At 47.8% G+C, this 961,533-nt stretch overlaps 295 protein-coding genes and 6 non-coding genes across 301 annotated transcripts, besides 2 other annotated features; 139 read left to right on the top strand and 162 right to left on the bottom strand.

Moving 5' to 3' along the window:
* Nucleotides 1-7,466: 7,466 nt before the first annotated feature.
* On the top strand, nt 7,467-10,117 carry CLUP02_08994 (exosome complex exonuclease RRP43; the record flags this gene model as incomplete). The annotated part of the gene is made up of 4 exons (XM_049287975.1): nt 7,467-7,714; nt 7,784-8,528; nt 8,573-8,725; nt 8,972-10,117. The coding sequence occupies 4 exons, from the start codon at nt 7,467-7,469 to the stop codon at nt 10,115-10,117; spliced, it is 2,292 nt and encodes a 763-aa protein (XP_049145118.1).
* Nucleotides 10,118-10,498: 381 nt separating this feature from the next.
* Nucleotides 10,499-11,096, top strand: CLUP02_08993 (uncharacterized protein; the record flags this gene model as incomplete). Its single annotated transcript, XM_049287974.1, has 2 exons — nt 10,499-10,808; nt 10,888-11,096. The coding sequence occupies 2 exons, from the start codon at nt 10,499-10,501 to the stop codon at nt 11,094-11,096; spliced, it is 519 nt and encodes a 172-aa protein (XP_049145117.1).
* A 690-nt stretch (nt 11,097-11,786) lies between these two features.
* CLUP02_08992 (rab protein geranylgeranyltransferase component A) lies at nt 11,787-13,694 on the top strand (the record flags this gene model as incomplete). Its single annotated transcript, XM_049287973.1, has 3 exons — nt 11,787-11,905; nt 12,026-13,149; nt 13,354-13,694. The coding sequence occupies 3 exons, from the start codon at nt 11,787-11,789 to the stop codon at nt 13,692-13,694; spliced, it is 1,584 nt and encodes a 527-aa protein (XP_049145116.1).
* A 439-nt stretch (nt 13,695-14,133) lies between these two features.
* Nucleotides 14,134-16,356, bottom strand: CLUP02_08991 (uncharacterized protein; the record flags this gene model as incomplete). The annotated part of the gene is made up of 4 exons (XM_049287972.1): nt 14,134-15,865; nt 15,912-16,193; nt 16,249-16,285; nt 16,338-16,356. 4 exons carry the CDS (start codon nt 16,354-16,356, stop codon nt 14,134-14,136), a joined length of 2,070 nt encoding a protein of 689 aa, XP_049145115.1.
* An 815-nt stretch (nt 16,357-17,171) lies between these two features.
* Nucleotides 17,172-17,492, bottom strand: CLUP02_08990 (uncharacterized protein; the record flags this gene model as incomplete). Its single annotated transcript, XM_049287971.1, has 1 exon — nt 17,172-17,492. One exon carries the CDS (start codon nt 17,490-17,492, stop codon nt 17,172-17,174), a length of 321 nt encoding a protein of 106 aa, XP_049145114.1.
* A 52-nt stretch (nt 17,493-17,544) lies between these two features.
* On the top strand, nt 17,545-19,515 carry CLUP02_08989 (uncharacterized protein; the record flags this gene model as incomplete). Its single annotated transcript, XM_049287970.1, has 3 exons — nt 17,545-17,553; nt 17,831-18,120; nt 18,207-19,515. 3 exons carry the CDS (start codon nt 17,545-17,547, stop codon nt 19,513-19,515), a joined length of 1,608 nt encoding a protein of 535 aa, XP_049145113.1.
* Nucleotides 19,516-20,055: 540 nt separating this feature from the next.
* On the bottom strand, nt 20,056-21,660 carry CLUP02_08988 (uncharacterized protein; the record flags this gene model as incomplete). The annotated part of the gene is made up of 1 exon (XM_049287969.1): nt 20,056-21,660. The coding sequence occupies one exon, from the start codon at nt 21,658-21,660 to the stop codon at nt 20,056-20,058; it is 1,605 nt and encodes a 534-aa protein (XP_049145112.1).
* Nucleotides 21,661-22,987: 1,327 nt separating this feature from the next.
* Nucleotides 22,988-24,213, bottom strand: CLUP02_08987 (phospholipase/Carboxylesterase; the record flags this gene model as incomplete). The annotated part of the gene is made up of 3 exons (XM_049287968.1): nt 22,988-23,072; nt 23,155-23,699; nt 23,785-24,213. The coding sequence occupies 3 exons, from the start codon at nt 24,211-24,213 to the stop codon at nt 22,988-22,990; spliced, it is 1,059 nt and encodes a 352-aa protein (XP_049145111.1).
* Nucleotides 24,214-24,890: 677 nt separating this feature from the next.
* CLUP02_08986 (uncharacterized protein) lies at nt 24,891-26,601 on the top strand (the record flags this gene model as incomplete). Its single annotated transcript, XM_049287967.1, has 3 exons — nt 24,891-24,946; nt 25,445-25,706; nt 25,801-26,601. Coding segments are annotated over 3 exons (1,119 nt in total), but the record flags the coding sequence as incomplete, so codon positions are not given.
* Nucleotides 26,602-26,779: 178 nt separating this feature from the next.
* Nucleotides 26,780-30,178, bottom strand: CLUP02_08985 (uncharacterized protein; the record flags this gene model as incomplete). Its single annotated transcript, XM_049287966.1, has 1 exon — nt 26,780-30,178. One exon carries the CDS (start codon nt 30,176-30,178, stop codon nt 26,780-26,782), a length of 3,399 nt encoding a protein of 1,132 aa, XP_049145109.1.
* A 1,025-nt stretch (nt 30,179-31,203) lies between these two features.
* Nucleotides 31,204-33,004, bottom strand: CLUP02_08984 (subtilase; the record flags this gene model as incomplete). Its single annotated transcript, XM_049287965.1, has 2 exons — nt 31,204-32,430; nt 32,627-33,004. 2 exons carry the CDS (start codon nt 33,002-33,004, stop codon nt 31,204-31,206), a joined length of 1,605 nt encoding a protein of 534 aa, XP_049145108.1.
* Nucleotides 33,005-34,041: 1,037 nt separating this feature from the next.
* Nucleotides 34,042-34,494, top strand: CLUP02_08983 (uncharacterized protein; the record flags this gene model as incomplete). The annotated part of the gene is made up of 1 exon (XM_049287964.1): nt 34,042-34,494. The coding sequence occupies one exon, from the start codon at nt 34,042-34,044 to the stop codon at nt 34,492-34,494; it is 453 nt and encodes a 150-aa protein (XP_049145107.1).
* A 3,039-nt stretch (nt 34,495-37,533) lies between these two features.
* CLUP02_08982 (beige/BEACH domain-containing protein) lies at nt 37,534-45,664 on the top strand (the record flags this gene model as incomplete). Its single annotated transcript, XM_049287963.1, has 2 exons — nt 37,534-45,573; nt 45,632-45,664. The coding sequence occupies 2 exons, from the start codon at nt 37,534-37,536 to the stop codon at nt 45,662-45,664; spliced, it is 8,073 nt and encodes a 2,690-aa protein (XP_049145106.1).
* A 417-nt stretch (nt 45,665-46,081) lies between these two features.
* Nucleotides 46,082-46,439, bottom strand: CLUP02_08981 (NADH-ubiquinone oxidoreductase 9.5 kDa subunit; the record flags this gene model as incomplete). The annotated part of the gene is made up of 2 exons (XM_049287962.1): nt 46,082-46,128; nt 46,247-46,439. 2 exons carry the CDS (start codon nt 46,437-46,439, stop codon nt 46,082-46,084), a joined length of 240 nt encoding a protein of 79 aa, XP_049145105.1.
* A 568-nt stretch (nt 46,440-47,007) lies between these two features.
* On the top strand, nt 47,008-48,606 carry CLUP02_08980 (dolichyl-diphosphooligosaccharide-protein glycosyltransferase 48kD subunit; the record flags this gene model as incomplete). The annotated part of the gene is made up of 4 exons (XM_049287961.1): nt 47,008-47,149; nt 47,246-47,356; nt 47,417-48,120; nt 48,181-48,606. 4 exons carry the CDS (start codon nt 47,008-47,010, stop codon nt 48,604-48,606), a joined length of 1,383 nt encoding a protein of 460 aa, XP_049145104.1.
* A 515-nt stretch (nt 48,607-49,121) lies between these two features.
* Nucleotides 49,122-49,328, bottom strand: CLUP02_08979 (uncharacterized protein; the record flags this gene model as incomplete). Its single annotated transcript, XM_049287960.1, has 1 exon — nt 49,122-49,328. One exon carries the CDS (start codon nt 49,326-49,328, stop codon nt 49,122-49,124), a length of 207 nt encoding a protein of 68 aa, XP_049145103.1.
* Nucleotides 49,329-51,556: 2,228 nt separating this feature from the next.
* Nucleotides 51,557-52,785, top strand: CLUP02_08978 (fungal specific transcription factor; the record flags this gene model as incomplete). Its single annotated transcript, XM_049287959.1, has 5 exons — nt 51,557-51,674; nt 51,827-51,875; nt 52,079-52,179; nt 52,312-52,445; nt 52,627-52,785. The coding sequence occupies 5 exons, from the start codon at nt 51,557-51,559 to the stop codon at nt 52,783-52,785; spliced, it is 561 nt and encodes a 186-aa protein (XP_049145102.1).
* Nucleotides 52,786-52,889: 104 nt separating this feature from the next.
* On the bottom strand, nt 52,890-53,663 carry CLUP02_08977 (short chain dehydrogenase; the record flags this gene model as incomplete). Its single annotated transcript, XM_049287958.1, has 1 exon — nt 52,890-53,663. One exon carries the CDS (start codon nt 53,661-53,663, stop codon nt 52,890-52,892), a length of 774 nt encoding a protein of 257 aa, XP_049145101.1.
* Nucleotides 53,664-54,227: 564 nt separating this feature from the next.
* CLUP02_08976 (uncharacterized protein) lies at nt 54,228-55,926 on the bottom strand (the record flags this gene model as incomplete). Its single annotated transcript, XM_049287957.1, has 6 exons — nt 54,228-54,855; nt 54,923-55,130; nt 55,196-55,364; nt 55,469-55,545; nt 55,648-55,684; nt 55,756-55,926. 6 exons carry the CDS (start codon nt 55,924-55,926, stop codon nt 54,228-54,230), a joined length of 1,290 nt encoding a protein of 429 aa, XP_049145100.1.
* A 924-nt stretch (nt 55,927-56,850) lies between these two features.
* Nucleotides 56,851-57,627, top strand: CLUP02_08975 (uncharacterized protein; the record flags this gene model as incomplete). Its single annotated transcript, XM_049287956.1, has 1 exon — nt 56,851-57,627. One exon carries the CDS (start codon nt 56,851-56,853, stop codon nt 57,625-57,627), a length of 777 nt encoding a protein of 258 aa, XP_049145099.1.
* Nucleotides 57,628-58,062: 435 nt separating this feature from the next.
* On the bottom strand, nt 58,063-58,629 carry CLUP02_08974 (uncharacterized protein; the record flags this gene model as incomplete). Its single annotated transcript, XM_049287955.1, has 2 exons — nt 58,063-58,425; nt 58,495-58,629. The coding sequence occupies 2 exons, from the start codon at nt 58,627-58,629 to the stop codon at nt 58,063-58,065; spliced, it is 498 nt and encodes a 165-aa protein (XP_049145098.1).
* Nucleotides 58,630-58,698: 69 nt separating this feature from the next.
* CLUP02_08973 (uncharacterized protein) lies at nt 58,699-61,095 on the top strand (the record flags this gene model as incomplete). The annotated part of the gene is made up of 6 exons (XM_049287954.1): nt 58,699-58,809; nt 58,896-59,008; nt 59,088-59,168; nt 59,227-60,010; nt 60,124-60,386; nt 60,477-61,095. 6 exons carry the CDS (start codon nt 58,699-58,701, stop codon nt 61,093-61,095), a joined length of 1,971 nt encoding a protein of 656 aa, XP_049145097.1.
* A 216-nt stretch (nt 61,096-61,311) lies between these two features.
* Nucleotides 61,312-62,253, bottom strand: CLUP02_08972 (zinc-binding dehydrogenase; the record flags this gene model as incomplete). Its single annotated transcript, XM_049287953.1, has 1 exon — nt 61,312-62,253. One exon carries the CDS (start codon nt 62,251-62,253, stop codon nt 61,312-61,314), a length of 942 nt encoding a protein of 313 aa, XP_049145096.1.
* Nucleotides 62,254-62,853: 600 nt separating this feature from the next.
* Nucleotides 62,854-63,219, top strand: CLUP02_08971 (uncharacterized protein; the record flags this gene model as incomplete). Its single annotated transcript, XM_049287952.1, has 1 exon — nt 62,854-63,219. One exon carries the CDS (start codon nt 62,854-62,856, stop codon nt 63,217-63,219), a length of 366 nt encoding a protein of 121 aa, XP_049145095.1.
* A 189-nt stretch (nt 63,220-63,408) lies between these two features.
* Nucleotides 63,409-64,595, bottom strand: CLUP02_08970 (uncharacterized protein; the record flags this gene model as incomplete). Its single annotated transcript, XM_049287951.1, has 2 exons — nt 63,409-63,842; nt 63,896-64,595. The coding sequence occupies 2 exons, from the start codon at nt 64,593-64,595 to the stop codon at nt 63,409-63,411; spliced, it is 1,134 nt and encodes a 377-aa protein (XP_049145094.1).
* Nucleotides 64,596-65,064: 469 nt separating this feature from the next.
* On the top strand, nt 65,065-66,624 carry CLUP02_08969 (homoserine O-acetyltransferase; the record flags this gene model as incomplete). Its single annotated transcript, XM_049287950.1, has 1 exon — nt 65,065-66,624. One exon carries the CDS (start codon nt 65,065-65,067, stop codon nt 66,622-66,624), a length of 1,560 nt encoding a protein of 519 aa, XP_049145093.1.
* A 25-nt stretch (nt 66,625-66,649) lies between these two features.
* On the bottom strand, nt 66,650-66,829 carry CLUP02_08968 (uncharacterized protein; the record flags this gene model as incomplete). The annotated part of the gene is made up of 2 exons (XM_049287949.1): nt 66,650-66,712; nt 66,779-66,829. 2 exons carry the CDS (start codon nt 66,827-66,829, stop codon nt 66,650-66,652), a joined length of 114 nt encoding a protein of 37 aa, XP_049145092.1.
* Nucleotides 66,830-67,670: 841 nt separating this feature from the next.
* Nucleotides 67,671-68,690, top strand: CLUP02_08967 (NUDIX domain-containing protein; the record flags this gene model as incomplete). Its single annotated transcript, XM_049287948.1, has 2 exons — nt 67,671-67,889; nt 67,953-68,690. 2 exons carry the CDS (start codon nt 67,671-67,673, stop codon nt 68,688-68,690), a joined length of 957 nt encoding a protein of 318 aa, XP_049145091.1.
* A 49-nt stretch (nt 68,691-68,739) lies between these two features.
* Nucleotides 68,740-70,167, bottom strand: CLUP02_08966 (NUDIX domain-containing protein; the record flags this gene model as incomplete). Its single annotated transcript, XM_049287947.1, has 4 exons — nt 68,740-68,978; nt 69,049-69,382; nt 69,452-69,622; nt 70,150-70,167. 4 exons carry the CDS (start codon nt 70,165-70,167, stop codon nt 68,740-68,742), a joined length of 762 nt encoding a protein of 253 aa, XP_049145090.1.
* A 645-nt stretch (nt 70,168-70,812) lies between these two features.
* Nucleotides 70,813-75,103, top strand: CLUP02_08965 (ATP synthase F0; the record flags this gene model as incomplete). Its single annotated transcript, XM_049287946.1, has 12 exons — nt 70,813-71,296; nt 71,353-71,466; nt 71,517-71,649; nt 71,702-72,128; nt 72,201-72,405; nt 72,490-72,747; nt 72,863-72,896; nt 72,957-72,986; nt 73,033-73,079; nt 73,134-73,192; nt 73,356-73,650; nt 73,716-75,103. 12 exons carry the CDS (start codon nt 70,813-70,815, stop codon nt 75,101-75,103), a joined length of 3,474 nt encoding a protein of 1,157 aa, XP_049145089.1.
* Nucleotides 75,104-75,880: 777 nt separating this feature from the next.
* On the bottom strand, nt 75,881-76,279 carry CLUP02_08964 (uncharacterized protein; the record flags this gene model as incomplete). Its single annotated transcript, XM_049287945.1, has 1 exon — nt 75,881-76,279. The coding sequence occupies one exon, from the start codon at nt 76,277-76,279 to the stop codon at nt 75,881-75,883; it is 399 nt and encodes a 132-aa protein (XP_049145088.1).
* Nucleotides 76,280-77,048: 769 nt separating this feature from the next.
* Nucleotides 77,049-78,563, bottom strand: CLUP02_08963 (uncharacterized protein; the record flags this gene model as incomplete). The annotated part of the gene is made up of 1 exon (XM_049287944.1): nt 77,049-78,563. The coding sequence occupies one exon, from the start codon at nt 78,561-78,563 to the stop codon at nt 77,049-77,051; it is 1,515 nt and encodes a 504-aa protein (XP_049145087.1).
* A 1,094-nt stretch (nt 78,564-79,657) lies between these two features.
* On the bottom strand, nt 79,658-81,493 carry CLUP02_08962 (AflN/verA/monooxygenase; the record flags this gene model as incomplete). The annotated part of the gene is made up of 4 exons (XM_049287943.1): nt 79,658-79,690; nt 79,768-80,782; nt 80,855-81,345; nt 81,398-81,493. 4 exons carry the CDS (start codon nt 81,491-81,493, stop codon nt 79,658-79,660), a joined length of 1,635 nt encoding a protein of 544 aa, XP_049145086.1.
* A 537-nt stretch (nt 81,494-82,030) lies between these two features.
* CLUP02_08961 (uncharacterized protein) lies at nt 82,031-84,171 on the bottom strand (the record flags this gene model as incomplete). The annotated part of the gene is made up of 3 exons (XM_049287942.1): nt 82,031-83,035; nt 83,313-83,339; nt 83,557-84,171. 3 exons carry the CDS (start codon nt 84,169-84,171, stop codon nt 82,031-82,033), a joined length of 1,647 nt encoding a protein of 548 aa, XP_049145085.1.
* Nucleotides 84,172-85,302: 1,131 nt separating this feature from the next.
* Nucleotides 85,303-86,665, top strand: CLUP02_08960 (uncharacterized protein; the record flags this gene model as incomplete). Its single annotated transcript, XM_049287941.1, has 2 exons — nt 85,303-85,614; nt 85,676-86,665. 2 exons carry the CDS (start codon nt 85,303-85,305, stop codon nt 86,663-86,665), a joined length of 1,302 nt encoding a protein of 433 aa, XP_049145084.1.
* A 7,269-nt stretch (nt 86,666-93,934) lies between these two features.
* Nucleotides 93,935-95,792, top strand: CLUP02_08959 (uncharacterized protein; the record flags this gene model as incomplete). Its single annotated transcript, XM_049287940.1, has 6 exons — nt 93,935-93,979; nt 94,348-94,468; nt 94,532-94,638; nt 94,710-95,148; nt 95,205-95,459; nt 95,533-95,792. The coding sequence occupies 6 exons, from the start codon at nt 93,935-93,937 to the stop codon at nt 95,790-95,792; spliced, it is 1,227 nt and encodes a 408-aa protein (XP_049145083.1).
* Nucleotides 95,793-99,167: 3,375 nt separating this feature from the next.
* Nucleotides 99,168-99,326, top strand: CLUP02_08958 (uncharacterized protein; the record flags this gene model as incomplete). The annotated part of the gene is made up of 1 exon (XM_049287939.1): nt 99,168-99,326. A coding segment is annotated over one exon (159 nt), but the record flags the coding sequence as incomplete, so codon positions are not given.
* Nucleotides 99,327-103,768: 4,442 nt separating this feature from the next.
* On the bottom strand, nt 103,769-103,888 carry CLUP02_08957 (uncharacterized protein; the record flags this gene model as incomplete). The annotated part of the gene is made up of 1 exon (XM_049287938.1): nt 103,769-103,888. A coding segment is annotated over one exon (120 nt), but the record flags the coding sequence as incomplete, so codon positions are not given.
* A 10,626-nt stretch (nt 103,889-114,514) lies between these two features.
* On the top strand, nt 114,515-115,426 carry CLUP02_08956 (parasitic phase-specific protein PSP-1; the record flags this gene model as incomplete). The annotated part of the gene is made up of 4 exons (XM_049287937.1): nt 114,515-114,524; nt 114,606-114,666; nt 114,727-115,140; nt 115,192-115,426. The coding sequence occupies 4 exons, from the start codon at nt 114,515-114,517 to the stop codon at nt 115,424-115,426; spliced, it is 720 nt and encodes a 239-aa protein (XP_049145080.1).
* A 265-nt stretch (nt 115,427-115,691) lies between these two features.
* On the bottom strand, nt 115,692-117,322 carry CLUP02_08955 (uncharacterized protein; the record flags this gene model as incomplete). Its single annotated transcript, XM_049287936.1, has 9 exons — nt 115,692-115,759; nt 115,833-115,932; nt 116,165-116,229; nt 116,272-116,375; nt 116,431-116,445; nt 116,497-116,753; nt 116,819-116,911; nt 117,016-117,210; nt 117,284-117,322. The coding sequence occupies 9 exons, from the start codon at nt 117,320-117,322 to the stop codon at nt 115,692-115,694; spliced, it is 936 nt and encodes a 311-aa protein (XP_049145079.1).
* A 93-nt stretch (nt 117,323-117,415) lies between these two features.
* On the top strand, nt 117,416-120,685 carry CLUP02_08954 (uncharacterized protein; the record flags this gene model as incomplete). The annotated part of the gene is made up of 9 exons (XM_049287935.1): nt 117,416-117,763; nt 117,828-117,966; nt 118,026-118,120; nt 118,275-118,436; nt 118,498-118,673; nt 118,711-118,769; nt 118,838-118,972; nt 119,050-119,241; nt 119,301-120,685. 9 exons carry the CDS (start codon nt 117,416-117,418, stop codon nt 120,683-120,685), a joined length of 2,691 nt encoding a protein of 896 aa, XP_049145078.1.
* Nucleotides 120,686-120,865: 180 nt separating this feature from the next.
* On the bottom strand, nt 120,866-122,038 carry CLUP02_08953 (PRP38 family protein; the record flags this gene model as incomplete). Its single annotated transcript, XM_049287934.1, has 2 exons — nt 120,866-120,931; nt 121,310-122,038. 2 exons carry the CDS (start codon nt 122,036-122,038, stop codon nt 120,866-120,868), a joined length of 795 nt encoding a protein of 264 aa, XP_049145077.1.
* A 618-nt stretch (nt 122,039-122,656) lies between these two features.
* On the top strand, nt 122,657-123,286 carry CLUP02_08952 (uncharacterized protein; the record flags this gene model as incomplete). The annotated part of the gene is made up of 1 exon (XM_049287933.1): nt 122,657-123,286. One exon carries the CDS (start codon nt 122,657-122,659, stop codon nt 123,284-123,286), a length of 630 nt encoding a protein of 209 aa, XP_049145076.1.
* A 437-nt stretch (nt 123,287-123,723) lies between these two features.
* On the bottom strand, nt 123,724-127,076 carry CLUP02_08951 (short-chain dehydrogenase; the record flags this gene model as incomplete). The annotated part of the gene is made up of 13 exons (XM_049287932.1): nt 123,724-123,831; nt 123,906-124,165; nt 124,258-124,284; nt 124,381-124,440; nt 124,470-124,569; nt 124,638-124,893; nt 124,986-125,129; nt 125,390-125,442; nt 125,533-125,643; nt 125,679-125,790; nt 125,923-126,332; nt 126,388-126,549; nt 126,603-127,076. The coding sequence occupies 13 exons, from the start codon at nt 127,074-127,076 to the stop codon at nt 123,724-123,726; spliced, it is 2,277 nt and encodes a 758-aa protein (XP_049145075.1).
* A 91-nt stretch (nt 127,077-127,167) lies between these two features.
* On the top strand, nt 127,168-128,736 carry CLUP02_08950 (FAD dependent oxidoreductase superfamily; the record flags this gene model as incomplete). Its single annotated transcript, XM_049287931.1, has 3 exons — nt 127,168-127,619; nt 127,750-128,541; nt 128,598-128,736. The coding sequence occupies 3 exons, from the start codon at nt 127,168-127,170 to the stop codon at nt 128,734-128,736; spliced, it is 1,383 nt and encodes a 460-aa protein (XP_049145074.1).
* A 6,222-nt stretch (nt 128,737-134,958) lies between these two features.
* Nucleotides 134,959-135,720, bottom strand: CLUP02_08949 (uncharacterized protein; the record flags this gene model as incomplete). Its single annotated transcript, XM_049287930.1, has 1 exon — nt 134,959-135,720. The coding sequence occupies one exon, from the start codon at nt 135,718-135,720 to the stop codon at nt 134,959-134,961; it is 762 nt and encodes a 253-aa protein (XP_049145073.1).
* A 1,205-nt stretch (nt 135,721-136,925) lies between these two features.
* On the top strand, nt 136,926-144,280 carry CLUP02_08948 (uncharacterized protein; the record flags this gene model as incomplete). Its single annotated transcript, XM_049287929.1, has 19 exons — nt 136,926-136,996; nt 137,056-137,085; nt 137,156-137,229; nt 137,562-137,656; nt 137,706-137,737; nt 137,804-137,912; nt 138,039-138,188; nt 138,416-138,561; nt 141,205-141,429; nt 141,572-141,698; nt 141,796-141,838; nt 141,909-141,936; nt 142,055-142,160; nt 142,220-142,257; nt 142,331-142,876; nt 142,941-142,974; nt 143,003-143,173; nt 143,503-143,649; nt 143,708-144,280. The coding sequence occupies 19 exons, from the start codon at nt 136,926-136,928 to the stop codon at nt 144,278-144,280; spliced, it is 2,745 nt and encodes a 914-aa protein (XP_049145072.1).
* A 159-nt stretch (nt 144,281-144,439) lies between these two features.
* Nucleotides 144,440-145,046, bottom strand: CLUP02_08947 (uncharacterized protein; the record flags this gene model as incomplete). Its single annotated transcript, XM_049287928.1, has 3 exons — nt 144,440-144,609; nt 144,719-144,892; nt 144,950-145,046. 3 exons carry the CDS (start codon nt 145,044-145,046, stop codon nt 144,440-144,442), a joined length of 441 nt encoding a protein of 146 aa, XP_049145071.1.
* A 534-nt stretch (nt 145,047-145,580) lies between these two features.
* CLUP02_08946 (cytochrome c oxidase assembly protein cox-16) lies at nt 145,581-146,391 on the bottom strand (the record flags this gene model as incomplete). The annotated part of the gene is made up of 3 exons (XM_049287927.1): nt 145,581-145,667; nt 145,740-146,018; nt 146,224-146,391. The coding sequence occupies 3 exons, from the start codon at nt 146,389-146,391 to the stop codon at nt 145,581-145,583; spliced, it is 534 nt and encodes a 177-aa protein (XP_049145070.1).
* A 617-nt stretch (nt 146,392-147,008) lies between these two features.
* On the top strand, nt 147,009-148,131 carry CLUP02_08945 (uncharacterized protein; the record flags this gene model as incomplete). Its single annotated transcript, XM_049287926.1, has 4 exons — nt 147,009-147,083; nt 147,133-147,600; nt 147,733-147,830; nt 148,026-148,131. 4 exons carry the CDS (start codon nt 147,009-147,011, stop codon nt 148,129-148,131), a joined length of 747 nt encoding a protein of 248 aa, XP_049145069.1.
* A 45-nt stretch (nt 148,132-148,176) lies between these two features.
* CLUP02_08944 (uncharacterized protein) lies at nt 148,177-148,527 on the top strand (the record flags this gene model as incomplete). Its single annotated transcript, XM_049287925.1, has 3 exons — nt 148,177-148,203; nt 148,264-148,323; nt 148,384-148,527. 3 exons carry the CDS (start codon nt 148,177-148,179, stop codon nt 148,525-148,527), a joined length of 231 nt encoding a protein of 76 aa, XP_049145068.1.
* An 822-nt stretch (nt 148,528-149,349) lies between these two features.
* Nucleotides 149,350-149,952, top strand: CLUP02_08943 (uncharacterized protein; the record flags this gene model as incomplete). The annotated part of the gene is made up of 1 exon (XM_049287924.1): nt 149,350-149,952. One exon carries the CDS (start codon nt 149,350-149,352, stop codon nt 149,950-149,952), a length of 603 nt encoding a protein of 200 aa, XP_049145067.1.
* Nucleotides 149,953-150,992: 1,040 nt separating this feature from the next.
* On the top strand, nt 150,993-151,322 carry CLUP02_08942 (uncharacterized protein; the record flags this gene model as incomplete). Its single annotated transcript, XM_049287923.1, has 1 exon — nt 150,993-151,322. The coding sequence occupies one exon, from the start codon at nt 150,993-150,995 to the stop codon at nt 151,320-151,322; it is 330 nt and encodes a 109-aa protein (XP_049145066.1).
* A 7,731-nt stretch (nt 151,323-159,053) lies between these two features.
* On the top strand, nt 159,054-171,434 carry CLUP02_08941 (uncharacterized protein; the record flags this gene model as incomplete). Its single annotated transcript, XM_049287922.1, has 43 exons — nt 159,054-159,301; nt 159,359-159,626; nt 159,663-159,688; nt 160,020-160,157; nt 160,218-160,249; nt 160,333-160,447; nt 160,510-160,652; nt 160,726-160,814; nt 160,888-160,937; nt 160,997-161,099; nt 161,428-161,538; nt 161,607-161,663; nt 161,738-161,933; nt 161,985-162,075; nt 162,132-163,302; nt 163,366-163,539; nt 163,598-163,782; nt 163,856-163,890; nt 163,966-164,071; nt 164,106-164,181; nt 164,469-164,551; nt 164,603-164,637; nt 164,704-164,730; nt 164,789-164,918; nt 165,019-165,069; nt 165,134-165,304; nt 165,373-165,558; nt 165,929-166,192; nt 166,247-166,337; nt 166,420-166,582; nt 166,650-167,203; nt 167,271-167,636; nt 167,689-167,848; nt 167,915-169,170; nt 169,232-169,740; nt 169,797-169,849; nt 169,911-170,070; nt 170,129-170,171; nt 170,639-170,716; nt 170,787-170,871; nt 170,984-171,026; nt 171,101-171,198; nt 171,262-171,434. The coding sequence occupies 43 exons, from the start codon at nt 159,054-159,056 to the stop codon at nt 171,432-171,434; spliced, it is 8,193 nt and encodes a 2,730-aa protein (XP_049145065.1).
* A 279-nt stretch (nt 171,435-171,713) lies between these two features.
* Nucleotides 171,714-172,896, top strand: CLUP02_08940 (uncharacterized protein; the record flags this gene model as incomplete). The annotated part of the gene is made up of 7 exons (XM_049287921.1): nt 171,714-171,754; nt 171,810-171,939; nt 172,011-172,061; nt 172,119-172,384; nt 172,413-172,687; nt 172,735-172,794; nt 172,847-172,896. The coding sequence occupies 7 exons, from the start codon at nt 171,714-171,716 to the stop codon at nt 172,894-172,896; spliced, it is 873 nt and encodes a 290-aa protein (XP_049145064.1).
* A 66-nt stretch (nt 172,897-172,962) lies between these two features.
* On the top strand, nt 172,963-177,788 carry CLUP02_08939 (polysaccharide deacetylase; the record flags this gene model as incomplete). Its single annotated transcript, XM_049287920.1, has 11 exons — nt 172,963-174,339; nt 174,404-174,947; nt 175,200-175,311; nt 175,355-175,740; nt 175,888-176,064; nt 176,107-176,444; nt 176,518-176,660; nt 176,719-177,227; nt 177,287-177,325; nt 177,397-177,661; nt 177,716-177,788. The coding sequence occupies 11 exons, from the start codon at nt 172,963-172,965 to the stop codon at nt 177,786-177,788; spliced, it is 3,963 nt and encodes a 1,320-aa protein (XP_049145063.1).
* A 277-nt stretch (nt 177,789-178,065) lies between these two features.
* CLUP02_08938 (uncharacterized protein) lies at nt 178,066-180,480 on the bottom strand (the record flags this gene model as incomplete). Its single annotated transcript, XM_049287919.1, has 3 exons — nt 178,066-178,432; nt 178,487-179,189; nt 179,244-180,480. Coding segments are annotated over 3 exons (2,307 nt in total), but the record flags the coding sequence as incomplete, so codon positions are not given.
* A 456-nt stretch (nt 180,481-180,936) lies between these two features.
* On the bottom strand, nt 180,937-181,242 carry CLUP02_08937 (uncharacterized protein; the record flags this gene model as incomplete). The annotated part of the gene is made up of 1 exon (XM_049287918.1): nt 180,937-181,242. A coding segment is annotated over one exon (306 nt), but the record flags the coding sequence as incomplete, so codon positions are not given.
* Nucleotides 181,243-190,287: 9,045 nt separating this feature from the next.
* Nucleotides 190,288-192,210, top strand: CLUP02_08936 (calcineurin-like phosphoesterase; the record flags this gene model as incomplete). The annotated part of the gene is made up of 1 exon (XM_049287917.1): nt 190,288-192,210. The coding sequence occupies one exon, from the start codon at nt 190,288-190,290 to the stop codon at nt 192,208-192,210; it is 1,923 nt and encodes a 640-aa protein (XP_049145060.1).
* A 3,900-nt stretch (nt 192,211-196,110) lies between these two features.
* On the top strand, nt 196,111-197,757 carry CLUP02_08935 (uncharacterized protein; the record flags this gene model as incomplete). Its single annotated transcript, XM_049287916.1, has 1 exon — nt 196,111-197,757. One exon carries the CDS (start codon nt 196,111-196,113, stop codon nt 197,755-197,757), a length of 1,647 nt encoding a protein of 548 aa, XP_049145059.1.
* Nucleotides 197,758-198,451: 694 nt separating this feature from the next.
* CLUP02_tRNA130 lies at nt 198,452-198,541 on the top strand. The gene has a single exon. It is a non-coding gene; the product is annotated as a tRNA-Phe (tRNA).
* Nucleotides 198,542-200,036: 1,495 nt separating this feature from the next.
* CLUP02_08934 (uncharacterized protein) lies at nt 200,037-200,797 on the top strand (the record flags this gene model as incomplete). The annotated part of the gene is made up of 2 exons (XM_049287915.1): nt 200,037-200,097; nt 200,175-200,797. 2 exons carry the CDS (start codon nt 200,037-200,039, stop codon nt 200,795-200,797), a joined length of 684 nt encoding a protein of 227 aa, XP_049145058.1.
* A 634-nt stretch (nt 200,798-201,431) lies between these two features.
* CLUP02_08933 (uncharacterized protein) lies at nt 201,432-202,450 on the bottom strand (the record flags this gene model as incomplete). The annotated part of the gene is made up of 2 exons (XM_049287914.1): nt 201,432-202,334; nt 202,415-202,450. 2 exons carry the CDS (start codon nt 202,448-202,450, stop codon nt 201,432-201,434), a joined length of 939 nt encoding a protein of 312 aa, XP_049145057.1.
* Nucleotides 202,451-203,449: 999 nt separating this feature from the next.
* CLUP02_08932 (uncharacterized protein) lies at nt 203,450-204,010 on the top strand (the record flags this gene model as incomplete). The annotated part of the gene is made up of 2 exons (XM_049287913.1): nt 203,450-203,638; nt 203,696-204,010. The coding sequence occupies 2 exons, from the start codon at nt 203,450-203,452 to the stop codon at nt 204,008-204,010; spliced, it is 504 nt and encodes a 167-aa protein (XP_049145056.1).
* A 2,121-nt stretch (nt 204,011-206,131) lies between these two features.
* CLUP02_08931 (short chain dehydrogenase) lies at nt 206,132-206,941 on the top strand (the record flags this gene model as incomplete). Its single annotated transcript, XM_049287912.1, has 1 exon — nt 206,132-206,941. The coding sequence occupies one exon, from the start codon at nt 206,132-206,134 to the stop codon at nt 206,939-206,941; it is 810 nt and encodes a 269-aa protein (XP_049145055.1).
* Nucleotides 206,942-207,326: 385 nt separating this feature from the next.
* On the bottom strand, nt 207,327-207,416 carry CLUP02_tRNA122. Its single transcript has one exon. It is a non-coding gene; the product is annotated as a tRNA-Phe (tRNA).
* Nucleotides 207,417-208,095: 679 nt separating this feature from the next.
* Nucleotides 208,096-211,243, bottom strand: CLUP02_08930 (uncharacterized protein; the record flags this gene model as incomplete). The annotated part of the gene is made up of 2 exons (XM_049287911.1): nt 208,096-210,918; nt 211,112-211,243. The coding sequence occupies 2 exons, from the start codon at nt 211,241-211,243 to the stop codon at nt 208,096-208,098; spliced, it is 2,955 nt and encodes a 984-aa protein (XP_049145054.1).
* Nucleotides 211,244-211,874: 631 nt separating this feature from the next.
* Nucleotides 211,875-212,760, bottom strand: CLUP02_08929 (uncharacterized protein; the record flags this gene model as incomplete). The annotated part of the gene is made up of 6 exons (XM_049287910.1): nt 211,875-211,911; nt 211,963-212,015; nt 212,075-212,139; nt 212,246-212,321; nt 212,444-212,649; nt 212,703-212,760. The coding sequence occupies 6 exons, from the start codon at nt 212,758-212,760 to the stop codon at nt 211,875-211,877; spliced, it is 495 nt and encodes a 164-aa protein (XP_049145053.1).
* A 183-nt stretch (nt 212,761-212,943) lies between these two features.
* On the bottom strand, nt 212,944-217,109 carry CLUP02_08928 (uncharacterized protein; the record flags this gene model as incomplete). The annotated part of the gene is made up of 4 exons (XM_049287909.1): nt 212,944-215,648; nt 215,701-215,919; nt 215,982-216,053; nt 216,116-217,109. 4 exons carry the CDS (start codon nt 217,107-217,109, stop codon nt 212,944-212,946), a joined length of 3,990 nt encoding a protein of 1,329 aa, XP_049145052.1.
* Nucleotides 217,110-222,639: 5,530 nt separating this feature from the next.
* CLUP02_08927 (uncharacterized protein) lies at nt 222,640-224,013 on the top strand (the record flags this gene model as incomplete). The annotated part of the gene is made up of 5 exons (XM_049287908.1): nt 222,640-222,652; nt 222,688-222,808; nt 223,188-223,547; nt 223,615-223,819; nt 223,882-224,013. The coding sequence occupies 5 exons, from the start codon at nt 222,640-222,642 to the stop codon at nt 224,011-224,013; spliced, it is 831 nt and encodes a 276-aa protein (XP_049145051.1).
* Nucleotides 224,014-224,401: 388 nt separating this feature from the next.
* CLUP02_08926 (uncharacterized protein) lies at nt 224,402-227,357 on the bottom strand (the record flags this gene model as incomplete). Its single annotated transcript, XM_049287907.1, has 16 exons — nt 224,402-224,588; nt 224,649-224,849; nt 224,979-225,093; nt 225,118-225,152; nt 225,209-225,240; nt 225,321-225,381; nt 225,530-225,626; nt 225,745-225,845; nt 225,903-226,139; nt 226,240-226,315; nt 226,364-226,443; nt 226,514-226,557; nt 226,688-226,930; nt 226,999-227,052; nt 227,157-227,240; nt 227,298-227,357. The coding sequence occupies 16 exons, from the start codon at nt 227,355-227,357 to the stop codon at nt 224,402-224,404; spliced, it is 1,707 nt and encodes a 568-aa protein (XP_049145050.1).
* A 307-nt stretch (nt 227,358-227,664) lies between these two features.
* CLUP02_08925 (uncharacterized protein) lies at nt 227,665-228,717 on the top strand (the record flags this gene model as incomplete). Its single annotated transcript, XM_049287906.1, has 2 exons — nt 227,665-228,022; nt 228,146-228,717. 2 exons carry the CDS (start codon nt 227,665-227,667, stop codon nt 228,715-228,717), a joined length of 930 nt encoding a protein of 309 aa, XP_049145049.1.
* A 2,674-nt stretch (nt 228,718-231,391) lies between these two features.
* Nucleotides 231,392-231,934, bottom strand: CLUP02_08924 (uncharacterized protein; the record flags this gene model as incomplete). Its single annotated transcript, XM_049287905.1, has 1 exon — nt 231,392-231,934. One exon carries the CDS (start codon nt 231,932-231,934, stop codon nt 231,392-231,394), a length of 543 nt encoding a protein of 180 aa, XP_049145048.1.
* A 299-nt stretch (nt 231,935-232,233) lies between these two features.
* Nucleotides 232,234-233,916, bottom strand: CLUP02_08923 (uncharacterized protein; the record flags this gene model as incomplete). Its single annotated transcript, XM_049287904.1, has 4 exons — nt 232,234-232,877; nt 233,103-233,336; nt 233,401-233,574; nt 233,703-233,916. 4 exons carry the CDS (start codon nt 233,914-233,916, stop codon nt 232,234-232,236), a joined length of 1,266 nt encoding a protein of 421 aa, XP_049145047.1.
* A 3,686-nt stretch (nt 233,917-237,602) lies between these two features.
* CLUP02_08922 (uncharacterized protein) lies at nt 237,603-242,408 on the top strand (the record flags this gene model as incomplete). The annotated part of the gene is made up of 22 exons (XM_049287903.1): nt 237,603-237,698; nt 237,794-237,939; nt 238,018-238,117; nt 238,170-238,336; nt 238,404-238,553; nt 238,653-238,927; nt 238,955-239,171; nt 239,261-239,309; nt 239,365-239,402; nt 239,486-239,562; nt 239,619-239,699; nt 239,753-239,839; nt 239,919-240,071; nt 240,134-240,267; nt 240,332-240,677; nt 240,754-240,949; nt 241,010-241,170; nt 241,229-241,472; nt 241,564-241,644; nt 241,701-241,881; nt 241,945-242,050; nt 242,116-242,408. The coding sequence occupies 22 exons, from the start codon at nt 237,603-237,605 to the stop codon at nt 242,406-242,408; spliced, it is 3,378 nt and encodes a 1,125-aa protein (XP_049145046.1).
* Nucleotides 242,409-242,446: 38 nt separating this feature from the next.
* Nucleotides 242,447-243,131, bottom strand: CLUP02_08921 (uncharacterized protein; the record flags this gene model as incomplete). Its single annotated transcript, XM_049287902.1, has 2 exons — nt 242,447-242,671; nt 242,736-243,131. The coding sequence occupies 2 exons, from the start codon at nt 243,129-243,131 to the stop codon at nt 242,447-242,449; spliced, it is 621 nt and encodes a 206-aa protein (XP_049145045.1).
* Nucleotides 243,132-244,767: 1,636 nt separating this feature from the next.
* CLUP02_tRNA121 lies at nt 244,768-244,858 on the bottom strand. Its single transcript has one exon. It is a non-coding gene; the product is annotated as a tRNA-Arg (tRNA).
* An 813-nt stretch (nt 244,859-245,671) lies between these two features.
* CLUP02_08920 (uncharacterized protein) lies at nt 245,672-246,619 on the bottom strand (the record flags this gene model as incomplete). Its single annotated transcript, XM_049287901.1, has 2 exons — nt 245,672-246,266; nt 246,330-246,619. 2 exons carry the CDS (start codon nt 246,617-246,619, stop codon nt 245,672-245,674), a joined length of 885 nt encoding a protein of 294 aa, XP_049145044.1.
* A 720-nt stretch (nt 246,620-247,339) lies between these two features.
* On the top strand, nt 247,340-248,344 carry CLUP02_08919 (oxidoreductase; the record flags this gene model as incomplete). The annotated part of the gene is made up of 1 exon (XM_049287900.1): nt 247,340-248,344. One exon carries the CDS (start codon nt 247,340-247,342, stop codon nt 248,342-248,344), a length of 1,005 nt encoding a protein of 334 aa, XP_049145043.1.
* Nucleotides 248,345-248,777: 433 nt separating this feature from the next.
* On the bottom strand, nt 248,778-250,255 carry CLUP02_08918 (major facilitator superfamily transporter; the record flags this gene model as incomplete). Its single annotated transcript, XM_049287899.1, has 2 exons — nt 248,778-250,070; nt 250,154-250,255. 2 exons carry the CDS (start codon nt 250,253-250,255, stop codon nt 248,778-248,780), a joined length of 1,395 nt encoding a protein of 464 aa, XP_049145042.1.
* An 86-nt stretch (nt 250,256-250,341) lies between these two features.
* Nucleotides 250,342-251,071, bottom strand: CLUP02_08917 (uncharacterized protein; the record flags this gene model as incomplete). The annotated part of the gene is made up of 2 exons (XM_049287898.1): nt 250,342-250,824; nt 250,892-251,071. The coding sequence occupies 2 exons, from the start codon at nt 251,069-251,071 to the stop codon at nt 250,342-250,344; spliced, it is 663 nt and encodes a 220-aa protein (XP_049145041.1).
* Nucleotides 251,072-251,550: 479 nt separating this feature from the next.
* CLUP02_08916 (uncharacterized protein) lies at nt 251,551-253,663 on the bottom strand (the record flags this gene model as incomplete). Its single annotated transcript, XM_049287897.1, has 7 exons — nt 251,551-251,592; nt 251,654-252,492; nt 252,570-252,710; nt 252,774-252,815; nt 252,895-253,128; nt 253,172-253,184; nt 253,283-253,663. 7 exons carry the CDS (start codon nt 253,661-253,663, stop codon nt 251,551-251,553), a joined length of 1,692 nt encoding a protein of 563 aa, XP_049145040.1.
* A 608-nt stretch (nt 253,664-254,271) lies between these two features.
* On the bottom strand, nt 254,272-254,652 carry CLUP02_08915 (uncharacterized protein; the record flags this gene model as incomplete). Its single annotated transcript, XM_049287896.1, has 2 exons — nt 254,272-254,465; nt 254,547-254,652. 2 exons carry the CDS (start codon nt 254,650-254,652, stop codon nt 254,272-254,274), a joined length of 300 nt encoding a protein of 99 aa, XP_049145039.1.
* A 2,471-nt stretch (nt 254,653-257,123) lies between these two features.
* Nucleotides 257,124-257,917, top strand: CLUP02_08914 (uncharacterized protein; the record flags this gene model as incomplete). Its single annotated transcript, XM_049287895.1, has 2 exons — nt 257,124-257,400; nt 257,460-257,917. 2 exons carry the CDS (start codon nt 257,124-257,126, stop codon nt 257,915-257,917), a joined length of 735 nt encoding a protein of 244 aa, XP_049145038.1.
* A 1,878-nt stretch (nt 257,918-259,795) lies between these two features.
* Nucleotides 259,796-260,575, top strand: CLUP02_08913 (uncharacterized protein; the record flags this gene model as incomplete). The annotated part of the gene is made up of 1 exon (XM_049287894.1): nt 259,796-260,575. One exon carries the CDS (start codon nt 259,796-259,798, stop codon nt 260,573-260,575), a length of 780 nt encoding a protein of 259 aa, XP_049145037.1.
* Nucleotides 260,576-261,224: 649 nt separating this feature from the next.
* On the bottom strand, nt 261,225-262,095 carry CLUP02_08912 (uncharacterized protein; the record flags this gene model as incomplete). Its single annotated transcript, XM_049287893.1, has 2 exons — nt 261,225-261,327; nt 261,398-262,095. 2 exons carry the CDS (start codon nt 262,093-262,095, stop codon nt 261,225-261,227), a joined length of 801 nt encoding a protein of 266 aa, XP_049145036.1.
* A 21-nt stretch (nt 262,096-262,116) lies between these two features.
* Nucleotides 262,117-262,416, bottom strand: CLUP02_08911 (uncharacterized protein; the record flags this gene model as incomplete). The annotated part of the gene is made up of 2 exons (XM_049287892.1): nt 262,117-262,219; nt 262,322-262,416. The coding sequence occupies 2 exons, from the start codon at nt 262,414-262,416 to the stop codon at nt 262,117-262,119; spliced, it is 198 nt and encodes a 65-aa protein (XP_049145035.1).
* Nucleotides 262,417-262,781: 365 nt separating this feature from the next.
* CLUP02_08910 (OPT family small oligopeptide transporter) lies at nt 262,782-265,500 on the bottom strand (the record flags this gene model as incomplete). The annotated part of the gene is made up of 4 exons (XM_049287891.1): nt 262,782-263,734; nt 263,788-264,685; nt 264,828-265,121; nt 265,249-265,500. 4 exons carry the CDS (start codon nt 265,498-265,500, stop codon nt 262,782-262,784), a joined length of 2,397 nt encoding a protein of 798 aa, XP_049145034.1.
* A 3,263-nt stretch (nt 265,501-268,763) lies between these two features.
* CLUP02_08909 (glutamate decarboxylase) lies at nt 268,764-270,656 on the top strand (the record flags this gene model as incomplete). Its single annotated transcript, XM_049287890.1, has 4 exons — nt 268,764-268,781; nt 268,861-269,099; nt 269,157-269,759; nt 269,810-270,656. The coding sequence occupies 4 exons, from the start codon at nt 268,764-268,766 to the stop codon at nt 270,654-270,656; spliced, it is 1,707 nt and encodes a 568-aa protein (XP_049145033.1).
* A 585-nt stretch (nt 270,657-271,241) lies between these two features.
* CLUP02_08908 (RNAse P Rpr2/Rpp21/SNM1 subunit domain-containing protein) lies at nt 271,242-271,778 on the bottom strand (the record flags this gene model as incomplete). The annotated part of the gene is made up of 1 exon (XM_049287889.1): nt 271,242-271,778. The coding sequence occupies one exon, from the start codon at nt 271,776-271,778 to the stop codon at nt 271,242-271,244; it is 537 nt and encodes a 178-aa protein (XP_049145032.1).
* A 234-nt stretch (nt 271,779-272,012) lies between these two features.
* On the top strand, nt 272,013-274,413 carry CLUP02_08907 (ATP-dependent RNA helicase SUB2; the record flags this gene model as incomplete). Its single annotated transcript, XM_049287888.1, has 8 exons — nt 272,013-272,183; nt 272,331-272,655; nt 272,715-272,857; nt 272,915-273,054; nt 273,106-273,178; nt 273,250-273,637; nt 273,689-274,307; nt 274,365-274,413. 8 exons carry the CDS (start codon nt 272,013-272,015, stop codon nt 274,411-274,413), a joined length of 1,908 nt encoding a protein of 635 aa, XP_049145031.1.
* Nucleotides 274,414-274,632: 219 nt separating this feature from the next.
* On the bottom strand, nt 274,633-277,347 carry CLUP02_08906 (uncharacterized protein; the record flags this gene model as incomplete). The annotated part of the gene is made up of 17 exons (XM_049287887.1): nt 274,633-274,728; nt 274,788-274,919; nt 275,029-275,080; nt 275,121-275,380; nt 275,506-275,542; nt 275,602-275,672; nt 275,826-275,884; nt 275,946-276,039; nt 276,098-276,194; nt 276,253-276,352; nt 276,417-276,453; nt 276,511-276,567; nt 276,706-276,771; nt 276,893-276,975; nt 277,068-277,124; nt 277,171-277,239; nt 277,308-277,347. The coding sequence occupies 17 exons, from the start codon at nt 277,345-277,347 to the stop codon at nt 274,633-274,635; spliced, it is 1,407 nt and encodes a 468-aa protein (XP_049145030.1).
* Nucleotides 277,348-277,488: 141 nt separating this feature from the next.
* Nucleotides 277,489-278,184, top strand: CLUP02_08905 (uncharacterized protein; the record flags this gene model as incomplete). Its single annotated transcript, XM_049287886.1, has 2 exons — nt 277,489-277,714; nt 277,787-278,184. 2 exons carry the CDS (start codon nt 277,489-277,491, stop codon nt 278,182-278,184), a joined length of 624 nt encoding a protein of 207 aa, XP_049145029.1.
* Nucleotides 278,185-278,522: 338 nt separating this feature from the next.
* On the bottom strand, nt 278,523-281,069 carry CLUP02_08904 (uncharacterized protein; the record flags this gene model as incomplete). Its single annotated transcript, XM_049287885.1, has 12 exons — nt 278,523-278,633; nt 278,690-278,842; nt 278,902-278,983; nt 279,047-279,361; nt 279,425-279,489; nt 279,553-279,840; nt 279,895-280,011; nt 280,101-280,186; nt 280,248-280,290; nt 280,395-280,512; nt 280,672-280,897; nt 280,973-281,069. The coding sequence occupies 12 exons, from the start codon at nt 281,067-281,069 to the stop codon at nt 278,523-278,525; spliced, it is 1,701 nt and encodes a 566-aa protein (XP_049145028.1).
* A 151-nt stretch (nt 281,070-281,220) lies between these two features.
* On the bottom strand, nt 281,221-286,019 carry CLUP02_08903 (uncharacterized protein; the record flags this gene model as incomplete). The annotated part of the gene is made up of 19 exons (XM_049287884.1): nt 281,221-281,457; nt 281,522-281,556; nt 281,615-281,647; nt 281,796-281,928; nt 281,999-282,469; nt 282,579-282,743; nt 282,816-282,975; nt 283,037-283,159; nt 283,268-283,308; nt 283,476-283,963; nt 284,019-284,236; nt 284,294-284,385; nt 284,475-284,607; nt 284,651-284,785; nt 284,894-285,196; nt 285,263-285,356; nt 285,446-285,662; nt 285,720-285,816; nt 285,865-286,019. 19 exons carry the CDS (start codon nt 286,017-286,019, stop codon nt 281,221-281,223), a joined length of 3,330 nt encoding a protein of 1,109 aa, XP_049145027.1.
* Nucleotides 286,020-286,232: 213 nt separating this feature from the next.
* Nucleotides 286,233-288,581, top strand: CLUP02_08902 (uncharacterized protein; the record flags this gene model as incomplete). Its single annotated transcript, XM_049287883.1, has 12 exons — nt 286,233-286,281; nt 286,334-286,376; nt 286,448-286,481; nt 286,548-286,729; nt 286,789-286,841; nt 286,927-287,094; nt 287,145-287,261; nt 287,424-287,533; nt 287,662-287,791; nt 287,840-287,899; nt 287,925-288,178; nt 288,255-288,581. 12 exons carry the CDS (start codon nt 286,233-286,235, stop codon nt 288,579-288,581), a joined length of 1,527 nt encoding a protein of 508 aa, XP_049145026.1.
* Nucleotides 288,582-289,025: 444 nt separating this feature from the next.
* Nucleotides 289,026-291,148, top strand: CLUP02_08901 (cyclin; the record flags this gene model as incomplete). The annotated part of the gene is made up of 2 exons (XM_049287882.1): nt 289,026-289,419; nt 289,479-291,148. 2 exons carry the CDS (start codon nt 289,026-289,028, stop codon nt 291,146-291,148), a joined length of 2,064 nt encoding a protein of 687 aa, XP_049145025.1.
* Nucleotides 291,149-292,055: 907 nt separating this feature from the next.
* Nucleotides 292,056-292,649, bottom strand: CLUP02_08900 (uncharacterized protein; the record flags this gene model as incomplete). The annotated part of the gene is made up of 4 exons (XM_049287881.1): nt 292,056-292,116; nt 292,231-292,352; nt 292,412-292,528; nt 292,587-292,649. 4 exons carry the CDS (start codon nt 292,647-292,649, stop codon nt 292,056-292,058), a joined length of 363 nt encoding a protein of 120 aa, XP_049145024.1.
* Nucleotides 292,650-295,048: 2,399 nt separating this feature from the next.
* Nucleotides 295,049-295,136, bottom strand: CLUP02_tRNA120. Its single transcript has one exon. It is a non-coding gene; the product is annotated as a tRNA-Tyr (tRNA).
* Nucleotides 295,137-295,831: 695 nt separating this feature from the next.
* Nucleotides 295,832-297,145, bottom strand: CLUP02_08899 (uncharacterized protein; the record flags this gene model as incomplete). Its single annotated transcript, XM_049287880.1, has 3 exons — nt 295,832-296,194; nt 296,268-296,663; nt 296,720-297,145. The coding sequence occupies 3 exons, from the start codon at nt 297,143-297,145 to the stop codon at nt 295,832-295,834; spliced, it is 1,185 nt and encodes a 394-aa protein (XP_049145023.1).
* Nucleotides 297,146-297,851: 706 nt separating this feature from the next.
* CLUP02_08898 (CorA-like Mg2+ transporter) lies at nt 297,852-301,147 on the top strand (the record flags this gene model as incomplete). The annotated part of the gene is made up of 8 exons (XM_049287879.1): nt 297,852-298,490; nt 298,582-299,225; nt 299,311-299,799; nt 299,964-300,040; nt 300,415-300,498; nt 300,545-300,762; nt 300,822-300,925; nt 300,982-301,147. 8 exons carry the CDS (start codon nt 297,852-297,854, stop codon nt 301,145-301,147), a joined length of 2,421 nt encoding a protein of 806 aa, XP_049145022.1.
* A 1,598-nt stretch (nt 301,148-302,745) lies between these two features.
* Nucleotides 302,746-303,227, bottom strand: CLUP02_08897 (uncharacterized protein; the record flags this gene model as incomplete). The annotated part of the gene is made up of 2 exons (XM_049287878.1): nt 302,746-302,954; nt 303,068-303,227. 2 exons carry the CDS (start codon nt 303,225-303,227, stop codon nt 302,746-302,748), a joined length of 369 nt encoding a protein of 122 aa, XP_049145021.1.
* A 1,701-nt stretch (nt 303,228-304,928) lies between these two features.
* CLUP02_08896 (IBR domain-containing protein) lies at nt 304,929-308,350 on the top strand (the record flags this gene model as incomplete). The annotated part of the gene is made up of 3 exons (XM_049287877.1): nt 304,929-306,038; nt 306,088-306,818; nt 306,871-308,350. 3 exons carry the CDS (start codon nt 304,929-304,931, stop codon nt 308,348-308,350), a joined length of 3,321 nt encoding a protein of 1,106 aa, XP_049145020.1.
* A 148-nt stretch (nt 308,351-308,498) lies between these two features.
* CLUP02_08895 (uncharacterized protein) lies at nt 308,499-309,704 on the top strand (the record flags this gene model as incomplete). Its single annotated transcript, XM_049287876.1, has 7 exons — nt 308,499-308,560; nt 308,646-308,753; nt 308,822-308,924; nt 309,006-309,069; nt 309,163-309,217; nt 309,313-309,490; nt 309,573-309,704. The coding sequence occupies 7 exons, from the start codon at nt 308,499-308,501 to the stop codon at nt 309,702-309,704; spliced, it is 702 nt and encodes a 233-aa protein (XP_049145019.1).
* Nucleotides 309,705-310,358: 654 nt separating this feature from the next.
* CLUP02_08894 (major facilitator superfamily transporter) lies at nt 310,359-312,435 on the top strand (the record flags this gene model as incomplete). Its single annotated transcript, XM_049287875.1, has 6 exons — nt 310,359-310,509; nt 310,596-310,652; nt 310,705-311,215; nt 311,282-311,412; nt 311,464-312,061; nt 312,117-312,435. 6 exons carry the CDS (start codon nt 310,359-310,361, stop codon nt 312,433-312,435), a joined length of 1,767 nt encoding a protein of 588 aa, XP_049145018.1.
* A 216-nt stretch (nt 312,436-312,651) lies between these two features.
* On the bottom strand, nt 312,652-315,200 carry CLUP02_08893 (uncharacterized protein; the record flags this gene model as incomplete). Its single annotated transcript, XM_049287874.1, has 14 exons — nt 312,652-312,832; nt 312,884-312,960; nt 313,028-313,162; nt 313,186-313,261; nt 313,384-313,491; nt 313,540-313,718; nt 313,872-314,009; nt 314,067-314,104; nt 314,173-314,256; nt 314,349-314,403; nt 314,514-314,566; nt 314,623-314,801; nt 314,867-314,926; nt 315,004-315,200. 14 exons carry the CDS (start codon nt 315,198-315,200, stop codon nt 312,652-312,654), a joined length of 1,560 nt encoding a protein of 519 aa, XP_049145017.1.
* A 686-nt stretch (nt 315,201-315,886) lies between these two features.
* Nucleotides 315,887-319,813, bottom strand: CLUP02_08892 (2-methylcitrate dehydratase; the record flags this gene model as incomplete). Its single annotated transcript, XM_049287873.1, has 8 exons — nt 315,887-316,798; nt 316,906-317,201; nt 317,267-317,464; nt 317,546-317,729; nt 317,785-317,845; nt 317,983-318,586; nt 318,643-319,420; nt 319,544-319,813. The coding sequence occupies 8 exons, from the start codon at nt 319,811-319,813 to the stop codon at nt 315,887-315,889; spliced, it is 3,303 nt and encodes a 1,100-aa protein (XP_049145016.1).
* A 112-nt stretch (nt 319,814-319,925) lies between these two features.
* CLUP02_08891 (uncharacterized protein) lies at nt 319,926-320,491 on the bottom strand (the record flags this gene model as incomplete). Its single annotated transcript, XM_049287872.1, has 3 exons — nt 319,926-320,109; nt 320,172-320,339; nt 320,397-320,491. The coding sequence occupies 3 exons, from the start codon at nt 320,489-320,491 to the stop codon at nt 319,926-319,928; spliced, it is 447 nt and encodes a 148-aa protein (XP_049145015.1).
* Nucleotides 320,492-322,102: 1,611 nt separating this feature from the next.
* CLUP02_08890 (ELL-associated factor) lies at nt 322,103-323,295 on the top strand (the record flags this gene model as incomplete). The annotated part of the gene is made up of 2 exons (XM_049287871.1): nt 322,103-322,253; nt 322,340-323,295. The coding sequence occupies 2 exons, from the start codon at nt 322,103-322,105 to the stop codon at nt 323,293-323,295; spliced, it is 1,107 nt and encodes a 368-aa protein (XP_049145014.1).
* Nucleotides 323,296-324,523: 1,228 nt separating this feature from the next.
* CLUP02_08889 (POPLD domain-containing protein) lies at nt 324,524-327,502 on the bottom strand (the record flags this gene model as incomplete). Its single annotated transcript, XM_049287870.1, has 1 exon — nt 324,524-327,502. One exon carries the CDS (start codon nt 327,500-327,502, stop codon nt 324,524-324,526), a length of 2,979 nt encoding a protein of 992 aa, XP_049145013.1.
* Nucleotides 327,503-327,558: 56 nt separating this feature from the next.
* On the bottom strand, nt 327,559-328,000 carry CLUP02_08888 (uncharacterized protein; the record flags this gene model as incomplete). The annotated part of the gene is made up of 3 exons (XM_049287869.1): nt 327,559-327,681; nt 327,767-327,896; nt 327,951-328,000. The coding sequence occupies 3 exons, from the start codon at nt 327,998-328,000 to the stop codon at nt 327,559-327,561; spliced, it is 303 nt and encodes a 100-aa protein (XP_049145012.1).
* A 313-nt stretch (nt 328,001-328,313) lies between these two features.
* Nucleotides 328,314-329,281, top strand: CLUP02_08887 (uncharacterized protein; the record flags this gene model as incomplete). Its single annotated transcript, XM_049287868.1, has 2 exons — nt 328,314-328,423; nt 328,573-329,281. 2 exons carry the CDS (start codon nt 328,314-328,316, stop codon nt 329,279-329,281), a joined length of 819 nt encoding a protein of 272 aa, XP_049145011.1.
* A 323-nt stretch (nt 329,282-329,604) lies between these two features.
* CLUP02_08886 (polygalacturonase) lies at nt 329,605-331,159 on the bottom strand (the record flags this gene model as incomplete). The annotated part of the gene is made up of 4 exons (XM_049287867.1): nt 329,605-329,736; nt 329,795-329,896; nt 329,968-330,477; nt 330,587-331,159. The coding sequence occupies 4 exons, from the start codon at nt 331,157-331,159 to the stop codon at nt 329,605-329,607; spliced, it is 1,317 nt and encodes a 438-aa protein (XP_049145010.1).
* Nucleotides 331,160-331,332: 173 nt separating this feature from the next.
* On the bottom strand, nt 331,333-331,732 carry CLUP02_08885 (uncharacterized protein; the record flags this gene model as incomplete). The annotated part of the gene is made up of 2 exons (XM_049287866.1): nt 331,333-331,494; nt 331,577-331,732. The coding sequence occupies 2 exons, from the start codon at nt 331,730-331,732 to the stop codon at nt 331,333-331,335; spliced, it is 318 nt and encodes a 105-aa protein (XP_049145009.1).
* Nucleotides 331,733-333,539: 1,807 nt separating this feature from the next.
* CLUP02_08884 (pectinesterase) lies at nt 333,540-334,832 on the top strand (the record flags this gene model as incomplete). The annotated part of the gene is made up of 2 exons (XM_049287865.1): nt 333,540-334,350; nt 334,420-334,832. The coding sequence occupies 2 exons, from the start codon at nt 333,540-333,542 to the stop codon at nt 334,830-334,832; spliced, it is 1,224 nt and encodes a 407-aa protein (XP_049145008.1).
* Nucleotides 334,833-335,179: 347 nt separating this feature from the next.
* Nucleotides 335,180-337,447, bottom strand: CLUP02_08883 (C-5 cytosine-specific DNA methylase; the record flags this gene model as incomplete). The annotated part of the gene is made up of 1 exon (XM_049287864.1): nt 335,180-337,447. One exon carries the CDS (start codon nt 337,445-337,447, stop codon nt 335,180-335,182), a length of 2,268 nt encoding a protein of 755 aa, XP_049145007.1.
* A 2,092-nt stretch (nt 337,448-339,539) lies between these two features.
* Nucleotides 339,540-341,024, top strand: CLUP02_08882 (HhH-GPD family base excision DNA repair protein; the record flags this gene model as incomplete). The annotated part of the gene is made up of 1 exon (XM_049287863.1): nt 339,540-341,024. The coding sequence occupies one exon, from the start codon at nt 339,540-339,542 to the stop codon at nt 341,022-341,024; it is 1,485 nt and encodes a 494-aa protein (XP_049145006.1).
* A 1,556-nt stretch (nt 341,025-342,580) lies between these two features.
* On the top strand, nt 342,581-349,073 carry CLUP02_08881 (helicase sen1; the record flags this gene model as incomplete). The annotated part of the gene is made up of 5 exons (XM_049287862.1): nt 342,581-342,939; nt 343,002-346,721; nt 346,775-348,626; nt 348,697-348,927; nt 348,981-349,073. The coding sequence occupies 5 exons, from the start codon at nt 342,581-342,583 to the stop codon at nt 349,071-349,073; spliced, it is 6,255 nt and encodes a 2,084-aa protein (XP_049145005.1).
* Nucleotides 349,074-351,644: 2,571 nt separating this feature from the next.
* CLUP02_08880 (uncharacterized protein) lies at nt 351,645-351,773 on the top strand (the record flags this gene model as incomplete). The annotated part of the gene is made up of 1 exon (XM_049287861.1): nt 351,645-351,773. One exon carries the CDS (start codon nt 351,645-351,647, stop codon nt 351,771-351,773), a length of 129 nt encoding a protein of 42 aa, XP_049145004.1.
* A 5,722-nt stretch (nt 351,774-357,495) lies between these two features.
* CLUP02_08879 (uncharacterized protein) lies at nt 357,496-360,948 on the top strand (the record flags this gene model as incomplete). Its single annotated transcript, XM_049287860.1, has 1 exon — nt 357,496-360,948. The coding sequence occupies one exon, from the start codon at nt 357,496-357,498 to the stop codon at nt 360,946-360,948; it is 3,453 nt and encodes a 1,150-aa protein (XP_049145003.1).
* Nucleotides 360,949-362,001: 1,053 nt separating this feature from the next.
* CLUP02_08878 (oxidoreductase) lies at nt 362,002-362,931 on the top strand (the record flags this gene model as incomplete). The annotated part of the gene is made up of 1 exon (XM_049287859.1): nt 362,002-362,931. One exon carries the CDS (start codon nt 362,002-362,004, stop codon nt 362,929-362,931), a length of 930 nt encoding a protein of 309 aa, XP_049145002.1.
* Nucleotides 362,932-363,240: 309 nt separating this feature from the next.
* CLUP02_08877 (BRCA1 C Terminus domain-containing protein) lies at nt 363,241-364,577 on the bottom strand (the record flags this gene model as incomplete). The annotated part of the gene is made up of 2 exons (XM_049287858.1): nt 363,241-364,332; nt 364,506-364,577. 2 exons carry the CDS (start codon nt 364,575-364,577, stop codon nt 363,241-363,243), a joined length of 1,164 nt encoding a protein of 387 aa, XP_049145001.1.
* An 849-nt stretch (nt 364,578-365,426) lies between these two features.
* CLUP02_08876 (uncharacterized protein) lies at nt 365,427-366,596 on the bottom strand (the record flags this gene model as incomplete). Its single annotated transcript, XM_049287857.1, has 1 exon — nt 365,427-366,596. One exon carries the CDS (start codon nt 366,594-366,596, stop codon nt 365,427-365,429), a length of 1,170 nt encoding a protein of 389 aa, XP_049145000.1.
* Nucleotides 366,597-367,556: 960 nt separating this feature from the next.
* On the top strand, nt 367,557-368,427 carry CLUP02_08875 (translation initiation factor eIF-1A; the record flags this gene model as incomplete). The annotated part of the gene is made up of 3 exons (XM_049287856.1): nt 367,557-367,760; nt 367,804-367,882; nt 368,042-368,427. 3 exons carry the CDS (start codon nt 367,557-367,559, stop codon nt 368,425-368,427), a joined length of 669 nt encoding a protein of 222 aa, XP_049144999.1.
* Nucleotides 368,428-368,626: 199 nt separating this feature from the next.
* On the bottom strand, nt 368,627-372,596 carry CLUP02_08874 (WH1 domain-containing protein; the record flags this gene model as incomplete). Its single annotated transcript, XM_049287855.1, has 12 exons — nt 368,627-368,672; nt 368,762-368,797; nt 368,870-369,145; nt 369,187-369,214; nt 369,268-370,966; nt 371,020-371,472; nt 371,507-371,615; nt 371,692-371,793; nt 371,851-372,036; nt 372,101-372,160; nt 372,241-372,485; nt 372,558-372,596. 12 exons carry the CDS (start codon nt 372,594-372,596, stop codon nt 368,627-368,629), a joined length of 3,279 nt encoding a protein of 1,092 aa, XP_049144998.1.
* A 195-nt stretch (nt 372,597-372,791) lies between these two features.
* Nucleotides 372,792-374,215, bottom strand: CLUP02_08873 (uncharacterized protein; the record flags this gene model as incomplete). The annotated part of the gene is made up of 9 exons (XM_049287854.1): nt 372,792-372,965; nt 373,024-373,121; nt 373,217-373,343; nt 373,404-373,437; nt 373,487-373,670; nt 373,730-373,742; nt 373,798-373,872; nt 373,922-373,968; nt 374,059-374,215. 9 exons carry the CDS (start codon nt 374,213-374,215, stop codon nt 372,792-372,794), a joined length of 909 nt encoding a protein of 302 aa, XP_049144997.1.
* Nucleotides 374,216-374,284: 69 nt separating this feature from the next.
* CLUP02_08872 (DNA repair protein) lies at nt 374,285-377,511 on the top strand (the record flags this gene model as incomplete). The annotated part of the gene is made up of 4 exons (XM_049287853.1): nt 374,285-374,326; nt 374,379-377,104; nt 377,176-377,236; nt 377,329-377,511. The coding sequence occupies 4 exons, from the start codon at nt 374,285-374,287 to the stop codon at nt 377,509-377,511; spliced, it is 3,012 nt and encodes a 1,003-aa protein (XP_049144996.1).
* A 57-nt stretch (nt 377,512-377,568) lies between these two features.
* Nucleotides 377,569-377,856, bottom strand: CLUP02_08871 (uncharacterized protein; the record flags this gene model as incomplete). The annotated part of the gene is made up of 2 exons (XM_049287852.1): nt 377,569-377,763; nt 377,836-377,856. 2 exons carry the CDS (start codon nt 377,854-377,856, stop codon nt 377,569-377,571), a joined length of 216 nt encoding a protein of 71 aa, XP_049144995.1.
* A 1,061-nt stretch (nt 377,857-378,917) lies between these two features.
* On the bottom strand, nt 378,918-380,984 carry CLUP02_08870 (uncharacterized protein; the record flags this gene model as incomplete). Its single annotated transcript, XM_049287851.1, has 9 exons — nt 378,918-379,082; nt 379,136-379,262; nt 379,325-379,381; nt 379,436-379,481; nt 379,531-379,687; nt 379,747-379,839; nt 380,110-380,379; nt 380,522-380,795; nt 380,950-380,984. 9 exons carry the CDS (start codon nt 380,982-380,984, stop codon nt 378,918-378,920), a joined length of 1,224 nt encoding a protein of 407 aa, XP_049144994.1.
* Nucleotides 380,985-382,287: 1,303 nt separating this feature from the next.
* On the top strand, nt 382,288-384,015 carry CLUP02_08869 (uncharacterized protein; the record flags this gene model as incomplete). Its single annotated transcript, XM_049287850.1, has 4 exons — nt 382,288-382,350; nt 382,474-382,497; nt 382,569-383,178; nt 383,249-384,015. The coding sequence occupies 4 exons, from the start codon at nt 382,288-382,290 to the stop codon at nt 384,013-384,015; spliced, it is 1,464 nt and encodes a 487-aa protein (XP_049144993.1).
* A 606-nt stretch (nt 384,016-384,621) lies between these two features.
* CLUP02_08868 (hsp70-like protein) lies at nt 384,622-386,462 on the bottom strand (the record flags this gene model as incomplete). Its single annotated transcript, XM_049287849.1, has 3 exons — nt 384,622-386,038; nt 386,123-386,249; nt 386,330-386,462. 3 exons carry the CDS (start codon nt 386,460-386,462, stop codon nt 384,622-384,624), a joined length of 1,677 nt encoding a protein of 558 aa, XP_049144992.1.
* Nucleotides 386,463-387,020: 558 nt separating this feature from the next.
* CLUP02_08867 (exosome complex exonuclease RRP40) lies at nt 387,021-387,821 on the top strand (the record flags this gene model as incomplete). Its single annotated transcript, XM_049287848.1, has 2 exons — nt 387,021-387,218; nt 387,291-387,821. The coding sequence occupies 2 exons, from the start codon at nt 387,021-387,023 to the stop codon at nt 387,819-387,821; spliced, it is 729 nt and encodes a 242-aa protein (XP_049144991.1).
* Nucleotides 387,822-388,301: 480 nt separating this feature from the next.
* On the bottom strand, nt 388,302-390,428 carry CLUP02_08866 (uncharacterized protein; the record flags this gene model as incomplete). Its single annotated transcript, XM_049287847.1, has 2 exons — nt 388,302-388,581; nt 388,633-390,428. 2 exons carry the CDS (start codon nt 390,426-390,428, stop codon nt 388,302-388,304), a joined length of 2,076 nt encoding a protein of 691 aa, XP_049144990.1.
* A 3,206-nt stretch (nt 390,429-393,634) lies between these two features.
* On the top strand, nt 393,635-396,049 carry CLUP02_08865 (nonsense-mediated mRNA decay protein 1; the record flags this gene model as incomplete). The annotated part of the gene is made up of 2 exons (XM_049287846.1): nt 393,635-395,312; nt 395,364-396,049. 2 exons carry the CDS (start codon nt 393,635-393,637, stop codon nt 396,047-396,049), a joined length of 2,364 nt encoding a protein of 787 aa, XP_049144989.1.
* Nucleotides 396,050-396,865: 816 nt separating this feature from the next.
* Nucleotides 396,866-399,466, top strand: CLUP02_08864 (uncharacterized protein; the record flags this gene model as incomplete). Its single annotated transcript, XM_049287845.1, has 9 exons — nt 396,866-396,902; nt 396,965-397,312; nt 397,370-397,643; nt 397,719-397,738; nt 397,815-397,984; nt 398,043-398,225; nt 398,392-398,554; nt 398,613-399,014; nt 399,075-399,466. The coding sequence occupies 9 exons, from the start codon at nt 396,866-396,868 to the stop codon at nt 399,464-399,466; spliced, it is 1,989 nt and encodes a 662-aa protein (XP_049144988.1).
* Nucleotides 399,467-399,662: 196 nt separating this feature from the next.
* CLUP02_08863 (uncharacterized protein) lies at nt 399,663-400,785 on the bottom strand (the record flags this gene model as incomplete). Its single annotated transcript, XM_049287844.1, has 2 exons — nt 399,663-400,491; nt 400,556-400,785. The coding sequence occupies 2 exons, from the start codon at nt 400,783-400,785 to the stop codon at nt 399,663-399,665; spliced, it is 1,059 nt and encodes a 352-aa protein (XP_049144987.1).
* A 292-nt stretch (nt 400,786-401,077) lies between these two features.
* CLUP02_08862 (uncharacterized protein) lies at nt 401,078-402,406 on the bottom strand (the record flags this gene model as incomplete). The annotated part of the gene is made up of 6 exons (XM_049287843.1): nt 401,078-401,214; nt 401,288-401,419; nt 401,484-401,531; nt 401,595-401,647; nt 401,716-401,878; nt 402,334-402,406. The coding sequence occupies 6 exons, from the start codon at nt 402,404-402,406 to the stop codon at nt 401,078-401,080; spliced, it is 606 nt and encodes a 201-aa protein (XP_049144986.1).
* Nucleotides 402,407-402,700: 294 nt separating this feature from the next.
* CLUP02_08861 (AMP-binding enzyme) lies at nt 402,701-405,196 on the bottom strand (the record flags this gene model as incomplete). Its single annotated transcript, XM_049287842.1, has 6 exons — nt 402,701-403,371; nt 403,426-403,588; nt 403,647-403,904; nt 403,973-404,338; nt 404,400-404,635; nt 404,710-405,196. 6 exons carry the CDS (start codon nt 405,194-405,196, stop codon nt 402,701-402,703), a joined length of 2,181 nt encoding a protein of 726 aa, XP_049144985.1.
* A 1,359-nt stretch (nt 405,197-406,555) lies between these two features.
* Nucleotides 406,556-407,034, top strand: CLUP02_08860 (uncharacterized protein; the record flags this gene model as incomplete). The annotated part of the gene is made up of 2 exons (XM_049287841.1): nt 406,556-406,871; nt 406,934-407,034. The coding sequence occupies 2 exons, from the start codon at nt 406,556-406,558 to the stop codon at nt 407,032-407,034; spliced, it is 417 nt and encodes a 138-aa protein (XP_049144984.1).
* A 2,641-nt stretch (nt 407,035-409,675) lies between these two features.
* On the top strand, nt 409,676-412,262 carry CLUP02_08859 (uncharacterized protein; the record flags this gene model as incomplete). The annotated part of the gene is made up of 5 exons (XM_049287840.1): nt 409,676-409,887; nt 409,947-411,127; nt 411,180-411,472; nt 411,521-411,745; nt 411,795-412,262. The coding sequence occupies 5 exons, from the start codon at nt 409,676-409,678 to the stop codon at nt 412,260-412,262; spliced, it is 2,379 nt and encodes a 792-aa protein (XP_049144983.1).
* Nucleotides 412,263-414,135: 1,873 nt separating this feature from the next.
* CLUP02_08858 (eukaryotic aspartyl protease) lies at nt 414,136-416,030 on the bottom strand (the record flags this gene model as incomplete). Its single annotated transcript, XM_049287839.1, has 3 exons — nt 414,136-415,126; nt 415,205-415,766; nt 415,826-416,030. The coding sequence occupies 3 exons, from the start codon at nt 416,028-416,030 to the stop codon at nt 414,136-414,138; spliced, it is 1,758 nt and encodes a 585-aa protein (XP_049144982.1).
* A 280-nt stretch (nt 416,031-416,310) lies between these two features.
* CLUP02_08857 (uncharacterized protein) lies at nt 416,311-416,529 on the bottom strand (the record flags this gene model as incomplete). Its single annotated transcript, XM_049287838.1, has 2 exons — nt 416,311-416,390; nt 416,430-416,529. The coding sequence occupies 2 exons, from the start codon at nt 416,527-416,529 to the stop codon at nt 416,311-416,313; spliced, it is 180 nt and encodes a 59-aa protein (XP_049144981.1).
* A 239-nt stretch (nt 416,530-416,768) lies between these two features.
* Nucleotides 416,769-417,107, bottom strand: CLUP02_08856 (uncharacterized protein; the record flags this gene model as incomplete). Its single annotated transcript, XM_049287837.1, has 1 exon — nt 416,769-417,107. The coding sequence occupies one exon, from the start codon at nt 417,105-417,107 to the stop codon at nt 416,769-416,771; it is 339 nt and encodes a 112-aa protein (XP_049144980.1).
* A 435-nt stretch (nt 417,108-417,542) lies between these two features.
* CLUP02_08855 (uncharacterized protein) lies at nt 417,543-419,403 on the bottom strand (the record flags this gene model as incomplete). Its single annotated transcript, XM_049287836.1, has 7 exons — nt 417,543-417,762; nt 417,854-417,960; nt 418,022-418,268; nt 418,349-418,551; nt 418,694-418,916; nt 418,987-419,090; nt 419,161-419,403. 7 exons carry the CDS (start codon nt 419,401-419,403, stop codon nt 417,543-417,545), a joined length of 1,347 nt encoding a protein of 448 aa, XP_049144979.1.
* A 42-nt stretch (nt 419,404-419,445) lies between these two features.
* CLUP02_08854 (uncharacterized protein) lies at nt 419,446-426,612 on the top strand (the record flags this gene model as incomplete). Its single annotated transcript, XM_049287835.1, has 16 exons — nt 419,446-419,594; nt 419,917-419,949; nt 420,030-420,135; nt 420,194-420,347; nt 420,409-420,430; nt 420,578-420,625; nt 420,685-421,003; nt 421,065-421,264; nt 421,322-424,331; nt 424,385-424,465; nt 424,574-424,876; nt 424,935-425,169; nt 425,259-426,048; nt 426,085-426,122; nt 426,198-426,291; nt 426,435-426,612. 16 exons carry the CDS (start codon nt 419,446-419,448, stop codon nt 426,610-426,612), a joined length of 5,760 nt encoding a protein of 1,919 aa, XP_049144978.1.
* A 984-nt stretch (nt 426,613-427,596) lies between these two features.
* Nucleotides 427,597-429,251, top strand: CLUP02_08853 (uncharacterized protein; the record flags this gene model as incomplete). Its single annotated transcript, XM_049287834.1, has 6 exons — nt 427,597-428,018; nt 428,082-428,432; nt 428,489-428,651; nt 428,725-429,032; nt 429,106-429,186; nt 429,239-429,251. The coding sequence occupies 6 exons, from the start codon at nt 427,597-427,599 to the stop codon at nt 429,249-429,251; spliced, it is 1,338 nt and encodes a 445-aa protein (XP_049144977.1).
* A 724-nt stretch (nt 429,252-429,975) lies between these two features.
* CLUP02_08852 (uncharacterized protein) lies at nt 429,976-430,860 on the bottom strand (the record flags this gene model as incomplete). The annotated part of the gene is made up of 2 exons (XM_049287833.1): nt 429,976-430,542; nt 430,678-430,860. The coding sequence occupies 2 exons, from the start codon at nt 430,858-430,860 to the stop codon at nt 429,976-429,978; spliced, it is 750 nt and encodes a 249-aa protein (XP_049144976.1).
* A 181-nt stretch (nt 430,861-431,041) lies between these two features.
* Nucleotides 431,042-432,611, top strand: CLUP02_08851 (uncharacterized protein; the record flags this gene model as incomplete). Its single annotated transcript, XM_049287832.1, has 8 exons — nt 431,042-431,175; nt 431,246-431,388; nt 431,485-431,778; nt 431,867-431,991; nt 432,061-432,146; nt 432,215-432,355; nt 432,425-432,455; nt 432,522-432,611. 8 exons carry the CDS (start codon nt 431,042-431,044, stop codon nt 432,609-432,611), a joined length of 1,044 nt encoding a protein of 347 aa, XP_049144975.1.
* Nucleotides 432,612-433,132: 521 nt separating this feature from the next.
* CLUP02_08850 (uncharacterized protein) lies at nt 433,133-435,210 on the bottom strand (the record flags this gene model as incomplete). The annotated part of the gene is made up of 3 exons (XM_049287831.1): nt 433,133-433,493; nt 433,553-434,591; nt 434,646-435,210. 3 exons carry the CDS (start codon nt 435,208-435,210, stop codon nt 433,133-433,135), a joined length of 1,965 nt encoding a protein of 654 aa, XP_049144974.1.
* A 204-nt stretch (nt 435,211-435,414) lies between these two features.
* On the bottom strand, nt 435,415-435,763 carry CLUP02_08849 (uncharacterized protein; the record flags this gene model as incomplete). The annotated part of the gene is made up of 3 exons (XM_049287830.1): nt 435,415-435,520; nt 435,580-435,656; nt 435,722-435,763. 3 exons carry the CDS (start codon nt 435,761-435,763, stop codon nt 435,415-435,417), a joined length of 225 nt encoding a protein of 74 aa, XP_049144973.1.
* Nucleotides 435,764-435,815: 52 nt separating this feature from the next.
* CLUP02_08848 (WW domain binding protein 11) lies at nt 435,816-436,689 on the top strand (the record flags this gene model as incomplete). Its single annotated transcript, XM_049287829.1, has 2 exons — nt 435,816-435,855; nt 435,953-436,689. The coding sequence occupies 2 exons, from the start codon at nt 435,816-435,818 to the stop codon at nt 436,687-436,689; spliced, it is 777 nt and encodes a 258-aa protein (XP_049144972.1).
* Nucleotides 436,690-439,340: 2,651 nt separating this feature from the next.
* On the bottom strand, nt 439,341-442,457 carry CLUP02_08847 (uncharacterized protein; the record flags this gene model as incomplete). Its single annotated transcript, XM_049287828.1, has 16 exons — nt 439,341-439,459; nt 439,522-439,638; nt 439,743-439,918; nt 439,988-440,056; nt 440,136-440,196; nt 440,292-440,501; nt 440,583-440,749; nt 440,839-441,048; nt 441,112-441,308; nt 441,355-441,625; nt 441,700-441,875; nt 441,917-441,992; nt 442,057-442,113; nt 442,181-442,242; nt 442,282-442,372; nt 442,420-442,457. The coding sequence occupies 16 exons, from the start codon at nt 442,455-442,457 to the stop codon at nt 439,341-439,343; spliced, it is 2,097 nt and encodes a 698-aa protein (XP_049144971.1).
* Nucleotides 442,458-443,937: 1,480 nt separating this feature from the next.
* On the top strand, nt 443,938-445,229 carry CLUP02_08846 (uncharacterized protein; the record flags this gene model as incomplete). The annotated part of the gene is made up of 2 exons (XM_049287827.1): nt 443,938-444,017; nt 444,212-445,229. The coding sequence occupies 2 exons, from the start codon at nt 443,938-443,940 to the stop codon at nt 445,227-445,229; spliced, it is 1,098 nt and encodes a 365-aa protein (XP_049144970.1).
* A 177-nt stretch (nt 445,230-445,406) lies between these two features.
* Nucleotides 445,407-446,298, top strand: CLUP02_08845 (uncharacterized protein; the record flags this gene model as incomplete). The annotated part of the gene is made up of 4 exons (XM_049287826.1): nt 445,407-445,508; nt 445,610-446,034; nt 446,092-446,116; nt 446,170-446,298. The coding sequence occupies 4 exons, from the start codon at nt 445,407-445,409 to the stop codon at nt 446,296-446,298; spliced, it is 681 nt and encodes a 226-aa protein (XP_049144969.1).
* Nucleotides 446,299-446,689: 391 nt separating this feature from the next.
* CLUP02_08844 (uncharacterized protein) lies at nt 446,690-447,827 on the top strand (the record flags this gene model as incomplete). The annotated part of the gene is made up of 3 exons (XM_049287825.1): nt 446,690-446,899; nt 446,971-447,500; nt 447,566-447,827. 3 exons carry the CDS (start codon nt 446,690-446,692, stop codon nt 447,825-447,827), a joined length of 1,002 nt encoding a protein of 333 aa, XP_049144968.1.
* A 1,288-nt stretch (nt 447,828-449,115) lies between these two features.
* CLUP02_08843 (uncharacterized protein) lies at nt 449,116-449,583 on the bottom strand (the record flags this gene model as incomplete). Its single annotated transcript, XM_049287824.1, has 1 exon — nt 449,116-449,583. One exon carries the CDS (start codon nt 449,581-449,583, stop codon nt 449,116-449,118), a length of 468 nt encoding a protein of 155 aa, XP_049144967.1.
* Nucleotides 449,584-449,611: 28 nt separating this feature from the next.
* On the bottom strand, nt 449,612-449,842 carry CLUP02_08842 (uncharacterized protein; the record flags this gene model as incomplete). The annotated part of the gene is made up of 1 exon (XM_049287823.1): nt 449,612-449,842. The coding sequence occupies one exon, from the start codon at nt 449,840-449,842 to the stop codon at nt 449,612-449,614; it is 231 nt and encodes a 76-aa protein (XP_049144966.1).
* Nucleotides 449,843-453,285: 3,443 nt separating this feature from the next.
* CLUP02_08841 (major facilitator superfamily transporter) lies at nt 453,286-455,016 on the top strand (the record flags this gene model as incomplete). Its single annotated transcript, XM_049287822.1, has 2 exons — nt 453,286-453,967; nt 454,109-455,016. The coding sequence occupies 2 exons, from the start codon at nt 453,286-453,288 to the stop codon at nt 455,014-455,016; spliced, it is 1,590 nt and encodes a 529-aa protein (XP_049144965.1).
* A 1,003-nt stretch (nt 455,017-456,019) lies between these two features.
* Nucleotides 456,020-457,216, top strand: CLUP02_08840 (DNA/pantothenate metabolism flavoprotein; the record flags this gene model as incomplete). The annotated part of the gene is made up of 1 exon (XM_049287821.1): nt 456,020-457,216. One exon carries the CDS (start codon nt 456,020-456,022, stop codon nt 457,214-457,216), a length of 1,197 nt encoding a protein of 398 aa, XP_049144964.1.
* Nucleotides 457,217-457,494: 278 nt separating this feature from the next.
* Nucleotides 457,495-460,234, bottom strand: CLUP02_08839 (acetyl-CoA transporter 1; the record flags this gene model as incomplete). Its single annotated transcript, XM_049287820.1, has 5 exons — nt 457,495-457,834; nt 457,894-459,537; nt 459,589-459,761; nt 459,833-460,136; nt 460,230-460,234. The coding sequence occupies 5 exons, from the start codon at nt 460,232-460,234 to the stop codon at nt 457,495-457,497; spliced, it is 2,466 nt and encodes an 821-aa protein (XP_049144963.1).
* An 81-nt stretch (nt 460,235-460,315) lies between these two features.
* CLUP02_08838 (cenp-O kinetochore centromere component) lies at nt 460,316-461,414 on the top strand (the record flags this gene model as incomplete). The annotated part of the gene is made up of 3 exons (XM_049287819.1): nt 460,316-460,385; nt 460,441-461,233; nt 461,393-461,414. 3 exons carry the CDS (start codon nt 460,316-460,318, stop codon nt 461,412-461,414), a joined length of 885 nt encoding a protein of 294 aa, XP_049144962.1.
* A 105-nt stretch (nt 461,415-461,519) lies between these two features.
* On the top strand, nt 461,520-462,107 carry CLUP02_08837 (uncharacterized protein; the record flags this gene model as incomplete). Its single annotated transcript, XM_049287818.1, has 4 exons — nt 461,520-461,618; nt 461,687-461,779; nt 461,859-461,876; nt 461,943-462,107. The coding sequence occupies 4 exons, from the start codon at nt 461,520-461,522 to the stop codon at nt 462,105-462,107; spliced, it is 375 nt and encodes a 124-aa protein (XP_049144961.1).
* Nucleotides 462,108-462,200: 93 nt separating this feature from the next.
* CLUP02_08836 (uncharacterized protein) lies at nt 462,201-463,145 on the bottom strand (the record flags this gene model as incomplete). The annotated part of the gene is made up of 1 exon (XM_049287817.1): nt 462,201-463,145. The coding sequence occupies one exon, from the start codon at nt 463,143-463,145 to the stop codon at nt 462,201-462,203; it is 945 nt and encodes a 314-aa protein (XP_049144960.1).
* Nucleotides 463,146-463,962: 817 nt separating this feature from the next.
* Nucleotides 463,963-464,599, top strand: CLUP02_08835 (uncharacterized protein; the record flags this gene model as incomplete). Its single annotated transcript, XM_049287816.1, has 4 exons — nt 463,963-464,057; nt 464,170-464,276; nt 464,308-464,446; nt 464,509-464,599. The coding sequence occupies 4 exons, from the start codon at nt 463,963-463,965 to the stop codon at nt 464,597-464,599; spliced, it is 432 nt and encodes a 143-aa protein (XP_049144959.1).
* A 1,010-nt stretch (nt 464,600-465,609) lies between these two features.
* CLUP02_08834 (Yae1 protein) lies at nt 465,610-466,290 on the bottom strand (the record flags this gene model as incomplete). Its single annotated transcript, XM_049287815.1, has 1 exon — nt 465,610-466,290. One exon carries the CDS (start codon nt 466,288-466,290, stop codon nt 465,610-465,612), a length of 681 nt encoding a protein of 226 aa, XP_049144958.1.
* Nucleotides 466,291-467,195: 905 nt separating this feature from the next.
* CLUP02_08833 (pirin) lies at nt 467,196-468,254 on the bottom strand (the record flags this gene model as incomplete). Its single annotated transcript, XM_049287814.1, has 1 exon — nt 467,196-468,254. The coding sequence occupies one exon, from the start codon at nt 468,252-468,254 to the stop codon at nt 467,196-467,198; it is 1,059 nt and encodes a 352-aa protein (XP_049144957.1).
* Nucleotides 468,255-471,644: 3,390 nt separating this feature from the next.
* CLUP02_08832 (uncharacterized protein) lies at nt 471,645-473,370 on the bottom strand (the record flags this gene model as incomplete). Its single annotated transcript, XM_049287813.1, has 12 exons — nt 471,645-471,746; nt 471,830-471,896; nt 472,037-472,086; nt 472,158-472,214; nt 472,360-472,439; nt 472,589-472,614; nt 472,654-472,710; nt 472,853-472,898; nt 472,983-473,037; nt 473,094-473,099; nt 473,156-473,248; nt 473,311-473,370. The coding sequence occupies 12 exons, from the start codon at nt 473,368-473,370 to the stop codon at nt 471,645-471,647; spliced, it is 699 nt and encodes a 232-aa protein (XP_049144956.1).
* Nucleotides 473,371-475,153: 1,783 nt separating this feature from the next.
* On the bottom strand, nt 475,154-477,893 carry CLUP02_08831 (uncharacterized protein; the record flags this gene model as incomplete). Its single annotated transcript, XM_049287812.1, has 15 exons — nt 475,154-475,259; nt 475,355-475,746; nt 475,832-475,898; nt 476,009-476,161; nt 476,224-476,289; nt 476,361-476,484; nt 476,516-476,657; nt 476,704-476,757; nt 476,805-476,937; nt 476,996-477,075; nt 477,156-477,246; nt 477,288-477,465; nt 477,519-477,545; nt 477,602-477,769; nt 477,839-477,893. The coding sequence occupies 15 exons, from the start codon at nt 477,891-477,893 to the stop codon at nt 475,154-475,156; spliced, it is 1,836 nt and encodes a 611-aa protein (XP_049144955.1).
* Nucleotides 477,894-477,931: 38 nt separating this feature from the next.
* On the top strand, nt 477,932-479,744 carry CLUP02_08830 (uncharacterized protein; the record flags this gene model as incomplete). Its single annotated transcript, XM_049287811.1, has 11 exons — nt 477,932-478,026; nt 478,179-478,266; nt 478,342-478,385; nt 478,439-478,580; nt 478,655-478,670; nt 478,734-478,795; nt 478,869-478,877; nt 478,920-479,071; nt 479,208-479,228; nt 479,288-479,563; nt 479,624-479,744. 11 exons carry the CDS (start codon nt 477,932-477,934, stop codon nt 479,742-479,744), a joined length of 1,026 nt encoding a protein of 341 aa, XP_049144954.1.
* A 766-nt stretch (nt 479,745-480,510) lies between these two features.
* Nucleotides 480,511-482,172, top strand: CLUP02_08829 (uncharacterized protein; the record flags this gene model as incomplete). The annotated part of the gene is made up of 7 exons (XM_049287810.1): nt 480,511-480,860; nt 480,905-481,015; nt 481,073-481,169; nt 481,208-481,496; nt 481,564-481,632; nt 481,677-481,762; nt 481,822-482,172. 7 exons carry the CDS (start codon nt 480,511-480,513, stop codon nt 482,170-482,172), a joined length of 1,353 nt encoding a protein of 450 aa, XP_049144953.1.
* A 51-nt stretch (nt 482,173-482,223) lies between these two features.
* On the top strand, nt 482,224-482,616 carry CLUP02_08828 (uncharacterized protein; the record flags this gene model as incomplete). Its single annotated transcript, XM_049287809.1, has 3 exons — nt 482,224-482,329; nt 482,393-482,513; nt 482,571-482,616. 3 exons carry the CDS (start codon nt 482,224-482,226, stop codon nt 482,614-482,616), a joined length of 273 nt encoding a protein of 90 aa, XP_049144952.1.
* Nucleotides 482,617-482,747: 131 nt separating this feature from the next.
* On the bottom strand, nt 482,748-483,167 carry CLUP02_08827 (uncharacterized protein; the record flags this gene model as incomplete). The annotated part of the gene is made up of 3 exons (XM_049287808.1): nt 482,748-482,820; nt 482,892-482,979; nt 483,044-483,167. 3 exons carry the CDS (start codon nt 483,165-483,167, stop codon nt 482,748-482,750), a joined length of 285 nt encoding a protein of 94 aa, XP_049144951.1.
* Nucleotides 483,168-484,249: 1,082 nt separating this feature from the next.
* CLUP02_08826 (uncharacterized protein) lies at nt 484,250-485,397 on the bottom strand (the record flags this gene model as incomplete). The annotated part of the gene is made up of 2 exons (XM_049287807.1): nt 484,250-485,116; nt 485,221-485,397. 2 exons carry the CDS (start codon nt 485,395-485,397, stop codon nt 484,250-484,252), a joined length of 1,044 nt encoding a protein of 347 aa, XP_049144950.1.
* A 4,745-nt stretch (nt 485,398-490,142) lies between these two features.
* Nucleotides 490,143-493,513, top strand: CLUP02_08825 (uncharacterized protein; the record flags this gene model as incomplete). The annotated part of the gene is made up of 12 exons (XM_049287806.1): nt 490,143-490,282; nt 490,402-490,707; nt 490,834-490,858; nt 490,955-491,128; nt 491,188-491,673; nt 491,736-491,964; nt 492,024-492,159; nt 492,236-492,426; nt 492,462-492,619; nt 492,732-493,179; nt 493,335-493,416; nt 493,477-493,513. The coding sequence occupies 12 exons, from the start codon at nt 490,143-490,145 to the stop codon at nt 493,511-493,513; spliced, it is 2,412 nt and encodes an 803-aa protein (XP_049144949.1).
* Nucleotides 493,514-496,584: 3,071 nt separating this feature from the next.
* On the bottom strand, nt 496,585-497,070 carry CLUP02_08824 (uncharacterized protein; the record flags this gene model as incomplete). Its single annotated transcript, XM_049287805.1, has 3 exons — nt 496,585-496,690; nt 496,767-496,882; nt 496,972-497,070. 3 exons carry the CDS (start codon nt 497,068-497,070, stop codon nt 496,585-496,587), a joined length of 321 nt encoding a protein of 106 aa, XP_049144948.1.
* A 1,587-nt stretch (nt 497,071-498,657) lies between these two features.
* CLUP02_08823 (uncharacterized protein) lies at nt 498,658-501,463 on the bottom strand (the record flags this gene model as incomplete). The annotated part of the gene is made up of 2 exons (XM_049287804.1): nt 498,658-500,787; nt 500,849-501,463. 2 exons carry the CDS (start codon nt 501,461-501,463, stop codon nt 498,658-498,660), a joined length of 2,745 nt encoding a protein of 914 aa, XP_049144947.1.
* A 1,788-nt stretch (nt 501,464-503,251) lies between these two features.
* On the bottom strand, nt 503,252-503,779 carry CLUP02_08822 (uncharacterized protein; the record flags this gene model as incomplete). Its single annotated transcript, XM_049287803.1, has 1 exon — nt 503,252-503,779. One exon carries the CDS (start codon nt 503,777-503,779, stop codon nt 503,252-503,254), a length of 528 nt encoding a protein of 175 aa, XP_049144946.1.
* Nucleotides 503,780-503,885: 106 nt separating this feature from the next.
* On the bottom strand, nt 503,886-504,107 carry CLUP02_08821 (uncharacterized protein; the record flags this gene model as incomplete). The annotated part of the gene is made up of 1 exon (XM_049287802.1): nt 503,886-504,107. The coding sequence occupies one exon, from the start codon at nt 504,105-504,107 to the stop codon at nt 503,886-503,888; it is 222 nt and encodes a 73-aa protein (XP_049144945.1).
* Nucleotides 504,108-504,168: 61 nt separating this feature from the next.
* On the top strand, nt 504,169-504,657 carry CLUP02_08820 (uncharacterized protein; the record flags this gene model as incomplete). Its single annotated transcript, XM_049287801.1, has 1 exon — nt 504,169-504,657. A coding segment is annotated over one exon (489 nt), but the record flags the coding sequence as incomplete, so codon positions are not given.
* A 194-nt stretch (nt 504,658-504,851) lies between these two features.
* CLUP02_08819 (uncharacterized protein) lies at nt 504,852-507,121 on the bottom strand (the record flags this gene model as incomplete). Its single annotated transcript, XM_049287800.1, has 13 exons — nt 504,852-505,012; nt 505,072-505,093; nt 505,156-505,431; nt 505,494-505,561; nt 505,631-505,876; nt 505,942-505,994; nt 506,049-506,092; nt 506,176-506,298; nt 506,393-506,570; nt 506,594-506,673; nt 506,776-506,830; nt 506,915-507,002; nt 507,064-507,121. 13 exons carry the CDS (start codon nt 507,119-507,121, stop codon nt 504,852-504,854), a joined length of 1,452 nt encoding a protein of 483 aa, XP_049144943.1.
* A 489-nt stretch (nt 507,122-507,610) lies between these two features.
* Nucleotides 507,611-508,009, top strand: CLUP02_08818 (uncharacterized protein; the record flags this gene model as incomplete). The annotated part of the gene is made up of 1 exon (XM_049287799.1): nt 507,611-508,009. One exon carries the CDS (start codon nt 507,611-507,613, stop codon nt 508,007-508,009), a length of 399 nt encoding a protein of 132 aa, XP_049144942.1.
* Nucleotides 508,010-508,169: 160 nt separating this feature from the next.
* Nucleotides 508,170-509,081, top strand: CLUP02_08817 (uncharacterized protein; the record flags this gene model as incomplete). The annotated part of the gene is made up of 2 exons (XM_049287798.1): nt 508,170-508,579; nt 508,853-509,081. The coding sequence occupies 2 exons, from the start codon at nt 508,170-508,172 to the stop codon at nt 509,079-509,081; spliced, it is 639 nt and encodes a 212-aa protein (XP_049144941.1).
* A 958-nt stretch (nt 509,082-510,039) lies between these two features.
* Nucleotides 510,040-510,267, top strand: CLUP02_08816 (uncharacterized protein; the record flags this gene model as incomplete). The annotated part of the gene is made up of 1 exon (XM_049287797.1): nt 510,040-510,267. A coding segment is annotated over one exon (228 nt), but the record flags the coding sequence as incomplete, so codon positions are not given.
* A 2,541-nt stretch (nt 510,268-512,808) lies between these two features.
* CLUP02_08815 (RNA dependent RNA polymerase) lies at nt 512,809-516,630 on the bottom strand (the record flags this gene model as incomplete). The annotated part of the gene is made up of 2 exons (XM_049287796.1): nt 512,809-513,749; nt 513,804-516,630. The coding sequence occupies 2 exons, from the start codon at nt 516,628-516,630 to the stop codon at nt 512,809-512,811; spliced, it is 3,768 nt and encodes a 1,255-aa protein (XP_049144939.1).
* Nucleotides 516,631-517,703: 1,073 nt separating this feature from the next.
* CLUP02_08814 (glycolate oxidase) lies at nt 517,704-519,736 on the bottom strand (the record flags this gene model as incomplete). Its single annotated transcript, XM_049287795.1, has 5 exons — nt 517,704-518,110; nt 518,170-518,568; nt 518,641-518,859; nt 518,923-519,322; nt 519,374-519,736. The coding sequence occupies 5 exons, from the start codon at nt 519,734-519,736 to the stop codon at nt 517,704-517,706; spliced, it is 1,788 nt and encodes a 595-aa protein (XP_049144938.1).
* A 963-nt stretch (nt 519,737-520,699) lies between these two features.
* On the top strand, nt 520,700-522,583 carry CLUP02_08813 (uncharacterized protein; the record flags this gene model as incomplete). The annotated part of the gene is made up of 11 exons (XM_049287794.1): nt 520,700-520,824; nt 520,896-520,936; nt 521,027-521,156; nt 521,204-521,240; nt 521,308-521,585; nt 521,643-521,718; nt 521,799-521,884; nt 521,987-522,042; nt 522,109-522,120; nt 522,174-522,408; nt 522,511-522,583. The coding sequence occupies 11 exons, from the start codon at nt 520,700-520,702 to the stop codon at nt 522,581-522,583; spliced, it is 1,149 nt and encodes a 382-aa protein (XP_049144937.1).
* Nucleotides 522,584-525,174: 2,591 nt separating this feature from the next.
* On the bottom strand, nt 525,175-526,445 carry CLUP02_08812 (ribosomal family S4e; the record flags this gene model as incomplete). Its single annotated transcript, XM_049287793.1, has 3 exons — nt 525,175-525,526; nt 525,816-526,238; nt 526,432-526,445. 3 exons carry the CDS (start codon nt 526,443-526,445, stop codon nt 525,175-525,177), a joined length of 789 nt encoding a protein of 262 aa, XP_049144936.1.
* Nucleotides 526,446-527,313: 868 nt separating this feature from the next.
* Nucleotides 527,314-529,065, bottom strand: CLUP02_08811 (MYB DNA-binding domain-containing protein; the record flags this gene model as incomplete). The annotated part of the gene is made up of 1 exon (XM_049287792.1): nt 527,314-529,065. One exon carries the CDS (start codon nt 529,063-529,065, stop codon nt 527,314-527,316), a length of 1,752 nt encoding a protein of 583 aa, XP_049144935.1.
* A 1,588-nt stretch (nt 529,066-530,653) lies between these two features.
* Nucleotides 530,654-536,571, top strand: CLUP02_08810 (uncharacterized protein; the record flags this gene model as incomplete). Its single annotated transcript, XM_049287791.1, has 19 exons — nt 530,654-530,721; nt 530,804-531,137; nt 531,187-531,272; nt 531,378-531,410; nt 531,488-531,575; nt 531,636-531,687; nt 531,778-531,932; nt 532,173-532,241; nt 532,317-532,719; nt 532,747-532,958; nt 533,025-533,986; nt 534,044-535,051; nt 535,152-535,331; nt 535,470-535,523; nt 535,594-535,675; nt 535,777-535,822; nt 535,923-536,028; nt 536,300-536,383; nt 536,427-536,571. 19 exons carry the CDS (start codon nt 530,654-530,656, stop codon nt 536,569-536,571), a joined length of 4,167 nt encoding a protein of 1,388 aa, XP_049144934.1.
* Nucleotides 536,572-536,661: 90 nt separating this feature from the next.
* CLUP02_08809 (uncharacterized protein) lies at nt 536,662-538,271 on the bottom strand (the record flags this gene model as incomplete). Its single annotated transcript, XM_049287790.1, has 2 exons — nt 536,662-537,733; nt 537,802-538,271. 2 exons carry the CDS (start codon nt 538,269-538,271, stop codon nt 536,662-536,664), a joined length of 1,542 nt encoding a protein of 513 aa, XP_049144933.1.
* A 391-nt stretch (nt 538,272-538,662) lies between these two features.
* CLUP02_08808 (uncharacterized protein) lies at nt 538,663-539,007 on the top strand (the record flags this gene model as incomplete). The annotated part of the gene is made up of 1 exon (XM_049287789.1): nt 538,663-539,007. One exon carries the CDS (start codon nt 538,663-538,665, stop codon nt 539,005-539,007), a length of 345 nt encoding a protein of 114 aa, XP_049144932.1.
* A 172-nt stretch (nt 539,008-539,179) lies between these two features.
* Nucleotides 539,180-540,286, bottom strand: CLUP02_08807 (uncharacterized protein; the record flags this gene model as incomplete). Its single annotated transcript, XM_049287788.1, has 1 exon — nt 539,180-540,286. The coding sequence occupies one exon, from the start codon at nt 540,284-540,286 to the stop codon at nt 539,180-539,182; it is 1,107 nt and encodes a 368-aa protein (XP_049144931.1).
* Nucleotides 540,287-542,235: 1,949 nt separating this feature from the next.
* Nucleotides 542,236-542,613, top strand: CLUP02_08806 (uncharacterized protein; the record flags this gene model as incomplete). Its single annotated transcript, XM_049287787.1, has 1 exon — nt 542,236-542,613. The coding sequence occupies one exon, from the start codon at nt 542,236-542,238 to the stop codon at nt 542,611-542,613; it is 378 nt and encodes a 125-aa protein (XP_049144930.1).
* Nucleotides 542,614-542,824: 211 nt separating this feature from the next.
* CLUP02_08805 (uncharacterized protein) lies at nt 542,825-543,690 on the top strand (the record flags this gene model as incomplete). Its single annotated transcript, XM_049287786.1, has 2 exons — nt 542,825-542,847; nt 543,138-543,690. 2 exons carry the CDS (start codon nt 542,825-542,827, stop codon nt 543,688-543,690), a joined length of 576 nt encoding a protein of 191 aa, XP_049144929.1.
* Nucleotides 543,691-546,237: 2,547 nt separating this feature from the next.
* On the bottom strand, nt 546,238-548,304 carry CLUP02_08804 (ABC1 family protein; the record flags this gene model as incomplete). The annotated part of the gene is made up of 1 exon (XM_049287785.1): nt 546,238-548,304. One exon carries the CDS (start codon nt 548,302-548,304, stop codon nt 546,238-546,240), a length of 2,067 nt encoding a protein of 688 aa, XP_049144928.1.
* A 3,055-nt stretch (nt 548,305-551,359) lies between these two features.
* Nucleotides 551,360-551,641, top strand: CLUP02_08803 (uncharacterized protein; the record flags this gene model as incomplete). Its single annotated transcript, XM_049287784.1, has 1 exon — nt 551,360-551,641. One exon carries the CDS (start codon nt 551,360-551,362, stop codon nt 551,639-551,641), a length of 282 nt encoding a protein of 93 aa, XP_049144927.1.
* A 3,211-nt stretch (nt 551,642-554,852) lies between these two features.
* CLUP02_08802 (uncharacterized protein) lies at nt 554,853-557,138 on the top strand (the record flags this gene model as incomplete). The annotated part of the gene is made up of 3 exons (XM_049287783.1): nt 554,853-555,042; nt 555,110-556,556; nt 556,613-557,138. The coding sequence occupies 3 exons, from the start codon at nt 554,853-554,855 to the stop codon at nt 557,136-557,138; spliced, it is 2,163 nt and encodes a 720-aa protein (XP_049144926.1).
* A 2,465-nt stretch (nt 557,139-559,603) lies between these two features.
* CLUP02_08801 (uncharacterized protein) lies at nt 559,604-559,945 on the top strand (the record flags this gene model as incomplete). Its single annotated transcript, XM_049287782.1, has 1 exon — nt 559,604-559,945. The coding sequence occupies one exon, from the start codon at nt 559,604-559,606 to the stop codon at nt 559,943-559,945; it is 342 nt and encodes a 113-aa protein (XP_049144925.1).
* Nucleotides 559,946-560,881: 936 nt separating this feature from the next.
* Nucleotides 560,882-566,327, top strand: CLUP02_08800 (uncharacterized protein; the record flags this gene model as incomplete). Its single annotated transcript, XM_049287781.1, has 5 exons — nt 560,882-562,668; nt 563,181-563,392; nt 563,487-563,797; nt 563,857-566,041; nt 566,095-566,327. 5 exons carry the CDS (start codon nt 560,882-560,884, stop codon nt 566,325-566,327), a joined length of 4,728 nt encoding a protein of 1,575 aa, XP_049144924.1.
* A 1,327-nt stretch (nt 566,328-567,654) lies between these two features.
* On the top strand, nt 567,655-569,079 carry CLUP02_08799 (CDP-alcohol phosphatidyltransferase; the record flags this gene model as incomplete). Its single annotated transcript, XM_049287780.1, has 3 exons — nt 567,655-567,962; nt 568,058-568,200; nt 568,277-569,079. 3 exons carry the CDS (start codon nt 567,655-567,657, stop codon nt 569,077-569,079), a joined length of 1,254 nt encoding a protein of 417 aa, XP_049144923.1.
* A 163-nt stretch (nt 569,080-569,242) lies between these two features.
* Nucleotides 569,243-571,132, bottom strand: CLUP02_08798 (uncharacterized protein; the record flags this gene model as incomplete). Its single annotated transcript, XM_049287779.1, has 9 exons — nt 569,243-569,345; nt 569,479-569,721; nt 569,805-569,915; nt 569,964-570,022; nt 570,089-570,106; nt 570,354-570,463; nt 570,513-570,592; nt 570,673-570,861; nt 570,957-571,132. 9 exons carry the CDS (start codon nt 571,130-571,132, stop codon nt 569,243-569,245), a joined length of 1,089 nt encoding a protein of 362 aa, XP_049144922.1.
* Nucleotides 571,133-571,474: 342 nt separating this feature from the next.
* On the bottom strand, nt 571,475-572,660 carry CLUP02_08797 (bZIP transcription factor; the record flags this gene model as incomplete). The annotated part of the gene is made up of 3 exons (XM_049287778.1): nt 571,475-571,988; nt 572,076-572,458; nt 572,538-572,660. The coding sequence occupies 3 exons, from the start codon at nt 572,658-572,660 to the stop codon at nt 571,475-571,477; spliced, it is 1,020 nt and encodes a 339-aa protein (XP_049144921.1).
* Nucleotides 572,661-577,910: 5,250 nt separating this feature from the next.
* Nucleotides 577,911-578,132, top strand: CLUP02_08796 (uncharacterized protein; the record flags this gene model as incomplete). Its single annotated transcript, XM_049287777.1, has 1 exon — nt 577,911-578,132. One exon carries the CDS (start codon nt 577,911-577,913, stop codon nt 578,130-578,132), a length of 222 nt encoding a protein of 73 aa, XP_049144920.1.
* Nucleotides 578,133-578,666: 534 nt separating this feature from the next.
* CLUP02_08795 (uncharacterized protein) lies at nt 578,667-583,573 on the top strand (the record flags this gene model as incomplete). The annotated part of the gene is made up of 19 exons (XM_049287776.1): nt 578,667-579,127; nt 579,161-579,253; nt 579,277-579,418; nt 579,465-579,619; nt 579,685-579,906; nt 579,969-580,346; nt 580,391-580,423; nt 580,508-580,746; nt 580,806-581,056; nt 581,196-581,355; nt 581,426-581,620; nt 581,783-581,844; nt 581,888-582,129; nt 582,183-582,342; nt 582,389-582,551; nt 582,671-582,944; nt 583,060-583,291; nt 583,335-583,441; nt 583,510-583,573. 19 exons carry the CDS (start codon nt 578,667-578,669, stop codon nt 583,571-583,573), a joined length of 3,633 nt encoding a protein of 1,210 aa, XP_049144919.1.
* A 1,975-nt stretch (nt 583,574-585,548) lies between these two features.
* Nucleotides 585,549-588,256, bottom strand: CLUP02_08793 (uncharacterized protein; the record flags this gene model as incomplete). Its single annotated transcript, XM_049287775.1, has 7 exons — nt 585,549-585,727; nt 586,076-586,193; nt 586,221-586,340; nt 586,412-586,529; nt 586,588-586,710; nt 586,776-587,629; nt 588,041-588,256. The coding sequence occupies 7 exons, from the start codon at nt 588,254-588,256 to the stop codon at nt 585,549-585,551; spliced, it is 1,728 nt and encodes a 575-aa protein (XP_049144918.1).
* A 2,681-nt stretch (nt 588,257-590,937) lies between these two features.
* Nucleotides 590,938-592,400, top strand: CLUP02_08792 (aromatic prenyltransferase; the record flags this gene model as incomplete). Its single annotated transcript, XM_049287774.1, has 2 exons — nt 590,938-592,214; nt 592,271-592,400. The coding sequence occupies 2 exons, from the start codon at nt 590,938-590,940 to the stop codon at nt 592,398-592,400; spliced, it is 1,407 nt and encodes a 468-aa protein (XP_049144917.1).
* A 150-nt stretch (nt 592,401-592,550) lies between these two features.
* CLUP02_08791 (uncharacterized protein) lies at nt 592,551-593,850 on the top strand (the record flags this gene model as incomplete). Its single annotated transcript, XM_049287773.1, has 7 exons — nt 592,551-592,562; nt 592,630-592,741; nt 592,826-592,864; nt 592,926-593,037; nt 593,128-593,276; nt 593,376-593,582; nt 593,729-593,850. 7 exons carry the CDS (start codon nt 592,551-592,553, stop codon nt 593,848-593,850), a joined length of 753 nt encoding a protein of 250 aa, XP_049144916.1.
* A 212-nt stretch (nt 593,851-594,062) lies between these two features.
* Nucleotides 594,063-595,683, bottom strand: CLUP02_08790 (uncharacterized protein; the record flags this gene model as incomplete). The annotated part of the gene is made up of 3 exons (XM_049287772.1): nt 594,063-594,224; nt 594,494-594,713; nt 594,791-595,683. 3 exons carry the CDS (start codon nt 595,681-595,683, stop codon nt 594,063-594,065), a joined length of 1,275 nt encoding a protein of 424 aa, XP_049144915.1.
* A 530-nt stretch (nt 595,684-596,213) lies between these two features.
* Nucleotides 596,214-600,526, top strand: CLUP02_08789 (uncharacterized protein; the record flags this gene model as incomplete). The annotated part of the gene is made up of 20 exons (XM_049287771.1): nt 596,214-596,255; nt 596,326-596,427; nt 596,461-596,687; nt 596,736-596,954; nt 597,032-597,074; nt 597,168-597,296; nt 597,404-597,454; nt 597,494-597,532; nt 597,605-597,781; nt 598,058-598,423; nt 598,538-598,638; nt 598,734-598,936; nt 598,997-599,031; nt 599,086-599,212; nt 599,289-599,337; nt 599,394-599,449; nt 599,627-599,758; nt 600,017-600,070; nt 600,132-600,350; nt 600,411-600,526. The coding sequence occupies 20 exons, from the start codon at nt 596,214-596,216 to the stop codon at nt 600,524-600,526; spliced, it is 2,487 nt and encodes an 828-aa protein (XP_049144914.1).
* A 70-nt stretch (nt 600,527-600,596) lies between these two features.
* On the bottom strand, nt 600,597-606,464 carry CLUP02_08788 (uncharacterized protein; the record flags this gene model as incomplete). The annotated part of the gene is made up of 26 exons (XM_049287770.1): nt 600,597-600,773; nt 600,839-600,965; nt 601,042-601,161; nt 601,238-601,693; nt 601,764-602,182; nt 602,233-602,345; nt 602,383-602,866; nt 602,939-603,088; nt 603,152-603,328; nt 603,411-603,584; nt 603,634-603,646; nt 603,753-603,846; nt 603,980-604,002; nt 604,064-604,144; nt 604,268-604,360; nt 604,454-604,530; nt 604,592-604,844; nt 604,900-605,052; nt 605,122-605,241; nt 605,314-605,335; nt 605,396-605,587; nt 605,707-605,881; nt 605,958-606,007; nt 606,072-606,129; nt 606,201-606,291; nt 606,352-606,464. 26 exons carry the CDS (start codon nt 606,462-606,464, stop codon nt 600,597-600,599), a joined length of 4,005 nt encoding a protein of 1,334 aa, XP_049144913.1.
* Nucleotides 606,465-606,545: 81 nt separating this feature from the next.
* Nucleotides 606,546-609,479, top strand: CLUP02_08787 (uncharacterized protein; the record flags this gene model as incomplete). The annotated part of the gene is made up of 2 exons (XM_049287769.1): nt 606,546-608,046; nt 608,101-609,479. The coding sequence occupies 2 exons, from the start codon at nt 606,546-606,548 to the stop codon at nt 609,477-609,479; spliced, it is 2,880 nt and encodes a 959-aa protein (XP_049144912.1).
* Nucleotides 609,480-613,198: 3,719 nt separating this feature from the next.
* CLUP02_08786 (uncharacterized protein) lies at nt 613,199-614,110 on the top strand (the record flags this gene model as incomplete). Its single annotated transcript, XM_049287768.1, has 1 exon — nt 613,199-614,110. One exon carries the CDS (start codon nt 613,199-613,201, stop codon nt 614,108-614,110), a length of 912 nt encoding a protein of 303 aa, XP_049144911.1.
* Nucleotides 614,111-616,140: 2,030 nt separating this feature from the next.
* CLUP02_08785 (uncharacterized protein) lies at nt 616,141-616,380 on the bottom strand (the record flags this gene model as incomplete). The annotated part of the gene is made up of 1 exon (XM_049287767.1): nt 616,141-616,380. The coding sequence occupies one exon, from the start codon at nt 616,378-616,380 to the stop codon at nt 616,141-616,143; it is 240 nt and encodes a 79-aa protein (XP_049144910.1).
* Nucleotides 616,381-618,137: 1,757 nt separating this feature from the next.
* Nucleotides 618,138-619,220, bottom strand: CLUP02_08784 (Ras family protein; the record flags this gene model as incomplete). The annotated part of the gene is made up of 8 exons (XM_049287766.1): nt 618,138-618,325; nt 618,378-618,635; nt 618,687-618,715; nt 618,774-618,796; nt 618,858-618,937; nt 618,999-619,025; nt 619,085-619,116; nt 619,189-619,220. The coding sequence occupies 8 exons, from the start codon at nt 619,218-619,220 to the stop codon at nt 618,138-618,140; spliced, it is 669 nt and encodes a 222-aa protein (XP_049144909.1).
* A 3,633-nt stretch (nt 619,221-622,853) lies between these two features.
* CLUP02_08783 (uncharacterized protein) lies at nt 622,854-623,186 on the bottom strand (the record flags this gene model as incomplete). The annotated part of the gene is made up of 1 exon (XM_049287765.1): nt 622,854-623,186. One exon carries the CDS (start codon nt 623,184-623,186, stop codon nt 622,854-622,856), a length of 333 nt encoding a protein of 110 aa, XP_049144908.1.
* A 1,437-nt stretch (nt 623,187-624,623) lies between these two features.
* On the top strand, nt 624,624-628,109 carry CLUP02_08782 (uncharacterized protein; the record flags this gene model as incomplete). Its single annotated transcript, XM_049287764.1, has 17 exons — nt 624,624-624,706; nt 624,745-624,965; nt 625,038-625,220; nt 625,270-625,342; nt 625,374-625,501; nt 625,578-625,685; nt 625,752-625,845; nt 625,904-626,042; nt 626,125-626,175; nt 626,228-626,339; nt 626,597-626,807; nt 626,845-626,917; nt 626,992-627,128; nt 627,182-627,271; nt 627,461-627,618; nt 627,705-627,968; nt 628,015-628,109. The coding sequence occupies 17 exons, from the start codon at nt 624,624-624,626 to the stop codon at nt 628,107-628,109; spliced, it is 2,220 nt and encodes a 739-aa protein (XP_049144907.1).
* CLUP02_tRNA131 lies at nt 627,968-628,069 on the top strand. Its single transcript has one exon. It is a non-coding gene; the product is annotated as a tRNA-Val (tRNA).
* CLUP02_tRNA132 lies at nt 628,076-628,147 on the top strand. Its single transcript has one exon. It is a non-coding gene; the product is annotated as a tRNA-Ala (tRNA).
* Nucleotides 628,148-630,920: 2,773 nt separating this feature from the next.
* On the bottom strand, nt 630,921-631,397 carry CLUP02_08781 (uncharacterized protein; the record flags this gene model as incomplete). The annotated part of the gene is made up of 3 exons (XM_049287763.1): nt 630,921-630,995; nt 631,083-631,152; nt 631,291-631,397. 3 exons carry the CDS (start codon nt 631,395-631,397, stop codon nt 630,921-630,923), a joined length of 252 nt encoding a protein of 83 aa, XP_049144906.1.
* A 300-nt stretch (nt 631,398-631,697) lies between these two features.
* On the top strand, nt 631,698-632,788 carry CLUP02_08780 (uncharacterized protein; the record flags this gene model as incomplete). Its single annotated transcript, XM_049287762.1, has 5 exons — nt 631,698-631,713; nt 631,798-632,179; nt 632,370-632,421; nt 632,481-632,531; nt 632,564-632,788. 5 exons carry the CDS (start codon nt 631,698-631,700, stop codon nt 632,786-632,788), a joined length of 726 nt encoding a protein of 241 aa, XP_049144905.1.
* Nucleotides 632,789-632,930: 142 nt separating this feature from the next.
* CLUP02_08779 (uncharacterized protein) lies at nt 632,931-634,602 on the top strand (the record flags this gene model as incomplete). The annotated part of the gene is made up of 7 exons (XM_049287761.1): nt 632,931-633,072; nt 633,127-633,228; nt 633,299-633,640; nt 633,728-633,793; nt 633,852-634,228; nt 634,332-634,352; nt 634,468-634,602. 7 exons carry the CDS (start codon nt 632,931-632,933, stop codon nt 634,600-634,602), a joined length of 1,185 nt encoding a protein of 394 aa, XP_049144904.1.
* Nucleotides 634,603-635,679: 1,077 nt separating this feature from the next.
* CLUP02_08778 (RNA recognition domain-containing protein) lies at nt 635,680-637,242 on the bottom strand (the record flags this gene model as incomplete). The annotated part of the gene is made up of 1 exon (XM_049287760.1): nt 635,680-637,242. The coding sequence occupies one exon, from the start codon at nt 637,240-637,242 to the stop codon at nt 635,680-635,682; it is 1,563 nt and encodes a 520-aa protein (XP_049144903.1).
* A 119-nt stretch (nt 637,243-637,361) lies between these two features.
* On the bottom strand, nt 637,362-640,159 carry CLUP02_08777 (uncharacterized protein; the record flags this gene model as incomplete). The annotated part of the gene is made up of 11 exons (XM_049287759.1): nt 637,362-637,432; nt 637,504-637,885; nt 637,918-638,202; nt 638,271-638,367; nt 638,439-638,498; nt 638,538-638,774; nt 638,838-638,981; nt 639,060-639,174; nt 639,257-639,613; nt 639,671-640,000; nt 640,072-640,159. The coding sequence occupies 11 exons, from the start codon at nt 640,157-640,159 to the stop codon at nt 637,362-637,364; spliced, it is 2,166 nt and encodes a 721-aa protein (XP_049144902.1).
* Nucleotides 640,160-641,875: 1,716 nt separating this feature from the next.
* On the top strand, nt 641,876-642,767 carry CLUP02_08776 (uncharacterized protein; the record flags this gene model as incomplete). Its single annotated transcript, XM_049287758.1, has 3 exons — nt 641,876-641,900; nt 641,972-642,218; nt 642,287-642,767. 3 exons carry the CDS (start codon nt 641,876-641,878, stop codon nt 642,765-642,767), a joined length of 753 nt encoding a protein of 250 aa, XP_049144901.1.
* A 1,435-nt stretch (nt 642,768-644,202) lies between these two features.
* CLUP02_08775 (uncharacterized protein) lies at nt 644,203-644,898 on the top strand (the record flags this gene model as incomplete). Its single annotated transcript, XM_049287757.1, has 4 exons — nt 644,203-644,363; nt 644,474-644,523; nt 644,623-644,658; nt 644,753-644,898. The coding sequence occupies 4 exons, from the start codon at nt 644,203-644,205 to the stop codon at nt 644,896-644,898; spliced, it is 393 nt and encodes a 130-aa protein (XP_049144900.1).
* Nucleotides 644,899-645,320: 422 nt separating this feature from the next.
* Nucleotides 645,321-645,611, top strand: CLUP02_08774 (uncharacterized protein; the record flags this gene model as incomplete). The annotated part of the gene is made up of 1 exon (XM_049287756.1): nt 645,321-645,611. A coding segment is annotated over one exon (291 nt), but the record flags the coding sequence as incomplete, so codon positions are not given.
* Nucleotides 645,612-647,349: 1,738 nt separating this feature from the next.
* Nucleotides 647,350-647,664, top strand: CLUP02_08773 (uncharacterized protein; the record flags this gene model as incomplete). The annotated part of the gene is made up of 1 exon (XM_049287755.1): nt 647,350-647,664. One exon carries the CDS (start codon nt 647,350-647,352, stop codon nt 647,662-647,664), a length of 315 nt encoding a protein of 104 aa, XP_049144898.1.
* A 1,847-nt stretch (nt 647,665-649,511) lies between these two features.
* On the top strand, nt 649,512-650,663 carry CLUP02_08772 (short chain dehydrogenase; the record flags this gene model as incomplete). The annotated part of the gene is made up of 1 exon (XM_049287754.1): nt 649,512-650,663. One exon carries the CDS (start codon nt 649,512-649,514, stop codon nt 650,661-650,663), a length of 1,152 nt encoding a protein of 383 aa, XP_049144897.1.
* Nucleotides 650,664-652,433: 1,770 nt separating this feature from the next.
* CLUP02_08771 (uncharacterized protein) lies at nt 652,434-654,870 on the bottom strand (the record flags this gene model as incomplete). The annotated part of the gene is made up of 4 exons (XM_049287753.1): nt 652,434-653,230; nt 653,300-653,847; nt 653,908-654,468; nt 654,746-654,870. The coding sequence occupies 4 exons, from the start codon at nt 654,868-654,870 to the stop codon at nt 652,434-652,436; spliced, it is 2,031 nt and encodes a 676-aa protein (XP_049144896.1).
* Nucleotides 654,871-655,727: 857 nt separating this feature from the next.
* On the bottom strand, nt 655,728-657,124 carry CLUP02_08770 (uncharacterized protein; the record flags this gene model as incomplete). Its single annotated transcript, XM_049287752.1, has 2 exons — nt 655,728-656,111; nt 656,168-657,124. 2 exons carry the CDS (start codon nt 657,122-657,124, stop codon nt 655,728-655,730), a joined length of 1,341 nt encoding a protein of 446 aa, XP_049144895.1.
* Nucleotides 657,125-657,507: 383 nt separating this feature from the next.
* On the top strand, nt 657,508-657,872 carry CLUP02_08769 (splicing factor 3B subunit 10; the record flags this gene model as incomplete). Its single annotated transcript, XM_049287751.1, has 3 exons — nt 657,508-657,510; nt 657,566-657,772; nt 657,828-657,872. 3 exons carry the CDS (start codon nt 657,508-657,510, stop codon nt 657,870-657,872), a joined length of 255 nt encoding a protein of 84 aa, XP_049144894.1.
* Nucleotides 657,873-658,120: 248 nt separating this feature from the next.
* On the bottom strand, nt 658,121-659,175 carry CLUP02_08768 (MAGE family protein; the record flags this gene model as incomplete). The annotated part of the gene is made up of 3 exons (XM_049287750.1): nt 658,121-658,666; nt 658,767-658,852; nt 658,917-659,175. 3 exons carry the CDS (start codon nt 659,173-659,175, stop codon nt 658,121-658,123), a joined length of 891 nt encoding a protein of 296 aa, XP_049144893.1.
* Nucleotides 659,176-659,550: 375 nt separating this feature from the next.
* On the top strand, nt 659,551-662,338 carry CLUP02_08767 (uncharacterized protein; the record flags this gene model as incomplete). The annotated part of the gene is made up of 3 exons (XM_049287749.1): nt 659,551-660,514; nt 660,563-660,825; nt 660,878-662,338. The coding sequence occupies 3 exons, from the start codon at nt 659,551-659,553 to the stop codon at nt 662,336-662,338; spliced, it is 2,688 nt and encodes an 895-aa protein (XP_049144892.1).
* An 813-nt stretch (nt 662,339-663,151) lies between these two features.
* Nucleotides 663,152-665,407, bottom strand: CLUP02_08766 (translation elongation factor EF-1; the record flags this gene model as incomplete). The annotated part of the gene is made up of 6 exons (XM_049287748.1): nt 663,152-663,187; nt 663,250-664,322; nt 664,432-664,555; nt 664,611-665,075; nt 665,172-665,298; nt 665,379-665,407. 6 exons carry the CDS (start codon nt 665,405-665,407, stop codon nt 663,152-663,154), a joined length of 1,854 nt encoding a protein of 617 aa, XP_049144891.1.
* Nucleotides 665,406-666,787, top strand: CLUP02_08765 (uncharacterized protein; the record flags this gene model as incomplete). The annotated part of the gene is made up of 3 exons (XM_049287747.1): nt 665,406-665,717; nt 666,304-666,484; nt 666,747-666,787. The coding sequence occupies 3 exons, from the start codon at nt 665,406-665,408 to the stop codon at nt 666,785-666,787; spliced, it is 534 nt and encodes a 177-aa protein (XP_049144890.1).
* A 30-nt stretch (nt 666,788-666,817) lies between these two features.
* Nucleotides 666,818-666,985, bottom strand: CLUP02_08764 (uncharacterized protein; the record flags this gene model as incomplete). The annotated part of the gene is made up of 1 exon (XM_049287746.1): nt 666,818-666,985. One exon carries the CDS (start codon nt 666,983-666,985, stop codon nt 666,818-666,820), a length of 168 nt encoding a protein of 55 aa, XP_049144889.1.
* Nucleotides 666,986-669,487: 2,502 nt separating this feature from the next.
* Nucleotides 669,488-672,044, top strand: CLUP02_08763 (uncharacterized protein; the record flags this gene model as incomplete). Its single annotated transcript, XM_049287745.1, has 3 exons — nt 669,488-670,041; nt 671,357-671,922; nt 672,010-672,044. 3 exons carry the CDS (start codon nt 669,488-669,490, stop codon nt 672,042-672,044), a joined length of 1,155 nt encoding a protein of 384 aa, XP_049144888.1.
* Nucleotides 672,045-672,557: 513 nt separating this feature from the next.
* On the top strand, nt 672,558-673,121 carry CLUP02_08762 (uncharacterized protein; the record flags this gene model as incomplete). Its single annotated transcript, XM_049287744.1, has 1 exon — nt 672,558-673,121. The coding sequence occupies one exon, from the start codon at nt 672,558-672,560 to the stop codon at nt 673,119-673,121; it is 564 nt and encodes a 187-aa protein (XP_049144887.1).
* A 367-nt stretch (nt 673,122-673,488) lies between these two features.
* CLUP02_08761 (type I phosphodiesterase/nucleotide pyrophosphatase) lies at nt 673,489-675,836 on the bottom strand (the record flags this gene model as incomplete). The annotated part of the gene is made up of 2 exons (XM_049287743.1): nt 673,489-673,937; nt 673,994-675,836. 2 exons carry the CDS (start codon nt 675,834-675,836, stop codon nt 673,489-673,491), a joined length of 2,292 nt encoding a protein of 763 aa, XP_049144886.1.
* A 1,739-nt stretch (nt 675,837-677,575) lies between these two features.
* CLUP02_08760 (uncharacterized protein) lies at nt 677,576-680,124 on the top strand (the record flags this gene model as incomplete). The annotated part of the gene is made up of 5 exons (XM_049287742.1): nt 677,576-677,760; nt 677,873-678,167; nt 678,218-678,422; nt 678,479-678,679; nt 678,731-680,124. 5 exons carry the CDS (start codon nt 677,576-677,578, stop codon nt 680,122-680,124), a joined length of 2,280 nt encoding a protein of 759 aa, XP_049144885.1.
* Nucleotides 680,125-680,217: 93 nt separating this feature from the next.
* On the bottom strand, nt 680,218-681,282 carry CLUP02_08759 (uncharacterized protein; the record flags this gene model as incomplete). The annotated part of the gene is made up of 1 exon (XM_049287741.1): nt 680,218-681,282. The coding sequence occupies one exon, from the start codon at nt 681,280-681,282 to the stop codon at nt 680,218-680,220; it is 1,065 nt and encodes a 354-aa protein (XP_049144884.1).
* Nucleotides 681,283-682,151: 869 nt separating this feature from the next.
* On the bottom strand, nt 682,152-685,079 carry CLUP02_08758 (metalloprotease 1; the record flags this gene model as incomplete). Its single annotated transcript, XM_049287740.1, has 13 exons — nt 682,152-682,384; nt 682,440-682,512; nt 682,571-682,676; nt 682,735-682,767; nt 682,824-683,371; nt 683,463-683,729; nt 683,780-683,846; nt 683,978-684,066; nt 684,119-684,217; nt 684,309-684,446; nt 684,502-684,640; nt 684,710-684,764; nt 684,788-685,079. The coding sequence occupies 13 exons, from the start codon at nt 685,077-685,079 to the stop codon at nt 682,152-682,154; spliced, it is 2,139 nt and encodes a 712-aa protein (XP_049144883.1).
* A 1,042-nt stretch (nt 685,080-686,121) lies between these two features.
* CLUP02_08757 (fungal specific transcription factor domain-containing protein) lies at nt 686,122-688,588 on the top strand (the record flags this gene model as incomplete). Its single annotated transcript, XM_049287739.1, has 6 exons — nt 686,122-686,139; nt 686,282-686,840; nt 687,084-687,179; nt 687,323-687,725; nt 687,806-688,094; nt 688,187-688,588. 6 exons carry the CDS (start codon nt 686,122-686,124, stop codon nt 688,586-688,588), a joined length of 1,767 nt encoding a protein of 588 aa, XP_049144882.1.
* A 361-nt stretch (nt 688,589-688,949) lies between these two features.
* CLUP02_08756 (uncharacterized protein) lies at nt 688,950-692,251 on the bottom strand (the record flags this gene model as incomplete). The annotated part of the gene is made up of 20 exons (XM_049287738.1): nt 688,950-689,007; nt 689,082-689,194; nt 689,248-689,321; nt 689,392-689,462; nt 689,552-689,626; nt 689,724-689,749; nt 689,803-689,964; nt 690,021-690,164; nt 690,219-690,382; nt 690,594-690,651; nt 690,720-690,741; nt 690,803-690,955; nt 691,024-691,080; nt 691,151-691,326; nt 691,406-691,429; nt 691,507-691,557; nt 691,635-691,672; nt 691,758-691,932; nt 692,012-692,065; nt 692,189-692,251. The coding sequence occupies 20 exons, from the start codon at nt 692,249-692,251 to the stop codon at nt 688,950-688,952; spliced, it is 1,758 nt and encodes a 585-aa protein (XP_049144881.1).
* A 50-nt stretch (nt 692,252-692,301) lies between these two features.
* CLUP02_08755 (uncharacterized protein) lies at nt 692,302-693,015 on the bottom strand (the record flags this gene model as incomplete). The annotated part of the gene is made up of 5 exons (XM_049287737.1): nt 692,302-692,380; nt 692,435-692,608; nt 692,656-692,776; nt 692,851-692,872; nt 692,941-693,015. The coding sequence occupies 5 exons, from the start codon at nt 693,013-693,015 to the stop codon at nt 692,302-692,304; spliced, it is 471 nt and encodes a 156-aa protein (XP_049144880.1).
* On the top strand, nt 692,926-693,243 carry CLUP02_08754 (uncharacterized protein; the record flags this gene model as incomplete). Its single annotated transcript, XM_049287736.1, has 1 exon — nt 692,926-693,243. One exon carries the CDS (start codon nt 692,926-692,928, stop codon nt 693,241-693,243), a length of 318 nt encoding a protein of 105 aa, XP_049144879.1.
* Nucleotides 693,244-694,953: 1,710 nt separating this feature from the next.
* On the top strand, nt 694,954-697,401 carry CLUP02_08753 (DASH family cryptochrome; the record flags this gene model as incomplete). Its single annotated transcript, XM_049287735.1, has 3 exons — nt 694,954-694,962; nt 695,171-695,706; nt 695,763-697,401. The coding sequence occupies 3 exons, from the start codon at nt 694,954-694,956 to the stop codon at nt 697,399-697,401; spliced, it is 2,184 nt and encodes a 727-aa protein (XP_049144878.1).
* Nucleotides 697,402-698,507: 1,106 nt separating this feature from the next.
* On the bottom strand, nt 698,508-699,653 carry CLUP02_08752 (thioesterase; the record flags this gene model as incomplete). Its single annotated transcript, XM_049287734.1, has 1 exon — nt 698,508-699,653. The coding sequence occupies one exon, from the start codon at nt 699,651-699,653 to the stop codon at nt 698,508-698,510; it is 1,146 nt and encodes a 381-aa protein (XP_049144877.1).
* A 25-nt stretch (nt 699,654-699,678) lies between these two features.
* CLUP02_08751 (squalene/phytoene synthase) lies at nt 699,679-704,188 on the bottom strand (the record flags this gene model as incomplete). The annotated part of the gene is made up of 12 exons (XM_049287733.1): nt 699,679-699,832; nt 699,897-699,927; nt 699,976-700,145; nt 700,314-700,347; nt 700,416-701,161; nt 701,232-702,155; nt 702,213-702,254; nt 702,319-702,441; nt 702,476-702,654; nt 702,722-703,156; nt 703,213-703,329; nt 704,183-704,188. The coding sequence occupies 12 exons, from the start codon at nt 704,186-704,188 to the stop codon at nt 699,679-699,681; spliced, it is 2,961 nt and encodes a 986-aa protein (XP_049144876.1).
* Nucleotides 704,189-715,086: 10,898 nt separating this feature from the next.
* Nucleotides 715,087-716,823, top strand: CLUP02_08750 (phytoene desaturase; the record flags this gene model as incomplete). Its single annotated transcript, XM_049287732.1, has 1 exon — nt 715,087-716,823. The coding sequence occupies one exon, from the start codon at nt 715,087-715,089 to the stop codon at nt 716,821-716,823; it is 1,737 nt and encodes a 578-aa protein (XP_049144875.1).
* Nucleotides 716,824-717,589: 766 nt separating this feature from the next.
* Nucleotides 717,590-717,856, top strand: CLUP02_08749 (uncharacterized protein; the record flags this gene model as incomplete). Its single annotated transcript, XM_049287731.1, has 1 exon — nt 717,590-717,856. One exon carries the CDS (start codon nt 717,590-717,592, stop codon nt 717,854-717,856), a length of 267 nt encoding a protein of 88 aa, XP_049144874.1.
* A 1,822-nt stretch (nt 717,857-719,678) lies between these two features.
* On the bottom strand, nt 719,679-720,314 carry CLUP02_08748 (uncharacterized protein; the record flags this gene model as incomplete). Its single annotated transcript, XM_049287730.1, has 3 exons — nt 719,679-719,760; nt 719,945-720,066; nt 720,228-720,314. 3 exons carry the CDS (start codon nt 720,312-720,314, stop codon nt 719,679-719,681), a joined length of 291 nt encoding a protein of 96 aa, XP_049144873.1.
* A 392-nt stretch (nt 720,315-720,706) lies between these two features.
* Nucleotides 720,707-721,230, bottom strand: CLUP02_08747 (uncharacterized protein; the record flags this gene model as incomplete). Its single annotated transcript, XM_049287729.1, has 3 exons — nt 720,707-720,768; nt 720,853-721,058; nt 721,136-721,230. The coding sequence occupies 3 exons, from the start codon at nt 721,228-721,230 to the stop codon at nt 720,707-720,709; spliced, it is 363 nt and encodes a 120-aa protein (XP_049144872.1).
* Nucleotides 721,231-722,958: 1,728 nt separating this feature from the next.
* Nucleotides 722,959-725,737, bottom strand: CLUP02_08746 (uncharacterized protein; the record flags this gene model as incomplete). The annotated part of the gene is made up of 5 exons (XM_049287728.1): nt 722,959-724,627; nt 724,682-725,111; nt 725,177-725,217; nt 725,276-725,486; nt 725,701-725,737. The coding sequence occupies 5 exons, from the start codon at nt 725,735-725,737 to the stop codon at nt 722,959-722,961; spliced, it is 2,388 nt and encodes a 795-aa protein (XP_049144871.1).
* A 3,485-nt stretch (nt 725,738-729,222) lies between these two features.
* Nucleotides 729,223-729,600, bottom strand: CLUP02_08745 (uncharacterized protein; the record flags this gene model as incomplete). Its single annotated transcript, XM_049287727.1, has 1 exon — nt 729,223-729,600. A coding segment is annotated over one exon (378 nt), but the record flags the coding sequence as incomplete, so codon positions are not given.
* Nucleotides 729,601-730,309: 709 nt separating this feature from the next.
* Nucleotides 730,310-730,390: a sequence feature (Short protein (CLUP02_08744, UQC83250.1) was converted to a misc_feature.).
* Nucleotides 730,391-731,680: 1,290 nt separating this feature from the next.
* Nucleotides 731,681-732,775, top strand: CLUP02_08743 (uncharacterized protein; the record flags this gene model as incomplete). Its single annotated transcript, XM_049287726.1, has 2 exons — nt 731,681-731,900; nt 732,666-732,775. The coding sequence occupies 2 exons, from the start codon at nt 731,681-731,683 to the stop codon at nt 732,773-732,775; spliced, it is 330 nt and encodes a 109-aa protein (XP_049144869.1).
* Nucleotides 732,776-732,976: 201 nt separating this feature from the next.
* On the bottom strand, nt 732,977-733,438 carry CLUP02_08742 (uncharacterized protein; the record flags this gene model as incomplete). The annotated part of the gene is made up of 3 exons (XM_049287725.1): nt 732,977-733,106; nt 733,129-733,262; nt 733,319-733,438. The coding sequence occupies 3 exons, from the start codon at nt 733,436-733,438 to the stop codon at nt 732,977-732,979; spliced, it is 384 nt and encodes a 127-aa protein (XP_049144868.1).
* Nucleotides 733,439-736,496: 3,058 nt separating this feature from the next.
* CLUP02_08741 (uncharacterized protein) lies at nt 736,497-738,955 on the bottom strand (the record flags this gene model as incomplete). The annotated part of the gene is made up of 5 exons (XM_049287724.1): nt 736,497-736,575; nt 737,066-737,102; nt 737,323-737,606; nt 737,714-737,819; nt 738,067-738,955. 5 exons carry the CDS (start codon nt 738,953-738,955, stop codon nt 736,497-736,499), a joined length of 1,395 nt encoding a protein of 464 aa, XP_049144867.1.
* A 27-nt stretch (nt 738,956-738,982) lies between these two features.
* Nucleotides 738,983-748,232, bottom strand: CLUP02_08740 (uncharacterized protein; the record flags this gene model as incomplete). The annotated part of the gene is made up of 4 exons (XM_049287723.1): nt 738,983-739,051; nt 739,133-739,321; nt 739,406-739,559; nt 748,222-748,232. 4 exons carry the CDS (start codon nt 748,230-748,232, stop codon nt 738,983-738,985), a joined length of 423 nt encoding a protein of 140 aa, XP_049144866.1.
* A 13,342-nt stretch (nt 748,233-761,574) lies between these two features.
* Nucleotides 761,575-761,831, top strand: CLUP02_08739 (uncharacterized protein; the record flags this gene model as incomplete). Its single annotated transcript, XM_049287722.1, has 2 exons — nt 761,575-761,667; nt 761,724-761,831. 2 exons carry the CDS (start codon nt 761,575-761,577, stop codon nt 761,829-761,831), a joined length of 201 nt encoding a protein of 66 aa, XP_049144865.1.
* Nucleotides 761,832-762,003: 172 nt separating this feature from the next.
* Nucleotides 762,004-762,696, bottom strand: CLUP02_08738 (uncharacterized protein; the record flags this gene model as incomplete). Its single annotated transcript, XM_049287721.1, has 2 exons — nt 762,004-762,126; nt 762,355-762,696. Coding segments are annotated over 2 exons (465 nt in total), but the record flags the coding sequence as incomplete, so codon positions are not given.
* Nucleotides 762,697-769,316: 6,620 nt separating this feature from the next.
* Nucleotides 769,317-772,606, bottom strand: CLUP02_08737 (uncharacterized protein; the record flags this gene model as incomplete). Its single annotated transcript, XM_049287720.1, has 3 exons — nt 769,317-769,330; nt 769,687-771,760; nt 771,818-772,606. The coding sequence occupies 3 exons, from the start codon at nt 772,604-772,606 to the stop codon at nt 769,317-769,319; spliced, it is 2,877 nt and encodes a 958-aa protein (XP_049144863.1).
* A 3,673-nt stretch (nt 772,607-776,279) lies between these two features.
* Nucleotides 776,280-777,825, bottom strand: CLUP02_08736 (myb family transcription factor; the record flags this gene model as incomplete). The annotated part of the gene is made up of 4 exons (XM_049287719.1): nt 776,280-777,093; nt 777,138-777,318; nt 777,392-777,435; nt 777,470-777,825. The coding sequence occupies 4 exons, from the start codon at nt 777,823-777,825 to the stop codon at nt 776,280-776,282; spliced, it is 1,395 nt and encodes a 464-aa protein (XP_049144862.1).
* An 891-nt stretch (nt 777,826-778,716) lies between these two features.
* On the top strand, nt 778,717-778,911 carry CLUP02_08735 (uncharacterized protein; the record flags this gene model as incomplete). The annotated part of the gene is made up of 1 exon (XM_049287718.1): nt 778,717-778,911. One exon carries the CDS (start codon nt 778,717-778,719, stop codon nt 778,909-778,911), a length of 195 nt encoding a protein of 64 aa, XP_049144861.1.
* Nucleotides 778,912-779,931: 1,020 nt separating this feature from the next.
* CLUP02_08734 (short-chain dehydrogenase) lies at nt 779,932-781,063 on the top strand (the record flags this gene model as incomplete). Its single annotated transcript, XM_049287717.1, has 3 exons — nt 779,932-780,174; nt 780,246-780,601; nt 780,667-781,063. The coding sequence occupies 3 exons, from the start codon at nt 779,932-779,934 to the stop codon at nt 781,061-781,063; spliced, it is 996 nt and encodes a 331-aa protein (XP_049144860.1).
* A 417-nt stretch (nt 781,064-781,480) lies between these two features.
* On the bottom strand, nt 781,481-782,511 carry CLUP02_08733 (uncharacterized protein; the record flags this gene model as incomplete). The annotated part of the gene is made up of 3 exons (XM_049287716.1): nt 781,481-781,537; nt 781,598-781,788; nt 781,860-782,511. 3 exons carry the CDS (start codon nt 782,509-782,511, stop codon nt 781,481-781,483), a joined length of 900 nt encoding a protein of 299 aa, XP_049144859.1.
* A 1,268-nt stretch (nt 782,512-783,779) lies between these two features.
* CLUP02_08732 (uncharacterized protein) lies at nt 783,780-785,501 on the top strand (the record flags this gene model as incomplete). Its single annotated transcript, XM_049287715.1, has 4 exons — nt 783,780-784,037; nt 784,125-784,338; nt 784,430-784,788; nt 784,848-785,501. 4 exons carry the CDS (start codon nt 783,780-783,782, stop codon nt 785,499-785,501), a joined length of 1,485 nt encoding a protein of 494 aa, XP_049144858.1.
* Nucleotides 785,502-786,246: 745 nt separating this feature from the next.
* On the top strand, nt 786,247-787,841 carry CLUP02_08731 (uncharacterized protein; the record flags this gene model as incomplete). The annotated part of the gene is made up of 4 exons (XM_049287714.1): nt 786,247-786,496; nt 786,572-786,673; nt 786,731-787,040; nt 787,109-787,841. 4 exons carry the CDS (start codon nt 786,247-786,249, stop codon nt 787,839-787,841), a joined length of 1,395 nt encoding a protein of 464 aa, XP_049144857.1.
* A 39-nt stretch (nt 787,842-787,880) lies between these two features.
* CLUP02_08730 (aromatic prenyltransferase) lies at nt 787,881-789,300 on the bottom strand (the record flags this gene model as incomplete). Its single annotated transcript, XM_049287713.1, has 2 exons — nt 787,881-789,008; nt 789,079-789,300. 2 exons carry the CDS (start codon nt 789,298-789,300, stop codon nt 787,881-787,883), a joined length of 1,350 nt encoding a protein of 449 aa, XP_049144856.1.
* An 8,993-nt stretch (nt 789,301-798,293) lies between these two features.
* On the bottom strand, nt 798,294-798,494 carry CLUP02_08729 (uncharacterized protein; the record flags this gene model as incomplete). The annotated part of the gene is made up of 1 exon (XM_049287712.1): nt 798,294-798,494. A coding segment is annotated over one exon (201 nt), but the record flags the coding sequence as incomplete, so codon positions are not given.
* Nucleotides 798,495-804,508: 6,014 nt separating this feature from the next.
* CLUP02_08728 (cytochrome P450 CYP4/CYP19/CYP26 subfamilies) lies at nt 804,509-806,450 on the bottom strand (the record flags this gene model as incomplete). Its single annotated transcript, XM_049287711.1, has 7 exons — nt 804,509-804,589; nt 804,650-804,739; nt 804,803-804,922; nt 805,007-805,331; nt 805,407-805,615; nt 805,686-806,048; nt 806,130-806,450. 7 exons carry the CDS (start codon nt 806,448-806,450, stop codon nt 804,509-804,511), a joined length of 1,509 nt encoding a protein of 502 aa, XP_049144854.1.
* Nucleotides 806,451-806,961: 511 nt separating this feature from the next.
* CLUP02_08727 (beta-ketoacyl synthase domain-containing protein) lies at nt 806,962-814,027 on the bottom strand (the record flags this gene model as incomplete). Its single annotated transcript, XM_049287710.1, has 2 exons — nt 806,962-807,902; nt 807,970-814,027. 2 exons carry the CDS (start codon nt 814,025-814,027, stop codon nt 806,962-806,964), a joined length of 6,999 nt encoding a protein of 2,332 aa, XP_049144853.1.
* Nucleotides 814,028-824,923: 10,896 nt separating this feature from the next.
* Nucleotides 824,924-825,458, bottom strand: CLUP02_08726 (histidine permease; the record flags this gene model as incomplete). The annotated part of the gene is made up of 2 exons (XM_049287709.1): nt 824,924-824,931; nt 824,987-825,458. The coding sequence occupies 2 exons, from the start codon at nt 825,456-825,458 to the stop codon at nt 824,924-824,926; spliced, it is 480 nt and encodes a 159-aa protein (XP_049144852.1).
* Nucleotides 825,459-826,246: 788 nt separating this feature from the next.
* CLUP02_08725 (uncharacterized protein) lies at nt 826,247-826,779 on the top strand (the record flags this gene model as incomplete). Its single annotated transcript, XM_049287708.1, has 4 exons — nt 826,247-826,284; nt 826,326-826,462; nt 826,515-826,582; nt 826,645-826,779. 4 exons carry the CDS (start codon nt 826,247-826,249, stop codon nt 826,777-826,779), a joined length of 378 nt encoding a protein of 125 aa, XP_049144851.1.
* Nucleotides 826,780-830,558: 3,779 nt separating this feature from the next.
* Nucleotides 830,559-830,630: a sequence feature (Short protein (CLUP02_08724, UQC83230.1) was converted to a misc_feature.).
* Nucleotides 830,631-844,059: 13,429 nt separating this feature from the next.
* Nucleotides 844,060-844,200, bottom strand: CLUP02_08723 (uncharacterized protein; the record flags this gene model as incomplete). Its single annotated transcript, XM_049287707.1, has 1 exon — nt 844,060-844,200. The coding sequence occupies one exon, from the start codon at nt 844,198-844,200 to the stop codon at nt 844,060-844,062; it is 141 nt and encodes a 46-aa protein (XP_049144850.1).
* Nucleotides 844,201-844,689: 489 nt separating this feature from the next.
* Nucleotides 844,690-844,839, bottom strand: CLUP02_08722 (uncharacterized protein; the record flags this gene model as incomplete). The annotated part of the gene is made up of 1 exon (XM_049287706.1): nt 844,690-844,839. A coding segment is annotated over one exon (150 nt), but the record flags the coding sequence as incomplete, so codon positions are not given.
* Nucleotides 844,840-852,391: 7,552 nt separating this feature from the next.
* On the bottom strand, nt 852,392-853,698 carry CLUP02_08721 (terpene synthase family protein; the record flags this gene model as incomplete). Its single annotated transcript, XM_049287705.1, has 3 exons — nt 852,392-852,485; nt 852,544-853,395; nt 853,445-853,698. The coding sequence occupies 3 exons, from the start codon at nt 853,696-853,698 to the stop codon at nt 852,392-852,394; spliced, it is 1,200 nt and encodes a 399-aa protein (XP_049144848.1).
* A 1,729-nt stretch (nt 853,699-855,427) lies between these two features.
* On the top strand, nt 855,428-857,588 carry CLUP02_08720 (FAD binding domain-containing protein; the record flags this gene model as incomplete). Its single annotated transcript, XM_049287704.1, has 6 exons — nt 855,428-855,874; nt 855,940-856,055; nt 856,125-856,476; nt 856,556-856,654; nt 856,710-857,214; nt 857,284-857,588. 6 exons carry the CDS (start codon nt 855,428-855,430, stop codon nt 857,586-857,588), a joined length of 1,824 nt encoding a protein of 607 aa, XP_049144847.1.
* A 3,836-nt stretch (nt 857,589-861,424) lies between these two features.
* Nucleotides 861,425-861,646, bottom strand: CLUP02_08719 (uncharacterized protein; the record flags this gene model as incomplete). The annotated part of the gene is made up of 1 exon (XM_049287703.1): nt 861,425-861,646. A coding segment is annotated over one exon (222 nt), but the record flags the coding sequence as incomplete, so codon positions are not given.
* A 4,168-nt stretch (nt 861,647-865,814) lies between these two features.
* Nucleotides 865,815-866,541, bottom strand: CLUP02_08718 (uncharacterized protein; the record flags this gene model as incomplete). Its single annotated transcript, XM_049287702.1, has 2 exons — nt 865,815-866,278; nt 866,361-866,541. The coding sequence occupies 2 exons, from the start codon at nt 866,539-866,541 to the stop codon at nt 865,815-865,817; spliced, it is 645 nt and encodes a 214-aa protein (XP_049144845.1).
* A 1,450-nt stretch (nt 866,542-867,991) lies between these two features.
* CLUP02_08717 (acyl-CoA thioesterase II) lies at nt 867,992-869,234 on the bottom strand (the record flags this gene model as incomplete). The annotated part of the gene is made up of 3 exons (XM_049287701.1): nt 867,992-868,054; nt 868,139-869,032; nt 869,130-869,234. The coding sequence occupies 3 exons, from the start codon at nt 869,232-869,234 to the stop codon at nt 867,992-867,994; spliced, it is 1,062 nt and encodes a 353-aa protein (XP_049144844.1).
* Nucleotides 869,235-869,442: 208 nt separating this feature from the next.
* CLUP02_08716 (uncharacterized protein) lies at nt 869,443-869,979 on the top strand (the record flags this gene model as incomplete). Its single annotated transcript, XM_049287700.1, has 2 exons — nt 869,443-869,457; nt 869,665-869,979. The coding sequence occupies 2 exons, from the start codon at nt 869,443-869,445 to the stop codon at nt 869,977-869,979; spliced, it is 330 nt and encodes a 109-aa protein (XP_049144843.1).
* Nucleotides 869,980-872,246: 2,267 nt separating this feature from the next.
* CLUP02_08715 (oxysterol-binding protein) lies at nt 872,247-876,378 on the bottom strand (the record flags this gene model as incomplete). Its single annotated transcript, XM_049287699.1, has 3 exons — nt 872,247-873,440; nt 873,496-876,019; nt 876,359-876,378. The coding sequence occupies 3 exons, from the start codon at nt 876,376-876,378 to the stop codon at nt 872,247-872,249; spliced, it is 3,738 nt and encodes a 1,245-aa protein (XP_049144842.1).
* A 13,110-nt stretch (nt 876,379-889,488) lies between these two features.
* On the bottom strand, nt 889,489-892,195 carry CLUP02_08714 (endochitinase; the record flags this gene model as incomplete). The annotated part of the gene is made up of 2 exons (XM_049287698.1): nt 889,489-891,560; nt 891,619-892,195. 2 exons carry the CDS (start codon nt 892,193-892,195, stop codon nt 889,489-889,491), a joined length of 2,649 nt encoding a protein of 882 aa, XP_049144841.1.
* Nucleotides 892,196-895,120: 2,925 nt separating this feature from the next.
* On the bottom strand, nt 895,121-896,805 carry CLUP02_08713 (uncharacterized protein; the record flags this gene model as incomplete). Its single annotated transcript, XM_049287697.1, has 2 exons — nt 895,121-895,479; nt 895,545-896,805. 2 exons carry the CDS (start codon nt 896,803-896,805, stop codon nt 895,121-895,123), a joined length of 1,620 nt encoding a protein of 539 aa, XP_049144840.1.
* A 904-nt stretch (nt 896,806-897,709) lies between these two features.
* On the bottom strand, nt 897,710-906,330 carry CLUP02_08712 (uncharacterized protein; the record flags this gene model as incomplete). The annotated part of the gene is made up of 6 exons (XM_049287696.1): nt 897,710-897,990; nt 898,108-898,246; nt 898,889-899,056; nt 899,517-899,584; nt 899,649-899,777; nt 906,324-906,330. The coding sequence occupies 6 exons, from the start codon at nt 906,328-906,330 to the stop codon at nt 897,710-897,712; spliced, it is 792 nt and encodes a 263-aa protein (XP_049144839.1).
* A 2,285-nt stretch (nt 906,331-908,615) lies between these two features.
* On the top strand, nt 908,616-908,768 carry CLUP02_08711 (uncharacterized protein; the record flags this gene model as incomplete). The annotated part of the gene is made up of 2 exons (XM_049287695.1): nt 908,616-908,695; nt 908,726-908,768. Coding segments are annotated over 2 exons (123 nt in total), but the record flags the coding sequence as incomplete, so codon positions are not given.
* A 5,120-nt stretch (nt 908,769-913,888) lies between these two features.
* Nucleotides 913,889-915,199, bottom strand: CLUP02_08710 (uncharacterized protein; the record flags this gene model as incomplete). Its single annotated transcript, XM_049287694.1, has 1 exon — nt 913,889-915,199. The coding sequence occupies one exon, from the start codon at nt 915,197-915,199 to the stop codon at nt 913,889-913,891; it is 1,311 nt and encodes a 436-aa protein (XP_049144837.1).
* Nucleotides 915,200-916,450: 1,251 nt separating this feature from the next.
* Nucleotides 916,451-919,089, bottom strand: CLUP02_08709 (uncharacterized protein; the record flags this gene model as incomplete). Its single annotated transcript, XM_049287693.1, has 6 exons — nt 916,451-916,562; nt 916,646-917,655; nt 917,702-918,355; nt 918,388-918,519; nt 918,589-918,933; nt 919,006-919,089. The coding sequence occupies 6 exons, from the start codon at nt 919,087-919,089 to the stop codon at nt 916,451-916,453; spliced, it is 2,337 nt and encodes a 778-aa protein (XP_049144836.1).
* A 2,826-nt stretch (nt 919,090-921,915) lies between these two features.
* On the bottom strand, nt 921,916-922,618 carry CLUP02_08708 (uncharacterized protein; the record flags this gene model as incomplete). Its single annotated transcript, XM_049287692.1, has 2 exons — nt 921,916-922,485; nt 922,544-922,618. 2 exons carry the CDS (start codon nt 922,616-922,618, stop codon nt 921,916-921,918), a joined length of 645 nt encoding a protein of 214 aa, XP_049144835.1.
* Nucleotides 922,619-922,742: 124 nt separating this feature from the next.
* CLUP02_08707 (uncharacterized protein) lies at nt 922,743-924,375 on the bottom strand (the record flags this gene model as incomplete). Its single annotated transcript, XM_049287691.1, has 5 exons — nt 922,743-923,117; nt 923,195-923,373; nt 923,567-923,617; nt 923,674-923,875; nt 923,977-924,375. The coding sequence occupies 5 exons, from the start codon at nt 924,373-924,375 to the stop codon at nt 922,743-922,745; spliced, it is 1,206 nt and encodes a 401-aa protein (XP_049144834.1).
* A 704-nt stretch (nt 924,376-925,079) lies between these two features.
* CLUP02_08706 (uncharacterized protein) lies at nt 925,080-925,283 on the bottom strand (the record flags this gene model as incomplete). Its single annotated transcript, XM_049287690.1, has 1 exon — nt 925,080-925,283. One exon carries the CDS (start codon nt 925,281-925,283, stop codon nt 925,080-925,082), a length of 204 nt encoding a protein of 67 aa, XP_049144833.1.
* A 139-nt stretch (nt 925,284-925,422) lies between these two features.
* Nucleotides 925,423-929,972, bottom strand: CLUP02_08705 (uncharacterized protein; the record flags this gene model as incomplete). Its single annotated transcript, XM_049287689.1, has 9 exons — nt 925,423-925,617; nt 925,690-925,977; nt 926,029-926,596; nt 926,646-926,876; nt 927,328-927,456; nt 927,835-928,419; nt 928,518-928,570; nt 928,830-928,928; nt 928,995-929,972. 9 exons carry the CDS (start codon nt 929,970-929,972, stop codon nt 925,423-925,425), a joined length of 3,126 nt encoding a protein of 1,041 aa, XP_049144832.1.
* Nucleotides 929,973-930,792: 820 nt separating this feature from the next.
* CLUP02_08704 (uncharacterized protein) lies at nt 930,793-932,304 on the bottom strand (the record flags this gene model as incomplete). The annotated part of the gene is made up of 1 exon (XM_049287688.1): nt 930,793-932,304. The coding sequence occupies one exon, from the start codon at nt 932,302-932,304 to the stop codon at nt 930,793-930,795; it is 1,512 nt and encodes a 503-aa protein (XP_049144831.1).
* A 603-nt stretch (nt 932,305-932,907) lies between these two features.
* Nucleotides 932,908-935,831, bottom strand: CLUP02_08703 (phosphatidylinositol 3; the record flags this gene model as incomplete). Its single annotated transcript, XM_049287687.1, has 4 exons — nt 932,908-935,404; nt 935,472-935,573; nt 935,620-935,706; nt 935,773-935,831. 4 exons carry the CDS (start codon nt 935,829-935,831, stop codon nt 932,908-932,910), a joined length of 2,745 nt encoding a protein of 914 aa, XP_049144830.1.
* Nucleotides 935,832-936,439: 608 nt separating this feature from the next.
* CLUP02_08702 (uncharacterized protein) lies at nt 936,440-937,834 on the top strand (the record flags this gene model as incomplete). Its single annotated transcript, XM_049287686.1, has 2 exons — nt 936,440-937,586; nt 937,641-937,834. The coding sequence occupies 2 exons, from the start codon at nt 936,440-936,442 to the stop codon at nt 937,832-937,834; spliced, it is 1,341 nt and encodes a 446-aa protein (XP_049144829.1).
* Nucleotides 937,835-938,698: 864 nt separating this feature from the next.
* CLUP02_08701 (uncharacterized protein) lies at nt 938,699-946,087 on the top strand (the record flags this gene model as incomplete). Its single annotated transcript, XM_049287685.1, has 2 exons — nt 938,699-940,621; nt 940,676-946,087. The coding sequence occupies 2 exons, from the start codon at nt 938,699-938,701 to the stop codon at nt 946,085-946,087; spliced, it is 7,335 nt and encodes a 2,444-aa protein (XP_049144828.1).
* Nucleotides 946,088-948,451: 2,364 nt separating this feature from the next.
* On the top strand, nt 948,452-949,291 carry CLUP02_08700 (uncharacterized protein; the record flags this gene model as incomplete). Its single annotated transcript, XM_049287684.1, has 1 exon — nt 948,452-949,291. One exon carries the CDS (start codon nt 948,452-948,454, stop codon nt 949,289-949,291), a length of 840 nt encoding a protein of 279 aa, XP_049144827.1.
* A 588-nt stretch (nt 949,292-949,879) lies between these two features.
* Nucleotides 949,880-950,383, bottom strand: CLUP02_08699 (uncharacterized protein; the record flags this gene model as incomplete). The annotated part of the gene is made up of 1 exon (XM_049287683.1): nt 949,880-950,383. The coding sequence occupies one exon, from the start codon at nt 950,381-950,383 to the stop codon at nt 949,880-949,882; it is 504 nt and encodes a 167-aa protein (XP_049144826.1).
* A 2,522-nt stretch (nt 950,384-952,905) lies between these two features.
* Nucleotides 952,906-957,540, bottom strand: CLUP02_08698 (CNH domain-containing protein; the record flags this gene model as incomplete). Its single annotated transcript, XM_049287682.1, has 6 exons — nt 952,906-952,995; nt 953,046-956,674; nt 956,810-956,834; nt 956,893-957,042; nt 957,131-957,353; nt 957,416-957,540. 6 exons carry the CDS (start codon nt 957,538-957,540, stop codon nt 952,906-952,908), a joined length of 4,242 nt encoding a protein of 1,413 aa, XP_049144825.1.
* Nucleotides 957,541-958,889: 1,349 nt separating this feature from the next.
* Nucleotides 958,890-960,159, top strand: CLUP02_08697 (V-type proton ATPase proteolipid subunit 2; the record flags this gene model as incomplete). Its single annotated transcript, XM_049287681.1, has 7 exons — nt 958,890-958,913; nt 958,976-959,353; nt 959,465-959,495; nt 959,580-959,618; nt 959,693-959,834; nt 959,893-960,063; nt 960,117-960,159. 7 exons carry the CDS (start codon nt 958,890-958,892, stop codon nt 960,157-960,159), a joined length of 828 nt encoding a protein of 275 aa, XP_049144824.1.
* Between the last annotated feature and the right edge of the window lie 1,374 nt (nt 960,160-961,533).

Genomic DNA, 961,533 nt, shown 5'->3' with positions numbered 1-961,533 from the left:
TTTATTATTAATAATAAGGGTCGAGCGGGCCTCTTTATTAGCCCACTTAAGTACCCTTTATATATTATTAATAATAATTTAATAAGTTTATTAGAGCTATAAAGTAATATTAATAACCTAAATAATAATAATAATAAAGTAATAATAAAATAATAAACTTTTAAATTATAAATATTATTGTTTAAAGCGAGAGTAGTACTTTATAGGGTTCGGATTATAGATTTTATAAACTTAAAGACCTAAGATATTATTAATATAATATATATAAAAAAATAACGAAATAATAATAATACTAAGCGCTTATTATATTTTTATAAAAATAGTTCTACGTAATATACTTAATATAACGCACGCTAGATCTTAAAAAAGTATTAAATAAAAGAGCGAACTAGGGGCTATAAATTACTAACTTAACTAATTATAATACTTAGTTTTTAAATTAAGTACTTTATATATAACGTAAGTAGGGTAGGGGAGTAAGCGTACTTAGCTAACCCCGATTTTCTTAATATTTACTTTTTTTTTTTTAATAAGAGTTTATAATAATTAGTATAAATAATATATAAATAATAATATATATACGAGGTTAGGGCGAGTAAAAAGGATATTAAGTTTTTTAAATAGACCGCTATTATTACTATTACTAAGCGTACTTATAGCACTAATAACTATTTTATTATTAATAATAATAACTCTATAATTAAGAACTATATTTATATTAAAATAAGTTAGTAATAAATACAGAACGACTCTATAAAAAACTTATTTAAATATAAGAAGTATATAAAAATAGGGATTTAAAAAATATTCGTTAGTTATAATGTTTATATAACGAGAGAGTAGCGTAAATATTAATAAAAATAAGAGATTATATATAAAAAAGATAATTATAAATTAAAAAAAAAAGGAATTTAAAATTATAATAGCTTAAAAAGGGGTTAATATTAATTAAAAAAAATAGGGTAATAATTACTTAAGTATTAGTAATCGTAAAAACGGCTTATAAATAGGAGTAACTTAAGTATAAAATTATAAAGTTATTATTTAAAATAAAAAGTCTATATTTAAACTAATAGGCACTACTTATACTTACCCTCGTATTATATATTTAAAAACCTTTTAAATAAGAAATTAATATAATATATATAAATTATAAATAAGCTTTAGGATAAAGCCTAAGGGAGAGAGTATTTTATTAAGCTTTATTAATTAAACAATAACTTAAAGAGTATAAAAAGGGGGACTAAGTAATAAAAGAGTAGCTTAGGTATATATAGAGCGTTAATAATATACCTCGAGGGAAGGGTAGATTTTAATAATTTATTTTTTAAACCCTAATAGTAGTTAGCCTCTGTAAGCTTCTTCTCTATGTTACACACCTATTGATACTAGGCCGATGCTAGCAGGAGGCAAATAGGGATCATTCACTGCCAGGCGTTATCTCCTTATCTATATACGCACGAAAGGGTATCTCAGGACGGACGGTTCCTGTGATAAAGTTAAATGACTACATATAATATAAGGGTCCAAATTGGTGTGGCTAGCCGCAACCCCGGCATATACTTTCTGACTCAAGATACTAGTTGTTCAGAGTAACGAGTCGACGAGTTAGCCCTTTAACATGGGCTCTCAAAAATAGACATCCAAGAGAGGGCTTTCATAAAGAAGGTCTGGCTCCAAGGTTTACGGCTGTAGGATGGGCAAGCAACCTGCATTGTCGCGAGCCACAGTGATCAGTGCAAAGGGCTGCGTACAAGCTGCAAGCAATCAATCCCCAGATTCGCCATCCCGCATGGCTGATATAGACTTTGGGGTCATATCACAGACCAACGTCAGTTATTAAGCTTCAACTTGGTTGCGGTGGCCTTGAAGTTTCCCAAAGTTCCACCGAGTCAAGACCCATTACGGCAGACTACAAGAGGCACTCCGCTAAAACCGTTCTTTTTAATAAACCTACGGCTACCGTAAATTTAAGGTATTAATAGCGCAACTTTCTTATATATATAAATAAATATTATAATAAATCCCGTATATTATTATAAAGAATTACTTATAACTATAAGTAATAGTAATTATATAAGGGTAATTACGCTACTTAGTAAAAATAAGGTAGCTAGGGGGTATATCCTCCTTATTAATTTCTATTACTAATTAATTTCCCTTTTTTTTTAATTAACTTAATATTTTTTAAATAAAGTAAGTAATCTACCTACGCCCCTATAATTACTTATTAATAATTATATTTTATTTATTATATTTTATACCCTTTTTTATTTTATTTTTATTACTATTACCTAATTATATACGTAATTATAAATATAATATTCGCGATTTATTAATTAGAAATATTAATTAGGTATAATTAAGCAATTTTATACGTAATTATTAATATAATTTTTACTAATTAGTAATTATACTTCTTCTTAGGCTAATATATACGTAATTATAAATATAATTACGTATATATACTTATTTATAATTTAATTCTTTTTACTTACTTTTTTCTTTAGTATTAACTATTTACGTATATATATTAATAATTTCGTATAAGATACTCTCTTTTTTAATAATTGCATATACTATATAATACTTATAATAAGCGCTTAATATAGCGTTCCGGCCTATATTAAGGGTATATAGCTCCTAATAGTCTTTATATACTAACTTACGTAGTACCTTAATAACCTTATATTTTATAAAATAACCTCTTACCTCCTTATTAATATATATACTTCTATATAATAACTTCCTTATTATATAAATTCTTATATTATTTATAAGCTTTTTATTTTCTTTTTTAAAAACTTTTTACTAAATCCATAACCTTAGTATTATATAGGTTAGTATATATTACCCTATACTATTTAATATTATTATACTAACCTATATAACCTAGTCCTAGCGTTAGATTAAACTTAATTTTAAAATTACTAAGAATAGCCGTTATATACCCCTAGATATTATTATAATTCGTACTTAGGTTATTAATACTATTTAAATAACCGTATATAGTAATACTAAGACTAGTACTAAGTCGTGCACTTATTATAAAGCTAGTAAAAGTATTTTTATTAATTATATTACTTTTATAAATAAGGGCTATTTTAATTATAATTATATATTTATTATATACGAGTATATGCTTACTACGCCTCTCGTTATTACTTATATATCACCCTATACTACTTTATATTTATTTATAGTTTATTAATAATTCGTATTAGTTCGTAATATACTTATTAAGGTCGTTAAGTATAGTTATAACTATAAGGGTTATAATAAAGTCCGTATTAGCGCTCTATTTAAGTTTTTAAGTACTATTTTTATTATATACTTCTATATAATAATAAAAGCCTTTAAATAAGTAGCTAAATAAGTTAAAAATAATAAAAAGAGTATATATAATAATATATAAAATTATAAAGAGCGTTACTAATTTATATAAACTTTAAATAAGAAGTAATTAATTCGATATTTTTATATAGTATAATATAGGAGTTTATATAAGTATATATTAAGATATAGTATAGTTAGGCTTAATACCTAAGTAATAAGGCCCTTATAAAGTTATAGGGTACTTACTAACTATAAACTAGAGTATATATACTTAGTTTAGCCTATAAAAGGTTATAATTAACTATATAAAAGCTCCTCCTAAAGTTTAACGTTTTTAATAAAATTATAGAACTTTTATTTATTATATATTATTATTATATACTTTTTTATCCTTTTTAATATTATAAATCCTTATAAACGCCTATATTTTAATATATATACTTATAAAACCTTATAAATAAAAGGATACCCCTATATATTGGTATAATTATATATAAACATTTACCCCTTATTTAAAATTTCTTTTTTAGTTTTTTATTTTATATATTACTACTTTCTTAGAATAGTACGATTACGTATTAATTTTTTACTATATTAAATAATAATTATTATAAAGTTAAAGAGTAATTAGATTTATAATATAATTATTATATATATCTTTATAGTTTTTAATACTAGAATTATAAAGCGAACTTTTAAACGTTAACTTACGAAATAGGACTTATAATAAGAAGAGCGTACGGTGTTTTCTAAGGATCTATTGATTCGTATTTAAGAATTATTCTTTTAATAATACTTAAATAATAAAAATATCCTTTTTTAACTCTAGTCTAAAGGATTTATAATTATAACTACAGGATTATTAATACTTCGTTAATAAAATTAGCTTTAATAATAATAAATATTAAAATAGCTCGTAATTATATAATAATAATTAAAAGAGTTCTTTTTTAATATACTAAAAGTTACTTATTATACTAAAGGGTATAATAAAGAGTATTTTTATATATAAGCTCGCTAATAAGCTTATATTATTAGTTAAAATAAACTTTATTTTATATATTATAAAACCTTTTTGTAATAAGTTTAAAATTAGTTACATAAAATAAAGTACCGTTATAAAAGGTTTACGACTCTTAGATTAAATTATATTTAGTCTTTAAATACGTATAATAAGCTTTTATTATTTAAATTTAAAATCTATACTAATATTAATACTTATTTATAGTTTATCATATAGTTTTATATAGGGGTTTCTATTTATATATCCTAAAATATATTTATATAATATCTTATTATTATTTAATAACGGGGATTTATACTATTACGAGTTCGTTTAGACTAAGGAAAAAAAGCCGTTCTTATATTTAGTATTTATTATTACTTTTTATAATACTATTTAATAATAAAAAGTCTAATTATATTCCGTAATTACTAAATCTTTAGTAAAAGTATTTATAATATTAAAATTAAGAGTTAGTAAAATCGTTTTTATTAAAATAGATTAGTATATTAATAAGTAAATAATATATATCTTAGTATATATAAGTATATTTACGTTTATAAAAATACTTTTAACTACTTAAGTTCTAAGGGCTATTTTATATAAATATACTCTCTAATTAAATTATATTTCTATTTACGTATATATTACTAATTCGTTCTAATTTTATTAACTTTATATAAATTTAGAACTCTTATTAAATTCGTTATTAAAAAGGTTACTTTTACGTTATTTCTAATTAGTTATAATAACTATATTATTAACCTACGTTACGAACTATATAAGACTTTATATAGCTAATTAATTAAAACTAAGTTTAATAATTATTAAATACTATTTAAAATAATAATAATTTAGACGTATATTTTTTTTAAATTACTTTATAAATTTATATTTTAATTATTAAGGGCTTTTTAACTATATTAGCTAAAAATACGAAGTTTAGTAAGGCTAATTATCCTTATTTTAAAGTATATTAATATTTCTATATTTATTTAAAGTAATATATACGTAATAAGCTCTAATTAAAAGTTATTTTATTTAATAAACTATAAAGCAGTATTATATAAGTTAAGTAGAGATTAAAAAACTTTAGAATTAATTTTAAAATATTAAATAGTTTCGTAATTATAAGTAATACTAAGGACGAAAAGGAATTATAAATATAATTATAATTTACTCTAAACTATTTATTAATAAAAATACTCGTTTTTATCTTTATAATATACTAAGTTATTTACTATCGTAAACTTTATTTTCTTATTAAACTATTATAATCTTGTTTTTTTTATTCTTTTTATCATTTTTAACCTTTTTCTTAGCCTTTACCTCTTTCTTAATAATTTCCTTTTTTTACTTAACTAATAATTCCTTTTTAATCTTTATTATTAGTTTAATATTAATACTTATTAAAAGCCGTATTTTTAAAATATTTTTATACGTCGTTTTACTTAAAGTTTTAGTTATAATTAGCTTTATACGACTTTTTCCCTTCTTTATTAGCTAAGGTTTAATAATTAGTAACTTAATTTTAGTTTAAAAAATAACAAAAAGTTAGTAATTATTTTTTTTATATAAAATTATAGTTTTAAAAAAGAATCTCTTTAAACTTATAGCTTTATATACTATTTTATAATATTTTAAAATATTATAAAAATTCTTTATATTAATTAAAAATACTATTTATGTTATTAAAAGAATTCATTAGTTTATTATAAAATATAAAATAACAAATCGTATTATATTTTAATATAAAATAAATATTAAAAAGCGATTAAACTAAAAAATTTTAATAAACTTCTTAATAACTTAAATATTAATATAAGTCGTTATTTAGAAACCATTAAGTTCGTTCTTAAAAAAGGATATATTATATAATATAATAGAAATATTAATTATTAGTAATTACTTTAGCTCCTTTTTTATTTATTAAATACTTCGTTCCCGTTTTTTTAAGCTTATAAAAAGAAATTTTATTAATATCGAGGCTTATATATTTATATATTCTTATTATATAAAAAGGGTAGAGCTTATATAAGTATTATTATTAATTAGCTATTTTAAAATAGCTTTATAAAGAAGTATTATAAAGTTAATTAATTTATTAATATCTTATATAAAAATTAGAAATTATTATAAATTTATATTATAATATTTATAAATAAGTTATTAGTTTAATAATTTAAATAAAAAGTAATTTTTATTTATAAAAAAGTAAAAAATAGTAATTAATTTTATAATAAAGTTATAGAGAGAAGAAATTTTTTTATATTAGGGTACGATATTGTGCGATTTTATATATTATTATATAGTTTAATATATTACGAAATTAAAGTATTTCTTAAGCTATAAATCTCTATAACCCCTATTTATAAGTTATTATACTAATCTAAACCCTATCTTAAATAATAAAGTAATTATAAAATACAATTTCTACTTTAATATATAAAAAAAGTGTTTTAGCAGAGTGCCTCTTGCAGTCTGCCGTACCCATGCTAATTTTGGCACCGATTTGGCACTAGATAATCGTATTCTATTAGTAGTTACTCATCACAGGGATCGCAAGGGATCCCAGCCCGCCTTAAATTGCTTAAAATGCATCCCCAAGCCAACTAAAACCTGTGAAAAATAACGCTTTACGCTATAAATCAGGCTTGGCTAAACATCCACGGTCGCTACGAACTCTGACGTCGCTGGTTCCGCACAACAACTTGATTTTTTCTCTGCCCTCCCCCATCCTCAGTATTCTGGCCCATTGGGTAAGAGTCAGTCATACCAACAAAAAATTATATCACACCGGGGTCACCGGATATCACGCCATATATAGCATTGTTTGCCTACGCCCTCTCCACTGCGAAAATCGCCAAGATGCCAAAAGAGGAGGAAAAAAGGGGGTTCGCCGTTCAAATTGGGTAGGACCCGGAGGAGACTTACATGGGGTCTCCACCGCGGATTGACCGTTACACTGCCGCAAGCCGAGGCTCGGGACGAGAGAATGAAGAACTACATAGTCGGCGGGGGCTCCTCGCTGGTTTTTTTGGTTTCCATTTCGTCTCTTCAGTGCCATCGCTGAGAGCATTCACATTCGTTTTCGACATTCGTTCTTTTTGCTGATTCTGGAGTCAAGATGAGCGCTGTCACCAAGTTTGGGTTCGAGTTCCAGACTGCCACTATCAATGGCGTCGAGTACAACTACATCCACGCCGAGCCTGCGGGCAAGGTGGTAGGGACAATCTTCCTCATCCACGGGTGGCCCGATATGTCCCTGGGATGGCGCAACCAGATTCCTTACCTCCTGTCCAAGGGCCTCCGGGTCATTGCTCCTGACATGATGGGTTACGGAGGCACTGATGCTCCCGCCGACGTCAACTACTAGTAAGTCTCTTACACCCAGTACCTCACCTCAACGAGGAAAGCTTGGCGAAGACTGACCGACCCAACCAGCACATTCAAGCGCGCCTCAGATGACATTGCTGCTCTCGCCAGCCACCTCGGCCTCTCGCGCATCATCCTGGGCGGCCACGACTGGGGCGGAGCGGTCGTCTACCGCGCAGCCCTCTGGCACCCGGAGCTGATCTCGGCCTTCTTCGTCATCAGCACCCCCTTTGCACCGCCCCGTCTCGCCTACGTCGACCAGGCCACCGCACTACCCACGCTACACTACCAGCTGCAGTTCCGCACCGACGCCGTCCAGGACTACATTGGCCTCGGCGACGTCCAAAACGCCACCCGCGTCCGCCAGATCCTCAACACAATCTACGGCGTCAAGCTGCCCAGCGGTGCATCAGCCTTCAACTCCAGCGGCGCCGGGTTCGACTTTGACCTTCTCGACGGCGTAACGACGGACACGCCGCTGTTGAGCGAGGAGGAGCTCGACTACTACGTGGAGAACTACGCCGGTGGTGATCCCTTTAACAGGACGCTCAACTGGTACCGTACCGGCGAGCTCAACTGGCAGGACGAGCTTGCGCTCATCCCTAGCAACGCTACGGCGTACACGGCCAAGTACTCGCAGCCTGCGCTGTACATCGGCGGTTCGCTCGACTCGGCGCTGCCTCCCATCTTGTCGACCGGTATGGAGACGTACTTCGACAGCTTGTCAAGAGGCGAGGTGAATGGTACGCATTGGGTCATGTGGGAGAAGCCCGAGGATGTGAACGGTTATGTTGGCAACTGGCTGAGCAGCTCAGTATTGGGCAACCTGAGTCTCGGTGTCAATGTCACTGCTGGAAGCGCTCTGGCTTTGCTGTGATCGGTGACATGTCGGCGGAGGAGGGTCTTGCCTGGGAGTCGCATGGCAAGGACAACGATGCGTATGACTATGAAAATCAGTATATAATAGAAGCATATTACCATTGTACAAACGAGTTTCCAGAACATGCCGCTGTGATGGTTGAACGCAATCAATCGATCGATTTCATGTCCTGAAGTCGTCAACACTGCAAGGAAAAGTATAGTGGGGTGAGGGATGTGGGATGATGCAGCTGCAGGAAGGGACCATCCGTTCACTGCAGCCCGGGCAGGGCCTGGAACTGGACGCTGGCAGCGCTACCTAGGTACATGCCTAGGTACCTTAGTTGAACCCCACCGGAGCCACTGACGCCGACCTCCGACTCCACTCAAAATTTCCAGCTCTCACTTCATCCCACCTCAGACAAGTCCGAGGCCATCCTCCAGATCGTTTGCGCTTCAATTGAGAGGATTCTCTGCTTTCCCGTTGTTCCGAAAGATATTACGACAATGGCTACCTCTAAGGGCCTTCCTCGCGATACATTCGCCAAGCTCTCCCCTCACCCCTTCCTCCTCGCAAACCTCCAGCCTCCCGCGCCCGCCAACGCTGCCAGAAGCAACGGCCGCGCACCCAACGAAGCCCGAATTCCCAATGTCAACACTTCCAGCTTGACCCATGCCAATGGAAGCGCCGTTGTGCGGACGGGTGATACAACTGTCATCTGCGGTGTTCGCGCCGAAACACTTCTCGCCTCCGACATCCCCAACTTCCGCACCGCTGCGAATCTCGACGATGAAAACGGCAAGCCCAGCTCGGAGCTGAAGGACTACGACTTGCTCGTGCCCAACATCGAGCTCGCCACCGGCTGCGCACCGCAGTTCCTCCCCGGCGTACCTCCCACAACACTGGCACAGACCCTGAGCACGAGAGTTTATTCACTGCTGCATTCCTCCAACCTCGTTGACCCGGAGGACCTGAGAATATGGTACACCCGCCCTGCCGAGAAGGCCGAGATGGAGGGCGATGATGGAGACGACAAGATGGATGAGGACGAGGACGAAGAGAAATCTGAGGGTGAAAGGGTTGTCATGGCATACTGGGTTTTGTACATCGACATCTTCTTCATCTCGTTCGATGGCAACCCCTTCGACATTGCCTGGGCTGCTATCCTGGCCGCCCTTCGCGACACAACGATACCCATCGCACGATGGGACGCAGACCGCGAGATGGTCGTCTGCTCCCGAGAGAGCCCCAAGCCCCTGACGTTGCACGGCTTCCCTATCGCCTGCACAGCTGGCGTCTTCACAGGCAAAGAGACGACGGATCGGCCTGCTGCCGGCAAGTTCTGGACTCTGGTCGACCCGGACAGGTTGGAGGAGAGTCTATGTGATGAAGAGGTAACTGCAGTGGTGGACCGAAGCGAGGGAGAGACGAAGGTATTGGCGATATCAAAGCATGGAGGAACCGTACTGCAGCCGCAGCTCATACGGGAGTTTGTAGGTGTTGCAGAGCGGAGATGGGAGCAGTTTTACAAGGCCATGGCATGAAGATAATGATACCCACCAAAAGGAAGACATGAAAATCCAAGACGTTTGGGCAAAGGAAGCCGTTTCCTCTTATGTATCCTCAGGTTGTGCTCTACCCGGCCAAAAACTGCAACCGATCCCCCCCCCCCCTATCGTGAGCTTTGATGACCCAGCCGCCTTTCACCCACCAGCCGCCTTTGGTGCGGTCCGGGTGAAGATGAAAGCGCATACCTACTTGAGCCCCTCAACTTCCATTATCTTTTCTCTGACACGATCTTCTGAAGCTGCTAAGCCTCTCTCTTCACATCACCTTAAAAAATCAGCATCACTTGAGGGGGGGAAATTATCATCACCACTTTCTGGAAATTTTGCTTCAGACACACCAAGCATCATCATCCAGCAATGGCCAATCTTCATTCTCGAATCCAGGAGGCCTCGAAGGAGGAACTCGTCCAGATCCTCAAGGCTGTCTGCAGCTTCACCGACACCCACTACCACGTCAAGAGCGTTCTCGACTACCTCGACGACAAGAAGCAGTCGGAGGCCGCCGCCGCCGCCAAGCGTCGCCTGTCTACCCGCGCCTCCTTGTCCAACAAGAGCTGGGCCCAGCCGCTCCCCAAGACTGTGAAGCGCAACATCAAGATGTGCGAGCTGTGCGAGCTGCCCTTCGTCGAGAAAGAGAACACCAACGAGTCTTGCCTGTCTCACTATGGTAAGTTGCGATCCATCCGAGACGTTCCCTGTTCAATGTGGAGTGAAAGTATGCTTACGAACTGCGTTCGACGCAACAGGCAAGTGGCTTCTCGAGTGCGAGAATGAACACGAGGTCTGGTTCGCGGATCTTGACAAGGCCGGCGAGGAGTTCACTTCCAACAAGGAGGCCATGTGCATCGTCGACTGCTGCAACAGCCAGCGTGGCGCCAGCAAGGGTTGCGTCAAGGCCAAGCATGTCGCCTTGGTCCCTGATGTCGACACCAGCGAGGACTCTTCCGACAACTAAAGGGTTCACCGACAACACGATAACGAGACATGATTATGATACCACAAGGGCATTACAATTTGGGGGTATAGGTCTGCTTGATTTTACAGAGTCGTCGGTACCTGAATAAGGTGTCGCAGAGTGCGCCAGGAATTGTTACGAGGCATCAGAATAGGTCAAAACGGGTTTTCACTAGCAGACAGAAAACAATCATTAGGGATTGACAGTAGTCTGGTTTACTTGTTTCGGTTCATAGAATCAACTTAGCAAAGAAAACAGAGCTTCGTCATCTCCCACAAGGATCGAGCCAAAGTCTGCGAAACACGGAACGCACAATGAGCGTGCCGCGGTGAAGATATGTATTCCACAATTCGAGCCACCTTTTCAGACTTTATTCCAAGGCAGTAGATACTAGGGAAATTCCTTCTACCGCCCGGCGCCGAGGAAGCCTAATGAAAGGCCCTCATGAGCCGCGAATCTACTGAATGTTGACTCGCGGCTTGGTTACCGAGCGGATGATGAAGGAAGGAAGAAACCAGAGAAAGTCGCGCTTTCCTCGCGATGAAAATTTAGGCGAGCCTGCTACAGTGCCGAGATACAGTGCTCACTGTGGCTTTCACACACTTCAGCCTCCGTTTTCCAGAGTTCCCCACCATGGAGCCCCGTCGTCAATCTTCCTGGTTCCAACCTCAGCTCTCGACTTCCACGCAAATGTTCCCTCCTTGCACTTCTTTCGACCTCACACTTTCCAACACCATGGAATCGCTGGCCGAGCAGACGTGGGATGTCATACTCCACGGCACTGGCCTGCAGCAGTCGCTGCTAGCCTTGTAAGCTCTCTTCCTGGCCTCTCTTTTTCTTTTCCCAGCCCAACTCGTCGTCGTCTTTCGGCATCGTTGTTTTTTGAAAAAGCCTCGATCTGACTGACGCAGTCTCGTCTGGTCGTGAAGAGCCCTCTCGCGGTCAGGAAAGCAAATTCTGCACCTCGATCCCAACGAGTACTATGGCGGCCCCGAAGCCGCCTTCAGTTTGCAAGAGATTGAAGAGTGGGCGACTGCGAACGCTGCTCCCGCCGACGATGTCGCCGGATCACCGCGCGTCTTCTCGTCAGTGACGGTGAGCAAGCCCGAGGTAGCAACGGGTTCCGGACCTTCACTCTCTTTCCCGAGAGCCTACTCTCTCGCTCTCGCGCCGCAGATCATACACACCCGCTCAGAGCTGGTGAAGCAACTCGTATCGTCGCGCGCGTTCCGACAGATCGAGTTTCTCGCCGTTGGGTCCTTCTTCATCTACACCCCACCAGCTACCGGTAGCGGGATCGAAGCCGGAAAACCGAGCCTTGTGCCGATCCCCTCAACCCGCGAAGCCGTCTTCTCCACAACTGCTATCCCCGGAAGGGCGAAGCGGTCGCTGATGAAGTTCCTCAAGTTCGTCTTCGACTACAACTCGGAAGACAACAAGGGCATATGGGCTCCACATGCCGACAAGCCTCTGTCGGAGTTCCTGTCGTCGGACTTCAAGCTGGACACTGCTCTGCAGACCTACGTCGTCACGCTTACCTTGAGTCTGGACGGCAAGGTCACAACCAAGGACGGCTTGGCCGCTATCCACAGGCACCTCTCCTCCATGGGCGCCTTCGGGCCAGGCTTCGCTGCTGTGTACCCCAAATGGGGCGGTCTCTCTGAGATCGCGCAAGTCGGTTGCCGCGCTTGCGCCGTCGGCGGCGCAGTCTACATGCTAGGCACGGGCACGAAAGCTACGCGCCAGCTCGACGAAGCCCAGGAAGATTGCGCTCGCTTCGAGGTCGACTTAACCAGCGACGTCACGGTGAAATCCCGGACGTTCGTTCGCGGCGCTGAGGGAATTGCCTCCGGCGGCCAGCGTGTGAGCAGGTTGACTGCAGTCGTCAACTCGCCGCTCTCGTCTTTGTTCGAGGCTGTTGGCGAAGGATCGCCTACACCAGCTGTAGCAGTCATTGCATTCCCGGCCAACTCCATCGCCGATGTTGCATCAGCATTCCCCATTTACGTCTTTGCTCATTCAAGCGAGACTGGGGAGTGTCCATCCGGACAGAGTAAGTTAAAACATTCCCCTATTTCTCCCTGTTTTAAGCCCTCCATCGTACACATGATGATTTCAGAAAAAAACTTATCTACATTGCCTGAGCTCTTGCTTTGACGTAAACTTCTGTGGAACTGATTGTACACATTTTCTTCACACTTTGACCTGCAACTACCTCGTATTGTCTTGTCACACGACTAACAGGGTCACTGATTAGGCGTTCTCTACTTTGTCACTCCAATGACACCAACCTCAGCCGAAGCCTTGGAAAAGGCTTTGGCTTCGTTGCTTTCTGCCCTCGGCGATGGCGAACACAAGCCACAGGCGATCTACAAGGTCGCGTACCAACAGGCACACGCGGCTGCGTCAAATTCCGCAGATGCATCAGAGGTCCTTCCCAGCCTGCCGCTCGATCTTGCCTTCAGCGACACGGCTCTGGAGCCGATCAAGGATGTCTGGACGAAAGTCATGGGTCCGGCGGCCGAGGATCCCGACATTGTCTACATGAAGTTTGAGGATCGGGAAGGAGTTGGCGATGAGGAGGATGTCTACGAATAGTCTAGCTTTTCCAATGAGTGCACGTAATAATGAACCTCAATGACATCTTCAAAATCAAGAACTTCTTCTGGTGAATGTAGCTAATGTGTGTTCGATGTTTAGCAAGTCTTCTGCCCGTATGTGATCCCAATTCCTCGAGATAGCAATTCCAAGTTCCCAGATTCTCCACCAGACCGATCGATACTTTAGTCCCTAGATGACTAGAATCGCCTTCTCACTTCGAGAAGAACCCCCTTTATCCTAATCCGGAAAATCAAACTTGTCGCAATGTAAAGCTGAAAATCAAAGACGCAGAAAATGTCAAACGAACCTCCCTCCCCGAACGAAACTTTTCAAGCAAACAAACTCTCCCCGATTCTTCCAGGCAATTTGCAGCATTAGGCACCCCGTGTCGTCATATCGTGTCGTAGAATCGATCGTTGAATACGCTATTCAGTTGTCAATCCTCGCTGTTGATGTGCGCCGTCATGTCAACTCCAATTCGAATAGGCCCAAAGGGCTGCAGATCCGCAACATGCTGCTCGACTGTAATGGCGTCCTTGGTCGCCAGAGCGAGAACATGATAGAACGCCTGGGCCGCGACGACGTGGTTCTGCTTCGTGGGCTCGATGAGATTGTCAAAATCAACCCATCGACGATATTTCTTCGCATCTCCCTCCTTGATTTGGCCCGTCTTCTTGGCTTCTTCCTCTGTCCATTGTAGGAACTCTCCACTTGCGGTGTCGAGCATCGATCGCATCCATTGAGAGTCGTTCTCACCTTCCTGCTGGGCAGTGATAAGGATCTCAGCTGGGTCAAGACCTTTAGGAGCCAAGTCCTGTGACGCCGGCATGTCGAAGGGAAAGGCGTCGAAGTCGTCCGTGTGCTGCGCATCATGTAGGGGCTCGAAAGGTGGCATGCTGCTTCCGCGGATACTGGCAGACTTCTGGCGGCTAGTGTTTTCATGCCTCTGGGCGCTGTGGCTGGCAACGGAAGAGCCCCTGCCCACCGAAGGGGTTTGGGCCCAAGGCATCAAGGACGATGAATGATTGTCGCGCATGGGCTGGCCAGCCTCCATGCCCATCTCGGGCATCGAATCGTCCCCGAAGGCCATGTCGAAGCCAGTGTCATCGTCCATAAGGCGGCCTTGCTGCGGTGTCTCATTGAGCCTGGGTCGAACGTTTCGGTCCGCATCTTCATTGCTGTTCTCTCCAAATGCTTCGCCTGCTCGTCTCCGACGGCCTCTGGGGGAAGGTGTCTGAGCCTCGCGTTCCTCTTCTGTGGGCGGGCCGTAAATGATGTCACGCAGGCCATTGCCCGCGAACAGCTCAGCTAAGGGGAAGTCAACCCCATAGGTACCCACGCCTCCAATACCCTTTCCAAAAAGAAAGAAGTAGGCGTTCTCTTTGGCTTGGTTTGCGTTGCCCCTGCGCCTTTTGATCGCTCTTTCTGTGTTATCGAGGTAGCCTTCCTGCCAGGATTTGAGAGTTGAACGGGAGAGCTGTGTGCCGTTATCTAGCTCTAGAATGCGGCGACGCTTGTTGGCAGGGGCAACTGCTTGGTCGCTCTGAACCTTCCGGGAGGCCTCAGGGACCAATGGCTCATCTCTCAAAAGCGGAAGAGGGTCGCTTCCGAGCAAGGGCACGGCATGTTGCGCGTCGACAGCAAGGACATCGCCAGCAACTTGATGATCGTCCGCGACCTGATCATGCTGAATTAGAATGTCGGCCTTGTCCATGTCGATCCCTGGAAGCTCAGGTAACTCAAGCTCGTCTTCGTCCAGGATGACTGCCCCGTTTTCGTCAATTGCTAGCTCCACGCCACCAAAGTTGTCGAAGTCGTCCAGAGTTCCGAAAGGGTCTGCATTCATGTCGAGTTCCATATCGTCCCGAGATCGAGGAAGGAGCGTCTTCTGTGCAGAGCGCACGAAGGGAGAAGGCAAGCGGAAATCTGGGATATCTGGCGACTGGGAAAAGTCGAGATAGAACGGGGAATTTCCGTGGCCACTGTCGTCAAGGAAGTCGATGGGATCGGGGAACGGACTGAGTTGTGACTGCGACTTGTTTCTGGAGCCTGAAGATGGCTGACTGCCAGAAACGAAGCAGGGACTACCGTCGTCGTCAATGGTGAAGTACGGCATAACACTCGAAGGAACGAAGCTCGGGTCGTCGCTCAAGGTAATTTGCTCGCGCCTGGCAAAATTAGCAAATGTGTCGAGAGGATTGTCGGTGGGCATACCTTGCTCTTCCGGCCTTGGGATCAGTCTTGTTGTTGGCAATGAGTCTAAGAAAGGTTCTCATCGTCGTTTGAACCTTCTCTGTATCGGTGAGCATATATTTACACTGGGATGAGTAAACACGGGAGACCCCATAGAGGAGATTGCTTTGTAGACGGAGTGAGATGGGAGCTCCCGGTTGAATGATCTTCTCGCAAGCCTTCCGAATATCGACATCTTCGATAGCCCGACGGGACACCTTTTTGTGAGTGCCAGCGCCACGAGGACCAATAGTCGCAATGACCCTGGAGATAAGGGGTAAGTAGAAATATTATTTCATCCGGACAGGATCTTGCTCACCAGATGGTCGCAACACCGAATTGGTGGCTGGTGAGGACTGCTCGGTGTTAGTGACAGGTGGGATCCGGTGTTTGACTGGAATGACCAACTCTCGTGGCTGTAGAACATGATGGTTTCTACACAAGAGATCAACGCCGTCGTGGCGGGAGTTGAAGCTTCGAGACAATTAGACTTGGCAGAAAGTAGGAGGTTGGGCGTGGTCTTTGTGGTGTTGGTGCGGAAGTGACGGGGTGAGTGTGGAAGAAAGGAGAAGGGACAACATAGAGGGAGGATAAGCAGTCGCGTCGTGGCGCGTCGACGGATGAGGCAGGCTGAAAGGTGCCTTCCGTATTCGAGCATTGTTGCCTCGCGGTTCCCTAAGTGCTCCTGCCATGTCGAGAGTCTTCCAAGTTGCAGAAGGCACGTTGTCCAATAGGCACCTGCCTTGTCTCGTGAGCACCTACCTCAGATGAAGACAGGTACGGGTACGCGCAGTTTGAACTGTTCTGATGGCTCACAACTGCTACTTCTTAAGGTAGGCACTTACACCACTATGTAAGGTACCTACCAAACACCATTCTCAATGGAAGGTACCTTAGCATGATTCCATGCTGGAAGCTCTACCTTACAGGCTCGGCAGAAAGTCAAGGGAGTAGCTGACTGATAGTACCCAATTCTTACCAGGACCTTGTCAGAACGATGGAGATGATTGTTGAGCTTGTATTGTTTTAGTGGCATGATTGATACATGTTCTAGTCTTGGTAGTCCGTCGCTTGCCGTCATCATCCGTTCTGTTACGTTAGAAGCTACCTACCTTACAAAGATATCATCCCCAGGCATTATCTCAACGTCACAGCTAGTACATTTTGCAACACAATTTGGACTTGGCTAGCGTTTACGGCTTTGGGCATCTCGGGGAACAAATAACCCCAAACTGATTTAGACTAATGTATTAGTAGCGTGGTATTTCTACTCAACCAAGGTTTGAGGAAGAGAAATATCAGAAATTGAGGAAAGATGTGTGCACTTGGAACTTTTGAGATGGTTTCGCCAGAGTTACTCGTACTAGAAGTCAGGCTTTCTGATGAGGGTATCTTGAATTGATAAGAGGAAGCTCCGAGTAACAGATAGTTGAAATTGCGATAGAGGAGGACCACAATAGAAGGAAGCTTGGTTTGGGAAGTTGAAGCCTCATTTAAGAATGTTTTCATATCAAACCCAAACTTCGATACGCTTCTGGTTGTTATTAACGGACTTACAAACATAGATAACCGTCGGCAATAAGTTAGCCCAATAAGAATAGTCAAACGTCGCTTTATGAGCAAAGTACTTTGCGGGATCGCGAATGATAGATTCTTGTGGTTGAGACTTGAGGTTACGATCAGACAACAGATGACATAAGCACCGGACGGTGTACACAGATCTTCGGACCCCTGCAAACCCCGACAGGAAGCGCCTGGGTTCCAGTGCGCCCGGAAGTCGGCAGGCTAATATTCCGCTGGGTCGTTGCTGGGTCAGGCCTGGGTGCCTTTTCGCATTAGAAAATCATCACCACGGGCCATGTGAAGTCGACCACAGTAAGGCGCTTTCTTTGTCCTCCCAGAGCCAAAGGCACAACAGCACCTCGGCGGCCACCACACACTCCTTTTCCCAGTCTTCTTTACCTCCCTGCGTCCGAGTTAGAGTGCGATTGATCGTGTTTGCCTGCCTCGAAGCACGTCGAAGCTACCCATACCACCGCTTCTGCGACAGCTACCCCGGACCCTCGACGAGGCAACATCCTCCTAATACCAACGACACGATGGCGCCCCTTATTCTTCACAATGTTCCCGATGAGGAGCTTTACGTTGGAGACGACGGCATCAAACGACCCTACGCCATGGTTTTCCCACAGTACGTCTCAAACCCAACCGCGCTCGACTGCAGGCTCAATGCCACGCGCAATGACATGCCGCTAACACAGACTTTCCTCCCCTTAGACAAGAAGGCCTTCCTGGCGCCCGCCGCCGTGGCGTAGCAGAGACTGGATCTTTTGGAAAATCAACACGCCGCTCGCGCTCGAGAACAGGAACTCCCGCCGGCCGTCGCGAAAACCCAACAGTAGCAGCCGCCGACAAGATATTTGGCGACTGGATCTCCTCCCAAGCCACAACTTCCAACTCCAACCTGGCGCCCTCATCAACATCGGGCAGCGGCGCGACGAATCCTTCCTCCGCCTCCGGTCCCAACGCCGCACCCCAGCGCAAGACCTCCGGCCTCTCGCAGCCGCCCCTCCTTGCAGCCGACGACGCGCCCGCCGCCGCCGCCGAGCCCCGCGTAACCCGTCACGTCCCGACCGAAGTCATCCTCCGCGGCTACCGCTCCGCGTCGCAACAGTACGCCGCAATCTCCCACTACGAGCAGCTCGCCGGCCTGATCTGCGAGGACTACCCCCGCGAACCGCCCCTCGAGCAACGCCGTTACAAGTCAGAACTCCGCGATCCTGCCTTCACCCGGCGAAGAGGCCTCACGCCCGAGGAGCGCGCAAAGGTCAACCGCGCCGACGGCGGCCAACACTGGATCAAGGTCACCTTCGAGTCCGCAGACGCCGCCGATGCCGCCGTCTACGCCAGCCCCCAGCGCGTGCTGGGCTACCTCGTCTATGCGGAACCCTACCACGGCCACCAGCCTGCCCGCGACGAGCCCATCCCGGACGTCGACTCCCTCGTCCCCAGCGCCGAGGATCTAGGCCGCTCACAGTCCGTCCCCGCAGGCAGCTTCGGCACACACCGGACGCCGCGCAGCAAGCACCGAACCGCATCATCCAACAAGCCCACCGGCGGCAACCCCTTTGCCCTCCCCAACGCCCGCTCCATGAGCGACCTCTCCCCGCCCACATCTCTCACCTCCTCCAACACAATCGAGACGGCCACAATCTCCAACGCGACAAACTCGTCCGCGACGGTGACCGCCGACCCCTTTTCGCAGCAACAATCGGCGCTGACCACCGCCACGACGACCACCGAAGACAGCCTCTTCTGCCGGCGCATCCCCACCGCGCGCAAGGCTAAGCTCCTCCCCGCCGAGCAGGCCCTGCTGCCGCAGCAGAGCTACACCCAGAGGCTGGTCAACATGGTGCCGTTTTTGAAGTGGTTCAGCGGCTCCATGATTGGCAACGAGGTGCCGCGCACCGACAACGGCGACTTTGACTGGAACCGCGCGAGCTTGTACTGGAAGGTCATTTGCTGGCTCGACTCTACGTTTGGGCTCTTTGGCGGCGAGATTATGAGCGCCGACAAGGACGACTAAAGGAGTTGATTCAAACCATGGATTGGGAGACGAGCGAGAATTTTCAATAAAGGGGGGCTTGTGAGTGTTTAACTTGACGGGCGAGACGGACGGCGTTTGGTTTGGAAAGGGGCTGGCTGGTAAACGGGCGGGGTTTTAAAAAAAGTTTCATGTTCTATACGAATACCACGCGCAAAACTACTTTGTTTATAGTTCATAGATTTGGGCGAGCAGAAGCAGGTTCGGTCAGAGACCAAGCACCGAAACAGAGATTTGAGAGGCTCAGTCAGAGGATCACTATATGCCCAGGTCAAATCTCGTCATGTTTAGAAGTGTGTGAAAGAAGACTTTGCCAACCAGAATATGTATAACAGACTATGTGTCTATGCAAAGCACCAAAGGGGATAGCCAGGGGAGTGAATCCCTCAGGTCAGGTGTATGTAGAAAATGAACAACGCCGCCTCTAAATGGGTATAACAGAATGAATCATGAGTCTTTTTCGCCGCCGTCAAAACCCCCGGGCAGAGTAACCACTGAACCTCGGACGGGAAACCAAAACATCTAGGCGTCGTCTTCATTCACACTCCACCGCCGTCCAGGCCGCCCCCTCTCCTCCGACCCGCTCGCGATTGCCGCCCCGTCTTGCGCGGTGGTATCTTCCACGACGGCAGTGTCTCCAAGCAACGCCGCAGATTCTCCTTCTTGTTCTTTTTCTTCTTCTCCGCTTTCAGTATGACTTTTGGAGTCAACCGGCTCGTCGCCCCAATTCGGCCTCTCCCCGAGAGTCTCGTCCTCATCTTCCTCCTCGAGCACATCATGCCGCCTCTGTTCCACCTCATTCTCAGGGGTCTTGTCCTCTTGTCCCCTCGACTCCTCACTCAGACCGACCCCCAGACTGTCAAACGTAACGTCGGTAGCGTGCCGCCGGATAGGCTGGGGTGAGAACGGTCTCACGCCCCTGGGTCGGTTGAAATTCGTCTCGGAAAAGATGCTATCCGTATCGTTGTCGTCGCCGCCGAAGCCGGGCGACGGCCCTCCCGCGGCGGCAGCGAGACTCTGGTACCGCTCCGGGTCGCTGAGCAAACTATCGCCCCGCGCGTGGCCCCCTCGCCTCGTCATATCCGACGCCGCGTCCGCGAGGATACTCTTGGGCGGGAGAATGCTAAACAGCTTGGCCGTCTCGGCCGACCCGCCGCCACCGCCTACACCACCGCCAATAACGCTGCCCAGCCCAGAGTGGTCACCGACCTCGTCGCTGGCAAACAGATCCGCGCCCTTTTCCAACAACTCGTCCAGCCCGCCGCCGCTCCACCCTTTGCGCGCAAGCGACTCAAAGATATCGACCTCGGCGCGCACAAGACTACACGACGACTCGAGGATCCGCCCGCTGGTATCCTGGCTCTCCCGCAGCAGCGTCCGCGCGTGCTCCCCGTGCAGGGAAGTCAACCCGTCAAGCCTCGTCGTCAGGTCCACCAGGTGTGCCCTGAACTTGCCCACGTCTCTCCTGCGCTGCTTATGCAGCTTCAGCCCTTCCTTTTCCAGCTTCCTGATCTCGGCGTTGCGGGCCTTGACCTCGCGCACGTAGGCCTCCTCCTCGTCGTCGACGCGCTGTCGCCATTGGTCTAGCTCGTGAAGTAAAGGGACCTCGAAGTCGCGGTAGACGGTCTCGGAGAGAATCTGCTGGTGGTTCGCGACCAGATGGTGGACGCCCGATGCGGAGAGAAGCAGGTCGGCGGTGCAGGATCCCTTTGGTCCGCCGGCCGTGAAACTCGCCGACAACAGGCCTCCGCCGCCACCACCGCCTCCGCCTCCCGAGAGGCCGTTTATGCCGCCCGATAGAGACTCTGCGCGGGCTTCTTTGAGCCTTGCGCAGGATTCGAGTGCGGAGCCGAAGGCGGAGGCTGCGGTGGAGAGGGATGCGAGGGCGATGCGGTAGGCCTTTGCGGACTGGATGAGGTCGGTGTAGGCGGTCTGGGAAGACTCGAGGTCGGACTTTGTGAGGACGGCGTGTACGGGTTGCGGTGGTGGTGGGAGGGGCAGATGGTAGGAAGAGAGCGGGTTCGCGGTCGAGGCGAGGGAGTAGACTGGCGACGCGGGGACCGGCGGGAGTTGTGAGGGAGTTGGGGTTATGGGGCGAGAGTCGCCTGGTGCGCCTTGCGATGCCATCGTCGGGCTTGGAGCTTCTGGAAGTTTTGCGGTGACTTTCTCCCTTTCGCCGTTTGGGTGCCGTTTCGTTACTTTTCTTTTTTGTTTCTGTTGGCGATAGCAACAGCTGCGGGGAGTATGGTATCTTTGGGAGGGGAGGAAGATCTCGGGGCTTCGGGGTTGCTATGTGCCGGGATGTGTGCGACAGGACGTGGAGTTGTGGGCTTTGTTTTGTTTATCGTGGTCTTCACAACGCCAGTGCGGACAGTGACATGCTCAAGGGGCCCGGTGAAGATCAAGAATTAGAAACCTGACAGCTTGACATGAGAAGCGCTCCCACCGGGTCGATGAAGATAATGAAGAAGAAAAAGAGGGAAGAAATGGGAAAGTTGTGGTTGGAGATCTTTTTTTTGGAGAAACGCAAGACGAACGCCGCCGCTGCTGCCCGGGTTGCTGCTGGATGCAGATGCAAGCTGCAGCTTCCCAGGACGGACAGCACAAGGTCACCACCCGTTGGGACTTGGGAGGGTTCCGGCTGGCTCAGGATTGGGGCATCTGGCGCATCTGGCGCATTCTGGGCTGGCGTCTTTTGGATGTCCATGGGGGCCCATGGCGCTGGGAGACCTTGTGATTCGGGGGACGATGGGGTGGGGGAAAGGGGACCCGCAGGTGACCCTGGAAGATGCCCTGCTTTGCGGCAGGCGGGAGGGAAGACTAAAGAACAGTTGCTGCAGCACCACACACCGCAGTGAAGAATGAAGGTGAGATAAGACGACGGCCCTTGGACGAGACAACGCTAGCGCAACCAAACGGCGGATCGACGAGCTTGCCACAAGTTGGTTAGCTCAGTCCGACATGATTAGGTAAGCTTAGTAATTATGTGCATGTCTGTGTATGTTGTGTGCTTAGGAATTTGAGGCAAGGCGACCCTCTCACTGAGTTGCTTAATGAGAGGCATTGTCCATGATTGCATTTGAGTGTGATCTCACTCTCATCTCTCATAACGGGTCCACGAGGCGATCTGAAACGAAACTACTTCTCAAATAGGCTATCGAAGATGAGGCAACTTATTCTACATCATCGATTTCGTTCACTCTCACTTTACAGGACCATGTATACATACATTTTCATCGAGCGATTGGCTTAGTGAACGTAGGCTTTTGGTAATGGAAATGATGTATCATGTTGTTTATCTTGAGCAAGACTGGTTCTATCGAACATCCTCTGTCGAAAAAGACCATCTTCCCTAGCTACTAGGCTCTCTCTATCCTTCCGTTGCCTCGTGCTCTTTCTACATACATAAACACATCTTCCAGCTACTCCTAAAAAGATCTCTGCCAACAGCACCCTACTTCTGAGTAGGCGGGAGTCTCTCCAACAAGAAAGCTTCAACGTCGTCCAACTCCTCAGGGCAAGCGGCGTGGCCCATACCCCTGTGATTGATGTCAGCATTCCGCCCTCATTGTGACCTGGCCCTATGAAGAAGGAAGTGAGAGGGCGACAGAGAATACTCACGGGTAAAGCGTCCTCGACACCTTATACCCAAGCCCCTTCAACGCATCCATACTCAGCGCCCCCAACTCAGGCCTGACAAGCGGATCCGCGTCGCCGTGGCCCAACCACACGGGCGTCTCCTGGTTCGCCTTCTCCTCGGGGACCAGCCCGGCAAACTTGTTGCTCAGCAGCAGCCAGCACGACAGGCCCACGATACCGCCGATGCGGTGCTTGCCCGTCAGACCCGAGAAAATAGCCATGGCGCCGCCCTGGCTGAAGCCGCCGAGGACGACGCGCTCGGCGGGGATGCCGGCGTCCACCTCGGCCTGGACGAGCTGCTGGAAGTACTCTGACGAGGCGAGGATCCCCCGCTCGTCTTCGGATTCGCGGAGGGCCTCGACTGTGCCGTCGAGGACTTTCTGTGGGTGGGGGATGGTGGTTAGCTTGGGCGATGATGGGGATGATGATGATGATGATGCTGCTTCTGCCTGTTTTTGGCGGTGGCGGTCGAAGATTGTAGCGCGACTTACAATGTCGAACCAACCCGGCATGCGCATGCCCCAGTTCTGTGCATGATGTTAGTAATCGGCAACGACTTCCACATTTTCGTAGAGAACCATTGGAAGAAACTGAGATAGGGTGTCAACTTACACAGGTAATGGGGATCTGAGGCGCATGAGGCAGCACAAACTTGACCTCATCAAGCCTCTGCCTCCGCCGCCAGTTCTCAACGGCGCTCGCCCAGCCGTGGCCCGTATCGCCGAGGCCGTGGGCAAAGATGACGGTGGCCGTGTGCTTCCCCGCGGCCGGGAACACGAGCGGGGCCGTCCGGGCGACGGAGGACGACATGGCTTCGTAGGTGGTAGGGGGTGAGAGCAAGTCGGGACCTTGCGCTTCTGCGATGCCTGCGAGAGACGGGTGATGAGGTGGCAGGGGGTGGAGCTCTTCTGCCTCAGAAAGCGGATCCTGCTGCTCGAGGTGCTTTAGTTGTTGTTGTTGTTCCTGTTGCGGTGTGGCGGCGGTGAAGGGCGCGAGGAGGGTGAGGAGGATGGTTGTTGCGGTTACTCGCGAGACGAGCATTTGCGGATTGTGTCAAGCAAGGGCAGCACAGGACAGACAGAGCTGAGAGACGACGCGGCGAAAGCTCGGGCGGCGGGCCGATTAAGATGTGGGTTTTTCTTACCCTTTCTCCGATGGCGTATGCGGGGCGCTGATCCGGGCTCGGTACCGTTTTCCAATGCAGCTTGCACTGTCCCATTCGTGGTAACGGTTGCTTACTCGTAAGATATGCGAAGGAAACACAGAGTTCACCGCCGGTGTGGCTACATCTTCTGGTGCACTTGCTGTGAATCGAGCTCGAACTCGTAGCCTGTCGTGGCGTACTACTGAGGGCTGCGGGTGTATTGATTCTGGAGCTCGAACTTAGGTAAGGTAGATACTCCACCAACCAGCCCAGTTTGACCTGAACCGTCGGCCTTGATAAATACCTCCTGGCTAGTGAGACGAATGGATTGATAGGCTACGAGAAGATTTTTGTCATTGTGTATTCTTTGCGCCATTGGAACGCATTCTTTACTTATAGTGATGTGGTGCAAAGTCATAGAATGATAGCAGTCAGCACCCATCACCTCACTGACGAGCAGGGGGAAGCTCGAAGCTCACATTAGAGCTTAGACTGCTCTACACCTCGAGCTTCGCACTCCATCAGGCCATGAGATCAGTAGATGGCCCAAACATAACTCTCTTAAACCCCCTAGCCCGTAATTCCGGTAATCCTCCGGCCACGATCTCACGACCACCTCGGCGCATTTTGGTACGCAAGTGGGTGACACAATCATTTGCTGCCCGATACCCTAGCTCTATTCCTGGCATCCCTAGGGCACTGTTCAAATTGCTCCTATTTCCCCTAGTGACCCCCTTGCTACTACAGTCCTGATAGCTCTCACTGTCTTGTTGCTCTTATTGATTTCTCGCTCTGAATATTTCTGTTATTTTCGCTGTTCTTATTCTTACCTCTTATCTTTTACGTATTCTTTGAGTATTCTTTGAAGCATGTACTTTGTATAGGTATGGAATAGGATGATTATCAATGGCCCCTGCGTTGACGCATCCTACCTTATTTCATCGCCCACCTCGAACGGCCCTCCCACTCCGCCCGCCCAACAGTGGACCCGGCCGCGCGCGACGAAAACAAAATCACCCGCCATCCGGCCCCTCCTCAACCCCCGCGCCGCATCCCTCATCCGGCCCGTCGGGTAGCGCCCAACGACCTCCGGGGGTTCATATATGCTTGACTCCCGTCCCGCTCCAGGACGATCACTCAAACACACAACATCGCGGGCGTGTCAAGTCAACTACTAAGCCACCAACCGCACTCCAAGATGCCTCGTCTAAATCCCCTATTCCTCCTGTCCCTCACAGTCGCTCTAACGGCCTACATGCTCTCACCGACTCTCCGCGCCTTCCTCACATCAGTGACGACAACTCTCATACCCTCAACTTCCTCTCAGGTTACAGACTCGCCAAAGATGAAGAAACCGCGGATGCCAGTCTACTTCTTCTCCCACGGCGGCGTAAGCAACCCCCCCCCCCCCGTCCCTCACTCTCACTCTCACCATATGCCTCGCCCTCACCATACAACCTCACCGCCAAACTAACACCACAAAGCCAGACGTAATGTACAACAAAGCCCACCCAGTCTACCCAACCCTCCAACACATCGGCGCCGAAATAACCTCCCTCGCCCCCACCGCAATCCTAGTCTTCTCAGCCCACTGGCAATCTCCCTCCCCCACCACCATCTCGATCAACGCCGCACCCGGCCCCGCCCCGCTAATCTACGACTTCTCCGGCTTCCCCCTCCACTACTACTCAGCAACCTACCCGAACACCGGCTCCCCGCAGCTCGCATCCCGCGTCTGCTCCCTCCTCTCCGCCTCCCACGGCAGCAACATCTCCTGCGTACCCACGACAGACCGCGGCCTAGACCACGGCGTGTGGGCAGGCTTCCACGTAGCCTTCAACCCCTCCGCAAACCCCCTCAAGGTCCCGCTAGTCCAAGCATCGCTCTTCCGCTCAGAGGACCCGGATGCTCACTACCGCCTCGGCGCCGCCCTCTCCGCCCTACGCGACGAAGGCGTCGTTATCATTGGCGCGGGCATGTCCGTTCACAATCTCTACCACATGAGCAACGATCCGCGGCCGATGCCGTACGCCGTCAGCTTCGACGACGCTCTCAAAGAGGCTGTCGAGGTCTCCAACGTCGCCGAGAGGCAGGACAAGATGGCTCAGGTCTGCAGGCGGCCCGATGCCAAGCAGGCTCATCCGTACATGGATCATCTCATGCCCATTCACGTGGCCGCCGGGGCTGCGGGGGACGACCGCGGGAAGCAGCTGTGGACCATGAAGGAAGGCAGCTTCGCGTGGGCTCAGTATCGTTTTGGGGATGTTCCGAAGTCCGTGACATGATGCCATCACAAGAGCCTTGCGTTCGCAACAAAACCATGTATTAACATTGAACTTTGTAACAACACATCTATGATACCCGCGAGTCATCGTTAATTATAAAAGTGTCTGACAATAGACTTGCATTAAGCGTTTTACTGAACCGAATACGTCTCCATTACGAGAAACCCACAGTCTCTTCTCATACGAACGCCCCATGGACTGGTGGCCGACGCCTACTGCTGAGAAAATTCTCCACCAAGTGATGGCTGCCAGCTGCTTCGGCCTTCCAGTCAAGGCTCGCGGTATCGGATCTCTCACCATCATGCGAGTCGCTAGAGTCTAGTAGCCGACGAACGGACCCCCGCCTCTCCCTGGGAGACCCGCCATCATGACTGGCCAGCATGGGACCGAATTGTTTCTCGATTGTCAACCTTGGGCTGGAAGCAGACGATTGAAGCCCTTTTTGTAGTCCGGTGCGTCTGACTAATTTGACCGGAGATCGTGTCTTGGGCTGGAAGGGGGACTCGAAATTTTGGGCCTTTGGGATGGCGTCCATGCTGCGAACCTTGGAAGCTTGTCGATCTACGGCTTTAACGGGTAAGTTGCTATGAGAAAGACGAGACTGCAAAACCGGCATCGAAGGAGTCGTCCTCAAAGAGCTTCTGGGCGGAATTGGTGGAGGGTTGTAGATGCCACGAAGACGCCTAGCCACGCGTCCGCCCGTCTCAGGGGTCGTGTTCTCGTCTCTCAAAGGTGTGGAGAACTTTGAATCGTCTATGTCAAGCTCAACGCGGCTGGCAGACGACACTTGACGTGGATTGTGGCTCGTCACTCTTAGTGGCGTTTGCAGTTTGGCCTTTCCTGTGCCCATAGCTCTGTACAAAGTTGGAGATTCAGGGTCCTCAATCTCTGCGCGCTCACGCACATGACCCAAGCTTCTAGGCACACTTGTCTTTGCGTGACGAACTTCCGTCAGGTGCTGAGTTCCAGTATTGGCCAACTTAGCGTCGGTATGCGCCGCATTGGCAGAGAGCCAAGTCTTCCACTCCACAGAACTTGCGTTTGAGACCGTTCGGCTCTGTGGCATTGTCGGTGTATAGGTATAAGAGCCACTTGGCAAGTAGCGTATTTGATGTGTGTTAATCACGGGTGTAGCATTAGGACTGAGATCCTTCGCAACAGCCTCCAAGTTGTTGGACATAGAGGGTGTCTGTCGATAATCAGAACCGGCCACTACATGGTTGGGGTGTCGGGGTGGCACTCTTGGTTCTGTTTGTCCCCCGACACTTTGTGGTAATGCACGTGGGGAGAGAAGATCGTCAGAGTATATACTTTCAGAGTAAGCAAGTCGGGAATCTTCCTTAGAGAGACTCGGGCGACGCCTTGTAGGTATAAGGTCGAGGTTCAGCATTGAAACTGATGGTGAGAGTAACTGATCTGAAACTGGAGCCTGTGACTCTGATCTGACCTTCTCTTGTAAGACCTTGCGATATGGACTCGTGGTGCGGAAGAGATGGCAAGTCGGGCTGCCAAAGAACGCCGAACTGCGATTAGACAATGCTCTTGGTGGATTCGCGGTCTTATCGCCCTGCAAATTATACGGCTTCGAGGGCGAGTGGCCTGTTTCGAACCCGGCCACGGGTCTTGAGTGAGGCTTGTAAGCTTCAAAGGTAGTCTCAGAAGCCGAACGCTGGCGATGATGCATTGTACTATCGGATGGGGATACCGCTTCATCATGAGCCGACTGAGGGCCTTCGGTCTCAACCACTGTTTTCAATCTTTGCTCCCACGGACTGTCATGGAAGACGTCGTCCTCTTGTAAAACACATCTTATGGTTGGTAGGTCTTGATTCGTAGCATCGTCAAGTTCCTGGCCGCCGAGAGATGTCGACGAACCAACTTTGCCGTTCCAATTGAGACCGGTACTCCCATCACTACCATGCCGTAGCTGCTCTTCTCGTTGACTTATTTGCTTGCATTCGTCCAATCGCTTCATGAGGGCGGAGTAGACTCTGGCGCTATCGACTGATGGGCCGAGGCGGACGAGTTCATCCTGTTGCGGAGGTGGTGGTTCGGACTTGAATGGGTTACGGTCAGCCAGGCCTGGTCGCTGGAAAGAAGATGAGGACTTATGTGGTCCAATCTCTTTGATGACGGACAGCCGCTGACGCTCCCGCTCCCCGCCCCAAGTACTTTGACTGTTAAGAGTATGAGTGCCCGAGCTCGTCCAACTGGTGACGCGAGATTTCTCATCCGATGCCTTTCTTTCACCTCCAATGCTCTCTATGCTTCCTTTTCGCGAGTGAAGCTTCTGGGTTGGGGAAGCATCGTGAAGAGACGGGACTCGTGAAGGCACTTGTGAGATCGAACACTCGTCCAACAACACAGGGTCCGCAATGTCCATGTATGCATCGTCCTGTTCGTTGTCAACGCCAACGAGGTCTTGGACTACGTTCGAAACCTTTGAAGGAGGCCCGCTAGCTTCCACAACCAAATCATCCTTCTTACTCCGGCGGAACATATCTTTCAATTTGCTTTTGAGACTGCTTGAGACTTTTCGGGCCTTCTTTCGAAGAGAAGCGTCCTTATTGATCACGAAACCATTTTCCGGGCCAAGCGATTGAACATCGGCACTGAAGTCTCTCATGGATCGGCGTAAACTCAGAGACGCCTGACCTTTCTTTGCTTTCGAGAATATCGTCGATGGTCGCGGTTTCGATTGCCGTTGTTCCTCGACGTCTTTGCGGAAACTGTCCTCGGCTTCTTGGACTGCCAAATCGATCTGCTGTCGGCTCCCAAGTCTGTCAGAATCCAGAACGCCCCGAATTTTGAGAAAGCTCATTGACTTTGGGTTCCTCAGCCCAAGAATCTTCTTCGGTGATGGCTTATTCTCCTTCATGTCTTGCATAGACTGTCGTCCCAAAGCAGGCTGTACATTCTCCTGCTCCGGAGACTCGCTGAAGTATGTCTTGCTTGGTCGGCGCAGACCGGTCGGATTCAAGGGGGCAAACATTGAGCGTGACTTGCGCAGTCTTCGGTACGATGCTGGAGCAGGTGCACATTCGTCTGGAGACCCGAATGATTCGCTCGGAGGTAAAGAATTGATGTAGTTGGTCGTATAAGTGCTCACAAATGGACGCTCGGCAGTACGACAAGTTCGGCTAGCGGGCTGATTGGCAACATCTTTGAGGACGCTCCGATGACAAACAGTCCCTATATCAGAAGAGTCATCGTTGATTTGACTTTGCTGTCGTTTGGTTCGAGCCCCTTGCTTCACAAATCGAATACTCTGCTGTCGGCGTAGACCCCCGGCATTGGAGCTGAGCTGATCCGATTGGTTTGGAAGCTGACTTGAGGGATTCTCCGACCAAGTCTTCAGGCTGAAAGGCTTTTGGAATTGCCTCAAAGATTCAATTCCCATGTCCACATCGGCATTGTGGTTCGCCCGAGAGAAGGATAGAGTGGCGGCAATATGAGCATCTCGTTCGGCAGTGGCTGGATCAATGTGCTCTAATCGTTGAACAGCCGAGCGAACGGAAGCCGTAGACTTGCTTCGAGTCAGAGTCGACCTCGACTTGGTACTGTTATGTCGCCGCATAGGGTGAGCGTGGGTGTATTAGGAGGAGGGCCTAGCGGAAGGAAGACACCAATTCTCGAGGCGGCTTAGGAATAAAGGGAAGTAGAGAGATTCAAGTGAAGCTGCTATTTGTCGGTCGACGTTCGGAAACTCGGCCTGAGGCTAACCAAAAGCAAGCTGGGAGACTATGAAGAAGTATCGTCGAGAGTGTCAAATGATGAGCCGTGAATGCTTGAATGGAGGATGTAGCGGAGGGACGTTGTCCCTTGAGCAGGGCCACCAACAGCCAGCAGTTAGTGTAACGGCGAGCTCCATGACTGCTCCTTCTCCAAGATTGAATGAACTTTCAGAGGGAAGAGGTGGGAAGCCACGTCATGTCCAGGCGAAGGAAGGAGAAACGCTGACTGATCCCTTCCCTTGGCCTTTGGGGGGCAGGCATGAGATGGCACTTGGGCAAGAGCCAGCCGTTGTGCCATTACTTCCGCACAGGGACCGGATCACATTCCAGTCTTCCCTCTTTCCCCTTCACGCAGCGAGCGCAAGGTGCAGAAAGTCAGGCAAGCCAAGATTAGCTGGAGATTCAGGACTAGGCGGTTGTAATGCATTGTCTCAATGCCAGATTGACTCAGATGACGGAAGCTAGCCATGCAGCCATGGCACTAGGTCCCCAAGAATTCTGTGACACTACTGTACTTGAATACACTCACTTCAATTCTATTTTGACCTGACAACCTCAACCCCAACGGCATGACAGATAGGCTTACTCATGGACGTCATTAAACTTTGGGCCTTCTCATACTTGTCCAACCCTCCTGGGGCGCGGCCGGTCGGACAGCAATGGTCACTTAGCAGACTTGAACAATCAAGATCACCGTGGTTGGAAATGGTTACAGTTAAGAAACTTATTGGTTGTGCTATGAGATCTGTATGTAGCTATGAAAGCGATGCATCCATCCTGTCCCATCCCGCAATAAACCTATGCGTACACTCTCATGGACCCAAAGAAAAAGGAAATAAAAGACCATTCTAGCGCTCTATTATAAGGCTTACAAAGAGGTCTCCCTGAGGAACTCCTTAAGCTCCTCGTCGACCAAGTTGTGGATCTTCTTGGCGAACTTCTCGGCCTTGGTGCCGACGCTCTTGGCACCCTTGACAACCTTGCCAGAAAGAACCTCAAAGTCCTCCTCAATGGCCTTCTCGAGGTCATCGATGGTGGTCTCCTTGGACTCCTGCTTGACAGTGTAACCGCCAGCCTTGACGATGGCAGTGTAGTTGTTGCAGCCACCGCCGTTCCAGGCGAGGACGTTGGGGGTGTCGCGGGGAATGTCGCTGAGGGCACCGACGGTACCGACGGCAATGAGAGCCTCCTTGAGCTTCTTGGGGGTGATGGGAGCAACAGAGTACTCGGAGTCAGAGGCGGGCTGGAGGGAAAGGTAGTAGGCCAGGAGACCGCAAATGTGGGGAGAGGCCATGGAGGTACCGGAGATGGTGTTGACGGCGTACTTGCTGCCAATCCAGGTGGACTTGATGTTGGTGCCAGGGGCGAAGATGTCAGTGCACTTTCCGTAGTTGGAGAAGTAAGAGCGGCGGTCGCCGAGCTCAGTGGCACCGACGGTGACGGCCTTCTCGGCAGCAGCGGGGGAGTAGTTGCAGGCATCGGCGTTGTCGTTGCCGGCGGCGACGGCGAAGTGAATACCAGCGTCGACGGCAGCGTTCACAACAGCATCGAGAGCCTGGGTCTTGCCACCGCCGAGAGACATGTTGGCGACGGAGCCCTTGAAGCCCTTGCGCTTGCCATCCTTGGCGGCCTGAACCTGCTCAGTGTGGGAAGTGGCAGCCCACTCAACACCCTTGACGACGTCGGACATGGTGCCGGAGCCGTTGGAGCGGAGAACCTTGACGGCGTAGACATTGGCCTTCTTGGCGACACCGTACTTCTTGCCAGCAATAGTGCCGGAGCAGTGAGTGCCGTGGCCGTTGCCATCAGCGTCCTGGTCACCAGAGGGAATGGTCTTTCCCCACTTGGCACGGCCCTCGAAATCGACGTGGTCGACGTTGGTGCCGGTGTCGATAACGTAGGCATCTACACCTTCACCAGCATCCTCAGCGTAGAGGTACTTGTCATATGTGCCGAAGCCGAGAGACTTGCGGTGGGAGACACGAGCCAGACCCCAGGGGGCCAGCTTCTCGAGCTCGCCGTCACACTTGTCCTCAACCTGGGACTTGACGGGAACCTGGGTGTGGACAACGGAGTCGACCTCGATGAACTCGACCTGTGAAGAAGCATGTTAGTGGCTGTGTCAGAAAATGAGGCTAGGAGACCGAAAGCGGCCGAGCCGAGCTTGAGAGCCCGAGCCCGTCAGGGTCGGATAGCCAAGACCGCCTTTGCCGTGGACTGCAGTGATGGTGGGTCCACGGGTTTGGGGTGCGTCTTGGATCTCGGGACGAGGGTATCAGGGTCGGACTTACGTCAGGGTGCCTCCGGACCTTCTCGATGGTGGCATCATCGAAGTGACCGGCGTAGCCCAAGAAGTCCTTGCCAATCTTGTATGTGTGCTTCAAGCCGTGGAAGACATCGTCAACCATGGGCTCCTGGCCACGCTTGCGCAACTCGAGACGCTCATCCTGAGCGGAGGAGTGAATGTTCTGGACCCAGTTGTGGTGGTCCGAGGCGCCGGAGTCCGAGACGTGCTTCTTGAACTTGACGATGTATGAGTTCGGGACGGCCTCGGCGTTGGTGGAAGAAAGAAGGGGTGCAGCGCCGTCGTGGACAGTCTCAATGGAGAGAGAGGGGGTAGCGCTGGCAACAGCGGCCAGGCCGGCCACAGCACCGATGAAGCCTCTCATGATGGGCGGTGTTGTGGAGGTGAGTAGAGTCTACCGGAGACGCTGGTTGAGATGACAGAGAAGGAAACTGAAGCTGCGAAGAACGCCAAGGACAGACGAATACTCGATGGGATTGAGAGGATGGATGGTCGATGAAGGAGGGGGAGGGATGGGAGAGAGATGGAGCAGAGAGATAGACGATGGAGCTGTCGGAGAGCGGGAGCGGGTAGATATAAAGGGAAGGCAGCGACAGCGGTTGCGTGCGCACAGCTCTAGGTGAGGTATCGGCCTTAGGATGGTTGCGCCGCCCCAGTGTTGCCAGTGTGTGACGCAGCCAACCAAGATAAGAGCTGGAGGGTGGCTGACGGGGCCGAAACCGGCTTAGCGCGATGGCGAGAGAGCCAATGGAATGACTCGATAGGGTTTCCTCGGCAATGCGATAAGGGAGGTACTTGGACAGTCTGGGAGGGTCACGTTTGGGGTTTCCCTGGGACAGTCCCCGCTTACAGGCAACAAGTACGTACCTGGTTCCTGCTAGGAACCCAGCAGGGTAGGTACCTTTCCACTTTACCCCGAGCAGCCTGTCACTTGTTCGATACGGGAGGCTGCTTCAAAAGAGAGAGGACGGAGGACGGGGATGGGATTGTGCAAATGGGCGATAGCAAGTGACTTACTCAGGTAGCTCTACTTCTCCTCTTCCTTTCTGGCGGCACGCTGCATCCGCCAGGAACACAACCAATCCGGCCTCCGTCTGTTGGGGAAGCTTCACTCAAGCTTCCCGCCATCGACAATGTGCCTGCCATGCCATGCTGCTTTTCTATCGTCTTTCACCGTTTACGCTCATCCGAATCTCTAGACACCATTTCCTTCCATGTCTTAGCAAAATTCTTCGGATTCTCGTGGTTGCAACCGACAAGGAAACACGCATGACTGATTATTGCACCTTGAGAGCCAGAGTCAGAGCTCTGAGGGCGACGTCATACCCCCGAGGCTATCTGACCGAGTCCTAATAGCCAAGGCCGATACGGAGGCAATCAGTCACAGCAGAGCATGGGGCAATGTACTCCGTGCTTCGCCCTGTCCAACAGCCTCGGGGTCTCACTCCTCCTCACGACCGATGGCTCACAAGTGTCAACCAGCTCATGGCTACGAGGGTGTTTTCTCCTTTCCTGGAAACCTTCTTACGCATACGGTTGACAGCTTTCAATCGACCATCCCAAGCATCCCCGAAGCAACGGACGATCAAGCCAGCACAGCGCCAATGCCATGCCAGACGTGCCAGGCACCGACCGGGCAGCAGCACAGAGGCACAGCCTACCAACCAGTCGCAGCTTGGGAGCACCGGCTCCCTGGTCACGAGCAAGTCGAGAAGATGTACCGCGCTATCAGCATTCCTCAGACATTCTTCACCCACTTCTACTAATCCACAACCAAGCTCCCCCTCCCAACCCACCAGAGCACACCCACCCAGTCCGCATATCCCGCATAACGCTGCATGCGATAACGCGTAATGGACGATTCACAGAGCGGAGGGCGAGGCAGATCTATCCGGAGGACCCTGAAGCTTAACAAGCGCTGCCATCCCGTCTTATCTCGACACTCGAAGCTTTCGTCGTTTTGCTGTGCTTTGTGGTCGACCACTCAGAGGGATAGAGACCCAAATCCTACATGTCGTGTGCTGGCAGTACGAAGTATGCATCGTGGTGTTTGTCCGGATCTGCTATTGCCTGCCTGGCCTCGGGACGCAGGTCGGCGTCTCGGTTCCTTCTAGCCTGCTGGGCTGCCGGCTGCCACATTGGGTAAGGAACCTGCTCAACGATGATGCGATTAACTGTAATAAGGTGTCCGGCGCAGCTGGGTCTTTGTGTGGATAAGACCTACCCGGGATTAAATCCAAGGCGAAGAGGGTACCAGGTGCCGGAGCCACTAAGTAGGCGACTGCTTTGTTGGTCTCATCAATGCCCCCAGCACCCAAAGATCCAAGGTGATGCTGGCGGGCGGTTGTCGCTCAGGTGGTTCTTGATGCTTGAGCTATCCCGCAAGGTACCTCTGCTGCCCTGCCACCCTCTGCTCAAGGGCAAGCTCCTAGGCGGAAGGGGTTCAAGGGCAAGCTGTCTGACTGGAACATGGAGGCGGGGAGACGAGGCCCAGCACCAACGCTACGCTGGTCCGAGCTAGGCCAGAGTCGCCAGACGCCTGACCCACGGGTCAGATGAGAGCGTCCCCGTGTGGTGCCTGGCACGTGCCTCTATCCATTCCCCTGTCTTCCCGTCATCGGGAGGCAGTCTGGCGTTGGACAAGACACTGCTGGAGACGGCTAGTCAGACGTGCGGCGTGCCAGACAGGCCAGCCGTAGTTTGGTACGAAGAGCCAACCTGTGCCAGCCCCGAAGCTCTAGCTCTCGTTCAAACGACTCATCCGGGTTCTCTCAGTGATTATGGGAGGCGACAATAGCGGGATGGCGGCTTCGGCGGCGGCTTGCGTTACTCCCGCAGGTCAGCAGAGCGGAAACATTCGTCCGAATATGACAATTGCCTTTTGTTTTAGTTCACCAACCGCCGCCCATCGGCTCAGGAACGTCTCGGTGTGTGTTGCGTATAAAGAAAACGCCACGAGCTTGCGAGTCGCCTGTCAATGCGAGGATAGCAACCCAACACACCATCTTGATCCGTCCGTAAAGGCAATTGGGCCATTCACGCCAGTTCGATATGGGGGTATGCGGTACGCGTGTCGTTGACCGTAGACACAATAACGAAGCTCGACACCATTTCGGCGAACATGTCGGTAAGCATCATCGCCTTGCGAGAATATCTCGCGACTATTCTCAGTGCTTTCACAACCCACCAAGCTTGTCCATGTCTCGGTGTCGAAGAGTTGGGGAAGAGGCAGACTGAAACCACGCATGCCGCCTAAGCTTCCTCCCAGATGCAGCAATGCTCCTCCGAAAGGATGGCCAGCGCCTGAGCCGATGATCCCCCAAGCAAATCCCGGTCGACGGAGTCATGACACATGGGCAGTTGACCGACTCTCTGTCTTTTGTTTACCTGCATTGTCATAGCCATCTAGCGCTGAGGGCTGGCCACTGACTCAAAGAGCTAGAAAGACTGATAGGCCGCCGTTGACTGATTCGTGTTCCTATGTCTTTGAGGTATTTCTAGCTTTTGCTGGTGGGTTTCATGCACCAGTGAGGGTGTTCTCTTCAACCCTCCAGCTACCTTTAGCGATTATGCAGTTGAGAGCGAGTATGCATTCATGTACGGATATGTACACCAAGCGGGCTACCTCCTAGTAGGTAGGTACTACGTATTCTTCGTCATCCTAGGCAAGCAAGACAACTCGCGTCAGATTGGTACTTGGGGTCCGAGCTGCCAACCAAAGGGCACAGCATCCATCTTCTATTGATTCGGTACTTGACTGTAGAGATACCTTGGTGTCTATATCTGAGAGCGTGCTCGAATGGGATGAAGCAACAATGTTTCATGAGGTCCACTCTGATGATCCCAGTCCACTGTCCACTGTTAGTGTTAGAACCGGAAGCTATCCGTATCTTTGTCTGCACATCTCAGTTTGGCCGCGATAAGCCAGGGTTTATCTGCACTAAGACGCACCTTGTTTCTGAAGCTCAGCTACATAGTAAGCTCGGAGCCAGGCTCGCATTTTACTGTGTACGGAGTACTGCGTAGAACATGTCACTGCAGATACCCGCAGCAATACGGAGTACTGAGAGCTCTCTGGCAGTAAGGTAGGTAGCAAACAACGTGAACTCTTATTCAAAAGGGCGTCATCAACGTATACAAGGACATCAAGTCACCTCGCATGTGAAGATGAAGACCGAGAAAGCCAAGTAAGATCGCTCTCACTGTGTGCTTTACAACCTTCTCGCGCAGTGTGAGCTGTTTCCATGAATAGCATGGGGGCAAGGCGTGTCACCATCGTCTCTGCGCAATGCAACGGGGTCCCCCAAGCTGAACATGGACGTTTGGTCTACTTCAGTGGAGTAGCTCACTGAGCTGCATCATCTTTTAGCGGTGTCGGTGTCCGTCCACAATGACTGAGCTGCTGCAGCACCGCCACCATTCCTACCCCACTCCTTCCCAACCCGGCCGGCACGTCAGACGTTCCTTCCTGCTTGTGCGTGACAAGGCGGCCACTGAGAGCGGTGCAAGCCACACTTCACTGCTCAAGGCTGACACTCACAAGCATCAGCTCCGACTCCGTCTTTGCGATAACGCGTAGCTGCAACACTGGGAAATCGAAGCAAGTTCAAGGTGAATCACTCTTTTTTTATTATCAAGATATTCGAAAATTGCGGCTTCTTCCTTACCTTGAGATTGTACTATTCTACCACCTCAAACCTCCACCCACACATCCACTACACATACTACTCGAATCCCCCACCGACCGGTACCCTCAGCTGCGAGCTGCCGTTCGATCCCACGCCGCATCCCACTTTCGATGCCGACTAGCGTGGACCGTTGCCTGGACCCTCGATGGGTGCTGGGATTGAACGTTTTGGAATGAGGGAAACGCTTCAGTAGCAGAAATCAAACATGTCGACCTTACAAGTGTCGAGGCGTTATCGCTCGTCGACTTCGGCGTCTTCCAGATCGTCCAGCGCCGCCAACTCGAAAGCTCTCGAAATCCTGCGCGGCCTCCTCGATACACTCACGTCCAGCACACAACGGCGAACCAACAATGGATATCCCGAGTTTCCCGTGCTCATCAAGAGCCTCCGTCAGATTCGACAGCACATTGCCGCGACCGAACCCCCGAGCCCGCCCCAAGACGATTTTAGGCACCTATACGGGTTTAACAGGCTCCTCGACGTGCTGAGATCCTACTCGGGCTTTTACAACCCCCAACGCCGGACCAAAGAAGAGAAAGAAGGTCTATTTGGATTGCTCGAAGCTGTCTTGGACGTCTTTGCCGCTGCCTTCTTGGGCCATCCAGGGAACAAGCGATACTTTCGCCACAGGGTGGAAGGAGGCGGATGGGAGGCTCTCGAGCAGACTATTGCCAGCGTTGGCCTTGGTGGAAGCGACTCTGATCTGTGGACCAACTGTCAGATGTTTGGGAAATTGCTAGCATTCTCACTCGGGGACAAGACTATGGACGCCATCTGCCAATCGGTTGCGACAAGTTCAGAACCGAAGGACGAAAATGCCAAGAACTCGACAGATCCAGAGGAGCCCCCTGAGGACGATGCTCAGCAACCAAAAACGCCGCAAGTTCCAGAACGAAAGGACGTAATCCAGGCAGTGCGCGATGGCATGCAGAAACGGGCCTTCTTCAGAAATCCTGAAATTTTGCGTGCTGTCGTGGGCTTCTGGGAGTCTATTCCGCGAGCGCAAAATATGCCAGCCAACTCTTGCTCAATGGTCGTCTTGGAGATCATGTCAAGCGCAGTTTCCGTCTCGATGTTCAATCTTGCAGCTCTCCACGCAACCGGAGTATTATCGCGATTCCTCCGCGTGCTGTTCAGCCCCGTCGCCAAACTCGACCAAGCAGAGAAGGACAAGCTCCTCATCATGTGCAAAAAGCTCATGTACTTGGGATTCAATCAGCCCGCCGACACCCAGTTCTTACTGGCGAGCAAATTGCCGGAAGCCTCAGAGTTCTGCTTGGAGATGACTTCGACGTATAGCGGCCCGCCCTTCTTTCAATTCGACCTCTCCTTGCATGGCCACTCGTCCATCGAATTACCCACACTCGGCCGGTCTTTTCCTCCCAGCTCATCTCCAGGCTATACCTTTACGGCATGGATTCGTGTGGATCGTTTTGACCCCAACTCACATACAACCCTCTTTGGCGTCTTTGATGCCAGTCAGACATGCTTTCTCCTCATGTATCTTGAGCGAGATACACGCAACTTCATCTTACAGACCTCGGTCACTTCCAGCCGACCAAGCGTCAGGTTCAAAGGGATGTCATTCAAGGACAAGCAATGGTACCATATTGCCCTTGTTCACCGACGACCAAAAACAATGACTGCAAGCAAAGCCTCACTATACGTCAACGGCGAATTTGTTGAGCAGATCAAGTGTGCATACCCTTCGCCGCCACCACTCGCCAACGCTAGTACCGAAAGCTTCGCATCATTTGCTTCGACGAACGCAAAGCAACATCCTGTTCAGGCATTCCTAGGAACTCCAAGAGATCTTTCCAGCCAAGTTGGTCCCGGTCTGGTCTTTTCGAAATGGTCTTTGGCTTCAGCCCATCTTTTTGAAGACGCCCTAAGCGACGACTTCCTGGCTGTTCATTACGGACTCTCCCCAAAATACCAGGGCAACTTTCAAGATAGCCTAGGCGGTTTCCAGACTTACGAGGCCTCGGCGAGCCTAGGACTACGAAACGAGGTTTTCCATCCTGGAAGAGATGAGAGTTCCGATATCATAAGAGCCATCAGAGACAAGGCTGGCAGCCTCCTACCAGAAAGCAAGATTCTACTGAGCATACTCCCAACAGGTGTCTTCAGAGAAGATGGCGTTTATCAAGATACCCAGCTTTACCGTGCACTGCCTCGGCCTGCAGCAACGAATCTCATTCAAATGACCCATAGAAGCGGTTCAGCCATTGCGATTAACGCTGCCCTGCCATACCTTCTGGATGCACTCGCACGTTCCCAAGGTGTTGCTGTTCTATCTGGCAATCCCGTGGTGGTGATGCCCTCCTATTTCGACGACAACTTCTGGCGCCTTGCAGGCTTCACCCCTTTGGCTCTGAAAATTGTTGAGAGGGCGACTTCAGTAGAAGAAACTGTTCGAGCGGTCGAGATGACGTTTTTGTGCATCAGAAAGAGCTGGAGAAACAGCGAGGCGATGGAGCGTGATAATGGCTACGCTATCCTCGGCATGCTTCTCAGAGCCAAACTGGGCTATACCGTCAACTTGGGTGCTGACAGCGCCAATCTACGCTTACCGATTTCAAGTGAAGAACGGGACAGATTGAGTTTTCAGCTTTTAAGCCTTGTCCTCGAATTTGTGGGCTATAACCATGCAGAGCCTTTGGAGTCCTTCATTGTGAATCCTCTGGCGTACCGCATTCTGCTTATCGATTTCGACACTTGGAGACGATCAGCTTCCATCACCCAAGAGCTATACTACAAGCAATTCGTGACGTTCTCAGTGAAGAGCAAGTATCATCAATTTAATAGGAGATTAATGCGCATGAGTGGGTCGACCCTCAGATCAAAGCCATCGGCACTGCTGACAAGCGACATGAAAGGAATCGTTAAACGGCTGCTCGACGCGATGAAAGCAGAATCGATTTCCGAGGAGGTGCAACCGCACTTCATGGCTGCTTTGGAGCAACTGGTGAAATGCAACTACACAGCAGAGGTGCACAGGTCACTAGCCTTGTTCATCACGTATGCCTTCCACTCGCCAACAGCCTCTCTGGTAAGGTCACCAAGACCTGTGTCTGCCACAGCCCGAACACCCACGACCGGATATGCCAGACGGGCAACTTTCGACTCCAATACCACATCGAATACGTCCCCCTCCCGGTTCCTGACCAAGAAACAACTCGGTGCCAAGATTCTGGGAATGTACTCAAACCTGCTCTGCGAAAAGGGCAACCTGGCCAACATCCGCAAGTTTGCAAGAACGGTGACGAACAAGGTGAGACCACCATTTGGAGAAAAGGATAAACAGTTATATTTATTGAGTATGGACCAGTGGCTGCTATATCTCTTGGCCAACGACGATCCCGAAACGGTAGTATATGGCAGCAAGATCCTGGCCAGACTTCTCATCACGCACGGCTCCACGTACACGGCCAAGTTCTCCGGTAAGACTGGTGGCTTCACCATCATGGCGCATCGACTTAAACGCTGGTGGCACATTCCCTCCCTGTGGCCAATCTGCTTCAGCATCCTATTCGGACTTGACGTGGCGAACGTGGATTTGGAACGCAACTTCGAGTTTTCCAGCTTACTTGAAACCTTTGGAAGAGCTCGCGTTCTCTATCCTGAATGTCTGCAAGTCATAACTTCAATGCTACAACATGGCTTGAAGGATGTCATGAAGCATCAGGAGGACCCAAATTCTCCTCAAAAGTCACATCATCTTCAAGCAAGCGGATTCGAAGGCCTAGAAACCCGGCCCCGGGCCAAGTCCATGGAGACTAGGGGTCTAGATGCGAGAAGTGAGTCGCTGCCCCTATGCACGGGAATGACAATGCTGACTTTCGTCGTAGTATCAGAGAATGGCCCGCGTGATAGCGAGCGGATTTCAAATCACGCGCCCATGCTGTTGACTGTCATCCGATTCCTGGCAGACTTGCACTCCCGGTCAGCCGACTTCAAGGACTTTGCATTGGCGTCTGAGTATGTGAGGTATCTCTTATGGGCGTGTTATCCCATCATCGTTAGCACCGATGCTGTCACGCCAGATACGGAGCTCAACTCTCGAGATTCAGCTCTGACATTTGAGGGCGGGGATGTGATGATTCGCCCACTTGCCGGCTCTCAGCCTGGCCCCATCGTGCGGACGACGAGCACAGATGCAGTTGCTGCTTTGGCAGGGAACCCTCGTGGAACACCTCTGCGGAAAGCATCTGGTTTCGTTCTGCTCACCAATCAAACATCACCTCAGGCCCCGAGCCCGGTCCGATTTGCACCTGTCATGTCACCGAAGAAGAAGGTCGCTTCTCAACAGTCAAGCAGCGCTACACTTGACAGCATGGTGGATCTGGTCGTCAGTGTCTTTATAGATCAAGTCTTTACGCGCAAAGAGTTCCCTGGCTTCGGTCTCTTCCTCAAGATCCCGCCAGGTTTCCAAGAGCATCAAGCCTATTTCGAGTCTTTTGTCCTGAGAAAGACGCTTCAACAACTTGGAAGCCATGTACAAGCGAATCAGAAGGTTCTCAGCGAGCCTAAGGTTCTTACCAACATGGGTAGACTTGCGGCGCACGTCACCGATACCATCTTTGAGGGCTGGTTCATTAACGGTACTGAGCCCATGCTAGAGTTCGCTGGCATGGTGCTGGAGTATCTACAAAGGTCCGAAGTATCGACCATGAAGAGCGTTCGCCTGTGCAGTCAAGCCGTTGGGACCATCCGTCAATCATTCTTGAAGCTTCTTCTCTTGCGGTTTTCAGAACTGGACGATCCAGACACGCCGAACGCCAGCGCAAAGGAATTCATGAGTAACATTCTCTACTGGCAAGCTCCGATTCTGGGCTGCCTAGCGAATGAGGAGGAGTACATGAAGCTGTTCTGGTATCAATTGTACTCGAAGCTGGTTGATCCCCGAACATCCATCAGGTCTGCTGCAGCTACGATCATGCGCATCATGCTTGTCCAGAAGCCCCATGAATCCAAGGTGTTGTTCAGACAATGTGTAGCACCAGATCAGCAGCACCTGACGAAAGATTTCGTTGTTAAGCTCACCGAAATCGACGACGAGGCTTTCATCGAATGGGTGGACCAACACCGTGCGTCACTTGATGCATTCTTTTTCGGTGGCATATCAAAGATCTGGGAGGAGTTTGTCGTTGTCGAAAACCAGCGAACGGTTGATTCGGCTAAGTTCCGATTAGCGAAGCGCAGAGATCGACTGAAAGCATGGCAGACGGAGGCACTTACCGTGGATAACATCCTCCTCCGTCACGACATGGCGAACGGGGCCTGGATGAAGAGCATCTTTACCAGCGAGCACTTCAAGCATCAGCGTCTGACACAAGACCAGCAGGATGATATGGCCTTCCTGGGTGCGGCATTTGTCAAGATGGACAATGATCTGCGACGCCCGGGTGCTGTATTCAGCGAGCAAGCTCAGCTTAAGTGGAAGCTTGACCGGACTGAAGGACGCAACCGGATGCGTCTGAGGCTTCTGCCTGACTATTCCAAGAAGAATTCAGACTACCAACCGAAGAGGAGAGCAGGAGAGCCCTCCACTCCTTCAGCCCTGAAAGTCAACACTGCTATGGCCCCCGCGCAGATCGCACCGTCGCCCATCAAGTCAGCTACACCGGCATCATCACGTGTACAATCTATTCCGAGTCTCGATGGTGCAGAAACCCCCGATATCCCGCCGGATGTTGACCAGGACGCGGAGGCAAATGAGTCGGGCGTAGGCGCCGAAGAAGATTTTGAGCTTGTTGACGATCCGAACGATGCCAACGAAGGCGATGATGGCTTCGAGGACAAGAACCGCAAGGTTATGAGGCGGCTTGAACAAGGTGACCAAGTCCAAGCCGTGTACAACATCTCCCGCATCGTCGGTCTTGAGGGATGTGAGGGAATTCTTATCATTGGCAAGGATGCCTTATATATCATGGACAACGTCTTCCAGTGTGCTTCTGGAGAGATTGTCAATGCCTGGCAGGCACCTCCTGAGGAACGAGACCCTTTCTCGGAGATCATCACGGACGCCAAAACGACGGAGCAACGCCAGAGCTCAAGCCGGAGTGAACAAGAATCTCGCAGCTGGAGGTGGCATGATGTGATCAGTATCTCCAAGAGAAGATTCCTTTTCCGAGACGTCGCGATAGAGGTCTTCTTCACAGATGGACGCAGCTACTTACTGACGTCCATGAACCCGATCCTGAGAGACGAGGTCTTTGGCAAGCTAATGAACAAGGCGCCGCATACAAACTCCGCTAGTTCACTTCCGAATCCCGAGGATGCTTGGCGTCTTGAAGCGCTGAAGGTCTCAGAAGAGATGCCCCAAGGCTTTGGTTCGAAGTTTGGAAGCATCTTCAACTCCACACCTTGGAATCCCGCCATGAAGAAGTGGCAGAAGGGAGAAATGTCCAACTTCCACTACCTGATGCTGGTCAATACGATGGCAGGACGTACATTCAACGACTTAACTCAGTACCCCGTCTTCCCTTGGGTTCTCGCGGATTATACGAGCGAGGAGCTCAATCTGAACGATCCGGCAACTTTCCGAGACCTCTCAAAGCCGATGGGCGCGCAGACCGCTGGCCGTGTGTCCGGGTTCAGGGAGTCGTACGATGCCCTGGCAGAGATAGGTGAAACTCCGTTCCACTACGGCACCCACTACTCGTCAGCTATGATCGTGTCTTCATATCTCATTCGCCTTCCACCCTTCGTTCAGTCTTATATCCTCCTTCAAGGCGGATCGTTTGATCACGCCGACCGTCTGTTCCAGTCGATTCCTCACGCGTGGAAGTCTGCCTCGTGCGACAACAAGGCCGATGTCAGAGAGCTGATTCCGGAATTCTTCTGCCTCCCAGAATTCTTGACGAACATCAATCAGTATAACTTTGGCAATCGCGAAAGCACAGGAGCAAAGGTCAATAATGTTGTCCTGCCTCCCTGGGCCAAGGGTGACCCCAAGATCTTCATTGCCAAGCATCGCGAAGCACTTGAGAGTCCCTACGTCAGCCAGCACCTGCACAACTGGATCGACCTGATATTTGGGTACAAGCAGAGAGGGGACGCAGCTGTAGACAACCTCAATGTTTTCCATCATCTCTCTTACCGTGGAGCAACGGACCTGGACAACATCAGCGATCCTCAAGAGAGGCGTATTACTGCCGGCGTCATCCACAACTTTGGCCAAACTCCTCACCAGGTGTTCACTAGGTCTCATCCTGGCCGCGAGCACTTTTCTTGCCCAATACGGCGGTTGGATACCTCGGTCTATGCTCTGACTAGGTTATCCCACCCACTGCTCGGTATGCTTCATTTCCACACAGGTTGGTCTCAACTAACGAAAGTCCCAGAATCCCACGAGAGAGTAGCAACTTTGATTTACTCGCCAAAGATAGACCGCCTCATATGTGCCTCACCTTTCCGCCTGAACGTTGCTCCGTACGACAAGTTCCTCGAATGGGGCTATGCCGATAACAGTGTCCGCTTCTTCTTCAGCGACAACCGGAAGGTAAGACAGCCTGACAGGACTATTACTGAGAGCTTTGCTGATGGCCACAAGCCCGCGGGACTATTTGAGAATCTCCACATTGGACAGTTATCTTGCGCCATCTTTGCAGACTCGAAGACGCTCATCACAGCGGGAGAAGACTGCGTCATCTCCGTATACGCTGTGCAGACAGCGCCTGGGAAAGTAGTTGATCTTTTGCCTCGGTCGTCGCTCTTTGGTCACCGGGCTCCCGTGACGAACATAGCCGTGTCCAAGTCCTTCAGCACGTTTGTGTCGGCGTCGACGGATGGCCAGGCTTTCCTCTGGGATATTAACCGTCTAGAGTTCATCCGCAAGTTGCCACTCTCGCGGCCCGTGGAGTGCGCCCGCATCAATGACGTCTCAGGCGAGATCATGCTTGGATCCGGCCCCAACCTCATCTTATACACCCTTAACGGGACAGTCCTCGTCGACCAGAATGTGTGCGCGGAACCTGACGATTACGTTCACTCCTGTGCATTTTACGAAAGTGCTGGCGACGAGTGGGTTGAGAATTGCCTGATCTTCACCGGCCACAAGAGAGGCCGTGTGAACGTGTGGAAGAAGTGCGTCAAGAACGGCAAGTGGGTATTGGAGCTGCTCCGCCGCTTGGACCATACCGATCCACGATCAGAAGTGGGAGCCAATTACGACGCAGGCATTACTTGCATCACGCCCATGCCGCAATGCGTCTACACAGGAGATGATGATGGGCGAGTGGTAAGTTTACACAACTCTTCGCTTTACAGAGCTTATGGTTTCTAACGCGGTTGCGCAGTACGAGTGGAACCTTGTCCAGCGGGACAGATAGAGTCTGGCCGTTGCCGGCAACAAAAGTTATGGGAAGGGTGGCAATCGCATCCGATCAAGTTTATAAAGGGGGCATCGCGGATTTCCACCAGGCTAGCATAGAATTGGCGTCCTCTCTCTCGCTCTGTCTCGCTTGGTAAATGATCATTGCCGCATTTGAACGACTTGAAGTAGGCCACGAGTGAATTGCAACTTCGCGTGACTGGTAGTGTACAGCATAAGCCTCAAAACAGATCATCTCCTGGGTGGAAGTTCCAACCCGCGAGCCGCAAGTTGTAGCTTCGGTTCAGCAGCTCGCCCGAATAGCCAATTCATCCCTTGTTCGCTGTCTAGAGCCCGAACGCCGTTCATATTTACAATAGCTTCCTTCCTCCGCCGAATGTTTGGATTTTTCTAGATTTTGTCTTGCGGCGGGGGTTCATTCGTCGTCATAGCCCGTCAGCTGCTTTCTAGGTCCTGCGGGAACTGCGTAATATCCAGCGTCGTTAGCATTGCGCCTGTTTCCTTTTCATGTTCTCCGCGAAGAGGGAGGGAAGCCAGCCCTATCGGCCTTTCGCGGTGTTTTCGTTTTCTCGAGACTCACCAGGGTATGTGACGGGGATGGGGGGAGCGTTGTAGTCGCCAATGAAGTTTCTGACGGGAGGTACGACGGCCAGCTGGATGGGACCGAGGGCGCCGAGGACGACGGACCAGAAGTAGGCTGGCTTCTCGCGGGATGCCCAGCGGCAGTAGCGAATGGGCCCGGCCCAGAATCGGGGAGATGCAGCGGAGGACATTGTTTAGGTACTATGAAATTGACAATTAGCTATGCGATTAAATTACAGAAGGCGGCGATGCATTTCCTCGGCGTGACGTACTCAATTGACCGTATGGTGTGTCGTCAAATGATTGTTGCTATCGCTGGCGGCGGACGTCTTTCCACGATGACCGAAGCTCAGAATGGAGCCGCAAGAGTCCCGGGGCCCGGCCAGGGTCGGATAAACCTCGTCGGAATAACCTGCGCTCTCTGAGGTACGTCCCTGAGGCACACAGCGGGTAGGTACGTACCCCTGCTGAAAAGCGAGACGGGAAGCTCAGGCCAGGCACCTCAGGTCCCAGGAATGGACCTCCCACCCGCCTGCCGGGGATTCTCCGACCACTACCTTAGCTTGGCAACGGCTACGTATCCCCAAGCTTCAAGACACATGCACCGGATCCCAAAAGTGCATGTCAAGCTCTCCCGCGCAGCCAGCTACGCAACGCAACGCACCCCAGCTGTGCGCCCAACTTTCTCTTTTTTTCTTCCTGAACCTCCCAGTCCACCACCCCTCCTCCTACGAATTTGTCCATTGAATTTGGTCAATCATGCGGTCTCTTCTTTCGCTTTGTCTGCTATTTCTGGCTGCCGCTGTGCACGCTGTTAGCGTCACTGGCGGCCGGCTTCTGGCAATTCTCGACGATGTTGCTGAGAAGGAGGGATACTCCAAGTTCCTCGGAGATTTGGAAAGTACGTCGGAGCTTATTTGAGATCATGCAAAATCTCGTGAATGAGAGCAATGGAAAGACGAGAGAATGGGATTAGCTAACCAATTGATCAAATCAGGCCGCGGGTTCAGCATCTCATACGAGACCCCCAAGAGCGAGTCTCTGCAGCTGTTCAAGCTCGGCGAGCGTGTCTACGACCACGTTCTGCTCTTCCCGTCTAAGAGCAAGGGTATGCGACTCAATTGCTGTTCGAGATCTATGGAGTCTATACTTACAATGGCATCTCCAGGTCTCGGTCCCAACCTGACCCCCAACATTCTCCTCCAGTTCGTCAACGCCAAGGGCAACATCCTGCTGTCCCTCTCCTCCGAGTCGACCGTCCCGACCTCCATCGTGAGCCTCCTGGCCGAGCTCGACATTGCCCTCCCCGCCGACCGCACCGGCCTCGTCGTCGACCACTTCAACTATGACACCGTCAGCGCCTCCGAGAAGCACGACGTGCTCGCCATCCCCGCCCCCAAGTCGCCCCGCGCCGGCGTCAAGAACTTCTTTCACGAGGACGGCGAGGTAATTGCCTTCCCCAACGGCGTTGGCCATGTCCTCGGTGCCGGCCAGCTTCTCACCCCGATCCTGCGCGCCCCGAAGACGGCCTACAGCTACAACCCCAAGGAGCAGGCCGAGGTCGTCGACGCTAGCGACCTGTTTGCCGCCGGCGAGCAGCTGGCTCTCGTCTCCGCTTTTCAGGCGCGCAACAGCGCCCGCTTTACTCTCGTTGGATCTGCCGAGTTGCTGAGCGACAAGTGGTTCGACGCCAAGATCAAGCCCGCGGCTGCTGGCAAGGAGGTCAAGACCTGGAACCGCGAGTTCGCCAAGAGAGTTGCCGGCTGGACTTTCCAGGAGACTGGTGTCCTTCGCGTCAACAACATTGAGCACTACCTCAACGAGGCTGCCAACGAGACCAACCCCGAGCTCTACCGCATTAAGAACGAAGTCGTAAGTTATTCTGAGTCGGATGCTCAGAGAAGAACAAGAAAAGGCTAACCTCCCGAGCAGACCTACTCCATCTCCGTCTCCGAGTACTCCTGGGACAAGTGGACCCCCTTCACTGTCCCCAGTGGTGACGACCTCCAGCTCGAGTTCAGCATGCTCTCCCCCTTCCACCGCATCCCGCTCGCTGCCAAGACCAGCACCGCCGACGCCACCACCTACACCACCTCCTTCATCCTGCCTGACCAGCACGGCATCTTCAACTTCAAGGTCAACTACAAGCGCCCCTTCTTCACCAACGTCGAGGAGAAGAACACCGTTTCCGTCCGTCACATGGCCCACGATGAGTGGCCTCGCTCGTACGTCATCTCGGGCGCCTGGCCCTGGTTGTCTGGCATCTTTGCCACCGTCACCGGCTTTGTGTTGTTCTCGGCTGTATGGATGTACAGTGCGCCTTCCGGCACTGCGACTGTGACCAAGAAGACACAGTAAATATCTCAGGTGGGAGAAGGTTCTTCTTAAGATGAAGAACGAGGATATGCAGATACAGAGATGAGGATTTGTGGTGGGCCATGATTCGCTCATGGGAACCTCGGGATAGAGAAAGCGAGCACAAAATGAGACCTGGATTTTCACGACCATGTGATGTGGTCTGGAGCGTTGTAACTGTAGTGTACATCTGGCTATAGGATTGCCTCCTGATGTGAAGGGGGCTAAAAGCTTAGGTATCAAATGACTTTTACGTTTAGAGTGTCTTGCCGTGTTTGTCTTGATTACCCTTCCATCTTCTCTTTCGTCTTTGTTGTAGAATTTGGCCTTGAGCAACGTCTACAATGAATGACCGTATTGTATCAACGAACCGACAGTCTTCTTCAGGATGGCTTCATCGAATGTACGATGATGTGAAACACCTAGATTCTGGCATCTGGCATGCCTCGAGCAAAGCTTGCGGCATCAACCTGACTACCTGACAAGGCTTTCCCATAAAGGCCTCGACGAAGCGAATGCTACCACTGTTTCCGAGACTGTTCCGCCATGGAGATGTGACCGCTTCCCCCCTTTGCCAAAGACTCTTGCTTCATCTGCCGGCGCAGCTGCTTGTTGTACGCCGGCGTCTTCATGTACTCGGATTTGGGGCGCGCCGTCCAGCCCTTACCGTCGTCGATGTAGCCCCACCAATAGGGGTCGCTGTTTTTGCTGCTTGATGAGCCCATTTTCCTCTTCTCAGGTATGCGAATTGGTATAGGTTGGTTTTCTGTGAATAATGGATCTTTGTTTGTTGAGGATTTTGAGGTGTGATATTGCAATGAGAGATATGGATTTGTTCGTTGAGCAAAGAGAGAGCAACTGGCAGATGCCAACGTTTGTTTTATCTTTCTTAACATTCGCTTGGGGAGTGAGGAAAGACCTTGATAAAGGTCGACTCAAAGACACCACTCATCAGTGCTGAGCTGACGTCAACCGTCATCCGCAATCATTGTTTCCAAGGCGCCGGACACTGAGTATTGTCGATCCTTGCGGCACTAAGTGGCGGCGAGTTGGTTCCTCGACTTGCCGTATTTGGCAATAAGAATGGCCAAGAGACTGCAAGCTACATCCTCATTGGTCGAGACCCTGAACCTTGCGCCCCTTTGACTTCCATCATGACATCCTTTTTCACCTGATTCGACTATACTCTAAGAATCTGCTCTTCTTTCATGCCAGGCCGCAAATTTCTGAGGAAGGCCATCTTACCCTATCAATTAACGGATCGCGAAAAGGTATATCAAGGTACTTTCCTTAGAGCAGTTGGTGAACGATTGAAGGCCGACGTATAGGTAGCTCATGAGTTTCTATAGTTTAGCAACTTTGTTAATGGTTTTGCACCCCTCTTTGATGGCCGATTTTTTGCGCCAAGGACGAGTCTTTCTCAACGCGTAGCGGTGGTTGGTTCGTCAGGGCCGGCTCGCAGTCAGCGCGTAGTACGCCAGGGAGCGCCCAGCTGGTAGAGGACTTCGTCGCGTTCTGTCGGGCAAAATGCGGGCATTACGCCAGAAAGACCCTTGAACGTCTGGCCATATACGCATTCGTTAGCATGTGGTAAATCATAATAAGTCATATGTCTCTCTGGCTTCATTTTTCTCACATTCGCCCATGAACACTCTCGATATAGAGTAGAAATGAGTGAAAAACTAGAGACGGATATACTAGAGATGAGTCCACTGGGGATGGACCTACCGAGGACGGATCTACTGGCGCCATCTAGCAGTTTATAGAATGTTTCATCTGAGCTTGGTCGTAGAATCCGCCAGGCGCTTTTGCCCTGGGCCCCCGGATCCAATACGCGTGTAGGCGGTGGCTTATAACCTTCTTTCAAGTTTTGCGTTACTTACACGCGGATTGAACACAAAGGTCTAATTCTGCGACCTGTCTGCCTGCTGGCTTTTGTCATGACTCGCCATAATATCGAATATGTTGCGTAAATCCTGCCGAAAACAAGACTCTGTCTATGTCAAGCTTCAATGCTAGACTCATTGAACACCGACTAGTGGGCATCACTCGACTATCATAGGGCAGCAGAATTTTAGGGCGGCAGTACGAAGTGCCTTTTTCTATGAGAGGCAGTGCATACTATCTTCGGCGTATCCGCGAGAGTTCATTCGCGAAGGCCGAGAGCTGATAAAATTCAATGACGAACAGGATAGCCGTTCACAGACTGCAGAAAGTTGGATTGCCGACTTGATGATTCCTTTTTTATTTCTTCCTCAACGATTCCGCTTACAATATCGCCGTAGAAACTTTCCTCCGGCAAATCTCTAGGACAGCTCTCCAAGCCAAGGAGCGAGCGATCAAAACTTTGGAACAGGGCGCAGTAGCAGAATAGTCGCGTAATCCTTGACCTAATTCGATGGTACCCATGTTGACAATACTATAGCGAACATCTACATTTGGAGCAAGAGTATGGAAGCTAAGGAAACTTTTCTTCTCGATAGTTACTGGGGATAGAGTTTCGTGTTCGCTACCGAGCCTACGCAGGAAAGCTCAGCTGAATTGGGGGGGACTGGTCAAAAGTCCGATCCCAAAACACCGACCCGCTCCCCGGCATCTTGTCAGGAGAAAGATACTTACTAAATCACCGGCTTTCCTTCGGGAATGGCGGCCAGCAACTGAATTTCGGCGTTCGATTCCCGGGCCGGCGACTTCGGGAATAGACGTAGTAGCAAAAGTGGCCAAGACTGCCAATACCTAAAGTCAATATCTAGTTAGAACACCCTCCAGGATTCATTCATGTAGGTTCAAAGTCCTGTAGGGAATTTCAGGTCAAATTGAGCTTGTGAATGAATTTTGCACGTTAGGAATAATCCTTGAGCGCACAAGGCTACCATACAATTCTCTAACTACAGTCTCCTGAACATTGATCGACTGAAAGGTGACGTGCAAATTGTATTTAGAATCTCACAACATGACTCTATGCGAAATCCCAATTACAACGGTTTCACGGGATCTTTCAGCTCTGCCAAGCTGCTGGGGAGATTTCTTTCAAGTCGTAGTTCACTTCCCTAGTGAGAAAGGCAATATCGGTGGACAAAGCGTGATGGCTTCCGGGAACTTTACTGCACCATCTTAGCCTCACAGTCTATTAGTAAGTTATCTACTATACAGCCAACTGCGCCCAAGGAGTCGGCAAAATACCCCGTCAGGGTAAGCTAGGATCTGACTTACAATCTAACAGACATTTCTCTTACAAAAGCTTCCTATATGAACCCCATACTGCCATACCGGTCATGCCGAATGATCGTGGGGAACTCACGGGTATTCTTGCCTTTAACAAAGACAAATTGACAACAGTTCTACGAGAAAGGGAATGAATACTTAATCCTCTTTGATCGCAGACATCATGATCCATCCATTATAGGACCACTAGCCTTAATCTCTCGACTCTAGGTCGGTTTCTCAAGTCCCCTCAGTAATACCGTCACACCAGAGCAACTGCCAAGATGAAGTTCGCTGGAAGCATCGTTCTGGCTATACTAGTAGCTCTTGCCAGCGCTCAGCCGGACCCTCAACACTACCGGCATCTCAACGGTAAAAGAAAAAGTATTTCCCAGAGAGGTTTCAAGCATTCTGACGTATGATTATCTCGCCGAATGTGTTAAGAATCGTGATTGCTGCCCGTGTGACACGGGATCTGGGGCTTCTGTGTACTGCATGCGTGAGCGACTAATCACTATTCCTTCATTCTTGTCACTCAACGGCTAACTCAATTCATTAGCGGATTCTACCTCTTCGACGAAGTACCGTTGCCTACACTTTGGAAACCCCTGGCCCTACTGTCAGAAGAACAAGGGACAGTGCGGCGACTGGGATCACCTGCAGTAAAATGTATGATACGATGCCATCGATAGTTACTCTCGAGACAAGCAGACTGGTTCGAAGTCTAAGAACTGTTTAGACATTCATATCTGTAAATTCGATAGCCACCTTGAGTATTCGCATCTGAACATATGAAACCAGATTCTATGATCAAACTAGGAAGCCCCTTCATCCATTGTTCCATCATTAAGCTCTACTTCATCGGTAGCTGACCATTATCTGATGGAGGCGGATGACTATGGATCGCAGTTGAGCAGTTGGTTCTACATGAACAACCAAATGATCAGAGCGCTTGAGAACAATTACTTCAGGCAGTAATTTGAGGAATTGAGTTGCACATTACGCTCTCATGAGAGAGGACTATAAGTTGTACCAAAGTTTCGTATGATTCTTGCGAATTCGTTGTACTTCTTGCCAAACCATTACACAACAAGAGCACCACTGTCAGTCGCCGCTACAGTCCCCGTGACGTTGCGGTCTTTCATGAGCCAAATGTATGCCTCGGCCACGTCTTCAACTGTACCAAATCGCCCCGTCGGGACTTTTTCTTCCACAGCTTTGACCATGAACTGTTTCTCATCCGACTTCATACCATCCCAAAGTTCAGTATCAACGAATCCAGGAGCAACGACATTGACCCTCAGAGGCTTCAATTCTACTGCTAGCTGCTTGACTACACTTTGCAGCCCACCAGCAAGAAAAGAGATCACTGACCAGCCAGGCGTCGACTTCTGCGCAGCACTACCGCTCGTGATAGTGAAGGATGATTCGTTGCTCTTCGGCAGATATCTTTCTGCTACTTTGGCGACCATCAAAGGCGCAACGAAACGCATTTGACAGGCAGAAACAATCTGACTGGGTGTGACATCTTGAAGCATGATTAAGGAAGGCGTGTCTGCCGCCGTAAAGACGACGTGGTCGATGGGGCCGGCCTGCTTGAAGACAGCCTCAATGTTGGCTTCGGCATCTGGTCCAGAGAGATCGGCTGCGAAACTCTGAATCTTCTGCTGCGAAGAAGATGGGATGGCATTTCGCAGATATGTGACAGTAGCAGTGAGCTTGGCTATGGATGAAGACGAGATTGTCAAGTTTGCCCCGCTAGCGAGAGAAGCTTCTGCGACGCCTAGACCAATGCCTGATGACCCGCCTATGATGAGAACATGCTTGCCTGCAAGTTTGTTGTATTTGAGAGCCATTGTCGCAGATGAATGATTGGTTTGGGGAGGGGTCGATAGCTGCTGCGATGGAACTTCGCGCTCAAGGGTGAACAGTTGTGTTCTGAGAAGAACAGCAAATATCTACAGTTCGTCCGTGGTACTTTCAATCAGCTTTATACTTCCCCCCATATTTCCTTAGGTAGTAGTTATCAAGCAGCGGTGATCCGTACATGTGTTGCTTCTGCCCTCACTCAATTTGTCATTAACCCCGCGTAAACCCCGAGCATCCAGCTTCGTCCCAAATGATGAGTAGGTCGCATCATCCGATGGAGTTAAACTTAGCCGAACTTCTTTAAATACATTAGTCTGCTGATGGCCGTTGATCGCTGAGAAGAGTTGTGCCTCGGAACGGACTTAAGAGGTTGTGCTAGGTTTCAAGTCGGGCCCGCGAATGCGGAATGACTACTATACATGTCAGCTCGCATCCAAAAACATCAATATTCGTGGTTTCATACTAGTACCAACTTCGAGGGACTTTTCACTAGAATGTGTCATTACTTCCTCTTTGAAGATTATAATATATTGAAATTTGCAGCGTGACAGCTATCTAGCAAGGCCCACTTGTTGCTTAGAAGATGCACCTTGAGCGGGCATGTCATCTAACTGTATGTCGCCCACAACCCAGTCCTTAACATCTCTTGACGTGACTTTACCACTGCGTTCGACGCAAACATCTCGCTGTACATGGATGCCATTCTCGGAGTGAATACCGCCTTCGTTCTTTACAGCGCCATTGCCATTCACGTACAACCCATCAGTAGAGCCCTGCAGGCTATTGCTGTCTTCAAGGCGCTCGAACGAGCCGTCAAGATCATCCTGTTCTTTCGATCGCTTCATATGACCGCCGCGGTTGGAAATTTTGCCAATTGTGACGAGAGTGTTGAAGTTTTTAGAGGCCGAGGACTTCCCCTGTCCGTCAGGCCCCTTCTTCCTGGCTGAGCGGGAGCCATACCGTTCCCCCGAACTAACGACGCTAACAACTCCACCAAGCCAACGCCGGAAAAGCGGTGCGCATGGCGGGAGACAGGCTCCAATTATAGCTAGGCAAGTCTCCACGGCGGATGCAGCGTGAGGTATAATGACCGTTTGACTAATGTTGTTTCCAGTGGTCCCTTGGCCAGGACGATAGATGGCGAATAGAATGAGACGTGCGACGGATGCGAGCACGACGCTGTTCGAACAAATCGTGTTGGTCATTGTCGCTTTGTGGCTTCACGGCGAGGGTTGAGTCAACTTACCTGCCTCCTAAGAGAAAGACACCACTGATGGCAAGCTTTTTCTCCCTCCCCATTTGTAGTGCCCAGACTTCGCGAATGGGGAGCACGACCGTAAGGATGTCAAAGATAATGTTCGGAACTGTGATTCCGATGAAGAAATTGCTCGAGTTGATACATGTCCCAGGGATGGTTTGATCCCAAAACCGAGGGATCGGGGTACAAGAAAAGACTATGCAGCGGCGTCAATACCAAATCGCTCTGACTCGTCCATGCCTCATTGTGAGCTCGACTTACTGCTGACCATAATAACGGCAATACACCATCCAACAAGCATGGCAGTGATAGCCCAGATACTATACCGAAGCATTTTGGATGCGGAGAAGATCCTGTAGAACATCGCTAGGACTGCCATCTTGGACAGCGGACATGCAATAGCATATTGAATTTCCAAGACGAGGATACACTATGAAATTGTAAGTCAATATTCAGCAGTTGGCGCACATTCGTGGGAAAGCTTTGTGGTAGCTACATGTCCTCATTGTTCTCTCAAAGAGCGATATGCCATACCTTCAAGAATGCTGAAACACCACCTGGATATAATTCGACTATTTGATTGACATCTGTTCCGAGACCGTACTCTACCGCTGCGAAGCTTTGTCAGTACAATGGTGCGATGATTGGGCAGGCGCAGAGGACTATGGGCCGTGATAGTAGGATTTGCGCGTGAACTGCAAACAATAACTTACAGATCCCTTCAGTAATCAGCATTATGTGATTGGCAATCTGTATATTTCATCTGTCAGCGACAGAACGCTCTCAACGCTACAAGTGCTTTGGTATACGGGCCCTCTCACCAGTGCTACGATGGCGACATGTTCGTCGAAAGTCCATGGCGACTTGGCTACAACTCTCGTGACATAGAGTCGCATGCCAACCAAGACGGTTGCTGGAACACTGAAAACAGCATGAGGCACAATTAGAACCCTTGCAATATTTTCTGCAGAAGAATATGTGACGTCCGACATATCGTGCTTTGTGACGGGCCTAGCACAACTTGTCTGTCGGGAAGGGAGTTTGCCGAATGCCAGCGGGAAGCACTGTCAAGGAGCGGTGAGAACTTTGTAAGTAAAAATGATATAAACGTATCATTGGCACAGATTGAAATTGAAAACTAATCGGAAAAGGACCTTTCTTTTGCTGAACTGCGCTGTTAGCGAGTATAATTCCGAAATCATACCGGTGTTGCTCGCGGAGCTGCGCCGTTCGATCCGGTACCTGGGACCCATGTCTTTCACCCTTGACTCCATTCGTCACGATGCCGCGATCCGTGGGCCGCACCACAATAAATCTTCACGATGCCGCATGTAATCGTTCATCCCGAGTCAAGCAAACTCTCTTTCTCAAAGCTCGGAACAGCAAATGCTATCTTTTCAGGAATTTTACCCACAACTTCTGGCGTTGCCAGAGTTATTATCTATCTGGCCGGTCCCTAGAATCTCGGTGTTTCCTGATTGATTAACAGATCTCATCTAAGTGGTCGCGAACCAGAGCTAGAGGAACACATCAAAGATGAGGCTGTTGGTTGTTTAAAAACACCTAGTTGAAAGCGGTCCCTTATCAATGGTTGGGCGTAGTTTCTCGCGTTATCCCCATAATTGAAGGCGGTCGCTACTGCGGTTTCGCCCATTTGAAGAAATGCCACATTGCAACGGATCATTAAGCGACTCTCCTGTCCCACCACGTCTACAAGGTTAAGACTAATGGAAGTTTGGGACCCGTCCATAAGATGATCAACATTTCCCTCGCATCTCAATCTTGAGTCAGATTTGTCTGCCCGAGCAACAAGACCGAACACTTGCAGGAACTGAATTGTAAAAGTTCCAAAGACACGTTCTCGATTCAAATCACACCAACCATCACCAAAGAAATCAACGTGGCTTGAAAGCACAATGGCAGCAGTATCACACGCATCCAGATCTTTGGGTATTATCTTTGCCCACGGGGGCTTCCACCTCCCCGCTTGTTTTGACCTCGCCAAAGTTCGGCTCGAGAAGGCCGGGTTTTCTCCAGTTGTTGCTGTCCGCCATCCCAGTGTTGGGACCGATCCTAAGATCACCGTTGACGATGATGCCCGGAACATCCAAGCCGAACTTGCCCCTTACCTGGAACAGGGCAAAGAGTTCCTTGCATTGGCGCATTCATATGGCGGAAGCCCATTGACCATCGCAGCCAAAGGCTACTCGGTCAAGGAAAGAGTAGCTCAGGGTCTCAAGGGCGGCATCCGAGCCATCGTTTTCGTTACAGCCAACATGCCCCCTAAGGCTGGCGCCAGCGCACTGAGCGTGCTTCCCCCTGGCTTGGATATTGTCGATATTGCTGATGGCCTGGTGATGGCAAACGCCAAGGCCAAGGTCGCGTTCTACGGCCCTGACATGGGCGACAAGCTAGCCGATGAGTGCATGGCGACATTGCTGCCGCAGTCACAAGAGGCTCTCTTGGGTCCGGTGTCTGTCGGTTCGGAGGAGCTAACGGTTCCCGTTTACTACATCCTTTGCGAGAAAGACCAGACGATATCTCCAGCCACACAACAGCAAATTATCTCGACGATCCCGACGCTTAAGAGAGTTCTGAGAAATCCTGGTGGACATTCGGCCTTCATCACTGAGGTGGAAAAGTTTGTTGAGCAGATCAATGAGATTGCGGATGAGGTGGAGAAAGATCTCTAAAGGTTGTACTTTCAGTTGAAGATCCTTTCGGTAATGCCATCCGTTGCCTAACAATGGAATGTTCCAGGGATCTGGCATCCGCTTGAAGAGTAGCAATCATATCAAATACCCCTCTTCGACTCTCGCAGTCCATTTGAGGCATCTTTAAGGCGTATGCACAAATGCATATGGACTCTTCGCACGAAGATTGACTTAGGATGAAGACTACATGTATCTTCGAACAATCATACGCTATCACTACCTGACGATACATGCAGGCCGGTTCACAAGATTGAAGCACTAGATTCTACACATATCATCGACTCACGAAATCAAACCTTTTTGAACGGCCTCCATGATTTTCTTGAATAATTCGTCATAGTCAGGTCCGACGGGTGTGGCCGCTTCTAGCGCCCGATGACAGTCCTCAGGCGTATATATCAACGTCTGATTGATTTACATCTTAGCCTGCTTCGCCAGCTCCCTGTCAGTCGCACGCACTTTTCTTTCCCAGCCACCCGTAATAACGGCACCCCATGCGCCAAGATCAAGAAAACAGTTACAGGAAGTGGGTGGGTAGGCGCCAAGGCTGTTGAGGTGCGTTTCGAGCTTGATTGCGCCTTCTAGCGAGTCTACATCACGCGCATGCTGCGCAAGTCCAGAGACTTGCTCTGGGCGTATGACCGAGCTTCCAGCGGTAAGAATTAGACGGTCATATGTGGTAAGATGCTCTGTGCCTGTGCTGGACCTATAAGAGACTGTAGGGGATTGGACATCGATGTCATCGATGTTGCCATGGATGAACTTGATGCCGGATGCCTTGAATAGTGGTTCGAGATCCTAGCTCATGCTTGACGAATCCTCTTCGTAGAGTCGTGATCGCATGACAAAATATGGCTGTGGAGCTATGACATTGACTTTGAATGCTTCAGTCTGGCTGTGGACGTTGATGAGACATTTGGCAGAAAGGGCACTCCAGACACCTGCGAACCCGGCCCCAATGACGACAATCCTGCCGGACATATTTGTGTGAGTAACTGCTAGAAATTGAGACTTGCCGTGGACGGCTGAATTGACAAGATAGTAACTGCCATGCGAGTGAGATTGTATGGGTTATATGTATTTGTTCAATCTCAAACCTGTCGCAGTCCGCAGATTCTTAGTATGCACTGCTGCCAGCATCAAACTTCACCAACACCTCCTGTTCAATGCTAGATACGATTACTTACTATGAATATTCCTGTTCCCGCGTGCTTGTACTAACACATTATTTTCCCATCTCCTCTCAGTGGGTTCCTGTTGCGCCGTCGCTGACTTCTCTCACGCTAATCTGCTTCGCTCCACGGCTTTGTCGCGAATGTGGCGGCCGGCTTACATCGGGTAACCTATTGACTTACAACGGGTCCCCGAATACCCGAGTCCCCGCAGCCGTCAAAACGGCCGGCGGATATCCGTACTTCGTCCTAACTTCAACTTCACAGACCCGCTGACACATGCACCGATGACCGTCCCTGTCGCACCCGCTCATTCGAACGGCGCAGCGTCTCGCTCCTCGCTAGCCTGTCTGCCGTGCCGCTCGAGACACTTGAAGTGCGACGGAAAACGACCTCATTGCGATAGATGTGCTACCGCCGCGAAGGACTGCCAATATGCCCCATCACGCCGGGGCGGCTTGAATCGTGTAGCCCTTGCTGAACGAAGAAAGCGCCTTGCCGTCGCAAATAGTGTCGGCAATAGCAGTTCCGAGTCACCAACAAGTCTCCCATCGCAGCAATCAACAGATTCACAGATATTCGGCCAAGACTCTCTTGCTGAGCTGAACCTTGACATAAGTATTTTCGATAATGTTAGTCTCGAAAATCAAATTCCTACATCGGCTCCGCCCGCGAACTCGACTATACGACCAGATGATCTCGAGAACGACGCACTTATAAACGCATATTACACTAATTTCCACAAATTCCACCCATTTCTCCTACCGCAGCAGCACTTTACGAGATTTCGTCAAGATCCTAACTGGATAGAACGACTCAGACCACTGATAAGCACTATGCATCTTGTAGGACACATTTACGCTACCAGAAAATGGTCTTCAGAGCTTCAAGATGACGTCGAAAGTCGACTTTCTGAGCCAGCGCCGAACGACCCGGTCATTGTACAATGCCGGCTACTTTACTCCATAGCCCTGTTCTGGTACAGCCACAAGACCGAGGCCAAGCATCAGATGGACCTCGCAGTCCGTTTAGTCCTCGACCTGCAAATGTTCCAAGAGGAATTCGCAGCAACTCATGGAGCCGAGTCTCCTGTGTTGATGGAATGCTGGAGGCGGACGTGGTGGATGCTATATATCATCGATGCTTACTACGCTGGGACTCTCGGGACAATGAACTTCGCAGTCGTGGAGGTAGACTCAAGCGTAGAACTACCCTGCACGGAGTCAGAGTACGAATCTGGGGTAATTGCTATTCCTGCCCAAAGAATTTCAGGGATCATTCGCACTGAACTCACAAATCAAAGGATATTCCGGAACCGCAGACTCTCGAAGAGTTCGACCTCCGCGAGTTTGCTTCGGAGGATACGTCCTACTCCTCCTTTGCATACCTCATCGGCGCTGTAAAATGCGCTGCCCTGGCAATATCTACGACACCGAAATTGGTTGCCAGAGAGGACTCTATGCGTATGATTGAAGAAGCAGACTCAACCATCGACGGCTGGTCATTACTGCTGCCAGAAGATCGTCGCCATATCATGTCCAAGACTGGAGAGATTGATGAGCTAATGTTCCAAGCTCATCTTTTAGTTAACGTGTAAGGTGAAGTATTCAATCTCTTGTAGAGCATGTCTCAGCTGACACTAGTCCGATGCATCAGAGCAATCATCGGCCTACATCGACCTCTATCAGACCTGAGATTCAATACCGTGGAGGACATCTCTAGCTGTGCAAGGGAGCCTCCTCAAGAAAATCCCGAGACGGAGCTTGTCAATGTGCACACCGTCAGAGTTCTTCGGGCGGTGCAAGCACAGGTGAGGCTGTTGGCGTTACCAACCGAACGATTCCATCACACTCCATTCACCACCTGTATGGTAAGTGAAGGTACATTGGCGCTGCTATCGGCCTGCAGTTTTCTACTCAAGGGAAAAGAGCTCGCTGTCGCGCGAGATCAGATCCGGATGACGATCGGTTGCCTCAAGACTTTGGGGAAAGTGTGGCCCAGAACAGCAAAGAACGTACGGGAGATCCAGACGATTGCTCAGCATGTACTTGGACTCAAACCCAGGCTGAATGGGGAGAGGACTGCCACAGATACTGCCGGAGGTCTTGCCGTGACTGATAAAGGCGATGCGGGGAATTCGAATTCCCAGACCAGTATGTCAAGCAGCGAGAGTGAGGTGTTCGCCTCGCTGGGTACCATGGATGATGTTTGCGGCTGGTATAGCATGGAGGGTATTAGTTCGCAGCTTTCACATTGGGTGCAAAGTGACATTTAGCTACGTTTAGAATGACCTCAATGAGGGCAGTGTCAAAAGGAAACTTCGCTAGAGGATTTCCATGCGAAACTTAGTGGGAGTCCTCGACCGAGAAATTAACGAAAGCATTGGGTGTCCACGTCGCACAGCTAATTATGTAGGGGGAGACTTGGCACTCTTGAAATTGGATCTTCCATGATGCTGCTAAGTAACAAGATTCCAGTGTGTGTATATCTACTAAAACTCAACGACGACTTTATGACCTCTACCCCTCTGTTGGGCACACTCCCAAGCTTGCTTCGCCTTTGTAAAAGGGAATGACTTCACTGCCAGAGCTTTCAAGGCACCCGCTTCAACCATCTCAGATGCCCTACACAACCTCTCAGCATTGGGAGATACAATAAAGTACTTGTGTCGAACTCCAGGTCGTGCAAATGACTCTTCCGGTACCGTGTCTCCGAATGCCCAAGGAGGCGGTGGATCAGCAACAGTTATGATCATCCCGTCCACCGCCACGGCCTTCCATACATCGCTCAGGATATTCCCGCCAACTGTGTCTATGACGACATCCACACCACCGGCTGTGGAGGTCCAGCCTGGGTCATTGTAGTCCAAGACTTCGGTACCTAGCTGCTTCAAGTTCTCGTGATGTCGCGGTGAAGCCAGCGCAATGACACGAGCGCCGCCAAGCTGGGTAACCAACTGAACCGCAAGGACGCCAACGGCACCAGAGGCCCCGGTGACTAGGACAGTCATATCTGTAGTAATCTTCCCATGGTCCACAACAGCCTCCCATGCCGTTAACACTGGAATCGGAAGTGCTGCGGCCTCAACATAAGAGATGCGAGTCGATTTCGGAGCAACCTCGTCTGGCAAGCATGTAACGTATTCAGCTTGGCATTGCCCACGGTCTGCTGATGTGAATGCATAGACATCTTGGCCGATGGAAAGGTTTCCGGTGTAATCTGGGCCGAGTTCGGCGATAGTTCCTGATAACTCGTGGCCGGGGATCCGGGATGCGGTTTCGTACAGCTCGGGCCAGCCGAGTTCATCGCCGGTGACCCCGGCAGCGTGCACCCGGACCAGGATCTCGGCGCCAGTAAGCGTGGGCCTTGGCATATCCGTATTGAGAGTGATTATGGGAGACTTTTTGTCGCTCATGATCTGGACTGCTTTCATCTTATTCGTCGTTGCGCTTTCAGAGCTGGGGTTGTTGTGAGGCGAGTGAAGTGTCGCTGATGGAGGGAGGAACGAGAGGCAGGTGCGTTACGTGTGAATTGCTTTTCCGTGCTACAGAAAAGCACTCGTTATGTAGCGTAAGGTAGCTTGTGCGATTGTTTTCACCTGCGAATTCGGGTACGATCCTGCTTGCTTTATCTCTTCGGCATTCGCTGATGCTCCCCCCGGGAACCCGTTCGGGGGGGAACTCGTTGACGGTGCTGGCGGGTACCCGCAAGTACGTACCACCCGCTCCGGGTATCCGTGAACTCGGGTATCCACTTCCCTGACGGCGGCGACCCGGGTCGGGCTTCTGCAAAATGGAAGAGTGGGATGAGTTAGCGGGAACTTCAGTCGTGTTGTCCGGCTCTCGTGCCCAATTTATTTAATAAGAGTATTTTCAACCCAATTTAGTTGTTTTCACTTGAGTCGCACGATCAAGAGAAATAAATTTAACACTCTAAATAAATCATCCTATAAATCGAATCGAAGAGACCGACAGCTAGGTCAGTCAAACGATACAAAGACCTTTTACATGTGTTAATACTGATGAAATCAAGCATGACTCGACCCCGCGAAACAGTCAAAGTCCTATATGACTACAAACTAGCAAACGCTGAGGGAAAATCCATAGTTGGCCTCGAAGTAACCTACCCACCCAACGGTGCCACTCCTCCCCACCGACACGCGGGCGCCACTGTTGTGGTCCATGTCATCGAGGGCAAGCTTCTCAGTGGCATGAACGGGAATCCGCCCAAGGTATACGAGGTGGGTGAAAGCTTCATGGAGCTGCCCGGCTGTCATCACACGGTGGGAGAAAATCCGAGCAGCGAGAATCGTGCGGTGCTTGTTGCAGTCTTCGTTGTGGATACTGAGGTCTTGAAGTCGGGTTACGACGGGCTTACGGTGCTGGACGAAGGGTATTGAAATACGGTCTGGCAAGGCATAAATGTCACATACAGGCTCTGATTCGGGTACTACTTCATGGCAAACCTTCTGAGAGGCATCGCTGTGCGCGGCGATAATTACGTTTCGGTGGTCATGAAACATGAATATTAGGGGGAATAGTATACAGACCGGTGCGGATCGGATCGTAAACGCTGCAATAACTGTCTCTCAAACAGCCCAGTAAATCTCAACCTTGACGCTCTCCACGTAGTTGGCCCAGCCACCGAACCTCGCCTTGCCCCATACCGTGACCACATCTCCCAGCTTCAAATTGCGCACGAACTTTCCAGTCCCTGTGCCCTTGCCCCGACCTATCTCAGCTAGCCGATCGGCCTCGGGCGACTCCGGGTGGATGTCGTCGGTCCAAGACCATACCACCTCATGGTCCATAAAGTCCCTGTTGGCAGTCTTGTTGGTTTGTATCTTGAGGTTCTCAAGCGGGTGCATAGCATGGGAGTAGGCAAGCTTCCCGTCGGCGGTCGCTAGGACGGGGGGATATATCGACTGAAGGCCGCAGGTGCACAGGTTCGTTTCGCTGATGACTGGTGCCTCTTCGGACTCGCTATCCGAGCTTTCCGCTGCTATCTTGCAGGATCCATCACCTGTTCGTTAGTGCTTAGCAGGGTTTTGTTCCATGAGCAGAAGGATAGCTTACAGGTACGCTCCTTGTCGAACTTCTCCAAGCCAGCCTCGAACCAGGACCAAGATCCTCGGTAGGACCCACGATCACCGTGTCCACCACCCCAACCTTGATCTTTACTCCGCAGCTTGAAGACGATCTTCCGCACCGGGTGGGTCAGAGTGGGCGGCGCCTTCATGGACCCCGTAAAGTATTCTCTCGGGGCTTCGGAGACGATCTCGGTGGGGCTTGAGGTGGGTTCGAGGAGCGTCAGGTTACGGAGCGGCTCCGTAACGGGGGACCCATCGCCCGACTTGGGCGGCAGCGGCGCGGTCTTGAATGCCGGGCCGACCTTTTTGAAGTCGAGAAATCCGATGGGGGGACACCGCAGGATGAACTTGTTCTCGTCTCCGGTGGTGCCTACGACACGAAGGGCATCGCGGAGGGGAGTTATTGCGTGGTAGATGCTGGCTTCGGAATGCGGCCAGTATTCGGCCTGGTCGATGATGAGGTCTAGAATTTCGGGAGGGAAGTTGGAGGCCTTTTCGAGCATGACGCGGACAACGATGACATCGACGTGCGAGGGCTTGTAATTCCCGGGCTCCTGCGGGCTTGGCCCTGAGTGGTCGTCTCGGGTGTCTGATTGCATGATGCCGACGGCTCTAGCGATGATAGCACCGGCTGCTACTGTTGCAAAGGTTCCGGCGTATTGTTGGAATTGGGAGAAGAAAGACATGTACGGATACACAGGAGGGATATCTGGGGAACTCAGAAAGAGGAATGGTGGGAAGAGGGGTAAGAAGATGTGAAGGCGCCGGTTTCGTAGGGATCTTGTGGTTGCGGTACCTAAGTACGTGGGAAGGCGACGTCAGCTCATGGCAACTCCAAAGGTTCATTTCGGGGTCGGTGCACGGAGGCCTGCAGCTTTAAATTGACGTCAGTGGGGATATGGACCCGATGGTGGGGTTGCGAAATGTCACTGACAGGACCCCTGCTCGATGCGATAAGCATTCCTTATCGGTCAGTATCACGTGAAATTACACCATCGTTAGCCACTGACTGAAGACAATGGGTCGTCACCGGAGGAGCTCCCGCTTACAAACCGAGAGCCGATGGCCTCGATATTTCTGTCGCAAGTGACCTGGAAGATGGTCCCGGACCTTTCATAATTTCCAATTGCCAATTTTTTGTCAGTATTTGTTGTGATGAAGTGCCAAAGAATCGCCTCGCAGGCCCTTCGCCAGGCCCGCGCACCAGCATCGCGCGTCCAAGCTCCCTCCGTTTTCCGGAGCTCCAAAGTCGCGGCGGCAGCTCCTCTTGGCAACCGGCAATGCGCCCACCAGTTCCACTCCAAGCCGGCGCGGAAGGCTTCGAACAGCCCCGGCGATGCGTCAAATCCGGCAATGGCATTTCCATGCCTTGACGCTCTCGAGAACCGATCCGCGAGCCTCGAAGCACGGTACGAATCGAGCGGCCCCGAGCCGTCTTATACCGCCGGCGCGACAGAAGTATACCACTGCAAGGACCCTCTCCTGCTCGACTGGGGCGGTGTTCTACCTGAATTCGACATCGCATATGAATCGTGGGGCAAGATGAACGCCGACAAGTCCAACGTCATTCTCTTGCACACTGGCCTCTCGGCGTCGTCTCACGCGCATTCGACAGAGAGCAACCCCAACCCCGGTTGGTGGGAGAAGTTCATCGGACCGGGGTTGGCTTTAGATACCGATAAATACCACGTTATCTGCACAAACGTAATAGGAGGCTGCTACGGCTCAACAGGACCGAGCAGTATCGACCCAGCAGACGGACAGCGGTACGCGACAAGATTTCCCATCTTGACCATGGAGGACATGGTGCGCGCGCAGTTCCGCCTCCTCGACGGCCTCGGCGTAGACAAGCTCTACGCCAGCGTCGGCTCGAGCATGGGCGGTATGCAATCGCTCGGTGCAGGCGTCCTCTTCCCGGACCGCGTCGGCCGGATCGTCTCCATCAGCGGCTGCGCCCGATCTCACCCTTACAGCATCGCGATGCGCCACACGCAGCGGCAGGTGCTGATGATGGACCCGAACTGGAACAGAGGGTTCTACTACGGCAGGGTGCCGCCGCACGCGGGGATGAAGCTCGCGCGCGAGATTGCAACCGTCACGTACCGGTCGGGACCGGAGTGGGAGCAGAGGTTCGGCAGGCGGAGGGCGGACCCGAGCAAACCGCCTGCGCTGTGCCCTGATTTCTTGATCGAGACGTACCTCGATCACGCCGGAGAAAAGTTCTGCTTGACGTACGATCCTAATAGTCTGCTCTATGTCAGCAAGGCGATGGATCTTTTCGACTTGGGGAGGGAGAACCAGCTCGCTGCCAACGCGAGGAGAGCAGAGCGCGAGAAGCTTCTGCAGTCTGGCGAGTCGCCCGCGCGGAATGATGCCGCCTGCAGTCTTACGCTGCCCGAGAAGCCCTACGTGGAGCAGCCAGAATCCAACGCCGGCACGGCCGATCAGTCCGTCGAGGTGTCCTCCAGGCCGCCTGAAGACCTCATTGCGGGCCTTGCGCCTCTGAGAGACACTCCTGCTCTCGTGATTGGTGTGGCGAGTGACATCCTCTTCCCCGCGTGGCAGCAGAGGGAAGTGGCCGAGGCATTGAAGCTCGCGGGCAATAGGAACGTTGCGCACTATGAGCTGAGCGAGGAGATGAGTTTCTTTGGACACGACACGTTCCTGTTGGATCTAAAGAACATTGGCGGGAACTTGAAAAATTTCCTGGGATAAATCAGCCAAGCGGGAGGCCAGCGGTTTAGCAAACGCGAACATGTAAAAGGTTGTTGGAGTTGCGGTAAATTTTCTGCAGGAAGTATGTCTATGGGGAATGTTCCACTTGCATATGTAGCCATAGCATCCAGACAGGAAAAGCATTGACGATTACAAATCTTTGGACTGGTTCTCTTGGTCTCCGGGCTTCTCGTGTAGCCGACATTTGGTCTTCTCTCTCTTACTCTGCTGATGCTGCCGAGAAGCTTACCTACCTTAGGACAGACTTCGTCATAACGATACCTAAACGCACGCAAAAAAGAAGTTCACCACCGGTGTGGCTACATCTCCTGGCGATTATTATAGTGCTCATGCTGGGATCGTATGCGGACTCGAACTCGTAGCCAGTCGATTAGGCTGTCAGGGGGTATTGTCGATCTTTTAACCATTCCACCACCCAGCCAGTTTGTCCTGACCAACCGACCTAGGAAGGCGCCTGCTGTTGCTGGTGACAGGAATGAGATAGAAGGGGTATATAGAGGCTCTTTGCGCAGTCCTAGTCATCTAATGTGGAATCACCGGTCGGCCAGCACCTTCCAGTCAAGATAATGCGACCCCCGTAAGGATGATTCAGAATCGTGGCACCATCGCTCGTAGCGCAGGGCTTCATATGAAGCAGGAATGAGCTGGACCATAGACAACTCGCTTACCTCTACACATCGTGGGCTAGATGCTAGAGCGGGTATTTGTCTGAAGTAAATAATGTGATTATCAAGGACCTAACAACGAGAGAACAGAGGAAAATAAAGAAATTCAAACGGCGAGTGGGACCTAGCAATAGGCTTGCCAACTGAGCATCAGGTGTGCTTAACATACTAGGTACCTTAGCCTTCGTTAATCAACAACTAGCGAGCCTCCGGGTTGTGCAGGGATAAGCTCTCCACAACCCCGGTCAAAGCTCTTCCGGCAGGCACTAAGGTAAGTCGGAGGAAGCCCCGCCAATCCCCTTCATTGGTCTGACGTCAATCAATTCATCTTCGTCAACACTCCACGACCATCTCATTGAAATGAGAGTCGCCGCGCTTCTGTTTCGACAAAGTGGTCTCAACCCGAGATCAAAACTGAATGATTTCCAATCAACTCTCATACGACCAAGCATTCCAACTGCGCATTCAGCCATCATTACCCGAACCATGTCGACAGTCACACTGAAAGACAGCGGTATCCAGGTCGAGCTGCCTAATGGCCTGTCGGAAGACCAACTACTAGGTTTCCGACCATTTAACGTGTGAAGCTACTTCTAGTGTTCTCCCTTTAAGGACGAGGAACAGCGCTGACTGTCAAACTAGGATTGGGTCAAGGGCCTCAACAACTCCCTAAGCCTGCAAGCCAAGAGCAAAGACCACCCATTCCACCAAGACCCCTACCGCCTACGCGGCATCACAGTTCAGGCCTTTGACATCTTTGGATCCGGCCGCGTCGGTTTCCTCAAGGTGAGGGCCGATGTCAAGAATGAGGCAGGAGAGGGTCTCCCAGCCAGCATATTCCTTCGCGGACCCAGCGTCGGCATGCTGGTGATGCTCGTCCCCGATGACGCCCCGCCCGACAGCGATGAGCGCTATGTCGTGCTGACGGTGCAGCCCCGCGTGCCGGTCGGCAGTCTGTCATTTGTTGAGTTGCCCGCCGGCATGGTCGACGACAGCGGTAGCTTCGCAGGCGCGGCGGCAAAAGAAATTCAGGAGGAGCTGGGCTTGGAGATCCACGAATCGAAACTGACGTGCCTGAGCGAGCTGGCCGGCGCGGGCAGATCATCTGGGAACGAAGCTGATGAGGGCTTAGCAGAGGCGATGTACCCCTCTGCCGGCGGCTGTGACGAGTTCGTGACGCTGTATAGCCACGAGAAGAGGATCCCTCGCGAGCAATTGAAGGAGTGGAGCGGCAAGCTGACTGGGCTGCGGGATCACGGAGAGAAGATTACGTTGAAGCTGGTGCCGATGAAGGATCTGTGGCGGGAGGGCGCGCGGGATGCAAAGTGTCTTGCGGCTGTGGCTCTTTGGGAGGGACTCCGGCGCGAGGGCAAGTTATGAGTTGTGGCGGCACGATGAAGGGGATAAAAGTCTCGGGCATGCATCATCATTATAGCTTGAATTTCTTTGCTAATTCAATGCCTTCGGCAATAGTCCCCACGCGGGCATCGATGGCGTAGCCTTCCTTCTCCAGACGAATGCACTCTGCCCAGAAGTTGGACAGCGGCACGGTGAAGACCTCGATGAATTCTCCTTCTTCCAGTTCGGCCTTTGGGTTTTGGTTCTCGGGGAGGGAGGTGTCGATGGTGACGTGGACCATGCGGAGATTGGTATTGCAGAACCCGGGATCTTGAAGGCAAATCGACGTCAGCTGCGCCTGAGCTAAGGAGAGTATTGAGTTGTTTGAGATGTTACATACCATTAAACATGATCGGCGTGGTCTCGGACACCTTGCCAACGTATCCCGTCTCCTCCTTGAGCTCGCGCACGGCAGCCTGCTCGGCCGTCTCACCCTCGTCCACGAGCCCCGCGGGAACCTCGATGCAGATCTTGTCAATCGGCGGGCGGTACTGCTTCTGGAGGATGATCTCGGGGCCGGTGGGCTTCTCGAGGATGGCGACGATGCCGACGCCGTCAATCTCGCCGTTCTTTGGGCGGGTGCGGCGCTCGGCGGATTCCCAGGTGCGGGAGTTGCCGTTCTGGTCATCGTAGTTGATCTTGATGAGCTTGATCCAGCGAGCCTCGCCCTCGCCCTGCGGTTCTATGGGTCAGATAGGGCATACGGAATAGTAGATTGCTTGGAGTCAGTTGTGTTGGCTTACCAGAGGGCCGGTGGCGGTCACTTTGGCAGACATTGTGGACGTGTTGATGCTAACGTAAGGTATCTTAGGCTTGGAGTTGGAGGAGAGGCGTCGGAGCTTCGGCGGGATGGCGGGGTAGCTTCTGTCAGTGTCGCCGTGGCTGGCTGGTGCTCGCCACCCCGCGGTGGTCACCTCACTTAGTCATCACGCAGCTCTTGCCTGCGTAGCACGCCCAAGGTAGGTAGGTAACGCTTTCCACCTGAGTGTCCCTAGGAAGGCGGGAAGGGAAGTAACCGGTATCAGTCACGAACGACAGCTGTTCGACTACAATCATCAAATTTGGCTTGAGTACCCTGTTCGCGACGTATGGTCGAATAGAGACTTCTCCAAACGATGCGCCCAGGCAGAATGTCGACCACTCATTCAGTCTCTCAACAAGGATCCCGGAGCGTGCAACAGCGGCATTAGGGACGCCTCCTCCGTCCTTGAGACGTTTTGTCTTGCGATACGGATTGAATAAGAGCGGCCTCGGTCCGAGAACGCTGTCTTAGCCTCGCAAGGTAGCATTTTATTTCAACGTTCCTGGACGCGTCACCACGTCAGTCGCTAACAAGCTTTTGGGCACCGTCCCAAGCCTGGAGATGTCCAAGGGACCCCTGCCCATGAAATACTCGCCGGATCGAAATGGGAGATTTACGGTCATGGACGTTTGGACGAACCTCCCATCCACTGATCATCGAAGAGTCCTCGGAGAAAGCTTTCCGAAAGACGCATCCGAGAGGGAGAGAACGGGGGAAACACACGAAATCGTTATCGCTTCTGGAAGGGCACGCACGACGTCAAGGTTACCCAACGAGCAAACTTGCATCTTCGGGTTTCTATTGCGCCGATGAGTGTAAGACGCACGAGGCCCTTGACGTTGCGTTCCCACCGCGACTAACTGCATGCGCTGCGGTACTCCGCACGCAGGCGAGGACGCGCCGCCTGGATTACCAACCGGTCGGATCCAGCCCAAACGACCACTAGTGTCAACGCCGTACGGATACGTACTTGCGCCAGACATAACAGGCCAGCGAGGAACATCACTGCAAGTTTGGGTCCGCACACGATAACGTGCTATCATAGAACCTTCCTTGTCATGTCTATCAAATCGGAGGGGAGTCTCTGTGACGTCCAGCAGGCAGTCTGACTCGCATTTGTCGTTGGTTCAGCGTGCCCACAGGGACTGGCCAACTTGAGCGGTCCACGACCAGGGTCCAATTCCTCCGTATTACACTTAAAGGCCGCCGACTGGTTAGCCACGCGACGCTTGCATCTCATTCATCGACCTTCCTCTCCGGGAAGGATTGACCAATCCACCTCCCTCGGCACCGCGCCTGGTGATGCTTGAGACTCTGGCTTCACCACAGACTTATACTTCTTCACACTCCCTTAAGATATACAACTTTCTTTCTTCTGTCGGCTTCCTCGTCTTTTCTAAACACTCTTTAGTCGTCACGGACGACATATGCTCCAAGATCAAGATGGCACCCACTAAAGCGGTTGACGACCGCAATGGCGACATCGAAAGCAGGCCTGAAGAAGAGACGCCGTTATTGTCACACGACTTGCCACCCACAGTCGCCCCAAGCCGTAGATACCAGCTAAAGGTCATTGGTCTGGCAATGACCTTTATTCTTATCGTCGAAGTTGGCGCCTATCTTCAGATCCCGCCTTCATATCAGCTCATGGAAGAAATTATCTGTCGCCAACGCTACCCCGACCACATCATCTCGGCCGAGGATGACGATGTATGCAAAGGGCCGGATGTACAAGGCCAGCTGGCCATGATTAAAGGCTGGCAAAACTCATTTGACTGCGTCCCGTGTATGTCCCGCCCTCCAACCCCAACTGTCAGCGCCGGCTAATTATTGTATTCGCAGCATTGCTCACTGCGATTCCCTACGGAGTTATTGCAGACAAGTATGGCCGCCGACCAGTCCTATCTTTGGCCATGCTAGGTATTACGCTGGAGCTTGCCTGGATGCTGCTGCCCCGTAGGTTATGAACATACCTCTTCTACCGGTGAAATTTGCTCATTGGACAGTTCTGTGGCCCAATATTCTCCCTCTTTGGACCATGTGGTTCGGAGCAGCTTTCCAATTCATAGGTGGAGGCGCAGGCATGATTCAAGCCATGACCTGGACCATGATCTCTGACGTCGTCCCCATTTCCAGCCTGTAAGATTTGTCCATTGCCGAGATCAGTCATTCAGAAGCTCACGTGTGATAGGACCGCGGTTTACTACAAGATTGGCGCAATCGCGCTTGCGGGAGAGCTTGTAGTTGCGCCTCTCAGCGCCTACCTATTGAGCAAGAACCCATGGCTGCCTCTCAGCGTCGGCATGGTCCTCTTAATCATCGGCACATGCCTGCCGCCTTTCATCCCAGAAACCCTGGAGCTCCGCCGCGCCGCTGATCAAGAGGTCGAGCAGACACTCTCGCGGTCCGAGGAAGACGCGAGGGACAAGCGCACACTCAAGCAGCAGATCATCTTCGCCGTGAAGAACGACATGGGCCATGTCTACACCTTTTTGATCAAGTCCAAGAGCGTGATTTCCCTCGTCCTCGGCTTCAATCTCACAGTTATCGTAAAGTATGTCAAGATAGACATCATGTCGCAATACGTGCACAACTTGCTGGGCTGGTCTTGGGCAAAAGTAAGTCGATGTCGCGCCGTCTCAGCCACACACCACGGGGTTCGTTATCTGACAAATCGTTGCGACACGCAGGCAACGCTCTTGGGAACTGTCTCGACGGTTACAAACATGGTCATGCTGCTCGCCATTCTCCCCGCGCTGAGCTGGCTGATCACCAAGCGTACGGGAGTGCATCCTCTAGTTCGGGATCTCTGGCTCACCCGAATGAGCGGCATCCTCCTGGCTGTCGGGTGCTTCATGGTCGCCATTGCATTCGCGCCTTGGTTTCTAATTACTGGTATGTTTGCCTTCTTTACCTTGCCATCTGTATCGGGCTGGTTCCGGTCCTCAATCACCCAGATATGCTGATCTTTCACATCAGCCCTCATCATTTTCTCCATGGGCACCGTTTACACAAATATTTGCCGAGCCATCCTCAACGCCGTAGTCGAGCCGCACACGATAGGTACCCTAAACACGGCAATCACCTGGGTGGAACAAGTGAGCCTGCTGGTTTCGGCTCCGGTGATTTCGGGCTTGCTGAAAGCTGGCAACTCGGCAGGAGGCATATGGCTCGGTCTGCCGTATATGGCCGCGACTGTCATGGCTATTGCTGGTACTGCGATCGCGTTTGCCTATCGTTTGCCTAGAGACAAGATTCGATAGATACCTACCTTGTTGTTGTCTAGAGGGATAGACGTCGATGCACGGAATCCATGTCCATTAGAATAGAGAGATGCACATGCCAAATACAGTTATCCTCAATTTCTCGTCATCCTCAATTTCTCTGTTTGAAAAAGTACAACGGGTAAATCCATCGAGATGAAAAAGTTGCTGTGAGTAAAGAAGGGAGATGGCAAGATTCGAGGTCATGATCAGGTAGATGGGAATCTACACCCAATGGACATTGACTGACCATTCTAAGCTACCTGCCCGTATTCCCGGTCTTGGCCCGCGATGTCCGCCACCGCTGTAGGGCTCATCTGATAACGATAAGAGCTCCAAACGCCCGAGCACGACGCTGAGGGATGGCGGGGGTGGGGTCGCCGCATGATGTAACGGCGAAGCGAACCAACGACTTTTTTGTGAGTCGCCGGCGAGGCAGATAGCTGCCTCTTACCTACCATCCATCCACTCCAGGCTACACTCGCACATTGACCGAAACATAAACCTAGAGCTTCTTTTGTAGTACGCGGCAAATACCTAAGGCGCTTTTGGTGTACTCCTCTCTCTTCGACAGTAAGATAGACGGCAACTCGCACCGCACGACCTGACTTTTTCTCCCCGCCACCCCTACCCACCAACCCCGCCAACCTGCCCATCATAGGCCGCCGACGCCGCGAGAAACATCCCAAGGGCCGGCCCAACTCCAACCGGCCGCGCAAGAAGATGGGTAACGAGGAGTCGACGATGCTGGACGACAGCGTCCAGCCCAAGACGCTCGAGTCGCGCTCGCTGGAGGCCATTGCTGATTACATCAAATCCGGCGATGCGAAAAAGATTGCCGTCATGACCGGCGCCGGAATCTCCACAGCCGCTGGCAGTATGCGCCCTCCCTTGACGATTGAGACCAAGTTTGCGCAAGTTTCTAACACAATCACCACCCAGTCCCCGACTTCAGGTCACCCGGCACCGGCCTCTACGCCAACTTAGCCCGCTTGAACCTCCCCTACGCCGAAGCCGTCTTCGACATCTCCTACTTCCGCAAGCACCCCGAGCCCTTCTACTACCTCGCCAAAGAGCTTTACCCGGGAAAATTCCACCCCACCGTCTCTCACGCCTTCATCGCCCTGCTCGCGAAGAAGGGTCTCCTGCAGATGAACTTTACACAAAACATTGACTGCCTCGAGAGGCGTGCCGGCGTGCCGGACGACAAGATCATCGAGGCGCACGGCAGCTTCGCCACCCAGCGCTGCATCGAGTGCAAGGACCCCTTCCCCGCCGACCGGATGGAGAAGCATGTCCAGGACGAAAACGTGCCCAAGTGCGATTCCTGCGGCGGGCTCGTGAAGCCGGATATCGTCTTCTTTGGGGAGGCGCTGCCGGAGGCGTTCCGCGATAATACACATCTGCCCGCCGTGGCTGATTTGATTGTGGTCATGGGGACGAGTCTCTCGGTCTACCCCTTTGCTGGCCTGGCCGAGGCTTCGAAATCTGGCGTGCCGCGGTTGCTGCTCAACAGGGAACGGGTGGGACAGATGGGTCGCAGGGCGGATGACGTTGTTGAGTTGGGGACGTGCGATGCTGGGGTTCGTAAGCTTGCTGCCCTGCTTGGCTGGGGCGACGAGCTAGAGGCGCTCTGGCGCGGTATTGTGGGCAAAAAGGAGGCCGAGAGGCAGCTTGCGTCAGCCGCTGGCGAAGGCGAGGATGATTTGGAGGAGGAGATTCGGAGAGTTACCGAGGGTGTCGACACGGCGCTCAAGCTCGACGACGACAAGGACGACGAAAAGGAAGGGGATGCCACGGAGAATACCAAGGAAACGGAAGAAGTCGGCTTTCCTTTACGGCAAGACGGCGGAAGCGACACCGAGGACGCGCAGAAGAGCATCCCCGAGGGCGTCGTCCAGAGAATGTCCAAGGCAATCCAGGGGCAAGGGGGCGAGATCGGCACGGACATCAAGGACGATCGCGGCCGCGAGGGGAGAACCGTCAACGGATCTGAAGGCGCACCGCAGGACGCAAAGGACTTCCGGATCGAGGCCAAGAAGAAGATTCAGCTTGCGGCGCAGGGGGCCGCCACCCCTCTCGACGAGGTTGCCATCGTTTTCGACGCTTCTGCGCCTGTGGCTGAGATGAAACGCGAGGATCCCAAGAGCGCTGAGTTGCTGAGTGGGGTTTCTCGGTATGAGGAGACGTCCGCGCCTGCTGCTGGTGTGGACAAGGAGTCGGCGGCGGGTTCGAAGGCTGAGTCGGATTTTGCTTCTACAACGGCACAAGAAGCCTCCGGGAGTGTAGAGAAAGAGGAGAAGCCTTCATCGGGCGACTCAAAGTTATGATCTTCCACCGACGATGCCTACTCCTAACCTCCCTTGGTCATTACGATACACAGCCACAGCCGCACCTTAGATAGCGGCCAAGCCTTCTATATCTCGCTTATACCCACATCGCGGATTCGCGTTGGTTTCACTCTATGCCTCTGTCCCCAAGTGGTACATAAATGTCTACATTTCGTCCCTGCTTTCATTTGTTCATTCACGTGTGTGTGATGACTACTGGTTGACGATCTTTAATTCTTAGACATGTAAGGAAGATGTCTTGCGTTACGATTTTAAGAGAAGAAAAACAGGTAAAAAAGGCCATCGATAGGGAATCGAACAAAAGGTCAGGTTGACAGTGGCTCGAGGACTTCCAAGTTAGTACAAAGACTCCCCCATCATACCTCTCGGCCACCTTTCCCCGACCTTTTATGAATGGACTGGAGGTTTTCAGACCTAAGTACCTCTCACCCTCATCCCAAGGAGTATTGACGACCTTCGAAGACCTTCAGATGAAAGAGTGGAGCATCATCCAGCTTGGGCCAGCAAGTAATACACAACGGCCGGTCGAATTGAGTCGCGAATTAGTATTCAACTACTTGTAGGTTATTGTTGGAGGCTTGATCATGTCCGATTGAATATCCTCGTCCTGACGAAGCTCCCACAAAGTCTTCTCATCGCCTGAGCCAACACCCCTTCCAAACTGATATACCATCCCATTCATTCTGACGCAATACCAATTCCCAGAAACACCCCAAAGCCCCCTAGCAACAAATCCAACGAGTACAAAACTTCCCATCACGTCTCGATATCCTCCATCGGCACCTCCTCCGGCTTCTTCAAACACGGCGTCTCGTCCCACATCCCGCTATAGCACCGGAACCACCCATGCCCGCACCGCTGGTGAACAATCTTAGGCAGGAGCCGTAGGCACCGGATATCCTGATGCGAGTAGAGGAAGTGCCCGCGCTTCGTCTCGTAGTCGAGGCAGATGGATATCAGGAGCCTTCGGGAGTGCGCGTTGCGGCAGCCCTGATTGGCGTTGATGGACTGCCGGCCGCCATTGAAGTGAAAGAAGCTGTCTTGGCGTTCGCAGGAGGCTGGGTCCCAGGAGCGGCAGCGGGTTTGGACTACGATGTAGTCGGCGGCGCAGGTTGTAAGGGTAAGGGCGAGGATGAAGGCTAGGGTGAGGCGCATTGTGGTGGTTACTGTCTTCCGTGCTTCACGGTTTCTGCTCTGCTAGGTAAGATGGAGGGCAATGCCCTTATCTGTCTTTTACCAGTCTGTTAGGTTTCAATGTGTGCAATTTGTTGGAGATCGGGGTACTTTTGTTACTTCAGTGTGTGTTTGAGATGGAATTGTCTTATAGACGGCAAAATTTGGTCGACGATGCGACATCCGGGGGAGACGCAGTGTTGCTCCAAGAAGTCTCCATGGGTCTTTGCAGCATGTCTGGAGTCCAGAAAGTGCTTATATACTGTCCCACCTTGATGACCCGTTGGGTACTTCCATTTGACGTCGAGAGGTGTAAGTTTGGTGCGGCATACGATTTCAACGCCTCGAACCGTTGTGGTCTGAAAGTAGGTTATGGCGGCGTCAAATCGGGCAACGAGGACCCGGGCGCCAACACTTTTCTCACATCATGTGCCTCTGATAAAACGGTCAAGGCCAATGAGTAAGTCTTGTGTCGAGAGTTAGGTCCATGATCACTTTATCCTTCCACTGCTAAGAAGGTTGATGTTGCAAGCACTGATCTGGGCCGGGATCAAACTTGAGGCAAGTATCTTACTATTGAACGCTGACGTGTTGCTGATGGTCTAATGCTATAACAAAGAATCGAAGGAGACAATGTATAAGTGATGAACAATGCCGTAATGAAAGAGAAAAAAACAGGCTATCTAGTTGTTTGAGGGTGTAGCATCGGGGAGCACCCTAACCTCAGCCCCCCGCGTCTCCAATGACTCCATCATCGGAAACTAGAAATCTTTTCCATCACCCGCGAGAGCAGCACCGACCCGCCAGCCCCGTTTTCCTGGCGTAGAATGCGCGCTACCATGAAAGCAGTCACAGCAGCGACAGGAATCGTAGCGATGACGCTCGCCCTGCTCAGAGTCATGGCCTTCTCCTCCACGGTCTTCTCGTCGCTGTAGAGCCACTCGTGGCCCGAAGAAGGCGGCTTCACACCCTTCAAACTCAGGCCGCCGACAATTTGGTCGCTGTAGAAGTTGAGCCATCTGGCGAGCGGGAGGAGGGGCGCAACGTATTGTTGCACCAAGCGGCCCTTCCAGGTATCCCAAGCAGACATGCGCATGGCTTCTTGGCACTGCTCGACCATGAATGCCAACCTCTCCACGCGCTGCTCTTCAACAGTCACAAACGCAGTTTCAAGACTGGACAACTTCCAGCTTGCCGCAGCAGAGACACCCTTGCCGATAATGTTCTGTTCTTGGAGGGCGTTGACCAGCGAGGCGCAGGACTCGATACAGCTGTTGCCACCCTGCCCCACGAGCGGATTGAACTTGTGTGCCGCGTCGCCGAGGATGACGATACGTCCGTAGTGCCACCGTCGCATCACAAAGTGCGGGAGGGCCGTGACGCCGCTGTACTCGAGGTTCTTCAAAACCTCACGGAACCGCAAGCCGTTGTCGGCGACAAGGGTGTCGACGCTGCGGCCGAACTCGCGCTTCTTGTCTTCTTCCGTGAACCGCGGGATCTCGTCGATTGGGTACGAACGCTGGCCCTCGGGCAGCGTCCAGAACCAAAAGACAAAGACCTCGCCGCTGGGGCCGCCCATACAGCCGGCCACTGTGCCGTGGCCGCTGGCGCCGACGACCTGGCCGGGGCCCACGCCGGCCGTGGGCTTGGCAGTGCCGAAGATGCAGGCGTGCTCACAGGGGATGTTTTGTCTGTCGCGGGCCGGGATGGCGCTGGAGTCGTTGTTGTCGTCCGCGTTCCTCCACATTTCCTGTCTGATTGTGCTGCGGACGCCGTCTGCGCCGACCACCATTTGCCCTTCAAAGACGGAGCCGTCTCTGGTGTAGACCAAGGCGCTGTCCTTGAGACTCTCTACTCTCTTGACTTTTTGGTTGACAAAGATTCTGCTCTTATCCTTCAAGTGCTCGTACAACACGTTCAAAAGCTCGAAACGCTCCATGAAGATGTTCGGGTAGCCGTGTCGTTTAGTGATGAGGCTCCTCGACTTGCGGGTCATGATGCGCTTGCCGGTGATGCTGTTTCTTACAATATGCTCCTCAACGGGCTGACCTCTGGCGAGAATGTCATCGTAGCATCCGAGTTGATCGAGGATTCGAAGGCCGTTGGGGAACAAGCCAATACTAGCTCCGACGTTGGGAGTTACCGTGCCGTAAGCCTCGAGAAGTACATAGTCAACTCCGAGATTCTGTAGCATCAACGCCATCGTCAGGCCCGTGATGCCACCGCCGACGATGATGACCTGGCGTTTCTCATCTTGGATCGCCATGGTTATGATACGGAGGAAACTTGACACTTTGTTGTAGGTGTTAGGAAAGATATACTTGTTATTCGATGCTGCTGATGACCAGAATAAAGCTCCCGATACCGAACGAGTGGAGGAAAATGAAGCTCTTATATATCAAGACATCTGCCAAGCTGAGATCTGCGATATCATGCTGAGCCGAACTTTAGAGCTGTGCAGTCCGTCGTTTTACCGCAAGAATCCAGATGGGTATCATTGAAGCGGGAAGCTCACGGGCCCCGGAGATGAATCTTCCCTGGGCTTGCAAGCCGGCGGGTGTGATGCCACGCAGCTAGGCCCACCAAGCGCTTACAATAAACTCCATAGTAGCCACCGAGTTCGCCACAGATTGGTTCGTGACATCGACGTTATCTGATTCATGTAGCGGGGATAGCAGCACAGGACACCATGGGCTGTTTTATCACCAGTTCCACTTGTTTCGACAAAAGCCAGCCCGCAATTTGGCGCATCCGGATACAACCCACCTCAAGGACGCAGGACTGCAGACTGCGAAATGCGGCATACCGGCGATATCGCCATGGAATGCGTGGTCCTCAACTCTGGCGGCCGAGCTTTTCATCATCGGGCACTGAGACACCCCATATGTTATAGTTTAAGGGCCGTCTGTGGTCCGCTGTCAACCTATCCTTCGACTCCTCCATCTCTGAAGGATGTGGGTTTCCCCCGTGTGAAGCGGGATCTATCCGCGATCAAGGCAGGGTTGACGTTTCCCCTGAGATGCGGGTCTTTCAGACTTCGACCGTGCATCTTTGCCTCGGACTAAGCGTTCTAGATAAAAATCCGAAAAGCAATTGAAAGTCTCCGAGGACAAGCGCATTCCCACTTTGAAGAGTCTTCTGGCAGTTATCCTTCTGTCACTTACATAGATATAGTTCACATAATAAGCCGATGTCAGGAGTCGCGTAGCACTTCTTCAGCCAAAATTATAAACCATTTAAGTGCCTCGTTCCGACAGAGACTCGGGAAACCTCACCTAATCCTTGAGACAACCACAACTTCGACCCGAATAATGGGAGAAAAGCTGCCTCATTATCACATGAGATGGCACTGACGAACCTTTAAGCAATGCTAATGTGTAGATACGACCGAGTCTTGAGGAAGTATTAACGTGGCTTCAAACTTTCGTGCTTTTATATATTAGTCAACAACTCCGTAGGCCAATCCTCACAGGGAATCCATCTGCCGGATGTGCCCCGCCCCCGCCCTTTACTGCTTGATACGCCCTATTACCTTTGACGCTACGAATACCGGATTTAGGATGAAGCTTATCCCAGTCTTCGTACGCAGGCTTGATGACAAACTCTCTCACAGTCATGACCAGCGCGATTCTCAACTCGAGCATCGCCAACGTCTGCCCGATGCAGTTCCGTGGACCCCACTCAAATGGCCGCCAGGCGCCCTTTTGGGGATATAATGGGTCTTCCGGGCCAACGAGCCAACGCTCAGGAATGCAAGCATCAGGATCTTTCCAGTACTTGGGGTTGTGATGTATAGCCTGCACAAGAGTCCAGACGTTGCAGCCTTCTGTAGGGAGTACGCGGCCGTCCGCGTCGACTATCTGGACGTCGGAACGTCCTTGACGCATAGCACCGGCCGGGGCAAATATGCGTAGAACCTCTTTGATGAACGCCACGGTGTAGGGTATCATGTTAAGAAGTTGAGGGTCCTTATGAATTTTATCCCGAACCTGTGATGGGTCCGTTCCAAAGACTTTGTTATGTTCTGCTATGGTGCGAGATATGATCTCCGGGTTCTGGGAGAGGAGATAATAGCAGTACAACAGGGTGCTGCTAGTCGTATCATGACCTGCAAACAGGAAAAGTCGTACCTGGGGTGTGATGATATGTTTGATCTGCTGCGTGGTGTCCGGGTTCTCTCTCTTGCCTAGATTTTCCTCTCCCAATTCCTTAAGATAATCATCGATGAAAAGCGAAGCTATCGACTTCGAGCGCGTTGTGTCGTTTGAGTTGGACAGATTTGCAGAACGCTCCGCAAGTCTCTTATCGACCTCCGCAGATAGATACCGATCCAACTTCTTCCCGTTGAGCCAGAGAACGAGCGGACGGATTGTGAGATATCTTTCTAAAGGATTCAGCGGCTCGCGGAAGGAAGTCCATTCTACCTGCTTTCGAAGAGCAGCTGCTAAAGGGTGATCCCGCGTCTGATGACCAAGTCGAGTATCTCTGTCACCGCATAAGTAAGCATGCTGCACGGAGTTTCCTACCTAACCTCCGATGAAAGGTCACGATACTTACAGCACAACAGACCCGATTATATCGAAGGTCATCTTCAGAGTCAGATCCTCGAGCAGGAATACTTCGCTCTGTCCGGTTGTGCATTTGGCCAGAAGTTTCTGACGAAAAATGCCCACTTCATCTGCGATGACAGACGTCAACCCCATCATGTATCCAGCACTGAAACCCGGATTGAACAAGCGTCGCCAGTGCTTCCATTCATCTCCTTTCATGGTCAACAGGCTCTTTCCACCAGTGACCTTCTCAATGGGGTCGATTATGTCGAGCCCTTTACCGAGAGCCAGGCTATCGAGCTGCGACGCCGCGTCAGCGTCTGCGAGAACCATCATGGTGCCGCTAAAAGGCCAAAGACTCAAGTAGAAGATGCCATTGGAATAGTCTTCTGATATCTTCCACATGATGTTGTGGATGATACTGTCTGAAGGTAAAGTTCCCATGATCCGTTTTATGAGTGGGAAGTGCCCGCCTAAGGAAGAGTAATCCGGCATTGGCTACAGCGATTATTAACACAACTGATATCTGGACGAAGCTGGGACTTCCTACCAATCCTGCTCGCTGCATTCGCCATATAGTCTGACGCGCAGCGTAAAACTTCACACAGAAGTAGACGAGCGCCGCGACGCATGTTGTGATTGCCATGGGCCAGGGTCCCCCGGGCATGTCCAACGCTGACACCATTGTATTAAGTTCTGATGACCAGCTGAGATGCTGGTGATAAAGCTGATAAAGCTATACTTCTTGTATGGGCCGGAGCGCAGGCGGGAAGAAGTCGTCCGTCCCTTTAGGAAGAGATTCTGTCGACGGTTTACGAGGTATCACTACTTGAGGCTGAATATGGAAGAGGTTGGGCTTTTTTTTTTTTTGCGGAACATGAGGTGAGACAACCCATGGTGATGTTGAACTTTGATGTCAGCAGAACGCCCTTTCGGGGAAAGCGTCCCCGCTAACAACATAAGTTTGAAAAGCAACATCTCCATATCCCCATGTGGGAAGATGTCAACCGTCTCGCGATGCAAATAACGAGGTAGGGATCATCATGTAATTTTAAGACCTTATGCCCGACTTTTAATTGCTGACATTAATGAGGTAAACATCCTATTTGAGGAACTGTCACTGGTTTGCTACCAATCATATCCGTGTTGTAGTCTCAGTTCCATGTAGTAAACTTATCTGTCCTTACAAAAACTCTCGCAGACTCTGATCTGCACCGGCAAAGTCTTCGAAAACATGCCAGTGACCCACGTTTGGTAACACAACCTTGCGAGAACCGTTGATCTTCTGCACGTAGTCTTCAACTACCGCTGGTGAAGATACCGGATCATCTTGCCCCGTAATCAGCAGGGTTTCCGCATCAAGCTCTCCGAGGTCAAGGGCATCAGCCGAAGCAAAAGCCGAACATGCCTTGGCGTAGGCCTCTGGGTCTTGACCCGCGAGACTGAGTCGTACAGCAGCCACTGCCAAGGGGTTGGTCTTCTTGGTATGACCTGACACTTGGGTCGCGACTACATCCTCGATAATCTTGGACAAGCCCTGAGTTCTCGCGAGAGCCGCAAAATTGACCAACTGATCCTTGATCGAGGAATGGAGAGGCAAGGGGGGTGGCCCGAACAAGATCAGTCTTTTGACATGTCCAGGATGGGCGAGGGCGTAATTGATGGCGATCAAGCACCCGTGAGAGTGGGCGATCAGAGTTGCAGGGGATGTTCCTGAGTCCGCCTCAGCTAGACTGAAGACTCCCGAAAGATCTTGAGTAAGTGAATCGACGGTGATGGTCTCCAGAGGGTGTGTCGGTGTATGGCCATGCCCTGCGAAATCATACACGTGTACCGAGGCGGAGTTCCCGAGTTCCAGAGAAGTTATCAACGGCAGCCAGTAGTCTTTGGTGCCTCCAAGACCATGGACGAGAATGATGGGGTCTTTTCCAACACCAAGTCGCTGGTAACCTGCCCCGAAGCGACCAATACTCCTGTTGAGGCCAAATTGGGCTTGCTTTGACTTCTCGCTGTTATCGAGGCGAAACAGATTCATCGATCGCTCCTGGATCTTCTGTTCAGTGGGATTCATCTGCGAGTGGTCGGCAACTCTGTTCCTCAGAGTACCGAGGCCGGCGATAGTGACGGCGAGTTCATCACCGGGTTTTAAGAAGACCGGAGGGGCTTTGCCAATGCCAACACCAGCAGGCTTCAACCGTATGTTATTAGTAACTATCGGATTAGAAGTCCAATTCGACCGCGGCATACAGCCGACTGCGCAGGGGCTAATTAGGGGCCCTATTTACGATTATCGTAGCTAGCCTAACCTACAGTTAGAACCTCCTTTTTATACCTACTACGTAGATATTTATATAGTTTAATTAATCTCTTCGTTAACTACGGTTCGAACTAACTACCCTATAATAGGGATACCAACAGTAACATTCAACTCATACATCACAGGTAGTCCGATAGAAGAGACTTACGGTGCCCGTAGCGATAACATCACCCGGCTAGAGGGTCTGGCCCGCAGACAGCGTTCTGATAAGATGAGGGATGGAGAAAATCAGGTCTTTGGCTGTGGCATCTTGTCGAAGTTCTCCATTGACATGAGTCTGCAAACGCAAAGACCGCCCCCAGTCCGGTAAGTCCTCCTTTCGTACAGCACTGGGGCCCTGACCAAAGGGTATCAGCCTGTTTTTAGAGTTGAGAGGTGGTCAGAATACATACCATTGGGCAGAAAGTATCTGCGGATTTGCCGATGTAGAACTGCTTGTGGTCTCTTTGCCGTTCCCTGGCAGTAACGTCGTTGATGATGGTATACCCCCATACGTGATTCCAAGCCTCATCTTCTTGGATCTTGTACCCTGGTTTACTGATGATCACGCCAATTTCACCTTCATAATCAGCGCTCTCGGTGAATCCCTTGTGAATATGCAGTTCCTCTCCATTCGCTATGATTGAAGTGGCACGCTTCGTGAAAATCACAGGATGGCTTGGCAAGTCCACCTTATCAGAACTATCGTAGCCCGAGTTGTTGAACTCCTTTGCATGCTCGATGTAGTTTTTGCCAACTGCGAGGATATCTCTCCCTGAGATAGGAGGCAAAAGCTTCACATCATGAACGTGTAAGACTGGACCAGCAGCTAAGTATGTGTGTTCGCCCGCCACAATAACCTGATACAAGTTCTCAACAGCTTTCCCGGAGTTGAAGCTGAGGGGTTGGATGTTTTGCGATTCTGTGTCGAGGTGTCCAATTCCGGGGCAATTTTCACCTTGCTGTTGGAAAGCAACAAAGCTGATTGGGTGTTTGATAGTCTTCGGCATGACTGCTGTTTCCGTCATTCTAGAACTCTGTCAAAGTTTCTCCAAGGGTGCAAAGCAGCAACTCGGATTTGTCGCAATGCGGATGTGTTGCAACAAGATAAGGGCACAAGTCGATGATACCATATCCCACGAATCTTGTCATGTCCTGTGACCCACCTCCCAGCAACTCTAGCCCCACTGTTGAGGGATTGAAGAGTATTATTCAACATCCCACCATAAAGGTTAGGGGAGTCCGATGAATGGATTTAACAGCTTTACTACCGCCATCAGTAATTCCTTTGATCTCAAATTTCGGCTTCAGCGCAGTTTCTGGGTCTTTCTTTCTTAAGGCGCATCAACTCTTCGACTTCGGGTCTAACTTCAAGTCTACGTAAGAACAAATGTCAAGTTTGTCTTCGTCTTAGGGATTGGGTCTCGATCTCATGACATGTTATTCTATCGAATTTTGCAAGGTATTTTGAATGAGCTTGGTAATGAACTTAAAGTCTCTCAATACCCAGATATAGTTAGAGGCTGAACCTTGAACTGACCATGTACGGTGCAAACAATCAACACAAGGCCGAAGTGGAGACATGAGGTCAGTTCTTGTTCCCGTCTTTCAGATGACTTGAGAGGGTAAGTTACTGTGTTGTGTTATCGGGATTTCAAGGCCTATTTGCCAATTATTCGCTGCATTCTCGAGTTTCATTGATTGCTTATGTCGATCGCGGTGTCTATGCTCGGCATCCAAAGTGGACTCCCGGCATCTGAGTCGGTGTCTGGCATCGGTGTTCGCTGCAGTGACCTGTAAGTGCCCGATCGTCCGTTCGCTCTCCGTGACGGCCGATGACCTCGCGCTGCACCGGATTTAAACAATCAAAGGTCCATGCGATGGTGTGTTAACGTGGGGCCAACGCATCCTGATTCTCCTTGAGAGTAAGCGCGATTTCGCTATTGATTCCGCTGCCAAACAAGTCAACGCTACTGGCTTTCGTCACCAAGTATCTTCCGCCGTAACTACGAAATGCTTATAAATTATATTCCTCGCCCACTTGAAACCCAGAGACATATCGAGGCACGTTTTGTACTCCTGATCAGCTTTTCGGCCTTTCGGGCTTCCGTTTCACACAACGATTCGAGCCTTGATCCGCCAACAGCACCGACGCAATCATGGAACAGAACAATTCATTCGTTCTCAAAGATGTCAGAATATTCACTGGACACGAAATAATTAACAAGGGCTATGTGTATGTCGAGCATGGCATTATCACCCAAGTTGGTGCTGGTGACTCTCCTGGAGATGCAAAGGACGGGTTGCCGATCATTTCACGGCCTGGTGATACGGCAATTCCTGGGTTGATCGATGCTCATATTCATGCACTCGGCGGAGACATCAACTGTATCGATCAGTCCCTGCGTTTTGGTGTCACTACGGTTTGCGACATGCACAACGAGCCAAGCGATAACGCCAAACTCAGGCAGGTGAGTTCGGGACGCACTCCCCCTGGGAGGGGACTATCGGGACGGTCTGACTTTACAATAGCTGGCCAGCGTCTTGGCGAATAAGTCGATCTACGCAGACTTCAAATGTGCTGGTCTGGGCGCCGTCATTGAAGGCGGATGGCCTATCCCGGTGATCAGAAGAGTCTTCGCTGACAACCCATGCGGAGATCATATCGTTGACCAGATCGTGTCGACCTGGCCCATCTTGCATAAGCCGGAGGATGCGGAACCATTTGTGAAGCAGCAAGTCGAAGAAAACGGAGCATCTTACATCAAAATGTTCCACGAGATTGGCGACACTCTCGGCATGGAACTTCCGCGCCCTCCGATGGATATCCAGCAAGCCGTCGTCACCGCCGCGCACAAGTATGGTGTGACCACCACAGGCCACGCCTTTAGCTATGCTGGTGCCATGGACCTTCTCCGCGCCGGAGCCGACGGGTTGAGCCACATGTTCCTTGACAGGCCACCTAGCGATGACTACGTTCAGATCATGTTGAACAACAAAGCGCACTGCAATCCAACGCTTGGGCAGTGTGCTTCACAAACAGCAGAGGGCCAAGACTTCCAGAAATCATTCTTCGAGGACCCGTTCGCCCAAAACATGCTCATCCACAAGACAGCCGGAGAGCCAATGGGGATGGCCGCGAAGCAGAAGCCCACGTCCTCTGTGCTGAATGCATATTCAAACACCAAGGCTTTATACGAAGCGGGCGTCCCTCTCATTCTAGGAACTGATGCCGCCGGTGGAGGTGTTGGTCTACCTTACGGTCTTGGGATGCACATGGAGATGCGTGTACTCATCAAAGAGGTTGGCATGTCCCCCTTGGATGTACTCAAGTCCGCTACATCGATTACTGCAGAACGATTGAAATTTCGTGATCGTGGGAGGATCGAGAGCGGTAGAAAGGCAGACTTGGTATTGGTTGAGGGCGATGTCCTCAGTGCGTTGTCTCTGAGCAACGGGAGGTGCCTTCCCATCAAGGCAGTGTGGAGAGACGGCGTGCTCGCATCCAGCTTCGCCGTATGAAGGTCTCTCTCTGCTTTACGAATCCATGAGAGAAAGATATCGTTTTGGTGGTTGTACTAGGGTATGGAACCTCCAAGTCATCTTCAGAACTGCAGGGGCTGTGAGTGACACAACAAACAATACATAGAAAGCGCAACCTTGTATAATATTTCTCAGATTTCAGATTGGCAATTGAGTCTTGGCGTCATTAGTATTCTGTCTCTTGGTGTGAAAATAGCAATAGCTGCTATCCCCCGCAACCCGACCATCGTTATAGGTTGAGCCAAGCCATCAGATGAAAGACTGATTTGCTGTGTTAAGCTTATTGCAGATGCGCCAAGTCTATCTAGCAACAATTCTGGATTTGGATTTGTTAGTATCCCTATTACAGGGTAGTTGGTTCGAACCGTAGTTAACGAAGAGATCAATTGAACTATATAAATATCTACGTAGGTATAAAAAGGAGGTTCTAACTATAGGTTAGGTTAGCTATAATAATCGTAAATAGGGCCCCTAATTAGCCCCTGCGCAGTCGGCTATATGCCGCGGTCGAATTAGACTTCTAATTTAATACTAACTTTCTCTTTTTTTTATTAATTTAACTGCTATAGTTAGAGGTATAATTCGACCTCGGGCCCGTTTACTAAGTCGTCTCTTTTTCCTCCTTTTCTTTATTCTTTTTATATAACCTATCCTTTTATTCGTATAGTAACTTTTTTACTACTTACGAATTACTCTAATCCTTTATTTAGTACTATTTTTATAAAAGCGTTTACGAGGTTATTTTTATTATTAATCTAACGGATCTTAAGTATCTCGCGCCTTTTATATAATTACTTAAGGGCTATAATATCGATTATAAGCCTCTTTTTTTTCGTCGTTCCTAATTTAACGAGGCATTCGTATAGCGAGTAGGAATTAGTATAAATAACCGTTAGAATAAGTAAAAGGCTAATTCGATTAGTAATCTTTCTTAGCGTCGTTAAAATCGTATAAAAGAGGTTAACGCTATTAACTATACTATATACCTCTAACGCTAGTATACTTCTTATTACCTACTTATTTTTAATTAATAAGTAGTAGATTATATTGCCGTATATAGTAAATTCGCTCTTATTTATACTCTCGTTAGCTAGGATAATAATATACCCTAATTATAAAATAAGGTCGTTATTATTCATAAATAACTTATTAATAAAGACGTAGAGCTTACTAGTCGTAAGGTCGATTAGGTAATAAACGAGACCTTAATCGAGATTCGTTTATTATTACTTAAGCCGCTTATTAAGTACCTCGACGTCTCGTTTAGTTAAATCTATAGCCTATACTACCCTAGCGTAATTAAAAGTCGCCTTAGGTTAATAAATACTTATAATATATACCCCTCGCGCGAGCTTAGCCTTATACCGCTTTTTAACGTTAATTATATTTAAATTAACGAGGTTAATCTTCTCGCCTTACCCCTTTTACTAAAAAACGACGGTTTCCTTTTTAATTATAAGAATCCCGCCGTTAAATACTAAGGGGGTATTTATTATAAAAACCTCTTTTAGCTTTATTACGAAGCCCGCTTTCTAAAGCTCCTTATCCTCCTTTTTTATAAAGTTAATATCGAATAGGCCTAATATATTATTAGTTTATATTCTAACGATCCTAAATTAGTTACTTTCGTACTCCGCGACTAGTAGGCACGGGTCGTATATAAAAATAACTATTAATAGTTAATTAATATAAAAATCGTAGTAAGTAGCCTACTAATAGGTACCCGATCCTGCGAGCTTATATAGTAGCTTAAGCACTTTAATAATCGTACTTTCTAAGTACTTATTAGCTATTTCCTTCGGTAAATAGGCCAGGATTTTCTTTATAAGCCCTATAGCTAATTAGGTATAGGCCTAGGTAATATTACGGCTCTAAATCTCGTATCCTTTCTTCCGTAGCGATACTATTAATACTATTATTAATCGTTAGCTATAGCGCTATATAGTGGGCGATTATATAAATAGCGTCGCCTTTTCGACGTCGCCGTACCCTTAAATTACGTATCTAGACTTCTCGTACGGCTAGGGTATTCCTTTCTTTTTAATTTTACGAACTATTCGTAATTTAAATATATAGAGGTTTATATATTTTTCGGGGTCGTATAGGATAAATCGATAGACCCCTCGATCGTAAAGAGTATTTACTTTAATAAAATCTAATCCCTTATACGGTTTTTTAGTAGTTATAATTACGCCTTTTTTACGTAGTTTAACCGCTAGCTCGAAATCGGCTTTCTTTTTTATTATATAAAAAGTATTAATTACCTCGTCGTTAATAATAAATTACCGCGTTAGGGCTTGCCGTCGTAGTCTTTTGCGACGTCTTGCCGGTAGTATTAGTACCCTTTTAGTAATTTCCTCTTCCTCGTCGTTTATTAGTACTACTACGACGATTTTATTAAAAATAATTTCCTATACCTCTATTACGGGTTATATAGTTTCCCTTAGCTCTTCTTCTTCTTATAAATTAGAAATTACCTCGTTAGGATCTATATAGTACGGTCTAATTACTATAATTAATACTTCGAGTAGCTAGTTACGATCTCTTATGACTATATAAGAGCGCTCGTCGATAGAAATTAACTTATATAGCCTAGCCTATTATTAAGTAATTTCGCACTATACTCGTACCTCTAAATTTAGTAGTATATCTAAATTATCCCTTATATCGGGCCTATTATATATAGTAATTACCTCGTTAACTTACCTTTTTATACTTACCTTACGCAATACCCGTATTACTTTTTTAATTACTCGGGCTCGTTAGCTTATACTTAGTAATAGTAATAAGGCTAAGGTCGTTCTTAAATATACTCTAAATACTAATAGCGTTAGTATAAGTCCGTTAGGCCCCATAGTATTATTATAGTATTTAAGTACTATCTAAAGGCATTCGTCGTTAGTAAAATCCGGATTTTCCTCTTTAATAATTCTAAACGCCCTTTTTAACTACTAATATACCCTCTCTACCTTTTTAATACTATAGTACGCTTTAACGGGTACGACTTTTAGCTATATACCGTAGGCCGTCGTATTATCCCTAAATTTTACTAACTTAAAGCTAGTGCTAGCGTCGGTTTTAATACTATCTAGCGGTCCTTAGTATATATCGATCTAGCTTTTTCGTAAGGCTACCTATACTATTTTTACTTATAAATCCCGGAGGAATTACCCTACTTAGAAAGATATAGTTACGTCGATTATATATAGTACTAGCTAACTATTTAAGTAGATAATATCGACGACGATTTCTTAGTTAAAATTAAGCTTATTACGTAATTTAAACTTAAATCTACGTAGGCTCTGCGCATTTATCTAGTATTAATAGTACACTTTCGTTAACTACTCTAGCGCCCCTATTTCGATATTATTATTACCTAATTACTTTAGGAGGTTATATAGCCTCGTAACTAACGGGTACCTAAATCTCTAGTATAATTTTCTAAGCTCACTTTCCGTTAGGTAATTAATTAACTTCGTATTATTAATAAGCTTTATAAACGTATACCCCTATCGTCGTTCGACTATTTTAAAGTGCTTATTACTAGAGATTTTATTCCTCGTATTATCGAATATAATACCTAGTCGATCTATGTTTTTTAGATATAGGAGAAATAGGGTATTAATAAGTAAAATATAAAAAGTTATCGTTCCGAAGTACGTCTTTACTTTTACTATACCTAGGGCAACGATTTCCTTATTTAAGCCAAAACTAATCTTTATAATACCCGCTATTAACGTATTAAGCGTTACTAGCGCAATCTTTTATAGTACTTAGAATTGCCCTTTTTTTTTAATTAATTATTATAATACCTTAATATCTAAGATAATCTTATAAAAATTATCTAGGCCGTACCTTTTGCTCGCGTAAAATACCTATATAAGCTTAGTATTCAAGGGATCTAAGTAGTATAAAAAGGACCCCTCTAGCTACCCCTAGATTTACTTAGTACTATATTCTTTTTTTTTAAATATCGAGAGAAATAGCGTCTTTTTTTTAATCGTTAAGAGAATAGGCTTCGGCCCTATTAGATTTGCCCTTTTAGCCGCCTCCGTATCCGTTATTTAAAGGACCTTCCCTTACTATTTATAAATAAAAGCCTATTTATTAAGAGCTTCTACTACCCTTTATTCGTTTAGTTTCGTATATCCTCTAGAGGCTAATAAAATAAAAAAAGAGTAGTTAATATCATCGATTTTATTATAATCTAATTCGTTAGTATAGGGGGTAAGATCTTTTTTATTTTCTAAATCTCTTATAGGGGGTATATACTTTAAGCTACTACTTTAGCTACTATTACTAGGTTCCGTACCCCCGGATCTACCCTTATATATAACGAAGAATTAGTTAAACCGACGAGGGCTAGTTTTACTATTTACTACCCTCGACTTTTTATATTATTCATACGATTTAGCACGCTCTTTTTCGGAGTAATTACTTAACTAATATCCATTTTTTTTATAAATATAGCATTGCTTTTTTTATTACCCTATTTATAAATTAAATCTCTATTTATTTAACGAATCTAGGCCTCTTTACTAACGATTACCGTATTTAGCCTCTTTTCCTTTCTTATTATACGTTCGATCGACCTAATATTATTAATAAGGGCCGTCGTATGCCTAGAGGTAGGTTTAGTACGGTATTTTCGCCTTAATATTAAAGCTAGATCTTAGCCTCGAGTAGAGCGTCTCGTAATTTTTAAATACTTAGTATAGGGTAATTTTTATTTCTAATATACGCTAGACTACGGTATAGAAATATCCGACTTTCCGCTCGTTTATCCCCTTATTTAACTAGGTTTTCGCTAGCTTATTAATTTAATTAATAAGCTCTTTAAGGATCTTTACTCGCGATTTACCCTCTATTATCCTAGCTATAAATACAAAAAAAATCGCTCGTAACTTAGATAAGAGCTCTAGGTTCTTATTATAAGTCTTAAAGCGGCTTTAGATTGCGTTAATTATACTAAGAAAGTCGTTTCGATCGAGATTACGCACCGCTTTATAATAATAATTAAAGGCTTTATTTATAAGTACGATATTAATTACTAAATAGTACTAGTATTCCCTAATTCCGACTTTTTTATAATAATTATAAAACATTGTTAGGGTTTTTTATAAGACCTTATACTTCCCCCTAGAGTATAATTTCTCTTTCGGGAAGATCTTTTTAAAGTTTATAAATTACCTCGTATTCGCTATTAGATTTTTAGTATTTATATACGAACCCTGCGTTGCTATATACTATTAGTAACTTCGGGTCGTTTACCCCCTTTCTTATTAGCCGATCGGTACCGAATTTTATATTAATAGCGGTAACGAGTTATAGATTAAAATAAGTAAAATTATTAATTATCGTATTTCTAGTACTATATTTTACCCCGGTATATCCTTTTATGACAATAGATTTCCGTTAGTAATTATAAGGAGGAAATCTAGGTCGTTTACCTTTTTTTTAAATTCGTTAAAGCGATTATACGCTCTATCGATCTATACTTAGTTTTATAGTACGAATTCCTCTTTTATAATTATCGCTACTAATATTTCGTATAGCTCTTGCGATTATAATTATATTAGTAATACCCCTCGCTCGTAAAGGAATTTATTAACTACTTTTATAATTCTTAGGCTTATGCTCGCGAACTATTTATTTAGTTAATAACTAAGGTCGTCTGCGATCTTATAAAATAGGGGTTACCTCTATAGCCCCTTTTTCTTATAGACCTTAGTTAAATAGATTAATACTATATTAATTTACTTATTATTAGGCTAATTTGCGATTCTATATATTTACGTCTTTTAATAATCTAGGTTAATATTTACTTATTTATAAGGGATTAGGATTCTATCTAGGATTGGGTTTCGTCCTCTTTTTTTTTATTTTAACTTACTAAGGGTCGTGCTTTAGTTTATACCTATATTAACGGTTATTAACGTATTTAATTTTAATAGGAATATATCTAATCTGCGCGCGGGTCGTAGTAAATCTATACTTTTACTACTTAACGAATTTATTAAGGTTTAAGAGATTCCCGCTTCTTCTTACTATCTCGCTACTACTCTCGTTTTTACTATTTTTAGTAATTATTATTACCTTTCTAAATCGCTAGCTATCGTACTTACTAAGATCCTCCTTTTTATTTAATAAAAAAGGGTAGGTTTTAGTAGTTCTTTTTAATAATAATAGTAGTAGACGTTTATATTATTATAAAAAAATATAATAATTAGTCTCGAGATCTTTATTAGTTACTAATTTCCGCTATCCCGTATATTTCTAGCTTCCTAAGCCTCGTGCTCTCTATAATTTTTAAATAGCTTCCTTAGTTAATTTCCGAGATTTATAATACTCTTAGCTTAATATTATTAGGACCTCTAAATCCCCTCCTTTTTTATTAAACCGTCCCCTATATTATATTTTTAAATAATACCCGGGGGGTAGTTAAGGGAGCTACGAAGAGGTTATCTAAATTGCGGGCTTAAGGTCGTACCTATAAGATCCTCGTAATAATAAACCTCTCTTATATACTATAGATCTCTTAGCTTAATAACTCTTATAGGGTTACCTTTATTACTAAATAAGAATATTTACGTTTAGAGATCCCCTTTTTCGATCGCGCGGTGCTTTTTTATACTATATTTTTACTAATTTAACTAGTTAATTTCTAATCGTAAGCCGGCCGTAAAAAAATCGTTTAGTAAAAAAGCTACTCGGGGCGATAGTAAAAAGCTAGTTACTTAAGTAGTTCCGTTAATTAACGTAGTTTAACGTAGTAAACGTCGACCTCTCGTAAGTAGTAAAGGGCTATAATTACTTAATTCTATATAGTATTTAAGAATCGCCTCCTTTTTCGTCTACTTTTATAAAGTTAATTAGTACGAATCTCCTATCCCGTGCGGTATTAGGAGGTCGTCTTTTCTATATAATAAGATACCTTACTAATCTATAATAATAGAATTTAATTACTAATTAGTATTAGTATCCTTATTATAAAGTAGTTAGTTCGAACCGTAGTTAACGAAGAGATTAATTAAACTATATAAATATCTACGTAAGTATAAAAAGGAGGTTCTAACCGTAGGTTGGGCTAGCTATGATAATCGTAAATAGGGCCCCCAATTGGCCCCTGCGCAGTCGGCTATATGCCACGGTCGAATTGGACTTCTAATCCGACAGGATTCTTAGTTTAGGTAGTCGAGAAGTCAGTAGCATGGGGTCCCCAAAGCGTGCGTAGTAAATAATAGGGCAATGCTCTGGGTCGCCTACTATGATACCATTACATTATATAGATGGGTGCATTATGAAGAGAGACACAATAGTATTAAATTTCTTGGCGTTGGTTTACGAGTTTCTAAGCTTCCCTAGCACTGCAGCATCGTACTTAGCTGACCGGGCATGAAATCGAACATTGTGGGGCCTTCGGTATCCTGTGAAGGAAATTATGCTATAGAATGATCAGCCTCTCGAGTTACTTAGTCTAGATCTTTGTCACCTTGTTACTGCTGCTGTCCGCGCTTGTATCGCCATTGACACTTATCTTATTCATTTAATGATTGTTCTTCTGAAACATGACTCGAGAAGCTTAAGAAAGGGACAACCAGGAAACTCATCATAATAGGACAGGAAACGGTGGTAGCGGCAAAATGACAGGGCACTAAAAGGGTGCCGCTAGGCGCCACAGGGGGCTGACGCGGTGGGCTCCATTTCGGCCTCCGCGGAAAGGGCTAGCCGTTCGCCAACAACTCATCGTGCCGACTTCACTCATATTCTACCCATCCTCCGGTAATCAACCAGATCCCCATCAACACAAAGAGACGCTCATTTAATCTGAGCTGTACATTGGAGCCCTGATTGGCCAAGACGAGATTGTAGCAGAGCCGTTGCAGTACCACTCACACCAATGCCATGCGGGCAGCTTGATCGGCGACGTGCTGGGCACCGCTGCGCGTCTTGTAAGAGGTTGCATGCAAAGGTTTGAGCTCCTTTTACGACTGTCCAAGTGAGCGAAACTAATTCTGGTCAGTGCAATGGTGGCCGCCCGTGTTCAAATTGCGTAGTTCGTGGCCTAAAGTGTGCTTCAACGGGACCATCAGCGGGCTTTCAGTTTGTCCAGCAGCAAGCCTCTTCAGTCCCTAGGGCTTTGGTACAAGACTCTTGGAAATACATCAGCACTTACTTCCAGTCGGTTGGATGCTTGACGCAAGCGTCTGTAATGCGAAGCGCCGATGTGACGGCACTCTCCCATCGAGACGAGAACGTCAGTCGCATGCTGTCAATCATGGGTGGTCTTTACGCCTGTCAAAACCCCCAAGTGTTGCGCGTAAGCCAGAAAGAAAGAAAGACACTCTTAGGTACATGGGTGAAACAAAAGGCTTTGATGGCGGCGGAATTGAAGAAGCCTGACCCATCGTCCTTCAGCTCAGTTTTACTCAGTACCCTCCTTTTAGCAGTGATCGAGGTGCGTGTCCAGGTCTCTTTTCACGTGTTCCTTAATTATAGGCTAATAATACAAAGCTAGTTCTTTGTGCCGAAGATGGCGCCTTCCAAAAATGGCTGCAAAGAATCTCGAGCTTCATTGCACAACATCTGGAAGCAAAGAGTTACGCCGGCTTGACTACGTTCGAGAGAAGTTTGATCCGCTTTTCCAATTTTCTCAACACGCTTTCCGCCATTGCCCTGAACGAAGAACCGTTGGATCGTCAGATGGACTTTGAGCTTTCATCGTCGCGCCCAATCGCACCTAGAACTATTTCAGACGAAGACGAAATAGACGGTATGCTCTCATCCCTTAAGCAGTGGGCTAGACTACAGTCAAGGTAAGCCCCTGAACTCATCATCGTCACAAGATGCGCAAAAGGCTTGGTACAGAGGTACTCACTACCTTAGGATGGTCGAGTGGGCTCTTAAGTTGGAAAAGAGCACCATGACACTTCAATTTGATAAAGATAGCTATCGGGAAGCCATAGACCTCAAGGTACAAGGCCTCGATATCATCTGTGAGGCATCGGCTCTTCAAGCTCGAGTCATCAACGATCTCCTCCGACTGTGTCGGATTGGAAGTCTAATTCGACCGCGGCATACAGCCGACTGCGCAGGGGCCAATTAGGGGCCCTATTTACGATTATCGTAGCTAGCCCAACCTACGGTTAGAACCTCCTTTTTATACCTACTACGCAGATATTTATATAGTTTAATTAATCTCTTTATTAACTACGGTTCGAACTAACTACCCTATAATAGGGATACTAATACTAATTAGTAATTAAATTCTATTATCGTAAATTAGTAAGGTATCTTATTATATAAAAGAGATAACCTCTTAATATTATATAGAATAGGAGATTCGTATTAATTAATTTTATAAAAGTAAATAAAAAAGGAGGCGATTCTCGAATACCGTACGGAATTAAGTAATTATAGCCTTTTACTACTTACGAGAGGTCGACGTTTATTATATTAAACTACGTTAATTAACGGAACTGCTTAAGTAACTAGCCTTTTACCGTCGCCCCGAGTAGCTTTTTTACTAAACGACTTTTCTATAGCCGGCCCGCGATTAGAAATTAACTAAGTAATAGAAGGGATCGCTAGTAAGTAATAATTACTTAACTATAATTAAGCTACGAAAAAGACTACCTAAAAGATATAAAATAGGGTACCGAGAGGCTATAAAAAATAAGATCTCTAAGGTATCTAACCCTACTACGTATAAGTAATAAGTAGGTATTTTTAGTAATTTCTTTAAAATATACGATCTTATAAGAAAGAGGGCTTAACTTCGTTAATTATACTTAACGGCCTATACGGTTCTTAATAGCCTATATAGCTCCTCTACGAGCCGCCCGGCGTCTACTTTCGACTATTCTTACGGAATACTACCTTAGAAGAGGTAGGTCGAGGAAAGAAGCTATTTAGAGATTATAGAGAGCACGAGGCTTAGGAGGCTAGAAGTGTACGGGATAGCGGAAATCGGTAATTAATAAAAATCCCGAGACTAATTATTATATCTTTTTATAGTAATATAAACGTCTACCGCTATTATTATAAAAAGGAACTATTAAAACTTACTATTTTATACTAAATAAAAAGGAGGATCTTAATAAGTATAATAGCTAGCAATTTAAAAAAGTAGTAATAATTATTAAAAATAGTAAAAACGAGAGTAGTAGCGAGATAGTAAGAGGAAATAAGAATCTCCTAAACCCTAATAAATTCGTTAAGTAATAAAAGTACGGATTTACTACGACTAGTGCGCAGATTAAATATATCCTTATTAAAATTAAATACGCTAGCGACTACTAATACGGGTATAAGCTAGAGCACGACCCTTAGTAAGTTAGGGTAAAAAAGAAGAGGACGAAACCCGATCTTAAATAAAATCCTAATCCCTTATAAGTAAGTAAATATTAACCCGGACTATTAAGGGACGTAGATATATAAAATCGTAAATTAGCTTAATAATAAGTAAATAGATGCGGTATTAATCTATTTAACTAAGTTTTATAAGAAAAAGGGGCTATAGGGGTAACCCCTATTTTATAAAATCGTAAACGACCTTAGTTACTAACTAAATAAATAGTTCGCGAGCGCAAGCTTAGGAATTATAAAAATAGTTAATAAATTCTTTTATGGGCGAGGAGTATTACTAGCGTAATTATAATTACGAGAGCTATACGAAATATTAATAACGATAATTATAGAGGAGGAATTCGTACTATAGAACTAAGTATAGGTTAATAGAGCGTATAATTATTTTAACGAATTTAAAAAAAGAGTAAACGACCTAGATTTCCTTTTTATAATTACTAACGGAAATTTATTGTCGTAAAAGGATATACCGGGGTAAAATATAGTGTTAGAAGTATAATAATTAATAATTCTACTTATTTCGATCTATAACTTATTATTACTATTAATACGAAATTCGGCGCCGATTAGCTAAAAAAAAAAAAAGTAAACGACCCGAAGTTATTAATAGTACGTAGCGACGCAGGGTTCGTATATAAATACTAAAAATCTAATAGCGAATACGAGGTAATTTATAGACTTTAAAAAGATCTTTTTAAAAAAGAAATTATACTCTGGGGGGAAGTATAAGGTCTTATAAGAAACCCTAACGATGTTTTACGATTATTATAAAAAAGTCGGAATTAGGGAATATTAGTACTATTTAGTAATTAATATCGTACTCGTAAGTAAAGCCTCTAATTATTATTACGAAGCGGTGCGTAATCTCGATCGAAACGACTTTTTTAGTATAATTAACGTAATCCGAAGCCGCTTCGAGACTTATAATAAGAACCTAGAGCTCCTATCTAAGCTACGAGCAATTTTTTATATATTTATAGCTAGGATAATAGAGGGTAAACTATAAATAAAGATCCTTAAAAAGCTTATTAATTAAATTAATAAGTTAGTAAAAACCTAGCTAAATAAGGGGATAAACGAGCGGAAAGTCGGATATTTTTATACTATAGTCTAGCGTATACTAAAAATAAAAATTACCTTATACTAAGTACTTAAAGACTACGAGACGCTCTACTCGAGGCTAAGATCAGGCTTTAATATTAAGGTAAGAATGCTATACTAAACCTATTTCTAAATATATAACGGCCCTTATTAATAATATTAGGTCGATCGAACGTATAATAAGAAAAGAAAAGAGGCTAAATACGGTAATCGCTAATAAAGAGGCCTAGATTCGTTAAATAAGTAGAGATTTAACTTATGGGTAGGGTAATAAAAGAAGTAATATTATATTTATAAAAAGGATAAATATTAGTTAAGTAACTACTCTAAAGAAGAGCGTACTAAATCGTACGAATAGTATAAAAAGTCGAGGGTAGTAAACGGTAAAACTAGCCCTCGTCGGTTTAACTAATTCTTTATTATATATAAGGGCAGATCCGGGGGTATAAAACCTAGCGACGGTAGCTAAAATAGCGGCCTAAAGTATATACCCCCTATAAAAGATTTAAAAAATAAAAAAGATCTTACCCCCTATACTAACGAATTAAATTATAATAAAATCGAAGATATTAACTACTCTTTTTTCGCCCCGTTAGCCTCTAGAGGATATACGAGGCTAAACGAATAGAGGGTAGTAAAAGCTCTTAATAAATAAGCTTTTATTTATAAATAATAAGAGAAGGTCCCTTAGATAACGGATATAGAAGTAGCTAAAAGGGCGAATTTAATAGGGCCGAAGCCTATTTTTTTAATAATTAAAGAGAGGACGCTATCTCTCTCGATATTTAAAAAAAAGGAACATAGTACTAAGTAAATCTAGGGGTAGCTAGAGGGGTCTTTTTTATACTACTTAGATCCCTTAAATACTAAGCTCGTATAAGTATTTTACGCGAGCGAAAGGTACGGCCTAGATAATTTTTATAAAATTATCCTAAATACTAGGGCATCGTAATAGTTAACTAAAAAAAAAGGGTAATTCTAAGCGCTATAAAAGATCGCGCTAGTAACGCTTAATATATTAATAATAGGTATTACGAGGATTAGTTTTGGCCTAGGTAAGGAAATTATTACCCTAGGTATAGTAAAAGTAGAGACGTACTTCGGAACGATAACTTTCTATATTTTACCCGTTAATACCCTATTTCTCTTATATCTAAAAAATATAGATTAACTAAGTATTATATTTAATAATATAAAGAACAGAATCTCTAGTAGTAAGCACTTCGAGGTAGTCGAACGACGATAAGGGCATACGTTTATAAAGCTTACTAACGATACGAAGTCGATTAATTACTTAATAAAAAATAAGCTTAGAAAACTATACCGGAGATTCGGGTACCCGTCGGTTACGAGGCTATATAACCTCTTAAAGTAATTAAGTAATAATAATATTAAAATAGGGGTGCTAGAGTAGTTAATAAAAATATATTACTAATACTAGATAAATGCGCAGAGCCTACGTAGATTTAAGTTTAAATTGTATAATAAGCTTAATTTTACCTAGGAAATCGTCGTTAATATTTTCTACTTAAATAGTTAGCTAGTACTATATATAATCGACATAGCTATATCTTTCTAAGTAGGGCAATTCTTCTAGGATTTATAAGTAAAGATAGTATAAGTAGCCCTACGAAAAAGCTAGATTGATATATACTAAGGACCGCTAAATAGTATTAGAACCGACGCTAGTACTAGCTTTAAGTTAGTAAAATTTAAGGATAATATAACGGCCTACGGTATATAGCTAAAAGTCGTACTTATTAAAGCGCACTATAGTATTAAAAAAGTAAAAAGGGTATATTGATAATTAAAAAGGGCGTTTAGAATTATTAAAAAGGAAAATCCGGATTTTATTAACAATAAATACTTCTAGATAGTACTTAAATACTATAACGATACTATAGGGCCTAACGGACTTATACTAACGCTATTAGTATTTAGAGCATATTTAAGAACGACTTTAGCCTCGCTATTATTACTAAGCATAAGCTAACGAGCCCGAGTAATTAAAAAAGTAATATAGGTATTGCGCGAGGTAAGTATAAGAAAGTAAGTTAATAAAGTAATTACTACGCATAATAGGCCTAATATAGGGGATAATTTAAATATATTACTAAATTCGGATATACGAGTATAGTGCGAAATTATTTAATAATAGGCTAGGCTATATAAGTTAATTTCTATCGACGAGCGCTCTTATATAATTACGAGAGATTGCGACTAGCTATTTAAAGTATTAATTATAGTAATTAGACCGTACTATATAGATCCTAACGAGGTAATTTCTAACTTATAAAAAGAAAAAGAGCTAGGGGAAACTATATAACCCGCAGTAGAGGTATAGGAAATTATCCTTAACGAAATCGTTATAGTAGTACTAATAGACAACGAGGAAGAGGAAATTACTAAAAGGGTACTAATACTACTGGCAAGACGTTATAAAAGACTACGATAATAAGCCCTAACGTAGCAATTTATTACTAGCGACGAAATAATTAATACCTTTTATATAGTAAAAGAGAAAGCCGATTTCGAGCTAGTAGTTAAATTACGTAAAGAAGGCATAATTATAACTATTAAAAAGCCGTATAAGAGATTAGATCTTATTAAAATAGATACTCTTTACGATCGAGGGGTTTATCGATTTATCCTATATAACTTAAAAAAATATATAAACCTTTATATATTTAAATTACGAATAGTTCGTGAGATTAAAAGGAAAGGAATACCCTAGCCGTACGAGAAGTCTAGATACGTAATCTAAGGGTACGGCGACGTCGAAAAGGCGACGCTACTTATATAATTACTTACTATATAGCGCTATAGCTAACGATTAATAATAGTACTAATAGTATTACTACGAAAGAAGGGATACGAGATTTAGAGCCGTAATATTACCTAGGCCTATACCTAATCAGCCACAGGGCTTATAAAGAAAATCCTAGCCTATTTACTAAAAGAAATAGTTAGTAAGTACCTAGAAAGCACGATTATTAAAATACTTAAGCTACTATATAAGCTCGCAGAATCGGGTACCTATTAATAAGCTACTTACTACGATTTTTATATTAATTAACTATTAATAATTACCTTTACGTACGACCCGTACTTATTAATCGCGGAGTATAAAAGCGACTAATTTAGGATCGTTAGAATATAAACCGACGATATATTAGGCCTATTTAATATTAACTTTATAAATAAAGAGGATAAGGAGCTTTAGAAAGCGGGCTTCGTAGCGAAGCTAAAAGAGGTCTTTATAATAATTACCCCCCTAGTATTTAACGGCGGGATTTTTATAATTAAAAAAGAAACCGTCGTTTTTTAATAAAAGGGGTAGGGCGAGAAGATTAACCTCGTTAATCTAAATATAACTAATATTAAAAAGTAATATAAGGCTAAGCTCGCGCGAGGGGTATATATTATAAGTATTTATTAGCCCGAGGTAACGTTTAACTATATTAAAGTAATATAAGCTATAAATCTAACTAAACGGGACGTCGAGGTACTTAATAAGCGGCTTAAGTAATAATAAATAAATCTCAATCAAAGTCTCGTTTACTACCTAATCGACTTTATAACTAGTAAGCTCTACGTCTTTATTAATAGGTTATTTATAAATAATAACGACCTTACTTCGTAATTAGGGTATATTATTATCTTAGTTAACGAGAGTATAGGCGAGAGCGAATTTACTATATATAGTAATATAATCTATTACTTATTAATTAAAAATAAGTAAGTAACGAGAAGTATACTAGCGTTAGAGGTTTATAATATAGTTAATAGCGTTAACCTCTCCTACGCAATTTTAACGACGCTAAGGAAAATTACCGATCGAATTAGCTTTTTATTTATTCTAACGGTTATTTATACTAATTCCTACTCGCTATATAAATACCTCGTTAAATTAGGAATAACGAAGGAAAAGAGGCTTATAATCGATATTATAGCCCTTAGGTAATCGTACAAAAGGCGCGAGATACTTAAGATCCGTTAGATTAATAATAAAAATAACCTCATAAACGCTTTTATAAAAGTAGTACTAAATAAGGAATTAGAGTAATTTATAAGTAGCGGAAAAGTTATTATACGAATAGAGGGATAGGTTATATAAAAAAAGTAGAGAAAAGGGGGAAAAAGAGACGACTTAGTAAACGGGCCCGAGGTCGAATTATACCTCTAACTATAGTAGTTAAATCGATAAAAAAAAGAGAAAGTTAGTATCGGATTAGAAGTCTAATTCGACCGCGGCATATAGCTAACTACGTAGGGGCTAATTAGGGGCCCTATTTACGATTATTATAGCTAGCTTAACTTACGGTTAGAACCTCCTTTTTATACTTACTACGTAGATATTTATATAGTTTAATTAATCTCTTCGTTAACTACGGTTCGAACTAACTACCCTATAATAGGGATACTAATAGACTGTTAGAAGAACCCGATAGCTAGGTCTCTATCTATATTACTCCTTATTATTATTAGACTCTTACTGGGCTGTCTTACCGCCTATATTATAAAGCTTAGAAAATACTTAAGTGCGAGCTTCTAGTGCTACTAGCCGAATCACTCTATTAGCAAGCACTAGTTACGCTTAGCTACGTTAAGACGCTTACTAGTTAATTAGGCTTTAATATCGTACTATATTTGCCTTTTACCGACTTTATAAGACGAGAGATAGAAACGCTAATAGAGTAAACTCGTATACTTACGTTCTTCGAAATTATTCGATCTCGTGGCTTTGGACTAGTAAACGAATATAAGAAAGGCTTACTAAAGACCTAGGGAGCTACCACGCTAGCTAAAATGTTTTAAAACTTATTAATATATAATCCGAGCCGTAGAGGTCCCGAAACTTCGGGTAGAGATTAATAACGATACGATATCTAGACCTAAAAGGGTTATAAATATAAGCCTTGTGCCCCTTAAAATATGGCTATATTAGGTTAACATATAGTTAAAATAAGACTCGAAGTAGCCGGATTAGTATTAAATAGACTACGAAATATATAGAATTTGATATCTTATAACCTTGAATAGATACCTACTAATTCTTACTAGCCCTCACTGTTTATTTATAGACAAGACTTACTTATTCTATACGAAGGCTAGAGTAAAATATTACTTCTTATCGCACTCGCTATATTTCTCTCTTCCTCCGGCCGACGGAGCTCGAATTTATAGGTTTACGGACCTACCGGTAGTATCTACCCAGATAGAGCCCCACAGTTAGCTAGCGCCGCGAGATTTTATCCTAAAATAGTAAGATTAGCTAGGATGTTAAACGTTAGACTAAACCCGTTACTTCTCTCTAGGGGCTCGATATAAGTCTATTTTACTCTAGCTTTTTTACTATATTAATATTTACTAGGAAGTTTATTACGTTAACCGGGCGGAGAAGATGTTAGCTAAGCGTTCTAAAGTTAGAACTTTTATGCCTACGTTAGTAATATGCTAAATAACACTTTTATTTTGTAGTAGAGTTGACTAGGACAAATTATATCTAAAAGAGGTGTATATAAGGTAACTATTAGCGAGATCCTAATAAAAACTAGCGGATTAGCGGCTAGATTAGATAGCTTAGGCCTTGTTAGGCTATGGCAAGTTGTGTTACAAAAAGCGGGCCCACTTAATATGGGTAGTATTAACTAAATCTATATCTCGTGATATACCCCCTAGATACCTAGAGCCGTTATCTATATAATAGGCGTCTATACTACGCCTTAGCCCTATAGATAGTAGCCTGAGCCCTATAAGTAGCAGACTAGTTAGAAAAACCTCTACTTATATAAAGACTCGAACGGCCGCCTCTCGCTTTTTAAGTATACGACCTATAAATAATACGGTACTTAACTATTATAATAATAATAAATAGGAGCTAGGCTTATAACTATTATAAGTTATAGCACGTAGTAATAAGCATACGGAGTATAATAAAAGTAGCTTAACTATTAAAATAGAAATAGATATAAAAAAAAGGTCTATATATACGATATTTAAGATAGATACGTGATTTAGTACGTGACGGGTACTTTGTGAGGTGCGATTACTATCCCTGTTACGTAATAAGTTACGACTAGGTATATATAGGATGTGGGCTAGGGCGGAATACGTCTAAGCTACGTTCTGACGCGATATGCGGACTTATTATACCTATGCGAGGCGGACTTAGTATGTTAGATACCCTTTCTGCCCGATTCTTACGGAACACCGGGGAGCTGGGTTATTAATGACTAAGTAAACTCTAGCTACCGATTTTTCTAAATCCCGTCCCTTAGTATAAGGTAAGATTTATAAAACTTCTTACGCGCCGACTCGCTCCGGATTACGGAGCTGCTATCACTACCCTCAGTGCCCGACTCGTTTATAATATTATTATTAGCTTTACTCCGCCAGTACATCGTTTAGAATAGCTAACTTACCTAACGGTCTTATCGCTTTCGGACCTAAAGCTAACTATACACTCGACCTTTATCCGATAGAATAGAGTATTCTTTATTACTAGCTTTCTATTCCTACTAGCGGCACCTTTATTAGGTTCTTCTCTTTAGCCTTATCTTTATATGCCCTTCTGGGGTTTAAGTAGAAACCTTAGGGGTTTATAGTAAGTATGATTAGTAGCTGTGTTTTGGAAATCGTTAGCTACGTTAGGTATTACGAGTTATAGCACGTAGTAATAGGTATACGGAGTATAGTAAAAGTAGCTTAATTATTAAAGTGGAAATGGATAAAAGGAAAAGGTCTATATATACGATATTTAAGATAAATACGTAATTTAATACGTAACGGGCACTTTATAAAGTACGATTACTATCCTTATTACGTAATATACTCCCTAATTACTACCGCTAGAGAGCTATTATACCTAAAATAGAATCTCTAAATACCCTTATAAAGGCCTAATTTAGTTAAATATAAATAAATAAAAAATAAGCGCAAGGGATATATATTTTTTAAACCGCGTTTATTATAAATATATCTTTTTATTTAAAATAAATAGAATCTTAACTTAGAATAGCGCGTATTTTATTATTTTTAGTATATAAATTACTAAGAGCAAGGCTACTTAGCTACTTTATATATATTTAAATTCTTATAGCGTTACTTAGTTATTATTTTTTTTCTTTTTTTTAACTTTTTATAATTATTATAAGTACTTCCGTTTATTATACGCGCGCGCCTATATTATTAAATTATTTACTAATTTTATTTTAAATATAAATATTTAATATATTTAGAAATAATAATAAGTTTTACGTAATTTTTATAATACTTTTTATATATATATTATGCGGTTTATTAAGAGTTTAAATAAATAATAATATTAACGAGCCCTTTTAAGTCGTTACCCCCCCCCCCCCCACCTCCCCTCTTATTTTTTTTTTTAATTTTTTTTATTTTTATTTTATGCTGTTTTTTAAAAATTTAAAAAAAAAATAAAATTAAACAGCCCTTTTTAATCTTTTCCCCCCCCCCCCCCCCCTATAATTTCTTATTTACTTATTAAAGTTTAGTTACTAAGCTCTCTTTCTTTAGTTAAGAAGATATTAAGGCTATTAATTAAAATACTAAGGATTTTATTAAGTTTAAAGCTCTTTTTAATAATTATAATAATAATAATAATAAAATAAATAATAATAATAAGAGCTCTAACGGGCTTTTACTTATCCCCCCCTCGGAGTTTAAAAATAAAAATAAGATTAGTTTAGATAATAAGCCCTTTAAAAAGGGTATATCGTATACTTATTATTTTAAGAATTTATATTTAATATTATTTTAGGGTTTAAAAAATATAAAGTTAGCTCTTTTTAAAAGGGTAGTAAGAAGTAAAAAAGAACGCTACGAAGCTAAAATACTCCCCGTAATAAGTATAGTTCTTTTTATTATTTTAGGCCTATTTAACATATACTTAGTCCTTAAAAAGCTTAAAAAAGAAGCTCTTAAAGAACGGGAGATTTAGTATTTATTTTATTTTAAAATAGCCTTTTAGTATATTAATTTTAAGGATAGTAGTTATTATTTTATAAGAAATAGTAGCCGGTATATATACTATTTTAATAGTTATTTAGCTAAAGGGTATATTAATATATTAGTCGTTTTATAGTTAATAGCCTAGGCGTTTACTAAGGTTATTATAAATAGCGCTCCTTTTTTTATAAATATATTATCCTTTTTTATTATTAAAAAGCGCACTTTTAATCATAGTTTTAATAAAATATTATTAAGCTCCGTAATATTATTTACTAAATATATAATAACTAGAGGATATATAAGAACTATATTAGTTTTTATATAAAGGACTTTTTTAATACGCGCCCCCGGTCCTTTTTTATATTTATTATAATTATTTATAACTAACTTCTTATTATACTACCCGCTTTTATATTTTAAATTATTAACTTAATAATCGTTTTAATTCCTGTGCCCCCTATTACCCTTATTATTCTTAGTTTTATAAACTTTAAAATATATAAAACGCATTTCTTAGTGCGTATATTAACCCACGTTTTTAATAATACTATATTCTTAATAATTATATACTTTATAAACTAAGAATTTAAATAATAAATATAAGCCTAGGTCTTATTTTTATATATATATACCCTATAAAATAAAGTTATTTTAGGAGTTTAAGCCTTTGGGCTATAAGAGGTTTTTATTTTATTTATTTTAGGCCTCTAGGCTATATTTTAATTTTATTTATTGTTTATTTTTAAGTATTAAGTTTTTTTAAGCGTAGCTTAAATTAATTATTTTTAACTATTTTAGCTATTTATAATAACTTTTTACGTATTATAAAAGTTAAGAAGTATATAGAAATATTCGAACTTAGCTCGTAAAAGGTTTTTAATAAGTCTATTTATTAATATATTTTATTAATATATAAATAACTTCGAAGTTACTTTTAGTATACTCTTATTTTAGTTATATATTTTATATATTAATATAATAAAGTTAAATAGCTATTCTTTTTCTTTTTTTTATAATAAGTCGAATTGTTTACTAATTATCGTAGTTAACTAACTATACTTTTCTTAAGTTAAGGGTAATATTTTTAAAAAAGCGCTTTAAAGCTATAGTTTTTTTTATAGTTTTTTTAAAATAAAAAAGCTTAGCTTTAGTAATTAACGTTATAACCGTTGCTTAGTATACTAATTTTTATTAAATTAGGCTATTAAAAAAATATTATATATCTTTAAGATAATTATTATATTACTTTATTATTTACGAAGTTAGTATTTCTAGCTAGAAATAATAATTACGTACTTAGTATATTACCATAATAAAGCGCAAAATATTTCGTTATATAGAGATATTAAATATAGTAATTAATTACTTTAATATAGGTTATGCTAAAGTTAGTTAAGAACTATAATAATTATAAGTAAATAAAAGCGACGTCTAGTTTAATTATAATAACTATATAAAGCATACTCCTAACCTTTTCTTAGTAGCTCTTTATTTCCTTTTTTATTACTTACTCTTTATTTAGTTTAAACTCTTTTTAAAAAAGAGGGGTAACTAAATATAATAAATTTATTAAGTCGAAGCGCTTAGTAACTTACTTAATATATACGTTATAAATAAAATAAACTTTATAAATAATATAGTCTTATAAAATCCGTATTTTAAAAAAGTAATTAATTAGTCTATTCTTTTTAAAATTAATATATTTTTTTATATTATTAACGATCCCCTGAGCTACTTTTTAGTTATTTTAATAGTATAGAATAATAAAGTTATTAATATAAAATACTAGTATTATTTTTTTATTTACGGTTTAGTAAATATAAATCTCTTCGTAGTTATATATTATATTTATATTTCTAGCACGTATAGCTTTAACGAGGTAATGCGGGATATTCTTATAAAGAATATAAAAAGTGAATATTTATATAGAAGTAAGAATATATGAATATAGGGGAAATAAGCGTATATAAAAGAGGTTTTTATAGTAAAGAGAGTAATATAGTTGAATTACTATATGAGAAGTTGCTTGCTTAACGAAAGGTCTAGGTAGGCAAATACACGCCTATATATAGGCATAAAAACCTCCTACTAGAATATTCCATTGCTTATTAATTATGATATAATTAATAAGCGTATACGTAAGTGAATACGTAATCGTAGTACGTAATTCCGCCTCGACTAAATTCCAGATTATTCAGTTACCTTCCAGTACTTTCCATTGCTCACGTAAGCTTATATAAGCAGTATTGCTTACATAATCAATACCTATAATAATCTACAGAAATCTTAGATTAATATGGTATATAGTTTGCTTACGTAATATTGATAATAAGGCGAATAATAAGGTAAACAAAGTTACCTTCGTAACAATAATAGCCTTATTAAGCTATTATAGAGCTTTTACTTAGAATAAAAAAAGTATAATACTAACCTTATTAAAATTTAAAATAAAATAACTAAAAACTAGGGTACTTTTATTTATATTAAAAAGAGCGTTATAAGTAAGGGTTAGTAAATTATTAATATTAAAATAGTAGCGCTTATTATAATACTAAAAAAAAGAATTTTTTTAAGTCGCTACTAAGCTCTTTAAATTTAGTATCTTTATATTAGGACTTATTAAACTTAAACTTAAAGTCGTCTTACTTATCGTTATTATTAAAAATATAATTAATAATAAGAGTACGCTTTTTAATAAGAATCCGAGTCTTAGGATTATAAAAAATAAGAGTAGTACTATATATAATAATAATATAAATAAGTACCTTATTTATTAAGAACTTAGTAATGCGTTTATAAAAAATAAGGAAAATAAAAAACTCTTAAATATATATAATAATAATACCCTTAGGAATCTTTTTATAATACTAAGCTAGAGCGTTAAAGTTATTTTATAAAATAGTCGCATAGCTATTATTATAAAAATAAGCTAGTTAGAAACGATTAAAGTAAAAAACAATCTTAGTTTTATTATTAATATTAAAAATACTAACTTAAAAAAAGAAATCTAAGTTAGTAAAAAGAAATTCGCTAAATAATCGCTAACGACTTATTATAATTAAAATTAATAAGTTTAAATACTCGTAATTAATAGCAAGCTCTTAAAAAGTAGCCTATTTAAAATAAACCTTTTTTACCTTATTACTTATTAATAAGTTAGTAATATAAGTAGTAACCTTCTCTTATATATTAATAATATAACTAAAAATATAAAAAACGTAGCCGCGCTTATAAAAATTAAAGCTACCCTACTCCTTAATATTATAAAACTCTATAAAAGTATTCTAAATAAACTAAGTAGCACTATATAGCTCCTTAAGAACTTAAAAAACATCGTTAGTTAATATTTTAATAATAGATTAGTAAAGACTTAATAACTTATAATAAAATACTTCTTCTTATTAATTTAATAAATAATATACTCAATAACGTAAGTACTAGTAATATAAATAAGCTCGTTAATATTATAATATAAGCTAGCTAAATAGCGTATATAAAGAGTACTACTATAAAGACCGCAGAAGCCCTTTTTAAAATTATATTCTATATTAAATATATCCTAAATATATAAAATAATAAATATTTCGGTAGATACTTAGTAATAGTATAATAAGAGAGTCGTAATTAAAAAACGATATAAAATTAGAATATTATAAAAAAAAAAGTATAATTATATAAAAAAGAATTTATAAAACGGTTACTAAATAAAAAGAGGGAAGAAAAAGTAAATATATAACTAATAACAAAAGAAAAATCTTTTACTATACTTAATAACTTAATAATAATAATAACTACGAGGTTAAATAGGCTTTTATATATTATAATAGTTAAAATACTTTATTATAAATATATATTACTAACTTAATAACTAGTTAGCGCGCTATTACTAAATAATAATAATAAGGTATCCGTTAAATAAAAAAATAAGAATAATATTTTATTCTTAAATAAGAAAGGATATTATTAACGCCTTATAGAATTTATTATAAATAATAACGTTAATAACTTTATTATTAATATTAAAAAAAGATATTACGTAATAACTTTAGGGACTAAAGTTATATAAGGGGGGAGTAATTATAATAAATTTAAAATATAATTAATAATAAAACGCCGATAACTTAGTAACTAGTATATAAATCGTATTATAAAAGAACTTTTAAAAAGCAGAGCCCTTATAAAGGACTTTATAAGCTTTAGTTTTATAATATACTTATACTTATATTATAGCCTTACTAGTTAAGTACTTATAGCTTAATCTCTTATAATATCCTATACTATTTTCTTTTATAGCTTTTTATTAATTAAATATAAAAGTAAATAAAAAATAGTCCTAAAAACGGTTATAGTAATTACTATCTCTTATATTTAAATATAAGAGCGTTATAAAAATATTATTATTAAAGTATTATAGAGGTCTGCGGGCCCGGTTTAAATATTTAAGACTTAATAAAGCTTTACTTAGTACTTAATAAAGTAGTTCTTATAAGCTCTGTTTTTATATAATAATAGAGGTTTATTATAAGGGTTCTTTACTAACGTCGACTTTAATATTAAGAATTATCTTTTTATAATTAGTACCTCGTTTACTACGTATTTTAGCGTTTTATTAAGAGCCGTTAAGAATTAAAAGCTCGAGAACCTCTATAATATATATAAGTACTTATAAAAAGATTTATAAACTATATAGAGCCGTTTATAACTTAGTTATTATATCCCCTTTTTTACCCCTACCCCTAAGCTCGTATAAGGGGGTTATTTTAAAAATTAATAATAATAATAAAACTATATTAGCCTCTTTCACCTTATTTATTATACTTTAAAGTACGTTTATTAGTTACTTAGCGTCCTAAATAATTAAAAATCTAATAATAATACTATCCTTAATTATAAAGTTATTTTAAATATTAATATTTCCGAAGTTTAGATCTACTTCCCCGAGTACTCGAACTAACTTATTATTAATATTAAAAAGTTCTTATATTTTTTAAATTACTAAATTTACTTATTTAATTACAATAACTTACTCCTCGTATACGGGATTATAAAAAACTTTTTTATTAAACTTAATATTCTTTATAATAAATACTTATTTAAATACGGGTATTTAGACCCTATATAAGTTATATATTTTTAGTATATATCTAACTAAGTATTTTATATACCCGCGGGGAAGTATTTTAAACTCTTTTTAATATATACCCCTTTTATAATCCTTATAAAAAAAGTATACTTAATAACTATATACGTAGAGGTTATTAAAATACGGGGTAATTAGTTTAAAATCTTATACTTAGTAACCCGTTTACTACTAGCGTTAATACCGCTTTTATTAGTTAATTTTTATTATAATAAGTAAATTTCTTTTATTAGCCTCCCGTAAGGTAATATTATAGATAAAAATTGTTATTAGTACTATTTTATTTTATAAATTCGTAAAGAGGTTCGTAAAAAGGCGTATTTTATAAGCTTTAGTAATTATAAATTAACTTACTCTTTTAGTATTACCTACGGGTTTTTTTATATATAAAAATAGAAGTTCTATTTTAATTCTTAGCTCGCTATATTACGTTTTATCTACGCGTTTAATATTTATAATTAAAAGAGCGGTCTTATTATTATTTTTAAAAAAGTAAATTAGAGTCCTTTTTTAATAACGAATCGCTACTTTAAAGCTTTATAATATAAAAAGCACTTCCTTTTCTATTTTAGTCCTTAAAAAGAACCCCCTAAGCTACTTATTATATTTATTAGAAATTATAAGTATATATTATTATTTATTAAGAGATAGTTCGAAGTAAAAGAGATCTTAGTATATATAGTACTATAGTTATAAAGCTCTTTTTAAGAGTAGTCCTCTTAAGACTATTATTTTAACTTTAGATAATATATATACTTTATACTTAACTTATAATAAAAGTTTAATACGTATACCTCGAGTCTTATATAGTAATTAATAAAAAGTATTAAGTCTAAAATAACCTATTTTAAAGTACTAAAAGAGCGCGCTATTAGACTTTTTATAAGTACGTTAATATAAGTAACGGAATTTTTTATAGCTAATTAGTAATATAATATTAGCTAAGCTTTATAAGATATGCTTAAAGTTTATAAAAAAAGGATAGGATTAAAGGAGCTTATATTTAAAAAAGACTAGATTATTTTTTTAAATAAGCTACTTTTTAATAATACTCTTATAAAGCGTTCCCTATTATAAAGTATAATCTAAACCGTAGTACTAGAGTATGCTTTTATTTAGTAAAATCTCTAAGATTATTTGTTTTTTTATTTTTGCCTTTGCTAGCTGCTCGGGCGATTCTCGATATCGATTATACGGTAGTAATACATAGTATTAATAGATACTCCCACTGTCTCGATAGATATCTCTAAGATTATATTAATATAAAATCCCTTAATATAAGCGACGTTTTAGAGCTTCAAATCGTAAGTTCTTTTTTTTTTAGGTCCGTCTAAGACGCCCTTTATAATATAAGTATTACGTATAATAATAAATAATATAATAATTCCTAATTTAATATAGTCTTTATTACTTAATAATACATAACTCTTAGGTTTAAATAGGCTCTTATTATTAATTAAATATATTATTTTATAACTATTTATTACTATCCTCTAAGAAAGGGGGTAAGTACTACTTATAAGGGTACTAAAAATTATATTTATTTCTAAGTCCTAACTTTTTATAAATATAGCGACTACGTAGCCCTCGTTTTAGTTTATTAATAAGCTCGTTATAAGTTAATTAAAGGATCTTTTTAAAAACCTAAGTTTCTTAAGGGTTCTATCGTTCTTTAGTTAACTAGCTTTTTTAAACTTATTATAAAATAATGTTTATTTACTTAATTTAATAATAATAAAGACTTTTTTTATATAGCTCCTTAGTATTTATATTAATAACTTATTAACGTTTTAGTTTATAAAGACTTGTTTTAATTTTTAATATACTATAGGGCGCTATAAGTATACGTAATTATAAGAGTATATAATATTACTTTTATTATTTATATCGTTAACTAAGTTAGAGTATTTAATAAAAATAAAATAAGCCCCTTTTTAATTTAAAAATCGTTTAGTATATACGTCCTAGGTTACTAAGCTAAATATATATATAATCTCCTCGAGGGTTCTTATATACGTTCTAAAAGCTATTAATTTATTAAAAGTCTTATATATATATTAGCCTTATATAAAGTTAAGTCTAAACTTAATTATAATTAAGAAGTTAAGTACGGCGATCTCTTTACTAATTTTTAAAATATTATACGTTTTAACTTAGAAATAAGTAAACTATTACTTTTTATATTAATATTAAGGGTTAATTCCGGTCCTCGCTTTATTAAGGGCTTATTAATACTCCTCTCGAACTATATTCCTTATTACTAATTCGGAGGGCGCAAATTCTTATTTTAAATATTTAATAATTTACTATATACTAAACTTAGTACCGTTTTTAGTAGCTTTTTAAAATACGTATTTATATAATATAGCGTTAACTAATTTTATTAATTACTAAGTAAGGACTTTAATATATATATTAATAATATTACGTTTATAAGCTATAAGTTACTTATATTTAGTATCGAGCTCTTATTATTTTTAAATACTCTTAAATATATAAATCCTTTTTATAAATACGGTATAAAAATAGATTTGTTTATATAAAATAAATAATATAATTAGTTTTATAAAAAAAAACCTAGCTTAGTTCTATAAGTTATTTATATTTAAAAAAGTTAAAAAGTTCGTACTAAGAGTTATATTTAAAAACTATTAATAAAGGATTTTTTAGTTTTTTAGTCGTTTTTAAATACTTTATAACGGGCTTAATAAGCTCGTAGTTTTTTATTATTATAGGTTATAACTAATTATTTAAATTTAAAAGTAAAATAAGTATTATAAAGAGGTTAAGGAATACGTTAGAATTTAAAACGTTTAAGTCGACGTATTTTTAAACCCTAACGCCCTTATTTATAATATAAAGTACGTTAAACTATTTAATTTAATTATCGTAACTAGTTAATTTAGCTTAGGTTAAAATAAGTATAAATAAGTTAGTTATTTTAAAAAGATTATAAAAATCGTATTAATAAGTACGTTATTATAATATAAAATCTTAATTAAGAGCTAGGCTTATAATTATTATAAGTTATAATACGTAGTAATAAGTATACGGAGTATAATAAAAGTAGCTTAATTATTAAAATAAAAATAGATAAAAAGAAAAGGTCTATATATACGATATTTAAAATAGATACGTGATTTAGTACGTAACGGGCACTTTGTGAGGTGCGATTACTATCTCTGTTACGTGACATTAGGAGACTCTTTATTTACGACAACCCATTTGACTTTAATGGGTTTCTCATGCAAATCAGTCAGTTTCTGCCCTCCTTAGGGAACTCTGCTTGAGTTGCCTGGTTCACGTGAATGATCTTAGAGCTAAAACTTTTTTTAGTTTGTATTACAATAGCTCCGGTCTTCTTCTCTGCCGCCATTTATGTGACACTTTCTCAGACGTAAGAGCTTCCAGAATACTCGTAGCCTAAGCTTTGGATACTAAGTAGGCCTTCCTTAAGCATCAACTTCCTCGATCGATCGATTTCCCGATTTCCACCTCGCCTCTACTACTGGACATTCATCCCGATAGACATTGTCTCCTTGATTCTCCAGGCTGTAGGAGGCGCGATGTCCTCCGTCAGCACGACGAAGGAGGCTGCGGACCGAGGCGTCAAAATTTCACTCGCTGGACTTGTGTTACAAGTTGTCTCGCTTGCGGCGTTCTGCGGACTTTTTGGAGACTACATGATCGCTTACAATCGATCGAAAACTCGTCCTCTGATGAGTAGGAGACTCGTGGTCTTCCTAACTTTCCTGAGCCTTGGTACCATGTTTGTACTGCTGCGTTGTGTCTATCGAATCGTGGAGCTGCATGAGGGCTACTTCAGTCACTGGTTCCGAGACGAAACACTGTTTATCGCGTTAGAGTCAGCGTAAGTGACCCTTTTCTATGTCTGACAAGAGTGAGTGCTGACATTGCCTAGCGTTATGGTTCTAGCCGTTTTTTCTTTGTTAGTCGGACACCCGGGACTTGTATTCAATAAGAAGGAGAGAGAAAGACTTGACGCAAACAATGCGCTCAATCCAGAGTCAAGCGAGGGCGGTGGTAGCAATGATAAACCCGACAACAACGCGGTCACAGATGGGAGCGATACTTCAGTCAAAGATCCGGCGCCAGCAGCAGCTAGAGAGAAGTCAGCCTTGTCCGCAAGCGTCTAGAAGGCAATGTGTCACAAGTAGAAGTTATAGATGAGACAAAGAGATGGGCAGAACTTTGTTAGAGAAAAGACATATAGGATAGAAGTAATTGTCTTGCGACTACTATATATATTAATGGCACCTGCTTTAGTATACTACCTACACTTAGCACCAGATGCGACGTGTTCTTGAAAAGCTTGCTGGGTCACCAGTGACCAGCTTTCCCCTCCCCATGTCAATGTCAGTGTATCAATTTTCTTGCAACACATGCACGGACGAGGGACAATCATCCGAACATGGTCATGTGTCGAGCCTTGACAAAGATGATGGTTCCTCGGGCTCTCAGTCTGATGCCTAAAATCGGTCATTGTTAGCCTGAATCTACCTTAGGTAGAATCAGCTACTGATCTAAATCGGCCGACCCAACAAATCCTTTTGCCATAATGAATAATATTGTCCAGCAGAAAGAAGTTTGGGAATTTCAGAATCTCAGACGGTGTAGGTGCATTGAGTTCCATGCCACAATCCTGGAAGCTGTTCAATTATTAGGTCTGCTATCAATAACACATCATGTTCTTCAGAGGCCCTTGACAAATTGTAATGCATTCACCGCTAGAAGCTTTCTTTGTTTATTTACTTTCGTTCTCCATGGTAGACGGGGACTCAACTTGTGGTAGGTACTCCTAGTATATCAAAAAGAGCACCATTGTCTCTTCCGATCTGCTGGATTGATTTCTAGGGGTATACACTCTTCTATACCATTTCATGAGCAGTAGATATGATAGGAGCCCAGCTCAAAGTCTCGAGCTTTGCAAGGTACCAAACTGATCATGTTGATTGCGCAGGTTTTGCAAATCTTGTTGCACTTTCCGCTGCTAAATTGGATTGCTCGACGTGACTTTTGTATTGATTCTTAGCAGCTAGTACGTCTTCATACTTGTTGTTGAAAGATCCACGGCGATCGGCATGACTTGGTGGAGGTGTTAGCAATATCATGCCTCAATGTCGACTACCAAATCACTCACGTCTGCGCGTTCGAGCTTGCTGTGCCAGCCAGTGGTGCTAGGATCTGGTGGCTTTCGACGCTTTACTTAAAGCCATTGATTGTGGTGCCATTGGGAATCTGTCCAGGAGGATAGGGTCTTCTTAATCCTAGCGGATGAGCTTTGTTTTTGTATGTGGTGTTTGATGCCTTGGTTTCTGCGTGCGCATGCTTGTTTCGGGGTCTGGTATCAAGCTCGTGGTCGGTCTGGGCTATGATAGGGTGTAATGTGGCTGAAGCTCCGGTAGTCCATAGTCTTGCTGATAAGCCGCGAACAGTGATTTGAGTTGGTAATTCTGCGGCGGACTGGCAATAGAAACAGAGATATACAATATACGAATGCGTGTTTCCTCAAAAGAAGGAGAGAGGACGCGAAAGCTGGTGACAAGTTTATGCAGCCACTCGCCATGAGGGTGAAAGGGAAGTCTTTGACTTGAGAGCTGGAGAAGGCCCTGTTGCCATGACTTTCACCTCGATGAGAGACGAAGACTAATAAATAGAGCTACGGTAAAAGTATTGTAGTGAATGTGGCTGTTGGCAACGGTCTATTGCACGCTAACTGACAAACATCACTGTGATAACTGGTAAGTGAAAGAGAACCTAGCTTTGGGGGTATCATTAGATGAAAACAGGTCTGTAGATTTGTCGTGATCAAACACGTGACGGCTCGTAGACAAAAAATAGGGCGTTGTTCGCGTCTCAGCAGCTGGCGGTCGGTCTGGTGGTCGGTGAGGTGAATGCCGTCAAAGAAGTGAGCACCCGCCTACAGTGAGTACGAGACAAACTTCCTTCCCATTACTTCTTCACCCTTGCCGCCCACCCGAATTCCCTTTCACATCACTGAGTCTTGAAAATCCATTGGCCTTCTCTCTCATTCCCGCTTTGAATCTTTGGTTTTTTTTTTGGTTTTTCTTTTCGTTTTCGCTTTCCAGACAGAATCGCGGTCGCAGATCGTGGCCGACGTGAGAATGCCTTCGATTGCAGACATTCCTTGCGAGCTGATGACATCCATTCTGCGAAGCCTGGACGATTTTGAGACTCTTATCTCAGCTTTGCTCGCATGTCGCCATATTTATTCCTCCTTCAAGCAGATCGCTGGCACTGAGTTGGCCATTCTTCGTCGGAAAATCGGGCTAGACCTACTCCCATATGCCGTCGCGTCTTTGGAAGCGTCAAGACTAAAGCCAAGCCCAGGTGACGATAGTTCCATCCGCGCCTTGCTCGACCTACTCTACGATAACCCTTCACAGTTGGTGGCCAGAACCGCTTCGATATCTTCAGAACTCTTGCGAAGCATGTCGCGCAAGCATGACTGGGTGACTACTCTAGCACTCAATTATGCGGCAGAAGCTAAAATTCACCTCGCCTCTGACATCGCAGCATCACCAGAGGCCGTCGATCTGTCTCCTTCCGGATACGTCCGCTTCGATGGGAGATTTGCTCTTCCACAGACATCCACCGTGGGTGAACGAACAACCTGGCTGCGTACATGACTTCATTGAGGACAAGTTTCTTGAAGGTAAGTTGCTTGGGTACCACAATCTGTTCCGATTCATTCACCCATATATATTTGACCAGCTTCCATCGACGTCCTTGCCCACGATGTCACCCTCGGCGAATATGAGATCGACTATTTGACAACCGGCGGAGATAACATGATGATACAGTCATGGGTTAGTACTCTCTACCAATCGTGAAACTGAATACGTTTCTAGTATGCGACTGTGCTACTGATTGGATGTCATAAAGCTCTCTCACGGACTCGACTTCCTCCGTCGTTTGATATTGAGAACGTCTCGAGAGTCTAAGCGAGTGCTACATGAATAGGCATTCAATGCCGGCACGACTAATCTTCCCGATGCGGTTGGGTGTATCATGGATGACCATGCTTACAACAACACCGACTTAGAAGACTTCAGTGCATCTGAGCTTGCGACGATAATTCCCGCCTGCGAGAATGTTTGCAACAAGGACAAGGGCCTTACGCGGGTTGGTATGAGGCTAACACTTTTGTGCCGCCGCCTTGCTGGGTCTACAGACCCGAGAATAGTTGGCTGAGGAGACGTGTATACGTCTTTGGGATTGGGTCTACATTCGAGGGCCCGACGTTCTGAAGCTGTTTGCCATCGCCAGATGTGAAGACGATGGCCCTTCCGCTGAAGCATTGGAGGAGATGGAAAAATCCTTCAAGCAGAGATCCTTGATCTGGCAAACATCGACCATGACGTCTTGGAGCAAAGGATACACCAATCACAATCTTTAGCCAGGCCAGTAGCGGGATGCTCAATAGCATGTCGCAGGTTCTGATGGTTTACCAAGTATGTAGCAAGGCAAGAAACCATAGATCATGAACATGAAATCCAAAAGATATTCTCCTGTGTATCGCGCAGCTTCCGATCACATTTGGGTTGAAACGACAGCTTGGGAACTAGGAGATGAAATCGACATGTCGGAACTGGCCATGGTCAAGCAAGCAAAATGTCGCATGCAGTTGAGTTTAGTTCAGAGAGGTTTACACATCGGACGTGGGTCCGGACCTTCAAATCGGAATGAGCTTAGTCATGCACCGGTCCTCGGTGAATTGACCCCAACGTTCACCGAGACGAGAAGCTCCCCAAAAAAGCACACGAGCTAGATGAAACAACGTCACCGGCTGGCCATTGCAGCCACATGTCTTCTCATATCAAGCTCTCGCGGCTAAATCTGCGGCCATTGAGCTCAAGATGCAGCGCGCAAGCTACGCGACAGCAGAGACGATCTCACCATGACTTCAATCACTTCGTGTGTCGGTCAGGTACGAGGCAGCTCACCCATCCCTCCTCGATTGTGCCAGAGCTAATAGGAAAGCCGCAGACGCCTCCGAAGCTGCACTCCAATCGCCGAACAAATTCAAGTTAGCGGTAAAGGACAATATCGCGACCGAAGGGCTGCCGACAACATGCTCCTCCGCCATCCTCTCCTCCCACAAAAGCCCCTACGAGGCCACCATCGTGCGCCAGCTCCGGAAACGAGGTGCTCAAGTCGTAGGGAAGACAAACATGGATGAATTTGGCATGGGATCCCACTCGCTAAACTCGATCCACGGGCCTGTACTCAATTCGCTGTCTGCGACGCCGACCTCTGCTGGCGGAAGCTCAGGAGGCAGCGCGGTTGCGGTTCAGACTAGCGAAGCGGACGTCGCGCTCGGGACGGATACGGGCGGTTCAATTCGCCTTCCTGCGGCGTACTGCGGTGTGGTTGGATATAAGCCCTCCTATGGCATGCTGTCGAGGTTCGGGGTTGTTCCGTATGCGAACTCCTTGGATACCGTTGGTCTGCTTGCTAGGGATGTTGATGTTATCGAGGATTTGATGTTCAGCACGGGACTGGACGCGGAACATGACTCCCAGGACCCGACATCCTTGTCAAAGAGCTTCCGAAAGAAGCAGCAGAGTCAAGCGGCCACTGGTCGGTCACGGCTACGCATCGGCATTCCTCTAGAATACAATATCGAGGAATTGGATCCCAAGATCAAAGCAGCCTGGTCTGACGCAGCAGACCTTTTGCAGAAATCCGGCATAGAGGTGGTTCCGGTATCATTACCGTCCACAAAGCACGCTCTATCAGCATACTACGTCATCGCACCGGCAGAAGCATCTTCCAACCTCGCCAAGTACGACGGCGTCCGCTACGGCACCCGCGGCGACGAGAGCGATGGCGCTGGCGAGGTCCTTTACTCCAAGACTCGCGGTCTTGGCTTCGGCGAGGAAGTCAGACGCCGCATCCTCCTCGGCGCCTACAGCTTGAGCTCCGAGGCAATGGACAACTATTTTATCCAAGCCCAGCGGGTGCGCAAGCTCGTGCAGCGAGACTTTGACCGCGTCTTTAGGCTGGAGAACCCCCTCTACGACGAACAGCAGTTCGACTTGAGCGATATGAAGGATGAGGTCGAGCTTCAGGATAAACTCGGCCCTTCGCAGGTGGACTTCTTGTTGTGTCCTACTGCGCCGACGTTTGCACCGCGTATTGAGGATATCAAGCGGCAGACACCGGTGCAGATATACATGAATGATGTCTTTACAGTGCCGGCCAGTCTCGCTGGGCTGCCGGCCATCAGCATCCCTACCAAGATCAAGTCGGAGGATGAAGAGGTGGACGGTAGCCGGCGTGTCGCGGGTCTCCAGCTGATCGGTCAGTACTGGGATGACAAGCGGTTGCTCAGCGTGGCCAAGAATCTCCTTAGCCAGTTACCTGCTTGATCATAAGTCAATCGCCAGAAGGCTGGCAAGCACTGTGTAAGAATAATCGTCGCCGTGTGAGAGGCGGCGCTCTGGAAAAGTGTACTGTACAGTAGAATACAAATGGAATATACCCTGGGGGATCAGCCCACTCACCCTTTCATCCGATACCTCAACGCCACGAGAGAAGCCCCTATAGGTCTACTCACTTCCATTCTCGTCACCAGCACAGCAGGCGCCCTCTAGGTCGGGGGGGGTCAGGTCAAACTGTGGCGTGGGTGGTGGAATGGTTAATGGTCACCAATTATTCACGCCAACCAGCCTACTCGACGACAGGCTTAGCGAGTACCCGAGTTCGAATCCCAGCATGAGCGCCAGAGATGTAGCCCCCAGTTCAGCACCGGGGGGGTGAACTCTTTTGTCTTTTGCATCTCCAAATGATTAGTCATTATTGTATCATACGTTGATGAGATAGAGATTCCTCGAGCACTAAAGTCCATCTGCTTCATACATTCAAACCATGCTTTTGTCTATTTCGTACTCTGCTCGGTAGGAGCGAGAGATTGGGTATCATTCTTCGCCATCGCCATATACTCAAGGTGACCGGTTTCTGCTTCTAGACCTCGATCTTGACCTCGAACTTACCACATCCATCGGCTCCCCAGCAGCACTCCTATCCTCCGCCACCTCCCCTTCCGACTCGTCCGCCCCATTCTCTCCCGCATTCTCCTCCCCATTCTCTTCCTCATCATCCAGGAGCTCGTCAATATCGCCCAATGGACTAATCCTCTCCTCAAGCTCGCCCAAATCCACCAAGTCAACCCTTTTAGGCAACTCCCTGAAACTCGTCGCGCACACCCTCGTCTTGGTCAACAAATCATCCACAAAGTCATCCATAAACGTCAAACTCGTCCCCGCCCTCCCCTTCCTCCTCAACTTCCTCCGATCCTCCAAGAACGGCTCCAGTAAAAGGTACACATCCTTCGCCTTCCTCGTCATGCGCACGTAGAAACACGCCAGCGCGCGCAGGTACTTGAACTTGTCCCCGCCGAACCTCAGGTACGTCTCCAGCACCTCGTCCGACGGCGCGAGCTGCAGCAGCTTGAAGGCGAGGCACAGGAACGGCGTGGGCTTCTGCGTGACGCCCGAGGTGCCGCCTATAAACGTGACGTGCTCCACGACGCGGTCCACAATGTCGGCCTCGTTGACGGCGAAGCACTGCTCTTTGTAGAAGTAAGAGTCGATGATGCGCTCGCGGACCGCCTTTTCCATGATTGTCGCCGGGTTCTCGCCGTTGGGGGCTAGGGAGGCCGAGGAGCCGCGTTCGTCGAGGAAGCGCCGCTCGTCGGCGTAGACGAGGTCGGGTTTGCTCATCTTTGCGATTTGTGTCTCTCTTTTTCTTTCGGTGAAAAGGGCAATACGGTGTCGTCGTCGAGGTTACGGTGTACGGCTTTGCGAATCGATTGTGATGCGGGAAGTGTCGATGGAGATTAGGATTGTGTGGAATTGAAAAGTCGCGATTTGTCGAGGGTAGCTCTTCGGGTAGTGGGGTGGGCAGTGATGCGACGGGAGCTTTCACGAGTGACGCAGGTTGGAAAAGTTGGGAGGTCGTTGCGGAACTGAAAAGGCGCTTATCGATTGTTGCCGTGCGAACCAAGTAAACAGCCCACTTCCAAGTTCACGCTCACGTCGCGCACCTCCAACGACTGCGACGCTGGCCAAGGGTGAAAAGCCGACGCCATCATCGAAGCTCTAAATCATCCTCAAATCATTCAAACCATCTATGAAAATCTACTTGAAGTGTTGAAAATATCAAAAACGACCATATATTCATCACAAAATTCCACAGTTTGCTGCCATGGTGCTCCTCACCTCGTCCCAAGTCTCCGTCCTCATCTCCTCAGCCATCGGTAACACCCGCCCTTCCCCCCGTTCCCGCATTCCAGTCCCGCACCCCCAAATCAAACAGAACAAACAGGCTAACCTCAGCAAATGCGTTCCTGCGCGCGAGGCGGCAAGCCGCGTTTGCGTGCAAACGCATTTTCCGTAAATCCAACAGTCGTCTCATGTACCGCGGCCCTCTTTCTTAGTGGCTACGTAATCCAGCAGCGCACGCTGAGCCAGCTGCGCCAGGCCATCAAACCCGAAACGCGACCCTCTCCAAAGGCGTCGTACTACGTGCCCGAGCATCTCAAGGACGCAGCAGGCAACGGGCAGAATGTGCCGCTCTACGGGGGCGCGAACGGGAAGCAGGAGCAGATCATCATCGAGGTGAACCCAACGGTGCCCGACAAGCAACAGCAGGAGCAGCCGCAGCAGCAATCAAAGAAACAAAAGGCCGGACAAAAAGCAGCGGGATGGACGTCCGACATGTGGCAAAAGATGATGGGGCCGTCGGAAAAGGAGGATAAGGGCGGAGTCAGCAGGGAGGACTTGGAGAAGATGGACGAGAGGGAGAGGAATATCAACGGGTGGAATGTCAAGGACCAAGCGAACCCGGACCCCGAAGCGTCGAACCAGAAGCCCATCAGCCGGGCCGAGAGACGGCGTTTGATCAAGGAAGAGCTGAGGCGGCTGTCGGAGAGCGAAGAGAGGGTGTACTACCAGCGACGATTGTGGTAGATATGACGTTGGGATGGGATATATATGGGACATGAATTGCGGTTTCCATGAGTATACATATGGGAACTTTGGCGTTGTTGAGGTTTTTGGGAGATTGATTATGAGGGATGTTAACGAATTCGATATATATAGGTCAATTATGTATACTCATGTAGATAGGAGACGTCGCATCGGAGCAAACGAAACTAAAAGATGTTGCTGGACCCGATCAATATGAGCGTTTATATTGATGTGCCGAGAGGACTACCTGAAATCCACATACCAAACGATCATTTTCGTCAAAGTCAACCCCACCACGGCCCGCGAGCCGGATTCATGCCTTCGTCAGCGTTGTTGAATCATCATGTCTCTCCCAATGTACCCTGAACGCCAAACCCCAAAGCAATGCGATCTCAAACGCAGCCAACGCCTATTCTTTTCCTTCATGCTCACGTAGCTTAAGCGTGGCGGTTGGCGGCATCTTCGAATGCCTCTCTCTGCATTCTCTCCAACTCCTCGAGGGGAATCTGGCTGTTTTGGAACTTGTTTGCCTTCTTTTCACGGCCCTGTATAGGTTGTCAATGACCAAATGTTCTTGTGTGTGTGATTGTGTGCTGGGTGGCCCAAAGTCTCGACATACCTTTTGCACTTCTTTGTGCTCTGCGGCGGCCTCTAGCACGGCCGGGACGTAGTCTGCGAAACCCAGTTGCTCGAGGGCCTTGGTGATGTGGTCGCACGCGATGGTCTTCTTTGCCTCCTTCTCTGAGATCTCGTTGGCTTCCGAGGAGATAAGGGTGATGAACTCGACGCAGCACTCAATAAGCAGGTCACGAGCCTCCTTGGCGAAGGCAACGCCAGCTGAGGGCGGCAGAATCTCGGTGACGATCTTTTGGACGGTGGCTGTGTGGCATGTTAGCTTGAAATTCTCCGACCAAGCGAGAGCAAGAGATGCACCACGAGAGCGAGCATCTCTTGGGGGTGGAGTCACGTACCCTTGGGCAAGGACAAGTCATCGTTGCCTAGTAAAGTCATGTCAGCATTTCAGGTTCAAGAATCAGGCTGAGCGAACCCCGAAAGATACCCAGGCAGTATATACGCCCGTAAGTGTCCCTTACACTGAACGACATGTTGGTTGTGAGGAAGTGCAATGAGACCGTCGCATGATACAGACAAAGCTGCGTCATGCAACGTCATTTACATGGACCATCGGTAGGGTTGGGGTGCTCTTGCAGAGAATGCGCATGTCGCTTTGTAGGCCCGGCAGTGAAGACCAGGCAGGCACACGGGCGGAGCAAAGTAGAAGCCTCATGAAGAGCGCCCGAGTGCGAAAGGAAAGGATGAACTTCACTTACCCGCAATATCGTGATCAGACATGGTTGTGGTATGAGACGACGGTGTCGATGAAACTGGAAAAGTTGGCTAGATTGAGAAACGTGGTCGATTTTGTTTGCTTTTCAACAAGTATTAGGCTTTGGCCTTGGCAGAGATGAGAGACTGCAGGAAAGAGTCGTGATATTCTTGTGTCGACTGTTGACTTATACGGAAATTGGTAGTTGGTGGTGAAGAAGACGCGGTGGCGGGGTGGACGTGCAATTTGATTAGGTAGGCTAATCGCCGACTTTGTAGGTCTGGCTCACTCAGTCTCCGGCCGTGTGTTTGGTGGGGTCTTTTATGCTCCTTGGGATGCGGGACATCGAGTGCATTTGAACCCCCCGCGCACCTTGAGGAAGCAGGGGCCACTGAGCCACAGAGTGAAGGCTCAGTCACTGCCTGGTCCCGCCTTGGTGGGGCGCACTTTTTACACCACAGTCGAATTCCATTCAGGGACGGGACAGCGGTGCGCCGGCGAAAGATACCTCCGCGGCTCCGCGATGCACGGACCAACAGACCCCAATCACTCCAAATTTTTTCTTAGCCTTAAAACACGAGATATTCTGCAATGGTTCAGCCTCTTCTTCTTTTTCGCATCAGCAAACAGCAGAGCTCAGAAAATAGCCATGCGTTCTTATTTCAGAGCAGGCGGCGGCTCTGCTGAATGCTTGGATTGAACTTGGTAGGTCTTTCCCTTCCCTCTTTCCCGCCCTCCCCTCGATATGATGAGTCTTGTTGTCGCCCCAAACTTACGAGGAATAACTCCCCTCATAGTGGTGAATGACCTTCCTGCCAAACGGAAACGCCTGATCTGTCACCATGAATCATTCTTTGTCTGCAGTTCTAGCCTTTAGATCGCATTGCTAACAATGATTTCAGGAAGTGCAAGCGCTTACTACCAATTCAATCGATTCACTGCTATGGCCGAATGCGCCAGCAACGATGGACAACTCTAGATACTGAACAGCCGAGTCGCACGGCTTGAGAACCTGGGTGCCAGACAATGTCTGCTAGTGTGTCCGTTATTGCGGGCTTTGCTCACCATATCATGCCCGTAGATCTCCAGTTCAAGGTAAGCCGCAAACGCGAGAATTTCTTTCCAATTTCGCCTGTAAAGGTTTGCCAGTGATGATGAAACATATTCCATGCTAATCCTGAATAAACAATGTGGAATAACATATGAGCTTTTCATCTTTCATCTGAGGCATCTTGTTACCAATGTTTTTCTATCTACACTTCTATGGCAAAACAGTTGCTAACAATCAATTTCTAGTGAACTTCTCTACTCCGCATCATGATACGCTGAAAGCTCTCCGGCTTGCCACTTGAAGTACTTGCCCGAAAGGTCGTGCTGAGGCTTGACGACGAACCGCGCCATGACGCTGCCGGGCTGCTCAGGCTTGAACAGCTCTCCCCTGTCGAAAGCAGATACGAAAGAGGTGTGGTCCTTGTCGGCCATGTGCCCGGCTCCTGTGTCGCGGATGACCTTTTGCATGGCTGTGTTGACGCGGCCTGGGCTCATGGCGATGCTGGTGATGTCAGGTTCCTCTACTGCCAAGTATGCAGAGAGGTGGTTCATGGCGGCCTTGGAAGTCCCGTAGGCTCCCCATGCGGCGTATGCGCCAGTGGCTGCGCCGGATGACACCCAGAGGACGCAGCCCTTGGACTTGCGCAGCCCGGACAGAGATGATTGGACCTTGACATGATCAGGTTAGAGAGTAGTAGATAAATGAATCAGAGTTTTCACTCACCAATGCGAGCCCACTAAACACGTTGATGTCGTATGCCTTTTTCCATTCCTCGATTGAAGAGTCTGCTATGCGGGTGACGGGCTCCAGGACGCCGTGGTTGATGACAAGTCCATCAATCTTGCCAAAGGCCTTGACTGCAGCCTCGGCGATCTTTGGGATTGTCTGCATTCATTGTCAATTCTGAAATCTTTATCGGAGCCATGTTTTAGTCCTACCTTGAGATCCCCCAAGTCTCCGGCAACATACTCGACCTGTCCGGGATGAGCAGCCTTCAGAGCCTCCAACTGATCCTTGGACCTCGCCGCCAAGACAACCTTGTGGGATTCCTTGATGAGGTGCTGGGCGATGGCAAGACCAATGCCTCGGCTGGCTCCGGTCACGATAATCACCTTGGAGGACATATTGTGTGCTATGGTCTGCTTTGCGAGAGATGCAAAGTTGAGTTTGGTGGCTGTTCCCAGGTTTATTTCCGACTTATGATCAAGGAAAGGGATGCAGCAAGCGGGACAAGTAGAAAATGACTCTGCAACGTGAAGATTGACCGGGAGGCTTGCGCCATTCCGATGCAGCGTAGCGCTCTTGCTGTTTCTGCCCTTGTGCCGTGGAGCGGGGCGTGGACCATTGAGTGTCCTTATCTTATCAGGTTGGCGGGGTCGAGAGCTCTGGTCTGCTTGAGCTTGAGCTCTCATGACATAACGTCATTGTTCGAGATCCGATCTTCAAGCTTTGTGCTTCACTTCAACAGTTCACAAGGCCTTGTCTCTTCACAATACTGTGACAATGAGCTCAACCGTAATACTTGGTTCTGGCATTATCGGCCTATCAATCGCATATTACCTAGCAGACCATCAACCAGGCTCGACAATCCACCTCGTTGACCCTTCACCAGAGCTGTTCGCCTCAGCTTCAGGCTATGCAGGCGGCTTCCTCGCAAGAGACTGGTTTTCACCTGATTCAGCCTCCCTCGGAGCGCTGAGCTTTGACGAGCACAGGACGCTCGCCGAAGAGCATGGTGGCAGAGAGAAATGGGGATGGTCCACGAGCACCACATTCAGTCACGCAGCAGCACCCGTAAAGAAGGGCAAGAAAGATGCTGGCTGGTTACAGGACGGCGGTAGCAGAGCAGAGGTCGTCGAAGCCGTCGAGAATCCAAGTAATGGGCCACCGTGGTTGAGGAGGGAGCATGGCGATGACGTGCAGATCATCGGGGATCCAGAAACCACGGGCCAAGTGTGCGTCTCCAGTCCAGCTTCATGCACTCATGCACTCATGCACCCACATGATGCACACACCATCTCCTTCTCTCTCTAGCAAGCCACTTCAACATGCTGGCTGGGCATGAAATCTGACTGCAATCACCAGGGATCCCCTCCGCCTATGCCACTTCCTTCTCGAAGAGTGCAAATCTGCCGGCGTTCGCGTCCACCACCCGGCCACAGTCCTCTCCATCCACACCGACCTCCGCGATGAGCTCTCATCAGTCAGGATAGGAGAAACGACATCCTCCACAGAGACAGACGTCCCTTGCACCCGCCTCATCATCGCAGCCGGCGCCTGGTCACCTCGCGTCTTCTCACAGCTGTTTCCCGGCACATCATTACAGGTGCCCATCTCCAGCCTCGCGGGGTACTCGCTCGTCGTGAAGCCAAAGCCTAGCCCCCCAGAATCGAGCTCTGGGAACGTCAAGGCTACGACAGCCTGCCACGCCATATTCAGCACCGACGGCGCCGGCTTTTCGCCGGAGCTATTCTCGCGGGGCGGAGGCAACGTCTACGTTGCCGGCCTGAACTCGCCATCCACCCCTCTCCCATCTCTACCAGGCCAAGCGCCTATCTCCGCTGAAGCCATCGCCAAGCTCAAGAGCGCGGCGACGCGCATCATCACGAACAGCAACGACAGCGGAACGGATCTGGAAGTCGTCCGAGAAGGTCTCTGTTTCCGCCCGGTGACGGACTCAGGCGCTCCCATCCTGACCCGGATCCCGGACGACCAGCTCGGGGGCGTCGCGACGCGCACCGGAGCCGAGGGCGGTGTATTTCTCGCGGCGGGATATGGGCCTTGGGGCATCAGTCTGAGTCTCGGGACGGGCAAGGTGATGGCGGAGCTTATGCAAGGGCGAAAGCTGAGCGCCGATATATCAAGGCTTGGCCTGACGTGAGGGTACCAAGCCTTGTGCCCAGCTAACCCGCTTGGTTTAGCTGTTCATGCAGAACCTATCATGGATTCGATGATGGTGATGATGACCAGGCGGCAATGACATCTCTTAGGTGGAAAAGGAGGCTCCTCCAGAATTTCCTTGGAAAATACTTCTGCCCAAGGTCCCTCGAGCGCAATGGCTCCAAGTCCTAAACCCGATCGATGAGGCGACGCCGATATCACGATCAGCGTCTACATCCACATCGCCACTCGTGACTCTTGGAAAGCCCGCACACCCACGGTAGCGGCTTGCACAACGGCGCGGGTGCTATGACAATGCCTTAGTAGCAGCCGCCCGTGGCGCTTGCGTCGTGAGGGTGTGTAGGTGTGCAAAGCACCGGCCAGTCTCCATCGTGGGAGAGCACTTGCTCCTCAGAAGCCGAAACGCCTGGGGGGTAAACTTGTCAAGGAACAGGCTGGCGCGGCTACATCGGCTCTTTTGCTGTATGTCAAGAGCTGGGCCAGAAAGAAAGAAGAACATTACAATTTGCCAAGTTCTATCTTTACGAGGCGGACGCGGCGGGACGGTGTTTGTTGAATCTGTCTCCCGTCGGCAGTCGTACATGGGACAGATGCTATTCTTCTGCCCATCGTGTCCTTCGTTTCTTCTCGTAAAACACGGCAGAAAAATCTCTTTTCGCCCTGCCAAAATTTTGCCCAGAAATAGCCGCCCATGGTTGGGTCCAAGACTATCCCGTACCCTATGGAGTATGTCATACACTAAGAGCACGAGGATATCCACTGCGTGAACTAGTAAGGAGGCGGGAGGAGAAACTATGACAGGGTTCACTGACCAGAACGTGATCCCTCCGAGGTTGTCGTTGTGGGGATTAGTGAACAAAAGAAATATGAGATGAGCACTGAAAAGAAGAGGCCATCACGGACCTCGCGCCAGGGCTAGGCTGACGAAGGTGGACTGTGAAAGTATGAACTGTATACATAGGCCGTAGGCATACCAGGAGAGAAATCTCTTCACCGAAATGGAGTTTGTCGAGTGAGCACACGAATGGAACAATGTAGCTTAATTTCTGGAGAACTTTGGTTGGGTCGGACATTGCGATCCCTGGGCAACGGAGCGCATTTTTGTGGAATTTTGCGCCGTTCTCCGCGGCAGTTCCGTGCTTATCCTCTCCATGCCTCCCAAGGGCTGATTGTTTGGTCAACCCAAGCTGCTGCTAACGTAGTCCGTGGAGCGGATTCAGAGGCTCCTCAACGTTTCCATTGTAACTCCGTATTCCCATCTTCTTCCCACAGTTACTGTCATGATGTGTCATCCCTTGTTCCTGGATTTTGGACCCAATGACCCGTTCACCCCCCCTGTTCTAGCAGTCAGGTACACGTGCCGGTAGAGTGACGAATTCACATCAGACGAAGCAAGCTGACTGCATCGGTGAAAACCGATAGTTCGGTTCTGTTAATAACCACCACCCCCAGGGCCCAATCTCTCATCGTTGTCCCAATTCGTGTCCCCTGTCAATGTGCCTTGCCGGGGCAACAAGCCTCATTCTGCAATTGAGGCCATAGGCTCACTGTTTAACTCCATCGTTTTGCATTACTAGAGGATTACCGCAGTACATATAGACGCTACCCTGCCCTCGAATTCCGCACTATTTAACCTTAACCCTTTTCTTACCTATCCTTTTCTCTATTCTATCCTCTTTTTTATTAAAAAATTATTAAAATTATAATTTTAATAACTTATTAATAAGCTAATATTACTATTTAAAAATAAATAATTTATATTTATATATAAGTACTAAGAGTTTTATTATTATAAAAATAATAATAAATATACTAAGATATTTAAAAAAGCTTTTTAATAAATTTTTAATACTATTTAAAATTATAGTCCTCGAGCTATAAAAAAAAGCTAAGGTATTATATTAATACGGCCCTATCCGTTTCATTAATATTATTAATAATCTTTTTAATATAAAATATATTATTAATACTTTATAACTACGTTATTATTTTTTATAAATTATATTTAATATTAATAAGGATTTTAGTATTATTTTTTAATTTATCTCTTAATTTTTTATTAAAACTATTATTATAAAGTTAGTTTACTTATTAATATTTTAATAAGTATTTTAACTTAATTTAGAGGCTCTTATAGCCCTTAAAAAGAGGCTTTTAAAAGACTTATAATTAGACTTTTTATTTATTATAAATAAAACTATTATAATTAAAGCTATAGCACTAATTACGAACTTTAATAATAAGTAATTAATAATATAATTTTTTTTATAATAAGCTTAAAAAAGTATTTTAATTTAAATACTAAGTAAGTACTATACTATTTTATTAAAACTATATTCTTATGCTTATAACTTAGAAAGAATTAACTTTCTTTGATAATAAGGTACTTAGAGGCTATAGGCTGTTATAGGCCTCCCTTGCAGTATCTCGGGAGCTTTTCTTCCATGTCCCTGGATAAGAGTCCGACAGAGAAGAAAGAAAGCCATTGGTTTTTCCTTTGGAGGCTCCGTTGCGTGTCGCATCCGCGAGACTCTCTAATTTGCCACAGTTCAAGCAAGGGCGCGCAAATCAGACTGCACGGGGCCACGGGTACCTGCATGTCTGGTCACTCAGCCTCATATGCAGACCTGTCTACGACTCTATGTAGGGTACCTGTCTCATCTCCTTTTTCTTCGGGTGTGCTATACCTCTACACTAGAATAGCATTATGACCTATCCTCTACTCCGTGCCGGGCAGTCACTGTCAATTCCAAGTTTTTTGGCCTCGACACGTCGCCCACCACAATGCAGCAATCATGATGGTGTTCATCTCATCAATGCCCGCAAGTACCAGCAGCAGCCTAAGAAACCCCAACGTCGGCACGGCAGTTATGTGCCGCGTGAAATGTGATGCGTCAGCAACGGTTCCCAGGCATGGGCCCCTCCTTCCTTCTCTAGAAGCTGTCACGACTCATGAACACAGCCAGCTTGAGGTTTACACGCGATGTCATCCCCCCATCACACTTACATACACTACGTAGTATGTACTATCGTCCGGTGTGCATCTGTTCGAAGTAATTAGTGCACCGTACCCATCAGCCCGAGCGGGGATGAAGTCAGTCATCCACACTGGAGCTGTCTGTCAGCTTATGTTGGTTTCCAAGGCTCTGGTAGCTACCCGTATCCAATGATCCATTGGGATCTACTAGGTAGAGGATGAAGATCACCACCCACCCACACAATCACACACACCGCAACGAAAAACGGTCCACGAGAGCCAAGTCTACTCATGCACGACTCATCATGCAGAACTAGTATCGCAAGTACCTCTCAAGTCACGAAATCCTCACGATAGTCGATGGAACCAACCCCGCCAGGCGTGAACCAGTCCTACAACACCAGCTGAAGAACCGTGAGAAATCCACCACACGGGAAGCCGACCGTGCCCCTAACCCCCTTCCGAATCGATTGGCTACCTCCCACGAGATCTCGACACCAAATGCACCTTTCTGACAAGCGCAAACGGTCTTCCGGATCCGAACAGATATTCTGTACGAATACGGAGTAGGCGGGGTGCTCGGCATTGCGGGCGCCTAGGCTAGCGCGACCTACATCACTGTGACTATCGATCACGGGATAGGTGTGTATGTCTCACCGTCCTCACAGACGAGATCTCCATGTTCGATCCCGAGCAGGCCTACACTTCTCAAAGACCGCAAAAGCCCGTCTTGCCGGGAATTACGGTCGTAAAGGCCGTAGCTTGCTTTCATAAGCCTACTGTATTTGGCATCCCGACACCCTCGTGGTGAAGTTTAATCCCGGGAGCTTTGACCCTTTCTGAACCTTTGAAGAAACAATTTTGAGTTCAGCGCGACAGGGGCGTAAATTGTTTTCCGGGTTTGCCCAAAGGAACTCGAAAGGGCGTCGAAGTTGCTACCGTGCCATGCCAAGACGTCTGGTTTCCACAAACCGTGAGCTGTCGAGTCCGAAAAATTCATCGAGCACCATTAGGCTTCGGCACCAGGTGGTATCGTCGGAGGAGGAGCTGGGAGCTGTTTGTCCGCGCCGCCGCCGCCGCCGCCGCCGCCGCCGCCGCCGTCGCCAGCACAGCAGCACAGCGGGGGGCCTGTCTCTGTGTTTTAAGCTTCTGTGCCTGTCAGGCACAGCCATCCCAGCACTTCCGCAGCGTCGCATTCGAGAGCCACAGCCATGTGGGTGGTGAGAGAAAGGACGGGCAAACTCGCAAAAACCGAAATGCGAGCACGAGGTGCAGAGAGAGTAGTGAGAGCAGTGCTGCTGCGCCACGAGGTTTGTTTTGGATGTCCACGTGGAAACATTCGATGGCATCCTGTCCCCAACCTTTGCGGGAAACGAAAAAGTTTACCCCACTCGCAGAGATACCATGGAGAGAGAGTCTAGACTAGCAAGAAAGGGAATTCGTAATCATCACCTGCTCCCGGTGAAGTTTGGATACAATCACAGTCACACACACGGCGAGAGCGAAACCTGCGAAGCTGAAGGTGTACGCGGTGGGTTGGGCAATTGTCCAATCACAGGACAGAAGTCCCGAATCCCCCCATAAGCTCCGGCCTTGGCCGGCCCATGTTTTCTTTGTCTGCGAAAAAGATCACCAATTCGCCTCCGGTGGGAGACTTCGGTCAGTCGATGGGAAAAGCTCGGCTCATGTCCGTCTCTCTCTCCCCAAGAGCGGCCGCTGGGCGGGTAGGCTCACAGGACACGTTGATTGGTAAAGAGTCGAGACTCGAGGGGGGAGCCCGTAGACGGTATGTAGAACAAGAGATTCGGGCCTACTGAGGGGTGTTGGGCCCAGAGACAACCTTCGGGACTAGCTGTCCGCCCGTCTCCTGTGAATTCATTGTTTGCGGATGATCTAGCAGCAGAGAGCGCTGGGTCTCCCGTGCGTAAAGGAGAAACTTTTGCAAAAGGTTACGCTCGCAAGTCCCCGTCGGTGAGGGAAGGCCCGCGACGGGCAAAAACATGTACGGTTACCGTAAGGTCACAATCCTCGAATTTACACGCCCGAGCCGCCGTGGGTTCCGTGTTGCCATCAAAGTTCGGTCGGATCCGGGGGGCTTGGGGCTTTCCTCGAATTCCCAAAGGGCGGCCTTACGGGCTTCAGGACGAAAGCCTAAATTGGCTGTTTCGGTACCTTGCAGCGAGCGGCACGGCAGGGAAGAACGCGGAAACATGATTCTGTCATTTTGCGGGTAGAGTCGTCGCAAGGGTTGATGGGACGATTTAGAGATGCCCAACCGGTTACCCGTGCCTTCGAGCCAGGGGTGTTGAATGGGAAGAAAAAAGGTTCACTGACTAAGTTTCCCGTCTCGGCGGAACCAGGTCAGTCAGGTGCCCAGTTGTTCGAACCCGTTCTTCCAACAGTCTTTCTCGTGGTGTACGGGAAGTTCTTACCTACGGACATCCAGGGGATGGTGCTTGGCATTGACTCGACATGAGACGAGAAGATGATCGTCAGGACAAGCAAGGTATGGCAGTTGGGAACATTGGGCACCGTGACCTTGATGATGAAGTCAGAAACATGAAATGCATTGCATCAGAATTTACAACGGGTATCCATCTGCTCTCATGTAAAGCCCTTTTTTTACTTCCAAGGCAAAAGCTGCCCGATCGTGGCATCACTGCTTCACACTATCGATCATCGGTACCAGAGAATTGTGTGCGTGATGATGTAAACCCAAAAGAACAGAGCCTGGCAAGCATTAAATATATGCCAGGGTTTTTGTCTTTTGTGAATAAAATTACAATATGAAGACGATGCTATATCGGGGCGTGTGTCGTGTTTTTTTTGGACCAGCCCGCCTAAACCCAGTTCACACCCCCATCCCCGTGTTCCCTCCCCTTCAGGCTCGGTGTGCTGCCGTAGTAGGCAGGTTTCCCACCCATGGCCTTGGTTGACAGTTCGCCTGTGCGTGCGCGTGCGTAGAAAAAAAGGATCCCCTTTTTTTGTGTATTCCCCAAAAAGATGAACCACGTCCCGAAAAGTGACGTCAACTTGAATGCCCCCATGCCCCCCTTCCGTGCACCTCCAAGTGCCGTAGTCTTACAGAAGAAAATTGGTGAGAGGGATTCAATCTGAATAGCCCAAAATATGAGAAAAAAGGGATATCAGATAAGAAGTGAGACGTAAATCAAGAGGCTTGCTGGGAAAAAGGCAAAAAGAGACACTAAAAGACAATAAAGCAAGAAAAGATGCGCCCGCTGGTCGTGAAAGCCGTTAAAGCCGCCCTCCTCAGAGGTGCCTCCCGCCGTTTTTGCTGCCCGAGACAAGGTGATAGGAACTGTTGGAAGAGTGAATGGTGTTGATGAAGTATTCGATGATGAGTGTCGATGAGATGTGGTAAGGGAAAGTGATGAAGTTGAGTAGATGGATGTTCCTTAGAACAACGTATTGGAAGTTCGGGCGCTTTCTTGCTCAAAGACAATGCCGCGCCTCTTCCAGCCGCCGCGTTTGATAAAGTCCTCGACGCTATCGAGGGACTTCATTGCCGGTCGTCGTGCAGTCGAAGGCGAGCTGCGCTTGATGGAAAAGTTCTGCCATTGCGATTCCCTCACAGGCCTCTCCTCGTCGACGAAGCTGCCGTCCTCGGAGGAGTCCTCCTCCTCGTCGTCATCATCGTCATGCTGAGATGCCAAGGTGTTAATGGTGGACTCGGACCAGTGGGAGCGCGGCAGCTGCGGTCTCGTTGAGGCGATGTGCTGCTGGACCTTGAAGAGGAAGTAGTCGTCGCCCTCGGCGGCGTGTTCTCGGGACCTCTCCTGCTGCTGGATCGGCGTCCGCGGCGAGTCGAGGGGCGGTGCGGGCATGTCGGGCATGGCGGCGGCGAAGGAAGCCTTTGCCTTGTCTTCGGCGGCTGCGGCAGCCTCTTGGCTGGAGAAGTACGAGTTGGTAACCTCGTCCTCGATGGACTGGGAGTTGTGGATAAAGGGCCGCTCATAGAGTCTTGGTGGTGCGTGGAAGGTCGGGTGTAGTGAGAGAGGGTCAAAGTCGAGGACTCTTGTGTGGCGCATGGTTGCTGTTGAGCGGGTTGATTGTGTTGATGAGGAGTCGCTGCTGGAGACTGAGTTGGTGAGGGAGGGCTTGCGGGTGTGGAGAGCCTCTGGGCGACGGGCTCCCTTATTGAATAATGGTGAAGGCATGGTGATAGTGTGTGTGTAAGAGAGAGGTATAGCTCCTTGGAGATAGAGACCAGCCAGTTGATGTAGGCTCCTTGTGGTGATCGATATATATAGTTGTCGGTTTGTGATCCAATCCTCGTTGTTCCTAAGTTTTCTCCCTTATGTATCCGGGCTGTCGGTATTTGATGTGCCGGGAGATGAAGTACGGTGGGAGAAGGAAGCTCGCCAAAGAAAGAAGAAAGGTGAAAGTGAGGCTGGAGGGAAGGGTGTTGTAGATATGATATGTTACCACGAGAGAAACTTTATTCTACCACACGGGTATGTAATGGATAGTCTTCAAGGAGTGTGGTTGTTTAATGATGACAAGGATGTCGAGTGGTTGATGGGAGATCCGGGACAGGGCATTTCGCAGCTTGGGAAACGAAAGCGGGCATTGGGTCTTATTATAAAACTTCATCATCCATGACGGCCGAAACCAGGATTTTCATGGGGAACCACATCTGCCTGCCAAACGTGGGGATGAGCAAATCGGTAAGCAGGCACAACAGGCAGGCAAGCAAAAACCACTACCTACCTACCACCCCCCCCCCCCCCCCCTTCAAGCGGGAAAAGCGAGCGGACGCGAGGATGGGTACGCTATGCAGCAGAGAGAGACAAGACAGGTACACGCACGCCGCACACCGCACAAGTGGACTGGGCACAGCACGCCGCGGAGACCAAGGTCCCTGACGATCGAGGCTGAATAGAGGATAGCCTACACAGACGTGAACGGAGCAGGGGTGGGAGGAACGAGGAACGAGGAAGCAGGACTCTCACGCTAGTGAGTTGAGCCACTAGCTTTTGCTAGGGTGGTGGGGGGGAGGAAAGGGTTCTTGAGGAATGGGAGAGACGGTGCCTTGCAGGTTCCGCATGTCGACGAGGAATTTTGGGATGGATGGATGACGGGAGCATTCAGTGAGTGGGAGGGGTTCAACTTGAGAGGAGGAGGCTAAGAGGATCAGGCGCGTGCCACGCCGATGGATAATGGAGGGTGGTATACGTATCCGAGGTGCGTGTGTGAAGATTGTTGATGCTGCCCAGAGAGACCGGATACACGGTAACTCCAGCTGCAGAGACGGAAACAACGGAGAGAGTTTGAGAGAGAGAGAGAGATGCTACCCAGAGAGAGGGAGGAAGAGATCGAGAGATCTCGCGAGAATGGACGCCGCCCGTCCCGGCCGGCGTGAATGTCTATTGCTCACCGCCGTGGACGCGAGTCGAATCCCAAGGACAAGGCTGCGCTTGCGCGGCGCTACCTGTTCCCTTCCCTAGTTTGTTGCTCAGACCTTTACCGAATTGTCGTATCGCAAAAGGCAGTACATTAGCTACACCCAAGACAAAGCGAAAGTGGACAGAACAAGAAAGGAAGTCGTCATTCCAATTCCAACTCGTCGGCGGTCAGATGTGCCGTCTGAAGTCATGCTGCGGATGGTCGTGCGTGGCCCTTCTTCCTCTCCGGGAGGAACAGCAACGAAGGAAAGAATGCCGAATGTGTGTGTATCTTAGGTCCGAACTGTGCTGGACGAGAGACGAGGCGACACTAGCGTTCCTAAAACGGGGTGAATGTTTTTGTGGTTGTTTGGTGGTTTCTTCGTGGATTTGGAAGACACTGGAAATGCCCACCTCGAAAAACGAAGCACACGATGGAGCAAATCACCAAATTTAGGCCACGGCCAAAATGAGAGTTCCGGGGACGGGGACGGGGACGGAAACAAAAGAGAAGGAAGAAGAGAATTAACCAGGCTGACAGCTGATTGAGGAAGATGAACAGGGGACAGGGGGGGCCAGCAAGGCGGTGTTGGTCAGCCTGTGACTCCTGTGAGCCCTTGGGTACCTAGCTGCTTTTCCAGGTTCACCCGGTCAAGAAACTCTCTTCTTGACTTCTCTCGGCCCTGGAAGCCTGAAAGGAACCCGGAAAGTACGTAGATAGGTATACCTAACTGCTCGCTTCTTTCTGGCTCCCCAAGTTCAGTCTCGAGGCCATGATGAATGATGATACGTACCAAAGTATCCGGAAGGGCGGGCACGTCCCACGCTCTGAAGAGCATTACTAACTCAACGAAAGGGCACCTTTTACAGCAGGTGGCCGTGGATCTCAGGCAGATCAGCGGAGGGCACGCTCCCAAACGGGCGCTGACGGCGACGTTACGATACGTCATCCGTTCATCTCCTCCGTCTGAACGCTACCTACGTACTAAGGGAAGCATAACGAATTTCATCAATGTCAACGCCGTCTGATCTTTTTCCACGCTCCTTCTACCGCTTGATCTGCCTCTTGCGTGTCTTCTATGGCTTGTCAGGGCTTTCTAATCGAATGGAAGCCAGAAGGTGATCCCAAAGGATACGCTACGGCTTCAGATACGTTCCACAGGCGCGAGGCCGTGTGTTTCATGTCTCTTGCAATTGCAATCTTCGATGCTGATCGCGATAATGTCTCTCCCAGTGAACCTGTAAACTTTGAACGGGGCCAAGGGGCATCTGTCTTACGGTAAGGTACCTGAGAAGAAAGAGCTGGGGCACTTTTTTTTTTTTTTTTTTTTTTCGTGATCCCGCTTGCGTACGTACTTTGTAAGTATATTCTCCGGATGGACGCACAGCAACTACTTTCTTCTCGTTTCGCTGAGCCGGTCCCCCCCGAATGGTGATGTCTTGCGCTTTACACGTACGACCACAACAGCAATGTCGTGAACACCCGATTTTTGGACCCGTCCCTGCCGGCGAGGCACGCAGCCACGTAGCCAATGACACGTCGCCATCCAACTCTGATATCTCGGAGGCGGCCCTGGACGCACACCTACACCGACGGGAGGGGAGGAGGTGGGGGTGTGTATGTGCATGTGCAGGGTTGGAAATTAGTCTAGTCTAGTCTAGTACAGCCTGGACTAATACTAGACTAGTATGGTACGGCCTAGACTAGTACTATATTATACTAGTATTAGTATACTAATTAGTATATATTAGAAAAATTATTTATAAATTTATAATCAATAATTAATTATAAATATTGATATATAATAAAATTGAACTATTAAAAGCTTATTTTATATAGCTTTAAAAACTTACATATTACTTTTTAAGTAGAATATTCTTAAAATATTAGTTTCTAAATAATTTTTCTAAAACATTTAAAAATTAAATTATAAAATTTTCTAATTAAATAGTTTTACTTATATTTACTATAGAAATATTTTATATTACATTTTTTAAAAAGAATTTCAAATAAATTAAAACTAATATTTAAATTTCTAAAAATAGTAATAAAATTACTATAAATAGTATATTTTATACTAATTAGTATATTAGTAGTATACTAATACTAGTCTAGTCTAGTACTAGCTATACTAATACTAAACTAGTATTTTGAAGGGTAGACTAATACTAGACTTACTAATACTAGACTAGACTAATAAGTCGACCTACCCCCTTTTGGCCACCCCCCCCTTTTAGCCACCCCATCAAAATATAGTATTAAGATATCGCTACTAACTATACTTAATTAATTAACTATCTTTTACTACTATAATAATATAGTTATTATTCTCCCTAAGTAATTCGACCCCTATAAGTCGACTAGGACTAACTAGACGGTCGCTAGAGTCCTCCTAAGCTCTCTATATATCCTAGATATTTGCGAACTTAGTATTTAGGTCTATTAGTATACTCTTCTTTTTTTATGGCCTTAATTAGTTAACTTTAGCTTCTAAAACTCGAATATAGTACTAAGATACTACTAGATAGTAGGCCTGCTCGCTAAATACCTTTTTTACCTTTTTAAATAGTAGTCGTTATGTGTTATAGTCTAGACTAAGCTCTATAAATAACTTTAACTAATCGCAGAGCTCGCTAGCCTTCCTAGGTATTAACTAGTTAATAATAGACGCCGCTAATACCTAGTTAATAGCTTTTCTAGTATTACTAGTTACTTACTTAGTATCTGCGGTCTTTTTAATTAGTATAACTAGGTTAGGTAGGACTATTAGATTAGTAAGTAGTCTGGCTATATTAGGGGGATATAGTCTAATTACTTTCTACCCACTTCGTATATTTAACGACGTTAGACTAGCTAAACGAGCTTTTTAGTAGTAGCTTAAGAAGTACCGCTTTCTAACGATAGTAGAATTGTCTACTATATCCTCCTTACTAAGCTCCTTCTTATACTTAGACTTAATAAGTCTAAAGATAGCTATATCTAATAGCTAGAGGATATAAGAAGTATATAGTAATAAAAATAGCAAGTAGACGTTATTTCTATAATATTCCTATATAAATTCTATTATCGTATAACTCCTATAGCTATCTAGAACTAATAGTCGAGGCTTATTAAGTATACTAAGCCCCCTAAGGGGGGGGGGTCTTAGTCTATAGTAAGAACACTGTTTTTAACTACTTAAGGGCAGTCTTATCGGTCGTCTAGCTATTATCTATTACTATAAACTCCTAACTAGCATAAGGGTTAAGTTTAAGTAGAAACTACTACTATTATACTAACTTTCCCTTATATATAACTAGTAGTTTAATAGCTCGACTAATAGTAAAAATATACTTAATAATAGATACCTAAGTACGCGAACTAGGCTCTTTTTTTCGTACTACTATAGTCTCTACTTTACTTAAAACTAGGCTATTAAATCCCTTGCCCTTTAGAATACTAGTCTTATTTATATTATACCTATTAGCCTATTTAATATTGCTAATCTTTAGTATATTAAGTAATCTAAACTATAACTTAATTATATTAGTAATAGCCCTATTTAAACGCCTCGAATCGATAATACGACTTCTCTAGACCTTAATTAATAAGTTCCTTCTTAAGAAAGCGTCTATTTATCTCTTCCTAAGAGGATTTATATCCCCCTAAGATCTTAGAACTCGCTTAGCAAATTCTATAAACTATTCGTAAGTTAATATAACGCCCAGATTATACTAAATACGAACTTACTAAGCTAGTTAGTCTTCTTATTATAGAGGAAGCCTCTAGAGGTCTGCGAATACTATTACCCTCGTTTAGTAACCTCTCCTATAGTTACGAAGAGTTAACCTTAGAACTCCGAACTCAATCGAGGCCCGATTAACTAAGAGACCTCTTTTAATAGCCTTAAGAGCCCGAATAACTTCATTTTTAATATACGAGACTATTATATATTAATAAATAAGTATGTAAAAAAGAATTGCATTTGGACGATTTTTGTAATTATTATAGTGGTTTGAAAATCGTGGGTAGGGTTTTAATGCGGTGGCTGGGATGGAGAAATGGGGTGGCCAAAAGGGGGGGGTGGCCAAAAGGGGGTGGGTCGACTTACTAAATACTAGTAGTATTTTTTCCAACCCTGTGCATGTGTGGCGTTGCTTCTCCAGCTCCTCTGCAAACATAACCCCATTCTCAAACAGTCATACAAGCACGACAAGGACGTGGGATGAAGCCTGAAAGAGGGCCCGTCAGCCAACGAGAAGCTGATTCCGAAAAAGACGAATTGACAGCCAATCGGCCGGCGAAGATCACCGATCAAGTGGTTCCTGGTCGTTGCTGGTGTGGCTGATCAGCAGCGCAGGCGCTCCTGCGATGACCACTGATCGCCTTGGAACACTCCTTGATTTTTTGCCCACCGCTTCGAATCCCAGTTACGCATTTGTGCTCGAGTTGCTTGATCCTGGAATGTTTTTTTGCAACTTGTTCTGCGGAGTCTTTTCTGCGTGATGCCCTCGCTTCCATCCCGCATCGTGCATCGGGGGACCCTTTTTTGCCTATCTTTACCCCATCGCCAATGCTATGCCATGCGGTTACGGATACTCAACAACGGCCGTGATCTTCCTTCCCCCTTCAGAAGATATTCAGAGAAACGCGATGTCGGACCGAGACAGGGGCACCACCATCATCCGTCCTTTCAACACCCATTCAACCCACCTTCCACATCTTTCTCCCTTGCCTCGGAAAGATAGACGCTGCTGACGAACCCGATACCGTGACCGTTCAGCAGGACACGCCTGATCTGATCCTGATCTAAACCCCCCCCCCCCTCCCCCCAAACGTCGACGATCCCACCTAAGCCATGCCCAAAGAGTGCAAAACGCTGCAAAACGCTGCCGCCTAGCGTGAACGGAAGTGGGAAAAGGGAGGAAGGCACTGGGAACTTGGAGAGAGGAGGGAAAAGAACGACAAGCCACTGCCGCAGCTGCTGAGTGGCTGACGAACCTCAAGATGTGTGTTTAAGTGCGATGGGCATCCGTCTGAGCCTCTTTAGGATTGGCGCGCGGCGGATGGCAAAATGGACACACACATACACACACACACACACACCACACACACTCCTCTTGGTAGTACATCCGCTGTACTGCGGAAGCGAATGCAAGTCTTCTGGTCTGATGTGATGGTACCTGAGATGGAGCTTGGGAGACTAAGCCGCGAACGGTCGGCCATCTTCATCGTGTTCCTGCAGCTAAGGGCAAACGGTGCAGAGATCCGTTGATGAACTTGTCACACTAGCATTGGAACAGACGAGATTTCCCCTCCTTCTCTTTTGCGTGATGAAAGAAGAAGCGGTCAGATATCAGAAATGCGAAATGCGGTCTTTTTTCCAAGACGACGAATCGGTAGCAGCCGCCGTTCGCATGCGTGGGTGAACCGAGATGGCCAGCAGGATAAGTTCATCAAACACTCTCTCTATTTCTTTGCGTTTCTTGCAAGCGCCGCTGCCAACTGTCATCGCATATCCCGCATGCAATGGTCTTCACCCGCAATGAGTCTCGCATGCCGACTGACAGCTCACCAGTTTCACCTGCCCTGCTCCTTCATCCTGACCTGCTATTGTTGGCAATCCGGTCCCGTCGGGACTCTCTTGTTTCCAAACACCGTTCGGCCTTCGGTAGGGTTTCCCCCACGCCCACCGGGCTACACTACCTACAGCATCCGACGCCATCCGGTCTTGACCCCTCACTTCCAGCTGATCAAGCAGCTTCTTCCCCCAGGAAAAAAGGGTGCACTTCCTCATTACCATCCCTGGCAAGAATCTTGGTTAGCTCCGAACCACAAAGTCCACAACCCACCAACGGGGGGGGGATCCATCATCCTAGCAAGTTCGCAGCTTGCTCAGCTGATGTCTTTCCCCTCATCCTCCCATCGTGATGCACCTCCCAAGAACCTGTTCAATAGATTTCGATAGGTTGGGGGGACTACTAGGTCCGGAGGCATCCCTAGGAGGTCACAGCACCAACTTCCATCTCGATCTCCCAGTCGCGTCGGTGAGAGCGAGAACAGCTCCCCCTCGAGAGATTCAGGGAGCGGCCTCGCCCTTCATTCACATCACGATCTCGTAATTTTGCTGTCCTTTGGATGAACCGGTCTAATGGTGGTGGTGGTGTCCGAGTCTCCAAGAAAGCCCAAGAAGCAATCCGCAATCATCTATTGGAGGTTTACCGCCTGAGCCAAGTCCACCAGACCGTCTCATCGCGCACACCCTCTTTCTTCAGCTCAGCATTCTTCCTCCCCCAATCATGAGATTATCTTTCAACCTCCCTTTCCATATCTCGCCATTCCCCCCCCCCCCCCCCCCCCCCCCGCCGCTCCGGCTGTCGGGAGACTTTCTGATGGCCTTTGCCAAGAAGTCCCACTTGGTGATGCTCAGACTCGGATTGTGTAGGTATATTCCCGGTGAATCGGAAGGGCGTTGCAAGGGAAGGATAAGACGCGAAATCATCTCTGAAAAAGCGCCGGACCGAAAAAAGTCTTTGACGTACTATATCCGTAGTTTCGAGTTGAGACTTCTCCAGCGGAGACCGACTCACCTGCCCACGGCTCACTCCCTCCACGCATCGTCTCGTGATGATGCCCAAGAATACAAGATCGTTCGGCTTTCTCTCCCAAGGCTGCGCGGCACACACCACGCTACCGTGATACGGTCCAGAGTACAGCCTTGCGTCAGCAATCCACGCAAACGAATCGTAAGCGTTATCGGCGTGTTGGTCTCACCGAAAGGCGTTTCTGCGCCACAAAGAACTTCCATTCGCTTCAGCCAACGGCATCCCGTATCAACGAGGGGCTTTCGATCCCAAGAATACAGTCAGGCTATTCGGTGACTCGACCAGACTAACTGATGACTCTATCAGAAGCTACATGATGACAGACAGGGTTACTTTCTTACTATTATTACCAAAAAAACACGGATACTCGTTCCGCGGGCGCCCGTACGAGAAGCTGCCAGGCCGAAAACTAGCTCGTTCCCACAAACGCTCTCCGCGCACCCGCCGCCCCTGCACACCTCGCGCAGTCATTCAGCCCTTTGGAATCCATCGAGTCCAAAATGTCGTGCTCTCGTTCCCATCAGAAAAGTCGACAAAGTGGCCCGCGGACCCCCATCAGGACCATCCTGCCGGGCTCATACTATGGGGGCGTGGTGGGAACGAAGTGACGGCATGGCAATGCCCCGTCGATCCCGATCGACAAGGCTTCTTCTTTTTGGTTTCCCTCGACCGCGGTACCAACTCCCGTCTTGAGACGCTGGGCCTCCTGAATCTTTCTGTGACATCTCCGCCACTGGCCCTTGAGTGACCTATGCGAATGTTTCTATCCGGGCATTTTTTTTCCTTCCTCATCTCGCTCTTGGATTCATGGTGCGACTTGATCGCCCGATGAGAACACGAAGACGTTTTGAAACGGAACAGCCACCCCTTCCCGTACTAGGGCCGGTGGCTTGCTTGACAGCTTCGTTCAGCAGAGGCTGAAGTTGATGCGTGCGACAAGGAAACCGTTGCATTTCACCAGTAGTTCGTTCAGAACGACAGCACCTCGATCGTGATGGGACCTCATCCATCCATTGACGTCGTCAGATCCAAGCAGTGGCTTCCGATGGCCAGAGGATGCAGGGCAGGCACCGCTGTCTTGCGCATTGCATATGTGAGCACTCAGCTTATATGCCGAAGAACGTTTTATGACCCAAATTTTGGTATTCCCACGCTACTAGTCGATATCGATTGAGACTTGCTTTACATGCATGATGTTGAACTTGAGCGTCAGCCTGTACCTGGAATGCGCCTTCGCGTGTAGCGCGATGTGAGGCGACCAAGGGAGACAGCATGCGCTCCGTCACTCTTCCCGGTGCATAGGGGCTTGCTTCACCAGCACCAAGCTTAACAATAACACCAACTTTTTCCAAGCGCCCAGCTTCTCAATCGTGTCTCTGATGGATCAAGACAGTTGTTTCATGTTCGTACATTCAACAGGGAGTGGCCGCGCTCACTGCGGCCACCCCAGATCGACCCGTGGGTGCGTCATCCCGCGTGCAAGCGCCCAAGGGAGCCGCCCTAATGTTGTGCATCTTGGTTGTCCCAATAACGACGGTCCGACGCCTCCCCCTAATAGGGATCTTCTTATGCATGCCTCCCGTCCCGTTCCACGGCAGCCACGGCGGCCGCATGAGACCTGCCAGATAATGATTGACAACGGGGTTCGGAAGTGACGTTGAAGGCGACGCTTAGCTGGCCTTGAACCCTTGGTGGCTTGGGGGATTGGGCACGAAGTGGCTGATTGTTTTTGTGCGCATTGATCAAGGTCAGACGCTGCCGAGATGAAGATGTGCACATTCTTTCGTCAACAATTCTGCCACAACAAGCGCCTTGCCGCGGTCGCGTTCTTGCTTGGGCCGAGACTCTGAGCGAGGGAGTTGACCGCAACGATCGTGGCCGTGATTGATAAACAAACTTCCTTGCTTAAAGGGATTTTTTTTTTCATCGACGCGTTTATTCATCCCATCTCGATGCACGCATGTTGACAAGCCTGGCATTTCGAAGTTGTGCCAACGCATCGTAGCCTTCAAGTCGATCGAGATGCAAGGCGTATCGTGATGGCTTCTCTACTCGCCAATGATGCCATCATGTTCGCCGGCGAATCGCTTGACACGCTTCTGCTCCCAGTTGTCGATGTCCTTGGCCGCAAGTCGCTATTGTCCTCAGTTAGTCCTGCTCCATACATGTCCAACTTCTCGCCAAGCTGCTTCAACACTATGACTTACGTAGTATTCCTCCTTCATGTCCACCTTGCGTGCTGACCGACGCATGTTCAGCTCCTCATCCCTGGTAACCTGTCGCACCCTTCTATCGTACTTTTCGTAGCGGATCGCTGTAGCTGGCGTCAAGACGAATGAACCGGCAACCATAACGGCCACGAAAGGCAGACCGAATAGGAGGAATGGCCTCTTGGCCATTTGCGCTCGGTACTTGGCGGCGAAGGTGTTAGTCGCCGCCGAGGATTGGAACTTTTTGCTGTCGAATACGGCCATGTTGAGTGACGTCTAACAAGAAGAGATGACGATGCAATGTAATTAGACGCCCAATCGGAGTATTTTGGTTTATGGGACTCGGACTGATTGACTTCCGATGAAGTTGTTCACTCGGCCGATGGAGGTATCGTGGGCTCTCGACAGTTGCTTCAATTGTTTGTTGCGAATGTGCAGCATGGAGTGGTCTGACTCTGGATTAAGATGATGCGAAAATCACCAGGAGAGGGAACTTGAGCTTTGCGCTGAAAGTTTCCAGGAGCTCCCAAGAGAGTTTGAGCTCGGATCCAGAGGCCCCACCTGCCTTGGCCTGTCCGCACGTGCCGCGTCGCGTTATGTCATCTGGTCGGACCGGAGTTATTACGTAACCTCTCGTCGCCCATCTCATCGTCGGTCCGCTTACTCATCTTTCCTCCATCACTCACTCATCACACTGCACAATCAAGTTCAATACACTTTCACATCTCTCTCGTCAACTTTATAAGCATAGTCAGAGACCCTCGTTGTCATCAAAGACACCCAAAATCATTGTACATTGATCAACCCTGCCTCACCTGAACTCCAAGACATTAGCCGGCGCCTCGAGGCGCCGTAGCGGCCCGCATCGGTCTATCGGCTTCCTAGGAAGGGTGAAGTAAGGTACCCGCCGCATGGTATCTGGTCCCGATCTAGTCTCCTGGGGCCCCCAAAGTCTCTTGAGTTCCATGTACCTATGCCTCCATGACATGACCCGTATTATGAATGAGATCATCAAACCACAGTTTTGACAATCCTTCATGGAGCTTATAGCCCTATCTCGACTCAACATCATTGAATTGCTGACGTGGAACCCTTCCGAACGGTCTCGACCAGCTCCATCCGCATAACTCGTCGCCGGGGAGAGGGTCCCCTGTTCTCCATCAACCTCAAGCAAGGCTCAACCTACCGTTGTTTCCCCCGGAACACCAACTGTCATCACCACAAATAGCATATCCGTACGGAGTACATACGCTTGATCTTGGTGCCATGCCGCACATGCGAGCGGACCCGCTCTCCAAGAGACCGTACACGTACCCTTCTGAGCCACTCCGTCCCTACTTTGTGTACCATACTCTGCACTTCGGTCTCATCTGAAACTAAGCACGCCTAGCGAACGCCCTTCGCCCCCAACTACCACCAGCCATGCCCAGCGATGTTCCCCGCAAACTTCCCTAGCGGTGGCACGTCTTATGTCTTGGTACTGTCCTGCCTACTTGTTTCTCGTCATTTTGAGCCGCCAACGCTAGACGTCGTGAATCGGGTCGTCCCCCGTTGTCCAGAGACAAGCCCCACGGTCTGCCACAAACACAAACAAGCGCTATCTCCCTCAGACTGGATGGGCCCCAGCAGCACCAGCTTAGAACTGGCAAGTAGGAACACGCAGCAACAACTGACAAAGAGGCCAAGGGGACCAAGGGGCACTCTGGGTTCCCGGAAAGCTGGGAACCGTGCCGGAGGAGCACTGACCAAGCGGAAACTTTGGCCCAATGCCCAACACAGCGTAGCACTTGGCCCGCAGGCCTTCAACACTGTACCCTCTTTTCGCCCTTTTGCTACACTACACATGGTGCCCAAGGCAGTGCTTATAGCTCTTTCACGAAAGTTGGCCCGGCCATCCCCTCCATCCCCCCTGTATGACACACTGAAAGCTATTTCGTCGGATGATTTTTAGGCTTAGTTCTGCTTGCCTGTCGGGCCACAAGCCGACTAGGAGCTCCTGAAGGGGGCAGCCCTGGATAGGTGTCACGGTCTCCGAGGCTTGTTTCGTTTCGTTGAGGCGGACTACGCAAAGCAAGGCAAGTGGCAGTGGTCTGCTACTCTGCTGCCGCAAAGGAACTTGCCGGACTAGCCAAGAGCGTGTGTTATTAATGGACCTTCTCCATTGCCGGCGTCTGGGCGTTGGTGGCGTTTGGAGCATGTATAAGTTTCTCCCAAGTCCTTCTCCTCCATTTCAATTCAAGTGCTCAAACGACTTGGCATTCTTTGACGTCCCACGAACATCAGGAAGATCTGCTCATATCTTCCATCGTACCCAGGCTGGTCCATCCCTTCGACGTTTCGCGATCCACTCTACTACTTGGCCCATATCAACCACTTCAACGTCTTCTGAACATCTTCCCTTTTCCGGTCTCCATACGTCAACACAGTCTTCACAATGGGTTACTACTGCTCCAACTACTACGTATGTCTTCTCAAAGGTCGTGATATAGTGCGCTCAATTGACTCACGTGACACTCTACAGGGCTCCATCCACTGCCACAACACAGTCTCCCGCTTTGGCGATAGATGTCATCTCTGCGCAGTATGTGAAAGCCCTTGGACTACAATCAGCTTCCCAAGATCTCACATTTTACCGTCACAGGCATCAAAAAGAGGCGCTTCCATTAAAGATGGTCTACTTTCCGAGGCCGAGCGATGGGGTTCATCCACCCCTCGGCCGACCCACGGCGATCGCCGAGTCGAGCGGGCCAGCCGGCCGGCCCGGGACTCGAGAGTGAAAAACTGAGGCAACTACATGAATGATTAACGCATAACATATTAACGACCAAAGATGAGAGGAGTTAGAAAGAAGTGAGCAAGAAGCGAGCAATCAGCGCAGTCCAGGAGGAGGGAGCATATCCAACGGTCAGGAACGGGTGTGTGATACACAGGCGTTCAAAAAACTAAAACGGGACCCCGCGATGCGAGACGGTCCAAGCATTGTTCTTTCACTTGAGATACAATTATGGAGTGAGGCCTATCAACCCATGAGCCCCTCATTCAAACTGTTAGATCTCGACATACCAATTTAATTGATTTGCCATCATCGAACACAATTGATCAAAATGTGCAATCAGAATACGCATTCGGCCATGAGGACTCTCATGAGGCCTTGACGCGGTACCTGCTCGTTGGACAAGTCATAACTTCACGGTCCTGCCAATGCCGAGTCAGAGTACTCCGCTAACTTTAAACTGACGCGCTGCAGCGATGGCCATGACCTCTTGAACCTATTTAAGGTTTTCACGTCACTAGACGACTGGACTGATATCGTGAGGGGGCGGTATCGACAACTTTGGGAAGCCGATGCTCGAACTTTAGACAGATCAACCTTCAATCCAGACTCAACAAGGCAACGTAAGCAAGGTGAATCCGAGTCCGTGTGTGTGCGCTGCAAGGCTACAATGCCCGTATTTCCAAATCTAGGGACCCGTAACCATGGCAGGGGTGTGCCGTGTCCCGAAACCCCATCACATCAAACAAAACCAGCTCAGTTGAACTCAGAAACACCGCCCCAACAGTTCGGCTTAGACACGTCCACCAGCCAACTTTACGGGGTGGGCAGTAAATGCCTCCCCTCTGCCGACGGAAAGCAAACTTTCTGAGAGAACTCGAGTCAAAGTTGAAAGTTCACAGAGGAGCAATCCTGTGTCATGGAAATCTCAACTTGTCTGATCAAAGGGCTGGAATGGAAAAGGTTCAAACCATGACAGGTGGACCTTTGAAAAGGGTTTGTTTCAGAATCTGCGGCAGATCCACGGACAACGCGCTACTATGCAGCACTCTCTCAAACATTGCACGTGATTCTCGAACATACAACTGTCAGAAGATTTGCGTAGACGGCCCGAACAGCTATCAGTCATTGCTTTCGGAGGGGAGGATCAGAGATTGCCGCCGGGACGAGTTGAGACGATCACGCCATGGCCAGACTGAGCCCGGACCGTCCAAGACCATGGATCTTTTGTCGCCCTCGACTAGAAACTTCGGATGGTGCTTTTCTTTCTTGCGAATCCGACGCGTCTTTGGACAGATCTCATCTGCTGGCTTCTGCCACCTGGGCAAGATCATGTACTGGAAACAAATCATGGATACTGATGTCGGACACGAGGTCTTTGATCTCGGCTCACATGTAAGCGCGGAGGGGGCTATAACTGGCATCAAAACACTTTAATCTATGTCTAATTGAAGTTGCTGTCAGATTGACAGGAAGGTGATTCAACGCTACGGGAAGCCGCTCTCATGGCTGCTAGGATTCGCGACAGCAAATACCTACGGCCTGACCGACTTGTCGGTCGATTGCTTTACATGTGAACCTGCATTATCTGCCCACCGTCCGATGTCAGTCGAACGCCTGTGATGGCACGTGGTGGAGCAGACCCCTAACAAAATCGAGGTTTTCACTGTCACATATCATGATTCAATAACATGTCGTTGCCCAGCAGCATCGATAAGCCTAATAATCTTTCAACCTCTATAATCGTTAGACCGTTTTGTGCACACCTTGCGTTGATCAAGAATTGATATACCGGAAGCAAGGTAACCTGAATTTCGAACGATGTTGGAAGAGAAACGTTTGCCCAAATTGTGTTGTCTTGCTCTTGCAATGTCCGCCTCGGTGAAGCCTGACACTGCCCGTTCAGTGGACGTTTCAAAGTCTCCCTTCTTGTAACAGGGCTTTCAATCACCACCTGCAAGCTCTTGAAGTCAGGAGGCCTATGTCACATCTATTAGGAAAAGCCGTTTCTCGGTAGCCCTCATCATGATATGTTCACTTTGTATGATGAGTGTTCAGTGATCCAAACTTGAAGAATCGGTTCAGCATTTGAAACGTTATGCCATGATATTTCCACTACCCCTTGATTCCCTCTCAGACCCATAGCGACATGAGCTTACAACAGGCTTATCAGTCGGATAAGAATCAGAACACTCCTGCTGCATGCCAAATGCTGCTCAAAGTCTGGCTTTTATGAGGACGACTTCGGTGGTACCAGCACATTACCACATTATCCCGCCACCCGCTTTGCCAAACCCATCATCAAGTTACTTGATGAGCATAAGAACTGGAAACTTTTTACGCCATTTGTTTTGCTACCACTCTTTTCTTCCCTGCTACATTCTCAAGGAGACAGGACGACAAAACATAAACTTACTACGCAATCCACCCCCATTCCCCCAAATCAATAGCACCAAAGAATCAAACAACTACACAAGATGGAATCCCATCCGAAATCAGCACAAAGCAGTGCCGCAACACCGTTGAAGACAGCCAACTTAGCTGGTATATTCCACAAGTTCCCACAGCTACCTCTTGAATTGCGTTTCCTCATCTGGGAACAAGCTCTGTACCAGCTAGACGCTGAAGGGCAGCCACTGTTTGCCAAGCTGCCGCGAACTTTGGAGAAGAAAGCTGCCATACAAGATGCAGTCGAAAAGGCTAGGGAATCTCCAGAACTTTTGGAATCCTCAAAGCATACGCCCAGGGATTGCAAACAATTCTCGGTGCATGGCACGTCTTCAATGCATTTCGTTGATTGTCAATAGGTGTGCGACACAGGGAAGAAGCTCACAGAGGCCAACTGCTGTTAGGGTCTAAAAGATGAATTACTGAAATCTGCCCTTCCCTCGAGGTGTACTACCAGCGCTCTATATATGCCTGAGCTGCTCCTTTGTTGCTTGGTCCCCCTCCTTATGCCCCTTAAGCTATCTGTTGGATTACGAGGCAGAAAAGGGGCCCTATTAGGTAGTTAAGGTAGGGGTGGTAGGTAGGCAGTCTGGGCCCGTGCAGACGGACCCTTCCACCTACCTATACCCACTGAGGGACCGCGGGCTCTGCCCACGATCTTCCCCTCCTATACATACGTAATAGACCTATACTAACCTATTAACTTAGTTATAACTAAAAGGTCTAACCTACTTACGTATATACTAATACTAATTAATAATTAAATTATATATATATTTCTACTATAAGTTAGTAAGGATATAACTATAAAAAAAATAGCCTCGACTTACCTCGCTAATTATTTTAATTTATTAACTTAGTTCTATTTATTTAATTAATAATAAGCGGCCTAGTCTATATTACCTTAACTTTTTTTTATTATTACTAACTAATAACTAATTAATTAATTACGGGCCGTTAAGAGCGCGCTTTATTACGTATAATCTCTTTTACTAAGACGATTATTATAAAAAGATTAATTATTTTATTATTATTATTACCCTCGCCTCTATTATTAATATTATCTCTACTAGCCTTATTACTATTACTAACTTCTTTTTAATCGAGCCGCTCGTAAAGGAATTTATTTTAAATATATTATAACTAAGCACTACTTTAAACTAATAATAAATAAATAAAAATTAATCGCTAAGAGATTAATCTAATAATTACTAATATACTAGCGCTTAGTAATAGTAAGACCTTTAAAATTATAAATATATTAATAATAAATCTCTTATTAATAGCAAAGTATTTTAAAATATTAAAAAAAAAAAGATCTTAATAATAGTAGTAATAAGGATCTATTTTATATTACTAATAAATTTACCTCTTTCTAACTTAATAAAAGCTCCGAGACTAAATTAATAAAAATAAAATACGAAAAGTACTAAAAAAAATCGCTAATTAGTAACTAACGGAATCCTCTATTTATCCCTAAAAATATAGTTATAAAAAGCTTTTTTTCTTTTTTTACGACCTTTTACTAACTTTAATAACTTTCTATCTATATACCTTATTAAAAGAGTAGAATTTTCTAACTAGTAATAATAGCCCGCTTATTATTATTAAAACGATCGCTATAACCGACTTATTACTCCTTTTAACCTAACTAACGTTATATTATAATTATAATATAACGATTACTTTTTATAATAATCTTTTACTATATAACTTATTTTATAAATATATTATAATAACTACTGGCCTTAATAATAAGTAAAAAAGGTTTAATAATTAGTTAATATTACTTCTAGCCTACTTATACTCTTAAATTATAAAACTATACTTAATTCCAATTTATTAATAAGATTACGTTAACCTAACTTAATAGGGCTTATTTAATATTATACTTATTTTTATAAATAATAAAAAGCTTAATACCTTCGTCCTCTATATAATAAAATACTACTATTAAAACAGCTTAATAAGTAAGGAGCTAAAAAAAGACTTTAAAACTAACTTTTAAAACTAAGAAGTAAAGGACTTTTTAAAAATAAAAAATATAATTCTTAAGAAGCTAAGAGACTTCTTTATAAATAATATTATTAATTTAATAATTAGAGATCGTAGTTAAATAATAAAAGATATTACTAGCGCCCTTAATACTTAATACTTCCCTATTTAGACTTTTAAAAAGATCGTAGCTTACTATAACCGTACTAAATACTTTAATATATTATATTACGATCCTTATTTCTTTTACTTAATACTCCTATAGTTAGTAAATACTAATAATTTTATTTAATAAGCTAAAAAGATAATAAAAGAATTTATATAACCTTAACTTACTTAATCTTAATAATTAAGATTTTAACTTTAGCCTCGTTATTAACTAACTAACTTACCGCCTCTTTAAAAAAAAGAAAAAAAAGAACTAAAAAATAAAATTATTATTACTTAATGACGAAATCTATCCCGTTAAATACTATACTTTAATATAAAAACTAAAAACGATATTATACTTAATACTCGCTAATTAATTAACCTCGATAAGCTTTATAATAATAAAAATAAGTATAATAATAAGAAATACGATATTTTTAATAAAAAGCTTCGGATTTTTAAAATACTATACTAACGGGCGGGAATTAGTAAACGATACTATTTTAATACTTTCTTAAATATACTTAAAAAAAGAATATTAACTTTTTATTTTAACTAACTTAGTAATACTTCTAACCCGCTTAGTTTTAATATAATATACTAAAGGACTTAAGAATACTTTGAGCTACTTACGAGCTATTAGAACTACCTTACTAAGCTTTATAACCTTTATTAATACTCTATAGTTTATAAGAACCTAAGTAAGTCGAACTAATAAATTCTATAAGTACTAATTAACTATATTATAATCCTTTACGAGGTACTAGCTACCTAGGGATCTATTTTTAATATAAGTAACTAACTCCTCTATTATATAAGTAATATATTAAAATATAAACTTATTATACTTAACCCGGTACTTATATTTATTAATATTTATTACTAACTTAATACCTCGATTAATATTATAAAAAGAGAGCGTAACTATAATAAATAATAATAATATTTTTAAAATAGTACTTATAATAAAGAGGTCCCTGCTACTTATTAAACCGACTATACTTATAATAGCTCTAATAAAAAAACCTAATTTAATAAGCGGAATTAACGTAGCCGTAGTACTATTAATAAAAAGTATTTTATTTATTATAAAACCGGTTATTAATTAACTAAGTACTTAAAAAAAAAGTAACGTTAAGTATATAAGAAGTATAAAAATAATAAAAAAAGAAATAAGAGATTTATACTAAGCTTATACTTATAGTTCTTTATTTTTTATAAAGGAACCGTCCCTATTAATAATAACGACGATAATAATACTATAATTTAATACTTTAATAGCCTCGACTTTAATTATAAAAATAATTATAAAAACGAAGTTTAAATCTTAATAATATACTTTATAACTATTATTAGCGGCAGAACCCTTATAAATATCCTTATTATTTAAGTAATAGAGTATAACTTTATTAATACTATTTTTATTAACGAGTTAACTAAGCTTATAAAACTAATAACCTCTTTTTTATTAAATAAGAGGTACTCGTTAAAAAACTTCTAAAATATTATACTTAATACTAGCGCTACGGAATTCTTAACTACGGGCTACCCTTAACTCCTCGTATTATAATAATAACGACTTAAAATTACTCTTAATATTTCTAAAACTAGTAAGGTAAGTATTTAATTTAGTAATAATAAACCTATAAGGTTATTAAGATCTATAGTCGTTAGTGCTTTATTTAGTAAAATTACTTTTTACGTTTTACTAACTAATACTCCTTTCTTATATTACTTAAGGGATATAAATAAGCTAGGAATATACTTTAATAATATTAATAACTTATTAATTAAAAGAGATATTATAGTACTTATTATTTATAAATAAGAACACCCTTAGCTTTTACTCCTTAATAATAAAAACGCTATTACTAACTACCTAACGGAGGGCAAATTACGCTACCTATATTAGCACTTTAGCTACTTTTTAGTTCCTTATTTCCTAAAACTACTCTAATAATTTAATAATAATATAAAAATCGTAGCCCTCGAGAAGCTTATAAAGATCTATTAATAATATTAACTTAACGCTACTACCCCTAGCTAATTTAAATTTACTTTATAAAATAATTATAATTTTAATTATAAAGTCGTAATTAACGTAATATACTTAATAAATTATAAAAGTACTAACTAACTAGTACTTTACGTTATTAATATTACTACTTCTTTTTAAATAATAAGGTTCTTTGTGGATATAATTATAAAGTATACTTAAGAAGCTCTTTAGCTATATTAAATCGACGTTTACCTTAGTCCGCTAGACTAGATTATTATAAATATTAATAAGAACTTTAGTATTATAAAGTTTAAATCTTTTACTAAATCTATATTTATTAAAGTTAAAGAAGTACTTATTAAAGCTTATAATAATATTAATAAGGCTAAAAAATACTACGTAGTATTTAAAAAGGTATACGATATTATTTAAAATAAGTACTTATTAATAAGCGCAGAGGCTATACTTTAAGCTATAATTAAAATAGTTAATAATATAATTAGCTTAAATAGCCTCGTTCTTATACTCCTCGTTTTTAAAACTTTTTTATATACTTTTAATAAATCTTTACCGTTACTAAATATTACTTCATATATAAAAGTAGTTAGAAAAATAATAAGAGAAGTTTATAAACTTTATATTAATAAGTAAATAAGCGAGGTACTAGCTATTTAAAATAAACTAAATATCTCTTATACTATTAATTTACTACTATAGTTAAACGTTAAAGTTTAATAAAAAAGTAAAGAATAAAAAGGCCTATTTAAGCTCGTTTTAATAAATAATACTACTTACGTAATAAAATTACTTTACGGCCTAATAAGCTTCTAGGCTACTATAATTAAACCTTAGTATTTAAAAAAGGTTAACCCCGAGCTACTAGCTACGATAATAAAGTATATCGACCGCTTACTAATCCTTATAATTAACTAGCTAATTAATAATAGCGCTACTATAAATAAAGTCCTTAATAAAATCGTTATTATAGTTAATAATAACCCTTTATTACGGAGTAAGAGGACTAGAAAAATATTAATATAATATAGCCATAGTAATATTTCTATAACTACGACTTATTTTATATTTAAAAAAAAGATAAATCTTAAGCTAGTTACTAAGCTCTATAATAAGGGTATTATTACTACCCTAAGAATACTTTTTATAAAATCTATTAATAAAGAGCTTTTAGGATTAATAAAAAGAAAGGTAATTAAATTCGTTTAACTTAGCCCTAAATATAAAAATATAAGGATATTTAAATCTCGATTTATTAACGAGATTAAGAACTTAGGACTTAACCCTATTAAAAAGTCTTATTTAGTTATATAAGTATATAAAAAAAAACAAAAAAAAGAGATCTTTACGTAGTTGTTAATAATTTAAAAAACTAATTAATAACTAATCCTCGCCCTAGCCCCGACCCTAATTTAGAAAGGCTACGTTATTTAGCTACGAGATATTATTTAAGTATATATATAATCGAGCTAACCTCTTTATTATAAGGTTTTTATTTAATTACTAGCTCGGATCCGTTATTTATACCCTAAAAGTACTATTTTATATATTATATAATTACTATACGGTCTTATAAAATCTAATACTTATTAATAAGTAATATATAATAAGTATTATTTAAAAATACTCTAAATAATAATATCTATATTTAATTTATACTGACTAATCTTAATAAAAAAAAGCGGATTATTTAGTATTATTAATATATAAATTAATAATATTATTAAACTATTAAATAAGACTTTTAGCAAAAAAAAAAAAACCGAGTTTAAGCGCGCTAAGTTACTAACTAAACTAAAATAATAATTATTAACTAACGAGCCGCTTATTTTTAATAACGGGATTATTTTATTAAAAAGTATTAATATAGTACTTAGATAAAAAAACTAAAGAAAGAAGCTTAAGCAAGTTAACCCCTCGGTATTAAATACTAAATAATAATTCGTTAAATAATAAGCTCGAGGTACTTAAATTATATTAATTTACTAACTAAAAATAGTTTTTAATACGTCGTTTACTACTTAATACTAAGTAAATCCGTCGTTTATTAACTACGCTATGCTAAACCGTTATATTAAATAATAAATAAATTACTTAAACCGAGGGCTTATATTCGTACTATTAAATCTAACTATCTAGTACGTATAGCTTTAACAAGGTAATACGGGATATTCTTATAAGAAATATAAAAAGTAAATATTCATATAGAAGCAAGAATATATAAATATAGGGGAAATAAGCGTATATAAAAGAGGTTTTTATAGTAAAGAGAGTAATATAGTTAAATTACTATATGAGAAGTTGCTTACTTAACGAAAGGTCTAGGTAGGTAAATACACGCCTATATATAGGCATAAAAACCTCTTATTAGAATATTCCATTACTTATTAATTATAATATAATTAATAAGCGTATACGTAAGTAAATACGTAATCGTAGTACGTAATTCCGCCTTGAGTAAATTCTAGATTATTTAGTTACCTTCCAGTACTTTCCATTGCTCACGTAAGCTTATATAAGCAGTATTGCTTACATAATCAATACCTATAATAATCTACAGAAATCGTAGATTAATATGGTATATAGTTTGCTTACGTAATATTGATAATAAGGCGAATAATAAGGTAAATAAAGTTACCTTCGTAATAAACTATAACTAAACTCTTCGTTTTTATAAATAAGTTATTCGTAAATAACGCTAATTATACCTTATAACTAAGTTATATTATTATCCTTATAAATAAAAAATAGACTAATAAGAGCTTTATAATTAATAATAATATTATTTACTATAGCTCTATAAAGAGTAAAAGGATTATTTAAAGCGTACTAATATTAGAAGTCTATAAAATAGTTATAAGCGTTAGCGTTACTTATACTATCTTAACTACCCTAGACCTTATTACTAAATAACTTAACGTTCTGAAGATCTTTATTATAATTTATATAAATTTATATTTATTATATAAATACCTCGTTAAGCTAAGTATTATAAAAAAAAAGCGCCTTATAATAAATATTATAGTACTTAAGTAATTATATAAACGCCGCGAGCTCTATAAGATCTATTAAATTAATAATAATAATAACCTAGCTAACGGGTTTATAAAAAATATACTAAATAAGTCTTTTAAATAATTTATTAATAAAGGAATTATTATAATTAAAATAAAAAGATAGGTAATACGTAATTAAAATAGTAATATATTATAAGTAGTAAGTTATTTAGCGAACGTATATACCTCTCGGGCTTTAGTTTAAAGAGAAACGTACGTATTCGGGGCATAATTAGATTAATAAAAAACTCTTTTTTAACTATACTAAATTTAACGATTTTTAAAGAGTTTAGGTATATAAATTATATATATTAAAAAATTAGGAAGTAATTAAAAAGAGGGGATACTAAAATTTCTATATAAATAATTACAATAAAAGCTATACTAAAATTTTAATATATAGCTTTAAGTACTTTTAAATAGGGGATTAACTATAGATTCTATTATTAATTTTTATTAACGGGGGACCTAGCCCCTATTTTAGCCTTTTTTATCATAAAAATAAAAGATTACTAATATTAAATTACGAGGTAAAAAAGGGGCCCTATTAGGTAGTTAAAGTAGGGGTAGTAGGTAGGTAGTCTAGGCCCGTATAGACAGACCCTTCTACCTACCTATACTTACTAAGGGACCGCGGGCTCTACCCACGATCTTCCCCTCTTATACACACGCAATAGACCTATACTGACCTATTAACCTAGTTACGACCGAAAGGTCTGACCTGCCTACGTGTATACTAACACTATCCCTTACCCGGCGAGGCCTGACCGGCGAGGCCTGACATTGATGCTAATATTTGGCTGGCGTTTAAGGAGTCTCAGACGGCATTGAAGTAGGCCATCAAAGACTGCGTACACAAAAGGTCCGGGAACAAGATGTTCAAGACCTCTGACAGTCAAAAATTACAAGGGACGCCAGATGTGGACAGCAGCTCCGCCGACGAAACAGCCCCATCAACGACCGGTCAAATTTGGCAACAGAAAACAGATGAATGGGCATCTGCCGTGACCTTCAACTGTAGACTCCTCTGCTATCAGCTTTGGAAAGATAAGGAGGCGGCCATACCAAGGCCTCCTCGTTTCCCTTTCGAAACCACCAGTCCCGATTTTCGGGCAGAGTTGACGTGAACCCGCGGTATGGTCTTCAAATATGATTACTACTGGATGTTCAGCTCTTGTAGAGAATCGGTAGTGTCTCTCATGAACCAGAAAGATATCAGAGGCTACTTTTTGGAAGCCGTGGACAACGGGTATCAATACGACCCGACACAAATCTATCTCATTGACTATGGTATCTGCTTGAAGCCTGGTGCTAAATTTCATAAGTCTTATAGCTGCGGCGACCGCAGGTCCAATGAAGTCTACTACTCAGATTTCGATATTGACAGAAGTAAGCCTTTGGGGGCTTTGGACTTTCTCGAAGAGGTTCAGGATTCGGCACAAAATTTGGTAGACGAGAATGATCCATGGATGATCAATCCTTAGGTGACGCCCGAACCAAGCTGGTGGACGTTCGTAAATATATTCGATCTTGTTCGTGTCCTCATTTGAGAGTTAGCTTAGTAGTAGGAAATTTGGAACCCATGGTTGCTTGCTGGTGGTATTGAGAGTAAGCTAGACTGAGAAGTCATGGACTATAGCACATCATTATCATAAAACCTCTCACTACCTACAATAAGTCAGGATCAAGGTAAGGTACTATAAGATATCAAATCGTTTCATGATCTACCATCTCTACTAGTGATTTGTCTCGTAGAAAACCACGATCCATGATCCAACTGAACCACTTAAATAAGAGGGCCCCTTCTGCCACCTTATCCCAAGCATAATGAATTCCTCAAGGGTCAGTCATGTTGCCCTCATCTCAAAGGTAGGAGTATCAGATCCTTTGGAGTCATTCCGTTTCTACTTCCTCAAGAGAACCTGGTACGCTATGCTACTCTGTATGAGCAGGCTATCTTGGCGGGTGGATCAGCTCGAGTGAGAGCGCCTGTCGCTTGCGGTAAGGCATCTATTTCACGAAGCTGACACAGACGATAGGAGCGGTCCAGACCAAGTCAGCGATGGCGGAGGTGTGCTGCAACAATCTGCTTGATTGGACAACAGACAGGTGCCGTGGTTATCACTGAACCTAACGGTGAGACAACTGATGCAGGTAGAAGTGCCGTGCATGGTAACGCTGACCAGCTGAGCCAGCCTGCTGAAGCGGGGTTTTGTCTAACATCCAACAAGCCCCAAGACGGCCGAAGCAATGCGCCCGATCACAGCCGGTGAGATATCAGGCGACCAATGAAGTCGCAGTTGACGTGATTTCGTGTCCTGTTAATAACAGGCGGTGCGTAGGCTTCCAAACCCCCCTTCCCCTATTTGGTCCGTTCCGGACCGGTGGCGAAGTGATCAGTACGGGAGCCTGCATTGAGCCTCGAGGCGACTCAACACTTAATTATGGGGCTCAGCTCTTGTCATTCCTCAAATGTGCCTCGCCGTTGTTGGTCTTCTCTTGAATCGGACCCCGCATGGAATCAATGAATCGGTCGCGCAATGATAGTCTCGACCATCAATGGATACAGAATTCGGAGGGATGCTCTTGAGGCCTGGCTCCAGAACACTCGAGGCGCTGGCAACTTTAGCCTCACAGTAAGCATGTTTCATCCTTCTATATGAGGTAATAAGGGCAATATACGAGAATACCTACGGAAACAATGCATAGAGGCCGAGAGATGGGGACAAAGAGAAAGACGGAGACAATAGGTATAGACGGTAGAGAGGTTGAGGCAGGGTAAAGAGGGAGAGATAAAGGACATGATGATCAGCAACAGTGGTAGAGAAGACGCAGACGGAGACTCTAGTGGAGATATAGCTAATGTTAGACAGTCTAAGGATGGCGACTATGTGATAACGGCCACAATAGCAATCACTCAGGTAACCCAGTATATCAAGACTTTGGGCTACTCAAAACTAATCAAAGCGACATAAAGGACGACGTTCAACATCTGGTTATACCAAGAAAAAAAAAGAAACCGAGGTTAGGCTAGTTTCAGGCTAGGCTCTAGAGACAGCAATCAAGCACCGGACGTGTCTCTTGCCTAAACCACGCCCGGACGCACGATATGGTATTCTAAGCCTCATGAAGGGAGAGTATTTATTCGGGTCATTAAGTCCATAAGCAGAGAGGTTTTCAGTAATCGATGTCTACTACGTTACCTAAGGCATAATACTGCATGAATCTAGTGCTGCTAATGTGCGAGAGGCGGTGTTCGAGGTGTGCACCTCTGCAAGGCAAACACCGAATGCGTTAGCCAGTGAGAATCTGACAATCTTGAGCGACCCCGCCATCCGGGCCGAAATGGAATTATTGCATGTACTTTTCTTCAAACTTAAATGTCATCCATCTTCCTGAGGCTCGGCCCACAGGCGACGCATTCTCAGAATACTAAGGAAGACCCCCTGGTTGTGCCGACTCCTGTCGTTATCTTTACACCTATTGTAGACGCTTTGTCCAGATCCTGCCTCAGGTTTCTGTGTATCTGTTTTGTGAAACCTTCATTCTCAACATGCAGACACAAGACGCGTACGATCGGTTCACGGAGATTTGCCGTAATTCCGACGAATATCCTCAAGTACAGCTCAGGAAACAAGAACCTCATGAAGCTCTCTTCGGTGAACGGCAATATAGAAGCCTCCTAGAGAGGGAGTGCTCCTTGTTTGACCGCGCGGCATCTGTGATAACGTTCTGGGAGACTGGAAGACGAAATCGTGAGAAACCATGTACTTTCTTAATTTAGGCTCCTGATCTGATGTCAGTAGAATTCCCTGATGAGGAAGAAGCCATTTGGGATATGGAGACCCTTTGGTTACACCTGCACCGCGGTGATCAAGACCCGCACGTTCGTCACGTGTAAGCTATGATACCCCTTCAACCCTTGGTTGAAAATTACTGACAACCACGGAAAGTTTTGTTAGCGCAGATAACTCGAGATCGCCGTTGAGTTGCTCTATGGATATGTTCAAACTAGTTTGCTCATATCACCAAGTCAACCCCTCCTTCTTGGAGCCAGTACACGCCTTCGGACGACAGAGCGAGCCTCTCGATCTCTGTCTGGCTCAGTTCAAAGGCAGCGACACGCTCAACTGTCTCACTGAAGGCCTCCCAGAGCTTCCTAAGATCGGCCGTTCCGGTCGCGAAATACAACTGTCTTATCTTCTCCGCTCCGTCGAATCTTCCGAAAGTGGCAAAGGGGTCTGGGACTGGCAGATTCGTCAAGTTGCGAACTATCACTCCTTCGACGTGGAAACTGGACGGGCCTTTTGGTTCACCGTCAAGGCAGACGATGTTTTTGAAGACCGGATCAAGAAAACAAGCCCTCTCCTCAGAATTCCAGCCAAGACTGAAACACAAGATGGAGATGTTTCTCTCTATCTTCAGGCGTCATTGGCTACTCACTTGGTTTACCTCTGCTGGTGCGATGAGAATTGGCGACAGTTCATCAACGAGACCGAGGCAGGGATTCGAGCGATTGTAACGCCAGCCAGCAAAGCGATTGTCGATGACCTCATTGACAGGGAGTCCAGCCTCTTAAGTGCGTACCCAAAGCCTTTGAGAGACTCCCGTAGCCAAACTATGTACTCGCACAGTCAATCCATGTCGGGCACTTTGACCACCACTATTGACCCTGAGAAGAACAAGATGTCGATGTTATCCCGGATGGCAAACGGGACGTCTTCAACTCTGAGCTCTTGGCTGAGACAGGAGAAATCAAAACAGACGGATCCGGAGCTCGGTGGCCATTGCACTGCTTGTACTACGGACACAAGTTCACCGCCTCCCCAGCCAGACACATGGGAGGTTCTCAACCAGTTTCGGTTCAAAGACGTGCAGACCTTGCACAAGCACTCTGAAATCATTCATCGAGCTTCTCTAGCTCTGGAACTTGATATTGGTGTCCTTAATGACATCTGTACATTCTACAGTCACACCGCCGCCGCCGAGTTTCGCGGAAAGATTGCATGTGAAGGAGCAATCAGTAACTTCATCAAAGAAGTCCAATCTATCGCGAGGAGATTGGAAACACGACTGCAACAAATGCGCTGCTTGGCCATCACCCTTGGTCAAAGCATACAGCTGGTGAGCATACCATCAGAAGCAGCATGAAAGAAAGCGTTCTTAAGCTAACATGGGACCTCAAAGTATGAGCGATTACTCCAGCAGCGTACCAGTCATATCGGTAATTGGTTCGCGGAAATAGCGCACGAGAACACGAAGCAGATGCAAGTCATAACAGACAAGACGTTGAAGGAAACGACGTCGATGCATGTCATCACGATCGCAACACTAATCTTTCTGCCGGCCACTTTCGTTGCAGTAAGAACTGCTTACCCGAATACTGCCGGCATGATATGAACCTCTGACTTAATGGTAGACTTTCTTCCAGAGTGGAGTGTTGCTTTGGAAAGAAGATGGGCCAGACGACATGACAAGACCATTCATCTGGAAGCGCGATAGCTTAATGCTCTTCTTAAGCTTCTGTGGTCCTCTGACCGCGGCAACCATCGGCGGCTGGTTATTCATGTGTGTAAGACTGAGAAAAAGTGCACGGCGGAAATTGTAAGAATTCACTTATTATAGACATCATGTAATAAAAATGACTACTGGTGAAGGAAATTCTAACCTATTTTAGTGATGTTTCGTATCTTGCTAGATCCACGCTGCCTTGTCCCCACTGGATGTAATGAATGTATAAATGGCTGACATGGAGATTTGTCTGCCTCTTGCATGTTCACCCCAAAGCACGCCCCAAAGCACGCATGGCCACCAGTAGCAGGCTTCTAGCGCAAATTGACATTACAGCATTAGCGGGGGAGGCTGGGATGAAGCTCGAGAGCCGAGGCAGAATGTAGGCAGCCAGTGCAGACAGAGGTTTCTCGAAGAGCACTTCCCCGTACAGAGCTAGCACTTGAGATCTCGGGATACTTGGTGCCGCTAGAGACGAATGCATATGGTCAGGTGCCATTAACCGTGTTAAGTCGACGCCATTTGCTAAATTTTAAAGGGTTGGCGGCCCGGACAAATCAATAGCTTCTAAGGTCTCGCGTTTTGAACCAGTTCGTATTTCTGCCAGATATCAGATGGCACGTGTAATCGAACAGACAGTTGCATATTTCTGCGTTTAAAGCCGTCCAAGAATAATCCAATAGTTTACATTCCGTCGTCTATCGGTCTGAGATCTGTTGACAGGTCGGCCGTTGGAATACTGGAGTTCCATGTCTCAATGTTGACCTTTCTTGCCTTAGATTTCCCTTGAGCCGGGTCTCTGCAATTGGTGGTTGCTGCCTCTCAAAGCATCGTCCATGCTCACCCTCCTTCCTCCCCTCCCGTCCTCTCGAACCGGCTCCTTCCTTAGAAGGACCTACCACACACTCCGTAGGCAGTACGTCCTTCCCCCCAAAAGGCCTGAAGATGGTATGTAAAGGAAAATGTTGGGAAAAAATCCAATACAGTACGAGTCGTCCCAATGATGTAAAACAGGGGATGTTAACTGGGCTTCCGCTCACAGTGGGTAGAAGGTTGAAAATGGTCGACTGAGGAACACGTTCACTTGACTCTATGAAAGGTTGCCGGGGGTTCGTCTTTTGCTCCTTTGGGGATCATTTTGGCACGAGAAGAATCGCGTTTCTCGTCACATTACTTCTGTATACCTACTTGGTCCCAGAATGCATCGTTTGGCCGCTGGGGCAAAACAAGTAGAAGCGTTCGCATCGGAGGATAATCGAACACCGGCCTTCACGATTTTCCGTTTTCTTGGTCAAACCAACTAGACCAACAATTCTCACACGATGGAAGCATCTATGCATTGACGTTGCGGAAGGTCGAGGCAAGAGTTGGTCCTGCTCAGTGAGAATCCTCTGGAATTCGGGACGATGCTCGGGGTAGGCTTACTCAAGTAGATATTTCGTAGGCAAGCACGCCGTCCACTCTCTCATTCGCCATCTCCTTTTGATATTGTTCCAAATCTGGGCCGCAGAGAACTCATAAAATGGGAATACGAATCAACAACGACGAACTACGTCTGGAGGGGTGTCAACAGAGCAAGGGAAGTCGTTCCATTGGAAACGCATGATCTGGAGCTGTGGATTTGTGGGCCAGATCAAGAGAACTCAGATATGAAATCCTAGAAGTCTTACGATTCCCCCCGAGGGGAAACGGCTCCGTGATTGTCTTCTCATCACTGTTCCCGCTTGCTTTTCATCACTGCTCCCGTAGGTCTACCATGGAGCAGACGTGTAGCGACGGAGCTTGCTTCAAAGGAGTGTGGGTAGGGACTTTCCGACGCATCTCCATGCAGCAAGAACGTAGCTTCCTCGACGTCACACTCCGACATGGGTAAGAAGAGGCCCACCTCTCCTTCCCTTAAGTAAGGTCAGCAGCATCACCTGCTCACCTGCCTCTCGTCCTAGGCACCATCCCTTTATATTGTAAAAATGTGTCGAAAGATTCCAACACAGTCCCAATGATGATACGAAAAAGTGCTTTTCATTCCTGTGCTAAGACCATATTAAACTGAGGGACCAGGACTTCCTCAGATGAGAGGTTCTTCTTTTTATAACTTTCGAACCCTTCTTTTTTCCTTGCAAACTTTCCCACCTTGAGTGCTACAAAGGTGCAAAGGGTACCAAAAGTTTCGCCGCACTTACCTCTATAGTTATCTGGAATATGTGTGCTCACCTCGGCTCCTCTGCCTCACCCCTTGCAGGCCTAGTCGCGCGAGCTTAGAGCGGCGGGAGAATCGGCCGCACTTGAGGGACTCATTGGCTATTTCGCTCGGGGCTGAGAGATGGAGGCCAGGCTGCACGTCAGACAACGCTGCCGAGACCTGCAGGATGCCGATTCTTCCGCTCAGCGACGAGCAAGGAACATTGATTCTGAATTTTTGGCCTGCCACAACTTTTGGCGCAGGCTGCATATGGAACTCTTGTCTCTGCTGGGAAGGATCAATAAAACCAGCCCCTCTATGCAAGTTGTCCCTCATGGTCATAGCCTGTCACGTCGAATGTGGCCAATAATGAGGAAGGATCCGCGCCAAAAGCAGACCAGGCGCACCAAGTCTGTCTGACCTGAGTCGATGCCTATCAGGCGTTTATTGCCTTACTGGTTCGCCAACGGTATGGCAGTTAAAACGATGAAACTCGCCGCATTGGCTTTGCTCGCCTGGCCTCGCCGTTACCCCCACAAACCTTCTGAAAGCCCCCTGGGATAAAAACGCCTGGAGTTGAAATCGACGGCGTTGATACCCCGTGGCTTCAAAGTCAAGACAATCTTCGTCACTACCTCAAGCGCCTAGTCAAATTGAGAGTCAAGAGCATCTTTAACCCTCAAAACCCGAGTCTTGGCATGAAGTTCTTTCACTGTTAGAGCACTCACTTGTCGTTTCTTCTTAGCCCCTAAAGTTCTCAATCGAAGAACGATGAAGCCAGACAACATCATTGCAAAATTTAAGCGATATGTAGATCAGTACGTCTCCGAGCGTAGCTGCCGTGGCATGAGAGGGTACGAGGACGGGCTTGTTGATTTTGTTCCCCGATGCGCGCTGGACAGCTTCTGGGTGGCGGAGAATGTGGAAGGCGTTCTCCTTGGTCGAGAAGACTGGATCAAAGACAGCACTTCCACTATTCAGAGGGGTTACATCCAAGTCTTCTCCATCCTCGTCTACATGTCGCAACCCCAGCACATTTCTCTTTTCACAGGAGAGTCTATTCATGACGGATTACTACCACTGAGAGAGACACCTCATGCGTTTTCCGAGGCCGCAGAGAAAAGTATTTTTGAGGAATTCGAGAAAGAACAGTGGAGATTCTGCCCCTTCCTGTTCGATACCGAAGGGAGAGGCAAACCTCACAAACGACATCTCCCACCGCTACAGATCATCCCTATCATCGCCAAAGAACAGATCAAACACTCAGGGGCCACCTACGACCACAGAGTCTGCGTATTTCGAGTAACGCTACATTCGCTGTGCTTTAACCAGGAGGTAATACACACTACCGCGCAATCACTAGACTGAATAAAAGACTCGGATTCTGATATAGTTCTAATAGGAGGTGGTCTTCAAAACCTATCATGGAGAAGACCCAGAGGTGGTTCAAACCTACGAAAATGAAGTGAATATGTACACGCAGCTGGACGCACAACCGACTCTGTACGATTCTATGTCCGTCATTAGATATTTCGGCTCATTCGAAATTCCTGGTCTACGAACCGTAATACTTGAGTACGCCAGAGGCGGGAATCTGAAGTCTTTCTTCGAATCGTGTCCTCCTCCTTTAGCTCGTTCAGACCGTGTCCTTTTCTGGAACAACTTGATGGATCTATTGGGCGGTCTGCACGCAATTCACAACCTCAAGGAAACTCAAGGAGGCAAAGGGTCCTGGGGACTCAGAGGGTCTGTCGCCATAACATATCACGTTTGACCAGTTTCATGTTGAGCTAATTATCTACAATCATAGAACTCACCAGGACATCAGGCCACAAAATATCCTGGTCTGCCCTGATCAGTCTGGCAACGTATACGCTGCAAAATTCAAATTTGTGGATATGGGAACTGGGCATATTCGTAGGTCAAGAAACCAGGGAATGGAACTGAACGCCGACGACAACTGGGGTAACGGGATGTACAGTAAGTGCTTGCTATGTAAATGACTGACATCATACCTTCTGGATCAGCTGACTTTGGATCTTACAGGTGCCCCAGAGGCATACAGGGATCATGGAGACTCCAGGGCAATTCGATGGGAGAGCGATGTATTCTCTCTCGGAGCCGTTGCTAGCGAAGCTCTCGTCTGGACAAGGTGGGGAGAGTATGGACGTGATCTTTACCAGAAGGATCGAGTTATTGAGACTCGCATGTCCCGCTTAAAAGGAGGCTTTCATGAGGGATCTTTCCATGACGGAGATCCAGACGGGCCGTGCCTTCTGAACTCAGTTGAAACATGGCTTCAGAGAGCAAGTAGCTTCGCTGGGGAAGAATCTCATTGGTTTTTGGCAGTGAGCAGATTTCTGCTTACCCGCATGCTCTCTATGAACCCAAGAAAAAGGCTCGAGGCCATTGAGCTTCATGACGAATGGAAGAGCAAAGTCTTTGAAGGGCCTGACCTGGTTCAGCCACACGAAGAACTTTACCCTCTTACAACCAGATTCTCAGAGCCATATTCCACATTTCGGAGGAGGGAAACCAGCCCACTGAGTCAACTCCCCGTTGAGAACTCTCCAAGAACAGTGGAGGCAACTCATTTCATCGGATCAAGATCGGAATCCAGTCCTGGAATTATTGTACAGTCACCGGAAGAAATGCGAAACGAGATTGACCTGGGAAATGCATACCGGCATAACACGCGAGTGCCTCAGAGGTTCAACACTGTGCCCCAGCGACCGAATCATGGTTCTGACAGCATTTTGAACCACGAAAATCGCTTGTCTGTGCCAGGTGCTACTTATGCGGCATCTGAAACCTACCATGGACCTTTCAATCGGCACAGAACACCGGAGTTTGGGCCAGTTGATGCCGCAAATGCTCTCAATATCGAAGCCCAGACAAGTACCCCAATGGACGTGGGAAATGAGGCAATGGGAGTACCGATGGGAGTACCGGAACAACCAATGTCACTGAACGTCGCCAGCAACCCTCCGATGGACGTCCTTCGGAACGAAAGTCTCCCAAGTCGACAGGAAAGATTGCCATCCTACACATCCCAACTCGGACTCTTTCCTCCGAATCAATTTCAATGGAACACGGAACCCAACTCTCCCCATGAAGTCAATGATGGTGTAATTACAATGGCAGCCATCTACAATCTATGCATAGAAGGTAAAGATCGCTCACGTTCGCGATTCCGACGCTCTCCAAGCATGAAGTCTGAATTCAAAGGGAGACCCCTTGAGGCGTTCCCACAGCTGGTGTCAGCCCTGCAGAAGTTGAAAGGAGAGAAGGGCCGTGATCAGGTAAAGATGAATACATGACCTAGACCAGTTTCACTGCGTCCACTGACAGTCATATCTCTAGATGTTTCTCGTGGATGACTCGAGATCCATGGAGCCTCATCAAAAGAAAGTAGCCGCGAGCTGTCAAGTCCTCTCGTACTTACTCAAAAAGGGAGAGGTTGACCCAAATGCAACCTTTGAAGTCTATTTTACCTCATCTCACCCTCCACTTCAATCAACAAGGACCTCGGAATTGAAAGATAATATAGAAAAGATGCTATTCCATGAAGATCAATGCAACATGGCCCCAAGTTTGGACGAGTTGGTCAGTAAGGCTATCCAGAATAAGAAACCGGTCAGCATATATGTCTTGACGAACGGACACTGGAATCTCAAGAACCGAGACAATTTCTGCGGTGTAGATGGACCGATCAAACGCTTGGTGACTCATGTTCGACGGACAAACGAACAGCAGAATTGGATCGGTGTCCAGTTCATCCGCTTCTTTGACGACAACGAAAATCCTGATGACAAGCTCGGGGAGACTCGGTTGAAAGCATTGGATGACGATTTGAAGCAACAAACGGGAATGTGAGTTGATGCTCAGCTTCTTTACAAATCGGTGATGATCACTGACTCCCAACTAGAGACATCGTCGACACACGGAATTTTGACGCAGATGTGCGCAAAATTTTACTTGGTTCAGTCGTACCAGATGAGGATAATTCTTGAAGTATTGTCTGGACTTTGATGCACTATAGCTCTGACGACCTTACCGGCATGGATTTTCACCAAAGGCGCGGCGTTAGGGGCATGTTTGTTAGAGAGTCCATTGTTTTCTGCCTTGGGGGTCATTTATGGCGTTGGCGTTGATGATACTTTCAAGATTTTCTTCTCTGTTTTGCTCCGTGTGTATTTGCAGTAATTGGTGGGCAGAAGGCGCTCACTTATGTCCTCGGCATTGTGGACAAGTCTATAGACTTTCGAGATTCCGCTCCAGAAACGAACTAGCCGACGAGGAAGTCATTTAGTCTTAAGCGACGTTACATCTATCTGTACCGTTTGTGACGGTTGTGACGGGCATTAAGGAAAAGTTAGAGTGATTTGCCTTCATACTAATTTGGATATCGAGCTTATTTTCAACTTGAGAACAGCGAAATGCAAAGCATGTGGCCGAAAGTAACTGCGAGATCGACAAGTAACGATAACCCTGCTTGCTACTTTCCTATTGTGGTTCTAGAAGGTGGGCTCTTCAGAATATACTTTTGGCGGACCGCAGACGTGCGACAGGTGGCCCACGGGAGGATACATGATCAATCAGCAAGAACTCAAATAGAGCAGTTCCGTTAGGTTTCGATAGTGTGCGAAAATAGGTTTCCTATGTATATTCGTGTAAGGTGTCCGTACTGATCAGTTTGCTTGTGCTTTCAGCGAAAATCTTCATCGAAGCCGGAGACAGCGAGTGCTCTGTGTGCCTGTTGCACTGCAGTATGTCTGTAGCAATCAACAGATTGCCGCGTTGAAGATTTTTGACAAAGCACTGATCCTGTCGCTGATGCACTTTCAAGTTGGTTGCTAATTGAGAGGGGAACCCTTCCATTTCATCATGAGAAGCGAGTTGCTCGCAAAGCGCACAGATCATGTCTTTCAGCATGTGCATTGGCCAAGCTCGTTTGCGCCCCGCTGTCTCATGGCGTGGCATCCTGAGTGCCAAGATTAACGGTACGTAGGAAGAGTTGACGCTAATAGAGTCGAGAGGAGAGGCAAGAATAGCATAAAGGGGCGAATAGGCAATGAAGGCTGGGCGAAAGTTTCTTTTCACAGTGAAGTACAGATGATGAGATACAGATACAGATCTCAGCTATCATCAGCCGCAAGTCGACGATAACTTAACAGCATTGAAAACAAGAAATTGAAGTAAGCCTTTCAGTGTCTGAGACTGTGAGACAAGAAGCCACGCTAGGGGAGTTGTCAGCCACGCCAACGCACCAAGTATCACCATCCAGAAGAAGGAAAGGGCTGCTGAGATAATGACCAGTAACTCCAACGGTAACATTCTGGACCTTGCGAATGCGAGCTTCTGGGAGCCTTGGCTTGCCCTGCGATGAACAGCTCGTCTACTCCGTACTCCAACAAACAAGCAGCCAACCCCTGTTCTGCCCCTGACAGCTCGCAGCGACGCCCAGACCGACGACCCCTGCAAGCGCACCACCCATCGGCGATGTCTGGACTCTGATTCCCTGAGAGTGTCCGGCGGCCCCTCTCTTGTGCCTGGTGTTGGCTGACGGCGTTGGCTTACACTACGGGCTTGGCCCCCCCGTTGCCCGTGAAAAGATCTTTGGTTGTTCGTGCAGCACTGTTTTATTAAAACTGTATTCTTGTACTTGTGACTCAGAAAGAATTAACTTTCTTCGATAACAAGGTACTTAGGTTGTTCGTGCAGCAACATCAGGCAATGGACAGTATCCAACATGCCTGCAACGGAAGATTGTGTTCGAAAAAGGAAAATGCGACGCCGCAGGGCTGCTTAAATTACCGCGCCGCCCAATGTCGGTTGTGAAATCATGAAAGATGCAGAGGTCGCACTTCATCAAATATCAATGGGGTGGTGTTGGTGATGGTGGCCACAATTCGATATTGTGCTGAATCACAAACCCCAGAGTGGGTTTGCCCAATCAAGGCCCAGTGTTTAAACCTTCGGAGAGGCAGAACGAGGCCACAGCTTTCATCTTATATAGATGGCCCATGGAGACCGTCTCCGCGCGCGCTTCGACCAGGATGGACTTCTCCGTTTCGTTCAGCTTCGGGTTTTTTTCCACCTGCCTGTTGAACAGTTGAAGGGTGACCTTGAAAGTTGAAAGAAGGCTAAGAGCGGCGAAGTGCCGGAGCTGTCGGGCCATGCGCGCATTCAAGTAGCATTAAGCTAGTTAATAAGGATATCGAAGTGGGCTTTTACCGAGTCATGCGAGATCTCATTGGTTGGATCGAGGCTTTTGAGATTGACCAAGAACAATTCGAAAAGTCAAACCGGCGGAGACAAAGCGACAACACCTCTACAACCTGCCATCACCTTGGTTTCTCTTAAAAGCCAGACCCGCCCTGATTTGGGATTTAGTATCTTGGCACCTCCGTTTGTTATATCGTCCATATTGAGCGTCCGCTCGTCGTCATCAGGCGTCGCCAACAGCGGCCGCCACCTTGAGGGGAGCGTGAAGGAGGAGACTAACGGTGACTCGTGAGACGGACTTCAACGGGGGGTACAGAATGCCCAACACCGTTGCACGGATGATGGGCCAGCTATTTCAGTGGCCCTTCATCTTATCTCCCGCGACTTGCAGGCCCTTCATGTACGGGACCTTTTCGACATTTTCTTCCCGTTTCCATTTCCCAGCCAGCTGGGCAAGTCTACAGACGCCAAGCCAAGCTAACAAGGTTGCTTTGCTTTTCCTGCAGGGCGGTGCAACGCCCAAGCGAGGAACCCCAACCATGACTCGGCCTTGTTTGGGGAGTTGGGAACTTGGGACTGGAGTTCTTGGCCGTGAATCTTGGCAATTAAAACGGGATGAACATGAATGGGGTTGTTAGTGTACTGCAAAGCTGACAACCCGCATGGGCGCATAGGGGGGTCCATCGAGACTTGGCAAAGTCAGATGGGATAAATGGGCGGCTCGCCATGTCTACCTTTGATTCCTTCTAGTCTTCCTCTTCTTCTTCACTACTAGTCAACTGTCCGTCTTCTTCTTGTAAGACAACGTCACTCGTTTCTAACCACCAAAGTCATTCTTTATATAATACTAGTCATTCTTTCGCATCATGCATTTCAAGACCGTTGCTACCTCGCTCCTCGTGGCCGGAGCGGCCGCCTCCCCCTTCCGCCGCCAGACCTCGAACGAGGCCTTCTGCGATGAGGACCTCCCCGCCCCTCAGCCGAGCAGCACCAAGGCTCACTTCCCGCCTTACCCCGTGAACACCACCATGCCCGGTGTTCCCACTACTCCCGGCGGCTCTTATCCTCCCCCGTCAAACCCCGGAAACGGAGGCAACACTGGTTCCGGCTCAGGCTCTGGCTCTGGCTCCGGCTCTTCTGGTTCTGGCTCCGGTTTCAACACTGGTTCCGGATCTGGCTCCTCTAGCTCCGGCTCCAACACGGGCTCCAACACTGGGTCTAACACCGGGTCCAACACCGGCTCTTCCACGGGTTCCTCGACTGGATCTAACACCGGTTCCGACACTGGATCTAACACTGGATCTAACACTGGTTCCAACACTGGTTCCGACAAGGGCTCCGACAAGGGCTCGGATAAGGGCTCCGACAAGGGATCTGACAAGGGCTCCAACGGCGGCTCTTACCCCGGAGGAGGCAAGCCTGGATCCGGCGGCTCGTGGCCTTCCGCTGCTCCCTCCGCTGCCGCCTCTGCCCCTGCCGGCAACGTCCCCTCGTACCCGGGCAAGCCTCCTGGTGGCTCTTCTTACATTCCCTTCCCCCAGAACACCAGCATCCCCACCGCTGCTCCCTCCTTCACCACCGTTCCCGGTGTTGCTCTTCCCACCGAGCCCATTGCCGTTCCCAGCACCACCGTCCCCGCTGGCAACAACGACACCATCCCGGCCTCCACCTCCAGCACGGCCTCCGGATCCGCCTCCGCCAGCGCTACCGCCCCGGCCACCAACATCCCCTACGGTGTTGCCATTACCAAGTGCACTGTTGAGGGTGACTTCGCTCTGACCTTCGACGACGGCCCGTTCACTTACACCGAGCACGTCCTCGACCTCCTCGCTGAGGCTGGCGCCAAGGCCACTTTCTTCGTCAACGGCGAGAACTTTGGCAACATCAACAACTTCCAGGATGTCGTCAAGCGTATGGTCGCCGACGGCCACCAGATTGGCTCGCACACCTACAGCCACCCCGACCTCGCCACACTGGGCGATGCCGACATCATCCCTGAGATGACTACGCTCGAGGATGCTCTCATCAACATCATTGGAAAGTACCCCACTTACATGCGCCCTCCTTACTTCAGCTGGAACGACAACACCCTCTCCATCCTGAAGGCGCTTGAGTACCACGTTATCCACGCCGACATCGACTCCCTCGACTACGCCAACAACGCTCCCCTCGGCAACCTTACCAGCGTCGGCATCTTCGAGAAGGGTGTCGATGCGGGTGGTTCCATTGCCCTGGCCCACGAGGTATGTTTACTACGAGTCCAGTCAAAATTTGACCTTCATCACAGACAGTTAACATCCGCATTAGGTTCACCAGAACACCGCCGAGTACCTTGTCCCCGAGTTCCTCCGCATCATTAAGGAGAAGGGCCTGAACGCCGTCACCGTCGGCGAGTGCCTGGGCGACGCCGAGGCCAACTGGTACAAGACCAAGCGCACCTCCACCCCCACCGCCACCGCCTCCAAGATCGTCGTCTCCATCACCAGCACCGCTACCCCCACCGGCGTCATCGGCCCCGACGGCGCCTGCGGTGGCTCCAACAACTACGTCTGCGAGGCTGGTGCCTGCTGCTCCGAGTACGGCTTCTGCGGCACCTCCCAGGCCTACTGCGGTACCGGCTGCCAGCCCCTCTTCGGCGTCTGCGGTGTCGCCGGCCCCGTTGCCTCCGGCGGTGATGCCACCTCCAGCGCCCCCGCTGCTACCCAGACCGCTGCCACCGGCGGTGTCAGCCCCGACAGCTCCTGCGGTGGCTCAAACGGCTACACCTGCCCTGACAGCACCTGCTGCTCTGAGTACGGCTTCTGCGGAACCACCACTGCTCACTGCGGCACCGGCTGCCAGCCCATCTTCGGTACCTGCTCTTAAGCTGGCTGTCTAGCTGAGGGTCGTGTGCGTGTGTATATGTAATAATGGTTGCATCACTTTGATGTGGTTATGGGACAAAACATTTCCTTTATATATCCTGTAGAGCTGTGCATAGAGCCAATAAAGTGTGTATCTACTTCATCTTTGGATATAGCCAAACCTAGCCATCGAATAGTCTGCCCAATAAAACGCTATTCGGATTCAGTAATCCAATTCTCATGACGCTGTGAACAATCAGCTACCAAGGAATTAGTTTGGGGTGGGCTGAGACGGCCGACTGAAAGTGCTCAAGCCATGAGGGTGACAAGATTTATGACGTCGTCCGAGGAAAACCATTATGATTGCGCCACGTAACTAGCGACGAGACTAAGAAGAGTTGGATGAGCCGCCAAGAGACGATGACTTTCGCGAGACTGTTCAGAGATTCGTGAGAAAGTGGCGGGAGCGCACATGGCAGCAATCTCGACAACCTGTCTGTCGCAGCGGTAATTCCTGCAGGAACCCGAGCTGTGCATATCTCGGAGATCCGGGGTATCGACGGCGGGCTGATGCAATCAGCCCCGTGCCTTGGCGGGATTTGTCTTGGCTATATCTTCCGGGAATGCCCACCTATCATCCCTTAATGGGCCGTAACCCGCTCATCGTCCATAATCGGGGTACTTCTGTATTGGGACGAAAGGTGTATTTTGCGGGGTCGGCTGACAGGAAACCAGCAGTACGGAGGAAGGGAAGGTCATCGGTCGAAGATGTCACATCTGGGGATGTCGTCCATGGAATTCGTGCTTTTATCCCCCGATGGCGGGTGGCCGCGATGAAGTCCACCAATTGAGAGAAAGGCCGGTATCGGTGGCGGGATATGTATTCTTACAGTAAATCAATCTTCATGTTCACGAAGTTGCCTTTCATGCTCTTGGCTCGCAACTAAGTGCTTCTGCACAAGGAAGGCATCGTCACACTTCTTGATCTAGCTTCGCAGAAGCCGTCGCAATTGCCAGCGAGTGACACCCTCGTTGACTACCATCATGCCGAAGCCCCTGAACAGATGCCGGGCAACAGCATATGCTTCTCGATGATCGTCACCATGTCTTTGGCTATCGATAGTTGTATAAGTTGTACCGACCAGATAGCACTATTCTCTGCTTGAGTCGTCTTCAAATCCCCATCGATTCAGCTTCGACTCCCAGTTGCCGCGATGCTCCCCAATCTTGACCTCAGTTGGGCCGTGCTTTTGTTCACCCTACATGGCCTTTCCTCTACAGTCTTGGCTTCTCCGAACAACGTCCTCGAAGACAGAGCCGTTTACACTTGTACCGTTGAGGCCAACAATGACGGCTCCGATGATTCCCCAGCCACCCTTGCAGCCTTCAAGGAATGCCGTAAGAATCGCCGGATTGTCTTCTCCAACACGACGTACAATATTGAAAAGATGATGACCACGACTGATCTGGAGAATACCCAGATCGAGATCCATGGGACCTTGGTGGTGAGATTAGATAACCTCACTACTCCTGTTATGAGCCATCTATACGTACTGATCACTTCCGCTTGATACGTAGTGGAGCAAAGACACCGACTACTGGCTCAGTAACCCGCAGCCGACCGGTTTCCAAAACGGCTCTGCGGCGTGGTTCCTGGGCGGGAAGAACATCACAGTTAACGGCTTTGGATATGGAACCTTGGACGGTAACGGACAGACCTGGTCAGTATCTCGATTCTCAACAAGATCCGTCCAACTCGTACTGACACCCTTGGTTCAGGTACAACCTAGTCAAAGGCCAGTCCAACTACCCCGACCGCCCTCATGCCCTAGCAATCTGGAAAGCGTCAGGCATGACAGTGAGAAACGTACGCATGGTCCAGAGTCAGATGTGGACCATGGCAATAATGCACTCGCAGAACGTGCTATTCGACGGCGTATACATCAACAGCACTACCAACAACGGGTACCCTGCCAGGAACACGGACGGCGCAGACACCATTGACTCGGACCGCATCACGTTCCGCAATATGTACATCCGAAATGGCGACGATGCGATTGCCATTAAAGGCAACTCTACCAACATCCTCATTGAAGACTCCACCATGGATCACTCTCTGGGTATAGCCTTTGGCAGTCTTGGCCAGTATAAGAACGAGTTCGAGCGCGTTGAAAACGTGACTGTGAGGCGTATCAAGGGCTTGGGGACTCGGTATGGCGCATATGTGAAGACGTGGACTGGAGATCAGGTTTCCTACCCCCCTAATGGAGGTGGAGGCGGTGTTGGATGTGAGTGAATCCTAGAAAGCCTAGAAAGCTTCCAAGCTTTCATTTTGAACCTGAACAAGACTTGCTAATTGATCTGATCCAAGACCTCAAGAATGCGAGTAAGTCACCATGTCATTACCACACGAGCCTTCCAAATACATATGTAGGAATACACTAATAGCTTCTCTAGCCCTCTATGACTTTGACCTCACTGCGACACGAGAGGCACCTTTTCTCATTGGTCAATGTACTAGCTTCAGTGGCCAACAGGGAGACTGCGAAAGCAGCACGTTCAAGATTTCAGACATGACGATTCGCAACTGGGTCGGCGATGGCGCATCCAGTTACGTTGCGGATATGAACTGCAGCCAAGGTTCGGGCGGCTGTGTAGACATCACTATCGAGGACGTTGACTTGAAGAACACTACAACCGGGGCTGATATTACCAAGTACCGGTGCCGAGATGTTGTCTCTGTACATGGCTTTGAATGTAGCTGAGTGCTGCGAAGAAATCTCAAAGACGATGACCATGCGGGGTCATGGCATCTTTCAACGCGACTGGCTACACTGTTATCAACCTAAATAGTCTGACATGGACGCGATCTAAAGCTTGCTCCATATCTCTGACATCGGATCAACTGAAGAAAGATCATTTTCATCTGATAATAGTCGTGGATATTTCATAGGTTATTTATCAGGTAATGATCTGAATTCAATTGGAACTGACTCTGACTTTCTGACATGCTGGATCACGACGGGACTCCTATAATGCGAATCTTCGGACACGCTAAGATCACATTGGCGGAATGTCTTACACTTTTTTACTTTCTCCTGAAGAAGCGAGTCCTTGAACTGTCTATTAGAATGTATAAGTTCCGCTTCCCACCTCTGTAGTTCTTCCAGCTTTGCGCCCCACTGCTGGAATCGTGATCGTTGCGACAGTATTCGGAGGGATAGTGACTTGCAACCGAAAATTGCTAGACTCAAGCCACCATTCGGCCGAGACCAGGCCATACTGGGTGTACAGGGAGCAGGCAGCGTTGGTGAGCATACCTCCAGGAATGGGTGCGATGCTGATTCTTTTGTATCCCGGAGCTGCTGGCGAGATGCCGCCAATTGTCTTATGCATCCAGTCGGCAACACTGCCGTAGGCATAGTGATTAAAAGATGTCATGTCGCCAGGATTAATCTTACCATCTGGGAGCATACTGTCCCATCTCTCCCATCTATGGCAGGGTCAGTCATGATGTTTTTGTAGAGTAGCAAAAATAAAATCTTACGTAGTTGTGCCGCCCATTTTCACTTGATACAGCCAACCGGGAACTTCCTCTTGCTGTATCATGCCATAGAATGTATCTGTCGCGTTAACCGCAGAGAGACCGAGGCCAAGGTAATGTGTCGCAGCGAAGCCGGTTCCGACCTTGTACTGATTTTGTTCGATAATTGCCCGAAGACGTTGCGTGGCGTTTGCAACTTGCGCGTCCGGGATTAGGCCAAAGTATAGAGGCAGGATAAGTCCGGTCTGAGTTTCGCTCACCATAGTACCATCTATGTTGATCCATGCTGCCTGGAACTTCGTCTTGAGGTTACTGTATGCTGTATTATATCGGTCTGCGTCTGCTGTCTCCCCGAGCCATTCTGCCATCTGTGCAGCTAGACCAATTCCGTGCACAAGGTAGGCGTCGGCAACCAGGAACTTGTTTGTTTGTGAGGCAGCTGGATCCCAGGGCGGGGCAAGGGGATCGAGCCAGTCACCGAATTGAAAGGTTGAACGATCCCAGAGCCCAGTGGAATCACGCCTAACACCGTGATCAAGCCAAAGTTTGACGCCTGGCCAGTGTTCACGGAGAAGGTCTCGATCGCCAAAGGCTTGAAAGATATTGTATGGGTGGATGACAGCTACGTCACCCCAAATGGCGGTCGGTGGATATCCGTTGGCTGTCCACCCCTGAGGGACATGAGGTATGAGGACGGGAGGAATTCCTTAGCATGCTAGTCAGTTATTAATCAGACAAGCCATCTATTATGCCCTCTTACCTCCAGCATCAGCCTGCTCAGCGTTCACGTCCTTCATCCATCCTTTCCAGAAACCGGAGGTGTCGTAAAGGAAAACACTTGTCGGCCCGAATGCAGTGACATCTCCAGTCCACCCTAATCTCTCGTCTCTTTGTGGGCAATCTGTGGGAATGCTCATGAAGTTGCCCTTCATAGACCATAAGGCGTTTTCGTGCAGCCTATTGAGCTTATCATTGCTGCTCCTGAAGTATCCAGTTCTTGCTAGGTCGGTGTGAACTACCACGGCTGAGACGCTGTTGCTATCGAGCGACGTTTCCTGAGGCCATCCTTCGACTTGGACGTACCGGAATCCATGATATGTGAACTTGGGCTCCCATGTCAGCTCGCCCTCGCCGTCCAAAGTGATGTAGTCTGTCTGGAGAGCGCCTCGAAGAGGACGCGTCCCAATTTCGCCGTTTTCGAGAACCTCTGCGTGCGTGAGCTTGATTGTTGTCCCACTCGGCCCATCGACTTTGATCTTCAGCCACCCAACGAGATTCTGTCCAAAGTCGAGCAAGGTAGCGCCCTTGGGGCTGGAGGTGACGCTCTTCAGAGTGACTTCTTCGATGCGACGTATTCCAGGACCGTCAGCATGAACTAGATGGCTCGGGCCAAGAGTCGGCCGGACACCTTTCCAAGCACTTTGGTTCTCGAAGCCGGGTGACGACCACCCCTTCTGCACGAGACGCGAGTCAAAGGATTCACCGACATAGATCGAGGAGGAATAAGTAGGAGCTTCGGTAGACATCCAAATCTCGTCGGTGCCGATGTACTGGATCGTTCCGTTCTTGAAGCTGATCTTGAGTAAAGACTTCAGTCCGAGATCCTCACCGTAGACATTGTTGATTCCGCCGCCCCATGTGAGTCGGCCCGAGAACCAACCTTCCCCGATGGTCACGCCAATGGCGTTATCGCCTGCTTTCAGAAAACTCGTGATATCGTACGTGTCATAAACATGGCGATGCGCGTATGACTGCCAACCGGGAGCGAGAACATAATCCCCAACGCGCTGTCCGTTGAGCTCTGCTTCGTATATACCGAGAGCGGTGATGTAGAGTCGTGCCGATTGAACTTCACTATCGATAGGGAAGTCTTTCCTAAAGAGTGCCGGATGCTGTGTGGTATTACGATCCGCCCTCTTATCCGGCGTCGTTATTGTGAGCGCGCCTTGCCAAGACTCTGGTGAAAGTAAACCGGTTTTAATAGTAACTATTAGTATCCCTATTACAGGGTAGTTAGTTCGAACCGTAGTTAACGAAGAGATTAATTAAACTATCTAAATATCTACGTAATAAGTATAAAAAGGAGGTTCTAACCGTAGGTTAGGCTAGCTATAATAATCGTAAATAGGGCCCTTAATTAGCCCCTATATAGTCGGCTATATACTACGGTCGAATTAGACTTCTAATTTAATATTAACTTTCTCTTTTTTTTATTAATTTAACCGCTACGGTTAGAGGTATAATTTAACCTCGGGCCCGTTTATTAAGTTATTTCTTTTTCCCCCTTTTTTTTACTCTTTTTATATAACCTATCCCTCTATTCGTATAATAACTTTTTTACTACTTACGAATTACTTTAATCCCTTATTAAGTACTATTTTTATAAAAACGTCTACGAGGTTATTTTTATTATTAATCTAACGGATCTTAAGTATCTTACGCTTTTTATACGATTACTTAAGAACTATAATATTTATTATAAGCCTCTTTTTTTTTATCGTTCTTAATTTAATAAGGTATTTATATAGCGAGTAAGAATCGGTATAAATAACTATTAAAATAAGTAAAAGGCTAATTCGATTAGTAATTTTCTTTAGCGTTATTAAAATCGTATAAGAGAGGTTAATACCGTTAACTATATTATAAACCTCTAACGCTAGTATACTTCTCGTTACCCGCTTATTTTTAGTTAATAAGTAGTAGATTATATTATTATATATAGTAAATTCGCTCTTGCTTATACTCTTGTTAGTTAGGATAATAATATACTTTAATTACGAAATAAGGTTATTATTCTTTATAAATAACTTATTAATAAAGACGTAGAGCTTACTAATCGTAAAGTTAATTAGGTAATAAATAAGACCTCGATTAAGATTCGTTTACTACTACTTAAGCCGCTTATTAAGTATTTTAACGTCTTATTTAGTTAGATTTATAGCTTACGCTACCCTAGCGTAGTTAAAAGTCGCCTTAGGCTAATAAATACTCGTAATATATACTTCTTATATAAGCTTAGCCTTATACCGCTTTTTAATATTAATTATATTCGGGTTAACGAGGTTAATCTTCTCGTCCTACCCCTTTTATTAAAAAACGACGGTTTCTTTTTTAATTATAAGAATCCCGCTATTAAATATTAAGGGGGTATTTATTATAAGGACCTTTTTTAGCTTCGCTACGAAGCCCGCTTTTTAAAGCTCCTTATCCTCTTTTTTTATAAAATTAATATCGGATAGGCTTAATATATCGTTAGTCTATATTTTAATAATCCTAAATTAGTCGCTTTTATACTCTATAACTAATAAGCACGGGTCGTATATAGAAGTAACTATTAATAATTAACTAATATAGAAATCGTAATAAGTAGCTTATTAATAAATACCCGATTTTACGAGCCTATATAGTGGCTTAAGTACTTTAATAATCGTACTTTCTAAGTACTTATTAACTATTTCTTTTAGTAAATAGGCTAGGATTTTCCTTATAAGCCCTATAACTAATTAAGTATAGGCCTAGGTAATATTATAGCTCTAAATTTTATATCCCTTCTTTTATAGCAATATTATTAATATTATTATTAATCGTTAGCTATAGCGCTATATAATAAGTAATTATATAAGTAGCGTCGCTTTTTTAACGTCGCTATACTCCTAAATTACGTATTTAGACTTCTTATACGGCTAGGGTATTCCTTTCCCTTTAATCTTACGAACTATTCGTAATTTAAATATATAGAGGTTTATATATTTTTCTAAGTCGTATAGGATAAATCGATAGACCCCTCGATTGCGAAGAGTATTTACTTCGATAAAATCTAATCCCTTATACGGCTTTTTAATAATTATAATTACGCCTTCTTTACGTAGTTTAATTACTAACTTAAAATTAGCTTTCTCTTTTATTATATAAAAAGTATTAATTACCTCGTTATTAATAATAAATTACTACGTTAGGGCTTATTATTATAATCTTTTATAACGTCTCGCTAGTAATATTAGTACCCTTTTAGTAATTTCCTCTTCCTCGTCGTTTATTAATACTATTATAACGATTTCGTTAAGGATAATTTCCTATGCCTCTACTACGGGTCATATAGTTTCCCCTAGCTCTTCTTTTTTTTATAAGTTAGAAATTACTTCGTTAAGATCTATATAGTACGGTCTAATTATTATAATTAATATTTTAAGTAGCTAGTTACGATCCCTTATGACTATATAAGAGCGCTCGTTAATAGAAATTAACTTATATAGCTTAGCCTATTATTAAGTAATTTCGCGCTATACTCGTATATCCGAATTTAATAATATATTTAGATTATCCCCTATATCGGGCCTATTACGTATAGTAATTACCTCGTTAACTTACCTTTTTATACTTACCTCGCGCAGTACTTATATTATTTTTTTAATTACTCGGGCTTATTAACTTATGCCTAGCGATAGTAGCGAGGCTAAGGTCGTTTTTAAATATATTTTAAATACTAATAGCGTTAGTATAAGTCCGTTAGGCCCTATAGTATCGTTATAGTATTTAAGTACTATTTAGAGGCATTCGTCGTTAGTAAAATCCGGATTTTCCTTTTTAATAATTCTAAACGCCCTTTTTAACTATTAGTATGCCCTTTTTACCTTTTTAATACTATAGTGCGCTTTAACGGGTACGACTTTTAGCTATATACCGTAGGCCGTCGTATTATCCTTAAATTTTACTAATTTAAAGCTAGTACTAGCGTCGGTTCTAATACCGTTTAGCGGTCCTTAGTATATATCGATTTAGCTTTTTCGTAGGGCTACTTATACTATTTTTACTTATAGATCCCGGAAGAATTGCCTTATTTAAAAAAATATAGCTACGTTAATTATATATAGTACTAGCCGACTATTTAAATAAAAGATATCGACGACGATTTCCTAGTTAAAGTTAAGCTTATTACGTAATTTAAACTTAAATTTATATAAGCTCTGCGCATTTATTTAGTATTAGTAATATACTTTCGTTAACTACTCTAGCGCCCCTATTTTAATATTATTATTACTTAATTACTTTAGGAGGTTATATAGCCTCGTAACCGACGGGTACCCGAATCTCTAATATAGTTTTCTAAGCTTACTTTCCGTTAAGTAATTAATTAACTTCGTATCGTTAATAAGCTTTATAAACGTATACCCCTATTGTTATTTAACTATTTCGAAGTACTTATTACTAAAAATTCTATTTTTCGTATTATTAAATATAATACTTAGTCGATTTATATTTTTTAAATATAGGAGAAATAGGGTATTAATAAGTAAAATATAGAAAGTTATCGTTCCGAAATACGTTTCTACTTCTATTATACTTAGGGTAACGATTTCCTTACTTAGGCTAAAACTAATCCTCGTAATACCCGCTATTAACGTATTAAGTATTACTAATACGATTTTTTATAATACTTAGAATTACCCTTTTCCTCTAGTTAATTATTACGATACCTTAGTATTTAAAATAATCTTATAAAAATTATCTAGGCCGTACCTTTTATTTATATAGAATACTTATATAAGCTTAGTATACGAGGGATCTAAGTAATATAAAAAGGACCCCTCTAGTTACCCCTAGATTTACTTAGTACTATGTTCCTTTTTTTTAGATATTAAGAGAGATAGCGTTTTCTCTTTAATTATTAAGAGAATAGGCTTCGGCCCTATTAGATTCGCCCTTTTAGCCGCCTCTATATCCGTTATTTAAGGGACCTTCCCTTATTATTTATAAATAAAAGCCTATTTATTAAGAGCTTTTACTACTTTTTATTCGTTTAGCTTCGTATATCCTCCGGAGCTTAATAGGGTAAAAAAAGAGTAATTAACCTTATTAATTTCGTTATAATCTAATTCGTTAGTATAGGGGGTAAGATCTTTTTTATTTTCTAAATCTCTTATAGGGGGTATATACTTTAGGCCGCTATTTTAACTACTATTACTAAGTTCTATACCCCCGGATCTACTTTTATATATAACAAAGAATTAATTAAACTAACGAGGGCTAGTTTTACTATTTACTACCCTCGACTTTTTATATTATTTATATAATTTAATACGCTCTTTTTTAGAGTAGTTATTTAATTAATATTTATCCTTTTTATAAATATAGTATTACTTTTTTTATTACCCTACCCATAAGTTAAATCTCTATCTATTTAACGAATTTAGGCCTCTTTATTAATAATTACTATATCTAGCCTCTTTTCTTTTTTTATTATATGTTTAATCGACTTAATATTATTAATAAGGGCCGTCGTATATTTAGAAATAAGTTTAGCGTAGTATTCTTATTTTAATATTAAAACTAAATCTTAGCCTCGAGTAGAGCGTCTCGTAGTCTTTGGGTACTTAGTATAGGGTTATTTTTATTTTTAATATATACTAAACTACGGTATAAAAATATCTAACTTTCCGCTCGTTTATCCCCTTATTTAGCTAGGTTTTTACTAGCTTATTAATTTAATTAATAAGCCCTTTAAGGATCTTTACTCGCAATTTACCCTCTATTATCCTAGCTATAAATATAAAAAAAATCGCTCGTAGCTTAAATAAGAGCTCTAAGTTCTTATTATAAGTCTCGAAGCGGCTTTGGATTATATTAATTATACTAAAAAAGTTATTTTAATTAAAATTACGTACCGCTTCGTAATAATAATTAGAGGCTTTGCTTATAAATACGATATTAATTACCGAATAGTATTAGTATTCCCTAATTCCGACTTTTTTATAATAATCGTAAAATATCGTTAAGGTTTCTTATAAGACCTTATACTTCCCCCTAGAATATAATTTCTCTTTTAAGAAGATCTTTTAAAAATTTATAAATTATTTTATATTTATTACTAGATTTTCGGTATTTATATGCGATCCCTACGTCGCTACGTACTATTAGTAATTTCGGGTCGTTTACCTCTTTTTTTATTAGCCGATCGGTGCCGAATTTCGTATTAATAGCGGTAATAAGTTATAGATTGAAATAAGTAGAATTATCGATTATCGTACTTCTAATACTATATTTTACCCCAGTATATCCTTTTATAATAATAGATTTCCGTTAGTAATTATAAGGAGGAAATCTAGGTCGTTTACCCTTTTTTTAAATTTATAAAAGCGATTATACGCTTTATCGACCTATACTTAGTTCTATAATACGAATTCCTCCTTTATAATTATCGCTACTAGTATTTTATATAGCTTTTATAATTATAATTACGCTAGTAATACCCCTCGCTTATAAAGGAATTTATTAACTATTTTTATAATTTTTAAACTTATGCTCGCGAACTATTTATTTAGCTAGTAACTAAGGTCGTTTATAATTTTATAAAATAAAAATTACTCTTATAACCCCTTTTTTTTATAAACCTTAGTTAAATAGATTAATACCGCGTTAATTTACTTATTATTAGGCTAATTTGCGATTCTATATATCTACGTCCCCTAATAATCCGGGTTAATATTTACCTATTTATAAGGGATTAGGATTTTATTTAGGATCGGGTTTCGTTCTCTTTTTCTTTACCTTAACTTACTAAGGGTCGTACTCTAGTTTATATTTATATTAATAGTCGCTAGCGTATTTAATTTTAATAAGGATATATTTAATCCGCGCGCTAGTTATAGTAAATCCGTACTTTTACTACCTAACGAATTTATCGGGGTTTAAGAAATTCCTACTTCCTCTTACCGTCTCGCTACTACTCTCGTTTTTATTATTTTTAGTAATTACTACTACTTTTTTAAATTACTAGTTATTATACTTACTAAGATCCTCTTTTTTATTTAGTATAAAAGGGTAGGTTTTAGTAGTTCCTTTTAATAATAGTAATAGTAAACGTTTATATTATTATAAAAAGATATAGTAATTAGTCTCGGGATCTTTACTAGTTATTAATTTCCGCTATCCTATATACTTCTAGCTTCCTAAGCCTTATACTTTTTATAATCTCTAAATAGCTTCCTTCCTTAACCTACCTCTTTTAGGGTAATATTCCGTAAAAATAATTAAAAATAAACGCCGAGCGGCTCGTAAAAGAGCTATATAAGTTATTAAGAACTATATAGGCTATTAAGTACGGTTAACGAAGTTAAGCCCTCTTTTTTATAAAATCGTAAATTTTAAAAACTTATTAAAAATACTTACTTACCGCTCGTATATAATAGGGTTAAATACCTTAAAAGTTATATTTTTTACGGCCTCTCGGTACCTTATTTTATATTTTTTAAATAGTCTTTTTTATAGCTTAATTATAGTTAAGTAATTATCGCTTACTAGCGATCCCTTTTATTATTTAATTAATTTTTTAAAATTAATAATCTCGCGCTAAGAGCTAATATAAAAAGAAGCCTTTTAGTAGCCCTCTAAAGAATTCTTTTCTTTTTTCCTTAAATCCTCGTCTTTTTAGCCTTTTTTTAGGCTAATAATAACTCTAATAAGAGGTCGTAGGACTACTTTAGGGTAGTTACTTTTTTTTTAAGTTAATCTCTAAGATTTATAATACTCTTAACTCGATACTATTAGGACCTTTAAATCCCCTCCTCTCTTATTAAACCGTTCTTTATACTATATTCTTAAATAATACTAAAGGGGTAGTTAAAAAAGCTATAAAAAAGTTATTTAAATTACGGGCTTAAGGTCGTACTTATAAAATCCTTATAGTAATAAACTTTTCTATATACTATAAATCTCTTAGCTTAATAACTCTTATAAAGTTACTTTTATTACTAAATAAGAATATTTACGTTTAGAGATCCCCTTTTTTAATTACGTAGTACTTTTTTATACCGTATTATTAAGCTCGTTCGTTATACTAATTAATTAAGTAAGTAGTCGTTATATAAGTATTTTTTTTTATTAATTTAACTAGTTAATTTCTAATTATAGGCCGGCTATAAAAAAGTTATTTAGTAAAAAAGCTACTCGGGGCGATAGTAAAAAACTAGTTACTTAAGTAGTTTTATTAATTAACGTAGTTTAATATAATAAACGTCGACCTCTCGTAAGTAGTAAAGGGCTATAATTACTTAATTCCGTGCGGTATTTAAGAATCGCCTCCTTTTTTATTTACTTCTGTAAGGTTAATTAGTATAAATCTCCTATCCTATATAGTATTAAGAGGTCGTCTCTTTTACGTAGCGAGATACTTTACTAATTTATAATAATAGAATTTAATTACTAATTAGTATTAGTATTCTTATTATAAAGTAGTTAGTTCGAACCGTAGTTAACGAAGAGATTAATTAAACTATCTAAATATCTACGTAGTAAGTATAAAAAGGAGGTTCTAACCGTAGGTTAGGCTAGCTACGATAATCGTAAATAGGGCCCCCAATTAGCCCCTGCGCAGTCGGCTGTATGCTGCGGTCGAATTAGACTTCTAATCCGATAGTAACGGACTTTGACCAGGAAGTCTCCGGCTGGCCATTGTGCCCATATGCCTTAGCACGTACGGAGGCAGATTCACCTTCGCTCAGCTGAACAGTAGGCCATGGGACGAATACGGAGTCAGCAGATTCGACGTGGAAGACTTCGGTTATACCTTGTTTCGTAACCTCAAGATCGTACCCGAGTTGAGTCCAATTAGCGGCGTCGCCTTCAAATCGCCAGGATATCCGGGGTGTAGTTTGGTGTATACCCAACGCGGAGCGATGTTGCTCGAACTGTAGATCAAAGATACTGACAGACATGGTGCCAGGTGAGGTATGAGAAAGGTGAATGAGTGGCGGGAGATGAAGGAGTAAGCGATAATAGTTGCAACTGCTTGACTACATCCATTTATACTTTGCTTCCTGTCAATTTGAGTCGATATGATCGGGTGAATATGATAGTCTCTAGGTGCTCCCCGCATTTATGTCGGCTTAGATAGGGACGAGAACCACCGCCCTGGCATCATTGCTAGTAGCTCATTATATGATCGATGCCTGTTGGATCGTATTCGAATTCTATGCGAACTCCAGAGCGATGTTTAGGCAGGACTTTCATGCGGGGAAGGTTCTGGACTACACGTAGGTAAACTAAGTATTTACTCAAAGTCAATAACGCCGAAGATAGGGTGAAATGTTGTTGAGGAAGGGAACGTGGAATTGAATACGAAGTATTGAGCTAGCCCAGGTAAAATGGGGGAGACGCGCCGTTGTTCAAGCTGCTGCGAATGTACAGGTGAGGCAACAACTCGCCGAAACGTAACTCAAGGGGCTATTCCACAGCTCGAGAGTCCGCTTGGATTAACGTTAGTGCTACAGGGGATCTTCGCCTTTCTTGAGGACTAAAAGCGCTATAATAGGTATAAGCGGAATGGTCGAACCTGGCCAAGACGTCGAGGAGGTACTTCCGGGAACTAGACCTATGGCATCACAGCATTTCCGGTAAGAAGATTGCGATACAGAGTGAGAAATGCAAGGGTGTCACATATGCCGTGTGGGGTTCTCGTATATTAGAGCATTACCCCAGATGGTTCGCATCAAACTACCCCGACTTCGGGTTATTAATTAGCATAGAGAAATGACATGAGTGCCGAACCCAAAAGTTCGTGCGCGCGCAAAGTTGAGAGGCCCCTCGACTACCTAAGTAGGAGGCAAGGCAGTGAAGAATCCTTAGTGAAAGCCAAGGGAGAAATCGACGAACTTTAGACCGAGATACTATGTCTTCCCTCTAAAAGGTATATCCCTATACCGAGGACTAATCGGATATATTACGGGTATAAGTAGGGAAGCTCTAATAGTAATACAAGGTAACTAGTCTTATATATACTATTTATAGTTAGGACGCCCTATATAGTATAGGAGGTATAATTATATTATTAATACGACGTATAGAAATTAAACTTATAACTCTCTAACGTAGTGTAGAGTTATTATTATATTCTAAATAAGTTAAAATAACTAACTATAATATAAAGCAAAAGCTTTAATAATAATAACTCTGATCTTATTATCTCCTATTCTATACTATATAAGTACGCTGGCTAGCACCTAAATGGTTGGGCCGTAATATAGATATAAGAATTAAAAAAAAAATAGTACTTTATTTTAAAAATATTAATTTAAATTAGTCAAGTTATTAATTATAAATCTCTTTATATTAATACATTATATAGAGGCTAGATATATAATAGAAACTAATTTTATATCATTTATTTATTTATTTACTTATAAGGCTATTAAAATAGTATGTAGTATAGTTATATTCATGTGGCTATGCCCCTGCCTGTGGCTGTGGCTGTGGCTAGCCGCGGCTCACAGGATGAGGGAATGTCATCCGGACGGCGGACCTAACGTTAGCCGACGGGTACCTAATGGCCCAAGCTCAACTACCATTCAGCCCGGTACGTACCTATGCAGGCCCGGGGATCGTTCCGGGCGCGTGGACCCGCACCCCCAGCTCTGCCATCTGGTACCATGACAGTTTCAGATACCTCCCAGCTCGTATCTGTTAGTCTTCTACCCCCCATTTCGCGCTCATCAGTCCAGATAAGCGAGTGGCATCCTAACAAGAACCTTGAGAGATCGTCGCTGACGTAGCGGGTCAGGTTGTCCGGGGCACCCATCGGAGACAGCTTCAGGAAGCTCTCTATCTATCCGCAGCCGCACCTTCAGGCACCCGTGACCGTGACTCGCCAACGCATCACGTTAAGCCGGTCTGGCCTCTCAGCATTCCCAGTCTCCTCCCCCGCAAGAAGGCGAAGCGAACGGGTTGTAGTTTCTATCTCCCCGAGTTCCTCAGCTTCTTTCATTCTTCCTCCCATCAACCGAACCCGACAACCACATACAAACATCACAGCCATGGCGAAACACCGGTCATCACCACCCTCAGTCCTCACGGCCGCGGCCGCAGCAGCAGCTCTCTACCTCCCCCTCGCCTCAGCCGCCCAACCTGGCGCCGCCTCCCCTGTCCCCGCCCCGATGCGCGACCTAACCTGGGGTCAAATCAACTTCCTCCACACCACCGACATCCACGGCTGGCTCGGCGGCCACCTCCTCGAGCCACAATACTCGGCCGACTGGGGCGACTACGTCTCCTTTGCCGAGCACATGCGCCGCAAGGCCGACGAGCAAGGCGTCGATCTCCTCGTCATCGACACGGGCGACCGCGTAGAAGGCAACGGCCTCTACGACGCCTCCTCCCCGAAAGGCCTCTTCACCTACGACATCTTCAAAGAGCAGACCGTCGACGTCATCTGCACAGGCAACCACGAGCTCTACCAAGCCGACGCCGCTCAGCGCGAGCACGACATCACGGTGCCGAATTACAGAGAAAACTACATTGCGAGTAACCTCGACTACATCGACCCAAAAACGGGTGACCGAGTCCCGCAGGCCAAGCGCTACCGCAAGTTCAAGACGAAGAACCAGGGGCTCAACGTTGTCGCTCTCGGCTTCCTCTTCGACTTCACGGGTAACGCAAACAACACGGTCGTCCAGCCGGTCGAGGACACGGTCAAGGAGGAATGGTTCAAGACGATGCTGCGCGAGGAGAAGCCCGACCTCTTTGTCGTCATCGGCCACGTTGGCCTGCGCATGCCCGAGTTCAAGGCCATCTTCACCGCCCTGCGTAAGGAAGCCTGGTTCGCGCCCATTGCCTTCTTCGGCGGCCACGCCCACGTCCGCGACGCGCTCTCTTTTGACAGGGAGGCGTACGCCATCGCCAGCGGTCGGTACGGCGAGACCATCGGGTGGATGTCCGTCAACAACGTCAAGAAGAAGTCAAAGTCGGCAGATGAGGTCTCGGATGAGGCCGCGGCATCAGTCTCCTTTACGAGAAAGTACATCGACAACAATCTGCTGGGCCTCTACCACCACACCGGCCTCAACGAGACGACCTTCCCGACAGAGCACGGCAAGAACGTCAGCAAGCTCATCACCAAAGCTCGCAAGGCCCTCGACCTGGATTACAAGTACGGCTGCGCGCCTCAGGACCTGTGGGTCAACCGCGCCGCCTACCCCGGCGACGACAGTATCTTCACCTGGCTCGAGACGCAGGTCCTCCCGGACGTGATCCACAAGGACGACAGGAAAGACGTGCCGCGCCTGGCCATCGTCAACACGGGCGGCCTCCGCTTCGACATCTTCAAGGGCGCCTTCACAAAGGACAGCACCTACATCGTCTCCCCCTTTACGAGCACCTTCAAGTACATCCCCGACGTGCCCTACCCCGTCGCCAAGCGCGTCATCGACCTCCTCAACAAGGCTGGCAAGATTTTCCAGGAGACGGCGGGCACGAGCGACGTCCGATTCATGAACATACCCGAGATGATGTACCCCAAGAACGACATGGTCATGCTTAAAACGGAGAAGAGCGCACAAACGGACGGCGAACCCCGCCGCCTGGAACTCCGCCACACGCCCGCCGACAACCAACAACCTCTTTCCAACATTGACGATGACGACAAGTCCAAGAAGCCGGACCTCATTGGCGGCTACACCACAAAGGACGACATCGGCACCGACGGCGACGACACGGAACACTCCCCCATCACCTTTTACGAGGTCCCCAACTGTATCCAGACGGAGATCGGCTTCCCCAAAGAGGGCGAGCCGGATAAGGTGGACCTCGTCTTCATCGACTTCATCCTGCAGTGGATCATTGTCGCGCTCAAGTTCAGCGGGGGCGAGTATAGCGAGAATGACGTGCTGAGCTGGTCCGACGAGACCCTGACGTACAAGATGGGCGAGTGGATCAAGGAGAACTGGAAGGGAGACTGCTGAGCGACATGGACTACTTGGTAATATAGAGATGGGATCGCCTCCTTGGGATGGTTGATAGCTTGGGTTCTGTTTGCATTGTTTATCTATTAAGATTGTTTTGAGCATGAGGTATATTGGGTCACTCGGTAGGAGTTTTTGTTTTGAAAAGGGTCGGAGCCCCTCCCCGATTTGTTTGCTTGTCATGGGCGGGGGTTGCAAGCAATGTATGCTCTAGTCTAGACTAGACGAGACTTTATACTAGGATGTGAATAACGGCACAGAGAGAGAGCCAGACAGGTGGGTTACGGGCACGATTATAAGGTATGCCGCAAGGATGATTCGCAACAGGGGGGAAATTCTTACACGATAGACTAGCAATGATCAAGCATAAGACACATACTCACTTCTCACGTTGCGTCTGAACTAAAACCGAGTCAGGATCTCCTGTTCGATGTGCTCGGTCCATGTTTTCTGGGTACCTACTACGCTTAGTTCGCTGCTGTCGAGTGTGTGTCGACGGACCTGTCAGTGTCACTCACTCACCTGAAGGACGCAAACCGAACCTCGTATCGGGTGCTCACCGGCAGATACGATCATCGTCCGGGCACCGAGTCCATCCTTTCTAGACGGCGGGAGTCTAAAGTGCATGTGGGCAACCACGATGGTAGCCCTCTGCGGCGAACCTCCTTTCCCTGTCACCCCTTTGCATGCTTTCGTCGTCTGTCGTGTACTACTGTGGCGCACGGCAGAGGCCGCGAGATGAGGCAAGCCACGCAAGCCAAAAGGCGATTTCGAGATTGACAGAAATATGGTCGGGAGGAGCACCCAGACTCGAAACTTGGTCGGATCTGGATCTCTTCCCAGTAGCGTATGTAAGAGTTTTTCTTTCGGTCAACCTTTTTTCCGATGCCCCTTCTCCAACCGACGATGGTCGAAGCCCGAGCGAAGTGCATTAGTTGTGGTTAGCTGGCGCGGGCCGACCTCTTGTCTTTTTCAGGGTGCAGGTGGCATCACGGGCGGCGACGCTATTGACAGAACTGTCAGCTGAAGCGCTGCGCAAAAGTTGGAACCGAAAAAACAGATGCAAAGTCGTCCGACTTAAGCCTGGTGGGTTTTCCTTCAGTATATGGGTGGTCGGGATCCAAGGGGGCGGAACATGGCGCGTCGTCCTGTTCATGCGTTGTGCGTCTCCTCCCTAGATCTGGGCCCTGACCTATTTCTTATTCTGGTCTTGTTGTAGCCTGCATCAAGGACCCAAGATAAGGGACGGCATGAAGAAGAAGAAGCGCACTCTACCTTGGACTCTAGCGTGATCTTAGTACCGCAAGGTAAATAATCTACGCATGTGCTGGTACCAGCATGTGGGGTGTTGTTCAAGAGAGACGAATGAATCAACTTCCAAGTCCGCCCTTAGCAGGGCGGCTGCCCGCGTAAGGAGCATTGTCGATCCGGTGGAGGGTTTCTTGTCCCTTGGATATGCCCACAGACTTCTGCAGGCAATACGAGAAAAAAGGTGTCGTGCTCGCCCGTAGATCTTCATTGAAGTTCGGACACGTTTTGACGTCGACGATCCACCTGTGACGGAGAGATTCTGATGTCACTTCCCTTGATAGGACGTGGATATGCTTTCCCACCTCGGCATCGAGTTCGTCGTCACGGAGAAAGGTTCCTCAGTGGTCGGGGGTTTACGCAGTATTTGGGCTTCTAGGGTGCCATCGGGCTCCATCGACTCCATGTTTGTTTCGTTTCGTCAATGGATCAACACGGCAGTGATGTATCAACCTGGCCTGGGGAACAAATAAGTTTCAAGGTCTTTCGTTGCTCGGATGGAGAAGCCGGCCCAGAAAGAGCATGCAAGCTAAAAAAGAGCTTCTTAGTCCAGGGACACAGGGGAAACCCCTTTTTCTATGAGGTACGTACCGTTGGTTTGGCATCGCATCTCGTTTCTTCTGCATGGCCCTGGTGAAAATGCCCTCCCCTCTCTTACCCCCCTTGCCTAGGTATTTACCCCCCCGAATTAGCACCAAACATAATAAGCTTCGGGCAATCCAAGAATTTTAGGTACGGTGAGTATCTCGAGTAATGTACCTTTCAGTTGGCCGAACTCTGCAGAAATGCAGAACCCGCAGACATTAAATCTGCGGCCGGCGGTGGGCTAACGAAAGATTTTCGAATGAGAGAAGCCGTAGAAACTTCGAAAAAGAGATGAGTCCACGGGTGTTGAATCTCGCAACACCCTTGATCCTGGACTCTATTGGGGTGGTATTTTCCGGGGGATTGCGTCTTATCAAACTGTATGATGCTTATCGTGGAACCTCCAAAGTGGCCCATCACGCGTTCTTGTCCAATGTCTTCGGGTTTGGAATCGCATAAGGGTCGTTATATCCTTTTTTTTTCAGGGGTCTTGGCCGTCTCTCCCTTTGCAGGTCATCCGAACTTCGTCACTGGTGCGAGTGTGGGTGCGAATCTGGATGAAGTGCCTGCGAACTCCTTGCAGCTGCAGCGAAAAGGATTCGTCCCCCCTTCTTCTTTTCCCCCCTTGAACCTCCTTCAGACGACCTCCCCCACTCGAGCTGTTGACGTGCGCGCGTGGAGGCCCTATCCCCGATAATATGAAGCTACGTCAAAGGGGGAAAAGTGCGAAATTGCACATACTGCGTACATTTGCCAATACGGCCACCAATCCCCAGCAGGAGGAACGTGTGCAGCATCGCTGTGTGTCGCGCTCTCACCGGGCTGCCGTTTCATTAAACACCAATCCAAAGAGGGAAAATGTGCCTGGGAGAGGGCCTGTTCTCATCTCCACACTGCAGTCGGTCGTGGTCCACCCTTCGTTGGCGACAGCGGCGACGTCGCAATAGCTCGGTCTGCTCCGGTTAAGGTCCCCATCGCAGGTTCGTTTCCTTAGACTTTTGTTTCCCGTCGTTCCTCGCCTCAGCCCTTCACAAACTTCCACCATCTCTTTGCTCTTTCTCGACTCCTTGCTGGTGGCTATTGTAGACTTGTTTTGCAAGGGATCGATATCAGTCTCATCGCTCTTTATCACATACATCCCGCCAAGAAGAGACTCACTACACTTGTTGCTTTTCCGCTCGAAAACTCAAGCCCTCTCTCAACCTTGTCTCGATCCAGAGTCCACTCCACCGGAGCTCTGCCCTGTCACTGATCTGGGCAGCTCGCCCATCCTGGCCTCCCTCTTCCGGACGTTATTACTGCTGGGCCCCTGATCTTGTGACGGATCAATTGCTTGGGGCCGCGAATAAGGATCGTCGCCCTTGTCCATCACCCAACGCTGCCTCCACAACTTGAGCACTTTCATTCGGAAAAGACGCGACATGGCACGTATGCAATAACCACTGCCGCTCTTCCTCTCTTTTCACGACACCATTGTTCCTGCTCGGTCGCCTTCTACGCCTCCGAGTGCTCGATTTTGGAGCCGTGGCAAGCACTTTTCACCAATTGTTCAATTCCCTCGAACTGGTTCTTCCTTCATTTCGCATAGCCATACTCGTTCGATTGTTGACCTGGACGTCTATTGCCGGGATTGGGCCCATTCTATCACTCTCTGTGCATAGCTCACAGCTTTTTTATGCCCTTCTTTTGTTCTGTATGCCCCTCACCAACCCCTCCATCTCGCTTCGAAGGTCGATCCGACTAACCAACGTAGTTTCTTGATACCCTTTTCATAACGCAACCATGGTGTCTTTTTTCGGGCTGAAACTCGGGGCCGATAAGAAAAAGTGCGCTCCCAGCCCTCTGTCGTGGATCTGCAAACTGACTTTGTGAAGGAAACCTGCTGAGAAGGCTGAGATGAAGCCTCAATGGAAGAAAATTGACCAAAACACGCTTGGTCAAGGGCAATTCTTCGGAAAAGATCTGGACCGTCCCATTCTCATCAACGGATCTCGCCCCGGCACAGCCATGTCGAACAAAAGTTTCGCCGCCAACTTCCGTCATCCGAATGCGCCGTACCTCAATGGCGGCTCATCTTCCCTAGTCGATCTGGGTGCACCCGGCGTCAAGGGTATTCGGCCTGTTGGATCTGAGGCAAATTTGAATATGCGTTGGAACAACACTTCTGTGACCAGCTTGAACAACATCGCATCTCCACCGATCATCACCGGTGGCAATGGATCAGGAAGCAGACCAGGAACACCAAACTCGGCCCGGGCCAAGGCTTGGGTCAACCCTCTCGACGTCCACTTTGCTCGTGATGGTGCTGGCCCTAGGAGCGATGGAGCTCTCAGCCCGGCACCGAGTGCTGCACCAAGCGGTTATCACTCTCCGAACAATATATCGCCTCTGCCTACACCGACCGCAGCCAACGCACCTCGAAGCCCACTTGGGCAGTTCGAATTCAACCTGAACCCGTCAGAGTCGTCGAAGGATGACAAACTGACTCCAGCTCCGTTGTCGCCCAACAAGGCCTTACCTTCGCCTCCTCAATCCATCAATGGCTCGCTCCCGCCATTGAGGACAGATCTCAGACCGAAGACAGCAGTCACTGCTGTTCGTGAAGCTCACAGGCCGCGGCCGGCCGCACTCCCGTCCCCAACCGCGTCGGCAGGACGTTCCAGCGACGAGGATCATTTCTATCCCAGGCCAATCATCCAGAATGTTGCCGCGAAGAGGGACACCCTCACGATCACCACCCCAAGAAGGCAGAGCTTCTCCATGGATATCGACAATGATCCTACCGGACTCGACTTTGGTATGGCGGAACGAGGACGAACACTAGAGCGGGAAAGCCCAATTATTCCGATAAGTCCTGTTATACCAGTTAGCCCACCGCCAAGAAGCGCCAGGCGACCGCGCCCGCCAGAAATGAAAATCCTGCCGGAACCTCCCAGGAGCGCTGGCTTGCCGCCCCCCAGACCGCAGCAGGTACCATATGAAGGACCGCTGCGGAGTCCTGCCCGGCCTCTGGACGATTGGCCCCCTACGAGACAGCGTCAGGATTCAGATGCTCGAGAAATGGTCTCTCCGACCAGAGACGGAGAGCGTGTCCAGTACGATAGCCGTGAACGACAAGGTCCAGAACTCAGAGAGAGGAAAGACTCTGGTGGCCGATCTCGCGATGATCTTCCTTCCCCTCCACAGGGATACCTTGGACCCCCGCCGACCTCGAGACGGGTCGCACCAGGTGAGGGCGAGCGGAACTACGGTGTCACACCTGCAAACCGTCGACAGCCTCCGCCGCCCGTCGAGCTTCAGCGCAAGGCGTCAAACCCGCAGCAATATCAGCCTCCTAGCTGGGATGATCGGGACGTCCACCACGGAAACTTCGCAATGGTGTCACCTCGCATGCAGTCGCCGCAGCCGCCCACGCCGAACAGCTTGATTCCCGAGGCCTCCAACGACGCAAACTGGCCGTTGCCGAGCCCGTTGGCAAGCCCAACGTTCGGAAGCCAGAGACCGCAGACGCCGAAAGAAAAGGCAGAGGCTCAGCAAATGAGTCCACCTCCAGTGCTTCCTCCGCCTCGTGAGCGAGGTGACGCGAGACGGCCAGACTTTGGACTAAGGGCCCCGACTGGTATTGCAGATGAATTCCGAGTAGGGTTCATCTAGACTTCTAGGAAGGTGTTAGCAATTGGTGCATCCCATCACGCCGCCGCAGTACATAAGACACACCAAGAGACAGGGTACATGTCGGGAACCTGGAGTTTGGGGACGGAGGGCGGAATTATTGCTTGGGTTTTTTTCCCTTTGTTGGATCATTTAATGCTGGTTGGGGAAACAGAATGGCGAACGGAGCGATGTTTGAAGTGGAGTTTGGTTCCTGAGGTAGTCATTAAATGATAATGTAATCATTCCAATTCAGGCCAGGACGGTCGTGGCTTTCATTTTCCAGTGCCATCTTAGGTACATCTAGGAACCTGAATTGAGGTACCTGCATTCGGTATCCTTTGACGGATCCCAAGGTGGAAGCACCGGCCAGGCGACAGGTAACTTTACGGCATCTCGTCCCTTTCCGAGGGGCGTGGCTCCTTCCTGTTTTCCACCACCACGCACTAGGGGTGCTGGAGTCAACCGTGAAGAGAGAACGATGGCAAGCTTGTAATTCTCAGAGAACACGGTCTCTGATCGTCTCATGCTAACGTGCTCAGCAGAAGACATCGGACCGGCCTTGTGAGACGCGAGCCTTCGGCCTCGTTTCTTCCCGACTCGACTGCGGGACTGCCAACCGCGGTGGAGCCACCATCGCTGGGATATCCACGCTAAGCGCTATATATAACCTCCAGGTGTCAAATTTGTAACAGCGGCGGACATAGCTCAGTTGGGAGAGCGTCAGACTGAAGTCAACTGCAATCACTTAATCTGAAGGTCGTGTGTTCAATCCACACTGGCCGCATGTTTCTTTTTGAGTTTTGTTCCTATTGACATCCGGATCGCTTTGTTTGTGATGACCAGCAGCCAGCAAACAGGTTTTGAGTGGTAAAGTTTTGCATACGTTTTGTTTACTTTTCTTTCTCTCCCGTTTGCTCTGATGATAAATTGGCCGTTTTAGACTTCGTACCCGTTTGGCCCGTGCTCTTTGCCGGCAACGTTGTGAGCCTTCCTCACAGCGACATGGAACAGAATAAAATTGAGAACTTCTGCATTGCATCACAATCTCAGGAACAAATGGAAAACTAACGTACGGATATAACACGCTGTCCGTCATTCTTCTGTTTCTGGCAGCGGCATTTATGTGAAGTTTCACGCCTAGCCACTGAGAGAGCGTTCATGAGCGCAAACTCGTCATCCAGACCATTTCCTAACTAGCCCCGGCTTGCACGACATATTCCATTCGCATCTTCATACAAGCCAAGTCGAGATCTTCCAGACCCGCGACAACCCACAATAGGCGCCCCCGGGCAGCACCCACATTACGTGTAGATCGGACTACGCAACGCCTCTGGCTCAGCTGTCACAGCTCAGTCGAAACAGGGGAAAATGCGGGGGGCTAAGGAGCGAAGTAACGTCAGAGAACCGTGAGGCTCTCTCTCTCAAGAGTCAGTACTCCAGGAAGAGAGCTCTCTCTCCCCATTTTCCGCCTCTCCTCAGGAGCCAGCGCATCCGTGATTCGACTCCTTGCTCCCTCCCACCGCATCTGGAGGCCTGGGCGGCTCGGTAGACATGGGTTTCCAAAACATGTCCCGCTGCACGTTCAACACCCGGCCGACGGTGGGCGGGTCCGGGTTCGCCTTCTTTCTCCCCAGAAAAATAGCCATGAATTGAAGCTTATAGACGCCTCATCAAGGGGGGTCCGACAAGGCTGGTCGCGTGAGATTCGGTGGCTCCGGATTGGTTCGTTCAAATTGTTTGCCTTGTTACGGAGTACCTTTAAGGTATTCAAGGTTTTCCATCACACCCGGCCAGGGGAGACGAGGTAGGTGTCTCCATCCAACAGGGGGCGGAAGAAGAAGAAGAAACCCCATGCCCGTGTTTGAGATTTTCCGGACGACGGGCATGCCATCTAAACTTCCGATGTAGCGGAATGCTTGTCGTTGGTATTGGCCAAGATCGGATGTCTGACGCCCAGCCGTCTGGTCTCCTGGACGTGAGCGATTGACGCTCTTGCTTGGGCTGGTGAACTTCTTGTTGGTCCGTCTGATGGGACAGCACTTGTGGGCGAAATGGACGGGAAGTATAAGGGTCGGGACCATTCTTCGAGCTGAGCATGATCATTTCCTTTCCCTCCTCAGTCACTGTGTGATCCAAGTCGGTGCTCTCTTTCTCGTTTGTAACCTTCAATCCAGTGCTGTGCACTCTTTCGATTCGGCCAATCCCATCTTTATTCAACCTTCCTATAATTCTCCTCCTTCTTTCCCAGGTATCTATAGGAAAGCGGCGCATATCTCAAGATGCGTTACACAACCATCACTCTCCTTGTTATTGGTCTTCTCACAGGCAATGCCTTGACTGGTAAGTCATTCGCTCAGCATTCCTCTATACATCCTCCTCTCGAGAGACTTTGCAAGGCTGACATGGATTCCGTACAGCACCTGCTCCTCAATTCGGTGGCGGCGGCGGCGGCTTCGGAGGTGGCCGTGGTGGTGGTGGTGGTGGTAGAGGTGCCGTAGGTGGTGCAGGCGGCGGCGGCGGCCGAGGAGGCGGTGGTGGCGGCGGTGCTGGTGCCGGAGCCGGAGCCGGTGCTGCTGGTGCCGGCGGTGCTGGAGGAGCTGGCCGTGGAGGCGGCGGTGGCGGTGGCGGCAACCGAGGTCAGAACGCCGGCCAAAACGGAGCCGGCAACAACGCCGGCAACAACAATGCCAATGCCGGCAACGCCAACGCCGGCCAGAACAACAATAACAACAACCAGGACAACGCCGCTGCGGACGATGCCGCGGCTGATGCCAACAATGGCAACGCGAACAACAATAACAACAACCAGAACAATGGCAACAACAACAACAATAACAACCAGGACAACGCAAATGACAATGCGAACGCCGACGACAACGCCGATCAAGCAGCGGACGCCGACGCGGCGGCCGACTTTGTTGGCCTGGCTTGCACCGATGGAACTGGTGCAGGCGCTTGCCAAGCAGACGGCCAGTGCGATGTCAATGGCGACGTCAAGGTTGTCGCGGGTCAGTGTGGCCAGGCCGCTGCCGATGCCTAAAAGCAGGCGGCGTTACTATTATTGCGAGTAGCCAGGCGGTTAGTTAATGGAGGAGGTTTCTGTATATCGTATCGCAGCTCTCACATAGTGATCCTGAAATGCCAACAGTGTTGAATATAGATGTGGATTGGAAGAAAAGAAAGAGCTCACCACCGGTGTGGCTACATCTCTTGGTGCTCATGCTGAGAAATATTGGCGCTCATGTCGGGATTCGGCCTCGCATACTTATATGCGCTGAGTCTGTCGTCGAGCAGCTGGTTGGCGTATTTATTGAGTGTTGACCATAAACCATCCCACCATCCAGCCGGTTTGTCCTGACCAGTCAACCTAGACGGACGCTTTCTGGCTGGTGAGAGGAGTGGAATTGAGGGGACCCAAATGTGACTTCCTGTGTATATTCAGATGATGGAAGACGTGGGTTTCCAGACATCATCCCGCCTTTCTTCGGCCGCTCACTCGACACTGGCAGTATTCTCATGTTAATCTGGTTGAGCTGCAGTCAGGGGTGCTTCTAATACGCACAATCTGGATGCTTTCAAATATGCTGATTCGAGAAGAGTGGTATTACAAGACTTGCGTCCCCGTCGTCTAAGTGAGTTTTTGTTCTACATAGTGTACAATCTGAAAGCACTTTCTAGCTCAGATAAATCTTGATGGCCTCGTAACAGCCAATATACAACCCACCCCCAAAACCCGCCGCCAAGACCGTGACTGTGGCCCCTCTAAACAACCCTCGAACACCTTCTTTCAGGACAATCCCCCTGGCCACCGCAATCGGACCAATCTTTGCACGAGGAGAACTGCTCGACATCTTTGAAGAGCCGTTCTCGCCAGTCACGTCTCCGCCAGCCGCGAGCCTCATCCTCGTCTTGACGACATCGATAGGCACAAACAAACTCGACGACGCGCTGCCGGCAGCAGCAGCGCACAGCCCACTCGCGAGAACCTGCTGCGACGCACTCCTGTCCTGAGCCTTCCCCTCCCCTCCGAGGAAGCGTTCCTTGAGAGTCTCGTAAAGACAAAACGTCAACGTGGTATTGGGCAAATCGCTTGCCACAAGTGCCGTATACCCAGCCCACAACTTGGTCGGCTGCTTCGCGAAACGCCTCAACGTGTTCATCGTCGGAGACGTACCGCTGCCCCCTCCCATTGACTGAGGAGAATTTCTCCGATACACCTGCGCATTCTGCTTTACCACCTCGGCAGGATTCGTAATAGCACAGCTAACAAGACTCGCCGCCGCGCCGCTCGCCCCGTACAAGACAGGCAACGGCACGCCAGCAAAACGGCCCTCCTCTTTGGCGCGCAGCGAGTAACCCTTGAGCCCCTCGTAAATCGTGAAGAAGGCCGCCGACGACGGTATGCTGGTGATGATGGTGGGGCCGAACCCCTGGTACAGCCCGAGGAAGAGCGTCCGGCTGACGGCGCCGTTGACGGATTTGTACTGCGTTGTGTACATTGGCGATTGCATCCGCGTGATGAGCGTGTCCATGGGATGAATGAGAAAGTCTACACTCAATGTGGCTCCCGCTGCGGCCTGCAAGTTTCTGTTAGTGAAGTCCTGTGATGAAAAGCTTCTGAAGGTTCTCAAAATGGCTGATTGCGGGATGGACTAACCGCGACGACCGCCTCCATCCCGATGGCAGACGACATTTTGGCCACCAAATGCTACAGAGCAATGAAGGGCTTCTTGGTTCATGAGAAGTTTCGATTGCGATGCATTTTTTTTATTTTATTTTTTAATTACTTCTCCCCCCTGATGCGCACGTGGTTTCTAGATACCAAGTTAAAACCCGTAGCGCGCGTTGATAAAATCTTGACGTTTTTTGGTGCCTCAGTGTCTACAAGGCAGCGGTGCCCGAGGATTCCGCGCCACCCGCCTAAAATTCCAGGTCTGCCCTGGCACAATCAGCAATAGAACCAATTCAGGACATTGGTGATCGATGTGACGAATAAGTAAAAGCGCACACTCAGGACTGAGAATAGTAAAAGCTATTTGTCCATTCGCTGCCCACGAAAACAACTCATCGTCTGGTCCGTTTACCCCAGTCACGTATGCCTTTACCCGCTACTCACCGAGGACGGTATCATTCATTCGGGACGAAAGGACTTAGTATGACGTCGTCCCAAATACCGCGATACTCGCGACTGAGGGAGCTCAATTCTTATTGAAAGAAGATAAGCCACCGGCAATTGGCAAGCTGAAGTTACCGGATGTGGTCAATCTCAGACTGCTCATCCACTCCGCCGATAGCCCCTATTGGGGGAACAGGAATCTCTTGGATTGCGTGTGGCCACAAATTGTTGGAAAGGACCACTTCTTTGCCGGTATGCAGGATCAAGTTCTTGCACTCAATTGTCTTTGCCTGCATTGTCCAGATGAGCGGCTTTGATGATCAGAGGCCTTTCAGCCAAAGGAACATGGGTAGATCAGTCGAACATCCATAACATGTGGTAACTAAACAATGGAAGTGATTCAGCAACAATGGTCTTGTCTTAGGTACGCATCCTTTAGTCTATATAATGCCTTTTTTCTTGCTCACTGAGATATCACTCTACATCTCAAACCATTAAAACCAACCAACCAACCCGCAGTGTGATAACGTGCACTACACAACTTGGTATCATAACAACCCCAGCTAAACAGAAACCATGTGCGGCATCAAACAAATCGTCGACCAGTGCAGAACCTGCTACGGCATCATCTCCAAAGAAGAGATCCCCACCATATGCCACAAGAGAACGTGGACACTGCCCGAAACCTTCGGACACGCAAAGGCATACTGTCCAGACCAAGGAAGGGTGTACCTCGACAAGAAGCCAAGAATCAACCAGTGCCCGGTGTGTTACTGGGACTCATTAGATATCACAAAGGGGTTGGATATGCCCTGCCACCAGCGATCAGAGAGCAGTCTGGGCACTCGCTCGCTGTCGCACTGTTTGGACCAAACCCGATCGACGAGCCCTTGGCAGAACACCAGTGTCCTCAATTTACCGGCTGAGAAGGAGCCAAAAAGCGTGGCTGGGAAGGTGAAGGGGTTCTTTGGTAAGTGTCTTTTCAAGGTGATTCCTGAGTTCGGTAGGTCCTCGCAGTCTCCTTCGTCTTGGGCGGCACTCGATCAATGGGAGGATATTTGTGGTGATGAGGGTATTGCAGACAAGAAGAAGAAAAAGAAAAAGGATGTGTCTATACCAACAGTGACGAGGGTGTAAGTACTTTAGAAAAATGAGATGAATGCCTTGCCTCTTGTCACGCCATCTCTCTAGCACAAAAAGTAGAAGTCATTTTGCATTTCTCATTACAATACGGACGGGTGTATGACGTTTTCTGCTTGCATATCTGACGGCTAGCCTCCTCAAAAATCGAACTGACTCTGATCTCTCTGCCGGATGAGGTATTGTATGGACTCTGTGGAAGTGGTGCTCCAAACTATGATATGAAGTTGGCATCTCCTCACATGATCACCCAGACAGTCATTACATACTGTCCATCTATAATGAAGACCTGGTCACTCACCAAGGTGACTACCTGCATCGGTCCCAGATCGGCACCAGCGAGATCAACACACCCAATCATCAATCGCCAAGGCTCGCAAAGGGTGCGTTCGTCCCATCAAGCAGGCAAAGAGCCAGAACGACAAATCAATAAAGTGACGGGCTCGTGTAGTTGCAGATACACCGCGAATCTGTGATGGGAAACCCGAATACGAGATGTGAACAGGGGGTAATCCTCCGTATTCGCACCGACTTGCAACCATCGTGCACTCGTGATTCAAATGCGCTACAACCTCATGGCTCCAGCGCAGAGCTGTGATCTGCAGCCAAAGGCCGTCATCCATGACCAGAATTGAGCATCGCTTAGGAAGTTGTCTGCCTAGAGTAGACGATAAGACAATGAGGTTCCTCAGACATCGATACTTAGCTCAAGAGGGGCATTGGCGACTGTGACCTACCCTGCGTCGAGCGTCGATTCTACCAAAAGTCCCATAGAAGCACATGGCAATGAAGAATTCATCCTCATAATAAGCACAGCGACATATGCAGCAAGTCAGGGTCAATGAACCGTGCCGCACGGGATGATCCCAGGCCAGATACCCGGACCTTCTGAACCATAAGTAGTGGGGTGGAAGCGAACCGGGAAGCGGGGGGGATTTCCATGAAGATTTCGCAGGGAAGCTTCCATGAGATAGGGTAGGTAGTCCAACCATAAGCAAGAAAATATGACAAGAAATACAAGACAAGCTAAATTCTTATGCAGTCTTACGAATAAATGTACGGTCCCAAACCGAATACGATGGCACACCTCAAACCAGGGGTAAGAAGAGAAAGCTCCCTGGAGCGATCCACGGGCACGTCAACGGCGCCAAGGTCAGCGCCCAATCGAGACGTCTATTTGCTACTTTCCCCCACCAAGGATCGCCCCGCAACTGCCCCTCCTTCCGAGTATGTGTATTCCGCACCCACACGTTGGGTATCCCGCACCCATACTAGGCTCGTTCAGGCAAGTGGTGGGCAGCACGTGATTGCACCGCCGCAGGCGCCACTTCTGGCCCGGAATCACTATTATTCCGGCAACTTCTGGAGAATGGAAGGCGCGTCCCGTACCCTACTTTGCACTTGCCTCTGCTATACCTTCTTCTGCTGCACCTTCCTCTGCTGCACCTTCCTCTGCTGTACCCTCTTTCCGATACTGGCTGTACGCGTTTTTTAAAACGACGACTTTGAAAGTTATAATTTGCTTAGAGGAAATACGTCTCTAGAGCCTATATTTTGGTATTAGAAAAAGTACCTTTCTTGTGTTAAAAATAGTTAGAAAATGAGGTGTTTGGGTGAGGGAAATACGCGTTTAGATAGAAGTAAAAATAATAGGAAGGCGCGCCGAGAGCGTAGTACGTGACTACCGTTCGGCGAAGTAATCACGTGCTGCCCACCACTTGCCTGAACGAGCCTAGTATGGGTGCGGGATACCCAACGTGTGGGTGCGGAACACACATACTCCTCCTTCCCGTCTGACGATGCAGAGCTCTACATAAATGGCCCACGGCGGCGACCTTCAATGACGCACGTGGAGGAGCTCTCACTCATTAGAAATCAAGAGCCTCCAAGACATCCTCACTCACTCTCACTCTCACTTACGACTCACTCACGACTCACGACTCAATCACGCAATCGACCTCACCACTTTATCAATCTTATCTAAGCTTAAAACTTTTGCCAAAGTCAAACCAGCAGAACCAAACCTTCAAGGTCTCATCCCGCAATCTATCCGCACTCGGGCCAAGCCCCTCCTCTCACACAGACACCCGTCACACAATCACACACATCTCACACACAATGGCGACCCGCCTGCCCGGCACGACCGTAATCGTCACCGGCTCCGGCGGCGGCCTAGGCAAAGCCATCGCCGAAGCCTACCTCGTCGCCGGCGCCAACGTCGTGATCTCCGACATCAACGAGGACCGCGTCGCCGCCGTCACCTCGGAATACCGCGACACCTACGCCGGCAAGCTCCACGGCATCGTCGTCGACGTCACCTCCGAAGACTCCGTCCAGTCCCTCATCAAGGGCACCGTAGAACGCTTCGGCCGCCTCGACGTCGTCGTCAACAACGCCGGCGTCATGGACAAGTTCGACCCCGCCGGCGACTGCACAAAGGAGACCTGGGACCGCGTCCTCGCCATCAACCTCACGGGTCCCTTCCTGACGACAAAGTACGCCGTCAACCAGTTCCTCGCCCAGGGCGGCGCCAGCGGCAGCGGCGGGCCCGCGGGCCTGATTGTCAATATCGGCTCCAACGCCAGCTACCGCGGCCTCGCTTCCGGCATCGCCTACACGGCGTCCAAGCACGGCATCATGGCCGTCACCAAGAACACGGCGGGCTTCTACGGCGACAAGGGCATCTACTCGGTCGCGCTGCTGCTCGGCGGCATGGACACCACCAACATCATGGACGCCTTCGCCGAGGGCGTCAACCAGGCCGGCATGGCCAAGGTCACGGCGGGCATGCCCGAGTACAAGCGCGGCGAGACGGGGCTGGACCCGGCTGCTGTGGCAAAGTACTGCGTCTTCTTGACGGATAAGGATATCGCGTCGTCGGCGAACGGGAGCTGTGTCGTTCTCAACAGGAACTGGCCGCACGCCTGAGCCTGGCTTCTCTTCATTGAGGTTTGAGGAAGAAGGGGGATCGCGGATGGGAAAAGAGCCGCGAGCATTGCTCATAAGCTTGTGATTGACGAGATGGCAGAGCAGCTTGAAGTAACCTAGATATAGGAAAAGATACCTTATGAATGTTATTTATGATTACCAAACACCATCATCTGTGCTGGATCAATTGGCGTGTCATCGAGACTATTAGGGCTTCGACTCAAGTGTTTGTTCAAGCAAGAAAAAAAAGTCTGGTGGTGCTGTTCGCTCAGGCAGACTTCAATCACATTGGGACCATGCGTGACGATCAAAATCACCTCAGAAGTGAGTACCCATGGTTAAAATGTCAAAAAGAACACGATCCTTACAAGGACAAAATAGAAGATGCGGCCAGTGTGGATTGAACACACGACCTTCAGATTAAGTGATTGAAGTTGACTTCAGTCTGACGCTCTCCCAACTGAGCTATGTCCGCCACGATCTTCGAGAAAGCGGGGCTGTCTGAGAGGTTAGGTTGTCTTGCGCAGCGGGGCGCGCTCGCCTTCCGCGAAATTTCTGCCTTCGGAGACATCATTGGCAAATTCGATGGTCCCTGAGATGTCGTGAGAATGTGAAAACACGAAGTCCGAAAGAAACAAAGCCAAAAATGCTTTTGCCAGTGCGGCACAACACAAAGACTCTGGAAAAGGGTAAGGGGAGTAAATGGCACCAAGAATTGAGGGGTACCACCCATCTGAGCTTCTAGGCCACTTCCATGGTCAACCTTATTCTGAACGGAATAACAGCTGGTCAGGCGACGCCGCCTCCCATCTGGGGAAAACCCACAGTCAGAAAGTGAGGAACAGTTGCGGGAACTCCAACTTTGTCTCGAGAGAACCTATCACCATCCTGGAACCGGCGGGTAGACGATCGTCTACTATCCCGACTAGAAAGGCATCTTGGTGGAATACGGGGGATTCTATCCGTATGAGCTGCCTTTTTCTACCTCTCGTAAGCTTCGTCCTAAACCACTTCCTATCTCTGCAATTCCATTTACTAAGATGATTTTCCCAGGATGAGACTGAAATATTACCGTAATCAGATGAAGAAACTCCACGCTTGATGCACATACCAGTATCCCTGCTTCAAACCCAGTACCCACGATGGAAAGCCACTCACCCATCCCCTGGCAAAAGACCAATCCTCCTATCCCGCTCGTCCCTCAGATGCTTATCCTCTCCCTCCAACAACATCTTCTCCTCCACAAACGCGGCGTCACTAGTCCGGAACTTTTCCCTCATCACCCCTTTCTCCGTCATTATATCAGACCCGGACCCGGGCTCTAAAGGCTCTAACTGCAGCCGCCTTGGCGAAGAAGACGACGTCTCCTGGGCAGGCGAGACCATCACCTCAGGCGGCCACAATATCCACCTCGCCTCATCCTCGCTCAACACCTCGCCCTCGTCCTCTGAGCTCTCATCAAACGCAGAAACGTCGCCGCCGCCGCCGCCTCCCCCACGCCCAGGTCCAGGCGACGAAGGAACCGCCAAGAATACATCCGTAACAGTCTCGTCCTGCGTTCGAACCAGCCGGCCATCCGAACCATCGTCAGAGACAATATGTTGAACGGCCTCCGCCTCCGCCTTCATAGCGTCAGCATCCCCCTTGGGCACCTTATTCTCCCCCGCCGCGACGACATCCATAGAAGTCAACTTCATCAACGTCCTCAACCTCGCGTCCCCGACGAACCGCCCCATCAAGACCCCCTCGTTCTCCCGAAACGTCTCATAAAATCTCCGATCCACCATCGCCGCTGCGCGCAGGTCCTCCACACTCTCCACGCACCTCTCCAAAATCAACAACCGTGCCGCGTCAGACCTCTCGAGGACCTTGCCCTGTTCCTGGTCCTGCTTTTGCCCCCGTTCCTGTTCCAGCAGCTCCTGGATTCCCTGCTGCTCAAGCTGCAGGTCAACCTTCTTCCCGTCAGAAAAGCTCCTCAACCCCCTATGTAAAACAGCCTGCGGCTGCGTAGACCGGTGCCGCGATAGCCCCCACCCGTGAGCCCGTCCACTGACATCATGCAACGTCAACCCAGACACGCTATTGTAAATATCATTAATCGCCGCGCGAAACGCCGGCGCGGGATCGCATACCCCGCCCTTGTGAACCGCCAGCGGCGGACTGGCAATGGTCCGCAACAGATCGACGAGCTGTGCCAGACTTCGACGAGGTGGCGAGTATTGCTGCTGCTGGGAGCCAGCTGACAGGTGTCCGAGGACCGACGAGTTCATGATGGTGGGCAGAAGCTCGAGCTCGCCGTAAACGAGCATCAGCCAGCCCAGATTCGTCGCGTCGCAGCTGTGACTTCCCTTGGGACACCTGGGCGTGCTGGTGAACATCAAGGCCGGGTTGGCAGACGTATTCGTCGCGGGCGTGGACGCTACCTCAACGGAAGACGAATCCGAGCCCGGTGGCGGAACAGCACGACAAGGCGGCCTCAGATACTCCCGAATCGTACTCACGCAACACTCCTCAACCTGCGCCATCTTCGCCCCCCTCACCCCCCAAATCTTCTCCTTGATCCTCCTCGGCCACGCCACGTGCATCCCCTCCAACTCGTCCTCGTCCACAAGATTCAAAATCACCGTCTTGGACACGCGCGTGAACAGCTGCCGGAACCCAAAAGCATAGCTAATCAGCAACCAACCCCGCGGCATCGCCTCGCTGCCCCGGTGAATCCACTGCGGCAGCCAGCGGTGCTCGACAAACAGCTCCAGCGGCGACGTGCACCGGTACCGCAGGCACACCTCCGCGATGGCGACCAGCTGCTCGAAAGTCACCTCGCGCGGCACTTTATCGTTGTGCATGTGCGCCGCGTGCAGGAGGATCGTGAGCGCCTGCTCGCGGTCGCCTTCGCGCTGCGGCATGCGGTAGAGCTTCGCTTCGGTGCCGTCGGGGCAGATATACGCCGTCGGCGGCGGCGCGAGCTGGTCCGTCAGGTCCTCGTCGTCGTGGACCTCAATGTGCGCGTGCTCGGTGAACATCCTCTCAAAGACGGGCGACGTCTCGGCCAGCAAAAACGACGAGACGCGGTATCGTAGCACGGGCAGCGCTTCCGCTTCCGCTTCCGCCCCGTTTTCGGCGCCAATATTCGCAAACTCGAGAACGGCGTCCCCGCGCGGTGCGACGGCGAGCTCCTTCACCGGCCTCTCGTCCGTGACGCCCGATTCGCCCAGTTGCAGAACCCGCGTCACCTCGACGAGATCCTGCTTCGCCCGATCATGGTTCCTGAAGCGTATGTCGTAGAGCGGAAAAAAGTCCGGACTGGGCGAGAACGTCTTGATGATGCTCGCCCTCCTCATCTGCTGGATCGCAGCGGCGCGGAAGACTTTATCCTGGAAGAGCGACTTCACCATGCTCGGCGTGGCATCGGGCTCGTAACTTCGATATGTCTCTGACAGCGAGAGCTCAAGCGCTTCCACCAGCGACCCGACGCACCCCTTCCAGTCGCGGACGGCAGACAGGCAAATCTCACGCATCGGACGTGAACCTGCGCTCTGGCCGGTCGTCACTTCCGAGAGACTCCTCCCGCTAAACGAAGACCGAGTCAATATCGACGCAGGGCTCTGCGGCACCTCAAGCGACGACTCCCGTGACGGTCCCCGACCTCCCTCCGCCCACGCCGCCGTTGCCGCTCCGGTCGCCTGCCCCAGCGGCCCGGGCGAGGGTGTGGACTTGCGCAACAGGGCCCGGCACAAGGCTACATGATCCTTGACTTTGGCGTATTCCTTGTACGCGGCATCGGCGTCCTTGCTCGCGAGCGTCGAGCCGACGCGTTGCGTCAACTGTTGAATCCGACGAAGTTGGACGTCCGACTCATTCACGGTGCCGCTGCCGCTGCCGCTGCCGTAGCCCCCGCCGGCGGAGCTGGACCCATGGGACGAAACAGGTCCCCGGTCAATCGGATCCCCGCCGCCAAACTCAAAATCGCCAAGTCTCTGTTCATGTAGTGTAAGCGGCGTCCGACAGCTCGAGCGTCTCATCGCCATTGCAAAACGTCACAGAGGGAGCGGTGCAGTGAACCGGTGGGTTCAGTGGTTGAGAAAGAAAGGAGAAGGAGGAGAAAGTGAACGTGCAGTAGTGTGGGAACTTTCCCCCCCGAGGGGTTTGTGGAGATTTCCAAAAACTCACCGTACTGCTAGACCTACTACCATCGTCCTTTGCCGAGCTGATGCTCGATATCTTGCGTAGCGCATTGCTCAACCGCCTAATCTTGGGAGACGTGGGCGAGGCAACATCGCTCCGGCTGCGTTGGCGAACCATCACTCAATCCCAAGCTGCTGCGACCCAGATGCGATGCGATGTGGCAGCGGCAGGGGGACGGCGGTCCGAACCAAGGATACGCGAAAACGCAGGGATCACTCATTTCCCAAACATCCAGCGACCTTTGGTGAGGGGAATGACAGAATCAGAGGAACTCGCAGTCTAACGGTGATATTGTTGTCGCTCAGTGTACCTAGTAAGTATCCGTATACCTGGGAGACAGACACGGGACGGACTGCTTTCCGGTTCTAAGAAACAATCAAAATGGCAGCGAAACGGGACGGTCTTCAAACTGCGTTTCATGGGGCCACAGATGAATGGCTTCTGCCTGGGCGAGGGAAATAAGCAGCTGCATCCTTGGGGACAAGGGATACCTTAGGAGGGGGCAAAATTCGAGGACGTTTTGGGGGCCAGCCGGCCGGCCAGGCCACGTTGGGAATTTTGCCTTTTGCGGTTTGCCTGCTTAGCAGGGGCCGCGGTGGCATTGTCATTGCCCTGGGACTCTTTGGAGAGCACTGGCCACCTGAAATAAGGCTGATTGCGGGGTTCAAACCACTGCATCCCGATGACGTAATCTTGCGTCGCTTCCCGAGACCCTTATCCTGGGTTGCACAACTTATCTGACAACACCTCAAATGGCGATGGCTTCAAATGGCATCTGAAAATGGCTGTACAGAGTCAGACAAAGTTCATCACTTGCAATCATCCCTGAGACTGACTGACTGACTGGCGGCCTGATCTTCACATCAAGGAACGTCATCCGCACGTACTCCTGCAAAGTGCTATAAAATAATGGCCTTTTTTTTAAACGCTTCCCGTCTATCTGCTTACATTGACACTGATCATTGATGTCTTTTTTCCACTCCTTTCCTTTGATGCGGTCATGCTGGCTTCCTCTGTCATCTCTCTTCAGAGACAGATGCCCAACCATTCCCTGCCGGGTATTTCATGACAATCGAAGCCGTCCTAAATACAGCCCTTGTTCCGTTATCATCCACACACCGTCTTGCTTCCTCTCCATGTACCCTATCCCCCATGGTATGACTTTGTTGACAAAAGGAAACTTGATGACGCATGCCTAACCGTGACCCATTTCGAAGACCGTTGCTGCAGATGCAATGAGACAAATAATAAACCCTGCCGCCCAATATAACGCAACAGTATTCCCCCTTTGGAGAGCCTCGATAGGGGGGAACGAACAAAAAGACGATTGAGGCATAGCAATGCTCTCTCCAATTTCCATGTTTGAGCCGATACCGTCTCGCTGAACTGGCATTCCTCCCCGTGCAATTCTTCAACGTGTTGCTGTCTGCAGATCCTCATGCCCATTTGCTGATCTGATATTTGTTTGCTTTGGCCAGTTGTGGTGGCCACCATCGAACAGGACTTGACCACTATAAGTCTACCTGGTGAACGGTGTTCGTCGCCGTACTAACTCGATTCCCGAAGCCCCGCTCACCACCTCCAGGCCGCGAGGGCATTGCAGAATGCCTGCTACGACTAATGACCAAACTCATTGCTCTAATCCAGAAGCAGAGTGTCCAATACTTGTGCGTTGCCAAAGTTTGCAATAGGGTAGCCCATCCGCTTCTGCAGAGGCCACTCGTCTCGCCTGTGCCCTATCCAAGAAAGCACGAGTAGCTTTCTGCCGTGCAGTGATGACCGCAGTCGTGTGCAATTGCGACGTGTTTCTCATGCCCTTAGCCGCCCTTCCGGTCTGCGTCGTGCTTGGGTGGCTGCTCGCTAGAGGCAGATCCGCCGTGATTCTTCGTGTCAGCACCCTTTTTGCGGCCCTTTGTGGCCTTCTGCCATGAGCTCTCAGGGCCGTGGCTTTCGCTTTTGGCACTGCGTGTATGGCCATTCTCTCGAACGCCATTAACCCTTGGGGAATGGACCTGAGCCTGACCGGAGCTTTGTGACTGCGCCTGAGCCTGTGCTGTCGCTTGGGACGAGCGCTGGTTGGCCGTCGAGGATCGCTTCGGCGAATGAGTAGATGCATGCCCTTGCTTGGATTCCTTTCCAGCCGAGCCCTTGGTGTCGTTCGGTCGGTGTCCTGAGCCAGAAGGCTCGGCGTGAGCCTTGGGTGCTGAGCTTTGGGAAGCTGGCGGAAGCTGATCAACTCTTGATGCAAAGTCATTCTTTCTCACAACTGTCGGTGAAGGAGATCTGGTCTCGTTGATTGGCGACAGGTGCTGTGCGTCAATGCTCAACTGGTGGCCATTCATCCTATTTTCTCGAGTTGCGAGATCAAGTGGCGCTATTACTCCACTTTGCTGTCTCGATAGCGCTCTCTGGCGAAGGGATGGCTGCATGCCATTTGCGATGTCTGGATATGGTTGCGATTGCACTTGAGCTTGCGGTGACCAAGCATACTGATTCATCGACATGAGTGCAATCCTGTCACGGAATGAAGCGTCGTCGATCGCCTGGGACGCAGGCTGCTGGGGTGCAGAAACAGAAGCTGGTGAGGCCGAGGCAGTCGCATTGGTGGTCGACGATGGCGTGGTAGTACCGTTAACAATCACCGGAGTCCGCTCAGACACGGGAATCTGAGCTGACTCAGACCTTGGAAAAGCCTGGCCATCCAACTGATCTGAGGTGTATCCGGTGATGCCGAGACCTTGAACTTGCAGCGTGTTTTCCTGAGACGAGCGGCCTTGATCGTCAGTTGGGTTTGATTCCGTTGAAACCACGGCAGGATTGTGACGTTGCGATGGCGTCGAACTCGTGCGAAGAGATGATCCAGTGCCGTTGACTATCAAAGGCCGCGAGGCTGCTCGAGGACCGTTCGTACTGCCAGACGCAACCACCGGAGCGGATGCTACCGAGCTACCTCCGCTAGAGAACGCCCGGGCATGGCCAAGGGGAGACGGTGAACGAGATGTTCTTCGCATTCTGCGGTCCAGGATAGTCTGCGGAACCTCGGTTGACAACCTACGCCGTCCCTGGGCTGGCTGGGTCGTGTCCGCAAAGGCTATGGCGTTGGGCGCTACTTGGGAGTGCGCCGGACTGGAGGCATCTGAAACGTAGTAACCCAAATAAGCTCCTTCGTCAGAGGCAGGCGAATCGCTCGCTGGGGCCTGGGAGGCTTCGTCGTACTCGACGTCGCTTGGAACGCCGTTCGAGACCGGGATTCCGTTCACTTGCCGAGTGGGATTTAAATTGGTATTAACCGACGCGCTGTTTCCTGTATAAGCCTGATTGTGCTGTGCTGTAGGAGCAGAGCGGGAGGCAGGCTGTGACTGCGACCTTAGTGAGCTTCCGGAAGTCGAGGCGCCCGACTCTGTTGTTGCTGACGATCTTTGAAGGCCTCTTCGATATTCTGGCGTGCTAGTCGCCACTGTCGCCGGCGAAGAGGGATAGGCGAAGCTGGACTGGCCGTAATACGCCGCCATGGGTACTCCGTACATGCTGTACCAATCTTGAGGGCCAGCGATGGGGGCACTTAGGGGCGGATTGTCAAAGGAGTTGGTCCTGGACCGTTCTGGACCCTGCTGCGTAGCTGAAGAGGACCCCTGCATCCTCTGAGCAGCGTGCATTTGGGCAGCCATCTGAGCCTGGACTTGCTGATAAACCTGGGATTGAGTATAGAGCTGGAACCGAATGTTATTTTCTTGCTGAACCTGGGCGGCCATGGCTGCACCTACAAGCGCGGGATATTGCTGGTGGGACTGTGCCTGTTGCGCGTACCACGCAAGATCCTGGGGAGTCATAGCCACTGGGGGCATGTACATGGTGTTGGTGTCGTAAGCGACGCTGGACGAAGCTCTCCTGTTCGAGTTTGCATTCCGCTGGAAGTTGTTCGAGTGTCGACCTCCACGGAAGTTTCCACGGCCTCTACCGGAGTGCTGCTGAGAAGAGCTGCGGATCATGACCGGCCTCGAAGTATTTGGAGGGCGCTGGAACACCGGTGTCTCTTCTTTGGGGTAGACGTATTGTTCGCAGCATTCACCCAGTTTCCCTTCTGAGATGAGGTCAAACGCTCGTCGTAACTCCAGATGAAGTCCACGGAACGAGTACTCATCCGCAGTGTTGCCCAGGTTGCGAGCGGTGTTGAATGGCTCCTCCACACACAAATGGTTATTTATGCCAATGTGCCATCCCTTTTCCATTCGCGTTGCCTTCCGTCCAAGACGAATCGATATAACGTACTTATCGTAGTCGAACTCGTGTGCGTAGAAGCGGAAGAACTGGAACAAGAGCTCACCCAAAGACGCCTCATTCTTCGCGCCGAATCCGCTCAGTTTTCCCAAGTCATCAGCGAATGCGCTCTCGGGCCCGCCATTCTTAGGGAGCCGCTGATGCTGGCGCTGGTGAAGGGAGGGAAGCACTGGCGGGTCGCGAAGCTGGAGAAATCCAATAATGAGGCAGATCCACGTGTAAGAACTGAGAGTACCACCAAACGCTGTTCCGATCAGTAAAATGTGCGAAGAGTCAAGGGGGTATTTAACCCATACCAGCATCGTTTACAATCCTCTGCCGTGTCCAGTACTTGATAACCATGGCCAAGGGCCGCACTCGAGGATCGATCTCGACGTATGTTCGGACCATTCTCGTGTTCTCCAACGCCAGAGTATTGTTCACATTCATGTCGCAAGCGAGGCCGAGCTCGGGGTCCCAGATCTTGACGATGGGAACTTTGGCGCCTGAGATGCAGACGACCTTTTCCATGCCCTCTGTAGTAGTTCGTGTCAGAAGTCTTGTTGTTAGATTCCTGTGCAAGAAATGGTTTACGTACTCTTCGCAAGCAATGCTGCAATCGTGCAGACATACTCCAAGTCCTTCCAAGGCGTTGTAATGCAGATATCAACTATGGAGACAGTTAGCACTGCATCCCCAAGCGCCAGCCCAGTGTTAAGAGAGCCCACGAACCATCAGCGTCGTCCGAGCAAAGTAAGTTGCCTGAGGAGCCAAAGAGATGCACGCGAATGTCATTTCCAGGCCATTCCTCGTTAAACATCTTCTCCAGCTTGACGACGAGCTTTTGACGGTTTTCTTCAACTTTGTCAGTCGGTCGTAACCTGTCGTACAACTCCCGCATATCTGTGGTCAGCTTCGTCTCCACATCTTCCGACAGCTTGCTCTTGATCTTGTCGAGGCTGGTCTTATCCAGCTTGTCGCTTCCTATGCTGTAGGGCATACGCCTCTTCGAATTGATCTGAGAAGTCTCATATTTGCAGCCGCCAAGCCGGGGAGGGAGGGGTCGTAATGAGGGAAGGTTGCTGTTGGTCTCTGAGTAGGCAGAGCGAGGAGAGTGATTGTTTGTGGCGGTTGGCGAAGGTTCCCGCGACTCGAACGAGAAGTTTCTAGCATGTTGTTGGGGAGTCGAGGGCATGGAGTTGGAATGAGACTGTCCATTGCCGGTCCTGGCTGCAGGGCGTGCAGGGAGTGGATGTGAAAGCTCCGGTTGTTGCTGCGATGACTGCTGCATCTTGGACGGAGCGTCCTTGCCTGTTATGACAGCGCGATCGCCTTTGTCTTTAGTCTGCACAGCTCTATTCCCATGGCCTCCTTGGGAACCCTTGGTTGAGGAGATTTCCTTGTTTGAGACCTTGGAGGTTGATCTGGACCGAGGGGCCGCCTGGATCTGAGGGGTAGCCACCGTCGCCTGAGGAAGCGCTTGAGGTTGGTGCAAGCCGCCTCCTCGTCCCGGTGAGACGAGATTGGTGTAGTGTAGCAACTGCGCTTGGTAGACTGAGGCTTGTTGCGGAAAGAGCAAGGGCCAGAAGTCTAGCTGGGCCGGAACGCGAGAGGAAGCGTCGCCGAAGTAGGAACCCGAAGTAGACGATGATATCGTGGGGGCTTGGATCCAAGGAGACGTTGGATATGTATGCTTGGATTCAGTTGTGGCAGCTCGACTTTCCATGGAGCGAGTCCTGGCTCAGCTTCCGTAACGAGGACGAGCGGAATGAGTCGGGCGCGAGCGCAGGGCGACGAGAGAGGGAGATCGTTGAAGATCTGGCAGCAGGAGCCTATTCGTCGCGGGTAGAGCAGAGTCGAGTATGCAGAGGGTATCAAGAGTATCGAAAGGGTAGTATAAGGGCTGAATTGGGCGCGGTCGAGTGGGAGGCGAGCGCTGTTCAGAGTGGTCGAGTCTCCTTCTTTTTTCTCCCAAAATTGAGTCTTTGGCGCAGACGGAGAGGGAATTTGGGAGGGAAAGAGGGTCGGGGTTTTTGTGATAGCCGCTGCTAAGGCAAGTAAAGGGCTGCTAGAGGAACGCGAACGAGCCGAAAGTATTCATGAAGTTTCGCAGACTCGGTCTGGTGTAGTCGGTGCAAGGAGGGATTGCTGAGGTAGAGAGCACACTCCTCTCTGCGTGTGGTCGTGTCGTGGAGGTGGTGCTCTTGGGGGGAAGAGAGAGAATGTCGTCGACGGCAGGAGGCGAAAGGAAAGGGTGTGGAGTTTAGATCGGGGACGTTGGCCCAAAAGCGACAGGACTCGGGGGGCCCTCGGGCGGTGGACCGCGAAATAACGCTGGGGGGAGGAAGGGTCTAAGGGGGTGGTGCGCACTGCGTGTAGTTGCTGCCACGGGATTCTGCGAGGAATTGTGATGTTGAAGGTCTGTGAATTTGGTAAGCAACAAAGGAGCAAAATAACCAGCAACAGACAGGAGACAGTGAGGTAAAGGAGGATAGAGACAAGAAGGACAATTCTCAGAGGAGTGAGAGAAGTGAATGATGTCCCGGAAGAGCAAGAGCGAAGGAAAGTGTGAAGGGGAGCGTTTCGTTTGGGGGTGCAAGGAAGGGAAGGTACCTCAATCCAAGGAAGGTACCGGGGGTGGGGAGAGGGTACCTTAGCAGCGAGTGGTGCAAGTACTCTTTACGCGAAAATCAGAGGGCGGCACTGGGTGTGTTTGGGGGGTACTTTTCTTAGGTAAGTGAGAAGGTACCTTGCCTCTGGCTGGGCGATGATTGAGGAGAGCAGGGTGAGATGAGGTTCCTGAAGCGGCAAGGCCAATATCGGAAAAGTAAGGTAAGGCAAGGCAAGGTAAGGCGAGGTCAGGTAGAGGTAAGGTAGGGACAGGTCCATGTTTCCGTACCTTATGAATCGAGAGCCAGTCGAGTGAAAGCGTGGTGGTGTCGAGGACTCACTCGTCTGCGAATACAGCGAGGGGAGAGGAAGCCAGAGTGTGTGTGTGTGTGCGCGCGTGTATCCGCAGATGCGTGCCGCAGCGATTTGAGAATCGCACACACTGTGCAATGAGAGGAGCGCTTCGACCTGTGGAAATAAAGTAAGCTGAGCAAGAAGCAGAGGTACTTCTTCAGAATCAGGGAGCGGGCAGTGAGTAAGAGCAAGGTAAGGTATGAGTGAGTGAGGCCGCAGTTCACTGAGGACTGCATCAGAGTCAGTCTCAGTCCCGGTCCTGCTGGTTCCACTTCAGTCGCGGTTGCAGTCCCGGTTCTTCCTCCCAGACTCTGCAAGATCCAATTCAGCGTTTAATGACTTCACCGAGGAGGAGAGTTGGACAATGCAAAGTGAAGTGATGCTGCGGTTCGGCGAGGCACGGTGCGTGGGTTGCGGCGGGTAGTTCTGGTGTAGTATGTGTGGTCATTGTGCCTGTCTGTGGAGGTTTGGCGGCACAATTCCTGCGACAGTTCCATCTGATTGCTGGTTTGGCTTAGTGGTCTCGTCTGGTGTGGCCCCGGCGCACTTTAAGAGGAGGGGAACATTAAATAAAGCGTGGCAGGGCAGCAGCACTTGACAAGTTGAACATCCCATCACATCAGCATCACCAACAATAGCCAACTCGCCGGAGTAACTGGACGAACAATGATTGCCGGTCCAACCATAGTTTCCGAGTAGGAATATGGTTGCATACCCAGTGAGCAGTACCAAGTCGGACCGGTCACATCCAACTTGCTGCGAGGCAGAATAGAATTGCCTCTCTGTTGGAATACCTAAAGGTCAAGAGATCAAAAACATTGGATGTTGAATACTTCGATACCTCCTCAGGTACGCCAAGGTACCTACTGCAGTGCCCAGGTGCCTTACCTTAGGTTGGAGAGCGTATCACCTCAGACATGAGAACTGCCTTAGTCGAGGACAGGAAGGGAAGGAAAGCACCGCATCGTATCTTGCACCTTCCTTCCTCGCCAAAGCCATATCATGACGCAGCAACGGCTATTGGAGGCAATGAGAACCAGGCATTTGGTTCTTGGATTGCTTCACGGGCTTGCTTCTTTCCTGTGCTTCGAATTGCCGACTCTAGATCCTTCTCTTCCGTCTGTCATTCCCTCATTCAGTCGACATGGCCATGGTAGTGGTCAACGTCAGGGACAAGGTACCTAAGATACCTAAGTAGGTACTTCTCAATCTACCTACCTTAGGTCAGATCAGTTGCAGCTGCAGCTACCTTGCTCTGTAGACACCTTGAGGGGTTCATTCACTAGTCGTCACGCCGCCTTCCCTTTTTCCCCTTCTCTACCTTATGATATGTGGTACAGATTGGTAGGCAATCTTGATAACATAGGAATTACATTACCGACCCGAGTAAGGAGTGCTCGAGGGGGGTCACTTTGGTCGCATCCCTTTACTGCGGAGGATGAAAAGCTACGACCACAGGTTGTACCATGTTCGACCCACAGTGCGTGCACGGAGCGCGCGGGCAAATCGCAAGAGCACCAGCTCAAGTGGGGAAGACGACACACGCTTCACACGCTGTGTACATTTTTGGTGGAGGAGAATGCACATGCGGGAAAGAGACCCCATGAAGAGAGAGGCGGGAGAGAGACGCTGAGGATTCAATAGGGGAGGGGTCATTTCGCGGTCCTCGCGGCCTCGCGGAAGTCAAGGCTGGCCGCTTGACCCCATTCCCACCCTCGCATTGCCACTTGCATTATCCGCCCACGACTTTCTGCCCAGCACCTACCGTGCTTTCCCAATGTACTTACGGACAGATTTGGCGCCTTGAAATTACTTCCCATTGCTTGCTCCCTCGGCGTGTGGGATGCGTCGGCATGGTACGGAGTACAGGTAGTTAGGTAGTGAGCGGCCAGACTCCAGACTCCAGACCCAGATTACCTACCTTAGGCGCAGACGTACCTAGTCCCCAAGATGGGCAAAGTACTTGCAGCTACCGCTCCGCGAGTCCGTACCAACGTCGTGGTGTAAAACGGGCTACAGGCAGGGGTTAAGGGGTTAGACAGGCGCCACACACCCCTCCGACCACCGCTTGTCACTTGCTGCTTGGCTCCTGACGGGCCTTTCCTCTGTTGGGATATGACGTCGCAGAAACCGCCAGCCTGTGGCTTGTCTTGGATTTTGGCGTTCTGGCCGGCACTAATTACTTTTCTGAGTGTGCGTGTGTGCGTGTGCTTGTGTATGCGAATGTTAGGTATGCGTGTGTCTATGTGTGTGTCTGTTGTGTCGTGTTGTGTCGTGTGAGATTGGACACTACTCCCTGCTATCCAGCACTATGTAATTATTTGTGGTCCGCAAACCGAGGCAAGAAAGCTGGAGAGAAACCTGGAAAGAAAGTAGCATTTATGCGTATGCTCTCTGTGGCTCGGCAGCTGTCTCCCGTAGTGGGGGAATTCGCCCTAACATTGGATAAATTCCTGATCTATGACATAAGATACTGTACCTAGGTAGGTAGCCGTAGTTTCTTTACTTCCACTGAATATCTCCCTTCCATCTGTGTCCCACCTGCCACCTTACTAAGGTCGGTACCTCAGTGATGGTCTGAAGGTACCTTAGATGTGCCCCAATGTATACTATCTTAGTAAGCGTGCAGACAAGCAAAGCCCCGCTTAGAAGCACTCAAGCCAATATACCACTGTGAGGGATTTGGCAAAGTCATTTGGGAGCGTGGATGGGGAATTGGGCCCTGCCTTCCTCATGTCCCCTGCCTCCCCGTGGAAGGGGGAAGGAACTTTCTGGGACCGGAGCATGTGCTTGCCCGCTTGCCCAGGTATCCGTACCTGCTACCTACCTTACAGTGGGGACCCATTAGTTTCAATACACCCACCATTTTCCCAACCACCTGCATTTTCACTACACCACTTCCACTAGCAACTAATTTATCAGATTTTGGATTTATATAATAAAAGTATAATCAAAAGAAAGCCCAGAACTTACTCTTTAGTACTATATATACTATCCCTATACTTTAACCATTATATAAAGTCTATGTAGTAAAGACTATATAATAGCCCAAATCTTCTCTTATAGGATAGCTTCTTATACCGTAGTTAATTACTACTTAAACTCTTCTATATCTAACTTATTCTTCCTTAAGTAGAATGCTTTTAGGTATAAGCGATGTAAGTTACCTTTTATAAGCTTTTAGTAATACTTAATTAGGTTTAAATCGGGCGAATAAGGGGGCTATTCGAGCTAGGAAATTCCCCGAGTTAAGAGCTACTTAACTATTTAACTTAATACGTAAATAGGGGTATTATCCTAGACGAAATACCGTATATTATTTATAATAAGTAAATACCCTTTTTTTAAGTAGTTAATATAGCTATTTATACTATATTTTTATTATTAAGAGCGGCTATTACGAATAAGGAAGACTAATTTGCTCTTATCCTCTACTTATACTATTCCCTATGTTATAATAAATATATTCGCCTTAATATAGCTTACGAAATTAATAAATTCTTTTTTTAGCGGTCTTATAATAACTTAAATACTTATTAGGTCGGGGTATAATATAGCTTACGAAATTAATAAATTCTTTTTTTAGCGGTCTTATAATAACTTAAATACTTATTAGGTCGGGGTAGAGGTATTATTTTAGTATAAACTCTCGTTAAAGAATTAGGCCTAAATTATAGAGAATTAGTAATTAAATCTCTATATAGGGTCTTCTTATTAAACTATATATTACTATTAATTCTTTAGGGTTTTTAACTTATTCTTTTATAAATTAGAGCCGTAAGGCTACTACTTTTAGTATTATAAAAGGCCTTTTTATAGCTACTTATTTGCGGTATTTTACCTTATATAAAACCTACTTAATCGTATTAAGGCTTACTTTACTATTTTACTTTATAATAAGCTATTAATACGGTTACTAATAATTAACTTTTATAAACCTAACTATAACCCGTTTCTCTATATTTAAAAGTTTCTCTAGCTAGCCTAGCCGGGGTAAGCTCTTAAAAAAATAAGTAATATCGAATTATTAAAATACTACTTATACTACGCCGAGGGAGTAGTTAAGAAGTAATACCGCATTACGATAGCTTTTATTACCTATAATTAACGTAATAATAGCTACTCGCTAATATTCAGTTAGCTCATAACGTAACTTCTTACTTCCTAATAATTCAAGTCTAAAAGCGCGTTTTCTAGTTTCTATTTACTTAAGTTATAGTGGTTAAGAAGAAAAGTAATATATAGTAGAAGACGCGTCAGGACGCGTAAATTAGTAGGTTGTATTGAAACTAATGGGTCCCCACTGTACTCCGTACCGTACCTGCTTGCCTGCGCTGCAGCTGCTCCTGTTGCGCTGCAAGCTTGGAAGCTTGGAAGCCTGCACCTCCCCTCCCCTTGCCCTGCCATGCACGTTTCGACCGCGACCGCGCCTTCCAGCTTGGACGTACTTGCCCAGACATGGTGAAGAATGAGAGCAATGTCTCGAACAGAAAGAAGACCATCCATTTTTACATAGTAAGGTATTTAGGTACTCCGTACTCGATATTACCTACTTGAACTTCGTATCAACAACGGAGAAATCAAACCCACATTCTAGACGCTCGCTTGATTTCCGAACGTCAGGCCTGACGGCGTGCACCTCCCTTTTTTTGGCCCGCCTCGTGTTGTCGTTCATCTTGTCTTGTCTCGCGTCCTGTCGCTTGCTCACTCCCTCTTATTTTATTTCCTAACGGATATTTCCATTTCCCATTGCTCCCGCCTCCCCTGCCGGCATCATCTATTTCCACCACCTTAAAATTATCAGGGTCCCGATACTATGGCCACCTGAATATCTTTCTAGGAACCCAGCAGCTAGTGGGGTCTCTCCGTACGCATCCTGGCTTCAAGAGAAACAGCAGCGTCTGCCGCCACAGCCTGCAGACAACTCGAGGGCTTGTCAAGACTCGAGGAGCCTACTAGAGGCCTGTCCGGCAACCCATTTCGACGACCCCCGATGCCATGGGCCCCAAACCGTCCAAAGTCGAGCCAACAATGGACCAGAATCACCAACGCGCTTCCCAAAGCCCGGTCGTGTTTTCGCGTTGCCGGTCTCCGCAACTCACCCCGTCTTCCACTTCCTCGACCGCTTTCTCGTCTTTCTCTGGTCGCTCCTGATCCAATTCGTCTCGGACCCTCCCTCTCCCCGGTCGACCCCTTCTCCGTGCGTCTCGCCCATCCCCCATGGCCTGCCATCGCTACTATAAGCCCCAAGATCCGGTATGAGGGAGCCTCGTCCTTTCCGATACCCGTTCGCCGATCCAGTCATACGCCGAAGCTTCCCCGCCAGACCACGCCATAACACCACACGGCTGCTCCAGTATCTCTTCTCAGCGAGTCGGTCAATTCAGGCGGTCTTACAATACCGACGCCGCCGCCCGGAACACCAAAACCGCACCAGGAACGTCAAAATTCGCGTCAGCGACGACACCTGAGGTGGCACAGGAGAGCACAAGCAACAGCAGCACCTTTTGGGGCTGACACTTGGCTTTCCTCAGCTGAAGAAGGATTCGGCCCTCCTCCGACCGAATCCCCCAGTGACTAAGACTTCGGAATACGCTCGAGTGCCCCTCCCTGTCGAGCCGTCCATCAGCTATTCGCCCGTCTGCGTCGCCTCCTCGGCGGTTTAGCACAGCGACCCAAACCCTCTGAGAGAGTCGTCACATTGCTCCATGACGGCGCCTAGCAAACCTCCCTCTTCTTTCGAGTATACTGCCCAAGTGCTCTGATTCTCCGGTGATGGGCTACTAATGGTGAGACATTCGCTCAGCTTCGAATGAGCAAGCCAGAGTATCGCCGCGCCCGCTCATCACAACACTTGGCATCACGAGAATTAATCACAGCTAGAGGTAACGCACAACATCTATAGACCCGAACTGCCGTTAAACCTCATTCTGTTCGAAGTTGAAGCCCCCCTACAATATTACTTCCTCCGCTGTGTATTGGTCGGGACGGCCCTTTAGCTTTGCGGCTGGCTGGCAAGCCACTTATACACATCCGTGGCCATGTGGCTCCAGGTTAGAGAAGGGCTGGGAAGCGGTCACAATCCGTGAACGGGCGAGCAACCAGGGCGAAATGTCTCTGAGAGATGCTAGATCGAGAAGCGGCCGAAGCTTGCGGCTGGATTACTTGTCCTCGTCCAGTCTTCCCGCCTGGACTAAGACAATGACCTTCTCTCAATGCATCGCCACTACTTCCAGCCGATCTATCGTTCACATCTTCAAGTCACACACATTTTTACGTACAAGAGACTGTGGCAGCTCACTTGGTATCCAACCCGCACACAGCATCGCCAACTAAGGTGTCAATCGGACATTGTATACCACCGCCACTGCTAATGACCTGGGATGGGGGCCCTGTCTTACCTCGACTGTAACTGCAAACAGTTAACGAAGACCTCTTGGTCGAGACTTCCCGTTCAACAATTACATCCGCGAGTCGAACGTTGCTATGATGGAACATGCTACTTGTTGTCACGTCGTTATGTCTTTGCGCTAATGTCTTACTCTACTAATTTGTTAAGGCTACTTGATAGTTCTCCCGTTTTCAACCAGAACTTAAAGTTAAGCACTTGCCGGCAACCCCAATGCCCTACAATGAAAGGTGGAGAGGGCCCAGGACATCACAAATGTATCCGTATCGAGAGAGCCAAATAGTCCTCCTCAGGCTGAACTCCTGACCAAACTTTGCGGCTGAATTGCGCAACGTGGCTGCTGTTCATCTCACAGGCTTACCTGACCGGTTGCCATCGCCGACGTCATTGCTTCGACTCGAACGGTATTCAATGCACGCATTGATGCAGCCTATGGCTGCTCAAACCATCACTTTAGTTGAGTCGCAGAGAGGGACGGAATAAGCTAGACGTGCGCTCGTCATTGGTTAGGACCCAGGAACATCCATTACGCTTCAAGCCCACCTCTTTACAACGACTACGTACACGGATGTCTCCATGAGCTAGAGTGATGAGAGTGTTCTGCAGGCGCCCGACCGAGCGGGATCTGTGTGATGAGAAGCAGAGGTGCACTCGCGGCTAGGTACTCGTTCCCAGATGCAATGCAACCCTCCGTCGGATGGCTCCCACCGCGGGGCGCAGGAGACATACGTATTCTACCATTGGGCTTCTACGCAGCATTGTGCGGAGCTGACCTGGTAACCGCAAGTGCCATCTTTGGTCGCTTTTCGAGAATAGCATCGGCAGTCCGGCTCGGACTGCCAGCTCCGAGTTGGGGTTTCCCACCTTTCCCTACCCGGCAACACGAGCCAGAGGCAGTTGTCCACGTTCATACAAGGCTCCCGGAGCAAAGAGACAGACATCAGAGAACGGCCACGTTTTACGTAGCGTCAGCCAGAATGTTTCCTACGAGGGACAGACGGCTTCCAGACCGGGCAAAGATGAATCTTCCTAGCACTCGGGAGAAACCTGCAACAGTCTAGACTCTCAGCCACCCGCACCGCCATGCCGCTGTATACAAGGTTTGTCAACTGAGACCTCCCGCCAACTCAACTGTCTTTACGATACGTCCGCAAATAAATCGTACGGCGGAAGACGATCCGTGAACGCTTCCCGCTTCCCACATTCCTCCCGCCGCTTTCCTTGAATCTAGGGGTGCCCAGATCGACGTCAGTTCCACCAATCTGCTGTTTGGACCGAATTCTCCTTGTCGAACGGGGCAAGTTCCAAAAGCTCCGGTTCACCCAAACATTGGGCTTCTCCGGATCTTGGCACATTTCTTTCGGCTTCAACTTGCCGGCGGTCCTTCGATGATTTTAATGCTGGAAATGAAGCGACCACCGTCAAGTTGTATGATGATTTCGAAGTTCAAGAGACGCCGCGTTCGTGGTTGCCATGAGTTCACCTCAGGTCCGGTAAAGCGATGACATTCACTTTAGACCTCCATGCAACCTCCCTGCTGTTCAAGCGGACCATTACAGCTGGACGGCATCATGTTTCAACTGTTGGTTCCTGTCTCTTTCAGAGACTCTCCCCGGTCAGTGGAACTGTGGCAAGCCGGTGGTCAAAAATTTCCATGACATCTTCGATGGCTGTAGCGTCAATGGCACTGTCTCCGCAAGACTCCGTCCAAATTCCTCCATGGCCGTTAGGATACTATCAACTCACTTGCGAGTTACTAGGCTATCGCGATGCGGTCAATTTGCAGGGAGTCCGCAGGTCGCTATCGTCATTTAGAGTTAGGTGAGCTGTATCGAGCGGTTCAAGTGAGTTGTGCCTCGATTAATATGCAAATGTTTCGACGGGGATTGGCCATCCAGGAATGCGGGAGCGCGTTCCAGCAAGGTCGGCACCCCCTCGGACCTCGGATCGCAGACTCTACAAGACTCAGTCATATTTGGTCTTTCTTTTGGGTTATGAAAGTTTGGCTCGATTTGGGGCATCCAGCCCGCCTCAAGGAATGGCAAGAAGAAACAGAGCCGAGTGATCTCGTTCCCTAAGATTCCTTGCAAAGGCTCTCCGAAATCCGGCGATCCAGAACCAACGGTCTCTCGGTCTGAAATCTCCTTCGTCCATTTCAAGGCAAGCTCCCGCATCTTTAAGTAGAAGCGAAACAAATGTCTGTTCTATTCGAGTCTCTTGTTTCTTTCCTCGGGAGAGGCACAGGGCGCGGAAAATCAGAGGACCCGATCTTCTTCAACCCTGGGAAAACACCAGGCTGAAGATCAACCGTCCAGGTCCCCAATGCAGCGATAAAACCCATCAGAGAGGAACGTCCTCCCAATCAGGGGTTCTCTGAAGGTCAGGTCAAGCCAAGCCGACAGACGGCTTCAGCCTCGCGACGTGATTCTCCCCATGGTTCGACCAGGAGCTCAGGGCGCTCGCTAAGCAAACATGCGACGCGCCCTGTATCGAAAGTTTCAGGCAAGTTCCTCAGAGCTTCTCGCCGTTCCCCCCTCCCACCAGTTTCTCAAAGGTGGTCTTTTTGGGGATGCCGCCAGCCGCCTTGCGCATGCCGGTCATGTTTCTATCCTCTTCCTTTCCCTCTTCTCACTGCCTCTCTCTGCCATCTACGTAAAGTCAATCTTGCATTTGCATTACATCTGCACGCCGTCTCAAGCCAGTTGATCCTTGCCCGCTTATTGCTTCTTTTCCCGCACCGCCTGTTCCTGCAAGCCGTTTCCCGCAGAAGTCGTTGCTTTGCCTGAGACGTCTTTAGTCTTGGAAACAGAGATACATACTATCGATCGCATTGCTGTTACCCACACGCAGCGCGCGCACCCACCCACCCACACACATACACACATATCAAAAGAAAAGATCGATCACCATGCTATCGAGCTTGACAACCAAGATCGCCCTGAGGAAGGTGGGCCTGAACAGCAAGAGCTTCGACTTCAGTGGCGTCGGCGGCGGTTCGACAGACGCGAAGAGCAGCAAGAAGGGTTCCAATGCGGGCCTCGACGACGACGCGGCGGACGGGAACGCGGGGGGCTGGCCGGCGTGGATGTCGATGAAGTCGTTGCCCATCACCGTCGCGCCGTGGTTCTCCCCGCCGCCCCCGCCGGTCCCCATCGGCGAGGTCCCGAAGATTGGTGAACTCGCCCCGCTGGACCGCGATAGGCAGCTCGAGTTTGGCCGTGGTCGTCCTGTCCTCGTTGTCTTTTTACGCTGCGTCGGTTGTGCTTGTACGTTTGTGGACCTCGTTGTCTCGTCCCCCCTTCACCTTTCGGCTGTTACGTGATGTGGCACAACGATGCCTTTTCTTCAAGAAGCCTCACCGTGACTAACATCTGCCTGTTCCTACACAGTCGCCCAGAAGACCTTCCTTGCCCTACGGGACCTGGCCAACAAACACGCCCGCACCCTAACCTGCATAGCGGTCTCCCACTCCTCCCAGGCCGCGACCAACAAGTGGATCGACATGCTCGGCGGCGCCTGGAACGTACAAATCGTCGTCGACGAGGACCGCGCCATCTACGCCGCCTGGGGCCTGGGGCTGGGCAATGTGTGGTACGTCTTCAACCCGACGAGCCAGGTCCAGGGCTGGAAGGAGAAAGGGTGGTTGGGGGAGAAGGTGGCCGGGGCGATTCAGCGGACGGGCGGTGCTTCTGCTGAGAACGCCGCGTATACCGCTGCGAACTTGAGGAAGCAGCCTCCGCCGATGGAGAGACGGGGCACGGGGATGAGCGGTGCTTCGGCTGTGAGCGTTGGTGGTGGGGAGGACGTGGAGGGAGGGGCGAGTACGGTTATGGGGAATAAGTGGCAGACTGCTGGGGCGTTTGCTGTTGATGGGCGGGGGACTGTTGTTTGGGGTGGCAAGGCTTTGAGGGCTGATGATCCCATGGATTTGGAGATGGGGGTCAAGGTCTTGGGGGTGTAGACGGAGGATTTCACATGGAGACGGTTGTCCCTCAGATGGGACTGGCTGAGATATGTAGGTACGGTGGTAAGGCGTTTTTGTAAAAGGTTTCGGACGGAAAGGGTGGCGTACTTATTGGCTTTGATAGCGCGGTTTGGGTATGCAATGAGATTGTTCAAGATTAGCAATATTTTTAGATGACGTGGTTGTTCTTCCAACTGTTGGGCTTTGGGGCCGATTGGCTGAGGTTGTGTAGTATTCGCCCTCTACCGATAAAGGCATATCCTCGTAAGGCGATGAGCGGGAAGATTGTGTGCAAACTTTCCTTCTCGTTGGCATCCAGCGGCTAGTTCACAGGAAGGATATCGATGATGAACCAATCGATCCATGGTCTGTACTGTTGGCTGTTGGAACAGTGATCTCCCTCCCAACTTCGGACAGGCTAACGGAAGTTGAAGTAGAAGAAGTACAGCAAGAACAGCGTTCGATAGAGTTTGTCCGGTGAGCAGCTTAGATATTAATGCCGCAAACGGGCCAAGTTCCGTTGCGGGATGCGTTGCTAGTGGTAATGTTGGTGGCGACACAGGGCCACTGCGTCTCACTCTTTGCATATTGATCAACACATGCGCGAATGGTGAGATGTGGAAAATGTAGGAGGAGGGGTCTATAGTCCATAGTCATGATCAAATTCCGAGTCCGTCGTATTAGGTCGTGTTGGACGTCTCATCCTATGAGTCCTTGGGTTTTGTTTGCCTTCCAACACGCTGTGACCTGGTTCTCGGACAGAAATGAACAGCTCTTCGTCTCCAACAGCGGGCCTTTTCTTCTACTTCCTTGTAAGTCGAAGTCAACGAGAACCCATATCGTGAAGCTGAGTATGTAAGTAGGGTATCGCCTGTTGGTGGGCGTCCTCTCTCCTCATAGGTAATTCCCGAAACCAAACAACACATCCTCAACAAAGCCGACGAAACGCGGCTTGCCCTCCAAAGACGTCAATAAAGTTGCAAAGGATACACCCGAGTAGCTGTTTGGGGGGGGGGGGGGTGAGATTGACGGTAAGTAGTACATGGTGAAGGCCGCATGTACCGAGACCCGAAACCCGTTGGCTGTTGGTCGTTGGCAAGGCCGCCCAGACCCGACCCGACCTCTTTTAGTCTTCAGCACCCCCGCCCCGCCCCGTTCGTCCCGCCCCACGGTGCCATCCTCCGGCGCGGCCCGGGGGTCCCACATACCCGGTTTCCCGACGTCTTTTTTGTCAATTTTGGTTCCGACATTGGATGTTGGATGGTGACGGTGGCTGTTACTTTGGCGACTGCGTCCATTTGAGGTTGAAGAGAAAAAAGGATAAGCCTTGCATTGGATTGACAGAATCGGAGCGGGCGTCCGAGTATCACTCTAAACCGTAATATGAAGTACAAAATCCATAGCTTTCTTTCAGTTTTGGTGGACATTGATCTGAGGAAGAAGGACTATGTCATTATAAACTTCTGATAAGCGGCAGTTCAATAAATCAAGATGAACCATGTCAACAGACCCTCTCAAGTCAAGAACAACATACACCTTCAAAGCCTCTCACCTTACCCGTACATCTCCAACAGCTCCCATCCATACCTACCTACCTTAAGCTCCGCATAATATATCCACATTCCCAATATCAATAACAAGCAGCACGTAAAGCATCCCACCCCTTCAACAATCAATCCAAAACCACACACACACACCACGAAACCATTGAAACCCGCCCCCAATTCTCTTCTTCCCCCCAAATAAAGAATAACCCCCCGACCGAACCGAGCGCCGCGGCCATCCCCCCCTTCCAGAAAAACGGTTCAAACGGGCGGAAGCGGCAACGGAACCTCCCGCAAGCCACCGGCCCGGACCCTTTCACCCAATACCCCCTTTAACCCTTCAAGGCTTCACCCAATGAGTAACCACCTCCTCCCACGGACCATGTACCCGTGGCAATCACACACACACACCAAGGTAGCAAACAAGAACAGCAGAAGCACATCATCATCACACTTCAATAGTCCGAGCGCACTCATCACGATGGAAGGAATGCCCATTTCCCAGCAAATCTCTACTAGGCCGCCGGGCCGGAAACTTACCCCCGTAATCCCCTCCGCCTTACTGTCTCCAGCACGCTAGACAACGTTCACCCCCGGTCCATCACACCTTGTCACCCATCATCGGGGGGGGGGGTTAGTGAAAGCGACAATATCAACTACCGGCTGTTACTCCGTAGATCTTAATACCCTTTTCCCTTTCCCCATCATTTAGTTTGTGACCTTCTCTCACGTTTTCTTCTGGCAAAGTTACTAACAGACTCAAGGTTCGGGCCTATCCGAACCAAAAGAGGGCTCTACACTAGACCTTTGAGGATTATGCTCTCCCGTCACTCCTTGCTCTCCAGCAAATCATCAACTTTAGCATACGAGCACGAACATTCAGAGGGCAAACAAAACTTGGGGGGAGACCAAAATCCATGTGTTTTTCATTATGTTGCTGCTCTATCCTGAGCGAAGCGTGCGTGCCAAAACAAAACTATGAAGAAAAAACAGTCCCATCCGATCCGTCTCCAACGCAAACCCATGTTGATGATCTAATCCGCATCTTTCCCGACCAAAACCCCCTCTCTTGATGCGGTCAAGTTTCCCTCTTCTTTTCCGTGTCGAAAAAGAATCACGAAACCTCATTATAGCCCTGACCGTCCCGGTGTCCCAGAAGCAGTCAAGGGCTGGAAAGGCAAGTGAAGAACTCCTGCGGCGCAACCTTCCGGTGTGGAAACCCCCCGTAGCAGAAAGACAAGGAAAAACGGATCCCCCCCAAAGTAAGAATCCAGAAACACCCCGATTCCCCAAATCCCTGATTTTTTGTGTGATTTTTTTCGCCGTGTGAAAAGAAGAGTCGTCTTGTGTGCTTTGTACCAACTCCCCGGATGTGTGTTTCCCAGTCCCAACCCATTCGAGTCAAACCAGATGTCGGAATCCACGCCCACGCCGTATTGTATGCTTGCAATTCGAATCATAGGTTGCCCTCCGACGCTTTTGGCACCCGAATCATTCCATGCCCAGCCCGAACGGACATCTGCCCAAAAGAACAGAAAAACGAATCGCCCTGCTCCGTGTTCACAGTCGCCTGAATTTCCCAGATCACCCGAAACAGTTCCTTCACGCTGTGATCTCCCTGCCAACACCCTAAACAACTGCTGGCCCCCTCTTTCGTGTTCATTTGACATGCATCTCCTTTTACCCCGTAGCAATACTGTTCGACTCCGAGGTTGCAGGATTCGGCCCCTGCTTATGGTGTAAAAAGAAAACTCCTCAAAAGATGCCGAAAGACACCCTCACTCCGAGTACCGTGTCGAGACCGAGGTATATATCAAGTTTTCCGTGACCGTGGAAAATCAATCGATGTTGAAATCAAGCTGAAACCCCACCCGCGCAAACCTCCTAACCATCATTCTCTTCCTGTTCAATTCCATAATTGCGCCAACGTTTCCAAAAGACGTGATGCGGTTCAAGGCGTCGAGTTCTTCTAGCCCCAGACGCTCGCGGGAGGCTGGCCCAGGCCGGAAGACTGGGGGCCCCACACCCCATTTCCACGGCCCCAACCGCCAGGGGATGCCAATGGAGTGGTTGATCTCTTCGAGGACGGGTTCGAGGCTCCAGCCTGGTTTCCTGAAGGTCGGGTGCCAATGGGAGCAACGGTCTGGCCCGATTTGGCTCCAGCCGGAAGCTCCTGACGCGGCGGGGAGCCGCCAGGCGAAGAGTTGTTGGTGCGGGCCGCAGCCTGGTTGACCGCGGACTCGAACGCACTCTTGTTGTTGCTCGGAGCGTTTGGCTGAGGGCTGGCAATGCTGCCACCACGCGAGCCTTGTTCGCCCGGGGGTCCAGCAATGGGCCCGGGACCAGCATCAGTAGCCGAAACGGGAGTGTGAGCATCACCGTGAGGAGGCGGGCCGCGAGCCGGATCGTAGGTCAAGGGAGATTGACCACGCAGGCTGGAGGGGCCGCTGTGGGTCGGGACACCAGTGCGCACGACTCCGTTCTCGTCAACATAACCTGCCTTCTCAGCAAACGGACCCTCGCCGTACAAGGCGCTCCGCTGACGAGCAATCAAGTCGCGAGTCTCCTCCTCGGACATGGCTTTGGCACCGTAGGGGATGTCAGAAACGACGGCTGCGCGCACAGTTGATTAGCATGGCTTCCTCCGAAATCTCTCGGTATTACGGGGAAGGGATGGACGAAGGATCTTTCAGGATAGCATCTTTCGACAGTGACATGACGGGGCAGCAGGATGCGCATGATGGTGAAACCCCTCGGCCTGAATTATCTATTTTTCTGCTTTGCTGGTTCCCCCCTGGCATATGGAGTATGTGTGCTATACAGAAGAGGGCGGCCTACTTCGTTGGTATTGCTGCTCAGTGTGCAGGTTTCGCAGTTCCCGCTCCCGTTGGGCGGCCATCCTTCTCTTGGCCTGCATCATCTGTTCCGCGTCGTTGGAGCCTCGGGAGGGCTGGTGGCGCTGGGAGGCGTAAAAGTTCTGGAGGTTTGAGTTGGGGTGGCCTCGGGCATCATCGAACTGGTTCATCGAGTGCGGTCTGGGACCGGGACCGGCTCCGGCTCCCATGCGTCCGGCTGCGCGTTACAAGTTAGTATCGGGAAGGCTGCGGTGATGCCCGCCAGTTGCGGGCAGACTTACTGAAGTCGAGGGATTTTCTGGCGGGACCATGACCGGCGGGACCCATCTTGGGACCACCAGGGGTTGGGTACTCACGTCCGCGACCGCCCATGCCGTATGACTTCCCGCCCTTGGCGAGATTCTCGTACGCACGATCAACCTCTGTAGGCCTAGCAGTCAGTGTCCGCACCACATCTATAGTAATTATCTCGTCAGCCTTGATCTTCCTGCGCGCGGCACACTGTAGGCGCGGGTAGACGATGGATAGACGCCCGCGCCATGGTATTGGATTGCCGCGTGCCGAAGATTTCGAGATGACCTACCCTCGAATTGGTAGAAGAATGCGAAGTCGTCCTGGGGCGTTGGGCCGCTGGCACCTGTTGGCGAGAACCTCGAGTCAATTCCGGCGTCTGGTTTTGCGATTTGGTGCTGTTGCGACAACTGGGCCGACTCACCAGCACGGGCAGGAGGCGCTTGGTGTTCCCAGTTGTTCTGGCCGGGATTGGACCATTGCGGGTTGTTCTCGTAATAGGACATGGTGATGCTTGTGGTTGAGGGAGATGAAACCCGGTTGGCCACAGTTGTTGTCTGAGAGGTCGAGATGAAAGTGCCGCGCGAAAAAGGCCGGTCGAGAGATTTCTGATCCTTTCTGGTAGAAGGGAAAAATCAGTTCAGGTCTTCTCAAGGCGATATTCGAGACCAGAGGCGCGGTTGAGAAGCCTCAGGGGGAACGGTGTCGCAAAGGGATGGGTTGAAAGACGGCGCCGCAGTGTCAGGGGAGAGGCCAACGGGAAAGACAGGGAAAATAAATTTTTGGGTATGGGCGGCGGCGCGGTTAAATGTCTCGCGGCTTTTTTTGCGCAGGGGTTGTAGCGGACTGACAGGGAAACCACTCACCAAAGGGGAAAAGAGGGACGGGGTTTGTTCCTCGAAGTTGTTGCGCGGGCTCGAGTCAATGATCAACGGGTACGAAAGCAGGAGAGAGGTAGAGCAAAGAAAGACTCTTTTTTTTTTTTGTTGGCCAGAGATGCGCAAGATGAATTTCCTTTGCAGCGGAGTTTGGTGTGAGGGCACTCGTTTCGAGGTGGCGGTCGTCGGCTGGTGCGGTTTGAGGTGATGGAGAGAAATCAGGCGAATGCTCCAAGACGGAGAAGAGCAAAGAGGTATGCGGGAAACGAGACGACGGCGAACTGGCGGGTCGAATCGGACGTATGGGTTGGTAGGTGGGTGGGTGGATGTGTGTGTGAGGTGGTCTGGGTATTAGAAGGTAGCGTCCGGGTCGGACAACCTAAGGTACCTAGGTAGAGTGATGCTGGTAACTATGTATCTTTTTCTCTCTCTCTCTCTCTGGTGTTCAAGGCCTGTGCCTTGGCTTGACTTCGGACCGTGGCAAGGCGATGTGGGACTCGAGGCAGTGAGAAGAAGTCGAGCAGTCATTGCCAGCAGAGCAGCAGGGCAGGGAGGAAGTCACAGAGAGAATGATGATGATGACTTTTTGCGTTTGCTAGTGCAGCCAGTCCCGGGGTGGCAGGATCAAAAGAGGCGAGCGTGGAAAATGAAATCAAAAATACAAAAATACATGAAAAAAAATGAGTGGGAGAGCCAAATGTGAGAGGGAGGAGCAGAAGCAGTAGGGACTTGGAAAGGTACTTCGTACGGGGGCAGCACAGCCAAGCCGATGCGGAAGGAAGGCCCAGTTCCAGTTGGCAGTCGCGCAGTGGGTGGTGGTCTGGTGGAGGAGGACACAGGAGGAAGTGGTAGGCTCAGGTTGTCTCTGTATCCGTACGAGGTACTGTGACTTGCAACTTGCAACTTGCACCTGCACTTGGGGGAGTTCGGCAGCGACAAGTTTCCGGCCAAGCACCAGAAGTGGAGGAGGAGGAAGGAGAATACCAATGTGAGGTAAGGCAGTCTTGGGTACCTTGGGGGGGCACACCGGGGCAGCAGCGACTGCGAGGAGACGAGGCAGGGATGGAGGGTGGAGGATGGGGGTGGAGGGGCGAAGGAGATGGAAGTCGAGGAAGGTGCCAACTGGATACCGTATTTTACTTTATTACTGTGTACGGAGTACACTAGCACTGCACCGACGAGAGAGGCACCCGACGCACAACCCGCACATGTCCTTGACCGTCTAACACTTTTACATGTCGGAGCATCAAATTTCTATGTGCTGGGCGGGCACTCTGTATTCCTAGGTAAGTGCGGACGTATCTACCTAAGGTATCATACGTTATCTGTCCTACGTACCTAGGTAGGTGCCTAACTCGAGGTGCCTTGCTTCACCTTAGGTTGTGGAAGGTTTCTGCCTTGGGTACCTTGCCTTGTTGCGGATATGCAACAAGTAGAAGGAGCGAAGGGGGAGGGCCGGGGAGGAAGGGTGTGAGGTGCACTTCCTCAACATCGAAATGCTGGGTGGGAAAGACCAACTGCGACTGCAACTGCAAACTGCAACGGCGACTAGGACACAACTGGGAATCTGGGACCAAGGGGGGCCAGGGACGAGAGACGACATTGGACACTGCACTTTGAGCAACGGGACGCTAGCGCAAGAACTTGACGGGAACTCCATCGCTGAGAAGGAGGAGGACGGGGTGGGGGTGGCCGAACCGGAGGAAGGTACCGGTACACTCTGCCTTCAAGAACGTGCCTGCCTTCAACTTTCCAACGGGAGGTTAGGCAGGTAAAACTCTGTACCTTTCGAAAGCACTTACCTTACCTTTCTTCACCTAGGATTGACAGTCAATAGATTTCCTACCATCGTCACTTTTCCCTCACAGATCTTCTTTTTTCCTCAATCCCATGAGTCTGAGGTATCATGTCCGGCCGACCACATCAAGCACAACAAACTGTTCGAGGCCGACCGCCCTTCCACTTAGGTACTGGACCAAGTCTACGCGCTTACCTCGAATTCCTGCGAAGCTTCTCCCTTCCACTCTGTGCCTGAAGTCGGAATTCCCAACACTGGGCGAGGGAGCCTGCCGCGACACTGTCGAGACGAGACGTCAATTTGAGACGAGACACCAGAAGAGGCAATGTACCAGTCATCAGGGACTGAAGTTGGATGGTACGCCTCCACTGGGCAGACTCCAAATATCTTCACTTGATACTTGCCGTCTCACTGTCCATGTAAGCATTTGGCAGCGCTTACTCAACAGCCAACAGCCTTCATTAATATCCACAAGTCGGCTCTCCCTTTGACGAGCAGCCGGTCCGCCGCAACGTCTCGATGTTCGTCGATGCGCGTCGATGCTCGAAGAGATTTCCAAGTTGCAGGGCATGCATCAGGACTGCGTGGAAGCTGCATGGCTGTAAGGATATGCAAGTAAGGTGAGGTATTGACCTCCTCCTCGGAACATGTATCTCAGTGGACGTTAGTGAATGGGAGGGGAGGCAGAAGACGGGGGCATGTCGACGTAGAAACAAGCCGAGGGAGCTTGTGGATGGTATCCGTCCAGTATCTTTTCGAAAAGTGGCCTGCCAGGCTGCCCCTACCATTCAGCATCATCCGGAACCTATTAAGGTAGGAACTGGAACGGATAGCTTATGTGATAAAGGCCATGTCATCGTCGGCGGTCGCCCGCCTGCACCTGCACCTGCACCTGTAGGTCGTCGCATGCGGTCTCGGGGATAATTAACATTTGGGAAATCGCGTGGGTGAGCACAGCAAGACGCCATCCATCAGTTGAGCGTACCTAATCTCTGGGGCTCCAACTTGCCAGACTTGCTAAGTTGTTCCAGTGCTCCTGCTCCATCCCATCCCGTCAATGATCAGGCTTCAGCAAGCTTCCAAGCCAGGCGGGCCGGGGTCGGCAGGCGACCCACTCGATATTGGAGAAGCAGGAGAAGGAGATTGGCATCTCGAGATGAAAAGAGGAACATGCATACTTCTTTGTAAGGTACCATCTCGCCAGCCCTATCTCTCCTTCTCTTGCCGTTGAATCCGCTGGGACCGTCTCCAGGTCTCTAAAAGGAAGACGAGACAGCTGCTCGTGAAGTTGCCAGTTTCCGGTTCTTCGTGATGAGGTCAGCAGAAGAGGAAAAAAGGAAGGAGAACGACAGAAAGACAGAGGAAGGTAGCCCGGTACGTAGTTCCCCGTCGAAATCTCCATTGTTGCGTTAGCGCCGTTTCGACTGCACGGTATCAGTACTTGTATGTGTCTTGGGTTCCCGCCCGCGCCGTTCGTTCTTCTTCCCGAGCATTTCCATGTTCCGTCTCTCATTCCATGTCGCGTCTTTCCTCACCCTCGTTCTTCTCCCGCCCCTTGAATTCTCAACATTGGGATTCCAGAGAAAATGTCGCCAGACCTAGTCCTGGAAAGGTGTCCTTGTATCCGGTGTTTACGAAGTCCTGGTACTAGACGAGAACCGCGGAGAGCGAGCGTCACAAATCTCACATGCTTGCTGTGCCTCTCAGAATCTTGCACAGCACCAGGACCAACTCATCAGCGTCACTATCGAAGCAAGCACCACGCAGACAATCTCCAAGAAACCCGAAATAACGACTGGGCCAGACACAGACCAATGCGTGGGGAGCACCCCTGCCAACCACTTAAACCTCTGGTTGATCCACCCACGCTAACGAGCAACTAGTACCCATGTACCTTGCTTGCCCTTTCCGCGATTGCCATTACCAAACAGTAAGGAACCTACGGGGACGTGCCTTATCCGTATCGCCGCAGCTCACCTCATTCAAACCCGGAAAGACCTGAGAGTGCGAATGGAAGATGGAAAAATCAAGGTGCCTATGTATCTGTCTGTAGGTACTGATATGGCATTGCGAACTACCTTAGGTAGATGAGCCTGAGCTCCGAGAAGCCGTTCTTTTGATGCTCACTTCAAGGATCAGGGAAAGAACGTTTGGCTCGTTGGACTTATCGTCAGGAACGTTCCAATGGCACACAAATCTGCTGCCCAACGCTCCTTCCTACGTCTTGTCTGCTTGCTGCGCTCACATAACGTGAACACCTCTACAGCCCTTTGTTGCGAACCTCAGTCCTACCGTGTCATGTGAAGTTCCAAACAAGTTGGTCACATTGTAAGGCAGAGCAAGCAACAACCAAGCGCAAGCGGAATCTGGGCACACACAAACCTCTGTCTCCTATCCCATCAACCGCTAGAAGGCGTCAGTACATCCGTGTCCAGCCTTTCCCCAACTTCTACTTTGTTTTGAAACTGTTCACAAGCGAATATAAGGGAAATAGAGTCGGATAGATATATACTTCATGATTATCTCTTGGGAAAGTACGGACATACCAATTGACGCCATCTAGCAGGGAGGCACACCAGAACACTAGATTCTCTCACATCGGAAACCTCGTGCTCAGCATAGACACCCTCGAGACCTTCAACGCCGCCGGACCAACAGTAGTCAAGCTCAGCATCACCATGATCCAACACCGTTCCCTTCCCAGAGAAGACGATGCCTACGAGACAGCAAATTGTGACTCAGGCCCTTGTCGTCGGCATCAGCTTTCTCCGTTCTTTGTCAACTGCCTCGGTCTGGACACTCAAGTCTGTGTTGCTGCATCTCGCTGGCGCCCATTGGAAGGTTGATCTTTCTGCAGACCGAGCCGAGCAACAATTTCAGCCACCGACGCAGGAAGCAAGCTATTGCCACCAGTCCCGTACTTCTACTTCCGCATGCCTCCATGTCTATCCCAAAGAGCAAACCCCATGGTCGAGGGCGAGACCCTTCTCATCAATTTACACCCCAGGTGCCAAGTGGACCGCAGATCTGCTCTTTCGCGCGCTCTAGCAGCAATAATTCTTGAGCCCTGGCATATGGAGAACGGGTCCCTAAAAAACGAACATTCACTGCCGCGAGCCCGCAGATAAACCCCTATTTCACCATACTCCGTATTATTGGAACGACATTCTCGAGGCCCATACGAACGTGCCATGCTTGCAAAACCTCAACAAAGAAGCATCGTGTCGGTAATTGTCCTCTGTGCTACGGTCACTTTCTGTCCTCTCGGACGCATCTAGCCCCAGCGGCTACACGCAGCTTCGGAGCCAGCAGTTACGTCAGCTGAGGCCGCAACCCGCCTCTCTCGAGATGCGATTTGATCGGTTAACGTCTCAGATGGTCGCTCTTCATCTTTCCTAGCTGCCTTTCTTCGCCTCTGGGGGCCGCCCTAGCCCGACTTGCCCTACCCGCTAACCAGGTACTGACTCTGAAGGTGGGTGTCCCTGAACCTCCTTACTTCGCCTCTCCCCCTCCGAAACCTGACAACTACGAGCGAGTGGCTACCACTTTGTTACCAACAGACTACGGTTTAACAGCCGGGCTGGTGTCGACAAGGATGCGCCGCCTATGACTTGTAACCCTTTTGGCCAACCAAGACTGACACGTCGACATGCTACCGTGCTGTAGTTTGTAGGTGCCGTCAGCATTTGGCTTGCCTTAATCTGAAAGTTTCCTTGCCGGCCGCTGTCAACGTGATCGGCATTGCTTCACGGAGTATGCAGTACTTATTGATGATTTGGGCTGTGGAGGGCTTCCTAAGCAACAAGAAAATCGAGCTTATTACCCCGCACAGTGCTCGCCATGCACACTCACGCACCATCACCGAGGACCCATTGGATCCGACTAAACGACCTTCCTGACAATGGACCGAACTCCCGCCGCGTTCCCACCTCCCTCCATCTTCCCCCACAGGTCATGCACAGGACTTTGCAGACGGCGGGATTCCGTCGGTAACGGTATGCGGAAACACCACGACCGGCATATTCTATCTTCTTGATTTGATGGGAGAGCCTCCGTTCGATCACCGCTGCTACTCCTTCGAGTCTCATAGCGTCGGCGTTTTCGGACTAAACACGGCCCAGCTCCACAGGAAGATCACTGATATCAACAGTTCGACAATAATTCTGATCTTCGCGTCGCCAGTGTTCTAGAAGGATACGAACGGACAGTTCTCGCCCCCAAGATGGAGAGCCCTGCGTGCCCTAGAAGCGGCAATCAAACACGACTCTCCCGGACTGCTCCTCTCTTCAGGTTGTGAGGTTCGCGCTGCGGCCCCATTCGCCTCAGGCAGTCAGCGTCCCGAGCTTCATACCGCAAGGCCAGATCCCTCAATCTCTGGTGATCCACACCTCGTCCTCCCCTGATCCCAGACCCCTCAAGCTTTACGATTCAAGGCGCTGGCAGACTGTCAGCTGCGCCGTCGCAATGTCAACGAATCACCAAAGCCGTGCTATGGGATCAGACCATCGTGGCCGACACGAGATAGTAATGTCCGCCGACTCTGTTCTTCTTCGGCTTCCGCTCGGTTGCTCTGAGGCCCAATGTCGAAACGGTCTTGATCATGATGCAACTTGAGTCGGTCCAACGTTCCGAGCAGGCGGACAACCTTTTTTGATGGAATTGACGAGAGTTGCGCAAGACGTGGAAACGCTATGAAGTTAGGGTGATTGTGTACCGATCACAACCTTCAACTACCACTCCGCCGCAATTGCCAAAGATGCAGCATACGGCTGCCGTGCCGTCATACCTGCAACCCGCGCGGCCTGCAGGAGGTCATCATCACGCACCTATGCAGCAGGTCGCACGCTGCAAGCCTGCAAGGCTGTCCTAGTACGGGTGGCTCAGCTCTCCGAATGGGGGCAACTAACCCGTAACCGGTTGCAGAATGGCCACCAGTGCGCGGCAAAAAGTCGGCATCGATATCGATGGCAGCTTGTCGATGTCTCTCAGCGATCCGTCGGCTGCTGGCGCCCTCCCTGATGGATTGGAAGACGCGCCGCTGATTCTTGAAACTTCAATGGAACAGTTTCCAACTCTGTTCTCTTGTCGACTCGGGAAGTGGACCCATCAAAGGATCCCTGAACCTGCTCCCTTCCATTGAAGCAACCTGCGTCTTGGCTCTTCACCTATTTGGACCCTTTTGGTTCTGGCTGGTACGATTTTTCTCCCAACCGGAAACTCCTCATTACCGGCCTAAGGGATCTTTGGGGAGACTGGGAGATACGACAGAACGATCCGTCACGTCCATTGGACGTTCGGAATCGCCATGGCGAGAAACCCACGGGCGGTACTGCGCAGAGTTTGATTTCTGTCTCGACTGCGACAGCCCAACCCGACGATCTGGATTGTGATGGTCTGATGGCAGCCCGCCGCCCGAGGGCCTCGCACTCGTCCCGTCTCGCCAAACCTTGGATTCTCTCTTGAGGAATTGATGACAGGTTCTCCGAGCTGAATTTTGATGTGTCAAAGGGCCGGCTGATACAGCTTAGACGCCGTACTGCTCAGAACCATCTTGACGTGTCAGGTATAATGAATCAAACCGAGGACCTCACTTGCAAGTGACCGACGCCACAAGTGCACGTTTGATCCAGCGCAACCACTCAGTCAGTACAATGAACGGGCTGCCAGCTGTCCATTTCCCTGCCTACCACACTGCACTTGGCCCAGCTGATCTGTGGTGGTCATACTGTGTTGTTTCTTCTCGAAGGATTATTGTCCCGACAATGCCGAAAGAAACTGTGCCGCTGGCTGATGGCGTCCGACCAAGGTCAACAACGTCTAGTAACACAGTCCCGCCTTTCTTATGGGCGACCAGCTAGCTATCTGTACTCTGCGGCCAGTTCGCTGTCACACCCAACTCTCGCATGGGGTGGCGTCAGACATCCTTTTCGTACAGAGATCGAGTCCAATTAAGTGATTCGCGGGGTCACAGGGAACCAGGTTACGGACATGTCCCCGGCTTCAAGCCGTTTAAAACCTGACATGAGCAGTTGTCCAAGATAGCAAAGCTACCTCTCTGCACAATATTCTACAGCTGATGATCGGGGACCAAAGTGTTTGCAGCAGCCATGAAGTCATCATCCCGTCGCACAAAAATCAACAAAATATTACAGCAGCAACTTCGGCAGCGCCCGTCTTTCCCTCAGCTTCGATCCCGAACAGCAAAGAGCAGCGGCCTGACAAGGAAACGGTGACCAACACCAGGCCGAATTCAGGACAACTTCCGACGCAATGCTCCAACGGTTTACCTTGTATAGCCTCCCGCAGTTTGCTGACGAAATGAATGGTGCTGGGCAGCGGGAAACATGGGGGTAATCCCGCTTAGCTGCTCTTGGACTCGCCGCTTGGGGACCACTCCAATAAAGCACTAAGGCTGCATGTCACCAATTGCACCAGGGCTAATTTTCTGGAAGCGCCGCGGTCCGTCATTGCGACTCGTACGACATGCTGATCGAAATGGCAGTACGCAATCGTTGCCAGTGGGTTTGGCCCCTCTGGATTTCGGTCTGCCATGGCGCTGGTCTGGCAGTCCTGAGAACGGCGGATATGATAATTACTTTTTGCAATACGGAAGAAAGCTAGAGAGCTCCCGGAAAGACATCACAACCACCGGCTCGGATCTCGGGGAGCCACTCGATTCGGCAGGCCAATAAGGCGCTGCCGAAAGCCCGGAATGCGTTGCCGGGAGAAAATCGGAACGTTGCATTGAATCACAGATATCAAACTCGAAGAACTCTTGCTCGCCCTGGAGCAACCGAGAAGGGGAACGTCGCTCGTCCCAAATCATGGGGCCTCCAGCCATAAATACTGCCAGGCTCAAAGCTACGGTCGCCATCGGGCCAGCCGCCTTCGTGATGGCAGCACCAGCAGCAGGTGGTGCAGGTGAGAGGAGGGTCACGTAGGGAGAGGTTGCAAACCACGCATGCACCGACATGCAGGTTCTTGCATTTGGTCCTTCGACATCACACCTGGGAAGCCAGTCAGAGCTGGCCAGACATGGGCACATGGCATCCAATCCAGCGCTTGCAGATTCGGACACACGGTTCACGGGAAGAGCGTGTTCCCCACGTACACTACCTTTGGCATCAGGCCCCGATCAGGGACGAAAGGAAGGGAGGGGGGGGGGGGGGGGGGGGGGCATATGCCATCTCGGCTCAACCTTCTTGAGCCTTTTCCAAGTCGTCTTCCTTTGGAGTGTGGAAACTCAAAAGGTGGGGTGCGCGTCAAGCCAATTCAGTAGCCCCGGTAGATGTACGTACGGACTTCTTTGCGTCGAACTTCGGATGAACCCTGCTGTTGACATGCTTTCTTTCTTCTGATTGAGAAGGACTTTTTTTTTGTTTTGTCGTTATTTTCCCCGCGTCCAACTTTCTTCGAGCACTAGCCACACGTCAACTTATCTCTAATGGCTTTTATGTGTGCTCCGTGCATGGCACATATACAATAGGCCAGGATGGGAGTCGGTGCTCATATAGCACTCGGCAACTTGAAGGGCAATCAGTTATTTGGTCAGCGGATAAAGTGGTTTGGATTCCGAGAGCTCAACGATTGAAGCAGTCCTCGGTTTGAGAGTTTTTGGACTGAGCACGAACAAGTCGTCGTGCTCTCTGAGACTACTATTCTTCCTTCCCTCGAAGACACATGTTCAACTCTGTTCACTCGCAGCAGCTTCCGATTATTGTCACTCAATGGCGGCGTGGCAAGCTTGGAAGACTCCGGGCGCGAAGTTCTCACCAAGGCCGCTCTACGATGGCTATACTCAAGGACGAGCTGCTTCGAGCAAGACGTGAAGCTGTAGTAGTCTGCAAAGATTCACTTGAACATCGATGAGTAGGCCGTTCGAAATTCTTTTATACTGGGCCCAGATTCTGGATTCCAGATGTAGATCCTGGTATATCTGTATCGGGAGTTAATATCAAGCTGCCACTTGGGTCAGAATCCTGTAGCCCCCTTCCCCAGGAACGTTGTACGTCTACTTCCTGCAGCCAACATCTCACAGATATGTTTGTGGTCTGCTTAATATTGTCTCTGATTATGTTGCCTCTGGCTTGGATGGCGGTCTTCGAACTATATGGTGCTTGTTTCGATCTAAACTCAGAATCATTGTCGAAGTCTCTGTTGAGATTACTTACTTATAGGGCCTTGGTTTGGACGCGCTGGAGCAAGCTCCCTCTTCTCCTAAGAGTCATGAAATAGGGAATGGGATAAAGTGGGAAAGGGGCGATCGAGGCTGGGCTCATTTCTTGGTAGAGACGGCATTCGCATTGCTCGTGTAGAAACCTACATGTACACGAGGGCTTATGGGGATGCCGACCTATTTAGCTATAGACTATTTATAATTTCGTTCGATGGGACGAAAAAAGATAGTAGTGGTAATCTAACCACGCAATGTAGCTTGGATGATTTTTTTTTTCTTTTGTCTCTCGACTGCGTTATGTGTTTAGGTGGGCGGCGTATTTGAGGAAAGCGTCGGAGGGGGACTTTTACATGTTCGATTCTCGTTTGTCCCTAGAATTCCTCCTCCTACGGTTCGTAAATTACTACTGAATAGAAGACTCATTGTAAATACAAAGAATGAGCTGAAACAAATGGCCTCGAAGGATCAGATTAAAGTAATGAGTGATTGGGGAAAAAAAAAGTTGTACCGACGGCGGGACTTGCACCCGCAACCTTTGGCTGAGACTCCCTCGGCGAAGATAGGAGGCCAATAAGCTACTATTGCTCCACGACGGCGTGCTTGTAACCATTCGGCCATCTGATCTTTGGCTCTGTTTGTTGGATTTCAGATGGCGGGAAGGCGCTTTAAGAATGGGAGAGGGAGAGTGGTGGGCGGTGTGAAGTTTCTGGGTTTGTGTGTATTCCGTTTGTTCATGTCCTTAGGCTGCAAAGGCTTTTTTTTTCTGAAAGGCCCTGAAACATAGCGGTAGTGGGACTTACAGAGAATGGATTATCTGTATGGCTTGATGAATCATTAGGGGTTTGGGAGGTTTGCGATTTCGTCGTGATATCCCAATAATGGTTTTATCGAGAGCTGAGTAAGATATCAAAGGCACCAGGATAGAATTGATGTCCTCTTTCGGAGCCGAAAAGGGCAATAGCTCACCTCTATATGATGTTCTATTGGGCTCTGATAGGTAGTAAAGGGGAGGCGCCGGCTTGAAGGAGGACTGGTCGCTCTCAACCTGCCCAAGAAAGCCAAGGGTATTCAAGATCGTATATCTACAGCTCCATTCTTCATATGGAATTTTTGCCTTTCATGGGATGATTAGATTGAAGGTGCTCCATCGCCAGCAGATATACTGTCTATAAGTCTGGCACGGGAACTTAGTAGACGGGGAATCTCATCAGTTGATATCAAATACATTGCGGCAGCGCCATCATATCCAAGCAGGTTGGTCGTCCCAACACAATGCTTCTTTCGTATGAAAGTGACACCGCCCCAGGCAAGACTATTCATTTCAACCATCCTGATCTTCTCGGAAAACGGTTCATTGACGGGAGTGACTGGGCCTAAACCTCCACTTCAAGTGACCTTCTGCCGTTCTCTCACTCCTCGAAATCGCAAGCATTAGCAATATGCGCCACGGCATCAATATTCCGCTCCAAATCCTCAACCTTCTCCCGCGCCGTCTTGACAGCAGCCTTGCCCAACGGAAGCCTCAGAAACCTGCCTCCCTTCCCCTCCTCCTCCTTCACTGCCTCCGCTGACCCCTCCCCCGTAACAAAATCAAACATCTGCCTCGCAGCCCTCACCGGATCCCCAGCCTGCTTCCCACCACCACCCTCCAAATACCTCAACACCCCCTCCGCCGCCGTGCCCTCATAGAACGCGCTCATCCGCCCCGCGGCGGGCGAGAAGCCGGGCTGGTCCCGGAATAAAGTCCGAAACGGGCCCGGTTCGACGAGCATAACGCGGATGCCAAAGTCGGCGTACTCGGCCGCCAACGACTCGGAGAGGCCCTCTACGGCGAATTTCGAGGACGAGTAGGCGGATACGGCGGCGAGGCCGCGGAGACCGCCCGTGGAAGAGATGTTGATTACGGTACCCGAGCGTGCGGCGCGCATGTGCGGGAGGACGGCTTGGGTTGCGCGGACTATGCCGAGGAGGTTCGTGTCGAAGAGGGTTCGGAAGTCGCCGAGGCTGTGATTTGTTCGCTTGTCAAATTGTGATTTGGTGAATACTTGATGGCCTGGGATTTCTCACCTGAGGTCCTCGAAGCCGCCGGCGATGCCGTAGCCGGCATTGTTGACGAGGACGTCAATACGCCCGTGGAGCTGTGCTGCGCTGTCTACCTGTTGTTGGACATTATCTTTTGTGACGTCGAGGGCGATCCAGTTGCCGCCTGCTTGCTGGATCTCCTCGACGAGATGGGGCGTCTTTTCTGGGGATCGCGAGGAGGCGATTACGAGGTGGCCCCTTTTCAGGACCTCGCGGGACAGTTCTAGGCCCAGGCCGGAGGAGCAGCCTGTGATGAGCCAGATTAATTGGGTCATTGTTGCTTTGATGGTGAAGGAAGTTGGGGGGAGGGGGTTAGATGGGTTTGGGGGCAATCAGCGAGGACAAAGTGAAAGGAGATGGTTAGGAAATGGTCTTTTTAATTCTAGCTAGATTTTAAGTAAAGGAAATGATACTCGAGGTTCAGATCTCTTCTACTTTGAATAAAGCATTCATTGCATATCATTACATCACAGCTCTTTTCTCCACGAAGAGCTAGGCAATGAAGTGGCTATCTTCTCGGACTTAAGGAAGAAGGTAGAGATCGGGTTCTTCGTGGGCCCGTTACCTGCGAATCGATTCAAAATCAATCACTGTACATCTCGTTTGACGAATTTGCAGATTTACGGCGAATGTTTTCCAAGTCTGGCGATGCGTGGTGAGGTCTAGTATGTCGGACGAGACCGGACATATGGCTGCGAGTCAGCTAGTTGCTGACCGGGGGCAAAGCAAGACGAAAACAAAACACCACATGTGGATTCGATGACAACCCTTAGCTACGGTAAATCCGTATATACTGTGGCTTCTGTAACGTCATAGCCGCAAACTCTCAATGATGAGAGTGACAGTACAAATGTCATATAAAGCCTCCCGCGACTACGATAAGATGGATCATCACAACTTCAAGTTCTCACTCGTCTGCGGAAGTAAATCCACGAACCATTCCATCAACAACCTCCTCCCTCTCTCCTGAACAAACCACCACCACCCCCACCATCATGGCAGACCGCTACGTCGCAATCCACGCCGACCCCAAGGGCCCAGGCGACGCCCGCCCAACAGCAGAACAAATCGTCCGCGACGAAAACCTCGTCCCCTCAGGCCTCGCCTCCAAAACCGCCCTCATCACAGGCTGCTCCGCCGGCATCGGCACCGAAACCGCCAAGGCCCTCTACCTCGCCGGCGCAACCCTCTACCTGACGGCCCGCAACCTCTCCAAAGCCCGCAAAGCCCTCGGCGACGACCTCGTCAACGACACAGCCCGCGTCCACCTGCTCGAACTCGACCTCGAATCCCTCGCCAGCGTCCGCGCCTGCGCCGCCGCCTTCCTCGCCAGCACAGACGAGCTCGACATCCTCATCTGCAACGCGGGCGTCATGACCCCGCCCGAAGGCCGCACGAGGGACGGCTTCGAGACGCAGTTCGGCACGAACCACCTCGCCCACTTCCTCCTCTTCAACCTCCTCCGCCCCGCCCTCCTCAAAGCCGCGACAACCTCCCCATCCCACACCTCCTCCCGCGTGGTCATCGTCTCCTCCGTAGCCCACCGCTTCGGCCAGCCAAACTTCGCCAACATCAACTTTGACGGCTGCTACGACCCCATGGCAACCTACGCCCAAAGCAAGACCGCAAACCTCTGGACGGCCAACGAGATCGAGCGCCGGTACGGCGCCCAGGGCATCCACGCCCTGAGCCTGCAGCCCGGAGGCGTCATCACGGAGCTGATGCGCCACATGCCCGAGGAGCAGCAGGGCGGCTTCGCCAAGCACCCGTACCTCTCCAAGATCTTCAAGACGGCGCCGCAGGGGGCCTCGACGTCCGTGTGGGCCGCCACGGCGGCGGCGCTCGAGGGCAAGGGAGGGCTGTACCTCGAGGACTGTCAGATTATCGGGCCGTGGGATCCGGCTGGGGAGCCGTGGGGGCCCGGGTACGGCGAGCACGCGTATGACGTTGAAAAGGCGACTTTGCTTTGGGAGAAGTCGCTCGAATGGGTCGGGCTGTGAGGTGCTATTGGCTTGACGTGATGAGATGTGATAGAATAGCAGAATCAAAGAAGAAAACATTACCCAGCGTTTCTCTTGGCGGACAACTCACTTCAATGTTTCGTATGCTCCTCATTAGCTTCCGCGTGCGTGAGCTGCTGTACAAGACTGATAGAGTGACATTTTGAAGTTACGAGAAGCCTCCAGGCCGCATGCGAGGACACTCCAGTGAGGATAAACACATCCAGAGCTTGCCACCATCCTTAATAAAACAGAACATCATGTACATTTGCCCCCTTGAGTATACTACACTGAACCTTGGATCAGACTCCTTGAAAATGCTCCCGAGCCGAATACATGTACAGTAGATCAAAAATCAACAAAAAAAAAAGAGACCGTTCATACAATGCCTCACAGTAGGCTCTATCTCACTGTTCTACACATCAAAGCTGTCTCACGCCGCCTTCTTCTCGGCAGGCACCTTCTTCTTCAATGACCCGGGCGGCGTCTTGAGGCCGGCAAACACTGCGGCGGCCACGACAGCCATACCCGTGGCACCCATGGTGTACGCAACTTCGCGGCCAGCCCACCAGTATACGCTGGTAAAGAGAATCGGCCCCAACCCACGGCCAAGCTGGCCCCAGCTGCGGAGGATACCAAGCTTGCCACCGCGCTCGTCCTCGGCAGCCTCGAAGCTGCTCAGCGTGTTAAGACCTGAGACAACGGTTGCGGATGTGACAGCAAGACACGTCGCTGCGGCGTACAGCCCGCCGGTGGTCGTGATGCGGCCCAGGAGGATAAAAGATGCCAGACATGCCACGACACCAGTGCGCACGGAGAGCAGAGGTGGGAGGCGGCGAGTGACACCACCCTGAAGAATCGAGGCGACGAGACCAACGAAACCGAGGAGGCGGCCGTTCTTGGCGGACCCGAAGGCGAAGAGCTCATAGGTCATGAAGGAGAGAGAGGACTCCATGCCGGAGAAGAAGAGGAGGAAGACGAAGTGGACGGCGTTGAGAAGGAAGTGCGAGTTCGTTCGGACCAAGGGTGTCGATTTCGGTTTCGTCGTGCTCTTGCCATCCTTCTTCGCGCCGCGGCCCTTGCCCGTCAATGAGGGGAGGGTTTCGGGGAGGCAGAAGTAGAGGTAGACAGTCTCGGTCAGAATAAGGAACAAGCTGAAGCCGGCGGCCGTGGCGAAGGGGTTCTCCTTGACGGTGCTGATGCTGCTCAGCCAGGCGCCCAGACCGGGACCAAATGTGAAGGCGATGGAGAAGCAGGCACCGATGAGGGCCATGGTGGAGCCTCTGCTCTGCTCGTCCGAAATGTCCGTCGCCATGGCGGTAGCGAGCTGAACGTTGCCCTCGGACAGGCCGCCTACGACGCGGGAGGCGACAAATGTGCGGAAGTCAACGGCGACGACCCAGAGGAGCACAGAAAGGATGTTACCGCACATGGAAGCCAGCAGAGCGGTGCGGCGGCCGTGACGGTCCGAGAGGTGGCCGATGAGCGGGGAGGCGATGGCCTGGAGCAGACTGAAGAGGGAGCCGAGGGCGCCGCCGAGGAGAACAATATCATAGCGGGAGTCGATGGGGCGGGCAAAAGCGGCCTTGTAACGGTTCAGACCGGACAGAACGGACTGGAGGAGGGTGGCGGGGCCGGTTGCGTTTGCGATCTCAGGGCCGACCTCGCGGTCGCGGTAGAATTCGAGTAGCTTGGGGAAGAGTGGGAGGATAAAGGTGAAGGAGATCTGGAGGAGCAACGTTCATTAGTTCTGGGAGGCAAATGGTGGGAGGCAGAGGGCCGGAGCGGCTTGAGGGTGTGGGATAATACCAGGTCGAGAAGCAGAGAGATGGCAATGACCCTGAGCACACGTTTGCGCGTGGAGGGGTCGACTGCCGTTGAGGGCGACGGTGATGTCGCTGCGACTGCCATTGTCGCAAGCCTGCGCTGATTGTCTTGTGTGTAAGAGCGAGGTAAATCGAATCGTGGAGGACGTTATATTCGGTGTTCGTCAACAGTTAGTCGTTGTATGGTGATCCAGAGAATGAGCGTGGGGTAGTTGGAGAGTCGAGTCGAACAGGGGAGAAGAAGAGAATCAGCCAAGGCAAGAAAAGAAAGGTCAAGTCTGCATCAGGCCGGGGACTCGGAAGTTGAAGATGAGAAAGCGGAAACGAAGAAGACAAGTAGAAGAGTATGCAGAAGTAAGAAAAAGAATATCGAGGTGGGACGACAGGTGACAGCACAACATGAAGGTACAATACAACGGATGGACACTGGAGGGGAACGGGGCCACTCAGTAAAAGGAACAGCGTGGAAGTCACGGCGCGCGGTGTCCAAGCTCCCCCGTCATTGCCGTCGGCCGGTGCATTGCAGTACTGTACCTGTCCGTGGTGGTGGAGAGTGGTGCAGAAACATGCTCTTTCTGCCCTTGTCCCCTGAATTTGGGGCCATGGTGGTGATCCAGTCGGCCCAGTCCGATGTTTCAGGGTCAGGGGCTGACGCTGGCCGCCCCAATGGCTGGGACTTGGTGGGGCCCACCCGACCTTCAGTGCTCCTGTGCTCCTGCACCTTGCGGCCCACGGGCTTAAGGTGCTGCTGCGCTAAACATCGGACGGCACCCACGCCGGACCGGGGATTTGTTGACTTGTCCCCCCCACCCCGGACTCGGCCAAGTACGTATCCGTAGTCAGCTGCTATTTGGGATGATTTAATTGGACGCTGCTTCAGCAGGCACTTTGACCTCCACATCGGCAACAGGCGCGAACTTGGACCTCACTTACTAACTTCTCTCTACCTATTTCTTCTTCTGTGCATGTACGAGAAACAATCCGATCTCTGAATATCTATCCTACTATCATCAATTATATACACACTTGATCAGACGCTGCAGCACTGCCATTCGATCCCATCTCACATCATCAGATGACAAAGTCTGCCGTCAGCATTACCGTCCATGCTTCGCATAGTGCTGGGAGATGACGGGCAGCCGAGGCCAAGACCTTTGTGCTTGTCCTTCCCGAATTGACGCCAATTTCTCAGACTATCGCAACTCTAAAGGGCCCGGCGATGGAACAATGTCACACTGGCAAAGACGGTAATCCGCATTTCCCGAGCTTGCTCAGCCACCAATTCTGCCCAAATTGCAGCACATCGCCGACATATTGAACAAGACACCGGCACTGGACTATCCGTTGCACACTAACGATGAACGCCGCTGGGATCGTCAGTCAGTGCTGTCTGTCAAACACCACGCGGATCCCCTTGGATTCCTAGATTGGCTCGTCAGTCACCATACACAAAACCCTTCAATGCGATCCGTCGAAAACGTACCTTATAAGGGATTGGAATAAAATAGTCCGCAGCCATCTCACAGTCTCTCACCGTCGTCTCAAAGATCCTGAGCACACCAACATCACCCGCCCGCCGGTCCTCTCCTTCCTTTCCACTACCGTCCACGACGCCCGCTCCGCCCCACCGCCGGAATAGCTTCGCGAGCATGAGATACAACTCGGCCTGCGCTAGCGCCATCCCGAGACACACCCGCGTGCCCCCGCAAAACACGGTCAAATACTTTTCCAGCCGCTCGCCGTCCTCCACCCACCGCTCCGGATGGAACCCAAACGGGTCATAGTAAATGCGCGGATCCGTCTGCGTCTTGTACGTGCTCATCCCAATCACCGTCCCGGGCGGGAGGTGCACGCTCCTGCCACTGCCGTCCTTGTCGTGATACACCAGCGTCTCGTCGGGGCACACCCTCGCCAGCCGCGAACTCGTCCCGAATCCGAGCCGCAGCGCCTCCTTGACGACACCCCGCAGGTATGGCAGGTTCTCCAGCTCCGCGAGCGGCACCACGGCATCGCGGTCCGGGATCGCGGAGAAGAGCTCGTCGCGCAGCCGGCGCAGCGTCGAGGGCCGGTTGATGAGGTGGAACACGGCCAGGGACAGCGTCCACGACGTCGTGAGCGTGCCGCCCTGCACCAAAATCTGTCCGTCCTGCGCGAGCCGCGAAACCGTCTTCTCGGCGGGCGGCAGGAGCTTAGAGGAGAGCATGTCGTGGAAGATTGTCGGGTGGCTGACGTCTAATTGCCACTTTTCCGTGTGCTGCGTGGCTTTGATCTCGCCGATTTGGTCCTTGATGTCGTTCTTCATCTTGAGGAAGCCGCCCCAGCCTGTTTGTGGATGTGAAATGTGAGTAATGAGCCGAGAGTGAGAAGCCATGATAGTGTAGAGGCAAAGAACAACTTACCGGGAACGAAACGCCCGGAAAATGATTCCGGTAGTGCGTTGACCAGCGTCAGGGCCCAGTTCATATGCTTGATCATGGGCCCCAGATGCGTACCCATGAGGAGGTTATCCGTCACCACCTTGCCGAACGTCTCGTCCTCGACTGCGGAAATCTCATTAGCTTCCACTACTGATGTATGCCAACCTTTCAAACCGCGCTACTCACTTAGGTGGTCACTCCTGGCGAAGCTATATTCGTTAATGACATCTGATCCATCGCGTCAGTAACTGAAAACTCCGAATCCTTCCAGCAAAGGCATTGAGGCCAGGGGTTGGTTTTGGTTTACCATTAGTAAAGGCCGAAAAGGGATACATGACGTCCAACGGCTCCTTGGACCTCTCGCTAAGTTCCAGAAGACGGTCAAGCAGCGCATCGACCCGTTCCTCGATAACAGGCTGCAACTTGCGGACTGTCTGCGTCGAGAAGAAGGGGTTCAGCGCCGCGCGCCGAAGTTTGTGGTGATCATGGTTCACAGTCGCCAGCGCGCTCTCTCCAGGTATCGTTAGCTCAAGGCATTTGCCTTCATGAAAAAGAGAGAGACAAGGCTTTATGATATTGCTTACCAGGGGATCCAAACTACACCAGTCCACATTAGCAAACGCATCCACTGTCTTCCCAACCTCCCTCTCAGGAAGGGGAGATCAAAGTTGGAAGACAAAACAAGAGAACAAAACATAAACATCACATACTTGCTGCGTATAAAACCCCCACTTCTCCCTGACCCTCCCCGGTCCCGTATACAGCTCCGAAAAGAACTCCGGGTCGCCGACGTGCACCTCCCACGGACTAATCCGCACCACGGGCCCGTACCGCCGGTGCAGCTCGATAATCTTGAACGTGTACTGCCCGCCGAGGACAATGTCGTAGTAGAACTCGTACAGCTGCGTCAGCGCCGCGAGGCGCGGACCCGGGACGTGGGAGACGGGGCTGAAGTAGAGGCGGCGGACGCCGAGCTGGAGGGCGTAGAGGAGCCAGAGGAGGGAAAGGAGTGCTGCGAGTCGTGTCGGGGTGAGGGCGAGGGTGGTTAGGCCCGAGAGGACGGTTTGGATCGCCATCTTTGAATTCGCTTCCGTGCGGGTGTCCTTTGCGATAGAAACTTGCTGGAGCACGGGAGAAGATGGTAAGTTGCTGTCTCTCAGTCTCTCTCAGCTCGAGCTGTATCTACCCGAGGGGCCGGGTCCCATAGACCATATAACAGACCACCACCACCGCTCTCTACGCCGCGTCACTACCATCACCTCACCTCACGAACCCCCCCAAACTACTGCGTGCCGGGATACGTGCTTAACGGGAACAAAAGTGGCGCCCAGCTTCGAACAATGAGGTTTAGCAAACCGGCCTAGCGGCGGCGCTAGTACAGGGTGGTCGTGATGATGGCTTGATGGGGAACAAACCAAGTAGCTACTAGCTGCGCTGCGCTGAAGCAGCTTTTTTCGTCGTCATCTTGGCGGGAAGAAGATTGTGGGTATTTGGTCCTGGAACTATGTACTGATCCTGAAAGCAGGTCCTTCTTCTCTTTTTTTACTTTTTTTTTTGCTGCCCGCCAGCGTCCGTGTCGAAGACGAAGAAGAAAGTTTTCGGGTGCGTCCATTGACGGACTAAGGTAGGTTTTCTTGCGGCCGGAGTAGCGTGATGAAGGTCCGAGGCCATAGCTTCGGGTACCCTAGTTGAGTAAGAAGATACCGGATGAAAGAGAGCCAATGACTTCTTTCAGGGACACACACTCTTCCTCAACTACATGGTATCTTGGATCTGGTATCTTGCGTCGTGTTTCGTCAGATACATGATCTCGGGTGGATCGTATTTGGCGATGAACATAAGATTCTGGAACCGATCGATGCTCCGTGTGTTGTTTGCCTGTGCCGCCAATCACCAGGAGATTATTACCCTAATTCAGCAATGGAAATCATATCTCCGGGCCTCGTAAGGAAATTATACCACAGAGCAGCAGGCCCAGGGAGCTGGGTTTGTTACACATAGATCTCATTATCATAAGATCGGACAGATCGGATCTAGCAAAGGGAGAAATTGTGCCGCCAAACATTGATCCTTCACGTACGGGGCAAGATTCCTTCGATTTGCACGTTGAAAGGATGAGACGTGGTTTGCCATGCCAAAACTGAAACCAACAGAAACACACAAACAGAGCCTCATGGGTTCTAGCCTCTAGATTGGAAGCAAGCAAGCAAGTAAGCACCACCACAGAGGCGCAGCATCGACCTACCTAAAGCAAGGCACGAAGCACGTGAGGTCTTGAAAGTTGGGTTACGAACAGGCCCACCCCGACCCCCGTTTCCTGGAGACCGGAATGAAGTCGAAATTGACTTCCCAACGGCAAACACCATCTCCGTCCGTATGGACAGTCCCGGAAGGAAGGTCACCGAGATCCGGCATTGGCACCTTACTCCGGAAGGGGCTTTGCACCCGGCTTCGCCGCCCGCCCGCGGAGACCCGTTGCATGGGAATTCAGAGTTGGCCAACAGGAGAATGAGGAGAATTCCGTCATAGCAAACCCTTCCTACGTAATCGAAGCAGAGAGCTCTCTCTCTCTCTGTTCCTCGACGATAAAGCTTGTTTTATCTTCGTCTCTGACCGAAGCGTGCAGTACGTCTGCGAGGATAGCTTGACCCACCAATGAAGAATCGACCCTGCCAAGTTGCCAAGGCTTCGATGACAAGAGAATGCAGAGTATTAACCAACCACGCCAAACCATCACCGTCTTTGCGGATTGGTAGTGCTATGCAGACATGACGGCATGTTGTGTACAGCAGCAGGCGATCGGTGCTGTGCCGCAGATGAGGAGCAGAGGAGGAACTTAAGAGGAACTTAAGAGGAGGAAAGATCCCCTAAAGTCTGGACCAATTGAGTTCCAAAAGTTCAACGTGTGCCGGGCGACGATCTGCAATCAGTGTTACTCAAATGACGTCGCGACCGCCCTCTCGTCTCCTTACGACTTCGATCGTCTCTCGCTGTCCTTCTCTCTACGGATACTCCAAAGTTCCAAGAGGCCTGTGAGATTGTAGATGCCATCGTTGCCAAGGATTGTATTATAGATGCCTAGAGGGTGGGAACATGTTCGTAAATTGTTTCCTGGAAGAGCGAGAGCATTGGCGCTGACTACGGATACACCAGTATGAGAGCGGAGTCAAGTCGAGCACATGGAGAAATAAGCTTCCAGGGAGCATGGGAGTTTGGCACGACCTTACCTTGGTCCACTCCACTGGGATTATGCCCCTGTACTAAATGTGCGATAAGCTCCGAGGGAAGCATTGGTCCCTCCTCTCACAAGCCTCTCAGGGAATCACAGCCCTCCGGTTGCCTCCGTGGTGCTCCAGTTCTCCAGAACAGAAGGGGGAGGGAGGACCGCACATGGCCGCTCCGTAAGGCTGATTGAAAGCTACGCCAGGTCCCCCGCTGTTGATGCTGCCAACTGGGGGTTCTTGGTCTTGGTCTTGGTCAGTCTCCAGGTTCAGAAGGGGTCATCCCTCCAACAGCGCTTGCAAGTATACACCATGCATGCCCCCCTGGCAGCTTTGAGAACACCGCCCAATACTGTGGTTACCGCGATGCCGAATGAGGAACTATCAAGTCGCGACTTCTTCGACTTTTCCTCTCTCCTATGGAGCATCTCGTACCTACAGGCTACAGCCTATTACCACGAGCTAGGACGGCGCCAAGGAAGAGCCCCTGGCGGGCTGTCATGGCGAGATTATACCACGCTACGAATACCGTTGTACCTTTTGCGCGCAAATTGGCGAATGGTATCACCTACGGCTGATCTTTTGCCAAGACCAGACTAAGAAAATCCTCAATCACACCTTGTCAACTCGGTCTCCTCGCTCTTTCTCACCAGCCAGCCAGACCTTGCCAGAGTGGCAGAGACGTGATCGTCGCCGTCTGCTGGGCCAATTCATGGCATCCTCCAAGTGTCTTTCTGCTGGGCAGGTCAAGCTTGTTTTCCTTGCTTACAACTAACTTCCTAGTTTCGGGGTTTGATGAATATGCGCAGCTGCGCAGCCTCTCAAAAGAGGTCAAAAAGATTGCAGGACAGAAATGACGAGAGAGGGGGCCGCCCAACCAACAAGTTCAACCCCCGCCTCACCCCCAGACCATCTGTATCTGTACGGTGTGTGACGGTGTAACTAGCAGGGCTCAGATCAAAGGCCAATGTTCGGTGGCCTGGGTGCGTGGTGGTGGTGGTGGGACTAAACCGCCGGCCGCCAGTCGACGCATGTAAGACGCTTGCGGTGTCTTTGATACTTAAAGACTTGGCAGCCCGCTGCTCTCTCTCTCTCTCACTGTCTTCAGCCTTAGATCCATTCTTACTTTGCTTCATCGAACATTTCCTCAATCACATCTTCCCCTCAGTTCGAGTGTCTTGTGTAACAGAGTCTCCCACAACCAATCAGATATCCTCCAGCGAGGGACGAGAACCAATCGATCTAAGCGCCGCCGCCAGCTCACAACAGTAACAGCAACACACCTACCAACAAACCCAATCCGACCCAAGCACACATGGACTTCATCCTCGAGTCCCGCGTCCCCAAAGGCGGTGGCTCCAGCGGCAGCCGCGGTTCCAGCGGCGGCAGCAAATCCTCAAAATCATCCAAATCAAAGAGCGGAAAGAACAAGTACAAAGGCGGCGGCCGCGTCGGTGCCGCCGGCGGAGGCGGGGGAGGTGGAGGAGGCGGCGGCTTCAGCGCGCTTCCCCTCTGGGCCCGGATTCTCATCATCGTCCTGGTTGTGTGGTTTGTCCTGTTCCTGGTCTCGCTCGCGTTTTACACGGTCAAAGGTAAGGCTCGTCTTATTGCAGGAGTATCCGAGAACAGCATGACTTACACCGGAGAACAGAACACAAGCGCAAAAAGGAAGGAAAGAAATTCCGCATCGGCCACGTCCTCGGCCACGCCCTCCTCGTCTCCACGGGCCTCTGGATCCCCTTTACCCTCTACCGAAAATTCATCTCCCGGCGCAGGGAAAAGTCCGGAGGAAGTGGCGGCGACGGCGACGAAACCAAGCGCTCCGCTGGCGGCACATACGCCAAGATTGAAGAAGGCAGGAGATCCGATGACACCGGGACCCGAGACTCTTGGTATGCCGGAGCCGGAGCCGGTACCCACAACAATAACAACAACGCAGACAGCAAGTATGAGCCCATGGGCTACGCGCCCCATTACCGGTCTCCGTCACCTGCTCCGCCCCCGGCGACCGGTGCTGCTCCGGCTCCCACCGGCGCGGCGGCCGAGTATTACATGCCGCAGCCGCCTTCTCAGACGGCGCCGACTCAGCACCCGCCTCAGTATAGCTAAAGGATGTCCCGGTTCGGATTACGTCTCGGGCCATGATCGAATGATGATGGGCTAGGTTTCTACGATGATACGCCTTGTTCCAACGTTTTGCTACTTTCTTCCCTTCTCCGGATCGATACCCCTTTTCCTCAATTTAGCGTTTCGTATTACCTTTGTCAGTACAAAAGGATGCATGTACCGATGTGTGTCACGAAATAGGACATAGAACAGAACTTCAAACTTTACTACTACTCATCTGATTTTTGGGTACATACCTCCTACATCACCACTCTTCACCTTGCAGTATCTCTCAACCATACGCTCCAGTCGCCAAAACAGATGTTCCATAGTCCACGCACTGCGAGACCTGGAGTTCTTGTGCCCCATTTATAGATGCGACGCAGTCCGGTTCCCGTAGGGCCTGCCAATGCTCCAACCAACGAAGCTTCCCTTTCCACCTCCTCAATGACATCGGGCTGGTATCTCGCCTCTTGTCCTTTAGTCAGCCGTAGACTGCGCGTTGATAGCCGACGGACGGCGTAAACACTCTTTGTCGTCCATCTGAGAGGCTAAGGGGAGGCGCCACAGCCATCGCCCTCAAGGCCCAAAGCTGATGTCAACTTATGTGGTTTTCTGCTGAACCTCGTCAGCGCGTCGATTCATCCCGCTTTGTTCTCTCTCTCACTTACACCGCGCACCCGAACTTATTGGCTCATCAAACATCTAGCCCCTGAGCCCTGTCTAACAATTCAATTGACTACTCCTCCACACTGGTTGGAATTCCCATCAGTCTCGAACGTCCCACACAAAATATGGAAGATCAAGTGAACACAACCATACTACCGAGCAGCCGACATCCCGAGTCTCATGAACCCTCTGAACGAAGCCATCCATCCTTAGTTTACAGTACCTCTACTTCTTAGCTGCAGCCCCATCACCGCCGCCCCCAGCCCGATTCTTACTCGAAGCCGACGCGGAAGCGGAAGACCCCGAACCCGTGCCGTTCCATCCTCCCATCTGCCGTTGTTGCTGCTGCTGCTGCTGCTGTGACTGCTGTTGCGCCATCTGCATCTGCATCTGCCGCTGCATCATCGCCCTCTGAGCCGAGGCTCCGTAATCACCGCCGTCGTTCTGAATAGCGAGGCTTGCCTGGGCACCAGCACCAGCACTCGTACCAGCACCGCCGACAGACCTCGGCTTCTTCTTCTTTGCGAATCCTCCCAGGTCTGTGGTATCGTACCCGCTCCGACCCATTCTGTTCCTCTCCCCTTGCCCTTCCCTTTGCCGCGTCGAACGTACGGCCTTTACACGTATTTCGTGTAAATATTTCGTCGCGTGGTGCGTTGATGAACCTGGTGGACGTGTGAGAGGCCTCCTCGCCTCTTGTGCTTGCGACTTTCCGGAAAGGAACGATTCCGAATCCCAAATGGCCAAGTCGATTAAAAGCGCCCGTATGCGCCAACTGGAATCGTGTCTTTCAGCTTCCTTCCGACAATGGAAAAGTGAGCTTTTCTTTTTTTGTGAAGGGTTGGCCCGGTCTGGAGGAGTCGGTCTCCTCTCGTATAGTGATTCAAAGTAGATTGATAAAATGAGTGCGTCAGGGCGGCCGCGGTCGTAGAAGAGCAGGCCCTCGGCAACCAGATATCGTCTCGTAAAGTCTCGTGTGTTTGCTACTTTCTCTTACGAATGACATGGTCTGAGTGGAATGGCCTCAAATTTCTGCTCAAGGTAAAAAGCGATAGATGGATTCAACAATGACTCTCGTTATAGTAGACTTGAAGTCAAGAAAGCTGATTTGATGGTAACGGATTGTTGATTTCGACCGTTGATCCCCCACCAAATATCACGAGTGGAAGTGTGTGGATATGGGGTTGAGTTTGGGTGTGTGTCTCCTGTGTAATGACAAAAGTCGCAGAACCAAGCAACATCTTCGACCTCCATGCGTCTTTCCCTTTTGCTTTATACGAGCCAAATACCAGAAACAGAGCACTAGAGTCGCAAATCCCGTCTTGCTTGTCTTGCTGCTTGCTCCAAAAGAGATCATGGTTGCGAAATCTGTCCCAGACTTTCTTGTATTTTGTTTGCCCGTCACTGACTCAGCCTGTCTCAGGAGGCTTTTCCTTGGTGTCACTAAAACTTCGTCAGAAAACAAGGGAGATGGACAGAGGACGTGTTCCTCATTGTTGTTGTTTTTTGCTTTTTCCTCTCCGCCCTCTCGTCCTCTCCCCTTTTCTTATTCCCGCCCCGACGAAATGCAAATGCACTATCGTTGTCTTCCTGTGCCTGGAGAAGAGAGTGAGACAACATATCCGTACGAGACCCCCCTCTCACTGGTATTTGTTGAGCAAGGGAGGTAAGTCTGCATTGGCATGTCTCCTCGTGCCCCTGGCCCCCTGGCCCCTCCTCCCCATTGTCTGGACTGACACAAAGTTCCGAAAGACAATGAACCTGAAAGAGACATGCAATACAGACGCTGTCAAACCTGTCAAGCTTGTTAGATCGTTCGCAAATCTCGGGGAGACCACGGAGATGAACCCGGCTGGGTGGTCAAATGGGGCACGGCTGGGATTGGATCGGGACCCGCTCCGCCAGCATGACGTTCTGTTGATAAGTTCCATTCAAGAGGCTCAAGTAAGACGTTCTTCGTTCCCCTGCGATGATCGTGATGATGAGGGATGAAGCTCGCCCCCGATGATTCAGAAGGATTCGCTCATTAGACATGGGAAGGGCGATAAGCACTTATAAAGAGCCCCCGGGAGTCAGGCCTCGCTAGTCAGGCACAGCGCCACCAGGAAATGTCGTCTCATTCCGTCACGGGAGGGAGTGGTCGAGATCCTTCTCCTGCGCTTTGGAATTGCGTTCATCAGCGATGAGATCTGACATATTCCAGGCGATAAACCGAGGTGGCGGTGACTTCCACTACGGCCTTAATCCAAGGCAACGTCGAACCGAAATATCGATGCTTAGTGTCTCAAATTCCGAGACAGATTTCCTGGCGCCATCTTGCCGTGTGTTCCAGCACTGGTTCGGCCGCGATAGATGGTCAAGCATTCTTCTGAATACCCTAGATCTATCGAGTAGCATCGGCCAAAGGTAGCAATTTGGTATTCTTAGGAAGAGGAAGTGTATTAGGATCGGAATGAGGTCCGCCAAAAGAAACCATCTATACGAAAATGTACAAACTTACGCCATTCATCCACACCATAATCAGGCCGATAGGTCTTGGGATGTTCTTGAAGGGCATTGCCACAAAGGACCCCAACAGCTTCGTGCTGCTATTTGCCAATCTCCGTTATCAAGGCATGTTGAGCCGTTGAATAGGAGTAGCTCACTGCTTTGTCGTATGTCCATCATCCATGGGCTTGACAGCTTCCTTCGGTCTATCGGTCGGCTCCTCCTTTGCCTCAGCTCGATTTTGGGCGAAAGCGTCTCTGGTGGTCTTTATATTAGTGTACTAGCTCCGAAGTCCTATCCAGCGATATCAACATTGCTTGTTCGTACCTGAGAATGTTGCGGCAGCTGGATCGAGGCGTATTCTCTATCGGTGGAGATAGGCCAGCCTTGGTTGGTTGAGGATTCCGCTCTGCCGTGGCATCTTGCTGATCAGACAGTCCCGAGTCCTCGCTCTGCATGTTTTGTCTTGTCTCCCTGTGGCTGTATGGCGACTCGTGACCACCCTTGCTCTTCTTCTTATCCCGACCGAGGAGTCGTCGAAGCCTGGCCCGAAACCCTCTCTTCTTCTGCTCCTTCTTCGCCACCCTCTTCTTCGGCTTCTTGCTGCCACGACGCCTTGGACGCTGCTCCGAACCAGAAGAAGGTGCCGAAGAACCCCAATTATCCGCCAGGATATTCGGCGGCAGCTCCAGGTCGTCTACATCGTCAACGTCGTCGACATCGAAGTCCTCTTTGGACGAAAAGGGCCCCCGGGACTCGGTCGATGCCCTCGACCTCCGTGTCCCCCGAGACGGCGTCATCCGCGACACGAGCATGGCCTGCTTCTTTTTCATCGATCCCATGCTCCAGTTAGATTGAGAATTCAGCCTTTCCAAGGACGCCAAGAAGGACTGGCTTTTGCCGCTGCTGCGGCTGCCTTCGCGGCTATGTAGTCTCTTGCTCTTATCTTCGCGGTAGGGGGAAAGGAGTGGAGCGATTGGTGGTTCGTTCCAAGAGGCAGGGCTGGGTCCGGCCATTGTATTCATCAGCGAACTTTTGGGGGTATTCTAGCAGGTACATGTACTCGTAGCGATGTGATGTTTCGTTGCTTCAAGCCAGGCGGATTGTCGGATGTCGAGAAGGGTGTACGATGGATCTGGAAGCTCAAAGCTCGAAGCAGGTGAGGTCTTTGCGACAAATGTGCCCAGGTAAGAGAATTAGAGGTAAGTGAGCTTCTCAATGTGATGCTCCTTCGTAGAAAGTCAAATGCACCGAGAACCTGCCCCAATAGCGTCGAGTGCCGAGTTGAGGAAGGCGAACCTCCAATCGAGGCAGTTTGCACGCTTGTCGCTGCTATCAATTTCCATTGGGAAGCCGCGTTGTACACTCAAAATAACACTAAAAAAACACCGTGAGCAAGTAAGATATCGTTACTTGGCATAAAGCGGCACTCTTCACAACACCATATGCAACTGGAGTTGAGTTGCAACGTAAATACTATCGTTGATTCACACTTATAAAAAGACGGGCAAGTAGATTCGCACCGAGGTATCATCAGCCGTACAGATAATCCTCGTATCAGAGTCGTGAAATAATAGCAATACCCAAATACTCCTCCCCAAGGGCCGTGAGACCGTGATACATACGTTCAGGAAGCCACCAAACTCCTATATCCTTGTCCAACTGAACATCATTAATACGCTTCTCAAATTTTCACATCCTCGTCAAACTCTCAAGGCCAGCGACTGGGGCCAATAATCTCGCCAGGTGCCACTTGCGTCCTGATTGCCGTTCCCTTCCAGTCCATCGTTTGAAATACGTCGACATTACCCCACCATTGTGGTGGCCTGGCGGATGTGAGGTACAGCGTGAAGAAGATGATGAGGGTGGCCACGATGAGGCCACAATCGAGAGCTGCCGAGGTAATGTAGTTGTATTGCAACCACCAGCCAGTGTAGCGACGCTTGATGAAGAAGTTGAAGATGGTGCCGACGAGCGCCCAGCAGAGGTAGATGTAGACACTGGCAGGGGGGAGCCAGCCGGAACCTCCGTAGAGGAGGGGGGTGTTGACGTAGCGCCAGATGCTCTTGGGCCACTTCCGGGCAAGGAACCAAGTAATAACTGGTGTGATGGCGCCAACGAGCCAGAACCACTGGAGAGAGGCGTACAGAGCTTGGCCGGAAAAGATGCGGGCGGGGCCGATCGCACCCCAGATGATTGATGCGGTGAAGAAGACACGACCACCGGGGCATGTGTAGCTGTTGGGCTGGTCGGGCTGGCAGACGTCGGGGATGGTGCCGAGGGCCCAGTTCATGACAGCAATCTGAACGATAGCTGACCAGAGCGACGCGACAAGCTGAGAGGCGAACATGGTACGAGGGGGGACCTTCATGTAGTGACCGAGCTTGAGATCCTGTGCAAAGTACAGCGCTTGCGACATGCAGATGTAGCCGTAGTTCTTAAACATCATCATCGCGAGGGGTCGGCCCGGCACCATGTAACCGATGATGAACTCGGTCAAAACGTTGAGGCCGAGCTGGATGTTGGTGATGGCCTGTACGATGCCGATAGGAATGAGCCAGAATACGGGAATCAGAATGCACACAACGTAGGCCCACGCAGGGAACCCAGTTGGCCACCCGGCAACAACACCAAACGAGATGGCAACCATGACGACGAAGAGTGCTGAGAATGATTGTTAGCCTAGGTCAAAGGAAAATACCATCGACAAAACGTACCCAGATACCACCAGTCCTCGGCGTCACGATACTTCTTCATCAAACGCATGTGCACGTCGTCCTCTTGATGGCGTGCCAGCTTGAACTGACCCCAAATTTCGGTGCCATGGTACAGAACAACGTGGACGACAACGGCAGCTACGGCGGCGAACGACAGAGCGTAGGCCAGAGCGAATTGAGTCGGCAGGTAGAGAGGAGAGTAGTCGTTGTAGGCGGTCTCGTTGAATTGCAAGTTAGCATCGAGGATTCGGGTGACGTTGTAGACGGCGCCAGTATTGTCGAAAGATTCGGAGCTCTGTACGGGGAAGTAGTCGGAATACCAGGTTCCGGAAAAGTGGATGCCGGAAGAGACGATAACGAAGAAGATGATGATGCCCGCAATCACATTAGCGATGGCGTGGAAAGGCGGGATCAGCGGCGATGTGAGGTAACCTGAGATGACGGTCCAGTCAAATGAGATGGGCATGAGTCCATAACCTGAAAGGCCACCAAAGACCTTGTTGACGATCTCGTTCTTGGGCGCAATCCAGCAGATCCAAGTAAAATACGAAAGTCCTTGGAAAATCCAACCGGGGAACCAGTACCAGATGAAGGCGCCGCTGCTGACGATGAGGAACCAGCGGTAGCGGCCAATTTTCCAGCCGTTGGTCTTGGTCGGGTCTGAGCCGGAGTGATCGTGGAGGGTGTAAAAGAGAGCACAGTTAACCAGGTTCGAGGGCCAGATCATGGCAGAGGGCCACACAAGGAAGCGTCGGGCCAGACCGGCCAGACCGTATCCAGTACAAAGGGTAGTAATGCCAAAGAGCAACTGGAAAGCCCAGCCAAAGTGCTGCTTGTAGAAAAGCTGCTGTGCAAGCAAGACATCGGTTGCGTACAAGACACCACCTCCATAGGCAGCCTAGTAATCATAGTCAGTTCTGCCGTTGATTTTTTTTTCTCTAAGAAGCCTCTTTTGCCGCGACTCGAAATCTTGGCTGCTCTATTCCCCAATCTGGAGTATCGACAGCGCCCCGCTCCTGATAAAAATCGTCCAAACTCACATTAGACATGGCCACAATGATAACGTGCTCCTTGTAGTTGAAACGGCCGGGTTTAAGGTTGAACTTGACACCAAAGACGTTCTGCTCCTTGTCGGGCATGACTAAATCCCAACCCAGGCCAATGGGATAGGCGATAAGTTGGACGACATAGGTGGTGATGGTAACGCTGGGGTTGCGGAGTGAGAAGAGCATGTTGACACCGGAGCCAACGGTGCAGAGAAGCATGCCGATGACCCATGCGCGAATCGTATTTGCTGGCAAATCGACATCGTAATTCCGTACTACAGCGCGGACCTTTGTTGCGGCGGCGCATCATGTTAGCGACTTGAACGAGTTTCTCATTTTGGCTTTTTTTCCCTCTGTCTGTCCGTCGCACCGCGATACAAGGCTCTCAAGGCCTGGGCGGAGTTTCGCGACGTACCTCTGGATAGGGCGAGTTGTCCTCCATAAGAGCCTGTTCAATTTCGAGACCCTTCTCGGCGTTTCCGGTAGCAAGCGCGGTATCGACATCGTTGAGCTCATCAATTGGCATGTTCGGATCGAGCTTGTGTGCCTTCTCGAATTGAGCCAGAGCCTTCAGCGGCTCGATGCCCGTGGCCTCGGCATCGTCTTCGAGGGCGGGGTAGGGCGTGATCTCCTCGGGCTCGCCACGTTTGCGAAAAATAGACGGCATCGTGACGACTGTGCCTCTCTCCTTCAATCTACTGTCGACAGAGTAGGTTGAAAGGTGAGGGTTTAGGTACGCCGATTGCGGATGGGTTGGAGAGCGACCGACGAGATAAGCAAGAGGACGAAAAGAAGGCCTCAAGGCCACAACGGGGGAGACTGGGGACAGCGGGCGCCAAGGGCTTTTTCAATCAAATCAAGCGAAAAGATGGCGGCGGCGGCGGCGAAGGTGGTGCCGGTCGGCAGTCTGCAGGCTAACAAGACACCAAGACAATGTGACAAGGTAGAGTCAGCCCGCCAGACGAGTCAAAGTCCCACTCCCCGAAGATGTTGAGATTGAACACCAGCAAGAGGTAAGCTGGCTTTGGGCCTCTGTGAACTCGTGAAGTAGTCCCTAGGGATTCTGCAGAGTCGAGAGTGTGTGCCAGTTGTGTGTTTTTTGGATTAAGATTCGCAGAGAGTCGAAAGAATGGCGCGCCCAACGATACCCATGAGCCGACTCTCTACCCTCACTATCCCGTATCTATCCCTCCCCAATATCGTCCCGTGTATGTGTGTGTGGGTTCTTCTTTGGGGCCTTGTCGGCGACTTGAGGCGCTGGAAGGGACGGGGGACCCAAGGGGACTAGAAAGAAATCGGTCCTCTAGCGTGCTATCACGACACCAAATGCAGCGGCGACGCGACAGCCCGCAGGTCCAGCGGCCGTTTGTCGACCTTCCTAAATTGGGGTAGCGACATCCGAGGGGCTGTGGAGGAGGCGAGGGGAAAAGAAGAATGGTTCGCCGGGGACATGGTGACATTGGAAGGACAATGGGCGACAATTCTGATCCACACCTCTCAATCTCTAGTACAACTCGGAGCCGGGACACACACCTAAAGCTGACTCTCTGTTGGTCCAAAGTCGACGCCTCGGTGGCTCGATGCCTGCTGGTCTGGCTGGCTGGAAAGACGAAAGGATTCTGGCTGTCCGGCTTCTTCCCATTTCGAGCTGCTCTGCCTCCCACCCCTTGTCCGCGAAACTTGGGGATCAGCAGATCACAAAGTTGCCGATGTGCCCCTGCCACCGATCCGGGAGTTGGTGCATGCTGCTGATCGTCCAGGAGCAAAGTTGGGGGGACGAACAATTGACGGACCAACTGCAAACAGCTACGGTTCAACTTCGTCCGATATCTGGAGAGTCCGTACTTTGGCACGTTTAGCCTTGCCATCGTTTTCGCAGTTCGCGTGGCCAGTTCGTGCCAGTTCGAAGATTGCCCAAGTGCCAGGCCGCTTGTCCCAAGGGTCTTGGGCTCTCAGTCTGGATGAAAGCCACAGCTGCCAGCGTGCCAATGCTGGAATGCCACTGTAGCCGTCCATTCGGCCCAGCCGCGGCCATTGCGCGAGACTTGGCGAGTCACTGCAACGGGACTTTGGTCGAATTGAGCCGTATCGGCCAATCACCAGTCGTGACTTTCGACCAGGGGCTTTCTGGGAGAGCCTGGCTTATCTCTGGTTGGTGAATGGACCAATGTGACTGGAGACTGGGAAACCCCCCGTCAGTGCTGACAATCTAATCTTATTTCCGATGGTGTCTTCTCCCACTGTCGTCGGTCGATGAATGCTCACCGGGACATGATACTCTTTTAAGGTTTATCGAACACGCGTTGTTGGACGATCCACAGATTGGAGTCCTAGCTCGTGAACCCCTGGATTTGAAGTGTCGGTTATCGATGGTCCATGGAAGTATCCGTGGACCTCGGTGGGTTTTCCATTAGACTTGCATCATCTCCTGTTTGCTATTCTTCTGACTACCGGTCCTCCGTGATACGGTGGTATTGGACCTTCTTGAGGGCTCTGGTTGATTAGAAGAGGTGTCAACCTCTCGCAGTCAATATTTGGAGATTTGAAACCCCCATAATCGAAGCAGTAGTTGTTGTTGTCCTTGCTCTAACACATTGAAGATAATGACCGGGATCAAGTAGTCGGACACAGTTCAAGGGGATGTACGCTTTGTTGAATAATCTGATCTTGCAATGAAAACTATCAGCTTCCTTTCGGATCAACTCTTGAAGCGTCGTTCTCGGAGACGTAGCCTAAGGAGTATCGGCATTGTGGTGATCCATAGCCATTGTAGACTATGGAGGTCTATCGTCGAAGAAGACTCCAGTTCGTTAGGGGGCGGCCTCACCCAGAAAGAGGATTCGACAGCATTGAGCAAGAAGAAGAGGAAGAACACAATGATAGCTTGACATGAGGTGGGTAAGGTAAGGTAAGAAAGATTTCGGGCAAGACTGATCACCTCCGGATTCCACGGCGATTTTTGGGTTCCTGCCGTCTGCCGGCGTACCTGCTGCGAAAGTGCAGTGCCAAGACGGGAACGGGGCCCACCCGAGCTGTCACTGAACTCCTGGAGCAGTGGGAGGAAGAGCGGAAGGAGCCTCCCCGGCTGTTCAGGTCCGGGCCCCAAGTCGCAGCTTCCCAATGTTAAATGCCGTCACCCATCCACTCTGTAGGGCCAGACCACCTGAGCATCTGCGATCCAATTGTTCCTTCCCTGCCAACCTGACTGCATTTTACAGGTTACCTCACCAAACATGTCAGCCATGTCATAGCACGTAACAAAAACTCCTTCTCCTCCGCTACTCGTTCGGCAAAGAAAGTCAATTCTCAGCTGCACTGGCGCGACACGCAAGTCATCGTACCTACGTAAGTACTCGATGAAAGAGGAATCCACCGGCAAACTCGGCATTGGACTGTACCTATGGGGCACTGAGCTGCTCCAGTCCAGTTCTCCCCCATTCACTGAGCCTGCTCCACGTCCCCAGCAAAAGTTGACGAGCTGATGCTGCACCATCGACTGCTGTTGGCCATGGCCTTGGCAGAGAACCCTGGAGGTCCTCGCACTAAGAGGCCAGAGACATCATTCCTGTCTAGCCCATCACGATTCCCTCCCCTCCTCGGCCCGTGATGCTGGGGCTACGAGGCGTGTCTTTCATGCACTTGGAGCTGCTACTTCCGACAAAACTTGTCCACAAGGAAACTCCCGTGCTCCGCTCGGTCTACCGTATGTCGTCATTCATCCCTCATCATCGGCTTGACGGCCACCTTAGCTGCCTCCAATGCCCAGCATCCTTCGTGATCTGCTGTTGTATTTAAGCCTCAAGCGGTGATCCCCCAGACTTGGCAATCTTGATCTCAACATCAATCCATCGCATTTTCTCTTCTAGTGCATGCCCAATCTTCATCTACACTCTTGATACCATAACCGCAGTTGCTAATCCAAACGTCAATATGCCTCTTGCAAGTCACGTAGGTCTCGACAAGCATCCTCCGTCGATGATTGATGCGTCATATGAAGATGTTGCACTAGAATTGACGCTTTACGCAGGTCAACCCAGAGGACATTGTCCAACGCCTCCAGGCAACTCACATCACAGCTCCGGGTAATGCCAATGCTTCCAGCCATGGCACATCATCACACATCCAACCCTATGACAGCCGATACACCAGTCAAACCAACATTCCCAAGTACAAGATCCCCGATGAAGGCGCCCCAGGAGACACCGTCTTTCAGATGATTAGGGATGAGCTGGACCTCGATGGCAAACCCAACCTGAACCTAGCCAGGTGAGCATTCACGATATTTCCAATAAAGATCCTCTCACTAACAGTATATCAACCTAGTTTCGTGGGAACATGGATGGAACCCAATGCCACCCAGCTCATGCAGGAGAACCTCTCCAAGAACCTCTCAGACGCAGATGAGTACCCTGCCATGATGGAGATGCACCAGCGCTGCATCAGCATCATCTCCCACCTGTGGGGTGTCCAGCCTGGTGAGAAGGCCATCGGCTCCGCAACCACGGGCTCCTCCGAGGCCATCCATCTCGGCGGTCTCGCCATGAAGCGTAGATGGCAGCTGAAGCGCAAGGAACAGGGCAAGGACACCTCCAAGCCCAACATTCTCATGGGCTCCAACGCGCAGGTCGCCTTGGAGAAGTTTGCCCGTTACTTTGACGTCGAGGCCCGCATCTTGCCCGTCAGCAAGAAGAGCCACTACCGTCTGGATCCGGCTCTTGTGAGAGAAAATGTCGATGAGAACACCATCGGCGTCTTTGTCATTCTCGGAAGCACATACACGGGGCACTACGAGCCCGTTGAGGAGATTTCGCAGATTCTCGACAAGTACCAGGAAGAGACTGGCATCGACATCCCCATTCACGTCGATGCCGCTTCTGGTGGCTTCATCGCCCCTTTCACCCACGCAGGGGTCGGCGGTTCCAAGTGGTATGTCATATTGGCTTGTTCTCTTCTGATCACATACTTACAGCCCGCAGGAACTTTGAGCTCCCCCGTGTCAAGTCAATCAACGTCTCAGGCCACAAGTACGGCCTTGTTTACGCCGGCCTCGGCTGGATCATCTGGCGCGACCAGTCTTTCCTCCCAGAGGACCTCATCTTCGAGCTTCACTACCTCGGAGGCACAGAAAAGTCGTTTACTCTCAACTTCTCCCGCCCAGGTGCACAGGTTATCGTGCAATACTACAACCTTATCCACCTAGGCTTCGACGGCTACCGCTCCATTATGGAGAATTGTCTCTCCAACGCCCGTATCCTCGCTCAGAGCCTCGAGGCCACGGGATGGTACACCGTCGTCTCCGACATCCACCGCCGTGCACCTCACAAGGAAGCCAGCGGCGCTGTAAAGAAGATTGTGAACCAGGCCGCCACCGCCGTTGGAGGCGAGAGTGCTGCCCCGGGGGAGACCTCGGCCGACTACGTTGCCGGCCTGCCTGTCGTCTCTTTCCGTTTGACGGATGAGTTCAAGGCCAAGTACGAACACATCAAGCAGGAGACCGTCTCCCTAATGCTTCGCGCCAAGGGCTGGATCATTCCCAACTACCCGCTCCCACCCAATGAGGAAAAGATTGAGATCCTTCGCGTCGTTGTCCGCGAGACTATGACGTTCGATCTTCTTGAGCGATTGTTGACGGACATTGTCGAGGTCACGGAGACACTTATTGAGAATGATCAGATCGATTTGCAGGTTCTGAAGAAGCATCACAGCCGCAGGCGGGTGCGCGTCAAGGGCGATGAGGAGAAGCACAAGAAGGGGGGCGCTGCCAAGGGGGTCGAAGATGGAGTTAGAAAGATGGAGGATGGTATTCATCGTGCAGTATGCTAAGGCGTAGAGGTGTTGGCAAACAAGTAATTTCGGTACAACGGTAGCAGCGAAAATTTCATGACATTTTAGCTTCAAGATCTCCTTGGTAATATTTGCCCGATCGGCAAATCCATATGGATAGTACATAAGGGCGTCTCATACCCAAGGGACCATTATGAGTCTACTCTCATCGAGGATTGCTCATGTCTCAACATCTCCGGAACCCATCGCAGCGTCCGACCCGGAACAAAAATCATAAATAGCCATGCACCAAGCTTATTCTATGTTTTTAGTCTAAGCTTGAGGTAGGGTATCTAGCTGCCACTTCTTTTGGGAGTGTCTTTAATCTGGTAGTCGAGCCGAGCTATAAGCTGCGCGCTTCGCGAGTGATTCTAATAGTCTTGTTAGGCATTCCCATGTTTTCCTGTCCCCAAAAAGATCATACCTGATGTAAGAGTTTGCCAGGTTTTTGGCCTCTCTACGAGCGACATAGCTTCTTCTTGGAAAGCCCCAGTCTCCCCTATGTAGGAGCCTTCTGACAGCGGCTTACCACTCAGGTATCACTTGGTGGTGTTTTGTTTCGGTGAAGAGAAGGGCAGCCAATTCTCATTCACCTCCAGCCGATTGAGCAGAAGCTTCAGCTGTCGTGTCCTCAATCATTGCGTCCGGCCCTTCAACAGTCTTGGGTTCCCTAAAAGGTCGTCTTTTCTGACGGGGCGCGTTGACAGGAAACCGCTTGACATTGTCGCAGGTCTTGCACTTAATGACCATAACATCGGCCCAAGGCTTCTTCCCGCCCTTGCTCATATTTTCAACCGTCGTAGTGCAAGACATTCCCTCGATGAGCAGTGAGTCACAGAACTTGCACATCATCTGCTTGACCGAAGGGCTCGGGCGAATTTGAGCCTTGAGAGAGACGGCTCGGATATCAGAGACAAATCGACGAGCAACTTTCTCATTTGTCGAGCGCAAGTTTTCGATCCTGGCGAGCGGCGCGTCTTCTTGAGACCGTGATGATGAGTTTGGAAGTGAGTCGGCGCCCGGGATCTGCAGAGTCGCCAGGTATGAGGCGGCCTGATGCAGGTAGGATACCCGCGTATATGCGTGCCGGTTTGGCAGGCTTTCGCTCTTGGGCTTTGCCATTCTCGCTCGTCCTCCCTGCGATTTGTCCCACGTTTCAGACCCTGAGTGTCATTGAAGTCTGCGTTGCAACGAGAGTCAGTGTTAGACCTTGTCGTAAAAACTTCTGCAGGGGTGGTGGGGATGTATGGCTGCCAAACATGAGTGTTTCTCCAGTTCAAAGGTTAAGGTTAAAGGCAGGTGTTCACCGTGTGGACCATAGATGGACACGGTCTTCTCAAAAACGGGTCTGGTCACATGACGTCGCCTTTTGGGGGTGAGACTCAGCCGCCTTTCCTTACGCGAAAGCTTTTGACCTGCGCTGCCCGCCTCACCCTTCGCCTCCAGTTCCACGTCGTCCTTGGATCTTCCACTTCCACATCAACTACGGCGCCTCCTTCCATCACGCCCTCCAACCCTGCACCTCCAGTTGCCATCCGCTTTTAATCCCCCCCGCCTGTCGTGCACTTTTCTCGACACGAATACGCGGGTTTTTTCATTCCTGCGATTTTTAGAGTCTTTCGACCCTCCCTCTTCACGCGACACAGATCGTCACGCCTCTCCTGACATCTCAAGCTTCGCATCCGCAGCCTTGGGACCTTTTTCGCCGTTGCGCATCAGTACAACGGCCATTTCTTCTCCGCCACTTCAATAACGACACCCCCGACAATTGACAACATGTCTGCTGAGGAGGATCTCATCGACTACTCCGACGAGGAGCTCCAGACCAACGAGACTGCGGCCGCCTCCAACGGAAAGAAGGCTGACGCTGCCGCCGGTAACGCCGTCGACAAGAAGGGCAGCTATGTCGGCATCCACTCGACCGGTTTCCGCGACTTCCTTTTGAAGCCCGAGCTTCTCCGCGCTATTGGCGATTGCGGTTTCGAGCATCCTTCGGAGGGTCAGTCCTGAGTTTATGATACCCTAACCCATACATCATCCCCTCCCCCATCAGCAAAGCGTCCGTCCATCTCGCAAGCCACACAAAGAACAAAAAGCCATCGACGTCGCCATCGAAGAAGAGAGAGAAGAAAACGTACCGAGAAGCGGGAGTCAAGTTGGACATCCAAGTTTTTGTACGGGCACTGCTCGCGAATTCACCGGTGACAGGTGGATTTATACAAGCGGCCGTTTCGGGGGAAGCGTGACAGCACCCCCAGGCTGCGCGAACACTGCGGTGTTCCCGAGTGCACTTCAGTCGGTCGGTTGCTGCTAGAGCTTTGGCTCACGGCGGTCTGGCTTCTTTTGTATCACAGTCGCGAGCGACACGGGGCGCATGCGACGCCGGCGCTCGCGATTCGTGCTCTGCCCCGGTCATCATCTTGATTGAATGATTGGCGTATTGTCGTAGTGGAGGAGGAGACCAACTCGACAAAATGGCTTCTTTGCGCAGATGGACGGGCCCTTTGCACGCCCTCTACGTCGTTCTTCTGCTCTTGGAACACATATCTAACTTCGGCGCGATCCAACAGTCCAACAAACCTGTATCCCTCAGGCTCTCCTCGGTGGAGATATCATCTGCCAGGCCAAGTCTGGTCTCGGAAAGACAGCCGTCTTCGTCCTGACCACCCTGCAACAAGTTGAGCCCGTTCAGGGCGAGGTCTCCGTGTTGGTTATGTGCCACACTCGTGAGCTTGCCTTCCAGATTCGCAACGAGTACAACCGTTTCAGCAAGTACATGCCCGATATCAAGACTGGTGTCTTCTACGGCGGTACCCCCATCCAGAAGGATGTCGAGACGATCAAGAACAAGGAGACCTGCCCCCATGTCATCGTGGGCACCCCTGGCCGACTTAACGCGTTGGTCCGCGACAAGGTTCTCCGCCTCGGCAGCGTCCGCATTTTCGTCCTCGACGAGTGCGACAAGATGCTCGACCAGATCGGTGAGTAACGGCCTCACACCCGCCGCCGACCAAACCTCTAACATCAACCAGACATGCGCCGTGACGTCCAGGAGATCTTCCGCGCTACCCCCACCCAGAAGCAGGTTATGATGTTCTCAGCCACCCTGTCCGATGACATCAAGCCCATCTGCAGAAAGTTCATGCAGAACCCTACCGAGCACTATGTAGACGAGGACACCAAGCTCACCCTGCACGGTCTTCAGCAATACTACATCAAGCTCGAGGAGCGCGAGAAGAACCGCAAGCTCAACGAACTCCTGGACGACCTTCAGTTCAACCAGGTCATCATCTTCGTCAAGAGCACCCTGCGTGCAACCGAGCTGGACAAGTTGCTGAGAGAGTGCAACTTTCCCTCCATCGCCGTCCACTCCGGCGTCAGCCAGGAGGAGCGTATCCGCCGTTACAAAGAGTTCAAGGAGTTTAACAAGCGTATCTGCGTTGCTACCGATGTCTTCGGCAGAGGTATTGATATCGAGCGTATCAACCTGGCCATCAACTACGATCTGCCCGCCGATGCCGACTCGTACCTGCACAGAGTCGGTCGTGCCGGTCGTTTCGGTACCAAGGGTCTTGCCATCTCCTTTGTGAGCACTGACCAGGACCAGGAGGTTCTCAAGTCTATTGAGAAGCGCTTCGAGGTTGCTCTTCCGTAAGTTTCTCTCAAAACTCTCAGCTTATCTTGTCAAGTCTCTAACGCATTTCTTAGTGAGTTCCCCAAGGAGGGTATCGATGCCAGCACCTACATGGCCTCTTAAGCGCGTCATGCCACAGTTTGGCAGAGGAATCTGCTGGTGTATTTTCTTGGTTCTGGTTTCGGGAAATTGCAAAATTTGGACGTGGGTGACGCACACGCAAAGCGGTCACGCAAAAGGGAAGAAATGAAGCTGCTTTTAAAGTGCAACTGAGAAAAAGTCTACCAAGCCTCTCACGGAGAGGTCTCTTGCTGTTTGTACAGAGTAGTTATCAACATGGAATCAAGACTGGATCACCACGCTCATTGTAACTGATCGATTGTATGATGTTTTCCCCACGACAGGCTCGGTCTGCGGGATGCTACGGCTTAGGCCATGCTATCACTTTGTGCAGTACTCTAGCTTCCTAGCCTGGCTTGCAGATGTCTTGTCCGGACTTGGGTGCCCACGATGACAACGCCTTTACCACGCCGATGAATGCTACCCGGTCCAGTATTCTCCGTTTGAAGTCTAGCACAATACTCGGCCTCCTTTCCTAGGAGGAGGATGATTAGGTGTAGATACTTGTGCTTTCACGTCGTCTTATGGTAAGTGCGCGCTATGTCATCGATGAAAGACTTTACAAGTCAAGCAACTCCAGGGTCTACACCGACTGTATTGAATCCTGCCCTATTTCACAGCCTCTAAACAAAGGTCCCCCATCAAGTGATTAATGACCTCTGCAAGGTTGCTGGGCACGGTGAAGATGTGGTTCTGGAGCAGCAACATACTCGGTAACCCGCCCACAGTGAATTTGAATATGCTGACTCGGCTCTCTACTGCGCGGAGGCCGTATCGGTGGTTGTTGTTTCTCAATACGCGGTTCGGCGTCGGTAGCATGCTGGCTGTCGGCCTCGTCGGCGGTCGGGGCTTGCTTCTTCGCACTCTTGCTGGGCTTCGCGGGGCGCTTTCGCTTCGGGGGAGGGTTCGCTTTTTTGTCGGCTTCCTTGTCGGCTTGGGTCTTGGCCTTTTGCTGCCTCTTGGTCAAGGGCTGAAACAGCTCTCAAAGTCGCCAAGGGAAAGCTGAGAGAAGGTTCCTCGTAGGTCTTCGAAACAAGAGCAGCCTGGAAGTTTATGAACATAGTTGTCACTGCTTACCTATTCCACTGGCAATACATGAGAAGCAGCACTGCTTGATGGCGAATAGCCTAGACTGGTATGTCTAGCTAGCGGAGAGCTGTCAGAGGTCACGTCCGCGCTGGGACACTTCACCCGGCCTCTTTTTTGCTCTTTCCTGTCAGAATGTTGTTACATCTCGGAGGTGCAGCAACATCTCGGAGGTGCTAAATGGTGAAGCGACACTAGGCAAATGGTAAGGGGAGGGGGCTTTGATATCGTCTCACGGCCGGCCCCTTGATAGAAATACGGTGTTTAGAAGTCGCAAGTCTAAGAAGAGCTAAGAAAGCTGATAATCGCTGATACTACGCCCTGCCTACGATGCGTTCTACTGCATAATGGTTGTCAAGGATCTTTGGAGGCAAACATTGTTTCGATACTTGATGCAGAACGGTTCAGCGTGTCCCAAAGTCATTCGATGGCTCATGCTTGCTGCGAACCCACAATATTTATGTTTACTTCTCGCAGCGTAGCGGCCCCTGCCATAGAAACGCTGTCGCAAACGGCTTCTAGAGGAGGTGTCTTGTCTTGGAGCTGGGTCGTCATCACAGTCTTCCGCTATCAATCGTTGCCGAGGGTACATTACGCGTACGACAGCAGAGAGAGACCAGGAAAGGATCGAACTTTGTGCATCACCATGCCTAGAGTCCAGTAATTGGGCTCCTAGTGACCACGCTTTGACACTATCACTATGATCACGAACTCACCACATCGTCTTCAACCTAATTTAGCACATGCTTGCCATACTGGTCGCACAGAAATGACACCATTCCCATCTGCAAGACAACATAAGGAATCCCGAGTGGGTTGCTCACGGTTCTCATTTCCAGACGCTTCTTTCCTCGCCCTCATGCGCCCATCAAAGCACACACCAGACACGAGCCCTACCATTGGAATCAGAGTCGACCAACTAAGCTGTTCCAGTAGTAGTTCAGGCGATTTCCGGTACTGAGAGCTCAGTTCCCGACGCGAATATTAAAAGACCCTTTCTTTGCAGGATTCTACCGTGTCTAAGAAGGCAACCATTAGATGTGGGAAGACCTTTTTCATTCTTCTGTTGTGCTACCAACTGTTAGCCTATTGGGCCCCCTGAGTCGCTCCTGGAGCATCGACCCAAAGCCTTGATATATGATTCACTATATGTAGTCCTTGCATGCTCCACCCCTTTAGCTATGGGGTATCCTTCGCGGAATATGTGACTGGCAGAGGACAGCAATTCGGGGGACCGATAATTTGGAATCGAGCATCGATGCTGTCGCGATACATCTGTAAAACTTAGTCGAAGCAACATGGTGAGTACTATATTGAGTGGAACCCGTGACTTTCAGTCCGAGAGTTTATGTTGTCTGATTTTCATTCCTTAAGCTACTACAAGGTTTATTTATACCTTCAGTTCCCAGTCTCTTTCCTCAGTATTACATGCCGAATATCGTCTGGTAGTGTTCTCCCTTGTGAGGGGAACACATTTCCCTATGATTCCCAACGTGATTGGTTTTGGGGACAGCGTCACTAGTTATCAATATTAAAATCCATCTTGCAACAAAAACTTCGCTCCGCAGCACAATCTGCTTCTACGTCGCGAAGGGAGGATAGGAAACGAGTTTCATGGCCAGGGTAATCTGATAACTGTCAACTTGAAACTCCAGCAGAGCGAGTATTGTGCACCTTTGATAACTACGGTTCCACCATCAAAGTCTTCAGACCTCACCTCGACCTCGACATGTAACATCCAGCCTCGCAAATTTCCCAACCAAACAACCTCAGCATGCAAACATGTCCATCCCTAAACAGAAACCACACACCAAAACTCTGCGTAAGTATCGCAGCAACCATGGCCGTCATTGTCGAGCATTCTCATACCCTTTTCCCTCACACCAGCCCGACCCAGATCCGAAAGGACCTCCGACCGCCAGAGAAGAGAAAGCTTACATCAAGAGTCATCACATCTCCCCATGACACCCAAGGAAAACTCTTCAATCAAGCATGACTTACACAAAAAGGGACACAAATCCTCTTCGTCCCTCCACACCTTTCTTCCTCCCGCTTCCAAGCGAGGCCAATAACCCAAAGTGGCCGTCTCACCCGTCACCTCCCGAGGAACGGCCAAGCCAGGCAGAAAACACCACGAGGCCTCAAAACGACGATGATTCACATGCTTACCCGTACTCTCCCGTGCTCCTCTTGCTTCCCTCACTCTTCAACGGAATGGGTAGATAGCTAGCTAGCCTCGGTCCTGAATCGGCCTCGTTGCCTACCGCCTACTTGCCTACCTGACTGCTAGGTAGTCCATTTGTTCCAGAGAATCACCAGCCGGTAACTGTAGAAATTTTCACATATATCACGAGATCACATATGACGCATCAAAAGCAACGCAGCAAACGATGCAAAGAACCTAGCTACCATGCACCAACTCCATGTCAGGCTCCCACCCTCGACTTCCCCAATATCAGCCTTAGCCAAATATCAAAGTCAGCCTACATACCAACCAACAAAGCCTCGCAGCCTGACCCCTCAAAAGCGGCTGAGAGACATTATACCGCCCAGCCTGCAGGACAGCCTGCCGAACATATGTCATACGTAACAAAAGTACAAGGCTTGGCCAAACGCAAGCGCCGCATACCCGGAAAGCCAAAAGCCTACTTTCACTTTTCCTTCTCGCGTCTTCGTACACGGCTATGAACGTTGGCATGCTGCAGTGCCGTGATCGTCGCGTCTTCATGTTGGACTCCGCTCCGCAATGAAATGTACTCGGTAACGTATCCGTAAATGACCTTTGTAAAATCCCACAATCATTGTAATAGTTCCCCCGTAGTCTGCCTGCCAGCCCGTAAGGCGCATGCGTTTTTCTTTTGATAGCCTTACGTTTCCCATGTTCGTCGCAGCAAGAAAAAAAAACACAGCCACAAAAGGAGGCTGAATCAAGCGCGGGCAGCCAACCTACTCTAAATCTCTACGTTTTTTTCTGCTCTCGAATGCTGGCTGGCTTTCCTGCTGCGCCTGCGCCTGCGTACGCGCGCCTACTTTGACTGGGGACAGCCGCGTCCGCCGTGTGCCTCGGTTACCAGCACCTGGGGTCCCTTACGAATGAATGCAAAGACAGAGCATCGTGGACTCCGTTCGAATGCGTGCTAAAAGTGTACCGATACTCTAATTATAATTAAGGGAGAAAAAAAAAAAGAGGGACCCTGAGGAGCCGAGAGACTTCGTCACTGGACACGAGTCTTCCCACCGCGAGTCGTGCGCGAAACCCAAGATCTGGGGCAAAAGCATATCCGGCGGGGAGGGGACAGAGGCCAAGACTCAAAGGTGGCCGCAGGGCCGCAGCGACTCCAGCAAGCTGTCACGCGGGAGCCGGATAGGTGGGCGGTGGAGTCTCGGATTGCGCAAAGCGGGAACCATTGCAGCTAATCGACACGGGCTCGACAAAGAGTTCGGAACACCTTGGCCCTTTCTGCCTCCGATCGTTCGGGCTCGCTTTCTACGGGAGAGGTCGGGTTGAAAGAGGCATCGTAGGTTCAACCGTCCAGTCCAGTAACATTACCTCTTCGGACTTGTCTCCCCCGCAACGGGCCATATTTGCGGTGATAAGGACAGCACATCGTAAGAGTCATCCTCCATGACGGAGAGGACAGGTCGCTTCCATGTTGACACGTCGGCGAACCGGTGACTAAATCGCCCACGCTGTCCCTCTATCGCCGACACCGGTCCATTTCCTCCTCTTGCAGAATCCACAGTGTTCTTCCCAAACCTGAGGCCGCTGGAGCGATTGCGTGCACGCGGTGCTACCTGGCGGGTTTTGACAAGGGCGTGACGGCGGTGATGCGAACTTGTGAAGTTTACACGATGCTCCGCGTCGCTAGGCTGGTCCAGCCCTGTCCCGAGATTCCCAGGGAGTCATTTGCCCGAGGCTGGGGGGGACACTTTCGTCCTCGCATTTTGTAAAACCCTATTGTTCAAGGGATTTCGCGCTTCATGACGTCTAGACTAAGACCGGAGCAGTGTGTTAGCCGCTGGCGCCCGGGGGATCAGATCTGAGATGAGATTCACGCCGTAAGCCCATGCAAGGCTACTGCTCAGCTGCCTGCGCGTGAAGAATTGCACAATGGATGAGGGATGGCTGGGCTGCCTGTTTGACAATGACCTGTTGAAGGGTTCCCATAGGCTGTCGTGCCGAGCCAAAAGGCCAATCAGTATCCATACTCTGTAGGCCTCTCCTACTGTTCCCTTGGTGATTCGCCTAGTGGTGCCGGTGAAGCCGGGGTTGCAGACGGGTGGATGACATCCAATCCATGCTGCTGCCTGGTTCAGGATTTGGGAGGAGGGGCCCCCAAAGGGCTTGGTGATCCCTCGCCCGTAACAAGTGGGTGAGAGCGGTCACCAGGAATAGACAGATAGATCCATTGTTGAAGCAGGGTGGCAAGGTGATTCGCCCATCAACTCTTCTCCGGGTCCGTTTTCCATGCGAGCATGTCTCATCAACGGTGCCCGACTAAGAGTATCTAACTGCTAAGGCTGTGGAAGTGGACGCCTCGACCTTGATTCTTCGGATAGGCCTCCGGAACCCCATCGTCGACGCCAGCCTCTCTCCATCATACCATAGGTAATACTTCACGGATCACGACGAAGGTAGTCGGACTTTGGGACGTGGCTGGAATGGCCCCCAGATCGTTAGTAACGCCGCCTGCAGAGCTGAAGGGTCACGCGAGGTGCCGCTGTCGCGTCTCTCCAACAACTCAGCTCACGGATAGCCGTGAAACCAGGCTCAAGTTCCCACAGGCTGCGCCGCTAGCGCCAAGCTGTCTGAGTGATGGCCTCGCAGAATCGAGGATCGAGGGGATGAGATGCTAGTAGGCAATCTGACTGCTCACGCTAGTTCACGTCTTGCTTACAGGAAACAAAAAGACAAACGTCCCAATCACCGACACTTCCGGGGCAGCGGACTGTTCTCCACCATCCATACCTTGGCGTGGAATACGTTTGGACTGCCGCTTACTGTGCTTGCCTCCTCTTGATGTTACTGAACAGCAGGCCGTTCAGACGACTTTGCCAGTTCACATAGTATTAGCCAGGCGGGGGGGGGGGGGGGGGGGCAAAATGAGGGGGTTCCGTCCGCCACCAACAGCTTGTCTAACGTCAATATTGGCCAAAGTTCACTTGCTAGCTCACCTGAGTGACGGCAAATCGCCGGCGACGAAGCGTGACTGAAGCCTAGTGGTGTAATCGCGTCCCCGCAGTTGATGACTTATGAGTAAATGGCGTCGACGAATGACAATTTCTCGATTTGACAAGCGGTGTTCCGTGGGATCACGCTGACGGAATAACGGCAGACGTCTCTCCACATGTCGAAACCTCCGCATCACGGGTCTGCGTTGCGTTTCTCGCAAACAAGTCGCTCAACATCATCGTCGAGTGATGTCTATCCGTAGATCTCCCCATTCACCAACACGCGGGGTGATCCGGGTGGGACGTTCAATATCTCCAGACTCCAGGTTCCCGACTCCAGAGGGCACGAGGAGATCACGGAAAGGACTCCTCGCTATCGCCGATGTCCGTAAGCGAGCCATATCAGGGGATATTTGTATCGCTGGGCCTTAGTCATGCTGAAAAAGAGCGAGATTGTCGCTCAGATGAGCTCTCGGGCATTGCTGAAACCCAACGCAATTCCCGTCAGGGGGGATCATCACCCCATCGTGCCCATGTGGTGTGCCAGTCGAGCTAGAAAGCCGCGATCTTCTCGAAGCCTTCCGCTTTAGACCGCTCGAGGCCCTTGGTTGGCCTGGGCCAACCGATTCTTTTCAGCAGGCAACCAAATTTTGTCTCGGTGACTCCTTTGGTGTGTCGCACTTTGTGTATCTGAAAACCAGTATGGTGTGTTGTTCGAGATCGAATGCGCACCATCAGCGAAAAGTCTTCATGGTCCGGCGCAATATCGAAGCGAGTTTTACCGAAAGGCTAGAACGGCGTGTAGCTGAAAAGAGCCATACGAATATTGGGTTGCGCGCCGCGCTGTTCGAACTTCGAGGCTTGAGCTGTAATCCAGCTCACCGTTTGCTTGAGTCGTGTGCATCAGCCGCGCGGCAAACCACGGCAGCGGTGTCATGCAACTCACCGTCGTCGTTCTCCCTCAATAGTAGCAGCGTGTCTCCGTTGAAACCATCGTGAACATGATACAGTCATAGCATAGGCCTTTGCGAAAACTCCTTATCTCGTGGGCCGAATCGAGCGAATCCGAGAATCTAAGGGGATGCGCAAACGAAGCCTCGCTTTTCATGCCACGGCGCTGTGGAGACGCAAGTCTTCAAGCCGCCACATGGCAGCAAGATCCTCAGGTTCGCGAGCTGTGCCACATAGGAGAGCATCCCTCTGCTTCTTTGGTTTCTTTTGTCGAGGCTTGAGACGTATTGAGAGCATGAGAACCCGGCGCTCATTGGTCAAAGAAGATCACGTATCACAGGAGGCTTAGGATGTTAAGAGCCTACTCGCGATCCCGTACGAACTGGGAAAACAACACATGTGCCTCTTCGCAAGGCGCACGCAAGTCTTTGGCTTCACGAGGGACATCCACAGTCCTCCGTAAGACAACGAACCTGTTGCACGGAATCCGATCATGTGTACGGATATCGTAGAATTCCGTCCTGGCTTGGAGAACAGATCTCCACGCTATCGTTCTGCTCTCGGAGTAAGCTCCTCGGGCGAATGAGATTTCGGACAGACAACGGTGAGAGTTTGTCCAATGAGCGCCAGCTGTGTGTTCTTCGCCCCTCTTTATCTCCCCTTCATCGACGCTGCCCTGCCGCCGAACGACAATCTGAGTTCGTTGGCCTGCATCCAAGACGGCAATGCTGGACAGATTGAGGACAGCCCTCCAATGAAGGTCTGCCGCGGGGCGGAGCGGGGCTGGCTGCGACGGAGGTGTGTGACATGGCAATACCAGTAAAGCTGCAGGCTTTCCTGCAGCTTGCAGCTAGACCGAGTGATGCCTGCGAACTGCACAAGGGGGCGGTGGCCAGATGACGGCATTTCGAGGCAAGCAGACTCGAATCTTCACGTTCTCCCTCCCCCCTTCAGCAAACTTGATGCCATTCCCGGCCCCCAACTTCTAGAAGATTCATAGCTTTGAATATCCGTTGGTGGGGAGAAGTTGTGAGATATTTGAGGGAGCATATCATCAACCCGGCCATTTTTGGTGTACGCCCGGAGTATTGCTTGACAAGCCTGGCAAGGTACTTGAGGAAATACTGGGCAATGATGCCAAAGCTTGCAGGTTCGGTACGAATCGGAACAAATCTCGTAGTCGCCGGGGTTTAAACTGGCGGTCGGTCTCCCGCGCGCCCAGCCGTCTCCATTTCTGCCCAGTACAGAACCACGAGTGCAGTCCGGCGGGCGAGACGAGCCGGTACATGTAGCCTATGTATTGAACTGAAGAAGCCAAGACCACCAGGCGAATGAGCAGCAGCAGCCGCCCAGGACCTTTGGCACTGATTGGCTCCTTGTCTCTCCCGCAGCGTTTTCCGTATACTTCTTGACAAACAGAGTGCTCCCTGTCCTGTGCTCCTTGCCCTCTTGATACTGACACTTTGCTCTGATGCTCCCCTCTTGTCTGGGGCCAGGTACTTCCAGCAAAGTATAGAGCATCCATGGTCTGCTTGGGCGACTTGTGCACATTGTGCACCTTTCTCCCAATGAAGATATGCAGCGTGTGGGGGTTTAGCTTGAAAGTACGGAGTACTGCCTCAGGTCGTTCCAACATGATTGACCTCACAAAAGTGTATCAGGGTTCTCGCCTGGGATGTTTCGAGGCATCTATTTGAAGGTCAAGCAGGTGTAATGTGTTTGAAGACCAGGCAAGAGCCATGCTTCGCAAACATTTAAGATCATTCTCTATGTTTAAGGAATGATTTGAAGCGTGAATGGCCTTGTGCTTATTTGCGAGACGACTGCGTCTTTTTAGAAAGGATGCAACATGCAACCACGTAAGCAGTTGATAGACAAGACGCGCAGACGGCACCCTCGGGTCGTGAAAGGAGGGACAAGATGGCAATATCGAGCTGGAGGATTATCGAAGAGTGAGGCTTGGTCTGTGGATCCAAGATAGGTAGAGGATACGTAAAATGAGATGGATGCTGGTGATAGTGTGGCTGAATCCACCGGATGCGATCTGTTCCATTGTCCCCGAGACGTCCGTGTTTTGTGAGAGTCCAAAACCAAGTTGGTGCACCCGTATCACTGTAGCTTATTAGACGGCTGACAAAGATGTAAACTAGGTAGAGCGGCTGAGAAATCGCCTCTGAGAAAAGGAAGCGCCGGAGACGCGCAACTGGCATGCCGTGGTCCGTAAGCGTCCCGTCGAGCGTCTCTTTTGACCTTTGTAATTCAGGAACAAAGCTCTGAACCTGAAGCGGAGTTGGTGGCGGAATCTGAGGGGGCGCACTTCGGTATCTCGGGGCTTGAGGAACCACTGAGTGTCACGGGAGCCCGTCGTCGGCGGACAAGTTGCAGCGCGGTATCCGTACCCAAGTTGGAGGATGAACCCTTTCTCAGCGACAGTTTGTCATGCTCCAGGCTTGCAAAGACCACTGAGCCACTGGGGTTTGGGCTCTGAGTGTGTATGAGGTCACTGTCTAGGGAGGATTCCGAGGACCCTAGAACGACCCGTCCAGAGGCCCATCGTTCCTGTATGGATACCTGATGGAGCTCAGGTTGTCGACCTCGGCAGGAAGTTCCGTCGGCTCTCGATCAGTAGTCCGACAGCGAAATTGGGGTGATATCATCGTTGGACGCGCTCTACGGCATTTCGGTGGAAGAGTGCTCGCGATGGTAGGGGCTGACGCCCTTTGAATGTTGCTTTGACTTTGTAAGCCAAGCCGCAGTATTCATACACTGAGTACTCCGTATGCCCCATCAGTGGTCAGGTCAATGTCTGCATGGCCGTGTAAACTCAACTCGGTAGCCCATCGAGATTCGCCAACAGCGCTGATTGGAGCTGACGCTTTTGTGTGGTGCGTGCGCGTGTCGGTATCTCTCGTAGGTGATTTCTGGCTGTGGCTAAGGTAATTAGGAGCATTGCGGTTGGCTGGCTTGCTTGCCCCGATTCCCCGAGCTCTCAAAGGGTGTGTGGTGGCATGATGAGACAGGATGATGGCACGCAATCTCTCTCCCCTCGAGATATTCCTCTGGATCAAAGCTTGGTTGTCTAGTGGCGAGACTTTGGGCGAGACAACAGCTGTTGTCAGTCGATTCTTCGAAGATTGTCGCGTGCGCCGGGGGTCGAGTGGGCTCGCTTGCAGCTCGCCGGATTAATAAATCGAAAATGTTCAAGGCCAATATCTCGTTGAGACCAGACTCGTGATACCCTCATAAGCACAAGCCGTGGCGTGTTCATGCTTACACGAAAGACACGGCGTGCTTCATCCCCAGGTTGCAAGGGTTATCGAAGGTCTGTGTCTCTATCTCATCCTGCAAATCTGGGTTTGTCGCCTGGCTGTAATTGCAATAACCAAATAAAGGTGGCGCTATAGCTGGAGCAGGTGTGGATGGGCGGAAGAGAAAGGCATGGGTAGGTCGTTGAAAGAGGGCGTCAATGTCTGCAGATTTCGAAGTCCACGGCACAGGATGAGGATTGATTGCGATGGCGTGGCGGAGGGGGGGCTTGATGGTCAACGATGACTCTTTCCCCCCCTCCTTCCCTGCGCTAGCATCCGTGCCTGCCACGCTGCCTTACCCCGGGGGGCTCCTTCTCTCTCTTGCAAGTTGCAACTGCACCTCAGTCTGCTCCTGCCTGGCCGGCTTGGGGCTGGGCAGCAGCAGCCATTCAGCGGTGCAGCTTGCCAGAAACCACAAAGGCTGGGCCACTGCAGAGGGTGTGTTGCTGCCGCACACGAGTGGTTGAGAAGCCATTTTAGGCTTGGTGGGGCTAACCTCAAACGACATGGCGTGGAACAAATTTGACCAATCAAGAAGGAGGTTACGACGTGAGCAGCCACTTGGCGACGGAAGATGCCAGAGCCAAAATAGTCGTGCAGAAGATTTGACGCAGGCCGTGAGGGGATAGCGAACTTGGGAAGAGCTCCAAGCTCCAAAAGCTCAGGCACCGGAGCAGAAAGCCAGACAGACAGACAGACCCCAAGGTTGCTAGGCATCAAGGGGTGGGATGAATGCTGCATGGAACGAGATGGAAATGGATACCTTACTTTGCAGTACGGTACACAGTCTACCACAAGGTCACAGTGCCGTTTGGTCTGGTTGGTGGCGATGGAAAGTTCGGGCATCATCTCGGGCTTTTGGGCCGGGTGGGAACAGAAGCAGAGATACCTGAACGGTCATGGGCATGAGAGGACAAGCACCGAAGCAGGTAGGAACGCAGTTGATGATTGAGCAGTTTGGGGCCTTGGCCAGAGAACAAGCAGAGAACAGAAAGCAACACTGGAATAGACACATGAGAGGTGGGTAAAGTGGAGTTTGGGTATACAGCTATCAATGTGTGAGAGAGTGTGAGTAAGAGGAGGCAAGGGCATTTTGGGGGCATTTGGTGTGTGTATGTGCTGCGTGAGAGGTGTGTATGAGTAGCTGGATGAGTATGAGTAATAGCAGTAAAGATGAGTGAGGAGCAGCGAGGGAAAGACACACTCGCTTCCAGATGAGAAAGAGAGGTGGATGAGAGTGTGAGTCTGAGAGCAATGGAAAAAGAGTGGAGACGGTGGCTATTTTTTTTTTTTTTGGTTTTCAATATGCCCTCCACCCCGGGAAGGAGAACGACGCGACCCACTTTGTATCACTGTATGAGCCAATGAAAAGACAGACGAAGAAAAGACAGTGGCCGAATGCTGAGACTCGCTGGGTGTTCCGGGCCCCGGCTGCATCCTTTCTCTCAGGTCTCCCCTCTCCCCTCTCTTTTTCTTTCCCAGGGAAACCGAGTGAGGTGTGAGGTGAGGTGAGGTGGTAGTGGCCAGCAAGAGGTCGGTGCAAGGCAATTGCAAGTGGCAGCAAGTCCCCATCTGCTCCTTCCCACCAACCCTTAGGTACCACCCTTCCACGCCTTCCAGCCTTCGAATCAACGTGTGCACAACTTCCCAGGTTCCAGTTCCCAGTGGCCCACACCAGTTTCCCATACCAGAATCCAGTGTCCGGTACTTGTCTCCATGTACCTTTGCCCGTCCCGTCCAATGTATCTTTTTCCTACCGGGCTTGCTCTTGCCTGTATCCGTACCGTCGCGACGACAGCAGGGTCAGAGTGAAAGAGAGAGTAGGAGAGACCTGCCCGTGGAGTCTGGCTGGGTGTGTGAGTGCTCCCCCAGGCATTCAAAACTATCGCCGCGCCCACATCGCCGTGCACCTATGTCCTCCCCCCCTTCCTTTTCCTTTTGATCCATCGAACAATCGCCATCGCCATGTTCGATTCCAAGGTCTAAATTTGTACGACAGCGACTCTCCGAAGTCTGCTAGACGTGCCTCATCTCGGGAATCCCTGGGAAGAGACTCTAGACCAACTCTCCGCTTATTCCTTTGTAAACTTGCTTTCTGGGTCGTGTAGCAACACGTCTACTACGCCTCTCACTCTCTCCTCTCACTCCCGTCCTCGCCAGCAGATCAGTCACTCACCGTGTCCTAATCTACCGGATCCCTTCATCCTCGCCTCCAAGAGTCATCTCGGCCACCCTCGGTCACGTTACTCATCGAGCATCACCGCAACACATCATCATCATCATCCTCAACAACACACGACAACCGCCTGACCCTCGCCATTCCTAGGCTTCCTTGTTTGCAACCGCAGCGGCATTCACTTGTTCCTTGCGGCTAACAAAGGCATCAACCTACGGATACTTTCCATTTTCGGCACAAGCTCCACCACCAGCAACAACCATCACCATCCAGCCCAGGCACGCAGGCTTTCAATCCCTCTTACGCTGGGATATTTTGAGATCGGATTAAGGCTTCAATAGAGTCATACGCCTTTCTCATCATCACCCAACGGACCCTCTGCTGCCTACCTGCCTACCAGCGTTTTCACGCAAGCTCCTTGTCTCTCACAGTTACTCATTTTCCTGCCTTTCAACCAAAAAATATCTCTCCGATACCCTGCAACTATCTCATTCGGCTCTGACACATTATACTCATTCCTTTTTAATCAACTTGCCCCGGCAATATCCACGACAATAGCTCACACGACGATTACGACTCATCTTTCAACCTGGCTTCTCATCAGCTGACCCAGCATCTCCTTCGCCACACTCCTCTGTAGTCGCCAAGAGACATCTTCATCCGAGGGACTCAAAGCACTGCCTGCAAGGTTAGTACCAAGCCCAGTTTGATTTTCTGCACAGCATTTTCCCCCCAGCCCAGCACCAGCTAGCACGAACACGTCAAACGCCGCAAAAGTGGATGAGAAGCAGCATGAGTGAGTGAGAGAGTGAGAGTCATAGAGAGAGAGAAACAGAGAGACAACGCTACCTATCCGGCCTGCCTGTCACTCTTCTCCCCTTTGCCTCTCCTGGTTCTCGAGAGCGATCACGCACTCAACCGGACCACTCTTACCCACCCCCTGTCCACCCCCGGGGTCTCCTTCTCGGCCTTCCCTAGGCTGCCACTGCCACTGCCACCTTTTGCACCTCTCAATCACTCTCTTTCCTTCCCGCGCGCACGCACTCACGCACTTTGCACTTTCCCCTTCTCCCCTGTGTGGTCCCCCCCCCCTTCCATCTTCACACCTGTCGGTCACTTGGAGCCACCTGCCTGGGCGGCAACCCAACCAGGTTCACCCCCCTTCGCCACCCCAAACCCGAAAGAGTCATCCACACCCAATCTGGGGCCCTCGAGCCAGACTTGAGCCACCCAAGGGGTCCTCCGACTTCGTCACGCCAGGCCAAGTCGCCCCTCTGAACACGTTCGTTCGAGATACCACGGGCGGCGCAAGGCGAAAAAGAGTCACACCTCATCCCACCTGCTTGGATATAACCTCTCCTCGCAGCCACACTTGGCCCAGCGCCTTGCCTCCCCTCACCTCTCCCCTCACTCTACCCTTCCGACTCCGACTTCGCCTTCCTTTAATCAACCTCACCAACTCTCCTCTCAACCCTTAGCCACCCTATCATCACTCACCTATTATACGTCTAATATTATACACTTCATCGCATCGCATCAATGGTGGCTCTGCAGTAGCTCACCATATAATCAGGACCTTTTAGCCCCTCCTATTAGATGCATTAAACATACGATGCCTCTTCGAATTACAAAATCTACTCCAGTCGCCCGTCTTGTTTCGTCTTCCGGTTTGATCCTTCGTGTAACGTCGGCTGTGGACATTTGCGTCTAAAAGCCGCCACCCCTATCTACGACTCTCAAAGACTTTACAACAGTAACTAGTAGCTGTTGTGAAGTTGCGCGTTTCTGATACGGTATCACGATCTGCTCATACGAACCCTTTCACGGTTTACCCGGTTGACTTAGCTTGACGGCGACTGGAGGAATCACTCCCATATCGAAACCCCCCAAACGCCAAATACCCTCCGCCACTTATATCCAAGATGAAGTACGCCACCGATGATTCGTCGGCTTTCATCAGCACCTACCAAAACAACACCTACAGCTCCTCCCTCGAATCCCTGACCTCCACATCGTCCGGCTCGGTTTGGTCTGCTGTATCCTCTCAATCATCTACCTCGACATCCCCCACCAACACCTCCGACTCCGATTCCGCCGACGTATATTGCTTGTCGCGACCCTCAGCCGCATGCGACACTGCTGTTAGATTCACAAGCCCCTGGCCTAGACAACCTACTCAGCAAGCCGCTGCTGCCATTCCCCAGGAGCTGCGACAAAACCCCAGACGAACCAGTGGGAGCGCCACCCGCTCTGGAGCACCCCCGACCCTGGTTCGCCAGGCTGAGCGCAAGGTCAACTTTGTCGACAACCTTGTTGGTAAGCAGTATTGAACATGTGTGCAGCCGTCCAGTCTCCTAATCCAATCGTCACTCTAGATTCTTCGACACAGATCGTCGAGGCCATCTGGCCCCTTTCCTCAGTCGTATGTCGCAACGAACTCGGCAACAAGGCGGTGTTACCGCTGCGCACCTTCATTCAGGAGACCCTGCGCCGCTCCCGCACCAGCTATTCCACCCTTCAGGTTGCGCTGTACTACCTGATTCTGATTAAGCCCCACGTCCCGAAGCACGATTTCACCATGGAACAGCCCGACGACAAGCAGGAGTGCCGCGCACTTCAATGCGGCCGCCGCATGTTCCTCGCCGCTCTCATCCTCGCCTCCAAGTACCTCCAAGATCGTAACTACTCTGCCAGAGCCTGGAGTAAGATTTCCGGGCTCAACACGGGGGAAATCAACCAAAACGAGATTGCATTCTTGCTGGCGGTCGACTGGAAGCTGCACATCACCGACGAAGTCTTCCAGCGCTGGACAGAAATCGTCTTGAAGTACACCCCTCCGTCCCCTCCCGCTCCCGGAACCTCCGCCCAATGGTATGCGCAACAGAGCTCGAACTGGAAGATGGTTATCCTCAAACTCAATCCCGAGCTGGACAACATCGAAGGCTTGATTCCCACGGCGCACGTCGCTCCCAGCTCCCGCACCTTGTCTCGTCACCGCACCATGCTGCCGGCGGCGCAAGATGTTTTGGCTACGACCGGCGTTTGTGGATTGGGGTACGACTCAGCCGAGCTTACCCCTACCCCGAGATCCTACCAAACCCCGAATATTATGGAGCCTTCCCCGGCCACTGTATACACTCCGGGCCGGCTGGCTCCCGCTCTCGGGTTACTTCCCACCCCGCGTCTGACGCCCCAGTCGAGCGGATACAGCACTCCTGCCGTGGGTGCTGCATCCCACCTCAGCAAGGGCAGCGCGATGGGTCTCGCCATGGTCCAGGCCTCATGCGTCAGCGCAACCCAGTGCCTCGATCGCTGGCCTGTTGCCAATACCTCGTCTCCTCAGGGTTACTTCCCCGTTCGTCGTTCTTCTCTCGCCACTTCAATCTCAACCGCGTCTTCTCCCGAATCCATGGTTTCTGATACGTCGCGCACCTCTCGCTCCTCCTCCATCTCATCTGCCTCCTCACTGGTCAACGCGCCGGCCCCTCTGGGGGTCCAGGCGCGATTCCGGTCTGCGAAGCTGTGCAGTGAGAGGTCAAGCTTGAGACCGACTATCGCCTCGGTTCCTGAGGACTACGAAGAGAATTGCATCACCTCTTCGCCTGAGTCTTACACCGGCCCGGTTGGCAGACTCTGCGAAATGTCGTTGGATACTCCTTTGGCTCAGAGAGAACGCGAATTGGATGAAATGGGGCATGATCCCGCGAATGACGCCGCACGGGCACTACAGGAGCTTCAGAACTACCGTTCCGACGACTCTACTCCTACTGCGATGTCTTCCCGTAAGCGCGCTCGAGGTGTCTCAATCGTCGACAGCTGCCTCCAGGAGAATGTTCGGGATATGCTCACCGGTAACTACTCGGGCAAGCAATGGACCCAGGATCTGGTTCGCCCTCGCAACAGCCAGATGGGCACAAATGACCGTGGCACCCCTCGCAAGCGCGTCTGCTGCGCCAGCGAGGCTGCTCCGGCTTACGAGGCATCAATGCTTCATTCAATCGACGGATACCGCGGACCGGGCATGTGGGAGGGAATTCTCAACTGAGCACATTGTGCACACCTCCCGAGATACCCATTGGTCAACAGTTGAACACATCTTGACCTTTTTGTGCAATATCCTCCATTTCCTTTGTCAAAAACGAAATCAATACGGGGCGGCGGGATACGGAAAGTGCTAATGATACCACCTTGGCGGTTCATCGAGTCCTTAGAACAGCTTAGATGGCGTCAAGGAACGGCACGAAAAGCGTGATAATCTTTGCATGCATCAACAGGTCAAGGCATATGGGGGCGGTGGATGGCGAAGAAGCTACTGCGGCATTTTCGTCGCGTTTTGTGTTTGTACGACCACGCCGAAGAAGAGAGTTGATATGCGTTTTGAATTTTTTGCGTTTTTTAATCGGTTTGGGAATCGAGCTATCGCTGGTTCTCAGGCTATTTGCACTCTGGGATTTGGAGACGACAGGGTCTTCCGCATCGAATCGCCCGCGATCAGAGTTTGGGAGAGTGTGATTGGGCGCTCGATGGGAGATCCGAAAGGGGCGACCAAAACGAGCCATCAAGAAACACATCACCTCACTCGCTGAGAGCGGCACCTGTTATCCGCCGCGATTCATCGGATATGTTTTCATCACGCAAAAGCGCATGGAAACGACACGGCACGTGTTACTACAACTTCACATGAAAGCGATGAAGCTATACTCGAGAGATTCATAGCTAGCTTTTCGACCACGAGACATAAGTTGTTGCTTTGTCTGGCCTATCAAATCAAAATCTTACCAGATTTGGAACCGAGTTTTCTTCTGCGTACCTTTGTGCTGGAAACAGCCTTGTTGACAACGTGCTTTGTGAAAGCAAGTACCTTTGGTGTACTTGCGACTGCTTATTCATTGAACGGAGAGCTTCCGATGACTGCTAATACGGTGACATTAGGTGCCTCTTACGTTTGACTGTCAGTAGTCGAGCCAGGCCTTTTGATACGGAGCTGCTACCAACGTGTTGACCGTAACCAAGCTGCGGACCTCAGTCTGACCTCAATCAACCGTCCGAGACGGAGCCCGAGACGGGAAAGCTTGATGCAACAGACTACAAAAAACCGGTTGATTTTTCTTTGACAAGCGTTTTGACCCATGAAAAAATGACGAGATGTCATTTGGTGGCAGCGCGGCGATTGCTGCTGCTGCTGCTGCTACCACTACGAATACCTTAACGCCCGATGGTTTGTCGGCGATAACGCGGCGCGCGGCCGGCTGAGGGGGGGGGGGGGGGTTGTCGAAAGTGAGCGAGCGTGAGAGAGTGTGAGTCATACCGCACGGCCGCCGCCCGTGGTCCCGGCCTCCAACGACACCACCACCTCACCAGCGTCACCACCATTGGCGGTGACCACCGTCCAACCGATGTTCGGTGGTGGGTTTCCCGCTTGCCGCTTGAGGAAAGTCCAGTATGGACTTTTGAGCAAGAGATTTCTTTTCCTTTTGCACTACCCTGGTCACGCATCGGGCAGGGGGCCGCCGGGCAAGGTAGGTCTTTTGATACAGGTTTATCATGTGAAGTCTGGTTTTTGTTCTTTTTTTCTTGTAACAAGACGCTTGTGAGTGGCTGACACCCGCATATCGGTGCTGCTTCATTCTTCTATGAGGACTAGCCAGTCTCTAGTCTGGGAGAGGCCATGCGTGAAACGGTCCCAGGCGCCCGTTTCGGAGGTTTCGGGAAGGTGATGGAGGGATGATTCAGCATGATGTTGAATTTTGTTATATCACGGCTGCTTACAAAGATGGATGAATAGTGAGAGTCACTCACCGTTTTACCTTTCACACTTTGGGCTCCGGCGTGAGGGAATGCCGGTGACTATTGGCATCCGCGTAAGAGGGGGATGGATTCATGGAGCAAGGGGACGAGATATGTCACCGAGTGGTGGAACGCATATTCTGGGAGGCGCTTATGGATTTCACGATTTGAGGGGCGGGTTTACGTGCCCGATGAGAAGGCCTTACACGAGGGTTCTTGAGGGCCTTTGGTTTCCTTGGATCGGAATGACGAGTGTCTTTCTCGTTTTGGATGGCGAGGGGGGCGTGGTTCTTGGTGTCACGGACTTACAATGGAGCTTGAGAGCCTGGAGAGCCTGGATTCTGAGGTTTTCGTCACGATGGATGGCTCGTTTGGGTTCGTCCTCGTAGGCAGACAGACAGGCAGTCACTTGCGCCGTGCATGTCGATGAAGGGGGGCCGGAAGGGGGCGGTTTCGTCACGTTTTACTCGACTGCCTGGACCCGTGGGCCCGTTCTACCCGCATCACTCTCAAAGGCGGCGAGGACACAGGCCGTGCTGATTCTCTGAAGAGTTTTCGAAGGTTTGTTGGAAGACTATTTTCGGATGCGAAAGGGCGTCAGATGTCAACTACACTCGATCAGGGACGCCGAGACGAGGGGCCGGGGGAGCTGGATGATCTGTTTCCTAGTGGAAACCAGTCATCGGTGTAAGTGATGCCTTTGCAGTCGGCGACTTTTTGGGGGGTTTTCTGATCCGGATATCCCGGTGCGGTAGGTCTTCCCGTTCTGGCCGCCTTGCTCACTCGGTCAGCGCCCATAGAAGTGTTTTCTTACTTTCTACGTCTCTATTTCTGTGACGGAAGTATCGACATAAGGAGAGGGGAAGGGGGAAGACATAACGGCCGGCCTGCCCGATTCAGCTCGCCGAGTGGAGAGGGGTTTTCCAACATCTTACCCTTCGGTGAGATGATTTTGGGGTTAATCAAAGTTGGCACGGGAAGAGAGCTGCGAATGCGTGCGGCGCGGATGCCGAAGGAGCCTACCTACCTTATGCAATGTATCCGTATGTGTTTGCAGATGTGTTCCTGCCCCGCAGGCCGGGCGGAGTAGGGCGGGGGAGGCACCGAGAGACCCGGCGGTTGGGAAGTGAATGGGTATTTCAGAATCTTGGGGGATACGGAGGTGTTTGACTGAGTTGCTCGAGGGGGGAACGGGGATCTTCTGATGGATTTTTTATGTCATGTCGTTTGCGCGCACGCTTTGGGGCATGGAAGTAGATGGGTTTGGATGCTTGATACCAGCAGCAGGAGGGGTGATGTTCGAGCTCGAGTTTCCTTGCTGTTGATGCTTATGCTCTTGATCAATATCAAATCTCGAAGGTGACGATGGTATGTTTTAGTATGCAACAAAGGAGCGAGCTTCGCAAGGCAGGTGTGAGTCTATCTTGCGTCTTCTTGATGCGAGGAGTCTTCAAAGGACCATTTCAATTCCAGGGTACCTCTCATTTGGCTTACTCGCTTCTCCTCAAGTGGGCAGTTTTCCTCGGGGTCGGTGGTTCTCAGCCAGGCGGCCCTGAAACCTTGTGCTTGAGAATCAGAATGTAGCACTCACGAGAATAATGCCGTTAGCTTCTTGGACCTTTTCGAAGGTGTTTCTCCTAACCATTGCTTCAACTATTGGGGAAGGTTATATGTACTTCGATCTTCGTGAGGTGTTTGCTCGACTTGTTTCTCATGCCTCCATTCAATCCGACAGAAGAAACGCGCTAGATATTGTTGCCTCACTTCAAATGGGTCTCTTGAACGAAATAAACCTAGTGCAAACACATGTGGAGTGAGGAACAAGAACTCACATACCTTCTATCCAACAAGATCATCTCATCCAACGAGGAAAGAAAGTAGGCCAATAGAAATACTCTTCTTTCTCCAGGTATCCTTTTTGATAAACGTCAACCGACCAGTTTACTATCAAAAATCCTTAGGACAGCAAAAAGCAAACGCCCAGCTTCCACAATCGGGAGAGAGCTCCGCAACATTGTGGTTCCCTCGCCTCCTTTGACTCCCAACAGAGAAACGACAAAATCGACTGCGCAAAAAAAAAAAAAAGAAAAAAAAAAAAACACTTGCGGCCCAATTCCAAAAAGGAAAGTATCCTCAAAAATGCAAAAGAATGAGCAATTCTCCCCTTCCAGAATCGAACTAGAGACCTTTCGATGACAATGTAACCATTACAGTCGAACGTGATGAACCAACTACACCAAGGGGAGGATCGGAGCTATTGCTCCGCTCGGTGTTGGAGTTTGGGGGATGACAGCAATCCTAAGTACCTCTTCGCCCCACACCGCCAAATCTTTGCGACAAATTCCCAGAGGAGGTCCACAGACATCATTTAACGCAAGAAAGGAAAATCTTGGTCTAAAATATCCTGCCCGTCTCATTTTGCATCCAAGTAAACAAAGTGATTGTCTGTACCCCTCTGCCCGTGCTGTCACTAGCAAGCGGTTTCTTGGTACCACACATTCGATGTAGTCGTGATACATAATCAAGCAGTTCCTCGACGATGCTAGCTTTACTGCTACCTTCCTAGTCTTTTCGGGGTGCATTTAGTCCAATTACTTTTTTTTTTGTTTTCGAGAGAATTGGCTAAGTAAGGATAGCACCAGTGACAATGATGGCAATAGTAATAGGATGTAGGGACGTGAAGTCAGCGGATGTCCATGCCGCTCACTATGATAGTTTGGAAGCAGGCATATGAAAAAGCTGATTCTTTTTTGTATCTTGATATCTCAAACTCAAGATCCCACTTGGCCCGGATTGCCAATGCTCATCTTGTCTCACTCGTCGCCCATACACCCAGAATTACATTACAATAGGCATGTAAGTCCCGTAAGCTCATAAGTCATATGCAACACCAATGCATGCTTTTCAATCCACATAGGCCGTTCCCTTCCGTCTGTACTGTTCAACGATTCCGCGGCTGAGGTAGAAGACCAGCAGCCATGATCGAAGACGGCGCCAATCGATCGTGGCGGCTAAGTCTTGATGTAAGCAGATCGACCACGCGGCGATGGTACTCAATCATCCGTTTCTCAAGTTCAACGAGCTCAAACAGAGGCCCCGCGGTACTGCGGGCCCTCGCGGCTAGCAGCCGACCAACTTTATCGTGCTCTTCCTCCAGAATTTCGAGCGGCCACAGCGACGCGTTGTCTTCCACTGCGTGCGAGGGGAAGTAATCTTCCACCAGGAGGAGCATCTCGATCAAGCGGCCGTCTAGGTTGCCTGAACTGCGATGCGTGACGGCATTTTGGAGGCCGACGCGAAGAGTCTGTGTGCGTGTTAGTAATTTCCCCTTTACACTTGCTGCAAGTACAATGCTTTTTGGCTAGATGCCAACTTACTTCCCAAGTCTGAGTCTCTGGCTGAATCTTGGCGCCGCCTCTCCGGAGCCAGAAAAGAAGCCTCTGCTGCTCGAGCGTCCACGGGCCGGTGAGGATATCGTCTGGGATCGTCGTCTTTGGGTGTACGTCAACGTAAAAGTCGAGTGCCGGTTTGGAGCCGTTGAGGCCGTAGGAGAGCCAGTCGTATTCGAAACACCCGCGGGAGTCAAAGTGACCGAAGCCGCCTACTCGATCATGTGGTGATTCGAGAGGGTTATCCTGCTCTGTATCTTCTTCATTCTTGAGGCTCACGTGGGAGTGTGAGTACCACCTGTTACGAGCGAAGCGCCAAGCCCAGACCTGTCGGGCCTCAAAGATGACGTCTACGTTGATCCATGGACTGCTCAGTAGCGAAGACTGGTCATAAAAGTCAGCAAGATGGAAAGCTTTCCTGCGGTGAAATTGAGTCATACCTGAAATTCAGAATCACCTGGGAATAACTCAGGGAAGCTCTCATAACGCCATAGTCCTCGCCCGTCGTCTGCGGCGCCTTGTTTCAAAGCCGTCTTGATCACTCGCTTATCGACACCAAACCAGCAGTCCCAGGTCGGATGGAAGGCGGCGATGATGATGTTGACAAGAGTAGATCGCCCAGACAGCAGAGCGCCGATGCGCGGGCTGCAACGGGGAAGATTGAGATTCTCACTGAGGATGAATATATGCTCGGCGATCTCAAGGGGAAAGTTCTGCTCAAAGAGCGAGAAGCGTTTGGCGACTGGACGACTTGCAAGGCGTGACGCCCGCTTCTTCGCCAGTGATGATGATGATTCCTTGGTCTGTGGTTTGGAGGAAGCGGGTTTGCCACGCTTGCCTCGGACTTTGATCGGGGTCAACTGCATGATCTGCCCATGGACAGACAGCCACCTTTCTCCCCGTTTGCGCTCTCTCTCGCTCTCTCGTATCCCCAGACGGGCTTTTATCTCTGCGGTCTCATTTCAGAGATGAGAGTCGAAAATAATTGCCGAGCTTGATAGACCTTTCTATGAGAGGGGTATCAATGAGGATGGTTTGAAGAAAGAGCTGGAGCTGAGGTAAGAATGGTGTAAGTGAAAAACCTTGTGCCTCCAACTATCAAACCTCGTCTGGACTTCAAAGGGACGATGCGCTCGGCAGTTGAGATACTATGCAAAAGAAGCCAAAGAGAAATACTGCAGCCAAGCAGGCGTGCCAGATTGATTGCAGATATTCTTGCCTCCCCGTGAAAACCCTTCAACAAATGCCCTTTTTTTTTTTCTCTCAACCCGCTAATTAAGTTACTAGAGGGTCCTCGAGATTTCCCCCCATGTGGGTTTCGTACTGTGCGAGAGCCGTGTTGAATGACATCAAGGACTGTCCGTGATCACCTGGACCGTGCAGCAGTGGTCCCAACTTTAAACTCGCTGCGCGGTAAAACGACCAAAAGAAAAAAAAAGTTGGTTGAGTGACGACAATTGAGAGCTTTCGCGTCGCCAATTCCGACCCTGCAGACCATCGTGCAAGTGAACCCGACAACCTTCACGAGGGAAGCATAAAAAATTATATGCGGTGAAGGGTCCTTCGACCGCGATGCCTCCCGCGATGCAGACTCGAGTACCCTCGACAAACCTGCTCCGATTCCTGCGGTCGCAAACGGAGGCCTCAATCTTCAGCAGCCGGAACCAAGGCATCGATTCCGCCGCCTGTATCTCCCGATGCGGCGGCCCCCCTCGACCAGCAGCTCAATACTCCCGGTGCCTCGCGAGGCGGACCCCAAAGACGGGCACGAGATCCCTCTCGAGTGCGACGACGACGACGACGACGAGCCGTAGACGACCCGAGCTCCACATCACCGCCGCGGCCCGGATATCCCGCAGGCCAAGAGCCCTCGAACCACTAGCGACAGCAGCATCGTCGTCGCCCTCGACGGCCACCGCCTTCTTTAGCACAACCCGCGTGAGGCAAGATGCCTGTGACGACGACCCATCGGCCCCCCGCCGGCGGACCTGGAAGGAGAAGCTCTGGGGCATCAGGAGCTGGGGCGGCGCCAAGGCGCTGAAGCCCAACGACCTCCCCTTCCACGACGAAGGGGGCTCCATGTTCAACAACCGCCGCGTTCTGACTGCCAAAGCTGCGCTTGAGCCGAGGCTGCGGTGCACAGAGGTGGACGAGAACGGCGAGGTCATCTTGGTGGATGGCGAGTTCAAGAAGACGGAGCTCATCGCAAAGGTGAGAGAAGTGCTCCATGGGGGGAATAGATAATGAGGGAGACTCGGTGATGAGAGACTGGATCGCTGACGAAAGATATGATGTTTTGTAGTACGGCCTGCTACCCCGCGACTTGCGAAAGATTGACTCGTCAAACCTCCCTCACATCTTTGTCCGCCAGTCCGCCATCCTCCTCAACCTCCTCCACCTCAAAGTCCTCATCAAAAAGGACCGCGTCCTCCTCTTCGACGTCTACGGCTCAAAGACGTCCTACCCGCAATCTGCCTTCATGTACGACCTGCAAGGCAAGCTGAAACAGAAGAACGCCCAGGGCGGCGGCGGCAACGGCGTAGGCGGTCTCCCCTACGAGTTCCGCGCTCTCGAGGCCGTCCTCACCTCCGTGACGTCGGAGCTCGAGGCCGACTTCGAGTCCGTCCGGGACCCCGTCATCCGCGTCCTCAGCGAGCTCGAGCACGACATCGACCGCCACAAGCTGCGCGTCCTACTCATCCTCTCCAAGCGCGTGAGCACCTTTGAGCAAAAGGCCAAGCTGGTCCGCGACGCCATTGAGGAGCTGCTCGAGGCCGACGACGACCTGGCTGCCATGTACCTCACCGAAAAGGCCCACGACCTCTACCGCGGCGTCGACGACCATACCGAGGTGGAGCTGTTGCTGGAATCGTACAACAAGCTCTGCGATGAAATCGTCCAGGAGGCTCAGAACTTGGTGTCTGGCATCCGCAACACTGAGGAGATGTAAGCCCCTCCTTTTCTACTCCCAAAAGCGACTCTCGAGGCTTCCACAATTCGAACACATCACTAACATGGAAAACCCACCCAGCATCCGCGCAATCCTAGACGCCAATCGCAACGCCCTCATGCTCCTAGACCTCCGCTTCAGCGTCGGCACCCTAGGCCTAGCAATGGGCACCTTCCTCGCGGGCCTCTACGGCATGAACCTCGAAAACTTCATCGAGGCCACCAACTGGGGCTTCGCCGGCGTCACAATCACCTCGACAATCTGCTCCCTCATCGTCTGCTGGTACGGCCTCGTCAAGCTCCGCAAGGTCCAGCGCGTCAAAATGATGTTTGACGAGCGCGGGCCCCTGACGCGCAACACTCGCTCCCTGCTGTCGTCGTCGTCCTCGTCTTCTTCCTCGTCGTCGTCAGCGCACGCTCAGCAGCAGGCCGTCGGTCAACAGCACTGGTTCCAGGACGACGGGCCGGGGAGCCAGCTGGACGCGAGGAACCGCGAAAAGATGCGGCGCGTGACGAATCAAAAGGCTGCTGCGGCGGCGAATGCCAAGAGCACGACCAAGAAATGGTTCCAGTGAGCTAAGCCTTGGTAGCGACAAGGAAGAAAACGAAACAGGAAACAGGGAGAAAAAAGAAACGAATTCCAACGGGCAGGGCATGAAACAGAAGAGCAAACCAGCGATAAAGCCCGATATCGTTTTCCTATGGGCTGCTTCCTGCATGCCTTTTGCACGTCAGCCTTAAGCGCGGCGATCGCGTCTTTCTCCAGAGCAGGGAAAGAACAGAAAACCACATGAGCCTTTCATCAGCGAAAGGTAGACCGTTCAAGCATTTGAAGGCTTGGTGCGAAAAAACTCAATCCCTAGAACGGACTGTACGACGGCGGCGGCGTTTCCGGAAGCAGGCGCAAGGCGCAGAGGAAAGGGAAAAAAAGAGTTATACGAGCGCTAACGAGCAACATTTTTTTTCTCCCCCCTCTCTTCCTCTTCTTTTCTTACCATTCGTAATTCTGTACAACACATGCGGCTTGTATATTGTCAAGGTTTCTTTCCTCCACACGGGAGACAAATCACCATCTTCTCAGCTCATTAGAAGGAGAGAGAGCCTGTAAATACTCCGTTGCGCGGCTAGAAAACACACACCCCTGTACCAACAGAATAGTAACTATACCCAACACAACCCCCAATAGATTCGATAGACACAAACAGACCTTTCCAATCCAAAGAGATTCAATGGCGTTTCCTGGATGCAGTCTTCCTCGAGGGATCCCACTGTTAGTATTGTCGGTTTCTGTATCATCGAGACTTGTCAATTCCCAGACGCCTATCCGAACTTTTGTTCGATTGTGCGAAGCACTACAGCTGACAGCTTGCAGCAAGACACTGCCCGCCTCTCTTTCAACAAGCACTTGGATATGGCCCCCGCAAGTTATCGAAGCAGCAGCACCAATGCCCGGTGGCGACTTCAAACTTTCCTCAGCCTTTTCCCATTCCATCGAGATGGGCGGGCGAAAAGAGGGCACCCAGACTTGAGGAAAGTCGGTGATTGCACAAAGACGCTAGGGTTTAACGCTTTCCTTTGATCGGCTGGAACAAGAAAGAGCGTCGACCGGAAACGTCAAAATCGGGTTTCCAGCCGGCATCGATTCGATGGTACTTACCCACCCAAGCCACCTATCTGCACTTGACGGCAGAAGCAGGGTGACGAGGCGATGAAGAAACGAGAAACCTCAAACGACTTCGTCTATTGGCATCAGAGAGCCCGCTGCTGCAGAAGAGAAGTTACCCCCCCTCTCTCTTGCGGTTCTGGGTCAGCCAGAGTTCCGCATGGCATGTCCGACCGAATCAGCCCAATATCAGTACCGCTGCCATGAGGGGATGCGCTGGTCCGCGAAGCTTTGGCAGGTAAGCCACTACTACTAGCCGCATCAAGAGGCTAGCCGGACCTCAAATTGAGAAACGGCGTGGAGGGTCAGAGCTCCCTCAACCAGATCACAGTGACGAGAGTCTGATGTGCTGCTGCTCTCAGCTGTTGAAAGACGGGCTCGGGAGTCTGTGACTGCATCTAGGTGCATTGGGCAGACAAGGGCTGCTGAGACCACCCTTACCCCGGCTTTCGTGGAAGGCGTACGGTGTTATGTAGACGACTGACTCGAGCGTAGGGTGGCATTGCATTCCGGTGTGGTGTTTGCTAGCAAACGGCCTGGGAGGAAGCCATAAAGTACTGCCACGTTGTGAAAAGCGGTGTACTTCGAGACCTTGGTAGCTTTCCTTGATCAAAGTTGGGTACCATATCATCTCTGGCAGAAACCTACTCCTGGATACGTGGGAGAGCCCTGTTGGGATGGGCATCGATGACGAGGAGTAATTTCTAGTTGAGAGCCTCTTCTTATGAGACGCGCCCCCCGCTTCAGGTATCAAGAGTAGCTATTCGCCTTGCCGCTTACCCACAACCGAAATACGTAATGCCATGGTCGATGGCGGCCATGCCTTTCGATGTGCGGCGACGAATATTGGGCAGGAGGCTAATGATCTCGACAAGTAAGCGATGGGGAGAAGGACAATGACATGGCTTTAGCTAGTTCTCGATGTTGCTGCGGGCGCCAAGAAGGGCTGCTGCAGCCTGTACATCTCCATTGGTTTCTTCGCGAGTTGTTTGCAGCAGCAGGGTTGACGGCATCCTTCGTTCTCTACGAAGTTTTCTGGGATGATAGAAAGGCAGAATGGAGAATGTATTTCTGATTGCGATGAGTTGACCGGAACAGCCTTGCTGAATTTGGAACGTGGTTCAGGAATCGCACTGAATGATCACTAGTCGAAGGGGAAATGACCAGGAAGCTTGAGTGGTCAGTAGTCCTCAATCTAGGCCATGCTCACTTTCGTTGGAGTGCAAAGGTTAAGCCGTAGCTCTTCCTTTTGCTTTGTGCTCAATGTCCTGTTCCCTCCCATTCTTTGTTGGTTTCTGTTTCTGTTCGCAGTGAGGAAAACCAACCGTCGCCAACTTGAGACATTTAAAGGTACCTGTTCCCAGCCACCAACCATTATTTTTTCGATGTAAGCAGCATTTACTTTGGCGCCTGCGTGTTTAGATGAGGTGATTGCGAGTGTAGTAGATCTAGGTCTCATGGTGAATGTGAATGAACTCCGGCAGCCCGGATATGACTCCGGCAGCGGACGGCGCAATGTGGGGCCGGTGCGGTGCAGTACTTGGTGCTAAAGTAAGTCCCGCATGAAGCGGGAACTCGGACTCGAGTTATTAATGCGGGGGAATCGGGGAAAGGGGCAAGAGAGCCATGCAGCATACTTCCCGAGTGCAATTAAAGTTGTGGAGGAGAATCTCGATTGGAGCTCCTCCAATATGGTTGAGAATCCGTCGGCGAGTCAAGGCGGTCGTCTTGAGGGGACATTGGAGGTATCTTTGGAGTCATGAGTAACTTTGGCCCTGTCAATAGAGCTGTGCGAAGCTCAGACCATCGGCCGACCTTATTATCGACCTTGAGTGTCACGGACGTTTCCAAAGCTTAAGTGGCGAGCAGGCAAGGGCTCATAGTTTCGCATGTACTGCTAATGTAGTTGTTGGAGACGCGAATTTTGGCATTGTGGGCGTCGAGATCATCTCGAGGCTGCGTGTTGAAGTCTAGGATGCAGTTGTCAGGCAACCAAATTCGGGATTGGATGGTGCCATGGGCGTAGCTGACATGAACGTTGAGTGTCTGTCTCCTCAGGAAGACTGATTACCATCAGCCCGAGGCCCCTCAGCATTGGGGAATATTGTTAGCGCATGCAGAAATCGGCAGCGCGGGTAAGTAGAAGGCCATTGTGAATGGGAAACAAGTGGGAAACGAAACTTCGTCTTGACGGAGCCTCTCAAAGCCTCACCCCGGTCGGCGGGAAGAGGGATGGGGTTCTTGGAGAAAGTGGGCTGATATATGCCTGCGTACTCGGTACGGGTACCATGGGGACGGATAGCTTCCGGTATTTCCTTCAACCGGCCAAAGCTCATGATGCATTGCGAATTGTTGCGGCAAGCTGTATAAGGATTGACTCTCGGGTTCGGCAAATCTAGTGCTGCATACGACGGATACTAGGAATTATGACTGGGTGCCAACGGTGTCTGATGGAGGGAAACGGCCAGCGCTCGAGAGGGTGCTGGAGAATGAGCGTGGCTTTCCCCGGTCGCACATGCAGGAAAGTCGGATCTGTGGTGAAGGCCGGAGAACTTGAAGACCTGGATTTGCCGTCAGTACCAACAGGCCGACCAAGCACAGAACTTATTATTGGCGGTGACAGGGAAAGGGGGAACAATAACCCCTGGGTGCCTAGGAGAGGGCAGATAGCACGTATTACAAACGAATGAGATGCATTTCCGAATGTAGCTTTGCCTTGATCGAGGCTGCTTCAAAGGCTTGTATCCGGGGACGGTTTCGTGGGCTCACCGCCAGGCGCCAACGTTGTACATTAACAGTGTGGCAGGTCGACGTGCCACATGGTAGAGGCTGGAGGATGGCAGTTGGTCAAGGGACCGACAATGACGAAGAAGCCAGGAGTGGTGTTATCAGCAGGGTTCCGTCTGTGGTAGTCAAGTTTGTGACATTGTCCAAGTCAGTTGGCCCACCACTGGGCGGCTAAGGTCCATCTATCGCCTGTCTATCGAGGAGGCTTTGCAAGGTGCGAGGGGTTGCTGGCGGCGTTTGCGGTTTGTAAAGTCCATTGTCAAAAGTGAGTTGGAGATTGTGGTTTGACTGGGGGAAAGGTTCTTGAGGTGGAGTTGTCCTCGTTGAGGTCCAAGCGGATCAATGTAGAAGCATGAGACGCAAATCTACCTCTGGTCAGAAGGTTCTTTGCGGCAGGTTCACACTGGAACGATAGGCAACGCAGGTCAGGCGCACTGAATACCTTATGTTGTATGTACCTACTCCGTACCCAGGACGGGATTTGGGAAAGGGAAGGCGGCGCAAGGGCGTTCTTTCCTTCTCCGGGTTCTCCACTGGGGATCCAATGGCTGAGATGCCCAAGGTACCTTACAAGTACCTTAGTTGGTGCAGGTGCCCGGGGTGGGACGGGGCTCGGTACGTATCTGTCCGTGGCGGCGGCACCGGCGGGGCCTTCTAAAGTTGTAAGGCAAGAGAAGGAGGGATTGGATGCAGGGTGCCTGCCAACTTTGGCGGCTGCTGCTGCTGCTGCTACATCTTGCCCAAGCGTGCCAAGGCAGATTTGTACTGAGGAATAGCTTATATGTTTGCTGCCGTACCTTACCTTAAGTATACTTCTTCTTATATGAAGATGCAGCCAGTAAGGCACTTATTGAATCCTCCCAGATACCTACTGACGCGAAGCAGTAAAGACACGTGAAATGAGATAAGTACGGAGTTCAGCATCATTAGTGCAGAGTGCGGACGGGAGTCGAGCCATGCAGGAAATGGGGAATCAGGTCATGTCGGATGTGGCGCCAACAGCCGGAAGCCCAATCCCATGTCACCATGTCCCTCCATTGTCCCGTTTGTTCCAATATTTCCCAAACCAGTGGTTCTCGCCTGCATCTTGATTCTTATGATGTTCATGCTCGCTCTCTAATGCCCATCTGGATGTCTCTGTCATCTCTTACCAGCCATCTTGTGTCGCCTCAAAAATTGACTGCAGTCTGTCCGCAGTATGTAGTCTCTGAAAGCCCGGGTCCCCATCCCTACCGTCTCCTGTACCTTCCATGAGTATTAGTGTCCATCTCTCCACACGGGCAGCGAACAAGAAGGTAACACCGCTCTCACCTTGGGAGGCCCACTGTCCACCGCCCCTGCCCGCCCTGCGCTACCCGATTCCCACCTGGGCAGTCTCCAGTCAGGGCTCCTTTTCTTCCTCTCACACTCCCTTCGAAAGAGTCCCGTCCTGTTATCGCTCTCGTCACACATCAGCCGACAAATCAACAACAAATCATACTGCGGTCCCGCTCTCACCCAACTCTTCTCTGCATTCGACAAAGTACCAGACCAGCAGAGTAAGAGGCCGCGGCAGGCAATCAATCCACAGCTTCCTCCCTTTGCCTGAATTTACCTGCGCCGCTGTTGTCTACGGAGAGGTATCTCTCTCTAGCATTCCGCCGATTCACCGCACACCTACCCGGCTTGAATCGCACTCACCGTTCGGCCCTTGTCTCGAAAACGTTAGCATCGGCACGTTGATTGTCGACACCTTGGAGAGCCCCTCCGCCCGAGTCCTCCTTACGGTCTGGTCTCCATCCGTACCGTCACTACTACAGTCCCTACCCGCCCATCTCACCACCACAGCGTCGCAGCACGACCAGTTACTGCCTCTCCCCGCTCCGTTTCTAGCCTGCCGTGGACGGATAGCCCCCTTGTCATTCTCAAGGGTCCCCAAGATCTGCGCTTTCGCCCCTGCCATCAACCGCCCTTTCACACTCAATCGTCTTTCCGGCATACGCAGCGACGCTCAGCTCGGCTCCCCATCCCCTCCTCGACAATCAATCGACACTCACCAAACCTTGCATCATCCTCCTATCCCGTCAAGTCACGTTCGCGGTCCAGGCCGCATCCCAATTCGCCGTTTCGCCCTCACACCCAAAAAAGAAACGACGTACACCACCCTTTCGCGCCCTCTACCAATACTGCACATCCCACCGCACCTATTCCTGCTTCTCGCCCTTGGGCCTTCCTTGCCCTCCACCACTGGCAAACCTTGGCTCTCCTCTCGTCCTATCATTGCCGCTGTCCACTTCGCCTACTCGCCAGAGCTTGTGGTTGCCCTGCCTCGTGGGTTCATCCTTTCTCCGGCCTCACTTGATCCGTTCGATGTCAAGTCAGTACCTGCAACTTCCGTTTCAAACCATCTGCGCATTAATTGCCAATTAGTCGTACCACCTTCGTCTGCTTGACCGGCCGGCGAGGTCCGGAGAGCTGTCAACCACACCGAGCCCCGAACCACGATGCCTCTGCTCGCGCTGCCCTGACTTGACGATTTCCTCTTTTCCGACCCCTCTGCCCGCCATGGGTTCGCTCGCTGGCCAGACGAGCTCATCTCCGGACATGGCCCGTCCGCCGCCTCTCATGACTACCCCAGACGATGGCGAGGTAGAATATCGCGCCCAGGTGTTGCGGCTGTCGTCGCAACGATCAGAAGCAGATGTTGAGGAGGAATTGGTCGCAAAGGCAGTCGCCTTGGGTATTCCAACGTCCCGGTTCACACACGATAAGCGCAATACCTCGAGCGCGGAATCGCAGACCTCGACCATCGCGACGCAACATGTCCGAACGTTCTCAAATGCCTCGCGAGATTCAGCAAGCACAACCTTGACATCTCATCCGTCTTTACATGCTGTCCCGCTTGCCGCCGACGTTCCTCCGCATTCCCTCGCAAGAAAACGCTCCAAGAGCCTCAGTTTCTCTCAGTACGACAAGTATCTATCGCAAATAGATCCCAATATCCACCAACCAAAAATCCAAAAGGCCTCCCCAGCCATACCACACGATACAACCGCACACAGCCTCTTCAGCGTGACTTCAAGAAGAAGCTACTTTAGCATCAAAGAGGGCATTAGGAAAATACGATGGAAGCGCAAGTCTGGCTTGCTCGAATCCACAGTGTATGTAATCCCCCCACCTCTTACGTTCGTATCCGCGCTGACCAACCTCAAGTTCTTGCATATGCTGTCGCAACGACTTCAACAAGTCGAATGCCTTGCACAGCTTACCGTGTGGCCACACATACTGTGCCGAATGCCTCAGTATCATGGTCCAGCAAGCTACGACGGACGAGTCCAAAATGCCGCCTCGATGCTGCACACAACCAATCCCGGGATCCATCATTCAGAGAATCCTCAACCGAGAGGAGCAACATGCCTTTTTGAAGGCGGTTTTGCAATTCAGCACACCTTGGGAAGCTAGGATCTTTTGCCCAAATACGGCCTGTGGTGAATTTATCCCTCCTCGCAACCGGATCGACCCGAAGCACCCTTTTGATGTGGTGTGCCGTAAATGTCGGACACGGGTATGCGTCATGTGCAAACGTAATGCCCATCCCGTAGGCAAAGATTGCCCTTCTGACTGGGAACTGGAGGCCGTTCTCAAGATGGGCGAGAAATCCGGCTGGCGACGTTGTTATAAGTGTCGAACATTAGTCGAGTTAAGCCAGGGGTGCACCCACATGACCTGCAGATGCAAAGCTCAGTTTTGCTACATCTGTGGCGCCATCTGGGATCCATCCGTGGGTTGCCCCAACTTTTGCAACGGAGACGAAGAGTTGGAGCGCAGGAGAATGGAGGAAGAGGCCAGAGAAGCTGAATTGGAGGCGGAAAAGGTTGCTCAAGAAGCAGCGGCAGCCGCCGAAGCCGCTGAAAAGGTTGAAGCAAAGAAGCGGACCCGTGAGAACGCGCAGTTCGCTGCGTTGCAAGACGAGATGAACCAAGAGCTGGATCGATTCCGGGCGTACTTGAGGAAGAAGAAATGGGTCATGTGGACGCGACACGCTGAGAAGAAGCAGGCCTTGACGGACCGATACTCGGACCAGATCGATAAGATGAAAGAGCGTCACGCGAAGACGGCTGCTCACTTGGAGGAACGTCAAATTGAGGCTGAGATGGATCTTCGGTCAACGCTTGACCAGAGCGAAAAGAGTGTCAAGATTCGTCTCAAGCACATGGAGGCGTACTGCGATGGGCTTGGCCGGACGCAGAATGCTGATCTGCCACCACGAGTAGTTACAGAGAGGGACCTACGCCTGCTGGGACAACAGTACAACGTGCGAGATGGCATGGAGCGTTTGCATCAGGCAAAAATCAACGTTTTGCGAGACCGGCAGGCCAAGCGCATGGAGGAGCTTTTGGAACGACAGGAGCAAGAACTCGAGAAACTGACCGACAAGAAGGAGCAGGATATAGAGAATCTGGCAACGGATTTTGCGCAAGAAGAAGATACCCTGGTCAAGATTTTTAATGACCGCAAGCAGAGACTGCAACGACGTTGGCTGATTGCAATCGAAATACTCCGAAAGGAACTGGAGGAACAGACTGGCGAGCAGTATGCATCGCTCGACCTGCCCACATGGCCTGACGATACCGAGACTCAGGATGAGATCCTAGCATCATCACTTCCCGAATCTCTCCCAAGCAGGGACTAATTTAGTTTCGCCGTCGCCTCGCATCAACGTTTGCTTTCGATTCGTAGCATCACCTGCAAACGAATTTTCTTCGGCTTCGTACGTCGCGCACAGATAGCTAGGATTTTGATGTTTACAAGGAGTTTGGAGGTTTTGGTACATATCGGGCATGGATACCACTCATTGGTTTAGCACCTGCACTAGCAGCATTGGTTGCGAATGTTTCCTTGAGTCACCAGGTGGAAAGGGGCTTGACATTTCTCAACACCCTATTTTGCGATGACGGGTGGACGGATGGCAGCATTTCATGACACAGACGGGCGGATCAGGTAGTGCCGGTTGGCGAGCGCGATGACAGGGGAACCGGACACGAATGGACGATTTATTTCAGATTCTCTCATCGCCGGCGGACGTCTGGTGTTAAGTGACTTACCGACAACACGACGAGTCTTGAATGAAGAATCCGAACAAGGCAAACACGTAACTAAGTAGGCCTTTGGGATTCGAAAGATTGGCCCGAGGCTCATCCCATGAACGGCAGCTTGTGAAAGCGGGCCGAGAGTGGCGGTGGAACATGGCGGCCCACGCTTCGCCTGTACACTAGTGAATATTCATCCGTGTCGAAGCATGTTTGGAAGATGTATGGGTGCGTAGGAAACTTGGCGTCACATCAGAGGGTATGACTCTCATCGAAATCGGATGTCAAGTTCACGACAGTGTCGGCGTGTTTGCCATGGATCGTACGGAGTAGTTGATGGGCCTATGGTAAAGTATGGGGTAAATTGTGGGATCGTACGTAAGTTGTACGCCGGCTCGTCGAAATTAACCTCTAGGTGTTGTATTTTTTCTTTTCAAATTCTCCGAGCGCTGCGATGCCGTTGGTCTACTGTAGGTTGCCGCCCACTACCGGGGTGGGCTGCGTTGAGGCTCAAGGCGGAGAGACAAGGGTTGACCTTGCATAGACTACTGTGATGGTGTTTCAGCTCGAACCAATTCGAGGCCAACCCACCCCTCCATCGCAACAACTCAAAACTCTTCGCCGTATCTGAGAGTTTTACAACAGTGGGATCGTGGCGGTTCAGGAGTGACACAAGGGTCGACGGTGCCGTCACTTTGCAACCATCCCAACTATACGTTGCTCGCAAGGCCCGACCTCTTCCAGTGATGAGTTGACGAGAGCTTTCCCGAGGGATGGCATGGCAGTCTTTCTTTCTCTCATTCTGTCTCTCTCTGTCTTCTCTAGTTGTCGTGCTTACCAAAGTTCATGTCGGTTGCCATCATGATCTCACTTTCTCGTTGGTCCGTTCCGAAAGAGACTTTGTCCGTTGCTGTCTTTTTCGGCAGTAGAGGCGGACCAAACACGATTATTTCATAAAGCTTGTTCGTTTTGGCTCAGCGCGGGGCAGATCGACTGAAGGCTCCATTAGGTTGTCTTGTTTGTGTGGGCCAGTGGAGGGCTATACTACGTAGAGTTGTTGAGTCTTGCTAACTAAGACCCAGGTTGACGTATTGCCCGAATAGGCTCTTGACCAACAGATGCGAGGCCAGGATTAGGTCGATCCGATGCCGCCCATCCCTCCCAAATCAAATCACCCCCCAAACATCCGCATGAGTTGACCAATTTGGAAATGCTTCGAGTCTATCCCTTCTTACCCCCCCGTACATTGCTCCGTGCGCTCAAACAGTTGCGCAGTTGCACACATCGGCCTTCGTCTCAGATTAGACTGCTCGTCTAACCGCGGCCGGCCTATGACAGAGCGCTCGCCCCTCGTGCCAACCTGTCACCGCACGGCGACATGCAGCAGTATATTTCCAAACCCTCGCCGCCGTCCATCCTTCCCGGAGACTCTTGCTTCCTTTCCTGGCCAGACGACTAAATTCCGCGGGGAGGAATACGAAAGCGACTCCGTGATCAACAAAGATTCTAGAGATTGGAAATTGGCCGATATACATCACGATACATTGTACAAGAACGGCGACGACGACAATATCCGACATCTAGATAAGTTCCTTGGACAGGACTTTCGAGATGGCGTCAAAGAGCGGCTGGACCGAATCTACGGATAACCTCGCCACGGTGCAGAGGGTCGAGAGCCCCAATGCCCTGGTCGTGGGATCGACGCAGTTATTCGAGGGAGGAGTTATTCGATTTGTGCCCATGCCCACACCGGATCCCAAGGGTTAGTCTGCGACTATGGTGGCTTAAGAATTTGGAGAGGGATGATCGGCTTGATGGCGCATAATGGTTGCTGACACGGCTTGACAGATCCCCTGAACTTGCCCAACTGGAGGAAATGGACGTCCATTGGCGCGCTCTGCTTCTGTAAGTGAGATACTGGGAGGCAACATCTATTTGGATACTGATCAATCCGCAGTCGGCTCACTCGCCCTCGCGGCTGAGTTCATTGTTGGTGCCCTGGTACCAGTGTTTGTGCTGGAGTATTCTGGCATCGACCCCCACATCCTCAGCCAGATCGATATCACGGCCCTGAACAAGCCCGGCGAAGTCAACCTCGACCCCGTCAAGCTTCTTTCTGGCCTTGGCGGACCGCCACTGTACCAGGTCGCCCTGCTGGCCTCCGTCCCCTTGCTCGTCAACGGACTCAGTTCCTACCTCCTTGTTCCGCTCTCGGTTGCCATTGGCCGTCGCCCCGTGCTTCTGCTCTCTGGTTTCCTGGCATGGACTGGAGGTCTCTGGGCTGGCTTCTCACAGGGTCTCGGAAGCCATTTGGCTGCTCGTTGCTTCCAGGGTTTCGGTGCAGGTGCCGTTGAGGCTCTGATTCCCCTCATCATCCAGGACATGATGTTCATCCACCAGCGCAACAAGGCCATCTCTTCCGTCGGTGCCTCTCAAGGTCTCCTGATTGTGAGCTTGGGTATCATGAGGTGAGACTTTGAAACACTTGTCGAATACACTAGTGGCTCTCTACGGTGACTGACCATTTGAAACAGTCCCATTATTGTTTCCCGCCTCTCTTGGCGCTTCATCTACTGGATCACCTCCGGTGTCGGTGTGATTGCCTGGTTTGGTCTCATCCTGCTCGTGCCTGAGACCCGCTGGATCCGCAGCGACGATGAGCTTGGTGAGTATCATCATATAAACATTGATGTATATGGCTAATGAAATGGAACAGCCGGTAAGGAGGTCTACCCCCTGCGCCCGGGTGAAACCCGTCCTCGCATCGACGAATCGACCTTCCGCCCTCGCTCTAACTGGGATGAGTTCGGCATCTTCAACTACGGCTACGAGTGGAAGGAGGCCAAGCAATCCGTCATTGACATGTTCAAGACGACTCTCTTCCCCAACATCATCTGGGTCATCATCATCAACTCCATCCTTGTTTCCATGCAGGGCGCCGCCGGTCAGGTCGGTTCGTCACTCCTGATTGCCGCCGGCTGGAAGTTCGAGACGCTTGGTTTCGCCGTCATCCCCATCGTCATCGCCAGTCCGTTCGTCTGGTTCTTTGGCGGTTACGTGGCCGATAAGATTTCCAACTATATCGCGAAGCGCAATGGAGGTCGCCGTGAGCCCGAGGCCCATCTTCTCAGCTTGATATTCCCTCTTCTCGCTTCCATCGTTGGCCCGATCTTGTTCGGGTACGCCGGTGAGAACATTCGAACACTGCCTTCGATCGTTGTGCTTGTCTCCATCTTCTTGATCGGCTTCGGCTTGTTGACCGCCAACACCATTTTCGCCGTGTACTTGGTTGAGAGCTATCCCCGTTTCGCAGGGTAAGTTTTTGTCCCATCACCAAACTCAAATCTCGCAGCTAACATGTGTGGTCAGACCCGTCCTGGTCAACGTCTCCTCATCCCGTCTCATCATCGGTTTCATCATGTCATTCAACGTCACCACCTGGATCGAGCAGCTCGGCTTCTTGAAGAACTTTGGCATTTACAGCGCAGCGCTCGCCGGTGTCTCGATGCTGCTGCCCGTCATGTACAAGTACGGCAAGCCGATGCGCGCCTGGACCGCCGGCCGCCTCGAGCCTCAGGTCGCCCCGGCCAAGACGCTCGAGGACGACGACCAGTACTGGAACAACGAGCGCCCGCAGTGGCAGGACGAGAAGATGGGTACTCCCATTGGCATTGCTCGGCCAATGTAAAGGCATACACACTGCCATTTCTCGAGGGGACTACAAACTTTTCGAAGTGCGTGTAGTAGCCCCTGCGTGACAGACGCAAGCGTACGACAGATTGCAGAGAAAGAAAACAAAACGACAGAATGTTCAATACGGAGAGACAGAGGAGCATTTCAGCGTTTGCTGTAGAGGATGAAGCGGAGCAGAGAAGAACTTGCAATTCCACCCTTTGGAAAATTGTTACAAAGTGGGAAGGGCGCATGCACCACGAGTGGCCGAAGCGTCATGTCCGAATTCTTTTTCACCAGCGCCAGCAGACCCGTACTTCGATTCGGGTCTGTTGTATTCATTTTCACTCTCGGAGAACAAGTAAAGAGGTGGTGGTGGGTTGGGCGGGAACGTGTTTTCGGAGCCTGCTAGACTGGTGGTGTTTTTGTTGGCGTTTTCGCTCTGCTGTCCCCTTTTCACTCACCTCATCTCTTTAATCCCGTCTTTTGTAGCTGCATTGTGGCAGCGGTAAGATTTGGGGAGAAGCAAAGTCTCTCGACACTTGGATGTTGTTGAGAGATATTCTCGAGGGAGAGGCGGTGAACTTGTTCATTTTACTCCATGGTACTCCGTCGAGAAGGGAGGGGTATGTGTTCTCTAAGATGCTGTAGGCATAAGTTTCTCTCGGCACGACGGAGGATGGGGTAGATTGGATAGCGGAATGAATATCAACCCTCTTTTTGTCCTGAACTTTTGATGCTCTCTGTGATGTTTTGCGACTGTGACCGCAAGGAGAACGCCGATACGATGGACTACTACCATCTTGAGAGGATGAGATGTGAGGATGTACACATTACCCGGGCTATCGAATCACAGTAGACACTTCAAAATCAGTGAGACTCACGAACACGACGATATGATTATTGCTCAATTGCCTCATGAAAAGACCAAAGTGACGATTGGAGAGTACCTAACCCAACGAACATCAATTTATCCATGGGGAAGCTCGTAATCAGAACTGCATACGGCATCCCCAGATCCAAATCCATCACGCATAAGAACCACCAGATTCCCAAACTCCCATCGGATCCCCTCCCCGTTCATGAGAAGAACTCCCCCAGTCCGGGGAGCACGACTGACCAAACACGGGGGTGGAAGGCGTGAAAGTTCACGCCCGAACCGGATTGCCCACGTTTCTCCCCCCCTCCCCCCGTCTCTTCCCCTCTCTGTTTCCCCGATCTCTTTCCGTTCCCCGAACCGAGCACATGTTCGTCCACGGCCTCGGTACCGACAATGAACCAAGGGAAGTAGAAGAAAGTCTAAGAATAACCCGGTTAGGGATGGATGGCGAAATGAGAGAAGGAGGGATGGACGGAGCAGCGCGATTCGATTAAACCTTACATCCTTTCATCCCGTTGGAGGTCTTCGAAGAGGGTGGTGGGATAGAAGGGGGGTTAATCCATGGAAGGAACTCTGGGGTGGGTGATGTATGAAGTCTGGGGTTTGGTGAAGAGTGATGTGTGGGAGGGGCGTAGGGTGAGGGTCGGAGAGATCTCACCCGGGGGGATGATGGGGATTGGATGAGTTTTGGCGGTGGGATGGGGCTGGGACTGGGAGAAGTATCCAGGGTAGGGAGAGACGAGAGAGGTTGCCTCGCACTTTCACACCGGCGTATCAGTATGAGAGGTGGACGGGAGGGCAGTATCTGGTTTGTGCACGGCGTGCGCCTCTCTTGATCGTCGTAGGTAGGCAAGTGTATGTGTGTGTGTGTACGGGTGGGATGAGTGGGATGCGATAGATCGTCAGAGGAAATCAAGAACTCTTGCTTCACATCTCTGCTTTTGTCCCGAAAGTTACCTATTGAGGCATGTTCCCTATTAGATATTTTCTCTAGGAGACGGGTATGATGACATCGGGTCTATAACAAGCAAACTTAAAGACAGATTAACTAGCAGCAGCAGCAGCAGCAGCAGCAGCAGTAACGCCGCACTTGATATGCACAGCCTGGCAGCCCTCAAAGCCTCACTATACCGAGCCTCTATCCACTCCACCGGCTTATGGTGACAAGAAGAGAAAACGAACCTTCGAAAGTTGCCGTTCTTTCGTCATCTTACAAGGTTGAGTCCACCTAGCAAACCGTCAAATCCCGGGGTATCTGTCACTTTCTCTAGATTCAAAGGAGAGCACTCGGGACGTGAGGAACAATAGAGAGTTGTTATTGACCGAGGGCGACCAAGCTCACCGATTCGAAGAAAGCACCCGGACCTGAGGAATGTAATATGTCTCCATATTCCTCTGTGGGTCTCTCTGTCGCTCTCACTCTCTTTTCGAAATACCCCAAAGGAGAAGCAAAACGAAGCCATCGTCGAGCCATGACCACCCTCCGCCCCCTACCCCTACCCCTAGTTCACACACACACACACACACACACACACACACACACACACACATACACACACACACATACCTTCGCCCTCCGAACCTCCCAAACCTAGTATCCCCACCCTTCTTCTCCTCTCCATCAACCCTGGTGCCCCCGATCAAAAGGGAAACCACCCGTCAGACCGGTAACGAGCAGTTTAGAAGGGTGTGTGGTCCACAGACCAAGACCACCTCGGATGTCCGGGGTGACCGAGCCGCGGAGTCATCCATCTACATACCCCCTTCTCTTCTCGTCCTCGTTCTCTCGCCCACACGTTCTTTGCCCCGAAGCTCGTGCGTTGATTGGAGTTTCGAATCTCGGAAGCGCGTGTTTTGGGTATAGCACACACAAAACAGGACACCTGGGAAGACGGAGGCATGATGTGAAAATCCTCCGGTAGCAACCCGGAGTCACTTTGCCCACCGATTTAAGCCGTTTCCGAGTTGATTTGCCCACGAAAGATGCAACCCCCTCCACCCAATCAAGTCTGTGCCTTCGGGAGATCCTTTCGATCGGACTAGCTTACCTGAACGAAGCAGGCCGACTTTCTAGGTTGTCACCTTACTACTCATAGTTCACTCGTAGATTGAGCCCAACAAGTGACGACAGACAAACAGACGCATAGAAAACAGGTGGAAAGCCCCGGGTTCACGTCACCGGGAAGCTTGTATGGAAAAGTATATCATTTGATTCCAATATACGGAATGGCCCTGTGAAATTCAGATGTAACGCCTGGACCCATGACCAATTAGCGGGAGAGAGGGAACAACAACAGAATGAGCGTGTCCATATGTGCCAATCTTCTCCATGCAGCAATCCCGATTCAAAGCAACTTCAGCCGAGCTTCCCCACGATTGACGGGGCATGTCGATCTAGAGCTTTCCCGAGGACGATTTCAGATATACACCCAGTTTCCCAGCAAATAACGAAAAAGGAGGACAGGCAATCTAGCCCTTTAGTTCCTTCCAGCAATGTTCATCCTCGAGCAGAAAGAACCATTTCTGTCCGTATGTCACAAAGCAAACCACCAACATATTTTTCAGCACCTCACCATCAACAACACGCTTAGAAGATGCTGTTGACAATGTTGGAACCAATGGTAGCACCAGCACCAAAGATAGCAGCGTTGCCAAGCTTCTTTCCAAACTTCTTGCCCATCTCGGCCCCCTTGCCGCCGCCCTCCTTACCACCCGTGCTCTGGTCCGCGACAGCCTGAGGCGGCGCGTCGGCGTTATACGGGTTCTGCTGGGGCGGCGGGCCCTGAGGCTGGGCGTACTGCGGCTGAGGAGCCCACTGCGGCTGCTGGGCCGCGTACTGAGGTTGAGCGGGAGCCGGGACGGGAGCGAAGGCCCCCTTGGCCATGTCCTGCTCGACGAGGACGTACGTCTTGGGGAAGATGCCCTCCTGGCCGGTGCGGAGGTTCCGGCCCATCCACCAGTCGGCGTTCATGTACTCGTGGATGGCGATGCGGTCGTCCCTTTCAAAGGCCACGTCGCGGGCGTCGGCGCCGGCGTAGCGGTACAGCGCGCGGGCGTGCGCCAGGACGGGCTTCTCGTTTGTGCGGGCGGGGAGGGAGGGGGGACCGGTCTGGTTGTAGGAGGGGGGCGCCGGGGAGGCGGAGGGGTTGACGTTCAGGGCGGCCATGGCGGCGGTCGGGGCCGGCGGGGAGGTTGGGTTGTTGTGCTGGACGGGGGTAGCGGCGGCGGCGGGCGCGGCGCGGGATGCGGCGCCGTGGAGGGGGGTCTCGGCGGGGAGGGTGGCGTGCATGCTGTCGTAGGCATCTTCGGAGATGACGCCCTTTTCGAGGAGGTTCTCGAGTTCCTGGAAGTCAAGGTACGTTAGCATAGAGTGCTTCTGCGGTTCCGTGGGATTGCGGATCGGGCGGGAAGTCGAGAGATCTGGAATCGGAAGCAGCCAGAGTTGACCAGCATCGTCCGCGCCGCTCTCGACAGCCTCGGAAGGGTGTCGGGAATTGACCTACGTTCTTGATGGTGCGCAGCGACCGGTTGGTCTCGATGATGGTTTGTCTGTCCATGGTGCCTGTTGTGAGACTAACCCCCACTTGAATCTAGATGGGCTATCACAGTGTTGCTCGAGAGGTGTGCAGTGGAAAGTCGAGTGTTGTTGTCGGTCGGTATTAAGGTGAGTAAAGCAAACGGTTTCTCGTGAGTCGAAAAGCAAGAGGGTATCGGATTCAGACGTTGGAAAAATCGAAGGAGGCGAAGTTGTTTCCAGAACAAACAGATGCGGTCGGAGTGAAGTAGAGGTCCGAACAGGAGATCAGTACGGACTAAAGTGGCGCTCTTGGTGGAGGGCCAAGTGGGAGGTACAGACCGCACGCCGTACAAGTATCCGTCGGCAGGCCGTAGCACGGTAGGTACTCCAGGTGAGTGGCAGTGCGGCTTAGGTAACACGCCATGCATTTCGAGACTTGGGGTCCCTCACCTTTTTGGTGGTCCCTGTGGTTCCAAATGACACTCTGGAAAACGAAAAGTGTCTGGCCTGTGAAACGCAAAACAATGCCGTGACCCGAGCTAGCCGTTTCTCTTGGTGTCCTGGTGTCCTCGTCGTCTCCGTTTCCACCGTTCCAGGAGAAACATCCACTGAAAAATACCCACCAGGTGAACGTCGCCCAGACTCCAGCTCAGGGAACGGGGCTTGGCGATCATCAGTCATCCAAGGTACTGCCTATACTCCCGTACAGATTTTGGGTGCTTGGGTTACGATGAAGCCAATCATCCCCTAAAGAGCTTCGGGGAGGCTGTGCCCGCCAAACCTGGCCGTGCCTGGGCAGGACTTGTCCGAGTCGGGAGGGAGCCGTAGGAGCTTCTTGCAGGGGCGGATTCGTCAGCGACAAGCCATTAGCGCGTAGCCAGTCGGGTGTCCAACAATACTCGTATCGCCTACACTTTTCATATCCAAACGGACATCATCTTTAGAGACAGCCACTCAGATGCACTGACCGATGACTCGTCGTACACGGTGCCGACACGAGGAACGAAACCCCTTATACCAAAGATGGACCTTTCCTTTGAGCGCCACAATACTATTTGTCAGATTTCCATATCTAAAATCCTGTAGAAACATAACATCTATAGTATCCAATCTTTTTTCCTAGATCTTTCCCTAGAAATCATTTATGCGCCACCGCCTAGATGAACTTGCTGTCCTTGGCAACATACAGATCGACATACTCATCCACAGGAGTGGCCTCCAACTTCTTGGGGTCCAGGCCAAGGTCGACAAGCTGCTTGACCCTGCCGGCATCGAAGTGGGGCTCCAAGTGCCTCTTGTACTTCTTGAGGATCTCGGGCTTGGCCTCCTCTCTTCTCAGGCGGTGACCGAGAGGTGCCTCGACGACAACCTCCTCGAGCACGGTGCCGTCGTTCAACTCGACAGTCAGGGCGTTGGAGATGGTTCGGAGAGCGGGGTCGTGGTAGTCCTTGGTGAACTGCGGGTCCTCGACGCACTTGAACTTCTGGCGCAGGGACTCGACGAGAGGGGAGGTCGCGGCCTCGCTGCCGTCGACGTAGTCGGTAGCCTCGAGGCGGCCAAAGACGAGCATGGTGGCGGCCATGTACTGGATGCAGTGGTCACGGTCGGCAAAGTTGTCCATGGGCTTGAACTGCTTGTCGATAATGCGAATGCAGGCCTCGTGCGTGCGGCAGGTGACGCCCTTGATGTCGGCCGCCGACTTGCCCATCGCCTTGAGCTGCTGGTGAATCTTGGAAGAGGCCTCGACGGCAGTCTGGGAGTGGAACTCGGCTGTGTCTCGTCAATTGACATGCTCAGAATTGTGAGTATTACCATGAACTACTTACCAGGGTAGGAGACCTTGAAGAGAACGTTCTCCATGACGTAGCTGCCGTAGGGGCGCTGGCACTCAAACTTCTTTCCCTTGAAGAGAACATCGTAGAAACCCCAGACGGGGGCAGACAGAACGGTGGGAATGCCCTGCTCGCCCTTCATGACCTTGAGGGCCAGGTTGACGGCGCGCTGGCAGGCGTCACCGGCAGCCCATGACTTGCGGGACATGGTGTTGGGGGAGTGACGGTAAGTGCGCAAGCTCTGGCCGTCGACCCAGGCCTGGGTGACAGCGTCGGCAATCTGCTTCTCGTTGAGGCCGAGCATCTTGGAGACAACAGCAGTGCTGGCGACCTTGACGAGGACAACGTGGTCGAGGCCGACCTTGTTGTAGGAGTTCAGAAGAGCCAGGCAGCCCTGGATCTCGTGAGCCTTGATCATACCCTCGAGAACATCGCGGATGGTGAACTGCTTGCCGCCAGCAATGTTACCGCCGGCCTTGTTGGTACGAGTGATCCAGTCGGCCACGGCCAGGATGGCACCCAGGTTGTCGGAAGGGTGTCCCCATTCGGCGGCGAGCCAGCAGTCGTTGTAGTCGAGCCAACGGATCATGGCACCAATGTTGAAGGCGGCATTGACGGGGTCGAGCTGAAAGTCGGTACCAGGGACCTTGGGGCCATTGGGAACGACGGTGCCGGGGACAATGGGACCCAGGAGCTTGCTGCACTCCTTGAAGCGGAGGCCCTCAAGACCACAGCCGAGAGTGTCGAGGAAAACCCATCGTGCGGTGTCGAACTATTCTCACGAAAGCGGCGGTTAGCGGCGGCGATCTGACTGTGACGCGGGGTAAAACTCGGGCGGGTCGCCCAGGCTATGAAAGAAGGATGGAAAGGAAAAAAGAAAGAAAAAAAGACTTACAGCAAGCTCGGAATCGACGTTGTAGCTTTGGACGTAGTTGGCAATGTCCTTGATCTCAGGATCGTACTCTCTCGCTTCGGCCATGGCTGGTGCGGCGCTCTGTCTCGCAGATGAGGTGGTGAAGTTGTGGGATTGTTGAGGTGCGGAGCGGGCGGCAAAGTTAGTGGAGGCGAGACCGGCGCGGAGAGGAGTGGCCAGGCGGACGCTTCGCGATTGGAGACGCAATGATCGGGAAGCTGTCCTGAGACCTCGGTTGACCGCCGCAGACATGACCGCGAGGAGGTGTGATGGATGTATGCAGGTCAATTGATTGGGAGAAGAGTGGTGAGAAGTGGATGGCCTTTGGGGGGGGTATCAATGATATTTGGGTATCGTCACAGTCTCAATGCCTCTTTCTCTCTTCTGCTTGGTCACTCGGATCAGGAAGAAGAAGAGTTTGGAAAAGGAAGAGAAGAATGGCAGAGCAGTATTTTCTACGCCGTAGCAACTGGAGCTTTGTCTCGCTCAAGTGGAAGGGAGGCAGGGTAAGGATGGTAGGGTGCCGCTCGTTGCCGAAGCTTGTGTGGCTGTTTGATCCGAGGTTGTCTGCGCTTACCCCTGGCGGGCCATGATGGCATTCGAGAGCTACAGCCCACAGGGCCTGAAATGCTCCTCTCTAGCCTGGGGCAGCGGGCGGGGGAATGGGGGAGCTTTGACGTGAACCTGGACGAGGTTGGGGCCTTTGGGAGAGGAATATGGAGAACCCCGGCCAGCACCTGTGATTTCCCCGCCGGTGTTCAATACATCATCAGTTGCCCTGGAATCAGCACAACATGATGATGAATGATCAATTGACCGAAAACACTCAATTGACGAACCGAATGCCTTCAAGAGTTGCACAGCATTCTGAGCAATCAAGACAATCTCAGTGATGCCAAGTGAGATGGCAGAGGGACGCCAATGCCCCATTAAGGTGCACGCAGAGGGGGGATGTCGACCGAGCCGTGCAAAACCCGGATGTCTCCTCGGCTAGTGGCGGGTTTTAGATAAGGACGAACTCAATCTTATCGCAAAATCTGGGGCTCCCGCGGATAACGGGGAAAGTCGAGAAATCGCTCTTTACCTACCTACGCCACATGCTCTGCCCAAGGTATGCATTCTTCATCCTAGTCCTTCAATGACCTTGCAGTTTGGCACTGGCAGCTCCGCAGTGATTGTATCATAAGACATCCTGGGTGACTTGTGTAGCCGGAAATATTGCAATGCTGAGGAAGTGCATTTGAGATTAGATGCGCATTAAGAGCAATTATGCTTCGTCCTAGCCTTGACGAAAAACACAAGATTGTCTCCTCTTTCAAGAATTGGAAAATGGCGTCAAGAAGTATTGATTAGCACTGGCTTGAGGTAGTCGCGTTCAAAATCAAGCAGTTACCGTTGGAAGAATGAAAATAAAAATCCGGTCATCTTCTTCCGACTTGTGAGTTTACGATGGCCTCACTTAGATCGTACCTATCACAGCATGCTCTTGAACAAAGGCCTTGATTGACGTCTGAGCACTGTCGTTCGCCGGGCAGTTGAGTAAGCCAAATTCAATTTGGCTCGCCCGACTGAAATTGGCTTTCGTCACGGACTATTCTTGGATACCTACAAATCAGTAGCACAGCCGCACATGAAGGGTCCTATCCTGTTGAGTGCCGAATGGCAGTCTAAACTGTTGACGGCAGCCTGATCCTCAATGTAAGTTATGTTTGAACAACAATCCTCCTGTAGTAAGACCTCACCCAGTGTTACCTGTCGCCGCCACTGATTCAGGCGTCCAAGCGTCAGCCCCAGGTATATCCCACCTCACAGACTCCATTCACCGACGGCGACGTGAAAGCATCTGGAAATTGAACGGAGGCAATGAAGCTGAATCAAACGACCCGATCCCGAATTGTAATTCACATCCGACCGCTCACTTAGCCTTAGACCACCTTATCTTAGGTAAGGCAAGTAGGCGAAGCGAATAGGTAGGTAGAGCCTCCCGGGTTGCTGGTCTGCTTCACAAGTCTTTCACAAACATCGGTCGGTAGGAATATTTCTCTTTCGACGAACCAGATTCCCACCTCAAATCCCATCAGCGTGTCCATCACCTTCTTGTCGCCATTCCATATTTCCATTGTCATCAATCATTCGTCACCAGGCTTCTGCCCTGCATCCCCCCCCCCTGGTCAACGTGCATTTTTAGCAGTGCAACCCACCTGCGGTCTCGGCCTTTCCGCCTGAAGAGCTGGAACATCAGCGCACCCTCCGCGGAACGACCCTAAAGTTGTACTTGTAGGCGACTCGTAATTAGCGGAACCGTTGCGGCAACGGAAGGAAGCAGCGCTTCGACTGCACACCTCACTGCAATCTGCAGAGGGACCGGCCCCAGTTCCCGCCTCTAATCATCCCGTCTCCTCCCTACAGCCTACGAGGTCCCCTCTCCCCACTTCCCTTCAACGATCATCGGTCCACGCAGTCGCAGTACCGTCTACCCTCCCTCCACTTCTCTTCCCTCACCTCACTCTCATCACTGCCCTCTTTGCGACAGGCGCCACAATGTCGGCTCTTCGTCCAAATCACAGGGAAAAGGCCCTTCCCAAGAACCTGAATGGCCTCATCGACCCGACAAAGACGGGAAAATATCCCGTTATCCTGAGCGACACTCTCCTCGGGCGTACCCAGAAGGAGGTCTTTACCTCTGTACGATGTACGTAACTCTCGCACCAAACTCCATCATTGAACCACGATGCCGATGCCTGGACTAACATCTTCCCCTTCGCGACCTCACTGCAGACAATCACAAGCCAGAACTAGCCTCCGAGCCAGCGACAGCCAGACTAAAACCCGAGACCCCTGGCAGCAAGTCCAGTTTCGACCTCTCCTTTCCCGACGGCAACAATGGCATGTACGGCTACGCCGGTACTCGTACCATGGACGATAACCAATATGTCCTTTACTTCGATCCCAATAGGAAAGCCTTCATCCTCGACAAGATCGATTCCACCTTCCACATGAACGTTACCCGCACCCCGACCAACGACAACCCCGAGACCTTGCGCCAGCAGTTCGAGCAGCTCGACACATCCATAACCGCCACCCCCGAGGTTCGCAAACCCGCCGCCGCCGAAGCCAAGGAGAAGGACAAGTCCCCCGCGAAGCCAGCCTCCAAAGCCGCCGGTCCCAAGCGGCCCTCGGCCAGCAGCAACAAGAAAGCCCGTCCGCCGCCGCCACCAAAGAACATCACCCTCGCCCTGCCGACAAACGACGCGCCGCCACCGGCGCCCAAGGCCGCATCGCCGCCCAAGAAGAAGGCCAAGGCGCCCGCGGGCTCGGACGAGGAGGACGACGACGATGACGATGACTTTGGCCTGACGATAGAGTACCCCGACGAGCAGAAGAACAAGAGAGCCGACTTTTCGCCCGCCTTTGCGCCCAATATCCAGGTCCGCAGCTTCTCCGACTTTTTGCGCGACTCCGAGGCCGACGACGCCGACGGCGAGTCGGACCTGGAAGAGCGCGATTTCGCAAACTTTAACCTGCCGAGCCCGATGAACGGACAGCAGCGGCAACAGCAACACCATCACGACCAAGATGAGGATGCCGAGGGTGAGGTGGAGCAGATGGAGGCTGACTCGGAGCCCGACTTTGAGGACGCGTTGGAAGATGATTTGGAGGCGGAGCTGGAGAAGGAGCTCGAGGCTGCGAATAGCGGCGACGCTGAGGAGAGTGAGGTCAGTGAGGAAGATTAGAGGCCCCGCCGTCCTGGTGGTGCTTTCCTTGTTCTTTTTTGTTGAGAGGCTTCCAACTGCCCAACTCCTCGCCTTGATAAGGTGCGAGGGGAGAGTTAATTTCCCTGGGCAAGTCATTGGAAGAAGAGAGGTCTGATCGCGCGTGTTTCAAAAGAAAATCACCCTCATCGAGAGCGGCAGGTGATATAATGACGGCGTTTTTTACAGCAGGAACCAAAAAAAGGAGTTACTGTCATTTTGTTGGCTTTCCTTTTTTTTTTCCTTCACATATCAAGGCGGCCTTCTTTTGCCCCGTCTTTACGGGCGAGCCCAACCCAGGCAGGATATCTCACAGTCAAATGCGTCTTGTTGTTCTTGTTTTTCATCTCAGCCCAGGGGCTAGACAGTTACAGTACCTACGCAAGAACAGAATTAACCTCGCCAAAACAGTCGAGTGTTCTACCCACGTCACGTTAGGTCTTTCTCTCTCTCTGTATGTGTGCGTGTTTGTGCTGTGACGATAACGATGTGCAAAGATGTCTGATTTCTCATTTGCGTCGAAAGGGGTGTTGGTACGGGGGCAAGTGGGTGAAATAATCGCTTGCCGCTCTATGGGTATCCTAGTACCTAGCTCTTTTTTTATTACTATTCCTTGTTATTCTTCTCAAGAGTATTCTCTAATGAATATAGAATAGGGATAGTAGAAATAATTGAGGTAGTCGAGACTTGAAATAACAAGACGAAAAGAATTAGAAAATTAGGAATAATCAGTAGGCAAGTAAGCATCGTAGTCTAGTGTTGACCAACATCTTATTTCATCACCCACTTTGGGCGGAGATCTGGCGAGTGCTTTGAACATGCTTCAGTCTCACTTGGCATCCCCAACCAGATTGACCATTTTCAAGCAACAGATGGCGTGTCCTGAGGTAGACCAAGACTTAAGGCAGAGGGGGGAGTCGTGGATATGTAATTGTTTGGCTCTGAAGGAACGTATCATTCCCGTCTATCGGGCGACTTGCTTTTTTTCACCTCCGTCCCGAGGACGGTCTGCCCATCTTTTAATCTAGCGATCGGCTTTCCTGGTGTCAACGCATCCTCATAGGGACCAATGTCTCCTTTCCTGGCCTTGCCGGACAAAAGTTACCTGACCTCACACATCTACAACGAAACCCCACGTCCCATTCACAGTGGTTTGTCGTGTATGTGTATGTGTGTGTGTGTATGCAGAAACAAAACACCCTCTCGGCTTTCAAACAACCTCCCACCGCGCAATCCACCCAACGCTCTCCCCGGCATTCCGCACAATACACAACGTCCCCTCCCTACCACCACCACCGCCACCATCCCTCACCGCCTCAGCGGCCTTCTCGGCAGCTAAACACCCAATCGCCGTCCCCCGCCCCTCAGCGAGACAATACGACCCCGTCGTCACGAAGCCCAGCAGATCGCTCTCGTCGGGGACGAGAGGGTGGTGCCCGTTCATATCCGCCTGGTTCGGTTTCGCGGGTAGCAGCGATGACACCTCGGCAGGTGGTGGGGCGAGGAGTTTCTGGGCGATGATTTGTTTTTGGGTTTCGAGGGGCAGATGCTTGGTTTGCTGGTGTCGTTGGAGTGTTGCTTTTCCGTTCTTCTTGGATGGGTATTTCACGCTCGCGCTGGAGACGGGGAGGGTGGCGAGCCATTGGGCTCGGAGGTTGGGGGGTAGACTGCTGCTGCTGCTGCTGCTGCTGTCGCCGCCTTGGACGGATGTCGTTGGCGCCGGGGGTGGCGGTACTGTGGCGGGGATTTCGGCGGAGGAGGTCGGATCGGTGGGCGCGGGGCGCGAGGGAAGGCGGTAGATTCTCGCGCAGGCGGTGGCGACGCCGCGGTTGAGGATTGAGATCTTTACGTTGATGACGGATCGCGGCGGTAACGGGGCTGGTGTTGCTGATGACGGCGAAGATGTGTGTGCCTTGAAGGCGTCCTTGCGGATATGTTGGAGCGTCTTGAGGAACTCCCCCTCGGACGCGGCATCACCAGCGGCGGCGGCTCCCTCCTCTTCCTTCTTTGCTGGAGAAGGCTCATCAACCTCCATCTCATCTGTATCCACCGAAGCAGCAGCCCTCCTCTTCACCTCCTCTTCTCGACCCTTATCCGTCGTCGTTGTCGTCGTCTCCTCTCGGAACAAAAACTCTACGTCACACGCCCATCCACAGCCAACCTCCCCCTTCCGCCCGGCACCCAGATCCAACGACGCCCACGCGACCCGCTTACTCTTAGGCCGCCGCTCCCAGCTCGCCTTGCGCAGGCGCCGCTGTTCCACCTCCCACGCGGCGCCGGCGTCGGTGCCGAGGAAATCAAACGGGAAACACGGCGTAGCCCGCTCGAACGCGACCTGCCGGATCTGATCCAGCCCGGAGAAGCGCGGATTGCCGCCCGAGCTAAGGGGGAAGTGGACGAGGGTGTGCCACAGGGGCTGGATGCACCGCCATGGCGCGAGGACCGTCCAGTTCCCCTGGGAGCTGCTGTTGCCGTTGCTACTGTTTCCGGCCGCGCGTGATGCTACCAGTATGACGGGTATCGGCGGATCTGCGTCCGAGACGCCCAGGTCTGTACCGGGACGCCTTGCCCCTTTGCGCCTGTCAATTGACTTTTGCGAGGGGAGTCTTGTGGCTGAAGCCCGCGCGTCTCGGTGGAAGAGGCCGTGGGGCTTCAGGTTGGTGTCCGCTGGCCAGTTGGCAAGTAGCTCGAGAGACTTGTTTTGCTCTTCTTCGTCGTCGGGGTCGGGCTGCGCGACTTTCCTCGGGGGGTATCGTAGGCGCGGGTCCATGATGGAGAAACTCAACGTGGCGTTGAGGGGAAGCGACGCGGGACTCATGAGGCTGTTCAGGCCCTCGAAAATGTCTGCGTGCTGTTCTCTGAATCCTTCTTGCGTATGGTATGGGTGCAGGATGCCCAGGAGGGCCTCGGTCGATGCGGGGCCGGTGAGTTCGATGCTGCCAATCTCGAAGCGCAGATCCTCGATATACATCCTGGGGTTCTGCATCTTCACGAGCCGAAGAAGCTCATTGAAGACCTCGAGGAACGCGGAGGGGTGCACCCTCACAAAGACCTGTCGCTGAACCTTGACCGTCTGCGCCTCATCCCGATCCTCAGCAACCGGCTCAAGGGGGTTCCAGAGAATCGTTGCCGGGCAAACCTCCCGCCTCCCCCCGCTGCTTCCTCCCTTCACCTCCCTGCTCAAGAACCCGCTCCAGTGCCGCGTGCCCTCCCTCCACTTCCTCCCCCTCTCATTCCAACAACTCTCCTGCACGACGCCGAGCCGGCGCAGGACCTGCTCCACGCCCTTGGCCGACCCGTAGAGCCCAATCGTGCTAACGTAGCTCGTGTCCCAAGCGACGGCGCCCTTGTCGCCGTGGGACCGGTGCGTCGCCCGATACGTCTTCTCGTTGGGGGTCAGGGGTATCGCGAACCGCCAGAGCGGGTTCGCGGGCTCCGTCATGCGCGCCCGCTTGGCGTGCCACAGGTGCGTCGGCAGCCACATCTTGTCGATCTGCCGTTTCCTAAACTTGGACTTGCGCTGCGGCGGGTCGTTGAGCTGGTTCCGGCGGATCTTGGGCCGCGGCGGCCGTGTCGCGACTGTGACTGCGCCTTTACTCGGTCCGTCAACGCCCGTCTTGCCCGTGTGCCCCTCGCCGTCCTTGTCTTTTGCCTTGGCCTTCTCCGCCTTCATCGCCCTCCTCCTCTTCTTCTCCGCAAGCATCCCCAACCTCTTTGCCGTCTCCGCCCGGATCCGCGCCCTCGTCGTCTTGGGCTTCCTGCGCTTCGAGAGCACCACGGGGGTGTTATCCTCCGCCATCTCCTTCAAAGCCCGCCTGCGCAGCCTCTTGGGTACCCTCTTTGCGTTGTGGCTCGCCGTCCGCCGCCTCAGCCCGCGGGGCACCTGTTGGAACGCCCGGCTCGTGGCCTCGGCTTTGGTGTGTCGCATGCTCTCCTCGAGCGCCCGGATCTCGAACTCGCGCGCGTTCAGGAAGGACTGGAGATCGAGCTCGCCGTCGCGCAGGGCCGCGTCCGAGGACTGTGCTGCGATTTCGCGGTCCTGGCGGATCTTGACGCGCTTTTGCGCCCATCCTCCTCCACCGCCTGCTGCGCCGTTGTTTCCTCCGCCATTGTCGCCTGAGGATCCCTGTTTCCGTTTGTTGGCGAAGGCGGACTTTAGGGGTCTCGAGTTAGAACCTGCTGCCGACATTGCTGGACATGGCGCGAGTGCAATGGGTGGGGGGATTGGGTTGTTGCGTCGTCGCGTCAAGGTGACTCTCTTCGAGCCTGGAAAGTTTGGAGGTTCGAAAAATGTCTTATCTTATCGGGGAAGCTCTGCAGATGCCCCTGGGGTGGGTAGACGAAAATGAGGGGCGCACGATGTGGGGTCTGCAGCAGCGACGTTCACTCCTGCCGCTTCAGCTACCTTACTCATCAGGATGCCTTGAGGTATTCAAGCTTTCTTTCATCTCACTGGCCTAAGCTGAGAAGACACTCTGAGCAGAACAAGTTTCTGTAAACTCATATGTCTGATCTCCAAGTCCGCACGCCTATGGAGAAGCTCAATTTCTTTCGCAATGATTTCGTGGCACTTGAAGCACTTGCTACAATTGAACCTATTCTGTAATATCTTACTTCCCCTTTCCCAGCACCCGTACAAATAAGCACCAATTGTAGCGACAATAGCGTCCATAATGAGAAAGCGCATTTCTGAACTACAACATTCTCCTCAGTCAACATAACTCTGGAAAATTCAGAGCCAGGGGTTAGGCGCTACTGCTGAAGTCCCCGGATGAGCTCAGTCTGACACCATCCATGGAGTTAGCCAGGATGGCGTGACTCACTGGAACGGGCGATCTCTCAGGCCGGCCTAATAAATATCAAGGATAACTCACAACCCTTTTAAACGGCACCGTTGAAACCAATGATCTTGTCCTGTCCAACTGCCACGTCTTGATTGTCCGATACCTATTCCCATTGATGATTCACACTCTTATTTCAGACTAGTTGAGACCCTCGCGATGTCCTTACACTCACCCAGACCGGACTTATGGCTAGAGCCACTGGACCCCCACAAACACCTTCAAGGCTTCCACGAACTATGTTCCGACGAGACAGCGAATCTCTGGAGGTAATGTCTCTGTTCCTGAATTCTACTTGCCATCCCTCGGGTATCACACAAACAATACACACAAAGAGAGAGAGAGAGAGAGAGAGAGAGAGAGAGAGAGAGAGAGAGAGAGAGAGAGAAATTGCTCATCAGTTTTCATGCCTACAAAGCACCCGGCTCCACACAACCACCCTCGAAGCCTCCAAAGAGCGCATAGTAGTCAACAACCCAGAGACTGAACCCTGGCACCTAAGCTGTGCCGTAATGGTCTCGGACTACGCGTCCCTTCCTCCACTACCGGCGGAAGGCGGCAACAACGGGGTTCCTGCCACCGACATCACCAGAGAGACCAAGATGATCGGAAGTATCAGGACGACGACGGTATCAGCTTGGGGACTGTCGATCGGGTACAAGCTGCGGTCCGATTGCTGGGGCAAAGGGTACGCCACGCGCGCGATCGCGGCTTTTTTGGACATGTACTGGAGTCGTATGAGGTTGGCTCCGAGGAGGGAGATGGTTGTCGTCCCCGAGGTGCGGTCGTCAGCAACAGGAGGTCAGAGCAAACAAGGAGATGATGGTGCCCACGCCTCCTCTGCTGGAGATCTGGATCCAGGGTTGCAGATCAAAGGTAATGGGGCTACGGCAGCTGCTAGAGACGCAGAGGGCGACGATGACGACGGAGATCAGATCGAGATCACGCACCTCGTTGCGCAGGTTGATCTAGAGAATGTGGGCAGCATGAGAGTCTGTGAAAAGTGCGGCGGGAGGCTCGTTGCCGTCGAAAAGGAGTGCATCAAGGTGTGGCGGTTTGCCGAGATGAGGGATATGGCTGTGTGGAGGTTTGATAAACCTTCAGACAGTGTGTCGAGTCAAGCTTGAAGGGTTGGCCGATCATTCTTCGGCCCTTCAGTGGGACTTTTTAGAATCGACCGACGAAATGGCAATTTATGGGAAGGATTGTGTCTTTAATAAGGTCAAACCTCCCTTGAACGATCAGTCGATTTCTGACCCTTCACAAAGTCTATAGGCATGGGAGAGATGAAGGTATCGTATATGTGTAAGATCCACCATTTTCCCTTCTAGGAAATTTTGTACCTATGGGTGTTTACATGAAATTACCCGGGGAAAGTTTCCCTTTTAAATACAAGAAGTAACAAATTCAAATATACAGAATAAGATTGAACGAGATCAAGAACTTATTTCTAGCTCTTGGTCACCTTGGTGACGCAGTTGATGTCGAGAAGACCAGTGTCGAGGTTGACGCAGAGCCATTGGGGGTTCTTGCCGCTGGGAGCCTTGACGTTGATCTTGGAGGCGTTGATGTTGACGCATTTCTGGCTGGTTGTTAGTGCCATGGACTTTTGGGAAGAGGATTGAAAGAGAGAAACTTACGGAGGGGCTGCTGCAGACGAGGGATCCGACGCGGGGGTCGTTCTTGGAGGAGGCGGTGCCGTCAAAGTTCTTGAAGTAGATGTCGCTGATGGTCATGTTGGACTAAGACGGATGGTGTCAGTACTCCGATTTCTTATTTCTCGTTACATCAAAACCTGCCGGGAGAAACTTACAGGGTACTGGTTGCAGATAGTCTGGTTCTTCTGGCCATAGCACTGATCGATAGTAATAGCATTGTCATTGTTGTCGTTGTGGAAGGTATCATAGGTGACGTTCTTGACGTATCCCGAGCCGCCGCCGCCAGAGAGGTTGGGCTGGAAAGGGGTATCCATGCCGGGCCAGACCTTGATGCGGGCGCCGTCCGAGGCGTTGGACATGCTCGTGTTGTAGACGTAGAGGTTCTCGACAACGTCAAAGGTGCCAATGTACTGGCCGAGAGAGCCGACGGAGATGCCGTGGGAGCCGTTGCAGACGAGGTTCTGGACGACAATGTTTGTCGAGTTGGGCTTGAAGGAGACGCAGTCGTCGCCGTTGTTGATGACGGAGTTTTGGATGACGATGCCGTCGGAGCGGTAGGTGTCCCAGCCGTCGGTGTTCTTGGCCGGGTTGGAGGAGGTGGAGCCGACCTTGATGTTGATGTCGGAGATGAGGACGTCGGTGCTGTTTGCGATGAGGTTGAACCACTGTTTGGAGGCTTTTTTTAGTGGTCGTTCTTTAGATTCCAAATGAGGTGGATGAGAGTTCATGAGAGGTGGGTGAGAGTGAATGAGTGAGTGGGTGAGTGAATCTTACCTGAGGGGAGTTGACCATCTTCAAGCCGGTAATAGAGCCGCCGTGAAGACCATCAGTGACGAAGAGAATAGGTCTCTCAAGCGTAGCATTCGACGCGAACCGGTCCCACCACTTCTGGCCGTTACCGTTGAGCGTGCCGACGCCGTTGCCGTAAATGTTGACATCCTTGCCGCCAAACTTCCACATGGAGGAAGAGATCTGGAAGGTGTACTTGAAGGTGCGGGGCAGCCAGTGGTCAATGTCGTCGCAAAAGTTGACGGTACCGGTGAGGGCGACGTCGACGGCGTTGAGGAACGTGAGGTCGAGCGGGTTGCAGATGGTGTACGTCTTGTCGAGGACGACGGTGCCGCCGTTGTTGCAGCTGTGGAAGGCCTGGAGGATGGCGGCCGAGTCGTCGCTGCCGTTGGTGCCGGCCTTGACGGCGCAGGTCTTTGTCCTCGGGGCGGAGGCGGGGAAGGCGCGGCCCGGGTGGAAGGGGGCGGCCTTGATGTCTGGGCGGCCACCGGCGGCGGCGTGGGTGAAGGGCACCAGGGCGGCGGCGAGGAGACCGCCGAGCAGGGTTGGAGCGACCATGGTGAACAGTAATTGGATGGGCAAAAAAAATGAATGAACAAGTCAAAGGAATGTAACGGCGGTCAGGATTGTTCTGATGCCAAGGACGATTGGGGGTAGTTTGCCAAGCAATTGGAGAAGCTGTACAGAGCCGTTTTGAGACTGCTACGCTGCGAAAGGGCTGGGGAAAGGATTTATATCAGATCTTCCGCGGTGAGAGAGGTGTTGGAGCGAGCCCATTGATGTTCGGGGAGGGGATATGCGCCGATGCGGAGCAGGGGGGGCAAGCTTCTCGGCGTTGGAAGGATATCCACCATGAATGACACGGCGATAGCTCGATTAGGGATGACTAGGTACTGTAGGTGAAGCAGGGGCACTAGAGAAGGGGTCTAGCTAGCAGCAAGGGCAAGATTGGAGAATGAACACATGGCATGGGACCATGGGCTGCAATTTTTCCGTCCATATGAAGGGGTTTGAGTCTTCAGGGAAGAACGGCAGGGGCACATGGGGATGAGATGGACGGACGAGACGGCAAAGCTTCGCCGTCATTAGGTACTCGCAGACCTTCAATGGACGGAAAGCGAACGGATACATGGAGCTAAACCGTGAGGGGGACAATGCGGGCGGTTATTCATCTGAACGTCTGGGTACGAAGGAAGAGAGAAAACAGCCAACAAAATCAAGCTTTTGTGTTTTATATGGCGGAACCGGGAACATGCTGGTGAGTGGCAGCCTGCGGTGATCTCCGCCGTTTCCGAGAAAGCTTAGCAGGAGGAAATCTGGCAGGAGATGAATATCATGATGGTGCTTTGGGAGACTTTGGACATGGAGTCCCGGGCGAACCCGTCAGGGGAAATAATGCTTCTTCTGAAGGAGAGGGAGGCTGAGAGAACTTACACGTGTAAGACTCAAAGAGAGTGAAAGTGAAAGTAAGAGTGAGAGTCAGTATGAGAGTGAGAATGAGAGGAACGGGAATTGGAGATGGGCAGAAAAAGGCGACGGAAAAGAAAAAGAGTGGACCAATGACAAGGTTTCCCGAGTGCTTATTGGGCAATTCCAAGCTATCAATTACAGTGCGGGCTAGCGCTAATTAAGGGCCAACAGAGGGGCGCCTCTCGCGAACTTTCACTGATTGGTGCCCCTGAAGGCTTGCAGTCGCTGCAGTGGACTTTCAGCGTTATGTACTGCGTACTGAGGTGGACTTGCCAGGGTTACCCCACGTACCCAGTGTGGGGGAGCTCGCAGGCCAAGCCGGTTGGCTTACGCCCATGCCGCGTTTCCGAAGGCTTGGTTTTGCTTGGTTTTTGCTTGATTCCCGGCCCCCTTCATATCCCTACGCAGTACGGATAGATACCTTGGACTCTCGCCGGCTGTCAAGTTGCCATTTCCCCGCGTCATCGACAACCGCCGTTGACACTTAGTGACACTAAATTTCGTGGCTTATGGCTAGCGTAAGTGCCCTGCGAGGCCCTGCAAGCTGTGGTTCGTGGAATCCGCCAGCTGCAGTTCTTCCACCTGCACGTCTGCAGAAGCCCTGCAGAGCCCCAAAAGTTGGGGATTCGACCTCCTCATTTTCCCCAACTTTTGACCTGGTCGCCTACGGCACTCCCATGTGCTCATCATGTTCGTCCCATTGCCACGCTTCTTCTTCCCCGTGGGACACAAATATTCCTTGGACACGTCTGCCGGCGATGGGATTTCCGGGGTAATAACTCCGTCTTTTACCCCGCGCGTCCAGCCCCGGGGAAGAGGGAAGAGAGAGAAACAGAAAGAGAGAGGGAGAGTCGTAAGCTGAGCCGATGTACTTCGTACTGTTGATAGTCGATGGAGGCCGCGAACTGCGAGTTTTGCGAGATTTTCGCTTTTCTCCTGAGGGGCCAATATGGTATACTTTGGCGCTGCCACTGCAAGTGCCACATCTGACTCCGCCCACAATACGCGCGCTTGAGCTTTGTATGCGTCTTTGCCTTGCTCTTTGTAAGTGTGCAAGTTGTTGACAGCCCTTCGATTCTATTACGGCGAGACTTGAACCCGGGACAGGGGGGATACCCGGAAAACCTGCTCCCGCCCCCAACTCGCGAGCTGTCGAGGAGATTGTGACAAGCATCGGGTAATATGGGCAAGGGAAAGCTTAGGCTGGCAGAGTAGCACTGGCCAAGGTAGTCAAGGGTAGGTAGCAATGGGACGGACGGGAAGGATATATAGCAAACCCCATCCAGATCATCGGGTCTCTTTGTTCAGCTTGTTCAGAAGAATACCACCTCAACCACCACGCTATTGTTTTTGTATATATCTTTAAGCTCGGCCGAGTCTTCGCTCTTCCCCCTTCCTCTAGCTCTTCCTCTTCCTCTCTCTTTACGAGTAACTTTGTAAGTGAGAGAACCAGGAAGCAGGCTCCAAGATGAAGGCATCCATCCTCCTCTCCGGAGCCCTCGCCTCCCTGGCCATCGCCGCGATCCCCTCAGGCCCGGCAAAGACCTACGCAGCATGCCAAAAGAAGACCTGCAATAACCCCTTCGAGGGCTGCCCCCCAGACACCATCTTCGTCTCAAAGACCTCCAAACACGCAAACTTCACAACCATCCAAGACGCCATCGCCTCCCTCCCCCACGACACGACAGCCCACACAATCCTCATCGCACCAGGCATCTACGTAGAACAACTCAACGTAACCCGCCCCGGCCCCCTCACCCTGCTGGGCATGACCGACTCCCCCAGCACGGGAATCTCCTACTCCGCCTCGGGCAACGCCACGGCCGGCAACGCCCAAAACGAGGTCCAGGTTCTCTTCAATGCTACAAACCACAACGTCCGCTTCCCGGACAACGCCTACACCAGCGTCCTCTCCGTCGGCCCCACCCTCAACGCCACGCTCACCGGCTCCGGACCCACGGGCTTCCCCGTGCCCGCCGACACGCCCTTCGGCTGCGCCGACTTCCGCGCCTACAACATTGACTTCCGCAACGACGAGTACCCGTACTCCAACGGCCCCGCGCACGCCGTGGGCGTGAGCAGGGCCAACGCCGGGTTCTACTCGTGCGGGCTGTACGGGTGGCAGGATACGCTGTACGTCGGGAAGCTGGGCAACGCCTACTTCTACGACAATGTCATTGCCGGCCAGACGGATTTCCTGTACGGGTTCGGCACGGCGTACATTGAGAAGTCGACGCTCTCGCTGAGGAACTGCGGCGGCGGCATCACTGCTTGGAAGGGTATGTTTTCCTTTCTCTGTCTCTCCCGAGCCACCATCATCCCATGAAAACTAACACAAAAGATGACAGGAACGAACACAACCTTTGAAAACAAGTACGGAGTCTACATCTCCGACTCCCAAGTCCTCGCCGCCAACGCCTCCGTCGCGCCCACCATCCGCGGCGCCTGCGCCCTCGGCCGCCCCTGGAACGCCCAGCACCGCTCCATCTTCATGCAGTCCTTCTTCGATGCCTCGATCAAGCCCCAGGGCTACATTGAGTGGCAGGCCAGCGAGCCGCGCGTCAACAACTACACCTTCATGGCCGTCTACGACGACCGCGGACCGGGCTGGACGCCCGAGCAGATGAAGGCGAGCAACGTGACGATCGTGCTGGACGACGCGGGCGCGGCGCCGTACAGGGAACCCAAGGACGTGTTCCAGACGCCCGAGGGGGAGTTTGGGTTTGTTAGCTGGGTTGATCAGAGTGTGTTGAGGTCGTGAGAGTGGTGGTGACTATGCCTCGCTCTTGTGGTGAAGAAGAATGGGTAGGGGGGACTGTTTAGTGAGAATGCAGATTAATCTCAAAACTAGACTACAGAGAAAAAGTAATTCCCTTCCTCTCGTTCCATTTCATTCAGTGCAACATTCATCATCTGCTTCCTGCGTGACGTTGAAGATCCGTGCCATTCGGCCCATTCCTCGTAGTCTCTGAGAAAGCCCAGTGTTCAACACCACTCCTTTTTTTCGTTCCTGTTCCTATTCTGTCGTGCAAAGTCGTCGTTCAGAAATGACAACGTGACAAAGTTCGCAAATTTCCACACACACAATAAAATCCTTCTTGTACCCCTTCAGTCAATCACAATAGGCGAGTCCTTCAGCCCAGACTGCACCGGCTCTGGAGACGGTCCAAGCGACATCGTCCTCGACCGAGACCGGTACCGGTAATAAGACAGCGGCGTGTCAGGGGTATCCGGGCTCCTAGACGCCTCGGGCACGTCAGACATCTCAATGTCGGACTCCCCGTAGAACTTGATCTCAATCTGATCATCTTCATCTTCATCAAGCACCATAGCGTTGCTCGCAGAGTCTCCCTGGGTTCTCAAGAGCGACGGCATCGCGACGGGAACAGGGACGCGGCGCGGCGTAGGCGTAGGCGCAGGCGCCTCGGTCAGGAACACCAGTTCTCTTCCGCCAACGCTGGCTCTTCCGCCAACGCTGGCTCTTCCGCCAACGCTGGCTCTCACGTCGCAGGCAGGGGCGAGGCCGTCCTCGGCTAGAAGCCAATTCTTGAGGTGCTCATAGAGCGGTCGTACAACGCACGCCGGGAATGCATTCCCGATTTGCTTCTTCAAGGCTGACTTGGGAGCCTTGGGGAATTGATGCCAGAAGGGGAACCCCTGAAGGCTGGCGAACTCACGCACCGTGTAGGCTCTGGTATTCGAATAGTGCATATTTCCGCCTCCCGAGCATGTGATGGCTCTCTTCAAGATCTCATCCGGGCTGGACACGACTGAGCCCGTGGGCAAAGTGTCTCTCATCTCCTCCTCCGGGTTGTGCCAGGAGCAGTCATTCGTGATCCTCTCGAGTGCTTTCTTGATAGTCACGTACTTTTCCAGACCGCCGGCTCCCGTCTCAGAGTGGGTTGCTCTGGGAAAGGGGGGCAACTTCTCTCCGGGACAGGCGCCAATCATAATCAGTCTCTTTCGGACTTGAGGGAGCCCCCAGGTCTGGAGATGGACCAGCTTCCAAGTTACAGAATACCCGAACTCGGTGAACCCCATCAGAAGAGTGTTGAAAAACGGTGAGAATGCCGGCTGCAGTATTCCAAAGGTCTGTTCCAGCGTAAAGAGTCGAGGGCGCACTTTCTCGACGAGACTTCTGCAGGCAAAGAGCGAGGCGATATTGGCCTCGTCGTTTTGTCCCGCGATGGTGTGAGCCGGTGACCATGTCTGACATGGCGGCGATAGATGGAGAACGTCAACTCTCATTGGGACATCTTTTTGGTGAAGAATAAACTCGTCGACAGTCATCTCGAAGAGATTGGTATCCGGGAAGTTTTGGCGGTAGGTGTTGCACGCCCGGTCCCAGGAGTCGACGGCATGTTGGACCTTCATCCCTGCCCGCTCGGCGCCTCTCGAGAAGCCGCCGGCGCCGCAGAAAGAATCGAAGACTGTGTATTTCTGCTTCTCGGTGGGTTTTCCAAGCACCTGAGGCTGCGTCTCTGGAAGATGTGCGCCTCCGCGGATTGTCACGCCTCGCCAGTCAGATCGCAAATCTTCCTCAGATACCCTGAAGTCTTCTCGTTCGACTTCGTGCTCTCGAACACGTTCCAACGTCCAATGATGAGCTTTGCTTGTTTTCTTCTCGCGTGAGTCTCGGTAGTGAATGAAGTACTTCCACCGACACACCAGTGGACCTTCCTTCTCGACTGCTTCTAGGTTGGCGAAGGCTTTCGGGTCATAGCGATGGTGCGGGTAGAGCGCATTCGTAGTGTGAAAGCTTCTGGAAGGTCCGATGATTGCCGACAAGGGGACCTCAATGCTTGCCTGCTCGTTGATCGTCCTGTCGTCGTTTTCGTCTAGTTCGTAGACGACGGCCACCTCATTCAACTTTCGCGGCAACTTGGCCATGAGTGAGCGTACTCTGACAAACGGCAGTCCGGTAATTGTGATTTTGTTGGTGATCAAGTCCTCCGTGATATTTTTCACCAGAAGAAAATGCGGCTCTAACGCCGATTTGGGGCATTGTGAAGGATCCAGCTCATAAAACTTCTTGAGCTTGATCAGCCGTTGGCCAGTTCCTATGCTCTGGTGATGACGCTCAGGATTCTTGGCGGGGAGCGGTTGGCGACGTCGTCGACGGTGTCGGACAACCGGGTCATCTTCAACAGTAAGATCGATAAGATTTTCGAGTTCTCTGTCGGCGATGTCCTCTTCTTTCTGTTCCAGGACGTCGAAATCACTGTTGATGGTGACGACAGAGTTCTCTCGGCCTTGAGGGCGATAGGCATTGACCCTTCGCTGCCATTCTGTCGTGGTTTTATCCTCAGATGTGTGATCATCATCCACGACGATGGCCGCGAAGGGGCTACTGCCCGAGAATACAGCGGTAGCCATTGCTTTGATGGTCGAGGACTGGCTGTCTGATCAGCTGGGGGTGCAAGATAAAGAGACTGTGTATGGAAAGTTGTCGGTATTCGAGTCTGTTGGTTTGTTGATGTCAGCCTTGAGAGCCTCGGTGAGACTATCCTCTTCCACCCTATAATGGACTTGTTCGTTCAACCTTGCCTGCTGCTAGTTGGCGCCAATTCAGGCACTTGGTCGCTCAGATCTTGGTTGCGCCGCTCGAGATGTTGTCAAAACGAAAGGTCCAAGTGGGATAGTTGGAGGTGAGAAAAGTCTGTGAGGCGTCAATTTCTCAGATTGAGAAGATGAAGCCGATTGGGCGTACCTAAGGGGTTGAAGTTGCCCTCGAGGCAGGAGCTACGGCTACTGCCTGCCCAATGGAGGACAGGATAGGGAAGAACGAGGAGTATTTGAGGGTGGAGAAGTTTCTGATATGGATCTAGCATGTGAAGAAGATTCAGACCATCTGAATATTTGGTAGAGTACTTGAAAACAACCGGATAGGTCGCTGGTCAGGTAATCCCCTGCTTCTTTTGAAATGGATAACCCGACTTGCTCTCGCCCTCACCTCACCTCCCATAGCTGTTCTTGACCTCTTGACCCAGAGGTAGATCATAACAGCAACTTTGAAGTCTTTCATGTGAAGTCTTTCAGTCATATTCTCATCCATTTGAACGCCACCTCAGAGGCCTAAGTACAGATTTGAGCTCCCGAGATGGCGAGATAAATAACATAGAATAACATCATACCGCCTTGACGCCTAACTATCGTCTGCTTGCTTAAGCGTGTCATAACTTCCCTCCGTGACTTTGTCATCGACGAATGACACAAAATCCTCAAAATATCTTCAAACTCATTGTGTGAGTGCTTGGACATTTCCTTGTGGGCCTTGCCTCCCTTCACCAACGACCATAGTGAATGCTTAAGCTGGTTTCATAGGCTCTTTCTTCCCTCTCTTCCCTCTCTTTCTTTGGCACTCAAACATTACTAAAGCAGCACAGGAACCTTTTCTTTCTTACACAAACTTTCATGAGTGAGGTTCCTCAGGCAGTAGCGATACCGTGAACAGCAGTAGATACCAAATGTAACGCCAGGGACCCGGGAAAATAAGGCAGGCACCCACACCTCTTGACGCCTTCCCACCTCTGCTTGAATTCCTTCCTTCCAAAATCGAGGCCAGGCAAATTTCGATCAATCCCATATGGATCCTTCTAGATAAGGTACGTAGTTGGGATGGAAGACTTCGCTTAATTCATCCGTAATACACAACGGCGATTCACGCTTACATCCAACCTCATCCCAACATCGCCCCTCAAAGCGTGATTGACAACGACCAACGACCCATAAACTTTCTAGACATCAACTCAGGGAAAGTCTCTACAAAATAAATGCATCAAGTCTCGAAACAAGCCAGAAACCTACCGATACCTCTTTGCTATTGGGCCCCTGATCGCCATAACATTCCCCTACACTTGTGCCACGAAGTAGAGCACATTGTACTCGCGCTATCTCACTGGATCAATCAATAGCTACTGAGTCTTCGTGGACTGTTGACCTATTGTCCTATTCTTCTTGCACAATCATGCAAACTCGAAGTGCGACCAGGCGAGCTGCCCAGAAGATTCTTTTACCTTTAGAAGAAGCAGAAACGTCCAAACAGTCTCCTGGTAAGCGTGCCACCTTGTAAAGTGTCGTATCTCTAACAGACGAAGGAGGCACACATTCACTTGTAGATGGGAGAAAACTTCCTTCACCAGTAGAAGATGGAACAGTCCAACTGGCCGTGCGTGCAAAAGCAATCCCACCACCAGCTGATGCAGGAGCGATCTTATCACCAATCGATGCTGGAGCGATCCAACTTCCAGCGGACGCAGGAGCGATTCAATTGCCGATACACAACGGGACGGTCCGTCGACCAGCAGATAAAGAGGCATTCTACCAAACTTCTACCACACATACCCCCCAAAGGAGTCCTCCAGAGCCAGCGGACCAAGAAAACGTGCTTTCACCAAAAGAAGACAGAAAGTTTTGGCTGGCTTCTATCAAGAACGCTACCAACAAAAGACCTTCAGGGGGCACAAGAATGTTACGATCGGCTGCTCCTGGGGTGAAGAGACACGCTGAAGACAACGAAGAGGATGATTACCATCCACAAGCGATTAAGCGAGTGAAAGCCGCATCCAAGGACGCATCATCTACCCAGGAGACCAGGGTAGATCTCCCCCATGGTTTAGGAAGTTACATTTCCAACCTGGAGGTCATTGTCAGAGATGAGAACTCGTTCCCAAACAGCTGCTCTGATGATTTCGCGTCGACGAGAAAGAACATGACTGCAGAAGATTTAGAGAAAGCTTCCAAGAGATACCGGCGATTAAAGAAGCCGACAACAACGACCGTGGATCTCAGTGAGGCAAACGAAGAGGCGATCGACAAAGCAGGAAGCGATCCAGATTCAACTAACGACCTAGATTCAGAGGACGAACAGAAGGTCGTCAAGGAGAAGGATTATAAACTAATGCCAGGAGAGACACCGTACCGCGACTGGCCTGGACCTAGTGCAGGGGAGTGCCAGGTTGTCTACGACATCCTTGTTCAGGAATACCAAAAGAGAGAGCAGAGTGAAGAGCCTGCGAAGCGCAAAGCACTTAACTTTATCCAACCAGCCACAATACCGCCAGCTTCTGCCAATGTCGCTGGGTGTGGAGAAGTGCCATGCTTGGTTGATGCCATGATGAGAACAATCATCAGCCAGTCGGTCACCCGAGAAAGCGCCGACAAGGTGATAGAAAATATCATCAAACTGATTGGTATGCTTGACAAGAAAGGACCTGGCCCAGAGAGTATCAATTGGAATGCTCTGCGAAAGGCCCCGAAAGATGCAGTGCTAGAGGCTTTTCGACCAGGTGGACTTGGTCCCACAAAGTATAATGCCATCAAGACGTGCCTCAGCATGATTCGCAAAGATAACAAGAAAAGGGCAAAGATGTACCTCAAGGAGAAAGAAACGAAAGATCCCAGCAATTCGCCTGGGACAGCGAGATTGAGCCCAGAACAAAGGGACCACCAGCTGAGCAAGATTAATGCGGGCATACTAACACTGGATCACATCCGAATCATGAAGCCACATGATGCAATGCTGGAACTCGTCAAATACCCCCAGGTCGCAGTCAAGACTGCTTCTTGTCTTCTACTATTCAATTTGCAGATGCCCAGCTTTGCGGTCGACACCCACGTACATCGGATGACAAGATGGCTGGGATGGGCCCCCATGAAAGCAAGCCCGAACGACACATACATGCACTGCGACTTTCGAGTACCCGACCACCTCAAGTATGGACTTCATCAGTTGTTCATTGAGCACGGTGGAAATTGCTACCGTTGCCAAGGGTCGACAGTGGAAGGTACTACGAAGTGGAATAGTACTGTCTGTCCACTTGAGCACCTCCTGGCTCGTGACAAGAAACAGACTCAGGCGAAGGTAAAGAACAAGAGTGTGAGAGAGTCGGGCACACTCGATGTGTGGGTAAAATCCACCAAGCCTCAAGCTGGTGTATCAGGGGCCGATTAGACGAACATATCGTTTAGCCCGGGGAGGAGAGCATTGGGTCTCTGGGACCAAGGGAATGCGTTACATTGATTTTAGGTGGCTGGATCTATCATCGAGATGGATCATCCGCAAAAGAGACACGTCATGAAAAGACTATTTTTGGGGGAGGCATCTGGAGGATCTATTATCTGCGGCGGGTCGCCATTCTCATCCATAGCATGGTGTGATGGGCGCACGAAGTTACCCAGAAGGGCATATGTGGGGTGCTTTCATTTGGGAGATCTGATTGCGGACCGGCGGAATTCAACTAGCTTGAGCCAAAACATGATTGAGAACTGCTAGGCAGTGACACTCCCTGATTTCCACTATGCCATACATTAATGTTGCTATTGCACTAACTTGAGCCTGAGGGAGCTTCTTGCTATTTGGGACGACTTTGTCTGTGATTCATATCCAACTGAGTACAAAATCTAAATGCCAGTGGTCACTTTGGAGGTAATGAACACCATGAGAGAGCCCAGTCATGGATTTCTATTCATGTTGGTCTTCCAACATTGCCATACTGTGAAACTAGACTTCAGAGAGACGCCGCTGGTGCGGTCTCAGGAAGCCAGGATAGATAGATAGATATTGGTTTGCCAGAAATAGAAATGCTTAGTTGTTCGTTGAATTCATTCATGTATGACATGGACTCATTAGCATGGGCTAAGCTAAAGTTCAATCATGGTGTTGTTGAAGAATGCAGGGCCAAGAAGGTCATCAAGGGACCAATGTTGGATGCTTTGAGGTGAGATTTAAGGTATGGTCTGTGCGCTCACAGTAAAAGCCTCCTTGTTCCTGTGCCACAGCATTGTCCAAGTTAGCCACTGCACAAACTCCAGTACCCTTTCAGCCTGCCACGCGCTACCTCCAATGAGGTACCTCACGATGGGTCAAGTCCCCACCCCCTTGTCGACACGCTTTAATGGGAATTGACGCCTGGCCGCGTCCTGGCCGGGCCGGAGCGTGTCACTGCCATTTTTGCAGCCCACTTGCCTGGCTTCACCTTTTGATTGCCTTCAGCTACCTTCTTTCCCCCTCCAACAACCAAACCAGAAGATCGTGGGCTTTCCCTTTCCTTCCCGCGGCCTTCCTCCTCCAAGCTCACCGTTCCCTACAGCGGGCTGTTTCGCTGAAGCCTATTTTTCTTTTCCCACGAGGCTGTTTCCGTTTGCCTGACCTTGAGACCGTTTCTATCGCAACACCGAGCAACCGAGGAGAGACAACCACGAAAATCGACAATCTTCCGGCTCGCAGACGCAAGACCTGTCACGTGTGTCTCTCAAGCTGACATCCGCAAGGTCTGACTTTGCTTCATATTTGAATCGCGCGCAGATTCCAGCTATCTCACCACCTTCCGTCTTGGTCGCAAGAGTACGACGAGTCCTTCCTTCCGAATTCACCACCACCACCACTGCTGAAGCTCCTTCGCCTGTCGCATCGCGAGTCACTCAACGCAAACCATCGAGCTATCTTGCGCTTGTCCGATCTCGATCACCCTCACGATATGCCTCGACGGGCTCGATCACTGCAGTAAAATGGAGTCACAACCGGTCGAGGATATCCTCGAGCAGAGCTATCGGAAGTTTACCCAAATTCCTCCCGACTTCCACCTTCTCTGTCCCAAGGTTGACGAGGATGATTTTGAGGACTACGACGACCTAAACACTGATGGCGAAGATATCACAGCTCTAGAGAAGAAGGAGAGAGTAGAAAAATGGAAGGAGCGGCTCGACATCGCCTACTGGACTAGTCTTCTCCTTGCCTATGGCAAAGATAAGGCTGGTGTTTGGCTCGACGCCTGGGGCAGCCGGATGGCTATTAACCTCCACAACTGCGACAAGTGCGTCCTCAACTGGCACATGTATCGCAAGAAGTATCTTCAGGTCTTTTCCGAGTAAGTTCAGACTAGCCAGAACGCCACGAGGGTTCGCCGTGACCATACTAATGGTACTTTAGAAAATGGCCAGAGGAAGCCGTCGCCGGCATCGAGAACTGCCTCCACCGCTTCGATTTCGACCGAATCGACAAAGGTCTTCAATGGGCCAAGGACATCATATTGAAGGTTGAGAATGAGGGCCGCGCCTTTGCGAGGAGCGACTTGGGCGAGGAACAGGGCGCAGTTTTGCTCACTGTTTACGAGGCTCTATGTTGTATGGCATACGTCAGCGTGCCGGAGAAAAGAACTCTGTTCCAGTTCGTCTTCGTCCGCCTCTCTGGCAAGAAGCCACTCAAGCTGGGTGAAAACGTCCTGCTCCCTGCCATGACCCAGTTCCTCTTTGGAGAAGACAAGGTCCGCCTCCAATTCGCCGAAAAGTCCTGGGAGCGCCTGCGGCCAAAGTCTTTGACACAAGAGCAATTCAATTGGGCTATTCACGACAACTTGGTGGTCGCTATTCAGTCAGTTTCAGCACTCAACCCCAGAGATCCCGCATCCCTTCCGGAGATCGAACGTTTCTGGAAAGCCGTCAACTGGATCATCAAGACCCTAGACGAGAAGCTCTTGTTGCACGGAATTCGGGGTATGGAGATCAAGCCCAGCATCTACGACTTGCTCTTCGTTCATATGCAGTGCGAGTCGGAGGCGATCCTGCTGCTCATCATTCAAGCCTTGACTGTCCTGCTCGAAACGTCACCACAGGCTTTCTGGGATACTATTGGTGACGCGAGACCATTCGTCGTCATTGAGCAGCTCCTCTCCCAGCCTTTGTTCAAGCAGCTTCTTGCGCAATCTTTGACCTTCGCCATCAAGTATGACGATGGCACGGGCAAAAGTGACTCGGTCGAGTCAATCACAACCTCGTGGATCAACACATGGATTGCCTCACTTAAACGTCAGCAAAAGGGCGATGCTTGCGAACAGCTGCTTCACCTGCTTTTCGAGCAAGTCATCCACGATGCTAGAATCGGAGAGCAAGGAAAGGCCGCTTGTATCAGGGCTGGCTTAGATGCGCTAGACCATGTCCTGCGATCGTTTCTGGACCCTACAATTGATGTCATCTCAGGCACCACATCTGTCTACATCAACACAATTCTCAACGTCACTCTCAAGTACAAAGATATCATCAACGAAGGTGCGGACACCAGAAGCACGGATCAACACACACTGGGTGTGCCCAAGGCAGCCATGAGCGTCATTAGTGCCGCCTTGAGCTTGGACTCTAGAGTAACTGCTGAGGAGCATCTCGAACTTCGCAAGGCTACGCCCAAGCCGATCCAGACTGCCGTCACCCGCAAATCGGCAGACTTGTGGGACGGATTCCTGGAAAACCTTTACGAAGGCAAGCTCATCCTAGCCAAGACCATGCTGATGGCAATGGCTCCTCTTATCAACGTTGAGAGATTCCATCCTAATAAGAAGGAACCTGAAAAGTTGGATCCGGCGAAGAAGAGCTTCAATGCCCGTTTCCAAATGGTTGCGGAGGCACTCGGACGCGTTCTGCAGCGAATGTGCGAGTTTACGTCATCGCAACTCAACGAGCTGTGCCTCATGGCCCAGAGCATTCGGCCCATCATTGCTTTCACAGTCCACGGCGAGGACGAAATCAGCAGTGCCAGTGCCGAACTTATCAAGTTGATTACTGAACAGCCTTCCAAGGAGGACGCACTCACCGTTTTACTTGAACGGAATCTTAGCACCACTCTCTCTTCAATGATTTTCGCAATAAGAAGAATCATGGAGCCGGCACATGCAGCATGGGGACCCGCTCGCAATATCATCAACACCGCCAAAGTCGTGCTCTCAGGTCTCGGTGATCTTTCATCTGGCATCCTCAGATCCAAAACTTTGGACAGCAATGAACAGATCGCCGTCACTGGCTGGTGGGTTGCCCACTGGAGATACATCGAGGTCGCGTTCACATCTACCGGCAACTGGTCTCATCTTGCCGATATCAAAGTGATGCAGGACTTTTGTCGCGATGTCATCGAGTTGGCAGACGGCATGCTTGCCCAGGATGGTCTATTTGCATCGGCGCTGCAAGCTACTACCTCGCAGAACGATGTGAAGCAGGCAAAGCCGAAAGAAGAAGAGCTGACCAAGATGCAACAGCTTCTGAAGGATCCTCAGCGTCACCTCTTTGGCATTGTCAGGATGCTTCGACTGAGGGATACCTACCTGGTTGAAGTCACGGTCAAGGTTGTGGCCAAGTTACTGACGAGACTGCGTGAGAATTCAATCGACATCCCCAGCGACTCTAAGAATTACGTCCAAGACTCCTGCATCAAGTTATCGACAACCGGCCGCTACCCAGTCACTACCAACATGAATGACCAACAGCGTGCCGAGCTTCTGAAAGCTCTGGGTGAAGATGATGACATTGAAATCATCCAGATCCAGCCAGTTTCTAAGGAGAAGCCAAAGAAACAGAGTTTCCTCGATGCCTGGTCCAAGTCCGGTTCTTCAACACCAACGTCCCAGGCCGTTCGGTCAAACAAGGACGACGTTCTCGAGCTCAGCAGTTCCGTCGACAAGAAAAGATCAATCTTGGACCAAATGGCCGCTCGCCAGAAAGCGCCGCCAGCCATCCCCCGCATGGCCGTCAAGCCCAAGCTTGAGCCAGTGGTCACTCAAGCATCGAAGAACGCCCTCATTGAGTCGCGCAAGAAAGCCAAATTGGAGAAAGCTAAGAGAGATGCCGATGAGGTTGCAAGAGTTCGCGCTCTCCGGGGAGCCGCCAATGTGGGTGAGGGCTCGGGGCTAAAGGGACTTAGTGGTGTAGTTGGCAAAGAACACACAACGCAGAAGAGTCAAATCCTGGTCGACAGCGACGAGGAAGAGGATGATGATTCTGGAGAGGAGGATCTCAACAACCTCATTAACAAGGGCCAACAAGGCCAAAAGGCTGTTGATGAAGCCCAAAGACGTCGCGAACGGGCACTGCTCGAAAAGACGCGAGGCCCAGTCAAGAAGGTAAAGGTACAACGCTCTGCCAAGGATATGCGTGCGCGTTTGATCCCCCCGATGGATCAACTTCATCAAGCCATCCTGGAATGGGACATCTTCCACGAGGGCAATGATCCGCCCTCGACCTCGTCTTCAATGGCGATTACACGGGTTGCAAGCTCGTATGCCCACCCTCAGGAGTACAAGCAGACCTTTTTGGGTCTCCTGATTTCTGAAGCCTGGCGATCTTTTGTGACTGCCAAAGATGAGTCGACGTCTAAGCCGTACGGACTCAAGATCGCGTCTCGTATGAATGTTGATAAATTCCTTGAAGTGACTGCCAGCATTCCCAAGACTGAGAGCAAGGAAAGGCTGCTATCAGAGGGTGACATTATTTTGGTGTCAAAGAGCACTGATCCTCTGACGGACAAGTCTGAAGCCCATGCTCTGGCAAGAATTTGGAAAACCACGTACAAGAAGGAAAGGCTGGAAGTGACATACCGCTTGAATAGCAAGAATAACCCCTTGCTTGCCATCAATGCCCTCGGTGTTGGCGCTGAACTCCAAGCCGTCAAGATCACCAACATGACGACTATTGAGCGAGAGTATGCAGCCCTTGAGAGTCTGCAATACTACGACCTCATGCTTGAGGTTCTCAAAGCCGAGCCATCGCCCATTCTGAAGTACGGCGACGAGGCTGTCAAAGGCGTCATGCAGAATTACCAGCTCAACCCTGGTCAGGCCAAAGCCATTCTCGGTGCTAAGGACAACGATGGCTTCACCTTGATTCAAGGGTAAGGACCATTTCGTTCCTCTCATCTTTTATATATACGCTAACACTTTACAGACCTCCCGGTACGGGCAAGACGAAGACAATTGTGGCCATGGTCGGCTCGCTGCTCACCGGCAACATCCAACCCCCTGGAACGGCTATCAAGCCCAAGCTTCCTACTCAGGGCCAAGCCGCCATGCCGAAGAAGCTTCTGGTATGCGCTCCCAGTAACGCCGCTGTAGACGAGCTGGTGTTGCGTCTGAAGCAGGGCGTCAAGACGATGACCGGGTCTTTCCACAAGATCAATGTGCTTCGTCTGGGAAGAAGCGATGCAATCAACGCCGCCGTCCGAGACGTCACTCTCGATGAGTTGGTCAAGAAGAAACTCGAGGGAGACACCACGCAGAACAAAGCCAAGGAGGAACGCGACAAGATGCATAACGACGCGGCCAAAATCAGAGACGAACTGGCGGAGCTCCGACCCAAACTGGACGAGGCGCGCAAGAACGGTGACCGCAATCTTTCGCTAGCCCTGCAGCGAGCTTTCGATCAGTTGAAGCGTGCTCAGATTAACATTGGAGCCAAGATTGACGATGACAAGACGAGCGGCAACACAGTCAGTCGTGAAGCCGAGATTCGACGCCGGCAAATCCAGCAAGAGATTCTTGATGGAGCCCAGGTTCTCTGCGCCACGCTCAGCGGTAGTGGTCACGAGATGTTCAAGAACCTCAACGTCGAGTTCGAGACGGTCATCATCGACGAGGCAGCGCAGTGTGTTGAGCTCAGCGCCCTGATTCCGTTGAAGTACGGTTGCACCAAGTGTATCCTCGTCGGTGACCCGAAGCAGTTGCCACCCACTGTGCTTTCTCAATCCGCCGCTAGATTTGGATACGACCAGAGTCTGTTCGTCCGAATGCAGCAAAATCATCCTGACTATGTCCATCTCCTCGACCGCCAATACCGTATGCACCCCGAGATCAGCTTGTTCCCCAGCTTGGAATTCTACGAAGGCAAGCTTGTGGACGGAGAAGATATGAGCGCACTCCGTCGCCAGCCTTGGCACGCAAGCGCCCTCCTTGGCCCCTACCGGTTCTTCGATGTCGAGGGTACCCAGTCAAAGGGCAGCAAGGGTCGCTCTCTGGTCAACCACTCCGAGTTGAAGGTTGCCATGCAGCTTTACGAGCGGTTCAAGACGGATTTCGGACGAAACTACGATGTGCGCGGCAAGATTGGTATCATTACGCCGTATAAAGCTCAGTTGCAAGAGCTGAAGTGGCAGTTCGCGCGTCGTTACGGAGAGTCGATCACCGAGGACATTGAGTTCAATACCACGGATGCCTTCCAGGGTCGAGAGTGCGAGATTATCATCTTCTCTTGCGTCCGAGCTGATCCTACCGGCGGTATTGGTTTCGTCAAGGATATTAGACGTATGAACGTCGGTCTCACCCGTGCTAAATCCTCTCTGTGGATTTTGGGAGATTCTAGAGCCCTGGTGCAGGGAGAGTTCTGGAATAAGCTCATCGACAACGCCAAGCAAAGATCACTCTACACCAAGGGAGATGTCATGTCAATGCTGCAGAAGCCGAGCGTTCTACAGGCGTTGCCCCCGTCGCCGCCGAAACCCGCGCAGAAGAATGACTTTGATGCTGAGATAGTGGACCAGCTTCAGATCAAAGACGTGGACTTGGCAGATGTGGCGCCCACGGCGCAGCCCCGAAAGCCGTCTCAGCCGGCCCAGCAACCACCGACAAACTACCCCGTCCCGGAGCGTCGATCAGGCTCCTGGGAGGGAAACAACCGAGGCGACGCACACCATTCTGCCGCCCGAAACTCGGATCGGCCACCAATTATCCAATCATCTACGGCGAAGCAAGAGTCCAAGAAGAGACCATCTGATGCCAATGAAGGACAGCGTGGCGCGAAGAGGGTATGTGACGACACGAGCAATGATAATAGCAGAGAATCTTCCCCAGCAATTCCTAACACAACAATTATAGATGGCGACCGAACAGAACCGGCTGCCCAACAGACCGCCACCGACGGGGCCCAAAGCCATGATCCAGGCCAAGGAGCCCAAGGCACCGAAGCCGGCGAAGGACCCTTCTGCCATGGTAGCCCTCGGTCTGACACCAGCTGCACGACCGCCGGCGATGGAGACGACGGCATCGTCTTCGAGGACGTTGCCTACCAACTCTTCACTTCCGCAGAACCGTAATTTGCCACAGAGAGTAAGTCAGCTAAGAGACCCTGAACTTCTGAACGAGGCTAACACAAACCCTAGCCTCCTGGACAGGGTGGACCAAACGGACCAGTCATCCACAGGAAGAAGCAGAAGGCCGATCCCTTCATTCAGAGAAAGCCTCACAAACGTTAGGCCAACCTACCGGAATTGCGACGCGACGATTCTTTTTCCATTTTTTGTTAGAGTAGACTCGATACAGCTGCCTGAATTGGGCACAACAAGGGTTTTTGCATCACGGAGACAAGGGACATATGAGCTCCTGGCGTTTACAGGTTTCTTGAAGCAAGGGGAAACATTGGGCATCATCTTGTGACGGCAACAAGGTTTGCTTGCCTCTAGGGAATTCTATCTTTTGGTCTGGCCATGAGGAGAGAAAAAGAGCTCTTTGGCACGGACATTTGGCCCCTCAGGGCAAGGATGCATTAGGGGGAAAGCTAGAAAGCAGCTAGGAAAAGCAGCTTTGGGGCAGAGAGAGGCGGCGGAGGAAAGCGAGGCGAGCCCTGGTGACCGGCATCAGGTTTAGGTAGGCCGAACAATGATGTGCCGTCCGTATGAGGCACATTTATCATTCAACGCGCGTGCCTCTTGACTATCTTAGGAAGAGGGAAAATGGGCAGGAAAGTGACATGGCATCGTATCGCGTTGAGAGTTGGTAAGAAAGAGCGGGACTTCATCAACTTGGTGAGGCGGCCACTTATGCAGGGGCCGGGGATAGCATCCCGTTCTCCCGTAGTTTGGCTCCTGAAAAAAATTCTGTTCTTCACAGGCGTCGGCGGGATGACGACGGCGTGTGTACAGTATGTGATCGCGCACGCGAGTTCCTCGGAAAACTCTCTAGACGAATTGTCACGGTTGGGGGATAAGAGGAAACCAGCAGAGGGCTTACCGACTCACCGAGTCTCTTAGATGGAACGTTGGCTGTTATTTTAGTTATTTGCATGGATTTCAGTCTTTTTTTCTTTCTTTTCAATTTCGTCACTTCCATCACGGCATCTCGAAGGCAAAACTAATACTTACTCTAGAGTCCCGTACGGAGCAGGTTCCTGTTGGAACCCAAGACATGGCAGGGGGATCGTAGAGGCGACGGCGCGCGTGGCGCCTTCTGGGGGGGGGGGGGGGATTCAGGTTAGATCAAGGAAAAAAGGCGTCGTCGCGCTCTTCGCGTTGCGTGTGTTCGGGTGGCTTGGACACTTTTAGAAACAGCGAGAGTGATGATGATTGGGGAGAGTATGTGATGTGTTGGAGAGGAGAGGAGAGAAAAGAGCTAGCGAGCAAGCGTGGTTTAAGTGTAAGCAGGGTAGAGAGAGAGAGACGAACTCGGAGGAGAGCCTAGACTGTGAAGAAGAAGAAGAAAACTTTAAACTTGCTAGCTGCTAGGCTGTCCTCGCGTTTACAAGCCTCGCCGTTTTGGCGTTTGGTATTTCCTTTTCGAAGTTTTGTGGTTTCGAGAAGGAGGAGGAGGAGGAGGTTGGGGGAACGGAAAGTTGAGGAAAGTTTCAGTGTAGTGTCATCATCGTCGATCACCTTAGTTTTGGTCGAATTCGACAAGATTTGAAGTTCTCGCTTGGGGTTTACTTGTTCGTATGATGATGGCGTGAGTTGTCACGCTTGCCTTTTGACTTTGTGAGCCCTTTTAGCTTGACGCGGTTAGCCGACACGAGACACGGACGATACGGATGGGATACCCGTATGTTTTCCCGGGGGGGTTGTGACGGGACGCTGCTGGTGAGACGGGACCATCACCGGAAAAGCCGTTTTTTTCTTGAGGCGGATCTCGGACGGACGTTTTGACGAGGAGACAGGTGTGGCAGGTGTGTCTTCTAGGTCTTGGTGGAGGGCTACGTTAGTAAGAAGGGAGGTTTGCTCGGTGCCGGATGGGCTGGCTGGCGGACGGGCGGTCGGCGGCGGCGGGCGGCGGGCGGGCCTGGGCGCGAAAGCTATCGTATATACTGCGACGATACGGAGTACTTGCGCCAGTCCATCCCGGGGGATGGGTAATCCTGCGATGGCCGTCGTCTCGGAGTTGTGATTTCTAGATGTGTGGTTGGCTTACTTTGTGGACTGGATGGTCTTGGCGGTGCTTGGTGATGGACGGAGGGGGTCGTGTAAGTGCTCTTGTGTGTGTCCGAGTGCCGGCCGAATATTTGTACTTTTGTCAACTCCGTTCTGGTGAGGTTTGTGGAAAAAAAAAAAAAAGAGAGACTATGTGCGTGGAAAGAAAGGAATCAAACGGCGAGGCGAGGCAAAAGAGAAGCATAGCGTAGCAAAGCAAAGCAAACGTGGCTCGGTAGCGGGAAAACCACATGGCTTTTCCCCTCTTTGGCTGCTTGTGTGGCTTATAATTCTGTCTTTTTACGAGAGGCGACGAGTGATAGATCGGGGGGGCTTGGAATAAACAATATGTGAGCACTCTTCCGCCCGTTTGGGTGAGCCTGACACGCCTTACTCCCCTGGGAGGGATAGGCGAGCCGAGAACTTGGAGGAGAAGGAGGGGACGGCCGAGTCAAGATTCGGTTGCTCGGGGCACCGTCTCTCTGTTAGTCAAGCCTCCGTGGAGAGTTTGCTTTCTTTTTCACAATTTGATAGATGGACCATGGTGGGAAGGCTTGGAAAGAAGGAGCGAGATCTTGGTTTACGGGAGCCTAGAACTTGGAGGGCGAGATGCTGTGTCTGACTCTCAGCGTAACTAAGAATATGATTCAGATGTTTGTGATTCAGATTGGGCAAGGAAGAAGAGAGAAACATTTTGTGTGGAACGTATTCCGTAGTCCGTACTCCAAGAACACAGGCAGAGTTTGCTGGTGCCTACCAATACTTAATACCGTGGTGTAGCCCAGACGAAAAGGATGTGGAGGACGAGAAGGATGAGCGACTAGGATGGCACGGTGGATGTCAAGCAAGGTCAGGCACCTCGGGTTGAATGATTTTGTGGAGAGGGGAGACATGTGTCATTCGTTCGTCTGAAGGTTTTGACGGGCAGTTACACAATTCTTTTCGGGCTGGATGGGATGGACTTGTATAGAAAGGGAGGACGGGGTGTCCCCTGTCTGGCTGTGCGAACCATTCCAAAGGCAGCTTAACCGTAGCTTGCACCAACTCAGCAAAAGCTGGCAACAAGATCCCTGACGACGGTCCCCCTTTAGGTGTCTCTGGTGGGTAGGCGATGCTGGGCTGGGAAGATCAAGGTATGTGCTTTTTGCCCGGCCCATGGCTGGATCTCGTAAGTCTTGAATCTTGGGTCGGACAAGTTCGGCACGGCGCAGACATGGGGCGTTTCTTGTTTCTGGGACAAATGTTTCGGCTCTTGCGCATGCGGAGAGAGTGAAAGAAAGGGTTGCAGAGCGGGCTGTGTTGCGGATGAAGGATGGGAGGTAAGACAGAGGGGTCAAGCGGGATTGTTGAGCGGACCGGGGGATGGAAGATGGGGAAGGAGGGGGCGTAAAGGAACAACTAGGAACTGAGGAGGGCTAGAGCCTAGAGCGTAGGAAAGCTAGGAAAAACTCTAGGCTTTGCCTGGAGTTGAAGATGGTGATGTGTGATATGTGTCGTGAATGTGATGTGTGTGTGTGTGATGAGGATGGTGGACGGGGGAAAGAGAGAAAAAAAAAAAAAAAGGTCTGTTCGCCGCGCAAGGGAGAGCGAGGGAGATGGAGCCGAGAGTTCAGGTCGAGGTCGAGGCCGAGGCCGAAAGGCCGTGGCGTCCCCGGCGACTGGGGGTCTCTTTGCGGAATACTACCTTGCCGTCGTCACCGTACAGTAGCATCACGATCCGGTACGGGGTCTTGTCGGGAGGGCGATTCGATCATGCGGTTGTCGTCGGTAACGATAGGCCGGATCTTTGGTTTGGTCAGCATTACCTACGGGAAAGGGTCCAAAGGGAGGAAAGGGAGACAGCAAGCAGGTAAAAGAGTGCGCGAAGGAAGCCGGGCTTTTGGAGCGATGTGGAGGGATGGAGTTGAATAGAGTGGGAACAGCCAAACAGGGCTCGACAGGCCTCGGGAATCGGAGGCAGGGAGGATCCCTCACGGGGCTGGACGGACGGGAAGAGGGAGGGGGAGCTCCACGGATATCATTGGGATAAGTTTAGCGAGCGGGATGCAAGTTGTGCATGGATCATTGGCGGTGCAGTGCAGAGCTGGATGCCGGGCAGGTTACGAAGTCAAGGACATGTGCATGGTTACCCAGCGATCCGATGCATTATTCATAGCCGCGAGCAAGGGGGAGGATCGGGAGAGGGCAACGAAAGGGGACTTCAGCAGTGCATGGGCCACCAAACTATGAATGCACCGAGGGTTGTATTGAGGCAGGGGGGAAGAGTTGACGAAGATGCAAAGAGCTGAAATGTGCGTGCATTGCAGAATTTGTGAGCCAAGCATAGGCTGTGTGTGTGTGAGTGTATGAGAGTGTAAATATCTTCAGTAGCTTCGCATTCCTTTCCATAGACAGATAGATAGTCGACACGTCGGATGAGATCTACAAGAGCCCACGGAACTAATGAATGTAACCCCCCGACCCACAATATCAGCCCGATGCGGTTTGTGCGCTGCATAAGCCGATAAGCTTCCTTCATGCCAGATGCGCTGAGACTCACTCCCTGCACTTGGGTCAAGTGAAAGTCACAAGTTGTGAGTGAAGAATGAGTGAGTGAGAGGCTCGAGGTGACAAGTCACGTCACTCTCGGGCACCTCGCGCCTTTTTCGTGCTGGTGGTGGGCCTGAAAGATGCAGGAATTCAGGGCTAGGGAGGAGGAACTAGCGCTTGAGCCCGTTGCCGGCGTTGGGACGGCCGGGTTTTGGATTGTGAGATGTTTGTGAATCGTCTCTGTTAGTGAGAGACTCTTCCCCTGTCCATCGACCTTAGGTAAAGTAAGCCTCTCAGAACATGAGCAGTCTAGGTCGGCGGGAACATGCCAAAGCTAGCATTGCTTCTATCTAAGTACCTTATTATCAAAGAAAGTTAATTCTTTTTAAGTTATAAGTATAAGAATATAGTTTTAATAAAATAATATAATACTTACTTAGTACTTAAATTAAAATATTTTTTTAAGCTTATTATAAAAAAACTAAAAAATAAATTAAAAAATAATATTAAAATCCTTATTAACGTTAAGTATAATTTATAAAAAGTAATAATATAATTATAAAATATTAATAATATATTTTATATTGAAAAGATTATTATTAATATTAATAAAACGAATAAAGCCGTATTAATATAATACTTTAGCTTTTTTTTATAGTTTAAGGACTATAACTTTAAATAGTATTAAAAATTTATTAAAAAGCTTTTTTAAATACTTTAGTATATTTATTACTATTTTTATAATAGTAAGACTCTTAATACTTATATATAAGCGTAAATTACTTATTTTTAAATAATAATATTAGTTTATTAATAAGCTATTAAAATTATAATTCTAGTAATCCCTTAACGAGGGAAAAGGTAAAAAAAAAAAATTAAGTAATTTATAAAAAGGGTTAAGGTTAAATAGTGCGGAATTCGAGGGCAGGGTAGCGTCTATATGTACTGCGGTAATCCTCTAGTAATGTAAAACGATGGAGTTAAACAGTGGCATTGCTTTTATTATTTCAATCTCGCTCATTTGGCGATGATTTTGACGGGCATTGTGTACAGAACCCAAGATTGCAAATGAAATGAAGGCTCATTGTGTGTTATTAAACACAACGCGGTTGTGAGACATTATCAACCGAGAAAACGGCCGACGTTCTCTGCATGCCTTACAAGGTACCTTATCTTATGTCCGTAGAGCAAAACTCATAATTGTAAACGGAAGACGGCCTGGGAGATGACGGAGAGAAGCCAAAACAAGCCACAAATGTCCTGCTATTCTTGCGGACGGACACGGAATCGACTTAGTTCCTGCTTAGTTTCTTAGTCACCACTCATCCTCGACCATTCTCTTTTCTAGCTGGGTTCCCGTTATATGAAAACGGTCGCATCATTACCTCTTTCGGTACTATGTTTTCCCATGGCAATCTTGGATATACCCGTCAAATTACGTCGACAACACCTTTGGCCGATCAACATCAAGAAAGACCATGTACAGAGGGAAACAATGTAGGCAATTACAAGGCAGGCCGAACAATTGCCAACAACGCCAAAAGAATCTAATATCATTCCATTGAGCATCTGACACAAGAGGCTGCCGCCCCAGTGTATTGGTCACACCGTGGGTCCAGGGCAAGACACTTCAGAAACTAACGCCAACCAAGAAATTCCAGCTTCTACTTTGCACTCTTCCACCGGATATTCCAACAAGACAATCATAGCAAGAGAGGAGTGACAACTTGACAAGTACCTTTCTAACAAACGCAGCCTCTCACAGGTCTGACCGTGATGTGAGCACCCTGGCTGTACATCACCATCCACCACTGGGAACTGCAGCGAATCTCATCGCTATCGCTTCGCATCGCTGTATGCTGCATGCTGCATATACTGCCACCGTGCGCGCTGCACCCCTACCGCATATCCCTGGCCAGGGCCACCCAGCGTCCTGGGCGCCGTCAGCTTTCTCCTCAACCTCCAGGCTCCAAAAGTCTTTTCTCCTATTCCGTTTGTCCTCCTTCAAGGATCTCCTGGTAACCGAGCAAATAGGGACGAACGGGCTTGGGTCCTTGTTGTCCGACGCACGCCAAACGTGATGATCGTCGTTTCTTTTTCTAAACCCCCGGTCCACCGTCCGTTTGCCATCTTCATGCTCAAGCCCGCTCTTGGTCCGCACTCTTTGCTGCCGGACGTAACCAGAACCAGGTTTGCCTAGCTGTCAACCAGGACCCGTCTGTCTACCTGCTTGGATTTCTTCCGATGACAGACTGGCAGAGAGCAGACACGAAAGGGGAAAAAAGCAAACTTCCCCTTGCAGTTCTTTGCTCCCCAACCCACTGGGCTGCGCCGGGATGCCCTCACCCGGCAGCTTCTCCATCTGTCAACTTGTCAAGTTTTCCAAGTTTGTGTGTCTCCTTTGGGACCTTTCGCAGCCGATACCGCGTACTTGGTCACATCTCAGCAAAAACCCAATGCTGCGGTCTCGCTTCCAAACTTGGGACTTGGGATTGACTCTTGTCTCGCGCCCGAGCACTCTCCTCAAGTCAGAAGAGTGACACACTCTGGGTACACTACACGTCTCCAAGTGGTGGACCGTCCTGGATCTGCAAGGCGCCGGCAAGCAGGAACATCACGGAGCTCCAGTGTGGCGCTGTCAAACTGGGTATCCTTTTCTCTCTCTCTTTGCAATTGGGCTTTGGGGGCTTCCATACGCTTCCGTTACCACATGGTTCGTTTTCTTTGGCCCTTCTGGCTCTGTTCTCTCTAAGACTTGCCTACTTTTTTCTTCGCCGTCACGCCTCGTTCGCGCCCCCGTATGTCCCAGATTTTCCTTCCACAAGTGTTGTCTCTGGGGAGGAAGCCTCGTGGACGTTCGCGCCTCCGAAAGCTACCTTAAACGAGGAATAAGAAAAATAAATTGCGAGCAGAGGCCAGCCCGACCCCGAGTCTCAGCGCCACGAGTCCACCGAGCGGCCCCTAGACGAAGCGTACTAGACTTCTCTTGGTGACGACGCCTTCTTCCTCCCTTGATCTGCCCTGAGGTCCCTCAGGTTCCTCCATTCCCCCACTCACCAGTGACTTACTCCTCCACTTCCTCCGCCTGCCGCCGCGCCGCGTTTCCGGTTGTTGGTCTCTTCGCTTCGTCTCCCCTTGCCTCAAATTGGGTCCCTTTCTACCTACCCCCTAGGCTCTGGAGGGGGCTCCATCTCACGAGAGACTTGTGGACGAGGTAAGGTAACTCGAGAAAGTCTGATCATGGCGTTCCACCTTCGAGGCCGCTAGCTCTCGTTCCCATCATTTTGCACGGACGCCTCCCCGCGATGGTTTGACGCTTCCCACTTCCACCGTCTGCCACCGTCTGCCTCCCCTCCCGCATTCTTTCGTCCCAACGGTCGGTCGCCCGGAGGGATAAGGACATATATCGATCCACTGCCGCCCCCCCAGTCCTGGGCGTTCCCAGAGAGAGAGAGAGAGAGAGAGAGAGAGAGAAAGCGACCGGGAGATGATCCAAGTGTTGCTCCATGAACCCTAAGCCTGATATTGTTTTGTTCCTGTTCATCTCTCTTTCACACCTTTCCTGAATCTTTTTGCGCTCTTACCCAACCTCATTCGTTGCCTCCCAGAGGTTGAATGAGTAAACGTCACTCATAGACGCAAACAGCAAAGCTCAGCACCTACTTGGATCTCGCCTCGTCTTTTGCGTGACCACCACTCCACCTATTCGACGTGTGTCGCCAAGCGGCCCGTCTTAGCCAGATCTATTTGCTGCGCCGCAGACGACTTCCTTAGTCGAAGACACACCCCATCGTTGTGCGACCCTCTATGAAAACATATTGCGCATCTGGAACCCTTTTTCTTACCAGTGTCTTGGAGGAACAGCTTTCGGGCATGCGGTCTCGAGGCAACATATCACACAGTTGAAGCTTTCCCACCGAGGGATAAAGAGATGGTCTTTTCAGAGAACCCAGTCAACAGACGTAGCGAAGTCATGGTCGTCTCATCGAATACAGGCCCACCACGGCTCGACCTCGCACTCGGCCGGGGTCGCCGCGGCACGTTTGACAGCTTCGACAGCGGCAGCGAACGCGGATTCCACCCTCGCACGGCACGCTCGTCCAACGACCTCTTCACACAAGCCCTCGGCAGGATCGATTCGGCAGATTGCGACTCGGAATGGGGCGCGGTGCGCGCGAGCGCCAGGGAGAACTGCGACAGAGGGGGAGGCATGGCGGACCTCATCGACTTCCTCCGGACCACCTCGCCGCCGCCAGAGTTTCCTTCACAACAATCCCTCTTTGAAGACGACGCCGCCACCACAGTCGTCACCGAATCCCAGGAGCAGCAGCGGGAGAGATGGGGACTGCTCAGGAAGCTGCGGAGGCCGCGCACGCGAGCCAGGTCAGAGTCCCCCGTCCGCCGGCCCCGGACCGCAGGACTCCCCAACTCTGCTGTCGCATCCAAGACGAGCAGCGGCAACTCGCACATCGCAATTTCCATCCCGCTGGAGTATTGCCACGTAGGACCGGACTCTGACTGGGCCCTCGCCATCTTCAATGCCACGCCACCATTACCCCCGACTCCCCCGGTAAGAAACAGCGACGAGGAAACCAGGAACGGCGTCAGACCTTATGCTAGTGACCGTACGGTTACCGTTCTCAAGACCGTCAGTGAAAAGGGATCCATCTCGACGCTCGACACGATGAGCGCCAAGAGGGGATGCAAGGGCTCGGTGTCGATATGGCCCAAGATCAACCCCAACCCCATGAGCCCGCCCAGGACGCCTTACACGACACCTCCGGGCAGCTTGCGTGGGCGCTCTTCAATGTCAAAGACTAGGCGCGACCGACTGCCTCCTCCGCCGCCTCAGTACGCCGAGCTCCCGGCCGAGCCCGTCCACGCGGCCAAAAGCTCTTATAGCAGTCTCAACAAAGAGTGTGGGTTCTCTAAGGACGAGGGTTCCATTGCTCAGATCCCCAACACGAAGAGACCCAGAGCGAGAACAACACCAAGGCGACCTGAGAACATCGTGCTGCCGCCGAGAAGTTCGAGCATCAAAATTGTGAGGCCACACCCAGATGCAGTGCTAGACAGTCAGAGGTCGATCGATGACATCCTGGGCGGCGGTTCCCAGCGCCAAAGTATACTGTCAGATGGCCCTCAGCTGAGTCCCGGAGCCTTTTCCGAGGCACACTCCATCAGCCCAAGCATCGCAACGACAGAGTTGTCGGAGCCGGTCGTATCGAGCGCACGGTCTGCAAAGGCATACTCAATGGCATCGATTAAGCAATCCGACATGCCGGTGCTACCATCTCGTCAGTCCTTTTCTGTCCGGCCGGGGAGCAGCGATACAGCGCAGACCACTCTTGTTGGAGAGTCTCTAGCGTCTCGGAATCCCTCTACAAGAACGGCTGCCTCGCGGCAAAGTCGCAAGGAGCGTGTCAAGTCTCTCAAGCAAAGAGACATGGATGCGTTGCGAGCCCTCACGAGACAAGGACCCCAAGACGATGACGGCGAGAGGACGCCGAGGCCCAGGACCTGCGAAACGGTCATCAGCTCCCTGCGCCTCCCTTCTCGTGATGGTACGTTCGGGTCCAAGGACCACCTACCGCAAACGAAATTATCCGCCACGAACTTGGCACACATGGCCAAGTCTCACAAGAAGGCGACAAAACACAACAAGAACGGCACTTCAACAAAGATATCAGACTGGCAGGCCACGCAAGATACCGAGACGGAGACCATAGGCTGGGAGACGGCGCGAGAGGAGCTTACGCCCGGTTGGGAATCCGCGCTGGAGACGCCCACAATCGACTGGGACAAGACGCCGTTTCTGGGGGACATCACGGCCGCCGACCACCGGGCCTCGACGGACACGATGGACACCGCCGCCAACACGTTTGGGAACGGGGACGTGAGAGACAGCACGCTCAGCTCCGAGCCGCCGCGTCGGTGGGGGAGCCTTCACCGCGCCAGCTGGGCGAGCTCGGTGCCACTCTTGGACCGCATTGGAAGCTTCGCGCCCTCCGACGCGAGTGCCGTCGCCCAGGCGGTAGAGATGGACGATGGCCACGCAGAACCGCGGCCAGCTCGCATGACGCGCGCCGACTCGGGCACTCTTTCACAAGCGGACGCGGACCGGCTGTGCTCGAACCGCTTCAGCTTTGCGCTGTCCGACGATAAGGTCAAGATCGATGTCGCGGACGACAGCCAGTCCATCGCGGGCAGCATCGCTGCCTTCCCCAAACCCGGCTGCGGTCCTCGACTGAGCGCCATCATGCCCGTCGCTGAGGTCGTCCCCTCGCTTCCGGTGGACGAGAGGTGGTCTGCGTCAACCCTCAACTCGCCGGTAACAGTCATCGAGGTCTCGCACCCGCCCTTTGCGACCAGCCAGCCGCAAGGAGAAGCTCCCACGCATGTTGCGCGCCCACATACGGCGGGCAACACCAACCCCGTGCTCTTCAACACCGCCAGGGCCGAGGGACATGTCAACCGTTCCGACAGCAAACGAGAGCCGACGGTATCAACTGACGACCCCGCCGGCGACGCAGACGAAACAGCAACCCTGCGACCGAAAAGCCTCCGCTCGCAAGAGGGAGGAGACGCAGGAACAGTAGCAGAAGCAGGAGCTGGAGCAGACCGCGACCCCCTCAACCTGCTCAACATGTCAGCCCGCGAACTCCGCAACCACTACGCCAACCTCCGCAGCGTCCAGGTAAACCACCTCGCGCACGAGATGCTCCGCAACCAGGAGCGCCTCGAGCTGCGCATGCACCAGCAGGAGCGGAACCAGATGCTCTTCATCGAGCGCCTCGAGCGCTGCATGAGCGACCTGCGCAGCCTCCCCGGGTCGCCCCTTTTCGGCCCCGCCGGACCGCGCGGGGGAGCAACACTCCCCGACTGGCCCCTCTGCGGCGGCGGCGTTGGTCTCGGTGACGACGGAGGGGACGACTACGTCTACGAAGAGCAGCACATCAGCCGCGACGCGAGGCACGAGGTCCGCGTGCGGAGGACGGGCCGCATTCGCGGGAACACTACGAGCACCACCGCCACCACCACCACCACCCGGACATCACAGCGGCAGCGGCAGTCCGAGGAGTCTCACACCCGGGGGAACGGTGTTGGATGCACAGGTGGCGACTTTGACGATTTTGACGGGGACTTTGTGAACCTCATCCACCCCCGACAGAGGCGCCCGTCCACCTCGCACGAGATCACCCCTCGCACCAGCGTCAGCATCGGCGGCGGCGGCAGGGCGGTCCGGGGAAGTAGGCACCAGGCGGTGATGATGCAGCCGCTCATCACGCGCGGGGGGCTGGACGCCATGGAGCCGCTGATTCGGGAGCTGCAGGTTGCTTCGCGGGTGAGTCTGGAGGCGGCGCGGACTGATTCCAGGACGGAGACGCCGTTGCCGGATACGGAGTATTACTATAGTTTGATTTAGGGGAGGAGGTTGATGTTGGACCTCACATTCTACTTTTTTCCTATTTCCATCTTTTCTTCTTTTTCTTTGGCTCGGATGTGGGAATTGGCCGGCTTCCCGCCTTCATGAACTGAAAGGTGTAAGCCATTGTAGCCAAGGTATCTGATGATGACCCCTTTCCTTTGTCTGGATGGCGGGTGTGGTTTTAGGTGTTATCTTGTGGAACTTTGTGGATGAGGAATCTCAGGATCAGGATCTTAAAATCAGGGATGATGAGAAGTGAGTATACCCAGAGCTCACAACAACTTTTAGTTCAGTGTTATTTTCCTCTTTCTTTTTCTTTTCACGCCCATACCATGAGCGTCGGACGGACACCATCTGCGCTGCCGATGCAAGACGCGAGGAGACTCAAAAAAGATACCTATTTTGCTTTCTCAAATTGCCTGATCATCCCATAAGCGATATGCACTGTGACGATACGAAAATTACAATCCAAGCTAGCCTCGTCCATGAAGAACGCCCAACATCTGAGCTACCATGTGCCATGTAGATCGATGAGATGGAGATCGAAAGCCCCCCAGATCTCTCAGGCGTATCGTCAAAAAGGTCTCCAACCAATGACGTCGTCGTCTAATGGGGTGCGGGACCCTTGCAGTAGCTCGTTTCCGGAAGGGGTTGATCTTCAACTATTTCTGGCGGGGGCTAGCGTTTCTCCCTAGTAGTGTACGCAGCAGAGCAACAAAAAGTCATGATGTCTTTGACCTAGATTCTTTGTGGAGCTGGGAAACTCAATTCGAGGCCGAAGCTGGATATTTGGTTTGTCTTGGATGACATGCAGCTAACTATTCACTCAAGCTACCTAGCTTACTCAAGTTTTATCATTTGTAGCTCCCATTCTCCTCCCCGTGTAGTGGTTGTCGATTGAAACTCGTGACAGACTTTCACTTCCATCGTGTCTTACACGCGATACATCCACCATCCTCACTCAACCGAAGCCACACACAAAACACATCCACCAACCACCCATCTGCTCTCCCAAACACCAAAAAAACATAACAACACCCTCAAACCACAATGTCCCGCCCCTGGATCCTCGTCGCCCCAGCCTCCCGCGGCATAGGCGCCCACCTAACCCGTCACCTCCTCCGCACAACCACCGCCCCGATCCTCGCAACGTGCCGCTCCCCCGACACGACCGCCGTAAAGCAGTCCATCCTCTCCTCCCTATCATCATCATCATCTTCTTCTTCTTCTTCCTCCTCCTCTGAAAAGAAACAATCCCACTCCTCCCCAGCCGCAAAGGAAACAGAAGACCTCGCCTCCCGCCTCAAAGTGATCACCCTCGACGTCACCTCGGAGCCCACAATCGCCGCCGCCGCCGCCGAGGCAGCCTCCCTCTTCCCAACCTCCACGCACCACCTCCGCCTCGCGCTCGCCACGCCGGGGATCCTGCACCCGGAAAAGAGCCCCGCCCAGATCGACTACGACGACGCCCTGGAGACGTTCCGGGTGAACACCCTGGGGCAGATGATGCTCATGAAGCACTTCTCCCCGTTCCTCCCCAAAAAGTCCGTCAAGTTTTCGACATCCACTTCTTCTTCTTCTTCTTCTTCTTCTTCTTCACCGGAACATGACGAAGCAAGAGGCCTGCCCCCGTCCCGCGCCGTCTGGGCCGCCATGTCCGCGCGCGTGGGCTCCACGGCGGACAACCGCAAGGGCGGGTGGTACAGCTACCGCGCCTCCAAGGCCGGCGTCACCTCGCTCGCCAAGTCGCTCGACCTGTGGCTGGCCGCGCGCAGCGGCGAGAGGGCCATGGCCGTGGCGTATCACCCGGGGACGGTCAAGACGGGGCTGTCGCAGGGGTTTTGGGATACCGTGCCCGAGGGGAAGCTGTTTGAGCCCGAGTACGCGGTGGAGAGGATGTGTAAGGTGCTGACGGAGGAGGTTGGGATCGAGGGGAGGGGGAGGTTTTGGGATTGGGCGGGCAAGGAGATTTTGCCGTAAAGAAGGCGGGATGTATGAACGATGTTTGCATGAAAGAGGGAGGGATTTGGAGTCTAGGCGTAGATGAGTAGAAAAGAAGCTCCCAAAATGGGAGTGAGGATCATTCGAGATCTCAAAGGGGAGACACAGGCAGCTTTAGCATCGTCATCATTCCATGATAACTGATTCTATAAAAGTCGTGAAGAAACGGCTAGTTGTACACGAGACACGACAACATCTCTGGGTAACTCCGTGCTGTGAAAGAACATTCTCCGAATCACCTCCCATCGCCTCACCCCCCAACCACAACCGCAACCATGATCCCCCGCCTTACAAGGCTACATCCTGGAAAGATGCCCCGTCAGGAGAGACGCCCGGCTTCTCCCCCTTTGTCGGATTGTCCTCGTCTCCCTTGCCGTCCTCACTGTCGTCGTCCGACTCCTCCTTTGGCCGGTGCGCGAGGTTCTGCTCGTCCTTGTCCTCCAGCCGCACCTTTTGCTCCTCTTGGTCCACGATCCGCTTCTGCTCCGCCTCCTTCTCTTCTTCCCCGGAAGCCGGCTCTTCCTCCGCCTTGCTGAGGGGGTTCTCGGCTTCGGGCGACTTGGCGGCCGCCGCGTCGCCGTTGCCCTCGGGCGTGCTAGCGGCCGGGGGTGTCGGCAACTCCTTCTGCGTCGGTGGTGTCTGCTGCGGCTGAGGTGTCTGCTGGAGTTCGTCGCTCGAGGGTCCGGGTCTGAGTGCGTCGAGGTAGAACTTCGTCACGCCCAGGATGCGTCCGTTCTTCTCGCAAGCCTCAACCCACTCGGGGCGCACGACGGGAATGTTGGTCTCGACAGCCTTCTCCCACGCCAGGCCGCGGCCCTCGGTGGTGACAAAATGCGTCGTGTCGATGCGGACGCTGTCGACAATCTTGGCGCCGATGCGGTCGACTGCCGCGGACAGCGCCTCTCTAGTGGCAGGGGGCATGATGCCCGTGGTGATGGTGATGCCGCTGAGGTCCGTCATCTTATGGGTGCGCACAGTGACCTTTTCGGAGCTGAGGGTGCCGGCGGTGGTACGCAGGACGAGGTGGAAGGTGTAGTCTGTGTCGACGGCAAGACCGCTGATCTTTGTGCTATGCATTTGCAGAGGCCGGGGAATGTTGCCAGCCTTTTGGCCGTTTCGGTGGAGGGAGAGGGAGAGGATATCGGCAGTGGCGAGCTCGATGGGGTCCCATTCGAGGACAACAGAGGTCTGGGTTGCGTTGCGGCAGCGCAGGACGGGTGTCGTGGGCGAGCTGGCGCCAAAGGACGAGTAGATGCGGTCCTGGAGCTCGCGGAAGGCATGTTCGGTCTTGGCCTCTGAGCCTAGGTTGCGGGCGACGGTGATGTCGACGATGCTGCCGGAGGAGATGTTGGGAGGGAGTAGGATAGACGGGAACTCGATCTGGGCGCTTGGAATTAGTACAGGGTCTCGTGAGTAGGCGACGATGACATTGATGAGCGGAAATGGAGGGTAGGGCGGGGGATAGGGCGCCGGGCCTTTGGACCATATAGCTTCCCTCGAAAACAGACCGCAGTTCATCGCCAAAATTGCAGAGTGCATTGGGTATAACGTACCAGACGCTTATCCGGCGTCAAAAGCACCGTGACGCCGGCGTCGACCTTGCCGACGGTCAATGAGACGAGCATCGTGAACTGTGTCTGCTGGTGTTGAGGCTTCGTCCCAGTTTTCGAAGCGTGGTACGTGATTGCAAGGTTGTTGGTGTTTCCCGTCTCCGGCCAAGGGGGCAAGGTGGTATCAATTGCGCAGGGTCGGTCGCCGATTCCGTAGGCCTTTCGTCTCGGTTCCAAGGGCGGGTTATCGTGATGAGTTCGGTATGGAGGTGGTCAGGTGGGTGAGCAGGAGATTGTTGCCAGCGATGCTTGTGTACTCCGTATGCGAGACACATATGCTGGATTGAGAGAGGTACAAACGCCAGTCACAGTTAATTACCAGGTTGGCAGCTCCAGACGTCTCGGCTGGCAGCTCTGCGCTAGCGATGTGATTCGTCGCCAACAACTCTGCAACTGCCCTTCACACCGTGGACGGGGCAGTAAGGAGTTGAGGTGGCTGGGTACGTACCTGCCCCGTGCTTCACCTCAGTTCTCATTCCAAATGTAAGTCTGTAATAACGGTTGATTGATTTCGTCTTATTGTTCGCTAGATATTACGATGGGACGTTTTGTAGACCGCTGTCACTTCTGACGTATGTGCTTAGATTGCATTGGGGTTTCTGATGTCCACTCTTTCTCCCAAGTTGTGTTGTGTGGTGTAAAGACCGCCGCCAGCTTCTCATGAGATATCAGTAACATAGGCAATGGACGTATGCTTCCCTGTCTGTAAAGGCGAAAAACAAAATAATGATTTCTATTTTAGGGGTATCATTTGTAGGATTGTGTTACACAGACGACAGCCGAAGCCGTCATCATGAAGGTTGCCCATGCCATCTCTCAATAATGGGACCGTATCCATCTCTCCGCCATCTCCAAGGTTCCTCATCACGCCCAGAGCTGGCCCGAATCCAGGGGCCTTTCTTCTTCTCTCCGGCGCTTCTCTTCGGCGACCTTGAGCCTCCGCTCCTCCCGCCTGCGTTTCTTCTCCTCAATGATTCGCGATCGCTCCTCCTCCTGTCGCAGTCTCCTCTCCCGCCACACCGACTCCTTCTGAAACTCCTTCTCAAGCCACTCATCTTCTCGCCGCTTCTTTTCTGCTTCTGCCTCCTCTTTCCGACGTTTGGCTTCCTCCTCCCGTTCAATCTCTTCGCGTGCCCTCTCCTCCAGTTTCCTGTCGTACTCGCGTTGCCACCGCTCCGGGTTCTGCTCGGCGTCCTTGAGTTCAATCAGGCGGTCCACGGCCACGTCCATCGCCGCCCGCAAATCGGCGCGGGAAAGCCTCTTCACCACGTCGGCGGGGAGCCTGGCAGTGAGCGCTATCGTGCCTATCAGGTTGCCCTCTAAGGAAGTGTCCTTCCCCGTGCGGTTCCTCTTGGGCCTGAGCAGACGTCCCTCGGGATCGTAGCCTCTGGCTTCTAGGGCGGCGTGGAGCTCGCGCCTCATGGTCCTCCGGGCAGTATTCACGACAACCGGAACCCCGTTCTGGGTGACCCCGTACAGCCAAACCCAGAGCGGCGTGTTCTCCTTCATCTGCTCGTACTTGTGCCTGTACAGGACCGTGTAGGGATGCTCGTTCATCGTCTCGACGAAATACTCTCTGTCCCAATTTCTCATGACATGCCGTGGAGATATTTGTATCTTCATCTGCTCAGACAATTTTTTCAGTTCGCCGGGGAGATGGACCATTCGGTAGTCCAAGGCGGCCAGCCCGATGTCCAGGTCGAGGAATATTCTTTTGAAGTGATGTTCCACTGGTAGGTTCTTGAAGTTGACCGGATGCGGGGGTGGCTTGGTTTTTCGAACTGACGGGAGCTTCGAAGCGTCTTCCTGGGAGGCTTTCGAGTCTTCGCCACGAAGCCTCCGTTTGATCTTGTCCAACTTCTCCTGGCGCTCTCTGTTACGTTCTGATGCCCAATAATCCCTGCTTTCTCTTTCTTGGCGACGCCTTTCATCTGTCCATCTTTGCTTCATGGCGGAAACGCGGAGTCGTGGGTTGGAGGAAGAGAACCAGGAGGCTTGTGTCGCTATGGGTATACCAAAAGGCAGTCTTCGCATCGTGCTGGTGACATGTTGAAGTCGTATCGGCATCATCGCATGGTCGTCGCCGGGGGCGGTCCTCGGGCACTCATAACTCGGAAGTAAGCTCCGCCGGGGGTATTGAATGATAGAGTCGATAGGTCAGGTCAATTTCATAGAGGCCGGTCTCTAGATTTCAAACGGCGACGAGGCGCGAATTTGCGATCTGCAATTTGCAGGCAAGCTACGGCTCTCGAAGAAGTGATGCAGGCGAAGCTCTCCCAAAATGGCTTAGGTAAGTCGAGGAAAGCTTAGACTGCCTTATAATGAAGTGGATCATTGGTGCCACAATTGTCATGCCGGCTGTGGCTCATGCGAATTCAATGGACTGATGGAGATTGGTGAATGACACACACACACGACACAGTGACGCCCAAGTGAATGTGAGCCACAGCGCACCTTTCTCCATTTGGTGACGGTGACCAACTCACATACTGCGTAGGTAAAGATGCCACCCCACTTGACTCATCTACACTGCAGGAGAGAGTGAGAAAAAAACCGAGCCAGTCCGTTTCAACATCATTCGCCCCTTCCCATATGAAAGGAACCCACCTGGGCTCACACACCGCAGACACCCGAACAGAGGCCAGTAGCCGCCAGTTCCCCAGCGACAGGACCCCCTGTTCCATCCATTAGCTCACTTCACTGCCCTGCACACGCACCTGCACAAAAAAGCAACCCACCACAGCCACACCTCAGAGCCCAAAGCCCAAAAAAGCACCACCATTTTTTGTTACGGGGGCGCTTTCCAAACGCACACAATAAAGCCCACCGCCCACTTTCGCACTTCCTCTCGAACATCTCGCTCTCTCTCCCCCCTTCCAACCAACCCACCCCCCCTTCACACATCCTACCTATACCGCTGAGAACCGGAATTCTCACGAGTAGTCAAGATGCCCAAGAATAAGGGAAAAGTAAGTTGTCACGCCCCCCATTTCCATGTCCCCAAGTACCCAAGGCGAAGGAGGAAGAGACGAAAAGAAAGAAAAAAGACAAGTTCCTTCTCAGCGACAAAACCACCCCTCCCCCTGCTTAGTCGCGCGCCCCGCCAACAACCCCGCCCCCTCCTTGCCATTGCTCGACACATACACACGACGCACATTGGCGATGATGATGGCGTTGATGATGCCACTGGCGATGGAGGTGGAAGCAAATGGCTGATCATGAAGACTAACAACCAAAACAGGGAGGAAAGAACCGCAGACGTGGAAAGAACGAGTCTGACCACGAGAAGCGTGAGCTCACCTTCAAGGAGGATGGCCAAGGTTAGTTCACCACCCATTCCCAACCCGAAAAAAAAAAAGAAGAAAAAAAACACAGACGCGTTCCCACCGCCACTTCCCATCGCTACGGAACAAACCAAACCAAACCAAACCTCCAAAGCGCATCACAGCTAACTTTCCTCCTCTCTCTCTCCCCCACAGAATACGCCCAAGTCGTAAAGATGCTCGGCAACGGCCGCCTCGAAGCCCAGTGCTTCGACGGCGTCAAGCGCCTCGCCAACATCCGCGGCAAGCTCCGCAAAAAGGTCTGGATCAACCAGGGCGACATCATCCTCCTCTCCCTGCGCGAGTACCAGGACGACAAGGGCGACGTCATCCTCAAGTACACCGCCGACGAGGCCCGCTCCCTCAAGGCCTACGGCGAGCTCCCCGAGTCCGCCAAGATCAACGAGACGGACACCTACGGCGCCGACGGCGACGGCGACTGCAACTTTGAGTTCGACGACGACCGCGACTCGGAGGAGAGCGAGGACGAGGGCGCCGCTGGTGGCGCCGGCAAGAAGGAGGTCGACATTGATGACATTTAAACCGTGTCATCTCTTGTCTTCCAACACTCGCAACAACATATCAGAGTGTCTAGAACCCCGAAACCTTCCCACTTCTCAAATCATTCGTCTTTCCTCTACCGCTAGATGGAGAGAGGCGGGAACGCTGTCTTCTCTCTCAAACCCCACGGTCGTTTAATTCTCATATTATCCGCTGTAGGGTTCCGCGACAGTCAAGGTGTCAAGGGTGGTGCGTTGGACGGGCCATGGTGGGAGAGACGTCATGGCTTGTCAAATCATCAGAACGATAGATCTTACCTCTTTACTTGCGCTTGAGTAATTAAATCCAGTTTGGTCCGTGGCTTGCGCCGCTTACCAAATGTTCATCATATCACGCTTGCCAATTGTCTTACTACGTGATATGTCTACAGAACGAGCAGTCTGCGCAACGCGTTTGAATTTTGTTTTAGTTCCAATTTCTTACATGCGGTCCGCGGGCTTGCTTCGAAAGTAAGATTGTCCTAATTCTACCCTGGTGCCGTTCTCCAGATGCGGATATGCTGAGCATCTCCCTGGCACCTTTGGGGTTGACCAACCAAAGAACTGTGATGCTTTTAGACCGTACCCGCCCGCCTGATCCCTAATTGTGCAGCTGTCGCTTTGGATAGCCAAGAATCGAATACGATGTAATACTGCTTCCATCCGCCCAAGAAGCCTAGGCCACAACTTGCGGTACCGGTCCAATGACCCCAAGACTGTCCTTCATACACGTCCCTCGACCCCGAACAGGTCATCGCTTACCAGTCGTCGTTGTCGCTTCTCTCATCATCTAGTGACGTATTAGCATTGGTACAATATCAGGACGTGCTGGCTTTCACTTACCACTTCTGCTAACTTTCTCCTTTCTCTTCTGGAGGGCAGCGGCCAGAGCGTTAGCCATGTCACCACCACCACCACCAGGTGCTACACCGGCTGGAGGCAAGCCGCTTCCATGAGGACCACTATCACTACCGCCACCAACTGTGGCACTGCTTCTGTCGCGGATCTGACTGCGGTCCACCTTCTTCAGGGCCCTGATGCCACCAGCTTTCTGGATGTCTCCCAAGACGGCCGAGCGCGAAGAATCCGGTTGAGGAACAGGAACGCCAGAGGAGTACCCAGAGTCTCGGTTGGGCATAGGGGGTGGTGGAGGAGGTCCGCCCAGGCCTCCTGGTGGTGGAGGTGGCGGCGGTGGGGGAGGTGCTCCTGCTCCGGGAGGCGGCGGAGGAGGCGCAGGCGGCGCATTGTTTAACGGAGGCAGAGGAGGTGCCGGAGGGGCATTGGACGACGGCAATGGCGGCGGCGGAGGAGCATTTGATGTTGGGAGAGGTGGCGGCGAGGTGGGCAGAGGCGGCGGCGGAGGAGCACTCGATGATGGCAACGGTGGTGGAGGAGGAGGCAGGGGCGGACTGCCAAGCGCCGGGGGTGGAGGCACCGGTCGTGAAGACGGGGGTGGTAACGGCGGTGCCTCTGACGCCGGAGCTTTCGGAGGGAGTGGCGGGCCATCCGAACGTGGGGGCGGCGGCGGTGGGACGGGTCCTCGACTCGGAGGTGGCGGGCCCTGCCTGGCCCCGGCAAATGCGGGCGGTACACCAAATTTGTGTCCAGCAGGCCTTTCTTCCTCTTGCATTGGCGTTTTGGGTGGCCGCGGCGGAGGAGGTGGCCCAGGGTTTGCTGGCCCACCACGAATAGCATTGACTGAACCTCCCAAAGCATGTGCGAGTTTGCCGGCATCAGGTAGGGGAGGCGGTACTGCGAATCGACTCCTCGATGCTTCTGGCGCTGGAGGCTCACTTGGGGGTGTCGGTTCTCTATTGACAGCAGGCGTATCTGCTTTTCCAGATCTCCTAGCAGGCGGGGGTGCAGGTGCCGCGCCGCGCCTAGGTGCGGGCGGGGGCGGAGGTAAACGTGGGCCATCTGAATGACTTCCTCCTGGAGGAGGCGGTGGAGGAGGCGCTCTTCCGTTCCGAAGTTCAAGGCCATTTGTATGTGGTGCTGGCGGAGGAGGGGGAGGAGGAGCATGACTCCGAGCGCCAGCCATTAGTTTCTCTTGCTCCTCCTTCAGGAATTCGACAATGAATTCTTGGTTCTCCTTGATGAACTCATCCGTCAGTCCCTTATCTCGGAGATCTTGGCCGAAATTCTCCCGCCATTGAGGGTCGAAGGCATCAAGAACAGCGAATTCTGAAGATTTATGACCGCCATTCAGAGAAGGCATACGGCCATGTGGCTGGTTCGATCGCGGGGAGTCAGGAGGGGTAGGCGCTGCTGCATGCCGGCCGCCAAAGAGACCTCCAAGTAGACCATGTTTATGTGCGGCAGCCTGGGAGGCTCCTCCGAATGGTGTCGATCTCGTAGCTCTGCTTGCGTTCTTTTCTCTATCGTCCATTTTCTTCTTGAATTGCTTGGCTTCCTTCTCGTCGGTGAAAGAGAGGCCGGCGAGGCATTCTTCAATCTCAAAGCTGTGGAAATAGGTGCGATCTTGATTGTAGCTCCACGTGTCGAAAATCTCCTGGTCCCAGATGACACCGCGGTTTCCAGACTTTGAATATGTCAGCCAAAATTGCACGTGGCGCCGTGGGCGCAGTCACTCACTGAAATGTCCACCATCTTGAGCCAGTACGTATTGCCGACGAGATCGTTTGACAGGACGATGGCGCCCTGAATACCCGTGTTTGTCCATCTCGCGGGGTTGGGGTAAGCAACGTATAGCCTGGCAACGGCTACGGCTTGGATCTTGTTGGTCTGCTTGGGGACGAAGCGCTTGACCGTCTCCTTGTCATCGTCGCTCAAAATTGACGGCATGATGGCGGCGGGAAGACTGGGAGGGGTCGCCGGAGGAGAGAGGGGGGAGGGGATGTTCGGTGGGATCGGTTGGGTGAGGTGTCGTTGTTCGTATGTAGTTGAATCAAGGTGGAATTGGAATTGGGACGAGGTGGAGTGGTTGTATGGGTCGTGTGCTTGCAAGAGCCGCGGCAGCAGAGGCAACAGCCACCTTTGGTCGTGGTGGTTTGGGTTGTACGCGTGTATAGGCGATGGAAAGTGGCGCTTAGGAGTTGGTGATTAGGCTGGGCAAACAGACACCTCCTCTTTCGGGATGGCGCTTCGTAGTATGATCGCTTTCAGTAGTAGGTAAGGTGATACCTGCAAGGACGACAAGGACCCCGAGACAAGTCAACCAAGTGCCGTCGCTTGTCGGTGTTGGAGGCAGCAAGGCAAGGTACACTGTATGGTACACAGCAGGTAAGGTATAGCTAGTGTCGGGACGATGCTTCGCTATGCAATGCGGTATGTGAGGCAGCCACTCTGCGTCCTACAAAAAGCAAGCTGCGTGGGAGAGTGATAAGCTTGTGGTCAAAGATGCCAGAGCTTCCGGGTCCGGGGGCGTTTCATGAAATGTGGACTCGCATCACTCAACGGGGGAACCCTGGAATACCATGTAATTGGGCTTGCGGAAAGGCTGAAGGGAGGAGAAGGTTGTGCCGGGTGATGGCGAGGATGAGGTCCGGGTGGTTGTATGTGAGATGAAATGGTGTGCGTGCGTGCAGTTTGCGAATGGGATAATCGGCAAACCTGGGACCTGACCTGACTGAATGGCAGACGATTGTTGGACTCATTTTGGGACAGAGTGACCGCCCAAAGACACTGGGCTTACGCAGTACCCAAGGTACCTTACGCAGCCCAGCGGAGGTTGGCGAGTGGGCGCTGGCTGGCCGGGACTCGTAACCACGGCGGGCTGGTGGCTGAGTCGTTCGTTTCAGTGGACTTTGGCTGGGATGTTTCCCTCCTCCGGGCGCTGCTCGGGCGACTGACTACCTGCTCAGGCCCCGGTCTTCGCTGTCGGATTGTCCTTCCCGCGTATTCAACACAGGCACCAGCCACACTGCGTTTGCACCGCCACGTGGAATACAGAGGAAGGCTGTCGTCATTGTGGGACGCGCAACCGCAGCATACGCCGTAAGGTAGCATCGCTGCTTCCCGAAGACACCGGTAGCGGGCATGGGCTGACACGGCGACGGAAGCATGGCGACGATCACCAACAGATTTCCAGAGTGGAATACCTACTCACTCCGATCCACACCGCAGGTGAATATACTAGAAAGGCATTGCAAGCAACGTTTCAAATTGTCTACAACAGCGCGATGTTTGATGGCCAAGGGAGCCCAGGCCATACCAAAAGTGTCAGGTTATGTGGGATTTGATTCATGAATTCATTGGCAGTATTAATATGACTTTATCCACCGACCAATTCCCTAGCCTCCGTGCTTGTTGATCCGTCTCCATCGCCGTTTCCCATAGTCTACAATTCGTAACTGGTCATACAAGGCCATGCATTACATTTGATGCTGCCTGATCGTCGTGCTGGTTTATTTGTTCAAAGCCTCCGCCTTGGCTCGGCGCTCCTCCTTAGTTCCCTCCTCTTGGGCGTTGAAGTCCTTGGGGACGGCAGGGCCGGGGTGCGCTTGGTGAGCAGCAAACTTGGGGTCGACACCACCCTCCTTGATGGGCTGAGTGCTGAACTCCTTCTCCTTGTCGGAGTTCTAAGTAAGATGTCAGCTTCGCTGCTGTGGGTGAGTATGAGGGAGAGATGCTACTCACGTCACCCTTGGTGATGTTGTTGACGAGTTCCTTAACCTTGTCGGCCATTTTGACTGGTGTTTGAGTACTTGGGTGGTTTAGTTTGAGAGTCTTTGGTACTTTGATGGATCGGTAGTGTGATGAATAGTTAAACGGCCAGGCAGCAAGAGCAGGACACTGGGCTACTTATAAACTATCTTCGCTGGTGGCTTACATGTGAGTTGAGGCGGGTCACTGCGGTACGTGGAAGGTTGCGACGGCCGATGACGTCGTCCCGCCCGCAGAGGGGTAGAGGCAGTCACAACCCCGCGAGCAACATCCCCGCTTACCTGGAAGGCCTCCTATGCAAACACCAAAAGACGCATGTCTTTTTGGTTGTGCGATTGGCTCTCTGCGTGTACCGCGCGTAGCCGGGCCCCTTCAGCAGCCATTGATCTTGGCGTGTTTGGATGGGAAGATGCTGGCCAGACTCTCTGCGCGTCACCGGCGAATTACGTGCATATCACGAGGGCCGCTAACGTGCAAGAGGATGGGACCAAAATCTTGACAGAAGACGGCAGGCTTTCCAATGACAAGCACGCCATGCTCCATAACCCCACGGTTGCATCTGCCAGTGATCGTTGCCGAGCCTTGTCGATTCGATGCTGTGTTGGCACTAAGCAGGATTGCTGTTGAAGATCTCAACATGTCTTGTTTCTGTGACCACGGGGTGATTTCAAGAGCCAACGGGGGATACGGGTCTGGAAGTGAAATGAGGTAGGTAAAGTGCTAAAACCGAGAGAATCTCTTCATCACTGTTGAGAATTCAAGCAAGATTCTCGAGGCGACTGCTTCGGCGGTGCTCAGCCATGTCTTTGGCGAGTGACTAGACTAACACCATTCGCCGGTACATTCTAAGCTTACATGTTAGCGTTTGCACCATGTCTTCGTCAGTAGTTTCTTGACCGCGGTTGATACTGGCTACTTCTGAGAGAAGCCAGTGTAGTGCAGGAATTCCCTATATGACTCTCTTCAAAGAGGATATCGAAGAAGCCAAATTGTATATGACCAACTAACTTCCTGAAGTTGAACGTCTTGCTTGAAGTTGGATGTCGAGAACGTACAGTGAGAGTCGACGTTCAAACACCGTAATCAGAGGCTTGACACACTGTGCGAGGAACTGTATAGCAGTGGCCAGGAACTTTAGTGGTGACCTCAGTCCGGACCCAGTCATGATCGATCCAATGTCTTGAGGTAGCTTTCAACCACACTTGGTGCTGCCCACGGCCAGCCACGATGCACCATGTCAAACAACGCTCAGCCGGTCAAGCTCTCTCTTCCCCTTGTAAGTCCACCATCTTCATTTTAACGTGCTTCATCAAATTGACTCCTGCCAGGAATACCAACAGAGCCTGTTCCAGGAGCTGCGGAATGAAGATGAGCTCGTCGTCCTCGCCCGTGGGCTGGGGCTCATGAGGCTCGTCACAAACCTGCTTCACTCTTATGATGCCGCAGGAAACAACCTGATTATCCTCGTTGGGGCCGAGGATCGCGAAAACAACTGGATTGGAGAGGCGCTGGCCGAGCATGCCGCAATCAGCCAGTCGCCCAACGCGAGGGGGCTCACGGTCGTCAACACCGACTTCACCAGTGTCGGCGTGAGAGAAAAGATGTATACTCGTGGTGGAATCTTTAGCATCACATCGCGAATCCTTGTCGTTGACCTCCTAACCAATTTGCTCGACACCGAGAAAGTCACCGGCCTCATCGTTTTACACGCCGACCGCGTCGTGGCCACGTCGCTTGAGGCCTTCATTCTACGCATCTATCGACAAAAGAACAAGGCTGGCTTTCTCAAAGCATTCGCCGATAATCCCGATCCATTTTCGACCGGCTTCTCGCCATTGACCACCATGATGAGGAACCTCTTTCTGAGAAAGGCGTCATTATGGCCACGCTTCCACGTTACAGTAGCAGAGTCTTTGGAGGGCAAAAAGACGGCAGAGGTGATCGAGTTGAACATCTCAATGAGCGAGCCCATGCGAGACATTCAAAACGCCATCCTGGAGTGTGTGGAAGTCAGCATTCACGAGCTGAAGAAGGGCAACACGGGCCTGGAGATGGAGGATTGGAACCTCGACAGCGCCCTGCACAAGAACTTTGACGTGATCATCAGAAGGCAGCTCGACCCTAACTGGCATAGAGTCAGCTGGAAAACTCGACAGATCGTCAACGACTTGAGCGTCCTTCGAGGCATGCTCTCGTCCGTCCTCTCCCTCGACGCCGTCTCATTCTTGCAACATTTAGATACCATCCATGCGGCACATTCGCCACCTCCGGGGTCGACAAGGCAGAACCAGTCCCCTTGGTTGTTCCTTGACGCAGCGCAGACCATCTTCGAGACAGCGCGGCGTCGAGTCTACTCCGCCAGCGCAAAAGCTGCCACAGCAGACGCCAACATCGATTCACTTCGCCCTGTTCTCGAAGAACAGCCTAAATGGGCTTGGCTGGCGGACGTCTTGACAGAGATTGACAATAGCATGCACTTTGACCCACCGGCCCGCGACGATTCCAACGGTACCATTCTCATCATGTGTGGGGATACAAACACCTGTAGACAGCTTCGAGACTATTTGCAAACTATGTATTTCAAGCCAAAGGTCGAGAAAGATCCGACGAAAGACGATGACGACGAAGACTCGGCATCCGCAGCTTTCATGATGAGGCGGAAGCTGCGTAACTACTTGCGGTGGAAACGGGAGTTCGCCCAGGTCAATGCTACACTATTTTCCGAAAACCAAAAGGCTCTGAATGGCGCCACCGATCGAAACGGTCAGCGGCTTCGGGGCAAGGCACCATCGAACAAGCGCAGACGCATGCGAGGGGGCGGTATGTCGGGAACAGCCCAAGGGCGAGCCGACAACGGCAGCATCCTCCAATTCTTTGAAAAGCCCACGGATGTCGAAGACCTCATGGCCGAGGTGCAAATCACAGAGGAGGAAGCGGACCAAAAGCCAGAGATTGTCACCGACCCTCTGGAGAACATGGAGGACTTTTTCCAACTGTACGAGATGCAGGATCTGGTTGTCATTCACGCATACGACGGGGACCAGGATGAGCACGTCTTGGAGGAGGTGAAGCCCCGGTACATCATAATGTACGAGCCCGACGCCGCCTTCATCCGCCGCGTCGAGGTCTACCGGTCATCCCACAACGACAGAAACGTGCGGGTGTACTTCATGTACTACGGCGAGTCGGTCGAGGAGCAGCGGTACCTCTCGAGCGTGCGGCGCGAAAAGGACGCCTTCACGAAGCTCATCAAAGAGCGGGCGTCCATGTCCCTGGTGATGACGGTCGACCCCCACGGCGCCGAAGACCCGCAGGAGGCCTTCCTCCGCACAATCAACACCAGGATCGCCGGCGGCGGCCGTCTCGCCGCCACGGCGCAGCCGCCCCGCGTCGTCGTCGACGTGCGCGAGTTCCGCTCCTCGCTGCCGTCGCTCCTGCACGGGCGGTCCATGATCATCGTCCCCTGCATGCTCACGGTCGGCGACTACGTCCTCTCGCCCAACATCTGCGTCGAGCGCAAGTCCATCTCCGATCTCATCTCGTCCTTCAAGGACGGCCGCCTCTACGCGCAGTGCGAGACCATGTTCCAGCACTACAAGAGCGCCATGCTCCTCATCGAGTTTGACCAGAACAAGTCGTTTACGCTGGAGCCCTTTGCCGACCTCTCGGGCAGCCTCAACAGCATCGCGCCGACGAACACCTCGTCGGACCTGCAGTCCAAGCTCGTCCTGCTGACGCTGGCGTTCCCCAAGCTGCGCATCATATGGTCGTCGTCGCCGTACCAGACGGCCGAGATTTTTGAGTCGCTCAAGGCGCAGGAGGACGAGCCGGATCCCATCGCTGCGGTGCGCGCCGGGCTCGATAAAGATATGCAGGCCGAGGACCAGGCTTTCAATCTCGAGCCGCAGGAGATGCTGGGCGCCGTGCCGGGGATCAATCCCAAGAATATTATGCGGCTCGTGCTGGCGACGGAGAATTTGAGGGAGGTGGCCAACTTGACGGAGAGGGAGCTTGAGCCGATGATTGGGAAGGAGTCTGGGCGGCAGGTCTATGGGTTCTTTAACCGTAATGTTCTGGAAGATTAGATATGTAAAGATCAAAATACAGCGCTCTATTCAATGTCAGCGAATTTCATACCATGTCGAACGATCTTCTCGACACGGTGGTGTACTTTTGTCATCCAATGGTACGTGAGAGCTCTTGGCGAAGATAGCTAGCATATAATACCAACTGTCGGTCAATCGCGACAAAAGCAATTATGTGTGTTCAGTATCACAGTGGCACTCCTTTGTTTGTGGATATCGTGTTATACCATTCAAGCTAAGCTACTGGTATCTGGGTATCGTAAAGGGAAAAGGAAAAAAACTCGTGGGTGGGTATGCTGTCAAAGCTGATATCGCGTCGCACTCTCCATTACTCCTCAACCCGTCCCTGCGCTCCTCCGTTCATTCGTGTCAATAATTCGAATCGTCGTGGCTCAACCCCTTCCATCTTCATGTGTGAGACAGAAGGGTCGGCTTAGACGCGACTTCTAGTCGTGGTCTTGTGACGACGTCCGCCGCCGCCGCGACGACCGCAGTAGCCGCAGGTGAGGAAGCTGATGATGATGTTGCAGAAGGAGACGATGCCGCCGATGATGGCGTGGAGGATGCCTCCGATGCCTGAGATGACGGAGGTGAGGCAGTTGCCGATGGTCCGGAAGACGGATTGGACCTATGGGGGGATGGTGATTAGTTTGTGGTTTCTTCCATGATAGTCGGGTATGGAAGAGGACTGATGACTTACACAAGAGACGACGGCGCCCATTGTTGCGGTGTTGTGGTATTGGTGGGTTGGAAAGTGGTAATTTGTAGAGCTGTAGAGAGAACCTCGAAGGGTGTTTGGTGGTTTGTTCGATGGTGTTTGGCTGTGATGGGATAGTACGAAAGGGTGAGGTAGAGGAAAAGGATAAAGGGTCTTATATACAGAGTGAACGCCAGAGCAGTTGGGAATGCGCAACGTCAAGGCACACCCTTGTGACTTGCCAAACACCTTACATCACAGCAGAGCGGTGACACCATTACGAAAGTAAGGTACATCCCCCCCGCCATCGTCGATTGTCTCTACCTTTACGGTGTACCTCACGGGTCAGCGGTAAGGCATGGTATCGTATCACACATTACCCTAATTTCCGGGTCGTTTTGGCGCTAGGAGAATTGGGGGAGGTGTGGTCTGGGCTGGAGTCTGTGGGAGAGGGAGAGAGACAGAGTGCGAGGCGTGCAAGTGCTCTGCTAAGGTAGCCGGGACACCGCATGGTGACGTCAATGTGGTAATCTCCCGTGATACATCACTTTTTTTTTTTTTTCCCACCTTCCGTCCCGTCCCTTCGTATATGGTGAGGTAAGGTATCAGGGTATGTACTTTCCACCCCAGTCTTTTTTCTCAAATGTACTCCCTCGGATTCCTTCAATGGGAGAATGTGTCTCTAAACCAATCGGCCGAGGGAAAGACACCTCCTATCTCAAATGAGAAGAGAGAAATCTCGAGACGAGGTGTGGTCACCCACTCACATACACGGTACACACACCCCCGGTCCGCATCAAGGTTTCTGATCCCCCCGTCACACGACGACATCTCACAGGGCCGGAGCGAATGCGCCGTCCAGAAGGAGCGACCAGTTCGAGTCGTTTGGGCACGACGTTGGCACGGTTGGGGTGTGAATGGTGCCCGTTTTGGGTGGCTCCCCTCCACACTATCAGTAACCTTACGTTAGCCCGCAGGAAAGATTTTCGCTGCACGAGTCTGCGTCGAAGAGTTTGATTGCACGTCGGCGTTCATCAAGTCCCATTAAGCTGCGTGGTTCCAATCGAATGATTGGAGAAAACATGTCATGGTGCAGTTAGTGAACCAGGTAAACTGAGAAAAGTAGCGCCCCAGCCACAAGCCTCCTCGACCAAGGAGAAAACGTGGTGGCTGCGGGCGTAGCATTTTGTGGCGGTCATTGCGGCTTGTCTCATTTCCCTACGCCCTCCCTTCCCCCTCCAAACAGGTTCCTGTGAAGATATGACATCGTTCGTCTGGGCGTTTCGGTGTGTGTGTGCTGTACGAAGTATGGAGATTGGGATGAGAGGGCCATGACGTATGCGGCTCGGGGGATTCCTCTTTCTGCTGGGGGCGGGAACTCGAGGGACTGGGATGTTGATTGAGTTTGTGTGGAGAACTGCACGCCTGTACTGCGTCACACCTTTCTCACTCAGACTCTCACTCTCACCCTCAGGCTCTCTTCCTGTCTCACGACGGCTGACGGGTAGCGCGCCCCGGTGCGGCGTGACCCCAGTCGTCCTCCAGTTCCCTGGCCGAATGTTCAAAACTTTTTTTATGAGGCGCCTTCCTCGGGAGGTTTCACGAAGGGTCTGGAATGGTCTTTGAAGCCTGGGCGTTGCGCGTGATGGCTGGGGTCTATCTTGTCTCGGACGACGCACACTCATACGAGGGACGTACACCTCATCGCGAGTTGCGAGCTATCCCGAAATCTCATGATTATCTCAGGTCCTTGCAGTTTCTCTGTCCATCCTTGGGTGGGAGTGTTCATCTTGACGCAGATGTCGGCATGTTCCGGCAGCCTCCATCTGCTTGGGGGAACCCGGAAAGGACAGGGCTGCACCCTGGTGGTGTCTGGAGACTATCTTGGAGAAGCATATTGGACGGCATCGTCACTACATGTCGTGAGGCCCCGGACCCTTGTCCTTTCAGATGCTCCTTTTTTTGGCTTGTCTTCAGGGTGAAAGTTGACTGGCTGCCGGATCTCGACTATTGGTGAGGCTCTGTGTTACAAACTTAGGTTTCTTATAGTTTTTGGCAGGTTTGGGTGGCTTGATCGTGACATTCCCCGACTAGACTAGGCTCTGGAGTTTTGTCCTGGCGAAGTACCTACCGTGCTGAGAAGGACCGTCAACCCTCGCCGACCTTTTTCAATGTTCTTGAGTTCACTTTGATGGATTTCATTACCCAGGCAATTTCTCTATAATTCCGTATTACGTCTCCCTTTTCCTGGATCGAATTACAACGTATTAAGGTGACCGCGAGCTTGAGAAACAGCATGAGCAACGTTTTAAAGCCGTATCGTGTGATTTCCCTTGAGAGCCATCTCCCGCTAATCTTTTGCGCCTGTACTCCGTAAAGCCGGAAAAAAGTCCACGACATACATGGATTCCACCGGTTCGTCTCTCGGGAGTACGGCGACTGAGTTGACTGCTGTTCGCAAAATGTCGACTCGTTGCGAACAGATGCTAGTAATACAGGCAAGGCTAGAAAGTGGACCAGAGAAAGCTTGATATGTGGCTCATGCCCCTAACACACATCGCGAGGTTAGAAGCCTAACGAAAAGTCAACGGGTGTTACGTAAGAGGCCGACTGGACTGCATCGATCTAGATCTTCAAGGAATCAAGGTCTTGCTATTAAAGGTATCGCGAAATTGAAAATTGACAGTACGGCGGCAAGCTGTCGATTGTATTGAGAAAATTTAGGACGCTGTACGCATACTGCAGAGTTTTTGAGGTAGAATGCATCACGAATGAAAAAAATGATCTGGCTAAGAGCATGCAGAATTATCGTGGCCTCCAGTTGGTGTTGGCCTTTGACGGATATGGAAGGCTTGTAGTTGCCAACGGAAGGTTGTAGATGGTGTTCTAGAGACTGAATTCCTTGTCCTTGGGTACTGATGGTAAAGCCACCCTTGAGAGAGGCCTGAGGTGCAACAGCATGACTATGACACTGCGACAACAACGCAACTGGGTAAGAAAGCACTGGTGATATGGGCCCAAGACATCGGTTCAAAGAGGCATGAAATGCAACTTGTCACGATGTATGGACTACTGGGTGTCATAAAAGACCACGAGGTCTATTGTGGCGCAGGCTACTAGTTGCTGGACCCGAGGATCCAGTTGTGGCTCATTGAAGAACTCGGGCCAGATACATGCCGCTATAGCGGTTCCGGTATCCGTACGCCCAGGATGCTGGGGCAGGTGGCACTTGACGGAGTTACGTATTCCTTCGACCCTGTCCAAAGTCAAACTCTCTTTCTTTCATCATCAGAGGAGGGAGAGCATCGACACGCAAACACGACTTGATTCACGGCAATTCAACTCTCTGAGCTGTCAGAAATTGTACCGAGTCTTGGATATCTCCGACATCTACGGACAGCAGACCCCTGTTTGCTGAGTCAATCCGCCCGTGGAGGATCAGTCTCCTCCGTACAGTCTGGAACCCCGAATTCCTGACTACCCCCTGCGCTCTGCCGCAATACATACAAGCCCATATCTCTCTCGCGCGCTCTCAGCTTCCATTCTATCGACGCCCGCGGACGGACGACGCACTGTCAGGTAGACGGCGATTGGCCGCTGACCACGCATGCAATTTCAAGCCTTTCCTTCAGCGGACAATTCAGGAAGACTGGACTCAGCGGCACGGTACCAGCATCCCGTTATCTATTAGCTGTACCTACTGGTGGTTCTGCCCCTCTCACAGCTCCTCCAGCACCGTATTATCCGGCTGTCCCGAAACGAAACCGAGCGTCGCTGACAAGAGGGGACAAATCTATTCGTGTTGTTGGACTTTCCTGCGCGCCTGCGACTGCGACTGCGACTACGACTGTGTGTGTGCCTTGCCAGCCCTTGCACACTGCCGTCTGCTTGCCTGCCCGCCCGCGCAGTCTTACATACCTTACGGTATCTACCTACCTCCGAAGGCGCGCGGTCCTCATCAGAGGTCGCAGGTATTATTAACTTGCTGGCCCCGACGGAACCCAACCCGCCATGCCTTCCATGAAACATGGCTTCCTTAAGTAAGCCTCTGTTGCTCCTTTCTCCGATTCGTTCTCCTCCATCATCCGTCCCATGTCGAGCTGATTTTTTGCCGGCGTTGTTGTCCTTATTGTATTCTCCTTATTTCACCTAAACATACGCATTCCTTGTGGCCACGTGGGTTGCCTGGCCCTCTGCTCACCCGTACCTCACATGAGGCTGAGATCTCACTGAGACAACCCCGGAGAGAGCTTGGTGGCCTTTTCTCGTCACGTCCAGCCCTACCTATTCTATTCGCTTTTGCTGTGTAATCAACAACCTCATCATTCCCATGTCTCTCCCTTGAAAGCACCTCTTGTTGGGGCCCGGGGCTTTTCGGTCCCCGCCTTGTTTTGCTTCTACTCTTGTCTCCGTCATTATCATTTGCGCTGAGCGTGAGCGAATCACTCGCTCAAAATGAGTCCCCTAAAGAGCATGGCTAACGGGGGCTTCCTGCCCACAGTCAATAAGAACAGAAAGGTAATGCCTCCTCTCTGCGCCCACCATCCTGCCATGGGAAAGTCAATCCCCAAAAGTGGAGGATGTGCGCCATTGTTGGTGACCACTCAGCGAACCGGTTTGAGCTAACGTTACTTGACGCAGCCAAAGTTTGAGTTACATCTAAAGGTGTGAGCCCTTCTTGACACGGCAGTTGCTGCATCTTGGCGAAGAATCTCTCTTATTGACAACTCCTCCAGATCTTCGACTTAAACAACGTCCCGTTGGTATCAGGGACGTCAATAGTAAAATGGAACCTCGCACACTCTATTCACGCCGAGCACCGCGGCCGCACGCCGCAATGCCCGATTTCCAACCACAAGGTCGAGTATAACTACTCCAAGGTCGTCAGCCATATCCGGATCAGCATCGACAAGAACAATAACCTAACCGAGTGTCCCGTCGAATTTGAGGTCCTTCAACAATTCCCGGGCAGCGGCAGGGAGGAGAAGATCTCGCTCGGTATCGTCAAGCTCAACCTCAGCGAGTACGTGGAGGAAAGCGATGGCCTCACCCGAGAGAGCGCTAGCTTCGACCGCGGTCACTCGCGCAAGCGAAGCAGCGGCACCAGTCAGAGCCCAATGTCGACGAGGGCGCCGGTGCTGGACGATCCAGATGTCGAGGATGGCATCGTGCGGCGGTATCTTATGCAGGAAAGCAAGATCAACAGCACATTGAAGATCGGCATTTTGATGATGCAGCTCGATGGCGACAAGAACTACTCTGCGCCTCCTTTGAAAACTGCACCCGTATTTGGCGGGATTGCCGGCATCATGGCGGGCGAAGCAGTTGAGCAAGATGATGCTGGACGTAAGTCTTCTGCGGTTTTCTAAATCTGCGTTTCTTGGCAGTCCATCTCGTACTAACATCACCCCCCAAGAGCTTCCCACAATGGCAAAATCCAGGGATGCCTCCGAAGTGCAGGACATGTACCGCCGCGCCCTCGCAGCCTCCTGGTCCTGTCAATCCGGCGAGCTCCCCGCCGATCAGTGCATCGAAGACATCTTTTCCGGCGGCGACGGATGGCAGGCCGGGCGCACGGGACGCACCGGCAAAAAGACGGCCACCTTTGACCTGGACAACGGCGGCTCTCTGAGCTCCGACGAGGGTGGCATGAACGGCACCCTCCGACCCTCGGACTTTCGCAAGCTGGAACGGAAGCAGCAGCAGCAACACCAACAGCTGCTGGACCCGCCTCAGCAGGATCACTTGCACCTGCACCGCCTGCACAACGGCCACCGCCACCATTCACGCAACAACAGCGGCTCCAGCGACAGGAGCATGAGGAGCTTGCGGAGCATTAAGAGCATGGCCACCATCGTTACGGGCCGTGGCGACGCAGCGAGCAGCACCGCCGGCGCCAGCAACGTTGCTCGTCGCGGCTCACATAGCCGGACCAGGGGTCGGGACGACGACCAACGGCTCGGAGTAGGAGGTGGTGGTGGTGGTGGTGGCGGTAACGGAGGGGGTATCGGTGCGCGCGATCACGGGCGCTCGAGGAGTCGCAGCGGGAGCATGGTGAGCCTGGCGCCGACGATGGGCAGTAGTGATCGCGGGCGCGAGAGCTCGAGGAGGAACAGGGAGCTGGAGGAGTTTGACGTCCGTGATGATCTCGTCGCGTGGAGGTTGCCTGGCGCTGTCACATAAAAGGGGGACAGTGCGATGTGATTCAAGGACCGCTGTTGCTTTTCGTTTCCTTGTAGCAAGGTGTTTAGTGGGCAGGCGTACATTTTATCTTCTTGCATAGGCAATGCCTCCTCCTTTCTCATACTCATCCATTGAAGTTTTGTTCAATCATCATCCTTGGGGTCGTCTGTATGTAGTGCCGGATTCGTGATTTCGGTCTTGCATGTGTGTCTGGGACAAAACGAAAAGGTTCATTAACAGCATTTCGTTTTTCTACATCTCTTCTCCCCAAGACTAACTCGCCTACACAAAAGCTTGCTGTCTATGACTCCTTTTTTGCGCGCTCTCTCTCTCTCTCTCTCTATGTTCCGGGTGTTCATGTCCGTTGATTCATGCCTTCCATTTCCACCCCTCCGCCACCCAAGATTGATGTCTATATAAAAAAAAGGGGGGGACAGACAGGTTTTCGGAAAACACAAGGCTCGTCTTTTATCAACCCCCTGATCCCTAATCACTCTCTTTTTACGCCTGACCGTTTTATTTTTGCATCCAACGGCGTGCGTCTTTTCTTCCTCATAGGCAAAAGTCGTTACTGGTCTCTATTCAGATGTAGGGACGATAACCACTTCAAGGAGCGCTGATGGTGCCGCGGACACCGCCCTTGCCGCCAACCTCTCTCGCCGTGATCGTGACGCCCAAGTCGGCGGCGACGTTGATGGTGACCTCGACCTTGGCGCCCTTGCTGACGCCGCGGACGGCGGCCTCGGCGAGGGTGGGACCGACCTTCCAGACCTTTTCGCGGATGTCCTCCTCCTCGTCGGAGAAGTCAGAGTCGTCCTCGTCGTCGCCCTCGGGCTTGGCGGCCTTGGGCTCGGGCTTGGTGACCTTGATGTGGGCGCCGCCCTCGACGATGCGGACGAGGACGTCGCCTCCGTCCTTGGGGGCGGCGATCTTGACGGTGCGGCGGGCGGGGACGGCGGTCTCGGCGGGGACGACGGGGACGAACTCGTCGTTTGCGCCGACGACGCCGATGGCGTTGGCGATGTGCTTGACGGTGGTGACGGCGGCGTGGGTGCTCTGGTCAATGTCCTCGGCGTCGTACTCCTGGATCAGGGAGGCCTGGAGGGCGGCGCCGCGGGCGAGTAGCTCGGAGGGGTTGATGGCGTTGGCGACGGTGGAGGGGGCGATGACCTTTGTGGACTCGGGGAAGAGCTGGGAGAAGTTGGAGGCGATGCGCGGGGTGTGGGCGGTGCCGCCGGCGACGATGACCTCGTCAATGTCGAGGACGTCGAGCTCGGCCTTCTTGACGACTCCCTCGACGAGGCGGTTGAAGCCGTCAAAGACCTTGCGGGCGACCATCTCGTAGCGTAACCGGTTGATGGTGGACTGGAAGTCGACGCCGTCGGCGAGGGACTCGACGCTGAAGCTGGCGTTGTTGCTGAGGGAGAGGGCGCGCTTGGTGGACTCGGCCTCGGCCTTGAGCTTGGCGAGGGAGCGGGCGTTCTCGCGGGGGTCGGTGGTGTGCTTCTTGATGAACTCCTTGGCGAAGTAGTCGATGAGGACCTGGTCGAGGTGGGAGCCGGAGAACTCGTAGTCGTGGGCGGTGGCGAGGACGGTGTACATGCCGCCGCGGGAGGCGACGACGGCCACGTCGGAGCGGGTGCCGCCAAGGTCGGCGACGACGACAATCTTGTCCTCGATGACGGCCTCGGGGCGGGCGTCATAGGCAAGGACGGCGGCGATGGGGTCGGAGATGACCTGGAGGACCTCGAGGCCGGCCTCCTTGGCGGCGGCGACGAGAGCCTCCCTCTGCTTCTCGGTGAAGTTGGTGGGGACGGTGATGACGGCCGAGGTGACCTTCTGGCCTAGGTAGTCGCTGGCGGAGCCGACGAGGCGGCGGATGTAGCGCACGGCGGTCTCGTGGACGGAGACGGTGGAGGGCTCCTCGGCGTCCTCCTTGTCCTTCACTGAGAAGGAGACGGTGCCGTTCACGTCCTGGGGGTGGGCAGAGGCGTGGTTGTGGGTGGGGTCGATGGACTTGAAGCTGTAGGCGGGACATTGTCAGTTCAAGATGCCAGGCGGGGGTGGAAGGAGAGAGAGTTTCATGGGGGGAAGGGTAAAGCCGTACTCCTGTCCGAGAAAGTCCTTGAAGTATGCGATCGTGTTGGTGGGGTTTCTGATGAGGAAGGCCTTGGCCTGCTGTCCGTAGTACTCGTCTCCATCAACGTAGGAGAGGATGGTGGGAATTTGACGGTCTGCCATGGTGATATATGTCAGCGATTCGCTCTTCGGTTGCCCAATCGCCATGTTTCCCATTCCCAAAAGAAGAGCTCACCTCCGTCCTCGTTGGCCATAACCTCGGCCTTGTCATCCTTGGTGTATGCGATGGAGCTGTTGGAGTTGCCAAAGGTGATACCAATGACGGTGCGGTCGCCCGGCGCGGGCCGCGAGTCACCGTTCGTAGCCATTTTGTGTGTATGTATGTGTGCGTCCGGAAAGACGTATGTGTGCGTATGCGGATATTCGTCGTGGAGGAGGAGGCGACGATATAAGGAGTCGAGAAAAAGCAGGGGGTAAGTAGGTATTTATTGAACTTTTGATACCACAACTCCAGTAGGGATCTCGAAGGAAAGGAATGTTTTCAATGGTGGTGGGTGGTGGATGGTGGGGGTTCCTCTCTCTCAAAGGCCAACTGCGAAATTTTGGGCAAGGGAAAAAAAAAATTCCCACGTTCGCTGTCGTCCAGTCGCAGTGGGGCCCTTCGTTTTCCCCACATGTCCCATCGGCCGTATTCCAATCAAATTCAATTCGCTGGAGGAGCCACCGCCGCGCACACAAAGTGCCCCGCCAAAGCTTTCGACATTCAGTGACCGCTGGCTGTTACTGCTGCAAGGCTGAAATCGCAGATACCAGCGCTGAAGGCGAAAAAAGTAAGGTAATGATACTCGGCGCTCGCGCTCACCTGACGATTTCAATTCGACATCACCACAATCCTACTCGGCGGTACAACGAAGACCCTTTCGACCATGGCCTCCGTCGGCCCTTACGTCCTCCCCGGCGACGAGATTGACGACTCCCTCATCCCTTCGCATCAGAAACTTCCACTGCGCCTCGGCCCTGGCCTCCGCCATGTTCCTCCCAGGCAAATAGTGCCCACCATCGCCGGCAAGCTCGTCACAGATCGCAAGAAGAACTCGATATGGGTTGAGCAGACAAGTGGGCGGGTACGATCTTATCGCGTCTCTCAGAGATTCTGCAATTACGAACAAAAAAAAGATTAACAACTGGTCAAATAGTATATCCCCGCCGTAGGCGACCTCGTCGTCGGCACCGTCCAGCGCACCGCCGCCGAACTCTACTACGTCCTCCTCGCCGACTACTCAACACCAGCCCTGCTCCCCCAACTCTCCTTCGAAGGCGCCTCCAAAAAGACGCGCCCCCAACTCGCCGCCGGCGCCCTCGTCTACGCCCGCGTCACGCTGGCCAACAAGCACATGGACCCGGAACTCGAATGCGTCTACCAATCCACCGGCAAGAGCGACGGCCTGGGCCCCCTCGTGGGCGGCATGCTCTTCGACATCTCGCTGGGCATGTCGCGGCGTCTGCTGATGCCAAAGACGACGGATCTCGTCGTGCTCGAGGAGCTGGGCGCCACGGGCGCGGCCTTCGAGACGGCCGTCGGTCGCAACGGCAAGATCTGGGTCAACAGCGAGAGCACAAAGGTCATTATCGCGGTGGGACGGGCGATTCAGGAGACGGACCAGCGTGGTCTCACAATCGATCAGCAGAAGAAGCTTGTGAGATCGTTAATCAAAGATATGAGTTAAAAAGGGGTTTCCTATGCAAACACGCCCTCCCGTGATGCTTTTTATGGCCTTGTTCTACAGTATTTACCCTGGCGGCAATCTCCGTGAGCCTCCAAACGCCAGACTGCTGCTATGCAGCACCCGATAAAAGAATGTACCTGTGTTGCCCCCTTGTTTTTACTCCCTCCTCAAGAGGCAACCAAGATGTATGTAACAAATTGCCCATAGGCAACGACGAAACGAATAATGCCTAGATCCGTCACTGGGCCCGATTCGTGATGGGAGGGTGCCTTAATTTCAGTAATCGTTCCCTCTCACTCATCCCCAATCCTGCTACATGCTCACAGAGAGCAAAGGCGGTCGTCGCTTGCAAGTCACTTGTCCGTCATTTCGACAGACCACTTCCCAAGCGTTGCCTCGTCTGTAGGGCGATATTGCCCCCTTGCCCCTGAATCGGTGGCATTGTTTCTGCGTGTAGAAGAGCTTATAGGCATTCCAACCCTATGTTCCTCCCATATTCTCGTCGACAATGTCGGGCTCTGGGTCGCCCATTGGTGTGACTTGGTGGATATTCATCATGTGCCGTCTCCAATTATCCTTTCTCGGGAATGATTTGCCTCCCGCCTTGGAATAGGGGCAGGTGCTGACGGTGCAATGGAACTTCTTCGTCTTCTTGTGTTTATCGTTGATGTGACGATCCAGATGTGTTTTAGTACCGAACCTCTTTCCGCAGTTCGGATGAGCACATTCATGAGGCCTCTCGTGGTATCGTTTGTGGTGACTAGATCTGTCAGTAACATGTGCGAAGCAATTTCTACGCATTTGGACTTACTTCAGCTTGTGGACCTGGTCGAAAAATCTACCACATTCGTCACAGATGAATGTTCGAGGAGACGGCTGCATTCCTGGGTACGGCGACGTGCTATTGCGGATATCCGAGCTGCCGTCTGATCGCGGAGATGGACTGCTGTCGATTTGGGTGTTTGGCGTGCTTTGGTAAGAAGGGCCGGAGCTGGTTTGCCCAGCTACCGGCGGCGAGTGATCGGATGGGTCGGTTATTTCGCCATCGAGGTAGTGTTGGTTATGTTGATTGTGTTGATCAGGCATGAGGTGGGTTGGATCAGGTAATTGCGCGACATCGTTCATCTGTACATCCGGAAGAGCGCCGTTCGCATGGCCTCCATTTGGGAGGTTCCAGTTCATCGCCTGGGATTGTCCGTTCTCATACAACTTTGGTGGTCCATTTGCTTCTTGTTGCTGACGGAGAAGTTCCTGTTGCTGCTGTTGCCGGAGGATATACTGCTCCTGCTGTTCGTATGACTGTTCCGGTGATTGTGGTGTAAGAGCTTGTGATGCTTGCGGCGGTTCTGGTGCTGGCTTCGTAATCTCGACAGGCGGCTGAGGGGGCGGGTGCGCAATGTTGAATAGCTGCTGGTTCGTGTTCCACTTGTGCTCTGTCGGGTTGGATGGTGCCATGATGTCCATTGGATTTACAGTCCCAGGAGCCGGTATAGCTGGAGGAAGAACAGGAGGGGATTCGGTCGGCTTCACTGATCTCTTCTTTTCCAAGTCCGGAGCATGGCTAGGATCCTCGGGCTCTGACATGGGGCTAACAGGGAGGTGAATAGGCGAATCCAGCTGAGCGGTCCCGAATGATGGACCAGTAAACTCGGTGGGAGAGTCTGATAGTGTTTCGCTAAGAACGGGCTGCGGTGGTTGTGATGGGTGGCCCTTTGAGCGGGTGGTTGCGGAGTCCTTGGTGCTCATACGACGTATCATGCTCGCTAGGTTGAGCTTGAAAGAGCTTCCTCGAGAGCTTGATCGTCGAGGGAGTGGTGCGCGACTTTGAGGCTCGTCGGTCGGAGGCGGCGTGACCATGCCAAAGGCTTCTGAAGGAATAGTTGGGCTGTAGTAGGTCGCGCTATGTCCATGATTGGCTTCGGTATAGTCCATGCCATCGGCTCGAGTAGCAACGAGCTCTACACCCACGGGGGTCCATGGATAGGACGACTCGCTGTTCCATGTGGGCGCATGTCCAAAAGAGTACTCGGTTGTGCCGCGTCTCGTCGTGATACTAGGTGGATGAGTGCTGTCGCCGGTGAAGCCACGCTGGTGCTGGCTGCTCAGTTCATCGCTGGGGGGGCGGTCGATGCCGTTGTGAGATGATAGGGCGGTGTCCTTGGTAGACTGTCTCTCTGTACCCCTCAACGTGTCGGCCTTGTTCTCAAAGGAATCTTTTGAAGAATGACGGCTGTTGACTCCGGGTCCGGGTCCGGGCGCCGGCGCCTGTCCAGAAGGCCCCATAGGCCCAGGGACGAAGGTCGTTTCCGTGTCGAGACGTTCGGGCAATCCATGTTTCCTAGCTCTTCTTCTTCGAACGATAAATGGGTAGGCGCAGACACCGACGAGGAAGACGGCGATAATGACACCAATAACGACTCCAGCAACCCCTCCTCCTGATAATGAGCGGCGCTCCAGTGTCGCGCGGTTGGTGAGGGATAACATCTCTCTTTTTGGCTTCAGCCGGTCCATATCAATTGAGCGTTTTAAAAAGGATGAACTGTCGTCAGATTCGCCAAGGTCTGATTGGGCGGTAATACCCTCAGACGAGGCTGCTGGAGGAGCCATTTTCGGCAACCACGCGTCAGCACTCGCTGCACCACATGAACCTCCTCCCAAAGAGACCTGAGACACTCGGATGAGGACGACAGTAGCGGGTGCGAAGTAAGAAGGCGAGCTATAGGGGTTGCGTCGCCGACGAGTTGTTGATCAAGGCAGTCCAGATGGTACGTTTTGTTGAGGCAGCGTTGCGTGTGGACGAGCAGTCGCCGCGATGGCGATGAGCCCACGAGAGAGGAAGCGGATGAGGTGCAGTTGAAGTCAGCACCGTAATGGGGGCAGTTGGATTAATTAGGCCGTGGTAGTTCAGCCTCACCCAGAGGCAGGTGCACTCAGCAAAGCGGGCGCAGGAGAGTACGAGAGTACGGGGGACCTGAGAGAGAGTTGGAGTGGGCTGCATCTCAGTCTGTGGATCAAGGAAGGTTGGACTGGGTTGCCTCCCGCCTCCACGTTTACCTGCAGATTAAGGGTGTACTTTGGCTGGACTGTGGCTCAGTCAGGGAAAGGTAGGGGAGACTTCTGGAGTGCTTACATCAGGTAGTGACGATGTGTTGGAATACCGGAACTTGGCCAAAATTGCGCCCATGTGCAGGTCGCTCGCTATCAAAATTTGGCCCCGCAGTACCGGCGCTTTGGCCGGAACAGACCAATCGTATTTTCGTAAAGCTTCACTGCCCCGCCACACGGCCTCTCCACGACCCTTGGTGTCTCCGTGTCTTGGTTGCAGGGAACTTTGAACTCGAAAGTTAACAGCGACCGCCCAACAAGCTGGGCCCATTTCCCTGAATAAGAATGGCAACGCTCCATCATTCGCGCCGTTTCGCCGCCACCACTGTCCATTGGTCCCTATCTATTCCCGCGGCCAGCGATGGGGGGGCGGCCATCTCGTGCCTCTGCCCCTGTTTGCTGGGTCGTATGGAATGGAAAGAAGCCCTTAGCTGGTGGGGTAGATCTCCATCACCATTAGGAACTTTCAGGAACTTTCAGGTCGGCAAGGACTGCCAGCGGAGATGATCTCAATCCGTCAAACCGACGTGCCGGCACCAGAGTCCGCACACAAATTCGCTCACATTGGCGTCGGGTCGGGCGTCTGACGTTGCCTGGTTTCATCCTCCAATGCTTTTTTCAAAAGTTACCTTGGGCTACATAGTAAGGGAAACAGCCATCTTTCCGATGCGGCATTGGGCGGCATAACAACCAAGCTCGTGCCGCAGTTCGGCGTGCTGCGTTTACGTTCCAGCAACTGACAGCATCACCCTTGCGCTCCGGCTGAACTTGCTCCTCTGCCTGGGCACTGGGGAAAATATTCCAGGGACCTGCTCCTGGTGTCTATGTATTGAACCCCTGTCGTGGCGGATCCCGATCCTGCATGCTCGAATTGGTGCTAATTCTGCGACAAGGTCTTGGGCTATTTTAGCCCACGAGACCCGGTTCAGCGGTTACTTTCCGCCGACGATGAGATGCCTACGATATGACAAGGGCATTCATGGTGCTCAACCAGGATGAACAATCATCGGAAGGATAAAAACATGCTTGGCATTTGATATATCTACGGCTAACACATTTTCAAGATGACGTGCTGCGTTTTGAAGTGTTGACAGACACCTCTAGGTAGTTCAGACATAGTGGCCAGCCCGGAGTCTGCTTCACCGAGGCAAGGTACCGATGTCGAAATTGCCAACCTCGGAAACCCCCACATACCTCCACACGTCCGACTTCAACGACACAACATGATCGACCAGGCGATGAATGAGCGAATCACTTGAACACATATTCGTATCACTTACGAGGGTTGCTTGGTGGGCTTTGGTGTGCCCCAGGCAATACTCGAGGCATGATGGTGAAGCTCCTCATCAGCATCCTGCAATTATCACACATTCTAAGTATCTTTCAACATCTATCACCTTCCTTACTTCAGTCTAATCCCAAGCTATGGGAGGGAAGAGCAGTTTGTAGCGCAACATTCCGCATCCTGCTTGCTTTTTTTTTTTTTGCCTTGACTTGAATGCTTACTGCCTGGATATCCGTACTCTAACAGGCAGCCAGTATCTTTCTATAGGTTGACAGCAGCTCATTCCGAAGAGCTGTATACAACAATAGACCCTTCAAAATTTTAGTATCCTAGTGATCGTGTCTGCTTGAACTTGATATCTTTGCAGTTGATTTGACTCGATTTGCCAATAAGACATCACTAATCAGCTTTCTTCAGAGTAATATTGATCATTCTGTTGGCCAGTATCTGGTCTTTCTGGCCCGGTCCTTCTGTTGATGACAGGACCAGAGTTTTGGTCAAGCATCCATGGTTCGAATTATTCAAGCCTCGTGCTCAAGAAGACTACATCTGCCTATTCATGTCGTTGTGTGTACGGGGCTTCGATACACTTCTCTCCCCAAAGCCGATGGAGCTGTCCCAATTCCCGATTCTCAATGTCACTCTGGATGAGTAACGCTGCTCTCGGTTGTGTATTCCCTCGTTCATTCTGCCCGAATAATTGCAATACTCTTACAAAGCACACTGTTGTTCACTTGAGGTGAATCACCACGGATTCATTCACGGAAGGTGGGCCCAACCTCAACTTCCACTCGAGGTAGGCAGGTAGGTAGACAGGTCGCTACTGCCTCTTTTGAAAAGGTCAGCAGCACCTACCTTACCTTCCTGCCTTTTCCTCACTGGAGTAAATTACCTCCGATTTTCCTTCTCTTCCTTCCATCACTCCCGTCAGGTTGACGACATCTACCAGAATCCTCCCCACGGTCTATTCTAGTTGTGTACTTCAACTTCTCACCTCCTTCAGTCCTCGCGACAATACTTCGCCTGCCGTTACATCGCGGCCCATAGGTTCCTTCCTACCACTCATTCAATCTGCTATCTAGTAGCCACGGCGTTCTTTTTAGCATCCTTGGGTTGTCAGCTTGGCACCATTCAAAGCGTACGCCATCGCGCTGTGCTCGAGACAACATACCGAGGTAAGTTATTTCAGCGCTTGTGTTGCCGTTGAAGAAATCTCACTGATAGAATTCAGATGCTCTTTGCGACGTGGAATGTTGGCTACGGGCCGATCGACGATCTTCACGCGTCCCTCACAGTAAAAGACAATCATACGTCTCCCGCGCCACAGAATATTGTAGGTCTTCTCTCTTGATCCCATACCTGTTTTACTTCATGGAACTAATTCCACCAACTGGAGCTCTCCGACAGAGATTGTGGTCGCCGAATGGTTCACTCGTTCAATAGCGTCCACGAATTCGCTCGCGTTCATCGCGAAGGAACCATCATAGAGATGGCGAACGAGGCTTCTGCCATCAAGAGGTTCAATGAAGCGCCTGAAGCCAGATACGCTTGGGTGATTGCTCCTGTACCGGGTCCTTATTCACTCATCGAGTCGGATCTGCAGAAGAAGTGGATTGTGCTCGCCGAACTGCCATCGACACCGGAACGCCATTTCCCGGATGAGGGCGACATGTGCAATATCTCATTCAAGCGAGATTTCGTTTGCAAGGGCAAGAAATATAACCCTGGAACTCTCTCCGCCCAGCGCATTCCCAACCCATACGAGACGATCCCGGAGTTGTACCAGTATTCCCTACTGGCAGCATTCAACGTTATCATGGACTACATTGCCGACCCTATCACGAAGCAGCAGTACCACCCGCTCTTCTCAATCGCTGTGAAACAGGATCTGAATTTTGGCTTCGGGCCAACGCCCCTCAGCTTGCAAAATGCCACTGAGATCTGCCTTCGGATCGATCAGAATCCTGTGACGTATGAAGCTGAATTGACGGCATTGAGCATCTTGACTCAGCCGAAGAAAGAGGGAAACGAACTGTCAGAAAACACCATTGGAACCTTCGAGTACTTGCTGGATTTCCGGAAAGAGCCCAGTTTCTACATCAACATGTTCGACAAGATCCCACACATGGACAACCCTGCTAGCCATTCCAATGCGTACCTGCAGGCTGTCTACCGCCGACTCAATGCAGACCACAAGAATGTTTACGAGCAACTTCGTCGGATTCCAGCGGGACTTGCGATCATTCTTGGTTGTCCTGGTGCTGGAAAGACAGCGTTGAACGCCTTTATCTCTGCTATGGCCGTCTCTCAGTCTCGCCATATTGTGCGCGATGATGGGAAGAAGAAACACAAGCCGGTCAAAATCCTGTATCTTCTCGACGTCAATTACCCCTGCGATGATGCAGCAGACAGAGTGTACTCGACGTTGAAAAAAGCCGGCATCAACAAGTCGGTGATTAGGGTTCGAGGTTGCGCTCGCGAGATGCGAAGCAGTGCAAAGCTTCACCCAGTGCCCTCAGCAAGCGAAGATGACGAGCCTGACTTCACCGCCGGATTCCTCAGACAAGTTCGTGCTTCTGTCGGTCTTTCGAATGGTACTCGTTCTACTAATGAAGCTCGTGGCGATCGAGCGCCATCCCTGGATGAAGTTGCGTGGGAGAGGTACGATGCCGACCGAACCCGATACAAGTCTTTGACCAAGATTCTCGAAAAGCTCGAGAACGGTGCGGTCAAGACCAGAAAGACAGCAAGAGAGCTCAAGAATCGTGTGGCCAGGCTCTATCTCTCCGTGATCGGAGACGCCGATTTCATTGCCACAACTCCTGTTGGCGCGTCTGGGTACCTGAGCAAAAACTTTCATCCGGACATTGTGTTTCTTGATGAAGCTGCTCATGCCAGAGAACTTACAACCCTCATCCCTATTGCGCTGTATTCACCCTGTGCGTTCATTCTAACCGGCGATACCCGACAAACCAGACCCTTTGTTGAAAGCGGCAAGGGCATGGAGAAGGAGAACATCTATGCAAAGCAGCTCATGATAAGCACCATGGAAAGAGCGGATCTTGCCGGGGCTCTCAAGAGCAAATTGCTTATCAGTCACCGTAAGCACTGTGATATATTGTTCGTATGGCTACACTGCTAACAACGTCCAGGAATGTACGGAGACCTCCAAGTATTGGTATCAGAGTTGTTCTATGATGGACAATTGACTTCAGGAATCCCCGAAGCTGAGCGCTTCTCCAACCCCGTACGCCACATGCAAAAATGGCTCGGGCAATTCACCAGGGGCCAGGAATGTACTGTCCCTCGAATCCTGCTCAACCTACGGTACTCCAAGGAGATGAAAGACCGGTCGAGCTTCTACAATCAGGTTCACGCGAATTTCATCATGCAGCGCTGTCACGAACTGCTCCGACACCCAGAGTTCAAACAGGTTGACAAGCCTGACCAACCTGGACGGATCCTGATTATCACGCCGTACAAGGCTGCTTTGATTCGGTATAAACAGTTCATCAAGACTCTTCCGCCTCACTTCCGGGGAAGGATGGACGTGGAGTTACGATTCAATGCTCTCGAAGCCCGCACTGTGGACTCTGCTCAAGGACACGAGGCAGACTTTGTGTTTGTTGACACGGTTAGGACAAGAAGCGCTGGCTTCCTCGACGACCCAAAGCGTCTGTGCGTGATGTTGTCTAGAGCTCGAGTTGGAGAGATGATTCTCATGCATGAGGGCATGACGAAGAAACGGGACCGTAACCAGCAACAGCATGATGCGGAATGGACTACCAAGGTCTATGATCATTGTCGCAAAAACGGTCAGCTTCACTATTTCGGTTGAACAAATGGCTGTGCGTTTGAGGTGGTAGATTGATTGTGGAGTTTGGATCAGGCAGCGGACGATGTCCCCGTTACAGCAGCTTATGGAATGTTACCTTGGAGGATAGATACTGCCATAGAGAGAGCCCAAGAATGAGATAATTGCAGCAAGCTTTGAAAGACATTTGATGACACCGCGGGCTACTCGACTATCTACGATAGTGCAGCCTGATCTCGATTCGGCCAAGTTAGTCTCGAGGTAGTACCACATTAAGCAGGCTGCGGAATAACGAGGAGTGCGTCCAGAACATGGCTCATTGCCAATGATATCCTTTCGAAACTATTTACGAGAAGATGCAAACACCTAATGGAGACTGAACCGACTAAACCGATCGCCATGCGGGGACCGTCACCAGTGTGATGCTGCCTTGGGTGTCACAGCATTTGCCATGCCTAATCCTGTTCTATCCCAGTCTACAGCCTGATCTTTTGAGTAAAGTAATAAGATAATTGGCTTAGAACGATTGGCAGGCCGTTGTTATTGTATCCTAAAAGAGCAGCTGAAAAGGCTTGCCAAGAAGATAAGCAACTGCAGAGTGCCTTTCCTCCGCTCGAGAAGCGTGCACCCATATAAAGTAACTGATACCGGTCAGTTCCCCCACACAATATGAGAATGGAGGCTTTCCCGCCTTGTTAACCGCGCATTGAGATAGTATCGATTTATCTCTTTCGACGAAGATTAGGTGACAGAATCGGTTGCAACATCGCCGCGATTCGCCCAGGCATCACCACCGATTGCCGACTTCAATCGGCCGCACACAACCCCCGTCAATGAACCATGACCAGCGTTCCAGCTGTATGTTTTGCTGAATGTAGTGAGTTTCTTTCCTCTACCTTCACCGATGTTCGCCACACAACTGACAATATTTGTATCCAGACAATGCCTATATTGAGGCGCAAGGAGTTGGGAAAGACCCTTCCTTGTGCAACATCGCGTCGCCCTTTGCGAAAGATCTCATAGATTGTCAGGTTTGTATTGGAGTCAATAGCAAGAACTCGACTAGTTTTGAGGATCTTGGGCCCGAATTTCAACAATATCTGGACCTCTGCAACCAAGTACAGACGGTCACGTACGCCACTACCATCACGTACCTCAATGGTGACGTTGAACTGGTGACTCTGACGAAGACAACAACGGGCCCGATAAATTACGCCCCAACCACCTCGACTCCTTCTGCGTCTACTTCGTCACAGAGTGCAATACCTACAGAATCAACTTCGACAGGTTCGTAACCGCCTGAACCGTCTTGATAGAAAACCTCAACGTTAACCAAAAGATCAGAATCGACCCCAGCCCCCAATCGATCATGGGTAGCCGGTCTGGTCATTGGCTGTGTCGCCGTCACTGCTCTTGTTACTGGTTTCTGGTTTCTCAGACGCAGAAGACGGAGAGCCAATCAGGCAGCTATTGAGAACACGAGCGAAGCACATGACGAGTATACCAAGGCCCAACTTCACTCCGACAGTCTGCCTCCCAAGCCTGCCATAGAACTCGAGGGGTCATACCCAGATCCCATACCGGAGATGAGCGCGAACGAGATTGCTGCACAAGAAATGTTAGTCCCGCACAGCCACCACGTTGCAGAGATGCCAGAGAAACGTAATTGAGCAGTTCGAGTACGCACAACTAGTCGAGGCATGGCTGGGAACAGTACACGAGGTGTAGAGTGAAGCAGCGTGCCGAGCAGCATAAGAACAAATGAAGAACGTAGTGCCACTCTTTCCAGCCTTGGTTAGTCTTCGTTCCATACGCATCGCAGCTACCCGTGCCGTCCTCAAAGGTCCAGCAAACATCGATGTCAGTCGACCAGAATCACCAGCCAGCCCAGCTTTCCTCCATTCTAGGATCGTTTTGGGCCTTTTCACGGGTAACTGGGCAGAGTACCCCGGACGCCACGTAAGACGAGCCATCGTACGGCCATCACCACGAAACACACTCTTGTCAAGTTACACAGCATGACGGTACGCTCTTATTGGGCGCTTACCACCCATCGCACACTCCCGCACCATCCCATTTGGCCTGCGGGATCATGCTTACGGGCTGGCCGCACCGGAGATCACGGACTACCGTTGAGCGGCTCATACCCGTTGCCAAGAAGGGCAAACTTCTGTGCAGCAGAACCGATTACTATGACATGGTGTGGCGTTGGCGGTCGTATAAAGTCAGCTGCATGCCCGGTGTACCTTGACGCTGTCAGCATCTTTCATGTCTGACGCTCCATCTTGCGGGGGATGAACCCTCATAACTTACAAAACCCAAGAGAAAAGAAACGTTAGTGACCTGACTTAATCGAATGCTTCAAGTCGACTGAAGATGTCGGCTTCGATAATCACATCGACGACCGGGGCTACTTTCACGTACCCTACGCCAGAACCATCCATGGTGACCTATTCGGCCAGGGCATATTTCATGACGAGTCCATCGGGACCATGCATGAAACGTTTGAGTATGCATTTCTTTCAACAAGTTTCTCGATCTCTCGGAGGTGAACTGCCGCCAGCGACTGACCACCGCTGCGTCTTAGATGCCCTCTACATATACATCCAGGCAATCGGCAAACAGCCATTGATCTGCCACAAGGACGCGCACTTTCAGACAGAGTACGAAGATTGTATTAATTGCTTACATGTCACCGTGGAGGATTCAGCAACGTACATATCTCAACGCGTCGAGCCGAAATTCAAAGAGTATCTAGACTACTGCAACGGTAAACCTCCGGACTGGACGTACGCACCTTCGCGATTGACTGTCGTCACCCGCGCGCACTGGGGACCCCTTACAGACTTTTATGGCGAACTAGTGGCGGGAGGTCTCCAGACGATCACGGCGACAGAGCTCAAACCGACGGACAGCAGTGAGGCAGGCGGCGGATGGCCGTCGTCGTCCTCGACAGAAACTGGGAAGACACCCGGGGCAGGAGACTCAGGTATGATGTCTGGAACAGCCATATTGACGCGATGATGATGCTCATCAAGCGGGATAACAGGGCCGATACCAGGTAACTCGGCATGGATAGCAGGGCCGGTCATTGGCGTGATCACGGCCATCATGCTTCTCCTCGGCGCGCTCTGGTTTCTCAGACGACGAAGACATCGAGCGGTTGATAAAGAGGAGTCCATGGCGACCGGCCTTGCCATTGGTACTCGTGGTGGTGGCTATGGCCAAGGGGGATATGAAAAGCCGCAACTGCATTCGGATTGTATCCCGCGTCGAATGGAGCTTGAAGGATCGTACCCGAATTCACCCATGAGCCCCATGTCTGAGATGACTGCAAACGAAGTCGCGGCTCAGGAGCTTTCAGTGCCGGGTAGTCAGCATGTTGAAGGGGTCACGGAGAAGAGTAGCTCTGCCAGGCCGGAGAGCCCGGTTCTTGGATGAAGTAGGGAGGTTGTTTTCACTTAATTCCCATTGGAGATGGGTTTCAACGTAATAGTGAAGGTCGGTCCCCTCATTCGAGACCAAAGTAACAGCTAAAATTGAGTCTCATTTTTAATTCATGTATGTTTTCTGAGAGGGCGTGGTATCAACATCATGCTTCACACAAGCCGGTCGCCTGAACTATGTTTAGTCCTTCTCAACCGATCATGTTTCGCCTCATCCTGCTCGACCCAGTGAACTGCAAGTTCTCATTGCCCGTGACACCGGTCAAGACGTTGCCGATCCCCTGCACCTCGCCGTTGCCGCCCTGCATGATAGCCGCATAGTTATTCGCAATCAGCTGGATACCCGACACGAACCCCTGCTCGTCGAAAGCGCAGTGCCCGCCGTTGGGCGAGTTGTTGACCGTCTGCTTGGCGTTGACCTGGGCGGTACTCATTCCCGCGTCCGTCGCGATCTTCTCGTACGCCTTCACGGACGCCGGGATCGCCTCCTGCAAGTTGGAGAGCTCCTGCAGCGTGCTCTGGAAGTGGATCCTCGTGCCCGCGACGGCTTTCGCGTCGACGACGTCGACCTGCGGCGGCAGACCGCCGCAGTTGAGCAGCACGCCGTTGCCGGCGAAGTTCTGCATGTGCGCGGGCATGAAGAAGCCCGAGAGCATCAGGGACCCGCCCGAGACGCCCGTGAAGAAGACGTTGGACTGGTTGAAGGCCATCATCTGCGGCAGCGTCTTCTGGACGAGGTCGTTGACGGCCTGGGAGTGGGCTACGCCGTCGGTGCGCTGGAGACCCTGGCCGCCGCCCCAGAAGAGGTTCGGGTCCGGGGCGAGGACGGCGACGCCGGCGAGGTTCTGCTGGACGCCCTGGTTGGGCATGTCGAAGAAGGATTGGCCGCCGTCGCCGTGGAGGAGGACGTTGAGGCCGAGGGTGCCTTGGGCGCCGGGTTGGGCTGCGGCGCCGGGGACGCCGGAGGCGGCGGTGAATTGCTCGGCTGGGCCGCTGATCTTGAAGCGGAGGTCGAGGCCGCTGGGAGGGGGGGGAGTGTTAGTCCATGCGCCCCAGAGAGGAGAAGGCGAACAACGGGACTTACTTGACGTTGGCGGTCATGTCCAGAATCATGGATCCGTCAGTCGCTTGCGAGATGCCCTGGGGCACCGCGGCGGCCTGCTGCTGCGCCGTCTGCCTGTTGGCGCGGCCGTTTCCGTTTCCGCCACGGTTTCCGTTTCCTTTCCTGTTCTGGGGCTGGGGCGCGCCGTGGACGACGCTCAGCAAGCTGAGGACCACCGCGAGGGCGGCGACGGGGGAGCGGACGGTCAACATCCTGGTCGAAAGCGGAAAAGAAGGAGGGAAGAAGAAGACTGTGTATTAGAAGGCAGAATTATACGAAGGGGGAAAAAGCTGCCAAGCTCGCGGCGCGTCGCTCTCCCACGAAGATCAAGTGGTCTTGGAAAGAAAATTCTTGGTATGAAACGAAGATTCGGAATTTCCCAGAAACCCGGGGAAGGAAAATCAAAGGGAGAGGAAAGGAAACCCAAAAGGAAGGGGGATGGGGTGGCAGGTTAGGTTTATCTTAAAGAACCGTTTGCTTGCATGAGCATCGGCCATCCCATGGTCATGGGTATCGAACAGCCTCTCCTCTCACGGTCTCGCCGTCCGAATGATAACCGACGGCTTCTCTCCTTTCCCTCGCCTTCGCTCTGGCACTGACCAGCATCGTGGCTGGCTCTATCCCATCTCCTTTTGGCTCCTCTGCATGGGTTCGACTTCTCAAGCGAGCTCCCCCGGCTTCAGACTAAACATGGGGAAAGAAGGACGTATCAACGGTCAGCCTTCCCTACCGGCGAGCCCAGCTGGCGGGAGCCATACAGGCCATCTGCGAAGCGAACCATCTCAATAATGGAGAGACGAAAAAGAAGGGAGGGGATAAGCTTGTGTTGTCTCTGTTTCGCCTGGACTCGGTTGTGTGTGAGAGTTGGGACAAGTCAGTCTGGGTCTGATCGCCCCCCTCTGGCTCGTACACGAGTTAGTCAGTACTCCGTAGTCAAATACTTGGAGGACGGGAGTGGCTTTTGATCTTCAGCATACCAGGGGGGGCAAAGGGGAAAGCCTGACTGGCCAATTAGTTCGACATGGAACTAGGTTGTCCGGGACAATTGTCACCCAAAAGAGTGCCTCTCTGGGCCTACACAACCAAAAGTGCGTGTACGTTGTATGAAAAAGGGATGGATTGCCAGCGAGAGGCTCGACGACTGTTTCGCTTGGCGCTGCGTCTCCCGACTCGGGAGCAGAGCCATCCAGGGCACCAAGTTCAAGTTCAACAACAAGGTGTCGCAGAGCGTTTGAGGTTCTTTGTCGTCCGGCCTGCACTTTGCAGCAGAAACTCGAAACCGACCCTGGGCGCCCGGGTCCACCCCTGCGAAGCCGCAAGGCACACCCGCTCGGGGCTTGTCGCTTCAGACCCCGGTTCGGGGGGGGGGTACGTCTCCCACTCGGGAGGCGACCATCAATTGACAATTACAGATTTTATTTCCCTGATCTTCCCGCGCGTGACAGCGAATGAATGTGTTTATTTTGCCGTGGTGAAGTGCTTCCATGTAGATTTCCAAAGGTTCCAGTTCCACTACTAAGAGGCGGGGGCCTGTTTGATGGGGTTTCTGCGACGTTGAGAGGCTTGGTATCCGTAGGTTGTTTTAGATCCCTGGTTGCGCTAAGAGATGCTTAAGTGCGACTAAGCATTGAGGCTCTTTGAGGGGGATGAGCCGATGTGGGTTTGGCGAGTCAAGATCGTTCTTCTAGGTACGAGGAACAAATGACTGGTGGTTGCTTCTATAAAGTTTGCACAAGATACTGAATGATATTAGGGTGAACGGCATGCTTCAGGAATCGGCGGGTTCGTAATCAAGTAAGTTACTTGAAGGAACTCAGGACGGAAGCCAAACATGACACATGTTTCTTCGACACTTATTCACTTACTTTCCAACGACCACAGGGGCTCAGACGTCACTTGTTTCGGAGCTGACCTGTCTGAACTTCGTATTCAGCCAAACAACAGCATTCTGATGTACAGAAGACGCTAAATATAAGCATTGCGTGCATTTCGTAGGCATAACGATTAACGCACACACCCGAACGATCATCTAATACCCAGCATCACATCAATCCAACCCTTCTAAACACTAGCCAAAAACCTCGTGCTCCCCATAGTTCATATATACATATCACAAGTACATATATCTCAAAGCTTGGCACCCTTGGATCTCCTGGCTTCCTTTTCGCGGTCGCGGAGTAGACGGCGCAGAATCTTGCCGCTGGGGCTCTTGGGAATGACGTCGACAAACTCGACGCCGCCCTTGAGCCACTTGTGCCGCGCCTTGTGTTCCTCGACGTACTTGCAAATCTCGGCCGACACCTCGGCCTCGGGCTTGGAGGCGTAGGCAGCGGCGCGGACGACGTACGCCTTGGGCACCTCGCCGGCGCGCTCGTCGGGTACCTGGATGACGGCCGTGTCGGACACGGCTGGGTGGGTGAGCAGGTGGGCCTCGAGCTCGGCGGGCGCGACCTGGTGGCCCTTGACCTTGATGAGCTCCTTGATGCGGTCGACGATGACGAGGTGCTCGTTGCCCTCGGCGGACTTGCGAACGAGGACCTCGTCGCCCGTCTTGATCCAGCGGCCGTCTTCGTGCCATACAAACGTCTCGGCGTTGGCCTTCTCGTTGTGCAGGTAGCCCAGCACGACAGAGGGTGACTGCACCAGGAGCTCGCCGGGGGTGTTGTACTCTGTGATCTCGGCGCCTGTCGTGGGGTCCACAATCTTGCCGCGCGCACCAGGGACGAGAGAGCCTGATGATCCGACGTCGATGTCGATCTCGGAGGTTGTGCAGACGGCAGTGCTGGTCTCGGTCATGCCTGGATTTGTTTTAATAAACATGGCCAAGCAAATGGTGCAAAACGATAGCTTACCGTATCCTTGACCCACGTGCCACTTGGGGTATTGCTTCTTAAGATCCTCCACGGTTTCCGCGCCAAGCGGCGCCGCGCCTGTGTATACCCAGCGCACATTGGTGAGGTCGTATTTGTTGCAGAGATCTTGGTTGCGGATGACTTGAATGACGATTGGCGGGACCTGCTTGCGTTAGAAGATGTACGTACAAACGCTTGGTTTGCCACCAATGAGCACTTACAACGGGGAGGCAGTTAATCTTGAAGCGCTGAACGGCCTCGAGGAATTGCTTCAGCTCAAACTTGGGCAGGACAATGATGCCGTCGCCGCGCCACGTGCCGCAGTGAGCAATGACAACCAGGCCGTAAATGTGACTAAAGGGGAGGAGACCGAGAGTGGCTTGTGTCCTAACGCCAAGCTTTCTCCTCGCGACTGTTTCGTATGTTGTGAATTGCAGGACGTTCGCGATGACGTTCCTGTGTGAGATCATAACAGCTTTCTGCAGCCAAATCAGTCTACGAACCTCGACATACGTTGCGATCGCCTCTAGGACCCAGAAGTACTCACAGGCAAACCCGAGGTGCCGCTCGAGTAGCACAAGAAAGCAACCTGGCGTGCTCCCTGTCCCTTGACCCACTTGAGAGGTTCCAGCTCCGGCAGAGACTTGCCCTCTTGGATCAAGTCATCGATAGTGACATAGGGTGTTTTTTGATCGGCGCCCGGTACCGGCAGCAAAAAGATGCGGTCCTCGGGGATGTTGGCGCCCTTCGCGGCCTTAAGCGCGGTTTCAAGCAACGGGATGCAGGTAAAGAGAGCTTTCGAATTGGACGACCGCAGCTGGTGCTCCAACTCTTGAGCTGAATAAGCGGCGCTAGCGGGAGTGACGATGCCGGACAAACGGTGCATGGCATGGGTGAAGGGGATGTAATCGATCTACGCACTACTTTTAGTCCCGTGGGTGATGTGGGGTTACTTGGGCACCATTGCTACTCACTGTGTTGAGGGAGAAGAGGCAGACGACCTTTTCCCACTCGGTACCCTCGTTTGGTGCGAACTCGAGCTTCTTGGAGATACCTCTCGCCAACAAGTCTGTTCGCTCCCTCACCTCGAATGCCGAGTATGACTTGCCGGTGAGGCCGCACGTGTACGGGCTTCTGGAATCCTTGAGGGCATAGCGACCGTATCTCTCATTGCTCATGAACTCTTGGATTGTGATTGAATCTGGAGGATCTGTGGTGTTTCAGTGAGCGCTGGTCACGGTAAAACGTTGAGCAAGGCCCGAGGGCCCGAGGGGAATATCTTACCGATGGGCAATTGAGGAACCCAGTTTGGCGAAGTGAAGACCATCTTGAGCGGCGAAGAGAAAATTAAGGGAAGCCAGGTGAGAAGCTTAGTGTTTGCGCGTTCAAAGATCGTGTCCTTGAAGCCTTGCCGCGCGAAGAAGATGGTCCGTCGTTGAGAGATGCGAAGCGGTGTTGAGAGAGGAAAAGATTCGGGGGAGGTTCGGACTTTTTGAATGATGTCAAGCTGCGCACGAGGCTCGGTGGATAGCTGAAGCTCAATTGCCGAGCAAGCGGTTTGGTTCAAAAGGAAAACTGACAGCGAAGGGGACCGACCGGGGCGGGAACAGAGTTTAGATCTCTCTATTGCGTTGCGCCTCTGTGCCCCCGGTGACCGGGCCCTCCCCTGGTCTCTTCGTCCCCGGTGCTCTGCATGTCTGCTCCTCCTCACAGCCAGAAGGAGCAGAGAACCAAGACTTGGAGAAGCATAGCTTCCCCCACTTCTCCGCATTTCTCCCCACGTACTTGTCACACCTCGGCAGAGCCAGCAGATAGTGCGGTATCTTCCCGCACTCTCTAGGAGGTCGAGTCTAAGTACCTTATTATCGAAGAAAGTTAATTTTTTCTAAGTTATAAGTATAAGAATATAGTTTTAATAAAACAATATAGTACTTACTTAGTACTCAAATTAAGATACTTTTTTAAGCTTATTATAAAAAAAAATTTATATTACTAATTACTTATTATTAAGGTCTATAAGTAGTACTATAATTTTAATTATAATAGCTTTATTTATAATAAGTAAAAAGTCTAATTATAAGTCCTTTAAAAGCCTTTATTTAAGAGTTATAAGAGCTTTTAAATTAAGTTAAAATACTTATTAAAATATTAATAACTAAACTAACTTTATAATAATAGCTTTAATAAAAAAACTAAGAAATAAACTAAGAAATAATACTAAAATCTTTATTAATATTAAATATAATTTATAAAGTATAGTAATATAATTATAGAGTATTACTAATATATCTTATACTAAAAAGGGTATTATTAATATTAATAAGACGGATAGGGTTATATTAATATAGCGCCTCGGCTTCTTTTTATAGCTCGAAGATTATTATTTTAAATAGTATTAAAAGTTTATTAAAAAGCTTTTTTAAGTACTCTAATATATTTATTACTATTTTTATAATAATAAGACTCTTAGTACTTATATATAAGTATAGGTTATTTATTTCTAAATAGTAATATTAGCTTATTAATAAGCTATTAAAACTACGATTCTAATAATCCTTTAATAAGGGAGAGGGTAGAATAGAGGAAAGGATAGGTAAGAAAAGGGTTAAGGTTAAATAGTACGGAATTCGAGGGCAGGGTAGCGTCTATATATACTGCGGCAATCCTCTAGTAATGTAAAACGATGGAGTTAAACAGTGCAGGAGGTCGAGTCATTCCGCGTATCCGCCCTCGTCATTTGGTGTAGATCCAGCCATGGGCACCAGTCCTCCAATTGTTAGGACGTTAACTGTGGTTGACCTTGGACAAGATCCGTTGCCAGCAGCCGATGGCGGTAGCGCCCACACCTTACCCCAGTCGCTAGATTGGCTCACCCATTCTCTGAGCTTCGCGTCGCCGAACCTTCGCTACTCATGACCCCCGTCAATTCCAAGGGGTCCAGGGGCACAGGATTTGGCCGGGCAGCCACTGATTGTGGATTTACCGGCTGCAGTGGGCTAGAGGCCAGCCGGCTCCTGTGTGCCTTGGTTGGCGATTTGGGTGTTTGGTGTGTCTCCCGTTTCATTATGTCAGCAAGCAGAGAACCGAATTACCAAGGTAAAAACAATTCCGACCAACCGAGATTCTTCCGATGACAAAGCAAACACTCATCTTTGCCGACCAGATTGGCCAGGTCTTTAGGCCCGCAGCCCCAGTCGCACCCCGGAAGTCAATTCATGAGATCTCCGGCGCGGAATCTCACTCCCGCCCCGGATTCTCAACCTCCACCGAATCTCACAGAGTGGGTCGTGGCTTCTGTCTCTGTTGCCCGCCGACCTCCGCGTCAGACCACCGCCATGAATCCTCTCACGTTGACTGTCGACTGAGAACGGCTGTGTTACCTTTCCCAACACTGCATCAGGTCGTCGGGAAGAATTTTCTGGTCACTAGCAAGTATTCATTCGCCGGTAGCAACAGCGCGCAATACATAAGGTCGGTAAGGGAGCCTCAGTGACAGTTGCACACACAGCCAAATGTGGGGCATACAATAAGCAGCCGTTGTTTAGTCGAAGTTTGGTCATCAGAATACTGCTGCTGGCCGGTGACTTCGCCGGGGACTTCGCCGAGTGATGAAAGCCTGGCCTGATGGCTTTATTTCTCTCAGGCCATCCACAAGCGCCATTACTCTTTATTGCGGGATGGCATTGTTTTAGCCACCATCACTTCGCGCTAGAAACAATGATACGTTTCGGTGGTACATCATCTCATTAAGTTGACGAGAACCTATCTCGGCACATGTTGTCTCAAATGATCCCACTTTCCTTCAGATCGCAATGTCCCTCAATGTTGTGGTCTTCACTGCATCATGCTTCTCTTCCTTGACACTTGCCAATGAGGCATTCTCGACTCTAAGCGTGGCAGCCTCACAAACATATTACTCGACCAGTCTTCTATGCGTCCCTTACCTTATGTCCACAGGCAAAGCCAGCGTTCCCTTCTACTTTGCGAAAGTGAAATAGATAAGAAGGAGGGCTTGGCCAGAACTCATCCGTTCTTCCCATCTGAAGGTATATTCGTCCGACGTTCCCACTCAATCTGCCTGAGTCGGTGAGACTGGTTTGTTGGGAATTGGATGCCTCCAAAGGTTATTACAAACGGCCCCTCATTTTGAGCGCCGTATCGTATCAACAGTATATATCACATACCCTAGAGGCTTTGCCCACCTTCCTCGTATGACTAGAACTCAATACCTGAAACGGAAGCCTTGTAGCCTTTCAACCTTTCTTGTACCCCCCGAAGGTGCTGGCGAGCCCCCCCACCCCAATCATCCACTACAGTTGCCTTTGCCAAAACTTCGAATTTGAAGCCAACTATCTTCGGCTCAATGACACCATCAATTACCTTGGCACAGTCTCTATCTGACGAGGAGTAGAGAGTCCCAAGGTAGAATGGTATTTCTCAAGTCGTCTTTTCTACAGCAAGCTACTATTCTTACCGGACTTGGCAGCAAAAGAAAGACTCTGCTAGCAAGATTTCTTCCACTCTGGAACTTCCACCCTGGAAGGTCTACCGTCGGCAGTTTCTTGGATATAAACTCAGCTTTTGATCACAAATGCCCGGCAAGGGTTGCGCTTGGCTGGCAGGAATAGTTATCTAATAGCCGTCTGAAGACATCACCTTGCTAGATGCTTTCAATGGCTGAGCCAGTCTTTCTCATGCCAGCGTACTGCATGTCATGCTATATCCATCACTCAGAGGCGCTGGATGCTCGGATGTAAATTGACTCGGTGGATTTTCCCTTTCAATTTCACAGTTAACAAACATAATTAACGCCTATTGCTCAAACTCGCTCTCCCAACAAGGGAACCAGATGTTGATAATTGAGAGCTGAAACAACTGTATACTAGAAACGACGAGAGACATGTAGAAACTCTCATAAAACTCCTCATCTGTCTTGCATAAAACCTTGGTCGCTCCTGTCTCTTCCGTCTTCTCTAAGGCTTAGACTGAGACGAAAAATATTTGTTTTGGGCAATGGATCACCTGCACCTTCCAAATCTACAATGCCAATATTCTTCGCTCTTTCCCACTGTGAATCACGCAGGTCCAGCCGGTCCTTCTTCACGGTTCGGCTAAGTGCCCCTTTGGGCAATCAAAACTTTTCACACACCCTCTGCTCTTTCCTTATGTTACTCTCCTCCTGCCTTCGAACTTTCGAACCCTTCTTCATCAACCTCGATCCTGCTCTAAGATCTGCGGTCTCTTTCCAGCACCTTCTTGAGCTCGCACTGCGATCCTACCTTCGAACCTGCGGTCCCTTCTTCGCACCTTCTTCAGCTCGCACTGCGGTCTTGCCCTGAGACCTGCGGTCCTATCTCCGCACCTTCTTCGCGTTGCGGTCCTGCCTTCGAACCTGCGGTCCCTTCTTCGTTCCTTCTTCATAGGCACTGCACTCCTGCCTCTGAGCATCCCCTCCCCACACCGGAGGATATTTAAGAGAGGCAATCACACTTCTCTCTTTCACAAACCCTCACTTCTCTCTCACACGCCTCCGCTTCTCTTGCCCACACAATTCTACTTCTTCCACACACACACACACACACACACTCCAACTTCTCCCATACACATATTTTCACTTCTCCCACAGACACCTCAACTTCTCTCCCACACACATTCTCCGACTTCTACCTTGGACACTATTCCACCTCTACTTCAGACACTATTCCGCGTCTGCTTCGAACGCTTTACCACTTCTACTTCAGTCACTCTTCCACTTCGACCTCAGACACTTTTCCACTTCCAACTCGGACACTCCCGTCTTCCGCGTCTGCTTAAGACACTCTTCTACTTCTACTTAAGACACACTTCCCTCTACTTCAGACAATCTTCCACTTCTTCCTCATACAAATTCACGTCTTTCATCTACAACCGCACTCTCAAAGAGTGTAGCCTCTTTAGGTATTCCGTGCAGCCCGACCGTGAACCGGTCTTCCTATTCTTCATACTTCTTTCACATATTTTCAAATCCTTCTATCGTACCAAGTCGACTTCCTTCAACCGTTCGCACCTTCGGTCTTTCAAACCACCGAGAAGTGCCGTTCGCACCTGACGTCTTTCAAACCACCGAGAAGTGCCGTTCGGACCTTCTTTATCCAGAGCTCGTCTTGAAATTCACTTTCAGGCTGCGACCATTCTTCAACCTACGTGATACACACCTTACGATCGATAGTAGAACCCCTTCTCTTCACATCAGTTCAAGTACTCGGCAAGCATGATGGCCGATATCAACAAGCTTAAGGCTGAGCCTTTTGGAGAACCCCCCGTTTGGGCTGCAACCCGACAGGCTCTTTGCGATGCCCTGCCTTACTACAAAGCGCACCAGAGCAGTGCTCACACCAACAACAAGACTATGGTGGGATTTCTCCTTGGCGGCTTTCCAACTATTCGAGACCGCATGGATGCAGAGGTCATCATCACTGCGCTGTAGGTGCTTCCCAAACTTTCCTCGCTAACCAACTGCTAACAGTTTTGATCTGTGGCAGCGGTGGCGGCAGAGAGCGCGATGTTAATGGCAACATGATCCGAGTCAAGGAGAGTTTTGAGAGAAACTTGTCCTCTGCCCAGGCTTCCATGATGAAAGCCATGCCCGTTGGCGTCATCTTAGGTAAGTCAATCCTTCGAAGCAATACCATGCTTGAACGTCATACTCATTTTCAAGTAGATAAGAACTACCCCGGGTTGTCCATCGCCACGGAGCACAAGTACAGCGTCATGGCGTTCTTCACCATCACAGACATCTGGTCCGAGAAAGAAGCCAATGGACAGTTCTGCCACAAGATTCGACTTGAGAAGATCGACCGTTCTACACCATCTTGGTGGCAGGCAAAGGCTGAAGTTCAACACACTGTCAACCCTCAGGAGTTCAGTGACGTTCGCCAAAGCTGTAGCAAGTGCTTGAAGATGTCCAAGCAGTACTTCATTCAGGGCTGGACCTGCCTGAATGCTCACTGCGAAGAGTCATTCATCTTCTCCTCTGAGACCGACATCATGGGGCTTGTAGCTGCTTCTCACTGCTCTGCAACCCTTGCTTGGTGCATCGACTGCCACCAGCACTGCAAGACGGTCTTCTCTGCCGGATGGACCTGTCTCAACCGCAAGTGCAAGAATTTCTTCATGTTCCCAGCTGGTGTGGATGTTGCTCGCCTGGAATACTCGGAGAGCTTTCTTCAAGAGAGAACAACGTTTCAACTCCCCAAGCAGCCTCTTCAACCGAACCTTCCATCCATGAAAGGCCATCTCGGCACCGAGAATACAATGCGTCAGGGTATTGTCTGTCCTCAGTGCCACGGCTGCTCGAGACGAATTGACTGGACTCACTGGGCTTATGAGAACCCAGTGTGCAACTTCGTCTTGATGGCTAAGCCGGCTGCATTCCCTCTGCAGGATGTCCTCCAAGAGGAGACTCATGTCAAGAGAACGCATGGGTCTAGACTCTACGATACAGGAATTCTGCAGCACCACGCCCAGATCAATGGTCTTCTCATTGAACAGTATCTTCTTCCGGATCTCAACGACGCCAGAAGAATCATTGGCTCAGTCAGTATCGTCCGCACGAACCAGACTGCAAATGGACAGCCTGGCGGTCCTGATGAGATGTGGAAGATCTCTAACGAGTCGGTCGACACCTTCGACCTGTCTAGAAACTCGGTGGTTCATCCCGGATGTAAGTCTTCACCCAAAGCTGTTCCACAGAACCCGTAACTAACATGTTGCAGTACCCACAGAGAAGCTGACGAGAAACTTCCTCCAAAACTGGGGCGCTCCCTACAAGTTCGTCGTCGCAGTGGACTCCAAGCCATTCTCAGCGGCCCCCGAGGCTTTCATTGGAGCCCTCAAGAGAATGGAGTGGGCTGGTGAAGTATCGATCGAGATGACGAACGAAGTCTTGGGAGTTGTTGACCGCCACGCTCAACATACTGGACTTACTCGGGATCCGTCTATCACTCCTGAGTTCACCAACTTCAACGAACTGTTATCCATCGGCTACATGGAGAAAGACAAGATCGGCGTTAGTAACCTCATAATTCCTTTATGAACTCGAAGCTGACTTTTATAGTTTCATGATGATGGAGAAGATACCTTGGGCCCTACAGTAGCGACACTTTCTTTAGGAAGCCCGGCAATCATGTTCTTTGCCAAGAAGACAAAGAGTGTGAAAAATGCAAAGAGAGGAAAGAAGACGAAAGAGGATGAGGAGTACCGGAAGGTGGTTCTCAAGTTCCCCCTGTACCACGGTGACATCGTGGTTATGCATGGCTCCCGCATTCATGAGGAGTATCTGGTAAGTGCCTCTGAGATGATTGGGAGCACAGGTACTGACATTACTATAGCACAGGGTCGATCCTAAGGGAAAGCGCCGTTTCGCTCTGACTTGTAGAAACATCGACCTCACGCACCCGACTTTCACCCCTCAAGGTCGTGATGATGCTCTCATGAAGAGCACCATCCCGTCGGTATCAAAGATTTGGGACTACCCAAAGCCTGGTGACAGCAATGAGATCGAGATGAAGTCTTGCAGTACCTGCTTGATTACGGATCTCAACAAATCGGTCGCTGTCCAGCCTACCTTGCTCGAGACCAAGGCCAAGACCGTCACAGGTGGCAGAGCTGTGACTGCAGCTGCTCCCACCACCACCTCGACTGGAGTCAAGGACAATACTGGAATATTGGATGCTCCCAATCGTCGTATCACACGCTCGCGTACTAGAAAGCGTGATGGCACCGACAGCGACGAGACCTACAGCGAGAGCGAGTCTTCTCTCGCTCGCACTACCAAGAAGCGCAGAACCAGAGCCTAGTCATTCGTTACAAATCGCCCGGACAGGCCAGATATCTTCTTCAACTTGACGCTTTTCTATCATTCAAGATGATGATACTGAAGCATTCAACACTCGATTCACAGTGATTTTGCGGGATTTTCTGATTTCTGAGAGTTCGTTTGGGAGAATGGAGAAAGGAGATTTGATCGTTTTTGCTTTTTTTCATTTCAATCTTGTCTCGTGGTTTTCCCACTTTCGGGGAGAAATTGTGAGGCTTCCAGCAATAGCAAGGCTGGGTGGAAGTCGGAGAGAGACTTTTGCTTTTTATCCAAGGAAGACTTGGGAACAACTTTGCTGTTTCGGCAGTCTTAATCATTTGGCATCCAGCGTTTGCACATAGCTCAGTTACTTAGTTCATAGTAGAGAATTTCCCCAGTTTACAGTCACATCCTGTCCAGCATTCTGATGTGACATTATCTTGAAGGCCGTATGCGAAATTCGCGGCGTCCTCGTCGAAAGCATGTGCGCACTCCGTAACGGATCTCGATGTGGAGATCTTGGCTTCAAGCTGCGTGCGAGGTTGACGAGGTGAAGCTTCAGCTGTTCAAGCTCTCTCACTGTGCTCCAGAATTGAGACACGTGTCTCGACTCGGGGATCGACGAATGAGATGGCCTTCCACCGTCCCAGCATCTCGGGAATTTTGGAGGCGTCGGGGTTGAGCTACTTTTGGACATATGCAGAAACGCCTTTTTCTGCAATTGCTTGTGGAAGGGGTTCGTTTGTTGGAAGAGGGAAGAAGGAACATTTAGGTAAGGTAGGGAAGAAGGGCAAGGGCGGAGAGGGGCTCTACAGCATTCATCATTAGTACTACCTCATTCAGGGAGTGAGACATTTCACGGACGGTGTATCCTGCTTCCGGGGTCCTCCCCCCAAATTGTGGCCATCTCAATTCGAAGTGCTGGCTAGGTACCTTGTGCCGCACCTTCGGGTCCCGGAACGGCGGCATGAAGTAACGAGGAAGGGCCGGATATGGCCTGGGAGGACCTGGATCCCTCGCAGGGGGTGGTCTAGAACCGGTGTTGCTCATTTTGGGTGAGTGAAGTAAGTGAGCGCATAGGTACCCTGAGACAGAGGAAACATTAGAGACAAACTACGTCAGAGGAGATGTGCAGGATGGGGATCATGCTGAGGTCAACGGCGTTTCCCGGAGTTAGTCCCGACGCAGTCTGTTTGGGTGATTTCTCCGCCAATGCCCGGATTCTGGTCTCGCTTGATGATTTTTTGAGGAAAGGGCTCGTCACAAGTTGACTGAACACAGACAAATCGAGGGCCGGTGTGATGAAATATGTACGTTTTTGTGTTACCGTTCTCAAGTCGCAGTCACAGTCACACAGTTACAGGATGAATGGCAAAGCACGAAATGATTAGGAGCGGGACGGTGAGGGGAACGAGCAGGAAGTATGGTTCTGAAACTTTTTTGAATTGGAAAATTCAGGACCCCGGTTTTTTTTCTTTGGTAGAGAAAAAAAAAAGCAGGCCTCGAGTTTTCGTCATTGGTATCGTAACGGGTCATCAGTAAACGTCCGTCCTAGCTAGACATCCAGCCCAAACCCCCAGCTTTGTGAAGAACCATTCTTCAAAAGCTCATGGCCAGCTAGCCAGGGAATGAAACTCGTGCCCCTCTCTCAATCTCTGTATGTCTCGTCTGTGACAGATAAGACCAGAAGAGAAAGAGGGTTTCCATTAATTCCTCCCCTCCCCCAAAATGTCCACGCCATCCCGTGAATGCAAAGTTGATAATGAAAACTCCCCAAAGAATGCAATGCCTCCCGAAACCTGAACAAAGATGGGGTATCGTATCCTTAGCCTTTTTTTCCTGTTGTGTTCACAAAATCATCTCCAAAGCCAGACTTAGAATGTAGTCGCGGTGACCAAAATAGCCAAGACGCTCATGAACAAGCCCATGAAGACCTGGTCGCTGCCCAAGAGGGATGAGGCGGCATTGTGAGAATCGGAGGAGCTCGACGAGGAAGGATCGGTCGAAGTCGGGGCGGCAGTCGTCGTGCCCGTGTTCGTCGAGGAGCCACTGCCACCGCTGCCGCGGGTGGCCGCAGTGGGGGTAATAGCAGCGGAGGAAGCGGGCGAGGCGTTACCGGTCGCGGAGGAGGATGACTGAGGATAAGTTGTTATAAAGACGAAATCAGAGGGAGTCACGAACTTCGGACTCGGAATGGGGGGGTTTGTGTAGGTGGTGCCAGTCGGGGCGTCGGGGAAGAGCCACGGGGAAGTGGTAGTAGCAGTAGTAGCAGGAGAAAGAGGAGCCGAAGAGGAACTCACTGCACCAGGCGCGGGCGCGACGCTGCCGTCCGGGGTGGTGGGTCCGTTGCAGAGTCCGACGAGGCCGCTGGGGACGGCGTTCTCGCCGTTGGTGATGGCGATGATGTCCTCCTTGCCGCAGTCGGCGGCCTGTGCCATGTGAATCGCCTGATTATCCCAATCGAAGACGAAGTAGCCGGCCTGCATCATGCTGTCGCCGAGGATCTGCTGGTCGGTGGTGATGACGAGACCGACGTAGCACTGGCCGTCCTTGGGGCCCATGTCGAGGATGAAGTCGCTGAGGGGCACCCGGATGGTCTTTTTGCCAAAGGTGAAGGTCATGTAGGAGTCGCTGCCGCCGTTGGCGAGGGTCGGGGTGCGGAGGGAGCAGTCGGCGGTCCAGTATCCGCTGTCATCGCTCACTGCCTTGAGGTCCGCGAGGATGGGGCGCGCGAGGGCAGGATGGAGGCGCGTCAGGGTAGTACCCGAATCGAGCATAACGTTCGTGTCAGCTGCACCGAGGTCGTAAGACTTGACGGGCTGGTTAGGAAGAGACATGCCGACGGCGGAAAGGGTGGCTGCGAGACTGGAATTGTGAGTTAGTATGAAAAATACGGTGGCATTTTCACTTGATCAGGCTGGAGTGAGAGAGGCCTTGACTTACCGAGGCTCGCCTCTGATGCCAGCGATCATGGGAACCTTTAGAAGCTCTCCAATGAACTTGCCCTTGTCGAGACCGCCGTAGATGAGCGCGCCAGAGTCGGAGGAAGAGTGGCGGAGATCCAGCGAAAAGGCACGGCTGCCGATGACGTCCTGATCAGCCAAGGTATTGAGAATCAGGCTGTAGGGCTTGCCCTTCTCGAATCCAGCCTTGAGGTCAGGAGCCAGGCCCATGATGCCGGTGGCGATGCCATCGCTCTTGGTGACGAGGCCAAAGGTCTGGTTGACGATGGCACCCGCGCCCATAGTGATGGTGTCAACGTAGTAAGCGATCTCGGCGCTGGTCTGAGTGCTGGCGTCCGAAGCATCTCCGTAGTTGAGTCTTCGAGCTCCAATGGGGCCAACGGCCGGGGTGCGACTCTTGGCCGGGTTGTACTGGCCAGCGGCAAGACACTGCTTGGCCTGGGAGGCAGAAGGAGCGGTGGCACAGTCCGGGTTGACCCAGAGCTCAGAGGAGCCGGTATCGAGTAGGACAGTGACCTGCTGGGCAGGAGTGCCGATCGAGACTATTTTTTTATTGTGTCAGTCTGCTCAAAGGATTGAGAGGTAGCAGGGAAATGCTCACTATCAGTCGAGTAGTAGAACTGTTGATTCTTGAGAGTAACCTCGATGGCCGCTCTCTTGTCAAGGTCACTGTAGTCAGGTCTGACCTGTCTGACCGGCATGGCGATAAATCCCTGGCCCGCAGTGGTGCGAGGGAAGGACAAGGCCGTGACGGAGCTCACAGCCGCGCCAGCGGCGGTGAAGGCGATGAAGATTCCAGACTTCATCTCGGGCAGCTTTCGATGCTCTCGTTGTGGTATTGTTTGGCTTGAATGAGATACAATAAACCCAGAGATAAGATACCGAAGAAGAAAGGGTAAAGAAGGTAAAGGTGGGAAGGTCCCGGAAGAAAAGGATTGTTGAAGCTGAAGAGAACCTTGAAGGAGGGGAAAAAGAGATGAGGCTCCGTGAATCGGGGATATCCAGCGGATAAAAAAGAAGGAAGGAAGTGAGTGTAAGGTAAGGAAGGTAAGGTGTGGAAAAAACGCCACACGGAATCTTCAGCTTCTAGGTCGATGGTGTAAGGCAGTACAGCTCAGCTCGGCCTAGGTGGGTCCCGGCCCCGGCCCAGGTCGTCGCGATCGCTTCTGGGGATGAGTTGGTAGCATCGACTTTTGAGCACTAACCTGAGGTATCCGTAGCAGAGCGAGCCATTCGAGGAAGGAGCGCAAGAGAGGGAAAAGGCTCCGACAGAGAGAGTCTTGAGTGTCTCGAGTCTCGATGCATGCACACGCGCTAGCTGGCGTTGGCGTTGGTTGGGGCTCAAAGAAGACCACATCATAAAGAGGGACATGTCTCTCCTCCATCTGCCGTCCCCTACTACAGCCTCTGCTTGCGGCACCTTCAACACCAATAACTCCATCCCGACTTCCGGTTCCTTGGCTAGATTCCTGGCCGGTACCTCAGCACGCGTGGCCAAGTGTCTAGATGTTCTTCAATCCCCACCCTGGCTTACTCCAGCTGGCTCAAGTTGCACAAAGAAAACGGGCAATGGGCCAGCTTGCTTGCTTGCTGCATCCGACCTCTCTACTTGGGCTCAGGTTCTCTTCCCATGTGGACTTCCACGTGAGGTTCTGGCCGTCGACTCGCGAGACTACTCGTTGAAATGGAATCGATATTGGAGCCATGATGGTATTGCGGTAGTTGAAGTTATGCTTGGAGAAATGATCGTCAATCCTACCCTTAGTTGCAGGAATTCGGTCAAAGGCACGGAGAGCGCGCTCTATAGAATGTGAGACACTGCCCCGAAGCCGGCGACTAACGGCCCGGCCGGCGCGTGGCTCCCGCTTTGCTGGCCATTCCATAGCTCAATGGGTCACTAAGGTGGACAGATATCTTAGCAACTTTGCTCCAGACAAATATCTCAACGTCAAGACCTCAGTAGTCTTGCCTGGCTGGCATAGGCATGGTATCTCGTTTTCAACTTGTTCGTTTGTCGCCTCTTGCAGCCATGGAATTGTGATACTAGCATCTGTTGAGATGATGGGATAGGCAGAATTATCCTCAACAGAGTAGTAAAGCGGTATCTACCGCCAGGTCGGTTCCCTCAGCTCAAGATGGGGCCGCCATGTGGCTATTTGAGCCTCCCGGACTTGGATGACAGCGACGGGTTCGGAAAGCCACCTCGTCTCGCGCGGTAAACACCGTTCAGCTACGTCATCGTAAAAGAAGCCAAGACGACTGCAAGAAACCATATGTTCAGATATAAGATTGGCTCGGGTTCCCTTTTCCATCACGTTCTAATGATATGGTCGGTGTAGATCGGTGAGCTTTCCTTCCATCTTCAGATCTGTGATCGTCGAAAGAGCTCCACCAGCAATGTTGAGTTGTCCGGGGTGCGTTACACTTGCTTTAGGGCCAATCATGGATTGACAACCCAACCACCTCTCTCTTGACAGGTGTGACGTCGTATCCAAACGCTTGTTTGACGTATCCGACAGAAGACCCTCACTATGGATACTGAAAAAGATGAAAACTTACGAACTGCGACTCTTACGCCCTACGACACCAGAAGCGCCGAGAAAGACTGGAAACTTATCCCATGGTTTACTGTCTCCCTCCCGATAGATCCTGGAACATATGTTTGTACGAGTGCTTGCGAATAGTCTTGTCGCTTATGCGAGCATGGTGTGTGAGGCTGCGGCAGGACTCCAGGCACTAGTGGAAATCCATCTGGGTCTATACTAGGTAGGTTCAACACTCCGAATGAGAGATTCACAGAGGCCCGGGAGGGTCCCATGCCATACTGCAGGTGATGCCGGTCATAGGATGGGCCGCTTCGGAATTCTCGGACTCGAAAGACTCCGGGCATCACGGGGGATGCGGAGCAGCGGCACGCAATGGGGACGGGCCGTATCGTGATTGGTTGCGGGTAGAGGATGCACACCTTTCGCGAGGTGCCTTGGCGGGCCACCTTGAAGAATCCGTCATTCTGCTTGACAGCTCGTCCTAATAGGGGCACCCACCTACGTGCGAGTGACAGCCTAAAGTAGCGTAGGCGGCGGGCTGTCCACGGTCGAACTGAATATGAGGGGACTATTGCCACTCTCTGAGGCATGGGTTGGAGGAGGCCATTCCGGGGCTGTCTGTGAATCTGGATCCAAGGTGGAGGCATTTTGCTGAGTTGGCAGATGCAGAGACATGCTGTGGAGAGAGACGTGTTGGAATTGTAGAAGCGAGAGCATGCATTTCGACTGAGGAGCGATAGTTGACGTGAGACTGTGAGGCGACTACTGGCAAGGCACGCTCCTAGAGCAGGTTTCAATTGTGAGGTCGGACGTGACGATGGAATTGGAATCAAGATGTTCCATTGCCAGATTGAATCGTAAGGTAGTGGACGTGGGCGTGCGAGAAATGGAAGCTATTAGAAGGGGTGCAGTCGGGTGCTGACGACATCAGACGGATGGAACGGCGGTGGTGACGACCGACGGGAGCTGGATGGGTCGAAAAAGTAAGGCGAGGCAGGAGAGGTGCAGGTGTACATACCCCGTAGGTGCAGGTGCAGATGCAAGTTGGAAGGAACGAAGAAGGAGAAGAAGATGGGTACGTATTTGTTATGTAAGGCCCTCAGAAGGAAAGTGACGCAAACTTGGAAGTGACCTTCCTCCACGTGCCTTTCCGTGTCTGTTGCCCATTCACTACCTGAATGAATTAATTCTCCCTCGTGCCGCGACGATCGAGCACATGAAGATTCCATTTCTTCGCGGGTTTCGACTCTTGATTCCCCGACTCACGAAAGCTGGGTATCCCGTAGCACTGCTGTCGATTCTCGCCTTGCCTGAAGTTAGCTAGACCAGGTTTCCCAAAGGTGCAGATAAGCGGGCATGATTGGCGGCCTGTGTGCAAGTGTCCGAGCACCTTGTAGGAACTCTCCGAGGGGGCGGGATCATCCCAGGCACCTGTCCGTCCCAAACACCGCAAGACACCCTGGGTGGGACCGCATTCCCGTCTTCCAAAACGACGCAGAAAGACAGACCAAAATAGACGGGGGAGGTCGTTGTTTTGTTTAGGCCCAGTCAGTGTCTGGGAGCTGCTACATCGTGAGGTTCGCCCGCCCGCCGCAGGTCTCAGTATATACCAGGGTAAGGATAGGTAGGGCATTGAGGGACTTGGGGGATGGATGGTCTGTGAAACATGCATCCAATGACAAGTGCGTGTACGCATGAAGTTGAAGAAACAATCAAGGTACCACGCTGGCTTCTTTCACCTGCGAAGTTCTCGCTTGAAGGCAACTTTACCTTATTGTCTATTCAAATGCAGGGCTTTGCATTCATAAGACAAAGACCTCCCGTGTCTGAGGTAGATTATGTTGGCGCATTGCGATAAGGTAAATAAAGCTTGAATGCTTGTGTCACTGCCGAACGGCATTTGTTGTGTCTTTGATGGATGCTAGATTTTTCTCGTGTCATTAAATTGATGAGAAGCCAGCTCTCATACCTGGCTGGGTAGACTAACGCAGCAACAATCGACCATTCCTCAGTAGAGGCTTAATAGTATCACATGTATTGGGTGCCATTGAGCTTTTGCCCTGTACAAACCTCAATTTAAATGTAAATGGTGCTGTGCGAAATCGATACAAACCCCTTTTGCCCCTCCTTCACCACAGGGCTGTAGGGGACTCGAGAGCTCAGACCAGGCGGCGTATACGTACGATACCTTCCATCCACGGGTACGGAGTACGTACGGGTGGGTGAGAATCCCAACCACCTTGCGCTTGCGAATTGCAGCAAGCAAACAGCAAACGCGTATCCCGCTGACAGCCAGTCTGTCGGACCTGGGGTGGTTCCCCGAGATTGCCATCTCCCCATTTACACAGGAACTTGTCCCTCTTGGGTTCGTAATCTCATCTTCCATCGCATTTTCCTCTCCCACGTGTGTCTGCCCATCCCAGCAGATTACTCATTTCGATGTTATCTCGACTTGTGCTATCGCAGAAACTACTTTACTGAACAATATTTTTCGACTACAACCTCTCATCCAGAGGCTTATTCGAATACTGAAACTGATTTTGTATCGAGTAGTGTTACTCATCATTCTTAGAGTGGGTGAGGCCACATGGCGCGGGCCGGATGGATAGTCGGGTAGAAAATGATGACGACGATGCAGTCCGCAGCAGGTTGGCAATAAAGTGAGAAGGTGGTGCGGTGCAGACAGCAATTTCGGCCCATTTCGCGACGAATAAGTCCCGTTGCAGTTGCACCACTTCTCGAGCCAGCCCAACTTGAGAGTAATAGCTGGGAGGCTGGCAAACTAACTATCTTACACAGTGACCGAGCCTGGAAATGTACAAGATACTCACAGGCCAGCTTTCTCCATTTGCATGGTTGGAGGTATGGTACACACATGGTAAGGTACCCATCTCCACTGGCACTCGCAGTAAAGGTACCTGACGGAGCACGTCCACGCTTACCCCCCCCGTCAAGCCCCCCGTGCTGGCTTGGCCTGGCCGGGCCTTGACTGGAATCTGTTTCTGTCGGGTCTCTTGTCTGCCACACCCAAATTATTGCTCGCTGGCTTCTACGTTACGCCTGCTCCCTTTCTTTTTTTGACTTTGTCCAATGCCTCACTCTTTCCTTGCTTTTTGCGATCCAAACCGACGAAGACGGCGACTAATTTTCCAAACTTGACGCGACGCCTTTCATTTCCTCTCTCCAACCTCGATGCTATTTCGTTGCCATCGTCTACTACCGACCAACAGGTAGTCCTCCGACTCTCCTCGCTCATCGGGCCCCGATAACCCCGGCGCCATGAACGCGATCCAGCAAAAATGTCGACCGAAGCACCAAGTGCTGGTCCTCAAGTGTTACCCAAGGACCAACAAGGGCGCTGTTGATGTCAAGCCGAATTCTAGCGAACTGAGCTACCTGCTATTTTATGCTACCTCCCGCCGTTCCAAGATTCAGAAGATTGGCGCCTTCTTGGAGAAGAAGACGGCAAGCGATGTCTGGCGGCAGCGCATCGGGTTTGTGAACCTCCCTAGGTATTGAGAGATCGCCTTACTTACTGGGCCCCTTTCTAGAAATGTGCAAGTCACCCTTCGAATCCTCACGGCACTGATCGAAAAGGCCCCCAAGGACCTGCCGCTCGTAGCTCCGAATGTACTCAAAATCCTCGACCTCATCCTCGGATCCAAGGACATCACTATGGTCGAATCCTCCATACCTACCTTTGAGGCGTTTTGCGAAAATCACGATGCCTCGTCCTCCTTTGCAGACCAAGCTTATCTCGCCCAATACGAATCGATCGTTCGCACCTACGCTTCGCTTGCCTCGACCCGCGAAAACCCTGGGAAAGGAGCTTCTAGCAAGCCTGTACTGATGCGATGGAGGAGCGCCGGCCTCGAAGCGATTAGGAGCGTTTCCTCTTCGGAAGCTCTATCGACTGTCACTGGTCGCCAGTTCGACGTTATCGTTCCCGTTATTTTGGACAACCTATGGTGGGATGACGACGAGCTGCTCGACACGCTGCTGTCGCGCATACAGATGGAAGAAAAAGTGCAGGCAGAGAAGCTTCGCCGTAGGACGAGCGTCGCGACTGTGGAAACCAACGATACCGGCGACGCAAACCCCATTGCTCTCACAGGCACTGCTCACGATGTAGACAGGCTGGCAGAAGAGGACGTTGGTGTGCTCGCCATGCAGTGCCTGAAGCAGATATTTGTGACGCCAAACCGACCACAGATTCATTCCGCGACTGGTGCTCTTATTCAATTCATCGAGGATCGCATCGCAAATGGTAACACAGTCGTCAAGCCGGACGAGAAGCTGGGCCAGGATCACGGGTGGGCAATAAGCATGTACAGCGCAATCGCGAGATGGGCGCCTGTACAGGACCGCTATGTCATTCTGGTGACGGCCATGGATCATCTGTCGAAAGCACCTGTCAAGGACGACAACCTTAAGCTTCATCTATCGTTGACGGCCATGATTGGGTCTCTGCTGCGTTCCGACGTCAACCTGATTGGGCTGAGCGCCATGGACGTCTTGCTCGGTCTCGTCCAGCACATGAAGAAACTCATTCAGCTGCCAGGAGGCTTTGGGAGAACTGAAGGAGAGCCCGAAGAAGTAGTCTCTACCCTTCAAGGATCCGGTGACGTATTCGCTCAGCGAAGAGAACTCCTCGAGCGAATTCAACTTTGCATTGGAGACCTGGCGACACATGTCTACTACGCAGACCAGATTTCGGACATGATTTCGACGATCCTTCTCCGACTTAAGCCGTCCAAATCCTCAAGTACCAGCTCGTCGCCCCAAGCCGAAGCCTCTGAGCAGCCCCCCTCCGATGACATGACTGCCAGCCAACCTCAGCTGGAAACGTACCTTTCCCGTAACGTTGGCAAGACCGCTGCCTTGAAGGCCATCAAGAACATACTCCTCATTGCAAACCCGCGTGCACAGATGTCCGGCAACTTGAACTTGTCGAGAAACAAGGTTCCTCTTCAAGTTTGGGAGAACACGCATTGGCTTCTGCGGGATCCAGATGGCGAGGTCAGAAAAGCCTACGCCGATGCGCTTCTGACCTGGCTAGACCGCGAGACGACAGCGGCGGATTGGAAGGCGCGGGACGAAAGCTCTCAACACCACCGGTCTTCTCTGAAGAACAGTCGCGAGCTCCAACCCGCCAATGTTGCTCAACGAGCCGCATCGAACGCATCTAACCGCGAGAAACCATCGAGGCACCGCTCACACTTTCTCCAACTTCTCCATATTGCAATCTACGACAACGCGTTGCAATATGTCGACTATGACCCGGATATTGTTCTTCTTCACGTGCTGCTTACGAAGCTTGTGTCCCAGTTGGGTGTCAACGCAGTCCAGTACGGATTGCCAATGGTATTCCGTCTCCAGGAGGACATTCCAGACGCAGAGCTGCCAGTTCAAAAGGTTCGCCTGGGCAGTCTTTGCCACGGATATTTCTGGGCAGTGACCGAGAAGTTCGACATTGAGAACTCTGCCGTGGGACGTGCCATCACCAATGAGGTCATTCGAAGACGCAGCAAGCATTTCTGGACTGAGGGTGTGGCTATCCCTCCGCCAGCCCTGGAGCTCCTCGGAACGCCTGGAGTTCCCAAGTTGCAGACCAAGCTGCCTGCCACAGAAGTCGAGAGTGAAGCGTTGCTGCCATTCGATGACCGCGCATCGTTTGTAGAGAGCATCGCTGTGAGCTATGCGGACACAAGCATCTCACCGCCGAGTAGTCCTCCTCAATCTCCTGGTCGGAACTTTTCGCATCCCATCCTTAGCACCTCGATTTCAACAACGCCCGCGACGCCCGGTTCGGAGCTGCCCACAGCTTTCCGCGAGCACATGCTGACAGACTGGTCAAGAGATGCGGCTATGCTAGCCTTGCAGGCGGGAAGCAAGTCAGAGTCGCTAGCTGGTTCGAAAAGCGGCACTATGGGAACCAACCGACACCACCTGACTGTTAATGGCGCTAATGGGCATGGACAAACGGGAGAGTCTTCACCGCTTGGCAGCCAGCGAAACCTTCGTCCAAACTCATCCCAGGTTGCCGGGGGCTTGTCTCCCATGAGCAAGCTGCGAAAATCCAGTGTGCGAAGTGGCGTTTCGCCCTCACCGTCGGATTCGAGCCGAGGTGTAGTTACATCCATTGATCAACTCAAGATGGTCTTGACGGGCCAGGTGCCGGCGACGCCCATTGGCACGTCAGCAGGCGTGCGCCATGACAGTGACAGCGACAGCATGGTCAGCTACGACTTTACCCCGTCAGAGCTCAGCTTCAACCCGGCGACATCTCAGCCAGAAAACGGCGATGGAGCCTCTCTTGGACGGCAGAGGTCTTCATCGGCATCACGCAAGGGTGGGCCGCTCAACTCTAACCCTTTGTACGAGCATAACGAAGACGAGGACGTTCCACCGGTGCCGCCATTGCCCGGTCACATTGGTGGGCTGACGTCCTCGGTTTCTATTCAGGATTACGCAGTAAAGCCGGCGAAACGAGTACTTAGCAGCCGCGGTGGTGACAGTCTATACCAGGGTTCCGCGAGAGGGGATGGAAACATGTCAACGGTGTCGGGAGGAGGGATGGATCTACACGACCTTCTTAATGGGATTGACAGCAGAGCTGGAGAGCTCAGCTTAGGGAACGTCACGAAGCCACCTTACTAATGGAATTGGGCGATGGATTCAAAAAATTTGTATTGGTACACCTTGGCGTAGAAGTATAGCGAGGCGCGTAGCCGAGTTCTGACAGTTAAAACAACAATTATTGAAAGATCTAACAATTCGTCAATTTCCAAAGCATTCGAAAGGACCCTGAAATTGTAACCTCGTACACCGAGGCTTCACCGAGCTCACCTCCCGAGACCGTCCCGCATTCTGATGTCACGCTAAGACATAAGCCAATCATACCCCTGTATGCCCGACCGGGGCTAGCCGCGAAGCTTCCAAAAACTAATTCAACGACCAACTTGCATTTTGTAGCTGCAGCTCCCATAGCTCCAATCCATATCTACAACCACGAAAGGGCGTACCATCACAATGAAGCCGTCAACACGCATCCCGCTGCGCCTTTTTACGGCGACGTCGTCGCCATTGGCTTCGTCAGCCAGACGGTCGACCTGCGCCGCTGCTGCCTTCAATGCGCGCGCCATCTCGACGACGCCCCTCAAGCCCGCCGAGGTCGCGCCCGTGGTCGGCACGGGACCGCCGCCGGAACCGCCCATTGCTGACATCGCCGCCGAGGACCGGGCAGCGGCGGCGCGGATCCGTGTCGAGAGGAGGAAGAAGCAGGCCGAGATGCTCAAGCACGCCAAGCGGATCCGGACGTCGGCCGAGGCCAAGTCGAGTGCGCCGGGGGCTCTGAAGAGGAGGTTTTGGAATGATGTCAGTGTGCAGGAGGTAGATGGTATGTCTTCTTTTTCTATCCCATGATCAACAGCTCGTGTCACGATGGACCGCTCTGGAGAGATTGGCTAACGTTGGCGTTCAACACAGGTGCCCTCCAAGTCCACCTCGACTCCCGTCCCCTCCGCCACCCCAACACCAAGGAAATCATCCGCCTCCCGCCCTCGAAGCAGCACCTCGCCTCGGCCCTCGCCATCGAATGGGACCTCATCACCTCGGCCGAGCAGGCGACGAAGCAGCACCTGATCCCCCTGACCTCGCTCATCTGCCGGGCCGTCGACATCGCCGCCGACGACGCCGCCAACGACGGCGCGATCCGGGAGCACGTGGCCAACACGCTGATGCGGTACCTCGACACGGACGCGATGCTCTGCTGGGCGCCGCCCGCGGGCGCGACGGACACGCGCAACGACGCCGGAGAGTCGCTGCGCGACGTGCAGAAGAGGACGGCGGACGCCGTGGTCGGCGCCTTGACGGGGCGGGTGTGGCCCGGAATCGAGATCACGCCGGTACTGGACGGGCATAGTATCGTGCCGCAGAGACAGGCGGAGGGAGTGAGGGAGGTTGTGCAGGGGTGGGTTATGGGGCTTGACGCGTGGGAGCTGACGGGGTTGGAGAGGGCCGTGTTGGCGGGGAAGAGTCTTTTGGGGGCGGCGAGGTTGGTCGTGGAGTGGAGTGAGGGCCCTGTTGGGGAGTATCGCGATAAGAATGGGAAGGGGGGCAAGTTTGGTGTCGAGGAGGCTGCTACGGCGTTGAGCTTGGAGGTTACGTGGCAGACTGGGGCTTGGGGTGAGGTGGAGGATACGCACGATGTAGAGAAGGAGGATTTGAGGAGGCAGTTGGGGAGTGTTGTGTTGCTTGTTTCTGGTACGAACCGGAAGTGAGATGTTGCGATGTGGTGATCCTCGTGATTGAGGTACTTGGGTGGTGTACTGATAGAGATCTGGGGTGTTTGTACATCAAAAAGATAGAGACGCCTGATCCCAGATGATCGAGGGTGTTTTGTAGAAGTATGTGTCAGAATAAAAGTTGGCGATGGACCTTCTCAAATCTACAACACGTACGCGCCTCTGACGATCCTCCGCCGAGGGCTCTTTCTCTTGTTTGCCTACCGACCCTTTGAGTAGCACCAGCTTGTCTCTCGCTACTTTTAGACGGGCACTGAAGTCTCGTTCCTCGCATCCATGAAAAACCATGCTTATCAGCCATATGGTTGCGAATACGTAGATGATCTCAATCACAATCCTACGTTGCTATGGCAGGGAGTCAGTTAATTTTCGCCGATTCTATGGTATCCGAATCATCAGAAGACGCCCGCCTCATTCTAGCAACCCCATTAGACAATGCTCTGGCAGAGCTGGGGTTGTTTCCGCCCCTCTACACCCACGATAGTGGCAAAGCTCAGATTTGTTTCCTGCAGATCCAAGGAGGAGAGTACACATAATAGGCCTGAGTGAGTTGCCGATCTTATAAGATGAATTTGATCATTACAAACGTTTTTTCTCTGATCTTTCCTTCCCTCGTGAAACAGGAATGAGATACCACCAGCTCTGTCACCCTAGCCGTCGACTTTGCCGCCTGAAAACAGTTGTTGCATAAGTATGAAAATTTGAGAGCGCCCTGTTCAGTGTGGTCAAATGCATAGATTTACACTCGCAGCTTGTCCTTTTTTTGTCGCACATAATTCGCCGAGGTTTTCAGTGTAGGAGGCCTGGAGAAATGGCTTCTAACGAGATGTTCATGTAGATTACTAGGAGTCTGATGCAAAGCAGCCGTCACTGTACCAAACCTGCAAATAAAAAAAGTATTTACGCAGAGACATATCGGTCTTGCCCTAGCGTACATGTGGTTGCACTGTAAGATTCTCGGACATTGAAACGTAAGGTATTTTGAGATTGCAATTCTTCCGTGGAGATGGCCAGATGGCTGGAAAAAACGACCATTTGATTGAAAGCTCCAACTACGACCGGGCTGCTGTGAAGGTAAACTGTGGCTATGCTGCCTGAGTTGGCAATAAGGCGTATCTGTAGCTGGTAGGATGTGCTGCAAGGTGGCCTGCTTCTCACTGTCGTGCGAGTGGCGCAGCATCTCACGCGGCACTTGACAGGTTGGGAGTTCTTCGCCTTCTTAGGCGCTTAAGAGTCGGCCCAACCAAGATGAAGCATGGAAGCATGCAGGCCGACGTGGCTTTGCGAAACAATGACTGATATTGCGGTACGAAGCTACCAAGCAATAAAACCCGAAGGCGTGGTGATACTTATGGCGACCCTCTCCCCCTTGACGATATCTTCTTCCACATTACTCCAAACTGGCTCGTCATCGGAGGAGAATCGATCTAGAAAATACTATTGCACAATTTCTTAATCAACTCTGCATTGAGATCTATTTCAAGTGAGCCTGGGCTCGCGGAGGCTTGATCATCTCCGAAATGTCTTTCGGGTGGTCCGCTGGCGACATCGCCACAGCCCTGCAACTGGTCAACAAGGTCTGCATTGCTCTGAAAGACGCCGAAGGCTCCAAGGCCAACTATCAAGATGCCACAGCATTCCTCAGCACTTTGTCGACGACACTTCGGACACTGAAAGATATTCAGACCATATCACCGCATCCAGAGCTTCTACAGAATATGAGCAATCATGTTGCCCATTTGATGAAAGAGGTCGATGAGTTCCTTCAAACTCTACAGAATGATTACGGGGACTCTTTAGGCCCTCATCCAACGTCCGTTCGTTACATGGTGTTCCGCAAAATACAATACGCTGCATCAACTTCTAATAAGGTCCATGATCTACGCGCGAAGATCGGTCCTGAGTTATCGACACTGCAGATACAACTGATCCAGCACATGATGTGAGAATCAAACAATCCGAACCTTGAGCATGGCAGAACTTGGGGCTGATGGGTCAATTATAGACAGATTTATACCGAATTACCACGCGACATACAGCGTCAAACGGAACATGCTACCAAAACAGCATTGGAAGCCTGCAGTCGGAATCAAGAAAACGGAAGGATGCTAAACTTACTAGAGTCCCAAGGCGTCAAATTGGATGGCTTTTTCGAACAAAATGCAAAGATTCTGTTCATGTTCGAACAGTCACGGGGCCAGACACCTTTGCAACGGTCATCCTTATCAGCGAATACACAAACTACTGGAGAATCGGTAGTCGGAGAATGCAACAGTCTGGAAACGGCTCTTTCATCCATATCCCAAGATGTTCGGCAAATGGGTGGTTGTATTATTGGGATCTTGAAGGCTGTGGCGTATGAGACCCCACTATTTGTCTCGAGCTTGCTTTTCAGAAGCTAATAAAATTCAGGTGCCTCCTCTCGTTCGCGATGATGGTAGGATTTCGAGATATCATGGTTCCAATCTCCAACAGCTTCATTTTCGCTCGAATTTCAAGCGCAAGCTGCATAAAACTCATTGATGCTTTAGGGCGTGAGTTTACTCTATCTTACGATTGTGCGAAGTCCTGGGATGTAAGTAGACACCCCTATGATTTTACCACTGTTAAAGGGTGATATGGGAGCTCACAAAAGGTGTACAAACCAGATTTTCGAAAAGGCGATACAGGTGTGGTTCCGAGGCTGTCCCGGTATGGACCTCGTCCGGCAGGGGATGTACTGCGTCAGCGACGCAATGGCCCCGTCCATTCTCTTCGACAGGGAATCGTGGTCGCACCGTATCAAAGACGGCATCACCATCAAAATGTCTGCTATTGTGAAGACCTGTACGGAATGTGGCGGCAGAATGTCTCGCAGATGGGACGGCAAACAGGCCTTTTGGTACGTGTGCCCCTTCCAATTATCCCTGCGGGCCCGTTGCCAGACTCGAGGGGCTACCGAGCCCGAACTTCCAAAGTGAACCGTCACAAAAAAACCCGCAAGAGAGGCTCAAAACAAACCTCGGCTAACGCAAAGTGTTTTTGTATAGTTCGAATTGCAATAAGCCATACTTGACCATCGGAAGTCATCCCCTGGCACGGCCCGCTGAGGAGAGAAGGAGGCTTGATATGTCTAGCCGCGTTAGATCCCTTATATCACACTTTCAAGACGATCCATCGCAGAGACGACTATTGAAACACGTCGTTTACTTTAGAATTACCAGTGCAGGTAAACGTCAGGATCCATTGATTAATCGCAAAAATTTGGGAGATCAACTAGTATTCTGCCGGAACCCCCATGAAAGAGGCCATATCTTGATCTTGCAGAGAAGGGACCTTCTAGCTATGGCAAAAAGCGTTCGACCCGAGCAGATACGGCTTCTTCGTCATAGATAGCGCGAACTTACAACTCAACCGAATCACCGAACCCCACGGTACTAGTCAGACTTGAAGTCGAATAATTTGATCACTTTACGATGAGGTCTTCTGCAACGTTATCTTCAATGTGAGCGAAATCTTAATGGTTTCATTCCGAATTGTAGTGAGGATATCCTTGAAATCACGTATCTGGACAAACATAACATGGGTAAAAAATATATTTCAAATCATCGTCCCCGGCGTTGACTGTATTACGTTCTAAGTAAAGACTGTAGTCGTCTCCCATCATCAAGAGACATGCCATCATCAAATACGTTACAAAGGTGTCCAGCCTTATTAACAATCCTCCCCAAAATTAACTCCTGGTCATTAAGGAATGAAGTTAGAATAAAAACCTTGCCCTATGCCCCTTATTTTCTCCGATTCATCTTTTTTGCAGATCCCGGTTGTAAAAGCACAACAAAAGGGAAGGGGGATATGGTATACAAGGTACAAGGGATATTGTCGTTCCGTGACAAGACTTGATGCAAACTTCCATTTTTTTACATCAAGCCGACGGCGGCAACAAAGGCACCCAAAGCAGCGCCCGCAGCCAAGACGCCGCGGTTGGCATCGGCGGGGGCGGCAGCATTAGTCGACCCAGACCCGGAACCGCTCGTCGCCTGGGCGGCGAACGCGCCAGCGAAAGTCGTGAGCAGCGTGCTGCTGCCAGACACGGCCTGGGCGACGGTGGCGGGGCCGGTGGTGGCGACGCCGTTGACGGTGCGGGTGAGGGTAACGGTGTCGGTCTTGTAGGCCCAGCCGGGGCCCATACCACCCCAGGCGCCGCCGGGACCCCACCAGCCGTCGACGGGGCAGCCGGTGATGGTGACGGCGGCGGCGTCGCCCGTCTTGGAGCCCCACCAGCCGCCGCTGTAGGTGAAGGTGCTGGTGCTGGCGCACGAGGTGAAGGCGTTGCAGACGGAGGAGGAGACGGAGGTGTAGGTGGAGAGGGCGGCGGCGTCCGAGGTGCAGGCGGACTTTACGCAGTCGTTGAGCTGCGGGGCGTCGGTGCAGAAGGCGGCCGGGGTGGGGGTTGCCGTGGCGAAGTGGGATGAGAAGCAGGAGCTCTGGTAAAAGTGTGTTAGCAAAACGCATTCGGAGTATATAGAGTTCAAGAGAATTGAGACGGTAGGTTTGAGGGAGAAGTTGGGACCGAAGGGCTGGGATGAACGGGAGGAAAGCGTGAAAAAGCTTAGACTTACAGCGCATGATGCAACACCGTTACCGAATCCGCCGGGGCCGAATCCGCCGAATCCACCACCGTAGGCGAATCCACCCCAGCCGGCGCCGTTACCGGGTCCAAAGCCACCGTTTCCGGGTCCAATGGGGTTGGCGACAGCGGCGGCGCCCTGAGCCAAAGCAGCAGCAACGAAAGCAGCCTTCATTTTGGTTGATTTGATATGTGTTTTCTTGTTGTTGTGAAAAGTTCGATGAGAGAAAATTCCCTGCGCCTGCAGATAGATGTAAAATGCGTGTAAATGAGTTTGGCTGATGTTTTTATGTTGCGACGGAAGAAGGAAGATGAGATGCAATTCCGATGTGATGGTTCAAAACAACTTTCAAACAATGGACGAACTGAAGCTCCAACGACTTGTCTTTATATCCCATGGAAAACGACATGACCGCCTCTTCTCTCTCTGCATCGCTTTCCGCGCACGCCCTTACACACCCCCTTCGACTACCGTTGCCTTACTCCGCTAGTCTCACTCAAATGCCGTACGAAGTACTGTTGCTGAACACGGCAGGAGGGACATGGGGAGGAACAGACAGCTTCGGTCCCGAGCAGGCGCATGGCCGCATGGCAAAAAGAACGAAAAGCAATGACAGGGTCTTGGCGTGCATCTTCGTTTCCTCTCTCCTCTACTGGGGCAGCGGAGGCGAGGAGGAGCCGCCTTGGTCCCACGGACACCGCGGTTTGTGACTCTAGCTCTTTGAACCTCCGCAGATCCTACCGGATGCCTAGGCTACACTGCTGGTTCCTCTCACGCGCATCACACCTCCTCCCCCAGAGCCGTGTATCCCCCTCCATCCCACAACTCTGGTCTGCTTACCTTACCTCACATCCCAACAGCCTCAGCTCGCGCGCATATCTTCTCGCCCTGTCCGACCCTTGATCAAAGCCCCCAACCGCGCGGCCCTGCATGGCAGGATCCCCCCCCGGACGGTGTCACCAGGAAAAAGAAGGAACATGAGCGTCGCGAATGTGTGGATGTTTGCCCTCACGGACACACAGAGCCTCTCACCCACAAAAAGTCAGACTTTAGCTGCTGCAGTCGGACAAAACGCTAGTGGCTCGTCGGCAAGTATGCTTAGCTATTAGCTCCAACGGGGGGTCTCTCGCGCGTCGCTGAGAGAGGGCGAATGTGTGATGTGACACAACATGGAAAAAAGAATGCTCATCCGGGATGGGGTTTGGGGAACACCGGTCCACCACCGCTAGTGTTCGGTTCGGCGATCCGTCATGTAAGTCCAAGCCAATCAACACCAACCTCCGTTTCGACCGCATTGCGCTCTCGGTCCCCCGGGTAATTCCATCATACCTGGGGAATAAGGTACTTTTTTAGTACTGGGTGAGGTGAGGAAAGACCAAAACGGTGGAGAAGGGAAATCCGTCTCTATGCTTGGTTTCTCTGAAGCGCATGTACTTTCCTGCGAGGAAGCGTCAGCCCACGTTTCCCACCCCATTCGGGGTTTTGGCAGAAACATCAAAACAGAAAAAGGGCTGACGTATGCCCCTAGGGCTTTTATTCTTTCGTCCGAATGGGTTGCCTTCCTGCTTCCTGCTGCCAACGGATCCAGCTCGTCGGGAACAGCGCATTGCACTGCACTGCACCTTCAAGTCGGGACGAGGACGAGAGAAGAAACGAAACAGAAAACGGCGTCAGCGAAAAAAGGAATGGATGATGACCGTCTTTGCGCCGGAAAGGGAACGTGACCACCGAGAACTAGGCCGAAGCGCGTTCATCGCATTTGTTTCAGAGTATGTGCTTATCCTGCTCGCTCGATGCCGGCTGATCGACACAACCATCACCACCACTAAAAACAGACCGCCCGCCGTCAGGCTTTGGCAGCCCCGATCGTTGGCTTAGCTGCCGTCGTGCCGAGAGGCGAGGCTGGTCATATCTGCTTCAACTAAGGCAGGTACTCTCACGGGGCTTCGCGCAAGCCTCAAAAGATGACGCGGACAGGTTGGCACCCGCTGTCGGTGAGTAAGCTGGGGAAGCTGACCGGAAGTGAGAGGAAGAAAAGTATCAATTGTTTCTGTGCGTGTCTATTCATCTCTAGTCCCACGTGTGTGTCGGATGTTCGGCCGTCTGCAACGCCGTCTCATCCCCTAGAATTAATCCCAACCCGAAAAAAGAAGACCCTGCTTGCTTAATGCTGTGTTAGCAGGCCTGTCCACCTGAACCTGTCCATCTGCAAACTCCAACGCAAAAAGAAATGCCCGAAATCTCATCTCAAACATGCCATTGCTGCAGGGCAGTCCAGTCCCAAACTCATACAAGTAGTCCCTCGCCTTTCTCGAACACCGCCTTATTGGCTCAATGACGTCCGTCTCATCATCATCGTAAATCGAATATTTGGACTCCAGATTCAGAGGAAGCCTCTCCGAAATGTTGTCCGACTCAACTGCGTCCAATTCCACACAGGTCTGCGCTACAGCATCGTGCCAAAGGTGTCCTCCTCCTCCTTGAAGGGGATAGGTTTGCGCGGACTTGCGTCGTCGGTAGTCTTCCGGTGTCGGAATGTGAAGCCGACGAAGAGGCTCTTGCCCATCTCGTCATCACGGTCCGCCATAGTCTCGAGGGCCTGCTGCTTGTCATGCACCTCCTTGTACTTGGCCATGTCCGCCTCATTACTAAAGTCATCGAAGTAACCGGCGTCCGTCTCTGAATCGAGCTCAGGCACGAATGGAGCCTTGGTGGTTCGCAGGGTGTCCCAGTCAACCTCGGCGAAGTAGTGGTGAGAGTTAATCTCCTTGGAGTTGGAAAAGCGCTTAGACCGAGAGTTGATGCAGCTAAAGCGTGGTGTCAGATGATGTCACAAAGCATGTCAACCGTGACAGGGCCCACTTACGTCGTAATGAAATTCCAAGTGCGGTTGCTGAGGAAGTAGTTAGGATCCTCCCAAACGGGCCGCTTGAGCACCTCGCGCCAGTGCTTCAAGTTCCTCCAAGTCTCGTCGGGTGTGGAGCCCGCAAAGGGAGGGAATCCGGTCAGAGCCTCGAACAGCATGCAGCCCAAACTCCAGTAATCCACCGTGTAGTCATACTCGTCTCCTCGAAGAACTTCAGGCGCCATGTAGTCGGGTGAGCCAACGATGGACTTGGCGTAGTTCATATCCTTTGCGCGCATTGTCTGGTACCCCTCCCTTCGCTCAGCTACTGTTCGCTTATCCATGGGCTTTCCGAAAGGTACTGAAGTCTCGGATGCCTTTTCGAGACGGACTCTCATAGATTCGATCTTGGCCGGCGCAAGCATACCAGCAGCTAGTCCAAAGTCCGTGAGCTTGACGTGTCCGGTAGAATCGACCAAGAAGTTCTCCGGCTTCAAGTCTCGATGAATGTAACCAAGCTGGTGAAGAGCATCCACGGAGCAGAACATCTCGGCGATGTAGAAACGAGCATGACGGTTGCTCAGAACGCCCGTGTTGTTGAGCAGCGTGCGGAAATCTCCTCCCGGCACATACTCCATGGCAAGATAGATACTCTTGTCATCCTGGAATGAGTAAAGAAGTCGGACAAGCCATTCACTCTTGGCAGTGGTCAGGATGTCACGCTCTGTCAGCACGTGGCGAACTTCGTCAAGCTTGAACAGCAACTTCTTGCTCATGACCTTCAGCGCGCAGACTTCCCGAGTATCCTTCTTCTGCGCCAGGAAGACCTGACCGTAGCCTCCTTGTCCGACCTGGGTGAGGATCTGGAAGTCACCCTGGCGAAGTCTCACTCGTCTCTTTCTGAGGTTTGCACGCTCTCGTCCCTTGTACTTTGACCACATCTGATTGTAAGTCGCCTCATCGGTCTCTGGGGGAGGCGGGATCTCCGATTGGAAGTTGTTCAGGCGGTTCTGTCTGGAGCCGACATACGTAAGAAGGTCAAAGTAGTAATCGAGAAAGTCTGCTTTCAGTCAGTCTTGCTTACGCCGTGTCTAACAGAGTTCAATCAACATACAGAGCTGTGTCACGTTGACGAGTCTTCGCACGTTAGGGCGCTGCAGGATCTCCAGCTCTTCGGGCGTGAGTGCTCTCTGGGTGTTGAACTTGTTCCTAGGAGTCACGGCCTTCTCCTTGGGCTGGTATAGCTCGTGACGGGAGATGGCAGCATGGCTCTGTTGGTAGGGAGAGTCGTTGCCTCCCAAGCGCGAGACGGGAGGAGTGTTTTCCTGTCCATGGGATTTCTTCAAGGGGCTGCCTGCTGAAGTCGCTCCCTTGTGCAAGACGCTGTCCTCGACATTGGGACTGTATTCGTTGCCTCTTCCCGAAGACTGCGGGGTGGTGATCACACTCAGCGGGCGATCGAGTCTGGGTCTTTCCAGAACAGGTGTGCTCAACTTGAGCGCATTGTCGAAGGACTCGGGCAATTCGTGGGCGCCAGGGGGGTTCGTTCTCTTGCTGGGGCTGCCTTGGGGGGTGCTGGCTGGGTTGATGAAGCTGTTTCTCGTAGGCGTCTCGGGTCGCGATGCTGCATTGTTGTCCCTGGTTCCTCCAGGAAACAAATTGGCCATGAAGCCCGACATTGTTGATGATGTTGTGAAGCAAACAGATTCGGGAGGTGGATTGAGAGAGGATGCGAGCGGGGGGCGAAACTTAGCGACCAAAGGTATCAACCAATGTGCTTGGAGGGGTAATCGAGAAAGATGTTTGGGGGAGGAGGATCGAAAAGCACTGCAAGGTACGAATAGAGTTGCGTGCTCGAGATAAAGCGTAACCAACGCGGGTTATTATGTTGTTATCTTCTCCGCCGTGGGGTTGACTTGGGTAGGAATCCAGGCGTGCCAGGGCGATGGATGGAGACAGACTGCCCAAGATCTACCCGACCTACGGAGGCTGACCACTGCACAGTCGATCGCTGGTGGGCACTTGCGTATTAGGGGGAACAAGGGAACAAAGCGACAGTGTTATTGGGTGCTGCGGGGCACCAAGTCAACAATGTTGCAGGGGCAACAATCATGCCCCTGTCCAGCTGAAAGCTGCACGTGATGCGATAAGCGCTATCGATAGTGACATATCGTCTTATCGCTATCAGACTAATCGATCTTCCAAGGTCGGCTTCGAAGCTTCTTGTGACATCGCCAGTTAGACTTCTTCAATAAACCCCATCACGTCCATACTCACACCCAAAATGCCAAAAGAAAAGAATTATAACCCAGTCAACGCTCAGCGTAAAGCTGACAAAGCGAAAGCAATCAAGAAGGGTAATCCCCCCAAACAGCAACACATGAACCAGTAAAGTCGTCACTAACCAAGCTCCTCTTCCAGGCAAGGCGGAGGTACAAGGCCGCCGCAATGAGAAGCTCGCACGCCGCAACCCCGAAAGACTCCAGAAACAGATAGACGACCTCAAGGGAATCACAACAAACGGAGGCAAGCTATCGCGCCACGAAGAACAGGTCCTCGAAGGCCTCGAGAAGGAGCTACGAGCAGTAAACAAGGCGCGCGAAGCGCTCGGCGACAAAGCACCCACCTTTAGCCGCGGAGGAGGAGGATACAACCGCGATGGCGATTCTTCCGGCGGAGTCCTCGGAAAGCGGAGACGTGACAATGACGAGTTGACGAGCGACGAGGATGTCCCCGACGACGTGAAGCGGATCCCCATGCCCCGCGACACACCGCCACCGATCCCGAAAGAACTGATGGATAAGTGGTACGCAAAGAGACGTGCCAGAAGGCAGGCAGAGCAGGCGGAGAGGGAACCGCCAGAAGAGAGGGAGAAGAAGGAGAAGGAGGCCAAGGCCCCCGCGCCGGAGCCGAAGACTGTATACGAGGCGAAGCCGATGGTTCGGAATTTGACAAAGGAAGCCGTCACCGCTTTTGTGCCGACACACGTCAAGATGAAGCTGGACAAGGGCAAGGGCCAAGGTGGTCTGATGGAACCTGAAGAGGCGGATCGACTGGAGCAGGAGGGCTACCTGCAGACAACTGCGTCACTGGGGGATTCAGAGAAAACGAGACCCCACCAGGTTATGGTGGAGGAGGTGGAGGATGAAGACGTCTGAGTGGGCCGTATGGTTCAAAGAGTCAACGACAACCAAGCTTTGATAAAGGCCACGGATCCGACAAGTCAGGAATTGTTGCCCTCAGCTGCTATACGGTACACAAAGCATCAAGTACAATTGCGCGCCAGCTGTCTATCCGAACGCACTCAGCCCCAAGGGTGTACAGTTACAGGGCGGACGGCGAGGATATCGCGAACCTGCGAGTCGCCAGGCTACACGTTTCTCGGATTGGCGATGGGTAGTGAAAGCGTCACCCACTTCCACAGCACCAAACTGTTCCGCTGTGGCTCTGATGGCAAAGTACAACAGACACTTGTTACCGCGCAACCGGACTCTGCAGCCGGTGAACCAGAGTAGCATCTCTGCGATGACGTCGGACTGAGTCTGCTGAGATACATAATTCTACCGAAGCAATAGGGCAGACTGTCAACTGGCTATAATTGCCTCTATCCGAGGCCACTGTTTGTGTCTTCTTAGCGAGCAGCAGCAGCATCTATGTAAAACAAAATGTTCTCCGCCATCTCCAGTGTCCAACAGGAATCAAACAGATGTACCCTGCTTTTGTGACATTACAGATCCGCAGCCCAGGCCTGTTTCCTTTTGGAAGACAACATCCCTATTGTCAGCATCGCTAGTCACCGACACCACTAGTTATCGCCATACTAGAACTTCCTCCCCACTCCTTTGGCCCGTCATTCAACATGGTCGCCGAAGTGTCTCACGACTCCATGGGCACCATAGCTATCTTCTCAAAGGAGAAAAGAGTATGCCCGGACAAGCACGACCTGAACCTCTGACTTCCCCACTGATGGTATTAAAAGAGCCTTTTTCGCCCATGGACATGCAAACCCCCCCCCCCTCCCCGACGAGCAGTCCATAGCGGGGGTATATAAATCCCCCCCTCCCCCTTAAAGTTGACAATCTCTTCACTCCTCCCATAAGCAAATGCTGTTGCTTGTAATCTCCCAACTCCCCAGAGTAGAAGTTCGTCCCTCCATCTCCTATACCCCATTTCGCAATTTCCAACTCGGCCGGTCACCGCTCCCTGACTCTACTGTTCTTCAGATGATACACAAGTTGCAGGCCCTAAATCAGCGTCGTGGTTAGTCGGCGAAAGAACGATAAGCCCCAGGGCAGAGGAGCAATCGGTGCGTGAACTTCTACCCTCTCCAAGACTTTCTTGGGGGGGGGGGGGGGGGGGGGGGGGGAAAAAAAAAAAAAAAATTCCCCCGGAAAAAAAAAAAAAAACACCCCAAAAAAATTTTTTTTTTTTTTTTAGCACTCTTCCAATCACCCTCCCCCGTGGGGGGGGGGGGGGGGAGGGAGGGGGGGGGGGGGGTAAACTAAGAAGAAAAGTCTCCCTGAAGAGACAAAATGAAGCGCTTCACCAAAATCTTTTCTGTCTTTCTGAAAGCCTCTCATGAACATCCCTCCGAGTGGTCGTTGAAGTAAAGGGTCAAACATCTGAACAATGGCCTCCAGGCTCTGGCTCCTGGAAGGTGAGGACGAGAGGGGAGCAAGTTAGAGAGATAGGGCAGCCTGCCTACCTTACCAAAAAAAGGGGTTATCAAAATCTATTTGGCCAAAGAACAGCAATAAAATCCACTACTTTCCTCCAACTCGGAAAAAGCGAAGGAGAGGTGTGCTTTCTCACAGGAAAACGTATACCCTCCCACCAAAAAGTCCCCATCTCGTGAAAGACCGTCGTATCTCGTTCCCGTCTGGCCTTGCGTTGCTGAAAATTCCGTTACATCGCATTATTTACACCAAGCATCGTTACCTTGACCAAATATCACAAAAAGAAAGGAAGCGCAAAAAAAAAAATGCCGACCTAGGCTATCCCTATACGAAGAGACAAGGGCTTCCAACCGTCCACTCAGCCGCAGCAAGAAAAAGAAAAAGACTCAAATTTGCCGCGGATCTGAGAAAAAAGCTTAAAATCTCAAGTCTTTGCAGGGACTACGGGCGTCGGACTTTGACATGGCGAAAACGACCGAGAAACGGTGGGGCTCTATCCATCGCTATCGGGCGAAGCCTGCCTGTTGCCCCTTTCCTGCAACCAACTGATGCCCGTGTACTTGAAACCAGTCAGCATGTAACAGTACAGCGCATTCGCAAGTTATTCTGTTTGTGTAACCGGGATGTTACGTCTGCAACTGATGCTATTCAGACCACAAACCACACAGAAGCGGTGGGCAGCAGCCCGGGTCATAGGTCCGTCGGTCCGTCTGTGAAAAACTGGACATATCTCAAGGTTTGAGACATGAAGCCAAAACCTGAAAGCTTTCCAAACACGATCTGGTATGCCTAGTGTAGTCAACAGAGCTAACTACCAAGGCTGGAAAGCAGGAAGCTTTGCCCCGCCATCAACCAAACGGTATCTTTGAGATGTGGAAATAGATCACAGCTCCTTGAGTCCAATAGCCAACAACGCACATGGTTCAGAGACGGCATCCACATGCTCTGCCACGTGTAAAGCAGGAATAACATCTCGAGACCTTCATCGCCCAATTATCGCTTCTCCCATGGGGTATACACCCCCCTGTATCGATTTCCCAAAGCTGATTGGTTGCGGTTCTTGCCATTTTATGTTCCGTCATACTTTAGTTGGTTCTCGGCATAAGCTGTCCAACACTTCTTCCACACCAACATCACCGCGGATGTAGCCGTAGAGGCTCCGTGCAGTCAAGGGTCAAAAGAAGTCCATTGAATATCAATCGATCAGCTTTCGGTCGGGAGGCCAAGTCGGTATCCCGGGAAGCCCCAACAACTGCAGTCGTACGAAGGAATCAGCAGGCTAAGGAGCGCCTGCGGGATTGCATCTGAAGAGACCCCTGGGCAGATACATGTGAGCGGCTGGCCTCGGAGCGGAGCTTCCGCCGTGGCAAGTAGGATTCGAAGAGTCTCCTGAATCTCGAGCAATGTCCCCTCCTGGATATGCATGCGACTCTGCGCGCGGCAAGTGAGCAGAAGTCAGTTCACCCATGCAGTAGCATATCAAGGCCCTGGTAGATACATTCAATGGGCATCTGTAGTCGCCTTAAGAAGTAGACTTTCCAATTTGATCGGCCGCGGAGAGGCGGAGGTGGTTCCCTTGGTACTTCTAGTGCCATTCATCGTGAACTTCGCCGTGTCGCCCTCGACAACTGACGTAATCTGTGACGTCCAGCAGAGCCTCTCTGGCTTGGTATTTGAATGCTTGTAGGTGTTGCAGTTCGCAGTTGAAGAGCTAGAAAACTTTCCCAACAGTCGCTAAGGTATAATTCGAGGCAAAGTGCTGAAGCGAGTGGAACAGAACGGTGAGACATAGCTGCCATCTTGGGATCCAGCGATTTGCGACCTAAGACAAGTCGATAATTCGCCGATGCTGCCTTTTGTCATCCGTGGCGTTTAGCTTTCGTCTTCGGCAGTTGTTAGATGCTCGCTCAGCTCGAAAGCTGCATGACGGCGCGTAAACGGTAAAGGGGGTGTTGTCAATTTGCCTTGCGAACTTGCTTTTCCCTTTTGCTATCCGGGCCCGATTGCTTCAATCGTTAGAAACTCCGATAGACCATGCCAAGCGGGGGTCAATAAGAATGTGAGATGGGAAGATTCTGGTGTACGCGTATATTTCCGAGTCTCTGTTGCATGATCCTCATGTGTGACGTCCAGCACCAGGGCTGATGCTGCAGCCAGTGGAGCTTCGGAAGTCGGCTGTGTGCTAAGTGTCAAATGATGGTATACCTTTGCATGTGTTCGTTGAGAAAATGACCTGATACAGATTGGTGGAGTGACAGTGGTGTTTTCGCGACAATGCATTACTCCGATGGTTACTTTCTAGACATGAGCCACTCCACCTAACCCATGGTTGGGATGACACATTTAGGACCATGTCGGATGCCCATAACTCTGACCTTTAGCATTAGCTCGGGGAGTAGGATCGCATTTGCTTCGGATATATCGTAGTGCTTTGAAGGTATTATGAAAAGTGAGGAAAATTTCGGGCCGTAGAGAACAATTGTGCTCCTTATCCTCGATGCGGAGTATAATGTAGCTGTTATTGATTTTCTTTGGAAAGATGCTAATGTGTAGGATATAGCACGCAGTGAGCCAATTCCAGAAAACGAATCTCCCATATAAAAACACAATAGGTAAGGATTGTTGTGGTACCCGGGAAGCGGTGCATAGAGGTTGGTGTCAATCAGGTCGATGGCGATGGTGTAAGGTGGGGAATTATCCATGGAAACCAAGCGTGAGGCGCTTCGATGCTGAGTAGGGTAGCAGGCAAGGGACCTAGGGTAGGAGAAGTGGCATCGAGATCGTCGTGGCTTGTAGTTGGATCGTTGGTTCGATAGCGGGGATGTTTCCAATTTGGGCTGTCTGGTGCAGCGCTGAATTGTTCGGTGCCGTAGGGTCGGTTCGTTCGTAGTCAAAGATACCTACAAGACATGATTAGTTATCTGACCATAGGATCTTGGCGTAGTTGGATCAAACACTGGTGACTGCCAAGGGTCATCAATGAAGAGGACGAGGATGTCTGCGAGGCATCGTGGATTGGTTCTTGAGGCAAAACGGAAAGGGGCCGGCCGAGATGTGGAGATGGAGGATGAGATGCAGGCTATGGTAACATTTTGGCGTAGCTACTGGATTAGTTGACAGAACATCTGGTCCGGGTGTTTTGTGGACAAGGGTGATCAAGACGGAATCTTGGTCCAGGATCGTCGAGTAGTGTCCAAGGCAAGCCGCACCACGTCTCGATGCCTGCGCGTCGCACTGGCGTTGATTGGCTGAGCGCCAATGGCCGATAGAGGGGGAAGATCGTTTCTGGTTGGTAAGCGCGAGAAGATGGGCAAGTGGTTGGCATGGAGGGGTGACTGGCGAGAGGTTCTGCTGGGAGCAAAAGTGTGCGTGTCTTGGGAGACTGCAAGCCGCGATGGCGATGCCGATGGGATGGGGTCTGGGGAAAGAGATGGAGATGGCGATGATGGATGGGCATTACCGGGAACCGCAAAGGCACTGTGGCACGATTACATGTGATGAAGATGGAGAATTGATTGGAGGGAGTTGGAACCGATTGGCTGTGGACTTTTCTTCTCCTTGGCTGCCTCAAGGTACGTTACGGTAAGGCAAGGCAAGGTGAGGTAGAATGCGACGGAAAGCTGAATAGAAGGGGAGGGGTAGGAACGGATACGTCGGTGAGGTGAGGGCTGCATCTCATTATGGCGCCTCGAGGATCCTACCTACCTACCTTGGGGTAAATGCAAGTGAGAAGCCACGCTGAGCACACCGTGATAAGCGGTCCACGCAGGCGCAGACGTACGTTACTGACAGACGCACGTTGGAGCCGGATGTTATGCACCTCCCGGTCTGGTACCTATTGGAGCGAACTGGACCTTCACACGCCTTCCATTAGCAGCCAAGAATAGGTAGACCAAGATGATCCTTCTACAAGTATCCACCGCCCATAGGTAATTAGCAGGTGCGGCCAATGGAAGAAAAAGGACAATGGAACTTGGTCAACCGAGGCCGGGCATCTTTGGGATGGCGACGCAAGTCGTTTCCAGGTTCTTTGCACTATCAAGGGTTAGTAGATCTCGGCTCAGGCCATCTTACGTGCCAAGATCTGGCTATGGTGAGGGAAAGACCCGCCACGATGACTTTGAGGTTGGGTGGGAGGAAGTGTGGCAAAGATGCGACGGTGAGGCTTGACACATGCTGTGACTGTGGGGAAGCAGAGCCCAGTTTGTCTACCCAGAAAGGGCAAGGTAACTGAAGTCAAAGCATGACATGCCTTAGCGTTCCAGGATTATAAAGCGCCGGTGCGTCTAAAACTTATCGGAGGCATCAAGTGCTATACGTAGTACCTTACAGCAAGTTGAAAGAGCGAAGATCAGGTGGAAACTGAGGCATAACTACATAAGAAAAGGGGGGGGGGGGGGGCGCCGGGCAGTTGGGATGGAAGGCACCATGAGAGGACGGGACCGGGAAGCGAAGGAAGCCAACCTGGAAAGGGATATGGGAGGAGCTACCTGCCGTGCGTGCGTGCCTAGGTACTAATTGGAACACGAACGATTTGTTTTCTTGGGGCAGGAGGGCCGCCGCCTAGGACCTACCTAATTTAATGGAAGGAAGATTTGCCACCCAGCGCCTTTCCCATGCCGGAGTTTGATCCGGCGGCCAATCAGCAACATTGGTTTCACCGGATTGAATTCCGCCACGTTGGGCATCCATCACTGGCCGACTCGCCGTACTCTTCTAAAAACCGCCTGCCCAACCTATCAGGAAACAGAAAGAACCACTTACCTTCCTGCCTTCATTTCGGCCCTCCCATACCGATCGTACGGAATATTACCTAGAACATCCAGTATCCGTAGATCCCATTCATCGCCCTCCCTGTCGCCGGCGACGTTGTTGCTGCCGTCTACGCACAAAGGCACGTACGCAACCACGGTCCGAGTCACTGGCTGTTCAATTTTGCCACCCTCACCTCTTCACCACCACCACTCATCCACTCAACACCAGCGTCTCCTCGTCCTGCTACTACTCCTCCTTGTTATCTCAAAATCCCCTGAACATTGTACAATGTCTACCGAAACCTACACTTCATACAGCCCTACCACTTGCAATTGCTGGCATGTCCCTCGAGTCCACGGTTCCCCCCCAACTTGACTCCCAGGAAAACTCCAAATTCGGCTTCGATCTCAACCTCATTTCAGTCTGCATTTTGGTCTGCAGTCTCGGCTTCACAATGCGACCTCTTTTCGGCTGTCTTACTCTACCTTACCATCTTGCTGGCCACTACCAACACATTCCGACTCTGCCGTCTTCTTACCATCAAAACCTTGCATTGGCCCCTTGAGTTCCGCTGCAGTGGACAGCCCCTCAGCTGCCGCCCTCATGCTTATCCACCCTCCCCTTCGTCTTTGCTGCTTCGATATACAAGATGCCAATTATGACATTCATGCGAGGAAAGGGTTCATCTCTCCAAGCAAGCAGCATACCTTCGCTTCGTGTACACCACCCCGTGTAGGTGTAATGCGCCGTCTGTCGGTTCTGTCTGTTGTTTAAGACATCTGGCAACTCAGGTCGCCTGGCGTGAAAAGACACGCATTGGGTGGAACAGCTGTAAGTCTATTCTCTCACTTTATCCCCTGTCAGTCCCAGCCCCAGTAGAAACCCCCGACACGCATATCCCCAGCCGGAGCTCTTCTCCCACCTCCTTCATTGGGGGCCCGCTCAAATATCCTGTCGCGCCCCCCATTCATCGGCATGGCACTACAACCCCAGTCACTGTATTGCCCGTATCCTGTCATAGACTTTGCACCATACGCCCAACCCCAAGCCAGTAAGTAGGTAGGAGTTCCTCTTCCTCTTCCTTCTCCTCCTACTCCTCCACCCCTGGCTTCCAAAACTAATCAATTTTTTTTTTACTCGACCATCTTCTGTCAGCATCTTCTTGCGGCCAAGATACTCATATGTCCCCTAACCCAGATACTAGTTGCTTTCCAGCTGAGTTCTGAGTTTTTCCTCTGGATTCCGCTAGCACCACCGTCAAGCCTCACGACAACGTACCCTCTTCAGAGTCAACCAAGATTCTTGTAAGAAACCGAAGCTACAGATTTTCAACCGAAGAAGAAGAAGAACACTCTGTTGTCCATGTGGGAGGCAACATGATGGCTCAGTCTGCCTACCCTGAGCTGGTGCCAATGTATACATTACCACAACAACCGCCCCAAACGCCTATCAACGAGCCTCATCTGTGCCAGCGGTGGTCTGGATGCGATTGCCACACGGCCGAGTTCTCCATGGCCTCCGTGCACCAGGAAGTCGAGATTCAAGCCTATCGGTTGTTCGACTCAACAGCAGGGACTACGTCAGACTTCTCGACGGCCACTTGGGCAACCCAACGCGAATCGTGGCCTACGTACCAGCAGTTAGACTCCCAGCCACCTGAACCCATGGCATACAGTTCACACCATCTATGGCCAAATCCCGTTGACAGTCCTCCTATCCCAGGCCAAAATTGGCAGTACACACCCGATTTTCAACTCCAGGCTAGCCCGGCCCCAGGAACAACGGCAACATGCCATACGCCAAGGGTGTCTAAAAGTCGACAGCTGGAATCGATGAGTCAACCACCCATGAAGAAGACACGTCTTGTAGCGAGAGAGCACGTCTCACCGATGTACATGGCTTCTTTCGACGCAAACACGAATGGCACTGAGGCCGCCAACGAGCACAAGGAAAGTGACCATGACACTTGCTCTTCACCAAGACCGGAAGGGAAAAAGACGTATCGCGTCAAGAACCGAGCCGCCGCAAAGCGATGCCGCGAGAAGACAAAACAGCATGAGCTAGATCTCGCCGCTCAAGAGCAGCGAGTCACACAGGAGCGAATGTATCTCGATGCCTGTGTATCTGCGCTCAAAAACGAGGTTCTGGTTCTGAGAAGCCAGATTCTCGAACACGGGGACTGCGACTGCGAGATGATACGAGGATATATCGCAAGAACAGCCAACAATGTCAGCATCGGGCTTCATGGAGAACGCCAGCTGGTTTAGGGAGAGGTCATAACAACATCATCTACTCAGCCTGCATTTCGATGCTGGATGGACGAAACGAAAGAAGGTCGAACAAGATACAGTATCGAGCCTCAAGTATAGCGAAGGACTCTTGATACTAGCCTCACATCTGAAAGATGGCGAGCTGATACAATGATGACCGGCATCCATCACAAGATGCAAGGAGGTAAGCTTTCCTTCACTTTTTCCTCTGAGAATTCCTTGTTCTCAGCTTCTCGCTCGAGAAGCCAAGAAATGAGCTCTATTGTTGAGACTTTGGTAAGAGTCTATTGGTCTATCTTACATCCTTCTTGAATTCCTACCTCCTGAGACACGGCTATCATCGCGATGCTAATCGTCACTCTCCCTCCTCTGTCTAGACACAAGCTAATCACTGCTGTAGGCATATTGCACTGACCACGACGGGTTTGTGCCGTGCTCTCTCCACAAATCTCTGTTGCAATGTTGCGATGCAGTCAGCCAACCACAACGACAATTTGGAGAAGCGCTCTGAGGGGTACAAAACCCCCCACCACAACAGACGCCCCGGTTTGGCTGAACATCTTGGAACCACCCCCGCCAATCAACGGTCGACTGAGCCTGCTGCAGACGCTAAAAACGACCTGATTAGCAGTGCCGCATGTACCTCGACTTGTTGGCGGGTTGCATTACAACTGGCGCAACCAAGGTCTTTGTGCAACCAAATGATCTCCTGCACTCAACTGGTTTCTTTTCTTCTTTCTTCAGGCCTTTTCGTGGTCTCCCCCGCCTTGTTCCCTTTGGCGGAGTTCCATCGAAAACAGTCGTAAGTGACTGGTTCATTATCCGTCGTCTCGCGGGTGCACAAGGCTTGGGGTTTCAGCGGCCATAGGCAGAGTCTGCAGATTGTCGGGAGTGTCTAATCCCAATTCCTGGCTGGGCTGCTGACACGAACCGACAGCTGAGCTGGGGTCCGATGCGCCAGCAAACTCTCGATAGCCGCAGCGGCCACTCGCACCTACGACATCCTTGCATTTCTGTCCCTTCTGTGGATGGATGGATCGCGCAGCAGCAGCCTCTACCTTGCTAATGGGCTGGCCTGGCCATGGCCAGACGATTCCATGGCTTTGGGGAGCTTTGCGAGCCAAACTTAACCTCTTTTATGTGGTTTTCGTTTATTAATATTATTTTTTCATTTCTTCCCTTTTCGGTTTTCTTATTTACCTAGGGGGAATCGCGGCAGCTTTCCCGGCACCGGAACAATCCAAGTGGCCCAGCCAGCAACGGGTACGGGGATTTGGCTTGAGTCTTGTCCATCCATTTCGTCATACCTGTCTACCTCACGAGCTCCCAAGAAATTGAGAAACTACTCATCGGGACGGGCCTTGTCAGCACTTCCAAACACCTGCAACAGCAAAATAACATCACGACGATAACGCGAACGATTAAATCACGACCAACATGGCCAGCGGGTCGGCAGTATGACACGCACCGTCAAAACGACTGAGACTTACCAAGCGACGCGGAGGGCGGATCTGGTCTGGCGGTTGAGGCCCGCTCTGGCTCTGGCTCTGGCTGTACCCTCTCTCAATTCGTCCACCCGCGCCATTTCAATTACTACGACGAATACGCAGACCTCGCCGTACCAGCTACACGCCTACGCCCATAATATTTACGCCTCCTTTTCCACTGTTTGCGGCCATCTCGGTTGTCCACCAGGCCTGCCCATGGTCCTGTGGCAACGCTCACGATGAAACCACAGCGCGAGCTTTTACCTGCGGGCCCAACAGCAGCCAGCAGCGCCTCGTCGGAACGGGAGACAACCCCGCAATCTGCCACTGGTACCACGTCTTCTGCACCAAGACGACGTCCGCAGACCAAAATCGCCTGCACCTCATGTCGTCGCAGGAAATCAAAATGCGATGGCCAACGTCCCGTGTGTTCCTTGTGCGCGGGCATGGGTCGCACCCGCTGCGAGTACGATGCCGGTCCCGACGTCACACGCTTCGCCGCCCTGAAAACAAAGCACGAGGAGCTTCAACGCCGCCTTTCTCTCTTTGAAGAGCTTTTCCGCCTTCTATCTATGCGCTCCGAGCCAGAATCAGTCGAAATTATCAGGCGGATGCGGACTCTGAATATAGAAACTGATCTGGACGACTTGGTCAAGTTTATCAAAAACGCAGATCTGCTCATCCAGCTGGCTTCTGCACAAGCCGAACCCCCTGCATCGGGGACACCCACGAACCTCCAAGACCCTCCCGCCGAGGATATATCCTCCCTACTCGAGCTATTGTATATCACACTCGGCCTCACGGCTTCTTCATTCTCCGTAGCACTAGCTGACCCCAAGATATCAGAAATTCGGCTATTTCTAAACTCGACGCAACGGCTCGCTTAGCCTTTCTTGATACGATAAGACTTCAGATTGAAGCCTTTATCACTACCGAGCGTAGTCAATCTGGCCCCGTTGAGTCGGTCAAGATGGAGGGGCTGGTCGACGGGGAGATGGACGGTGCCGTGAATGGAGAACTGCAGGATGGCGTGGATGGCGTACACCACCATGAGTCAGGGGTTCCTCTCAAGCGACTACTAAACGATGATACGACAAAACCGAGATGATGCAAGATGCATGTTTTTGGAAGGCCGACACGTCTTTGCATGAGACGTACGATGGTCGAAGCTTATGACTGGGCGAAGCAGTTGGGCTCGCACAAGGAAGGCGTTTTCAGACTGATGAGCAACGCTCGAGACGGCAATATCTACAGAATAGCCGCAATTTCCTCGGCGGCGGAATGGGTCGACGCCCTGCCCGTGCAACAAGAGATTTTCTAACGACAGTATTTTGCCTGGTATCGGGAGACCACGGGCCTTTGGGGGCAGCAGGGCTGTACGAATTCGCGACATCGACTTTGACACATCATGGCTCGTTTAAGGTTCCATAGCGGGACAAGGAACGGGACGGCATGAGGTTGGAAATGCGGGCACGGGAAACACCGAATGCCCGAGTTCGCGTTCAGCGGTTGCACGGTCAGAAAGGGAGCACGAAGTTGCATCTGAGGACACCATTTGTGCCTTTCGGAAATTCACTATGCCCGGGAAAAGGGGCGGCGCGCGAAAAGATAAAAAGTCAACAAGACAAGTCTTATGACGGATCCAAGTTGAGGCAAAAGATTCAGACATGATGGCGAGGTATCGTGATATTTCAACGAACTCCAATTATACGGCACATGCCGAGTTTCTTCATATCACACAAAAGGAACAGTGAGCCTACATCTGGAATACAGGACGGCATTTTTCGGTGCCTTGGGGCAAACACTCCTATGGGCCCAAGCATGTGACCCGTCCTCTTCTCAAACACATCAAGAAGTCGAGCTCAAGCTTTCAAGTAGAGCCCTCCGACAGTGTCAACCCACAAAAAAAGGTCTACTGGGGGTGAGATGGGCTGGCTCTCACTTGAGCCTCTTCCGGCTGTACGTCAAATGAGAATGTCTTGATCAGAACGTCATGATGCGCACTGATGGGAGGGTGTGGTCCATGCCGAAGCACTAAGATAGTCCAGGGGTGGTTTGTCCCTTATACGCTGGTACCTAGTGAAGAATTGGGTATCCGTACCAGACTACGGGGACCTCTTTTTGGGCTAATTTTTTCCTATTTTGTTCTATCCCCCCGGTTTGCGGTGCACTTGTTTTTCCCTTTTCCAACGGTCGCCTCAAGGGGGACGGACGATATCTAATGTCCCCAGCCTTTCTGGCCTTACCGGGCGTGCAGACGTACGACGCCTCGGGCCGAGTGTTGCATTTATTATGTGCCCTTGCCTCTGTGTTTTTGATGATCAGATGTTAATCACGGTTTGGCCGACAGGGGAAGAAGATATTGGACAGAAAAGACAGGAGATATCGAGTAGTATTCAAGCAAGCGTATGATTTACTGATGCACCGTCAAGATTTTGGAGAGCTGAAAGTACGTGCGTGGCACGTGGTAGGTTTTTCGGAAAGAGGAAGAATGATTCCATGAAGGCGGGCGTATCCGTACGGATAGTACTTTTGAATACGGGTACCAATACAAAGCTTAGGACCGGCGGCAGGCAACTAAACCAGCTGCAGGCGGGGAAGAAAAAAAAAAAACAATAAAGGGCGGTAAGAGAATGGTGGCTGGGGAAGGGGATAAAAAAGAGAGACAAACAATACGGCAGAGGAAAACAAGAGCGATGGACCTCGAGGATCAAGATCAAGAGACAATACCAGTGAGGTATGATCTCGATCGTCGATGAGGATTGTTTGGAGGCTGGCCCCATTGGGAGAAGGCCCAGAAGGGGGAGGAGGGGAACAAAAAAAATGAAGGCTCTGACGTACGGACAGCGGGTACCCTTTCCCATCTGAGCTTATTATTCCCCCTCACCCTCTTCAGACGGCGCGCCGCGTTGAGGCCTTGAGGCTCAGGCTAGGAGCGGGGGGGATCACGATGGCACTTTTAATCCGTTCATGGTTTGCGGCTGCCAGTAAGGTGGCGGCGGTGCCAGTGATGGTCACGAGAGCGGTTGGGGAAGGGCTTCGGCCGATGTGGTTCATCGGTTCCGACTCGCGGTTCCGAAGAGGGACCTTTTTCTTTTTTCGTTCAAGGACCTCAAGTTCCATGTTCCTTGAAACTTTTGGGATGGTGCAGGAATTTGGAGCCTGGTGCGAGGGGGGGTTTAATGCTATCATAATACCTTTACCTACCCATGATGGAGGACCGGGAAAAAGCGCTGAAATATTGGTAGACGGGTTCTGCGATGGCACCCTAAACACTGGCTGACAGCACCCGACCCTGAACCGAATTAGTCATCTTATGACTTTTGCCAGATTGTTTGGTTACTGTCTTGGGCGGCGCTCGCTCCGTCGTGATGGGTAATTACCTGTTTGTTCTTCCTGCATTTTCTGGGTCGAATGATGATCGGGTGTTCTTCCGTGCGCGTTGTATGTGCGATGCGATTTGTGAGGTTTTTTTTTTTTTTTTTTTTTTTTGCAGAACACGGCGCTTGTTCCGGTGCTCTCTCTCTACCTACTCCGTACCTCTATGGACGCAGCTCTTTAGAGGATTTTTGGACGGAACTGGGGTTGGACAATACGTTGTGATACCCCACTCTTTTCCCAATCCTTTCCGTCTCGAAAGAGGACTGCGGCCGGCTCGGTGACAGGTGGGACCTAATACTAAAAGGGGAGTAAGAGGGGCTTTGGGGGGGGGGGTGGCTTAGGTAAGTTGGGAAGAGAAAGAGAGAGAGGGAGGGACTGAACATGCGGCGGCGCGGCGGGCTTTGTTGTTTGACGCGGGATTCTCCGTGGCCGAGTGCTGAGTTCCTTCCAAGGCCAGGCGTAAGATTAATTTTCGGCGTGACTCTGTGAGTTAGATCATGGATGAGGCTGGCTGGCACGTGCCAAGGGCAGTTCCAAGGCCAGAGCACGTGGGAGATACTAGGTACCTTGGATGACCTGGTCGCATGTGGGAGAGCGGGCGGGCGAGGTACCTCGACTTTTTCGAGTGAGCCGCAAGCGGATCATAGTCAGGTAACACTTATTAGCTACCTAAGGTGGTGCACAGATTCAGGGCGACTTGAGCGGATGTATACGCAGTAAGGCGGATGTACCCAGTATAAGGTAAGCGAGTGAGGCTTGGAGGCTTTGAGGCTCGAGCTATGGCTGGAGATTATATGAAAGTTCGACGGAAAACCATGGGAAAGGTACTTGGAGCGACGGATGGGAAGGGGAGGTTGTTTCCGAGGTTATGAAGCGGCCGGAGCCGGCGTGGGCGGGCGGGCATGGCAAGGACGCGAGGGTCAACGTGAAGCGTCGGCGGCTGGCGGGAACCGGAGAGGGCATACCTTGCCTCCCATGGTACGCAGGAATAGCATAGGCGAGCGAAGGGGGGTTTGAGCCGGCGGGCGAACAGACTTTTTTTTCCCGCTACCGGCCGGATGCCGTTGATGACTCTTCCTCCGTTTCTCATATGTGCATCTCGTCGAGGGCATGATCTCGCTTCAACTGAGCGGGTCATGGATTCAAGTCAATAGTGAAATCGCCACTTTGTTCGCTGATGTACAATAGTTGAAGGTGTCATATACTATCTGATTCGAGTAAAGATTAGCAACCCTGTTATTTTTCTTATCTCCCAGATCTCGATTAGACAAAGGCATTTTAGAGAGGAATATCATTGGGATGGCGTCTTGGATATAATGTCATGATTGCGTTGTTCGATAATCCGTGGTTCAATGGGAGCGTTTTTTCGTGTGGAGAAGCGGGAGCCCAGGGCGGGGGGGCTAGGCAGGCACCTTTAGCGGGGGAACGTCTCGGAGACAGATGCTAAGAGAAATCGCGATAGTGCCGTAAACCGTATACGCTGTATGAGGTAAGTTTCCCCATTGGAAAAGGTGGTTGTCTTGTAAGGCATTCTTGCATTATGCGGCTCTACAGACTAGGAGAGAGTGCTCCGAGTATGTGTCTACGGATCTACGTGTCTCAGAAACTCAAGACAAGTTCGGTGTTGGACAAGTGTCATGCGTCGGGTCTGGTCTGCTGGGCCAAAGGGACCTGACTGATTCATCATAATTCTTACTCTTGTTTGGTTTCGGTGGTGGGGTCTCTCGCCTTTTTTTTTTTTTTGGGAGACGCCGATTCTCGGCAACCAAAAGTCCAGGCTCTTGAGGTTTGGTTTTCATCGACTAATTGAAATACGCCATTGGTCAGTTTTTGGCTCGCGACTTCGTCTTGAGCCATCCCCGAACGACGCCCTTGACTAACATGAACTTGTCAGAGAAGGGCCACATGTCAACAGGCAACATGACCAATTTCTTCGGGGGTTGTTCTCTTTATTCCCACCAATATTATGCTAATAGCCTAACCGTGTGAAGAAACAAGAAGGAGAGCGGTGCATGGCACGAGGGATGCCCGAAAGGCATATGTCGATCTGAGAAGACGAATGGTGAAGAAAAACACGAGGAAAATAAGGCCGGGGTTTGGTTCGGTTGAATTACCCACATCAAACAAATGCCATCAGGAACATGGCGAACCCGGGTATTGTTTTCTCTTCTAGTAATACGGTAACATCTTACGAAACCCCAATAGCTAGTTAGTTAGGTCCACGTAAACCAACCCTATCCCGGCCTAGTAAGAAGAAGCCGGGAACCTACCTTATTCACACAACGAAACGGCTATCGGTTGTCCCATTCCCCGTCGTTCGCAGGACCCCTGGGGAGGCAAACCTGGGGTAAAGGAAAAAGTTTTTTTTTTCTTCTTTCCTCTTGTCTCTCTGTTCGCCCTCTGCATACATGACTGCATGACTTATACCTTTTTTTTTTAGCCTCGTCCTGAAAGAGTTCCATGGTCCTTTCGAAGCGAGGAGCCGCGTGCGTAAACCTGGGGTGTATGATTGGCAAGGAAATGACTGGATAATTGCATCAAATCACCTAACCCAACGACAAACTCAACGAAGGAGCGCGAACCACTGCTACCCACTCACCCACCACCCCCAGACCAGGCCCAAATCTAGCCGAAAGACCGAAGAGGCGAAGGAAACTAGTAAGAAAAAGTACAAGTAGGTTCGTTGATCCGCTCTCTCCCTCCCTCGCAACGGCCCGCAGTAGGATAGTGTTGGTATTAGTCGACACTCTTTTCTCCTCCTTGAGCTCGATCCCTGTTGATCAGAGACGGGTATTTGTTAGGCCTCGATACTCTCGTTACAGTTCATTACTCTTACCACAACGAGTCTGGTTTGATAGGACTGAGAGAAGTTTCGAAGGCTGAGGAAGAGGTTGTTGTACGGAAGAAGAAGAAAAAAAGGAACTCTTGTACAAGACAGCGACTTGAGGCCAAGACAAAGGAAAAGGAAGCAGGAGGGAGAAAACGTGGCCGACAGGGTTGCAGAACTGCAAGGCGGAAGTCAAAAATCAGGAAGAGGGAACAAGAAGAACACCTGAAGATCGAAGGGGGGAAGATTCAAAGACAGACACAGCACGAGACATAATACCGAGGCTCGCTCTCCTCTCTTCTCTTGTCCTCTCCCTCATCCTCCTCTCTTCATCCATCCATTCACCCATCCATCCCACATGGACCCGGAAAAGGCTTCCACAGCCCGCCAAGGCGACCACATCACACCCGAACCGAACTACAGCAATTACGACTACCCGCTGCCCACCAAGCCAGAGAGCGCAGCCCACGATGGTGCAGCGGCGGTCATAGGCAACGACCTGATTCCCTCCGTCTCCAATGCCGTCGCCGGCGCGGGCGGCGCCAACTACCATCACCAACACAACAGCGATTTCATCAACAACAGCAACAAGAACAACAACAATGCCGCCTACGGCAAGGAAGCCGAAGGGGGCGGAGGAGAAGGGGGTACCGGCGACACCACCGACGACGACGACGACGGCAACTACATCCACCGCACCGACACCGCAGGGGTCGCCTCGACGACAGCAGGAGAGGAAGAAACTTACCCCGAGGGCGGGCTCCGGGCGTGGTCCGTCGTGCTGGGGTCCTGGCTGGCGCTCTTCTCGGCCCTGGGCATCATGAACAGCATCGCCATCTTCCAGACGTACGTTGCGACGCATCAGCTCAAGGGATACAGCGAGGGAACGATTGGGTGGATTTTCTCCGTGTATACGTTCCTCTGCTTCTTTGGGGGTATCTATATCGGGCCCGTGTTTGATCAGTATGGCCCGCGGTGGCTCGTTCTCGCTGGGACGGTGTGTCTTGTCATTGGCGTCATGTTGTTGAGTATATGCACAGGTAAGTCGTTTACACAGAGTTTTGCATCGGCTCGCCTTGTTGTGGCGCGTCGTTTCATCACTCCCTCCCAGACTTGCATCCCTCAACACATCCTCTCCGAGCAATACAAATACATAAGAGCGCGCTAACACACTCTCCCAGTATACTGGCACTTCATGCTCGCCTTCGGCATCCTCTGCGGCCTCGGCAGCTCCCTCGTCTTCACTCCGTCCATCGCAGCCGTAGGCCACTGGTTCAAGCGCCGCCGCGGCTTCGCGACAGGCATGGCCTCCACCGGCGGCTCCATCGGCGGCATCATCTTCCCCCTCATGATGAAGTCCCTCTTCCCCCGCATCGGCTGGGGCTGGACCATCCGCGCCGTCGGCTTCATCTGCCTCGCCCTCTGCGGCGCCTCCAACTTCCTGATCCGCTCGCGCCTCCCGCCCGCCCGCAACGCGAGCCCGCACCCGGACCCGCGCATCTTCCGCAGCGCGGCCTTCAGCCTTACGACGGCGGGCATTTTTCTGATGGAGTTTGCGCTGTTCATCCCGCTGACGTACATCTCGAGCTACACGCTCAGCCAGGGGTTCAGCGAGTCCTTTGCCTTTTCCATCCTGCCCATCCTTAACGCCGGCAGCGTTCTAGGTAGGGCGCTGCCTGGTTGGTGGGCCGATAGGGCCGGACCGTTTAACAGCAACATGGCCGCCATCGTGCTGTCCGCGGTCGCGTGCCTGGCCGTCTGGCTGCCCGCGGGCTCGACGGCCGCGGGCGTCATCGTCTTTGCCGTGCTGTTTGGTTTTGCAAGCGGGAACAACATCAGCATCAGCCCCGTGTGCGTCGGGCGGCTGTGCAAGACGCAGCATTACGGGCGGTACTACTCGACGACGTATACCGCCGTCTCGGTCGCGTGCCTGATTGGTATTCCCATTGGCGGCGAGATTGTCACGGCGACGGGTGGCCAGTATTGGGGTCTCATTATCTTCACTGGGCTGGTGTATGTTTTGGCCTTGGCGGCGCTCATGGCTGCCAAGTTTGTGTGCGTTGGAAAGGTTATCTGGGGCAATTTCTAGACAAAAAAGAGAAAGAAGAAGAAAGGGATTCGGACAGGCGCACTTTTGTTACGAGGGAAGATTCGAGGCCTTGGCACATAAAAAGGGATTGGATATCAAAGAGGCATCTATGATGAGAATTGTACATATAATGAGGACTAGATCCGGAGTTAATTGTAATGATGTAAGCGTACCTCATGCTTAACTGTCGCTGTCGTTCCCAAACAGGAAGTTCGGTTTGGAAACATTCTTATGATCGGCTATCGGTGCCGAATTAACATCGACTTCTGAGTCACTTGTGTGCTGAGAATGAGATTTGAGCCGCGGTTGTAACGACGTGAACGCCGACGGGACGTCGTTGCGAAGCCCCGAAGCAAATACGTTCCCAGAAATCCGCAGCAGATTCCATCCCGGAGGTGCGGGTCGGTGGGGCACGGGCCTCCTTCGGCCCGTGCGGAGGAACCGAACCGGCGCTGGAAACGACGGTTTAAAACCCTCGCTGCGTTTCCCAATCTCTCTTCATTGTGGTTAATTTCTTGTTTTCAGTGATTCTTGAGGTACGAAGTTTCCGGAGATAGAGCATTCGACACAACCTCATACATCGTCTTCAAGATTGACGCTATTTAAACTTAGAAAGACACTATATATCCCAAGGTGAGTTTACGTGTAAGACACGTCATATGAGAAAATGGGTGCCGGAGGACCGAGGTCCGGCGGAGGTATTGGGCCGAGTAATGGAGATGGATTCTCATCCCTCATACTCCTTATACACCATACTTCTGGACATGAATGGAGTCGAATACCGCTACCGGAGATATCAACTATGTATATCAAGTCACTGACACCGTTCAGGTCTCACACACACCTTCGGACGGCCCTTCGTCACCAGTCCATTTCCCCTGCCACCGAGGTCTCACAAATCTCACCACCACACATCATCACTTGACACAGTAAACAGCTACCACTTCTCTGAGACGATCCGTGAATATCACCGCTTCATCAAACACAAACTCCCCCCCGAAAAATGTCTCTCCCCACAGAAACGGCAGAACGCCAAGAAGACGCCTACTTCTCCTCCCAACCGCCCCCCAAAAACCTAGACGCCCACGTCGCCGCCGCCCGCTCCTTCATCGACCACCACGCCGCCTCGAGCCGGCGCGTCGTCCTCGTCACCTCGGGCGGCACCACCGTGCCCCTCGAGAAGCAGACGGTCCGCTTCATCGACAACTTCTCCGCGGGGACCCGCGGCGCCACCTCGGCCGAGTACTTCCTCGAGGCCGGCTACGCCGTCATCTTCTTGCACCGTCAGTTTTCGTTGCAGCCGTACTCGCGCCACTACTCCCACGCCACGGATTGCTTTTTGGATTTCCTGGCCGAGGGCGAGGACGGCACCGTCGTCGCGAACGCGGCGCACCAGGAGCGCATGCGAGAGGTGTTGCGCAAGTATACCGCTGCGAAGAAGGGCAATATGCTGCTCATGCTGCCGTTTACGACGATTACGGATTACTTGTTCGAGCTGCGCGCTATCGCGGGGTTGCTGAGGCCCTTGGGCCCGTCGGCGCTTCTCTACCTCGCCGCCGCGGTGTCTGACTTCTTCCTGCCGCAGGACAGAATGGCCGAGCACAAGATCCAGTCCACCAACGCCACGGACTCTTTCTCTGGAGCAGGGGCAGGATCGGCTACAACGAAAACCACAGCCAAACCCGCCAACTCCAGCAACGGCAACGGCAACGGCAACGGCAACGCCTCCAACACGGAAGACGAAGAGGCCTTTGACAACTTCGACTCCACCAAGGTAGCAAAGTCCAAGTCCCTCGTCATCGACCTCGACCCCGTCCCCAAGTTCCTCCAGAACCTCGTCGACGGCTGGGCCCCGCAAGGGATGGTCGTCAGCTTCAAGCTCGAGACGGACCCGGCCATCCTCGTGCACAAGGCCAAGTACTCCCTCGAGCGGTACCAGCACCACCTCGTCATCGGCAACCTGCTGTCCACGCGCAAGTGGGAGGTCGTCTTCGTCGCGCCAGGTAGGCCGGACCGGTGGGTCCGCGTGCCGAGCGTTCAGCGTGCGTCGTCGTCGTCGGCGGGGGGAAGTGGGGGAACGTGGGAGGACAAGCCGCTTGATCCCAGCGCGCTGCCGGAGAGTGACCCCGAGATCGAGATCGAGAGCTTGATTATCCCTGCTGTACAGGATTTGCATTCGGAGCACATTGAATCGCTGTAGAAGTAGAGAGACCGGGGGTGAAGAGAGATGTGTTGTGTCAGCGAGCGAGAAAGAATTTTCATGTTTTCTGGCAAAACTTCTTTGGGGCAAGCGTCACGTATATAACGGCATAGCGCGCATCAAATGGTAATGAAAAAAGCATATCAAGTACAATTGCTTCCCTCTCCATCTTTCTCGCTCTCTCTATATGAAAGGTACTCCAAACCGTGCGCGCTGCGTGATGCTTTATATGATACATGTACAACATCCCCCGGATTTTTCCGCGCAGTGCAATTCCATTATTTAGACGTCGACGGCGCCAAACGCCAGGCTCTCATGGGGAGTGACTGCAGATGCAGAACTCTAGGTCGGATGTAGAGCATGAACGTCACCACGCCAAAGACGACGCAGATGATGTTGACAAAGTAGTATCCGTCACGCACCATCTCACACGTGCCGCCACCGTTGACACACTTCTCCTTGTCTGGCTGCAGGGAGCAAGAGAAGGGGTCGGTGATGACAGGGCCCTTCAGGGCGTTCAGATCCGCGGGGTTGCCAGGTTTGCAGGTCGCGACGGTGAAGTAGTCGACCAGACGCAAGACGAAGAAGCGCGGGAACGTGCCGCCAAGATTACAGACGCTGCGGAGGCCATATTAGCAAAGGAACTTGGTCAAGTGATAATCCGAGGATAAACTTACGTAGCCAAGAGAGTCATGTAGGTACCGCCGATGACAGGGTCTGCGATTCTAGCGTGGAAAGCAGAGACGGCGACAAACATGACCGTGTTTGTAAAGGTCGAGAAGACGTGTTCGCCAATGACGACCAGCATGTACCAAGGAGTAACGCCGCCGGCCGGGAAAATGGTGACGGTGAACTGAGCGATCAGAGCAGCAACGAGGCGGCCCATGAAGCCCCAGCACCATAGGCGCATAGGGGTGTATTCCTGAGACCACTTGCCAGCGTAGTAGCCAAGCGCGATTTCAAAAGGGAAATCGATGAGGACCGTCAGGGCCATGTTCTCCTGACCGAATCCCTTGTCAATGAGCTTCAGGTTGGTGACTGCGTCATTGGCCTGAAAGCCAATCTTAGCAATGAGATGAACAATGATAATGGTCTGGATATTCTTCAACTTGAGAACGCCCCACATGATCTTGTACACATCCCAAATGCCATCCTCATTCTTGGTTCTCTCCTCACGCTTGAAGAGAGAGAGCCCAATGGTGATGGCAATGTACGCCCAGCCCCAGAAAGTCAGATATCCGCCAAGCGACATGAGACCGTGATCCAGGGGAGAGCTGCGGAAGTAGCGGTTTGCAAAGTCCTTGGAGTTGAAGGCCAAGAACACCGTGTAGGATAGGAAGTGGCCGGCAGTGAGACCGACGGTCTGTGCAGTGGATGCATACGACACATTGCCGGGCGTCAGGAGAGTCAAAGCCCAGCCGTCTACGGCGATATCTTGCGTGGCGCACATAAAGACGAGGAAGAACCACCAGCCGGTGAAGTTCCACACGGTAGGACCTCCGGGCTTGCCGGTGTTGGCCATCATGTTCTCGACAGTAGACCCGAGCCAGAGCATACCCAGTCCTGAAAGCAGCTGAATGGGAAGAATCCAGCTCTTTCTGCGTCCAACCTTGGGACTCCAAACCGCATCAACGATGGGACTCCAGAGAAGCTTCAGCGAGTATGGGTATGAAGCTAGACTAAAGATTCCGATCTCGCTGTACGACATGTGGTCCTTCATTAGGAAGGGAACCGAACCACCCGCGAGACCCATGGGCACACCCTGTAGGAAGTACAGGAGCACCAGCAGGAGGAAATTCCTCTGATCCTGCAACGGCAACTCGAAGAAGCCATGATTATTGGCGATGGGTGTCTTCGGGACGGGGTCGTCGAGGGTGAAGGATTCGCGCGACATCAGGTTCGCGGTCACGGTGTCGGAGCCGGGAGTCGTCGCCTTCCGCCGGAACTCAACGTTGTTCTGGTTCATCCCGCCGTTGGCTTGACCGTTCGTGCCGTCTGTGTCTACAGCTAAATCAGCCAAAGCTTTTCGCTTGACGGACTTGTTTCGGCGTGTTCGGACGCTCATTTGTGCTTGGCTGGTAGTTGAGGAGTGTCTCGGTTGGAGCTTGCGGCGCAATGCTAGTACGCAGTAGAATTCGAGGTTTCGGTTGAGAGCGGCTGTGTCGAAACGTGAGAGGTGGTTTGGGAGAAAGGAAAAAAAGACTTTATGCGACAAGTCGGGAGTCGTGAGCAAAGGAAAAGGTTCTTTGTCTGTCCAGCGAAGACCACCTAGACAGGGTCGAGGGCGGGGTGGAGCAGAGTCCGTGGCAGTCAAGGCGATGCTGTCTTAAACAACAGCTTAGACCAATGATAGACGGTATGGCGCTAGGCACCCAAGCGATCGAGAGCTTGTTTTTATGTGCGCGAGTATGGTTGGTAGAAGAAAGGGTGGAAAAAGGTGATGTTCGGGGAACAGTGGAAGCGCAACCGTGGCCTTTGACACTTTTGAGAACACGCCAGTGGCAAAGAAGGAATGGAATAGTGGTCGAGTTGGACGTTGCGGGGTCTTGGAAAATGGCGGAAATGATAGATAAGAATGAGATATGATAGTAAAAAGAACTCAAGTCCCAAGTGGACCGACACGTAGTGAATTCGGCAGAAGCAAATCAACACAGCAAGAAAAGGTGTTTCTGTTGCGACGATACCTCGGGGTGAAGTAAACGGGAATTGGGGAGAAGATTCAAAGAAGCTTATCCAGGTCCAGACGCGCTCCACTCGAGTGGGAAGCCACCCGCCGCCCGGCGAGCTCCCTTGGGACCCCTGGCGCCATGCCTCATTTGGCGCCAAACTGCGTAGGTACCCAAGATAATCATTGATAAGATAACAGCTTAGATAAGCTTCCCCGCGGGTCGCATTCCGCGCTGTCGGGACGTTTTGTTGACTGGGTTCAAGTGTCTCGCACTGCGCTGCTTGGCAACCAATTCAATTGTCAACTTCACCAAGACGCGTCGATCGCGTCCAGGATCCCAATCACGTCATCGCCAACTAAGACTACGACAACTGTGCTCTCCTCGCCGAGGAAATCGCGATTCCCTCCTGTCCACACCCGCAACAGACAAAATGTCTGGTGAACTTCCAGATGCTGCTGCAGAAGCTCTCGAACAAGAGATCAATGACCTTCGAGCAAAAGGTAAGTGCTTCTCCAAGGGGATCCTTGCCCAGATGCTAACTTGCGATGCGCCCAGCCGCCTCGTTGAAGAAGGAATTGAAGGTCCAGGCCACAGCTCTCATCTCGTCCGATTCGATACGAAACGCCCTCAAGGAAGACAATGAGAAACGCAGCACGATTGCACTCCCTTCCGAATCCAAGGCCGACCGCGACCAAGTCCTCTCCCGATCCAAAGCCCAAGACGCGCACGACCAGCAATGTCTGTACAGAACTTGCGCAACTATAACGACGTTCAAGGTTAAAGACCCGGACCCCAACGCCGTCGATCGAGGCAGCGTCCTGGGCATTCGCATCGAAATCATGTCCGGCGCCAAGTTCCGACGACCATACTATGTCATGCTCAATCGACCGTACAAAGACTCGCGACACCTGCGTGTTCATCGCCATACGGTGCCTCCATGCATCCCGCTCGCCGCACTCGCTGCTCGCCATCTCCCTGCACCCAAGCCTGCCGACGCCGAAGATCAGAAGGTCCAAGATTTATCTCGCTTCGTGCGAACGCTGAGGAGGGAAATTGTGAGATACCACAACCGCACTGCTGTGATTGGCGATCTGCAAAAGGCGGCTGGGCTGGTGGGCGCCGGCAGCGAGGGGGATAACTCCAACCAGGCGGTCACAAGCATCGTTGCCGCAGACATTGAAGCCAAGCAGATCAGCATCGAATGGGCCGATGGCAGGGCGGGCAGACTGGTCATGAGCGAAGATGGGCAGATTCAAAAACTCGTCGTTCTCGGCATGGCGGGACGTGATCGAGAGACCACGCGAGATCTTCTAGGTGACAGCCGTCGCGTAGAAGATGTCGCAAAGCGGTTAGCGACATCTTGAGGACTGGGTCGGGTACGACAAAGATGCTTCTACGAATAGGAAATTATGGGCCAAAGACTGGTCATCCGACGACAGTAGGACCCATTTCTACGGCCTTCAACGAAGATCTTGCGGGATAGACCTCTTAACTGAAAAGCAACCAGATCGGCAAGTTCGTCCGAGTGAGACGAGCACGTGCTAGGTAGAATGCCGTCCGCACCGGAAAGTCGCATTTGTCCTCTCGACTCATGCGTGACCCTCCGAGCCGTCCGCAACCTGGCCTGAACGCAAATGTACCTTAAGCATATTGCGTTCAATCTGCAAGATTATGCAGCCACAAACTCGGTCCGCAACTCAATCGACCAGCGAGTAAATGGCAGAGGCTTCAAAGTGGATCATGTCAAAAGCAGATCGACTCAAGGTACCCCTCGATCTGAAGATCTGCCGACGATCCGTAGCACCCGACCAAAGCTATGCGGCGAGAAGACGACACCCAGGGCAATGCGACTATTGATAACCGATTATGCGTGTCAAACCCGCTGCAGAGCCATGTAAGTCCGAGACATTGAGCTTGGTCGCGAGGAATCGACTTCGGAATTCCATCATTGGTTGCACCTTGCACGAGTAAAGGATGATGGAACAGATATTGTAATCAAAAGTACGCAACCCATTATATTAGCCTTAACTAATTAAGTTGGGTTTCTCAGACGCCAGAGCCGATATCCTCCTTCGCCCAAAGTTGCGAAGCCCGAGGAGCCAACCCAATCGTGTCCAAGTGAAAACCCCCCAGATTCCCGTTCGTTGATTTTCACAGTCATTAACCCTTATTTTGTCCCATTGTACCCCAAGTTCCCATGGTATATCACCCTCTATGCCTGAATCGCAAAAGCAACGTATTGTCTTTCTCTCTAGTAACATGATGAAAAGCAAAAGGCCAAAAAAAAAAAAAAAAAAAAGCACTGAAGATTCCATTCAGATAAAGGCAGCGGCGGCAGCCACCACGGCGACGACCACACCACCCGCGCGCTGAACGTTCTGTACAGCACCGGCGGTGACGACGGCGCGGCTCGTGGTCGCGGTCGGGTTGGGTCTGGTGACGGTGCCGACGGAATCGGGCTTGGTCGTCGTGGCGGCGGGGGGAGCAGAGGAGACGGGAGGGACGGGGACCACAGGGGGGCTTGATGACACGGGCGGGATGACGACGGAGGAGAGGGTCTGGGGAGGGGAAGGGTTGCTGGGCGCGGGCTGCTCTGCCGGCGCGGTGGTGGCGGGAGGAGCCACGGGCGCGGTGATCGGGCCCGGGTTGGGCGCGACGGGGACGGGGCAGATTGTGACGATGGCGGGGACGGTGACGGTCTCGTACATTGTGCCGCCGCCGTTGCCGGGGCAGTTGGGGACGCTGGGCGGGCAGCTGTAGATTGTGGAGACGGCGGTCTGGGTGATTGTGGAGGTGGTCCACTTCCAGGACTGCGGCGTGGTGGTGGGCTCGGGCTGCTCCGGCTGGTCGGGCTGGTCGGGCGTCTCTGTGGGTTCCGGGGCCGAGGGGGGCTCGGTGGTCTCCGGGGAGCACTTGTCGCAGCCGGGTTCCTTTGTGTGCTTTGGCTTCTTCCACTTGTGGCCGTCCTTGTCCTTGCCGGGCTTGTCGCCCCATTTGGGCTTGCCCGGGTGGACCCAGTGCCAGCCGTGCTCCTTGTCGCTGTCGCAGTCGTCAATGTAGACGTCCGGGTGGGGAGGGTGCCAGACGGAGATGCAGTCTGAGGGTGGGCCTGTGAGGGGGCCAAAGGTCTTGATGTTGAAGTCTACGTTGCCGTTGGCGAGGCCGAGGGGCTCGATGCCTGGTGGGTAGCTGAATTGGCCGTCCCATGTTGCGCGGGCGACGGCTGCGAGGCCGAGGACTGTGAGGGTTGAGTAGCGCATTGTGTTGTGTGTGTGTGTGTAAGTGAGGTGGGTTATGGTTTGCTCTGGGTAGGAGAAAGAATGAATGTTTACTATAAAGTAAATAGGGAAGTGTGTAGAGTGAGAGAGAGCAAACGAGACCGGGGTCGATATTGAAGGTATTAGCGAAAGTAATTGGTATCAGAGATACTGAAGAGAGAGAGAAGAAAAGGGGAGTCGAGGAACAAGGTGAAGAGCTGCTCCTTTTCTATCTTTCTTCCCTTCCCCATCACGGAACTCCCATACAGGGGGTTTAAGTGATGATGGCGGAGACATCGGGAGGAGGAGTGGCTAGGGGCAAAGCCGCTAAGCCCAACATCGCGAATAGACTCACGGGTGTACCTTGGGTAGGTCACTAAATGGAGCTACGCTAATTTGATTAAACGTCATGTCATTATTCCGCCGTACATAGTAGTATCCGTACGTAGTGTACATGGAAAGAAAGGCCTGCCCTCTCTTGGATGCTGCCCCATCTAAAGGGGCTGAAAAAGAAGCATCGCCCCGCAGGCCTCCATTGCATGTCGAAGATCTCCGTGATTGGTTAGCCCGTCTCTTTGACGAAGATCAGGGGGGGAAGCCTGGGAGGGGGAGGAAAACGATCACAAGAACGGGGATCACCAAGCTTCGGATGGTCGTTTGCTAAAATTACGTTGCGATCAGAAATTGGGACGACAGGTACGGATACGGAGAGATGTGCTTGGTAGGGCCTTGTTTCTTTTCCTACTACGTAACGTTCTTCTCCCAATTCGGAAAAAGAATAGAGGGAACAGAGTGGTTGAAGGAGCACAGCAGGCCAGAGATGGAGATGGAGATGGGCGCAGCTGCTGCTCTGCATGAGCCTCTGATACAGGGACGGAGCATGCTTCGGCAGATGGGATCACCCAGGATCCCTGTGTAAAGCAGCCTTTTCACGAATCACCAAGATCTACGGAGTACCTGCCAGCAAACCCGGGGGAAGAAGGTCAAGGAGGGGGGGAAAGACGATGTCACCTCGTCCGACAACCAGGGGTAATGCCACTCTGCTATGCCACCATTTCACGCTAATCGCAAATATCCCTGCAGAAATCGTCTCGAATGGTGTTGAGCTTAAAGAGACCTTTGGGCCCGAGGAGAGTCGAGATGGGCTGACCCCTCCAATTGTGAGGCAGCACAGCCCGTCATCCGAACTTTCGAAACACCATAACCCTTGGTTATCCCATGAACTTGGCCAATTTCCAAGGGGGTCAAAGCATCGAGTGCAGGTGTGGCAGCCACTATCTCTTCTTCGCGAACTCCGAAAAGTTGTGGGATTTGCTGCGTAGTGCTCGTTCGTATGGTGCGGGTGTTGTGGGATGATGTCAGTGAGGGTTGCTGGTGGCCTCCCCCTCCGCCCCTTCGCGCTGAGGTCTTCAGGCCTAATCCACCTCCCTACCTATTGGTGGAAGTGGAATCGATGATGGCTTCGGCGCTTAATACGGATCTTCTAATGGTCTCTCGGCCTCAAGGCTGTTGAGTCGTGAATTGGTGTATGGCCCATCTTCAATGATGCGGGAATCTTTCATGCAGGTTTCTCTCCTTTATGCAGAGAGTGAGGTGGGTAGTATTGAGATTCATCCAGCTTCTTGACTATGTGAGATCATGTCCAACAAGAATTCACCCTCATGGCATCCATGTTCATTTGCCTTTGAAGAAATCTTACAACCCGCAACGTCCTCCCTTGTCAGTGTCGATTTTGACAGGTGGTCATAACCGCATTTTCGTCTAAACAATGTTGCTTGGCTGCCTCCCCCTTCCCGTCTGCGTCCTGTCAAAAATAGGAAACCACCAACAGAGTCATGAGCTCATGAGCGATCGGCTAAGAAGGATGGTTCGCCTCGTCATGAACTGTAAACAAGCCACAAGAGGGCTTGAGGGTTGTCGTCAAAAATTTGCGGCTCATGTGCCAGATCCGGCTCCGGCTGCTGTGCCATATACTCGCCACACGTCGGCAGCACAAGGAGGGGAAGGTCTTGCGAAAATGGGGTTCTTGGTCAAAGTCCGAATTTAACTCTACCCTAGCGAGGAGTAGAGGTCGGGGGATTCCCGTTCCCTTCGTCGCCGTCCGCGGGAAACCCAAATAGCCGAAGCAATATCAAGTTTGTAATATTAATGCAATTTGATCGGATCAGCTGTGTGTTCAGTTTAGTCAAGTCGTCTCCACCTGGGCATAGCCATTGACGCTATAGCAACTTACTGGAAACCGATGATGGCTCTTGCGCATTCGTGGTATAGGACCCGGGCAGTTCTGCAAGTGAGATCTTTTTCTCTCCCTTCTTCTCTCTCGATGAGAGCGCCAGCTCGGCCCGAAGACTCCTCCGCATAAAGACCTGGTGGAAATTCGGTTGCCGCGAGTAGCGCACGGCAATGCGATGGCGGTGCTTCCTTGTGCATGGCACAACGGAGAGGCAACCGCTGACAGAAGCAAACCTCACCAGTCGAGAGGTTTCTTAGTCTGTGGCACCGCGGAGCTGGGCGCCCGCTCCGGGCTCTGCTGCCTCTCGTGCTCCTGCGCGCCGCCAATGGCCTCGAGCACGATGCCCCATTGCTCGATCTCGGCGTCGGCCACCTTTTGCCATTTGCGAATGAGGGGGTGGGCACGAGCCACGTCTGCGAAGAGGATTTCATCACCACCGTTGGTGCCCTCAACGTCAAACTTCCAGGTCCCGTCAGTGTTCCAGTACGCCGGTCCAAAGATGGAGTCAATCTTGAGCTCGGCCTTTGCGTCGTCCAGCGTCTGGCGGGCTTTCTTAGAAGAATCCTCATCGTGGCCGTCTAGTGCAGCGGCGATGCCCTCAAAAAGGCCGACAATCTGGCCCGCGAGTGAGCCGACCTCGGCGCCGAGGCTGAAGCCCTCGTCAAAGCCCGCCTGGATGCTGTGGGCTTTGGCGGCGGATATGCCCTCGCGGTAGCCGGCGTTGGTGTGCTCGGCCTGCAGGCGCGGCATGTCGCCCGGGTGCGTTCCCATGGGTGCTGCTGCGCTCGCTGCGTCTTGGGCAAAATTGTTGTTGTGGCCGGCGTGGTTCGGCGAGCCGGGCTCAGAGCCCCAGACGTCCTCAAAGGTCTCTTGGGACTGCGCCTCTGGCAGGATGGTGATGCGGGGATCGTCCATGGCGCTGGTGAATGGCTCGATTTCAGTGTTGTCAATGGGTTGAAGATGCATAGTGAGAGACTAGTCAAAGACTGTGCCGCTCGTAGTCTTGGGCGTTTATTCTGAGGTGACGGAGATCTTCTTTTTGGAGGCGATGTTGAGTTTGGATGACAAAGTATGAAAATTTGGAGTTGATTTACAACCAGATCCCCCGCACGTCACAACTTCTCGCACTGTTTTCAACAAACCTCTGACGTGACGTTTTCACAGTAGGATTTGAGATCTGTACGGTACGCCGCCACTACGGTTCATCGTGTACTAATAAAGTGAGATGGTCCACAATATCTTCACTTCACCTTGTCTCCGCCTCAGATAATTAGTATCCAGATTTCACCAATCATCATGACTTGCGGGAGAGAACGAGCGATGTGCATTAATCCTTCCTCTCTACTCCCCCAGATTCGCCGGCTCCATGGTCGAATTCGTCTATATCCCTGATCTATTTCCACAACATGTTGATCAAGCAGGTTCGATCTTGGCGGGCAGCCATATTTAGCAACAATAACCAAATGAGAGGAACTCTAATGAATAAACAGAAACATTCGCTTCCTTCCCGTTTCCATCTTCGCTTTCTCGCAGAAATCTATCGCCGAGACCGACACCCATGGATATCTAATACCTTAAGATGCCAAGCTCCTCTACCCCAGATTAGCTCACAGGGATCTGAGATCCATCTATTTCTAGACCAACAGCATCGTCATGGGTCACCAGAAAAAGAAAACCAGGATGGTGGCCTCCCCCGGATCGACGTAATTTCCAATCAAGATGAAATCATCAAGCAAGTATATTTGGATATATCTTTCGTTTCGCTCGTAAACGGATCTGATCTAGCACATGGTATTCCCTTTTTCTGCCCAAAACTTCCTTTATGCCGTATCCAAGACGACAACCTCTGCCTCGGCCTCGCCGATACTCTCGACCTTCAACTTATCCCCAGCGTTGACCGCGTCGACAAACGCACCGTCACCCTCAGACAAGACAGCATCCTCACGGCCATCGATCCTGATCTTGGCCTTGCCGCTCTTCGTCATGGGCAGGTGCACAAACACCTTGCGCTTCGTCTGCTCCGTCGCCCTGCCGCCGACAACCCACTCAAAGCCACCGTCAGCCCCGGGCGGAATGATGCCCGCGCCCATGACGAAATCGGCGTGAATAGGAATCGTATCCGGGATCCTCGGCTCCGCGGCCTTCTCTTCCGCAGCCGAGGCGTCCGGACCAGCCTTGAGCGGCGACAAGATCGTCACAAAACCCTTGCGCTTATCTTCGTCGGCGAAATGGCGCGTGTGGTACGTAGGCGGCAACCCGCGCTTCCAGGGTACGGCCCATATTTGTAAGAAATGCACCGTGTCCTTGTGGTGCTCGTTGAACTCGGAGTGCGCGATACCGGTGCCGCCCGTCGTGAACTGGACGTCGCCGCGGTGCATGCGGTAAAACTTGTCGCTCTGCCCGCCCTCGGCGCCCTTTGTTAGCATCGAGTCGCGGTGCGTGAGCTCGCCCGAGAGGATGTAGCTGAAGATTTCAAAGTCGCGGTGCGGGTGCGTGGGAAACCCCGAGTTGGCTTTCACGCGGTCCTCGTTGAGGACGCGCAGGCTGCCAAAATTGTTGAAGCGCGGGTCGTACCAGTTGGCGAAGGAGAAGCTGTGGTAGGTGTTGAGCCAGCCGTGGTCCGAGTGACCGCGGGTGCCGCTGCGGTGCGGCGTGATCTTTGCGTGGTGGAGGGTCTTTGACATGTTGTTCTTTACTGCGTTGAGCATAGAAGAGTCGGGTGGGTTGTCTTGGGCTGGTGAAGACAGGGTTGTGTTGTTGGTTGTGGACGTTGTGAGTGGAGATGTGATGTCTGTGAAGAAGCTCTTGAGCTGGGTGTTGAAGATGATGATGGAAAAGAAGATGGCGAAAATCGCAGTGAGGGTCACGATGCGAGGCATATGTACTTGAATGCTCGAGTAGCCTCTCACGAAAAATGAATGGACAGAGCTAGTATGGTCGAGAATCAAGATTCGATCTGGATTGAGAATTGTTGTTCAGCATTTGCAAATCTTGCGGGCAAGCTTATATGTGGTGCCCATGGCGACCATCTACATCTGGACGAACTGCTGCGAGGGTCTTACACATGCCCCCAGTGAAGCTGTCTAAGCCGTTACCTAAGGGGGGCGCCACCGCGTGCGATGACTGGACGACTTTTTTCGCAAATGCGGTGCTTAGGATTGGATTATTCATGCTGACAGCTTCGAGAAGAACGTGGGCCCCGCTCGTTCGGCCCCGCAGCTGCAGACGGGAATGGGTCGCCGGCACCCAACAGGGGTATGTGTGACGCAAGAGTTCATGGGCTAGCCCCAAAATCGGGGGATCATCGGCTGTTCGTTGGAAGCCAACTTCAACCTCCCTTCTCCGGATCACAATTCAGGTCGTTTCACATCATCAACTCATCACTACTGATAGATTGACGACTTTCAAGTGAAGCTCTGCCATTAATTACAATACGGATAAGCTTGGGGGCTGATATCGGGTGCTCTCATTTGATTCGTGTAAGACTAAATTCATCTTGAAAGCCAGGTGTAGTGTTGTGGCTGGGCTTGCGGAACTCACAGCCTGCCAAATACTTCATCATTCATACTGGCTATTGTTTCAAGTTATGTGATCGACGCCTATTATTTTGTGCACTGTGCAATCTGGCTACCAAATTTGGCTGTGTACCACTACCAACCAGGCCTACCGATACCTACGTACCTAAGGTAGGTTGCCGATGATTCTCTCCGTCGTAAGTACAAGATTCACTATGGACACAGATACATCACTGTACGATTGCACGACAGCATTTGTATTGAGGGATCCCAAGGGTCGGCTTGTCAATTTCAGCCTTGACACACTTCTTCGCCCTGAGCGGTAGTGTGCAAGTTCTTTGGTGGCATCGTGGAGTGAAAGTGATGACGGCGGTGGTGGGTTCAGGCCTGGCCAGCAGTAGCACAGTCAATATAGATAGACAGCAAGTCCGAATTAATCGAAATAATTTGATGGACCGGATTGCTCGTCGAAGCGATGTCCCATGTACCCAAATCCTCGACGTTTAAGCGAGAGAAGATATGTGAATCATCAAACCCCCCAAAAAGCAAAAGCTCAGGTGCGCAGTCCGTAAATCGAACTGTGCCCCTACGAAATCCTCCATCTTTTGACTTCTCAAGATTTCATACCAAGTTCTGTACTAACGGACCAGGGCGTTATACCGCTCGACCATGGGGATCGATTGGGCTTGGTTGACGAGTTGGGCCGTGGACCTGAGTATAAACCACAGACCTCGGTAGTCTGTCATGGTCGATGCAAGGTAAGATTCATTCATATTCACCACTTCCCGCACCTACTTTCAGCAATACACGGGTGATTCGTGAGAACACGGTGTTCGGAACTATCTGCATACCTGAAAAGGGGACATCTTGATATCGTAGCATCATCGGCAGTGTAAAGTTGCATCAAGGAAATGGGGGAACGTGTAGGCGATAGTGATGCCCATTGCAGCACAAGATAGCGATCCTTGGTTTTGATTAATTAAAGTAATTGCTCAATGGACTTGATTGCCTAAGCGAGAAGATGTGTTAGGGGACACAAAGAGCAAAGAAGTCATGATAGCTGGCGGTCATTCGAGCCAGGCGACGAAAAGTCTTCACAGCAATATAGAATTTCAGCCTAATCCTGAGGTCAAGTATTCGCAGCAAAAGCGACGTGTTGGCCGCAAAGGTCGTTGCTGTGGGGATAAACATCAACAATCACCGACGTGACGCCTCAGGAAGGAGCGCAGCCACGTACCTTCCGCCCTCCACCTTCCATCCCACAAACCACCTCACAACCCGGAGGTCCTCCTTCACCCTCCTCAAGCCACCTGAGGCACGACCAGACGGAAAATGAGCGACCCTACTTGGGGAACAATTTTGTTCATACCGTCACCAGCAAACAGAAGGCGTCCCATCCGGCGCGATGTGGTCAGGACAAACTGTGTCTGGGGTCGCCATGGTCGCAAACGATGAACCGCCCAAGTTCGAATCCCGCAAGCGCATACGTATACGTACACGATCGACAACCTACCCACCTGGACCTCCATTGGATATCGGCGGATTTTCCCGGCATGTGCACCAAGAGATGTAGCCCCCGTTCGATACCGGGGGGGTGAACTCTTTTGTTATTTGGGTTGGAATTTCATTTTTGTATCATTTTACTTTGACGTGTACAGATATGAGTGTTCTTTGGCTTCTTGGAGTCTGATGTTCCCTACCTACCTTACCCAATTTTCTCAACACGTCGATGTCTACTTTTCACTCGATGAGATCTATCTAAATGCCCATGATTTACAAGTATGCGACAGCAAGGGTATTTCTGACGATATCGGACATTCTTTTCGAATGAACTTGCGTACATCAATTGTTTCATGATTGGTTTGAGATCATACCTCGTGGAATGGTGAGAGGCTGCTTTTGCACCCGCCCAATGATGATCACCTGCAGAAAAAATAGGAGTTTCAGGCACAGATTTCACCAAGCCAGAAGACGATACATACGTATGCGATGTTTCTCTGCAGGAAAGCAGCACGTTTGTTGTCTTCCGAATCGCCCATAGGTCATGTAATTTCCAAGCTAGTGGAGCTGAGATCTACTACTCAAGGTCATTCAGACATCTGAGAAACATACACACCAGCCATCTTTCTCCCCTCCATCCATGCCCCTGACATTCCAACTCTATCGAGCCATTGTGGGCAGAGGGAGTCATTCATGTCATTGGCGACGGGCCTAGTGGGGAAGAGGTTGGTGGTGCCCTGACGGCAGGAGACGCACGGCAAACCAGTAAGATGCGAGTGGCAGTCGTGTAAGTTAAGTCGACTAGCTCAGCTTTGTTCAATACCAATCTTGATTCATTGTGACTCAAAGATCGTCAATAGCCCACCCAGTCTTTGCAACCTTCCGGCACCAACTGACGGTCATCGCGCTAGAGGGATGTTATGATGCTCCTTGACCTTGTCTAGTCGAGAAACAGTCACTGTAAATATCAAAACAAGAACAAGGTGTATCCGGCTAGTGAGAAGTTCGATCTAACTCGACCGCATTGCATGAAGACGGAAAGGTTGAAAAAAAAAAAACTCGTATCACCCAAGTAACATCATCGAGATGAACAAAACTCGATTCTCCACGGTCGACATGCGGTAGGGTAGGCCTTCGAGGTCGATGGATTATTCCGCGCACGCCGTGTATCGTTGTCGTCATATGAGGAAAGAAGTAGCCGCTTTGACTCAGGACTACTTGCGACCCAGCATCTTTAAAGGTCATGAATTGAAATCATGTCGTATCGCTCGTCGTCGCCCGGCTGTGGTTATCCAAGGTGCAGGATCCCCTAGTGAACTGTCGCGGACACCGCAACGGTGATACTCCGCTCCACACCTACACGTACACACACAACCTTCATATGATGATCTTACATATAGGAGGGTTCAATAAAATGTTTGATTTGATGAGGAGCGGACGGTGACGTAGTCTTTCACAAGCCTTTGAGGATCAGGCTGACGGTGGTTTACGCCCTGAACCTCACGCCTGTAATTCATTTATGGGACGCGCTAATCACCTGATAACCGCCTATACCTATATCCTCCTAGCTCTTTCAATCAAAACATCATGAAACATCATTACATTCTACGAGCCTGATCTCTCACTTGTGGTTCTAATACTGATACTCGGCGGGTAGGAGGTGGCAGAATCGTTGGTTGGAAGTGCGTCTCCGGTCCTGGGGAAACATACAGTCAGTTAGTCACGTAGTGGTCTCCAGTATAAGGACTGAGAAATACCATGACTTACATCGCTGGTCAGATACCAGAAGTCTACTTGGTGCACCGGACCTGGCGGCATCATCGACTAAAAGAAGGAAGTCTTGTTTCGTCTATGTGAGGCTCACTGGAATATTGACGGATACCTCCCGCTTGCCTCATGCCCATGCGTACGGATTCTTCTTCAAAAAGTTTGCTTTGCGAATGATATGAATTGGATTTGTTGAGCAAACGTTGTCATCGGGAGCGAGACTTGATTTGGAAGTCCCCACGAGTAGCTGAACAAGTGTCTCTAACCTACCAAGGCAGGCATCTTTCTGTTTCATCAAGACACCTTCAGTACTTTGAATACTCTGCGTTGGTATAAAACAGACAAAAAAAAACGAGACAGATCTCTCAAGTTTCAACATTGGTTTCCTACCAGCAAAGCCCAACGTCAGTCCATGCATCGAATGCGCTCACAAACAAAGATACCAGCCTGATCTGACCTGTTTCTGTGACACAGTCAAAGCCGTATAGGCACGTACAAGCTAACTTCGCGAGTCGCTGGTTCCATCAGAGCCTCAAGTCTCTCCAGAAAGGCGCTTCAGCTCTTGTCGACGGGAGAAAGACACGTCAGATCACAGATGCATGACATGTGACCATACCTAGGGGTACGAAATCATAATGTGCTTCTCGGCGAACGGACGCAGGCCTCACAGAACCTAATGCGATGATTGGCAATACCTCTCAGGGAATAGAGACTCGTTGCTCTGCTTGGGGTAACATGCTGCTGGTTTGACAGGTCCACATCGTTAGATGTAAAGAATGCACGGCATCAGAGCATGCATACATTGAACTGCGGCTAGGGACTTACTCGCAACTACAAACTTGGACAGTCGTTCATCCACATTTAGCAAAGGTGTTTCTTCCTATAAACACACTACAGAGAGGTACTAAGCAAAGCCATAGCTACGAAGCGGGAGACCACGCCCTAGAGACACAAGCACGCGAGTCGTCGCGAATGTAAGACAAGAGTCAACCAGGTACAAGCCTCGCGGCAGACCATAGCGAAAGGACGACGTACTCGACAATGAGATCCTTTGTGCGTTCAACTAGGTCTCGATTACGATAGTTGAGGAGCTAAAGTCGGCCCAAGCTTTCGACTGCACAGGTTATGAGTATCGGAAACACGTCTAGCATACCACCACAATAGCTCCTTCAGCAAAGTGTGAGAGGCCTGACCGCATATTCCTCGAGTTCATACCACATGATCTTTGTAAGCTAAAGGTCTATAGGAGACGTTTAAGCATGTCTGGGCGTGTAAGTCAATCAACCAGCATGATGAGGATCAATAGTCGTAGTTAAGACCATCGACAGATGTCTGAACAAGTCAGCATAGCTACTAGAGAAATCCGAAGGTCTCGGTATGATTCTAGACCCGTCCACTCAGGTGATCCCTCTTCATCGCCTGGTTTCATCAACGCGACCGCCATCTCATCCCCCAAACGCCTTCTAAACATCGTCAACAAGAATACGTCAAGTCAACGAGCTCCGTAAACTCCCAACTTCCGTCACGTTTACCATCACCGTTTTCTAATGGCCAAGTCATGAACCAAGTAGAAGCCCCGGTCTAGTCCAGTCCCCCTAACCGGCCCGTCTAGCCTAAGCGTATCCACAGACACGCCAACAGAGAAATGCAGAGTCAAAGAAGAGGAACCAACTACTCTTACCACCCACCTGACAAGACTGACAGTGACGGTGACAACGACAGTGGTGCCACAGACCCGAGCCAGACAAAAACCTAATCCCAACCACCCGATGAACCGAACCAAGACTACGGAGTACGGAGTATAGCTAGCAGCTATCTCCAAAAACAAGCTCAAAGGACCCCATAAGAAAGACCACCCTGCCATTGAGGGGTAAAATGAGGGAAGGGGGGCAAGAGGCAAGGCAGATCGTCCTGGCTGGCTCTCTGGAAGCCCCGAAGGAGGGGGGTCCCCTTCCCTCCATTCCATCCTCGTAGGGCCCAGGAGCCTGTCACTGTCACCTCGCTTCACCGCCATCAAAGCAAACGACTGCACCATGGCATCAGATCATCAAACCATCAGATTATGATGAGGATGTAGATCGCAAGTACAGTGACAAGAACGTCTTCAAGGTGAGGGATATAGAGAGAGGGGGGAAGGGCGAAGGGGCAGAAAAATGACCAACGTTGTTGGTTTGGCATTTACCGAAACCGAGAACGGACACGGCCGCGCCGCACTCGCTGTTCCAGCCAGCCATTTGTATCATACCACCAACCGCACCTCGGTCAGGCTGAAAGGCCTCTTCAGCTCAAGACAAGCTAGAGCGTGCCCAAGAGTCTGTTCGGAAGCCTCGCAACAGCATCCGGGTCTAATCCACAAAAGGGGTTCAACGCCGTAAAGACCAAGAAAGCGAGCGATGCAGCACCCAACCTAGCCCTCACCGTCTCACTCTGAGAAACTCAGGGTCTTCGCCGGCATATGGGGTAAGTGGTGTGTGAGCGTAGACACAAGATGGTCCCCCGTATGGTAAGCCCGTAAGGGTTGTGTGGGGGAACGAGGGGGCGGTGTAATCCATTGCTCACTCACCTTGCCCATCACCACAGAAAAAGCTCACCATGCAAAAGAGTCGCCATCCCGCGCCAGGATACCAGTTCCACGCCCTCGGTTTTCATGGCGAGTTCCAGGCCCAAAAGAGTAATGACCCGGCATAACGGCACCTCTTACGCAGGCGACGGGAAAGAAGAGGGGATTACCCAAGAATTGCCCCGTGCTTTGTGGGTTCTTGACTTCATGGTCCTCCGAGAAGGGGATCCCGTTGATCCAACGGGCGTAGCCGCCGGAGCGGGATTCCAAAGGAAGAAGAGGGAACCGGTCAATCATCCCAACTTCTCCCCTTCGTTGTCAAGCTTTCCTCTGCCAGACCCCGAGTGCCAAATTAGACAGAGACCGTAAGGTACGACGAACTCGATCACGTCAGAAGACCGTAGCTCCATCGGGCTTTGCAGGGAGCCCCCGTGTGTTACTGTTGAGGGGAAAAATCCGTGGTAATCGTCCACATCGGCGACGGTGAGATGACAAATCCGCGTTCTGCAACGATTGCACCGGCGTCGATTAGTCGTCCATCGCTCGGACGAATGGTGTAGTCCACCTTATGCTTACCACGCAAGAATAAACCACCACTCGGCGACTTTTCCTTGAGATTCGGAATAACTTCACAGACTCCACGCCGCGCGTGAGACCTCCGCCAAACTTCCGCCCAGCGCCAATGTCACCAGCCCAAGCAACAATTCCACCGCGATGGACCTTCCTGCGCGTCGTCCTACCCTCTTTGCCTTGGTACGGTGCTACCTTGATGATTAAGTGACCCTTTGGCTTTCGGATATACGCCCGAAACCGAAGCTCCGCGAGAAAAGCGGAGTAGAATCCAAACCCTACTGTCCGCACCCCGGACCCCGGCCAAGCCCGCGGGCCGGGGATAGGACAAGATGAAGGCCGTGAAGCCATGTAAGCGGCCAAAGACCCATTCCCTGCCGTGGTCCATGTGAATAAACCACATCCAAACGCAAATGAACGCTTGCCAAAAAGCCTCGCGCTTGGTACCAGCATATATCCCTGTGAACGACGTCGCATCCCCAATCGCTGCCGCTTAACCTTATTTCTTCCACCCCGTCACCCCTTTTTTTGACGCGCGCTGTACCATGGAGACGGAGACGGCGGTGCGCCGACTATTTCGTTGTGACCGGGGTGGCCAATTTTTCGCACTTCTGTTTTGCCGTGCCAAGAAAGGATGAACCGCGACTCGCGCGCGCCGAATCCCCAACATCGTGAATAGACTTTTCTAAACGTACTGAACTCCTTTTCGAGTCCCAGTCACCGCTCCCGCCCGCCCGCCCACTTCCCTTTACGGAGGCAGGTCCGATTCTCGATCTTCAATGCTAGATAGGCGGACTGTAGGCGTAGCCCCCAACTTCGTCTGAATTTTAGGTTTCCTCTCTTGAAAGGTGAGATTGTCGACATATTGAAAGGCCTGTATTCGAGTCAATAAGCTTTCTCAGAGTTTGGCATAGGGTGAACCAGTAATTAGCCCACTTCCCCTCCAGATCCAGCGATGTTCCGCGTTGGTAGAAGATAATATTTGACTCTAGGAAGTCGTTGCTCACTCCAAGTCATTGTGGCTAGGCCATGGCCTCCCCACTGTGATCAATCTCCAACCTCGTGACACGCACGACACAAGCTGCGGGCGTTGACGAGCGCCATCACCTGCGTAGATTGGGATGTCAAACAGCCTATGAGACTGAGGTTGAAGAGACGATGCCGCCATCAAGCCGGTATTCTTATCAAACTTGTGGCCTTGTGTTCAGGAGGCATATCTGCTGCTGACGTGGGATTGAACGAGCCCCAATCTCTGTTTGGCTTATTCCTCTGGTCAAGATGGAGAGTTTTGTGGCCGGTGACTGGACGGCAGCACGGATACCATAGGTTGAGTAATCGCGTCTTCCGTCCGGCGGGTAATCTCTGTACACCTGTTATTGAAACTTGGGCAGAAGATCTGCATTAGCCTCATTTCACTGCCTGCTGCTGGTAAGCTGACAGGCTTCGCGATTCAACCGGCGCCCCTCCACCCTGTCCATCAACAGCGAACGTTATTTTTGGGCAAATTGCAACTCTACAAAGGTGATTAAGGTGCTGATGACGAGAAGTAATCGTTGCTTAGCGTGACCCAAACGACTGGCATTGAGTTTGCCAACGCGACGTCGGGCCTTTTGGAGTCTCTGTGACCACGGCCTTGCAAGTGTGCGGAGACTTTGTCTGTTAGCACGCCACGGGTCTGCCAATGACTGATCACTGAGGGCAGTGACACATCGCGATGCCGATCTCCCAGTATCCAGCGTAGGATTGTTCGATGCCAATCCAAAAGCAGGCAATTGCAAGCATCCAATACTGCAATTCGAGAAATTGTCGTGTCTTATGAGATGGTGAGTGGGCAGAACTTTTGGCCTTAAAACGCCACCTGACTCAACTTCCATGCGAGACGGGGAACATTCTCGTCTGTCAGACCGACTGTGGCGCCTCGGATTTGGCAATATCAGGCAATATTTGGAATGAAAGCCCCTGTTACAATGACAGTTATTAGATAACCACCGGTGACACACTTATTGAGACTGGGTTTACCTCTAAATGGGATACATTTGTCGGCAGCGTCTTGCGTGTATAGGCCGCCTGGAGCCCGATATTGCGATAATCGCAACGTCCGCGTTAAGGTTTCCGTGGGTTTTGATATGAGGACGGCAGGGCCGTAAAGTTTTCCGCAGTCCAGAGCATTGCGCGATGCTTTTTGTGGCCGTCATCTGATTATCAGGTGAAGGGGGATTCAAAGATGAAACCGATTGGTGGTCCTTTGAGGAAGGCACCTTTCAGATGTTAGTTCGTCGACATCGTTCCGCTACCGCGCTTGGCGTAGTGACACCGTCTAACAGAGCCCATCGCGCTAAGCCTTGGGGAGATCCACGACGGGGGTTTCTTCCATGGCGGACAGGTGCCATTCTGGGGAGTAACATGAAGAGACTTGAGGAGACTTGGGTAAAGTCACTCGAAGTCGACTCAGGTATCAACATATCTTGTTCAATCCAGATTGCTGCGCCAACAACATTGGCATAGGCCTAGACCACCCCCAAGGCCGCAAAAGCGGTGCAATTTCACAGACCCCCTCCAGGTACGAATACAAGGCTTAGGGCGGGGTTCAGAGGTTGGCATGACATGGTGGTCGTGGTGTGGTTTGACAGGGAAAAGCATAACGATGTCTGCTCTCAGCGTTATGGTGAATGACGAGATGCCAATACGGCGTGTGCAGAGCGCCAAGAGAGACACGGCCACCCGATTTGGGGGCAAATGGTCGGCCAAGACGTTAAAATGGAGTTGGCGAGGAGCTCTTGATTCGACAATAGCTAATCAAGGTTAAAACATGCTCGCCCAGCTAGTAGGTATTGCTTGGGGCTGGTTTTCTGGGGGTGCCAACCGGAGTACCTAGAGCCACATTGTGATAGCCTGCAATCTACAAGCAGTGAACTCGTGCCTTGGCTGGCAGAAGTGCCCCTCGACAAGTTTCGTAAACTTCGCATCGTGCAATGGTTGGTGAGAACGGCTGCTCGGCATGGCTTTGCTGATAGCCTGAGATTGACAGCGATGGCATCGGTCGCAGATTCGTAGAAAGACCACGGTCAGTCGCACCACGAGAGCGAAAACGAGGACAGGTGAGGTCTATGCGAGGAATGCGAGATAGGTGAGGCGTTCCCAAGTTTCCTAGAGCAGAACAGGCATGGGCAGATACGCCAATACGCGTGTTGAGTTGCGGGGAAGCGGATAGGGCCACAGCTCAGCCACTTTTCAGCCAACTGAACCTAATTGCCCAGGGCAGGGCCTTGGCGCCTAAAGAGAGGAGAGCAAAAGTACGAAGTACGACGTATGCAGGCAATCTTGGTCGAAGAAGCCGTAGGAAAAGGGCCGTGAACGTGGTTGGCAGGAGTCAGTTGTTGGAGGTGAGTGCAGTACATAGTAGCTACTCTGGATGAATACTCCTTACAGCAAATGGTGGGAAAAAGAGACGTACCTTGAAAGTCGTTCTGAAGTGGACCTGTCCGGGCCAATCATGGACCTTTGCTGCGTTCTGTGCATTTCAAGCTCCCATACTCCGTACTCCGTAGTCCAAACCCGTCTCTCTGGATGCAACTCCGTAGTTCCCATGCGTGAGTACTGCCTGTGGTCTACTGTGTACCTGCCAACATCAGGTATATGCGCTGGACGGTTTCGGAAAGTACGAGGCGTGCAGGATGGCTCTCTGCTCCTCCAACCTCCGGATACTAATGCGGGAATACGCGCACACTCTTACGGTGTACACTACCACCATGGGTCAAGAGCGAGCCAGCTGTTCCAGGGTCCTGTGTCCCTTTGCGGGCGAAACCAGCAGCTGAACCCCGGGAGGATCGACGGAGGAATATGAGCTTACGACCATGAGTAGGAGCGAAGGTAGGGAGAGGGAAAGGACCAAAGCACCTCCTCCATGATCCCACCTGCAGGCAGGCTGCAGAGTACATACTGTACTCAGTATCCGTACGGAATAGTACGTACAGACTGCACCCAACGCAACCTCGCGCAGTCCTTCCTTGCTAAGCTCCTCGGACCCGAGGAACATCCGCCCCTGCGAAGTCAACCTACCATCAACCCTCCATCACAACTTCAGAACTTCATCAGCCCATCGGATCGCCTACCTATCAACATCAACACACGAGACTCCGCCAGGCAGCGACTACACTACTGCGTGCACTACGGCAACGCATGCACACGACGCCGGAATTGACGTGGAGACAAGATGCGAAATGCCAAATGCGAAATGTGGCCCTGACAGATCCTTGATTCCTTGGTCAATGTACGCGTGAAGAAAACCATCCGGGAGAACACAGTTCACGTGCACTCCCGCAACCACCCGCCACAGCCCCTTTACCATTTGGACCTTACGAGTTCATTCCTACGGGGATACGGAGTACACCATAGTGACCATACGGTATTACGGATACCTTGACGGATGCTACACCATCGTCAATGGCTGCCATTGAGTCTCGACCGATTGATGGTTGGTACTCCCTACTCACTGGGCGCTCGCAGATGCCAACCTATTCAAAGGCGTGTCCTGAGTCTTGGCTCCTCGCCGGACGGAATTTGATGCCAAGCTGCTATTAGACAAGGACCCTAGAGGACACCGACTCTCTGGCACTCGGCCGTCGTCACGCACCGGCGCTCCGAGCCCGCGGACTGCGTTTCCAAGAATACCAAGCAAGCCAAGACAAGCGCCAATCAAACGCATATCCATTTTGCATTCTCCAAACAAGCGCGCCTTATTCCAAAATACCAATGGACTGGGCGCAGAAATTTTCACCTTGTTTCTGCCCCCAAATCTGCCCAATATCATATTCTTAACCTCGAACCCTAAAAGCCCACCCCCAACTAGACGGGTCCAAACCGATGGGTATTGCGCAAATTGAAAGCCCGCGGCCCTCCACACCCCGGCCGCTCCATGGCGGCGCTGACGGCGATGGAGATACGGCGTATATGTGCATTAGGGCCCGATGGACCCCCAGCTCGGCACCGCGAGCTGCCGAGGCTTGCACAAAAGCCGCGTTCATTTCATAATTTCAACTACAAGCGGCCGATCCTTTACGATCACCTGCCTAAAATACGGGACCCCTTGTCAGGGTACCACCAACCACGTTGACGGTTGGTCATCAACAGCCCGTACGAAGTACTCATTTCTCTCCGATCCCGACAATGTGGACAGAGTGGGACGGGGCGAGATAGTGTTGCAGTCCGACTGGCTGCTTGCGTATGGAGCAAAGAGAAGAACAAGTCGAGAAGGACAGAATAGGAGGGAACAATCTCACTGGAACAGCCAACATCCCCCCATCACTGCGTTTCGGCTGTCTTCTGACAGCGGAGCTTACCCACTGCCTGGAGTCCTGGACTCAGCCAGGCAATGGATACCCTCGTCCCGTACGAACCATCAAGACACTTTCATTCTGCACGACAATAGAATTGCCAGAGACTGAGGGGAGAAAAGTCTGGAGGAGGAAACCCGAATGCGAGAAATCCGAAATCTGCGGCCGAGAGGCTTCTGGTCCTCACTTTGGACCGATCCGTACGGAAACACCTCCTGCTTTCTACTCTCCTCGGTGCAGGTGAGAGGAGATTTACAACGTGTCCCACCCAAGGCCTGGCCCAGGGCCTCAGCCATTGTACAAGCTTCCCATGTTGGGCAGTCTACTTTGACGGCAGCCGATCATGTCCACCACAGAAAGTCAACAGAAACTTTCGTACAGGCTGACTTCCTGTCGTCCTGGACAGAGAGAGGCCTGGCCCATTCGAAAGCCAAAGCGGCCCGCTGACAAAGCGCCTTGAACTCCAAAGGCCAAAGCAACGCTCAAACTAGCAACCAGGGGTTCCCCAGCATCGTCAACCCAACTCTGACAATCCGCCCAGCCCAACACGTGAACTCACAAGGTGTCATTGCCAACACCTGCCCGAGTCCTTTCAGACATTGTCATCGGCCATGTTTGATGTCCGTGGACAGCAAAATGACCCCCGGGCTTATCTGGGGCAGAAGAGAGAAGCAAAACAAAAGTCCACCTCACTCAATCTTCGGACCCGAACAAAGACGATGGAACTAGTTCTTCATAAAAAAAAAATCGACTCATCATGGGTTATCCACTGTCGGACCGCGGGGTTTACAACTTCCCGTCCCGCCCTCCGTCACAAACGCCGGGATCATAATTCGATTTCCAACCACTTAGCGACCCCCTTCTCTGTCGCGCAAAGTGCCATACTCCGTAATCAATCACCAAGTACGGAGTATACTATCCGTATGTGATGCGCAATAGACAGCAACGCTGTTTAACGGTCAACCTGAATCACCCCTCGACCCGCGCCATAGCCCGCCTGATATTCCCAAACGTAGCATTATCGCATGAACAGCGCCCTGAGCTTCCCGCGTTTAGTGGAACATGCACTGTGGGTCGCCGCGGCGTGGACTCTCGGGATCGAAGCATATCGTAGGGCGGACACATTCAGATGGTTTTCCGTCGTGTGTTTTGGAAAAGTTTTTTTTATTTTTCACTCGTCTCTGCTTTTTTCTCGTGGGAGCAACCCTGCTTCATCCTCATCCTACCTGCACCAGTAAGCCTTTACCCGCCAGAGTTGGTTCCTCGTCTATACTACAATCTGGGGGTGTGCGGTTTGTGCGTTGGGTGCGTCTTTGCGCAGACCGTTGGCTTTTGCGCCCTGCCACTTGCCAGCCCGCCGCCGCAGATGCAGAACCATCGAAACCACACACCCTCCCCCTGTCACCCCTTGATCGACCAACAAGGATCACGGATGCTCCAGTGGGACCTTTGTCCAGAACCAGAATTGACCAAGACTCTACCAAGTGGCTTAGAGATGAGGGGCGTGACGACGCCTGACCGACTGCTCGCCCGCCTTCTCGGCGGACTTTGAAGATTCGTTTGGTCCGCACCGATTCGAACCTGTTGATCGTTGCGTGTGGTGATGCGATATACGACCAGCAAGCGGCTCATTTCACATGGCAGTAAACCAAAAAAGGAGGCCGGTAGTCTACGTTTGGCAACATGGGAGCTTTGTCTAGTCATGCCATGTTGCACCATCGCTGTCATTTCGGCCCCCAAATCTCATGAGAGATGCTGGCACGGCTGCTGAGCTGTACGGTCGATCAAGTCACCAAGTGGGGGCCACCAGAAGCTTGAAGAAAGTATCATGTCGCGTTGGGAATTTGGCAGGCCGCAATCGTGTCAGGAGCTGGTTGTGAAGGTCGCCGATGGGTACGGTGAGGCCATCTTCATCTCCCAATGACTACTACCTGATGCGACACTGACTAGAACAGCGCAGCAGGCTTCTGACAGTTGTCTCCCTGCGGAATTTTAGGCCCTGCAACTGTCTCATTGATGTTCGTCCGTCCCCTTCGGCGGCGGCGAGAAACGACCTTTTACCTTAGTCCGCCGCCGACCTTCCCCCCCTGGAGAGAATTATATGTCGTGACGTGGAGACCCCGTGGCTCATCCCCTTGGCAACTCTGAGCGTCGCATTCGCTCCAAACCCTCCGGGGCGTCGGTCGCAGCGTCGGTAACCCTGAGAGCAACAAAATTGGCATGCTCGCAGGGCAAATTGGGGGGGGGGGGGGGGGCGGGCGCTGGCTTGACCGACGGAGCTGGCTCCTGGTAAGCAACAAAAACCCAAGATGCTCTTTTAAGATTCTTCTCTGGGCTGCGCTGCGGGCATACCTAGAGACTAGAGAGAGTGTGCAAGCCGAGCGGGCACAGGGCAGGCAAGGCCGCAGGGTGCCCGCTGATACGGTAGCGTAGCATGCCGTCGCCGATTCCAATGGCCGGCCTACTGCGTACATTAGAGAGGGTAATTTTTTGGTAGCAGTTCGTTCCATATCCGGGGATCAGGTCAGGGTAGTGTAGTGCCAGCATAGTAGAGTGTGAGACAAGAGACAAGTAGACTTTTTCAGAGTTTCTTGTCACCGTCTTTTTTTTTTTTTTTTTTTTTTTTTTTTTTTGCAGCGTCATGCCCTCCCATAGTTCTACACGCGTGAAGTCAAAACCTGGGAGGTTACAGCAAGGGGAGGAGGAGGAGCCAGTCGGCAAACTAGCTAGCTGCAAAAAATAAAATAAAAAAAATTAAAAAAAATTACAATGATTTATGACGAGGTTACAGAGTTACTTGGTTTTGGGCATTCGCCGACCTGAGCTCGAAGAAAGCTCACGGACTCTTGTTTGTCTCACAATCCGAATTAGGAAGAGATTGCACGATCGAAGAACGGCCACAACAGAAAAAACTTCATTGGTTGAGAAACTTGGCAAGAGGGTAGAAGGGGGGGGGGGGGGGAAAGAGTTCTGTTGACTCGAAGAGTGGTGCTATTGTGAGTATATCTGTTTTTGTTTTTTTTACATTGGGGGATGGAAGAGGTACTTTGACCTCTCGCCCCCCCCCCCCCCCCCCCCCACGGTTCAGCTTTATGCAAGCTTGTCCTCGTCCCAACTCTCTGAAAGGAGGGGTGGTCGGTACGATAAACCTTTTCTCTAAAGCTCATCCCAGAGGAAATCACACAAGCCAAAGAAATAGAGTAGACACGAGTTCAGAAAAAAGTTGATACAATGGTTTCGATTTTTGGTGTCGTTGCAACGTGAAAAATCGTTCGCCTCAATGCTAATAAATCCTTCTTCCTAAAGGCCGTTTCCCGCTCACTGTTGCCCCCCAAATACCTTGAACGGTGGCGATTAACCTCATCCGAGTTTGACCAAACAAAACATAAAATCAAACCACCAAAAAAAAAAACCGTCAAACGCCTTTTTCTCTCTCTCGCGAGATGTGGGGAGGGTCCTTTCCCAGAAAAAGCAACGCCTTCGCGGTGTATCATTGAATAGCCCATAAATTCGCAAAATCCCACGACCCCAATGTCTTCTGTGCGCCTGATGGCCGTGGCCCGACCGAAAGCCCCAACTCTATAACTCATAATCCGTACTCGAAATGCTCAGTGACTGGAATGTTGGGGTTACAGTCGCATTGGCTCGCCGTCATAGCCCCCGTAGATCATCGGGTCGCCCATTCCCATCATCACTTCCGGATTCGGACAGTTAAGAACGTGAGGCTTGATGGTGCCGAATTCTGACTCGATCAGGCCTTGGTTAAGCATGTCCATGTTGGTGAGAGCGCCGGGATGTTGGAAGAATTGCTGAGCGAGATCCATTGAAGAGGGTGCTGATTGTCTGGGCATATTCCATTGTTGGTAAGCGTTCATGGGCGGGGACTGATTTTGCTGAAACATGGCGGCGGTGGGATCGATGGGCGAGGCAACCGAGTCTACGTCGAACTCAGTGTATCCGGTAGAGAAGCTTTGCGGAGACATGGTCATGGGGTTGTTGTGGCCGCCAAAGACAGCTTTGCGGTAGTCGGCCTCGAATTCCGAGTGATCAATGTCGGAAGAGCTTGCGCGGTCTGAACGCTCGCAACTTGAGTTAGAATCGACCTCGACCTTCATGGCCTTCTCAACATCGCGTTCCTTTTGCTGTTCCTCCAGTTGGCGCGCCAACTCAGCCAAGCCCGCCTCGTCCTCAGGGAACACCGAGTGAACTGGCAAGTCGATATCGCTGTTCGGGCGGATGCATCCAAGCTTCTGGGCAATGTTGTGGATGACAGGCTGTCCTCTATCGTTGAGCTCGGGTTCACCAAGGTCCCATTGTTGTTGGTTCCTAACCATGGAGTACAACTTATGGACGGTGGCAATGAGGGCGAATTGGGTGTGCTCGAGAACTTCGGCGTAGCCTCTGGGCAGCTGCTTGTATTCCGTCTTCTTGCGAACGCCGGCGGTGCAAACGAGACCATCGTCCTTACACCTTTTGCAGGGGAATTCTCCGTCGCACTAAGTGGAATCCAAGTCAGGATGGGAGTGACCATGAGGTTGGGTGTGGTGGTGCTGCTTACCTTGGTCTTCTTCATACGACACCTTTCGCAAGCCTTCCATACCCTCTTGTGACGTCCATCGGCAGACATAGCTTGAGGGCTATGATCGTGATGTTGTGTCGCGTTGTGAGGGCTGGCGCGCTTGGCAGTATGGCGGTTGGGCTTGATAGACTTGGAGCTGGAGGAGCTCTTTCTGGGTTTTTGGTCCTCCAAGGGAGGTGTGGGTAGGCCGCTTCCCATTGTGGTGGTGAATGATTACTAGTTAATGGGGTAGTATGTAGTAGTTGTTGTAGTAGTAGTAGTAGGAAGGAAGGATAAGGTGTGGCGATGTGTGGAAGAGGAAGATATTGTTGATGTAGACCGAGGGGCAAAGTGCGTATAAGTCTGTGGGTGAGGGAGGTGAGAGGCGTGTAAGTGAACTATATAGGATAGCGAGAACGAAGTCGACCCAGTCAAAGGAAGAATAAACCAAAAAGGTAAAAGAGTCGGGATGACACAGCCAAGAGTCCGCGGCGCTAGGGTCAAGAGGGCGGGACAGTAAGCACGGCAAGGTACTGGGATGGAGGGCGTAGACAAATTATTAATGTCGAGCAACAACGGGGAGACGACGGGGAGTAGACGGGGTGCGTCTAATGTGCGCGCGCGAGATTATGTGATGCACAGGGAAAAGGCCTCGGAAGCTTTTGGGGTTGATAGAGTTCGGTCGCTCGCAATGCTAAGGAGGGCAGAGCAAGCAAGCAGTGGAGGTTGAGGAGAGAGAGGAGAGGAGAGGACAGGCAGGGGGGGGTGGGTGTGTGCGTTGCGGGTGCTTGGTGCTGATGCTGGTTGCTTTGGTGCGGTACTTTGCCCCGTACCTTTTACGATGCAAGTACGGCGGTACGACGGGTACAGTGGAGGGCAGACAGGGCAGACTAGGGGAGTTCTGTCGGGGAGAGTCTGCTGCTGGAGGAGCTGGAACTGGAGCTGGAGCTGGAGCGAGTGCGGATGCGGTGCGTTAGGTATTCGTAGGACCAGGTAGGTACCTTACGAATAGGTAGGCGGTGGTGTAGGCGTGGGCGCGGGTGTGGGTTCGCTGGCCTGGTCTGCTGCGGGTGGCATTAACGGTCGGCGACGTCTTTATGTCCGAGTGCGCGGGCGGGCCCAGTAGTTATGAAAATGAGACGGCCTCAAGAAGGATCCTGGTTCCGTTTTGTGCTCAATTTGGAGAGTGTGTGTGGTCAACTGGCGACCGTCGTGTATCAAAAGTACGTCCGGTACGTAGCCAAGTTGTGGGATGTAGCTGGTAGTAGCAGCGCGCTAGCAGCCTTTTTTCTTTCTGGTCCCAAGAGCTAGCCGCGAGAAGGTAAAGTCCGCTGCGGAGTTCAGAGAACTGGACGGCGAGGATAGGGATAGGGATAGGGATTGGGATTTGATTTGCAAGCCGGTCGCTGCTTGTGTAAAGTACGGCTTATTTGTTGCTGCTTCCCGCTGTTGATACGGCGGATTGCTGACTGCAGAATGGCGGACGTGTCTCGAGCGGATCTTGTTTGCCGACCCTGTTGTGTGCTATGTGCTGATCCAGGGTCTTGGGGCCTTTCGTTCTTCTTGGTCTCCTTTTTCTCTTATTCGTCACCAAAGTCCTTAAATGCTTTTGCGGGCGGGTGGATGCGGGAGAGCATGTGTGGACGTGGTGGTGGATGGCTTGTCTTTCTAGGCTGCTTGTTGGTGTAACAAGATATGATTCTCTTCAATCTTGGTGTGTAAGATGAGACCTAGGGGTTCTTATTTCGACTAGAGGTAATGTTGTTGCCTTGGAGGTAATGAACAGTCTGGATCGATGGAATGTTTCCGGGCCGAGATGGTCTTTTTAAAAAAAGAATCCTTTACACCAGATCGCTGAAGCTGAAGGTATGCAGAGTAGGTATCGACGTCAGGTCGGCGGAGTTAGAACTGTGATGTTGATCAAGGTCCCCGATTCGAAACATGAATAGCTTCTGACTCCGGTGTAGGGGGATCCCACTCAGACGGAACAGCCGACCACATCTTATATCCAGCAAGCAGGGTCACCCACAACTCTGCCGGGATCAAGAGATGGGATCTTTCCAAGCAATGAGGCTTGATCATGAACGAAAGATGACATGATGCTGCGAGTATGTTGACATGGGCCTAGTCTGGACCATTTGCCTCGGGGAACACTCGACAAATCGTGAACGGAACGCTACTTGGTAGGAACCAAGCCGAGTGTACGCCTCATGAAAGCGGGTTGCGCGACGACAAGGCCCGCAATGTTGCTGTCAACCTTCAAGGGGTAGGTAAGGCAGGTTGAGCGGGTCCGCTCCTGTGACTGTGACTGATCGGTACCTCCAGAGACTTCGGGAGTGGAGGTTCACAAGTCCCCGAACCTGAGTAAGCTCTGCATGGGTGATGGGCCCAAGGAATGGAACGAGATGGTCGACGAAGACACGCGAGAGACACACGCCCAGGCAGACAAATCGCTCCGAGACTGACAGAAAAAAAACCACCCGATCTGTTCTGTGTCTCTCTTTCGAGTGTGCTCATGTCTTACTTGCTCTCTGTTTGCAAACCCCACTCGTCCGTTCGGGACGGTGAAGCCATGTTGACCCCAACGTCTCTTCTCTCTCTCTCTCTGACTTCGTAACCGTAGATTCGATCTGGCCGTTTTTGGTGTGAACATGTAGCTGTGTATCTTCCGTTGCGCCGCACCATGCCAACATCGCTGAGCCGCGGACGCCTTCGAGCACGACACCTGGCCAAGGTTCAATACAGTGAGTCCGATGACCAACACCGGGTTGTTCATAATCCTAAATTTTCTCGATTTGTGCATGCGGCGGAATCTGACGGGGCCGCTGACGGGGCGATCAGGGTAAACTGCAACCCCGTATGCCCAGACTCCGGCCTGTTGACGAGGCCGGCGCCGAGGGCGGGGTCTTGACTTTTGCTGCGCGTTCATCATCGACGATACCGCGACTCTACTGCTCTAGATCAGTAGCTCGGAGCCGTCATACTGTACGATCCTCGAGAGGTTCTGGACTCGAATGGAGACAAGACGACAAGGCATGACTGAATTGATGACGCCAGAGACCGAGTCTGCCAACTGGCATTGCTATGCCTGGTTGGTCCCTGACTGGGAATGCCAATTTGGGCAAATCGACAGGGTGCCAGGGTCGATGAATCATGATGGACCATAACCATTGGGTTGGGCCAAAACCTGTCCAAATTTGTCGCATTGCCCAGATACCTACGCCTTACAGGTACTAACACGGTCTCAATGCTCTCCTGTTCTCCTATCCGGGGCCTAAATTGATCCAACGGCTCTCGTATGCCCGACGGGTAGTTGACGAGGTGCCGCCGGGAGAACTAACTCATCTTTGTGAGGTGCAAAAACGTCCCTTGCCGATAGGGCTCGACCGTGTCAGTTGAAGAGTCGAATGCCTGCAGGACAGGTTCGGAGAACAGACAGTGGCAGACGTTCGAGCTCCCATCCATGCAGGGACTTCCTCTTTGAGGCCAACGGTGCCGACAGCCTCGCGTGGGATGGTCGCCGCGGGCGGACTTTTGTGTCGTCCTAATTCATTCCATGGTGAAAAGATCCCATGCTGTCGGTGCGTGCCAAAGTCTGATATGCGCCAAGAACGGTAGCTACCAGTCGGCCGAGGTCGACGATGCTTCGGCGAGCTGCATAGAAGGCAGGTTGTACCTGACCGCGAACTCTGTGGGAGCTCACAGGCGGTGCAGCTTAAGGCAGGTTGTTCGAGGTCGACTGACGACAGGGAGAAGAGATACTTCAGGCCAAACTTCTGGCCAGCGCAGCACTCTATGCGGCGGGAGCGTGCAGTGGGATTGAGTCCACCATCAAACCCGTCTGATACCATGACACCGTCCGAGGGTGTAAAGAGTGTAAAGACGTCATGGCGTCTAGTTTCGAGCAGCAAACTCTAATGCAAAGTCAACGATTAAGAGCCGCGATGATGTTTCTCTGCCGACGAGGCCTCGGCCGCTGGCCACTCCCACGGCGGCAGGCGGAGCCAACGGTTCGTTGTTGATCGATCGTAAAGAAAAGGGTCGGGTAGGTGGACTGCTACAAAAGTCCGGCGGCGATGAGGAGAAAGTTGAGAGTTGGAACGGAGGGTGACAGCCTATTCGCCGATGGTGCGCGGAGAGATTGCGGAGCACGGACAAGATTCAAGGTAGCGAGGCCGCTCTGTGGCCCGCTCCTCCGCCGGTGGTAGGTAGGTTCACGGTCAACCGTTGACAAGCCGCCAAGACAGGTCTCGTGAGGCACAATGCCGTGAGAATGGACTCGAGAGTCGAGAGAGCTGTTGAGGTGTGCTCTGTACCGCACGGAGCAGAGGCTCGTAAGGCCAGCTCGAGGTGACCAAGGGTTGGTTTGAGCTTGAGCTGTAAGGCGTCGGCATGGGGTCAAGATTCATGCGAAGATGGTCGGCGATGGTAAGATACAATGGTGATGATAGACTTGTGGCGGATCAAGTTGCAATGCATCAGGCTGAACCAAAGTAGAGGCACGGGAGTGGTGGCGGTAGGCAGAGAGACTGCTATCCGAAGTGGTTGCCATGATCCATCCCTTCCATGTGGAATATGAGAACCAACAACTGTTGAAGGCAGCTGCCCCAAGTCCCAATAACCCTCACCCGCCACCGCCCATTCGAGTGAGCTATACCGTGGCTGCTTCCTTCTTGGGATCCTTGCTTCTGGGATCTTTGGGTTCTTTCTGATGTCTGAGAACGTGGGCGGTGGAGGGCTGACACCCACTTGCTTACTTCCCTGCGTCTTTGCTCCAGCTGCCATGTTGTCCCAGCCCTGGCCCGTGTGCCAAGGATCGAAGCTTCCATGTGTGAATAAGTAGTGTGTCCTTCTCAGTTGGTTTGGGAGTGTGGACGGAGTACAGAAACGCAGGACTTCGTTCTCATCTGGGGTAGCTGCATCGGTATCCGTACGAGTACGAGATGCTGTCTCGTCACCACCTCATGTGCGGTGTGGCTGCGCCCAAGCTGTCGGTCCCTTGCTCTTGTCAGGTTGGCCGTATCGGTTCCCGAAACGGTGCCCGGGCGGAGGAGGGCGAGAATAAGCAATGGAGATCATTTTTGCCCGGACCAAAAGCCCCCAGGTGCCTAGGGTAAACCGTCAGCTAGGGCAAAATTAGGCTACTTTGTCGTGGAGATGCAAAGCGGGAAACAACCGCGGGCGTGGATGAGCGGACTTCGGCCTCTGCTAATTTCCAGTTAGGCCGAGGCTCGACTCCACCAAAACTGGCTGCATGACGTGTGGTCGCATTGGAGCCTCATTGCTTGTCGGCGCGGCGTTGGAGCTGTCCCGCTACGCGATACCGACTTTGATTTGGTGTTGGTTCTCGACCTTTGTCGGTCTGAAGGATTTCCAATCAAGCCCCCTCAACGTATCGAGGCTTCCAAATCGATCTGGACAGGCAGCCTCGCGCCTTGAAAATGGCAGCCGGCAAACTAGACTACTATGCCACGATGACATGCACAATGCCTCCCCTTTGTGTCTAGAGGAAATTGGGATGCAAGCGACGTCATCTAAGCGCACGAAACTCTAGCTAAAGCTTTGAGCTATATGCATACTGGCGGAACGTTTCCAGTCCTTGGTCTCACCCCTCGGCCCGTATCTAGACCTACCTTGACAACGCACAAACTTGAGATATCGGACGGGTCGTGGATTCCAGGTGCTGAACGCCGGCTCCGAAGCTAAGGAACCATCATCATGCTAGGCAGCTTCCCTTCACATGGGGTCCCTCCTCTGGTGATTCCGCATCATCCAGGACAAGCTCGTGGGTACCGAACGACGTATGCAGCACCGCCATCTGAAAGCTGATACGCACCGGGGTTGCACGTCTTCCCGTCCCTGGTGGATTGTCGGGGCGCATGATCGCGCTGTCCACACTCAAAATCGACAAGTTGAGCGCTCCAACAACCGAGGCATGTGGGGTTCGCCAGTAGCAAAGTTTTCTGACCATATGTCCCTTTGGCTGCATACCTACGCAGGTGACAGTAGATTCCGGGGCCGGGAAGACTCGCAAGCGGGATTGCGGAATTGAATATTCACGGATGCCGATATGGTCTTGGCGCCCGGCAGCGGGTCCCGGAGCGGCGTCTTTTGGTGATACCCACGTTCCCGGAGGACCAATTCACAAAGGGCACCAAAGTTGAGGCCGCTGTGGTGTGGATATTCACGAACGGGAGCAAGTACTCTCAACAATGTCACATTACGGTTGACTCTTTGGGCGAACGGAAAGCTGGAGACATGATCGGAACAAGTGGCCCGACTGACTCTATGCGCGAGCCCGCTGCCTTGTTTGCATCGTCTTTTTCTTGGTCGACTCTGCATCCATGGGTCCTGAATCTCGATCTACAACGTTCCTCAATCGTTCTTCCTGGGTATGTTTGGAAGGCAGCTGAATGGCTGGTTGCGGAGCAGACTCGCCGACGCCCGGGCGATAGTCAAGAACGGTCTGACTGTCGAGTCACGCCACCGGCCCCTGTCTGCAAAATATTCGGGGGAGTGGACCTGACCCCCGTTGCTATCTCCGGATGGATTCTGAGATTTCCATGGGCATCTATGCAAAGACTTCCAAGAGACCTGTCACATTAGAACAGAAGTCACTTACTGTGGTACGAGTTGGCAACAAAATTGGTCTCTTTCAGGTGGGCCAATCCGCCAAGAATTGGAAGCGACAGTACGACAAGCAACACGCCCCAAACGATTCGCATGCAAGCACTGATATGGTTTCGTTTGCCTATGTATCCGTATCTTTCGCTCAGTCAGGCATTGGTCGATGCCCTATCGTGGACACATCTATGCCTGGCTAAGCTCCAAGCATCATCAACCAGGGCACGCATGGGCATCTGCCTCGGCCAAGTTAGGCTACAGCCTGTCAGTCAAACGCTGCAACGGTGGGAAGCAGATCTCGGATCTGCAACAATGGCTTGCCAAGCTTTTCCCCTCGTACCTGGCTAGATATCATGTGTCAGTCTGGTTTCCTATTCCGTCACATTATAAAACGATTTGCGGTTGGTTAACAGTCATCAGCAGTAAAAAGTAGGTGGCTGCCAAGGCAGCTCACATTCGCACGAGTCAAACATGTTGAATTTGCGATCACGAAGTGCGTTCAGACTCCACACGATATCGGATTCTGTTATCAGAACTTTCGAAAGCGCCGCCAGCGTTGGTTGGAGCAGGCAGTGCAGCAACCAACCTCCCATCCACAGAAATACCTCATCGCTACATTACCTCGTGAGTTACGAGAATGGTAATGTATCGCCGGGCAGGCCCAGAGATGAGCATGACAACCCTTATTCACTACGGTATGCTAGTCACCTTCCGCGGCTCAAGCGCACGGCGGTCTAGACAAGGTAACCGTCATCACCTACCCGAATGTCTTCCGACCAAAGTCCGCCCCACTCATGCCGTAAGGGACGCCCGTGGTGTGCGCGTTTTAGTCTTACTGTCGTGAGGATGCAAAATATTCGCAGTGGAGGCCATTGGTGAAATTTCTTGCGGTGGGGATGGGTAGGGCGGCTTGATTTGCAACCAAAAAGTCGTCGTACGATGAACCCCGATCAGTCATCCCGCCGTCACGGAGCAGTGGGGCCCCCACTGTGCATCCTGCCGATGCCCACGCCGGTCTTCTCCCGGCATCTGAAAGCGGCAGAGCGGCGACTGGCACCCGGGTTGGCGTCGCAGCGACCCCAGTCAAATGCGAGGCTGGCAACCGGAACCGTTGTTGTCGTGGCCGGTCTTGCGATCGAGATGCGTTCGGGAGTCGGTCGGCGGTGATGGCGCGACCTGCCAATTTCATCGGAAACGTCTCTGAAGAGAGCCTTTCTTCCCGTGCCGAAACCGGCGGACTCGGTGCGTTGAATTTGGCAAATGCTCCAACAAGTGGACTGAGAGATTCTACATCGCTGGGCGTTTCATTGCGCCCGACTTGTTCTCGAGAGCCATTCTCGCGAACCCTCGAACAGAACTTCAACTTTACTGAAGCCAGTACATTCGTCTAATGTATCCTTTCCTGAAGTGGTGCCCATAAGCGCTGCAAGTGTCAAGATTAACCTCTGCGTTTTACCACGAACGTGCGTGATGGCACGGATGATCATGGATGACCCCACAATGGAACGAACTCTACTCATTCTGTCCGCAAGCAAGTGTTTCCAAGCAGAACTTGTTCAACGTCCCCGATGGGTTGACAGCCTCGGGCTACCTACCAGCCTACCTAGTTTGGAGGTCCCCGCGGCTGCGCGCGACACTTTTGTCCGCGCACTCACACACAGACACGTTCAATAGCGTTCTGCAGGTTGGACCCTTGATATCATGCTGTTAAACTTAGGGGGAATCGTCGCCCCCTTTCTGTCAAGCATATCGAAACACGTAGTCTAGTATCGTGCGGAAACCAAATTCCGTGGACGAAAGGATACCCTGTGTTCACTTAAGACGGAGTTTCCACCAAGGAAAGCGGCCGCGTCAAATGATGTGCCCGCCCGTCTTCATGTCCGGGCGACCACTCCCGAGCGGAGGCCCGCGGGCGACCGGGTCGGCGATTACTGTTTTCTTTACGAGTCCGGGCACGTTGCTCCGGGTTAATGTGTTGTAGGAGATCATCCGCGGCGCCGGTGGGATAGAGAGGCACCAAAAAGTCTAAATCCTGCACATACCTACTTGGGACGGACCTCGGAATTGGGAGCTTTCTGCGTTTCAAATCGCCGAGGTTTACATATCTACAGGTATATACGACAAATGAGAGGAGAGAGAAGGGTATGTGAGAAGATAGGTGGCCAGAGCTTGCGCCTCTCTCTCCCTCTCTCTCTGTGTTGTCTCGTTTTGACTCCCTTGAAGCCTCGGCTTATGAAGGCCCAAGTCCCAGCTGAGAGATTGGGGAAAGAGAAAGGAGGGGGGAAGGGGGGGCATGAACTGGTCGGGTGTTCACTAAACAAACTGACAACTGTAATTTTGATCGGGGATTGAAGGTTCGTCGTAAGTGAGAGCAACTCTAAATGTTGATGGCTGGGGTGTACGAATGTTTATTTGGATCGTCATGGCCTTTTCAGTGCTTTTTTAACGCGCTTTGCTGAACGGTGATGTCTGTGTGTTGTTTGTCGGCGACGAATCGATTACTGTTTTTGGTTCCAAGACCTCGGCTGTCTTTTATCCTTAAGCTTTGGGAGGGAGGTTAGGGAAGGTGAGTTTGGTGAGTGAGCGAGGTGAGCACTTGGCAGACAGGTATCCCTCCGGCGAGATTGAGATGGTTTTGGGGCTGTTGTTGGCGACGGAGGTTATTCGAGTTCTCATTTTTTTGTGTTTGTTTTGTAACTATATCGTCTGGTGTTTTTTGCTTCGAAATATCGACGGCATCTACCCTTCTGGCCCCATACCGCGTCTCTTGTTGCTGGTGATGAGGCGGAATTGCTCTTATTCTGCGTTACCGTCATGTTGAAGGTTTTCTGTTTTCTCCAAAGTTCGCCGAGGCTGGTGATGAATTTGAGGATACTTGGCCAAACCTTTCCGAGTTTGATTCGTGTGCATCTAGTCTCTGTTGTGCCAAAGCTTCTTTGGGTCATTTGCGGCGATGCTGTTGTCGTTGCGGTGGCGGAAGTGTTTAGAATAGAATCCCGGGGGGCGAACGGCTTTCCCCCGGAAGGCCGGTGAAGACCGGCCGTTGGCGATGAGGCGAAATGATGGGCGTTTGCTTTACTCATTCTACTTCGGATGACGGGGCAACGGTCGGGTGTACTGTTCAATGATGACGCTTACCGTACGTCGGCTTTTTGCGTTGACTTCCTCAACGGCCTTGGCTTCTTCTGGGAGAGACTTCGTGGTGGTGGGTTGTTTCCGACAAGAGTGAGTTGGATATGGTCAAGCTGGATGGGTGGAGGAGGTTTTGATCTCGGGGCGTCATTGTATTGAGCTTGTATCCGAGGTTCTTGTTTGCGCGATGTGTTGCCACCCCTCTTTTGGGGTTGTCCTTCGAGGAATTTTGCTCTGGGGGCTGGAGGGAGGGAGATGGGGTTGAGCGGGTTTTGTTGTGTCGATTGACCTTCTTGACCTTGTCACGGATGGCCATGCCCAGGTACTGATGATGGTAGATGGACTTTTCATGCGTGATTATTACTCGAGAAGGTGTTTTGATGGTTTACAAGTAGTTCTACTCTCTCGACATTCCAAATCGGGGTGATGGTGATGATACTGACGATCAGCTATAGATCTAGACGTTCTGAGCTTGTCAGATACCCCTTCGACGTCAAGATTTCGGGTAAAATTCTCAGTTACATATCATCTAGAGCAAGAAAGACAACCCTCATCATCACTTCACCTCGTCGCTTTGACCTTTATAAGTTGAGGGAAGTCTTATATCAATTTTGATAAACGCTCTGTGAAGGTGATCAGTTCGACATCATCGAGACACCAAGTCCGTCGCATCTTGAGTTTAGGGGAATCTGTCCATGAGCACGTGTGTTTCACGCTCAACAGGTTCCTTGTATTTCGTCTCTTCATCATATTCTCCAGAAGCAAAAGGATTTGGTTACCCTATAACGGTGATTACACTGGCGCGTCTCTGCCAGGGTTGCATCGATATCTGAACTTCGGTAGAGGGGCCATTTGGACCTGCTGAGCATTAACGAGAAGACGGCGGCGGGCATTACGGCGAGTATAGTCATCATTGAAAGCATAGGCCCTTGCGTCCAACGATGGTGGTTCTGTCCAGACAGAATGCCAGCAACAAGTGTTGTAGAATCTAGGCATCGGCCTGGCCAGTATTCCACATAATTGCATGTCAAAGTCCATTTCATGGGACCAATCTGCTTCGCCTGCAACTATACTGGAGCATGGACAGAGAGAAACCCGGCTGCCGATTGCGATGAAGGTTGTAAATAGCAGCGAGGCACGTCATAGAAGTCCAGATACGTTGTGAGAGTGCTAGAAGGAGTGTTTGGTGACAAACCTCTAATCAAGACTTCGGGAAGGCAATGTATCGGGTCCCGGGCTGCCCCAGATTATGACGTTGTAGGTTTTACAACTATGAGCCCTGGGTTCTCCAAGGGTCAGAGGTTTCGATTTGAATAGGCCTCCAAATCGGTTGATGTTTCCTACTGCCCCTATGGCAGCTAGCTGGAGCGTGCTACTATGCCGGATGACGTGCTCAGAGATGCTCATTTTATTTCTGCGGTAGAGCATCGTTGAATAGCCGGTTTCATTTCGCTGGTAGTTAATCGTAACAAGGTCCTCAAAATGGAGACAGAACCTTTAATCTTCTGGAGGGAAAATGATATGCTAGGCCATATTGAATACCTGGGGCCTTTCTGCCGTCGTAGCAATGAATGAATGGATGATTCAACAGCAAAGCAATACTTCATAACCTCATGTTGAAATTCATTTGGATATCTATACGACTAGCATCTAGAACTCTGCAGACACAGCAATGAAGCCCGTCGCCTTGCCCTCGGCAGCCTGCTTCATCAGCTCCTGGTAGATGGGGTCCTTGGTCTGGTAGTACTCCATATCCCTGATCGCCAACATCGTCGGTTAGCCACAAGTTTGCGTTTCCGTTCAAGAACGAAGACGGGGAGACGGGTACTAACGCTTCGCTGGCAAACGTAATCTCGTAAACGACGGACCATGCCTGGGAACCCGGGACGTCGGTCAGAACCTTGCACTTGCTAGCCTTTGAGGCGACGAGGTACGTTGAGCCATCCTCCTAATGATCCCGAAGAAAAAACACAAAGTTAGCAAAGCATGTCTCCTCAGATTTTTTCATGGTGGGTAGATCCAAGTATTGGGACTTACCTTTTTGCAGTCGTTGACAAAGTTGCTGAACCTCTTCACCGCCTCATCTTGTGCAGGGCCGTCTGCGAGCGCAATGAGTCCGATTCTGGTGATGGCCATTGTTTTGTGTGCGTTTGCTATTCAAAAGGTCTTGAAGTCTGATTTGTTGGTTTTTGGTGTTTGATGATTCAAGGCCAGTCGCTGAAATGTATCCGTGTAGAATATTCCCCCGTGGGCAACGTTGTCGAATCTCTCGAGTCTTTATATAGGCGTCCGGAAACTCAGTCCTTTTCCAACACGGGAAGTCACCGCCGTCTCTGCCTCGGCGCACCCATCGACGTCTCATCATGCCCGATGAAAGGAGGCGGAGCAAGGGTCCCCGTCATCCCGTCCGTCCCCCGGCCTCAGAAGGCCACCTCCGCATAGGGAGGTGAGTTTTCCGTATGGATCCCTATGCGGGGATGGGAACCACATCCGTCGACTTCCGGGCTTCTCTCTGCCTATCGCATCAAGTCAGCGGAGTAGATTAAGCTAGAAACCCCCAAAGATACACATCCTCAATCGTCTCACCGACAGAAAGAATGGCCATGGGGACGGGAAACACGTAGCCACTAGTGAATAGGTAGAGAGAAAGAGGGGTTCACAATCCACCGTTCTTCACTTGTCTTCAACGGAGACCGAACGTGTATGCATGAGCATCCCCCTTGGCACGCTAAGTAGCGATCCTGCCGAGGCATGAATTGTCCAAGTGGTCGTTCCAAGGCCACCAACAAATCACTGGTCCAGAATCCTTCTCTTTTCCCCCTTCCCCTCTCCTAGCTTCCTGGGTTTCCTGCGAAACGTCAGAAACAGGCGGGACCTTCGATTTCGGCTGTAGTCAGAGAAAGGCTCGGCGACCGGAGGAAATACCGATTCGGGTCGCTAGCTTGCGTCAGTTGCTGTCGTAGCCGGGCAGATCCCGGCTTCCCGCTAAGTGGAGCAGATAAACCCCGGATTGGAGGGCGGGGCCCGTGCCAGGCCACCGCAAAACCCCCCGGTCCGGTGGACGATCGATACCTGCTCACCTGCTTTACTTGATATCTTTCCGCCGGCCGGTTCGGTGGTTGTGCACGTGAAGAGTGGCTTGTCTTGGAGTCTCGGAGCCTGAGGAAGTCGGCAGTCGGGTGGTAGGATTTGCCACGTCTTGTTCATGCCACTCGGGCCCAGCTTGGGGGATACCACATCACCATATGATTGCAAGGCAGTCTCTGATTGAGTAATTTGTCATTCATTCTATAAACATCATGAACTTTTACCATGGCCAACCCCGAGCAAACCCTTATCAAACAATTTCCTTCGTCAAACGTGAACATTGTCCTTCGTATACCCAATGTCCCGTCGTTCCCTCTACCTCCTGAAGAAACAACAAAAAGTTCATAACATTCGAAGTATGCTTAGTAGTTAGAAATTAAAGGGCCGCGATGTTTTAGATGACATCTCTACATCTTCCAGCAGCCAGTTCGCTCCAGGGAAACAATCGATCTCGCTCCGAGAACGCCTCGCCATAACAATATGCAGGATATCAAATGCTCGCTAGCTAGAACCAGGATGATAAGCAGAAAAAGAAGAACCATCGACACAGTCGAATGGCAAAAAAAAGACAATAGCCAGCCGGAACCCAATCTATATACGTGTGTAAAATATTTCGTGTGAAATCGAAGGAGCCCATCACTGGCTTCCTCTTCGTCGCCTTTGATCCCTATAGTTGAGGGAATAGGGAGCAGGACGCTCTTGGCGGACCGTTCGCCGGTCCGGGAGACCAGACCGCATGTCCTGGTAGTAGTTGCTCTGCGCTGGGCCCGGGGCCGGCTGGTAACCCACGGGCGACCGCGGAGCGTAGGCAGCCTGGGCCATTTCGGCTCCGGTCGTTGGGTACAGGCAGTTTGGTGGCGGTGGTCGCAGGTAGAAGTTGTTTTCTTGCGTTGTGTAGTGCTGAGGTGGAAGGCTCGACACGGGCTGCATCGGTCGCATCATCTCGACCGAGGTGGGAGGCGGGTAGGCTTGCATGTTTCGCTCCTGCAGCGGGGTCCCAAAGTCGGCGATGGGCATCGTTTGTTGAATCTGTGTTGGGAGAGGCTGTTGGAAGAAACCGTGACCAGCCGCATGGGGAGGCTCCGCAGGCGCAGAATGCGTAGCAAGCGGCGAGTGGATTCGGGATGACGGCTGGCTATAGCTGGTAGGAGCATAGTACTCTGGAGCAGTGTTAATGCGAGGCTCGGGACGACGACCGTGAGCAGCAGTCATGTCCCGGAACATGCGCGAGCGGTCTCGGTTCAAGGCCATTGCTGCGGATCGATCCGGCGGGGGTGTAGCCTGGCCGTCTACCCAGCGACAGGAGTCAGACTCATCCGCGGTGTGAGAAGAAACGGACGCGGGAGCCGAGGGGACCCGGTTTGCAGTCGTGACCGGGACAGTCTGGCTCTTGTCCGTAGATGCTGTCGCGGGGTCCTGCGGGCGCTTGACCACCTCAGGGTGGACTCCCTCAACGTACTCAATGAACTCCTTGAGGCTTTGTACTTTTTGGCCCAACTGTTCGATCGTCTTGCCAGAACCATCGCTGCCGTCGGGAAGCAGGCTCTTGATTGCATCAACGATCTGATCAGCGATCGACTGAAGCCTCTTCTCTGTGCCCTTCAAAGGGATACCGGTGATAGGCTGAAGCAGGCCGAGAAGCTGCAAAGACTCCTCGTTGTTTCGTCGAGCGGCTTGAAGCGACTCGTTCACTTGACGAAGTTGGTCATCGCTGGTCTGGCTCTGCTGCAATTGCTCGCAATGACTCTCCAAGGAGCTGATGTGAGCTTGTGTGCTCTGTCGGAAGGAATCGATGATTCCACTCGGCGTAAACGTATGAACGGGTTGTGCTGGTGCTCGGCGAGCCATGACTGGCGTCCCGCGTGTGCTTGAAGGGCGAGAGTCGTCAGGACGCGGACTACGCCTTGGCTGTTGACTTTGTGAAGTCGAAGGCAAGCTGCCTTCTTGTACCGGGCTATAAGAGCTTGACGGGAGGGGGTATGATGGCCGGGATGTAGGGCGGTTGCTCTGGATAACATGGACCTCTTGAGGCGCAGGGAATGATGGGCCTGGCATCGGGAGTCTGTTCGACTGTTCCGGATACCGTGGGTGCATTTGGAAATCTTGAAGGGGCTGAGAAGGGTGTGAAGGAGGAATCTGAGAAGGCAAGTAGCTGGCGCGAGGGTCATTTTGCAGGTGAACAGCTTCCGGTTGCGGAGGATGATGGCCCACGGGTCCGTTGTGGCTGTGAGAGCTGCCTTGCTCCTCCGCAAGGCGATACTGCTCGTAGTAGTCGCCATGGCTGACTGCCCTCGAGGGCAGCGCCTGTTGTCGCTGGGGCATTGGCAACTGGGGTTGCCGCATTTCCGGAACCTGCTGTGGTGGCATCTGCAAGGTATCCCAAGCATTGCCATTATCTGTGTTGAGGCCTTGCGTGACCCACAGAGGCTCCTGAGCGTTAGCACCCTGCCTTTGCTGGTCATGTTGTCCAGGCACGTAGTTGCTACTCTCGTTCTGCGGCATAAAAACAAAGTTGACCTGGAGATCGGCGTCTGCAATCATGCCGTCCATGTGATGTTCGCCAATGCAGAGGTCCAGATTGTCAGCAAAGGCAGGGTCGAGGCTGAATGATGGACAGATGTCGAAGCTAAACTCGTCATCAGATTCTAAGTCTGACCAGGCGTTGCTTCCGTATGGTAGAGCTTTCGGTGCTTCAGCAATAATACGAGTGTTGGGCTTCGTTGCGAAAGATACGGTGGGGATGTGGAACGGCTTAGGTGAAGTGGACTGTTGAAGAGCGGTCAGCTGAAGTTCTGGAACTCCGTGGCTTTCAAGGTAGGGTACGCACCATTCGCCCCATAGATGACTTGTAAATGGGGGAATCAGGGTCTCGAATTTCAATAGCAGAGTCTCGACGCCCTTGCACACGGTAGAACCGAGGAGGAGGAACGTCGTCCCCAGACTCAGAAGGGCTCCTGGACGATGCGCAAGAGGATGCCGAAGGAGTCAATGCAGGCTGTTGCACATCCGTGCTGAGTGAGAGTGCGTCCCACTGGGCCGTAAACAAGGAGACTCTGTTGGCGGGTTCCAAATTGACTCTTGATGCGTTACCCTCCAGCATGACCTCGCGTCCAACGTAGACACAGGAGCCAAAGAGCGTTGCGATGCCGCGATATCCCATCTGAGGGCGCTCTGAGACGGAACGGCGGAAATCCAGGCTCGGGCCGTACAATGTAAGCAGGAAAGTGGTTCCGGATCGTTGCTCAGTGTGAGTCGGGACCCAGCAGACAGCCTTCAAAGGCACGAGCATACATTGGTTGGTCCGGAGGTTGAGAATGTGAAGCGCATCTGAAAGGTCCTCTGCTGTGCCGTTCTCCACGATGGCCACCGGATCACCTCGCTGGTATTCCTGGCCGTCGAGAGATCGCCCGCCATGGACAAGCGTGCCATGCGCCGGCTGCATGTTTGCGTTGACTGGATCGCTATCCAGGATCGTATTATGTGACATATCGTCTTCCAAGGAAGGCTGCTAGTCTGATGGAAAAGAGGAAAGAAAGAAGTGGGCAGGCCGCAAGATAAATATCAACACCACCACGAGGATTAATAGTTTTCGGCGTGGCACATAGCTTGGTGAGAGTCGGCGTTACGTCCGTGGATGAGTCGAGACCAGGCTACACTGTGAACAGAGTAGTAGATGGTGTGCGAAGACAACGTCGAAGCGTCAATATCAGGCAGGGTGATATAGGTGAAGAAACATGGAGGAGCGGTGACCAGCAGTGTTGACGAGGAAGTGACGAATTTTATAACACAAATCGGAATATGAGAGAAGCGTGAACGCATACGCCTAGGGCACTTGACTGTACCATATGCGACTTGGCATCGATTCGGGTCCGATACCCATACCATGGGTCAAGGAGGAGCTGCAGCGGAAGCCTCATCGCACATCCGCCAGAATGAACTCGTACGCAATCCCAGTCGACACCCTCCCATCTCTTGCGGACGTAGGGACAAGGGGTAAGGGCGTGTACATGGAAGAAATCCCAGGATGCACTAGAGGGCGATCTGCTAGGTACCTAGGGCCGTAAGGTACAGATCCTTGTCGACGACAGACCAGGGATCATGACGGGGCAGGCCGGGACGACTGGGGTGTGATTTGTATAGGTAGCAAAGCCATGCCGCCATGGCTGTCTCGGACCCTTTCTCCACCCTCAAGACCTGGCTGGCTGCTTTGAACTGGCTTGTCACGCTTGTGTGGTTGTGTACGGTTGTGTAAGCCAGCCAGTGCCTTCGCAATTGCGTACCAAGCACCATTGTGTATCGGAACATGGCTTTCAGCCAGTTCGTATCGTCCACGTCTCTCGTCTTTGGCCACTTGGACTTGGATCATCACTGGTAGTCGACATAAGAAAGAGATTCGAGTCAAACATCTCGGAAGCAGGAAAAAGGCATCATCTACGACAACTGTATCCAACTGCCAGACTTATTTAACGCCATTGACGCTGTCTGAATAGCTGGAAATCCTTCGCGGCAGCATATCATGGCGCTTGTTCGGTGCAGACAGAGAGACTCATTTCAAAAGAAATGTCATGAACATGGAACGCAAAATTCTGAGAAGTGATAGGGCGAGACACGCCATTGGTTGTTCGACCATGCCGGAACACCATCCAGACTGCGCGGACGTGGAGTAGCCGGACGCCTGCAAAACCTCCTCAGCCACTAGCTTCTAAGCGGTGACCCCGCCAGATTTCACAAGTCGAACATGGGCTTAAACCCCTTTCTCCCATGAAGTTATCGAGTCTTTGCGGTCCACAAATTGGGGGCTCCGACTTGGCTCTAAGACAGCATAACTGATCACCCTATCCGTATGCTGCCAGGAACGCCGCGGTGCAGAACCCAGAGCCCCGTTGTAGACATGGACCGAGGCCACCGAATTTCCGCCACAGGTTGAGACCAAAGTCAACACCGCCATCTTGGTGGCTTTTTTCATTTCGATGGACCCCGTCCGGTCTCGCTTGCTCACGAAAGCCAGCACTCTTGCTGGGTAGAAATGCTAGCTCAGAGCGGGCAGTACTAGCTGTTCAGTCGCTTGATGGTGAGATGTGTCTTATCTGGCGATATTCGCCTTATCAATTGTACATTTGTCGCGGCGGAAACGATCTGGTAGCAACCAAATGTGAGGGTTGCCCAGGGAGCGTCCGCATCTCGCGACAGAGAGGATAAGCATGGTCTAGAAGTAGCCACTTCGCCGTCCTTACTTGCTTGTCTTTGAATCGGCCTCGGTCTTTGTGTCGTCTTGTTTTTTGCTCTCTTCCGGCATCTTGCCGAACTTTGTCAAAATATTTGCAGCCCATTCTTCGAACTCCTTCTCAGCCGCCTCGTCCGTCTGGCCAGCCGCTCCACGGATGCTTCTCCTAGCCATCTCTCTCAAGTCGTCGACCGAAGACACGTCAAATGCCCAAGCAGCACCACCAGTCATCATGATTGCGAAGCTCATGACGTTCAGTGTGGCCAGGTTCAAAGCCTCGACGGCAATCATGCCACCCTCTGGATTCCCTTGTTTGCCCGCAGCATAGTGGCTAGGTTGATAGAATTTCGGGAAGGCGGCGAGTTGTTTGCGGGCCACGGAGCGTCGGGTAACCATTGCCGAAAATACGAAGAAGCCGGCGCCGGCGAAAAAGAGGCCAAGTTGTTTCGCGGCTCTCGATTGGAAAGGTGAGGATGTTGGCTGGGCCTGCGACCGCGTCGGGCGAGTGTCAGGCGACTCATTCTGGGAAGCCATGGCGGAAGGGGAGAGTTGGGCGAGCATCGGATTATACCCCTTTCCATTGAAGCTACTGTTAGACAAAACAAAAACATCGTGGCATTCTCAGAGCAGCTCACCAAGCTCAGAACGGCATCTGCCGGTTCAATTGATCGAGACGGGTGTCGATGGAGTCCCTTGCGCGGTTGGTGTTGAGAGACTGGGGAGGTAAAGCGGAGCTCTGGCGGGACAGACTTGGGAGCTCCTCTGAATTGGAAGTCGGGGAAAGGAAGTTCCCGCCACTGAAATTTTCGGGCCCTGTACCTGTATATGCAACAAAACAGACCTTGCGCTCCGTTTGGTCCATACACCTTTGACGGGCAACTAAGCGGGCTGTGAGCTGTGTGCATTATGTAAGTCAGGTACGTATACCGCAACGCATCGGCTTCAGTGCCGGCCAAGGGTTCCAATCGACGTTCCTTCCAGGTTACAGCGATGCTCCTGGGCTTCGATCTCATCTCCTTCTCTCCCTCAGCGTGGTGTCTTGCTTCTACATCTTCCCATCAGCAATCGCAGGAGAAGAAGGCAATGACACAAACGAATTCACCCAACTGAAATTGAAAAAAATCTCTTGTCGATACCTTCCTTACCCTCGTATCTGTATCTTGCAATTTCGCGGCATGCTGGAGACTCGCGAAATGCTACCGTTCGCTACGGACGAAATGCACGTTGGCCCACTGTCAACACCACATACACAACTTCCAGAAGCCACGCATCCAGACTCGTCAGGTACCTTGCCATTGCAACTACAACTGCGGCAGCCAAGCCACAGCGTGGACGGCATATTAAGAAGGGCGGAAACCTCAAGATTGCGTCCGCGAAAGCCATCCGGCCTCCCCTCCGGCCTCTGCAGATGACCTGCTGGCAGTCGCAGCGGTCTAATATGCTCCATGGCGCTACGGAACAGATGGCTGCGCTAAAGCCCTTGTCGAGCAATGGCACACGGCTCTCCCCATGATTACGATGCCCAATCAAAATGGCCCGCAAGATACGACCAATCTGCCTCCCCCCCATCTTGGGATGACAGCCCACATTGCAACGGCTGCTCCCATCAGTTGAAATCACCTGCAGATGACATGCCAGTCAGATGGTCGGATGCCTTCCCCGGGGCCTGCCCAGCTTCGCTGATGGCTGCATCTGGCGAGATGCCTAGACCCCGCCGCCTATTCCACTTGTCCACTGGATGCTCAAAGGCTTTCCAGCAACAAGTACCTGTGCAAAGACCGTCAAAATGACAGATCAAGTGTCGTTTCTCAACTACCTGCACTTACACGCCATCGACGCCTCACGGGCCTACTTGTTTTACGACTCATGTCCCCAGCTCGGATGCCTTCATTCGCCAACTGCAAACAGACCTGAAGAGATGCTTGTCTCGGCAGCGATCGATTGTCCGAGATCTTGATTGCTGGATCGCTGATGGGTTCTGACGATTTCGTGACACGCTGTCGGTTTTTGGTTGCACCAAGCTGCTGGGTTCCCCAGCGCATGCGCGCGATGGCTGGCCAAAGGCGCCCAATGCAGGCAGGCTCGGCAAACGTCCAAATAGTACAGTAACACCAAACGCGATCGTTATCGACGACACCTTTCTGGCTGGCCGCCTTTTGAAAATCGGATTCTTCATTCACCTTGTGCTGAAGACGACAAGCACTTGATCCTGCTGATACCCGATGCGATGTCACCACAATAAACTTACAACAGTCCATTCGCATGTGGAATACCATCTCTTGCCTAGCTCCCGACCCTTGTTTGGACCGGCCGCACCTCACGCAAGCCCGAAAGCAACAATACCGCCGTTACGTTGTCGTCAATAGTGCTACGATGACAAGGAACTGGGTAGATTGCGATCGTGGGTTTCGTGCAGAACCAGAGCGATCCAGGCCGTGGACGGGCGCATCAGGTTGAGAATCTGCAAAATGATGAAAACACTGGGTCGAGGCATCATGTGCTCGTGGGGTGGATTACGAATGGGCACAAAGTGGGTGAAGTCATCGCATTCATGTTCGTGAGATGTGATTTCGGATTCAGTCGCAAAATGAGATATAGCGCATCGCCCAAAAGCATCGTCAGCGGGGTGCGCTGCCAGTCGTCGTCTGTGGGGACTACGGCAGAGCTCCCCTCCCTCAACATACCTTACTCCGTACGCTCGATCAAGGAGAAGGGCGTCCCGACAGTCGGGCGCCTGGTTTGATAAACACTCCAAGACAAACAAGCCGCAATTGAGTTGGATGGGAGACATGTGTTGGCTCACGGTTCCTGACGAGTTCCAAATTGACCGGATTGTCTCAGGTCAAACTCGGTTTCATCACACGTTGATTGTCTTCTTCATGGTCAAAGAAGGATACCTGCAGCCTCGCATTATGAGGGAGACGACTTACAGCGCGAGACAACTCTCTTGCGACGAACAAGGATGAGTCCTGTTCTTCAAGGTCAAAGCGAGTGACGAAGTCAGATGTGCAGAAATCAATCAGGAGGTTGGCAGGTTTTGTGACGCGACAAGCCTACAACTCGTCGGGTCCTGTCATATATCACTTCTTACGAGATCTAGCGCCTCAGCCAGGAAAGGCAATAGTCACGAAGTCAGCACCCAATTACGTCGAGGATCCAGCCAAAAGTGACGCCTATCCACAGCAGAAGATTTCTCTTGGTGAAAACCAAGTTGCTGCTGTTGATAAGGGATTTTAGCAAAGGACCAGATTTTTTCGATATGCAGTGCAGTGCAGGTGGGAATCTCCGCGATCGCCGAGGCGCGAGTTTATCGTACTTTTCGAACCTGGGGTGCCACGGTTCCTTTACCACAACACTGGGTCACAGATCAGATTGCCAAATTGCATCGTGTTATTGTCAGATCGATTCGATGGGCCAATGCGGCCGTGCTATGCCGGCCAAGTTCAATGTTTGCCTATCAGCCATCAACAAGTGCCGTTTGATATGCAATGATCCGATTGCCTAACGGGCCACCCCAAAGACACGCAAACTTGTACGACCGAAGTTTCGAAGGGCGACGGGAGCAACCGCGTTGCCGAAAGTTTGCTAAAACACCGTCGGGGGTCTTTTCCCGTCGTACCCTATCTACTTGGTAACCGCTGCCTCTTCCCTCCCATCGGCTGTTCTTACGTTTCAGCGTTGCGGTCAATTTTAGCAAGCTCCAGGTCGCGAGAGCCGACAGGATATGGCGCCAAAGCGACGGGACGCTGCGCACAGACTGGAATCCGACAGAGAGGAAATGGATGCGTGCGAATCTAAGTCGTATTTGCTAGGAGCACGCCACACGATGCAGGCTTTAGTCACGAATACCGAAGATGTCAAGGAAGACCCAGACATGGCAGAGGGGAAATGGGATTTTTGATCAATTGTCACTTTCTGATGAAAAGTTACATAGGGAGACGGAGGCTGGCCGTTTGATATATGACGAAAGGTAGGACAAGGCAGGGAGGGCTCAGGTTCAGTGGGAGGAAGAAAAGGCGATTCTCAAGATCGAGCGAGACCAATGCTTAGCGCTGCCCATCCATCGCCAGGCCCTGGTCCCGGCGGCGTCTCCCCCGGGCCCCCGGAGAAGATGGGATCCACTCTGGCATGGGTCCACGGGGGATCTCAGAAATGGAAGCGGCGGCGGGTAAGGCGCGGCTTCCCAGGATGGCACGCCGCACACGCCATCGAGAGCACCGTCCACACTGTAAGCCGCACACAGTACAACCACCTGGGCCACACAAGGCTACCACCCACCTACTCCGTACCTACCTTACCTTTAGCACCTACCTTGTGGATAAGGTACCTTAGCGCCTGCATCATTTGAGCCCACTTCCATCCATCATGAACCACTCAACGTCAACATCATTCTCTTTTCTTTCTGCAGACTGCTGCCCACAAAGTTATATTTCTCCCTACGCACGAAACCCCCAATCTGCCGAGAGATTAGACGTCATCGCCAAAGGGTTCAGCCAGCCGACGAATCGCGGTCCCACCCTCAGCATCCCTCATCCTGGCTTACCCCCGCCAGCTCTCACGTGGGTTGATCATCAGGGCTCCAACGGCATCTCTCGGAGCACAAAACCAAGCGCGACAACGATTTGCAGACTCGATTGGGCCAATATTCAACAGCCAATCAACCGCTTGACATACGAACTTGACCCTGTCCAACGTCTCTCGCAAAGACCAGCCTGTCGGCGTCCACCCCTCCCTTCTCTGCCACGCCACTTTGCTACATGGTAGCGGGAGCCTCAGTTGTGTCCCAGACAGCCGTCAGGAACCATAAGCCACCTGATATTACTTGGCCCGCTGCACATCATCCCGAGAAACACGTCCCGTTCTTTCTGTACATACGGGACAGCACGAACCCTATCGGTATACCGTGGGGAATAAGCCAAATACCATGGGGAAACCCAAAAACTCAACCGCCGGCAAGACAAAGGCCGGCCTTGGAACTAATAATGGCGGCGGCAACGCAAAGTTGACCACAATCGCCTCGATTCCTGCCGCACCGCCCGCATGGCCCCAATTCAAACCGCCGTTACCGGTGACCGATCTGGTTGCCGACCAGCTCGCTTCTTGCCCGGACAAGGTCGTCCTGATTCGCAACTTTTGGCCAAAATCCCTCTGCAGTTCCTATGTCACATTTCTGAGGGGTTTACCGCTGATCACCACCCCTGGTCGGCCTAAGCGGGGAGAAGCGGTTAGAGTGAATGACCGTTTTCAAGTGCAGGATGCTGCCTTTGCTCAACGCCTGTGGACGGAGACTGGACTGCGCGAATCGCTTGCTCAAGAAGACATTCAGGGTTTATGGTGAGTCCACTGTCTTCTGTTCCAACTCCCCTAGTCCCTACCTTGCCTACCCATCCCCCGGCCCTCCGAATGCACCCTGGCCACGAACAACGCATCCCATGCGCTTCCGGCTAGATCCGCCAGCGTCTGCGCACAATCAAATTATACCTACGTCCAAAAACAGTTATAACAAACATGAAACCCACGCAGAAGAAGAAACCGCTCGCGTAGAGGTCTTTTCGCTAAAGCTAAAGGCTTGTCATGAGACTTGCTAACGTGGATCGATTGCTCTAGGGGCGGTGAAGTCGTTGGTCTGAATCCCAATATTCGCATCTATCGTTACTCCAAGGGCCAGTATTTCGATGCACATTGTAAGTCTCATAGTCAAATCATTCTCTTGTCACCCAACGCCACAGGCGCCGGGAGCACTAGGCACTCTGCCAGTCAACCAACAAGATTTCCGCCGCTCTATGCAACTAGGCCAGTGGCCAAGTGCTTCGAGGTCCTCGCGCGATTGCCATAGGCTGCGCATATTTGTCACTGGTCAAAGACTGCGATGTGCCAGAGCTCTACAAGCCTTTGTCTTGGGGACACGGCCATGGGTAGCTACCTAACTCTCCTGACACCAACGAAGTGCTTGCTCTCTACAGAGCGATACTTCTGGATCCCCGAAGTCGGGTTGTAACGAGACCGTTGCAAAATCACTGCCCCCGTCCCAGTGGACATGCCACGATGCCCGTCACTAAGCAGATTGTACGAGGGTTTGATCGTGCTCGATCCATACGTTTCCCCCTTCCCATGACAATTACCTTCATCGACCCATTCCCGTGGGCACTACCTTTTACCACGGTTCCCTTACTATGCATGTCTCAACCACCTCGAATCCAAGACCCGTGTCTATGAAGCAGGTCGTGACTTTTCGACTCTGCATGAGAAACCTGCTGAAAGATGTGAATTTGTTGAACCACTGGCCTTTGGGGAGACGATTCGGGGACCCACAACAAGTGTCTGAGCCAACGATCTACCCTTCAGATGATCATTTATGATATATGATATCTTGTCTCCTCCGCTCAGTCCTCTTTTGTTTGCACTCTCCAAGTCATCACGATCTTTCATCCGAGCACCAGAGACCCAACGATTTGTCCCAGAAGCCACAACCCTGCGGATCGTTCCATCCCGATCCGCTTCATGGCGTTATCTCCCCCTGGATGATGTGGGAAGCTGAGTCCGGGAGCCTGCGAGTCCGATCCAGCGATGCCCCTCGACATCTCGCATCTTCCTATCCAAACAAGAAACTCGGCACTGAGAGAACCAGGGCCACCATGCTTTCCTTGTCTTCCGGCGACCCTATGGTGTTTTTCCCTTCTGAGCTCTAAGTCTTTTCTTCTGTATCTTTTCACTTGTCTTCCGTGCAGGCTTCCTCCTCCTCTCCAGCTTCAAGATCGACCTAGGCTGACCATTGGAACCCCCACTTGCAGACGACGATTCCAACAAGGTATCGCTCAACATCGACGCCTCCTCCGGACCCGTCACGTGCAAGACAACCTGGACGCTGCTCCTCTATCTTACCTCTTCCGCCGAGGGCTGTGTTGGCGGCGAGACCGTCTTCTTCCCCAACGACCGCCGCTCCGCTAAGGAGGAGATCCCGGTCGCTCTCGAAACGGGCATGCTCCTCTTACACAAGCATGGCGACGACTGCATGCTGGTAAGTCTCTTCTGTTCAGATTTTTCAGCCCTTCAGTCCTCGGTACTATCAAAAACTCCATGCGTCCTCCCCTGATCCCCGAACGAACCATGGCCATAGCCAGATGCACCTGAACCTGTCGTTTTTTTGTGCAACATTGATCGTTGCCACCACGATGTATTCGTTGGCAATTTGCTCTCCAGTGCCCTTTTTTTTCTCATTGCTTTTCGTGGCGCGAAACGAGGACCCAACCACGGCCACCTCAGCTGCGGCCTCGCCTCTCCATCTCTCTGCCTCTTCCTTTCTCACGCTTCTCTGGCTGTGCTCCAATCCCATCACTTCAAAGTTCCCCTCCCAACCACCAAACTCGATATGTCCCCTCTGCACCATGGTACCACCTAGCAACCTGGGCAGCACAACAAAACCCCTGCATCCCTCCCGCCTACCCTACCTGCCTGTCCCTTGATCTTTTTTTCCCCCACCCACCGTACCTGGTCGCAGCGAAGGCCACTGCAGACTGACACATGTTCCACTTATCAACAGCACGAGGGGCGCGAGGTCAGCGCAGGCGAGAAGTGGGTGCTGAGAACAGACCTTTGCGTCAGGAAGTAAAGAAATAAGGGGAGTGAGAGAGAGAGAGAGGAGAGAGAGGAATTTGCAATCAGCGATCTAACCATCAAGCAACATCCTTACCCCCCCCCCGTCTTCTTCTGCTTCTGCTTCTACTTCGACTTCGATTTCCTCCTCTCGATCCGCCTTCTTTTGTCTTCTTTTTATGCCCGCTCGGACGTGGAGCAAACGAAAGAAGCTGAAGAGAGCACACATCGTTCTCGGTTTCTTTTCTTGCTCGCCTTTCCCCCGTTTCCTTGCCCGCCTCCCCGTTCCCCAGCCCACTGCCTTGGTACCAGTCATCGCCACGCCACTCTGAGAACGGCCCTTTCCTGGGTCCCAAGACAATGATGAACCCCATCCGACCACGGAATCGTACGCGGGATCCTACTGTCCCCCTCTTATTTGATCAGATATTGCTGGATCGTATGGAGAAGTGGGCACAGAATGTTGCAACACGTCTGTTGGAAGTGGGACCATACACTTCGACAGTGCGCTGGCCTCTAGGTCAAGTGATCTCGCTGTATGCATGCTGCGCCTGATTAGGCTTCGCCGTTTGATCGACAACTGTGTTGTGGACGAACGTGGGCTGAATAGAACAGAACAGACAGGTCTGTCACCGTCGTCGTCGTCGTCGGGCTTGGCTAGAACATGTGGGAAGGACGTTGGAGACATGTAGGTCACACAGGCAAGGTGAAGGCGAGGATGGACACTGGCTGCGAAATAGGTATGGGTGGCATTTCGTACCGGAGGATTACCGGTGGGAGAGGAGTGGACAATGGAGGAAATCTGATGCCCCAATCGCAACCCGACATTTCCATGCCTACCTCAGTTGTCTACATCCAGACGGTTCAGTCAGGTCCACCAGGAACACGCCGAGTGTTCAAACCCCCAACCAAGAGTGAAAACGGTATTGACATCGCGTGTGCCAAGTAGATGTTCCTTTTCAAAAAAGTGATGACATTGACGATCCGGAAAAGCCCGTCTATACGGCCCTTCTTTCTCTTGGAACGTCCCTCATACATCGTCCTCCCATCCTCCCACTCAAATCCTGTTCCGCCCGTCGCCGCCGCCGTGCCGCCCAAACACTTCCTTTTTAGACTGATGTGCACGAATTCGGATTGGACGGCCACCGGAGGGGTGGCCTCGGAGGAGCAGCCAAGTAAACGCGTACCTACCTAACCCCCTTTTCCCCCACGCTGCCTGCTACGAAAGTACTTCGTACGGTCTGCCATCACGAAATCCCTTCTATTTCCATTGCCCCCCCCCCCCCTCCCCCTTTCATCCTGATATTTCTTCGGGGACTGTCGAAGCATGGGAACGGTAGCAATGGAACCTGGAAAACCTAACGCACTGCACATCCGGCAAACGTCCCGCCGGCTCCCCGAACGGACGTCGTGGAAGGTAGGGCTACATTTCAATGTCACCTCCTCCTCGCCCTGCCCCCCCCCCCCCCCCCCCGGGCCCCCTTGAGCCCTGGCTGCTTTCCCGCGGCAACGCAACGTGAACCAGACCATACCCACTCTCACTCACCCGCCTGCCCGCCTGACTACCCTCCTTCGGTACGGGAAACCAAGGATCTATCCGTACTCAAGACACGAGCCGGAAACGGGACTTCACCACCACCACCCCTGGGCCCTAAGGTCACAGTGGGCATTTGGGAAACGGGCGATTTGTGCGTCAAGAAGCGAACCTGATGATTGTTGTGCATCAACTGTACCTGTCTACCTATCTGCATGAGGCAGAAGCCAAAAAATGAAGAGAAGAGTCGCCTGATGGGGGTTGTTTCGGAAACTATCGAGGCCCAATAGTGACACAGAAAAGCCCTCCCCCTCCGTTATCGCTTCTCCTCCTCCGGCTCCTCCGTTGTCGATGATTAATGACTCCCGTTACGGGAATGACCTGTCAAACGCCCGTGTCGCAGCAGAACCAAGCCATGTCCGGCGCCTCACTATCCTTAGATCAAGGCACTCTCCATCAGTCGGTCCATGGCGTCCATGGCAGTGTCTTCCTCTTCAACGTGTATCTCTTCCTCCTGGCCAGTAGCAGCATCGCGTTCATCGGGTGACGGTGAGACTCCGGAAGCCTCCTTCGTGATGCTCTCAAATACCTCCAATAGGTCACCGTGGTGCACCACTCTGCCGTCGTCGAGATGAGTCTCCTGATGGGCATCCTTGTCATCTTGCTCGAATCGACGAATAGGGTACGACCTCATGGGTACCGCCTTGGCTTCGGGGTCGACGGTAGGCTTGATCTTGACCTTGCCTGTGGCGATGCGCCCCATGATCCAGTGAAAGATCCACGGGAAGCTGATCAGGGGCATCGATTGTCGCTTGTGATCTTCGTCTTCGTACTCGTCTGCAAGCGCTGCATTGACCTCTTGCTCGGTCACTTGATACATTGCAGCCACGAAAGGGGCGAAGTCTTCGAACCGTCTGCTCCCGGCCTCTGTGTAGCAAATCTCTCGGAATCTTTGCTTGAGTGCCGCTGATTCTCGACCAATGTCCTCTTGCTGCTTGTAGTCGCTGCCAACCCGGGGTTTTGACAGGATGAAGCCTGTCCATGCTTCGAATTCGGTGTGAACGTCGCGATGACTCATGAGACGACGCATAGCTGTGTCGTATTGATTTTTGATCTTGCGAGCCTTTTGTAGAAGTTCTCCGGGCAGTTCAACCCTTCTCAATACCCTTCCGTCAAACTTCTTGTCGTAGAGAGGGTTGAGCTCCTGCTCAACGATTCTGTCGAAGATCTTGCCGAGCGCAGTCTGGGATTTGTATGCATTAAATTTGCGCATGAAGTGCGGCCACTGTTTGGGATCGAGCTCGTCAGGGTATTCAGCTGGATCTGCAGTTTTGACGTAGTCTACCGCCTTGGAGTGCAGCTCTGCCAGCCTCAAGCCTAGAAACTCGGTGTTAATTTGTATCCATCGTTACTCGCAGACAATTAACTCACATTTCTTGTCGTTCGCTCCTTGTTTAGAGAGATCGGCGTGAGCTAGATGTGCAGTTGCAACCTTGGCCAGGCAGTCGTTCTGAATATAACGAACGAAGAATGTTCTCAGATCTGATACCTTGACATCTCGCTTCAGTTTCGGGGCCTTGGGTGCGATGTAGTTCATAGGCTTGTGGTGCCAGTTCTGGGGAATGAGGTCTTGGTTCCAGATGACGAAGAAATCATCTCCGTCGAGGTCACCCCCGGAGCACATGCTAGGGACATCTCGATCACCGGTGCTTGGAAACACCACAACATTCTGGAGGTGGTGGAGGTCAGGGATATCAACCGCTTCCACAACCCGAATATCACCTGGATGAAGTGAAGGGTTTCGTCCCACGATGCACACGCCGGTGACGCAGTAGAATTCGCCATCTTGTGGTTTCGGAATTCGAAGGAAGATCTGCGGTAAGTCCTCGATGTTGTTGGTATTCTTCCCCTCAGTTGCCTGGCTGTGGCCTCTCATTGTGCCTGTTTCGTCCAGGCAACCGAGAAGAAAAGCACTTTGATCGACGACCACGCGCGCCTTTTCCTTCAGCAGCTTCATAGACCAAATCCGCCAGAGATCCAGAATTGTCAGCACGAACGGCTCTTGAATCTCTGCATCCATGAAGCCCCAGCAGACGAGATCTTTGATTGTTAGAGATGTCATGTTCTCGTCAATGTATTGCCCCAGTAAGCTTACAGCGGCAACTCGATCTTTCATAGCCTTCTCGTAGCCCTGGATTTGTTGCTCAGCAAGATCCAATATCGGACTGTCCTTGACACCGAGCGTCGTAAGAATGGTTATGGTTTGTCGATTCAGCGTGGCTGGTGAAAACTGCGCGAACTTGATGATCTCTAAGCCGTTGAACTGGGCCCTGAACTTTTCTTGTGAAGGTCGAATATGAACGTTGAGGCCCTTGGCATCAGGCCAGACAGCTAGCATGCCTTTGCAGCCACCCATGCGAAACTGGAAAGCAGAGGGTATTCCAACCGTATCCTGGCCCATCTCATGGACTACCATTTCGGCCAATAGCTTCGAAATTTTGCCGACACCATCGCTGAAGCAATAGCCTTGACGCTCGATATCTTGCATCTGTACAATCTGTGGAACGGTGACACCTCGGATTTCTCGCGTTGTAGAGAAGCACTGGCCGATACGAGCAGCGTATTTGGCGACATTTTTGATATGGTTGAAGTGCCCCATCCAGTCTCGGATCTGATCGCATGAAAGATGATCGGTCGGACAGAAGAAGTAGGCAGCGCACTCTCGAATTTGCGAGTTTCCAAACGCGAGGAATTCGTAGGTGCGGTTGCCAATCTTGATGCCTTGTTTTAGGGCACGGTAAATGCGGTGGTGGATTTCGTTGCCTGCATCGCTGTAGATCTTGCCTCTGTACAGCTCGTCCGTGAATTGAACTCTCAAGAAGCGGTCTTGATAAGAGTTATACTTTCGCAATACTCTGTTGGAGGATTCGACGCTTGGAGAGCAAAGGTGCATGGTCGATGGTGTGACAATGACCTTTCGGATCGTGGTGCAGTAGTAGGGCATACTCATGCCGGGAAAGTAAAGAGCAGCCTCTTCACTCCCAAACATCTCCATCGGGTTCCATTCCCTTTTTCCTTGATCCGCAAAGTACTCGAGCATCCACTTTGCCCGGTCCTTGTCCATCTGACGCAGTCGGTCGATGAATGCCTGGTTAATGGAGTACTCTGATAGAATACCCCGTGAGATACAGACCTCAAGCTGGTAGTGGACCTCGAAGGGCAAGTGGTGATTATCGGAATCAGGGTCAAAAGATCTCAATCGACTGTCGGTAGCTTGGGCTCTAAACACAGTACCGAGCAGAGGAGGTCGCGAAGAGGTAGTCGCGAAGTGCTCTACAGTAATGGCCGTGATGTTGTGGGCCTCTAAAGCCTGCAGGAATTTCTCCAGAGTGCCGTTTCCAGCTTTTGGGATCGCGAATCTATAAGTTGTCCAGCGACCAGTATTGATGAAGTCAGGATCTTCGAAGTCTGACTGAAGTGTAATTGGAAAGTCTTTCGGCAGTTGATCATTGTGCAATATGACTGTGCGTCTTTCCCACATGTCCGTAATGCCCCATGAAGTCTTGCCCGCGGCCATCTTGCTTCGCATCTTCCTGCTTGCCTTCGTCCAGAACATAGGTGGAAGCTCTAACGGTATGACCAGAAGTATGTCTTCATCTCGGTCGACTCGATAAACACTAGTGAGGCGGGCGAACTCGATTCCGCACTTGTGGTGAAATATCTCGTCGTCGTCGTCGTCACCGTTCTGGTCTTCTGATGAGTCCACAGGACAAGTATCAAAGTGAAGAGTAAGCTTCTTCTTGGTCAAACTCATGTCGATGCGCACGCCATTATGCACGGATTTAAGAACCATCATCTCCTTCTCCTGTAAGCGCGTGCCAAAGTCCATACGTTCCGCCTCAAGTGTCATCTTGGAATCGAACCAGATATTGGGGTTTGAGGGACTCTTTATCAGATTGGAGTATGTCTCATGAGGCGGTCGGAAAGTCTGGAGAATCACACGGGCGCTCTTGCCTCCCTTGTACCGGACGATATGGAATCCTGACGACCAGAAGTTGACTTTGGGCGGAGGCTCAAAACGAACCAGGGCGTATCCATCGCGTTGGCCTTTCCGGTTCTCTCCGATCTCTAGCAAAGAGATACTTCCATACTGTTGGAAGGAGTCGTATAGCTCAGATAGATCAACGGCTTCAGGAAGGCCACGAACCTTCAGCCTGAATTCCGGCCATGTTCGCCAAGGTTCATCTGCTTCTCCCATGACGCGGACTGTATGCTAGAAGCCAAGGTTATCAGAGTTGGTTGTTATATCCCGCAAGATTCAATCGAAAAATTAATATTTGAGGATGAAGTGTACCTGCCTGATGGTATACCAGCAGGTTTGTTTTCTTGGTCTGTCGTTGTTCGCTAAGCTGAGGACGTATTTCGTAAAACAGCTATGAGCTGCGGGTATGTACTTGAACGGGTTGGCTCTCGACAAGATAGCCTCGGCGGAGTGTCTTAGACGAAGTTAGAAGGGAAGATCGAAGTCGAAGTCGAAGGCTCAAAGGGTGAGGTCAGTTGGAAGGGCAAAGACGGACGCGGAGGATGGGGACAATAGAAGGCTGGGGGTAAAGTCGAGGTAAGGAAGGCACCCTGAGCCCGCGGCACTTGAGGTGCCTATGAAGAAGGAGCGAGGACCAGGCAATTCACTCCGGTCTCTCTTTCCTCAGGTCAACCATTTCTGGATTGAAATTGCTTAAGTTTTCGAATTTTCTTTGCCCAAGCACTTTGCATGCAGCTACCCGAAACCCAACGCAATCTCCAAATTCAATCATGGCTCGATTGCCCGCCCTCATTCCATCTCCTACTCGGTTGCCCACTTTAGACTCTGCACATCATTGTCATCGGATGTTTGCTCTGATATTAGATTTAAATCTCATCTCAATTTTCATCATTATCCGTATCTCGTTGCGACTGAGCTTTTGGTCCTTGCTTCCTGTAGACTAGAACAGCAACACAGCCGCAACGACATGAATAGCTCCCGGCGAATCGAAGACCACAGTCTGGCATTCAGTGTTTATCAAGCAAAATAACGGCATGCCTCTCTAACAATTTTCCGATCTTGTTCTTGGTATGGTCCCCTTTCTGGTCGTTTCAGGCACCTAAGTAACACATTCTGGGCAGCAGATCAGAGAACAATCCACATAAGCCCAACCCGAAAGGCTTGTGTGATGGTAGATATTCCATGACGTCCTTACGCAGCCCTAAACAGTCGTTTTTTGGATGAGAATCACCAAAGCTTCGGCGATGGCAACCGCTCTCGGTGACATCTCATGTCAACGGGCCTCATAGCTATACCGAGGAACCTTGGTTCGTCCTTGAGCCCTCTGGAATGTCCATGATTTTTCCGGGGTTCATGATCCATTTGGGATCGAGCGCACGCTTGATCGACTTCATTACGTCGAGGGTGTCGGAGCCGACTTCGAGGAGCAGAGACTCTTTCTTGCCCCAACCGATCGAATGCTCGCCCGTACACGTTCCATCCATATCTATTGCTCGCTTGACCATGTTGTGGACGCACCTCTCGACCTTTTCTCGCTCTTCAGGGATCGTCCGGTTGTAAATGATACTTTCGTGGAAGTTACCGTCGCCAATGTGGCCAAGAATACTTGCAAACAGCCCCATGTCGTCCATCTCCTTCTTGCTGATCTCGATGAGGTCTGCCAGACGGCTGAAGGGAACAGCGACATCCGTACTCCCTACACATTGTTAGTCTCAGGATGCTCATACTGACCAAGACATAGGGCAAGCTACTCACAAACTTCTTCACCGTCCTTACGAAGGGCCAGCATTGACCACAGTGACTCTTTCCGGGCAGACCAAAGCAACTTCTGCTCGAGCGCGTCCTTTGCGAACTCGAAGTTACCGCCCTTGTGATTCTTGGTGATCTTCTGAACGAGACCAATGTTCTCCTTGACACCGGCTTTGGTACCGGAGAACTTGAAGAACAGGGTCGGGAGTTCCTGCCAAACGCGAGGTGCTGTTGCGCCACCCAAGTTGACGACCTTCATCTGGACCTCGTCCATGATTTCCATCGCAGCCACAGGAATACCATTGCGCATGACTTCGGCTGCAGCCGCAGCAGCGTCTCTGATACTGGGGAATGTAACCACAGCGACCGAAAAGTCTTCGGGCACAACAGTGAGCTTCAGGGTTGCTGGAAGCGGTCAGCAAACACTCATGGAAGCAGTAACAAGCTGGACCAGGTCATTTGCCTGTTCCGACTCACCTTCAGTTACAAGGCCTAGTGTTCCCTCAGATCCTACGAACAGTCCATTCAGATTGTAGCCGGCGGAAGACTTCCTTGGTCGTCTCCGAGTCTTGACCACAGTTCCGTCTGCCAAGACAACGGTAAGGTTGATTACCCAATCCTTCATGGTTCCGTATCTAACGGCGTTGGTACCTGAGCAATTTGTACCGATCATTCCGCCAATCTTTGCGCTTGGGCCTGTTTTGTCGTCAGTCCTAAATACCTGTTTTTATGGAAGATCCTGCGCTGATTTTGGCTTACCAGGGTCGATAGGGAAGAAGAGACCGCTCTCCATTTTTGCCAATTTCTCGTTCAAGTCTTGCCATCCGATACTCGGCTGAACAACAATGTCCATATCATCCTTATTGAAGGAGAGAATCTGGTCCATAAAGGCAAAGTCGACGCTGATTCCTCCGTATGGTGCCGAGAAGTTCCCTTCTAGACTGGAACCACCCGAGTAAGGAATGATGGGAACGTTGTACTTGAAGCATACTCGTGCAATCGTCGCCACCTGCTCTGTTGATCGCGGGTATGCGACAGCAACCGGAAGGCCATCAGGATTTGTCGAGGACCATTCAGAATACCCATGAGCATGCAAGTCGTCGGGATCCGTGGAGATGATATCCTCGCCACCCAGCTCCTTTCGAATCTCCTTCAAGGCCTACACACAAAGTTAGAGGCGGAGGTCATTCTCATGATAGGATGCGAATACCTGCTCCATTTCGGCCATGCTTGCATAAGTCACAGGGCGAGACAGACCATCTATAGGAAGCAGGCCGCTACCGAGAGGAAGAAAGCCAGCGGTGGCAGAATTGTCCTTTGTCGAACGAGCAAGACCCCAGCCAACGGCACCGGCGGCTAAAGCAACAGCCCATACTGAATTACCATGCCAACCACTTTGCGAGGTGTTGGCTGAACCTTCGGAGCTGGCCGCCCGGGGGCTGCTTCGCCGGGTGGTCGTGATCGAAAAGCTCCGGCCGGCATGGAGAGCGGGCCCAGCGAGTCGGCCCCTCAAGCCATGGCTCAGGAGGGGCCTCGCAGAGAGTTTGGCCGGCATGCAGGGGATGAGAGCCATCTACACGGACACAAATCGGATTCCTCGAAGAGAAAGTCTGTTATTGGCCAAGAGGTCGACCAGGGTAAGATGCTGGAATGAACAGGGTTTAGTGGTGGGTTGCGTCGGCGAGATGGCTTGCGTCGGCGTTCGAGGTTGATATCGGCCTGCGCTACTTCTGATTTTGTGCCAGTAACTTCGAATCGCACTGTGAATTGTGAAAAGGGTTTCCTGATGTCCGGAGTATAGGACGATGTGAAAGTAGACCAGATATCAGTTTGTCAAATGAAGACGATACAGAGATCTACCGAATGGCCCTTTGCCAAAAGCGTCCAGGTATAGCGCGAAAACGAGTCCGTGGCAACCAAAGTCGGGACGGTGAATCTAGCAAAAAGAGGAAGACGATGTGTTTATATTCCGGAAGCGAGCGAAATCGTCGACCACATATCCCAATCAACGGGTAATGTCGCAATCGCCGACGAAGCAAGCTAAGAAGCTGAGTGTTGGGGCAAGTGGGTATGGTGGATGACAACGGGGCCCTTCGCCTTTAACAACGATGCCTCTGCTCATTTTTTGTGGAAGAAGTTGAGAGCATGACCCAGACGTCAAGTACCTGGGCGTACCGCATCCCACATTGGGAACAAGGTGCAGACAAGCCAGATGGAGTGGGTGCGAGACGACGTTCTTGCAACCAATCAAGACACTGGAGAAGGGGAAAACAGGCCCAAAAAGTCAAGAAGTCAAGAGCCGGCGGGCTAGGAAGACGAAAGCATGGCTAGCGAGTGAGCAAAGGTGGCAGCCCTGAGTTGTCAGCGGGGGTAAGACTTTGGACTTTTCCACGATGAGGTACTTTCCAATACCTCGCTTGACTAGCACCGGTCCAGGCAAGCTTTCCATGTGGAGCGGCGAGCTTGGATTTGCCATGTTGCTACTACTCCGTAAAGACACAACAATGAGGACTGGATCCGGGGACAGGCGGGAAAAATGCCGAAGCTGAAACAGTCCGAAGTCGTCGATGTTCTCGGTGAACGGTATGTTTCCCCGCGGAGCGACAAGGCGAAGATAGACGAACAGGTTCGATACAGATTCGCGACCTCTTCGGGCGTGGTGTAGCTCAGCGTTTCTCGGCGACGCTGGGTGACTGAGGGCTCGAAAATGAACTAGTCGGCAACAGAAACAGTGTCATCGGAGTTGATGCGAAAAAGGAGGCCAGCATCGAAGGTCTGACTGAGCATGGACACGAACTCGATGATGGACCAAGGTAGAGCCTTTCACGTCATCAGTAGGAACTGATGCTGGGTTGTGATGCAGGTGTGACCCCCGTTTCGTGGGGTGGCTCAAGCTACGATGGATGGGGGGCAGCAACAACCTTCCGCAGTTGGTCTACTGGAAATCTGATTACCAACAGCATCCCACTCTTTGAATTGGACTTCTCACCGACGTAACTGAAGTTCACGGCAACAGCAGCCACAAATTACCACTGGCAAGCGAATCGAATGTCGAGTTCGGAAGGCTGACGGACTTCGTGCCCTGCTGCCCTTGAGTTGTACGACGGTGAGACGGAGAAGGGCAATACTGATGAAGCCTGACAGACTCAAGATGCCACTGACGCAGAAAATGCAGGCGAGCTGGCGTACCCCCAACGAACAGCATGGGTACAGGGGGCCGAGAAAATTTCAATCTCTTCCCATGACCACGATTTCCAGCCTCTTGTGAGCGACAAAAGAGCCCTGATTTCTGACGAACCCCCGCGCCCCGGCCTGGTCGGTGTAGAGTCCGCAGTGGGTCTCGCACGAGGGGTAACGGTGGCCCACGGTGACCGCCGAGGACGCAGGCCGTTGGCTTCCGGGGCCAGCCAAACAAGACGTTCGTGAGGGTGCCGCTTGCCGGCTGGAATATGCCTCCTCACCTGTGGATATGAATGCAGGTTTCTGGACATTCTCTCACAGAAGGCAATCCACTGCGAGGTCGCACTCGCCTGGTGGATCAAGGGCGGGCATGGGGTCTGACAGTCTTCCAGCGAAAACTGTACGAAGAGGTGCTCCGAGATGAGGACCTTGGGTGCTGGCTGTCCCACCCACAGAGTGTGCCCCGGAAGTCCGTTCCCGATGGCAGCGCCGACACGGAGGTTTTCCGAGGTCAAGATAACAGAACCCACAGTAGCACTGAGTAGGTAGATGCCTACACAGTATGCGACGAAGCAGTCAGGCAAAGCAGCTCAGCCTCTCGTTCCATCTGCAGTAGATGACATTTCTGTCATCTGACCTCCAGAAGACAGGTTGGCATAAGCTCAATGGTGTCCCAAGTACTCGTTACGGGCGGAGGTGGTAAGCAATTACATTGACCCCGACCACCACCTCAGCTACTATTTATTAGGAGACACCATCATTCAGAGTTCAAGTTATGTCAGCGATGCGTCCGAGGTGCATACCCCAGACCGGACGTCACACGCGGTGAGACTATGGCTTTGCGGAACCATTACACTCTCTTAAAGCAATGAGACATACTGTTCTCTTCTATTGCAAGCAAGACAGCGGAATGTTTAATAGTCACGAAAAGGAATTCTCATCTCCAAAGTGTGCGGCTTCCGATGACAAACCGCCACTCTTTCAACGCCCGCTCAGCCCTCCTGTCGACCTGCCCAAAGGATTTTCAGTGCATCAGTGGATGCGTGCCTCCCACGCCGCAAGCCTGTAACGCAACCCCCCTTGCTGCTAGCCATGCGACCCCAAGAATCGATGAGATTCGATCATCGGTCTAAATCAAGGTAGCCTGGATGCTGCATGGACTTCCAGGTACTCAGGCCAGGGTCGAAAGTCGGAATGCCCAGGCCAGGAGAGCCTCTCGCAGGGCTTTTCCTTCTCATAATTCCTCTACCGAGAGTCAACCAGCGTCACAGAGACCATCTCACAGTCGTAATCCGCGCTATTATCAATGTCAGCTAGCGATGGTATGATAGCCTTGGACTTTCGCCTAATAATGTCTGCCTGCTCTGATGGATTTGGTCAATCTCAACGCGCCATGGAAATCCCGAACCCTGATCGAAGCTGCCGCCAACCACGAGAACGCTTACTTGACGGTCCACATATCGTGGAGTCTCCGTAGCGTACGGAGTACAAACATGCGGATTCTAGAACAAAGCAAAGAAACAACGCCCTGTGCCCGGGGGAGCTGCGTCGTATTCCCCATCACACTCCTGACTGGTTGCCTGTGTCTCACATAAGGCGGCAAAGTCGCCGGAAGGCATGTCGTCCGCCGCCTACCTGGTGGTGTTCCTTTCTTGCCAAAGCCTAGCTGGGCGTGTTCAGGGTCCATCCCATTGAACGAAACGGACCGAGGTAGCTTTCAGCCAACAACGCTTATGCCTCGTTTTGAACCTTCAACGTGTTCCACTGGACTTCAAACCGGAGTATTGATGTCTTTTCAAGATTACCCCAAGAGTCTTGGGGGACCTAGCAGGTTAGTCTGATGTTTCGTTAACCGCCCAGCGTGGTAGGCTGGTAATTAGCACGTCGGCTCCAAGGCTAGACTCTGCTGGTGGGTTTTGGCAGTGCGTGTGTTACGGCGGGGTTGAGTGACCACGATGGCGGGGGGGGGTGTTCCACCTCCACAAACGTAAAAAAATTTAGACAACGAGAAGTTCGGTAACCGGGAGATACTGCGGATGCTTCAGCTGCCCTTCAGTTCAGGTCACGAAGAACTCAAAACATGAAATATCTACATTATTCGCCAGCTCAGACGTTGAGCAGCAAACATTCATGAGAGACGGAGGCTGTGTCGTCCCCCTCTCTTCTAATACAAACTGGCAAACCGTGTCAGCAGGTTGATTTGGGATCAGCCGTAGTGACTTCTTTGGCTCAGGCACAAGCCGCCTCGTTGGAAATGCTTCGCCTCTCGGGCTTGCCAACCACGATTGTGAGTTATGACGAAACCGCCATGGAGCCATTCTGCTCACCGTCGTTGTACCTAAGTTCTCAGACAGCCCTTTTACCCCGGAATCAGGATCAGGCCCCAAAAAGTCGTGGTATCGAAACATTCTCAAAGAGGACGAGAATCTCGCCTCCCTCCCCCCCCCCCCCCCCCCCACTCCCCTTCTTCCTCCTCGGGGAGAGATATGCAGTACCCCTTCAACAGCAAAACCGAAGAGTTACTGCCCCCTTTCGTAATGCGATGACCAATCGATTTGAGGTGGTCACGGTGAGAACTTCCACTGGGGTAGACAAAATTACCTGAGGGAGCTACCCTACTCGGATCCTACTGCCTGGGAATTGGTTCCCGCTCCTTCTCCTCCCCCGCAATCATCCACAGCAGGTTCGAGGTAGACATACACACACACCTTGGAGAATGTGTGTGTGTGTGTGTGTGTGTGTGCGCGTAAGAATGCTGCACAGTACCTATGTCCAAACGATCTCGTGGCTGTAGACCAAACGTGGACTGCCGGGGTGAGCCTGCGTCATACAAGCATGCAGCAGAGGGCACGAGACCGGTTACCTACTGTGCGGTCGTGGTTTTCCGTGTGGGCTTAGTGGTCGACTGGTTTTGGGCCCCTCGGGAAACTTGGCGATGTAACTGCGGCCCTTTTCTGTCCTTCGCTCTGCCTTGTCTCTTCCTCTCGATGGCTGTGTGCTTTGACGAAGTATGACCCGCGCTTCCCTTTTCCTTGGGAGTCGAGCATGGGGAAAGGTCGGTGCATGGTAAGATGAGAATTAACTAGCGGGCAGGTATATATTGGGGTGATGAGTGGTTTATGGCTGATGCCTCGAGCTAAGGACGTGCTGCTAGTGGAAGGCTTTATGGAGGGGTTCATGATTGTTTGGCTGGCAGATGTTATCTCCGAGGGCGAGCTGCATGGGGGGAAAGCCTCCAATGGATTCCCATGAGGACGTTGCGAGAGTGAATACATCGAATCACTTTGTGGAACTTATGGGTCTGCACGCTAGCCACAATGTTTATCGAGTTACGTTAATTGTCAAGACTTGGGAAGCCTGTGCTGTGCGGTTTTCACTTCTATGTGGCCAGTTCTGAATCAGTAGACACCAAGAGACGTTACGCAGCGGACAACAATACGTCAAGAGTGCAATGGTACGTGATGACGTCGCAGTCTCCCAGGTGGAGGTAGGATACGATGTTTTCACAAGACAACATCACGGAGCGAGGCATGTGGGAACTCAAGATTGGGCGGAAGAGTGACCTTCAATGGCTTGGTATTGGCCGCAGCTATCTGCAGGGTTAGTCGAAGCCGACAACTCTAAAATCAGCCCTAGACTCCGTAATTTTTTTGATCATGCTCAATCCCATTTGCCCGACCCAAATAACCGTTTCCGTCCCCGAGAAGAGACATTCACGAAAGTGTGTAGCAATGCAGCCGAGGTGTCACCTTTCGGAGCAGCCTGGCCGCAGCACACGCAGCAGACTCACGCGCAACCTTCATCATTTCGTAGAAGAGGAAGACAAGACGCTTAGTTGCCGGCGAGGGCGTTGGCGCGACGGCGGTCACGCTCCTCGGCGATGGAGAGCTTGACACCCTTGCCCTTGGGCAGGGAGATCCAGGGCTTCTCGGAGCCGATGACGAAGACGTTGGACTCACGGGTGGCGAAGGTGTTGTCAATGGCGTCCTTGATGTGGACGATGTTGAAACCTCCGTCGTGGCGCTCACGGTGGGTGATGACACCGACACGACCCATGTTGCGACCGCCGGTGACCATGGCAATGGAGCCGGTGTCGAACTTGATGAAGTCCTCAATCTTGCCGGTGGCAAGGTTGATCTTGACAGTGTCGTTGACCTTGACGAGGGGGTCAGGGTAGCGGATGCTATAGAGATAAAAGAGTCAGCAAAGAGGGTTCGGACGGGGTGATACATTACAGCCGTCGGATGTGTATAGCTCCAATCTCTTTTCTTCGTAATCGGCCAATATTCTTCTTTTTGACGTTGCAATTCCGCCTCCCTCCCACTTCAAAAGGGAAGGGGATTTCATATGATTGGGAAGTCTTATTCCAGGAATTGAACAAGAGAGCATTTTGGGTGATGACGAATCGACCAAAGCTTGATCCAACGGCTGAATGATGTCTGACAGAACCAGTGCAGAGTGTGCAAACTCACGTTCTCGCATCGTGCGTGACCAAGAATGGGATTCCACCGCGGCCAAGCTGAACGCGCTTGACCTTGCCGAGCTTGTACTCGGCCTCCTCGGCCTGGATGCGGTGGACGGTGAAGCGGCCCTTGGTGTCGTAGATGAGACGGAAGTTCTCGCCAGTCTTGTCGATGGTGATGACGTCCATGAAGCCGGCGGGGTAGGTCATGTCGGTGCGGACCTTGCCGTCGACCTTGATGAGGCGCTGCATGAGGATGGAGCGGGTCTCGCGGAAGTTGAGGGCGTACTTGAGGCGGTTGCGGAGGAAGACGATCAGCGGCAAGCAGTCGCGAAGCTTGTGAGGACCGGCCGAGGGGCGGGGAGCGTAGGTTCCGGACAGCTTGTCCAGGAGCCAGTGCGAAGGCGCGCTAAGGCGCTTCTGGTGCTTCTTGCTGTGAGGGCATTGTCAGAATATTTGTTCGTGTCGAGAATGGGCTCGATCATGATCTGGAATATTGTCTTCGAAATTTTCCTTCAGTTCGTCGCGGCGGGCAAGTCAAAATCGCTCGAGCGACAAACAGAATCCCGAATCGCGTCGATGACAATATTGAGATTGAAAATGAGGATTGGGTATCAAGTACTTACAGTCCCTTGCCCATTTTGTCTGACTGCCGATTAGCCTATGGAGGTATCTGGTCGGTGGGTGTGAAGGTCGAAGTCGAGATACTCAGATTCAACTCGGGACGTGGAGTACAGAGGGATCGGGCTGGAAATTTTCTGTGAGGCGTAGGTTTTTCGAACCCTACACTTGTGTCTCTGGGCGGTCAAAAGCAGGAGCGGGGCTTCGATAATCCGGCGACATTCAGTGGTCAACTGGATTAAGCGAGATGGTCCGTGTGCTTGATCCACTTGGCTCTCGTGCTCCGTTAATTCGGCGGTTGGTGGATCCGTCCACGGCCGGCGCATGGCAACACGGGCTTTGCTGGTAAGGCCGATGACAGCGGCCCCACCAAAAGCACAATACCTAATGGGCACCTCTTGTCCGAGACTATTCAAGTTCCGTCATTGGCATATCGGGGCGTGAAGAATTCCAGGTTCATAGTGTGCACCGGTCGTGTGCACTATATTCAATACAATCATCTAGCGATTGGTGCTTTCTAGCTCACAGTGCCCGGATCTCGACACTCTATCCAGATAGCCCGTCCGGAACACTAACTCGTTCTTGCACAGAAACGACCGTAGTCCATCTAATTCACTCCAAACCCCCTTTTGTCCATCCTTGGCCAAAGATACCTGTTTATGCGCCGTATCTCCAAAATGTGATTACGGAACCCCAATTGGTATAGATCTATGTCCAGAAACGACCGTTCGGGTAGCGAAGCACCCCAATTCTCCATGTACGCCACGTAAGCAAACAATACGTAGCACTTTTGATTCTAATGTTCGACACAAATTCCTGCACACAAGGCAAGAGGTCGAAACCTAGCAAGTGTACTAGGCCACTGAAAAGACGCAGCAGGATGAAGATCAAGCTGCCGAAGGGCTATTGAGATTCCAACACCCAGCGGAACGTTGTGGTGACGTCGATTCAGACGTCTGATCGGGTGCGTATATCGCGGTCGAGCTGGCGACTTGTGAGTCGTCCAGTAGTAGGCGAGAGATGTCCATCTCTCCCGCACTTCCCATGAATGTCGCCGTAGTCGTTTCGCCAAAGTCGAAGGCCTGCTGACTGGCAGGCACCTCTCCATTGTCGACGACAGATAAAGGCCACCTAGGGAGGTCTTCCTTTGAGTTGGTTCTATTCAATGCTGCCTCCATGGGAGGTGGCCTGTTGGGCTGCAGAGTATTCGAGATGCTCATGCTAACCGTTGGTTCGAGGGTATCGCCCCCTCGCCCGTCCTGGGGCTGGAAGAGTCCCTTCTCAATCTTGGCATAAACGCTGGGGTACTTGTTCCGAACCCTGTCTCTTAGGTCGGTCGGTTGTCTTCCAGACAGACTAAAGCGTGGGTCTCTCTGGATCTTGGTCCAGGCTGGTCCATATTTGTCCAGCCCTTCGAGTATTTGCTTGTCGTCTTGGTCGGTGAAAGGCCGTCTTTCTCTTCTGTGAGACTTCTTGAATGGACCGTGTATTCCTAGCTCCGCTAAATCCTCCAGCTTCTTGCGGTGCGCCCTACTCCTCTTCATCTTAGGAAAGGCGTCCAAATCAGCCTGTGTCATTTGGGACGATTCGCTGGCTGCAGCCTCATCTTGGGCTATGAGTATATTTTCCGACAGCAGACCCGTTTTAGCTTTGGCCTTTGGTTCGGTTGGAGTCGTTGGCGGCGCAGCAACAGCAGTTGTAATCTTCGGTTCGCTGTTAGTCCTGCGCAACTCGTTCGGGCAGCAGGTGCGAAACCGGTCCTTCAAGTCGCCCGCAGTTCGGTCATTGAAGTTGAAGTCGGGGTCTGCAAGGATGTCGGTCCACTTTCCAACGCCGTGCCGATTGACACCCAGCAGTAGGTGGTTTGTCTCAGCTTCGGACCACTTGCGCCTCGGCTTCATCGCCTTCTTCCTTGTTTTGCCACCACTAGATTTGGAGTTCTTGGATGTTGTCGAGTCAGCCTCAGCGGGCTTCTCAACCTCCATTTCCATATCCTTCTCCTCGGGCACAGGCGCGAAATCTCGAAGCGGCTTAAGCTGGTTGCTTTCGGGCTCGTTGAAGTCGTTGGAGGCAATGGGCGGGAACAGCGCAGCATCGGGGGGAGGTTCGTGTAAGCCATTGATGATAGGCGGCATAGTCGGCATGACTTGGGGTTGAATTGGCTTTTGTTTCTTGACCGGCTGTGGTAGCTGCACAAAGTCATCCTTGGTGGCAACGTTGCGGTGCCTCTTCTTATTTGCGGAATCATCTTTGTTTTCGGGCACCTCATCGAGGATCTTGCTCAGAGAAAAGGAGGAGTCTACGTTATCTCGGTCGTCGCCCAAGAGCAGTCTCAATTGTAAGTGCGCGGTGCTGTTGACTGCTCCCCGATCGATTGGTGGTTCGTCATCCTTTCGTGAATCTCGTGCGGAGAAGCTGTCGTCGAGGGTGCCGGAATTCTGTGGTGGGGCTCCGTGGGTGGTGGCGAGCGAGGGCCCTTTGGTGTTTTCCTCGCGATGGGTGGTCTCAGGCTCGAGTGGGAAGGGCCTCTCGGAGGGACGAGAGAAGGCTAGACGGAGGGGCGGCAGATCAGCGTGAGCGAGCTGTGGCGTGGTGGAATCGTTCAGCAGGTGGATGAGGCGTGGCTCGATGTAGGCCATCGTGGGCTAGGAAAGTCGGAGTGGGCATTTGGTTTAAAATTTGAGGTAGGAAACAACACAGGCGAAGAGAAGAGGAGTGAAGGGGAGAGGCGAAGGAAAGAAGGAGAGACAATGGACGCGGGATGGATGGGTGTAAGGTCGGCGGCGTGCGGGCAGGATGGTGAGGAGGAGAAGGAGGAGGAGGAGGAGCAGACGAAGACAAGACTTGGACTCGAGTCTTCAACGAGTTTGCTGAGGTAGCAAAGACGGGCAGTGACTGAGGTGACCGAAAGGCGGAGGGGAGCATTAGGAATGGAAGGCGGAAGGGTAAGGTAGCGTGGGTAGGTAAGGGTATCTATCTATCAGTAAAGTAAAGCGTGAAGCAGCTAAGGATTGGCTTACAGCATTTCAGGGCCCGGCTTGACAGGCAGACGGGCTCACCACAGGCACCATGGCTGCAGGGCTCCTCCTAGAAGATTTGCCCAACGATGGAAGTTCCACGTGAAGATTCTCCACCGTAGAAGCGGCAAATGAGACTAGCGCGGTTGGGTTTGCGGTATTTGCTGATACCAACCTGCAGCGGCGGCGGGTGTGCCAAGTAACTTTAATACTTTGTGGTTATCATTGGCTGCTGCCCAGCGAAAGCCCGTTTCTCCTTCTCCGCGCCGGCACGCAGCTTTCTCTGTCAGTCTCGGTCTCTTTGCCTCTCTCTTCAATACACATGTCATGACCACGCATATGTCACAAAGGTGACTTGCAGGTAATAGAAGATACCTTGATGCCTCAATACCAGGCAGACAGCAGGTCCATACATCTATGTATTTACCCTATCAAGGTACTGTGGAAGGACAAAAGAGTTGATGGCTGCCCAACTTTAGCAAGAGAAATCTGCCAGCAGGCAATGGACTGATTAACCTTGAGTTTGACAGACATTGGCAAGTCGGGCAAGGCACTGACTAGATGGCTCACCGTGCACACCTCTCGTCCCACCTTAGGTTCACAGGATGATGGATCTCCCTTTCCCTGAGCCTGAATTGGGTCCTGCCAACCTGCGTAACCTGCTTCCATTGCCTGCGTAGCTTCAACCCAGCTCGGTGCGAAGCCGGCAACCTTAGAGGCATCTTCCTGAGCACCTGTGTTACGGCTTCCATGGTCTGGGTTGCTCACTACCTATTACTCCGTACGGCATCCGTCCAGTGTACCTTACCTCATGTACCCAAGACATGTGTCTCGCTCCGATTTACCGCCGTCCGTGGTCTCTGCCTCCGCCTCCGCCTCTCCGAATTCTTGCATGACACATTACAGTGACCACCACACCACAAACCCTCCACCGAGCTAAAAGAACGTCTCACAGCTTCTCGGTCTGATCAATTGCGTTGCCTGTTGCCCCTCCCTACCTTTATTCGCCTTCTTCGGCCCCCATTCTGGCCTCGAAATTCTGCCTGCCCTGCCTGCCTGTCAACCGCCCCTCCGTCTTCGAGAAAACACCTGTCCCTTCCATAGAACATCAACAAGGGTTCGGTGACCACCTTTGTTGTTGCACCGCTTTCAATCCCCCTCCATCCCACTTCTCACTAGCTGACCGGTACCAACGGCCACTACTTTCACCATGGCGGCGGCTGCGGCTCTTCCAACCTTCCCTAGACTGGTCTTCACCGTCTTCGAGCCCATCTCACTGTACGTTCGTTCTCCCACTCTCTCGCCACCCTGGCAATCCAATTCTCACCCGCCACTGAGCTGATGCGCGTTTTCTCAAAAGCGTCGGCGGTTTCCTAGGGGCCGTTATTAATCCGGATTGGTTCATATCCGAGCAGATCGTACAGGGCGCCATCTCGGCCGCCGTGCCAACTGCGGAATCTGATAATGCCCGTCTCGTGGCCCTCCAGCTCGGAAATATATACCTGCTCATGGCCATGGTCGGGCTAGCCGTGCTCAACCTCACCAACGAGCTAAAGGTTGTGCGCGGCTACCTCGTTGCTCTTTGGATAGCCGACCTTGGTCACATTTACGTATGCTATCACGTTATGGGCCTCGATCGCTTCCTCGACGTGGCGAGCTGGAATTCCATGGCCTGGGGCAACGTGGGTGTCACGGTGCGACCAGCCTTCTATTTCTAGCCATGTGATGTGCTAACAATCCCAGGCCCTTCTCTGTCTGACCAGGACGGCTTACCTTTTAGGCCTCTTCGGAAAGGATGTCCCTCTCAAGAACTTGGAAAAGAAGCAGCAGTGATAGGGTCTGAAGATAAGACTCTCTCCGAACGGGTTGGGCCTCTGCAATAACCGTAGCCTCAAGTGAGGGTCCTCAATCGAGTCTGTTCGAACAATCCATAGTGCATCCATATGTAGAGAGTGCTTCTACGTCTGGTGCCCATTTAATCCCGGTAGATCTTCGGAAGTAATGAGATTCAATTGAGAGAAGCGCAAAGAGTGCTCTCATTCAGCGTGTTTCTGTGTTTGCCTGTGGTCGAGAGGCAGAACCCACTTATACGGCCGTTCGTCGCCACACGAGCTTTTAACCACAACCAAACGGTCCAAAGCTCCAACATCAGTACCCTCGCAATCGTATGAATATCACACAAGATTCTATAGCAATACACTGGAGAAGAGTTCTACATCATGGACTTCATCAAAGTATATCAACGTGAGACAGGCCCACCTGGCATCTGAGCTAAGAAGTCGGCACAGGCAGCATGAGGTGCACAGCTTCTAGTGCCCGAATAGGCATGTGCAGCTGAAGCCAACTTGTTTTTCGCCACAAACGAAGAAGTGGACAATGCCAACAACGTTTCGTCAAATGCAAACGATAGGCTCGAAGTTTCTCCAGTGAGACCGGCGGGTGACAGTGAAAGCCTGCGCTTCGTGATGAACCTGCCGTTCTTTCATCATGTACCTACCTGAAATCATGCCTAAGGTAGATTGATGACGTGAGGCAATAGAAGCCCTTCAGAACCTTCTTTCAAAAAAGGTCTATCTGAGAGTCTACCAGATAATAAGGTACCATGGCGCAGCCCTTCTTTCCTCAATTGAACCAATAAACAGATATATATGTTGGAGAGGGGGTGCTTAAACCTTGTTGTTTCTAATAAAGAGGCGACGCGGTTGCTCGCGCATGGACACCTAAGGCAGCCAGAGCACAGTGTGAACGCGTCAAGCCCCACACCTCGATCAACATACACCAATCCGATCATCGTCGGGGTTAGGGTTAGAGAATCCGGTTAGTAAGAAACTCAACATCCCTATCCAACCCCAACAAAATACGCGTCTTTGCAGCAATCCCAGTCATTCCAGGAACAACATAACGAGTCATACAGCATGGCCCGCACAAGAACGGGCCGTGGCGCTCCGGAGTCTCCGGGGAATGATGTCCAGGACCCTCGTTCTGTGCGGTTGGCACGACGTCGAGCAGGCGGCGCAAACATGACAGAACGCGTCGAAAGCACCGAAACCACCACCGTCTCTGCATCTGCTGCATCTCGGCCAACGACGCGAGGTAGGGGAAGAGATAAGGTCGCCCCGACGAGCACCACATTGCGAGAGATGGCGGAAGAACGGGAAGAAAGGGAGGAAGATGTGGAGAAGAGGGAAGAGGAAGATCTGTACAGAAACGAACCAGTTGCGCGCTTCAATGCGAAGGAGATTGTGCGAGACATCAACCCCCAAGATAACAACAGTGGTGAGTCCTGCTCATCTGTGTTCATAGTGGACCATCTGAAGTGCAAGGTTAACAACCACCCGAGAAATGGGATCGCAGAGCATCTCCGGCACACAGAGATATGCGACCCCGGCCTACATGACTGCTGCATACACGTTGTTCTCAAGTTCGTCAACGCTGCGCTCTCTCCCTTGCGGAGACGTATTTCACTAACCCTCCCACAGAAGCACCGGGCTCATCAGCACCGAGAGCTTCACAAGGTGCGATCCGTCTTGCACTTTCGCTCGATGAATTGCTGACGTGGGAACACAACAGGACGCTCACAGCTACCGGGAATAGAGGATGACGGCAGTGACGACGAGTCGGAGAAATCCGACATCGAAGATGACGCATCCCAGGATCTCGTCGAAGCAGAACTAAAGGAGAACGCGCTCGACTCATTATGGCACGAATCCGAAGCCCTAGCGAGACTGCTCCGGAACCCAAAACCAGGTAGCAAATCCTGGCACCGGCTGCTGCCCGTCTTCCGGGGCAACTGGTTCCGCATCCGCGAGTTTTTCGTGGAGACCGACGCGCTCTTCATCGACCTCCTCGCCAGCATCGAGGACATTAGCGAAAGGCAGCAGATGAAGGCGCGGGCCGTCATCATCGGCGCCAACGCCACGTCGCTACTCAACGTCATATCCGACGCCGAGCTTCGCAAGGAGGACAACTTTGATAGGGTCTGGAAGATCTTCGAGCGCCTCGACGAGGACTTTCCCGCACCGCTGTGCCCATACGACGACTACGCCGACCACGTTACCGAAGACGACATCGAGCTTGCACTCGACATTCGCACGCAGCGGCTGATTACGAGCCTGAAGGCCTTGCAGGACGACCAGCAGAATCCTGCTGACATCGCAGCGGAGCTTTTCTGCGTGCCTTTAGAGTCCTCTATCGATGCGGAAGAGGCTCTCCAATATGGACCGTTCAGGGGCATCAACGGCCGCATGGCGGAGCGTTTCGCAGAGAGGGCAAAACAAATTTACGACGCCATCGTGGACAAGAACGTGGATGATGCCATCCAGGTCCTCGACGAGATGTTCCCGCTCGAGGGGTCGCCTGATCAGTCACAGAACGAAGCCGACGACGAGCCGGCCGACTTCATCGGCAAGATTTCCTCCTGGTGCAGCAAGATGATCGACGAACTCAGTGTTATCTTGAAGGACCCGCCGCAAGGGCCGAGGGAATCTTCTCCGACGGACTCCCTCCCCTCGAGCGCGCCACAGGATATAGTCCGCAACGACGTGTACGGCCCTCCTCTAGACAATGTCTATACGTAACCCATATACTGACTCGGCTACAGGCGCGAAGACATCTTGTCCCGGTCAAACGTGCAACTCCTAGCAAAGCTCTCCCGCGAGCACCCCTCGCGCACACGTCCGTCTCCATCACTAGCAAACTCCCAGCGCGGATCCCAACGCAGCTCTCAGCGCGGAGCCACCGCCGAACCCATCATCAACGGCGGCATTGGCGACGACTACTACGAAGAAGAGGCAGAGGACCATCGTCGCCGTAACCCCTCCCCGGCGCCGAGCGACCTCTCAGCCATCATCGCAGGCCTCCCCAGCACCGCAATCATCCGCAGTACGCAACCTTCTTCCTCCTCCGCCAAAGCCGGCCCCAGCACCGCCGCCCCGCGCTCCTCCGACTTCATAGCCGTCAACAACAGCGGCAGGAAACGCCCCCGCGAAACCTCCCTCTCCCACTCCCAACAATCCCAAGAGTCCGACGACCCCTTCGAAGAAGACAACCGCGACCCGAACCCCCAACGAAGAGCCCAACTCGCCCGCGACCGCCGCGACATGCCCCCTCCCCCCTCGAAACGCAAAACCCTCCCCTCAACCGCACCACCACCCCCACGCCAGCCCTCTTCCTCCGCCTCATCATCATCAACAACAGCAACAACCACCGCCCTCCAACGACGCCCCCGCTCCTCCCTCCCAACCAGCGCCCCAGCCTCCTCAGCTCCCGCCTCCACCTCCGCCTCCCGAAGCAGCGTCTCGAGCACAGCCACCACCGTCGCCTCCTTCCGCGAAATCAACGAGATGAACCGCCGCCCAGCGTCCCGCGCCGGCCCGCAGCAGCGCGTCCCCTGGTCCGACAAAGACACCCACCGCCTCATCCGGCTCATAGAACACCACAACTGCCTCTGGGCGCTCATCGCGAAACGCCAGATCGCTGCTGCCAGCAACCTTGGAGGCGGCTACGGCGGCGACAGCTTCGAGGAGAGGGAGGACTGCGTCTTTGATCACCCGCGAGACCAGCAAGCTATCCGCGACAAGGCGCGGAATCTCAAAGTCGATTTGTTAAAGTATGTCGTTTCGCTATCCCCCCCTCTCTCTCTCTCGTCCCTTGACGGATCCACGCTTCTCAATGAATGCCCGGGAGCTGATCATAAAAACACCAATCAGAGCCGACTTGAATCTCTACCCGGGCTTCGACGGTATCGCCCTCGGCAAAAAGGAACGCCTGGCCCTCATCGGCCGCGGAAAGAACCCGGACCGGAGGGAGGGCGACGTCGACGCGGCGGGCGAGCCCACGCATACCGAGTACGTGCCGCTGGAGAGTGACGACGAAGACGATGAGTTGTAGTAGACGAAGAAGAAGAAAAAAGCCCTGGCTGGCTGGCTGGCTGGCCTGGCCCGGTGCAGCAGCAACTTGCGCAGATCCTTCCCCCCTCTTTCTCTCTCTCACTTTACCTATATATATCACATCCGGAGTGCTTGAAGTCTCAACATCGTCAAGGTATCCTTATGGGATGAGGGGAAAAGGGGGATCCAGTTGTGAGGTTATGCGAGATCATCGTTATTGGTGAGAATTGGGGACATTCTTGGCTATTGATATTGTTGGCAGCATGTACTATGCAAGCCTGAAGGCGTTCATGGGATGGACATGGGATATTCGAATGCAAACCTCACTTTTTCATCAGACGTGGGTGAGCTCACTAGGACGCCAGTTAACCATCTGTTGCGTCCCTCAAAATCCCATGTGTGCAGTTTTCAAGGTGTCAGTACATTCGTGTACATTCGTCTCTAGTCCCGTCCCAAGCTTCACTTTATTTCTGAAGTATTCATAGGCGGACGTGAGAGAAATAGGGTCAGGTAGATATAAAACTCGCTGTTACCTCTTAGCAAAGTAAGTAGTATCTACGATGCAGCGAGTCAAGCAATCTCGTCATGAAGAAGACAAATCAAAATTCGTGAATAGAACATCGGACCCTATCAAGACTGCCCTACAGCTATCGGCTGGCCTCTCCCGGAGAATCACCATAATGGTTGGTTTCAACCTGTATCTCTCCTGCCCGCTTGAATCGAATCGCAGGCATTCTCTATCCACCTGCTCTCCAACCAAATGTGACTGATTACAACCGCCGCTAAACTCAGTCTACTCTTTCGTCCCCAGAATCTTGAATGTCGTTAAAGAAGCGAAGTTAGAAGAACAAGGAAAGAAAGTTCTGGTAAAGCTAAGGGTGGTCGCTGCCAGTAAAGAAGCCGCGAAACGTATTTTCGGTGCCAAAAGTACAATAAACTAAGTCTTGCATCCTTCTCGTGCGTGACAGGCGTCTTGGCGATGCTAGTGTCATCCGGTTGCTCGAGTCGGAAATGCTGGTATACGTCGTCATCTTGCCTGAGCTATCGTCGAGGTAAGAAAGCAACAGGGATATCAAGGAGTTTCGTCATGCGAAGTTGGGCTGATAATGCTGTCATTTCGCCATATTTTGGGCGCCCTCCAACCATAGAAGTTCGTAAGAATTGGTATGTGACAGAGGAAAAGGGGGTATGCTGCGCGGTGCTCTCAAATCTCATCGACAAGTGCGGAAATCAGGTGTAAAGCCAGCCATCGAAAAGGGCTGTTTGGTTCAGAAAGGTAAGGGTATCGACGGTCCAAGTTGCAATGCCCATGGACCAAATCTCAAGTGGTCTATCGGCGGCGAGCATTCGGGCTATTCTTAAGTCGCGAAGTTCGCCAGCCCTCGTACCACTGCTCTCTGCTGGCCTCACGAAGTTCGGCTCTCCACTCGCTGAAGACGGCGTCCTTGAGTCTGGTGAAGTCACAGTGCTCCTCGTTGTATGGGTCCGCGAAACCCCATGGGAATTGACGTCCTAGAACCTCGGGTTCGTACAGGTCAGGGCTGATGACCGAAAGCGGGAGGAATGGCACTTCCTCCTCCTTAGCCTCCTGCTTGGCCTTATGTTGACGGATGGAGGATCCAGAAAGCCGTTTGGAGCCGGGGGAGGAGGGTACACCTTCCCGTCCTTGGATAGGGAAGTCGTCCTCGTCGTGAGAATCGGCGTGTTCTTCGTCAGTTACAGCCTCTTCTTCCTCTTCGATCCTGGTCGAGTCATCATCCTCGTCGAGGCCAAGTGCCTCAAGCGGGTCCAGTCCCGACTTCTTGACGGTTTCCCAAACGGTCTTCTTGAGGACATTCATGTGCTTAGTCGTGATCGTGTCCGACTTGGAAATAACGGGAATGACGGTAGTCTTGCCCTGGAGGGTACGAAGCACCTGCAGATCCAGATCCTCGTCAAGACCTCCCGAAATGCGAGCCGGAGGGGCGTATTTGCCATTGTGTCCATTCGACACACCGCCCTTGACTGACGCCAGGTTGCGGTCGAGACGAGCTGGGTCGAGAACCATGAAGACGGCATGGATGTGGGTATCCTGTACACCAGGCGATCGAATCACCTTCATTTCCTCGGTGAAGGTCTCTTCAAACTTGCTCTCAAGGAAGGCCGACATCTCCCTAAGCTGGAGATCAACAACATTCTTCTCCAAGCCTTCCGAATCCCAAAGTGTGAGACCAATTCGCTCGCCGTCAATCTCCGTCTCGAGATAGTGAGGGATGAAGTTGCCAGAAGGAGGAGATCTGGGAGCGGGTTCCTCCTCAACCTCGGTCTTGCGGGATCGCTTCTTCGGCGGGAGTGCCAGAGCAGTCTTTAGGAATTCGAGGAAAGACGTCTTTCCAGCGCCTCGGGTGCCAATGACGAGAACGCTACACAAAGAGAGTTAGTGTGCTGTAGAGAAAGGGCAGGTATGACAATGTCTCGGGAGTTGACTCACTTGAAGGGAGTGGGATCCTTTCTTCTCCGAACCCTTCTAGGGCTGTTGACAGTGCTGATTGCGCTGCTAGCATAGCTGTAGCGTCCGCGGTGCGTCATGCTCTCGGTGCGAGCATAGGGATCGTAGGCATTCGCGGGAATGGGAGGCATAGGCGGCACAGATCCCACGATGCTGCGACTGGGTTCCATGGAGGGCCTGGTCGAGTAGGCGGTACCTATGGTGTGATCCGACATGATTGAGGCCTCCTCAGCACGCAGGTCAGAGGGGATGGAGTTGGAGAGCTGGTCATTGGCCTTGTAGAACTCGGGGAGCTTGGGAGGAGTTCTGGAGATTGCAGCCTGACGCTGACGTTCGAGTTCGCGTTCCTGCTGTTCGCGAAGGGCTTGGGCTTTCTTACCACCCTTCCCCAGGTCGCCGGACTTGGAACGTCTGAGAAGCATACCGAAGCTAGAGCGACGGGGCTGGCTCATTATCTGGGGTCCTCAGCATAAAATAAAGGTTTCAGAGTCGGAAGCCGCAAACGGAGTGGACAAGCAGCATGTGCGACCACAATGCTAGCTGCCCGTTGCGCTTGTTCGGTTTATGGAGGACGTAAATAGGTTGCGTGGAAGTAGCGGAGGTGTGGACCGCTTATCGAGAGGATGTCGAATAGCACGGTGGCTTAGATGTCGGAATTGGAGGGTTGAGGAGCTAGTTGGCAGTCGATTTTTCCGGACAGGCCTGTGATCTTACCTAGGCTAACTCTTGTTTGCGTGCTCGTTGTAAGTGGTAAGAGAATGGGAATCGGTACCCTCCCGGAAAGAGTGGAAAGGGGGGGATGATGGGAGAATGGGACGATGACGGAAAAGAGTGTCTGGTAAAATGAGGTTAGCTACCAAGCAACGACAACCCGGGTCGGGCGCAATTGCCAGCCGCTCAAAGGCCCCTCTCGAGCCAACCGCAGAGGGTCTTGCAGCGGGTGCAGCGCAGCGAAACGGAGAGGAGCTGGTATTGTGCTGGGCAGCGCCTGCACGATGTGACAGGGAGATGGCAGTCAGGAAGGGGTTTGGAGACGGAGAGAAGAAGCCAAAGTCGCGTCAGACCAAACGGGAACAGGACAGGAACCAATGCGAAAGGCGGCTCCCCAAGTCGAGTTCTAGAGACGTGGGTGTCCCCAGCCAGCGGCCCTCGTCGTCAGGTTGGCTGCGATACAACGGCAGACGATGAGGCAGGAGATCTGCCGTCTGCATGTGGTGCAGTGCAAAAAGGAGGGGCGGTCTTGCAGCAAATAGGGGCAGGAAGAGGGCAGTGATGAAGTGGACGCAGGATCGTCGCCGTTATATGCACTTACGAATGGAGTGCCGAGCCGATGGCTGGAGCTAGTGTAGATGCGTCGTTGCTATTCTCGTGGAACGGCAGCGTCAGCAGTGAAGAGGCGTAGGCGTTGGCGTAGGCGTAGTAGGCACAGACGCAGACGCAGTCGGAAAAAAGAGCAGGCGCAAGATGCTTTCCTACAGACGAAGGAGAAATTGAATGGGAGGACCGCAAGCCAAACGTCGGACGGATGGTCGAACGGAAGGAAGAGTTTCCAGTCGGGCGGTGGTAAAGTGAGATCGGACGAAGAGGCGTGGCCGCGTGGGGAGGTCAGGTACTGGAGTAAGTAGAGAGTGGAGGGTCTTGTGTCCGTGACCCGCGCAAGTCTGAGGACAAGGACGAGGACAGGAAGGACTGGACGGGCGACGGTAGGATTTTGGCCGAAATGTCGACGAGGGGAGGAGATGGTGTAATTAAGTGAGGGTGAGAAAGGACCCAGGCGGGACGAGCAGAGAAAGGGCCAGATGCGGGTCGTGTACTGGGAAAGAAACAGGGAATGGCACTGGTGCGTTGCGGGCAGAAGAAGCGCAAGTAAAAGTGCAAGTGTGCAGATAATTACGGTCAAGCAAGTGCAAACGATTGAGAGCTCGAGTCTGGAGCTGAAGCTGGGCAGTCGTGGATTGGATTGGATGGGTGGACTTGGGACCGCGACCACAATTGGAAGAGTGTATTGTATCCGTAATGTGTAATTATGCCAGTGGAGGTGAAGGTAAGATGGGCGGGGGATCGGGATGAGGTCAGTGCAGTGCGCAGTGTAATGCAATTCGAGATTTGCTACTCTGTAGTTGCGCCGACAGGAGATTGTTCCTATTCTTGCCAGGCTGGATGGCGCAAGCAAGGTGGTGATGATTACTGAATGGTGTGAAGAGATGAAGACATGGAACTTGGGAAGGGGGGATTCAGCAGCGGACGCAGGTCTATTACCTACAGATCCAATGAGTGGTAAGAAAGGCAGGTACCGATAATCGAGGGGCGCCGTGCCTTCCTTAGTCCTTGCCTTGGTAGACCACGGGGGAGTGCGTGAGAGAAGCGCATCAGAATGGGGGATTCCTTGGTCAGTACCTGCCTGTGTTCTTGACGCTTGACGACACAGGAAGGCATGATCGCTCTCTTTCCTGCCCCCAAGGCCCATGGATGCAATGTCCCATCCAATTTGAGAGCTGGGAGGGGCGGCACCGATACGCAGTCAGGAAGGCGCACTGAAGCAACAGCAATTCACGGCGTTCATTGGTCAGATTGGGTAAGAAGGCAATCCAATCCAATCCGCGCTCCGCACCCTGCAGCAAGAAATTCCCCCGACGCAGGTACCGACGGGGCCACGCTAAACTGGGTTGAGGTCGATGTACCCGTCGCTTGTCTCGTCTGAGAGACTGGGAGTGTTGTGGTTTGCTCTCATGGGCTAACTACCTTACCTCACGGAGCACCTTAGGTAGCCCAATGGCCCCAATACTCCTCTCCTGAAGTGGTCCCCTTGTCCCTTCACACTTTATGTACTCCTTGAGAATCCTCACCCCTCGTCCAGGAGTCTAGTCGTCTCCTCTTTCGATGCTCATCATGCTCCACGAGAAAACACCTCCAACCTCCGCATGGCGTGTAACGCAGCCAGGCTCTAACAGCTCGCTAACCCAGCCCAGGGCCCCCAGAGCCACTAACGAGAGCTAATAACGCCATTGGGGCCACCAAGAGCTGCCCAAGGCTCCAAGCACCCAAAAAGGTCTCGCCCGCCCGCGCGCCCACCACGAGGAAATGGATCCCCCTCCCCCGTTGACAGAAACACCGTTTGAACTCTCCAACCAGTTGGCTTCTTATCTCTGGGCCCGTCTACATTACCTACCTTAGTCTGAGCCAGTGACTTCTGTACGAAGTTCAGAATGTCGCCATCAAACGTGCCAGATCCGAAATGATTGGATTTTCAAGCTCGCATGTCAGCAGATGCGGAATCTCGTAGTCTTCCGATGCATGTTTCCCGAATTGCATGGCGGTGAGCTGCTGGGCATCGACCAATAGCAGTATTAATCTCATTAACGCAGTCTCTACACCGTGTTCATGCATTGTACCGTGTCCCACTAAACCAACACTAGTCCCCGATACAAGAATTACCGCATCGTCTTCTGCCCCTTTTTCTTTCCCCTTTTCAATTAACACACAAACAAGGCTGAGAGTCCGGAATACTGAGACTGACGTTACGCACCGTTGAGGTCGGCGCATGGGAACATCTTCTCCGCCTGAAGAAGAGCTTGCTTTTTCGTCATCAACTTTCTTGCCGTCTCAGACACCGCTAAAAGTCATCTCACCATTTTGTTTAGCCGCGTAAGTCTAGATCATGGGACGAAATGCTCGGTACATTCCTTGGAGTATCCGTACTTCAAGGTAAGTGGTAGGAGACCGTACTCGCTTACACGGATAAGCGCCTTCCCATGACTGAGTTTCGAGCGCTTTCAGATGTAACGGAAGGCGAGAGGAAGCCCGTCCCAGACTCTCGCCGAAAGGGACCCTCCCTGAAGCCACCGCGACAAAAGATCACAAACCTGCCTTCCCAGCAAGAACAATCCAAGAAATGTGCCTCAGGCCCAGGCAACCCCTGAAAATTGCATTCAGTGATTGCATTTCGCAACTCGCAACTCCCAAAAATTCCCTGCCCACCCGCATCTCGTCAACTTCATCCCCTGGCCAATCACCTCCAGCCAACTCGGTATTTGCTTGTTGGTTCCCGTTCATCATGCTTCCCGCGCGCCTGTCACGCGTGGTCTTCGCGAAGGTTTCGCTTTTTCTTCTTTACCTAGAGCTTAGATAAAGCGTAACTTTCCCTAACTTTTGACTGGTCATCGAATATTCGAAGGGGAACAGAGGCGTCTTGGCAATTCACGTTTACTTATGCTTGCTCACACACACACAAACACACACACACACACACAACCGCTCGGCATCCTACAGCATCGCTCCCCGAAGCCAACTCAAGTTATTGAGCTTGTGTAGCCCGCCATCGTACCAAGTGGTACTGCAGCAATCCAATCACTGGAATGGTGGGTTGACTCTGCCTTTTCACGCGGCATACCGTAGCTTGCAGGGCTCGTGGCACGGATGGAATTGTCTATGCTCTCGCTGCCCGCCTTGTGCGCTGGTCGACCCGACTCGCTCTCTCCCGAATGCTCACCGGAAGATCGTCGACATGCTACCTCACTGACAAGTCCAGATGTGGACGGCGATCTGGTATTGCAACATGCAACTGCCGCTGGCCTGCCGTCCGTCATCCTGCCCTACACACCCACTAATACCAAGCACCAGCAGCAAACCATCACGCAACTTAACTGTCAAAATGCTCTAGGCTCATTCACGGTTGTCCTCAAAACTCTAATAAACCCTCAACCGTCTTGTCACCTCTCACTCGAGCCCCCCATAACCAGCCAATCTCGCTCCCCATCCACGGCCCCTCTTTCCTCTCGGCTCCCGTCCCCATGAACTGTGGGGCTTCCGACGCCGAAATGGCCCATGTTTCACATTAACCACGCGCTCCTTTATGCCATCTCATCCCAAAAATTCCTCTCAAATTGTCCGAGATCGATCGGCGCTCCAATTTTACACTGCTTTTAGCTTGTGGAACAAAGCACAACCGCATTCCAGGGGTCCAACTTGTGTTGCTAGATTTTTTTTCTCTCATTCTCATTTCCGCATGGCCTTACCGCTGCTGGCCTGGTAGGGAGCACAAATACCATTCAGTCTAGACTTCCTTCCATCCATACCACCATGACTTCGACTTGAATGTTGAGGTGTGAGACAAGGCGGTTACCTTTTCAAGTGTCAGGCACCGAGACAAGACTACTACATAAAAGGCACACTAATGTCTGCTGATCTCCTCTCATAGCCCTAAGCTTAACTCGACTTCATGCAATTAAATACATTCAACCACCGCGAATATCAATATCCCCCCTCATCTTATCGGGCGGCTTCACAAAGAACCGGTGGTTTCGTGTGAGCCTACCCAGCCCTGGCATCTCATTCAACCAGGTCTGGGAAGATCCCCGTGAACCGCAATATCGCGGAAACAGCTTCCGTACCCCAGGTGGCCAGCGCCCTGACGCCCTGCTCGCTCGGGTGGCGCCCCCCGTCGGCCCGCTGGCTCATGCCTCTCCCGCTCCCATGCAATACATTATACCGAGTCGAGCCTCCGGGCCCATGGCACTGGTTAAGTTCATATCTTCTGAGGTTGTGAATCCTGCGTCGTTGCTGGCTTTAGGCTTTCAGACCCTTGAAGTCAACCCGTGGAGCGCCGTAGACATGAAGCTCGACGATTCCATACTCACGAGGGGCTTTGTGCTCATTCTTGGACTGGTGCAACAGTCTCTCTCGCGCGCGTCAGCAGATTTACCAGTGACTGCCTTCTCGATGAACTGTAAACCAGCACTGTCTGATACAGATCCCACAAATGGACATCTACCGAGCCAGGGTGGTAAGCAACAAGGTTACCTGGGCAAGTGGGTGTTCATTGTTTGCATCAGCCTTACACCGCAACCGAGTGAGCCGACGGTGCTCGGTTAGGTTGCTGCACTTGTCAAACATTACATGCACTCTCCTCTTACGCAGTCCAGCAAGGGTGAGGTTGTAAATGCTTCCGAACATTGTCTGTTGGCCTTGGTTAGTGTGGTTGTTTAGACGGGTTTGTGTCCCGACGAAGTCTGCAAGGGGGCCTGGCGATGTTGAGACTGGAACTGCCACGTCCGTTGTTGTGCTTACTTCAGCGCAGGTGAGGGGAGGACTGATGTTCATTTTGCCTTGCAGTGCAAGTATCTTGCATGTTTTCATCACCTGGGCATATACACTCCCTACTTCTGGAGTTGCTCCTGGAATCCGTGAGTTGATGAGGCGCCGTCGTCTTGGGTTGCGAGGAGGCGGAGGTTTACCTCTAGCAGTGCGACAGATAAGTCTGGAACTCTTCTGCGCTCTGCATGACCCTGAGTTTTTGGACCTTATAAATAATTCTCATTCGGCCACTCTGTTCATAGGAACACCAAGGAATGTAGCCCCTTGTCTTGCACTGGGTGAGGCCCTCCTCGAGGCCTAGATAGGCTGAACGAACATCGTGATTTGTGTCTGTCTTCATCCAGCCATAGTCGTCGGGGTCTGTCTTCATCAAGCATACCGCAGCTCTCTCTTCTGGAGTCTAGCAAGCCAGCGTGACGTATACGCCTTACAATATACCCGGGACCGGGGACGGGGCCTAGTACCAGTTCCTTATCGACGTAATAAGCCCACGATCTCGGCTATCCAAGGACTCACGCAACTTCATCGTCGCCGCTTGCCCGTATCAGACCCTCGCCTTTGCCGCCGACGAAGTTTTGAAGATCTTTCTACTCGATGCCAAAAGGCAGCAAGTTTCTGAACTTGGTTGAAGTATGAATCAAATGCTCCAAAGTCTTCTTACTTGTATCGTGGCACGGATCAGAGCAGCTGCTTCGAGTCGGCAAGGGCAGGCAGTGCACACACCTGGTGTCGTACCGCGGGAAATGCAGCCACGTACCACCGTAGGCTCTTTACAGCGTGTTGACGAACCGGGACGCCAAGTCTTTATGTCTTCTCGCCGGAGCGAATTCTGCAAATGGTAGCCAGTGGAAGCTGTCCTTACAGACATTGATGAACACCTCGCCAGGTAGGTGCGATCTCCATCCTCGTAGTCGATTCCTCTGGACCTTCGACGTCCCAATCAACAGTAAATATTTACATGATATGAGTGACTGAGGCATCTTTCGCCTTTCCTCTTCTCTAACGAACACTATATCTTCGCCAGCTCCTGACTTGATCGAGCTTTTCTGTACCGCATTGTTCCGGAGCTCATCTGCTGCGCTTGTGATTATGCTTGTGGTTGTAGTTGCTGAAATCCACTATTTGGCCTCTATCATTACTAAGAACTCAGAGACACCATGAGCTCCGAATACAACGAGTAGAAAGGGGGAAAGAACACCCTTCCATTCTTCTCTGGGCCGCGCGTCTAGTATTTAGATCAGGATAAGGTATCGGTGGCCCACAAAAGCGAGAGAAAGTAGTCACTGTAATAAGAAATCACCTTGGATAGAGCTTGCCTGGGAGGCGGACTGTTATGCCGACTTTCGTAAGGTGCTAGACTATACCCTAAGGTTATGAAGATACCATGTCCGCCACAGAAGCGATTTGCCTGGAGAGGAAACATTGGATTAGGACATTAGTGGTGACACTCTTTATTTCGAGACCGCTTTGGAAATGACACGAGCCTCAAAAGGCATTGAAAGGGCATAATCTTCTGCTAGCCTCATCAATGAAGAAAGTGTTACCAAAGGCAGCTTGAAGCACCTTTCGAATATTCACTTGCATGATTATCTGCTCCTATGCTTTCATGATGTCATGTATCCTAAAGCCAAGACGCTGCAGGACATCTTGAAGCCACTACTCTCTCGTTCTGTTCCCAATACGAGACGGCCTTCATCCACAATACACCCATCCACTGGCGTTGGCGAAGGGAAAGTCCCCAAAAAAGAGAACCTATCATTGTGAGAGGGTACGTCGGTCTCACCTGCCGTATCGATGGGCACTTCCTCAGCGTTTTGTGGGCTATTAATTAGCAGAGCTTGTCCCGCAAAGATGAGCCGGATCCTCTCCCGTGCGTTCGGGCAAGTGATGAACGAAAAAGCTAGCAGCGTAAATGACAGACTCCTAATATTGTGTCGTGGCTGCCCCTCAATGCCCTGGTACCTCGAGCAGAAGCTTGTTCCCCTGGGTAGGAAAATTCAAACGCCATAGACATGGTCCATTACAACGACACGGCAGCTTAGTTTCTCGCTAGTTGGAACATTCCTCACCTTCTACTCTGCACGGTTCTACCGGAAGACTCGAGCTAGAAGGTAGGACACTGCCGCGAGTACGTTCATATACACGCGTGACAGTGACGGCCGAGGGACTGAGCATTAAACAGATGAGTGGTATCTTTCCTATATCAAAGGTCTCTATAAGATTCTCACCGAGCCCCTAAACACCGAAAACCCGGATCTAACGAACCTTCTCTACTTCTCCAAAGCTTTCCTCTTCTCCCCCGCCCTATCCACATATCTTCACCGTCTAACCCTCAAACACCTCATGCTGCAGCTCAACCCCGAAATCCTGCGCGATATCCTTCATCCTCTTCTCCATCTCGTCCTCCATGCCGCCCCCGAACCCAAGCAGCTGCTTCACCTTGAAAAAGTAAAACGCGACATCCGTCAGCGCCAACACGCCCTTGAACAGCAAATGCCGCCACGCGTTGCCCGCCCTCTTGGCCCACGGCAGGTTCGGATCCTCAAACAGGCTGCGGCTCGCCCACTCCCCCATCATCTTGACGCGGTTGACGGGGCTGCCGAGGTACTGGTTGTTCCCCTGCACGATGCGCATGTTGCGCCCGATGAAAATCAGCTCCTTGGGCCACTTCTCCTCGTCGGCCAGCATGTCGCGGATCCCCTGCTTCATCCGCTGCTGCATCTCGTAGTGCCGCTCCGCCGGCGTCTTGCCCTCGAGCTCCTTCATGATGCCGTTGCGCGTCCGCTCGTCGCCGCCCTCGTACGGCCTCATCAGCGTCGCGCTCGCGAAGAGGTCCGCCGCCTTGATGCCCCACTCCGTCGTCACCTTTTCAATCGTCTTGTTGTCGAACGTCATGAGCGCCTTCCAGAAGACGCCGTACTGGTGCCGGAACTCGGGCGACATGTAGACGTACAGGCCGTGGTCGATGAGCACCAGCTCCGCGCGCCCGTTGGGCAGGCGCCGGATGAAGATGTTGCCCGGGTGCGGGTCGCAGTGGACGACGCCCCATTTGAAAATCTGCGCGGAGAAGAGGTCGATCATGGTCGTCATGACCTCCTTGCTCGACAAGCCCAGGCCGCCGCGCCCGCGACGGCCCTTCCACTCGCTCCGCTCCGGCTTGAACTGCTCGGCGTACGGCCGGTCGCGGAGCTCGCGGCGGACGGTGGCCATGTCGGGCGGCTGGAGCTGCGCGCCGTGGACGCCCGGCGACCCCTTGCCGTACCCGCCCATCCACCGCCCGTTGATCCCTTGCTTGTCCCACAGCCGCGTACCCTCGATCCACTCCGTCACCATGACGCGCCGCGTCGAGAGCTCCGGATAGACCTTGGGAACGTACACCCTGCCGCGGAGGCCCTTCTCCGAGTTGATCAGGTCCCTCATCGTCTCCGAGTTCTTGGCCTCGTTCAAAAAGTCCGTCTCGAGCTCCAGCCGCTCCGTGATGAAGGGCACGAGGCTGTACAGCGGCAGGTCGAACCACCTGCTGTAGATCCACGCGACCGTCTTGAACGCCCACAGGTCCCACGTGATCTGCTTGGCAATCTCCCGCTTCTGGATCTTGACGGCCACCTCGCGGCCGTCAGGCAGCCGCGCCCAGTGCACCTGCGCGACGCTGGCGCTCGCCCTCGCCCGCCTCTCCATGACGCCCTTCCCTTCCTCCCCGCGGAAGCTGACGCCAAACACGTCCTCGACGCTCCGCCCGCCAAAGTCCTCGCGGATCACGGCCTCGACGTCGCTCCAGTCGTCCTGCGGCGCGTCGTCAAACATGCGCGCAAACATCTTTTGGAACTCGGGCGGCAGCACGGCGCTCTGCATGGCGATGGCCTGGCCGATCTTGAGGTAGAGCCCGCCGTTGTGCCGCAGCAGGTCGAACAGGCGCTCGGCGTTGCGGACGTGCAGGTCCTGCACGGTGCCGCCGGTAAGCGGCTCGGGGCGGAAGTTTAGCTTGTAGTCGAGGGCGACGAGGAGGCCCGTCCCGAAGGTGCGGAGGGAGCGGGCGAAGCCCGAGGCGTAGATTTGTCGGTCGGCGAGGTAGAGCGTGCCGCCGACGGCGGAGAAGATGACGAGGCGGCGCAGCCATTTGGAGCTGCGCTTGTATGTGCGCGCCTTTTTTGGTGCGCCGAGGGATTCTGGCGAAGGGGGGATGAGGGCGCGGCGGGCGCTGCTCGTGTGGATGCGCGCCGTTCTGGTGTGGGAGAGGAGTCGTGATGTCGTCGCATTCGCCGCTGTCCTTGTCGCTGTGGCCGTTGTCGGTATCGATCTCGATCTATGCAGTAGGTGATGACGCTTCGAGAAGAGACATCTCTGCGCTGGTGATCTCGCGGCGGAGAGACCAGCTATGCTCTGGCGTAACATAATTGGTAATGACGAGGACGTATGAGGAGGGAATGAAGGCGGAAGTCAGAGGCTCCCATTACCTTGTGTCCTCAAGTCTAAGGGGGGAGAAATGACAACCAAATGGAGAGAAAGAAAAGGTTGTGGTTGAGGGTAAAAAGTTGCAAAAGTCCCGTCAGAGGTCAATCGGGTTCGGCGCGGCCGCCGGATCTGTCGTTGGCGCCACAGGGTCAGGTAGGTAGGTCAGATCAATGACGATAACGAGGGCCAGGCCACCGAGGTACGCCATCCATACAGCAAAAGGAAATCTCCGTCGGCGAATCAAGCACCGATGCGTCCGTTGCATCCGCTTATCCCCGGCCCCGCCCGATCGCTTTCGGCACCGATTGCAGGTGCCCACCTCGGACCTGGCGATAGGCACCGGTCAGTATTCAATGATGAGTTGTGAACTGGTGTGGTTTCCATGTAAGTGGTCTCAAGCAAGTTAGGACTTGGAGCATGCATTCAATAACCGATGAATAGACCTCATGTTTAATCCCAAGGTTTGGCTGACCTGCCTGTATTTTCTAGTCAAGATTCAAATAGCGGCACGAGGCCTTTTGCCTCTTTTGACGAACACAAGAGGTCTCACGAACCCTGACCCGGCGTAATTACTCAACAGTCGAGCACGTTGAGTTTAGTCTATTCCGCAGCAGCAGAAACAGCGTAAGCTCGCGTATTTTCTCGCGGGTCAGCCTTGGGTCACCAGGGAGTATACCGGGGTAATATAGAATGAGTTTGCCGAGTCGCTCCAGAGTCCAGCGGGAACATTCAATACTGTGAGATAGTCCCGATCCGTAACTACTAACCTTATTCTCAAGTCTTATATCCGAGACCTGTCGGACCTTTCTGCAGAGCCGGAATGCATTTTTCAATGTGAAGGAATTGACACCAAACCTAGAAGATGAAGAAGCATCTCAACGTTTGTCTAATTGACACGTTCAAAGCAATTGCCTAAATAAGCCTCTTCCAAAGCGTGTGGTCTAGATCACGAAAGTCGCCGACCCGAGCCCAAAAGCCAATGAGACCTCTGGCAGCATTGCGCATCTACCACTTTCTGCCCCTCGATGCCTTCACCTCCTAGTCAAAAGCTCTATAACTGGCCAACGCCTATTTCAAGGTTGACGACGTGGTACGCCATACAGCCAGAGCGCCCCTTTCCCGCCGGCTGACTGACAGGGTAGGCCGTGGCTCCATCCAAAGTGCCGCGTTCTGAAGCATTGGGGATCGACGGCGTCCGGTGCCTGAGATTAAGTGAAACAAAAGCGAGGTTGTGGGCCGATTTCATGGGCAAAGCTTGAATGACGGCAGCTTCAGCCACTTGAACCCTTTGGCAGACACCACATGCCAAAGGTCGTGACGAAGGGGGGAGGCGGGAAGCACACAGAAGAAAAAAGGTTGGTCGGCTCCTCATGCAGTTAGGCGGCGGCCGTTCCCGCAACCAGCGGCTCAGCGGGTGTCGGTCCCTCGATGTAAGGCATGTCAACCATTCCTTCGTCTGAATTTCTCATTGCTGGTGAGAGGAGGGTGCTTGCTTGTTGTGGCAGAAACCGAGGTTGCACACCACTCACTGCCTAGGGGCATTGTGATCCGATCCGTCGTACGAATAGAAGACGCAGCGTCGCTCGGGTTGACCATGACGCAAGTGGTCGACAGACGTGACGTCTTGGTTTGAGCTTAGAGGGTCTGGCAAGAATGAGTGCATGAACCAAGTGTCCCTGCACACCCATCAGATCTACAAGGTGCGCGTGGGTTCAGTAAGACCAGAGGCAATCATAGAACGTTTTGATGGGATGGGCGCCATTCCATTGTCAGCGGAGAAGTTCCAGTCTTTTGCCGTTCTAGGCAATATAAAAGTTGTAAATTGCCTACGGAAATATATTTGAGTCAGGAAACAATGAGGGTCGATAATTTGGGCTTGGTTTTGATGGACCGTCTGGCCTCACCCACCGTGGTGCGACGCCTCGGCTGTCGTGCAGGAGCCTCTAACTGTGCCTACATACCGAGACATGTCTCGACATTGGACGCAGAGCTCAGTCTGTTTACCGTGGGCAATCTATTCTCCGAATACCCCAACATGAGCTGAGGGCCCTGGCGAAGAGCTATAGAGATGATTGAGTAGACCATGGCTGCCAATGGCTAAACTTGGCAAGGTTTGACCGGGTATCTTAGGGTAGGAAGACGATGGATGAAGCATCGTCTAAAGACTCTACGTAACAATCGGCAAAAGCTTGGCCACAAAACCCCGACTTTCAGAGTGGCGTCTCCGAATAGACATAGTCAGACCCGGACCGTCGCGTGTCAGTGGTAGCTGATGTATCCGACCTAGGTATTCGAGGTGAGTCGCTCTGGCACGTCCTGGGGCCTGAAGGTTGAAGACGGAAGGCCATGGCGCCGACGTGACTACGTGTCGAACAATTGGACCTAGCCAGGGGGTAAGCTCCGGAATGATCAAAGGGGCCCAGAACAAGCCGTTGATCGACGAGCAGTTCATATTTTGACTCGCTCAAGACTGAGAGTTCATCAAGATAGCTTCGCTTCTCGCTCATAATAGGCGGGCTATACGGCGGGCGGCATGGGCTGCTGCGTTCCGGGTTGACTGAAAGCTGGCGGCAGAATGGACTGTGGGGGTTTTGGCATGGAAGACCGCAGGAGTTGCAGGGCGAACAACCTTGGTGTCTGCGTCAGAATCTGAGACGGCGAAGCGCCCGTGTCACAGAGTCGCCTATTGTCAGCCAGTTGCCTCAAGATTCTCTTCATCTGAAGAAGTCAATACCACAGCCACAACGCTGGCATCACGGTAGACATCACGCGCGAAGCACTTCGGCCAACGACGCCATGGAACAAATGGAAGAGGCTCTGGGCGAAGGTCGTCTTCGAGGCGACCTAATATTCCTCCCGTCTCTGACGAGCTTCTTCCCATTGAGGAGGCACGGCCAAAGCTTGGACAGCCTGAAATAGCCCAGGGTAGCGATGCTAGCGCCCGATAACGCGTCGTTGCGGCGGTGGGCTAGCTGTCTTGGTCAGCAGAGCGGTTATGTTTCGACTTTCGATCCAGAGCATGGCCGTCGTCGTTGTGGTCTTAGGCACCGGGGCTGCTTCTCGCATTTCCGATACGCCTGAATCTCTTGACGTTGATGTCGACAGGTACCTGTTACTGGAACCAAGTTGGTCAACGCAATCTGGGTGCCGCAACTTTTTGTTTCTCTTTGTCCTCATGCCTCGCGAATCCGACGGTTCAATAGGTGAAGTATATATCCGTGGAAGGCTTAAAATGTCAGAGAAACGTTGCGTACCAACGAGAAATATGGCAAAATGAACGCTTCCCGCCGATTGACGTGGAGCACAGCGGTGGTCGCATGTATCTGCTACGCGGGCGATCCACGGTCCTCAAGTCGCTACAATAGTTGCTTGGAACTTATCGAAGGCAGAGTGGATGCTTGTAATTGCAGTGTAGGGATGCGACCGACAACGGCGTTGCGTGGACCCCTGGGCCCAGGATACCGAGAGAGTTTATGGTGCCCCATCCCGACAAGGGAGCCTTAATTCACGATGCTATGCCTTTGCGTCGTCCGTTTGACCACGGAGGAGTCTGAAGCTGTTTGCAAGTTTGCAGGAGTCAGGTCAAAAGCTACACAGGAAGTCAGCTCACGAATCCCGCAATGATGAAGACCTTGAGGTTCCGTACGATCATGAGAGATGCGGCGCTCACAGAGTGATTGGGACTTTGGAAGCACAACACTAGATGGCTAATTCGGATCATCAAAACATATGATTGGTGGAGTTGTTCCAACTAGGATCTTTGAGCGGCGGGGTGATTGCAGAGAACGAGAAGGATGAGGGCTTGCCGGCACGGTGCATCCATCGCCATTCCACTCCTCATCCTGCTAAGCTTTGTGGAATTCCAGGGGGCCATAGACTCGCGAGCGCTCGATCTCAACCTGCTTGATCGGGGTAAGGTTGTTCGTGACACTGTCAGACTAGGTATCCGTAGAGAGAAGTCCTGAGCTTCCAGGTACCCAGGGTCCAGAAAAGTAGCACGTAGTACTTCGTACTCCGTAACGTAATTGTACTGTGGCTTGCCATATTTCAATCAATCGTTTCCCATGAAAAGCTCACGCGGGTTTGAATGCCGGAATCATGAGTAGGGCCTGCCGGGTAAGCACGCGATTGCGTGCAGTCGATTGCAGATAGGCCGACCTAGAATCGACCGGGACCTGACTAGACGGGGATGAATTGAGTTTTTTTTCCCACTCTCCGTCTTTGTCGGGGTGATATCGGTCGTAATTTGGGAAATTAGAAATGGCATGGTCGTCGCTCAACTTTTTTCTCGTTGGTCAGAGATTCGAGTCGGGTCCTGTGGTGCTACTATCTGTGAGCTGATGGTAGCGGACTCGGTCCCGGCTTCCTGGGGTCACACTAATGGAAGGGAAGCTTAGCCGCAGTCATTTGTGGCTGGCTTGGTGACAAAGGATTTATTGGCTCTTTTGCAAGTATTCGTCCCGTCTGCGTTGTATACCGCATGTTGTTAAGGTGGACTTGTGATTCCATGGATGGCTTGCCAGCTGCGTAAATGAATGTGTGGTCAGGTCCCTTATTCGTAGACGAAGCGTACTCACATCATTCGTAAGAGGCTCCTATTGGCCGGAGCTACCTCAGAAGACAGAAGAACGGTATTCTGTGACGAAGCCTAATGGCATTCAATGTCTCTGGTCAAAATGGAGGCCGGACCAGACTTCCGCGAGAACAAGGGCATTGTCCTGTCGAGCTCGGAGAAGATTGACCTTTTGGGAAAGCCATGCAGTCGGTGCAGCATGTCTTGGGAAGAGAGAGATGGAATGGTGTGGCTGCCGGGGGACAGTTGGACACGCGTTGAGGAACAAAGAATACCTCCGGTCTTGCGCTAAGGACGGTACATTGCTCAGGTACCTGCCATCTAGATTCTTGGAGTGCGGCGTGCCTGTTCGTGCCTGCCCCCCATCGATATTGGGGCCAACCTGCGCTGCATTTCGGCGGCGGGGGGGAGAATATTGATTTGAACCAACGAGTTAGCGGGCACAACACCCGCTGCAGAGAGCCCACATGGGGACATCTGGGTTCCAGGCTCTCGTGGCAGACGATGTGAGCCCAGTGTCTGACTGCATGGAGATGCAGACCCGTCTCCGTTTCTCGCGCACTCCAATCTCGTCGCCCTCGACCCGACCCTGTCGTGCGGCTTGCGGCGTGCCTGCCTCTCGACTCTCTGCCAATCTGCGCTGCTTGGTGCCTGCAAGCCGTTTGCTACCTAGGTGGGCTGTGCACTTTTACTTGCACGCTGGACTTGTAAATAGTACGTATCTTATCCGTCCCTCCAGGGAAGGCACAATGAGTCCGTCGTCCACCCTGGGGGTGGAGATAGAAAAGAAATAGGTCCCATCATGGGCGACGGACGCATTTCGCCCTCAAGGCACAATCGATACAAGCACCACAGGATGTGTTGCCTCCCAAACAAGAACTCATGATCAATCATCAGCCTCGCAAAGCAGGCCATGCAAATGAAGCTGGCTGGTTGCAGTTCTCAATCAAGGTAATTGGATAAATAGGCATGTCGACTGCAGCTTGGCCACTGCCCCAGCCACATCCAGCTACGCAACCTGCCCAACGCCTCCCGCTACTACATTGGAATCCTGCACCAAAACCTGAGCTATCTATCTTGGGAACCTCACTCTTCCAGAACCAGTCGCACTTATGGTAGTGGTGGTGGTAAACGTCTTTCCTGCCTCCCATCTCCTTTCTCTCACCACACCCCCCTCTGCGACACTTGACTGCACCCCCCTGTTCCCAAATCCCCTTGGCTCCCCTGCCGTGTGGCCCAAAATTGCCCACTCCTGCTGCACCCACGGTCAAGACCCCACTTTTCCATCTTCGCTCCCTCCACACAAGTCGCCCACTCTCCCACTCACCCGCCCACATCGTCTCCCTCCCCAGATCGTGCGTACCTTTGTCTCTTTCTCCCTCTTCCCTTCTCCAGGTCGAACAGGAGGAACTCGATCCTATTCACTTCGCACAACCTCAATCCAATTCCCCTGGATGCAGCCCTGCATTTAGGACACGACAAAACTTCCACGACTCTCTCCGACCTCGTCCGAATCGATTTGATTTAAACTCGTCGACCGAAATTCCGTCTCCTTGCGACATTGTTTCAGCGGCAATACCAGCAGCACCCGTTAGGATACCGACTGAGCAAACTTTGGGGACAGTCGAGCAAGAGGATTAGCAGGGAAGAAAGAGAAAGGAATCTATTGCCATACGGCTCTCATCGACACTTCGTTACTCTCATTCATGTCACTATTTTCGACTACGATTTTGTCCAACCAGTAGACGATGCCGCGCAACCACTTCTTCTTACACTAGCCGACCCCGAACAACTTCTTGACGACGACACCCGAATCCCTCAAGCGCAACCCACCCCTCATTTCGCCGCGTCTTGACGACGCCGGCTCACCGTACCACTCTTTGGAAGCAGGTTTCTTCGACGACAAACCGCCATCATGTTGCGGCCGGCAACCCCCATGTCGGTGCTGCTCTTTGCGGCCTTCGCCTTGCTTCTGCTGTCTACCCTATCGACCCCGATTATTAAGGCTATTCCGCTGGGTAGTTTCAAGGGAGCCAACTTTGGAGTCTTTGGCGTCTGTAAGGCAGACGGCACTTGCGAAGGCCCTGAGATTGGTTATGACACGAGTAAGTAATTCAACGTGGTACACTGCTGACTACCGAAACGGGGGACTGTGGCTGACACTCTCTACAGCACGAGTTTTTGGAGCCGCGGATAGTAAGGGGGCCTTTGACCTCCCAGACTCTGCCCGAAACACTCTGTCAGCCATCTTGATCGTACATCCTGTCGCTGCCCTCGCGACTCTCATCATGTTCATCATGGCTGCCGTCGCTCACCTTCACTCGCCCTCTCATTCTGCGAGATACCTTCTCGCCCTCTTCATCTTCTCTTTCATCGACTTCCTCATCTGTCTATTGGCTTTCCTCGTTGATGTTCTCCTCTTCGTCCCCCACATGGCATGGGGCTCATACATCGTCCTTGCCGCTACCATTCTTGTCGGAATGAGCGGTTTGCTCTCGTGTGCTATGCGCCGCATGTTGGTCAGCAGAAAGGCCAGGAAGAAGAGAATCGCCGAGAACGCTGAGATGAGCGGAGAGAATTACTACAACCGCGAGGCTCAGGTAAAGACTGCTGCGTCGGTCGCCTCTCAGCCTACTGTTCCCGTTGTCAGCGGAGGAAACGGCATTGATAAGATGCCGACCTTTGCCTCATTCGAATCTCAGAAGAACAATGACCAGGTCAGCGATGAACGTATCCCTCTCACAGCAAGAAGTCCGGTCAATGGCTCTCAAGGCGTCATGACTGCTAGCGATGCTCCTCCTTCACGATCTGGTTCTGTCCCGCCGATTCAGAGAGATCCTTATGGAAACCCGCTGCCGCCTCAAGATGGATTTGGCCCAAGAAGAGGTCCCTCGCAGGAGCGCATGAGAGGTAGGGGCGGTATGCCTCCTGGAGGATTCAGAGGGCGCGGTGGTGGCTACGGTGGCAGAGGCGGATATGGTGGCTACGGCTTTCCGCCGCCAGGAAGAGGTGGCTATGGAGGTCCTCCCGGACGAGGAGGTTATGGTGGCCCTCCGCCTGGTGGTCGAGGCGGGTATGGCCCGCCACCCCCTCGCGGCGGCTTTGGACCAAACAGTATGAGAGGAGGCCGACCACCTCCGCCAGGTTATCAACCCGGACCTGGTGGTCCCGGAGGTCCTGGACCGTACGACCGTCGTCCAAGTCCAGCCAACGGCTACGGTGGTCCTCCTCCTGGCGGCCCCTACGGACGTCGTTCCATGGATATGGCCCCGGGGTACACCAGTTCGAACAACCTCACAAACCCTTCTCTCCCATCTATCCCTCAACAAGAGCAGGGCTATGAAGCCTACAACCCTCAGCGTCAGAGCTTGCCGAGAGCTGAATCACCTCCGCCTCTCCCTGGCCACGACGGACAGCCAATGGTTGGCCAAGCGGTTGAGATGGACGCCGCTACAGGAAGCCCTGCGCATCCACCTGCGGGTTTCGGTCAGTTCCGTGACAGTGATGCTGACATTGCCGGCATGGTCGGGCTCCAGCAGCAGCAAAACGGCGGAAACAGGTCTCACCCTCAGAGGCACGACACGTACATGAGCGAGGCAAGCAGGTACAGCCAAGACGAGTAAGTCCCTTGAATCTTTGAAACAGAAGAGAGCTTTGCTGATTTTGAATCTTCAGTGCCTATGTCCCACCTCGTCAGGCTTGGAACCAGAACCAGGCCTCATCACGCACGGCGTCTCCGCTGCAACAGCAACGCTCTGCTGAGATGCTCAACCGAAGCTCGCCTGCGCCAGCAGCCAGCGATTATTACGAAGATGTCGATCCGCGCTTCGCGGACGCGCCAGCACCGGCACCGGCTCAAAGAGCAGGTCCCCCGCCTGGCCTTCAGGTACCTCTACCCGCGCCCAATATGTATGATGACGCTCATGCGGATGCCGGTGCACGTAGTCCTGGCGCCGAGTCTGATCTGTCCAACTTCACCTCAATATCCCAGAGAGGGGTAAACCCGAGGTGGAATCCTGCGCCGCCAATGCCAGGGTATGGTCAGCCGATGCCACCCCGACGACCCGTCCAACAGCGAAGGCAAGACATGCTCTTGAACAACAACCCCGACTTTGAGCTTCCAGGCAGTCGCCTCGGCCCCCCATCCCGAGCAGGAGGCACCGGCATGATACCCGGCAGTGCGTATCCGCAAGGCCTATAATTCCAAACCCTTCCCTTTTTCACTCGACCGTAATTGGTTCTTTCTCGTCAGTCGAGTCAACTCGCCAAGTATATACACCAATAGTGGGATGCCTGGCATTTCATTTCTCAACCTTCCTTGAACAACACGAGTCGCAATTTTCGAGTCTCAGCACAGGCTCATGATGTTTTAACAGTCATGTCCTTCAGCCGATACCCCAAGCAACATTCAGTTCTCGTCCGCCCAGTACATACAGCGGACTCGTGGATTTCTTCAAAACGGGCATTCTCTTCTTTCAAATGCTTCATTGCATCGAAGCAGCGTGGATGAAAATTAGTTTCGACTCCAGCATTCACCAAACCTTTTCCTGAGTCGTTTACTACAAACACACCGGCCACCTTTGTCTTTCTTCTCTTTTAGATGATTCAGAGTTGCATCCCAAGGCTCCCTGACACCGTTGCCTACTAGGGCAGCCAACTCTTTGGATCATGTCTGATTTCTCAAGCTCAACGATCCTGGAACAAAGCATGCGGGATATGATAGAATACTGTTGAAGCATGTGTAGGCTATCTGGTCGCGGTTGATTACGACCTTTTTTTTTTTTTTTGATGAGCGGTTTCATGGTGGCGTGTGTGGATATGATTAAAAACAAATGGTTTCAGGATCGTCGGCTTGGCTCTTTGAGCCCGCCCTTCAGCTATCTTGCATGTGACGAGGAAGCTAGGAGTCGAGGGAAGCTGGGTCTCGCCGCGGTTGGTGCCTGACATACGTCGTTCGCTGAGAATGCGTGCGAGACCTTAGTATCATAGTGAAGGGTGGTGGCAGAGAGAATACGAGAGATTACACTACTTCGTTGGCGCTATGCCATATACAGTGACCTATACTTGCATGTGCTCTAGTCAACGTTTTGCGGCTACTCATCCTGTCACTAACACGAATTGCAGTTACGAAGATGCGCCATGGTAGTTGGAGGCTCTCGGACCTGAGCGCACAACCGGTCTAGTCATCCGGAACGTCTTGGACGAGCTGACATTCAGCTACGTTACTCACCTGGCAAAGTCTTGGCAGTTCTTTGCTGATCAAGGCAACGAGCGACGTACGTACGGGCCGACTCAGTTTAGTGTCTGGCCCGGACCAACAATGGACTTTGTCATGCGGGCTAACAGCGGATAGGGCTACTAGGTGTCCCCTCGAGATCTGCAACATCAGGCCATCTTACGGACGAAGGCGGCTGCGATAGAGTTTAGGCTGGGGGTATGGGAGGTTAAGACGTAAGAAGCGCCTCCGAGATCGAAGATGTTCTAGGCTGAAACAGCCTTCCAGCTTGGATGGCTGTCTACGGCCCGACATTGTTCTGAGTCCTTCTTACCTCTTTGGTTAAACGGTACGGTACGACAGAAAGGGGGGGCGCGGGGAGGCGGGGAGGCGGGGGCCGGACGAACGCCTCCTTGCTATCTACCCTTCGGACACTTTGCTGGATGGCTTCGATTCTGCTTGCTTGGGCTTAGTCTCGTGACGCAGGATGCGAGATGTGGGCAAGTCCAAGCTTGAAGATGGGTTGCCCCGGATGTCAAGGTACGGCCTGAGGTAGCCTATCACCTGTCAAGGGGGTAAAGTTGAAGCCCTAAATCAGTGACACGAGATCCTCTGGGGAAGAGGGAACAAGCCACCACCAACCTTATTTCTCGACTCCTTAGCCGGACATGGAAGCCCTCCCGTGGGATTGGCCGGTCGAGCACGGCAGCTAAGGGGAGCAATAGCCAAATGCGGCGAACTTTGACTTTGGAGGCCCTTCTGATTCAACGTTTCGAGGTCTCTGGTCTTTTGACATTTCGCTGGCCTGGCGTGGGTGTCCTGTGGCGTACTTTTCGAGATGATTGGTTGATGATCGTTCATACTCAAGAGACAGGAGAGGCTTTTTCTCCGTTCTGCTCATAAAGGGAATGGTGAGGGAGAATCATGCTTGTTCATTGGGCCGGGGAACGAAGGAAAGGTGTGGTGGAGGGAAAAGGGGGCGCTCGGGGATCGTGTAACCCGACATATCTGCGCCTAAGAACCTTTGATCGTTGTGGATATGTGGCTGTTGCATATGCGGACCTTTTGTGTGTTTTGTTGGAGCGTTGAACTTTTGTAGGGCGCCAGCGGTTTTGGCCGTTGGCGATGGTGGATGGAGAAGGTGGATTTTGATATGCTGAGTTTTCTGGTGAGAAAATCAGGAGCGTGAGTTTGTTTTCTCCTGGTGAATGGTCACAGGCTGCGAGCCATCAGGTTAGAGAGAGGGGGGGGAGGACATCTACCTTGGGCCAGCCTACTGTAAAGGTTCATTAGATATAAGACGAGGAGCTCGCTTACCTTGTATTGTAGACGAATCAAAGCCGACCTTGAATCAGATCACTTTTCGTCTCAACCGCTCTTTCGTCGGAACATTCCCATTCACTCTGATCTTTGATCCGTCTTTATCCCGTATTCCAAGATCCGACGACAGCATGTATGCCACTGGTATTGTGCGTTCTCCCAAGCACCTCGTCGACAGAATGAACCTCGAGAAGCATAATCATTACATTGTCTGCTTTGCCACAATCCCATGCGACAGTCCCGAACACCCATCCAACAGAACGACGGCTACCGAAGGGGAACTGTGTCGATATCACTTGTGGGTGTTTGACTCTCCGCCGGTCGTTCTTCCTGCCCTCGAGGAGAATCTTGTCGTTCCGAATGGTTCTACCAACTTCAAAATCAGACTGAGTGGCTTCGGTAAAGGGGTTTCCACAGAACTGTTACAGAGGATGGCAGATATACTACGGGCTCGCATACAGGCTTCTTACTAGGCAGTGGTATGCTTTCATCTTCGAGATATTCCGCATCGACTGCGCAGAGTGTTGGCGTTTAGAACTTTGACTTTTCCACCGGGCTGCCTTGTAACCTTGCTGGTATTGTCTTCTTGAGCGTTGAATTTTTTGCGTTACTCTGCTGCAAGAGACCGACGAGAGCAAGGCTGAGATGCAGGCACTGATCTGAAGATTCTTACTCGACTCCTGCCTTGCTTCCCAGTCTCCTCTACCATATTTGTCTTATCTGGCCATCTGCGCATTTTTTTCTTCTTAAGGTGGAAGGAAGAAAGGCCGGCTTGGGTTGGGCTGCCTCGACGAGGCTCCTGCCTTCCTACTTCACCTTCAACTCACCTGCAAGGCTGCCTGCACCTTCCACCCACCTCACACCTCATTCCTTCCCTGTCTGCCAAACCACCTACGGGCGCGCCAGCGCGCCTTCCATCCGACCTTCAGACCGCGACCTCACCTTCCGTCCCCTCTACGCACATTGATACCCTGCCTTGCAAAGCGTCGGCCCTCGGCCCCTCCCCTTGACTTCATCAACTCCTCTTCCTTTCGCCCTCCCTCCATCTATTTTTCAACCCATCCATCACCCCTCCTCAACTTGCAACTTTCGTCAACAGCCGCTTCGTGACAGCTTCACCTCCCATCTCTACTTCCAGACGAGATGACCTGAAGCTTTTACGTCCAAAGCAATTGGCACCATTCTTTTCTTGATTCCTTCCTCAGTCTCATCATCAGTCGTTCCTTCATCCGCCACGGCAACAACAACAGCAGCAGCACAGCACTCCTTTGGATGCTCACCGTCTGAGAAATACTCTCCGAACTGGATCAACACAAAAGAAATTCGTCTTTGGCCAACGCTTATCCATATCAGGATTTCCGAATTTTGTTGGATGCTTCCAAGTATTGGCGATGCCTCTGAATCTCAACATGGATCATCTATCTTCTTCCTCGTCGGCGGCGGCGGGCACTACTACCTATATCCAGCAATCTGTCAGCACCTTCCAGCAGGATGTTCCTAGACAAACCTACACGACTGCCGGTACCATCTACAACCCCAGTACCGCCCAGCAGCTCCAGCCTCCCGTTCGTCGCGGCCGCACTCTCAAGTGGCCTGCCCAGGGAGCCGCTGCTTCTGAGCTGTCTCTCTTTCCCAAGTCAGTTCTTGCCGGCTTGCCTCTCAAGTCCCAGAATCTCGTCACTACACCCACCAGTCCTCGCCCACCTCAGATTCCCAAGTACTCGCCTCTTCAGCAGAACTACGACCGCGCCGTCAGCCCTCTCACCGACTACAGCCTTGAGTCTCCGAATGAATTGGACGCCCCAAGCATTTCGTCTTCCTCTCTCATGCCATCTTACAGCATGGATAGGAATCAAGCCTCACCAGCTGCTGCTGCCATGCCTACGCCTGTCGTGAAGAAGCATGTCGATGCCAACTCGACTGACAATGAAGACGATGAGAGCTCTGGCGAGAATCCTCTTCGAGGCCTGACTGTCAAGTCTCTCCACAACTTGGCATCATACCCCAATCCGAACCAGAAGAGAGCTCAGAGGGCCCTTCTTCGTTCTCGGCCGGGTGCAACGCCGGCTCCATCTGCTGGCAACATCAGCCGCACAGCCACTCCGTCTTACGGAGCCCAGACCTTTGAGGGTTTCGATGTGGGAAATGACGGCTCACATTCTCCTGCTCTATTCCATTCTGCCAAGACGGATCCGAACGACATTCTCAAGATGAAAGCCGATACATCAAGCCATGGCCCTGACAACTCCGGGCACATCAACTGCACAGGCCCGCCCCCTGGTCTTTTCCCAGCAGCCACTATCCAGAGAGATCCCCCACAGGCAGCATACAAGTCTACTCTTGCAACTGGCCCAGGCGCTCCTCGTCCCCTGACTGCAGGCCCCCCGGGTCACCGACAGTATCGGACATCAACGTTCGAAACCACGATGAAGGCCCTCAACAATGGCCCGAAAGAGATGCCGCTCGACGGACTCTTGTCGGGTCAAACGACTTTGGGTCCGCAAAAGCACATGACACTCGAACCCATGAGGTCCCGGGGCGCAGAGACACCCATTCATCTTAAAAGCCCACTCGAATCCCTTCTCTGCGGCTCTACACCCGACACAGACGACTGCTTCCAGGACGTCGTCGACGAGGCGCGAAAAGTGTCTGATCAACAGATGGAGAAGGTTCTAGAGTTTATCAAGCTTGGACAGAACATGAACGAAGCCACAAGCCGTGCTCAGGCTGCATCCGCCATGCCTATAGTCTCTAGTGATGACTGGCAAGCCGACTATCCCAAGACCGCTCGGCCTCCCTGGACGGAGGGTACGTGGGCCATTACGGATGATGCGCTCCAGAAACGCAACGAGAGAATCAGCCAGCTATTTCATGCGGGCACAGGCGCGCTTGGCAAATCAATGATGGCTGTTATCCAGGAAAAGGAATTCCGTGACTTCAAGCGCCAGGTCGGTGTCATCGGTGACCGACGACCCAAGGCCAAGGCTGAGAAGACTGAGTACCCGCCCATCAAGGTCGCTCAGCTGAACAACATGTCGGTCTCGGAGGCGACAGAACCCTTTCTCACCATGGCCTATTCTGCCCTGGTGAACCACCAGGAGGGAGCTCACGATCACCCTCAATTCCATCAGTGGGAAGACCCAGACCCACGCATGGTCGACAGGTCTGCTCAGGGTCTCCGATCAGTGTATAGACGGTGATGAGTAGATCTCGTGGAGGTTTTCGTCAATCATCTTCTGCTTCGTTAGCACCGTCGCTTGGATGGGGACCTGGTTTGGGCCCCTTTGTGTGGATTACCTGGGGAAAGACCTTGGGATTGGGACGACATTTGACAGAGCAGCAGTACCCCCAAAAGATAGCGTAGGGGGAACGAAGCAAGCTGTTCAGGGGGCGTTTTATTGAATTCTGGCGATTACACAGGACAGCAAAGGCGGTCATCAGTCTTTTCCACTTTATTACTCTCAGATAGGTAATCAAAAAGTTTAGGTATCATCAGATTGCTCCCACATGCCAAGGTGATGACATTGAATGCTTTGCAACATTGCATTAAGAAAAGTCTGAAGATCATGACTTGGCTTTGACAACGAATCATGTATAGTTCGACTGTATACCTTACCTACATAGTAAGGTAAGGTAGGCAGGGAGAGGTGTTCCAATGAGCTAGGTACCCTTGAAGCCAGATAAGATAGACACGACGTGAAAGTGAAGTGTGGCTCCATGTCACGTGCAAGGACCCCACACCCATGTTCGCAACGCTATCCACCAGGCGTCAGGAGCAGCCAACTGTCCCATTCGAAGTCACCGACGCCGACCTCAAGCAGTCCGCCAAAAACCGCTGCCCAACATGAGCTACGGCAAGAAAGACGAAGATGCGGATTTGGGCCTGGTGAAGGTGGACAGGACCCAGGTTTTCCAAGAAGGTGAGTTTTTGACGGAATTGCACTCGATCCTCTGCATCCCTCTGGAACCCCTTCGAGCATTGGGCGAGCAAGCTGGCTAAACGGGAGTGAACAGCACGACTATTCAACAGCTCCCCAATCCAGCCGCGAAGATGTCGAATCCTCCTTACCAAGATTGCCCTTCTGCTCTACACGGGCGAGAAGTTCCCCACAAACGAAGCGACGACCCTTTTCTTCGGTATCTCGAAGCTGTTCCAGAATAAAGATGCCAGCTTGCGACAGATGGTCCACCTTGTCATCAAGGAGCTGGCTCACTCGGCCGAGGATATTATCATGGTCACCAGCACCATCATGAAGGATACAGGAGGCAGCACCGATGCCATCTTCCGACCCAACGCCATCAGGGCCCTGTGCCGCATTATCGATGTACGCCAAAGCTGTAAGCTACATGGAAGGGAGAGGGCAGTCTGCTAACTAGCTTCCAGGCGACCACAGTTCAGTCCATTGAACGTGTGATGAAGACGGCAATCGTCGACAAGAACCCCTCTGTATCTTCCGCGGCTCTCATTTCCTCCTACCACCTTCTCCCGATCGCCAAGGATGTCGTCCGCCGCTGGCAGAGCGAGACGCAGGAAGCTGCGGCCTCCACCAAGTCCTCCAGCGGCTTCTCCCTGGGCTTCTCCTCGTCGAGCGGCCAATTGCCCGCCAACAACTCCACTATGCCCCAGTACCACGCCATTGGTCTGCTATACTCGATGCGCATGCACGACCGCATGGCGCTCGTCAAGATGGTGCAGCAGTTCGGTGCCGCTGGTGCTGTCAAGAGCTCTGCGGCGATCGTCATGCTCGTCCGTCTGGCTGCCCAGCTGGCCGAGGAGGACCCGTCGCTCAGAAAGCCCATGATGCAGCTACTGGATGGCTGGTTGCGCCACAAGAGCGAGATGGTCAACTTCGAGGCCGCCAAGGCTATCTGCGATATGCGAGATGTCACCGACGCCGAGGTCTCCCAGGCCGTCCACGTTCTCCAGCTTTTCCTCACCTCCCCCCGCGCCGTCACAAAATTCGCCGCTCTCCGAATCCTCCACAACTTCGCCTCCTTCAAGCCCAACGCCGTCAACGTCTGCAACCCCGACATCGAGCTCCTGATCTCCAACAGCAACCGATCCATCGCCACCTTTGCCATTACCACATTGCTCAAGACCGGTAACGAGGCTAGCGTTGATCGCTTGATGAAGCAGATTTCTGGTTTCATGTCTGAGATCACGGACGAGTTCAAGATTACCATCGTTGAGGCCATCCGCACGCTCTGCTTGAAGTTCCCCAGCAAGCAGGCCGGTATGCTTGCTTTCTTGAGTGGCATTCTCCGTGACGAGGGTGGGTACGAGTTCAAGCGCGCCGTTGTCGAGAGCATGTTCGATTTGATCAAGTTTGTACCGGAATCCAAGGAGGATGCGCTTGCCCACCTTTGCGAGTTCATCGAGGACTGCGAGTTCACCAAGCTGGCGGTTAGAATCCTTCACCTTCTCGGTCTCGAAGGACCCAAGACCTCTCAGCCTACGAAGTACATCCGCTACATTTACAACAGAGTGGTTCTGGAGAACGCCATTGTGCGTGCCGCCGCTGTCACTGCTCTTGCCAAGTTCGGTGTCGGCCAGAAGGATCCCGAAGTCAAGCGCAGTGTTGAGGTTCTCCTTACCAGATGTTTGGATGATGTGGACGATGAAGTCAGAGATCGTGCAGCGCTCAACCTCAGACTCATGCACCAGGAGGATGAGATCTCTGAGAAGTTTGTCAAGAATGGTACGTTTGATGCGGGTGATTGTGTAGATTTCCTTATTGACCCCTCTACAGACAGCATGTTCTCTCTGCCGTACTTTGAGCACCAGCTCGTCATGTATGTCACATCAGAGGACAAGTCCGCATTTGACAGCCCCTTCGACATCTCTCAGATCCCTGTCGTTACTCGCGAGCAGGCAGACGCAGAGGACCGGACGAAGAAGCTCACGGCAACTGCCCCGTCTCTCAAGCCTCCCAAGGTTGGCCCTACAAAGGCCGCTGCAGGTGGCGCGGAGGCTGCTGCATCTGCAACTGCTGCTTCTCAGCGTTACGCCCAGGAGCTGATGCAGATCCCCGAGATGAAGGAGTTTGGCAGCGTGCTCAAGTCGTCGCCTGTTGTCGAGCTTACCGAGTCAGAGATGGAGTACGTCGTTACTGTCGTCAAGCACATTTTCAAGGAGCACATTGTATTCCAGTACGAAGTTAAGAACACGCTGGATGCGACCGTTCTTGAAAACGTGTCCATCGTGGCGACGCCTTCCGAAGAGGAGGAGCTTGAGGAGGTTTTCATCATCCAGGCTGACAAGCTTCCCACAAATGAACCCGGTAAGCTGTACGTGGCCTTCAAGAAGGTCAACGGCGAGGGCTCCATGCCCGTTAGCAGCATCTCCAACGTGCTCAAGTTCACGAGCAAGGAGATTGATCCCACAACAAACGAGCCAGAGGACACTGGCTACGACGACGAGTACGAGGTGGCCGAGTTCGACCTGTCAGGCAGCGACTATGTCATTCCGACATTCGCCAGCAACTTCAATCACATCTGGGAGCAGGTGGGTGCGGCCGGTGAGGAGGCCGAGGAGACTTTGCAGCTCAGCAGTATGAAGAGCATAGCAGGTGAGTACTTACTGGGTGGACCCGTCATGAGTAGAGCTAACCATGACATACAGAGGCAACGGAAGAATTGGCAAAGGTGTTGTCGTTGCAACCCCTGGAGGGTACAGATGTGCCCGTCAACCAAACGACACATACGCTCAAGTTGCTCGGAAAGACTGTTGGCGGCGGCAGGGTGGTGGCTAACATCCGGATGGCATACTCGTCCAAGTCTGGTGTGACGACCAAGATCACGGTTCGCAGCGAGGAGGAGGGCGTAGCGTCGCTTGTTGTTGCATCGGTTGCTTAAGGAAGACAAGTTGTTCGGAGTTTTGTGGGATCGATACATGGTCGGATATTCCAAGCACAGACGTACGTACGGCAGCACAAAGATACGAGAACTTTGATTATAGCCCGAGGTACTCGACCGAGCAGCCGCCACCATAGTAGCTTTGGGGGTGTCGAGCAGGAGTTGGAGCGCATCAGCGTGCGCGTAAAAGGACTGGCGGCTTGCGTATACTAGAATGAAGACATGAAAAAGCATCACGAAGTACTAGTAGATTCAGGTGTGAAGTGGAAAGTGAATGTGTATGAGGGCCACCCACACAATCATCATACACGGCGCAAGCCTACGATGCTACCTTGGCACCTTGGGTACCGGTAATTGTAGATGGGTAAGGTAGATTTGACTATCAGCTCGACGCCCAACCCTTGTCAGCATCCAGACGTTTGTCAAATGAGAATAGGTCAAGCCTCGCGGCGCATGTCAGTTGATCGACGTCAAGCGGAGCTGGTGTTGGTGCTGAAATTGAGCTTGACGACTGATACTTTGGGGGGGGGGGGGGCGCTTGACGCGTGTGGCACGGGCCAGGAAGGCTAATCCCAATGAGGACTGGGCGGGAATGTTGGGATGTGCTAGAGCTCGAGGGCCAGGACAGAAATGACGTTCGGTGACGGAGTTCTCTGCGTGTGCGCTCAAGCTGAGCTGTCCAGTCCAAGGAAGGGTACCTTAGTGAAGAAAAAAAATAGCTTGGCCCTTTCGGCGCGACACGACGGCCACGCGACCTTTCCGCTGTTACCACATGTCAAGTTCTCGGGCTTCTCAACCTGCTCTGCTCAACGCAACTTCGTCAGGTCTTATTGAACAAATCTCGTCGCTTGTCTCGGGACAACTCTGACATTCACCCTGGCGAACCGAAGTCTTTACAACTTCACTAGTCTCCACATGCTCTTTTGAAGCTTTCCCCCCCTTCCGCCCTGCCCACCGCACAAACCTTGTTCACCACCCCCCGCCGAAACCGAGCCCTCGACCAACCCCGGTTTGAAGCCATCGTCACCGCTTAGAAACTGGACCGACGTACGGATACCTTTTCGGACCCATTTAGTGGTCCTACGGCGCTCTAGATTGTCTTCCCCGGGACCCGCGTGGAGTCCGATCCGCCAGACAACAGGACGAGGGAAAAAATAAATAAAAGAGCTTTCTGACAACAAAAGGAAACGCACGACTGCAAATAACCCCCCGCGGCTCTTTGCACAGCTTCTCCCCCAACTATCTACACCACACGTAGGGGCCGAACAGCACCAGCTCCGTCGATCAAAACTCTCGAGATAGTTCCCGAAAGCAACGCTCGCCCAAGATGGTCTACGTTCGCCAGGAACGCCTCCCGGCGCTCAAGGAGTACAAGTACTCTGCCGTCGACCACTCGCTGACGTCAAAGTACATCCTGAAGCCCTTTTACACCAATGTCGTTATCAAGATGTTCCCCATGAGCATGGCGCCGAACCTCATCACGCTGACGGGATTCACCTTTGTCATTGCAAACGTCCTGACGCTGCTCTGGTATAACCCGACGCTCGACCAGGACTGCCCTAGCTGGGTGTACTACTCGTGGGCCGTTGGCCTGTTTTTGTACCAGACTTTTGATGCCGTGGACGGATCGCAGGCGTGAGTAGCTCTTCTCTTTCAATGTTCATTTACCATGTCTGGGGTTCCCTCGAGAAGATAAATGGAAGCTAATACGGAATCTTTTGGCGAAATAGTCGACGAACACACCAATCCGGACCGCTCGGCGAGCTCTTTGACCACGGCGTCGATGCGCTCAACACATCCCTCGAAGTTCTCGTCTTCGCCGCGTCGCAAAACATGGGCCAAGGCTGGATGACGGTCGCCGTCCTCTTCTCTTGTACGTATTCTATTTATATTGCTGCTCGTGAAGCCCGGAAGCAAGAGGCTGACACAATCATTTTTACCGTCCACAGCCCTCCTCACCTTCTACGTCCAGACCTGGGACGAGTACCACACAAAGACCTTGACCCTCGGCATCGTCAACGGCCCCGTCGAGGGCGTCCTCATCCTCGTTGGCGTCTACGCCCTGACCGGTTACATGGGCGGCGCCTCCTTCTGGCAGCAGTCCATGCTCCGCACCTTTGGCGTCTCCGAGAAGCTGGGCGTCCCCGCCGCCCTCTACGAGCTGTCCTTTACGCAGTGGTACATGGTCCAGGGCTCCTTCGTCCTCGTCCTCAACACCATCGAGTCGGCGCGGAACGTCATCCAGGCCCGCCGCGCACGCGGCGACCGCTCCCGCGGCGCGCTGCTGGGTCTCCTACCCTTCTTCGGCATGTGGGTGCTCATCATCTCGTACCTGCGCCTCAACCCGGCCATCCTGCACGCCCATCTCGTGCCGTTCGTCATGTTCGCCGGCATCGTAAACGCCTACTCTGTCGGCCAGATGATCACGGCCCACCTCGTCAAGCTCGACTTCCCCTACTCCAACGTCCTCGGCCTGCCGCTCGCCTTTGGCGTCGGCGACGCGCTTGGTCCCGTCCTGCAGCGCAACTTTGGCTTCGGCTGGCCCAGCGCCCTCGGCGACGGCGTTTACCAGGTCGCCTTTATGTTCTCCATGCTCGGCATGGCTGTCGGTGTCTACGGCAGCTTCGTGGTGGATGTTATTGTCACCATTTGCGACTACCTCGACATCTGGTGCCTGACCATCAAGCACCCGTGGGTCGAGGGCAAGGAGAGCAACGGCAGCGCCCAGGTGGCCGGCAAGAAGTCGCAGTAGAAGTCGGTTCACCGAGATTACAGTCTTGTTGCTAGCCTCGGCAAGACATATCGCACGGTGTGATACCCAGCTGACCAGCTGACGGGACGGAATCAAGCCCTCCACCCGATAGCCGGTTGCGAATTCGCAGCCGACGGGAGAGTTGGAGGCTAAGATTGAAAGATTAAAGATTTCGAACGGGACCAGCAAAGGCTGCAGTCCCTTCCAGGTCACGCTCGGATCTTTTCTCGACCTTTTTACAGAAGAGTAGGACAAGACACGTAAACCTTCATGGTCGGTGTTGCGCAAAGTTTTTATCCTCGCCTCTCTTCTCCTTTTTTTTTCTTTCCTTTCGAGCATCGGTACCATAAGCTTGATTCGGAACGTCCAAGCGACAACTATAATGATACTTTGACGAACCGGGCGGGGATGGACGGGTAAGGAGGGGAACGATATGCGAATATGACAGGTGATGATAATAGGCGGAAGAGGGCCCCGTCTGTCGGTTTCTCTTTCCCTCTTTGCCGGGGATCGGACTGGTTCTTGGGATGGATGGATGGACGGGGCTGGTTCAGGCTGGCAGGCAGGCAAGGGAAAAGTAACGATGTGACGGAAGTTTGTGTGGTTTTGCGAATAATCTTGTTCGTTTCTGTTTTGCTTCCTCTTTTTGGGCGCAGCATCATCATTGTTTCTTCTGCGCGGTGATTTATCTTTTCTTCTTTCCACCTCTTTAGTTTCTTCATCACCTACCTATCTGGCATCTTTTCCAGGAGTTGAGGGGTGTGTGGATTTCAAGTCTCCTTTTTGGCTCCCGTTTCTTCAACGTTCGGCTACCAGTTCCCGATACGGAGACTTTGCTGTCATTGTTGTCGTGGTTTTGGGTGGCGATCAACTGTCTTCTCTACAACCCGTATTTCGTGGCATCTTTGTAAGCAAGCTTAGATGAAGAGGATACCAATCCATCCTAATGTTGAAGATACACACGAACCGACGGAAAGAAGAAAGATTGTTTTCTCCCAACTAAGTATACCTGCCCTTGTTGATAGGACTACAAGGTCAGGTGTTGTGGTATCTCAGAGTCGAGTTAAAGCAAGTCCAGGTGAAGCTTCGAGCCTCGGCTTACCTTCTCTGAACTTATCAAAGGTAGGTAGGTTCATTGCATTTTCCCGACCCCCTCGGATCTTCGGCGACTTTACGAGTAAGGTAAAAACAACGAACCCACCTATGTAAAAGTAAAGTAGCCAAGATACATGTACCTATAGTAGAGTCGTCAAAGGGAGAAAAAAGGACCCGACAAAGGACGGAACCCCGGGAAATGCGACAGATTGGGGTTCGGGCGAGCGAAACGGTATCAATGGAATCATCGATCGAGAAAGGATCGGATGGAAGAGGTGATCACCCTCGCCTGGGTAATACAGAGTAGTCAGATCCTATTGGCGGCATTTCAGTCAGACCAGTACGGCGCAGCCAGGCGCCGGCGGAACCCCGCCTGTTGCCGCCTTCTCGCCGCTCGCTCCGAGACGCCGACGAGACCCTGAGCATGCGTTGAGAAGTGATGGTCTTCATCACTGTCATCACTATAGTGTCTCCTCCTATGTGCAAGTCAGACGGCACGATAGCACCAAACATATCAAGATAATGCCATGTTTCTTCCTCAACGATATCTCGATGAAGTATACTCGCATCCAAAGGAATCCCATCACATCATCCCGACAAGAAGAAGGATCTAAAGTCAGATCCTCCTTGACCATCTCAGCCAAGCAGTTCAATCGCCCTTCTTCCTCCGCTTGGAAATCGCCTTGTCTTGGGCAAAGGAGACCAGAGTAACCCCGAATAGCATGCAATTTGCCCCAAAAAGAAAAAGAAAAAAAACACGAAAAATTTCCGAGCATACCGACGAGGCAACATGTGCTGCCCAAGATAAGATCGTGCGCGCTTCCTCTGGCGTTATCCGATGATGTCCAACATGCTCCAAAGCCCATAAAGCCCTGCCGGCGACGGCATCTTTGTTGCCTATGTCGTGGTCGTCGCCGTGCAGCGGTCTTTGTGATTCCCCGTGTAAAAAAGACGCCATGTCGTCTAGTAGAAATAGTTTGCCACGTCATATACTTCATGCTGTCGGTACTGCCCGTCAAGTAACATCACAAAGATTGGGAGGCCATGATGCAAAAAAAAAAAACAGGTCGAGCCCTGATATCGTACGTCGTTTTAGCAAGCGTTTCGTTCCCCCTTCCGTGAGTTCGACTCCGTGTAACCAAATGGAACCAAACGCCGAACCTTAGCCCCGATGCATGAGCGGGCGGCGGTGTTGTGTCCGTTGCCCTGCACCTTGTAGGTAGTGCTGCACGTCGCTTACAAAGCGCACCCCTCGGGTCCCGCTGTTGGGTTTCTCTGCGGGCTGCCTTGTCTCTTCACTCTAGAGCAGTTCGTCACTCCCGCTCGCAACGCTACCTTCGATAGCTTCGATGATGCAGCGCTCCGAAAATACAGGGCCTTGGCCGTCGCATCGTGCTTGATTCTTGAGTCTTTCGCTTACGTCGCCGACGTCCACCAGACCTCTCTTGAACAGCGGGTGGCTGATGATGAAATCCCATGTAGCGCCCGCTGCCAGCAAGCGTTCGCCGTCGGATGAAATAGCGACTCGATGACTCGGCGTCTTGTTATTGTGCGGCGCTAGCAGGTCTGTGTAGAAGTCCTTCGGGTTGTAGTGCATGGGACCTGTTGTCCGGGGTTCTGGTGACGCAGAGCTATGGTGGCCGTTCATTGACGAGGTTGCACGTAGAATCTCATTTTCGGTGCTGATCTTTTGCATCTCACGCTTGAGTCGTTCGTTTTCAGTCGACTTTTGTTGAGCCTCCGCCTCTAGGTTCGCAAGCTTGGCCTCCAGGTCCTTGACGTGTCTCTCCTTTCGTTCCCGGAATGCGCGTTGCCTGTGAGGTTCCTGTTAGTGATACAGAACAATGAGAAATGCCATGCCGCCTAAGACGATGGGCGTGGAGAGCAGAAGAATAACGTACGCGGCGCGGTTTTGTGCTTTCCTCCTTGATTGCGCAGGCGTCATGTTTTCTTCATCGTCCGAATTTGACTGACCCCGACGAGAATGATCGTCGAGGGGCTCCTGCTTGTGAACGAGAGCATCGGGCTGAGCCTTGATCTGCTGTACCGGGGGAGCGCTCATTCCATTGTGTTGTGTCCGTTGCTGTTGTACGGGCTGCTGTACGGGCAGGCCATGGTTCGGTGGTGTCGGTGGGCCAGGAGGGCCAGGGAATGATGTATGCTGAGGATTGAACTGCTGGGCAGCAGCATAGTTATCAAAGTTGTTGAAGTGCTGCTGGTCGTTGGGATATTCGGCGTAGACATCCTGATCGGTCATGATTGTGTAAGTGCATGTCGCAGTACGCTAAGCAGCAATCCACCAGTGACCTGTGGGTATTGGGGGCTCGAGTCGGGAAAGGAATTCCCGTTTGGATTCGACTTACCGGTGGAGATGTTGTGTTGAAGTCGTCTGAACCTGCCGAGTTTGAATGGGATGGCGTTAGGGGCGGGATGCCCATGAACTGGTACGGCTGCGCTTGCGCGAAATACTGGTGAGAGAAGTCCATGGTCGCGATCCTACTTTCTACGTGTGTTGGACAACTTTGTTGTGAAGGTAGTTATGGGAAAGAAAAGGGAAAATGGTAGAAAGAGAAGTGGGAAGCGGATAGGCGTGTCCTGATGAGGGTCCAGGTCCAGGTCCCGGTTCAGGCGTAGAGGGGGGGGGGGGGGGGAGGAGCAGGAGGAGGGGGGGGGGGGCGCAGATTGGAGAGAGGGTCGAGGTCTATGGGAACTTGAGAGAAGTGCTGTGTAGCCGTAAGCTGTAAGGATAGGCAGGTTGAGGTGCCGGGAGAAAAGCGCCAGTAGCGTCCACACCAGGCTAGCGTCCCGGGGGCAACAAGGCGAGATGGCCACTGTTTAGAGGATGGGACGAGTTGGTGGACGGGGGTGATGGCACTGGTGGCTCGGGGCACAAGGAGGGTACTGCGAGCAATCTGAAATTGTTGTTTGCAAAAGAGAGAGAGACGAGAGATGGAAAGAGAATGAGATAGAATGAGACTGAGGATGGGGATGAGGATGAGAGAGTGAGAGAAGGCGGGCGGAAGAGGATCGAAGGCGTAAGCAAAGCCTAGTTGCTAAAGTGTTCTCGTCCTATGGTTGTATTGCTCGCCAAGACTTGGATGAGAGAGTGTGAGTGGTGGTGTACAACGAGGAGGAAGAGTCTCTTATGGTTCGTATGTTCTTCCAGAGGTCCAGAAGACGTCGAGTAAGGTGCAAGAGAGCACAGGCCAGGATAAGCCAGGGCGAAAGGCGTGGGGACTGGAGTTGGTTCCAGACGCTAATGCTCAGCAGGTTAGAGCAAGACTCTTTGATGATGGACAACGCAGGAGGAGCCGAGGGGACCGGGGTTGGCGAAGATGGGATGCTGTTGCTCCCCACGCACTTTTGGGCTCCAGGCCGCAGACCGTGCCGTGCCTTGGAGCAGCGAGAGTCCCAAGAGGCGTTGGTGGACGTGTGGGACGTCAGGGAATGCTGCAAGCTGCAGTGCGGGTTGCAGGGCCAGACAAGACCAGAGACAAGAACGGGACAGGGTCTGGTACGACAAACTGGTGGCGCAAGTTTCGAGGGCTTGTCTCAGTGCCGCTAGCGTGCAGTGGATGGGAGTTGGTTTTGGATCTTTTGTGTGTGTGCCGGTGTGTGGTGCAAGAGATGGTGGTTGTCGTTCTGGCGTCTGTACGGAGTAGTGGCTGGTAGGTATACAAATAGGCACGGGACGATAGACGTCGGGTGTCTAGGGATGCCTCTTTTTAAAGAGTTGTTGGCATCCCGAGGCATATGTGGTGACGATCAACAAGTGCGGTGACCTCAGGGACTCGAGATAGATAGGACGAGCAACGATGTCCGGACGAAAACAATAGCAGTTTGCGTTCGCGCGTCTTTGCCAAGTGAACTGGTCCCTCTTAGCTATTAAGGTAGGGCGAGGATATTCTGCCAGCAGCTCCCGCTATTCTGCCACTAAGTGTGGCTGCGGCCGCTACACGACCGCTAGTCTCGGGTATATACGTAAGCTAGGCTCTACGTAGTTAATATTCGAATAAATTAGACTAATTAAAGGCCGTTAATTAACTTATAATTAATTAAATTATTTTAATAGAAAGTATAATAATTAATAAATTAGCTTAATTTAACGTAATTAACGAAGTAGCCTAATTAATTACTTAATTAACTACTTAATTAACTACTTAATTAACTATTTAATTAACTATTAATTACTTTATATAGCCTATAGCTCGTAATTTAGTAACTTTCTCTACTTTAGCCTCGTACTCTATTTTAGCCTCGTACTTATTAATAAGTCTATTTATTTTATTTTTTATTATAGGATTAATATTATAAATATAATCCTCGTTAGTTAGATCTTATAGTATATCTAATTATATAAGATTATTAATTAATTAGGATCGCGATTTTATAAGTATTAACGGCCGAGGAGCCCTTATAAAATTAATTATATTATTATTAATTACGTTAATTACTTCGTTAGTAATAGCCTACTAGTACTTTTATTATATTTTTATATTAAGCTTATATATATTAAAATTATATATAATCTCGAGGCCTTATTAAGTAGAAGTAGCCCTACTTAGTACTAAAAGTGCCGTTAATAATAGCGGTGCTAATATAAATACTATTTTTATATATTTAATAGCTTTTTTATACTCGAACGTAAAAGGCTCTCGTTTAGAAGAAGTACTTTAATTAATAATTAGCTTTTTTAACTTACTTATTATAACTACTATAATACCCGCTATAGAGCCCTATAAGTAACCCTTACTTCGGACTTATAAAGGATTAAATAAGGGGATAAAAGTATTATTATTAATAATAAGCTCTAAGCGTTATTAGAACTAATATAAGTAAATCTCTTTTAATAATATTAAAGTACCGTCCTTAATATATTACTAAAGGACGTAATAATAAAGTAGTTTATAAATAGTTCGAATTAAGTAATATATATACTCTTTTAATAGCTTTTTTAATAAACTTAAATTTAGTTATTTACTTAATATACTAAGTTCTTATAAGAGTTACTTAAGGGTATCGTAATATATATATAGACGTACTTTTTTTTAAAATAATCCCGTAATAATACTTAATATTTTAGCTTAGTAACGGGTCTAATAAGTACTAATTATAGCCGCTTAACCTATTTAGAAAATAACTAATTTATTAAATACGGCTTTAAAGTCGCCCGTATAATAATAAACTTATATTTTAATATTCGTATATAAGGATTTAATAATTAACGTAATTAAGTAACCGAAGTACTTAATTTAGTTAACCTAAATAAGTACGAGTTTCTTATACTATAGCTTAAACTAAGTATTAATAACGTAATTAATTATTATTATAGGGTACTTAGTAATTTAAAATTTAAATCATTAGTTATAGTATATAGCTATTAATTAGTTACGGAGGAGATTACCTTAATCCGTAAGGAATTATTAAAAATAAAGGTTATATATAATTACGCTAGTTTTATTCCTTATAGCTAGGCCGAAGTAATACTAGGTCCGGGTTAGTATATTAAAATTAATATATTAGTAATAGAGTATGTATAATACTATTTTAAATTAAGTATTATTATCGAGGGTATTAAATAGAATAATCTCGCGATCTATATACATAACTTATAAAAAGGGAATTTCGTAGGCCCGGAGTAATATTAATAGCTAGTTAATAACCTAACTATAATTAGCTTCTTTTTTATTAAATAAAAAGTAGCTCGTAACTTAGAAAGTATAACTATTATTAGTTACTCTATAAATATTAAATAACGGTATATTAAATTAGTTAGTTTTATATATAAATCTATTAATAGAACATCTAGATATTATCAAAATAAAGAAATTACGGTAATAAGTATAATAAATAAGCTCGTAATATAACCTGCGTCGTTACGTTAAAAACGGTATTAATACTTTATTAAATTACGTAATTAGTTAAATAACTATTTAATAGGGGTCCTATTACTTAATTCGTTTTAATAATAAGTAGCTAATATATTAAGTATATTATAAATAATAATATTATTATAATCGCTACTTTTTAATTATAAGTTCGAAAGGATTTAAATAAGTCGAATACCCTTATTTTATTAGTTAACGATTTAGTCCTTTTTATTACGTAATAGCGTATAGTAATAATATATAAAAGCGTTAGTATTATTAAATAAGTAGTTATAATAGTTACGAAAGTTATTAACGATAAGATAAAAGAGCTAATTATTATTTAAAAAGCTAGTAGCGATTTATTAATAGTAGTTTATAAACGAAGTTAAGGATTTATAACGCTTATTTAACTAAGTTAACTTTGCGAAGTATTATTATTTTTAATTATAACGTAAGTTATAAATATAATAATAAGTAATAATAATTAGCGCCCTAGTAGAGGGCTTATATTAAATAACTTAAATTATAAAGCTAGCTTTATAAATAGCCTCGTTAAATACTATTTTAATTTTAAATAAGCTAGAGAAGTACTAGTTATAAAATAAGTAGTTATACTTTACGTAACTATAATCATTATAATTAATAATATATTAATAAATAAAGGGATTACTAACTTCGCGATTATTTTCTTTTTATAGTATATTAACGTTAGGAATAGCTTTAATTAACGGCGGTAGCGACGGCGAGGTCGACGAAGTAGTAGTTATAAGTGGGTAGGTAAGTGGGTGGGTAGGTAGGTAAGTGGGTGGGTATGGGTAGCTGGGCTCCGTGGTCGGAGGTAGGGCCTGCCGCAGCCACACTTGGTGGCAGAATAGCGGGAGCTGCTGGCAGAATATCCTCGCCCTTAAGGTATCGCACCCGAGTCTGGATAGACCTTGTGTGGCCGGAGTGCTGGTGCTGGCTCAAAGTCCGCCGGGGCATGTGTACGAAGTACTGTGTATGTACGAACAGATGGATGGATACGCGGTAATGCAGCCAGGGCAATCTGTCTGCGTTTGAATCCTCGGGCTTCTCTTCTGATGTCATGAAGTTGGGAAACCCAGGTCGGGATGAGTCGAGGTGTAATATAACCAAACCTAAGGGAGGTTGGTCCCAGTCTTCAGAGCAGCCAGCATAAGGTGCCTACCTATCTCGCGAGGTCAAAACGAATCGAAAAATTGGTGTACGAGGGAGGGGACCATCCAATAGGCTGGACAAGCCGATAATACTGAGCAACACGTCTGCGTCTATTTGCCAAATCGTACAGAATCACCATTCGCAGGTAGTAACCTCTGGCTTTCGGTGGGTGCACGTGGTCCGGGCAGTCCCCAGAAAGCTTAGGGGACTCCTTGACGTCGTTCGTGACTCGTCTGAGTTGAGAGACGAAGGGTCTGGCTCCAGCCCTCCCTCCCAGTCTCGCCCCTTGGACCAAGGAGAGAAATCTCAAGGGCACTGACCAGGCTGGACCAGATGCTTTCAAAGATGCGAGGGGAAGGAGGGGGCGAGACTGCTCGGGGTATGTCAGGGTATTGGACCAAAAGCTAACTTGGAGTGACAGCGGGGATAAGGTTGCTGTCGATGAAGCAAACAAAGCCCGAATCCAAGTTTGTTGGTTGAAGCAGAGTATTGACAGATGGCCGATCCTTGGACAGAGTTGGCACTTGTTGGTGGAACTGGCCTGATCAGTCGGTCCAAGTCCAAGTCTACTGTGTAATAGAGTCTAGGGGACGTTTTCCTGTCGAGTGTCAACACACTAGCGCAGTACTCCGTATGGGCCAGTCATTGTCCGTTTACCTATGCAATAGACTCCCCCGTAGGTTTGAATAGATGACACTCTGGATTGGATGGCGACGATGGGATCAGGTAGATGGAATGAGACCCGGGCCAGGCGGGATGATTTGTTGGGCAGAGATTAGTGCTTGGCTCCAGACCGATCCATGGAATCGATGCGAGTGTAATCAACGAGAGGCCTGTGAAAGGAAAAGTATTCGTAGAAATTGGGATCCGTATGAGCTTGGTGTCTGTAGTGTATGCGTAGCTGGTCCGTGAATCCGTGATGCCAGGGTGCCAACGAGACGCCGGGGATGTGAATGATGGAGGCGTCAAAGTCTAAAGTCTAAAGCTCCGTGATCCATAATCCACAAGTTACCTTGCCGCACACCGCAAGGGAAAAAGAGTAGAGGCCGGGAGCAAATACGTCCCGTGCTTGCCTCATCAACACAGAGCATTTGAGCATCTCCTTGTTCCTCCCTTGAGTTCAGGTTGTTCAAACTTCAGGCGAGATACCGGTACCTACACCAAGCTAGATACATGAAGCAGCAGGCATATGAGGTGGGAAGCGTACCCTTTAGTGATCATAGTATTACTTCATCCCCTACGGAGTAAGGCACCTGAGGTAAGGTACTGACGAGTAGTCTGACTATCTGAGGCGCTCCTCCTTCTCTTCCTCCTGGGGCCCTGACAGGCAGGTAGGCAGGTCTGAGATAGGCAGCAGCTGACAGGGCCAACAAGTTCCAGATTCCAAGACAGGGCGAGTTAAGGTACATTCCGGCTTGGCTGTCTCCGTACCGAGCCCTGAAGTAGATGGGATATCCTCTCCTGCCCAAGTGCGTGGGGACGGATGCTCTCTCCGAGACAGCCTCAGCTCCCTTCCTCATTCAACAAAGCACACCCATCAATGATGCTACACCTACCCATCTATCCATATCCGCGTATGCTTACAATGTACGGCACTCTTTCATCGTTGTGCTTTCTTCTCTTCGCAACATCTTGATTGTTTCCCCCGTCCCCAGTCTCCGTCTACAGCAAGCTCCTTCATCTATCTGTTGCTCACGTACCCCCTTCTCGAGACGTTGGCGCACTGGCAACCGGCGCCAGCACCACCAGCCTTGCAGCTCAGCACTGCACCGCATCGCATCGCATCGATCTTCCAGACAAACACTCTGTCTGGGGGGTGCCACGGGGGACCACGCGGGCTTCAGGTCCACGGCCTTCGTTTCCCGTTTCTGCATGACCTCCGGCAAGGGTATCCTCTCTGCTCACCGGTCATGAATGCAGCTCTGCCTCTGCCCACCGAGAAAGTCAAATCCAATGGCCCTATGGCTGCACCGCCTGCGCGAGCAAATGCAACCTAACCGAACCTACCGCACCTTACAGACTCATAAACTCAGGTCACACAGCTACTCCCCAACAGCTCTGGCCTCTCTACGGCGGCAGCATTGCTGCTTAAGGTGCCTCCCGTCCCTTTCCCCCTCATCCAAGTAACGTACACCCGTGGCCTGCCGTCTTATGCCTCAATTCATCGTCTTGACGTTGCCTGTCGAGCAGCATCCGAAGTAACATGTCCAATTGTATCTTCCAGGCTAATCAGAGTTTATCCAGACCTTCGCGAGCATCATCGTCGTCATCTCTTCTTGCCACGGGTTCACCGTCCGTTACCCACTACAAACTAGTCCAGCCTCTACACAGACCTTTCCTGCAATCCAGCTCAAACGTCCCAGGCTGATTGTTTCTTGGCCATCCGCAATCACTACACAGTACACCCTTACTTTCGGCGACCTAATTAATTCTCACAGAAACTTAGATAGGTCCGTACGGACAGGCTAGGGCACCGAGACGGATACCCGGCGGGCAATAACTCCACTCCGCAGCAGAATACTCCGCAGCGTGCCAGCCTAGGCAAACCTCCAACATCCCTGGGGGCATCAACCGCGTCTCGAGCTTCCCGCTGCATGGAAGTGTGCCCTTTACAGGTACCCGTACCCAGCCGTCTTAGCCGTCCACCGGTCACCCTCCCTCCGTTCTACGGCAACACGCACCTACTGTGACCCCTCCACTCTCAGTCTCGCCTCGTCTGCGTCTTGGCCTCGTTTTCGTGAACCCAAGTCTGGACTCTGAACTCCGGGAGTGGTCAACTATGCCGTCAAACCTCCTGACTCAAGACCGCTGTGTCATCTCTTTCTGGAAGGCAAGCTGTGGCTCTACGGCCAGATCAGCCGAAGAAATGAGCAACGACCATCGGAAACATTGGACGATTCACCGCTCCTGCTATTCAAACTTCACCATGGGCATTTACCAAACCCCATTGCTGGAAATGATCTGCAAGACTCTATGGCGGCTGAAGATTCAAGCCCAGTCCAGTGATCCCTTCCACTACCATATCTGCTCCTGGCACATCCTGGGTTCGCTGCGCACCCTGCGAGGCCAGCAACTTATCAGCGATATACTTACTTCATCGGGGCTTCTTGTGAACCCAGTTTGGGCGTTCCAAGCAGATGCTTAGAAGAGGCACTGTTGAATGTCTGCAGCTTTGGTGGGCGAGGCCAGTGCGACCTCGATTTGTACGAAGGGCGATGGTCACTCCTCGAAACCATGGCTGGCTTGTCGCTCTCACACTAATTTTATCTTGATTGGCACATTCACAGCACGCGCACACGCACGAACAAAGATATTGTGATAGCAATATCCCTTCTAGCGACATGGGGGGAGCACAAATGTCCTGGCCAAGTCATCAAACTCCTGAACCTCCAAATGTGCCAATTCCCTGGTTACAGATCTTCTCCGAGAGCAGAACGTCTTGTCTCATTCGTCTCGTCCGAGGGTCTGTTGCGCATAGCTCAGACGCTGGATCCAGGACTCAACCCAGCAAAGCTTACCTTACATTGTACGCGTCCCAATCCGGCCCCCCTGTCTCGAACGACTCCTTGAGCAATGCAACCAAAGCTTTCACCGCTACTGGCTGGCTTAGATCCGTATGGTCGAAGTCCCTCACCATGGTGGTTATCCTGGCATCACAGACCGTTCTAAGGATCTCTACTTGCACATCTGGAATGAAAATCCAGCATGGCGGCGGGGCAGAAAATATCCGTGTTGTCGCCAATAATCCAAGCGGCTCGCGTAAGGCTGAAGTCACTGCACACCCGCACAATGCCAATGCATATTCATGCGATGTCCACAGCCCAGACATTAGCAATGTCGATTGATTTGGCCGCGGTAGTGCCGAGGGCGGCTGTTCAGCAAAACTCTGTTGGCAACCAGAAAATCTGACACAGACTCGTCGGTGTTGGACAACCCATTGAAACGACGACCTTTAAACTCTAATCATCGCTGCAGACCGGGCTGTATCTCCGACTGCACAGTATTTGTGGCAAGAAGCCATCCATCGATTCTCTGATTGACCGGGTCTCGGCTCGTTGCACGCGGGGTGGGCACGGTACACTGGACGGCAGGTTGGATGCCGTCTCGAGGGATGAACCTGCCAGAACTTTCTATCGTAATCGAACGATCAGCCAAGCTCGCAGGCTCACCCTGTTGCTTCGCATCTGAGCACTGTTCTCAGTCAGCCATGGTAGCACCATCAACGTCGTATGCCTCCCGACGGACAACCGATCAAAGATCAAACTATGCGGCTCAGAAGGCGAGCGGCTATGCGGGGGACAAAAGGAAAGACGATGGAGGTCATCGGGTGTCCTTCTCCCAACCCTTCCACCATGATCGACAGCTCGAAACAAAGACGAAGAGAAGCCATGATGAGCTCAGTGGCAAAAGGATCGCGCCTTTTCCCGAGCGTATCGAATTCGTCCATTCGGAAAAAATCCTGCTTTGCGTTAAGCTTATACATTTCTCACATAAAAATAGAGATCGCTGACAAAGGCTTACGGCTAATTGTCTGTGGTTGTTGCCGATCTTACGATCCCAAGGCATCTTTGGGGATGTTTCTCGTCTGCAGTACCGTTGGCGGGCATACCAAACCTTGGAGTCCGTAAGAAGAAAAATCTCTGTTGGGCCAGTAATGCTTCTCAAAGACACCGGAAGCCGCTACGGATGTTGCTGCCGCTGTGGATTTCAAAGACAGTCATCAAGTCTCACAAAATACACATGGCCACATGTTTCATTGCAGGATAGTTGCTCTTAAAAGCGCATATGCTGCAAGTTGCGAGAATATGCCTCAGGGTGGCCGCGTCAGGCACAGTCAGCCACAGAATCACACCCCGTTGGAACCTCCAGCTCAGCCCCAGCTTCCGTCCAACGACATTCTTTCGCCGCCGTGGAATTGAGAAGACTACCGCACATCACTGATTGGCTCTGAGAATACCCAAGGCCTATTTGCCGCCGACATGGCGCCCGCATAGCCAGCAACAGCCCTACCGTAGGGCTTATCGTGGGATTCAAGGGTTCAGCTCAAGCCTCGCATGTGCCATCGGGTGTAAGTGCTGCAACGGGCAAGCCGGCCATAGCCGCAACAGCCGCTTTCCCTCAAGTAACATCTATCGCGTGATAATTTACCCAGCTGAACTCACAGATAGGCTAAAAGACCACAGTCTGCCGCTTCCGCTGTCCGCTCCGCCCTCCTCGTGAAGAGCAGCGGACGTAAGGGCGGTATGGAAGAGGAGAGGGTAGAGAGAAGGTTCTGCAATCGCAGTCACTCTACCTCGATCCATGGCATCGGCCCTAATGTCGCGAGACTAGGTTGCCCTTAGCTTTCCCGAGAGCTGCAAGCACGTCCTTCCTCGATAATTGCTCAGGGCTTGCTTTCATTGGATAAAAACGAGAAAGACTTTCCAATGTTCAACTGCGCTGCCGCCAAGGGGGCGCACAGCTACAGCTGAGAATCCCGGCTGACAGGAGAGGGAATGTGGGCAAGGGAAACACACAACGGCTGACGGCTTGGCGCAGCTTACCACTCCTGGCCCAGCCCGTCCAACCCGCACCCGGATGCTGCTCCGGGATTGTGGGGGTGGGAACGCGAACCCGTGTCCGACCTTCCGGACGGGGTGGGAGGGTACAAATTCCGCTGCTAGACGCGCTTCCGAAGTTTGACGGCATTTCGGCGAAGAGAGCGTTCTCCACATTCCCTTTCCAGTAAGGAGGTCTACGGGAGGTCCGGGAGACTTTGCTGGGCTGCGTTGTTTTCGTGTTTTCTGTTGCAGCGTGGAGCTTGACCTTGCATAGACTCTGAACTGTGTGCCGTTGTAAGGATTGACAGTCTCGTCAAGACGGATGCACTTGATCTGATTAGCAATGCCGAGACGAGGATTCGATGGACAACGAGTGTTGTTATCTCCTCTTCCTACTGTCATTCCCCTCTCCTTCATCTCTCACTCGCCGAGCACCAAGTGAATCTCATGCTAGGCTCCTCTGATCGAAAGGACGGGTATGGCACAATCAGCTGCCTCCTTCAAGAAAACTTCAAAGACCAAAGAACTCTGGTCTTGGACCGTTCATATCAGTATTGCATGACTAGTCATGCAGACCGTAGACGGGCTCCTGATTCCTCATCTCGGCATCCCACATTGCCGAGGCGAGTACTGGGCGCGCTATAATCTTCGTCGCGGTCCACTGGGCTGGGATATACCTCCGTGAGTTATGCTCTTCCCAAAAAGCCAAGGAGGAGATGATTTGACCGGGAAGTCATACGAACCCGAAGCCCGCTCGAGGGTGTGAACTGCTATATCTCCTGTCAAAGAATCCAGGTACAGGTTTTCCTCTGAGGCCTCTATTTGGAGCCTACAAAATGCTCACTGATACTTCAATGTCTGCCTGGCTGGGGAGAAGGAAGTATTCGACTGACGGTTGTGTATTTCTCTGACCTAGGTACAGTACTGGGGTAGGGTGCGCTCGTATAAAGTACTTTAAGTTGAGTTGGGTATATCGCAAAGGCCAGTACCGCTACGTTGGCGGCTTGTTCCTGCCTAGGGTTTAACTCAGTAGAGCCGTGTTGAAATCGACCTTATGGGGCATATTGTGGACTTGGCCGGCCACCGTTACGTTGATCCGTCGTACACGGTCGCTTTTGTAAGGAGCTCTAAGTACTAGAGAGGAGTAGACCTTGAGGGCTTTGTGACTATGTGTTTAAATAAGTGAAGTTTGCAATTTGGGACGACTTAATGATGTAGTTCATGTGGTAGAGAAGTTAGCTCACCTCAGCTATGGCCGTGGTATTCTTTCCTGGGTCTTACGAGACATGTGTAACCACTCGCCTCCTCTATTGAGGCTAGATATAGACAACGGCGACTTCTCTAGCGCCGTTATAGAGACGAGTCCTACTTATTCAACCAGAGTAATCGATGTGCTTTGAGATATAAGTGAGGTAAGCAGGACTTTTGCACTCCTTGGGTGTGGTCAGGGCAACTTGAGGCATATTATCTCTCAGATCTTTGCGCCGCGATTTCAGGGAACACGAGCTTGGCTCCCGTCGATCTCTGCTCAGACGTGTTGGCGGTTCTGTTGACTTTCGCAAGGCTCTGACGCTGATATTATTCGTCATTGAAGTTTTCGAAGATAAGTCCGGAACGTGATTGTCCCGGGTCCTGGAGAGCACGTGTTGAGAGAAGACGTTGGTCATCCTCGCGTCCGCGGGCGGTGTTACTACATGCACCTCTAGTGCTCTCTCGCGTGCTGCTGATAAGGGCGGTACAGGCCGGGGATCAATCTGATCACTTGGGTGGCGAAGGACTTTGACTATTCCCAGTTTCGAAAGATGCCGAGAGAGAAACGAGGTTATCGACAGGGAGATCAGACCCGGGGCGGTGTACCGAGGCAGACTCGCCGCAAACTATACAGAAGCAGGTGAATGGTGCAGATCAATGATTGTTTGTTCGTCACGAGTCCATTTGTCAAGCTGCTCCAGAGATAGAGGCAATCCTAACTTGACTCGCGATGCCACTCGATTTCCTGCCTACCTGGCCGCTGCAATTGGCCGCAGACCCAAGAGAGTAAGACATGGCGTTAGTTCAAAGCTGCTCTTTTGGGTAATGAAGGAAATTGATGTCATCTTGGAGTTCAAGTCGTAAGACACATCTCCGGCTTTGAGTGAGTCCATCTTGGCCACAGTACCAAGTAGCATGACGCCAATGCAGCGAGCAGAGCTGCGCTGGGATGAGAATGGGAGTACTTCTATGAATATTCAAGACTTCAATGGCCAAGGTGCGTTTTGTGAAGGACAAAGGGCAGGAACATGAATGAAGTTGTCAGTCTACCAGAGTGCTCAGGACTGGAAACACCATAGGGGGACATGATAGTTCATAGCAACAACCCTGAAACTTGAGCAAGAGAAGATAAAAACCAACTCTGGAAAGCTCTTCACTAATTCTCCGCACGGAGTTTTGGACTCCATAGAAGGACGAAAGATCGACGTGATTAGCTTGGTTGTCTGCTTGTCTGCTTGTCTCTATAGACCCTAGTCAAGAGGCAAAAGGAAGCCACTCCAGGCAAAAACAGAACGTGTTTGGGTATGCATCCGCCGATAATCGAATTCGGGTCCCTTGCTATTCAGTCAAATGAGTGGAAGGCAAGGATGATAACCACTACACTACAGATGCTTGATGTCCTTTCGTGCAGGAATAGCTGAATATGTACCTACGATGTGCGGATTCGCTTGGGCTAGCAAGGGCAAACGGTGGAAGGCGGCCCACATGCGGGATTTAGTCAGCCATCAGACTTCGAGACCTGGATGTCCACACCTTGCTATTGAAGTATGTGTGATGAAGACGTTGCCGATTCAGAGTAAACAAACACAGATGATAATGATATTCCGTGATGGCAGAATCTCGTAGATTGTTGGGACGTGTTATTGCCTCGTCGTCTGTCGGTGGTGGAGTCGGGGTGAGCTAGTGTGCAAGATCGTGTTTTGAAAAGAGGAGTGTCTTGCCTTCAGTTTGTTCTCTTCATTATGTCGAGGGCGTCAGTCTTTGATTGTTTTCATTTCTAATTCTAATTTTATTGCTATTCTCAGGGATTCCATGAATGTTTCTCTCATAACTGGCGACACCCCGCTTTTAAAACTCAATATGAACGATGCGCCGACCATCACGAACGTATGTTGAATATTTATAATCCAGGAACATCGGTTAGCCCTTCTGTCTCTGTTTGACAGCCACTAGACAAAGGGTGTACGTGGCTTAGGATAGTCGCTTCCGTCAAAGTTCACCACAAAAAATGTCATCAATTATTTCCCTCTAATTTCTGATGGAGAGCCAAGCCAAATTTCATACGGTACTCGTAGAGGTAGACTGCGTCAAGACAGTGAGAAGAAAAGGGGGCCCAAGGAGAACAGGAGAGCTTGTTATAGATGGGCTTGCGGTTGATGACGATATTGAGGAAGACGAGGTGCTAGTGACGCCCGATTGTGTCTGAGACCCAGTTGGGCCAGATAGAGAAATCGTTCCAGTTGCACTTGGGGTGCTGATGGGACTGGTGACTTGGGTACTCGTCGAAGCACTGGCTGTCGAGGACTGACTTGTCAAAGAGGAGGTGATGCTCAGAGATGATGAGAGAGTTGAAGAGGTAGAAGTTGAATTTGACAGGCCCCCTGATGCGCTGCTCGAGACAGGGCTAGTCGTTGCAAGACTAGTAGAAGAGCCACTGGTGCTAGATGTTCCTGAGATGGTGTTTGAGGTTAAAGGCGTTGTGGCCGAAGTACTTGTAGACAAACTTGCCGTAGCAGTGCTGGAAGATGAAGTGCTGCTAAGTGAGCTTGTAGGCGAGGTGCTCAAAGAAGTAGTACTGGAGGAGGATATTGAAGTAGTTCCAGTTGATGAGGACGAGGAGGTGGATGTTGTGGAAGATGAAGTCAGCGATGGAGCCGATGTTGACGTGGAAGAAGTAGAGGAGAGAGATGTCGAAGATACTGTCGAGGCAGACGTAGGCGAGGTAGAAATTACGGAGGTGGCATCAGTCGAGGATGAGGAAGACGAGGATGAGGTTTGTGTTGAAGAAGAGTAGGATGTTGACGAAAAGGTGGAAGATGAGGTAGACGTGGTACTAGACGTGGAAATGTCGGATGAGCTTGATGTGATAGAGGTAGATGAGGATGAAGGCGAGGTTGTGGTGGTAGATGCCGATGAACTAGACGAGGAAGAAGTAGAGTCTGTTGAGGATGATGTTGATGGCGATGAAGTCAATGAAGTGGATGAGGTAGAGTCTGTTGAGGATGATGTTGATGACGATGAAGTCAATGAAGTGGATGAGGCAGTGACGTTGGAAAACGAAGTCGACGAAGAAGACGACGAAAACGAGGTAGAAGTGGTAGAAGTTGTTGTGCCAGCAAACAAGCCGACGGGTACCGCTCTCGTGCCATATACAGAGTATAAGAGCTGGTTACCCGTATTTCCACCACAGTTTGCAGGAGGAGAACCCGCGGGCGGAGTCTCGCCGCAGATGTAGTTGCAGTTGCTGTCAACAACGCCAACGGTGTCAACAAATCTGATATCGGCCGCGGGTAAGGAGCAGTAGCAATATGTATCGCGAAGGAGAGCGAAGTCCCTGCTATTGGCTATGCATAGATCTTGGCAAACCTGCGGCCCATTGTCGGTCCCGTTTCGTGCTACTGTTATCAATAAGGTGTTGTATAGCATACCGCATCCCTGATACGCCATAGGTGGAACATTGTATGCAGTCCCTTGACCCAGCACACAGTTGAAGGCATAGCTGATGGCAAAGAAGACTGTAACCCAAAAAGAAGGCATCATGTATAGACAGGATTGTCTAGAGCACTTGAAAAGATGAGGAATGTTCTTACAGTACACCAAGCGATGGAAACTTGGGATCTACATGTTGAAGCAAAAGGAATAGAAGAGACCATGAAAAATGTCTGCAATAGATACGAGTGTTGCCTTTAGTTATCCGAGTGAATCATTAGTTCCATCCTGGTATTACAGGACTTATTCACTAGGTAACGATCATAATTAGTCCTTAGCCTGGTATAAGGGAGAAGGGACAGGTAGGTATGCATGGCATAGCACTGAGATGGCAATGAGGCGGCGTGGCTGTCTCGGTCTACCAGCCGAAATTCCATGGATCCAGATCACATACATTCTGATTGACGTGTGGTTGGGCCCAGGGCGGCTCATCAATCACCCGGGAATTCGAGCCCGTTGCTGAGACTTCAACAGTAAGACAACCTCTAGCTAAGCTTCAATTCTTGGATTTCTCAGCTGCAACGTTGCCATTATTCAGACCTGGGAATATCGTGCCGCCATCAAAAGATGGCCGAGTTGAGCCTGTCGCTTCACATAGTTGTTCTGTTGCTGGAAGGACCGGATGGGATCAGGTCGATATGAAAACTTGGAACTCAATGTAGCTCTGAGATGGAATACTTGGGCTGAGTACAACAAACCGCTTGAGACGTAATGAAAAATTGGGCTGCATGGCATGGCACCAATGTAATGAGACATGGAGACCAAATGCCTACTTACAACTAGCCAGCATCTGGGATAGACGCTGCACCTGTGTGGCCACAGGCTAACATGGATTATTTCGGCATGCCTAGATATATAACAAGCGGCCCGGGGGGTTCCTCAGAATGCTCCTTGATGGTCGGAAACCAGGGTTCTTTTGAAGGAGAGAGTTGAACGGTCACCCGGCGTCGGCATTGACTTTCAATTACCTAAGTAAGTCAGCAGGATGCCAGTATCCCTCGCAGCAACCCCCACTCCACCAGAACATCATGTTTGACGCAAGCTCGGACGGTTGGTCTGTACTTCGGTGCATCATGAAATCTTCAAGCCGCAGCACTCTGCCCATTCGAGTTCTTCCTCAGCCCACAGCCCGCTTATCTGCTTCCATAGAAGAAGGGTCACGGCAAGCATGAGACGGTACAGCCACAGACAAGTCATAGCATAGAAGCCTTCTATCTTCGTATTCTGAGCGTTCTTCCTATCCAAGCACAGAAGACGGCGATGCGGCGTGATGTCACTGCCGAGCCCGCAGACAATATCCTCAGAGCGTAAGCTGGTCCTCTGCTGGTCTGCAGAAGACCTCGGCCACAAACTGCTCGACTCTTTCCCGGCAGGCAGATTCAGAGAACTTTACTCAGCCGAGCGCTGGAGTTGAAATCCTTCTTACGTCCAGGCGACTCTACAAAGTTAACCTCGCTATCATGAACGGCACGTCACATTTCCTTCGCACAGTCTGTTTTCTTATCTCAATGGGGTATCCGTCTATGCTATAACTTCACTGGGTGAGGAAAGGAAACATGCGAAGACACCCTGGGCCCAGAATGAAATGATTGATAGACCGAGAGGTTCAGAAGCGATTTTAAACTCGCTAGCTTCGAGCAGATGTGGCTCTTATCCTCTCTCGTCTCCCGCGCGGCCTCGGGCCGTGGCAGTGCAGGTGCGCCTGCGCTTCTCCTTCTCCCATGACCACTGGTTTCCATGCACAAGCCAACGAACCGGCCTAGCAGCTTCTTTCAGATATCAGCTCCTACTTATCATGAAGCCACGCGGAAAGAATAAGTTGGCAGGACGTCCTAGATTGGGCTTCTGTAGTCGAAATGAGCCGAAGGGTCCATCTTCCCTACGCAAATAATTCTCGCAAAGGAGAGGTAAAATTATAATTCCACGAAAACCCGGCCGGTCGAAACAATTCCCCGTAACCCATCAATACAACTGACGCAATTTCCAAGATGGCAATCCGGTTGCTTGATGGGCATTGGATGCAACCTTTCGCTTGCTTTCCCGAATTCGAGACCGCCGGTCATCCCCAACAACAGCTGTATCTTCCGCATTGAGTTCTTCCCGCATGAGTCTCCCAAAAGCCGTCTCCAGGTTGCATTCTTTTGCTGGTTAAACCGATCACCTCGGCTAGTGCGCCCCTCTGCGGAAGCTAAAGTCCAGACTTTCTCCAGCCATGTCCTTCTCTGTAGGTAGATGCCCGAGGGCGGACCTTTCATCTCATCTTCCACCCTTTCAGAGAAGCCAGGTTTCGAAGCTTCTCACACACCCCTCGTCTCGAAAGCATCTTTCATTTTGTTCTCCATCCTCCGGGTGTCCGGTAAGATTTCTTAGCCTACTTTCTCAACAAGGAAAGATGCGACCAAAGCTCAAGAGCCTATCTCGATGTCTGGTACCTGCCAAGACCACACCAAGCTGCTACTGCGTAGGACGGCGTTAAACGGTGTTTCTCTCCTATCTGCGCCTCACCGACACACTGACACTGCGGCCTTGGCCCTGGATTCTGCTGGTTGTGACAGCAGCTGTGCTTTTCGCAGAGGCAATGCTAGCATGTAGCTGTAAGTGACCATGTGCAGCCGCAGCCCGCAGCTTGCATTTTGACTGACTTGTTTGTCAGTGCGAACGATGTGTAGCATGGTTTCCATTCGCGTACGGATTACTTCGTCACAAAACACATGCTGCCATCTTTAGCCACTTTTCTTTCGGTAGTGACGCCAGAAAAGACACCTTATCCGGCTGAAGAACGAATGCGAAATATCTCCAAGAGACGCGGGCCCCTCTCGGGCCCTTTCTCTCCTCGCAAAATACGCATGGACAAGTTCACGTCCCGATTGACGCCTCCGGACCACACCACCGGATTTTTAGTGGGTTCCTCTCGTGTGGTTGCCCAATATGGCAGTCCGGCAGAGGGGGGACCATGAGAGAGTGTCCGTATCCTCAATGCAACTGACCGGCGGCCTAGGAACACCCTTTGCTTCGCTTGCTCTTGACAGCGGACAACCTCCCCGTCGACCTTACCAGACGGCTGGCCTCACTGCAAAGACCGAGTTAACTTGCGACTGGCAGCCATGCGTCCCCGGACTGCCACGCCCTCGGCAGGGTCCATATGTTGGCCCATCCTGTCTTCACCAAAGTCTTGGATTACCGTTGTCCCTGCAGAGCACCGGCAGGCCGTAACGACCCAGCCACCTGCGCGATGACAGACGGTTTCAGGATCAGCCTTGAGAGAGCCGCTTGAGGCAATCGCAGCTGAGTGTGGTGCCCTGATGGGTTGGAACTACCTCATCAGAGATATAATGTCCTGGACAGTCTTCCCATTTTCTGGTTTTGGGTTACCGAAGAACAAACTCTTCTCGCAAACACTTCTCCAATACCCATATTTGCATCAGCTCACCGCAATAATGGCTCCCACTATGGCAGCGTCCGCTTACACGGCCATTCCCAGGTCACCCTTCCCTCTGCAGCTCTCCCCCAGAGCCCTGAGGTCACCGAGGTCACCCATGACCTTCAGTCAGTCCGAAGTCCTGTCCCCTCGGGCCATGGCCAAACAGGAAAAGGACCTATGCCTTCCGGCACAAGGCTCCATCTATATTCACAAGCCTGACCAAGACTTTTGGAATGTTCGTTGCGCCGAGACTCTCGATGCTTTCATGAAGGCTGCCGGCTCTTACACGCCGGCTCAGCGTGCCGCCCACCTCCAGCTTCTCTCGGAGATCATCATCCCGTGCATGGGTCCTCACCCGGCCACGGCCCCGACTAAACCCCTGCTCACCGCCGACGGCTCTCCATTCGAGCCATCGTGGAACATCACTGACTCGGGCTCCTCTTCGATTCGCTTCTCATTTGAGCCCATGGGTCGACATGGCGGCTCAGCATCAGACCCATTTGCACAGAAGATCGTTCCTGCGATCCTTCCTGCTTTGCGTATGGTATCTCATGGTGTGGACACGCGGTGGTTTGAGCAGTTCATGTCCGCTCTATTCCTGACCGAGGCGGAGTCAGAGACGGCTCTCTCCAGACTTCCAAAGGGAACTCGTGCGCCAACGTCGTTCCTTGCCTTTGACCTGGATGGCGCCAAGGCTGTTTTCAAGGCATACTTCTTCCCGGTCCTCAAACACATCGCAACGGGGGCTTCGACCGAAGACATTACGTTTGACGCGATCCGCACCTTGTCACCCCGGGGCGCCGACCTTTCCCAGTCTGCCAACGCCACGGAGGAGTACTTCAAGAATTGCCCATTTGCCATTCCGGTAGAGATGATCGCCCTGGATTGCATCGACCCTGCCGAAGGAGCCCGCGTCAAGGTGTATGCTCGCACCCGGTCAAACGCCTTCAACGTCGTCCGCAATGTGGTGACTCTCGGCGGGCAGATCAAGGACGAGGCGACGCTGAAGGGCCTCGAGATTCTTAAAGGCATTTGGCATCTACTTCACAACGAGGCAGAGCCTCACGACGATGATTGGAACAAGGAGCCAAAGATGGTGAACACTCTCCACAAGGGCATCTGCTACGGCTTCGAGCTCAAGCCTGGCGCGAAGTGGCCCGAGGTGAAGGCATACGTGCCGCTTTGGCAATACGCCGACAGCGACGCCGTCATCTCAGCAAATTTGGCCCAAGCCTTCCGTTCCAGAGGCTGGGCTGTCGCTGAGAAGTACCAAGATGACATGGCTCGTTGCTTGTAAGTCGACTCCTGTGCCTCTCTCTCTTTCATTGAATACTGACTTATTTGATTAGCCCGCGTTCGGACCTGAGAAAGACCACAGGAACGCACTCGTACATCTCATTCGCCTACTCTGAGAAGAAGGGCGCCTACCTGACCATTTACTACTCCATCAGGCCCCAGGACTCATTGCTGGCTTTTTGAAGGGGCAGAGCACGACTGCAACTGGGACTAATTGCTTAGGATGGGGGGGCGTTTTTACTTTTCTTCTCACTTTCTTACTGTATACCTTTTGCTCGCGCCCCTGAGAGGCATAATTTTCTGAGCACCGTTCCCTGACATATGCGGCAGACCATGAGATTGACGGTGGCCCGAACCACGGATTCATATACGTGTGTCCAGGACAGACAGATTTGGATGACAAGAGACATAGACTGACGGAATAACCCAAGAAGTCAAATTAACCTTTTCACGCACAACTCATACTTTGGTCATGCTGAAATGTTCGTCTCTTGGCTGCAAGGCTGAGAAGATCGTGAAAACGTGTTCGTGTGTAAGCGTAAATCCTACTAAAAGTTAGTTCCTCGTATTAGTCTATAAACAAGTCGGACGACGCTGGCCTGCCGCAGTTAGGGACTGCGACGGACAGAAGAATATTATAGTCGGCCGTACACAACGAGAAAGTAATACCTCTTCTTCTCCTATACCACGGGACTCGACGCAATTCAGAGTACCCATTCCTGGCGAATCTTTCAGGCTATCCAGGCCATCCAGCTGCGCGATGGGATAAAGTATCGTGTGGACCCGAGGTAACTACCTCATCCTCATTACCACCATCCAGGTGAATATAGAAACAATCTTTATACACAATGAAAAGCCCTTGTATGCCCCCTATCCAACTCCTTGCTCGTCACCATACCACCACAGCAAGTGTCCGTCCAGGTTCGACGGATCAGCTCGAAACTGTGCTGCGTGGTGAAGTTACGTCAAGCTTCAACAAGAAAAAGACGACCGGTGGTGAACTCTTCCCACCCCACGCCACCCCCTCCCTTCTTTTCCGTCTTATTGTTACATTGCCATGTATCGATCGGGTCTATCAGACGCAACACGCATTCATCCGATTTAGCAATTTCTGACATCGACTGCCTTCATCCCCAATTCAACTACGCTCCGTCCCAGCCCGGCGGAGATTATGTAACTGCACAGTAACCCGTAAGGAGAGTCCTACTACCGAATTAGCTTTGATACCCGGTAATGAAGGTGGTGGTGGTGGTAAGCGCCAGCACCGGGACGACCGGGAGATACGTGCGGACGTCAAACGTCCCGACTACACACAAACAGACCAAGTGAGTGACGAAATCGAGTTCCTGCTATTCATCTCGATAAGTAACCCTTTCACTACTCATATCATAATTACTATCCCTTTCTATATCAAGGTCCTTCTAAGGTATACACGTAGAGAAATATACTCTGCTTGATAGATATCAATGCTAGTGATAATAATGGTGGAACTGCTTGTCGGATGTGTCGAGCGGAAATCGATCTTGTCACCTACTTGCAGACACCTCCCGGTAGAGTTTTCCATCCCATGGCAACTCACTCCCTCCATCATGCGTTACCTCGGGATGAGATGTTCCCGCTCCTCGACGACTGAGAAGAGGTTTCCTAGAGAGAGAGCTTGGACTTCATATAGGCATGTGGTGTAGCGTGGGATTGGTGTAAGGAGAAAGGGGAATTACGTCACTTAGCCGTATGTCTACACGCGGGCTTCCTTTTAGAAGCTTGGTCAGGCATCACGGGTAGGAGTGAATACCAATATGGCTCGCTTAGAGGAATCAATTCAAGGAGTGTAGGTTTTTGAAAAGCCTATGAATACAAATTCGAGTCCCCGATGCTTTCCTTTACGGCTATCATGGCGTCCATTTTGATAACAATAACGCTTGGTGGGAAAATGAGAGTGTATGTGTAGACGTCCGGCACACGATCCGTCTCCGAAAGAAACACATCAAAAGCATCCTGTGAAACGCTCTATGTGTGTTGGGAAAAGATTCCTAATTTTTGCCAGTCCCGTTCCTCGAACCAAATCGAAGTAAAGACAAAAACGCCGCTTCTTTATGAGATGTGTAGTTTCCTCTCTTGTCCAATTTTTCGTGGTTCGATACGTGATTTCTTGTGTTGGTTATTTTTTTCTGCAAAGCAACGATAAGGAGTAAAAGGAAAAGTGGTATCATCAGTTTCGCACGTGAGTTGATTTTCAAGTTGAAGTTCGGTTCCAATATGATGTCGCTCTCCTAGACCTGAGCGGTCTCGGTCTTGGTAACGTCCTCCTCCTCGTCCTTGTAAGGAGGAAGGTCGGCGGACTCAGCCATGAGTTCGGACTTCTCCTCGACGGCACTGGCCTCGCGATGCGTGTTTCTGCGGGCACGGCGGCGGCAGTGACGGCGAGCGAAGGGGGCCTGACGGCGGACGAAGACACGCCAGAGGCAGACGACGAAGGTACCAACCATCATGCCAATGCTGAAATGTCGTATTAGTGGATCCGCGGGAAAGGGGGTCTCGCGACCGGGGGGTACGGGGGAAAATGGAAGACTTACATGCTAACACTGACGCCAGCAACAATGCCGATGAGGATCGGGAGCAGGATGTGGGAAGTGATGTTCTTAGCCAGCTGACCCCAGGTGTGGTGGTGGTGTCTCATCTGGCCGGCGTTGTGAGAGTGGTGTCCGTGACGGTGGTGTCCGCGCATGCTTCCGTGCTTGCGGCCTCCGCACTTCATGCCACGCATGTTTCTCAAGATGGCGGCGCGCCATCTGCAGTAGAAGGTGGTGCAGTCCTCAGCAGGCGGCTCGTGATCCTCCTCTTCCTTGTGGGACGGGACGGAGGTCTCGGTTTGCTCGACATTGCCGATCATGAGGCTTCCGGTAGGGGACTTGATGAGCTTGACCTGAACATTGGGGACGTCGGCGACGAAGCTGTTTCCGACCTCGATGATTTGGAGATCAACCTCGACGAGCTCAAGCTCCTGCTCGTTATCCTTGGCGATGGGGCGGACGCCCAGGCTGTAACCCAGCTGAGGGGTGTTGGGGTCTGCGTTTTGAGGGTGCTTGGTAGCGGCCTCTGCGAAGTCGGGAACCTGAGGAGCACGGAGAGCCTTGTACCACGAGGCAGGCTTAGGGTAGAGCTCAAAGTCGTTGACGAGGAGGTGGTCGACGCCGGTGGTGTCGGTTTCGATGGAGAAGGTGAGCTCGAGGTGGTTGTCGAGGTCCGTCATTGTGTGGTAGCGGCCATCGTGTTGACGCATCGTCAGGGGGCAGCCGGGGCAATCGACCTTGACGCGGTGGCTCGCAAGGCCTACATCTGAGGAAGCCTCCACGAAGGGGAGGGTTTTGACGATTTCGTTGTCGGCTTCGGAGATCTCGGGGACGATGACGAAGGCTTGCGTGGCCGTAATCGCCAGGCCAGCGGCGGCGAGGGATTTCAACAACATCTTGACGAGGTCTGTGTCTTTCAATCTACTTGTCGGCTGTTTTGATGTCAAAGGGGACGTGTCGATTGGGTCTGTTTGGTGATGGGAGTGTTTTGTTTCGACAGAAAATAGAGTCGAAGTTGGTCGATAGGTACGGTAAGGAGAAGGGAGGTTTAGATTTTGAAGTTGGAGTGGGAGGAGAGGTGCAATGACATGAATGCCGTGTCAATGGGTTAAGGTGGAGTAAAAAGGGACCTGAGCAGCAGCAGGCAGAGTGGTAGCGTGTGTCGGTCACTTCGTAACCACGGTACGCAGGGCAGGTTGCGCTGACGCAGCCCAGTGGTACGGGCCTCTACCCAGTAAAAAGATGGAGATCAGGTGCTGCAAGTGGCGTTAGTCTGCTGGGTGCGTGGGTGCCCACTGCTCGGGGAGAGACTGAGAGAGAGAGAGAGAGACTCACCTCAGAGAGGGGCAATCGGGGACAGCTTGGGACGCGCTAAGGTGACGGACCGGGGACGACACAGGGCAGGACAGGTGACTGGGCTGTCTCAATGGACGGGGGATTCGCGGGCGATTGCGTGTGCGGCCGGGTGGTGAGTGACTTATTCGGAACCTGCGGAGACGAATGGGGACTTTCCTCGGTGCCTGCAAGCTTTCCTACAGTCTTTCATGCCTGAGGCAAACAAGGGTCATGCCGTAGCGCTGCACATCCCTCAGCCCGATTATGTCATTCGTCCCTCTCCTTCCCTCCCAAATCCATTCTCCGTGCCTCTCTCTTTCCTTCCTGTCCAGCCGTAGAAGCCCCGCGAAAGGTCGATCGGTCTGCCTCCTCAGGCACATCTCACCTGGTCCTCACCTTCCACTCGCCATCATCCACTCGCCATCATCCACTCGCCTTGCTCGCCTGCCCAATATCTCCACTTTTATTTCCCTCTTCCACTTTCCGCTGCCTCCGTGCCGGACCACTTTCACGCGGCAACGGGCAACTACGAACGGGGGCCAACCTCCCAAGACTTCCAATACACGTATCGAGTCGCATGGCATGAGCGTCGTCCGTGCTGACTATCCAGAAGGATACAGGAACTCTCCCCCCCAGCTCCGATGGATCATGTGCTCCTGCTCTTCTGTCTCTTTGAGTTTTCGCCTACCTTATCTTCCTGTGCCTACCTTGACGCATCAATGCTAAGCGCGCTGTTGCTGTCCTATCCCTGTACCAAGAACTTGTGCTCCCTTCTTCACAATGACAGGCTTCAGCACGAGCGAGGAGTGAGCACTCAGCACCCTAATTACTTGTAGCTGCCTTCATGACGTCTACGGCGTGTGCTCGAGTCCCTTGCCACACTGAATAGTTTGGTCCTTGACCGAGCAGACGGGCCGAAGACATTGGCAAGCCTTCTAGTTGGGTGAAAGACGTGACTGACTAGTTGCTGCTTTTTAGTCTTGTTAGGTACCAAGATAAGGACTCGCTGAGCGGTGTTATTGATTTTCCATCGTTGCACCGCTAGGTCACTCCTCAGCCAAAGCCCTGCGGCGCGCCTCAGAGCAAGGGGTCTCATCCGGGTCTGAAACCCCGTCGCCGTATCATCGTGATACAGAAAGTCACCAAAGCCCACCCCCAGGTCCCAAAAGACCTAGTCAGCCCCCCTTTTTCTTTTCTCCTTCTCCCTTTGTCTCTCTTGCTGTTCGCCTTGTGCAAGTTTACCCCTACGCTGCTAGAATAGAAACAGCTGTTCTCGCTCAGGCTGTGCTGTTCCGAACGGGTGGGTTCCGGGCTCGAAAATGGTTCATGTTGGTCTCAATGGTTCGGTCTGGCCGTTGAATGTACCCCCAGTCCTCCCCAGATACTCAGCAGTGGCAAATTTTGACTATTGTGGACTCTTTTGGTTACTAGTGTCGAATACCAAAATGCAAATGGTCTCGATCTCGTAAACTGAGAAGTGAGTGCGGCGCCTTCCGCCGCCTATCGGCCTCCGAAAAGTTTCCAGGCCGGCCGCCCCGGGATCGCCGGAAATTGCACATCACGCAATCTCCATTTTCCACTCTCCGGACTCTACCGACTCTCCGCCCCGGTGCGAGTTTGTCGTTTTCCGCCGTCTCCGCCGGTCAACTTCCGCTTTTGGTCCAATCCGTAGGTAGGTAGGTAAGGCAGAAAAGGAAAAGAAGGGCCGCTCTCATCTCGGTTTCGCTCATGAATGTGGTGACGATTTTTCTGCTCAATCTGCCTTACCACTTTGGTCTCGAGAGGTTCGAGCCGTGTGACTTGTTGCTAGATACGGGCATATGTAAGGCTAGGCGCCGTGCTCGCGTATTGCTCATCGGCATGAAATCTTGATGAATTGCGGTCCTGCTGAGAATCTCGCGGATTTTCTGAGGTCTTCACAAACACGGGTGGCAGAAAGCTTCAAGCCTTCCGGTCCGTGACGACTTCCGTACTATTATACTCGAACTCATAGGAAGCCCGACGATGCCCATATCAAAACGTGAGAGCACTGTAACATGGGCTCGAGAGAAGTCTACATACTCCCCGATGAAATCTTCACAGTCCCTGGATCTATACCAAGGCATGAAGCTGGTAGAGAAGAAGAAGTCTTTCAAATCGAGATTCTTGCCGTATCTCCCATTCAACTCAACCTCACCCTCTCTCCGATTTCGTCATATCAGCATCTGCATCAAGCACTTTTACCTAGCCCACGGCAAGAATGACCATGTATCGGACACAGTAGCTCAACCTGCCATGCAGAAGAAAAACACTTTAGCAATAGTCTAAATATAATGGACCCAAGTGAGCACCGCATCGCCCCCCAACTCAAACCTGAGGCTAGCCAATTCCAAAATAGTTGAAGGGCACCAGAGAAGTGAATGTGCAAAAAATCAGCCGAGGAGAGCCATCACAGCAAGAGAGTTACGGGTTGCCCAAGGTGAAGATCTGCTCTCACGGGTTCCAAACGTCGAATTTGTTGACTGCAGGGCCTGCCCGTAAGGCAATGCAGCGTTCTCTCAGCCGAATTTCGAGCCCAACAGGGCTGGTGAAGAATTCAAATTTAATATCATTGCGAGTCACATGTCATGAGAGCCATGATATCACGCTCACGGCAAGTCTACATGTGCTATTTGGCACTTGCTCACCCCGAGCCTGGGAGACAACCTCTCTCAGAAGATATAGAGTACTGTATGTTTAGCCGCCATGGCTGGCAAAGCCCCTTGAGGCATAAGATGCTCTGCTCTCGACTGGATGTATACATTTCCATAAAGATATCTATCAAGATGTCTGAAAGTCAAGGCTGATGACAGACGTGGAATAAAGTGGTATTATTCACCATCTTGTTTGTCCCAGTCGAGCTCGTCACCTTTCTCGACGTGCAACATTACGTCTGAGGAAACGCCTTGAGATTTGGCGACGAGCCTTTGAAAAAGCTTCGTCAGTATCTCACGATGACCGGCGACAGCTTGTGTGGTAACTGCGCAAATGATAGGAAACCTTCTAGACATCCATTACCCGATATCCACCCGGACTCCTTCTGGGCTTGCGTTCGTCTGTCATCTTGGGAAAGTATCACAGCTGGGAAAGAGCAAGGTTATCAAGGTCGTGGGCAAAACATTGCCTTTCCATGCACGTCGTGAAGCAGTTGGGAGCGACGAGAACGGGCGAGGACATCGTCTTATATATGACTTGAGGTGAGGTAAATCACCGGACCTAGTTGATGAGAGAACACCCGTCACAACGGGCCCAGATTCGAGATATCTTTCAAGACCATGAGCATTGCCACGGCCGGATCATGGAGTGAAGGTACATACGATTGCCATTCTTTCAGACAAGTGCGCCAGGTGTCTCTGTGAATTGAGGATGTGTAGCGGGATAGGCTAGCTATGCGCAAGGGGCAATATTAGAGCTGGATAATTAAATCCCAAGATTCGGCCGTGAGTGAGCCTCAACGATGCCATGTTCCGTTCTTTCTTCTCGTAGTCAGTAGGTACATCAGCGAGAGCCTTGTCTTCGTCTTCCTGACGTCACGCTGCGACACTTCAGCAGCAGTGTTCAATACAAACCGTATCCCAACTTTCGATATCTTTCTATCGTCATCGCTAACCACCGTCTGTGGACATTCATCCAACGTAAACGGTGATCGCAATTACCTTAATCCGTAGCTATCAGCGGTCCTCAACTACGAGTGAATCATCTCTCATCATACGATTGGGGATGATCACCTTGACAGACCCACGCCAGAGAGACTAGCTTGCATAGCGACAAAATTTCCGTGTAATATTACTTTTGAGTTTCGCACGCGCCAAGAAGTCGCCATGTATCAGCTGTCAGAAACCTTGATAAATGATGCCAATTGCTGTTCCTCTTAAGCAAAGATTAATGAAGGGAGAAGAACAAAGTCAGTCTCTAGATGCCTTGACGATGGTCTGTTTGTGCTAAACGCAATTGGAGATCCAGGACCCATTTGGGCATGCACAACATTTAGTGCGTATCACGGGCAAGGGGATCGAGAACGCGACTCAAGCTCAGAGATTGAGTTTTCTAGAAGATTATAGTCAAGCACGCAAGCTAGTTAGCCTGACGATTCGACATGATCGACACTTCGTTGGAATGCTCGCCGAGGCTGGAGATGAGATTCGGGGACCGGCATGTGGATGCCACCAATTCGGAATCCGGAAGAGATGTACATCACTCATACCTGTTAGTGTGACATTTGAAGCCCCTTTAATAACCTGTACAGCAGCAAACAAACCCAATTTGCCAGGCTTCGCTGGCGAGGCGAGGAATGGGAAAGCCTGTCATTGCGGTTTATTGCAAGCCAATGGCCATTGTTCAAAGGGAGGAAATGTTGTTGGGATCTGTGTGTTGCGTTGCGAATAGATAATGTGCTACCCACCGTGATATCGAGATGAAGATCCCGAGCCTTGTAAAGGCATCTCCACACCGGAGGCTAGTCGGCGCCGTGGGGCCGGACGGTTTGACTTTGACAGTTGGGCACGGGAGCTAGCGAGCTGCCAATTAGAGGCTCCCTCAGAATTGAAGGGTTGTTGAATTCAAAGTCAAACTCCATCATCGCACTGGCGCTTATATGGTTTGCCCTCGGAAGAACGCAAATCGCTTCTGGCGGCTTTTGTCGGAGATGACGTACCGGTCAGATAGGGACGACCGAAAATGAGGTCAAGACTGGAGAACGTATCGCCCGTAATGCAGGCCGAAAATCTTTCTTCGCCGTGGGAAATAATGGCCTACCTGCGTGACTGGCGGCGCATTGTTTCGTTTCGTCCCAAAGTTCCACGTGCGGATGAGGAGTCGAGGACGGCTATTCAAATTCTGCGGAGATACGGGCAGTGGAAGCAGTCATTGAGTTTTTCTCTTCTGCTGATGTGAAGCACAACGTATCTAGAAATGGCTGCCTCGGTAGCAGATGGGAGGAGGCATAGACCCTGAGCTCAAGCCGCGCGGGAGGTAGGCGTATGGACAATGCCGTCGTGTGCCTGAAGTTTCTCTCATGCGGCCTTGCCGTCGCACACTTCCGTGTTCAGCGTGCCTGAATCCTATGCCGAAGCGCTCGTCTGGAGTCAAAGAGGCAACAGTGCTTTGCCGATACCCTCAGCGCATGCTCGCAAGAGACCCATAGGTGTTGACAAACCGACAAGATTGAGCCGAATGCACCAAAGATAGGCGTGCCAATGACTGCCCTTCTCTTGCAAGCGGCGTCGTTCCTTGTCAGAGGATCGAAAAGGGTCCATGACTCTAGGGCATGCAATAGGGCATTCTCTTGCTGGTATCTGTATCCATACTTCGTACTGACCTGGGCCAATTGAGGCCATTGTGAGGGATAAAGAGATCTGACCCTGAGCCCTGTTCCATGTCCGCAGCGTGGATGCGACAGCTGAAACGCGTCTAGAACTCGACGTTGGACCTGCAGTCTGCACTGCTGTAGTCTGTAAAAGGAAAAAAATGCATCTGCGGGCGGGGGGAACCAACTCGGAAGGAGACGCCGCGCCGCGTGCCAACCTGGCGTGGTTCTCTGTGCCTTTCTTGTCGCTGCACCACTGGTTGGACGAGTCGATCCGGGACTCAGGGTTATCTCGATGTGTGCCGTGGGATTTGCGACAGGAGGCGACCGATGTGTTTGTTCAACCCCTTGGTCTGCAGTTCTGCGCATGCAGTGGCAGCGGTCCGATGGCCATCAGGTAAGCCAAGACCAAGCAGGTCGCAGAATGGCGTTTTCGGTACAGAGATACCGGGGCAAAATTCAGCACGCGGTCGACAGATCGCGTAGAGGGTGTTCCTGCAGGCGGAATAATTGCAGGAACTCTGAAGCTGCACACCGCAGGCAGACCCCCGCTCAGTTGCCTTTAAGGTAATGCTGATCAGCGTTCTCGTGCCGGGAACCTGGGGTCCCAAGGTGCAGGGCGACAGCACAGGGCAAAGGTAATTGAATATCCATTCTTCCGCTGGTTGCGCGGGCGTATCAATGGCAAGCGTATCAATGGCAAGCGTTTTTGTGTCGTAGTCCTTTTCAAAAGACACCTAGGTCACAGGGTTGGAACGTGAGTCGTTATTCTGATAATCGGCAGCACAGGAATGGTATTCTGGTTACGCAAGTCGAGAATCATTTCAACGGAGAGTCGCCGATAGGCCCATCCTTCAAGGGCCGCAGTCAGGCCATATGCCATGTTCGGAGTATTTTCCTCTCATTTTGTTCTGTGACAGACATCAGCTTAAGGAACGTGACGTTTCAATTCGTCCCGTCTCTCTGAATGGGGTGGCGGTAGTAGGTAGTAGGAGGCGGTGGTCGCCCGCGTTGATGAAGCTGGCGTTGAGATGGTCCCTTGAATGCTGTTGAAGACGAGCCGGACGAAGGTAGGCATTGGCAGAATATCTAGACACGGAGCGCGATAATTCGACAATGGCAACTTGAAAGTGGAAGCGGTGGGTGTCTGTAGCGTACGTTTTGGGAATAGTTCCCCGGAGTTGAGCATCAAGGAGCCAGCAACCGAGGTGCAAGTGGCTTGTTCCGGTTGCAGGTCGGTTCGACTTTGCTTTTTTGGAAGAATGCACACCAACGGCAACTCTGACAGGTGCAGAAAAAACGACGAACGAGGCCGAACATGCCGCAGTTTGCAGGAACACTGGAGGAAGAGGTTGAATTGGGGGCTGCGCCGTGACGGATGGTTCGAACGATATTGTTGCGATGCCGAGTCGGGCGATAAACTTGTCCAATCGGTCATTGTGTTGGACGAAAAGGTATTTCCCAAGGCACTGGAACTTTGTACAAAAACTTACAATAGCCATAGAAGACCACTTGAGGTTTTCTAGATCCTGGAGACTGAGGGACTGAGGAGGTACGAATTGGCTGGGTTGAGGTTTCCCCCAGATCGGGCCATCTGGACCGCTCTTGCAGGGATTGAAAGGGTCTTGAGGTGCGTGCCTGCGCTAGTGTTTCTGGTTAAGCCTGATACGCTCATCATTGGCCCACACCAGACCAGATTGACCCACATGTAAACTGCAGAGAGCAGGGGTTGGCCGGAGAGTGACCCCTCCAGCCGGGGCAGACCAGGGAAGGCACGCAGCAAAGCCAGCAGAGAGGGGAGGAGAAGGAAAGACTCGAAGCAGGAGCGTTGGACTAACACCTGCCTTGCCTGCGTTTGAGACGGCAAAGTGTGAAGCGAGCAACTTGCAAGAACGGCCCGGTGCAAGTCAAGACTTCGCCAATAGTCCTTCCTCCTCCTTTCTCTCAGTCTCTCTCCCCTGCCACCCCTGTCATCTGCAGCCAGGATGGCAGCGGCGACCAGGAAGGACCAGGAACGGTCGTGTTAGCGTCAGCCACAGCTCCCAAGATGAGCCGTGCCTCGTTGAATCCTTTACCCATCTGCCACTTTGGGATCTCGTTGTCCCCAAAAATGAACCCAGTCTGGAGCCAGGGGCAGCCCTTGAAGACATGCCATCAACCTTTGCAGCGACGGGCGACTTGGCTTTACAGCCTTTGCTTGACTATCGACGCCTCACTCGTGTCCTTTCCTGCTTAACTTACCTTACTTACCACACTCATATTAGCACTTCCGACCAAGGCACGTGCAAAGCAAAAGGTAATCAACACAAGCCGCAAGGGGGAACGATAGCACCGGACATTGGTACTGACTGAGACGAGACCTTTTCAACGGCCTCTTGACTCTCGACCAACTTGGGCAAAGCTGGGCATGTTGGCGTCACTCTACAACGGCCACACCCCCACCCGTCATTTCCCTGCACAATGCTCCGTTTTTTGCCTCATCCTTCAGATATCTTTGGATACTTCGTTTGCGCAATCCCGCCCCAGTGCCCCACGTGTGTGCTTGTGCTTGCTGCACCTGCAAGGTACGTGACCATGTTACGGTGAGATATCCATTTCAAGGTACTTTACATGCTTACTGCGCTTCTTTACATAGCATACTCGTACCGATAAAGACGGATAGCAACACCACCACGCTCGCTTTCGGCGCATTATCCGGACTTGACCTGGACGTGCAGAGGGGAAGAGGCAGAAAAAAAAGAGGACGAAATTTGCAGTGAAGGTATGTACGCAGTACGAGCAGCAACAGCAAGGGGGGAAAGGGTCATAGGCTCGCAAAACACCGACTTTCACCCCTGGTCTTTCTCTCTCTCTCACTCCAAAAGTCAAGTTCCGTGCCGGTGGATGGTGGAGTCTTTTCTCTTGCACCGATTCTGCTGAATGGGCTGTCTCTCAGGCCAGACCATCCCCAGTCCACGTCCCAAAATCCCACCCCCGTCCGTCTCTAGACTCTAGATTGGGATTCAGACCCAGCCCAGCCCGGCCCTCTTCTGGCAGTCTGCTTCCACTCGTTTTTGATCTCTGGGGATCCCTCCTCACTTCCTCTCTAATCCCTCCTGTCCCGTCTCGACCGACTCCTCTCTCTCTCTTTTCTTCTTGACTTCCACCTCGGGACCACCTCCATCAACCTTTCCGTGTGGTTGTGACTTGTTGCCGCAGACCAGTCGAGTCAACCCTACCGATACTGGTTCTTGTAAGTCGTCGCTTGTAGCTGTCACATACGGGTTGTCCAGCCAGGCACGCGGCCCGTCCGTTCTACTGTCCCTCGACAGATCAGATCCCGTCACGATACGTACATCTGTGTGTCCGCCGACCAACCAATTCAATACACACAGACACAGACCCAGTTCACGCACACCACTCACACACACACACACACACGCATACTGCGTACGCACACCTTTCACTTCTCGACCTTCTTTTCTTCTTCCAATCTCGTCGACTTGATCGGCCGCCATTGGTCTTTTCTTCCTTTTTGCCGCCGCCAACCGGACATAAGTTTTTGTCTTGAAGACTAACTGCCGCAACCCGTCCGAGAACCTCAACAAGGCCTGCGTCATTAACCTCTCTGACCCTCTTTACTCTCTCGCGACTCTCCGTCTTTCTCTCACCGGACCGTCGCCACGGGATTCCTCACTCCGCCTTGGAGCAAACGCATATCATCGACGCTCCGTTACCCCACGCGACCTCGCCTGTCAGTTCGCACATCATATCACCATTGAATCCACCACGGACCTGCTTCTTCGCCTGATTGTCTCTTGATCTCCAAATCTTCAGACGTCAGTCACTAGGTCCCCCCCGGAGACAACCTGCCTCCCCGACGCCGGACACACCCTGTCCGTTCCGCCCGTCTGAAACACTCTCAGTCCTTTCTACAGCACCGCAAGACCCATCGTGTGTCGTGCACTCACCCGCGCTCGTCTCACCCACTCGATTTCTCTTCACCCATCCGCCGTCAGAGTTGCACTCTGCTGCTGCTGTTGCGCCGACGACTGCGTTGGCCCGTCTGTTTGTCGAAGCATTTGCTGCTAAGACGCGCTCTTGCCATTGCTCCGACGTCGATGCCATCACCTTGTAGTCATTCTCATCACCGCAGTCGCTCACTTACTCAATCACTCAACCAACAAACCCGTCCGCTATCCAAGGCCGTCACAACTGCATCCCATCTCTCTTCATCTCTCTATCAAAAGCAATCACAAATCTTGCCTGCTGGACGAATCACGTCCGACAAAGGCCAAGTCTCGAAACACCAAATGTACGTGATCCTCTTTGGGACTTCCCCTACCCGTGGCCCGGCTGTTCAGGTGTTCCTTGCTTGGAGAGGGTGCGGCCGACTTGAGGCAACCCTCCCGAACCACCGGGAATCCTCTGTACCTGTTACTGGGGGGCCAGTTTGCCTTGAGTGGCCGTGCTGCTTCTACTCTCTCTCTCTCTCTCTTCCGCTTCGCCTCTCTTCCTTCCAAATCCCCTCACACTTATCCGGTGCTGACCTGGACTTTTGTACCATAGATTGTCCAACGCGTCTTTTCATTCCCTGCCATCCTAATTAATCCATTTAGCAATCTCTATCCTGCTACCTCAGTGTACGCACTTCATTCCTTGGCCGCCTTTTCGTTCCGTTCTTTTCCTTGGCCAACCCGCCACCCTACTGCACTTCAGCGTCGCTCTAGACTTCGATTCTTCCTAATAGGCCTGGGTCCTGTTTTTCAACCTCACGCAGTTACACCGCCTCGCATAAGAGCTGAGCGGCCATTCATTTGATCTAACTCTCAGCCGCTCTTTTCTATCCGCGAATCTGCGTCGTCTGCTGCAAGTCGCATTGCCACCGCGAGCCTATACGAGCGTCCCCTCGGACAATTTCAGCTACGCCACCACATCACTTAACCATTGGCGACCCGCAGGAACCACGGTTATAGAAGCTGCACCTGGGTGATACCGCAGAGCGAATGGTCTAATTGTCGTGCCTGGACGTACAGGCATCTTGGAAAGGAAAGAAAAACAAACAGGAAGTCAGGAGGAAACGAAACTCTGATGTCGCTGGATCGAATTCACGAGTACTAAATGAGTCAACCCCAATATGGAAGAGATATGGATCGACCGCCAGTTGCAGGATCCGTCAAGCGGGCGAGAGAGCGGGCTCAAGCCGGATTCCCGAGGGAACAGTATTCTCCGCCGAGCGCCACGAGGTTCCCGATAATGGAAGAAGATCCAGACAGCCCCACGGATGTCTCAGACCGGCGTCAAATCGTCGAGCCGACACAATCACGGATACCGAGACTTCAACTACCGAATGGCTTGCAAAATAAAGATGGCAGCCCCGGGCTTGCCATCTCCCGACCGACACAAATTCCACAGTGGCCGCTGCCAGGACCGATTCCGTCGCCCGTGAACAACTCCGATGCGGAACCCTATCGACCTCCTCCGGGCCGTGGACCACCGCCGCAACGACCTCCGCGCCCAAGTAGAGTACCCTCAATATTGGACAGTTCCCGGGTCCAGGATCACACTCCCGTTTTTCAATATACCCCACAAAGCGGACGAGAATCAACGCTGAGCCAAGATGTCTCATCCGCACCGCTTACCCCGTCATCAAGACACACGCAATCATCACTTTCTTCAGTCGGATCGATTCCAGACTTCCCTTTGCCATCGACTCTGCCACCCGTCGCCGTGCCACAACCTGCAGTACCACCGAGACGGAGCGTAACTTTGGGTCCTCCGCCGTCCTCCCGTCGAGGCGACTCATCGTTCTATTCGAATGCTTCGTTCGTCTCGCCGATTCCCGAAGAGAGTCCTCGGTCGAGGTCCCACACCTCTTTCGCTTCCAGCGCTGCTATGCCCGAGAGCTGGGGCAGTCAATCCCCAGGTTTCAGCCCAGGGTATCCAGATGACTTCTACGAGGACGACGCGTATTCAACCGAGGACGAAAACAGTCAAATGAGCCGCGGTACAGGATCGCCATATGGTGATGCAGGAGACGAGAGCAAACTTGTTCGGAGTGCTAGCTTGGGCAAGATGTCGAAGCCTTCAATCGTGATGAACCGAGCCCCAAGCAACGGAGACCCGATGCCGCAGGATGTACTCAATGAACAAGAGTCGCCGCGGCGGTCGCCAGTCCCTCCTTTCCAGCTTCCCGTCAGTCCTTTTGACGCTGGTACAGCGTACTATGAGGCTTCCAGCTCCTCAGGAACGGCCCCTACCACAGCAGCCACCGCCACGACCCCATCCATCTCGGCCAACGCCATGCTAGGCGCTTTTGCCGCTGCCAGTGCGACGGATCCAGCAGAATTGAGGAAGGTTACGCCGTCCCCCCGACCGTACAACCGCCTTTCGGCCATTCGACGACCACCCAAACTCGGACTCGACATGGACTCAGTCAGGCAAATGGAATCCAGGGGTAGCATGACGAGTTTACCGGATCTTATCAAACGAGCAACCCGCCTGGCTGCTTTGATCGATCGGGGACGCAGACCTGCCAGTAGATTCGAGATGGATGACGGTACGTGGCCGGACGAGAAGGCATTTGGGCGAGAGGGGGAGCAGCAGATGTCTGGCGTGTCTTGTAAGTCAACTTTTCAATTTTTACCGCGGTAGTATTGGCTAACTGTTTCTTCAGCTGGCGACAAGCACCAGTCGGGCCTGTCTGACATGCTCGCTGCATTCCCGCCACCTGCGGCCACGACACCAAACCCCCCCAACCGTGGAAGCTGGTTCAGACGAGCCTCACAAGCCTCGTGGCCACTGGCACCGGGCAGTAGGGGCAGCACGCCTCAGCCTGTGACTAGAGCGATGGCGGCAAGAGGATCTCCGCTGGCCAGGCTCGAATCCAACGACGGCGAGTCTTCGACTAAGCGCCGTAGAAAGTGTTGCGGGCTGCCACTATGGGCCTTTATTCTCATCGTCTTTCTCATTTTGGGAATCATTGCCGCCGCAATCATCGTCCCCCTCGAATTCTTCGTATTCCGCAAAAATAGATCTGCTACTCCTCCAGCAGCGGAGCCGGCCCTGACCCAGTGCCAGAACCAGCTCAAGTGCGAGAACGGCGGAACAAACGTCGTATCACAAAACGTTTGTTCCTGTATCTGTATCAACGGGTTCACTGGGCAGACCTGCACCGTGGCCGGAGCAACAGGCTGCACCACCACCAACCTCTCGGGGAACTCTACCTCGACTAATTTTAGTAATGTCACTCTCGGCCAGGCGGTTCCACGACTACTGCAACAATCACAGACGAACTTTACGGTTCCTCTGGACGGTACCGATATTCTTGCGAAGTTCAACACGGAAAGCCTATCATGCATTGCGCAGAACTCGCTCGTGACATTCGACGGACGTTCCACTCGCACTGGAACTGTCATTTCAGACACGGATCTCAACGCCAAGGGCGCAATTCCTGTTCAGGTCATCACTATCCTCCCAGGGCAAGCGGCAACTATCACGATTGACATCAACGCACCGGGAGGTGTGATCCTACCCTCGCCAGATATTGTTGGTGGATTCACAACACTCACAGGGCCGTTCCGTGTCACAACCATTCACGCTTCCAGCTCCACCATGTGGGCTACTATTCCAATGGTGCCCTCACCAACACCAACACCTGAGACGACTTCCTCTGTAGCCCCGCCGGCAACTACGATCCCGCCTACGACGATACCAACGACAACCACGTCAGAGACCCCTCTGGTCCCCTCAGTACCAGTGTCGTCTGCGCCAGCACCTAGCCCGACCTTCACGGTCACCGAGGAGACATTGGACTTTGCCCGTGTCTCGATTCTTCTCATTCTCGAGAGGCAAACCTTGATGGCGGCGACAACGGCACAGACAGTTTTGCAGCGTTTCTTCACGACTGCGGACCAGGGCACTCGGCAGCAAAGTGGCGGCGTTACGCCCGCCCAGGCACTGAACGTGACACTTGGCGGAGGCAACTCAGTGGACCTTGTCAATTTCCTCATCACCATCCCGGGAGGCATTCAGGTTGGCCGCAAGAGCAGCTGAGAGGCGAACACAAAAAACGATGGCCGACCGCACGATGGTCGTGGCGGCGTGCCGAGGCGTGCGTGGGAAAAAAAAAAGTACATAGATATGACGCTTAATGAGGTGACTCGGCGCTCCTTCTTTTTGGTTAGGAGCTCTGGGCGGTACGAGAGATGTGTAGGCACGCCGGCCGACCATGTTGTATAAAAAGATTCTGGTGCGTTTTTCTTATTTTCTACGAGCGGAGGACATTTTTGGCAACGCATAGCATCTCGTCGTGTACGAGTAAGTAAAGCGAAGGCGTTGGAACTGAGAGAAGGAAGTCGAAGGAGCTATGCAGATACCACTGATATCAAATCAAGACATAATCACCTGTACACACATGACTGTATTGCTTAATGGGGTGAAGTGAAACATGAAGTTGGGAAACCAAAGGGATGTGATCGTTCCAGTTAGCTTTCACGGTGTCAAATGACGTAAAGGTATGTAGTATATATGAGGGACAGAGTGTGTGGGCTGGCTGCTTGTCACGATATTGGCAGTAGGGTTTTGATAGGATGGAAATCCTTATGGGATGTCCTGGGCTCGTGGCAGATTGTCGGGATCGCCGCGGAGGGTTTAATCTCAGCGAACCAAGGATTTGAATCGGCGGGCCTTTGTGCCGTAAGCCGGCGCGGATTGTCTAGATGAACACCATTCAAGTTGACCGAGGTTTTTTTTTCTTTTCTTTTTTTGCAACGTGACTTTGTGCCCGCAGTCTCGGGCTGGTACCACGAGGGTCAATGGATGGTTCAATACCCGGGCTTCAAGACAGAAGTCGCGCAAAGAGGTGAGTACAGGCAGCGGGTCCCACACTTGAAGCTTTCGAAGGCAACGTGGTGGTTTTCTTCTTCTTCTTTCGAACAGCGCGCCGTTTTCCCTCTCAGGTTAATTGATTGAGATGTTTGAGGAAGAGACTTGACGGAAGGCGTGGGATGGGCTTTTTGTTTCCCCCCCCCTGCTCTGCTTCTTGTGTTTCTATGATTACGGATACAGAATTAAAATAAGAACATGTACGACTAGCGGAAGCAACTGAAATTTTGCTAGAATGCTGTCGTGCTACGTTGAACAAAAAAGTAAACAACGTTTTATGCGACCTCTTGAGAGAAATCGAGGCTGAGCTGAGCCTTGACGACCGAAAGACACGGCTTTCCCAAGGTTTGTGCCAAGTCGCCGGAAGTTGAGATGGGCGGGAGCTTGGCGCTAGGACTGATTGTAAGTTCTTTCCGAGAAGTTTGCTATTTGCCTCTGGTTAGTTAGTTGCAGGTGGGCTTGCGCAAGAATTCGGTGTTTCTTGGCAGGCAAAGTTTGATATCTTTCGCGGTGGCCTGAGCGTTTCGACGTCTTTCTTTCTCGCCTTGTCTGTCGAACCTTTAAACCATCTTCGAGAATAGTGCATCTGTTGCAGCGCGGACAGCCGGCCTGATTTTGTGTGTACGGATACTCCTCCCCGCTCGAATTCCTCAGTCTCGACCCTCGCCCACATTGTGGCCCTGGACTCGTCGTCTGCCGGGGACCACAACAGGGTCGAGAATGGCCAAATTTGAAGTGCCCAGCCCGGTTATCTCAGGGCAAGGAAACATGGCCCCCGTCGCCGGCGGTAGTGGTTTTGGTAGCGCGGGGGAGAGAGCCCCAGGAAACTTCCATGAATCTTTGATATGGTGAATCCGTGTTCAAGGGCATGTCTCTGCTACAAGTGCCGACCTTCTGATATTCAGTTCTTAGTGGACAGAAGTCTCTCTCAGACTCACGCACACTCTGTGCCACTGTGGCTCTGCGCGCGCTCTCTCTCTCTTTCTTACTTTCCAAATTCCCAGGCACTAACAGATCCTCCTCTTCCCCCTTCTCCACCAAAACACCCCTGCGATTTCTCAACCCCCTTTCCAGGCGCAGGCGTGCCAGAGCAAGGGTTCCTGCATCGGTGCCAATCCTTCCCTTCCCAAGTTTCCTCCCCGGTGGCCCACCCCTCCCCTCCTCCATCTCCTCCACCCGCGTGCCCTGCGGCGGTGCTTGCCAACGATGCCCGTTCGCTTGAGGGTTCAGAGTGGGTTTTCTCGCAGTGGATGAGGGAAATCTGTTCGAGGGTGATTGCGGCACACCATGGGCGGGCTGTTTGTTCGGCGTTCCACAGAGGAGGGGAGGAGGAGGGAGAGAGTGACGAAATGTGGGAATAAGGACTGGAACATTTCTCAAGGCTCATAGTCCAAAACTCCGGACTGAACTGTCAGCCAGAAAAGAGTTCGTCGGGTGGTCTTGAAACCCATCATCCGTTCTGGACCGCCCCGAACCCCTGAACTTGGTCTGTCAGATTTGCAGGAGAACGAACGGTGAACACTCAGAGAGACATGCCAGACACAGCCACACAGCCTCCCTCGTGCTTGGAGCAGACGACAGCATCCATGATCTATCAGAGTGACAGAGGAGGCTGCAAGAACGCGACTACGGGTCATCGTGTCGCAGTTCGGCGCGCGTTACCATGTCGGCTCACTTGCATCGCATAGCACGCATCCAACGGGAAATAAGGTAAACTCGCCCGTCCCTCCCATCCTGCCATGCCCACCATCCACCTCGTGGCTCTTCACCCCTTGCTAAGAAGGGCCAGCTAAGCCCGCCCATTGAGGCTGTGGAGAGACGAACCATTCTCCAGAGACTGCAAGAGAGAGAGGGGGGGAGAGAAACGGCCAAGTGCGCTACGGATAAGCAGGTACCGTTTAGCGTAGATGACTCCCAGAGAGTACTTACTTTGCAACAGACACACACCCACATCCTTAGAACGCACTTGGGTCCTGAGAGTAGCAATGAATAGCAACAGAGCCCACTTGGCGCCAGCGGATGCCGCTGATGGCTGCAGCATCATTACTCTAATCCCGGCCGCGCCCTGTTGGGCCTGGCCTTGGAGCAGCAGCAAGAGGAGGAGGCAGAAGAAGAAGAGGCAAAGAGACAGAGAGAGACACCACCCAGTCGGGGACGGCAACTGGACCTGGGCTTTTGCTTTTTGGCTCACAAGTGGGTTGGCTGCTCATCCTTGGATGACCCCTTCCTTGCTCTCTCCCTCGCTCTCAATCTGCCGCCATCTCAATTTACCTTACCTTCCTGTTCGTTGGCTTGGCTTACTTTCTCTTCCTTATCCTCTTCCTTTCACTTTCATCCTCACTTCTTCCAAATTGCTCTTCTCTCGGGCCATCCTTCCCCTTCGCCTTCGCCTGACTTATCAACCTTATTCGCTCCTTTACCTGTCTAGTCAGTCGCCCTCCGTCGAAGGAAGGAAAAAGGTTTCCCGCTTTGGTTCTGTTCTTCTTCCTTGCTACCTACCTATCCACCAGTCAATTCGTTTCTCTTTCAATTCTGGCTGCCCGTTCCTTCTTTTGGCTCCTGCTCATCTTGGGTTGTACGGCGCATTAAGACGACGCCAGCCTTCCTTACGTGGGCCGTTCCTCGACGCGCGCAGACATCACAGTCACGCTTCTGGCGTCGCCTGGCCTGGCTGACTCGACGACACACTGTTGGGATCCCTTTCACCTTCTCCCCGCAAGGCCTTGTGTCCGGATCCGGTTTGGACTTGCACTCTAAGCGGTTGAACCTCGACGTTCCCCTCCCCCCGGATTCAACTTCATCCCATCTCGAAATAATCTCAAGTAGCACTTCCACATATCCCCAGACAACGTAGACAGACCTCCACGCCGTCAACAAACCCGCCCATCATGGACTACAACCAGCATCACCACCCGTCAAACTCAATTGACAACGCCGCATATCCCGGGGACTCGAGCTACCAACCCGGCGGTCACCCTTCCAATTCTATCAGCAATGCCGCCTACCCTTCAGACTCATCCTACCGGCCGTCTGACCCGACGATGCCCACCGACGACAAGCTCGCTATGCCCAATGCCCGTTACTCCCAATCCTACAACAATAATCACAATGCCGCCCCCGGCGCCGCCAACATCAGTAGCAGTACACAAGCACAAGCCCAATTCCCGCCGTATCCAACCAATGCTCCAGCACCTTTCCAGCAATCGCAAGGCTGGAACCAGGCGCAGAACCACGACCCCTTGTACTCTCCCGCTCGTGGGCCGATAGCACCGTGGACCCCGGATGGCATGTCCGCCGCGAACCCTAACCTCCCGCCACCACCGCCGTACGACCCCTCGAGGCCAGGCACGGGGACTACTAACCCTTCGACGCCTCGCGACCCGATATCACCAAACCCCTCAGAGAGTGCCCTTCTCAGCGGACAGCAGCAGCAGCAGAATGGAGCGCATTCCACGCGATCTCAGAGTACCTACACTAGCACCCCACAGCAAGCCCCCGCACCGGCGGCAGCTCACGTAGCCGACGCGGAATCGGGACAAGGGGAACGGAGCGGGCCGCGCGCCTACTTGCAATCGATGACGGGAGGGATGCCGGCTTATGGCAACAGTCCTGGACAGCTTGGCCCCGTCGCGCAGGCTAGGAAGAAGAGAAAGATGAAGCTTGGCATTCTCGCCGGCGTGCTCTGCGCTGTCTTGGTGTTCCTGATCGCGCTGATAGTGGGCGTGCTGGTCGGCATCGTCAAGGTCAACCAGAAGGATGATAAGCCGCCTCCGTCTAACGGACCGCCGAGGCTCTTTTAATTTGCCGACACTTGCACGAGTGGTACTCCCTCCGTTCCTGCGGTTTATCCAGCCCCGGTTTGAGAGATATTGCCATTCTGCCCTCCAGGTTTCTGGACAACTTCCGCACCAAAGGGCGACACAACTTCACCGATACCCAACTTACTTTTTCCCAACATATTCTCTCACCCCTATTCTTCTTTTCTTTTGTGTTCATTACACCACCAACAAAGCTTGGTTTTGGAAAACTTTGATTAATTGGGCGTCGCTTGCGCTGGAGGAGGATGGATGGATGAATGGATGAGGGGGGAAGGACGACACGAGGAAGCGACGTTTAATGTCTTTTTTTCACTTTCTTTACACTTCTCCTTTTTCCTCCTCCTCGGAAACACACGATTTTGGAGTAATAACTTACTTGAGGAACGGATTCGCGGAGGGATTAAGAAACACAAGTGAAGCTTTTCTTCTTGATCCTGGGAACACCCCGATAGACGAAAGCTGTGGCTTTGCTGAAGAGCGGGCTGCTCAATGAGATTGAAATGATGTCAAGCGTTTATTTGTTCAAGACTTTTTGACTCGTGATCTTCGTTCTCAGGAAATCTCGTAAGATGCTGGAAATTAATTTCCTTTGGAATTGGGGGGTGAACTTTGTCCCAAGCTTGGGTATTGGGATCTGAGCATCGTCGTCTGTTGTCTATTAGATGAGAGACGAGGGAGAGTGGTCCTTGGAGGTTCGTCGGCTCCTCTTATGGAATAATCCAATGTCATTGACACCAGAAGTGCCGCCCATGGCTTAATCAAGGCTGCATGTTATTGTCCCCCCTCTGCCTGTTCTCGCTTCTTTTTATGGAACACCCCCCCTCCCTCCCCCCTGCTGCTGAGTTCCCTTGCATTTGTGATTCGGGAGTCATCGACGAGGCGGAGTAGATTGCTTGACGGAAAGACGACGTGTACTCGGCCTTGGGTGCTTTTATTCTCGGCTCTTAGTTTGTGCGTAACATGAGACTTTCTTCCTATGCTGGGCAGACAGGATCCTTCTGCTGGTGTGAGGTATCTGGCAGTGATAACTCTCCATCATATATAGATAGAGAAGGAGTTAAGGTGACCACCTTTAGGTTGTTGACGTTGAGAATACGTCTTGTTCAGGACAAGACACAGACTTTGGGGCCGTCAGTTGGTCTTGGATGGGTGGAGGATGAGGGAGACGGTACCTACCAACCACCCATGCTGACACCGGCGATGGAATAGTCGCCTTTGTATATGTTGTGTTGTGCGAGGATGGCGGAGAGTCAATCTGGCTCTGGCTCGGTCTTTACCTCGATTTAAGGATGAGAAAAGGTGTGTGCTGTTCTGATGATCGAGCTTGAAGCGGATACCCTTATTCTATACAAGGCTTGGTTCTACTTCTTGTCTAGCTGGCCATGAGAGGGGATTGACATCAACCCATTTGGTTCGCTCCCTCCCATTGAGTATCGTTCAACAGAGAGCAGTTCAGGTAGCATGTCATTCGCACCGTCGTGCCGAGCAGAAAGCACCCTCGTTGGCTTGTTATGACGATGTGAGGTATCATTGAGAGAGAGAACTCTGAACCTTATTCATTCTCTTGAGGGTTCGGAGAAAGAAGAAAAGGAAGCACATTCGGATTCATCTCGGGAGCTAGGATATCCTGCAGGTCCCGGTCATTTGCAGTCTACGGTTAGGTGATTGGTACCTTCTAAATAGCCCGCAGGGAGCGTTGATAGAAGGCACCCACCCGAAGACACAGCAAGTGGCCTCCGCAAAGTCTTGATTGGGATACTATATGTATATATTACAAGTACGGCCCCCTTCGTCATGCTGGTTACTCAGATCAAAATGGCCTTCGTTGAGAGCCATCCCGCCAATTCCAGCGTCTTGCACGGAATGACCACGTCTCGCTGCACTTCCCGGTCTCTGTCGCTGCGCTACCTGGCCATACAGGCAGGCTTACTGCATCTTTCAGAGATGTAGTACGCAAGTCCACAAAGTTTGACACGTCCGCTGTCTCTGCTCGTCTGCCACCATATAGATAGTCAGGGTGGGAGCATCGCGAATCGGGCGGAGAGAGGGGAAGAGTACCGGCCTACTTTACGACTGGGAGACATTCCGTGAGGAGATCTCTGCGCGTAAAGATGTGCTAGACACTCGGCGGGATGCACGGAACAGTTACCTCTGGCAGGCACTGAACCTTTGTCCGTACCCGAGAGGTGGTTGTGGTTGTGGTTGTATGCTAAACTAGACCGAGATGGCCTTACATACCGTAGACTCGACATATTGAGCCTTGTGCGATATCACCCACGGCCCGTCTGGAACCCACTCAGCAAGAACGAGTACTTTTCGGCTAGAGTGCCTGATCAGTATATAGAAGGGGAATCGGTCTCCATCTAGTCAAAGGTATTGACGAAGAGACCTCCCCTTCTGGCCTCGGCCTCGATGGGCTCACAAGGTATCGAAATAGAAAGAGTATAGCGAAGATGACGCAGGCTCTTTCGCTATCACTTGGCTCTTTGATAGATGCCAAATGACATCAAGTCACAAATTTTTTAGTGTTCAGGCTAGCGTTGTGTGCCTGCTTCTCATTGTATGTAGCTTCGTCGCCCGCACATCGCTTCGTTACCTGTTGTGACGGAGTTCCGTTCCATCTTTATGTACTCCTGCTGAATACAACGCGACTAAACATGCATAGAATTATGAGACGATAATCCGCCGTGGACATCTCTCAGGGCCTTGATTGATAGTGATTGTAAAGCGTTGGTCGCCGATTGGAGTCGCGTTAAGAGGATCGATATTTATGAGAAGGGCTTCTTCTCCGATCACGATGCATCGATAGAGGCAGAGCGCGATATACTCTGGCAGCCATTCGAGCATGCTAGCAACGGACGAAAGAAAGGTGCGAAATCTCCGATATCGAAAAAAGTCAGCTGCTCGAGAAACAAACCCGAACCCGAAGCCTCGGTTGACCCGGGTTGACGCGTACGACAGAGCCTCATGTAACCTGCACCAACATACCAGGAAAAGACGGAATGTGGGCAGTGAAGGGTTACAGCAGTCACATGCTTTCAACGATCTTCACATAACATTACCTTTGTCACTTGTCACAAATCGGACCATCGCCCGATAGAGCCTTGCAGCTTATTTTCCAAGTATGCGGCCAAGAATACCATCAATTCTAGCCCGTACGGGGGAGTCGACACGAGAGAGATAGAGCGGCAAAATCTCTCCTCCCATAATGGATGGGACCCCACAGCTGCAATGTCTCGACCTTTGCTCACTTAGTACCTTTGTAGGAACACACCGGTTTGTTTCCCTAACGCCCGATGAAGCCGAATCCCGCCCAAAATCTTTGTTTTTTTCTTGGAAAGTGAAAACTCCATCCCTTTGCCCTACTGTTTTGTTTTGTCTCCTTCCCTAAAGGTATGATGAAAAGACATGGAAGCTGAAATAAGAAGAGAGAAAACATCAAATGAGGAAAAATGAAATGAAGAAAGCTATGTGATGTGGGTGATGAATGGGTCTTTGTCCAAGTTTCGTCCCGTCGTAAATTGAAAATGAAGAACAAATCGCAAGTTCTTTCTGCAGTTGGGAATCTTGCTGCTGCGATGCTTAAGGATGAATCAAAATTGATCTCTTATGCTTTCATCCAGCTGTCCTCGATCGAAGTTTGAAATGAAGTCGTAAAGCGTACAAAAGGCCGTGTCGAAAACAAAGATGGAGGACTTCATTGCCGCGAAGTTGATGTCGGAAATTCATGAGAGGGTATGGTTTGCCGATGAGACACGGTCGTCTTGAGTGCGAAAAAAAAAACGTAAAAGGAAACATGCAGGGCCTGAATGAGTGCGTCCCTTTTCTTTGTGGGTCTTGAAGTGTATGAATGCCGGCTGCGAAATGCGTCGAATTCGAATATGGAGTGTTGAATCCTTGGATGCTGACAACAGAAAGCGCCGCATGCTTCCGCTTGTAGGGAGATGCATGGTTAGAAGGCGTTTCGGGAGTCGAAACGCGTAGTCGATAGAAGGTCATGCTGGACAGCTCAAAGGATGACGCATCGGTGACCGTCAGGACGTCTGCGCCTTCGGTGCTTCCGCTTTGCAAAACCCATGAGACCTGGGTTTTTCTCGTACTCGTGGTCTTCATCTTCATGAGCGGCTTGGTTTTGGAACTTCTCATCCTTCATGAGAAGCTGGCGACAAATGTCTATAAAAACGGCGTCGACGTTGGCTGATGACACTGATTAGCAAAGTCTCGTCTCAACACCCCGCTGTTGACTTACTTCGTGTCCTTGCGCTCGTTTCGTAGTAAGGCGCATCCCACATCTGAGAGCACGCAAAAGCCCTTTGTCTAGGTACGGACCGCTGCTCTTCCAAGTCGGCCTTATTGCCGACGATGACGATGGGAACATTGTCGTCGTCCTTGATGCGGGTAATTTCCTCTCGGAGCATCTCAATCTCGTTCATAGAGGACGATGAGGTGATGCTGAAGACCAGAATGAAGCCTTGGCCAGATTTCATGTAAAGGTCACGCATGGCAACTGTATCCACGGTCAGCTGGGATGTCGGACAGAGTACGAAAAGTAGCTAACCAAACTGCTCTGTGCCCGCGGTGTCGAGGCTGGTTCATTGTTAGAGGGATGGTCTCACGGCAGCTAGAATGTGCCTTCGTTACTCACATTTCCAAGACCACTTGCCGTCCCTGGAATGAATCGAGTCAGTGATTCGTCGCAATAAGTAGTACCCGCATAAGATTAACTCACATCAACCTGTAATTGTGTCCGGTAGGTGTCTTCAATTGTCGGGTCGTAACTCTCGATCCACTCATTGTGAACGAATTGAGCTTTTGCATTGGTTAGCGGTGCTGCACATTTGACACGAGCATTGCGCTACGCGATGCTGACCTGTTAAGCAACTCTTTCCAACACCTCCTAGATGCAAAGTTAGTGGGCTGCGCACGTGACAGGCGTATTTCTCAACAAGGACTCACCGGCACCCAGCACCACGACATGGAGCTCACGACTACGCATGATCAGCTTGCGATCCCTCTATCTCTTCCTTTACAAATTGGAAAGGCATCACGGCGGAGCATACCAGGACTGATGATGCCTGTTGTGGCGTGACATTGTGTCTATGCTGGCCAACCTGAAGCTGCGACTTTGTTGCTGTCGGTTGTGTGTATCGTTGCGGGAGAGATGTCTGAGCAGGGCAGCTCAATTCAGATGACAGAAATGTGCCGGGACGAATTGGTGTGTTGAGAAAAGCTTCAACAGCTGGTCGTCTTCCTTTGAGGAAGGGCCGCCGGGCTGAGTACTTCGCAATCGGCGCGTCATGCGGCAAGGGACGACAGCAAGGTTAAATAGATTGTCGGCGAGGCGGAGGGTTTGGTTTGGCGGAGAAGTGGTGAGGTCCGAAAGCCAGGTAGCGGAATCGAGGCTGCGGATTGCCGTGCAAATCACTCTATATCGGGAGTGGATGGGCGCGATTTCCAGAGGACGCAACAAGGTACCTGGAAGGGACGAAGGAGAATGGCGGGGGGGTCCGGATGCAATTGTAGTTGGAGCACAGGAGCGTCGAAGTTTGAAAGTCGGGGGCTCGGGTCATGGAGCTCTGGGTCTGGCCCGTCCGAATTGATTGGAAGAGTGGGGACCACAGGAGACCAAGGAGGGGTGCTTTTAAGGGGCCCGAGGGGAGGGGGGAAGTTGACGGGGAACGGGGGACGAGCAGGGGAATGGAAAAATGCAAAAGCAGACTGGCTGACTGGCTGGATGCAGAGAGAGAGAGAGAGAGAGAGAGAGAGAGGGAAGAGGGGAAGGCGAGAATAGAAGTAATGGGAGACAGGATGTGAGAGAGAGAGAGAAAGGAGACGAGGGATATGGAAATCCTGAAAGTGTCAAAGACGAAGGAAAACAAGAATGGGAGAGTAAAAGAAGAAGAAACAGACGACCGACGAGCCAGGTCAGGACAAAAAAAGAAGCGTCAAAGTTCCCAACCAGCTCTCATCCTCTCACACTCCGGCTACCCAATTAAAAACAAATAAAGGGTGTTGGTGCAGCAGTTTTTGGCTGTTCTGTCGTCTGCAAGGGCCTCTCGCCAGCCAGCTGCGCTAAGCTGAGGGGAGGGTAGCTAAGGCAGGGTAGGTTAGGTGAGAGGTACCTTGCTGGGGGGTACTTGGTGACCTGGGCGTCTGGAGGATCCCAACCGTACTTTAAGCAACTCCGTTACGGCAGTCTGCCCTGCTGTTGGCGCCCTGCGGACGAATCTGGTGAGATAAAGTCGGGCAGTCGGGTCGGGCAAGGTAGCTGGGCGAGGTTACGACCGGGTACGTACAGCCTCCAGGCAAAGCACACTCGGAGCTGAACCAAAGGACAAGAGTGAAAGGGAGAAGAAGGTTTATGGAGGCTGTATGCCTGAAGGTGTCAGTACGAATACTGAGCTGCACGAAAGGGCCAGTTGCAGTACAGAGGACGGTCTCCGGTTGGAGAGGGTGGGGAGATCTAGAAGCAGACAAAAGGCAAGGGAGGGCAGTACTGGTCAATCGTCGTCGATCGCTGTTGCAGCTTTGCCGTGCGATGAACAATAGACGGCCCCCAGAGGGCTGAGGAGCTTAGGTTGATGGCTGGCTGATGGTATGGTTCGATAACTCTGGTCAACTAAGTTTATTTCCGCTTGCCGGTTGCCGAAATGGATGACATTGGCCACTGGACGTGGGCACTTGGAGAAAAGAGCGAATCTAGCTCAGTTTAGAGTGACTTCAGCACCCCAAGCAGGAGAAGAAACTCTGCCCAGGTCGCACTCAATGTTGAATCGCAGACAGGGCAGCAATAAGACAGAGAGACGTCGATGAGATGTGTGGTGGAATTGGATGTGGTTGCACGCTGGAAGACACAGCCGCCGGGTGACAAACCGTTCTTGACCAGGGTGTCTAGTCGAGCGAGAAAGCCTGGGAAGTCAAACGACTAGCCAGAGGTAAGAAGCGAGTCGTGGCGAGTAGAAAGACAGGACGCAATGGAGGCGACGCGAGTAGGCAAGATGCGTGACGGGACGCGATGCGATGCGAGGTGGGTAATGTGACTGATGACTGGCAGATGGATGGGCGAGTGAAGACGGAGAGAGGCTTTGCCAGGCCAGTTGAAGCTGACGACTAGTCAATTCGACGGGTCGACGGGAGGGGACCATGCAAGACAACCGGAGAATCAGATTTTACCGCCAACCCAAAGGTGAGAATGGGCTGTGCTTTGTGAGATTACAAACAGGAAAAGTAGACGTTGGGCTGCAGGACTTACTGTACCCTTGGAGAGAATTCCCATGTACTACGTTGGCTACGGAGTAGAGGACGATGGGTGACGGATGGCGAGAAAAAGAAGCATGTGGAATTGTCTCACAAATTGGAAGCCTCCTGTCTCGAAATAACGGAGAGGCTGACACTACGGTCGGACGCTTGCATGGTAGCTTCAACGTCGTCGCTATTTAGGGCAGAGAGTCGGGTACGGAGCTTTGATGACTTTGTCGCAGGGCTTCAAAGGAAGGGGTTTTAGCTGAAGTCGAGGTTGGCGGTCATCATTGGCGTGTTACAGTATAGGAGTTTGGTGTGGTGGTGTACGGAGTAGTGCTTGAGCGTCATGTTGATCCGGGGGCCACCGACCGGACAACGTTGGTTAACTTAGTGTATGATGCGTACCAAGTACATGGTGGTGAGATAGTGACCGAGGTCGGGAGCGATCCCGTTGCTTCGCGTCGTCTAACTTTTGGAGAGTCTTCTTGGATGGATGTCCCCCATCGCCTCCAGTCTTTGCCGTCTTCCTTCTTTCCTGAAATGGAACTGTGCCCTTTTGGTGTGAGGCACAGCGGCGCGAGGCAAGATCCAATGGGTGTCGAAGTAGTCGAGGTAGGGTTCCAATTGGGCCCCCCGGCAAGCGACACCTTGCCATGGCAATGATTGGGTGAGGCGGCGTGGCATCCCGCTCACACGGCGACGGCGGCGGGGATTATTGAGGAAGGTCCTGAGGATGAGGTGCTTGCTGACCTCTTGCCTCTGGACTCTGGGTTGTCCTTTTCGCGGAGGCGGAGGCGGGAAAAGAGGATGCGATGCCGTGCCGTCTCTTGGCTGCCTTTTTGACCGAGGCCGACGGGATCCAAGTAGAGTGGTGTTTGGCTCAAGTAAGGTATTAATGCCTGTGTTGGTAGGGAGCACGAAGTAGTAGGTGCCTTATTCGTGTGACCGGCATCCAGCCCAGCAGGTCATGGCTGAAGTCATAGGCAAAGTAGACATGACACTCTAGTACAGGATACGTCTTGAGATTGTCAGTAGGCTGGATACTATAGAATAGAGGGTAAGGTGGTCTGTACTCCGTACGTATGCGTATCTGTATGCGAAAGGTACTTAGTGCGTACGATAGCAGTCCGTAAAGCAACCTCGTTTCGGCCGGCACTTTTGAGCTGTTGACAGGCTCAGAGTCCGTGGGTTCAGCGTGGGAACGGGTCTCTGCCCCAATGTAGCTGAGTCAGGGTTTGTCTGCCGTTTAGCCAGAGCAGGTGTCCAGTTGGGTGCAGACTCCTGCATAGGTGGGACTCTCCAGTCTTGTCCCACCCATCCCATGTGGTGAGGTTCCTCTCTTCCCATGTGTCTCCAGGGCTAAGGGAATGGAGGAGGGGGCGACGCCGCGACGCCGCAAAGGAAGTGTCATGGTGCGTAGGCAGTACGGAGCATTCGTACCTTTCCATTGAGGCTTGGTCGAGTCGGGCAGTTTGTGTGGGCTCTAGTCCTGGATAGTCGCCGGGGCTCTCTCGTGAGCAAGCAAGGCCTTGGCCCATGGCGGCCATGCGCAGACGGGCTCTCGAGCCCCCTCAGAGCGGGCAGTGTGGAGGAATGTTCCTACTCGGTCGGTACACGTGTAGTTGACAGGAGGTGTGGTGGCCTGGTCGTGTGGTGCAGCGGTGCTGTGGATTTCAGGTCGCAGTGGATTGCCGAGAAGGCATGTTTTAGCGTGCTCCGTGATGTTTCCGGTTCTGCTTCCATCCCATGTTCCCCTGTTGTTTCGTTCCGCGGATGGAGTCGTGCTTGAGGTGGTGCTGCAAGCTGCGTGCTGCATAGGAGACAGTGGGCACTGAGCAGTGAGAGCGCAGGTGGACAGCTGCAGGTGCAAGAGCAAAGATGCAGATGGATGCTTGCCCTATGGCTTACCTTTGAACGAGGCTTGACTCTTGGAGGACTGTTTTGTGCTCGGTACCTATCCATGGATGCGTTTGGAGTACGAGGTACTTGGACGTGGTGTCTTGGCTCTTGAGGCAGGGAAAGAAGAATCAACTCGTGGTTTATCCCCCGAGCCCCCACCTCACTTTTTCTTCCCTCACCAACACCTTCCCGAGTTTCTCACTGTGACTGAGGCAGGTGCGCGATCCCCCGGCTCCAACATGGAAGGGACATGGAGATATGCGGCTGCCGTTCTTTCCTTCCCCTTTTCTTTGCGTCCTTTTTTTTCCTTCCCCATGCTGCGCCATGCCTTCCCTGCTGTTCCCTTTTCGCGGCATACCTTAAGGTAAGGTAGGAACCACATTGGCACATTGGCACATTGTGCGGCGTGCCTGCCATCATTCATCATCCATGCCTTCCTGCTTCCAACTACACTCTGTCACCCCTCATTCCTTCCCACCTTACCTTAGGTACCTTAAGGTAACCTGGTAATAGCTTCTCGAGCTTTCTCACCTCAAGTTGTGGATACTCCATGAATACGGAGTACATCAGATCCCATCTCGACGGCCCGAGTTCATGTAGTACAGTAGTAGTCACTACGTCATAGACTTAACTAACTTACCATTTCATCACTTCAGGGCAGGTAGGTGACCATGTCTAATTTGTAGTTGCGCCTGCTTCTCTCAATCACGATGCTGCTTCACTTCTATCTCATGCCACTATTTACAATTCAATGCCTTGTCCCAGGACTTCATCAGAGACTCCCAGTCTGCTACAAGCATCAATTGAGTTGAGGAAGCACATCAGAAGTAAGCCAAATCTCTCCACCCAATGCCTCTCGTTCCCCACAGCTGTGAGCTTTTCAACTACCCATGGAACTTCAAACTTTGACTTTGCCTGCACAGAGTATCACACAGCTTCAACCACCTTAGCTCTTACTGCTTGCTCCCTCCTCGATGCTGCAAGGCTGTCATCCTGGTAAGATAGCTAAGCACTGTGCAGGCCACGCCGCGACGGGCCCGGCGTTGGAACTTGACCCAAGTTCCCAACCTCTACTGTGTGCTCCTTAAGGTAGGCTCCAAGACAACACCATAAAGCATCGCCGCACTCTAGCACTCGGCTCCATGCAGGTGCCATCATCCATGCCATGAAGAGAATCCATACTCCGACGGACGGAGTACGGCCTGCATCGGTGCCAGTCTCCCAGTCTCTGTACCTTGCCTTAGACTCTGATTGATTTTTATCTCTCAACCCTTCTAGACGCATCCACTCTGCCCACCTTGTCTCGACTTCTCCTGCATTGCGGCCTGTCCCTGTCAACCAAGGGCAAGCCACTATGCACTTCATCGAGAAGAATCGTCTTCCATCTACTAGCCTTTTGGTCTACATCCGCGCAAGCAAGGAGGGGTTATTCCGATAGTCCTACTCTTCCATTTTAACAAAGCTTCATAGCCAAGCAACCGAGGATGTCTTGCCGAACCATCCGCCACAGCCCTCCTACCAACGATCCAGTCACCAGAGGCTCTACAATCTCAACTACTCCGTAGTACAAGCTTTACGCGGTCTCTCGGCACCAGAGAGCTTCAAATAAAGTGTAAGCAAAGGGCCACCAACGATCTGCGGGTTGGATACGGCCATCGACCGAGGCCCGGAGCCGAGACACTGACGCAGGGACGCTGTTCGCCAGCTAACCTCTACGTCTAGCCGTTGCAACGTCGTAGCCGTTGCTAAAATTCTGCTTCCATGACAGCCAACCATCCTAGTGCCTCGTCCTGGATATACGCGGTCGACTACCTGCCTCGCTTGAGCCTATCCGAGGCAAATCGATGCCGCTCCGGAAATACTTCAGATTGTAGACAGCTCAAGCTCGGTCGTTACTTCGCCAATCATGACGTCCAATTCCTCGCCTCACCCATCACCTCGGTTCGCGAGGGTATAGAGAAATTTTTTCTTCCCTCCTCAAATAGCCTGATTTCGACCAGTGACGACCGAGCATGCGCCCCTGCGTCTTGTACCTGAGAACCGACTGGTGGGATTCCGGGGTCCCCAGGATGGGTGCTAGCCGCAGATGCGAGTGTACGAATAGACACTTCGATGCGAGCGCGCCCCTCCCGTTCAAATTCGAGTTCCTGTTCCCGTCACAGCCAAGCACACCACTACGCGTGGCGGACTCATCCCATGACGACGAAGGGGAGCTCGAAAAACTGAACTCTGGTGCCTCATCTGGTTCTCAGCCCCTTCCCTGTCGTTCTGTTGACGTTGCATCCGACTTGATCTCCTACTTTGGTAGCTGACCCGAATCCGGAATGTGTGACTGGTAACTCGATGCAGCGACCGATCGTCAACCATGCCCTCGGGCCGTGTCGTTGTCGTCAAAACGTCACTCCCGCTGGCCATGGTCGCCCAGATCGCCAGCTCCTATCCGTACGGACCTTGTACACTTAGTCAAACCAGATATTGTTAGCCCCAAGGATCATTCCTATCTATCCCCTCCCCATCTCCGAGTTGGCGGCTTCTGAAGAACAGCTCTTGCTCAAATCGGAGAACCGGTCTGCTGGGTTCCATACTAAAAAGGTGACGTCTAGGCCCTGGTCTATTCCACCTCTCTGATATGAGCTGTCAACTTGGCTCCCTGGAATCTTCCCTGCTCTATCCCCCGTCTCGGTCATTGCAGTATTGTCTATGGAGCACATCCAGCGACACTGGTACGATTATCGTCGGCCTGAATGTTCTCAGTAACGGCCCCGAGAGCTTCGTGGAAATATAGCAACAAGTTATACCCATCAAAAGGTCCTTACAAAGTTGAAAAGGTACGGATAGACGAGGAAACTCTTTAGACCTATGGACAGAGGCGCCCAGACCACATCTCCGCCATCTCACCTTCCCACGTGGCCAAGATGAGATGGACTGCACCATCATCACGCTAACCAGTCGTGTCAGTCCACCTTTGAGTTTCAGGCAGGAACTCTAAATCTTCTGGCTCCTGAATCGTCCAAGCCTGCCACGACCGAGTCAATGCGACCAGTACATACTTATGCCATGAGCAATCACGGTTGCTACTAAATTTTCGGCCCCCAAGTCTATGCTCCAACATCCTGGGACTTCATTTCGAGATTGATGCGGTACTTTCGTCATTTCAACAGATAGTCTTGAATGCCCGACGGCATCTCTCGATAGCATGGTTTTGCCCAGTCTCTGATGCCTGGGCAAGAGATTGAGGCACCCTGACTGCCTTGCTCATCGAGGGGTATTCTATCTATTTGACTTGGACTTTGATTTCACAAAAACTCGTGACTTGAGACGCAGCAGGCACAAGCCCGGTAAAGGAAATGCCAGGCCAGCCATCCCATGGATTTCCCAGCGACAAAAATGCGGAGGATCTACACCTGCATGTGCAACATGAACACATCATCTGCTCGTTGACGGGATCCCCAGGCAAACACACTTTACAATGCCCAACTTTCGAATTCGTCGAGTGCTCACCGAGCTCGCTGCTGCCATACTACACCACACTACCAATGTAACTAATTGTATTGGGCCTTTCGACCTCAAAGCAGTGGGATTCCGCCGCTCCATAGCTCCGAATGCGAGAACCAAGCAGTCAAGAAGTCGCCTCAAGGCCAGTTGAAGGTAGAGCAAACCGACCCACTGCATGCTTTCACGTGTTCGGGAGGCGTGGAACTTCAGACGAGCACCTCTGTCAGTTGACGTCTCAGGCCGAGTACGAGGTCAGAGCTATCATGAACGGCAGATATCCTTATAGACTGCACTCAGGATACGAGGCCTCGATAGGCAGTCGGGCACACGACTTGGAAGCCAGCTTTTGCCGTGTCACCTTCTCGTCTGTCCGAAGACACCATGGATGGCCTGCATGGCTCATTGACTTGACTGGAGAAACTTTCCGAAGAAGCAGGGAGCCAGTTGTTTGTACGACTGGCATGCACGGCACACGCTCTACATCCGCAAGCTCCTCGATACGTTGCCGTCAGTGTGTCCGATCTCCTAATGGGCCAGTCTATTATCGTCTAATAGAATGCGGCTCACACGTGCCCTTTCTTCCCGTACCCCACGCCGGAGCTGCATGCAGCTCGTCGTCATGGTCGGACTTTAGCCAGCTTTCGGAGAATATTGCGAAAATCGATGAAGGCAGCGTGGGGGGCTGACATGGTCGAGGAGCAAAGTTGTCTGGATATTCGGCACCATTCAAGATGTCGTCTTATCAGCCCGGGCAACTACCAAGACGAAAAAAAAATCCAGACCACTTTATTACCTTCCCCGAACGGTCTGGTCGATTTTCTGCATCACAATTGTCACTATCATCATCTTTGGAGGTTGCAGTGCCCCCCAACTGTGCCCTGCCTGCCTCCTCCTAGCCAGACGATGGGGTCGGCAACGAAACATGTCAATCACATTGCAGGTACCTTGCTCAAGCGAGACCACAACCATGATCCTAGAATATCAATTCAGTGGACGACGGGAGTTTCTTTGACAAGACATCGGGCCGGTACTGATGGGGCCTGCATCGAACGACCCACCACAGCCAGCATGAACCAGACTTTCTGCAGCCGCCTACTTTTAGGGCTCCGCTGCCACAACCAAGCGGGTCCCGCCGTTCACCGCACACATTCCAAAGCCAGAATTCATAAAGCCCTATTCCGCCGCTCGTCTTCAACAATAACTGGTCTGGTGGTGTAGTTGGTTATCACGTCAGTCTAACAGATTTCGAGGTCTCCTCGGAACTGAGCACACTGAAGGTCTCCGGTTCAAGTCCGGGCTAGATCATCCCTTGGGCGATTGGTTTAGTGGTATAATGACCGCTTAGCATGCGGTAGGTCCTGGGTTCGATTCCCAGATCGTCCACTTTTTTGCTCGTTGTGGTGTTTAAATGGTTGTGAACTCTTTCTTTTGTCCTCCACTTGGATTCTGATGGGGTTTCTACCTTTTGAGAAAGACTAGGGGAGTTGGGGAAGTCAAAGTCTGATATAGGAGCTGTTAGACTCCTCTACATGCATGTGTCTTTGGCAGAGTAGAATCTGTGAGTCGTCGATACTGAGGTTGTGGTATAGAAATGCCGGTTCCATGGTAGGTACCTAGCTCTGTACGGGCCAGGTGAAGGAAGGTTGTCCTTGAGATTACATCTTGGACCTTGTCCGTTAAGACTTGATTATGATACAACGCACAATGCGAGCCCTGCCATTCTTTTGTAAAGTGTATTGGGAGCTTCAGAGACCAGGCACGAAACAGCTCATTCGATGGGTGGAGACCAGCAAGGCTCTGTGGACGGGAAGCTTGGTGAGGTATCGGATTAGCTCGGTGGGCTCAAGACATGGGGAATGGATGGTGCAACAATGGTAGAGAACATATGTTCATGCTGCTGATGATCAGTGACGAAGGCTGTTGATATAATAAAAGAGGTCGGGACCTTGCTATAAGATGACTACAGGGTCGCGGGAACACCTGAACGTTTCGTTTATTGGAATTCGTTTGTTTCAGATTTTAGTCCCTCAGGCCCTTGTGACTACCTACAATATGAGTATGCTAATGATGGCTCTCTCATCTCCGTCCGCTATCTAGGTCTCCGATCTATGTTCTGCCTGGCCTCTTTCTCGTCCAGCTCGCCATTAACATAGGGTTTGAGTTTGACGCCGTGACAGCCGTTTAGGTGACATCTTTTGCCTGCTCTGTGGTCCCATGTTTTTAGGGCTCTGCCTGTATGGACCGGGAACAGGATTACCAACTGCGTCATGGCGCTGAGTCTGCCCATTAAAATGTGTCTAGTTCGCTTAGACATACACAGTAGAGCTTGAGTAGCTTTAATAAACGAATGTCAAAGTAGGGATGTGATCTTCGCCCGTTGTCCTTTCAAGCGGTGGCTATTGCTATATATCAACTTCTGTCCCGAAATCTATGCCATTTCGAAACCCTAAATGTGAGTTGATTGCCATCTGCCCACATCTCCAAGTGCTTTAACGTGCACCCGGGTGGGAATGGTTTGAAATGATCTAGAAGCTATTGCCATAAAAGAGGTATCTCCTGGCTTTCAAACAGGAACCCGCCAACTTGGTTTTTGACTTGATGTTGCGCGGAGCTCAATGTTAGACAGCCCGCGGTTCAAGAGGTCAGCCAAAGAGGCTTAATGAAACAACAACGTGTCCAATATTTCAGCATGAGGGAGGAATATAGAGGAGGTAGAGCACGTCTTTCTGGTGAGAAGCCACCGAAACGTCTCAACCCCCATGAGGCTATATCAACCTCCTCAAGCTGATCAGAGCTCTTCCACTGCACGGGTGGTCATGGCCATAGATGTGGAAGTAAAGAAATACTGGCCGATTTGCTCCGCGCAGGGCCCGTCGCTTCGGGTAAGTTCCTATCGCTGTCGATCTGGGGCTATTACATAGTGGATAGACAGAGTGACATATCACAACAGAGGCCGTCGTCGTCCTTGGTATGTTTCAGAGGGAACATGCAGGGAGGCGCGAGGTAGATTGAGATAGGACAATTGTAATCATAGTTATTTTGGATTCGACTGTTGTTGCTCTGAAGACCTCAAATGATACGAAATGGTCCTCTTTCAATAGACACACAAGCTTTGAGATACAGGCTACCACTACATTGAGATCACCCAAGTCTGTTATTGTCAAAATCTCAAACCATAAGAGATCCTGTGCTCCTACAAAGTCGCACTCGTCTTGGGCCCTTACTCCTAGGTAGAACACAACCGTGAAGGGGGGGATATCTGCATGATCAAGGTTGAAGGTTTACTTGTGTCATCAAATGGGGGAGCTTTTGGTAGAGAGTAAGAAGACATGTCGATCTTCTCTTATCCTTTTTAACTTCGTGTACTACTTCGAGAACTTTTCCAACGTGCCCTGTATTGCTGCGGCAATCCGTCTAACGGGTTTCCAAGCATGCTAGCTAGTTTGTTCCTAGTTCTCGGTCTTGTTAATTCTCATAATTTATAAAAGAACAGTAACGGGGCGCGAACGGAGGCACATATTGAGACTGGATCCGCGTATCCGTGCTCTCAAAGGATTAAAGGTCCTTTTTGTAAGACTTGAATGAGACATAGGTGGACAGTCACACTTGAGTGAATAAGAAAATTTCAAGTTTAGACCAGGGATCAAGTTTTGGTCCCAGTGCTATAACGGAACAGCGCTCAGCGTTTGTGATAATCCAAGTGTAGGTTTGGAAGGACGTTGGAAACGAGTCGGAGGCCACTATAAGTTCTAAAGTACCTCCTGAGATTATTCTGAGCTGCAAATAACAACAACCTACTCGACGAATGAGTTGGCATAAGAAACTTCCAAGCTTGATACTTAATTGGGGGATATTTCAGGCTAGAACTCGATGGCGGACGTCTGTCCTTGGCATGGGTAGAGGATTAGGCTAAGTGAACGGACAAACCTGCGGTAGGTCATACGCTCAAGATAGTCCAGATTCATCCAAGTCTCGGTACAATTTTATCCACTTCTCGGTAGGCCTCACGAAAGCTCAAGTGGCCTCTAACGCTCTTGGTTGCCTTACGGGGGCTTGAGCCTGAGTTACTTATGAGTCAATGGAGCCGCGAGCTTCGAGCTTTGCAACACCAGACAACCCCTCCGTACCAGATACCTTCTCTCTCAAATGGCCCTTTTCAGTCTGAAAGGCTCCTCAACTTACACGAAATGACTCCGTTCGTCATCATGCAGAACATCTTGCCGTGACTACCCTGCGCACAGTCGAAGTCTCTCAGTCACAAGATTTCGGACCGAAATTCTTAATCAGGATGAAACCAAGCCCGATGCTTTCCGCTTACCCCCATGCTCCAGGATCTGATACAAGATATCTCCTTATAGAGATCTGCCGTGGCACCCCAATTGTCCCAGCTGATCAAGCCGTGTCATATCAGGCTTCAGCCCCATTTCAAACGAAGATACCGAAAAACGTCTCACGGCGTGACAACAAGTCATCTCCACGCCTTCCAGCTATTAGGTTACACCACGGCGAAAATCATGCCCGCTTACAAGCTTTGTCCGACGCACTGCGGAGGCGTGGCAATCAGAGTGGTGGTCGCACGACGGTGGTCGGGGCCCGCACCGGTGGAGGCTACGCCCACACCGGCCCCGCTCATCGGCCCCGGGCCCGGATCGCCGAGAGATGGGCGCGCACAGTGGCTTGTTGGTTGCCTTCCCTCCTGATCGTCGCCCAGAACACGGGCAAGATGAGATGAGGGCAAGAAGCTTCTCTACCTTTGGCAGAAGGTCGAGACCGGTCGCCGCCACCTCCGCGTTCCCTCCTACCACGACACCCTCCAAGCCGTTTTACCTTAAGCGAACCAAACGTTGGAAGTCGCTAGAGGTGAGAGCGTCCACACGACCACGCCAATATCATCCTTTTACTTTCCCATTCTTCAACGGCCTCCTCGTCAAACATGCCCTTTCAAGCAAGTTGCAGATGACAGATTCACAAGTCAACTCCGAAAATCGAATAACTGACAGAGATTGCTCCACTATGTATTCACAACGTGACAGTTTCCTCCCTCCCTCCAGGCACCTCTCACCCATCTTCACCCCCCTTGCCACTTCATCCTGCCTTAGCGGCCGGGCCTCGGTTCCAGCTTACCTACCTACACCCTTCTCAACCTCTACTACCGCCCCAACATATGCGCGCACGAAACAAACGTCGCCCTCTTGGCTTCTCGCTCGAAATCTCACTCACCTGCTCTCACCGGTCCCGTCCCGTCCCTAGACGCCGCCCCTCACCGGTGAAGCCCATCCCGCCAGCCACAGTCCGTCCTCGCCCGACTAACAGCTGGTCACCACCATCACCACTGCACCTGGATGACACGAATGCCACCCTTCCGCAAGACCCTTGGTACGATACTTGGCTCATCCAGCACGTCGACCAGAGCAAGTCAGAGGGGTCGTGTCGGGAGCGTTAGGGAGAAGAGCCGTCCCATTCCGCCGCGCCGTCGCTAGTCCTGGCGTTGGTTGCCTCTACTCCGTACCCATCCTTCGCAACGGTGTTTCCCACCTTTCCCCTTCTCCGCTACATCTACACAGTACTTCTGACTGACTTCGTCTTGCACACCACACGATACAAGAAGAAAAAAAAGAATCGACAACGTCGCTGTCACGCCCTCATTCGTCCGCAGTGTTTGCGTGCCACACCGGGGATAATTTGGCCTGGAACACGTCAGAACGGGCCAAGGTAGCGCGAGCGCGCCCGCGTCCCATGGCGTCTGTGCCGCAGGATAACAGATCCTGTAGGTTCCCATTCACAGACATGCACTCGCAGCCTGCTGTTGCGTCTTGCACTTTTCCCCATCCTGGGCTGCATTTGCTTATCGATGGGCAGTCTCTGCTTACTGGTACAGACATCGAGTTTCACTTTCAAGGCTGTCGCATGATTCGGAGCAAACCCCTCTATGACGATTCGACCTCTGATTCTGATTCCAACCTCCACACACCTTCTCCTCTCCCCCACGGAAAGCGTCTCTCGACATCTCGATATCCCGCGTAATCAGCAGAAGCTTTGCCAGAGGGCCGCAGAAGCATTGAGAACCTCGGTGCGTGCAGTTGCCGGCATCCCGCGATCCCATCATCTCAATCCACCAAATTACCCACACGCGCGCGCGCCGGGGGTAAGCAAATAAGGTCCCAACATGGCGATTGTCCAAGACTTCCAGAGTCCACCCCCTTCATCTTCATCCCATCAACACCAACTTGCGACTACCACGCTTCAGGTTGGTGGTAGCCTCCACACCACCAACCAGACTTCTGGCGGCCAATGGCTGACAGCAGAAGGTAGAGCTCCATCCAATGAGCAAGTATGGCAGGCACCGCTACGTACATGTGCAGTGCACCCTTTCAAGAATGCTGGATCACCACCATCATCCCGAATTAATTCAACGTGGGCTGTCTCGGACGCCACGATCATCGCAAGCCATTTCCCGTGGATGGGTGCCGACCATAGAGCCGTCTTTTCAAGACACGCTTCTTCTGCAACCCTTACGAAATGCCATGCTGCGAGGGCTGGCATTGTCCTTGGGGCACTCGATGTACACGACGGATGCCCCTTTGCCAGAATCCTGCCAATATGAGGAAGACATTGGACCGTATCGCGCGCAGACACCAAGTGTCTTGCCGCGAGACTGCAAACCTGACGGATGGAAAAGTGCTCGAAACTATGAATGCATTCAGAGTGTGTCCCAACGGCGGTTTACGGGCTGCGAGGTCGTGCTCAATCGCGCGACTCCTCGGACGTATGCGCCCTCAACCCCCCCGCCTAAGCCAAAAGTCTCGGAGGCAGCTCCGGTATCCGGCTATGCCTCGCTGCATAGGGCCGGACAATCACACCACCATGACCGCCTCGGTTGACAGCGATTTCTTGCCAAGTTTACTGCTGCTTAACGAAAAAAATATCTGCCGTATCTCAATAACGTCGCAGACGTAATACCAGCAAGCCCTCCCTTCCCCCAAATTGCTGTACTGCGTGACTGCGTAGAAGAGCTTGACAAGGACTGGGGTTCCACCCTTCTGCCGAAGTTTTGACTCTCTTCACGTGGATCGACCGGGGTCCAAAGTGGCGCATCCTTCTTCCTCTTCTCTCCCCGCCTCGCGCCTCGGTGCTCTTTGTCAATGCCCTTTGCCCCTTTACACCGAAGCTCGGCATATTCCCACCACCCAGCTTCTCATCGTGGGTATGGTATTGAAGCGCAATGCCCTCTGCCTTTCCGTACAGTCGTCAGTGTACAAACCGGAAGTAGATGACATTCGGCCCCACAAGGCTCTGGAGAAAAAACCCCCAGTCTCCGCCGACACTGTGACACCGGTCAGAGGTGGTTCGTGCCTGTCACTCAGCGGGGCTCATGATTGTCCACATGCCCACCGACCGTACCTGGCCACCGGGTCGCCCAAGATCGTCACTCACTTCAAGGTATCCCTAATCAACCAATCGAAAGTGGCAAGACAGGGCAGATTTATATCATCAGCAAATCAAAAACTCCTTTCTTTGGCCTATGAGAATCCCATAAGGGGGTATGTTCGCTCCCACAATGTGCAAGTCAAAGTTCGATCCCAGTAAAGTGTGTAGGAGAAGGGGGGATAGATGGGGAACGAAACGGGCTGGGCAGTGGGGAAAAAAAATAACAAATCAGAGAGAAATTGAAATTCAAATGAAACATGACAATGCCCCTTGAGGGCCATAGCCTGGACTGGACAATCCTTCCCGGTTTCCTAACCCTAATTGTGTCCCGACCAAACCCATGGATGTGTGATGATGAGGTCCCTTCCGTCTTGATGCCGAACGATAACCCCGATGATGCTTATCCGTAAAGTTTGTGCGTAACAGCTTGATGCAGCCTGGCCTTCAGCCGTCCCATCCAGTGATGGACTTGACCCGAACCAGCGAGGATTTCTGATGTGACCAGAACGTGTCGCTGCCAGGTAGCTCTCCTATGCCCGCGGCGGTTCTCCCTTCTCCAGTGTCCGCCTTCTGGTGGAGCGTGCCTTTTATATCTCGTACATGCGTTGAGTGAAACAAACGAAAGACTTCTTCCTCTGAACTTCCATGCCGTATTTTTGTTTTGGTTGGCGGGTGCTGCGGGATCAACCGAAACCATTCGCGCTCTCTTCTGTGCTTTTGGGCGTTTTCTCTTTTGGGGTCAACTCATGCCATGCTCCCAAGACTCAATACAACGTTTCCTCCCCATCCATCAATCGCTAATCGCTGTGCCAGTAAATGTTCCATTCTTTCGCGAGAACCTCGAACCCGTTGCCCAAAATCGTCAGGACGCCTCGTGAAGGCATCGCCGAAAACGTCGAACCTAAGAACTCCATCCTTAAGTCGTTGGCGCTGGGTATTTGTTGTCCGGAGGGCATGAGACCAGATTCCCCCAAGTTCGTCTACCATAGTAAATGTCCGTTCCACGCGCCATGCTGAATGAAAATAAAGAAACCCAAACCAAAATGAATTGGTGAACGAAGGAAAGATAAGGCCGGAAGGAAGCCTCCACCGTACTGCAGCCTGATACTCGAAGTTGTCGAGGGTTGAACGCCCACTGATGATGTGTTTCTGAACTTCGTTGAGAACATGGACGAAGTAGTCAAACATAACTCCAGTGCTGGTGACTGCGGGAGGCCAATGCAGTCAGGCCCGTCAGGGAAGAGCGAGTCAGAACCATGTAATATCGGGAAAAGAGGAAAAAATTCAAGGGACTGATGCCTGGAAAATCAGATGCCGATGTAAATGCGTATGCGCCGAGATCTTCACACAGCGCCGTTCTCGATGCTGTCCAAGTATCTTGTGGCTTTGCCTTGTTGCCGTGTATCCACACTTGAACACCGTAACGCCAGAACTCTCGCCATACTGCCTCTGGAAGTCAGACAGGCAACCTAACATAACTGCATGCCTTACCTGCCAAGCATGTGAGGTGGCAGGTAGTTTGAGTTGTTTCCATTCATCATGGAACCAGGCCCACCAGCAGTCATGGTATTGCTGTTGTACCCGTTCCACACGTTGTTATTACCGCTTGCTGGGAAGCCAGCAACTGCGTAAGGTGGTGTGCCCGAGGAGCCGTTACTGAATCGCCCAGAGCCAAGACCAGGTGGTGCTGAAAGTCCTGGAGGAGGACCGTTGGTGGTCTTGAACCCATTCGTGGAACCTGTCATCATGCCGCTCATTGGAGACGTTGATTGACCTGGAGTCTGACCCGACCTGACTCCCAAGGGGTTCTTCGAGAAGCTGAGGCGAATTCCGCCCTTTACGCTATTGTGAAGCGGATGTCCGTAGAGCTCATGGAGAGCTTTGGTAGCAAAGGATACATCCTCGAACTCCACAAAACACATGGGCCCGTTCTGCTTGGTCCGGAAGCAAAGCCTCTTGTAGCCCCGTTGCTTGGAGAACATGGCCTTGAGCTCTTCCTCAGACGTGTCGATAGGAAGGTTGCCCACGTAGAGAGTGTTGCAAGGTGGATTCTGGTCAGCAGGATTGACCGGGGGGAAGTTATGGCGGCCGTAAGGACCAGTTCCCATATGGAAGGGTACAGTATGTGGCCCCCCGCCCATCACAGTGGGTGACATGACTGGGTGAGCCGACATCGCTGCAATTCCTTGCTGACCGTACTGCGGAAGCGACGATGGGCTTGGTGTTGTGCTGGTGGTGTTGAGGGACAGGCTCGCCAAACGCGATATGGGCAACTGTGGGGCGGTGGCTCTTCTCTGAGCCGTAGCTCCGTTTTCCGCGTAGGCGACTGGGTCCTTCAGGAGCTCGCCGGTCTCGTCATCATCAGCCGCATCATTGTTAATCAACGATTTCCCAGAGATGCGTGTCCGTTCTGTGAGGTGATTTCCGATAGGAGACTGAGGCGAGAACAGGTTCTGGTAGTGCGCGCTGGACTCTGGGTTGGGCAATTCGCTGGAGCCGTATATACCGTTCATAGGTGGCGATATCTTTTCGAGAGATTGGAATCCGCCGTTGAATCGTGATGGTTGTCGCGAGGATGGGGCTGAAGAGGCCGCGGAGGATGCAGTGCTCGACGATCCGGTCCCTGCGGGTTCGGCGTACCTTCTCGACGTGGTTGGGCTGCCTCCGAGAATCTCGACAATCATATTGGCGTCGTTAGAAATGTTGGATTTCCCGTTTAGCATATTCTTTGTTTCGATTGCCCCATTCGTAGTCCGGAACTTCAGGACGGCCGAGCGGAATCCCTTGTCTTCTGATTGATCTACGGGGAGCACTTCAACGTCAACAAGCTCTTTGGACCAAACCACCATGAGTCGAAGCGATTCTTCCGAAGTGTTCAGCGGAAGGCGACGAATCAGAACAGAGGCCGCCACAGAAGACGGGTTGGCGTATGGCGTTCCGACAGGCATAGCCGCATCGCGCTCAAAGGGGTTGACGGACGAGAGGAACGGTGCCTGGGTGTTGGAGGGCCTGAAAGGTTGCGATTGTTGTAGAAAAGCCGGCGCAGCCATGGCAGTGGTTTTTTGGGTGATAAATATTTGTCGTTGTTAATGTAGGAGGATTGTCGCGACTCGATGTCATCCCCGAAGGTCGAGTGCGGCTGATGAGACTGTAAATGCGCCTGGTTCACCTATGGTTGCTTGTCATCCGCCGGTGTTGCGGTGCATGCGCTGGCGCGTGGTGCCTTGGATTGCCTCGGAACTGCGGCAAAGAGAGGGAGGATTGCAACAGTCGCGCAGCTCAAGTGGGAACTCTTGGAAGCGCGTGCGAACAAGAATGCGGGAAAATGGGCCAAGACGCGGTGAAATTATCGGGTGTTGGTGTCGATTTTCGAGTGCGCGACGGGAGGATACAGGGCGACGAAAGAATGTTGCAGAGAGCGATATCGAAAAGTTGGGGGGGTTGGACAGGTTTTGGGAGAAGGGGGGGAGAAGTTGGAGCGTGCGGGAGGAGTTGTCGCAAGGTTATGTATCGTGCCTTAAAGTTCGGGGAGGAGGAGAGAAATTGAGCAGGGTGGAAAGGTACCGGGAGGGAGTGGTGGCACTGATGGCAGACAAATGGATGCAAAGGCAAGGTGTGATGGTGGGAAGTGTGTGGTAGGCGAAGTATGAAGTGGTTAAAGTGAGAGACGGCCAGGAAGAATGGTGTGCGCGCCTTGATGGGTTGAGTTGAGTTGGGTTGAGTACGGCGCGGTGCGGTGCGTCAGGACGGCGGGTATGGATGGAAGAGGGAAGGGACGGGCTCCTGGCTGGCCTGCTTCGCTCCAAGAGCATGGGGGGACTCAGGGAAGCAGTGTAAATGCAGGGCTGGTTGCGTTCGACAGTCGGGTAGCCGTAGCTCTCTGGGAAAATGGGACGAGGTGACTGAGACTTGGGTACCGGCAAGTGGTAGGCACGCAGCAGATGACGGGCCAGAGCAGGTCGACTTGCCGGGGCCCCTCGAAGCTTGATGGTGACAGGTACCCAATAGGACTACACCCACGGGATGGGTTGACTCGATGATTAAAGTCGGAAAACGACTAAGCCAAACTCGACAGCACGACTACCGTGACGGGGGGTCCCTCTGGCGTTAGACTGCTTGGGTCCTGGTCGGCAGGACAGAAGAAGCTGGGGGCACAATTTTGTTTGTGAGCCTGCCTGCGCGAAGGTGAGAGAAGAGGGGTCGTAAAAGAAAAAGCGGGTGGAAGTGCGGAAAGATGTTGCAGGACGGCGTCAAGGTCGTCGGTTTATCGTGGGGTTTGGCGGCGCAAAGTATCGAGAAAAGGTGGCTTGTAGCCAAAGTCTGTTGGGCCTGTACCTAGGGGAACCCAGGGAATTCGCTTGATGATGGGAATCTGGCGATGTGGAGGGAGATGCGAAGTACTCCGTAGTGTTTTGGTACAGACGTGAAGTACCCGGCTAGTATCGAAAAGCCAGTGAAGCGGAAAGGCTGCAGCTGGGGCGCTGGGAGGGTGTGTGAAAGCAAACTCGGTCGGTCGCGGTGGCTGTTGGGCCTAGGGGCGTCGACGGTGGTTCCTCTCAAGGTGGTGGTTCTTGTTCGAACTCTTTTGGATTGTGGTCCAGTCCAGTCCACCACTCCAGTCGCGTTTGGACTTTCTGGACTTTACTCCTCAGAAAGTGGGAGTGGAAGGGATGGACAAGGGATGCTCGTGCTGTGGAGGTCTAATTGCGCCGCCGCTGGAGCACTCGGGAGGGACGTATCGTACCAATCAGAAGCCGATCGCGTAAGGTGGGAAAGCGTTTGGTGTGGGCTAAGGCAATGCTAAGGCACGACCTGGAAGTGTACTTTCTGTCTACTTTGCCTGGTGGGGAGGTGCAACCACCCTGACGAAGGTTCTGTGTAAGTGACTAGCCTGTCGCAGTCGTAGATGTCGTCGTCGTTGAGAGTGCGGTATTCGTACAGACAGGCAGCGATTGCGTTATGTCTGCCTCGCCCAGAGACACCTGTGAGTGGCAGTCGCCGACTCGACACTGATTCTTTAAAGAAAACGGTTGATATCAAGAGTAGTTGGCGAATTGCGTCGACGGCTTCTGCGCCTGTGCTTTTGCTGTGGCGCTCGTTGGGTGTGTGCGCAGCGAGTGAAGCTGGTCTGGTGGGATGGAGGGCGCCAGTGTCTGCTTTCCAGAGGGACTGGGAGCCGTGGGAGCAAGCCGCAGATGAGAAGCGGGAATAGGAGAAATGCTGAGGAGGAGGTACGTGTAGGCTGTCCTTTGGCAGCTAGGTTGGTGGTAAGTGTTGTGGAGGTTGCGTGCTCGTGGAGGTGTGTCTTTGATTGCCGTAGCAGCAGAGGCAGGTCGAGGTCGAGGTAATGGTATGGTAAGGTTGGGAAGCGATGGTGATGTAGGTCAAGGACTCTGGGTCGAGGTCGAGGAGACGCAGCTTCTGGACTCGGTGGATGTGGGAGACGGAATTAACCTGGAGGCTAGCGGGCGGGCGAACGAGCGAGAGAGACAAGAGAAGGGAGGCCCCTGCCGGTACGTCTTCCTGTTAGGCCGGTTTTCTTGGTGGCACAGCCTTTAGAGGGGATAACGGCGTCAGGAGAGTGTGCGGATTGGTCCAAGGTGGTAGTAGCGGTGCGACCGGGCTCAGGGGTCTTGTAGACTTTCGGCGATCGTTGGCACCGTTTGAGGGCTGGTGCTTGCCAGGAGGCGCGTGTGGTGGATGGTAGTGTCTCTCTTTCAGATATCGGCATGGGTTGTCGTCTGTCTCTTGTCTTGCCAGTCTGTCCGTCTGTGTCTTTGGGGGGCAGAACGGTACGGAGTAGAAGGGCTGCGCGTGTGTGCTATCGTCTGTGCGTGTGTGCGTGTAAAGTGCGCGTAAACTGGAAGTGCGTGTGTAACAACCGTGCGGGCCGAAGGTGTCTGGTTCTTTGTCTTTGTGCGAGGTGTGTATCTGTAACTGTGCGAGCCGGGAGTACGAGCGCGACATATGTCGACGTCTGCCAGAGGTAACGTCGAGGGACAGGAGGAGTAGTGATGGTGTAAATCGGGCGAAGAGAAAGGAAAGGAAGAGACTCGAGATACTACTGTAGATTTGCTGGTGTTTTCAACAGTATCTGAATATACCCGTACCCGGAATTTTTTTCCCGGTAAAGCGGTTCGGTCAAGTGGTTCGGTTGAGCGAGGAGAGAGACAAAAGTAAGGTGAAGAAACGACTGGGACGGGAATGTCCAAGGCAATGTAGGGGAGGTATGAGGGTTTAGGCACGGTGAGCAATAATGCGGAAGACGTAAGGTACCTTCCTTACGTTAGGAAACGGAATTGGGAATGAATCGGCCACTGTTGGATGGTCGCACTGTCGCACTGTCGCACTTTCCTTCAATGTTTCTTTCCCTCGACTCCTTCCTGCCTCCGCACTCACGAATACCTTCCTTCCTGCCTCTGAACACTGTCACTACCTAGGTAAGGTAGCTACGGATACCGTGTGCTCCTGCCCTGGGAGCATTCGTACCTGCCAGCACCACATAACCGCATGGTACCTTCCTTCCCTCGCCAATCTGAGTTGGACGTGGGAGGCAGCAACGACAGGGTGGGGTCGGCCTTTTCGAAACAGGAAAAGAAGGAACAACACAGATTGCAGATTCACCTTTCCCTCCCTCCCTGCTCAACGTGCAGAACACTGGGAGTTTGAAGACCTACCTGCCCTGGTGACGGGAAGCACCTGTCACCAGGGAGCAAAATGCCCGTACCTTGGCCGATACCTGAATGGGAAGGGGGATGGGAATGGGAATAGAAAGGAAAGAACGAGCCGGCCAACATTGCACTGTCGAGAGTCATATCTGCAACACTGTTCACATGGAAGTGTCTCTCTTGCACGTTGCAACTCCATCTGCCTCCCTTCACGTCTCTATCCGTACTGCAATTACATACCTAGGTGGAATTCAAGCTTTGCGTGATGTGCCTTGCTTTACGGATACCTCGACTACCTACCTACGTACTTCGTCTGTTTCTTGTGAACCTTTTGTTTTGTCATCTTTTTCTTTTCTTTTCTTTTGGTATTATGCTTTATGCTGTTTGCGTCAAGCAATAGTCAGAGAAGGAAGGGTTGTGGATGCACGTGTGGAAGATAAGGTAAAATTCGATCAACGGCATCCCCCCCCCCCCTCTCCCTTATAACCCCACGTTCTAATTGCACGACGACTGATACTTTGAAGGTACTCGATTCTCGATTCTCGATGCGCTTCGCTACCATGCAGATGCCGGCGCACGCATCACCAGAATTGTCCCTGAAGAACCAAATCAAATGATGAAGAAACCTCTCGAGTCCGCCGCACCAAGCCAGCATGGCCGGCTGCATCGTAAGCTGCCGCCGCTGAAACCTAGGAGGATCGAGAACGGGGTCATTGCATGGGGCTAGACAAGTGTGTGCCTCGCCCTCGATGCGCCTTTGCAACCGCTCGGGAGGACGGACTCAAATGTCGGGTGAAATACCTACGCAGTATTTTCTGCTGCGCGCACTCTGCCCCTCGCGCCTCGCGCCTCTTGCCTCTGACATGGACTTGTACGGCACCACGGATACCGCTACATCATACATCTGCCTCTGTTGTGCCTCTTTGCACGCCGAGGGTTGAACAGAGTCCTAGACAGCCACCATGACTCCAACAAATCTGTCGGCCCTGATCTACCACGCGAGACCACAGACCAGATGAGGCCATGTGCCCATCACGCCGGTCAGTTGGCGGAAACCAAACCAAGCTGCATAGAACATTAGCCTACTAACCCACTCACCTTGCCTTACCAGTCCGAACCCGGTATTCATACGTAGCGATACCCACCATTGTCGACAACAATTCCGTCCTAAAGTACCTACCGATACTTCGTGTGCTTATCCACCAGCCCAGCAGCATGGGGCAAGGAACACCGCATCCGCATCCGCGAAGCAAGGGACCCGACCAGACCCTCAAGCCCGTGCGGAACTGTGATAGCGTGGACCAGGACCTGGACATGGGCAGCTGTCCACACGGGGTATTCACTTCGTTTCTGTATCTGTAGGGCTCTCTACTCCCCCCTCCAAGTGTCAATCTGCGCACAAGGCCAACAGCTTTTTGCGACGCAGACAAAAGATGGTGTCGACGCCAGCCCTGTCACCTACACTTCTTTTCGATGAAACCCCTTGGTACTGTCAACTGCATCGCTGCATCATGGGCCGTCATTGTGCGTTCGCCGTGAGGCACTCAAAATACCCTCCACATTGGTACATTTGTGGGGGGAGCTGCCAGCTAGGGACCCGTAGGCCATGTCTGGCCAAGGTTGGAGGGTACGTGCACTTTCTCGCTCATGGTCCTCGGCGCCCGACTGCCAAGATCCTTGGAACCGCCGGTGATATTCGAATTGCCCTCACATCTGGTCATTCTTTCTGCCCCGACCCGTCAACGTTGTATAATTTGAGTTTTGGGGATTCGAGTCTGTGCCGCGCCTTAGACTCCAGACATCGTCAGCCCTCCTGCCGGTACTCAAAACATCCCTCACCCGTTCCCGCCTCACACATTCTGCATGCGCCGAGGCGCAAGCCTGCTGGTGCCGTCAAATGCAGATAATCAAACTTCTGTGGTGAGACCCCCCGAAACGCCTTATTAGCAGACCACACATATATCTGCAGGCAAGATATATGGACGCACCCTTTGGTTGCAGGTCCGATATGCAGTCAAAACTTTTGCGCCTCAACATATCGCTACGGTCAGAGTATACGTGAATGCAGTCCAGCCAGGAGTTTGAACGTGTGAATGTCAACTGCCAATCGCGATGCTGGCCGTCATGCCGTCGAGGCTGCCAGGTTGTCTTCTAAGCGTCCGCCAGGAGATGGATTCGAAGCCAATCCAAGTTGAAGGAGGCTATGGAAAGCATTTCTCTATCCATCAAACTTGAAGATGGAGAAATTGGTCTGAAACGCAAAGCAACGTGAAAGAGTTTATCTACAAGGTAATTGACAAGCTATGGGTAGTGTGGTTTCAATAAGGTATGACAGCGATGTAGAACCCCCCAGACCATGATTTCCTTCAAGCGCTGCGTTGAGCACCCTCTATTTTTCTCAGCCTGCAGATGGGGCCTGGGAATTGTGGCGTCATTCCCTCTTCCTTGGACATCTCTTTCGCTTTAGATTGCTGCGTCGAGTTTTGACAGAATGTCCCGGTACTGCTGGCTGACCGGTTCAAGTAGTTACCCACACCGACCATGGCCAGTCTCCCACGATGACGCTAAAGTGAGACTACGGCTGCCCATTGGATTGCCGAGCAAGCTCCGATTTTCCGGCTGTCAACACGATGCCACTCTTTTCTAAAACTCTCCGGCCCGGTGGTTGCCTCTGGGTAGGCCGGGCGGATGAATGCAGTGGATCGGTCTTCGCCCCGAAGCAACTCGTCCAGTCTCGACTCCACCAACTATTCAAACATTGCTCCTCCCCGTGGCAGTGCGCCTATCATAGGGCACCTCCGAATCCTTGTTATCCTGCGTCTCTGCTTGTCGCTGATACACCCAAAGTCCGGAGATATTCAAAGAGAGCCCATCGTGTCGCAAGCACATGCTCTCAACTAGCCGATTACCTGCAGGCTGGTACAGGCACATCGTGCATCTGAAGATAGAGAGACTTAATTCGGGTGCAAGTCGCAAGGTGCACGCACATAAAGTCGGATTCCGCTCACTACTCTGGATCAAGTTGGTGGACTCTCACGTTCCCATTCTTGTTATACGACATTTTCAACCGGTTAATCCCCTCTGGCCTGGCAAACCTGACACGCCTGGGTAGTCAAATACAGTTTGTACGACAGGACCTTTCTTACCCAATGCAGACCTAGCCTCTCGCTTGCCAGCTCGTTTAAGAACGAAGCTATTCTCTGGACCGCGCTTATCCGTAGGGTCAGCACGGGGGAACAGGAATTGGGCGAGCTGTAGTACGAAGAATGCATCGCGACAACCTACCCTAATGAGATTCTTGCGTGAAGAGAAATTCTCCGACCAACACTGGAGGCCGATCCAATGACGTTCATCATTGTTTGTCGTTCCACTCTCATGAGGATGGCTAGACTGAGAGCGGTGGCTGCTACCATCATCTCGAGATATCGACTTTCTACAACACTCTTTAGCCTCCTCTGGCAGTTGCCTGCTCGCAGATTGGCGAGTATGACCAGCTCGTCACTGTAAGTCTTCCTGGTGTGCTACCAACATACTCGATCGACTTCACACATTCTCACCACCATCAGAAGCGAGCAACCCATTAGCATGCGGCGCAACTTGAATTCTCTCACAGACATAAGTCATCAAACTCACGACTACAAGTCGTTACAACTACAATGAGAGGTAGACGATGTGCTAGAGGTGCTCCCTAGCTTGATTGTTAGACCTTCCTCTCAGAAGCATCCAAAGCCACAGCTTCCTAATAACAACATGTTTCTATAGGCTTCCTCCGGAAGCTTGCAGCACAGGCATTTACCGGTAATGTACAAGGACCTGATCACAATGCAGAGCCTTACTTTCTCGCCATCTTCCTTAGTAATATTCCGTGGTGTGTCTATAATACTTTACACAGTCACGCGTTTAGTGTTTGAGTCGTTTCCGTACCGCAGCCCAGTCGACGTCTGCGACCCAATGCTCTCTGACGCTGGCTTCTGGTTTGTCCCGTCATCCGCTCGCCATCCCATCAACAGCTTGAGAGACCAGCCCACCCCCCGATAAAGGGGACAACGAAGCTGCGTGGAATGTCAATTGTTACCCAAAACAAAACCGAGAGCCACCTCGCTTTCGCCCTTTCACGAGCTCAGAAAACAACCTAAGTCCAGGAATACTGGAATGATCATCAAGCTGGAGACACGAGGCTGAAGAGAGAACTCGGCACTGTGTGTGTTGGAAACGATCGCCATACCAAACGCTCAAGAAGTGAACTCATCCTCGGAAATAGATTCATGTCATCTTTGCCGAGCCTCCTCCTCCGCCCTCCAGCATGTGCCGCTGTATATACCGACTCCTGGAGGGCCTCGAAATGCAGACCAGCAGTTCCGACATTGTAACGAAACAACAAAGGGTACCCATGCTTTCTTTGGTTAGTGAGGCACTCATCACTTTGAGTAGTGGCTGGCCGAAGTCACGTAGCGAGCACGAGCTCGCAAGAGAATCATTCTCCTCTCCGGCTTGGTGCGATTGCAGATACGGACGCAAACGACGATCAAAAGCATATCAGGGGCGGACTTGCTCTCCTGAATCACGGCATCCTCGAGACTGTCGACTTACCTCTTATCTTCGAAGTGGCCTGGAGGGGACTCACCCTGGAAGAATTCCCCTCCTTGAGGCTCATCTTGAACACCAATCCATCAGGCTGTGGTTACACAAGTGAACAGACTTCACTATTGACCAAGCGTAGGGAACGTTCGAGGAACTCCAGCCTTGCATAAGTTCGCTTTTTTTGCTTTCCCTCTCAACTTAGAGTTCAAGCGCCGCGAGTTTTGACCTGTCTCCCTGGCTGTTGCATTCGTCGCTTCGACAGAGGGTATTTGGCATTCTTAATTATAGTGAAATCGACGTTCTGCTGGACACGTTCGACCGAAGCGTGAGACGCCCTGGCCTTTTACAGGTAACTTTCGATATCGAATCTCCGCAAAAGTACCAAGTCCGAACGAATACTCAGGACAAGCCACTGCCCCATATACAGTAGCAGCCATTCTGGTATCTTGACGTTTCCTGAACGACCGTGTGCGTTCTTTGTTCGTCAGCCAACCGTTAGAAAGTTAGATCACGCACGGGAGAGACGACTTCCTGGAAGTAGAGTCTCATTGGCCGGCAACCCTGGAAAGTACCACTTGTCGTGCATGGGACTACTGTACGGATGCCATGGCCAGTCACTTCCGGATGCAGAATCCTGAAACTAGCAAGGAAGATGCACTGTTGGGACGAATTCAAGCGCTCAGCGTTTGGAGAGGTTGGCCCAAACTTTGCTTCTCGCATGACACTGGGCAGAAGGCCCTGCCACTGGCTACAATCTTATGTCTTCAGAGTAACCCTCTTCCGGGTTATATTAGCGGCATGGGGGCTATCGAGGAGAGCTTGGGAAGGATGGGAAACGTCCGTAAGCAAGCCCCAGCTTGACTCGGTAATTCGTAGACTCATGAACAGACACCAGGCTCTCACGGCTGCTTGAGGGTGGGTAGGCCTGCCAATCATGATGACTCTTCAGGTACCGAGCCTAACAGCGATGAGCTGTCGGCATGTGTCCAGCTCCGGGTAAACCAGCTACTATGACCTACACAACGTCGGGCCTGGGCCTTGGAGGCTCGGTCTGACATCTGTCACTTGTGAATGATCCGCAACGGCGCATCTCTATCCGCGTAGGTGTGCTCCCAAAGTGATGCCGAAGGCTGGCTACTGCCTCTACATCGCTGAGATGGACTCATTAATCTTGTGTCTCCTGAGATCTAGCTGAAGCAGCCTCGGTTCTCTCATAGGACGTAGTCGACCATCCCGTTGTCAGGTCTGTACTGACCGAGGTAACAGTGAATGCCTGTGGCCGTTGTATCAGGTCGAGCTCAGTTTGCTGGGAAGATATCAAGATGCGATAGATTACGAATATCAGCTATGGTTGTCACAACAGCGGCTCTTTCTCCGGCCTTCAACTCCAGATGCTGATGGTGCGAGATACCCACCTGCTGCAAACAATGACGAACTATGGGCACGCTCATGAGGGGGCCCGATCAAGAAGAAGCGCTAGGATTGAATGATAGCGGGGTCGACTGGACTGAAAGCGGCCCAAGACGAAGAAATGGAGAGTCAGAACCACCCAACGGGGAGGGTGTCCGCCAGGAAGACTTCCGATACGATGGAGTCGCCTGTCCCACCGTTCACAAGAGGGAGGGGTCTGCGGGGTTCTTGGGAAAGCTTGGCGCTGTCGATTCTCACGAACTTGCCCAGATGACTACCGACGTTGGAAGGCTTACGGAAACCCGACTGTATCCTGCACGGGAGTTGTCCTCCCCTTTTCTCGGTTCCATAGCCCTCCCATGCCACTGATCTCGGCCGGGCTTTCATTGAAACATCAGATTCGAGGCGAGACCCACTCAAATCGCGAGAGATAGACGAGCAAACAAGCCAACAGGAGGAAGTGGCTGGCTGAAGTTTGGCAGTTGCGTTTAGAAGCCAATGCTATTTCCTGCATTGCCATGTGGGTCAGAAGAGCTAACTCTCAAGCATCTTGGAAAGAGTCTGGAGCATTTGGGAACTGAAGCGAACAACCCACCATCATCTCTCGACTTTGGACAAGACAGGCGTTCGGGTGGCCGATGCGCCGAGCCGCCGCCAGGCCCGGGCTGTGTGCGATATCTGTTTGTGCAGAGCAGAGAGCCCGTACCTATTATCATTACAGATCCTGCACCGATCACAGGCCAAACCCACATGAACAGTTCAGGTTCCGGATGGTGGCATGCGCAAGACAACCGGAGCGCGTCTGTTCCGTGATTCTGGGCTCTCGCGCTCGCGAAAGCCCAAGGGGCTGGTTCGAACCACGATCCACTGCCGGGCGTGGATATCATTCCCGAATGCCCAGGAAGCGGAAGCCATGGTACGGATACCGGTACCTAGAGGCGTGGCCAACTCTGTCTGCTCAAAGTCAAGGTCATCTGACCTCTGAATCTCTGTCCCCTTTCCAGTCAACCACTCGGGGGGCTTCCGCGGTCTTGGGCAGACAGGGTTGCCTGGCCGTCAGCAAGTCTTGCTTTTTTGGCTCGGGCAGGCTGGGTATCTCGAGGAATGTCAAAGCAAGGGTCCTTCTCCAGCGACAGGAATCCGTGCCTGCGAGAGGCAAAATATGCCTCTTCCCAAGGTTGTTTTCCCAAGTTCCTTCTTTCTCTCATCAACAAGCGCGCGAGCTGCAGCATACCAAACAGCACTCATCCGAAAACCGCCGCAACCATAACACCCTCCTCGGTCTCCTTCCCATCGAGTCTAAATTTGGGCCACACACTTTTGAGAGAGACTTCACGGGCAGCAGCAACTATATGCAGGCCCCGAGACAACCGAAACATTTGGCGAGGAGGGGGGAGGGGCAGGTTCGGTGTCAAGGGGGGGGGGGGGTGCGCGATCAGCCTGGCACGGAGCCCACAGAGCCCCATGCCACACTCCGTCTGGGGTTTTATCTCCAGGGTCAACTTTTTTAACCTCGTCCTGCTTGTCGACGTGCACCTGCGGCTTCAATCTTTAAGCATGTGGCTGACTACGAAGACGGGCTAACTACGGGAGTACGAAGTATGGACATACAGATTCTCCGTACAGAGAATAAGGATCCTCAGCCCGATCACAGGCTTCGAACACGGGTTCGACGCCCGCTGGGCCCCCGCCGACGCGTACCTATCTGCCCGTCTAGGTCAAGCGGCTCCGGCGAGAGTTGCATGCTATTTTGCCTTCCCTGACTCGAAAGTTGATCTTTATCAAAAGAGTTTCTTCAAACGTCTCCTCCCACGGGATGGCGGGACCCTCTCTCTACCACCGTAAGTTGAAGGCTCCGGCGCCCCGCTCCGTGTTTTTCTTTTCTCTGCCCGACCGAATGGTCTGGGACATTCGTGCCGGCCACCGGGGCGGAGACGACCTCTTGATGAAAAGATCCGCCGTCGTCATCTTTTGCAACGACCAACTGTGCTCCCCCTCTCCTCCCCGCCCCTTTATTTTTTTTTGCCCACCTTTTCTCGCGCACACAAACTGATGCAGGGACGGGAATCCTGCCAGCCGAGAGAGGCGACATACATGGCTCGGGTCTCGTAATTCTCAGCCGCAGCGCGCTACGGTATACGGTGCTTACCTGACACTCATAGAGTATCCGTACCTAGCGACGCTGTCAGATTCTTACCCAACGGATGGGCACTCTGGCCGCGTCAGTCCACTCGCTACAGTCCACTTCTTCCTGTGTCGTTTCCGCCCTCGCATCGCGTGGCTTGTTAGGGATAATTTGATACCTAATCTGAACACCTGGCTGGATTTTGATTTTAAAGAAGGTGTAATAGTCATGAATCTCTTCTCCCTACTAAATGCATGAAAAGATAAGCTCATACGTAAAAGGCATTTACTCTTTTTTGATGTGATCCTTTTCAACTCACCACCACCAAGTCACCTGGGACGTTTACTCATCAACTACTGCAACCTCCCGCATCTCAACAAAAAAAATCAAAAAAAATCAAACGTCTCACAACAGCGTGTCACTTGGCTTCCTCCCGCCCTCCACTCACCGCTCAACCGCTCTCACACGCGCCTGTTACGCCCTGCGGCCTGCGCCTGCGCCTGCGCGTCCCGTCCCCCTCCTCCATCCATCCATCATGACAGTCGCACAGGGCTACCACAACCTCATCCCCGTGACGAACCTCTCGCCACCCGTCGACACGACGCAGCCCTACGATCCCTCCACCCTCGCCGGCAAAACCGTCCTCATCACCGGCGGCGCCCTCGGCCTCGGCGCGGCGTTTGCGAGGGAGTGGGCCTCGCACGGAGCGAATGTTATCGTCGGGGACATTAACCCGTCCGCGGGCGAGGCCTTAGTGGCCGAACTCCGCGCCGAGTATTCAAAGCAGGGAGGAGGAGCAGGACAAGAAGGGGGGAAAGGAGGATCGCACCACTTTGTCACCTGCGACGTCACGTCCTGGGAATCACAGGTCTCTTTCTTCAAGGAAGGCGCACGCCTCTCGCCGAACGGCGCCATCGACGTCGTGGTAGCCAACGCGGGCGTCAACGAGCCTGGCGCCAACGGGCACTTTGAGATGCCTCTGGCCTCGAGTTCGGACCCGGACGCGCCGCGGGAGCCGTCGACGAAGATCATTGACGTTAACATCACGGGGTTATCGTACACCACGCATCTCGCCCTCTTCTGGCTGCCGCGGAACGGGAACAGTACCGGTGCCGGTATCAGTGGCTCGCCCCGCGACAGATGCTTGTTGTTGGTGGGCTCCGTTGCGGGCGTGGGGCATTTCCCGGGCCAGGCGCCGTATACCATGTCCAAGCACGCCGTCACGGGTCTGTTCCGTGCGATGCGCGGGACGGCGTATTTGCGGCACCGGGTGCGGATGAATATGGTGTGTCCGTACTTTGTGAGCGGGAGCCAGATGTTCCCCGGTGCGGCGGAGGCGGCGTTACTCGGTGGCGGGGCGGGCGGGGCGCAGGGGAGGGATGTTGTCGATGCCGCGACGAGGCTTGTTGCCGATGAGGGGGTCGTGGGAAGGGCTTTGCTTGTTGGGCCGGAGGTTGATGCTTTGGGGTTGGTGGAGGAGGATGAGGACGGGGAGGTGATGATGGTTGGTAAGGAGGGGGGGAAGGTTGCGGTGTGGGATGTGTATGCGGAGGATTATAAGGATTGCGAGGCTTTTGTGTGGAGGTGGATTCGGGTGTTGAATACGGTTGAGTATGTTCGGGGGTGGACTGGGTGGATTGGGGATGTGTTTTCGATTCTGACGAGGCCGGTTCGAGGGGGGAGGTAAGTGGCTTTCCTGTGTGATAGTCTTGTGTCTGGTTCGGGAGAGGTCTAAGGATAGATCAACTGGATAAAATCACTCCAAGTGGCTGAGAGGAAGAGATTGATACTAGGCGAAGATGTAAGCCCAGGACTCGTTTAATATAATCTGAGGTATCGAGACGTTGGCGACACACTTCGTCGTGAATGAATGCAACCACACCTCCTTGGAGAGCCTACCTTGAACAATGGTAGTCATGTGAGAGATGGAGATGAAGAAAGGCTAGCATATACGAGGCTTCATGTTACATGATGCTTCATAATGGTTGACAGTCAAAGCAGAGACATCATTGCCAGTCAGCAATCGATCTGGAAGCAAACTTGTGTTTGCCATGAATACATTTGGAGAAAAGAGTCTCCATTTCGGAAAGGGAGTCTCTATATCTCTCAAACTAGACAATCGAATCGATACTGCGTCTATCATCGTCTGGGACATCCAAAGCGCTCAATGTCCACTCTCCCATGATTTCAACGTGGTGATGAAATTCGAAATGACGAGTCAAACCTCGACGTTCTTGTCCATCTAATTATAAGCACCAGAGAGATGTGAGATTCCACTGACAAGGATAGATTGGTTTCCAACAATCTGGCTCAAGGTATGAGCTTCGACGATACCATTCTCAACCTCACGGATAGTGAACGAACGCTGAGCCTTTGTTTTCTTAATAAAGAGCTTTGTCCCTCGATTTTTTTAACTCGATATTATTTATATACGGATACGTAATGTTATTAAGAATAGACCTGCTATAAGCTGGGTGCGTTATGATATTATATGTCTAATAGACGAGGTTAAGACTTATTATACCCGAACACGGTGGTAATATATCAGCTTAGTGCCTCTTCTAAATAGTAAGGAGCTTAACTTCCGGCCGTTAGACATTCCCCCTCTATGCTCTACTACTTAGGATATAAGAAAGGTTATTATCTTATTATGTATAGATTAAAGAAGCGAGATCCTAAGAGAAGCTATAATAGCGCCCCGTTACTTATAGTCTAATTATTCTCCCCTTTATCTATAGTCCTATTTTTTTTATATTTTTTTTTAGTTACTTAAAGTCTTGTTGTTCCCTATGCTACTTATAGTCCTATTAGTATCCCTATTTTTTATAGTCCTATCGTGCTCCCCTTTTCTTAAAGTCCTATCACTGTCCCCGCCATCGACAGTCCTATTATTGGCCGTTATGCACAACCCTGTTATTAGTATGAGACGAATACGGGCGGGACCAAGGGAAATGAACGAATAACGAGCCTTTATCTCTCTAGTTGAGAGTCTTCTCTCTTTCCTTTCTTCACTCCGACCACTACTGCAGCTGCGCCTTCCCTCGCTCATCAACGACATCGGAGCATACTGCCCTTGTTATGTGGGCACTGGTCGCTTGCCTTTCACCATGGCCGTGGCGCTCTTTTTATACTCCACGATGAGCAGGCAGCAGCTATCTTGTCGCTGTTTTGATCTCGAGATGTAGCCCATTGTGGACATGTCAATGAGGAAAAAGGGGTAGGATGATGACGGAATTTCAGAAAACAAGAGATATGATATTCTTCTATCAGACTGGAACACATGATGCCGAATTCGTCCACGCCCTAATGCGGTTTATGTGATGAAGCCGAAATCTCGCTCGGCAAATAATGAGAAGAGACCCAAATCTAAACGCCATTCAAGAGTGATAGGTTCGCTGCCGCTACTCAAAATGACCCGGACGACAAAAAGCGCCAAATGTTGCAGACCAAACCAACCTCACCCGCTACCACTAGGAGAAGGGCCAAGGTCCATGGCCCCCTGAAATGAAGGATCGAGGCCTATGGTCGGATCTTGGGCCTGGCCCAGATCAAACCCGGGTGTAGCAGCACCAGCCATACCATCAGGCCAGTTCATCGTCATCGTCGCCCACAGGTCATGATAGACAGGCTGCCCATTCACCATCACAGGCGTCCCATTCGTCGCGGGGGAGACCAACCCATGCGTCCCGTCCCTATTCAGATCCTGATCCCAAATCGGGAAATACTGATCCAGACTCCCATCAAACATCGGACACCCGCGAATCGTCCGCGGCAGCTTATTCACCGGCGTCTCGATATTCGCGACGCGAGCCTCGTACTTGCGCTTGACGACGGAAAAGACAACTTTCCCCGCAGACAGGACGTCCATGGTGCTCTTGGTCGCGGGCGTCAGCGTCGGCGCCTCGCTGTTGGCGCACAGGCGCGCGAGGTACGAGTCGAACTGCAGCTGCTCGCGGGCGCGGGCGTGGTCCCACTCCGGGCAGAGCGGCATGGGGAAGGAGAGGCGGATGGCGAGGATGACGGCCTGGATGAAGCGGCCCCAGTCGATGGAGCTGAGCTCGACGAAGGCGGCGGCTGGGAGGTTGGTCATGAAGTCGAGGAGGGTGCGGAGGAGGGTGAGACACTTGTCGAGGCGGTGGGCTGGGATCGGGGGCCCGAGGTCGCCGTCGCCTATTTTTGCTGTCGAGCGGAGGGTGTAGACTGGGCCGGCGAGGAGGAACATTTCGGTGAATAGGTTGGCTAGTGTAAGGGAGTCTGGGGACGGGTTGAGTTAGTATAAGGAAGGAGGGTTGTGCGTTGTTGGATGGGAGAATGGAGACTGACTGATGTCGCCGAGGCTGCTTGGTATCCTGCCTTGCCACTCCCTCAGCTGGCTCTCGAGCCCGAGAAACATGAAGTGAACCTGCTGCTTCGCCTGATCCCCTTGCGGTATACTCTTTGCGATGGCAGCCGATTCCTCGGTAATGTGAACCAGCCTAGCCAGCCACGCGAGCGTGTGATCGCCCTTGAGCGCAGAATTGTGCTCGAGCAGATCGCAGCAGGTGGCCGTCCATGATGTGTAGTCGAGGGCCAGGATCGCCATCTTGGCCCAGGCCATTGCGAACCTAGCATCGGTCAGAGTCGTGCGGCGAAAATACTGCAGGAAGGGCAGTACGTGCGCTGACACCAGGTAGTAGCAGGACACGTAGGCACGAATACTGTCCATTTGATCTGGCGCAGAGGACGATGACGAGGCCGTCCCGCCGCCGCCGGCAGGTGAGCCTGCGCCTTGGCTAGGTGGATGGTTCAGCTCGAGATCGTGGAGGATCTCGGCTGCCATGCGGACGTATTGGAAGGCTTGTTTGTTCTTTGGGCGGAGGTGGAAGGGGTACCTGAATTGTGTAAGGGGGTGTTTGCCTCAAAGGGGGGTCAGTCAGTTATAGCAAGCTCACCATGCCGTATAGATGAGCAACCCTTGGAGGAGCTCTAGCGTCCGCTCGCCACCGGCCACGAACTTGAGACCCAGAATCTTGCGAAACTCTTCGTCGTAGAGAGTGTGACCCTGCAATGCACTGGTAGCAGACGCCGTCGAGAGGATGGCGAGAAGCATGAACGGTTTCGTCTTTGAAAGCGAAGTAACTGTGGCATCGGGCGGGAGTGCCACACAGGGAAAATGCTTGAGCATGACGCGGAAAGTTGATAGCAGCTTTTCTGCTGAATCTAGGTTGAACTGCGGTTTGAGACCGAAGCTCGAGACCGAGACGGACGGACCCGAGGACGGTGGAGACGAGATGGACGAATGGGGACCGCTACCGGAGCCGGCGTCGAGGCCGAACATCATCTCTATGGACTCTAGGTCGGACTCTGGTGGTAGAAACTCGTCCACGTACTTGTCGTGCCGGGCGGCAAGGCTTTCGAGGTCGTCGGGCTCTTCCACTTGGGGCATCTCAAAGTCGATGCTGAACGTCTTTGAGGGCCCCGGTGGAGGAGGCGGCCTGGGTGCGTCTTGGTTTCTGTATCATGTGAGTATGGTTGGTGAGGCGGTAGACTCATCTGAAGCCGAGAAATCACACAATAGCAGGTAATGGATACAAAGAAGGTGACGAGAGCTTACTGCTTAGATTGCCGTGGACGACGGGTCCTTGGACCGGTGCGGAAGATACATTCTCTCTTGAAGTCGAGACATCTGGATTGTTCGGGCGGCTGGTGAGCATACGGATGAATGGACTTATACGCCGGGGCAGCTCGGGGGAGTACCGCCCGGAACTAGGGTGGCCACACACAACAAACCTTCGACATATTCCCAGCTGCACGCTGGTTTGGCACTTGACCTTGGCTGCCCTGCACGCTTCACAGGCATTGGTCACTCTCTGCCGCGGGTTGGCACCGGCGTCAGGATCGGTACCGGGCTCCATGATGTGTTGGCGACACGGAGTGGCGGATCGGGGTGTATGGGGGTGCTCGGATATTCGGCCCGGAACAAGTGAAGTGACTAAATAGGCGAACAAGTGCCGAAGATGTTTGAAGAGAAGCTTGGCGGGGAGTGAGAGAGATGAAGACAAAGCGACTGATGCCTTCCCGTATCTGGACGAGCTGGGAGAGTATAGTTGAGATCCACTGCCCGCGAAGCTACACCAAGCAAAGGGAATGATGGTGGAGCTGAGATGAATGAGAGCGTTATCTGAGCAGCTCAGAGCTCAGCTTACGCCTTGGATGTCTTGCAGCTGAGCGAATGGGGGTTGGAAGTGAGTTGGGTGTAATTCCACAAGAACCATAATATTCGGCACATTGGGAATTTCGCGGGGCAGAGAGACATGGGTTGAGGAAAAGGGCGGCGAATGAGTTGAGCGAGTCCTCCGGCGACGTTCGGATGTTGTTGATTGGCCGGTGCCTTGGGGGAAGTTGCATGCGTCAGGCTTAGGCGGCTCCGCTCTTAGGGCGGATTCCAGGGGTCTTTTGGAGTCTTTACCGAACCTAACTAGCTCTAGGTGCTTGAATGGCGGTGGCTGTGGCTTTGGCCTTGGTGCTGACGATAAGTTCCGAACCACTTCGGAGCCTTGGAGTGGCAGTGTGGCTTTCTGAAACATCACCATGAGCCTCGTTAAACCACGCTCTGATACACTCATCTGGATTGGGAGGTTTGGTGGAATAGGTCATTGTTTTTTGAATGTGATAAATTGGAGCAAGTCGACCTCACGGACAGGATTCGCCTCGTCAACTGTCGTGCTGTCCATTGAGAGCTTTCAAAGGAGACATGCTGACGAGCGTCTCCTTATCGCTGTAAATCCTTGATATCAGGGTTGTTCCCCTTGAAGACGCGATCAAATGCATCGTCAAGGCGCCACACGAATTTGGAGATATCGTTGACGTGATACTTGGTCTTCTCATCATTGTCATAGACCAAGTGCTCCCCCTGAGTGCCAAGGTCGATACCGAGTCCCTTCCAATTCGGGATGTGAACTCCCTCTCGATGGGCTTGGAAATCCGAGCTTGCGCAGCGGGACGAACAGTACACTATACTCTGTCCAAGCTGTTCCGCGCATTCTTCACAGATCACAGGCCCCTCGCCACTACCGCCCATCTCCTCGTCTTCCTCCTTGAGCTGGATGCATCCCTTGCCTGCCGCACAGCTGTGCGCCGTGTTCACGTGCTCATCCTGTATTATCTGTTAGCCTACCAACGTAGTCGCTGCAGTGATAGGGATTGACTTACATATGCCTCGTCGTAACACTTCTCCGAGTCGAAGACTGTCCTCTTAGTGAGGCTCAGCTCGGCAAAGATCAAACACAAAGGGCACGCGATGACCTCTGACGACACCTTGCCGGAGCAAGCGAGGCAAGGCGGAAGATCGTACAGTTCCTTGTTGACTTGCGGACCCTGAGGCGGAGGCTGCTGCCGCTTCTGAGCTTTCAGGAGCTTATCCTGCTCATGTGCCGCTTGCGCCCTCTTAAGCTCGTTCAGTGTCCGCTTGTGCCGGTCCATATTCCCAGCAGCGTTGGACCTCGCCGACTTATCGGCCTGCATGGCCCCCATCACTTCGTCAATGGACGATCCGGACCGCAGCTTCTCAACGTACTTGCTGCATGATGCCGGAATCTCACCCGTGCTCGGGTCGCGGAAGAAGACGTCAATGAGGACATCAGTTGCCTTCTCTGGCGGAAGGTCGTCGAATTTCGGTGCTAATTCCTCCAAACCTGGAGGATTGCTGCCCCCTTTGCCGACGACTTTTCGGACATCCTCGATGAGAGCAGTGGTGGATTTTTGCTCGTCGTCCAATGCAGCCTGGAATTCCTCCTTGCCAATCGACGCCTCGGTGATCTGTCCTGCAACCGATTTAGGTAGAGTCTCGCGGTAGTGCCTCTGCTTTTCCTTGTCGATCCGAGCCTCGATGGACTTGAGATCTTCCGTAAAGTCTCTCAGCTTGGCGAATAAGCCGTCGAGATCACTCAAGAAGGCCTTGTTGTCGGAGAACCACTCATCCTTGGAATCGGCATATCTACTTCTCATCGTTTCCACAACCTCCCCGTAACAGTCTTTGCAGTGCGCAACGTGGGCCTTGCTGTGCTCCTCCGCGCACTTGACCTTCAACTTTTCGATGGATTCGGCCTCATTTCTCTGCTGTTTCCGCTTGGTCTGCAAGACCCTCTGCTGGATCTGGCTCTTGCTCATACTGGCTTTGTTCCTGTGGTTGTCGTAGGCAACGAAAGATGTTGGCGGAGAAAAGAGTATCTGAGGATTTCGTCCTCTCAAGAGTGATTCTTCAATGAGAGTAGGAGATAATACCAATGAGATGCAATATCCTTCGTTTGATGAACCCTTTGCTTATGTTGAGATGTAAAGTAGTTGAAGGAGACTGGGAAGTCCGTGGTTGAGTTGGAAAGGAGTGGGTCCTCAAGGTGAAGGCAGCTCAAGCGCGCACGTCCCTTCCAGCCAGCTTCATTCGGTGAACGTCTGCCGAGCTTCAGCCGGCGCATCCATGGAAGACAGTCCAGTGCATTGAGGCTTTACAATCTTGTAAACACCATCCACATTCTTCAGCAACACAAGACAATATGGTATATTGACATCCCCGCTGAAACTCGAGAACCAACTTACAGGATTCGTGTATAGGCCGACAAACTCCGCAACCAGCAAGAACTCGAGCGCCTCCAGGCCAAGTACGTTGGCACCGGACACCCCGATACGACGAGTTGGGAGTGGAAGACCAATATCTACCGCGACACCTACTCATCCATCGCCGGCCACCCCCCTATGCTGTCGTACATGGCCTTGGCTGAGAACGAGCCTACACAGCTTCTGCGCGCGAGGTTAATCAGGGTATGTTGAAGCCTAATTCTAGATGGTTCGAGACGTGCTTTCTAACTGCTCATAGAAAATGATGCAACCTGCCGGTCCACCACCACAACGCGAAGATTAACGACCAGCGACGACTATCGAGGCATGGTTCTTGAAAAAGATATAGGATTACAAGGGCACTGGCGTTGGGGTCATTGTGTTTAGGAACCAGTAATGGAGGGTTAAACACCCTCAAAAATCCATTTGCCAATTTTGGCCGTTCATAACGCATACGCTCGGAATGCTTGCTACTTCTTGGGTATCCCGTTCCACCGAAATTTTCCTCACTAATCATGGACATCCTCTCCGTCTTTACGCCGCTACACCACCTCAATGCGAGGGCCCAGCTTCAGCCTGTGACATATCCACATCCCCATCCCCATCCCCATCCTGAGCCGGGCGAATCCCAAAACTCGCCCCAATCTTCTTCTCCAGGTCCGCATCAGCCTGGTCGGCCCAGACAGAACGCACCATGCCCGCCGCTCCCTCGGCACCAATCTCCTCGAGCCCGCGCGGGCCAATGAGCCACGTAATGTCCTCACTGCCGTCCTGCGCCTGCGTCCCCGCGTTCTTCTGCACTTTGCGCACGACGTAGCCCTGCGTCTGCATACGCTTCAGCACGTCCTCCGTCTTCTCCACCGCCACGTTCGCCTCGGCGTTGAGGCGGTTCAGATGCCGCCGTAGCTTCTGCTCAGACAGCTCGCCGCCGCTGAGGAAGATGATGGTCACGATCATGGTGTAGAAGCCCACATACGATGCTTCGGCGTCGGTGCTCGGCGCTTTTGAGGGGGCGAGGATGGTCGGGGAGCGGTATTGGGAGGGAAGGGTCGAGGATAGGACGTAGACGCCTGAGCTGCTTTTTGCTTGGGAGCCGGACTTTAATGCTGCGCGGTGTTAGCGGGGGCTGCCAAATGACGTCGTGTCGTAGATGACACTTGCCTTGTCGCTTCTCCGCCATGGTGAACTTTTCCCTCACTGCGAGTTCTCGCAGCTCCATGCCCCAGACGAGGCGGAGCTGTTGTTGCGCTAGGTCGAATACTTTCCTAAATGCTCTACCCTGATCTCCGAGTACTGAAGCGACCGTCAGTAATGCTCACAGTGCTACGAGCCCATCGTATCTTCGTACCTCGCTCCTTGATACCATCTCGACGGATAGGCGTTCGCGAAAATTCGCAGGCCAGCGCATATCGCACCAGTTTCTTCGAAAGTTGGTCTTCTGCGCTCGCTTCGGCGTCCACAGCACCATTTTCAGATCCTTCTTCTTCAGCAGATTCGTCATTATTGCGCCTTTGTCTCGGGTATCTTGGGTCCTCGTCTGAGTCTTCGTCGTCAACCTGGGTGCTGTTAGTCTCTGGTGCGAGCCTTGAGGATTTAGCGCGGGGCATACGGGTCGTCTCCTCCTTTGTGAGGGAGGCATGTTGGCTCTGAATGGAACGAAGGTGCTCCAAATCTGACAACGGAATCTTAAAAATGCGGATTCTCAATTCAGTTTTAGAAGAAACCCAAAGCGTAGGCCATTCGACTGTACTGGTAGGTAAAATTCGGTGAACTTGCAATCTGACGCGACTGGACGCGGTCTTCGCGGTGCCACTTCAGACCCTTCGCACCTGTAGGTTCGTGCCACGTTATCTTATCTCTTATCTTATCGCACCCAGCTCCCGTCGCAAAAATTTGGGAGCTCTGGTCTGAGTGACATGGTTGTATGTTCGCAAAGGCATGTGAATGCTCATACAGCGTTATTCTGCATTTCTTTCTTTCAAATGATTTCGCGAGTAGTGTTTACTCGTGGTGTATGCCTGCGATGCCAATTACGAATCCTCGACCGACCGAGAGCTCATAGCTCACTCCGAATCGCCCCTTTTCGAACCCAGCTCCTCGAGCGACGGACGTATAGTTCCGAATCAGCATGGGAGCGCCTTACCAGAATCTCAGAAGGGAGGGATGAAGAACCGCCAAGCAGGCAGGTGCCTGAGAAGGACGTCTCATCTACGAAAGAACAGCCTTCTCAGACGTCACCCAAAATAGTAGAAGGAGATGGCGCATCGATCGAAACCGAACCGGAAGCTCCCACCTTGTCCCGTGGGCCAATGAAGCGAAGCGGCCCTCTCTTGACAAGATACTACATCGGCGAAGACCCCCTCGACCGAGTCTCAAGGCGTCGCGTTGGCAATCGTAGTGTGTACCTCCAATCTGAGGCACTGGACGTTGATATACTGGGAGAAAAGGCACAAGCGATTGTCATGCGCGACATGAGACGCAGCCACCGGAATATTAAGCAATTGCCCGTTGAAGAGCTCATTCCCGAGGCATTCGACATCAGCCAGAGCCTAGCATCTGACGACAAGGATTTGACAATGGAGGAGGCGCTGTCGAACCTTGAAGAGATCCGGCCCTCCGATCCCATTGTCTCGTACGATGACTTTTATACGCTGCTTGATGTGCTTATCAATGGCTTCACAGTTGCCCAACTCAGGGCATATGTAAGCCGTGCGAACGCGAGAGCTGCTACTCCGCCCAAGGAGAAGACGAAGCAGCTCTACGATTCTGTAGAAGTGTTGACGCCCTGGACCCCCGTGGCAAGCGTCGAAATCGATGGCTCGGCCAAGGAGAGGCTGGGATTGACTCTCATGCTGGAGGCCTGGCGCTTGACCATGAGAGAGATTGTCGATGGCCAAGGTTATTTGAGTGGGCGGATTGATGAGCGGTTCTTTGCGCTACTTACGAGTGAGTAATGCGACCCAGCTACGGCGGTGCTGTCTAACATGCAAATAGACCAAGAACAGCGACTGGATGCCATCAGGGAGGCTTATCTTGATCCAGGCGAAACCATTGACATCTCGGATTCGATATTAAAGATTAACGCCACCAAGGCCAAGACACAGGCAATTCTTCAGAGGCTGGACGAAGCTACCAAATCCATCATTGTGAAGAACTTCAAAGCCGATTGGCTTGCTAATAGCGAGGTCGACGGGAAGTTACTCTGGAACTTGGGGCAGCTCACCAATACTTTCATCGACCGTAAAAAGCGTAAAGAGGTGCGTCTAACTCGTCGTATTGCAGTTATGGCTACAACTAACAGCCGAGCAGATTGAGGTGTCGTGGATCAAACACGGGAACACTGAAGTCGCCTTTGGTGAACAGGTAGACCAAGACGAAACGGGTGAACAACTGGGCCATATTGTTCAGCGTCTGCTACATTCCGCCCTCTTCCCGAGAGAACAGTCCATCGCCCTGAAACATGAGTCCAATGTGAAGAAGGCAAGACTTGTCGCCGAGCCTCGCGGCAACGAGAAGCTCTCGTGGAAGGAGAGGCTTACACAGTGGTCTCGATGGGTGAAGCAAGCCGGCCGAGAAAATTTAACCGACAAGGCGTTCACCATCACGGAGGGCGACGTTTTGCCTTTGCCTCTGACCACCGAGGCCCCGGCTCTGGATTCAGATGCTCCTTGGAGCAAGCCGTACGTCTCGACAACCGCTTCCTTTGGCCAAATACTCCACAAGTATGACGAAGGAAGTTTTTCAATCGCCAAGGCAGCCAAAACCAAGAACCACATCTTCTCACCTAGCTCTCCGCCTCCCGCAGGTCTCACACCCATCGTGGAGTCAGTCACCTCTGCGAATCCGGAAACCCCCATCATAACTACCCTCCTCCTCCATTTCCGGCCTCACCCCTCCATGGCCAAGGAAACGGCCCACGACCTTCCCGACCTCCTTGAACTCCACCTGACAGTTCCGGACGACCTACCCGAAGGCCCCCTGGCGTGGGACGCCACTCCTAAGCGCCTCGTCGCTACCCTTAGCCAGACCTTTACCGACGTCGCGTACCCCTCCGAACCCGTTGACCTGCGGCTCTCCCAGCCGTTGGTGTCCACCATGTCACCAGAGGCCCTCGATACGTCTGCGTTCCGCGAGTACATTGAGGCCGCGAAGCTGGATCTCCTCGAAGGACGCCTGCGCCCGCCGCCCGAGGTCGAGCTGTCGGGTCTTCCCTTCGCCCAGGATGACGGCAGCGTTTCTGGGCCCGTAAGGTACATGTTTGCCGGTCTCGAGATGCGCAGGACTCTTGAGGTGGGTTACGAGGGTCACAAGATCCAGTTGGCGAGTATCGAGGCCGGTCTGCACGGCGGTCGCCGCTCTCAGATGAACTTTGAGGCAGTGCCACCACCTGCCGACGCGAGCTTGTCAAAATACGAGCAGAAGGCCTACGCGAGGAAGTACCTCGACATCGCGGAGGACTTTGTGAGAGGCGGTGTTGTGAAGTGGATCGGAGAGAGGGATCTTGCGAGAGAATTCAAGGAAGTTGAAGGCACGACGGCGGCGGCAGTCGAGGAGATTGAGGTCGCGGAGGCTGGAGAGGAGCAGACTGTTGGTGAGAGTGAGCTCGATGTTCCCGCGGAGCAGCTAGAAGCTGCAGAGGGGACAGCGGCAGAGGATGGGAAAGCTGAGACTCCTGTGGACAACAATGTTGAAGCATCGGCCAACGAGGACGTTGAGACTGAGACTTCTGTGGGCGGCGAGGCTGAGACCCCAAAAAAGGATGACTTGTAAAATCATGCACCAAATAATTGTAGATCAACTGTACTATCGCTGATGTATAAAAAGCCTAATTACTTGAAGCTTGTATGACCGAGAGTTAGGCACAGTTTACTAAAAACGCGGTGAGGGCGGTCTTTGGTGAAGGTGAAGGCGCGAATGCCTTCCTTTCTGAGTATCAGTAATTAGCTTTGGGAGGCAGAAGCTCGCCTTGAAACTTTTTTGTCAGCCTAACTACTTAGTATTGCCCAGTGAAGGCATCAGTGACTCGAGAGAGTTGCGGCTCAGAACAGATAAAGACAATGATTGAAGTGAGCATCGTTCAGCATTCATCGTGGGACAGGCAAGGCCCATATTCAGGTCCAGTGTCACGGTGGCATGCGGAGAAGCAAATGAAAGCCTCGGGACCGGACTGCCATACTTGGGCTTAGTACACGGTGGAAAGCCTCACTGGCACCACGACAGGAGAATAGGCTTGCCATGATCAGTCAGGCACTTTAACAGCAGGGTACCCGTCTCTGATGAGAGGTTACTTAGAGCTATGAAGATTACATCACGAGAGCCTCATGTCACAGCATTTTGGAACGTTGTTTTTTAACTTGGGAATCACTTCTAGGACTCTATTTTTGTGCTACTAGGCACGTATCATGAGAAGCTTTTTCGACGTAGAATCATCCGGTCCAACCTTCCTCTCGATATTCGTGCTTTCCGCCATATCATAATGTCCTCATGCCACGCAAAGGGAATTCGTAAAGCCGTAGGAGTGAGTGAGCCACAGCGGTGAGGCCGTGGGCGAACTCAGCAACCAACCCTGGTGAGTCAGATCGCTTATTTCTTGCCAGCCTTGGCAGCGGACTTGGTGACCTGGTGATGATGATGTTAGTTGATGGAGAGACATGAGAGTGAGATGAGTTGGATGAACGTACCTTGCCAGCGTTGCCAGCGGACTTCTCGACGGACTTGATGACACCGACGGCGACGGTCTGGCGCATGTCACGGACGGCGAAACGTCCCAGAGGGGGGTAGTCGGTGAAGGCCTCAACGCACATGGGCTTGGAGGGAACCATCTTGACGATGGCGGCGTCACCAGACTTGATGAACTTGGGGTTGTTCTCAACAGACTTGCCGGTACGTCTGTCAATCTTCTCGAGGATCTCGGAGAACTTGCAGGCAATGTGGGCAGTGTGGCAGTCGAGAACCGGGGCGTATCCAGCACCGACCTGACCGGGGTGGTTAAGGACGATGACCTGGGCGTTGAAGGAAGCGGCACCCAGAGGGGGGTCGTTCTTGGAGTCACCGGCGACGTTGCCACGGCGGATATCCTTGACGGAGACGTTCTTCACGTTGAAACCAACGTTGTCACCGGGGAGACCCTCGGTAAGCTGCTCGTGGTGCATCTCGACGGACTTGACTTCAGTGGTGACGTTGGCAGGGGCGAAGGTGACGACCATGCCGGGCTTGAGGACACCAGTCTCGATACGGCCGACGGGCACTGTTCCAATACCACCGATCTTGTAGACATCCTGGAGGGGAAGACGGAGGGGCTTGTCGGTGGGACGCTTGGGGGTGTCGATGGCGTCAATGGCCTCAAGAAGGGTCTTGCCGGTGGACTTGCCAGCCTTGGTCTCCTTCTCCCAGCCCTTGTACCAGGGAGCGTTGGTGGTGGGGGCAAGCATGTTGTCGCCGTGGAAGCCGGAGATGGGGACGAAGGCAACGGTCTTGGGGTTGTAGCCGACCTTCTTGATGAAACCGGAGGTCTCCTTGATGATCTCCTCGAACCGGGCCTCGGACCACTTGGTGGTGTCCATCTTGTTGATGGCGACGATGAGCTGCTTGACACCAAGGGTGTAGGCGAGCAGAGCGTGCTCACGGGTCTGGCCATCCTTGGAGATACCAGCCTCGAACTCACCAACACCGGCAGCGATAATGAGAATAGCGCAGTCGGCCTGGGAGGTACCGGTGATCATGTTCTTGATGAAATCACGGTGACCGGGAGCGTCTATTTAGTTGAGGTTAGCGACTGAAGGCGAAAAAAAACTTGATCTCGCTCATCGAAGAACGGCAGGCGCTCCTCGAAATGAGAGATACCATGTCAAAGTTGAACTTACCAATGACGGTGACATAGTACTTGGGAGTCTCGAACTTCCAGAGGGCAATGTCGATGGTGATACCACGCTCACGCTCGGCCTTGAGCTTGTCAAGAACCCACGCGTACTTGAAGGAACCCTTGCCCTGTGAGGGAGTTAGCAAACCAAATAATGACACCATTGGACAAGGTGTTACTAACGAGTTCGGCAGCCTCCTTCTCGAACTTCTCGATGGTACGCTTGTCGATACCACCGCACTGGTAGATCAAGTGACCAGTGGTGGTCGACTTGCCGGAATCGACGTGGCCGATAACGACGACGTTGATGTGGTTCTTCTCTTCCTTACCCATTTTGGCGGTGGGATGTGATCGAGTTGTGTGTTTGAAAGGTAAAAGCTGCAAAGTCGTCGAGTCAGTGATGATTCTCGCGATAATGTGGTTGATGTGTGAGAAGAGTAGGTGAGTGAGGTAAGGTGAATACTCACTGCACAGGTGATCCGTAAATTTGGATTCGGTATGTACGACGAAGAGCAGAAGAAGGAGGGGAAAGCTTTGCTTTGGTGGGCGAGCGAGGCTTTTGTATGTTTGTGAGTGGAAAAGTTGGGTGGTGGAGTGGGAGTGTGAGAGGGTCGAAGTGGGTTGAGTAGAGGTGGGAGGGGGAGTGGGCTAGTCCGCCGAAGTCTGCAGGGATGGAAAGGCAGGAAGGTGGGGTCAAAGGCTCTTGCCTGAACGAATTGCCCTAAGGTAGAATTTTTCACTCACAGGCTCAGTTTTTTTGTGGTTGGTTGGGTGGTTGTTGTTTATTCCAAGTGTAGATGGCTTCTTAGCAGATCGTGGCTCACGGACAAGTAGCGCATTGTACCTTGGTTCAGTCTCGCCACGGCACGAACTAAGCGGGGCCGCTCCAGGCAGGTACGTATCGTGTCACCCCTCCTTTAGCCTCTCCTTCCTGCGCCTAAGGCATGCGACGGGCGGTAAAGCTCATCGTCGCTAACCATGATTATACCGTTCCAGCTGCGTAGACGATTTCTGATGTTCATTCCTATCAACAGAATCGCTATTCTCGACTTTGATTCATTGCCTCAAAACTTCATAAGAGCCCAATCTACGTTTATCCAGCTCTTGTTGCTGTCCCAGGAATTGAGGCAACAGGATGGATGGCATGTTGATGTCACAGGTAAGGGGGCATGGAGGGGCACTCTGCAGCTCTCACCGCGCTCTCTGTGTCGCGGGGGGCGCTGCAAACGATCCTGGCCTATCGACCCCACCGTGGAAGCTCCAGGCCTCATTGCTGCAGATCCCAGTGATGTCAATTCGTCGAATCGCCAGCCCAGCTAAAGTAATGAACAATAACAAACGCATTCATCACGATCAAATTTTCCCTCGGGCACTAGCTAGCCGCCTTCTCTTTGGGAAGGCAAGGAGGGGCAATATGGACCTGCCTGAGTCTTTCCCCTCGTTGTCGGGCCACTTCATCTTTTTTTTCCAGCGTCGGAGTCCACCTTGAGGCAGACCATCGGCCGCGTCTCAAGTGAGAGGTGCCTCTCTCTTTTCGTCCCATCCACACGCATATCTCACCGGCCAGACACAGACAGACACACAGCGCCGTTTGGCACACACACAAAAATTTTCACCAGAGGGAGCGCTTTGTTCCGAGTGACCTCGATCTACTTTGCCAACGATAAGACATCCACAGCTTCGAACTCTGCGGTCTGCCCCTCCACCCCGCCCAATCCCTGTCAGACACACAAGGTAGGTTGCCGCGCAGCCCAACCTGGGCCCCCTCCTTGCCCCTCGACGAAGCCCAGGTTTTTTTTTTTCTCTCTCTTGGACCGTCAGACCGTCAGAGTGTGTGCCCAACCCAATCGTTCGGCATGAGTCACGTATCTGGCAGTTTTCCCTCTGGCACAGCTACAGCCTTCTCCTGCATACCTTTTTGGTGACACAGGTGCTCGGGGCCCCTCCTCGTAGCATTTTGGTTTGGGGCCGTGGTCGCCGTCGCCGTCGCCATGGTCCATCCCACCTCAAAACCAAGGCTCCTCCGTGGGGCTGGTCCTTGTCTGCCTTTGGTTTCCGTAGGAATTATCGACCATCGAGGGGCATTGTAAATCCTCCTTGTGTTGCTTATTCTTTCATCGGTCAAGGGAATGCCAACCCAAGCGGGCCCATCCATATCTTCTTCTCTCTCACACACAAATGGTCGGTGCATTAACTCCGAAAAGAAATGTGGCTGATGCGGCTTTCTGACGGGGTGCGGGGTTGGAAAAAATCTGATCTCAGAAAGACAAGAGGCAAAAAAAAAAAAAAAAAAAGTGTACAGACATGGGTGTCCGACAGATCCTGGCCTCAAGGGTGACGTGCAGGTGAAAGGTACCTAAACAACCCGTTCTAAGCGCCTGCGCCGCCCGTCAAGGGACAATTAACCTCATCCTCTCGCGTTCTCCCAGAGCGAGATTTCCAGGACAGCTAGGTAGTATCGCGGCTGCATGCATATTTGCCATCGCGTTGGCGTCTCTCTCCCGGAATAAGTGAGAATCTATCGGGCATCCGACCAGATTTCGCAGCAGCAGCAGCATAAACGGACAACGCGGTGCAGTGACACGTAGGAGGGGGGGCGCCAGGACCAAACAAGACCAAGACGAGTGCGATCGCCCGCCCCAGCCCATGCGCAAGACCCCTCTCTCACACGAAGCGCCGCCGAGCCACAAAGAGAAAAAAAAAACGAGAGCAGAATGAGGGGTATTCCATGCCATGCCCCTCCATGCCTTTTTGCGCTTGCGATAAGAAGGGCTGAACTCCGAGACACAAAAAAATCTAGCGTCACGTGACAAAGCTCTTCCATCCTTCATGAATGATGTTTAAACCAGCCCATATCCCACGGCAGTTTGGCTAAGTTGATGAGCATCTTTGTTACGGCCCCTGCTGGCCATTTTCCAACATTTCTTAATTGGGAACAGAAAAGACGGCGGTGGCGACGGACGGCGTCGGAAACCGCCGGCCCCACCAGGCCGATGAGCAAGTCACATGACCACCCTCAACGTCATCCGACGAAGACTCGCGGGGCAGGCGACGACACTTCGCCAGCGAGTCGCAAGGTGTTTCGCAGGTTTGAAAATTGCTCTACTGCGAAGATCACTTCTATCCCATTTCCATTGGACTAACATGACAGGAATTGACTTGGCAAAGTTTGGGACCAATCGAGGAACGACTAATTCGACGCAGTCTACCCCAAGCGATACCATTAAGCCCTGATCCTATCGATAACTCCCTACAGAGCTTTGCTGGACATGGAAGATTCTAACTACTACCGGCTTTCTTCGGTTCTTCGAATATGACGGTTTGCCTCTGTCACTCGTATGTCTACTTCATCGAGGGCAAGTTGAAATACGAACGTACCACGTCGACCGATCCCGAGAACTCACGAGATGATACATAACATTATCGTGGGGTTTGCATCTTTGGGGTGTTTAGACCACCGAGTGGCTGCACCTTCTGCTTTAGTTGCGAGAAAGCTTTCCAGGCATGAAGTTGTGTCGGAAGCAGATAGAGTCGGTATACCAATTGAGGACATCTACCCCTCACTGATACGCGCAAATGCTGGCGTGGACTATACTTTTATGCTCTCCAATTTCCGTCACGCTTGCGAAGCAGGACTACCTTGTGGTGATGAGGTCAAATTAGTGGAAGACAAAATTGGAGAGATTTGACGTTGGAAGATCAGGAGATAGAGTGTGGATGCAAGAGATGGAGGTTTCCAGTTTATAGGATGGCAGATGAACGATGAAAGGACGTGTTATATTTTTTGGACTTTATCTTTCCCCTCAGCACAGCCAACCGGAATACTTGTGAGAACTCCCAACCAGGCTTTTCCCCCTACCCAGAGCCTCTCGCACAGCTCCTGTTTGGCCTGTCCACCATCTTGTCAGGACAGTGATTCCTGCGAGTTAGCAAGTGACCACTTCTTCCATCTTCAACCACACCTCAGAAGCTAGATAATGCCGCGAGGATTTCAGCAAAACTATTAGCTTATTCAGACATCAAACCGATTTCTCCTGCGGTTTCCAGTATCCGGTGATTACGTACAACGCAATCAGGCGTGCTGAGAGTAGCCATTGGAGATCAATTAGCCGGCACAACTGCTCTGACATGTAACAGCCAGAGCACTTGTTTACGAATTCTACCTGAGGTCCAATTTATGAGCCCAACCACACCGTTTTTATTATGTTGCTCTAAATAGTCTCTTTCCCAGTCAAACCGGTACCAGCTGCCTAAGGTCTTGGCATCGAGCACTATCAATCGATTGTATTGTGTTATCCAGGCAAATCAGACTGTTCCATAAGTACAGGGTAATACACCTCATCACAGCTTCATCAGAAAGAAACTTCCGCAGCCGGTATTTGAACCTGCTCACGGAAGAGGCAGTCTGAGGTGACGGCTCTAGGCTATCTGAAGCCGTACTTGAACCATTGACGGTGTACATGTCGTGTGGGCAAGTACGATGCTTCAAGGGTCCTGTACATTATTATCAGCTCGCTAGTCCAGTCTCCATAGTCATGGACGACTATAGGATCTTGGTCTACCTTTGAGAGTAACATCGTGAGGCATCCTCTAATAGATAATACAATGTTGCAGTTTGGTAAATTCGTCAAAACCAACAGGGTCTTTTAAGGGAAGTGCTTCGGAAAGAATGCTTTGGTGGCTGCTGCCTCTGGTGTTCTAGCAGAAGCAAGAGACAGGAGGTCGACGCAGATGCTTCGTCGTTCCTGACCAGTCACATATCAAGAGTATTGATGGGAAAGCGCCTCTTTTCTTAACGTCACTTCCAGTGCTGAGCTTGAAACGCTCTGGAAAGACTTGCTGCGTATCCTCTCCCCAGTAAATCCATGTTCACGAAACAACAACAAATCCAACGACGACACGTATTCTACCTGTAAACAACATCACCTCTGCCTACCCGCATCTTCTAATTCCTGAACGGCTTTACATTCAAGCAGCTTGCGTATGATCACTCGATACTTGAGGCTTTTGAACAATTCCTCCCGAAACGCACACATCAACACTTTATCTCTCACAACGCCATGGGGTTCCCCTGGGGTATCGTTGTGGTCCTGAAGCGCGACTGGACTCCCATCAGTCGGATTCGCAAAAGATACGAATTTGACCGCTCAGGTCGCCTATTCTTTCCAGAACTCATTGTTCTGCAAAAAGACACCATTGCCTGGCTTCCAAGACAAGAGTCCTTCCAGAAAGCCGGTGACTATCGCGAATGGGTCTACATCGCACTCTATTACCCGTCTCTACCGGTTCTCTTGGATGCAAATGGAAGCGGGAGTATTCATTGGGATTCCTTGGAGGACTACGAACACCCGCATGATGAGCGCCTGGTCGAGATTCCTGTCTCCCATCTCAGCGCTGAAGTCTTTATTCTTCGAGATTTCGTGCCTAGAGTGCCTGAATACGATGCTCTAGCTGCCCGATATCCTCCTGGAGAAGTAGGCATCTTCTTGAAGGGCGACATAGCCACGCACGAGGACTTCTCCATGCACCCTCCCATGATTCTCAGGGTCCATGGCGCAGGCTGGACTGTCGATGGACAGAGAAGACACTGTCTTATTCCTTATAGCCTTGTGAGGTATGGGCTGCCACCCGGCCCAAAAAGTTGAACCTTTGGCCCAAAGCTTTGATTTCACCCCGGAATGTTTGGAACTGGGGACGGCATTAGTTTGCGTCTGTTTTGGTTAGTTGCGCTCTCGGGCTGATGAATCAGATCAGCAAGCTAACGGCGATATAGTCGGTAATGACTGCATGTTCTATGGGATGTTCAAGGGGCAGGAGAAGCGAAGTTGTAACAAAACATTCGCAGGCCAGGCAGGAAATTTCTCTTATGGCTTCCGGAGCAGGATGTATCAACAGAATCCCAGGCTTCGAGGGTCCCTCATTCTGTAGTACCAGTTTGTGGTATAGTTACAATTCCCAGGAGCTTATGACCAGTGAAACTACACTTCCCTGCAAGACATGATTGAGCCATGTTGTATTATTCTCAGATTTAAATATCAAGGGCGTTTGCAATGTGTTAAAGGCCTGGCCATAGTGTCTCTGTTCCGTAGGACGCTGCTGCTTTTCTCTACTCTTCTGCGAGTGGCGGTCAAAGGCGACAGCCGGGAGCAGCTTCGACTACGCTCGCATAGAAGTCAGTCGAGCCTCACTCAGGGCCCTTGTTGCCTTACATCCAGGCTTCGACTGACCTCGATCGCAAGGCACCACCGAACTTTCCACACGTGACACCCTACCTCCACCACCTTCAATGGAGTACACATAGGAAGAAGCCTTTATAGCTCCCCTCAAACCCATTCCCGTCACCAGCCAGCAGGCGCCCGTCTAGGCCGACGGTTCAGGTCACTAAAGTCGACAATCAATTATACGCCAACCAGCCTACTCGACGACAGGCTTAGCGAGTACCGGAGTTCGAATCCCAGCATGGGCACCAAAAGATGTAGCCACACTAGTGGTGAACTCTTTTTTTGTGGTCTTTCATAAATCGGCGTTCTTTCATCTGCCAAGACACTCAAGGCAACGTAAGGGATAATGCTTCTCCTCCGTACCAGACTGCCTGTAGGGCAACCGTAGAGCTCCTCCCATAAGTACTAGATCTGAAATCTCCAAAGCTAGATCTGGTTCTAATCTCCCACGCTTCTTTCGGTCATAGTCACTACAGTCATTCGCGAGCGCTCTCGTCTCATATTTACTCCAATACGCTGAAGAAATGGTCCCCCGCCGACAGAACTTCCCCTGGATGCGTTCACCAATGCCAACAACACATTGAGGATGTCGTCCCCCGCCTCCGAGCCTCCTCCTGAACAAACTCCTATCGCGAAGCACCCAGGAAGCACCTCGAACATCGCTCCTCGAGTAACAGTTCGGCCCAAGGAAGAATGAACCGAATACAGTGCTAGTTTCGCCTTCCTCGTCCACCCGACCACAAGGCCCTTTCGTAGCCTTGCCGCAGGCACCAAGGCCCCTGTCGCCTTAAGTCAGAAGCCGCGAGGTCTATCTGACAGCCCCCTCATCACCATTCGGCCTGTTCAGCAGCTCGAGACTGGCCTCGCCTACATACTCCCCAGGGTCGACGCGAGGGTCGACGTCACCACCCCATTCCTCCGCATCGGCATTCGAAATGTCAAGGTCTATGGACCAGGTGTTCCGGAGTTTGACAGCATGACGCCCATCATGCTTAAGACTAGCACAAAGACTAGCACCAATACCACTCAGGCTGAGAAGGAATCTTCCAAGGCCGGCGATATAGCTGTTTGCGACCACTTTGCCATCGACGTGCCCGATATCAACGTGATCAAGAAGCTTTACCCTAGCGCCGGTAAACATTCGGGCTATAGGGTTTCTGGTGTCAAGCAAGCTATTCCCCGCGACTTTGTCGAGTATGGCTTGCAAACAGCCGGTTCTGTTACCAGCAAGAACCAGTTAAATGATTGGTTGCGCGTCAGTGTTGACATTCTCGGTAAGTGATATTGATTCTTGGACATGGGTAGAGTTTAGTTTGCTAGATTTGTACCATTGCTTGGTCTGCAGTCCGAGACTCAACCAGAGCCAAGACCGAGAGAGGACGCCGCGCTGGATTAGGGGTAACCAGAAGCCTTTCGGAGTGATCAAGACGCGTGTATGTGGAGGATACGGATGGGGAGTAAGATACGTATCCTTCACTATGGGTTTCCTGCTGAATACTTCGCCAACCAATCTCTGGAATACACATCTTAATGTGGCCTCCATCTCCTTCGTAATTCTGTAAAACTGTCTCTTTTCAATTCGAACCTTCCCCACGCAATTTTTCAAGCAACACTTCGGTATTATGGGTGCCTCAAGAGGATTTTGACTTCCTTCCTTCCTTTCTTCCTTCACATCCATCTTACCGGGCAGTATAAAAGGACATCTCCTTTTCAAATTGTCAACTTTCTAAATATCCCACCCACTGTCTCTCGGCAAACATAATTCTCTTCCCAAGATCAGCAACTGCGAAAGAACTAGTCTGCCTTCCCAGTACTTTCGAACAGGTAAATACGTAGCTTCTTCATCCCGTCTTCACAGTCTAACCAGCCTGCAGCCACATCCAATCAAAATTGAACATCGACTGTCATTATGGCTATCGAGAGGACTGTTGCTGTCCAGCTGAAGGAGGACTGGACGATGGAAAAGGCATCGCTCGCGTTCCTCTTCCACCCGAGCACCCGCCTCTTTCGAGAGATCAAGAAGAATACGTTTGTGTGGTTCCATGTCAGCGAAGAGTTCGACGGACACTATGGCAACGAATGGGCTACCATCACGCCCCTCACGATGACACCTAATGGTCTCAGCGATCTGTTTCCTGCCGGTCATTCCAAGATCGATGTTCCAACCCGGATTCTTCGCATTGGACTCCGTGTCACAAAGGATTGGACAGACGACGATCCCAACTTCGTTCAGACCAAGAAGTTGACGCGTGAACCCATGTCACCCTTCTACGAGGATGAAATGCTAGTTGGGGAGATGTTTAACACCAATGTTCCGGAACTGATCGTAGTGAAGAAAGTCGGTCGCAATTTTACGCCTTCGGTTGACGCTTACTTGATTCATCGCGACTATGTGGACTTTGGTTACGAGAAGGCGGATGTGAAGGGCAACATGCGCAGCATGATCAAGCCAGGCGGATTACTTCTAGAGTAGAACCTGGCCCATGGTGGATGAGGTTTATTTCTTCAATCGTGGTGGGGACCCTCAGAGTCTGAAGTCTAGCACTGGTAAGTCATATCTCGATTGCGTACCTGAAATTCCCGATCTAATGCTAGGGATTCATAGCGGGGCCTGGGAATTTGAGGCTGGACCTACATCAAACGAGCAGCTACAGAAGATGCCAACTGAGTGTATTGGCCGGAAAGAAAGGTTAGGACGAGGAAGCAAAGAGAAGAAACAACAACCTTGGGGGATTTCAGTCTATAGAAAATACAGAAAATCGCCGGGAGTATCAAAGAAAAACCACAATATGCCTCCCACCCGTGAACGCCAAATCATGTACCCAATTCTACACAGGAAATCATTCCGATCCATCCTTCTCTTTTGATTCCTTATTCCCCTTTGATCCCTTGATCTTGTCCCAAACCTTTCCAAACTTATCCTTGAGCCAATCCCAAACTCCAATCATGGCTTCCTTGCCCTTCTGCATGGCGTCTTCATCGGCTCCGTCGCTCTCTTCATCATCTCCTTTCTCGTCATCGTTTGACGCCGGCGCGGATGGCGTTGGCTGGGGAACGGGGTCCACCTGAATGGACTTATCAGGGGTAGCCGACTGTCCCGCTGGTGGTGTGCTGGCAGAAGCGGGGACCTGGGTAGTGGTGTACGGGGGCACAGGGTCCTCGGGCTCTGGGGGCGTGTCCTCGGACTTGTGAGTACCCATAGTGGTGAGCGGCAGGCGCAGAGTGCCGTTGTTGGGCTCTGGAATAAGACCGACGGAATCGCAAAGGATGTTGTACACGTTGATGTTTTCTACTGACGTTAGTCCGAGCTCATAGTATGACACGACACTTGCGGGTCCCACTTACGAAAGTTGTCGATCTGGCTGTTTGGCGGATGCGGGAAAGCCGGTCCGCGGGCGATGAAGATGGCGCGCATGAGGGGATGCTCGTGATCGTATCCATGCAATCCGCGGGGGTTGTAGACCGTACCATCCTTCAGCGCCTTTTCCACATCCATCTCTTCTTTTGTGACAATAGCCCATCCAGCCTTGGGAACGATCCACAGGGGTGCAATACGCTTGTTCTTGGAAAAGTGGTAGCGCTCGGGCATGTTGACGTCGCGGAGGTAGACCTCAAAGTTAGGGTTCGTCTTGGACTTCTCGATCAAGCCATCATATAGCCCCTGAAGGTCATCTGGGTTCTTCGGTCGAAGACCGTATAGCGGCCAGCCGTCGGTATGCTCAATCTTGGAGGTGTCAACGAGGTCCTCAAGCTGAAGCAGGCGCGCCGTATCTGTTGTGGCCATGCCGTGATCGGATACGACAATGACGTTGACAATGTTGGTAAGGTTGCGCTGCTCGAGAGCCAGGAAGAGCTGATCCATCATAGCATCAGCCGACTCGATGGAAACCCGGATCTCCGTGCTGTTCGGTCCGTATCTATGGCCGTCCGCGTCGACGTTGGGCACATAGGCAGCGATGAGCTGTGGGCGCATGTCTTCGACCTTGGCAGTCTTGTCTTCCATGCCCGGCTTGTCAAGAAACTCGAGGATCCTGCTGACCTTGTTGTCTAGTACTTCTTTGCCATTGAACTTGTCGAGGAATGTTGGCTCAACACCGAGGATGTGCGCTTCACTGCCCGGCCACATGTGGATCGCGGAACGAATACCCTGCCTCTCGGCTGTCACCCAAAACGGCTCTCCACTCCACCACTTCGCATCGAGACTGCGTGCTGGGTCGGTATAGTAGAACTCGGCCTGCATGTCCGGATCCCAGAAAGTGTTTCCAACGATACCGTGACTCTCGGGGTGAAGGCCAGTCGCCAGCGTGTAGTGATTCGGGAATGTGACGGACGGGAAAGCCGGGAGCATGTACTTTGGCGAAACACCCTCCTTTACAAAAGCGTTCAATCTCGGTGTGATCCCGCGCTGCAGAAAATCGGCGCGGAAGCCGTCAAGACTGATAATGATCGTCGTCGGCGCGAAGAGCGCCGTGCCATTGCTGACGAACTCGGCCTTGTGTGCTGACCTACTGCCGATTGACAACTTCCACGCCACCAGAAACAGGATCGCGAAACCGACGGCAATCATGCTGTGTATGAGCAGCCAACGGCGCCAAGTCCTCCTCTTATCGGTCTTCGCATTGGTCACAATCTTCAGTCTCTGTCGATCGAGTTCGTCGCTATCGTCCCTTTCGCTGCTTTCCCCGGTCGAGCTCCCCTCCTTCATGGCCCCTTCTTCCATCTCGTACATCAGCTCGCCGTCCTCGCCGTGGGTCGCCTTCTCCAGCAGCCGGTCCTTCTTCTGTTTCCTCCTCATACGTCGCTGTTGGCGTCTGTCCTTTTCGTCAAGGAGATTTTCGGATGAGCCATCTCTGGATCCGGGCCGTTGGCCGTCTGGGCCTCGACCAAATAGCTTCAGGGGATTCGGGACAGCGAGGCCAGATCCTCGGCGTTGCAGCTCCTTTTTCTTGCGTGTTTCCTCTACGAGATTCTCGATCTCCTCTTCTTCCATAAAGACTAGACTGTCGGCGGCACGCAGCTCGCGGCTGTTCCGCGCACGCAATTGCAATTGGTCATCGTCACTGTCGCTGTCCTGGTCGCTTCGCGTGCTGTGGATGGATGAGGCGTCGTCGTCATACGTGTCGGGGGCAAGGAGACTCGTGTTGTCGCGGTCCGCCCGGGACCTTGCGCTGGGACGGCGTATCGACATGGTTTGACGGGAGGTGCCGGAGGGCAAAAGGCGAAGTATAGATCGTTCCTAGGTCATGGACCCGTGATGTTTGTGAGACGTAACCTCTTCTTGCTTGAAGTAAACGCCGAGCCGAACAATTCTTCCACTTAATTTCTTTGGATCCCAAAATCGCAACCGGGACTCGAACCCCTGTGACGGACCACCTTGATGGCAACATTAGCTTATCGCAGCGATAGAGTCACGTGGCGCTCCGCTTTGCTGCATCCCCCGTTTTCAGGGTCCATCACTCGACCTGTCACTGGTCCGTCAGTCTGGAAACTGGGCCGAGCACGGCGTGGCTCCGGTCCGCATGACCCACTTGGTGTACAGGCTAAAATGAGCTCTATTCCCGGGGTTCTCCTCGGACTCACGGCCAATATTGGGGTCACCTTAGTCTATGACTTCTGTCCATCTGCCTCTCTTACCTGAGCGTGCCTTTCGACGTAGTGAGCATCGCCTACTAGGCACGACCTCTACATACTTTATAGCATCACTGGCGTAATTTTGTACCCAGAGCACTTAGTTCTCACTGTTGACTTCGTTCCTCGCCTATGGGCCTCTCTACCAGCATAGGAAAGCCAATACTAGTTCGACGGCAGAAGCCGCTGCTTTGTCAAGTCTGTCACGGCTGGAATATGCGCTAGTCTAATTTCTACATTCAATAAACCAGCTCGAAGTCGTGTGGCTGGAGAGCTGAGCAAGTGGGATACCTACACAATAGGTACTAGGTTGTTGCTCAATACCTTACCTCTCTTTTTAGCGTTCCTATCACTGCTACTGCTATTACTACTATTTCAAGTTCATGTTGTTTCCATACTCATTGAGAATCACGCTATGAAAAGCGTACTACGATGATCGTAACTATCGTAGTAGTTTCAAGCAAGCTGACAGCCAAGAGGCGCATTAACCAGCATTCCAGTTTGTCAACCGCTTACTTAGCCATCCAATACTCGAAAATATCGGCATCCTTGCATGCTGTGTGAATAGTGGCGGATGGCGTCACATTCCTCTTACTAGTATCGTGTCGGGAAAAGAATCGAGGTCAGAAACACGTCTCAGTGTAGGCGTTGGAGCTCGTCTCCAAGGTCTTCCTCGGAAAGCCTATCGTGAATGATGGTAGTTGGTAACACAATCAGCCCTCAGCTGGGAATACGACCTCATATTGTGTCTCCTGTTGCGTCCAGACCGCCGATAGTCCATGGTCAGAGGCCTCAGCAGTCGAAAAGCACCAGCCTCAGCACGAAAAGGCATGGTTCCTGTTCGTGACACAAGCCGGCGCCACCAAGGAAAACGCGGAAGCTGCGCTCACACTGATTGGCGGCCTTGAGAAAACAAGCAATTTTTATAAGCTTACCCTCTCCTTTCTGTCTCATCACCCTCGCCTCGTGATCCCCCAGGTTCTGCAGACGTGAATCAGAGGGAAACAGATGTAGTCAGAGGGCCCTGTCAAGGTCTCCGAGGTTCCCCCTGAATAGTCGTGGTGGTACTCTACTATTAACTCTGGTGTAAAGGAGGTCTAGGGGTTCATCGTATCGAGTCTCTCACTGGTGATCTTCAAAAGGATCAAAAGTCTCAATGGAATTTCAGCTATTGCATCCTAGGCAGTCAGCCAATGAAGGTTCTAAATACACAGTACGCCGCTAGCCTATCAACCTCTTGGAGAACTTTCGTTACCTTTGGGAACTGGTTCTCAAGCTTTGCCGACATGCTCCGGCGACATGTATCGATTTCCCTCCTTGAACACCAGCGTCGTTTTTCGGACGCCATCTTGGAGCCGCGATGACGGGAGCCCGAAGAGTAAATCGAGCCCAATGATCGGCTGGGAACCCCATAACGAGGTCTTTCGGCGCTTCTCTGATGATGCGACAGAAGATGAGGGAGGAGCTGATTGCATAACATTCGAGTAAGTTTGCTCCGAGGAGGCGGCTATGTGTTGGAAACTCGGGCTCTTCCGTTGAAAGAACTGCATTGTTGTCAGCGGTTTGGCAAGGAGTACTGGCTGAGAGACATCACAGAAAAGCCGAGATAGCGTACAGAAACGCCGTAAATTCACTTCAATCTCATCTCAATAAGGATGAAGTTGCCACAGTTCTATCCCAGAGTACCGTTAGCAAGCAGAGTGACCCCAAAGCAGATCTTCATCGGATTGCTTGGGACATACAACGGACTAGAGAGGCGAAGCTAGGGGAGGGAAAGACGAAGAAACTTATCGAGTGCTTGGATCATTACCAGGGAGTCTTTGATATTCTGTCACAAGCAGAGTTCTCAGGTCTACCGTTGATCTGGGGCGGTCTGAAGTTTGTACTACTGGTAGGAGATCACCACTTTCTGCAGATGACATCTGTTCACCGGAAAAATAGGTGACGAAGAACAACTCAAACGTTCTCTCCAAAGTCATCGATGTGATGATTGACATTGGGCGGGACCTGGAAAGGATACGAGGGTACATTGCACTGTACCCGACTCCGCGAATGCTTGAGTTCTCGTCCGAACTATATGCGGCGATCGTTGAGTTTCTGGACAAGGTCATAAGAGATGCGAAGAATGCAGAGAAAAGTATTCTCAGTTAGTTGTCCAGCTAAGTACTTTAGATGACTTTCCAACTACTTACCAAAGTACAGAGCGCGCGATGACGACCTTTTTACAACCCTTTGAGATCAGATATGGAGAACTAGTGGCGAAGATGAAGAAGACACAACGAGACATCCGCGGGGACGCAGAGCTATGTTTCCATATCAGGCAGGCAATGGTAAACCACGCCATAGATAGATACCGGACTGTACTGCCGCTTCAAAGGCATACGATGCGCCAGGCTTTCAAATGTACGTAAGGTGACGTTGTGGGAACGGAGCTATCCTGCTAACTTGTCCTAGCCGTCGCCGAAAACCCTACAGCAGAACTCTTCCAAGCGATACGGAAGAATCTATTCAAGAATTTCGAAGTCCAAGCCGGATTCCACCAGGAGCTGCAAGCCACATACGAGGTCACCACGTCAAAAGCGTGGATCGAATGGTTCAGCATGGAGCAGAAACATGTTCCGTCGGGATATTCCCATGAGACAAAAGTTATACAGGCAGAGTGCGACGCCCCGGATCCGCAGCACGCATTGGTTTGGAAGAAGCAGCAGCGCAAGTTTGCGTCGCACGTCCCTTCGGCGTATTTGATCTGGACGCGCGGGATGACAGCACAGTCAGCGATAGCGTCACTCGTGGACCAGATCCTCGTCCAGAAGACAGAGGTCATGATTGACGCCGGGATCGACTTGGACCAGTTCAAGGAGGCCAACAACAGTGTGGCGTCCCTCTGGAACTTCTTTTCTTACCTTACAAGGGTCCTCGAAGGTTGCATGATTTACATCACCATCGGATCCGTCGGGAAGCAGGAGTTTGCCATTGTCGGTAAATTTGTACGGATGGCGAAGAATTGGAAGGGGCCGCCTGTCAATGTGACGCTCATCCATCCTTTCAATGACAACTTTGCAAGAACGGATGATGTCGTAAATCTCGATGACAAGTACGATGTTCACCCGCGACTCACGACAACGGACGCGATGCACCACGTGCTGCTACTGGAAATAAATCCTGAGCGGAAGATTTCGGACACTATCCGGAGCCTTCTGTGGGAGACCGTCTGGCGGGAAGTACGATACGCCGTCATTGGTATTGCTCTCACGCAAGTCATAGAAAAGATACACGACGCGGCTGAAAGAGCCGCCCGAGAAGCGCCGGTCAGAAGTCAGTCGTTCTTTTCAGAGACTGAAATCGAACGATGGGTCACTGTGGTCGGAAAGTGGACAGCGGCCACCTGGTCGATGAACTGCATGCGAGAGCAGATCCAGCGGCACATCGACATTGTCGACATTCATCTCCCTCCCGAAAGGAAAAAGCGGCTCGAGGGCAAGTTGTCTTTGCTGGTATTTGAGCAAGACGAGGAGCTTGGCTCGCAACTAACGTTTGCGCAGCGGGAGGCAATATGGGTCGATGTGCAAGAAGCCATAAAGCCAGGGACGGCTGAGATGTTTTGTGAGAATGTAGAGAAACTGATGGCTGCGATGCTTGAAGACTATCGCAATGAAGGCTCGGGAGGAAAGGAAAGCGCGAAAGGCTTGTCTTTCCCTCTCGTCGATGTATACTTTGGCAAGGGCGGGCGGTGGAAGGGTTCGTTTTCTGGAAACCAGGAATTGGTCGCTGATAGGATGACGAATGCCATTGAAATCGGATTTGGCGGTTTGATCAAAGCGCTGGCGTTGCAAGAGACGGAAGAGTAGAATGATCTTTGTGTTGGCATCCAAAACTCTTGAGTATCTATGGAGAAACCGCAACTTAATGAGATCATCAATGATATGCTTTCCCATAGCCATCTAGCACCACGCATAATACTCATTATCCTCCCACACGACCTCACCCTCGCCCTTCCACCGCAGACTGGGAATGCTGCCATCGAGTCTCTCGTCAAAGACGACCCGCACGGCACCCTCAGTCCTGTCACTCACCCTCTTGGCTGAAGCCGAGACGCCCTCATCAGGGTTCCAGACCAGCACCTTGGCGAGCCCCCATTCGGCGGCCTCAATCACCGCAGCCTGCAGCAGCGCGGTCACGTCGGCCTCCGGGTCACCAGCCACGCGGAGGAGCTTGAGCTTCTTCTCGCGGAAGTCGTGGTCCCAGTACACCCACGCCTTACCGTCAACGGTAGCCGCCCCGCGGTGCGTAATCTCGCGACCGGCGAGCTGCTTGGCCATGAAGCCGTCTCGCGTAAAGTGCCAGAGCATCTGGTGGGCCGAGGGCGCGAAGGCGACGTGCGTCTTTCCGTCCTCCGGAAGGTTCGCAAGCTTCTTCTTTAGGAGCTCGACGTCCTTTTCGCAGTAGGCGGGGACATCGCTTTCCTCGAGGTATCGCACACCGTCGGGCTTGCGTAGGACTGAAGCATCGTCCGGGATGAGGGAGACTTGGAGTGACGGGTAGACGGCCCAGCCGAGGCGGGCGTAGTACGTGAGACCAATGTCGCTGTAGAGCGCGCTGGCTTTGGAGTCGGCGTCCATGGCTTCCTTTAGGCTGTTTAGTAGCCGCGTTGCCATGCCGTGGCTGCGGTAGGTCGGGTTAGTGTAAACGGAGGCGATGGCGTAGGCTTTTTCCTCGCGGGGGGTCGAAGAGGAGGCATCGCGGACAAGGAGGGTCTTCGCGGTTGCTTCGCAGGATGAGATGATGTGTTCGGGGTCGGCCGGGTTGAAGAGGACGTAGTAGTTGCACTGAGATGAAAGGGCCGTCTTAGAGAGCGCGACTTCGCGGGCCATGTAGTTCTCAAGGGACATTGGAGGGGCCCACGAGACGCCGTTGAGGCGCCATGCGGCCTCACGCTGGGCGGGTGTTGAGGAGGCGAACTTGATTTCCTTTTCGGACCCGTGTTGGGTTACAATGAGGTCGGCCATGTTAGGCTGCGCAGGTGAAAGTGATTGAGTGACAATGAAGGATAAGTTTGTAGATGAAATTAAGGCTGTTTCTCAGGTGGTGAGATGAGATGGTAGTAGTGAGTGGCTCGGTGACTTGCGTTTCAGCTAGGACACCAACACTCAAACTTTCTGAGTACGGCCGAGAACTGGACTTCTGAGTCCTTATGAGAAGTGTGACAAATGGCTATCTGAAGTAATAGAAGCAAGTGAAGCTGAAAAAGACTCGACTTGACGTGGGGGGCCTCATAGCAGATTCGCGGGGCTGAGTGGGACATCCCACAGCGGGGTTAACAAGTACCCAGGTCTGGTTAGAGCCACGCCCTACCACTGCGGGAAATCCTAGTCACAACGGCCACAACCAGCCAAAAGGCGTACATGTCAGTTTGGCTGATTTGCCTCTCGTTCATTTATGTTGAATAATGACCTGGCTCAAGTACAACGATAGCCTCAGTGTAACCTCGGAAAGGGAACTTCAAAGTGTATCGACGGCATGTGAAGAAACTGTTTGACACTGAAAGCCTCTAGGTGATTACAACGAAGCCGATTTTCTGTAAGGCCTGCTCAGTTGAGCTCTCATCTCTCAGCGAAATATTGCCCCTCCGACCAGGCATATAGCACCGTGAGAATCGTCTTGTTACAATTAGGCGGTTTCATCTCTCCAAGTGGTAAGCTCTCAAAGTCTACCACTTGGAGGCATAGGCCCGCTGGCCAGATACAGGCTCGGTTCGACGTTTGTATTGTTTGAGTGAATGCCGCCAACAGTTCATTCGTACTCAAAGGCAACGGAAATGGTCTCAAACAGGAACTCATCACTTGAAAAAAGGAAGAAGAAAAAAGGCATGCATGGTTCAAGCGATTGTGAATTTGAGGCCACCTCCGATGTCGCTCCGGCCCGCGGATCTGGGCCGGAGCCGGAGTGGGGCTGCACGGCATCGCGGACTAAGGCTCATGTAACCGAACTCAGATGTATCCGTGATTATAAGGTTCCAAGTGAAGAACGGAAAGAAGCGCAGCAAGTAGCAGAAGTTGAATTCGACTAGCCTCACACCAGACCACGCCTCATTCTCAGGTTTGAATTCTGCTTGATGTACTCACAGCCAGGCTCGCTAAAAGAACCTTCAATCCATCAACACTACAGCCCGTTCCGCACACTTCCTTTTCGCACCATTTTGTCGTGACTGGTCTTCCAGGCTTCAAACGCTGTTCAACCTGTCACACACAGTTGAGACGCGCGGAACAACTACGCATTTTCAAATCTTGAACGGACAATCATATCCTTGTTAGGTGTCGTTCGATAAGGGACTCGCGATTCGGTGGGAAGGTCTCTGGTTTTGGGGTCGCGGAAACTGTACCAAGACTGACGCATGAAAAGGCTACGACACAATGTGTCAGTCAAAGATTGGGGGTGTAGAGACGTAGATTGTTACTTACGCTTGGCCTGGGGTGAAAGATAGGTTCTTGTCACTGCATTCACCATCAGCATCACCGTTTCATCACGTGTGCAGGAAGATTCAACTCACCACGACGAGTAAGCCATATAATTCCAAACCAGATCCTCGCCTGGGAAATCAGGGCACGTGTCCTTGGCCTTACACGCGTAGTTCTCGTGCCGCGACTGCGGCGTGTCCGGGATGTAGTCGCCGTTGGGGATCTTGCAGGAGCCCTGGAACGGGTGGTAGAGCCCCAGCCAGTGTCCCGTTTCGTGAATCACGGCCTTTGCAAACAGAGTGCCGTCAAGAGCACTGTGGCCGATGACGACGGCGTCTCCATCGAACCACGTCCCTGTTGCTCCCACGATACCGAAAGGATTTGTCAATAAGTCGGGAAAGGCGGCGTATCCAAGGAGTCCTGTATCCAATTTCGGCACAATGTACAGGTTCAACGTTTCAGGTCCACCGATGCGAAGCGCTCTCTGCATTTCCCGGGTCTTGTCATGCCGGTGCTCCATGTGGTTCATGTTGGCGTATGTGTCGTTGGCGACCTCGTATGTCTCGATCGGGCCGAAGGTGATGCCGTGCTTAGCGTAGCCTTCGTTGAGAGTGGTCCCAATATGACGGATTTCAATTTTCTAGATAAATCATCCAAGTCAGTATATTCGTTCGCAGGAAGACTTGAAGTCGTGGGGTTTTCCTCTCATGAGCAGGTGGTGGGATAATTACATATTTGACCGAACTTCGCTGTTCTTCCGTTCCGACCAGGAAGACATTGATAGGTATGTGAATCGAGGCTTGTTCAGTGTTCAAGGAGCGCTTAGAGAATGCCTCAAGAGCGGCCAAGTCGTCCTCTCTTCCTATCGCATGAACCTTCTCATCCTGGCCGCACCAGTTGAGGGGGTCCCTTGCATTATCCAGAGAAGGACGTTGAGATGCTTGGGCAAGTGCGACGCTGAAAAGCGATGCCATGCACAACATAGGGAGAAGAATGGTCTGGCAGATCATGATGGGCGTGACTGAAAGTTTAGGACGACTGATCAGACATTCAAGCGATTGTTGAAGGGATTGACCTGCGTTTTGCCAAAGGCACTGAGTAAATGACAACCAGGACTGTGTGCTGCAACACAAAACTTTCACATTTCGTGACCCTCATAGGGTTTGAATGAATAAACGGGATCTGTTTTCTGATTTTGTAGAAGTCTAAACTACCATGGAAAACAAGTTGCAGTCGCAAAGGTTACGAGGCGTTGCGTGAAAACTCTGGCCTTGGAGGCTCAGGCCAAACCAACCCTTGTGGTCTTTCCGACTCAAAAACTTTATTCCAGGCTGACTTTCATCTCCCAGGGTCATATTGTTCATCAAGAGCCGCAATGTTTGGTCACACTCAGCTCAACCCTGTCCTCCGCGGCTTCGAAAGTGTAAGAGACAGAATGAGGCAATATCAAGCCGACTCGCCCCCAAGCCAACGTGTACTCTCCCAGCTGCATCGAGTTGGATGTCGGATTATAATTAAAGAGTGTATGTGTTTGAAGGAGCACTAAGTCGCGGTGCAGGATCAATGCATGCTCGTACTATTGGCCAAATGAACCTGGTATTAACAGCGCAAGTGCGGCTGGTCATCTGATGGAAACCACCAGGCTTGGCAAGAACGTGTATGCATATGGTCCGATGTAAGACTGCAGCCATGCGCCCGTTACGGGTATGAGCGCTCTAGTGATTTGCAGTAGTCGTGGTAATAGGGTAGGAGGATCAGCAGGAGGCTGACGCTAGCCCGGAGCTCCAAAGTTCCATGTGACGCGGTAGAGCGCGAATTGTCTGACCAATTGAGTCTTTTGTATATGCAAAAATAACTCAAGCTTTCTTCAAAAGACGCTTGAGTAGATTCTTGCTCGACGATGATGAACCTGCAGAAGTCTACGTTAGAGAACTAGGTCATAGAGTTATCGAAGCCAGACATTCCTGATCAGAGTAACCGGTAGGCCATATGAGGCCGAAGGTAATGAGATAGGAGACTCGAAGAAGAGTAGACTGCAATAAGTGAGACAACTTACCAGAGATGTCACCGTTGGCTTCGTTCTTCTCCTTGGACATCACAGGAACGCCGTCCTTGTCGACGAGCGTTGACTCTGAGGACATGGCGCCGACAGTTGGTCGCGGTGCCGGTGCAGGCTGGCGAGGCCTACGAGGCATGGCAGAAGCCTGCATGTGAGGGATCACAAAAGCTGATTCGTAGAAGGAGCCAGACATCGTGCTGCTGTTGTTCTTGTTGTCGCTTGTCTTGCTGTTGTCTGTCTTGTCCCGGAGGATGGCCTTGAGGTATTGCTGAGATTCGATGGAACTCATGTGGAGGAAGGGGAGTAGTAGTAGTAGTAGTAGTAGAACGGCGAGGTCGTTGACTTGGTGGTTCTTTGAGGTATCGTCAATGGATTTGTAATGTACTCAATGTCGTGCTTGATTTGCTTGCTAATATACGGTTTAGATCTAAGACCCCGGGAAGGAGGTCGTGGGCCGCGTCTTTTATACATCACGAGCCTGATGTTGATTTCCAATACAAACGCGGCTTCGGCAAGGCCAGTCCCCATTTGACTCACTCAATGGCACGAATGCACGTCCAATGTACATGGCATCATGTCAAAGGGCGCGGTTTGTGAGTCGTAGGTCAAAAATGTTCACATTGGTACAAGTCTTGTCAGTGCTAGTGTCTGTTTTCGACGGGGGGTCAGACGGGGGGATCGTTGCCGAAGTGGATGTGCCCGCCGGCTTTCCGACCTAGGAGGGAAATTCCTAAAACCAATCACGCCTCGTTCCCAATCCTCGGGGCTGAAAGTTGCATCGTTCGGTTGGTGAGGCCCTTGGCGGAGAGGCTTGCACGGCCAGTCGTTTTGGGCTAGACCTGCACGACCAGTCACTTTCAACTTCAGGTTTTGTTCGTTGTTCGGTCAGTCAAGTCGGGCTAGAGGGTGGAGGTCTCGAAGGAGTCAGAAGATGAGATTTTAGTCATCGTGCGACGGCTTGAGGAGGTGGGGAAGAACGGGCTGAGAGGTTCCACTTCCGAAGCCGAGTCCAACCGCCCGTGCCCACGAAGCCGAAGCCGAGACTTCACATCACCAACTTCATGCGGTCAACAGTCGAGCCGATGCCGTGTTGTTGATGAGAATTTCCAATTCACTTCCCGAAGTTTCTCTTACGAAACATTCAACCTTGTAATACGGGTACATTGCGGGCTTTCGATCGGATCGCTTGAGTAAAGGAAAAGAATTCTTGTCTTTCCCCAGATGGATTCAACGCAAACACCACCCCGGCTCTTACTCCGAAAGAACGGGCGGCCGCAGGCTTGTGAGCCGTGCCGAAAACGCAAAGTAGCCTGCGATCACGCGCAACCAATATGCAACAGATGCAGAAAGTCGAAGCGTCCCGGGGAGGTGTGCGAGTACATCCTCGGTGACAGTCCAGCAACATCAAACGAAACTCCAAGGCAGGCCCGGCCGAGAGAGCAACGTCGTGCTTCCAGAGCGCCGTCTATTCCCCTGACTTCGAACTTTCAGCCCACCGTCATACCGATATCGCAATTAAGTCCAAGACCAACGGCGGTATCGCGGACGGCATCAACGGCAACAGCGACAACCTCGCCCGCGAGATCCACGACCCAGCACCGCCCCTCGATCTCCGCAAGTCTACCCACCAGCCCGGACTCGGCCGGCACGGCAGCCACTCCGGCCGTCACGCCGGCCGTCCTCGGCATCGGCTACCTCGGCTTCACCTCCTTTTGCGGCATCTACGAAGAGACTCGCTCAAGTCTAAAGCAGCTCCAGCCGTCCAGCGCGGCGCCCATCGGAGAGATCGGGACTACCGCCTACTGCGGGCTCGAGTGCTCTCCGCCCCTGACGGCTCAGGCGCTCGAAACATGTCTGACTATCCTACGCCACGTCCCGGACCGCGAGACGGGGCTCAAGCTGTTCGACAGCCACTTGAGCCCGAGCGACGGGTGGATCCGCCTAGCGGCAAAACACATGATGATATCGCTGTACAACACGTTTCCGCAGTACTTTCCCGCCGGCGAACACGGCCGACGGCCAGATGATGCCCAGCTCACTGCGCTTGCACGTACTATCTGCGGAAACACCGCAAAGTGCTTATCTGACGAGGAGTCCGACCCGGCTAGGTGGATGGCGTAGTTCACCGGCACCAATTTGCGATGGGAGTCACTGGGCGTGATGTTTGTGTACTTGGAGCTGGCGGCTCGTTATCTCGGACCGTACCGGCCGGACGTCGGCTCCCGATTTCAGTGCGTGGATGAGGGGACGAAGGTGGTCATGCAGTATCGGTACTGTCTTGGTGCTTGTATAGAGTTGACCAAGGCTGCCGGTAGTGGGGGAAACACGTTGCTCCTCTTCATGTGTTCGAAGCGCACCATCATCGAGTCGCTCTTCTCGGGCGATGCTAGTAAGTCGCGTCTTTCACGTCTTTACTTTAACCCTCGAAGGCTGTTTGAATCCCTACCAATGGTGTAAACAGTGTTCTTAATCTCTGCAGGAGTGCCTACTAAAGCTTCGTCGTAGGCTTCGCTTGCTGGCAACTCCACGCAGAGACAGTAGCCCTATCAACATTCCTCGGCTTCCACGACGAAGTCGCGGCGGCGCCGGGGGCAGGCTACAAACCAACCGTCTGCTCCGAGATCAAGCGCAAACTCTTCTCCTACGTCTTCTATGTAGACAAGGTCCTGGCCTCATTCGCCGGCCGACCACCCCTCATCAGCCGCCGATACGCGCGCACACCACCGCCTCTGGACCTAAAGGACGACCACCTCCTCTCCGACGAGGCCTCGCTGGCGCGCCATGTCGCCGCACTCGATGAAAACGGGTGGAACACCAAGGGCGAGCTCTACTCTGCCACCATCGTCCGGGCTCGCGTGATGCTGGCACATATCCGGGACGAAATATTCGAGATCGCGCTCGGACAGGGTTCCGTGACGCTGGTTGAGACGTTGTTGTGAGTGATGATTGTGGCAGTTGTCACTTACACCTATCTACGTCAAATACATGATTACGTTGCTAATACTCATCCTCCAGAGAAATCAAAGAAAGACAACTTCGGACTGTTGCTGGGTTCCCCGATATCATGACCCTGAGAGAAGAAGACGTGCAGAACAGGAAACTCGACATCTCGTTACTGTACACCCGACTCATCATGAAGCTGGAACACCTCCAAAACATGTTCTTCATCGAGCGGTTACTCGCGAAAAGAGGCCACGATGACGGCACATTGCTGTCTGTCAGCTTTGAAATGGTTTCCAAGACCCTCATGTTCTGGACAAACATGGATCGTCTATCTTGCATGAACGGTGACTTTGAATGGCTCGTACGTGTAGAACCCCCCCCGGAACACCCTTCCTCTTCCAATGCCTCTTGCACTTGGGAACAAACACGACGAACACTTACACATTCAACTAGGTAATGGCTTACGCGGCTCCCGGAGGCGGCATCCTATGCATGGAACTCCTTAAACCCACCCTCCAAGGCGGCCACCACCCGCAGAACCCCCAAGTCTCCCGCTCGAGCATTATCCAGAAGCTGAGCCTCCTCGTCGGCTTCCTCGACTGGGTCAGCCCCACGGCGCCCAACGGCGACCTCTGCGCCGACTGCAAGGTCATCATCCAGCGCGTCCTCGACCAGGCGCTCAACAGCCCCGCGGCGTCGGCCTCGTCCGCCGTCGACGGCGCGTTGCCCGCCGGGGTAATGCTGGATGTCCCCATGGACTGGGATTTCTCTACGCAGCTTGATTTCAACTTTGATTTGCTTGATACGTTTGATTGGTTGCGTCCTGAGGTGTCTTCGAGTCAACAGTCGTCGTAGTGGCTGCTTGGGGGTGGAAGTGTTCATGTTAGCTGTTGGTTCTTGCATTCTGTTTTCCTCTTTCCACGTCTATACCCCGGGTTTTCACATTTTTGCTATTATTGCATCAACTACTAGATGGCGTCGGAATTTCTGTCTCCAGTCTTTCTCCAATTCTACCTTATTCAATGTCATTTATAGACAGATTCAAGGGAAATAGGGTCAGCTCAATGCTACACAACTCAGTGTTCTCCTTCAGGAAAGGACGTAAAAATATATTGCCGCCGTCTCGAAGTTGAAGGGATAGAGTGCATAAAGTAGAATGACTGCCATAATCGGCCTTGGGATTTTTATATCTCCGTCAAACCTACTTCCTCGACAACTACGGTTCCACCTTCTCAATGCGCAACTGTTCAAACACCATACTGCTTCGAGATATGCTATGAATTTGAAATGTCTCCCAATCAGCAGAGACATAGATCCTGGCCAAGCCAGGGGCTGCTGGTCAAGTCACCTTACGGTTGAGGCACCACTTCTTACGGGTCTATCAACTGTGCGTTGATAAAAGGATGAGCCATTGATGTAGTATGGCACAACGGCGAAGACCTTTGCTTGGAGCACCTGCATCTAGGGAAAGGTTTGATATGTTGAGCGATCATCCTACCACTCGAAAAGATTACGCTCTCATGTAGCACGAATGCCGTCGTCGGGCTAGAGCAATAACCCCCGTGATCGCGGTCCAAGCAATCATGGACTAGATCCCCAACATACGCGAGGAATCGCGAATTAGCTTCCCGTCTACACTGGCGGATTCTACGTGAGACCTGTAACAGCCACGACAGGCCGGTACCACAGGACCATCACATCATATCTGGGAAATTCGCCAGGGTAGCCGCTGCTAAGCGATCCATCGGAACCCAGCCGATTCATATCCCACTCCTTCCGAACGAGATCTCTAAATGTTTAAGCTATCGAAAAAAGCACCGGGCCGGCCCTTGCTGCCGTTTCGTGGAGCGCAATGCCACGAGGACCTTCCCACCTTGATTGTAATGCGGTTCCCTTGCCCATGTCGTCACCAGGCACCTACCTAAGCCATGCGTGCCATCAGAGTCCCGGGCTGGTCATCTCGGCTCCGGGGAGAGCCGCCACTGATCACCGGTGGAAAAAAAGGTTGACCCAGAACTTCAGTGGAGTTTTAGCGTCTTTTTTTTTTGGCAGCCGAGAAGCACACATACGCGAGAAATCGCCACTTCAACTAAGACGTCACTCGACTTGACTGCGCGGAGAATTCCTATGTTGCAGCGTGGCCCCCGACTGTAATCCATCGTGCCATCAGAGCTATTCCATGGAATCGATGGGTATTTTTCAGCATCGGCCCGGTACATACGCCCCGTGGCCTGGTCAAGCTGACACGGGAGATTTCTAAAACTGCGCAAAGAAAAGATCGCTCGACTATAACTGCCTGCCAGTAGTCAGAAAAGACGTCTGGATGATGGCACACTCGCTCATCGAGATTGCCTAGACTTTTCAAATGTAGAGCAGCCACATGGCGATCCGGAAATAGCAGGCAAATGCTATGGGTATTCATGATATCGCACTTGATTGGCATCGGCTATAAACATGACGGATGCATTGCCTAGGCTCCAGAGACCTGGTTCGGAGGTAATTGAAACTGATGATGCCATAGGACGGTTGGGCGATGATCGTCGGGGACGATCCTTCTCCTTATTTTCTTTTCTTTTTCCGGACATGCACAACTGGGGCCCAGGCCCATCATCGAACGTTCAGTCGTATCAGGCTGGTTAATCAGATTACCTAGAATGGATGGGAGGCAGAAGGCAGAGAGCAATCTCTTAGAAAAACCGCGAATAGCGAATGCGCATGCATTTATCGATTCGAAGAGGTGGAGAGGGGTAGGTGAGGATTACCGCAATTCTAGCCGCCGCATCCCAGACATGATGATAAACCAGTGTCTGGGCTTGGGATATGTTCTTTAGCTTGGAAAATGTTCTATAGCTAATCTTACCAAGCTGGCGAGGCACCGTGAACGCATTCAATGTCGACAGAAAATTGAAGATTGAAGTCTACCAGACAATGTGCGGGTGAATGGAGGCTAGAATCTGAGCTAATGACGCGTAGGAGAGTCGGTCACGGTCGAGACTTCTTCTGCCAACCTGTTCGCATGCCAGGCACGCACGAGTCCTTGCAGCGGCGTTAAGTCTAAGACCTGCAGACAGGGATAGGTAAGTAAGCACGCGATAGGTGAAAACATTCAGGCTCTCGAAAACGCTGTAGCGTGGCGAGCACGCAGTGACGTGCGTGGCATGGAAAACTTGGAGTCTGGAATGAAAGTCGTTGTCGTTGGGAAATGTGAGACAACCATATTTCCTAGGTCGGCTTCGCAACCCCGATCCGGATGTCGATGAAATGTGGGACGGGAAGTCCGAGTCCGGTACCTCGCCCGGGTGTCACCGGGGATAGGCGGGCCTAGAATTTCGGCGCGGGAATGAGACCTCGTTCGACAAGCTGCGGCCCGGCAGAGTACTATCGGTGGGAAGAATTCGATGGTTAAGACTGCCCTACGGCATCTGCATCGACGGCATGGCATAGGTGTCAAATTCTGTGAGCAAGCAGCGAGATACGATGCACAGAGCCGATTCGAGATCGGCTTCCTTCGCAATGGCAATTCCTTCCTCAGAGTCTAGGCCCCTCGTGTAGCATTTGGTGTTGAGTGTGGGTTTCCGATACCAGCCTTGCCGCTACTCATTTGCATCGCGAGGCATGCTGTAGCGCGCCCCTTGTCGCATTCAAAGTTCTGGAAGAAGAAACAACATCCACGTTGTCAAAAAGTGAAACCCGCGACTGCAGTGCAACAGCAGGTGTTCGCAGGTGACGGCGGGGCGCCGTTTGCTTAAGAGCCAAGCACTAAGCCAACGCACGTTTTGTGGTGGAGGAATCTCCGACACGATTGCCAGTTCAGGATCAAGGGCCTAGAATGGGAGCACAAATCGGTGCCGTCGGAAAAGCCGTAACCAAGCAGAGCGTGGCATTTCTACCACAGGGCCACCAACGCAGATACCCGGTCCGATCCATCAGTATGGCTCTCTGAGCATCGAGCCCGCAGATCGAGGGTTGGCGCGGACGGCCGTCATTGGCTAAGTAATCTGGGGGGTTTCGGCGCAGCACTGACTGCCAGGCTGAGAAAGCGCGGTTGGCTTGTCACTGTCCATCACAATTACTCTCCGTTTACCAGAACTTGAACAAACTTGCAACTTCTTGGAGCTGTGATGCCGGGCGGCCAAGCTCTGAACGCAGATCGAGTTAAAGGGAGTCGTCGCCCTGGCCAGGGGTTCAAGTTCCGGCACCTAGTTGTGTATCAGCCCCGGACCATTTCATTGGAAGTAGTATGTGAACAAGGCAAGGCAATTTTAGCCTTTGGCGCACGCGGGAGCAGAGGCCGGTTACCGCCGCTTGAGAGCTATCGCGAAGTGCGGCTTTCTAGCAGATGAGTTTTGGAATCTCCCTCGGAAAATGGTGAACTTTCTTTTTCCTCTTATGACTCGACTTGACCACGGCCAGCGTTATGCAACCCGAATGGCGTATCTATACGCTCAATGATACAAGTAGCGGGTTGGGAACGATGTGCACCTTGACGAACAAGCGAAGAGTCTTGTCAGAACGCATGATACGCCAGCGAGTTTGAGCTCAGAAAATACTGGAGCTGGCACCCTGGTTCAGCTGGAGGTTGGCGTGATGTTGACGAATAACAGTCCATCTTCGAGGTCTTGGAGCTTGTCGAAACAGGGTGCCCAGCTGCATATTCATTCAGCTGAGCGACTCAAAGTAGGCTTGAAAGTATCAACCAACAATTCGTCTCTTTTGATTTTGGCTCTCTGGAGGGAGGAAGGGAGGGGCGTAGGGTAGGCAAATACCAAAGCTTCCGAATAAGTTGTGCGCGAAATAAGTGCCGCGCAGACTGCAGTGTTGATACCGTGAGTTAAAGCGGAGACTGACTCGATAGCGTTCATGAAGGCGCCGAAGCTTGCGAAGAGTCGGGAGTCTGGAGCCTGGAGGCTCTGCTCTCGTACCGAGCTGTCATTCCCAATCCATCAATGGATCGGCTGAGTGGCTGTGGCGTGTAATGGGCGTGTGTCCGTAGTAGGGGGCGGCGGCGGCGATGGCGGACGGCACTAAAGCCAAAGACAGAGTCTGGGAACAAAGCGGGAACGTTTAGTGGTGTCCGATGATTCATCATATTCCCAGGTAGAAGCCGCAATCCGCACCGAGCTCCAAGATCATTGCGACCTGCATTGTCAGGCAGGGAGGTGGATTGCAGATGGGTTTGCGCTCTGCCCGCGATGCTCGGTTGCTACAGCTTGACACACGACGATGGCATCGATCGGGTAGTTCTTCTTTTTGCTGATGGAGTCCGATGGATCAGGGAACATCGTGGTTGGGAATCTGCGTCGGCGAACACAGCGAGATGGTCAAGGGTGTTGAATTTGGTAAGCTCTTTCGGCAGCCTTGACGGTGCATTCCCATGCAGTGCCATGCCAGGGGCGATGCAGCTGGGAGTTCTGGGACTCGGGAGTATTCGTATCCCATTGCTGTCCAAGGCAAAGCAGATTTCGATGAATCAGAGATGTGACAAAGGCGAGCAGCAGGAATATCCGTAGGAACGCGAGGTAAGCAAGTGAGGTGTGAGGTGACTGGGAGTGCTGGGAGTGCTGGGCTTGTCGGTGGCCTGAGGGTTGTGTGGTCCCCTGGTAGGGCAGCATATACGTACCGACACAGTAAGGTACGTAGAGGTGGTCTCCACTAAAACTAGTCCCATGGATCCGTCCGGGTGGACTCGATCTCTGGAACCCCGGACTTTATCTCTGCATCAGAAGTACCTCTCGATCTCGGTGCACTGCTATCCATCTTTCCCATGTCCTCACCATCGCCATGCAATCCTGCGGCCCTTTCACCTCGCTCCTTGCTATGTGCCGGCACCAGCGCACTCCCCGTGCCACGTCTCAGCCTTTTCAACCATGGAAATTGCCTCCCATCCTTACGCAATATGTGTGAACTGTCAGATTCTAGGTATCTTATCACTTCTGTCTATGGTCGGGGAGTCGCGGAGTTGACCCCGGCAACCACCAAGGCCGTCCTCCTTGCCTCATTCAGAATCGGCCGACAGGCAAGAACACCCTTCCAGTTCGCAGACAAATGTACCAATTCCTGTCGAGGCTCTCCTGTCTCTTGGATATGCATGGCAAATCCAAATCTGGCGGCCACCCGAACAGACTGGGAAGGGGGGTGGCCGGGGGGGCCCAGACTCGGAGGGATCATGAAATTTCAGGGTCCAATGTGACTTAGTCTGTCTGCTTGCCAGTCGAGGAGGAGAACATTGAGAGGAGGCGTCATGACTACTCTAAGCCATCGGCGGTTTGTCCGTGCAAACTGATTGGACCTTTTACCATTCTCTTTTTCCGACGACGTCCATTCCATCCATGTCTTCTTTACGGACCTGACTGCGTACAACCTGTCGTCCTTCAGTCTGTTCGATATTACTTCATCTATCTCGCTGGATCAAATCTCGGGATAACAGTAACTATCCTACGGCCAAGTCTATCATCAACTTTCTTCCTTCTAGCACGCGGTGCCTATCTCACTGCATAGTACTCCACCCCTTTAGCGAGCTTGCGTCGTGAACCTTCCGGGTTTAGCTTAGTTGGGACGGTGGCTCGACCCTGCATTGTGTCCCAGTGTTCATCAATAACTGCGTAAACGACTCTCTGCGGTGCTCCGGCCAGCTTGAACTCCCAAGTAAAACGCCCCGGGATTTTGTTGCTCAACTGGACAAAAAACTCTGCCCTTCTTACCCGAACCAGAGGCGGCTCCGTTCCTGTTCCTCCTTTGTTATTACAAAGAGACAGATCGTCCTTCCCCCTTCTCTCTTTCTGGCCACTCCATACTCTTACTTTACTTTCCCATTTCACTCCCGATCGTCTAACCTAAAAGTCGATGCCGTAGCTCTCTTGCAGCCTCATCATCCGACCACCCTACCATCGCATCGCGGCAGGACCCCTGGACTAGCGGCTGCTGCGTCATTCTCTCTTCGGCCCCGACCTAACCTCATCTTCCCTTCCACTCCCAGCCCCCCCCCCTTCTCTCGAGAGACCCAGACCCCAAGGTTTCTCCTAGCTTGTTCCTTGCCCTAAGGGGAACCCTGTCTCCCGCTCCTCGCCTACCCTTCCCTTCCAGTCAACCTCCCCCTTCTACCTACCACCTCTTTGCAACTCGCCCGCAAATCATCTTTGCACTTTCTGTGGCGACTCCAAGACTAGTCTCTTTCCCAGCTGGTCGGGAGCTAAAGCAGATCTAACGGCTTCTCTCACGCCATGACTTTGGTTTAGACTCCTAACAACGCAAACTTGTCTTAACCCACTCCCTCCCTCTCAAGAACTTCCATCTGAGGCACTGTCTCCTGATCTCTATCTTGCCAACGAACCTTGGTCTCAACACAAACGAACACTCTATCAAATTACAAAAACAAGACCAGTGTCTATCTGACACTGCAACGAAAGAACTCGACTTTCCTATCCCGGCTTTTACTAGAAAGCAATACCCGACGAGCATCTTTCTACGATGGCGGCGTCCAATATCCTCATTTACCTGCTCCGGCACGATCTTCGCATTGCGGACAATCCTATTCTTCACCATCTCGTAACCGCGTCTGATCACGGATTCACACATGTTCTCCCTGTCTACGTGTTCCCAGCACACCAGATCGAGATTTCCGGCCTCTTACGCGAAGGAAGCAAGTCCCCTTACCCAGAAGCTCGCAGCGAGATTGGCAAGTTCTGGCGGTGTGGACCTCATCGAACAAAGTTCATTGCTCAGTCTGTTTGGAATGTCAAGGAATCACTCGAAGGCGTAGGAAGTGGCCTGGCTTTACGCGCAGGCAGGTTCGGTGATGTCGTTGGCGACCTTCTTCAAGGATTCGCGGACAAACGCCAAAAGGTTGGAGCGGTCTGGATGGTCGAGGAAGAAGCTATCGAAGAGAAGAAGGATGAGAAGGCAGTGGCCAAAGCCTGCGAGAAGCACGGTGTTGAATTCAAAACCTGGCTGGACGAGAAATACTTTATTGACGAGTAAGTGTACCCCGCTTGACAAGAAATTACGATCCTAACGATTCTCTCTCCAACAGCCGCGACCTCGGCTTCAAAACCCCCAGCGACCTCGCAGACGTTTTCACAGCCTTCAGAAAGACCCAAGAGCCGCTCCGCGAGAAACCGAGACCCACGCTGGCTCGCCCTGCAAAGGGTTCCCTTCCACCTTTCCCTGAGCACTCCGCTATCCCTCCCCAGCAAGCACCGTTCCAGATCCCATCCACCTACGATGCCCTGGAGTCTGGTCTTCTTACGCCCTTGAAGTGTCCCTTCGATCAAGAGCCAAAGTTTCCAGAGAAGGCGACTTCAGTTCATCCGTTCAGCGGTGGCGAGGATGTCGGAATTGAGCGTTTGGATCACCTTGTCAAGTCAGGCGCCATGTCTAGCTACAAGGATACTCGTAACGGCCTGCTCGGAGTCGACTTCAGCACCAAACTTTCAGCTTACCTATCACTGGGATGCTTGACGGGACGCCAGATCCATGAGGCTCTGGTCAAGTTTGAAGACGGACAGGATGCCAAGTTCAAAGATACGCCCGGTTACGGGAAGGGGGAAAATGACGGAACCAAGGCTGTGCGATTCGAACTTCTATGGCGTGACTACATGCGTCTTTGCACGAAGAAGTTTAGAGGACAGCTTTTCCGCGTCACTGGCTTCAAGGCCGACAAGACACCTAAGTGGAAGTCTGCGGACCCTAAGCACGTGGTTTCGGACGACAACCTCGGTGCTTCGCCGGACGAGATCCAAAAGACCCTGAACAGGTTCCTTGAGGGAAACACCGGCATGGGGTTGATTGATGCTTCGCAACGCGAGCTGTACCACACTGGCTACACATCCAACAGAGCTCGTCAAAACGTGGCTTCCTTCTTGACCAAGCATCTCGGTATCGACTGGCGGTACGGAGCCGAATGGTACGAGTATCTTCTTGTCGACTACGACGTTAGCTCGAACTGGTCCAACTGGCAGTATGTTGCTGGCGTCGGCAATGACCCCCGTGGTGACAACAGGATCTTCAATCCTGTTAAGCAAGCTTTCGACTATGACAAAGACGGAGAGTACGTCAAGGCTTGGGTTGTTGAAACTCGAAAGGTTGGAAAGCTGGAGAATGTGTTCCAACTCTGGACTACACCGGCAGATGAGCTCGAACGTCTCGGTTTGAATAAGAATGTCATGGTCACAGACCCCATTAAGAAGATTGATTTCTCGTTGGAAGGGAAACCAAAGACTGGCAGGAGGCAGTATAACAATCGCCGAAGGGGTCGAGGCAATTCCCATCAGAGTAACGGGTCTAACGGTGGGCCATCACGAGGACCTCCACCAGGATCAGGAAGCTCTAACGGAGGCTACGGTCACTCGAATGGTGCTTCAGACCAAGGTTCGACAAGCCACTCTTCATCTAGGTCGCCACCCAATGGCCCCCAGGGATACCGTACCAACAGAGGAAATGGCGGCTTCCGTGGCGATTCCCGCGGTGGTTATCGTGGCGGACGGGGTGGCCGAGGTGGAGGTGACGGCAGCAGCGGCGGAAGTGGAGGAGGTTACCGAGGGGGTCGTGGATCGTTTGGAGGTGGCAGGGGAGGAGGTTTCAACACCTACCACATTGCCAACATGTACCCCTTGGCAAACAATCAGCCGCGGCCACAGTGGACAACAGCGGCGTCTTTACAACAGTCGTAGGTCCTCTGTAGGTGCAGGAGGAGGGTTCGCGGCAGAGATGGGGAGCGGTATTGGCAACTTGACCCTCATCGCTGCCGATCGTTGCCCATCATTGCCCGTCGCCGCTCACCATTGCCTAGAAACCGACACTGACCTTATGTTCACCAACATGCTAGTATCTCTGGCAGGTGTGTTACGGTTATGAAATAGCAACCGACCACGTTGATACACGCTGGGTGTGGAGCACGAACGACGCAGAGATGGTTCATGCTTTGTTATAGCGCGGTGCGGGGTGCAATACGTCTTGGTAGCGGTGTTTCCAGAGAACTTTATGGCATTCTTCAATGACGGATGAGACCGGAGTGTTGTAGTAGAGTGTGAAGCAGTTTGATGGAAAGCCTTACCAACACTCGCAATGGCGGACCTCTACAGGTAGTGTACATTACGCACGTACGAATCGTGCATAGCGCTTTCTTACTTATGTATAAACTAGTATGTTGAACCACTACGTTCCAGTGCAATCTCGCGGGTTGGGTTTGTCACCTAATTAACAAACGCACTACGTGCACCTACTACTTGCAAGGTGATTAAGGCTTGTTGGATTTCAAGATATATACCTGGCCAAGTACTACTACGTTTGATCACAATACGGAAGTTGACGCGGCCTTGTCTATTTGAGGTCAACTCGACTAATTCCCTGGAAGATCAGGGCCAAAAGAATCCGACCATATGTCAAGTACCTACGTGATGTCCTCAGTGAACGGGACACTGCGCAGGCGAATTAAAGCCTCGCGATGTTAATTTTTGTGAAAGTGTCAGGTGGTGGGTGATAGAGGACGTTGGAATGATGGGTCTGGTATGTTGAACTGATTTTGAGGTATCACGAGTTTTGTCTATTTTGCTTCTTTTCTTGAGTTCCACATCTATCGATACATATTACTTTTCAGTAACTTCCGGCTCCCACCTTTGATTCGCCTCAGCTTCAAGGCCAGAGGCAACTGAGATGGCATGTATCCCTTTTGCAACGCCACTGAATGCACGTTGACATACTTTTACCCCCTTTTCATATCCTCCTCCTCTTCAAACAGCAAACTCTACATTTGACAAAACCTTCCCTCCCCCCCAGCTTAGAACCTCCCACCAAGAGGCTGCACCTCAATCCCCTTGGGCACCACAAAAAGGCCCTTGGCCTCAACGACAGTAGCACCATCCGGATCCTCCATCCGCCCAATAATCCACAACTTTCGATCCGTCTTATCCTCCTCGTCGGGCCTCTCCTTCTGCCACTCCGGCAGCGCCTTACCCACGCGAACGATATACAGCATCCCGGGCGTCACAGGCACCTTGAAGTCCATTGCCAGCTTGGCCGTGACGGCCGTGTTGGCCGTGAAATTGAGCGCCGCGAGCCGACCCATGGCCTCGTCCATGATGGTAGACAACATCCCGCCGTGCACGACGGACGGCCACCCGGACGTCCCCTGTCCGAACATGATGGCGAGGATGAGTTCGCCCGTGTACTTGTGCCGAAACACAATGTTGACCAGGCCCAGGCCGTTGGGGTTATTCAGTGCCGGGCCAGCGCAGAGGTGGTGCGCCGTTCGCTCGGGGGAGAAGTCGCGGTAGGGTTCCCAGTTTTCCCAGTCCGAGGTCGGGAGCTGGGGGATCGGGTTCGCCGCGGCGCCGGGGTCGGTGTTGGGCGGCATGCGGGGGGCGAGGGACTGGAGGATGGGGTAGTCTTCGATGGCTTGAAAGGTGGCGTGGGCGCGGAAGAGGGGGATCTGGTGCTCGTCTGCCTCGACGGGCGGGTAGAGGAAGGGGGCCGTGAAGCGGATGGTTGCGATTTGGTCGTCGGTGAGCTTGTAGCCTAGGGCGAAGAAGAAGAGGGCCCAGAGGGCGCGGCGGAGGAGGATTGAGCGGCGGGAAGGGCCGGCGGCGGAGGGGACTGCTCCGACGGCAGGTGAGCCAGGAGGGCCGCCGGGAATGCCTCCTACTCCTCCCGGTAGTGTTGACGGTGGTGTCGTCGAGAGGAGGGCTGTGATTTGTGCTGGGGTGAGGTGGGACAGGTTCGAGAGGGCGGCGTTGGCGGCGGCTTGCTGTTGTTGGGTTTGGAGAGGGGATTGCGCGATGGGAGGCGGCGGCGGCGGCGGGGGGCGCTGGGCTTGGAGGCGGGAGGAGGGCGTGGATGTGAAGGGTCGGAGGAAGGGTCGCGGCGCGATGCGGTGCGCGGGGACGATGTCCCGGAGGAGACGGCGGGCGGGCGCTCTGGGTATCATTTTGAGAGGCTTATCTGTCGAAGTTCTACGAAAGGCGCATGTGATTTGATGTAGTGGAAGTGAGCTCTTCGAGCGACCGGCTCAACTGGGTTGGAAACGTGCTGGATCTTGTCCCCCTGGATGGGTCGAGGTGGGTGAAGAGGGAAACTTGGCGATTTGAGCAGTTGTCGATGGAGGCTCTATTTTTGGTGGAGACCTAGCTATCTTCGTTTGGGTCCCTGGTTTCTCGGTAAGTCTTCACACTCGGTGAGCCAGCCAAATTTCGGTGAAGGAGCTTGGGCCAGATGTCCCCACTACGGGCCACGCACGGATCCTCGCTTACATAGCTCCCTGGAGGCTCGAGCAATCTGGATGGACCACGGAGCTTGACGTGATGTCACTGCTACGACGCTTCGATCGGACGGATCGATCTCTGTGGGGAACACGAAACAATTGCATCTCATCTTGGACCTAGTATCGAAGAAAGCGGCGTGGAAACGCGCCTTTTGCATCCTGGGTCACGTCTATGTCATACTGCTACCACTCCTATGGACGCCATGCTGTCTATTCGTGATGCCTTTATCAACGCCATCAAAAGGGCCTGAGTGGGTAGAGGGAAAGAGGAGAAGGAGAGGAGAAACCAAACAAAAGGCCAAACAGATCTAAGACGAGAATGCAAACCCCCCAAAGTCCAGTTCTGGGTGCGGAATCAAATCTAAGCGGTCATGAGTGTGCTCCAAGCAACCCAGATGCGACGCGACTTGGGTACCGTAGCTCGCCCACTCCCGTCCGCTGCAGCGCCGCCGTTGCGCATGAGAACCCGGCCAATTTCCATATAGCTCTCCACGGCGACGACCATGGGGCCGCGCGCTTCCGAGGGAATCCACTTCATGGAGTTCCTCGCCTCCCCGTAGTGGTCAAAGGCCTTTGCGAGGATGCGACGGCGCACATTGCCGGCGCCTTCGCTATTGGGGTTCGCGAGAACATCCTTGGGCGTCAGGCCCTCCTCCTTGAGCCAGGATGTGGGTAAATAGACGCGGCCAATCTTGGCATCTACTGCAATGTCGCGCGCAATGTTGACGAATTGCAGCGCAAGGCCCATCTGGCGCGCTGTGTTGCGGAGGTAGGCTTGCATGTAATCGGGCAGGTTGTGCTGGCAGTGACGGAAGACCAGCTCGAGGCAGGCCTGTCCGACGGTGCTGGCAACGCGGGCAGCGTAGAGCTCGAGATCCTCGGGATCCGTGATCGGGAAGGTGTCCTTGCTGAAGGAGAGATCCATCTCGAACCCCTTGAGGAGCTCGGCGAGGGGTTCGCGGGGTATGAGCGATGAGGGGAGGAGGTCCAGAGCCGAGAGAGCTGATTCTGGAAAGTTTTCGGCAGCGTACTTTGCGGCGAGCGGCGCCGAAGTCGCGTCGGGGTCCTTGTAGAGCAGGCTTAGATGGCGGTCGAGTTTGGAGATCCAGGATGCGGCCTCGTCAGGGGTCTCGGCATCGTCGACAAGATCGTCGGCTAGACGGCAGTAGGAGTAGCTGCGGAGAGGAGCAGTTGGTCAGCGATATAGGGTTACATTTAGGTTTGGGGCGCTGGAACTCTACTTACAGCAGCGTCAGGTCGATCCGTAGGCGGCCTGGGAAGACGGAGCTGGCGAGATGGAAGCTACGACTCTTTCTGGCCAGTCTGGTGACCGCCTGGCGGATGCCCAAGATGCGCTCCATGTCGTACTGAGATGAGGGGAAAACACGAGCTCGAAGCAATGACATGGATAGGGCGTCGGCTGGCTTGTCGAACTTGTCTGGGAATGCATCGCAGACCGCGACGGCCTTGTCAAAGGCTGCCACGCCAAAGACAATGAGCATGTTGGTGACAAGGAAGAAGGTCGCTTCTTCGATTTCGAGGCTGCCGAAAAGCTTTAGTTCAAGCTTCGTGCCACTCTCAATGGCCCAGGTGCCGCGGCCCAAGGCCATCTCATCGACGACCCATAGATAGATGGTGGGCAGTAAGATGGGTAGAGCGGTGCAAGCCAATGGCAGAGCCAAAATGAATTGCGCCGTGATAGTCCAGGTGAGAAGCGCAAAGGAGCACGCCCAAACCAAAATCAGGCCCAGGTAGGTGCCTTCACCCTCCTTGGCGATCAGCCATGCGCCTAAGACGACGCTGCTGAAGAGGGCTAGCTGGCCGAGAGGCTTTGCCGTTTTTATCCATTGCGGGAGCGTGGCGGGGGAGTTCAGGTACTGAGCATGAAGCACAGGCTTGTTGAGGATAATGTAGAGCTGAGCGGTGATGTACGTTTGTATGACGAAGAAGAATAGCTCCTCGATTGGGATGTCATAGAGGGTCGGTCCCAACACTGCGTTTGGGGGATATGTCCAGATGCCGGTTCTGATCAGGTACGAATCCCAGGGAATCGTGGCGGTAAAAGCGATTGTGACGATGAAGAGAGTCCTCACGACATCGAGGCGCGTAAACAGAGGGTATGAGATGAAAGTGAGTAATCCCGCCAAAGGGATGGTGTACTTGACGTGCCTAGCAAGGGATGAGCAAAGTGTTGCTGAAGAAGAGCTCAACGGTGGGATCACTTACACCAGCGCATAGTCGTAACCCATCTTGAGAGGGCTGCAGTTTCTGGAAGCCGTGACAGAATCACGAGAATGAGCAGATTCTCATAGGGTATCGAAAAAATAAGGACACGGGCTCGGCGACGGTGAGGGTTGATAAGAATTGAGGCTTGTCTTGGGGCGGCTCCTGCCAGCGGCGCTCGCCCTGTCTAGAGTCCGTCCGACTCCGAAGCAGGCCAGATTGCAAGCTGTTCCTGCGGCTAGGTTGCACAAAAGAAAAGACGGCACCTTGGGGCGTGTGTGAGAAGCAGGAAAGGTGAGGTGGGATTAGATCGGGCGGGTGTCAGCGCAATTATGACGGAGAGGTTAGCGTCGAGTAAGAAGGTAGGTAAGCGTGGTAGGCAAGTAAGGTGAAGAGAAGGTGAGGTGAGACACCACGTCGGCGTTGCAGCGTTACAACTTGCGCCCTAACCTGCCCTGCTGTTTACTTTATCGCGTCCCTTTTTGTTGTTCTGTTGAAGCCGGACTATTCACCGTTGCTGGCTGGACTTTGTATCCGTAACCCCAAGAGAATAACGGAAGCCGGTCGGCTAGTTCCCGGTGGGAGGAATGATGAATTGTCCCGAGTGGAGTGGGATAGAAATCCGGGTTAGTCGTTGTCTTGCGGGCACGTTGCTCCGGCTGGTGTTTCCAGGCGCTGTTTTCTTGCTCGGGGCTCGGACTTTTCTGAAGTTCAGAGATTCCAGACGAAGGCAATGAAGATGCTAAGGGTGCGGCCGGACTGTGGTGCAAATGTGGTGTAAGATGGACGTGGTGGCGCTTGCGAGGATCCTGTACACAGAGCTTCTTTCCAGATCCGGTAAGACAATGCGCTGAACCAGGTGGGGGAGGAGCTAGGGATGGAGCTTGAATTGGGATGAGATTGTTGAGGATCCAACGTGCAGCTACAACTCCCTTTGGCGTCTTGGTCTGTAAGCTACACAGTCTGACTCTAACAGTAATTAATTCGGAATGGAAGCTCCAACTTTCAAGGTGGCTGGTCCGGGCCGGCGTGGTTGGTTGGCCGAGTCCGAAGGGAATTTGGAAAGTCTATGACGACCATATGCGCGTCCCAACATGGGATTTTGCATACAACCAGCCCACTTTCAGGTTCTGATCGGACCAGGTACGGCAGACTGCAAGAGGCACTCCGCCAAAACCGTTCTTTCTAATAGACCTACGGCCACTATAAATTTTAAGTATTAATAGCGCGAATTTTTTATATATATAAATAAATATTATAATAAATCCTATATATTATTATAAAGAATTGCTTATAACTATAAATAGTAGTAGTTATATAAGAGCGGTTATACTATTTAATAAAAATAGGGTAATTAAGGAGTATATCCTTTTTATTAATTTCTATTACTAATTAATTTCCCTTTTTTCTTAACTAACTTAATATTCCTTAAGTAAAGTAAGTAATCTACTTACGCCCCTATAGTTACTTATTAACGACTATATTTTACTTTATTATATTTTATACCCTTTTCTATTTTATTTTTATTATTATTACCTAATTATATACGCAATTATAAGTATAATATTTATTATTTACTAATTAAAAATATTAATTAAGTATAATTAAGTAATTTTATACGTAATTATTAATATAATTTTTATTAATTAGTAATTATACTTCTTCTTAGGCTAATATATACGCAATTATAAGTATAATTACGTATATATACTTATTTATAATTTAATTCTTTTATTTACTTTTTTTTAATATTAACTATTTATATATATATATTAATAATTTCGTATAAAATACTCTTTTTTTTAATAATTACGTACGCGATATAATACTTATAATAAGCGCTTAATATAGCGTTTTAGCCCGTATTAAGGGTATATAGTTCTTAACGGTCCCTGTATACTAACTTATATAGTACCCTAACGACCTTACGTTTTATAAAATAACTTTTTATTTCCTTATAAGAATTAATATACCGGCATCGTAAATTAATATACTAGCGTTACTCTTATACTAGCGTCGCTATTTTATTTTTTAATTAGTTTAAAAAAATAGTACTTTTTTATAAAAGTAGTAAGAATAACTATATTAATATAGTTATTCTTATTATCCTTTTTAACTTAAGCTTTAGTTTAAGATTTTTAAAAATAAGAATACTACTATAACTTACGTACTCGTTTAGAATTATTATATTACTTATTTAAGATTTATAAATTTTAAATTAGTTAGTAATATAAGCTTTTATAAATCTTAAATAAATAAGGCTTTTTTTATTATATACTTAAAATATATAAAAAATAAATTATAATAACGTCTACTTAACTACTTTTTTTAATATAATTATAATAATTTATTATTATTATAAACTACTTTTTACGAGCTTTGTTTTTTTTAAATACTAAGTTATATTAACCGTTTATTTATATAATTCCTTATTATCCTCCCCTATTAAAAATACTAAACTAGCTCTTTATTAATTACTAAAATAAGCTTAATATTTAGCTTTAACTTAACTAACTTATTTTTTTTATAAACCTAGCTAGCGTTAACTTATTTTTATTTTTAAATAAGTAGCCTCGCTTCTTATTATTAATACCTTAATTATTATAAATAATATAAGCTTAACTAGCTAACTAGCTTTTTTTTAATAAGGCTAGTTATAATAAAATAAGCTATACTATATTCTTTAGCTTATTATAGAGGGATATAATAATTTTAAAATTAAGGATTTAATAATATAAATTTAAAAAAACGTCTCTCAAAGATATTATTAAAAGTATATTTCTTATTTATTAAAAATAGCTAAATTTAATATTTTAAAATAGATTTTATAATAGTATAAGATACTTAGTTTAATTAAAATAGTATAATTTAAATTATAAAATCCGAGGGGGTTTAGGAATAACCTCTTATTAAATAGTATTATTTTTTTTATAAACCGGCTTTATATCTTATTTAAAATAAAATATTTTTAAAAAAGTATTATTTAAAGTTTACTTAGATATTTAAAATAAGTACTTATATACTTTTAGTTTATAAATACCTCGTCTTTTATATAAGCTTAATAAAAACGTAGTTCTTAATTACTAATTATATCTTATATAACGTTAATAAGCTAATATAAGTAACTAAGACTATTTAAAAAATAACCTTTAATATTATTATTACTTAACTTAGTACTAAAAATAACGCGAGTACTAAAGTTTTAATATTTTTAAATAAAATAATTAGTTATTAAACTCTTTATAGAGCTTAGTCTAGGCTTTTTTAAAAGTATACTTAGTCTTAGTAAAAATAATAAGCTTTTATATTATAAAGACCTTATAATACGTATAAGGGGGGGGCTTATTAATAAGCGTATTAATATAGGCCTTATTTTTATATAGTTAATATCCCTCGTTATTAAACCTATTACTATTATTATTATAGCTACGGTCCTTAACTTACTTTTACTTAGCCCTAAGTATAATATTAGAGTTAATATAGTAAATATAGAGTTATTACTAAATATCCGGGAACTACTCGTTTAGTATAGCCTTTATTTACTTATTATAATTTATAATAATAATAATAGGGTAATAAACTAAGTATTAGTTTATAAGTTAGTAAATACTTATTAAGAAAAATTAGAAACCCTTTAATTTTTTGTTATTAATAAGGCCGAATATAGTATTATAAATAAATTTAAAATAGGTCTACTTAATAACCTAAAAAAGAAAGAGCTTAAAGCGATTAGTATTATAAATATTATTAAAACTAATTACTTTAAAGAATCGCTTTTATATTTAAAAATAATAAAGAAAGGTTTAAATAAGGCTAATAAAGTAGTTTAGCTCGTTATTTACCTATTTTATTATATATAAAATATCTCGTTTATTAAATAGCTTAATTAACACTATAATTAGCGAGTATTTAACTAGTTTTTTTTAGTTTATACGAGCCTTAGTATTATAAATATCTCGCTAAGTAAATAAGGATTCTAAGAACTATTTTTAAATAATAATATATATATTATAAGCCCGAATCCTAACTTATTAACTTATAATTTTAATAATATTCTTAATTATTTTAATAAGCTTACGATATAAAGGGTATATAAAAGCTTTAAACCCCCTAACGGAGTAATCCGCCGGGGCCGTATTATATATTACGTATTAAGGAAAACTAAGTATATTGCGCTCTATACTTAACTACTAATTAAAATAGTAATTAACTAACTTAACCGTTATCTTCTTTTTATTAATAGCTCCTAACCTTCCCCCGTAATCTTCTAAGTTCTAGCTATTTAGAGGGCGAGCTATACTTACTTTAATATATATAAAACCTCTTAGTACTAACTTATATAAATAGCTAAATCCTATATTATATACTCTTTTTTATTAAGGGTTAGGGGGCCCCTTATATATTCCTTTATATTTATAATATAGCCCGTATTAAAGGGATTTTTAATTTTATAAAGTATAATTTCTAAGCTAATATCGATATACTAGATCTTAATATCCGTATTAACCTAGCTATTTATAATATTCGTACTATTACTTAGCTAAATTCCGTGTTATTAAAAAGTACTTTACTAATCCTTAAGTATATTTATATTGGTTACGATAGCTATAGTGTCGAGCTAGCTAAGGGCGCCTAGCCCGAGAGGAGTAGACTTATTAATAAGTATCTTTAAAATAAGTTCTTATCGAAGTAATATTTTAACTAACTAACCTCTTAACTAGTTATCTAACTAACTATTTAAATAATAGTTTATATATTAATAAGTTTATTTAGTAAATTTATTTAGTAAATTTATTTAGTAAATTTATTTAGTAAATTTATTTAGTTTAAATAGAGCTTTGGGTAATATTAGAAGCGATAAAAATAAAAAGAATCTTTACGAGCTTTAAGTAGTAAATATTAGCTTATTTAGCCCTTTTTTTTAGAAACCTCTACGTTATTATTAAAGTTTAAAACCTCTATGGTTAAAAAAGGCCGCTTTTAATTATTATAGCTAACTATTATAACTAACTATTACGGCCGACCTCTACTATTAACCTTTCTAACCAGTACTATTACGTAAATATATTACTTAGCTTATTATTAATAAGTAGCCAAAGAGGGTAGCTTACTTATCCCGAATTATATAGCGGTTTTTATATTAAAATTACTATATTATATTAAGCGCGTACTTAGGGTATATTACGTATATTATATAATTAAAAAGTATACCGTATTATATAATTTCTTTTAAAAGCGTAATCCCGTTAAGGTCGATCTTTTATACTTATAAAGCTAGAAAAAAAAACCACTATATAAAAGCTTTAAAGCTAGGGCTATAATTATATTAATTATACTAAAGGTCTAAATAATAATATAATAGCTACTTATCCTCTTCTTAAGCCTTAGTAATAACTTATTATTTATAACCGTATTTATAAAACTTATATTATTAAATACTAGTGCTTTACATAAGCCTAGGCTTATTAAAACGATTATATTAAAAAGTATATTAAATAAGTTAGCCTCGAGCTTTATATTTATTCTATTTTATAATACTAAATCTATTAGCTTTTATAAAATTATTAACTTAGCTAAAAAGGGTATTATAAATTTATTTTAAATCGCTAAGAATTAATAAGTTTAGGATTTTAATTATAAAAAAAGAAAAGGATTAGTTATTTAGAATATAATAAGAGGCTATAATTTAAAAAAACGCTTTATTTTAAGTAAAAAATAGTTATAGGGGTAAATAGGTTAGTAAGTTAACTTAGGGACCCTATATTTATTATTATTAACGGATATATTCTTATTATTAAAGTAGTATTATTATTAACTATTAATTAATCTTAATAACCTATTTAATAAGCTAAAGAGTATTACTAAACTACTTTATTATAAAATAAAAAGGTTAGTAAGATTATTTATTAAAAACAAAGGGGTTATATTTTAAAAAAAGCTATAAAAAAGTAGTTCGCTAGGTTTTTATTATTCCCTTAAGGAAATAGTAAATAAAGTATAATATAAGCTCTATATTAAGGTAATTATCTATAAAAAGTTACGTATTTTATAATATACTAATTAGGAGCTCGGTAATAAGGTTACGCTATTTTTTAAAATTACCAACTTTATAAAATTAGTTAATATTAAAGTAACTACTTTTTAAAGAGGGAGATAATAATAATTAGCTAGATAATAATAAGAGGCCGTAATTAATTAATAGTCGTTTTTATAAAGAGGGAAGTTTTTTAATAAGGGTATTATTTTAAAATTAGCCTTAAAGAACGTTTTTAACTCTAATTATAAAAGCTATTATAAGTAAATACTATAAGTTAGATTTCGAAGCTTAATAATATAACTTAAGTATAAAAAGAGTAAAGGAATAAAGGCTTAGGATATTTTATAAGTATTTAATAAAATCTAACTATATTAATAAATTTTTTTAGACTAATTAAAAAGTAAAATAGCAATACTAGTATAAGAGCGATACTAGTATATTAATTTGCGACGCTAGTATATTAATTCCCTTCTTTATTAGTACGTATATTTTTATATAATAGCTTCTTTATTATACGGATTTTTATATTATTTATAGGCTTTTTATTTTCTTTTTTAAAGACTTTTTACTAGATTTATAACCTTAGTATTATATAAGTTAGTATATACTACTTTATACTATTTAATATTATTATATTAACCCGTATAATCTAGCCCTAGCGTTAAATTAAGCTTAACTTTAAAATTACTAAGAATAGTTATTATATACCCCCGGATATTACTATAACTCGTACTTAGGCTACTAATACTATCTAAACGACTATATATAATAATACTAAGACTAGTACTAAGTTATATACTTATTATAAGGCTAATAAAAGTATATTTATTAATTACGTTACTTTTATAAATAAGGGCTACTTTAGTTATAATTATATATTTACTATATATAAGTATATACTCGTTATACCTCTTATTATTACTTATACGTTACCCTATATTACTTTATATTTATTTATAGTTTATTAATAGTTTATATTAGTTTATAATACGCTTATTAAAATTATTAAGCGCGGTTATAATTATAAAAGTCGTAATAAAATCTATATTAGCGCTCTACTTAAGTCTTTAGGTACTATCCCTGCTATATACTTTTATATAATAGTAAAAGTTTTTAAATAAGTAGCTAAGTAGGCTAAAAATAACAAAAAGAGTATATATAATAATATATAAAATTATAAAAAGAGTTATTAACTTATATAAACTCTAAGTAAGGAGTAATTAATTTAATATTTTTATATAATATAGTATAGGAGTTTATATAGGTATATATTAAGATATAATATAGTTAGGCTTAATACTTAGGTAGTAAGGCCCTTATAAAGTCGTAGGGTACTTATTAGTTATAAATTAGAGTATATATACTTAGTTTAGTCCGTAAGAGGCCGTAACTAACCGTATAAAGGCTCCCCCTAAATTTTAACGTTTTTAGTAAAATTATAGAACTTTTATTTATTATATATTATTATTATATACTTTTTTGTTTTTTTTAGTATTATAAATCCCTATAAGCGTTTGATTTTTATATATATATTTATAAAACTGTATAAGTAAAAGGATACCCCTATATATTATTATAATTATATATAAATATTTACCCCTTATTTAAAATTTCTTTTTTAGTTTCTTATTTCATATATTACTACTTTTTTAAAATAGTACGACTATATATTAATCTTTATTATATTAAATAATAATTATTATAAAGTTAGAGAGTAATTAGACTTATAATATCATTATTATATATATTTTTATAGTTTTTAATATTAGAATTATAAAGCGAACTTTTAAATATTAACTTATGTGGTGGTTTTTTTTTTCTAGCTTTATAGGCACAAAAGATCGACCTTAACGGGATTACGCTTTTAAGGGAAATTATATAATATAGTATACTTTTTAATTATATAATACGCGCAATATATCTTAAGCACGCGCTTAACATAATATAATAATTTCGATATAAAAACTATTATTTAATTTAAGATAAGTAAGCTACCGCAGCGGCGCCGGCTAGAAAGGTCGATAGTAAAGGTCGGCCGTAATAATTAGCCACAATAGTCAGCCGCTATAGTCGGTCGTAATAGTTAGAGGCGGCCCTTAACTATAAAAGTTCTAAACTTTAATAGCGACGTAGAGGTTTCTAAAAAAAGGGCTAAATAAGCCAATATCTACTACTCTTTAGAGCTCGTAAAGATTCTTTTTATCCTCATCGCTTCTAATATTGCCCAAAGCTACTCTCTATTTAAACTAAATAAATTTACTAAACAAATCTACTAAACAAATCCACTAAACAAATCTACTAAACAAACTTATTAATATATAAACTACTACTCTATTCCTAGTATATAGTTAGTAATTAGTAAGCTAGAACTCTAAAAATACCTATTAATAAGTCTACCCTTCTCGGGCTGGGCGCCCTCTTTAGCTAGCTCGACGCTATAGCTATCGTAACTAACGTAAGTACGCTTAAAAAGTAGCGAAGTACTTTCTAATAGTATAGAATTTAGCTAAGTAATATTATAGGCGTTATAAATAGCCGGGCTAGTACGGATATTAAGATCCGGTATATTAATACCGGCCTAGTTATAATAGTTACGATAAACGAGCTAGAGGTATATAGGGTTAGGGTAATAAGCTAGCGCCTTAAATAGCTCCTACGGGACCCCCCGGGTAATAATAATACTTATATAAAAAAATAAATTATATTAAACCTAGCTACCCACGCGGGCTAGTACTAAGAGGTCCTGTGTATATTAGAGTAAGTAAAGCTCGCCCTATAAGTAGCTAGAACTTAAGAAGACTTTACGTAGCAGAAAGTTAAGAGTTTTAATTAATAGTTAGGTATAAAGCGCAATATACTTAGTTTTCCTTAATACGTAATATATAGTACGGCCCCGGCAGATTGCTCTATTAGAGGGAAATATTAACTTATAAAATAGGATTTATAATAAAAAGAGCGTACGGTCTTTTTTAAATATCTATTAATTTATATCTAAGAATTATTTTTTTAATAATACTTAAATAATAAAGATATCTTTTTTTAACTTTAGTCTAAAAGATTTATAATTATAGTTATAGGATTATTAATACTTCGTTAATAAAATTAGCTTTAGTAACGATAAATACTAAAATAGCTCGTAATTATATAATAATAATTAAAAGAGTTTTTTTTTAATATACTAAAGGTTACTTATTATATTAAAAAGTATAATAAAGAGTATTTTTATATATAAGTTCGTTAATAAGCTTATATTATTAACTAAAATAAACTTTATTTTATATATTATTAAACCTTTTTATAATAAGTTTAAGATTAGTTAAGTAAAATAAAATATTATTATAAAAGGTTTATAACTCTTAGACTAAATTATATTTAGTTTTTAGATACGTATAATAAGCTTTTATTATTTAGATTTAAGATCTATATTAGTATTAATACTTATTTATAGTTTATTATATAGTTCTATATAGGGGTTTTTATTTATATATCCCGGAATATACTTATATAATATCTTATTATTATTTAATAATAGGGATTTATATTATTACGAGTTCGTTTAAACTAAGGGAAAGAAACCGTTCTTATATTTAGTATTTATTATTACTTTTTATAATACTATTTAATAATAAAAAGTCTAATTTTATTCCGTAATTACTAAATCTTTAATAAAAGTATTTATAACGTTAAGATTAAGAGTTAGTAAAATCGTTTTTATTAAAATAAATTAGTATATTAGTAAGTAAATAATATATATTTTAATATATATAAGTATATTTACGTTTATAAAAAATACTTCTAACTACTTAAGTTCTAAGGGCTATTTTATATAAATATACTCTTTAACTAAATTATATTTCTATTTACGTATATATTACTAATTTATTTTAATTTTATTAACTTTATATAAATTTAGAACTCTTATTAAATTCGTTATTAAAAAGATTACCCTTATATTATTTTTAGTTAGTTATAGTAACTATATTATTAACTTATATTACGAATTATATAAAACTTTATATAGCTAATTAACTAAAACTAAGTTTAATAATTATTAAACACTATTTAGAATAGTAATAATCTAGATATATATCTTTTTTATACTATTTTATAGATTTATACCTTAATTATTAAGGGCTCCCTAACTACATTAGCTAAAAGTACGAAGTTTAGTAAGGCTAATTATCCTTATTTTAAAGCGTATTAATATTTTCGTTTTCGTTTAAAATGGTATATACGTAATAAGCTTTAACTAGAAGTTATTTTACTTAGTAAACTATAAAGTAGTATTATATAAGTTAAGTAAAAATTAAAAAACTTTAGAATTAATTTTAAAATATTAAATAGCTTCGTAATTATAAGTAATATTAAGGATAAAAAAGAATTATAAATATAATTATAGTTTATTTTAAACTATTTACTAACGAGAATACTCGTTTTTATTTTTATAATATATTAAGTTATTTATTATTATAAGCTTTATTTTCTTATTAAACTATTATAATCTCGTCTTTTTTATTGTTTTTATTCTTTTTAACTTTTTTCTTAGCCTTTACCTCCTTCTTAACGATCTTCTTTTTTTATTTAATTAATAATTCCTCCTTAATTTTTATTATTAGCTTAATATTAATACTTATTAAAAGCCGTGTTTTCGGAATATTTTTATACGTCATTTTACTTAAAGTTTTAGTTATAATTAGCTTTATACGACCTTTTCCCTTTTTTATTAATTAAAGTTTAATAACTAATAACTTAATTTTAGTTTAAAAAATAATAAAAAGTTAGTAATTTTTTTTATATAAGATCGTAGTTTTAAAAAAAAATCTTTTTAAATTTATAGCTTTATACGCTACTTTATAATACTTTAAAATATTATAAAGATTTTTTATATTAATTAAAAATATTATTTATTTTATTAAAAGAATTTATTAATTTATTATAAAATATAAAATAATAAATCGTATTATATCTTAATATAAAGTAAACGTTAAGAAGCGATTAAACTAAACTTCTTTAATAACCTTCTTAATAACTTATATATTAATATAAGTCGTTATTTAGAAATTATTAAGTTCGTTTTTAAAAAAGAATACGTTATATAATATAATAGAAATATTAATTATTAATAATTATTTTAGCTCCTTTTTTATTTATTAAATACTTCGTTCCCGCTCTTTTAAGTTTATAAAAAGAGATTTTATTAATATTAAAGTTTATATATTTATACGTTTTTATTATATAAAAAGAGTAGAGCTTATATAAGTATTATTATTAACTAGTCGTTTTAAAATAGCTTTATAAAGAGGTATTATAAAGTTAATTAGTTTAATAACGTTTTATATAAAAATTAGAAGTTATTATAAATTTATATTATAATATTTATAAGCGAGCTATTAGTTTAATAACTTAAGTAAAGAGTAGTTTTTATTTATAAGAAGGTAAAAAGTAGTAGTTACTTCTATAATAAAGTTATAAAAAGAAAAAAAACTTTTATATTAAAGTACGATATTACGCAATTTTATATACTATTATATAGTTTAATATATTATAAAATTAAAATATTTTTTAAACTATAAATCTCTATAACCCCTATTTATAGGTTATTATACTAATCTAGACCCTATTTTAGGTAGTAGGGTAATTATAAAATACGATTTCTACTTTAATATATAAAAAAAGTGTTTTAGCAAAGTGCCTCTTGCAGTCTGCCGTACTAGGGGTTAATAGACGGATAGTAAGCGGGCGCGGATCTAGTGGTTTTTTAGCCAGGTGGGAGAGGAGACACTAAATGCTTTCCTGACAATACTACCTAAGAGATGTATCCGTAGAGAGAGATGCGGCCATGTGTCAAACGTGGTGAGAAGGGGTGAGTAAGACAAGGCGGGATGGATGCTAGGTGCCGTTTTGCCTTTCAGACGAGAACAATTTCACAGAGCCTGTTGGAGGCTGAATTTTGGAACACATGAATTGTTTGGGGGCCGGACAGATGAATGAGAGCCAAGGTGATTCATCACCAACGTCTAATTGATGAAAAATGCCCACTTCGACTTATACACTTCACGGCAAATGGCAAGTTGGAAGACTAAAATGCTACAAATGTCCGAGTCCGCGAGCTTGGCTCTATACTCTGCTCCATCTAAAGCAGTAGCCGATGAAGCGGGACAACAACGATCGCGATCTGCGAATACGATATCAAATGTCTCAACAACCGTTTTGTTTGGTTGTACCTGTAGCTAAAGCACCGTATCAGCCTGTCACCCTGTTTGTGCATGAGCTCTCTCATGCGGCACGCCCCTTGCTTTCGCACGCCTTATGCTACCCCAAGCCAGTGGCAGCTCACCTCAGCAAGGAACACAAAGATTGGGGTGAAGTTTGTGCGCCATCCCGCCCGTCCTGTCTCTTCAACGTTCGTAAGCCAGGAGCTTCCTCCGAAGTCGAGGTGTCATCACTCTCTCAATTCTCAACCCCGAACCGGCCGGTGCGGAGCTCATCCTCGTGCGATTTCATTCCCACCCCCTGCACCTGCCGCTCCGTTGCTTTTGTGGATCCCATGGCATGCGAGGGACAATTGGCAGTCGCCGTCTCTCTTCACATGCTTACTGGAATGGTAGGATAATTAGTCTAGTATGAATGTTAATCAACTTCCCTTGCGTCAATCTTTCATCTTGCTGTTCAAGTTCTCTCATTGTCTTGTGAGCTGGTGATAATCTCCTGGGGGCACTTGATAATCCCAGCTATACTACCTCACGACAATCTCACAAGCATTACTTATCGCCTTACATCCAGTGCAGCCATCTATCTCATCTCACATATCTAGTAGAGAACCCATCACATAATATAGCAATGCCTCAACTCGGGGAAAAGCCCAAGAAGGCAATCATCGTCGGCGCAGGCGCCGGCGGCGTAGCCCTCGCCGCCCGCCTCGCAAAGGCAGGCTTCTCCGTCACCGTCCTCGAAAAGAACTCCTTCACCGGCGGCCGCTGCTCCCTCATGCACCACGAAGGCCACCGCTTCGACCAAGGTCCGTCCCTCTTCCTCCTCCCCCAGCTTTTCCACGAGACCTTCCGGGACCTGGACACGACCATGGCCGACGCGGGCGTCGACCTGCTGCGCTGCGAGACGAACTACAACATTTGGTTCCACGACGGCGAACTCTTCAAGCACTCGTCCGACCTCGCCGCCATGAAGACGCAGATCGAGCGCTGGGAGGGCAAAGACGGCTTCGAGCGGTATCTCAAGTGGCTCCGCGAGGCCCACACGCACTACGAGATCTCTGTAAAGGACGTGCTGCACCGGAATTTCGGCAAGTTTCTGGATCTCGCGAGGCCCGGGTTCGTCAGGCACGTCGTGAACCTGCACCCGCTAGAGAGCATCTGGAGCCGCGCGAGCAGGTATTTCTGGACCGAGAGGCTGCGGAGGGTGTTTACCTTCGCCGTCATGTACATGGGCATGTCGCCCTTCGACGCGCCCGCGACGTATTCTCTGCTCCAGTACACCGAGTTCGCCGAGGGCATCTGGTACCCCCGCGGCGGCTTCCACCAGGTCGTGGCGGCGCTGGTGCGCATCGGCGAGCGGCTGGGCGTCGACTACCGCCTCAACACGCCCGTATCCCGCGTCCTGACAGACGGCCAGAAGGCGACGGGCGTGGAGCTCGAGTCCGGCGAGTCCCTTACGGCAGACGTCGTCATCGTCAACGCCGACCTCGTCTACGCCTACGGCAACCTCCTCCCCAAGACCCCGACCATCACCGACTACACAAAGTCTCTCCGCAAGAGGGAGGCCAGCTGCAGCTCCATATCCTTTTACTGGTGCATGGACCGCAAGATCCCCGAGCTGTCCGTCCACAACATCTTCCTCGCCGAGGAGTACCAGGAGTCCTTTGACGCCATCTTCAAGCGCCACTCCCTCCCCACCCAGCCCAGCTTCTACGTCAACGTGCCTAGCAGGATCGACCCCTCCGCGGCGCCCGAGGGAAAGGACACTGTCATCGTCCTCGTGCCCGTCGGCCACCTCCAGGAGTCAAAGGGCGACGGGCCGGGGCTGACGTCCGACCCGAAGCACTGGGACGACATCGTCGCTCGCGCCCGCGCCGCCGTCGTGGAGATTGTGAGCGCAAGGACGGGCTGCGCGCCCCTGACTGATTCCATTACACATGAGATTGTCAACACGCCCTTGACGTGGGAAGAGAAGTTCAACCTCGACAAGGGTGCTATCTTGGGTTTGACGCATGGCATCTTCAACGTTCTTGCTTTCCGCCCGCGTACGCGCGCAGAGGGTTTGGAGAACGCATACTTCGTCGGCGCAAGCACTCACCCTGGTACCGGCGTGCCGATTGTCATGGCTGGCGCCAAGATCACGGCTGAGCAGATTCTCGACGATCGGGGATTGGAAGTACCCTGGGCCCGGGGCTTCGACGGTATTCTGAAGCCCCAAAGCCTGTCACCAGGGAACAAGAAGCTGGATAACGTACGGTACGGATTCCACTTCGGATCCGAGGAAGTTGCTGTCTTGTCTGTCGGACTGGTTTTGGCGTTGATTTACTTTATCTTCTGGCCTACCGTACAACCATGGGTTTGCTAAGTTTGTCATGTAAGCTATGAAAGGCACGATTTGTACTCGGGAGCATCTTTTTGGTCAAAATAGACACCTCACTTCAAAAACTCAATGGTATATTTCTGTTCTGGTAGAGCCACGCTCGCTCGAGTAATGCCCCTCAATGACGTTTATTCGCAAGTCCAGTCGCACGGGTGGCACCTCGGAACCATCCAGTTCATGGGAGCCTTGAGATCGTGATCTTTGGCTGGGTTAAATGGTAGGAGACAGCATACTATCGCCCTTAGATAACGAAATCAAAGATGGCGAACATGGAGGCTGGTGGTTTCATCTACCTAATTGGCCGAGTGGATAAGAAGGACGCATCGCACGGCTGGCTGAAATGAGAGGCCACTCGATGAACCGCGTTTATAGCCCATCTTGTGTGTGTGTGTGTGTGTGTGTGGGCAGCGGGATTCCCGCGGCTGCCAAAGTCCTTGTAAGCCCTGGTTATGAGGCAGCGACGATGCTCAGAAACATTCTTTTTAGTAAGGTAGCACTCGCCTTCCTCTATCACAGCCCGCAAGGTAGTCTTTTCGGAATATGCCCAGGACGATACTCAGAGCTAAGTCGTATTGTCCCCCTTCACACCGGCCCCAGTGAGACTTATTTGACTGCCTGCGCTGATATCAAAACTACGTCAGGGCGAGCTCGAACCGAACAGTCGAAGGCACAAGCGAAGGCACAAGCGACGGCAGTCCTTGGCATTCTCCTCGAAAGGTCCCTGGTGTTTTGAGCCTGTCATAGATCTGCCATGCCTTTTAGAGCCACGGGCCGCCCTGGATCCTACCCGTTTCTACTACAGGCTTTGCACTTCCACGCCTGGGCTCCTGGTGCCATCAGGACTGGCGTCAGTGCCAAGGGAATCAGCTTTGAGCTACGACGAACACAATCAATGGAAGAAAGCAGCATTCAAAGGCTTGGAGGAGCATCGAAACTCTCTGGGAGTGCCATTATGCAGCAGAAGATCTTCACCAACATCGCTTACGACCCCGAGATGACGGACCGTGGGACGGCGTGAAAATGGATAGATGAGTGCGCCCGCCCAAGAAGTCACTCAGGTGCGAAGTGGGCTGGCTTAGCAGGCTGGTCCTTCCGTGGCGCCATAAATGATTCCTAGATATATGGATGCGTTCTCGCCTTGTTGCAAGATTGGATCTCTCGACAGTCTGCCGGAAGAGAAGGTGATTGCCTCAGCGGCATCATCCATACAAGGTGCCCCTGAGTCCTATACCCCGCGATTCTAGAGAAAAAAAGCTGGATTATACACAGAAAGGAGAAGCCCAACAATCGACCAGTTGCGCGAGACCACCGTCGGATCAACCAGTCACGTAGCCCTAGTGATCTTCGTGAATGGCGTACTTGAACAGCTCATGTAGCCGAGGTCACTTGGTACGTAAGATCGCGGTATCGGGGTAGGTGACAAGTTGTCGCGTAGAGACTCATTCTTATAAAAGCAACCAAATGAATTGTTAGAGGATCAAGAATCCAAATATGCCCAAACATGGTCCACGAGCATGCAAGTGTCAGAGAAACGAAAGACTGATTGATTCTGTCTAGAGGCATGTTCTCGATACCGGTGATAGCCAAGGCCAGCTCTGACTATTCCATAGCTTGTTTGCCGCTCCGCTCTACACCCTTCGTGTCACTACGCGGCACTTCGGGCAGTATATAAAGGCTCGAATGCACGTGGAATACCAAAGTGAGTCTACAACCATCGTCGTATTGGTATGATATCCCGCGATTTCTTTCACGTCGACGTCAGACCCAGGGTCTCATCAACAAGCTGCCATTCTGCCGCGAAGCAACAGGGTGTCCACCTTTATGACTATCACCGTGACCATGTCCAAGGCAGGCTTACTCGGCCCCTTGGATCCTCTCAGCCAGACCGCAGTATGCCTGTCTTATATGCGTTTGAGGTTGTCCCAAAGTCCGTACCCATGCAGGTGGCTGGCGGCGGAACTGCGACCTTGAGTCGACAGCTGCAGGTACATATAGAAAGGCTGAGAGGCACCAAGAGGATCTTGCTCATAGCTGTATCCAAACACATCATCCTAGTCCTCTTGTTGTAATGTGAGGTTTCGACTTATGCCGAGATCCCAGGGTTACTCATGGCTGGCGGACATACTCTCTCCGATGATGAGAACCCGGCTATATTAGCGAGTCTCGATGACTTTCTGGCGTCATCGTCCCTCATGCATTGTGGAAAGGGGATACTCTCTTGCGCCGTCGATCTTTGTGTTGAGGGCCATGGACGTCCCAAGTGACCTAATAAGCAACTCTTCTCAGGCGACAAGGTCTGAAGCTCTGCATTCATACCAAAGCTCACCAGCATTGACCCAATATCGTGTTCAATGAAAGCCATTCCGGCGTCTTCTCGTTCTCTCCCAAGGGTCCAGTAACATGGCGACGAGTATTGGCAAGCATTGAAAACCGGACCACGCCGAGGCGGCAGTCTATGCTCCGCAGTTGCTGAGCATAAGGGGAGTAGGAGGAATGACATGCATGCCACAGATGGACGCGTCTGAGGAACTAGATAACACCAATATGCGAGGTGACTGCCCATGTCGACGCGGTGCCACGCAAGGCGAGTTGTACACTTTCACCTCCAGCACCGTCGCATCACCATAGGATCTCAGCGGATCTCTAACACCTCCCTACGTGGTACGGAAACTACACTGTGACTTGATAGATGTTTCATTGATCGTTATGAAAACCAGCCAAATGGCGTTTCCCTCTTCTTGCTACAACGCACAGAAGAGCCTCTCGCGACCCGCAGCATTCAGCCGCACTCTCGCATCTTTGCTCCATGTTTCTCTTCCTCATACGAAAGTTGCTCTCTCTCATCTCTGACCGCCCCTCGCCTGTGCCGCCGCATCGCGATTGATAGCCTCTTCCCCAAGGACCTTACTCGCAGCCATGAACCTATTTTCAAACCTCCGTCAGCAAAACGAAACTCATCGCCTCCAAAAGCATCCAGAACCCAATCCGAGCCATGCGCGATGCCTGTCCTGGCATCATATACGTACGGCAATACTGCGACGGTAAGACAGAAGCAGTGAAACTGGAAAACATATGTGACGAAGGCGGAGGGAAGAGAACAACTCACATGCCGCCATGCCACGCCCCCAAACCCCGCATACTCTCAGCCTGCACGCTCGTCATACGAACCAGGTTCTCCGTATCGGAAAGATTAGCAGACAGCTGCGCCAGCTGCGAATGAAGATGTGTCTGCGATACCGAGTCCAGTCAGCACGAAGAAATTCCATCCCGGAACCAATGCCCTCTCGGCCGAGCATCTCTTCGCCTCTCGCGAGCCCCTCTTCCTCTGCCCTTCGCGCCATCACATCTCACAGAGATAGAAACAAGCCCCATAAGGCAGGAGAACTCACCAGCTGCCGCGTCTTCATCGCGTTGCCGGAGCTAGACGCCATGGACGGCCTTGCCGTCTGACCCATGCTGATATTCCGTGACGCCATCTTTCTTTCGGCTTGTGTTTTGGCTGCTCGTCCTAGAAAACACGGGGTCAGCCAACAGTCCTTGAACTGCCCTCCTCACCAAATCGAGACCTCCGTTCCCGCCCATTCTCATTGCCACGGGAAAAGGTGAAGGGAAAGAACTCAAACTCAAAGTCCGCGATCGACTCTCTCATGCAGACGTCCTCACCACGAGTATCAATTGCAAAATACCACTCACCTCTTGCACCACGCGTCGTCAAATCCGAAACAAACAACCAGCAGAGCCTCAAACCCAAACCAGAAACCCCGTCAGGCAGGTACCTTAGCGAATAAGGTAGCCGCCAAGAAAAAAAAACAAAGGAGCGATAGTAGTAATCAACTCCTCTTCAGACGATTTCATGCAACCCCACTGCTTATTTCTCCCTTATGCTCTCTTTCGTCCAAACACTTGTCTTGTCTCGCGGCGGGAAGTTGGCTGTGGTGGTGATGGGTGGCGGAGAAGGATATCTTAACAGACGGCCGTTAATTCATGCCTCCTTCATAGTTCAAACATACACACGTCCCAAATGCTTGATTTTGTTTGGGGGGACGGGATGTCGTCGGACGACGGAGGTGGGGTCGGAGAGCAGGACCCTCCAAGTAGGCAGAAAGTAAACAAAAACCTCGACTTCTGATTCGCGGGTCTCTTCGTCATTGAGTTTCTTGCAGGCAGGTGCCAAACGCCAGCTGCCAGATGAGAATATGGTCCGTGCTCCAGCGCGCTGGCTTTTCCCATCACAGCGTCCCCAGCAGCAGCGCGATAAGATAAGGCAGGAGACAGACAATCTTGAATCAACACCCACGAATTGGAGACCTCACGCTCATTGAAGTGCACCTGCAAGGGCAAACACGGGAGGACAAAAAAAAAGTCTCGGGGTGGCTGTTCGCTTCCATGCATCTCTTCGCCAGGGCAGACTTTTGACTTTTTTTTTTTTTCCATGTCCCGGATCTTCGGCACGGCACATCCCTCGAGGGGGAGAAAAAACGCCCCCTTTGAGGTGCCCGGGAAAGAACCCCTCCATACCGAACATTCAAGCGTCGCTCCCTCGGTGAGCGGTGAGGGAGGGGGGACCTCCTGCCCGCCGTGGCAACAATCACATCATACCTATTACGAGGTAAAACTACCTGACGTGTATCATATCATACCATCAGATCATGTCGCGTGCAACCCTCCACCACAGAGGCACGCGTCACGTGTCAGCAACGCACTCTTTCTTTCCACGCTCCTTTGGTCTCCTCCTTCCCCCTCGGCTTCGGGGACGCGATGCCAGATGGTGGCTTTCGGCTGGCGCGTTCTGTTCCTACCAGTGCCCCTTCCCGGCCTTCCCCTCAGGTCAGCGACGACGGTCTTAGTTCTGAATCAACCAACATGCCAGCGTCTCATCAGTCGCGCCTGAACCTCAAGCCCGCCACAAGCCTCGGCCGGGGGCGACAGAACTCCTGGACGTAGACCTCCTCAACTTACTGCTTACTGCTTACTGCTTTGCTTACCTTATACTCAACCCACCTCGTCTGAAAATGTTCAAGGGCCAAAGTATAATACACGCACCCCTGGTGGAGAATCTTTCTAGACATCACGTTTGTTTTCACGATGCCAAGTTTCGCACCTGTCTGGCTTCCATTGCGTTCAATTGAACTTCCCTAAAGGGGCTGCCTACTTGCCCGCCCCCTAAACTTTTACATCCATACACACACCTCACCCCTTTCCTCCTCATCCCCATGGGTTGCGCCCGTCATCGCCCTTCTCTCATCATCGGGAAACTAAAAATTATGGAAAGCCAAAATCCCTTATCAAGAGAGGCTTCAGTCTGAGCATGTCCCCCAATCGTTGTTTGCTGCCATGCAATGATATTGCCCATCTTTGTATTGCCGGTTCAAAAACCACCTCCGGCTCCTCCCCCTGTCTATGCTCGTTACTTGTAATCCCCTCGACGTACCTAGCCTTGGCTGTGCCTTGGCTGCAAAAAGAAATATTTTTCGTAAAGGACAGACACAAAAGAAAAGGAAATTGCCTGAGAAGGGGCGTTTCGTTTTATACACATCCAACTTCTCGCTTTCGCCCAAGATGACTCGAGGATGGTCAGATCTCACGTCCCATCTTTTTGTCTTTGATCCGGGCCTTGGTGCGAGTTACAAGTCCGAAGCCATCGGGTTGCCGGGACGTCATCTGCTATCCAACCTCCAATGCTGGTCTCCCTTTGGTCAGCGGGAACATCGATGTCGTCCACGCCAATGCCTGCTGCTATTACCAGAAGTCGAAGGGAATTGGCCCCCATCGTCACAATGCCGTATGTACTGGACTTGCGTCCGATTGATGAGAAATGAGAAAAGTCGTCGAATTAACTATGTGTTGTGCCGCGAATGAAAGACCGATTCCTGTCTAATCGTTTCGTGTCGTCATCGTGTTGCCGCGCATCGATATGTGAGGAACTCCGGCGGAGTGACCTCTTGAGACCAACGGAATGCGATAGCAAGCCTGGGTCTATGAGTATGTAGAAGGATAGAGACGTAGTCGTCGAGTTCGTTTCGGATCGCAATCGGGCCAAGTAAGCTGATGTCGTTCCATATCGCTGGCCGTGACATCGTCAATGCCGTAGAGCGATCAAAGCAGCCTCGTGAGTGATGTTTACCGGACTCCTATAGCCGGTCTCGGCCCGAGACTGCTTTGGCTGCTGTGGGCTGAAGGCTCGGTGTCATTCTGTGATTCACCACTGCCCGCGCTGGCGCTCGCACTACCAGTCAGACTTCTCATGTTCTTCTGTTTAGGTGGAGGAACAAGACCGCTCACCCCGATATGTTGCTCAACCTGCTGTGGCGCGACTGCGTTACCATGGCCGGGAGGGTATCGGGGCACCGGCTGACGCATACCGTCAGGAGGAGACGGACGACCGTTCATCGGAGGGCCGTGATATCCATTGGGCGGCGACGGTCGGCCGCTGCCGCCCCGGATCGACGGACTGTAGGGGTTTCCGGGAGACTGGCTAGCTCGTCGCGGAAAGGCTCCGTTCATGCCCATGGCCATGGGGCCTCCGCCCATTTGCATCTCGTCCAGACGTGAGGCCGTCAGCGAGTTTGCTCTCGAGCCTGCCTGCATCGTACCTCTGTCAACGGCACCGTATCGATTCGATGAGTAGGAAAAGAGGGGGTCGTCTAGGATGTTCTCATTCGCAGCAGGGATACTAGCAATCTGGCTGGAACGATTGCGTCCAAAATTGGGGCGGAATCGGGATGATCTGGCGGGCGGTGCTCCTCCGGCATCGTAAATCTCGTTCTTGTGGTACTGAGCACGGGTGGGCGGTGCTGCGGCTGCCGCCTTCCGGTTCTTCCGTGACGTAACGCTCATCATGTCAAAGTTATCGGGGTCGATCATCGGGGCCGGTGGTCCAGAGTTGGGGTCGAAGTAGTCGTCGTCGTCATCCTCCTCGTCGAAAACCTGAGCGCTGTTGCGCATGGGGTGCGGGCCTCGCCTTGGGGGAGGACCTCTCGATCTCATTCGCATCTCCCTCTCTCTCAGTGCCAGCTCTCTCTGACGCAACTCCATCTCACGCTCGCGAATAGCCAACTCGGAACCCTCAAGGCCATAGCTGTAACCAGGTTCTCCACCTTCCGGAATATCATCATACATCATGAGATGTGAGAACTCCTCCAAATCGTTTCCCTCCATGGACCCGCGTCTCGAAGCAGCCCTAGATCCCGGAGGAGGCGGGCCACGAGGGAAGCCGTTGGGAGGGCCCCCGTTCATGGGGGGCCGACGCATACCGGGCGGTGGTCCTGGGCCCAAATTTGAGGAGTTGCGTGGGCGCGGTCCCCGGTTTGGTGGCATACCATTGCCATTCATCATGGGTCGGGCACCATTTGCTGATGACATCCTCGGGAGAGGTGACTGAGATGTGGGTGAGCCGGGAGGTGCCATTGTTACATCAATAGGCTTTGGCGGTTTCTGGCGGTTGACAATATTAAGGTTATGCAGAATAGCGTAAAGCGACTCGATGCGAGGAACAGGGACGTGAGCCTCTTTGGCCAATTTTATCGGTGAGCCCAGATACGTCTCAACTTCCATCGGTCGCTTTGCGATGTAGTCCTGCCACATGATGCTCTCGGGGTTCGTGGGCTTCGTCATTTCGTCAATGGTCTTTTGTTTGAAGTCGGGAGATAACTTGCAGCCGTGTGCGTCTGCCAAAGCAAGCAGCTCGTCGATTACGCCTGTCACCATATCCTTCACACCAACCTTCTCAAGCAATTGGGCGTGGCTTGCTGTCTCGAAAATGACGCTGGCGGGGTGGAAAGCAATAGGTCTGTCGTCAGGTCAGCAAGGCTACCAAACGGAATCTATTCATATGCAGGCTTACCCAATGACCCGCTCATACTGCTGCTGACGGATGTTCTGGGAAACTTTGCAGTCGACCTGGGCCGTGTTCAACGTCATCGCCAATGCCTCGGCCATATCGCTCTGGATCGCGCCGGGAATGTTATCATTTTTGCAGGAGGGTCCAACCCAGACTTCTGTTGAGCCCTTGTGTTCGAATTCGCTCTGGCCCAGTTGGGAGAGTTCGGCATTGGAAACCAGCGAAAGCACAACGTTGGTGGGGAATCGTTCCTCAATAGCGGCTTCGACACCGAGAGTATGCGTCGTGTTAACGAGAATGCACGTGTGTTGAGGGGTGACGACGGCGTCAATGACGGCGGCGAGGTCGTAAACGTCGGGGAGAGCCTTGATGCAAAGGATCACATAATCAAATGGGCCACCGCCGTGTGCGGCTTCTTCGGGAACGCGTACAACTGCGGGTTTAGACTGTCAGCAATCTTTACATTCCTCTGCCGACCATGGTGCATTGGGAACTTACCGTGTCGCGGCTTAAATCTTTCGTTGCCAAATATGGGAGACCTGCAAATGTTTGATTAGACGCGCGCCCGCAGGTCGCAGGAGAGAATAGGCGACGTACTTGAAGGATATGCCGTATTGCGCAACGTGATCGAATCCCGACTTCCACACCAGTGTAACGTCGCAAGCATTCGTCGCTTGTAATCTCCATGATAGAAAGGCAGAAACTGGATTCCCTCCCACTACACAGGTTTTCATTAGCTCGCTGTCGTCGGCCATGCTGAATTGCGGTCGACACGATGCAAGAGCACCGGTCCCTGTATTGACGAGTACTGTGTATATTAAGAAGGAAAAAAAAGAGAGGGGAAGAAAAACGAGTGTGGTCTGTGATGGGAAAGGTGTAGTATGGAGGAGAAAAGCCGGGCTGACGGATAGAGATAAAGGAACACAAAATTCCGATCCACACCGTCGCACTGATGCAAGAAGAAGCAATTACTGGAGCGAGCGGGCGGGAAGACTGGAAGCCAGGAAAGAAATGGGACGCACCTGAGAGGATCTTGAGCCGGGGCGTCATGGGTGCCATGATGGGCCCAATTGTGGATTAGCTGGTGGGCTGGGCCAAGTGGTCGCCTGTTGTACCCTCTGTACACCTCTTTTTCGCGACAACGCAGACGGCTTTTTGGGCCTTGTACAACGACGGCGAATGGAACAGCAACCAGCGTGTGGCTTCGTTCAATCGTCGATTGGAGTCGAACTAGGTGTAGCGACCTGTGTATCGCACAAACGGAAGTGGTGGATTGTTCCTATCCTGATTCCCGTGTTCCAAAACCCCCTACTAGGCGTAGGCGACAGCAGGTCGGCAGGTGGGCGCGTCTGTGGGTGCGTCGGGCGTCAGACCCATTCGACGCTGGCAAGTGTATCGGGGCGTGGATTTGGAGCGACGTGGAAATGAAGCGATTCGGCGACGGGTCGTCAGTCTCTCTTGGTTCTGGTAGCCTAGTGGCGCAGGATCGAAAACCAAGGCTTCTCTCGATGCAGCAGAATTAACGAACGTGTCGCCTGTAGTGGCTAGTCGAAGTCGGGGGCGGCTGGTCGAGCTGAAGTGGGCTAACTGAATGGGCCCTTGGAAACGGCGAGACGATGCAACAACAAGAACAGCTGGCTTGGAGCACGGTCAAGAGGATGATGCGAGGTCGATTGATACTTGTCGACAGCTTGCGGCAAAGGTGAATGTGTGGGTGTGAATGTGCAAGCAACTTTCTGTCTATGTAACGAATGGATTGGCTGCCCCGAGGTGGTGTCGTGTTTCGAAGACTTGCCGGTCTTGGTTCTTTGGGGAGGACAGCGAACGGACGGGGGGGGCGTGATCGTCGAAAGGAGATGACGAGATTTAGGATTACAAGAAAGAAAAGGAGACGGGATAGGTAGGATTGAGCTCTGTCTGTCGTTCTTTTCGTAGGACAAACACGGTCTCTCGCTCGGTGCGAAAAAACAACGAGGATATGGAGGGAAGAGGTAAGGTAGAGAGGGTAGAGAGGTTTGGAGAATTGGGACGGGATGATAGAAGGAGGGTGAGTGAGCCAGAGGTGGTGGAGAGAGCGGCAATGGCTGGAGGAGGCGTCTAAAAGTAAAGCAGGAGAGGCAGGTACCAAGGAACACGCGAGGTACCTCGGGCTGTGCGGGAGGTGTGTAAGAAGCGTGGTGTGTTTCGGGCAAAGACACCTCTGCGGATGCCAGCCAGGGAAGTCACGACTAGGTAAAAGGGAGGTAGGGGTGGGTTGTAGGGAGGGACGGTGACAGAGTTGGGATGATGGGATGAGGAGAGAGCCACGCGGTGCCAGCAGGAGCAGAGGGAAAGGAAGAAAAAAAAAAAGTCTCCAGTGTGGCCGTGCCGTGCGTACGACGTATCTTAGGTACGGAAGTACGTGGGTGAATTTGGGGAGGAGATGGAGGATGAGGTGGGCGGCGTCTGCGGAAGGCAGGAGAAGGACGGAAGGGACAGGGGGGTTCAGGGAGGACGGGCGTGGACCGTGGATGTAGGCGCCGGCGATGAGAGGATTGTGTCTTAATTACCTTACGGTAGGTACCTTAGGCACAGATGCTTGACAAACTACCTTACCAAAGTACTTTGCTTCTAATTGACTGGCGTCCAATTCGGTAAACGTAGACAAATTCACTGAGACAGATCCATACACACAGCTAGCTATCTTAGCAAAAAGAAGGAGAGAGAAACAGACTGAACGAGAGAAAAAGCGCAGGACAAACTCTAGGAAGAGGGCACGGAGAGTGAGATGGCGACAAAAAATATTGACATTTCTGGGCGTGTGTCTCAGAGCGGATTGAAAAGAGAAATAGGACAGGCCGGGATGGGCGAGTTCCTCACTCTACCGGTCCAGTCTCCAAGCAGTCACTTCACAGACAGACTCCCGGTCAGGCACCAGTTCACCGTTCTAAACGTGGACGGATGGGAGAAACTGGAGACGGGGAGAACGGATGGAATGGAATGGTATGGCAATCGGATCGAAAGTGGGTTGCGATTGGGATGGACTGGACTGGACTAAACTGACTGGGACCTGGCGCATATTGGATTGGGGCAGCATGGTAGGCACTTCTCTCTCTCAAATCCCAATGCCTGTCATCTCTGCTGCCATGGACTGACTACCTAGTACGCCGTTGTCTGCCTCCATCTCTTGCTGCCATGGTGGCGTTGTCACAGATAGGATCATGAGTTTCCCGTACCTAGTCCCAGGCTTGTGCTGTGCGTCTATCGACAAATGCATAGCTCGGAGAAAGTTCGAGGGAAACGTGAAGGAGAAAGAATTGCCAATGGTTTCCCGTATGTTTGATTTTCCCTTGCCAACGTTTATTCTCTTGCAGTAAGACCAATGAAGATGTAGGTACTTTGGGTAGATGCCTCACCTCTCCTCCTAGCGGTACAGATACTGCGTACGCTGTACAGCATCCCACCAAAAGTCGGTACCCATCCGATAGTTGAATACGTACCGACCCGGGCAGATAGTACATGCCTACCCTACGTACGCAGTATGTAGGTGCACTGAGGTGGCCCCGTTTGGTTCTTTTCTCCTCCCCGGGAACTCGGGAGGCATTTTGTGTCCCCATAGGTTGGACAGTCCACCTCCTTGCAGCTTTCGTACAGAGGCCCCTTCCCTGTACCAAAATCTCCGATTACAGAGTGTCCTAGACTCCTAGGTACTACTGCGTGGTAGGCACTTGGGTTAGGTCTTTGCAGGTACCCAGGCATCAAGGAACCCATAACCCCGGGCGAACATCCACACATTGTAACGATTTCCCAAGGAACATCTCATAGCGCTATCTACTCCTTGGCGGTCCAAGTACCCATGAGTAACGACACCGCCGGCGAGTGCGCGCGGGATCTTCCACTACTAGCTTGGGGGCCTACGTGGTTGTGAGTTGTTGACTGGATCGGGCATGTCTCCTCCCCTGTTTGGTCACTCTTGTATCCGTAGTCAGACTAGGCTGGATTGGATCAGAAGCAACAAGAAAATAAAGGGCTTATGAAATTTGCACAGGGCGATAAGGAATGGTTCAACCCCATCCAAATCCGACGGGCCGAATGTCACCAACTGGATCAGTAAGTGAGGCCCGAGGGGGAAGGAAAGCAGATTGAGAAGAATGTGTGCCCGAGAGAAGGCAGAGCCATCAATTGGGACTCAATGGCTCATTTAAAGCAATCGAGATTCAAGCCAGTATTCGAGGGGGACATGAATACGAAAAAGATACTCCTCCGTATGGTCTGCGTACTTTCGTACTTGTAGTCCCTGCTGTCAAGCCTGGCAGGGCAAGCTACAAGGAGCTAATCTGACAAGCCACAAGGCGTCTTTGGTTGCTGGATTCCATTTTCTGTGATGCAATGCAGAAGCAAGGCCTTGCAGCGCAAGAGCCGGGCAAACAGGGCGGACGAGTCGGAAGTTGGGATGGCCGTGAAGAAAGAAAAGAAATGTCCAAGCACAACGCTGCTGTACTGCGTAAGGTAGCCTGTATTTGTACGCTCCAGCTTGGTAAGGGTACGGCAGACAACGGCAGCCCTCAGACTACTGCAGCTAAGTCAGTAGAAAAATGCAACAAGGCACCCCATTCCAACTCGTTAGCAAACGAGGGAACAGACACTGGGGATCTGTAAGCAACGAGATACAGTAGACCAGCAGCGTTAAACATCCCACCTCTGCTGGCCACCAGGGGATGGATGTTAGCTCGGTGCCCGAGCGTTGGTAGTAGGGCCCGCCTGGCAGATGTTGGACGCCATCCCGCCGGTCTTCCTCTGCCACCTCTGTACTGTGTATGCGTGGTTGTGCATGTCGTGGCGTGGCTTCCGCAACTCTTCTGACTATCCTGCAGGTCGCAGGCCGGACGTCCGAGCCAGAACAACGCAACGCCTAACCACTGCAAAAACGGGGTTCGCCGTATGTCCTATCCGTATAGAGTTGAGAAGGGGATGGCATCCACCCGCCCTGTTCGCAGTACGGCTTGATACCCGCAGATCTGAGGCACTCACGTACTGTAGTCTGTCTTTCCCCGGCAAGGTCAGCAATCGCTTCTTTCTTTGGGAAGTGAAGAAAAAAATGGACAGAACCCGCAGACTTGCGTGTTGAGGCATGGCCAATAGCTGTCAACAGCGTCTGCCAATGCGACACTACATCATGCCTCTGCGTTCGCGTCGCGGCCACTGGCGTGCTCACTGCTCAGGGGTTGGGCAGAGGGGCCGTATTCTGGTATTCCAACGTGGGGCAGAACAAAGGTATACGACGCAGTCAACGCACTCTCAGAACGCGAGAACACGTCAAAACCATCCTTCTCCTGTGGCTGTGTCGGACCTAGCGTGGGACCGTGAGCCCGCAACCTTCTGGTTGGATTCTTTGAGGTGGGGAGGGGAGGGCGAGGGTCTACGCAGTGCGATACGGACTTGGCAAACTGTTGATCTCCGTAAGCAAGTACATACATAGACAGATGACAGACGGATTGACAGGCCAGACAGTTTGGGCCTATCCCATGTGGGAGATTATAGGTTGACGTGTTGAAGGGGATAACGTATCCCCAGAAGGCAGCCGAGCTCAAAGTCTCGGGCGAGTACTTTGCTGGCGGCTTGCAAGTTTTCTTGACGCAGATACTTCCCACGTCAATCGGCGGGCGGGACGGAACCGTTGAGAAGACCTGGCGGGCCCGGCGGGATCCGGGTCTCCGTGGGAAACCGATACATCGGGAAAGACAGCACCAAGGTGGAAAAGCCAAAGGGCAACCCTGAATGCCTAAGCTTGTGTCAATTTCACAGACAGAAGAACGGTGTCTCGGACCACCTTTCTCTTGGTTTTCTTCTCCTTTGCGAATTGAGTTTGCTTGGCAAGAGAAAATTCCTCTTCCTGATGTGGGACGGTCAATCAGGCAGCGACAGAGAACAAGAGAGAGCTGCGTACAGTGGACAGAAGACCCCGAACAGATTGAAATAAGGTGATAGGAATCTAGATGATGGTTGAGCTTGTGCCGAACTTCTATGCTTGCAGAAGAACAATAGAAGGCATTGGAAGTGCCTACTGTATCAAATGGAATACCCCCGCCTCGAGAAAGGTACCTAGGTACGAATACCTTGCGTGAAGACACTTGCTCAGATCTGTTCCTTCCAGAATGGAAGACGAATCCACTCCTCAATCAACCTGAAGTGTCTGAGAGAACAGATGAACTGGGAAGGCAGCTGTTCGGTCAGGTGCACCCCAAGGTTTCATGGTACCTTGGACGAGGAAGCAAGTCAGAAGTCCAACGAACATGATGGAGGTGGCTCTTTCCGTCCGAACCATGGCAAGACGTTGCCAATGAATCGTCTTGTTTCGTGTCTCCTTCCCTATGACCAACTGAACACTATCGGGCAGTTGCGACGAGTGTTCCAGCCATTGGGGCTTCCTCGCACCTATTGCCTTACGGTACAGTAAGGGAGGTAGGCTGAAGCAGTGTTCCTTCCTTACCTTACTCAAGGACATTAAAAACGGACCGACGAACCTCCTTCATCTCCCTGTGTACGGGGTTAGGTACGGACGAACAGCATTGCGACCAAAACGGTGCCATCCAACGTCTACTGTGTATGGGCTATCCGTCATCTTATGCACGGTCCAATGCCTACCGTTCCAACATTCACAATCCTATCCCATCCCCCAGTGCCCACAGGCAGCTCATCATCGGTCATCCACATGCCAGTCAATGGCCAGCTCGGATTCCTCACGGCAACAACTTACCAATGTCAACACATATGATTCAGCAAGAATAGCAGAGACCGCTGATGCGTAGCTAGCTCGGTAATTATGGCACGAATTCTCGAATCTGTTCGCATCATGGCTCAATTGGGTCACGCACGAAACAGGTGTTTCCTCCCCAACTCCTTCTTTCTGCCCATCGGCCGGACCTTCGGACGCGCTGCCATGATCTATCGACGGGAGTGCCTTTCTAACCTGGTTGGCAAGCCGCAAGCACGACCTGTCCCACTCTTTCGATCGCCTCTGCCATGGTTTTCCCTCTTTTGCATGAGACGACGGCCGAAGCCAGCCAGGAGGACCACAGATGCCCGCCTGCTTGCGACCCTACCGGCATAGACTGGTGGACCGAAATCCCCATCTCCAAAGACTCCAATTCCCCATCCTGCCTGGCGGTGCCTGTTGTTGGCGTCCCATTCCTTGCACAGTCCCACTCGACCGCCAAGACTACCAACGGGATGCACAACAAAGGTGGATATCATAGGTCCTGGAAACACCGCCAAAGGCCTTCGACGGCATTTATCCCGGTTGGCAGACCACAGTTACACAACGCCATAACGCCAGGAATACAATCGAGATGAAGACACATCCCAGAGTGGACAGTCCAGTATTATTGTCGAGCACATGACGATCTATCAACATTCGACACCGGCCTTTCTCGTCCACTTACATTCCAAACGCCATCAACGCCAACTTAATACACACGGAGGCCATGCCGTTGCTCGGATACCAGACCCGAAGTTATGGATGAAGAATTTAGATCCGCTTGCCTCCGCCTGAGGTGCTAATTATGAGCCATGCGACAGGAGAACCGGATACAGATATCAGAGAAGCAGCTTCATCATCCTGCGGCGCGTACCGGCTATGAGTTTTGGGCAGACACAATACAAATTATTACAAAGCAGTCTTCCAAGCGAAGGATCGCTTAACAGATTTGCATCCTACTGCTGCTCCGGCCCATAATCAGAATTCGGTTGCACCAGCATTGTTGGATCTTCGATCGCCCATCGTTCCATCCCAATTGCAATGCCCATGGCCCATTGCACTTAGGCTCCGCTCCACTTGCAAGTCAAAAGTGGCGCCCCAAATCGGTATGCCGCACCCCAAGCAAAAAGATACTCCATCAACGATCCCCTAGGCTCTCCCACATTCCCACAACCGCTGTTTATTTCGAACATGATGAGCACAAACTACATCACCAGCCTCAGTGCTAACAATTATGACTTGTCTCTGTAGGCTCCGCATGCGCTTCTCTCGTGTCGATGCCGCCAAGACCTGGTAAACACCATCAGGGCGCAATAGGAGTCGTACAAGGTACCATGCATCCCGTTGTCGCTCTGCCTTGATACGGACCATGTTGCAATGCAGCAGCAATAATGTCCCATGGCGCCCCCACTGTTATCTATGTATCTTCGGGCCTTGCGATCGCATATCAACAGAACACGCTCGGAGAACGGAGGCACAGCAGAAGTCGCATCGGAGTCTAGAGGCTGGAAAGACTGCCAAGCAAGGGTGAGGCGTTTCCACGAATATCGATATACGCGTGTTTATGGCTGCTCGCTGCGTCCTTCGGGTAGCAACCGCACCACCATGTACGGATACAGGTTGTCGGCGACAGCAAATAACTCAAGATACCAAAGAAAGGCGATCCGGAGCCCCGGCAAAACATGAACTAGGCTGCCCCATTTGTCAATCATACCCCTGGCTGTCGGCGTGCCTGGCGAGCCCGGCCGCGGGATTGCAAATCAAATGTCTTTTGAAGCTCCCCTGCATGCGCTCCGGACGACTTCCCAGGCCTGACGAATTTGTGAAGATGGCCTTTGCCCGTTTCCTCTTTCAGGGGGGTCATCAATAGGATGGCAATTGTCATAGATACAATATACGGATACCTCGCGACCAAAAGGCCCAAGGACACCTCGGAAAGGAGAGCAGGCTGACATGCAGGCATTCTGCGGCCCCAAAGCAACATCAGAATTCGGTTGTTTTCCCGGCCATGTGTGCTGCTGCATCTCAACCTTGGAAGGGAAATTAGCAAGAGACCATCCAAGATGCCAAGTTGTGGTGCAGTGCTTGAAAAGGTGTGCCGCGCATCCCTGCACCCGAGTCGCCTTAGCATCAAAGTTAGACACAGCTTGATATGCCCCCCGGGACTGCTGGTCGCCATCCTGGCCTGCTCTCCACTGGCACCTGGCTTCGCCGCTAGGCTAGGGAAAGCCCTCCGTGGTCCCAGGCTTTTAGCAGCAATCCTTCAGCCGTCCTGGTCTTGTCATCAGCAATTCGTCATATTGGCAGCCGTCAAATCATCGTCTGTGCCACCTCCCTCTCCTTCTTGACTCGGGCGGCTCGATTTTTGGAGAGACAGACAGGACGCTAGCCAGGGCTAGTCGTTCATGAGCTCCGCGAGGGAAATACTTTTCTCTCGGAGTGTATACTCTTCAGCTGTCTCGGCCCTTGCAAACTTTTTCAACGCCGCACCGCACCCCGACTTGTCTTTTCGATTGCTCTCGAAATCTTTGGCATACCAATCGTCTTATCCTTGATGCTTTGGAGCTGGCAGTGCGGCCGACTCATATCTCAAGCCTCGAAGCCCAGAACACCGTTGTTTCCCCCACTTCTCCCGGGAGAAACCCGCTCCCAAGGGCACGCGAACTCGTTTTGCTGAGAGCTACCTTGCCCCCTGGCCAATCTCTATTAAAAAGTTGACCTTGTTGATGGATGACGCACCGAATGCTACTCACGGACACTGGACGTAACCTCTTAGGGCGACAGGCCGCGCCACAATCATGGATCCCCGTCTATATTAGATGCCCTCCTAACGCTCATCCCAAAGACCCAGAAACGGGCGGCTTCTTCGGGGACAACGCCACGAGCTGCCTAGCCAAGACACGGTCTCGCGCGTTCAATGCAACCGACAGCCATTATCAAATCCGCCAGCGCTGGCCGTTGGATGCCTTTAATGCCCAGGGCCGTTCCTCAGTTCGCAGGAGCGGCAACGGCAAAGAAAAAGCAAGACATCGCGAAAGGAAATCGAGGCTGAGAGTCAGCATTTTGTCTGCAGCCAGCCGTTCACACATTTCGGCAATACGAGTACGCGCTTGGATTCCTTGGCGGCAGCGTTCCGTCCCTCTCACAACGCACTTCATCATTGCAATACTGGACAAAACCATCTGCACCACGGCCTCAAGTCGAGTGTGCTGCTCAGCTGAGATTTCTATGGATCGATCTTTACATGATGACAGTCAATGATTAGAGGCAGACAGGCCAGAGATGAGCGTTGACTCGTCGTTATTGGCTACTTGTCGCCTCAATTAACAACCCTTGTCACAAAATTGGCGGGACACTGATCGACCACCGCTTGCGCCGAACGGAACACCAGGCTTGCCCTCAACAGCGCATACTTGCATCGTTTGTGTTGGCATACGGTGCCTGCAGCGAGTAAACCCAGCAAGCATTATGGAATCAACTTTGGTACCGCGTTGACATGAATATTTTGGCCGGCGCTTTCTAACTTAACTCTCGCTCCTCATCTCCAACCTCCTACACATCAATCTTGACCCAGTTACAAGACCGTATGCGCTCTGTATTCCCTCGAGCGCCGACACACTGGCCATTCGCCCGGATCGAGAGGAGACTACACAAGTGCCGGCGAATAACTCAAACCTAGTACCCAAAGACTCAGTAGAACCAAGTAGTGCCCGAATCGTCGGCTTGACTGGATGTAAGAAAGGAGATCTTCGATGTGGATCAGCAAATGGCACAACCGTTGTGCCTGCGGATACCAGTCAACAAGCCACCGAATGGCGCATGGCATCCCTGCTCGGGCTCTCTTTATTAGTGAGGTGACTTTGACCTGTCAAAAATGCTTGCCTATCGTTCTCCTTTCACTAACGTATCGTGGCTGTGCTGTGCCTGCATGCCGAACCCTCCAAAGTTGGCGACGGCATCAGCTCGCTTCCTCATATGGCAATCTGGCTTTCGGTTCAGGAGCTACTGGTGTGGCGAACACCCCTCAAATGTCTATGGCTTTTCTGGGGTAAGAACGAAACGCGTCCCGTGAAATCCTTTGACTTGTGACAGAAGTATTGTCGTCAATCTGTGGTTTCCAATGAGACGGTCCAGATCCCAGACCGAAGGGCGGTCCAAATTCTCCGGTCCTGGCGGGGACCTTGCTGTGAACTGGGGGTTGTTGTCGACGTTGCAGTACCGCCCTGCCGTTACGCGAAAGAACCAATTTCGGGACCACGCTCAAACGACGGGTCGTCGTCCAAACCCTGCTCTCTATCTTTTGATGCACACGCTTTGCCTTTTTGGCGATTCTTGGGACGTTCAAATGAGTTCGGCCCCTCCAACGCGGCCACCCCCAGACTTTTGCCTACTGCATCCCAACTGCAACGAAGATCATTCAGCAAGGTCACGGATGTCCACTGATCCGGCTCGTTGCGATATTGGCTTCATTGGCTGTCGTTTGTCGCGAGACCTGCGGCTCAAGATTCGACTACTGGCGGTATGGCACTTTGATGTCTGCTGGTTGGACCGAGAGACTTATAGCAGCAGCCTTCTCATCTGCAACTTTGCCGCCTCGTACTCCAAGCATGCAGCGAAGCACCATCTGCTCCTCCACAGCGATGACAATCCGAATACGCTGATGTGAAATTGCCAGGACCAAGTTGACGATCCCACGTACCGTGGAACGCCCGATGTTGGTCCAAGAGAACGAGGCCCTGGACTTGCCACGCCCGCATCTCAGGCACCTCACTTGGCCGCCGGTACATCATACTCGCCAATGAGATACTAACAGCAAAGTGCCGGACCAGAGCTACGGCCGCTCTCCTTCAGCTTCAGGGTTTGTAGGGCTCAGGATCAAATCCTCCGATTCGACTGCCTACGGCCAGCTACTTCTGTGCCGTGCTTGAATGCGAACAGCTGACGACTTCTTGTGTTGGAACCTGAATCAAGATGTCTTCTCGAAAGGGTGAATTGCTCTTTGGGAACTCGTGGCGTGGTGCTATCCCGGGAAGGTGCAGAGTCGAGAACCCGGTCTTGTCTGCCGTATGAAAGGAAGATAAGTCAGACGACCGAGTCTTTGCGGATGCCTGCCTTGGTGAGCTCGCCTTGAGGCTTGGCGTGGATGGAATTTCGTCGAAGACTACTGTGAGAAAGCCTTGGTTTTGGCTACATGTGGTCTTGCTTTCTGGCCAGGTAGGATCTCAGTGCACCTTGTAGGTTGAGGTCAGACATCAAAGAAGGGAGAGAAGTCTTGTAGTCGGTGGAATGCCTGGTTGTTCCTGTTGCGTTACCTTGGTCAGTCTTTTTTGCGATGAGCCCCAGCCCCGGCGTCTATTGCCTTCTTAATTGCGTCCTCTTTCGATACCCCGGATACCTGATCCTCAGACTTCTTTTCGCAGGCGCTCTACAATCAATGTTGTTATTGACTTGAACGATTTGAGGTGCCAATTTCCGCAATACACATGACTGTCATGTCCGTTGTGATGTGTCCAAGTTCTGGAAAAACTGAGGAAAGCTAATGGCTTTATCTCATCAAATACTTTGTAGGATTGATACACATACATACATGTAGATACTTTGTAAGAGGGAGTCATAGATCTTACATCAACCTAACCTTCTCTTATACTCACATGTGAGCCTCATCCCATTGAAATCGATCTCTTACGCCTGTCAAGCCGGAAAAAGACCATCACATATCTACCTGTGAAAAAGATGCAAATTGAGCAGATTTAGAGAAAGACTGAAGGCTTGAAACTGGTTTGTCAATGCAATCTATACTCCTGGTTGATGGGATAATGCTAAAAGATGCATATATTTGCTTACCAATACTTGTTATGCTCACCTCGGTGATTAACAACGTTCCTAGTTAGCTTCCCATTTCGCCTACGCCCTTCTGAAGATGTTCCTGCACGACACTGTATCGTGTTTGTGCCGCCAGTTTGAACGTGAGACATTGTAAGCTTGAGAGGCCGCGAAAGCTCCCCTGGAAGAGATGCTCCCGCCAAGCTGCTCAGGCTCTGACTGTCGATTCCCGAAAAGGTCGAGACGAGGCCGAATCCCTTGCCCAGGGGCTCCGAGTGACGCATGGAAGATAGTCCCAGGATGATGACTATCAAGAATGACTGGATGGCAAGCACCAGATATAGCCCAGGTGATTTCCGTAACGTTGGTCTGTTATAGAATATGATCTGCTCGGCTTGATGGACTCTGTACTTGACTCGGACGTCTTTGTACGGTACCTTGGTCTCATTTTTCAACTCCGAGGGCATAGAACTCACATTGAACTCTTCCGAGTTGAAAGGCCCCCGAGCCTTTCATGACTGCGTTCCTTGACCACAGCATCGCAGCGACCGATGTGGCCATATATGGCTGCATCCAACGGGACTGAATGCCTCTATTACATGTTTTGTTGTTTCCGCAGAATGGGCCTAGCATTTCTATTAAGGGGGGCATGTACCAAGACCCAGTGCGAGATATGTGAATGTAAATGGAAGTTGCTGAGGTCAAGCCAAAATTTCATCGTCGCAACGGCCGCTCAGCAGCTGAAAACGGCCTTGTGTGACTGATCAAGTTCCGTTGCATTGTTGCCGGTAGGTGTTGTACAGACAGACATGTTTGGAAATGGACTCACATTCCGGGTTGGTTGGTTCCAGTCCAATATACTGTATCGATTGATCCGAGTCAGATTTCCGGTTCGTGAGTGTGAGTGACCACCCGTTGAACATGTCTTTGGTATCGAAACCCCAGGCGTTTCTGTTCAGGAAATGAGACACGAAGTCGCTTTCGAATGTCTGTCGATCCGAGTCCATCATCTTATTGAAGGTGGCTACTGTCCCTGTCACCGGTGCAGTGATGGTCCATGATTCACCTATTGCGAGACGCTCCTGTATTGCGATCACATAAAATGCCTGGATAGTATCAAGCGCCGCGGCGCTTGTTACATTCAACAGTAAGATATTGTAGCCATATGTGCTCGGCAGTGTTGGAAAAGGTGGCTCAGAGCCATTTGAGCTGAGTTTTGTGGCTTCCCGAAAAGCCGTGGCTGCGTTGAGAAACCCAGAGACGCCGTTGAACGAAAGTATGCCAGGCGGCTGGAACATGCCATAATAGGTCTTATTGGAGATGTAGTCAAAGCTGTCGATCTCCATCTGACTCTCGCCACCAGTGAAGGTCTTGTACGCGACGCTGAGAGCAATTGGAAGAGCCAACATGAGGATGAGTGCCACTCTCCAAGACATACCAAGTCTCGAGGCAGTAGGCTTGTTGCGCAGAAGCCCGTCGTAGTTCTGGATAGTGGACTTGCCAAATCTGGCCTCTATGAGAATGAACAGGATCGGCGCGACGCTGCCTAAGCATAAACTCGTGATGCTGAGCAGGAATCCGACGACAATGAGCTGGTTGTTACCGACACCGAGATACCAAGAGATGGATTCATGGGAAACCACCAATATTCCTAAGGCGAGGTAGATGAAGGACAGTATAGCCATCCCTGGGTCCGAATAGTAGAATCTCTTCTTCATCGTTGGTTTGCCAAGCAGTGGAAGATCTCAGAAAGCTGACTGAGGCGTGTATAGGAACTTGTGGGCGTGATGCCAGGTCTGCTGTGACTGCTGCTTCTATGCAAAAGATTCCGCGATACGTCGCGGTCAAGCATGTCATGTTCTTCTGTGCCATATGAACGAAGAGGTATCGGCGACATGCTGTGACCGTGAGAGGAACCGTCTATCGGACTCCATGTTGAGGCCATTGAGATGGAAAGTGCGGCCCCTCGACGGACTTGGTGCGATAATGCCGTCGTCTAATTTCGGGACCCGGACGATAGGCTTTCCAATTGATGATGCTCCTGTCCTCAAGTGGGCGGTCTCAAGTCGCAACCATCCGACTGCCTATGGTCTCGAAGTGGCATTCACGGCGAAAGTAGCTGGCTTCATAGGGATAAGCCGCAAGATCTTATAGCCTGATCTTGAGACGACCTGGACGGTGGGCAAGTGACATGCACGAATGAGGCCCAGCAGAAGGACGTCGGAATTTGCAACGACTAAACCGCAAATCCGAAATACGCCTGACCTTTGGAGAAGAATGCCTAGCTCAAGATTTTGGATTGATTGCTCTTCCAATGAGCTCCTGGTTGCATGCCACACAGCCTGGCACACCTCGTAACCAGCGTTCGCACAATTGCAATCATTTCTGGTCTGCCGTCACGAGAAGTACCCTCCACGGGCTATATCTGATGGGAAGTATTATGTGATGAGGCCCAAATTCAGCCCATCGACTGCTAGAAATAATAGCGTCAGTATGTTCGGCACTACTTTTTCTCCTGGTAGCCCTATTATACTTCGAAGTTATTTACAAAATAGATTGAATTAATAGGTAATTAAGAATCGCCCTCTATGAGAGTACTTATATTTATATACTATTTAGTATTTATTATAATAGCTTTAACTATCTATAACCTTACTATACGTTACGTAACCTTAGTTATATAATTACTAAAGCCTACTTCGCTCGTACCCTCTATATTAAAATAAGCTTCGTACTTATTTCCTATTTTTAATAAATAACCGTTCTTTTTATATATATTAATACTTTTATAACAACTTTATAATAATTATAAACTTAGTTCTAATTTAAACCCCTATATTTTTATTAAAAAGTTATTTTTTAAAAACTATAGTTTACTATATTTTTTTTAAAATATTATTTAACCCTTATTACGTTTATTAATCTTATTTTTAAATAAATTAATATTTTTTAAAAACACTATTAATATTCTTAAGTAAAAGCTTAATTATTAATAAAGTTAGCCTAAATAATACCTTATTCTATAAGTTAAGGCCTAGTTAAAAAACGTCTAGGACTTATTAAACCTAAATAACCTTATTTTTTTATTAAATCCGTTACTCTTTATTAAGTCTATTTTTTTAATTAAGGAATATATTAAAATACGAAATATTACTTAAGATTAAATATATAAAACGGCCTTAATTAAATATGAATAAAAATTTAAGGAGTTTATTTAATAATAAACTAAATAGTTAAAAAGCGAGGTTATAATTAAATCTTTAAATAGAAACGATCGAATTAAATAACTAATTATTTTAATAAAACTAAAGGCTATAATAGCGAATTAAGTACGTCTTATTAAAGAATATACTTCTTTTATTTAATAAACCGTGTTTAAAATAATCTCTTATTTATAAAAAAGAGATCGTACGAATTAATAAATTACTAAATCTCTTTTATAATTATTTAAAGAATCTTAAAAAATATAAAAAAAGAGCTTATTAATTTTTTAAATTACTTTTTTTATATTATAATCTAGGTTTTTAAATAGAAGTACGTACTAAGTAATTCTAGTTTATTTATAATTATAAAAAAAGAATTTAATACGGTTATAAATAAAGCGAACTCTAGTATTAGCTTATTAACCTAAATTAAAAACTTCTTTTTAACTTATTATTAAGTAATATAACTTAAATTACTTAAAGTCTAGGGGACCTTTGCTTTAAAAACCTTTTATTATATAATTATATATTATTTTATTTTAAATTAATCTAACTAAGAGCTTATTAAAATTATTAAACTAAAAAAAAAAAAGCGATCCTTAATATAAAGTATTATACTAAGATCTTTAATAACTTTTTATATAAAAAAGTAGTATATAATAAGAGTTATAAACGAACCCCTATAATATTCGTAATATTAATAAATTATTTAAATTCCCCTAAGTAGAACGAAATAATTCTTAACTCGTTTATTAACTACCTTTATAAAGGGACTTATTATTAAAAACTAATAAATTATATAAAAATAGAGCTTATTTTAATAAGTAAAATAAAGTTAAAATATATTTAACTAGGTAGTAACGATACTTAAAAAATAATTTCCTATTTAAATTAAAAAAAAGTATATTAACTTCTATACTAACCTTATTTAGAAAGGTTAGATTTATGTAAAACCCCTTTTAAAATAGAATAATAATAACTAAGGTCGCTTTAAAAAAATAATTAAAACTAATAATTTAAGTAATAAAAAGAATTCTAAGGGAACTTACCCCTTAAATATTATAATTATAATTATTAACATTAGTCTACTCCCTAAACTAAATATAAAAAAGAATAAAAATAATAATCTTATTATTTTTTTTATCCCCTTTATTAACTTATACTTCTTTTTTAAAAATATAGTTATAAATAATTATAGTACTATTTACCTCGTTAATAACTAATTACTTTTAGAACCGGATTTTATTTAATAAAGTAATAGTTTAGAAAATATAAATTCTAAAACGGCCTCCTATTTTATTATTACTAAGAGAACGAGGATTATATATAATATTTTTATAAAACTAAAGGGGCCTAAGATAGAGTACTTTATTTTTTATAATATTAGTTTTATTAAAAACTTTTATATAAACGTCGTATTAAGAATACTCTTTCAAAAAACTAATATTTAGTACTTAAGTTTTAACTATACCCTTCGGTTTAATAATAAATCTAAAAATATTATTATTAAATAGCTCGAGAAAAAGGTTAATCTAGTTTTTTTAAAATATAAGCCCTATTTATCCTATTTTCTATTTAGAAATTAGTTTTTATTTATTAATATAATTTTAATACGTAGCGCTTAGTACTTACGTTCTTTATATAAATTAAGGAATAACTAATTAAATATAGCTTAGTTTTAATACTTTAAATCTAAATATTTTATATTAATAATACTTAAAAAGCTCGTCTTAGCCGCTCGGGGAGTAAGGATTAAAAAACTAAGCTATTTAAAATACTAATACTATATAATTACTTATATAAAATAAGTTATTTTATAACGTACCTTAGAATAAAGAGTAACCCGACCTTATTTTAAAATCTTATAGGACCTCTTTAACTACTTACTAACTTATAAATAAAGTAAGTAACTAATACTAATTAAAAACGAGTATTTAAATAGGATCTTCGTCTTTTTATAAGTTATAAAGATTTATAATATAGTATTTAAAATCTTATATTTTTTTAAATAATAAGTATTAGAATAGGGTAGGGCGATTAGTCCTAGTAGTCCTTTTTAAAGCTAATTAAGTCTAGAGATTTATAAGAGAGCTAATTAAAGTAAAATATAAAAAAAAGGGCCCCGATTAGAAATAAGAGCTTAGTAGCGCGGATTTTTATTTTAATTATATATATACTTTTTAAAATTAAACTAGAGCCTTTTTAAATAATTTATTTTTATATATAATAATATAAAACGATTAAGAAGTTTACTTTTTTAATTTAATTAATACTATCCTCTTTTCCTTAGTTATAAATCTATTAATTATGACTATATTAACCCGATTAAAAGAGGTATTTTATATTATTTTTATAAGTATTAGTAGTTTTTTTAAAGTACCGTACTACGAGAGTTTTTTATACTTTATATATTTTTAGTATATATATAAAAGGGTATAGCTATTTATAAGATTTAATAAGACGTAAAACGTATAATAATCGTAATTAATAATAAAACTCGTTTTTAAATATAAATACGGGAGCTAAAAATAAACTTAAAAACTACTCCTCTATATATAAAAAACCTAAATAGAGGAAGAGAACGAGCTAGTTAAGAAATTATTAATAAAGCGATTAGTATAATATTAATAACTAGTTTACTAAACGAACTCTAAATAAAAGCTATATTAACTATAGCTTACTTATATAATATTAACCCTAAATAACATACTAACTAGTTATTATTAGTTTAAACTAAAGAAGTTTAGTTTACTTATTATTTTAAGTAATAATAATTAATAAATATACTAAAGCTTATTTATAATTTACGTTTTTATTAAAAGTAGACGTATATATATAGTTATAGAGCGTATCTTTTTAAAAAGGATTATAAAAAAGGAATTAATAAGAGACGTTTTAAAATAAAATAGAGGGAATATATCGGGTATTTTATAAATTACGTAATAAATATTTATAACTTATATAAGATCTAGATCCCCTTATTTTTAAACGTTATTATTATTTAAAATATAACGTTTAATAAAATAGTTTTTTATTTAAAAAATAATATTAAAACTGTAATTTATTTACTTAAGTTAAGGGCCGTAATAAATAAAATTTAATAACTATTTATAATAATTAAACCTAAGCTTTAATTATTTAGATTATAAATAAAAAAAGGCCGTATTAATTAATAATAAAAAATAGCTATTATTACTTATACTCGTTTTATAAAAAGTAAATAAGGCTATAAAAAAGCCTAGTTTATTTTTAAATAAACAAAGTAAGTAGCTACTTATTCCTAAACTAACTTTAAATTTTAAAAATCCGGAGTTAAATACGAACTTTATTTAGCTAATTAAAGTTATAAACGAGGTTATAAAAAAATCAACTTTTTTATTAAAAACATTAAAAATATAATATATATATAAATAGAAATAAAGATTTTTAGAGCTTTTATAAAAAGGATCCTTTTACTTAATTAGACTTTAATAAACCTTTTTAATAAATAAGTTTATATTAAGAAATAAGAATAATAAACAACTTAGTTGATAATTTTAATATAATTAATATATATAGTTAAGAAAAGGACGGGTATACTAAATAAAACTAAAAGTTAAAAAACTAATTACTAAAGGTATTTATTTAAAACCTAAATTAATAAGAGCAACTTAAGTAATACTCTTTTTATATTTAAATAAAAAGAAACTAAGACTCCTTTTTTAATACGTATATATTTAATTAGTAAAAAGTAGTTAACGAGGTAACTTAGGGATATTAAATACTATATTACTATATTTATATTATAATTAATAAAACGAAGTACGTTTTATTAATTACGGTCTAATTTAACTAAATCTACGTAAATTAATTAATTACCTCTCTAAGGAAGTAAAAAGATATTTTTAAAATACTAAAACTTTTAAAAAGTTAATTTATAAAAGTAGTATAGTTAAAAATCTAGAAGCTAAAAGAAATAAATATTTAAAGAGTAGTTAATAAGGCGTTAGTTATTTCTAAGCTAATACTCCTTAAATAAGTATTTAAGTATAAACTTAATAATAATAATTACTTCAATTATTATAAAATAAAAATTTATATTAAGGAGGACCTTTAAAAACGATACTCTTTAAAAAGGATATATATAGTAACGTTAGTTATTAAGATATTTAAAATAACTATAACTATTATTACTTAATTCGATTTAAAAATTATTAATATAATATTATAAATACCTTTTTAAATATAATTATAAAACTAAATAACCCCCCTATTATTTACGAGTTTTTAAACGGCTTTTATAAGCTAAGAATATATATTGAACTCGAGCGGGCCCTATATAGCGCCCGTAATGCTCTATTATTATAATACGAGGAGCTAGTATTAATTTTTAAAAGTCTAGGTTTTTTATTTATAAATAAGGACCCGTACTTATTCTAAGATTTTATTAAAAAGGTCCTAATCCTCTTTAATATAAATAATATTCTCGTTTTTTATTATAAAAACTATATTTATAAGGCTAGTTAAGTAATTCCAAAACTTAAAGAAAAGTATAAAATAAAAAACTACGGGCTAGTTTTATAATATTTTAAATAAGGGTCGTTTATAATTAACTAAATAAAAAGATCTACTTAGTTTATAATTAGTATTTTAAAAAAGTAATTAAGAAGTTCGATTTTATTAACTCTACTATTTTTATAACCCTATTATTAATAATCCTAATTAAAAAGAACTTAAAAATTATATTTCTAAATAAGACTAAGTTTTTTTTAAAAAAAGGTCGGATTAATATTATATATAATAATTATAATTCGGCCCGACGTTATTTTTATATATACTTTACTCTCTTATTTCTTAATAAACCCGTTTTATTAATATTATTTTATTATAAATTAGGTTATATAATACTTTTATTATATATAATACTTAATAATATATTTTAAGATCTTAGGGAGTAGCTAAGTATTATTAATTATAAATAACGCTTTATTTATAAATAATAAAAAGACCTAAAGATCCTTATAGGGTTTTATAATTTCCTTTTTTAATAACCTTATTTAGTAAAAAGTAGCTCGTTAAAATATAATAACTATATTAATTATAAAAACTAAATTACTAAGCTTGGAATATATAATTAAAAAGATACTCGTTCTTAAACGCTTTTTTAAAAATATTTTATTTAAGCTTAGTAATATATAAAAAGTATATTATAATAATTATTAAATAATTAAACTCGTAATAAAAGAAAGGGAACGTATTTTAACTTATTTATATTACGTTAATATTTAGAATATATAGCTATATAATAGTTTTTTTTTCAATTTTATAAGTATAAAAGATCGACTTTAACGGGATTACGCTTTTAAAAAAGATTATACAATATAATATAATATATATAATATACCCTAAGTACGCGCTTAACGTAATATAATAATTTTAATATAAAAACTACTATATAATTTAGTATAGGTAAGCTGCCCTCTTCGGCTACTTATTAATAATAGGCTAAGTAATATACTTATATAATAGCGCTAATTAAAAAGGTTAATAATAGAGATCGGCTATAATAGTTAGTTATAATAGTTAGTTATAATAATTAAAAGCGGCCCTTAACTATAGAGGTTCTAAACTTTAATAGCGACGTAGAGGTTTTTAAAAAAAGGGCTAAATAGGTTAATATCTATTACTCAGAGCTCGTAAAGATTTTTTTATTCTTATTACTTTTAATATTACCCAAAGCTCTATTTAAACTAAATAAATTTATTAAATAAATTTATTAAACAAACCTATTAATATATAAACTACTACTCAAATAGCTAATTAAATAACTAATTAAGAAGTTAGCTAGTTAAAATACTACCTCGATAAGAACCTAAAAATACTTATTAATGAGTTTACCTCTCTTGAGCTAGGCGCCCTCGGCTAGCTTAATATTATAACTATTATAATTAATATAAATACGCCTGAGGATTAGTAAAATACTTTTTAATAATACAGAATTCGGCTAGGTAATAGTACGAACGTTATAAATAGCCAGGCTAATATATATAATAAATTTAGGATACGGCCGGTAATAAGACGCTAATAATTTAGTAATTAGTATACGGATCGTATTATAAAAAAGCTTTTTAAAAAATAAAGCCCTTATAAAAAGTTCTATAAACTTTAGTTTTATAATATACTTATATTTATATTATAGCCTTACTAATTAAGTATTTATAGCTTAATTTTTTATAATTTTAAAGCTTTTATTTTTATAAAATAATTAGTATAAATAATAATAAATTATAAAAACGAACGGAACGTTAATAAAATAACGCCTAGTTATTAATAAAAAATCATTAATATTAACGAGCTATAGTTATTTAGAGTTAACTACTTAACCCTATTTTATTTAAAAAAACGAGCTTATTATAAAGCGAGTCTTATTTAAATACTAACGTTTATAAAAGAGCTAGATAAAAAAAATAATCGGGGTAGATTATTTTTATAGGTTAGTTACCTTATTAATACCCTAAGGACCCTATTTATTATAAACGGGGCGTTTATTAATAACTAATTACTAAATATATAAAGTTAAGGTATATATAAAAACGCGGGTAATATTAAAATAGCTAGTTTAAGAAACTTTATAAGCTTAATAATAACTTATTTTTATAAAATAATAGAGATAATAATTAAAAATTAAAACTAAAAACGGCGTCGATACGAAGAGCTTATTTAATAACTTACCGAGCCCCCCTAATAAAGTAATCCGCTAGGGCCGTACTATGTATTACGTATTAAAGAAAACTAGGTATATTACGCTCTATACCTAATTACTAATTAAAATAGTAATTAACTAACTTAACCGTTATTTTCTTTTTATTAATAGCTCCCGACTTTCTTTTACTTATTTAGAGGGCGAGCTATACTTATTCTAACGTATATAAAACCTCTTAATATTAACTTACGTAAGTAGCTAGATCTTATATTATATACTCCTTTTTATTAAAAATTAAGGGGCCCTTTATATATTCTTTTATATTTATAATATAGCCCGTATTAAAGGGATTTCTAGCTCTATAAAGTATAATTTTTAAACTAGCGTTAGTATATTAAATCTTAACGTCCGTATTAGCCTAGCTATTTACGGTATTTATATTATTATTTAGTTAAATTTTATATTATTAAAAAGTACTTTACTAATCCTTAAGTATACTTACGTTAGTTATAATAATTATAGCGTTAAGCTAGCTAAAGAGGGCGCCTAGCTTAAGAGGGGTAGACTTATTAACGGGTATTTTTAGCTTATTAATTACTAATTATATACTAAAAGTAAAGTAGGTTCTCGTTAAGGTAGTATTTTAACTAGCTAACTTCTTAACTAGTTATCTAACTAGCTATTTAGGTAATAGTTTATATATTAATAAGCTTATTTAGTAAATTTATTTAGTAGATTTATTTAGTTTAAATAGAGAGTAGCTTTAGGTAATATTAGAAGCGATAAAGATAAAAAGAAGCTTTACGGGCTCTAGTATAGTAAAAGAGTAATAAATATTAGCCTATTTAGCCCTTTTTTTAAAAACCTCTACGTCGCTATTAAAGTTTAGAACCTTTATAATTAAGGGCTATTTTTAACTATTACGGCCGACTATTATAGCTAATTATTACGGCTAACTTTTATTATTAACTTTTTTAACTAGTACTATTACGTAAGTATATTACTTAGCCTATCGTTAATAAATAGTAGGGTAGCTTACTTATTTTAAATTATATAATAGTTTTCGTATTAAAATTACTATATTACGTTAAGCGCGTACTTAGGGCACATTGTGCGTATTATATAATTAAAAAGTATACCGTATTATATAATTTTTTTTAAAAGCGTAATCCTATTAAGGTTAATTTTTTGTGCCTATAAAGCTAGAAAAAAACCACTACATAACTTACCGAGCGGCTAGTAATATATTTAGGTTAATAAAAATATAAAAAGCCTCTTTTTTATAACTATAAACTAATTAAAAAAGAGTTTATAAGTACTTAAGTAGTAAACTAGATTATTATTATAGAAATAGGTAATAATTTTTATATAAAAAGTATTATAGAATAGTATATTAAATAGGCCCTATTTAAAATATCTTTATTACTATAAAATAATAATATAATTATAAAAAAAGCTTCTAAGATCCCCTCTTTTAAAATAACTTCTTAACGTTCGTTTATTAATAATACGTAGACCCCGAGACTTAAAAACGGGAATATTATAAAAACCTAAGAATAAAGAGGTTAAAAAAGGGCTAGACCCTTACTTAGTTCTTTATTAAGTACTTAGCGATTTATCATAACCTAGGTATAAAAAATATAAAGAATTTAAAAATAGAAGTATATTAGTTCTTTTTTAAATTACTATCTTAACTATAAAATAATCTAATTTATTATAAAGTTTTAATTAAAAAAGTACGTAATATAGCTTACGAAGTTAATAAACTATAGTTATTAAATTAGTAAAAAAGTAGTAACTAGTTATAAAAAGGTAATAAAAAGGGGCTATATTTATTATTAAAATAACTATATTAAATATCTCCTTTTTATAAAAAAAAGAATAGGGAGAGTTTTAAAAAGCTAGGCTCTAGGGACTTATTAAGAATAATATTATAAAAGTTATATAATAAAAGTACTCGTACTAAGCTATTATAAAAGCGTCGTAGTAATAATATTAAATACTTTATATATAATAAAATAAGCTATATATTTAGTAAGTATTAAAAAATTAAGTTAAAAATAAGGGTAATAATAAGCTAATATACCCCTAATTAAAGCTAACGTTAGTAACTATCTAATAGGTTATTATTAAGCTAAGAGTTATAGAAGTTAACTCGTTAAAAAATAAGTAAATATAAGTAATATACTTAATACGCTTATATTAAGTATTAAAAAGGTACTAATAAGAATAATTATAAAAAGTAGAGTAATAGTTTTATAAAGTATTACTAAAAAATTAATAAAAGTTAATATAAATATATATTTTAAAATAGATATTATTAGTACTAAGCTCATAACTTACTTAGGGTTAACCTTAACTATTACTATAGCTCCTTTATTAAGGGATTTTTAAAATAAAGCTATAAGCTAAAGAAAAGCTTACTAATTAATACTCTTTTTTATTAACTACTATAAGTAACTAAAAAAGATTTAGTAATTATTTATTATAGTTAATAAAAAAAAAAATAGTAAACCTCTTACTATTATAATTATTAATAAGTTAAGAAGGTATTCGTATTAATATAATAATAAATATATAGTTATACAAGCTTATTTTAGTTACTAAACTAAAAATAATAACTCGTAATATTATTAAGAATTGTAAGAAGGCTTACGTATTATATATTACTATTATAAAAAATATTGCGGGGGTAACGGAGACTAAACTATAAGGGGGTCTACTACTAAAACTTTAATTAGAAATAGAAACGTTTAACAAGTAGTTAATAAAAAGACCGTAGTTATATAGCGGGGTAGAATACTTAATTAACCTAGTTCTAAGTACTAAACTATTATATAATCCTATTTATTTATTAAATAAGAAATAACTTAATAAGCTTTATATATATATTATTAAAAACTTAATAAACGGTCGTATTATATTTTTAGTTAGTAAAGCTAGGGTACTAATCCTCTTCGTATTAAAAAAGAATAGTATACTACGCTTTTATATAAACTACTATGGGCTAAATAAAGTAATTATAAAGAATTAATACTTACTACCGCTTATTAGCGAGTTCCTAAATAAGCTTTATAAAGTAAAATAGATTTTAAAAATAAATATTAAGGATACCTACTGCTATATCTAAATTAAAAATAAATAAATAAAAAGTAGTACTCTAAAGCTAATACGGTTACTTTAAGTATATTATTATACTTTTTAGGCTAACGAACGTACCCATAACGTTCTAAGTATATATTTACTAAGCGCTTACTAACTTACTAAATACTTATTATATAATATATATAAATAATTTAATAATTTACTTAATAATAAAGGAGTAATATATAGAGGATATTAAAAAGGTCCTCTAACATTTATAATTATATAGGCTTTTTATTAAACTATTAAAGTACTCGTTTTATTAAAAAAGGGTCGAGTTCTTAGGTTATACTATTATATTAAAAAGAATCGAAATTAACTCGTTATAAATATAAACGATTATTAACTAAAAGGCGCTAAAGTTTATTAGGGATATTTAAATATTCCTAGGGTTTTATAATTTTTATTAGAAGTTTATTACTAAATACTCGGGTATTATTATATTAATAATAATACTATTAAAAATAGAAAAGGGGTAAATAAAGGATTTTTAATAAACTAAGGAAGTAAACGAGGTATTTAATTAGCTAAAAGTCGCTTTTACCTTAGTAACTATACTTATATACTAAAACTTATAACGTATTATATAAATAAGAATTAACGTTTTAGTTAAAGCTATTGCGGTAATCTTATTATAATAAGCTAATAAAAAATACTAACTTATTATTTATTGATTATAAAAGCTTTTAAATACGGAGTAGTAATAAACTACGGGCTAATAAGAACTACTTACTATAATAAAAGGGCTAGAGTACTAAGCTTATTATTTTTAAAGTTTTTTATAAAGGTTTATAGTTCTAACGGATTATTAAAGACTTAAAAGAATAATTAGCGTATCGGCGCAGGACTTTTAAAAAAGGCTCGTAAAATAAGTATATAAACTATTAGTATTTAATTTTAATTTAGAATATTAGTTAAGAAAAACGAACTTAATAAACAGTCTATTTAAAAAGCTAGATTATATAAAAAGAGAAGTACTTTATAAAAATATTCTCCTTATACTAGTTTAAAAACTACGTCTTATTAATAAACTACTACTTAACGTTTAATAAAAAATAGTTAGTTTAAAAAAATAAAATAATATTATTAAAATATATATTTAAGTAATTAAGGCCTCTTTTTATAATCCTAGCTAGATATTAATTAGTTTTAAGAATAGGGAATCCTCTTTTTTATATTAATAGCGTATTATAGGGCGTATTAATAAAATAATAATAGTTATTATTATAATAACTCGAGGTAAAAAAGTAAAAGAGTTATTAATAAATGCTTATTAATAGTTTAGTAAGGATAAAGAGGAGTTAGATAGAGCTAAGGTTATTATATTAAAATAGTATATCCTACGTCTTATTATAAAAAAGTTTATAAAAAGTAAAATAGTATTCGCTTCCCGTTTTTTATTAAAAACTAAGGAGCTCGTTAGACAATTATGAGCTAAAAACGAGTTTTATATATTATAATTAATAAAAGTTTATATTATAGTTAGCGAGCTAAGAGTATATTTATTTAATAAATAGGGTATACTATTTTTTTAAAAAAGACTTATTATTTTTTAAATAAAGTCTTTTTAAATAAAGATCTTTTACTAATATTACGATAATTATAAAGTAAATTATATAGGAGCTACGAAAACTCTCGAGCTAATTTAAAAAAGTTTTATTAAGAAGATATTTAATAAGATATTTAAAAATACGTTAAGAACTATAAGTATTATTTGAGAATTATAATCTTAAAATATAAGCCGTATGGGTAACTATAATTATTATTACTACCCTTATATCTATTTTAAAAAATATTTATAAACTTTATTACGGGGCTATTACTAAGTATTTATAATAACGGCGCAAAGTATAATAGAATTTTAATTATTATTTATTATATAATAAAGTTTATAAAGTTCTTATTTATTATTAAAATACTTAATATAATATAGATAATAAGTATCCTATATTAAGAAGTTAAATATAAGTTTAATACGCTAAAAAGTATTATTATAAATAGAAATTAGCTTTTTATAAGTATATTTTAAAAAGAGTTTACTAAGGAACGGGTAATATATTACTAATTATTTATTATATATTATTTATAAACGGATAGCTAAACGGAGTAGACTTATTAAATATTAAAAAAGTATTTAAAAGTTTATACCGAGGGCTCGCTAAATAACTAAGTAGTATAACTAGAAGAAGCCGAGTTTATATATAATAATAACTAATATTTTATTATAAAAGTATCCCTATATATAGTACTATATAGTTACTACTTTAAGTACGTTAAATATATACTTAATTATAAAATTATAGTTTAGGGGGTTTAAAAAAGGGTTTAGAAAATTAAGGAAATTAGGGCCTAAGCTATGCGAGCGTAAGTATAAGCTTTTCAAAACTAAATAGCTTATTATAATAAAAAATATACCCTAAAGGAGTTTAATTATAAAAAGGTTATTAGCTTATTAATAAAAAATATATAATTTAAAAATAATAAACTAATACTAAGATATATTAAAATAGTAATAGCTAAAAGGGTAAAGAAATAGGCTTACTAAGTATATTTACTAAAATAATATTAGAAAATATATAATATTTTCTTAGTTTCCTAATTTAAGTTATAAGGAAATTACTAAACGGTTAGTAATTAAATAGTACATTTCCCAGAGTTAGAAAATAAGTAAGACGTTTAAAAAATAAAAAGAATCGTTATAAAGTAAAGTAAAAGAAGAAACTTATAATATTTTATTAAATAAGCTAGGTAGCTTATTAAGTATAATATATAAGAGCTTATTAAGTATTTTAAAAAAGTAGTAAAAATAGTTAAAAAATTCGAACGTTATAAAAAAAGGGTACATATAAAATAAGATAATAAACGTTAAGTTCGTAGTAAAAAGTCGTTAAAGATAAGTTAATTAATAATACTTTATAAAACCCTTTTTATTTAGCCTAGCGTAATTTTTTTAAAAAAAATATAATATTATAACCCTTAGTAATACGTTACTAAAAGATTACTAAGATTTAATTATATAAGAAAAATAACTTACGTAATATTAGTAATAATAGTAGCGGCTTTAGTATATATTTTTAAAGTATAATAGTTAATAATAATAATCTATTTAGTAAACGAAAAGCGGGGAGGCTTTATATACGTACTTAGTTAATTACTTAGAGTAAGGCCGTTAACTTTATTAATATTATAATAGGTAAGAGGGAGGTAGTTAAAGTTATGTAGAGTATTATATATGTTAATAATAGTAGTTTATAGAGCGTTTATTACTTAGTTATTATTAAAGGCTATAATAAGAAATATAATAAGGGCCATAATAAGAAGTATAATAAGAGTTATAATAAAAAGTATAATAAGAGCTATAATAAAAGGTATAACGGGAGCTATAATAAGAGATATAACGGGAGCTATAATAAAAAATAAAATAAAAAGTAAAATAGGGGGTATAATATTATTATTATTAATAATAAGTCGGGGATAGGGAACGTTATTTAAAATAACGTTATTATAATCTTAGTTAAGCTAAGGGACCTTAGTAATATTAATATTTATAAAAAACTTATTAACGTTAAACTATTAATTACGATTTATAGCTTTAACTTTAGTATAAATAATAGTTTTATTAAGCTATTATAGAGCTTTTATTTAAAATAAGAGGAGCGTAATACTAGCTTTATTAAGATTTAAAATAATATAATTAAAAACTAAAGTACTCTTACTTATATTAAAAAGAGCGTTATAAATAGGAGTTAATAAGTTATTAACGTTAAAGTAATAGTACTTATTATAATATTAAAAAAAAGAATTTTTTAAATTATTATTAAGCTCTTTAAATTTAGTATCCTCGCACTAAGACTTATTAAACTTAAACTTAAAATCGTCCCGCTCGTTATTATTATTAAAAATATAATTAATAATAAGAGTACGCTTTTTAATAAGAGTCCGAGTCTTAGGACTATAAGAAATAAAAATAGTACTATATATAGTAACTATATAAATAAGTACTTTATTTATTAAAAACTTAATAACGCGTTTATAAAAAATAAAAAAAGTAAAAAACTCTTAAATATATATAATAATAACGCTTTTAAGAGTCTTTTTATAATATTAAACTAGAGCGTTAAAGTTATTTTATAGAGCGGTTATATAGTTATTATTATAAAAATAAGCTAGTTAGAAATAACTAAAATAAGAAATAGTTTTAACCTTATTATTAGTATTAAAAATACTAGCCTAAGAAAAGAAATCTAAGTTAATAAAAAGAAAATTCGCTAAACGATTACTAATAACTTATTATAATTAAAATTAATAAGTTTAGATATTTATAGTTAGTAGTAAGCTCTTAGAAAGTAGCTTATTTAAAATAGACCTTTTTTTTTATTACTTATTAATAAGTTAGTAATATAAATAACGACTTTTTTTTACGTATTAGTAATATAGCTAAAAATATAAAAAACGCGGCCGCGCTTATAAGAATTAAGGTTAATTTATTTTTTAATATTATAAAACTTTATAAGGGTATTCTAAGTAAATTAAGTAGCGCTATATAGCTCCTTAAGAACTTAAAAAATATCGTTAGCCTAATATTTTAATAACGGATTAGCGAGGACTCGACGATTTATAATAAAATACTTCTTTTTATTAATTTAATAAATAATATACTTAGTAACGTAAGTATTAATAATATAAATAAGCTCGTTAATATCGTAATATATACTAACTAAGTAGCGTATATAAAAAGTACTATTATAAAGACTATAGAAGCCCTTTTTAAGATTATATTTTATATTAAATATATTCTAAATATACGAAATAGTAAATATTTTAGTAAATACTTAGTAATAGTATAATAAGAGAGTCGTAATTAAAAAACGATATAAAATTAGAATATTATAAAAAAAAAAGTATAGTTATATAGAAAAGAATTTATAAAACGGTTACTAAATAAAAGGGGAAAAAAAAGATAAACACGTAATTAGTAATAAATTTTTTTTATTATACTTAATAACCTAGTAATAATAATAATAACGAGGTTAAGTAGGCTCTTATATATTACGACGGTTAGAATACTTTATTATAAATACGTACTACTAACTTAATAACTAATCGGCGCGCTATTACTAAATAATAATAATAAAATATCCGTTAAATAAAAAGATAAGAGTAATACCTTATTCCTAAGTAAAAAAGGATATTATTAATACCTTACGGAATTTATTATAAATAACGACGTTAATAGCTTTATTATTAATATTTAAAAAAGATATTATATAATAATTTTAAAAACTAAAGTTATATAAAAAGGGAGTAATTATAATAAATTCGGGATATAGTTAGTAATAAGACGCTAATAACTTAGTAATTAATATACGGATCGTATTATAAAAGAACTTTTTAAAACATAAAGCCCTTATAAAGGACTTTATAAGCTTTAGTTTTATAATATACCTATACTTATATTATAGCCTCGCTAGTTAAGTACTTATAGCTTAATCTCTTATAATACGGACGTTAAGATTTAATATATTAATATTAACTTAGAAATTATACTTTACAAAGCTAGAAATCCCTTTAATACGGGCTATATTATAAATATAAAAAAATATATAAAGGGCCCCCTAACCTTTAATAAAAAGGAGTATATAATATAGGATTTAGCTATTTACGTAGGCTAGTATTAAGAAGTTTTATATATATTAAAATAAGTATAGCTTGCCTTTTAAATAGTTAGAACTTAGAGGATTATAAAAGAAAGTTAAGAGTTTTAATTAGTAGTTAAGTATAGAGCGCAATATACTTAGTTTTTTTTAATACGTAATATACGGTACAGCCCCGGAGGATTGCTCTATTAGGGGGGATATATAGCTATAATAAAAATACTTAAGTAGCTTATTTTAAATAGTTTATATATTAACAAATAAAATACTAATTAACGGTTTTATAAAGAACCTTTTTAAAACGAAGTTTAAGTATTTTATATTATTTTTAAATATAAAAAATATATAAAAGATAATTATACTAAATAAGGGGACGTTTAAAAAGTAATAAAACGGCCCAGGGGGCCCAGTTTTTAATTAAAGAACGTAGCCTATAGCTAGGGAGTATAAAAGTCGCTCTAATAACCCCGTTAAGTTACTTAAAAAAAAGTTATTTACTTAAAAAGGTAAGCGCATATTTATTTAAAAAAGACTTTAATACGGGCTATATACTTAGAAAGATATATAAATTAATAAGAATATTAATTCCGATTTAAGTACTATTTATTTTTATAAATAAAGTAGCTAATACCGTTATATCCTTAATAAGTTTTTTTAATAACGCTTTTAATATAAAAAGAGCGCTTATAAACGCCTCTTTTATTAAAGCCTCGTTTATATAAACCCCCTTATTTTTATTTTTATTTAAAAAACTATTATACTTAAGGGCTTTATATAATATTATTATTATATAAGTTAAGGTTTATATTTTAAATTATAAATAATAAATAGAACGAGAACGGCTTAGAATTTACTTTATAAAATATAAGTAGTTTTATATTAATAACTATAGCTATTACTAACTTTCTTATTACCTCTCGCTTAAAATATAAGAACTTTATACTTAAGAACTATATATACTTTTTAAGAATAGGGGTATAACCCGACTTTTTATAAATTTAATAATATTAATATTTATTATTAATATATAAACCCGGGAAGTATATACCGTCCGAACGGTTATTAAAAGCGCTCTTAATATATTTAAAGTATTTATAACTAAATAAGGGAAGTAAAAGTACTAGCTTATATTAAACCTTAATATTAAAAATAGTACTAAGAAAGTCTATTATTAAGAATTAGTTCTATAAATAATAATAATTAAAAAAATATTATATATATAATTAATTATTTTATACCTTCTAGAAGGAGGTAAGGGAGGGGGCTATAAACTTATTTTATTTTTTTAATCCCTTTAAAAAAAGTCTTTTTCTTTTTCTTCTTTTTTTTTATTTAAAAAAAGGTAAGAGAAGGGGCTATAAACCCTTTTTACTTACGCCGTCTTTTTAAAAAATAAGGACGTCTTTTTAATTTTTAAAAAAGAGTAAAAGAGGGGATTATAAACCCTCTTTATTTTTATTACTTTCTTAAATAACTTATTTAGTTATAAAGTTATTACTTATTTAATAAAATAATTAAATTAATATTAAATAAACGAGGCCGTATTATAACTAAAGTATAAAATAAGGGAATATTACTTACTTATTTTAGGCTTATAAGGGGGGCTAGGGGAGCTATTACTCTTTTTTAAAACTATAACTTTATACTTATACTTTTTAATTTCTTATATTATAATAATATAAATACGGTTTTTAGCGAATCGTTTTGATAATATTTAAATAAAAACGATATTATTAATAAAGATCTTTTCTTAACGATATATATATATAAAAACGTAAGTATAAAAATAAAAAGTAAGGATATATATATATAATAATATAAATATAAGTTAAAGAGGAAAGGAAAGTTAGTATTATAAATAGTAATAAGAAATTTCTATATTTATTACGCTTAACCCGTAAGTTAATTATTTAGTTAATAAAAAGCCGTCCCTTAGTTATACTTTTTATTAATAATATAATTTTAAAATTATTTATAATAACGAATATAAAGGTTAATTCCCCCCCGACGGAGTAATCCGCCGGGGCCGTACTATGTATTACGTATTAGGGAAAACTAAGTATATTGCGCTCTATACCTAACTACTAATTAAAATAGTTAACTAACTCGACCGTTATTTTCCTTTTATTAACAGCTCCCGACCTTCCCCCGTAGTCCTCTAAGTTCTAGCTATTTAAAAAGTAAGCTATATTTATTTTAATATATATAAAACCTCTTACTACTAGCCCGCGTAAGTAGCTAAATCCCGTATTATATACTCTTTTTTATTAAAGGTTAAGGGGCCCCTTATATATTCCCTTATATTTATAATATAGCCCGTATTAAAGGGATTTCTAACTTTATAAAATATAATTTTTAAGTTAGCGTTGATATATTAAATCTTAACGTCTATACTAACCCGGCTATTTATAGCGTTCGTACTATTACCTAGCTAAATTCCGTATTATTAAAAAGTACTTTACTAATCCTCGGGCGTACTTATATTAACTATAATAACTATAGTATCGAGCTAGTTAAAGAGGGTACTTAGCCCGAGAGAGGTAGACTTATTAACGGGCATCTTTAGCCTACTAATTACTAACTATATACTAAAAAAGTAAGTTCTTATTAAGGTAGTAGTTTATATATTAATAGGTTTATTTAGTAAATTTATTTAGTAAATTTATTTAGTTTAAATAGAGAGTAGCTTTAGGCAATATTAGAAATAATAAGAATAAAAAGAATCTTTACGAGCTCTAAGTAGTAAATATTAGCCTATTTGGCCCTTTCTTTAAAAACCTCTACGTCGCTATTAAAGTTTAGAACTTTTATAGTTAAGGAAGGCTGTTTCTAACTATTATAGCCGACTATTATAGCTAATTATTATAGCTAACCTCTATTATTAACCTTTTTAACTAGCGCTACTACGTAAAAAGTAGCTTACTTATCCCGAATTATATAGCGGTTTTTATATTAAAATTATTATATTACGTTAAGCGCGTGCTTAGGGTATATTGTGCGTATTATATAATTAAAAAGTATACCGTATTATATAATTTCTCTTAAAAGCGTAATCCCGTTAAGGTCGATCTTTTATACCTATAAAGCTAGAAAAAAACCACTATATAAAGGTTAATTTATAGCTAATTTACCCCTTATTTATAACTTTATATATAAACTCATTTATTTTATAATTCTTTTTATAAATAAATTCTTATATAGTAATATTTAGTTTTCCGCTTTTAATAAACCTTTTTATAATAATACGGGTAATTAAGTACGCTTTTTTTAAATATATATTTATTTAGAGGGGTATATTATAATAACTTTAACTATTTATAACCTTACTATATATTACGTAACCTCGGTTATATAATTACTAAAGCTTACTTCGCTCGTACCCTTTATATTAAAATAAGCTTTATACTTATTTTTTATTTTTAATAAATAACCGTTCTTTTTATATACGTCGATACTCTTATAATAACTTTATAATAGTATTTAATAAGATAACTTAATAAGATGTTTTAAAGAAGCTCCTAGGAACCTTATGTAATATATTAGGGACAGTAACACCGATCTTAGTTAGTATATAGGCATGTGTTCTAAGACCGTGTAATGTTAGTATTGAGAAGAAATCTGGTATATATACCCTAAGGAGTAATTGTTTACGGCTATTACTACGGCTTCGCTTTAATGTTTGACTTTTAACATCGCCGAACACAAAGCGCCGCATTCAATGTGCGATCATTTATGACTGAAACATGCTACTCAAGCACATCAATATGTAAGACGCAGCATGTGGAAACATGCATCTTTTCTTCCTTGAGCTAAGCTTAGGGGAGAAGGCTCTGAAGTTCCTTTATCTGCTATCGTCATTGCTCAATTCACCTTAACTCCCCGGGATCCCTCTCTCGTCGAGGCAAGACATCATGCAGTCGCCAGCAGCGTTGCAGGCAGTCAGTGACAAGCTCTTAGGCTGCCTCACCGTTTAGTGTTTACCAAGGAAGCATTACCGCTGTTTTCTTCGTAACTAACCAGCAAGTAGAACCCGGCAAAATGTTGTGGCAGGTGATGACACGCAGCAATGAGTATATAAAGGTATTGAAAGCAACTGGTATTAATCCAACCAGAACGAAGAAAAGATGATAGTTTATGTACTAAGCGAATGGAATTCACGTGTTAAAGCGCGTGATAGCTTGCCTGACGAGTGCTGAAACCATCCTTGTTCCGTGATAGATGTTATATGTCCATCTTGACCTTACGGATACTTGGGACACGCAGGAAACTTTTCTTCTCTGGATGCTGATGTCTGCTCAGAAGGGTGGGATTATAGCAAACGTGCTAGTGGGTTACCGGTGGGCTGCCGGTGTCTCCGATATTTGGCGGATAATTGATTGCTTCCGGGGAAGGTTTCAGGCGGAACTGAACATTTCCTGACGTTTGAGGTCAAGCTCTGTCTTGTTGTGGCGGTGTAATTAGTGGGTGTACGAGTAATGTCATGACGTGCAATCCTCCTCACTGCATTGTTCCTAGGACCTATTGACTATTCAATTCGTATTGCTCAAGCATAGTCGCCATTCACGCTGAGGAAACCGCGAGACCGAGTCTTGAAAACTAAGATTCCGCACGGTTTAAGTGAGTTATGAGTCATGCGGTATGAGAGTAATCAAGAATGATTGCAGATACAGCGTTGATAGACATTCAATTGCGTAATTAGTTGCCGGTCGAATCCTTATTGAATCTCGAGAGCTATCATTACAGCCCGAAATAAGGGTTCCTTTGAAGAGAGCAAAAAAGCCGTGCTCCTTTGATATCACGAAAACTGACGTACTTCATACATGAGGGCTCTTGACTCTCACGTCAACTACCTAGCCTTCTTATTGCAAGAGGCTGGGTTGAAGTGAGAGGTCTTAAAATCGAATGAAAAAGAAAACGAGCATTGTTGAGATTATGGACCTATGCAACATCAATATGATGTTGCTATGCGAAGTTATTTCGACTAAGGACGGCCTGAGCCTACGAGTAATAAGTAAAGAGAGATGGGGCAGACCGAATTTCTTCATCAAGGCCTTCCTTCTTTGTCTCACAAATTTGATAACCGAGCTATTGAAATGCTTGACAAAAACTCTATTCTTGCCCTGCTGATTGTCGCGTTGTCCGGATGAACTACCTGACTCAGTGACCCAGTGTGCTGGTCCACCAGTGATGGCCGAGAGTTCGTCTTGACAATGGTGCCGGAACGTGAAAACAAGGGGGTTTTCACGTACAGAACAGGACTACAGCGTACCAAGTAGGCCACTTGATCACCAGAACATCTCTGTTATGCTATCATTTCGCTGGATCCTTGGCAGGCACTTTCCGAGACTCAACCGTGCCTTGTGTCAGGTTTGTGTCAGCTGTCCAGAACATCTAGTCAGGCCACCCAGACCTAGACAAACGTCGAAAGAGCCCCTGCCAAAAACTCCATGTAGGTATTCAGTTAAATACTTCCGGATTGTTCTCTCAGGATACCCAGTCAAGATGAGTTACGCATTCAATCTCTCTCAAGCTTCAAGGAACACTGTATATCTGTTCACTCTCTAAACAAAGTTGTTAGCAACTCTCTCTTTTATTCTCCACTATTGCCAAGCTGCGAAATCTTTCGTTGACCGAAGATATTATACCATTACAAAATGCAACTGTCTACCATTATTTTTGCTCTCTTTGCAGGCGTTGCCTTCGCCAGCCCTGCTAGTCTCGAGATTCGCCAGACAACCAATACAGCTGTACGTTAGCTATGCCCCCTGCCTTTCTAACGCAAACGCTGACCAACATGTTATAGTGCGATCTTTGCCGCAAAGATTGCTTCTTTGGGAAAGGAAGCAATGCCGTCTTTGAGAAGTGTTTGAACACATGCAATAAGGACTTGGGTTGCACGCTTACACCTTAACAGCCGCAAGGTACGGTTCCCTAAACTACATTTGAAATGACTGAAATCGGCTGACACGTAGGGCTAGAAATATTTGCGGTATGGAATTATGTATAAGGAACTCAGGCTAAACCTAATATAAATATTTGGTTCACTCAGGATTGCGACCTCTTCCTCCTCTTGCTCTGACTACCTACGACGCTATCTCTGTGATGTCGTTGTGCCCCCACAGTACAACGGCAAATAGCATGTCGAGGTCGCCGGGCAGAAACTTGAGACAGAACGTGATATGGTAGCCGGATTGTCTGCTAATGGTCTAATTTCATCAGACTGAACATGCAAACACCTAGTGCCCAAAACAAGATGACCAAGTCGAGCTATAGTACTGTTCTGCATTCTGAGATCGAGACATGATGAAGCTTTTGGTCTCATTTAGAACGCCAAATATCAATAAGTCCAGAGCTAATGGTCCGTCAGGTATCTACGCCAACGTTTTGATACTCTTCCAGTAGGAGACATATGCCCTGATCAAATTTTCCCCCACCGACGTCATATTGGCCAAGGTCGAACTCACATTGCGAGAATTGCTGGTATCTAGGACAACAAATCCACACGACATTTTGGCGAAATCCTCTCGAAGGAATCGTGTGAGACCTGCAGCAGGGTTGCCTGGTTCCGGTATAGTATCGACCAAGTCGAGCCAGGCCTCGAGCGGGATGATGGACGACCTGCTTATCCGTAGTTCCTCAGACATCAGTCTGACAACTTCCTCCCAGCTCTGCCGGGCTGGGTTCTCTAGATGGTAGACTGCACTGAGTGGTTCTTGATGGAAGAGAATCTCGCTGAGGGCTTCGGCAGCTATATCGACCGGCAGCCACGACAAGGTCTAGCAAAGTTTATTAGCAAAATGGAATTGCCCCAATGTTCAAGCTAGCAGAACAGCCTTTTTGTTGGTATACACGTAAGCAGGTCAGACCTTTTGGTCGCGACTAGGTTAATAGGTCAGTATAGGTCTATTGCGTGTGTATAAGAGGGGAAGATCGTAGGTAGAGCCCGCGGTCCCTTAGTAAGTATAGGTAAGTAGAAGGGTCCGTTTACACGGGCCCAGACTACCTACCTACTACCCCTACCTAACTACTTAATAAGGCCCCTTTTTTACCTCGTAATTTAACATTAGTAGTCTTCTACTTTTATAATAAAAAAGGCTAGAATAGGGGCTAGGTCCCCCGTTAATAAGAACTAATAATAGAATTTATAATTAATCCCCTATTTAGAAGTACCCAAAGCCGTATACTAAAATTTTAATATAGCTTCTATTATAATTATTTATATAGAAATTTTAATATCCCCTCTTTCTAATTACTTCCTAATCCTCTAATATATATAATCTATATACCTAAACTCCTCGGAAATTATTAAATTTAATATAGTTAAAAAAGAGCTTTTTATTAGTTTAACTACGCCCCGAATACGTACGTTTTTCTCTAAGCTAAAGCTTAAGAGGCGTATACGTTCGCTAGATAATTTACTACTTATAATATACTACTATTTTAACTACGTATTACCTATCCTTTTATTTTAATTATAATAATTCCTTTATTAACGAATCGTTTAAAGGACTTATTTAGTATGCTTTTTATAAACTTATTAGCTAGGTTATTATTATTACTAATCTAACGGATCTTATAAAGCTCGTGGTATTTATATAATTACCTAAGTACTATAATATTTATTATAAGGCGCTTTTCCTTCGTAATACTTAGCTTAACGAGGTATTTATATAATAAATATAAATCTATATAGATTATAATAGGGATTTTTAGAACGATAAGTTATTTAGTAATAAGGTCTAGGGTAATTAAGATAGTATAAGTAACGTTAACGCTTATAACTATTCCGTAGACCTCTAATATTAATACGCTCTAAGTAATCCTTTTACTCTTTATAGAGCTATAGTAAATAATATTACTATTAATTATAAAGCTCTCGTTAGTTTATTTTTTATTTATAAAAATAATAATATAACCTAGTTATAAAGTATAATTAGCGTTATTTATAAATAACCTATTTATAAAAACGAAGAGTTTAGCTATAGTTAGATTTAATAATATAAATATAAGCCCTCGGTCTAAGTATTTTATTTACTATTTAATATAATAGTTTAGTATAGCGTAGTTAGTAAACGACGGATTTACTTAGTATTAAGTAGTAAACGACGTATTAAAAGCTATTTTTAATTAGTAAATTAATATAATATAAGTACCTCGAGCTCGCTACTTAACGAATTATTATTTAATATCTAATACCGAGGGGTTAACTTACTTAAGCTTTTTCCCTTAGTTCTTCTATTTAAGTACTATATTAATACCTTTTAATAAAATAATCCCGCTATTAAAAATAAGCGGCTCGTCGGTTAATAATTATTACTTTAGTTTAGCTAGTAGCTTAGCGCGCTTAAGCTCGGTTTTTTCCTTTTAACTAAAAATCTTATTTAATAATTTAATAATATTATCGGTTTATATATTAATAATACTAAATAATCCGCTTTTTCTTATCGAAATTAGTAAGTATAAATCGAACGTAAATATTATTATTTAAAGTATTTTTAAATAATACTTATTATATATTACTTATTAATAAGTACTAAATTCTATAAGACTATATAATAGCTATATAACGTATAAAATAGTACCCTTAGGGTATAAATAATAAATCCGAGTTAGTAATTAGGCAAAAACCTTATAGTAAAGAGGTTAGCTCGATTATATATATACTTAAATAATATTTCGTAACTAAACGACGTAGCCTTTTTAAATTAGGGTCGGGGCTAGGGTAAGGATTAGACGTTAACTAGTTTTTTAAATTATCAGTAACTACGTAAAGATCTCCTTTTTTCCCTTATTATTATACTCTTATATAACTAAATAAAGCTTTTTAATAAGGTTAAGTCCTAGGTTCTTAATCTCGTTAATAAATCGAGACTTAAATATCCTTATATCCCTATATTTAGGGCTAAATTAAACGAATTTAATTACCCCTCTCTCTACTAGTCCTAAAAGCTCTTTATTAATAGATTCTATAAAAAGTACTCTTAGGGTAGTAATAATACCCTTATTATAGAGCTTAATAACTAGCTTAAGATTTACCTCTTTTTTAAATATAAAGTAGGTTATAATTATAAAAATATTACTACGGCCGCGCTATATTAATATTTTTTCAATCCTCTTACTTTATAATAAAGGGTCGTTATTAATTATAATAACGATCTCGTTAAGGACTTTATTTATAGCGGCGCTATTATTAGTTAGTTAGTTAACTACGGGGATTAATAAATAATTAATATACTTTATTATCGTAGCTAGCGGCTCGGGGTCGACCTCTTCTAAGTACTAGGGTTTAATTATAATAGCTTAAAAGCTTATTAAGCTATAAAGTAACTTTATTACGTAAGTAGTACTATTTATTAAGACGAGCTTAAATAGGCCTTTTTATCCCTTACCTTTTTACTAAACTTTAATATCTAACTATAGTAATAAATTAATAATATAAGAAATATTTAGTCCGTTTTAAGTAGCTAGTACTTCGCTTACTTACTTATTAATATAAAGTCTACGGACTTCCCTTATTACTTTTTTAACTACTTTTATACATTAAGTAATATCTAGTAATAGTAGAGATTTATTAAAAGTGCGTAAAAAAGCTCTAAAAACGAGGAATATAAGAACGAGGCTATTTAAGCTAATTATATTATTAACTACCTTAATTACGGCTTAAAGTATAGCCTCCGCGCTTATTAATAAGCACTTATTTTGAATAATATTATATACCTTTTTAAATACTATGTAGTATTTCTTAGCCTTATTAATATTATTATAAGCTTCGATAAGTACTTCCTTAACCTTAATAAATATAGATTTAGTAAAAGATTTAAACTCTATAGCGCTAAAGTTCTTATTAGTATTTATAATAATCTAGTTTAGCGGACTGAGGTAGATATCGATCTAATATAACTAAAAAGCTTTTTATATATACTTCGTAATTATATCCGCAAGGAACCTTACTACTTAGAAAGAAGTAGTAATATTAATAACGTAAAGTACTAGTTAATTAGTGCCCTTATAATTTATTAAGTATATTATATTAATTACGACTTTATAATTAAAATTATAATTATCTCGTAGGGTAAATTTAAATTAGCTAAGGGTAGTAATATTAAGTTAGTATTATTAATAGATTTTCGTAAGCTTCTTAAGGGCTACGATCTTTATATCGTTACTAAATTACTAAAGTAGTTTTAAGAAATAAAGAACCGAAAGATAGCCGAAGCGCCGATATAGGTAGCGCAATTTACCCTTCGTTAAGTAATTAGTAATAGCTTTCTTATTATCGAAGAGCAAAAGCTAAGAGTATCCCTATTTATAAATAATAAGTATTATAATATCTCTTTTAACTAGTAAGTTATTAATATTATTAAAGTATACTCCTAGCTTATCTATATCCCTTAGGTAGTATAAAAAAGGAGTATTAGTTAGTAAGACGTAAAAAGTAATATTATTAAATAGGGTACTAATAACTGTAGATTTTAATAACCTTATGGGTTTACTATTATTAAATCGAATACCTACTTTACTAGCTCTAGAGGTATTAAAAATAATTTTAAGTCGTTATTATTATAATACGAGGAGTTAAAAATAGCCCGTAATTAAGAATTCCGTAGCGCTAGTATTAAGTATAATACTTTAAAAGTCCCCTAATAAGTACTTCTTATTTAACGAAAAAGAGGTCGCTAATTCCGTAGGCTTAGTTAACTCGTTAATAAAAATAGTATTAATAAGGCTATACTCTATTACTTAAGTAGTAAGGATATTTATAAGGGTTCTACTATTAATAGTAATTATAAAGTATATTATTAAGATCTAAACTTCGTTCTTATAGTTATCCTTATAATTAAAGTCGAGGCTATTAAAGTATTAAATTATAATATTATTATTATTATTATTAACAGGGGCAGTTCCCTTATAAAAGGTAAGGAACTATAAGTATAAGCTTAATATAAATCTCTTATTTCTTTCTTTACTATTTTTATACTTCTTATATACCTAACGTTACTCTTTTTTTAAGTACTTAGTTAACTAATAACCGGTTTTATAATAAATAAAATACTTTTTATTAATAATACCGCGGCTATGTTAATTCTATTTATTAAATCGGGTCTCTCTATTAGAGCTATTATAAGTGCGGTCGGTTTAGTAAGTAGTAGGGACCTCTTTATTATAAGTACTATTTTAGAGATACTACTATTTATTACGGTTACGCTCTCTCTTTATAGTATTAATTAAAGTACTAAGCTAGTAGTAAATATTAATAAATATAAGTACTAAGTTAAGTATAATAAGTTTATATTCTAACACACTACTTACGTAATAGAGGAGTTAGTTACTTATATTAAAAATAAATCCCTAAGTAGCTAGCGCCTCGTAGAGGATTATAATACGGTTAATTAGCGCTTATAAAATCTATTAGTTTAACTTACTTAGGTTCTCGCAAACTATAGAGTACTAATAAAAGTTATAGAACTTAGCGAGGTAGTTTTAATAGCTCGTAAGTAGCTCGAAGTATTCTTAAGTCCTCTAGTATATTATATTAAAGCTAAGTAGGTTAGAAATATTACTAAGTTAATTAAAATAAAAAGTTAATGCCCTTCTTTTAAGCATATTTAGGAAAATACTAAAATAGTATTGTTTACTAATTCCTACTTATTAGTATAGTACTTTAAAAATCCGAAGCTTTTTATTAAAAATATTATACTTCTTACTACTATACTTATTCTTATTATTATAAAGCTTAGCGAGGTTAATTAATTAGTAAGTATTAGGCATAATATTGTTTTTAGTTTTTATATTAAAGTATAGTATTTAACGGGGTATATTTCGCTATTAAGTAATAATAACTTTATTTTCTAGTTCTTCCTCCTCTTCTTCTTAAAAAAGTAGTAGGTCGGTTAGTTAATAATAAAGCTAAGGTTAAAATCTTAATTATTAAAATTAAGCGAGTTAGGGTTATAAGGATTCCTTTACTATCTTTTTAACTTATTAAATAAGATTATTAGTATTTACTAACTATGAGAGTAGTAAATAAAAGAAATAAAAATTATAATATAATATATTAAAATATTTAATACGGTTATAGTAAGCTACGATCTCTTTAAAAATCTAAGTAAAGAAGTATTAAGTATTAAGGGCGTTAGTAATTTTTTTTATTATTTAACTACGATCTTTAATCGTTAAATTAATACCATTATTTATAAAAAAGTCTCTTAGCTTTTTAAAAATTATACTTTTTACTCTTAAGAAGTCCCCTACCTCTTAGCTTTAGAAATCGGTCTTAAAGTCCTTTTATAGCTCCTCGCCCGTTAGGCCGTCTCGATAGTAATATCTTATTATATAGAGGATAAAGGTATTAAGCTTTTTATTATTTATAAGGGCGGGTATAATATTAAATAAGCCTTATTAAGTTAGGTTAATATAGTCTTATTAATAAATTAGAATTAGGTATAGTTCCGTAATTTAAAAATATAAATAGGCCGGAGGTAATATTAACTAATTATTAAACCCTTCTTACTTATTACTAGGGCTAATAGTTATTATAATATATTTATAAAGTAAGTTATATAATAAAAGATTACTATAGAATATAATTATTATATTATAATTATAATATAACGTTAATTAAGTTAAAAAGAGTAATAGGTCGGTCGTAATAATCGTTTTAATAATAATAAGCGGGCTACTATTACTAATTAAAAAATTCTACTCCTTTAACGAGGTATATAAATAAAAGGTTACTAAGGTTAGTAAAAAGTTATAAAAAAAGAAAAAAGGCCTTTTATAACCGTACTTCTAGTAGTAAATAGAAGATTCCGTTAGTTACTAATTAGTAATTCTTTTTAGTACTTCTCGTACTTTATTTTATTAGTCTAGTCTCGGAGCTTTTATTAAGTTAAAAAGAGGTAGATTTATTAGTAATATAAAATAAATCCCTATTATTATTACTATCGAAATCGTTTCCTTTCCTTAGTATTTTAAAATACTTCGCTATTAGTAAGAGATTTACTATTAACGTACTTATAATTCTAAAGGTTTTATTATTATTAAGCACTAGTACGCTAATAATTATTAAATTAATCTCTTAGTAGTTAATCTCCTCTTACTTATTACTAGTTTAAAATAGCACTTAGTTATAATATATTTAAAATAAATTCCTTTATAAGTAGTTCGATTAAAGAGAAGTTAATAGTAGTAATAAGGCTAGTAAAAATAATATTAATAATAGAAGCGAGGTTAATAATAATAGTAAAATAGTTAATCTTTTTATAGTAGTAGTCTTAATAAAAGAGATCGTATATAATAAAGCGTACTTTTAACGGCCCGCGACTAGTTAATTAGTTATTAGCTAGTAGTAATAAAAGAGAGCTAAGGTAATATAAACTAAGCTACTTATCGTTAGTTAGATAAACGGAACTAAGTTAATAAGTTAGAATAGCTAGTAAAATAGGTCGAGGCTATCTCTTTTATAGTTATATCCTTACTAACTTATAGTAGAAATATATATATAATTTAATTACTAATTAGTATTAGTATATATATAAGTAGGTTAGACTTTTTAGTTATAACTAGGTTAATAGGTTAGTATAGGTCTATTACGTATATATAGGAGGGGAAGATCGTGGGTAGAGCCCGCGGTCCCTTAGTAAGTATAGGTAGGTGGAAGGGTCCGTCTGCACGGGCCCAGACTGCCTACCTACTACCCCTACCTAACTACCTAATAGGGCCCCTTTTCTGCCTCGTAATCCAACCCTTTTCTTTGACATCTTGACTTACCCCACGCAGGTCGGGAAATTTCCCTAGCTTTTGAGAAGAAGCACAAAGGGCTACAAAGTGCTCAGAAGCGTTCCAGTAGCCGGTGGTAGAGCCGGCAATCTGGCCGACTCTGACCACCGCCGCCTCTATCTCAGGATGGTCCTGTGCTGTGCGTTCGATGATTTTCTCGCAGACAAGCTTGGCTTTGGCATAGCCGAGATCTAGCGTCCAGCTTTGATCCTCGACAGACGTCTCGGGAATCAAAGTCTGTCCCTTGATTGACGGATAGTTCCCCACCGTAGAAATGGAGGATACCAGTAACAGCTTTGGCTTCTGTGCCCGGTGAATGCTCGCTTGGCGCGCTAGCTGGATGAGGTTCAGCAAGCTTGAGAATGAAGCCTCGAACGACTGCAGACCCATTTTGAAGTTCATGGGCCACGCAATATGTACGATGTGAGTTACCCCAGCCGCGAGACGCAGGTACTCGGCCTCTGGCAAGCCGAGCCACTGATCTGCAGTATTTGTTTCGTGGACTTGCAACTTCTTCCAAGCGTTCTCATCGACAGAGACTTTTCGTAACGTTACCGCATGTTTCTGAGCTTCTGTAGGGTTTCCTTTTCTAGGTCTATTCAAGCAAATGACATTGCTCACGTTATCATCCGCAAGGAGCCGCCCAACGAAGAAAGACCCGAGACTGCCAGTGCCGCCTGTGAGCAATACCACGGATTTTCGCTGCTCTCGGTGAATGCCTCTGCTGGAATACTTGTCTACCAGCTGTTCGATAAGCTTTGTTTCGGTAATGACTCCATTTGTCTTGGACGAACTGGGAATCAGTGCCTCAACCAGCTTATTCACAGAAGGGTTGCGGTAGACGATGTCATCTTTAATCATGTCCGCGGAGAGGAGGTTGGCTGTCTCAGGCTTAGAGGCGGCATACGTTGCGCGCAGTGAAGCCGTCAGCAGTCTTCGTAGTCTCGTCGCTTGAAGGCTATCCATGCCGCCTGAAAAGAAATCATCGTCGTCCTCCCAATCACGGCCGTTGTCTAACCCCAGAACGTCCTGGGTAACGAGATTTCTGATACTGGACGCAGGCGAGGATAGGTCGATTGGTGGTGCAACCATGCTTGCCTCAAGATCACAGTAGACTGCCGCCATCTCATCGGCAAACTTCCTTGACACTGCGCTCCGGAGAACAGTGCCCTTGTCTGATCTCGGGAGCGCTTCGGGAGCGACGACGAGAATCGCGGTAGACGATGTAATTCTTGCATGAGCATCCATTTGACGGCCTGCTTCCTCAATTGCCGGCCAGATCGACGCCTTGAAGTTGGCCATCTCGCTGGGTTCGACGGGTCTGACAGGCTCTACAATGACACCGAGTTCGAATTGTCCTTCACCGAAAGCAGTTGCGTCTCTCACGTCCTCATGCTGTCTGAGCAGGGATTCCAATATCGTTGGCCTCACCTTCTCTCCGGTGGCAAGACAGATCAGGTCGTCTTTGCGGCCCGTAATCACAAAATCCAGCTGTCCCAGGTCATCGGCCGAGGCGCATTCCGTGCGTGCTACGATTATATCCTGCAGTTCGAAGCGCTCCTGCCACCCAAACGGCTTCATGCTCAGCTTGTAGCTGTAAGATCGTTCTGCTTCGGATTCGGTCTGCGCACTCTCTTCTGCATCTGCATCGATGAGGTCAAGCTTCACTTGAAGCGGTCCGAGTATATCAGCACGCAGTCGCAGTCGACGCCAGTCGTGTTCCTTGCCGGGCACGAAAAAAGGTGTCATTGGACCAGTCTCTGTCGCACCGTACTGGCCGACGAGTCTCACGCCCGAACGTTCAAGTCTCTCGCCGACCGAGGTTTTGGGTCTGCCGCCACCGAAGCCCGCGTAATCTAGCTTGCGAAGGATATCATGTCCTCTGCCACCTGGCAAGCCCTCAATTTCCTCCAAGATAGACGGAACTGTCAATAACGCCTTCGCTTGCGAGTCCTCTATGAGGGCTGCGATGCTGGCACCGTTGGGGATGGTGGAAGGTACAGGGGCGCAAAATGTCTTGCCGATATTGAGGGACAGGCAGACGGATACGAAGCCAAAACCCTGCCTCTGTGGTCAGATGCGACACTGGAAATAGATTCGTTTCTTCTGTCAACTTACGTGAAAGAACGGTAGTGTAGAGACCGTCAGTCCATGAGCTTCTTTGGTCGATTCGAAGTTGTGGCATGTGGCGTAGCTCAGAAAGTATCTATGAGAGCAAGGTATCGGCTTTGGGAGACCCGAAGTCCCTGAGGAATGTAGGATGAGAACCTGGCGATCATCTTCCGAAACGTAGTGATCCGCATCGGCAGCGCGAAAGGTGTGACTCTGGTCTTCTGCGGGCTCATCTGCAAGGAACGACTCGTAGCCGGATACAGAGCGGATCATGATCGTGCTCTCATCAGGGATCTCTTTTCCATCTTGAGTTTCAGCACCAACTGCCTCGAAAGCAAGGGGCAATAGGCGCGGAGACACAAGAGCAAGTTTCACGCCCGTTTCGCGGATAAGATGTCGTGCGGACGGCGCACTCAGACGCGCCGACAGGAGGACAACTGGCACGCCCATGCCCATACAGGCGAGCACACAGATGACCAAGCCAACATGGCTCTCCATGAGCACCGCGACGGGGGCGCATTTATTCACGCTACCATCGGCTTCAGTCTTCGGTGCATGAAGACTGGTTGCCTGTTCCTTGAGCCATGCCTGGCAGCGGATGATGGCGCGCTGTAGCGTCTCATAGCTCAAGGGCACAAAATTGTGGCCATTTCCAGCCGCATTTGCGTCGGCTTGGAGACAAAATAGGTGCTTGGGGTTGCTTTTGGCGTGGAAGTCGACCAATTCGGGAAGCGTTCGCAGGCCGGACGTTGAAGCGGGCTCTAGGCTCACCTTGGGCGTTCTGAAAGACGACATTGACGCATAGGTATCCGGATGACAGGGGAAGATGGGTGAATAGGATAACTTGGATTGTGGCAGCCAACGCGTGTATTCTGAAGTGGTATGCCAGTGGCACCATCAAGAACAACTCGATATTTGTTGTCACACTCACTGCAAACAATAGGGCATTTGATTGAACTAATCAGATGTACTTGGACCTAAGTCGGGCTACTGCGCTGGGCGCAGAAGTAGCAGAACTCGGGTCCTTGCTGAAATTCCTGGACCAGAATTATGACGATGTCTATTGAGGATTATTAGCGCTTATACCTATATAAATAAATTAAATATGAGGTTCGTATTTAATTATTTGGCTCATTTCTCGCGCCATATTTGATTATTTAATAATTAATTAATAGATTTGATTAATTTCTTAATTAGGAATTAAATAAAGCTATTACAAAAGTCCTTATAGTACTAATTTATAGACTTTACCTCGATTAGCTTTTCTAATTAAAAAATTAACTTCTTATTTCTATAGTACCGCTGCGAAGCTAGTTTTTAAGATATTAGACCTCCTTTAGTATAAAGGATCTTATTAATAATTACTATAAGGTTAAAGTTAATTTTGCGAGGCTAAATGTCCTTTCGTAGTCTATTACTATTATAAGGATTATAAAAATATTAAGTATAAGCTTACTTAACGTTAAATAGGTTGGTTAATAGTTAATTTATTATTAGATTAGGTTAAGGACTAGCTAAGGGATAATTTGTGAATAATATTAATTAAGCTTAGGCACGTAGTTAATTACTATGTTTATTATTTAAGATATTAACTATTATTAATACTACGAGTTTTTTATAATACTCTTTAGAATCGTAAGGGTATTAAAAGTAGTTTATAACTATTGTAATAAAGGAGGAGGACTTAGATAATAAGGAGGAGGAGGACTTATTATCTTATTTATATACTATTTTTATTAATAATCGTAAAGTCTTTTTTTTTATTAAATAGCTAATAGCTTTACTTAGGTATATCTTACTTTTTTTTTAGCTATCTTAATCCTTACTTAGGGTAAAGAATAATTATTATAGTATAGAGCGGAGAGTTACTTAACTTAGTATAATACTTATTAAAGACTTATTAAGTATTAATAACTAATAGTTAGAAGTATCTTTACGAGTTAAAATTATTATTAAGAAGTAGCTCTACTTACTCCCTAAGTATATACTTAGACTAAATATAACGAGGGATATTACTTAAGGTTAGAGGTTAAAAAAGAGGTTAGGATATAAATTAATAACGAGCTAACTATTAACGAGGTAGTATTATTTATATTAATTATAATTATAACGCTATAATTTAAGAAACCGTAAGATCTATCTCTTTTTTAAAAGGTTTATTATATAACTTCTTTTACTCCTTAAGACGGTTAATAAGGTACTTAAGACTTATTATTACTTCTTATAAATAGCTATAACCGTCTCCTTTACCCTAGCCCTAGTATCTTATTATTTAAAAGTAAAATAGCTTAAGTATTACTTTTAGCTCGACTAGTAGTTATTAATCGTTATTATTAAGAACGTCCTTAATAGGGATCCGTTATTTTAGATCTTTATAAGCTCGACTAGTTACTAAAAAAGTATAAATCTGCTTTTTTTTTTATAAAGAGCGTTATATTATAAAGTATATTAAATTCTATTTTATGTTATTATTAAGCGTTAGTATAAGCTCTTATAACGACTTTTTAAAAAAAGTAAATATATCGTTCTTATCGGTCTTATTACTAACCTCGAGGAAGGCTTTATATCGTTAAAGTAATAAGTAAATAAATTTAATAACGTTCCGAAGCTTATTAATAGGGCCCTTTATACGCTAGAGGTTAAGATTTTCTTAAAGTTACTTAGTATTAATTAATATATCTAATTCTTATTTAAATACCTTTTTATTATTACTAAATAGAAAGGCCCTATTAACGAGGTTAAGAATATAACCGTAGTACCTTATTCTCTAGTTAAGAATATCTTCTTAAGTATAAGTATAAGATAATATAGGATATAAGTAACCTAGGTAAGTATTATTATTTAAAGTATTATTATAAATAATTACTCCGACTTAGTTACCTAATTCTTAATCGTTTATTACTAATTTTATAATCTAGGTAATATTAGCCTTATTATAAGTACTATACTATTATCATAGAGTAATAAGGTATTATATTTATTACTTAGTATAGTTTAGAAAGTAAGTAAAGACGGTAATAATAGTATTCTATATTAGTAAGGTCTATAGATTGAATAATAAGTAGACTTTTATTATTAACCTCCGGATCTCTACCCTAATTATATTTTTTTTTCTTAGCGAAGATCTTACTTAGCTCCTTTTTTATATTTCTATATAATAATAAGAGTTCGTTAGTAATATTATAATCTAATTAATAGAGGAGGGCCCAGAGGTAAGGATTATAAAAAGTTATAAATAGGCTATTATTATTAATAATATACCCGATTACTAATTCCTTAATTCTCGTTACTTAGCCCTTTATAATAGTACTAGAGGTAAGTTTTTATTTTTTTAGTATAAAGTCGTATTTAGAGGATTTTAATAAATATAACGACTCGCTAGAGCTTAGATTTATTACTTAGTATTTTAATTTTAAGTAAGCCGTTACTAAGCTCGTAATTACTATTTTAAAATAAGTAACGATACCTATTTCGTTATAGTAATAATGAAACTAAAAGATTTTATTTTAAATATTTTTATTATAAATCTCTCGAGTAAAGACCCCCTCTAAGCGGATCTACGACTTCCTTAGCCTTATGCCTTTTTATAATATTAAATCGTTATTAATAAAAGTCCTCTTTTTTTAAAATTATTTTTAAAAGGGTAAGGAGGCTATTACGATTATTAAGATTAGTTAATAATATAAAGCTAGCGTTAATTAGGGTCTATAGTTACGAGGTAATCCGAAATAGTAACTACGTACTAAAGATCGTACGACTTATTACTAATTAATTAATTACGATATAATAAATCGATTAATATATAATTTAATTAATATTAATAATAATTATAATAGTCGCAAAGGGTTAGAAATAATAGTACGTAACTTCGCTAGTTTTATTAATATTAAGAAAAGGGGGTATTAGAGGTTTTTTAGATTCCTAAATATAATAAAATACTAAATTCAGGGCTCTATAATACTTGGGCTTTTTTTTTTTTATAATAATTATTAATAATCTATTTAGTTAAGTAGTATAATACCGAACTTATAATTATAAATAAGGAGTCGTAGGTTCGAATCCCGCTCTAAGTATTTATATTCTTAATTATAAACTTTTATAGGGTATAGTTAGGAATATCGATTTTTAATTAGCCCGGCCCCGGATTTTCTTTTTTTTAAGCGACTTTATATTTAATTAAATACGTTAAATATAGGGCCTTACGATATTTAATTATTTAACTTGCTAAAATTCCTATATTTGACTGTTTATTTGACTTATTTGTTTGATTAATTTGAATAGGTATAAGCGCTGAGGATCATGTGTGCAAAGATATAGCATATTATTTTAGTAGTATCGAGAGATAAAAAAGATATGTCACGCCATTAATTTGCCTTCTATGAGGAGTTGTCATGAGTTCATCTATTCAATATAGTCGCGTATGCGCGCTACAAATATATATACATGCGTATTATACACTACTCGAGACTTATGGGTGATTATTGACGGTACAGTTGATCTTGAGACCAGCGCTGTGCTTCATGACGCTTCCTATTATCTCGTTGGCGATTATCGGGTCTACTTGGTCCAGAGACAAAGTGACAAGACCCATCTGTCCATTGTCCTTCGATGGGTTCTCAGCGCGAGTCACTGACCCGAGAGAAGCTCTTGGAGAAGCCTCGCCTTTGACACGTTTCCTTGCTCTTGAGATATGAATAGTATCCGAAATACCAGCCGTGTTGACATCAAAACTTCCATAGCTGGAGTCATGAAAGTAACTTTGATCAGTGGGACCTTCATCCCACCATGAGGGCCGGGATTCCAGCGAAACTGAGGTGTCATTCTCAAGCGAATTGAGCCAAGACATCCAATCGCTATCCGGAGTTTGAATAGCCGAATTCCCCGATGAGTGATCTGAGGTGCCTATGCAGCTCGGGTCGAACATGTCGAAAGTAGTACCTGGCAACTCCAGAGCGGGTACTGCCAAGAATGTGTCTGAGTGACGGTAGTCTGGTATGATCGTAGACGTGGGCCCGAGTTCTGTTGCCTCCACTGGTTCTTCGGACAGGAGACTCATGTCCATCACGAGCTGATGCTTCTGATTTCCGCTTGAGTCGGTCATTTCGCACTCGGAACCTTCATCAAATCCGTCGTCACCGTCACCCTCGCAACTCTCGTCCTCATCATTAACGTCAGGACTACTGCTGGCCATTTCCTCGTCATGGGTCTCCGGTAATGACCGTGAAGAGGAATTCGAGTCATTAGCTTGTGCATGTCGACTTCTGCGGCCGAGAATGAGACTCCTGTGAGCCATGGTCAGCCGTATATCCATGCAGATGGCTCAGACTTTTCGACTTGCCTGTTGCGTAGATCGTGGGTGGAACGATCCGGCAGCTCGGTAAGACCAATCTGCTTCCAGTTGTTTCCAAACTTGCCCATCGCGTCCAACAACTTCTTGTCCTCCTCGGGGGTCCATGAACAATGCTTAACGTCGGGTCCCAATACATGTTGCCAACGTTTCGCGCATTCTGCAGCAAGGATGCACCTCAGCACTGAAGGGGAAACAATGGTGGGATATTAACGACGCTGACTTCTACTTACGGTCGGCATTTCTACTTTGAACCATGGCCCCTACTTGTGACCATCTATGACAAGGGTGGAGGTTAGCATTGATGAGACCCAAGAAATGGGTAGTAGGGAAGCGTGGGGTGAACCAACTTGCACCCGAGTTGCACCACGGCCTTCTGCAACCTCTCGTCTTCTTCTTGTGTCCAAGCACCTTTTCGAATATCGACTTGGATCTTTGCCCACCGCTTGCGGCAGTCCTTGTTGGTACGGCCCGGTAATGACATGGCGATGTCGTTCCAGTTTTGGACGCTCCCGCCTTGGCGCACTGGGAGATGGAGATCTTTGTTAGATTTGGCAGCACGCGTAACAAGGGGGGAGATGGGGTTGGTACTTTTTCCCTGCACCTCTCGTTTGAGTATGTCATCTTCTTGGCTCGTCCACCATCTTCTTTCTCTGGTAGGAGCCATGTTGTTTTCCGGATTTTATGTAAAATCGAGGATAAGATAAGCAGATGCCAGTAGTGTTCTATGAAGACAGCCTGAAGCTTGAAATGGTCTACAAAGGTTCACTGTCTGATTCGCTCTTATGGAGAGGGACGTACCGCATGTGAGCTGGTATCTAGATAGATATATGATGAACGGGGGCGATGATTAGAACGCGCCTCCATTGTTTCCCAGCGCAGCCTACTTTCGAGGACCTCCACTGTGCCGCGCCCTGGCTCGTAAGCGAAGGAATCAAATGAGCGCAGTTCTGCATGCAGAACTTCGGTTCAGAGGCTGGAGCTCGGTGTATTCTGCAACAGCGGTAGCGACAATAAGCAGGGGTCGCCTTTTCCGGGCAGAGGAGATGAAAGCCAATGCTACATGTATGCGCCAGTCATCACCTAATCCTACCGAGACCATTTCTACAGGCTCCTAGGCAAAGGGGTTTTCTTTTTGGTATGTAGTAAATTTGCTTGGTGTGGCACTATGCAATCCTTCCACTTCCTCGAATCGGTTGTATCTGCAGCATTCTAGATGAACCATCCTGTCGTATGATTTGATACCGCAACGGGCGCCAGACGGCTAGCCCTATACGGGAACCCAAGAAGGTAGCGTCACATTAGGCAGCTCAAGCAAGCGCAGAAGAGCCGCTTAGAATATGCCCAATTTGATCCAGATCCTGTCAGACCATAGATTTCGCCATCGAATTTCGTGCAAGCCTGGGTGATGTGGATGTTGCTTTCCCCGTTTCGTCCCCCGCAAGTTCGCGACACGTTTCCGGATCAAGGGTCCAATTCCTCCGGGGGACGACGGATAAATTAGACGAAGGTTCCCGACCGGTAAGGCACGGTATGCACGCCCTGCCGCGCTAGCTGTATGTCAGATCCACGTACAGGCCAGCTCTCCCTGACTCAGCCGCCGCCTCCGGGCGAGCTGGCTGGCGCAGGTGACATCTCGGAACGACAAGGGACGAAGTTGAATCTGATAGCTACATGGAGTCAGAAGAGGTCTGATTTGTTGGAAATTCTATCTGAGAAATGTGTTGGTTCTTGGCGCTCTCGAGGATATTAGGACAAGGGTCTAGAGCTAGATAGACAGGGACCCGTTCGGATGCATGGAGGGAGGATGGTCTTATGGGCCACACGCAGTACGAGAGTAGACTGCGCCGCAGGTCAGAGAAAATGTAAGGCATTCAATGAATCATTGTTTACACAGAGGTGATCACGCTATCAAGGCTTGAAAGTCTTCAATGTGCATATGCAGGCACGGAGGAGCCTTGGGCCAAGCCGCCAATAGGTGGCGGACGGGTAAGGCGATAGGACCCTGGTCCCTGTTAATACACCGGGCGGGCTGGGCCTGCAGTCGCCCGTACAAAGTACTTCGATTGAGGCTGGCGGGATCACGCAACGCAGACTACCTTGTTTAGGTAGCTTAAAGTATCATTTCAAGGGTTCTACGACGTGGAAGGATTCAATACCCCTTCATGTGCAAGTCTACGGATACATATAAGCTGACAGTGGAGCCGCAAGCTAAGTATCCGAGAGGTGGATACTATCGTCTTATCTGAGCATATTTCATTGGACAAAAGTCCGAGGATGGAGGAACTTGATCTTTGTATTTCCCCGTCCGCTTCCCGAAGAGGCAATCAATATCTGATTGGCTCGGGGTACAGGGCGGCAGGAGGGACCGGTCCGTAGACGCTAGTCTTAGAGTGGAAAGCAATATCTAATTGGCCGCCGAGAGACCCCCACATTGGATAGATCTAGATCTATTCCTGTGATTGGCCACTTCTAACTTGAACTCACATCCTGACTGAACAAAATGATGCCATGTGCTTTGGATCCATTGTGGTTCCGAGACCATGCCGTAGCCTTGACACTACCTTCGTCTCTGGAAGACTTCGTAAGATGCTGCCTGCTTTGGATATAAAAGATGACAGCCGTGTCGTGAACACGCCGGTATCGTGTCTTCCGGCATACCCAAGACTCCGTGCACATCGCCCTTCTTGAATTCGCCCCAAAGTCTACTTTCTCTGTCATTCCGAGAAATCTTTAAATACGTGGATTCGTTTTTTGAATAATACTTGCAAAGATGGTGATGCTCCGGTTGACTGCAGAGCAGTACAGGAAGCTCCCCATCCTGGTGGACGAGTCCTCCTGCGTGGGAAAAACCTATGTCATCACCGGAGGCAACTCCGGCTTGGGCCTGGAGACTGCGCGACACCTCGTCGCTTCTTCCGCCGCGACAGTTGTCCTGGCAGTGAGGAATCTTAGCGCTGGAGAAACAGCTAAGGCAGATATCGAGAAGTCGACGGGACGCAAGGGCGTCGTACAGGTAACCTCGATTTTCCCCAACCACTGACGGCCGAGAAAGATAGACTAATATTAGAACCCTGGTGGCAAAAGGTGCGGCATCTGGATTTATCAACCTATGCTGCCGTTCAAACCTTTGCCAAGCAGATCTCACAGGAGTTGGACAGGATTGACGGCTTCGTCTGCAATGCCGGCATCATGATCGACCAGTGGGAGACTTTCGAAGGCGTCGAGAGCAGTATCTTCGTCAATGTCGTCAACACGTTGTTCCTTGGAGCCTTGATGATGCCCAAGCTGAGCGAAAGCGCTCGCAAGTTCAGTATCGAGCCAACGCTCGTCTTCATTGTGAGCGTGTTGGGATACACCGTCAAGGCGGAGATGGACAAGAGTCGCAATGGGAGCGTCTTTGACGGACTCAACGACGAAAAACGCGCAAACATGGACTCAAGGTACGTCAGAGGAAGGTCCAAGAAAGAAAAGGCGGCATGTTGCGGGACTGACGAAAAATCACCAGGTACGCTCTCACAAAGCTCGTCGAGGAATTTGCTGTTCGTCAATTTGCGGCCCAGTTTCCCGTAAACCGCACGGGCGTGGTCATTACTATGGTTGCCCCTGGTCTCTGCACCACCGGATTGGGACGTGATGCGAGGACATTTACCAAGATCATGCATGAGGCGGTCCGGGCTATGATGGCCCGCACAGCGGAAGTGGGCAGTCGCACCATCCTGCACGGCCTGGTAGTTGGCGCGGAGGGTCATGGAAAGCTTCTTTCAGGCTGCAAGATCAAGGAGTTCTGGGTGCCAGACTGGGTTAGTAACGATGAGGGCCAGCGCTTGCAGAAGGCGACATGGAAGGAACTCGTTGCCAAGCTGGAGCAGGTGCAGCCTGGGTGTATTTCTCAGATTTCGTAGACGTGATATTGACTTTTAGGAAGTTAGGCTGTAGGGGATATAAGATACCCTGATTAATTTACTTGTACTCGAATGCATTCTCTTCTGGCAAATACTTCACATCAATCCTAAATCTTGAATGCTGATGCTCGTTTATAGATGTTGGCTGCTTTCAAATAAGACTACTCAATGCTATGTACCTTAGGTAAGTAGACCATAGGAGCTGGCTGTATCCTATGATGTGTTTCAGAATATATCAAGTCTACTAACTTTGCAAAAAAACGTTTATAGAGTGGGAACGATCACATTGTTATCAAAGTCCCCGGTTATAAGCCTTAAATACAACGTCAATAAGAAATAAAAACACCAAAGAAACAGCCTACATTTGTAGATAAAACGCCGGTTACAGTTCATTCTGAGTTCCCCTGACATTGCCCATTAAGTCGTGCATGCCTTAACCAAGAAAGACCACCAGTCCTCGGTAGAAACGATATACTAAATTTCTCAGTAACTACTACGAGGCACTCTTCCCCTCCTAGATGTCCAGGACGGCACAAAAGTTTCACTTTTGAAAGGAACTATCTCAGTTGGAGGCTGCATCTTTGGAAGAGGATTGCCATCCAAGTCTTCGTCACGGACCTGCAGCTCAAGCAAGTCCTCCACGCTCCCAATATGTCTCCCTGCAAGCCATTCGCGCCGCTTGCCGGCCAAATGGACAATGACATCGCCGCATTCAGTATTGATTACTGGCAAGTATCAGCATTAACCCAGAACATTCTTATACTTTGGAACCTGGATCGTCACTAGCTTTACTTACCTTGTCTCGTGGCCTCTGGCATTCTTCCCTCCAGATTGATTTCTGGGTTCACAGAGTAAACAAGGACGCCCTCATGCGCGAAGTCGAGCATCAAACTCTCAGAAAGCCGCGTAGAGGCCAACATGGACAATTGATTGTCGCTTGGAGGCGCCGCGGGATTGACGGAGAACACAGGAACCGCATTCACGATCGTCCTTTCACAGCTGCGCGAAAGAAGGGGCACCAGGGCCCGAGCCATGAGGCTGATACCCTTGACGTTGGCCTCCCAGACCTTCCACCAGGTATCCACGTCTCTCAATCCAGTTACATCGCCCTGAGGGATGACGGGTTTAGGCGAAGAAGCTGCGATGTTGACAAAAGTGTCGACATGACCCCACATCGAGCTCACCTCTCGCACGCCTGCTTCGACGCTCGCGGCATCACAGACATCGATGGTCAAAGCAAGCACATCGGGTGCCGGTTTACCGACGTCGATGGCTGCCTGGACCACCTTTTCGTGGGTATCCGAAACGTTGACGTGGTCAACGAGGGCAAGACGGGCAATTCCTGCGGCAGCAAACGAGATTGCAGTCGCTTGGCCGAGTGTCCCAGCTGCTCCAGTGACCAAGACGGTCTTTCTAGTGTATGCTGGAATCTCTGTGGCTGAACCCATGGCTTGCTAAGGTAGGAATTCTATCAACGTCAAAGTTGGGGAATGTGAGGGTGGTAAGAATTGTGTTCGGAATTTCGATGTCACCTCTCGAACAGCTTGATTTACCAAATAACGATGGGTTTGATTGCGCAAATTAGGCTTCACTTGACGTCCGACTAGGCATTCGACAGGTTCCGGTCTAGTGCGGAGTATGCTTTGCCGGAAACTAGTGCCCCGCGGCCCGGGACCCGAGTTAGATTTGTGGGTCTCGGGCCCGAGTTGTCAGCCCTGCGGACCCGAGTCAACGATCAAGAAGCCCAGTAAGCCACAAATCTGTGAGAACTCGAACTAGGAACAAGTGATACTATTGTTATCATGTTCTTCGCTCTTCGTTCCAGACCGGTCCCACCTTTTAGAGGCCATGCGAAGCGATTCGCTACTTCGGGCGGAGCAGGAGGGGGGTGAGGGGGGTGAGAATCTTGGGACGAACGCCCATCTTTGTCGCCCCTCGTCCTCCGGATCATCGATGCTGGCTACGCCGCCCTTGAAGAATCAACTGAAGTTCCCTCTCGTCCCGGTCAGTCTCACACAAGGGCTATCCGCTCTAGGCAGGCACCCATCGGAAAACGCCTCCGGCTGATGCGTTTGGCTCCTCAGTCCCGAACGGCTGTCACGGCTTCGCCTTAAGCGCCCAAGCACTCACAGCCCTGTGTTACAAGCTTCATATGGTCTTAGTATATCCGCTTATCGGGACGGAAGGATCGGTGAATGCGGCTGCCTCGAACTAGTGATCCCTCAGGGACGTATACAATGCCTCTGGATTGCGCCTCGGGGCCTCGATTCGACCAAAATACATTACATCTCGCAAAGTACGGCTTCTGGATTGAGACTGGGCCCTATTCTTCAGCTTACCGAGGCCCCCAAACGAAAAACCATTCCCAATCGGGTTGGGAAGGATAGCGGCTGAACCCTGACTGAAGAATCCTACAATGTTCTCATCCAAACTATCACCACTTCGGGGCACACAGAAGAGCCTGGCATCGCTTGAAAGCGCTGCGCCCCGTCTCAGGAGCAAAACAATCTATCCACGATGGCCCTACAATGGCTTCATATCTGATGATGGGGGGCCTGGCGGCTGAGGCACAGCAAGCCACCATCGTGAACAGTTACGAGTGGGAAGGATATAAAAGTTCAAGGACCTCGTTTCAAAATCTAATCTTTTTGATGTGTTATCCAAGAAACCTGAACAGCAAGAAGACTCACGCACATTCGTTCCCATAGTAGTTGAAATGGCCCGCCACGCGATCTTTCAAGCCCTACCGGCTCTTTTGGCCTTCATCCAGACGGCATCAAGCACGCCCCTGACTTTCTCAACATTGTATCCTCGCAACGATTCTCAAATCGTATGGCCGACGGAAGTTTCTAGCCTGGTACACGATAAGTCCTGGGCTAGCTTCGGCGAAAAGACGACGCGTTGGTCGTCCTACAAGTCTCCTACCTTTGATGAGGTTTTCCTTCCCGAAACTGAGGAACAGCTCTCCCTTGCTGTAAGTTGGCACACATAGTATTGTTCCATTTGGCTGGAACTATTTGGACAGCAAGAAGCTTTGACTGATAGGATTCCGTGAATATAGCTTGAGTACATGTCCGGTAACAACATGACCTGGCTGGCCAAGTCTGGAGGTCACGGATATGCTCCGTCTCTCCACGCCATCCAAGACGCCGTCTTGATAAATTTGGAGAACTTCAATTACGTCAAGCTGCAAGACGACAACACAGCGGTCGTGGGGACTGGTGTCCGTTTCAGCGATCTCATCGACACCGTAGCGGCCGCTGGGCGAGAACTAAGTAAGCCACACCAAGATGAGAATGAAATGCTTGTATTTTCTAACTCGTGAGATAATAGCTGTGGGATCATGCCCATGTGTGGGTTCAACAGGCGCTATGTTGGGCGGTGGCCTCGGTCGCCTTCAGGGCCTGCACGGCTTGACTAGCGATGCCCTCCGCAAGGTCCGCTTGGCTCTGTGGAACGGAACCATCATTGAGGCTTCCAACAACGTCAACCCCGATCTTTTCTGGGGAATCAGGGGGTCTGGCCAAAACTACGGCATCGTCATTGAGTCGACGTACGAGACCTGGCCGGCGACGAATGGAGGAAAGCACTACAGTGCGGACCTCGTCTTCACCAAGGACTCCGTGCAACGTGTAATGGAGATCACCAATGAACTGACCGCGGGAGGTCTGGATGAAAAGTTGGCCGTCCTCATGTTCTTCGCATTGGATGCTACGACATCTCAGGTACGTCGGGGTGTCATTATCAAGCTTATCACTATTGTTCCTTGCTTACCTCTCCAAAGATCACCGTCATAGTCAACCTGGTCTACTCTGGACCGGAGGAAGAGGGCAGAAAGTATACCGAACGCTTCTCTTCCTTCAGCGTCGATCTCCAAGAGAACATGCTGGGCTGGGAAGAGCTGCCCACGAAGACGGTCCATGGTCTCATCCCTCAATCTTGCGCGACTGGACCGCGATACAACCTGCGCGCCCTCAACACCAAGGTCCTCAACCCAGCTACCTGGGTCAGCTTCACCGACGCATTTGAGACGTTCCTAGTAGCGAACCCTCTCGCTGCCGGCTCGGCCATGATGATCGAGACCTTCCCCGTGCAGGGAGTCAAGGCGCTTGCCGATGACTACTCGGCTTTCCCCCATCGCGACCACTTTGAGAACGTGATTGAGTCTATTGGCTCGTACACGGACGACTCTGTTGCCGACGCTGTGAACAACTTCTTCGCGGAGTGGCGCGATAAGTTTGCCGAGCCTAGCTCTTCGGGCTACGACAAGCTCTACGTTTACCAGAACTATGCCAACGAGGACGAGCCTCTGTCAGCTCTGTACGGATACAATGAGTGGCGTCATGAGCGTTTGACGAGCTTGAAGAACAAGTTCGATCCTCGTGGCTTCTTCAACGGATACCACCCAGTTCCTTCTAACGTTGCGGGCTGGAGCTAGAGTGGCCATGATCTATCGAGAACATTTTCGAGGGATGCATAGACTTTTTGTTGGTTACTGAGATTGTTGTATTCGCTACTGCTAGAAATTGAGTAATGGCTTGTATCAAATCCCATCAAAGCGTGTTAGAAAATCGCGAACTAGCCACATGATATAAGTGAAGCCATCATCTAAATATTCCTCCTAAACTTTCTTCAAGATCTCCATTATTGTTGGTATCCCTATGACAGGGTAGTTGGTTCGAACCGTAGTTGACGAAGAGATCAATTGAACTATATGAATATCTGCGTAGTAGGTGTAAAAAGGAGGTTCCAACCGTAGGTTGGGCTGGCTACGATAATCGTAAATAGGGCCCCCAATTGGCCCCTGCGCAGTCGGCTGTATGCCGCGGTCGAATTGGACTTCCAATCCGACAATTATACACCGTGCCCTGCTAGCGCCTACTTTTGGTATAGCGTCGATCTTGAAGAATGACTAGATTTGGACTGCATGAGCCTCTTTGATTGAGCAGGACAACAGGCTTAAACTTGTATCACCATAAAGATGTAATGTGAGGTTTCGCCCTTTGTGATTGGAGCAAGGTTGGATTAACATGTAAGAAATCCGACATGAGGTTAGCGTAGTCTAAAAATAGCCCATCCCGTTGGAGACAGGCAACAGCTGAGTTCATGGACTGCCAAGGGAGAGTACCCCGCCTGCCGTAATCTTCACTACCGACATCGAACAGACCGTTTGAGCGACCACGATGAGCCCTGCGTTGGTCTTCATTGAACAGAGTGCGGCCGGGATAGGCAAGTCTGACCGTCGTGCCCTTCGGTCTCATGTCATGAGGGGCAAGAATGCCGGCAGACCACGGCCCTCGACACGAAAACAAACGAACAATGTCCCCATCAAGCGTCAGCTGAAGATACCGCGACGGGTTTTCTGGAATGACTTCTGTCTAACATCGTTCCCGCAAGAGCTCGATCCTGACTCCACTAGGCTCATGCATCGGTGTACGGCTCACCCAACCCCTTGCAACCACCCTAGCCTTTATCATGAAGCTTCTCTAACTTGCTTGTTTCTTCCAGGGTTCCTAGACATCAGTGACGCGCTATTTCCTCCCCAGTTCTGCTACAAGTTCGATATATTGAAATCGATCTGGGTCAACTGCATACTGGTAGATGAAGCTTGTGAGTAACTCATGGCCGACGAATTCCCATTTCACACTGAACTCACCGCCGCCCTAGACTTTCACTCGACCTTAGCTGTGTCGGCATCCTACGTTGACTTCTTTGAACGAAAGCCTACCACGTCGTCAAAGACTTTGCATCACATATGTCAGGCATATTCGCTGGTCAACCTCAAACTTTCAGGCCCCCAAGCCATATCGGATAGCGCCATTGCTGCTGTCGTCACCCTCGCCATCTACCAACAGATACACCAGCAACACTCCACCGGCCTCGTGCATCTCAGAGGGCTTCATCGAATGATTGAGTTACGCGGGGGTATCGCCAGATTGATGAAGGAGAACCGTCCATTGGCCCTCAAGCCACTCAGGTAAGCAGCTTCTTCACAATCTGACATCCAATCTTCGACGCACAGAATATAGTACTCACAAACAGCAGGCTCGATATTGAATTGTCTATGCAAAACGGGTCACCTACGATGTTTGATAGTCTGGAAGTACCGGTGACAACTGTCTTGTGCAACTCTAGCACCGTCAAAGAGCAGCTTTCTGCCTGTCCTCCTGGACTGCCCCGCATTATGCTAGATCTCATCGTTTTCGCTGGCATCCTCAATGACAGAGTGAAGAACGGACGATCCAAGCTCAACCCTTTAGACTACACAGAAACGCTCATATCACTCCTATACCGTCTCTTGGAAGGTGAACCTTTCAGTCAGCCCCTGCTTGCTTCGGAAGGCCTCTACGACGACGCAGCACGTCTCGCTATGCTGGCTTTCATGGCCGGCTTGCTTCCCAACTACTGCCGTGATAACTTCAGTTCGTCGCTTCTATGCACTCGTCTAGTGAACGCCGTTCGAGAGCTCTATTCGACGCACAAAGACGCGCAAACTGGCGATTTTTCACTGCTGCTGTGGATCCTTTTCATGAGCGCTATCTCGGTTTTGAAAGTCAATGACCACAGCTGGCTGCTATTTGCAATCGCGGAGACTTGCGACCGTTCTGACTTGCGCGACTGGGCAAACGTTCACCACCATCTCAGTGGATTTCTGTGGATATACACACTGCATGATAATACCGCGCGGTGTCTATGGGAGGAAGTTCGTGAAGTGAAGTTAGAGGATCGCGGCACCGCTCTTTCACCACCCGCAAGATCGACTCAACGCGGGCTTTGAAAACTAATTATTCGTCATTCGGAACCTAGCTAGACATTCCTAGGCGGAGAGGTACCTCGCTTTATGATACAACTCGGGAGAAATATAAGACTTGATATCCGGCTCACCCTTGTCGGTGCACTGGTAGCTGATGTACGCGTGCATGCCCTTACCGTTCTCCAGCCCGCGGTGGACGGCGAGCTTCTCTAGCATGGCGAGATACTCGTTGCAGTAGGCTCCACGGCCACGCTCCCGGAGCCACGCGATCAGGTTCCTCGCAATCGTCAGGTCGTCGGGGCCGTATTTACGCGTGGGCAGGTAGAACTTTACGTCGGGCGTGCCGCTCGAGGGTGCAATGTCGAAGAAGTATGTGAAGCCCTCACACAGCGCATCAAAGTCGTCCCACTTTTTGTCGCCGCTCGCGGACGCCGGAGCGAACTCGGCGTCCTCAGGGTAGTCCTCGGGCAGGCCGAGGATGGCGAGGATGAGGGAGCGCAGGTCCTGCAGGCTGGCCTCGGAGACGTCGCGGAGTCCACCCATGGTAATGACCTCCCGGACCGAGTTGAAGCAGGTGTGGCGCGAAGTGAAGTACATCTTGAGGCGCGATTTGGACGGCGTTACGTTATCCATGCCCATGACGTTGGGCTTCATGAGGCGGCCCTCAGGGCTGTTGGCCAGGAAGTGCATCAGGGCGTCTCTGCCCGGGTGCTTGCCATCCGGATTTAACTTCTTGATCGCGGCGTCCCATTCCCCTAGCGTCGCGGGGTCACCGCCCTGGAAGAGCTTCCGCGGGAGGAAGTACGACTTGAGCCCGAAGCTGGCTTTCTTATTGTACTCAACGGCGTGCATCAGAGTCGTCGCTGGCGGCTCGCCGTCCTCCAGCTCCTTGGCATAGACGGACCTGTCTGGGTTGTACAGCTCTGCCAGGAAGTGGCGGTACCATGAGAAGTCGACGCCCGAGAGGGCGCTTGGCACTTTCTCCATATAGTCGAGCGTGGGATCATGGTTCAGAGGGTCAGCGGCGGTTCCTGAGGAGTTGTTGATCGCCTCCCAGGAGTAGCGGATGTCGGGTTCGCCGGACGTGGTGTTCCATTTCCACGAGTACTCAAATGGCGAGCCGTCGTAAGCGACCAGAGACTTGAAGACCGCAGTGCCATCAGGGTGAGGCGCTGGGCCCAGTCTAGGGACCTGGATAGTTGTTGAGTTAGTGTCCAACCCGTAACAAAAGATGCGAAAGAGCACGAAGCAAGCTGCTTACAATCCAGTGATAGTGGAAGAGAAGGGTCTCATATTGTAGCTGGGTAGAGTAACCTGCCGCGTCGATCATAACTGCGAGATGATACCCAGTGAGATTCCACCAAAATTCAACATCCTTGTTTTCCGCTGGCGGAAGACATTTCTTGAGTGACTGCCAAACCACGAGTGGCTTCTCAGGCTTCTCAGATTGGACTAAGGTTTGGGTTGTAAGTCCAGGCATCATGGGCTAGGACAAATGAACACGGACTAAAGAGTAATCATTCAACTCAGAGAGGCACGAAGGCGTTTACTGTACAAATACTTTCCAGCGCAATGTATGGTGGTGGAGATGAGCTGATGTTGGCCGATTTGCGACCGGTCTAACTGGGTTGACGGGACCCGAGTTAGTATAAGGACCACATTGGGCAATTATGAACCGGAAGAGTTGTTCTGAGGCAAGTGCCCCAGCTAGTGTTGGGACATGCCAAGTAGGATGCGAGGCCTGTCAGCACATACTGTGTAAGCCAACTAATAACACCAATGCAAATACACCGAGGGCTTAGTCCAAGTCAACTCGGCCCCGGACCCGACAACCTGCACCGCCCCAGTCTACACAGCTGCTTCACGAACGAGGGATGGCGCACGGTCAGATGAGCTACAATTAGACAATTGAAGCCAACGGAAATTTCTTTCTCAGAATCATGTGATGAGAAAATAGTTCTCCAGTCCAGACCACACGCACGTCCAGTTGAATAGGGTTGGCAAACTGCATCAGTGATAAGTTATGTTTGAGAGAAACTGTGTGAGAATAACGAACAATGTCCGTCAATGATCCGTGGTTGTGAACTTTGCAGGAGGGAAAGTTGAAAAGTTGGAAAATCCAAAAAAAATAGTCTATCGAGACAGTGGGAGTATCCATTAATACTGTGTATTAATACCGTGTAAACGACATCGAGAATCGCCCGAGCAGCCAGCAAAGGCAGAAATAAAAAAACAAATAACGAACAATGTCTGTTCAGGTAATTCATTTTACTTGCTTTAAAACCTAATTAATTTATGATTTCACTACTAAGTTCTCGTAAACTGTTTATATAACCCTAGCTACGAGTTAAAAGCTTAACGCTATCGGATTAGAAGTCTAATTCGACCGCGGTATATAGCCGACTGCGCAGGGGCCAATTAGGGGCCCTATTTACGATTATCATAGCTAGCCTAACCTACGGTTAGAACCTCCTTTTTATACCTACTACGTAAATATTTATATAATTTAATTAATCTCTTTATTAATTACGGTTCGAACTAATTACTTTATAATAAGGATATTAATACTAATTAGTAATTAAATTCTATTATTATAGATTAGTAAGGTATCTCGTTATATAAAAAAGACGACCTCTTAATACTATATAGGATAAGAGATTCGTATTAATTAACTTTATAAAAATAAACGAAAAAAGAGGCGATTTTTAAATACCGTACGGAATTAAGTAATTATAGCTTTTTATTATTTACGAGAGGTCGACGTTTATTATATTAAACTATATTAATTAACGGAACTACTTAAGTAATTAGCTTTTTACCGTCGCCCCGAGTAGCTTTTTTATTAAACGACTTTTTTATAACCGGCCTATAATTAGAAATTAACTAGTTAAATTAGTAAAAAGAAATACTTACGTAACGACTACCTACTTAATTAATTAGTATAATAAACGAGCTTAATAATATAATATAAAAGAGTACTACGTAATTAAAAAAGGGGATTTTTAAACATAAATATTCTTATTTAGTAATAAAGGTAACTTTATAAGAGTTATTAAGCTAAGAGATTTATAGTATATAGAAAAGTTTATTATTATAAAGATTTTATAAGTATAATCTTAAGCCCGCGATCTAAATAACCTCTTTATAGCTCCCTTAACTACCCCCTGGGTATTATTTAAAAATAAAGTATAGGGGACGGTTTAATAAGGGAGGAGGGGATTTAGAGGTCTTAATAATATTAAGTTAAGAATATTATAAATCTTAGAGATTGACTTAAAAAGAAGGTAGCTACCCTAAAGTAGTCCTACGACCTCTTACTAAAGTTATTATTAGCTTAAGAAAAGGCTAAAAAGATAAGGATTTAAAAAGAAGAAAAAGAATCCTCTAGAGGGCTACTAAAGGGCTTCTTTTTATACTAGCTCCCGGCGCGAGATTATTAATTTTAAGAAATTAATTAAGTAATAAAAGGGATTATTAATAAGTAATAATTACCTAACTATAATTAAGTTACGAAAAAGACTATTTAAAAAATATAAAATAGGGTACCGAGAGGCTATAAAAAATAAGATTTCTAAAGTATCTAACCCTACTACGTACGAGTAATAAATAAGTATTTTTAGTAAGTTTTTAAAATTTACGATTTTATAAGAAAGAGGGCTTAATTTTATTAACTATACTTAACGGCTTATATAGTTCTTAATAGCTTATATAGCTTTTTTATAAGCCGTATAGTATTTATTTTTAATTATTTTTATAAAATACTATTTTAAAAAAGGTAGGTTAAAAAAAGAAGCTATTTAAAAATTATAAATAGTACGAGGCTTAGGAAGTTAGAAATATATAACATAGTAGAAATTAATAATTAGTAAAGATCCCGAGACTAATTATTATATTTTTTTATAGTAATATAAACGTTTACTACTATTATTATTAAAAAAAACTACTAAAACTTACCCTTTTATATTAAATAAAAAGGAGGATCTTAGTAAGTACGATAGTTAGCGATTTAAAAAAGTAGTAGTAATTATTAAAAATAGTAAAAACGAGAGTAATAATAAGACGGCGAGAGGAAGTAAGAATTTCTTAAACTTTAATAAATTCGCTAAGTAATAAAAATACAGATTTACTATAACTAGCGCACAGATTAAATATATTCTTATTAAAATTAAATACGCTAGCGACTACTAATATAAATATAAGCTAGAGCACGACCCTTAGTAAGTTAGGGTAAAGAAGAAGAGGACAAAACCCGATCTTAAATAGAATCCTAATCCTTTATAAATAAGTAAATATTAACCCGGATTATTAAGGGACGTAAATATATAAAATTACGAATTAGCTTAATAATAAATAAATTAACGCGGTATTAATCTATTTAACTAAGGTTTATAAGAAAAAGGGGCTATAGGGGTAACCCCTATTTTATAAAATCGTAAACGACCTTAGTTACTTATTAGATAAATAGTTTACGAGCGTAAGCCTAAGAATTATAAAAGTAGTTAATAGATTTTTTTATAAGTAAGGGGTATTACTAATATAATTATAATTACGAGAGCTATATAAAATATTAATAATAATAATTATAGAAGAGGAATTCGTATTATAGAACTAGGTATAGGTCGATAGAGCGTATAATCGCTTTAATAAATTTAAAAAAAAGGTAAACGACCTAGATTTCCTTTTTATAATTACTAACGGAAATCTATTATTATAAAAGGGTATACTAAGGTAAAATATAGTATTAGAAATACGATAATCGATAATTCTGCTTATTTTAATTTATAACTCGTTACTATTACTAATACGAAATTCGGTACTAATTAGCTAATAAGAAAGGAGGTAAACGACCCGAAGTTATTAATAATACGTAGCGACGTAGGGATTATATATAGATATTAAAAATTTAATAATAAATACGAGGTAATTTATAAACTTTAAAAAGATCTTTTTAAAAAAGAAATTATATTCTGGGGGGAAGTATAAGGTCTTATAAAAAACCCTAACGATATTTTATAATTATTATAAAAAAGTTAGAATTAGGGAATACTAGTACTATTCGGTAATTAATATCGTACTTATAAGTAAAGCCTTTAATTATTATTACGAAGCAGTACGTAATTTCGATTAAAACAACTTTTTTAGTATAATTAACGTAATCCGAAGCCGCTTTAAGACTTATAATAAGAACTTAGAGCTCCTATTTAAGCTATAAGCAATTTCTTTTATATTTATAGCTAGGATAATAGAGGGTAAATTGTAAATAGAGATCTTCGAAAAGCTTATTAATCGAATTAATAAGCTAGTAAAAACCTAGCTAAATAAGGGGATAAATAAGCGGAAAGTTAAATATTTTTATATTATAGTTTAGCGTATACTAGAGGTAAAAATAACCCTATATTAAGTACCCAAAGATTATAAAACGCTCTACTTAAGGCTAAGATCTAGCTTTAATATTAAGGTAAGAATACTACGCTAAACTTATTTTTAAGTATACGACGGCCCTTATTAATAATATTAAGTTGATTAAACGTATAATAAAAAAAGAAAAGAGGCTAGATACGGTAATTATTAATAAAGAGGCTTAGATTCGTTAAATAAATAGAGATTTAATTTATAAGTAGGGTAATAAAAGAGGTAATACTATATTTATAAAAAGGATAGATATTAGTTAAGTAACCATTCTAAAGAAGAGCGTACTAAATTATATAAATAGTATAGAAAGTCGAGGGTAGTAAATAGTAAAACTAGCCTTTATTAGTTTAACTAATTCTTTATTATATATAAGGGTAAATCCGGGGGTATAGAACCTAGCGACGGTAGTTAAAATAGTAGCTTAAAGTATATACCCCTTATAAGAGATTTAAAAAATAAGGAAGATCTTATCTTTTATATTAACGAATTAGATTATAATAAAATTAACGATATTAATTACTCTTTTTTTGCCCCGTTAGCCTTTAGAGGATATACGAAGCTAAACGAATAAAGGGTAATAAAAGCTTTTAATAAGTAGGCTTTTATTTATAAATAATAAGGGAAGGTCCCTTAGATAACGGATATAGAGGAGGTTAAAAAAGCGAATTTAATAAGGCTAAAGCCCATTTTCTTAACGATTAAAGAGAAGATGCTATCTTTTTTAATATTTAAAAAAAAGGAATATAGTACTAAGTAAATCTAAGGGTAGCTAGAGGGGTCCTTTTTATACTACCTAGATCCCTTAAATACTAAGCTTATATAGGTATTTTACGTAAGTAAAAAGTACGGCCTAGATAATTTCTATAAGATTATCTTAAATACTAAGGTATTATAATAGTTAACTAAAAAAAAAGGATAATTCTAGGTGCTATAAAAGATCGCGTTAATAATACTTAATACGTTAACGGCGGGTATTACGAGGATTAGTTTTAGTTTAAGTAAGGAAATCGTTACCCTAGGTATAGTAAAAGTAGAGACGTACTTCGGAACGATAACTTTTTATATTTTACTTATTAATACCCTATTTTTCCTATATTTAAAGAATATAGATTAACTAGGTATTATATTCGATAATACGAGGAATAAAATCTCTAGCGGTAAGTATTTTAAAATAGTTAAACGACGATAGGGGTATACGTTTATAAAGCTTATTAACGATACGAAGTCGATTAATTACCTAATAGAAAGTAAGCTTAGAAGATTATACTAGAGATTTAGGTACCCGTAGTTACGAGGCTATATAACTTCCTAAAGTAATTAGGTAATAATAATATTAAAATAAGGGCGCTAAAGTAGTTAATGAAAGTATATTATTAATACTAGATAAATGCGCAGAGCCTACGTAAATTTAAATTTAAATTACGTAATAAGCTTAACTTTAACTAGGAAATCGTTATTAATATTTTCTATTTAAATAGTCGGCTAGTACTATATATAATTAACGTAGCTATATTTTTTTAAGTAGGGTAATTCCTCCGGGATTTATAAATAAAAATAGTATAAGTAGCTTTATAAAAAAGCTAGATCGATATATACTAGGTGTTAGTATATATATAAATAGGTTAGACCTTTTAGTTACGACTAGGTTAATAAGTTAGTATAGGTCTATTGCGTATATATAAGAGGGGAAGATCGTAGGTAGAGCCCGCGGTCCCTTAGTAAGTATAAGTAAGTAGAAGGGTCCGTTTATACGGGCCTAGATTACTTACTTATTACCCCTACCTAACTACTTAATAAGGCCCCTTTTCTACCTCGTAATTTAATATTAGTAGTCTTTTACTTTTATAATAAAAAAGGCTAGAATAGGGGCTAGGTCCCCCGCTAATAAGAACTAGTAATAAAATCCATAGTTAATCCCCTATTTAAAAATACTTAAAGCCATATACTAAAACTTTAGCATAGCTTCTATTATAATTATTTATATAGAAATTTTAGTATCCCCTCTTTCCGATTACTTCCTAATCTTTTAATATATATAATTTATATACCTAAACTCCTTAGAAATCGTCGAATTTAGCGTAGTTAAAAAAGAGCTTTTTATTAATCTAACTACGCCCCGAATACGTACGTTTCTCTTTAAGCCGAAGCCCGAGAGGTATATACGTTCGCTAAACGACTTACTACTTATAATATATTACTATTTTAATTATATATTACCTATCCTTTTATCTTAACTATAATAATTCCTTTACTAACGAATCGTTCGAGGGACTTATTTAGTATGCTTTTTATAAACTTATAAGCTAAGTTATTATTATTACTAATCTAACGGATCTCGTAGAGCTCGCGGCGTTTATATAATTACTTAAGTACTATAATATTTATTATAAAGCACCTTTTCTTCGTAGTACTTAGCTTAACGAGGTATTTATATAATAAGTATAAATTTATATAAACTATAATAAGGATCTTCGGAACGTCGAGTTATTTAGTAATAAGGTCTAGGGTAGTTAAGATAGTATAAGTAACGTTAACGCTTATAACTATTCCGTAAACCTTTAATATTAATACGCTCTAAGTAATCCTTTTACTCTTTATAAAGCTATAATAAATAATATTGTTATTAATAGTAAAGCTCTCGTTAGTCTATTTTTTATTTATAAAGATAATAATATAACCTAGCTATAAGGTATAATTAGCGTTATTTATAAATAACCTATTTATAAAAACGAAGAGTTTAGCTATAGTTAGATTTAATAATATAAATATAAGCCCTCGGTCTAAGTATTTTATTTACTATTTAATATAATAGTTTAGTATAGCGTAGTTAGTAAACGACGGATTTACTTAGTATTAAGTAGTAAACGACGTATTAAAAGCTATTTTTAATTAGTAAATTAATATAATATAAGTACCTCGAGCTCGCTACTTAACGAATTATTATTTAATATCTAATACCGAGGGGTTAACTTACTTAAGCTTTTTCCCTTAGTTCTTCTATTTAAGTACTATATTAATACCTTTTAATAAAATAATCCCGCTATTAAAAATAAGCGGCTCGTTAGCTAATAGTTATTACTTTAGTTTAGTTAGGAACTTAGTGCGCTTAAGCTCGGTTTTTTTTTTTTAATTAAAAGTCTTATTTAATAATCTAATAATATTATTAGTCTATATATTAATAATACTAAATAATCCGCTTTTTCTTATTAAAATTAGTAAGTATAGATCGAACGTAAATATTATTATTTAGAGTATTTTTAAATAATACTTATTATATATTATTTATTAATAAGTATTAGATTTTATAAGACCGTATAGTAGCTCTATAATATATAGAATAGTACCCTTAGGGTATAGATAACGGATCCGAGCTAATAATTAAGTAAAAACCTTATAATAAAGAGGTTAGCTCGATTATATATATACTTGGGTAATATTTCGTAACTAAATAACGTAGCCTTTTTAAATTAAAGTCGGGGCTAGGGCGAGGATTAAACGTTAACTAGTTCTTTAAATTATTAGTAACTATATAAGGATTTCTTTCTTCCCCTCGTTATTATACCTTTATATAACTAAGTAAGACTTTTTAATAGGGTTAAGTCCTAGGTTCTTAATCTCGTTAACGAATCGAGACTTAAATATCTTTATATCCCTATATTTAGGGCTAAGTTAAACGAATTTAATTACCCCTCTTTTTACTAATCCTAAAAGCTCCTTATTAGTAAATTCTATAAAAAGTGCTCTTAGGGTAGTAATAATACCCTTATTACAGAGCTTAGTAACTAGCTTAAGATTTACCTTTTTTTTAAATATAGAATAGGTCGTAGTTATAAAAGTATTACTACGGCCGCGCTATATTAATATTTTTCTAATCCTCTTATTCTATAATAAAAGGTCGTTATTAACTATAATAACGATCTTATTAAGGACTTTATTTATAATAGCGCTATTATTAATTAGCTAGTTAATTACGGGGATTAATAAGCGGTTAACGTACTTTATTATCGTAATTAGTAGCTCGGGGTCGACCTCCTCTAAGTACTAGGGTTTAATTATAATAGCCCAGAAGCTTATTAGGCCGTAAAGCAATTCTACTACGTAAATAGTGCTATTTATTAAGACGAGCTTAAATAGGCCTTTCTATCCCTTACTTTTTTATTAAACTTCAATGTTTAATTATAATAATAAATTAATAGTATAGGAGATATTTAGTCCGTTTTAAGTAGTTAGTACTTCGCTTACTTATTTATTAATATAAAGTCTACGGACTTCCCTTATTACTTTTTTAACTACCTCTATACGTTAAGTAATATTTAGTAACGATAGAGATTCGTTAAAAGTGCGCAAAAAAGCTCCGAAAACGAGGAGTATAAGAACGAGGCTATTTAAGCTAATTATATTATTAACTACTTTAATTACGGCCTAAAATATAGCCTCCGCGCTTATCGATAAGTACTTATTTTAAATAATATCGTATACTTTTTTAAGTACTGCGTAGTATTTCTTAGCCTTATTAATACTATTATAAGCTTTAATAAGTACTTCCTTAACTTTAATAAATATAAATTTAATAAAAAGCTTAAACTCTATAGCGCTAAAGTTCTTACCGGTATTTATAATAATTTAGTCTAGCGGACCAAGATAAATGTCGATTTAATATAGCTAAAGAACCTCCTATATATACTTCGTAATTATATCCGCGAGGAACCTTACTACTTAAAAAAAAGTAGTAATATTAACGACGTAAAGTACTAGTTAATTAGTACTTTTATAGTTTATTAAATATATTATATTAATTACGACTTTATAATTAAAATCGTAATTATTTCGTAGGGTGAATTTAAATTAGCTAGGGGTAGTAGTGTTAAGTTAGTATTATTAATAGATCTTTATAAGCTTCTCGAGGGCTACGATCTTTATATTGTTACTAAACTACTAAAGTAGCTTTAGGAAACGAGGAACCGAAGGGTAACTAAAGTACTAATATAAGTAATATAATTCGCCCTTTATTAAGTAGTTAGTAATAGCTTTCTTATTATTAAAAAGTAAAAGCTAAGGGTATCCCTATTTATAAATAATAAGTACTATAATATCTCCCTTAATTAGTAAGTTATTAATATTATTAAAATATACTCTTAGCTTATCTATATCCCTTAAGTAATATAAAAAAGGAGTATTAGTTAATAAGACGTAAAAAGTAATATTACTAAATAGGGTACTAATAACTATAAATCTTAATAACCTTACGGGTTCGCTATTATCGAATTAAATACCTACCTCGCTAGCTCTAGAAGTATTAAGAATAATTTCGGGTTATCGCTACTATAATACGAAGAGTTAAGGGTAGCCCGTAGTTAAGAATTCCGTAGCGCTAGTATTAAGTATAATACTTTAGAAGTCCCTTAATAAGTACTTCTTATTTAATAAAAAAGAGGTTACTAGTCCCGTAAGCTTAGTTAACTTATTAATAAAGGTAGTATTAATAAGGCTATGCTTTATTACCTAAGTAACGAGGATATTTATAAAGGTTCTGTCGCTAGTAGTAGTTATAAAGTATATTATTAAGATCTAAACTTCGTTTTTATAATTATCCTTATAATTAAAGTCGAGGCTATTAAAGTATTAGATTATAATATTATTATTATTATTATTAATAAGGGCGGTTCCCTTATAAAAAGTAAAGAACTATAAGTATAAGCTCGGTATAAATCTCTTATTTCTTTTTTTACTATTTTTATACTTCTTATATACCTAACGTTGCTCTTTCTCTAAGTACTTAGTTAACTAATAGCCGGTTTTATAATAAACGAAATACTTTTTATTAGTAGTACTGCGGCCGCGTTAATTCTACTTATTAAATCGGGTCTTTTTACTAGAGCTACCGTAAGTACGGTCGGTTTAGTAAGTAGCAGGGACCTCTTTATTATAAGTACTATTTTAGAAATATTACTATTTATTATAGTCGCGCTCTCTTTTTATAATATCAATCGAAGTACTAAGTTAGTAGTAAATACTAATAAATATAAGTACCGGGTTAAGCATAGTAAGTCTATATTTTAATATACTACTTACGTAATAGAAGAGTTAGTTACTTATATTAAAAATAAATCCCTAAGTAGCTAGCGCCTCGTAAAGGATTATAATATAGTTAATTAGCGCTTATAGAATCTATTAGTTCGACTTACCTAAGTTCTTACGAATTATAAAGTACTAGTAGAGGTTATAGAGCTTAGCGAGGTAGTTTTAATAGCTTATAAGTAGCTCGAAGTATTCTTAGGTCCTTTAATATATTATATTAAAGCTAAGCGGGTTAGAGGTATTATTAAGTTAGTTAAAGTAGAAAGTTAACGCCCTTTTTTTAAGTATATTTAGGAAAGTACCGGAATAGTATCGTCTACTAATTCCTACTTATTAATATAATACTTTAAAGATCCGAAGCTTTTTATTAAAAATATCGTACTTCTTATTACTATACTTATTCTTATTATTATAGAGCTTAGTAAGGTTAATTAATTAGCGGGTATTAAGTATAATATCGTCTTTAGTTTCTATATCGAAGTATAGTATTTAACGGGGTGGATTTCGTTATTAAGTAATAATAACTTTATTTTTTAGTTCTTTTTCCTCTTCTTCTTAGAGAGGTAGTAAGTCGGTTAGTTAATAGCGAGGCTAAGGTTAGAATTTTAATTACTAAGATTAAATAAGTTAGGGTTATAAAGATTCCCTTACTATCTTTTTAGCTTATTAAATAAGATTATTAGTATTTATTAACTATAGGAGTAATAAATAGAGGAAGTAAGAATCGTAATATAATATATTAAAGTATTTAGTACGGTTGCGGTAAGTTACGATTTTTTTAAAAGTTTAAGTAAGGAAGTATTAAGTATTAAGGGTACTAGCGATCTTTTTTATTATTTAACTACGATCTTTAATTATTAAATTAATACCGTTATTTATAAAGAAGTCTCTTAGCTTTTTAAGAATTATACTTTTTATTCTTAAAAAGTCCTTTACCTCTTAGTTTTAAAAATCGGTTTTAAAGTCCTTTTATAGCTCCTCGCCCGTTAGGCCGTTTTGATAATAGTATTTTATTATATAAAAGATAAAGGTATTAAGCTTTTTATTATTTATAAGGGCGGGTATAATATTAAATAAGCCCTATTAAGTTAGGTTAACGTAGTCCTATTAGCGAATTAAAATTAGGTATAGTTCTATAATTTAAAAGTATAAGTAGGCCGGAGGTAATATTAACTAATTATTAAACCTTTTTTATTTATTACTAGGGCCGGCGGTTATTATAATATATTTACGAAGTAAGTTATATAGTAAAAGATTATTATAAAATATAATCGTCGTATTATAATTATAATATAACGTTAGTTAAGTTAAAAAGAGTAATAGGTCGGTCGTAATAATCGTTTTAATAATAATAAGCGGGCTACTATTACTAATTAAAAAATTCTACTCCTTTAACGAGGTATATAAATAGAAAGTTACTAAGGTCGGCAGAAGGTTATAAAAAAAGAAGAAAGGCCTTTTATAACCGTATTTCTAATAATAAATAGAGGATTCCGTTAGCTACTAATTAGTAATTCTTTTTAGTACTTCTTATACTTTATTTTATTAGTCTAGTCTCGGAGCTTTTGTTAGGTTAAAAAGAGGTAGATTTGTTAATAATATAAAATAGATCCCTATTATTACTATTATGAAGATCTTTTCTTTTCCTTAATATCTCAGAATATTTCGCTATTAGTAAGAGATTTATTATTACTATATTTATAATTCTAAAGATCTTATTATTACTAAGCGCTAGTACGCTAATAATCGTCGGATTAATCTCTTAATAATTAATCTCCTCTTACTTATTATTAGTTTAAAGTAGCGCTTAGTTATAATATATTCGAGATAGATTCCTTTACGAGCGGTTCGATTAAAAAAAAGTTAGTAATAGTAATAAGGCTAATAAAAATAATATTAATAGTAGGGGTAAGGTTAATAATAATAATAAAGTAGTTAATCTTTTTATAGTAGTAGTCTTAGTAAAAGAGATTATACGTAATAAAGCGCGCTCTTAACGGCCCGTAACTAGTTAATTAATTATCGGCTAGTAGTAATAAAAGAGAGCTAAGGTAGTATAGACTAGGCCGCTTATCGTTAGTTAAATAAATAGAACTAAGTTAATAAGTTAGAATAGCTAGCGAGGTAAGTCGAGGCTATCTTTTTTATAATTATATCCTTATTAACTTACGGTAGAAATATATATATAATTTAATTACTAATTAGTATTAGTATATACGTAAATAGGTTAGACCTTTTAGTTACGACTAGGTTAATAGGTTAATATAGGTCTATTGTATATATATAGGAGGGGAAGATCGTGGGTAGAGCCCGCGGTCCCTTAGTAGGTATAGGTAGGTAGAAGGGTCCGTCTGCACGGGCCCAGACTGCCTACTTACTACCCCTACCTAACTACCTAATAGGGCCCCTTTTTTGCCTCGTAATCTAATACTAGGGACCGTTAAATAGTATTAGAACCGACGCTAATACTAGCTTTAAGTTAATAGAATTTAGCGATAATACGACGGCTTATAGTATATAGCTAAAAGTCGTACTTATTAAAGCGTATTATAGTATTAAAAAAGTAGAGAGGGTATATTAGTAGTTAAAAAGGGCGTTTAGAATTATTAAAAAGGAAAATCCGGATTCTATTAATAACGAATACCTCTAGATAGTACTTAAATACTATAATAATACTATGGGGCCTAACGGACTTATATTAATATTATTAGTATTTAGAGTATATTTAAGAACGACCTTAGCCTCGTTATTATTACTAAGTATAAGTTAACGAGCCTAAGTAGTTAAAAAAGTAATATAAGTATTGCGCAAAATAAGTATAAAAAAGTAAGTTAACGAGGTAATTACTATACGTAATAGGCCCGATATAGGGGATAATTTAAATATATTACTAAATTTAGATATATAAGTATAGTACGAAATTACTTAATAGTAGGCTGGGCTATATAAGTTAATTTTTATTAACGAGCGCTCTTATATAGTTACGAGAGATTACGACTAGTTACTTAAAGTATTAATTACGGTAGTTAGACCGTATTATATAGATCCTAACGAAGTAATTTCTAACTTATAAAAAGAAGAAGAGCTAGGGGAAACTATATAACCCGCAGTAGAGGTATAGGAAATTATTTTTAATAAAATCGTCGTAGTAGTACTAATAGACGACGAGGAAGAGGAAATTGCTAAAAGGGTATTAATACTACTAATAAGACGTTATAAAGAACTACGACAGTAAGCCTTAACGTAGTAATTTATTACTAATAACGAGGTAATTAATACCTTTTATATAATAAAAGAAAAAGCTAATTTCGAGCTAGTAATTAAACTACGTAAAAAAAGCGTAATTATAACTATTAAAAAGCTATATAAGGGATTAGATCTTATTAAAGTAGATACTCTTTACGATCGAGGGGTTTATTAATTTATCCTATATAACTTAGAAAAATATATAAACCTCTATATATTTAAATTACGAATAGTTCGTAAGATTAAAAAGAAAAGAATACCCTAGCCGTACGAGAAGTTTAGATACGTAATTTAGGGGTATAGTAATATTAAAAAAGCGACACTACTTATATAATTACTTATTATATAGCGCTATAGCTAACGATTAATAATAGTATTAATAGTATTATTATAAAAGAAGGGATACGAGATTTAGAGCCGTAATATTACCTAGGCCTATACTTAATCGGCTATAGGGCTTATAAGGAAAATCCTAGCCTATTTACCGAAGGAAATGGCTAGTAAGTACTTAGAAAGTACGATTATTAAAGTGCTTAAGCTACTATATAGGCTCGTAGAATCGGGTACTTATTAGTAAGCTACTTATTACGACTTTTATATTAATTAACTATTAATAATTACTTTTATATACGACCTATGCTTATTAGTTACGGAGTACGAAGGTAACTAATTTAGGATCGTTAGAATATAAACTAACGATATATTAAGCTTATTTAATATTAATTTTATAAAAAAGGAGGATAAGGAGCTTTAAAAAGCGGGCTTCGTAGCGAAACTAAAAAAGGTCTTTATAATAAATACCCCCTTAGTATTTAATAATAGGATTTTTATAATCGAAAAGAAAACTATCGTTTTTTAATAAAAAGGGTAGGGTAAGAAAATTAACCTCGTCGATTTAAATATAATTAATATTAAAAAGCGGTATAAAGCTAAGCTCGCGCGAGGGGTATATATTATAAATATTTATTAGCTTAAGGCGACTTTTAACTACGCTAGGGTAATATAAGTTATAGATCTAATTAAATAAAATATCGAAGTACTTAATAAGTAGCTTAAGTAATAATAAACGAATTTTAATCGAGGTCTCGTTTATTACTTAATTAACCTTATAATTAGTAAGCTCTACGTCTTTATTAATAAGTTATTTACGAATAATAACGACCTTATTTTATAATTAGGGTATATTATTATCTTAGTTAATAAGAGTATAAGTAAGAGCGAATTTATTATATATAGTAATATAATCTATTACTTATTAACTAAAAATAAGTAAGTAATAAGAAGTGTACTAGTATTAGAAGTATATAGTATAGTTAATAGCGTTAACCTCTTTTATATAATTTTAATAATACTAAGGAAGATTACTAATCGAATTAGCTTTTTACTTATTTTAATAGTTATTTATACTAATTCTTATTTATTATATAAATACTTTATTAAATTAGGAACGACGAAGAAAAAGAGGCTTATAATTAATATTATAACTTTTTAAATAATCGTACAAAAGGTATAAGATACTTAAAATCCGTTAGATTAATAGTAAAAATAACTTCGTAAACGCTTTTATAAAAATAATACTAAATAAGGGATTAAAGTAATTTATAAGTAATAAAAAAGCTATTATATAAATAGAGGGATAGGTTATATAAAAAGAGTAGAGAAAAGGGGGAAAGGGAGACGACTTAGTAAACGGGCCCGAGGTCGAATTATACCTCTAACTATAGTAGTTAAATTAATAAAAAAAAGAGAAAGTTAGTATTAAATTAGAAGTTTAATTTAACCGTAGTATATAACTAACTACGCAGGGGCTAATTAGGGGCCTTATTTACGATTATTATAGCTAGCCTAACCTACGGTTAGAACTTCTTTTTTATACTTATTACGCAGATATTTATATAGTTTAATTAATCTCTTTGTTAACTACGGTTCGAACTAACTACCCTGTAATAGGGATACTAACAGACGCGGAATCCCGAAGGCTTGGCAAGCCACTTGTTCTCAACAGTCCACTCCTCATTTTGGTTTACTAATTGTATCTAGTGCGGGGGCTTGATTAATTTCAATTCTCAAAAGAGTGGCAATGCTAGTCTACTCACGTTGTAGCGTTGCAACAACGAGGGAATGAGCTTATATATCTCAAAATAGGCGAGATGTTTCCCGAGGCAGCTTCTGTGGCCAGCGCCAAACTTGTGAAGCCAATAACGTCAACGCGAATTCCAATTGAGATCTTTCTTGTTCGTCAGACTTACAGTCAGAAGTGAATTGTACATGGAGGCGTGCTTCTCTTCATCACACAACCATCTCTCGGGTCGCCAGAGGTCCGGTTCGGCGCCATAGAGTGACACTTCGCGGTGCAGCGACCACGGGTTCTGGGGATTTGGGGTAAATTGTCAGCATCAGAGTGTCTTTAAACTCAAGCCATAAAAAGAAGACGAAAAGAATTGTCGCCTTACAATCCCGATTCTTGTTCCCGGGGGAATGTGGTACCCGTCGATCTCCAGTCCACAATCAGGAACCACGCGCTCGAACGGGAGGGCAAATGGTGGATGCATCCTGGTGGCCTCTTTGACACAGGCGTCAAAATAAGTAAGAGATTTGGATTCTTTCCAAGTCGCGAATTCGGAGAGTCGCCCCGCGGCGGTGGCATCGTCGATCTCCTTTTGAAGCTTTGCGAGCGACGCTGGGTTTTTGAGGAGATGGTATATTAAGGCGCCAGATAGAATACTTGTCGTGTCTGCACCTGCCACGATATTAGAATTGACCCAGGTGGGGAGGAACCTATTGCGAGTTGTGTCAGTCCAGACTTTTTCATTACTACATGCGAGGCTCAAAATGCTACATGTAGGCACATACATTGCTGGTAGAGTATGGTCTTTGGCATTCTCAGAGATGAAGCTGGAAAGGAAGTCTTTTTGGCCGAGGTCACCTTTGCCGCTCTGGAGCAGATTCATTCGCTCCCTGATTCTAGCGGCACCGAATTCTACGAGCGGGTTTCTTTTCGCCGAGACGGGAATCAGAGGGTTGTCTCTCCACAAGTAGTCAAGCCAAGGCATTTGCGTATTCTGTTGCATGCCAAACGATTAGCATAGCGTTCCATTATAATCATACTGGGGATCATAGATTCTCACGTACTGCAGCAATCATGTTGAAATAGCGCCAGTTGTTCTCAATGACGCCTTCAACATCGCCACCTTTATCGAGACATTCAAGTTCCTTTGAGAACGTGACTTCCCCAAGAACGTCGAACATGAAATATTGCATCCAATTGAATAGGCCGACTTCAACGTTCGTGTCTAGGAACAGCTCGTCTAACCGCTCGAACAGATGTTGCATAGTAGAGTTCACGACCGGCTCAAACGCCATCAGATTTGTGAGCGAGTACAGATTGGCGACGGGACGCCTCATTCGCCGATGTATATCCTCGTCTCGAGTAGCGAAGACATCTGGAATCTTGCCGCCCTTAATCCTCGGCATTATTGAGTCGTAGAACTCGGACTGCACTGGAGGTTAGTGTTGCAACGATATGAACATCGGAGAGTTCTAAGGACGTCGGGCTCCAATGCCAGCGTCGCGTACCTTCTCAAATCTTCTTTTGAAACCGTATATCTTCTCAATTGCATCGGGCTGGGAGACCATGACGGCATTGGGACCAAACCGTACAACGGTGCCATATTTGCTGTGCAAATTGGTGTGAATTTCGTGAGCGTTGCCAGTGTTGACCCACGATCGACGGATGAAGTTCGTGAGAGCTGCCGCAGGTGGTCCGGGGATGTGTCTCAACCGGATGTAGGAACGCGCATTGTCCAGAACGAGGATGAATATGCCTACGACCGCCAGGAATCCAACGATACGACAGGCTCTGTCATCGAATTTCTCAAAGAGCCCTTCCGAAAACATTGCGGCGGTGGTAACGGATGTGTGGATGGATGGCTGATGATCGTCAGCTTGGTATTATCCCCTTCCGCTCTCGCGACGTATGATACTGGTGGTCAACTCTTACGCGATGGAGACTTAAATGTGGTAGCTGGATACCAGGCGTAGATTGCATCACTCGGGTTATTGGCTGCGCCTTTCCTGGCCGGCTCATCGAACAACTCGGGTCCGACTAGGTCAGCTCGGCTGTACCTGACGAGAGACAAGGTGTGTCAGGGATCACGTTCCTGGGATGACACCAGAAGGAGAGATATGCCACTTCTCCCAAGGCTGGTGGAAAGTAGAACAGGGGCGAGACGGCAGAAACAGTCTTTTCTCCCAAAGTCCTGCTTCAAGAGTTATTGTTTTCTTCTCAGCATGTCCGAAGCGAAATTTCAGCAAATTGATTAGTCGTAAAGATATGGTTGTGAAAGTATGTTTCTTGTACAAAAGAAGAAAATGGCGCCAAAGCTAAGAAGCTTCGTTTGCTATAGTCTCACTTGATATCTCTCCCAATTCTTTCAAGCAAAAATTTGTAGCCCTCCATGACATAGCCCCAACGGCTCCCATCGGGATCCCGAAAGAGATCAAACAGATGAGGTTGACCAGGGGCAAGAGTAAGCCCTGACTGAATGCCCGCATCTCTCATCGCATCGACTGTACGCTGGGCCTGCTCCCATGGAATCAGATCGTCTCCAGTGCCGAAAACAATGTGCGTCGGTGATTTGTAGTTGCCCTTGACAACCTGGGCATAAGGGCTTGCGCGCACTACCTCATCTAATGCGGGTTGCTCCAGCTTGTTATATGCGGTCGCCGCGTGTGATGGCACGTCCGAGCCCGAAGGCAAGCCACGGAAAAGGACGGGTAGTGTCTGTCCGTGCCAGTTCATGTGCAGCACGACACGGCTGCGAGGGTCTTTTGGTGCTATCCAGCCCGCTGCTGCCATCATCTTTGGAGGCACGTTGTATGCGGTGATGGGGGCAGGAGAGACCCCGTCAATAACATTGTAGGTCTCGTTTGCGAACCCATTCGAGTGGTCTGGGACATTTGGCTTCCTCCAGAATTCGTCCTCATAATCAGTCGGGCAATAGAAAGCAAGGATCGCATCGGGAGCTGGGATGCCACGCGGTACCGAGGTCCAGGCTAAGGACATGGCCAAGGTGCCCCCGGTCGACCAGCCAACTACCACAGCTTGGTTGCGATCGAGAAGGTTGTTAATTTTCGTTTGAGTCAGCTTCAGGTCTGGCAGGGTATTTCTTGCCCAAGCATATGCTGTGACAACGTCAACAAGCGGCCCACTGAGAATGGTCGTCTCCGGGCAAAGCCTGTAATCCACGCTCACGGGTAAGACACCATTGTCTAATAGAAGTTGGATTTGACGCAGCCGTACGTCCTGACGTGACAGCATCACATGCCCTCCTCCGTGAACTATCAGACCTGTAACGGAGCATCGTCAGCTCCGGTGTCTATGTACAAAATGCGAGCTTCTTGATTCAAACCATACCGGTAACCCAATTCCTATGCGCTGACGCCTGAGATGGTGAAGGGTAGTGAATGTCTGCTCGGAGCGGCAGTCGCTTATCTGTGTGCGTGAAGACGACTGTTTCAACGCCGCCAGCCTTCTCCTGGGGTATGCTGCGGTGTTGTGATGCATCCTGAACAGGCTGCTTGAAACCCGTGATGACCCTGCAGACCTCAGACTCGCGTTTGTGGCCGCCCGTCCAAGAAACGTGTTGGAACCCGACCTGCCTCATTGTATCATCCCAAAATTCTGGAGTCGCCAGCACGTAGGGGCGGCCGTCGTCGTATAGCCACCAACCGTCTAAGAGACCGAACACCATGTCCAGCCAGTAGTTTCGCGTCGTAAGTTCAACGAGCGACACGAAGCCATGAGGCCGCAGGAGCTTGTTGATGTTGCTCAGAGAGTTGTGCAGGTTGGTAGTGGCGTGGATGCAGTTCGTGGCTAGCACGATGTCGTACTGCCCAAGATGCTGTGCCGCGGGCGGCTTCTCGATGTCGATAGTGCCATACTTCATGCAATCGAGCCCGGCAAACTTTCGCTTGGCCCCCGAAACCAGTGCGGAGGAGATGTCGGTGAAGGTGTACTCGATAGGTATCCCCTTCTGCACAAGCCTGTCCACTACCCATTGCGTTGTTGCGCCTGTTCCCGCTCCCAGTTCAACAATGCGATACTTCCCGTCAGGTCCAGGGGTGGACTTGGACAATGCCTTCTCGAGGAAGGATGTGAGAAGCTGGGAATTTATGATGAACATGGGGGCCGTCGCGTACACGTCGTCAAGCACGCTGCGGTTCGCCTTGGTGCCGAACAGAATCGACAGCGGATCCATCTTGCCACTTAGAATCGCAGCCATCTTTGAACCACAGATATTCAGGAGGTTATGCTCCTTGGCATGCTGGGGGAACTCCGCAAGGATGTCCTTGAAACGGCTGCTAGAGGGCGTGGTGTCGACAATTGTCTCTGAGCGGACGTACTGCCTGCCATCGTAGTCGGCCAGCTTGCCGCGTTGGAGGATTTGGTGGAAAACACCCAGCATACGGTCATGTCTCGCTATCACTGGAATCTTAGGAATTTTGTCGCCGGGCCTCAGCGCACTGAGGTCAACGCCGAGGTCCGAGAAGGCCTCTACGACGTAGGCGAGAACCAAGTCTGCTTGCTTGTCGGCTACCTTGGTATAGAAGTTACTGAAGCCGTACATTGCGGCGAACTTGTCGAAATCATCCTTGATGCCCTCAAACTCCTGAGCTGCACTGGCAAGGGCTGGGCTGGCCGGATATGAGAGCAGCTGCTCTGTCTTGAGCGGGATACGAGTGTTGTCGATGATGACGCTAGAGTCAGTGCCGTCTGTCGAGTAGCCAGAGGACGGCGTTGGGGACGAGTCGGCCGTGCTGGGCTCCGTCGTTGCCGCATTGTCAACGGGTGCGGCGGCGCTAACGAGAATGTCGGTGAGGTCCCCGAAGGTGCAGGTGTCTGTGAAAGAGGATGCGTCGATGGAAACTCCGAACATCTCCTCCATGTCGCTCATAAGTTCCATGCAGAGAAGAGAATCCAGGCCGCGATCGATAAGATTCGTCAAGCGATCAAATTCAGTAGCCGGGCACTCGAGATGGTTTCCTAGCAGTTCTGCTAGTCGCGGTATCAAATCACCGCGCTCGTCTTGCTCTTGTAAGACGGCTGGCCCTGCCACTGACGCGTGAGGCTGGAATTCAGAGTCAGAGATGATGTTTCGATCCGCCAGATTCGTGGGTTGGTCGAAGGGAACAGCTACAACGGGATTCTTCAAAACCTGAGGGGTCCCCTGAAATCTCTGAGATGCTTGTTGAGCTCCATAGCCATCGAGGTAGGCGCAAAGGGCTGAGAAGGTCTGCATATCCTGAAGTTGATCCTGCGGGATCAAGATCTTGAACACCTCGTTGACCTCAGATACGATTTCCGTAGCCATCAGAGAGTCAATGCCTAACTCCTCAAGCGTGGTGTCATCATGGAATTGATCTGCTGGAACGTCTGTCATCTTGCTCAGCAAGTCACGCAGCTCATCTGCCACACTCGGAGCAATCGCTAGGCGGACCGGCGGTGAAGATGGCAGTATGCTATTGACTGCAGCCGCGATGCTTGGAAGAGAAATGGAAGCTGGCGATGGAGCCTTTAAAGGCGTTGCCTCAGTTGTGGCGGGCTTGATAGCAATCGCCGAACTTCGTTGGGATGTTTTGGAACACACAACCTCAGAATTATCGGAAGGGTTCGCCCGGGACAGAATCTTGGCGAGAGATGCCATCCTAACTCTGCTGAACTTGGCCCCGGAAGCAACGAAAACGAGCTGTCCAGTGATCTTATCTGTGACAAAAATGTCGTTGCTGCTCTCCCTGTCGCTCGTAGCGGTGGATATCGCAAAAACATCCCAGCCAGGGCTGCTCCCTTCGGCCTGTGCCTTGCCAAAATCAGGCGACAATTGAATGCGGTCGACGTATGTAGAGACGAGCACATCATCTGGCGGACAAGGAGCAAGGCAGTTGGCGTATAGACCGGGGACCTGGAAGAAGTTGTCGATAGCGACGGGTGTAGAGACGAGATCTTGTGTGCAGGTAGGCTGTGCCTTGGGCAAGACAACATCGGCAACGACGGCACCGTCGCTGTTGCCGGCGACTCTGCGGACGCCTTGGTAAATGTCGCCGTATTGAACGACCCTGGAGAACACCTTATACACAAGCTTGCCTTGGACAGCTTCGCCTCCAGGCTGCGTAGCCATCTCGGTAAACATCTGACCCATGTCTTGGTTCTTTTGCATGCGATGAAGGAGCTTGCTGGTCCGTTCTAGTTCAGTCGTGATGCTCTTGTCGGTTGACGGTACTATTTCGCACTTTCCGGTAGCATGCGTAGTAGTGACCTGCGATTGTCTACTTGAACGCTCTTGTGAGACGAAGGCAAAGTCGAACTTGCAACCAATCTGATCCAACGGACTCAAAACAAGCTGAACGATCCTATCCTCCCCCATTCCGAGGGGCGTGGAAATCTCCAGATCATCTACACGTGCAAAAGGCGCACAAGCGATGTTCTCAACGGCCGCGAGCTGCTTGGCGGCCTGCATGACTAGCTCGATATACATAGTCGCTGGACAAAGTGCCTTGTTCAGCACAGCATGGCCACTGACGAGCACCCTCCAGCATTCGGAACGAGGATCGATGGTAAAAGTCGCATTTCTGGGACCACGGGATGCCCCATCTTGGAACCCAGATAGCGTAATGAGCACCGGCTCTGGCTCTGGCTCGACGACAAGAGACTCGGGCGCTTTCGCCGGCACTTGGGACAGCTCAGATGAGATCCCCGCCTCAAGGTCGAAGTCCAGCCAGTGTCGCGTCTTCTCGAACTGGTAGGGAGGAAGATTCAGGGCTTGATAGCTTTGCTGCTGGAAATGGTGGAAATGCCAGAACTGAACATGGTGGCCATGCCTCCAGAGATTGACGGTTGTGTCTGCTACCGAATTCAACGCGTCATCCCGAGTCAAGTTAATGGGACACAACAGGTGGTCATCGGTGTTGCTGGTAGAAAGAGCGCGTCTAGCGATGCTAGTAACCGCTGAGTTAGACCCAGCTTCCAGCCATGTGCATGCGCCGAAGCGGGCCTCAATACGTTTCACGGCATCTTCGAAGTAGACGGGTGAGCGAGTGTGATTGGCGACTTGCTTGGCCGTGATGTCGAACCAGGTCTCTCCCATCGAGCAGGTCTCGAAGTGAATCACGGGCTTGTTAAAAGACAAATTCTCGACGAGCTTCTCCAAGTCCGCAAGAATCGGGTCGCTGAACCTCGAGTGGAACCCGTGCGTGACATTCAAGACCTTGGCCCTGCCCTTAGGACTTCTGCTCATGAATTGAACGTGAGCAGCATCGACTGCAGCAGAAGACGCCACGAGAACATGACTTGAAGGCCCGTTGAAGCAAGCTATCTCGAGACGGTAGTCAGAAGAGACGTCCAGCCTCTGTACTGTTGAGATTAGGTCCTTTGTGGTCTCGTAATCAGCCTCTAGAGCAATCAAGGAGCCCCTTTCCGAGCCCCATTTCTGGCGCATCAAAAGGGCTCGCCCATACACCAATTTGAGGCCGTCCGCAAGAGACAGAACGCCAGCAACGACCATAGCGACGAGCTGACCGAAGGAATGACCCAAAACACAATCAATTTGTAAGCCACAAGCGATCCAGGACTGAGCGCAGGCATAGTGAAGGGCAAACTGCATCGTCTGCAGCGAAACCACATCATCAACTGGCTGGGTCGCAAATATACCCGGATAGATCCCCGGGTGTGCGAAGCCTTGTATTATACCGTCGCATTCGTCAAGATACTTTCGAAGGAGTGCCGAACTGTCATAGACGTGCTTGCTGAGGCCCACAGAGCGGGAGGTTTGGCCGCCGAAGATGATGACAACTGGATTGGGCTTGGGGTTGATCTGGCAGAGAGGGGACTCGGGATTGAAAGCCACAATCTGAAGTTGATTTTCCAACTCTGAAAGGCTCGAGGCTGTTGTTGCAAGCATGTTTGGGAGAGTCCGATTCTGCCTCTCGCTCAAGTTGAACCCGATATCAGCCAGTATTTCGACCTCTGAAGCTGAGCCCCTGCGGAGAGAGGAGATATAGTCTAGCAGCTTGGCGGCGTTCTGATGGAGGCTCTTGACACTGTTCGCCGTAATGATTACGGGGAATTTATCGACGTTACTTGATGCGGTGTCTTGGTAGCTCCGTGCCAGGGCGGTCTTCGAAGGCGGCTCCCTGACGAGCATGGCGGCTATACTACCAGCTGCCCCGTAATTATTCACACAAGCAATGAGTGTCTCGGCAATCCAAGGGATGGTTTCTGTCGGGATCGACATTCGCCCGGGAACCAGGCTAATCTTGGGATGAGGAGATTGAAAATGCGCCTGTCTGGGAATGGCGCGATACTGCATCATCAAAAGAGTCTTGATGAGACCAGCGACTCCAGAAGCCCCTTCAGTATGACCGATGTTTCCTTTTACAGACGCAAAATGAAGAGGGACATCTCTCTCCCCGCTAGCAAAGACCTCCTTGATGGCGCCGAACTCGAGGGGGTCGCCAACGGGCGTCCCCGTACCGTGAGCTTCAACGTAAGTAACGTCTTCAGCCGCGATACCAGCCGTAGTTAAAAGCTTGCGGTAGAGTTCCGTTTGTGACGGGCTATACGGAACGGTGATGGGCACTTTGCTGCTGCTCTGCCTAACAGCGGTAGCGAGTATCGTACCAAGCACATTATCGCCGTCGGCAACCGCATCAGAAAGTCGCTTCAAAACGACAAGGCCGACTCCCTCGCCACGGCAGTACCCGTCAGCACTGGGGTCAAAGGACTTGCTCGCGCCAGTGGGGCTAAGAAATGAGGCGGCAGCCAGGTTCTGGTAGAAGAATGGGCTTGTGAAAATGGAGACACCACCGGCGATGGCGCTCTTGCAGTCGCCGTGCAGGATTGCTTTGCAGGCAGCGTCGATGGCGACTGCTGATGATGAGCAGGCCGTGTCCAGGGCAATTGAAGGTCCAGACAACCCGAAGAAGTGGCTGATCCTGCCGGGGACGAAAGCTCTCAGAGTCCCCAGAGCAGAAAAGGCGTTGGCCGGATGGCTGGCTACGTTGTCATTGTAGTCTGACGCACATACGCCGATGAAGCAGCCGACGTCTAAGTCGGGCTTGCGGGGGCCGAAGAAGCCGGCCGACTCAAGAGCTTGGTAGGAAACCTCTAGCAGGAGTCGTTGCTGAGGGTCTAAGGACGCTGCTTCGCGGCCTGACTTCTTGAAGAAACGATGGTCAAAGCTGGCAATGTCGTCAAGGTAGTTTCCGAAGTATACCGTCTTGTCCGTGTCACGTTGGTGTTCGTGAGCAGGGAAGCGTCCGCTGGGTGGTTCGCTTAGCTTCGACTCTCCCGCGTCTAGCATGCGCCAGAAATCCTCAACTGAGTCGGCGCCGGGAAATTTGCAACCCACGCCGACGACAGCAATGGCGTTGGGTGGCATGTCCTCCGTGAGGAGGCTGTCTGTGCTAGTGGTAGACATTGTAGGGTGTGATTTATAGTTCCTTGTTAAAAGGAGTTAAAGAAAGTTGAAGGTGCCGGTTGACGTTTGGAGAACTGGAGTTTCTTCAATGTGGGCACAAGGCCATCTCAAATAACTCATTTTCTAAGAACTCCAAATCCGGAAGTAATTCATCGTCCATCGGTTTGCAGGTGCAATTGTGCCTCCAAGACGACTTGAGATATCTGGAACCAATCATAATGTCTCAACCGAGTTGCAAGGGTGCTAGGCCCGCAGAAGGACTCATCGAGGGCACGTTGAATGCACGAACTCGGGTCTCTCTGACTTGCCCCAACTCGGGTCCCGCGTCCATTTAACACTCCAATAGCGTGAATATACAACATATTTTATTATTGGCCTTAAATTCCCATTGTAACTCATAATATCTAGATTGGTGAGGCTCATATCATTCGTTGCAGATGGGATCTGAAGCAAACACTCCGTAAGATATGGCCTGGTTGTAATTTCCTCGAACATAGCCAGTGAATCCCCGATTTCCTTTCTTAAAATCTTTTATAGGTAGTCTCATGAGACCTTTGCAATATATGTCTTAGTAGTGCTTCCAGTTCAGTGGCCTGGCTTCGTGCCTAGATCTATCTTCGTACTTTAACAAGTACTAACCCAAGCAGTGTTGTATATTTTATTTTGCTCTATGTCGGATTAGAAGTTTAATTTAACCGCGGTATACGGCCGACTGCGCAGGGGCTAATTAGGGGCCCTATTTACGATTATTATAACTAGCCTAACTTATAATTAAAACCTTCTTTTTATACTTATTACGTAAATATTTATATAATTTAATTAATTTTTTTATTAACTTATAGTTCGAACTAATTACTTTATAATAAGAATACTAATACTAATTAGTAATTAAATTTTATTATTATAAATTAGTAAAGTATCTTATTATATAAAAAAGACGACTTTTTAATACTATACAGAATAAGAAATTCGTACTAATTAATTTTATAAAAATAGATAAAAAAGGAGGCGATTTTTAAATACTATACGGAATTAAGTAATCGTAGCCCTTTATTATTTATAAAAGGTCGATATTTATTACGTTAAACTATATTAATTAATAAAACTACTTAAGTAATTAGTTTTTTATTATTATTCTAAGTAGCTTTTTTATTAAATAACTTTTTTATAGCTAGCTTATAATTGAAAATTAATAAGTTAAATTAGTAAAAGAAAATACTTATATAGTAGTTATTTACTTAATTAATTAGTATAATAAATAAGCTTAATAATATAATATAAAAGAGTACTATATAATTAAAAAAAAGGATCTCTAAATATAAATATTTTTATTTAATAATGAAAATAACTTTATAAAAGTTATTAAGCTAAAAGATTTATAGTATATAAAAAGGTTTATTATTATAACGATTTTATAAATATAACCGTAAGTTTATAATCTAAATAATCTCTTTATAGCCCCCTTAATTACTCCCTAAGTATTATTTAAGAATATAATATAAAAAATAGTTTAATAAGAAAAGAGGGGATTTAAAAGTCTTAATAATATTAAGTTAAGAGTATTATAGATCTTAGAAATTAATTTAAAAAGAAAGTAACTACCCTAAAGTAGTCTTACGACTTTTTATTAAAGTTATTATTAGTTTAAAAAAAAGGCTAAAAAGACGAAGATTTAAGGAGAAAAGAAAAGGATTTTTTAAAGGTCTACTAAAGGGCTTTTTTTATATTAGTTCTTAGTACGAAATTATTAATTTTAAAAAATTAACTAAGTAATAAAAAAGATTATTAATAAGTAATAATTACTTAACCGTAGTTAAATTATAAAAAAGACTATTTAAAAAATATAAAATAAGGTATTAAGAAGTTATAAAAAAAAGATTTTTAAAGTATTTAACTTTACTAAGTATAAATAATAAATAAGTATTTTTAATAAGTCCTTAACGTTTATAATTTTATAAAAAAGAGGGCCTAATTTTGCTAATTATATTTAATAGTTTATATAGCTCTTTTATAAACTACTTAGTATTTATTTTTAATTATTTTTATAGAATACTACCCTAAAAAAGATAGGTTAAGGAAAGAAGCTATTTAGAGATTATAAAAAGTACGAGGCTTAAGAGGTTAGAAATATATAAAATAATAGAAATTAGTAACTAATAAAGATCTTAAGAATAATTATTATATTTTTTTATAATAATATAAACGTTTATTACTACTATTAAAAAAGAAAACTACTAAAACTTACCCTTTTATATTAAATAAAAAAGAGGATCTTAATAAGTATAATAGTTAGTAATTTAAAAAAGTAGTAATAATTACTAAAAATAGTAAAAATAAGAGTAGTAATAAGATAGCGAGAAGAAATAAGAATTTTTTAAATCTTAATAAATTCGTTAAGTAATAAAAGTACGGATTTATTATAATTAGCGCGTAGATTAAATATATTTTTATTAAAATTAAATATATTAATAATTATTAATACGGATATAAGCTAAAATACGACCCTTAGTAAGTTAAAAAAAAAAAAAAGAAGAAAAAACCCGATCCTAAATAGAATCCTAATCCTTTATAAATAAGTAAATATTAACCCGAACTATTAGGGGACGTAGATATATAAGATTATAAATTAGCTTAATAATAAGTAAATTAATATAATATTAATTTATTTAACTAAGGTTTATAAAAAAAGGGGCTATAAGGATAACCCCTATTTTATAAAATTATAAACGACCTTAGTTATTAGCTAGATAAATAGTTCGCTAATATAAGCTTAGGAATTATAAAAATAATTAATAAATTCTTTTATGAATAAGGGGTATTACTAGCGTAGTTATAGTTACGAGAACTATATAAAATCTTAGTAACGACGATTATAAAAGAGGAATTCGTATTATAGAACTAAGTATAAGTTAATAAGGCGTATAATTACTTTAACGAATTTAAAAAAAGGGTAAATAATATAAACTTCCTCTCTATAATTACTAATAATAATTTATTATTATAAAAAGATATATAAAAGTAAAATATAGTAATAAAAGTACGATAATTAACGATTTTACTTATTTTAATTTATAGCTCGTTATTATTATTAATACGAAATCTAGCGCCGATTAGCTAATAAAAAAGATAAACGACCCGAAGTTATTAATAATACGTCCCCCCGATAGAGCAATCTGCCGGGGCCGTACTATATATTACGTATAAAAACAAACTAAGTATATTGCGCTTTATACTTAATTATTAATTAAAATAGCTCCCGACCTTCTCCCATAGTCCTCTAAGTTTTAATTATTTAGAGGGCGAGCTATACCTATTTTAATATATATAAGACCTCTTAATATTAGCCCATATAAGTAGCTAGATCCTATATTATATACTCTTTTTTATTAAAAATTAAAGGGCCCTTTATATATTCTCTTATATTTATAATATAGCCCGTATTAAAAAGATTTTTAGTTTTATAAAATATAATTTCTAAATTAGTATTAATATATTAAATCTTAACGTCTATATTAGCCTAGCTATTTATAACGTTTATACTATTACTTAATTAAATTCCGTATTATTAAAAAGTACTTTACTAATCCTCGGGTATATTTATGTTAATTATAATAGCTATAGCGTTAAGCTAGCTAAGGGCGCCTAGCCCGAGAGGAGTAAACTTATTAACGGGCATCTTTAGTTCTAACTTACTAATTACTAACTATATACTAAGAGTAGAGTAGTAGTTTATATATTAATAAATTTATTTAATAAATTTATTTAGTTGAAATAGAGCTTTAGGTAATATTAAAAACGATAAGGATAAAAAGAATTTTTATAAGCTTTAGTACGTAAATATTAGCCTATTTAGCCCTTTTTTTTAAAAACCTTTATGTTATTATTAAAGTTTAAAACCTCTACGGTTAAAAAAGGCTATTTCTACCTATTATAGCCGATTATTATAATTAATTATTATAGCCGACCTCTATTGTTAACCTTTTTAACTAGTACTACTACGTAACGAAGAGGGTAGTTTACTTATCCCGAATTATATAGCGGTTTTCGTATTAAAATTATTATATTACGTTAAGTACGTACTTAGGGTATATTATATATATTATATAATTAAGAAGTATACTATATTAAATAATTTCTTTTAAAAGTATAATCCCGTTAAGGTCGATCTTTTATACTTATAAAGCTAGAAAGAAAACCACTATATTAATAATACGTAATAATATAGGGATCGTATATAAATATTAAAAATATAATAATAAATACGAGGTAATTTATAAACTTTAAAAAGATCTTTTTAAAAAAAAATTATATTTAAAGGGGAAGTATAAGGTTTTATAAAAAACCCTAACGATATTTTATAATTATTATAAAAAGGTCGGGATTAGGGAATACTAGTATTATTTAGTAATTAATATTATACTCGTAAATAAAGCCTCTAATTATTATTATTATAAAGTAGTATATAATCTCGATCGAAACGACTTTTTTAGTATTATTAACGTAATCCGAAGCCGCTTTAAGACTTATAATAAGAACTTAGAGTTCCTATCTCAATTATAAGCGATTTTCTTTATATTTATAATTAGGATAATAAGGAGTAAATTATAAATAAAGATCTTTAAAAAGCTTATTAATTAAATCAATAAGCTAGTAAAAGCCTAGTTAAATAAGGGAACTAACGAATAAAAAGTTAAATATTTTTATATTATAATTTAGTACGTATTAAAAATAAAAATAACCTTATACTAAGTACATAAAAACTACGAGACGCTTTATTTAAAGCTAAAACTTAATTTTAATATTAAAATAAAAATACTACGCTAAACTTATTTCTAAATATATAATAACCCTTATTAATAATATTAAGTTAATTAAATATATAAAATAAAATAAAAGAGGCTAAATATAGTAATCGTTAATAAAGAGGCTTAAATTCGTTAAATAAATAAAAATTTAATTCGTAAGTAGGGTAATAAAAGAAATAATATTATATTTATAAAAAAAATAGATATTAGTTAAGTAACTACTTTAAAAAAGAGCGTACTAAATCGTATAAATAGTATAAAAGGTCGAGGGTAATAAATAATAAAACTAGCCCTTATTAGTTTAACTAATTTTTTATTATATATAAGAATAAATTTCCCCCCGACGGAGCAATCCGCCGGGGCCGTACTGTGTATTACGTATTGGGGAAAACTAGGTATATTGCGCTCTATACTTAACTACTAATTAAAATTAACCGACTCGACCGTTGTCTTCTTTTTATTAATAGCTCCTAACCTTTTGCTACCCGCTTATAGGGCGAGCTTTACTTACTCTAACGCGTATAGGACCTCCTAGTACTAGCCCGCGTAGGTAGCTAAGTCTAGTATAATCTATTTTTTTATATAAGTATTATTATTACCCGGGGGGTCCCGTAAGAGCTATTTAAGGCGCTAGCTTATTACCCTAACCCTATATACCTTTAGCCCGTTTATCGTAGCTATTATAACTAGGCCGGTATTAATATACTAAATCTTAATATTTATATTAGCCTAGCTATTTACGGTACTTATAATATTACTTAGCCGAATTCCGTACTATTAGAAGGTACTTTACTACTTCTTAGGCGTACTTATATTAGCTACGATAGCTATAGCGTCGAGCTAGCCGAGGGCGCCCAGCCCGAGAGGGGCAGACTTATTAACGGGTATCTTTAGTTCTAGCCCACTAATTGCTAACTATATACTAGGAGAGTAGGTTCTCGTCGAGGTAGTGGTTTATATATTAATAGGTTTATTTAGTAAATTTGTTTAGTGGATTTATTTAGTAGATTTGTTTAGTAGATTTATTTAGTTTAAATAAAGAGTAGCTTTAGGCAATATTAGAAGCAATAAGGATAAAAAAAATCTTTACGAGCTTTAGTATAGCAAAAGAGTAGTAAATATTAGCCTATTTAGCCCTTTTTCTAAAAACCTCTACGTTACTATTAAAGTTTAGAACCTCTGCGGTTGAGGGCCGCTTCTAACTATTGCGGCTATTTATAGCGGCCGATTATTATAACTAACTATTACGGCCGACCTCTATTATTAACCTTTCTAGCTAGCGCCGCTACTAAAGAGGGTAGCTTACCTATCCCGAATTAAATAGCGGTTTTCGTATCAAAATTATTATATTACGTTAAGCGCGTGCTTAGGATATATTACGCGTATTATATAGTTAAAAAGTATACTATATCGTATAATTTCCTTTAAAAGCGTAATCCCGTTAAGGTCGATCTTTTATGCCTATAAAGCCGGAAAAAAAACCACTACATAAGAATAAATTTAAGAATATAGAACTTAATAAAAGTAATTAAAGTAGCGGCCTAGAGTATCCGCTCCCTATAAAAAATTGAAAAAATAAAGAAAATCTTACTTCTTATACTAACGAATTAGATTATAATAAAATTAATAAAGTTAACTACTCTTTTTTTATTTTATTAACTTTTAGAAAATATACGAAGCTAAATAAATAAAAAATAATAAAAGCTCTTAATAAGTAGGCTTTTATTTATAGATAATAAGAGAAGGTCCTTTAGATAATAAATATGGAAGTAGTTAAAAGAGTAAATTTAATAAGGCCGAAGCCTATTCTCTTAACGCTTAAAAAGAAAATACTACCTTTTTTAATACTTAAAAAAAAATATATAGTACTAAGTAAATCTAGAGGTAGTTAAAGGGGTCCTTTTAATATTATTTAGATTATTTAAATACTAAGCTCGTATAGGTATTTTATATAAGTAAAAGGTATAGCTTAAATAATCTTTATAAAATTATTTTAAATACTAAGGTATCGTAATAGTTAATAATAAAAAAAGGGTAATTCTAAATACTATTAAAAATCGTACTAATAATACTTAATACGTTAATAATAAGTATTATAAGAATTAGTTTTAATTTAGGTAAGGAAATCGTTACCCTAGGTATAATAAAAATAGAGACGTATTTTAAAACGATAATCTTTTATATTTTATCCGTTAATACCCTATTTCTCTTATATCTAAGAAATATAAATTAACTAAGTATTATATTTAATAATATAAAGAATAGAATTTTTAGTAATAAGTATTTTAAAATAATTAAATAACGATAGGGGTATACGTTTATAAGGCTTATTAATAATACGAAGTTAATTAATTACTTAATAAAAAGTAAGCTTAGATAATTATATTAAAGATTTAGGTACTTATTAGTTACGAAGCTACATAACTTCTTAAAATAATTAAGTAATAATAATATTAAAATAGGGGCGCTAGAGTAGTTAATAAAAATATATTACTAATACTAAATAAATACGTAGAGCGTATATAAAGTTAAATTTAAATTACGTAATAAGCTTAATTTAGATTAGGAAATCGTTATTAATATTTTCTATTTAAATAGTCGGCTAGTCCTATATATAATTAACGTAGCTATATCCTTTTAAGTAAGGTAATTCCTCTAGGATTTATAAATAAAAATAATATAAATAGCCCTATAAAAAAGCTAGATCGATATATACTAAGGACCGTTAGATAGTATTAAAACTAACGCTAGTACTAATTTTAAATTAATAAAATTTAAAAAAGAATATAACGGCTTATAGTATATAGTTAAAATTCGTACTTATTAAAGCGTACTATAATATTAAAAAAGTAAAAAGGATATATTAATAACTAAAAAAGGCGTTGAGGATTATTAAAAAAGAAAATCCCGATTTTATTAATAACGAATGCTTTTAAATAGTACTTAAATATTATAATAATACTATAGGGCCTAACGGGCTTATACTAACGCTATTAGTATTTAAAATATATTTAAGAACGACTTTAGCCTCGTTATTATTACTAAATATAAACTAACGAGCTTAAGTAATTAAAAAAGTAATATAGATATTACGTAAAATAAATATAAAAAAGTAAGTTTACGAAGTAATTATTATATATAATAGGCCTAATATAGGGGTTAATTTAAATATATTATTAAATTGAAATATATAAGTATAGTACGAAATTATTTAATAATAAGCTAGGCTATATAAATTAATTTGTATTAATAAGCGCTTTTACGTAGTTATAAAAAGTCGTAACTAGCCTCTCGAAGTATTAATTATAATAATTAAATTATATTATATAAATCTTAATAAGGTAATTTTTAATTTATAAAAAGGAAAAGAGATAAGGGAAATTATATAACCCGTAATAAAAGTATAAGAAATTATCCTTAACAAGATTATTATAATAATATTAATAAATAACGAAGAAGAGGAAATTATTAAAAAAGTATTAATATTACTAACGAGACGTTATAAAAAACTACGATAATAAGCCTTAATATAATAATTTATTATTAATAATAAGGTAATTAATACTTTTTATATAATAAAAAAGAAAGCCGATTTTAAATTAATAATTAAACTATATAAAAAAAGTATAATTATAACTATTAAAAAGCCGTATAAGGGATTAAATCTTATTAAAATAAATACTTTTCGTAATTAAGGGGTCTATCGATTTATCTTCTATAACCTAAAGAAATATATAAACTTCTATATATTTAAATTACGAATAGTTTATAAAATTAAAGGGAAAGGAATACTTTAACTATATAAGAAGTCTAAGTATATAATTTAGGGGTACGGTAATATTAAAAAAATAACGCTACTTATATAATTACTTATAATATAGCGCTATAACTAACGGTTAATAATAGTACTAATAATATTATTATACAAAAAGGGATATAAGATTTAAAGCCGTAATATTACCTAGGCCTATACTTAATTAGCTACCGGACTTATAAAAGAAATCCTCGCTTATTTATTAAAAGAAAATAATTAGTAAGTACTTAAAAAATACGATTATTAAAGTACTTAAGCTACTATATAGGCTTATAAAATCGGGTATTTATTAATAAGCTACTTATTACGATTTTTATATTAATTAATTATTAATAATTATATTTACGTATAACCCGTACTTATTAATTTCTAAATATAAAAATAACTAATTTAGGATCGTTAGAATATAAACTAATAATATATTAAGCCTATTTAATATTAATTTTATAAAAAAAGAGGATAAGGAGTTTTAAAAAGCGGGCTTCGTAACGAAACTAAAAAAAGTCTTTATAACAAATACCCCCCTTAGATTTAATAATAGGATTTTTATAATTAAAAAAAAAACTATTGTTTTTTAATAAAAGGGATAGGATAAGAAAATTAACTTCGTTAATTAAAATATAACTAACGTTAAAAAGTAATATAAAACTAAGCTTATATAAGGGGTATATATTATAAGTATATATTAGCTTAAAGTAATTTTTAATTATATTAAAATAGTATAAGCTATAGATTTAACTAAACGAGACGTCGAGGTACTTAATAAATAGCTTAAGTAGTAATAAATAAATCTTAATAGAGGCCTCGTTTATTACTTAATTAACTTAGCGATTAATAAGCTTTATATTTTTATTAATAAGTTATTTATAAATAATAATAACCTTATTTTATAATTAAGATATATTATTATCTTAATTAATAAGAGTATAAATAAAAACAAATTTATTATATATAGTAATATAATCTATTACTTATTAATTAAAAATAAGTAAATAATAAGAAATATACTTACGTTAGAAGTTTATAATATAGTTAACGGCGTTAACTTTACTTACGTAATTTTAATAATACTAAAGAGGATTACTAATTAACTTAGCTTTTTACTAATCCTAACGGTCATTTATATAAACTCTTACTTATTATATAAGTAATTTCTTAAATTAAAAAAAAAAGGCTTATAATTAATATTATAGCCCTTAAATAATCGTATAAAAAGTATAAAATACTCGAGATCCGTTAGATTAATATTAATAATAACCTCGCCGACGCTTTTATAAAAATAATACTTAATAAAAAGTTAAAATAATTTATAAATAATAAGAAAGTTAATATATAAATAGAAAAATAGGTTATATAAAAAAATAATAAAAAAAGGGAAAAAGGAGACGATTTAATAAATAAAACTAAAGTCGAATTATATATTTAATTATAATAAGTAAATTAATAAAAAAAAAGTTAGTATTAGATTAAAATTTAATTTAATTATAGTATATAGCTAACTATATAGGGGCTAATTAAGGGCCCTATTTATAATTATTATAGTTAGCTTAACTTATAATTAGAACCCCTTTTTTATACTTACTATATAGATATTTATATAGTTTAATTAATCTCTTCGTTAATTTACGGTTCGAACTAACTACTTTATAATAGGGATACTAATACTCTAGTGTGGTTCTTGTTAATATACTAACTATCCGTGGCCTAAGCCGTTAACTTATAGAGAATTGTGTTGCTCTAGGCATTACATGGGTTCTATTTTATCGATATATAATATTTTTAGAAAGTACATAACTGACTGATCTGCAACTGTCATCGCGACTTACCATCAGCACGCATATGAGCTCAAGCTTCTAAGCTCCGGTGATGACAATCTATCCCATCAACTGTCAGAAGGTGCCAGGATGTCTCAGCTGTCTCCAGTCTTTTCCCGACTCCCAATTTATCTCAAATCCATTCATAAAGTAGGTGGATAAAAAGAAAACAGGGTCGGATAGATATGCAGTTCGTTCTTACCCACAAAGCACGTACATACATATTGACGCTATCTAGTAGTTGATAGGATTTGTAAGCACGTGTTCCTTTCTTGTCTCCATAAACTCTCAAAGTGCGGCTTATTGACAGCCAGAAGCATTGCGATACTTCTACACTACATGAAAATCTGCTAACAATTTGAACAACCTTGTAGTCGTACGGGGAAGCTGAGCGTTCGCAATTGGAGCCTGGGTACTCAATATACGGGCCTCAACTCCTGGACATCTCATTGAAGGAGCACAGTCAGAGTCCTGGAAAAGGTCAGCACTTTTTTGAGTCTGGGAACCTTATTAATGGTGCACTTACTCCAGTTTCCGACAAGTTTATAGTTGATGTTCCGGTGAATGGTACCGAGAGCCATGCGGAAGGTACGTCGGCTTGGGTATGGGTTCGAGCCAGAACCAACAGCCAAGCCGTTGTCGACACGAGACAGGCCGGGATCGCCGTTACCGCGGTCAGACTGTGCACCAAAGTTGACGAAGACGTTGGCATAGCCAGTAACTTGGACCTCGAGATGGACGTTGAAGATACCGTCGCGGCCGGTGGTTCTCCAGGCGCGGTACTCCAGGCGGTGATCACTAGCCGAACCGGCCCAGGTGTTCAAAGGAAGCTGTGAAAGAGTGGGAGTGGCACCATCAAAGACGTGGGCTTCAATGTCGCCGCGAAGGTCGATGCTAATGGCGGGGAGTTCGGCTGGGGCACCGCGGTAACCGACGCATGTCAGGCCACGCTCCTGTACCAGAGGTTGGAGAACTGGCGAGCATGAAGCCAGAGCCATAAATAAGGCAAGAAGCCAAAGCATCTTCAAAGCTGAATACAACGAATGTCTTGTACAAGTAAGAGAGAATGTTGTGCGTTGGTAACGAGCTGGCGAGATATTATGGCTGAAGAGCTCTCATCGTCCGGGGCTTTGAGTTCATACCTATATACTTCTATTTAGCTGTACAGATATCATAGAACTCGGCATCTTCGCATGGTACAACATCTACTATCTCTGTAATTTTCCATCGCAAATTCAGATATATGACTACGGAGTTCTCGGTGTTCAATATTATGCCTTGTTCTTCCCGAGTCTGCCCAGTCTGGAAATGAGGCTCACAACACGGGCCTAAAGGCGCCCACGGCCAAAAGCTTGCGACTTCACTAGAGGATTGGTTGAAAGCTTAGTATATTTTTACGTCAGCTGATTGATTCCAGAACGTTTGCGATTCCGGCACGCCTTTCCGAACTGGAGTGGCAGCTTCTGTTAGTGGAATATTTACAACTCTTAGTTCAGAACTTTGAGTGAAGGCACTGACTCTTGCAAATTATCACGAGAATGCAATCAAACTTACGCCCAATGCAATGATTGCTTGCGAACGGAACTCGCGGGGTTCGCAACTTCGCTATTCCATAGAGCATATAAGTCCCCAGCCGCTTTTTGCCGGAATTGCGACCTACAACATTTGATACATCTCTTCAGTCATTCCAGAACAACTATCAAGTACGCTCTCTGACCATCAAGCATTTTCACTACCTGCCTTGATTCAGTCTATCGCATTTTATCGATCACAGTCAATTTTCAACATGCGTTTCTCAGTTCTTCCTGCCATGGCCCTTTTCCTGTATGTTCTTAAGATTCATCCTTGAAAATTCGTAACTTAAGGTCGCTAACGCTCGCGAGGGGTTTTTCCATGGCTGACATGCACGACTACTGCGCATGCCAATACAAAACCAACTCAGCAGTTGACTATGCCGCCACTGATCTGCTAGCCGGTGACTGCAGGTTCGGCTACACCTATGGTAGGTCTTGCGTTTCTTGCCAATCAGAGTCGCGCAGCTAAAAGCTTTATAGGCCAAAACTCGGGGCAATTCTGGATTGGTCGATCATCTGGTTCGGGACCAAGGTTCCAAGGACGATTCGTGAGTTCACGTCCAGCTAGATCAGTACCCAGGGAAACGGCACGACTGACTTGTGAAAACAGCTCAAAGCGATTAGTGGCCAAATTGATGGACAGGAGTTCTACAACAACTGCAAAAGATATGCTGCGAATGATGCCACTTGCTTTAATTGTGAAACCAAGTTCGAGTATCCTGATGGGTCTATTCTGTGTCGGTAATTATTTGACCTAGATAGAGTTTGTTTTCTCATTTCTCAACATTTCATCATAATAAAGTGCTTATGCGACTGCAGTGCTATGGAGCAATTGGGCCCCAGGCGTCGCCATGAGTCACTTTCATAGTCAGCGCTGTTCGTGGTGCTGCTTTGCAGCCATTCTTGTGCATAGCTTTTGTGTCCTGTCTCAGAGCTTTTGTTACTCTCTGGGCATGGAATTGTGACAGATTACTTTACCTATCTACAAAACTTACCCATCGGCGCTACCTATAAGCGGGAGCAGATATGAAGCAGCGAACTATGGAAACTATATGAAATCGATACGGAACTCCTCGTGAAATGAGAAGTGATGCTTGCCGCACTATCCGGTTCTAAGAGTATGTATAATTTTCAGGGTGGGTAGAAGTGCCTTTTTCTTAGCATCTAAGAACAACCCTAGTGAAGCATCTCGAGCTAATTACTAAAAGTGCTGCCTTAGTATTAGCTTTTATACTTATTAGTATCTCTATTATAAAGATATTAGTTAATTAGTTCGAACTATAAGTTAACGAAATAGGTTAATTAAATTATATAATTTATTATATAAATATAAAAAAGAGGTTTTAATTATAAGTTAAAGAGCCCCCCGACGGAGTAATCCGCTAGGGCCGTACTATATATTACGTAGTAAAAAAACTAGGTATATTGCGCTCTATACTTAATTACTAATTAAAACTCCGAACTTTTTACTACTTTTAGCTATTTAAAGAGCGAGCTATACCTATTTTAATATATATAAAACCTCTTAATACTAATTTATATAATAGTTTTTTTCCCCTTAACGAAGTAATCTACCGGGGCCGTACCGTATATTATATAAGGAATTAATATACGGGCGTCGTAAATTAATATACGGGTATTACTCTTATATAAGCGTTGCTATTCTATTTTTTAATTAGTCTAAAAAAATAGTACCTCCCTATAAAAGTAATAAGGGTAACTATATTAATATAGCTATTCTTACTATCCTCTTTAACTTAAGCTCTAGTTTAAGATTTTTAAAAATAAAAATACTATTATAATTTACGTACTTATTTAGAACTATTATATTACTTATTTAAAATTTATAAATCTTAAATAAGTTAGTAATCTAAGCTTTTATAAATTTTAAATAAGTAAAGCTTCTTTTTATTATATATTTAAAATGTATAAAAAATAAATTATAGTAACGTTTACTTAATTACTTCTTTTAACGTAGTTATAATAATTTATTATTATTATAAACTACTTTTTATTAACTCCGTTTTTTTTTTTAAATATTAAGCTATATTAGCTATTTATTTATATAATTCTCCGTTATTATCTTTTTATTAAAAATACTAAACTAGCTCTTTATTTATTATTAAAATAAGCTCGATATTTAGCTTTAACTTAGCTAACTTATTTTTTTTATAAGCTTAGCTAGCGTTAACTTATTTTTATTTTTAAATAAGTAGCCTCGCTTTTTATTATTAGTGCCTTAGTTATTATAAGTAGTACGAACTTAACTAACTAACTAGTTTTTTTTTAAATAAGGCTAGTTATAATAAAATAGGCTATACTATATTCTTTAGCTTATTATAAAAGGATATAATAATCTTAAGGTTAAGGATTTAGTAATATAGATCTAAAGAAACCGTTTTTTAAAAACGTTACTAAGGGTATACTTCTTACTTATTAAAAATAGCTAAATTTGATATTTTAAAATAAATCTTGTAATAATATAAGATACTTAGCTTAATTAAAATAGTATAGTCTAAACTATAAAATCCGAGGGGTTTTAAAAATAGCCTCTTATTAAATAGTATTACCTTTTTTATATAGTAGTTTTTTTCCGACTTTATAAGTATAAAAAATCGACCTTAACGGGATTACGCTTTTAAAAGAAATTATATAATACGGTATACTTTTTAATTATATAATATATATAATATACCCTAAGTATATACTTAACGTAATATAGTAATTTTAATATAAAAACCGCTATATAATTCGGGATAAGTAAGCTACTTTATAGTAATACTAGCTAGAAAGGTTAATAATAGAGGTTAGCTATAATAGTTAGCTAAAATAGTTAGCTATAATAGTTAGAAGCGGCCTTTTTTAATTATAGAGGTTCTAAACTTTAATAATAACGTAGAGGTTTTTAAAAAAAAGGGCTAAATAGGCTAATATTTATTATTTATACTAGAGCTCGTAAAGATTTTTTTTATCCTTATCGCTTTTAATATTACTTAAAACTACTCTCTATTTAAATTAAATAAATTTACTAAATAAACTTATTAATATATAAATTATTACTTTTTTAGTATATAGTTAGTAATTAGTGGGCTAGAACTCTTTAAAAATACCCGTTAATATGTTTACTCTTCTTAAGCTAGGCGCCCTCTTTAGTTAGCTTAACGCTATAACTATTGTAGTTAATATAAATATAACTAAGGATTAGTAAAATACTTTTTAATAATACGGAATTTAATTAAGTAATAGTACGAACGCTATAAATAACCGGGCTAATACGGACGTTAAGATTTAATATATTAATATTAATTTAGAAATTATATTTTATAAAGCTATAAATCCTTTTAATATAAGCTATATTATAAATATAAAAGAATATATAAGGGGCCCCCTAACCCTTAATAAAAAGGAGTATATAATATAAAATTTAACTACTTATATAAGTTAGTATTAAAAGGTTTTATATATATTAAAGTAAGTATAGCTCGCTCTTTAGATAAGTAGGGGAAGGTTAGGAGCTATTAATAAAAAGAAAATAATAGTCGAGTTAGTTAACTACTATTTTAATTAGTAATTAAGTATAGAGCGTAATATACTTAGTTTTCTTTAATACGTAATATATAGTACGGCCCCGGCGGATTGCTCTATCGGGGGGATTACCTTTTTTATAAACTAGCCTTACGTCCTAATTAAAATAAGATATTTTAAAAAAGATATTATTCGAAGTTCGCTTAGGTACTTAAAACGAGTACTTATATATTCTTAGTTTATAAATACCTTATCCTTTATATAAACTTAGTAAAAACATAGCTCTTAATTACTAATTATATTTTATATAACGTTAATAAGCCGATATAAATAACTAAGATTATTTAAAAAATAACCCTTAATATTATTATTACTTAACTTAGTATTAGAAATAATACGAGTACTAAAGTTCTAGTATTTTTAAATAAAATAACGGGCCTATTATATTCTTAAAAATAAGTATATTACGTAAAAATACTAGAGAATTAGGTATTAGTTATTAAACTTTTTAAAGAGCTTAGTCTAGGCTTTTTTAAAAATATACTTAGTTTTAATAAAAATAATAAGCTTTTATATTATAAAAACTTTATACTACGTATAAGAGGGGGGCTTATTAATAAGTATATTAATATAAGCCTTATTTTTATTACTTAGTATAGCTATTACTTATATTAATAATTAATATCCTTTATTATCAAACTTATTATTATTATTATTATAGCTACGGTCCTTAACCTACTTCTACTTAGCCCTAAGTATAATATTAAAATTAATATAATAAATATAAAGTTATTATTAAACGTCCGGGAACTACTTATTTAGTATAGCCTTTATTTATTTATCGTAGTTTATAATAATAATAGTAGGGTAACGGACTAAGTATTAATTTATAAATTAGTAAATACTTATTAAGAAAAACTAAAAACCCTCTAGTTTCTTATTATTAATAAGGCCGAACGTAGCGTTATAAATAGATTTAAAGTAGGTCTATTTAATAATTTAAAAAAGAGGGAGCTTAAAGCGATTAATATTATAAATATTATTAAAGCCAATTACTTTAGGGAATCGCTTTTATATTTAAAAATAGTAAAAAAAGGTCTAGATAAAGCTAATAAAGTAGTTTAGTTCGTTATTTACTTATTTTATTATATATAAAATATTTCGCTTATTAAATAGCTTAATTAATACTATAATTAATAAGTATTTAGTTAGTTTCTCTTAGTTTATACGAGCCCTAGTATTATAAATATCTCGCTAAGTAAATAAGGACTTTAGGAACTATTTTTAAATAATAATACGTATATCGCAAGCCCGAATCCTAACTCGTTAGTTTATAGTTTTAATAATATCCTTAATTACTTTAATAAGCTTATAATATAAAAAATATATAAAGGCTTTAAAACTAAAGCTATAATTATATTAATTATATTAAGGGTCTAAATAATAATATAATAACTACTTATCCTCTTCTTAAGCCTCGGTAATAATTTATTATTTATAATCGTATTTATAAAACTTATATTATTAAATACTAATACTTTATATAAGCCTAAGCTCGCTAAACTAATTATATTACAAAATATATTAAATAATTTGGCCTCGAGCTTTATATTTATTTCGTTTTATAATACTAAATTTATTAGCTTTTATAAAATTATTAACTTAATTAAAAAGGGTATTATAAATTTATTCTAAATTACTAAGAATTAATAAGTTTAGGATTTAGGTTATAAAAAAAAAGAGGATCGGTTATTTAGAGTATAATAAGAGGTTATAGTTTAAAAAAACGTTTCGTTTTAAGTAAAAAATAGCTATAGGGGTAAATAAAATAATAAGTTAACTTAGGGACCCTATATTTATTATTATTAATAAATATATTTTTATTATTAAAGTAGTACTATTATTAATTATTAATTAGTTTTAATAACCTATTTAATAAGCTAAAGAGTATTACTAAACTACTTTATTATAAAATAAAAAGGTTATTAAAACTATTTATTAGGGAGAGAGGGGTTATATTTTAAAAAAAGTTATAAAAGGGTAGTTTACTAAGTTTTTATTATTTTTTTAGAAGAATAGTAAATAAAATATAATATAAGCTCTATACTAAGGTAAATATTTATAAAAAGTCGTATATTTTATAATATACTAGTTAAGAGCTCGGTAATAAGGTCGCGCTACTTTTTAAAATTACTAATTTTATAGAATTAGTTAATACTAAAGTAGCTACTTTTTAAAGAGGGAAATAATAATAATTAATTAGATAATAATAAAAAGCTATAATTAATTAATAGTCGTTTTTATAAAAGGAAACGTCTCTTAATAAGGGTATTATTTCAAAATTAGCCTTAGGGAACGTCTTTAATTTTAATTATAAAAACTATTATAAATAAATATTATAAGTTAAATTTTAAGACTTAATAATATAACCTAAGTATAAAAGGAGTAAAGGAATAAAGGCTTAAGATACTTTATAAATATTTAGCAAAATTAAATTATACTAATAATTTTTGTTAAACTAATTAAAAAATAAAATAGCAACGCCTATATAAGAGCGACGCTCGTATATTAATTTACGACGCCCGTATATTAATTCCTATTATATATTAAAAAAGACTAAGTATATTACGTTCTATACCTAATTATTAATTAAAATAGCTCCTAACCTTTTATTATTTCTAGCTATTTAAAAAGCGAGCTATACCTATTTTAATCTATATAAGACCTCTTAATACTAGCCCGCATAAGTAGCTAGATCTCGTATTATATACTCCTTTTTATTAAAAATTAAACAACCCTTTATATATTCTTTTATATTTATAATATAGCCCGTATTAAAAAGATTTCTAGCTCTATAAAATATAATTTCTAAACTAATATTAATATACTAAATCTTAATATTTATATTAGCCCGGCTATTTATAGCGTTCGTATTATTACTTAGCTAGATTCCGTATTATTAAAAAGTATTATATTACTTTTTAAATATACTTATATTAGCTACGATAACTAGGGCGTCGAGGGGGCCTAAGAATTTATCGAGCCTTAGAGGGGGGGACTTATTAAGGGGCATTTTTAAAGAGTCCTAGCCCGCTAGTTACTAACTATATATTAAAAAAGTAAGTTCTTAACGAGGTAGTAGTTTATATATTAATAAGTTTGTTTAATAAGTTTATTTAGTAAATTTATTTAGTTTAAATAGAGCTTTAGGTAATATTAAAAGTAATAAGAATAAAAGGAATCTTTACGAGCTCTAAAAAGTAGCTAGATATTAGCCCTTTTAGCCCTTTTTTTAAAAAAGCTTTTATATTATTATTAATGTTTAGAACCTCTATGGTTAAGGGCCGCTTTTAACTTTTATAACTAATTTTTATTATCGACCTTTTTAGTTAGTACTACCGTAGGGTAGCTTACTTATTTTAAATTATATAGTAGTTTTTATATTAAAATTACTATATTACGTTAAGCGCGTACTTAGAGTATATTATATATATTATATAGTTAAAAAGTATACCGTATTATATAATTTCTTTTAAAAGCGTAATCCCGTTAAGGTCGATCTTCTGCGCTTATAAAGTTAGAGAAAAACTATTATATAAAACGATTAAGAAGTATATTCTTTTAATCTAGTTAATATTATTCTTAATCCTTTAGTAATAACTTAGTTAATTAAGGCCGTATTAAGCTAATCGAAGGAGGTATTTTATATTACTTTCATAAGTATTAATAGTTCTTTTAAAGTATTAATAGTTCTTTTAAAGTACTATACTACGAGAGTCCCTTATACCCTATACGTTTTTACTATATATTAATATTATATAATTAATATTAAGAACTACCTAAGTAGTTAGTAAAAATAGAATATAAAAATAAATAACTTAGTTATTTTAATATAATTAACGTCGGCTTTTTATAAATAATTAAATTTTACGACTTTTTTATTTCGTTTTATTATAAAGATTTATATTTTATTATCTATCTTTTATAAAGTTAAGTAGTACGATTCTTTTATTATATCTTATTTAAAACAGTCGTCTTTTTTATATATAAAATACTTTACTAATTTATAATAATGGAATTTAATTATTAATTAATTAGTTTAAACTATAAATTAATAAATAAGTTAAATAAACTATATAATTTATTATTTTGTTTTTTTTAGTAATTACTCAAGCGGTTCTTAATATCGATTATATAGTATTAATATATAATATTAATAAATGTTCCTACTATTTTAATAAACTATTATTTTTACATTTTTTACCTTTTTAACTTTCCTTTTTATAAAGTTTATAACTACGAATTATTAATAATAATATTAAGTACCCGACGCTACTACTTTATAAGCTACTTACTTAGCTAAGTTTACTACTTAATAATATAATATTAAAGATACCCTCGTTACCGTTATTAAAAATAATACTAACCTTATTAATATCTACTACACTTTTAACTTTACTCGTATATATACATATTCGTTACCTCGTTTCCTTTATTAAAGTTGAAAAACGCTACTTCCCTTACCGTCTATCGCTATCGTCCTATCGCTATTAACCTATTACTATTACCCTGTCGCTATCGCCCTATCGCTATCGCCCTATTACTATCGCTATTAAATCGTCTACCTTAAATACATACTATCGAAATACCGAGACGCCTAGTTATTATTAACCCCTAGGACTTTTTTAATAGAAGTATTATACTAAAAGACCCCGAACTATAGTACGATCGTCTTAGGGAATACGGATTAGATATTATTAACTCAAAAATCGGAAAAATATATATCGATATAGCTATTACCTTAACTAGTACCTAGTTTATATAATATAATAGCCTCGAAATACCTAACTTACTTTAGAATACTATTAATATTTTAAAAATATAATATAAAAATAAACTAAAATAGACTAAAAGAGATATTCTAAAGTTATTAAATAAAGTAAAAAGTAAAGGGTAGTTTTTAGCTATTTAGAGGGCGATTAATGTATTATAATAGCGGGGTCGTTAGTATTTAATAATAGCTATAGCTAGTTATAATTAGTTATAAAGTTTCATTAAAGTACGTAATAAAAATACTATCGTAATAGCTTTAACTATTTATAGCCTTACCGCACGTTACGTAACCTCGGTTATATAATTACTAAGGCCTACTTCGCTCATATTCTTTATATTAGAGCGAGCTTTATACTTATTTTCTATTTTTAATAAATAACCGTTCTTTTTATATATATTAATACCCTTATAATAACTTTATAATAATTATAAACCTAGTTCTAACTTAAACCCCTATACTTTTATTAAAAGGTTATTTTTAAGGACTATAGTTTATTATATCCTTTTTTATAATATTATTTACCCCTTATTACGTTTATTAAATTTTATTTTTAAACGAACTAATATTTTTTAAAGAAATTACTAATATTCCTAAGTAAAAGCTTAATTATTAATAAAACTAGTTTAAATAGTACCTTATTTTATAAGTTAAGGCCTAGTTAAAAAACGTCTAGGACTTACTAAACTTAAATAACCTTATTTCCTTATTAAATCCGTTACTTTTTATTAAGTCTATTTTTTTAATTAAAGAGTACCTTAAGATATAAAATACTATTTAAAATTAAATATATAAAACGGCCTCGACCGAATATTAATAAAAGTTTAAAGAGTTTATTTAATAATAAACTAAGTAATTACGAAAACGAGGCTATAATTAAACCCTTAAGTAAAAACGATTAAATTAAATAACTAGTTACTTTAATAAAATTAAAAACTATAATAGCGAATTAAGTACGTTTTATTAAGGAATATGCCTTTTTTATTTAGTAAACCGTATTTAAAACGATCTCTTATTTATAAAGAAAGAGATTATATAAATTAATAAATCGCTAGATCTCTTTTATAATTATTTAAAAAGTCTTAGAGGATATAAAAGAGGAGCTTATTAATTTTTTAGATTACTCTTTTTATATTATAATCCGGGTTTTTAAATAAAAATATATGTAGTGGTTTTTTTTCCGGCTTTATAAGTATAAAAGATCGACCTTAACGGGATTACGCTTTTAAAGGAAATTATACGATATAGTATACTTTTTAATTATATAATACGCGCAATATATCCTAAGTACGTACTTAACGTAATATAGTAATTTCGATACGAAAACCGCTATTTAATTTAGGATAAGTAAGCTGCCTTGCAGCGGCGCCGGTTAAAAAGGTCGATAGTAAAGGTCGGCTATAATAATTAGCTATAATAGTCGGCCGCTATAGTCGGCCGCAATAGTTAGAGGCGGCCTTCCTTAACCGTAGAGGTTCTAAACTTTAATAGCAACGTAGAGGTTTTTAGAAAAAGGGCTAAATAGGCTAATATCTATTGCTCTTTAGAGCTCGCAAAGATTCTTTCTATCCTTATCGCTTTTAATATTACCTAAAGCTACTCTCTATTTAAACTAAACAAATCTACTAAATAAATCCACTAAATAAATCTACTAAATAAATCTACTAAACAAACCTATTAATATATAAACTACTACCTAGATAGCTAGTTAGATAACTAGTTAAGAGGTTAGCTAGTTAAAATACTACCTCGACGAGAACCTACTCTCTTAGTATATAGTTAGTAATTAGTAGGCTAAAGATGCCCGTTAATAAGTCTGCCCCTCTCGGGCTAGGCGCCCTCGGCTAGCTCGACGCTATAGCTATCGTAGCTAACGTAAGTATACTTAAGAAGTAGTAAAGTACTTTTTAATAGTACGGAATTTAGCTAAGTAATATTATAAGCGCTGTAAATAGCTAGGCTAATACGGATATTAAGATCTAGTATATTAACGCTAGCTTAGTTATAATAGTTATAATAAACGGGCCGGAGGTATATAAGGTTAGGGCGATAAGCTAGTACTTTAAATAGCTCTTATAGGACCCCCTAGGTAATAATAATACTTATATAAAAGAATAGATTATATTAGACCTAGCTACTTATGCGGGCTAGTACTAAGAGGTCTTATGTGCGTTAGAATAAATAAAGCTCGCCCTATAGGTAGGCGGCGGAAAGTTAGGAGCTGTTTTAATTAGTAATTAGGTATAGAGCGTAATATACCTAGTTTTCTTTAATACGTAATACACGGTACGGCCCCGGCGGATTGCTCCGTCAGAGGGAAATAAAAATATATACTAAGCGACTTTAGTTCGCTTATAATTATAAAAAAAGAATTTAACGTAATTATAAATAGAGCGAACTTTAGTATTAGCTTCTTAACTTAGATTAAAGACTTTTTTTTAGCTTATTATTAAATAACATAACTTAAGCTATTTAAAGTCTAGGGTATTTTTATTTTAAAAATATTTTTTTATATAATTATACGTTATTTTATTTTAAATTGGTTTAATTAAAAGCTCGCTAAAATTGTTAAATTAAAATAAAAAAGGGATGCGGTTTTTAATATAAGGTATTATACTAAGATTTTTGACGACTTTATATATAAAAAAGTAGTATATAATAAGAGTTATAAATAAACTTTTATAATATTTATAATATTAATAAGTTATTTAAATTCCCTTAAATAGAACAAAATAACTCCTAACTTGTTTATTAACTATTTTTATAAAGGGACCTATTACTAAAAGTTAATAAACTATATAGAAATAGAGCTTATTTTAATAAATAAAACGAAGTTAGAATATATTTAGCTAAGTAATAACGAAGCTTAGAAGATAATTTTTTATTTAAACTAAAAAAAGTATATTAACTTTTATATTAACCTTATTTAAAAAGGCTAGATTTATATAAAACCCCTTTTTTAAATAAAGTAATAATAACCAAGGTCGCTTTAAAAAGATAATTAAAACTAATAAGCTAAGTAATAAAAAAAACTCTAAAGGAACTTACTTTTTAAATATTATAGCTATAATTATTAATATTAATTTACTTTCTAAGTTAAGTACGGGGGGGAATAGGAATAGTAATCTTATTATCTTTTTTATCCCTTTTACTAACCTATACCTCTTTTTTAAAAATATAATTATAAATAATTATAATATTATTTACCTCGTTAATAACTAATTATTTTTAAAACCGGATTTTATTTAATAAAGTAATAGCTTAGAAAATATAAATTTTAAAATGGCCTCTTATTTTATTATTATTAAGGGAACGAGGATTATATAGAATATTTTTATAAAACTAAAGGGGCTTAGGATAAAATACTTTATTCTTTATAATATTAGTTTTATTAAGAACTTTTATATAAACGTTATATTAAAAGCTCTTTTTTAAAAAATTAATATTTAGTACTTGGGTTTTCATTATACTCTTGAGTTTAGTAATAAATTTAGGAATGTTATTATTAAATAGCTTAAGAAAAAAGTTAATTTAGGTTTTTTAAAATATAAGCCCTATTCGTTCTATTTTTTATTTAAAAATTAGTTTTTATTTATTAATATAATTTTAATATATAGCGCTTAGTACTTACGTTTCTTATATTAGTTAAAAAACGACTAATTAGATATAGCCTAGCTTTAATATTTTAAATTTAATTATTTTGCGCTAATAGTACTTAAGAAGCTCGTTTTAACTACTTAGGAAATAAGGATTAAAGGATTAAACTATTAAAATAGGGTAGGGTAATTAGTCCTAGCGGTCCTTTTTAAAACTAATTAAGTCTAGGGATCTATAGGAGAGCTAATCGGAGTAAAATATAAAAAGAAGGGCCCCGATTAGAGATAAGAGCTTAGTAATACGGATTTTTATTTTAATTATATATATACTTTTTAAGATCGAACTAAAGCCTTTTTAATAATTTATTTTTATACGTAATAATATAAAACGATTAAGAAGTTTACTTTTCTAATTTAGTTAATACGATCCTCTTTCTCTTAGCCGTAGCTCTATTAATTAAAACTATATTAACTTAATTAAAAGAGGTATCTTATATTACTTTTATAAATATTAATAGTTTTTCTAAAGCACCGTACCGCGAGAGTCCCTTTTACTCTATACGTTTTTACTATTTAAAATATTAATATTATATAACTATTTATATAAAATAGATTATTTTATAACGTATTTTAAAATCAAAAATAACTTAACCTTATTATAAAATTTTATAAGACCTTTTTAACTATTTATTAACTTATAAACGAAATAAGTAGTTAATATTAATTAAAAACGAGTATTTAAATAAGATTTTTATTTTTTTATAAGTTATAAAGACTTATAATATAATATTTAGGGTCTTATACTTTTTTCAATAATAAGTACGTATATAAAAGGGCGTAGCTATTTATAAAATTTAATAAAACGTAGAACGTATAGTAATTATAATTAATAATAAAACTTATTTTTAAATATAGGTACGGGAGTTAAGAATAGACTTAAAAACTACTTTTTTATATATAAAAGAACTAAATAAAAGAGGGGAACGAGCTAATTAGAAAATTATTAATAAAGTAATTAGTATAATATTAATAACTAGCTTACTAAACGAACTTTAAGTAAAAGCTATATTAGTTATAGTTTATTTATATAATATTAGCCCTAAGTAACGTATTAATTAGCTATTATTAATTTAAATTAAAAAAGTTTAGTTTACTTATTATTTTTAGTAATAATAACTAATAAATATACTAAAGCTTATTTATAATCTATATTTTTATTAAGGGTAGACGTATATATATAACTATAGAGCGTACTTTTTTAAAAAGGACTATAAAAAAGGAATTAATAAAAGACGTTTTAAAGTAAAGTAAAAGGGATATATTAAGTACTTCGTAAGTTACGTACTAAACGCTTATAACTTATATAAAATCTAAATCCTCTCGTTTTTAAAAATTATTATTATTTAAAATGAAACGTTTAATAAAATAGCTTTTTATTTAAAAAATAATATTAAAATTATAATTTATTTATTTAAGTTAAGGGTTATAATAAATAAGATCTAATAACTATTTATAATAATTAAACTTAAGTTTTAATTACTTAGAATTATAAATAAAAAAGAGGCCGTATTAATTAATAATAAAGAGTAGTTATTATTATTTATATTTATTTTATAAAAAGTAAATAAAGCTATAAAAAAGCTTAGTTCGGTTTTAAATAAACGAGGTAAGTAGCTATTTATTTCTAAACTAACCTTAGATTTTAAAAGTTTAGAATTCAATATAAACCTTATTTAGCTAACTAAGGTTATAAACGAGGTTATAAAGGAAGTTAAATTTTTATTAAAAGAATTAAAAACGTAATATATATATAAATAAAAATAGAGACTTTTTAAAGCTCTTATAAAAAAGATCTTTTTATTTAACTAGACCTTAACGAACTTTTTTAATAAGCGAGCTTATATTAAAGAATAAGAATAATAAATAACCTAATTAATAACTTTAATATAATTAATATATATAATTAAAAAGAGAATAGGTATATTAAATAAAGCTAGAAATTAAAAAACTAATTATTAAAAATATTTATTTAAAACTTAAGTTAATAAAAGTAACTTAAGTAGTACTTTTTTTATATTTAAATAAAAAGAGATTAGGACTCTTTTTTTAATATATATATACTTAATTAATAAAAAGTAGTTAACGAGGTAACCTAGGGGTATTAAATACTATATTATTACGTTTATATTATAATTAATAAAACGAAGTACGTTTTATTAACTATAGTCTAATTTAACTAAATTTATATAAATTAAGTAATTACCCCTTTAAAAAAGTAAAAGGATATTTTTAAAATATTAAAACCTTTAAAAAGTTAATTTATAAAAGTAGTACGGTTAGAAATTTAAAAGTTAAAAGAAATAAATATTTAAAAAATACTTAATAAGGCGTTAGTTATTTCTAAACTAATACCCCTTAAATAGGTATTTAATTATAAACTTAATAATAATAATTACTTTAATTATTATAAACCGAGAATCTGCGTTAGGGGGGACTTTTAAGAATAATACTCCTTAAAAGAAATATATATAATAATACTAATTATTAAGACGTTTAGAGTAATTATAGTTATTACTATTTAATTCGATTTAAAAATCTATTAGTATAATATTATAAACGCTTTTTTAAATATAATTAAAAAACTAAGTAACCCTCTTATTATTTACGAGTTTTTAAACGGCTTTTCTAAGCTAAAAATATATATTAAATTTGAGTAGGCCCTATATAGCGCCCGCGACGCTCTATTATTATAATATAAAGAGTTAATATTAATTTTTAAAAGTCTAGGTCTCTTATTTATAAGCGAGGACCCTTATTTATTTTAAGATTTTATTAAAAAGGTCCTAGTTCTTTTTTATATAAATAATATCCTCGTTCTTTATTATAAAAACTATGTTTATAAAGCTAATTAAATAACTAAGGGACTTAAAAAAAAGTATAAAATAAAATATTAGGGGCTAGTTTTATAATATTTTAAAAAAGAAATCGTTCGTAATTAACTAAATAAAAAGATTTATTTAGTTTATAATTAATATTTTAAGAGGGTAATTAAAAAGTTTAATTTTATTAATTTTATTATTTTTATAACCTTATTACTAACGGTCTTAATTAAAAAGAACTTAGGGATTATATTCCTAAACGAGACTAAGTTTTTTTAAAAAAAGGTTAGATCGATATTATATATAATAATTATAATTTAGTTTAATATCGCTTTTATATATATTTTACTTTTTTAACTTTTAACGAACCCGTCCTATTAATATTATTTTGTTATAAATTAGGTTATATAATACCTTTTTTATATATAATATTTAATAATATACTTTAAGATTTTAGGGGGTAGCTAGGTATTATTAATTATAAATAACGTTTTATTTATAAATAATAAAGAGACTTAAAAATCCTTATAAAGTTTTATAATTTCCTTTTTTAATAACCTTATTTATTAAAAAATAGCTCGTTAAAATATAATAATTACGTTAATTATAAAGGCCGAATTACTAAGCTTAGAATATATAACTAAAAAGATACTCGTTTTTAAACGCTTTTTTAAAAATATTTCGCTCGAGCTTAGTAATATATAAAAGGTTTACTACGATAATTATTAAATAATTAAACTCGTAATAAAAAAAAGGGAACGTATTTTAATTTACTTATATTATATTAATATTTAAAATATATAGTTATAATAAACGTACGTAAGAAGTTTATTCTAAGTACTTTATATATTAATAAATAAAATATTAATTAATAGTTTTATAAAAAACCTTTTTAAAACGAAGTTTAAATACTTCGTACCGTTCTTAAATATAAAGAATATATAAAAAATAATTATATTAAATAAAAGAACGTTTAAAAAGTAATAAAACGGCCCAGGGGGCCCGGTTCTTAATTAAAAAACGTAGCTTATAACTAAGGAGTATAAAGTTATTTTAATAACTTTATTTAGTTATTTAAAAAAAGGTTATTTATTTAAAAAAGTAAGTATATATTTATTTAAAAAAGACTTTAATACGGGCTATATATTTAAAAAGATATATAAATTAATAAGAGTATTAATTCTAATTTAAATACTATTTACTTTTATAAATAAAATAGCTAATACTATTATATTTTTAATAAGTTTTTTTAATAATATTTCTAATATAAAAAGAGCGCTTATAAATACTTTTTTATTAAAGCCTCGTTTATATAAACCCTCTTATTTTTATTTTATTTAAAAAACCGTCGTATTTAAGGGCCTTATATAACGCTATTATTATATAAGTTAGGGTTTATATATCGGATTATAAATAATAAATAAAACGAGAATAATTTAGAACTTATTTTATAAAATATAAGTAGTTCTATATTAATAACTATAGTTATTATTAACTTTTTTATTACTTTTTACTTAAGATATAAGAACTTCATACTTAAGAACCGTATATACTTTTTAAAAATAAGAGCATAACCCGACTTTTTATAGGTTTAGTAATATTAGTATTTATTATTAGTATGCGAATTTAGGAGGTATATACTATTTAAATAATTACTAAGGGCGTTCTTAATATACTTAAGGTATTTATAATTAGATAAGGGAAGTAAAAGTATTAGTTCGTATTAAACCTTAATATTAAAAATAATATTAAGAGGGTCCGTTATTAAAAATTAGTTTTATAAATAATAATAATTAGAAAAGTATTATATATATAATTAATTATTTTATATTCTTTAAAAAGAAATAAGGTATTACGGCTAACTAGTTATAATAAGTATATTAATAAAAATTAAGGCTACGAATACTAAGTAAATAGTATCGTAATTATAAATAGCTTCCTTAAAACTATATTTATAAGTCGTAAAATAAATAAAGCTTTAGTAATTAATTATAAGCTTATTAAAAAGGGTTCTTAATAAAAATAGTTAAAAACGATTATAAAATCTAATACTAAGTTAATTATTAAAGAGCTATAAGAAGTCTATTTTTAAACTTAACTTAAGTTTATACTATATATAAGTCCGCTTATAAACATATCTTTTATTAATAATTACTCTTATTTATTAAGTAATCGCTTAGTAAATATTAATAAGCGATTATTTAGAATAATTATAATAATTACCTTATTATATAATTATTACTTCTTATTTATGTATGACTTATTTATAGTTTTTTTATTTTATAAGAGTTATTTTATATTCCTATATTCTTATATATATAATATATTATAATTATTATAAGCCTACGGGGCAGGCCCTAGTTTTAGTTATATATATTAAATCGTAATATTAAGTCTTTTTTTAAAAAATCTTATCTTTATAAACCTATAAATAAGTTATTATAGCCTAGGTTAGGGCTCGTTAAGTAGTTTTTTTAAAAATACTAAAATATTTACTAAATGTTTAATATATTATTAGTTAAAGCTTATTTTTAAAATTAAGGAGCGAGGATTCGAAATTAAAATACTTTATTTATTTTATTATTTATTAAGGTAAAGGTATAAAATATTAAAGGGTAAATTAAAATATTATAAATATATACATTATAGTCGTTCTTATAATACGATTACTAATACTATATATAATTATAAATTTTTTTTTTTTAATTAGTACTTTTTATATTAATTATGTTTATAATAAATCGTCTTTTATCTAAAGTTAATAAGTTAAAATATAAAAAAAAAATTAGAAGAGCTTTTTTTTAAAAATAGGTAGAGGCCTTATATCGTACGTAGGCTAAAATAGATTAGTCTCTATCAAAGTTAAATTATTTAAAAAAGAAAAAGGATAGTATTTAAGAAGGGAAAAGTAATTCCTAATCCTCTTAATATTATTAATAAGGATAAGTTAGTTATTACGTAAAAGGTATAGTTTAGTAATACTTTTAAAATAATTAATTAGGATATTATAATAACTAAGAGTTCTAGTTTTAATTTTAACTTTAGTATTTTAAAAAAAATTCCTAAGAGTTCTAAAAGTTTATAATAAGTTCTTATGTATTTTCTTCGTATTCATAATTTTTCTATTTAATTGAAAATTCCTATATTTTATTCCTAATTCTATAATCGATAATTCGTTTCACTTCGTACTTTAATTAGTTTAGTTTAATAATAATATAATCTTCTATATATAAACTTCTTAATATAAGTTTAAGTAATAAAATATAAAAAATAAAATAATATCGTATCGTATTTAGTAATTTTAATTCGTAATTAATTAGTAAAACTTTTTTCATAATCTTAAAAAGTCTAAGTTTTTTATAATTTAATTTATTACTTAGTCGTTTTATTTTAATATTATAAAAAAAAAAATACTATCCCCCTTTTTTAAAAATAGTCCCCTAATCCTTGATCTATTTATATTCTTTTTTATATATTATTATATAAACTTAAAGTTTAATAAGGCTTACTTATAGATCTTTTTAAGTTTATTTACGTTTATTATAGCTTTTATAGCTTATAGTCCTTATTATACTTTTTTATATATTATTAATTAAAATCCGTAATTAAAATAAAACGGAGATTCTTTTATACTTTGCTAACTATATTATTATATATAAACTAGGCTATTAATAAAAGTACTACTTAATTATCCTAATTATAATTTATATAATAATAAAAGTATATCTCGAGGATCTAATTAATCTTTTCTATTTATTTATTAGTTTATAAATAAAATAATATCGATAGTTTATAGTCTATACTAAGTTATAAATTAGGGATTTCTAAAACTGTAAAATAAATAGCTTATTTTTATTAAAAATAATTTCTTTTAGTAAACTATAGTTTAAAAATATAACCTTAGTAAATACGTATACTAAGTTTTCTATAGTACTTATTTCTTTATAAAAAATAAAGTATACGAACTTAATAAGTTAATTAACTATACCTAAAATACTATTATATTATATTTTAATAAATAGCTTTTTAAACTTTAATAATTTAATAATAAAGTCCTATATAATTAATTATTATACTTCCATTAGTAATTATAATAGTTATAGCTCGCTATAAGGCTTATATAAGCTATTTTTACTTTTTTTATAAGTTACGTAGTTCTTAATTATTTCTATAATTTTAGCGTATATAGCGGATTTATCGTAGTACTAATAAATCCGTTTTTACGTTTTAATAATTCCTTAGTAGCCGTATACTAGTATATTATAAATTTCTATAATAAGCTTAGGGGTTATTTTTTTAATCGAGCTAATATTAATCCTTTTAGCTATTATAAAGAGCTTTATAATTAATATAAAGCTATTATCTTTTTCTTATTTAAAAATAACTTATATTTTTTTAAAAACCGTAACTTCGTAATTAGGCTTTTTATTAAGAGCGTTTATTTTACTATTTTCTAAACCTTTTTAATAAATAATTTAAAAATTATACTTAGATAAGAATTCGCTCTATTTAATTTATTATTTATTAAGATTTTTATTTATTATAAAGTTCATAAAGTTTTTATAATTTATATAAACTATAACTCCGTATTTAGTTCTAAATAACTATAATTTCTATTTTTAAAATACTTTAATAATCGTTATTAGTTCTTTATTATAAATTTATTAATTTAATTTTGCTCTATAAAATGCTTTAAAATAGAAATAATATACGTAAAGTTTTTTTTATTTATTTTATTATTTTAAAACCGCTCTTATAGTAAAGTCCGAGGTATTAATCTCGATTTTAAAAAGTTTTTAAGGATCTAGGATTATAATAATTAGTTTAAAAACGACTTTATTCTTAATTTTAATAAATATTTCTTTATACTTAAGATCCTAAATAAATAGGGTATCCTTTTATATTAAGTTATTAAAAAGTCTAACTATATTAATATAGTCCTTAAGGAATTATTAATAAAAATTAACGAATTTTAAAAATCCTTATACGTCCTTAATATTTTATAATATAGGCTAGTCCCTAACTACTTCTATTGTTAATACTTATATATAAATTTATCTTAATATAATAGTATATTTAAAAAAGTTTACTTTTTATATATAAAATTCGTATTTAAATAGTTTAGTATATAGCTTAGCGTTTTATAACTTTTAAAATACTATATAAATATACTTTTTATATATTTTAAAGTTAGAAAAGAAAATAAGAATATTATTAATATAAATAATAATAAAAATATTAACGTACTCCTAGAGTATATAGTTAACTATTATTTAAAAAGTTATTAGAGTATTAATAAGTCCGAAGGGTATAACGAGATATTTAAAGAGTTTTTTACGAATTTAAAATACCGTTTTTTATTCGTTTCCTTTTTTAATCTCAATCTAATTAAATACTTTTTTAAAATCTATAATAATAAACCAATTAGCTCTATAAAATAAATCTCTAAACTTAATAATAAATAATAAGGGATAGTAATTTTTTTTTATAATTTCGTTAAGTCTTTTATAATTAATAATAAGTCTTAATTTTCTATTTATTTTTAATATAAAACATAAGGGGAATCTAACGAGAGAATTCGATAATTAAATATATCCTTTCTCGAGTTTCTTATTAATATATTTATTAAAGTACTCTTATTTCTTTTTAATTTATTAAGTATATTAAATAGAACCTAAGTTATATCCCTTTTTTAAGTTCGATTTTTATACTCTAATTACTATATTTTAATAATCCTATTTTTTTAAGTTTTATAAATAGTTTTATATATATTTAGTACTCTTCAGGTATAGTTTAGAGTTATTATAATTTTTAATCGTTAATATTAATTATAAACTTCTTAGAGCTTTTTACTATTTTAATAAAAGCTATATATCGTATTTATTTTCGTTCTTTAAAAGTTTTTAAAAATTTATTTAAACCCTTTTTTTTTAAGTCGTTTAATAACTAGATTTTTTTTAAAAATCTAGTTAATAATTTAATTTATCTATAAGTTATACTTTTATAATTACGAGAGTCCTAGGATAATATTAATATCTCCGATTTTTATAATATTATATTATAATATTCTTACTAATTATTAATATATATTAAAAAGTATACGGTCTCTTAATTAATATATCTATAATTATAATTAACTCGTTCTCCTTTTACTATTTATAATTAGTATAATTTATCCTTATATACCTATAATAAGTTAAGTTTATTTACTACTTTTAATAAAATATAAGTTTTTTATATACTATTATTAATAATAGCGTTTAACTTTCGTTCGTAAATATCGAGGTTAATTTTTAAATATACGTTATTACGTTATATAGTTATATATAAGAACTTCTTTTTTATTTTTTCCTCTCGTTATTCTTTTATAATTAGCTTTATTAGTTTTTTATTATCTATTTTTCTAAATAGGTTTCTTATTTATATTTTTCTTAATACTCTTTTTAAGCTTTAGTCTTTTTAATATAATAAATTTAGTATTAGTCGTATTTATAATCTTTCTATTTTATATATTTACTATTAAAGCACTTTATAAAAAAGTTAGGGTTTAGACCAAATATAGCTCTATTATTATTATTAAAGCTTAGTAACGTTTAGTTAAGTAATTAATCTTCTACGTAAATATTGTTAATAATTTTATTATTACGTTTTTATAAATAAAAACGACTATTTTAGTTAGATATAAAATATTAAAAGTATTTATTATTTAAGTATTTTATTTAAAATAATTTTTTATAAAAGGGGTCCTTAGGGTTAAGTAAAAAGTAATCTTTATCCGTATAGGGGGTTATTATAATCTTTTTACGTTCTTTAGTTTTATAAAACTAAATAACTTAATTATTTTTAAATAAATAAATATATTTATACCGTAGTTTATTATTATTCTCTTTAGAATTAGTATTATTAACGCTAAGTAATACTTTATAATCGATTTCTATTTAAGTACGTCGTTAAGTAACGTTACGAGGTTTATCTAAATTATAAAATAATTCTATTTTATTAAAATAAAAAGAACTAGTTCCTATTTCGATATTTCTTTTTCGATTTTAAAGTCGATTCCTTTTTTATTAATAATTTTAAAATTAAGAGTCGGTTTCTTAAGTATTTTAATTTTATTTTTATATACGAGGTCCTTAAACTATTCTTTAATTTTATAAATAAATTTCTTATTAACGTTTATTTATTATATTATATAAATAGACTTAGTTAGTATTTTATCTAAATTAAGTTCTTTTTAAAACTTAATAAGTTATTTTTAGTTTATATTATTTCGTTATATTATATATATAAAGCTATTTAAAAAAACTTTTATATTAGGTCCTTTTTTTTTAAACTTAAGGAGCTACTCTTTTATATTAACTAAGAGTTTTTACTTAATTCGTCCTTTAAAAAAGTCAAGTATATTTTTTATAATAAGGTCCGTTTTACCCTTCTTTTTTATATTTTTATAAATCTAAGAGAGTATAATAATATATTTAATATTATTCTCTTTAATAATATAGGGTTAATAAGCGGGTATTTCTTTTTTTCTTATTACTATTACTAAAGTTTTAATAAGCAATAAAGTAAATTATTTATTATTTTTAAGTTATTTAGGATATTATCTTATTTACTTTTTACTATTTTAGTAAGTAAAGTAGCTATTATTATAATAAGCTATTTATAAAAGTTATCCGTAAGGAACTTTTTTATTTATAATATTAGTTCGCCTTTTTAAAATAGGTTAGTATTAAATACGCTTAGGTTATTAATAGTTTCTAACTATATATCCTAGTTTATCGTAATTATAGTATTTAAGGTCCTTTTTTTATTAAAGTTATTTTTTTTTAATAATACTAAGGTCTATTAGTCTGCTATAATACTTCGTTATAGTAGTCGTTAGTCTATACTTATATTTATTATTAGGCTTAGATCGGTTATTTTAAGCGTTTTATCCTTTACGTTCGAAACGTTATTCGTAGAGTTAATTATTAATCTTAATTATTATATTAATATAATTATAGAGTTTATTAGGTCGGTTTTAATAAAAGAGGTTATTTTTAACTTCTTTTTTTAAGCTATAATAAAAAGCTATTATAAGTACTTCGTTACCCTAATTAAGTTTAGAAATAATTTATTTTAATTTAAATATATATTTACTAATTAACCCTTTTTATACAAAAGTTATAAATCTTCGTTTAGTAATTCGTTCTTTATTAAAGTTATTAAAAGTTTCTTTAAGTCTTTTTTTAAACTTATTATAATTATTAAAGATCTTTTTAGTATTTTTATTTTAAATATTACGTTCGTTTTTAAAGTAATCTTTTATAAAGGGTTCGAACTAAGTAAGGGTATCCTTTTTAAAAAGAAATAAAGTTATATAATAGACCTTATTTATTTTAATAATAAAAGAGGTCTTATAATAATATAAAAAGGCCCTAGTTTAAATAAGAAATCCTTAAAAAGTATTTAAAGACTTATTATAAGGTTCCGGTTTAGAATACTTAGTTCTAAATATTAAAAATAATTAGGGTATTATAAACTAAATATAAAGTTACTCGTTTTTATTTTTAAGTTTAAGTATTATATTATATAACTATTAAATAGTAAGTATAACTACTTTAATAAGCTACGCCGTATTATTATTATTAATAATTAATATATTCGTACTATTTAGTTAGTTTTTTAAAGAGTAAACTTATTAAATAAGAGTAATTAAAATATTATAACTAACTAGTTATAATAAGTATATTAATAAAAATTAAGGCTACGAATACTAAATAAATAGTATCGTAATTATAAATAGCTTTTCTAAAACTATATTTATAAATTATAAAATAAATAAGGCTTTAGTAATTAATTATAAGCTTATTAAAAGGGGTTCTTAATAAAAATAGCTAAAAGCGATCGTAAGATTTAATACTAAGTTAATTATTAAAAAGTTATAAAAAGTCTATTTTTAAGCCTAGCTTAAGTCTATATTATATATAAATCCGTTTATAAACATATTTTTTATTAATAATTACTTTTATTCGTTAAGTAATTACTTAGTAAATATTAATAAGTAATTACTTAGAATAATTATAGTAATTAGTTTATTATATAATTACTATTTCTTATTTATATATAACTTATTTATAGTTCTTTTATTCCGTAAGAGTTACTTTATATTTTTATATTTTTATATATATAATATATTATAGCCGCTATAAGCCTACGGGGCGGGCCCTAGTTTTAGTTATATATATTAGGTTATAATATAAGGGAGGGGGTTATAAACCTATTTTATTTTTTTAATTCTTTTAAGAAAAGTCTTCGTTTTTCTTTTTTTTTTTTCAAAAAGAGGTAAGGGAGGGGGTTATAAACCCTCCTCGCTTATATTATTTTTTAAAAAAATAAAGACTTTTTTTTAACTTTTAAAAAAGAGCGAGGGAGGGGGTTATAAACCCTTTTTATTTTTATTACTTTTTTAAGCAACTTATTTAGCTATAAGGCCACTACTTATTAAATAAAATAATTAAATTAATATTAAATAAACGAAAGTTATATTATAATTAAAATATAAAATAAGGGAATATTATTTACTTATCTCGGGCTTATAAGGGGGGCTAAAGGAGCTATTATTCTCTTTTAAAACTATAGTTTCGTACTTATACTTCTTAACCTCCCATATTATAGTAATACGAGCGCGGTTTTTGATTAATTATTTTAATAATATTTAAATAAAAATAATACTATTAATAAAGACTTTTTTTTAATAATATATATATATAAGAACGCGGGTATAAAAATAAAAAGTAAGAGTATATATATATAGTAATAATATAAGTATAAATTAAAAAGGGAAAGAAAGTTAGTATTATAAATAGTAATAAAAACTTTATATATTTACTACCCTTAACCTATAAGTTAATTATTTAGTTAATAAGAGGCCGTCCTTTAATTATACTTTTTATTAATAATATAGCCTTAAAATTACTTATAATAACGAATATAAAGGTTAATTTACGGCCGATTTACCCCTTATTTATAACTCTATATATAGACTAATTTACTTTATAATTCCTTTTATAAATAAATTCTTATATATTAGTATTTAGCTTTCCGCTTTTAATAAACCTTTTTATAATAATATAGGTAATTAAGTGCGCTTTTTCTAAATATATATTTATTTAGGGGGGTATGTTATAATAGCTTTAACTATTTATAACCTTATTATATATTATATAACCTTAGTTATATAATTACTAAGGCCTACTTTACTCGTACCCTTTATATTAAAATAAACTTCGTACTTATTTCCTATTTTTAATAAATAACCGTTCTTTTTATATACGTTAATGCCCCTATAATAACTCTATAATAAATACTTAATATTAACTTTAATAAACTAGCTTACTTATAAAAGTAAAGATGGCCCTTAATAAGGCGGACCGGACCCTAAAGGGATATAATTTATTATATAAGTATAAAAAAGAGGTTCTAATTATAAATTAAGTAGGCTACGATAATTAAAAATAAGGGCCGTAATTAGCCCTTGCGCGGTCAGCCGTATATCGAGGTCGAATTAGACTTCTAATCTAATAACACCCAAGGTAAGGTAAAAGGGGAAGCTTTCCCTGACGAAGAGCGGCATCAACCCACTTTTTCGAGTAATTGAGTAGGCATTCTAACATCAAAATGACTACTTGAGAACTGAGATTAATAGCGAGTTTTCTTGTCTGAATGTTAATTCATTACACTTCGAACCTGTCCCGACAGGCAACACTCCACTGGGCAGGAGGTACGATCCCGAATCCCTGTCGCTGAGCACACTCGCCCTATGAAGACCGACTATAGTTACAATTGAAGAAATCAGCCAAAGGCTAACCTAATTGTGTGAGAGCTACCCACACGTCTCTACTCCATATTAAGCCAGCTGGTCAAGCTGGCAGGCCGTGAGTGGAACACCGGGACCACCGGACGCTCCGGGCGAGCCATCGGAATTTTTGAAAGGCGGTCCGCGGACAAGTCAGCTCCGGTGAGGTAGAACTTACAATGATACAGCATGTGAAGCCGCTTCTCTAGTGGATGGTGAACGCTCTAAGGCGTGTCCTAAGCGAAAGCGAACCATCGATCGACCGATGAAAGACAAAGTGTGCAATATGCAAGAAATACCGAACCATTGTACGTCACGTTGGAGATATTAAAGCTTATGCTGAGATAACTTACCGATACCGACGTTCAAACCTTGATCGACGACAGTCAGAAGTATCACAGAAGAGCCCCACGATTCTGCAAAGGTTGGTAATTGGTTGGCCATGAATCACGCCATGCGTGGATGAATGTACGAGGATTGGCGTGCAGCTTCAATGATTACTCATACTGATAGTGCGTGTTTGGATTTGATTTGAGGGGGTTTGGCGAAGATGAAATTCTACCATACAGAGTGACCGGGCTCTCAGTCAAGAATCGTCAACCAGCCCAGAATTCTACTCAAATTGCAGAACCTCAACACCCATGCATGATATGCTTGCTCATGTTCATCATCGCGACGAAATACAGAGATCAGCTCTCCTCCGACGTGGAATCAACCGTGAACGTGTACCCGCCTTCAGCATCGGGCTTGATGTCCGAAAGACAGTACCGGGGGGTCTTCATACTGTTTCGCGTCGCGGTCAGATTCGAGCACATGGATTGATGGCTTGAGTTTTGCTTACCTCCATAACCAATTTGCCATACACATATTTTTGCAATTTTTCGCCAGCAGAGTGACGTGATTCTTATATGGCGTATCGTCGAAGCGGCGAGCAGAAGCCTTGACGGCGTCGTTGAGCGCAGAGACTTCGTGCTCCAATCGAGTCACAGCACCATCTAGCCCCTTTTGCGCATCGCCATTGGCTAGCAAGACAACAAGGTTCTCGACGAAACCTTCCCTGAGTTCCTTGCGCAGACTCACAATGTCGTTGACGATCCAGACGATGGCAACAGCAGCTCGGTACAGCTCGCGCATTTCTGGGGATGCCATGACCTCCTCGGGGAGGCTGATGCCGTTGGCGAACTCGAGGTTAACGGCCACCTGCATGATGCATGATGATGCCTCGCGGTATCCGAGGTATTCTTGGAGCGATGTGGCTCGACCAGCATACCGGTTCACGGCTTCTTGTCGATAGCCGTCAAGGGTGGCAGTAGCTTCTTTGGCGATGCGTTGTCGATAGCTGTAATTGTCCCCGTTGGCCTTCATGACAGCTTCAGCATACTCAGCAAATGATACAACGGCGTCATAATCCCGATACTGTGGTTGACCGGTTTCAGAGGTACATATAGTGAGGAGTCCGAGGCTACGGTCAATGAAGTCCCGGCAATCGGCCAGAAGAACATGCAGCGAGGCGAAGTCGAACTTATGTATGAGCGAGTACTGGTCGAGCATGTCATCGACGATGAACATCCAGGCCTGGAAGGAAGTGAGAGCTTCGATTCTATCGCACGAAGCATATGGGTACCAGCCCGTCAGTTGCTTCGATAGCATGGCCTTAGTTAGACGACCACGAACGGCATCATTGACTGCGTGACTATTGCTTGGTCAGTGACATCCCGATCATCGCTATAAAGTCCTTTTACCTCTCGATGATCTGGAGAATTTTGCTGTCTACAGCATTGAGGTGTGGGTTCTGGTCTCTCGGCCAATCTTCCATCAGCCGTCCCAGGTCGGGAATGCGAATCTTCTGGCCATGGAGCTGCAAAAGCATTTTCTCGCGAACTCCATGGGTCCTTTGCGGCAGCAAATCATTGTCACGAGTTTGATGTCCTCTTGGAGTAGATGAAAGAGCAGGGTGAAGTGAGAAGGGCGCTGCGGTAACTGAAGAATGAGACATCTTAGACGTAAGCTTTAAGTGATGGTTCGTGAGAAAAGAAATATAGGAAAGGTCGGCGCATGTGGCATATCTACTATGATGCCGTGAAAAGGGGACAGGTCCAGTTGCTTACTTATGTCTCCCACAAGTTGGATAGTATAAACACGAACACACCAGCCAACAGCCTGCAAGAAACTTTTGTTTCTCCACTGCGAGGACTATTGATAGGATCCTATTACGGGGGCACCGGGCCGAGCCTGGTACGACATCAAATCGCACTCTAAAACCGCCCTGGAGCGCTTGAAGTACATGCTGCTATTAGGATGCATTAGGCTAACACTGCGAGTCCGTGGCGTAGACTGGAGTTTTCGCCTTGCTTATTTTCCGTTTCCGCCTTGAATTCGAAAGAACGTTGGGCGCTGTACGTGTTGTTACAGGCAAGATACATGTTTGAAAGCTCAAAGCACTTGTGCTGATGGTCCAATCTGGCGAGCATGTCGTCGACCGTGAGACTGGCTGACTGCTGCCAAGGTTTTGAAGTAAAACCATGTGGTGGGTCTCTGTATAGACTAAGTAACTTCTTCGCAGCTTCCGGACCTGAGAATAGTAGTTTAAAGTCACAGAACTGAGGATTTACGTTGTCCGCGGGTATGTTCACCATGCCTGCTGATCATCTTTCATTGCAGGCTACGCCGACCTGGAGTACTCCACTTGCAACCTTCTCGGGGCCGGGACCGGGACGATGTAGGTTGGCCGTCTTGATTTCCGGGAGCTTAACCACAAAGGCTGTGCACACCAGAACTCACAAGGTTTACTCCAGTTGTAGGAGTGTTTGTATCTTTAACGTCGTTTCAGTAGAACAAGCAACGTAGGGGCATTGCTACTCACAATACCTACACAGTACGAGTAGGTCGCAAGCGGCATGGCGGAGCGCGTGTAAGGCGCGGAAACATTGGACCAAAATTAATCCAAAAGATAGTGGCCAATAATTACAGACGAAAGTGACTACACTTCGGCCCACGAGCACGTCCGAGATTGACATGCGCGCAGATGTCACTCAAGCGCTTAGACTGTAGGCAGAATCGAGCTCCGTGCTGAGCAAAGACGGCAGTATCTTCCTACGCATTGAAAAGTTGACACCTTGTATCTTTGCCCCCATCAGAGTCTCCTTCACCCATGGAAAGGATACTTAACGGGGGGGACGGAATTTAGGTTCCCGTCCCTGGCCTTCTTCGAGGGAGACTCACGAGCAATTATTTCCCATAAAGGCATTTGCCTGAAGTTCGTGATGTCAAAGAGGGGGCGTGGACTGATTGTGAACAGTGATACGGTTAGGGACCGGCTTTGAACGCATCTGCATCTCGAGAGAGGGAATATATAAAACAAAACATGTTTAAGTTAGCTCCTTCATCGACTAATATTGTCGGATTGGAAGTCCAATTCGACCGCGGCATACAGCCGACTGCGCAGGGGCCAATTGGGGGCCCTATTTACGATTATCGTAGCCAGCCCAACCTACGGTTGGAACCTCCTTTTTACAACTACTACGCAGATATTCATATAGTTCAATTGATCTCTTCGTCAACTACGGTTCGAACCAACTACCCTGTAATAGGGATACCAACAAATATGCTTTGGCTATCACCAAGAATATTGTTATTACCATTGCCGCCACCACTGCCTTCAATTTTTTAACCTCCCATTGTGTTTCTCAGAATTTTCAACATACGTTTTAACTCACATCGCCAACATGACCACCGCCGCTGTTCCACCTAATCTTAGCAGTGGCCACTTCTGGCTCGGTGCCGGCAACGGAGCCAAGAACGGAGCGCCGACGCAACAACAACAGCAACAAGACGTGGAGGTCCCCAAGATTCTCCCTCCCGGAGTCACGCAGGCTGGATTCACCAAATTCGCCCGCCGAGTGATCCACGCGGTTGGAGGCGAGAACTTCACTGTCATCACGGCTGGCTGTGACTTTGAGGGCTACGAAGATGATGATTTTGGACGCAACTGCCGCACCCACGACTACTACCGTTCCTTTGACGATGAGTGCGAGCTGGTGGGCTCAGCTCTGTGTCACCCGCGCAGCGTGCAGGATATTCAGGCTGTTCTTGCTGCGTGCAACGAGTCAAAGGTTCCCGTATGGCCCATCAGCACCGGACGAAACCTCGCGTACGGTGGCTCGGCACCAAGGGTAAGCACTACAATCGGCACCTCACCCCTATATCCCACCATGAAAGACTGACAGGTTGTATCAAGGTTCCTGGATCGCTGGTGATGATTCTCAGCACGCATATGAACCGCATCTTGCACTTAGATGAGACAGCGTGCGTCTGCATCGTTGAGCCGGGTGTGACTTTCATGGAAATGAGCGAGTAAGTCGTCGATCATCCCATCAAAGAATCTCAGAAACCGAGAGACTGACAAGCTTCCCGCAAAAAAAGTTATCTGCGTGACCGCGGCCTCTTGGACAAGATCAGAGTAGACTCGTCAGGCCTCGGCTGGGGATCCATGATTGGAAATGCCCTGGACCGCGGAGGTGGTGCTTCCTTGTACGGTGATAGATGGGGAAAACACAGCGGAATGGAGGTGGTCCTGCCCAACGGCGAGGTCGCCAGGATGGGAATGGGAGCGATCCAGGACCCGGAGGGCCGCAAACAGGCGGAGCAGGGCGTTCACCCGGCCGATCAGAAGCTCAATGAGTGTTTCGCTCTGTTCCCGTACGGCTGGGGCCCAATGAACGACGGTCTATTCTCGCAGGGCAATGCTGGCATTGTCACCAAGATGGGATTCTGGGTGAGATGCCTCATCCAATGAAATCTGGCCTAGTACGATCACAACGTCGAAAAGGGAAAACTAACAACTTTGACCATAGCTGATGCCCGCTCCGCAGGGCATGACGCCGTTCTCTGTTACTTTCGCGAAGGAAGCCGATCTGGCCGCCCTAGTCGACTGCATTCAGCCCCTTGATCTGGTAAGACTTCTTTCCAGGTTTGGAAGGTAAATCTGATCCAGCTGACTCTCTACAGAACGGCACGCTTCAGAGTTCAGTCAGTTTGCGCAACCTCACATTGGAGGCTGCTCATTATGGCCCGAGGTCCAGCTATACCAATGCCTCTCACAAGGAAGTCATCCCCGAAGAGGACTTTGAGAAGATCGCCAAAAAGCTCAACACGGGCCGGTGGCGCTACATTGGCGCCGTATTCGGCACCGACAAAGTCCGCGCGGCTCTCATCGAGGATATCAAAAAGGAGCTGACCAAGGTCCCCGGTAGCAAGTGGGCCACGCTCGACGAGTGTCCCGGTGAGCAGAACCTGGTTCGTGTCAGAGCCACGTACCTTCAAGGTATCTCGTCCATGGGAGAGTTTGCTTGGATGGAGCAGTGGCTGCCCAACTGCTCCGTCATCATGGTCGCGGCTATTTCCAGACTTGAGGGCAAGGCTGTTTGGGAGCAATATTCCTTGGCAAAGGAGCTGTTTGCCAAGGCGGGCATCGACTACATCAGCCACTACGTCGCATACTTCCGGACTATGCGTAAGTCCTCCCTTGATCGGATCATCGAAGTAACTACTTAGTTCGCATGAACTGACATCGCACTTTCAGACAATGTATGCATCATTCCTTATGACAGAAAAGATAAGGACATGCGTGGCCGCGCGCAGTGGTTGGGCCGGACCCTGGTCAAGGAGTGGAAGGCTCGCGGCTGGAGCGTCTTCAGGACTCACGTGGGTCTCATGGACCAAGTTGCGGATGCTTATGACTTCAACAATTGTGCCCTGTGGAAGATGCATGAGGAGATTCACGACACCCTGGATCCCAATGGCATTCTAGCTCCCGGAAGAGGCGGTGTCTGGCCAAAGTGCTACGATAAGGATGCTTGGATGATGGGAAAGAATTACATTGGGTGAAATGAGCCTGGTAAATACTCAAAGATACGAATCCGAGTCTGCATGAGCTTTCATAAGATTTACCTGATCGACGGAGTGAAACGGAACGATAGTTACTGTGAACGGAAGAGCGTGGATGAATTGACAACTACCAGCGCTGTACTTCATGTTTGAATTTAGAAGCCTAAGTGTATAGTCCCATCATCCATAGCTACGGGTAGCTGAAATAATAAGCTCTTTACTCGATATGGGTACTATTCCCCCTATTCAATCTATGCGGAACTCCCCTCGCTGGACCATCACATGGACTTCCAATTGTCCACTTCTTTACGTTACCATTTCGGGCCTCTCATCCGGTTCGTACACAACATGTAAGTTGTGACTTGAGATTGCGGACTTCCACTGCTCCAGTCCTGCTGTCACTAGTCACGAGCCAGGTTCATCGTCTAACTATTTCTGGAAAGCCGTTCGCACACACTCTCTCTTCAGCTGTCATCTAATCTACTAGATCACCAATCACGCGATAAAGGTGGCTAACCGCGGCTCTGGTTGTACTTACTAGGTTCCAACTCTCTGAGTGGGCAACTCGGACTCTAAGTTTTCTTTGGTTGACACATCCCGTCGGTCCATGCCGTGGCAACCAATGTGTTCTTTAAAGTCGGAACTATTATTGAAACTGTTGGTATCCCTATTATAGGGTAGTTGGTTCGAACCGTAGTTAACGAAGAGATTAATTAAACTATATAAATATCTGCGTAGGTATAAAAAGGAGGTTCTAACCGTAGGTTAGGCTAGCTATAATAATTATAAATAGGGCCCCTAATTAGCCCCTATATAGTCGGCTATATGCCGCGGTCGAATTAGATTTCTAATCTAATACTAACTTTCTCTTTCTTTTATCGATTTAACCGCTACGGTTAGAGGTATAATTCGACCTCGGGCCCGTTTACTAAGTCGTCTCCTTTTCCCCCTTTTCTCTACTCTTTTTATATAACCTATCCCTCTATTTATACGGTAACTTTTCCGCTACTTACGAATTACTCTAATCCCTTATTTAGTACTACTTTTATAAAAGCGTTTATAAAGTTATTTTTACTATTAATCTAACGGATCTCGAGTATCTCGCACCTTTTATACGATTACCTAAGGGCTATAATATTAATTATGAGCCTCTTTTCCTTCGTCGTTCTTAATTTAATAAAGTATTCGTATAGTAAGTAAGAATCGGTATAAATAACCGTTAGAATAAGTAGAAGGCTAATTTAATTAGTAATCTTCCTTAGCGTTATTAAAATTATATAAAAGAGATTAACGCCGTTAATTATACCGTATACCTCCGACGCTAGTATACTTCTTATTACCCGCTTACTTTTAATTAACGAGTAATAGATTATATTACCATATATAGTAAATTCGCTCTCGCCTATACTCTCGTTAACTAGGATAATAATATACCCCAATTGTAAAATAAGGTCGTTATTATTTATAAATAACCTATCGATAAAGACGTAGAGCTTGTTAGTTATAAGGTTAATTAGGTAGTAAACGAGACCTCGATCGAGATTCGTTTATTACTACTTAAGCCGCTTATTAAGTACCTCGACGTCTCGTTTAGTTAAATTTATAGCTTACGCTACTTTAGCATAGTTAAAAGTCGCCTTAGGTTAATAAATACTTATAATATATACCCCTCGCGCGAGCTTAGCCTTATACCGCTTCTTAACGTTAGTTACGTTCAGATCGACGAGGTTAATTTTCTTACCCTACCCCTTTTATTAAAAGACGACGTTTTCCCCTTCGATTATAAAAATCCTACTATTAAATATTAGGGGGGTATTTATTATAAGGACCTCTTTTAGCTTCGCTACGAAGCCCGCTTTCTAAAGCTCCTTATCCTCCTTTTTTATAAAGTTAATATCAAATAGGCCTAATATATCGTTAGTCTACATTCCGACGATCCTAAATTAGTCGCCTTCGTACTCTGCGACTAGTAAGCACGGGTTATACATAGAGGTAATTATTAATAATTAATTAATATAAAAATCGTGGTAAGTGGCTTACTAATAAGTACCTAATTCTGCGAGCCTATATAGTAGCTTAAGTACTTTAATAATCGTACTTTCTAAGTACTTACTAGCTATTTCCTTCGGTAAATAGGCCAGGATTTTCCTTATAAGCCCTGTAGCCGATTAGGTATAAGCCTAAGTAATATTACGGCTCTAAATCTCGTATCCCTTCTTCCGCAACGATACTATTAGTACTATTATTAATCGTTAGCTATAGCGCTATATAATAAGTAATTATATAAATAGCGTCGCTTTTTTAACGTCGCCGTACCCCTAAATTACGTATCTAGACTTCTCATACGGCTAGGGTGTTCCTTTCCCTTTAATCTTATAAACTATTCGTAATTTAAATATACAGAGGTTTATATATTTTTCGGGGTTATATAGGATAAATCAATAAACCCCTCGATTACAAAGAGTATCTACTTCGATAAGATCTAATCCCTTATACGGTTTTTTAATAGTTATAATTACGCCTTCCTTACGTAGTTTAACTATTAGCTCGAAATCGGCTTTCTCTTTTATTATATAAAAAGTGTTAATTACCTTATTGCTAATAATAAATTGCCGCGTTAGGGCTTGCCGTCGTGGTCTTTTATAACGTCTCGCTAGTAATATTAATACCCTTTTAGCAATTTCCTTTTCCTCGTCGTCTATTAGTATTACTATAACGATTTTGTTAAGGATAATTTCTTATACCTCTACTGCGGGTTATATAGTTTCCCCTAGCTCTTCTTTTTTTTATAAGTTAAAAATTACCTCGTTAGGATCTATATAGTACGGTCTAACTACCGTAATTAATACTTTAAGTAGCTAGTTACGATCTCTCGTAACTATATAAGAGCGCTCGTTAATAGAAATTAACTTATATAGCCTAGCCTATTATTAAGTAATTTCGCGCTATATTTATATATCCGAATTTAGCGGTATATTTAGATTATCCCCTATATTAGGCCTATTGCGCATAGTAATTACCTCGTTAACTTACCTTTTTGCGCTTACCTTATATAATACTCGTATTACTTTTTTAACTACTTGGGCTCGTTAGCTTATACCTAGCGACGGTAGCGAGGCTAAGGTCGTTCTTAAATATACTCTAAATACTAATAGCGTTAGTATAAGTCCGTTAGGCCCTATAATATCGTTATAGTATTTAAGTACTATCTAGAGGTATTCGTCGTCGGTAGAATCCGGATTTTCCTCTTTAATAATTTTAAACGCCCTTTTTAACTACTAGTATGCCCTTTTTACCTTTTTAATACTATAGTACGCTTTAACGAGTACGACTTTTAGCTATATACCGTAGGCCGTCGTATTATCCTTAAATTTTACTAACTTAAAACTAGTACTAGCGTCGGTTCTAATGCTATCTAGCGGTCCTTAGTATATATCGATCTAGCTTTTTCGCAGGGCTACTTATACTATTTTTATTTATAGATCCTAGAGGAATTACCCTACTTAGAAAGATATAGCTACGTCGATTATATATAGTACTAGCTAACTATTTAAGTAGAAGATATTAACGACGATTTCCTAGTTAAAGTTAAGTTTATTACGCAATTTAAACTTGAATCTGCGTAGGCTCTATACATTTATCTAATATTAGTAGCATACTTTTATTAACTACTCTAGCGCCCCTATTTCGATATTATTATTACTTAATTACTTTAGGAGGTTATATAGCCTCGTAACCGACGGGTACCCGAATCTCTGGTATAGTTTTCTAAGCTCACTTTTTATTAAGTAATTAATTAACTTCGTGTCGTTAGTAAGCTTTATAAACGCATGCCCCTATCGTCGTTCGACTATCTCGAAGTGCTTACTACTAAAGATTCTATTCTTTATATTATTAAATATAATGCCTAGTCGATCTATGTCTTTTAGATATAAGAGAAATGGGGTATTAATAGGTAAAATATAGAAAGTTATCGTTCCGAAGTACGTTTTTACTTCTACTATACCTAGGGCGACGATTTCCTTACCTAAGCCGAAACTAATCCTCGTAATACCCGCCGTTAATATATTAAGTATTACTAGCGCAATCTTCTATAGCGCCTAGAATTACCCTTTTTTTTTAGTTAACTATTACGATACCCTAGTATCTAGGATAATCCTATAAAAATCGTCTAGGCCGTACTTTTTACTCGCGTAAAATGCTTATACGAGCTTAGTATTCGAGGGATTTAAGTAGTATAAAAAGGACCCCTCTAGTTACCCTTAGATATAGTCGGTATTATATTCCTTTTTTTTAAATATCGATAGAGAGAGCGTCTTTTCCTTAATTATTAAGAAAATAGGCTTCGGCCCTATTAAATTCGCCCTTTTAACCGCCTCCGTATCCGTTATCTAAAAGACCTTCCCTTACTATCTATAAATAAAAGCCTACTTATTAAGAGCTTCTACTACCCTTTATTCGTTTAGCCTCGTGTATCCTCTAGAAGCTAACGGGGCAAAAAAAGAGTAATTAATATCGTCGATTTTATTATAATCTAATTCGTTAATATAAGGGGTAAGATCTTCCTTATCTTCTGAATCTCTTATAGGGGGTATATACTTTAGGCCGCTACTTTAGCTACCGTCGCTAGGTTCCGTACCCCCGGATCTACCCTTATATATAACGAGGAATTAGTTAAACTAACGAGGGCTAGTTTTACTATCTACTACCCTCGACTTTTTATACTATTTATATAATTTAGTATACTCTTTCTTAGAGTAATTACTTAATTAATATCTATCCTTTTTATAAATATAGTATTACTTTTTTTATTACCCTACTTATAAGTTAAATCTCTACTTATTTAACAAATCTAGGCCTCTTTATTAGCGATTACTATATCTAGCCTCTTTTTTTTTTTTTTTATATATTCGATTAACTTAATATTATTAGTAAGGGCCGTCGTATGCCTAGAGGTAGGTTTAGTATAGTATTCTCGCCTTAATATTAAAGCTAGATCTTAGCCTTGAGTAGAGCGTCTCGTAGTTTTTAAATACTTAGTATAGGGTTATTTTTATTTTTAGTATACGCTAGACTACAGTATAAAGATATCTAACTTTCTGCTCGTTTATCCCCTTATTTAACTAGGTTTTTACTAGCTTATCGATTCGATCGATAAGCTCTTCGAGGATCTCTATTTACGATTTACCCTCTATTATCCTAGCTATAGATATAAAAGAAATTACTCGTAGCTTAGATAGGAGCTCTAGGTTCCTATCGTAGGTCTCGAAGCGGCTTTAGATTACGTTAATTATACTAAGAAAGTCGTTTCGATCGAGATTACGCACCGCTTCGTAGTAATAATTAGAGGCTTTGCCTACGAGTACGATATTAATTACTAAATAGTACTAATGTTCCCTAATTCCGACTTTTTCGTAATAATTATAAAACATCGTTAGGGTTTTTTATAAGACCTTATACTTCCCCCCAGAGTATAATTTCTCTTTTAGGAAGATCTTTTTAAAGTCTATAAATTACCTCGTATTCGCTACTAGATTTTCGGTATTTATATACGATCTTTGCGTCGCTGCGTACTATTAATAACTTCGGGTCGTTTACCTCTTTTCCTATTAGCTAACCGGTACCGAATTTTATATTAGTAATAGTAATAAGTTATAGATTAAAATAGGCGGAATTATCGATTATCGTACTTCTAGTACTATATTTTGCCCCGGTATATCTTTTTATAATAATAAATTTCTATTAGTAATTATAGGGAGGAAATTTAGGTCGTTTACCCTTTTTCTAAATTTATTAAAGCGATTATACGCTCTATCGACTTATGCCTAGTTCTATAGCACGAATTCCTCTTCTATAATTATCGTTATTAGTATTTCGTATAGCTCTTATAATTATAATTGCGCTAGTAATACCCCTTGCCCGTAAAGGAATCTATTAACTACTTTTATAATTCCTAGGCTTGCGCTCGCGAACTATTTGTCTAGTTAATAGCTAAGGTTATTTATAATCTCGTAAAACAGGGGTTGCCCCTATAGCCCCTTTTTCTTATAGACCTTAGTTAAATAGATTAATACTACGTTAATTTACTCGCCGTTAGGCTAATCCGCGATTCTATATATCTACGTCTTCTAATAGTCCGGGTTAATATTTACCTACTTATAAGGGATTAGGATTCTATTTAGGATTAGGTTTCGTCCTCTTCTTCCTTACCCTAACTCGCTAAGGGTCGTGCTCTAGCTTATACCCGTATTAATAATCGCTAGCGTGTTTAATCTTAATAGGGATATATCTAATCTATGCGTTAGTTATAATAAATCCGTACTTTCGCTACCCGACGAATTTATTAAGGTCTAGGAGATTCCCGCTTCTTTTTGCCGTCTCGTTACTACTCTTATTTCTACTATTTCTAGTAATTACTACTACCTTTTTAAATTGCTAGCTATTGTACTTACTAAGATCCTCCTTTTTGTCTAGTATAAAAGGGTAGGTTTTAGTAGTTCCTTTTAATAATAGTAGCGGTAGACGTTTATATTACTATAAGAAGATATAATAATTAGTCTCGGGATCTTTACCAGTTACCGATTTCTACTATCCCGTATACTTCTAGCCTCCTAAGCCTCGTGCTCTCTATAATCTCTAAATAGCTTCTTTAGTTAATTTTTCGAAATTAGTAATCTCGCGCCGGGAGCTAGTATTATAAAAAAGCCTTTTAGTAGCCCTTTAGAGGATTCTTTTCTTTTTACTTCAGATCCTCGTCTTTTTAGCCTTTTTTTAGGCTAATAATAACTCTAGCGGGAGGTCGTAGGACTACTTTAAAGTAGCCGCTTTCTTCTTAGGTTAATCTCTAAGCTCCGTAATACTCTTAGTTCGATATTATTAGGACCTCTAAATCCCCTCCTCCTTTATTAAACCGTCCCCTATATTATATTCCTAAGTAATACCCGGGGGGTAGTTAAGAAAGCTACGAGGAGGTTATTTAAATTACGGGCTTAAGGTTATACCCATAAAATCCTCGTAGTAATAGACTTTCCTATATACCGTAAATCTCTTAGCTTAATAACTCTTATAAGGTTACTTTTACTACTAAATAAGAATATTTACGTTTAGAAATCCCCTTTTTTAATCGCGCGGTGCTCTTTTATACCGTACTTTTACTAATTTAACTAATTAATTTCTAATCACGGGCCGGCTATAGAAAAGTCGTTTAATAAAAAAGCTACTCGGGGCAATAGCAAAAGGCTAGTTACTTAAGTAGTTCCGTTAATTAACGTAGTTTAACGTAATAAACGTCGACCTTTTATAAGTAGTAAAGGGCTACGATTACTTAATTCCGTGCGGTATTTAAAAATCGCCTCCTTTTTCGTCTACTTCTATAAAGTTAATTAGCACAAATCTCCTATCCCGTATAGTATTAAGAAGTCGTCTCTTTTATATAGCGAGATACCTTACCGATCTACGATAATAAAATTTAATTACTAATTAGTATTAATATCCCTATTATAAGGTAGTTAGTTCGAACCGTAGTTAACGAAGAGATTAATTAAATTATATAAATATCTACGTAGGTATAAAAAGGAGGTTCTAACCGTAGGTTAGGCTAGCTACGATAATCGTAAATAGGGCCCCTAATTAGCCCCTGCGCAGTCGGCTGTATGCCGCGGTCGAATTAGACTTCCAATCCGACAGAAACAAACAGAGAAGGAGCCACGGCAGTAGATCGTTTCGTTTCATCAGCCTTGTTGAGATTTGTAATTAATAATCGCAGGGCTTCAGATTGGACTTCTCAAATCAGGCGTATTGAAGCCTTGGGGACCTGATGTGAGCATAGAAACGGACAACCCCCATGAGTCTAGCATCCGAGATTCAGAGCAGATATTCTTTTGTAGTCACGACCCTATGCAGACTTTCCGATTTGGGAGTTAGAAGAAGTCAGCTGACAAGTCTTGATTTCTGCACGTAGTAAACCTCCACAATCTACTTCCTCAGTAAGTCTGGAGGTTGCCTCCGTGGCCGAACTTACACGAGAAGGTCTCATCAACATTGAGATCGACCAGCTCAGTGGCGTACAAACTCAAAGACATTCATGTTTCATCGCAGGACTAAGATTGCCTTCATGCATTCAGTCCGAGGTACAACACGGCAGGCTACCATCACGGGCTACAGCGCGAAGAAATCAAGTTTCAAACCAGAACCGCCATGTTCTCATTCATTCAACTAAAGTCTACCTTATCTACCAGGATTGGTAACAGAGAACCCCTTGATTGGGAAATTGAAGTTGATGTGATGCGACTCAACCTTGCCCACCCCAGACGGTATATACACACTCTTATCCGCCGCCTTACTCGAAGCATAATCCTGCCACCCCACAAACCCCAACCACACGGTCCCGTTATCAGGCGTGTCCGTCGCCGTGATGCCCGAGTGGGACGCCAAGCACCCGGCATTCGCCTCGACCTTTTTAATCATGCCCGCCGCGGCGTCCTTGTCGCCCGTGAAGTGCGTAATGGTGATGATTTCGCAAATGGGACTGTTGATGAGCTGCGGCGGCGGCGGGACAATGGTGCTGACGTCGAAGTCGACGCGCGGGCACTTGGAGGGGACGGCTTTGAGGACGGGCATGAGGGCGTCGATGGCCTTTTGGTGGTGTGGGCAGCGGCCGAAGGCTTGGCGGTGCTCGACTGGGGCCCAGGCTGTGGTAAGGGGGAAGTCATCGTCAGTTTCGGTCTGGTAGTGGGACAAAGTTGCGGTGTAAGTCAGGGGACAGGAACATACTCGCTAAAATCTCCAGCTTGCTGTGGTCCTCCTCCCAAGGGCCCCATCGGTAGCGGAAGTATCCTTCCGAGTCCTTGACAGTCAACAGGAACTGCTTGAACTCCTCTTTCCAGTCTGGCACGTCTCCCTTCACGTGGAGGATCACTCGCGTGGGACCAAGGTTAGGAGGAGGGCCGGACATGATGTAAGACCTTGCTCTGGTTAAAGTTGACGAGAACGAAATATAGAATGCTTATGTAAATTTGAGGCTACAACATCAAAACCTGGGTGGTCTTTGTCTTGTCATCAGTTAGCTCCTCGAGGTGTGAGATTGTTATTATATCACACATCAAGAGCATCACCGATCCGAACCGTCTGATGAATGACGCAGTGACTAAAGATCAATGATGCCCTTTTCTTCCTGTGAGACGTCGACGGCAAGAGCATATTGTTCCATGCCTTGGTCTGCTCAGAATTGTCACACAGAGTTACGTTTTGTGATACGAATAAGTTTCACGGAGAGCGAATATTCCATCAAAGAAGAGGCAGCGCGCGCGCACGCGTAGACAATCCCCATCGGACTCCTGTAGATGGCGTGGCAAGAGCCACAGCTGCGAATATTGATCAGACGAGTTTTCTGCCCGGGTGGCCCGGATGGCATCTGACAAGCAGGCATGGGTATGTGCGTGCGTCACAAAGCGAGCTGCGATATGCAAAAGGGACGGCTTGGGTGGGCGGACGCGCGGGGAAAGCTTGCTGTTTCTCTTCTCTTCTGGAGCAAACCTCCCAGCCTGCGGACAGCTCTAGGATGTAAGCTTGAGCTTAATGTATGTGCGTTTTGTGCTACAGGTTCTGTTGGTGTGATGAGTGATCTATCGAGATGGTCCGTTGCGAAGAGAAGCTTTGAGAGTCGGCACTTTCCTACCAATGAAGCCTGTTCAATTTGCAATTTCAACTTTTTGCGTTTTGTCTTGTGGCCCTGGGAGCTGAAGCTCAAGCTCAAGCTTGAGCACGGCAATGAAGGCTGGATCTGAAGTTTGAGCTTGTTCTCACACCCATACGTTTCACGGCTATTCAGGCTTTTCAAGTTTGAGAGTACGGTTGGGGTTTCCAGGACTTCCCCAAGGCGACTAGCGACCACACCACACGCCCCCCCTCGACACCCACTTGATCGCCTTCCCGCATCACCCTCACGGACGGCTAGAGAAGCATTGTACGTGACGTCGGTTGATCAGCGGTCCGACGCGTATTCGCGATAGAGGCGACCGGGTGACAGGTTTCCTCGACGAGTTTCGCGATCTGCGACAGAACTCTGTGAACTCTGCTAGTCACGACGGGGAACGGCCGACTGTGAAGGTCTCCCTGGCATTTCCATCATCACACATGGTAGTTCCTTAGGCTTCTTGGTCACTGGCGTCGTAAATGAACTTCCATATGAGATCCCCTTCAACGTCGAAGAACAGGGGTTTATTATTTGAGTGATTTCATCACGGGTGCTGCGATATCCCGACGGTTCCATAAGCGGAGGACAAGACTTCGTGATGAAATCATTGAAATGACAAACGCTCTTGTTGTATAACAAGCAGATTGTTGGAAACAGACTCCGAGCTGGTACATTGCCTCTACATTTTCATACACGCTGTAATTGCGCTCTACAACTTGGACTTTGGTTCCTTTTCGTCATCGTCCTCCTGTTGTTTCAATCGAACGACACCCTAAATGAAAAGAAGTCAGCACGCATCACACATCAATGGTGGGAAGAAAAGAACTAGAACAGCGGCGATGAAGGGGCAACTCACCTCCTGAACACAAGTCGCCAACAGCGTCCCATCACTCGCAAAAATCTTCTGCAGCACCACGCCCCGTCCGTCGCCGCTCCAGGGGCTCTCCATCTCGGTAAACATCCACTCGTCCGCCCTCACCCGCCTCGGCTCGTGGAAGTAGATGGAGTGGTCCAAGCTGACCATCATGCCCAGGTGCGGCCTCGTCTTCCAGTACTCGATCCCGCCAGCCTCGGTGTTTCCCTCAAACTCGTTGAGCCGCTCGACCTGCTCCCGCAGCTCGGGCGGCAGGTCGTCAAACTCCTCGGGCTTGAAGGGGAACCGCCACAGCCTGTGGATCCGCCCGACGGTGCCGATGAAATAGCTGTCCGACATGTACGCCAGCGCGTTCAGGTGCGCCTGGTGGCCGCCGCTCACCGAGATACGGCCCCGCGCGCGGACCCAGTTGCGCGATTTCAGCTCGTCGAGCCTCTTGCCCTTGTCCCTGGCCCCGACGATGGAGATGCGGTGCGTCTGGAAGGGCGAGTGCGTGCTCCACTCGGGTTCGCCCTTCCAGTTGTCCGGGGGCGGCTTCACGCCGTCGGGCAGCGGCGCCGCGTGCCGGACCTGCTTCTCGCCGCCGCTGCCCTCCTTGACGAAGGAGACGGTCGTCGTGAAGATACACCGTCCGCGCTGACGGGCCTGCACGGTGCGCGTGGCGAAGGAGCGGCCGTCGCGGACGCGCTCCACGTGGAAGAGGATGGGGATCTCGGAGGAGCCCGCGAGGAGAAAGTAGCAGTGGCACGAGTGAAGAAAGAAGTCGTTGGGTACCGTCTTCTGCGCGGAGGCGAGGCACTGCGCGATGACGGCGCCGCCAAAGATGCCGCGGGCGCCGGGCGGGTGCCACGGCGTGCGCGTGTTCGTGAAAATGTCCTGTTTACGATGTCAATTCATGTTCACTCTCTGACATGTACGCTTGTGTCATTGGCAGACATGTGGCCCCCGACGGCATCGGGTGGGATTCACTCACCGGACCAAGCACGCCGAGCTCCGTCACCTCCAATACGTTCTCCATCGGACTCTTGTTCGGGTCATCCGGCGGGGGCCGGATGATTGTTGATCTACCTGATGCCATTGTGCCGGTTTATTCTTCTTCCCGAAGTTTTGGCTCTAAATCGATTGCCGTCTACAGTCTTTGATGATGTGTGTTGATGAGCTCGCCTCTAAGCCCCGAAGAAATCTCTCTCCTCTAAACACCGAGTCTTGGCGTTTCGCAAGGTCAAACACGACCGCTTTAGTCCGCTGCGCCTCTTAATCTACCCCTCTGAGAGCCTGTGTTGCAAATGAAGAAAAGGATGGTATGAGAGACGAAGAAGATGAACGACACAATGGGGATGAGAAAAGGATTCGCTTGTGAATGAACCCAGGAGTCCGGATTGAGATGCGCGACCAGGTCCCCTAAATGTGACATCAATTGGGGTCGTGGCCACTGGGCAAGGCAAGGGGGGGAAAGTGCCGAGGTCCAAAAGCGGAGCGTTTTGATTGGATGTCACTGCTGCGCTCAGGGGATCACGGACCGTGGCGAGTCGTGGGCAGCTGCGAGTCTCCAGCGCCTGCACCTGCTGCAGGAAACGTGCCGCTCTCCACCCGAGCTCACCGAGGTGCTCCCGGGACTCGGTGAGTGGCCCCCCAAAGTCCCACCTCCCACGGGCGCCGGGTGCACACGCCGCCCTCCACTCCAAGCTCCGACCGGTATCACAAGCTTCTTGGCGGGGCAGGTGCCCAACAACGCTCGACTGCACCTGTCGTCAAGGGGAAGAATCAACTCAGGACCGGGCTACAGTCTGTACGGAGTAGATACTGCCATTGAGAAGAGGTAGAGAAGATCGCAGGGGTCATGTGCAAATAAACACCCGAAATGGTAGCTCCGCGACGTACGATGTCCTCCCCTGATGGCGGTAGATAGACTCCCTCACATATTACTTTACACATTGCAATTGTACAGTCTACCATTCTGATGCGACGCGTTCCTCACGGTTTGAAGACCAGACAGTTGGACGGTAGTTTGATTAATCCGTCCGAACGGAGAGCACCTGCGGGAGCGCTTCCGGTGTCTCTCCAGGTTCACTAATCGTTCCGTGCCGCCGCTTGCCTCGGCTCTAGAACTTCAAGCTGCCCAATACAAGCAAGATATCAGGCAACTGTAATGAATGCGTCTTATGTCTGTATTTCATCCCAGCATTACTATCTTGAACATGTGATCCAATAGCAATATCGGCAGGCCGTCTTGAACGATTAGCAAGGAAACTCAAGAAGTGCCACGAACTCATTGACCGTGCCCATGCGTACTGAAATTGTGCCCTGCATGTTCACATTGATTTCAGCTTCACATATCGGAGGTAAGATCCAATAACAGGCCATCTTTCAGACGTGATTGCCAGCCGAAGAGGCATTTTCATGCCTATTTGGATGCCTCCCGTGGAGGCGGTCTTGCGCCGCTCTTGCCACTCGTATCGAATTAGGATACTTAATACCCATCAAGTACCCCGACCTCTTACCTCCATAACCGCAACTGTTCGCGATGGAATGCTTTGTTCGCCCCTATTTCTGACGATAGCGAACGCAGATGATCTTCTTTCCTTTTACTTCTTATCTTCATCTTGTCAAGATGATCATTTAGCCAGCCGTACCCCCCCCCCCCCGGTCACTATGCCCAAATAGAAAGATGACTACCGCATGTTCTACTCCGTTCTCACTTCCCACGTATTCATAATCAATTACTACGAGTAAAATGGTTGACAGAACGATGTGAGATGTGCTTTTCTCACTTGGCCACACTGCGTGGTTTCGTATTCCAGACCGCCGCCCCTTCAGATCACGAAGGCGATTCAGCACGCGAACGAGAGCATACCGTAGCTAGAGACAAGCTACTATTAGCCCCATTCACGCCGCTCAATTAAGCTAGAGAAAGGAGTTTATCAGCGGGCTCTAGGTAGGATGTTTTATATCTTGGACACCACGTTCCACAGCGCACTATGTATCCGTATGTGAAAGACGTAGGCTACAAAAGCTATTGCAGTACCACACTAGCCAAGTTACATCTCTCTGACTGGGCGGTTCAGTAAAGTACCCGAGTCAAAGAGCTTTGTATCTCGGTTTGAAGGCTGAGTGTCGATAGCTGGATCCTAGCTATAGAGGGCAATGGCAGGTCCAAGTAAAAGTCAGCATGCAGTCACCTAGGTAGACAGACACCTCAGATAGCCGCATCTCACCCTTTCGCTCATATTACAGGCCGAATACGTCAAAGAGAGACAGGCCTATCAGCTACAAGTACTTGTTTCCTAGGTAGTAGATGATGGTGAAGAGGATAGCCATAATGGAAGAGATGCTGCTCCTCCAGCCGGCCTGAAATGCACCAGTTCACGGAGAAGCATGCCTCAGAACCTAAGCGAAAAAGAATCGCCTGAACAAGACTTATCAAGCGTGATCATTCGGGTGCCTACATACGTACCTTTGCTACAGAATATGGTGGGTAAGAGCGTCCTACCCAGTCGCGCCTTCCGTGACCTTAGTTATGTACCGCGAGGGACAACAAATTCCATGAACCCACTAAGCAAAATTTCCAGCCGCGGCCGTTCAAACAGCTAGATCCTTTTCCCCAAGGTACTTGACTCTTCGCGCATTCACCCTACCTTACCTACCTCCACCGTACCCAGACCTCTCTCAGCTTCCTCTTCAACAAGCCGTATCCGTTATCGCTAGCCTCATCTTTCCTAAGCCAGACCGTCTCACGATCGGACTCGTTAAGACACACTTACATCACACCATGGCCTCATCTAGCATGAGCTAGACGCCCTTCCAGACTTCGCAATAAGGAGGACTACACACACGGACATGCCGAGAACGAGCGATTGCTTATTTCAATATCATCTATGTTACACCATTTGCATCCTGGCTCTCCGACATGCAATGCAGGCGGGATCTACCTTTTTCCGGCAACAGTCCACCGGAAGCCGCTCGGTCCGTCCGCAAGACGCACTACCTGCTGCTGCGGCTTCGTGTCCGGCACAACTTGGTACCCGCTGCTGGCCCCACCGATCCCGCCTCCACTGACAGAACAAACACCTCCTAGAACGACGCGAGCCTCCTATTTCGCGTCCTCGTAGATGGGCTCCAGACCCTCCCAGGCCTGCTGCGGGTTCCCTTCGGGACCGGCCTTCTCTCTCTGCTGCCAGTACTTGCCGTTGAACTTCCAGTACTCCTCACCCGTAATCTCGCACGTCGTCTTCTCGAACCACGCGGGCCGGAACTCGATGCCCTTCTCCTCGCGCTGCTTTCTTCTCGCGCGCTGAGCCTCCTCCAGACGGTTCTTCTCCTCTGCAGCAAAGTCGTACTCTCCATCCTCCATGGCGCGCTGATCGGGACGAAGACGAGAGTCCGTGGGCGGCAGCCAAGGCTTGAGCTTGTCGTCGATGTGGTTGAAGGTGAGCACGAAGGGGGTGAGGTTGAAGGGAATGCCGGGCGGGCGGGGGTTGGCCTGCCAGATGAGGAAAGCTTTGTTAGGGTCGGTGATGCTGCCCTTGTGGAGCGAAGCCGAGTCACCAGGATCCTCGACCGTAGCTTCGTATCCAGGCGTGAGACGAGCGTAAAGCTTCGAGTTCCATCGGCCGCCCATGCTGTATCGGACTCTTCCATCAGAGTCGAGGACCTTGCCGGAAATCTTGTATGCGCTAGACGCCTTCCAGCCACGCGGCTGGAACTCGATCTGGCACACCTCGCCAGTTGTCCAGTTCTTGACCTCCATGGGTCCATAGTTGTCAACAGTAGGGTTACCAGTGATGATGCCAATGACGGATGTGGTGACCTTTCTCCAGGTGTAAAGGTCTTCTTTGCCTCCAGACTTGGGTCGAAGCTTCAAGAACCACGTTCCAAGAGGGTTGGCATCAAAGGACTTGCCGTAGAACTTTGTCTTGACGGCCGATTCACCCCAGTAGGTCCAGTGGGGTGATTCAGCCCAGGCGGCACCCACTGGAGGATGGTGAGAAACCTGCTCAATAAAGAAGCGGTAGTTCTTGTCAGGCCGGACGTATTCAAAAGTCTCTCCAAGAAGCGGATTGAAGGGTTTCGCCACACGACCGACAGTGGAAGCGTATTCACTAGCAGCAAAGGCAGCCACATAGATGAGACGTTCAATCGAGTCAGATCTCTCTACAGCTTGGTCCAGAAGGTCGACGTATTCCATGTCCTCACCAGCGCGGTATAACAGAGAGGTAGGCTCGTTGAATGACACAGGCAAAGTCATCTTGGTCATATCCTTGCCAATCATAGACTTGAGAATGCCCTGCAGACAGATTAGCAAACCGGACGTACATAGCGCTTGAAATAGCGTAGCTTACCCAAAGTGAGATCTTGAGCCGATCATCAGCATCCATCTTGAGACGACTTCTGATGCCATTCTCGTAACCCCTGAAGGAGCTGCTGAGATCTGTGCCACCAGAAACGACAAGTTGCTGTTCCTCCTTCTCCTCGTGAGGAGTAGGCACCGCATCGGCATGCGGCAAGTGGCTGACCTCAACCTCTCCAGCATCAACTGCATCAAAGAACTCATCCTCGTCATCCGACTCAGAGTCAGACAGCTCAAGCGAATCAAGAACCGTCTTCTTCCTTGTCAAGGTCCTCTCAGGCGCCGCTGGTGGGGCTGCGATATTCGTGTCGTCGGCACCGATGGCGGCCTCCACGGTCGCAGTACCATCCACCTTTCTGTCACCCTCGAGGTCCTGGCTAGTGGCCGTTGGCTGCTCGTTCATAACTTCGCGGAGCGCACGCTTGGCAGCTTTGCGCTTCTGCTCAGCCTGGTCGACACGCTCCTCCAGGATCTCCTGCTCCTTGGCAACCTTGGCCATGCTCTCCTCCCACATGCGGCGCATGTCGATTTCGCGGTCCAGCCGGTACTGCCAGTAGGCATCGCGATCCTTTGAAATCCGCATCAGGTCTCCGATAAGTCCCGTCAGACTCCTGACAGCAGCATCGTAGGTTGTGAGAGCCTGAGTGACCTTGGTGTCGGAAACAATCGTATTCGGGTTCTTAGAGGCCTCGGAGAGCATCGCAGCATTGACAGCTGAAATGGTATCGAGCTGTAGCTTGGCCGACTGAGCTGTGATGCTGAAGGCGTCCTTGCTGACAGAGGGCTCTTCACGGCTACTGACATCCTCAAAGTCGTCATCATCATCGTCATCGTCTGGTCCATGGTGCCCTCTTGTTACGCGAGATTGACCCGCATCTGTCGCGGCATCGGCAAAGTCGTCATCGTTGCTAGCGACGGTGCTTGCGCCAGCAAAGTCGCTTCTGGGGACGGACATCTTGCTGTGCGACATAGTCCTGGGGATCTGCACACTGCTTCTTCCATCGGCCACGCTGGCGCTCTCGCTCTGAGCCTCGTTGATGGACAGCTCTGGCGACTTTCCAGACTGCTCTGCCTTTGCCTGCCTCAGCAGCTCGGCGCCGCGAGCGCGCTGGCGCTCTTCCTCCTTTGCCTGGTCCTTTGTCCACTGAATGGAGTTGTTCAGGGCCCAGAACCAACGCTTCGCCTCGACCTCGTGGTTGGCCTTGAGGGTGTACTTGACTGAAGACTTGCCGATAATCTCGAATTTGGTCTTCTCGTCGGCGCTCATATGCAGCTTGGCGATGCGCGTGTTGATGGCGCCACGGCAAGCGGAGCCGGCATCGTCCTGGTGCTTGTAGTAGCTCAGAACGCCGTCCTCGAGAACGAACCATCGAAGCTGGTATCCCTTGCGGTAGTTGGTCCACTTCTTCAGGTAGCCCTTCATCTCTCGCGCCTCCTTTCCGGCCACAGGATCGGCAGAGGCCGCGGCTCCAGCGCCCTGTGAAGCCGCCTGGCCGAGAACGGCTTTCTCCTGGATACCTCTCTGAGCCGCAACGGCAGCGGGGGATCGCTTAAGCATGGCGCGTGTGGTATCGTCCTTTGTCACATCCTGCGGAAGCTTGCCCTTGCGGTCCCGACGGAAGGGATCGGCTCCGTGGAGCAGGAGGACCTGGATGAGTTGGGTATTCTTCTTGCGGGCGGCCTCGTGGAGAAGGTTTCCGCCGGCCTGGAGGGTTGTGGGTTCGGTAACGAATTCTGTGCTGTTGATGTCGAGAATCTGCTTGAGGCGTGACTCCTCCAATACAGTCTCGAGAGCCTTGTAATCGTTCTGCGCAATCAGACCCTGGATCTGTCTAACCTTGTTCTCGGCAAAGATGGATCGCGACAGCTGGAGAAGCTGGAAAATATCGGGGTTTCGAGCGACATCGATGGGCAATCGGCCCTGGTAGTTGGCGATGGCATCGTTGATCTCCTTCTGGTCCAGCAAGAGCTTGACAACCTGGGTTCGGCCCTGGACGGCAGCTACGTGCAGCGGGGTATTTCCATCCTTGTCTCTAGCGTTGATATCGATGGTCCCAGCGCCGTCAGACAGGACGTACTCGACAACGGGGTATTCGGCGCATTGGATCGCAAGGTGAAGCACGGTGGTGTCGTCGAGGCCGGTGCCGCTGAGGGTATTGATGGAGGAGATGCTCGTGCGGGGCCCGCCCTCGGCGGTATCCCTGATGGCCTTGGAAATGGAGGCAGTGTCGCCGCTTCGCAGGGCCTCGACGATGCGGAACTTGCGGACAGATTGCTCGAGAGAGACGCCCTTTTCGCTACCTGCGACGCTCATCTTGGATGCGGATGTAGATGCGGTTGCGGAGGGGGGGCTGTTGTGGGAAGGGGTTCGGCCCATGGAAGGGGAGATGGAGAGCCTGTTGGCCCCGTTGCCGCGGGGGACGTTTTGAGCCATGGATATGTTTGTCGCGGAAGCCGCTGTAGAAGGTGGCGACGTCAGCGGCGCACCGTCATCCGTGGTGGATGGGTCTTCTTCGCTGCGAGAGTGGTTTCGTCGTAGGAGTGAGAGGGCAGCGGCCGACTTTGACCGCTTGTGGGTGCTGGAGAATCAGGAGAGGGTTAGCTTTGCTGCCGCCAAGATTGGGATGCGGAAGGTGCTGTTGCTGGTGCTGCTGCTGCTGCTGCTGCAGGCCGCCCCGGAGAGAGTGTATGGGCAGACGCCTTGCTGCTGAGGTTTATGTCGGTCCCGATGACAGGTGCAGTGGGAATGGGAGGATGGTGCCAGAAGGGATGGGAGATTGTGGATGTGTGCATAGCAGCTGGAATGCCACAGGCGTGGAGAGGACGGGAGCAGATTGAGGTGGATCATCACGTACCTATCGCCAGCGTCCGACATGTTGCAGAGCAGTAAGGAAGCTCGGCTTCACTCACACACATGAACCTAGCTGGAGCAACAGTATCCGTAAAAGGATGCTATTATGGACACCTCTGGAACGCGGGCCAGGCAAGGTTGCTTGGGTTCCCCACTTCCTCGTAAGATAGTCTGAGTTTATATGAGCGTGTCCTGGATCCCGTACTCCGTCTCTCGTGGGGAGGTAATGTAAGGTAAAGAATGGAGCAGCCGGTGGTCAAGCACAAGGGACGGGCTGGTTATCCGTATGCCGCACTCCGTAGTAAAAGGAAAAGAATGGGTAAAGAAAGGTAAGGCAGTTTATGGCTTATGCTCGCAGGAATACTGGGTACTCGGACCTGTTGATAGGTCGGCGGAGGGGTTGGATGAGGAGGGGAATTGGTGGAGGATGCTGCTGCTGAATGAGGGACTGACTGGAAGTCGGTTCGGTTGGGGGAATGTGAGACGCTTTGGTCGGCGACAACAGACAAACCACAGACAATGGTGGGGTGGGTTGGATAATGCGTACAGCAAAGCTGTGGATGTTGTGATGAATATCCGATGATACCTAGAGATAGGTAGGCATCGAGGTGAGCGGCGTGGTTGGAACCAATGGGGTGCGAATTATCCCACGAAAGAGAAGATTCCAACGTTGGAATCCCGCTGTCGTTCGTGAGCGAGGATGATGGTGTTGTTGTTGCTGCTGCCAAGTTTTCTGCAAGTCGCACGAGAACGAAAGCGAGCTGAGCATGTATTGTACGGAGTGAGGTAGTGTAATGTAGAAGCAAGGTGGGATGGATGGTTGGACGGGATGGATGGGTAGATGATGGTCTTCCTTCTTTCTTTCTTTCTTTCTTCTCGACTGTTCGGGATACATAGAACCTAAGGTATCTCTCTCTATCTCTCCCACTCCTCGTCCCGAGTCTGCGCCTGAATCACATAAGGCAAGGTCACCAGCTCAGGTTGTATTAAAGGACTCAAACAACCAAGGTACCGACGCTATTCCAGCATAGCCCCATTGATGAACACGATAGAACCTCGACGACTGTCCAGATTGGCGCCTAGTGTGATTTTGTGCAACAAGGTCATCGCAAATCAACCCTTGGCCTGCTGTGGTGCGCCCCTCATTCTGCTTCCCCCTCCCCTCTCACTGCTCAGATTGTACCTCTCTCCCTTTCCAGATGTGCCAGGTTCCCTGCAGAAATCCAGAAATCCAGAAATGACGTTCCCGTCCTTGGAGATGGGGGGTGACGAAACCACAAGCTTGCGGCCCCCTCATCCCACCCGAGAGCTCTCAGCCAATCACATCATCATTTCTCCCCCAGCGTGTCCAGTCTTTCCATGGAAACGGACTTATTTAGGCGACACACCCTGATACCCTTTTCATGCCACCCGATGATGACACCCCTTTTGGTCATTTTTGGGGGGAGCATACGGTGGGATGCAGAGGGGTAAAGCTGTAGGGTTAGTAAGGTGGTAAGGTTACCAAGGTAAAATAACGTGTATCGTGTTTTTCAGCTTACTACCCGTGTCGTGCCGTGGAGAGTATCTAAGGGAGTACCTCTGAGCAGCGCAGACGGTCGCCGGGTACCTGTGGCGTCCGTTGTTTGAGCCACACACAAGAGCTGAAGAAAGTTAGAAACTACCTTTAGTCCATCTCCGTACACCAACCGCATCGGGGAATCGCTCCTCTGTGTCCTTACTGAGATATTTTCTGGAAACGGCGCGCGCAATCTCTGCCGAGCGGCTCATTGCAAACCGGGCTGGAACCCAGTAAGCAAGCCCATTGAGAAATTTCCCTTGTCGCTCCCGAGATCGGTTCGTTCAGCCCAGGCACGCCGATTGTAAACACAGGTAAACTAACCTGTAGGGGGGGGGGGGGGGGGGTTAGCTAACCACCCTATATATTTTTAACTTTTTATCTATATACTATAAGTTAAGTCACGGGCTATATACTAAAATAGAAATTTTTTAACTTCTCCTCCTATATACCTTAAATAGAAATTATAGTTATATTAAAATAGTTCTGAATTAGTTTAGGACCGATTTAGAACCTATTTAGAATAGTTTTAATAAATTTATTAAATAATACGGGTATTTTCCCCGAACTTAAATTATTAATATTACTTTTTAACCCTTATTATTTCAATTAATAAGTACGAAATAATCTTAATATATTTTAAAAAATTTATAAAAATAGTAATTTATTTAAATAAAAAGAAGTAAGACTTTTTTTAAACTATTTTTAAATTTATTTTAAATAGGTTTAGAACCCTTTTAATAAAACTTTTAAAATATTACTTATTTTAATTTTTATTAAAACTACTATAAACGGGTATTAAAACTAATAAAATAATTACTAAACTATAATATAAAAGATTATATATTATAATTAATTAATATAGTATTTAGAAATAAATAAAAAAGGTATTATATACTATATCAATATATATAATTTATATCTAAAAAATATTAAAGCGCTATAAGGAACGGTATATAATACTTTTTAAAGTCGTTTTAAACTATTTTTAAACTAATTCCGAACTTAATAATTTTAATATAATAATACTCGTTTAATATTTTTAAAGATTATTATATCTGTTTTTTTGTAAAATTAAGTTTATAAACGCTTTACGTATTATTATATTAATAATAAAGCGTATTTATATTTTAACTAAACTTTACTTTATTAGAATTATACTCGAGTTATAAAACATATAGCTAAGGATATTATTTTTATATATAAACGTATTTATAAAATATTATTAAAAAAAAGAGTAATTATATAAGTTTTTTAAATCAATTCCGAACTAGTTAAGAAATAGTTCTTATTAATTATTTTTATAAATAAGTAAAAGTATAGCTTAAATAATTTAAAATAAGTACTTTTTATACCCTATTTTATAAAGATTATAATATAGAGGTTATTAATAACTAATATAGTATATATATATTATTCTAAACCGATTCGTAACTTATTTAGAACTAATTCCGAATCTCTTTAATATATTCTTAGTACTTAATTACTTACTATATAGCATATTTATAAGAATTTATATGGTAATAATAAAAACTATTATATTAAATTTCCTTTAATTAAATACTAAGCCTATTTATTTTTAATACGCTCTATATTATAAAAAGAAGAGGTTAATATAATAAAAGAAAATAAGTATTACTTTTTTACAAATAATAAATAGAAATTACGACATTATAATAAGCTAGTTCTAAATCTATTTTAAATATATTCCGAAGTAATTCTAATATAATTTAGATATAAATTATATTATCCTAAAAGAAATTCTCTAAATATTATATCTAGTAAAATAGAACTATTAAGTACTAATTAATATTACTATAAAACTAGTAATTATTTTAACTTTTTATAGTACTTATAAGCACCCCTCTCTACTACTTATCTAAATACTTAAAAGTATTTATTTAGAACTTTAGAATATTGTAAAAAAAATTAGTTAACTAAGAAGTAAATTAAATAAAAAAAACGTTTTAAATATATTTAGAATTAGTTCTTAATTATTTTTAAATATATTTTTATAATTAAAAGAGCTTACTAAGCTCTATAATAAATTTTATAATCGGATTATTATAGAGATTTATAATACCCTTAGTAATACTAATTAGCTTATAAATATTATATAAATATAAGAAGCTTTTTATTTTCTAACTAAGTTATTTTACTTAGCTATATAGAACGAGTATTAATATATATAAGCCCGTTATTATATTAACATAAGTATTTTATAAAATATTAAGAACTATTTCCGAATCGACTCCGAATCTATTCTAATTTCTTTTTAGTATATTTAATATTTTAATAATAATAGCTATAATTATATTTATATTACTTTTTATCTAGAGTAAGCTAAACTTTAAAAAAAGAATATTTTTTTGACTTTTTAATTAAATACGAATTATAAATATATTAAGGGTTATAATAAAGTTAAGGCTATTTAGGGCTAGTATAACGAAGTTTCTTAAAAAGGTTCTAAAGCGATTCTAAATCTATTCCGAAGTATTTCTAAACTATTTACTAACTTTTTAAATAACTATTTTACTTTTCTAAGTTTTTATAAATATAAAGAGTACTAAAATATACTAAAAAATATACTAACTTATTTTTTAAATTCTTAAAGAGCGTTTTAAATATATTATTTAATAAAAATATCTTTTTAAATATAACTAAGGGTTATTAAGTATTATTATTAACTAAGATTATAAGAACTTAATAAATAAGTTTATAAAATCTTTTTATATAAGGTTTAGAATCGGTTTAGAACTAATTTAAAAAGGGTTTAGTTAATATTTATTTCTTAATTACGATCTATAATATTACCCCTAAGAATAGTAAATTAAAAAATATATTCAATTTTACTTAGTTTACTTTTATTATAATATTAAGAAATACGTTCTAAAAAATCGCTCTCTAAACTTAAAATAAAATTAAATAAAGAGTATTTTATTTTATTAATTAAAAAAGGACTACTTTTTATTATATAGTTAATTACGAAATAAGGTAATTCGGAACTTATTTAAAAGAGGTTTATAACTAATTTAGAATCGATACTAAGTAATTTATTAATTTATTTTAAACTTAATATAAGTTTTAAAAGAATATTATAACTAGACTTAACTAGACCTATTTATAAATACCTTTTAAGGATTAAAATAAGTTTTATATTTATATTAATACTATAAAAGCCCTCTATTAAGCTTCGTATATATAAAATAATCGTTTTGTCCTATTATTAATTTATATTTAAAAATAAATTAAAATCTTTTTAAAACTAATTTAGAACTAATTACTATATTTAGATTTAGGGAATATAATAAATATCTTTTTAAATAAAATACCCTTTTTTAAAAATTAAGTATTTGCCTTACTTAGTAAGATATATTTATTATTAAAAAATATTATACCTTAACTAGTTATTTAAATATAAACCCTTTAGAACTATTTATAACTAAATTTAGAACTAATTTTAAATTAGTTTAGGGGTAAAACGTTAACGTCGTTTAGAATAACGAAAACTAGCTTTATATAAATAAAATATAAGGGCTTATTAATAATTTATTAAATTATTATTTTATAATTTTTTAAACTTAGTACTTTTTAATATAAGTTTACGTAGCTAGTTAAGGTTTTAAAATTAGTTATAGTTATAATAAAGGGTATAAAATCTATCCCTAAGCCCTTTAGAACTCTTTTTAAATAAATTACGAGGTCGTTTCTAAGTAACTTTTTTTAGTATTATTTATTAAGATTTACGTTATATATTTATTATAAATTTATAAAGCGAGGTTATTTAAAGTTAAAATAAGGATATTATTAAGTATTATATTTTATTAAATATTTAAAAAAGGGAGCTATATTTAGAAATAAGCTAATTAGAGCTTAAAAAAAGGAGATTACGGTTATAAGAACTATAATAAAAACTTTAAAAATAGTTTAGAATCGATTTTAAATTACTTTAAACCCTATTCCTCCTTATTTTATAATAATTCTTAATAATAATATAATATAAAAACTAAAAACTAAAGTTTAGATATATAATATATATATTCCCCCCGACAGAGCAATCCGCCGGGGCCGTACCGTATATTACGTATTAAGGAAAACTAAGTATATTGCGCTCTATACCTAATTACTAATTAAAACTCCTAACCTTTTACCGCCCGCCTATAGGGCAAGCTTTACTTACTCTAACGTATATAAAACCTCTTAGTACTAGCCTACCTAAGTAGCTAGGTCTAGTATAATCTATTCTTTTATATAAGTATTATTATTACCCGGGGGGTCCTATAAGAGCTATTTAAGGCGCTAGCTTATTACCCTAACCCTATATACCTCTAGCCCGTTTATTATAACTATTATAACTAGGCCGGCGTTAATATATTAGATCTTAGTATTTATATTAGCCCGGCTATTTACGGCGCTTATAATATTACCTAGCTAAATTCCGTATTATTAAAAAGTACTTTACTACTTCTTAAGCGTACTTACGTTAGCTACGATAGCTATAGCGTTAAGCTAGCTAAAGAGGGCGCCTAGCCCGAGAGGGGTAGACTTATCGACGGGCATTTTTAAAGAGTTCTAGCCCACTAATTACTAACTATATACTAAGAGAGTAGTAGTTTATATATTAATAGGTTTATTTAATAGATTTGTTTAGTAGATTTATTTAGTGGATTTGTTTAGTAAATTTATTTAGTTTAAATAGAGAGTAGCTTTAAGCGATATTAGAAGCGATAAGGATAAAAAGAATTTTTATAAGCTCTAGTATAAGTAGTAAATATTAGCCTATTTAGCCCTTTTTTTAGAAACCTCTACGTCGCTATTAAAGTTTAGAACCTCTGCAGTTAAGGGCCGCCTCTAACTATTATAGCTAACTATAGCGGCCGACTATTATAGCTAACTATTATAGCCGACCTCTATTATTAACCTTTCCGGCCGGTATTACTACGTAAAAAGTAGTTTATTTATCCTAAATTAAATAGCGGTTTTTATATCGAAATTATTATATTGCGTTGAGCGCGTGCTTAGGATATATTACGCGTATTATATAGTTAAAAAGTATATTATATTGTGTGATTTTTTTTAAAAGCGTGATCCCGTTAAGGTCGATCTTTTGTGCTTATAAAGCCGGAAAAAAAAACCACTACATAATATATATATTATATATATTATATATATTTAATAAAGTTATAGTTATTCAATAATATAATATATTTTATAATTATATATTAAATATTTCGCTTATAATACTTTTTATTAATATACTTAATAAAGATAATTAAATAATAATATAATATAATATAATTATTACTTTAGTTATGTTTTTAAGTTTTAAATAATTTAATATTATTTTAATATATATTAGATTTAGTATTTAGTATACGTATTACGATTTAAATAATATTCTAATATTATTATTTAAAACTATTTAGTTTATAATATTATAAAGAAATTAAAACTTATATATTATTATATTTTTATTTTTATTATTTTAAAGGAATTAATATATAGGCGTTATAAATTAATATACGGGCGTTACTCTTATACGGGCGTTGCTATTTTACTTTTTAATTAGTTTAAAAAAAATTATTAATATAGTTAAATTCTATTAAATACTTATAAAGTATTTTAAGCCTTTATTCCTTTACTCCCTTTATACTTAGGTTATATTATTAAGCCTCGAAATTTAACTTATAATATTTATTTATAATAGTTTTTATAATTAGAGTTAGAGACGTTCCTTAAGACTAATTTTAAAATAATACCCTTATTAAAAGACTTCTTTTTTTATAAGAACAATTATTAATTAATTATAGCCTCTTATTATTATCTAGTTAACTACTAAATTCTTTTTTAAAGTAGCTATTTTAATATTAATTAATTTTATAAAATTAGTAATTTTAAAAAGTAGCGCGACTTTATTACTAAGCTCTTAATTAGTATATTATAAAATATATAACCTCTTATAAACGATTATTTTAATATAGAGTTTATATTATATTTTATTTACTATTTTCCTAAGAAAATAATAAAAACCTAGCGGACTACCCTTTTATAACTTTTTTTAAAATATAACCCCTCTCCCCTTAATAAATAGTTTTAATAACTTTCTTATTTTATAATAAAATAGTTTAGTAATACTTTTTAACTTATTAAATAGGTTATTAAAACTAATTAATAATTAATAATAATATTACTTTAATAATAAGAATATATCCGTTAATAATAATAAATATAGGGTCCCTAAGTTAACTTATTACCTTATTTACCCCTATAGCTATTTTTTATTTAAAATAAAACGTCTTTTTAAATTACAACTTTTTATTATATTTTAAGTAACCGATCCTCCTCTCTTTTTATAACCTAAATCCTAAACTTATTAATTTTTAATAATTTAAAATAAATTTATAATACCCTTTTTAACTAAGTTAATAATTTTATAAAAATTAATAAATTTAATATTATAAAATAAAATAAGTATAAAGCTCGAGGCCGAATTATTTAAGAAACTTTTTGATATAATTAGTTTAGCGAACCTAGGCTTATAAAAAGCGTTAGTATTTAATAATATAAGTTTTAAAAATACGGTTATAAATAATAAGTTATTACCGAGGCTTAAGAGGAGGATAAGTAGTTATTATATTATTATTTAAACCCTTAGTATAAATAATATAATTATAGCCTTAGTTTTAAAGCCTTTACGTATCCTTTATATTATAAGCTTATTAAAATAGTTAAGGATATTATTAAAATTATAAGCTAATAAGTTAAGATTTAGGCTCGGGATATACGTATTATTATTTAAAAATAGTTCCTAAAGTCCTTATTTACTTAGTAAGATATTTATAATACTAAGGCTTATATAAACTAAGAAAAACTAGCTAAATACTCGCTAATTATAGTATTAATTAAGCTATTTAATAAGTAAGATATTTTATATATAATAAAATAAGTAAACGACGAGCTAAACTACTTTACTAACTTTATTTAGATTTCTTTTTATTATTTTTAAATATAAAAGCGATTCTTTAAAATAATTAGCTTTAATAATATTTATAATATTAATTACTTTAAGCTCCCTCTTTTTTAAGCTACTCAATAGACCTATTTTAAATCTATTTATAACGCTACGTTCGGCCTTATTAATAATAAAAAACTAGAGGGTTTTTAGTTTCTCTTAGTAAGTATTTACTAACTTATAAACTAATACTTAATCCGTTACCCTATTATTATTATTATAAATTACGATAAGTAAATAAAGGCTATATTAAACGAGTAGTTTTTAAACGTTTAGTAATAACTTTATATTTATTATATTAATTTTAATATTATATTTAGGGCTAAGTAGAAGTAAGTTAAGGATTATAATTATAATAATAATAGTAATAAGTTTGATAATAAAAGATATTAATTATTAATATAAATAATAATTATGTTAAATAATAAAGATAAGGCTTATATTAATATACTTATTAATAAGCCCCCCCCTTATATATATCGTAAGGTTTTTATAATATAAAAGCTTATTATTTTTACTAAGACTAAGTATATTTTTAAAAAAACCTAGACTAAGTTTTATAAAACGTTTAATAACTAATACCTAATTTTCTAATATTTTTATATAATATACTTATTTTTAAGAGCATAGTAAGCTTATTATTTTATTTAAAAATATTAAAACTTTAGTACTTACGTTATTTCTAATGCTAAGTTAAGTAATAATAATATTAAAAGTTATTTTTTAAATAATCTTAGTTATTTATATTAGCTTATTAACGTTATATAAAATATAATTAGTAATTAAGAGCTATACTTTTACTAAGCTTATATAGAGGACGAAGTACTTATAAACTAAGAATATATAAGTACTCGCTTTAAGTACTTAAATAAACTTCGAATAATACTTTTTTTAAAATATTTTACTTTAATTAAAATATAAGGCCGGCTTATAAAAAAAATAATACTATTTAATAAGAGGCTATTTTTAGACCCCCTCGGATTTTATAATTTAAATTATACTATTTTAATTAAGCTAAACATCTTATATTATTATAAAATCTATTTTAAAATATTAAATTTAGCTATTTTTAATAAATAAAAAGCATACTCTTAATAACGTTTTTAAAAAACGTTTCTTTTAAATTTATATTACTAAATCTTAGACTTTAAAATTACTATATCCCTCTATAATAAGCTAAAAAATATAATATAGCTTATTTTATTATAACTAGTTTTATTTAGAAAAGGCTAGTTAGTTAGTTAAGCTTATACTACTTATAATAACTAAGGTATAAATAATAAAAAACGAGGCCGTTTATTTAAAAATAAGAATAAGTTAATACTAACTAGGCTTATAAAAAGAATAAATTAGCTAAGTTAAAGCTAAATATTAAGCTTATTTTAGTAATAAATAAGGAGCTAGTTTAGCGTTCTTAATAGGGGGAGGATAATAAGGAATTATATAAATAAATAGTTAATATAATTTAATATTTAAAAAGAACGGAGCTAATAAAAAATAGTTTATAATAATAATAAATTATTATAACTATATTAAAAAAGGTAGTTAAGTAGACGTTATTATAATTTATTTTTTATATATTTTAAGTATATAATAAGAAAAAGCCTTATTTATTTAAAATTTATAAAAGCTTATATTACTAACTAATTTAAGATTTATAAATCTTAAATAAATAATATAATAGTTCTAAATAAGTACGTAAGTTATAATAGTATTCTTATTTTTAAAAATCTTAAACTAAAGCTTAGGTTAGAGAGGATAATAAGAATAGCTATATTAATATAATTACCCTTACCGCTTTTATAAAAAGGTACTATTTTTTTAAACTAATTAAAAAATAAAATAGTAATACTTATATAAGAGCGACGCCCGTATATTAATTTATAACGCCTATATATTAATTCCCTATTTTAATTACTTATATTATTAAGTATTATTTAATATAAAGTAAATAGTATTATATAAATAATATATAATTACTTATAATAGTAAATAAGTTTTATAATAATAATAAAGATAGATAAATATATATATATATATATATATACTAATACTATATAATTAATATTAAGAGCTGCCCGAGTAGTTAGTAAAAGTAGTATATATATATAAATATATAATAATAATAAAAATATAAATAATAAATATAATAATTATAATTTTAATTATATTATATTTCGTAAAATATTCTAAAAATAAAGGAAATAATACTAATTTAAAATAAGTAAATATATATTTAATAATAATATAACTATAAATAATACCTATATTTTAATATAAGAATTCTATATTTAATAATATTAATAAAGAGTAAAATAATAATAATTTTATATAGAATAATATATTATTCTTTAATAATAATATAAATAGATATATAAATATTACTTATTATTAAAATATTCTTTATTATATTAGTCTTATTTTAAAACTTAGTTAATTAAAATAAAGATTATAAATATATATATTATATATAAAGTTTATATTTTAATTAAGATAAAATAAAAAGTAAATTAATATTAGTTATATATTAAAACTTTAATTTTATAATATAATAATAAAATATAGAAGTAGTTTTAAATCCGTTTTGTATTAGTTCTAAATTAATACTAAGAAACTATTTATAATAAGTATTTTTTAAAAAGACGAAAGTATAAACTACTAAACTAATTCCGAACTATTCCCAAAACGATACTAAACTAGTTTTAAATTATTTATTATTATTTTTATTTTTATTATTATTTTCATCTTTAATATTACCTTTAACCTTAATATTTTTTATATTATTATCCTTATCTTTATTTATAATATTATTAAAATCGATTATAATAAGATTTTCTTAAGTAAAAATATCTTTAAAAAAAGAGGTAATAACCTCCTCTTCTTCTACTTCTTTTTTAACTTAAAAGAACTTTTATTAAAATTAATAAAAACTATTAAATTAAAAAGGGGGATAAGTTAAATAGTTTAAAATTAGTTTATAATTAGTTCTAAATTAGTTCCGAAATAACTTATACTTCTTTTAAAAATTATAAAAAATATATCTAAACTTAGTATTTATATTAATAATACGACGTATAATAACTATATTAAGCTAAATAAAAAGTAAAAATTAATTTAAAATAGGCTAGGAATTACTTTAAAATTACTTATAACTTTTTTACTTCTCTTATTACGTATAGGGACCTTTAAGAGGGAAATAAAAAATCTAGCTTTTTTTTTTTAAAAAAAGTAAAGAGGGGGCTACGGACCTTACGGTTTCTACGGACCTTTTTTAACTTATTATAAAAAGCTAAATAGATAATTAGTTAATTAATTCTAAACTAGCTCTTAACTAGTTCTAAAATAGTTATAAACTACTTATTTAAAGCTTTATTATTTATATTAATTAAGTTAGTACCTATTTTATAGTTCTTAATACGTATTAAGATATTATTAACTTTATATTTATAAATATAAATATAAAGATTACTCTTAGAAATAAATTAAGTTTCTTAAGAGTTTAGAATTAATTTAGGATTAGTTCTAAATTACTTAGGAATTATTTATAGTTATATAAATAACCTTTTTATTATTAACTAAGAATTTATAATATATTTTACTAAATATAAGCTTAATTTTATTATTCTAAATGATTTTAAATTAGTTTTAAACTAGTCCTAAACTAGTTCTTAATTATATATTTTATTATATTTAAAAAGGGGTAGGTTTTTATAATAAATAAGATTACCCCTAGGGCTAGGAATACCTAAATAATAGTCCTAGTACGTTTCTTATTTAAAATTAGTTTTAAACTAATTTAAAAATAATTCTAAAATACTTCTAAAAATATAACTTATTAAATACTTATAAAAGATTATAATAAGTAGAATTAATTTAGAACCAGTTATAAATTAATTAGGAGGCGAAAAATAAATTAATAACCCTTTTTATAAAAGGCTTAATATAAATAAATAACGAATAAAATACGAAATTAATAAGGGTATAATAGGGGCTACTTATATAATAAAATAAAAAGTATATAATTAATAATATAAGTTATAATTAATAAAAATAGTCTATACTTAGTTAAGGATTTTTTAATTAATTAAAAATCTATTTAGCTAGTCCTATAGTAATTAAACTAGCTAATTAGAAAATTAGTTAGGTTACGTCCTTTTTCTTATAGTTAGGTTAAGTAACCGGGGGGGCCATAGGTTAGTTTACCTATGTTCACTGCCGATTCGGCCGAACGACTAAGAAAGAAACCTTGGGGCCTAAAGCGCATAGGCTACAACCAAAAGTCAAACATCAGGTTGTTCAAGGAACAAATAACAAATCCCAGCAACGGGCTGATTGTATTGTTTGCATTTATATGCAGAATGTTTTCTCAACGGTATGCTCTAGCACGCAATGCGCCAAACGTTTTATCACGAGGTTCTATACGCCAAGGCTTGCTTTTGCATGCCTCGATTGCAGCACCATAGGTATACAAAGGAAATATTAGTCATGTTTATACATCTCGTGAACAGAATTAAAGAAATAAATGCCATATCCGTAGTAACCAATCATCAATCCCTCACACACATTAGAGCAGAAGAGCAACGGCAAGGGCGGCGAAGCCACCGACTCCGAAAGCTCCGATCTTGGCAGCTCCAGCCTGGACAGGCTTGCTGGGAACGGGAGCAGCCGTTGTGTAGCTGGGAAACCCGCCCGTGGAGGTGGGCTTGTAGTTGGAGCCGGTACCCGCGAGTGTGGAGTTGTATTTGCCAATCGTAACGGGGACAGTCAGGGTCTTGTAGATGAAAGTCGTCGAGTCATCCTCTTTGCCGGGAACAACGGGTGTTACGGTAGGCTTGGGCGGAGAAAGGCTCCCAGAAGGCTTGCTGCCACCTTGGCTGCCAGTGGGCTTGGGAGCATCGCCAGTAGGCTTAGGGGGTTGGGGCACATCGCCAGAAGGCTTGTTCCCTCCTTGGCTGCCAGTAGGTTTGGGAGCATCACCAGTGGGCTTGGGAGGCTGAGGAATGTCGCCAGAGGGCTTGTTCCCTCCTTGGCCACCGGTAGGCTTGGGAACATCCCCGGTGGGCTTGGGAGGGTTGGGGACGTCGCCTGAAGGCTTAGTGCTGCCGGGTGTCGTCTCGGTGTACGGGCAGACGGTGGTGTATGCAGGGACGACCTTGGTCGTGACTTGGCCAACAGGGCAGTTTGGTACATCAGGAGCGCAAGAAGTGATGGTGTACGTCTTTGTGGTGAAGACTGTGCTGGTAACCCATTGGGGAGGAGGGCTAATTGTAGGCACGGCGACGACGGACGACGTTGCCGTGATAGGGCAGACAGTGGTGTACCAAGGAACAGTCTCGGTGACAACCTGACCCTTGGTGCAGGGTACATCGGGCTTGCAAGAGGTGACGGTGGTGATCTTGGTGGTGAAAATCGTGCTTGTGGTCAGCTGTTCGGGGACACTGAGTGTGTTCTTGGCCGACTCGGTAGCTGATTTGGTGCCGGTGGGCTTGTCTGAGATGGACACCGTCAAGGAGTTCTGGGCTGGTCTCGTAGCAGAACCAGTAGCAGAGCCAGTGGCCTTGTTGGTGACGCCGCCAGAGGCAGTCTTTGTTGCGTCTGCTGAGCCGGTGGCAGTAGCAGTGGCGGTCTGGGAGTTACCCGCCGTGGTGGTTGGGAAGTCCTCGTCGTCCTCATCGCAAGTGTCCGAAACAGTCGCAGACTTGGTCGCAGAAGCGCTGGCAGTGGCAGTGGCGTTGGAGCTCAACGATGTGATGATTCGCGAAGAAGCAGATCCGGTGGCAGACGCCGAAGAGTTGCCAAAGAAGGTGAGTGAAGCTGAGGCCGAGGCCGAGGATGATGCGGACACAGAAGCAGACGCTGAGGCGGACACAGAAGCAGATCCCGAGCCAGATGCCGATACTGATCCAGATGCTGAGCCAGACACTGATGCTGAGCCAGTGGCCGACACGGAAGCAGAGGCCGAAGCAGAGACAGAGACGGAAGTCGGGATAGAAGCAGAGGCAGAGGCTGAAGCAGAAACGGATGCCGAGGCGGACTGGCTGGAGCTCGAGGTCGCGGAGCTGGAGCTAGAGCTAGAGCTTGCCGAAGTGGTGGAAACAATGGCAGACGAGGTGCTGGTGGAAGAGATCACGGACGATGTCGAAGTCGAGATGCTGATGGTGGAGGTCTTGGCAGGGATGGGGTTGCAACCGTACTTGAGAGCATCGGCAATGGCCTCGTGGAACGACTGGCCGTTGATCTGGTTGATGGCGCCACGGGTGGCATCCCAGATAGAAACACCTCCAAAGTGCGGCTTGCTCTGGTACTTGCAGATCAAGTCCTTGATCGTGGAAGGAGGAGCATAACCGTTCCATCCAGACTCGACGCTGGCGAGGACACCAATGTAGAGCTTCGCGTCCTTGCTCTTGGAGGTCTGAGAAATGACCGTCTCCCAGTCGTCGTAGTTGGGAGTATCGGTGATTTGGCAGCCGGGGTTGTTGTAGAACTGGATGAAGAGGGAGTCGAATTGGGCGTTGTAGATGAGCTCCTTGAGCTGGAACCAGGTGTCTGACGTTGGGCACTGGGGAGCAGCAGAAATGTGGTAGATACCGCAGCTGCGAAGCTTCTCAACCATCTTGATCCAGGGCTTTTGGTCGGCTATTGTTGAAGTTAGTATCATAATTCATCATAAAAAGGGGCAACCTTATCAACATACGATACTTGAACTCCAGGTCAAAGTCGAAACCGTCAACAGCAATGTGCTCAGTCTCGCTGATATCAAAGGGACGAGGGCCGTTCCATGCCTGATCGTAAGGACCAAAAGTCTTGTGCAACAAATCACCAAATTCATGGCCATCCTGCTCACTGTCAATGTCGTAGCTGCAGGGGCCTCCGGTTGGGCAGTAACCACCAATAGCCAGGAGAACCTTGATGCCCTTGGCCTGGCAGTACTGGATATCCTTCTTGATGTAGTCACAGTTCATAATCAACTTGGTGTCTTCGCCAGTCTTGGGGTTCTTGTAGTAAACCTCGCCGCCGCAGTGGCCGGCGAAATTGGTGCCGGGGTATCCAGCGCTGTTCTTGGGAGAGTATGTGACGAAGGATAGAGAGACGGAAGTGACGCCCGGAGCATCACAATAGCTTGAAAGGCGGTCGGTAGTCTGGCCATACTGTCCCCAGTACAGGTTGAGTCCGAGAAGTGGCGAGGCACTTGTGGTTGTCTGTGAAGAAGAATGGGCCAGGGCCGGGCTGATGACCGCGGCGGCGGCAACGAATGACTTGCTGAAGAGCATGTTTGACGTAGTAGTATTAGACAATTAAGTGTTTTGTACGTTGTTCGCAACGATTGTAAGGTGGCCGAGGCCGTAGAAAGAGTGTAGATGTGATCTAAGATCAAAGAAAGGACGCAAACACGAATGTTTGCAAGATGGTGAAGACGCACCGTCGTCTCTAGATCTCAACAGGAACAGAGATGGAGTGAGGAAAGCAGGGAAGAGAGAAAAGAGACATTACATGGAACGTCAGGAGAAGACTCCCATTCATAAGTGAACCATTGCCGCTCTCCACGAAGCGGCGCAACGATGTAGTGACTAACTACATTGAGGGACGGGTAAAGAAAAATTGCCTAGAGGCAAATTGAGTTGTGGGTGTAAGCCATCATGGCGAGGGGTGCAGGGGACCAATCTCCCCCCTCGTGAGGACTACTCGAGAAGCACGAATAGACATTGACGCCCACAAGCGGCGCAGACCGCAACGGCGACGATGTGGGATGCGTATGCATTGATGTGTTAGCGGGTGGGTGTGCAGGCAATGCGGGCGACGGCGTGGTGGTGAGCGGAGTTGAAGTTGTGACGATGGAAGAGACGAGGTCCAAAAAAGTGGGCGGCTGTGGGCACACACCAGACGCACCACTTCCCAAACAGGCAAGCGTTTCTACAGTGGTCATCTTCTTGGGCGGTGGTCCAGGCGTGGTGGCTCTCACTGCCCAGCGCACGACAAAGGCGGCCGGTTCCAATGAAGCTGCTGAAGGGACAGGAACAGGACTAGCGTCACCCAAGCGACGTGTGAATAGGGGTCGTTTCTCGTGTTTGATTCGCTGTGTCCCCTGAATTAGGTGGAACTACTGCCTGTCAGCGGCGCCAATGCAGACTTCAAGCACGCTTCAACCACGGTTGGACCTGCAACCCACAGCTCTGGGCCATTGGCGTTGGCCTTTGGTTGCATCGACGACAGAAGCTGGCCGTCGTTCCGGTCTTGAAGCCGTCTTCTCCCTAGCTGTGTCCTCAGCCCAGTTGGTGGAGAGATGGTGAGAGGAATATCCCGCTAAACTGGGTCTCTATGATGGAGATGCCATGGTAGACTTGCAGCCTGTTTCCTGCGAGCACTCGGCCACTCCAGTCTGGCACACTAATTACTTCAGAGAATCCAGTCGAGTTGAGACCCAGCTTCCAAAGATAGTATCTATACGGACACATCTGTGGATTTCCCCGAAGAAGGCGCGACAGGCTGTGAAGATTCTGATTTGGATGTGAAAGGATTGGGCGAGATCACTTACATGAAGTCACCCACACGTGATAAGAATGAGATCTTCTTGGTCCCAGCGAACCCTGACTTTTGGGTCCAGGAAAGGGGGAAGTTACGCGTAAATTCAGCCGTACCTCAGCTAGACTAATGTGAGGTAGCTCGAGTTTCCCCGTGGAATCACACGTTGTCCGTCTTGGTGGACCGTGGCTCGCGCCTTACCGGCCGAACGGTGGAAGATGGGAAATTGGTGGCTGCAGCGAGGTGGCACACCGTCCAGAATATTTGGGACTTTGGTAAACTGACAGCACCAAAGTTCTTTTCACACCCTCCCAGGCCAACTTTCACCACACCTCTCATCAAACGTGCTCTTGCTGATTCTTGTTGGCTGAGCTTGGAATACATCTGTCAATGACGCACGGTAGTACTGCAGGCAGTTGGCTACCTCCCTCTTACTATTCTAAGGATACATTGCTTGCACGTGTCGCGCCATCGTGGTGTTTCTGAGGCGTCGGGTATCTGCTGTTTCACGCGCCAAGAACGTCAAGAGGACTAGTTGCTCAATGACACCGCTCATCAACGGGTGGCAGTCGGAGACAGATTCCATCCCCATGTAATTGGGTCGGCCCTTTGCTGTGTAGATGACGGATGCAAATCCCTGTGAGCGGCCAAGGCCACGGTCCGATTCACTCGATGCGATTAAGCAAGACTTTCAATGCCTAGGGACACCCAAAGAGTTCTTTCCCTAGGCACATTTCATACCCTGTACAATACGGATACTTCACGTGCCAAATGTGTAAAGGGTATGATACTTAGGTATGCTTTTGGACATCTACTCTGAACCATTACGACTGGAACCCAACTCTCAACCTTTCTGTTTCTAAAGCTCAGTAAGGATTTGATGATTACATGGATGTTGAATGGTCAATGGTTAAAAACTTGACCTACCTCTGCGGTTAAGAACATGGAGGTACCTAATTAGATGAAGATGGAAATCGCGAGGTCGTCGTAACTGAAGTTGGCTTCGGTGTTGTCCGAAAAGGGCAAGAGGAAGACGGGAGGAAGAGACAGGAGCGACCCACATTCCACCTACCCCGCCCGATCCTCGAGGTAACCGAATCACCTGGATGTCTTCAATCCCTGTCGACAGATCTCACTTGCTCCCTCATCTTCATCTCACGACCCTCAAATCGATGTTTGCAGGATTTACACCAGAGAGCTGGGACCGGCAAGTGCCGTTGGCAACACAGAGCAAAATGAATTGTTACGCCTCAGCCGCAATTGCTCCGGCTCATGAGCGTCGTAAGGTAGCCCACAAGATCATCGACTTAGACCGCTCACTCGGGATACAAACATGTTCAACGGATCGATGTCAACTGTTCAACTTGTGTTTTTCAACTTGTTTCATTTTGAAGTTGAGCTGTACCTTACTCTTGAAGAGCCCTGCCGTAAGGTAGTATGCTATCGCGGTTCCTCCCGCTTCTAGGTTGTTCTTTCCAATAGTTGACGCCAGGTAACCTTCAAGTCAAATGCATAGGGTAAGTACCCATCAGTCGCTCCCTCCTTCACTTACACATCTCTCTTCAGGCACTCGAATCTCAAGACCTTCCCAAATCACCCAAACACCACGCTTTCCAGAAATCAAGGAGACAAAAGAAAGATGCGCCACCTCTCCTACAACCTCGCCTCGACCAACTTCACCCCCACGTCATCCCATCGTCCTCGTCGTCGTGATCGGCCAGTCTCTCTTCCTCTGCGCCAAGTTGGCCGATATCTTTCCATCTCAATGGGTTCTGCTCCCATCCCCACTCGATGTGGAAGTCCACACCGCGGGCCTCAAGAAACCATGCCACGAGACACTCTATTGAGCAAGGCGCCGGCGTCGGGCAATCGCTTGCCAGGGGACCAGACGGCATAACCTCGCATCCCGAGAAGTCACGGAGCGCCGGTCGAGAGGGAGTTGCTGCAAGGTCGACCATCTGTTGGAACCGGTCGTACATGTAGAGCCAGTGGCCCATGGCCGCCGCGCTTCCGTACGCGATTTGATCGGTTGGACCTATTCGAGTATCAGGTCAGCTGTCATGTTACATTATTTCAGGCATCTCGCAGATATTCACATACCGACACCGACGCGCCCGCTCATACGCGCACAGTAGAAGTAGTGTTCACCTCGAGGGTGTGGCAGAATGAGCGTGTTTGGGCCCAGCTCCTCCAGCGTCTTGAATTGTGGTCTCGCCCATAACGACGTGTCCGGCCGAATCCGCAGTACTGTGTCATGGGTGTAGCCGTTGGTGACACTCCAAGCCCACCACCTCTCCGCCGCCAACGATACGGTTCTCAGCTGATTGTTCAACCTTCCCAGTCTTTCGCCACACGGTGTCGCCGCCATCGCCTCCGTGCCGCCGGGATATTCCACCTCCATCTCGCTCACAGGCAAAACGTCGACCGATCGCAAGTGTGTGCCATAGCACTCCCTCAGGTTCGCTTCAATGGACTCCTTGGTTCGGTTGAACACATCTACGTCACCAGGCTCGTAGAGCATGTAGGCGAAGACGTCGATCCTCGAGAAAGCCGGGTGGTCGGCGATGAGCTCCGACATGTGCGTCTTGCAGGTAACGTGGTTGGTCCTGTACAGGCCGGCAATGATGACAGCCAGACTGCGCTCCTTTTCGCGCTCACTCGGTGGCACGTACAAATTGCATAGCCCAGGAATCGATAGTCTCCCCGTATCCGACAGCTCGAGTTGACCAGAGCTTCTCTTCGACTTGGCGATTGTTTGCGACCCGCCGTCCTCGCTCCGTCTCATAATGCCTCCCTGTGTCTTCTTGCAGGCCGGCTCGAGGTCGCTATGCCAAACCGTCGTCCACGTATTCTTCAACATGGCATTTAATACGATACGAACGTGGCCTTGTTGATCCTCAAGAATGACTGTGCGCCCGCCCTTGTGCAAATCACCTGTCGCGGTCCACCATACGGCATGAGAGCTGCCGTCATCATCAACCCTGTTGAGAACCAGGTCGCCGTCATCCTGCAGAACGAGAGCGTGACGACCGCTAGGCGATGTGAAAATAGGCGTTCCCGCGGACAAGAGGACCCCGTCAGCGTCCGGCGTTAGAACAGCTGTACGTGAGCCAGCGCCGTTATCGCCACCATCGCTCCCGGCCGGCCCCTTGGGTGTAGACTCTGGCGTAGGTCGGTGTAAGCTAGGCACTGGTAGTCCGGAGCTGGCGACGTGCCAGTGTGGCTGCAGTACAAAGATCGCGGACAGTAAGAAGATGAAGAAGGCGCCAACGAGTACTTTTGACCGGCGAGAGGAGCCATTCCTCAGTATTGTCCATCGAGATTGGTTTGCGATCATGGTGTGGTCGTGAGTCGGACCCATGGTCCTATGGCTTCTGTTAAGTTTCCGCTCTCTTACTGATGTTCCCGCTTGCTCCTCGTGCTGATGTTGTGAAGGAAATGAGTTGACAAGAAGGGAAAAAGGTATAATTTCAAAAATCCTTCAACGGCCCTTTCGGTATGAGTACAGGTGAAGGGATCCGATCTGGGTCCCTCTGCAGGAACTTGAGCGAACACCCCGCGCTATATCAGATGACGCTCGAACCGGCCGTTGAGCTCAGACCTCCTCCTTTTTGGCAGGGTGAGTAAACAACTCCTGCGATCTGTGGACACAAGTGGGTTGGGCGAGAACGAAAATAGACTTTGTGTTTTGTTGCGACGACTCGTAAGCTGCCTTTTCGTGCCAGAGCAGCCCAGCGGACGGTAGCCGAGGCGGCAGAGGGCGGGCACTTCTTTTGGTCGGTGATGGAATCGCCCGCTGCGCAAATCTTTTTCCTCACAAGCCAATCCCGGTCCAGAAGAAGAGGCAAAAAGATTAGGCAAGGCCAGGAGCATAAAAATCGTGGAGAAGGAGAAGCTCAGAGACGGGACGAAGAGAGTTAAGAACCCTCGTCAAAGGTCAACGCAGCAATTCTGAGACGAAGTCAGGGGGGAGGTTCTGGCGTATGAATTGTACGGGAAAGTCTTGGCGGTCCGGACAGCCCGGCGATTGCCAGCAGAGCAGCAAACTCAGAGACAACCAAACTTTTGGAACTGAAATGATCTTCGAGGCTCGGCGTCCCAGCGTAGGGATGGCAGGACTAGGCGGTAAATTAGGACATTTTGCGTGGACGGCGTGGGCGGAAGAAGGAAAGAAAAAGGTTGTTTGATTACGCCCACTACTTTGGGGGCCAACAGGGCCGCCCAGCAAGGCATCCATCTTTTGGAAGGACAATATCGCCAATCATCTAGAGATTTGAGGTCTCTGGATAAGGCCAAGGAGATTTGATCGCCGCAAGTGAGAAAGCAAGGATGGCGAGAGGCTGCGGGTAAGATTTTGGGCCAGAAGCACAACACGGGCGCGAGCTTGGGGATACACAAACACTTTCGAGGTTGTCGAACATGAACTCGAGGCCTCGAGAGTCTAGAGTAACAATCGTACGGATACACGTGTAATACGTGAGCCGGGCGAAAGCTTGGGAAGATGGCACAACCAATCGGGCGGCTGCCTTTTGACCCTTGACGTGGACTCAGTGAGGCGCAAGAGGGCGACGACGCAACTCTCTAGCCCCCGTCTCCCAATGGCGCGCGACTTTTTGTGGTCGTCGTGTCTTTTTTAGAGCGAAACGAACGCCCGTTTTGTTACCAACGAGAAGAGCCTCCTGGCCTTGGCTTTTCACCCTTACTTGGCGTTGTTGTTGGGCGATGATATTCTGCCAGCACCTGCCGATATCCCGCCCCCAAGTGTGGCTGCGACCGCCCCTGCCTCCGAGCCCGGAGGCCAGCTGCCCATACCCACCCACTTACCTACCCACTTACCTACCTATAACTACTACTTCGTCAACCTCGCCGTCGCTACTACTACCGCTACTACTAATTAAAGCTATTCCTAACGTTAATATACCGCAAGAAGAGAATAATTGCGAAGTTAACGATCCCTTCGTTTACTAATATACTATTAATTACGACGAATACGGTTACGTAGAGTACGACTACCTACTTTACGGCTAGCGCTTCTCTAGCCTACCTAAGGCTAGAGTAGTACTTAACGAGGCTACTTACGAGGCTAGCTTTGCGGTCCGAATTATTTAATATAAGCCCTCCGCTAGAACTACCGTTACTTATTATTATACTTATAGCCCGCGTTGCGATTAAAAATAGTAACGCCTCGTAGAGTTAACTTACTTAAATAAGCGTCGTAAATCCTTAACCTCGTTATAAACTATCGCTAGCAGATCGCTACTAGCCTTTCGAGCGAGTTAATTAGGTAGCTAGTTAATTAGGTAGTTAATTAGGTAGTTAATTAAGTAGTTAATTAAGTAGTTAATTTAGCTAAATCGACGATTCCGTCGATTTAGGCTAATTCGTTAACTTAGGCTAATTCGTTAATTACCGTACTTTTTCTGACTATGTAGAGCCCAGCTTACGTATGTGCCCGAGACCGGCGGTCGTGTGGCGGCCGCAGCCACACTTGGTGGCAGAATAGCGGCAGCTGGTGGCAGAATATCATCGCCCTTGTTGTTTCTTCTCTTATCGGGCGACGAAGCAAGCGGGATGGGAAAACCGCAGCCAGGCGAGTAACCGCTGCTTACACCCTAAGGTAGACACAACACCCATCACTTAAAGTACGAGGGACAAAGGTGGTTAGTCATGTTGCCCGACTTCAGTAATCAAAAACGGGAGCCACTTCTGTCGCTTTCTCTTCCTGCTCTATTTCTCTCTCTAACTTTCTACGAAGCGCCGTAGGCCGCCTCGTCAAGATTAGAGATCTTGGCAAAGCAGACGGGGGACCGCCAAGAAACCCTCTTTTTTTTTTTGGCCCCGAGTGCCCTGACTAGGAACGCCTATCGGGGAATCGGGGGCTAACGGGCTAAGGTAACGAAAGCTCTCGACTATCGATGGTGTCTGTGCCGGCGCCGAACGCAAGTTTCTTAGTGCAGAAGAAGAATGCTTTTTTTTTTCTCGGGGGGGTTGTCTGAAGATGTGATTCCATGCCGCAGTCCCTTGCTGAAGTTACTATAGTTGAAAACTTGAAAATGCAAAAGAGAGACAAACGAAGGTAGATTGCCGATACAGTAGATAAGGTAAAGAGACAGCCGTGGCTTTGTAGGAGAAGGAAGCTCCTGGAGTCCCAGGGCCCAGGTAAGGGGTCAGTTTCGCGGAATCAAAAACTCTCGAGCCCTGGACCTGGGACGCGGACGCGGACGCAGACGGAGGGGGAGGGGAGGGACGGGAAGTGCGCGGGTATCTTTTTTCTTCTCTCTGTCGCAGTGCCGTGAATGCGACGCCAAAATGCAGAACTGCACCCTGCGGCGCCTGCGCACGACGGTTGCTACGTAGGCAGGTTCTATTTCTGCGGCGCCTGTCTGCACGAGTGATTCGATAAATTAATAATAACCCCCCCTAGTTAAGGTAGGAGTCCCGTGTATAATAATAAGTACTTAGTTATTAGTAGATCCCTAGGTAAATTTCTAACTAATTAGGGGCTAGAAATATTTCACTATATAATCGCTTTATTACTAATTTAAATATTACGAGTTTTATATAATAAGGGAATATACTATTTTACGTTTTACTAAATTATTTTAGAAATATTTTTTAATTATATTTCTTTTTAATTATACTAAAATTCGCTTATTATAACCGACTTTATAGAATTATTCTTATAAAACTTATTTATTATATATAATAATAATATTATTTTAATACTTTTACCTTAGTAAAACAAATTTAATCTATTATAAAATATCTAAGAAAATTTAGATTATAATAGCGTATTTATTTTATATCCTAATCTTTATAAATATCGAGCTCTTATTTATAAAAAGTTAATTAAATAAGTAAGTATTATATAAATTAAACTTTTATATTAAATATTAATATAATACTTAGGTTATAAATAATAATTTTAATAATTATATTATTATTTTTAATAGCTTAAATATCCGTATTAAAACTTAAAATAACCGAGGTATTATTATAGTATAATAGCTTTAATATACGGCCGGTATACCTAAGTTTCTTTTAATTATTAATAATAGAGTTACGCTTATTATCTTAACTAAAGCCTTATTTATAAAAGAAATCGAGCGGCTATAGGATATAGTATATTTAACTTTTTATTTCTTAATATTAGGAATTATTAAAGAATAGTAAATTTAATATAATACTTAATAAGGTATTATTAGTTTTTTAATAATTAGTATTATTCTAAGAGATATACTTATAACGCAATATTATTATACTTATTAAAGTAATAAAACCTATTTATATATACCCTATAACGACTTTTATTATATAATTATTTTAAAAGACCTCGTTAAGAAGTATAATATATTACGAGATAAAGTTAAGATATTTAATATTATAAAAAAGATTATTAAGTAAGTCCGGTTATTTAAAAAACATTTTAGAAACGTTTTAGAAACGTTTTAAGAATATTTTTAATCGTTTTTTTTTAAATAAAGTACTATTTATATTATATATACTAGATTTAAAAAAGGCGTTATATATTAAGAATAGAATATAATATACTTCTTTAAACTAAGGAAAATATAATATAGTATATATATAAAATTACTTAATAAGATAATATAAATAACTTATAAAAGACTTAATAGGAGCTTATTAGTTTTTAGTAATAGATTTTAGTATGCTAAAATTTGTATCCTTTATAAAGACTTATAAATTACTACTTTTATTTAATTTTATTAAATTAGAAATATTATATTTATTTTAGTATTTTGCTTTTGTTAGCTACTCGGGTAATTCTTAATATCGGTTATATAGTATTAATATACGGTATTAATAAATACTTATACTATCTCGCTAGACTATTTTTTTAGATTTTATAACTTTTTAACTTTCCCTCTTATAAAGTTTATAACTACGTAAAAATATTATATATAATATATTAAAGTAGCTATAAACAAAACGGATACGTAATTTATAAAGGAAAGGGATTAAAAATATTATATATTTATATCGAATCGTTAAAAACGTCTTATTTATAATAAGCTTATTAAATATTTTATTAAAGAATAAGGCTAAGTAATTACTAACTAAATAAAACTTATTTTAAACTACTATTTAAACTTAAAATAGTAAAGTGTTCTATTAAATATTAATACTTTATTCTAAAGGATATTAAAATAATATTATTTATTATTTTAACGTTTTATAATAAATATAACTAACCTTTATTATTACTAAATAAAACTCTAAAAGCTATTATTTAAAGTATTTTTTAAGTTCTCTAGAGGATTAATAAACTAAATATAAGTCTAAATACCTTTTTTTAATCTCCTTAACTCTAAGAATTCCTAGTTAAGAATAAGGGGCGAATAATTATAAATATTTATTAAAGCTTTATAAAAATAGACTTTTTATAATATATTATTTATAAATAATAGATTTTTCTATTTCTTAAGAGAAGTTAAACCTTAGCTCTTATATTATAATAATAATAAAAAGTAAATAAGCGAATATACGTAAGTTATTTTATAAATATAAAAAGATAGCTATTTTAATATTATAATAAGTATATAATATATTTAATATACGTACTAATCTAATACTAACTATATAGTTATTTACTTTTTTTAAAAGTAAGTAAAATAATAAAAGTTCGATAATATAAAGTTATTTATAGTTAATATAAACTATAAATATATAAAGGGTATAAATTAGCGAGAAATTATTTAGGGCTAGTATAATTAGAATAGCGAAAAAGGTATATTATAATATTAGAAATATTTCCAAAATATTTCTTAACTTTTATTTTAAAATTATTAATATATTACTTATAAAGCTCTGCTTCTTATATACATCTATATAAATACCGAAACTATAAATATATATTATTATATATTTCGAGCTGTATTTAATATTTTAAAGTAAAAGTATTAAGTTTAGGTTTAATAAAAATACGTTTATAAAACCGGCCTTTTTAAAATTACTTTAAATTAAGTAAATATAATAATTAAGGGCTTAGGTAAATACCTTATTAAAAAGTTTAACCCTTAATAGATATAGCTTACGTAGGTCTAAAACTATATATACTTATATTATATATATTTTAAAAGAGATATTAAAGAACTCCTAGATAAAAATTATTCTCGTAATATAGATTTTACTTATAATATATTAATATCTTTTTTAAAATATTAAGTAATACTTAACTATAACGAGCTATATAATATAATCTATTATAAGTATTATATTTTACTATATATAGCTTATAATAGAAACATTTTAGAAATATTTCGAAAAAGGAAAACGTTTTTAAAATATTTTTAAAATATTTCTCGTTAATACCTTACTTAATTAATAATAACTTATTATTTTATAAAAAACTTTTCGTAATATACTAACTAAGTAAAGTATAAACGAGAACTATATATTATAAGTACGTTTTATAATAAAATAACTAAGGTTTTTTTAAAAAACTAGTTTTTAATACCCGATAATATAAATATAGTTAAGATCCTTTACTTAGTTTTATATATTTAGACTAGCTAATATCTCCCTCTACTTATTATAATTAATAAGTACGTATTAATAATTAACTATTATAAATATTAGCTAACTTTAATAATACTTATAACTAAGATTAGAATTTAATATTATAAGATTTCGTAACGCATTATAAATATATTATAACTTTATATTAAAATATTAATATTATAAGCCGTTTTTAATATTTAATATAACGTTAAAGTATATTTAAAATGCGCTTTAATAAATACTTATTAACTATTAAACTAAAAAAAAAGTAAGAGATCGGGCTAAGAGTTTATAAACTAATACTAAAAAACTATCTCGTACTTAACGAAGAACTCATAAGGATTTAATTATTAATTAATAAAGTAGTTCTTAAAGTAAGAACTTTAATAGCTTTAGTTTTAATAATTATAATAATTTTAATAATACTTAGTCTTAATACGGAATAAGTATTTTATTTTTTAGAGTACTTTTTTTATTAAATAAAAATTAAAACCCCCCGAGTTCTTTAGTACTTTATAATAATTTATAAAAATAAGCTACTTAATTATAAACGTAAATAAATATAAATTATTTTATATTTAAAAAATAATAAATAAGGGTTAATAAGATCTAAGAGGATAAAAAACGAAAGGAATAAAAGTTTAAGCTTAAATAAAAATATAAAAAGCGCGAGTTTTTAATAAACTAAGCCTATAAAGAGCATAAGTTTATTATAAAGTAAAATTACTTAAATAGGGTAATAAAAATAAAAATAGTACTTAATTAATAAAAATAAGAGTAGGAAATAAGCTAGTAAAATAAAAGCTCTTAAAATATTTTTATATTTATTTCTTTTTTAACTTTATTTTTATTTAAGTAATTTAAAATATTTCTTTTATAATATTAATATAAAGTATAAATTAATATTTATAATATTTTATTAAATTATAAATAAGAATGTTTTATAGGTTTTTTTAAGTATTAATAATAAGAGAAATTATTCTTTTAATAAAGTAATCCGTTGGGGCTATATTATATATTATATATTAAAAAAGCTAAATATATTACGTTTTATACTAGACTACTAATTAAAATAACTCCTAACTTTTTATTACTTATTTAAAAAGCGAGTTATACTTATTTTAATATATATAAAACCTTTTAATATTAACTTATATAAGTAGCTAAAATTTATATTATATATTCTTTTTAATTAAAAATAAAAGGACTTTTTATATATTTTTTTATATTTATAATAGGAATTAATAAGGACGTATAACGAATTAATACGGATATATAGCTTTTAAGGATATATAATATTTTTTATTTTTAATAAGTTTAAAAATTTATTATTAATAAGAATTAATAGGGATATATAACAAAATAATACGGACGTATAGCTCTTAAGAACGTATAATATTTTTTATTTTTTATTAGTTTAAAAATTTATTATTAATATACTTAAATTTTACTACTTTTTTTTAAAATACCTATTTCTTTTTATAATTCTTTTTATATAATTATACTTTAAAAAAGCTTTATTACGAAGCTATTATTAATTTAATACGTTTTATATCCTCTTTTTTTAAAAGATTATGTTAATTTATATATTATAAAATAGCTTTTTTTATAGCTTACGTACCGAGCTTATATTAATAAGCTTAATTCAATAACTTAAATAATTAAAACTATTTTATAAAACACTAACGCTTTAATAATAATAATATATTATTATTTTTTATTTTAAATAAAAGCTATATTAATATTAATTAGTTTTATAAAACTAACAATCGCTATATATATAATAACTTAATAAATAATATCTTTAAATTAACTTATTACCTTATTTACTTTTATAGTTATTTTTTATTTAAAGCAAAGCGCTTTTTTAATTTATAACCTCTTATTATATTTTAAATAATTAATCTTTTTTTTTATAACTTAAATCCTAAACTTACTAATTTTAAGTAATTTAAAATAAATTTATAATACCCTTTTTAACTAAGTTAATAACTTTTCAAAAGTTAATAACCCCCTAATAAAGTAATTTACTAGGGCTGTACTATATATTACGTATTAAAAAGAATTAAATATATTATGCTCTATACTTAATTATTAATTAAAATTAACTAACTCGACCGTTATTTTCTTTTTATTAATAACTCTTAACCTTTTCTTATTTATTTAAAAAGCGAGCTATACTTATTTTAATATATATAAAACCTCTTAATATTAGCTTATATAAATAATTAAATCCTATATTATATATTCCTTTTTATTAAGGGTTAAGGGGCCCTTTATATATTCCCTTATATTTAAAATATAGCTTATATTATAGGGATTTTTAGCTCTATAAAGTATAATTTTTAAGCTAACGTTAATATACTAAATCTTAATATCCGTATTAGCCTAGCTATTTATAGTATTTATACTATTACCTAGCTAAATTTTATATTATTAAAAAGTACTTTATTACTTTTTAAATATACTTATGTTAATTATAATAGTTATAATATTAAGCTAACTAAGGGCGCTTAGCTTAAGAAAAGTAGACTTATTAATAAGTATTTTTAACTTACTAATTACTAACTATATACTAAGAGATTCTCGTTAAAATAATATTTTAACTAGCTAACTTCTTAATTAGTTATTTAACTAGCTATTTAAATAATAATTTATATATTAATAAGTTTATTTAATAAAGTTATTTAGTAAATCTATTTAGTTTAAATAGAGAGTAGCTTTGGGTAATATTAAAAATAATAAGAATAAAAAAAATCTTTATAAGCTCTAAAAAATAATAAATATTAGCCTATTTAGCCCTTTTTTAAAAAACCTCTACGTTATTATTAAAGTTTAGAACCTTTATAGTTAAAAAAAGCTACTTTTAACTATTATAGCCGATTATTATAATTAACTATTATAACTAATTTCTATTATTAACTTTTTTAATTAGCGCTATTATATAAATATATTACTTAGCTTATTATTAATAAGTAGTTAAAAAGGGTAGCTTACTTATCCTAAATTATATAGTAGTTTTCGTATTAAAATTATTATATTACGTTAAGCGCGTACTTAGGGTATATTACGTATATTATATAGTTAAAAAATATACCGTATTATATAATTTTTTTTAAAGCGTAATCCCGTTAAGATTAATCTTTTATACTTATAAAGTTAGAAAAAAACCACTATATAAAAGTTAATAAATTTAATATTATAAAATAGAATAAATATAAAGCATAAGGCCGAATTATTTAATATACTTTTTAATATAATTAGTTTAATAAGCTTAGGCTTATATAAAATATTAGTATTTAATAATATAAGTTTTATAAATACGGTTATAAATAATAAGTTATTATTATAACTAACTAGTCATAGTAAGTATATTAATAAAAGTTAAGGTTACGAGTACTAAATAAGTAGTATTATAATTATAAATAGCTTTTTTAAAACTATATTTATAAGTTACAAAATAAGTAAGGCTTTAGTAATTAATTATAATCTTATTAAAAAGGGTTCTTAATAAGAATAGTTAAAAATAATTATAAAATTTAATATTAAGTTAATTATTAAAAAAGCTATAAAAAGTCTATTCTTAAGCCTAGCTTAAGTTTATATTATATATAAGTCCGCTTATAAATATATTCTTTATTAATAATTACTTTTATTTGTTAAGTAATTACTTAATAAATACTAATAAGCAATTACTTAAAGTAATTATAATAATTACTTTATTACGTAATTACTACTTCTTATTTATATATAACTTATTTATAATTCTTTTATTTTATAGGAGTTATTTTATATTTTTATATTTTTATATATATAATATACTATAGCTATTATAAGTTTATAGAGCGGGTCTTAGTCTTAGTTATATATATTAAGTTATAATAGTTATTATTAAAGTTTAAGAAGAGAATAAGTAGCTATTACGTTATTATTTAAACTTTAAATATAATTAATATAATTATAACCCTAGTTTTAAAGCTTTTATATATTTTTTATTTATTTTTTATATTCTATTTTTATTAGCTTCTCGGGCAGTTCTTAATATTAACTATATAGTATTAATATACGGTATTAATAAATACTTATACTACCTTAATAAACTTTATATACTTTTTATATAAGAATTAATATACCGGCGTTATAAATTAATATACTAGCGTCGCTCTTATATTAGCGTTACTATTTTATTTTTTAATTAATTTAAAAAAGAATTGTTAATATAGTTAGATTTTATTAAATATTTATAAAGTATCTTAAGCCTTTATTCCTTTACTCTCTTTATACTTAGGTTATATTATTAAGCCTTAAAATCTAATTTATAATATTTATTTATAATAGCTTTTATAATTAGAATTAGAAACGTTCCCTAAGGCTAATTTTAAAATAATATCCTTACTAAGAGACTTCCCTTTTTATAAAAATAACTATTAATTAATTACGGCCTCTTATTATTATTTAGCTAATTATTATTATCTCCTTTTTTAAAAAGTAGCCGCCCTAATATTAACTAATTTTATAAAGTTAATAATTTTAAAAAATAGTACGACCTTATTACCGAGCTCTTAATTAATATATTATAAAATACGTAACTTCTTATAAACGATTATTTTAATATAGAACTTATATTATATTTTATTTACTATTTTCCTAAGGGAATAATAAAAACTTAATAAATTACCCTCTTACGACTTTTTTTAAAATATAACCCCTCTTTTCTTAGTAAATAGTCTTAATAACCCTCCTATTTTATAATAAAGTATTTTAATAATACTTTTTAACTTATTAAATAAGTTATTAAAATTAATTAATAATTAATAATAGTACTACTTTAATAATAAGAATATATTTATTAATAATAATAAATATAGGGTCCCTAAGTTAACTTATTACCCTATTTACTTTTAAAACTATTTTTTATTTAAAATAAAGCGTTTTTTTAAATTATAGTTTTTTATTATATTTTAAATAATTAATCTTCCTCTCTTTTTATAACCGAAATTCTAAACTTATTAATTCTTAGTAATTTAAAGTAAATTTATAATACCCTCTTTAACTAAGTTAATAATTTTATAAAAGCTAATAAATTTAGTATTATAAAGTAAAATAAGTATAAAGCTCGAGGCTAAATTATTTAATATACTTTTTAATATAATCGTTTTAATAAGCCTAGGTTTATATAAAGCACTAGTATTTAATAATATAAGTTTTATAAATATAATTATAAATAATAAATTATTACTAAAGCTTAAGAAGAGGATAAGTAGTTATTACGTTATTATTTAAACCCTTAGTATAATTAGTATAATTATAGCCCTAATTTTAAAACCTTTACGTATTTTTTATATTATAAGCTTATTAAAATAGTTAAGGATATTATTAAAATTATAAGCCGACGAGTTAAAATTTAGGCTCATAATATACGTATTATTATTTAAAAGTAGTTTTTAAAGTCCTTATTTACTTAGCGAGATATTTATAATACTAAAGCTCGTATAAACTAAAAAAAAACTAGCTAAATACTTACTAACTATAGCGTTAATTAAGCTATTTAATAAATAAGATATCTTATATATAATAAAATAAGTAAATAACGAGCTAAACCGCTTTATTAGTCTTATTTAGACCTTTTTTTATTATTTTTAAATATAGAAGCGATTCCCTAAGGTAATTAGCTTTAATAATATTTATAATACTAATCGTTTTAAGCTCCCTTTTTTTAAAATTATTAAGTAAACCTATTTTAAATCTATTTATAATACCGCGTTTAGCCTTATTAATAACGAGAGACAAAAGGGTTTTTAGTTTTTTTTAATAAGTATTTACTAATTTATAAACTAATACTTAGTCCGTTACCCTGTTATTATTATTATAAATTATAATAAATAAATAAAAGCTATACTAAACGAGTAGTTCCCGGATATTTAATAATAACTCTATATTTACTATATTAACTTTAATATTATACTTAGGGCTAAATAAAAATAGGTTAAGGACCGTAGTTATAATAATAATAATAATAGGTTTAATAACGAGGGATATTAGTTATTAATATAAATAATAGCTATATTAAATAATAAAAATAAGGTTTATATTAATATACTTATTAATAAGCTCCCCCTTTATATATATCGTAAGGTTTTTATAATATAAAAGCTTATTATTTTTATTAAAACTAAATATATTTTTAAAAAAGCTTAAACTAAGTTTTATAAAGAGTTTAATAACTAATACTTAATCCTCTAGTATTTCTATATAATATACTTATTTTTAAAAGTATAATAAGCCCGTTATTTTATTTAAAATTACTAAAATTTTAGTACTCGCGTTATTTTTAATACTAAGTTAAATAATAATAATATTAAGGGTTATTTTTTAAATAGTTTTAGTTATTTATATTAGCTTATTAACGTTATATAAGATATAATTAGTAATTAGGAACTACGTTTTTACTAAGCTTATATAAAAAACGGGGTATTTATAAGCTAAGAGTATATAAGTACTCGCTTTAAATACTTAAGTAAACTTTAAATAATACCTTTTTTAAAATATTTTACTTCAATTAGGATATAAGGCTAGTTTATAAAAAATATAATACTATTTGATAAGAGGCTATTTTTAAACTCCTTCGGATTTTATAATTTAAATTATATCATTTTAATTAAGCTAAGTATTTTATATTATTATAAGATTTATTTTAAAATATTAAATTTAGCTATTTTTAATAAGTAAGAGGTATATTCTTAATAGCGTTTTTAAAAAACGTTTTTTTTAGATCTATATTACTAAATCCTTAATTTTAAAATTATTATATCCCTTTATAATAAATTAAAGAATATAATATAGCCTATTCTATTATAATTAGCTTTATTTAAAAAAGGTTAATTAGCTAGTTAAGCTTATACTATTTATAATAACTAAAGTATAAATAATAAAAAATAAAGCTACTTATTTAAAAATAAAAATAAGTCGACGCTAACTAAGTTTATGAAAAAAATAATTTAACTAAGTTAAAGTTAGATATTAAGCTTATTTTAGTAATAAATAAGGAGCTAGTTTAGCGTTCTTAATAAAAAGAGAATAATAAAGAATTATATAAATAAATAGCTAATATAGCTTAGTATTTAAAAAAAATAGAGCTAATAAAAAGTAGTTTATAATAATAATAAATTATTATAATTATATTAAAAGAGGTAGTTAAGTAAATCTTATTATAATTTATTTTTTATATATTTTAAGTATATAATAAAAAAAAGCCTTATTTATTTAAAATTTATAAAAGCTTATATTACTAACTAATTCAAAATTTATAAATCTTAAATAAGTAATATAATAGTTCTAAATAAGTATATAGGTTATAATAGTATTTTTATTTTTAAAAATCTTAAACTAGAGCTTAAGTTGAAGAGGATAATAAGAATAGTTATATTAATATAGTTACTTTTACTATTTTTATAAAGAGGTACTATTTTTTTAAACTAATTAAAAAATAAAATAGTAATACTAATATAAGAGCGACGCTAGTATATTAATTTATAATACCGGTTTATTAATTCCTTTTTATATTATAAACTTATTAAAATAGTTAAGGATATTATTAAAACTATAAGCTTATAAGTTAGGATTTAGGCTCGTAATATTCGTATTATTATTTAAAAATAGTTTTAAAATCTTTATTTACTTAATAAAATATTTATAACGCTAAGGCTTATATAAATTAAGAGAAACTAGCTAAATAATTATGAATTATAATATTAATTAACTATTAATAATAATAATATAATAAGACTTTATATATATATATTATTTATTATAATAATAAAAATATATATTATTATATAATATTAATATTATAATTATAAATAATTAGTAAATTATATTAAATATATAATTATATAATAAGCTTATAATTTATTAAAATAAGTTAATAATTTATCATTTCATTATTTATTAATTAATTTATATTTATAAATATTATAGAAATTCGAAAGATAGAAATATTTAAAAAGTATTTAAGATATATTAAGGAAATATCTAGGAAGCTTTTTAAAAATCTTTTAGAAATCTTTTAGAATTCTTTTAGAATTTTTTAAAAAAGTTTTAGGAAATATTTACGATTAATATATTATTTACTTAGTATTTATAGCCTTAACTTCTATTTATATATTTACTACGAATATTTATTTATAATATTACGGCATTCTTAATTTATATAATACTATTTTAAAGAAGTAAATAAAATACTTTTATTTTAATAAACACTTTTTTTCTAAACTTCCCTAGACTAATTATTCCCTATTATCCCTTAACCCTTAATTATACTTTTTACTTATTTATATTCTTAATAAAAATTTAAGTAGAAGTAGTGGGGTTAATTTAAAAATCCGTTTTATTATTATTAGAATTATTAACGGGGGTAAACTAGACCGGCTTATTTTTAATTACTTTATTATTTTAGCCCATTTATTTAGAGGTTTTAAAAAAATTTAAAAATAATTAATATTAAGTATAATAATATATAAGTATTAATAAAGTAACGTATTAAAAATATCCTTGTTTAGTATAAGTTTAGGGTAATAATACTTATAAAATACTAAATAAGTCGGCTTATATATATTAAGAAGAGGGTAAGTTATAAAATCTAGTTAAAAAGAGCGTTAATTAAAAAATAAGTTATACTTATTATAACTAATAATATTTTATAACTAATAATATTTTATAACTAATAATATTTTATAATTTATAAACTTTATAGCTCTTTTTAAGGCTAAGCTTAACGTTTATTTTTATCCGGGCGACGTCTTATTAAAAATAATTAGTTTTATAAACTAAAAATATTTTAGAAATATTTTTATTTATAATACTGTCCTTTTTAAAAGGGATAGTAAATAACGCTTTATTATGTATAATAGCCTTAGGCTTTTAAAAAATATCTAGGGGCGTATCCTAGCCCTTTATAAATAATATTATTCTAGTATAATATTTTATAAAAGATTATTAATAAAGCTAAAAATATTAATATAAAATAAAAAGTAACTTATAAATAACCTCGAGGTTAATAATAGTAAAGAGGGATTTTTTATAAAAAATCGTAAAATCGATATAATAACCCTTTTTAAAGTACTTTTTAAGTATATTAAAAGATAATTAGTAATAATTATTAAGGTAAAAGCTATTAACCTCTAAATAATAGTAATAAAGTTCTCTTAATAATAAGATTACTTGACCTTATTATTATAAAAATAAGTAAATAAATCGCGTATTTAATTATAATAATAAAAATAAAACTTATATTATTAGTTTTAAATATAAAAAGATTTTTAGGCCGGCCCCTCTTATTATTAATATAAGACTTAAAGCTATTACTATTATAATAGTAAAAAAGTATTATAAAATTAATTCGGAAATATTTTTAATTAATTATTAATAAATTTTAAGTATAATAATAAGTTTTATAATAAAAATTTCTAATAAAAATCGTAATAAAGGGTAAAAGTTTAAAAAAAGGGATACGAAAATTTAAAAAAAGGTACGTAATTTAATTAAAATAAAATAAAAGTATAAATTAAAATTATTTTTTATAAAGCGGACCTTAATTAAATAATAGTACCCTAATTAGCTATAATTTATTTTTAAAATATTTCTAACCCGAGTACTTTAAAAAAAAAAAAAAAAAAGTCTAATTAGTTAAATTTAGCCGGGATTTACTAATATCTAAGTACTTATTATTATATACGGAACTCTTACTTTAACTAGGGGGGGTTATTATTAGTTTATATATAGACTCGTCTGCGCCGCACGTACCCTTGATTCTTTGCGAACGACGTCGCGCGAGCGTGTACTCCGAGAAAGGCGTGCTCCCGTCGGCAGTCTTAGTTAGTCGTCTTGGTTGGTCTACTGGGGCTTTTTTTTCTACGAATACTTCGTTAGGCGAAGGTTCGTGGTTTCGCACTGCCCTCGGGAGGTTCCCCCCCCCCCTCCTTTTCTGTGCATCCCGAGTGTGCCATCGTATTGCTGCAAGAGTTATTCAAGTCTCCAAGCTTAGTAGTAGTAGACATGAAGCATGGTACTTGCTTCGAGTTAAACACCCACGGTGATGCTACACAGCATCTGGAGGTTGTGGGACTCGAAGAGAGATGAATTCAGACGAGCAGATGCGAGGAGTGGGATACGTTAACTCCATACCGCGTTCGAGAAAGTACTTGTCCTCTTTGCCCGCGGAAGTGTGAAGCCCCCCTCCAACCTCCAAATCGAAGGCAAATGCTTGTCGCATCTTGACGGCTTCGCACGCGCGCATAACGCATCACAGAAAGAGAACAATTCCCGAGTCCAGACCGCTGGGTCTTCAAGCGAGGCGCAATGATTTGAGAGGGCCACCGGACGACCAGTGTCATCCGCCCCGTCGGTAAACAGGGACGATAAGGACGGTAAGACCGGACCTGACGTCGTGGTGAAGGGGCCGTGCGGCCTTCTCTATCCCTCTTTCTTTCTCTCTGTCTCCCAGACCTGTGCTTCCAGAAGTTCCGATTCCATCCAAGAGAGACGTCAAACAAGTCATCGTCGTCAAGAGAAGTCCTCATCATTTGGGGAAACCTGGTCAAGAGCCCAGCGTTTGACTAGTTTTCACAATCATGACGCGGCAGAGACGCGGCAGCGGCAGCTTATGCGGGAACTAACGAGTGTTGGTATCCAATAGTGTATTGATATTAACTTTAGTGTATATTTTAAAGAGAGAAAGATGGCGAGTTTTCCAGGAGGGAAGAAAAGGGGGCTTGCTTTGACAAGCAAAGCAAGCCACGAGGACGACTCTTCTGTGCTAAACACTCAGATCAAGAAGTCAACATGAATCTTCTATCAACCCCCCTCCCGCCTCTTCGACCAAAAACTGCATATTTTCAATGGAGTCTTGACCTTACACGGCCCTTTCAGGCATACGCCGGAGGCTCAGCAGCGGCCATCTGCCTCTTGCGCGCCGCGTTGATGGCCTTCAACTTGGCCGTGCCGAGACCAGCAACACCGTTCTCCTGGTTGTCACCCAGCCACGGCTTCTTGGAATCACCCAGCATGCTGCCCGCGAGGAAGTACGCGACCTGGCCGAGGATGATGAGCACAAAGGCGATGGGGTACATCCAGTGGATGGAGTAGCCAAAGACGTTGACGCCGATGATGATGCCCCAAAAGTTGCCCGTCAGCAGCGAAATGTTGTAGAACGCGGCGCTGGCCATGCGCAGCAGCAGCGGCACCAGGCTGTAGAAGAGGCAGAGCGCAAAGGTGTAGCCGAGGAGGTAGCCGATGGCGGGGCCGTTCCAGGTGGCCTCGCGGAAGGACTCGCGGTCAAAGATGGCGGCCTGGACGCCGTTGATGCACATGCCCCACATGCCCATGAAGGAGAGAACCTCGTAGACGGGCCGGCGGCTAACGAACCACTCCTCTGCGACATTGGTCACACCGTACAGGGTCGCGCCGAGGAGGGCGAATAGGTCGCCCTTAACCATGTCGATTCCGGGACCGCCGTTGGAGCCGGTGATGTGGTCGCTGGCCAAGAGGACACCGCAGCCGCCGATGGCGACGATGATGCCGACGATCTGGAAGACCTTGTAGCGGACGCGAAGGAGGAAGAACGAGAGGATGATAACGACGACGATGGCCCAGAAGTTGAGGAGCTGGGCCGAGAGGATGTTGGTGTAGCGGTAGGCCAGGACGGTGAAGTAGTTGCCCTCGACATCGAGGAAAGAGAGGATGAAGTACTTCCAGCCGTCGCGGAGGAGGAGCTTGCCCCACTTCTTGAAGCCGTACTTGTAGATGGTGACGGGGAAGTAGATGAGGAACAACAAGATGTAGTTGAAGACGGTCTGGAAAGCCGGGATCGAGACTCCGTTGTTAGCGAGGAAGGAGGTGAAGGTGTTCGTCGAGGTGATGCACAAGGCGAGGATCTGGCCGATGATGAGGACGATCCAGAAGTCGACGGTGGTGAAGTAGCTCCACCAGTGCACCTTCCTGGCCTCGATATCGTGCAGACCCTGGCCTACGAGCTCGGACTCGTCGTGGCCGGCGGTGATCTGTGTTGTGGTCACCGGGGCGGTGTTGAGGTTCTTGGTGGTGTCGTCGTCGGCGGCCATGGTGGGCAACGGTGCGTAGGCGTGACCGGGGTCGGTGTTGGTTTCTGTAGTCCTAGTGAAAGGGAAGCGCGGTAGCGACAGAATGGACTCGAAGCGACGGGATGCGATGCTAGGCATACAGCGATCTGGGGTGAGGTTAGTCGTCTGTTGCCTTTGTCCCGCGAAAATGTGGTTGGGATTCATCTTGTTTGCTGAATTCATTCTACATACCTTGGTGCGCACAAGAGGGTATTCGGACGATATATCGTCTGCGCGGAACGATCTCAACTCTTGGTCGAGTTTCGTTGTCGCGATGTGTGGTTATTGATATGGATTTGTAAAGATATTAACTGCTCTGGTCTTTCTCGTCCCCTGGCAGCAAGCGCAAAGACTCAAGTCGCTCGCTGTTTTGTCTATCTTACGATAGCACGGCACATGGACGATGCGCCGGGAATCGGTATGCGAAGAAGTTGGCCGAGGCGGCGCGCAACATATGATGATCGTCGGAGGGGTTCGAAGCGGTTTGCTGGTGCCTTTTGGTCAGGCAGCGCGTGATGTAGTCGATTTGGTACCGGCGCAAAACTTTGTTTCGAGCTTTCGCAACAGAGGGAAGGGGAAAGAGAAGGAGGAGGAAGAATGCGACAAGAGGGTTGGGATTTTATCGCGGCAACATCCCAGTCGGTAGAGAACCAACAGCCCAGCAGAAAAGAAAAAAAACTTCAGCTGCACTATCGCCCTAGGGAAGGTGGTGGTGGTCGGGATGCAGTGGTGGGGAGCTATCGCAGTCGCCACAAGCCTTGAGAGGGGGCCACGGGGGTGGGAGGGCCCGCCAGTTTCCTTCTTCATGTGACGCTCCCGCTCGCCTGAGTGGTCCGGCTCCTACAAGAACCACTGCGACAGCCGCACCGCAACCGGCCCAACGTGGCGGGACCGGCCGATTTTCAACCATTTTCCCACCCAGCGGGCCACCGCCTTCCCTCCCAGTGGACGGCGCGCCGGCCAAGACGTCCTTTTTGGGGGGTCCTGATCCCCGTCCGTCAGCGCACTTGCCCGGGATCCAGGTTGCACATGGCCCGTGTTGGCGTGCTTTTTGGGTGCGGTGGTGGGGTACTACAGTGGGCGGCAACCGCGGGCTCGGCGGCGGGGTCTCTCCAACTCTGTACTTGAATCCTTCGGGAGCTCTGCGCATCAACCTCTCAAGTTCTTCTCTCCAACGTAGATCAAGAATACCTACAAACAGCGATGGCAGGACTCATTCATGCCTGAAATATCGACCGTTTGAAATTGACGTACCAGAGCCTGGGGGCTCTAGCAAATACGATACTTCCTGGCTTCCAATTTGATACACCATGGCCTCTCTGTTTCGAGAAATTTACTTGGACTCATCTTTCAGCGCTTGATAGTCTTTTGCCATGCCGAATCTTTCAAGCATACGAATGGTGCGAGGATTCTGGTCTCTGCTAGGTAAAGGGGATAGTACTTTGTGGACTGCCCTAAGCATCTACACAAGTACTCAGAGCGTAACAACTGACGAAACTACATAATTGTAACTTCGTGAGCTGCACAGGGATATATACCTGCTACCCCATTCTAGTGTTATTTCTCAGATATCTACCTCTTGCGTTGATCGCCTTCCTACACGCTGCCACTTGAACGCAAAAGCCCACAACATGGTAAAGTGCGTAGAATCCAAAGCTGATTTGCACGAGAATGGCTGCTAGTCCGTCGCCCCATCCCTTGCTTGGCACACCAGCTACATACTGAATGCTTATGACATAGGAGCAGTTGATTCCCAGTGCCCAGATCCAATACATCAATCTTCGGCTGATGCGATGCGTGGTGTTATGCGGCGTCTCGACCCACTCGTCAACTGCGAGCCCCGTCAAGATGACCGAGTGACATGCAACAGGATAGGTAGCAAGTATCAAGTAAAACATGCCGCCCTTGATTTGGAAGAGGTAGACTAAAATGTCTGCCACTTTCCCGTCTGTTTCTGGAATGTATTTTCCTTCCGATGTATAAGTCCAATCTCCAGGAACCATGAAAGCATCGGTGGCAAACCAAAAGAGGAAGAAGACATGCGTCCAAATCGTCATAAAGCTAGAAGTCATGCAAGGCGGCATCCAATCAGTCTCGATATAATAGTCTCCCAATAAAATATTGCGGCCATTGATACGGCGGTTCTGATTAGTCGATGCCTCGATATTTGTTGCGTCGGGACGGCTCGGCTCATGGTGATTCTGTCTTTGGGCAGCCATTGCCCTATCGCGCATCGCCATACTTGTCAATTCCAAGGTGTCTTCTTGAGAATTTCGACGACGTCTATGTCCACTGGAAGTATTCTCAAGCACTGTATCTGATACCTCGGGTCGTTCAATTAATAGGTTTGCTCCAGCGGTCATCTCAGCCGAAGTGAAGGTTCCGAGCAGGGCAACGAGGGGCGCAGCCAGGAGCAGAACAGGCAGAAGCTGGCCGAACTCCCATCTTGTGCTGGGCTTTTTTCCCTCTTCCTCTCGAATATACCATTGCTCGTCGTTATATGCTGTCAGAACTTTGGAGGTTCCCCAGAGAAGAATTGCTAGTAACCAGCTAAGCTGTACAAGAGTCAGCCAAGTACAGGAAACATGACATTGAACTTACTTCTCCGAGCATGGAATTGAAAAGCTCGAAATGTGCCGACACGACTAGAAGAGTCGCAAGTACAGGTCTCACCACCAAATGCCGCCATGCATCAGAGATAATTTGATCGAGGTACTGTCTTCTACTGGCCTGTCTCTCATGGTTTGGAACCAAATTTTCCAGCTTCGTGAAGCAGTCAAGCGCGTAGTTGCTTACTGGCAAGGTGAACCTCCGATAGATTGTGCTAGAAGCACGACCTGACAGTTTGACTGCCCTCGAAGCAAACCCGAAGAGGAGTAGGACTGTTGAGATAACCATTTCTTGCAATGCAGACGATTTCCCCAACCGACGGCAATCGAAGCCCTCGAGATAAGAGGGGAAATCTCGTAGACAGTTTGACTGTTGTTCTGATTCATTGTATAATTTGTAGCAAAATTCAGTGCAATTCCTCCTGAAACTCTCTCGATAGAGTTGTTCTCCACAAGCCAGGTTGAAGAAGCATGCCGCAGGCGATTTGGCTAAAGCTGCAGTTGGCTGAGGATCAGTAGAGTCAGCCCGTGACGATTTCCAGTTGAAGAAACCGGATGGGATCATGGCCACTATGAGAATGGATAACAGGGTAAGCATAGGGTGATTCGCAATGATCTTTCCAATGGGCGTGTCTGGAAATACCTCCTCAGGACCGTCAGACCAGACAAATGGGTGACACTGGAAAACCAAGCCAGGTAGGTGATGATCTGCCAATGGAGAGCCGATAGGTGTTCGTCCAAGCATATGAATCCGCCGATGAGAATGCTCATTCCTGTGATCATTTGCACATCGCAAACGGCGATTATGCACTGAACGCAACAGGTTACATGACTGTCTTGTTTTCTCTTAAGATTCAAAGAGGACACTCGGCGACTCACCATATCGAAACAATGCCTGACGCGCTTCGAGCGACTTTCGCTAGCGAGTGGGAGTGATGCTCCCGCAAAGATCAGAAGCCTTGCCACCCATGTTCTAACCAAAGCGAGAAGATTGACGTCGACCAGATTCGGTCTCAAATCGATGCAATCCCTAGAAATGTAGACATTTGTGCTGGGAGGCCCTGGGATATTCCCTGGTAGCCGTTCTAGACTCGTTGCTTGGCTTTGTCTCTCGCCATCACTCACCTGCTGCACCGGAGGGAGGTCTGAATCGTATGCTACGAAGTAGTGAACCACAAGGAGGAGGAACACAAGATATCCTGTTCCGACGAATCCAATAAGGACCTGTGAAAAAGTTCTCAGTGATGTTCAGTGTCTTCTTCATTGAGGGCTTGAGCGATGGGCCCGAAAACTTACCCCCCGACCAGCTATATCACTGTTAGGCTCCCAGGCGCCAGGTGATGTGCAATTAAGCTTGGATGGACATAGAGATCTGGACATTCTCAAAATACGATCATCAACTCTCTCTATGGTTCACTATTTTCGACCAATAGTAATGCTATATTGAGCTTCATAAAATTGGAAACAACCACGGGCGAAACTTGTCCTTTTTATTTCAATGGCTGCTTGATCTCAGGGTGCGATGATTAAATAGCAATCCTGACGGCGATGCTGCAGGACTGAGACAATGGCTCCTTTGGATCGTCATGCACCCAAATGACAGGGAGGTCAGCTTCCCTTTCCATCTAGCGAATTAAGATCATTAGTTCTCTGGCAGGAAGTTGAGATATTGCCCAAAGGATCAGTTTGTATCACCGCGATGGCGGTCATGGCGGACTAGTTTAGATCAGGCTGGCCTATCGCTACCAGCCTGTGCCGCTGTGCATATCGTGAGCTGCATAGCGTTCTGCAAGCGCAACACCCACCCGGTTTGGAATCCGATCGAACGTAGGCAAAAACATAAACATACACACCGACTTTCAAGTCATATTGTACACGACAAGTCGCCTCAACTACCTATTTGAAGTGGTAAGTACAGTGGTGCGCGAAAAGGACGGCACCCATCGGGGTTAGCATCGGCTCCGGCTTTCGGCCCCACCAGGACAGCCGGCCTACCCCGGACCATGAGGCCTAACCCCCGAAGCTCTGAAAGTCAAGCTGGTTCTCAGGTAGAAGGTTACCAAAGGCTCCTTTGAATATGCATGTAGGATTCCGATCAAGTTTTGTGCGGGGAACCGCTAGAGTCGATAATTCACGGTGGGCAGGTAGTCACGGGCTCGGTGATTAGAGACTCTTCATTTCTCGAATCCTTCCCAAGCTCTGTAACTTCCTTCATAAGCTAGGTTATCTGTATACTTCGAGCATCCCCGAATGTGGACGTTCAAAGGGACTTTGCTGAGCAATTCTTGGCAGAGACGTTTCAGTCATCGCCAACCGTCAAAGGGTGAGCTTTTCTGGGCGTCGATACCCGATGCACGGTAGAGTCAAGCTGGCGTTCGATGCTGATATGTCGGGGTGGTGGTGGGACTTCTGGATTTTATGCGACGAAGTAATGTGCCAGGATGAGAGCAAAGACAATGTACGCTGTTCCAACAAAGCCTACAATCACCTGGGTAATGCTTAGTGACATTAGACAGAATCTTCTCGCGAGGAATTGCAAACGCAAACGCAAACGCTGATGTAATACTCGTCGACGTTCAGACTTACCCCAGTTCCTGGTGCATCGCTAATCTGCTCTTCGCTCTTATCGCGTGTGCAATTGAGACCTACAGGACACCCATTAAGCTCCATAGTAGGAAGAAATGGAATCAGTAGAGTAGTGTGAAAATATGGGATGGGTTATCTAGTCTGTCGGCGCCTGCCAGCGAAGATTTGTGGGGCATGTAAGGCAATACCACGGGGGGGAGAAGATAACAAATAGCGGTAAGCTAGGTCACAGCTAATTGCAGAAGACTTTTGAATTCAGACTCTGATAGACCTGTGTTCGGGCTGACGTGGAAGATCACAAACTACACAATCTTCGAGTGTTGTGGCTCCTCGTTGCACCTGTACAGTCATCTACTTGCCAGTGACTCCCGGCCCAAGCCCATGCTCCCAGCATCTCCGTAGATTGCGTTGCGAATTCAAATCTTGCCACGGAAACTGCGCTATTGCTAGTCATGTCCTCTCAAGGGAAGTGAGCAAGGCTGACAACTTTCGGGTGACGAATTCCAACCTGAGAGACACCTTTATCAACTTGGTAGGAGGCAGATCAATATCGATGCATTGAGAAACTTTGATGAGAAAGCGCGGCTTGTGACCATAGGTGCAGGTTGTTCGAACTAACCCGTCCCGACTCCCCATATCGGCGAGCAGCGACAACAATCTTTCATCGGCAGGCTTGAACCCGGCCCCACTCGGGGCCGAATCACAGTGCAGTCGGTCTAGCCACCCGATGGACTACTTCAACTACCGTTGCAATGACACTTGGGAAGTGGCACGAGAGTGGATGATGATCCCACGTTTCCTTGCCAACTTTTTAGTTAGAATAGCCTTTCTCAATTCATGCCCGGATAGTTACAACCAAGTTCATATTTGCCTTTCGTCAACACCGGTGTACATGACGTCGGATCAGATCGGTCGTGGAAAGGAAGTATCATCCTCAAGTAAATTGTATGTTACAAGCAGACAGGTCTTCTGACAACGCACTTGGTACTGCCCGAATCTTTGGACCATGAGTACTACCATCCGCAAGTACAACTTGGCAAGGCTTCCTTGCTTGGCGTACTCGGGCACAATTTTTGCCTGCCATCCTGTCGCTGTGGCTCAAAGTGATCGGAAAACCCCAAGCGTAAACCCTTTTTGAGATAGACAGAGGATAACATCAGTTATGGCGTCACCAACGAAACTTTTGCCTGTTACTTAAGCAGCGCTTAATTCCATCCGATCCCGGATCTGATTAGCCTTCCTCGTCAAAAAAGTCTAGATTGTCTCCTGCCGATTGTATATACTGAACGCGGAGCGAAAACAATGGCAGCGAATGAGAGGCAATTATGAGGGCGTAAGCGGATTGTTGATCTTGTGTATTTGGTATATTTGATTAAAAAGTATGTTATCCTGTGTCTTTACTAGACAGTTGCGCCAATAGCAACAAAACAGGTCATGGTCATGAACTTTTTCTTCCTAATTCTTCCGCCCATCCTCATTAAGTCTAGACGTCCAATTGTTTTAATTCATCCTACACATACAATTCCTATGGCGTAGTGTCATCTACACAGTATGTGCATACATGCTACCCCTTTCCAGGAGGCAGTCCCTTCCCATAACCATCGTCAAATGTCAACCCCTTTACAGAGCAGCAACGATACCAGCAATGGCAGCAAGGGCAAGACCGCCAACAGCGACACCGCCCTGGGGAGCAGCGTTGCCGGTGGAAGAAGCAGTAGCGCTCGCGCCGGTACCGGTGCCAGTGACAGCAGTGGAGGCAGTGCGGGAAGCAGAGAGGGTAGCGCTGCTGACGGAAGCAGTGGCGTTACGGGCAGAGGTGACGATGGCAGAGGCGGAAGACAGGGCAGCGCTGGCGCTGGCGCTGACGGAGGCGAGAGCAGAAGAGACGGCACCGGAGACGGAGGCAGAGACAGAGGCGGCAGCCGAGGAAGCAGCAGCGGAGGCGGAGGCGGAAGCGGAAGCCGCAGCAGAGGTAGCGCCGGGCTGGGCAGAGCCAGCGGTGGCAGCATAGGCGGCGCAAGCGGCGGCGGCGGCAGACTGGGCCTTGCCGAGGTCGGCAGAGTTGCAAGCGGCGAGCAGGCAGGAGGCGGCGACGGGGACGAGGGCCTCCTGCTTCTCCTTGGTGCACTGGCAGGCGGTGTCGGTCAGGGCGCAGCCAACCTTGGGGATGGCATCGGTAAGGCAGGGAATCTGAGGGGGAGGAATGTTAGTTCGGGGTCATAGGGATGGCAAAAGGATTGTGACGTACGGCGCAGGAGGGCTGGCCAGAGAAGTCCTGGGCGACGACAAGGCCGGCGGCAACGAGGGCGAGAGTGAACTTCATTGTGAACGTTGTGTGGTTGTTGTGAGTATTACACGGTATTAGGTTGATATATCGGGTAAGATATAGGACGTGACGAGGTAGACGACGTTGAGATTAGTGGACGTGAAGTTGAGCAAGACAGGAATCAAGAAGAGGCAATCAACGTCGACCCGAGAAGACGGGATGGGCCATAAATATGAGTCCAACGCACGCCGGCAAGCCACCACGTTCCTTCGGGGGAGACAGAGACAGGAGCGAGCGAGTGAGAGGGACCCCTGGCCCTGACTCTGAAGCTTTTCCCCTTCTGCCCTCTGCTCGCAAAAAGCTTATCCCAAATATCCGCACCGCGCAGCGGCGGGCGCGCGCGACGGCGGCGTCTCCAATATCCATTGGGGTGGACTGGTGGAGGGTGGAGGGTTACGTTAGCTCCGCTTGGGGAGGCGTTAGCTTTTCGCTTTTCTGCTGGGGCGACGCGACCTTGACTGGCGAGCAAGGGGGTGTGAACCTTGGGGCCGTCGAGCTACTGCGAAGAACACACACTGGGACTTGGGATCCTGGACCTGGACCCATTCGACCTACAACTAGACCCTAGGCTACGGACCGGGTTCTGGCCAGGAACATGCAACCATGATCTCTTTGGTCAATGGCAAGTTGGCTCCGGGTGGAAAAGGGTTGGCAGGGGCAGAAGAGACGGGGAATCAGCGTGATCATTCTCGAGCTGGGCGAGTGAACTGATTTGTGGCGCCGGTCATTGAGGTGACATCCAATTGACTCTTCTGGCTCCAATGGAACGTCAGCGAATTGCTGTTTGATGTAGGTATCCCTTTTTCGAGCTCATTCAAGCAACGGGCTGGCGCGCAAGGAGCTGGATTCTTTCGCGAGGTTGTCCACTATCCAGCTATCTTGCTGTCTAGCTATCTAGCTGATCCACGCTGTCTCGCGGTCCGTCCGTCCGTCTAACCAACTCACGCTTCAGCTCTCTAGCTCGTGTCCTGACTCTCGATTGCCCGTCGACCTTGGCTTAGCGTCCAGCCTCATGAAAAGTGTGACAGCCGAAAGACGACTACGAGACGGACGAAATACGGGCATCTGTGCGTTTTGATTGGATGGCAGGTGGCTTGAGCCCAACCAAGAACGCGTTGAGCCGGCTGGCTGTGCTGAGACAACCATCGGATTGTATCGAACTGCCTCGACTTGCCCATCATCTATCTGCCCTGTGGCGTCGGCACTTTTCCTTCCCATCAGTCCTGCTTTGCCCCCGGTGCCCCCTCGGAGATTCTGTCAGTCGGTGTGTCTGCTGCTATCACTTTCTTTAGCTGATCGGCCGCCGGGCAAGCTATCCGCACAGAGATGACTTAAGTTGTCAAGGCCCGACAAACCTGACGCGTCGCCGTCTTGGTAGTAGCACAAAGCACCCGAAAAGAGCGAGTTGATGGCCGGCCGGTTCTACGACCTGAGTGCCGGGCTGGCATGACATCGTGCGAGGTGACATGCGGGACCAGCAGACCAGGGGCCAGGGGCCAAGGGTTGGTCAGAATACCTACCTCACGGGGAAACCCAAACCAGAGAAACCAATGGCCGTTTTTGCCGTCCTGGTGACTTTGGTAAGGAAGGAAAAGAGAGAAAGGGCCCCACGGTAAACACCTGATTTGACCAATTTCATTAGAGTTTGTCACTGGCAATATGTTCCTTGCAGCAAAGAAACAATGAATTACTCTATTCTGCAGGTTGCCTAGGCGCCTTCTGGTAACTCTGTGGCCGAAGAGACTGGGATGCATACTGTAGAGTTTCTGATTAATTTTACTGAGAAGGAAAGAGAAAGGTTAGTTAGAAAGGCAAAGAAACATTGAACCTTCTAGACTTGCCTTATCAGGCGAGGGGTTTTCTTTACTCACTCAAACTCATCTCGGCTGGTTCATTCGTCAAGAAAGATGGCGCTGCCGCGATACCGCGATACCGCGCTGCTGAATGCTGGCACTCTGCCGCTCTCCACGCACATTCTGTAGCCGTTTCTCCTGACCGCCAACTTTGCCATGTGTTGCAACACGCAACCCGGCAGCGAGCCCGTGGAGTAAACACGAACGATATTAATAACAGCAAGCCAACTCCTCGACGACTTGGAAGCTTCCCCGACCTTCGGCTACCAAATAAAACGTGGAGTTCGCTTCGGTACCAACGTTCGGACCTCTTGCTCCTAGTCGCTGCTCGACTCACAAAAGGCTGTTTCTTGGAAATCTTCCTTGCGCTGCTATGCCGATCCCCGCAGGCAATAAACCCACTCGACACGAGCTCTGATCCCCGTCTTATTGTGCCCATGTTTGTGCCGTGCAACTCCCCGCAACGATTCTCTTGTGGCCCGAATATCAACAACCGATGAAGCGTTTCTTTGTTTTTCTTCCGGTAACTCTGAGCAATGTCCGACTTTCTCCACTATTCATATTCTTTGCTCATACGCGAAAGCTCGTCCCGTTTAAGGTCGCATCTAGCTGCCATGCTCACTCCCCGCCCGGCTGGTCATGTCTCGATGAAGCCCTCGATCGTGAACGCTCCGCAAGTCAGGGCTGGAAAGTCTCCGGTGGGTTGAATTGGGTTCGTTTTGTCCGGGGGTGGCGCTTGCATTCTTCAACTGCATGCGATAACCACTTGGACGGCCAAAGGTCGAAGACGCTGATGAGGAGGCGAGCATTCATCGAAGATCAAGAGCGCCGAAGTGAACTGGGAGAAAGGTTATTTCTACATTGTCTACATCTATTCTTACAACTTAGCAGCCCCGCGTGCTTGTACCATTCAACCAGAAACACTTTTCGGCTTCTTATCCGCGTGTCTCAAGTCCATCTAACGCTCGAAGGCGCGACACAGTATCCATGATCCGATGTCAGGACCAATTCTCCATTGAATATCTTGGCCCACGGGTCGAGGTAGAAACGGAAGCTTGGCTTCTCACCCTCAATTTCGTAGACCCGCACGATGATGAAGACATCCGTCGGTATCTTGCTCTTGTCCAAGCGATACTTTTGAGTCTACAGTAGTTAGTAAGCTTGGTATGTTTCCCCAGGAAGGATGGCCCCATGACTAGAGCAAGCAGAACTCACCAGATTCATCTGCTTCTGGCTTAGGTGGAAAGGCTCCTCGAGTCCGCGAACCGTTCCCTTCACTTCCATGTGATACGTGATGGTTCGGCGAAACCAGGTCTCCTCGACGATGCCCACGTTATGAAGTAGCGGGAGCATGTATCCTCCTCCTTTGTCCGTGTACGTGAAATCAGCTGTGACCGACTCATCACCAAGGAAGTCCGAGTAACCACATCTCTTCCGAAGACGGCTTGTCCAATGCTTCTCGGGCTCCCAGTCGGGTATTTCCTTGGAAAAGTAGCAATTGACCTACCAAACTTGTTAGCGGAGTTTTCATCGTCCCATAGAGTCGTCGCATACAAAATCTTCTGCCGCAAATCCAACTTCCTCGAACCTGTAAGATTGGGGATCATAATCTGAATCATCGTCCCCAAAACTTCTATCATAGGCCTGAGCGTAGGACATTGTGGGAGTTGACTGCCTGGTAACATCCCCCATCCCGACTGCACTAGTCAGCTCTCTGTAAGCGACGGTGGGATCTTCCGTCGAGTTGGTCATTGAGCTGTACACGCCGGTGGAGACGTCGAGGTCGTCGTCGAAGAGAACACGAATGTTGACTCCTTCCAACATGTCTCGCACGTCGGCAAAGCTGCCTTTGAGGATGTGTGAGATGAGAAGGCCGCGCTCGACGTCCTGGATTGCAAATAGCCGGCTAAACAAGTCAGCGAGCTCCATGTCGACCCGTCGATTGGTATCTTTGAAAGGGTTCCGTAAGACGACGACATGAATGACATCTTTCTCTTCCGTGATAGAAATGTGCCCTTTGCGAGACTCGCCCACTATTTCGCCGATTGCTCTTTGCACTGAAATGCCCAAGGCTAGCGAAACCTTGAAGGTAGGAATCGTCGGCGTCGCTTTGGTTCCGAGGCTATACGAGGTCAGTGAGATGCAATGACGTTTAGGTGAACGTGACTTACAGCGCAATGTACTTTGCTTTCTTCTGTATGTTTTCGGACCAAAGTGGATGGGCTATCGGTGCGCTCACGTAAGTGATATGCTCTTCTACCGCATTGCTGAGGAGTCGAGGAGAGAGGTGACGCCATGCTACCAATGGCATGATCTTGTCAATATCTTTGACGTCGAAATCCAGGAGGGAAACTTTCCCCTCAAACGCGGTCCGTAATGCCGTGCGGTCGGCAATGAACCAGCTATCATTGAGAGACAAGAACGTTGCGCCGTCTGGACCTCCTGAGTTGTGCGTGGTAGGTAGCATGGGGAAAACCTTGAAATATGGGAGTGCCCTTGGTTCGAAGCACTGAGGCATTTTTGCAGGATCCTTCATACTTGAGAGATACTTGCACAAGAAGAGGAGCACTGTCTTTATCGACTGTGCCTGATAGGCCTCCCAAACGCCCCAACTCTCTGATAACGTCAGGAATACCGGCATCCCGGATTTGGAGTATCTCTTGAAAGAAAGTCCCACATTTAGGATAGAACTCAGCAAGGGGTCGGATGTTCTCAAGGCAGGCAGGAGCCTTCCAAGTGCATTCGTTCGGGGTGAGCCAACCATGGACTGGATGATAGACCGTCTTGGCGTGCTCGAAGGCTTGACTGCTCGGGTTAGCTATTTCGCCCGGGATCAATTGAATAGGATCTTACCGCTGAGCATCCGAGATCTCTTTGCTGTTGTTGGCCAGATACAGATAAATGTGACTCGCAGCCTTCATAGTATCCGCATCAATGGCCAAACCTTTCATCATCTCGAGCTCCATGACGTAGGCCTCTACACTGGGTTTAGTAGTGACTGAAAAGGCTCCAAATTTCTGCCATATCAAGTCCTCTGGGTCAGGAAAATCTGCAAATGCAAGATGTGGACAGTGGAGGAGCAGAGCTTTGGTTGGTACCGCTGTGTCCTGGAGTTTCCGTTGGACCCCGTCTCGACAAGGCACTGTCATGGCCTGGACATATGGGTGCAGAATTTAGAGGCAGTCCCTGTATTCGAAGAACAGCCCGTTTCGAAGCCACTCGTCTCTTAAGAGTTGTATGAAGCCCATGGAGTCATTTTTGAGAAGCCATCGACTTTCGCGACTAAGGACGACTTCCGAAGAGGACTGATCACGGACAAGTAACTTGAACGATGTTGCGACTCCGTGTTTGTTCTTCAACCACTCAATGAAGGCGCCTTTTTGGGCAGCGCGTTCTTCACCTGCGATCTCGCCTCGACTGAAGTAATCAGGATGCAGCACGTTCATGCAAGCCTTGGGTTCAGAAGAGTGCTTGCTAATGAGGTTATGTTGGATCTTTGGGTCGATGAGGTAGACGGCATCGGCGCGGCAAACCTCGTTTCCGTTGGAGGTAGCAACCCAGAGGTTCATCTTTGGAAGCCAATGCGGACGATGATTGTGGAATAAGTAGAACGCGTCTTCGATGAGACGCTCGGTTCCTCGGGGGTCCCAACCATGATTCCGTTTGTTATGGTCTTGGAGAATTCGATTGCAAATATCGTTCGATGTGATCTTCTTGATCCCTAACCATTCAAAGAGGGCGTCTGTCTTGGCATCGGATCGCGCATCGGGGAGCACGAAGAAGAGGCCAAGGCCTTGAGGAGCACCTTGGATGTCTGCCTTCGCCGCCAGGTATAGGTCTGCCGTGCGCGCAGGAAGCAGATCCCCGTCCAGTGTTGGCACAAGTGGCAAGCGTCGTAGTCTCTCTTTCCAAGACTCAGAGCGGACGAGAATAGCAGCCACTTTACTGTGCCATTTCTGTGACTTGGTGGTGAGGTCGGGTTTCTCTACTGAAACCCATTCACAGAAATGTGACACAAACACGTCAGCAACCATGGTACTTACCCCCAGACGCATGAAACCTTTGGGTAGATTTCCTTCTTGAGAGTATTCGGATGCTAGATGGCGGTGACGTTGTTTCGGTGAGTCAATCAAAGGCACTCCATCCAGACAGTATCCAGAAGAAACGAAGACGAGTTCCTGCGGCTTTCGCAGATCCTTAATCCCCGCGCGACTCTGAAGAACTGGGCGAGACTGAAGATGTCTGATCAGGGATTCTTCCAGACCGTCCCAAAAGTTATCGTGAGAGGGAGATCGCACCAAGTACCGTGGCCAAGAGTAACGCAGTTTACCTCAACCTTTGTTGAATCTCTCGACTGACTCCTCGAATGCAATTGGAATTGCTTCTCTGATCTTGTTGTTCCAAGCGTTTTCGGCGGGAACGCGCTCCCGATCCGCGAGTAGAATGAAGTCGCTCTGAATGAGAAACTAAGCGTCCGATTAGTGATGTTTTCTAGAAACCAGAGGGATTTTGGTCCTTACTTGGAAGCCATAGTGGCCAACTGGCAGGAATGCAAAGATTGGCTGCTCTTGAACCTTTGGGCTACCATCCTGCTCCAGCGGAAATGCAAGAGTAACCTCTGAGACGCCGATGTTTTTCCTTGTAGATTCTTCTGGCATGTCTTCCACTGCCTTTCGGATAATGACGTACTTAGTTTCCGTCGCTGGCTCCGAATTGTTTGTGTGCATGGTAATAGTCCGCGTTTCGCAGTGGAAATCTGTGTCGTGATCTGTGTATGTAGCCAAGTAGTCAACCTGTTCATCCGGTGTCTGGACAACGATGCGTCTGAGTCGGCGAAGAAAGAGCAGTATTTCGGGTTTGATCTTGGTAAGCTCCACGGCAATCCTTTCCAACTCGCTATTGCCAAGTAGTTGAAGAGCCATGCTTGTATTTTCAGACTCGCGCTGAGGTTTGATGAATACCGCGGGGAGGGGCAGGAGAACCCCCAGCATGTCCCTTGTCTTGTCGAGTTTGAAGCTGTAGAGCCCACTCGAGACATAGACTACATTTGCGACATTGAAAACAGACTTGAAGCCTATGCCCTTCTCTCCAATATATCCCGAATGGACCTCTTTCGATAAGCTCTTTGTGCTCTCTCCGATCGCGCAGAGAGCGTCGATTTGCTCAAGAGAAAAGCCATTTTCGTTGCATCCCGTTTCCAAGTAGTGAACAATTTCGCCGCTGTTGTCAATACAGCTCTCGATGCTCAGCCTAAAACTTGGGGGTGAGTCTCGTTGAATCGCTTTGGAGTAATCGTTGTCGTCGGCATTTTGAAGAAGCTCCAAGATGAAATGGGTTGACGTGCAATACAGATTTTTCGCGAGAACCTGGAGGGCGTTTCGTAGTTGTTTCTCCGTGAATTTATTAGCTTGCCCATTTTCTATGCCTCGATCGTGTACGATGGTCTGTAGCTGAGCATCCGCCTCTTCTCGAGACTGTGGTGGTGATGGCGGGTCCATGCAGGGCGCGGAGCGATTTCTCGCTGCCCGGCGTTTGATGGAATTTGTCAGGAAGTCTTAAGAGACCCAAGAGAGTTGTGTACGATGATTCGAAGAATTCGATTGAAAGGCAGAGATGTTGGGATCGGGGCGAGATCAAAACAGTGATGGGGTGAGGGTAGTGATGTGAGTCGAAGGTGTGAGAGTGAGAAGGTGAGAGTGAGAAGGTAAGAGTGAGAAGGTGAGAGTGAAAAGGTTAGTGAGGGAAGGCAAGTGTAAAGGTGAGGAAAGGTAAGAAAGGCTAGGAGATGCGCCCGAAGAGGGAGATCTGGTGGTAGGCAATTTCCTCACGCACCGTGTATTTTTCATAAGACTTGAATTTGCGCGGCCTTCGAGACCTAGGCTGGAGGAAGGCACGAGGTCATGGTTTCCATTGCTATTGAGGAAGGAGCCACCCACACTCTTGCTGCCTGATGTATATACACTACCTCGTGGAGAGGATGGCCTCTGTTACGTTGAACACTACGAATAAGCTCCCATTTATCAGTGATAGATGAGCCACGCAGCCTCATATTACCTTGGCTCTCGAAGATCTGATGTATGAAACTTGGTTATTGTTGACTTCGTCACTCTCGGGTAAGCTCGAAGCAGAGCCGCTACTATTTAGCATCTATTGCATGTAGTCGTACTGGTCTGTCTCACGTTTTAAGCGGAGCCTGCGTTCACGTCACTTCACAAAAGACACAATAACTTGGTGTAGTCTATATATTACAATAGACTACATAAATCTTGTCCGTCACCCCGATCCCTTAGCCCTTAAGGGCTACGTCGTCATCACACCTCACATCCCCGGCCGTTCATCTAACATCTCATCATAGATGTCATCCGCATCCCATCCATCCTTCACCTCCTCATTCCCACTTTCAACTTTACTCTCCGCAGCCGGTCGATCCTCATACACACTGCCCCCAAGATCTTCCGCCGGTCCCTGGAAAGCGGAAGCCAGATCACTGGCCCCTCGGAGGACTCGCCTGTGTACTTCGACGAAGGGCCATGTCCCAGCAACACGACGGGCAGCACTGCTGGCAGCACTGCTGGCAGCGGAAGCGAGAGCGGAGACGAGAGAACCGAGGCCCGCGCGATTCCGGCCGGTGTCCTCCCCCACCGGATCATATAGCGGCGGTTGGTGATGACCGGCATTGAGGTGAGGTTGATGATGATGGCGTCCATGGGACATAGCAGCATCTTCTCGTGGAGCGATAACGTCCTCCCGCTCAAAAGGCCTACCAGTTCCCAGCCAATACTTGACCCACTCATGACCAGTCTCTTGGAATTGGCAGAAGACCGTGACGTTCCCATCGTCATCGATGAAATATTCGTTCCAGAGGTAACTAGGGGTCAGAATCCGACCAAATGGGATGCCATTGTAGATATCCCGCGGCACAGGATTCTCTTCCAGGTAATTGATGACCCATTGGCGGGGCTGCTGGTCGACATATCTGCCGTCGACGTCGAGATGAAAAGATGAGACGTAGTACATCAGACCATCGTAATGGATCGCCTCCGCAAGCTCTTGGGCCTCGTCATCGTTGAGAATGCCGCGGACGCGATTGAGAATGGACATTTGGTCCCAGTTGATCCTGTTCAGCGTGTAGTCCAACCCCATCTGGAGGAAGTCGCGACAAGTGACCTGCTCGCCCCTTGTATGGCTATACGTCTGTAACAAGACTTCGTAAATGTCTCTGACACCCCATGACTCTCCAGGGGCGTCGTGTTCCAGGCTGTAGGTGGCGACCCTCGCAAAGAAGTCGTCGACGGGGGACGGAGGCTGAGGCTCATCTGCTACACCCATCGCTATCGTGGCGTTCCTAAGCCACACGTTGAATTGATCTCGCTCATGGTGATAATCCTCAAGAATCGACCATAGAGGCTGGCAGATGAACTGGCATTCACATTCTTGCTGGCGACTAGGTAGCCAATAGCTGCATTGCTCGCAGGCGTTGTGAGGAACACCTCCGTTCGGCAACCACTCTCGGGCCCAGGATCGACCTGAGAGATAAGTAGTGAGGAAGTTCTTTGTATCCGCTTCTCTCAGTCTCCAGAGGAAGCGGCGGTAGCCCATGAACCTGTGGATGTCCTCCTGGACTTCGAGAAAGTCCCGCCACACTGCGAGCTCTTCTTCGATGTCTGCATCGTACGGGGCCTGGCATGCAACAGCGCGACGCTGCAGTGCTAGGAGAGGTTCACGCAGTCTAGGAGACACGCTCTCAGGATCGGTGTCTCCAAGGAAGTCGAATATGTCCTCAAGCCGTTCACGGCGCTCCTCAAAAGTGGGAAGGTTATGGGCGTCCATTTTGATATAACTGAGTTGGCCAAGACAGAATAGAAAATTGGAAATTTTGAAGAGAAGGGGACTATGGTCGATTTTTGAGATGTTGGCCCGAAAGAATGGACTCGTAATGGAGAGCCTAAGACCTTTATATATATCTTTCTAAGTTCTCAAGGTCTCAACATGGTTATATGTGTCGGAGATAGGTACATTAGGCTGGCACTATAGTTCTCAACCCGTTGCGAGGTAGAGTTGGACTGTTGCGAATCAAGCCGTGCGCCTCTGCGGTCCTTATACGACATATACAAATCGCCCATAGAGCCTCATACATACATCACCATGTATTCCGCTAGGAATCTGATGGCTTCCATAGCATTTCTTTTTCTTGGTGGGAAGGTCACGGGTTTTCCAAATCTGCTCACATTGCGGCAAGGACTCCGTCAAGGTATCAGCAGCGAGGTACCCGGTATCTCCGATGAGCAGGCTTGGGCCCCAAAGTAAAGGATAATAATCGGGTGTGTCCATGAGACTACTGTGGTTTCTTGGTACTCGCCAACGTTGTTGTTGCTGTCCATTATGAGCTCAAACTCTAATGCATACGGAGCCTCCAAGCCTGACAACCATCCCTCAGTTTCGGAAAGCCTGCACGAGCTCATGCAGCTTGTCAATGACAACCGGAGCAATGGCTCCGAGAGTGTCTTCGATGATCCTCTCGAAGAACAGCATTGACTCCTCCTCTGTAAGTTCCAGGTGAAATCGTTCACGAACCTTCAGCACCGCCTTGTCAGGCTCAAGTCGAATGTCAGGAATGTTCGCGTCCACCATCAAGCTAAACAAGTTGAGAATAAGATTGGAGGATTTACGCAAAGCAGTGTATGCCAGGAAGCAGTACTGCTTGAACTGTTTGAAGTGCTCTGAGTTGACTCCGCCCATACAGTCGACCATTTCCTTTGAGAGCTTCATGACCGGTGCAAATGGCTTTGGATCTCGGCCAAGAATGAATCCAAAGTCGGCGTGGAAGAAATGGCCGTCCGGGGCGAGGAGAAGGTTATCCAGATGCCGATCGCCGACCCCTAGAATGTAGGTAATCACGCAGTATCCTGCGCAAGACTTGATATAGGTGTCCAGAGTTTCTTGACGTAGACCTAGGGGTTGCCGGTCGTCTGGGTTGTTGGATTTCAAGTAGGTCAGTGCTGGGTTGTTCCTGAATTTCGAAGCAATGCTTTGGAAGCTGACGGATGGAACAAATTGAGAGGCGCCTGCTGTTGTGCTGGTAGCCAGAATTTTGTAGGGAGACAGCTTCAAATCCAAATTTTCTTTCTGCAGTAGTTGGTCCATGAGAGTAATGATTTGAATGACCAACTGGTCCTGGCGCAGGTCGTCACCAGTCTTGAAGATGATGGGATACTTCTTGCCGGTGCTGGTTTTGAAGGTGACCTTGATTGGGCAAAGAGATGACTTAAAGACCGTCGTCTCGTCAGGTACCACCCCGACCACTAGCATAGTAGGGTCGAGCGGCAAAGGCAATGGCGGGTCAATTGTCAGAATTTCATTCTTTGGATCTGCCAAGAAGTGTTTGACGCGGTCAGTCTTTTTGGCGATGGATTCGTGTGACGTTTTGACTTCCCCAGAAATTTTGGACAAGATGGCAATCAACTCAGCCTGTCTCAAGAGTGTTTTTCTCGATTCGACTCCATCCGGTTGCTTCACTAGTTCAGTCATGAAGTCGTAGGCCACCTTTCGGTAGATGTTGCGGTTATCCAATCCCTGCTCTGGGCTGTGATCGTCGCATTCGACCATCAGGTACCAATGGAAGTAGTTGCCAAGAAGGAAGTTACTGGCTGCTCGGGATATCAAGAATTGAGCCAGAGACGAATCATGAATGGCCTCCTGGGAAGAGTCGGCCTGGATATGCTCGTATTTCAAGGCTTGCACCAATTGCAGCAGATAAAGGAGCAGCTCATGATCATCCGCCTTACGTAGTCTTTCCACAGCATACGCTCGAACAGCTTGGTTGTCGAAGGTGGGGCCAAGCAACTCTAAAGCATCGTCGACGTCGATTTCGGTCCAGCGTCCCAAGACTTGCACTGCCTGCTTGGCTTCGCTTTGATCCTGCCAGTTGACTGATTTCACAAACTTGGTAACAGCCCGTTTGTCTCGAGTGAGATGATAGCGGAATTTCCAGATTAAATCCTTCTCCTCCGGGGTTAAAGTGTGCGTTGGCGAATACGACATGATGAGATTCAGCTCATCTCGGACCTTGGCATTTGGTTTGAGATCCTTATCGAGAACCCCGTGGCGATGCTGACTTCTAACAAGCCTTCTGTGCTTGCTTTCGGCTGGATTGTCGCGAGCACCAACCTCAGGGTCATAAACCTTCATCAATCGACTCCCAGCTGAATCGTCAAGCGCGTCGATACCAGGACCAAACTGCACTTCGGGCGGCGGCTTCAACATTACGTTAGACTGAGAAGCAGACACATGCTGAAGCGCCGAAATCGGCGGAGGATCATATTCTAGGTCCGCAAATACAACTGGGAAGTCGAATCGCGGCAACTCCACGTTGAGCTGGAACTTGGAAAACCCAGGATGGGATTCGGTGTTCACGATACCCTTGCCGTCTGAAGTTCCCTCCTTTTCGGTCGATGCATCTCCATTTGTCGTCCTCTGGCGTTGCATAGTCTTGAGTGATGCTTTTGCCGATTGTAGTCCGCGCTTCTCAAAGCCACGGAAGACAAGCTGATCAAGCCAGTCGACTCTAGGTATCTCGCCCATTTCGTGTTTCTTGAATAGCTTCTCCATGCGCTCCAGCTCTTCAGCATCCTTATCTACCGTTGGAGTGGCTCCTTTCCTCGAGCCGTCCCGTTTCTTCCGCGGAACCGCAGGCGTAGTGGTATTGTCATTCCCATCGGCATTCTTGTGTCGGTGGACCATGCATTTCTGCCGGCCCTTCTGCACCTGATTGTCTCGGTCGAACAGTGGGAGCGTTGTGCCGCCGAAGGGGATCGCATGGCCTCTCGCTTGTTTTCCACCAGCTGGTGATGAGTCCCATAATGTGATGGCTAAGCAGGAGTTTAGAGGGAGGGTTTTGTAGTTGATCGGCAGAGTGAGCCATTCGTTCCATCTACGCGCGCTCCGCGTCAGAGGTCTTTTCCCAGGATCATCCACCAGACGTAAGGGGCGCCACTTACCTCCTCTCATTGCGAAACGATTTGTATGCCGTCTGGATAGGTACTGTCAACGGCTTCGAGCCGGCCCATACTTGCACGGTGACGTAGAGATCGGAGTGCGAGCTAGCAAGTTAGCGATGGCGACCAGCAGCCGTACGAAAGGTATTACCTTGTGTTAGAGCCGATATGTCTCAGCTCGGCCTTTTCCAATAAAGTGGAATGCAGAAATGGTGTTTCGTCGCCCTCTAGATTAATACTATCACGGTGGCGTCAGTCACGCGCATTATCCGGGTTGGGAACGACGCAGGAGCTGGGCGCATACATGCGGATGCTGACTGGATAGTCTAGAGACTCGGAGCTGGCAAATGAAAATGGCTCCATTGTGAGGATAGGAGCTCGTACGAAGAGGTTATGAGTCCATCATGCAATGAAGTAGGCAAGTTGCAGAATGTCGTTCGGCGAATGCGACAGACAGCGGTTGCATGTGTTTGTGGGTAGGTAGCGCAGGTTGGGGTCACTGACTGCACCAGACTGGATAAGCACTGGTAGGCGGCGGCTGACTGTGGGAAGCTCCAGTGGAGTGCATTAGGTAGGCAGTACATCCCAGCATGGGCTAGCAAGCTGTGGATTTCTGTCGTCTGCGACCCCCGCCTCAGCCACATGTCTCCAGACCTACCTATATCTTATCGATAAGCCCGTCATCCTCAGCCACCTACATTCACCCCACGCACGTATGGGTGCGATAACGATTGTTGGAGCGCGTTGAGTGGAAGGGTCGCCTGGGAAGTGCCTGTCGCGTCTTCCATGTCCAGTCGCAAATTCACGCGTGAGATCCTGCACAACCACCCGAACTCGTCATCGAACATCGTGCAGAAGGCGCACTCTTTGGTTCTACGCCAGGCCCTGCCTCATATCAAGCCAAAATCCTCGACGACCATAACACCGAACACACAGCAACTCCTCAACAAGCAAACCGGTCAACATCGAGAATGCCGGCGAGAGTTGGAGGCTCGTCCTCCCCCGAGTCGAGCGAAGATGATGCGCCCCGTCCTGCGCGCGGTCATCTCGCCGCGAGAGACAAAGGCAAAGGCCGCGATGTCTCCATTGGTAAGCGGAAACGTACAGACACGGAAAATGGGGGTCATGCCGCACGTCGCCGAGCTACGCGCTCCGTTGAGAGAGAAGAAGAAGAAGAAGAAGAAGAAGGATACGACTCGGACATCTATGACCCAGATCAACCAATGGAAGAACGTCGAGAAATCCAACGAAAGCTCCGAGACCTTCATAAGGGCATCAACGAAAACATGGAAGAGTACATGCTGCCAGGCTCAACGGGTCTGAAGGATACCTTGATGATGGCTCAGCGCGTTGCTAGGGGCGTGAAGCAAACTGCGGAGGCGACAATAGACTCTCGCCTGCTTGTCAGCGCCGTCGATATGTCGTACCGCAAAACCGTGAGGTTGATGCAGGGAAGCTCCACCGAGGGTGTCGATGTGGATGAGTTCGTCTCCAAGTGCTGCACCTACATGCGGCAAGCCGGTGGAATCGCAGACGATGAGGCGCCAGAGCTATCCGGTACACAAAGACGGAGACGCCGCACCAATAACAATACACGCGATGATGAGGATGAAGGGAACGACGAGGCCTTCAACTGGAGCCATCTCGGACGCTTCGCTTCCTTACCAAATGTTCGTCGGCCAGCCTTGCCCGGCTTTCTCCTTGGTCCCTTGTCCGTTGAGAAGAAATTACGCAAGATCTCGAAGCGCACCGCTCCCTTCAGACCCAATAATCTGGAAGAGACGAGACCCGAGGTGTTGAATGTCGAGGACCTTGCCAAGAAGGAGAATGATTTGACCGCTATCTGCGGTAAGATTCTGAAGCAGCTGGACAAGGTGCAAAGCAGCATTCAAACGGAGCTCTCTGAAATATTCGAAAACACCGAAATGGACGACGCCGAGCAGATTCAACTCATGCAGAAGTACGGTCTACGGGATACAGGCGGTGTTGACCTACTTCGTTTCGTTGTCAACCCCAAGTCCTTTGGCCAAACGGTGGAAAATATGTTCTACGTCAGTTTCCTCATTCGTGATGGAAAGGTTGGCATCGAGTTTGACAGCGACGAGTACCCCTCTCTCAGTAAGCCGGTCATCATCTGAACATGTGACATTGATTGTACTGACTGGACTTCAGATCCCATCAGCAATGGAGACGCAAACGAGGACGGCACAGTCAAGCGTGAGACAGCGAAGCAGCAAGCAATCTTTTCCATGGACATGCAAACATGGCAAGATATCATTGACACATTTGAGATTAAGGAGCCGATGATCACCCATCGGAAAGAAGCAACAGCGCAAGGTCCCGGTGCCAGGGGATGGTACAATTAGAGAAAGACAAAACGGCGTATCTGGCGTTTCGGCATAGCATCTTAGTTCCGTCGTTCACTGGTGCAGGACGATATAGAATACCAGGTCAAAATGTTGCAATGGAGTTTTGTGGGAGGTTTTACAGAACGAAGGATTGGAGGAATATTCTCAAGGACGCCAGTATGGGGGAATTGTTTGGCCTACCTAGCAATGAATTAATGGGGCAGCTGACGCCCTCCGCACCATCACGCTCTGGGCCGTCCCCGACTGGCCGAAACTTCAGAACGGGCTTGCTAACCTTGTGTTATGTCATAAGGTAAGGTACCAAGAGGTCATTGAGGCGAAGACGAGGTAGGGGAACCGGCCACAAAGACAGTCTAAGATTCCAAGGGATGTGCACGTCCGCAAGTCTTTGACCAACTCCAGAGTACTCATTGTTGGTCCACGCTCCCTTATTCAACATTGAGCCTTTGACTTGTTATTTCCAGATTCCGGTTTGTAAGCTTTGTTGAGAGTTGAATGGGAGTTGCACTGACCAGGGCAGTCTGATCCGCAAACGGACGCATTATCATCTCCCTCGATTTGGGAGAATCTGCTCCTCCCTAGAAGTCGAATGCTTGTATCATGTCGATGGAATGACTCCGAGTATGCTTCCTACTTCGGGACTCCTCAAGGCCAACTCAAAGTTCGCCATCCCAAAGACAACCTATGGCATAAGTACGGCGTGTCCGCATAGATCAAAGACCTTTGGGCAGCTTTTGTTGATTTCATTCCTCTTCTTATCTTTCTCTATCTTGTTTTCCTTGCTGTTTTACATCATAGATCATATGAGAGAATTTGTAAGTACACCTTGCTTGAAAACTGACATACTTGGCACCGAGAGAGATGGCTGGGGAGATGGGCGATGAGGTTCCCGAGAGTGAGGTGACCCGAGGTCGAACGATTTCTCGGGAGGAACCTCCAACTACAGCAACATCTGCGAAAGATGAGCTAGATGTGCGGGCTTCATCGGACCAGGGCTCCGGACAACCTCCAGCAAATGGAGAGCAACAGCGAAGTGGAAGCAGGGCGTCCACATCATCAGCGCCTCGCGGTGACTCGTCAAACACAGCAAATCCTTCCAGAGTCTCCTGGGCCGCTTTGGCTGGGAGGGGTATCACTGGAGCGAAGTTGGATATGCGGAGCGTGGCAAGCCCTTCGCGGGATGATCTCCCAATACCAGCTACGCCCGTATCAGCCATACAGGATGTGTCTTCTGGTCGTCCTGCAGGCGAAGCAGGGCTTCCAGTCAGTCGAGGTCTAGACGAAGGACTGCTGTCAGATTCAGCCTCCGGAAGCTCAAGCGTCTCCCGGCGCAATGGTTCAGTATCCAGGGGCAGGCGTCGCAACCCCGGCGTTTCCAGGGGCACTATTCCCGTTCAGCAAGCAAGGCAGACAAGCCGCCCGAAGGGTCCGGCTCCAACCACCTCCGAGTCGACTCCGCTGGCCAAACAAGAAGGCGAGGAAACTCAATCGAGCAATCCAGCACCAACTGCGGAGCTAATTGAGTCGACTGAGTCGAAAGGGCTCGAGGATGTGAGAAACTATTTAAGAGGCCTCGCGGAATCACACGGCATTCTTCATCTAGTCAACAAGGAGCCGGCGCCCATAACATGCGAGCAACTCTTGAAGAATTTTGCCTCAAAGGTCTCCGAAGAATGCAGTACGTGGCAAGAGAAGCTTCAGATCGAGAGTTCAAAACTTGAGGCCTCGACGCAAGCACACACGCAGCTTGAGGGGGAAAAGACCGCATTGCAACAGATCGTGGCAACGCAAACTGACAAACTTGGCGAACTTGGCCCACTTGAGCAAAAGGCATTAGATCTCGAGGTGCAGTTCACGAAGTGTATCAACGAGCGAGACAAACTCAAGTCGAGCCTGGAAGCAAATCAAAACCAGCTCAAGACAGCTCAGAATGAGTGCAACGAGAAGGAGATTGCACTCCAGCATCGCACAGCAGAGCTCAATGAAGTTCAATTGCGCATCCGACAAATGGCTCCTCCAGTGAACGAGGAAGAGCTTAAGAGTACCATCTCTAAGCTGCGTGATCAGCTCAATACCGAAATGTCAGCCAGGGCGACAGCGGAGCGCAAACTCGAAGAAGAGAAGGGCGTGTGGCAGGCGAAGGAGAAGCGGCACGAAGAGGACGTTTCCTATATGGAAAAGCAGTTGGTGGACCACCAAAAGCAAGTCAAGGAAGCGCTAGCCACGGTAGAGAGCCTTCGGAAACAATTGACGGAGCAGACCAGGAAAGTCTCCCAAGCACAAATCGAGGTGGAAAACATGACTTTCACCGTCGACCACGAGAATGTTCCCCTTGCCGAGTATCGCAAGCTCGTCGACAATGCGAGGGGCGAGGTTTCAGACTTGGAGATGCGACTAGCCCAGGCAGAGACGGAACGCGACGAGGCACTGAAGCAAGACGTTCCCATGCACGATATGCGGGACATCATCGGAGAGGTTGTCGGTTTCTACGGCCTCGCCATGGACGATGCCGCCAGCAACCTGTACAGCAACTGGCGGGAAGAGGAAGCTAGGCTAGCGGACTTGGTGTGCGACGGCAACGACGGCTTCCGTAGATACCCTCATGCCGTCGTGCTTTCCGATGAAAAGCCTTCGCAGTCACTTTCTGATGATTTGTTCTCGCCTACCAAGCGGACTTCTGGGGCGGTGGCTTCGAAATGTGAAGAATCGCAGACCGAGAGCGAGCCTGAAGAGAGGCTTAATCTCGCGAAGGAGCTTGGAGAATTCAACAGCCAGTCCTCCGTGGTAAGCTGAATCGAACCTCGCAAGATTGGATGGAATTACTAATTGGATTCATAGGAACCGGAAGAGAACCAGGGTAGCCCCGATCGCACACTACAGACAATCGAGGATGAACTCAGCAGACTCGATAGAATTTCTTCGGCAGTGAGTTCAAGCAGCTCCATTCTTGAGGCGATACTGACCAGTACTCAGGGGTCCCAGGGAAGCAAGGTTGGCCAAGGGGACGTGTCCCTTGAGCTACGCAATACCAAAGTCGCATTGGATGAGTGCCAGAATCATCGTAAGGAAGCTGACAAGAAGATAAAAGACCTCAAAGATGAGGCCAAGAAGCTTGTTGATGAGATTGTGGAACTCAAAGCAAGCGCACGGGTGTTGGAGCAGACCATCGAGGAGCACGAATCTAATGCTGAACGAACGAAGGGAGAAGCCAACAGACCATCTGCTATCCAGGCGCGCGACGAACAAGACTTCGAGACCAATCGCAAGGAAGCCGACGAGAAGATCAAGAACCTGGAAGTTTTGCTCCAGCAACGAAGAAAGGAGCTCAAGAGGTCCCAGAGGATGGAAGAGTTCATGTCGCAGGTCTCTGAGCAGCTCAAGGGGCAGTTAAGCGCTGTCCACGACAGACTGGGCAAAGCTGAGGCCAAGGCTATGTACGCCTGCGCGCGAGAAAAGTTGGCGCAAGAAAAGATGGCACAAGAGGCTGCCACAGCGGACGGATCGAGCACAGGTGCGAGCTCGCTGAACGACCCGAGAGAACACCTCAAGCTGGTGGCCGACCTGATAGACCGCGTGGACAAAGCGGAAAGCGAGCAGGCAGCGAGCCGCAGAGATCTGCAAGAGATCCAACAGATGGTCGCAGGCCTCCATGAGGATGCCAAGAATCTTCGGGAAGAAAGAAACAGCCTGGCTCTTGAGAGGGATCACCTCCAGGAAGAAAAGGTGGAATTATCCCAACAGAGAGACGCATTGAAGGAGGATCTCAAGACGTACATGGATTCTGCGGACGAAGTTGCAGAACAAAACGTCAGGCTCCTGGAACAACTACGAGAAATCGAGCAGGAGATGAGGAAGAAAATTGAGGAGATCAAACGCAAGGACGAAGAAATCCAACACAAGGATGGAGAAATACGAGAAAATGTTCTTTTGCTCAGGGAAAAGATAGAGGAGTTGAAGGCGAAGCAGAAGGCTCTCGACGAATGCCGCGAACACGGCGAGCGCCTCAATGCGGAAGTACGCACAGTTGAAGAGAAGGTGGTCGAATTCCGGAATAAATGGAGCTTTGCAAATCAAAGATACGACAGTGAGCTGAAGAGGCGTCTCATAGTGGAGCAAGAGGGTGTCGACCACCTCGAAAACATGATCAAAGGCAAGCTAGTTGAGAAAGACAAGGAATTGCGAGAAGAGTGGATGGCGGAGCACAAGAAAACCGTCGAGAGGTTGGAGAATGAGATTCGGACCTTGAAGAGGAGAGCCGAGGTGGGCGAGACTGAGCTGGAGAGGACCAAAGCTACGCACCAGGAAGTGGTGGATGGCCTCGAGTCCAAGTTTCGCGACCTGGAGAGCCGCAATTCAACTGCTGGCGACGGTGCTAATCCGACAGAGATCGAAGCTCAACAGAAAACAATAGAGGAGCTCAAGCTCAGAGTTCAACAACTAGAGAGTCGGAACCAAGCGCCTGACGAGAATGCTGATCTAGCTAAGATCAAAGATGAACATCAGAAGACGGTGGATGCCCTCGAACTCAAGATCCAGAACCTGGAAGAGGACCACCGGAGGGAGTCGGCTGGGCTCGAAAGACAAGTCCTCTCTCTGACGAGCGAGAACGAAGGCTTGACACGGGTCTTGTCGGGCACGGCCGTGCCGAGCGGGATCATGATCTCTCACCAGGGCACGCAGACTCACTACGCGCCGCCGGTCGAGAGCTCGACGCGGAACCCCGATCATCAACCGCCCATCGAGGGGACTTTGGGGACGACATCAGGCACCCAAGACCCCCCTCCTGAATTTAGAGCCATGCACCAGCAGTTCCAAGATGCATTCAAGAGCCTGATACGAAAGCAGTCGGCCACCGCTGACAAACTTGATTCCTTCTTCAAGAGGCTGTGCGACACACTTGGGAAAATGGAGCTACCAGAAAATCCTGACGAGTATGAGGTTGACCGCCTAGTAGAGCTTCGTGACGCCTTCAACGAAGCTCGTACTAGAATGTACGAACTAGGCTTGCAGAAAAGGCACTTTTTTGAGACCAACATTGAGAACTACCCGGACGAGCTGTACGAATTCGCGCAGAAGATTCACATGTACAAAGAGAGGCTCGAACGGATCGAGGTTAGGGCGGCCACCACGGCGGCCAACACGATAGCCAACGCGACAGCCAACGAGAATAGCGGCGGGAACAACGCCGGCGGGAGTGATGGTGACAGCCAACCTCATCAGTCCGAGGCTGGCGACTGGGTGACTGCCAGCAGTAGCGAAACTCCTTCTGGCGGCGACGATGATGATTTTGATATAGACGGACCGGACCCCGGTGACGATTCAAAGAAACTCCGCAAAGCCATTGTCGCATTGGAGAGGATGAGGGATGAGGCCGATGCAACCCTAGCGCAAGAGGGGAGGATATTGCGCAGGAACATCGCTCATTACGGAAGGATTTTCAACCGGCTATACCAAGATCTCGGCAACCCGCGCGAGCCAGCCCGGCAGCTCCAACGAGAACGGAGGGCCGTGGGACAGGCCGTCAGAGACCTGGCTGGCTCGGAGGCCACCGTCGCCGGGCCAAGCTCAGCCGCCGGCACCCAGCCGAACGTCGCCGAACCTCCACTGCCCCCGGACCCTTCATTGAATCGTTCATCAGAGGACCTGGACAAGTGGAGAGGGAAGAAGAAGGCTTACAGATTCCCCGACGACGGCGATCCAGGAAGTTCGGGCGACAGCACCGTCGATGGAGACATCGATCAGTATGGGTCACCCAAGCGGACTCCTTGGGAGGCACGCGTATATGCCATCCGAGAAATATTGACACAAACATATCGGGAGCAACGTGCTTGCATGTACGCTCGAAATACCATCATGGAGGCCACGCTGAATCTGCAAGTCGCCGACGATCCCGTCCGTAACCAGCCAGGACCGACGCCTTCCGGCGTTTCTGCACATCCGCTCCCCAGCGCACCCGCGGATCAAGGAGGCCCAGGATCTTCTCAGGCGGGACCATCGTCTACTGCCGCGCAGCCAGCCAGCCCGGACAGCCAAAACGACGAGTCCCGGCGGGCATTCCAGAGTCACAACGCCTTTGACGACCTCGTAACCGAAATTTCCTCGCAGGCATCAAGTGATTTCTTCAATTTTCCCACCACGGATCGAATCCTACCCTCCTACCTCCCGAGAAGCATCTGGGACCCCCTGAATGATTGGTCCATGAGTTGTGAGAATGTCCAAAGCAATCTTGAGCGTCTCAACTATGCCATCGAGGGCCTCATCCACGACGGCATCAACTCTCAAAACTACGAGTTCCTGCGCAGCAGAGCCCGACAGCTCAAGATCATGCTCGAAAAGGCCAACGCGACAATTACCGCCCTCAAGGCGAGGGAGGTCAACGAGTTCGTAGGCCGGTCTGACAATGAGCTCGCAGAAGCGGCGCAGCGACTCAAGAAAGAGAACAAAAGCTTGGAAGAGAAGCTCGAAGATTTTAAACAGATAGCCGTGAAGCGACAAAACGACGAGAGGCTCAAGCGGTTTGCTGCAGATGCCCGCGCATCGACTTTGGAGAATATGAACGAAAAGCTGAAAGAGACTATCAGCAAGCTAGAAAAAGACAAGAAACAGGCCATTGATGACGGCGTGGACAAGGAGATCCGTGAGACGGTGTACTACTACGAAGAGCAAAAGAAGGAAACTGAAAAGTTGAAACGCGAGATCGCGAAGCTGGAGAAGAAGCTTGCCGAGGAGCAGTCGACGAAGAGCGCCGTATTCGATGGTACCGTCGAAACCATTAAGGACCTGCAAGAAGAAATCCGCCAGCTGCGGAGGGCCAACGAAAAGTTGGTAGACAGAGGCAGGACGTTGGCGACCGACATGGAACGGGCTCTGGACGTCACGGCGGGTACATCGGGAACCGACGCACAGAAGTTGGCCCGGATGCGACAGCGCATCACCAACGCTCTACATCTGGACGTCCCCGACTACCAAGAAATCGAAGACTTCCCTCTTGAGGCGGAGTCGGAGCGAGAACAGGAGTTCGTTGACGCAATGAAAGAGTACGAGAGGCAGTCGAAGAACCTGCGAGATCTCAACGACCGACAAGTCCGCCAGCAAAAGCGAGATTTTGACGACCGGCTGGCTAAACGAGACGCTTCTATGAAGCTTCAGCAGTCCAAGTTGAGAGAGATCTTGGCTTCTCAGAGGCAGCGGCTCAGGTTGTGCGAGACGGAGTTGGAGGCCGAGAGAATGCAGCTCCAACATGCCAAGAAGAGGATGGCACTGATGGAGAAGCAGCTGCAGGAGCAAGCTCGTGTCAACGTGGATTTGATGATCGACCAAGATGAGAATAACTTGAAGGCTACTGAAGAGGGGACATCTGGAGAAAAGCCTGAGGAAGATAAGAAGGATAAGGGGAAACAGCGCGCAGGCGCACCCGGTGGTCCTGATGATGATCCCGACGACGGCGACGATGATGATGACAACCACGGTGAAGGTTCCAGCGGCGGTCCTCGAGAACCCGGCAAGAAGCGGACAGGAAGCGGCAGGATGTGTGGCTGTCCCTGCCTTGGGGCCTGCGATTCAGCAGGCAGGCCGATAGCGGCTAGACAAGAAGTCATTCACGACCTCGTCACGTTTTACGCCAAATACAGACGCTGCTGTGGTCGTAAAGCCAACATGAGGAGCGCCGCAAGCCAAACGACCGCCGAATCCGCCTCCGGAACGGAGACGGCGGAGGTCCCCGAAGACGACGGCCTTCTCCTGGTGCGACTGGCCGGCCTCCTGCACATGGACAGCGACACGAGAAATCGAATCGAGAACCCGCGCCTGAGCTACCTCGCGCGCCTCCTCCTCGCCTTCTGGAGCTGCATACGCATCCACGGGGTGGCGTGGAAGCAGACGCTTTACTGGCTGGTCGCCGGGAGCCTTTACTCGGCCGTCTACTACCTACCCGGCAGGCGCTGGAGACCGGGTCCGCCAACGACTCCGTCGCCCAAGCTCGTGGCGCTGGCGATCAAGGACGCGATCACCTTATACTGGTTCTACTACTTGTACCAGGCGCTCATGGCGACGTGGGCCGTGCAGCAGGTCTACGATATGGCCAACGGGTACACGAGGGCGTACTATGTCGAGAGGGCTCTGCATCCGGAACGGTCCAGGTGGTGGGGTCTCGACGGGATCGACATGCGGCTTTCTGGGTTCTCTACGACAGAGCCTCCTACGCCTATTACTACTAACGATGGGGCGGCGGGCATCAGGAGGGGACTTTGAGGTTTGGAGGAGAAAAGAAATGCGTGAAAGTTTGTGCCCGTGGAAGGCGCGGGAGGCGGAGGACGGCAGATGAGAGGGTATCCCTCGGAAGCGTCTTGGCGGGGTATCTGTCAGTAGACGGAGATTTTTGGCAGTGAGCAAAGTTGCGTGTGGTAGAGGCTTTTCGTCTGATGATGGGCAAACGATAAACGGTGTTGCGTGTGCATGTCCGGGAAGTCTGCATGGAGCAATTGTTCGGATCGTCGGTTTAGGGTTCCACGGAGTTCAACGGTGTCGGGAACTTTCTGTGACTTGTTGTATTTGCTTACCTCATGATTGAATTGAGAGTATTGGTTCACTGGTTGTACGGATGAATACTGTTTTGGGAAATAGCAAAGGCAAAGAGATTTTGAGAACCATGGCATCATTTACCAGTCGACGATCCGTGTGTCCGCTCTTGACAAGGTCTTGACAGAAAACGAGAACGAAAGGGCTTTGCGTGACTAGCTGAACCGACCAGTGAGTGACCATTGAACAAACTGACGATGACCTCCGCTCAGCTCTGCGACGCATGATTTGGAATTCGGGGAACCAGGCCCATGTCGTGTCATTCACGTCCAATTTCCAGTTGGAAAGAAGCCGCACTTTACGGGGCGGAAAAGGGCCTAGCGCCCCGGGCGCCCCGCTCTCCAGAAGATTCCCACTTTCGGTCTAGTCCGGCGTCTGTGCCTCGGCCCCGTACCTGTTCTGTTTTGCACCTCTTGCTCTGCAACGGAACGACTCGTCTCCCCGGTTCCCATAAAAAAGGAAAGGAATCGGAGGAAATGTTTCGCGGAACCGCAAGCGCGCCTGCATGCTGGCAGCTGGAGAACGTTTTGGATTACCAAGACAAGCAAGTTAAGTGAAGGAACTAGGAAGGAGGATCCCGTCACCCGGCCCGGCACTTGCTGCATCAGCGGACCAGCACATCGAACTCCATTCGTTCGGGGCCTTGAACGGCGTCTACGATCCGCCGTCCCCGATTCTACCTCGGCCGCGAGATACCAAGCCGAGTAATATCGAGCTCTTTTCTGGAATTGGAGCTTGGGGTTAGCAAAAGACACTATTATGCTGTTACAGATGGCTGCTGGCGCCTGGCTTACTAACAGCGCGGCAGTGTTAGTTAGTGTAGGGCGCAATGGAAGATGTCACTCTGATGTGGTTCCACCTCACACCACCCGGCCAGTGATGTCATGACTTGGGGGGGCCACGCCCAGCGCCTGTCAGTGGGCTGTGGTGGGAAACAACGTTCTGACTGACGGCAACCTGCAGAAGCACCCGCCGCGGCTGGTCCGGAGGCCCAACTGACCACCCATGGAACACCAATTTGATATATTCGCATTCGCATGTCAATCCAAATTGTTTGTACAGAGACTTTTCGCAACAGCTAGAGGCTGATCGTCAGTCGACATCAATTACACATTGAGATTGAGAGTCTACGGATACAGCAAGACACAACCAGAATGCGGAACAAAGATTGGCAGACAAAGGGCAAAGCTTGCCGAAACAAGAATAGAAGAAGAGTTCTGGTTTGGTTTGGTCTGGTCCTACCAAGAAGTTCATAGGACAGCTGAAAAGAAAAAGCTCGGCCGACCCGAACAAGGCATTCGAATCTCATTTCCCATGCGCCGGTCACCCCATCGGATTCCATGAAACGTCTTCTCCCCCGACTCAGCACCATTTCCCGACCACACCCGGACGATCTCTCTCCTGCGCGGAACTCATCCCAATCACCTATCAAACCGTTCCCAGGTCACCTCTTGAAAAAACTGGCGAGCCCAATTTGCTGACGGCATCCCCCACTCCCGCGCCCTCCCACCTCCCCAATTCTAGAACGTCGTCTCCCTCGGACTTGGACCCTTGCCGTAAGGTACATACATCGAATTTGAAATGGTACGTGCTTTTTTAGCTTGTGAACTTGCCTCATCCCAGCAGCCCGCCGCCCGCCATTACCTCATATATGGGTAGTCGATCACCCTCCTCACTGAGCACACAACTCATAAAGAGCTTCAAGATTTACTATTTCACACCTCGTCACGCACGTTCGCGTTTCTAATCACGTTCCTCATATAGAGACTATCAAGATACCCGGCTATAACAGCCCACGCCCGCACCCTCAACCCCTCACGCATCCATCGCAGAGCATTCACAGCAACCCATAACCCACAAGCTCGTTCCCAAGCGCAAGAATCAGCAGGAGGGACCTCATCTCATACCAACAACACAAACACCAATTCGCAGTCACCAACCCAGGGCCAACACACCCTCGACTCGCCAGAGCAGCAACTCAAAGATAACCACACCAACCCCCTCAAATCCGCCAAAGACAAAGTTCACAACCTCACAATGTCTTCAAAACTCATCCCCCAAAACCCGGCAGACGTCATGGTCATCCGCGACCTGACCCCAAACATCACAACCTTCTCCGTCCCCTTCTCCCGCTTCGGCACCCTCAAAATCGGCGGCCGCGCAACCCTAGTCCGCCTCACCTCGGGCTCCCTCGCCGTCTTCAGCCCCGTCGCCCTCACCGACGCCGTGAAAGCCAAAATCGCCGAAAAGGGCGGCAACCTCGCCTACATCATCGCCCCCGACATGGAGCACCACATCTTCATCTCCGAGTACAAGGCCGCCTACCCGCAGGCCAAGATCATCGGCCCTGACGGCCTGCCGCAGAAGCGCGCCAAGCAGACGGGCGACCCCAAGATCAACACGTCGGACGAGTTCTTCGTCGTCTTCAAGGACGGTGCCGAGAAGCGCGGCACCACCATCACCCCCGAGTTTGACGCCGACTTCGAGTACGAGTACGTCGACGCCCACGCCAACAAGGAGCTCGTCTTCTACTTCAAGCCCGAGCGCGTCCTGATCCAGGCGGATCTGCTCTTCAACTTGCCCCCGCGGGAGCAGTACTCCAAGGCGCCCGAAGGCGAGCGCGACACTTCCTCCGGCTTCGGAAACAAGCTGTTTGGCGGCCTGCAGACTACCGAGGGCGACGTCAAGTGGGTGAAGCGCTTCCAGTGGTACGTGATGAGCAGCAAGAACAGGCCGAGCTTCAACGAGAGCATCCAGAGGATCGATGCGTGGGACTTTGATACGCTCATCCCTTGCCACGGAGATACGATCCAAGGCGATGGAAAGGAGAGGTTCAGAAAGGTGTTTGAGTGGCACCTGGCTGGTACCAAGAAATGAAGTAGGAATCAGTGTCTTTTCTTTTGATACTGGGGACAGGGGATGATGATTTCATGGTTTGCATGACGGCGCTTGTGTTCACTTTGGCTCGATACCACGTTAGAATCTAATAACTCACATGACAAGTATAATTTCGCGATTTAGGGTTCAAATGTCATGATATTCATGGACAGCATGGTAAAAACCACGAGTCACTCTGGTCGGTGAAACTATATGAAGCTGTTCTCTTATTGATTACTCGCATCATTATCCTGCCTCTATCACTGAGCCTTGTTGAACTGATGACAAATTGCGATTACGAAGAATGAAGGTAGAATGTATGCCTCGCTAGAAATAATGGGCGTCTCACATTCTTCGTCTTGCCTCGTCTCCCTTCCCCAAAACTTCCCTAGTGAATGACCATAAACCTCCTTCCGAGCATATCATAGCGCATCTTGTGCTTGGCATGAGCCAGTGAGCAACAGAGCAGCTCTGTGATGATTCACCTCAGGGTTTGTTGCTTCACTAAGTCAGTAAATATATCAGAAGAGAAGAAAGTGAGAAACAGATACCTAACCGTGAGATGGAGTTTCTTCTTAATCGGGCTTCTCAAGTCCTCGACGTTGGTGTGAGTTTCCCGGTGAGAATGGCTTCTCTTACTTGGCCAGTAGAGACCACCTGGACTATGCCACGGTCCTGAGTGAAGTTGTTGTATTGAGAAGACCACCAGAGCATCATGTTTGCCAGCCTTTGGTATTTTCTTGACGCCAAGCTCACGGAGTTTGCTGCTTTAGGACGCTTCTTATCAAGGAATAGAGCCCAGGCAGCCTCGCCAGCGATGTATCCCAGAGCAGACATGGAACAGATTGAGTTCGCGAAGACCTTGTCGATAAAAACGAGAACACGGACCTTGCTCTCGTAGGACTCCAGCGCAGTCATAATCCGCCTCTCAACAGTGAACATGACTGTTCTGGCCTGGAGTCGACAGGCGAGTATCCAGAGCCGGACATTTAGTTCCAAATCGGCTTGAGGGACATTCCATTCAGTGGTGCCTTTGTAGAAGTAGTCCAGGAGGTGACGCATAAGCTCCGGTTCAACGTCTTCAAGAACCATCACGCCATCTTTGTTCTGCTATCTGACGTGTCAATTATGATTGCTTCATATAGAGATGACTGGAATAGGGCAACCTGGAAATCGTCATTGAAAATAGTTTCAAAGAGGGGGGAGTGGCCGGCGAGTATTATCTTGTGAACGTTGATCACTTCTCCCCGACAGATGAGTTTGAAATCCGACAACCTGCCGGTTTCAATCATCCATCGATGATCCTCTTCGGCCATGTTGCAAGCCTTTCCGGTCGGGTTTTCTGAGTAAAGGTTGGTCTGTGGCAAGCAGGTGTGAGATAGTGGCATAATGAGAATGAGGATGAGAGGGGACGCTTTGCCGCAGAAGAAGAGGGTGAAAAGTAAGCAGGGAATGATCAATTGTTTTCCAAGTGGAGAAGGAAAGCCTGGGGGTTGAAGTTGCCTGGGGGTTGAAGTTGCCTGGGGGTTGAAGTTGCCTGAGCTACTGATGAGAAGGCAGGTGCGACTCTTGAAGTTCACAGGGAAGGAACGTGGGAGAATGGAGATCAGATACTTCCCGATTAAGGAGGCTTTGCAGACGAGTACTTTGTTGACGATTCCTTAAACTGCAGGTTATTAATCATGAACAGAATCCAAAGAAATAAAGTACGTTTGTCAATATATAAATGCGAAAAGGTTATATCAATCGCAAGCAGTGCACCTCCGTTGGCTTACATGATCGCAGGCATGTCATGAATAATAGGTCTGGCTTTGCGGATTGACAACACCACTCCTAGGCAGGATCTTCTTAATTCTCGCAATTCTCCATTTGATCTACAGACAAGGAGATTCTATGCGAGAGGAATGCCGTACACATATTTATTACATTGTGACGAGTTCTGGGTTACCCATCGGAAGCTCTACTAGTTCACGCTGCTCTTCTGCGACAAATAGCGACTATTATCTCATTCGGTTCAAGTCCCGCTGTATTCAACCTTTCGCAAAGCCTAATCTAAGGCTTCTTTGCATGTCATGGTCTTCGGCGCCGGTGTATAAAGGTCGGCGGTGGGGGACTTAATCGGTGCATCCAGACTGATCGGATCATGAGGCTTGATCCACATGCGTTGCACAGCCAGCTGGGCCAATTTGTAGTTCTCCATCAGCTTAGCAGCTGCTTTATAGGCACCGCCGTGGACACTACCAACCCATGGGTAAATCTAGCTGGTCTCGTCGTAGAAGCGTTCGTAGCTCGCCCCATCGTCCCCGAGAAGGTATCTTCTGGGTTGGTGCATGTAGCATATCGTTCTGCTTTGCATACATTTCCATGCTACCCAATATGACAGGCATCACGGCCAGTAGCTGCCCTCTCACACCTCGATATCATTCTCCTCCTAATACACGGACAGTAAGTAGAGCTGAGAACTGGACAAAGAAGGAGGTCGATGAATAGAGGCGTAGCTTTCTTTACTAGATATATTTCAACTGCCGCAATGATTTCTGCGACGAAACCGATGATAAGCCGCCGCCCAAGACGGACGGTACGACCCCTTTGGATCGTCTTGCCAGCATTTAGCAAGTGATTCCAACCGTCCATTATATACCAGCGCCCTAGAATATGATATGCAAACCAGCTTTAGCTGAGGCTCTGCGCAGCTCACCAAATACACCGACTCTTCGAAGGCCCTCCCATATTGTCACTTGCCTCAGATGAGAATTCAGAACAGTCGAGCGGTGCCCATACATCCTTTCTCCTTCCCATCGAGTAACTTTCACATCACATTCCTCCTGCATGATGTTCGATTCCCCAAAGGTAGACGGGACAAGAGGCTTCTCCTTCCTCGAAAACTTGATATCGCATGTGGACACACACCATTACCCATCACGCAAGTGGAGGAAGAAATTCAATGTCAGTAAACATCCGGATCTTATTCTCCAACACGCTCATGCAATTACAAAGATTCGAACATCAATCCAACCGCCCACGCACCACCGTATGCAACGCAGACCCAAACCTCAAACGACAATGCGTAAGATAATCCCCCTCGCCATGGCCCCCTATTCCTACCCTTCATCGTCGTCGCCTCACGTTCCTCACGTTCACGCGATACATAAGCATCTTTTGCATGGGAACAACTTCTTTCGAATTGTTCCGGCCAGCCGCTCGCCTGTCTCTCTCCTTCTCTCCTCAGATCCTCGCCCTTCATCCTTTCTCTCCCGAGTCCTATCCTACTCCCTTGGCAAGCCCTTCCACATCCAAGCCTTTGCATGCGGACGAGCTGCTTTCCCAGTCGAACAAGAATCCTCATCCAAGTAGAAACAACAATGCCAAATAGAACCACGTATCGACGGCGAAGCAGGATTGCCTTCACCCCTTCTACATGAAACATCACCCCCGACACCGTCGGCCCCGGAGATTGGCGCCCAACAGGTAGAGCGCAACCCTCTCCATCGCCAAAAGGCTGCCACGGATACGGCTGAAAAAGAATTTCTTGAGTCAAATCACTCTGGTATCGATCTTTAAAACATGTTTCCCCTCGGAAGACGGATGAGAAACAGCTCACTCGTGGAGTGAAATCAAGGGATTTCGGATCTCCTGTTGCTCTTCCAAAAATCGATGGCTTCGACAACGTCCTCTCCCTTCTCGTCTTCATACGCAAAGATAATCTGTAATTTGTCAGTGAGGTGCGTGATAAGCGGGAGACAGGAAGCATTACCTCATGCGTGCTGCTGTGCAGCATCCGAATGTTCTTGTGCGGCACAATATGCACAGCACCATTCTCAATGTTCCTGAGCTCGATAAAGTTCTGCTCGAACGCCAGAATCCACGGGTAGCTAAGAGCGAAGCTTCCCGGTGTACCCTCCCAGTCGATCCGCCATTCAGGTCTCGCGCGCCATCCATTACGATTGACGAAGAACGAGAATTCGGAGTAGTTGAGGAGGAACTCGCCGTTGAGGCGCTCAATATGAATCGGCTTGACATTCTCCTTTCTTGCAACGAAGTCGAGACTCGTGTCTGCCTGGTCGAGCAATGATTGCGTCTCAAGAGTCTCAAGTGAAACCACCTCAAATCCACGGGCACATGCCACACACAACTTGGACTTGAGGAAGTGTACCGACGATGATTCCGTGGGGATGTAGAACTCCTTGAACGGCTTGAGCTCGTCTTGTCCAGCAAACATCTTGCCGAAGCCCTTTTGCTTCTTGCCCTTCGACATAGCATCGTTGGGTTCATACACCTTTATTGTAGTCGAGAGAGCTGAGGACTTAACGCAGCACACAAGATGTCTGCCGAGGCAGATGCCTGTCTTGAAAAAGTTGCAGTGACTCTGGATTTTCTTGGGTCGCTTCGAGAGAGCAGGTTCGTTTGGATCCAATGCCCCAAGCGGGTACGAATAAAGCGCCTTATTAGACAGAACCAGAAGGAGGCCATATTCCTCGAGAACATCAAGCTGGGTGACGCTCGTTGTCTCAATGACACGCTTGGGCATCGCATCTCTGCTCTTGCGATCAGAAAGGTAGATGCCATTGTCCGTGCCGTACAGCAACTTGCGGCCACCATCGTACGGCGTAACGCAGTTGACTTGGTTTGTGCCCACAAAGAAGCCTGTGGAGATTACACTTGTGTTGAAGAAGTCGGCGCGGGCTCTCAAACGTTGCTGGGCGCTATCAATAAACTCGAGCCACTTCTTACGTGCAGCCTGGTTAGACGCGTAGAGCGTCAGTTCGTACCCGGCTTTGCCCAAGTGCCTGAATGTGATCGGCCAGCCTTCGCTCTTCTTACTGTCGTTTGTGTTGGCTCGAAGGGCGGGAAGCAAGCTTGATGAAGATCGCTTCATGGCACCGGAACCTGGGATGACCTCTTCCATTTCACGGATAGCGAGCAGCTCCAAGGGGATCGGCCGCCTGTATGCCTTGATTTCTTCGCCCTTGCCAGCCTGCTTGATTCTCACCAGAAGGACTGCGTGGTCGAACAAGAAAGCAGTGATCTCAGACGCGTCTTGCGGTGTCTTCTTCAACTGACTCTTGAATACCAACTCTCTGCCTTCCTCCGTCAATCGTAGATCCACCCTCTCGTTTGGCCGGAAGCGCAGTTGCTCATGGAGTCGCCTCAGGTTGAATCTGTTCTCGGCCTTTCCTGACTCGGCGTTGACTCTCGTCAAGAGGTCGCGAATCAACTTGAGCACCTTGGGGATGTCTTCCTTGTCAGAGCTACCGTCCTCTGTGTACTTGAGCACGTTTTCCAGCAAAAGTGGGTAACGAGCCAAACGAGTCGTCGGCTTGGTGAGGTAACCATTGAGTTCCAGCTTGCGTGACTCTTTTCGCCGTTCAATCTCATCAACAAACTTGGCAAAGTAGGGGTTGGCGGATCGTTCATTCTCAAATTCGAACTTGGCCTCCAATTGCTTGGAACCATACCAAATAAATGGCTCGAACTGAGGTACACACTCGAGGAAAATGTCGCCAATAGCACCAACAACCGGGTTCTTCTGTTGCCGCTCTGTCAACATCTTGGCGAATTTTGCGCTCACAGCATGCAAACTTGGGTGATCGACAATATTGCTGAAAATGGCCTTAACAACCTTCTCCCTCTTGTTAGCAGGAATCGGAGAAGCCTTGGAGCGCAGAGGCAAAATCCAGAAGTCGCGCAGATATTCCAAGTCCTTCACAAAATCTCTCTCGGTGTAGCAGATTTCTGAAATGACTTCCTGCCTCTTCTTCTCCCTGTCGCCGATGCTGTCGGCCACTTCCTTCGGAACGGAGTTGATCCAGAGCTTCTGTTCATCGGTTTGGTCGACATCATCTTCATTAGAGACGTTCTCAGACTCCTTCTTCAGGCCAGGCTGGATCTTCAAGTTCAGCCGAGATACCTGCTCCAGTCTGCGAGGGCACGCAATGGAGTAACAGAGCTGATCTCTTGTACAAGTCGGCGAGTAACACTCGGAAAGGAGCACAAAGACACCGTCGACCGCAGGTCTCTCTTCCGTTTCTTCCATCAGAGTTTCTCGGAATTGGTACATTTCTGACGTGGAGTCTCGCAAGCGATGTTCGTAGGTGACGTCGTGGAAGAACTTTTGGGCATCCAGAGCTCGTCCCAACAGCAGCGCCAAATTCCTGTCTGTCGTCCTAATAATGTACGACAAGACATCCACAGCTTCGGCACCACTGAAGGCGTTCTTATACGTGAGCTCGTTCTTCGTCCGGTCGCCAGTGATGATCTTTTGCCGGAAGCAGTCGGCCACTCGCGATAGCAATGCGGGATAAACCAGGGGGGGTCGAATTTTGCCAGTTGGAGGTCGTTCACCGTCAATAGACTTGCTCATAGAAGGTCTATGCGTCAGGGTCGCGTCGCTCTCTGAAGGCGTGATCGTTGGTGCCACCGTAGACGCCATCGACATCGTCCTCTGGTTGTTCGGGTCACCGGCTATTGAAGAAGCCATGCTCATCGTTCTGGTCTGAGACCCTGGCGCTGGTGTATAGCCTCCTCCGAAACTTCCATTGGTGGCCGGCAATTCCACGGGCGCCCTTCTATTCGGAATGACCCGGCCACTCATAGTCTGGTGGGAATTCTGGTACTGGTGCATATCGCGGTCCTGCGGGTGATAGCCAGTCATTGACATGGCTCGATCGTCTTGGCGTTCTGGAACGACCCTTCCTTGTGCTGTTGTGCGAGACGAGCTCGGATTGTACGGAGCATGGCGGAAAGCATTGGCCGGGGCCTGGTGATTCGGTTGTGAGCCGTATCCATTTGAGGAAGGCTGGTACATGTTCGGTCTCGGGGCGGAAGCAAGAGACTGCGAGCGGTATGAATCGTTATTCATAGCTGGCGCCGCGCCTCCTGCTCCTTGGTAAAATCGCTGTGCTGCTGTTCTTGGTGGGCCGTACTGCCCTTGGGACGGCGGCGGCCCCCTTCCATCACGCTGGGGGATGGGCCCGGCAGGTCCTCCGTAAGGGCGGCGAGCCTGTTGTTGCTGCATGTATTGTGCTTGCGGGTTGGGCACTTGATAGCCGCCGGACGCTGAGCGTTGTTGAGCCGGGTAGCCATTTGGCTGCATAGGAGCACCTCTCGGAGAGCCCGGGTCGCGGTCCATGTACTGGCCTGGAGGCACCCTCGGGGGCGGTTGTCGCTGCATAGACGACATGGAAGATGACATTGTCTGCGTCCTTCCTCCCTGCTGTTGTGGCATCATCTGGGGAGGCATCGAAGAAGAGGTCATTGTCTGCGAACGTCCCGGCGGGGGATTGGCGCCGAAAATGTTAGAGTAGGCGGCTTCGCGCTGGTAGTTGGACGAGTGACCCCTCGGGTCGCCGCGGTAGTCGGACATGATGGGTTCGATGGAGGAAACTGGAAGTCGGCGACAATGCCCTTATCAGCTTTTGGTCGTTGGTTGGGTTTAAGGGGAGAGATGGCGAGTGTGCCAAGGTGGAGAAAAATGTGGTACAAGAGGATGGAAAGAGAGGTGTAGTGAGTGGTACTAACAACGTGAGGCCTCAACGGCCGCCGACTATGGCGAAGAGACACAGGACCACGCAAACCGCTCAAAGGGCACAATTGGCGAAGACAGAGGCAGATGTCGACGCTGCGGTCGTCAGTTTGGCGGAGAGGCGGTGGCCAGCGTGGGGGAGGATTTTTTTGGTGGTTGCTATTCGTTTCCCCTTCGTTCTAGGTGTTCTGCGTCCCCTTTCCAGGATGGGCCGGGTGACGTTATGGGCCTATGACTTGACACACGGCCCTGACCCGGGCGATTGTCGAAGGGGGGGTGAAGAAGAAAGGAAACAGGGAAGGCGACGAAAAAGAAACCGAGCCACGGCAGATCTGGCAACTTTTGTTTATGTCGAGATGATGCGAAAAGGAGCGTCGGGTAAGGTAAGGCAGCGCAGTTGTGCTTGCGGGCAGGCGATAGCAATGCTGAGTAACTTGTTGCTGGCGGCTAGGAAATGTTGCGGGCAAAAAGTCGAAGGATGGTGGTGGCCGTGGTGGTTCGTGGTGGAGGAGGTGGTGGTAGTGGTGGAAGAGGGTGCTGCTGGGTCACTGGTCGTCGTTGGTGCTAAGTCATCGGCATTGGGCTAGAACTGGGTCGGGAACTGGAGACTGGGGTTGCTTCCAGGTTGGTTGGGACAGGCGTCGAAAGCTGGGGATAGTTTGATAGGACGGCACCAAAACTGGCAGACAGCCCAAGGTCTACCGTCTGGATAGGTACGGTGGTGCATGGAAGATGGACGGGATACCGCTGGGAGGGGACCAACCACCTCTTGTTGGTGTCCAGAGCATTCACTATGTACGTACTCTCCAGTAAGTATTCGTCGGTGGAGGGCGCCTTACCTTAGTCAGGGTCGGGACGAGTACTTTTTTGGATGCGCCGTTTTCTCCTGCGGGAGGTGCACATGTAAGGTACCTTTTTCACTTTCTTCATCTATCTTGCCTTAGGTACGGAGTAGGTAGGTAATTCCAGGTTCTACTGGCCTGACTCTCTGCCTGCCTACCTTACTTGCTTGCCTTCGGTCATGCTACCTGACGGCGTATGCCTGTTGGACAGTGATGCATCCTGCCTGCGGGTTTCTCTCTTTTCCCTTCTTTTGCTTGGCCAGGAAAGTGCCACAAAAGGTCACGCTTACAAAGGCAACAACTGCTGTGCGATCGACTTGCGCCCATCCCTTTCCATTCGCTGTTGTTGATGCTGCTGCTGCTGCTGCTGCTGCTGCTGCTGCTGCTACCCAGATCCATCCGGTATGGAATACATACACGCAGAGAGAGCAAGAGGCGTGCCTGGTGCACGCCAACAACTCGCGAATGTGCTAGGACAGTAGATCAATCAAACCAGTCAATGTCAAAAAGGACGGCCGACCGCCAAAACGTGCAATCTGGACGATCCACCGAGACGCCAGCACAGGTGGACTTGGGACTTGGGAGAGACTTGGCCCGATCCACCGTCTCCCTTCCGCCCGTGAATTAGACGCAGCGCCCTGCTTCTCTGCATCTAATATTAAAAGGCGTCGATTCGCCTGGCCTGGGCATTCCTCTAACATGCGGTCTGGCGATGTCAAAATCTAAGAATAACAATGTCTGACTTGTGATAGCGCACTCTTCATTATTCAAGAACCTTTGCTAGAAACAGGGGGGCTAGACTGGAGACCGTCTTAACGCCGCGTGAGGTGGGCAGCGTGACTGCCGGAAGAAATGGAGCTTCCTCATGCAAGAACCGCACGCCAACAACGAGGCCCCCCGGCCTGTCTCTTGTTTGCAATGCGCCCATGTTTCGAGGTCAGCTTGACTTTTTTGCGGTCGGCATTCGGGGTGGCTTCGAATCAACAACGTCCCTCGAAGCTCTCCTACCCTCTTTATCCAACCGGAAGAGTCACTTCCCCGCGAGTGCTAAAGAGACGCGACAAAAGGTTGATTGTATTCATCACGCCAAGGCACGTCCCGCCCCTCCCATTTGGCTGTGAGTGAAGAACGCAAAATGCGCCAAAAAAAACATGAGATAGAGCTGTGACCTGCAGTCGAAGGGGGTGGAAGTGAAAGTTGGCCAAAAAGCCCAGGGATTCCACCCGCTGCTCGGATGATGCGCCGCGATAAGGCTAAGGTATGCATCGATAAGAGGAAACCAGAGATTCCAGACCCCCGTCAGACACGGGCCACCTGGAGAACGCTGCTGCAGCCGCTGCGCCGCACTCGAGCACCGTCTCCATTCCTGCCAGCCCCGCCCAGCCACACTTTCAGTCTTCAGATGCAACACCAGCCACGATACCGTTGAACTGGGGCTGGTGTGTCGGGCCGGTATGGCGCCGAGTCACGGGTTTCTCAGCCTGTCCACAGTGCAGTCCTGATTGGGCCTCGTCACCGTCACCAAGCTCCAAGGTCCTGGATCCAGGAAGCCAACATCGCGGGATCCTCGACACGCATATCCCTCCCCCCTCCGTCGGCCATCAACACGCATCCCCCGCATCGAGTCCGACCACCGTTTTGCCCACCATGGCTGAAGACTCTGTCCTCGCCCCCAAGTTCGCGCCGTTCATCGGAATGGTAAGCTCTCGCCCCCCGACGTTTTGCTTGCTCAAGTAGCTGTTACTCCAGCAAGCTACGGACAGCTACGGCATTTACCTTCGAGCCTGTGCTGACATGTCTTCAATCTAGGCCGGCATTGCGGCTGCCATGATTTTCGGATGTACGTTCACTCTGCAAGCATAGCTGTGCTTTTACCCGACGCGACGATAAATGGACAATGTACTAAACAGACTCTCCTCGACAGGCATCGGCGCCGCATATGGTACCGCCAAGTCAGGAATCGGTATTGCTGGTGTCGGAACTTTCAGACCCGACCTCATTATGAAGGCATGCCAATAGAATATTACACCCCGGTAGAAAAGCGTCTGCTAACACTGCAGCAGTGTCTGATTCCCGTCGTCATGTCCGGTATCATTGCTGTTTACTCTTTGGTTATCTCGGTCCTCATCGCCCAAGATTTGGTCCCTCCCGGTGCTGGAAGCAACTACAGTTTGTTCAAGTTAGTCGCAACAAGACATATGATTACAACAAAATCCTGTATGCTGACTCGAGAATAGCGGCTTCATGCACCTTGCCTGCGGTCTCTCCGTTGGCTTCACTGGCCTTGCGGCTGGTTACACGATTGGTATCGTCGGCGACAAGGGCGTGCGCTCGTACATGGAGCAATCACGCATCTTCGTCGGCATGGTCCTGATTCTTATTTTCGGCGAAGTCTTGGGTCTTTACGGGTATGTCACATGGTTATAGATGATGCCAGGTGAATAGATGCTGACCAGCGTAGACTCATTGTCGCTCTTATCCTGAACACCAAGTCCAAGGGCTAAGAAGCTCCCGAATTCCCCGAATAAACCAAACGGCGATAATTTACTACAACTTAACACCACCCTTCAACGAAACAAACTGTACATTAAGCCAGGAAACCGCCGGACGTCAGGTTGAAGAAGCATCAAAAGAGAAGGTGTATGGGTGGTTTCTGGACCAAACCAGCATATGGCACGGCGTTACAACAGGACCCTCGTGTAGATTTTATGTATGACGGGCTAGAAGATGGTCTCGGGAGCTGTGGAAGGTATGATAGGCATCCGGTTTCAGTATCTTTGAATTTTTTCGAACGCAACTTGATTTCGTCATCTGTGATGAGTGGTACATGTGCCAGACCAATCTGTGGTGGAGCCGCGAGTAAGTGCATGGAACTCGGCTGTCTGGTATAGACCGAGCAGCGACGTAGCTCGGCATTATGATGAGGAGGAGGCATGAATCCCTATTGTTCCGTCACCCCAAAGTTCCCGTGGGAAAGCCATGTGCAGTATGGTATCAACGTCGGCAACTGTCTACACTACTTCCCAGGCAGAGAAACTCTGTGCAACACAAAGCTCTCGAGGTCTAGCATAATCGACTTCGTATCGCAGCCTCAGCTTGATATCATACCGACTCTCAGCTTATTCCCCCGGCTATGATCGTGAGCTCGACAGTGGGCTCGGCGTGCAAATGGGAATGTTGTGCAATAGTGACCGAGAGACTTTTAAAGCATCATCTCTAGCGAAAGGTCTTGCTTTGGTTATCCCTTCGTGCCTTGACGGACCTTCCCAGCGAAGGCCCAAAATTTGCGACAACAACAATAGTGAGTGTCAACAAGTAAAGCCCGTTACCAGTGTCATCGCCCGCGACTTTCTCGTCTAGCCAGAGGACACAGATCGCAGTTTACTTCTCTGACTATCGTAAACACCAAGAGCCAATACCAAAGAAGAAGACTTGATTGACCATAATAGCAAAAGAGTACCCCCCCCCCCCCCCCCCGGTGGCGAACGGGGGCTACATCTCTAGGTACACATGCTGGGACTCGAACACGGGACCTCTAAGCCTTCACCGATTAGGCTGTCCGTGGACTCGAACCACTCCACCACCCAGCCAGTTTTGACCTGACCCCCCGAGGGGGGCGCCTGCTGTTTGGTGACGGGAATGGATTCCAGGGGGTATATGGAGGGTTTGAGGGTCTCTTGTTGTGTATTCTGGTGGAGGGGATGGGTTGAATATACGCGAGGTACGTAACACGCGGTCGTGCTCTCAGGGGGTATGGGAGGGCCTGGACGAATGGACCGGGTGTATTCCGCGTGGTCTTGATTATTCGGTAGGAAAGCGTCGATGTGTGTCCAACACGCATGTCGATGAATCGTAGCTCTTGTCGGGATCTCGCTTAG

This window comes from Colletotrichum lupini, chromosome 4 (genome assembly GCF_023278565.1).
Source record: "Colletotrichum lupini chromosome 4, complete sequence".
In the NCBI taxonomy this organism is placed as follows: Eukaryota; Fungi; Ascomycota; class Sordariomycetes; order Glomerellales; family Glomerellaceae; genus Colletotrichum; species Colletotrichum lupini.
This window is presented reverse-complemented; position numbering and strand designations above follow the sequence as displayed.